Raw genomic sequence first — 1153433 nt, forward strand, 5'->3', positions numbered from 1 at the left:
TTTTTTTTTACTGATTTTTTAAAACTAATCTCTGAACCTAATATGGGGCTCAAACTCATGACCCCAAGATCAAGAGTCACATGCTCTACTGACTGAGCCAACCAGTCTCCCCAGCAAATGGGAACTTTTATTATTGTTTTGATTATTGGTATAATCCTCAAATAGACAAGAAGCATCTGTTTATGTATTTCTTCCAGGGCTGAACATTCTCTTGCACAAAATAGGTGCTTGAAACTCTGCTGAAGGGGTATTGTTTACTCTGATGTGAAAAGATATGACTTTGTTGCCAAATAATAAAAGTAGTCATTATAATTTTATTTTAATTAATTAATTAATTAATTGGGCACCTGGGTGGCTCAGTCAGTTAAGCGGCCGACTTCAGCTCAGGTCACGATCTCGCGGTCCATGAGTTCGAGCCCCCGCGTCGGGCTCTGGGCTGATGGCTCAGAGCCTGGAGCCTGCTTCCGATTCTGTGTCTCCCTCTCTCTCTGCCCCTCCCCCGTTCATGCTCTGTTTCTCTCTGTCTCAAAAATAAATAAAATGTTAAAGAACTTTTTAATTAATTAATTAATTAATTAATTAATTTTTGTTTAATTTTGAGAGAAAGAGAGACAGAGTGAAAGCTGGGGAGGGCCAGAGAGAGAGGGAGACACAGAATCTGAAGCAAGCTCCAGGCTCTGAGCTGTCAGCACAGAGCCCAACATGGGACTTGAACTCATGGACTGTGAGATCATGACCCTGAGCCAAAGTCAGTCACCTAACTGAGCCACTTAGGTGCCCCAGTAGTTATTATAATTTTAAAAGTCACATTTCAGTGCTTCCCATATGCGATGCACTGGGCTAAACAATTTGTTTAGATAATTTATTTCATTTGATCCTTACAACAATCCTGTGAAACAGGTATTATTATCACCATTTTAAAGATAGGAAATGAAGCTTAGCGTAATTGTGGACTCAAGCAAATGGGTGGCAGAGTTAGGATTCAAATCCAGGTGTATCAGACAGGTCAGATCCCATAACAAAATACCTCAGACTGGGTGACTTAAACAATAGAAGTTAATTTTCTCATGGTCTGGAGGCTGGAAATCCAAGATCAAGGTGCCAGCATGGTTAGTTTCTATTTCCGGTGAGGAGTCTGTTCCTGGCTGCCTTCTCTCTGGCTTTCTCACAAGATTTTTCCCTAGTGCATGAGTGTAGGGAGAAAGTATCTTTTGTCATAAGGACATGAATCCTGTCTGATGAGAGCCTTACCCTTATGACCTCATTTAACCTTAATGCCTTGGAGGTACCATCTCTGAGTATAGCCACACTGGGGGTTAGGGCTTCACCATGTAAATTTTTGGGGGGACCCATCCAATCCACAAGACTGGGCCTGTCTGAACAGCAGAGTTGGAGAAGAAATAATCACAAATTAATCAAAACCTCTTATTATTCTGATAATTTTTTTCTGTATTGGGAATAATGTGGGGAGGGAGGTGAGTGCTTAATTTGTTTCACTTGGTACCTGGCTGGCTCAGTCTGAAGAGTATGTGACTCCTGATCTTGGGGTTGTGAGTTCCAGCTCCACATTGGGTGTAGAGATTACTTAACTTAAAAAAAAAAAGAGGGGTGCCTGGGTGGCTCAGTCAGTTAAGCGTCTGACTTTGGCTCAGGTCATTATCTCGTGGTCCGTGAGTTGGAGCCCCACTTCAGGCTCTGTGCTGACAGCTCAGAGCCTGGATGGAGCCTGCTTCAGGTTCTGTCTCCTTCTCTCAGCCCCTCCCCTGCTTGCACTCTGTCTCTCTCTCTCTCTTTCTCAAATATAAATAAACATTAAAAAAATAAAAAAATAAAAAAAACCTTTAATCCAAATAGGGCTACTAACCTTGCAGATGCCAGGAAGTATACTTCCCCATAAGGGCTTTGTCAGGGAATACGTGCAAAGGTTCCTGGATTTAGAAGTCCCACTAAACTTAGACTTTACACTAACAGGGAAAGAATTTGAAAGAGTGAAGGAAAAACAAAAAAAAGTAATCCCAGACTCAGACATAATTTTTTTTTTTTTTTTTTAATCCCTTAAATCAGAAGTAGTTTGCCGGGAGGCATAGTGAGCTTCCTAGCTCATGGCAACAGGTAGGGGAAAAGTTTCTTTGAAATTCCTCCAAAGATGTTTATCTGATCTCCTTTTGTGGTCAGATTGTGCTGGTTCTGGTCATTGTTCTGAAGGAGGAATGAAGATTGTCTGCAGAAGTACTTCAAGCACTGCTGTCATCTCCTATTCCTTTGCAGAAGCACCCAATTTAATCAGGACATTTGCTTGCATTGTAATTGTTTACTTAAAGACTCCCTGTGTGTTTTTAGACAAATCACTCATTCTCCTCCTAAAATGTGAGAGAGTTGGTGATCGTGCTGATATTCCTAAATACCATTAAGCCACACAGCTGCTGTGGTTAATTTGCCTTCAGAAGATCCATAAATCCTAAAATGTTAACAAACTCAGTATAACAGGATTAGGATTCATGAGATGTAAATTTCTTAGACAAGGATGAGGGAGGATGCAAAGGAGTCACAGTTTTTAAAAAAAATTTTAAAATTCTTTTAACGTTTATTTATCTTTGAGAGACAGAGCATGAGTGGGGGAGGAGCAGAGAGAGAGGGGGACACAGAATCGGAAGCAGGCTCCAGGCTCTGAGCTGTCGGCACAGAGCCTGATGCAGGGCTCGAACTCATGAATCCAAAGATCATGACCTGAGCTGAAGTCAGACATTCAACTGACTGAGCCACCCAGGTGCCTCGAAGAGCCGCAGCTTTAAGCTCTAGGAGTTAAACCTTGGTTCTCACTTTTCAATTATAAACAAGTAATTCTCTCCAAGAGTTGTCATTTCTTCAGATTCCTTCCTTCCTTCCTCCCCTCCCTTCCCCTCCTCTCCTTTCCTTTCTTTCAAGTTTATTGATTTTTTAGTAATCTCTACACCCAATGTGGGCCTCAAACTCACAACTCTTGAGATTGAGTCACATGTCCCTCCGACTGAGCCAGCCAGGCACCCATCTTGGAATTTGTTTCTATTTATTATTATTTTTATTTGAGAGAGAGAGAGAGAGAGCACGAGCACACCAGTGGGGGACAAGGGCAGAGGGAAAGAGAGAAAATCTTAAGCAGGCTCCAGACTCGGAGCAGAGCCCGATGTGGGGCTTGATCCCATGACCCTGGGATCATGACCTGAGCCAAAATCAAAAGTTGGATGCTTAAATGACTGACCCACCCATTCAGTTCTTGGAATTTTTTAAGCAGAATTTTCTATTTTAATCTTCCTTAATCCAGAGATTTAAAAAAAGGGGGGACATTTTTTTCCTTCTAGAAATGAATCAAGAACTTAATCTGAATTTCCAAGGATCCAAAAGAGTAAGCAGGAGTTGTTCTTTGGGTGGATTAGAGGAGTGGGGGAATAGAGAAGAGAGTGTCAACTGTCCAGAAAGAAATTAAAACTGCTCCAACCCCACCAAGGTGGAGCTGGAAATGGGGTTGGTGTTAAATACCAGACTAACTGGTAATAAATATTGTCTACATTCTGAAATGTAGGCCTCAGAGATTCTTAGGCAGCTCTGCATGGTTACCAAACTGAATGCAGTTTGTGGTAACAAGGGCACTACTAATTAGAAAGAAGATGTGGTTCTAGGGTGGACGTTGGGAAAGCCTGGACCAAATCTAGTCCCCTGCCTGTTTTGTAGGCCAAAAGCTGCAATGACAGAGTTGAGTAGTTACAACAGAGGCAGTATGGGCCACAGGGCCTGAAGTATTTGCTATCTGGCCCTTTGTAGTAAAAACTTGCCAACCCCTTCTCCAGGGCCTCGAGCTGGCCACATCCCCACTTCCTCACTTACTGGCCTAGAGGGGGAGCATGCTGTATTAAATAGCACACAAAGAATGGACCACCCAAGCTCTCGCCACAGTTTCCTCTCATGACAAACTTTGACATCCCGTGATGTTTGAGCCACGGGTTTAACTAAGATGCTATAAGCGGTCAAAGCATCTCTAGTCTCAATTAGCAGAAGCCAGAGAAGAAATATATAAGAACTTTATTTTTAAAACTTTTAAACTAGTAATCATTAGAGAGGTATCTTCTTTAACTTGATCTTTTCTTCTACATTTGAAAAGTATCTCATCTTTGTTAAAATTTCCTTGGCTTTTTCAAAATCATCTGAAATAAACAGAGACATTAATGTGAGGCTTCATTTCAAACAAGAATAAACCAACTCTGTTGACCAAGGTAGCCAGTCTGACTTACAGATAAAATTTAAAAATGAAAACTGAACTATCTGTATTTGTGTCTATGTATGTATATATATATATATATATACATACACATATATATATACCCATATATATATACGTATATATATATATATATACATACGTATATATATATGGGTATATATATATGTGTATGTATATATATATATATATATATATATATGTATATATATGAATGATATTTCTCTATCTCCAGATGGGATTACCAAATTAATTTATAAAATCCCTTAAAGGAGTTGTATCTTAATTGGCTTAGAAAGAAGTTCTTATGTAAACGAAGTCTTCTAAAACTTCCAGAATTATAGGAGCCAACTCAAATATTTTTCATTGCCACGTAATTTGTATAAATCTTTGGTAAATAAGACTAACTTGATATTGTTGGGTTTAATAAAATAGGCATGTTTATAGAGTTGCTAACATTAAATATAATGCAAACATACATTTTCATTCTATTTGGACTTACTGGTCAAATAACCTAATATTATACTTAACTAGATGTTTAAGATTCTAGAGATGGTAAATCTGATATTACTCAAATTAAAATCATTCTGACAAACTTTATTTATCCCAACAAAAAATATGGTTTATAATATGCTGCCTAAAAATCATGTCCAAAATCTTCCTGGCAACTTGAAATCTTAGTCTTGCTAAGTAAACTAAGTTAAATAATGGATATTCATGAAATATCTAAATAATTTCTAAATAAGATAAAGTGCTAAAACATTTACTATTTTTTAAACGTTTATTTATTGTTTAGAGAGAGAGAGAGAGAGAGCGGAGGAAGGGCAGAGAGAGGGGGACAGAAGATCCCAAGTGGACTCAGTGCTGACAGCAGAGAGCCTGATGTGTGGGGCTTGAACTCACCCTGCCTGATGGCATGGGGCTGAGATCGTGACCTGAGCTGAAGAATGATGCTTAACTGTATGAGCCACACAGGCACTACTAAAACATTTACTATTAAGCAAAAGTTTAAGTTTATATACTTTTTTTTTTTTACGTTAATTTATTTTAGAGAGAAAGAGGGGAGGGGCAGAATCTAAAGCAGGCTCCCTGCTGTCAGCACAGAGCCCATGCCGGGCTCGAACTCAAGAAACCGAAACCGTGAGATCATGACCTGAGCTGAAATCAAGAGTTGGACGCTTAACTGACTGAGCCACCCAGATACCCCGAAATTTATATATTTTTGTCTATTTATTTATTTACATATATATTTAAATGTTTATTTACTTTGAGAGAGAGAGAGAGAGAGAGAGAGAGAGAGAGAGAGAGTGTGTGTGAGCTGGGGTGGGGCAGAGAGAGAGAGCGGGAGAGAGAGAATTCCAAGCAGGCTCCATGCTGCCAGTGCAGGGCCCAACTTGGGGCTCAATCCCACGACCTGAATGGAAATCAAGAGTCGGATGCTTAACTGACTGAGCCACCTAGGTGTCCATTGGCTATTTATTTTTATATGGTCCAGAGAGGCCAAGGATTTTGAGTCTCTTAATAAACATGTTCTTGCCATATTAAAAAAAAAAATGTATTACAGGAAGCATATACACCTCTACAGTTTATGAGATGGTATAGTCATAAATTTGCTTACTACTACAGAACACTGGCATATTATAGTTCTCAATTGTCTACTTCCTAGTAAAATAAAGCTTACTAATGGTTAAAACTTATGATCAATATATAAAAAAATATGACTACAACTTCAGGGTACAAAGATTGGAAGAAACGTAGGATGTGTTTTTATATGAAAAGTACACGAAGAATGAAGAATATGTTTCTGCTAAGATAAAGGAGTAATTGTGTCCTAAAGTAGAATGTGAAGGAAGGAAGGAATACAACAAAATATGAATGGATATTGAAAGTTGTAGAGCATTTGTGGAAAAGGAATTTTATGTTGTGAGGTCAAAGCTGGTTAAGATTAAGTGGATTTATACATATTTTTGAAATGAATTTCAGTTTTTTAGTTTTATTTTTTTTTAAGATTTTATTTTTCTCAAGTAATCTCTACACCCAATGTGGGCTCAAACTCATACCCCTAAGATCAAGAGTCGCACACTCCACTGACTGAGCCAGCCAGGTGCCCCTTGAAATGAACTTCAATGTCAATAGTGCACTGATAGAAAACCAGAGTTTGCTTTTCGTTCTGTTAAAATGACAAATTTCCTTGGGTCATTGGTCTGCTCTTAATAAAAGACTGCAAAATATTTTTCTTAACCTTTTGAGTAATCTGCCTAGGAAACAAACATTGTGTGTCTTATCAAAGTAACTTCCTGTGCTTCATGTTGTCTTTATCATGTCCTTCATTGCTTCAGAGAAGAGTCTTCTCTCTATTTGGAGCTAAGGATCTTTATTTTTCATGTTACCGCTTGTATTTGCCTTTGAAATATTTTATCATCACATTGTTAAGTGGATAACTAAGTATTGTTTCACGATGACCTATGATCCTAAAATATTTAAAGAATTCGACACTTCAGACAACTTCCCAAAATCAAATTCTAAATAAAGTCTTCCTGACCTAAAACTAAGTTTGAATTTTCTGAGGGTCCCTGGAGAACCTCAAAGGATTTGTTCTCTCACCTTCTAAAAGGAGAGATGTTAAACTAATTAGGTTTATTCGATGAAATTATATTACATGGGAAGCATTGTCAAAGAAGAGATACTTAACTTTCTGGAGGTTATATTTGTATGGGTAGAATGCTATTATTTCAGAAATCTTATAAAGTTCCCAGAAATTTGTCAATGCTCTATCTATACTAGGTTCTTGCATATTGTGATCAGCCTAGTTATTATTTCACAATGTGCTGACTTACAGAAACAACCACATTTCCCTGTCAACCGTAGTATTTTTACAATGATCTTTCATCAGGTCTTTAACTGTGGTCACTTTAAGTCTTCTGCTATCCACAGAGAGTTGTTGCTTTACGCTGATGCTTTCCTACAAGCTCTTGCAACCAGCTACATGGCATGGCAGACTACTGTAGTTAACAAAAAGGGCCTGTCTCAGAGACCCTCGAAAAAAGATTGTACCAGGTACTCCTGAGGTATAGCCTTCTGATGGCATTGCTTAAATAACCCTGAGACTAAAATGATAAACGAAGTTAGGATTTTCAAAACTCTAAAGAAAAAGCCATTGGGGTGGGGGTGGGGGCATTCCCGGGTGGCTCAGTTGGTTGAGTGTCTGACTCTTGATTTTGGCTCAGGTCGTGATCCCAGAGTCACGGGATCGAGCCCTGTGTTGGGCTCCATACTGATGGTGCAGCCTGCTTAAGATTCTCTGTCTCTCTCCCCACTTGTGCTCTCTCTCTTTAAAATAAAAATACATACATACATACATACATACTAAAAAAAAAACAACCAAAAAAAGCCTATGGGTTTATGACTTAATGATCCAGGAAGTTTTAGTCTTGTTTTTAAAAAAATATTTAGGGGCTCAGTTGATTGAGCACAGATTCTTGATATTGGCTCAGGTCATGATCTCATGGTTCATGGGTTAGAACCCTGCAGTGAGCTCTGTGCTGGCAGCAAGCCTGCTTGGGATTCTCTGTGTCCCTTTCTGTCTGCTCCTTCCCTGCTTGTGTGTGTGCTCTCTCTCAAAAATAAATAAATAAATAAATAAACAAACATTTAAAAAATATTTATGTATTTATTTAAGTTTTTACTTAAATTCCAGTTAGCTAACATAACGTGTCATATTAGTCTCAGGTATACAATTTAGTGATTCAGCACTTAAATACAACACCCAATGCTCATCTCCTTAATCCCCGTCACCTACTTAACCCATCCCCTCACCCACCTTCCCTCTGGTAACCATCAATTTGTTCTCTATAGTTAGAAGTGTGTTTCTTGGTTTGTCTTCCTCTTTTTTCCCCATATAATCATTTGTTTCATTTATTAAAAAAAAATCTTAACGTTTATTTATTTCTAAGAGAGTGCACATAACTGCCCCCTCTCCCACCACACACACACATGTGGGAGCGGTGGAGGGGCAGAGAAAGATTGGGACAGAGGATCCCAAGTGGGCTCTGCTCTTACAGCAGAGAGTCCAATGCAGGGTTCAGACTCATGAACCATGAGATCATGACCTGAGCTGAAGTCAGATGCTTAACTGACTGAGCCACCCAGGCACTTCTCATTTGTTTTGTTTCTTAAATGCAAACTGGTACAGCCACTCTGGAAAACAGGATGGAGATTCCTCAAAAAGTTAAAAATAGAACCACCTTATGACCCAGCAATTGCACACTACAAGGTATTAACCCAAAGAATACAAAAATACTAATTTGAAGGGAGACATGCGCCCTGATGTTTATAGCAGCATTGTCTACAATAGCCAAATTATGGAAACAGCCCGAGTGTCCATGACTGATGAATGGGTAAATAAGTGGTATATACATATACACAATGGGATATTTCTCAGCCATAAAAAAAGAATGAAATCTTGCCATATGCAACAACATGGATGGAACTAGAGAATATAATGCATAGCAAAATAAGTCCATCAGAGAAAGACACTATTATTTTCATGGCACTATATCTATTTGCTAGGCTCAGGAAAATAGTCAATAGAATAGAACATAATTTAAAACATTGGTTTTATGACCAAAGCTTTGATAGGAATGTCACATTTGAAAATGATGCATAAAATCAGACAGAATGGACAATTTTAAGGAGGTAAGGTTGACTTTATGGAGCCAAGCTTACAAAGCCCTCTAGGAAAAAACTGGGCTGGCACCTGGCTTATAGGGTTCCCAGCCTTACAGGTGAGTAAAGTAGGTCATTTCCCAATAGGCCCAGGAAATTTAGGATGTTTTGGGAAACCTCGAGAAAAGAGGAATTCACCCAAGTCCATAGGTAGTGCAGGTGATGTCTGACAGTGAATTCTTCACTTGAATTCCTAGCATTAAGAGGCTTTTTAAAGTCCAATCTGAGATTCCTTATAAAAGGTTCCATAAAGGAAACTTAATCTGTATGGGTGATTACCATTCTCATTTCACTCATGTTAATAATTAGGCCAACTTTAATGAAACTAAAATTATTTTGCAAACAAAACTATTCTTACTCTGATAACCTTTTTTTTTTAAGTTTTTAAATTTATTTGGGGGGAGGGAGGGGCAGAGAAAGAGGGAGAGAGAGAATCCCAAGCAGTCTCCGAGCTGCCAGCACAGAGCCCAATGCGGGGGTTGAACTCACAAACCATGAGATCATGACCTGAGCTGAAATCAAGAGTCGGAGCCTTAACTGACTGAGCCACCCAGGCACCCCGCTGATAACATTTGATTAAAAAGGGGGGTGACTGTAGAGAGAAATTTCATGACAGTGGAAAAGTATGTCACACCCGGAATCTATTTCTGCTCATTGTCTCTGAGGTTATTATCTTCCTGAAAACCGAACTGGATCCTTCCTGCCATCTTACACATTTTGTCAGCCCTTAGCAAATTCTTTTTTTTTTTTTTTAGCCCTTAGCAAATTCTTAATCCTCCTAGTTTCCTTCAATATTTGCCTACAACTCTCCAAATTTCTGTTTCCCATTTTTCTCCTTCTCTCCTGACTTGGCATCACTGAGAACTAAAACCTGACTGCCCAGGTCCTTATTGGGACTCAGCTTGTCTTGTGGTTGCCCTTTCCTCCAGGATCTGAAAAAGCCCTGTAAGCTGATGCCAGACAACTTGATATAAACATCAAAGAACCTGTCACTACAAATCACGTGTGGGCAACCATTGCTGCCACTTGGGCTACCCAGAAAATCCACCAGAACTCCTGTGTCTTCCATGCTCTGCTCTGGGAAGTAGCCATGACTGTGACATTGATGTCTAGGCCATCACTACTGGCATTCAAACTATAAACTAAGATATCTATCAGATTGTCATTGCCATCCTCATACCACCATGTAAAGATGCTTAAGAGTTCAGAGTCTTAAGTAACTGCCCACCCTCTGGACTCAGAAACTGGCTTTATAGTCTGCTCCCACCATTAATCTTTGTTTTTCTTTTTGTTTCCATAGAGATGCTCCTCATTAAATGCCTGACTGCTCATGTCATCCAGTAAATATCTTCTCCTACCAAGTAGCAACAGATGGTTCAGCTAGACCTTAATAAACAAAGGGAGATCGAATGAGAAATGGACTTCCATTGTTCCGAGAAAGAAGAATGTCTCTTGCTGTCTCTTTCATACTGTTTGTTGCAGCCAACACTAGAAAATAGGGCCTGTCTCTTAGTGTCTGAGCCCCACTCTAATTAAGCCCCAGTTAGCAACCCAGGTCGGTTTCACATGGACCAACCCCCACTACCTTCCCATTTTTGTAATTTTCATTTCCCAGACTCTACTGAGACAACACTCACCCCCCTCCCTACTCCCTCCTTCTCCCTTTAATTTAAAATGCTCAGTCATCTCTGTACAAATTGGAGTTCGGTTCACACCGCACTCTTTTCCCTATGGCGATAGTTATTACTGATTAAAACCTATCCTTACAACTTTAACTAGTATATGGCTTTATCTTTGACAGTATGCAAGTATCTCTTTGAGTCAATTCTTCAGGGGTAAACTCAGAAGTGGAATTGCTGGGGGTGCCTGGGTGGCTCAGTCAGTTAAGCCTCTGACTCTTGATTTCGGCTCAGGTCGTGATCTCACAGTTGGTGAGTCTGACCCCCACATCGGGCTCTGCGCAGAGCCTTCTTTGGATTTCTCTCTCTCCCTCTCTCTCCTCCCACTCCAACAAATAAATAAACTTAAAAAAAGAAAAAAAAAAGAAGTGGAATTACTGGATTGTATGGTAATTCTATTTTTAACTTTTTGAGGAAATACCGTACTGTTTTCCATGGTGGCTGCACTGTATTACATCCCCTTCACTAGTGCACAAGGGTTTCAATGTCTCTAGACCCTCACCAATACTTGTCATTTTCTGGGTTTTCTAATAGCCATCCTAATGAGTATGAGGTAGTATCTCACTGTGGTTTTGATTTCCATTTGCCTAATCATTAGTGATGCTGCACATCTTCCCATGTGCTTATTGGCCATTTGTATATCTTCTGTTCATGTTCTATTTCTTAAGCTGAGTGGTAGGGACATGGGTGTTTTTGTTTTTATTCCTTAAATTGTACTTATGTATTGTGTAGTCTTCTTAAAAATTATATTTCATAATCAAAAACATAAAAATCTGCCAACATGTGCTAGGAGATGGTGGAATACGTGAACATCTTAGCCAGTGGGCTGGGTTCATGGATTTCAGGCAGATGTATCAGGCTAGGTTCCAGACTCTTCTGCTGTTAATCTAGCTTTCTCTCACATCTTTTTAGAGACCTTCCCTCTGCCTATGCCTCAGAATGGGCTCCTACAGTCCCTGCAAACTGGGCGGCACACTGTATAAGCCTATGCCCTCAGCACTAGCTGGACTGCAATGGGCATCTGGCTCCATCAAATCCCCTCTCTCAGGAATCCGGAGATGGGTCTAGAGGACTCTAATCAGATGGTCAAAGTCTTTGTTCTTATAAGGTAATAGACCAAGGAGGACTAAAGAGTCATCCCATGGGGGAGGGCATTTTGGAGCACTGCACGCTAATGAGGAAGGTGATGGAGCTGGTTTACAGTGAGGAGAGGATGGAAAGGAATTGCCAGAGGCACCGAGTCCGTGACCACAGCTTTGGTTCCAGACTGTTTTCTGGTCCCCAGGCTTTGCCCCAGAAGAGCTCTTATCACACTATGTACTATAATCATCACAGGGACTTTCTCTTTGGATTCTGGGAGATAGTCCCAATTCATTATAATAATCTCCTTTTGATCTGGGCTAGCTTGAGTGGCCTTTTGCTTCCCACAATCAAATGATCTCTCAGGTAAAGGGTAAAAGGCCATTATTTTGTTATTTAAGGGGTGGCATAAGTCTGGGATGGAGAAAAAGACTGTTCTTGCTTCAAAATAGCTAGAAAAAGACCCAATCTCTTCAACCTGGGAACCAGGAGCAATGGGGACCAGGATGAATAGCCCATATTTGTAATTTGGGCACAGCTCTGCCACGGGCTTCTCCTCCTGGGCTTTGCAGGAGAAAGGGGTATGCAGGCTTTGCCAAATGTTGATTGTGCAGCCTTGCCCTCAGGATCTGTCTCTGTTGGCTTCAGCCTACAACCCTCACCTTCACTTCTCCTACTTGCTAAAGGGGAATAGAAGCACTTTCATCTAATCTTTCTCTGGCATATCACTGTTTTTTGGCATACCAGTTGGTTCTCTAGCAAGGCTGTGAATCCTTGAAGGGAGAAATGTAGGCTTGCCTATATTTTATAGCTCCTCATGTACCTATCCTAGGATGGATATATAATAGCTACTTATTGAATGGTTATACCTCAGTGCTTACAATCTATTTTCATATTTAAGAAAGTCAAGAAATGAAGAAAGTACCTTGTTCAAAAGCTTTGCTCACATTGTCACTCAATTCCTTCTGTTTAGCTGAAAGAGAAAATCAGTATCTTAATTTTTCTATTCAAATAGACTAATGATGTCAGGGTAACACTTTGTAGCTGGTTACAGCACAGCACAACACAACACAACACAACAGGGAGCTTAGATTCCAGGGTAAGGCCTCATAAACTCTGTCTCCACATGTCCCATGAAGACAGCTCCTGTTTGGTGCAGCTGACCCTAGTTACATTATGTTTTTCTACTTACAAAAGGTCTGAGGGGTGGGGTGTCCGGGTGGCTCAGTTGGTTAAACAGCAGATTCTAGCTCAGGTCATGATCTCACGGTTTGTGAGTTTGAGCCCCACATCAGGGTCTTTGCCAGGGTCCTTGCTGTCAGCATGGAGCCCTCTTGGGATCCTCTGTCTCTCTTTCTCTGTCCGTCTCTCTCTCTCTCAAAAATAAATAAACATAAAAAAAAAAAAAAAGGTCTGAAGGGCAATCACTAAGTCTTGTAAAATGGCTATAGAGACATAAAAATAAATAAATAAAATAAACAGGACAAGGAAATGCTTTGATTATCTCCATCAAGTAGTATGAATCTTCCAGATTTCAAGCAGGAGAAAATTAGCAAGCTAGGATTGCCTAGGGCAGGGCATTACAGTGTTTCAAGCAATCTCTTGCAACTTCTACAGCCGCCCAGGAAAATGAAACATTTAGATTATGTTGTACCATAAGAGAGAAGATGCCAAAGGAGGTAGAGAAGCGGCCACCTGATGTTTCTGCTGGGTCTTCATTAGAAAATGAAGAATTTTATGTGTTTTCCAGATACAAATAGCATCAATCATTTATATGGTGCCTGCTTTCAAAGCATTTTCAAACATGTTATATCCGCATTGCAGGCAGTTACAGGTATTGGGAGATGGCCCTATGGTCACATGGTCGGTTGAGTGGAGGAGCTGGGAACAGACCCCAAGTGTCCAGATTCTCATACAGTGGCGGGAAACTGGCAATGTGGTGTTGGCAAAAGAACACTGGCTTAGGAGTCTAGAGGCTCTGAAGTTCTGTCCCAGATCTAACTAGCCCTATGCCCTCGAATACGCACTCACTAACCTTGGGCCTTAGCAGGTGCCTATAGGGAAAGAAACTTAGGAACTAATCTAAACGAAGGTCAGTGACCTGTTCAAAACCAGATATTTACTCTAGGGCTAGAATAACCCCCACCAATGACTGAGCACCTGCTACAGGCCAGACACTGTGTTAAGCGTTTTACATGTTTTATTTCATTTACTTTAATCCTTGTAACAACCAGTACTGATGTTATCTCCATTTTACAGATAAGGAAACTGAGGCTCAGAGGGTGAAGTCACTTGCTCAAGGTCACACATAAATTCAGTGGCAGTGTTGACAGTGCACCCAAGACTCCCTTACAGTATAGCATCATAGTCCTCTGCCTCCCAAAGCTGTGCAGATGGGGCTTCTAATTGCAAGCACTGAATTCTTCTCCCAACACCACCCAGGTGTAAGGCTGTTGATACACTCCTGGCTGATAGACCTCCCCTCACCAATTGTCATTTTACTGCTTTTAGACAAGTAATTCTTTGATCATGATTCACTCAATATTTACTGAACCCCTGTTATACACCAATATACCCTGTGGAATAATATTCCACGGGCTGAGGATATGAGGGGACCAAAAAGCAGATACAATTTCTGCCTCTGCAGAACTTCCAGTCCAAGGAGGCAGGGAGGTTGAAATTGGTCAAATAATCTCATGTAGAACAGTAAGGTTACAACTGTGATTGGTCCTACAAGGGGGGAGTGTCCACTGTCAAAAGGTATAGATAAAGAGGTTTGCTGAGGATTCTCTGAGGAAGGGATGATTGCCCCCAGATCTGGAGCAAGAAGAGTTAACTAGAAGTAGAAGAGGGTTTCAAGCAAAAGAACAGCCTGTGCAAAGGCCCTAGGGTAGAAAGGTGCTTGATACAGATGGAGAACTAGAAATAGCCTGTGTGCCTAAGGTGGAGAGGCAATTGGGAGGAAGAAGACAGGCCATACAGGTCCCTGGAAGCCGAAGAGACTTTGATCTTTAACTGGGAAGCCAGTTAAATTTTAAAGTAAGACCAAGGGTAATGTGATTAGACTTGGGTTTCAAAAGATCACACAAATCACAATGTAGGAATATATTTGATTGAGGGTACAGCTAGACCAGTCTAGAGCTACTGCAGTTGTCCCAGTGAGAACGAATGGTAGCTTGGAACAGGGTGCTGGCAGTGAAAACACAGATTTGGGTCACATTTAGAAGGTTGGCATTTCGAGATTTGGTGATGACTGTCTACAGGGGTAAGGGAGGATAAGTTGTTAAGAATGCCTCCTCAGTGTTTTGGATTTTGCAACTGGATGGTGTCATTTACTTAGGGAACATCAGCAGAGGAGAAGTTTTTTTCAGGAGGGAGGGGAGAGGCTCATGAGTTGAAATATATAAACTCCATGAAGACACGGGCGGGCCGGCGGTGTGTTTCTTATTCACTGTGTCGTGCACAATGCTTGATACATAGTAGGCATGCCACAAACGTTTGTGAAAGTACATATGTGCATACAATCGGGAGAATTTGGAAACTTTTGTACATGGCATGGTTAATTTTATGTGTCAACTTGGTTGGGCTATGGTCCAGTTGTCTTGTCAAATGCTAGTCTGGATGTTGCCGTGAAGGTATTTTGTAGATGTGACTAACATTTACAGCCAGTTGACTTTAAGTAAAGATTAGCTTTGATAATGTGGGCATAGAAGTCCTGCCTGAGTTTCCCAGCCTGCTGGTCTGCCCTCCATATTTTAGACTTGCTAGCTCTCACAATTATGTAAGCCAATTCCTTAAAATAGGTTTCTCTCTTTCTCTCCCTCTCTCTCTCTCTCTCCATGTATACATATATACTATTGGTTCTGTTTCTCTGGAGACCCCTGACTGATACACTATGCAATAAGATGGAAAGCGAAGCAATGAGATCAGAAGTCAGTTTTTCAGTCTTTGCTCTGCAAGGTGACCTTGGGCATTTCCATGAACTTTTAAGGCCTATTTATTCTTTTTTTTTTTTTTTTAATGTTTATTTCCTTATTTTTGAGACAGCGAGAGAGAGAACAAGCGAGCACAAGGGGGGAAGGGGCAGAGAGAGAGGGAGACACAGAATCTGAAGCAGGCTCCAGGCTTTGAGGTGTCAGTGTAGAGCCTGATGCAGGGCTCGAACCCATGAACCATGAGATTATGACCTGAGACCAAGTTGGATGTTCAACCAACTGAGCCACCCAGGCTCTTTTTTTTTTTTTTTAAGTTTTTATTCATTTATTTTACCAGGGGAAGGAGTAGAGAGGGAGAGAGAGAGAATCCCAAGCAGGTTCCACACTGTCAGTGCACAGAAAGCCCTATTTATCTTTGTCAGAGACAATAATAACATCTAAATGATGTCATGCGGGGGCGCCTGGGTGGCTCAGTCAGCTGGGCAACCAACTTCACTCAGGTCATGATCTCACAGATTGTGAGTTTGAGCCCCGCATCGGGATCTGTGCTGTCAGCTCAGAGCCTGGAGTCTGCTTGGGATTCTGTGTCTCCCTCTCTCTCTGCCCCACCCCCACTCATGTTCTATCTCTCTCCTTCAAGAGTAAATAAAAACATTTTTTTTAAATGATGTCATGGGTAGGAAGGAGGATTGCAATCTGCAAAATACTATTACATTCTTGGTTTAGGGCTGCCTTCCGGCAAGCTACGGATGTTGCAAGTCTAAACTTCAGACAAAATTGCTTTCAGTATAATCAAGAAAAAACATACTCCCTGAATCATTATGATGACCAATATGTAGTTTTCATATTCGTTCTCCACTTAACCTTGGGCATGTACTCACAACAGCAATAAAATGCATTCAGTGGTATTTTATCTTTTACCTCTGACAATAGATTCAATCTCTTTCATAGCAGCTTCACTTTGAGCTTCTGCAAGTTTTTCATTGATTTCCATTATTTCCATGAGGAATTGTTGGTCCATTGCATAATCTGTCCCTTCGGCAATCTCTACTCCATGGAGCTTTAGCTATTGGGACATGAAGCAGAGAAAGTAAGGTTAGTTGAAGAAACTGTGGCCAGAGTCATAAATCCTACTCACCCTTCAGAACAGAATACCATGCATAAAACAAAACAAAACAAAACACGGAACTGTCTTAATAGTGAGAGTGTGAAGGTAGGGTATGAGAAAGTCACACTGACATAAGAGAGCTGGGACAGGATTCCTCTCTGCTCCCTGGGACTGTGTAACCCTGGAGGAGTCATTCCTCCACTCGGGAGACTGAACTAGATATTTGTAAAGATTCTACTAAATCCTAAAATTCTAAGGTGCTAAACTCTTCCCTCTGCTCCTCCCCACCAAAAAACCAAACAAACAAAAACCCAAATTACTCTTCCCTAAATGCCATCACCATCCAACCCTTGAAATTTAGAGAAAATGGTAAAAAAAAAAAAAAATGCAATCAGGCAAGCAGATTTACAAGTATTCAGAGAAAACTATCTCCATTCAGTATCTTTGAGGCTAATTATTTTTGGATCCCTAGACTAACTCAGGTCTCAAGCACCCTTCTGCTGAATACAGGGGAGCAGCTGTCCCACAGCACAATGGATACCATGTAGGCAGGCATAGAAGGGTTGGGAAATCACCTTACAAGGTATAGTCCCCTGCTCAGCGGGGCCAGGAGGGTCTTATAGGCATCATTCACCAGGGTCGCATGCTTCTCTGAGAAGTCTTTTTCAGTCTGTTAGTGGAGATGAAGATAATCTTATTACCATCGGTATAGCCACATTACATTCACAAACTGTTTCATAAAATGCTGATGGGCCGGCACCTAAGGAAGTCATCAAAGTAGAACTGGTGTGGGATGAGCTGTCTTTATTTTCAACAGATGGGTTCTAACTCTTCTGGGAAGTCAGGTAAAAGCTGTGAGTGCAGGGTAGATCCAGGGCCTGGCAGTCTGGGGTCAAGCTGTCCCTGGGTGGAGCTGGCTGTTTAGCTCTGTCTCTGATAATCACATCACTGCAAAGCCACGGCTACCCACCCCACCACGCACTAGTGTTTGGGTATGATTAGGGGTGGCTAACAGGCTACCTGAGACCTCTGGCTGAAGAAATCAGGGTGGACAAGACGCTGTAGCTGCTGGTACCTATTCTGGAGCTTCGCTGTGTCCACTGCGAAGGCACGGTTGCTGTAAGGAAATTGGGAGATAAAATTCATGCCTCGAACATTTTTGTATTTTTATACTGTGGGCCTGGTTCCTGTTCTCTTGGGGGAAGATGCAATAAACATGTAGAGAGAGAGATAACCTTAAAAAGTGGTAGGTGCTATGAAAGAGAAAAGGGTCGAAAAAATTAAAAAAAAAAAAAAAAAAAGGAAAGAAAAGGGGTGCCTGGGTGGCTCGGTTGGTTAAGCGGCCGACTTCGGCTCAGGTCATGATCTTGCCGTCCATGAGTTCGAGCCCCACGTCGGGCTCTGTGCTGACAGCTCAGAGCCTGGAGCCTGCTTCCGATTCTGTGTCTCCCTCTCTCTCTGACCCTCCCCCGTTCATGCTCTGCCTCTCTCTGTCTCAAAAATAAATAAACGTTAAAAAAATTAAAAAAAAAAAAAAAAGAGAAAAAGGTCAGAGAAAGGGGTAGATGTGGTGGACAAAGAGATGACATTTGAGCTGAGACCTGAATAATGATGAAAAATAATCAGGGGTGCCTGGTTGGCACAGTTAGGCAACACACTCTTGGTCATTATCTCAGGCTTCATGAGTTTGAGCCCTGTGTTCTGGAAGCTGCCTGGGAGCCTCTCTCTCTGCCCAGCCCAACCCCACCACATAAATAAATACACTTAAAAAAAAATAATCAAAGATGAGAGGAAAAAGTCATGCAGAGGCAGAGGGAACATGCAAAGGCCCTGAGGTGCGAACGAGATGGGCGTGTTCCAAGAACTTAAAGGATAGTGTTACTGCAGCCCATCATAAGTATGCAGTGACTGGCAGGGGCAGATCCCAGAGTTAAGGGGACCATTTCGAATCCCACCCGATCTTTTGAGAGGCCAGGTCCCTTCATCTTGGTCTCCCACTTTATTTTAACCCAGTCCCTTTCACTTTCTATTCGTGGAGTCTGCCCTGTCGTAATAGTTTGGCTCGGTCCAAACTTCACCTCTCTCCAAGCTCCTCGACCATTGGAGGAAAACAGGAAAAAGTCATTTCTCAGTCTCTCTCCTTCCAAATCTCCCTTCTCTCTCAGACTCAGACCACAACGTTCAGGTTTTCGGTGCTTTTACACCCTATTTTGTTTGTTTTTCTTACTAGATTACCCATTTATTATAAAGGGATGTAACTCGGGAGCAGTCAGATGGAAGAGATGCGTAGGTGGAAAGTTCGGGGGAGCTCCCAAGCCCTCTAGGCGCACTATTCTCCCAACATCTCCATGTGTTCACAAACCTGGAAGCTCATTTACTCCCTTATTTTGCATAACACCTCAGTACCCCTTTCTGAAAATCCTCACTCCAACTTTAACCATTTTGACCCTGTCCTTCAAGTCTGCTTTCCCTGGCACTCCAGTTCATTTCCCTCAGGCCCCGCCCCTCAGCTTCTCTTCTCAGGTCCCAACCCTCCCTCCACTGAAGCCTCCTTCAGTTCCCCCAGAACTCCATCCCCGCCCTTTCAGTCCTCCCTCCATTCTGGTCTCTATCGATCAAAAGCCTATCCTTAGGCCCACCCCTCAATTTCCTCTCTCACCGGCCGCAATCCCACCCTCCCAGTCCCCGCCCCCAGTTTTCCAGGGCTCCGCCCATCGACCTAACAGGTCCCGCCTTCTCCTTCCCAAGCATATTCGGCCCTCCACGCTAGTTCGCCAGTCCCGGATGTGTCTCTCGCCCGGCGCATTTCCTGAAACCGCCTTTCGTACCAGTCCATGAGGCTGAAGTAATCTCGAGTGAGGTCAGGTGGCTGCAGCGCGCGGCACTGTGGGCAGAAGAACCCGTCTCCCCGCTTGGGGACCCCTGGGCCGCCGCAGTTCCAACACTGGGGGGAATTGTTTCCGGCCAGAGACGCAGCATTGCAGCCTAGAGGTCTCCGCCCGCGGACCCCTGCGGGCCACAGCCCCCACACCCGCAGCAAGGCGCCGGTCCTTCCGCCCCACATCTGGCCGCGGCCTGTCTCGCCACGGTCACCTGCGGGGAGAAACCGTGAGCGAGGGCCCAACCAGACTACTGCTGCTGATTGGCTGGGCAGCTAAGGGGGCGGGATAACCCGGGGGAACCTGGATTCTGGGAATCCCGCTCCTCATATTAAACTACAACTCCCAGAAAGCATTGAGGCTACGCGTAGACGACCACATCGGCTGCTCTTCATTGGTCTGGCGGCGGCGGAGGGCTGTTTTGATTGGCTGAGGGTGGAGTTCGTATGTGCTTGTTTAGCGCCACAGTGCTGGCTGCGGCTGCTTTGAGTCGTGTGGCTGCAGGTGGGCTCACGCGGTGAGTCGTAGCGGGGAACTTTCTCTTGGGTGTTTGGGGGGTTCGATTCCCGTTCTTGGGGTCTTGATGCGAGCTGAATCTCCCGAATTTTCACTTTGGTTTTTGAGCTTGGTTTGGGGGAGGAGAGGAACGCGTGGGCGACTGTCTTCCTTCGTAGATGAACTTCGAGGTGAAGTTCACTTCCCCTGTTGCTTACAAGCTGAAACTGGCCCAGACGTGCATGGTAAGAAAGAACAAAGTTGTGTTCTTCAAAATCAGAGGGAAGTTGCTTTGTAAAGATTATATAAATGTTAGTAATTATTACCATATTTTAGATTCAATTTCGAAAAAAAACCTATTGAGAACTCACTCTTAGCTGCTAGGCGCTGCAGGAACTGGAAACACACTGACCTGTGTAAGAGGATGCCCTGCGAGTGTCCATAAGTAAGTGTGTGGGATGGCTTGGCGAGGAGAGGGTAGGAGGGCACCAGTCCACCATGGGATTCAGTTTCTCTATTTGGAAAAAAAAAAATGTGTTACACTTGTAAACCCTTTTCCGGTTGTCTGATTCTTTGGGACTGGAATTCTGTTCTCCCAATTATCAAGCATTGCTGGGGGAGGAACGTTCATGTGTCATCTCATTTAACCCTCAAGATCTATCTACTCCAGATTTGTTTGCCTCTAACCTTTCCATATACTTCCTCCTCATGGCTGAGAGTAATGTGTTTTCCGTTCGGTGGACCCTTACCAATAAGCAAGGATAGCAGCCACTACTTGACTCAGTCTTTCCCCAGTTTTCAGGGTGGAGAAGTCTCGCTCAAAAAGCTGAAAGAGGTTGCAACCTTGACCGAGGTAGTATTAGAGCTGGCGTACTCAGCTCTGGCATCACCTTACTGGTGTGGCTTAAGAAGAAGTCATCAGGATCTTTGTATTTGGAAAGCTATATAAATGTCAGTGTGAGTAATGTTTACTATGTTCTCCTGGAGGAATACCTGAGTATGGATATCTGGGGAGAAGAGAGAATGCCCCTCTCCCCTCTTTATAAAAATCACATTAGGGATTTAAAGTTAAGGATTGACTTTGTTATAATTTCTGTTATTAAGCTGTCCATCAAGTTAATTCTAAACAAGGGTGGGAACCTCTTATGGTTTCTGCAGAATTTTGTTGGGCTGGAAGGCCATTTAGGATGCTGAAAAGATGAGCATAGTAACTTAGCATCACAAAGTGCTAGGTGGAGTTGTTTAGAGCAGTCTTCTTTGTGTTCTGTCTCATTAAGTAGCCTGGCCCTTAGTTAGGAGTCAAGGAATCTAGATGAACAAACAGGATGTGGTCTGCACAGTCTTGGGGCAGGTTTGGGGGAGGAGGGGCATTAGTGACATTTTACATAAATGGTCACCTCTTGAGTGGTGCAGTGAGTTAGTATATAGTTTCTCTTTAATCATCTTCTACTCCAATCCACACCAACATTCCCTTTCTTTCTTGTTCCAAAACATGAAATTTAAGTGTAGTGTTGATTGTATTAGTGAATACCTTTTAGGTTTCATTCCTAATTAAAAAAAAAAAAATTAAAAAATTAGATGAATGTAAGCTGTTATCAGTCTTCCCTCCCACCCCCAACTTAGTTAATTGCTTTTAGCTTATTTATAACCTTCAAATAATTTTTTTCTTTCTTTTCCCTGTGGTTTGTGGCTGCCCTACAAAACACTCATCTGGTGAAAGTGATCTGATGGCAACCTCAGCCCACAAGAACTATAGATCTATTTAGATCTATATTTTTGAAATATTTAATTTTTTTTTAAAGTTGATTGATTTTGAGAGAGAGAAAGAGAGTGTGCCCTCATGTGTGGAGGGGGAGGGGTGGAGAGAGAGAGGGGGGGGGGGGGGAGAGCCGAGCAGACTCTTCCATGTCAGCACAGAGCCCAATGTGGGGCTCCATCTCACAAACCGTGAGATCATGACCTAACCCGAAATCACGGGTCGGATGCTCAACTGACTAAGCCACTCAGGCTTCCCATGGACTGTTAGAATTTTAACTCTTGCAGAACATGCATGCTCCGGATTTTTTTTTTTTTCTGATGTAAATATGTCCGTCCTTCACTCTTGACCTTCAAGTCTTGTTCCTTGAAACTTATCTTATTATTGGCCACTTATTTTTGAGGTCGTAATGTCTCGGGAGACGGATGTGGAGGGTCAGCCGCCCCATGGCAGTGGTGCCTGTTCACAGTCCCAAGGCAGCTTCTCGCAGTCTCAAGGCATCTCCTCCCAGACACATGGCTCCTCCTCACACTCGCAGGGCACGTCCAGCTCTTCCACCAACACAGCACCCACATCCAGCCAGTCCTCTCATTCCAGCTCGGGGACTCTGAGCTCCTTAGACACGGTGTCCACCCAGGAACTCTGTTCGATTCCCGAGGACCAAGAACCGGAGGAGCCTGTCCCTGCCCCTTGGGCTCGACTGTGGGCTCTTCAGGATGGATTCACCAATCTTGGTAAGACCCTTGGTTATATTGTGTAATATTTTAATTGTAGAGAGTTGTAACAGAAAGCTTAAGACCATCTGGAATGATCCCGGAGTTGGAAGGTGATGAAAGTTGGAACCAAGAAAGCAGTTTTGGGGGAGTTTACTGACTCTCACTTGCTGTGGATCCCCCTTCATTTATTCTTTCAACAGGTGTTATTGGGCGTCTGTAATGTTCTGTCTGTCTGAGGAGAGCAGTGGACCCTTTCCCAAGAAAAATGCTGATTCATTCAAACTTGCAGACAGTTTTGAACTCATCACAGAAACTTCACCACTTAACCCCTCCTGTGGCAGCTTTAGAACATCCCTCTTACAGTTTCAGAATATGTAAGGCTGTTTGTTGACTGTTACTTGATTTTATCTCAAAATAGTCAACCCTGCAGTTTAAATACATTCATCCTCTCTGACACTTCCTGATTCCAGTAGGAAGGCCTTGCTATGTGTGTGTTTGAAATAGCATTTTAATATTAAAAGTGAATGATTAATGTATTATTTGTACCTTATCACTCTTTATTTCATGTCCAACTTTGATGACCTGAAAAAGAAACAGTAGAAAATGGAGAAATAATATAGGAATGTTTATAGGTACAACTTTAAATTGAGAAGTAAGTATCTGAAGCTATTTTGTACTCATTTAAGCCATAGTTTTAAGATAGGGGTGGGGCTGATGTATGGTGGGTGGGAAACAGATAAGGGGAGAAAGGGTGAGTGGGCTGCATCACTTTTATTGATTTACTTATTATTTATTTATTTTTAATTAATTACTTAAATTTTTTTTTTGAATTTACACCCAAGTTAGTTAGCATATAGTGCAACAATGATTTCAGGAGTAGATTCCTTAATGCCCCTTATGCATTTAGCCCATTCCCCCCCTCCCCTACAACCCCTCCTGAAACCCTTTGTTTACTCTCTATATTTAAGAGTCCCTTATGTTTTGTCCCCCTCCCTGTTTTTATATTCTTTTTGCTTCCCTTCTGCATGTTCATCTGTTTTGTATCTTTAATTCCTCATATGAGTGAAGGCATATGATATTTGTCTTTTTTTGGCTAATTTCATTTAGCACAATACCCTCTAGTTCCATCCATGTAGTTTTAAAAGTGAGATTACATATATCTGAGGATCCTGATAGGGTGAACAGCATAAAGTATATGATGCTCCATTAGGAGCTATCATAATTAGTTATTGATTCACACCTGTTTTCTTCTAGATGTTTTATATGTTTAGACCTTACCCTGATCCATTTTGAGTTGCTTTTTGTTTATGGTATGAGGCAGAGGTCCACATTTATTCTTTTGCGTGTGAGTATCCTAGTTGTTTGAGCACATCCTTTTTTCAAATTTTATTTTGTTTATTTATTTTGAGAGAGAGAGAGAGGGTGGGGTAGGGGTAGAGAGAACAGGGGAGAGAATTCCAAGCAGGTTCCACACTGTCAGCACAGAGCCTGACATGGGGCTCAAATTCATGAACCGTGAGATAATGACCTGAGCCAAGATCAAGAATCAGTTGCCCAACCGACTGAGCCACTCAGGCACCCCGTGTTTGAGCACTTTCTTGAAGAGACTATTCTTTTTCTGTTGAATGGTCTTGGCACCCTTGTCAAAAATTATTTGGCCATAAATCCGAGGGTCTATTTCTGGACTTTTCAATAATATTTTATTGATCTATGTCTATTCTTTTTTTTTTTTTTTAATTTTTTTAATGTTTACTTATTTTTGAGACAGACAGAGCATGAGCGGGGGGGGGGGGGTGCAGAGAGAGAGAGACACAGAATCTGAAGCATGCTCCAGGCTCTGAGCTGTCAGCACAGAGCCTGACGTGGGGCTTGAACTCATGAACCATGAGATCATGACCTGAGCTGAAGTTAGATGCTTAACCGACTGAGCCACTCAGATGCCCCTGGTCTATGTCTATCCTTTTATGCAAGTACCACAAAAATCTTGATTACTGTTGCTTTGTAGTAAGTTGTGAAATCCAGAGTGTGAGCCCTGATTTGTTCCTCTTTTTCAAGATTGTTTTGACTATTCTGGGTCCCTTACATTTCCATATGAATTTTAGAACAAAGTTGACACTTCCTGCAAAGAAAGCAGCTTAGATTTTGATAGGGATTACACTGAATCTATAGATTAATTTGGGGATTATTGACATCTAATATTAAGTCTTCCAATCCATGAACATGGGATGTTTTTCCATTTATTTAGGTATTCTTTAATTTCTTTCTGTGATGTTTTATAGTTTTCAGTATACAAGTCTTGTACTAAAAAAAGAAAGTATTCCTAAGTATTTTTAATGTTGCTTATTATATTATTATTATTATTATTATTATTATTATTATTACTAAAGTGAGCTCTGTGCCCAAAGTGGGGCTTGAACTCATGGCCCTGAGATCGAGAGTTGCATGCTCTACTGATTGAGCCAGTAGGCACCAGTGTTTACTTATTTTTATTGTGGGAAAATAGATACAACAAAAAGTTTTGTCACTGTAACCATTAAGTATACAGTTTAATGGCATTAAGTACATTCACAAAATGTGCAACTATCACCATTATCTATTTATAAAATTGTTCCTCTAGGGGCGCCTGGGTGGCTCAGTCGGTTAAGCGTCTGACTTCAGCTCAGGTCATGATCTCAACATCTGTGATTTCAAGCCCTGTGCTGGGCTCTGTGCTGACAGCTCGGAGCCTGGAGCCTGCTTTAGATTCTGTGTTTCCCTCTCTCTGCCCCTCCCCCGCTCATGCTTTGTCTGTCTCACTCTCAAAAATGAATAAATGTTAAAAAAAATTTTTTTTAATTGTTCCTCTCGTAATTGTCCTCTTCCCCTCCCCTACCCAAACTTTACATATAATTGACATGTAACATTGTGTAAATTAAGGTGTACAATGTGTCAATTTGATGTAGTTACAAATTGGAAAATGATTACCACCATAGTGTTTACTAACATTTCCATCACATTCCATAATTACCATTTCTTTTTTGTGGTGAGAACATTTAAGATCTATGCTCTTAGCAGCTTTCAAGTATATAATGTAATATTATTAACTGTAATCACCATGCTGTACATTAGATCCCCAGAAGTTACTCATCTTATATTTGGAAGTGTGTACTCTGTAATGAATATCTCCCCATTTCCCCTACTCTCCAGTCCCTGGTGACCACCACTCTTGTTTATATGAGTTTAGGTTTTTTATTTTTATTTATTTACTTAAAAATTTTTTTAGTGTTTATTTTTGAGAGGGAGAGACACATAGAGGGTGAGCAGGAGATAGGCAGAGAGAGAGGGAGACACAGAATCGGAAGCAGGTTCCAGGCTCTGAGCTGTCAGCACAGAACCCGATGTAGGGCTTGAACTCACGAGCCTTCAAGCTGTGAGATCATGACCTGAGCTGAAGTCAGCCGCTCAACCAACTGAGCCACCCAGGTGCCCCGAGATTAGGTGTTTTAGATTCTACATATAAGACACTTAAGTGAGATTATACAGTGTTTGTCTTTCTTTGACTTATTTCACTTACAATGCCTTCAAAGTCCATCCATGTTGTTGCAAATGGCAAGATTTCATACTTTTTTAATGGCTAAATAATGTTCCATTGTGTGTATTTGTGTGTGGGTATATACACACTTAACCGACTGAGTCACCTGGGCGCCCCCCCCTTGACTGATTTTTATAGATATACAGTAAAACCTTGGTATGCGAGCCTAATTCATTCTGGAAACATGCTTGTAATCCAAAGCACTCGTATATCAAAGCAAATTTCAAGAGACATTGGCTCAGTTGTTATCATGTGACATTTGGCGTTACATACTACTCATACACATACTACTCTTGCAAGACATCACTTGTTTATCAAGTTAAAATTTATTAGAAATGTTTGCTTGTCTTGTGGAACACTCACAGAACAAGTTACATGCAATCCAAGGTTTTGCCGTACTTAATTTTACTGCTTTTGTGCTTTTTACTTTTCTTACTTTGTCTATGGTCTGCTTATGACCTTTCCTTTCTACTCAAAGTCCCTTTTAACATTTCTTGGGGGTGGTTTAATGGTCATGTATTCCTTTAACTTTTGTTTGAGAAACAATCTGTTCTATTCTGAATCCTAGACTTGTTAGAGAGAGTATTCTTTGCTGCAGGTTTTCTTGTTTCAGCACTTTGAATATGTCATATCATTCCCCTCTGGCCTGTTAGGTTTCTGGTGAAAAATCAGCTGTTAGCCATATGGGTTTCCCTTGTATGTAACTGTTTTCTTCTCTCTTACTGCTTTTAAAATTTTCTGGTTATCACTACTTCTTGTTCTTTTTTTTTTTTTTTTTAACGTTTATTTACTCATTTTGAGAGAGAAAGAGCTTGTGTGTGCAAGTGGGTGATGGGCAGAGAAAGAGGGAGAGAGAGAGAATCTCAAGTGGGTTTTGTAGTGTCAACTCACAGCTGACACGGGGCTCAATCTCATGAACCATGAGATCATGACCTGAGCTGAAATTAAGAGTCAAATTCTTAACCTACTGAGCCATCCATGTGCCCACTACTTTTTGTCCTTATAATTGCTGTGTCTTGGTGAGGAAGTCCTTGGGTTGATTTTGTTGGGGGCTCTTTGTGCCTTCTTCATCTGGGTGTCTGTTTCCTTCCCCAGATTAGGGAAGTTTTCAGCTATTAATTTTTCAAATAAATTTTCTCTCTCTTTTTCTCCCTTTTCTCTCTCTTGTCCTTCTGGGATCCCTATAATGTGAATGTTATTACACTTGACGGTCTTGCTGAGTTCCCTAAGTCTTCTTTCATTTATAATTATTATTTTTCTGTCTCCTGTGCAGCTTGATTGCTTTCCATTACACTGTCCTCCAAGTCGTTGATCCATTTTTTTTGCTTCCTCTAGTCTGCTCTTTATTCCCTCTAGTGTATTTTTAATTTCAGTTATTGAGTTCTTCATCTCTGATTGGATCTTTTCTATATTTTCCATATCTTTGTTAAGGTTCTCATGAGGTCCTCTACTCTTTGATCATTATTTTTATTATTATTATTTTAAGTTTATTTATTTTGAGAGAGTGTGCAAGCGGGGGAAGGACAGAGAGAGAGAGGAAGAGAGAGAATCCTAAGCAGGCTCCATGCTGTCAGCACAGAGCCCCGTGTGGGGCGCAAACTCATGAACTGTGAGATCTTGACCTGAGCTGAAATCAAGAGTCAGAGGCTTAACTGACTGAGCCACCCGAGTGCCCCAATCATTACTTTAAGTTCTCTATCAAGTATATTACTTATGTTTGTTGCAATTAGCTCTTCTGCTGTGATTTTGTCCTGTTCTTTCATTTGGAAAGTATTCATCTGTCTCCTCATTTTGTTCAACTCACTGTGTATGTTTCTATGTATTAGGAAAGTCAGCTACATCTTCTGCTCTTGAAAGTAATGGCTTTAGGAAGAAGAGGTCATGTAGTGCTCTGCAATGCAGTGTTCCTTGTTCACAGAACCTGAAGCTTCAGGGTGTCTCATATGTGTGTTTCCTGTACCCTACTGTTGTGGTTGAGCTAATTTTTCCTTCATTCCAGTCATCTGTGATGGCTGTCTTTGCCTGTTGTGGGCAGGGACCGGTCCCTGTGTTGTTAGTGGGCCAATTTGAGGCCGCCTAGGGATTCAGTTGAGTCAGACCAGGCGTTCGCCAGAAATGAGGTAGCATCAGGCTGCAGGTCACTTTCCATGTGTTGTCCCCTGAGAATCTTTCATTGGTGGGTGGGGCCTGTAGTCAGATCAGATGTTTGCTCCCAGCCCACTGCTGAGGCCCTAGTTGGACTGGTGTGTGTGGTTATTGTCTTTCCCTCCCCCTAGTGCAGGAGTCACTTTGGAGTGGCGCTGGCCCTTGTCAGGACTACTTGCACACTGCCAGGCTTGTGGCACCACTTTGAATGGGTTCCGGCCTAGGGCCTATTAGAGGGTGGCAGGTCTGCAGGGCGACATGGGTGCATGGTGTAAGCAAAGTGTGTGTAGGTCTGCTGTGGGAGGGGACCTAGAGCCTGGGCCTGGCTGGAGCAGGCGTGTCCACAGAAGAACTTGGGGCAATGTGGTGCTGTTAATAACCTAGGTACCAAGTGTTGGTGCTACACAGGTTCCTGTAGCTGTAGGTGTTTTTGTGTGTAGGCCAAGGAGTGGGGGAGGGAAATGGTGCCTATCAGCTCCTCTGTTCCTGGAGAGAAGTCTCCCAAATATTCCTGCTTCTCCAGTATTTGTTCTGAGATTAGTAAAAGTCCTTCCTGTATAACCCACGTACTTTTCACATTGCTGCTTCTATGCTGTATCTCTGCCGTGGTCTTTGTTGTGCTGTTTCCTTAAGGGCAAGGACTCAGTTTCCTCTCACCCTCCCAGGGAGACTGCTGAATTTTTAAAGTTCCAGGTGCTAATCGCTGCTGATTGTAAGAACTCAAAGCAGTATGTTATAGGGATTCCTCTTCCTCATGCATACTCCCCAGTGTGAGGGTCTGTTTCTTTCCTTTCTTTGTGCTACGGTGTCCCTACCTCATGGACAGTCCTACAAGTTTGTTTGGCTCCCTTCTGCATCTCTGCCCTTCCTACTCTCATCGGTATGACTTCTTTTCTACATTTAGTTGCGGAGGGTCTGTTCTGCCAATCGTTGGGCTGCTTTCTGAGTTATTTACACTAATGTGGGTTATCTAGTTGTGTCTGACATGAGGTGAGCTTAGGGGACTCCCACTTCAACAGCTTCCCATGGAAGACTCTATGATTAATATTTTAAGGAACCACTAAACTGTTTTCCACAGCAGCTGCACCATTCTATATTCCTACCAGCGGTGTATGAAGGTTCCAACTTCTCTACATTTTGCCCCAACTTACTATGTGTCTTTTTAATTATAGTCATTCTAGTGTGAAATGATCTCATTGGGCTTTTTAAATTTTATTTTTGTGGGGCGCCTGGGTGGCTCAGTCGGTTAAGCGTCCGACTTCGGCTCAGGTCATGATCTCGCGGTCTGTGAGTTCGAGCCCCACGTCGGGCTCTGTGCTGACTGCTCAGAGCCTGGAGCCTGTTTCAGATTCTGTGTCTCCCTCTCTCTCTGACCCTCCCCCGTTCATGTTCTGTCTCTCTCTGTCTCAAAAATAAATAAACGTTAAATTTTATTTTTGTTTCTAAATGTTTGTTTATTTATTTTAGTTTAGCTTCTTTTTTTTTTAAACTTTTTTTTTTTTTTTTTTAATTTACATCCAAATTAGTTAGCATATAGTGCAACAATGATTTCAGGAGTAGATTCCTTAGTGCCCCTTACCCATTTAGCCCATCCCCCCTCCCACAACCCCTCCTATAACCCTTAGTTTGTTCTCCATATTTATGAGGCTCTTCTGTTTCGTCCCCCTCCCTGTTTTTATATTATTTTTGTTTCCCTCCCTTATGTTCATGTTTTGTTTCTTAAAGTCCTCATATGAGTGAAGTCATATGATTTTTGTCTTTCTGTGACTAATTTCACTTAGCATAATACCCTCCAGTTCCATCCACATAGTTGCAAATGGCAAGATTTCATTCTTTTTGATTGCCGAGTAATACTCCATTGTATATATATACCACACTTTCTTTATCCATTCATCTATCTTTTGGGCTCTTTCCATACTTTGGCTATTGTTGCTAGTGCTGCTATAAACATGGGGGTGCACGTGTCCCTTCGAAACAGCACACCTGTATCCCTTGGATAAATGCCTAGTAGTGCAATTGCTGGGTCATAGGGTAGTTCTGTTTTTAGTTTTTTGAGGAGCCTCCATACTGTTTTCCAGAGTGACTGCACCAGCTTGCATTCCCAATGTTTGGTTATTTTTGAGAGAGAGAGAGAGGGAGAGAGAGTGTGTGTGTGCGCATGAGCGGGTGAGGGGCAGAGAGAGAGGGAGACAGAGGGTCTGAAGTGGGCTCTGCACTGCCATCACAGAGCCTAGTGCGGGGCTTGAACTCACGAACTGTGATCATGACCTGAGCTGAAGTCAGGTACTTAACCGACTGAGCTACCCAGGCACCCCTCATTGTGGTTTTGATTTGCATTTTCCTGATGACTAATGATAATTGAACATCTTTCTAGGTATTTATTGGTTATTTTATATCGTCTTTGGAGAAATTTCTATTCAGAGCCTTTGTTAATTTTTAATTGGATTTCTAATCTTTTTATAGCTGATTTAAAAAAAATTTTTTTTAACGTTTATTTTTTTTTAATTTTTTTTTTTAACGTTTATTTTTTTTTGAGAGAGAGAGAGAGCATGAACAGGGGAGGGTCAGAGAAAGAGGGAGACACAGAATCCGAAACAGGCTCCAGGCTCTGAGCTGTCAGCACAGAGCCCGACGCGGGGCTTGAAGTCACAGACCGTGAGATCATGACCTGAGCTGAAGTCGGACGCCCAACCGACTGAGCCACCCAGGCGCCCTGACGTTTATTTATTATTGAGAGACAGACACAGAGCATGAGCATGGGAAGGGTAGAGAGAGGAGGAGACATAGAATCCAAAACAGGCTCCAGTCTCTGAGCTGTCAACACAGAGCCCGACGCAGGGCTTGAACTCACAAACTGAGATCATGACCTGAGCCAAAGTTGGTCACCCAACCAACTGAGCCACCCAGGCGCCCCTTTTTATAGCTGATTTGTAAGTGTTCTTTATATGTTCCAGATATAAATCCCTTATCAGATATATGTTTTGCAAATATTACTTCCATTCTTTGGGTTTCTTTTTTGTTATCTTTTTTTTTAAAGTTTATTTATTTATTTTGAGAGAGAGGGAGAGAGAAAACTTCAAGCAGACTCTGCACTGTCAATGCGGAGCCTTACATGGGGCTTGAACACACGAACTGAAATCATGACCTTAAACCAAGACCCGGGTGCTCAACTGACTGAGCCTCCCAGGTGCCCTTCTTTTTTGCTTTCTTGATGATGTTCTTTGATACACTAATTTCAAACTTGAATTGTGGCCAATTTCTCTCTTTTGTCACTTGTGCTTTTAGTGTCATATCTAAGAAGGCATTGCTTAACCCAAGATTACAAGGCTTCATTACTATTCTTTCTTCTTTGAGTTTTATAATTATGGTTCCTACTACAGTTAGCCTTTGATTTTGTGTAAGTTGATTTTTGTATATGGTGTGAGGTAAGGGTTCTAACTATTGTTTTGAATGTGGATATCTACTTGTCCTAGTACCATTTCTTGAACAGACTATTCTTTTCCCAGTGAACTGTTTTGGCACTCTTTTTCAAAGTTAGTTGACTATAAATGTGGTTTATTTTTGGTCCTTCATTTCTTCCCTATTCATCTGTATGTCTGTCCTTATGCTAGTACCATAACATCTTAATGATGGTAGCTTTGGAGTAAGTTTTGAAATTGCAAAACATTGGTAACTCTTTCAACTTTGTACTTCATTTTCAAGATTATTTTGGATAGTCTGTGTCTTCATATCAACATAAGAATTTTAGTTTCAGATTGCTAATTTCTGCAAAGAAGGCAGCTGGGATTTTGGCAGGGATTGTGTATGTCAGTAGTATGGGCATTTTGCTATCTTTGCAATAGTATGACTGATTTATTTATTTATTTATTTATTTACTTATTTAATTAAAACTTTTTTTTTTAATGTTTATTTTTGAGAGAGAGACAGAGTGCAAGTGAGAGAGGCAGAGAGACAGGGAGACACAGAATCTGAAGCAGGATCCAGGCTCTGAGCTGTCAGCACAGAGTCCAATGTGGGGCTCAAGCTCATGAATCTCGAGATCATGACCTGAGGCAAAGTCAGTGCTTAACCGACTGAGCCACCTGGGTACCCCATCCATGAACATTTATAAAAGTCTTTCAAATTCTTTCTCAGCAATATTTTATAGTTTTTATAGTATTAGATTTGTACTTTTGTTAAATTCATTCCTAAGTATTTTATTCTTTTTATGCTATCATAAATGTACTTATTAGTATTTTTAAATATACATATGTTTTTTTAACTCTACATCCAACATGGAGTTTGAACTCATGATCCCAAATCTAAAGAGTCACATGCTGTACCAACTAAGCCAGTTAGGCACCCCAAAAGGAATTATTTTTAAATTTCATTTTAGGTTAGTTAGTTCATTGCTCGTGAACAAGTGGGGTTTTTGGGTTTTTTTTTTTTTTTTTGTATATTAATCTTGTATTCTGTAATGTTGCTGAATTTGTTAATTAGATCCAATAGTTTTTAGTGGGTTCTTTAGTATTTTCTGCATAAGATTATGTTATCTGTGAATAGAGATAGATTTGCTCCTTCCCTCCTTCCTTCCTTCCTTCTTTCCTTCCTTCTTTCCTTCCTTCTTTCCTTCCTTCTTTCCTTCCTTCTTTCCTTCCTTCCTTCCTTCCTTCCTTCCTTCCTTCCTTCCTTCCCTCCAGTGCCCTGGTTTGAATCTCTAGTACAATGAATAAAAAGTAGGGGCACCCGGATTGCTCAGTTGGCTAAGTGTCTGACCCTTGATTTTAGCTCATGTCATGATCTCACAGTTCATGGGATTGAGCCCTGTGTTGGGCTCTGTGCTGACCGCGTAGATCCTGCTTGGGATTCTCTCCCTCTCTCTCTGTCTCTCCCCCAAGCTGTGTTTCAAAAATAAATAAATAGACATTTAAAAAAAACATTGTAAGAGCAGATATTCTTGTCTTATTTTGATGTTAAGGGGGAAGCTTTCACTATGCGGTTAGCCATAGGCGGTTCAATAAGTGCTTTTTCTCAGGGTGAAGAAGTTCCCTGCTATTCCTCATTTATTTTTATTGTTGTCACTATTGTTTTGAATCATGAAGGATATTGGATTTTGTCAAAGCCTTTTCTGTCTACTGAGATGGTCTTGTGGTTTTGTTCTGTATTGTATTGTGATTGCATGTTACATTAATTATTTTTCAGATGCTAACCCTAACCCAACCATGTTTTCCTGGGTTAATTCTCACTTGGTCATATCTAATCCCTTTTACATGTTGCTGGATTTGGTTTGCTGAGGCCTGTTGGTCTGTTGCTGTCTTCTGATGTCTTTGCTTTTGGCATAAGTGTATTAGTAGCCTCAGAATGAGTTGAGAAGTTTCCTTCCTCCTGTGTTTCTTGGAAGAGTTTGGGCATTGGTATTAGTTCTTTAAATGTTTGGTAGAATTTAAAATGAAGCTATCTTTTAGACTGCTTGGTTCAGTCGGTGGAGCATGTTACACTTGATCTTAGGATTGTGGGTTCGAGCCCCACATTGGGTATAGAGATTGCTTAAAAATAAAATATTAAAAATAAAACCCAGCTTTTGGCTTCATTATTATTTTTTAAAATTTATTTATTTATTTTGACAGAGACAGAGATAGCATGAGTGGGGGAGGGGCAGAGAGAGAAGGAGAGAGAATCCCAGGCAGGCTCCACACTGTCCACACAGAGCCCAACGCTGGGCTTGGGCTTGAACCATGAACTGTGAGATCAGGACCTGAGCCAAAATCAAGAGTCAGACGCTCAACCAACTGAGCCACTTAGGCTCGCCTCCCCTGCCCCCCCCCCCAACTTCTTTTCTTTTTTTTTTTTTAATTAAAGTTTATTTATTTATTTTGAGAGAATGTGAGTGGGGAGAGGGGCAGAGAGAGAGGGAGAGAATCCAAGCAGGCTCTGCTCGGCGTGGAGCCCAACACAGGGCTCAATCTTCTGACTGTGAGATCATGACCTGAGCTGAAACCAAGAATTGGATGCTCAACTGACTGAGCCACCCAGGATCCGCAGTTTCATTGATTTTCTTAATTATCTTTGTATTTTCTATTTTTTTCTGCTCTGAATTTTTTTTTTTTTTTTTTTGAGAGAGGAAGAGCATGCAAATGGGGAAAGGACAAATGGGGAAGGGGCAGAGGGAAAGAATCTTAAGCAGGTTCCAAGCTCAGCATAGAGCCTCTTGCAGGGCTCAGTCTCATGACTGTGAGATCATGACCTGAGCTGAAATGAGTTAGATGCTTAACCTACTGAGCCACCCAGGCGCCCCTCTGCTCTGATTTTTATTATTTTTTTCCCTCTGCTTGTTTTAGATTTTGCTTGCTTCTCTTTTTCAACATCTTAAGGAAGGTTAGGTTATTGACATAAAATCTTTATTTTGTAACTTAGACATTAACAACTGTAAATTTCCCTAAGAAATGTTTAAGCTGCATCCCATAAATTTTGGTATGTTGTTTTCTCATTTCATTAATTTCAAAGTATTTCTTAATTTTCCTTAATGATTGTTTTTCTTTGTCCCTTTGGTTTTTTTAGTTAATTCTGCTTAAATGGGAATTCACTAAATGTCTTTGTGTTTTTGAGCTCCAATTTCATTATATTGTTATTAGAGAACATACTTTGTGTGATTTCTGTTCTTTTATGTTCATGGAGTAGGTTTCTCGCTCTAGCTTATGTTCTATCTTGGAGAATATTTTTCATAAGCATTTGAGAAGAATGTACGTTTTCTTTTTGTTGGGTGAAGTGTTGGGACTATTTTATTTAAATTTCAAAATAATCTAATGAGAGACTATTTTTATTCTTACCTCCATTTTACAGAAGAGCAAACTGAGGCTCTAAGCCTCAGTTGATTAACTTGTCTACAGTCATATAGCCCAGAGTTGGTAGAGGCAGGATTTGATCCTACAACTTTTCAACTTTAAACCTATGTCCTTAACCTGCCATTGAGAAAGAAGTGAGTATGCTGTAAGAAATGTGATGAAAGTTAGCAACCAAAGGGGAGTGTGGAGCCCAAGGGAGGCTTGTTCCTGTTTGAAATGAGCGTGAGAGAAACTGGTAGAGGAAGAGATTAAAAATGCTTGAGTAGGAAGAAAATAAGGGTGAGAGTGTAGCTTAAGGGCTGAAGCTGGGAAAGAGTGAGGGTGCTGTAGTCAGAAAGACATGGGTTCAAGTCCTAGCTCTGTCATCATCTAGCTGTGTGACCTCAGGCAAGTGATGCTACCCCTCTGAGCCTCACCATCCTCATCTGTAAAATGGGGCGGCGGGGGAGGGGATGTTAAAGCAAAGGTGAAGATGATAGGCCAAAGGTCAGAGCTGAATGGGGATCAAAGGGAGAGATGGGTTAACTTTTCCCAGATGGTTTTAATTTTTTTGTCTGTGATATAGGATCCTTTGAGAGGGAGGACAGTGAATTCGAACTTCAGAGAGGAGAGGTCTAGAATCCCTAAAAGAAAATAGCTTACCTAAATTTTCTTTTTCTTTCTTTCTTTCATTCTTTTTTTTTTTTAACTTACCTAATTTTCAGTTCACTTGCCAAAACCAGTGTATCTGTTGCTCTCCCTACACACCTTCTCACCTGCACCCCTTCCCTACTGGGAAGATGGACCCATCCTTCCCTGGATTCATACCCCTCATTGCCTTTCTGAGAACTTCTGGTCCCCTTGCCTCCTCCCTTGTTCTCCCTGCCCTCCTCCACACTTCTGCCTGGGGGCTCTCCTGATCAGCAAAGGTCAGAACAGACCCTTTTGTAGGGGCCCACTTCTTACAGTCTCTGTCCACCATCCTTGTCCTGATGAATTCTCCATGCCCTTCCTTGTCCCAGCTGGTGCAGTAGTTCTGCATTTCTAGTAGAAATACCATGGTTCATTTATTCCTTCCCCTATTAACAGATACTTAGGTTGTTTCCAGTTTTCGTTCCTGTAAGCAAGACTCCTTGAACATCCTTGTGGTTGTCTCCTTGGTCAATTGGCAGATGTGTCTGTGGGGTAGAGACTGAGTTGAATTGCTGGGTCTTTGAGTCGGCATGGCTTTACTTTGTAATGGATGATGCCATATTGCTAAGTGCCTGTATATTCTTATTTTCCTTTTATTTTTAGATTAATTATAATTCACAACACATTGCTTGCAACTGGCATTTAATACTCAGCATTGTATCTTAGATATCCTTATCTCAGAATGTAAAGATTCTCACTCCTTTTTATAGATGTAAGTTTTTTTGAAGTTATCCCTTACTAATGGAGATTTAAGATGTTTGTAATCTTTTGCTGTAAGAATAATGCTATAGTGAATAACTTTTTAGTTTTGTCCTTATATCCTTTCATAATACATATGCCTCTATCCGTAGGATAAATTCCTAGAAGTAGAATTTCTGGGCCAGTTATGTGTGTCTATGTAATTTTTAAAAATTGACGTGTGGGGTGCCTGGGTGGCTCGGTAGGGTAAGAGTCCGAGTCTTGATTTCAGCTCAGGTTATGATCTCACGGTTCGGAAGTATGTGTGCTCTCTCTCTCTCTCTCTCTCTCAAAATAAATAAACCTAAAAAATAAAAACCTCACAGTGAAATGCACATGACATAAAATTAACCACTTTATTGTTCTTTAATTTTTTTTGAGTCTCTTTATTTAATTAATCTTTACACCCAGTGTGGGGCTCAAACTCGTGGTCCTACAATCAAGAATTGCATGCTCTTCTGACTGAGCCAGCCAGGGGCCCCAGATTAACTATTTTAAAGTGAACAGTTCAGTGCCATCACAACCTTTGTCTAGTTCTGAAACACTTGTGTTACTCCAAAATAAAACCCTGCACCTGTTAAGCAGTCACTTCCCTTTCTTCTCTCCTCCTGCCCCTGGCAACCAGTAATCTGTATTTCATTTCTATGGATTTAAGTATTCTGGATATTTCATATAAATGTAATCATACAACTCATGGTTTTTTTGTGTCTGGCTTCTTCTAACGTTTTCAAGGTTTATACATGTCGTGGCATGTATGGGCTGTAGCATTTATTTTTTATGGCTGAATAATATTCCATGATAGGGGCACCTGGTTAACTCAGTTAGTAGAGCATGAGACTCTTGATCTCAGGGTCATGAGTTCAAGCTCCACATCAGGTGTGGAGCCTACTTAAAAAAAATGCATATATATATCTACATATATATATTCCATTATATGTAAGTACCACAATTGTTTAAAAACATTTTTTTTAATGTTTAATTTCTTTTGAGAGACAGAGACAGAGAGACAGAGGAGTGAGTGGGGGAGGGGCAGAGACACACACACACACACACACACACACACACACACACACACAGAATCCCAAGCAGGCTCCAAGCTGTTAGTGCAGAGCCTGACTCAGGGCCCAAACTCATGACCCGTGAGATCATGACCTGAGCCAAAATCAAGAGTCGGACACTTAACCAGTTGAGCTACCTAGGCACCCTGAAATATGAAATTGTAATGTATTATTGGTTTTTAAAATTTCTTTTTTTAAAATGTGTACATGTTTATGCATTTTTTAATTTCATTTTTAAAAAATATTTTATTTTTAAGTAATCTCTACACCTAACGTGGTGCTCGAACTCACAATCCCAAGATCAAAAGTTGCATGCTCTATGGGGTGCCTGGGTGGTTTAGTCAGTTAAGCATCCAACTTTAGCTCAGGTCATGATCTCACGGTTCATGAGTTTGAGCCCCTTGTCGGGCTCTGTGCTGACGGCTTGGAGCTTGGAGCCTGCTTCGGATTCTGTGTCTCCCTCTCTCTCTGCCCCTACTCTGCTTGCGCTCTGTCTCTTGCTCTCTCAAAAAGTAAGCATTAAAAAAGGAAAAAAAAGAGTTGCGTGCTCTACCAGGTTCCCCTGGTTTTTAAATTAAAAAAATTTTTTTTTTACCTTGGCCATTTTTTCGTATGTTTGAGCCATTTGTATTTCTGTCTCTTGTAAATTGTCTCTTCATATCTTTTACCCATTTTTTACTGGATTGTTTGTTTTTATTTGTAGGAACTTGACATACATTAGGGAAATTAGTACTTTGTGATATGAGGTGCTAACATTTTGCCTGGTCTGTCTTTATCAACATTTACTTGCCTACTACATTCATTGTCCTTGGTGCTGGAACTAAAACACAGGAGACCCAAGGCTGCCCTCCTGGAGTTTGTTCTAAAAGGGGTGTGTGGGGAGACAATATATAAATAATCAAGATAACTTCCAATTATGGTCCATACTTAGAGGGAGACAAAACGGGATGTCATTATGATAATGGATGACGAGGTAGGAGTCTGCTAATACAGAAAGCTGAGTGGAAGATGACAGTTTGAGTCCAGACACAAAGCAAGATGACTATGCAAGTAGCTGTGTTTGAACAGAGAATGCAAAGGCCACAAGGTGGGGGTTGAACCCGACATGGGGCAATGGAAGCCACCAGAGGGACTAGGTAGAGTGATCAAGGGGAGCGGTGCAAGGTGAGGCTGGGAGGGAAGCAGGGGCTGGATTCTGAGCATCTAGCCTGCCATGGGGAGGAGTGCACATTTTATAGTAAGTACGATGGGAAGCCTCAGGAGGGTCATGAGCAGGAAGTTATTTGATTTTAAGTGTTTTTTGAAATCATTAATAATTGCTTGAGAACTTTTAATGACGGCTTGTTATTTCATAGGTATGTATAAGTCACGATTTATTGAACTCATTGGAAAATTGTTCTTTTCCTCCTCCCTCATTTTTATTCCTATATCATTTTGATAAAGGTATCTGTAAGCTTGATTGCTTTTAGGTTATTTTCCTCTAATTACATTTTACAAGCAGTTTTTAAAAGTGTTTGATGCATGAAATTCGACAGCACTCCGGTGTATACTTTTGTGTTACAGACTGTGTTAATGACAGCTACTGGTTTGGGAGAGATAGGAGCTGCGAATACTGCTTTGATGAGCCACTGCTGAAAAGAACGGATAAATACCGGACTTACAGCAAGAAACACTTTCGGATTTTCAGAGTAGGTGACAGAAATCCATATGTTTGGGAAAATTGGTAATCTAGTCCTTCACCGTGAGATATCTTAGCACTGTCACTCCCCACTGTTAAAACTTTGAAATAAAATGTTCTCTATTTTAGGAAATGGGTCCCAAAAACTCTTACATCGCATACATAGAAGATCACAGTGGGAATGGAACCTTTGTAAATAGAGAGCTTGTAGGGAAAGGAAGACGCCTTCCTTTGAGTAACAATTCTGAAATTGCACTTTCAGTGTGGAGTAATAAAGGTAACATTACTATCTTCTGGTTACTGAATCTTTTTTTCCTCTCCTGTAAAGGGAAGATCGACATTATGCCCTTTGCCGAGTATGGTTTAGTTACGTAAAGTAAGACGGTTAGTATTCAGGATTCAACTCAGTCCTGGGTGCATCCTTAAATTAGGAAAGATTTCTATCAAGATTGAATTTCTAAAGTTTAACTGCTGTGATAAGTTTTATTTAAGGCTGTATGCTGTCAATGGGATGATACTGCTTAAGATGTTTCATTGTTCATTGATTGATCCAGTTTGTACCACATCAGTCTTAGATGTCAGTGAGTTGTTTTAGACCATTAATTCTTCTCCCTCCCTCCCTCTTTCCTTCTTCCCTTCCTTTCTCATTCTTCCCTTTCATTCCTTCCATTCATTAATTGCACATGTATTTATTGAAGTTTGTTTATATGCCAGGCATTAGGTTTTTTCTGTAAGAATCTCAGTTTAAACCTTCTTCCTTCTTGGGGCACCTGGGTGGCTCAGTCAGTTGAGTGTCAACTTTTCATTTTGTCTCAGATCATTGTCTCACAGTTCATGAGATTGAGCCCCATGAGATTCTCTCTCTCCCTTTCTCTCTGCCCCTCCCCTTTGTGCACACATGTGCTCTCTCTCTTTCTCTCAAAATAAATAAATAAACATGAAAAAAAACCCCAAACTGTCTATTTTCTTAGTTACCATTTGGTGATTGTCTGAAAGTTTTGATGTTTATTGTCATCATCAGGCAGCATTTTATAAGCAGCCGTTCCTAAAACTACTAATATCACATCTAAAATGAACAGCTGTCATTCAGCACAGAAGGAATTAAAGCAACCTAAAGAGTTACATGTAATCTCACAGTGATTTTAAATCCTTGGACAAAAGGAATACTTTTGTTTCTTTGATTAAAAACAAACAAACCCGCAGAATTTCACAAAACTATCTGAGGGTTGAATGAATGGGAAGGGAGTGTGTGTGGGTAATAACTTAAAAATAATAGATCTCCACGGGGTGCCTGGGTGGCTCAGTGGTTAAATGTCCTACTTTGACTCGGGTCATGATCTCCTGGTTTGTGCGTTCAAGCCCCACTCTGGGATCTGTGCTTACAGTGTGGAGAGCCTGCTTGGGATTCTCTCCCTCTCTCTCTGCCTCTCCCCCACTCGTGTGTGTGTGTTCTCTCCCTCTCTCAAAATAAATAAACTTAAAAAAAAAAAAATAGATGCTCACAAACGCTGTCCCACAGATCCTGGTCTAGTAGGTCCAGGGATTTAAAAAATCTTGCTTAGGTGATTCTTAGGCAGTCAGTCTTCAGCCTGGCATCTGGGAACGATGGCCATGCTGGGCATCCTAAAATGCATTTTATGACAGTTTTCCCCATTTCTGACTATTTTGTTTTCAATCTGTTAATTATAGTCAGGGCAGCTGCATAGGGTTTTGCTGTTTGAGAGCACCTGGTGCAGGTGACATCCGAATGCTGAAATTTGGCCTGTCTCACTTGACCAGCTGTGTGCCACCTTTTCGTAGTTGGTCCATCTACGGGGCAACTGTTCTGTTCTGAACAGATGTGTTATATGGGCTAAAGGTGGCCTTAATTGAAATAGATCAGACTGGCACTCTGCAGATGGCATTCAGTGTATTGACATTTTATTAGGCATTTGTTATTTGTACTTTAACGTCAAAATCTAGATTGCTTTGAAAAAGGTGCACTGCCTGGCCATACTGAGCCTATAATTCCATAACTGGAGGATTTGCCAGTGCTCAGTAGAGCCTTCCTGGTTTAGGGAAAGGAAGACGCCTTCCTTTGAGAGGCATGTTTTCCCCATTCAAGTCCTCATTGCTCCACGTTGTCCCACCCTCAACCCAGCCTTCCCTGTGTACATGACCTTGGCTTGTATGGACAACTGAATTTGTAGCCCTTGAAGTAGACCTTGACATCTGTGAGATGTAGCCCTCCAGAGCCCCTCAAATTCCCAGATTCTCAGATGCCACTGGAACATCTAGGTTCATAAATATCCATGAACACAGAGAAACTGTTGGTTTGCTGGAAGGTTTCCTTCACTATGCAAGTGTCTGTCTTGTGCAGACCAGCCTGGAATGAAGCACACTCAGGTGGCTCAGATTTGTGCCAGAGACTAGAGCTCTTGGTTACTCCAGGGAGGTCAAAACCTGTTGCCTGAAATCTGAGAAACTCAAGGGTCTTAACACATTTTACTGTTTCAAGATATTGCAGGCAGTTGCAAATTTACTATTGATTTTGTAGAATTGAAATGTTGATAATTGATTGCAGCCTTGGTTCACGTGGATGGTTAAATTTTTAAATGAGTGGGGTTATTTTTTTTCTTTTTCTGGAATACAACCCAAATAATGGAGAAAAAGGGGATTTGGGGGGAAACGCTACTTATTTAACTTTACAATCAGGTTCAAGATGGTTTGCACTATAAAATGCCAGACATGTAAAGGTCTATGAATGGCAAAGAGAAATAATAGTAGTGTGATGACCTATGGTCTAATTTTTTTGGGATGTTTATATGTCTAGAACATTTTTTTCTATGCTTGAACTGATTGCTTTTTGGTTCTGGGTTTCTGCTAATCTGCATGGGTGTTTTATATCAGTTGCAGTTGACTAATATTTTGAGACTGAGGAATAAGATTAGCATATATGTATGGATTTCCTGCACTAACGTGAGATGATGTTGTGTATTTCTATTGAAGAATGAGATTTGACTGTCTTGTCCATGGGTTTCTCTGGGTTTCATAACAGGGGTTAAACTGGCTAACCAATTCCTTTAGGGTTAGGTGTTAAATGTAATTGAAAACAGTTGTCTTATATTCCATATGTTTACTAAATTTTAGGACCATTTTATCTTTATCGAATGAATTAATGAGACCTATTTCTGCCCTTTCCCCCTTAGTTTTTGTATTTTTTGACCTGACTGTAGATGATCAGTCAGTTTATCCTAAGGAATTAAGAGACGAATACATCATGTCAAAAACTCTCGGAAGGTAAATTGTTTTTTTTGTTGTTACAGAAATTGCAGTTCATTTTTTTTCTAAACATTTGTCATTGATTAGGTTCTTGTTCCTGGTTTATAACATTTATATTTGTAGGACACCTATTTGTGATAGGCATGTTATTCATTTACTTGACTATCATCAGTTGAAATGAAGAGTTTTCCTTATACATTTTACCTTTGATAGCTCAATAAAGTGGCTTTAAAAAAGTTGGTATTCACAGGGGCGCCTGGCTTCTACTCAGAAGAGCAACTCTTAATCTCAGTTGGAAGAACATGCGACTCTTGATCTCAGGGTTGTGAGTTCGAGCCCCATGTTGGGTGTAGAGGTTACTTAAAAATGAATAAATAATAACATTTAAAAAAAAGTTGTTACTCACATACCATACAATTCACACATGGAAAGTGTACAATTTAGTGATTTTTAATTTTTTTAATGCTTATTATTTTTTATTAAAAATTTTCTTTTTAATGTTTATTTTTGAGAGAGAGAGACAGAACATGAGTGGGTGAGGGGCAGAGAGAGAGGGAGACACAGAATCCGAAGCAGGTTCCAGGCTCTGAGCTGTCAGCACAGAGCCTGACGTGGGGCTTGAACCCACGAACAGTGAGATCATGATCTGAGCCGAAGTTGGACACTTAACTAACTGAGCAACCCAGGCACTCCTACAATTTAGTGATTTTTAACATTCACTGAGTTGTGAAACATTTTCATTACCTTCTAAAAAGAAACATTTACTGCATTTCTACCTTCTTCAGAATTTGTGACATCTTGGGAACTGAAATGAAACTGACCACTGAATATGGCAAAGTTCTCAAAATTTTTGGTTTCAGGACCCCTTACATTCTTAAAAATTACTGAGGGCACCCAAGAGCTTTTGTGGCTGATATCTGTTGATATTTGCTATATTAGAAATTCAAATGGAGACATTTATAATATTTGTTAATGCATTAAAGAACCCAATTTAGGTTAAGATAACTGTGTTTTAAAATTTTTAAATGTTTATTTTTTTGAGAGAGAGGGAGAGAGCCAGAGACAGAGCACGAGTGGGGGAGGGGCAGAGAGCGGGAGACACAGAATCAGAAGCAGGCTGGCTGCAGGCTCTGGGCTGTCAGCACAGAGCCAGACGTGGGACTCGGATTCATGAACTGCGATATCATGACCTGAGCCAAAGTTGGAGGCTCCACTGACTAAGCCACCCAGGTGCCCCCAAATAATGTTTTTAATGCACAATAATTGTTTAAATAAAGATCAGTGAGAAGAGAGGCGCTGTTTCACATTTTTGCCTATCTCTTTGCTATCTGGCTTACTAGAAAATGGCTAGATCCTGATATTTGCGTCCTTGTTCAGTCTGTTGTCACATGCCACGTAGCCTCTGGAAAACGCTGTATCCTCATGAGAGAATGAGGATGAAAAAGGCATATGATGTCTCAGTATTACTCTGCAAATAGTTTGACTTTGTGGACACCCTGAAAGCATCTTGGGGTTCCTTAGTGGTTGCCTAATCCTACTTTGAGAGCCACATCCTTAGGGACACTTTTACCACATTGTACCATGTTCTTCACTCTCCCACCCTTCCCCTTCTCCCAAAGGCCTTTCTCTTTATTGACATTTTTGGAAACTTGGAAGTAGAAGTTAATAGAAGGAAATAATCACCCATATTCCTGCCACATAGAATCAAACACAGTGTACTCTTTGCAGCCATCTGTGGGAGATATTTTAGTTTACGGATATTAAATTCAGTAACTCACTGTATTTTCACAATTGCATTGGTGCTTGGAAGTTTATAGCCAAATTTTGTGCGCACCCCTAAGAAATGCATGGGACTCTTATTTTTTCTAAGGGAGGATTCAACACAAATCTTCTATAAGGTGATGGAAACTTAACTCACCTGAGTCAGATAAAAAAAGAAATTTATTGGCTCTTGTAAGCAGGAGATACATGGGCACAGCTGTTTTCAGGTATGACTGGACCAGGTGGCCTTTAGGGCTTTATGTCACTCTTTGAATTCTGATGCTCTATGTGGCTGTATGTGTGGCTGGATTTAAGGGCTCCTCCAGTGTTGCCAGGGCACTGGCTCCATGTATTGATTTAGCTACTACTGGTTGTCTTCCTATAGATTTGTTTTCTCTGTGTGGCAGGAAGAATGGCTTCCAGAAGCCCCACATTCATATCTTCTTCCTGGTAGAAACCACTGCAGAGAGAACTTTTCCCCAACATCAACATTTGATTCCAGGGGAAACGTTGATTGGCTTGATTTTGGTTACACGTCATCCCATAGTACTCTTACAGACTCTCCATTAGAGCTATATTGACTCAGGGAAGATTTCTCAGGCAAAAGGTGACTGTGATCAGAAGGGGAATTGGAAAGTGTTTTGAGCAGATTTTAAACAATAATAGTTAAACGGACCATTTTCTCACACCATATACAAAAATTAACTCAAAAGGAAAAAAACTAAATGTAAGAGATACAGCTATAAAACTGTAAAAAGAAAACAGAGGTAACTCTTCAGGACCTTAGGTTTGGCATTGGTTTCTTTTCTTTTCTTTCTTTCTTTTTTTTAATGTTTATTCATTTTTAAGAAAGAGAGAGAAAGGGAGATACAGACACCGAAGCAGGCTCCAGGTTCTGGGCTGTCCGCACAGAGCCCAATGCGGGGCCCGAACTCACCAATCGTGAGGTCATGACCTGAGTCGAAGTCGGACGCTTAACTGACTGAGCCACCCAGGTGCCCTGGCAGTAGTTTCTTAATTATGGCACCAGAAGCACGAGCAACAAAAGAAAGAAAAATAGATAATTTAGACTTCATCAAATTTAAAAACTTTAGTGCATCCAAACACTATCAAGGGAGTGAAACACAACCCATGGAATGAGAGAAAATATTTGCAGATCATTTATCTGATAAGGATCTAGTATTCAGCAAAAAGAACTCTTACAAGTCAACAACAAAAACAACCCACTTTACAAATGGGCAAAGGATTTAAATAGCCTTCTCCAAAGATCTACAAATGACCAATTTGTACAATGGACAAAGGATTTAAATAGACTTCTCCAAAGATCTACAAATGACCAAAAACCACATAAGAAGATGCTGGGCATCATTTATCATGAGGGAAATGCAAATCAAAACCACAAGGGTTACTGCTTCACAGCCGCTAGTATTACCATCATAAAGAAACAGAAAGTAGCAAGTGTTTGTGAGGATGTAGAGAAATGAAATCCCCTGTATACTACTGGTGGGAATGTAAAATGATGTAGCCACTGTGGAAAATAGTTCCTTGGTTTCTCAACAAGTTAAGCATAGAATTACCGTATGACCCGTGATTCCCCTTGTAGGTATATAATTCCCGTCTCCCAGTTGACAATAGGTGTTTAAGTAAAAATTTATGCATGAATGTTCACAGCATGTATCCAAAAAGTGGAAACAACCCAAATCTCCATCCACAAATAAACAGGTAAACAAAATGTGATATATCCATACAATGGAATATTATTTAGCCACAAAAAAGAATGAAATATTGACCCACGCTACAGCATGGGCTAACCTTGAAAACATGAGTGAGAGAAGCCAGACACAAAGGGCCACATATTGTGTAATTTCATTGATACGAGATATTCAGAATAGGCAAATCTATTGAGAAAGCAGATTAGTGGTTCCCAGCAGCTGGGAGAAGGATAGAATGGGGGTGGAGTTTCCATTTGATCTCATGAAAAATTCTGGAGCTAGATGGGGGTGATGGTTACACAACATTGTGGATGTACTTACTGCCACTGAATTGTAGATTTTAAAATGATAACAGTGGTAATTTTTATGTATACATATAATACACAATAAAAAGGGTGTCTTGACAAACCTACCTTCCCACCCCAAACTCGCAATAGTTATAGTCTGCTTGGGGCATGTAATGAGTGATTGATATGTGAGTAGCCACTACCTTGGGCTGACCCAGGCTTTGGAGAACAGAGTCCATTGGGTTACCTGTATCCTGGGTATTATTCCTCTTCCATTATAGTATCCCAATTAATTGCAAATCTTTAAGAGTTTGCTGCAATTAAGTTAATCGCATAATACTTTTGGTTGTTAGTTATTGTGATTTTATTTAGGGTGCAGTTTATGGCATCAACTATGGCACTTTGAATAAGAGCATATCAATGAAAATAATTCATTTAGTTATCTGCTGTAACTTGGGTCAGGCACTCATTTTTGTTTAGGACTTTGTTCTTAGTGATGTTTCTCTGCCTCTAGGATAAGTAATTTCTGTCTTATTTGTTCTTAGTGTCTTTCTGAGGATTTCACATTCTGGGGTGCCATTAATACTTAAGTCTGTATCACTCAGCTCAAAAAGTAGAATTTGGAGCTGACTCAGCACTATTGGATGGTCCACATTCACTTATGCCCTTGACATTTTACATTGGTTATGTTTCATTGTGTTGTTTGAAAACAGGGACAATGGAAGTGTTGTATGTGGACAGCGGTTAACTTCTAAACTGATCTCGGCTAAAGTTAAGCCCAGATCAGGAATGATGAACCATTCTGACAATTGATCATTTTATGTTTCTCTCCGTAGTGGTGCCTGTGGTGAGGTGAAGCTAGCTTTTGAGAGGAAAACATGTAAGAAAGTAGCCATAAAAATCATCAGCAAAAGGAAGTTTGCTGTTGGCTCTGAGAGAGAGGCAGTAAGTACCTGTGTTTGTGCATGCTCAGCTATTTATTTTTATTTTTTTAATGTTTATTTTTGAGATAGAGAGAAACAGAGCATGAGTTGGGATAGGGGCAGAGCAAGAGGGAGACACAGAATCCGAAGCAGCTCCAGGCTCCGAGCTGTCAGCACAGAGCCCGACGCGGGGCTCGAACCCACCAACTATGAGATCATGATCTGAGCCGAAGTTGGACGCTTAACCGACTGAGCCACCCAGGCTCCCTGCTCAGTTGTTTTTAACACTTCTTAACTTCCCCAAATAATTTTAGAGTGGTGAGTTTTTTCTTTTTTTTAAGTTTTTATTTGTTTATTTTGAGAAAGAGGGAGAGTGAGCAGGGGAGGCGCAGAGAGAGAGGGAAAGAGAGAGAATCCCAAGCAGGCTTTGCACGGTCTGTGCAGAGCCCAATGCCAGGCTCAAATGCACAAAACCGTGAAATCATGACATGAGCCAAAGTCAAATGCTTAACCGACTGAGCCACCTAGGTGCCCCTAGAGTGGTGATTTTCAGTGTTAGGAAGAATTCATTGTTCACATACGTGAATTTGTATTAAACAGCATTGAAATATTTTGAGTATATTCAACTAACCTAGAAAGTTACTTATCCATAATTTGGTTCCAGAAATATTTTGTTGTACATAATGTACCAGCAAGAAGTGCTTCCCCCCCCCCCCCCCAGTTGTTACAAGTTTTACAGTACATGAAAGGAAATTGGGGGGTGCCTGGGTGGCTTAGTTGTTTGAGTGTTCCTCTTGAATTCAGCTCATGGTCTTACAGTTCGTGAGTTCGAGCCCCACGTGGGGCTCTGCACTGAGCACAGAACCTGCTTGGGATTCTCTCTTTCCTCTCTCTGCCCCTCCCCTGCTCATTCTCTTTCTCTCTTTCTTTCTCCCTCAGGCGCTCTCTCTCTCTCTCAAAAAAAAATAAATAAACATTAAAAAAAAAAAAAGGAAATTGAGGGGAAAAAACAACCTGGCTATATATCCCACCATTGTAACTCCACAGCTGTTTGCAGTTTTCTTTTTCCTTCTAGTCCTTGTTCATACAAATTTGCATTTTTAGATGGTTGAAGTCATACTGTATATACAATTTTGTGTTCTACTTTTCCACATAAGCATTAATGCATAAACTTTCCTCTAATTGATGCTTTTTGATGATTGAGCCTCTATTTCATGAACTTTATTGTAATTTATTCCCCCATTTCTCTGTTTGATCATTTAGGGTAATTTCCAATCCTTTGCTCTTCCCAATAATGAAGAAGTTAATACCTTAGCATCTATAGATTTTTAAAAATCCTAATTATTTAACAGTCTCTATATAGTAGCCATTCATTTTATTGCATTCTGTAATATACATTTACTGTGTTGGTGAAATGGTCAAATGTATTGGTCTTTCAACACACGACCCAACAGAATAATGTAAAATGAGGTCTCTAGTCACATTTTCCTTTGTGGCCAGCTGTTTCTGGCCATTATACTTTAATGTTCTTTAAAGATCAATTCCTCCCCCCCCCCCCCCACCTCTGCCCCCAAGACAATGCCATTTTCACATGGCAAGAGGAATTTCCTTTCTGTGTTCACTTTGTTACAGATCTTTTTCCCCTGTGATTCTGGATTTGTTTCCTGTTGGGGGTGTGTGGTGGGGAAGAAAATACCTACCATTCTTGAAGACTTGGAGCAAAATTTTACCTCTTAATTTCATCTTTCAAATCAGATTGGACTCTTTTAGATCTCTCTATCATTAGAGTATGTCCTGCCATGGTAATGAGTTTAACAGCTTACAGGAAGAGGCAGACTTTTAAAATTAAACATCTGGGTTTCTTAGCCGAAGTCCATTTTACATAAATATGTAATTCTATATCCTCTTTGCTTTGGAGGGTGTAGCCCTTGAGGCTGAGTAACTCGATTCATCCTTTTGGAATTGGAACAGAGAGCAACTTCGGTCCCCTGATGCTTCCTCTCATTGGTGTCTCACTAAATATGTTAGCCTGCAGTAAATTGGAAACTGTGTCTGCTCTATTATTAGAAATGTGGCTTGACATTTTCCTTATGTAATTTAATTAAATACCTCTTGTCTGTGGTGTTTATTTGTTGTATCACTTTTATGAGTATAAACAATTGTACAGCCAGAGAGAGCTTACAACTAATATTACATTGTATGTTAGCTAACTGGAATTTCAATAAAAACTTAAAAAAAAGAGAGACAGAGACAGAGCTTACCAGGTAAGCATGAGAACAGTGGAAACACACTTGTTTTTGATTGTGAGAACTGGAGCAAGTGGCTTCCTTTCTCTGAGCCTCAGTTACTCCATCTGTGAACTGGGGATAATTCTAGAACCCAGTTCACTTTGGGATTTTGAGACTTATTAAGTAAAATGATTCTTTTTCTTTTTTTAAATATTTTTTTAAGTTCACTTTTTTATTTGTTTTTTTTTGGGAGAGAGAGCATGAGAAGGGGAGGGGAGAGAGAAGGGGAGAGAGAAAGAGAGAGAGGGAGAGAGAAAATCCCAAGCAGGCTCTGCAGGGTCAGTGCAGAGCCCAATGTGAGGCTTAAACTCACAAACCATGAGATCATGACCTGAGCCAAAATCAAGAGTCTGATGCTTAACTGACTGAGCCACCCAGGCGACCCCCAAGATGACTCTTAAATAAAGAGGTTGGCATAGGGCCCGGTCGTTTACTGAATGCTTACTATTTGCCAAGCACTTTGCAGAGTGATTTTTAGGGGAGTTATTTAATTGATCGACCTCTAATCCTTGATGAGTAGGCGCTAAGTGTGGAACTCAGACAGCTTTTACTCAACTAAGCTTTAACTAAGCATTTTCCAAGTGTTGACTATTATTATTATTAATAAACTTGAATGTTATTTTTTTATCAAAGGATCCGGCTCTCAATGTTGAAACAGAAATAGAAATTTTGAAAAAACTAAATCATGTAAGTATTGCTGTAAAATCTGACCCAGACTTACTTACATTCTTTCCTCTCAAAATATGGGAGTTGTATAAAGTATTTCAGTGTAATCAAGCTAGTATTAACTTGCATTCCTTAAATGTGTGTGTGTGTGTGCGTGTGTGTACGTGTATACATGTGTGGGTACACATGTATGGGCGTATGTGTTTAGCTATAATGTAGATGGGAAAAGCTTTGCCCTGAAATTTTGAGAGGACAATACTGTATAAAGATTTCATGATTAAATAACTGTGATATTTCCATTGAGTGAGTTTTTGACCAAAATGCATGGTAAATTTCCCTAATATTTTATCTCATATTGTTTATGGGAAGACAGTGCCAATTTGGTAAATTTGGCTTAATTATACCTGTTTTCAATACCTCTAAATACCTTTTGGTGGTACTGATTTCCATTTACCTCGGTGGGTGTGAATAGTTGCTATCGTTTTTGTGCCTTGTCTCACTGGAAAGTGAGTCTGTCTTTTTTTTTTTTTTTTTTTGAATGTTTATTTATTTTTGAGAGAGAGAGAGAGAGAGACAGAGCAGGAGCATAGTAGGGGCAGAGAGAGGGAGACACAGAATCCAAAGCAGGCTCCAGGCTCTGAGCTGTCAGCACAGAGCCGGATGCGGGGCTTGAAACCACGAACCATGAGATCATGACCTGAGCCAAAGTCAGACATTTAACCGACTGAGCCACCCAGGTGCGCACCATTAAGTCTGTCTTTTAAGAAGTGAGAAAAGAAGCAGGCTCTGTGCTGACAGCAGAGAGCCCAATGTGGGACTGAACCCATGAACCATGAGATCATGACCTAAGCTGAAGTTGGACACTCATTGACTGAGACACCCAGGTGCCCCATGAATTAGCCTCCCCCCCACCCCAAGGGATCTGGAATCTCTTGTTAAAGAGAGGAGCCCTCTAATTTTCTGGGGTGGGGTTGCTTCAGACATACCCCTAAGATAAACAGAATCCTCAGAGTTTTTTCTGATGTCAGAGGATCCCCAAACATAACATTTATACAAATCCAATGTCCACTGCAGTCGAGAAGAATTGAGAACCCTCAAAAAAGATCTCTGGAGAGAATTTCTTGGCAATTTACAAGGGCATGTGGAAAGCTCTTGGAAATGAAACACAGGCTCATGAGTGCATTTGGGGGATAATGAGTAGAGCCTGGCGTTTGGAGCCAGGCATTGATTCAGTCTGTTGTTAAACACTTACTGTGCCAGCCTGCCTTCTAGGCCCGGGGGTGGTGAGCACAGATGGACTTGGCCATCCCTCCCCTCCTCTGGTTTCAGCCTAGTGGGGAGACAGACCAGGGTTCCCACTCCCATCTCTCTTACCTCCTGGCTCTGAGAAGGTCATTTCATTTTTCAACGCCCCTGTTTCCTTATCTCTGCAGTGGAGACAATATGGATACATACCTTAAAGGTCAGTGTAGGAATTCGATGAGATGTGCTTGCCAAGCTTTCCGCATGGAGAACACGCTTGGGGGAATGTTTTGCGGTCTGGAGAAATCACTGCCATTCCCTAAACTTTTCCCTGTGTGATCTAACTGGAAGGTTTAGGGTAGTAGCCTCCGGTTCATGAGAGACACCTTCAGCCGCGACACTCCAGCCAATGAATGACCCTAGAGACGGTGGTACCTTAGAGGATGCAGTCCTGCAGGCTCTGACTGTTGGGCACCTCCTCGTGCTCTGCCAGCTCCCAGACCAGTCCATTTCCAGGTGGGCGCTGGCCTGATGATGCCAGGCAGAAGCAAGCAGCTCTCCTCTGTTCCTCTCAATTTCTGTTCCTTTTCCATGTGTGTCTTTTCTTCTACTTCTGCTTTATTATATCGGGATATCACATGCATGTGATCTAGAGAGTCAAATATTGCTCAAAGGTTCACACACAGACTGTAGGTCTGTAGCCCCCCCCCCCCACAACATTTTAAAACTCTTGGATCTCTTTTTTGTTTGAATGAATTTATCTCCGTATTTCTACATAATATACATAAACTGTTATCTCTTGGTTTATCAATCTTATTTTTTTATGATCAAATTCTTCTTTTTAAGTTCATTAACTTATTTTGAGAGAGAGAGCGAGAGCGCATGCGTGTACAGGTAGGGGAGGGGTGGAGACGGAGGGAAAGAGAATCCCAAGCTGGCTTTGCACTGTCAGCGTGGAGCCTGACGCAGGGCTCAAACTCACGAACTGTGAGATCACGACCTGAGCTGATGTCGGACTCTTAACCGACTGAGCCACCCAGGTATCCCTATCGATTTTAGATAGCCTGTTGCCTTCCTGTGACAGCATATGAGAATCTTAGTTCCCCTTTCCATTCCTCTTAGTATAACCTTACAGTGCATATCCAGTGTCTTCATTTTTGTGGCAATACAGCTGGTCACGCAGAGCCAAATGTGCTGGGATCATAGGTAAGGAATGGCAGAGCTGGTTTGCTCTCAGCCTCACATGGTGTGTGTGCCATGACCAACATGTGGTGGTAGAGTCTGCCTTCAGTGGTGTTTCTGTTACTGCCATTGTTCTCGTTAATCTGCGCAGCACATGAATGTCTCCTGTGTGCCAGCTGCTCTGCTGAGTGTTGGTTCTAGAAAGAGAAATAAGACTTGACTCAGCCTGTCAAGCGCCTGATGAAAGGAGACCCGTGGTGGGTGTTAGTTTCCCTTTTCTGCCCTCCTGGAGGTCGCAGTCTGATGGGGAGACAAATGTTGAAGATGTAGCATGAGGCCACATGGATGAGAACCAACGCAGGGGACTGCGGATGCATCCTGAGGGTGACATTCGAGCTGGGGCCTGATGCTGGAGACCAGGTGTGCCCAGAGGGCTGGATCACCAGGCAGGAGGGCAGCAAGCAGAGGTGTGACATTGGGAAAGAACACAGCAAGTCTGGGGCAGGCAGGGTGTTTTGTGGTCTGGAGAGGAGGATGCATGGGACCAGGAGCAGGAGATTTGGCCATGGTCGGGGGGTAGGGGCAGGACAAGGCTGGGTCTCCAGGGTTTGCTAATTCCTGCTGAAAAGTTAGGTTTCCGAAGGTTTGCTTTCCTCTTGTCTTACTTTCTGTCTTTCTTCTATTTCCTTCCATCTCTCCCTCCTGATTGGTCTCCTTTCCTTCCTTTAAATATGTTTAAATTATGTAACATTTGGCACATGTAAAACAATAAATTATGAAGCAAAGCAATGAAATGAACACCTAAGAACTAACCAACTTAAGAATGAAAACTTGAGGGGGTGCCTGGGTGGCTCAGTTGGTTAAGTGTCCAACTGTTCATTTTGGCTCAGGTCATGATCTCATTGTCGTGGCTTCGAGCCCCACACTGGGCTCTTAGCTGGCAGTGCAGAGCCTGCTTGGGATTCTCTCCCTCTCTTTCTGCCCCCCCCCCCCCGCCCCGCTTGCACTTCCTCTCTCTTTCAAAAATAATAATAATAATAATAAAAAAGGAATGAAAACCTGACCATGCAATTGAAGCTACTCCATACACTCTGAAGTCTTTTGTGACTTGCCTCTTCCACTCGGCATTATGTTTCCAGGATCCATTGTGCTGGGGAAGCAGTGGGGCATCCCTTCACTGCTGTTCAACAGTTCATTATGGGAAGCTACGACTTGAAGGATTTTCAAGTTTATTTATTTATTTTAAGAGAGAGTGAGCAAGCAGGGGAGGGGCAGAGAGAGAGGGAGAGAGAGAGAATCTTAAGCAGACCGCACGCTGTCAGCACAGAGCCAGATGCAGGGCTCAATCTCGTGAACCATGAGCTGAAATCAACAGTTGGATGCTTAATAGACTTAGCCACTCAGGTGCCCCGTACCACTAGGAGGACTTTAATCAGAGCATTGGGTGTGATGAAATTTGCTTTGTAGGACAGTCACTCTGGTGAGTTTTGCTACTCTTCTTACTCTAAAATCTAAAAATGTAACTCTCTTCCCTTTAATTTATTTTTTATTTTTTTTTTTAACGTTTGTTCATTTTTGATAGAACGTGAGCAGGGGAGGGGCGGAGAGAGGGGGAGACACAGAATCCAAAGCAGGCTCCAGGCTCTGAGCTGTGAGCACAGAGCCTGACGCAGGGCTCGAACTCACAAGCCGCGAGATCATGACCTGAGCTGAAGTCGGACCCTTAACCCACTGAGCCACTCAGGCGTCCCTTCCCTTTAATTTTGATAATAACTACAAGCCTCCTCTCTGCTTGGGGTGGGGTATGTCCCTGAGAGATACTTACCACATCTTTTACTTACCCAGACCACTCAACTCTACTGTCTATCTTCACATTGTAAAAACAATAGGCGTGCTTTCTAAGTATAAAATCATAATATTAGGGGTGCCTTGGTGGCTCATTTGATTAAGCGTCTGACTCTTGATTTCGGCTCAGGTCATAATCTCATGAATTTGTGAGTTTGAACCCTGCATCTGGCTCTGTGCTGACAGGCTGTTTTGCCTTTTCTGCTATATGAACTTTAGAGTGCCTTGAGGTAGGGGGGCAAATGCCTCCATTCTGCTTCTGTGGTTTTCCTCTTGGGAGTTTCTCACTACATTTCCTCTTTTTTCCCCTCTTAGCCTTGTATCATCAAGATTAAAGACTTTTTTGAGGCTGAAGATTATTATATTGTTTTGGAATTGTAAGTAATAAAGTTTTCTATTTGTTTCCATTCAAGTGCTTATAAACCACCAAAAAATCCAATGCTGGCTTGCATTTCTCATCCTGGGGACTCTCATCATATGTATGTGGTGGTGGGGCCCACAAAGTGTGCATGTGGGGTTAGTACTAAATCTAAAGTCCTCCCAATGTTTCCAAAGGCATGTGGCTTAGAGGTTCCAGGCCCTGGGTCTGAGGTCTGGGTTTGAATCCCGCTGTGCAGGTGACTGCTTGTGAGTTAGTTTACTTCATGTCCTTGACTCTTATTTATTTTCCTAGTGTTGGTGGGGGTGGGGTGCTAATAGTGATACTCCCCATATGTAGAGTCATAAGGATCAGATACTATGAAGAATGGAAAGTGCCCAGCAGAGTACCTGGCACACACAGTTGTTCAACCACAGGTGGATATTACTACTCTGAAATATCTGCCTGGGTGGATGTTTCTGCTTGGGATCACAGTGCTTAGGGGCATGGTGACACCTCGTTATCTTTTCAGTACTGGTTTACTTGCTGGGTTATTTCAGTAACCACAAAGTCCTGTCTTCTGTGGTGTGAACAGAATAATTCCCTGGCTCATTCATGGAAGGGGCCTGTCTTGATGTTCATTTCTATGTAAATATGTAGTGTTTCTGGGAGTGGCTGTTGGAGCAGACAGGCAAGGCTTTGCTCCTGAGTGGTATCCAGTGGCTAAGGAGGTTGGTTAGTAAAAGATTTTATAGTAAACATGGGAATGCAAGCTGGTGCAGCCCCTCTGGAAAACAGTATGGAGGCTCCTCAAAAAACTAAAAACAGAACTACCCTATGACCCAGCAGTTGCACTACTAGGCATTTATCCAAGGGATACAGGGGTGCTGTTTCGAAGGGACACGTGCACCCCCATGTTTATAGCAGGACTATCAACAATAGCCAAAGTATGGAAAGAGCCCATATGTCCCTCGATGGATGAACGGATAAAGAAGATGTGGTATATATATATACAATGGAGTATTACTTGGAATCAAAAAGAATGAAATCTTGCCATTTGCAACTACGTGGATGGAAACTGGAGGTATTATGCTAAGTGAAATTAGTCAGTCAGAGAAAGACAAAAATCATGACTTCACTCATATGAGGACTTTAAGAGACAAAAACAGAGGAACATAAGAGAAGGGAAACAAAAATAATATAAAAACAGGGAGGGGGACAAAACAGAAGAGACTCATCGATATGGAGAACAAACTGAGGGTTATGGGAGGGGTTGTGGGGAAGGTGAATGGGCTAAATGGGTAAGGGGCACTAAGGAATCTACTCCTGAAATCATTGTTGCACTATATGCTAACTAATTTGGATGAAAATTAAAAAAAAAAAAAGCATTCAGGGAAGGAGAAACCATAAACTTAAAAAAAAAAAAAAAAGATTTTATAGTAAATAGCCTCAATCATAGCACTGGGAGAGACTGGATGGCCCCTGTGGTGCTTGAAGGAATATCTGTTGCTGTCTGACTGGACCTAGTTAAAACAGAAGTAATACAGTAACAGTCACTGATGCTAATTACTTACTATGAGCCAATTACTGCTCCAAGCACTTTACATGGATTGACTCATGTACCCTTCATTAACAGTCATCCATGTTACTTACAGGTTACTGATGGGTTACGATCTTTAGTCCCACTTTACAGAAAAGGAAACTGAAGCTCAGAGGAATTGAATAACCCTGCCAAACAGCCACTTGTGCCAGGTGCCTTACCTCCATGAATTATCTCTTAATTTTTACCACAGCCATCAAGGTAGGGGGAGGATTGTCCCTATTTTTTTAAGAGGCAGAAACAAGCTCAGAGAGGGTGTGTAACTTGTCCAAAGCTCCAGAGCTAGGAATGGTGGGGCTAGGGTTCAGACACCCGTTGTCTGATTGTGGGCTCCAGTTTGCCGCTCTGGCTCAGTCTCTGAATCAGCTGGGGTGCATGATGAAAACGCGGACTCTTGGGCTCCGCCTCCCGTCTGCTGAGTCAGATTCTTAAAAGCTCCTGAGTGTCTAGTGCCCACTGCCCACCCCTTCCATCTTTCCCCATTCCTTAGTTTCCAACAAGGACATCTTCATTGTGGAGAGGAGACTTCCTACCTCACTGTTTGTACACATAGGAGTCCTCGTGGAGTCCTCGTGAGAATAAAAAGGGCAGCTCTTTGCCTGTCTGCATGAGTTTGTTTTGTTTGTGTTATTATCTTCCACCCAAGAACCCACCCCCTGCTTTGCCTGTTTGTTTCAGGATGGAAGGAGGAGAGCTGTTTGACAGGGTGGTGGGGAATAAACGCCTGAAAGAAGCTACGTGCAAGCTCTATTTTTACCAGATGCTCCTGGCTGTACAGGTAAGAGAAGCCCTCAGTTCTTGTTTTTTTTTTTTTTTTTTTTTTTTTTTTTTTTTTTTTTTTAAGTTTATTTATTTATTTTGAGAGAGAGAGGGAGCGTGAGCCAGCATACATGTGGGGGAGGGGCAGAGAGAGAGAGAAGGAGAGAGAATCCCAAGCAGGCCCCACTCTGTCAGCACAGAGCCTGACACAGGGCTGGCTGTCTCACAAAACGTGAGATCTGGGCGCCTCCGTGGCTCAGTCAGTTGAGCTTTTTCCACTTCCGCTCAGGTCATGATTTCACAGCTCATGAGTTCAAGCCCCCATTTTGGGCTCTGTGCTGACAGCTCAGAACCTGGAGCCTGCTTTGGATTCTGGGTCTCCCTCTTTCTCTGCCCCTCCTGCACTCATGCTCTGTCTCTCTCCCTCTCTTAGAAATAAATTAGCATTAAAAATTTTTTTAAAAAAATTCTCAGGAAGTGACTGACCAAGTACATAATTTTGGTGGAATTTTTATGCTTTACTTTAATAAATTCTCAAAATACTTTAATCACTCATTTACATTTTTATAAATGAAATTGACACCTTAGATTTTTGCCTATATGAAGGGATATTTATTATTTTGAAGAGTGAAATGGTCTATTGTCATAAGTTGCATTTTTCATCTTTCCTACTTTTTAAATTTTTTTAAATTTACATCCAAATTAGCATATAGTGCAACAATGATTTCAGGAGTAGATTCCTTAATGCCCTTTACCCATTTAACCCATCCCCCCTCCCATACTCCCTCCTGTAACCCTCTGTTTGTTCTCCATATTTATGAGTCTCTTATGTTTTGTCCCCCTCCCTGTTTTTATATTATTTTTGTTTCCCTTTCCTTATGTTCATCTGTTTTGTCTCTTAAAGTCCTCATATGAATGAAGTCATATGATATTTGTCTTTCTCTAATTTCGCTTAGCATAATACCCTCTGGTTCCATCCACATAGTTGCAAATATCATTTTTCCTACGTTTTAAAGATTTTCTTTCTTTTTTTTTTTTTTTAAGATTTTCTTTTTAAGTAATCTCCACCCCTAATGTGGGGCTCAAACTGACAACCCTGAGATCAAGAGTTGCAAGATCTATTGCCTGAGCCAGCCAGGTGCCCCTAAAGATTTTCTTGAAAACAAATTTATAAACACTAAGCCCTTTACCCAGTAGTTTTCTATGATTTGGGGTAATGTGGTTGTGAGTAACCTGGCTTATGGTTTCATCCCAGCTGTAAGGGGGGTGTGTGTGTGTGTCTTGTCGGTCTGTCTTTACTCACATACCTACTCCATAAACCTGAGGGTCATGCCTCCTTTTCTGTGTAGTACCTTCATGAAAACGGCATTATACATCGGGACTTAAAGCCAGAGAATGTTTTACTCTCATCCCAAAAAGAGGACTGTCTTATAAAGGTAAGAAAACTCTTTCTGTGGCCACCCCAAATTTCTATTCGTAAACTTTAAAGATTCATCAAGTAAAAAGTGGGAGCATAAAAAGGTAGAGAACTTGACCCTTCCACTATTAGCAATTATTTAAAAAAAAATTTTTTTTTTAACGTTTTATTTATTTTTGAGACAGAGAGAGACAGAGCATGAACGGGGGAGGGGCAGAGAGAGAGGGAGACACAGAATCGGAAACAGGCTCCAGGCTCTGAGCCGTCAGCCCAGAGCCTGACGCGGGGCTCGAACTCACGGACCGCGAGATCGTGACCTGAGCCGAAGTCGGACGCCCAACCGACTGAGCCACCCAGGCGCCCCAAAATTCACCTTCCTAGCAATTATTTTAGAGACCAGGTGGTATTGCTTTGATTCAGATTCTTATGGGCATTTACTGAGCTCCTCTTTATAGGAGCCACTTTTGTTCTGAGAATGGAAGGAGGGATCTAGATGGATGAGAATCACATTCCTTATCTTCTCCTGCTTTCTAAGGTGTTGCTTCCCAAGCCTGGCTTCCTATAGAATCTCCTATTAATTAAAAATAAATAAATAAATAAATAAATAAATAAAAATCACGACACCCACACTGCATCTCACAATCACTGAAGGTGGCATCCGGGTGCCAAGTATTTTTTCCAAGCTCCTCAGTTATTCCAGTGTTGGGATATTGGTTGAGAAACCAGAGCCTAAAAGAAACCATGGGTAACTGATTAGGACCCTAGAGTCTATGATAAGGGTCACAAACCTTTTGTAAGGTTACAGAGAACCACGGATAAGTTGGAGAAAAAACCTTCAGCTTTCTTCGCTTGGAAATTTTAGTTTAAACAAAATTCCAGATTTTAACAGCAGGCATGGACTGTATAGGATAGGAACTGATCTAGCCTGCATAGCTTTTGGGACTGGCAGACTATGCTGATCGTTTAATTTTATTTTGCCATTAAAAATGATTCCCTTTTGTCCTTAATTTTAGATTACTGATTTTGGGCAGTCTAAGATTTTGGGGGAGACCTCTCTCATGAGAACCTTATGTGGTACCCCTACCTACCTGGCTCCTGAGGTTCTTAATTCCTTTGGGACTGCTGGATATAACCGAGCTGTGGATTGCTGGAGTTTAGGAGTTATTCTTTTTATTTGGTAAGAAAAGTTTTATTGCTTCAGAGTCTGGTTGGAAGTAGTTAGGTGAAAACAGAAACGTGCCCAGGTAGAGAGCTTGTGTTTAATTTGGGTGACTTATCTTGACCGTTGATTTAAAGAAAAATCTAATCTATAAATGTCCAAATGCCACTGAGAATGCTACTTGATTTCTTTTCCTTTCTTTCTCTACCGATGTTAAGCCTTAGTGGGTATCCACCTTTCTCTGAGCATAAGACTCAAGTGTCCTTGAAGGATCAGATCACCAGTGGAAAATTCAACTTCATTCCCGAAGTCTGGGCAGAGGTCTCAGAGAAGGGTATGGATATGAAAAGGTTAAGAATTTGTCGTTCGGTAAAATGTGTGTGCCGTGGTGGGAATTTCTTTTCAAGTTGTTATGTTTCTCCTGTTACTTCTTATTTTCTATTGTTTGTTTTGCACCTTTTGAGGGGCAGAGCAAGTTATTAAGAACATGGGCTCCTCAACCAGGCTAAGTGAGACTCATGTTTTGGGTTGGCTACTTCCTAGCTATGTGACCTTAGGCAAGATACGTAACCTCTCTGAGTCACCCTTTCCTTTATATGTAAAGCAGGTACAATAAACTTTACCTTAAGGGGTTTTTGTGAGGCTAAGTGGAACAGAAGCATGTGCCCTGTACCTATTTAAGGGTACAAAATAATAAGTAACTTTTCAGTTACAAAGTCTCCTGTGAATGAGCATGTAAGAGCTAAAGTAATTACTTTGTGTTTTAGGATGTAAAAGTGTAACTTTGTAATTCTCAAAAGGGCAAGTAGAAAACTAAAACTAAATGTGAAGTAACATAGGTGATTCTGTTAAATCTTAGAATGTGAAAGGAATAATACTGTTGCAGTAGAAAGGCAGTCTCAGCATGGTGATTGCTGTTAAGCTTTGTTTCTGCCAAGCCTCCAGTTCCAGGGAGCCTGTTGCTGGCCGAGAAACTCTCTCTGTCATTCCATGGGTCTCGGGAGAGTTGGCCGAGCATCCTGAGCGTCTTAGAACAAGGCAGAAGTTCAGATTTAATTAGTTTGAAGTTGAATCCAGCAACGAGCGAGGGAACAGGGGGCAAAGAGGTTGTGATGTGCAAGCAGGGAGAGATGGGGGGCATCGAGGTCATTCCTGGTTTTCTCAGAGAGCTCTAAATACAAAGAGGAGGACAGGGGACCCTGTCCACCACACCTGTTGGCTGGCAATGACCTTAGCCCCCCTCTCTTTCTGGATGTTGGCCTGTGATTCTGGCATACTTTAATTTTGCGGATTTAATGTATCTACCATTTTTACTATGATGTGATAAATTATCCTATTGCTTTAGCTCTGGACCTTGTCAAGAAGTTGCTAATAGTGGATCCAAAGGTGCGTTTTACGACAGAGGAGGCTTTAAGACACCCATGGCTTCAGGTGGGTATGGGGCAGTGCTCGCTAGCATGAACTATATGGGCAGCCCTCAGCTGTGCCTGAGGGATGAGGAAGAAGTTGCAAACACGTTTGCTTTGTTGAGTCTGTTTAGTGCACTTGCTTGAGATTGAGCTTTAGGTGTGTCGGGTATGTTTATGTGTGTATATGGGTCGTGAGTATAAGTGTATCTTTGGGTATAACCGTCCCAACTTAACTTGTGGCTCCTGGGGTAGACAAGCTCACTTTATGGCCTGTCCTAGGCCCACTCGGGTTCCCTGAGTGTGCAGTTTGGCTGTGGTACTTTGAGAGGTTGTTCCAGCTGTAAACCTCCACCCCCAGCTGTGTCATCCTCTTTCCTCAAACCTCTCACCCTGAACAGGTGGGGTTGGCTGCATTCCAGCTGCCTTCAACCTTAAGTCACGGGAGGAGGAGGGCAGATTCTCTGGGGGAGAATCTGGCTATTTGTTTAAGCCTAAGTAATTGGGCATACAGGGTCTCGCTTCTTTTTTTTTGGGGAGGGGGGTGGAGGGCAGGACCAGAAGGAGCATCTTAAGCAGGCTCACGGGCACATGAGCCTGATGTGGGGCTCGATCTCATGACTGTGAGATCATGACCTGAGCCGAAATCAAGAGTCAGACGCTCAATAGACTGAGCCACCCAGGTGCCACTAAGGGTCCCACTTCTTATTCATGGCGAATAAACATGCCATTACTGCAAAGTTACCTGCACCTTTGAAGTCTGTATTACCTATGTGTCCCTCTAGGGGTTTGTGGCTGCTGTTAGATTATACCCTGACCTCATTCTAGCTGCCAGACTTGGAAGTCCTTTGTGGCTTTGCTGGACTAAACTTTGGTTTTAGAATTAGCTCCAGCATGGTTGGGCAGGTTTTCTGATGGATGTCAGACCTTCTGTTAAGTACGGTTCCATTCAAGCACAGACATACCCATTCTTGTTAACTTCTAGTTGGTCTGTTTCCTATGGGGATGGGGAACTTAACCAGCTAGCTTGAGCTAGAGGCTCAAGTACTGTGGGGATCACCTGGTCCAGGAACTCCTTGGGGCCATCCATTCTCAGAACTCTGCTTCTGGAACTCTGGGAAGACTGCCTCTATTCTTTTTCTGTTCCAGCCCTCCACACCTAACGTGTTGCTCCCGCTAGCTCAGGTGGAGAAAAACAAATCCTTAAAAGAAAAAAAAAAAAAGTAGATACATTTGTTTGGGCTATTGCCCTGGAAACAGCAGTCTCCCTCCGCCCCCAAGAAATCTGTCAGATGATTTAGCACTTAATAGACCACACAGATTTGAAACAGCAGGACCCTAGAGACAAGGAATTTGGAAACAAAGGGTGCCTTTGCATGTGGGGATTTAATTTTGGTGAAAAAGAAAAACATGCCTCTTGGCTCTTTTTATGTGCCCTAATAGGGAAACTCTTGGGGCCAGATGTGGAGGTGGAGGAGCTGTGTTAATCTTGAAAAAAACAGAGCTTGCCAGTTAGGTCAGGGAACAGGGTCTCTAGCTGCCCGAAATTTACGAAGGAGCATAGCCTGTTTTTCTTGTTATGTTTGTCTCCAAAGAAAACTGTTACTAACAACTGAGGAAAAGGTGAAGTTCAGCCCTGCCATGGGGGTCTCACCTGAATACTCTTTTGTCCGCATTGTGTTTTTGCTGCAAACGGTGGAACTGGACACAGAGTGAGGACCAGAGTGCAGACGCTGCCCACATAAATCATCTGCTAGTGATAGTTTAGGTTTTATTTTGGGAAAATCCAGTATTTTTGAAGAAGCCAAATGGTTTTGTGGGTCTGGCCCTGGATGGAGTGTTTGGAATGTGAGTTCCAGTCTCTCCTGTTATTAACAGTTCAGTTTGGGGAACATCCTTTATGTCGACTTTTTGGCCTCATATTTACCTCTTGAAATAGAGAATTCCTTCCTACTTGTCTTTGAGGCATATTACAGTTTAATATTTTTGAATAGGTTGTAAAGCTCTGAAAGGAAGGCTATTTTCAGATACCCATTGCTACCTGCCGTATTTAATGAGCTCCTTTTCCATGTTATTGCTAACTGATGACTTGTTTAAACACAGGCCAAAATAGGCGTGTGGTCAGTTCTGTTTGGCTGTACTGAAGAGTTGCCATTTGGGGCATGGGGTGTGGTTTCATTTCCTCATGCATTCATTCTTTCAGAGGACAGTTAATGAGTTCATGTGTCAACACTTACTGGGGATACAGAGAAGAGTAAGTTAAGTCCTGGACTTGCGGGGCTGATGGTCTGGGTGGGGGCCAACCCCGACCACAGTCACAGGCCAGCAGTGGGATACACGTGGTAACAAGGGTAGGTGCAGAGTATGGGGGGATGCTCAGAATGAGACAGGGGCTTCAGGTGCTCACAGGTTCACACAATATGAAGAGCATCTAAAGGTTCAGTGGCCTGGGGATGACATGCGTGTATCAGTTTGCTGAGGCTGCTATAACAAAATAGCACAGGCTGGGTGGCTTACATGGCAGGAATTCATATCCTCACCGTTCAAGGGGCTAGAAGTCCCAGTTTCAAGATGTTGGCAGATTCGGATTCGGTTTCTCCTGAAGCCTCTCTCCTTGCCGTGCAGATGGCTGTCTTCTCTCTGTCCTCACGTGGTCTTTTCTCTGTGCTCACATCCCTGGTGTCTCTTTCTCTTCTAATGAGGACATCCTTTGTATTGGATTGCGGCCCCACCCTAACAGCCTTATTTTAACTTAATTACCTCTTTAAAGGCCCTGTCTCGGGGTGCCTGGGTGGCTCAGTCGGTTAAGCATCCAACTTCGGCTCAGGTCATGATCTCGCGGTCCGTGAGTTCAAGCCCCACATCAGGCTCTGTGCTGACCATTCAGAGCCTGGAGCCTGTTTCAGATTCTGTGTCTCCCTCTCTTTCAGACCCTCCCCGTTCATGCTCTCTCTCTGTATCAAAAATAAATAAACGTTAAAAAAAAAAAATTAAAAAAAAAAAAATAAAGGCCCTGTCTCCAAATAGTCACTGGGGGGTTAGGGCTTTCACATATGAACTAAGGGGGTGGAGGTGGACATATCTTAGTCCATAACAATGGGGAGCAGCATTTTCAGTGTTGGTTTTGTCCCTCTGACATGGAGGCACCTGTGACTTTTATGGTACCTGGCTCCTAAGGTTGCTCACAAAGTATTTGTTCACTGAGTAAATGAGAAGGTGGTTGAGGTGGATAGGCAGGAAGGCAAGGAGGGCATTGCCGGTGGAGGCTGTGAGCAGGTATAGGAGGAAATAAGGGAAGGAATTTTGAGAGTGGCATTACATAGGAGGTGAGATTCTAAGGGAGATTGTAGAGCAGAATCCGGATGAACCTGGTGCTCTCAAAATGGGCAGTGGGCGCTACATGGAGTGATGCAGAAAACAGTGTGATCGAAGCGGGTGATCCAGCTCCTCGATACACAACAGGTGTCTTAATCCCCGAGCACTGCAGTTATATATGCCTCGAACTGCTGAATGTTGGAGGCCTTCACCCCTATGTCCTCTGCTCCCCGCTACCTCCACCCTGTGTTGCTCTTGGCTCAGTGTGGGGAGTGGGAATCATGGGACTTCGGAATCAGGCAGCTGTGGGTCCATATTGTGCGCACACTCCTCGTTAGTGGCTGAGCCGGGCTTCTAGCTGGCCCCATCCTAGTCCTGGATGTTCACCTTTCTGAAGGTGGCGAGAGCTGTGCCTGGTTACCTTTCAGGGTTCCCAGATGCAAATCCTTGAGGCTTGCGGAAGTGAACATTCCTGGAGGTGGGAATTACCCTCACAGACATGTGGGCAGGATTTCTGTGTGTGCACATGCACCCCTCTCCCTGCTTCTCTGTCTAGCAGCACAAAACCCCTGTAATGCTATGTATGACCTGTTCATCTGTCTTCCTTTCTCATTAGCTCTGGGATATTGTGGGCTTGAAGTCCTTCTGGTGACTTGTGTAGCCCTTGCTGGGAGAATTTTTCTGGGGTGCTGTGTTGCTTGGTTAGGGTGGCCCTAGTAAATGACCTTATTGTTGGCACAGGGAGTGGGCACCTCCTGGAAAGATTTGGGGAGCTGCAGGGAGTCAGCCCTCAGGGAACTGAGCTAGTCCCAGCCTCTGGCTTCTCGATTGCCATCTCTCAGGATCTGGGATGCTAGTCCTGAAAGTCTCTTGACTGCTAATGTCTGTGGTTGTCTCTGCACTCCTGACAGCTCTGAGGCCTGTGGGTTTGATTCAGCCAGTGTTGACTAAGCATTGACTGCTGATTAGATTCCTCTGGGAAGGCAGAGGAGAGGAGCGCGTGGTCCTTTCCCTGCTGGAGCCTTAGCAAGAGCATGCCTTTTGGTGGACTGACTGGGTGTCCTTACCCACTTTCCTCTTTCCAGGGGCATCCTAGACCTGTCTTCCTAGGAACTTTCGTTCTTTCAGACACAGCCCACTTAGGTTTTTTCATTTCTTCACAGGATGAGGACATGAAGAGAAAATTTCAGAATTTGCTTTTTGAAGAAAATAAGTCGACGACTGTACCCCAAGTCCCAGCCCAGGTATTTCGGATGATGGTCATTAAATGTAGTAGCCTCAGTTTTAAAGAACTAACGAGCAAGGGTGAGGAGCTTGAAAGGTCTCCTTAGTAGCAATTGCTTAATATTTTTTGGAATAACGTCGTAGATATTTTGTTTCCACTTGATTGGCCCTAGCACCCTTAGAAGATTTAATAATGAAGAGTGTTTAACGCATTAAACAAGCACAGCTAGGGATTGTCATTCAAGAGGTCTCCTGCAAGGCAGAATTGGAAGACTCTAGTAGGAGTTCAAATTTAAACTTGTTGAAAATTTAAAATCTGGGTGAGTGGTTGATTATTTATTGGTTACAATTTTATTTCCCCCAAAGTTGTTAGTATACTTCAATATCTATTCATTACTATCCTGCCTTCTTTTGGTGAATAACATTCCCCTTCCTAATGTCCCCTGGGTATTTTACCAATGGGAAAATAAAGACACACACAAAAAAGATGGTCTTCCCAAAAAAGAGCAAGATTTGGGGCTCCCAGCAAGAGGTTTTGTAGTCCCTTTAAACTTCATAATTTAGGAGAAGATGACAGAGAGGAGGGAGGGCGGTTATGCTGCTTAATGTCAGTATTATATCAAGTGCTCACAAGCCACAAGGGAGAGAGAAATGTCCGTTTGATAAGCATGTCTGAGTCCAGGGAGGCATGGTGGGGACTCAGGTGTCCAGGGGGACGACTCCTAATTCTTGGTACTAGAAGTTGCACATGAAATGCTCCAAACTTACCAGAAGCATTAGTGGGACACTTTGATAATCTTAAAGCCGACAGTTCTCTTTGAACATTCTTCCCTTTTTATTTCCAGCCTTCCACGAGTCGAAAGCGACTTCTTGAAGGGGAAGCAGAGGACGCTGACACCACAAAGCGTCTGGCTGTGTGTGCTGCTGTGTCGTGAACACTGGCTGAATGAAAGCAACCTGCCTTCTTGGACCCTGCTGCCACTTTTTTTGAAGTCTGTGTTTTATAGTTTGTATCGTAATTATGGGGACGGTTCCTTTTCCACGATCATCAATACACAATTCTAAACCTAGCGGAACCTGGGCTTTGTGCTTCTGCTTGATGTTGAGCTCTTTACTTTCATTGCCTTTTTTGTGTATTTGAAGTTGCGTGCTTTTTTTCTGAAATGCTTATTTATTTTTGAGAGAGCATGAGCGAGTGCATGAGCGGGGGAGGGGCAGAGAGAGAGGAAAAGAGAGAATCCCAGGCAGGCTCCAGGCATGCTGTCAGCACAGAGCCTGACGCGGGGCCTGAACTCTCAAACCTGGGATCGTGAGCTGAGCTGAAATCAAGAGTTAGACGTTTACGGGGCGCCTGGGTAGCTCAGTCGGTTGAGCATCTGACTTCGGCTCAGGTCACGATCTCACGGTCCGTGAGTTTGAGCCCCGCGTCGGGCTCTGTGCTGACAGCTCAGAGCCTGGAGCCTGCTTCAGATTCTGTGTCTCCCTCTCTCTCTGCCCCTTCCCTGCTCATGCTCTGTCTCTCTCTGTCTCAAAAATAAATGAAAACATTAAAAAAAAAAAATTAAAAAAAAAAAAAAAGAGTTAGACGTTTAACCGACTGAGCCACTCAGGCGCCCCTGAAATTGTGTGCTTTTTGTCTGGTGCTCTATGTTGGCTGGAACCTGTTGGGTTTCTCAGAACGTATCCCTGGTCTCAGCCCGGGTGAGCCGCATACAAATTTGAAAAGCCCCTCAGAAAGTTGCAGGGAAAGCGGCACAGCAAGGCTGGGGTAGAGTTAGTAGAGACTGGCTGGCTGCCAGAGTCCTCATAAGATGGGAGGAACCTTGATACCATATACCGCGGGCCAGTTTTAGATTCTCATCTTGACCTTCGTGAAGATACAGGTCCATGGTCCCTGAAACTATGGGACCAGAAAAGTTGTAAAATCTGAAAATTTTCTCATCTTACGAAGAATACACTGACCATTATGTGTAACACTCAGCAGAGTCCTGTAACCAAACATTTAAATGTTTTGCAGTTGGGGCGCCTGGGTGGCTCAGTCGGTTAAGCGGCCGACTTCGGCTCAGGTCATAATCTCACGGTCCGTGAGTTCGAGCCCCGTGTCGGGCTCTGTGCTGACAGCTCAGAGCCTGGAGCCTGTTTCAGATTCTGTGTCTCCCTCTCTCTGACCCTCCCCCGTTCATGCTCTGTCTCTCTCTGTCTCAAAAATAAATAAACGTTAAAAAAAAAAAATAAAAAATAAATAAATAAATATTTTACAGCAAATATGCAAAATAAAAGGGTTAGAGAAGACTGTAAGTAGCCTCATGTCAGTTCAGGTCAGTTTTTCCAGTGAAATGAGTTATGGATAACTCTCAGGTTTTAGAGCTGTTTGGGTTTTTTTGTTTTTGTTTTTGTTTTTTGTTTTTATTTTGAAAGAGAGCTTGTGCCAGCTGAGGAGGGGCAGAGAGAGAGGGAGACAGAGAATCCCAGGCAGGCTCCACACTGTCAGCATGGAGCCTGATGCAGGGCTTAAACCCATGAAATAGCGAGATCGTGACGTGAGCGGAAACCAACAGTCAGACGCTTAACTGACTGAGCCACCCAGGTGTCTCTGAGCTGTTTGGATGTTGGAAATGTAAATAAGGCATGTGAGCATGTCTAAAGCCCCTCCCTTGGTTGGTCTATTCCAGTTCTCACAGCGATTTCTTTGGGCTAAGTCCTCTGACTGCCCTCATGTTGTAGGTGAAGAACCCAGGCTGAAGGAGGAAAGTGAATTGTCCACTGTCATACAGCAAATGGCAGAGGTGGGACTCAACCCAGATCTTTCTGATTCTAAAACTAATATTCCTCATCTCCTCAGGCCCATATATAGTCAGACTCAGGGATATTGACTCACACTGACAAAACTCACAAGAGACTGATCTCTAAATCCTGAATGCCAGTGTATCCAATAATTATGAATGGGTACAGCCCCATGATCTGTGGAAGTTGGGACACCTTGGTGGCAAGGAACAGAAATCCATTCAAGTCACTTCATGAAAAAGGAGATTTATTTCAAAGTATAGGTGGCTGGGCCTGGGATCCATCGGGAGCCCAGGCAGTTGTAATGCCTGGCTCCTCTTGTCTCTTTCTGACTCACTGATTTTTGCTTCTGTTTTAACTTTGGCTGGTTGGCCACATTGTAGCTCACCTGCCATGCCAGGAGTTGCTTGTCTTATAACTTTGGCTAGTAGCTACATTGTAGCTCACTGGCCATGGCAAGAGTTGAATGCCTTGGTTCAGATGCCACTGATAAACCAGCCAGGGCATCAGGGGCACATAGCTGTTGCCCTGGGCAGTTGGGTAGTGGTTGGTGATTTCCATTAGAAGGGTGTGCAAGCATTCTGAGGCTTGGCTGGCCTGGTGTGTGTGTGTGGGGTGGGGGTGGGGGGGTGGGGGGGGGGTAGATGGGGATTTGAATGGTTTGCATATTTAAAGGAATGAGGCTGAGATTGCCAAGTTAGATGGGTTTTTAGCTCATTTGAATATTTAATGTGAAGGCTGTGGTTTCTTAGGGCATTTTTTTCCCTCTTGGTGCAGAGTCAGCCAGCCCTTCTCCATTTCCAGAGCACTTTATATTAGCTCCCTCTGATTATACCTACCGTAGTAGGCAGAATAATGTCTCCCAAAGATGACCTCATCCTAATCCCCAGAATGTACGAATCTGTTCCTTTATGTGGCAAAAGAGATTTTACAGATATCAGTTGAGTTAAGGATCCTGACATGGGAAGATTATCCTGTCTTTTCTGGAGGGGTCCAATGTCATCACAATGTTCTTTTACGAGGGACACAGGAGTCAGAAGAGATGAATGAGCCACTTAGAAGAAGGAGGAAGGGGCCACAAGCCAAGGAATACAGGCAGCCACTAGAAGCTGGAAAAAGGCGATGAAATGGATCCTCCCCTCAGCCTCTTCTGAAGGAAACAGTCCTTTACACTTTGACTTTCACCAGTGGAAATGGTATCAGACTTCTGAACTACAGAACTATAAGAGAATAAGTTTGTGTATGTGTGTGTGTTTAAATGTTTATTTTTGAGAGAGAGAGGGAGCGAGAGACAGACACACACAGCATGTGAGTGGAGGGGCAGAGAGAGAGGGAGACACAGAATCTACAGCAGGCTCCAGACTCTGAGCTGTCAGCAGAGAGACCGACGCGGGGCTCGAACTCACCCACTGCAAGATCATGACCTGAGCCGAAGTTGGACGCTTAACTGACCGAGCCATCCGGGTGCCCCAATTTGTGTTGTTTTAAGCTACCCAGTTTGTGGTAATTTGTTATAGAGACCACCGGAAGCTAACATTCATCAATAAGGAGATTTCTGCTGCTTTTTTGGGGCCACCACCTGGCATCCACTTCCTCTTTCTGACCTCACTCTAGTTTTCTGTGGAGGGAATTCTTTTTCCTTTTCCCATGAAGTATGGGGAGAAAGGGGGAGATGGTAAAGCTAAGGGTCTGCCTCTCTCCGTACTATGGAAGCTGATGGGGTGCCAAGGGTTTCCTTCCCTGGTGGAGCTCCTCCCACTGGCCTCCCACCTGGAGATGGGCCCAGGGCTTTGAAAGGAGCAAGTGGAGCTGGGGTGGCAACATAAATGGTAGCAGTATTGTGCGAATCTGAGCTCTCTGCGCTTCCTGACTTTGGCTTTGGAGTTGATGAGCTTTTCTTTCCTTATCTGTACGGTGAGTGCAAGAAAACTACCAACCTCAAATGGTGTTTGTGAGGATTCGGGGGTGGGGGGTGGTCCATTTGAAGTGCCTGGCATGTGATTAGCAATCTATCCGTGTTGGCCTCCATCATTAAAGATGGGAGGGCCGCATAAGTGGCCGTGAGGGAGCCACAGAAAGTCCTTGAGCAGGGAAGTAACATAATCTGTTGGGCTTGTGGGGGGTGGGGGAGGGGGAGGGCACACAAGATGGGCAGATAATTGAGATGCCTTTGACCAAACATTTGGGAAATGTCAGGACTGGGTGGATGGTGGGAGCAGAGGTGCAGGGGCATTTCCCAGTGCCTGAAGTAACTGCCACTCCCTTGTAATGTTGCCCCACGGTGGCCCTGACGCATGCCTGGATAATGGTGCAGTAGACCGCTCTTTTTTGTGCCTGTCCTCACCTCATGTCTCTTGTGGTAACTGGCTTGCTATTTTTCTGGGAGAGGCATCCCTCCTCCCACTCGTCCTCACCCCATGTCCTTCTGGAAGGGCTGACCCCATCCTCTTCCTAGAGGGGCTCAATCTAGCCAGGTTTGGCCAATCTTGCTGTGATTGGCTCAGGTAAGGACTTGTAATCCAAATGAGTACAACGGAAGTCAGCCCTGAGACTGGCTGGGATTGTTGGCAAACAGCTCCTGCTTTCCTGGTCATGTGTGACCTTGGTGCTGCCCCGGACACTGGAGCTTACAGCTGTAAGAGAAAGAAATCAAGGAGGGAAGCAGAGCTGAAAGAGATTCAAGATTTAGGTCACTGCTTGAGCACCTGGATCCAGCTATGCCTGAAGTGTGGTACGACCCCAGGGCTTTTAAATAGGTTTCCCTTTTTGTTCTAGTCCAGGTTGAATTATTGTTGTCACTTGTATCTGTAAAAGGTCAGACTAATAAATTCAACCATTTACAAACTCCCAAGAAACCCTTGGAGACTTTTTCTAGTAGGGAAGACATTCACTGCTGTTGTTTTTCTGCCAACTTCAGGGCTTTCAGAGAGGTTTGGGGCAGAGGCTGGAAAGCGAAGATGTGGGAAGTAACAGTCCCTCCAGCCCCAAGGTTGAGTGAACCCCTCCCAGCTAATTATACCACAGAGTTTGGGAGCAGAGCCCCTTTCGTTAAACTTTTAGGAGTCTTGGAAGGATAGGGCCAGAATTGTACCAGAGAAGCCTGGAAAGCTTGGCATCATCTGAAAGGTCACGTCGACCCTGTGAGGCATTACTGCCCTTCTCCCCATTTGCTGATTTAGAAACCAAGGCCCTGTGGCTCAATCAAGTCACCTGGTAAAGGTTTCTTTTCGCGAGAGGTGGAGGCCAGACTTGAACTGAGACTTCCCTTCTCCAGAGCCCCTGGCTTTAACCAGTACACAAAAGTACTTAGGTCTTGTCACCCGACTACCAATTGGTAAGTACTAGGCTCGGTGCCGGCACCACCTGGATTGTCCCAAACATGCCTTCGTCGTTGGCCTTCCTGATTAAGGAGAAACAGGCCCCCAGAGACATTACCCGAATCACGCAAAGGATGGTGGAGACGTGGGACTCGAGCTCCAGCTTTTGCCTTGAGTCTGGCTGTCCCGGGGACACGGGCATTCACTGTACCACCTAACTCTCGCGAACGTGCTTGCACACTTCCATGACGGGGATCTCATCACCTTAGCGGCGTTCTCCACCCACCTCCTCCCCCGGCATATATTAGGGCTAATTCCCTCCTGGCCCAGACCCTCGCCGCCAGCCCGGCGTGACGGGAGAGGCAGAAAGGGCAGTGCAGGGGCTGGGGGCCGGGCCGGGGGTCGTCCGCAGTGCGGCAGGCGGCGGCGCTCAGTACGGAACGGCGAGCGCTCCAGCCCGGCCGGACGGGTGCGGCGGGGGTGGGCTCGACGCCGGGAACAGCGGCCGGCTCCGGAGGGCGCAAGGCGGGGCGCGCGGGGAAGGGGCGCGGCGAGTGCGCGCTTGCGCGGTTGGGGGGACCCTCGGAGGCGCGCGGGGAGCTGGTGCGGCGCGTGCGCGCGTGCGCGGTTGTGGGGGGGGGTGGTGTGGGTTGCCGCGGCGGCGCGCGGTACGGCGGGAACATGGCGCGCGGGGCCGGCGCGCGCGCCTAGCTGGCGGGACCGTTAGCTCGAGGCGGACGCGGCCCGGGCCCCGCGGGGATGGAGCAGTCGCCGCCGCCGGCTCCCGAGCCAACACCGGGGCCGACCCCGGCACGGAGCCGTAGGCGGCGGGAGCCGGAGTCGCCGCCGGCGCCGGCGCCGGTGAGTGCGTGAGGGGCGCGGGCCGGGAGACTTTCTTTGTGAAACTCCGTCGGTGCGAGCCGGGCCGGGCCTCGGCGACTGACGAGCGCCCGCGAGGCGGAACCCGTCCCGCCGTGCGGCTTCGAGTTGTCCCGCCTCGCGCCGTTCTGCGGCGGGATTCGGTCCGCCGCCTGCCCAGCTCGGCTTCGAAAGAGTGTGTATGTGCGCGCGCGCGCGGTGGGGGGGTGGGGGGGGTGGGGGGGGTGTATACAGTAGGCGCCTACTGCGTACCGCGTCTCCCCTGTTGCCTTCGCTCCCGCAGGGCGGCGGCTGCCCCCCGCCCAGGGCCCACGGGAGAGGGAGATGGCAGCCGCTCGGAGACAGGTGTCGGTGCAGCCCTGGGAGACTCAGGTGCCGACAGCCCCAGGTGGAATCACAGGGAGTAAGCGGTCCGTCCCTGGAAGCAACCAAGTCTGTCGGTGGCTCGGCGCAGCGTGATTTTGGAATGCTTGACATCCTTCCTGGCTTCATGGTGCCTTTGGGGGTATCGGTCGGGGTGAAGGATGCTGAGCAAAATGGGCTTTGGAGGTGTGGCTCTCAGAGGGCGGGACGGGATGGCCCTGAGGATTTGGCTTCCCAAACCGCCCAGGCGGAGGAAACAATCCGTAGCTTGGTAAGAATACTGGCGTCACAACTCTTCCCAGGGCCGTGGACTCAGACTCTCCAAGGCAGAGGAGCAGAGTTTGAATTTTTAACACACTCCCAAGTTGTTAGGATCAGGCAGGTTCGACAGGCACTGTTTCAGAGTAAGCTTCCAGCAGCCAGGGACCTGTTCTGTTTGGAGCTCACCATGGCATCCTGGTACCGGCGCAGTGCTTGGCACACGGCAGATGGTCATTCATTATTTGTAGGAAGACTGAATAACTCAGAGAGTTTCCAAAATAGGAGTTCTTGAGACATTTTCAGGAGCTTTTGAGATTAATATCTCTGTCAGATTTACTGTAAAATGTGATTTTTCTCAGGTCCCAACTTCTGTGACTGTTTATGTTGTAGGCAAAATCAGAGTATACATTGCTTAGTGTAAACTATCAACTTTGTATACCCTAGCTGTGTTAAAATTAATTCTAAAACAACGCCTGAATAAAAAAAATGCGTGCTTCTTTCTCTTCATCATTTGGGAACACTAGGCTTAAAGGATTTTGTTCCTTTGAGGCAGGTAAATATTTACATTTTATCAAAGCAAATCTGAATTACTGTTTATTCAGAAAAGTTGGCTATTTGCTTAGACCTTCTGAGCATTTGTGGTTTTTATGCAACATTTTGAAAGTGAGATTAATGTTTAGTTCAGAGTTAATGCTAAAGTAGAATTGCTTGAAAGTGATTTGATATTTCAGGGCTAGTTTTTTTTTTTTTTTTTTTTTTTGGAATTTCAGTAGTTGATTTCATTTCACTCTCTTTTTTTGACTGGAAAAATATGAATATATAGGAAGACAGGACTTTAGGAGTTGAGATTGCATCTGAGGAAGAAAAATTAGGTTCTTTATTCTTTGAGTCATTTTTGCAGTTTATGTGGAGTCAGAAAAATTTTTTTAATTGAGATACAATTGACATATAACATTAGTTTCAGATGTATAACATAATGATTTAATTTTTGTATATATTGCAAAATGATCACAATAAGTCTAGTTAACATTCATCACCATACATAGTTACAATTTTTTTCTTGTGATGAGAACTTTCAAGATCTACTGTCTTAGCACCTTTCAAATATATAATTCAGTATTATTAGCCATAGTCACCACGCTGTACATCACATCCCCATCATTGCAATTTTTTAAGTGTGTTAAAAAGAAAAAACAAACTCAACTTTGTTGAGGTATAATTCACCTACCCTAAAATTAACCTTTTCAGTGTAGATTCACTCTATGCCCAACATCACCATTATCTGCTTTTAGAGCATTTTCATCGTACTTCAAAGAAATTTCGTGCACGTTACCATTCTTTATTCCCCTTTGACCAGCTGCTGGCATTGAGCTATTCTGGACATTTCACATGATGTGATCTTATAGTAGTCTGGCTTCTTTCACTCCGCATGGTCCTTTTGAGGTTCATCCATGTTGTAGCATGTATAAATATTTCATTCCTTTTTATTACTGGATAATATTCCATTGGTGGATATACCACATTTTGTTTATCCATTTATCCATCAATAGACGTGTGGGTATTTTCCTTTTTTTTTTTTTTTGGTTATTATGAATATTGCTGCTGTGAACATTTATGTATAAGTTTTAGTGTGGACATATGTTTTATTTTCTCTTGGGCATATTCTAATCGCTGGATCATATGGTAACTCTATTTTAACCTTTTGAGGAGCTGGCAGACTGTTCCTATGGCACTACTACATTGTTTTACATTCCCACCAGCAGAGTATGAGGGTTCATTTCTCTACATCCTTGCCAATACTTGTTACTGTCTCTCTCTGTATTTGTTTCTCTTTAGCCATCCTAGTAGATCTAAAATCGTAACTCCTTGGGGCGCCTGGGTGGCTTGGTCAGTTAAGCGTCCGACTTCGGCTCAGGTCATGATCTCACGGTCCGTGAGTTCGAGCCCCGTGTCGGGCTCTGTGCTGACAGCTCAGAGCCTGAAGCCTGTTTCAGATTCTGTGTCTCCCTCTCTCTCTGCCCCTCCCCTGTTCATGCTCTGTCTCTCTCTGTCTCAAAAAATAGATAAACGTTAAAAAAAAAAATTTTATAAAATCATAACTCTTTGCCATTTTGATTTACGTTTCCTTGCTGACTACTGATATTGGGGAGTTTGTGTGTGTGCTTACTGGCCATTTGTATATCTTCTTTGGAGAAATGACTATTCAGATCCTTGGTCCATTTTTTAATTGAGTTATTTGTATTGAGTTGTAGGAGTTATTTAAATATTCTGGATACTAAACCATAATCAGATATATGATTTACAAATACTTTTTCCCATTCTGTAGGTTGTCTTTTCACTTTTTTGATACTGTCTTTTGTTGAAAAACAAAGTTTTTAAGTGATGAAGTCCAATTTATTTATTTTTTCTTTTGCTGCTCATACTTCTGGTGTCATATCTAAGGATCCATTGCCAAATCCAAGGTCATGAAGATTTACCCCTGTGCTTTCTTCTAAGAGTTTATGTTTTTTTGAACCCTTATATTGAGGTTGTTGATCTATTTTGAGTTAATTTTTGTGTGTGGTGTAAGGTAATGGTCCACATTCGTTCTTTTGCATATAGTGATCCAGTTGTCCCAGGACTATATATTGAAAGGATTGCTTTTAAGCCCATTGAATGGTCTTTGTACCCTATTGAAACCCAGCTGATTATGTGTTAGGTTTTATTTTTATTATTTATTTGTTTTAAGTTTATTAATTTATTTGAGAGAGAGGGAGAGCACGAGAGAGTGGGGGAGGGGGAGAGAGAGAGAGAGAGAGAATGAATGAATATCCCAAATAGACTCCTTGTTGTCAGCAAGGAGCATGCTGCGGGACTCCATCTCGCAAACCATGAGATCGTGACCTGAGCTGAAATCCAGAGTTGATGCTTACCCGACTTGAGCCACCCAGGTGTCCCTGCTAGGTTTTATTTTTGGACTCTGAATTCTATTCTATTGTCTACCCTCTACCAGTACTATACTATTTGATTATAGTAGCTCTGTAATAGGTTTTGAAATTAAATGTAAATCCTGTAACTTTGTTCTTTTTCAAGACTGTTTTGGTTTTTCTGGGTCCCTTACTTAATGGATTTTAGGATCAGTTTTTTAATTTTTGCCAAAAAATTAGCTTGGATTTTTATAGAGATTGTGTTTAATCTGTCCTTTCATTGGTGTTTTGTAGCTTTCAGGTCCAAGACTTGACCTTTTTTCAAAAATTTATTCCTTAGTATTTTATTTGATGCTACTATACATGGAACTGTTTTTAAAATTTCATATTGTTATTGTTTATCACTAGTTCATTGCTGGTATGTAGAAGAAATATAGTTGAATTTTGGATAAATCTTTTAATCTCATCATTTAGTAGTAGACCGCTCACATTTTCTAGATTTTGGCTCTGCTACTTACCAGTTGTATGTGTTTTGACAATTCTTACCTGTTATACATTTCAGTGTTCTCATTTGTATAATGGAACAGTAATATCCATCCCAAAGAAGTGTTAAATAAGAGAAAATGTTGATAGGTATTAAGAACAATGTCTCACATGTGGTGGGAATTTGATGTTTGTTATCTTATTCTGTTAAAATAACTCAATTTAAAATTAAGCCAAAAAACAAAAAGCAAGCAAAACACCAAACCCAAACAAACAAAACCAAAAAAGCTCCCCAAACAAACCCAAAACCGTAGATCAAAAAAAAAAAAAAAAAAAAAAAAAAAAAAAATCCCCTATAGACCCCAAAGCCACAAAGAAAAGCCACAGGCAAAAACCTCAAACCTCTTCCTGTCCCCATTACTTTTCTGTGATCTAAGACATCCCTGTGAGTACTTGAGGAGTAGTGAAAGATAGTCTCTAACACCTCACAATTGTATTGTAAAAGCAATTACCTAAATCTAGGCTACTATATAGGGTATTTGATAATGCATTATTTTGGTAAGTGTTATTAAAAATAATAAAAGTGTAACTCAAAAATATTTCTTTTTACACTATAGTTCTTATTAATGTGCTGTTCTTTTATTACCTATTTCTCCTAAAAGCAGAAGTAATATATTTTTCATTGAATTTGATGGTTACAATTCTTGTTTATTTTGAGTGATTGCTGTTTTTAAAAAAAACCCTGTTAGAGCTGTGGCACCTAGGTGGTTCAGTAGGTTGAGTCCTGACTTGTGATCTTGGCTCAGGTTGTGATCTCACAGTTTCATGAGTTTGAGCCCACATCTGGCTCTGGCTCACTGACGGCATGGAACCTGCTTGGGATATTCTCTCTCTCTCTCTCTCTCTCTCTCTCTCTCTCTCTCTCTCTCTCGTCTCTGCCCCTCCCCCACTGGGGCCGTGTGTGTGTGTGTGTGTGTGTGTGTGTGTGTGTGTCAAAAATAAATAAATACTTGAAAACAAAACAAAACTCTGTTAGAGCCAAACCTGGTGCTTAAATTTAATATTACTCTTATTTTTGTGTTTTTTTCAGTAGCCAGAGTAGGTTGCTACTTGGGAAGAAAACAGAGACACAGTGTAATCCAAATATGATGCTGGAACATATCATATTCATTGAATGTGTATTCACTATGATCCAAAGAAAATAATTATTTACCTTGTAAATATTATTTTGACAATAAAAACTTACCTCCAAATTCACAACTGTAATTAAATTTATAACCCACAAACCCACAGGTTGATAACTCATAGACATGTCTATAAGAAAATTTTAGGGGTGCTTGGGTGGCTCAGTCGGTTAAGCAGCCGACTTCGGCTCAGGTCATGATCTTGTGGTCCGTGAGTTCGAGCCCCGCGTTGGGCTCTGTGCTGACAGCTCAGAGCCTGGAGCCTGTTTCAGATTCTGTGTCTCCCTCTCTCTTACCCTCCCCCGTTCATGCTCTCTCTCTGTCTCAAAAATAGATAAACGTTAAAAAAAAAAAATTAAAAATTTTAAATCAAAATTGATCTTTATTTAAAAAAACCCTTTTATTATTATGACAGTTGTACATATACATTGCATAAAATTTAAAAAACAATTTAAAATAATTTAAAAGACAAGACAAAGAAAAAAAAATAAAGTTATAGTACTACCAATATGGGGATTACTACTATTAATACCTAAATAGGTATCTTTCTTGGGGCGCCTGGGTAGCTCTGTCAGTTAAGCCTTAGACTTTGGCTCAGGTCATGATCTGAGTTTGTGAGTTTGAGCCCCACATTGGGCTCCGTGCTGACAGCTCAGAGCCTGGAGCCTGCTTCGGATTCTGTGTCTCCCTCTCTCTCTGCCCCACCTCTGCTTGCACTCTGTCTCTCAAAAATGAGTAAATGTTAAAAAAATTTTTTAAATACATATCTTTCTCAACTTTTTTGTGCATCTTTTTATCCAACAATATTTGCATACATATACACAAATGTTTATAGGTATTTCAACTAAGACAAGATAAAAATACACAAAATAATCTTTAAAAATCAGCTTTATGGGGCCTCTGGGTGGCTCAGTCAGTTAAGCATCCGACTCTTGATTTCATGCTTAGTTCATGATCTCATGGTTCATGGGATTGAGTCCTGCCACGGGCTCCACGTTGACAGCATGGAGCCTGCTGGGATTGTCTCCCTCTTTCTCTGCCCTTCCCCTACTCACATACACACTCTCTCAAAATAAATAAGTAAACTTAAAATTATTAATTAAATTTAAGTTAGATTAAAAATTTTAAATAAACTTTAAAAATTGGCTTTATGTAGGTATAATTTGCATACAATAAAATTTACTAATTTTAAGTGTATACTTATGTGAGTTCTTTTTTTCCCCCCCAAGAATCATTCTTCATTTTTAATTCAAAATAGTAACAATGAGAATAATATAGGAGTTACACCTACACTCAGTGGACATTGAGGGACATTCATGATCAATTTGCAAATGACTTGAGTTTGTATATCCCAGATATGTTGAACTTTAATACCACCAAAGTCAGCAAACCCTTTCATTTTGCTAAGATCTAGTCCTCAGAGGTCCAAGGCAATATAGAAATTGTGACCACATATATATATATCAACATTTGGCCTTAGACCTTGCCCATACTTTTCTGTTGTAGTTGTGTGAATTCTGACAAATATATATAGTTTTGAAGTCACCACCACAGTCAGTAGAAGTAATAGACTGTTCCTTGTTATTACCGAGTACTACTCCATTTTATGTGTCCTGCAATTTGTTATCCATTCACCAGTTAATGGACATGTTTTTCCAGTTTTTGGTGATTGTGAAGAGAGCTATGAACATTCACATACAAGTCTTTGTGTGTTTTATATATATGTGTATATATATATATATATATACATATATATAAAAGAGTAAGTATTTAAGAATGGGATTGCTGGTTTGTGTGATAAATATATGTAGGTACTGTTTTGAAATGTTTTTTCTTCAGTTGATCCACCCCCCACTTTCCATTTAAGTAGTTCCTCTTACTAAGTGCTTTCACATTATTCAATTATTGTTTTCCCAATCTGTCCCAAAATATTCTTGAAAGATTTTGTGTCAAAATCAGTATCTAATCTAGGATCTAATCCAGAATCAGTATCTACTCATATCTTAGTTATTGTCACTTAAGTCTCTCTTAATCTCACATGGTCCCGTTTTTCATAACACTGACTCATCAAACAGACCAAAACAGTTGTCCTAAAGAATGTCCTATTTTCTGGCTTTTTCTGGTGGTTTACATGTGGTGTCATTTATCTTGTTCCTCTGTTTACTATGAACTAGGCACTGTATAAAAAGACTTCATGGATACAAGTTAAATTTTTTGACTAGATCATACAATTTACCGTTGTAACATAAGGCTCGTTTTATCATTAGTATTTTCTTGCTGTTGAGAATGGGAAAGCAGTGGTGATATGGTAAAACCTTGGATTGTGAGTAATTTGTTCTGCGAGTGTTCCGCAAGATGAGCAAACATTTCTAATCAGTTTTAACTTCATAAAGAAGGGATGTCTTGCAATATGAGTAGTACGTGATGCCGAACGTCATATGATCACAACTGAGCCCAGTGGTTCTTCTCTCTTTCTGTCTCTCCCTGCGGGACTGTGGATGATCATCTTCCATGCTCAGATGCTCGGTCTCAGGCCATGGTGTTTAGCAGAAATCAGTAATTTTTCAGAACGTCGGAAGGGGCCCACAACTGGCACTAGTGTGTTTTTTGTCCCTTCGAAGCACCTAGGGACAGTCCTTTGCTTTTCCTACAAGAGCAAGCTTAGGAATGCTTTGCTTCATTCTGGGTCAGGCTGCCTGCAGGTACAGACCCTTTCCTCTGCTGCCTTATTGCCGGGTACATTAAATGCAGTAGATGACAAGAGTTTATTAATACTGTACTGTAGTCAGCATCAGTTAGTGATAGTGAAAGTTTTCCTGCACAATAATAACCCTCCTCTCTCTTGTCTCCCTCACACCAGCCACAAAGGTTTTCAAAGGTAAGTGCAGGTTAATTTATTTTTGTTCATATTTTCTTTATATTTTATATTATATTACAGTAGTGTAATCATTTTTATATGAATATTTTTGGGTTGTGGAACAAATCATCTGAGTTTCCATTATTTCTTATGGGGAGATTCGCTTTGATATACAAGTACTTTGGATTACAAGCATGTTTCTGGAACGGATTATGCTCGCAAACCAAGTTTTGCTGTAGTGTCTTTTTATTTTTTAACTAGTCCCTTTTACTAGAGGTCAGAAGTGGTATTAGGAGGTTGATAAGGCAGTAACAGTAACTAGAGAGTAGGACAGAAAATGGGGGAGGGAAATAGATGTGACAGTGTGTCTCTAATTGCCTTATTTTTCATCTTGAGGCTATATTACCTCTAAGGGAGGATATTCCAGTCTGAAGAACGTGCATTATTTTAGTGGGTATTTATTTTTTATTTTTTATTTTTTAGGATTTACTTATTTTTGAGAGACAGACCACGTGTGGGGGAGGGACAGAGAGAGAGGGAGACGCAGAATCCAAAGCAGGCTCCAGGCTCTGAGCTGTCAGCACAGAGCCTGGAGCGGGGCTTGAACCCACGGACCATGAGATCATGACCTGAGCCAAAGTCAGACGCTTAACTGACTGAGCCACCAAGGAGCCCGGGTATTTTCTTTTTTAATTAAGTAAGCTCTATGCCCAATGTGGGGCTTAAACTCATGACGCTGATATCAAGAGTCACATGCTCTACTGAGCTAGCCAGGTGCCCCTAACATGCATTATTTTAAATGATGAATAGAGAAAAGATAACTTCCAGCAATCTGAAATACGATTTGTTGAGATTCTGGTTGACAAATGATAATTTATAATGAGGATGTGGTACTATTTTGTGGATAAAGCGCAGAATTGCTAAGAAATAGCAGGTGTTTGGGGCGCCTGTGTGGCTCAGTGGATTAAGCGTCCGACTTCAGCTCAGGTCATGATCTCACAGCTTGTGTGTTTGAGCTCCACATTGGGCTCTGTGCTGACAGCTCAGAGCCTGTAGCCTGCTTTGGATTCTGTATCTTCCTCTTTGTACCTCCCCTGCTTACACACACTCTCTCTCTCTCAAAAAATAATAAACATTAAAAAAAAAAAATAGGTGGTCTAAGTAACAGCAAACCTGGCTTTGTGTTGTAATTTTGCAAGGGTAAAAAATAGGTTAGCGTTTTTTAATAGTGAGTGTTAAGTAAGGGAAGGCATATAATTGTATGTGGCTTCTCCTTCCATGATTATACATTTGGCATTTCTGTGCTATCATTGGGTAAGTTTACTATCGTGGAAGTTTAAGAATTGCCATGGTAATTAATGTTTTAACTTACTATAACTTAGTTCAGCAAAGGGTAGGAAAAGTTTGTCAATATTCATTGCATTTGTAGAATTGCATGAAGAATAGCACTTTGATGGTGAAAATTACTCAGATTATTGTCCTCTAATGTTAGCCATCGTAGGAATCATATGCTCCAGATGTATTCTTATTTTAAAACTACATTCCTTGGGGTGTCTTTCTCTCTGCCCCTCCCTGGCTTGCACTCTCTCTTTCTCTCTCAAAAGTAAATAAACGTTAAAAAAAAGATAAAATAAGAATATGTCTAATCTTGACATTCCATGTTCATGGACCAGAGACTTAACATTGTTAACTTAACATGGCAGTGTTTCCCCAAGTGATGTACAGAGTCAGTGCATTCCCTATCAAAATCCCATCTGCCTTTTTTTTTGCAGAAATCTATAAGCTTATCCTAAAATCCAGATGGAAGTGTGGGCTACCCAGAATAGCCAAGACAATCTTGAAAAAGAACAAACTTAGAGAACTCACACTTCCCTGTTTTAAAATCTATAAAACTATAGTAATTAAGTCAATGTGGTACTGGCATTAGAATAACATAGATCAATGTAATTGAGAGTCCATTGTGTAAATTGTGTAAATTTCCCACATTTATGGTTAGTTGATTCTCAACAATGGTGTAAAGACCATTCAGTGGGGGAAAGAAGGGTCTTTTCAACAAATGGTGTTGGACAACTAGATGTCCACATGCATGAATTTGAATCCTTGCCTCACACTATACACAAAAATAAACTCAAAATGCATCAAAGACCCACACATAAGGGCAAAAATAATGAAACTCTTACTAGAAACAAAGCAGTAGGGACTCCTGGGTGGCTCAGTTGTTTAAGCATTTGGCTTCTGCTGGGGTCATGATCTCACAGTTCCTGAGTTTGAGCCCTGCAATGGGCTCTCTGCTGTCAGCACAGAGCCTGCTTTGGATCCTCTCTCCCCGGCTTTCTCTGCCCCTCCCCCACTTGTGCTCGTGTTCTCTCTCTCGAAAATAAATAAACATTAAAAAAATTAAAAAAAGAAAACACAGGAGTAAATTTTTGTGACCTTGGGTTAGGCAGTGATTTTTACTTTATTTTTCTTGAGTAATTTCTATGCACAACATGGGGCTTGAACTCACAACCCAGAATAAACAATAGTTGCATGTTCTGTTGACTGAGCCAGCCAGGTGCCCCGTAGGCAGTGATTTCTTAAATACCAAAAAGACAAGTAACAAAAGAAAAAGTAGAAAAATTGGACTTAATTAAAAATTGACAACTTGTGTGTGTCAAAGGACAGCATCTAGAAAGTGAAAAGAGGCCTTCCATAGGAGGCCTACATGCTGCTGTTAGAGCCTCCATCATGTCTCTAGTGATCCCTGAGAGTTCCAGCACGTTTTGCAAGTAGTTGGTATTGATGAGCAGTGGAAAATAGACTTTGCTATCACTGCAGTTAAGGATGTGGGGTAAAGATATGTGCATGTGGTGTTGAGGAAAGCAGAGACATCCACCTTACCAAGAGGGCAAAAGACTCTTTGAGGATGAGGTGGAATGTGTGATCAGTATTATGCAGAATTCACACCAGTATAAGATCTCAGACTGGTTCTGGAACAGACAAAAGGATGTGAAGGATGGAAAATACAGCTAGGTCCTGACCAATGGTCTGGACAGAAAACTTCATGAAGACTTAGAATGAAGAAGATTTGAGCCCACAGAGGGCTGCATCATTTCTAGAGACTTCGTGTCCCAGGCCAGCATGCTAAGACCACTTAGCTAAGCATGCTAAGGCTGCTTGTGGCTGCACTGTGGGTGTGTCCAAGAAGAAGTATATCTACAGGCCTTGTCTGTTAATCTGTTAATAGTTTATGCACCGATGGCTTCCTTATTAAAAAAAAAAAAAAAAAAAGGAAAGTGAAGAAATCCCACATAATGGAAGAAAATACTTACAAATCTGTTTGTGGTAACGGACTTGTGTCAAGAATACATAAAGAACTCTGGGGCTCCTGGGTGGCTCAGTCCATTAAGCATCCACCCCTTGATTTTGGCTCAGGTCATGATCTCACGGTTCATGGGATTGAGCCCCGTGTCCAGCTGGTGCTGACTGCACAGGGTCTGCTTGGGATTCTCTCTGTCTCTGTCCCTGTCCTGCTTGTGTGTGCCTGTGCATGCGTGTGCTCTCTCAAATAACATTAAAATTAAAAATATATATATAAAGAACTCTTACAACTCATGATAAGACAATCCAATTTGGGGCACCTGGGTGGCTCAGCTGGTTAAGCGTCCTACTTCGGCTCAGGTCATGATCTCACAGTTCATGAGTTAGAGTCTCATATCGGGCTCTGTGCTGACAGCTCAGAGCCTGGAGCCTGCTCTGGATTCTGTGTCTCTCTCTCTGCTCTTCCCCTGCTTATGCTCAGTTTCTCTCTTCTTCAAAACAAACAAACGAACAAAAACATTAAAAGACAATCCAATGAAAAAATGAACAAAGTCTTTGAATATATGTTTCTCAAAGAATATGTACAAGTGACCATAAACACACGAAAAGGTATTAGTCATTAGGGCAATAAGGTCAAAACCACAGTGAGATACCACTTTACACCTACTAGGATGCCTTAAAAGTAAAAATGATAATAAGAAGTGTTGGTGAGGATGTGGAGAAATTGGAGTCCCCTCATACATTGCTGGTGAGAATGTGAAGTGGCTCAGCCATTGAGGAAAACAGTTTGGCATTTCTTTAGAATGCTAAACATGGAGCTTGCATATGATACAGTAATTCTACTCCGATTATATATGTAGAGAGAAATGAAAAACTTTGTCTACACAAACACATGAATGTTCATGGCAGCATGGACATTTAGTTGATACAACCTGTAAGTATATCAATTAACGCTTGAGTGAATAAACAAAATGTGGTATATTCATACAGTGGAATATTACTCAGCCATTCAAAAGGAAGAAGTATTAACACGATATGATATAAACCTTGAAAATATTCTGAATGAAAGAAGCTAGTCACAAGAGATCACATATTGTTTGATTCCGTTTATGTGAAATATTCAGGATAGGCAAATCCACAGATGCAGAAAGTGGATTAGTATTAGCCAGGGACTTGGGGAGAATGAGTGGGGAATGACTGTTAATGGGTATGGGGCTTCTTTTGTGGGTGATTGAAATATTAAAATTGTGGTAATGGTTACAAAACTCTGTGAATAAATAAAAAAACCACTGAGCTTCACAGTTTAGTAGGATAAATTTGGAGAGCCTGGGTGGCTTAGTTGGTTAAGGGTCTGACTCTTGGTTTTGGCTCAGGTCATGATCTCATGGTTTAGTGAGGTCGGGCTCTCTGCTGGCAGCGCAGAGCCTGCTTGGGATTCTCTCCCTCCCTCTCTCTCTCTCTCTCTCTCTGCCCCTCCCCTACTTGCGCTGTCTCTTTCTCTTTGAAAATAAATAAACTTTAAGAAAATAGGATGAATTTTATGATATGTGAAATAGACCTTACTAGAGGTATAAAGAAAATCAACTAGAAAATGAAAAGAATGTCTAATCTTTTAAAATGCCATTAAAGATATTCTCCTAAAAAAAAAAATCTTCTCCTACAGTCTTTATTTGCCCCTGTCTCATTTTTGTTTTCCCTAGTACATGATAAATGAGCATGATTATACCTGTCATCTAAGATGATCCTGTCATCTAAAGCTGTCCTCTGGAGTGACAAATGAAACCCAAAAGTAATAGTTTAAAAATAGAGTATATATGTATCAATAATTTCAAGCATATGGAAAAGTAGATTGACTCTAATAATAATGTCTATTTATTTTTGAGAGAGAGAGAGAGAGGGAGCGCACATGAGCAGGGGAGGGACAGAGAGAGAGGGAGTCACAGAATTCGAAGGAGGCTCCAGGCTCTGAGGTGTCAGCACAGAGCCCGACTTGGGGCTTGAACTCATGAGCTGTGAGATCATGACCTGAGACAAAATCGGACGCTTAACTGACTGAGCCACCCAGGTGCCCCAGATTGACTCTAATAATAAACCCTTACATTCTCTCATTAGTTTGATTTAGATTATTAATACTTTGTAATAGCTAGATATATTTTGGGAAATAGTTGAGATTTGTAGAATCTGTCTTTACATTATCTAAAATAAAATGTTCACTAAGCATTTATGTAGAGTGCATCTGAAATAAATAGGAATGAGAGTTTCTGTGAATTAAATGTTGCATGGACATGTTAGGGTGTGTGTCTGAACTTTGAAATAGACAGGTCTGTAAGTGACAACATTTTTAATGGTAGTATATTGACCCTCATGTGCTTATAAGATTACTGTGCCAAGTTGTAGAACAGAGGACACTGTCAACTTCATAAGACTTTCCCTGTGACCTGTCCTCTGAGACTAGCAGCTTAGTTTCCTGATATTTTATTAGTGCAATTTGATATTAAGGAGTACATATATTAAAAAAAGCTAAGCACTTGAGTTGGCATAGTACCTTTTATTTTGGAGTTAACTGGTTACACATCTGGGTATGTTCTCTCAGGAATTTGCATGTTTGTAACATGATTTTGGAATTCAGGCACCTTCGTAGGGCATTTGGCCTTGTGTATAGTTTCTTATCATTAGGAAAATTGTATTATAGCAGATTGCACAATTTCCTGAGAAAGTACTAAAAACACTGCCACAATTCCTTTTGTTCTGTATGTAATGTTTTTGTACTGAGTGGTCTTGGATCCTCATGGTTTTAGCTTATGTAGATACAGGAGTTTTGAAAGTTGTTCCACTGTCAAATAATGCTCTTGTTAAATTCAAGAGCTTCCCAATCTCCACAAAGATTTATGAAAACCATTTATAAAAATTGTTCAGGAAATTGGCCATAAATTCCAAATATATTAAAAAAATAAAATTTCCATCAGGTATATTTGGGAGAACCACGTAAATTGTAGAGTAGTTGTATGGAGGCAGTGTTCCTTTCATAAGTATAGAGTCTGTCCCTTTGTCCCTGGGAAATGGGATGCCACTGGTAAGGGGGCCGCCCCCTCGACACCCATCAAGCAATGCTTGCTCCTTGGGAACCTGGTGCTAACCCATTCAAAGATGACCTGCTTCTGGGTTGGGATTTCGTTGGTAGCAGAGCAGCTCCCTTGCTGCAATCTGTTGAAAGTCAGCCCTCCACACAGGGTTTGTTTAAAAAAAGAAAAAAAAAAAAAGAAAAAAGTATAGAGTCTGTTGGGTTCAGATTATTGTAGCTAACATATTGTGCTCACTATGTGTCTGACACTGTTCTTAGTCCTTTTTGCATATTAACTCATTTAGTCCTCCTAACTACCTTATGAGGTAGGTACCGTTGTTATTACCATTTTACATATGAGGAAACTGAGGTACAGTGAGGTTATCAAGTAACTTGCTCAAGATCACATATTATCCTGGACTGTGATTTAGCACTCTAGCTCTAGAGTCTATATTCTTCTTTATTTTTATTTTTTACATTTATTTATTATTGAGAGAGAGAGAGAGCATGAGCACGGGAGGGGCAGGGAGGGGCAGAGAGAGAGGGAGACACAGAATCCGAAGCAGGTTCCATGCTCCGAGCTGTCAGCACAGAGCCTGACATGGGGCTCAAACTCACAAACTGTGAGATCATGACCTGAGCCGAAGTCAGACGCCCAACCGACTGAGCCACCCAGGCGCCCCTAGAGTCTATATTCTTAAACATTGTACTAGTTGGTCTTTGATTTGAATGGTCATTAAGCAAATAGGATCAATTATAACTATCTTTTGCTATTAAATGTTAGAGTTATTGCAAGACAGTAATATAGGCAATTCCTTGAATGTCTTGTTAAAAACTAGTTTTTTACTGTGAGGTTTAAGGTTATGTTGGCACAGTATTCTGGAATTCAAGTTTCTATAATGATAGAGCAAAGGGATGACTGTTTGATACTAAGTTTATTCTTGAATTTTATCATCTAGTAACTTTTTATCAGTCAAAAGTTAAAATTAACTACAATGTAAGTGGTTTAATTCTTTAAGTATTTGAGGTTACAAAACGGTTATTAAACTAATAATGTAGTACCTAAAATAAATGTTTCTTGAATGAAGCATGGGGATTAACCCAGACAAGGAAGAAAAGTATTAAATGAAATGAGGCTATAAATAAAAACGATTTTTAAGATAGTAAAGGAATGATTCTAATTTCATATATATCTCTGAAATAAAAAGAATTAGAAAATAAGACCACTGCTTTTTTTTTGTTTTTTTTGAGGTTGTCTTCATTTATTATTGGTGAGGAAAATCCTCATGAGTTAATATGCGTCCACTTTCCCCAGAGGTGTGTGCTGAGGGAGGGGGCCCTACAGCACTCCAGAGATAGCTTTTAGCAATAGTGCTTTGGCCAGGAGCTGCTGGACACATTCCCTGGGGAATAGGCAGTTGTCTCCGTTGGCTTCTCCTCTCCCATTGCCAACTCAGTGGGGTGAGTGGTCATCAGTCTTTGAGGGGGGCAAGTTGGGAGAGAACAGACAGTAGTCGAGTGTGAGAGGACATGAGGACAAGACTGGTGATGGCCACGTACAGGGATGGGCCCACCATCCCCACCCCTGGGGTCCAAGTGAGGGGTCAGACTGTACAGTGTGTTAAGGAACCAGGGGAAAATGACTGCTTGTATCTTCCCTTCTTAATGTTGATGAGGAATCAGTGTTTATAGTGCAAATTAAAAATTGTTAACTAAAGACACAGCATATTAATACTGTAAATCATTTACTGATTCAGGATTTTAGCCCGAGGCTAGGTTTGCGAAATGGATGTATACAATTCTAATTTCCTGAAATAAGTTTTTTTGTTATTAAAAATAGATTCTAGAAATTCTTCACTGGAGTATTCTTCATTTGAATTTCCGGTGGCACGAAAATGTAGGTATTTACTTAATAAATATTAATCTTTGAGCTTATTATTCTTAAGATAAAGAGAGTTGAAATAGTTGAATGTCTGGAGGCAGTTTACGCTGCTACATTTTTTTATTAATTTTTTTTAACGTTTATTTTTGAGAGAGAGAAAAGAGTGCGAGTGGGGGAGGGATAGAGAGGGGGACAGAGAATACCAGCCAGCTCTGCGTTGTCAGCGCAAAGCCAGATGTGAGGCTTGAACTCTCAAACTGTGAGACCATGACCTGAGCTGAAGTCACACACTCAACCAACTGAGCCACCCAGTTGACTCCTCCCCCCCTCGCCTTTTTTTTAAGTTTATTTTATTTTGAGAGAGAGGGAGAGAGAGAGTGAGAGCGAATCTCAAGCAGGCTCCGTGCATCAGCAGTGCAGAGCCCAATGCAGGGCCCTTTATAAACAGGGCAGCAGGTGTATAGACATATGATTACTCTTATACTTTGGAGTACATATTTATTTCTTATTGAGGTTGGAAGAGCTGGAATTAATTCATGTGTTTACATAGTTAAAATTTTTTAAAGTGTGCTTGTTTTCCTACCTTGTAGTAGTTTGATTGATTTTACAGAGGGAGTTGTGAAATTTGTATTGATTTGCCTGAAAAAAATTTTCTTTAAGTTTATTTATTTTGAGAGAAGAGAGAGAGAGAATGTATGCAAGTGCAAGTAGGGAAGGGGCAAAGAGAGAGAGAGGGAGAGTGAGAATCCCAAGCAGGCTCCACACTGTCAGCATGGAGCCCGATGCAGGGCTTGGTCTCACAAACTGTGAGATCATGACCTGAGCTGAAATGAAGAGTCGGTCGCAGGTGCCTCTAATTTTTTTTTTTAAATTTTGTTTCTTGTGTAGTGTTTTATTACTTTTTGTAAATAGTGGCTTAAGATGAAGCAGTATTTTAACATTGGCTTTTGTAATCCTGAATCCTCAGTCATGACACTAAAAACATATATAATTATGGTTAGCAGTACTGCAAGAAAGTAAAAAATATTTTATTAAACTTACACTTATACAAAGTTTGTATGTAAGACATGTATTTAGTATTAAAGATCAGAGATTCTTTGTTTTATGTTCTCACCCCAGGATATTTGTGAGCTTCAGTCTATTTAAGTAACAATTTATAAAATAAATTGTATGCATCTACCATGAATTAACTTACTTCTGATTTCTGAGTGTGACAGTAGTGAAGGTGGTAGTTTTATTTCGCAGTGTGGAAGATCATTTCATTGCTTAATTTTCTGTCCATTTTATCCTTTATTGCTCAGGGTACCAGGAGTTTGTTGCCAGGTTGGATGTTCTCAGCAGAGAGTCTTAAAAAATACTCCACATGTGAGAATATATCTATAGATAGATTTTCTGTCTAGCTACAAATCCAGATATGAACTTTAAAAAGCATGTAAGCAAGTTGTGTTCAACCAGTGTAACACTTCGAAGGCTGACTTCAATTTAGAGGAAGTTGTGTATCGTGGCCTTGTAGCATATATAGTGATCACAAGCATAGGATCTGAACCTTATTGTCCTGTGTATAAAGTGAGACTACTACCATTTCCTACTTCACAGTAAGGCTGTTGTAAGGATTAAATGAATTAATACATATATGCTATTTAAAACCGTTCCAGGAATGTAGTAAACGCTAAATAAATGTTTGGTGTGTTTTTTGCTGTTGCCGTTATTACTACCATCTTTCTTACTCCTCAGGGTAGTGGGAGGTCATTAAGTGTTGGATACAGATTGATATCATTGATTTTGATGCCCTGCACAAAGTTGTAGATTAAACAGTTTATGTGACCTTAGAGCAGAAAGTATTCTGCCAATTAAGTTATCTCTTAGCTCCAACTCTATCTTGTTTTTTCTGCTTTGTGAACCTGGGGCCTGGGACTCGCAAGCCACATTTCTGCATGGCCTGCCGCTCCCTGTGGCTGGCAGATTGGGGGCAGTAAAGGGCTGGAAGGGCAGGCAGGCAGGGACTGGTCTTTCTTCTTTGCTTCCTGTGGCCTTCCTCTCTGCTGTTTTTGTGAGTGACACCCTAACAACACTTCTTCATCCTGGCAGCAGCAGGACCTGCCTGTAGCTGTGACTGGATGCTGTTTGTAGTTTTTCCAACACTTGAGGACTGGTTTCATCAAGCTTTCTTCAGAGACCGCTTGCACCAGCAGCTAATGCTCCTCTTTAGAGGTCTGGGTGCCAGGCCCATGGTTTCTCTCCTTGGAATTCAGAGACACCTGCCCCAGCCCAGCAGCGCCTTCTCCTCAGAAGTCTGACTTTAAGTGCCCTGGACCCCTCCTCTAAGCTTTTGTTAGCAGAGCCCTGGGCGTGATACCTGCTTTCTGCAGTTGCTACTTCTGTGATTCCTTAGAGTTCTCTTTTTGCCCCTTCAGCCATTTACCTAGAAACTTCCTACTCATTAACAAATCTTATATTAAGTTCTGTCTTTAAAAAAAAATTTTTTTTTAACGTTTATTTATTTTTGAGACAGAGAGAGACAGAGCATGAATGGGGGAGGGGCAGAGAGAGAGGGAGACACAGAATCCGAAGCAGGCTCCAGGCTCTGAGCCATCAGCCCAGAGCCCGACGCGGGGCTCGAACTCACGGACTGCGAGATCGTGACCTGAGCTGAAGTCGGACGCTTAACCGACTGAGCCACCCAGGCGCCCCAAGTTCTGTCTTTTTAAATAACAGGTATGATTCCTGTCTTCTGACTGATCCTGGCTGATACAGATAGAGGTGATAAGGACTAGTAGCCAACATGGGTTTGCTTAAGAACTTGTCATTACCTTTTTTTTTTTTTTAAGGGTTCTAAGATGACATAGTATATCTTGATTTTCCTAAATAATTTTATAAAGTATCCCATGATAATCTTATGAACATGACTCTTGTAGATTTAAAGATAATAAACTTGTTGAATTAGGGAATCATAGAGGTGATAAAAACCTGCAGGAAGTCTGTACCAAAACACAGGACTCTATTTTTTAAATCTAGTCTCATACAATAATACTGTTTCTTAGATGAAGGCATGAGAGTTTCACAAATTTTAGATAGGTGTATACTACACTGAAAGAATTAGAATTCAAAGGGGTAGTGATATACTAGAACAGTAAAATGAAACCATGAAAGGTGTATATTCTGTAATCTTGAGGGCAGGGACCATGTCTGCTTTTCTTTTTTTATGTCTAGTACTTAGTAAATGCCTGGCAAGAGTATGTGCTCCATAAGTGAATATGTTGATAAACCAAGGTAAAACTAATCAATTATAAGTGAGTTTTTCCATTTAGGTTCAAAAACACATGAGATGTGCCTGGGTGTTTCAGTTGGTTAAATATCTGACTCTTTAAACAATTAAAAAACAATTTTTATTGTTTAGAGAAAGAGCAGAGCATGCACACATGAGCAGGGGTGGGGCACAGGGGAGGACAGAAGATCCAAAGTGGGCTCTGTGCTGACAGCAAAGAGCCCGATGTGGGGCTCAAACTCACGAACCATGAGATCATGACCTGAGCTGAAGTTGGACACGCAACCGACTGAGCCACCCAGGTGCCCCACATCTGACTCTTGATTTCAGTTCATGAGATCAAGCCCTGAGTTGGGCTCAGAGCTGACAGCGTGGAGCCTGCTTGGGATTCTCTCTTTCCCTCTCTCTCTCTGCTCTTTCCTTGCTCGCACTCTGTCTCAAATAAACATTGAAAACAATAAAAAAACAAACCTATGAAAAAAACCTTACTTATCAGCATATATGGGAAGAAGTTTTGGGTTGTCTATAAGCTCCACATGAAGTATCTTCAATTGCTAAGTTAACGAATGCAGTCTTAGTATTCATTAATGACAATATTGTTACAGTCTTAGTATCATCATTTCCTGTTCTTCACCTAAAGATTTACTGGTCCACTGGGGATGATTGAAGTGACAAATTTGTGATAACTTGTTTTCTTGAGAAAACACTCCACAGTGAGGGAAGGGAAAGGAAATACTAGGGAGACTTTTTTTTTTTTTTTTTTTTAAAGCCACTGGGCAGTCATTCCTGTATAGTTCCTGACCATGCCTTTAGCAGCCTCTCAGTTCTGGGAAGGCATAAGCTGGCTTAGGTGTACATAGTCCTTAATTAAGGATTTACTAGATTGCTACTTTTCAGCCCTTACAAATTACTGAGGGCACTTGGGCTTTTTTTTTTTTTTTTTTTAAATTTATATCCAAATTAGTTAGCATATAGTGCAACAGTGATTTCAGGAGTAGATTCCTTAGTGCCCCTTACGCATTTAGCCCACACCCCCTCCAGTAACCCTCTGTTCTCCATATTTATGAGTCTCTTCTGTTTTGTCCCCCTCCCTGTTTTTATATTATTTTTGTTTCCCTTCCCTTATGTTCATCTGTTTTGTCTCTTAAAGCCCTCATATGAGTGAAGTCATATGATATTTGTCTTTCTCTGACTAATTTCGCTTAGCATAATACCCTCCAGTTCCATCCATGTAGTTGCAAAGAGGGCACTTGGGCTTTTAAATGGGGAAGTGGTGGGAGAGCTATACCTTATCAAATAGAAATGAACAGGCACCGTAACTTATCCAACCAGCCCTTTTATAATGTACTCGTTCCTTTTCTTCTCCTCTCCCTTGCTCTTTCTCCCAAGTGAAAAGGAAATGTTGCAGGGACAGAAGTTCAGCACACAACTGTCTTAAACCACACATGCTATAAGAAGCATACAAAAGATGTGAGAGTTGGGTATACTGTCTGAAGGCAGAACACTTAATATGTTGTTTAGGGCAGAAAACTCAGACCAGTGTGTGGAAATTAATCAGGAGGCAGATTTAGGCTAATGAAAGTGTAACTGAACCAACATGGGTATCCTCCTTGGTGGGTCATAGAAACTATACCAGGTGAGTTGTTGCACAAAGTTTATTTGCAGCAAATAAAGAGATTACGGGAAATAGCTTCCAGAGCTGTGACTCCCAGAATGAGAGAGAAAGAGAGAGAAGGGGTTGGCAGGGGGGAGAGAGAATGGGTACCTTTTGTTTAGGATTAGGATGAATATTTAGAAGGGAAGCCTTGTCATCCTATGTAGAGGTGGGAATAAGGTCCCACATGCGCCTTAAGGAAACATGCCTATACTTACATTGTATGTTATGTAAATGAGGCTTGTGCTCCTCTTTGGATGGGAATTTTAGTATAATGAGCTAAGGGTAATTGCCATTCATTCCAGGGGTCGCTCGATGGCCCATCTCTGCAGGCGAACGTCAGGGGTTTAGTTCAAGCGGTCGAGGTCTGGAGGTCTAGGTGGTCTGAGCCGGTGGGAGGTCTTGTCAGGACAGTTGCTGTCACCTGAGGGGTGGTTTTGGGTTTCCTTCCCCTGAGTTAAGGAGGTAAGCTGGAAAGAAGGAAAGAAGAGCTCAAGAAAAAACCGTAAGACAAAGGTTAGTGAGTACAAGCAGGTGGGCAGTACAGATCAGGTCTTGGGATCTGGCTGGTGACAAAAGAAAAAAACCTTTCTAGACAGCAAAGAATAGGAGGTTGTATTTTCTGATGAGGGCTTGGAACAGGGTGTACCCTGAGGGCATATTCATACAATAGGGATCAAATGGGCAAATGGTAAAGATGCTGTCAATTTCCTTTTTGCAGTATTGTGATGTTTAACCTGGTGTCTCATCTGATTGAAGGACCATCCTATTGGCTGACAGCATTTTCTGAGGAAATATTTGTCTATTTCAGTTCTGGAACAAATGATAATCTCAAAGTTGTGCAATTAAATCATGGCTTAGAAGATTTTGATATGAAAAATTTCTAAGCAGACATCCACATAAACCATAGAACAAAATCTCAAGTGTTTCTATAAACTTTCAGTTCTGTGTAACATAACTCCCCTTTGAATTCTCCAGGTCAGATTACTACGAAATATTCCCTTAAGTAACTAACTAAATAAACCAAGATTACTGAGGTTTTTTTACATTTTAAATGACGTCTGGTAAAAACAATTGAGTAGTTGATATCAATGGTGAGATTTTGCAGTGGTGGGGGTTCGAAGCTGAAGGCCAATAAAGAATTCTTGAAGACGTCTTTGGTTGAAAAAGGTGATTTTATTAAAGCACAGGGACAGGACCTGTGGGCAGGAAGAGCTGCACTAGGGGTGTGAAGAGGGACTGATTATATATGATGGATTTGGGGAAGTAGAGGCAAAAGGGAGGCCTCCAGGAGGACTTCCGTATGCTAAAGAGGACTCCTGAGTTACTGAGGGCTTGCTATTGTCAAGCTATTTTTTCTCTAATGAGGGATTAACATTAGGACAGTAGGGGGTTCCTGGAGTAATGTTATACTCTGTATTTATCTCAAGTATTTGTCAACGGGCTGCAGGTTATAAAAAATTTAATTTTACCTGCCATTTCCTCCTTGCCTTTGTTCCCCACATCACTATGGAGGGAGGGTGATATTAAGGGCTTCTAAGAAACTGAGTCTATAGGTTTCTGGAAATGAAGCTATTGATAAGATTGCCTTTTTCTTGCAATTTACTAAGGTATTGGTAAACTGATGGAGACTCAATGTTCTGTATGACTGTGATCTCTATCAGTTAACCATTTGTTTCCTTTCCTTTGTTCTTGGGCTGCCGGGAGTGCCTGAGGAATATCACACATATCCCACCTGGGGGTGGGGGGTGGGGGTTGTTAGCTTGTGCTTTGCCCTCAGCTTGCCTTATGTTCCTCATCATCAAGCTATTTCTGGTGACAATTAGCAGAATTGATTAGGCATCATAGCCTTTTATTCTCCGTAGCCAGGAAGCTCCCAGCAGTTCACTGTTTTGTGGACTCCAAGTGAAAGACGACATAACTTCCGTTTTGACCTCAAACTTTCTAATTGATTAAGTTATTTGCAGCTGCATCTCTTAACTCAGGCAAAAGACCCTGAGCAAAGTATCCACTGGGGGAGGGGGGATGAAAATGATATGCCCCGATTCGAGAGACCCCCCCCCCCCCCCCCCCCGAAAACAAACCACCAGAGTCCAGAGCCAAAGCCAAGCGGCAAGGGGCGTTTATTGCAGGTTCGAACCCGGTCCTCCGCGCACTCGTTGCCGGTGAGGCAAGAGGCCCCAAGCAAGGATCTTACAGCTTCTTTTATAGACAGGCACAAACAAGTTAGGGATTTTTTTGAGTTTACAGAGTTGTTACAGGTTGACATTTAAATTTGAACGCTCAGCAGAACTTGATTGGTTCCCGCCTTTATTTCAAACCATTCAGCAGAACTTGATTGGTTCCCGCCTTTATGCGCCCTGGCTGGTTTCGGGACGGCGGGGGAAGGGAAAGATCTTTTCTTTGCAGTTGTGAGTACACCTGGTAATTTTTCTCTTAGCCTCTCAAAAACTACCCCCTCAAGCAATAAGGACTGCTCTCAACCAGCAAGACCCCTCCTGATGGACATCCTTATAGTGGCCTGACCTTTACTGCCCACCTGCACACATCACCGACTTTTGTCCCACATTTTCCTTATATAAACCTGCAAGTATTTTTGGCACTTTGGAGACAGCCTTTGAGACTCTAGTCCCCCGTCTTCCCGGTGTTGGCCTCACTGGAATAAATTCCTCATTTGATTCACCACTGTTGTCTCTCCGGCTTTGGATTTTGGCAGCTGCGAGAGGCGAAACCTGGTCTGCGTGGGACACCTGGAGTCAGGTGTACTTTCATCCCAGCACCCCGGCTACACAAGGGAGGTCCATGGTTCAGTTCACAGGTACACCAAGAATTACCTGTAGACTGAGTAAACAAAATAACTTGTTTACGTGCATGCTTCTTTCCCCCCAAATTTGTATAGATACTGTTTGATTCATAAAATATACATTTATTTAAAGACAGTACTGAATTCAGAGTAGCCTTTGCTGTTTGTGTTTCTCAATTAGCTGTCTTAAAATGTACAGCTAAGAAATCAGAAAAAGGTTTTGATGTCTGAAAGGAGTCAAGAGAGGAGAAAGTATTGGCAATGATTGATCCAGATCAGATGGTGGCAAACTTTTAAAAAGGGCCTGACAGTAGATACTTAAGGTTTTATGGGCTGCAGTCTTTGTTGTGATAGTAAAGTCTGCCATTGTAACACAAAAGCAGACTTAAACAATGTATAAATAAATGGAGGTGGCTACGTTCCAATAAAACTTTATTTCCAAGAACAGGCAGTTGAAGTTTTCTGAGCCCTGATCTAGATTTTGTGAAAGTGACTTCAAATTCTCAAAATTAACTTTAAAACAATGGAAGTGGGGGCCGCCTGGGTAGCTCAGTTGGTTAAGTGGCCGACTTCAGCTCAGGTCATGATCTTGCGGTTCGTGAGCTCAAGCCCCTCGTGGGGCTCTGTGCTGACAGCTTGGAGCCTGGATCCTGCTTCGGATTCTGTGTCTCCCTCTCTCTCTGCCTGCCGCACACCCTCTCACACTCTGTCGATCTCTCAAAATAAATAAACGTTAAAAAAAAAAAAAGATGGAAGTGGACGAGGGGTTAGACTCTAATCATTTTTTATACCTTACACAACACTTGTTGATGAGGTGGACAAAGTCAAAAGAAATAGAAAAATTCAATTTCCTTATAATTTGCAGCCCATTGACAAATACCTGAAATGGGCAGAGTAGGACATTCCTCAAGGAATTCACAACTGCCTTAATGTTAATGCTTTGCTAGAGGCAAAAAACAACATTAGCTTGACAATAGCCAGACCTCCAGGATCCTACAAGTATTCTTTAACAGATGAAAATTCCTTTAGAAACTTCCTTTATGTCCTACCCCTCCCCCCATTAGAAGTATGTAATCCATCTCTCCTCACAGAGGAGCTTCTCCTGCCCATGGGTCCTGTCCCCATGCTTTAATAAAAATACCTTTTTGCACCAAATATGTCTCAAGAATTCTTTCTTGGCTGTTTACCCCTGGCTTACATCACATCAGGGTGATCAGGGACCTTTCCTGCCAACCATGACCCTTACATTGGATTAAAATATCCACTTTGTAAGTCTACTGGTAAGTGTCAAGTTTAGAATCCTGTATTTCTATCCTTTGACCTTCGTTTTATTCTCCTCTCGTTGATGTTGAATACACAGAGATTTATATTTTCATCAATTATGCATTCCTAGGTTCTGGATTGAGTCTGTTCATTTGCAGCATTCTTTCCTTCTAATTATCTCATGGTGGGCTTTTTTTGGTCATATTTATTTCAATAAAAGGTAGTTCCTTTTCCTTGATTCTAGTGCACTTCACTTTGGGACTTTCTGGTAAAATAGTGAAAGACTTGAAATGGATTTGGAAAAAGATTACTAGGTGCCTTCGGTTGAGTAGGTTGCCTGGAATGTGTGTACCTTTCTGGATTATCTGATTCTATGAAGTTTTCACCTTTCATGGTCTTTGAACTGCTTTATACTTCTGTTCATTGTCCAAACTGATAGCAATGCAAATTATTCTTGTCCATAGATATGCAAATGATTATTTCCAGGTGGAGGGGCAATTGATTTCACTTTCTTCCTCTGGAAAGGCCAGTTTGCATCTATTTGCAGAGAAATTTATTTCAGCATTTTTGATTGCCTATACATGGGGGGTACTTTGAACATTTTACTGGGTTACTCATTAATGAGTTAAGTAAAGTCTTTGAAGTGTGTTCATTTCGTATTTGTATGAGAGTCGTAGTTTTACTTTTACAAGAATGGATATTATAACAGGAACAAAGGCTACTTAGTGGTTTTTATTCACTAGTTCACCTGTCATAAAATGCATTTCAAAAAAGAACATGAAAGTACTAGTAAGCTCAGAGATAAATAACACCCTCAGGAATTTTATTATTTGTCGTAATTGCTGAAAAATGGTGTGAAAATTGCTGAAAATTTAAGGGCATGATATAACGTAAATTATGCTTATGTTAGTTTAAGTTGCATGTATTTGTAACTTGGTTGAATTTGACATTTTAATAACTAACTTTGGCATGTGTGTTTTGAGTATCTGTTGTTAGGATGGGCTGCAGCGGGCAAATGCTGACCCCCCAGGCATGGGATGGCTTTGCTATTTTCCACATTAGTCTTAAAAGAAGGGGCTTGGCTGTTTACCTAATAAAATGATATCAACTTATTTATAATCGTCTGAAGTTAATAGAACAGTGTAGAAACACAAAGTTATGAATATCAGATTTATGTTTGTTAAAAAACAAAATTCATCTGAGTAGATGTGAAGATCTAATGGCTTTATTCAGTGATTCTTGAATCAGGCAGATTCTGACTAGCAAGTAGAAAGGAGCTCTGGGGAGACACCGAATGGAGGGCTTTTATAGGCAGAAGGGGTCAGAAAAAGGAAGTTTCTAACAAAGAGTGGATTGTTTCAGGCAAGGTCACCTTCCTTTGGGGGAAGGGTGGGGGTGGAGGGCTGTCATGCAAATTATCTCACTAGTGCTGATCAGGTAATTCCAGACTGAGTTGTTACAGGTTACATCCCTGAGAGAGGTTGAAACTACAATTAGGTTAGATATTAGGTCTTGATTTGCTGTCATGGGGCAAGTGAACTCCATTTTGGGCCTGTTGTTCCTTTTTTGAGGGGGGAGGATGCAGGCAGGGAAGGGACAGAGAGGGAGGGAATCCCAAGCAGCCTCCTTGCTGCCAGTGCCAGCTTAGAGCCCGATGCCGAGCTGGAACTCATGAACTGCAAAATGATGACCTTGAGCTGAAATCAAGAGTCGACACTTAACCAGCTGAGCCACCCAGGCACGCCTAATCATCCCTTTTGATCAGACTCTCACATTAACTGAGAGACACGATAAAAATTTAAATCATTAATGTCACTCCCATCTATTGCTCTGAAGTTCTTGAAGTTTTTGTGGATCCTTTGTGTGGTGTTCATGACATTTGTTGCTTAATCTCATATTCACAGGGCACAACTTCAGGTTCACATTTTTTTAAAGTGGGTCATTCTCTTTGTTCCTTTTCTGATGTTCCAGTCTTAGGAAGATCATTTGCTTGGTGGTAAGTGTGAGCAAAGGCGTTTAAAGCCTTTGAGAGAATACAGCATGTTAGGGAGACTGCTATGACTATGATAAGCAGGATAATTCCCAACATCTGGAGTTCACTTACCGTGGTCCCTAAGACCCAAACAAATCAAAATCAGGTAGGTCAAAGAAAGACCTCATTGGAGGGGTCACTTGAATTTTTTTTTTTTTTTTTTAGTATTTATTTTTGATAGAGAATGAGAGAGTGTGATCAGGAAAGGGGCAGAGAGAGAGACAGAGGGAGACACAGAATCCAAAGCAGGCTACAGGTTCCCAGCTGTTAGCACAGAGCCTGATGAGGGGCTCGAACTCACGTACCTCAAGATCATGACCTGAGCCAAAGTTGGATCTTAACCAACTGAGCCACCCAGGCGCCCTGAAGGAGTCACCTTTTTAAGCCAAGTGGCTTGCTCAGTAATCTTATGTACCTGAGTTTCAGCTTCCCCATGGGTGTTAATCCAGGTGCAGCAGGTGGTGTTGGCCAGGGAAGTAGGGCCCTGCCAAAGGAAGCAAATCTAGAATCATGAGTGCCTCCTGGTAATTCCCATTTCAGTCCGTGGTTCAGTACTGGAAAGGTGACAGCCGTGGAAGCCAGTGAAATTTTAAGGGTTTGTAGACCACACATGCCTTTTTATTCTGGTTATCCTTGCCTATGTTCCTTTCTTTGTATAGAGCTTGTACATAAAGTTCCCCAAGTTTGGGGTTGTTAACCAGAGACAGGAAAAAGACCAGAGTGGGGTGGGGGGGAGTGTCTCTAGCATCATGGATAGATCAGAGATCTTGATGAAAAATCCAGCAGTTGAAAGTTTGTTACTCTTAACAATGGTCTGGGATACATGAATGATGGCATTGTGTTTCCAGGCCAGTGCTGAGTAAAGGAAAGAAAGAAGAGGATTTCATGTTTAGTTAAAGTATGTAGTCTTTTTTTTTTTTTTTAATTTTTTAAAAATGTTTTTATTTATTTTTGAAGGAGAGAGAGACAGAGCATGAGGGGGGAGGAGCAGAGTGAGAGGGAGACATAGAATTTGAAGCAGGCTCCAGGCTCTAAGCTGTCAGCACAGAGCCTGATGCGGGGCTTGAACTCATGAACTGTGAGATCATGACCTGAGCTGAAGTCGGACACATAACTGACTGAGCCACCCCGACGCCCGAGAGAGTATGTAGTCTTGATGTGTGGCATTGGGAGCAGTTTATCTTGAGGTCAGCTCCTGCTCTTTTTAGTTAATTTGATTTTGAGGTGTCCAGCTGGTGTATAGGACCAGATGTCAGGTGGAAACTTACTCAGCTGTGAGGTATATACCCAAGATTCAAGGATATATCCCAGAGACCCGAGTCTCTGAGGTTTGGCTGCCGACTGGGTAGTGAGGAAACCCTGGTATAGTCCTTTCCAGGGAGATTTGTGGGAAGTCTTTGTTCTTAAGGAGACTAAATTAGAAGGTGGGAGAAAACTGGAAATGTTAATTTGGAGAGTTGTAGACAGATATTTGAGGAAACTTAGAATTCAGGATCTAATTCAGTCACATGTATATAACGAAACCTCAAAGGCAATTGACAGGATTAGAGGCTAATATAGGCAAAGGTACACAAACATAATTTTTCTCTCTACAGTTACCCCCATTTTTTTCTTCTACAAAAGATGATTATAGTAAAACTAATTTGTTTGCATCTAACTTGGCTTGATTACTTACATAAATGTAGCAAGAATAGTGATGGACCATATAAGCTCTTTTTAAGGCTGTTTGGCTGAAACTTTTTATCTCGGGTGGGATTCTTAAAAGCCTCTGAGGCTAGGAAGCCAAGCCAAGCCAAGGACTGACCATCAGATTTTGCTTGCAGTACTTTTCCAGTCAAAGCCTTGGCAACGTTTCCAATTGTGTCCTGTTATATGGAGAACATATTCTTAATGAACTTATGTAAATAACTGGGGGCACCTGGGTGGCTTAGTCGGTTGAGCGCCTGACTGCAGCTCAGGTCATGATCTCACAGTTTGTGAGTTCTAGTCCCTTATCAAGCTCTGTGTTGGCAGCTCAGAGCCTGGAGCCTGCTTTTGATTCTGTGTCTCCCTCTCTGTCTCCTTCAAAAATAAATAAACATTAAAAGAAAAAAAAAAACAAAACAGCTAAAGTGCTATGAAGATAATACCTCAGGAGTTTCTGAATTCTGGATGGATCAAATGGGGAGAAAAAGTAAGTCTTTTATCTTTGTTTACAATGGGGTACATTACCAAAGTGTAAGTCATAGGTAGCTTAAGAGAAAAAGTATATTTAAAGCTGGGAAAAACCCAAAACATTAAAAAGCCAGCAATGTTTCAGACAAAAAGTCATACAAATTTATAATATTCCTCCTTAGTTAATTCAGTCCCATATAATTAGTACTTTTTTTGCTTGAATCCAGTTTAGTTTATGATTTTAAAGCTTTCAGAACTCTGTACTTGTCAAAATCCTATCCATGAATCTTCTCCTTTTTTTTTTAAGTTTATTTGAGACAGAGAGAGAGGAAGAGAGAGAGAGAGAGAGAGAGAGAGAGAGAGAGAGAGAGAGAGAATGCATGTGAGCAGGGGAGGGGCAGAGAGAGAAGGAGAGAGAAAGAATCACAAACAGGCCCCATACTGTCAGTGCGGAGCCCCGATGCCTGGCTTGAACTTACAAACCATGAGGTCATAACCTGAACTGAAATCAAGAGTTGGACACCCAACGGACTGAGCCACCCAGGCACCCCTCCATTAATCTTCTTGACAATGAAACACTTTTGCAAAACATTTGAGTACAACAATAACTCTGTAAATGATAAAAGATTTTAAATCCCCATTGTTAAAGATCTGATGAGAGAGTTCATTACAGTGGAAACAACAAGGAAATTTGGTTATTTCTGTGATACACAACATTTAAAAATAACTGGAATTATGACTGATAACATTATATACCAGGGCATATCAGATTTCTAAGAATTTCATACAATTTCGAGCATACTTATAAGGTATACATATACAAAGATAACAGAAAGAAAGCTTAGTATTATTTTTTGATAATGCTTCCAATATAATGTAACATCAAATAGCCCTAATTATTTTAACATTTCCTTTTTTAGAAGGAGAGAGAGAATAAATCTTTTGAGATATTCCAGAGACCCTCTGAAAAATCCCAAAGTTAAAAGAACTCCATTTAGGATTTGGTTTGGGGAAGTTTGTCAAAAATATCAAAGGTTTTGGGGCGCCTGGGTGGCGCAGTCGGTTAAGCGTCCGACTTCAGCCAGGTCACGATCTCGCGGTCCGTGAGTTTGAGCCCCGCGTCAGGCTCTGGGCTGATGGCTCAGAGCCTGGAGCCTGCTTCCGATTCTGTGTCTCCCTCTCTCTCTGCCCCTACCCCGTTCATGCTCTGTCTCTCTCTGTCCCAAAAAAAAAAAAAAAAAAAAAAAAAAAAAAAAAAAAAAAAAAAATCAAAGGTTTTAAAATACTTGGTCAGGTAGGTTGTTGTGAAACAACAGTTACCCATCTAAGCATAGTGACATAAAAGACTTGCAGGCAAATACAGAAAGTTACCTAATTGTAAAGAAACCCAACTAACAAAACCCAAAAAACCATAGCTCTTTTAACAGAGAGGATTTAGGGGCACCTGAGTGGCTCAGTTGATTAAGTGTCTGGCTTTGGCTCAGGTCATGATCCCATGGTTTGTGGGTTCGAGCCCCGCATCGTGCTCTGTGCTGACAGCACAGAGCCTGGAGCCTGATTCAGATTGTGTGTCTCCCTCTCTCTCTATTGCTCCCCCACTCGTGCTCTTTGCCTCTCTCTCAAAAATAAACATTTTTAAAAAATTAAAAAAAAATAGAGAAGATTCAGCTTTCTTGAGTAATTAAACACCTGATAAAGTCAACACAGGAAATTATTTTGCCAGGACACACAATCTTTGTTTTCTCTGAAGATTACGTTAAGAGGTGAAGAAAAATCTTTCATACTCTCTTAGCAAGAACAGACCAAGAGTCCAAGAAAACTTTGTCCTTTTAACAGAGAGACAGCCAAATTCTAATTTTGCACCAACTTACTTTTTATATTAAAGCTTATTTGCTTGGGGTGCCTGAGTGGCTCAGTCAGTTGGACATCCAATCTTGATTTCTCCTCAGGTCATGGTCCCAGGGTTGTGGGATTGAGTGCTGTGTTGGGCTCCACGCTGAGTGAGCATCTTGCTTAAGATTGTTACTCTCTCTCCCTCTGCCTCTCTCCCCCTCTTGTGCTCTGTCTCTGTCTCTGTCTCTCTCTCTCAAAGAAAAAAAATAAAAAATATATTAAAAAGTTCATTTGCTTAATTAAATTTATTCTAATCTTAGCCAGTCATAACCAGCTTAAAATTCTTCTCTGAAGATTCCTTTTCTGCAAAACTTAGTGGCTTTAATTGCATATGTTAAAATTTAAAGCCTTCAAAAAGCCTGAATTTTTACTGAAAATAGAGAAGTAAACAGTTATGAACTATTAGCGTTTTGTGGGTTGAATGAAGTTCTTAACAGTTGGTTCAATATTCTGTGCGTTGTGTTTCAAATTATACTTTTTATAATTTCTAGAAAACATGCTTTCTCATAATGACTTTCTCGGTCTGACATAAAACATGTTTTGTTATTGATCTCCATTTATTAATTACCTCCTGTATTTTGTGTTATCTATCCATCTATCTTAAACTTCACAAGTAATTATAGTTAGAATAATAGTATTTATTTATATTTATTTATAACTATTATTATTTTTATTCCTTTCTTACTACATTTCTGTTTTCCTTCAATATTTCTTTTAGTGAAGGCCTATTGTTGATGCATTCCTTTGGTTTTGGTTTGTTTGTACAAATATTTATTTTACCTTTTGAAAAATTGTGATACATTAGCATACCATAAAATTCACCATTTAAAAGCATACAATTCAGTGTTTTTTTAGTATATTCACAACCATCACCACTAATTCCAGAACATTTCCATCACCTTCAAAAAAAGCCCTCATTGGGTCACCCATTTTCCCCTACCTCTAGCCCCCTGGCAACAAGTAATTTGCTTTCTGTCTCAATGGGCATGCCTTTCATGGACATTTGATATAAATGGAATCATACAAAGCGTGGCCTTGTGTCTGGCTTCTTTCCCTTAACATAGTGTTTTAAAGATTCATCCATGTGCTCATGTGTGTCAGTAGTTTATTGCTTTTCATTGTTCCATTGTATGGCTATGCCACATTTTGTTTATTCATTCATCAGTTGATGGACATTTGAGTTGTTGGCTTTTATAAATAATGCTTCTGTAAATATTTGTGTACAAGTCATATGGAACACAACAATTCATTTGGGTAAATCCTTTGGAGTGGAATTGCTGGGTCATATGATAACTCCATGTTTAACTTTTTGAGGATGTGACAAACCGTTTTCCAGAGTAACTTTACCATTTAAAATTCTACCAGCATTGTATGATGGCTCCTGTTTCAACTTCATTTTTGAACAATATTTTCTCTGGGTATAGACTTTTAGATTAGCTATTTCATCTTCCCTCATTTCTGTTAAGCTTTGAAGATAATGTGTCTTTTCCTGTCCTCTATCTGTTTTAATATTTTCTCTTTGTTTTTGGTTTTTAGGAGTTTGACCATGATGTGTATAGGTCTAGTTTTTTTGTTATTTTGGGGTTGAATGAAGTTCTTAACATTTGGTTCAGTATTCTATGCGTTGTGTTTCATCGGTTTTAGAAAATTCTTGGTCATGAGGTATTCAAATATTGCTTCTACTTCCTTCTCTTTCTTCTGAGATTTCACTGCAGGTGTGTTAGACTTCTTAGGCATGTTTCTTATTATGTCTCTTGTGTACCTATTTTCTCCCCACCCCTTTCTTTTTGGGTGTATTTCATTTTGGGTATTTTCTATGGACTTTTCTTCCAGTTTATTAATCCTGCCATTTGTTATGTCACATCTTGTAAACCCATCCACAAAGTTGCTAATTTGAGGTATTATATAGTTTAGTTTTGGGATGTACATTGAATTCTTTATTATAAGGTCACTTCTCCAGTGAGATTTTGTCTTAACCTATTTTGTTTTTGAAATATACAACTAATATGTGTTATCCATATGGGACTTCGGTGTAAATTCAAAAAAGGTCCTACTCTCTAGGCATAAGAATAACTTGGTGAGTGGAGAATAACTTTGTAAGACTTAAAAAGTGGTAGCCCCTTTCCTGTAGGCCATGCAGCTCTGGGCCAGGGGACAAAGGCTGGTTTTGTATCTCCCTTTTGTCTTCTCATCCAGACATACTTAGAAAGTGAACAGATTCTACAACTATATATATATATATATATATATATATATATATATATGTATATATATGCCCTAATATATAATAGTAAGCTATGCTCTGTTTTCAGAGGTTTTTTTTTCATATTTTGAAAAAAGCTAATATATGCATATAGTAAAATATCAGATAGTATAAAGTGGAAATGTTGGGTACCTTCCTAATCCTTTCCAGTCCTGAAATAATTTTCTATTGAGGCAGTTACTCTACTGGTTTATGTATTGTTTCTGGCATAATTAGTCCATATATATTTAAGCATGTAACTGTGTGTATGTTTATGTATTATTTCCTCCCCCCACCCCTTTTTTCATGGGATATAACATATTCTGTATCGCTGTTCTGCAACTTGATTCTTTTCTGTTTTTCCATATCAGTATGTAAAACCTGCCTCATTCTTTTGGCTGGATTTGTAGTGTCAATTATTGATCTGATTATTTTGATGTAATGAAAACTGTTTTTCTGTTGTCTAACATTTAGGTTATTTCTAACCTCATGCTAATACAAATGATGCTGTTATGAATATCTTGCATATGTGACTTTGCTTACATAGGTAAATGTGTCTTCAGGATAAATGACCAGAAGTGGAAAAAATTTCTAGAATTCAAAGGATACGTACCTTTTGTAACTATTCCTTAGTTCTATAATGAAATCATATCATTTACCACTTCCATCAACAATGTATGAATGTAACTATTTCTTTATTCCCCTTACTATGAAAATGTACTGATAATTTTTTTACATTAGTATGAGAGAAGAAAAATAATATCTCAGGGTTTAATTTTCTTTTAAAATAACTGAAGTCATGGGGTGCCTGGCTGGCTCTGTTGGTTGAGCACATGACTCTTGATCTCAGGTTCGAGAGTTTAAGCTCCATGTTGGACCTGGAGCTTACTTTAAAAGAAAAAACAAAAAAACTGAAGTCACACATTAAAAAAAAATGTGCTTAAAAGCCATGTGGATCTCCTTTCTTACTGCCTGTGCATATTCTTTGTCCATTGGATTTTTTATTTGTAGATTTTTATATAGTAAGAAAATTAGCTTTTTATTATATGTTGCAAAGAGTTTTAAAATTGATTTGTTACTCATATTTTCACTTTTTTTAAATTTATTTTTTCTTAGATATTTAAAGCTTTTATGTTGTCAGATTTATGTCTTTTATGTCTTTAGGTTGTGTTATAATTAGAAAGGCCTTCCTTAGCTTAGATGATAAGAAATTCTTCTATATTTCATTTTAATAATTTAATAGTTTATTTTAAACATTTAATTCTTTGATTCATGTATCATTTTTTGATATAAAGGATGATAAGTATTTTTCTGTATCATTTGAATGCTCAAAATTTATAACTGGTCTGGAACTATTACAGTTTAGTAATTGTACGTGGCTGAGTATTCTGAGCCTATTTCATTTATGTTATTGCCACTATCATTTCAAGATGAGTTTGTCAGAGGATCATTGAAAAATATCGACCATGTTAATATTTGTTGACATCCTTAAACTGTAAATACTGGAAATATATGAGAAAAGAAAGAATATTATAATCAGTTAATCTAACTAAATTACTGATTCAGAAGTTTATTTTATTTTAGTTTAGTTTATTTTTTTGAGAGAGAAAGAGCACAAGTGAGTGAGGGGCAGAGAGACAGAATCCCAGAAGGGATAGAGAGAGAGAGAGAGAGAGAGAGAGAGAGAGAGAGGGAGGGAGGGAGGGAGAGAGAGAGAGAAATAAGTGGGGTTCACCCAAAGTGGGATCATGTTTTTACCTGAAGTGGGGCTTGAGCTCACCTGATGAGAGACTTGATCTCACGAACTGTGAGATCATGACCTGAGCCAAAGTCAGATGCTTAACGACTGAGCCACCTAGGAGCCCTGAAATTTCATTTTATTTTTTAAAATCTCCATGGTACTATCCACTCTGTTTCTGAATTTAATATGGCCAGTTTTTCCAAGTACTGTATATATAATCTGAAATACATGCAGGGGCCTTTTTTCCCCCCTCTCTGTCATGCCAAGGTTATTAATAGCAGAGAAGATAAAGAGGAACTAGGTAGATTATATTCCTTTCTTTAACCATACACAAAATGCTATTTATTAGCCTCCTAAGGATAACACCATAACTAGCTTATTAGAAACAGGACTAGTTTGACAGTTTAGAAGCTTCTGTGGACACTTATTAGAGTGCTTTTTTCTTTTAAATTTATGGACACGTGGTGGTGGTGATTTAGTATTTATTTATAATCTAGTATTTATAATCTGTCTGCACTAGCACTTTTCCATGGTGTTTTACTTTGCTCTCAGAGGCTTTATTTAGTAGTTTATACCAGAGGGTTTTTGTTTGTTTGTTTTTTAAGTAGGCTCTACACCCAACATGGGGCTTGAACTCATGACTCTGAGATCAAGGGTCACATACTCTACCAACTGGGCCAGCTAGGCACTCTAGTTTATAACAGAGTTTTAGCAACTTCCTGTCTGGGAACATACTCTACCAAAAAGATCCTTTGATCTCATATGTATGGTATCTCCTGTCTGAGATTCACAGTGTGTAAAATAAAAGCTCTGAGGTCTTCCACTAAAGCAGAAACTCGTTTTCCTTGTTCCTCCAAGTATCCTGAGGACCTAGGGTTCTTAGGGGTGCATAATTTGGGAAATGTTACTTTATATTACTGTATATGGAGGTAGTGGAATGCAGAACTTTTCTTAATTTGATTCTTATTTGTGTTGGCATTGAACCAAATTATTACTCTGAGAAGTAGGGAGGGGATGCTCTAATAGTAGGATCATGTCTTTTTCACTTTTAAGCTACATTTGAAGCTAACCATTTTACTGTTAAAGGCTGTTATTTATATTTTTATGTCATACCCTTGAGTTTTCAAATATAGAATTGGTTTTCATAACTTATGGCTAGTACTGCCCTTATTTTGGACTCCTGATGACTATATTTTCCAAAATGAAATCAGTTTTATACATTGTCAGTATCTCAATACATTGGTTTGATGATGTGGATAAAAAAATTAAGAATCAAGACTCTTTAAAGGAAAATCCTTGTTTGGTAAATGTTACATAGTCCGTTAATTTTCAAACAGTATGTTTCATGATCATAATTTAAAACAGCAACAACAGACTAACCAGAATACAATCTTGGTTTGTCACTTCCAGTATGAGGAAGTTGAGAGATATAACTTGAACACTGATATTGGACATTTCTAGAATATATTTTATTATTATTATTTTTTTAATTTTATTTTATTTTGAGAGAGAGAATGCACAGAGAGAGAGAGGGAGAGAGAATCACAAGCAGGCTCTGCATTGCCAGCACAGAGCCCAATGCAGGGCTCGAATTCTCGAACTGTGAGATCAGGACCTGAGCCGGAAACCAAGAGTCGGACACACAACTAACTGAGCCACCCAGGCGCCCCAAGAATATTTTTAATGTTTCAAATTGTCATGGAAATCTAGTTCATGATATTCCTGTAAACAGGAAAAATAGTAATTGTCTGTGTGAAGATTAGCTCTGCTTTTTTCCTCCTTTCTGTGGAATTTGTCCTTTGTCCTCTGTGAAGAGTCTGGTACTTTTTAAGTATTGGTTGTGTTACATCTCAGATCTGTCCTCTTTTTTTTTTTTTTTTTAAGATTTATTTATTTAAGTAATCTCTATACCCAACATGGGACTCGAACTCATAACCCTGAGATTAAGAGTCACATGCTCTACCACTTGAGCCAGCCAGGCACCCCTGTGTTCTTTTGAATGGAGGGACTTAGTCTTAAAGAAAGACATGAGGAAGAAAATTATACTTTACACTTTTTGTTTTAATTGTACTCAGGGCAAGTCTGCTTAGAATTGCAAACTGTCTCTCTGGATACTGATGTCGTAAGTTTCTTCTCTTGGCACTCTGATGCAGTTCCTAATTTTCCTATTTTAAAAATAAGTAACGTTTGACTCATTCACCACTCCCTTTGGTTTTAAGGTCAGTGTTATTAAGTCATAGGAAACTTAATGATTTGGAAGAAATCAACATAAAAAACGGGTCTTAAATTGCCAAGATACAGTTTACGGCAGGTATTTTGTTTTTCTTTTTGGTGATTTACAAAAACTGGTGTTTGTCTTTGAAATTCCATGGTAGAAGCCCAATTACCAAATTTGTCAGTCTAAAAGATTCATTGATACATTAAAATTTATGTTTTTAAATTTTTAAAATTTTAAAATTTTAGAACTCACATATACTTACTGTATAACATTTGGATAAGAAAGGTAACTCTGGGGTGCCTGGGTGGCTCAGTTGGTTGAGTGCCTGACTTCGGCTCAGGTCATGATCTCGCGGTCTGTGAGTTCAAGCCCCGCGTCGGGCTCTGTGCTGACAGCTCAGAGCCTGGAGCCTCTTTCAGATCCTGTGTCTCCTTCTCTGTCTGCCCCTCCCTGTTCATGCTCTGTCTCTCTCTCTCTCAAAAATAAATAAACATTAAAAAAATAAAAAAAAATAAAGATAACCCATAATTTTATATCCAGAGATAACTTAGCATAGTTATTATTTTGATCATTTATTTCATTTTCTGAGTGCAACTATCTTAATATAGTTTAGATCATGTTTTCTGTATTGACTTGTATTTGTATTTTTTCCCTTAATATAAATAACTTTATGCACGTGTGTATGTAATCTCTACACCCAACATGTGGCTTTAACTCAGGTCCCAAGATCAAGAGTCTCATGCTCTACTGAGTGAGCCAGCCAGGCACCCTCACTTAGTAGAACTGTAAATTGCCAGGAAAAAGTCTAAGTATTCTTTTGCATTCACTCATTCATTCATTCATTCATTCATTTATTCAGTCATTCTGTCAATCCAAAAAGTATGAATATAAATATGCATGTTTTTTAAAGTTTGTTTTGAGAGAGAGAGGCAGAGAGAGAGGGAGAGAGAGAATTCCAAGCAAGTTCCTCCGTGAGTGCAGAGCCTGATGTAGGACTCCATTTCACGAACCACAAGAACACAACATGAGCAGAGATCAAGATTAGGATGCTTAACCAACGGAGCCACTCAAGTACCCCTAAATATGTATGTTTATAACTATATGTATATATATAAAACAGATATATATATATATATATACATGCATTCAAAGTACTATGTTGGCTGCTGCTTTGAAAGGTTATTAACTTTCAGGCTACAAAAGTTTACTATATAAAGCAGACCATGAAGAATGTCTCTGTTCTTTTATTTATTTATTTTTACTTTTGAGAGAGCACAGGCAGGGAAGGGGCAGAGAGAGAGGGGGACAGAAGATCTGAAGAAGGCTCTGCGCTGACAGCAAGAGCCTGATTAAGGGACTTGAACTCACGAACCGTGAGATCATGACCTGAGCCGACGTCAGACGCTCAACCAACTGGACCACCCAGGCACCCCAGAATGTCCCTCTTCTCTTGAAATTCAGACAAAGAAACCCTCTGGATTATCTGACAAAGTTTCTTTGTTTGTAGATTCCTCTCTTTGGTGCTAAGACTATTGGTCGGAGAAGTCCTGATGGACCAGTGTTGAGCAAAGCTGAATTTGTTGAGAAAGTTCGTCAGAGTAACCAGGCCTGTCATGATGGAGATTTTCATACAGCTATTGTTCTGTACAATGAAGCCCTGGCTGTTGACCCTCAGAACTGCATCTTATACAGCAATAGATCTGCAGCCTATATGAAAATCCAGCAGTATGACAAGGCACTGGACGATGCAATCAAAGCTCGACTTCTCAATCCCAAATGGCCAAAGGTAGAAATTTCATTCACTTTCACAGAATCTTTTGTGCTGATTTCTTATTTTAATGTATCATTTCATTGAATTTGCAGTTGTTAATATTTTGATACTCTGTACTTCAGCAAAATGTTGAAAGGCCTCATTGAGCTGGTATGCTAGTGAATGGCTTCCTTTTTTATGCTTTGTAATAGTGCTCTCCATGTTCAAGTTTAATTCTTTTCCTGTATGTTTGAAATTTGAAATTTTTTTCTACTCAGCTTCTTGATAGGATACATTTTAGTCATTTATATAGGTTTCCACGTCTCCTTTTTACACAGATGTTTTAGATGGAGATGGTTTTTTTCTTTGAATTTAAAAGAATTAATTTTATTCTGTCAATCGTTGCTTGTTTTCAGAATGGTATTTAACCAGAAAAACTTTTTTTCCTAATACATCATTTTAATTATCTATGTTCCCTTGGATAGTTTTAGGTTTGAATGATCTTTGTTTTGTATATACTTTATTTTCAGTGTGCCTGTTTGCTGTCTAACCCCCATTAAGATGTACTGAAGTGTTTGAGATCCTTTTTATTGAGCCACGAAACCATTTGATACCATTTTTGGCTTTCTGTTGCATTAACAAAGGTTCATGGATATTTGCTAGAGATTTAAAAAATATTCTTACTGTCTTATTAATGCTATAGTTACATTAATTTATACTTTAACTGTGGTAGGTACTTTTGGCCTCGTTCAGTGGAATTTCCAGTATTGCTGCTGCCTCATGAATTGTTTAGTATTGTGTAATTCCCTAACAGAGTTGTTTTGTAACTATAATTACTGCAAATTAAACAAAATCTATTTTAAAAAATTGTTATAGGACACCACTTGGGGGTTAGAATGTTGTTTTCAAAGGACGAACCCAGGTTCAAATTCCTTCTCTTTTGTTAATGGCTCTCTTTTGTCTGGCTTTTGGTAAATTTCTTAACTTCTCTAGGGTTAAGATAAATGGAATAATAATACCTATCTTGTGAGGCCATTTAAGAGTCAGAGATAATTTGTTACTTGTACATAGTATGCATTTGATAGATAATAGCTATGATTGTGACATTTTTATCGAAGGTACAAGTAAGTAGGTTATTCTAGCAAAGCTTGGCATGTGTCTTCTCTTTCTCTTTCCCTTTTTCTTTTAAACCTGTGGTTGATTGCAATGAGCCTGATAAATAGCTTAATTCTCAAATTAAGTATTTCCATTCTTTCCTTTTTTGGATCCACTTATTTTATGTCCTTCCTATATTTGTGAACATTTTAAAACTTTCATCTTTTTCCTTTTTTCTGTCATTCTACTTTCTTTTGTCACCCTCTTGCGATTTAGCACACACACACACACAAAATAGCTGAAAAAGGTGCACTTTTATGATTATAGATAAAAAAAATCAACCTTTCAAGGTAATCTTACCAAGTTTTAGTCTCTGATGTTTTTCCCCTTATGATAAGTGAAGTTGTTCTATGGTTACCACTTGCATTAATATTTCAGCTCCATATTTGGCTTCAAGGAAAACTAATTTAGGAATATCTAGAATTATGTAACATGTAAATTAGTTTTTATTATTGAAATCATGAAAGGGTTTTCATATACAATGTGATTCATAATAAAATTAATTTATAAAGAAATTTCCACTACTGTATAAATTCTTTCCATTTCATAAAAACTTTATTTTATACTTAGTTTTCTAGGAATATACTTACAATATAAAAGAAGGTTAAGTTGTACTGTTTTGTTGTAAAGATATGTCTGTTGAAATTTTATCAATTTTTTTTCCTTTGCTGAAAAGACTATCTTTTCCCCATTGAATTATCTTTAGTGCCTTTGTCACAAATCATTTGAGCATAAAAGTGTGGGGCTATTATTGGTCTTTCTATTTTGGCTTTTCTAACTTTCTCATTAAAATCTTTTTGCCTTTTGAAGTCTTTTTCTGAAATGTCATTATTGTCTAGTTTGATTAGGGAAAACATTAATTCTAATTTCTATTTATGGTAATTAAAAAAAGTGTTTTAAAAATGTTTATTTATTTTTGAGAGAGAGAGAGAGACAGAGTGCGAACAGGGGAGGGTCAGAGAGAGAGGGAGACACAGAATCTGAAGCAGGCTCCAGGCTCTGAGCTGTCAGCACAGAGCCTGATGCGGGGTTCAAACTCACGAACAGTGAGATCGTGACCTGAGCTGAAAGTCAGACACTTAACCAACTGAGGCACCCAGGCATCCCTCTATGGTAATTTTTTATGTAAATATCTCAGGGCTCCAGCGATTGGATAGAGTCTTTTATTTGTGTCTATTTTGTCTGAATGAGAAATGATTTTGGTGTGTTATGGGCTGCAAAAGAGGTTATGAAAGCCTCTAAAAAGAATAAGCTCAGTGTTATTACCAAATTATGATAGTTATCTCCAACTGCCTCTTAGCTATTGTCTGTTTATGTTCATTCTTTTGTGTCCTGTTTAAGAAATATTTATCTTACTCGGGGTTATAAAGTTTTTCTTAGGTTTTCTTCTAGAATTTTTATAGTTCTTACCTTTCGGTCTTTGATTCATTTCAAGTAAATTTTGTGGTATGTTGTGAGATAGGGGTCAAGATGTATTATTATTTTTTCAATATAGATAACCATGTTCCAGCAACATTTGTTGAAAAGACTATCCTTTCCCCATTGAATGATCTTTGGTGCCTTTGTCACAAATCATTTGACCCCATAAAGTATGGTGCTATTATTGGTCTCTATTTTGTTCCATTGACCTATCTATCCTATGCCCTAAATGCACTGTCTTGATTACTGTAGCTTTATTTATTTATTTATTTATTTATTTATTTATTTATTTTTAACGTTTTTATTTATTTTTGAGACAGAGAGAGACAGAGCATGAATGGGGGAGGGTCAGAGAGAGGGAGACACAGAATCTGAAGCAGGCTCCAGGCTCTGAGCTGTCAGCACAGAGCCCGACGCGGGGCTTGAACTCATGGACCGCGAGATCATGACCTGAGCTGAAGTCGGCCGCTTAACCGACTGAGCCACCCAGGCGCCCCTACTGTAGCTTTATTGTAAGTCTTGACATCAGATATTGTGAGTTTTCCATCTTTTTTTTTTTTTAATGTTTATTTATTTTGAGAGAGAGAGAGAGAGAGAGAGAGAGAATGCATGTTTGAGTTGGGGAGGGGTAGAGAGGGAGGAAGAATCCCAAGCAGGTTACTTGCTGTCAGCTTGGAGCCCAACGCGGGACTTGATCTCACGAACTGAGATCATGACTTGAGCCAAAATCAAGAGTTGGACATTTAACTGACTGAGCCATCCAGGCTCCCCTGAGTCTTTCATCTTTATTCTTCTTTTCCTAGGTTGTTTTTGATATTATCAGTCTTTGTATTTTTATATAAGTTATGAAACCATCTTATCAATTTTTTCAAAAAGGCTCCTGGGAAATTAATGGGGTTGCATTGAGCTTTTAGAGCAGTTTGGAAAGAATTGCCACCTTAACTTTATTCAGTTTTCTAATCATGAACATGGTATCTGTCCCCATTTATTTAGTCCTTCTTTCATTTTCCTTTGTAACCTTTTGTAGTTTCTAGTGTTCAGTCTTGTACATATTTTATTAAATTTATTCCTAAGTATTTTGCTTTTTGATGCTATTATAAATCGATTTAAAAATTTTTATTTTCTATTTCTTCATTGCTAGTATATGGAAATGGAATGGATTTTTGTACTTGGTATCATGTGACCCTGTTAAATTCACTATCAAGTTCTAGTGGGGTTTTTTGCAGATGCCTTAGGATTTTTTCTGCACATGATCATATAACCTGTAAGTAATGACAGGTCTTTTTTTCTTTTGCATATGCTTTTTATTTCTTTCTCTTGATCCATTGTACCTGTTAGGATATCCAGTCTAATTCTGAATAGAAATGGTGACAGCAAACTTCCTTATTCATTCTTGGTCTTAGTGGGAAGGCATTGAGCTTTTCTTTGTTGAGAATGATGTCCTTAATCTGGTGGAGGATGTTCCCTTCAATTTCTGTTATGACTGAGTGTTGAATTTTGTCATTTTTTCTTCATTAATTGAAATTATAATTTTTTTCTCATTTAGTCTGTTAATATCATAAATTAAATTGATTCTGTTTTGGAATGTTAGGCCAAGCTTACCTTCCATGGGATAAATACCACTTAGTTATTATGTCTTAATCCCTTTTATGTATTGTTGGATATGATTTGCTATAATTTTGTTAAGAGTTTTTGCATCTTTGTGAAAGATATTGATCTGTTTTCTTTTCTGATGATGTCTTTGATTTTGGTATCAGAGTGATACTGGCTTCATACAATGAAGTGTTCTCTCTTCTTGTATTTTTTGAAAGAGTTTTTGTTGGATTGGCATTGTTTGTTTCTTAAATATTTGGTAGAATTCACCAATTAAGCCATAATTGCATGTAGTTTTCTTTATGAGAAGTTTTTATTTTTATCTTTTTATATTTTAAAGTTTATTTATTTATTTTGAAGGGGAGGGAGGGGTAGAGAAAGGAAGAGAAAGAATCCCGAGCAGGCTGCACGCTGCCAGCACAGAGCCTGATGCCAGTCTTGACCCCATGAACCTCAAGATCAATACCTGAGCCGAGATCAAGAGTTAGACGCTGAACTGACTGAGCCACCCAGACGCTTCTGTGGGAAAGTTTTAATTATGAATTCAATTTCTCTGATTGATATAAGACCATTCAAGTTTTCTGTTTCTTCTTAGTTTGGTATTTTGTTTGTTTCACTTAATTTTTACATTTAATTTGGGTTGCAAATTTATTGCTGTAAATTTGTTGATAACATTCCCTTACTATCCTTTTAATTTAATTTCTGTAGGATCTTTAGTGATGTCCTTTCTTTCATTCCTGTTATTAATTTGATATTAATTAATTTCTCTGTCTTATCTCATTAGTCTGCTTAGGGATTTATCAATATTATTCATCTTTCCAGACAATCAGCTATTAATTTCATTGATTTTGAATATTATTGTACATTTTCTCTTCCATCAATTTCTGTTCTTTATTTCCTTCTTTATAATTATTTTACATTTAATTTGCTCTCTCTTCCTTTTTCTTTTTTTTTTTTTAATATTTATTTTTGAGAGAGACAGAGTGTGAGTGGGGGAGGGGCAGAGAGAGGGAGATACAGAATCTGAAACAGGCTCCAGGCTCTGAGCTGTCAGCACAGAGCCTGACATGGGGCTCAAACCCACAAACAGTGAGATCATGACCTGAGGTGAAGTTGGACACTTATGATTGAGCCACCCAGGCGCCCCTTCCTTTTTTTTCTTAAGATGAGAACTTAGGCCATTGATCTTAAATATTCTTTTTTTTTTTTTTTTAATTTATTTATTTACTTTGAGAGAGAGACAGAGTGAGTGGAGGAGGGGCAGGGAGAAAGAGAGAATCCCAAGCAGGCTCCGTGCTGCCAGTGCAGAGCCCGATGTGGGGCTCAACTCATGAACCATGAGATCATGACCTGAACTGGAACCAAGAATTGAAGACTTAACTGCCTGAGCCACCCAGGCAACCCTTAAATCTTTTTTTTTTTTTTTTAACTTTAATTTAATTTTTTTGTGGGGAGGGGCAAAGGGAGAGGGAGAGAGAGAATCTTCAGCAGGCTCTGCACCCAGCACAGATCCTGATGCAGGGTTTGATCTTACGACTGTGATATCTTGACCTGAGCGAGTTGGATGCTTAACCAACTGAGCTACCCAGGTGCCTTTTCTTCTTTTTTTAAGAAATATAAGCACTTAAAGTCAAAATTTTCTTTGCTAGTACTTCTTTTGCTGCATCCCACAAATTTTGATGTCATATTTTGTCATTCTGTTTAGAATAGTTTTGAATTTTCCTTGGCAGTACTTACTTAATCCATGGGTTATTTTAGAAGTATATTGTCAAATTTCCTAATATTTCTTATTTTTAAAGTTATCTTATTGTTGATATCTAACTTAATCCCATTGTGGATAAAGAACACAATTGACATGATATTAATTTTTTAAAATTTACTGGGGCTTGTTTTATGGCCCATCATGTTTTATCCTGGTGAAACCTGCTATGAGTGCCTGAAAGGAATATGTATTCTGTAGTTGTTAGGTGTAGTTCTATAGATATCAGTTAACTCAAGGTGATTGATACTGTTTATGTCTTCTAGGTCTTTGATGACTTATTATTTTTTGGTCTAATTATTCCATCAATTGTTAGAATAGAGAAGTTAAAATCCACAACTAAGATTTTGGAATTGGCTCTTTTTTTTTAATATTGTGAATTTTTGCTTCATGATTTTTAAAGCTCTGTTATTAACATATACCACTTTATTATTATTTTGTGTTCTTGATGAATTGATCCTTTTATCATTGTGCTAGGTCCCTTTTTATCTTTGGTAGTAATTATTGTCGTAAGGTATATCTGCTTGATTCTAATATAGCCACTTCAGTTTTTTTATTCTTACTCTTTGCATTATGTATCTTTTCTATCCATATATTTTCAGCTTCTCTGGGTCTTTACATTTCATATTCATCTTTTTTTGACAATATATATTATTTCTTTTTTTAAAAAAAGTTTATTTTTGAGAGAGAGAGACAGAAAGAGTGAGCGAGCTCAGAGAGGAGCAGACGTAGAGGGAGACAGAGAATCCCAAGCATTCTCCATGCTGTCAGCACAGGGCCTGATGCAGGACTCAATCTCATGAACAGAGAGTTCATATCATGAGTGGAAATCAAGAGTTGGATGCTCAACTGACTGAACCACCCAGGCACTCCTGTTTCTTGCTTTTTAAATCAATTTTTTCAGTCTCTGCCTTTTAATTGGAATCTGTGTTTATTAACATTCAATGTAATTATTGATGTTGATTTTTTTTTTCTGTACCATTTTATTTGTATTCTCTGTTTTTTCCTGTTACTCTTTTCCTGATGTTTATTGGTTTATTTGACTACTTTTTGAGTTGATTTGTTCTTTTCTTTTGAGAGTTTTTCATTGTTTTTGATTGTTATTGATGTTGTTTGGCAGGTTGTTATTATTTTGATTGTTATTTTTTTAGAGACAGAGAGAGGGAGAGGGTACAGGGGCAGAGGAAGATAAGAGAATCTTAAGTAGGCTCCACACTCAGATTGTGGGCTCAATCCCACAACCCTGGTATCATGATCCAAGCCAAAATCAAGAGTCAGACACTCAACTGACTGAGCCACCCAGGGGCCCCTGGCAGGTTATTATCTTGGTTAGAATAGAATTGCATACTTTGTTTCTTGAATTGCAGCTCTAGTTTCAGTACAGATATTTTGTCTTTATTTGAGCTACTCAAGGATTAGCCAAAGATGTGGGTAGACAGAATTTGAGTATCCCTTTTCTGGTTCTTGTCCTTCTGGGATTCTTTTCCTCCTTGGCCACAGGCAGTGGTTTCCTGTGCTTCAGTATTCTGATTTCCCCAGCCAGAATGACAGTGCTCCAGTCACCCTGGTCACCACTCTGATTGGGAACTCACTTAACAGCTCTCTTTCTCCAGAATCTGTTGGCTTCTATTCACTCTCCAGTGCTTTCAGGTAGGTTATTTTTGTGTTGTATCTAGATTTTGTAGTTGTTTTCTTTGTGGGAGTGGGTTCACTAGGATCTTGCTCAGTAGTTAGTGGAAACAGAAGTGATGTCTTCTCAGTGATCTAAGGTTCCTCATTTTCAGTGGATCCCAACAAAGTCATCTTGCTTCCTTAGGCCCAGTAGCTTTCTTGATGTTTTGAGTTCTCTTTTTAGGGTCATTGTTCCTAGTTACTCATCTTATTCATTTACAATATTTATTTCTGTTTCCTTTTTCATTCATTCATTATATTGGTGAATAGCCCTTCTGCATTCTGTATTCCTTATATATCTTATGCAGTGTATTTCCACAGCCAGTATTATAGTCTAGGTTATTATAGTTTCATTCTTACTTTGTTGTGAGTTAAAAAAAAGTTTTTTTAAATGTTTTTATTTATTTATTTATTTATTTATTTACTTACTTACTTATTTTATTTTTTTTTCAACGTTTTTTATTTATTTTTGGGACAGAGAGAGACAGAGCATGAACGGGGGAGGGGCAGAGAGAGAGGGAGACACAGAATCGGAAACAGGCTCCAGGCTCCGAGCCATCAGCCCAGAGCCTGACGCGGGGCTCGAACTCACAGACCGCGAGATCGTGACCTGGCTGAAGTCGGGCGCTTAACCGACTGCGCCACCCAGGCGCCCCTGTTTTTATTTATTTTTGAGACAGAGAGAGACAGAGCATGAGCAGGGGAGGGGCAGAGAGAGAGGGAGACACAGAATCCAAAGCAGACTCCAGGCTCTGAGCTGTCAGCACAGAGCCCGACGCGGGGCTCAAACTCACGGACTGTGAGATCATGACCTGAGCTTAATTCAGACGCTTAACCGACTGAGCCACCCAGGCGCCCCTGTCGTGAATTTTTTTATTGTAACAATATTCTAATGAAAAACTTTCTGTTGTTTCGTGTTTCCAAGTAACCTGATATTCAAGACTCTGCACAAATGGTTATATTTCCCCCTTTATTACCTGCTGCTGGGATGACAAACCTGCTCTTTTTATTGATTGTGTCTTTTCCTTTTTTTTCTTCCTTCCTGTTTATGCCAAACTGTGCCTGGAGTTTTGTTCCTTGCTTCCACTTGTCTAATTCAATTCTCATCTTTCCCTGAAAGCTACATTGAGCTTCTGTGAATATGATAGTCATTTTGCTAATTTCAATTAATTATTTATATTGTTTTATATATATATATATATACATATATATATATGTATATATATATGTATATATATATATACATATACACACACATACATAAAAATGTATGTTACTTAAGTGTATCTGAGTCTTTAGCTTGAAAGTGCCTGGAAAGCTTGTCTTCTACTATAGCCCAGACATTGCAGAGAGAGAGAGGGACAGAGGATCTGAAGCAGGCTCTGTGTTGAAAGCACAGACCCTGATGCAGGGCTTGAACTCGTGAACTGTGAGATCATGACTTGAGCCGAACTTGGACGCTTAACCGACTGAGCCACCCAGCCATCCATCCTTAAAATTTTCTTTTCACTTTAGTGTCTAAGTCAAAGAGAAAAGAGATATAATTGTGCATTTCCGTCTTGAAGACTTCTAAGGAAGTAGATGTCGCAGACCATAAGCTTTGACAATATAAGTTTTCTTTTTTTTTAATTAGCCAATTTTCTCAATAGATTTAGTTCACTTTTTAATCAGTTGTGGAAGGGATCTAACATTTCTTTCAAATCTCCCACCTTAAAACCTTTCATGTATTTAGTGAGTTAGCATAGTATAATGTAAATAGGATGTACAGGCAGTCTTCACTTTGCATGGTAGGACAGTACCATAGAGGCAACTGTACAAGCTGAAAAATCTTACATGAACTTTGCAATGATTTCAACTGTTCTGTGGCCTTTTTAAAATTTTTTAATATTTTTACTTAAAAAACTTTTGATGTTTATTTATTTTTGAGAGAGAGAGAGAAAAATTGTGCCTGCACGCGCACGCACACAAGCTCACACACACACATATGCACGTGCAAGGGGGAGGGGCAGAGAGAGAGGGAGACACAGAATTGAAAGTAGGCTTCAGGCTCTGGGTGGTCAGCACAGAGTCCAGTGTGGGGCTCGAACTCATGAATGACAAAATCATGACCCGAGCCAAAGTTGGACACTTAACTGAGAGCCATCCAGGTGCCCCAAGAATGGAAAAACTATTAAAACAGATATTTAGTACATTGTGCTTTAAAATGTTAGAAACATTGAGAATTTGTTTTATTTTTTTGTAAAAAACTTCTCTGTAGTTATTTGAATTGTTCTTGTTGCTTTCTTCTCATCGTATAAATTACAGTACAGAGTATCTTTTCTGTGCCTTGGTGAATTGTCATACTACTTTCTAGTTTGGGTCAGCTTATAAAATGTTAATCTTCAGTGTGAAATATCTCTGAGCATTCCTGCAGTTACAGTAATTTTGCCAGAATAATGTTCTCTGGAACATTTTAGCCTTTTGGTCACAACCACTTTCCTCATTTACGTTGACAAGTTCATTCTCAAAGTTCTTCTAACTGGACCTCTTCAACAGTGGCTGTGTCAACATTCCCATCGTCCACTATTTCTTCTATAACTCTCTTTGTGTTTGAGCTGAATTTTATCTTCAGCATTATCACTCTTTATTTCTTTGCTGCATTCATCTTTGTTCCTCAATTCTCCTTTTCCAAAACCCATTTTTATAAAATGTCCACACGGGTTTGTCACTGGAAGATAAAGGGGCATCACAACCACCTTTTTGCTGTTTCTGTGTGAGCTGAATAACAGATGTATGCAGTGACCAATCATCACAGAGTTTGAAACGAGTGATGTGATTGGTCATTAATCATGATGCATAACTCTTAATTATATAGCAATTGTGGACTGAAAAACCAGCAGTGGAATTTGTACTTTATACATTTACTCAGTTAATATACCATGGTAATTGAAATTTGAATTGTGGTATTAGGGAATTGGTGTAATTTAACTGTGGTAACTGAAATCCTCGTATATTGAAACAACATACATGTGAAGCAAGAACTGCTGGGTTTTTGGAGTTGGATCTAAGTTATTTCGTCCTTACACGTTGCTTCACTTTCATATGCCTCAGTTTTCCCATTTGTAATTTGGGTTAATATCACAAACTTGAAAGGGTTGTATTGAGGATTAAATAAAATAATGGTAGGCACTTAGCAGAGCATTTTTCACATATAGTTTTTTTTAATATATTATGATTATTAATGGTGATCACCCTCATGGTGATATTTGTATTTAGACACACATAATTTTTTTCAAACTATCCAATAATTTTTTGACCATTTCTCTTCACTTTATAATAATCTCAGTAATTTTCTGAATCTTTCCAATTTCTACTGATCATTTTTCAAAAAGTGTGATGACAAAATGGGTAAAATATTCCATTAAGATATATCTGTTGCAGAGGGAAGGGGAGGAATTATTTTTTGCCACTTATAGAGGACATATACTCTTTTGAATAACTTATCAGATCCTACTGGTCTTTTTAAAGTATGCTATATTTCATTTATTTGATTTCAGTAAATATCTATTAGGCATTTACTATAAATGCAAGCATCGTTCTGCTTTTTCCTCTGATAATGGTATTCAGTTGATTTGTCTCCTTTTTTAAAATTTAGCATATTCATCTTTTTTCATTGTTTTGGTATTCTGCTTCTTTTCCATGATTAAAAAAAAATGCATCATTGAACTGTACTTGTATCCATTGGTTTTTGCTTTGTAACAAATCACTCCAAAACAGTGACTTAAAATAACAACCATTTATTTAGCTCAGGATTCTTTCTGTATGCCAGCTGAGTGACTTTTCTAGTCTGGGCTGACTCAGCTGATTTCTGCTGGACTTGCTCATGTGTTCAAGTTCAACTAGAGGTTTGCCTGATGGTTGGATCATTGAAGATAGTCTTACTCACATTTCTGACAATTGCTATGCTGTTGGCAACAGCAGCTGGAGAACAACAGTAACTGGGCCTTGTGCCTCTCATCATTTTCCCGAGCTTCTTCCCATGGTAATTGTAGGATTCCCCCAACTACAGGAGAGTGGAAGCAGCAATGTGCAAGCATTTTCTGACGACTCTCTTTCTACCAAATATGCTATTATCCTCTGGGGCAGAGTAGGTCACATGGCCAAGCCCAGAACCATGTAGGATGGGATTACCCAAGGGCATATATATAGAAAGGGAAGAATCTACAGCCATCCTTGTAATTTTCCCCAGTATTCTTTGTCAGTCAGATTATACACTTAGTGTGGTACATATTCACGTACCCCCCTTCCTAGAACATAACCCTCTTTAGTTGTTTGTATTTTGTTTTAACTTTTTACCCTAGATCTTTCTGGTCTGGAATTTTCTTGAATCACATCTTTTCAGACAAGTCTATTGTGAAGTAGTTTATATCATTTCAGTGTGAATTATGAGTTATAAAAAATAGTTATATTCTTTAAGGGTACCGTAGGAAAAGAAAACCAAAGGAATGGTAGATTTTCATATGGTATAACTATATAAAAACTATATAAGGGAAAGTTCCACAGCAGGACTTTCCCATTAATTGTAAAGCATACCACGAATACCTTGTCTTTCTGTATGAATTTAAAGCTCTTTCATATTTTCATTTTTTGATTATACTTGATGAGAGAATCCTATTATCAAGTATAATTCTTAATGAGAGAATATTATACATTGTCAGGTATTATACCTGATGACAGTTATATGTAAAAAAAAAATGTGAATATCTTGGCCCCATGTTTCCTTTTGGTTTACCTATATTATAATAGTAACAAAATATAATAGCTTTTGTTGAATGGTTATTTACCAAAAGATTGTCTGAATCTTTTTATTTGTGTATCAATTTTATACTCACAATCTTAGAAGTTAGATATAATTATTAGCCCAACTTTACAATAGTGAACATTTACAGTTAGTGAGAGATTAAATAACTTGTCTAGTACATCCAACTAGTAAAAGAGTTGGACTTTAACCCAGGTCTGTCCTATCTGAGTCTAAAGAATTTTTCCTTTATCCGTATACTGTACTACTTGCCTAAACAAAAGAGTTCATCAGTTAAGAGATTTTAAGAGTTCAGAATTCTCTTTTAAGTTTTAACACTGTTATGTTCATAAGATGTTGAGGATACTATTCAATTTCACTTTCCTATAATATAAACCAGACTCTGACAGTGCAGTTTTTTTTGCCTTTTACTTGTCATTACAAGTAAACAAAGTGTTTTAAATGCATTGAATTTTAAAAAGAAGTTTGTAAATGTATTGGAGCTTAATAACAGAAATGCATAAAATAATGTTTTTAAGCTATATATATATATATATATATATATATATATATATATATTTAAAAGTCCAGCATGGAACACATCCAGCATGGAACCCAACACAGGACTTGAACTCATGACCCTGAGATCAAGACCTGAGCTGAGATCAAGAACCACACTTAACTGACTGAGCCACCTAGGCACCCCTAAGTTAGATAATCTTAATAGTATGCATTCATTATATACTTTTGAGACCATATATGTTTTTTATAATTAACTTTTTTTTTTTTTTTAGCAAGAATTAAGTATATTTATTGAATAGTTCTGTGATGCTAGGCAGTGTTCTAAACCAAGAATACGGCAGAACAAAGTTACAACTAATGTTTCAGTGGAGAGAAGCAGAAAATAAAGTAATATATGAAAAGATTTTAAAACAATAAGCACTCTGAAGATAATTTCAAACAGAGTAAAAGAATTGAGAGTACTGAGAAAAGAGGATGACAGAGTTACGGAAGAGTTTGTGGGAAGAGATGATTCAGATGAGACCTGAGAGAACCAGATGTGGGCAAAGTGCATTGTAGGCATAATAAACAGCTAATGTGAACTTGGCTAATTGAAGAAAATAGCACAAAGGCCAGTGGAACATAGTGAGTGAGTGAGTGAGTGAAATGGAGGTGGTAGGATAAGGTTGTTGAGGTGGGCTGTGGCCAGGTCATGCGGGGCCTTTTAAGCTATTATAAGAAGGTAATGTTTTATTCAGATACTTGATGGATGTCACGTGTGTGTGTGTGTGTGTGTGTGTGTGTGTATTATATATGTTTATATATAATATATATAAAATACAATATATTATATAATATATATTATGTATGTATTTATTTTGAGAGTGAGAGAGCAAGAAGAGGAGGAGCAAAGAGAGAAGGGAGAGAGAGAGAATCCCAGGCAGTCTCCACACTGTCAGCACAGAGCTGGATGTGGGGCTCAAACTCATGAACAGCCAGGTCATGACCTGAGTTGAAACCAAGAGTCAGAGGCTTAACTGACTGAGCCACCCAGGTGCCTCAGATCTAAGGTAGACAGATGACATACTTAATTTATGGTCATTCTAGTTAAAGATTAAACATATGTTTAATTTCCTCATATTTGTGACTTTCCAAATTTCCTTCTATTATTGATTCCAAATTTCATTCTATTATGTATGATTGGAGAACATACTTTGTATCATACCAATCTTTTAAAATTTATTTAGGATTGGTTATAGGTTTAGGTTATGGCCTTACATATTATCTGTATTCAAGAATATTTCATGTGCCCTTGAGAAAAATGTGTATTCTGCTGTTGTTGGGTAGGGTGGTCTGTAGATGTTCATTAGGTCTAGTTAGTTTATAGTGTTGTTCAAGTCTTCTGTTTCTTTGTTGATGGATGATCTTATTCATTATTGAAAGTGGGATATGAAGTCTCCAATTATGGTTGAATTTTCTATTTTTCCATTTAATTCTATCAGTTTTTGCTTCATGTATTTTGGGGGCTTTGTTGTTGGGTATTTGTCACAGACTTTGAGTCTGGAGTTCTCTCTTGTCCAGCAAGAGAGTGGATGCAGAATTGAATATGAGAGAGGCTAATGTCTGGGAGGAGACAAGAGCCCCAAGTAAGGGTCCTTGCTCTGTATTAGGATCAGAAGGCTTACAGACGTCATGGGCATGCAGAAAGAGACAATAAAACAGTGATCATTAACTCGTGTGTGAGAGAAAGGGGGTTTTGAAGATATGCAGTGTTAGGGGTAAGAGTCAATACAAATGAAAGTGCTGAGCAGAGGGCCGATTACTGCAGGCAGCAGGCACCGTGTCTGTTTATCTTAACTTTTCTAGGCTAAGACAGATAGAATATGCTACCACAGGGTTAACAAGGCATTTTTCTTGCTAATTAGCTCTGGGTGTTTTCACCCTGTTGCTGCAGCTTTCCAATTGTACCTGTTCTCGGATGCTTTCTTCCTGTGGAAGCAGCTTTCTGCTCTGCACTTTGTTCTATGCTGGGGGCACTCTCACCCTGTGGTGGCTTTCCACCCTAAACCTTGTTAACCGATTGGTGCAAGCTCAGAGAATTCTTAAACTTATTCCCCACAGATATTTATATTTTTATGATTATTATATCTTCCTGGGAGATTGATCCTTTTATCATTATAGAATATTCTTCCTTGTCTTTAGTAACAATTTTGGTTTTAAAATCTATTTTGTTGATATTGATATAGCCACTCCATCTCTCATTTGGTTACTGCTTGCATGATGTATCTTTTTCCATACTTTCCCTTTCAACCTATTTGTGTCTTTGAAACTAAAGTGAGTGTCTTCTAAAACTTTTTTTTAAGGTTTATTTATTTTTGAGAGAAAGAGACAGAGCATGAGCAGGGGAGGGGCAGAGAGAGAGGGAGACACAGAATCTGAAGCAGGCTCCAGGCTCTGAGCTGTCAGCACAGAGTCTGATGCAGGGCTTGTCAGCACAGAGTCTGATGCAGGGCTTGAACCCATGGATCATGAGATCATGACCTGAGCCAAATTCAGACATTTTAACCGACTGAGCCACCCAGACGCCCCATAAAGTGAGTGTCGTCTAGACAGCGTATAGTTACATCATTTTTAAAATACTTTTTTAAAAACTTATTTACTTATTTTGAGAGAGTGTGAGCAGGGCAGGGGAAGAGAGAGAGAGGGAGAGAGAATCCCAAGCAGACCTTTCAGTGTCATTGTGGAGCCCAATGCAGGGCTTGAACCTACAGATTGTGAGATTATGACCTGAGCTGACCAGAAGTCAGAAGCTTAACTGACTCAGCCACCAGGCGCTCCCATTGTTTTTTAAATCCATTTTTCTAGTCTGCATCCTTTGATTGTAGTGTCTCAATATAACTCCATTTATATTTAATGCCTTTTTGTTACTTATTTTTTTATATGTCTTTTTTTCTATATGTCTTTGTTAATTTGTTTTCTATATACCTTTTTCTTATTCTTTTATGTTAAATATTTTGTAGTGTACCATTTACATTCCCTTGTTTCTTTTACTATATATTTTCTTGGTGGTTGCCCTAGAGATTGTAATTAGCAGTAAAATATGTGTCAACTTAATTTTATTTTTGTATATTTATTATTTTATTAAAGTTTTATTTATTTAAGTAATCTTTACACCCCCTGTGGGGCTCAAACTCATGACCCTGATGTCAAGAGTGGCACATGCTTTTGAGTCCACCAGATGCTCCTCGACTTGATTTAACAGTGTACAAAAACGTTGGTCCAGTATATCTCTATTCCCTTTTCTTTTGTTGTGTTAGTGTCATACAAACTGTATCTTTCTATATTGCAAGGTAATCAGCATAGTCTTATATGCCACTGTCTTTTAAATCATAGTAGTTCTGTCTTTTTATTGATATTCTCTATTTGATGAGACATTGTCCTTTAATTGTTTAGGCATGGTTTTCTTTACTACTTTGAACATGTTTATAATGGCTGATTTAAAGTCTTTGCCTAGTAAGTTCAATGTTAGTATTTCTTCAGGAACAGTTTCTATTGCCTGCTGTTCTTGCAGTGTTTGGGCCATGCTCATCTGTTTTTTTCTATGTCTCATCATTTTTTGTTGAAAACTGGACATTTTAAGTAATATGATGTGTCAACTCTGAAAATCAGATTCTTCCCCTCCCATCCCCCCACTGGGTTTACTGTTGCTTTTGTTGTTGCCTTTTTGAGTTAGTTACCTCTCTGGACTAATTTTTTAAAGTCTATATTCTTTGTCATATGCATCCACTGAAATCTGTGCTTGGATAACTTAGTGGTCAGGTTTGATGGGACAGAGATTCTATAAATGTCCCCCCGCCCCCCCCAGCCAATGCCTCCCCCGCCCTCAATGAATGCCTTAAATGAATAAGTCTTCTAGCCTTTGTTAAAGAGTTCCCTGTGTGTGTTGGGCATCTCTTCAGTACTCTGGCAGTTTACAACCTTGTCTTAGCTTTTACTTCCTGTTGGTTTGAACCTCAAGTTCAGCCAGAGGTAAGAGATTAGGGTGTTCTTGAGTCTTTCTTGGGCAGGTGTATAGCCCTATACGTTCCTACATTCACAAGAATATTCTAGAGTTTTTCAAAGCCCTCTATGAACATCTAATTTCCCAGATTTTTCTTTTAATTTTTTCGTTAGCCTGTTTTTTTAAGTTTGTTTGTTTGTTTATTTATTTACTTATTTAGAGAGAAAGAGAGAGGAAGGGAGGGGCAGAGAGAGGGGGCGACAGAGAGAATCCCAAGCAGGCTCGCAGTGTCAGCAAGGAGCCCGATTTGGGGCTCAAACCCATGAACCATGAGATCATGACCTGAGCTGAGATCAAGAGTTGGATGCTTAACTGACTGACACACCTAGGTACCCTAAAAAGGAATACTTTTTATATGTTAGATTTGCAGTGTGTTTATTTTTCTCTGTTAATTTATATACCTAATTATTATTTTTTAAAGTTTTTTAAATATTTATTTTGAGAGAGAATGTACTCGTGTGCAAGTGGGGGTGGGGAAGAGAGAGAGGGAGAGAGAGAATCCCAGGCTCTGTGCTCACAAACGGTGAGATTATGACCTGAGCCAAAATCAGGAGTTGGATGCTTAACTGACGGAGCCACCCAGGTGCCCTATACTGAATTATTTTTAACAGGTATATAATATTGCAATTTAATATTTTTGACTTTATTTAAGAAGAAAATGGTAATCTTTAACAAGAGATGAGGCAAAAGTAGTTTGCAAGGTTTTTTTCTTGGGTACATTTATGAAGGCAAAAGTAGTCTTTGTTTCTTTGTTATTCAAGAAAGATTTCAAACAGACTACAGAGAAAAGTACATTTTCTAGTTGCCACCATGTGACTGGTAGCTTTTTCCCCTTGGTGTTGAAGTGAGCCTTTCTTAAAGCTCACTCGTCATTGTTTACTTATTTATGCATTTATTTTTTATTTTACTATTGTTGATTGGAGATGAAAAACCAGTTTTTCACTGAGAGGCATTTTTCTCATAAATTTCAGCCTGAAGTAGTGCTGATCCACAGCATCTTATTGGGAACCAGGCTTTTGTGGGATAGAACCAACTACTTTAAGGTGCATGCTTTGTCCTTGGGAAATTATTCAGGAAGTCTGACAAGAAGGGAAGTCTTGCTGTAAAGGAAATTCAGGAAATAGGAGCTCAGTTATTTAAATTCTCAGATTTGTTTATCATAATTCATTTTTAAGAATGTTTTAATGACAAAGTTATAAACATGATAAGTATGATAAGTAACAAATTTCCTTCCAGCTCCCAGATGGTATGTATTTACCACTAAGGAATGTGAATGCATTGTTTTAAATGAAGTGAAAGTTTTCTTGTCATTTATACTTGACAGTTGATTAAACTGTAGATAAACACTTTGTGGGTGATATTATTTAAAATGTATTAGAACACCCAGCCTTTTAAAGGTTTCTATTTGTCTTGGTTCCTGTAATAGAAGCTTGGTAGCATTTTTCATGTTAACGAAGAGAGTAAACTATCCCAGGGATTTTCATAGTCATTTCATAAAAGCATGTTTCAGTAACTCTCAAAAAAAAAAAAATTCAGATTAGAAGTTATGAAAGCAACTCCAGAAACAACGTCAAAGAAAGTTTTTCCAAAAAATATACATACTTTAAAAAATATTTATTTATTTTGAGAGAGAGTGTGTGCATGTGTGTGTGTGCAAGTGCAAGCAGGGGAGGGGCAGAGACAGAGGGGGAGAGAGAATCCCATGCAGGCTCTGCGCTGTCAGCATAGAGCCTGATGTGGGGATTGGTCCCACAAACTGTGAGATCATGACCTGAGCTGAAATCAAGAGTTGGTTTCTTGACCAACTGAGCTACCCAGGCACTCTCCCAAAATAGTTTTAAATGATAAGATTGGTAGATGACCCATATATGTAAATAAGATTTATCTTTTTTTGGAAATTGAAGTATTACTACTACCAAAATTAGAATGTTTTTTATATTTGTGTTACTATAGAAACACTGGAAGTCATTGAATAAATCTGGTTATTGATTAGATTTAGTAATTTTTTTCTTGAGATTAATTACATAGTTGCATTTTTAAAAAAGTTTATTTAGTTTGAGAGAGAGACAGCGTGAGTAGGGGTGGGGCAGAGAGAGAGGGAGAGAGAGAATCCCAAGCAGGCTCTGCACTGCCAACACAGAGCCCAACAATGCAGGGCTCAAACTCACTGAACCCAGAACTGCGAGGTCATGACCTGAGCTGAAACCAAGAGTTGGACGCTCAACCGACTGAGACACCCAGGTGCCCCATACAGTTGCAGTTTTGGAGAGGGCTATGAAAAGCTTTATTTTTACAATATATTTTAAAAGGCACTTGTAGGTAACTTTATAGAATATTTCTGTTGTTGTGTTAATTTGCATTCTCTGGAAGGAGTATCTTGTAACTTAATTTAAGGGAAATATTTTTTCTTGCCAATTGAAGTCCAGTGAGGCTTTTAAGAACTGCAGTTATTATTGCCTCATGGGTTTATTAGTTTAGACAATTTTTGAGATATAATATATTGTCAAACATTTATTTTAATTTTTAACTTTTAATTTTGAAATAATGTCATGTGTTTATTAGTTTAGATACTTCTTTTTAAATATGCTACACTCCACTGTTAGAGCAACTATAAATTTTATTTACTTATGTTTTTATATTTTAATTTTGGAATAATGTGAAACATATAGAAAAGTTGTGACATGAGTTCGAAGTACTTTTTAAAAAAATGTTTATTTTGAGAGAGAGAGAGAGAGAGGGAGAAAAGAGAAAAGAATCCCAAGCAGGGTTTGTGCTGTCAGCAAAGAGCCTGACGTGGGGCTCTATCCCATGAGCTTTGAGATGATGACCTGAACCAAAACCAAGAGTCATACACTCCAGGTGCCCCTAGGTCAAAGTACTTTTGTATATATCCTTCCTCTGGATCCTCCAGTTATTAACATTTTATCATATTTGGCTTATATTTTCCCTTACCTATTATTGTTATTTTCTCAACCATTTGAGAGTAAGTTGTAGATATGATGTCCCATCATCCCTAAATCCTTAGGTATATATCGAGAGCACGCTGATATATAACAGTAATAAAACCATTAAAATCAAGACATTAACATTGATGCAACACTGCTATGCAATCCATAGACCCTATTAAAATTTCAGCGATTGCCCAGGATTATACTTTATAGATGCCCTTTCTTTTCTGGCTCTGGATGATGAACCTGGCAAGAAATATATTAGGAGTTTAGTTCAGATAAACTCTAGTATCAGGTCTGTACCACCTGCTCACGTTATGAGTAGTTTATTTGATTGACTAGATTTTGACCATTAGTGGGTTCCTGATTGTTATTTCCTTGGTTTGTGCCCTGACCTTTGATCACTAAAATAATATATTTTTAATCCTAAAAGCTGGACTGGCAGCTTTTACCTAGCCTGAGGCTCACTGCTACCGGTCTGGACTTTTTGCCTGACTCTTAATCCTGGCAGCCAGTTCATCTCTCATTTTTGTATCTTTAGCATAGTTATATAAAAATAAAATATTTTTGTGCCTGTTCAGTATCATGCCAGGCCCTCTGTTGGGTGCCTCTTCTCTTCTCTGTAGGAGTTAGGCACAATATAAAACTATTGGCATTTAGAATAATTCCATGTGTCACACACAGTCAATTATTATTACTGTATAAAGCTGAATAGAGCTACTTACCTGGAACTCTGTGTGTGGGTATTATATTCTCCTGTGAATCTTGGGGCAGGGAGAATGTGCTCTGGAATTACTTTGGATTATGCTCCTGCCTATAGGCTCCATCTGACTTCAGCTCAGGTAGTGATCTTACGTTGGGGAGTCCCAGTCCTGCATCTGGTGATCTCACCTGCTTCTGGTGAACAGGAGCCTTGCTTTCGGTGAGCCCAGCTTCCTCTCTCTCTCTCTCTCTCTCTCTCTCTCTCTCTCTCTCTCTCTCTGCCCCTCAGTCACTTGTGCCCTATTTCTCTCTCTCTCTCTCTCTCTTTCTCTAAAAACAAAACAAAATGAAAACAAAAACAAACAAAAACCTCCTCAGGTAGTTTGTTATTTCACGAGGGAATGAATTAATGAAATCATAGCCTACCGTTTGGGATTGGTCGGCGACTCTTGGAATAGTTATTGTAGACAGAATATTCAGTGCTTGAGAATTAAATAGTGAATATTAGTATGATACACATTTGCATCAGTTTCTAAAAGTCAGAGGTCTATTTCCTATGGTAAGTTTATTATGGTTCTAATAATACAGTGAGTAATTTTCAGTGTAATTGGCCTCTTGTGCATGCATAAAGTCTTTTATACATCCATATGATCTTGCATTAAAAGCTGCACATTTTTGAGTAAAATTCAACTTGCCTTTGGTTTTATGAATCTTCTAGACTTGTGCGCCCTCTTGTGTCTAACTTACAGTTAACACTGTTCTATATTTTGTGGCTTTCAGGAGTTCGATGTATCATGTTAATATATGTGCATTTTTTGAAGAGATTAAAGATTTACAAGTAAAATAAATATTCAATGCATTTTACCCAATCTTGTTATTGTAAGAGGAAAGAATGTTGTTTCCTGGTTTTGTTCCTTACATTAACTTTCACACACTTGACATCAAATTTTATTATATTTAATTAATGCATTTATTGAAGGATATGTCCTTGATCATAAATTATTTTGAAAAAGGCTTAGAAGGTTTCATTATACTATTATTTTTACATGAAGGTTTTGTGACTGTTGTCAGCTATGTTGGGTGGTCAAGCTAGTAATAGTAAGTGTTTGGCATATTGTAGACCTTCAGTAAATATTTGTTGAGAGGAAGAATGGAAGTATCATAACCAAAGACTTGTATTTTCTTATTGACTGGGAGAATTGAAATTAGTTGGATAATTGCTAAGTTTTGCTATATTCTGAAGGATAATTTGTTACTCTGGTTACAAAGACACCTGGAAAACAAGTGACTTTTGATTTTTGGGACCATATTTAATTGAAGTAGCACCTTTATACCTCATGATATTTATGATCATATTAAAATCTCCATGTATACGGGCCACTGAGTGTGGGTGGCTCAGTCGGTTGAGTGTCCAACTTCGGCTGAGGCCATGATCTCACAGTTCTTGAGTTCAAGCCCCGCATTGGGCTCTGTGCTGTCAGTGAGGAGCGTGCTTGGGATCCTCTGTTGGCCCCTAACCAGCCCCTCCTCAAAAATAAATAAACATTAAAATATTTAAAGTCTCAATGTATAGCCCTCTTCTGATCACCATGGAGCTAGAGCTCCCTTTATCTGGAGCCATCATGGACTGAATTGCTTTGATTTTGTGGATCCCTTTGGAATCAGATCAACTTTGGTGTGGGTTTATGAGCCATTGTATCAAGTGATAATAGAAGATTAGCAAATAGTGTCATAAACAAATCATTCCTGGGTAGGTGATGGGTATTGAAGAGAGCATCTTTTGGGATGAGCACTGGGTGTTGTATGGAAACCAATCTGACAATAAATTCATATACTAAAAAAAAAAAATACAGATGGAAAAAAACCAAATCATTCCTTTTAAATGGGGGTGGAATTAAAAAGGTGATTATGAAGAGTTTGTTATCAAAGGTTCAGAATTTGAGATTGCCTTGCCTGCCTACTAGATAATAATAAAACCCTCTTACATTTGATTTGTGTAGGCAATTATAGGTTAAATTGGTACAATTTAGAGATGGAGATAAAAGACTTTGTATGGCTTTCTTGATTATATTCTTAAATTTAATATATTAAATTTTAAAGAGTGAGATGTAGGATTCTTCCTGTAAATCCCACATAGCTTTATAAATATATGGTGTCACAGAGAAATAGATATGTTCTTGATTTTAGTGTTAATTTGTCCTGTACAGAATCATGCCTGTGCTTGTGCCCTTGGAATTTCCATTCAACAAGGAATTCACTCATAGTTTTGCAATTTACCAAATCACTAAATCAAAAAGAAATTACTTTTGGAAAATTTACTTACATATAGTGTATTTTTCTAAAGATTTGCTGCTCTGTGTCGTGAATAACCACACCCATAATCCTGCCTCTTTTTGTTCGTATTATATGTAGTATGTAGATTGATATTTTGATCTTCTTTTAACTTTCATCTCACAATTAACAGATTTAAGAGAGCTCATTTTCTGTGCACCAAATTGAGGAAATTTTGCTCTCTCTATATATTTAGGGTACTGTATACATTATTTGACAAATTTTTAGTAAATAGTAATTGCATGCATAATACCATGTCAACCATTCCATGGTTATAAGCAATACATTTTTTGATTTACCTTTAGACAATTTGTATATATGTAGAAGTGTTTACACCTTTCAAATTACATTTCCATTTATTATTACAGCTTTTTCCTTGTTTCAACCCTATGAGGTCAGCATGGCAGGCATTTTATTTTATTTTAATTTAAAAACATTTTTAATATAATTTTTCAATGTTTATTCATTTTTGAGCGAGAGAGACAGACAGAGTGTGAATGGGGCAGGAGCATAGAGAGAGGCAGACACAGAATCTGAAGCAGACTCCAGGCTCTGAGCTGTCAGCAAAGAGCCTGACACAGGGCTCAAACTCACAGGCCGTGAGATCATGACCTGAGCCGAAGTTGGATGTCTAACCGACTGAGCCACCCAGGTGCCCCAGCATGGCTGGCTTTTTAATCCCAGTTTCACAGAGATTGTGACTTGACTCGATGAATTGGTGTATGTGGAATTTCCTTGTAACATATAAAAGGATTAAAAATGTAAGGGAATTTTATTATCTATTAGGCTATTCTCAAATTTTAGTCTTTTTTATTTTAAGTCCAATATTCATTTTCCCTCTGTATGTACTGTGTTTTTCCATACAGAGCACATCATATTGGCCTGTTGCCATACTGCTCGTGGCCAGTAATTCTGCTTCTCTTTAATAGTTTTGTTAATTGGAAATAGTGTCATGTACCTTGCAATATAATTCTCAGGCTCTTCTTTTGTGTTCCTGTCCACATAATGGAGGCAGTTTTAACCCTTCTACTATCCACATTTTGGTTTAAGAAACAGGGATAAAATTGTGTTTAAACAAAAACTAACTAAAATACCAATATCAAAAGCTTGTACACAGGGGCACCTGACTGGCTCAGTCAGGAGAGCATGCAACTCTTGATCTCAGGGTCATGAGTTCAAGCCCCATGTTGGGTATAGAGATTAGTTAAAAATAATATCTTAAAAAAAAGTTTGTACACATAGTTTCTTTTAGAGTGGCTTGGGTACTGTTACAACGTGATCTTAGCAGTGAGAGTGGCATAGAAACACAAAGTGGAAAGGTGGTTGCCAGTGACTAGAGGGAGGGGGAAAAGGAGTTGTTCAGTGGGTATGGAATTTTAGTTTTGCAAGATGAAAAACGTTCTGGGGATTCATTGCACAACAATGCAAATACACTCAATGCTACTGAGCTGTACACTTAAAAATAGCTAAAATGGTATTTTTATATGTTGTGGGTTTTTTTAACCACGTTTAAAAAACACATTAAAAAGGGTAAAAAGTACACAAAGTTTAATATATCACATGTTCAGGAACCTCCTAACTAGAAGGAGCTAATGATAATATACTCTGCAGGGATTTATTTGTGAAGTTAAATTTAACTGGATCTTGGTGGGATAGCCTGGTATTAGCCTTGAGGCTTCTGCAGCACCTCTGTCATTTCAGGTGAAATATAAACTAGCCCTTAATTTTTAAGCCTTTTCTGTATTTTGTTCAGTTCATATGGTGAGAACTGTTCTTCTAAGTGTATGTTACCTTTTCCATTCTGGTTTCTTGGGTAAGAGGAAGAGATTTATCATGTTTAATGACACTTCCATTCTTTCACTCAGGAACCTCCTCTCCAGATGTCTGTCTGGCACTCATCATGAGCTATTTGGAGCTATGTTAGGTTTTGCAAAATTAATAAGCAATTAGCATGGGATCCTACTATAGTCACATCTATAATGTACAGCGGTTTATGCAGGAGCTCTTCAGTTCCTTCCAATAATGACTGTCAAAATCTCATTAGTCTAACTTCTATTAAAATATTAGTAGACACTGCTGTTTTATCCTTTAGTCTGAAGATTTAATTATAAAATAACTTTTCACTAAAAAGTAATTTATTAAAACAGAAAGGCTCCCTAACCAATAGCACAGTAATTTTCCTTTCTCAGCATTAATTTTCCTTTTAGTGGTACCTAATACTCAAGTGCAGCAATTCAAATGGGCAGATACATGTGATGGAGTCTTAAATAACTTCTCATCTCACTTAGAATACAATTCTTGTCATGGCCACAAAAAAACCTTTGTTTGGCTCCTACCACCTCTCTGATTCATCTTCTGTCCCTCACTCATTGGCCCACTTTAACCACAGTCTTTTAAAAAATTTTCCTGTTCCTCGGGGTGCCTGGGTGACTTAGTTGGTTAAGTGTAGACTTCGGCTCAGGTCATGATCTCACAGTTTGTGCGTTTGAGCCCCACATCGGGCTCTGTGCTGACAGCTTGCTTCAGATTCTGTCTCCCTCTCTCTCTGTTCCTCCCTTGCTCACACTCTATCTCTCTCAAAAATAAAATAAAACATAAATTTTTTTTTCCGGTTCCTTGAATATTTGTGTTTTTTTGCCTTTTTGGACCTTTTGCATTTGCCACTTGAAATTGTCTTTTCCCCATATAGTTATGGCTCTTTCTTTCTTTCTTTCTTTCTTTCTTTCTTTCCTTCTTTCTTTCAATATTATGTTGAGAGAAAGAGAGAGTGAGTAGGTGTGAGAGCTGGGGAGAGGGAGAGAGAGAATTCCAAGCAAGTTCCACACTGTCAGCGCAAAGCCCAGTGTGGGGCTTGATCCCACCAACCATGAGACCATGACCTGAGCTGAAATCAAGAGTCGGATGCTTAACCGACTGAGCCACCCAGGTGCCGCTGGTTGTTTCTTACATTCAAATATCAGCTTGAATATTACTACCTAATCTAATGTAACTACTTATCTGTCTGTGGTCACATTGCCCTCATTAATTTTCTCTATAGCTCTTACTACCTGATAGTTTTTTTTTTTTTTTTTTGTCACCTGCCTTTGTCTCCTAGCCTGTATTCCGCATGGGAGTAGGGGGCTTGGCTCTCTCTCTTTAAAAAAAAAAAAAAAAAAAAAAAAATTATTGTTTAATTTAAATCCAAGTTAGTTAACATATAGTGTAATAATGATTTCAGGAATAGAATTCAGTGATTCATCACTAACATATAACACCCAGTGCTCATCCCAACAAGTGCCCTCCTTAATGCCCATTGCCCATTTAGCCCATCCTCCCACACAACATCCCACCAGCAACACTCAGTTTGTTCTCTGTATTTTTTTTTTTTTTTTACCACTGTACCCCCATGTCCAGAACAGCATCTGACTATAACAGCATTAACTATAGTTAATGCTTAATAGTTGGACAGATGGCTGAATGATTCATTGTTGTCCCTTGTTATATGATTGACACTAGGCAAAGTCTTGTGGAGGTACAGAGTTTAGTCACAAAGACTGGCAATTCAATATCTATAATGCAAAAGTATTAATCCTTATAATAGACAGATCTATAAAATGCTAAGGGACCACTGATAAAAGAGTAACTAATTTCTCCTAGAGGTAGGTCATGGGGTATTAGAGATGAGTTAATGTATTAGTGCTTCATATTTCACATTAGACTATTCTGTGGCACTTTGCTGATTACTTACTGATTAGTTCTTGAATTTCTAATACTTCACTTAACCTTGCTATTTACTTTTCTGTAAAAAAGATAGTGATGATATTGACCTCAAGAATGTTACAAAGATTAATCGTTTAATGTTGGTTAAGTGCTTTGAAAATGCAAAATGCTGTATAAGCCCTGATGTTCTTAATCATATTAACAACCACTTTCTATAATTAAGTTTTATTGTGTACTTTATTCCCACTTATTCAGATAGAAATAAATATGATACCGTACTTAAAAAAAAAGAGATTATTTAGGACAGGCCTGTTTGTTATTTGACGTATTTTTGCATTGTGTTTTTAGTAGAAAATAATATCTATATTTTCTGTTTACACCAGTGGTTTCTCAGAAGAGTAGTAATGTGCTGTAGCCCCCAGGAGGCAGTACTATACTAAGAAGATTTTGTGCTTAGGCAAGCTAAAGAGCAGTGTGAACTGTTAGTGATTAGTGACTTGATTTAACATGCAGAGACTCCCCTTCTTATTGATCAGATAGTGAAGGTTTTAACAGATATTTTAATATTCCTTTTCCCATAGTATTGTGTTATCTTGTGTTTAAGAGTTTTACCTTCCTCAGAGAGAGGATCCTGTCTATTACAGTACTTGGAGTATAAAGATATCTAGGGATTGTTATATTCATAGGGGTACCTCATTTTATACTATATTATACTATCCTATTCTATCTAGTTGAGTCTTGAACGACGACGCAGGGGTTAAAGTTGCTGACCACTGTGCAGTTGAAAATGGATGTATAACTTTTGACCCCCCAGAATTTAACTGCTAATAGCCTATTGTTGACTGGAAGCCTTACCAGTAACGTAAACAGTTGACTGAAACATATTTTGTATATTATATATATTATATATTGTATTTTTACAATAAAGGAAGTTAGAGAAAAGAAAATGTTATTAAGAAAATCATCAGGAAGAGAAAATACATTTATAGTACTGTAAAAAATCCATGTAGTTCAAAACCACATTTTTGAAGGTTCAACTGTGTTATAGACTTTTTTCTAAAAGTTATGAATAGATTGGAATTTCAATACGTTGAATCTTTAAATTTATTTTGGCATTGAGTTTCAACTTTTTTTTCTGCCATAAATTACTAAGGGATAAGATACACTTAATACTCTTAGTTAACAGTGGCTTATAGCTTGAGTGATTCTCAACTTATGGCATTTTTTTCCCCCACGTCATAGAGGCCTTCATGTTTTAGTATCTCCTTAAAGAGTCCTACTTCAGAAAGTTAGCGTTAACCATCTTCACAGAATTAGAGTTAGCGACTATCAAAAAGAATATTATTCTTAGGGGCGCCTGGCTGGCTTAGTTGGTAGAGCATGAGACTTTTGATCTCAGGGTTGTAGTTTTGAGCCCCACACTAGGTGTAGAGATTACTTAAAAATAAAAAAAAAAGATTATTATTTTTAGTATTTTATTCTTGTATCCCACTTAAGGGTTTTTTGTATTATAACAGTGTTTTCTAAATGCAAACATTTTAAAGATTTTTTTTCTTTTTTTTAACAGTGAAGCAGTTGGGCATTTACAGGTTCTTCTTGGGAGCCCTTCTGTGTGCTCTCATAATGTCCTACCCTTATCCCTACCCTAAGTACTGACTTATCACGCTGTATTATAATTTTTAGTTTTATCTGTATTCCTAGACTGTGAGCTTCTTGAGGGCTGGGACATTGTCTTCTTCATTTATATCCTCCAGGGACAGTTTGGTGCCTGACACATAGTAAAGTACTCAATAAATATTGTAAAGGAATACTGAGTTTGTTAGACTTGAGATATTTTAAATAAAGATAATTAGTGCAGAAACAAAAAGATGCCATTTACAAAGGTTTTCTGTTGTAGAGGGTGTTTGAGAGTTGTTTTTACACAATGCAATGTGTCAGTAAAATTTTAGGAAATTCTCATTGGGAATACTGGTTTCAGAGCTTCCTTAAAGTACCAATGGACACTTAAAAACTGGTTTTATTCCTTTGTGACAAAGATCTGGATGCTGACAGGTTAGATAATATTTTTAGAAGGTGGTTTGGCACATTTTTTCTTTTCTTTTCTCTTTTCTTTTCTTTTCTTTTCTTTTCTTTTCTTTTCTTTTCTATTCTATTCTTTTCTTTTCTTTCTCATAACTGTGAGAGTGCAAGTGGGGAGGGACAGAGAAAGGAGAGAGAGAATCTTTTTTTTTTTTTTAATGTTTATTTATTTATTTTGAGACAGAGTTAGAAAGCAAGAAGTGGAGGGGCAGAGAGGGAGACAGAATCCCAGGCAGGCTCCACACTGTCAGTGTGGAACTCCACGCAGAGCTCAAACTCACAAACCGTGAGGTCATGACCGGAGCCAAAATCTAGAGTTGGACGCTTAACTGAGCCACCCAGGACCCCATATTGTTTAATTAATTACTGTTTTTTGGAAGTTATGTGTTGTTGATGAGAACTAGCATTTTAACTAATTTCAGAATAGGCGTTGAGACTTGATTTTGATGTTTTTGTATTAACCACCCCCCCCTTTTTTTCCCCCAAACACTCTGTGACATTATATACTTTATGGAGACGTGAAGGTATGAAACTCCTCATCTTCCTCCCTGTTATTCTACCCTTATACTTCCATGAGTATTTTCCTGATACTAATTTTAGAGTCAGCACATACATAGTTTAGGTCATGCTGTCAACCTAGGTAACTTAAGCAGATTGGCAGTGTAAGGTACCAGTTCAGAGATAGGGTCTTTGGCTAAAGCTTGATTGACTGCATTTTCACCTGCCTATGCATCCTCATTACTATAATCTGTACTAAAAACTGCATAGCTTTATGTTACATAGGCTGTTTTTTGTACTCTTTGTCTTCTGTCATCTAGAACACAAGGAAATGCTTTTAAAAATATTTGAGCTCCAGCATAAGACTTCCCATTACTATTATTTTAATTTGTTTGGGGCTCACTAACAGGTAAGTGCAAGGAATATATTTTCCTCCATTGTAATTTATAAGAATTGAGAAAGAACAATATCCTTTTTTGAAAATGTTTACTTATTTGAGAGAGAGCGAATGAATGGGGGAGAGGGCAGAGAGAATGGGGGAGAGAGAGAATCCCAGGCAGGCTCCATGCTCAGTGCAGAGCCTGTCCTGGGGCTTGATCCCACGACTGTGAGATCATGACCTGAGCTGAAATCAAGAGCCGGCCACTCAACCGGCTGAGCCACCCAGGCACCCCAAAACTATTCAGTTTTAATTTTTTTTTTCAACGTTTTTTATTTATTTTTGGGACAGAGAGAGACAGAGCATGAACGGGGGAGGGGCAGAGAGAGAGGGAGACACAGAATTGGAAACAGGCTCCAGGCTCCGAGCCATCAGCCCAGAGCCTGACGCGGGGCTCGAACTCACAGACCGCGAGATCGTGACCTGGCTGAAGTCGGACGCTTAACCGACTGCGCCACCCAGGCGCCCCAGTTTTAATTTTTTTTAATGTTTATTCATTTTTGACAGACAGAGAGAGACAGAGCATGAGCGGGGGAGGGGGACACAGAATCCGAAACAGGCTCCAGGCTCTGAGCTGTCAGTACAGAGCCCAACGCGGGGCTTGAACTCACAAGCCACGAGATCATGACCTGAGCTGGAGTCAGACGCTTAACTGACTGAGCCTCCCAGGTGCCCCTTGTCTTTGTATCATTTAAAAGTAGTTGTTAAATATAACAAGGAATGAATGAGAAAAATTCTTCCAAACTAGAGAAGGCTTGACCAATAGATCTTTTCTCTGGGAGTACAAAACCTCATTCCTGAGAAGTCATTCTTCCCTTCCTATACCACTTCTCCTTACAGTTCAGACGTTTGAGCAGGGACCATGGACAGAAAAAACTTCTGGGTCCATGGGGCCCATAGGGGCATAAAACAATAATTATGTGGGCATATAACTTTTAAGTAATTATTTCATATTTTAATAGGTGTATATGCTTATAGTATGAAATTCAAGAAGGTTCAAAAGGGTGTATAGTAAAAAATAAGTTTTCCTTCCATTCCTGTCCTCTGGCAATTCAGTTTCCCTCCCCAAAGGCAACTGCTATTTATGAAGTTGTTTCTATCCTTCCCAGGGTATTTGACAAATGTATAAATCTCTACATCCACATAAGGTTAGATAGATCTATCTGTCTATCTATCTATCTATCTATCTATCTATCTATCTATCTATATACCTAGTCTATATCCATGTTGTTGTTAAGTTTGCAATTGGTAAGGAAAATGGGCTATGTTAGGAATGATCTGGGAATTAGGGCTTACATGAATCTTGGAAGAGCTGGCAGAGTGAATGTCAGAGGAGTCACCTTGGGAAGTCAGGAAGGCTTCTTCTGCTGGAAGGTCAGGAAAGCAGACACTGAAGACCTCCAGAGTTCTCAAAAGCTGATTGGGAAACTGCTGCAATTATCAATCATCTTTGAGGATGCTTCTCTCGTGTGTCTTGGGCTGCAACAATAAAGCAAGTGATTTTCAAGCAAAAGCTGCCGTGCTCCAAAGCTGCTATGAATCTAACATCTGCCTCCATCCACCCACAGTGAGTAATGGCTTCTCCTCTTTCCAGATTTCACTTGCATTCCTTTCACCTGCAAAATCTGACCCAGATCTATATGGGGAAGGGGTTTCTGGGAAATATAGAGGTGTCTTAAAATAGTAGAGGGTTGTGCTAAGTAACCCAGACAGTGGTCAATAGATGCTGACCTGGAAAAACTGCTGTGTTCCAAATGGGATTGTGAGTCTTACCTGTACTTTAAGAAAGGATTCAGAGATTTTTGATAAAAGGTAATAGGTTATACACAACAGAGAAGACCACAAAAAGAGGAGAATTGAACGAGTGCAGTATCCTGAAAGCAAATGATGGAAAAAGTTTCCTTAAGAATCAAGCAGGTTGTAAAGACTGTCATGAAGCAAAAGGGAGGAGGAAAAAGAAATATACTGAGTTTGAAATTGACAAATGGTCATTAGTGAGACTCATTACTTTTTGTGAATTATCCAGAGCAAAGATGACTTTATAACTGGTCGATAGCATCATCATAACCAACCACATAAGTGAAGAAAAGTTTATCAAATCAACTTTGCCCACTTTATCATCTTCTAATCATAATTTCATATCTTCTAGTCATATCTAATCATATCTTCCTTTTCTGCTATATTATTTATATTATTAAACATAAATACCCAAATGGAATGTAATATTCCTATAGTTGTCAGGGTAAAATAGTGTATACCTAGTAATTACCTGTTAGCTCATTTACATAAGTTATCTTCACTGGAGTTAAGAAAAATCTTTGAGTCATATTGTTTGTGGTTCATTATCATGAACCAGGCACCATAATAAAAAGTATACAGACCAATATGAATTCATGGTTTTGATATCATACTATATTTATATAAGATGTAACCATTGGAGGGAACATAGTAAAGGCTGCATGAGTCTGTATTATTTTTACAACTTTTATGATTCTGTGATTATTTCAAAAATTTAAAAAAGTACATGGACTTGGAATTGAATCTAGGAATCTCTACTTACTAGCTGAGTCACCTTGGAAAGTTCACCTAACTTCTGTTAGCCTCAGTTACCACATCTACAAAATGGGGTTGATAATACACCTATATAAGATCAAATTAGAGTTTTTCTGAAAACAGTTTGTAGACAGCAGAACTCTATGTGAATCTTACTTAAAATTGTATACTTTTTGCAATTAATATTTTTACTTATTAGGGGCCATCTTGCTCTTTTTTTTTTTATGGACCATTTCACAAATTTATTAAAATCACTTTGAAGCTTTAAATTTTAATTCCACTTTCTAAAATTATAATTCTTTTTAAAAAATTTATTTAAGTTTATTTTTTAGTTTGAGAGAGCAAGCAGGGGAGAGGCAGAGAGAAAGGGGGAGAGAGAGAATCACAAGCAGGCTTCACACTGTCAGCATAGGGCCTGCCTGACACAAGGCTAGAATTCATGAGCCATGAGATCATGACCGGAGCCAAAATGAAGAGTCACATACTTAACTGACTGAGCCATCTAGGTGCCCTGAAAATTATGATTCTTTTAAACTTGGTTTTACTTGCAAACAACGAGTGTACTCTCAATACTATGTGTATGCAAAATTTTGCAGTCAGGTATGGTCCCTTTTGGATTAAAATCATATTTTTATTTTCTTAAGAACAACAGCTTGAAACTGTCACATGCAAAGGTGTGCCATTAATTGCAGGGCCACAGTACTGGCCCTACAAATAATGTGAGGGTAGAATGAACAAAAAGAATCATGGCTCACGGCTCTTAGCAGTTGTGGTCTATTACATTCCTTAGCCACTGGCAGGCCATTGACTTAAGATTTTTGGGAATTTGATTCTGCAAATGTTAATTGGGTATCTATTACATGCTGGATAATATAAGCACTTGGGATATATCTTTGAACCAAAAGAAAAAGTTGCCATCAGCTCGGACGTAGCTTTCTAATGGGACAGGAGAGAAATAAACAATAATCAAAGTAAATATATTGTACATTAGAAAGTGGTAAGTGCTGTGGAAAAAAAGGAACGTAACGGGTGGGAGTGAGGGTAGGTTTTATACAAAAGGTAGTATTTGAGCAATGAGTTGAAGGAAGTGAGGAAGTTAACCATGAAGGTATCTGGAGGAAAAGTAGAGGGAACAGCTAAAGCAAAAGCTGTTAGTCAGGAGGGTACTTGGCACATCTGAAAAAAAGAATTTCATGTCGCTAGAGTGAATGAGCGAAGGGGAAATTAACAGGACATTAGGGGGACCAGATCATGTAGGTCATTGTAAGCCATTGTAAGAACTTGAGCTTTTACTGGGGATATGTGGAGCCATTAGAGGGTTTTAAGCAGAGAAGTGATAATCTAACTTACCTTTTAAGAGGATTACTCTGGCTGCTGTATTAAGAATGGGTTTTGGGGCCTCAGAATAAGAGCACAGAGACCTGTTACGAGGCCACTGCGGTAATCCATGTGAGAGATGGTGGTGGTAGAGGAGGGGTAGTGAGAAGTGGTCAGGTTTTGGATATCTTTTGAAATAGTGCCAACCATATTTTGTGGCAGTTTGGAGGAAGTCCGAGAGGATTCCTAGGTGTTTTGCCTGAGCAAGTAGAAGGATTAGATTGCCATCACCTGCAATGGAGAAGTTTGTGGTTGGAGTTGGATTGGGAAAAAGATCAGGGGTTTAGTTTTGGACATACTGAATTTGAGATACCTAAAAGATATCCAAGTGAAGCGTTGAGTAGGCAGTTAAATATGTAAGTCCAGAGTTTGACAGAAGTGGGAGCCGGAGATATATATTTGTATTTAAAACGGTGATACCGGATGGAATTACTGAGGAGAGTTAAATGGAAAAGAGAAGTGGTCTAAGGACGGAGTCTGGAGGTGCTCTTCCATTCAGAGGTCAGGGAGAAGACAGACAACAAGCAAAAGAGAGTGCTGAGTGATGCAGAAAGAAATGAGAGAAAGTGGCATCTTGGAAGCATTGTTGGGCTGGTTATCATTGAACACGGGCATGATCAAGTTACATGAAAATGTGTATGATATCAAAAGATGCTGTGTGATTATCACTCCTAAAGATAGTGGGTTTAGTTTAAAGTGGGTGTGGAAGTTTATGATAGCATATAGAAAACATTCTAGAAAAAATTTTTTGAAAAAATTACAATTTCTGTAATTGTCTTGCAAAGGTTCATTGATCTTGCTAATTCATTGCATAAGCAAATATTTTGCATCATTGCTGGGAATTTTGAAAGTTCTTGCAGATTTATTCTAATTTTTCATGGGGAAGATTACTGAGACCCCATATAAGATTTAGAAATTGGAATATGCCCATGAGATCAAATAGGAAGTTATAGGAACCTTTTTGAGTTCATTGTTATTTTTATAATTCAGCTGGAGATAATTGAAGGAAGTTGCCAAAACCCCCATAGGCTCTATAAAACTGGACTTATATATAACAGTCCCTTTAGAAAAAGTGTTGTGAAGAATGTACAAGATTATTTAGATAAATTGGAGGTTGGAAAATAGGGGGATGGTAGTTTTATCTTTTAGGAGTTAGGAATGCTTGAGGTAAGAATTGGAAGGTCTCAGTTAAGAATATCTCAGTGCTGCTTTATTTTTCTTAAGTGGTAAAAGAGAAATGAGCTAAGAAGGCTTGAGCATAATATGTATATAAGTGAAGGATGATGCTCAATGAAAGGTGTAGTTTTTTTTCTCTAGGATCTGAAAATGTGAGATGATTTTTAGAAATACACCTCATAAGTTATTTTTACATTAGAGTCATTTACTTAAGGATTGTAGTCTTTAGAACAGAATAACCAATCAAAAGGCAGTTTCGTAATATAAATGAACAAGTTTTCAAGAGCTCCAGGAGCAGCATGCAGACCCTGGGTTTAGTTATTCATAGTTTAGAAAATTACAAGTAAAAGTGCAGAAGTCCACCCAAAATTGAAGCCCTGTCTGTGGTTCTGGGATTGAAGTTTGGCTTACTACTTTGTCTGCTAATGGCAGTTGAGGGTCTTCAAGTTCAAAAATGTATTTCATTTTTTGTACTGTTGTGCTAATGTCAGATCTGCTGGTTGTGCTAGATGCTAGGGAAGCAAAGAGAAATGAACTTGGATCCTGCTTTGAAGGAACTAAGAATCAAGTTGGGAAGATAGACCTAAAGCTATGCCTTTTCCATTTCAACTATTGTAATTTTTAGACAGGCTTTTCTGGGGATGCCTGGGTGGCTCAGTCAGTTGAGTGTCCAATTCTTGGTTTTGGCTCAGGTCATGATCCCAGGGTTGTGAGATGGAGCCCTGTGTTGGGCTCTGTGCTCAGCGTGGAGCCTGCTTGATATTCATTCTCTCTCTCTCTCTCTCTCTCTCTCCCCTCCCCCCCTCTGTCCTCCTCTGCCCCTCTTTCCTGCTCATGAGCTCTCTTTCTTTAAAAAAAAAAAAAAAAAGGATGCTTTAAGGAAAAAGGCTTTTCCCACTATTCTACCATGTTAATCTCAGTGATTTTAAATTCCCTATATGTTAGTTCCAATATCTGGGCTGATTCTATTGATTGCAGTGTCTCCTGACAGTATGTTATCTTTTCTTGCTTCTTTGTGTGTTTCATGTTTTGATTGAAAGCGGACATCTTTGTGTAGAAGTCACTATTATTTATGCCTGGAAATGGTCATTCTTCTTTTGCTTGGCCTTTGTTGTAGGAATTGTGTTAGGTTGGACAGAAGCTGAGCTGAGTTTGGGTTTCCTTAGTCTTCCAAGGGCTTCAGATTCATCTAGTGTTTTATCTTGTGCCCAGGCGAGGGTTGGTTTACCAGAGACTTTTCCTCAAAATCTGATCCACCCTCAGCTTCCCTCTGAATCTGCACTTCAGAGAGGGCTTTTTTCCACATTCCTGCCTTTCCCCCAGCAGTGGATCTGTTATTATTTGTTACTCAGTGCCTCCTAACCTGGTCCTGGGGGTGGGGGACGGGTGTTTTCTGTTGTCCTGGTTCAGCCTCAGCCTTAGGCAGTTGCTGGGTTGGGGTCCTATTAGTGTTCCTGACTCCAGTTCTCTCAGAGGTGGAGATTTCCCTGTCTCTTCCCCTGCCTTGTGTGTTTTTCTGATCCCTTCTCCCAGTCAGGTTTTGGCTTTTGTTCTGTGGGGTAGAACAATCCAGAAGGGGCTTGAGGCATTCCTTGGAACAGTTGCTGCTTCCCTTTCCTGGGCCTGCAGCTCAAAGGAGGCCTTCTTTGGTTTCTTACTTTGCCCCCTCACTTTCTCCCCAGCACCCGGTAAGGTCTCTAGAGAAGAATCTGTGAGTAGGTGCAGGCTCCTCTTGTTCTGTGGCTCCCAGGGGTTTTCCACTCTCATGCTAGCCCACATTTAGCTTTTAGCAGTTAAAAAATTCAGCTGAATTTTTTTCTACAGGTGTAGAGCACCTTGGTATGTGCCCAAGTAAGCGTTTGCCTCCTTTTTCTCTTTGGAGTCATCTGTCTTTCCTTAGATTTCAGGGTAGTTGGTTGTCCTACAACCTTAGCTCTCTAAGTTATAGTCTCCAGAAAAATTATATTTGTTTAGATTACCCACTTTTTTCTTATTGGACAAGTGGGAGCAACTCTGTTTCAAGCATTATACATCCTAAATGGAAGCCAGGAATTATTTATGATGTTTAAAAAATTTTAACTTTGTTTCTATCATAGCCAAGCTTAAATGATATATAAAGATAAATGGGTTATAGTTATTAATGCCAGAAAGCATAGTGCTTCATTACTGAAGTTTATAGCTTTATACATATTTTAACTTATATTATGCTCTTAGTAACATCATGTTTTTATAAGTATATATTTTTTCTGCTTTAAGGAAAATCATTGATACTTTAGAAATTAAAAAAATAATTAATGTTTATTTAATTTAGGAAGACCACTTTACAGTTCACAATTAAAGGTCTGAATAGGTCTGGGGGCATCTGGGTGTCTTGGTTAGGTGTCTGACTCTTGATTTTGGCTCAGGTCATGATCTCACCGTTGGTTGCTAGGTTTGAGCCCCATGTCAGGCTCTGCACTGATAGTGCCAAACCTGCTTCCAATTCTGTCTTCTTCTCTCTGCCCCTCCTCCACTCGCATCTCTCTCTCACCCTCTCCCTCCCTCCTTCCCTCCCTCTCTCTCTCTCTCTCTCTCAAAAATAAATAAACATTAAGACAAAATTTTGGGGGGGCACCTGGGTAGCTCAGTTGATTGGGCATTTGACTTCGACTCAGGTCATGTTCTCACAGTTTGTGGTTTCAAGCCCCGCGTCGGGCTCTGTGCTGACAGCTCAGAGCCTGGAACCTGCTTCAGATTCTGTCTCTCTCTTTCTCTCTCTGCCCCTTCTCCACTTGTGCTCTGTCTCTGTCTGTAAAAAAATAAATAAACGTTAAAAACTTAAAAAAAAATTTTTTTTTTTTTGGGTCTCAGGCCCATTCCTCCCTTTCTCTCCATCATGGCTAGGTCAGACCATCCTCTTTAAACTTTTGCTCTCATCTTCTCACGCAAGGTCTTGCCTTCTGCTTCACAGGGAAAATAAAGATCATCAGGTTTTAATTTCAGCTGTTTCCTGTCATCCCTAAACCCCTTGTAGTATAAACATGCACACATTCACACTTACTGGATTTCTGTTTCCATCTCAGAGGAACGGATTTTCCTGTTCTCATCCGAGGTTAATATCTCTTGTCTAGACTCTATTTCTCCCTATCTTCTCCAGAGCCTTGCTCATTAATTACTCTATCACTCTTTCCTATCTTTAATCTTTCCACAGATCCGTCCTGCATTTCTGCTTGACCTTTAAGAGAATGAAGTTTGGCCTGAAAAAGACTCTAGTTTTATAATCCCAGACCTACCAGAGTGTCCCTGAGCAAGTCAGCTCCTCTGAGGCTTCATTTCTCAATTTCTGTAAGAGGAGGTTTATTGCAGGTTTGAAGATTAAGCAAAGGAAATGGAGTAACCAATGTGAAGCTCCTTCTTTAAAATTCTGGCACACGAGAGGTTCTTCATGATGTTTGTTCCCTACTTCCTCTCTTTCTTCCTTCAAAGCCAGACTCCTTGAAAGAGTGGTCTGAATTTGCAATCTCTGTTTCCACTGAAGTTTATAACCCCGCTTCTCCACTCTAAATTCTCATTCTGAGATTACCAGAGACCTTGTAATTGCCAAATCCGATGAGTACTTTACAGACCTTTAGCATTTTCTTTCCCTTCCCAGCCTCTAAAATCATACTCCCAAAAAGCAGCCAGAAAACACTTTCTAAAATGTTAAGTCCAACCTTTGAGTAACTCTCCCATCATCTACAGGATAAAATAAATGATTTCCGGTAGGAAAAGAAGCAGTCTTGCTCTAGATTTGTGCTGTCTCTGGTAGGTTACTAGTCCTATGCAGCTATTTAAATTTATATTTAGTTGCAGTTGAATAAAATATAAGAAGTCAGTTCCTCAGTCACACTAGCCACATTTCACGTGTTCAGTAGCCACATATGATTCATAGCTACCACAGGCAGCTCAGATACAGAATATTCTCATTATCACATAAAGTTCTTTTGGACAGTGCTCATCTAAATTCAGATTTTTTTTTTGAGAGAGGGAGACAGATTGGCATTATACCAGACCTGGTGAGGTTGGCCAAGAGGTGATGATGCTCGAGAGCTCATATTGTTAACCTGCAGAGTCAGGATTCTCAGGGAGAAGCTGGAGCTGCCTTGAAATGAGGAGTACTTTATTTTTTTAAGAATGTTTTTATTCATTTACTTTGAGAGATAGAAACAGAGAGAGCATGTACATGACTGGAGGAGGGGGAAGGAGATAGAGAATCCCAAGCAGGCTCCGTGCCACCAATGCAGAGTCCAGTGCAGAGCTTGAACCAGCAAACCGTGAGATCATGACCTGAGCCGAAATCAAGTCAGACGCCCAACTGACTGAACCATGCAGGCGCCCCTGAGGACTACTTTCAAAGATCCGCAGGAGTGATGATGGTGTCGGGAGGGGCAGGAGCTTCTGTCATTATATTGATATCAATAACTTCTGTCATTATATTGAACTACGAGGAATAAAAAGAATCTCATTGATTAAATGATACTTTTTTGCATCAGGTTGAGCATTTATCTCAAAAAAAGTACTTTTATTATTATAAGAAAATAATAAGTTGATTGAGAAATAGTTTCTTGGGATTTTAACCTTTTGGTAAATGTTACCTTAGACCTGATATTAATCTGTCTCCTTTTTTGGCTTATAGGAAAATTTTGCAAGTATAAATGCTTTTGCCAAGCTGAAAGAGATAATTTTGCTCTTATATTCTGTAAATCATCATCATTAGTCTTTAGATTTATTTTCTGTTCAGCTTATAGTTAAGAATGCTGTGACTGTTTTACTCCCATCTGTGTAAGTTATTAGTGCTGTGATGTTTTTAAGCTCCTGGATATTAATGTTTTAAGTTCCCAAACTTCTACAAGACAGGGTCCATACTGAAGGAGGCAGCTGTAAAATGCAGATGCTGACAAGCAGAAAAACAAAGAGATTTTCACAAGGAATTGTGGGTATTTAATGTAACTCTTTAGTTCACAGTTCAGTAAAACCATGTTGTTTCCATAGTACTACATTGTGTATTAACCTCCTGCCTTACTGCACAGCCAATTTTAAGAAAGAAAGATGTGTTACATTTGTCATCCGCTTCCTATCCTGCATTTGAACATTGGATCCTCAGAAAGCAGGCATTCTACTGTCCCAGCACAATGTAATCTACTTAAAGTAGTTTGTCCACATTTATATCTTTTACTCACGAGGAAACTTCAATTTGTATTTTGTCGTGCTTGTGAAAGTGAAAACGAATCACAGATTATAAGTGAAGCTGACTTTTTATTTACACTTGCTCCATTTCCTCATAAAGTTCTTTTAAAAAATGATGTTGTAAGATGAGAATACTGCAGTGCTGCAGAGGAAGAAAGGGAGAAGTGGTTGTACTGTGAGGGTGGATAAAGGGGCAGGCATTGAGATCACTAGGCAACAGGCTGTGAGAAATGTAGCATTTCTCATTTGTGTTGTCATGTAACTATGGAAGAACTACCATAGCGCCTAACCTGGTATTTCTTTTTAATCAAGTCCAGCTGTTGGTCATGTGACCACACTCCTTCCTTTGGGTATTTAGGGTGTGTTTTCTCCTTTCTTACGGTGTCTTACACGGCTACTTACGTATCACCTGGAATGTACTCATGTGCTCTAGGAGCCCCTGTTAAACTTGTCTTTACTTACACTGATTCTTTATGAATCACAAGCAAAATGCTCACCCCAAGTTGCATATAAAAACTTCAGAACAAAGAATGTGACTTGACCACATAAGTATTCTTTTAAATTTTTTTTTTTTTTTTTTTTATGAATAGAGCTCTTGTTTTTAATTTGATGAGCAGGGAACTTTCCAACTCCAACCCTCTCTTTACAATCTGTCTTTAATTTGTAAAAAAGATGCATTCCAATTTTTTAGACATAAAACTTTAATGGACTTTTTTGGATTTGCTAGTTCTCTAGTCATGATGGGTTATCCTGAAATTCAACATATACCATTTCATAGATTTCAATCTCCTTTTCTCATTTGCACATTTACTACTCTGATATTAAAAAATAATTAGATGTCATCTCACCTTAGTCCTCCTTAAATAATGCACAGTTGCAACTGTTAGACTGTTTTTATAGAATGTTGTTACCAACCAGGTATTCCCTGAAAGAAATATGGAGCATTTTCAACATCTTGGATCATTTGGCTCATTTTATTTATCCTCTGTGAGACATAATCTGTGTGTATTTTTAAGGCTGCTTGGTGTTTAACCATGGAACTTTTTTATCATAGCTTCTTGGTGGCACTAAGAAGCATTTTCCCCTTTGTTTTCTGGGATCTTCTTCTCCCCATCACTCCTTAATGTTATAGCAAATATTTTTAAGACAGTCTAAGTCTCAATACTAGATGAGCTTGGTCATCAATCACCCATTCTTAGCTGAGAAAAATAGATGGTAATTATAGGCATGAATATTTGCTTATAATAATAATAATAATAATAATAATAATAATATTGCTTTGTTTAAAAAAAATGAAACAGATATTATTTTGAGATAAAAACATCGTGTTTGCCAAAACATTCTAAATAAGACACTCTTTCAAATACACTTGACTCTCTTTTAGGCCTTATCTCAGGTACTTGAGATGCCACATACATCAGTGTGTTGTTTGTGATACATGATCTACTAATAAGATCATGCCAGGTAACATGGATACGTAGGAAAATAACTATGTGGCAAAAGGAAGAAATGTTCTTGTGGTGATATCTATAGATAAAATCACTGAATTCTGTTTGTTAGTGGTATCTTGCTCTTACTTGTTGAAATTTCAGATTGTATGCATGTGTCTGATAATTACTCATGATTATTAGTTTCTTTAAATACTTTTTTTAGACCTATCTCCATGAAATCACAACATACTACATATTTATTGTTTGGAATTTCCTGATATTACTTAATTTGCTAGCAGATTGCTATTTTGTGACATTCTAAGGTATATCCGTTATCTCAAGGATGATGTAAAACTATTAAAGTAAAACTTACTATTTATTTAACATAAATATATTTTTAAAAATTATTTTTAAGGAAGAGCGCTATTGCAAAATCAAACAATGATAGTATGAGAATATTTAGTCTAAACAAATACTAATTTTCACTAGTCCTAGAAGATACACAGTTGACCCTTGAACAACACAGAGGTTAGGGGCACCGACCCACCCCCCCCTCAGCGCAGTTGAAAATTCCATATAACTTTTCACTCCCCAAAGAGTTAACTACTAATAATCTACTGCCAACTGGAAGCTATACTGATAACATAAACAGTTAATTAACATATATTTTGTTTGCTATTTGTAGTATATACTGTATTCTTACAATAAAGTAAACTAGAGAAAAGAAAATGTTACTAAGAAAATGTAAGTATTTACAGTACTGTATTATATTTACTGGAAGAAATATGCGTATAAGTGGACTCATGCAGTTCAAAACCATGTTGTTCAGGAGTTAACTATAGTTTGAAACCCCTGGGATTTTAGCTTCCTGAGACAGCCTTTGTAAAACCCAACGAGCCAGTTCTTTTCTCCCAAAATATCATATTTTATAGATTACTTTAGGAATTAATACCAGATTTATCAAAGAAAAGCAGGTAAAAATAATTTTGATTCTGTATTCAGTGTGAAGAATATTTTATTCTACATCTTATATAGTGTTTAGCATTACTGGTGTTTGGTAAATATTTTTTTAGTAAATGCTTAAACATAGCCATGTTTGAAATTTGTGTAAAAATGGTATTAGTTCTAAGGAGATGGGTGAATTCAAGGGACTCCTGAATAAATTGAATATGTCATAAAGGGAATCTCTGTAGAGAGGTAAAGAGAGTAGTCTCCCTTTATCCACAGGGATACATTCCAAGACTCCCAGTAGATGCCTAAAACTGTGGATAGTAAACTTTATACATATTTTTTTCCTGTACATACATACATACCTATGATAAAGTTTAACTTATAAAATTGGTGCAGTAAGAGATTACCAATAACTAATAATAAAATAGAACAATTATAATAATATACTGCAATAAAAGTCTTATGAATGTGGTCTCTCTCAAAATATCTTAGTGTACTCTTTTTTTTTGTGATGATATGAGATGATAAATGCCTATGTGATGAGATGAAACGAGGTGAATGATGTAGGCATTGTGACTTATCATTAGGCTGCTGTGGACCTTCTGATGATGTGTTGGAAGGAATATTATTTGCTTCTGGACCGCAGTTGACTGCGGACAACTGAAATAGTGGAAAGTGAAACCGATGATAAGGCTTTGTGGTGCAAGATGGCCACAGTTTGTTAAAGAACATATTGGTAGTTATTCGGTGGGGGTGAGGGACAGGGAAATGAATGAAGGTGGCCAAAAGGTACAAACTTCCAGTTATAAGAACTAAGTTCTGGAAATTTAATGCACAGCATGGTGACTGCTGTATGGTATATTTGAAGGTTGCCAAGAAAGTAGATCTTTAAAGTTCTATTTACGAGAAAAAGCAATGTTAACTGTGAGGTGATGGGTATTAACTTATTGTGATAATCATTTTGCAATATATGCATATCTCAAATCATTATATACCTTAAACCTATATAATGTTATATGTCAACTATATCTCAATAAAGCTGGTGGAAAAAGTAGAAACATTTCACTGAGGAAAAAAATTAAAAGATGGTATGGTTCTTTAACAACATTTGGAGAAGAATCACATTAAAAGACATAGCACTGTAATGAGGAAATCAGGAAGGTACACTTACCCTTCCAACCTATATAATTACCTATTATTTGGTGGAGTAGGAGTATTAAGTAAAAAACTACCTACAGGCTGGACAGAGTATCTATTCCCTGTGTTTTCTTATTACCCTATGTGTAGCCTTATTGCTTTTTGTCATACAGTACATTGAAATTATCTGTTTGCCTGGATATATATTTTAAAGAAATAACATGAAATACAAAGATAATTCAAAAAAATAATGAAAAACCGAAGACAACCCGAAAGCCCTATATTAGGTAGATGGTCATATAAATTTCAGTTTATCTGTTTGAGGCAATGTGCTATGTTGGCCTGTCATCAGGCTGGTAGTCAATTGGCCACAACAGTTCCCAGATATGAGAACCTCCAGAGAGTGAAGAAGAGCTCTCTCTTCCTGTTTCTCCTTTAGGAGTGTGCACATCTTTCCCAGAAGTTCCCAGCTGACTTCCCTTTCTTTCTCATAGCCTCGAATTGGGTTTCATGCCCAGGCATTGGCAAGGGTGATAGGATTTATGGTGACGAGGATTCAGTGACAATTACTGGTACAAGATGTTCAAAGTGGTTCTATTTTTGTAGTGGGAATAATAGAAGTATTTTATTACCTCATTTTTACTTTGAGTTTATAAGGTTTAAATACTGAAAGAATACTGCTTTAATCATCAGGATAAAATAGATATTAATTAAAATATTTTTCTGTTTGTGTATCTTTGTCCTCAGGCCATTCGAGGGCAGGGCTGTGGGCTATGACTTCTTTGTCATGGTATCCCCAGTGCTTAATCCATGCCTGGTGCATAATAAGTTCTCAGTAGTTGCTGAACTGAGTCAAGTATTTAATTAAAGTTAAAAAGAAACAAGCAATAAAGTAAAATTTTATTACTTTTAGGTACAGTTAACATGAACTACACTGTATTTAAATGCTAATATGTGAAATAATTAATGAAAAAGTTACTCACAATAGGCTCACATTAATGCAATGCATTTTTCTCAATTTTTAATGTTCCTCTTTTTTTATAGGATTAATTTTTCTTTACTTTTTATGAAATATTACATAACTATACATAAAATGTGTATGTGTACCTTTAAAAATAATTATAACGTGAACAGTTCTATAACTACCTTCAAAAAGAAATAGAACATTACCAGTAACTGGGGCGCCTGGGTGGCTCAGTCGGTTGGGCATCTGGCTTCAGCTTGGGTTGTGATCTCGTGGTTTGCCAAGTTCGAGCCATGCATTGGGCTCTGTGCTGGGGGCTCAGAGCTTGGGGCTGCTTCAGATTTTGTGTTTCCCTCTCTCTCTGTCCCTCCCCTGCTCATGCTCATGCTCTGTCTCTCTCTCAAAAATAAATAAACATTAAAAAAAAAAAACAAAACCAACATGACCAGTACCTTACATACTGCCTTACCTTACATGCTGCTTCCTGCGTATGTCACTCTCCCAATATGGTAAACAGTGTTCTGGTTTTTATGATAAATCATTCTCTTAATACAATACCTAGAGTTTTTTGTTCTTGAAATTTTTTATAAATAGAATGATCTTTTAAGTATTCTTCTGTGACCTATTTCTTTAGGTCATTGCCATGTTTTCATATTCATCAATTTTGATGAATATAGTCAATGCTTGTTCATTTTTACCTCTTTATAGAATTCCATTGGCATAAACACACTACAATTTATTTATGTATTTCACTATTCGTATTTGCAAGTTTTCCCTATTATGAACATTCTGAATATTGCCATGAACAATTCTTTGTAAGAGAGTTCCTCTTACAGTTAAATTGCTGGGTTGCAGAGCATACATATTTTCACCTTTAATACATAATACAAAATTGGTTTTCAAAGTTTTGTTCCAATGTACCCTGCCACCAGCAGGATAAATTTGAGAGTTCTTATTGCTCCATATTCTTGCCAATACTTGGCTAACACAGTTTAAATTGTTTGCCAATTGGATAAGTTGTAATGCACTTTTAACTACTTAAATAACTAAAACTTATGGCTGATTCTTGATTTGAAAGCATAGTAAATTAATCTCTAATTTCTAAACATGTTCTTAAAAAGAATGTATCTTTTCTGAATTATTGTAAATTCTGAATTCATGGTATCTAAATTGCTAAGGGAATGTAATAGAGAATTTGCATAGTTTCATGTTAAATTCATTTATCCAGATTATTTCCTTCAATTAGAACAGATATACAGGGCTCTAGTTATGATACAGAAATTTGAGTCAGGGAGAAGAGGTGGTGCCAGAGATTTATTCTGCATAGTTTTATTTTGCTTAATCTGGCTAATGTCCAAAATTGCATGTAGCCTCATTTACTTTGCTTTGGGTAACAGGCATAAACATATATTTATGAGCATAGACCTATTCAGGACATACGCTTTCCTCAAATGTTCATGCATATCATAATTTTGTATGTTGAACTTTATTTTATTTTATTTATTTATTTAAAAATTTTTTTTTAACGTTTATTTATTTTTGAGACAGAGAGAGACAGAGCACGAATGGGGGAGGGTCAGAGAGAGAGGGAGACACAGAATCTGAAACAGGTTCCAGGCTCTGAGCAGTCAGCACAGAGCCCGACGCGGGGCTCGAACTCACATACCGCGAGATCGTGACCTGAGCCGAAGTCGGACGCTTAACCGACTGAGCCACCCAGGCGCCCCAAACTTTATTTTATTTTAAAGTTTGTTATTTTCAGAAAGAGTGAGTAAGCGTGAGCAGGTGAGGGGCAGAGTGAAAAGTTGAGAGAATCCCAAACAGGCTCTGCGCTGACATTGGACACCACCCAGGCGCCCCATGTATGTTGTACTTGAAAGATCAAATTAAGAGTAGTCTAAATCTTACCTATATAGACAGGAAAAAAAGGGCCAGCTTTAAAATTTCCTGATTAGTTTCTTAAATTTAATTTTAATTTTTATCAAAGTTTTTTTATTTATTTTACTTAGTTTTTAAAGTTTATTTATTTTTGAGAGAGAGTGAAAGAGTGTGCGAGCAGGAGAGGGGCAGAGGGAGAGAGAGAATCGTAAGCAGGCTCCATGCTGTCAGCACAGAACCCCACGTGGGGCTCAAATTCATGAACCATGAGATCATGATCTGAGCTGAAATCTAGAGTCTGATGCTTCACTGACTGAGCGACTCAGATGCCCCCATATAACTCTTTTAAAGGCCTGAGGATCTCCTACGCTCCCCTGCAATATCTTGCCGCTCCTTACCCTCCTTCAACCATCTAGCTTCCTTCTCTTTAAAGGCAACAAAGTTCAACTCTTAGCAGTTTGTTTTGTCATTTACCTCCTGTATGCTTTTGCTTTTACCTTTTGTTTTTTAAAGAGGAGGAGAGTGTACATGTAGGGGAGGGGCAGAGTGAGAGGGAGAGAGAGAATCTCAAGCAGGCTCTACACCCACTGTGGAGCCCTACATGGGGCTCCAAGAGTCTGACGCTTAACCGACTGAGCCACCCAGAGCCCCTACCTTTTCTTTTCTTTTTGGTTGCAGTTAATATATATAACATAAAAGTTACTATTTTAACCATTTTTAAGTGTACAATTTAGTGGCATTAAGTACATTCTCATTGCCACACAGCCATCATCACTTTTGCTGTGAATTCTTAATTTTAAAGTATTATCTATTGTCCCACATGAAAGATGAGGATTCAACTCTTTTTCCCCCTCTCTCACTTATATACACACTTCCTGTACTCTCATTCTCCCAGTGTAATTATATCCAAAATTTGTGTGGATTAGAATTGATTATTTGTATTGGTATTACTCTGAACAGGTAATTCACAGCCGAATTATTTGGCCTGCTCTTGAGTCATTGATAATTGTCCCCCAGTTTTTCTATGTATGTATTACTTATCCATTACCAAACTACCCCCTAATTCTCTAAATGTCTTCTCATTGCATTTAGACACACTGAGTGTTCCATCAACCTCCTCTTCTGGAGGATGGCTCTGCTGACTGGTTTCGGTTAGGACCGGCTGCTCTTTCCCCAAATGTGCAGTTGTCATTTTTGGATCTCCCTTCTCCATCCGCCTGAAAATTCCCTTTGCTTGAGTTAAATATGGAATTGATTCCATATCTTCTTCACTTGTCATTCATTCCCTCCTTTTGGTGGTATACTTTGGTCAGTAGCTTCCTGAGAATGAGCGGATGGGAGGTAAGTTGGCTGAGACACTGCAGGTTTGAAGAATACCTGTTTCTTTTGACTTACACTTGATATTTTGACTGCTTATAGAATTCTAGGTTAGAAGTTATTTTTCCTCAGGTTTTGCTTGTCGTTTGCCTTGTCGTTCCACCAGACTTTCTCAATCTGAAGACCTTCTGAATCCTTCTTTGTGTCAAACCTGTTTATTCCATATGGAAGTTTTAAAGCATTTTCTTTTTAATCATAGTATTATGAAATTTCTTTTTTTTTTTTTAATTTGAGAGAGAGAGAGAGAGAGAGAGAGAGAGAGCATGTGAACGAGGGAGAGGGGCAGAGAGGCAGAGAGAATCTTAAGCAGGCTCTCGACTCAGCATGGAGCCTGACATGGGGCTTGATCCCACAACCCTGGCATCATGACCTGAGCCAAAAACAAGAGTCAGCTGCCTAACCAACTGAGCCATGCAGGGGTCCCCATATTATGAAATTTTTTGGTGATATTTTTTATTTGAAGAATACTAGTTTGGGTGTATATTATTTGATAATCTCTTTTAATTTGGAAATTTATGTCATCAATTCTGTTTTCTTTATTATTGATTTACACCTTTAACATCTTGTTACATTTTCTTTCTGGCACTTCTCTTTTACAGGTATTGTAATTCCTAGACTCTCTAGTTTTACTATCTTTTCTGTGATTTTTGTCTTTTTGTTCTGCTTTGTAGGATATTTTCTGTTTTATCTTTTAATTCTTATGCTGAGATTTTTGTTTCTGTTATCTTATTTCTAATTTCTAAGAACTTTTCCTTTGCTTTTTTTTTTTTAACTACCTTGTCTTGTTTCATGGAGTAGTGTCTTACCTGAGGATGTTTATGATAGTAATTTTGAATTTTGATTTGTTTTTACAAAATGGAAACAAAAGAAAAGGAAATGAAAAAAGGAAAATGAAATAAAAATTACTAAACATTGTTAGCAAGTTTGAAAATTTTGCATCTTACTCAAAGAAAATATAGCTTCTTTATTTTTTGTAATGATTCTAATCTTACAAGTCTCTCACCCAGTTGGGTAGTGTTAGGCAAGGGAACACAGCGTTACACAGCTTGAACTTGCTCATTAATGTCACTTCCATTAGCTAATTCAGCTTCTCTTAGGTATATGCTCAGTCTTTCAGATTATTCCCACTGCTTGCCCCTGCTGTACATCAAGATGCTGTTTAAGTGCTATGGGGGTGGGTTCAGGTGATTTTGTGAAGGTGGTAGAGAGTATCTTGAAATTCTGTACTGGTCATTGGTCTTCATTGGTATCCATTGTGGGTTGCTTCTCCAATCTTGTCTTGGACTTACTTGATTGCTTAGATCCTTTTGGATTGATACTTCCAGAGCTTATGAAGCTTCTGGATCCTCTTTATATATGTAGGTCATAGGAATCAGGAGTGTTGCCTCAAGCTCATTTATTTGCTTCTTTCCTCTGCTAAGATTCTGTTGTTCCTCCTTCCAGACCATATTGCCCCAGGAGCATCCTGCATGATGGTCTTTTCTCAGGGCTTCATGTGGGGAGCTAGGCAAAAGCCTTGTGCTATATTCGATTTTTCCCTTGTTTACATACTAGGCATAGAGGGGGTGGGCTTTCTCTTTCCTCCTAACATTTGGAAGGTCCTTTATTTCATTGCTGTTTCTTTTCTGAAGTGTAGTATGTGTCCTACCCCCTTGACTGGAGCTACAATGGCAGGTATAGGGAGAGAAATTTGCCAGTAAGGGAGAATCCAAAAATATCATCCCAATTATATTAATTAATCATTTCATTATATATCAGGAAAAATTTTGTCATCTCCTTTTAACATGATTTCAGCACTACTGAACTTTTTCCATCTGTAATAGTAAATATACTTTTCCAACTCTGAATCAGTCATTCTCAGTCATGATTTGTGAGATGTAGTCTCAAAACCGAATTTGAAATTAGTAAGCAGTTAGTAAGAGCTATTTTTATATTCTTATGGCATTTCCAGAAGTTGGCTGGGATGTGCAGATTCCATTTTAGCTGCTTTTCATTTGGAAACTCTTGGATCAGATCCAGTTCTTTGAAAGATGGATTATGTGAATATATGTGTTTTAAGAATATATCAAAATGTGTAATCAGGGAATTCCTTTTGATAGTGTTACTAGCCACTCCAGGCACCATATCTTATTAAATTCAACCAGGTATCCTAAAATGTCCTTTTTGGTACATTTGGAGCAATTTAATTTTTTGTGGATATTTTGGTAAATTAAAATTGTTCTTAATTTTCTTTTTCTAGAGACAGAGCATAGGCCTGTATTACCCAGATATATTGTTTCTCTTGTCTTCCCAGCTGAAGTGAGTGATAGTTGTTCTCTGCTGTGGATTGTTAAATTGTCAGCCTGGAGAACTGTACTATATATGGATGATCCTCGCAGAATGTAGCAGGGATTTTCACCTTTGGTGGAGATGGGTCATATTTCTCTTTTGAGAGCCTAATGAAGGCTATTGATCACTTCCCTTCCTGTACCTTCACCCCAAAATAGTACGTCAACACATTTGTTTCCACTTTAGTGTTTTGCATTGGAATAAATATAATTTGTAGACCAGTGAGTGGTTCTCAAGATTGATAGCAGAGGTGGGGGCAAGGTGAGATGAGCACAGGGAGAGAGGGATCAGAATGATTTGAAATATTTTGAAGTTTATATATGTTCTCTTATTTTCTTTGAAGTATTCTCATATTCCTTGAAGTATGACTAGCTCTTTGAAAATTCACTGCTAGAGTGAGCCACTTTATGCATTGTGTAGTGTTGTTCAGATATTTAGAGTGTTGGGTGGAAAACGTATGGAGAGACTATCTCAGACAAAAATGAAACAATTGTGTGTAAAGCATTATGGTAATATCATTTTAATGTAAAAACTAAAAACTTAGTGGTTACTTCCTTAAAAAATTAAAGTAAAACCAAATTTGGCAAATAAAAGAATTAAGTCTGAATAGACCATTAAATCTATTTTGTGGAGTACTCCTTGAAGTGGCATCTTGTAAGTTCTTTGACATTAATTTGGTTTCAGCTTTAGAGTGGTGCCTGGCTGGCTCAGTTGGTAGGGCATGTGACTCTGGATCACAGGGTTGTGAGTTCAAGCCCCACATTGGGCATGGAGCTTACTGAATAAATGGGTGAATGAATAAAAATAAAGATACTGCATCTGATTTCAACCTTAGAGTTTAAAAAAATTACTTCAAAAATTTTACACTTAAAGGAGGTGAAATTGACATTAAATAGAAGTAACCATTTTAAAGTAAACCATTCAGTGGGATTTAGTACATTTGAAATATTGTGCATCCACCACCTGTCTTTAGTTTTTCCAAAACATTTTCATCACCCCAAAAGGAAACTCCATACTTCGTAAGCAGTTGTTCCCCATATCTCCCTCCCCTTGCCCCCTGCCAGCCACCAATGTGCATCCTGATGGTGGATTTACCTATTATGTAAATTTCACATAGCTAGAATCATACAATATGTGATCTTTTGTGTGTGGTTTCTTTCACTTAGCATAATGTGTTTGAGATTCATCTACTTTGTAGTATTTATCAGTACCACATTCCTTTTTATTCCTGGATACTATTTCATTGTGTATATACATTATAATTTGTTTATCCATTGACAGACTTTTGGGCTAGTTACACCTTTTGCTTATTGTGAATATTGGTGCTATGAACTTGTGTGTACATGCATTTGTTTAGTGCTGTTTTCACTTTTTTTTTAAGTAAGCTCTGTGCCCAACGTGGGGCTTGAACTGACAACCCCGAGATCAAGATCGCATGCTCCACTGACTGAGCCAGTCAGGTGTCCCTGTTTTCACTTTTTTAAGAGTATATATCTAGATGTGGAATTGCTGGGTAAAAGAAGAAAACTATCATTTCCTTTTACACTTAACACTTTTATACTACCCCTGACACCAAATGTGTGGATTCTTCACCACAAGCAATTTTCTTATTCTCTGTGGACACCAACTGGATCTCTTACAGTTTAATTCAGTTCTGACCCTAACTACCTGGAGTTGACATAGATTCCACAGTTAAGGGTTCAGTCCCATGAGACTGCTCCCCCACTTCAGATATTAATTCCAAGTCCTAGGTTGTCACTTGAACTTCTGACCAAATGGCTATAAATTGGGGATTCTCACAAACCCCTCTTGGGTTTGTTAATTTGCTGGAACAGCTCACGGAACTCAGGAAAGTGCTTTACTTACTGGTACTCATTTATTATAAAGGATACAACTCAGGAACAGCCAAATGGAAAAGCATAGGGCAAAATCTGTGGGAAGGGGCATGGAGCTTCCATGGCCTTTCTGAGCATGCCACTCTCCCAGCACCCCAATGTGTTTACCAACCCAGAAGCTCTCTGAACCCCTTCAGTTAAGGTTTTTTATGGAGGTTCAATTATGTAGACATGATTGATTAAGACATTGGCCATTGGTGATTGAAGTAAGTCTTCAGCCCTTCTAGTCTCAGAAGTTGGGGGTGGAGCTGAAAGTTCCAACCTTCTAATCACATGGTTGGTTCCTGTGGCAAGCGATCCCCATCCTCCAAGAGCTACCTCATTAGCACAAATTCAGATATAGATGAAAGGGGCTTATTATGAATAACAAAAGACTCTCCTCACTCCTGTCACTCAGGAAATTCCAAGAGTGCTAGGACCTCTGTGCCAGGCCCTGGGGATGAGGACCAAATATGTATTCCTTATATCACAACATCACATGGGTCACGTAGTAATCCTACATGTAACTTTTAGAGAAACTGCCAAACTGTTTTCCACAGCCATTCGACTATTTTACATTCCTACTAGCAGTTTATAAGGGCTCCAATTTCCCTACAACCTCACTTGTTATTTCCATTTTTTAAAATTATAGCTATCCTAGTGAATGTAAATTGGTACCTCCTTGTGGTTCTCATTTGGATTTCCCTAGTGACTCATGATGTTGAGCATCTTTTCATGTGCTTATTGGTCATTTGTATATCTTCTTTGCATCAATCTTTGGTTTTGATGGTAAGAATTGTTAAACACCTTGATTTACAAAGGTGTTTATAGTAGTCGCAAAGCACATCATTTCAACTCATAATTTCTTTGACAGGAATTACTTGCCTCATATCAAAGAATCCCAGAAATTTTCAAGACTTGATTTCTATATATGTTATATTGTTTGCTCTGCCCTTTAGCATGGTCACAGCATTATTGACAGTGTCATTAGTAAGAAATGGATAACAAATATACATATCCCATTTAAGGTCTTTGAGCAAAAGAATTCTTTTAAAATATTTCTATAGATTTCTATTATTTTTTTTGATTGACTCTTTTTGTTCATTAATAGGTGTTGTTTTTTTTTTTAGAGTGAGCAAGTGGGGGAGAGGGGAAGCAGGAGGGGAGAGAGAGAGAGAGAGAGAGAGAGAGAGAGAGAGAGAGAGAGAGACAGAGAATGAATCTTAAGCAAGCTCCATGCTCAGTGCAGAGCCCGATGCAGGTCTCAATCCCATGCCCTGGGATCATGACCTGAGCTGAAATCAAGAGTCAGACATGCAACCAACTGAGCTACCCGGTACCCCAGTATGTATTCATTTTATTTTTATTATTGAAATCTAGTTGACATATAATGTTATATTAGTTTCTTTTCTTGAAACACCTTAACAGCCTTCCTCTGATGGAGTGATTGGCTTTAATGTCAGAGGACTTCTTTTGGGCTTTTGGTAATCTTTGACACTAAGCTTGGTGTGCTGGTTGGTCAACTATTGTTTCTCAAGCTCCAAACCTACCTTGTTATACACTGTGATCTTGGGGATGGGACTCTGCAAACTACTTTTTTTTTTTTTTCTTTTTTGCCAGGTGCTCTCTTCTTCTAGTGCAAAGTGCTAGAAGGAGACTGGAAGTCAGGAAGTAGGAGAATTTATATGCTTATTCTTGTTTGCTTGCATTTTTCAGTGTCACTCTAACAATGATATTTACCCTGGCAGTGGCAGTTGGTTTGAGTCTCTAGTTTTTACACCATCCTTGAAACCAACTTTATGTTGCCCTTTCAGAGATAAGTCTTCAAAATTAAATCTTCATGACAGTGTCCCTCAAACTCATCTTTACATGTCATAAATGTAAAATAACTTATTTTGCTCAAACACATATATTTTACAATGTCTATAATGAAGATACAAATACAAAGTAGTTGTTCCTATGTCTGTCTTCTATGAAGTCATTTTTAATTAACTTCAATAAAGGTGGCTTATTCTCTTCTGCACATATTACATGATTCATTTTCCATTACAAGGTTTTTGCCTTTATTTATTTATTTATTTATTTATGAATGAGAGAGTGAGCACACGAGCAGGGGAGAAGGCAGAGGGAGAGACAGAGAATCTTAAGCAGATTCTATGCTCAGCACAGAGCCTGATGTGGGGCTTGATCCCACAACCGTGGGATTGAGACCTGAGCCGAAATCAAGAGTTAAAACACTCAAGTGACTGAGCCACCCAAGTGCCCTGCCTCATTATTTATTTTTACTAAAAGTACTTAATTACCATGCTTACTCAGTATTTTAAAGGTGGTCTAAGCATCTATTTCACCTTTTTGTGTGAGTGTACATTTTAATGATTCATTCTGGCATTCCATAAATACTTGAGCATCCCATATGTGCCAGATGTTCTGTTCGATATTAGAAATATAATGATACACAATTCAGACATGCTCTCAAAGAATACTTTATTTTGACAGGGCATATAACTATTGAGTAATTACAAAGCTAATACTTCCTGATAGGGAAAAAACAGGATAGTATAAGAGCACACGGCAGGGATTAAGCATGGTTCACCTAGTTGGGTGATTCAGGGACAGCATCTCTTAAGTGATATTAAGTCTCATTTAAGATGAGACTTAAACAATGATTAGAGGTTAGCTGGATGTGAGAGAGAGAGAGGATATGGAAGAGCATTCCAGGTTCAGCATTGAGAGAGTGGTTCCAGTTGAGACAGGAACTGTATCATAGTGGGTTTTATAATTTATGTTAAATAGATTGGAGTTTATCTAAAAGCCAATGGGAAACCATTGAGGGTTTTTTCCTAGCAGAGGAATAACATTATATTCATTAATTACATAGAGCATGTCAGATGCTCTTCTAAGCCTGGGGATACAAAGGTAACATGGCAAAGTTCCTGCCTCCTGGAATTTGCATTCTGTTGCAGGCAACAGATGGACACACAAATATACAGTATAATTTCAGAATCATCTTGATAAATGCTATAGAAGAAACGAAGTAAGGTAAGGAGATAGAAAATGAAGGAGAGGAAGTAATTTTAGGTGGAGTGATCAGGGAAATTCACCCTGAGGAGATCATCCAAGAAGATTTCTCTGAGTAGACATTTGAGCAGAGACCAGAATGAAGTAAGAAAGTGAGTCCTATGAAGATCTGTGGAAAGACTTCCAGGAAGAGAAAACAGATTGTGAAAAGTATCTGGGTTGGAATGAGCTTCATATGTTGAAGGAATTACAAGAAGTTTATGAATGAGAAGACAGGTATGGAATGAGGTCAGAGAGATAGGTACAGCCCGAGTCCTTGCTTAATAGGACCCTGTAAGCCATAATAAGAAGTTGGATTATATTTTAAATGTGAATGAAAGCAATTGCAAAGTTTTGAGGGGAGCAATGTGACTTAAGTTTTGAAAAGATCACTCTGGCTTCTCATAGAGGATAGAGTATAAAGGGGTGAGGTTAGAAGCAGGAAGTTCAGTTAGGAGGCTTGTTGCCACCATCTAGGAAGAAAATAATGATGACTTGGACCAGGGTATTAGCTGTTGAAGTGGTGAGAATAGTTGAATTTAGGATATATTTGGCAGATACAGTCAATAGGATTTGCTGAAGAATTTGAATGTGGATTGTAAGAGAAAGAGAGGATGACTGTTAGATCCTTGACCTGTGAACTGAGTGAGTGCTGAAGCTACTTCTGAGATGGGAAAGATTGAAGGAAAAGTAGACGTTTTTTGGAAGGGAGTAGTATAAAACCCAGAGTATTTTTAAAAATTCTGTTTAAATTTGAGATTCCTCTTAGGTATCCAAGTGGCGATGACAAGTAGGTATTTTGGCCCATGGGAGAGAATCAGTGCTCAGGCTGTAAATTTGGTGTTCATTAGCACATAGATGGTAATTGAAGTTATAATAAAACTCGATGATCCTTAGAAAAAAATATAAATACACACACACACACACACACACACACACACACACACATACAAATACATACACACATACAGAAGAGAGAAGACCCCTATGGCACTTTGACATTTAAGATTTGGGAAGAGGTGGACAGATGAGCAAAGGAGCCTGAGGAAGAGCAGCCAATGTAGTAAGAGAAAAAACTGGAGAATATGATATCCTGGAAGTTAAGTGAAAGAGGGACTGATCTATTATGTCAAATACTGAGATATGTTCTGAAGAAAGGCCACTTTGATATAGTATGGATGGTGGACTACAGAAAGGCAACATTAGAATTGGGGAAATAGAATGTTGTTGCAGCTACACAGAAGAGAATTGACAAATAGTGCCTTATGCTGGGACATTGGCAGTAGGGATGGAGAGTTGTAGGCAAATTCAGGAGGCAGAATAAACAGACTTGATAGTTGGGTATGGGGTGAGTGTTATGGGTTTTAGGTATAATATTTGAAAAGATTGAACTTTAAAAACTAAAGTATTTAGGGGCACCTGGCTGTCTCAGTTGGCAGAGCATGTGATCCTTGATCTTACAGGTTGTGATTTGAGCCCCATGTTGGGTGTAGAGATTACTTAAAAAAAAACTTGGGGTGCCTGGGTGGCTCAGTCAGTTAAGCGTCTGACTTGGGCTCAGGTCATGATCTCATGGTTTGTGGGTTCAAGCCCCACATTGTGCTCTGTGCTGACAGCTCAGAGCCTGGAGCCTGTTTCAGATTCTGTGTCTCCCCCTCTCTCTGTCCCTCCCCGACTTGTGTGTGTGTTCTCTCTCTCAAAAATAAATAAACATTTAAAAAATTAAAAAATAACTTTTAAAACACAAGTATTTAAGCAAGCAAACAAAAAGCTAAAGTTATTGCAGCTGGAGTATATTTTGATACATTAGAAGCTGAGGTTTTAGTATTATTTGAACTGGTCAATTACACAAGTTTGGCTAAATCAAACTACAGTTGGCCCTTGAACAGCATGGGTGTTGGGGCACTGACCTCCCCCCACCAACCCTGTGCAGTTGAAAATTCATGTATAATTTTTGACTCCCCCTCGCCCCCCAACTTAGCTCTAATAGTCTACTGTTGACTGGAAGTCTTACTGACAACATATGCAGTTGACTAACACATATTTTGTATGTTATATGTATTATATACTATATTCTTACAATAAGGTAAGTTAGAGAAAATGTTATTAAGAAAATTATAAGGTAGAGAAAATACATTTATAGTACTATACAGTAGTGAAAAAAATTATGTATTAAGTGGGCCCATGTGTTTCAAACTTGTGTTGTTCAAGGGCAGCTGTATTTAATGACAATTTAGCCAATATTTTGGATTAGGGCATATCAGTTAACCTTTGCATAAAAAGTATTCCTAAGCATGTTGATTAGGTAGAGATTGCTATAGGCATTATCAACTCATGTAAACCATTTTTTAAGCAATCAATTTTGAGCAGGCCCTCTACATAGCAACTCTTTTTAGGTTCACTATGCAGTTGGAAATAAACTGAAATTCCTCAGGGAATTCTGTTATTCAGACTTGGCAGTATTTCTGACATGCTGTGTCCTCATTACATGTTAATGTCTACATTAATGACATCCACATTAATGAGGTGCTATATGATTAAAATACTGAAATATTTTTGGGTTTTGGTGATAATCTACATCTTACTATGCAGATGAACTCTAAATGATGAATTGTTTATGATCAATATTAAAATGAATCCATGGTAGTTTCTCTGGAATTGTTTGTCTGGTAAAAGGTGAATGGATAAGAAAAGGACTTGAGAACTTTCACTTCTGAAAGAATACTAGATAAGTTAGGTTAAAGGGACCTTTCGCTGCAAGCCATTGAATAATGCGTTGCTGGGCTTACAGAAATTAAGGGAAATGTGACATCTTTCAAATGCAAAGCGAAACAAAACAACAAAAACAACACCCCAACTAAAAACTGTGAACTGAAACAGGAACAGTAAATGATAAACATACTTGAAATGTTAACTCTGCAAGTAAATGCCCATATCAGCACAGTGGTTAAGAGTCCAAGCTTTAGGCTGATGACAAAGTAAGAAAGCTGAATGTGAGATTCTAGCTTTAAGCCAAGTATCATAGAAGGGAGCTAAAATGAGATTGGTAGAGCCCCATGGTTCCTGGCAGAAGCAAATATAAATTCTCTATGAAGGAAAAGATTCTTGAGTTGCCCCCGCCCCCCAGGATTCTCTCAGATTAAGATCAAGTACATATGAAGGTCATAATCAAAGATCACCAACCATGCAAGGAGACAAGTTATTGTCCAGGAGTTTGCTGAAAATACAACAGATTTAGACCTCCGAGGACTTCAGATATTGGAAGGATCAGGTGAAGAATATTAAATAACAATGCATAAAATATGTAAAGAAAAGCTTTATCAAATATGACTAGGAAAAAAACCAGTTAGAATATCTAGAAGTGAAAAATGTTGTTGGAATAAAAACTTCTTTGTGGCTTGGTTAAACAGCAAATTAGACACAGCTGAAGAGAGAACTAATGAACTGGAAGATGGATTTGAAGAAATCACAGAATGCAGCACAGAGGCAGAAAAATGGATTATATGATAGGTTAAGAGAAATGGAATAAAAAGGTATAATGTAGGTCTAATATGAGAATTCCAGAAAGTGAGACTAGAAAATGCAGGAGAGACAATATTTGAAGAGTTATTGGGTGAGAATTTTCAAGAATTGTTGACTTGAATGTATAGTTATAGGACACACAATATATACAAAGCAGAATAAATAAAATAAATTCATACCTAAACACATAGGAGGTAAAAACTATATCTCATAGGCAGCTTCCAAGATGGTCCACAATAATTCATTCCGTCTTTTATCATTCACACTCTTATGTAGTTCTCTCCCACACTTAACAGGGCTGACCTTCATAATAAATAGGATATTGTGCAAATGAAGAAGTATGACTTCTAAAGGCTAAGTCATGGAAGAAATTGTGGCTTCTACCTTGCCCATTCTTGGATCACTCATTCTGTATGAAGCCGGCCACCATATCATGAAGACATTCAAGCAGCCCAGGGAAAGGCTCAAATGTCAAAAAGTTGAGGCCTCCTGCCAACAATTAGCATCAATTTTGGTCAAGCCTTCAGATGATTGTTTTTTAACTGGAAATTTCCAAGACTACTGTATATTGTATCAGATTTACATCGGTGAAGGGCAGGTTGTGAAATGTGAGTTAGAATGAATATTTTTACCATTTCCTTCCACTTAGGTAGCATAAATGTCCAGATATCCCTATATTTCACCAGTGGCTCAGGTAGCCATAACATTCTATATTAGCAGATTATGGTTCTAATTGGCCAATAAAAATGTAGAACATCTGATCTATTTTAAGTGAATGACTACTGAATACACCCAGGGTTGTCCTTTGAAATAACTCAAAATAACTTCATTGGGATTGTTCCACTAGTTTTTTATTTTTATTTTTTTAGTGCTGGGAGTGGTAGGTAAACTTCTGTCAAGATTCATCAAATGCTTTGCTGAAGTGCAAGTCCATTAAATCATTCCATTGATGTTATTCTACAATAAAATAGAACTTATGGAACATGAATACCTTTTAATGTTTCATTCTTCTCTTTTCATAGTTTTATATAGAGCAAAATAATTTTAGAGACCATTTTTTTTTTTAATTTTTTTTTCAACGTTTTTTATTTTATTTTTGGGACAGAGAGAGACAGAGCATGAACTGGGGAGGGGCAGAGAGAGAGGGAGACACAGAATTGGAAACAGGCTCCAGGCTCTGAGCCATCAGCCCAGAGCCTGATGCGGGGCTCGAACTCACGGACCGCGAGATCGTGACCTGGCTGAAGTCGGATGCTTAACCGACTGCGCCACCCAGGCGCCCCTAGAGACCATTTTTTATGTTAGCTTTGCCACCATGCAAAGGGGAAAGGTGAACTCCTGATAGAAGCAGGGCATGGAAGCTTGATTAATCATTAGCAATGTTGGTTACAGCTGATTCCTGGACACTAGTTATTTGAATAGATGTGTAGAAATCATGTGATTGATGAAATGACTAAAACCATCTTGTCTTTAAAAAATTATAGCTTGAATAAGGAATAATGAGACCATACTAATGTAGATAAACCTTACTGACATTTTACACTTTTGAGGGGAAATGAGGTTTTAAGCTGCTTTGACTAAAATTTCAAAATGAATTATAGTCACAATTCTGGCATTATGACTCTCTGGCCCTAAGAAATTCTTTAAAAGAATTTACTGTCTGCTCCTGCAAAATGTCAATAATATCATTTACCTCATTTTTTTTTTTTTTCAGGAATATAGTGAAGAGTCACTCTTTATAAATGGAAAAATGTTATCTGTTAAATTGTTGTATCTCATCACTACAAAATATCATTTCACTGAACAACTATACAGAAGATGGTTATCCTTGATCTTAAGAATTTATCACAATTCTCAATGCACTAAAATTTTTGGGAAATTAAAGTGCAGATCTTATTTGTGAGAAGAAGTAATTTTAAAACTTCAGCTTATGAAATATAGAAATGTGGAGATTTGGTGTATGATGTAATTATGTTGTGTTTAATAAAACTAGTGATCTCTGATCTTTAGATTGAGGAAAAAGGTTAAAGGCCATGATTTCTACAGTTATTTTTCTCTTCCTGTTAGCAAATAAAGCACAGTTTTTGTTTTATAGATTTGTCAAATGTAATAGGCATATAACATAGCTCTTCATTTGAACAGGTATCTGAACTATAAGATACAGTTGTGTATTTTTAGATTTAGTGATGTTCTTGTTCATCACTAAACAGATATTTGGCAAATATTTGATGACTTATTAACATACTAGGCACTGTGATGAAGACTAAAGAATTAAGATACACTTGAAAATAAGAAGGGTAGACTCTAAATCCTTGGAGAATAGGGCTGTTTGTTTTTATTTTTGTCTTCCTGGTACCTAGCAGAGGGCCCAGCAACAGTAAACATTTACTGAAGGGTAGTTGAGTGAATGGGAAGGACTTGGTGGTTGCCCTCAGGAAATTTAGAGCCCTCAGGTATCATAAGATGCAGAAAACCAGACTGAACAATAGACAATAATCAATAATTATGTGCTAAATAGTTAGAATATAGAGGCATTACCATTTGGAGGAAACATTAAAACAATTTTCAAACATGATATTTGGAGTGCTAATTATCAGAATTTATAGTTGAAAGGTCAGTTGAAGTGTTCTTGAAGAAAGTGGGACTTAAATCTTAAAGGATTGTTAGGAATTGGATGTGAATATGGGCAGCATTATAGGTGAGGAGAACATCATGGCTGATAGGGAAATGAGAAAAGACGTTTATGGGCCTATAAAAAAATAACCTATTGGAAAACGTTAAACTGTAATAAGGTGGTATTGGTAAGTGGTGTTTTGAGCAAAGAATTTAGATTCCGAATTGTAGTTTTGCCATTTACAGTCAAAACTGATCTGCTCTTAGCTATATCCGTCTGCCAGTAGCCTGCCTCACCCGCAGCCTCTCAGCTAGTTGGTTAGATGGTTCGATAGAGGTATAGGCGGCAAGATATGGTACCGTTAGTGTCAGTAAAGCTGCCCACTGTGAAAACTGGCAAACCAACATCACTTCAAGATTTATGACTAATATTTCATGATGACTTAAAAAAATATAATTTTAAATGGTGTGGGATAGGCCGAGCTTGCCTGATTATTCAGAGGTTACCACTGTGGTATGATATCAGACTTTAAGGTCTCTTTGCTCACCACACACCCTATTTCCTCAACACCTTGAGGTGCCAGAATCAATTGATTATTTTTTTTGCCCACCAATAAAACACATATCTTTGGAGAAGGGACCATGCTCAGCTTACAGCGAATTTATTTTTCAGTCTTTTCCTAGATTAGTATTTAATAGAAAGGTGGTAGAAAGAATATAAACTCTTTGAATGCTGGTGAAGTATGAAAAATGGTAAGGGAGCACCACAAGGTAAAGGACAAATGGCAGAAAAGAGGCTTGAAGAACCAATGACAGATTTTCTCCCCATTGCAGTTTTTTATTTTATTTTATATTTTAAAAGTTTATTTATTTATTTTTGGGAGTGAGAGAGACAGAGCATGTGAGCAGGGGAAGGGCAGAGAAGGAAAGAGAGAAAATCCCAGGCAGCCTTCATGCTGACGGTGCGCAGGTCTCAAACTCACGAGCTGCGAGATAATGGTCTGAGCTGAAACCAAGAGTTGGACACTTAACCGATTGAGCCATCCAGGTGCCCCATATCCACATTTTGTTTTTTAATTAATTAATTATTTATTAATGTCTACTTATTTTTGAGAGAGAGAGAGAGAGTGCAAGTGGGGAAGGGGCAGACAGAGAGGGAGACACAGAATCCAGAGCAGGCTCCAGGCTCTGAGCTGTCAGCACAGAGCCCAGTGTGGGGCTCACACCTACAACCCATGAGATCATGACCTGAGCTGAAGTCAGACGCTTAATCTACTGATGCTTAACCAGGTGCCCCCACGTTACGGTTTTTTAAAAAAATGTTTCTTTCTTTATTTTGAGAGAGAGCGAGTGTGCTCGTAAGTATGCACAAGTGAGCAGGGGAGGGGCAGAGAGAGAGAGAGAGAGAGAGAGAGAGAGAGAGAGGAAGAGAGAGAATCCCAAGCACAGTGCAGAGCCCAGTGCATGGCTCGATATCACAAACCATAAGATCTTGACTGGAATGGGGAGCAAGAGTCGGTGACTGAGCCGACTGAGCTGGTGACTGACTGAGCCACCTAGTCACCCCCCACATTGCAGTTTTGCTCAGAGCTTCACCTGGAGAGAATTATAGGTTGGTATAATGTTATCATGGGTCTTTGTAGTGTAACAGTCAGGATTGAATTTAGTTACTGGATGGAACTGTACAATATAGACTGGTAATGAGAAGAACGGAGTTCTCTCTCTGCCCTTGCCTGTTAATTAGTTATACGCTTTTTGAATAAAATTGTTCATTTTCCTTATTGCAGAAACCAGATTATGAGAACCGAGTGAAGTAATCTTTGAGTTTTCTTTCAGTTCTAAAATTTATGAATCTCTGTGGGCAATAGAACAATATAGCTGGGAGTGAAATTCATAGATATATATATAATAAAATACCTAACAATTGCAATATGGTTAAAAATACTCAATTGGGGGATATGTTTATGTTCCTAACAGAATGAAGCTAACAATTGTTCACAAGGTATATACTTTCACTTTTATGAGCCAGAAGTATCTTTTTGTCGTACTGCTCAGTTCTTGATTAGCTTTACTTATATTTATATTTTTATTATATATTATATTCAAAAGTAATACAATTTGTATGAGCTGTCCAAGTGCAAGCATTGTTGATTGATTTTAGCCTCTCAATATTTATTGATCTAGTACAAGAAGAGTTAGTCTGAACTATCTATCCAAATTCTGAACATTAGGATATAGTAACAGTTTAATACTAAATACACCTTCTAACAGATACCTACTTATCAGATTACTCTAGTTTGGTAGAGCCTCCAGAGTGTTGGTCCATGGTAGAATAGATGTGGGATGCCCAGTCTAGCTTTAGATGCCTCTGGTCGAATCTCTAGGAAGATATTTTGGATGGAGATTGATAACTGAAAGCACAAAACCGAGTTTACTAATTCTTTGTATTGGAGTCTGCCTGTGCCCTGTCCCAGAACAGAGTTGAATCCTTAGGCTTGCTTTAGGGACTGTGTTATCCTTCCAAGATGATTGGGGACTAGGCTAGATCCCTTATGGTGACCATAAATTGTACTCCTCTCCCTTAGTATAAGTCAGTGTCAAAGACGTGGTTGTTGAGGTGGGGGAAGAAAATCAAATGTCACTTGATAGAGCTTTTGTCCTTTGTTAGACAACATTTAAGTAATAATAAAAAGACTGGTTCATTAGAATTATGTAACATAAAATAATTTAAAAGAGAGCAGCAGTGTTGGGTGATTAGAAAGAAATTAGAGAGCTACAGTTTTCATACATAGTATTCTATTTTTTTTTAATTTTTTTATGTTTTATTTATGTTTACATATGTTTTTTTATGTAATAAATTATGTTTTATTTATTTTTGAGACAGAGAGAGACAGAGCATGAGTAGGGGAGGGGCAGAGAGAGAGGGAGACACAGAATCGGAAGCAGGCGCCAGGTTCCGAGCTGTCAGCACAGAGCCCGATGCGGGGCTCGAACTCACAGATTGTGAGATCATGACCTGAGCCGAAGTCGGACCCTTAACTGACTGAGCCACCCAGGCGCCCCATACATAGTATTCTTGATGGAGTGATTGTAGTGGGTAAAAAAACTATAAAGATGTCTTCACTTTAAACACTGGCTAAAGATTAAGTAATTTTAACTATCCATTGTTAAAACACATATCTTTAGAGAATGGTCCTTGTTAAGCTAACTATGAATGATTTTTCTTAATCTTTCCCTAAGAACAGGATTTAGTAGGAGAGATGGGTAGAAAGAACATAAACTCTGGTTTTGCACAGTTTAATTTTTTTTTTTTTTTGGGCTATTGAGAATTAAGTGATACATGTCTCTAGAATTATCTTATTATACTCTTTTTACATTTATTTATTTTTGAGAAACAGAGTGAGACAAAGCGTGAGTGAGGGAGGGGCAGAGAGTGAAGGAGACACAGAATCTGAAGCAGGCTCCAGACTCTAAGCAAGCTGTCAGCACAGAGCCTGATGCAGGGCTCCAACCTACAAACTGTGAGATCATGACCTGAGGCTGAAGTCAGACGCTCAACTGACTGAGCCACCCAGGTGCCCCAAGAATTATCTTATTATACTCTTTAAAAAAAGTAATCTTCACACCCAACATAGGGCTCGAACTCAAGACCCTGAGATCAAGAGTCACATGTTCTTCTGACTGAGACAGCTAGATGCCCCTTATTCTATTTTTCTTTAACATGCCTCAGCCTTAAAATGACCTTAAGAATATTGCATTATATCGTAAGAGTCTGACTGTGGAAGGAATCCAGCCATATTACAGTGAGTAAATTTTTCATGATTGCAGCCCATAGATGTTAAATAAAAAATGATAGCTTCTTGGATTTGATTGCAGTATAAAGTTGTGACTTAGAATACGAGATTCATAGACTAGAGGTGGAAAGACAACAGACAGGACACTTAGTATGAGAGGCAGGAAGTATTTTGCATACTTTATAAGACAGATGAGAATCTTGAGTGGAGTTTTACATCATTTATTAATGGTAGAACCACTTAGTTGAAATAAATTAAGTGTAGAGGCTTCTACTATTTCTCCTTCATTTATTCAGCTGGTATATAGGAGGATGATGGTGATTAAATGAATCTTTGGCTGCATTTGTGCTGGGAAAAATTTATTTGGCAGTCCCAGTCACTGGACAGCACAGCCATAGAAGGTTGTAGCATAACTGAAACACACACACACACACACACACGGGGTGGGGGGGGGGGGGAGAAAATGCCCGTCCCCAGATAAGTGCCAAAGTGTGTGTACCATTTTATATTCCCACTAGCAATGTAGAGTTCCAGTTACTTGACATACTTGTCAACACCTGGTGTGCTCAGTCTTTTTAATTTTAGCTATTTGGATGCGTGTATTATGATATTTCATTGTGGTTGTCCTGTGTTTTAGCCTGATTCCTAACGTTTGGCACTTTTTCATGTGCTTACTGACCATTCAAATATCTTTTATAAAGTGTCTTTTCAGTTTGTGTGTTTTTAAAAAAAGTTTACATTTATTTTAGAAAGAGATTGGAAGAGAGAGAGTGTGTGCGTGTGTGGAGGGGAAAGGGCAGAGGGAGAGAGAGAGTGGATCTTAAGCAGGCCTCACGCTCAGCACAGAGCCCAATGCGGGGCTTGATCCCATGACCCTGGGATTATGACCTGAGCTGAAATCATGAATTGGACTCTCAACAGACTGAGCTACCTAGGTGCTCTAGTTTGTGTTTTTAATGGGTTGTTTATAGTTTATACTATTGGTTAGTAGGAATTCTCAATATTTTCTGGAATCTTTTCTTGGATGTATATTGTGAATATTTATTCCTGGTCTGAAACTTACTTTTTCATTTTTTTAATTGAGATATAATTGACATACATAACACTAATTATGTTAGTTGTTAGATGTACAATATAATGATCTGACATTTGTATAGACTGCAAAATGATCACAACAACTCTAGTTAACATCCATCACCACATATAGCTACAGACTCTTTTCCTTATGATGAGAGCTTTTAAGATTACTCTTATAGCAACTTTCAAATATACAGTTCAGTATTATTAGCTATAGTCACCACGCTGTGCATTATATCTCCATGACTTACTTATTTTATAACTGATGTTTGTGCCTTTTAACCACCTTCACTCATTTTGCCCCTGACCCCCTCCATTCTCTGCCTCTGGCAACCATCATTTTGTTCTCTGTATCTATGAGTTCTTTTTTTAGATTCCACACGTAAGTGAGATCATAAGTGTTTGTCTTTCTCTGTCTGAATTATTTCACTTAGCATAGTGCCCTCAAGGTCCATCCATGTTGTTGCAAATGGTAAGATTTTATTCCTTTTTGTAGCTGAATATTTTCCATTGTATATATATACTGCATTTTCTTTGTCCATTCATCCATTGATAGACACTTAGGTTGCTTCCATGTCTTGGCTATTGCATAATCCTGCAGTAAACATGGGTGTACATATATCTTTCAAGTTAATGTTTTCATTTCCTTCACTGAGGAACCTTCATACTGTTTTCCATATACCAATTTACATTTCCATCATCTGTGTACAAAGATTCCTCTTTTTCCACATCCTTGCCAAGTTTTCTCTTGTCTTTTTGATAATAGACATTCTAACAGGTGGTGAGGTGATATTTCATTGTGATTTTGAGTTGCATTTTCTGATGATTAGGGATGTTGACTACATTTTCATGTACCTGTTTGTCATCTGTAGGGGGAAATCTATTTAGGTCCTCTGTCATTTTTTAATTGGATTTTTTAACATATTTTAGATATATTAACCCCTTGTCAGATACATAATTTGCAAATATTTTCTCCCATTTGGTGGGTTGCCTTTTAATTTTGTTGATTGTTTCCTTTGCTGTGTAGCTTTTTAGTTTGATACAATCCCACTTGTTTAATTTTTGCTTTTGTTGTCTTTGCTTTTGGTGTCAAATTCAAAAATTCCTCACCAAGACTAGTGTCAGGAAACTTATTTCCTGTGTTTTCTTTTAGGGGTCTTACGGTTTCAGGTCTTCTTTTCTTCTTCTTCTTCTTCTTTTTTTAAAGTTTATTTATTTTTGAGAGACAGTGAGAGAGCACAGAAAGGGTAGAGAGAGAGAGAGAGAGGGAGGGAGTGAATCCCAACCAGGCTCTGCACTGTCAGCATAGAGCTCGATGCAGGGCTTGAACCCACGAACTGTGAGATCATGACCTGAGCTGAAATCAGGAGTCAGACACTCAACCGATTGAGACACCCAGGTGCCCCTCAGGCCTTATTTTCAAGCATTTATTTCGAGTTGATTTTTTTGTTTCATTCTTTTGCATGTGTGACTGTCCAGTTTTCCCAACATCATTTATTGACGAAACTGTTCTTTCCCCATCATATGGTCTTGGCTTCTTTGTTGTAAGTTGTATGTGGATGTGACCACGTATGTGTGCGTTTATTTCTAGGCTCTTTATTCTGTTCCATTGACCTATGTGTCTGTTTTTATACCAACACCATACTGTTTTGATTACTTTAGCTTTTCAATATACTGTGAAATCAGGAAGCATGATACCTCTAGCTCTGTTCTTCTTTCTCAAGATTCCTTGGTTATTTGGGGTCTTTGGTGGTTCCATATCAATTTTAGGATTGTTTGTTCTATTCCTGTGAAAAATGCCATTGGAATTTCGATAGGGATTGCATTGAATCTGTAGATTGCTTTAACAGTATTCTTCCAATCCATGAATATGGAATACCTTTCCATTTGCTTGTGTTATCTTCAGTGTTACTTTTTAATTTTCTTAACAGTTTATAGAAGAAAAATTTTATCATTTTGGCAAGATCTAATATATCAACATTTTCGTTTATGGAGTATGCTTTATGTGTACTGTCCATAAAACCTTTTCCCACCCCAAAGATTTTCTCATACGTTTTCTTCTGTAAGTGTCATGTTTTTCACTTTTACATTTAAGTCTATACCTGCCTCAGGTTAATTTTTGTGTATGGCACAAGGTAATATTGACATTCATTTAATTCTCCATTGATCCTTTGACACCTTTGTCAGCAGTCAGTTGACCATATACATAAGGTCTATATCTGAATTTTCTACCATGTTCTACTGATACATCTATCCTTTTTAAAAAGGTATTTATTTTTGAGAGAGAGCTTGCAAAAGTGGGGGGAGGGGCAGAGAGAAAGAGGAGAGAGAGAATCCCAAGCTAAGAGCACAGAGCCTGACACAGTTTATTTCATAAACTGTGAGATCATGACCTGTGTTGAAATCAAGAGTCTGACGCTTAACCTATAGAGCCACCCAAGCGTCCCTATATTGTATCGATCCTTGCGCAAATACCACAGTTTGGATTACTGTAAGTTTATAATATGCCTTGAAATCAGGTAGAGTAAGCCCTCCAACTTTGTTGTCTTCCACAATTGCTCTAGCTAGCCTAGGGTCTTTGCATTTCCGTATAAAATTTAAAATCAGCTTACCACTTTTACAAAAAAAGTTTATTGTAGTTTTTATTGTGATTGCATTGAATCTATAATGTGGATACCAAATGACCTCTTAAGAATATTGAGTCTTTCAATCCAGAAATTTGGTATAGCTCTCTATTTCATTTTATTTAATTTCTCTCAGGAGTGTAATTTTTCTTATATATGTTTTGTTAAATTTATCTTTAACTGTTCAGTGTTTTTGGATGACGTAAATGATATTGTCTAAAAGTATTTTTATTTGAAATTAGGAATTGAAATTTCAAATAACAATTGTCTGTTGCTAGTATAGGAAATACAGTTGACTTTTATTTATTGACCTTCTATCCTTTGACCTTTCTAAATTCACTTATTTAAGGTTTTTGTTTATTTGTCGATTCCTTGGGTTTTTGTTGCCTTATTGCACTGGCCAGAATCTGCAGTTCATTGTTTAAGAGAGGTGGTGATAATGTATATCCCCATCTTAGGGAGAAAATACAGTCATTCATATCCAATATGATGTTAGCTGTAGATTTTCTTTTTTTTTAAAAAAAGTTTATTTATTTTGAGAGGGAGGGAGAGAGACAGAGAGAGAGAAAGAGAGAGTGCATGCGCAAGTGAGCACAGAAGGAGCAGAGAGAAAGGGAGAGAGAGAATCCCAAGCAGGCTCTGAACTGTCAGTACAGAAGCCCCAATGCAGGGCTCAAACTCACAAGCCATGAGATCATGACCTGAGCTGAGACCAAGAGTCAGATGCTTAACCGACTGAGCTACCCAGGCACCCCAGTTATAGATTTTCTTGTAGAAGCTCATATGGTATTGAGAAAGTTCCCTTCTAGTTATTTGTTGAAGGTTTTTAAAAAAAGTTATAAATGGATCTTGAATGCTGTCAATTGTTTTTTTACATCTATTGAATTGATCACATGGTTCTCTTTTTTAATCTCATATGGCAGAATTACATAATGAATTACATTAATTCATTTTCATATGTTAAACCGATCAGGTGGGATGTGTTCTAGGAATGCAAGATTTGTTTAACATTTGAAAATAAATCTCACTTGGTCATGGTGTATTACTGTTTTTTTAGATACTATTAAATTTGATTTCCTAAAATTTTGTTCAGAATTTTTCATCTTTGTTTATGAGAGATATTGGTTTGTAGTTTTCTTGTAATATTTTTGTCTGCTTCCAGTATCAGTGTAATGTTGGCTTTATCAGCAGTGTGAAAGTGTTTTATCTATCTTTCCTGAAAATGTTTGCACAGAATTGGCATTTCCCTATTTACGTATTGATAGAATTAACCAGTAAAGTTTTCTGGGCCTGGAGCTTTCTTCATGGGATGGCTTTTAGATTATAAATTCAACTGTCTTACTAGATATAGGGCTTTTCAGATTTTCTGTTTTTTGAACCAGTTCTGGTAATCATGTTTCTCAAAATGAAATTTGTCCTTTTCCTTTAAGATTTTTAACTTATTGGCGTAATACTGTTCATAGTATTCCTGTAATAGCCTTTTAATGTCTATAAAATCTATAGTAATATCCCCTTTGCCATTCCTGATATTGGTAATTTATGCCTTCTCTCTTTTTTTTCTTAATGACTAACTAGCATTTTAACACTTTTATTAATTTTTCAGAAAACAGCTTTTGGTGCAATTGATTGTCTTTATGTATTTAAAAAATTTTATTGATATTTGTTCTCTTTTAAGTTTCTGTATTTATTTTGAGAGAGCATGAGTAGGGGAGGGAGAGAGAGAGAGAATCCTAAGCCGACTCCACACCATCAGCATAGAGCCTTACATGGAACTCGATCTCACCGATGTGGGGCTCCAACTCATGAATCGTGAGATTGTGAGTTGAGCCGAAATCAAGAGTTAGATGCTTTCTTTCTTTTTTTTTTTTAAGAGTTGGATGCTTACCCGACTGAGCCAACCAGGCACCATGATAGTTGTTCTTATTTTTATTATTCCTTCATTCTTATTTTGAGTTTACTTTGCTCTTACTCTTCTTGCATTGATTTTGGACTTGACTTCTCTACTGTAACCACTTGAAGATATATGTTTCCCTCCAAGCACTGCTCTAGGTATATTCTACAAATTTTTAAATGTTGTGTGATTATTTTCAACCACTTCAAAAATATTTCTGTCCTTTGACCCTGAAGAGTGTTTTAATTAAAATTGCAGGATTTCTGTGATAGCTTTTTGTTATTGATGTCTAATGTAATATTTTTAATAAATTTATTTATTTTTATGGGGAGCCTGGGTGGCTCAGTAGGTTGGGCATCTGACTTTAGCTCAGGTCATGATCTCATGGTTTGTGGGTTTGAGCCCTGCATTGAGCTGACAGTTTGGCCAGGAGCCTGCTTCGTTTCTCTGTCTCCCTCTGTCTCTCTGCCCCTCCCCATCCTGTGCTCGCTTGTGCTCTCTCTCAAAAATAAATAAATATTTAAAAATAAATAAATAAATAAGACATTTTATTGTTTTAATAAATTTTGTTTTGAGCATATAGTTTGGGGCATTTAGTACATTCACATTTCTGTGGAACCCTCACCACCATCAACTCCGCAAGTTTTTTCCATCTTGCAAAATAGAAACTTTGTATCCATTAAATAATAATTCCCATTCCAGAATGTATATTCTGTTTATATGTAATATTTAAAAATGTAGTTTTAAACACTTGAACGTAGTTATAGTATTGTTTTAAATTTCATTGTCTGCTAATTTTATAATTTCTGTCATTTTGGGTTATGTTTATTGATTGTTTTTTTCCTGGTTATGTTTCACTTTCTCCTTACTTTTTAACATTTCTGACATTTTTTTTGTTTTTATTTTTCTTTATTTTATTATTTTTTTATTTGTCAGTATATGAAGTTTATTGTCAAATTGGTTTCCATTCAACACCCAGTGCTCATCCCAAAAGGTGCCCTCCTCAATACCCATCACCCACCCTCCTCTCCCTCCCACCCCCCATCAACCCTCAGTTTGTTCTCAGTTTTTAAGAGTCTCTTATGCTTTGGCTCTCTTCCACTGTAACCTCTTTTTTTTTTTTTTTTTCCTTCCCCTCCCCCATGGGTTTCTGTTAAGTTTCTCAGGACCCACATAAGAGTGAAACCATATGGTATCTGTCTTTCTCTGTATGGCTTATTTCACTTAGCATCACACTCTCCAGTTCCATCCATGTTGCTACAAAGGGCCATATTTCATTCTTTCTCATTGCCACGTAGTACTCCATTGTGTACATAAACCACCATTTCTTTATCCATTCATCAGTTGATGGACATTTAGGCTCTTTCCATAATTTGGCTATTGTTGAGAGTGCTGCTATAAACATTGGGGTACAAGTGCCCCTATGCATCAGTACTCCTGTATCCCTTGGGTAAATTCCTAGCAGTGCTATTGCTGGGTCACAGGGTAGGTCTATTTTTAATTTTTTGAGGAACCTCCACACTGCTTTCCAGAGTGGCTGCACCAATTTGCATTCCCACCAACAGTGCAAGAGGGTTCCAGTTTCTCCACATCCTCTCCGGCATCTATAGTCTCCTGATTTGTTCATTTTCATTTCTGACATTTTTGATTGGATTATGGGCATTGGTAATGTTTTCCTGTGTGTGTTTGGATTTTGTTGTCTTCCTTTAAAAAGTGTTTGGCTGTGTTCTAGTAGGTAGTTATTTACAGATCTGTGTAGCTTCCTCCTCTTTGGGAGTCCGCTTTTCACCTTCAACTGCTTTAGTCTTGAACCTTGACCTCTGACTCCTACTCAGCCAGACCTTTGTGCCTTGTTTTGGATTTCTCTCTGTGCTCCAGAATATTCCTAAGAGGCAGAAGGTCCTAGAAGGCAGAAAGTAGGGCCCACCATAGGGCTTGTCTCGGTTGTTCCCCTTCTTTCAGGCATCACAGTTTTGTGTTGCCTGTTGTTCAGTGCCTAAAAACAGTTGGTTCACATATTTTGTTCAGTTTTCTAGTTGTGGCAGAGCATAAATGTGGTCTCTATTACCTTATTGTGGCTGGAAGTCACCACTGGTTTTAATGTAGTTCATAACACTTTTGAGAATGTGGTAAAGAACATACAAGTCTGTCAGAGATTCATTTTGAATCAAAGTCTGTGAAGGTAGTCTGATCTTTTCTTATTGCCTTTTAACTAGTCTTGCCTTGTTTTATGGTAATGTTAGGAGAGTGGAATGATACAACCTGACATATGGAATGGAGATTGGATTTGGAAAGATTCATTCTCATTTTGCCATTGATTTGTGGTATATGTCTTTAGACATACTGAAACTAGTAAAATTTCCATTTTTTTCCTGTATAAAATGAAGGAAGCCTATTAGACTGACCTAAGATCTTAAGTTTTTCAGTTGCAAAATTCTGTCATTTTATATTATATCTATAAATGTCACTGCAGGTTGAATTCCAAGTTTTGAAGCCAGTTAAACTGTTTAAAAATGAAGGATCTGGCTTCTGGCTCTGGCAAAGTTTGTTCCTTATTTGATCTAGTTAAATAACAAATCAAGGATGAATATGGTTTTAGAGTATCGGATATCATAGTACAAAGGGCATTCATTCATAAATGTTGCACATTCTAACTATCTGGTAAAATGCTATTTTGATATCTGTGAGTTTGCATAGTATCTCGTTTAGAAACAGCCTCCTGCACAGAGAGGCACAACTGCATAAATGGATATTGGTTCTTAATGTCTGTTAAAGTTTATCACCCAAATCCTTTAAAAATTAACTATTTTAATTATGTAAAACATGCACATAGTTCTAAGTATGAAATGAGCTAAAGATTATCTATAGAAATATGTCTATCACCTTATTACCCCACCCCAAATTTGATGAATCTAGTTTCTGTCTCCAGAGCCCCTTTCTAGAAGTAATACTCCTTACCAGTTTCTTGTTTGTACTAGCACAAATAGCCTATGCATATAAAAGTATACCTCTATATGTATTAAAATTATATGCATATGCACATGCTATTACCTACATTGTTGTGTCCCATGTTTTTATTCTTTCTGTATTTAAAAATTTTTTCTATATCTGTTTATAGAGAACTACTTTTCAGCTGCTTTTTTTAAATGTTTGTTTATTTTTGAGGGAAAGAGAGAGAGAGAGAGAGAGTGTAAGCTCCGGGGAGGGGAGAGAGAGGGAGGGAGAGAATCCAAGCAGGCTCCACACTGTCAGCATGAGCCCGACTTAGGGCTGGAACTCACAAACCATGAGATCATGACCTGAGTTGAAATCAAGAGTTAATGTTTAACCCTAAGCCACCCAGGCTCCCCTCAGTGGCTTTATATTGAACACCTGGATGTATTATAATTTAACAATCCTCCATTAATGGATTATTTTCAAGCTCTTGCTATTATATACAGGGCTATAATGGATAATTTACTTGTAACTTTTATATTTATCTTACATTATTATTTGCCTTTTGACTTTATTTATGCTGGGTTTTTGTTTGTTATTTATTTTTTACCACATAAAAATTTCAATTTTTATGTATTTTTATCTTTTAATATTTTATGTTTCTGGGTCTTTTAACCATTCCTTAAAAGACCTTCCTTACTGTAAGATTTCTAAAATGCTCATTTTAATATTTAAATCTCTAATTAATCCACAATTCATTTTGGTATGAGAGGATTCTTTTTTTTTTCAAGGTGACTACCCATCTATCTTTTTCCCACTGATACACAATTTCATCGTTATCATGTTCTAAATTTTTATGTATATTTGACTTGTCTCTGGATTCTCTTTTCTTTTTTGTGTGTCTGTATGTTCATATAACAATGCTTTTAATTATCGTAGCATTATAATATAAAATGAAAGTGTAATGTCTGAGTTGGATTGGTATTCCTTATTACTTATTGTTTTGAATATCTTCCCAGTTTTACTCACATTTTTTTTGTTCTCTTTAGAATCAAGTTGCCTAATTAAAAATTCTGTTGGTATTTTTTGAGATTGCATTACATTTATAAAACAATAAAATTATAGATAAAAAATTGATACCTTTGGGGCGCCTGGGTGGCTTGGTCGGTTAAGCGTCCGACTTCGGCTCAGGTCATGATCTCACGGTCCGTGGGTTTGAACCCCACATTGGGCTCTGTGCTGACAGCTCAGAGCCTGGAGCCTGTTTCAGATTCTGTGTCTCCCTCTCTCTGTGACCTCCCCCGTTCATGCTCTGTCTCTGTCTCAAAAATAAATAAACGTTAAAAAAAAAAAAATTAAAAAAAAAAAATTGATACCTTTATGTCGTTGAGTCTTTCTGTCCATTATAGACCATCATGTTTATTTTGTCCTTAGTAGTTTTAAAAGATTTTATCATGTAGATCTTGTCCTTTTCTTGTTAACTTGATTCTTAGGTCATTCATCTTTCTTTGTTACTCCTGTAAATGGAATAATTTCACTCCTTATATCTTTAATTTAGATTACTGCTTATATATTTGAAAACCATTAATTTTTATATTAATTTTATTGGTTTTTTAAAAAATAGTTTTTCTAGTTAATTTCTTTGCATTTTCCAGTAATTTAACCTTATTTGCAATATAGCTTTACTTTCTTCTTCCAAGTTTAAACTTTTATTCTCTTACCTAATTACATGAACTGTTACTTTTAGAACAGTGTTGACTTTGTAGTTCTGAGGTTTCCTCATTAAATAAGATGCTGGTTTTTATGTTGGGCTATCTATACATACATATATCTCTATGATGGTGAGGAAGTAGCTCTGTCCTTTTAATTTATTGAAATTAAAAAAATATAAGCTTCCATCCTTTTTTATTGATTACATGTTATTGGTATTTTTAAACTTATGTGTCTCCTTGCTTATTTATGTGTTTCACTTTGATTTCTATGTATACTTCAGATGTATTCAAGCTATTCTCTTTAAAGTAGTCTGTTTGAAAATGAAACCAAAAAAATCAAAGCATAAAGTGTATTTCAGAAATTGAAAAGCAAATAAAATTTACAATATCACCAGTAAAGTGTAAATCAAAATATTTTTGCATGTTAAAATATTACAGAATTATGACATGTGAACTTTATTCCATTTTAAGTCCTACATTGACTTTTTTTGGGGGGAAAGAGAGAAAGAGGGAGGGAGGGAGATAGCACACACAGTCTTGCTGGGGCAGGGCAGAGGGAGAGAGAGAATCTTAAGCAGGCTTTATGCCCAGTGTGGAACCCAATGTGGGGCTTGATCTCACAACTGAGATCATGACCTGAGCCGAAACTAAGAGCTGGACACCTAACCAACTGAGCCACCCAATCGCCTCACCTATATTGACTTTTTAAGCAAACTTCCTTACAATGCTTAATATGCTACTCTAGGGATTATAATATTTATCCTTAATAATCTACTGAGAGGTAATATGGTACCAACTCACATAAAAAGTGAGAACTTTATCACAGTATAATTCTGTTTATTATGTCTCTGTTTTTTGTGATATTTGTGATATTGCACCATACAGTATAAACCCTACAATATAATGTTTTGACTTTTGCTTTAAACAGTCATGTGTCCTTTAGAAATTAAGAGAAGAAAAGATATGTTTGTTTATTTATTTATTTATTTATTTATTTATTTATTTATTTATTTTGAGAGAGAGAGAGAGGGCATAAGTGAGCAAGGGGCAGAGAAAGGGAGGGAGGGAAAAGATATGTTTTTTCTTTTCTTTTTTTTTTTTGAGAGAGAGAGGGCATAAGTGAGCAAGGGGCAGAGAAAGGGAGGGAGGGAAAGAGCGAGAGTGAGAGGGAGGGAGGGAGGGAATCCCATGAAGGGCAGAGAGAGAGAAGCCGGGGTCACTCAAAGCAGGGCTCATGTTCACCCAAAGTGGGACTTGAGCTCTCCCATTGAGGGGCTTGTATTCATCCAAAGCGGGGCTCATGTTTACCTGAAGTGGGGCTCGAGCTCACCCAAACTGGGGCTTGAGCTCACAAACCATGAGATCATGACCTGAGCTGAAGTCAGATGCTTAACCAGTTGAGCCACCCAGGTGCCCAAAAAAAGGTATGTTTTTCATATTGACTCACACATTTACCATATTTTCTGCTTTTCATTCTTTCCGAAAAATCTGAGTTTTCTTGTGCTATCAATTCAGCTTGAAAATTTTTCTTTAGAATTTTCATAGGGATGGCTTGTAGACCTCAGTTTTTACTTTTCCAGAAATTATTTTGCCTTAATTTTTGAAGAATTCTAGATGGACAGTTTTTCTTTCAACATTTAAAGATATTGTCTTCTAGTCTCATTTCTTTATTTTTTAAAAATGTTTTATTTATTTTGAGAGAGAGAGTGCACGTGTACAAGCGTGTGCACTCATGAGCAGGGAAGTGGCAGAGAGAAGGAGAGAGAGAATTCCAAGTAGGCCCTGCGCTCTCAGCACAGAGCCTGATGTGGAGCTAGATCCCAGTTATCATGAGATCATGGCCCGAGCCTAAATCAACAATCGGATGCCCAACTGACTGAGCCACCCAGGTGCCCCTGGCCTCATATTTCTTTAAAAAAAATTTTTTTAACTGAAGTGTAGTTGGCATGGAATATTACATTAGTTTCAGGTATGAAACAATGATTTGACAATAGCCTTATTATTTCTTATATGTAATCTTCCTATTTCAAGTTTCAATATCCCATTCTTTCCCAATCACTGTCCTAAATTTCAGATGAAACACTCGTTGAGACTATGAATTTAACTGTTGTTGTCATTCAGCAACCCGAACAATTAAATTGGGTGTTTGATTTTAGCAAGATCTGCCCTGTGTCTATAAGAAATAAAATATTTTTTTAGGGCTGTCATGGAAGCTCAGACCATGACTTGAGCTGAGAGTCAACAGACTTGAGTTTGTCATTTTTCTCTCTGTAAGCACTGAAGTGCACTTAACAAGAATTCATCCCACATCACAGTCCTTACAGTCACCAAAATTGTGGAATACACCAAGGCAGCTGCTTCAGTTGTTACTTTATTATAAACAACTACAGGTGATATTTTGATCAACTGTGATGTTACTGCATGCCATGGGTTATTAGCATCTCATTTCCCATTGGCAAGGAGCTCATTCTTCCTTTAAACCCAAGGACCCAAACAGAGCAATCCCAGAATCCCATAGTTGGAAGTCTCTTTCGACCACATCCTGTAATAATCCGGTATCAGTCTGGGTCCAAGGAGGAGACAGTGATTTAAACATGGGAAGTTTAGTGTAAAGAATTATTAAGCTGTGATAATAGTGTGTCTATAAGAGTTAGGAGGATTCTCTAGAGTACCCTAATGTTTAGGGAGAGTACCCAAGAAAGGACAAACCTGGAAGGGTGTCCCTTCCTCAGGACTGGGGACCTTGTTGGACAAGGTGTAGTTGTAGCCTATTGGATGGTAGAGGTTTCTGGTTTGCCTGGCCCAAAGCCGGTCTGCAACTTAGAAACAAGCACTAAGCAACTCTTGGGCATAGATAAGCCTTACACTGGTCACCTGAGTCTGGTGACCAGTCCCATGGGAATGCAGATGAACTGTGGTACCAGTCATGCAAGAAGCCTGGAGTACATGGTGTCCACATTGGTTGGGATATGGCATTGGGAGGGTTGTAGGAACCTCCAGGGGAAGGAGCAAGCAGCAGTTGAGGCATCATTGTGGGCAGGAGGCCTAGAGTGTGCAGCATCTATGTGGAGAGGGCTGCAGAAAAGTAATCACCAGGATGAGTCAGGAGCTATGAATTTGCTAAGGGACTGTATGTTCTTAACACTTGGCTGGGTCAGAGCACCACCAGATGTCCTGAGACCACTGATCCCCAATGCAGCAGTAAACAAACCAATCAGGAGAACTCCTTCTTCTACATTGGTCCTCTGGTGCCCTCTACCAAGAAAGCTCAATATCAGGTTGACTGTAAGGGAGACTTCCATCCATTATTGCAGAGCAGGCATTGAAGGGTGAGTTTGAGGCTGAGAGACAATAAGTTAATAACGGACAGATTCATTGTCTAATTCTCAGGTCAGTAAGACACTTTGTGTTTGAGTCTGAGCTGACCCGCACTGTGTGGTTGGGAGTGTTCTTAGACAGAAAGCCATATATATATACATACATATATATATATATACACACACACACATATATATATATATATACATACATGTATATATACACACACATATATATATGTGTGTGTATATATACATGTATGTATATATATATGTGTGTGTATATACACATGTACAATTCTTGCCAACTGCAGTCCTCTTCTTTCAAGGGTTGACTCCTTTCCACCTTCTGCCTGATCCTGGTGGTTATTTTCCTTTAATAGTTATTTTTTACAATTTGTTCATCATTTGTGACATTTATTTGGGAGGGACTCTATTAACCCCTCTGCCATTATTGGAGGTGGAACCTGCATATTTTTACAGAAAGAAAAATTTAAAGCTGTGAAAGATAATTTGGTAACGTAATTATATCCAGCATATATTGAACATTTACCATGAATGAAATGAAATATGTTATTTTATTTCAACCACAATATTAGGTAGTTGTTATCTCTAGTAGTTAAAAAAAATTTTTTTTCATGTTTTATTTTTGACAGAGAGAGACACAGGGCATGAGCGAGGGAGGGGCAGAGGGGGGGGTACCCAGAATCCAAAACAGGCTCCAGGCTCTGAGCTGTCAGTACAGAGCCTGACGCGGGGCTTGAATCCACGGACCGCGAGATCATGACCTGAGCTGAATTCAGATACTTCCAGCCAGTCAGACTGAAGTTGGACTGAGCCACCCGGGCACCCCTCTAGTAGTTTTTCAGATCAAGGATATTGAAGCTCAGAGAGGTCCTTATTTTACTAAGATCATACGGCACAGCTAGTATTTGAGTGCAGATATTTCACAGTGCATGTCCCATACTTACAGATGTATGAATAAGCACAAATTTGTTCATAGTGTTGGTATAAGAAGTCAAAAAAGTGTCCTGTAGTGTCTGGCTTGTTCGTTAGAATGGCAGCCTCTTAAGTGCAAAAATAGTGTGCCATCTCTTCTTGTTCGATGAATTCTTATGTTACAGGGAGCATAGCAGATTCTCAGTAGGTGTTTGCTAAATTGGATTTCAATCTAGAAAGCCATGCAAATATTTCTAAGCATTGTACTATGTACTTATAAGTAAAAAATACTGTTAGGTTTATAATAGGTCAGTTAATTCTTCTTAAAAATGTATTTTGTTGGTTTACAGATTTATTTTCATGTTCCTGTGTTTTTAAATTAATATTTAGGATATAAGAATGAATTTGTTACATTCATGACACCTGCACAGACTTCATTTGTAGTATTTATGTCCTTCTTGTTGGAAACCTCATGGAATATAGATAATCAGAATTTAAAATTATTTATAAAAGGAGAAATGTTGTCTCAGTTTAAAAATTTTTTCCTTTCCCCAGAGTGATCCTACTTTTAATCTAAGTTCACCTGAAAAATATGTGAATGAATTTCTGCCTGAACGATTTGTGTTAGAGAGTAACTAAATAAAAACAAAATTTTGGATGAAAAGATTTTTTTAAAGGCCAGAAGGTTTAGTTGTGACCATTTTAAAGATATATTAAGTATAAAGAAAAGTTACAAGCAATTTAAGTGCTCACCAGTAAGTCCAATAAACATTTTTTCCATCTGATATGCCCTGAACAACTTTTCATTGTTATAGAAAGTTTTGAGAAATGTGACTTGGAATAATTAAATACTGTTTTATTATATGCAGATATTATAATTTTGTTATGATTTATTTAACTATTTTTCTATCTGGGGTCCTGCAGATAGCTTCTAATTTTCAACATTAAAATAATACATGCCCATGATTATTCCTTAGTATAAATTCCCTCAATTATAATTACAATTAGAACGTGCTCTGATTTTTGTGGCCAATGATATATAATTCCAAATTGCCTTCCAAAAAGGTTTTATTAATTTATATATTCATCAGAGGCATATGAGAGTGCTTATTTTCATTGTGCCTTTGCCAGTGCTGCAAGTTATAATTAAAAAAAAAAAACTTTGTATTTTTTGTAGGTAAAGAATGGTTTCTTTGTCAATTTACATTTCTTTGATTCCTAGTAAGGGTAACATTTTGCATATATTTACTGGCTACTGTTAATTTTTTGAGGGTAAATTACTTATTCATGTTCATTCATCACCCCTCAAAAATGACTTTTTAAAATTTCAAACAGACTGTGTTAAAAATAGTTTTAATAAGGGGGAATTTTGATAAAACTGTGAATTATTCAGGATCTGTTTTTTCACACTATTCCTCTTCCAGGTTTTCTTACTAACTATTATTTTGCCTTCATGTAGATTTGAAGACAGCAAAGGAAAAGTAGGGGAAAAGGTAAAAGAAGGAGGGAACACATATGAGATAATCAATGTAAAGTTCTTGGCATTTATTAAGTACCTCATAAAAATCCTTAGTATTGCCACTGCTATTGTTATTATCATTAAAATATACTTGTTTTCTATTGAATTTATTTAGGTTCCTACTTTTTAAGATTTTAGCTATTTGGGTTCTGGCAGATCAGGCTTCAGTTCACTGTTTTACTACTTACAGATGTGACTCTGAACAAATTACCTAATCTATCTGAGTCTCAGTTTCTGCCTCTGTAAAATGGAAATAAAATGTTTATCTCATAGGTTTCCTGTGAGGGTTAAATGTGGAAATGAATGTAATGTTTAGCTCAGTGCCAGCACATAGTAAGTGATCAGTCATTGCTCGTATTTGAAGATATATTCCTTTTTGTTTTTAAAGTTTATTTATTTTGAGAAGAGAGAGAGTGAGAGAGGGAGAGGGAGAGGGAGAGAGAGAGAGAGAGAGAGAGAGAGAGAGAATATGAACCCACGCTGAGCGGGAGAGAGAGAGAGAGAGAATCCCAAGCACGTGCTGCAGAGCCCCATGTGGGGCTCAACTTGGGGCTTGATCTAAAAAAACTGAGATCATGACCTGAGCTGAGATCAAGAGTGGGACATTTAACTGGCTGAGTCACCCAGGCACACCTAAAAAGATACCCTTGACTTGACAGGTTAAATCTCACCAATTATATATTTTCTTATTAAAAGGGTCTTTGTGAAAATTATGCTTCCACCAAAGAAGTAACTTTAGTAGAGGGGATTTTGGACAGTATGGCAGGTGGTAGGGGAAAGCTTTTTGAGTAAGAAGCATCTTTTGGGAGCATAAGCAAGCCTAAGGGAAGTAATTATATTTTTGAAAAGGAAGGAAAATTCACTAATACAGAGAAAAATTTTGTATGAACAATCAGCTGTTCCCAAGCTTGAAGCTCTCACCTTCATAGCTGCCCTGTTGTGATGTATTTTGAAGGTGCAAACAAGTACTCAGCAATGACTGCATAGATTGATAGGAGAGGACAAAAAACTATTAAATAATGGCATCATTAGCTTTTTATTTTCCTAAAGCAGGTCCTTTAGGGAAGTGACTTACTAATGAAGCTAGAATGGCTGATTTATCTTAATCTAGGTTCTGATATAATAGGTTATGATTAGTCTCCATAGTTCCCTGCCACATAGTATTGCAGGCTTGAAAGTTTTTATTGATAGAGGTTTCCAAAAGGCATAGGGAGACTGCCATATAAATAATATTTGGCTGGTTAATTCCCCTTCTCCTGAGACTCAACAGACTTCAGGCCTTGGTAAATTATAAGGAACGGAAACAAATGAAAAATGGAGGGGCAAAATCATCATTATCTCATTCCTTGTTAAATAATTATTAATATGGTCTTCTGAGTAATTTGCATTTTATGGCTTTCAGTTAAAGGCAACTTGTCCAATTTTGTGATTTTGTTTGGCTTAAAAACTTACACTTTATCTTGTTCCTTAGATTTCCAATTTGCTTATCTTCATCACCAGCCTTTTTAATTCTCTACTTTTCTGATGAGAAAATTATAAAAATTTAAAAACCATTGTTCTCTTTTCCCTCATGTTACCTAAATTATTACTTAACCGAGGATAATTTGCTTAAGTGCTTCTTAAAGTTTTCTATCAGTGTATCCCTAAAGACAGAGTTTATTACTGCTTCTTGTGAAGTTTGTCCAGAGCTGGCTGATGAGAGTGGGTGAACTCTTTTTTAAACTTAGTGATTCATATGAATTTTGCATTTTACTTCATAACATGTTGTATTTAATAATAGATGATTCAGGTTACTTTCCAGTGAGCAAAATTGATACTGCAAGAAGATGCACCATGTTTTTCTGTGGTTTGGTTTTCTTCTCCACCACTGCCTCTTTGCCAAGTGGTTTTCATATTAGTTTGTGAAGCACAGAGTGTTGTTTCTGTCTTCTGGGTAAAACATAAATTAGATGGAGGGCCTACTGGAAGGTTATGGAGTATACTTTTTGCAAGGGCTTCAACTAGGACTCGCCTTAGATCATATTCAGGCTAGTTAACCTTTTTTTGTGCCTCCCTTAGGTTTCTGAAAAGAGTAGTCATTTCAACAATAGGCTTGGCATTGAACCGTGGTCTGCTATTTTCTTTGCTCGCTGAGTGACCATGAGTAAATCATCTAATCTTTCTGAGGGTCTGTGTCCTTGCTTATAAAATAGGAGTAATGATGCAGCAGACTCATTGGGCTATTTCGAGGCCCGATGAGACAGTACATGGAAAGTGCCGAGCACGTAGAAGACTCGCGGATACTGCCTTTCCTGCCTTGTCCCCACTGTCCTGCCTTCCCTTTGAGAGCCTGAGAGAGCAGGGCTCATTGAAGGGCCTGAAGGGCGGATCTCTGTGGCTTCCTCGGCCGAGTGTTGTTGATCTGTGCTGTCTGGAAGAGTGTCTTAAGGGATCAGCCTAGCCCCATCCCGGTGATGGTGGCAGTGATGATTCAGGTTGTGTAATGTTTCCTCTGGAATGGGCTCACACCTTTTTTGGGGGCTCACACCCTTTTAACTGAAAAATTTCTGTTAGTAATAGGAAACACTTGGATAACCTGGCTTCCAATAGCATGGAGCCAACCAAAAGGTGGATAAAAACACACCAAGATTCAACTACGAGGTCTCTTGGTAAACGCAGTGGGAAGGCCTCAGTGTTTCCAAATTGTCTCCTCTTTGGATTTCAGAATTGCCAATCCTCATTAGGGTTATAGTGTAAATCTGTTACGAGGTTAACTGAATTATTTATTTTAAAATTAATACCCTGAATACGTGAGAACAGGGATCTTTGGGCTCCTTTTAATGACACTTAGCAGCTTCATATGCTTTTGAAATTTTACCTGCTTTGCCTTTTTAGGCACTGGTGATACAGCAGTGAAAAAATAGACTTAGAATCTGTGATTACAGAATTTTCATATTTATATACTAGCTGAGAAGACAGACAATAAGTAAAATAATATATGTTGTGATAAATACTAAGAGGTAAATGCACAGTATTAGGGAATAATAGGAGAGAGCTGATTTAGATAGGCTGGTTAGGGAAACATTCCTAAGAAGATGACTTTTAATATGAGACCTGGAAACTAAGAAGCATTTAGCTTTGTGAGGAGTCTGGAGCGTGAATTCTTTGAGGTAAGAGAGATACTTTGTGTTCTGTGTGTGTGCTGACAGAGGGGCTCCAGGATGCAGTACAGTGCTTGAGGTACAGAGTGGTTGGAGATGAGATTGGGCAGGTGGGCAGGGGCCAGAACATGTAGAAGCTTTATTTTTAGAGCTGTAAGAAGCCATTTGATGGGTTTAATTAGAGAAGTGGCATGAGCTGAATTGCATTTTAAGAAGGTCACTCTGGAAGCTGGGAGGAGAATAGATTATAGGGGGGACAAAAGTGAAAATGGGGAGATAGGAGTCTACTCTGGTGTCTAGGTGAAATGTGGTGATATCTTGGACTTTGGTAGTAGCATTTGGAAAGAAGTGAGCATATAGGAGATAAATTTTGGAGATAGCACTGATGGGACTTGCTAATGAAATGTGGTACAGGGCAAAGAATGAGTCAAAGATGACACCTGTCGGGATGGCTAAAACCAGAAACACAAGAAACAGCAAGTGTTGGCAAGGATGTTGAGGAAAAGGAACGTTTGTGCACTGTTGGTGGGAATGCAAACTGTGCAGCCACTGTGGAAAACAATATAGAGGTTCCTCAAAAAATTAAAAATAGAACTCCCTGACTAGCAATTGCACTATTGGGTATTAACCCAAAGAATACAAAAACGCTAATTTGAAGGGATACATGCACCCCTATGTTTATAGCAGTGTTATTTATAACATCCAAGATATAGAAGCAGCCCGTTATATATGTATGTATCTGTGTGTGTGTGTGTGTGTGTGTGTGTGTGTGTGCGTGTGTGTAGTATATATACATGCAATGGAATATTATGCAGCCATAAAAAGGAATGAAATCTTGCCATTTGCAACAACATGGGTAGAGCTAGAGACTATAATGCTAAGCGAAATAAACTGGTCAGAGAAAGACAAATACTGTATGATTTAACTAATATGTAGAGTTTAAGAAAGAAAACAAATGAACAAAGGGGAAAAAAGGAGATCTTAAGTATAGAGAACAAACTGATGGTTACCAGGGGGGAAGTGGTTGGGGGATGGGTGAAATAGGTGATGGGGATTAAGGAGGGCACTTATCATGATGAGCACTGAGTAATGTATAAGAATATAGAACTGTTGGGTCCCTATATTGTACACCTGAAACTGATTTAACACTGCATGTTAACTTTGCTGGAGTTAAAAAACAAAACTTGATAATATTAAAAAAAATACATACATGCTGAAAGAAATTCACAGATCGAAGGAAAAGTAGTCAATACCACATGGCAATAATAATAAAAAAAAGAAGGCAAAGATGTCTTTGAGGTTTCTGTTTTTTTTTGTTTTGTTGTTTTTTTTTTTTTTAACTGTATGGAGGGACAGACTAGTTCAGGAGAGGAATGAAATCAAGAGTTCTGTTTAGGACATGTTAAATTTGAGACACCTTGGATAAACTTAAGGGGAGATACCAAATAGGCAGTTCGATATTAGAATCTGCAGCTCAGAGCGGAGGTCAGGGCTAGAGATAAAAATTAGGGATCACTGGCACGTAAATGGCATTTAAAGCCATGGAATAGTATGGGCTCACTATGGATCATGTGTAGTTTAAGTAAGAGAAGAGGGCTTTGTACTGAATCCTGTGAATCTCTTGCATTTAGAGCTTGAGCAAGGAGACTGAAAGGGAAATGCACAGTGTCATTGTTTCAGTGAAGAGTCCCAGTCAAATGTGCCCAAGGCAAGTGAGAGGTTGAGTGAGATGAGTTCAGAGAAGTGACCACTGCATTTGCCAACGTGAAGATATTGTTGGCTTTGGTAGGTGGTGTCAGTGGAGTGTTCCTGCCAGACACTATATTCTTATGAGAGGAAGAGTGAGGGGGGTTTTGAGAACGTTGGGGGTTAGCCAGATTGGGGGGCAGTATCTTGGAGGAAGCATAGCTGTGAATGGAAGCAGAGAAATGGGGTGACATCTAGTAGTTTACATGCCTAAGTGTTGTACGTGACTTTATCCCAAACCTGTGAAGCAGGCATTGAAGGGCACATTTTCTAAAGCTAAAGCTAAACCTCAAGCTAAGAGTGAGCTATATGTAGGACTTGAACTTCAGTTTTACCCTTGTTTGTGAGAACATGACAAATCTTTTCTGCAATCTTTTCTGCAATCTTTTCTGTTGAGGTTACTCAAATTTTATTATTAACCAAGGAGATATAATGCTTTGTTATTTTAAACCCAAATGGATATTCAGTTCCTCAGTTCTCTTGTGGATTTTCTGTCTGCTCTCTCTGTCAGCAATTAAAAGAAGTATTTGAAGTTTTCACAGTAAGTGTGGGTTTGTCTGACTTGCCTCTGTTTTGTATATATTTCGATATATTTTTGGATTGTATTAGCTAGCTTTTGCAGCATGAAACAAAAGCCTTAGAAATCTGTGCAGCATATAACAGTAAGCATTTATTTTTTTTTTTGCTCATGGGCCTGGGGGTCACTTTGAAGCTCTGCTTTGGACTGCAGGTTGAGTTTGGTTCCACTCCTGGTGTCATTGTTTTGTAGCTCCTGCTGATGGAGTAAGACTATTTGGGACATTCTCTTCTTGTGGTAGATCAACAGGCACAAGATTCAATCTAAACTGCGTAGCACATTTAAGACCTCTCGTGTCATGCTCACTGAGAATCTATTGGCTAATGGAAGTAACATGGCCAAGCCCAACATTAGAAAGAGGAGGGGAGAATACCTTTAGTGAGATGCAGAAAGAAGTGTATGTTTATAATAACCCAGTGTATCATGTGAAAGTATATAGTTTTTTTTAGTTTTTTTTTTTAATGTTTATTTATTTTTGAGAGAGACAGAGACAGAGCATAAGCAGGGGAGGAGCAGAGAGAGAGGGAGACACAGAATCTGAAGCAGGCTTTAGGCTCCAAGCTGTCAGCACAGAGCCCAGGGTGGGGCTCGAACCCACAAACGGTGAGATCATGACCTGAGCCGAAGTTGGACACCCAACATACTGAGCCACCCAGGTGCCCTCAAAGTATATGGATTTAAAATTGTGATATTGTATTGCTGGATTAACTTTTAATATTATTGCTATCAAATGTCTCTATCTGTGGTAATGTTACTTTTGTTAAAGTCTGATACTCATATTGCTAAACAGCCTTCTTATGATACTGTTTATGTGTTGTATCTTTTTCTATCCTTATACTTTTGATCTTTCTGTATCTTTATATTTAAAGTGTGTCTCTTGTAGGTCACATATTGGGTTTTGTTCCATTTATTTCCAGCAACAGGTTTATTGAGATATAATCCACATACCATTATGTATATTTTTTTAAAGTATATAATTCAGTAGCTTTTAGTATATTCACATAGTTATGCATGCATCACTACTGTCTGATTTCAAGGACATTTTTAGCATTGCAGAAATAAATCTTATACCCATTAGCAATCACTACCCACTTTCCCTATCCCCATCAACCTCCCAGCCTCTGGCAATTACTAATCTACTTTCTTTGTGGATTTTCCTATTATGGACATTTCTTATAAATAGAATCCTCCAGGAGTGTTTAGTTGTCTCAGTTGGTAGAGCATGTGACTCTTGGTCTTGGGGTTGTGAGTTAGAGCCCCATATTGGGTGTAGAGATTACTTAAATCTTTTTTGAAAAATGTTAATTTATTTTGAGGGGAAGGATGGGCAGAGAGAGGGAGAGAATCCCAAGAAGGCTGTATGCTTAGCAAGGAGCCCAACACAGGCTCAATCCCATGACCATGAAATCATGATCTGATATGAAGAGTCAGATGCTTAATTGACTGAGCCACTCAGACAACCCCAAATAAAATCTAAAAAAAAAAAAAAAAAAAAAAAAAAGAATTATACAATATCTGGTCTTTTGTGCCTGGTTTCACTCATTTAGATAGTTTACTAGGCTCACGTATATGATAGCATGTATTAATACTTCGTTCTTTTAAAAAATTTTTTCTCCTGCTCGGCCTCAATTCATTATTTTCTATTGGCCATCTTCTAGTTTAACAGTAATCTGCTGTTAAATTCATCTACTGAATAGGGGCACCTGGGTGGCTCAGTCGGATAAGCGTCCGACTTCAGCTCAGGTCACGATCTTGCGGCCAGTGAGTTCGAGCCCCGCGTTGGGCTCTGTGCTGACAGCTCAGAGTCTGGAGCCTGTTTCAGATTCTGTGTCTCCCTCTCTCTCTGACCCACCCTGTTCATGCTCTATCTCTCTCTGTCTCAAAAATAAATAAACGTTAAAAAAAATTTTTTTTTAAAATTCATCTACTGAATCCAAATTTCAGATGTTTTCTGTTTGATTAATTTTATATTTTTGGTATATTTTAATTCTCAGCTGAAACTCTCAGTCTTTTTTCAGTATTTTCCATTTGTTTCTCCATTTTCTTAAACATATTAATCATGGTACTTTAAAAGTTTTTGATTACTAACTCTATTTTCTGAATTATCTGTGATTTTATTATTTTTTAATTTTTGATTTTTTTTTTTAATTTTTATGTTTTGAGAGAGAGCCCAAGTTGTGGAGGGGCAGGGGGAGAAAGAATCTTAAGCAGGCTCCATGCTCAGCACACAGAGCCCGACAGGACCATGAGATCATGACCTGAACTGAAATTAAGAGTCGGTTGCTTAACCAAATGAGCTGCCCAGGTGCCTCTATTTTCTGAATCACCTGTGATTTTCTTGTTTGTGTTTTCTCTTGGTTGTCTGCCTTGTCTTTCCTGGCATATCTGGTGAATTTTGATAGAAAGGTAGACACTGTGTGTAGAGATGATGTTTTCTTCTGGAGAGGTTCTATTTCCTCTGCTAGGCAGATAGAGTGGGATTGCTTACTTTAATCCAATCAGATTGAGCTAAAACTAGCCTTCTGGAACTTCCAACTGAGAGCTCTTTGTGTTCACCAGAGCTTCTCGGTCTGATAGGTGCTGAACTCTAATTCTTGTCTTTTTTCCTGCTTTTTGAAAGTTTTCTGCTTAGCCTTTTGTCCTGCGCTATTTGGCACGTGTCTTAAGGAGAAAGCTGGCTGTATGTCAGGTTTAGTTCTCTACCTCGTTCTCCTCTCTGAGATCTTGGCCCTTCAAGTTTCTAATTTTGTTTTACTAGCCCTAGGAGACAAGCAAACGCTTTGCTTGTTTCTGTTTTCCAGAAGCAACCTTCTGTCTGGAGGGAAGCCTAAATGGATTCTCAGTCTCTTGACCTTTGCCCAGAATTAGTGATGCCTCTGGGGAAAGAGGGGCAGCAGATTATCTGCTCACCTTTCTATTCTTGTCTCCTATCTGGAATCTTGGATTCTCTAGTCCTAGTTGCTTTATCAGCTCTCCGATGTCAAACACTTTTAAAAATATATATTATTTGGGGATGGCTGGCTGGCTTAGTTGGAGGAGCATGTGACTCTTGATCTCAGGGTCTTGAGTTTGAGCCTCATGTTGGATGTAGAGATTACTTAAATAAATAAACTTAAAGCAATATTTAAGGGGCGCCTGGGTGGCTGAGTTGGTTAAGTGTCTGACTTGGACTCAGGTCATGATCTCATGGTTCATGAGTTCGAGCCCTGCATTGGGCTCTGTGCTGACAGCTCAGAGCCTAGAGCCTGCTTCAGATTCTGTGTTTCCCCTCTCTCTCTGCCCTCCCCTGTTTGCTCTCTCTCTCTCTCTCCCTCTCAAATATAAATAAACATGAAAAAAAAAATTTAAAAATATTTGAGGGGCGCTGGGTGGCTCAGTCAGTGAAGTGTCTGACTGACTCTCGGTTTTGGCTCAGGTCATGACCTTGGGGTTTGTGAGTTCAAGCCTCTCACTGGGCTCTGCACTGGCAGTGTGGAGCCTGCTTGGGTTTCTTTATCTCTCCCTCTCTCTCTGCCCCTCCTCTGCTCATGCTCTCTCTCTCTCTCAAAATAAATAGGTAAACTTGAAAATATTTTAAAAAATTGGATTTTTGGGAATACTTTTGATGGAAGAGTTGGTCTGTAACAAACTACTTCATTGTACCTGAAATCAGTGTTTTGACCTAGTTGAGTAATCTTGCTGCTTTTGTTAATGAGTGCGTTGAGCAGTGTTGCTTAGAGAAACGTACAAACTTTTATAGTTTATTCATATCTATTCATATCTATGCATATCTATACCAGTTATTCATTGTAAGTAGGTAAAATTTTGATATGAATTACTTCACACCTTGGAGTTAGAGATTTATAAGATGTGCATATGAGACACTAGTTTGTGAAAAGTTTTTATATAATTATAAAACACTTTGAAAGATTTACATTCATTTGGTCCTTTCAACTTTGTGAAGATAAACGTTACCGTCTTTAATTTTCCAATTAAGAGCTGAACTTGAAAAGACTATGACTTGCCTTCTGTCTTCTATTTGTTGCTTTTGAGTAGAATTGGGTCTCAAACCCAGGTCATATGACCTGCAACCCAATATATTTTTCCTACCTTCCCCCATTTGGAACTCTAGAAATTGGTTCTCGTGTAAATCAATTTGTCTCATTGCCTAATAAAGTATTGTAACTATCAAGTAGTGTATAGCTTACAGGCATACTCACAGGATACACTTTCTCTTTTTCTCTTTAATCTGTCCTAAGGAGAACATAGGCTCACAAATAGTTTTGGGTTTTGCTTTACCTGTCAACACTCGAAGGTGATAAATTTTACTTCTGTCTTGTCTGTTTTTCTTCATCCTCTAGTTTGGTAAAATGACCAAAGCAAAACTGAAGTGACAGAAGAGAAATTAGGCCTATTAAATACTCCATTGAGAGAAGAGTTGTTTTCTTCTATTCCTAACAGACCCAGATCACTGTAAGGATCCCTGGTTGTTAAAATATTTTGGTCAGCTTCTACCTATGCCGTTACCAATGGTTTGCTTCTGTTGCACTTTCCTCTTCCCTCTCTGGTTCACTATCTTTGATTTGCTACTTCTCAGGAGACTAGATTACCAGGGGTGTTCAAATTCTCCTAAAAAATAAGAATATCATTTTAGGACATTAGAGGGTAGGTAGCTGGGCTGGCTTTTTAAAATTTAATGGGTAATGAAGTTGAGGTCCAGAGAAATTAAGTGCTTTGCCTAAATACATAGCCAGTTAGTTAACAGGACAAGAAGAACTGAATCTTCTTTTCTACAGACTATAGCCCGGTCTGTAATTTTTCCATCGTTTTTATTTTTTAGGCCCCAAGGCTAGCAGCCTCTAATGGGTTAAATCACATCATTCCTGAATGTTTAGAGACCTTTTACTTGTTTCCTAATTGATAGATGAAGTCTGTCAGACATTTTACTTCAGCATCAGTTCGGTTTGTTTCTGTGTTAAGTGTTTAGACTTGTTTAATCTTACATACTAATATGTCTGTCATCTGTGATCGTAGAACAGTTATCTGTTAATATAAACCAACCACTTAACATCTCAATTCACTGAAATCTATGCTGAAGCTCCATAGCAGTCTTCATTTTCATGAATCTGAAATTTCCATGCTGAAGCCAGAAAAAGCCAATGATTGGAATATTTGAAGATTTCTGCTAAAAATTGCTGAGCATAATATATCTACTGTTTATTGTCAACTTCTTGATCTTTGCCCGGCTTTAGCAATGCCCACAGAGAAAGAGAGACAGCAGAATATTTGTTATTTATAGTAGATACATTATAGATGCTTAATAAATGTTTGAAAATCCTCTGTCTAAAAACTTCAGAGAAGTTGCTCAGTAGTCATTTTGAATGAGTTCACATTTGATATATTGTGAAGTATTGAAGCAGTGTTGGGGAAGTAGAGTTGCAAGAATTTTCTTCCCAGTTTTAATTAGAATAGTCAGACTGTTGCTTTAATATGTACTTAACAAGTATTTTTAAGAAATTTAAATGACCTTATGAAGTTTTTTCAGTTGGATGAACTGTGGGACTCTAAGTTAACCTGGCTATTGGGAAAGGAAGATCTTGAATTCTTGAAGTCTGATGGTTGAGACCTTATATAGTTTAGGGGTACACAAGAGTTTTCTTACCACAAAGATAGCCTTGCCATTGGCTTGCATGCTGGACCTGAGTGGAAGTTCACTAGCTATGATTCTGTCTCCACTAGGCTCTACCTAGAGTTCTCTGTCTGTATTCCTTTTTGGGCTGGAGGAAAGTGGTTCGGGGGAAGTGAGAGGGTAGGTACTTGACTATCTTTGGTGGAAATTTTTCTTTTTCTCTTTAGATTGGTAATTTTGTTGGGTATGCCATGTCATTACTGAAGCTCTACTTTGGGCAAAAGCTGATTGGAAGATATTCTTTAGCCACTTCTTTACACTTGATTGTTTTAATTAGGGCTCATTAATTTTTACCTTTGGGGAGGCAGTTTTATCTCTTGGTTTTAGGGGACTATTGTCCTCAACACTGGACAACAAATAGAATGACAGAACTTTAGAAATGAACTATGTCTGGGCATTCAGTACATACTGGGAGTTGGGGAGTAGTTTGAGTTACATATATTTTGACTGAACAGTTAGTATTTATTTGATCTTAGTTAATAGATTTATCTTTACCTGGCTGTCAAAGAATGCTGGAAGATTTCTGCTTTTATTTTTTTACTTCCATATTACAGAAACTGTAGTTCTTGTCCCAATCTTTTCTACTAACCAGTCCTTAGAGAATTGGACCTTTATACTTTTATAGTCAGTCTCTTTAAATTTGGTCAGTTTGGTGTAGAGGAAAGCTTTAGAGTCAGAAACACTTGGTTTGAAAACCTAGCTCTACCACTGACTAACTGCAACCCTGGGCAAGGTATCGTTTCGGAACCCAAGTTCCTCAGCTACAAAATGGGTTGTAGTGAGTATTATCTACTTGTTACAGAGCAGTGAGTTGTACTGAATATTATTGATGACATATGAAAACTATTGTTATCCTGGAGAATGGCATGTATTTTACATTTTAATCATTGATTTTTCAGAGCCACTGTTGTCTTACATTTCTAAATAGATTTTGGTTTTGAAATGCTTAAATAATTCTTAAGAAGCATCATGATGTCTAGTAGACATGATCATGCTTCAGAAAATTCATAGCATTGTCATATTTGCTTACTATTTACGTAAAAACGTGGATAAAATAATCTCTTTTCCAAGTCACATGAATTCACTGAAAATTTTCTTATAAATAGAAATATGTTACCATCCATTTTTATAAAAAAATATATAATAAGTTTGTTATATAATACCTGACTTGGGGCGCCTGAGTGGCTCAGTTGGTTAAGCATCCGACTCGATTTCGGCTCAGGTCATGATCTCACAGTTTGTGAGATTGAGCCCGATATCGGGTTCTGTGCCGACAGCGCCGAGCCTGCTTGGGATTTTCTCTCTCCCTCTACCCTGGTCTCTCTCTCTCTCCCTCTCTCTCTCAAAATAAATAAATAAACATTAAAAAAAAAAAAACCCGGACATATTTTGTAATTTGCAAGATTTGATGCCCCACTGCATGTACACATGGATAGTGACTAACCTGTGTCCCAGCCTCCTGTGAAGAGGGCTCAGTGAAGAGGTGCTGAGGCCCTTCAACAAAGAGTGCTCTCCTCTAAACTCTATTGCATTGCTCAAAGCTTAGGTTTCTTGACATTTGCCTTAAAACCCTGAACAGTTTGTGCTAAGGGCTCTGCTATTTACTAAACTATCTTAGTAACCAGCATGCTATGAAGCAAGACCCCACCTGAAATCTTTCAGCAATATCTTTTGACTTTACTTTTCCTGCACTTACATGTATAGCTGATTATTACAGAACAATGGAAAACAAAAATTTTATGTGAGTACTGTTGCTTTTTCCTCCAATTCTTTTACTGGCTTCGGAATAATTAAGGGCCTTTAATACCTCTTTGAAAATAATTACCAAGGTTTCTAAGTATCTTGAAAGATCCTATAATCCATTATACAGTCATTTAAAAATCTTTTAAGTGGATGTTTAAATTAGAAAATCAGACTGTTATTGAAAGCTTTTCTCTGATAGAAAAGCTGCTTTGATTTTCATTTCATCATCATTAATTAAAAATTTCAGTTACACGGATTATGATTTACAACTCGCCTAGTAATTTTCATCTGTCTTCGTAATAAAAATTCACTCTGTAATCTCTTGCATAAAAAGACAGTAAACAGCACCTGCTAGAGCACTGTAGCACCAAGAGCCATCGAGTCTGCATTCGCTTCACTATGCAAAACAACAGTGAAAGAGTTAATAAAAGCTGAATACATTACAAGATTACAAAGGTTTTTATTTATTAGGGGACAGGGAGGGTATGAAGTATATGGGATGAAACATTAATAACCTCTTCATTCTGCCGGACTGACCTGTTGCTTTGGAACTACTCTTTTAGCCCCACAGGGACTGTGAAACTGTGTTTTGGTGGTCTATAGGAGAGGTTCGACTTGGCAAACGTAGTGGTGAATGATGTCATTGAATGCATACCATATGTATTGAGAGTCAGTGAATGCTATTCTCACTGCCGTGCACAGGCATATGTAAGTGTTGGAATGGAAAAATCATTTTTATGAAAATACAGAGAAGTAAAACAAGAATGTTCTGTCCTGAGCCTGATCAAATCACCAGTAGCTGCCAAGTACGAATACTCCATGTAAGGTTTTCTCTTCTTAATTCTCCAGCTTCCGGCCTTTTGTTGGCTCTCAAAGTAGTCCATTCTGAAGGCCTTATTCAGCATGTTCTTTCTATTGATATGATATGAACACCAAATGAAAGTTCCATTTTCTCCATTAAAGTAGAGCTGGGAGAGTATTTTAGCGTGCGTGGTCTACAGCAGATGGAAATGATTAATTGATTCAGCTAACTTGCCAAATTGTTCTCCTTTTCCCAGTAGAGCTGGGTTATCTGAGAGATTCGTGGTGCTAATCATTGTTCCACTCATTAATATATCAGAAAGGATATAATTGTTGTGTTTTAATTATTCTCATTACTATTATTTAAGACGTTATGCACTAATGGTACATAATGGATATGTCAAATAAATAAAGCAATTGATTCCTGTTAGGAATTTATAGCCCATAAGATCAAGGAATACGTGGAAATGCAAAAATGTGAATACCCAGTTATTTCATTCTTAATTTTTTATTAGCGAGTCACGGTGTCCTTAGTAAAAGTCCATTGTGATTTTCCTTAAGCCTGAATATACGTGATCTTAAAATCTTCAACTCTTGTTTTATACCTAAAGACCATTTCATGTAACAAACGGTGTGATTTTAATTTTATGAAAACAAAAGCCATATTTGCACATTTGGGCATTAGATCTTATAGTAAATACAGAAAACATAAAAAAGTATATAATAGAATTTTAATAAAATAATAAAATATGTAACAAAACTTTAACATTTTCATCTATTTCCTTCTAGATTTCTTTTTGTATATGTACACATGCTTGTATACATGAACACATATGTGCGTGTATATACACATAAGTGTATATTTTAATTTTTATAAAATTCAGAAACCCTTTGAAATTAATATTTTCTTGACTATTTTTGCTTAATAGTATATCATGAGATTTTCTCATGCCATTAAAATGTTTTTAGAAATCTTGTTTTTAGAAAGAAATCAGTTTCTGTTTTAAAAAGGAAATGCTGCCTTTTGGACTAGAGTCAATGCGCCCTTCCATTTCAGCTCCCAAAATTTGAACCAAGGGAGCAGTGGGTGGGATTAAATAGTGAGGTGGCTGAAGCTATTACTTTACACATTAACTCTCACACTGAATCTTTTCATTTTGTATCAGGGCATGACTACTATAGATAAAATACAGAAGCTAATATCTTCCTGACTTTGCATCAGAAATTCAAAGTATGGACTGGTTAATAATCACCACTTAGTGTGTAGTTCAAAGCATGAGTACTAAAGAAAAAAATTCCAGGTGAAAATATTGAAAAAAGCAGCATAGTATGCAAAATTTATATGGAAAATTACTCTTTTTCAGGTAAAAAGTTCTATTATGGAACATTTCAAACATATGCAGATATAGGGAGCAAAGTATAATGAATCTGTATAAAAATTTAAAAATTATCAGCTAATAGACAATTTTATTTCACCTTTATTTTATTTTTTTTATTTTTTTTTTAACGTTTATTTTATTTTTGAGACAGAGAGAGACAGAGCATGAACAGGGGAGGGGCAGAGAGAGAGGGAGACACAGAATCGGAAGCAGGCTCCAGGCTCTGAGCCATCAGCCCAGAGCCCGACGCGGGTCTCGAACTCACGGACCGCGAGATTGTGACCTGAGCTGAAGTCAGACGCTTAGCCGACTGAGCCACCCAGGCGCCCCTCTTATTTCAGCTTTATATCACCCTAGCCTTCTCACTGGATTTTCTTTTTCTTTTTTTAAAAATGTATTTATTTTGAGAGAGAGGGAGAGAGAGAGAGCACGCACGCAAGCAAGCGTGAGAGCACACACACACACAATCAGGGGGAGGCAGAGAGAGAGGGAGAGAATCCCAAACAGGTTCTGTGCTCTGAGCACACAGCCCCACGTGGGCTTGATCTCATGAACTGTGAGATCATGACCTGAGCCGAAATCAAGAGTTGGAGGCTTAACTGACTGAGACACCCAGGCACACCCCCATATGTGTGTAATGTCTGTCTGTATGCTAGGAAAGCATTTTTTGTTAAGAGCATGTCTCCCTTCAGAGTTGGGAGTGGACAACCCTAGAGGGTGACTGTTATAAAGTATGAGTCAGGTGTCAGAAACAATGTTATGATGGAGAGAAACTTTAAAATCCATTAACAAATATTCACTGAATGCTTACTATACTGAAACACTGCTCTAGGTGCTGAGAGTACAGATTTTTTTTTTTTTTTTTTTAAAGTAAGCTCTATATCCAGTGTGGGGTTTGAACTCATGACCCTGAGATCAAGAGTTGCATACTCTACCAACTGAGTCAGCCAGGCACTCCTGAAGATACAGATTTAAAAGATATCGACTATGACATCAAAGAACTCACTTTCTAGGAGAAGATACAGATAAACACCACATAATTATAATATAGTGTAGCAAGTATTGAATTTATACACACACATACACGTGTGTGTGTGTGTGTGTGTGTATAGGTATGTATAGTATCCTATATATGTGTGTGTGAGAGACACATGTGCATACATATATATACATGTATACGTACATACAGGCATATATACACATTCATATATGTATAGGATACTATAGGAATATCTAGAAGTATATAACCAAAGATATAAAATTACATATGATTAATGATTACCCTTTGTGCATCTAGCTTTTAGTTGTTTACATACAATTTTTTAAATCCTTTCATGAAGACAGTTACCAGAAAAAAGATACCAAAAGGGGTTAATGAACAGTTGGTTTTTATTTACTGCACAGGTGACAGGGAAAATGGTTTTTTTCCTTTGCCATATTCATGATGAGATTACTGTAGAACACAGGAAAAGAAATGTGTGTTGTTTTAATGCCAGGTTTATATTAAAGATCAAAATCCATAAATGTAACAAATATAACAAATTATTGATTTACATGAATCTATTGACTCAAGTATAGTTGTGAGTGAATTGGAGAAGCTCATCTTTCCACTATTGATCCACACTTTAACTGGTGTATTTGCTCATAAGGCTGGCTCCACAGAAAATTCTTCTTTCTGAAGCATGGATTACAGTGGGCCTGCCAGGCTTTCATGTGAGATGGACAGTTATTATGAAACTGGCAATTGTTACACAGTGCTTGGACTCTGTCACAAGCTGCTACTGACTGGAACTGATGACTGCTTATTAATTTTTGTCAGATAGTTCCATTTTGTATTAGCATCTTGATAATCTATGAGATGTTTTAAAAGACTTTAGCTAATACTATTAAGATATAGCCAAAGACAACATTAGCTATAGTGCAGTATGAAGTATCATTGTTGAGAATAATAATAGATTAACATTCTGACACAACATTTTAAGGTTTGGTTTTCCATAAATCCCAACAATTCAGGAAGATAGCCTTTTCGTTATCATCACTTCATAGATATGGAAACTGAAGCCCAGTGATATTAAGTGGCCTTTTCAAATTTACTTAGTAATTTGTAAAGCTAGGGTTCCAACTCATTTATTTATCAACAGATACTCATTTTGAGTCTGCTTGTAAAAGGCACTGGGAATAAAGTTGTGAAAACTCGTGGCACTTACATCCTAAGGGAGAGCCAGATATTAAAGCAATCAATCATGGAATTAATTATTTAATTGCAATTGTGATTAATGGTGTGAAGGAGTACAATGCAAAATGAGAGTGTACAATGCAAAATGAGAGCATACAACCAGGAAGACCTGACCTACTCTGGAATTCCCTGGGGAAATACTTCATCTGAATTCTGAAGAAAGGGGAGGAGGTGGGGGGAGTGTTCCAGGTAGAGGGAGCAGCATGGACGGGAGAGGAAGAATGTTGTTATATTTAGAAACTGAAATTAGGCAAGTGTGTTTGGAGCACAAAGAATGAGAGAAAAGATGTCTAAAGAGGTAGCTGGGATTAGGGTCCAAATCTAATGCTTTTTAGCAAAAACTTCAACACAGCTTTGTGTCTACTATCCATGAGGCAATGTGTGATGCAGTATGAAGGAATACAAACTTCTGGTCTAAATACAAACTTCTGGTCTAAATTTAAAAATGCAAAAAAAAAAAAAAAAAAAAGCTGCCAGAAGCCAGCCCTGGACTTTTATGGGTACATTTATGGTGTTATCATAGGGTATTATATGGTCAATTTTTATTAATAACATATATAACCCAAACTAGGATACATTTGCTTTTATGCTTACTTTAAAGGATTACTCCCTTTCCTCTGGCTTTTGAAGAATTGAGGATGATCTGTGTTATCCACAACTTCTGCCATGGCAGCCTTAGTGACACAATCTTGTAGGGAGCTCTTTAGAAGGAACTCTGGGTGCTGCCTTTACATTTTCCTTTGTAATTTCTTTAGAAAGGAGCCTGCATTGATTCTCATTGTGGTGCCAGTAAGTAAGTGATACTTAGGGATACTGAAATCAGTTGACAAACATTTTCCGGGCTGCACCTCTCTCAGGTGCAGGAATAATGGGGGTTAGGCTACAGTTGACAGATGCTGGTGCTACATTGCAGAAACAGCAGCTCTTCTCTGACTGATTGTTACAGACCATCGCCAAAAATAGTAATTCTGTTCTGTTACATTTGGGAAATATGTATGAGAGTACTATATTAACTATGTAAGCCTTAAAAAGATTTGGTGAAAAAACATAATGCTTTTATAGATACTAAAGAAAGCTTTTAGTAACAATCAGTCCTTTAACTTAAAACATCAGAACATACTATGAATTTCAAAACTTAATGGCATTTAAAAAATTCATTGCGTGAAAAGAGAATAGATATAAAAAATTGAACAGGTAAGTGATGATTTTAAAAAAGGATATTTTTTAACATTGCATAGATTATGTAAAAAAGCCAAAAGATAGCATATTGAAAACTGTTAACTCGTCTTATCTTACCTATTTGCATTATCATGAAAATAAGTTTTGAAATTTACTTGGGAAAGAACTCAGTAAGATTCTAATTCTTGATTGATTGCTTGCTTGATTGATTGGTTGTAGGCTCCATACCCAGCATGGACCCCAAAAGGGGGCTTGAACTTATGACCCTGAGATCAAGACCTGAGCTGATATCAAAAAGTTGGACGCTTAACTGAGTGAGCTACCCAGGCACCCCTGTAATTCATTAAAAAAAAAAAAATCTGGATCAATAGATAGATTTATTAAAAATAGTCAAAAGATTTATTCAGACTTATATAAAAGTTGTTCTTGAAGGAGATCTTGTTAAGTAGAATAGGAGGGGTTCTTGGCTGGCTTAGTCAGGCCAGAGCATGTGACTCTTGACTTCAGGGTCATGAGTTTGAGCCCCATGTTGGGTGTGGAACCTACTTAAAAAAAAAAGTAGAATAGGAATAAATATCATATATTTCAAACTGACTTTATCAGATCTGTAGTATAGCTGTTCTGAGATTCAAAATGTGAAGTGTTGGGGCACCTGGGTGGCTCAGTCAGTTAAGCATCCAACTTTGGTTCAGGTCATGATCTCACGGTTCATAGGTTCAAGCTCCACGTTGGGCTCTGTGCTGACAGCTCAGATTCTGTGTCTCCCTGTCTCTCTGCCCCTCCTCCACTTGCTCTCTGTCTCTCTCTTTCTTTAAAACATAAATAAACATTTATTTATTTATATATGAAGTGTCTATATAGGAATGTACAACATAAGGTATATGTGTTTTGAAGTAATGTTCTAATCATATTTATTTTGTATCCCTTATTACATCAAATAGAGCATCCTGCAATTAAAAAAAATTTCATGTTCTCCTCTCTATTCCCACTGCCGTGGTTGTAGTTATGACCCACATTAACTTAAAACTCCATTTTGTTTATATATAATATAGACAGAGAAAAGTGCAAAATCATGAATGTACAAGAGTGAATATACCCATATAACCACCACTCAAATTGAAGAAATGGAATATTACCAATGTTATAGAAGCATTTATTTTGCCCCCTCCCAATCATTACTTCGTCACCCAACTCTGAAGATAACTACTGTTCTGATATCTTACATGATAGATTTAGACCTTTCTTTATTATTATTTTTATTTTTAAAAGATTTTTGATTTATTTATTTTTTTAAGTAATCTCTCTGCCCAGTGTGGGGTTGGAACTCACAACCCAAGATCAAAAGTCACATAGTCCACAGTCCATAGAGCCAGCCAGGCACCTGACCCTCCTTTAAATGGAATCCAGCAATACATGTTCTTTGGTGGCTTCTGTGTGTTTGCCTCCTTTAGCTTCACAGAATGTTTATGAGGTTAACTTATACTACATAGGTCAGTTTGTTACATATGAACAAACTGTAGTCACTTTTAATGCTGTATATACAAAAGTGTACTTTTCCATTCTATTGTTGTTGGATATTTGGATTGTTTCTAGGTTTCGGTTATTATGAATAATGATGCTGTGATCATTTTTGGGTATATCTTTGAATGCATATGTGTACGCATTTCCACTGGCTGTACCTGGGAATGTAATTAGTGGGTCATAGGGTAAGTGTGTGTTCAACTTCATAGGTAATGCCACACAGTTGTGCGAATTTGAACTCCCACAAGCAGTTTATGAGACTTCAAGATTTTCCACATCCTTGCTGACATTTGTTATTTTCAGTCTATTTAATTTTAGTCATTCTTGTGATTGTGTAGTGATATCTCATTATGGCTTTCATTTATGTTTCTTTCATGATTAGTGAAGTCGAACATGTTTTGTTTACTGGCCATTTGGGTGTCCTAATTTGTGAAGTGCCTATTGAAGTCTCCTGTTGATTTTTTTTTTTTTTTTTTTTTTTTTTTTTTTGTCTTTTTCGTACTGATTTGTGGTAAAAGCTCTTTATATAATCTGGATACAAACTCTTGGTTAAGATATGCATTGCACATATTTTCTTCTACTCTGATTTGCCATTCTATTTTTCTAATGATAGCTTTTGATAAACAAAAGTTCTTAATTTTGATGTAGTCTGATGTACCATTCTTTTTCCTTATGACAGTGTTTTTATATCTTTGTTTACCTTCATCAGGGTCATGAAGATGTACTCTTATGTTATATTCTAGAAGATTTATTATTTTACATTTAGATTTATAATTCACCTGAGTTGAATTTATGTAAATGGTTAGAGGTGGGGATAAAGTTTTATGTTCTTCCCAGGGTGGATAATATGCACATTTAAACAATATGAAGTTTTTCAATCCATGAATGTGGGATGGCTTTAATATATATTTGTATCATCTTCAATTTCTTTCAGCAATATTTTAGTTTTCATTGTGTAAGTCTTTTGCCTCCTTACTTAAATTACTCCTAAATATATATTTTCTGATGCTAAATGGGATGTATATGGGATTCTTTTTTTTTTAAATGCTTATTTATTTTGAGAGAGAGAGAGCATGTGTGAGTGTGCGTGGGGGAAGGTAGAGAGGAAGAGAGAGAATCCCAAATAGGCTCTGTGCTGTCAGTGCAGAGCCCAATGTGCAGCTCAACCCCATGAACCATGAGATCACAACCCTGAGTGGAAACCAAGAGCCGGATGGATGCTCAATTGACTGAGCCACCCAGGTGCCCCTCTTTTTTTTTTTCTTTTTTTTTTTTTTACTTGGATTGTTCATTGTTAGTGTATAGAAACACATTGATTTTTGTGTGTTGATTTTGTATCCTGCAACTTTGCCGAATTCATTTATTCTAACATTTTTTTTTGTAGGAGGAATCTGTAGGGTTTTCTATATTTAAGAAATATTATGTTATTGTAATTTTACATCTTCCTTCCCAATTTGAATCCATTTTATTCCTTTTTCTTGCCTTATTGCTCTGGCAAGGACTTCAAGGACCATGTTGAGTAGAGGTGGCAAGAGTGGGGAACTTTGCCTTGTTCCTGATCTTAGCAGGAAAGCTTTCAATTTTTATCATTGAGTGTGATGTTAATTGTGGGCTTTTCAGATATAGTTTTTATATTGTTGAGGTAGTTTCCTTCTACTCCTAGTTTGTTGAGTGTTTTTTATCATGAAAGGGTGTTGAATTTTGTCAAATGTTTTTTCTTTAAAAAAATTTTAAAATGTTTATTTATTTTTGAGAGAGAGAGGGAGAGACAGAACGTGAGCTGGGGAGGGGCAGAGAGAGAGAGGGAGACATAGAATTGGAGCTGGCTCCAGGCTCTGAGCTGTCAGCACAGAGCCGATGCGGGGCACAAACCCATGAACTGCGAGATCATGACCTGAGCCAAATTCAGATGCTTAACTGACTGAGCCACCCAGGTGCCCCTATTGGGAAGTTTTTATTGCCAGTTCAATCTCCTTACTAGTTATAGTTTTGTTCATACTTTTTCTTTGTAATTCAGTCTTAATACGTTGTATGTTTCTAGGAATTTATTCATTCTTTTAGGTTATCCAATTTGTTAGCATATAACTATTCATAGTAGTTTATTATAATCCTTTTATTCTGCAGCATCCATTGTAATGTCTTCTCTTTCATTTCTGGTTGTAGTTATTTGAATCTTCTCTCTTTTTTTTCTTATCTAAGAAAAAAGGGTTTGTCAATTTTGTTGATCTTTTGACTCATTGAATTGACTCATTGACTCATTGACTCATTGAATTTTGGTATTATTTTTATCTATTTCATTTCTTTTCCCTTTAATCTTTACATCTTTTTTATTTCCTTCTGCGAACATTGGGTTTAGTTTGTCCTTTTTTTTTCCCCCTCTAATTCCTTGAGCTGTAAAGTTAGGTTATTTATTTGAGAACTTTCTTACTTTTATTTTTAAAAAATATTTATTTGTTTATTTATTTATTTAGAGAGAGAACATGGGGGAGGGCCAGAAGGAGAGGGAGAGAGAGAATACCAAGCAAGCTCCATGATATCAGTACACAGTCTCATGTGGGCATGATCTCACTAACCATGAGATTGTGACCTGAGCTGAAATCAAGAGTTGGATGCTCTACTGACTGAGTCACCCAGGTGCTGAAGAGACTTTACTTATTTTTAAATTTAAATATTTATGGCAGTAAACCTCCCTCTTAGTACTACTTTTGCTACATCCTATAAGTTTTGGTAGGTTGTATTTTCACTTTTATTTTTCTAATTTGGGCACCTGGGTGGCTCAGTCATTAAGCATCTGACTTTGGCTCAGGTCATGATCTCATGATTTGTGAGTTGGAGTCCACATTGGATGAGCTTGAGCACTGCCTTGGGTGAAGACAATTCCCGCTTTAGTTAGCTTGAACCCCTTTGGGTGAGCTCATGCCTTGCTTCTGGTGAGCATGAGCCCCACATCTGTTGGGCCCTGCCTCCCTCCCTCCCTCCCTCCCTCTCTCTCTCTCTCTCTCTTCATCCCTCCCTTTCTCCCTCCCTCTGCCCCTCCTGGGATTCTCTGTCTCTCTCTCTGCCTCTTGCTCACTTGTGCTCCCGAAAAGATATTTTCTAATTTCCCTGATGATTTCTCCTTTGACCTCTTGCTATTGTTTTTAATTTTAGCCATTCTTTTGGATGTGTAATGGTGTTTTATTGTGGTTTTAAATTTCCATTTCTTTGATGAATTATGCATCTTTTTCTGTGCTTATTGGTTATTAGTATATCTACTCTTATTATTTTTTTTAATGTTTATTCTCTTTTGAGAGAGAGAGAGAGAGAGAGAGAGAGAGAGAGATACAGAGAACAAGTGGGAGAGGGGCAGAGAGAGGAGGAGATAACAGAATCCAAAGCAGGCTCCAGACTCTGAGCTGTCAGCACAGAGCCTTATGCAGGGCTCAAACCCATGAACTGTGAGATCATGATCTGAGCTGAAGTTGGATGCTTAACCAACTAAGCCACCCAGGTGCCCTGGTATATCTACTCTTGTAAAGTATCTGTTCAAATTTCTTGGCCAACTTTTAATTGGGTTGTTTTCTTCTTGTTATTGAGTTAAATATATATTCTGGATCAAATCCTTCTTCAGTCATATGCATTGAGAATATTTTCTCCTAGTGTAGTTTGCATTTTGATTTTCTTAATGGCATCTTTCAAAGATCAGAAGTTTAAAATTTTGGTGAAGTCAAATTTATCACATATTTCTTTTAATGATTTCATGCTTTTTGTGTCATGTCTAGGAAATCTTTGTGTACTTAAAGATGGTGAATATCTTCTAGAGTTTTATAGCTTTAGCTCTTACATCTGGTCTGTGGTCAACTTTGAGTTAATTTTTGTGTATGGTGTGAGTAAAGGTTTTGAGATGCACTTTTTTTTCTATATAGATACCAAGTTGTTAAAGTACCATTAACTGAAAAACCATCTTTTTCACAATTGACTTAACTTGCTAATTTTGTTGAAAATGGGTTGGCTTTATATACACTTGAGTCTGTTTCAGAATTCTTTATTCTGTTCCTTTGATTTATACATGTATCATGACAATATCATCACACTGTCTTGATTACGGTCTCTTTACAGTTAGTTTGGAAGTGAGGTAGTGAGTCCTCCAATGTTGTTCTTTTTAAAAACTATTTGGCTATTCTAGGTCCTTTGCATTTCTACATAAATTTTTGAATCAGCCTATCAGGTTCTACCAAAACTAGCTAGCATTTTGATTATATTACATTGACTCTATAGATAAATTTGGTAAGGACTGACATCTTAATAGTGAATCTTCCAATCCATGAACATGATACAGGTCTTCCTTAATTTTTCATCAGCATGGCATTCCAGACCCTTCATGACCTGACTGCTACTAAAATTTTCAGCCCCAATTCTTGCACTCCTTGTCTCTAACTTGTTTTTCCATGTACTCTGAACTATTCACAGTTTCCTTCACATACTATATCATTTCCTGCTTTGAGATTCAGGTGATTTCCTCACCTGAAACATCTTACATATCTACATTTTCATATGATTAACAACAGGCCCAGAGTCAGAGAGCCTGGGTTTGAATCCATCTAAAGATTTTAATATAGTTCCTATCTCATGTTAGTTGCTCAATAAATGTTAGCTTTTATGATGCTTATATTTCATGTATTCACTAGACTGTGAACTCCTTAAGAAAAATGGTCATTTTTATTTCTTTATTGGTATATCTAGTGCCTAATATGCTTGGCATGTAGTATTCTGTAAGTTTTTATTTTTTACCAGTTTTTGCAGAAGTCTAGAAATAGACACCGAGAAATATTTTCTGAAATGTGCAAATTTCACACCAGGAAGAAATATTCCTCTGGCCTCTGAAATTTTATCAGATAAGATACCTTGGTTTTCAGTATGGTACTGGCAGAAAAACAGACACATAGATCAACGGAACAGAATAGAGAGCCCAGAAATAAATCTATGCTTATATGGTCAATTAATCTATGACAGAGGAGGCAAGAATATGCAATGGAGGAAAGATTTTTCAACAAGTGGTTCTCGGAAAACTGGACAGCTACATGCAAAAGAATGAAACTGGACCACTTTCTTATATCATACACAAAAATAGGCTCACTTTGGATTAAAGACCTAAATGTGAGATCTGAAACCATAAAACTCCTAGAGGGAAACATAGGCAGTAATTTCTTTGACATTGGCCATAGAAACTATTCTTTAGATATGTCTTCTAAGGCAAGGGAAACAAAGGCAAAATTAAACTATTGGGATACACCAAGAACCTTTTGCACAGTGAAAGAAATTATCAACAAAATGACAAGGCAACCTACTGAATGGGAGAAAATATTTGCAAATAATATATTTAATAGGGGATTAGTGTCTAAAATTTGTAAAGAATTTATACAACTCAACACAAAACCCCCCAAATAATCCAATTAAAAATGAGCAGAGGACCCTAATAGACATTTTTTGAAAGAAGATACAGAAAAGGGCCAACAAACACACGAAAAGATGCTCCACATCACTAAATGTCAGGGAAATGCAAATTGAAACCACAATGAGATAACACCTTACGCTTGTCAGAATGTCTAGAATTAAAAAGATAAGAAATAACAAGTGTTGATGAGGATGTAGAGGCAAAGGAACCTTGGTGCAGCTTTGGTGGGAATGTGAACTGGTGCAGCCACGGTGGAAACCAGTGTGGAGTTACCTCAAAAAATTAAAAATAGCATTACCATATGATGCAGTGATTCCACTACTAGGTATCTAACCAAAGAACATAAAAACACCAAGTCAACAAGACATATTCACCTGTATGTTTATTGTAGCATTATTTACAGTAGCTAAGATATGGAAGCAACCCTAGTGTTCATCAATAGATGAATGGATAAAAAAGATGTGATATCTATATCTATATATCTGTATCTGTATCTATATCTATATCTATATCTATCTATATCTATATCATCTATATCTATAAAATGTGATATTAGTCAGCCATAAAAAGAATGACAATGAGATCTTGCTGTCTGCAACAACATGGGGATCTAAGAGGGTATAATGCTAAGTGAAATAAGTCAGAGAAAGACAAATACCGTATGATTTCATTCATATGTGGAATTTAAGAAACAAAACAACAAACAAAAAACAAGAGGCAATACAGAGAACAAACTTATGGCTGCCAGAGAGGATGTCGGTGGGAGGGTGGGTGAAATAGATAAAAAGGGGGCGCCTGGGTGGCTCAGTCAGTTGAGTGGCCAACTTCGGCTCAGGTCATGATCTCACAGTCTGTGAGTTCGAGCCCCGCGTCGGGCTCTGGGCTGATGGCTCAGAGCCTGGAGCCTGTTTCCGATTCTGTGTCTCCCTCTCTTTCTGCCCCTCCCCCATTCATGCTCTGTCTCTCTCTGTCTCAAAAATAAATAAACATTAAAAAAAATTTTTTTTAAATTTAAAAAGAGGGGCGCCTGGGTGGCTCAGTCGGTTAAGCGTCCGACTTCAGCTTAGGTCACGATCTCACAGTCTGTGGGTTCGAGCCCCACGTCGGGCTCTGGGCTGATGGCTCAGAGCCTGGAGCCTGCTTCCAATTCTGTGTCTCTCTCTCTCTACCCCTCCCCCGTTCATGCTCTGTCTCTCTCTGTCTCAAAAATAAATAAATGTTAAAAAAAAAAATTAAGAAATAGATAAAAGGGATTAAGAGTACACTTACTGTGATGTAATGTATAGAATTGTTGAATCATATATTGTACACCGGAAACTAATATAACACTGTATGCTATTTATACTTAAAAAAAAGGGGGCACCCTGTTTTTCAAGCTTGTAACCAAAATAAAGGCAAGTATAGTGGAGTGGTGGATGTGATTTTTATTCCAGCCACAAAGTGCAGTACCTCAAGTGATCTGTTTCTAGTTTTTCTTCTTCTTGTCTCATTTTGTGAAATTGTTATCTAAATCTTTATTTTATTCTTTGTACAGCTTTATGAAACTCAAGTTGTCAGGAATCATGTGGAAGATTGTTACTGCTAACAAATAGAAATTATTACTGCTAATGAAAATTATAGGATTATTGTGATAAGAAATTGTCTATTATAAATGTTGAGGTTTCTGCATATTGTAGACTTTAATGTAATTAACTGTGTCCTAGCAAGATTATATATTAATCAAAGGATAAAACTAATCTGAATATTAAGGGCCAATTGGACCTACATTAGAGTACTTCTACTATGGCCATTTTGTAATCATCTTCTGTTTGTAATGATGGATCCTTCTGTAAGAAAAATATTTTTGAAAGATTAGTACATGTCTCTGACATTACCTCTGAATTCTTAACTTCCTGTTTTATGAGCAAGCTTGAGAAAGCCATATAGACATAATGATTAAAATAAATTATCTGAGCCACACTGACCGTGGAATTCTAACAGCAAAACGTGCATGGATGATTCCAGACAAGTGCGGGAGCTGTCAGAGAGCTCATGGAAGTCTTTTAGGTTAAGGCAGTGATGATTCCTTCTTGGAGGCTTCCCTCACTTTTGCAGGCTCTCCAAAGGATTTAACATTAGCACATCAATTGAACAAATATTTATTCAGTACTTTATATTGTTTGGAAGGATGTTAGAATTGAAGTACAGTATTATTTTTTATTAGCTTCATTGAGATATAATTAACAAAATTATAACACATTTGAAGATACATCATAGTGATTTGATATACATTGTGAATGGGTTCCCCCCATTTAGTTAATATATTTATCACTTCATGTATTTGTTTGTTTTTGGTGTGAATGTTTACATTTTACTCTCAGCTAATTTTAGTTATATAATACAATGGTATCAACGAAGGTCTTTTTCATCTTATAGCTGGGAGTTTGCACTCTTTTACCATCTCTCCCTATTTTACCATCCCCTAGCCTCGGCAACCACTGTTTTACTCTCTGTTTCTTTGAGTTTGACTTTTTTTTTTTTTTTTCAATTTTATATATGTAAGTGATACTATGCAGTATTTGTCTTTCTTTGGCTTATTTTGTTTAGCATGATGCTCTCAGGGTTTATCCATTATGTCACAAATGGCAGGATATTCCATTTTATATATATATATATATATATATATATACCATATCATTGTTTATCCACTCATCCCTTGATGGAAATTTAGTTTTGTTTTCATATTTTGGCTGTTGTGAATAATGCTCCAGTGAACATGGGAACGGAGATGTCTCTTCAATATCCTGTGTTCATTCCTTTGGATATCTACCCAGAAATGGGATTGCTGGAGCATATGGTAGTTGAATTTTTAATTTAAAAAATTTTTTTTAAAATATTAAAATTTTTTTTTAATCTTTATTCACTTTTGAGAGACAGAGAGAGACAGAGCATGAGCGGGGGACGGGCAGAGAGAGAGGGGGACACAGAATCTAAAGCAGGCTTCTGGCTCTGAGCTGTCAGCAGGGTGGGGCTTGAACCCACAAACTGTGAGATCATGACCTGAGCCGAAGTCGGACGCTCAACCGACTGAGCCACCCAGGTGTCCCGGAGTTTTAATTTTTTGAGGACCCTCCATACTGTTTTCCATTGTGGCTGCACCAATTTACATTTCCACCAGTAGCACACAAGGGTTCCCTATTTCACATCCTCATCAATACTAGATGTTATCTGTTGTCTTTTTGATGATAACCATTCGAACAGGTATGAGGTGATATCTCATGGTTTAGATTTTTATTTTCCTCTTTAGTGATTTTCAACACCTTTTCATGTACCTGTTGGCCCTCTATATGTCATTTTTGGAAAAATGTTTAGTTAGTCTGAAGATGTCATTTTTGGAAAAATGTCTATTAGTCTGAAGATTTAAATTGGATTGTTCTTTGCTTGTTCTTTGAGTTGTAGGAGTTCTTTATATATTTTGGATATTAACCCATGATTTGCAAATACAGTCTCCTATTCTGTAGGTTGCCTTCTCATTTTGTTGATGGTTTTCTTTTCTTTGAAGAAGATTTTTAGTTTGATGCAGTCCCTAAGGGGTATGTGTGTGTGTGTGTGTGTGTGTGTGTGTGTGTGTGTGTATTTCCAGTTCCAACAATATGTGTACCTCATTTTTTCCAGCTTTATACATCTAATGTTGTGTAACTTTAAAGAGCACAATGTGATGATTTGATATACACATATATTGTGAAATGATAAGATGTATTTTCAAAAATTATAGTGTTGGGCCCACTGGGATGGCTAAAATGAAAAACAAAAGGCAGTGACAAATATTCATGAGAATGTGGATAAACTAGAACCCTCATACACTGCTGGTGGGTGTATAAAATGGTACCACTTTGGAAAATTGGCAGCTTCTCAAAACATTAGAGAGTTACCATATGACTCAGTGATTCTACTCCTAGTGATACATCAAGGGAATTGAAAACATGTTCACACAAAAACTTTTACAAGAATGTTTGTAGCAGCATGATTCATAATATTCAAAAATTAGAAACAACCCAAATGTACATCAACTATTGATTGGGTGGAGAAAATGTGATATAGCCACACAATAGAATATTATTCAACCATAAAAAGGAATAAAGTATTGATACATGCTACAACGTGAATGAACCTTGAAAATGTAAGTTGTAAGTGAAAGAAACAAGATCATATATTGTATAATTTCAGTTATATGAAATTATCACAGTAGGCAAATCAGTAGAGACAGACAGTAAATTACTGGTTTCCAGGACCTAGGAGGAAGCAGAAATGGGGAGTGACTGCTAATGGATATGAAGTTTCTTTTTGGAATGATGAAAATGTTCTAAAGTTGACCGTGGTGATGGATTATACTGAAACCACTGAATTGTATACTTTAATGAATTTTATGGCGTGTGAATTATATCTCAATAAAGTTGTTATTTAAAAAATCATGATGCTGCTATTAGATATTTATCCAAAGGATACAGTTGTGCTATTTCCAAGGGGCACGTACACCCCAATATTTATAGCAGCAGTATCATTAATAGCCAAAGTGTGGAAAGAGTCCAAATGTCCATTGACAGATGAATGGATAAAGAAGATGTATATGTGTGTGTGTGTGTATACATTTATATATATACATATATATACACACATATATATACACACACACGCACATACATACATACATACATACATACATACAAACAATGCAGTATTACTTGGCAATCAAAATGAATGAAATCTTGCTGTTTGAAACAGCCTGGATGGAACTAGAGTGTATTCTGTTAAGTGAAAGTAGTCAGAGAAAGACAGATATCATATGACTTCACTTATATGTGGAATTTAAGATACAAATGATATGAACATAAGGGAAGGGAAGCAAAAATAATATAACAACAGGGAGGGGACAAACCATAAGAGACTATTAAATACAGAGAACAAACTGAGGGTTGCTGGAGGGGTTGTGTGTGGGGGGATGGGCTAAATGGGCAAGGGGCATTAAGGAAGACACTTGTTGGGATGACCACTGGGTGTTATATGTAGGGGATGAATCACTGGATTCTACTCCTGAAATCATTACTGCACTATATACTAACTAACTTGGATGTAAATTAAAAAAAATAAAATAAAGTTAAAAAAACTAAAAGATTTCTATAAAAAACAAATCATGGTGCTGGAGTTTACCTAATAGGCTAATTTAGAATTGAAATCTTATGTTGTCTTATCCGTGTATGCTGTCTCCTTAACTATAGTTTAAGTTTTTTCAGGACGGGAGCCATGAATTTGTGCATCTTTATTTTTAAGGGCCTAGCAATCAATTTCTCTCTGTGTTATATTCTCTCTCTCTTTCTCTCTCTCTCTCTGTGTATACACACAAACACACACATATATACACACATATACATCATATCTATGTGTGATTTTATTTGAGTCTTCTCTGAGTTTTTCTCAGAGTTTTTTCTCTTGAGTTTTTCTTAGTCTAGCTAAGGTTTGTCAGTTGTGTTGATTTTTTCAAAAAACAACTCTTAGCTTTGTCTTTCTGTTGCTTTTCTGTTCTGTTTCATTTATTCATGCTCTGACCTTTATTTGTTTCCTTCTGCTAACTTTGGACTTAGTTTTTCTTTTTTTTTTTTTTTTTTTAATTTTTTTTTTTCAACGTTTTTTATTTATTTTTGGGACAGAGAGAGACAGAGCATGAACGGGGGAGGGGCAGAGAGAGAGGGAGACACAGAATCGGAAACAGGCTCCAGGCTCCGAGCCATCAGCCCAGAGCCTGACGCGGGGCTCGAACTCACGGACCGCGAGATCGTGACCTGGCTGAAGTCGGACGCTTAACCGACTGCGCCACCCAGGCGCCCCGAGTTTTTCTTTTTTAAGTTTGCTGACCTGTAAAATTAAGTTATTCATTTGAGGTCCCTTCCCTTAATGTAAGTATTTATTAAACTTTCCTCTTAGAACTGTTTTTAGCAGCATCCCATAGATTTTTGTATGTTGTATTTCCATTTTCTTTTCATTCAAAAAATTTTCAACTGTTGGATCTGGCAGCATGGAACTTAATGGCTGTGACACAAGGAGATTGGGGGTGGTGAATATATATTATGAATTAAGTCCCCTAAATCTTCCTGGGTGTGTGAAATTTATATTAATATGTTCAGACACATGAGACATTCTAACAATTTTCTATTGTTGAAGAAATCTCTCTGGAGCCTTCCAAACTGTTTCAGTTGGTACTAGTTCCTCTACAGCTGTTGTTACACTCATCATTTACTATAACTGAGGGATACCTCTTATCCCTCTCTTATGTTTGATTCATTATTTTTTGGATCCCATGTCATCTTCCCATCGTTATTGTTTTAGAGGTACACATTCTTTAGCTGTTGTGTGAGAAATGAAACCAGTGAAGACAAATGTTGAAACCTTGCATGTGTTGCTAGCCATGTCTTTATTTTACTCTCACAAGAGATGAATAGTTTGGCTGGTTATAGTAATGTAGATTAGGAATTATTTCCCCTCTGAGTTTTGAAGTAATTGATTACTCAGCCATTGTTCTCTTTTTGCTGCTGAAAATTCTGATGCAATTTAAAATCTTAATTTTTTATATGAAAACTTTTTTAGCTCTGGAAGCTTATAGAATCTTCTTTGTATTTAGTGTGTTCTTTTTTTTTTAAGTTTATTTATTTTGAGAGAGAGAGAGAGAGAGCGCGAGTGAGCACAAGCAGGGGTGGGGCAGAGAGAGGGGGGGAGAGAGTATCCTAAGCAGACTTCGCACTGTCGGGGCAGAGCCCGACTTGGGGCTTGAACTCACGAACTGTGATATCATGACCCTAGCCGAAATCAAGAGTCAGATGCTTAACGGGCTGAACCACCCCAGGCACACCCTGTCTTTTATGTGTTCTAAGCAGTTTGTTTTCTTAAATTGTGCAGGACACTTAATGGCCAGCTCCCAATACTAAAAACTCATGTACTTTAATTCTGGGAAATTTCTTTATTTCTTTAATTTCATTTTCATAGTTTTCTGTCTCATTTCTTAAACTACTTCTATTCTGATATCTAATCTCTTAGCCAGTCTTTTTTTTTTTTTTTTTTTTTTTTTACTTAATGTTTATTTTAGAGACAGAGGGAGAAAGAGTGTGAGTGGGGGAGGGGCAGAGAGAGAGAGGGAGATGCAGAATCTGAAACAGGCTCCAGGCTCTGAGCCTTCAGCACAGAGCCCGACGCGGGGCTTGAACCCGTGAACTGTGAGATCATGACCTGAGCCGAAGTTGGACGCCAAACCGACTGAGCCTCCCAGGCACCCCTAATCTCTTAGCTAATCTAATATTTCCTTTTCCCTCTTGTTTTCCATCTCTCTTGTTCCTAAATCTGTTTTCTGCAATATTTCTTCAGCTCTATAATCTTAACTCTTCTGTTTAGTTTTTAAATTTCTCTTATTTATTTCTAAGAACTTTGTTTTCTGATTTTTCCTTTTTTCTAGCTTTCCATTCTTGTTTTATATATGCAATGTTTTCTCATTTCTCAAAGGGTATAATAGTTGTCTTGAAATTTTCTTCTTTAGGCTATTTCTTCCAAGTTTCCCCTCCCTCCCTTTCCCCCTCTTCCTTTGGTATTTTAAATTTTTATCTTTTATATTCAAATGCTTTTCTCAAATGTTAGATGGTCTTTGAATTTTGTGCACTATTTAAGAGTACATGCTGGCATTGGTTGACTGGCTGGGCTGTGTCTTTGGGAGGAACTCCTGATGTCAGTCTTTTTATGCCTTTTCTCTTAGGATTGTGAGATTCTGTAATGAAGACTGTTTCAGTTTCTGGCCTGAAGTGTAGTCGTCTTACTGCCAATGCTCTTGAGGTCAACTTGAAGGAGGTTAGAGGAGAATCTCAACATTCATTAAATAAACTTTAATTTTTCCTTTTTTTAAGTTTAATTATTTTTTTTAATCTCTACACCCGCTGTGGGACTGGACCTCACAACCCTGAGATTGAGAGTTGCACACTTTTCCACCTGAGCCAGCCAGGTGCCTCAAATTAATTCTCATTTCATGCAGTATCCTACACTTGATTGTGCCTGGTGCCCCTTATACCAGAGACCCAATGTTTTAACCTCTCTAGAGGACAAATCTATGCCATCTTCTGCTGGGATGGGGGAAACAGCTCTTACATAGTTTGAAAATAGATATCTGGGTGACTGGGGAGGTCTAACTGCTTTATAAACTTTTTATTATGAAAACTTTAGGTATATACAAGTAGAGAGAGAGCAGTTCCTATGTACAATTACTAAATCCTGGCCAATCCTTTTTTATCTGTTATTTTGAAGCAGTCTTGGACATTATTATTTCATTTAAAAATATTTCAATATGTATTTCTAAAGGCAAAAGATATTTTTAAAAAATGAGGAACATAACCACACAGTCATTACACATAAATATAATTAACAGTAATTTCTCATTATCTTCAGATAGTTTAATCAGTGTTCAGATTTCCCTCATTGTTTCATTAATGGTTCCCATTTTCATCCCATAGCATATTTGACTCATGATCTAAATTAAGATCTACATATTGCTTGCTATGTCTTGTAAATTTCTTAATCTCTCCGCCCCTCCCCCCCCTTCAAATGTTCTTACTCTCTCACTCGCTGGCTCTCTTGCTCTCTTGCTTTCTCTATCCTCTTGAAAATTACTTGAAGAAACAGAGTCAATCATCATATTGTTTTTCAATCTGGACTTTGCTGATTATATCCTTGTGTTATCTTTAACATGTTATGGTGTCTCTTCCGTTTCCTAAAAACTATAACCTAATAGTTTGATTTAGATGCTTTGTTAGACTCACTTGCAGTTTTGTGTGCGTGTGTGTGTGTGTGCACTTGTAGGGGGGCAAGACCACTTCGGAAGTGTTGTTGCATACCTCTGTTATGAGGCACTAATGTCTTGTTTTCTCATTTGTGCTGTTAGCAGCCACTGATGATCATTGCCTGGACCCTTACATTAATTTTGGGTTGCAAAATGAAGATATTCTAGTTTTGTTCCATCTGCATTTATTAGGTAGAAACTTCTATAAACCTATCCCCTGCACCTCCCCAGTCAGCTGTTTGGTTACCTGTGTTGTGGTTCCTGTAGAGAAGAAGGATGAGCGCTTCTTTCCCTCATTTTCCTATTTTCACAGTAATGAATCGGTTCCTTTACATTCTCCAAAGACTAGTGAATTGTTGTTGTTATTATTATTTCTTCTCCTCCTTCTTTCTCCTCCTCCTACTGTTCTTCCCCTTACTCTTCCTTCTCCTTTTCCTCTTGTTTTATAAGGTAGAAAATCTTGCGGCTTTTATCCCTGAGTGAGAACTGTGAAGAGCAGAGTAGTGGACATAGAGGGAGAGCCATGAAAGCAACCTTGTTCTTTAAAGCCACAGTGATTTAGTTACTCAGAAAAACAGGGTACTGTTTCCCCTATTTAGGCAGTTAAGAGCAAAAAGTTATAGATGACTGATTAAAAAAAATCATGGCTATTTTAAAATCAAGCTTCAGTTCATGAAGGGTGAAATTTTAAAGTACTCTCAGGGTGAGATTTTGGAGGAATATGTTCCTCACATGCTTGACAGATACAGTGGTATCATAGGAAACAGAAATCTTTGACTTCTGACCTTCTGGAAGTGTAAATATCTTTTAATGTAGAGATAAAATATAGTTTTTTTTAAAAAAAGCAATATGCTTTATTTCTGTTTCCTATGATACCACTGTATCTGTCATTTTATTCTAGTTGTTGTTCTTATGATTTTATATAGTTAATAAAAGACATTCAAAGCCTATTTGAAGCGTGTTAATCTCCTAGTTTTTATTAAAATCTATGTATACATTTGCACAGAGAAAGAAGTCTAAGATGGAGGGGTGTGTGTTTATGTTTATTTATAGATCAAAGCCTTAGCCATTATTATCTCTGGGTGGTAGGATTTCAAGTGATTAAAAAAATGCTTCTTTATAATATTTTTATAATATCCAGCTTAAAAAAATAAGAAAAATTTATTAATTTTATAATTATAAACATGATAAGGTATTTTAATTTTGGAAAATAATGTCTTATGTGTTATAAAAGCTAGGGTTTGCTTTAAAATTTTACCTTTTACTGGGGCTGAGGAAAAAAAGTTTATGTCCAGAGGAAAAGGAAATTTATGACAAATCTTTCCTAAAGTCTTACCTCTGTGGTGAAAGTACATAAAAATTGAAGACTAAATTTCTCAACTAAATGTTGAGCGAGAGTCATTTGGCTACAGGAGATCACATAGTAAACTCAAAGTTTTGAACATTTAACAGTAAATATGAAACATTTAAATGAATATTTGCCTGACGTGTGTACTTTATTAGGGGAATTGACATTTACAAAGGTAAGAGTCAGGTAATTTATATATATGATGTTGTCATGATCTTCTCACCATGGCCCCACAGTGCTGGTGTATCCTTCATCTTGTATGTTTGTGAAAATGGAGACTTGAGGTAGTAAATAAATGGGGCAAAGGCATTTAACTGGGAAGTGGAAGACTGAGAATTTAAACCCAGTTCTGAAGGATTTGGCTTTGCCGTGTCCACTGTGGCCTCCCACCATGAGTGGGACCTTCCTGCTGTTTGTCTTATTTGATTTTGCTCTGTATTTCTGCCATTTTCATTTGGCACTTGGTTGTTTCACCAAAGGAAGATATTGGAAAATACACATAAAAGTTGATTAGTTGTAATTCTCCTAAGATTTGAGAGATCCTTTCCCCTCCTTTTTTTGGCAGACTGCAAATGGTTAAACTTGATGAAATACTAATGAAGAATTACAGAGTTATTTGTTTGACTTTGCCACTTGGGACACTTGGCAAATGAGACAATTCATCTCAGTGTGCAGCTAGTCTCATTTCTTAAAGAAAATTAATTAATGCACTTTGTCTTCCTCCCATATCTCTGATTATAGTCCTTTTATTATACCTTCACTTTCCTGCTTTACTTTTCTTCCCTGGAAATACCTGTTTTTCAAGGCTTTCTTGTTTCTTTCCACCTGATAAGTAAAAGCAATTTTCCTCAGTATGAGTCTGTATTTGTAATTTTACTATACTTAAGACAAAGACATTTGTGCAATATCCATAGGAAGAAAATGGCATGCTAAAGAACTTCAAAGGTGTCCACCTCTCTTTTAAAGTGATTTAACCAATTTTAGAATTGTCTTTATTACTCTTTGTCTTTTTTTGGCAAGATGGGTTAGTGTTGTGTATATTTTACCACAGTTGTCATCCAGCACAACAGCTCATTACTCACATTTATTAACAATGTAATTTTGCTCTTAATACCTTTACATTTTCAAAATAATAATACCTATGATATGGGGGACATAATTTAGTGGTTTTTGAAGAACAGGGAGTTGTTTTCTGTAACTTTAACAGTTACAACCAGAAATGCAATTTCTTTTCAGAAAATGGCTTGAGCAGTTTATCACTCAGTCTCTTTGAATATACCTTTTCTCTATTTTCACAGTGGACTTCTCATTTTAAAGGTAGAATGACTACATGCTCATTTTCTTTCTCTTTTGATACTCATCTGAAAAACTGGGATTTCAGAAAATCTAGCATTTAAATCACTTTTAACATTTTTTTTCACCCCACAGACCCAGCAAGGAAACAATTTGAAAAAAAATCAGATTGTTATCACTCATCTCCCATACCAGTGCTGTATAAAAAATTTTTAATCATGCTGGTGAGAACATGGAGAATTGGCATGAATATATTTAAAGTCGACCAAATGAGAAAAGATATAGGAAAGAAAAGATGGAAGTGAAGTCAGTTAGGAATTAAGCAAGGACTTTGAGTTAAGATAGCAGTTTATATTTTTATATTAAAATTAAATAAAGGCTGTAGAAAAGCCACTGTTACAGATTATTCTGGTTTTCAGATTATTTTATAATATATATAGGATATTGACTTACATATAACTAAAAATGAAATGGAATCGAATGGCTTGATTCAGTTATGATATGATACCAGTTTAACAGTGGAAGGACTTTAGTTTTCCTAAGATTTGGAAGTCTTTCTAATTTTCTCATCAGACTAGGTTTTAGAATTATTGAATCATCTCATTCACTCACAACCTTTTAAAAAAATGTTGACTCTATGTAGATTACAGAAATGCTGTTCCATTATTTGCCTCTGTGATCACTGATATCTGGCAGTTGAAGGAATGGTAACCTTTAAAATGAAATAACCCTGTCATAATATCATGGCAGAAAACTGACAGCATAGTAAAAATATACTGGACTTTGAGGGGTATTCTAGGGGGAGCAATTTACAGATATTTTTATTAGGGAGATTTACAGATGCTATGCTATTCAGTGTACTTAGTGTCAAGCCGAGGAGACAGATCAGACACATAAATCATGTTTGAGGATTCTAAGATAGCCCAGAAGAGTGTGGATTTCAGAGAATAGTTGAAAGGTTGGTCTGCTATTCTTTTCTCTTAACCTTTTGCTTACTTACTCCTCTTGTCGTATATACTTTCATTGGATTATTTCAGTGAAAATGTACATCGTCTTGTCATTCAAGGTTCTTTGGGGGATGGCGTTATGGAGGGTTTTCCTTTCTGGCCCAGGCTATCGTGAGTTAGGATCCATGCAGTGATCTTTGGTAGAGGACCTGGAGAAGCAGAGGAAGAGAATAATTATAGACTTAAATTTAAGGCATGACTATAGGGAACATTTTTGAGGTTGTCCACTCCTGAAGCTTCCAGGGAGGGATCAGAGGAGTTCCAGATATTAAGCATGGCAAACCATGGGGTTTGCCTCTTTTTACAAGTAGGTTTGGCATTCTGAAGTGCTGGAATCTTAAAATTTTAAATAGAACAGTTGGGTGATGACTGTACCAGAGCTTTTGAAGAGCAAGGACAAAAGGCTACTGCTTATCAGTCTTTATAGAGTTGAATGATATGTTATGAAAAAATAGAACCTCTTATTAACTTTTCACCAACCCTGTTGTGAAGTGGTATATTTCATATCACTTTTCGTATGTGTAGCCAAACATTTCAGAATTTTTTCCACTTCTGCAGTACCCTGTTAAATTTCACAATGGATCATATACTTAATAGTAAGCTATAAACCCAATTTCTCCCTCCAGTGATTATGAGTTAAGTTTATGCTATACAGTTCTTTCACTGCTCACAGATTCTTCTGGCATTGCCTGGGACCTCATAGCAGAGAAAACTATTCTATAAGGTTACCTGTTCTGACATAAAGTAACAATTAGGTGAGACTATCTCAAAACTGTGAGCTAAATAAACTTTTGTCTTACTTAAATTTGGAAGAACCACACGTTCTCTGAAAAGACCTAAGGCCTAAGTTTCTTAGAATATTCATGTAGCTGATACCAGTACTTGTGAGGAGAAATGTCTAGGTTCAAATTTTAGCTCTGCTACTTACCAGTTGTGTTATGTTGGGCAAGTTATTTCAGCTCTTTATTTAAAAATTGTTTTTATTTCTTTATTTTTATCTTATTTTTATTTACTTATTAAAAATTTTTTAATGTTTATTTATTTTTGAGAGAGAGAAAGAGCGTGAGCGGGGTAAGAGCAGAGAGGGGGAGACACAGAATCTGAAGCAGGCTCCAGGCTCCAGGCTCCGAGCTGTCAGCACAGCTGACACCAGGGCTGGAACTCCTGAACCGTGAGATCATACTCTGAGCCGAAGTTGGATGCTCAAGCAACTGAGCCACCCTGGTACCCCCCAGCTCTTTTTGTTTAGACCCTACATCTGGAAAATGTGGATAATGATATTGCTTACCTCATAGAGTTGTTAAGAGTATCAAATGAGATAATACATAAAGCATTTGGAGCAGAGCCTGGTGTATACTACTCAATAAATGTTAATATAAATGTATATAATTAAGAATATTGTAAGTATATAGTTAAGGATATTCTAAACACTTTAGAACATAATTTCCTTCATTGTTTCAATCATTATTTTTTGAACATGTCCAGTGTACAAGGTACTGACTGTAGAAATTCTCTGGAAATGGAAAGGTGAGTTAGACACACATTCTGCATTAGTTGGTAGAGGATAGTTTAATAATTTTTAACTATATATTGGGGTGCCTCAGTGGCTCAGTCAGTTAAACGTCTGACTTCGGCGCAGGTCATGATCTCGCAGTTTGTGGGTTCGAGTCCTGCATCAGGCTCTGTGCTTGTCAGCATGGAGCCTGCTTTGAATCCTCTGTCCCACTCTCTCTGCCCCTCCCCTGCTTGCTTGCGTGCTTTCTCTCTCAAAAATAAATAAATGTTAAAAATACAATAATTTTAACTTTTAAAAATACTTTTTAGGTTTATTTGTTCATTTATTCATTTAAAATTTATCAAGTGTCTTCTATGTGGTAGGGATTTTTTTTTTTTTTTGTATTTGGGATACAACAATAAACAAAAACCAGATTTCTGCTATCAAATAACTTACATGTTTGTGAGAGGAATCTAGTGATAAATACACTACAAAAATCATTCCAGATAATGATAATGCTTTAAGAAAATAAAATGTTTGATGAGATAGAGAGTGATATGGTCTCAGTGAGGAGATAACATTTTCAACTGAGGCACGAATGACAAGATGGAGCTAGCTACATACAGATTTGGGGACAAAGTTTCCTGATAGAGAAGACAACAAATGCAAAGACTGTGAGAGAGAAATGAACTTGGTATCCTTGAGATCCAGGAAGATCAGCGTGCAGGAACAAGGAGAGTGAAGAGTTGTGATAGGCAACTGTGTCAGGGAGTTTGGCAGAGACCTGGTCATGAGGCTTTGCAGTAGGCTTTGGTAAGACGTATGGATTTCATGTTAGTGCAGCGGTAAGCCACTGAAGAGTTTTAAGCCTCAAAGTGCCGTCATCTGATCAGTGATTTAAAAAGATCACTATGGTCGCTGTGCAGATTATGGGAGGTCAGGAAAGGAGATCAGTTAGGAGGCAAGTCTTAGGGCAGTAGTTTGAGTGTGTGCCAGTGCTGACTTGAACTAGGCTAGGAGCAGAAGAGAAGGAGAGACAAGGACGTTGGTTGTAGAGCTGACAGGACCAGGTGGTAGGATGGATATAGGGAGGAGAGAAAGGTAAGAATCAAGGATGAATTATAAGTTTTAACCTGGAGTGATCAATTGGATAGAGGTACTGTTTATAGTAAAGGAAGACTGGAAGAGGTATAGATATGGCAAGGAAACTACAAAATTATGTCTTGTCCTTGTTAAAGTTGAGATGCTCTGAAACATGTAGCTGGAAATGTTTGAGAGGTAGTTGGACATAGGAGTCTGTACCTTAGTAGGGAGGTTAAGGCTCAGGATTAATGTGGGAGTCATAAGCACTCTAATGACAGTAGTCCGTGAAATCACCCGGTGGGGGACAGAGTGTGGGTGGAAAATATGTTAAGAACTAGCATTCTACAATGGAGAATTTTATTCTAAAAGATATGTTGTCTGTGAAAAAAGGAAAGTCAAATAAGTAGTTAATAAGGGAGTTTGAGTTTAGATTGAAGAAATAGAAGAGGCAAATTTTAGATGAAAAAACTTAAGAAAGTTGATTTGATTTTAGCCAGGATATTGGATTTTGTTTACAACCTGAGTTCATTTATATAAATGAAATATTGTGAACTTAAGTGAAAACTTACGTTTTATCTATCTTTTGTTAAGGTCTTTCACTATAATAGTGTACTTGGAATCATTCAATCCTATCTGAGTTAGAATCCCACTTTTACTGTGTATATCTTTAACATATACTTTATCAGTCTTAGTTTCTCATGTGTAAAATGGGATTTCTCTCTCTATATATTCATATGCATGTATATGTTATATGTAATGTATGTATGTATATTTGCTTAACTATACCAGACATGTATTAGGCACTCAGAAGACAGTTTTATGATATTCTGTGCTGAGCTAAAATTCTTTCTGTACATTACTACCCTTCAATATATGTTACGTTGATCCTAGAATTCCTTGGCAGTGTAGATGGTGATCCTGATTTGGGGTATAATCTTCTGATTTCTCACTTCATCTGTATAAACGGGGGCTATTTTGTAAAGTAGGATTATGGATAGCCATCTTTTCACTCAACTAAATTGGCTTAAAGATAGCCAAGGCACTATGTTATTATAGTGTTATGTTTGGGTTTCTTTACCTACCTCTTAGTGACTTCTAGATGTACTATTCAAAATCTATCTCTTCAAATTTAGACCAGAAGGAAACTTGGACATTATTTCTGCCCTCTCCCCACCACACCCTCTGAAAATTGAAATCCGGAAAAGGTAACTGACTTTCCCAAGGTAGTGGAGCAGGAAGTGGGGTTTCTAACCCTTAGCCAAGTGTATTTGCCCCACATTTGGGGTTTAATATTTTATCTGAGTTCATAATTTGCTAGTTACATTCTTTTGGGAAATGGATGGTTTGAGATTATAGAGTCTTGACATTACATAACATTTTATTTGGTGATTACCTCTAAACTGTAACCATATCAGAAATGTAGGTTTGTTGCCACAGGGCATACAGAATTCACCAGGTGGGTTTTATTTTGTGTTGAACAAAATAAGTAGTAAGAATCTTTATATAGAGTTACCAGTCTGAATTAACATTCAGAAAAAAGTCACAAAGGGAAGATTATTCTAGCCAAAAAGATGAAGGTACTTTGAAAAAATGTCATATAAGCAATCACATTTCATAAAAAATAATGTTTCACTGACTATTGAGGTGTCTAAAAGTATTTAATGATCTTGTTTCATGTCGTTTGTGTATCAGAGAGGTCTTTCTTGATCACTCTGCATGAAATAGTACCCTTCCATAACTCTCTGTATCCTACTCTGCTTAATTTTTTTCGTATCACTTACCACCAGCTGATATGATCTTTTACACACACACACACACACACACACACACACATGCATATATTTACATATATAATTAGTAATTAACTAGTTTATGGTGTTTTTTTCACACTAGACTGTAAATGTCATGAGAACAGGGACTTTAGCATATGGTTGATGCTTAGAAATGCTTGTTGAGGGGCTCCTGGGTAGCTCAGTGGGTTGAGCGTCTGACTCTTGGTGTCGGCTCAGGTCATGATCTCGTGGTTGGTAAGATCAAGCCCCACATTGGGCTCTGTGCTGAAGGCATGGAGCCTGCTTGAGATTCTCACTATCCCTCTCTCCCTGCCCCTCCCCCACTTGCACGTGTGCTCACTCTTTCTTTCAAAATAAATAAACATTTTAAAAAGAGAAATGCTTGTTGGGCTGTGGAAACCAGTTTGACAGTTTCTCAAAAAGTTAAATGTAGAATTACCCCGTGACCCTGAAATTTCACTCCTAGGTATACACCCAAAAGAATTGAAAACAAGTACTCAAATAAATGCATATACATCCATGTTTATAACAGCACTGTTACAGAAGCCAACACATCCATCAATGAATAAATGGATAAACAAATTGTGGTATATGCATACAATAAAATATTATTTAGCTATAAAAAGAATGGCAATCTGATAAATACTACCACATGAATGCGCCTTAACAACATTCTGCTAAGTGAGAAAAGCTAGACACAGAAGGTCACATATTATATGATATTTATATGAAATGTCCAGAATAGACAAATTCATGGAGACAATACAGAATGATGGTTTTTAGGGGCCAACAGGCAGGGGCCAATTGGGGAGAAAATGCTTAATGGATGTGGGGTTTTACTTTGGAGTGATGGAAGTGTTTTGGACCCAGATAGAGGTGGTGGTTGTACAGCATTCTAAATGTACTAGATGCCACTGAATTGTTCACTTTAAAATGGTTAATTTTGGGGCTCCTGGGTGACTCAGTCAGTTAAGCGTGCATCTCTTGGTTTCGGGTCAGGTCATGACTTCAATGGTTTGTGAGTTTGAGCCCTGAGTCAGGCGCTGTGCTATGTATGGAGCCTGCTTGAGATTCTCTCTCTGTCTCTCTCAAAATAAATAAACATAAAATGGTTGATTTTATGTTATATGAATTTTACTTCAATAAATTATTTTTTAAAATGCTTGCTTGCTGAACAATGAGTGTGGTCTGTTTTGAGTGTTTGCTGTGTATAGGATACTGTGTAAGACTTCCAATTACTAGCTCTGGGATCTGAGCAAAATGGGAGAGTGGGAACAAGCAATGATGAAACTAAAATTCTACTGAAGTTTTGATTCATATGGGAGAAGGAAAAGACTTGAGTGACATGGAGCACATACAGAAATAGTTCCTAAAACCCATGTAATATGAGGGACAGAGCAGCATAAGTAAGATTGCTGGTGCATACAGAATCTCCGTGACTGTGCTGCTCACTTGTCAAGTTCAGAGATGCTCATTCTTTGGCTCTTTCCTTCCCAGGAGACTGACTGCCTATGTGACAGAGCTCATTTTACCTACCCTTCCTTACTTTATCCTTACTGTGGATCTTATATTACAGCTGAAATATTTCCAGCTTGGAGGTGAATGGAAGCATTGCAGCCCAAAACCATCCTTTAATTGGCTAGAAGTATCACTGTTGAGTGACATGATCTTTCTTCCGAGGGGAATGAAGGAGAAATTAAAATTCTGTCTCAACATTTGAATCCAGTCATTTTACCCCAGCAGCTAGGGAAGCTTGCTCTTCTTCAAAATAGAACAAATTCCCTATACCCATACTTTCACTAAGTTTCATTCTGTAGCTTTGTTGGGCTCCACAGTGATTGTCACATGCAGACTTTCTGCATTTTGCTAATCAGAATCCAGATAAATTTGGATTATTGTAAGTTATAACCAAGTGTCCAGACTTGGTGTTTTCAGAACTAAAGTACAGCCTTGTAGGTATGTTCTTTAGTTGGAAAGTACTTTTTCCCCTCACTTTACCCATGTTTCCTTTCCTGTTTGTATTCCCATGTGTTTAATTATTGGCAATGGTTGCCCTATTATAGGCATCTCTCAAAATGGGGGAACATATAAGCAGTAAGCCCAGAGTTATTCTAAAATGTAGATTGTAACTGCTTTTCTATGGAAATTACTAATGAGCAACTAAAATTTCTGTGGTATGTCACCTGTCATATAAATGACAGAAATAGAAGTTAAAAAGAAACATTTCATTCTTTTAAAAGCACCTGTCTTGAAATAGTTAGATTCTTATGTTGGGTAAATTTTATAGATGTAATATAATATATAACAAAGAATAGAATAACAGAGTAGCACAGTGGTTAAGGGCACACAGGCTTTTGGAAACAGACCTGAACTTGCATGCCTTCTCTGCTATCTGCTGGCTGTGTGACCTTGACCTTGGAGAAACTATCTAACCTCAGTAATCCTCAGCTGATCCATTTACGGAATGAGGATGATCAACCTATCTGGTATGTACAGCCATGAAAAAATGGGGTCTGCCCTGTAATAAGGGGTGATTATTCTTTTAAATTAATGAATTTGAAAATACAGTAAGAAAATCAGCAAGGTAACTTCTCTTTTTTTGTAGCTGTGAACACTTGACTCTATTTTCTCTTTCTTGGTTCGTTTTCTTCCCTAGCTATTCTTGCCATTGTTTCATTTGATAGGGAATGGGCTTAAAAGCATTGAAAAACATTAAAAGTAGGCTAAGTGACAAATGCAATGCCCCTTCTTCCTCCAGAACCTCAGATTTTGACTTGGTTCTTATGTATGTATGCAAATGAAACACTGAAGAACTGTAGAAAGGACCTAAATAAAACATCGGTTTACCAGTCATCAGATTGTTAGTATGCTGGAGAAATGTGCCAGACTGCTTTTGACAGAACCAGAATGAAAGGCTTTTTAAACGGCATGCCAAATACTAATTAATTTTCTGAGCATTTCAAGATTCCTACTGAGCTTATATTCCTAAGTCTTTCTGTGGAGTCTGTGACCTGGTATTATTGCCAGAAAGTTGATGGTGAGGTCACAAGTGTAAGATTTTAATTTTATAGCAAGATAGTTGGCGTAAAACCTTAGGCTCTATGCAGAGTTTAGTTACATGAGAAACAAGTGTCTGAAAAACAAGAGAAAGAAAATTGTTGGATATGTTTGCAAGAATTTTCCCAACTCATTAAACAAATGCTTTTAGAATGAATGCTTGTGGCAGCACTCTTGTTTCTCATATATAGCCTTTGTGAGATTGCTGTGGTAATCATTGTGACTGACAGTTCACATCTGGAGACTTGTAAAATCTGCATATTGATAACCCCCATTTGGCTTTGCCTCGTCTTCTGTAATACGAGCTTGCTGTTTGCCTTTTTCTCTCCCTCAGGAGGGAGATGCTCAATGTGATAGGTAAAAACCATATCTTTTTATAGTTTTATTTTTCATTTCTTATATTATTCAGTAAATATTTAAAAAAACAAAAGAGTTCCTTTTAACAGAAGCTTGGAGGGGAAGGGAAGAAAGGATAAGATGAGGGACTGGAATGGATATGGCAGAAAAGGAGAAAGGGAAGAGATAAGTTGAGAATGGATGGCAGAATAGTAAGGATGAAGAGGCTAGGGGCACTGGATATACGAGTGGGGGGAGATGATTATTTTGAGGTTAGTGTCAGAATTTACACACTTGTCATTTTAAGCTTTGAGATTTATGATTATCACCTGTTACCTACTGTCCTTTGAAAAAGTTTATTAAGTAATTTTGATTCACTGACTTGAATACTTAATTCATTAGAGGTTTAATTCTGAAAGGGGAAATCAGAGCAGCCTACTAGAATAGAAATTCTCTTCAATTCAACAAGGAGTCAGTGGTGTAAAATCATATTAAGGTCAGATTTGTCATCCTCCTGTGATTAGATAGGTCTTTATAGTCCCGAAGCAAAAAATATTTACTACCTTTAGCAGGAAAGTTTATGGTGAGGATATCTGTGCGTTAGCACTCAACGTCCCCCTAATGGGGTTGTACTCCCCCCTGATATAAACCCTGGAAATGCAGTGGTTATTATGGAAAAACCATCCTGCTTGTAGTTCATAACCTAAGCTAATATGACTCGCCTCATTCCGTCTACTGCTTGTATATTATCAAGAGAGACCATTGATTCGATCAGCTTGCTACTCTGCATTTACTACCCCATGTGGTTTTAGCTCTATAAAGACATCTCGGAAGTATTTCTTCTCCCTTGTACTTAGCCCACGTACACTGCCTCAACTTAAGCATTTGAAAGTCAGTTCAGGCAGCTGTGGTTTGATTTCTTTCCTTTTTTTCTTCTTCTTTTTTTTTTTTTTAAATTTTTGAGCACCTATGAGTCAAACGTGTGCTAGATGCTGGAAAATCAGAAGTGAACAAGATAGGAAGTTACCTGCCTCCTAGAGTTTACATTTGGGAGTGTGGAGGTGGTGAAACAGAAAATAACAAATAAATGAACAAGATGATTTTAGACGATCAAAGTACAGAGAAGACAGTCATCAGGTGTGCTACAGAGTGACTTGGAGAGGGTCTACTTTAGACAGGGTAGTTAAAGAAGCCCTCTCTGGGACCGTAACGTTTTAACTGAGACCTCGGTGAGCTGTGGCAGAAGTACTAGCAAGTGCAAAGACCCTGGGATTTGTTAGCTTAGATTGGAAAAAAAAAAAGCGCCACTTTTTATAATGGAAAGATTCAAACATACAAAAAAGTACAGTGTAATGATGTACTCATCATCAGTTTCAGTGATGAACCTTCTCACCCCACCTTATTATTTGACATCATATTATTTTCTAGACCTCATATTGTTCTTTCTAAGAATATTTCAGTGTGTATCTAAAAGATAAGGGCTCTTTTTAAAAAATGACCAGAATATGATTATAACTAGAAAAAAATTAACAGTGTTTTAAAAAATATCATCAAATATCTGGTCAGCATTTAACTTGCATTTGTCTCATAAATGCTTCACCAGTTATCTGTTGTCACAGTTATGCAATATAACAACCATAAGACCTCAGAGGTTTACTAGAGAGTAAACAAGAGTCTGTGGATCAGCTGGATGGTTCTGTTGCTCCAGGCTGGGCTGGAAGGACTTACTCGTGTATCTGTGGCCAGCTTTGGGTGGACTAGGTGATTTTGTTGATCTTGGTTGGGATTTTCAAATATTGAGGGTCTTGACTGGGCGCCTTGATTCTGCCCCACGTATCTTTTCTTCCATTTGGCAATCTTGGGCGTGTTTTCATGATGAAAACACAGGAGCAAGAGCAAAGCTCAGTTGTTCAAGAGAGAAGGTACAAGTGAATGAATGTTTTTCAAGCCTCTGCTTGCCTCACCTTTGCTAATGTGCCACTGAGCAGAAACCAAGTCAGAGTGGGAGGGGGCGATAAGGATGCAGGAGCAAGGGGGTGAATTCACGAAAGCCTTTCATTGAGTTTATTAATGCCATCAGTGTAGCATAAATGCTGTAAATAATTTTCTTTTACATTTTGTATCAGTCAGAATCCAAGTCAAGTTCATACATTGTGATTACTGCTTTTTCTTGGTTCTTCTCCCTTCTCTTTTTCACCTTGTATTTTATTTTTTAAAAGAGAATTTGGAATTTTTAATAAACATTGGGAAGGCCAATATTATTGGAATGTAGTAACAAGGGATAGAAAAATAGGCAAGGTTTAGAGGAAATAGACTAATTCATTCATTGCCCTGTAGATTATGGGAAGGAGCTTGAGTTTTAATCTAAGAGCATTTGGGAAACTATGCTGGATTTGGAGCTGGGGGATGACATCGTCTGATTCATGTTTTCTTTTTGATAAATCCAAGGTACATTTAAGTTTTTTTAAATGTTTCTTTATTTTTGAGAGGGAGAGAGAGAGACAGAGTGTGAGCAGGTGAGGGGAGACAGAGAGGGAGACACAGAATCCAAAGCCGGGTCCAGGCTCTGAGTTGTCAGCACAGAGATTATGACCTGAGCCAAAGTCGGAAGCTCAACAGACTGAGCCACCCAAGTACCCCAATCCAAGCTACATTTAAACGTAGTAAAATTTGGTGATGAGTTTTGACAAATGTGTGCACTCATGCACCCACTATACCAATCAAGATATTGAACATCTACCATCTACATTAGAAGTCACAGATTGGTTGTACATGTTACAGAACTTCCTATCAGTGGAGCTATTCTGACAGAATATTTTGTATCTGGCTCCTTTCACTCAACATAATGTCTGTAACATTCACCCTTATTGTCTCAGGCATTAGCAATTCATTTATTTTCGCTGCTAGGTAACGTATACTGGTTTGGCTGTACTAAAATTTCTTTATTCATCTGTTGATGGCCATCTGAGTGGTTTCCAGCTTTTTGACTATTATGAATAAAATTGCTATGAATATTTTTATGTAAACAAGTCTTTTGTGAATTTTTTTCCATTTTTCTTGAGCAAATACTGAGAGTGGAATTGTTGAATCATATGGTTTAGTGTATTTCAATTTTATTGAAATTGCTTTTTAAAATTGTACCATTACAACTAGTAATCAAGGAAATGCAAATTAAGACGAAGTGAAATACTACGTTCTCCTAATAGATTTATAGAAGTGCCATTATAGGGGCACCTGACTAGCTCAGTTCGTAGAGCTTGTGACTCTTGATCTCAGAGTTATGAGTTCAAATCCCATGTTGGGTGTAGAGATTACTTGAAAATAAAAATCTTAAAAAAAAAAAAAAAGAAGTGCCATTATAGAAATGCCATAGTGGGAATGTTAACTGGTATAATTGATTTTGAAACAATTTGGCAATATTTTGAAAGTTGAGTTTTAAACTTTATACTCTACAGCCTAGCAGGTTTCGCTCCTAGATAGACAAACTCTTGTACAAGCATGCCATGAGTACAAGTACTACCCATGTCCATGGACAGGACAAAGGATAAATTGTGCATATTCATGCATTATAGTATTACATATTAGGGAAAATGAGTGAACTACAATTGTATGCATCATTGATAAAGTTAATAAGCAAACAAAACTGAGTAATATTTTGTTCAGGCATAATGTGATAAAACTATGTCAAAAAAGGCAAGAAGATGATAAACACTACATTAAGAGTATTTCCTCAGGCAGGAGGCAGGTGGAAAGAGTGGCAGAGGTAGATGCAAGTTGTTGGTAATGTTCTGGTCTTGGATTGGTTTATAACTTAAATGTAATCTTTAATATGTCTCTTGTTATATCAAATATTATATTTGAAGAGATCATACAAATTAAATAATTACTCTGGCTTTTATTTAGAACTATGGATTATAATGAGGCAAAATAGGGACTGATTTCATTGACAGCAGATTTTGTTGCAACTATTATAGGAAAAAACTAGTTCATGCCTTCTCCTTGGAAGGGAGGACTGTTTTTGACAGAAGCAGACAGACTTGGCGGACCCATCCCATACACTATGGTTCTTGGGTTAGTGATTCCCCATTCATACGTCTTCAGTATGTGGGTCCAAATTCCCGTTAAGTGGGCATTTAGAAACTTGGGTAACAACTTACTTCAGGTACATTTATAGCATTAATTCCTCATTTATTAATTCATTCGGGGTCTGAGTGGCATCTTCTTCATTACAACATTTATGTTATCACTTGGAATATAAATAAGAATAAACCTTTATTGATGGATTGATGAATGAAACCTGATTCTTCACATATACAAAAGCCAACCAAAAAAGGTAGTGCATATTTTGCTTTGTAATTTGAGCCTCCCTTTCTCCTTTTCCTTCTCTCTTGTTTTATCTCTGCAGTATAGCTGTTGTCCAAGGATTTCCCTTTATCATCATTGGGGGAATCTATCTGCTGCTCACCTTTTGGATCTTCTTTTCCATGAATGTTGATTCTCTCATTTTGGTAGAGCATGCTCTCCAGTTCTTTCCTAAGAAAAGAAGCATAAGAGATATATTTTATTCTCACAATTAATTCTAGCTTAGAAATTATTTTCAGAATTCTTAAGGCACTGATTCATCATTTTCTAGTTTTCATTGTGACAACTGAGGAGTCCAGTACTATTCTGATTCCTGATTCTTGGTAGGAAAGCTGTTTTTCTGCTCCTCTCTCTTTACAAGCTTCTAAGATCTTTTCTTTATCCCTAGTGTTCTGTAGTTTCACAACAATGTACCTTAACATGGATGTTTTGATTCTCTGTTTTCAGGTAAATGTTTTACAGAACTCATAGGCATAGAATTTTATAGTTTACTCCTTTTGTCTACTCTCTCTTCCTAGAATTTTTATTACTGGGATTTTCAACCTTATGGACCCGTCATTTAATTTTCTTACAGTTTTTGTCTCCTAATTTCATTGCTTTGCCATTCTGCTCTACTTTCTGGGACATCTCCTCTACCCTGTGTTTCAAATCTTCTATTGAGTAATTTCTTTAATTTCAAAAATTTCTTTTTGGGGTGCCTGGTTGGCTCAGTCGTTCAAGCCCCCTGTTGGGTATGGAGCCTTTTTAAAAAATCTGTTAAAAATTCCTTTTTAGGGGCACCTCAGTGGCTCAGTCGGTTAAGCATCCAACTTTAGCTCAGGTCGTGGTCTCATTGTTCGTGAGTTTGAGCCCCGTATCAGGCTCTTTGCTGTCTGCGCAGAGCCTAATTTGGATCCTCTGTCCCTCTTTCTATCCCTCCCCTACTCGCGCTCTGTATCTCTGTCTCTCTCTGTCTCAAAAATAAATAAACATTTTTAAAAAAATTCTTTAAAAAATTGAGATATAATCCACATACCATAAAGTCCACCATTAAAAAAATATATCCAATGCATTGGTTTTCAGTTTACTCATAAGGCTGTGCTACCATCACCATAATATAATTCCAGAACATTTTCATCATTCCAAAAATCCCTACTTATTAATTATTCTCTTTTCTCCTTATTCTCCAACCCCTGGCAAAACCAAATCTACTTTCTGCTTCTTTGGATTTGCCTATCTGGACATTTCATATAAATGGAATCATATAACACATTGCCTTTTATTTCTGGCTTCATTTAGCATAGTGCTTTCCAGGTCAGTTTGTGTTGTAGTATGTATGTCCCCTTTGCCCCCTCCCCAGTTTTTTAAATTTTTTTTTAATAATTTTTTTTAATGTTTATTTTTGAGAGAGAGAAAGAGACAGAACATGAGCGGGGGAGGGGCAGAGAGAGAGGGAGACATAGAATCTGAAGCAGGTTCCAGACTCTGAGCTGTCAGCACAGAACCCAATGCGGAGTTTGAACTCATGAACCGTGAGATCATGACCTGGGTCGAAGTTGGCCGCTTAACCGACTGAGCCACCCAGGCACCCGCCAATGTTCTTTTTTAGTACACTCTGTTCTTGTTTCATTCAGGCAGTATTTTCTCTTACTATCGTTGAGGTTATTGATAAATTTTTGAAATTTTTACCTGTGTACATATTCTCTATTTTTTCCCACCTTATTTTTTTCTGTTGGTTTTGGTGTCTGCTTTTTATATTAGACGTTTTCTAGAATATGTCTACCATCCTATTTTCTGCTTAGATTTAAGAGTGAGGTATGGTAAAACTTAATGGACTCTCTAAGCAAAGGGTAAGACTTATTTTCTGTGCTTTTCATCAGATGGTGATCTGGCTGAGCTATAGAATTCCTTTGGGTCTTTTTTAACCCCTTTTGGGTATAGATAGATTCTCCAGCAACAACTCTTCCGTTTTCCTGCCTGAAGATTTATGTTTGGCTGCCTGTCAGTGTTCTGAGAGCCAAATATGTCAGTCTTTAATTCATCCATCTGTTTTCACCCTGGAACCCTGCAACCATGACTATTACCTGTCAGCCCAGAGACCCTTGCTTTCTTTTCTCCAGGCTTCTGCCAGAAGAGGGAGGAGCAAGTGTAACTGCTTCTTAAACAGATTTTCAACTCATCTTCCTGTTGCTAGCCTGCCTTCTCAGCTTCCAGAGGTAGGGGGTGCTGCCACTTCCTGAGCCTGATGGGCTCCCTGCAGTCTAAATTGGGTCACTTCACAGTGTTCCTCACTGGCTTAAGTTTTGGTTCTGCTAAGTCAGTTCCACTTGTCCATGTGCTTTCTAGCTTTAAAACTTTACTGGTTTTGCTTCTTCTCCTGATACTTTTTTCATTGAGTTTATGCCATTTATAAAAACCTTGTATTGTCATTTTAGTGGCATTTTGGAAGACAAGAGACCTAAATGCATGTGTTTAATTCACCATGTTCAGCCACTAGTAATTATCTTAACAGGGTATTAACAAAATTGTATTAACTTGCCAGGGCTGCCAGAACAAAGTACCACAGACTGGATGGCATACACAATGGAAATTTATTTTCTCACGGTTCTAGAGTCTGGAAGTCTGAGATCAAGGTGTCAGCAGGGTTGATTTCTTCTGAGATTTCTCTCCTTGCCGTGTAGATGGCTGCCTTCTTCTTCTGCCTGCACATGGTCTTTCCTGTGTGCGTATCTGTGTCCTAATCTCTTGTTCTTAAAAGAACACTAGCATGTTGGATCAAGGCCCACCCATATGACCTTATTTTACCTTAATTACCCTTTAAACATACTGTCTCCAAATACAGTCACATTCTGAGATACTAGGGCTTGGGATTCAACTTATGAATTCAGCCCATGACAAGAATATTTTTGACACGTATCAAATGAATTGATTTTATTATTTTTAGCCATATACCATTTTATTTTCATTTCATTATAAAGATATCTTTTCTGTTTATAGGAAAAATTATGGGTCACTTTTTATTTTTTGAGTTATACTATCCTCAAATACAATGAGATGGGTAATATTTTAGTTAAGGTTCTTTTGCCATTCTTCTGCAAGACTTAGAAACTCACCCAAAGCTTAAGTAGAGTGTTGCTGTTGAGAGGTCTAAAGCCATTCTGATTCCAAATACTTTCTTCATGATACTTTAGTATCTTCCTTTCTCTAGAAGCTCATAAGATTTTCAGTGTTCTCAAATTTCTTGATATGATGCCTTGATGTGAGTGTATTTTTCTTCATTGTATTGGGCACTTTGTGGGATTTTTCAATCTGGAAATTAATATCCTTTGAAATTTTCCTTTTTTAAATTATAGTTGACATACAACATTACATTAGTTTCAGGTATACAACATAGTGTTTCAACAAGTTTGCATTTTCTGTTATGCTCACCACCTTTGGAATTTTCTTGAATCATTTCTTTGATGATTTTCTCCCTGTGTTTTTCTTTATTGGCTTTTGCCGGAATATTTGTTATGCATATGTTGGCTCTTCTGGATTGATCTTTGAATTTTTTTCCCTGTCTTTTCTCTCTTGATTTCAAATCCTTTTCCTTCTTTCTTTTTATCTTTCTGTCTTCCTAGTGCATCCTTAATTTTCATTATATATTTAATTTCCAAGAGTTCTTTTTGATACTCTGAAGTGTTGTGTTGATGTTGTTTTTGTTTTAAAGTAACCTGTTCTTATTGCATGCTTGCAGTTTCCCTGTTTATGTATTTGAGGATACACACACAAGTATACATTTTTTGGTCAAAGTGTAATTTACAAGTGCAAAAGTATACAAAACAAGATGTGTAATTTATCACTGAGCAAACACTTGGGAAACTACCACCCAGGACATATAATAGATTGCAGTTCTCCTATTTTACTTCCCATCTCCCACAAGAATTGTTTCTTCACTGCTAGAGGCTCATAATCTTCACTGGTTAAAGAATAACTATACGACAGTCTTTACTACTATTCTTTGTAAAGAGAACAGCAGCTATTTAACCAAAGAAATGTCATTGTATTAAAAAGAGAGTGATAGGGACATCAGGAAGAAAATCATCCAGGATCAAGCATTGGAATGTGAGAGGTAGATATGATATTTGATATAAATTAGTAAAGAAATGATAGATATAAGTAGATGCTCTTTTGTGTTTCTTAGTTGGTTAGAGTATGATTTTATATTTGGGGCTTTAATTTAGCTTTACAAGAAAAACAGAATCTTTGAAGAAAGGTTTTTGATGTTAACTTGTGTCATTTATCAACCAATCATACATCATTTATTAAGCACTGAAGATTCAAAGATACATTGAGCACAGTCACTGCCCTCCAGAAGCTCAAAGATGCTTTCTGACTTCAAATGGACCTTTCTTTAACAGGTAGATCCTGGTAAAGGTCAGAACATGAAGCATTAAGTTTTTGTCTGAGCAAAAGAGATGTATCTGAGATTGGCCTGGCAAGAGATTGGAATATTATGTTAATGTTCTCAGTGTTCTTTCTCATCTCATACAGAATTGCACTTCACTGATTCCAAGGTTCAGTGGATTAGAGTAAACTCTTAAACCCAGGAAGATTAATTCAAATCCTGTATTAACCTATTTGATCATTTCACAGTATTAGTGGATAATTTATAATTAGTGACAAGCATTTAGAGTTCACGAATAATCCTGTTTGGGTGATTGCTCCCTTGCTCTGACCTTCCATACTCTCTGTTGTTTCCAAGTGATAAATGGACACTTTAGCTCTTGATTGTTCATGACATTCTGCTTTTTCTTCACCAAATGATACAATATCTTTCCAATTTATGTTAAGGATGCATCCCCATCCGTGCACCGCCCCCTTTCCCCCCCCCCCCCCATCATTTTGTTTTGTCACAGATTCCTTTCTACGTTAGTATATCTTTATTTCCCATGATTTTAGCCTTAGTATTTAAAACTGGATTAGGTTTGTGCTATGTTAGGATTTTGTTTTTCTGCATCACCAATCAAACAGTTCCTAATGACATCTTGCCTTTTAATGTGAATTGAAGATTGAGGTACTAGGAATTCCAGCACTATAATGGTCTGCCCCATTAAGGTACTACAAGAAAGGAGAATACTCTTTGGAAAGAGAGCTGTGCATACATTCCATTAAAAAGATAAATAACAGACGGACAAACTAATAATTATTCATTAAAAAAGTACAACTTCTAAGCTTTGAAACATGAAAAGATTTAGTGAACCTACTTGTTTCTCCTTGTTGAAAATGGAAAACTGCTTCTCTTATTTTGAGATCTAGTGATTCATATTGGGAGGATATGATTTCTGTAATAAGCTTTTAAAATAGGTGTGATTTATATAGCACATTATGGTTTCTCTGTTGATCCTTAAATCTGTAGTCCTTAGGCTGATATGTGGGCAAAGTCTGCTCATTTCACCTCTGGGTTTTGTATCTAATTTTGTTTGGGTACCTACTTCTCATCGACTGTACTCTGACTGTACTCTTCCTGCTAAAACGTCCTCCTTTTTCTTTGCAAGCATGTGGGGTTTTGCTGCACTAGCAACTGGTTCTCTGATTCTACAGACCCCATGTGGGGGTCCTACAATTCATTTCCGTTATGACACTAAGTAACTAGAGTTAGCACAAACTACTGGTTAAATAAGAGCTACATCCCACAAAACTGCCCCACTTTAGACACCAGTTACAAGTCCCAGTTTGCCACCTGTACATCTGACCAACTGACTATAAATCAGGGGTTACTATGACTCCTCCTTAGGTTCAATAATTTGCTGTAACAGCTGACACGACTCAGGGAAACATTTTATGGAAGCGATGAATAGGCCAAAGTATGGGGGGAGGGGCACAGAGCTTCCATATGCTCTTTGGGTGCACCACACTCTCAGCACCTTGAGGTGTTCACCAACTCAGAAGCCTCTTAGAACCTCATCACTTGGGGCTTATAGGGAGGTTTCATTATGTAGGTGTAATTGATTAAATCATTGGTCCTTGATGATTAACTCAGCCTCCAGTTCCTTTCCCCTCTCCAGAGGTCAGAGGGTGGGGCTGAAATTTCCAAATCTCTAAGCATGTCTTAATCTTTCTGGATACTAGCCCTCATCAACCAGTCATCTCATTAGCATACCAAAGACAAATACCACTCCAGAGATGCCAAGGATTTTAGGAGCTGTGTGCCAAGACCCCGACAAAGACCAAATATGTTTTTCTTACTGTATCACAACCACCTTACTGAATTTTCCTTTTTTAGATGCTATTTTAGGTTCCAGTCTCTTCCAATGTCCTTCTTGCAAATATACCTTTTCTTTGTCCTATTTTTAGGGCCAAATATAATAATACTTTGTTACATTATTTTGTTGACAAATCCATAGTGATGTGTTCGGTTGATGCATTTATATTGGGAAATTCCACTTTCAGGTAGAAATAGAGTTTCATTTTAAGGCAAGACATTCTAGAGATAATATTTATTAACTACAGAGTGACTACTGTGGTAGAAATTTGGGGCACTGTTTTTGACCTTGTGGCAAGTACATTTTTATCTAGAGACCATGCATTATGGTTCTTTTCCAATTATACGACATAGCTTCTTTTTAAAAATTTATTTATTTAAATTCAAGTTAGTTAACATACAATGTAGTGTTGATTTCAGGAGTAGAACCCAGTGATTCATTACTTACATATGACACCCAGTATTCATCCCAACAAGTGACCTCCATTTTTTCTTTCTTAAATGTTTATTTATTTTTGAGAGACAGAGTGAGAGCAGGGGAGGGGCAGAGAGAGAGGGAGACACAGAATTTGAAGCAGGCTGCAGGCTCTGGGCTGTCAGCGCAGAGCCTGACATGGGGCTCAAACCCACGAACTGTGAGATCATGACCTGAGCCGAAGTCGGCCACTTAACCGACTGAGCCACCCAGGCGCCCCCCCCCCCAATAAGTGCCCTCCTTAATGCCCATCACCCATTTAGCCCATCCTCCCACCCACCTCCTCTCAGCAACCCTCAGTTTGTTCTCTGTATTTCTTAGGTTTGCCTCCCTCTCTATTGTTATCTTATTTTTCCTTCCCTTCCCCTATGTTCATATGTTGTGTTTCTTAAATTCCACATAAGAGTAAAATCAAAGATATTTGTCTTTCTCTGACTGACTTATTTAGCTTAGCATAATGCATTCTAGTTCCATCCACGTTGTAGCAAATGGCAAAATTTCAGTCTTTTTGATCGCTGAGTAAGTTTTCCATTGTATATATATATATATCATATATATATATATATCTCATATATATATATATGATATATATATACATACACCAGTCAATGGACATTTGGGCCTTTTCCATACTTTGGCTATTGGTTGATAGCACCACTCACTATAAACATTGGGGTGCATATGCCCCTTTGAATCAGCATTTTTGTATCCTTTGAATAACTACCTAGTAGTGCAGTTGCTGAGTCGTAAGGTAGTTCTATTTTTAATTTTTTGAGGAAACTCCATACTATTTTCCAGAGTGGCTGCACCAGTTTGCACTCCCAGCAACAGTGCAAAAGGGTTCCCCTTTTTTCGCATCCTTGTCAACAACTGTTGTTTCCTGAGTTGTTAAATTTAGCCATTCTCACAGGTGTGAGATAGTATCTCATTGTCATTTTGATTTGTATTTCTCTCATGATGAGTGATGTTGAGCATCTTTTCATGTGTCTACTAGCCATCTGGATGTCTTCTTTGGAAAAGTGTCTATTCATGTCTTTTGTCCATTTATTCACTGGAGTATTTGTTTTTTGGGTGTTGAGTTTGATAAGTTCTTTATAGATTTTGGATACTAACCCTTTATCTGATATGTCATTTGCAAATATCTTCTCCCATTCCATTAGTTGCCTTTTAATTTTGTTGATTGTTTCCTTCACCGTGCAGAAGCTTTTTATCTTTTTTTTTTTAATTTTTTTTTAATGTTTATTTATTTTTGAGACAGAGAGAGACAGAGCATGAACGGGGGAGGGTCAGAGAGAGGGAGACACAGAATCCAAAACAGGCTCCAGGCTGTGAGCTGTCGGCACAGAGCCCGACATGGGGCTCGAACTCACCGACCGCGAGATCATGACCTGAGCTGAAGTCGGCCGCTTAACCGACTGAGCCACCCAGGCGCCCCCAGAAGCTTTTTATCTTAATGAGGTTCCAGTAATTCATTTTTGCTTTTTATTTCCCTTGCCTCTGCAGACATGTCTAGTAAGAAGTTGCTGTGGCTGAGGTTAAAGAAGTTACTGCCTGTTTTCTCCTGTAGGAATTTGATCATTTCCTGTCTCATATTTAGGTCTTTCATCCATTTTGAATTTATTTTTGTATATAGTGTAAGAAAGTGGTCCAGTTTCACTCTTCTGAATGTCGGTGTCCAGTTTTCCCAGCACCATTTGCTGAAGAGACTGCCTTTTTTTCCATTGGATACTCTTTCCTGTGTTGTTGAAGATTAGTTGGCCATACATTTGTGAGTCCATTTCTGTGTATTCTATTCTGTTCTGTTGACCCGAGTGTCTGTTTTTGTGCCAGTACCATACTGTCCTGATGCAGCTTTGTAATACATCTTGAAGTCTGGAATTGTAATGCCTCTAGCTTTGGTTTTCTTTTTCAACATTACTTTGGATATTTGGGGTCTTTTCTGATTCTACATAAATTTTAGGATTGTTTGTTCTAGCTCTGCAAATAATACTGGTGTTATTTTGATAGGGATTGTGTTGAATGTGTAGATTGCTTTGGGTAGTATTGACATTTTAACAATATTTGTTCTTTCAATCCATGGGCAATAGTTTTCCCATTTCTTTGTGTCATCTTCAGTTTCTTTCATAAGCTTTCTATAGTTTTCAGTGTAAAGATCTTTGGCCTCTTTGGTTAGGTTTATTCCTAGGTATCTTATGGTTTTTGGTGCAGTTATAAACGGGATCGATTCCTTGTTTCTCTTTCTGCTGCTTCATTATTGGTGTATAGGAATGCACTGCCTATCTTCTTATACTTCATTTTATTGGACTTGCTTTACATTTTACCTGATACTCTGGTTGGTGTGAGTAAAATGTTGATATGATATAACAAAATACTGGTATCTTGTGGAACCTAATGGCAAGATGTGCAAGCCAGCACTTGAAGGAATGGAAAAAAAAAAGCAGTTAGGAACTCAGGCAACCACTTTCTCAGTGTCTCTCTGTAGGGCCGCCTGGTCTCTGTATTAGTTTCCTGTTGCCACTGGAAACAAATTACCATGCAGTTAGTGGCTTAAATAATAAATTTATTCTCTTTAAGTTATGGAGGCTCAGAAGTCAGAAATCAGTTTCAGGGGGCCCAAATCAAGGTGTTGTCAGGGCCATGTTTTCCCAGAAGCTGTAGGAGAGAATCTGTGTTCTTTGTCTTTTCATCTTCTAGAGCTACATTTCTCACATCCCTTAGCTCGTGTCCCCTCTTCCATCTTGTTTCATCATTACATTGCCTTCTTCTGTAGTAACGTCTCCCTGTGCCTCTTTCTCTCTCTCTTTTTTTATTACATTTTTTTTATTAGAGATAGAGAGAGAGGGAGGGAGGAGAATACATGTGAGTGGGGGAGAGGGGTAGTGGGAAAGAGAGAGAGAATCTTAAGCAGGCTCCATGCTCAGTGTGGAGCCTGATGAGGGGCTCCATCCCATGACCCTGGGATCATGACCTGAGCTGAAATCAAAAGCTGGACGCTCAACTGAGTGAGCCACCCAGGCGCCCCATGCCTGTGCCTTTCTCTTATGAGGACACTTGTAATTATATTTAGGGCTTACCTTGATAATCCCCATCTCAAGATCCTTCACTAGATTACATCTGCAAACTATTTTTTGCTATATAAGGTAACATTCACTAGTTCTAGGGATTAGGACCTGGATATATTTGGGAGCAATTATTCAGTTTACCAGTCTCTTATTGCTGTACCTCTGTCTGCAGCTGTTCATGCTTCTTTTTCCGAAGACCAGCTTTCTCTGTTTTGCAATATAGGTACCAAGCATACCTAACCCACAAAGGCAGCTTTACGTCCTGGGTTCACAAGAGAATAGTCCAAGCTAATGGGATTGTAGATAATAGAATTGAGTGTCAGTTCCAGATTCCTATTTGAAGCCCTAACTTGGCAAGACGTCCAACCCTAGTCCCTCTTCCTGGGGCGGGAAGCAGATTCACGTGGAACAAACATGGTTTCAAGCTCTCAGTCATATTGAGGAGGTGCAGTTCTCAGAGAAAGAAGGGTAAGTAGGAGACCTAAACTGAGGTTGTTAATTTAGTCATAACCAGAGACAGAATAAATACATGTTCTTAAAAATCATAATTGGAATGCTTTGGTTGTAATGAGAAGGATGGCTCTACCACGAAATCATTGAAACTGAATGATAATTATCCCTTTGCTCTCAAAGCCAAATGAGAGCCAGTTCTACAATTGGGGCCCTCAACACAGCAGCATAAGAGGCAAACTCTTACATGTGTGATAGAAGGAGAGGAAGAAAGAAATGACAGTCCAAGTTTAGAGGAGGGATAGGACACATAGACTGAGAATTAGATAGTTCCCCTGAGATTGTTGATTTAAATAGCTTTTTCCAGTCAAATAAATAGATTTTGTGGATCTTGGGGTTGCAACCTGGGCAATAGGTGCAGCTCTGATTTACATCGTGAACCTGAAGATCCCCTCCCTTAACTGCTCCCACCATTTGTAGACTGGCTGTGGATTTGCCATGGGGGTCCATTCAGCTTCTTCTCAGAGAGGATTGTGTCTGTGGCTCCAAAATCATGCCTGCATTCTTCGGGGATGTTTTCCTTTTGGACACACAATTATATTTGCATAGCATCCTTACTTTGTATTTTATTTCTTTAAAATAAAACAGATCTTTTCTGGGATCTTACAGATTTCTTTTATTGTCAGAGACAAAAAAAAATTCTAAGCTTGTGAATGCTTGAGGCATGCCTTTCTTTGATATATGCTTGTCATGTATAATTCCTAATATGACAATTCCATATGGAAGACTAGTTGATGATCCATTAATTGATGGCACTTGAGATAGAAGAAAATGACCATATTCAACAGTATATTGTTAGTCTAGAAACAAATTGCCACCACAGCTGCCTTACTGAATAGGCTCACATGATGTGTCTGGTTGGAGCTAGATGCCAAGAGATCAATAAGTACAGAGTTATTATAATAATTGAAAATCAGTATTAAAATTTAACAAATAAAAGTCTTGGCTTTGTAATTTTTATTGAATTTTCAAGAATTCTAGTTATTAGGATGGATTATTCTTTAAAAGATGGAATAGGATTTATAACTAGTAAAACATAACAATTCCTATTTCTTGGTAAGGATGCTAATTTTTCACAAATAGAATAAAGTACCCATTTTCAAAATTGTCTGATGAATACGTTCTAAGTTAAAGTAATAGTTGTCTCTTCACATCCATCTACTATATTACTTAGAAAGTTCAGTAGATACTGGCCTAGGTATAGTGGATGTGAGAATGCTGATTATGGGACATGGGGAAATAAGAATAAAGGGGTTATGCTAGGAAACTAATGAAGAGTGAGGGGTGGGTGCTGCCAAAGCCTGGGCACCCAGGCTTCTTAAAGTGCAGAAGATTTGGGTGCTGACCCACGAGTACATGCAGAGTGCTGGTCTCTAAAACCATCTGGCTTAATGCATTTATATGAGCAAATTAGAGATGTAAATGTGGCCATGCAGGATTAATCACGCACTGTGCTGCTCTTTGATAGTCTTAGTGCCAAGTCACATTTCACATTCTTGGTACGCTATGATTTCTTTAGATTTATTACTTTTGTTTGGTATACCATCTTTTATACAGCATTCATGCTGTATAGTGGAATTTTTGATGTCTGTACCTGTAACACAGAAGAGGGAATCTCAAGCGGAAAGAAGAAACAGCATCAAATCATCGTGGTTTTTTTTTTTTTTCATTGCTCAAAGGCTACCCAAAATCCTTAGTAAATTTACTGTTGCCTCTACGTTATGAATCTCTTGGTATTCTCAGTATAACCTTATAATTTCTGCCATTTTTTCATCCACCCCCCCAGCTTTATTGAGATATAGTTGACATAGAACATTGGGTAAGACACTTATAGATTGCAAATGATTACCACCATAGTGTTAGCAAACATCTCTATCATGTCACATAATAACCATCTCTCTCTCTCTCTCTCTCTCTCTCTCTCTCTCTCTGTTTTTGTAGTGAGAACATTCAAGATCTACTCTCTCAGCAACTTTCAAGTGTACAATGCACTATTATTAACTGTAATCCCCATACTGTACATTAGATCTCAAGAACTTATTCATATTATGACTGGACTTTTGTACTCTACGTATTTCTAGTCGATGTTCTTCATGCCAAGAACTGAGAGACTTTGAGTGAGAAATTGTAAATTGACTTGCCTGAGGTCACAATCTTAAGTTCTGGTGCTCAAAAACAGTGAAATGTGATCATCACTGTGGCAGAAATTGCTCACTGTTCCCCAGTATTCACTTCCTTTTCTTCTGTTAGCAATAAACTCTGCAATGATTAACTGGACTTTTGGCCACCCAGAATAGAGATCTCCATAGAGATTTCCCACCTTCACAGCTAGGGTGTACTCATAAAATGAAATTCTGGCAGGTGGGATATAATGAGAAGTGTCATGTACAATTTCTAGGACATATCTTTATAGGGAGGGATATGCTTTTCTTTGTGTTTCTCCTTCCTGTTGGCTGAAATGTGGATATGATGGCTGGTGCTTAAGGAGCTAGCTGGACTGTAGTGGAAAGCTGTGTGTTGAAGATGGGGGTAGGCAAGAGAAGGGAGTGGACCCTTGATGGTATATCAGCGTTAGGCTTCTGATCACTGAACTTTGTTTATATCAGAGAAAATTAAACTTGCCTCTTAGTTAACCCACTGTTATTTTGAGCTATCTGGTACCTACAGCTAAATCTAACCTTGAGTAAAATAATCATCCCAAGATAGGACTTATTTTGTGTCTGTAATAAAGTTAGGGAATTGACCATCTGTAGAATTTAGATATATATTTAAAAAAAAATTAAAATCTGGGTACCTGGATGGCTCAGTCTTTTAAGTGTCCGACTCCTGATTTTGGCTCAGATCATGATCTCACGGTTTGTGAGATCAAACCCTACTCTGTCAGCATGGAGCCTACCTGGGATTCTCTCCATCTCTCTATCCCCCCAGCCCCCGCTGCTCATGCGAGCCCTTTCTCAAAATAAATAAATAAACTTAAAAAAATATTTAAGGAAAATTAAAATCTGGCTTCTGGTTTTTATCTCAATATCTATGTCCAACCTATTATATTCCTGCAACTTTTCTACACGTAGAGTTTACCTTAATAATTGTGTTTAAGGAAGACAACTAAAGAAAATAGTTTTCTTCCAAATGAGAGAAATTACCTAACTCCATAACCAGTTTTATAGTTCTGCTGATTGTATATGATCACTGGACACAGAGGTGCAGAAATGCAGTAAGAAACTGAAGTTTTGGGGGAGTCTATAAAATGGAAAGCATCTGGTGTTAAGTCTATAAAAGACCACAGTATCAGGTCAGGTTCTTTTGTGAGTTGAAATGTGGCTTAATATAAATGGCTTCCAAGTGGTATTGCTTCCTCCTTTTCTGGAAGAGGATATTAAAGCAGTGAAGACTGCTGTAGTTCAGTTAGGTGGATATAAAAATCCTGGGAGGGTCAATACTGGCAAGTATCATCTTTTCTCGTGTTGAAAATGAAGTGATAACAGGGGAGATAGTAGAAAAAGCGGAGATATCCTTCAAGTCCTGATACTGAGAGAGAAAGAGGAGATTTCATTTTAAATTTTGTTCTAAAGAAGATACAAGTCTGAGACATTTTTCTCTTCTGAAATGAGCAAATGAAGACCAATAGAATCTTATCACATTATAATTTAGTCTTTTTCATAGATAGGAAAAGCCTTTCGTAAAGAAAATTGAAAAGTAAGCATCATCAAGAGATTATAAAAGATATGCGTGTAATCAGGAAAACGAAGGTGCCGATATGGTAAATTAACATCTGGCTTCTTCACCAATTCTATGGAGTGCAAACATGACATGTTTTTCCTTTTTTCTACAATCACTTCTTTCAACCACGCTCTGCCAAATCCCTCTTTCTGGGCAGTTTCCAGATTCCATAACTTTCTGTGTGCTTTTGGGTATTAAAAAATTCATTCTGGTCCATTTTAAAACTCCAGTATTACATACGGTTTAAAGTTCTTCCCTTCTCCTTTCTCTGAGGCCAGTGGCCCAGGCTTCATCTGGAAAACTTCTTCCCCATGTCCTCTGGGTCTCTAGGATTTCCATTGTATTAGAAGGAATAAGTTGGAAAGGGTTAAATGTTTCTCTCACTTTATTGGTCAGTTGTAGCTCACTCACTGTTGATGGTTGCAGTTTCTCTGGTCAACATTGGTAGGTGTCCAGAATGCTGGTTCTCTTACGGAGTCACATGTATGAATATTTTGGAGGACCCTTCAGGAACTTCTCCAATGCAGTTTCTTAATATGAGAGACTAAGTTCCACTTCTGTGTCTTCCAGCCTGTCAGCCTCCACCTCTAGTGGTACGCTCAGAAGCTTCCTGCTGCTGGAATGTCCTTGCCACTAGGCAGTCCGCTGGGGTGGGATACCAGTAAGATGTCCCAAGCTATCTTGAGTGGTGTCTATATTTTGGAAATTCTTGCATCTTTGCCATGCCAGTCATGGGAGTTTAAGGTATTCCACTGTTGCCCCCTCTCTGCTAGTTCTTTCAGATTATCAGGCCTGATCAATTATTCATTGCCCAAGCCAGTTGTTCTTTGTTTTTTTATTTTGTTTTTTAAAATTTACATCCAAATTAGTTAGCATGTAGTGCAACAATGATTTCAGGAGTAGATTCCTTAGTGCCCCTTGCCCGTTTAGCCCATCCCCCCTCCCACAACCCCTCCAGCAACCCTCAGTTTGTTCTCCATATTTATGAGTCTCTTCTGTTTTTTCCTCCTCCCTGTTTTTATATTATTTTTGTTTCCCTTCCCTTATGTTCATCTGTTTTGTCTCTTAAAGTCCTCATATGAGTAAAGTCATACGATTTTTGTCTTTCTGTGACTAATTTCACTTAGCATAATACCCTCTAGTTCCATTCACATAGTTGCAAATGGCAAGATTTCATTCTTTTTGATTGCCGACTAATACTCCATTGTATGTATGTATATGTATGTGTGTATATATATATATATATATATATATATATATATATACACACACACACCACATTTTCTTTATCCATTCATCCATTGAGGGACATTTGGGATCTTTCCATACTTTGGCGATTGTTGATAGTCTAAGCCAGTTGTTCTTAAAAGGTGGTACCTAAACCAGCAACATCAGCATCACCTGGAAATTTATTAGTCATGTAAATTCTTGGGTCTGATGGGGCCCACAAATCTGTGTTCTAAAATGCCTGAGCAGCTGGTCTAACTGATCTTCCAAATGGGGAATGAGATGCCAGTCTTCTCTTACCACAGGTACTCTCAATCTTTATGATTAATTTTCTTGGAAGCCCCCAGCTCTACTTGGACTAGGTTTAGGGGGAATGCCATGTGACTCCCCAAGTATTCTCTTGGAATTTCTAATGTTGTTGTATAGACTGGAAAGCTAGGGGCGAGGAAAGCAACAGGGTGAGGAGTATTATTTGGGAGTATTCGCTTATGCTATATTATGCTGGGGTAACAACGCCCAAATCTCAGTGGCTTACAAGTACAAAGGTTTAGTTCTCACTCACGTTGCATATTCTACATTGGCTACAGGTCAATTGCCTGCTCCACAACTTTTTTCTTCCAGGACCCAGACTGGGCTCAGCCCTATATGAGACATGCCGGTCTCATAGCAGAAGAAAAAGAGATGTGATGGAACTATGTGATAGATCTTAAAATTCTGTTCTGATGTGGTATATGCCATTTCTCTCATTCTGTTGGCCAAAGCTAGTGATATGGCCAAGCCTGACATCACTAAAGCAGGGATTTTACTCATCTCAAAGGGAGGGATTCTGGATGTGAGGGTGATCTGGCTGTGACATCTGTCACCCCATTGATTGCTGGGGTTGATTTGGCTGATCTGGCTGGCTGGGCAGTGTCCCCTTCTTCCCTCAGTACTCCATGTATGTCCCTCCTGAAGCTGCAAGCTCAGTTGAAGAAGACAACCTTCTCCCAAAGAGGAGGACCATTCTTTGATTCAAGGGTATATGTCAGGGTGTGCTCCCCTACTAGAATCTCCAAACAATCTCTCAGAAGGAAGGATTCTTTTAATTTTTTTATGGTTTATTTATTTTTGAGGGAGAGAGAGAGAGAGAGAGAGAGCAAGAGAGAGAGAGAGAGAGAGAGAGAGAGCACGTGCACGCATGAGTGGAGGAGAGGCAGAGAGAGGGAGATACAGAATCCAAAGCAGGCTTCTGGTTCTGAGCTGTCAGCACAGAGCCCGACACAGGGGTCAAACTCACGAACCATCAGATCATGACCTGAGCTGAAATCGGACACTTAACTGACTGAGCTACCCAGGTGCCCCTAAGTACAACTATAATATGGGTTTAGAGAAGAGAAGATACGAGATAAGTTAGCTGGCAAATGATGGCTGTGATGGGGGTGGCAGGACACGAGAAGGGAGAGAATTCCAGGTTATGCCATGGTCTGGATCAGTGTGAGCATAACTGGTAGAAAGGGCAGAGAAGAGACCACTGTTTATAGACTAAGGTAGCCTGATTTAGAGTTAGGGAGGTTAGGGTTGGCAAGAGAGAATAAGCCCAGATTATAGATGACCTTATTAAAAACCAAGGGAAAAATTGGATTTGATATTGTAGGTAGCAGGGTATTTTTAAGATAGACTCAATAGAACCATAAGGTCCAATGGAAAGAGGGGGCTAGATTGAGAATTTATAGTGCTATTTCTGCCACTCATTAGCCATTTATCTTTGGATAGGTCAATGATCATTTATTTATTCAACAAAGTAAGCAATTAAGTATCATTGTTTACTAGGCACTATTGCAGGTACTAGAGATATAAAGATGAAATGACAGAAATTCTGCTTGTAACCAAGTTTTAGGCAATTGGAAGATAACTATAGAAATGCAGTAATGACAGTAGGCAAGGAGGCACAACGGGGAACAAGCATGGAGTGTGCCAGATGTTCTTTAAGAGGCAGACCGTAGGTAATCAGATCCTATGGTTAAGTTACTGTGTTTTGAATATAATGTAGCCATTTAAAATTAGAGGAGGTACCTCAGGAAATGTCCTAGATATTCTTTTTTTTAAGTTTATTTTATGTATTTTGAGAGAAAGAGAGAATGTGTGTGTGCGCACGCATGTGTGAGTGGGGGAGGGGCAGAGAGAGAGGGAGAGAGAGAGAATGCCAAGCAGGCACCACACTGTCAGCCTAGAGGCTGACTCAGGGCTCAGACTCACAAACTGTGAGATGATGACCTGAACTGAAATCAAGAGTCGGTCACTTAACCGACTGAGCCACCCAGGTGCCCCTGTCCTAGATATTCTTTTGGGTGGAAAAGCAAGTTGCAAATCCATATGTGAAGTATTCTGTCATGTGAGTTGGAAAAAATGTTTCTATATGCATACAAGAATTTAGCAGTGATAGAAAGGGTGAGTTTAAATTTTTATTTTATACCTTTCTGTTTGCATTTTTATCACAATACATTTTTAACTTTTTTTTTTAAAAGTAGGCTCCACGCCCAGCATGAAGCCCAATGTGGGGCTTGAACTCACGACCCTGAGATCCAGACCTGAGCTGAGATCAAGAGTCAGATGCTTAACTGACTGAGCCACCCAGGTGCCCTGAATTTTAACTTTAAATTAAAATTAGTTAAATAAAAAAATATTTCACTGTAACTAACCTTTATCTTACCCATGACTTTATCTCTGTATTCAAACATCCTGTTACTAATGCCAACATGTTAATATACTTCAACTCTGACCTGGCTTTTTTCATTTGTTCTTTCATCCCGATAACAGTAGTTGGCTTTACAGTCTCATCAAATAGTTATTCTCTTCCTATAGATTCTGAGGTTCACTTCTATTATTTGTATTTATTTTCAATTTTTTTATGGTGGCAAAATGTACATGTCATCACAGCATCTTAAGCATTTAAAAATGTATATTTGTTTGTATTGAACCCTTTTTCTCAATGAACATGTTCCTCCACCTCCTCATTTTTCCTCCCAGCACAAGCAACATTTCCCAAAATGACTGCCATAGTGATAGTTACAGCCACACCTGGAGTATTTGAGAATAGAGGAGAATCTAAAAGTTTTTTTTTAATGTTTATTTATTTTTGAGAGAGAGAAAGGGGGGGCAGAGAGAGAGGGAGACATAGTATCTGAAGCAGCAGGGAGACATGGTATTTAAGGTGTCAGCATAGAGTCTGACATGGGGCTCGAACCCACAAATGGTGAGATCATGACCTGAGCCGAAGTCAGATGCTTAACTGACTGAGCCACCCAGGTGCCCTGAGTGAGAATAGAGGACAATCTAGATAAGAAGGTGCATACCAAATATCAGAGCCAGATAGTAGGTCAGGTGTCAAGGTCTTCTTGAGGGCAAGAGCCAGGCATTGGTTCAGATTTATGGGTATTCAGAGATAAAGAAGAAAACCATTTGGGTAAGGGCACCAAGGAGTCAAGCCTCAGGTTTGGAGACTTAGGACAAGGGCAAGGCAATTGCATAATATGGAGCAGTAGCAGTAAAAAAAAAAAAAAAAAAAAAAAAAGAAGGGAGACTGCTAATACATACTTCCAGCAAAACGCTGGATCTGGTCTTGGAGCATGGATGGGCCTGACCTGGATGAAGGAAGCAAGTGGCGCTTTGACCCTGTTTTGAGAGAAAGGTTATAGAACAGGGCAGTTTCTGTCAGGTTCTATCCACCTTCTTTAGGCTGTTGGGAAAAAAATAGTATCTTGGAGTAGGAATATAAAACTCCCAAATGAAACTATTCACCACTCCCATCCCCTCTGTCAGAACACACGTAGACACCCATACACACACACACCTGCAGGTAGGAGACCTTCTGGGCTTTGGATGTTGTGTTCAATATCTTTTACTGGGGTACATGAGACATTAATGATCTGATAAAACCAGAGTACGTTGTTACTATGCTGGTAAACATTTTAATGCTATCTTTCAGAAACTGACTTTAAAAAAAGATTAAGCCTCTTATTCAGGAACATATCTTTTGATGTTTTTGTCTTTACCAAAATCCTGGTTTGTATTAGAACTATTTCGGGGGAGATTATCACGAAAGTTATTGAAAACCAGGCTTAGATACATCTGGAATTTTTCAAACTGTCTCACCCATTTAAGAGTGGTTTTTAGAATTAAATTTGAAATAAAGTCCATACTACCTTCAAGCTAAAATCTACTTTCATAGGTTTGGTATTTCTGTTTGGATGAATTTGTTACTTTGTTTAATTTATTTAGTTTTCTATCTCTAGAAATCCTTAGACATTGCTTTCTTATTCATTTAAATGTGCTTTATTATTGTTTTGAATTATACTCTAAGTTTTTTGAGGTAAAATGTTAAAACATATTTTTGTATAAAATTAAAACAAATATTTGCTGCAAATATATTTTATACTAGAAAAGTCCAAGTAAGTTGACTAAGATACTAGAAAAAATAACAGTTCAAGATAATAAGTAGGATTCCACCTAAATTAGAAAGTTTAGTGGGGAAAAAAGGCACATTTATCAGAGAAAAAATTATTTAGGAACAATATGAATAAGAACTATGTATGATTTTATATAACAAAAATGGTTAAAAATATCAACTAAATTTTTCCTGAAATTTGACATGGTTAATTTGAAATTTGTGTGGAAGAATGAATAGGTTAGAATATCAAAGATTATTTTAATTATTTTTTCAAAAATAAAGCTAATAAAAGGGGATTAATCCTATAATATAATAAATCATATTTTTAAAAAAGCAATAGTAAGGGGTATCTGGGTGGCTCAGTTGGTTAAGCACCTGACTCTTGATTTCTGCTCAGGTCATGATCTTATGGTTAGTGAGATCAAGTCCCACATTGGGCCCTGGGCTCACAGAATGGAGCCTGTTTAGGATTCTTTTTCTTCCTGTTTCTGTCCCTCCCCTACGCTTGTTCTCTCTTTCTCTCAAAATAAGTAAATAAATATTAAAAAAAAAAGCAGTAATGAAAACAGTATGATACTATTTGATTTGACTATTACAACAATTTAAAATTTATATACAGAAGAATAGCTCTAAGAAGCTAGAAATTTCTATGTACAACATGAGTTTTGGATTTTCAGACATGCAAATTGTGACTTATTTGTCATTAAGATCCGACCATGCTTCAGGAAGCAGATTTTTTGTTTTGTCTTTAGGTTTAAAGTTGGAACAGATTTTGACACTTATAATAGGCACTGTGTTTTAGGATTGGAATCTTAAAATTTTATCTTTGAAGTGGTGGGGATTATAAGAAACAACCTTTCCACCTACTTTTTTGTGGGGTTGAGAAAAGGTTTGTGCAAAGGTTGTTTTTTGTAAGAGTTTGTAGTCATGGATGAGATATGTTAGGCTAGTATATGTTGTTATAAAGACAAGGATTAGTTTCAACTTTATTTGGTCTTAGTAGCTTTGTTGTGTTTCAGTGGCTCTAACGTGTCTAAACAAGACACCATATACAGCCATGGCATTCTTGGCAGAATGCTGTGGAATAGTGACATATTTTATTACATCTTTCAAACGCACTATAGACAGTGATAATTACAAAATGATTCTCTGAGGGGCGCCTGGGTGGCTCAGTCGGTTGAGCGTCTGACTTCGGCTCAGGTCATGATCTCGTGGCTCGTGAATTCGAGCCCCGCGTCAGGCTCTGTGTTGACAGCTCAGAGCCTGGGGTCTGCTTCGGATTCTGTGTCCCTTTCTCTCTCTGCTCCTCCCTCGCTCATGCTCGCTCTCTCTCTCTCTCTCTCTCTCTCTCAAGAATGAATAAAACATTGAAAAAAATAAAAAAAACATAAAACAATGATTCTGTGATACATACTTATAACAGATTTCTATCATCAGCACATATCTGTGAATAAAGTAGCCCATTCAACTAAGAATGTTGATTTGTTTTCTCAAGTTTTCATGCTAACAGTCATTTGCTAATTGTTTATTTTTGTTGTCTCGTGCTAGAAGACAAATTGATAGCTCATGCCAAAGACTTAAAATATTTGTGAGAGAAGTTTTAAGTACAGAGAATTATGTATTAACTTCCTTGTGAATTGGAGAAAGCTGACCACATTTATAACAGCTTTTTTTAAATAACAGCTTTATTGCAATATAATTCACCTACCATAAAATTCACCCTTTTAAGAAAGTGTACAATTCAGCGTGTTTTTCCCCCCATATATTCACAAAGTTGTGCAACTCCTATCCAATTCCAGAACATTTTGGTCTCACCTAAAAGAAACCCTGTACCTGTTAGCAGCCACCCCTCATTTCTTCCAGCCCTAAGACCCTAGCAGTTACTAATCTGCTTTCTGTCTCTGTAGATTTTCCTGTTCTGGACATTTCACATAAATGTAATCATATAATCAAATGTAATCGTACAAATGTGGTCACTCTTATTTTTAGCGGCAGAATATCTGAATCCAAGTCTAGAAACATCAGCATTCTTACCAAAGTGTATTTGAGCAAAACTTCAGTTTTATTGCTAGACTGGATTCCACATCCCAGGAAGTGGGGTGACTCATGAAAGTGTGCATTTGATGGTGAGTGCATCAACCCAATGGAGGGAACATTTCAAGGAGATGCTCTTTTGTTTAGAATTATTGGTGTTACAAGAGGGAGGAATGCTTAGAAGAAATGTGAACAAGGCAACCATTTAAAATATTAAATGAAAAAAAAAAAAACAATTGGGGCACCTGGGTGGCTCTGTTGGTTAAGCGTCTGACTCTTGTTTCGCCTCAGGTCATGATCTCCCCGGTTTCTGAGATTGACCACCCTTCGGGCTGTGCCCTGACAGGGCAGAGCCTGTTCGGGAATTTCTCTCTCTGCCCCTCTCCTGCTTGCATTCCCCCTCTCTCTCAAAAATAAATAAACTTTAAAAAAGGAAAATAATTACAAATAATATTTGTACATTTTATTTACATCTTTAGCCCTATTTTTGTAGTGTTTTGCTATTCGATTTTTGCCATTTATAGTATAGACCAAACTCCAGCTGCTAACATGGGAAGTTATCTTTTGCATTGTGTTCTATACGCAGATGACTGCCAGGGATTATGTTCCATGGTGTAATTGATAAGAGTTTTTGTAGGGATTGGATCTTCGGAATTACTTACCATGCAAGTCAGTTAGTAGTTGTCTTACGTGTACATTCAGAAGAATGGAAAATTCTTTAGGACCTTAATTCCTGTTGCTTAATTTGGCAGAGTGTCCACTGTCTGACCCATTCATATACTTTTGAAATCAGAAGAAAAAGCCCTCTCATGTTTTTATGGGTGGCCAGATAGACAGCACTTAAAAAAATTAGCATATGAATGTTTTGACTATCTTACTTAAGACAGCCTGTCAGTTTGGCAGCTCTGAGCCTGTTATTTCTGTGTCTTCTCTTTTTTCATTTTCATGTTTTGACAAATGAGATTGTACTTTTGACAAGTGATTTGTACTTCATCTAAGGATTTCAGAGTGTTTTTAATTTATTTATTAAACTATCTAAAGATCGTTTTATCCATCCATTTTGGGTAATGTAAGATTTTCCCTAATACAAATGAAAATAGAAAGTGATAGTACTGGAATTCCTTGAATACAAAACATTATTGGACAAAAATTATTTTTAAGAATAATTATTGCTTATTTTCAGAAGCTTGTATTTCTTTTCATTGAACATCTTTAAACTTAGGCCAGATGTTTTACAAATATCCCTTGATAAATGAATAAATTCCTTGCTGAAAATTTTACTGGAAAGAAAACTCTATGTGTTTAATCTTATCCTGTAACTGACATTAAATTCACTCATTCATTCAACAGTTATTTAATGAGTACCTAGCATGTGCTGGGAACTGTTCCAAATATTGGACTCAGTAGTGCTGAACAACCACTCCATAGACCTTATGATCTGTTGGGTGACACACAGATCAAATGAATAAAGAATACAATTACAAATTATAACGTGTGCTTTGAAGAGAACAAAGTAATAAACTAATGAACGTGAGAAGGAGAATTAAATTTGGTGAGGAGACTTGAGGACTTGCTATTTGAAAAGAGACTTGCCTATTGTGAAGGAAATACCTATTCTGGAGGAAGAGAATTCCAGGCAGATATAGCTACAACCATCAAGGTCATGAAAGAAGCATATGAAGGCAGGTCTGGCTACAGCACAGTGAAGGGAAAGCATGCTAAGGGATGATGGTAAAAGGTGGAAGTTAGATCATGTAGGGCCTTGTAGGCCATGGTAAAGTCTTCATATTTTATTCTTTGTGCAAAGGGAGGCCTTGAGTGTTTTTTTTCTTTTTTAAAGATTTTATATTTAAGTAATCTCTGCATCCAACGTGGGACTCAAACTCACAACCCCAAAATCAAGAGTTGCATGCTCAGCCACGCACCCCCTTAAGTGAATTTTAAACAGGAGAAATGCATAATCTAGTTTACATTGTAGAAAGATCATTGTGGCTACATGGAGAGACTAAATCACAGGAAGCAAAGTGGAATCTATTGTAGTGGTCCAGTTGATATTAATGGCATAAAGAAGAAGGCGTAGAGGTGATGAGAAGTGGTAGAATATGGATTAGATTTTCTAGGTAGAGATTTGAGGACTTGCTAGTTAGATGTTGAGGGCAAGGCAAGGAGAGCAATCCAAGCAACTGTAAAGTTATCTGGATGATTAGAGATGCTGTTAGTTGAAATAAAATAAGACCAAAGAAGGACCAGATTTGTGGTGGAAAGTCGAGAGTTTGGTTTTGGCTACGCAAGTCTGAGATTTCTGCTAGACTTCTTAGTGAAGATGCTGCGTGGGCAGTTATTTATACAAGTCTGGAGCTCAGGAAAGAGGTAGTAGGTATTTGAGGCATCAGCGTGGGTGCCATCAATTCAGAGATGGTATTTAGAGGCTTGGGAGTGGCTGAGATATCTGAGGGAGTAATTACAGGCAGAAAAGAGGGCAGAAGACTGGGCCTTAAGGCTTTCCAACATATATACATGTCTCTTCATGCAAGAAGAATTTGTGTTTCAATATAAGCAAAATCAAATGTCTCTGTGTGAGTCAGCTGGGGTTCTTAGTTGCAAGTAACAGAAAACAGTTGGGACTGCTTCAATCAAAGGGTACCTAGGTCTCAGTCATAATGGTGCCACAGCAACCTTGGGTGCCAGAGCTGGAACCACCACTGCCTGAGCTGGAAGATAGAGACCGTGATGAGCTCTGCTTGGCACTGAAGATCGTAGTAACTGGATGTTGCTGTGGCTGCTGCCAGAGTAAATTCTCTCCATCACTGTTCTTTGTGAAACTTGCTTCACATTCAAAGTTCTGGCAAAGAATTGAGCCTAGGTGTGTGTCTTCATCCTAGCTATCAGATGGTGGCGTAATTACCCCCAATTGGTTTCCAGGATGAGAAATACTCCCTGTGTTCATCAAGACTTAGCTAATGAGGAAATTCCCCCCAGACCAGATGGGAGTTCAGATTTGGGGCAGTTCAACAACAGCCATAAAAAAAGTGTCAGTTTTGTGAATGTAATCTGTTTGGTTGCTTATAAATTTATAATATAGAGTTAAACAAGTCATTAGAGGGCCTCCAAATGGACCTCAAGAATAATATTTCTACTCAATTTCTTTTCTCATAGTCTATTTCCTGCCCTAGGATTGAAAAGAGATTCACTTCCCTATTTTTTTTTAGCCATAGCCAGAGAAGTATAGCCTCTTTTAGCTAAAAACACTCAAGTAAATAAGGCGCAAGTTCAAGCATCTTTTTAAAGTAAAATTTGACATATTAACACACACACACACACACACACACACACAAAATTACTACTGTGGCACACTCAGGATTTCTTTAGGAAGGTTAATAAATTCAAAGGTGCATATTCTGACCCAAATATCTGACCACTGAATCTACTTCAGATAAATTCTATATATTCTATTCTATTTTGTTTTAAAGTTTATTTATTTTGAGAGAGAGAGCAGGACAGGGGCAGAGAGAGGGAGAGAAAGAGAATCCCAAGCAGGCTCCGCACAGTCAGTGCAGAGCCCGATGCAGGGCTCACAAACTGTGAGATCGTGACCTCAGCTGAAGTTGGACGCTGAACCTACTGAGCCACCCAGGTGCCCCAAATTCTGTAAATTTTAGCTGAAGATAACATATGCTGAAATTTCTCCCAGACTGATACATTATATAACAGCAAAATTACACATGCTCTGAGGCTATGGCTCTCTGGTACAGAGAAAGAACACGACTAAAGTCCCAATAAGTTCATTGATCTTATTTATATGAGAAAATTTATAATACAGTCATAGCATTCTTAGCATAGAAGACTAATTGTTTGCCAAAGAGATATCAGAGCATTTCCAGATTAGCACCATGTTCGTTGGTAAGTGTTATGGGAAAATGAATGCTGGGCTTTCTCAGTGAGTGCTCGATTTTGTTGTCTTCCTTCAAAGAGTGTCAGACTTTGTTCTGGCAGATAGTTAAGTTACTTGTAGATTGAATTTGCCTCTTTCAAGATTTGTTTTGAAGTGTTGTTGAGGTGAATTTAGAGTATACAATTGACTCTTGAACAATGTGGGGGTTGGGGTGTCAACCCCCCTCTTCCTTGCAAGGTCGAAAATCCACATATAACTTTTGACTCCCCAAAAACTTAACTGCTTATAGCCTCTGTTGACCAGAAGCCATAGTGAGAAGATAAATAGTTAATTAACTCATATTTTGTTTGCTATATGTATTGTATACTGTGTTCTTATAATTAAGCTGGAGGAAAGGACATGTTGTTAAAGAAATCATAAGGAAGATGGGGCACCTGGTTAGCTCAGTCGGTTGAGTGTCCAACTCTTGATTTTGGCTCAGTTCACGATCTCACGATTCATGAGACTGAGCTCCGAGTCTGGCTCTGTGCTAACAGTGTGGAGCCAGCTTGGGATTCTCTCTCCCTCTCGCTCTGCCTTCCACGCTCATGCGTGCTCTCTCTCTCTCAAAATAAATAAATAAACTTAACAACAAAAGAAAATCATAAGGAAGAGAAAGTAAGTTTACAGTACTGTACTGTATTTATTGAAAAAAATCTTTGTGTAAGTGAACCCATGCAGTTCAAATCTGTATAGATCAAGGGTCCACTGTACTTTAGGCTAGTTTACCCTTCTGTAAAGACATGACTTTTCTGAGATCTTTCCTGAATGCCCTGGGTGTTCCCCCTATTCTGGCTGTTGGAACATAAAAGTCTTGCAGCCCTGGTGAGCTCTGGAAGTTGTTCAGCTTATGGCTTCCCTTTGCCTAGCCTGTGGTGTTTCACCCTATACTGGGCACCTTTGTATTCAGGCAAAACTTAAGGAGCCCCTGAGTGTTGATTTCTGGAACACCTTGTCCCTGTAACCTCCTTAGAGTTCATCTTCTCCATTTTGCTACCCTGAATGTTCCAGATATTTTGTTCTCAAATTATGATCTCCTCAACTCAGCAAGCCCATTGTGCTCTGCTTGTGATCCCCTTCCTGCTCTGTGGTCCAGAAAGTGCCTCTAGGCAGAAAGCCAGGGTGATCTGATCATAGGGCTCACATCATTTGTTTTGCTTCTCTCAATGTTCATAGTACTGTGCTGCCTGCTGTCTGAAACGGTATGGAAACAGTATTTTTCCTATATTGTATCCAATATTCTACTTATGTCAGGAGAGTAAACTTGGTCCCAGTTGCTCTCTTGTGAACAGAAGCAGAAGTCCTGTTAGAAAAACGATTATAGGGGCACCTGGGTGGCTCAGCTGGTTAAGCATCTGACTCTTGATTTCGACTCAGGTCATGATCTCATGGTTTGTGAGGTCGAGCCCCATGTTGGGCTCCGTGCTGACAGTGTGGAGCCTGCTTGGGATTCTCTCTCCCTCTCTCTCTCTCTGCCCCTCCCCCTCTCGTGTGCGTGTGTGTGTGCACTCTACCTCTCAGGATAAATAAAACATTAAAAAAATAATTATACCATTGAAACACATGAACATTAGTTCTGGCAGTTTGTTGGTCTTAAAATAACACCAGGGCAAAATCCATGGTGTGATGAAGAAAGAAAAAAAAAATCAGATTAGCACAGTAAAACAACTACAACAATATTAAACATATAGCATTATGTATGGAACGTATTGTATATGTTAAATATATGTAACTTAATCCTCCCAACAACCACGTTTATGTAAGGGCTATTATTACCTACATTTTATAGAATTGGAGATTAAGGTATGGAAAAAAGAAGTAATCAAAGTCATACAGCTAGTATATGGTGGATCTAAGGTTTGAATCAGGCAGTATTGGCCAATAAAAATTACTGTCTCAGATCTCCCACCTGTCTCCACTGGACAGTCTGGTATTTAAGACTATAGCATTGCTCCAAATTCAATTCTGTGTTCTCTCTCTCTCTCTCTCTCTCTCTCTCTCTCATCTTCTTGCTTCGAACTCCAACCCTGAGGGGATCTTTTAACTGAAAACTTTTTAATACCATCATTATGTGAATGACCCCCAAATCTATAGCTATAGATATGTTTCCTTGACTCCAGAGAACACCTCTTTCTACCTACCTACTCCACATTCCTGTGTATCTCTTATCAGTACTCTGACTTGGTCTCGAATTGAATTTAGTACCTACTTGTTCTTTCTGTGATCCCTACCTCAGTTAGTGGGCTGTGTCTTTTCTTAAAGGATGATGAAATATTTTGAGATCCTGTTCTATCAGGTATATAGGACCTGTTTTACTTATGAAATGTCTCTTAAGATCCTTTTTCTGTTTCTGCTGTCTTAATTCAAGGCCTCTTCCTCTGTTATTGAGCAATTGCGACAGAAACTTACTTGGTCTTCCTGTTTTTATTCTCCTGTTCTTTCTGTCACTCACAGTACTTCCTTTCAGAGTTAGCATAAAAATCAAGTGAATTTGCCAATACCTTGATTAAAACCCTCTGCTGCTCATCATTGTGTTCTAAGTCAGGAGTTAGGAACAAGGCTTTAGAATGTGAGTTAAATTTCCTTTTGACACTTTCTAGCCGTAATACTTTGGGAATTTACTTAACCCATTAATCTTAATTTCCTCTTCTGTAAAATGGGCAAGATAATAGTTCCTCCTCATGAAAGTGTTAGGAAGAATCAATGAAATAAAAAATATATGAAATACTTCAATACTTTGTACATACTCAATAAATAAAAGTTATTACTGTGAAGATAATATCATTGACAGCCTTCTCACCTTGACTCCACCACACCTTGCCTTGTGTTACAGGTTTCAGATCTAGTGGATGCTTTGCTAATGTGGCCCACACTTTCCACACTTCCATGTTTTGGCTCATGTTTGGCTCCATTTCTTCAGTCTGGAACAGTCCTCCCCGAGCCTCTTCTCTGCTTGTTGAAAGGATATTGTCCCACCTTACCTGCAAAACCTTTCTCATTTGCCACTGTCAGAATTAATTACCCTTTAGGGCTTCCCTAGTCTTAATGAGAGAATATACCATTATAGTTAGTTCATTCTTCTAGCTCTTAGCTTGTGCCAAGAGTTGGGGTCTAAAGAGTCAGAAAAATAGCAAGATGCGTAAGTGTTAGTTGCTATTGTTATTTTTATTAGTCGTCTGCTTGTCGTGTTCTTCAGACTGCTGTCTTCTCAAGGGCAAAAATCACGTGATGCATTTTTGTCTCCTCCCACACTGTAGTACAGTCCCTTGTTTATAATGAGTTCTTGAGTCGGTGTGTGTTGGAATTAAAGGATTGGACTTTTTTCTCTAACGCTGCCTGAGAGTGGAAGGAAGTGAGATGGCTAAGGTTAGAGGTGATCCTTTCTGGATCAGTTTCCCTCCTGAGGAACGGGAACAGAGACCCGCATCAGCTTGGCTGTGGTAGCAGAATTCTTACTGTAACAACTTATTTTAATTTTCTTTTTTTTTAGCAAAGCAAGGCCTTTACATTCTGAAAGCAAACAAATGTGTGAAATATCACTAATGAGGCAAAATTTTTTTTGATCTCAAATACACTTCTCCCTTTGTTCCTTTACTTTCCTACCACCTCTTTAGTTACTTGATACTTGAAAATAATTTGATCTTTAGGAAAATTAGTATATTTTCTAAATACTGTTTTACATTGAGTTGAATATTCTACTTATAAACACAATAAATGTAAATAAATATGAGGCTGGCTTTTTCAGGCATTTACCCTGTGATCAAAGATAGACATCTCATTCCTTAGGAAATCTCAAGAAAATTTACAACAATGAAAAAAGGTATGTTTTCTTCATTCATTTCCTCTTTCTTGCTTTTGTTCAGATTTGAATAGACAAGTAGTTATTGAGGAAAATACAATTTAAAAAGCTGTTTTACAATATCTGCTTTTAGAGAAATGATTTACGAAGTGCTATGTTAAAAAATAAGGCAGTTGTAAAAATGCCTTTTAGTAGCTGTGGATCTGAGAAACTGTGTTCTTGCTGTTTGATATTGGATCTTTGAAACAAGAAGCTAAATTACAACATTTTGAACTGTGTTAGCTTGGTGGTTTTCTATAAATAGTTACTGATGGAGAAAGTGTATTGGTATAATAGTAATTTTATAAATATTTCAGATATAATTACTGATTCAATTTGGATTAAGCAAAATAAAGACATAAAATAAATAAGGTGATTTAAGATTGTATTGGTATTTAAAGGCTTCTAGGTAATGGTCCTCTATCGTGTGGTACCTGTTAAATGAAACCTGAAATACTCCCCAGACAGCAGGGGAAGAAATGCCATACAAATAAGTGATCCAAAGGACATACACCTAAATGATTGAAAATGAGTTTAAAACCTTGTATCACTTGGGAGTTTTATTTATTTTTTTTTAATTTTTAAAAGTTTATTTACACTGGAGAGAGAGAGAATGCAAGTGGGGAGGGTAGAGAGAGAAGAGAGAGAATCCCAAGCAGGTTCTGTGCTGCCAGAGCAGAGCCTTGATAAGGACTCGAACTCACAAACTGCGAGATCATGACCTGAGCTGAAATCAAGAGTTGGATGCTTAGCTAACTGAGCCACCCAGGTGCCCTTCACTTTAGAGTTTTGGATTAAGTCTGACTTTTCATAGAAACATACATATATTTTCTCTTTTTTTTTTCTGATAACAGTCCACTGTTTTCAGAGCCCCCTTCCCCATTTTAAATAACTTTGTCTTTTTTTAACTCCAACATGGTCTGAGTATGGGAGATTACTCTTCAGCCCACAGACCATGCATGGTGTGCATATGGCTTCACAGACGACTTTCAGAACAGCCCCTGGGTTTAGGAACCATGTAGGTCCCTTAATTTACATATGGGAAAGTGAAGCCTTGAGTGGCTTAAGTCAGCAGTCACAAATTATGACATGCAGATGGAATTTAGACCTACAGGCATGTTTTGTTTGGCCTCTTAGGATGCTTTAAAATTTTTGAGCAAACGGTTAAAAATCAGGAAATTTTTAGCTTCTCATGAAAATTTGGAGTATCTGGCACTGTTAGACTGATATTCCTGCATGATATCAATTGATGAAAGTTATGTCTCAGCTTCGTCTTTTACATTATTTATGTATCCTCAAGGTTTACCATATTCACAATTCTCTTTTGTCTTATCCCTGACTATGTTTTACTTAGTCATGTCACCTGCCTTGCCCTTTTGAAAATTTTTGTTATATCAGTAAGTCAGAGGCAGAGTAGAAAATAGAAACTTTTTCCTTGACCCCCTAAGCAATTGTAGGTTCCCACTTTCATCACTGAGGCATTGATTTATAAGCCTTGGGTTCTAGCCCTTCCATTGCCATCGGCTTGCTGTGTGGCATTGAACAAGTTTCTTAACCCCTCTGAAATTTAGTTTTGATATCTGTCAAATGGTCAGAGTAATAATAAGCATTTGAATAGTTTACATAGTTTTAAAAAATCTAAAGGTTTATATAAAAAACAGCCTTATAATTAATATTTTGGTTTAATATTTTGTTCTATATTACATTGCTTAAAAATGCTGCTTTACCCAAAAAATACAAAAGCACTAATTCAAAGGGATACATGCACCCCTATGTTGACAGCAGCATTATGTGCAATCGCCAAATTATGGAAGCAAAGTGTCCATGGATAGATGAATGGATAAAGGAGATGTGGTATACATACCATAATGGAATATTATTCAGTCATAAAAAGAATGAAATCTTGCCATTTGCAATGATGTGGATGGAGCTAGAGAGTATAATGCTAACCAAAATGAGTTAGTCAGAGAAAGACAAATGCAATATGATTTCACTCATCTGTGGAATTTAAGAAACAAAACAAATGAACAAAGGGGAAATAAAAAGAGACTTAATTGTAGAGAACAAACTGATGGTTACCAGAGGGGAGGCGGATGGGGGAAAATAGGTGATGGTTAGGGAGTGCCCTTGTTGTGATGAGCACTGGGTGATGTATGGAAGTGTTGAATCACTGTATTGTGCACCTGAAGCTAATGGGACACTGTGTGCTAACTATACTGGAATTAAAAAAAGTAGAACTAGGTGACTGGGAAATTAATAGCAATGTCCTGTAGACAATTTAAATATATGTACTAAAAATGTAAAAATAAAAGAGTGCTGCTTCAATTAATGCCCTTTTCCTACTGTGAACACCTTCAGTGCATTCTATAGGATAAAGTCCAAATTTCTCTGCCTTACAACATCCCCTACCATTTGGTTGCAGAATACCTTACCAAAGTACCTTTTACTTTGTATAGAACGGAACTTTCACTCATTCACCGTTTAACACCTACCCCCACACCCACCTGTCCCCACTCGTTCTTTTTTCCATTAAATATTGAGCACTTCTGCTGTGCCAGGTGCAACTTGGGGCACAGAAGACTACAAAAACTGAACAAGACAAAGACTCTGCTTCTAACGTTCTCATACTTAAGCCTTATATTTTAGGCAGGTCAGTATTGTGTATCTTGAATACATCTTATATATGCTTGTCTCTTTTGTTCATACTCTTCTCCTTTTCTCTTTCTTTCATTCAACAAATATTTAATGATCGCTTATTGTGTCAGGTATTTTTCACTGGGTGTTGGTATTATAGCAGAGCATAGTCCCCGCTCCCTTGGAATTTATGTTCTTGTGAGATGAATAAGACATTAAGCAAACAAATAAAATATATGTCATAAGGGCTATGAAGTAAATTGTAGCAGAATAAGGAAGATAGAACGTAGTGGCGTGTGGGCCATGGTGCTATTATTTTGGAAGGAATGGTGAGAGACAGCCTTTCTAATATGGTAATTTGAACAAAGTCCTGAAGGAACCAAGGGAGAGAAACAAGAGGCTATCTGGAGGAAGAGTGATTCAGACAGAGGGTGCAACAAGTATATGTCCCAAGGGTGCGCCCTTGGGACAGTGAGGTGGTCAATAGAGCAGGAGAGCGGTAAGAGATGAGTTCTGAAAGGTAGAAGGGTCCAGATCCTGAAGATCAATTACTGACCACGGTAAGCACCTTGGCTTTGGCTCTAGAATGAGTTGTATCTCCTCTGAATGTTTACTTCACATTCCTTTGTGAAACCTTCCTTGATCATCCCTGTTGACAGTGATTTCTGCCTCTAACTCCTGGCACAACTGCTGACCATGTCCTTTGTTGTTTAACCGACTAAGGCAATGCCTGGTTGTCTTCTTATGTGTCCTCTGTTTTGTCCTAACTTCTTTGTAACTTCCTCTAGCATAGGGACTCGTCGTTACACCTTTCTGTCCTAAATTTTGCTTTGTATCTAGTGTATGTTTGTACCTAGTGTATGTTTGTTTGGTGAGGCTCTTGCTTCAGAGATCAGCAATAGGAGTTTGAAAGTGATGTCTAAGAAAGAAGGGAAAAGACTTGGTGGTTAAATATAAGGAATGATGTCAAGGTTTTGTTATCCTGGGATGATAACAGTGCTATGGACAGATGAAGGAAAGCTAGGAAGAGAAACTGATTTTGGGGTAGATAGATGAATTTGGTTTGCAATTTACTGACCTTTGCATGCTAGCAGGATAACCACATTAAGCTGTGTGGAATGATTTGGGTATGTCAGAACATATACAGAGTATTGGTGTTATTTGCTGGTATTATTTGACTGCTGACTACTGTATGTAGTTTCAAGAGCAGGGACAGCCTCCTACTCATATTTCTAGTGCCTGGAACAAGGGCTGGCAAATAATAGGTGCTTAGGTCATAGGCACTTAATATAGTTCTACTGAGATGAGAGGTAGCTGTGATGCACATTGTCAATAGCTCATGGGCCCTGGAATCACATTATTGTGGGTCTGAATACCAGCCCCACCACCTTCCGTGCGTTGTGGTCTTGGTTGAGCACGTGACCCCTCTGAATCTCAGTGTCCTCATTTGGAAAATGGAACGATAAGACCTTCCCTGCAGGGCTTCAGGTAATGAATGTAGGCATAGATCCTGGCACGGAGTGGTGGTTTAAGATACAATACCTATTCATTCAGCTGTAATTGTTAATATTATTATTATAAAAAAGGTAATGCTTTCACTATTGAATTTCAGACTCTTAGGCTTAGAAAAGATCTCAAAAGTAACCTGTTTCTGGTAACTGTTTTGTGTATTTTAGTAACATTTATAATCAGATATGGTTAGTGTCCAATCTGCATAGAATCACCTACATCAGCCAATCCTGCCAATGCATAAAGAACTCGGAGACTAATAAGTTAAACGTTGCTGGAACTTGGACTCATAGTACATCAGTTACTGTTATTATGTACATTAGTATTCTAGAAGCTTACACCAGCCATTATATTCCCATCTATCAAAATAGCCTCATGGTGGGATAGGACTTGATAGACATGTTGGATGACAAATAATAGTGGAATTACATAGTATCTTGCGTTTGGAGATGTATCTCCTTAAATAGGATGGAATCATTTTACAGAAGATGAATGAAATCAGTGCTAGATTTAGAGAAGCAGAGTTTTTTCTTGATTAAATTTTTTTATTTTTTAACATACCTGAAATCTTTTTTCTTCAGATCACACATTGAGATTTTGTAGCTTTTTGGACTAGAGTCCTTTTCTATTCCTTTTTTGTTTTCTCTTGATGTAACTCACAAATTGAAATACATCTTTTGAAATGGTTTCCTGATTTTGTAGGTCTCTTCTGGCTCTGATTCCTTGGGAGCTGCTGGGTGCCTCTCAAACTGTATGCTTACTTTTTGCTTTGGAGCAGATGTCGTGGCACTAAGACCCAGAAACCGTTTGCTCTGTGTGGCTGGAGCTGGGCAGGCTGTGCTCACACTGAAGGGAAGGAAGTCATTAGTGCAGACTGAGCTGTGGAGTTGGGTTCTTGCAGGATTTCCTTCCAGCCTTTCCCCACTAAGGTTCTTGGGAATTAAAAAAAAAAAATCTAAACACACAAACCAAGTTTTCCTATTTACAGTGTTCAGGGAAGGTAGGCATTTCGGGAAAGGCAGATCCTTTCCCCAAGTTAGCCAAGAAGGAAGAAAAAGCAGCGTAAAGAAGCTCTGATTACAGATCTTTGGAATTTTCTTTGCTAAATTTTACAAACGAGAAATACACCCAGAATTTTGGGAGTTGCTCCAGGCTGCGCGTGAGGGTTTGATTGCTTGTCTAATCTTTTTTTTTGAGAAGAGGAGAATTCGCCAAAAGGGGTTTGGATGGCAGGAGCCCGGCTCCGTTTCTGCAGCAGCTCTCGTCCTGAGTCTGTTCTCTGAGGGAGGGTCTCTGCAGCCGGCTTGGAGACCCCCTGCCGCAGGCTCCTTTTGCAGGCGCTTGGCTGGGGGGGGTGGAAAATGCCCCGCTCTGGCAGGAGTACGCTGGTTGCTGCTGGGACTTCCTAGCCCGGTGGGAAGTGTGTTCGTGGTGTGGGGATACTTTTCATTGAACTGAAGGCGAAAAGACTGGACTCTCCTGGGCTTTTTCCCTTCGCAGTGAATATGGGGAAGAATTAGGGGGTGGGAGGGAGGCAGCATGACTTGCAGTCGCGGCTGCCCTGCATCTGCCCCCAGCCCCCAGCCAGCATCTTGATGTTCCACGTATCGGCTGTACAAATATGATGAAATGGCAGCCCCGGAAGAAGGTAAGTGTCCTGGAGCGGGGACGGGGCCCTGATGCCCGACCCAGGGAAGGGTGACTGGGGGCGGTTGCCCTCGGGTCCCTCCATCCCTTCTGTAGTTTGCTGGGCTGGCCGGCCCAAGCATCTCAGTCCCTTTAGGGACTCGGCGCCAGTCCCCCAGGGACGAGTTACTAAGTCTAGCCTGCGTCCACTGCCCTCTTAAGTTTTTCCTTCTTGGTGTGCCTGGAGTCTCAGGGGTGACAGCTCAGAAACACCCGGTTGCTTTAGAAGCCCCGTGAAGCCAGCGACACGATTACCTTTGCGAGGACCCAGCCAAGAGCTGCCAGAGTCCAAGGACTCGGTGGCGCCCTGTCTCTGGGGGTGCCATTTGGGGCCGCACCCTCCCCCCACCCCATACATTCCAGCGTCCCTGCAGGTGGGTGTTGCAGCACCTACTTCCCCAAGGGGTTAATAGGTTGCGAGCCTCTGGCAGCTGCTTCCCAAGGGCCCCGCTGGGGGGCGAACATCCCCAGCACAACCGCCCAGCAGCTGGTTCCCGGGCAGCCCGGCCGCGGGGCCTCCTGCCCTGGCGCCTGGGGCCGGCCCGGGCCTTCTGCCTGCGGGGCTCCCGGGCTGCCGCGTGGGCCCGCGCGAGTGCGCGCGCCGGCCATTGTGCACGGGTGTGTGTCTGTGCGTGTCAGCGTGCACGGGCGTGTGTGCATCGATCGTGGGGAAGAGGGGGAGGGGGCACTTTGCTTTTTGCGAGATTATTTCCTAATATGGCTCCTTTGTTGAGAACTCAAGAAAAAAAAAATCCAGTGGTTCTATCAAAATAAATTGCTATTGGTCCCAGAAATAACGTTTCTAAATGTGGGACTGGTCCCTACCCCAGGACGCTCAGGGAGAAAGACAGCTTTCTTTAAGTTGTTGGCGGCTGTAGGTTTGGCTAGGGTTCCCTTTTGCTAACTTGTCTGACTGGCGCTGTTAGGTGAACCCAGTGGTTCACTGCATAGCAGGACCTCCCCCCCAAATACCTCGTTTGGCCATGGTTTTTATTGACATTCTTCTAAAGGAAAGCACAGCGAACTGAATGTGCTGTGCCCCTCCCCAGCCTTGACCTGTCTCGGTTAGCAGCTGGATGGTGTTTTACTTGAACTAGCCAAACTGACTCCTTCTTTGTGGCATGATGTGCGATACCGTGTTTTATACCAGAGTTGAGATAGAAATCATGTGGGAGATGATTCTCTGATATTGTGCGTTTGCTATATTGCTAGAGAATGTAACAAACCATGCTTTAGTATAGCCTGGTAAATTGAAAGGTTTTCTTTGATATGTAATTAATGCAATTTTGATCTCTGACACTAAGTCATTTCTACCTCCTCCTGAAGTCAGAATCTCTCATATATTAGTTCTCTCGTAGAGCCTCTTTCAGTGAGATTGGTTTCATTTACTTTAGTTAAAAGAGATCCACGTTATCACCTCCTTCTAATCCCCAATCAAATTCAGAGTCAGGTTGAGGAAAACCATAGAAGAAACCATATAATTAAGCAATTTAAACAGACACTGTGTATTCCGAAAGTGCTCCCCCATTTCTTCTATATTTGTAAATTGCATATTTATGAGTACTTTTAAGACGTCTGCAAACTATACATTCATAAATGTCTGTTTTTTCTATTTTACCCAATATGCAGTAACTCATGCAGTTATGTCTGTGGAAACCCCTCTGGGTACTGGTATTGCTTGAACCACGGAAGTATTATTCTTGGCAGTCAGGTGGATTTCTGGACTCTGGAAGATTCTGTTTCAAGTGTTAGGATTCACTCTGCAGTATTTACTCACTCTATGATGCTTAAATGGCTATAACAGAAGGTTGTGTTTATCCACTGTATTCATAATCCCAAACCATCATGTTATAAAGATCCAGATATAATTCTGCAGAGTTCATAGAAGATTAAAAAATAAGCTGAGCCATCAAATACTGTGTGATTTTTTGGTGGTGGCTTGAGAACAATTCTTGATGTTTCTACATTGGAAATGGAAGCTTCTTTGGACAATACTCAGTATTCAAAACCGGTAGGGCAACAGTAAGTCTTTATAAAAATTAGGTTTATTTTCTTATTCTTTCAAGAATACTCTCATGATCAGATCATTGCCATGGTTTCTGGCTGGGTCTGCTAACACATTTGTAGTAGAATAGTCACATGCCATGTGTTTTGCCAAACTGTTTCATAAAAATCCTTTACGCTACAGATGAAAAGTGATACTGCATTGATGTGATCTTAACAAAGCTGGGAAGATCATCTATAGAATGCTGGCTGCCCCAAATGGCATTTGTCTATAGCTGGGCTTTATGACTAGGATTGGTTGGTAACTTGCTGTCCTGGTGTCCTGTCAGCTACCAGTCCTGGCTTTTATCAATTCTGGGATAACTCTAAGAGAATGACCATAGCTTCTAGGCTGCTTTGTCTCTGAGAATACAGCTGGGATACCTGATGGAGGGGAGCTCCTTAGTCCTCTTTCTTTACTTGCTGAGTTAAACTGAATACTAAAATTCAAGATGTGTGCTCCAATATTCAATTAGGGTCTCCTAAACTTTTCACAAAGAAACCACCAAAATGTGATTAATCACGTTTCACCCTCACAACCAGTGAGGAACTTAGGACCCAGTCTTCCAGAGCATAGGGGACCTCCTACCAAGAGCCCTGTAATTCTCCCTAAAAAGTAAGATTCTGTGCAACTGTGATTGCATCATGGTAAGAATGACATTTAATATCATGCTGCCATTTTTTTCATGCCAGTAGGCATCTCTACTTGTTCTCATATCCATTCATTTAATTCTTTTTCAGTGAGGTGGCAGGTGTTCTATGTTGCATTTTACAGAGAAGGAAACAGGTTTAGAGAGATGCAATGACTTAGCCAGAGTCACATAGCATGGCAGGATTGGACCAGCCCTGTTTACTTCAAGATGTGTGTTCTTCACCACTGTACTTGGGAGTTTATCCAGGAAAGATAAAGGCTGATTGCTGAGGTGATCTCAGTATATAAGAAGGTTAGCCATAGCTCTCCTCCCTCATTTCTGGATACTGGCACCAAGATGCTCTTCTTCCCTCTCCTTCTTGAAGAGACACAGTGACTTTATCTACCTCTGAATTCTTGGAGCATTTAGAATCTATACTCTTCTAGGCTGTCTTTTATTGATACCAATCTTTTTTTTTAATTAAATTTTTAAAGTTTATGTATTTATTTTGAGAGAGACAGAGACAGCATGAGTGAGGAAGGAGCAGAAAGAGAGAGAGGGGAGAGAGAGAATCTGAAGCAGTTTCCGTGATGCCAGTACAGAATCCAACTTGGGGCTCGAACTCATGAAACCATGAGATAGCAATCTTTTTAAAAAAATCTCTTTTCGTATCCAGCCTCTCAATTACACTTCAAATTCCTTGAGTTTGGGAACCATATCTCATACCTCTTTTTTTGGTGTCAAGGATAATATAGTTGCTCAATAAATATTGATGTAAAAGTAAAAAAGAACTATTACTTTGTAAAACTTGCATCTTTAGACTTTCTTATTCTAAGAGGTAGTAGTAAGTTTACATGTAAGAAAAGATATAAAATATTTCAGTTGATTCATAGATACTAGACTGTAGTGGATTATTAAAGAGCACCAGAATATTTTGACACTTGATTCTGGTCTTTTGTAGAGAATGTTAGGAAGGGAGGGGACAGCCACACTTCCCACAGAATATCCATGGCATTCATTGTTAAAATGACATACTACCAGGAGCCATGGACCAGACTCCTGATTCAGTGTCATGATCCTTTTATTAATGTAACCTTATTGGCCTGGCAAAATATACTTTCCCCTGTGAGGCTATCGTACCACACATTATTTTTATCTTGTACTTGCAGAAATGATAGTAATTAAAATGCTCATTGCATAGAAACATGTTTGTTTACAATTCTGAAGTGATTCCTGCTCTTTAAAATCCAAGGATTAGTATCAGATAACACTGTGTAAATAAGACTGCAGTCAAAACCTGCAGGAAAGCTGCTGCTGATTGGATTTTTTCATTGCTTATCTAATGTTATTTTACTGTTCACACATAATAAAAGATCATTAATAGGAATATGTCACATAAGTGACATTAATTATGTCATTTGAGAATCATATGATGTATTTATCTTGTTATACTTGTCACATTAATACAATGTGAATCTGGCTTCTTAAATGACTTCTCTCATAGCACTTCATTTAAAAAGCTTGTTTGGAAGCTCACTTGTAAGGATTCCATCCTGTAAATCTGTGTCTTGGAATAGCTTATTCCTTTTACAGAAGGGTGTATTTCAAATCCCTGTACTTTCTCTATGATAAAGTATTTTGTTTCTGGATTTGAAAGTGAAAAGTCTCATTAAAAAAAAATTCTTTTTAATGTTTATTTATATTAGAGACAGAAAGAGAGAGAATGAGGCAATGCATGAACGAGGGAGGGGCAGAGAGAGAGGGAGACACAGAATCCGAAGCAGGCTCCAGGCTCCGAGCTGTTAGCACGGAGCCCGATGCCGGGCTCGAACTCAGGAGCTGTGAGATCCTGGCCTGAGCCAAAGGCAGACGCTTAATCGACTGAGCCACCCAGGTGCCCCCCCCCCCCCCCTTTAATGTAACAGTATGAAATTAGACTTAAAAATAATCAAACATTGTGGACAAAAGTACGTGTAAAGAGAAGTCTCACAAATCTCATGATAAAGGTCTTTCTGCAAATCCATTGTATACACCATTCCCAGGTCAGTGCAACCTAGAGACCGAGGTTTTTGTTCTGGCACTTCCCATGACTTGTGTCCTTGGGCATGTCATTTAATCTTTCACATGTGACCCCCCACTGTTATAGGTTAGCACCTCATTATCACTTGCTGGATGTCTTGCAAATGGCATCCTAATGATTTTTCTTTTCCTGGTCTCTTTTTTTTGCCTCTGGTTTTTCCTTCTTACTCCTCTTAGAGTTATTGTTAGCCTCCTCCCCTCCTCCTGCCCCCACACATGTGCACATTATTCACCTCCTTAAAACCCTGCTGTGTCTCTCCATTGTTTAGTAGAGGTCTTCCAAGTGGGTAAACACACCTTGGGTTAGGGGATGTGGAAGAAAATAACTGGGTTATGAGGAAAATACGAAAACTTCTGTTTTTATGGGTTTTTTTAATTTAAAAGAATAAGAAACAAATCAAGTTTTGCTGATCTTCCAGTATGGCTTGCCACTTGTGTGCTCACTGGTTCAGAGGCCACCAGGGATCCTTAGTGGTGCCCCCTCACTGTTCCTGTCAGTCGTTTGTTGACCTTCAGTGTGCTGTGGTCGACTAGTTTCCATCATGAAAGATTGTGCCTTAAGTGACTAATTTTATTAGAAGAAGAAGAAGAAGAAGAAGAAGAAGAAGAAAGGAAATTGTAGTGTGGACTGTATAGAGATGAAGAGGATGGGCTCTGCAGCTAGACGGCGTGGCTTTGAATTGACTGCCTCGCTCAGCCGCTTTGTAGCTGTGTAGCCATTCCTTAACCTCTCTAGACCTCAGATGTCTCATCTACTGAAGGCGAATGGCACTTAGCTCCTAGTATGACTATGAGGATATGATGTAAAATGCGTACGAGGAGCGCCTCGCACCTAAAATGTGCTTACTGCATTTTTGCCTGTTGGTGTGACTGTATCCTACAATGCAGCTGGCCGTGGCTCATCAGGGCATGGCTGCCGTGCATTTGCGTTTACTCCTTCTTTGCCTCCAATCTCTTCTCCTGGTAGTACTCTCCTTAATTTACCTTCCTTTCGTCACTGGTCATGACTCTGAGAGCTAACTCAGTCTTCTTCTCCTTCGTGAATTCTTCTGTCATTGCTGGGCATAGCTGGCAACACTCTCCTTTGACTGTACTTGTATGGGCTACAGTCATAGCCCTGCACTGTAGCTGTCAGTGTGTCCGTCTCTACCAGTGGAATGTTACAGGGTCATAACTGAATGAGTGAATGTTTGAAAAAATGTAATGCATCTATCGAACGAGGTGGTCAGTGATCTTCAACCAGTTGGTTGACTTTGCCAGTTATTGAAGATGCCTAACGTGCAAGTTTATATCTGCCCATTTCTCACCCTCTTAGAACACCATATTGACTCCGAGGGAGGGTGATTCATTGAAGGGGTGATCTTAACTATGCACCCATTAAAAATGAAGTCACAGGGGTGCCTGGGTGGCTCAGTTGGTTAAGTAAGCGTCTGACTCTTGATTTCGGCTCAGGTCCTGATCTCATGTTTTGTGAGATGGAGCCCTGCAGCGGCCTCTGCACTGACAGCATGGAGCCTCCTTGGGATTGTCTCTCTCCCTCTTTCTTTCTGCCCCTCCCCCACTCATTCTCTCTCTCAAAATAAACAAACATTAAAAGAAAAAGAAAAAGAAAGTCACAGTTATGAGGTAGTGGCTGCACAATATTGTGAATGTACTGTGTGCAACTGCATTGTACCCTTTAAAATGGCTAATTTTGTGGGGCGCCTGGGTGGCTCAGTTGGTTGAGCATCTGACTCTTTTTTTTTAATGTTCATTTATTTCGAGAGAGAGAGAGAGAGGGAGAATGAGTGAGCATGAGTAGGGGAGGGGCAGAGACAGAGGGAGACACAGAATCTGAAGCAGGCTCCAGGCTCTGAGCTGTCAGCACAGAGCCCAACACGGGGCTCGAACTCACGAACCTGAGATCATGACCTGAGCCGAAGTCAGGTGCTTAACCGACTGAGCCACCCAGGCCCCCCCCCCACCACCTTTTTTTTTTAGTGTTTATTTGACAGTCTAACTCTTGATTTCAGCTCAGGTCATGATTCCAGGGTTGTGGGATAGAGCCCTGCATCAGGCTCAACACTGAGCATGGAACCTGTTTGAGATTCTCTCTCTCTCTCTCTCTCTCTCTCTCTCTCTCTCTCCCTCTGCCACTCTCCCCTGCTCATGCTCATGCTCTGTCTCTGTCTCTGTCTTTGTCTCTCTCTAAAATTAAAAAAAAAAAAACCTCTTTAAAATGGTTAATTTTGTATTATATACATTTCGCCCCAATTGAAAAAAGGGGGAGAGAAAGTTAACAGTTATTTGTGACACATCACCTGACATCAGTTCCATAACACCGTGGTTGTAAACCCCCAGAGTAAATCTTTGTTCCCTTTAGCCTTAAATATTTTTGATTCTGTAAGATTGGTAAGGAATGGTCATCTATAGAAAGCTACTTCCGGGAACATTCGCGAAGCTGGGAACGGTGGATAGACTTGATAAGGAGTGAAGGAAGTCAGTGAGGAGAAAATCTGATTTGGCACCTTTAGTGTTCAGGAGCTAGCCAGTAAACATTGCCAGTGTGAGAGGCTACAGAGTTTAATTGGCCCAACCTCAAAAAGGCGCCAGCAGCCACCTTCACTTTGCTAGTCAGTTACAGTGATGACACACTGCGCAAAACACAGCGGGAGCAAGAGAAAACCTGAAGTCCTGGCTGGCCCCGCCAGCTTTAGCTTCCACGGTGAATTCATTGAATCATTAATAACAATGTATGTCTCTGCTTTAGGAGTTTGCTTTTATTGATGTGTTAAAACCATGTAGTTTTATGGAAAGCTATAAAAATTACATCATTTAACAGACATTTTCAGGATTTATATGAATCTTTTGTCCTGAACTTTTTTGTTGTCTCTCCGCCCCCCGCAGTCCCCCAACCCGCCTTTTAGGTTTTTGTAGCTAAGAGGAGTATTCTCATATGATTGAGCCCTTTGTTATTTATTGTGTTAGGGTATTCTGTCTTTGTGATTTTGAGTATTCTATGCTTTTAGCATATATTTTAAGAAAAAAACAAAATTGTGTCATTTGGCTTATACCTTCTGTGTAATAAATTTAGCATTTTTAGAAAAGATACATGAAATAAGCTTGATGACAGTTATCAAAGCTGCACATAAGCTTTTGCTGGTAGATGTCCCTCAGTTTGGATTCTTAAAGGACTGAAATTTCTCAGGGTTCTGTCTGATTATGTAAGCAACTGTCCATTCTTGAATGCACCCATATTGCTAGCATTATTTAATTTGTGGGAGATAATATTTTGTATTTATATCATGTCAGGGGATTCATACTTGTAGAGGCACACATATGGAGGCAATTCTGAGTTAGAGAGCAGTTGACATTTGGAATAGGGTCAACGTGGAGATGGGAGCCAGGAGGTCATTGTGGGAACTCCTTGTGTTTGGACACATACTCTCCCAAAATGCAGTACGTGTAGACTTGAACCTAGAAAGATGCTAGCTGGGCACAGGGAAGGAAGAAACTCATAAGGAAACTTTTTTGCACATCCTAGGATAACTTTGTTATATCCTATATTGGCATAACAACACTGGCAAGATTAGAAATAGCTTTTTTCCCCCCATTGATAAATTATTCCTTATTCTAGTTTGTCCAATATAGGTGTTCCTTGTTTTGAGGAAAATCAAAATACAATATTTTGAATCTGAAAGCAGACTGAATCCCAACTTACTTTATATAACTAAAAACCTTGAGTGTCCATGGGGCGCCTGGGTGGCTCAGTTGGTTGTGCGTCTGACTCTTGATTTCAACTCAGGTCATGATCTCACGGTTTATGGGATTGAGCCCCACGTTGGGCTCTGCACTGACAGTATGGAGCCTGCTTGGGATTCTCTCTGCCCAACCCCCCCCCCCCCCCCCGACCCTCCTCTCCTCATGCTCTCTCTCTCTCTGTCTCTCAAAATAAATAAACATTAAAACACACACACACACACACACACACACACAAACACACACCCTTAAGTGTTCATTATATTTATTTGGATCATACTTAACTGCTCTGACAATTAGTTGTGAAGCATATTTTATTTTTTAAATATTTATAAATGAACATAACAGGTATGCATGCACACATTTCAGTATTATGTTCAACTGTGGTGTCTATGAAAAACTATAGTGCTTAAGCCCAGACCTATTGGATATTTTTGGAGCTGTGTGTGTTTGTGGAGTTGAGATTTTCAGGCATAAATAAGATTGTTGTTTTTGAGGAGTAGAAAGAAAATGTCATAGGGGGTGACTGTGGACTCATTTTCATTTTGGTTGGATTTTGGGTCTTTATTACTTAATAATTAGCTTTTTCTGATAGAGGGTAGGCTTGAGATAGAAAAGATAAAATGCAAACCACTTTGTTTTATTATTAATAATTTTGGAAAAGATTTTAGGTTGAACTGTGAAATTGTTGATGTTTGACCATCTTTTACCTACAAAAATAGAAATTTATTATGGTTTAATTAATATTTGGGGGGTTAGGGATGGTGGTGATAAATATTGAAATTAAGACTAAAATGTGTTTGGGGGATTAATTATGAATTAATTTCAAAGTCACTATGGTTTCTTTGGAAAATCACTACACTAATATTTAATTTATCCATGGTGTTCTTGTGAATTTCTTGTTAATTCAAACTTAATTCATCAACTGCCAACCCTTGTTAAATTTCAAACATTTTTTTTGATGTGAAATTTTCTAAAATGTATTACACATTTCCTGCCTTCTTAAAGAGAAGGTACTAAATGTGAATCAAACTTCTGATTGATGGGGCACCTGGGTGGTTCATTCAGTCAAGCATCTGACTCTTGATTTCAGCTTGGGTCATGATCTCATGGTTTGTGGGTTCGGGCCCCACATCGGGCTCTGTGCTGACAGTGTGGAGCCTGCTTGGGATCCTCTCTCTCCTGCTCTCTCTCTGTTCCTCCCCCACTTGGGCTTTCTCTCTCTCTCTCTCTCTCTCTCTCTCTCTCTCTCTCTCAAAATAAATAAATAAACTTAAAAAAATTATAAACTTCTGATTGCTTAGGATATTATCACAAACATGAGTTATCCTACTTTGCTATAGTATAGCAATACTATAGGAGTTTTTAAGGAATGTAGAGTTATTTGTTCCTATACCGAATGACCCTAGATTGTTCCTTGATTCTTTAAAAATACTTTTATGTCTTCTTTGTAGAGTTTTTTTCTTTCTCTCCATGTTGCCCACAGTAATGCTGCTGTCATGTGCCTACCTCCTGCGGTTTGTTGTGTGTATCTGTTTCCTGTCTGTGGTGGGTAGGAAACCCAGCTAACTGAGTCTTAGCTTGTGATTAAGACGAAAGTAAGTACTCAGAACGAGGGTTTCTCTTACAAGTATGTGAACTTTAGAGTGTGAACTGTGGCTTTCTATTTTGACAGCATAGAGGTTTTTTGTTTTTTGCTTTTTTAATACTTTCTGGTTTTAGGCTAGGTTTTAGGTTGTTGAGGTGGTTAAATAAGTGACCTTTTGATAAGTGAGATATTTATTATGCTGTTGATTACCAAGAGTTAGATATATATGAGGAGGCATTATCACAGGGTTTAAAAATGAAAACATTTGAATTGATTTGATAAATACCACTGTCGTTTTTCTTTTCTTTGTCTTTGCTTTGGTGTGTCTGGCTTGGCATTTTTAAAAATAACTTGTTCATATATATACACAGAAGGAACCAACAGCAGTAGTTTATGTGAAGGGGAGAATTGCATATCCTAGGGAATGTATGTGATTGCCTTTGAGAAGAAATGACCAAAGGATGTGGGATTTATTTAAATAGTAATTAGTTACACATTAATTAACTAAAACATTATTTTTTTATTGACACAAGTATTACTTATTTTAAACAACATTTTTGGTTTTAGCCTAGGCTCTTGCTAGACAGTATTTATGATACTGAGACTAAAACATTTTTCGGAATGAAAGGACCTTAAGGAGCGCTTCGTGTTCCAGATGAGGAAGCAGAGTCCCAACAGTAGGGTAAACTGGCACCTTTGTTTTCTTTTTTTTAATTTTTTTTAATGTTTATTCATTTTTGAGAGACAGAGTGTAAACAGGGGAGGGGCAGAGAGAGAAGAATCCGAAGCAGGCTCCAGGCCCTGAGCTGTCAGCCCAGAGCCACCAGCACAGAGCCAGATGCAGGGCTCGAAGCCACAAACCACAAGATCATGACCTGAGCTGAAGTCAGATGCCTAACCGGCTGAGTGCCCCAGGTGCCCCAACTGGCACCTTTAGAATCACATAGCTTTTCAGGCCCCAGCTCTGAGTATTCCAAGTGGAGGCCATATCCACTGGGCTGTACTCCTTGTACTTCCCTAGGAATTTGGGCTTCCCTAGGGTTGGGCTTGTTTATAAAAAAAGACACGAGAAATTTGCTTTGCTTTCAGCTACATCTTCTGTGACTTATTTTCCTAAAATTCCTTTGTGCTCACCCTTTAAAAATCCATAGTAAAATGAATATATGAAAACAAATAGTAGCATTTGTTTGCTCTTAGTTTTGCCGTTACTTAGCAAGACATTCAGATACGGAATCTGTATAACCTCTTATCATAGCTGGTAGGGAGGCATTCATGAACCATCAGGACCTTAGTCACTGAGAGGCCTCACTTGAGGTGGAGGATGGGGTTACTTTGATGGGGACCACGAGTAGCCGAGAAGCAGCAATCAGGGGTGTGGGAGTGCAGAAACACTGACTCCATCTCTGGCCCTGCAGCTTGTCCCTGCCTATGCAACGACCTGCCTCTGTGGTACGCGTTCCAGGCCCCTGGAGGGTAACGGGTGCCTTGACCAGAATGCAGGAAGTCTTGTTCAGATCCTACCTTAAAGGATCCACTTTAGATAACTAGTAGTGAGCCTCTGGTGCACAGATGGTGCCCCTTTGGAGAACTACCCCAGGACCTCACCACTGTCTCCCTACCTTTATAAAAGCTGTGGCTTGAGGTCCAAACAGGGCAGAGAATAGAGGTGGAGGATGGGGCAGGGAATGGTTGCCTACAACCTGGATCATCCATCTGCCAGATACCCCTGTCAGGAAGTTACCCTGAATAAAACTCTTTGTAAACATATGGGGTGTAAACATATTGCTCTGTTTTTTGGTCTTAAAGTGCCTTCTCGGTCTGGGGAATACTTTATCAGTATCCTCCACCTTCTAAGAAGGGGTCTGTGATATGGGGAGAGAGGAAAAACAGTTGAGAGTGGAAATAGAGGATGTGGGTGACAAACTTCACATACTTCATATGGGAGGATGAGTTCTGGGTCATAGTAGTTGATGCAAAAGAACCAAGAGTCAGGGAAGAAAAAATCATGACTATTAGCAATAAAGATGAAATAACTTATCTGAAAAGTAAATGGTTTATGTAGGTTTACACAAATGTGAAATAGACCTCACTGGTAAGTAAATCATACCAGGATGTCCTTGTCTCTGTTCTGATTATTTCTCATGATAGCTATGGTTCTTGAGAAATTTTAATGAACCATATAAATGCTATCCCATTTATAGTGGTCACGAAACAAACAATTTAGAAGAACTGGGTTATTATGAAAACCAGTATTTTCAGTAAATAATTGTAACTGTGGGTAAATCGTCTGTGTTAATTTGAACAGAACTCTCTTTTATTTTTTAAAGTGAATATATACTGTATCTTTGCATTGCACCATACTGGATTAAGAGTGAATGAGAATGTCAAATTTCTAAAGCCAATTTTTAACTTATAAATTTATATAATTTAAATTTAAATTATAAATCTATAGGCTATTCTGCTGACACTTAGAAGCTGATTAAAAGAGGATAAAAATGTGGAGAAAGTGTATAGGTTTATCTCTTAAAAATTTAAACAGAAAAATTCTAACTTTAAGAGATACCAGTTAAAGGAAAGATCTTCAACTATAGGTCACTGACTGTGTTACTACATATGCAAGTATAATTAACACTTATATTGACCAAATAAACCAGGGAAGTTAATAGGCACAGAGGTTATAATCTCATCATGGGTGAGTTTTAAACACTAATATAAAATTGTACAGTGTTTGGATAAATAGAACCAGATATTTGTTGAGAGTTTAAAATGTGTATAATTTCTTAATGGATTCTGTAGCCATTTTAGAGACTGTTTCCATGAAACATGCTCTTATAAGTTTTTATTTTGAGTTTATTTATTTTTGAGAGAGAGAGAGAGAAAGTGCCCATGTGCACAAATGGGGGAAGGGCAGGCAGAGAGAGGGAGAGAGACAGAATCTCAAGCAGGCTCCACACTGACAGTTCGAGACCTGCGATGTGGGGCTCAAACTCAGGAACTATGAGAACATGACCTGAGCTGAAGTCGGATGCTTAACCAACTAAGCCACCAGACATCCCAACAATACATCCTTTTAAATGGGAATACTTTTAAAAATCAATTTTCTTTTAAATGATCAAATTACTGAACATTTACTAAAGCTGTTGAGGATGCAAATATGAAGAAGACACATTTTCTCTAGAAGGGAGGATGAGGCCAGTGCTCAAATAACTGAAATGGGAGGTGGCATATGTTAAGTATCACTGGAAAGAGTCCATAAAAGGAGAAGTCACAGCTGACTTGGTAGAAGAAAGGGAAGAGTTTGGAGTTTGCAACAAGAATTCATAGACCAAGAGAGTCCACGTGGTGGAGAGGCATTTCAACTAGACTTGGTGGGCTGATTTTTACCAGACGGAGATGAGGAGGCCATTCCAGGCAGTGAGAACAGCGTAGGGAAAGGCAAGCTTTGAGCATGTTTTTACAACATGGTAAGGAATCCCACTTTGGCTGGAGGATAAGCTTCAAATGCCAGCTGAAATCCGGACAGTAATTGGCCCCAAAGATGGTGAAATTAGGTTTTCCCATGCTTATTCTCCTCTTAATGCTTGATGAGTAACTGGTTTTTCTCACACTTTCTTATTAAAGGAAAATGAAAAACTGAGTAGGTTGCAAATGATGGGATTTTATTTGGCTCTGCAAGGATTTTTATAAATACTACAGCAGCTGTTTATATGTTTTTCATGATTGCCTTATGCATATCAGAATGAGTCTCTTCATTGTTTCTGTGTAAGTCCACATTTGACTCAAGTTTATCTTTGAATGTTTGCCATTCTCATTTTGTTTGTACTCTCTTGGGTAGTATTAGTTACCTGATGATAGGAATATCATAAATTTGGAATTCCAAGGCCTTCCAACTTCAGAATGTCATCTCTTTACTACACATACTATGTAGTACTGTTAAACAATCAGTTTGAGGTCTGTAGCACAATTCACAAAGCAACAATCTCTCCTGTATTTCCAAATAAAGTACTTGAAGGGAATGATATTTGCAGAATGTGCTATAGTGGTAAATTTAGAGAGTACAAGATAATTACTTGTAATTATGGCAATTTCTGTAAGGGAAATCATCTTAATTTGTTCCTACTAAGAAATAGAATTGCTCTTCTCATAGCATTTGAATCTTTTTAGGAGATTAATGCTGTGTGCCTTCATTACTTTGAATGGACATTACAGCTTTTCACTACATCTGAAATTACCCTTTTAGTTCATGCTTCTGTTTGAATTTCTGTTAAATGCAGTCTTCACTTAAAAAAAAAAAATCATATTCCAGAGCTCTTGTTGGAGAGAAGTTACATGTCCATCCTAAGCAAATTGTAAAAGAATTGTATGTCTCTACTAGGAGAATAAACTCCCCAAGAAGCCATAGTCTGGGTAGTGAAAAGAGTCTTTAACTAGAACTTGGAGCATTCACCTGTCATGTTATTCCCTGGAGATTTTAAAATTTAGGTGGATGGCCTTTAGGCTGATGGGTAATTGTGATGACTTAAAAGGAATGCTGTGTCTTTGGGCATTTTTATGAAGACAACATTCTGACTACTTTTTTATTTTTAAGTAGTTAATTATACCATCTGGGAAAGGTAACTTGTATGTAGTTAAGACAGAAAATTGGATTGGGAAGAATGGATTTATACTAGACTATAATTAATTGGAATGTTGAAAAAGAAATGATGGACATATGTCTCCATAGGTGACAAAGGTGCTAAGTATGGAAAACTAACTCATTGTTAGGCATAGACTGTCTACAAAAATAAGTGATTTCAGTCTTCAGAGCTGCTGGGGTGGCTTAGACAATTCTGAGTTTTCAATTAGCACCCGTTTCTTCACATTATACATGAATTTCTTTTGGCTGCAGTGAGTTGAGAATGGTGCATTGGTGCTGAAATTTCTTTTTCCCCTGATGCCAGGTACAATACTTAGCAGCAGTCAGAAGCCATGCTTGAGTATAGTATAGCAGGTTTTAGGTAGGATCAGGTGGAGCTAGTGAGTGGCCAAAGCCACAAGTGATTCAAGAGCTCTTTGATTTTGGAATGTCCTGCCCTTTCTACTAAGACCTAAGCTTGTCGTCAAACTAGGGTTAATTGATTGAATAATTACTTCAATATGCACTTCTTGAGGGCCCATTATGTGCCAGAGGCTGGCTGTTTATTTCATAATGAGGAGGAAAAATGAGTAATGCTCAATGGTAACTCCATTATCTCAAACTTTGGGATAGTTCAGTTTAATCTTATGAATGTTTGCTAAGTAAGTTAGTAATTACTGAATTTGAGAGAACCAACTAATTTACTAAGTATAAGCACACTAATAATTTATGAAGTGTTAGATGTTGGGAGTACAGAATCAGATATAATATGATCCCCATTCTCAAGAAGCTTATAGTCTAGACAGGAAGTCAGAGGAGAAAATAAATTATTACAATACAATATGATAACAACGGTACCACATATGGGGTGCTATGGGAACATTGAAAAGCAGTAGAAAAGAGGAGGAGGAGGTGATGTGAGCTAAGCATTGAATTATGTGTAGAAGTTGTCTAAGTTAATAACCAGTGTGTATATCTAGAATAAAGACTTTCTCAACACTTATTCTTTCATTTTTATTACAGTGATTTTCAAAAGTAAACTAATTTTAAAGGGTTCACCACATTCTGAGTTCATTTATTATTTCCATGTTATATCATAGTTTGATTTCCTTTTAATACTTTGAAGATAAACGTGCATTTCCTACATATCCACCTCCAATCATACTAGTTTTCGCATACTAGGATTCTTAATCAAATGAGTGCTACCTTGAGCTTGCTTCCTTGCTTCCTTGCTTCCTTCCTCCTTGTGACATAATGTCTTCCTTAAAAAAATACTTTAATATACAGACCTTTTGAAATGTGTTATATGTATATTAATTTTTTCCCTTAATTTCTAATTTAAGAAAGCAGTTCTCAAAGTGTATTCCATTAGAGTCACTGAGGAGGAAAAAATTCTATGGTTGAATAAATTTGGAAGAGGTGTATACACGGTCTTCCTTTTGGAGATTTGATTTGGCATAGTGTGAGGGTTGTGTGAAGTCCTACAATTAAGAAAGAAAGAAAAGAAAGGAAGAAAGAAAGAAGAGACTTCTTCATCTTTATTCAACGAAATATTTCCTAAATAAGGCCGCTTTAAAAAAAAATTTTTTTTAATGTTTATTTATTTTTGAGAGAGACAGAGACAGGATGTGAGTGGGTTAGGGGCGGAGAGAGAGGGAGACACAGAATCCGAAGTAGGCTCCAGGCTCTGAGCTGTCAGCACAGAGCCCCACATGGGGCTCGAACTCACGAGCTGTGAGATCATGACCTGAGCCGAAGTCGGTCGCTCAATCGACTAAGCCACCCAGGCGCCCCTTATTTTAACTTTTTAAAAATTTATTAAAAAAAATTTTTTTAGTAGATACATAATGTTGCATTAGTTTCAGGTGTAGAGCATAGTGGTTTGACAGATTTATGCATTACACTGTGCTCACCACAAGTGTAGCTGTCATCTGTCATGCTATTATAATTTCATTGACTATATTCCTTATGCTGTAATGTCAATTCTGTGGCTTATTTATTCCATAGCTAGAAGCCTATATCTCCCACTTCTCTTCACCCATTTTGCCCATCTCCCATCCTCTCCCTTCTGGCAACCATCAGTTTGTTCTCTGTATTTATAGGTCTCATTCTGCTTTTTGTTGTATTCACATGTTTTGTTTTTTAGATTCTACATATGAATGAATTCATATGGTCTTTGTCTTTCTTTGTTTGACTTAGTTCACGTAGCATAATACCTTCTAGGTCCATCCATGTTTTTGCAAATGGCATAATCTCAATCTTTTTTATGGCTGTGTGATATTCCACTGTGTATATACACCACATCTTCGTTACTCATTTTTCTACTGATGGACAGTTAAGTCGCTTCTATATCTTGGCTGTTGTAAATAATGCAATAAATGTAGGGGTACATATATCTTTTTGAATTCGTGTTTTCATTTTCTTTGGGTAAATATCCAGTAGTGGAATTATTCGGTCATATAGTAATTCCATTTTTAATTTTTTTTTAAATATATTTTTTTAATATTTATTTTTGAGAGCAAGAGAGAGACAGAGTGTGAGTGGGGGAGGGGCAGAAAGAGGGAGACACAGAATCCAAAGCAGGCTCCAGGCTCTGAGCTGTCCACACAGAGCCCGATGCAGGGCTCGAACTCACGAACTGTGAGATCATGACCTGAGCCGAAGTCAGTTACCCACCTGACTGAGCCACCCAGGTGCCCCTCTATTTTTAATTTTTTGAGGAACCTCCATACTGGTTTCTATAGTGGCTGTACCAATTTTCATCCTCACTAACACTGTATGAGGGTTCCTTTTTCTCTACATTCTTGCCAACACTTGTTATTTCTTGTCTTTTTTATTTTAGCCATTATGACAGGTGTAAGGTGATATCATGTTTTTGATTTGCATTTTCCTGATGATTAGTGATGTTTAGCATCTTTTCATGTGTTGGCCATCTGTGTGTCTTCTTTGCAAAAATGTCTCTTCAGGTCCTCTGCCCATTTTTTAATTGGATTGTTTGTTTGTTTTGGTGTTGAATTGTGTAAGTTCTTTATATTTTTTTGGATATTAACCCCCTGTCAGATATATATTTGCAAATATCTTCTTCAGTTCTATAAGTTGTCTTTTTGTTTTGTTGGCAGTTTCTTCTGCTGTGCAAAGGCTTTTTATTTTGACGTAGTCCCAATAGTTTAATTTTGCTTTTGTTTCCTTTGCCTTAGAAGACATGTCTAGAAATGTGTTGCAATGGCCAGTGCAGAGAAATTACTGCCTGTGATCTCTTCTAGGATTTTTATGGTTTTAGATCTCATATATAGGTCTTTAATCCACTTTGAGTTAATTTTTGTTTATGGTGTTAGAAAGTGGTCCAGTTTCATTCTTTTGCATGTAGCTGTCTAGTTGTCCAAGCATTACTTATTAAAGGGACTGTTTTGGGAATTGCTTTCTTTCTTAATCTATCTTTGTTTTTGGATTAGATGAAAGAATTCATATACATAATCAATATGGAAATATTCTTTTCTTATGGACTGAAATTAATTAGAAGGAAATAACAAGAAAGAAGGTAAGAGAAGGAAATAAAACGAGAAGACTATAGGAGTAGAGAGATGTGATAGAAGAATAATGGTAACAGCATAAAGGTTAAAAAAATTCTTGTAAAGGCTACAAAATGTTATTAAAATGGGACATAGTGAAATCCATTTATCAGGTTCCTGGATTTAACATTTCCCTAGAGATATGAAAATATTGCTAAGTGCCAAAGTATTTTTCTCACATTTAATTTTTACAGTGCTTAAGACATTTCCCTACTGTTTTTCCTGAAAAATATTATGAAGGTTTCACTTTGTTATTAAAGGACTAAAATTTTTAACAATATCAAGTTAGATAAGAGAGCTGAATTACTTTGGTGAATTTCACAATTGGGAAAACATGTCCCTTCCTGACTTTTTTTTTAAATTAAAAAAAAATTTTTTTAAGTTTATTTTTATTTTGAGCGGGACAGACACAGTGTGAGTGGGGAAGGGGCAGAGAGAAGGGGGGAGACAGAATCCCAACAGGCTCTGGGCTGCCAGTGCAGAGGCCGATGAGGGGCTTGAACTCACAAAACCGTGAGATCATGACCTGAGCTGAAACCGAGTTGGATGCTTAACTGACTGAGCCACCCAGGCACCCTTTCTCTTCCTTCCTGACTCTTTAAGGACAGGTAAGTTTGAGGTGGTATGGAAAGAATCTCTGAGTGTGATGCTGCCTATGATGGTATGAACTGTAGTAGTTAAATCTCTGATACTGTATGAATTGTTTGGTTGTCTGGTTACTTCTTCTTGTTTTTTTTTTCAATGGGGTGCTATTATTCTTTTGGAGCTTTACTGCATTATCTGAACTTGATTAGCAGAAGGTCAGAGAGGGCCATTGAGTTTGTCTACTCTTGCCAGATAGCTTAGATGAGAACAGGAATTGAGTGGGTGGAGCATGTTTTAAGTCTTGTCAAAATATTCCGGTTAGCTCTTGCACGATGCATAACCAAATGGTCCCCTTCCATCAAAGTAGCCTTAGGAAGTACAAAATAAGAAACCTGAGAAATTGTAGAGGCTGTTTGGGGTTAAAATGTGACTATTTTTTTTCATTTAAATTTTAGCTAACATACAGTGGTTTCAGGAGTAGAATTGACTGATTCATCACTTACATACTACACCCAGTGCTCATCGTAACAAGTGCCCTCCTTAATACCCATCACCCATCTGGCCCACCCCTTATCCACTTCCTTATCCCCTTATCCACTTCCTCCATAAACCCTCCATTTGTTCTCTATTGTTAAGAGTCTCTTGTGGTTTGTTTCCCTCTCTTATATTTTCCCCTCCCTTCCCATATGTTCATCCGTTTTGTTTCTTAAATTCCACATGTGTGTGAAATCATATGGTATTTGTTTCTCTCTCTGACTGACTTATTTCAGTGAACGTAGTACATTTTAGCTCCATCCATGTCATTGCAAATGGCAAGATTTTTTCTTTTTGATGGCTAAGTAATATTCCAATGTATGTATGTCTATACACACACACACACACACACACACACACACCACATCTTTATACAGAATGTAACTATTTTAGAAATGAGAGAGACCTCATGCAATTCCTGGGGCAACCCAACTAACTTTATGCAGATGGATTCAGAAAACCAAAGGAAGGTTTTGTCGTTGTTTTCCTCCACTCCCACTAGGTTGGGTCATTCACTGAACAGATATTGAGCAAGTGCTTATGAATTCTGATGAGGCAAACAACACACCTCTTGGTTCCAGTGAGATGGTGACAACAACATCTAAGTGGTGGACCCCAGGGAAAGTGAGACTGAGGAGATACTGTTGGGCTTTGTTAGTGAGGAAGATTTTCCCTTACTCTGCCTCCAAAGTCCCACATTCCATCTCAACTTGATCAAACTGAACTCCTCCTTCAGGGCCTCTCAAGACCTCTTTCTGTGAGGCTCTCTGAGATTCACCAGTTGGAATTGATCCATTCTTTCACTGCACTATTTTCCCTTATTATTAGAATAATATTCGCAGTTTGGTCAATTGATCAATGAATTGATTGATTAATTCATTCATTCAACATGTGTTTGTTAAACACAATATATCGGCCATTCAACATATCAGGGAAGGGGATGATGAGTAAGACTCTATGCCTGTCTTCAGTGAACTAATTGTGCATTGCCGTTGCTTGTCTATATCGCTTTCTCCCACTAGATCTTAAGCCCCTAAGAGTAATGATGGCTCTTGCTCATCTTCCGTGTGCCCAGCATAGTGCCTGACTATGCAAGGCCTCCAGCAAGTGCCTTTGAATATATTGAATTTGTTTTTGTTTCTGTTACACAGAACTGAAAATTCATGGATATTACTTACTCCCTTATAGTTGAAATTTGTATAATAGGCTTATATTGGAGGAAACCAGAATTCTGACAGCTTATATTAAGTGACACATCCAGCTGTATTTAGTAAGTCTATAATAGATGAATTCATATTTGATACTTTTTATGTTAGTTTACAAGCCACTGAACTATTGTGCCTTACTTTAGCTTATTTTAAATAAATCAAATAACTGAAGAACTAATGTTTTTGAAATATAATTTGTAGTAGAAACAAAGGGTCGGATCTTTGTTTATATGCACAATGATTTAGTAAGCAATAGAGTCAGATGTCAAAAGGCTTTTAGGTCACTGGTTGAGTAGCATTGTGGTTTATTATTTACCTTTTGCCTACCACAAATGTTCTTCTAATCCAAGAACCCAGAGTAAATGTTTGCTGAGAGTCTCTGCAATGCCTAAACAATGAAATATTCACATGCTTTAGTGGTAGCAAAATTGAATGGCAAACAGCTGCCAAGCAGCCATTCCTTACTGATCTAATCCAGGAGGTTTGTGAAAGGGGAACATATGGATAGGGGCTAACTGGAAATTAGCAAAGATCTAAATGTTTGACTAAATGTGGTTATAGTTTGGTATGGTAAAGCCCAGAGGTGAGAAATGACCTCATATCAAAGCCAAGTGGTGAGAAAGAACTTTACTGGAAACAGCTATGGCACAAACACAGAATCAGATATGAGATGCTCTTTCCTGGGGCTATCTTCAAAGGAAGTTGTTATCAGACTTATACTATGGCCTGAATAAGGAAATAAGACTTTAAAATGACCTAAAGAGGCACGATTTCTGCCAGGGTGGAGTTGGGAAGCATCTATTAGTGTTTAAGTATAATGCAGTGTTCCTATGAAAGTATATACTACAAATATGGGACCACTGAGAAAGGAGCACTGCGGGAAATACAGATGGTTTCCCAACACTTGGCAGAAGGTTTTTGTTTCAGGCAGAAACACCTATACGTCACCATAGGCAAAGGCAGGATGATGTGAAACATTACAACACATTTGTTTATTTACTTATTTGTTTATTGTGGGAGTGTAAAGTGTGATGGGCAAGTAATTTGTAAGAGCCTGATTTTCTGTATTCCTTGATGTAAATAGCATGAAAAAATGATAACTAAGCAGGAAAATACATTTCTTAGTCATATTTTCTAATGTTTAATGCAGATCTGTTAAGTCAATGCAAGGACAACCTTTTATTGCATGTTTTCACTTGCAGTTATATTATTAGGTATCTTCCCAAGTTATCTCATAAGGTTAATTTTACACGAGTTAAATAGACCAAACAACTTGGCATTTCCAGATGGAATATTCAACATCCAAATTTAAATTGCTCTAGTGATCCCAAAGAGTGATCTAGAAATTTGTGACCTTGATGAAGCCCACAGTGGCCCCTGTGTCACCTGTGAGTTGCTTAGCTAATGAGTGAGCATGGCTGGCTACCCAGCAACCTCATGTTGAACCTTGTTATGAATACACCCACATTTGGATTACTGCTAGTGTCCTCTGCCTCCTCCCTGCTGTGCGGTGTCCTCCACCCTCCTCTTCATCACGATGGCCTCTGTTGTCTGCAGGGGCCGTCATCAGCACTTGGAAGCATTGCTCTGGTTTTGTGCAGACAGGTAAGGTTAATGTAGCTATTGTAATGATGTAACTTAATGGACTTTAGAGTTTATTTGCACGGCAGGATTTATTTTAATGGCCTCATAAATTATTGAAGTCCAATATTTATAGAACCATTCAGGGTCTGAAAAGTGTTGTCTAAAATTTTCAGTCATATCTTAGTGACTTGTGTGGGGGAGTTGGAATGATCCAGAGATCTTTAGGAATATCAAGGATCTGTAGCAGTCTTCAGGTTTTTGAGTGTTCATCTGGAATCTTTCTCATGTCAGATACATGGTCTGGAAGGGCTGGATTTCCTTCATGAAAAAAACTGACCTGTGCTTTCAGTATTTTGAGTGAAGAAGTAGGTGGCTGGAAACAGTAAACTGCAGTTTATTATTCATTGTTAGGAGTTGTTAATGTTAAAAACACATTTAAAAATATATACAATTGATTTTTAAAATAAAAATTGGACTTTTAGTGGTTATGAAATAAGGGCTTTCTGAGTTTTAAAATGCTTTTAAGCTTCTTCTAGAGGCACAGATAAAACTTATTTAATGTTATTGAATGGCAAAAGGTGCAGACTAGTAGAATTTAGAGATATATGAGGTTTTAGAACACAAATGAAAAAATGTGAGTGTTTGTAGTGTTGAGTTACATGGTTCCAAAAAGGCTTTTGACCATTGACCTCTGAAGCCCGTCCATATGTTTGCCTATTTGTGTATAGAACCCCTCTCTGACTGCTCATCAAAGCCGTTTAGCAGGGAGGCCATTCAGGTATAAAGTGAGAGGAAGGCCTCTTTCTTTTCATGTTTTTGAGCTTTATATTATTATTATTGTGTTGAGCATAACATTCTGTGCTTTGTGGACTTACCAGAGATACATCTATTCATTTATTCCTTTCCTCTTTAAAAATTCCAGTGATCATTTTTAAGAGAAATAGAACTGAAGATCATGACCTCCCCACTGAATCTGTTTAAAGTGTATATATTAGACCACATTTCTTGCTGTTTTTTCTTGACTATGAACTTATTATTATTTTTTAAAAATAAAATTATTTTAATAATAATTAATAATTATTATTAATAATAATCAAGAGAGTGAGTGAGCTGGGGAGAGACAGAGGGAAGTGGGAGACACAGAATCCAAAGCAGGCTCCAGGCTCCAGGCTGTCAGCACAAAGCCAGACACAGGGCTTGAACCCACAAACCATGAGATCATGACCTGAGCCTAAGTCAGACGCTTAACTGACTGAGCCACCCAGGTGCCCCGACTATGAACTTATTATAGCTCTTCTTGATTTGAGATAGCACTATAGGCATTTTGGTAAATGCCTTAAACAATTATATAATTTCATCAGTTCTTGTGTAAATGATATTCTTCTTCAAGTAGATAATCATCCATAAAATGGTAATTATTGCTAATGTATATGGAAAAAACATTCCAACTTCATTAGTCATCAGAGAAATATGAGGCACCTCTCTTGGACTCCTATTTTTTTCAATGATGTGCTTATTTGTAGTTTTCTTCAAAAAATGCCAGTAAATTACTATGTAAAATGGAATCAAAATTCTTTTTAAAGGTCTTGCTCTATTATTTGTATTTTCCTAGATTGAGATGAACCAATTTTCCAGGGTTGAAGCTTTGTTTAATTTTGAAAGTCAAGGTATCTTTTATTTTTATTTATTTATTTATTTATTTTTACATTTATTTATTTTTGAGAAAGAGAGTGAGACAAAGCGTGAGTGGGGGAGGGGCAGAGAGAGAAGGAGACACAGAATCTGAAGCAGGCTCCAGGCTCTGAGCAAGAGGTCAGCACAGAGCCTGACGCGGGGCTCGAACCCACGAATTGTGAGATCAAGACCTGAGTCGAAGTCGGATGGACGCTCAACCGACTGAGCCACCCAGGCGCCCCTCAGGGTATCTTTTAGGCATACTTTTGGATATGTGTGTATAAGGAAGGAACAGAATAGGATATGCCAAGCTCCTTTTCTGTAGTTAGGTGATAAGGAACAAAAGCAAGGAAGAAAGTGGAAAGAAATAGCTAAAAATACATGGGAGCACAATAGATGTATAGCATCTTTACAGACTGCTTGTCAGGTACACCAGATACGTTATGGCTCTTTCTTGAACACTTGGTCGTTGGTTAATAACAGCACTAGCCTCTGCAGGTTGCAGCTCTGTAGCAGAGTAAAGTCTTTCTTGTGCCATTTTAATGGTATAGAACTTTTTATTTGGTCAGTCATAAATATGGTGTATAGTTGTGGGATGAAATATGTATGGCGTTATGCATTTGAACATACATCAATTAATAAAAAATATAGCAAAAAGAATGAAGACCTCGCTGTCTTCTCCAGGTGTGTCTCAGCTAACCTTATGTCTGAATGTTGTATTTCTTGGTTTTTTTGACTATGAAAACAGAATTAGAGTTGCTTTCTGTCAACTGCTTGGGGAGAAAAAAGAGATAGCCAGAAGGTCAAAGATTCAAGGCATGTGCTCTCTCTCTCTCAGTCTCTGTACTTTTAAGTGTGGTTTTGAGAATTACTACAGCTGCAGAGACAAGAAACTACCAGGAAAGTACTTAACTTTCACCTAGGTTTGTATTTAGTAATTTCTAATTGGTATCAAATTTAGAAAAATAAAATTAGTTTTTCAAATACATACACTTGAGCTTTTGTATTATACTCATGCCATTTTTAAAAATTGCAATCCTGGGGCACCTGGGTGGCTCAGTTGGTAAATTGGCTGACTTCAGCTCAGGTCATGATCTCACGGTCCGTGAGTTCGAGCCCCGCGTCGGGCTCTGTGCTGACAGCTCAGAGCCTGGAGCCTGTTTCAGATTCTGTGTCTCCCTCTCTCTGACCCTCCCTCATTCATGCTCTGTCTCTCTCTGTCTCAAAAATAAATAAACGTTAAAAAAAAAATTGCAATCCTACTTATTAATAGTGAATTAAAAATAGATTTTTAATATGGGGGGAGAGAAATCAGCATGTTTATTACTCAACATGAGCAGTTAGTCATCCAGCCAAAACCTTTCATCTGTCTTCTTTTACAATTAAAACAAAATCTATTAGTTCTGTCAATCAGCCGTCATCTGGGGTGATGACAAGGGCTGTACAAACACCAGTAGCAGCTGCCAAAGAATCAAAGATGAAACTTTTCAAAATCAAGCTTACCTTATATGAAATAAATCAGCCTTTCATGATAAGCTGGGTAACTCAATTGCTTAACTTCTGATAAATATATAAATGAGTATCTTGTAATATGGATTTGGGAACATTTTCCTTTTACTTATAATTATCTGTAGTTCTTTTCCTTAGAAATGCACTGAATCTCAGACTCATTTTAGAGCTGCTACTGGGAAAATGGCATTCTAAGCTATCTGTATATGTATAATACTTGGAAGAAGCGAAACAGAGAAACTGCAATTTTATACTTAATGGACTGAGATTTTATTTAAAGTGAGAGAAACAGGTGTTGTGTTTTGTCATGGTCAGTTTGCTTATGATTGAGGGCTCTAGTTTAACCAGAATGCTGACATTCCATTGTTTTCTTATTCAGTTGGTTGCTTGGTATTTAACATCCATGTTTTCAGCAAGGGTCTTCTAAGTCAGCTGTGTTTCTTAATAATGCTCTCAGAAGAAAAGACTAAAGTTCTCTTCTGGTTTGTGAGTTTTAGTTCAATTAATAAAGTATGTGTGGAATATCTGCTTTGAGCAAAGAATTATATGCTCGAGTAGGTATAGAGGTTCTCAGTAGGTGTATCTCAATAGGTGAGGTTGCATCTGTTAAAGCAGTTAACTTCTTGTCAGGGTGACTAATGCAAACAAGCTAGTGTGATATAAGAAAGATTATAAGAAACCTGTTATCAGGTAGTGTGGAACATGGGGAGGGAACAAGTTCTGCCAGGGATCACAGAGAAGGCTTCTTGGAAGAAATAGCATTTTCATTTGTCATGAAAGATGGATGGAATTTCCACAAGTGAATATGGGGGATGAAGGTACTTTAAGAAACGATGTTCGTTTTTCCAAGTAATGAGTTTGAAAGGGGGAAATGTTGATACAATGAGTAATTGTGGCTTTGTAGTTATATAGAATTCTTAGTTATGATTCCATGTTTATTTAATAAGGGTTATTTAGCTTTTTGGTTCTTTAAGAGAGACCAAATATCCAGTGGAAGGGTGATTCTTAAATCTGGCTGGTCATTATAATTATCTAGGCCTAAGAGTCTTAAAAGGTGCATGTTTTTGGACTCTGCTCTTAGTTTGTCTCAGTACATCTTGGGTAGGGTTCAAGTTCAAGATTTTAAGTTCTCTGTGATTCTGTCCAGCCAGCTTTTGGAAGATAGATTTCCTCACGAGCTTTTTTTTTTTAATTGCTCACTAAGAATATAACCTTCCTCCTGTCATTCCTAAGTTCTCAAATCAAAAGAAAACAAATAGACATGTTTTATTTCAGTCTATGCTTAGTTATTTGATGCTTGAAATTTCACCGTTCAAGTGGAATGGGAATTTGTTCTTAGCTATAGGCACATAAGTGCTCAATAAATATTTGTTGAATCAGTAAAATGTACTAAAAATAAAAAGTTTTAAGGTCGTATTGGAGAGTACCCCACAGTAAATTCCTCTAAGGGACTCAATTTTTTTTTTTTTTTTTTTTTTTTGGTCTTTTCTCTCTGTTTTTGACCACAGTATGTAATGCACTTAGATTTTTGGAAAAACCCTACAGGTTCCTTGTGGCTCATGCTTTGAGCATCACTGATAGCTAAGTTCCTATAACATTATGAGGGGCGGCTAAATAAAGAAAGTCCTATTGCTGAAAATTTCTGTGATGTTCAGGCTCTTTTGTAGCCTGTATTTTTGCTTGCTTCTTCACTCAACCAAAAATCTGTTTTCTCTAGATTCTGAAAAGGGAATGTGTGCTGATGAGTATTTTGAAGTTCTAAGCAGTTCAACTGCTGTCATTGAGGGTTGAACTGTGCAGTATTATTTGATTTGTTATAGCTTCTTTATTCTACTCGCTCAGCATTTTCCTGGCAGTTAATTACACAGTGGCTTTAGGGTGCATTCCATAAGATGCTGAAGACACAGCTTCGCTGAAGTCTGACACACTTTCCTCCTTGGTTACATAGCTAATGGCCACTCTGGGATAATTAGTGAGAAGAAACTCCAATGGCCCAATTACTGTCTTCTCAAGGTTTTCCTTCTTAATTCTTCTTTACTCAAATCTTAAGAGATTGCCTCGATTGTGGATTATACCTGCGTGCTGTTTAAAACTGGATTTTCTTAGCTGCAGTCAGACAAAAGGGAAAAGATCTGTATTTTAGTGTGTTGGGAGTACTGTTAGAAGTTGCTTATATTTTAAAGAAACGATAGAGTACTATCATTTGGAGCGCAAATAGCTAATATTTTCAAAGCCACAGTAATTCCTGGGTTAAGAATCATACCAACTGTCCTCATCCATGCAGTGAGAGATCTTGAGGTTTCAGACTCAGAGCTGTTGGGTTTCCATAGCTTTGCCTGATATGTAGATTAGTAATCAAACGTTGTGCCATTTTTCTGTCAGGCAGCTTGACTTGGGGTATTGTAACTTACTAATGTAATGAAAATGCATGTGCATATGCCTTGGTAATAAAACTATGTGAACATGTCTACCACAGTGTTTGGTAGGTAGATAGAATCTAAATCTTGTAAATTCCTGAGTCATCTAAGTCAGCCATATGTCGTCTGCCTTTTTAGAATTTCTTTCCAACATAGAACACAGTGAGTTCTTTCTTTTTCCTGGGGTTCATGTCAACATAAGGTACTTCTTCTTGCAATTGTGAAGCAAATGTGTTTCTGAATTTTGTGCACACTGGGGAAAAACTGACTATGTTAAAAGAAATTCGCTTTGAAAAATTGCTTTTTGGAAAGTTATTAATATTATGGCTATGCTGTGGATGTGCCATTTTCTATGAATGTGTTCTTTATATAGGGAGAGGGTGCTCAGCGAATATTGGTTGATCGAATTGATGTAATGACATTTTATCATAGGGGTTCTAAATCTTTCCTTTCACTGCAGTCTTCCTGTTTGGTTCGAATGTTCCCAGCTATCTTTGTGGAGCATGTTACTATCTCAGCCAGCCTTTTGTTTCGATGTTGTGCACTGTGCTTTCCCAAATGGCTCATAAGGATTGGTACTAGTAACTTAAAGCCTCGGAGCAAGGAAACTGAGCCAGGCCATGTTGCTGGAGCTCACCTAACTTGTTGTGTTTTATCAAAAAGCAGTAAGATTGATGAATGTAAGAAAATAATATTCTAGGAGTGTAACAACAACAACAACAGCAGCAGCAGCAAATTCCATTTTGTAGCTTGGCAAATCTTCCTCTGGTTTGTCTCCAGCAAAGTAAAAGTTGTTTGGGTGTAGAGGTTTGGGACCTTGTATTCAGTAAGAAATGGCCACAGGATGTCTAAATACTTTCTCTTACTTCAAATTGATACACGGAGGGGCACTGCCTGCTGCGACTGTTTGGAATTCTGTAGGAAACTGTGACTCTGTCAGTATATTTTCCTCTAATATCCTTTCAACTGATAAATGTCTTTGCTAAGAGGAAGTCTTTCAAAGGGTAGAGTTAAAACAACTGATCCATAGAATATTAGGATCTAGTAGGCTGAAATTAATGGAACTAGAGTTGGAGAATAAGACTGTTGAGTGTACTCCTTAGAACCACTGAGAGTGTTGGGGGTACCTGGGGGGCTCAGTCAGTTAAGCTTCCAACTTTTGCTCAGGTCATGGTCTCATGGTTTGTGGGTTCAAAGCCCCACGTTGGGCTCTGTGCTAACAGCTTGGAGCATGGAGTCTGCTTCAGATTCTTTCTATCTCTCTCTCTCTCTCTCTCTCTCTCTCTCTCTCTCTCTCTGCCCCTTCCCCATTGCTCTCTCTCCCTCTCAAAATAAATAAATCAACATAAAGGAAAAAAAAAAGCCCCACCGAGAATGGCTTCTCCAATGTGGTTTCTCAAGTTCTGTATACTTGTGCAAATTAAAATCAGGCAATTTATGTAGAGTCTTCTTTCATACAGAAATATTCAGGAAAACTCAAATTTTCATCTTGAAATGTTGGAACTTCTTTATGTTTTTTTAATGTTTATTTATTTTTGAGAGAGAGACAGAGCCGTGCGCATGTGCGCACACCACACACACACACACACACACACACACACACACACACACACACACACAGGAGAAGGGCAGAGAGGGACAGGGACAGAGGATCCAAAGTGGTGCTGACAGTATAGAGCCCATATGGGGCTCGAATTCACAAACTGAGATCCTGACCTGAGCCGAAGTCAGACGCTTAACTGACTGAGCCACCCAGGTACCCTGAAATGTTGGAACTTCTTTAAAAGAAAGCTTTTATGTCCTTACTCAAAGACTTTTCCAGAAAATTTGTGCCCTTTGTAAATATATACATTCTTAAACTTTTTATTGAAGTTTGCAAAGTGTGGGAAATGTATGCGTTTGGCATTTTAAAGATTTTTTTGGAAATTATTTTGGCTCTTTTAATAAGTTGCATCATTATTTGGATTTTGCCCCTTTTAGAGGCTGAACTGCCTGGTAAAGCACTGAAGGAAGATTTACAACTGTAGGAGCCTAAGCTTTTTCTTCCAGTGATGTTATCCCTTTCCTTTCATTGAGATGTAAGTCAGAAAATTGAGGTTTGCTGGCATTTCGTCTGTGTCCTAGCTGTGTAATCACAGGCACATTATGTACCAATGCAGAGCCTCAGGCTTCATATCTGTAAAACTGGATAAGGAACCTCGCCTGCCTCAGAGACTGTTATGAGGGTCTCAAGGGATAATATATGTGAAAGCAATTGGGAAACTGTAAAGCAATACATTATTATAATTTCTGTGAAAGGGAGTTTCAAATCATATTTACCTTGTGGTCACTATGGTCTATTATAAGTAAATCTCTGTTTAAACTACTCTCTATTAATTTCTAAATGGGATTTCCCCGTAGTTCTCGACTCACATTGAACATATGTTTCATTCTGATTCAATAAAATGATAAATTTTTTCCTTAAATCCGTACCATGTATATTATTTTTTTCTAATAACAATGATAATGCTTATCTGTATGACTCCAAAAGATAAGCTCCCCTTTTCTGTAATTATTTCTTTGCTTAAAAATTTTCTTATTTATCTCAAGGGAATTTCATCTATCCGATATTATCCTATTTTTCTCTTGTCATTTAAGGAATGTGTTAATTACACTCAGACCCGATACCAACCCTGGCAAGTGCAGCAGGCCCTCCTCCCATTTGACATATTTTCCTTTATCATTTTCCTATGTGATCTCAGAGCCACTTTTCAATCCATCTGGCAGTGTTCATATTAGGCCAATTTTAATTAAGCTTGTGAATTATACTCTGAGACCCCGTCTAAGTTACTTTACTGGAATACAGTTTTCGATCATTGGTTTTGCCATAATTCAACATATTATGCCATTAAAATATTAAAAGTAAATCGATCAAGTCTGTCCAGTCTGATTACATGTTTTTAAAAGTTGTAAATATTGTACTGATTATTGCCTGTTACACCATTTATTTTTTTATTAAAAACATTTTTTTTAACCTTCATTTATTATTGAGAGACAGAGAGACACAGAGCATGAGCAAGGGAGGGACAGAGAAAGAGGGAGACACAGAATCCGAAGCAGGCTCCAGGCTCTGAGCTGTCCACACAGAGCCTGACATGTCCGCACAGAGCCTGACACGGGGCTCGAACTCACAGACTGCGAGATTATGACCTGAGCCGAAGTCAGACGCTTCACCGACTGAGCCATCCACGCGCCCCTTACTCCATTTATTTCAAAGGAAGGTATTTCTTGAAGTTTCTGTACAAAATGGGAAATTGGGGGCACCTGGGTGGCTTGGTCAGTTAAGCCTCCGACTTGGGCTCAGGTCATGATCTCACAGTCCAAGAGTTTGAGCCCCGCGTCGGTCTCTGTGCCGACAGCTCAGAGCCTGAAGCCTGCTTTGGATTCTGTGTCTCCCTCTTTCTCTCTCTGCCCCTCCCCCACTCATGTTCTGTCTCTCTGTCTCTCTGTCTCAAAAATAAATAAACACTAAAAAAAACCCCAGCAAAATAGGAAATTGAACGATACAGAGTGGGAATTTATTGGACAATTAGCAGGATTTTACTCCACTTTTGGTGCTTAGGTCCTTGCATGTTCACTTCTCCTCCCTCAGGGGACAGGCTTACGTCCTCGTCCTGTCCTCTCTTCAGTTCTTCCCCCTTTCCCCACTAATGTGAATATTTGGACAGATAACCTTGGCTCTTGAGACACTTGTTCCTTTTCCATCCTGTTTGTCTACACTGCCCCTGCCTCTCCGAAGCACTTGCCTCTGGGTGGTTTGTCTCCATCAAGAATGCTTTTCCCACCATAGGCTAACTCTGCTGCAGTTTTCAACTCGGAACTAACTTCTCAGTCCTGAGACAGTTTAGTCTGACAAGACCTATCTTCTCAGAACATAACACATTGGGCTCTCCCCACACTCTCCATCACCTTACAGTATTTTAGAGGGGTGCTGTTAGCATTGCAGATGTTTCAGATACTGCTTCCTGCAGGCACTCCCCAGTTCCTGTCTGATCAGCTTCAGATTTAATGTTGATCGCTAGAGAACTATGCCGTGTCTGTGCAGGGTGCTTGTTTCTGAAAGGTCATTTCCTGGTGTGAATTCTAACCAAAGGAGTTCAAGCCAGAGGACAGTCGTCTTTCTTTTGTGCACTTGTTTTACTTAGGAGAGGAATGAAGTCTCCATTCAGATGTGCTGCACAGAACAAAAATATTAGACGATGAGGTGACATGTTACTAATAGAAATAGGTAAATCAAAATATTTAAGCTCATCTAAGCTTTGACATGTGTCTAGGTTTCATGGTGAATTAAGTAGAGAATTGTTTCTGAGTTTGATTTAGTAGTTTATTCTTCTCATTATTTATAGTATCCCCTTCACAACCTAAGGTGACACAGCTTTTTAAAAAATGTTCATTTATTTATTTTGAGAGAGAGAGAGAGAGAGAGAGGGAGAATCCCAAGCAGGCTCCGTGCTATTAGCACAGAGCCTACTGTGGGGCTCGATCCCATGAACTGCGAGATCACGACCTGAGCTGAAATCAAGAGTCAGACACTTAACTGAGTGAGCCACAGGTTCCCCAAGATGACACAAGCTTTGCACCTCTCTGCTGCTTTTTTATGTCATTTGGCATTCTTGGACTTTGCTTTTGAGCAACCCAAAGCAAATAGTTTTCCCCATTTGTTCTGCTGTTCATATCATCATAAGTGATAGGGACCACATATCATGGGAATGGTAGGGGAAGCTACCCAGTTTTTTTTTGAACCCTCACTTTGAAATTTCTGAAAACATAGATTTGTTTCTTTACCATTCTAAATGATGTTGACAAGGCGTTTTGAAGTATAAGGCATTCCTTCTGCATTATACATTTAAAGTAAGTTTTCCTATAACAAAATTGAGTGTAACCCCTGCGGCTGCCTTCTAGGCTGCTTCCAGTATCAGTGTAAGTACTGGAGTTCATTAATAGCATTTAAGCTTTTATCTCCCACTATTTCATGAAAATAAAATGCAGCTCACATTGTTTTTCAATAATACATCAGATGCTTAAAAATAGTCTGATCTTAAAGGAGTCAATTAAGCATGTTGGTGCCTGGATTCTTCCTAGAAGCTCACCTGAATGCGCTCCTAGACATTAGAGATCTAAATAATGCAGCAAGTGAGATGATTTTTTAAAAAGCTGACAACCAAGGGTTTAGATAAAATATTTTAAATGGAGAACGTTTGCCTACAACTGTTTTGCATTCCTGTCTACTCGCAGCCCACCTGCCCCAGTCCCTGCCCATTCTGTCACCAAGCATCAACCTTCCTAAACACAGAAAGAGAAAAGATTATAAGAAAACACAGTATGTGTGAAAACTATGAAGTCAACAAGCTGAGTGACAAACTTGAACCCCGAGAGCAGAGCAGGCATTAAAGGAGTAAATTTTGTCAGGTGGAGGATGGATCCGGGAAGGGTGGATCTGGTGTAGAATTGTGAAACACATGGCCTGCCTGGTTGGTGGAGGTCACTGTGGTGGGATCTTAATGAGTTTGGTGGCAGATCGGAGGGAGGGAGGGCAGGGGAAGATAGATGGGGTCATGTTGTGAAGTCTGTATGCTAAGATTAGGAGCTTTAGTTTTGGTAGGAGGCAGCGAAATCCAAGATACGTTTTCCAAACTTGGGAAAGAACCATGGTCATCTTTTCTGTGTCTGTCACGGTCTGCCTCAGACTGCATGGTGCAAGATGAGCTGGAAAGGAGTAGCTGTGGAGAAGGGGTAGCAAGAAGACAGGCTAACTCCCGAGGTATCTTGCAGTAGTTCTTGGTCAAGGAGTAACAGAGCTGGACTACCATGTTGGTTCTGACCATCCGGCACAGCCTTCACTCATCTCCTATGTGACAGATCTTCCGATGCCTGAAGGCAGTCTTTGGTCTTATTAAGACATATTGTTGTCGGAACTTATGAAATCCCAGCTTCCCTCTCCAACTAGAACAGGGTAAAAGGGCCAGTAGTGACTTGTCAACCTACTTGTGAACTTGCCTTCTCTCTTCTCATAACTTTTATGTCACTGTACTGTTCTTATTACTTTGAAATTACACTGCTTTAAAATATTTGATTTTGAAACAACATTGATGTGGGGGTGGTCTTGATTTTAGAAAACTCTGGCAAGGTCTAGAACTTTTAGAGAACAGGATCCGGAAGACTCGTGTGTTTGGATTCTGTTTGCCAGATCTCAGATTGGCAACAAAGGACTTTGAGTTTGGTTGTTTCTCATATCTCTTATAAAGAACATGTAAATGATTTGAGCATTACATTTGTTTCTGCTTGTGTACTGCTCGCCAACAGTAGACGTTGTAGCTGTAGTTCTTACAGTGATTAGGACTGTTCTTTTTTTAAGGTACCACTTTTCACCACCTTTATGACTATGGAGAGCAGGACTATGGAGTGAAGGCCACTAAACTGACATTATAACCGTTGCCGTGAAACTGGTGCTTTCCTGCTGGCATCATTTAATCTGGTGCCTTTTTGGAAAGGTTGTAGTTCTCATTTAGTTGTCAAGGAACACGGTTCTATCTTGTAAGTGCTGCTTTCTGATGACTTCTTACAGCAGGGACCCTGTCCTTTGGAGAACCTCTTTTTGAGGTTCTGAGGATGGACAAAGATGACCTTCTGAACCCAGATTCCTTTCAACACTGTGTTTGGGGAATGGACTATTAGAAAAGGCTCGCTTTTAGATTACTAAATATGATAAACATGGCTGAACTGTAAGTGGTAATGCCTTCCCTTAAGAGTTGAATAACTCTGCAGTTGCTGTTCTGGCTCTGGATAGCTAGGGTCTGCACGTGTGGCTGTCACTGACTCTGCAGCTGGACTTGAGAGAAATTGTAAGGGTGACCAAGCATCATAAAAATATAATGCTGCTTTTATCTGAAACCTGTTGGAAGAATTTGATCAGGAGTTTTGCTGAATATGTTTAAAAAATTAACACCTTCTGAACAGATTTTCATTAGAATATTTAAAAATTTACCTGTAGGGGCTCCTGGGTGGCTTAGTTGGTGAAGCGTCCGACTTACGGTAATGATCTCATGGTCTGCAGGTTTGCGCCTTGTTGGGCTCTGTGCTGACAGCTTGGAGCCTGGAACCTGCTTCGCATTCTGTGTCTCCCTCTTTCTCTGCCCCTCCCTCGCTTGCACTCTGTCTCTCTCACACAAAAATAAATAAACGTTAAAAAAAAATTAAAACAAAATTTACCTGTAAAGCAAGAGAATCTAGTTCATCACTTTTTTTCTTACAAACATGAAAATAATTGAGCAAAAATCAAGTCTTAGCCATAGCGTACCCAAATCATTGTTTTAGAGAGAGCTTATCTAGAGAGGTTATCTTTGTGTTTTGTTTTATCTGTGTCCAAGGTGAAGAGAGTTTTTAATGGAAAAGATTGTATATTGAAGTTTGTATCATTAAAGATGGAATTCTTTTCTTTGAAAAGATTGAGAAAGGATTCTACCCTCTATATTCACTGTATTTGCTGCTTCACCAAATTACTACTTTTCTCTATTTCTAGACATTTTATCTTTTTATCCTCCTAAGTGTACCTAAGCTCTTCATTCAAACACTTGACTGATTTTATCTCACTACATACCAGTTTTGTTATCATATTGCTTTCGCCTTTCTCAGGCTCCTCACAGCCTCCTTGGCTTTCTCTCTCTTTGATCTTGTTCTTTCTGAATCCCAGACATCATCTGGTGATTACGAAGGTCTGTGCTTACAAGTCATAATTTCCTCTTTTCTCTCACATTAATACAATCTATGTTACTTCTCACTCTAAAATGTTTGTTAGGGTTCCATAATTTATTTTTATTCATTATTTACCATGTTTATGATGAAGCATAAGTAACTTTGAGATGAGTATAGATTAGCTGGGTATACTCAGAATCAGCACCACAGCCAAAATAATGGACGACAGGGGTGGCTTTTAGACTATTTCAAATGAGAAGTGACAGAAGGAAGTGGATTTATTTAGTAGTAGGAAGGGGCCTATTGTACTACCCTCAAGTATTTGAAGGATTATCACATGGAAGAAGAATGAGCTATGTTCCACATTGTCTTAAAAAGTGTGCTAGGGGTACATTTTATGGTATATTAATTACATCTTTAAAAAAATAGTGCAAAGACCAGTTGGTGGAAATGACAGGAACATGTCTTGGCTTATTTGTTTCATATAAAGGATAACTTTCGGAAGTTAAAATGCTCTCGAGGTATGAAATTCTCTCCCTCTGAAAGCAGTGAGTTTTCTGTTACTGGAGATGCTCAGTTATGTGCTATAGGGCTGCTGTTGGTGGGATTTAGGCATTAGGTAGGAGACTGAGCTGGATGACCTCTACACTGTTTCTTTGATTCTGAAAGATGTACTTTCTCAGCTCTTTAATAATATAGGAGTCAGTAAACAATAGACATGATTATGAGAGTGACCTCTCTTTTAGTTTTAAGGTTAGAACCATATTATTTAACAATTGTTATTTTTCTTCCCATGATTATCACCAATTTTTCACAGCAGGAGAAGGGTGGAGTGAAACTCCCACATCTTGAAGGCGGATATTGTATAACGTTGCAAGGAGGATAGGGAAGCAATGATAAGAGTCATAAATTGCAGCTGGAAGCTTGGAACTGATTCCTTCACCCTGCGGTAGCTCAGAAAGGATTCGGCTCCAAGTTTAATGAATAATGAAACATGATCTGAAGAAATTCTGTGCAAGAAATACTTTGTTGCCTGGTTCTTAAGTGACTTGTAGTGACTGTATCTTCTGTTAATGAGAAGCAGTTCTCCTTCACCATCTCTCTCAGAGTTTGAGGTGATCAGGATTTGCTTGAAGAGTTCATTTTAATTACAGGTTAATTTCATACATGTTGGTGGTTGCAGAGCAGATGCAGAAAAGCCCTGGCTTTAAGACTGAGCTTTTAAAATAAAAGTTGGGGGGCGCCTGGTTGGCTCAGGTGGTGAAGCGTCTGACTTTGGCTCAGGTCATGATCTTGTGGTTCATGAGTTCGAGCCCTGCATTGGGTTCTCTGCTGTCTGCACAGAGCCCCCTTCAGATCCTCTGTTCCCTTCTCTCTCTGCCCCTCTCCTGCGCGTGAGTATGTGCTCTCACTCCCTCTCAAAAAGAAGTAAACACTAAAAAAATAAAAGCTGGGACATTTTTCTCAAAGTATTTGCTAATTGTATTATGAAATGAAACATTACCTTGAGAATCATGGAATCTTTTTTTAAAAAAATTTTAATGTTTATTTATTTTTGAGAGAGAGAGAGAGAGAGAGAGAGAGCAAGTGAGCATGAGTAGGGGAGGGGCAGAGAGAGAGGGAGACACAGAATCTGAAGCAGGCTCCAGGCTCTGAGCTGTCAGCACAGAGCCCGACGTGAGGCTCGAATTCATGGACTGTGAGATCATGACCTGAGCAGAAGTTGGATGCTTAACCGACTGAGCCACCCAGGCACCCCAGAATCTTCTTGGTAGAAAGTACCTTAGATGACACTTGATCCAATCACCTTGTTCTTTCTAAAGAACTCAGGCAACTCATTGGTAAATGGGACTGGCAAGTTGTGTGTTTGCCACATTCAGTAGTGATATTTTAGAAACTTTATTGTTTTTTTCAATCCTTTGCAACTTTTAGGAAGCCTGCTTGCTTTTTTCTTTTTTTTTTTAAGTTTATTTATTTTTGAGAGAGAGAGAGAGAGCGAGCACAAGTCAGGGAGGGGCAGAGAGAGAGAGGGAGACACAGAATCCCAAGCAGGTTCCATGCTCTGAGCTGTCAGCTCAGAACCCAACGTAGGGTGGGAACTCACGAACCACAAGATCATGACCTGAGCCAAAGTCAGATGCTTAACTGACTGAGCCACCCAGGTGCCCTCCGCTTACTTGCATCTTATTAATTAAGTCTACTTTGAAAAATGTGTTTACAAAACAGGAGAAACTATAGCTGAGTTTATAGTAATTCTTCCCATGCAACCAGAATATAAGACATTACTAAAAATTCACAAACATCTTTTCTGGAGTATTATCATTGAACAGAACCAGCCTCTACTTGTCATCCTGATAGTTAATTGAAACCCCGTGGCCTTAACTTCTGTATCAAACTCACTTCCCTTAGTCAAAATGTTGACTCTGTGACGTTCAGTTCCGTTTCTTGGGTTGTATACTTGGCAGTGTGCCAGATCCAATAGAATGAGTGTTTGGTCATTAAGCACCAATGGAAGAGATTGGTTGTGTGAGAACTAGAAAAATGGAGGAGATAAGAGATTTGTCACTAGGGTAATTCAGTCCTTGTTGTATTTACTATATGTGCAAATAGCAGTGTATATTATACTGCAGAAATACCCAGAGTAAAGACGTTATTATACCTTGTAACAGCTGTAAATTTTTTTTCTTTCTTGTAAAAGAAGATTGGAGCTCAAAAATTTAATCAGTGAAGCAGGTAAACGGATTACTAGGCTCTACTTCCCTTGACCCTCAGCCTTATGGAGAATCAAAAGACATTCTGTTTTATCCAAACACCAAAACCTTATATAAAATGCTGAGAGAAAGAGAGAGAAAGAGAGAGAGAGGACTTGTATGTACATAACTTTTTTCATATTTCCAAACCTTAGAGCCCGGGGAGCCTGGGGCAGGCTAGATAGGCATACCAGGAAAAGACCTTTGTTGTTCATCACACACTTGGAGAACTACTAGGTCCCAGCATACCATAAACCTTGGAAATGAGCATTGCTGTACTTGTGTTTGCTTTTCTCCCTCCTATTTTCTCCAGAAGTATTTTTATCCTAGGTCTAGGAAAAGACAAGACACGTTAGAAGAGAACTCCATTACTTTTCTTCTGAATTAGGCTAGAAAATAAGTGAAAATGAATGGATTTTTAATAGTGTGCCATTTTTGATGGATTTATTCTCAATAGGTGGGCCGATACTCACCTATGAAGTGTCAAAAGGATAGTACTTACCCAGTTGATAAAACATAGAATATGTTAAAAACAACTAAAAGAACGTATCTCCAACTTGCTTCAGGCAGACCACATACATACCTCAGCACAGGTTAGAATTTCTAGGGCATGTGCCTCCCCAGAGGGTCAAAATTGACCCTGTAAATATTTCTGTAAATATATTAACGGCCTTTTCAAAGATTTAAAGCATTTCCATGAATTAGTAGGCTGAAAACAACCTCCTTTCCTACAGGAAGTGAAACATTAGAATGGAACTCTATTATGAGTCCTGTTTCTTGTCTAAGGGAAGCGTCCAGTAGAGGCAGAGCACAAATTCACCCAGGTTAAGCAGAGGACTAGGGTTAGACCTCGGACTCCTGATGTTCTCAGTAGATGTTATATGAGTTTGAAATTTAGAGATTTGCTTCTGAGCTAAAGCATTTCTTCCCATAACTGGATGTTTACTGGTGCCAGGTTTTGAACTTTTAATGTAGCAGATGTTGCCAAAGTTTCTGATTGTCTTTCTGGGTGTCTTTAGGATTGTTTTGCTGGATCCCAGTGGAAAATGCATTTCTAGGCCCACAAGGCTGTTCCTCTGTTACACAGCAGGGCCAGGCTCTTCCCCATCTGTCTCAATCATAGATTTCCCCCTGAAATTCAGGAAAACGTTTGCCGTGTGAAGTCATTAACAACTGTTTCAAAACAGTCTGATTTCTAACAGTTGGTGCATGTGGAGATACCTAATTGAAATAATTCCAGTCTCGTTAATAAGATAAGTGTGTTTTCTAGTTGCTGCGGGATTATTGCTATCAAATACAAATGGATGAATGAATTATGCTTGTATTCCAGTCCCTTTACCAATTTTATTGTGATTTAATAGTTTAAGGAGGGCACTTGTTGGCGTGAGCACTGGGTGTTATAGGTAAGTGATGAGTCACTAAATTCTACTCCTGAAATCATTATTACACTATATGTTAACTAACTTGGATTTAAATAAAACTAAAAAATTAAGAAAATAGTTGGAGTCCTTTTTTTGTTTTCTTATATTTTCATTTCAATGAATAGAAGAGGAAACTGAGAAGTGTTATGACCAGGAACACTAACAACAAATGGAGTACCTGTAAATTCCAGAGGGTAAGATTTAGTTAGCCAGAGAAGTTCACAAATATTTAAATGCTAGTACATGGTGAAATAGCCTCTTGTCTGAACTATCTACTGTCTTTTCTACAAGTCCCTCAACTGAAATTGATTTCTTCCTTCTCTGAATTCCCAGAGTGCTTCCTCTGTATCCTCCTTCTACTTTGTGCTATAGCTATTTGTATAAACATGTATATAAATACTTTTCCTTAAAGGCAGGCTCTATGACTGACAACTCTCTGGTCTCCCGTAGAGCCTAGTGCAATGGCTTGCACATTGTGGTTCTCAGTAATGTTTGTTGACTGAATGGACAATAGAAAGAAATGACGTCTTACCATAGACTTTAATCTATTTTATATCATCATATTCCCTGTCTTGGGAAGGGATTGAAAACCTGTTTTTAGGTATATAGTGATGTTTTTATTTTAAAATCTCAAAAACACTAAGTCAAGATCATTTAAAAAATTTTAATGTTTTATTATTTTATTATTTTTGAGCGAGAGAGAGTGTGAGCAGGGGAGGGGCAGAGAGAGGGGAGACACAGAATCCAAAGCAGCTTCAGGCTCTGAGCTGTCAGCACAGAGCCTGATGTGGGGCCCAAACCCACAAGCCGCGAGATCATGACCGGAGCCAAAGTCAGACGCTCAACCAGCTGAGCTACCCAGGTGCCCCAGTCAAGATCATTTTAAAAAGCACTTTTGCATGCTGAATTTTAGAGGAGAAGAAACTGACATGATCCTCTTAGCAGAATCAACAAAACCTTGCAGACTGAATACCAAGTCTATCAAGCCTTCTTTTTTTTTTTTAATTTTTTTTTTTTAACGTTTATTTATTTTTGAGACAGAGAGAGACAGAGTATGAACAGGGGAGGGGCAGAGAGAGAGGGAGACACAGAATCTGAAACAGGCTCCAGGCTCTGAGCTGTCAGCACAGAGCCCGATGCGGGGCTTGAACTATCAAGCCTTCTTTAAGAAAACTCAGTTTGAAGATAGAATTCTTCATTCATCAGTGATAACTCTGAGCTCCTGTTCTGGCAACACACACTATTAAAAGGTAAACTCACTGGCAAACAGAGAAAACCTGCCATGCATTTGAGGAAGAATTAGAAAGTAAAATATTCGATCGAGCCCTGCTTTGATCAGTCACTGCTCATTCCAGCCCTTTATGAATCTGAAAATAAATGCTACAGCTCTCCTACTCTTTTCTGACCCTTGGTGTGGTGATCATTCTCATTCTCATTCTCATTTCCCCAGACCCCATCTTCCTTAGAGCTCTGTCCTCCCTCGATAATTCTCATAAAACAAACATTAGGATTTTGGCAGCTAATGATAATGCCACTGTTAATGCTGCTAGTAGTAAGTCCTATAGGGACACTTGAGAAGATAGGATAAAGGAAATCAGGGGTGAGAGGAGAGAGGTAGTAGAAAGAATGACTGGAGAGAAGGAGGAAACCAGAGGTGAGGCGCTGGGGTGTGGGCTGAGTGAGAAGCTGTAGAGAGAACAGGCTGGGATGATGGGGAGGCCAGCGCCTTGGAGAGGATATCAAGCGTCTGTAGAATAGTGGTCCACATTTGCCAACAACATCATTTCCTTTTTGTGTGTTTGTGTTAAAAAAGCAATGCATATATTCTGGTTTTTTCCCCCATCTTATTTGTATTCAGGTTGTCTTTTTATTAGTGGTTGTGTGCCTTTTGCTTCTAGAGCCTGTCATTTTAGAAGCAGAGGGATCAAAAGCTAAGCCAGTCACATGAGGATGGAAGCTTGTTACTTCAGCTTTTTGGGCAGATGTTTCTTTACTTAAAAAAAATCTGTCTTTCCGATTGCCTTTCCAGCTCTGACTGACCTCCTCAGACCTGTGGTGTGAATGGCTGCAGAGATGGTTTTTATGACAAAATGAGACCCATCAGTGCTTTGAAACACACAAAACTGTTCCCCACTTTTGGCAAGAAGCCAAGTAAAACCTGTCTCGTGCTCTCCTGTAGCCTCTTACACTCTTGTTGTATGTAAAACTGAAGAAATAGGGCATTTGTGAGAGAGGATGCTATTTACGGTCAAGAGACAGCTTTGATCAGCTGCCAGGTATGTTGGGAGTCAAGGAGGCCCCTGTTTAGTGCTTTTCCTGAAGCACTTGAGGAAGGTAGGTGGAGGCAGGGCAAAATGGGCTTTCATGGAGACAGCTGACTCAGGATAGTATCTGTACAAAGGGCCTACAACAGGAGAGAACATGGACAAATGTTAGCCAAGCTTTGACTTGAGAACCTGGTGTCATGTTTAACAAGGGATCACGGTTAATTGTCCACCTAATAAGTTGAACAGTCACGTGGAACCCATCTGTCCATTCATTGCCATACCCCTTTTGGACTTTAGTATCACTAATCTTATAAGGGGGTAGCAGCTTTGTTAATAACTGAATAGTCTGTGAATAAAACAAAATGTTTTGGGGCCAGTTGTTTTTCCATGTGTCAGCCTTGTAGTAGTCATGCTGGGGATTTGGCCAGTAACCATAGACAATCAGCCAGTAGCAAAGAGCAAAGATTGTAATCTGTGTTCCTTCTGGTAAGTTTGGCAGGAGTCTGTCAGTAAACTTTTGTGTATATCTCTTGGTTTGCTTAATGAACAGATTGATGCACAGTTGAGAGATATGAAATCACGGTATCTATAACCTTTGAAACTGACTACTTCCATAGGTTAAATTACCTTCCAGAGATTGGGAGATTGTATAGAAGCTGTGCAGACCTCTTACTAGTCTGTGACCTGACTAGTCCTAAATAATTAGAACATCTGAAATCTTGGTTGTAAGAGCACGAGTGGAGATAAAACTTTTGAAGTTCATTTCCAGTTTCGCAAATGGGGCTGAAACAGAAGCACAGACGAAGTGGAGGAAAATTGTCAACGCTAATGATAATAATAGGTGCCATTTACTGCGTTCCTCCTGCGTTCTGGGCACTGTGTTGACATCATTACCTACTTCACATCCTAACAATACTGCAAGAGGATTTTAGAATGGCTGCTTTACAGGGGAGGAAACTGAGTCTAAGACTGGGTCAATAACTTGCCGACAATCTTGGAATTCATAATTAGTGATCTGGGACTTGAACCTGGATCCATCTGACACAGGTGTGCTGCATGATTTCTAGAGTTGTGTGCTTTAAGAGGAAGAAAAAAATTAGAGACAGGCTGACAAAGAAGTACTGCCAAGAGTTCTAAGTCATAGAAGCCCAGGAAGGAGAGCTTTCAACACATTATCAAAGATCACAAACCAATAACATGTGATGATCAGAATGAATTATGGAGTGAGTTACTTAACTAACACTCCAGGGTACTTTCAGGTAAAGGAGAGTATTAATAGCTCTTTTTTTTTGCATTTGCCACCACAGGATTTTTAATAATCTTCTATGCTTTACAAATGACAGTGCTTGTAGGCCCGGTGTCTCCTGTCACCACGTTAGGCATTATTCAGTGTGGACACCAGGAACTTATTTTTTCCTCCTTCATCCATCTACCACTGCTACTGAAAACAGATGTTCTCCTAAGCCTACCATCCCAATGCTTCTTCTGACAAGTTCATGTAAAGTGGTGGTATTGTGTATGCACTTCCTACTCTACCATTTCAGGGGTTAAGCTGAAGGCTTCAGTCTCCAGTGCATTAGTGTTTATAGAGAGATGTACTGTTGGGAAGCCCCCGTTTAAGAGTAATTAGTATTGAGATCAGACTTTAAATTTGGGACTGAGGGTAGAGGAACTCAACCGGTAAGCAGATGAGTGGGACATCTTGACTTTTATGTAAGAAAGGGGTCAGTTAGAAAACCCTGTGTCTGAAACATGGCAGCTGTGAATTAAATGCACAGATCTTTTCCAATAAGTTGATAAGTAGGCTTGGCATCATAGATCAGTACATTAGTTGATTTTTGTCTATGCTTTGCTGTGAGTCTAACGGTTTAGTTTGTTTAGTGGATGATTGATCTTCCTTAGGAGACTTGAGCCAATTAAGGATATTATTTGAACTGGATAAAATGATAAGTTGTCAGTGGTGGCTCTTCTTCTTGTCTTAAGGATATTTTATGATTTAAATATTCTACTTCTATGCTGATAAAGAGACTGTTAATTTGCTAATAATTATCTCGACATCAGGGATGTGTGATATGCGTGTTTATTGGTCAGCACTGAGCTTGGCACATTGGGGATTTTGACAAATACTTTGGAATGAATGAAGGAGTACAAATAGATTTCTGAATTTGAATTCTCTCGGTTTCCTTTAGGAGCATTTCAAAGCTTTGGATTTTATGTTATTGTGGACATATTGCTTGAATAACCCTGTTGCTGCTAATGTAAGGCAGTGCCTTTAGTGGAAGGGTCATTTTAGCCATTAAATATTTGCTTCTCTCTTACTGGTTCCTCGACTGGCTATAATATGCTTTTGAATTTTACTTTTGTTTACCTTTCTCTCTGGATCTCTACCAACCTAACTTTTTGTTTTCTTTTTAGACTGTAAACTATTCTGTGTTATCTTTCTTATCAGACCTCCCTGACCCCCATTTCTCCTGCCCTCACTACTTCTATCTTCTTTCTCAACTCAAATATAAACAAGAATTAAAGAAGCTGAAACATTAAAGTTTTTTTTTAATTTTATTTTATTTTTGAGAAGAGACAGAACATGAGCATGGGAGGGGCAGAGAGAGAGACAGAGAGAGAGAGAGAGAGAGAGAGAGAGAGAATATCCCAAGCAGGCTCCGTGTTGTCAGTGTGGAGCCCTACACAGGGCTCGATCTCATGAACTGCAAGATCATGATCCGAGCCGAAATCATGAGTTGGACGTTTAACCAACTGAGCTACCCAGGTGTCCCTGGGGCATTTATTTAAAATAAGAATAAGGGGCGCCTGGTTGGCTCAGTCAGTAGAGCATGCCACCCTTGATCTCGGGGTTGTAGGTTCTAGCCCCATGTTGGGTGTAGAGATTACTTAAAAATAAAATCTTTAAAAATAAAATAAGAATAACATGTCTGCCTTTTCAGTGTTTGAATATGTATGTGTATTTTTAAAAATGTTTCGGAGTCTAGGAGTTGAAGAAATTAGATTGGATCTCAATGGATTTCTTGTGTACACACACTTATTTAAAATATAGGGACCTGAAACAGTAATACGAGAAATATATTAATATTCACTACTAATGTCACTGCTGCTTTTACCATCTGGGCTGTCCTAAATATTTTAGACAATATTTACATATTGAGTCACAAATTCATTTAGATCTTCTCCATCATTCTGGATGATAGAGCCTCTAACTTGAAAGTTCTGTTTTTTCCAGACTGAGGATGAGTTGCTTACTAACTCAGAAGTTTTTGCTTTGCATTAAGCTCTGTATGTGTATGATGATGAGATGTTTCCAAGTGTAAGGTGGTGTTGTTGTTGCTGCTGCTGCTGCTATTACTACTATATGTAACTATACGTATATTGGGGCTCAGGGGAGGAGTCCTGGCAGAAAGACTTCCCTTGGCAAAGGGAATAAGGCAGGTCATACCTGGCTTGGGAGAGATAGTTTCAAGTAAAAATTGGCTGCTGCTGATTGTAGATTTGATACTAATTTGGACAAATCAGCCGGGGTCCATGGGAGAGAACTGAATTTGGGCTGGGCATTAGATAAGATGGAAACTTACTGAGATAGAAAGGCGAAGCCTTTAAAAATCAGGCTGCAGAAGAGTATGTGGCATATAATGCTTTTTCCATGAAAATAAGCATGTAAGTATGTGTACATGGGCCAAAGGGAAAGACCTAATAAGATATACATGAAGATGTTAACAGTGCTATCTCTGGATGTTGGGAATGTGAAATGTTTATTTAAAAAAAAAAAACTTTTTTTTTTTTTGGCTCATTGGCATTTTCTAATTTCCTACAGTGCACATCTTCTATTATTATTATAGAAGGCTGTTTGGAAAATTGGCTGTTGAAGAGAAATATCTGGTAGAATCTCCTTTCGGGTGTTGAGGAGGATGGCTGTTGGTGTGGGGCCAGGTGAGGCACGACAAGGGACCAAGTGCCTTGACGGCTTAAGTACAGCGACTTTGATAATACAAAACATCAAGAATAAAAAAAACTTCTTATCTTCTAAGTGATAGCATTTAAGATAAATTTATCAACTTTTGTGATTATGAGAAATTTGCCTTCCTAATTATGTTTCAGAATGATAATAAAATCAGTTTCTCTTATTATACACAGATTATAGTGGAAAGAGCTCACAAATGAGCTGGGTGGCTAGGGAAGCCAGCCTGAGATTTAAATTTTATAGAGATAATGCCGAGTTCATGGTATTAAGAGTTTGGCAGAAATCCCCAGGAGTTAAGAATTTTCAAACAAAGGCTGACAGGAGACAGTTGGCTGGAAAATGAAAAAGTCTGGTAGAGTTGAAGTGCATCATATATTAGGATCATCAGCAATGCAATGAATTTTCATTGCCAAATCCCTAAAGTTAGAAAATAAAAAATAAAAACAACCATTGGTTTCTTCAGTCCACGTTGACGCTTAAAAACTCACATTTAACAAAAAGTGTTTTTTTTTAACATTTATTTGTTTTTGAGAGACAGAGAGAGAGAACAACTGGGCAGAGAGAGGGGAGACACAGAATCCGAAGCAGGCTCCGGGCTTGAACCCACAAACCACAAGATCATGACCTGACCCGAAGTCGGACACTCAACTGTCACCCAGGCGCCCCAAAACCTCACATTATTTTTGAACCAGCTATTTATTGCAGTCCTGTTTTCTAAATTGAAATAGGAAGAGGGATATGGAAAGGATAAACTGTAAATTAGGAGAAGGAATGATGGCAAAAGGCTGGAGATACTCAGGTGGCAGGGGAGTCACATGTACCCTGAGAAAAATGTTATGAAGCTGCACCTTACTTGGGAAGTAGGTTCCAAAGTCAGTACCTAAAGTGAAAACTGGAATAGTCAAAGTGACCTTGAAAAGTCCCTCTAAAAATTCCATGTTAGAGATCAGTAAACTCAACACAGCAGATTTTTCCCCCCAGTGTTAGAGCAAAGCAACATTTCTTTTGTTGAGCCCCAGATATACTTGGCTTGCATTTATGGACATGATGTTTAGGGAAAAGTAATGCTTTATACACTAGAACCACCCTCAGCATGGCAGTGTCACACCAGGGGAGGCTCATAGAAACTGAGGCTGACTGAAGGGGGAGCACATTTACAACTTTCATCCCTTAATTTACGTCCACATTTACATTTCTTGTTCCCAGAGTTCCCTCCCCTCACCCCCCATAATCATTCTCTCTCTTTCTGCCTCCCTTCCCCCCTCTCCTTTCTTCCACATCTCCCTCCTCTGTTGTCTTTCTCTCCTGGCCCCCTCTTTCCATCTCTCCAGAGCACACATGTGGGGCAACTATAACCACTTGGGCTTCCTGGTTCTTAGGATGACCATTTTAGGCACTTACCAAATCCTCTGTGGTTTGAAATGGGATGGGGACTGGTGTTCTAGCCTCACAAGGTTTATACTGTACCTTACATAACACCTTTGTTTCTGGAGCCATTTTAGCCCTGGGGTCATCTTGTAGATGGGGTTTGAACTGGACTTTCAGAGCTTCCAGTCTGGTCTAGACACCTTTAAGATATTTAGGCTAGGATGCCTGGGTGGCTCAGTTGGTTAAACGTTTGATCTCTGCTCAGGACACGTTCTCAACACAGGTCCATGGGTTTGAGCCCTGCATCAGGCTCTGTGCTGACAGCTCAGAGTCTGGAGCCTGCTTTGGATTCTGTGTCTCCCTCTCTCTCTGCCCCCCTCCCCCCCCCAATAAACATTAAAAAACAAAAGATATTAGGGCTGTGTTCACAAATTCTGAGGATGTGTGAGAGTCTAGGGATTAATTTTGAGGCTACCTGAGACTTGGGACATACCCAGGGATCTTGGACTGAAAGTGCTCTGGAGTATTAAAGGAGTCTTTTCCAAAAGGAAATTCATGTGACCTGAATTTCCTTTGTACAGTGTGAGAGACTGTGTTTTATAATACAAAGAGCCCTGAATGAAAGATGGGAAACTTGGTTCTCTAGCACGACTTACTTGCTGTGTTCTTAGGTCATCATTTCTCAGCTTTTTATGTTTGTGGCGTATTTTCTAATAGAGTTTTGGTGACATAATTGAAGGGAATAAAACAGAATAGCACTAAACAAATCAGCAACAATTCAGTAGAGTTACAATCAGGGTATCACAGACTTTTGGAGCCTGTAAAAGCATCCTTGGTTGGTATATATTTTTTGGTCACTTTTTCGGTGCTGTTTTTCTGTTAGAGCTGTTCACTGCCTGGCTGAGCTTTCTCATATAATTATGATGCAATGGTATTTGTGGTTTCATTAAATGCACTCTTTGGCATTAGCTTTGTGGTGTGGTACTTGTCTTGCCTCTTACTCATAGCACGTCTGGACTCCAAATTTGTGTTTTCATCTGTTAAGAAGGGATAGTAGGAACTGTCTTACCTACCTCAGGACTGTTGTGAGGATCAATGAGCTATAAAGGGATGCACAAGTTTTATAAGACTTTTATAAGGTTATGAAGGGCTACAGAACCGTAGGTGTTTTTGGTAGATTTTTGTTTGTTCGCTTGCCTCTTTGCCTTACTAGACAGTAAGATTATTGGAACCAGGGACTAGACTTTTTTTCTTTACTTTGTTCCCAGTGTGTGGCTCGGTGTTTGGCATATAAATACTCGCCAATAAATATTCATTAAATTGAAATCTCAGATTATTTTTATTCCTAATATTGGGTTGGTTTGCCGCACAGCCAAGCTCCTCCGTGCCAAGTGGAATGAGGAGCGCAGAGACCCAGCTGCGGATGGGTAGATCTCATCCTGTGCACAGAGGAGCAAGGTGAGTCAGTGGCGCTTTGGGTGGGTTTGGATGTGGAGCAGGGACAAAAAGACCGTCAGAGATTTAGGTGCCGTCTTTTGAGAAGCATTCTTCCTGAACAGAGTCAGCTGGATTCTCGCATGGCCGCTGTGCGCAAGCAAGTGGAGAACAGCATTTTGTTTAGTCTGGTTTGAAATGTTCTGAGTGGTTTTTATTATTATAGTATGTCTATTGGAGGCTTTTGCACAGCCTTATAGATTTCATTTTCTTTAATTGGGATGGGGAGGGAGAGAGAACAGCATTTACTTGGCATTCTTGCCTTTTAGAGCTGTGGGTTATTGATTCAGGGGCCTAGAATAGTAATGCTTGGAAGTAAAGGTTCCCTTGGGAGCACCAGTGTTAAAGGGCAAAGGGAAAATGATTAGAATTTAAATCTCCAGACTCCACTGAATTTGTGGCTTCATTAAAAAAGGGGGGGAGGAGGAAATGATCTGGGCTGCTGCTGTAGGCTTTGTTTAACACTTGCATCCACAAACTGATAACTCAGAATTATGGCCTTTACAAGTTGAGCCATGTGGCCAGGTGTGAACAGCCGGGCAGTGGACACAGTGCTTTTACTGCCAGACATCATTTTGGACCATGCTCAGTTAGGGCCAATCAATTCCAGAAAAATATCTCTTATTTTCTAAGGGAGAATGTAACCTTTGGCTTTGACTTTCTTTGAGCTAGTGAAATCTTTTCTGCCCGTTTGTGGAACATGTAATCACCAAATTACACACATACTTTGTTCTTTGATGTGTCACTCTTTAGAAATTCTACTTCCCCCAAGTCAGGTTTTCTTTTTATTTATCCGATACCTAGTATTGCTACTTCAAATAGTACATTCGCTAGCTTGTCTGTTAGCAGAGGGGAGCAATGAGGAATAATGGGAAGAACATTAGCCTATAATGACAAATAGGTTCTGTCACCAAACAGCTGTGTGACCTTGGACATATCACTTAACTTCTCTGAGCATCAATTCCTTTGTGTTTGAAGTGGAGGATTTGGATTAATGACTTCTGGGTTTCCTTGAACTTAGAAATTTTGTCATTCAATGAAACGTAGTCTAGTTAATCTTTCAAATTTCAGCTAGTCTGAAAAATAGAAAAATTATGTCCATTATAGGAAAAATAATGTCTATTCTTTTGGGGGGGAATCTATGCTTTTCTTATAGAGAGACCCTGTAGTATTAGTGGTTAAGAGCATGGGCTCTGGAGCTAGAAGGTCTGGGATAGAATCCTTGCTCTGCAATTTCCTAGGTGATATTTGATCCTGGCTAATTATTTAATCTCTTTCTTTCAGTTTCCTCATCTATCGAATGGTGATATCAGTAATACTCACTTCCTAAGATTGGTAAGGGTTAAATTAGGCAATACTCTTATTACAGTGCCTGGTACTTAGTAAGTGTGACTATTAATTGGTTGTTTTCCTAATGAATTTGCTTCCTAATGATTCTATTTCAACAAATATTTAATGTAGCGTATATTTTCTTAGCACATCCCAATAGATGGAAAAGGCTGCCAAAATTGTTTGGAGTTTCAAGGGAATGTCATCTTGGTGCTAGGAATACAGACCACTTTATAAGAAGAAAACATTGTTAACTAAGTACAGTTACTAAATTAGCATATACAGTTCAGAAATCTGCAAAAAATTCCTATGGAGGATATTTTACATCTCAAAATCTGATTTAAAATCATTTTTTTCAAGCTGTAAAGAAAAGAACTGTGGTACTCAAGAACTAGCAGACCTGTTAATTCCAGCATTGTGACCTTAGACCAGTCACTTCCACACTGTAGGATTAGATTTTCTTGTGTGAAAATGAGGTGGTTGGAATATCTGATCTTGAGGCTACTTTAAAGTTGATATTTTAGAATTCTAGAACTTAGGGCCTAAGAGTATAACTCGAAGGTGGAGGGCTCCTGAGTGACTCAGTCATTTGAGCATCCAACTCTTGATTTTGGCTCAGGTCATGAACCCAGTGTCAAGGGATCAAACCGTGTGTTGGCCTCTGTGATGAGCACGGATGGAGCCTGTTTAAGACTCTCCCTCTCCCTTGGCCCCTCTCCCCTGCTTGCACACTTTCTCTTTAAAAACAAACAAACAAACAAATAAATAAATAAAATTCAAAGGTGAATTTTTTTGTATGAGTTACAGTTGTATTTTTCAGACTCTAAGAAATATGAAATTTATCAGTGCCTTTCTTGATTTTGCCTGCTTTAATGAAAGATGAGCCACAGTTCATATCCAAATGGTGATTAGGCCTTGGGTACATGGTGTTTAAAAATGTTGCTTTTGTTTGAATATATTTTGTAATGTAAATAATTTGGTTGAGCAGCGTATGCCAGTGATGACATAGCCCTACAAGGACATGGGGGTTGTTTACACAAGGTTTATATAAATACACAATAACAGTGAATATTGGGATTGTTGCTGTTTTATGAAGGAAAATGTTTTCTGGCACTGCAACTGCCTCCCTGAAAAATAAAGGAAAAAGGGAGGTTGATTTGCTTTATAAAAAAAAAAATGTATGGTAGATATTTGTGTGTGTTCAAAACAAATCCTGTTGCTATATCCTTGAAAATATGCGCATGCATTGTACCCATCTCTAAATTGGGTTAAAGCAACATTGTCAGACCTGACTGGGGATATGGTACTTCTAATCTCCAAATTTTTCATCTGAAATTCAAGTCCCTGCCTGGGGACTTGAAATTCGGAATTAAAGCATGGAGACTTTTGCCTAAAATGGTATGCTGGTTATTCATCTTGTTGACAAGAAGTAGATCATTTAAGCTGGTTCACAAGGAGTCATAGCGACTGTTACAGCTCCAATGTGTTTCTGACTATCCTGAGGAGGAGAGAGACAAAATATCAAGCAACCGGGGACAACATAATATCCTGAAGGCTGCACTATTGAAATGCTGTGCGTTCTACATGCTATAGGTTTCATGAAAACAAAGCAAGAGACCACCCTCATTAAGGAGATTGGGCAGTAGCCCAAGCAGCTGTGAAAGTGAATAGAACACAGTCCCTGTTTGTCTCGGCTTTTCCATTCATTTTGTCCAGAAGTTTAGCGTCACCAAGCAGAGAGGTCACATTGATTATTGGGGTGTGCGAGTCATCCTGATACTGTTGCAGATTAGGTTTTGTTTATAACAGTAAGTTGAATCTTGCATCAGCTGAAACTGTCTAGGTAGTGATTTTGGTATGAGGAACAAAAACCTGAGCAGTGAAGGACTCCTTATGTGAGGCTGAGGGATTTTAGGAACCCCACAGTTTGGATTTGAGATTTGAGATCATGGGAGCAGCGGTAAAATACAACGTCTTTAGTTGTTTTCCAAATTAAATGCAATAAACTTGTAAGTGTTGTATCCAAGGCACTGTGCTAGTAACTTTGGATAAAAAGGCTTTTGCTATGATATGATATGATATGATATGTATACATTCTACAAAATTATACACTAAAAGTAATAAGGTTTATGGGAAGAAATAAAGGTAGGTGTAGACTACTTAAAAAAAATCTATGCAACTCTGAACCACGGAACCAAAAAAACCCAATAGCCTTACAGCCCAGGCAGGCAGCTCAGCCTGAGGGGTGGTGGTGGGGGGCAGTGGGAAGTTGCCATAGATATTAAAAATGTACTAAAAAAAAAAGAATAAAAAATGTTGACTTGCAGAAGTGTGAGATAATTTGAAAGTGGATCCCGGAGCCCTGAGCCACTGGTGGGCATAGAAGGAGGTAAGACTAGCCCTGAGATGAGAACCAGAAATTATACCTCTCTTCGCCTTGTGTATAAGCATTCACTTTTCATTTTTCTTAAATGGAGCAAAAGGCCATGTCTGCGTAGCAGCCTAGCTGAAGCCATTGTACTTTTCCCTCTGAAGGTTACAATTCTAGTCTGCTCTTCCAGCTCCTCTTGTGTAAGAGAAAAAAAATCACATATGAGCCAATACGACTTCAATATGCTATTGACATGAGCTAAGTGGTGCTATAGAAACAGGGGTTGTTGCAGAACAGACTGTAAAAGAACGAGATATAGACTCTACCTACAGGGAATTGATCATCTAGTTGAGAATATGAGAAGTAAAGTTACATGATGAAAGGTTTAAAAAGGGCTCAAGACAGTACTGCAAGAAATAACAAAGTGCATGATTATCAAATGACTAACGTTATGGGTTGTCAGAGGGGAGGGGGCTGGAGGGTAGGTAAAGTAGGTGAAGGGGATTAAAGCGTATACTCACCATGATGAGCACTGATTAATGTACAGAATTGTTGAATCACGATTTGTTGAATATAACAATGTCTGTGAACTTTACTGGAATTTAAAAAACTTAATAAAAAACATTAATGCTTCTGAGGAGTTCTACAATATTTAAGATTCTATAGCTATGAGATTGTCAGTGTTTTTTCTCCCTCATACTTCCTCTCTTTCACCCCAAGGCATATTTTAAAAAAACTCTCAGTGAAGAGTCTTTCATAGAGTCATAGAGCAGAGAGAATACTTATATCTGACTCAGTACCCATTCAAAGATAAATATTTTAGGGATGGATCTCTAGCTCTCTTTAGTAACTTGTGATTGATTGTATAGGTCAGTGAATTCAAGTCAGCAGTTTTTCTGAACACCAAGTATTGCATAGCACTGTGCTAATTGCTGAGTAAGATGTGGTCCCTGCCCATCAAGAGGGAGTGGGAAAAGAGGCATAAACAAAGTAACATGAAAGTGTAGGAGAAAGAGAGATAAATGCCAACTGATAAAACTGTGGACATGTTCTAGTAAAAAATGGAATTTGAGTGGGGCTTAGAAGGGGAGCAAGATTTTGGCAGACCTACTGGAAGAGAAAAGTACTTTTGAAGCAAAGAATACACATAGGAAAATGCTGAATGTGATCAGAAATAGTGAGTAGAGTTGTGGGTGGAGTAAAGTTTGTGTGTTGGTTCATTGATGGGGGTGTTTAGTAAAAGATAAAGTTGGAAAAGCAGAGTAGAGTCAAATTGTGGAAGCCTTTGGATACCAGACTCAAGATTTGGTTTGATTTATTCTGGAGCATCTGGGTGGCTCAGTTGGCTGAGCATCCGGCTCTTGATTTTGGCTCAGGTCATGGTACCAGGGTCGTGGAATCGAGCCCCTCTGAGAGAGATTCTCTCTCCCTCACCCCTGTTCACGTGCTCGCTCTTAAAAAAAGTTTGTTTTTTTTTTTAATTTAATTTATTCTATATATAGTTGTAAGCCAGTTAAAATTTTGAGCCAGGGAATATATGATCAGAGTTCAGAAAGGAAAGCAAATGCATGATAGTTAAGTGCCTACCATGTACACTGCTACTAACCTTATATGCTTTATATTCTTATTTATTCCTCATAATAGTCCTGAAAAGTAGGTATTCTGTGTATGGTGGTCTTACAAGGGAACTTTTCAAGACCGACCTTTTGTTCGGTCTTGAACCTAAAACTGTTTTTAAAAATAAGGTTTATAAAATTTGTAAGACTAGGTGTTATTCATGGCCTATTTAGAATGGTGATCCTAATATGTTAGAAAGAAAAAGGGTTAGGTGTGTCCATGAACGTCAGCGAACAGAAAAGCCTGGAAAGGCATGGTCGGTGGCTACCAGAGGTTCCCTCTGTGGAGGGAAGTGGGGTTGGAGGTGGTGTTACTGGGGAACTGTCACTTATTACTTATATATTTACCTATTATTTGAATTTTTACTACAGTGTACTCATGTGCTTAACTTTTTTAAACAATAAAGTTGAAAAAAAGAGCAGGTTTAATCTTCTCTATTTACAAGTAAGCAAACTGAAACCCTGAAATGATTTGTTGAAGTTCATATAGCTGGTAATTGACTGCTCAAGGAAAGTCCATACTTGTCTTATTTTTGAAGTCTATCATCTTTCCACTTGGCAAGTGTATTAGACAAGAGGTTGAATGCAGAAATGTAAGCCTGTTGCAGAAGACAGACAATGGGAAGCCGGTGGTAGTATAAATGGAGCGATATAAAGAAGGATTATGGATGTAGACTTGAAAGAACTTCACAGGAATGAAGGTGATAAGGGAGGGGAAGTATTGAAGATACCCATTTAACCGAGAGACAATGTCTTCATTTGGTCACCAGATATACAATGCGTATTTATCACAAATCCAAAACTGACTTAGGCAATAGGGGGTTTAGCATTGAACAAAACAAAGTCCCTGCTTTCAAGGAGTTTATATTCTAGTATGGAGGGGGGAGAGAGAGAATATGTAAATACGTTGGGATGGGATGCAATTTTATCTTGGGTAGGATAGAGAGGCATTTCTTAAGAAGTGGTGTATGAGCAGACGCCTGGAGGAAAGCCATGTGGCTCCTGGGGGGAAATAGAGTAGTTCGGGCAGAGGGCATCAAAGGTAAAGGCCCACAAGAGGAAATATGCTTGTTGCACTCAGACTAGGGAGGGGAACAGTTTGGCTGGACTGGAGAAAATGAAGGGCATAATGATAGAAGATGAGGTCAAAGAGGTTGTTGTGGAGAGGGCAGATCAGGCCAGGTTTGAAGGCCATGGTAGGGACTTTGGACTTTACTGTAATGGGAAGACATAAGAGGGCTTTGAGCAAAGTAGTGACATGGTCAGACTGTTGCTCAACAGAATGATTCTAGCTGCTGTGTGGACTGTAGGTTATATGACACAAGTGTCCTATCCATGAGATCAATTGGGAGGCTCTTGTTTTAATATAGACAAGAGAAAATGATGGCTTGGACCAAAGTGGTAGCAGTAGAGTGGTGGGAATTAGTTGGATTCTGGATATTTTTTAAAAAGTAGGATTAATTAGATTTGCTGAAGGATTTCATATGGGGTATGAGAGACATCATAGAACCAAGGTATTTGTCCTGAGCCACTGGTAGAGTGGAGTTGCTATTTATTGAGCAATGGGAAGAATGTACATAAAAGAGGTTTTAGAGGAAGGGAGTTGGAATGAAGACTTCAGTTTTTGATGCCTATTAGGTATCTAAGTGGAGATTTGACTATACATTTGGAATTGAATGGAGTTATAAATTTGAGAGTTGCAGATCACAACTGGTCAGTTACCCTGAAATCACAAACTGTAAATAGAGATAGGTGAGGAAATGTGGACAATATGAGATTAACATGTCACTACTGCAGGCAAAGGTTAAGTGTCTCAGTGTCTTTGATTTTCATCAAAGAAAGTGCATAAATAAAGCAATAAACATGATAGAAAAGATGTCTGAAAGCCAAGTATTGGGGACTGGATATTCAGAAGAGAAGATCAGAAACCAGGAAAGGAAACCAAGAAGGAATGGCCAGTGAATGAATGACTTCAACTGTTCTTTCTGCATCCATCTCTTGTCTAATGCACTTCTTAACTGGAAAGATGTTAGACTTTAGAAGAATGGAGAGAGAATGGAGTCCTTGAGTCCACATTTCAAGAGTGAGGAACTGACTGGTCAGTTAAGATGAGACTGAGAATTTACCAATGGATTTGACAGCACAGAGATTATTGGTGATCTTGCTTAGAGAAGTTTTTGGTGGGGAAGGTTTCCAGAAAATGTGAGATGAGTTAGTGACAAAGAATAGATAACTTCCTACATTTTGAAGTTCTTTTATGAGGTATGTACACATTTGTGATGATACTGTCTTTTTAAAAATGTTTATTTATTTTGGGGGTGGGACAGAGAGAAAGAGAGGGAGAGAGAATCCCACGCGGGGCTTGATCCCACGAACCGTGAGTCAAGACGCTTAACCGACTGAGCCACCCCTGTGATCATAATGTCTTTCTGATGAATTCACCTTTTTGTAATTATGAAGTGTCCCTCTTTATCTCTGTCTCTATTCTTTGTTTTGAGGTCTACTTTTTATCTGATATTAATATGACCATTGGCTGTAGCCACTTGAAGATTGATTTGATCTAGTTTGGCTCTCATATTCACTGATAATTAAGATTTTCAGATGAGGTATTTATTTGCTCAGATATGTGGGTTTGGTCCAGTGTTGTGCATTCCAGCTGTCTTGTTCATTTCTTCATTTACTTGTGTTGGATAGCTGATGAACTTAGAAGCACTTGCCAAAGGTCGGGTCCATAGGTCATCCTGTCAAAAAATAAAATCTGATCTGTTATCTATGCTCTGAAGATGACACAGGTGAATATCATATTTTCTGTGCCTTGTTTATGTCAGAAACAGCTTTGGGGTTGAGGGACTACTCAAGTGATGATGTGGAGAAGCAGCTCAGAGCTCTTGCCAAGTCTAATAGGAAGTAATAAAATGCCTTGGTATAGTTGTCATAATTGCTACTATGATACTATAGATTAGTATATTCACTTTTGTATCTTGAGGGAGAATGCAGATGATTTACTTTAATTTGACATTTGGTTGGTTTGGATGATGGTTTGGTTTATTTCTTTTGATAGCTTGGATCATCTTAACAGTCACGTTCCTTCATGACTACTGCACCCATCCCTTAATAAAGCTCATGTTGCTAGTTACAATAGAGTAATTAAGTTCTATTGGGTCTGGGCTGCTTCCATAATGCTTATCTTTTAGTAAATTTGAATGTGGGTCTGGCTGTCTACTGTGGTCCATTTTGTTCTTTAGCCAAATAACGAGTAGGTACTTTCTCTTCCAGTGCCTCCTGCTAGTGCACGTCAGATAGGTCTTAGAGCAGTGTGGAGATTGAAGGGATACTTAGTTTTTAACCTAATCTGCTGAGGTATCAGAGGAATATGTTTTGAAATATAAATAGAACATAATTTTTAAGGAAAAAATAGTCTTTAAATCTTGCAGTTTTCTTTGGCAGAGGAACAGTATTAACATCTGGTTACCAAACTGTGGTACCCTTAAGAGAATTGGAGGTGGTCCAATTTCCAATAAAATATTGGATTAAGTGACTTCACTTGAGTTTTTATTATTTTTAAGTACATTTTTAAACCTCTGTTCTCCCTATAATTTGCAGTTTGCATTTACTTGCAAGCCGTGATTTTAGTTTACATGATGAATCACTCTCTATACCAACATTTGTAGGATACCACAAAAAGTATCGTCAGAGTGAAAATGCCAGGTTCCTAAAATGCTGCAGACAGGAAGGCACCATTTACTAATAAGGCAGCTCTGTCTTTGAATCTTTGCGTTGGAAGGGAAGGAACTGATATCATTGGGCACTGATCTTGTACCAGGAGCTTTATATATTTTATCTCTTTTAGGTTTGCAATAAGCCTTTAAAGTAGACTCATTCATTCCTCACAACAATCTGCTGAATCAAGAAGGACAGATATTATAATTTCTATGGCACTGGTTTGAAATCTTAGAGAGGTTTGTGAGTTGCCTAAGACCACATAGCTAGTCAGTGGTGGAGCTGGGACCAGACCCCAAATTCCTCATCCTTAGTCTATTCCTTCCACTGGGTCTCCTGATTTTTTTTTTTTTTTTTTTTTTTTTTTTTTATGGTAAGAGCTGTGAGAAACTTGAGTGGTTCGTTTTTCTAGTTAGTTCAGCTTTCTCACCCAACAATCTCTCTTTAAACACTGAAAACCTAGCGCATGTGTGTGCCTAATACCAAGGTAAATAGTGTCCCACCCTGTAGTAGTTCAGAATAGGATAGGTAAGGCAGGCATGAAACAAATGCTGGCAGTGACATTTAACAGGTGTTGGTTTCTGAGGGCCCAGAGAAGTTGTAATTCATGTCAACTTTCCCTGTGACATAGTGGAAAAGTTAGGACTAGGGCACTCATCTATAAAAATGGGTATAATAGCACATTCTCTTTAGGCTTGTTGTGAGGATTAAATGGATTATCAGATAACCCATGTATAAAGTATGTAGACCAGTACCTGGCACAGTGTAGCTGATCAATAAATTTAGCGTCAGTTTCATGCTTTTTCTACTCCATAAAACTGCCTCTCAGGAGTGGAGTGGATAAGAAGGTTGAGAATTAAATACATGTATCCCATGGACAAAAACAGTAGAGGAAAAAACATGCTTTTTCTTATGGAAATTTAACCAACAGATTATTACTCTTTAGCAGAAGGGACTGATTATAAGTAATTGGATTTCCTACAGCATACAGAATTACACAAACCACTCCTTTTAAGCATGTTCCTTATTCTTAGCTCCTCCTGCATTTCTTATGTGCCTGGATCCCCACATTGGTTGGGTTAGTTTTGTGTCACATGTGTCACAACCTTGGGAAGGAGGCATTTTTTATTTTGATAAATGTATACCATGATTTTTGTGTTGTTCCAGCAGCATTTGATGACTTTATTCTCCTGTATACTCCTGTTTAAAACAGACAAAACAAAATTGCTTCTCTTTCCTCTAAGACCTAAAATATGCTCACTTTGGACTTTATTCATGTATATTAACAGTGGAACTTTTAACTCTTCTCAGAAGTGGTATGGTAACAATGCTTTCTTCTTTAAAAAAAAAAAACTTTATTTTGGGATAATTTTAGACTTCATAGAAAATTTGCAGAAACAGAACAGAGAGTTCCTATATAGTCTTCACATAGCTTCCTTTAATGTGCACATTTTGATTAACCATAGTATACTTATCAAAACTAATAAATTAACATAGGTACAGTATTATTAACAAAATTACAGCCCATACAAAATTTCACCAGTTTTTCCACTAATGTCCTTCTGCTCTAGGATACAGTCAAGGATCCCACATTGCACTTAACTGTCCTGCCTCTCCTTAAGTTGCCTCTAATATGTGGCTTGCCTTCCTTGTCTTTGTCAGTCTTTCCTTTAACATTTTTTTTTTGTAGTGCAGTTCTGCTAATGATGAATTTTTTCACCTTTAAAAAATCTTTTTATTTATTTATTTATTTATTTATTTATTTATTTATTTATTTGAGGGAGAGAGAGTGAGAGAGCATGAGTGGGGGAGAGGGGCAGAGGGAGAGAAAGAATCTTAAGCAGGCTCGATGCTCAGCATGGGAACAGATGTGGAGCTTGATCCCATGACTCTGGGATCATGACATGAGCCAAAATCAAGAGTCAGGTGCCCAACTGACCAAGCCACCCAGACATACCTATTTCATTCATTCATTCATTCATTCATTCATTCATTCATCCAGTTATTCAATCATTCATTCACTCATTCAATTTATTTTCAAGTTAGTTAACATACAGTGTAGTCTTGGCTCCAGGAGTAGAATGCAGTGATTCATCTCTTACATCTGACACCCAGTGCTCATCTCGAAAAGTGCCCTCCTCAATGCCTGTCACCCATGTAACACACCCCCATCAACCCTCAGTTTGTTCTCTGTATTTAACAGTCTCTTGTGGTTTGACTCCCTCTCTGTTTTTATCTATTTTTCCTTCTCTTCCCCTATGTACATATGTTGAATTTCTCAAATTCCACGCATGAGATAAAATACGCATAAAATTTACCATCATAACCATTTTTCAGTGTATAGTTCTGTAATGTTCAGTGCATTCATATTGTTGTGCAACCAATCCCCAGAACTCTTTTCATCTTGCAAACCTGAAACTGTGTGCCTATTAACACAATAGCTCCCCATTCCTGCCTCCCCCCATTCCTTGCCAATCACCATTCTATATTGTCTCTATGAATACGACTGACTACTCTAGGTATCTATATAAGTGGAGTCATACCTTATTTTTCTTTTTGTGACAGGTTTATGTCACTTAGTAAAATGTCCTCAAGGTTCATGTTTGTTATAGCAGGAACCTGTGTATGTGTGTATCAGAATTTCCTTTCTAATGCAGAATAGTATTCCATCGTACATATGGATTTACCACACGTTGTTTATTGGTTCATCTGTCAATAGAAACTTGGGTTGCCTCCACCTTTTGGCTATCGTGAATGATGCTGCTGTGAACGCTGGTGTGCAGATACCTGTTTGAGTCCCTGCTTTCAGATTTTGGGGGTTACATACCCAGAAGTGAAATTGCTGGATCGTATGGTAATTCTTTTTTTTTTTTTTAATTTTTTTGAGGAACTACTATACTGTTTTCTGTGTCAGCTTTTGTATGTCTGAACATGTCTTCTTCTTTTATTTTTTGCTGTGATGTTTGAAAGATATTTTCATGAAGTCTAGAAATTTCTTTCAGAGATTTAAAGGTGTTGCTTCACTTGTCTTTGTTGCATTGTGTACAAAAAGAAGTGTGTTGCCATTCTTCTTGTGTTAAATCTTTATTTTTTCTGGCTGCTTTTAAGATTTTTCCCTTTATTAATGCATTTAAGAAAATTGATCATGATGTGCCTTGTTTTTTTTAACGTCTATTTATTTTTGTATTTTCCTACTTATTTGCTTGCCTGATAGTTAAAAAAAACCTTTTTTAATGTTTATTTATTTTTGAGAGAGAGAGAGAGAGAGAGAGAGAGAGAGAGAGAGAGAGAGAGAGAGAGAATGAGTGGGGGAGGGGCAGAGAGGAGGGAGACACAGAATCCAAAGCAGGCTTCAAGCTCCTAGCTGTCAGCACAGAGCCTGATGCAGGGTTAGAACCAATGAACCATGAGATCATGACCTGAGCTGAAGTTGGACACCCAACCGACTGAGCCACCCAGGCGCCCCCTGATAATTTTTGATTGGATGTCAGATATGGTGGATTTTACTTTTTCAGATTCTAGGTACTCTTGTATTTACACAATATTTTAAATTTTTGTTGTGGGGGCGCCTGGGTAGCTCAGTCAGTTAAGCGTCCAACTTCAGCTCAGGTCATGATCTCACAGTTTGTGAGTTCGAGCCCTGCATCGGGCTCTCTGCTGACAGCTCAGAGCCTGGAGCCTGCTTGGGATTCCTCTCTCCCTCTCTCTCTGCCCCTCCCCGACTTATGCTCTGTCTCTCTGTGTCTCTCAAAAATAAATAAAAATGTAAAAATAAAAAATAAATTGTTGTTGTGAAGTTTTGTTGTTGTAAATTACTTGGAAATTGTTTGATCCTTTTGAGGCTTGCTTTTTAACATTTGTTAGGTAGGACAGAGCAGCCTTTAGTCCAGACTAATTTTGCCCCACTATTGGGGCAGTACCCTTTAGAATACTTCATGTCCCACAAATTGTGAGGTTTTTTTGTTTTGTTTTGTTTTTTCATTCTGGCTGGTGAGAAGAATATTCCTGGCCTTCTCTGAGGTCCAGAGAGTTGGTTCCACCGGCTTCTTTCTGGTGGTTCTTTCCCCAGCCTTGGATAATTTTCTCAAACTGATGTGCAGATCAATTTTCAGATGAAGATTGGGGTGGGAGGACCCTCTGAAGATCTCCGCAGTTTTCTCTCAGTGCAGCTCTCTCCTCTCCAGTATTCTGCACGTGAATTCTACCCACCATAGCCTTTTGAGCTCCCCATGCAGTCTTCTCAGCTAAGGGGACTGCTGGATTCTTCCATAGCCGAAAACTCGCCGTGCCGTGAGCCTGGTCAGTCATATGGCTTACATCTTCCTTCGTCCTCTCTCAGGGCTCGTTGCCCTTTGCTGCCTCTTGTCCAGTGTCTGGAAACTGTCATTTCTTGTGTATTTCCTCCCAGTTTTTCAGTTAAGTAATTAGGTAGATAAGTCTTGTCCCTATTATTCCATCTTTCCTAGAGACAGAATTTGAGCAAGTTATTTAATCTTCTATGTTCTAGTGTACTCATCTATAAAATGAAGATGATATTTATGGATTTGTGAGGATTGAATAAGATGAATCACATAAAGCACTTACTGCGGTTCCTGACCCAAACTAAGTACTCAGTGAATGTCAGTTATTACTACTGGCACCAGAGGGGTAGAGAATGGTTTGAACTAGTCTGGGGAACTAGGATCATGAGCCAGTCTTTTTTATTCAGATTCACTTTGAACTGACTTATAAGTATTAAAAAAATAAGAACTATTAGTGAAAGTGTTTTTCTCCCTCCCCACCCCCCCCCGTTTGTTTGTTTGTTTATGTATGTATGTATGTATGTATGTATGTATGTATGTATTTATTTATTTATTTATTTATTTATTATCATGCCTAAAACATTATTCTTAATACCCTAATCAATGTAGAACGTAGTAACTTTCTTTGAAACCTTTTTCTGCCCTCAAAGTCAGAACAGTATGGCAATTAGGAACACAGTCTATAGAGTCAGACTTGGACTGAAATCCTTGCTTCCCCTTTTCCTAAGCTGCAACGTAGTTCTTCTGCTTGCCTATTCCTCAGTTGCCTTATTTGTAAAATGGGGCAACACCACATACATTATATGGTTGTTGGGAGAATCAAATTAATGTACATAAAACCCTTTAGCACAATGGCTGTCACACAGCTAGGACTTAGTAAACGGTAGGTAAATGGTGGCTATTAGCTTTCCTGGTAGTAAAGTTACTACCAGAGATCTAAAATTGAAATCATCATGTCTAACTCCAACTTTCTAGGTAGTGGTTTTCTGTTAGTGGTCTTTTCTTTCTAATATATAACTCACTTACCAGTATTTGAGTATCACTTTATAGTTTACAGAATATATTCACATACATTATCTTATTTGATGCTTATATCTATATCTCTGTTTCTCAGTGAGGAACCTGAGGCTCAGAAAAGAAAAGTGATGAACTTAGGGCCAAAAAGCTAGTAGATGACAGAGCCACAGGTAGACCAGTGACTATGCAACTCCTGTTTAAGGGTTGTTTGCACTACCTGTGCTGTTTCCTAGTGACACATTTTACTTGTGTCTAGATTTGCATACTGTATCATCTGCAGTGGACATTATATTGTTCCAGGGAAAGGATCATGGAAAGTCTTACTGTTTTGATTTTGCTTAGTGGCCAGCATTCAATGTATAGATATTATTTGTATAATATCTATGAAAAGAACATAATTTTTCTTTCACTTTTACTTCTCCAAAATGAGTGATTATTGAGAAATTAATACATATTTGTGTAGCACACTGTTAAATGATAGTTCTGTCTTCAAAATGTAGATGTGTAACTATACTCTTGAGAGATTTTCATTTTGAAAGCGATTACCTTCTATGTAGGTACATTTATTGCATTGTCTTTTCAGGATAAAGGTCTTCTTTTTAAAAAATTTTTTAATGTTTATTTATTTTTGAGAGAGAGAAACAGAGCATGAGGGGGGTGGAGGGTAGAGAGAGAGAGGGAGACACAGAATCTGAAACAGGTTCCAGGTTCTGAGCTGTCAGCACACAGCCCCACACGGGGCTCCAATCCACGAGCAGTGAGATCATGACCTGAGCCGAAGTCGGACGCTGAAACGACTGAGCCACCCAGGCGCCCCAGGATAAAGCTTTTCTAGAATCACCTCATAGAGCTGTTATTTGCCAATTTCATGGAAGTTACAGTAATTCCTTTAGTAGATTCCATTTATAGATCAAATGTCTATGACTAAATATAATTACTTACAGCTAAATCTGATCAAAGCAATAAGCTCGAAATAACTTTTGTGGAATTTAAAGCAAAGAAGGGAGACAGGATGTTTCAAATGATGGACGTTTCCAATTGTTCCCTTTGAAAAATAGTCCTTATTTTGAAAATGTCTGTGTTTCTCTATGTTTGCTCTTAGAAACAAAAACAAAACAAAAAGCACTTCAACATTTATTTCACGTTTTTTTGCCTGCACTATAATGTTCTTACAGGGAGAGAATTTCCTTTGGGGCAGTTAATTATATGTTAATTATTATGTCCTATTTGTGGTATTTTATCTTCTTCCCTTTACTTTCCCTAGTATTGGAATAGTTGTATTCTTTTAAAGAGCCTATTTGACCAATTTTTGTTATTTTACCTACACTGTTTATAGATTTAGGCAGAAGATTGCTGTCAATTTCAGAAGCTATTTTTGGTCCAGTCCCATAAACTTAGCATAGCTATTTGGTGGTTACTTATTTCCTTCGCTACTGGTTATATCTTTCATAATTATCTTTAAAACTAACTTTTAAAAATATTAAACAGATTACTCTAGATGATAAATCTGCAGTCAGTGGTCTCTGTTCTCGTAATTAAAATGTCTAGTAAGTGCAGATGTTAAACAGTGGTAGTTTTGAAGATGTGGTTGGAATCTCTGGACTTGAATGTTCTTCATGTTCTTCATGAATGTTCCTCTTCTGCAATGGAAGAATTTTGTCAATAGACCTACAATGCCCTAGGATGCTAAGTGTCACTATGTGAACAAAGCAGCCTGGGCATTTGGGATCCTCTTGATTTTCTCATCTTTCACAAAACATTGGATGCTTGCAAGCAATTAAACCTTTGCCTACCATATTAAGGAAGGGCTTCATAAAGTATCTGAAGGAGTTAAAATGAAAGTCAAACTCCAAGGTGGGGTGTGTGTGTGTGTGTGTGTGTAGAAATAGGAATGAACTTGCCTTATATTTTCATGTTTATGTTTAATATCTGGCACAATACCTGGCATTTAGTAGGCACTTGATCTATTTGAATAAATAAATAAATGAAAGAATCCAGTGAATTATGTAAAGGTACTGCCCTATATGAAGTTATCAGTAGGGGTGAGCTCCCTGATATCCAGTGCCCCCCTACTCTCTTTTAACTTGCTCTCCATGCTCATCTACCCTGCTTTTGTGGTATTCTTCACCCCTTTGCTGTATATTAGAAGAAAAGGGAGAGTCAGCTAAATGCAAACTCCAGTCAGAAGCATAGACTGTTTTGGAAGGTATTAATTAGCTCACCCAAGTTTTACTGATGGAAATATTCCTACCTTAAGAAAGGCCTCAGTTCTTCTGACTGCAGTGTTTGCTCCCATATAGCACAAGTCTTGCTGCTTTTCCCACTTAGACATTTGCTAGCTAGGTCATACTGGCAGGGGCAAGGGGTCATGGCTCATTGAGAGGTGAAGGGAAAAGGAAGGAGGAGAAGGAGAAGCTGACCATCAGCATCCCAGAGTCCCCACCCTGGCCCCTCTGTGAGGAATAGTTATTGTTTCTACCGAGTGCATAGCACAAAGAGCATAATCTTGGAAAAATAGATATCAGTGTCTTATACTTACTTTCTTCCTTTGGGAAAAAAATGATAAATAAGACAAAGCATGAACAATAGGGAGGTGGAGGAGAGGAAGTGGCAACTGGCAGAGGGTTCAGGGAATATGGCTGGGACTGTGGGGAGAGAAAAACATTGCCATGTGGGTGAGTGAAATGCTGGAGTTTCAAAGCGGGAGTAATTTTACACTGAAAATCCTATAATTATGTGCTTGGCTGTTTAATAAAAACATCCCGTAGTGAAATTACTATATGTTTACTCTGTATCTGAGATGCAGAATATCTTAAATACATGTGTCATCATGGGATGGGTGCTACATCTTAAATTTTTTTAAAAAAGAAATTATATCTTTTTTAATAGCAGCTGCCCAGAAGTTTTCCCACTATGAACAATCAATTCAGAGTTACCTGATTAAATCTGTCATTTGTCAGTCTTGAAGGTTTCCTGTTTTCTGAACTCTTAAAAGAAAATTTCTAGGGCAACAAATGGCTATTATTATTAAGTTCTCAGATGTGAACCTACCGTGGGAACAAGGGTGGTTAGGTTGGATCTGTATGTCTGCATGCAGGCTACCTGGCCAGAGATGAACGTTTATACTGGGTTTCCAAGTGATGGAACCCTGTGACTCTGCATATGGAAACAGTCATTTCACCGCTTTAATAACAGTCAAAATGACCTTGAGTAAACAGAGTTAATGGGAGTAGTGCCTGAATCACCTGGGAGATCTTCTTAAAAACACAGATTCTGATTTGGTGGATCTGGGACAAGACCTCAGTTTCTGCCTTCTAACTAATTCTCAGGTGGTGCTAATGCTTCTGGGCCAAGGACAGCGTCGAATAGCAAGAGTTCATTGTATTGTTTCACTATGTTATTCTCCGCCTTTTTTGTAGTTCTGCCTTTTGATCTGTGTGTCTCGCCACCTCTGTCTTTCTCTGCTTTTGTTTTTACACATTTTCTGTCTTACCTTCTCCATGTATTTCTGCCTTGTCTTCCTCTGCTTCTCTCTGCTTGCCCCTCCTCTGCCTTCCCCCTTTATCTCCTCTCTCTGACAACCTGCCTCTCTCTGCTTATCTCCTCCTTCAGCCTATTCCTTCTCTTTCTTTCTCTCTCATGCGTGCACACACCACACTCACAGAATTACATTGTAGGGCACAGTCATGTTCAATGAAGAATGTTGACCAGTATTTAATGATGTTGATGGCGTATTTCCCATTTTGAGCCTAAGCCAAAGCCTTCTGTCTCCCTGTTCTCAGAGATAAGAAGCAATGCCAGGGATGGGTTGTGGGGGTGCTGAATTTTTATTCACCATAGGGATGCTAGACATTAAGACATCCTAGAGGTGATCGTGGTTCCCTCAAAAGTATTAGAAAAGCACATAAATCCCCCAGGCTGGTTTGGTCATTACAGAAGCCTACGGTGGTCATTCAGAGTCCAGTAATCCTAGCTGATAGCTGACTTCCTCCCGTAGTCTAATTACTACCTTTCAAGAAGTCATACTTTTTGCAGCCATACATCCATTGGCTCCCAAGATTTAGTCCAGAACAGCTATTTAGCTACTAATTTTAAACCAACTTAGTCTAGAACTAGCTAGCTAGCTAGTAATTTTAGACCAATTAAACTTAAATCTTGAGCATTGAGTTCCTCATCTGTAAAATATGAGTTCAACTAGATGGTCTCCAAGGCTCCTTTCAGCTATGACATTCTGTGATTTTTAAAGTCGTTAGGTAAAGGACATTTCAAATATTGGCGGTTAGTTTGTTCAAATTCTTGTTTGGATCATTTCTTCATGAAAATGTAAATTTCTTTTTCTGTAAAAATAGGGCTTGTTATGTTCTAGGTTTAATTAAGATTAATCAATATATTTCATTCATCTCTTTATTATCTCTACTAGTGTTGGTAAGGGGTAATGTAAGCAAAAAATCATTTTTGTATACTTCATTTTTTATTTATAGAGAGAGTGTGTGCAAGTGGGGTAGAGGGATGGAGAGAGAGAGAGAGAGAGAGAGAGAGAGAGAGAGAGACACTTAAGCAGTCTCCATGCTGAGTGCAGAGTCCAGTGTGGGGCTCAATCCCAGGAACCTGGGATCATGACCTGACCTGAAATCGGGAGTCAGACATTCAACAGACAGCCACCCAGGCACCTCCATTTTTACTTACTTTAGAATACACTGTCTAATTACAACAGAATTTTCTTCCCAAACAGTTTGCTTGGGCTGGCATTGGACATAGTTCATATTTGTGAAACTACCTGGAGCTATCACTATTGGGACATAACATCTAATACTTGATAATTTGAAGCCTAAAAGGCCCAGCTGAGTGCTTTTTACTTTTTAGTGCTGTGGACACTCTATACTTATTATCACTAACAGAAGGATAATTAGTAACTATTTTAGAAGATACTGTTGTTTTTGGAAACATATGTTGCATTTTAGTTTTGTTGAAAAAGAAATGCGGATGCAAGGTAGAATGAGTAGGGTCTTGAAAAGCTGAGCTCTTGGGGCACCTGGGTGGCTCAGTCCGTTAAGCGTCTGACTCTGGGTTTCAGCTCAGGTCAGGATCTCGCAGTTTGTGAGATCGAGCCCTGCTGCGGGCTCCATGCTCACAGCGTGGAGCCTGCTTGGGATTCTCTTGCTGCCCCTCCCCCACTTTCTCAAAAACAAATAAATAAATAACTTTAAAAAAAAGCTGAGTTCTTTATGAATTTGAGTCTTTTTTTCTATAAATGGTTTGTTAGATGCAGTGGTCTGCATCTGGTTTGAATGTTCCTTGGATTCAGTATTTCAAAGTTTTATGTACTATGTATTTTCTACGAAATTACTGAATTATCAAGAAACTATAGGTGATTATATATATTCTGCCATAAGACTTGATTTTTTTTATCATTTATAATTATAAATTCAGTGGTATTGCAGATTGGTATGTGCCATCATTGGTATCACAGGTTTGGATAGATGGGGAATATGAGATTGGACAAAATGTAGAATATTCTTTATATAAAATGTCCGTTTATCTCTCAAAACAGGAGTATCTTGCTTTAAAGAAGTGCAGTATATAGAAAGCCAGAGTTTACATATGTTAACTAACTTGAATGTAAATTTTAAAAAAAGACTCTTAACTATAGAGAACAAACTGAGGGTTGATGGCGGGAGGTGGGTGGAAGATGAGCTAGATGGGAGGTGGGTACTATTTATTGTGATGAGCAATGAGTGTTGTATGTATGTGAGGAATCACTGAAACCGATACTGCAGTGTATGTTAACTAACAAATTTAAAATTTAAAAATCTTAATAATCCCCCCCTCCCCCCCCCCCCCCCAAATAAAGAGTTTAGCTGAAGAGAATTTAATGAAGGCACCATTTACAGAGGTTTGTGGACGGTTAAAGTAACTGAAAAAGGATAGTAAGGTATCAGGCACTGGTTTTCTGATGAAGCCTGAGCGCTGGCATTGAAGAAATCTATGTGCTAGAAGTTGTAATTGTGGAGGAATGAAGTCACTGAAACAGTATGTTGAAGCACAGAGAGAGCTGAGGAGTTGTGGGAGAGGGATCAGGAATACTTTGGTACCTCTCTCCTCTTGCATTATGATCTCCCATTGGCTGAGCCCAACCTGAGGCTGGGGGTAAGAGAGCCATGGTTGTCCATAGAGGTTGGCCTCCTGGTGCATAGAGGGAGCCAACAAGGCAGGGTATGGATAAGGGAGTAGGGGACAGCAAACAATTATTAGCACAGAAAAGGTACATTTTGATTTACACATAGAATTCAGCCTTAATGTAAAATGAAGCACATCTGTGATTTCATCTCATGCTTACTGTTACATTCCTGTTAATCTTATTTATATGTATTTTTAACATCTATCATTTAAACTTTTTACAAATAATTTTTACTGTGCCTTGTGAATACTTTAAGAAGAAGGAGTTCTATATAAATGCCAAAAGCCAAAATCCACTTGTTCTGTAGATTTTATTTACTTTTGTAAATCTTTATTATACTCAAGAAAAAGAGACATGCTAGTTGGTCAAATTGACATTTTCTTCTCAAGCTGATGAAAGATACTTTAAATTAAGCATGAACGTTTGAAGAACCTGCCAGTTCATTTTTAAAACATGACCAGTTCTCTGATGTACATGGATTATATTAAGAAAGGATTCTTTCTATTTTAGCACCTGATCTTTTCATTTGAGTGATGTGTTATTAATCTAATTATAGTACTTGTTACAACTGATCACACAGAATGTAACCTTTTTCAAATATGCCTGTAGCCAACGTACCTTCACGATACAACTTGGATTGCCCTCCAGCACCCCCCCCCCCTCACTTACTACCTTTCTAGAGGTTTATAAGCCTAGGTTTATTTGTAAGTCACATGTAGTACTGTGAGACCCTACCCTTTGAATGAGAAAGTTCTTTCTTAAAAACAACAAACAAAACAACAATGAAATCCTAACAACTTTTAGTAATTCACAAACAAATAAGTGCTTCAGTCTGCCCTTAAATGTAACCCTTTTGTGTTCAAGATATGAGAGTTCTCTAGCCTTGCTAGTCCCCCTTGCACTGTCTACTTAGAGGGAGCTACACACGATAAGTAATACTCCTGGCCCTGATAATGGGGCCAGTATCTTCCTGACACCCTGGTTCATTTGTAGTCCCTGATCATCATACTCTTTAGAGTATACTACTACTCTAGTATTAACTTTTCAAATCTAAACTTTTAAGAAAAGGGCTGGGTGGTTTTCTTTTGCTGTCGTTTTGGTTTTGGGGTTCGTACGTGTGTGTGTGTGTGTGTGTGTGTGTGTGTGTGTGTGTGTGTGTGTGTGTATTTCATGAAAGTGGTTTAGGATAGACAAAAAAGCAGTTGATACTCCTAAGTGGTGACTCCTTGAAAAGCCAGACACTCTCGTAAGTCTTTGTTTCAGATCTAACGTACCCTGTCTTACCAATGTAGTTTGAGAGAGTAACTTCAAGTGTATGCACTCTTGGTGAGACATGATCTCATTCTGGACTGTTGGAACTACTTCCTTCTAATATGGTTTAATTTGTTACCCCTTTTAGAGCATTTATTTTTTTAGGGCACATATGTAGGAAAGCTGAAGTATTAAAGGGTATTATTTTGTTGGTATGTTTTTATAAACTTTAAAAAAATTTTATATATTTATTTTGAGAGAGAGTAAGAACATGAGTGGGAGACAGTCAGAGAGAGAGAGAGAGAGAGAGAGAGAGAGAGAGAGAGAATACCAAGCCGACTCTGCTCGGTCAGCACACAGCCCAATGTGGGGTTTGATCCCATGAACCCTGAACCAAGATCAAGATCAAGAGATGGATGCTTAACCAATTGAGCCACCCAGATGCCCCTATTTTTATAAATTCTTGAAATGGGTGTTGTTAAAAATTTTAAAGTCTTCTCACTCTCTTAAATGTTTTTGCACATTCTTTCAGCACTTTTCACTGTTGTATCAGTTTAAACACGCATCTTACTAGACAGAGCATTTACATGTTGTAGTGTTCACATTCAAATGGGATTTCACAGTAGTATTGCAGCATCCTGTTACCATGATGGGATGGAAACAGTCTTTGTAGTTTTTCGTCATTATAGTAAAATTAAAAATAAGACTATTACGTGTCACTAATCTTTTTTTTTTTTCAACGTTTTTTATTTATTTTTGGGACAGAGAGAGACAGAGCATGAACGGGGGAGGGGCAGAGAGAGAGGGAGACACAGAATCGGAAACAGGCTCCAGGCTCCGAGCCATCAGCCCAGAGCCTGACGCGGGGCTCGAACTCACGGACCGCGAGATCGTGACCTGGCTGAAGTCGGACGCTTAACCGACTGCGCCACCCAGGGGCCCCTGGTATCGCTAATCTTTTGCAGTCATGGAATAAATAGGTTCCAAATAAATTGTTTGGGTAGTTAGAAAAAAAAAAAAAAAACAAGGAAAAGCAGCTGCTTTATAGATAGCAGATTGCTTCTGGAGGTACCTGAAAAGTTTAAGCTCTTCCAACTTGCATATTCCATCCTTGTGTACTTTATTCACCTTATCATATGTAACCTTGTCACAAATATGGAAAACTGTCTGAAAATGCAAAACTCAGATAGTGCCTTTTTGTATTGTCTCCCATAAGTCAGTTCTCTTGCAAAGAAGAATGAAAGCAGGGTAGAAGTGAAATGATTGTTAATACTCGAATACGACCCTTTAATGCTTTTTAAAAAAATAACTTTATTGAGATATAAGTGACATACAATAAATGGGACATACTTAAAGTGTAGTGTTGGATGAGTGTTGACGTCTGTGCATGCCCATGAAACCATCCTCAAAAGTTTCTGTGGCTGTGCCCTTGTAGTTCCTATGGGCAATGCCCTCCCCACGTGGCAACCAGTATCCTTTTTATAAATTCATCTGCATTTTCTAGATTTTTATAGAAATGGAATCATAGAGTATATATTCTTGTGTCTGCTTTCTCTCACCCGGAATAATTATCTTGAGATGGTAATTCTGTTGTTGCATAGGTCAATAGTTCATTCCTTTTTACTGAGGAGTAGTTCCCATGTATGGATATACCACAATGTTTTTATCCATTCACCTGTTAATGGACACTTGGGTGGTTTCCAGTTTTGTTTTTTTGTTTTGTTTTGTTTTTTTTAATATATCAGGCTTCGATAAGAATATGTGTACAAGTCTTTGGATATATATTTCATCTCCTTTTACGTACCTAGGAGTGGAATGGCTGAATCATATAGCAGGCGTATGTTCAACTGTTTAAGAAACTGCCAAGCTGTTTTCAAAGCTGGTTGCATCATTGTACATTCCCACTGTGAGTTTATGAGAGTTTTAGTTTCTCCTCATCCTCACCAACACTTGGCATGTATGGTCAGTGTTTTAATTTTGGTCACTTTAATAGGTGCATAGGAGTAGTATCTCATTATGGCTTTAATTTTCATTTCGGGAGTGCCTAATGATGTTGAACATTTTTTTTCTTGTGGTTATTTGCCATCCATACATCTTTGGTCAGCTAATTTTTAAAAATTGGGTTTTTGGTCTTCTGCTCATTGAATTTTGAGAGTTCTTTTTACCCTGAATATAAGACCTTTTTGGATATATGCTTTGGAAGTTTTCTTTCCGTCACTGGTTTATCTTTTTATTCTCCTAATTGTCCTTTGAGGAGCAGCAGCTTTTAATTTTGTTGAAGTCCATTTTTTCAATTTGTCATTTTATGAATTGTGTTTTTGGTGGGTGTCATATCCAAGAAATCTGTGCTTACTCCAGAGTCACAAAGATTTTCTCCTGTTTTCTTCTAGGCATAACTATAGTTTTACGTTTTATGTTTTGGTCTAAGGTTGATTTTAATTGATTTTTGGTCTGAATTATGGATCCACATTTGAGAGGGCATATGGATATTCAGTTGTTTCAGCATCCTTTGTTGAAAAGTCTATCCTTTCTTCACTGCCTTGCCTTTGTCCTTTGTCTAAAAACAATGAATTTTAGAAAATAAACAGGACCTTTAATAATCTGGCCCCATTTCAACTCTCCTTGTTCATCTCCTACCGTGACTAGATTCTTCCCATCTCTCCCTGTTTTACTGTGTGGAATTGCTTTCAGTTCCCCTGACTGTGTCATTGGCTTTCATGCCTCTGTGCTTTCCCACAACTTCTTCCCTCTGCCTGAGATATCCTTTTCCCAGTGAATCATCAACTCCTTTGTGAAGTCCATCCAAATGCTTCCACGAAACCTCCCATTGTCTAAGTTAACTGCTCCCTTTGTGCCACGAAAGCACTGTAGACCTCTACAGAGTACTTGCTAGTTTCTATCCTGATTGCCTGCATTACCGGTCTTTCTTAACAGACTAAGACGGGTACCAACATCATGACTAATTCATCTTTGTATCTCAATGGCTAGAACTTGCTAAGTAAGAAAATGTTAGAAGAATCGGTGCTTGAGAGAAGGGACAGGAAATTAGAAGTGAGTATTTTAAGAGAAAAACTCATTGAGAAGAAAATACATTGTGTTTACATTTGGTTCACCTTTGTGATCAGAACGTCAAATGGGCTATAGGAAATCTTTGATAGGACTACATATATGTCCATGGGTTTCTTTATCAACTTCAACAGGCTTCTTGGTTCAAATCTGGTATTGTGTCTTTACATAGTTAAATGCAGTTAGTAAATTATCGAGGAAAATAACAAAAGACAGTAACCAAGAAATGTATGTGGAGAATGGTATTTTCAACATATATACCTGTAAAGGAAGAGGAAAGAAATTGTTGAGTTAACAGCTGCTGAATTGTGACACATGCTTATTTATGGGGGGGGGGGGGCAGATTTACATAGTATTTAGCGCTTAACCATGTGCAAATTGGTGTTTACTGAATATACAGTTGATATGTGCCATATTTTGTGGTACTGCTTTTAAGCTACTTGTGGTGAATGACATTCAGTGCCATTGCCTTTTTGCACATAGTTTTTTTTTTTTTAACGTTTTTATTTATTTATTTATTTTTGAGACAGGGAGAGACAGAGCATGAACAGGGGAGGGTCAGAGAGAGGGAGACACAGAATCTGAAACAGGCCCCAGGCTCTGAGCTGTCAGCACAGAGCCTGATGCGGGGCTCGAACTCACGGACCGTGAGATCATGACCTGGGCCGAAGTCGGCCGCTTAACCGACTGAGCCACCCAGGCGCCCCTTTTTGCACATAGTTTTAAAAAATTCTTTATCCCGATGAAAGAGATTTAATTAGAAATGTCCGTGGGATCTAATTTTGGTACTCATTTTACACTGTGTTACTCAGTAATGTTTGGCAAGATTTCTAAAGACTAATAAATTCAAATTAAAGGAAGTGATTAGAAGCAATACACAGACAAATATGCATGTGTACATGTGTTAATGTCAACACACTGATTTCATTTTTTTCTTGTTTATGGCAATGGTCTTCACCAAACAGAACAAGATTTGTGTTCTTCTAGCATTTGCAGAAACAGTCTCCAAACAGAGGCCCCGAGCCCATTAGCACTAATGAAAAGAGTCACCCAAGGGAATAAGATGGATGTCTGGTGTTTGCATGTGGTAATTCCATGTATGTTTTCTGCTACAAATAGTGTCCCAAAGCTTGCTTCTGTGTTTTCAGGTTCCTGTGCCTTTTTTTCTGGTAGCTAAGCTGTTAGGAATGATACTTATTTTTCATTATTGTCGATCATTTCATGACCTTATTTCCTAATTTTGAGTGTCACCTAAATAAATGTATCACATTAGAGTTGTTTGTGTATGCTGATGGTATTGAAAGAAAATTAGTGTTTGTCAGTTTCAGATTTGGTATTGATGTCTTGGCAAGGATACCCTTGTACCCAACTCTGAGAATGTTGGACTTTGTTTTAAAACAAAAAATTAGGTGTGGCTCAGAGGATGTTTAGGGCAGGGACACTCCTCTGCATGATGTTATAATGGTGGATACATATTGTAATACATTGTCTAAACCCACAGAAGGTATAACACTAAGAGTGAACTTTAATGTAAACTATGTATTTTGGGTGATAATGATGTGTTAATGTAGGTTTATCAACGGGAACAAATGTACCATTCTGGTGGGGGATATTGATAATGGAGGAAGCTATGTATGTGGGGGGGAGGGCGGTGCATATAGGAAAGTTCTGTATCTTTCTCTCAATTTTGCTATGAAACTGAAACTGCCCCCCAAAAATAAAGTCTTGAAATAAAACACACAAGAAAATAACATTTTTAAAAGCACCTGCCTTCCCAATGTATACTTTGCCAGTGTTTCAGAAAATAATACTTTTATATAAAAATATGATCCTAATTAGTATTTGTAGCTAGCTTTATTGCAAGCTATCAAGGAAGAGGTTCCCATGATCACAATGTTCTGCCTAGGATCCCAGAGGAGTTTGCAGACTCAGTTAAGCAGGTAGGATTCTGGCACATACACTGTCTCCCTTCTGTGTTTGCATTTAGGCAGGCCCTAAAAAGTCTATTTTATATCGTGGATTTCTAGCTAAAATTTTGTTTCAAGAAAGACATTGGCTGCTTCAGGATGCTGCTGCTGCTGGCGTGGGATGGGGGGTGAGGAGGGAAGATGGAAGAAGGGAGGGAGAGGAAGAAAGGAGAGAAGGAGGAGAAGTAAATGTGTTGGATTAGGGATTAGATGTTTTAGAACAGACCTGACTTGACTAGTTCCATGTCTTCTTGGGCAAATGACTTCTGGGCTTTGATTTTCTCTTCTGTAAATGGAGGCAGAGAGGTTTAGGTAGTGATCTCAAGGTATACACTATCTCTGTAATATCCTATGCCCTGCTCAGAATAGGGGCAACCTGAGCATATGTAGATCAGAACTCTGCTCTGGCTCTGCCAGTCTCACTCTCCCAGGCCAAACGATCTCATGAAGAGCCATCAAAGCCTGACATTGGTAAGAGCCCACTCCAGTGTCTCAGAATTTCCCCCTGTAGGCTAGCCTATTGTGATCCATAGGCATGGCTTCTCTGGTTACCAGTGAGTGTCTGCTCAACAGTTGCCTGGTGGCATGTGGGCTTACCATGAGCCATGTTCTGTTTCTTGGGATCTGCCCATACACTATCTGTTAGTTGATAGGCAGGTGAGTGCCATCAGATCCAGAAAGGATTCCACCCCTCTACATGCCCTCCTCCAGCAACATCTTAGGCACAAAGAAAAACCCTGAAGCATATTCAGAAGCATTATTCTGTAACTCCAGTAAAATGTGTCTCATATGAGAAAAAATAGATTATTGGATTCTGGCTGGCAGCTCTTTTCCTTCAATCACTAAACCAAATTTGCTTGATCAATTCAAAATCTGATTTGAGAGGCTATCACAGACAAAGGTTATTGCCTAAGTGGGTGAGGTCCATGACTACAGGCAAACAAACCATTTTTTTTTTTCCCAATATGATCCTGTTAGGACACCTGAGATAAGCACTGGAGATAATGGAAGACATTTCCTTTAAAAGTCTTTTAGACTCCTTTCCTTTACTTAGTGTTTAATTTTAGTCATTCTAATATGTATTCTAAAATCCAGACCATAGGCTCAAATCTGGTAGTAGTTAAGACTATGCCAAAGTGCTTCTATGCCTGGACTGGGTATTCTTACTAATACAACAATCTGATTATTAGCATTATCATTATTACTGTTTTAGGAATGGATCTCGGTGTATAGTTTCAGTCATTTTCTAGAAGGTTAGAGGAACCAGGGTACTTCTCAGGTAAGATCCCATCTCATTTTACTTGGAGAGCTGAAGACAGGAGATATGAAGACCGCATAGAAGAGGGGGCAGCAGAACAGTAAACAGGGACAGGGCCAAGAATAAGAACCCACTGGAGGGGCGACTGAGCGGCTTAGTCAGTTGAGCATCTGACTTTGGCTTAGGGCATAATCTCACAGTCTGTGGGTTCGAGCCCTGCACCAGGCTCAGTGCTGACAGCTCAGAGATCCCTGGAGCCTGCTTCAGATTCTGTTCCCTCGCTCTCTGCTCCTCCCCCACTCGTGCGAGAGCGCGTGCGTACGTGCTCTCTCTTGCTCTCTCTCAAAAATAAATGAACATGAAAAAAAAAATAAACATGAAAAAATTTTTGAGGAAGAAAAAAAAAGAGGAACCCACTGGGAACTGAATAGAAGCCATGGTGGGGAGGGTCAGGAATCATGGTGGTCCTCACTCACTCACTCACTCACTGCCCGCGGCTTCTCCATGATAGGCCAGTGGGAACATGGGTATGTCAGGCTGGAGACAGACAATTACTTCAAAATAATAAGTTCCTTGGCATAAAATGTTTCATCTATTGAGTAGTAGGATAAATTTTGTGATATATGAGGATATTATTGGCTTAGGACAAGGCTTTCTGTCCTAATTGGAGGTGCTTTGTGGGCTCACTATTAGCATACCAGCTGATTCCTCTTGTGTTGCACTGCAAATTGCTGATTAACTGCTTTTATGTATGCAGAACTGACAAGTTGCCTCATTTAGAAACAAACAGTAGTGCTCCAAGGAACTAGTCAGAAGTTCAAACTGACATTTAGAAATTGTAAACCTACAGACTTCATGACAAGTAATGCTGTCAGTTTAAATTATAGCTTTTCCACCTAGAGATAGGATAAAAAGAGCTAGTAATATAGCCTGTGACCAATGTATTAGAGAGAGATTCTGCTCTAGTGAGCTGAGAGATTGTGCTATTTGGATCTAACATTCAGTTGTACTTCTTTTTCCTTGGATATTTTCTGGGTGATCAGCCAGTGTGAAGGGTCACCAGTGCAAATGGTTGTAACAAATGCATATTAGTTCAACCAAAAATGCTCTGTTTGTGCTTTCAGGGGAAGTTTTTGAGTAACTGAATTAGGAAACGAATGAGTTGAGAGTTGAGTTCTCAAAATAAAGTACTTTATGTTAACATGAAGAAGATTAGCAACAATTTCACCGTCTAGATAAACTGAGCTCTCTAAAGTAGCTGGAATCATGGTAAGGAAGAGTCAGGTTGAAGAAGATAACTCCCTCCTTGATTTTCATATCTCCTAGCTAAGTACTTCCTGTCATCCCTCATATTACTACCTATCTGGCATTTAGATGCACTTTCTCCCAACCAAATCAAGGAATCAGCTCTCCTGTAGTGAAAGTATATTGTAGAACGGTTTCATCCGCTGGCTCTCTAGTCCTTTGTGGCTGGCTACTGGTGATTGATGTGTGTTTAGGGGGTCCAAGATTGGTGAGGCAAGGTGCGCATACTGGATGGAGTACATTGGGGAAAAAACTACCTTTGCAGCTGATACTGTTTCTTTTTTATAGACTACATGTTTATGTAAAGCCACTGTATTCTAGAATGTTAAAATACATCAGTTGGGTTTTCAAATCTGACTGGAATTGGCAGAAATTTGACAGAAATAATTTCCAACTAATGATGAAACCAGTGGCTCATGTAGAGAAATGGTCACTGTTCTCATCCCCTCCCATCTGCCCTTTGGTTAGGAAGCACATTACACTGGAAAGAACATGGAGTCAGAAGGTGTGGGTTTAATACCTGCTTTTCCATGCCTCGGGCAATGCATTTCACCTTCCGAGTCAGTGTTTTATCTGTAAAGTGAGGATATCTATGCATCTCTATTTATAGGTTTATTGTGAGCCTATGATGAAATTGGAACTATTTTGTGGACTATGATGTTTTATGCAGATGTTAGGTGGGATTATGATTATCATGTAGCATAGCGAGGGCCGGCTTCGTGGGAATGCAACCAGTGCAGTTACCTAAGATCTCATGCTCAGAAGTGGGTCCTGTGCTTGGAATTTAATGTCCTGTGATCGTTGTCTGAAATTCTGAATAATTGTATTTTGGGGGTGCCTGGGTGGCTTCCGGTTGAGCGTCTGATCAATTGGGTTTTCAAATCTCGCAATTTGTGAGTTCGAGCCCCACATTGGGCTCTGGGCTGACAGCTCAAAGCCTGGATCCTGCTTCAGATTCTGTGTCTCCCTCCTCTGCCCCTCCCCCACTCATGCTCTGTCTCTCTCTCAAAAATAAATAAACATGAGAAGAAATTGTATTTTGAAGTGGAAGTCCGATGGGATGATAGAGCATGCACTGTGGGCATGGAGCCTCTAGGATCCAGTGTTTGGCTACTTCTCAGCTCCCTGGGATGAATTCTTGGCTGCCCACTCTTGCTCCTGTCCAGAGACTGCTGCCACCCACCATTCCTGGCAGGAACTTGGGTATGGGCATAGGAGTGGATCCAGCGTGTACCCTGTGCACCAAGTCATTGGTGGTTCCCATCGACCTGTGAGAATCTGCATCGACCCATGAACATCCTCGTGCCCCAATGTGCAGTAGGAAATTTAAAAAATACCATAACTTGTTTAGAGAAAGACGATAGAAAAAAAGGGAAAAGCTCTTTCTCCTTCTTTTAAACAGGCCCCCGATTTTTATTTTGCGCTGGCCTCCACAAATTATGCAGTTGCCCCACAAAATATGTAACCAAGGCCCAAGTATAGTCGTTTTCAAACTCTGCCCTACAGGGCCCTAGGGATTTCTCTGAGCCCCTTCAAGGCCCCAATGAGGATAGGTAATAGAGACTTTGACAAGAGCAGTTTGGTAAGGGTGGAGTAGGAAGTAGCCAGTTAGGAGTGTATGTAGGAGTGAGTGCAAGGTGAGCGTGTAGACAGCAATTGAAACAAACTTGTTCAAAAGACTGGCCTGGAAGAGTAGGGAAGAGAGGTAGCCCGAGGAGGAGATAAAATGGAGGGAAGGGTTCTTTGTTTTTTGTTTGTTGGTTTGTTTGTTTTAAGAGAAATGAACATGTTTGCATGTTAATAAGATGATCGAGAGGTAGAAGTTAAATATATTCATTTCCAAATATTTACTGAAAATGTATTGCATGGTTTTTGCTGTACATTCTTGAACTGAGATTCGAAAGCTTTCATTTTCCAAAGCACCGGAAGATGCTTTAGAATCTAGTCTTTATATGCAAATATGGGAGGACAGTGTGAACCCCCTTAACATGGCTCAGGGCCATCCGTATTTGGCTGTCTTTTCAGCTGTCATGGGCTAGTGCTGGAGCAGAAGGCCACACAATCCGTTCTTCTTGACTCAATAGTACAGCAGGATGATCTTCTGCCCTTGCACACTGTGTTTGGGTGTGAGATCTGTTGGGCTTTTTAATACTCAGCCATGCGACATGCTGGGGGCAGCTGTCATATTGGCTCCTTCAGGTATCTGGGATAGTTTTTGGCAGTGACTACTATTCTTTGATTCCCTAGGCAATTGGAATTAATTGGCTCCTACTTGAATGGAATATTTATCAGATTTTGAAAGTAGTGAATAGGAGTATTGTGGGTTACTATATTTTTGTTTCTTTATCTGTAAAGTGTAAATAATTCTACCTCCCCAATTGACAGGACTAAATGAGATAAAATACTTAAAATGCTTGGTACAGTGTTTGGCACATGATCTGATGCTTGACAAATATTACTTTCCTTTCTCATTCCTCTTTTTTTTTTTTTAATTAAATGTTGTGTGCATATGCCTTTCTTGGTGCAATAGAGATGATAACAAAAATTCCAGCGTGTGCAAAATCAGTTTAAAATTTTAAATTATGTTGGATGAAATTTCTAATGAGAAAAAGCTTTCCGTGATAATTCACTTTCCAAACAGGAAAAAATTCTTTTATAAATAAAAATATCTCCAATTTAGTTTTTGAAAATATTTTCCCTTATAGCATGTATATAAATAAAGGCAAGTAGATTATAACCTCTTTGAATCTCCCTTACTTGTAAAGTTGGGATGATACTAATGTGTAACATGGTGTGGCTGGCCTATTGTGCTCAACAGATAATAGCAGTAATTATTATTTTGAGATTATGTAAAGAGTCTGTGTATTTATTTATGTGTATTTTAGAGAGAGAATGAGCAGGAGAGAGGGGCAGAGGGAGAGAGAGAATCTTAAGCAGGCTCCATGCTCAGCATGGAGCCCAGTGGAGGGCTCGATCCCATGACTCTGGGATCATGACCTGAGCTGAAATCAAGAGTTGGATGCCACACCATTTTACATTTCCACCTGTAATTCACCAGATCCCACTTTGTTTACATCTTCACCAACACTTTTTTTCCTCCATTTTTTGGTGCTAGCCACACTAATGATTGGGAAATGGTATCTTATTGTGGTTTTGATTTTCCTAATAACTAATGACATTGAGTATCTTCTCATGTGCTTGTTGGCCATTTTTGTATCTTTGTTGGAGAAATAACTATTCAAGTTTTTGGCCCACTTTTATATTGGGTTGATAGCTTTTTGTTATCGATGATTGTAAGAGTTCTTTACAGGGGCACCTGGGTGGCTCAGTTGGTTAAGCACTGACTTCAGCTCAGGTCATGATCTCATGGTTCAAGCCCTGTGTTGGGCTCTGTGCTAACAGCTTGGAGCCTGGAGCCAGTTTCGGATTCTGTGTTTCCCTCTCTCTCTCTCTGCTCCTCCCCGACTCGTGCTATGTCTCTCTCTCTCTCTCTCTTTCTAAAATGCAATGAACCTTAAAAAAAAATTAAAAAGAGTTTTTTACATATTCTGGGATATTAATCCCTTATCAAATATTTGATTTGTAAATATTTTCTCCCATTTTGTAGGGTGTCTTTTCACTTTTGATAGCATCCTTTGTTATATGAGAGTTTTGATAATGTTCAATTTGTCTATTTTTTTTTTTCTTTTGTTGCCTGTCCTTTTGGTGTTAATAACCACAAGCACATTACCAAACACAATGTCATGAACTCTTTTAAGAGTTGTATACTTTTTAGCTCTTATGTTTAGGTCTTTGATCCATTTGAGTTAATTTTTGTATGTGGTATAAGATAAGGGTCCAGTTTTATTCTTTTGCATATGGATATACATTTTGCCTGGCATCATTTGTTGAAAAGACTGTCCTTTCCGCATTGAATGGACTTGGCACCTGTATTGAAAATCAACTGAATATATATATGAATGTTTATTTTGGGGCTCTGTATTCTATTCCATTAGCCTATGTCTGTGTTTATGCCAGTATAACACTGTTTTGATTAGTGTAGCTTTGTAATAAGTTTTGAAATCGAAATATGAGTCCTCCAAATTTGTTGTTCTTTTTCAGGATTATTTTGGCTATTTGGGAAACCTTGAGAGTACATACAAATTTTAGGATAGGTTTCTGTTCTGCCTGCCTTTTTTTTTTTTTTTTTTTAATTTTTTTTTTAACGTTTATTTATTTTTGAGACCGAGAGAGACAGAGCATGAACAGGGGAGGGGCAGAGAGAGAGGGAGACACAGAATCTGAAGCAGGCTCCAGGCTCTGAGCTGTCAGCACAGAGCCCAACACGGGGCTCGAACTCACGGACCGCGAGATTGTGACCTGAGCCGAAGTCGGCCGCTTAACCGACTGAGCCACCCAGGCGCCCCTGTTCTGTCTGCCTTTAATACACTCATTCATTTAAGGAATTTATTTCATTTTATTTTTTTCGAGAGAGAGCACATGTTGGAGTGGGGGAGGAGCAAAGGAGAGGTTGAGAGAGAATCTTAAGCAGGTTCCACACCCAGCTTGGCGCCCAATCTGGGACTTAGTCTCAGGACGGTGAGATTCATGACCAAAATCGAGAGTCAGTCACTTAACTGACTGAGCCACCCAAGCACCCCTACCTTCATTCATTTAAATTTTAAAAGTAGCAGATTGAAAAAATTTTTGAGTGCTGCAAAAATTTGAGTACTTTAGAAGTTTCCTATAGTTGCCAACATGTAAGGCAATACAAAATATACTAAACTGATCGATAATTCTTCTTAAAAGATTTTTTAAAATGTTTATTTATTTTTGAGAGACAGAGAGACAGAATGCTAAGACGGGAAGGGCAGAGGGAGAGGGAGAGGGAGACACAGAATTGAAAGCAGGATCCAGGCTCTGAGCTGTCAGTACAGAGCCCAACGGAGGGCTCATACTCTCAAACCATGAGATCATGACCTTAGCTGAAGTTAGACACTCAACCAACTGAGCCACCCAGGCAACCCACTGGTGTATAATTCTTAAAATAAAAATCATGCTCCAAGTATGCAGTGAGACTGTTGTGTAATAAATTTGATCTTTGTAACTTTTAGAGATGCCTTATTATTTTAAAGCTGTATCACTATAGAGGCATTGTTATATAGTGAGTAAGAGTATGGTTTTTGGGATCAGACATACCTTTGTCTGAATTCAGGCTCTGGCATTCGCTACTTGTAGGAGTGGGCAAGTGATTTCTGTTTGAGCCTCAGTTATCTCAACTGTAAAATGAAATAAAAATAGGGTTGTTATGAAAATTAAATGTAATAACATATAAGGATTTCTAGTGCAAAGTCAGACACACTTTAATACTCAGTAAGATAGCTAAAAATATTTAGGCTTATGTGGTTTCTTTTTAATGGGATTATCCTTTGGGTTTATGTTCCATAATGGAAGAGTGGGCAGCTGATGATCTGTTCTGCCGGCTTCACCTGTAACAAGCTTGTATGATTGAAGATGATTCTGGGCTGGAGTTTTGTCATTTGTAAAATAAGGTCTCTCCCAGTTATAACTCCTCACTGATGTCTTTCTCTTATTTTTCTCTGTATTCTCTTCCGGAACCCTTGTTAGATGTGTTTTGAACTATCGTATTCTGTCTTCCTTGCTTCACCTTCTTTTTCCTGTATTTATCTCCTCATCTGTCGTGCATTTTGGGTGATTTCCTTGTGTTAATCTTCCTGGTCGCTAATTATCTGCTTTGTATTGTTCAGGCTACCTATTGAGGTCCTCTCCACCAAATAAGGTCCCTTCCTCCTTTTATTTCTAGAGTTTCTATTTGATTCTTTTTCAAACATGCCTTGTCATTTTTCATACTGCCCATTTTTACCCTATTACTTCTCTTACGTTGTTGGTCTTCTTCAACATTTTAAACATAGTTGTCTTAAAGTTTCTTTTAGTCTGTTGGATGATGCCTAACTCTTGTGGTGCAAATTCTGCCATCTACATCACCACTCTGGGTGGTAGGTGAGGTTTCCCCAGTCTTCATGGGCAGACCTTGGTGATTCTTGGTTTTACTCAGGTAGTTCATGTCCACTGAGCAGCATGCATGAAAAGTGCCACCCGGGCACCTCTCCCCAAGGTGGCATCACTGTGCTCTTGTAGTGGCTAAAGCCTATGACTAATCCCAGTACTCACTCTTCCTGGGAGCTATTGGCTTTAGCTCCTGCTCACCACTCTGTCTTCGTATTCTTTGTTTCTAGCACTTGGGGAGTTCCCTTCCTTAGATACAAGCTTGGACATGTAGCCTAGAATTATTTTCATAGAATCTACCCATTTTGTGTTTTCACGTTGCCTGCTGTCTTTCCAAAGGAGCCCAGTATACCATTTTTGCCATACTGGAAGCCTCTGCAGATATCTGGACATGTACATGTACATTTCTCCAATAAGTCTTTAGAATCTTTGATGAAACATTTCCTCTTTTTTCAGCTCTAGTGTAATACTTTGTATAGAGTTGGTACTCAGTAACTAGTACCAACTAGTTGAATGACTGAATGAATGTATGAGATCTAAGGCATTGGTTTCCAGTTCTGAAGTGTAGTAGACCATTGGTGAGACTTTAAAGTTTATTGTTGCTTATTGGTTTTTTGTTTTTGTTTTTGTTTTTTTAACTGTCTTTCTCTCTTTTTAGATGAACTACATACCGTATTTTAATTAAAGTGAACTGAATTAGAGGGTGGGTTGTAGAAAGAATACCCAGAAACCAAACACAGTAGAGAGTTCAAAACTGCATCAGGAATTAGTGATCCAAAGAGGGAGGTACATATCAATAAGCCACTAAAAGATATTCTTAGACAGAATCAGTGAAAAGCCCCCAGGGACTCTTCTGAAAGGAAAGAGCAGTGTTATCAGCTCCCCCTGTACCAACCATTTGTGTTTTTTCATGAAATTCACCTCCTTATCTTTATAAGCAGACTTTGATAAAAGATTGCCGACTAAGTAGTGTGTTTTTTCTTGATTTCCAAAGCTGCTTTAATTTTCTCATAAATACCAAGATAATCTCACTTAAACTAAGTGCCTCTTTGCATCTCAGGCAGAGCCTATTTTTCTGCTCTTCAGCTTGAGGAGGGTTAATATTGGCTTTGAATGAACATCTGCTGGCCCCATATTGACACAGGAATAAATTATTCAGCATGTAGTATTTGGGAATTTAAAAGCTCCATGATGAATTCTACAAAACTATATTATGTCTCTGACATTCTAGGGTTTCATTATTTTGTCTTCAATTATTCACAAAGGCTTTTCACCTCTCAGAGCATATATGGAATTCTTCAGATCAAGTGAGCCCAAGGCTGAAACGATGGAAGACTATATTAAGACATGATGTTCTCCTTTTTATTTAGGTGGTATTTTTCCTTTTAGGTGGACTAAACAACCCTTTTTCTACACATATAAAATTGAGATCTGTTTGTTATGAGAGTGAGTTCTTTTGTTTGCAGAGCACAGGTTGTTAGGATGCACTCTGTGTGCTGTGTTACCAGTCCTTTCTTAACAGCTTTGAAGAAATGTTTCTTGAAGATTATAACGGTGATTCTCAAACTTTATTTACTATAAAAATTATCTGTTCCTCTATGTTCATAGAGTGGTGCTTTAAAATCTAAAGTTGGGTTAGGGTGGGGGGTCTCCTAAATAGCTCTTGAACCATTTTTTGTTTCTCCACTATCGGTGCATTAACTCCAGCCGTCTTTGTTTCTGATGCAATTGTTGTGATGGCTTCCCACGAACTCAGGGATTCTTATGTGTATGTGTGTGTATGTGTGTGTATGTTGGGGTGGGGGTAGGGTGGGATGGACCCCTTTAGCAGTCTGGTGGAGCCTCCTGTTACAAAAAAGACAGATTATAAAAATACAGCTTCATCCATGGAGTCCTGTACAGCTCAAAGTGTGAAATATATTCTAGTTTAACCTAATCCAGACCTCAAAAAATATTTCATCGAAGCTAAAACTTTCCATTCTTGTGATTAACCCCAAAGCAAATTTTTGGAGCCTAAGCAAAACACATTAAACCATGAAAAAAACAACTTTTTTTTTTTTTTTTTTTGATGAACAGATAACTAATACTATTAGTACTTCAAAAAGCCTAGAAACTAAGAATAAAGATCCAGGTTTTCTTACAGTATAAATTCATGTACACAGTCCCTTCAGTTCTTAAGTTGCTAGTAAATCTGCTAGGTGCACAGAATGCATAATAGAAAAACAAGTTGAAATACCTATGAGACAACTGTGCTTTATCTGGAATGTGCTTCATGTTTAAACTTGCCACTTAAGTACCACTCTTACAGCCTTCTTTAGTTGCTGTTTTATATACTGTGTGTGTAGGAAGGGACAAAGAAAGGTGAGAGATAATGGATCTGATTCTCTCCAGTGCTTATGTTGCTCTCTGCTAATGAGTTAGACATGAAAAAAAGTACATTTACTTACTCTTTCAACCTTCTGGGTGCATACTGGACAGGTATGCTTGTTTTCTACCTGAAGATAACATTACTGTCTCCTGTTCACTGTAACACATGCTGGGTTAGTTTTTAAAGTGTCAGGGATTCTGGGGGATTAAGGGAAGTACACTGGGATCATGTCATTCATCCCCTTTCTTTTTTAAAACAACTTATTAGTGGAAAGATAATTCAGATCTTTTCTGGGTTACAGCACAAAATGATTTGTTTTCCTATTTTGCCCCCAATACATAATGGCATGAATCATCATAACCGCATATATTTGTATCTAACTGTTTACAGAACATTTTTACTTATTTGATCTCATTTTGTCCTCATAGTAACTTGTGACACAGGTATGTCAGGGGTTATTGATCTCTATTTCACAGAAGAGGAAACTGAGGCCCAGAGAGGTTGTGACTTGCCTGAGGTCACAGAGTAACTGGTAGCATTGCGATGGGAACTCAGGCCCCTTGGCTCCTTTCCAGTGCTCTTTTCTGTAACTCCAGGCAGAGAGCGTTTGCTCTTCACTTTCTCTGCAGTATCTTTTTGTACTGCTCAGGCAGATGGATGGGCGTTTGTTCAGTCTTGGTAATGGACATGGATTATGTCCCCATCTGCTTGGTAGAAAATCAGTCACTATGCTGAGCAATGTCCATTTAAAATATTAAATTGCATCAAAACTTATGACATTTAAAGTGCATTTACAATTTAGTTAAGATAACAATTTCATCTGTTTCTATGTAATTACAGAGGTTTTCAGTCACTTTAATTTAGCAGACTGGAAAAATATGACCTCTGGCTACATGGCCTTTTCATTTCACGAGTGTGTGTGTGTGTGTGTGTGTGTGTGTGTGTAACTGATGAACTTGGGGAGGTTTCATTACTTTCTGCTCTGCTTTTCCAAGGGCTCTAATTGTCTCTACTGCAACCCCCAAGCCTCTTCCTCCTGTCTGCTGACAGCAGTCAGGATTTCCATGTGACATAGAGCAGCAGATTATTGATTTTGTTTTTTGTGTCAGGGCACTGTGTGTGTCACTTGAGGTGGTCTTGTGGGCATTTAGTTCATCAGTGATTATGCACAGGGCCCACTTTAGCTTGAGCTGGGAAGGAAATGTCAAACAGGAAAGGGCCGGGATGATTCTTTTAAGAGGGAACATCAGGGAATTTATACCAGAGAGAAACACTGAGCTGTCACTTCTCCTTCAGCATTTCACTTTGATTTCCATTTGGCATGTTTAAAGAGCCTGACATTTCGTTTCTCCATGTTCACTTGAGCAGGGAGTATGGGATCAGAAGCCATCGATTGGTTGGCAGTAGTCTATAACTCTTAAATAGCATTCGATCATGAATGAAAGCTCCACATGTTTGAAAGTCAGCCCCCAAATAATTGGGTATATCTTCAGCCTGTGGACATCTGCCCTGTTTTGATTCAGACATGGGGAAGTTGGTCTAGTTCCACTGAGCTTCAGTGAAACCTCACCTCCTCTAAGGTGAGAGCAAATCCAAGGACTTTAGGAAATCTGTGTGTTTTATCTTGGGCTCAGATAACCTCAGGAGGTCTGGTCTGTCGGGCTAGGCTTATACCTAGTATCTTCTTGGAGCCTCAGCGAGCCTGAGCCCCTCAGCTGTATTCCAGCTTTCAAGGATAGGAGGCACATGAGAGGACTTGAGGGCCACCATGCATGTGGACAGGGCCTGAGGGTGCAGCTACTTCTTTCACATTTTCTTTTGACAAACTGAGACCTCTCTGAGTTTTGCAGTTCTTAGTGGCTGGGAGAGTAATGGTTGTTTTCTTCTATAACTTTTATGGGGGATTTTTCTCCTACCACAGCCCTCCAGCACCAGGTGGCCTGTCTGAAGCCAAGGCACAGGTTCTAGACTAACTTGGAACACTGGAAAGGCATGTGCCTGGCTCCTTCCTGTTTGCTTCATATTTGAGTGGCAGGCCTGTCTTTCGTTTTGATTGGTTGATACCAATCTAATAGTTCTGAAGGGAGATGTCAAAACCCCATTGCGTTAAGACCCTTTCTCAAAACATGTGAGTTGGCATGGGTACTGTTCTTCCTGCCATCCTTCTTGGTAGGCTCACCTGCCCTGAATCGGTTAGGAGTAAATGTGTTGATCTGGGGCAGTTAGGTGCTTTATGCATGCACATTAGTGCTGAGTAATATATTGATCATTGTATCTCAAGCTACCTGTGGTGAAACTCTATTAACGAAACCCTGGGGATGAAATATGAAATTGAATATGGAATGTGCTGTAAATGGAGAACAGTGGTAAGTAAAAGGAACCAGAGGAGCATGTACAGAAGAGAAAAGGGCGGGGACTTTGAAGAGCTTTTCCTTTAAAATCTTCAGTTTGTTTCCACCCTGAGTACCTCACTGAATATTTTTGGGTTTGGCTTTTTTTTTTTTTTTTTTTTTTTTTTTTTTTTTTTTTTTTGCTTGCTTGTTTCTTGATTTTCACGGGTTTTTTTTTGTTTCTATTTACTTATTTATTGTTGTTGTTGTTTCCTTTTAAGTTGGTTGCTCGCTTTGTTGCTGTGCTATGCAGTGTGCTTGTCCAACTCTTAGCCCCTACCCCATCTCCTTGGAACAGTGGATCAGACATTGTTTGTGCGTTTGTTTGTTTTTAATGTTTTATTTATTTTTTGAGAGCAAGAGCATGAGCGGGCGGGGGGGGGGGGGCGGGCAGAGAGAGAGGTGGGCAGAGGATCCAAAGTGGACTCTGAGCTGACCGCAGCGAGCCCAATGTGGGGCTTAAACTCAGGAACCATGAGATCATGACCCGAGCTGAAGTCAGATGCTTAACCCACTGGAGCCACCCAGGTGCCCCTGGATTGGGTGTCTTTATTTCACTGTATTCTCTCCCTACTCCCCTTCCTCTAAAATACCTGCATTGTCTATATGTGAGAAATCTTGCACGTTTCGGAGACTGGCCATCTGTGGAGTATGTACCAAGCCCCGCTGTTAGGACATTTTCATGGCTACTCGAGGAGGTTATATCAGCAAGTCCCACTCCTTGTCACTTGCAGGGGCTTTTGTCAGCCACCTGCCCTGACGGGTAGTAGCTTTTGGATATTTCCCTGATATTCTGTGGCCCATTGCCAACCAGTTTAAATACCATTCTCAGACTCTGGTGAGAATTTGGAGCTGGTGTTGCCCCTCCAGGCTTTTAGATCTTTCTCCAGGGAGCATGAAGTAGAGCCAGTGTTGCGAATAACAACTGTTGTCCAACACACAGCTTCAGCCCCAGCTATTCAAGTTGCTGTCCCTAATCCAGCATGACACATTAGAATGAAAGCAGTGTAAAACTTTTGTGCCCCATTTTGACAAGGTTGGTCATATCTGGTATAAACAGTGATAGACTGTGAACCAACATGTGAAGAGGTAGACAGACCTGGGTTTCTGTCCCAGATCTGCCACCTATTACCTCATGGCCTTGGGCAATTTATTTACCTTTCTGAACCTTAACTTCTGCTCAGGAAGTTGGGCTAACCATACCTATCTCACAGATTGTTACAGAGGTTAACTGATAACATATATATTAAAAACATCCAGGGTAGTTCGTGCCTGACATTTAATGTTTGTTTTCCTTTCTTCCACACAAACCACCCCTGCCACCAACTCCTACCCTGAAGATTTAATAAGAACGTACAGGTTTGTAAGACAGAATGAATGATTCAGTTTAGTTATATATGAAATAATTTCTTGCTTGTGAATGCTGACTTTTTTTCTGAGAAAAGGTTTTAACATTGAATGAATTCTCAATTATTTTAAATACTTTAATATAATTTTGTTTGAAGTGAAATGATGGACTATGTAACTATTTAAGATCCCTTCAAGCCCTGTAGTTTTATGGCTCTTTGTAGTTTTTGAAAAACCAATATAATATGCCTTTCTGGGTTTTAGGTTCTGATTTCTATGCAGTAAAAGTCTTTGGAAAAAAAAAAAAGAAGAGTGAGCTTCATAAGAAATTTTTCTTGTTTATGTAACCGGAGCATTAATGTTTTTGTGATGATGTTTTCTTTTAAAAATAAAAACAACTAAAACTGAGTTTCTTTGCCAAATGCTCAAAGTTGCTTTGCCTTGGGCTCTGTGAGCAAGCTCAGGCAGATCCATAAAAGGTCATTGCAGGCACCTCAGCTGACTCTGTGTCCTGAGCTAAGGGGAGTGGGGCTTGAGGGAAACAGGAGAGCAGGAGGGCTGGCTGGCGAAGGAGATGGTTCTGGACTCGAGGAGTCAATAGTCCCGTGTACTGTATAAGGAATTTTAGGGGGTGATTATTAGCATTTTGGCAGCAGTTATTATTTTTTTTTTCTTTCCTGTGAGCTTTTATTTTGGGGGTCTAGCTTTGGAAGTTCTGTTAACTAGCCCTTTATTGGCTGTAGTATGACATATTCCTTTGTGGTTCCAAATATTTGTGGCTGTTGTGGGTTTTTCTTTTTAATTTCAGTTCCTGTAATATTAAGACCAGCTGGTTAAAGCTATTTATTTTGATACAGAAAGGTATTATGACTAAACCGTGCTAAATAAAACTTCAGTCGGGGAGGCGGCATACTACAATGGGAAAGAACAGAGGCTTTGAAAGTTAGATCTGAGTTTGAATCCCAGCTCATTTGGTAATAGAGTGTGTGTGACATAGGGCAATGTGCCCAGCTTCGCAGAGGCTCCTATCCCTCACTTGAAAAAATAAATGACTAATTCTTATGTTTCAGGGTGGTTGAGAGCATTAATTTATATAACATGTCCTATATGTAAGGGTCTACCCGTGTTAGTACTTTTCTTTCTTATCCTTCCTCTTCCACTCCTTATTCGTAAAAGAATTCAGCCTCTGATTTTCATAGAGCTAGAGCCTTACCAGTTCCTCTGGAGATGAAAGAAGAGAAAATCCCCCTTCCTCCTCCTAATTAAGGTTGGGGAGACTCATTTTCTCATCCCTTTGGGAAACTTCCTTATCCCAATGGTGAGCTATATCTTATTTCATGCAGATTATAGAATTAGGATGATTATAAAATAACTTTGAGATTGGCGCATAAATGGAGCGCCTGTGTGGTTGTTAATTATAATAATTCTCATTGCTAATAATTCCAGTCAGAAGAATGGATTTATTATTCTCAGTTATGTTTCTTTTAAACATTCCCTGTTTTTCAGCATGTTAGAGGCTCAGCCCTACAGTTTCCTTCATGCTTTCAGACTCTTGGGTTTGGCAGGTAGGATCATGGTTCAGTACTAGCGGCAAGGTATTTGTCATGTGTTGAGTCTTACCCATGTTTCAAAAATATCTTGAGATCAGATTCTTTGTATCAGGAAGGAAAGCTGAAGAAATTTTGAGTTAGGTTATTTTAGAGAGAACACAGTTGAATTGGCTTTTATTTTCTTGGGAATATTGCTTCGGGGGATATGTGTTTCACTCTCTCTGGTTAGTGGTTCTTCTTCAAAATGCAGCTTAAATGCACTTGTTTTGAACATGGGCTAATTTCTGAGTTATAAGACAGTGCACTAGATTGTTAGACCAGTGATCACAGGATGGCTGTGAGTGTGGTTAGCACATTCTTTCATGGGCATAGACCAGACACCAAATGACTAGTAGAATGACTAAGGCTGTTTAAAATAACAAGTGTTAATTTGTTTCTGTTGAATTCTATAATATTACTGAAAAGCAATAGTGATATATGTATATAGTGATATGTAATGATTATGTTTATGTCTGTCTATATCTATATCTGTGTCTGTGTCTGTGTCTCTATATCTATATCTATATCTATATCTATATCTATATCTATATCTATCTATATGTATCTATATCAGCTGTATCTATATCTGTATATATCTATATCTATAGATTTCTATCTATCTTTGGTTGTGTTCACATATAAACAACAGCATATACTTAATGTTGAAGTAAAGAATCCTTCCCTTCATCCTTTCTATAAGCTCCCAAGGAAATTAAAAATACCAGAACACTGGATTAATCCAAGTTTTTACTGTTCATGTAATTTTTTAAATAGGTAGAAACTAGTTTTATACCAGCATTTGAAAGCTGTTGAGCAGCTGTACTGGTGCACAGAATACAGAACTCAGTGAAAATGTCGCTGCAAACAGAATGGGCTTCAATAGATGTTTATAGACGTTTGCACATGTTCCAAATGAAATTATATTCATCTCCAGTGCCACATTCTACAAATCTCACAAAAAGGACTTACCTGTGCTCCATAAAAGTAATCCTTTGGAATTCTTGAATTAAACTGAGGACATTGTTACTCCTTTGTATAGGAAACTTCTAAAAACACACATGAGTTTCCTATCTGGGTTTTTCTATCTAATCTCTACTGCATTTTATTCTAAATTTAAACAACTTTTTGGATTCTGTATTTTGGAGATAGTTGACTATTAGGTAAGTTTATAAGTTTTGTATACATCATTTATAAGGTGTTGTATTTTTTCACTCTGTGTACATGTGTACATGTATTCCCTTCTGCCACCAACCAGAAGTTGTCAGAGTGAAAAAAATTCTTTTCATTTAACTTTTTTGTAAGAATAGCCTGGTTCTCTACTAGCAGAGGCTGATGTGAATTAAAAGGTGTTTGGAATTTCCTCTTGTGGGTCTAATAAAAATTTTAGTGTAGGTCTGAATGTGTATGTTAATTTCTCACATTTGTTTGAAAAATACTTTATAGTTTAAGCTATCCTAGTTTCTCTTATCTGTTAGTCTCCATTCTGTAATTATAATATGATCAACAATTTGCTTTACAAATTAGACATGCTGCATGGATACATTTATTTGACAAAATTATGGTGTGATTTCAGCTCTGAAATATAAGTTTGATTGGATCTGTATGAAAGATGAGTTTCTAACACATGATTTTACATACATGCAGGTGTGTATATTTTTAATTTTATACACACTTTTGTGTGTATCATACATACATACATACATACATACATAAAATCATGGGTCTTGTAAGTTAACTTCATCTTGCTTTGTCTACTTTTGTCTGTGAAGATTATATAACCAAATGACTATTTTAAACCAATTTAAGCCCAAAGAAAAGGTTAGAGTAATTCCAAGTTTTATAAGATAATATATGTCTTAGGTCTGAATAGAAAAATATTGGCAGTATAAAAGCTAAAATCAAAGTGATCTCTGTGTGGTAGGATTAAACGATGGGCTTACTTTTTTGTGCTTTTATATTTTTCTTAAATTTTCTAGAATGAACACATATTCTTTAATGAGAATACTACAAATACTTTAAAGTAAATGTAGTTTAAATCCCTTTGAAAGAAAAACCTTAAACTTATTCTACCTTTTTGTTGAGAAATACATGATTTTACTTGATTAATAATATGAAAAATGTTTTAGTGTAAAGAACTTGAGTCCAAATTGCAAACTTAACTGTAAAATAGGTAATATTACCTTTTCACGTCACCATCACATTAACATGTTAATTATGCTCTGAGAACACATTTTTTTTTAACCTAGACCATATGTAGCAATTAGGAAATTTAACACAAAACAACAGTTTTTAAAAGTATGTCCTGAGTACAAATACATACCAAAATTTGCTAACATGAACATGTTTTTATGATATAGGCTGAGCTAGTTCAAAATTGGAGAAAAAAACCACAAAAACCCATAAGAATCAGGAAGTCTGACAGATTTCAAAAGAAACATGAAATGTACCCATGTTTTTATGACTTTGCAATTAATTGAGCAGCTTTTTCCCTTGCTCTACTGTTTTAATATATTGGTCTCCAAATGCCCACAATTCTTGTTTTCATTTATCTTCAATTCATCTTAATTAGCCAGTTAAACTAAGACAGTACTCTTTTGACCTTGAAGATGGATGCACCTTCGGATCGTCAGCGTGTTAGTTCTCATTGTGATCCTTGTAGGCTTTTGGAGATGCTGGATGTTGTACTCTTTGGAGACCTTAAAGTATTTTCTCTTTCTGGTCATCTAGTTTAATTCAATATTTCAGGGTATGTTTAGTACTGGAAAAAGGCCTCTGAGCCATGAAAAATGTGGTTATTTTCAAGGGATTCATTAACCTGTAAAATGTTATTTTCTTTACTCTGGTCATTTTAGAGAGGACCTTGGATGCAGACCCTATTTATTAGAGACTCCTGAGTGCATAAATCAATTTTGACGTTTTCTTTGGTCTGATGATAATGTGACTTGTTAATAATTACTGTAGTAACTTCCAATTAATGAGAATTGTGACTTCAGATTAGGTTCCTTCTAATTAGTACTTTGTCATTTTACTTCATCAGAAAATGGTGTTTGCTGGTCTGGAATTAAGGAAAGAGTTCCATTTGGCAATAGGTGGTTCATTAACACATGGAAAAGAAATAGACTGGCTCACACCCTTCATTGCCAATTGCAAATGTTTTGTTAAAAGGAAAAGCTTGCTTTGCTTTGTGGGGGATGGGTGTGGCAGATTTCTTACACAAAACTCTTACATTAGGTTTTCTCTTTAGGAAGAAGGTGTTTGAAAAGGAGACATTGAAATGAAACCAAGTGTGGTAATCACAAGGCTCTAAATGGTTGTGAATGTGGAAGTATTAAGGAGATATTTGGAATGCCTCAGTAGTTAGCCACTCTATAAATAAAGATCTCATTTCATAGAAGAGGTAGGGTTTTAGAATGTTACAGTTTTAAGGAACCTTAAGAGATTACTTAACCCAACCCCTCACTTTAGAAATGGTGGAATGGAGGCCCAGAGAGGGAAAGTAATTGACATTAACATAGCAGGTCAGTAACAAGGGTTGGACCAACCCAAGGTTTCTTTACTCCCTGTACAGTGTTCCAGTTTGCTACCATATATCGTTACTGTTTTAATTGCTGTGCTATCAGGAAGATTAATCTAGTCTAAATGTTTTACAGGAAATGCGATTATGACTGAACTAGAGACTAGAAAATACAGCAATTTATTTTCTTTAGGTTTGTAAAAAATTTGGTAACAGAGAACGTTAATTTCTTTCACCACAGTTAACAAAGTAAGTGATGAATAAGTATAAGGATTTTGAATTTTGGCAGGTAAATGCTTTTTAAATTAAATGTCATTTGGAATAAAGGAGACCAAATATGTAACTTAAGAGATTTTCCTAGAGGTAGGTGTAGCTACTACTAAAGGCTGGATGGAAGCAGCGAACACTCAGGTCTGAATTGAACGTTGGCAGAACGATGAACATAACCTCGTTCATTTTCACCTAGAAGCCACCCCTTGGCATCATAGGGCAAAGGGACATTCCAACCTCATCGCTTCAAGGGCTCTTTCTGCCGTTGCAACGTGAGACAAAAGCTAAAAGGATCAGGTTTTGAGCGGATACTGATGTCTCCAGACTATTTTGATTTCCAGTACACTGATATCCGTATACTAAGTTCTATCTATTTATGTTGAAATCTAGAGGCCTTCACTCTCAGGGGAGGATGAGTGAGACAGCAGGAAGAGATCAACTTTCGAAGCCTCCCTTTTTGTTTTGATTACAAGGTGTTTTTACAGTTGTTACTTTTGTCCAGTCTTAAAGCAAACTATTCACATTGTTTGAAATAACCATAAGAAATTTTGAATGATTTTCAAATAGACTAAATTGAGCTCTTGTAATTTAAAATCGTTTTATTTTTGTTTGCGTTGGCTCGGCTTATTGCGCTGAAATATTTCTTCAGGAAGGACCTCTTCTGATCTGTGGTCTCCCTGGCCAGTGAAATCAGTGTAAGCGCTTGAATTTCAAATGCATGTTTTTTACATTTAAATTGCTGTCCTCTGCTATAGGAAGAGCTCACGAAAACCATCTATAGTTCATAAGGCTGGACTCTTGCAGTGAAATTAGAGGCCATTAGAACTATTGGTCTTATTTCCAACTGAATTAGTTAACTGCCTGTTAAGGTTCAGAGCTTATTGACCAATAGGCATTTATTACCCTGGCCATAATGACACAATGATTTCCATTAAATTCCAGAGTTTATGGAAATAAAAAAGAGATCTTGTGAAGAAAGTGGTTAGTGGTTGCATTTAATTATTAGGATTAATTAGGCATTTAAATGTAGATATAAAGTATGTTTTAAAAACAAGTATTTCTCTTTCGTGGCTCTGAGCCAACTGTGCTGAAGGGGATGAAGATTTTGTTGTTGTTCTTGAAGTACTGCTGGTTCTCTTGTGTCACCAAGTGTATACACTGAAATTGCTGAGCCCTGTCTTTCGAGAGTACTTATCAATATTACAGGATATTTGGTCGCTTAACATTTGCCATTGATAATACTCAGGATGATTTTGAAAATGATCAACATGGTTGGTATAAGGATATTAAATGCGTTCATCTGGGAGCTTGAGAAAATGATTTGTCTTTTTTTCGAAGACTTCTAGTATGAGAGTTTCAGAACCTGTGTTTCCATCACATCTATATTTTTATTTAATTATGGTCACAATTTTATAATTAATAAGGATCCTTTACATTGGATATCAACTAAATTAGGGGCTTTGCATATCGTTTTTGAACTTGTAGTGGTTAAAAATGTATCTTAGGAGCTACTTAAAAGAACTTATTAAAAAATTAATGTATCCTGCAAGAAGGTAGAGAGAATGACAGATTATGAAGTAGAACCTAGTTTTTAAGCTTTGGGGATTCTATCCATTACATTAAAAATTGATGTAGGATCTGAATATTCATCTGTAAGATCATTTGAAATGATAAGCTGCAGAATTAGAGCTGCTTCTCTGTAGAAGACTAATTTGCAAGTGTCAGCCAACATTCCTTTCAAACAACTTGAAATGGGTTTCTTAATTTGCTTTAGAAGTGTACTTTCAGAAAGTTGATGCAACCAAGTACATTTGCATTTCCTCTGGACAGGATAAATCCACTTCATTGATATTAGTTTGGATAATTTCTCCCCAAGGGGCAGTGCATCTTTTTCAAACTCAGAGATCCAAGAGCGTTATGGGTAAAGCTTGCTAGGTTAAATTCATATCTGTCCTGGCTGGGGAGCATGCTGAGCCATATAAAAGATGTAAATATGGATTTAGTCTTTCTGGATTTCAACGTCTGAGCAAAGGAAGGAGAGAGCTGAGATTGTGAAAGACATGGAGTTCAAGGCATGAATGCGGAAGCAGCTAGGATTGCAAATTTAGGAAAAGCAGAATGAGAGAAGGTGTGCTAGTGCAATGGAATTATTAGGTTAATAAATATTTATTGATGGATAGATTATATCTCTGTGGTAGGTTGTATGTATACAGATAAGAATAAAAAACAACCCCTGCTTTGAAAGAACTCACTTTCCATTAATTCGTTCGTTCATTTGTTCGTTCATTCAGTGTCAAATAACCACCTTGGAAACGCAAAGATGAAAAGGCATTGTCTCTGTACTTCAAGAGCATTCAGTCTGTGGAACATATTCCTGACATTCCTATTTGGAGCACAGAAAAAGTGTTTCCTTGTAAATGTTTTAGCGGGAAGCTGCACACTATAGGAATGGAGACCTGGCTTCAGAGTTAGACAGTTCTGGGTTTGAATCTGTGTTCTGTCGCTTACAAGCTATTACCTTGGACAAGTGACTTAACCTGTATTAGCCTCAGGACTCTTATCTTTATGTTTTTAAATAATTTTTAAAAATTTTTATTTGAGAGAGAGCATGAGTGGGGGATGGACAGAGAAGGGGAAGAGTCAGAGAGAGAGAGAGACAGAGAGAATCCCAAGCAGGCTCTGTACTGTCAGCGTGGAGCCTGACGTGGGGCTCAAACTCATGAACTGTGAGATCATGACCTGAGCCAAAGTCAGACGCTTAACCAACTGAGCCACCCAGGACCCTTAAATTTAAAGAAAGACATAGTCTGCCTTACAGGATTATTAAGACTCAATAACATTACTTATGTGAAGGAGCTTGCCACATACTAACAAATACCAATTTCATTTTTGATCCTTACCTTAATATTGCTAGTCCTGTGGTCCAGTGACATTTTGTTTGAAGTAGATCATTGTGAACTGGCTGGGTAATATAACCATACTTTAGAGGATAATTTCTTTTTATGGTAAAAATGCTTAAAACATGCTGAGTAACTGACTCAAAAGTTAAGTTTTAGAAGACAATTCCTTTGTAAGTTGGGGAAGACCCCTATTCAGTCTTTCCATGCACTTGTTTATATGTTGCTTTGAAATAATTCCTTAATTATTTAATGTGCAGTTTTTATGTATCTCCCCAGGTTGATTATTTGCTTTCTGAAAGCTGAGATTAATGATCTCTTCTTATATACCCCTGTAGCACTGAATTCATTTATACACAGTAGGTGGAGAACACATTTTTGATAAAAGGTGATAGAGTTACAGAAAAAACCCATGAACGATTAAATTAATAAAAAATGTGAAATCATTTTGATTCTGCAGTTTGAAACTTGTCAGTGAATGATGCTAGAAAATGTTTCAGTCTAAAAGTTTCAGAGAGAGCTTAAATGATAGAGGGAACCTCCAGTGTTAGCAACTTGTAACGTTCGGGAGAGATGCAGAATCCATCGTTGTTCCAACAAAAGCTATGCGTCCAATGGCGTACCAGAGTTATGTGGTGCAAGTGACCGTACCAGGTCAAAGAAGAGCGCTAATTTGGAACTGTTTAGCCAGTCCAGGCACCAGTTGACTGTGAATGTTACTGTTGGTGCACGATTACCAAGACCTAGGTTTATTAATAGAGTTATGTAGTTGTTTTGGTGGTTGTGCTTGTTTTCAGATGATTTTGTAAAATATAGATAATCCCATTGAATAGGTATTTGATATTATGTTGATCATATTTGATATGTATATTACATTTAAGTGATAACCTGAATGAAATTTCTGAACATTTCTCAATCAAAATAATGTTTTAAGTTTCTAGTTATGTAGGAAGTGCTATGCTTTTCTGATGGCTCTTTTTGAAAGGGAATTCATTTGCCCCATCTCTGATGTTTCTTTTTTGGAATTGCTGCCATAATTTCAATAGGAATGCATCACCGAAAGGACTATTATGCTGATGAATGAGAGCTTCCTGTGCCTGTTGGCAGGCACTAAGTAGGCTCTAAGCAAACTGAAATTCATTGAATCTTAGCAGGGCTATTAAGAAAATAAGTGCAAATTGTCAGGAGAAGAGAGGTTTGTTCCTTAACATCATCACTTGACTCTTGGGTAAGAAATGTTAGGCAAGAAAGAGACTGTTTCAATTTGTCATCCTCCTGAGACTTCAAGATGTTATCTGTAGTGCTGAAATAAACCATTCCTTTCTATAAGCAGAGAAAATGAGAAAATGGTTTATGCCCAGATTGGTCCATTTAGTTAGGAGGACAGTCACATAAATAACTACCTAAGAAAACAAAAACAAAGAAAGAAAATGGGAAACCTGAATCCCTGGCATAAACCCTTTCAGGATTAAAGTCTCTGTAAATGGTATGTGCAAAAAAGAACTGCCTGTTCACAGGGGTAATGTGCTCAGAGGACAGCACTGTGAACTTGAACCTTTTTACCTTAGTTTTTCCAACCATAAAAGCCATTTTCTTTTCTAAGGGGAAAGCTAGATTAGCTCATGGAGTTTTTTGTTGTTTTGTTTTAATAAACAATTGACAGTTGGTTAGGTTTAGGGTATAAGCCCTGAGCCACGTTTTATGGACTTTGGTTCCAATGTCAAGTTAAGTTTTCAGAACCTTTCAAGTTCTACTAGGACCTTTCTTTTTGTATGTATCTATCACCTGTTGGCCAGTCTGAGAACTAGGTGGTAGTTTATATCCTAGAGTTTTGTTCTCAAAGCCTTTGGTATGATATTTAGGGTCGGATCCATAACACCTCTCAAAAGCTCCCTCCTATCATCTGATCTCCTTGACACTTCCCAGCTCTCTGGCTGTCCACCTCCCTTCCCATCCTCGAGCCCAAACTGGGACTTTCCCTGCTTTGCCATGCATATCCCATCATTACTTCTATACGAGGCATCAAATAGTAAGAGGGCAGAGAGAGAGAGAGAGAGAGAGAGAGAGAGAACACACTGGGACTCATCCTGTACTCTTGGGACCATAGCTCTTGTGACCAGAGGAAAGGGTCCCCTTCATCGAAATTTGGGCTGCCTGTCCAGCAACTATTGCTATCCCTTGTTACTTGCCTGGAGCGTTAGACTGGGAAAGAATGGAAAGAGGATTTAAAACACAGGATTTTCTCCACTCTTACCCTCAGGAGTCCTCTTTTTTGCTTCTTTGACCAGATGGAAGAGACTTTTTTTGGAGTGTTTTCTGTTTGAATCCAATGAGTACTTCCTTATTTTGAGCTGCTTTTGAATCCAAGCCAGGTAATACCAGATGGGAAGGATAAACAAAACAAAATGGAAAAGCCATTGCTGGTTTGGTACTACTTTGAATTCTGGACTCTTTCCTTAATTCATCAGCTACCGTTGACCGTTCAGAGTCCTCAGCTGTTCCATAAAGTCTTTCTAGGTTGTAGTTGTATTCAGTGGGAAATACTGGATGCTTACTCCATGTTGCCTAGAAATGGAACCCCCTTCTCTTTTGAAAAGATATAAAGTGTACAGTTACATTTTTGTGCTAGTAAGTATCAAAAGGCAGACATTTTCCTTTTTTTTTTGTTTTTCATTGTGCTATGTGCTGCCTGAACACACACGCACCAATGTGGAAAGATTATATAACGTAGGAAGGGGAAAGATAGAGGCAGCGAAGTTTGTCATTTAGAAAAACACGAGTGAAATCCTTGTGCAAGCCTTTTGAGGGCATGTATTCTTACTTTCAGCTCTGCTCTCACCCCTTGCTCATGTCACCTTCTTTATGTCCCTTTCCCGAATACCTACTCTTTCCTGGAGACTCCTCCTGTGAGCTAGCAGCCGAAGCCATTGACAAAGGTTAGGTTGCCCGTAGTGTTTGCAGTGCTTCTCAAATTTCGCTTTGCCAAACATCTCAAGTCAGAAGAGAGGGGTTCTTCCAGGGATTAGGACTGTCGGCAGAGTAGAGATGGGCATTTCTTTATGTTTTCCTTTTTAAGAAATTATGTGAGTTCTTCATTTTCTTCTAGAATTTCTCATATAAAAATAATTCCCCATTGATTGTTTAAAAAAAGAAAAAAGTACCACTATGTTGCAGGATGCTGATAGTGGGGGAAGTCCTGAGTGTGTCAGAACAATGCTTATATGGGAATTCTTTGTAATTTTCATTCAGTTTTGCAGTGAATCTACAACTGCTCTAAAAATAAAGGTCATTAATTTAAAAAATTCTCTCCCAGAAACTTCAAATAAATGTGACGTCTCAGGAGATGTGTTATGGCATTGTATAGCTTTGCCTTTCTCCATGGTAGAATGCTATGGACTCCCATTTAAGTTATAATTTTATGAGAAAAACAAGGGTTGATAGAAAAATTATGGAGTGAGTTACTGATGGTGGAGTTTCATGTGCTCCCAGAAACCTGAGGTAGAACTCCTATATCCCAATACACAGCACTTATGGCAGTCATTTCTGTTAGGCTGCTTTCTGGAAGGAACGCATTCCCATTAATCTGGCATGGTTTACGTATAGCTACATTATGGTAGGTGACATGCCAACTGTTTTTTTTTTTTTTTCAATAAGTAGGTGAGAATTCAGTCTTTTAATTCCCACATCGTTGGCTTCACTGTTTTTCCACATCCACCATTCTCTCTGTCCACCACTATTTTCTTTCCGTTTTGCTTCTGGTCTTAGTGCATTCCCCAGGAGCAGGCTGTGTGTGTGAAGGCACACAAACTCTGTGTTCCAGGATTAATTGAGAATTGGTAGGGTAGGAGCATAGAACTCATGTGAAAGCCAGATGATTTCTTGGAGAATGTTCAGGAAATTCTCTGGTTTTCTTCTTGGCATGATTTTACACCCCTCCTATGCCACACCCATAGAGTGAAGGCACAAGATATGGAAAGTTCAGAACCATTGCTCTAAGGGACCTCAGACTTCTTTCACTGTTTGTTTTTAAAGCTTAGAAGAGAAACTCCAGATGATGGTACACACGTTTTATAATCTGACATAAACATTAACATTGGGAGCCCCTCCAACACTAGAAAATGACACCTACTTAGTTATTTAACTCCTGGTTGTCATTTCATCTTTTCTTTAACTTCTTATCAGATTTCTAACTTCTTATTAAAATAGGATTTCCTCGTAATTTTTTTACCTTAACACTTGATACAATTAGTTAAAAATTAATTTTGGGAAATAGCTGATACAATATGAAACAATCAGGACTGAGAGACGATTTCCTTTAGAAATTGATATTAAATGAACCCAGAGCCGATGTTGGGGAGAAAAACAATTCACAGCTGCAGATTTGGTTAGAACATTATGTTTAGGCCATTTGGGCCTCTGACTCTGGGTTGCAAACTCAATAATGGTGTTTGCTAAAATAGCTTCCAATCTCTTGCATGTGCTTTCAGCATATAATCAGGCAGACTAGTAAAAAATAGAAGTGTAGTTTTCTGGAGAGATAGGAATGATTACTCCCAGCTGAGCAGGTAAAACATATTGCTACATGAAGAATGTGTTCTTTGCTGATTCTCAGGGTTTTCTTTATTTTTATTTTTACTTTTAATATAAAGTGTCAGCAGACAGAAGCAAGAGAAAATTCACTTGAAAATGTCAGAAAATAAAAGAAGCCTAGCAAATTGTATTGCAGGTAGAAATCCATTTCAGCCAGCAAACAAACAAGCATTGGCTGAGAAGCTTGCTGATGGCTCCTTTTGTTTCTTGATGATTTAAAGCCTCATGCTTGTAATCTAATTAACATCGAACTGAGTTGCAAGTACAGTGGCCTGTTTGGTTCAATAATAATACATTTATATGAAAGGTTAATGAAATGAATTTTTCCTCCATTCAATTCATTAAAAATTGTTCTACAATCAACGGTTGCTAATGGAATAGAGATTAAATATTCATGTTCATAAATTTTCTGTGTCATTTCTGATTTTCCTTCATTTCTGCCTCCATAGAGTGAATTTTGTGAGCATAAGAGTTCCCAGACAAAAACCTTGATTTAGAGGTTAATTGCACACCATTAATTCTTTTATCAAAGAGGTAGTGTGGAATACTGGAAAGAGAAATAGTTTGGCAGTGGGTCTGTCTCACTTTGTAACTGTGTGATTTGGGGCAAGTTTCATAACCACCAAAAGATTTGGGTAAAAGGTATTATAGGAACTTCTTGCAAGATAGCATGAGGGTTAGTGATAAACTATGGAAAGCACCTAACCCTGTGCGGGGTACAGGATTAGCAGTTCGACAAATAACCAGAAAAACTGGGGGGAAATAAAACACCAACTTATATGCCGTAGAACTTAATGATGATTTACAGTGGCGGGACTGCTTATAGCAAGGCGGGGCTCTCATTAATTCTAAAATAGGTGTCAGGCTTGGGCCTTACACCTTGTAATTCTCATCAGTGTTATCAGTATAAAGTCTCTGGAAGACTGTTTCATGTTTCTATAGATAGATTTTTTTGGTCATCTATTTTCTGCCACCTCTTTCTTCTTTTTCACCTGAGTCGATGGACCTTATTTAAACTGCATATGATGTTTTCCCAAATAATGAATTTACTAGAAAATTGAAGCTTATGCAATCAACTGCCAAAGTGTAGACGTTTTATTTTTTTGTGTGAGAGAGAATGAAAGTGAGTGAGAGGGAGTGGGAATGTACGAGGGGCAGAGGAGAGGGAGAGAGACAATCTTAAGCAGGCTGCCCATGCGGGGCTCCATCTCATGGTCTTGAGGTCATGAGATCGAGATCTGAGCCAAAATCAAGAGTTGGATGCTTAACCAACTGAGCCACCCAGGCACCCCAAAGTGTGAACATTTTTAAAAACACTTATGATTATAAAATTTCCTTCAAATGCATTTCCTACTTTACAGGCTTCTTAAACAGAAGATGCCAAGCATAACTATTTTCCTAGTGACTCAAGGTGATCATTATGATCATTTATTTTTGTTTTATGCCTAATTTTTATCAGTCCCTCACCCACTTCACCAAAGGTGATTTCTGATCAAAAGCTGGTGAATCAGGGGCACCTGGGTGGCTCAGTTGGTTAAGCGTCTGACTTGGGCTCAGGTCATGATGTCACGGTTTGTGGGTTCTAGCCCCGTGTCAGGCTCTGTGCTGACAGAGCCTGGAGCCTCCCTTCAGATTCTGTGTCTCCCTTTCTCTCTGCCCCTCCCCTGCTCATGCTCCCTCTCTGTCTCTCAAAAATAAGTAATAAAAAAAAAGTTAAAAAAAAAAAGGTGGTGAAGCAGATGAGCCACTTGATTAAACAGCAAATACCAAATAAGAGGAAGGTTAGTGAGAAATTCAGTTCAACTTTTTAAAAAGTAGCTACTTGTGTTTTATATTTCATGTGATATCAGTCAACAGTCATTGTTACAACACTTTGAGGTCATCATTATTATCTTCTCTGTAAGTGGAAATGAAACATGAAGTTTGGTGAAGTTAAATTAAGTGCCCTGGCCAAAGGCACACAGCTTAAAAAGTAATCAGGATAGGATTCCAGAGAGCCTAATGAGTCCTGTCTCTTCCACCACAGGTGCCTTGGGAGTAAGGCACATAGCTCTCATTCAGAGCTTTAGTTCAGTAGTTATTTGTTTTGTTTAATATCTCCCCTTTCTTTTTTCTTTTTATTTTAGATAGAGCACGAGTGGGGAAAGGGACAGAGGGGGAGAGAGAGAGAATCTTAAGCAGGCAGAGCCCAATGTGAGGCTTGATTCCATGACCCAGAGATGGTGATCTGAGCTGAAATCAAGAGTCGGACGCTCAACCAATAGGCGACCCAGGTGCCCCTAATAGCTCCCCTTTCAACTTTCAGTGTAGATTTGTCTTTGGAGGTCTGTTGCTAGAGGAGGACCTAATTTTAGAACTGCGTTGTCCAATGCAGTAGCTACTAGCCACTTGTAGCTATTTAAATTTAAAGTAATTGAAATGAAATAAAATTTAAACTTTAATTTCTTAGTCACTTTAGGCACATTCCAAGTGCTCACTGGCCAAGTGTGGCTGGCTAGTGGTACCATTATTAGATAGTACAGAGAACAGTTATATTACTGCAAGAAGTTCTAGTATTCTCTCCCTTTGTCTAAGGGAAACTTACACAACAATATACATAACAAAATTAATGTGCATGTATGTATCCATATGGGTATCTATGATGTAAGATGGTGAAAACTAAGTAAGGATATGGGTCCTGTGCCTTCATTTTTATATATCACAGTTTTATGTGATATCATGTGTAATTTATATTATATAATTTTATGGTCGGTGATGTGTGCATATTTACATTTTGCTCATATGCATATCTTTTAAGTAATAGTCTTTTATTTTCCCATACAAAGCATTCCTGGAGAAGTATATGAAAGTCAAATATATAAAATATTAAGTAGGACAATACTAAACTAGAGATTGACAGGTTCAGTGAGTGGGAAGTGTTCATTCCTAGATAACTAAAAAATAAAATATCAAATCAGGCCTTTCCTTTTAAGAGTCATTTTTACATAGTCTCTGGTTTTATTCTTTGCCATCACAACAAAACCGTACTTAGTTGTACCGTGTACATCCAGGGATGTGAAAGTTTTTCTGCTTTTGGCACCCTGTAATCATTTTCATTTTTCAACCAGTTGTGTTAAATTATAGATTAATACAGCTGCCTTTTAAAAAGCTAGAATTGGCATGTCTATTTTCCTTATTTCTACTCATTTTTAAATAAAATAGTAAAGGAAAGCTCAGTAAAATAATTACACAATTTATAAACATCGTTGAAAAGGGTGGTGATGATGTAGCAGGTGGTATGATTGGCTAGAAAGTATATCACCATGTTATAGACTTATTTAATCTTGAGAAAATGTAAAAATGTTCAAATTCAAACAGTGAAAGACAGATTAGGAATATTAGAGTATATAACATGAGAAAGTACAGATTAAACTGAAGCAGAATATTTGTGAATGATTGAACTAAGTAATAGATTGTACATGTAAGCAAACACACTTAATTTTGTGTAGCATTATATATTACATGTATTTGTTCTATATTTTATGTCCTGAATATACACATGAACCTACATGCATAGTAATTTACCTTATCACTCATTTGAGCTGTGGGAGAGTATGATGTTATGTTATTACTGAGTTCAGTGATGCTTTAGAATTGGAAACTAGGGGTGCCTGGGTGGCTCAGTCGGTTAAGCGTCTGACTTCAGCCCAGGCTGTGATCTCACAGCTCATGAGTTTGAGCCCCACGTCAGGTTCTGTGCTGACAGCTTAGAGCCTGGAGCCTGCTTTGGCTTCTCTGTCTCCCTGTCTCTCTGCCCCTCCTCTGCTCACACTCTGTCTCTCTCGCTCTCTCTCTTTCAAAAATAAATAAACATTAAAAAAAAGAAAATAAAAAGAAAAAAAATAGAATTGGAAACCAGAAATGGAATGTTGGAAGTAAAGGCTTACGGTCAAACTCCAGGGGTGCTTGAGGGGTGAATAACTTATTGTTTCCCATGTTTAGTTTTTGAGTATTTGTACTTTAACCCTGTTTTAGTCCATCTGGACTGCTATAACAAAATACCATAGGCTGGGTGGCTTAAACAACAAACATTTATTGCTTGCTTGGAAGTCCAAGATCAAGGTGATGGCAGGTGTCCAGTAAGGGCCTACTTCCTGGTTAATAGCTTGCCGTTTCCTTGCTGTGTTCTTAAATGGCAGAAGGGGTACCGAGCTCTGGGATCTCTTTTATAAGGATGCTTGCTAATCACGTTCATGGGGGGCTCCACTCACATGACCTAATCACTTCCCTAAAACTCCACCTCCAAATATCATCACCATGGGGATTAGGTTTCAACATAGCAATATGGAGGGACACAAACATTCAGTCCATTGCAAACTCTCTGAGATGAGAGGAATGGCCACATAATAAAAAAGCAAATATCAACAGTTTTAAAAACAGGGCATAAAGACTTTGGTCATTAGTTACATTTTTTTCATTATTGCTAAAATATTACAAGCCCTTACTATTAGTAAGTGGTTACTGAAGGTAGCGGTCGAGATATTTAGAGCTTTTCATATTCTTCCTCTCTAGACTGTGCATCGCTTGAAGGTAGGAGCCCTGACTGCTTCTTTGTATTTGTGGTACACATCACAGTGCCTAATGCTATATATTTTTAGGGAATTTAATGGAAGGAAGGAAGCATGGAAACTTATTCTGGTAACCCAACTGTATTTTTATTATTTGTGAGATCATTTAGTGGCATGTGTGGACTGATCATTGAGGGTTCTTTGTGATGAACAACAAGAAATGAATGAGTGCCAGCACTTGAAACTCTAGGCATCCCACTTTTAGTCCCGTGTGTTCACCAACTCCCTCCAAATTTCTCTTCTTAGCTAAAGCTTCAGGTTAAAACCATTGTTCTCAGGTATAGGTGCTCTCGGTAGTGAATCCACATTGCCCTTCCTTTTCCATCTGCTGCATTGCCCTTCCTTTTCCATCTGCTGGCCAGAATGTGGTGTATGTGAGGGGGTTGTTGAGACATCAAGTGTTCGACCTGGCTTCCTGGGCCTCACCTTCCCTCGCTGCTGCCCATATACTGTCTCTACTCAATCTCAAATGATAAAAATTTGCCCCTTTCCCAGATGAAGCAGCTTACTGTGAAATCTGTGATGGTAAGAGAAAAAGCAGTAGCAGGGACCAGTAGGGAAGAAGCAGATGGGCTACGGCAGATCACATGAGTTTTCTTGAAGCTGTGGGAAATCCTGTGGATCTCAGCCCATCTTGACCTTTGCTTTGAAAAAGACTGGCATAGGATCCTGTGGGTGGCTGCTACATCTCCCAAGACCTGATAATACTAATTTGTTTTAGTCAGGTGGTTCAAATTTTGTCTGGGAGCAGTGGGTTCCCAGTTGCAGACAGTCTTTTAGGGAACAAGGAGAGAAGTGAATGAAGCATTGATAGGAATTGAATAATATTGAACAATAAAATATTTAAAATATTTACTGGACTCCCCTTATATTCTGTTGGTCTGTAATTATGTGTTCTTTTTGTGGTTCTTTTCTCATTAACTAATAATCAGAATAGCTAATTTTATTGTGTACTTACTCTGTGTTAGGCACACTGCGAAATTCTTTTTATTCAATCACAGTAACCCACAGTCTATCTTATCATCATCAAGTGAACTCCATAGTAGCATTTCTCTCACAAAAGTATAGAGAACTGATTTTTATTCAGCAGCGATTTGTACATACAATGAATATATGAACATATGTACATGCAATGAATATCGTATAGAAAAAAGTTGGGGGAGTCCAAATCTATGAGTTTGGACTAATTGTGCTTATGTCTTGACAGGGATACAACTTTTAAGCTTTTCACTGAGGAAATCATATAAAGTTGAGTTGGGGATTCTGGAGGGGCATAAGAGAGACCTTTAAGTCTTCTCTCTTACATCTCTTTTCGAAACCTTCTAAAGAAAAGAAGCCAGGTTGTGGGCAGTATGGCCAAGTCTTACTTTTTCTCATCTTATTTTTGAGTGCCCTAAGAAAACAAAACATGCATACTCTTCTTTTTTGTAACAACTGTGTAAAACTTGAGACCATAACTTACATTTAACACTGGACTTTGCTTACCTACACAGAATAGATAAATGATTTCATTGTCTGACAGGGAAATCGGTTGTTCTTTCGGTGAAGTAATGAATGATAATGTTTTGTTTTAAATATACAAGAAGTTATCAGAGTTCATCGAGACTACTATAGGATTTTTGTGTGTTTTTCTCCCCCCAACTTCACTGAAATAACAGCACTATGAGTTTAAGGTGTACAAAGCATGATTTGATTTACATGTATTGTAACTGTAATTGAAATGATTACCATAATGGATTTTTGTTTCTTAAAATATATACCTGAAATCAATAACCACAGAGATTTTTATCTCTTATCATGAATAATTATAATTTACAGGTATTTGGCATATATACATGTATATATATTATATAAATAAGTATACTTATTTTAGTTTACATTTTCTACAAATGCTGCATTAAAGCTAAACTATAGCTGTTTTTATTTGGAATATTCATTGCATGTACATATATTCATATATCCATTGCATGTACAAATAGCTGCTGAATAAAAATTAGTTCTCTACACTTTTGTGACAAAAATGCCACTATGGAGTTCACTTGATGATGATAAGACATAGACTGTGGGTTACTGTGACTGAATAAAAAGAATTTCATACAGTGTACCTAACACAGAGAAAGTACACAATAAAATTAACTATTCTGATTATTAGTTAATGAGAAAAGAACCACAAAAAGAATACATAATTACAGACCAACAGAATGTAAGGGGAGTCCAATAAATATTTTAAATATTTTATTCAATATAATATTATTCAATTCCTATATGTTATATATTGCCTCTTGGATTCTAGAAATCACCTAAAATGTGACGTGCAAAGTGCAGTGAAAAATATCTATAAACACATTAAACATTAAAACAGTGGCTGAGTCCATTGAAAGGAAATGATCTTATGAATTAGTAATGAAGGTGCATTTACAGGTTATTGTCGTACTAGGGTCTGAGTTTTAACAGCTGCTGGTAGTTTAAACTAATAGGACTCTGAATAGCCCATAATTGAGGATTCATTCTGTTTATGGATTGTTTTTTAATAGAAACACTTAATAGTATTACCTGTCTTAAATTACTTCAAAGAGTAGTTATAAAAATGAAATAAGATAAGGTAAGTACATATGTTTTATAAACATGATAAGTGCGAGAGATCTCAGTGTGTATGTAATATACAAAATTATAAAATTATGTATTAAGTTTATTGAGTGATAGTTTTAGGAGTTGTTTGAAGCTTCATTTAGATCCCATGAATATAATTAGTGACAATTTCAAAGTGTATTGGACTGAAAGAGTTAAATTTGTGTTACAAACATATAATATTAGAAGAGTATTTAAGTTAAATAGGAGGCCAGGTATTTTAGAAACAGATGCCATATAGGCCATGAATATATTAATGTCATTTAGAACATGTTTTTAAGTTTATTTATTTTGAGAGAGAAAAAGAGAAAACGCAAGTTGGGGAGGGGCAGAGAAAGAGGGAGAGAAAAAGAATCCCGAGCGGGCTCCACACTGTCAGCACAGAGCCCGATACGAGGCTTGAACTCACGAACTGTGAGATTGTGACCTGAGCCGAAGTTGGATACTTAACTGACTGAGCCACCGAGGTGCCCTAATTTTTTTTTTTTAATGTTTTTATTAATTTTTGAGTGAGAGCATGAGTAGGGGAGGGGCCAAGAGAGAGGAGGACAGAGGATCTGAAGCAGGCTCTGTGACCTGAGCCGAAATCAGACACTCAACTGACTGAGTCCCCTAGGTGAGCCATTAATGTCATTTTTATGTATCATTTAATCAGGTACAAGGTCCTTACCTGGTTATATACTAGTAACATTTTGCTCCTTTCTTCTTTTGACTCTGTGTGCTTGAAAACAAACTGCATGTTCTTAAGACTATTCTAAAATTTAAATATTTTATTAATTTTCTGGCCCTTTTTGCAATTAGCTGGAAGGAAGGATGTTTTCTTCTAATCAGAACTGATAATACTAGTTTTTCAAACTAATCCAATTAAAGAACACAAAGGCCAGTAATCTTATTTTGTTTCTAAGCAAAGCATACATAGATAACAGCTTTTAAATACTATGTCTGAAACACCACATGAAATGTAGCTATATTATAGCACTCATTATTAAAATTATCTTAATAACCATCACACATTGATTTTTCCCTTTAATTATAGAAAAGAGGAAAATTTGAAATAATCAGAATTTGAGTGTCTCTCATTTATCTTGCCCTGTACCAGACACTTTGGTGAGATATAAAAAAATTTCCAAATACCTTGACTTTGAGGAGCTTAAAGGCGGGCTAAAATATATTTTAAAAATTATCAAAAAAACATTAAAAGGGATTTGTAAATAAATGCCAAAGAATGTGATAAAATTAATAAATGTTCTAGAAGTGACAAGAGTGAAAGTTTAAAAAATTTTTTAAGTTTTCAAAATTTATTTCAGTGATCTCTACACCCCACGTGGGGCTTGAACTTATGACCCCAAGATCAAGAGTTGCATGCTGTGGGTGCCTGAGTGGCTCAGTCGGTTAAGTGTCCGACTTTGGCTCAGGTCATGATCTCACGGTTTGTGGGTTCGAGCCTTCAGATTCTGTTTCCCTCTCTGTCTGCTCCTTTCCCATTCAGCCTTGCTCAAGTGCATGTGCGCACTCTATTTCTCTCTCTCTCTCAAAAAGAAATAAACATAAAAAAAAACTTTGTTAAAAAAAAAAGAGTTGCATGCTCTTCTACCTGAGCCAGCCAGAAGCCCCAAAGAGTGAAAGTTTTAATATCATTTCCTTGAAAGAAGTATGCTAACATTTTATTATGCTGGAAGAAATCAGAATTGATTTCAAACTATTTACTAGGTTTTGAACCAAGATGATGTCAGTTTTAGGTCTTCTGACCGGTTTTTCTAATAATCACCATCAGCCTTCTTGGAGCATAGTATATAAGTAAAACGCGCATTATCTTTTCTTTCTTCCCAGGCATACTTCCGACAGGGTGTTGCCCTCCAGTACCTCGGACGTCATGCCGATGCCCTGGCAGCCTTTGCATCTGGACTGGCTCAGGACCCCAAGAGTCTCCAGCTTCTGGTGGGGATGGTAGAAGCGGCCATGAAATCTCCCATGAGAGGTAAATATGATGAAAGTGTTTGGTCTGACACTAATATAACTAATTTAAGGACATTCCTAGCCTTTGAAGACTTTGGACATTGAGAATTGGTAGGTTATTGCTTTGGCCAAGATTGGACATTTTACACAAAGGAAGATCAGGAATCACTGTCCATGGCTGGTGTTAATGAGGCAGAACAGGATGGTGGTGGTAAGAACACTGGTGCAGAAGCTTATGGACCTGGATTATATTTTCAAATTTTTCATAAACTAACTTTATGACTAGGGTGAATGAATGAACTTTTCTGGATTTCAGGGTTATCCAAAGAATACTTTTTAAAAAATAGTTCTGAGATTCCGTACCTCTAAATCACAACACCTCTAGTAGTAAATTGATTTGCTCAGTTGGACCAATATGCCATCTAGAAATAAATGAGAGAAGATATTAGATATTCTAACATTGTGTAAAAGGAAATAATGGATCTAACTGTAGGCTATGTCTAACGTTTTTCAGAGGAACATGAAAAAACCATGTTGAATTAAAAGGAAAGAGAAGAGACAGACACTAGTTTACATGGTTTTCTCCTGTTGTTACTTCTGTTTTATACCAATTGGTATTCTGGAAAAACAGTGGATTGGAACTAGTATCAAAGGTTGGAGGAGTTCTGAGGCCCCAAACTGATTGACTTCACTCTGAGAAACATGGATTTTTGCTGAATGAGCTCTTGGACAGATTAGGCTGAAAGGGTACACCAATAGTCATCTTTGCAGTGATGGATACACTGAGGCAGATTGGTGGCAAATAGTAGACAGCGAATAATATTCCATATTAGATTATGTCAAACAGAACTTTATTTTGTCTCTGAAATGGTACGTTTCTGAATGAACCTAAAATTTTTGATGGCAGTATCATTAGACATCTAGTTTCGAAAATGTTTGTGGCATTATGTAGTTTTAATATACTGGCTCATACACTATTTGGCTCAAAATAAAAGCTAAGTAAAAGTTTGATGAACTAAATGGTACTCCGTCTCTGGGCAATTCATAGCTATAAAAAATGTTTTCCTGAAAGTTGAATATTTCATGTTTTAGAAAAAAAGTGATAAGGAAATCTCTCCTCATGTGATTTTATAACCCCATACAAAGCTGAGTCTTAGCTTGTAGGAACCTAATGGCTTCTCCCACTGGGGGACCTGCTGTTAATAAACTCTGACTTAGAACAGATGCGCTTTGGAGCTCCAGGGCTTGGGGCGGGTGGGGGAAGTGGACAACAACAACAAAAATCAATCTGTCTCTCCTTGCCATTTTCTGGCATTTTCTCATTCTCTCCCTACATCCTTCTGCAAGTAATTTACATGGAATATATATATATATATACATATATATATATATATATATGTATATATATATAGTTCTTGAAGATATCACTTCTTTATTCTGAGGTGTTTCTGCTGCTGCCTTAGAATATTGGAGTGAATGTGTTGAGATCAGCAGAATCATACTTACCATTTTGCCTTTGAAGCAATTTGTTTAGATAAATGTAAGAAAACCTTCCTGCACTTCGAGAAAGAGTTCAGTGCTGCTGTCCTGTCCCCCTTAGGGTTTTCTGTGCTGCATTCTCTCCTATCTTATACCGAATGACCTAAGGCTGACCCTGGAGAAAGCCGCATCTTACAGGTGCCTGGAGCGCTTCAGTATTTTCTTCTCTTTCCTTAAGGCGATTTGATTTATCTCATTTATTTTTAGCATTGCCTTTACCCCTGTACCTATTCCAGGTGGGCTTCTCTTATCAACATTTTATAGAGGCTGTTCCTTGGCACGGTGTTGTTCTGTGCATCATTTCACATCTTAATGACCTCTCTTTTTGTCATATGGTTGCAATTCACAAAATCTGTCATCATTTGCTGCCCATTTTTTACCCACTGTTTATTTTAGCCTCCTGCAGCTTTCTGAGTTCCTGCCATTGTTGTGTATCTGTGCAGTTTGGGTCACTTTACATAGAGGTCTGATCTGTTACATCGTTTTTCTGGTTTTGGTTTTCTTCTTTTACAATTCTTAAGTGCAAAAGAGAAAGCTCCCTAGTCCAGGTGCTTCTATAAGGAAACAAAACTCTAGTGGTGTGCATAGCATCCCTGTGGTTTGGTCTTTTGGGGAAGTTTCAAGATTTCTTTTTTTTTTTTAAGTTTATTTTTATTTTGAAAGAGAGAGAGAGGGAGAGAGAGCACGTGCAGGGGAGGGGCAGGGAGAGAGGGAGAGAGTGAGCATCTCAAGCAGGGGCTCCAACCCAGGAACTGTGAGATCATGACCTGAGCTGAAACCAAGAGTCGGACACTCAATCAACTGAACCACCCAGGTGCCCTAAGATTTCATTATTTTTAAAGGTAGGGCCAATCTATGTTAATATGCCCTGTTCCCACATAAATATGTTCTATTTATCCATATCGAAACTTACTTGATTTTTTTATAGTGTTGCTGGTACTGCTAACTGAATTCATAAGTCTATTTTACTTTATTTTTATGATTTCACTCATGTTCACCAACCAAGAGATCAGTTAAACTACTTCTCCTGTGGATATATTTACATCCTTATATATAATGTATTTCCTTAAATCATTAATGAAAATGTAAAAATAAGCATAAATATAAAATGATACTCTTTTTCATGACTTCTCAAGTTATCCTTTCACTATTTTCTCTTTCTCCTTTTGAGATAGTCTGTCAGCAATCTCAGCACATTGTATCTTATAAATGCTTATGCAAATTTGGATGGGATAGGACAGTGCTATTGCCACCCAAATTCAATAATATAATTACAAAGTGAGATTGAGTTTACCTTTATTTGTTCCTCTAAAGACGCCAGGGCTGCTTCTTGCTGAGGGTTCTCTTGTGTATATTTTCTCTCCTCCCGTTAATTTGGTAATCTAAAGACTATTACATTTATGGGCTATCACCTGTCGTGGTGTTTCTACCAGCTCCAGAGGATCCAGGGAAGCTAATTTAAGGAGTGCTGGTGGAAAATGGCTGTTGAATGTATAAGCTTTTCTCTGAGGGTCAAGTTGGGGCTCACCTTTTATTTGCCTAATTGCCACCCCCCCTCGGTGAGCTCTTTCCCTCTGATTTTCTTTTAGGTGGCAGTCACTTCACAGGAGGCCTGTTTTCTGAAATGTTATGTTAAAAAAAAAAAGACTGGAACCGAATCCCAGTGCTGCCCTTTGCTATTTCATTGACTGAGCAAGGTTGCTTCCTTTCTCTACACCTCAGTCCTTACCCGTAAGAGGGAAATGACAATATACACCTCCTGATGTTGTTTTGAGAATCCAGCACCAGAAAGCGTAAGTTGGTCCTTGCAGGCCACCTTCCCCTCTTCAGTGCGATGTGCTCCTCGCTGAGGAGTGCACGTAGCAGCAGTAGTAAGCCTGCTCTTGGATTTTTGACAGGCACGGCGTTGTGTGGAATGAACACTGTGCTACTGTATGTGGTCCTCTTGCTGAGCACCCACTGGAAAATTTGGTCTCAGGCCTCAGTGTCAGGAAGAGTGTATTTCTCCCGAGTAGGTACATTTTTATTTAAAAGATCTGGGAATTTATGTAAAAGATCCGGGTGGCTTAGTGGGTTCAGCTCAGGTCATTCATGATCTCGCGGTCCGTGAGTTCAGGCCCCATGTAGGGCTCTGTGCTGACAGCTCGGAGCCCGGAGCCTGCTTTGGATCCTGTGTCTCCCTCTCTCTCTGCCACTCCCTCACTCACGCAGGTGTTCCCTCTCTCTCTAAAAAATAAGTAAACATTAAAAAAATTTTTTTTTGAAGGTCTAGGAATTTTATTTTATTTTTATTTTTTATCCCAAAATTATTCCTTTTGTAATTTTTTTTTATTTTTTAAATTTACATCCAAGTTAGTTAGCATGTAGTGCAACAATGATTTCAGGAGTGGATTCCTTGGTGCCCCTTACCCATTTAGCCCATCCCCCCTCCCACAACCCCTCCAGGAACCCTGTTTGTTCTCCTTATTTAAGAGTCTCTTATGTTTTGTCCCCCTCCCTGTTTTTATATTCTTTTTGCTTCCCTTCCCTTGTGTTCTGTCTTAAAGTCCTCATGAGTGAAGTCATATGATATTTGTCTTTCTCTGACTAATTTCGCTTAGTATAATACTCTCTAGTTCCATCCACGTAGTTGCAAATGGCAAGATTTCATTCTTTTTGATTGCTGAGTAATACTCCATTGTATGTATGTATATATATATATATATATATATATATATATATATATAAAAAGGTCTAGGAATTTTAAAAGTGATCCCTGCTCCTTTTGCTTTGTCCTCTATGAAGCATAGAGCCCAGTGTCCTGGCCACCTTAAGGAACTGGGCCAGGTCTTACAGTCGGCCTGTCTGTATGCTGAGTTTTATTGCCTTTTCCTGACTTTCTACCCATTCTGACTTCTGTGTTCTCTACCTTTATTTCTGTGGAAGGCCTCTGAATCCTTTTAGAAACCTTATACAGACAAACTTGGGAAAGTGTGACAAAGCGCTTAGACAAAGTACTGAACATGTCAGTTGTTTTTCTTTTCTTTCCTTTTGTTTTCTTGAGGAGGGTTAAGTTTGACTCTTTGTATAAACCAAAAGTTTTCTAATTGTGGTACAATATATGTAACATAAAATTGTCCAATTTTAACCATTTTTAATGATACAATTCAGTGGCATTATGTCCTTTATAGGGTTATGCCATCATCACCACCATCCAGAACTTTTTCATCTTCCTACGTTGATACTCTGTCCCCATTAAATAGTAACTCCCTACTCCCTCTCTTCTCAGCTTGGGGCATCTACCATGCTGTTTTTAGTCCTGCATTTAACTACTCTGGATTCCTCCTGTAAGTGGAATCATACAATAGCTGTCCTTTTGTGACAAGCCCAGCAGTCTTTAGTTTCCTTTTTAAGGAATTACCCTAAGGAAAGATGAAAATTAAAATTAAGTGCATGTTATGAGCCTTACCTCTAAATTTTGTTTTTTGGGAATACTTTACCCTCATCATACTTTGCTTACTTTCTTACCTTTCGATAGTTGCTGTTCTCTCTTTGGGTCACTGTTTTGGAGTGAAATTTATCCCTTGTTCTCCATTTCTTTTGTCGTTGAAAATTCAGGACTTTGCTTCTAACTGGTTTTTTTGGCTTTTATCTCTTCTAAACCAGTCCATGCTTTGTTTTTCTCCCAGAATGAACTTTCTAAAATGTAAGTCTGATCGGTCGTTCTTTTATTCATAATTCTGTTTTCTCCATTGCTTACAGGATAGAGGCCACAGCCTCCTTAGTAGCAGAGATCTTTCCTCTCTTTCATTCTCATCTCCAAGACATCCTCAACTAAAACAACCTGCAGTTCCTGAAAAACAGTTTCTTATATCTTCAATTTCTTTTTTTTAAATTCTTTTAAATGTTTGTTTATTTTTGAGAAAGAGAGAGAGAGAGCAGGGGAGGGGCAGAGAGAGAGGGAGACACAGATCTGAAGCAGGCTCCAGGCTCTGAGCTGTCAGCACAGAGCCCGAGCGGGGCTCGAACTCCCGAACCGTGAGATCATGACCTGAGCCGAAGTTGGACACTTAACTGACTGAGCCACCCAGGCACCCCCTTATATCTTCAATTTCTAATAAGAGGTCCCTTCCTGTGGAAAGAATTCCCAGACCTACGTGGGTAGGGTTAGCACTTTTCTCCTTTGGGAAAGGAGAATGCCAAGAATTCTGGCTCAAGAGTTGTATCATTATTTTATGTTACTAAGAAAATGTTGATGTTTAAATGATGACACAATTCTTGTCATTTAACTTTTTATTTTATATAAACTGAAAGAGCTCTGTTGGAACCCTTTAGACACAGAAGTGGCATACCACTGTGAGGCACTATCATGTTCAGAGACATTAAATCCCAAATCCAGAGATGTTGATATGTGAATAAATGTGTATCTCAGAACTGATGAAATATAGTATCTCTCTTAGCCAAATGTGATTGTTATTAATGGTCTCTACTACATTCCTAAAAGCTCTTCACATGTCAGGAAATGTGACTGTGTTCATCTTAAATTCTTAAAGGCTGTGCATTTAGAAAGCACATAACTGGTGTTCAATGAATGTTGTAGAGGACCTCTACATTCTTATGGAGTTGGCTTAATATTGGCTATTTCATATATCATGCATAGTTTCTAGAAGGAAAAACATCCTAACAGCTACCAAATCTTTGTTTAACCTAGCCTGATAAAATCACAAAATTAGTCCCTTTACTAAGAGTCTGCGTTTACTCTAGAATAGGAATTAGAATAATAGAATAGTAGAGTTGGAAAGAATCTCAGAGACAACTAATCTAGCCTGTACTTTTTATACATCAGGAAAACTTGTCCTACCACTTTTATTTATCAAAAGCATGCACGCCTGTTAATTAGAACTTCTGACTAGTGAGTGTGGGCCAAGGGGACATAATTACCTCCAAAAGCAGAGAAATTTGACATTAAAAATGTTAAATTTACATAAAGTGAAATGGACTTTTGTGTATATATCTGTGCACATGCATAGATGTACACACATGTATATATTTATGCATACAGGTACATAGTATGTATAGACATATACATATCTATCACATGTATAGATTTATGTAACCGTCACCAGAATCGCAATCTGTACATTTGACACAGTGAGACCGAGGCTGTGTGGCTTTGAAATCCAGGTCTCTTTATTCTTCACTAAGTGTTTCCTCGGAACATTATTTCATATTTGCTTCCTTCCTCGTAAAATAGTCTCTGGTCCATTCAAGCTGGACTCTTCATCATTCTCTATCATTCCATGTACCTATCTTCTTCTGGGACCTTTCTTTAGGATAAAACTTCTACTTAAAATACCCTCTACTCTCAGAAAAAAAACAAAGACTTGTTTAAGTCCTACCTACTCTTTCTTCACTTAATCAAGTTATACTTCCATGAAGCTTTCTGATTACCCTTAATAGTCGCTCCCTTTTCTAAACTCTTGTAACATATACTGTATATGAGCTTGCATTTAATTTATCTTTTAATGTATTTACATTCTCCTTCCTATATACTGCAAATGGAGATTTTATCTTTTACCTCTTGTACCTCCAACTTCATTTTTATTTACTGAACATTTGTAGAATTGAAGATTTCTTTTTTTTTGGCGGGGGTAATCTTCCAGGTATTTCCCTCAGTCCTCCAACTGTGGCAATGTTCTGTCTTCTTTATACCGTTCTGTGGTTTTAGCGGCTCAATTAGAAGGCTCCTCTTTTGACCTTGGCCATGGCTGCCATGTTTAAAAGAAAAATCACCAGCTGAAGCATGGTGTCTTTGCAGGCCATTTGTCATTTTGGGCTCTCTGTGTCTGAACCCTCTTGCTGTGTTTTGGCAATTCCCTATGTTATACTTCTGCCTACCGCCTTCCTTCCACAGTAAAAGCTGAGAATATCAGATCCTAATTTTCCCATCCTCCTGTGAAGCTAGGACCCACCTGTGAATCAGGAGCTAAAGGTTCAAAGAAGAAAGGGTAGCACAGAATTTGTTCTGGTCGTGTTGGTTGGCAGTCGTGACATCTGTTTTCTAAGGGTGGCATGGAGTAGTGATGGAGGCAGCCGTGGAACCTGTGGTCTCCTGTGTTGAGTTGCAACATTCATGTTGTTTTCACTGTGGAGCTTTTGTGGCATGATTTTGACTGTGGGTCTGGAGGCCTGATTTTTCATGTTTGGCAATAGCTCCTCTGTGCATTTCTTTTCTACTTATAACCAGCCAAGACTGGTTTCTTTTGTCAACAACTAAGAATTTTGCCTGGTATGGTGTCATACAGCCTGGACGTAGAGGCCTACAATGGGTTCTTGTCTTGGCTCTGTCCCAAACTGTCTGACCTTGGATGAATCACTTAAATATTTAGATTCATCATTTTTAAAATGGGTATTTTCAAGGTCTTTTCATCTCTAAGTTCTATTATTTTTGCTTCTGCTAATTGACTGGTGGGACGCTAATGTGATCATCATTGGCTGCCAAACCCATCAGCGGGTACCACCAAATTCTGTTCACATTTATTTCAGTATGGTACTGGTCTTTTCTATTCCAGTAATTCCTGGGTTCTTGTGCCTGTATTTAACCGTATTGGTTAGCTAGTGTTTACTGGTACTGTGCACGCTTGCATCTTGACAGGTGTAAAAATGTTCTTTGTTCTCTGTTTAGTGATCTGATTGAAGGGGAAAAATGCTTTAGGCACCAGTAGGTTTCGAGGTTTCTGTGGTAATGTTGATTCAGACGAGAGCTCCTTAGTGTAGAGCTGAAATTCAAAGTCATAAATTGTAAAAATTACATTTTAATGCAGTACTGTTGGCTGAGAGATTCAAGATTTAAAGAGACCAGCCTTTTAATAGTTTTTTACATGTGCACACTGGAACAACTAATGTGAAATAGTTTTTCAGGAAAGCTAACAAATGCGTTCTAAGTGCCACATCAGTGTAGGGTTATAGCCATTGGCTCTGCAATTGTCTTTTGAAAAAATAGGAGAAGAGGGAGAAGGCACTTAGAGGTCATCCACATTCAAACCTAGCTTCAGAAGGAAAGAATCTTTTCGTGGCTTTCTGACCCCTAGTCTCTGTCCTTTCCAGACACCACATGAAAATAAAACGCGATTAACATTAATTTTGTCTTCTGTCTTATCTTAGCAAATGCACATGATTTTATGGTTTCATTTGTCACCACGGCAAAAACTGATAATACTTTAAAATTTGTTTTCTTTTATGTTTTATTTATTTTTGAGAGAGAGGGAGAGAGAGAGGCAGAATACAAGCAGGGGAGGGGCAGAGAGAAAGAGGGAGACATAGGATCCGAAGCAGGCTCCAGGCTCTGAGCTGTTAGCTTAGAGACCAACATGGGCCTTGAAGTCATGAACTGTGAAGATCATGACCTGAACTGAAGTCAGATGCTCAGCCGACTGGGCCACCCAGGAGCCCTAATACTTTTTTATTTGGTCATACTCATCTTAGAAGCAGCAGTGGACACTGGGCTGCAGTGAGGATGATGGAGATTTTGTTGGGAGAGCGTCTTTTATTGCATCATCTAGGGAAAAGGTGGATGGAGTTTTATTAATCAGACATTCAGATTCAGATTGCACAAACATTTATTGAATGCCAGATGGGTTAGGGACTATCACCTATGCGGCAATGGTGTGGCAATGGTAAGTTTTCAAGTTAGTGCCCACATTGTGCCAATTGCTGTGGAATTACCGTAAACCTTTAAACACTCCTACAGCGGTCTTCAGATTTAGCCAGGGAAATGTCTTAAAAATTAACACACATGGAACAAGTCTAAAATAGTTAGGGGTCAAACTCTGCAATATTAACTCTAAAAATGTGGCAGAAGTTTAGATACAGAGTAATGTGGGCTGGAGGGCCTGAGAATACCACGTGGTAGAGTCAGAACTTGAGGGGTGTGCTTGTAAGATTTTTTTTAAGTTTATTTATTTATTTAAAGACAGAGCATGTGTGACTAGGGGAGGGGCAGAGAGAGAGGGAGACAGAGAATCCTGATGGAGGGCTCAGACTCATGAACCGTGAGATCATGACCTGAGCTGAAGCAGACCCTTAATTGACTGAGCCACCCAGGTGCTTATAAGATTTTGAGAGGACAGCAGGACAGAGGAGGGAGAACTGTTCTTATAAGATTTTGAGCTTATAAGATTTTGAGAGGACAGCAGGACAGAGGAGGGAGAACTGTTCAGGGAAAGTGGCACATCATATTCAAAGAAAGAGTGGAAGGGAAGGTGAGTGTGGTATATGCATGTGCAGTGGAGAGAAGGAAATTACCGGACTAAGATTGGGGTTACCTAGTCCTATGTATAAGCAGACACTGAGGGTAGTGCTAGAGTAAAGGTTGAAGAGTTTGTACTCAAAATAGCCCATAAAAAGGTATGACAAACAAATATTTTAAAGCATATTACAAAAGATTGTTTTGTATATCATCCTACATTCTCCTTTCCATTTTTTTTTCCCCAGACTCCCTCGAGCCCACTTATCAGCAGCTTCAGAAAATGAAACTGGACAAGAGCCCCTTTGTGGTCGTATCTGTGGTTGGGCAGGAACTCCTGACAGCTGGCCATCATGGCGCCTCTGTGGTTGTCTTAGAAGCTGCTCTCAAGATTGGCACCTGCAGCCTCAAACTGAGAGGTTCGGTTTTCTCTGCCCTGAGCAGTGCTTACTGGTCTCTTGGAAACACAGAGAAGAGTACTGGATACATGCAGCAGGACTTGGATGTAGCCAAGACCTTAGGTAGGGTATGCTTCTGTCTTTTATTTCAGTACAGAAAGGAAATAAAGAAAACTGATTAGCCTGACATGGATAGGGATACCACATGCAATGAAAAGTGAGTGCGTCTCTAGAACATTCTGTGTTTTAGAGTGCTTAGGTCTCCAGCGCTTTTCTTATAACAAGATACCAAGGCTCCCCAAAGGCCAAGATATGTGGATTAACATATTCATTGCCCTCTTCAGAGATTTGGGCTCACAGATTTAATATCCCAAATGATAGTATTGATGGGTGAATCTTTCATCTTAATTTTAATTTTTGCCTCCCTTAGGAGGCGTCAGCATTTTGTCAGAGGCAGTAGTACAGTGCACTGGTTAGGAGTGGGGCCTCTGGAGCCAGACTGCTGAGTTTAGCACCTTGGCTCTGCCGCTTACTAGCCATATGACCTTCTGCAAGTTGCCTCAGCTGTCTGTGCTACCATTTCCTCATTTGTAAAATGCATGTGGCTTATGATTACGGTTGTTGTCACAGCGATTATTCAGTGACTTGCAGGGTTGCAGTAAGAGCAGAGACACGGTAAGTCTGCCATCAGCATACTTGCAAAGAAGCAACACATCGTAGTAGGTTTGTAGTTAAATCACTGAATCAACAAGCTGATGGTTGTTCAGATCCAGAGGTCATTAGCAGAGCATTGAGCTGACTCCTAACAGCTGGTTTGTGTCAAGTTCTTTATCCTCTCATTTCTAGGACCCCTACATCCCTGACTGTAGTTGTATGTTATAACAACAGTTACTGTCCAGAGATTCGAGTTCTAGGACCATAACTTACTACATAGAGTCTTGGAGAAGAAGCAAGTACTTTTCTAAAAGAAGGGAAGTGAAATCTTAGCTAGTAAATCTATGGTTCTTAAATTAATATGGGCATTACAAATTATAATTAACACTATAACTTAGAGAAATTTTATCTTTTTTTAAAATCCAACCCAGGTGACCAGACAGGAGAATGCCGAGCTCATGGGAATCTGGGCTCTGCATTCTTCTCCAAAGGAAATTATCGGGAGGCTCTCACTAACCACAGGCACCAGTTGGTGCTCGCCATGAAACTCAAGGATCGAGAGGTAGGAAGTTTACCTGCAGACCTTATACATTTTTTTGGAAACATGGAGTCTTTTTTTGCCGTTCAAAATGTTTTAGGCACCCTAAAATGTTGCTTTTAGAAGTTGATGATCATTGACTCTTTCATCACCAATCAGGTATTGAATGTCTACCACATATAGACCTTAAGGGTACAGAGATGGATAAGACTTGGCCCCTGACTTCAGGATCTAACAGCCTGCATTGTCAGATACATTGCTCTTATTCAATTCAGATATGAAAGGAAGAGACCTATGTAAAATTAACAAAAAATGTATCTTCATGATATATCCATTAAGTTAAAGAAACACACATTTGCTTTATTTGAGATGGGGTATTTTTACTGCAAGCTCTTCATGTTGTGTCTTTGATGGACTTTTAACTCAGGTGGTAGAAGCATAGTAAGTCTGATTGAGAGACATGAATTATAATGATAAAGAATACTGTCTATCTTTATTAGAGAAACGGAATGTAATCTTCTCAGAGAGTTGGTATCCAGTAGATGCAGCATGATGAGAAAGTGCCTGCCAAGTGGAGAGAGGGTAGGGTTTGGAGCGAACTGTTCTGGTACTTCCTGGCTCAGAGATCTTGGGGAAATTATTCCTTAATTCCTCTTTGCCTCTGTTTTCTTATTTAGAAAATAATGATTGTATTTATCCCATACGCAACTGTGATAGGATTATAAATAATATATATATGTAAAGTGCCTAACATGGTACTTGGAATTCCATAAATGGTAGCTTCTATACTATAATATTATTAACAAGAGGAGGGTAATAGGAGAGGTAATAACAAATTTATGAATCAATCTATGTGTTGGGAAGTATATTTAGTTATTATATTTAGTTATCTTAGAATTTCACTGTGGGACATTATAGAGATTAATTATATTATTTAAATGACTCAGCATCTTCAAGTCTCTAGAACACGGTCAGTCACTAGGAGCGAACTGGGGAAGAAAAAAAACCTTTGTTTCAGTGGTGTGCTGGAATCTCCCCTTGGGAATGGGAGAGACTTCCATAAAGTCTCTCTCATCCATGGATGTCAGAAAAAAGCCTTTGAAAGCTGCCAAAATATATCATTCAAGGGAGATGGACTTCAGGTGATTTTATTCTCAAAATAATACTAAAGACTTTTCTCTTTGTTTATTTACTCTTAGTTTACAAACAGTTCTTAAAAGCCAGATAATCTGACTTCTCCATGTTAAGGGAATGAAAAGAGGGATCGGACTTCTAGATGCAGATATACTGGTGGCATTAAGTGAGAGCGAGGTTTAAGAACTAAACCAGCATAGTTGTCTAAATAGGGCCATTTAGTGAAGGCTCGCATGTCTATAAATATGTCAAAAGCTGCATTTGTACTCTATTGTCCTGACCTTTGGGATGCATATATATTAGCCCAATTACTGAATTGGGTCCAAAGACTTGTAATTAGGGCATAGGATTATCATAGGTATTAAAAAGGAGAAGTGAAAATTTTCTGGCTTCCCTCTTCTTAATAGTGTAATTTTCTATAGCCTGTGTTATCTGGGTTTTATAAACCTTTGCTGTATAATAATAAGAAATCATTAAATTATAAGCATGGAAGGGACCTTGAGATAATACTAGAACCAGTTGCCTCCCCAAATCTTCCCATCTTCAAATTTCTGCCTGCCACAGCCACTCCATCTCCCCCTCTTTTGGCCTCTACTTCACCACCACACTAGTTCACAAACCTGCCTTTTGGGAAACCCTTCTTATGTATAAGTAAGACTGATTTTATCCCCTCTGGGACTAGACAGAGAATGTTCAGCCATAATTAATGGCCTGTGGCCTCTCCTTTTCCAAGCTGAAAATCCCATTAATTTTATTTTTTTCCCATTAATTTTCTCTTCAAAGTTTCTCATTATCAAAACTGGAATAATTTTTACACCCCCCTCCTGACTATTTCATTTTCACTGTTGCCCATTCTGGTTGCCGGTTAGCATCGGCCACAGGGGAAGCCTTGTTTTGGGATGTTCTATCTAGCCCATGCCCCTGCTCTGTATTGCCAAAGCGTATTTATCTGATTTCTAGACTCACCTGTAGAATTCCTCTTTTCTCTCACGGTGTCTCTTCTGTTGTGTTTGCCCCTGGAATCCTAGGGTACCATTCATTTTCTTGAAAATTTAATGCTTTTTTCTTACCTTGTCCCTTAATTTTTAAGGTTGCAGTTGAGTGCTGCTGCTTCTCTGCCTGCATTAAACTGGGAATCTTCATTCCCACATCCCTGAAACCAGCCAATGGTTTTTAAGACTGGAGTTACTAGAACTTAAAGGAACATACAAAGAAATTATTGCAGTAATGCGTATTTCATTCAGTTTCAAAGTTTTAGTTGGCCAGTCTTCTGTGATGTAATTCAGTGAAGTGTGATACCTGCTCGCAAAGCACCTAACATGCGTAGAGCACTGTGCTGAGGGTTCTGGGTCTAGACAATGGGTGTGGGGGTCTCTCCTCTTGAAGGGCTGATGTTTTCTTTGAGACAGAACTTGAATATAACAAAAGTATTATTAATACAGTGCTTGAGCAATAAATAATGAGCATTCTCTTTAATCGCTGCCAAGGTTCTCGAATTCCAGAGGAGACAGAGACTCCCAGGTATAGACCTGGGCGAGCTTTGTGAAACAGGTGGAACTCAAGTTGGCCCCTGAGTGAGATGTAGAAATTGGCGTGCGGGGTTCTAAAACCTGGTCACCATATCAGTCATGAGGGATAAGATAGTTCATACCATTAACAAAGGTCTGATACTATTTTGTACCATCCTGTTTGTTTTAGTCACAGACTCCTAGTTTTTTAAAAAAATAATAGTTATTAATTTCACCCAGTTATATAAAAAATTCATGAAAATAACCAGCCATAAGCCTACCATCCTTTCAATATTTTGGGTATAATCTTTTAGCAAATATGCACATGTAATTGTTTATTCAGAGAAAAATTGAAATCCTACTATGATACTTTTATAACTTGTTTTTTTGTTAATTTTTTCCACTTAATTTTTTACCTTTCTGCATTGTTTATTTATTTTTAAATAAAAAAAATGTTCATCTCATTTATTTTTGAGAGAGAGAGAGAGAGCAAGCAGGGGAGAGGCAGTGAGAGAGGGAGACAGAGGATCCAAAGCAGGCTCTGAGCTGCCATTGCAGAGGCTCTGAGCTGCCATTGCAGAGCCTGATGCAGGACTTGAACTTACAAACTGTGAGATCATGACCTGAGCCAAAGTCGGACGCTTAACCAACTGAACCACCCAGACGCCCCCATTTCTGCATTTTATGAAATTTCTACTGAAGTCGTATGGTTTTATCACAAATTATTTCATCTCTACCCCTGTTGTTATATATTTAGTTTCAAAATTTTTGGTATTATAAAATCTGGAAAAACATCTTTGTAGATAAATCTTTGAACATATTTCTCATCATTTCCTTTGGCTAAATTATTAAAAGTGGGCTTGCTTGGAAAAATCGTATTAAGGCTTCTGATACTTAATGTTAAATAGCTCTCAGAAAGGCTATATCTGTTTTCCGTCCTACCAGCAATGTATCAGAGGTTCTATTTCCCTGCACTGGCCAACACTTGGAATTACTAACTAATAAATAACTTAAACTAAAATGTCAGCTTGATAAGTAAAACCAAAAAGTGGTATATTGATTGCTGTTTTACTTTGCATTTCTTTAATTGCTATTGGGGCTGACTATTTTTTTTTTAACGTTTATTTATTATTATTGAGAGACAGAGAGACACAGAGCATGAGCTGTGGGAGGGGTAGAGAGAGGGGGAGAACAGAATCTGAAGTAGGCTCCAGGCTCTGAGCTGTCCACACAGAGCCCGATGTGGGGCTTGAACTCACAAACTGCGAGATCATGACCTGAGCTGAAGTTGGTCGCCTAACCAACTGAGCCACCCAGGTGCCCCTGGGGCTGACTATTTTTAAAAATTTCTTTTACAAAAAGCTTGAATACTCATCCTTTTTTTTCTGTTGTGATATTTGATGATTTTATTTTTTATGTATTTTTTTTTGATGTTGGTTATTTAATATTGATCTGATACTAGGCCTTGCAGTATCAGCCCAGTGAGCTGTTGGACAATTTGTGTTCTAATGCACAGTTTTAATTATTGTTGCTTTATTGCACATTTTATATCTGCTATAAGCTTCATGACATTATTCTTTTAAAAAAAAATCTAGAATATTCTTATCTTCCCTCACTACCCCCAAATGAACTTTAAAATCACTTTGTTGAATTTTGGAGACTCTTCCATTGGTATTTTTGTTGGAATTGTATGAAATTTACATATTAATCATGGATAAATTGATGTCCTTTCAATAGTTGGTCTTCTGTTCAGGAGCCTGGTCTGCTCTTGCATTTTACCTTGTATGCCCTTCAGCGATCGATACTTTTAGGGAGAGTTTTTCCATATTTATTTATTTTTATTTGAATATAGTTGACACACAATGTTACATTAATTTCAGGTGTACAACGTAGTGATTTTACAAGTTTATGTATTATGTTCTGCTCACCACAAGTGTAGCTACCATCTGTCACCACACAACACTATTACAATATCATTGACTATATTCCCTATGGCTGTGAAGTTTATTCCTGCAACTTCTCATTCCGTAACCGGAAGCCTGTATCTCCCACTCCTTTGACTCATTTTCCCTATCCATCCCCTCCCTTCTGGCTTCCATCAGTTTGTTCTTTGTATTTTTAGTTCTGATTCTGCTTTTTGTTTGTTTACTCATTTGTTTTTTTAGATTCCACATATGAGTGAAATCATATGGTAATTGTCTTTCTCAGCCTGACTTATTTCACTTAGCATAATACATTCTAGCTCCATCCATGTTGTTGCAGATGGCATGGTCTCATCTTTTTTTTTAGGGCTACATAAAAACAAAGCTGGAGATATCGCAATTCCAGATTATAAGATATACTACAAAGCTGTAGTAATCAAAATAGTATGGTACTGGCACACAACAGACACATAGATCAGTGGAACAGAATATAGAACCCAGAAATAACCCCACGTTTATATGGTCAATTAAAGTATGACAAAGGAGGCAAGAATATGAAATGGGGAAAAGACAGTCTCTTCAGTAAATGATGTTGGGAAAACTGTACATGTGGAATGAAATTAGACCACTTCTGGGACACTTGTGGGGCTCAGTCACCTAAATGTCTGACTCTGGCTCAGGTCATGATCTCTTGGTTTGTGAGTTGGAGCCCTGCATTGGGCTCTGTGCTGACAGTGCAGAGCCTGCTTGGGATTCTCTCTCCCTTTCTCTCTGTCCCTCCCACATCTTTCTCTCTTCCAAACTATATAAATAAACTTAAAAAAAAAAAAAAAGAAATTAGACCACTTCTAACACCATATACAAAAATAAACTCAAAATGGATTTAAGACCTAAATGAGTCCTAGAAGAGTGCACAAGTAATAATTTCTCTGACATTGGCTACAACATTTTTTCTAGATATGTTTCTTAAGGCAAGGGAAACAAAAGCAAAACCAAAAAAAACAAAAACAAACCCACAAACCATTGGGATTACATCAAAAAAGGAAAAAAAGCTTTTGCACAGCAAAGAAAAGCAAACAAAACAAAAAGGCAACCTACTGAATGGGAGAAAATATTTGCAAATGATATATTCTATAAGGGATTAAGATCTAAAATATATAAAGAATTTACACAATTCAATGCAATTTTTTCCTAGATATTTAATGTATCTCATTGGAAATAGGATATTTCTTTCCATTGTGTGTAGGTTTCTAAAATTAGGTACTGATGGGGGCATGTGGGTGGCTCAGTTTTTGATTCATGCAATTCTTGATCTTGGGGTTGTTTGAGCCCCACAGTGGGTGTGGAGATTGCTTAAAAATAAAATCTTAAGGAAACACAACAAAGCAAAACAAACTAGGTACTGATGATATATAGGAAAGGTGTTTGTTTTACATGTTTTGCATGTTTTGGCGCATGTGAAAATTCTCTCATAGCTCATAATTTTTTGTTGATTCTTGTGAATTTTCTTGTAATGGAAATTTTTTGCAAATAATGATAGTTTTGTGCATTTCTTTCCTTATGTTACATCTCTACCTTTTTTTTCTCTTAACTTTTGCACTGGTGGAACTCTGAGAACTCTCCCCAAAAGAATCACTCTTCCTCTTGAGTACAAAAAGCTAGAGAATGTACTTTTTTTTTTTTTTAATTTTTAGAGAGAGAGAATCTTAAGCAGGCTCCATGCTCAGCGTGGAGCCCAATGCAGGACTTGATCCCATGTCCCTGGGATCATAACCTGAGCCAAAATCAAGAGATGGACATTCAGACAACTGAGCCACCCACGTGCCCCATCAGAGAATGTGCTTTCTATGATTATCCTACTCTTACATTGTATCTGTGACCTCAAAATGTACCTTGGTTTCCCTTTTGCATTATTTTGATATTGAAATAAAATATAGGACACTGACTTTTGAAGCAAAAGCTAACCACTGTGAATGGTGTGGTTATGAGGATACCAAGGTACATCTTTCTGCATTTTATATCTTTGGCTCTAGTATATTTTAATATTTTCTCAAATAGTGAGGTAACAGCCTGAAACCACTCTGTCCACGTACTTAAAAAGCAGTAGGTTTTTCTTTTATACAATTACTCTCAGAAACTTAATAGGGGAGGTGATACCTTCTCCACAGGAATTTTTCATTCTAACTAACCTTCTATCTGCTCTAATGGTTTGAAAATTAATTTCAGGTGCCCATAGAGACCTTCCTATGAGCTAATATTAATTGCCAGATGAGTGCATAAATTATACTGTATTAGAGATGTTGTTCTCTATTTAGGAATCTGATATGCAAATATGCTGATGACTCTGAAGCTTTTTTCATCAGTCTGATTTCTCTCCTGGGTGTCATATTTCTTTATCCAACTGCTTCCTGGACACCCACCTTCAATTCCTAACTTAGCCCTCAGTCGGTGCCTATTTCTGCATTCGCTGTTTGTCCTCCTGTTGCCAAGCCACCTAACTCTCACCTTTGGCTTGTTCCCGGGTTCTCTTCTTTCTGGCAACCTCTTTTCTGGGTCCTCCCTTCCACCATGCCATCTTTTGCCTGGACTGTTGTAGAACTTCCCACTCTTCCTACCACGTACTCTCCTACAAGTAAAGGAGAGGTTTCAACTGCTTGGACCTATGAGCATAGCCTGAAGTTGCCGCCGTTAACTAGGTAGTTTCTTTCAAGTGTAGTGCAGTGCCTGAGAATGTGAACTTCAGTATTAGACAAACTTGAACTTTGGCTCTGACACTTATTACCATGTGACTCTGAACATTATTTAACTCTTCTAGGTGTGATGGACATGTGAGTTATTTCTAATGTTTGGCTTTTATGAAAAAGCTGCTAGTAAGCATTTTTGTAGATGTCTTTCGGGAAACATCAGCAATGTTTCTTCATACATACGTTTAGACTTATTAATTTTTACCAGCTTTCTGAAGTAGTTATACCAAGTTACATCATCAGCAATATAAAGGATGTGAAGCCTTAATAGCAGATAAATAAAAAGTAAAAAGGGACACCTGGGTGGCTCAGTTGATTAAGTGTCCAACTCTTGATTTAGGCTCAGGCCATGGTCCCAGGGTTGTGAGATCGAGCCCCACGTCGGGCTTTGCTCTGACAGCATGGAGCCTGCTTGGGATACACTCTCTCCCTCTCTCTCTGCCCCTCCCCCCTCTCAAAATAAAATAAATAAAACTAAAAAAAAAAATAAAAAGAACAAGGTATATGGAAACACAAATATCTGAGTAGATAACTCTGTGTGTGTAGTTAACATTTTTATTTTATTTTTTGAGAGACAGGGACAGAGCGCTGGTTGGGGAGGGGCAGAGAGAGAAGGATACACAGAATCCGAAGCAGGCTCCAGGCTCTGAGCTGTCAACACAGAGCCTGATGTGGGGCTTGAACCCACGAACTGTGAGATCATGACCTGAGCTGAAGTCAGGCGCTTAACTGACTGAGCCACCCAGGCGTCCCTGTGTGTGTAGTTACATAGAGGAAGCGATTCTAGTAGTAACTACTTTGTTTATTGTTGTGAGAATCAAATGAGTTCGTGTAAAGTGTTTTCTTAGCACAGTGCCTAAGACACAATAAGAATTCAAAAATGGTGCTATTGTTATTATTGGCATTATCTTTGGCACCATCATTTAAATGAGTCACGTGCAGTTGCACATGCCTATGTAATATTAGAGTTTAATTCAGTGTAAAATTGTTTTCCCCCAGATAGTCAAGTAAACTCAACACTCTTGGAAAAAGTGCTATTTATTTACTAGGTAGCTTTGCGTACTTCTTGTCATACTGGAAAATGTAAATACTGTAATTTGTGAAATCTGTTTTACCTCTGCCCTGATGCTAGTTTCTTCTCGATTTGATCCATCACCTACAGAGATCTATGAGTTACCCCCCAAAAATTTAGTTCTGATCACACAATTTTCCTGCCTAAAATCCTTTGACAGCTTTCTCTTGCCTTCAGGATAAAGTCTAACCCCCTTCATAACCTTTTCCCATTGCTTCAGCCACTCAGTATGTCACACGCCTTAGCGTCTGTTCATACTAGCCTGCTTGTCATACTTTGTTAAATGTGCCTTATACTTTCCCCTCCGTATCTTTACTCTTTCGGGTCTTTTCGGGTCTGCACAGAAGACCCCATCTTTGACCCCTCAGCAATGTTTTCCGTATTCGGGTTTCATTAAATTGCCTCTGCACCATGAAAGCTCTTTTAAAAAGTTTTACCTTTTTACTCATTATCATACAAATGTTGGTGAAGCCCACTTTACCAATCCTTTTTTTTTTTTTTTTTTTAATGGTTAATCCCTTTTGTGTTCTGTTTAAGAGAATGTTTGTATATCCCAAGGTCATCAAAATATTTTTCTGTGAGGCTTTACTGTTCTACCTTTTGCATTTAGGTCTCCTGCCACTTGGAATTTACATTTGTGTTTGGTTTGGGGTAGGGATCAAAGTTCAGCTTTTTCCCTCATATACATATCCAATTAACACAGAACCATATATTCACAAGACCACACTGTATGCTCCTTTTGTCGTAAGTCAGGTGTAAGGTATATAAGGACTCTCTTTTCTGTGTTGTTGATTTCTTTGCCTACTCCAGTGGCGTAGCTGCTTTAATGCAGCTTTTTTTTTTTTAAGTATTTTTTTAACGTCTATTTATTTATTTATATTTATTTATTTATTTATTTATTTATTTTAATATATGAAATTTACTGTCAAATTGGTTTCCATACAACACCCAGTGCAATGAGAAAAAAATGAAATATGGCCTTTTGTAGCAACGTGGATGGAACTGGAGAGTGTGATGCTAAGTGAAATAAGCCATACAGAGAAAGACAGATACCATATGGTTTCACTCTTATGTGGATCCTGAGAAACGTAACAGAAACCCATGGGGGAGGGGAAGGAAAAAAAAAAAAAAAAAAAAAGAGGTTAGAGTGGGAGAGAGCCAAAGCATAAGAGACTGTTAAATACTGCAGCTTTTTAATGAGTCTGGAATTCTAGTAGCTTTGTTTTTCTTTAGGATTGCTTTGGCTATTCCAGGTTATTTACATTTATATACATGTAAGTAAATATATGTATTTTAAAATAAGCTTATTGTTCCCCTTTCCTTCACTCAAATATCCTGCTGGGATTTTGATTAGGATAGCATTGAATCTATAAGTATATTTGAATCTAATAGTCCATGAACATGGTATATTTCTGCATTTATTTAAGCCTTGTAAAATCTATTACAGCAATGTTTTATAGTTTTCAGTGTAGAACTATTGCATAATTTCCTTTAGTTTTATCCTTAGGTGTTAGGTGTGTGTGCGTGTGCACATGTGCCTTTTATTGTAAATGATATTTTATTATTTTCCTTTAATTCAGCAGTATTTTATTTATATTTAAACTCTAGTGTAATTAACATACAATGTTATATTAGCTTCAAGTGTACAATATAATGATTTAACAATTCTATACATTGCTTAGTGCTCATCATGATAAGCGTACTCCTAATCCCCTTCACCAATTTCACCCACCCCCCATCCACCTTCCCTGTGGTAACCATTAGTTCTCTATTGTAAATGGTATTTTAAAATTTTATTTTTCCCAGGTTTTCCTCCTTGACCCCAGATATTCAACAACCCTTGGAACAGGTCAATTTGCTCATACATTTATATTCCCATACCACTTTGTTTTTCATTCTTATGTTTTTACCATTTTGTAAGTAATATATGAATTAATTATTGATGTAAAAGATTCAAACGTTATCCTTTCCAGAAGTGACCCCTGTTGCCAGTTTGAAGAATTTCCCTTCTACGGGGCGCCTGGGTGGCTCGGTCGGTTAAGCGGCCGACTTCGGCTCAGGTCACTATCTAGCGGTCCGTGAGTTCGAGCCCCGCGTCGGGCTCTGTGCTGACAGCTCAGAGCCTGGAGACTGTTTCAGATTCTGTGTCTCCCTCTCTCTGTGACCCTCCCCCGTTCATGCTCTGTCTCTCTCTGTCTCAAAAATAAATAAACGTTAAAAAAAAAAAACTAAAAAAAAAAAAAAAAAAAAAGAATTTCCCTTCTAGAGTCAAACGTTATCCTTTCCAGAAGTGACCCCTGTTGCCAGTTTGAAGAATTTCCCTTCTAGATCTACACTGCCCACTATGGTAGCTGCTACCACATGTAGCTGTTCGCATTTAAAATGTGAATAGTTTGAATTGAGATGTGCTGTAAATGTAAAATACACACTAAACTTTGAGGACTTACAATGAAAACAAAGAACGCAAAGTATCTCATTACTAAGTTTTTACATTGACTGCAGTATAATAATATTTTGGATACATTGGATTAAATAAAATATGTTATTAATTCCACTTTTCTTGTTTTACATTTTTATGTGGTTACTAGAAAGTTTAAATTATTATATTTGTATTAGGCAGCATGGCTGTAGCCCATTTTCTGTTAGGGTTCTGTTTTTCATATGTGAAAATATGATATTGTTTTACAAATAGTTTTTTTACTTAATAGTCTTAAACCTCTTTTCATGTTAGCACATGTAGATCAACCACATTCTTTTGAACTTCTGTGTAGTGCTATGTATTATGGATATACCACTCATCTGCTGATGGAATGTTCAGGGAGATTTGTTTTCTTTTTACAAACATGGTCGCAACAAAAAAGACCTTGTACAAGTCACTTTATATACATTTAGGAGTAGTGTCTAGTAAGTGGGACTCCTGGGTGCACAGCTATTATACACATTTTAAATTAAAAGATTTTCCCAAATTGTACACACAAAAGGTTGTTCTAAGCCTGTAAGCACTTGATATCAGTCTTTTAGTTTGGGTTTTGTTTTTTGTTTTTTTTTTTCAAATTGACTGGCAAAGTGTAGCCTCTAGTGATATCTCAGTTATAGCACTTATCATTTGTTTGTAATGGTGCTCTTCTCCCCATTGTGTAATTGGCAGCTTCTGGAGGGAGAGGAGAATAGCTTATTTATATCTATAATCTCATTCATTCACTCATTCAACACATGTTTACTATGCCCCAGATGCTATAATGCCTTTGGGTATAAAGGTGAATGTGCCATTGTTCTTGCCCTCAAGGGGCCCAAATATTCTGGTAAGCCATCTGCCGTGTTCCAGTCCAGTGTCCATAAATGCCTATCAGCCTGGAGGAAAAACATTGAGGGTTATAGGAGGTAAAGAGTGCTTTCATCATCTTGGTTCTTAGGAATGGTGGTCTTCATTTTATTCAGAGCTGGAGAGGAAGACTTATGGAAGCCCAGTTGTAAATACCAACTAAGTTTACTCTCCTTTTCTGCAGCTACTTTGTGTCAGTAACTAAAATCTAGAGTTTACATTCAGAAGACTATATTTTGATAATATCTATCACATAAAAGATGAAAAAAGATTTTTTTAATCTTCATTTACTTTTGAGAGAGAAAGAGGCAGAGTGCAAGTGGGGGAGGAACAGAGAGAGAGGGAGACAGAATCCGAAGCAGGCTCCAGGCTCCGAGCTGTCAGCACAGAGCCCGATGCGGGGCTCGAACCCACAAACCGTGAGATCATGACCTGAGCCGAAGTCGGACGCTTAACCGACTGAGCCACCCAGGTGCCCCATTAAATTTTTTTTTTAACGTTTATTTATTTTTGAGAGAGAGAGACAGAGCATGAACGGGGGAGATGGAAGAGAGAGAGGGAGACTCGGAAGCAGGCTCCAGGCTCTGAGCCATCAGCCCAGAGCCCGACGCGGGGCTCGAACTCACGGACCGTGAGATCATGACCTGAGCTGAAGTTGGATGCTCAACCGACTGAGCCACCCAGGCGCCCCGACATAGAAGATTTTTAAAATGAAATTTCATTCTTTGTGATTTTGAAAAGTAAAGATAAATAATAATCATTGTCAATTTATGAACGTGTGGGTTTACAGAAACTGCTACTGCCCCTGTCCTTCTCCCTGCCAAAGGACTACTTGACTTTTTGAGAAAATTGATCCTTCTAGATTTCCTTTAGGATGTAGCTACAGGAAATTAATTAGACAATTTTTGATGACATCATCGTGACCACAGCTCGTTCTCTGAAAACAATGCTATTTTTCTTGGACCTTTTTGCAGTATTTTCTATACTGTGCATATTAGTATATTAGTATGAAATCCACACAAAAATTTGTGGGGGGGAGTGGGTGAGAGAGAGACAGAGGCAAAGAATGTAGTGAAATAATTATTTTACTTCCAGTAGTACAGGAGTGTAGGTTAAAAGGTAAAAAGCATTCCAGTTTAGCAGAGAACCATGTCCTCATAGGGAGTATTAAGTTCAGGAGGGGAATGCTTGGCAATCTTTTCAGTGGTGTGTATCTTACAGGCTTTTAAGAAACAAATAAGATTCTTAAGCTGTAACTCTTCAAATCACTGAAGAGTTGGAAAGTAGACACTTGTGAGGAATGGAGATAGGACATCAATTTCTTGATTGTGCTCTTTGTACTTTGTATTACAAATTAGCTGAGCCAGAGCTTTTGAGCCTGTAATGACTTATAAAAAGCTCTTTTTCTCATACTGATAAAATAGCTCTTGCCTCAAAAGAAATTGCAAACCCAGTGAATACATGAGTATGTATGTGTAATGTCTGATATATTTGCAAATCATTCTGCCCCTAGCTGTTCCATTCTCCAGCTAATTTTTTCAAGTTCTGCTTTATCATTGCTTCACCCATTACCCATTTTGGGTATCCTCTTCCAGGCCTGGTGTTTTGTAGTCTCTTCTACAGAGTAGAAGAAACTTCAGACTAGGAATAAGGAGAGCTGAATTCGAATCCTGGTTTTGCAACTAGTGGCCATATATAGACGTCTTCTGGGAGCCCTGATTGCTGGTTCACCATCTGTAAACAGGAAGACCAGATCAGATAATGTTTTATTGTTCAGTGTCATAGCCATTAGCCAAGAGTAGTTACATTAAATTAATTAATTAGAATTAAGGTAAACAATTCAATTCCCCAGTCACAACAACTACATTTTAAGTGAATAGCCCATGTGGTTAGTGGCTGCCATATCAGATATCACAGAAAAAAAAAATCTATTATCTCAAAGTGTTATCAAGTACTACTATAGAAGTTTTTTGTAGTTTTAATCTTTAATCAGAGGGAAAAACGTGCATCAGTGTGAATCACAGACCACCTTCATTTTTCCATAGTACCTGACATTTATACTAGACTCATCTGTATTTTCTGTTGATACACAGGAAAAGAGGGAAGATTCTGCTTCGGATAATGGCAATGTAGCTAGCCACATATAACAACTATGAACTTTGGGAAAAATATAAAACAAACAGTTACATGGAGGTGCTGGAGAGTGACCAAAAGCCAGCAGAAATTGAAGGAGAATTAACACTTGGAAGAAGGGAATAACACTAGATGAATTTCCATTTTTTTAAAAATTGCATTTTAATACCAGTGTAGTTAACTTACACTGTTATATTAGTTTCAAGTGTACAATATAGTGATTCAGTAATTCTGTATATTACCCAATGCTCATCAAAATAAGTGTACTCTTAATCCCCTTCACCTATTTTACTCATCCGCCCCATCCACCTCCCCTCTATAACCATCTATTTGTTCTCTGTGGTTAAGAGTCTGTTTTTTTGGTTTGTCTCTCTATTACTTTTGTTCATTTGTTTCTTAAGTTCCACGTATGAGTGAAATCAAATGGTATTTGTCTTTCTCTGGCTTATTTCATTTATTAGCATTGTACCCTCTAGATCCATCCATGTTGTTGCAATGGCAACATTGCATTTTATGGATGAATCATATCCCACTGTATATATATACCACATCTTCTTTATCCATTCATCTACTGATGGGCACTTGGGCTGTTTCCATAATTTGGCCATTCTAAATAATAATTCCCTATTTTTAATGTTTTTATTGCCAGCGTGTCAGCACCATACACCACAATGCTACTGAAATGTATACAGAAACCTGCAGCATTACTGGTTGTAGAATCAGAGGACCGAGTTGGCCTCAACAACAGTAACCAGAAAGTAAGGAGGGTATCCTGGAAAGGAGAGATCTACAAAGAGAAGACCCAGATTCTGTGTATAAATTATTTTTTCCCCTAACGTTTATTTACTTATTTTTGGAGAGAGACAGAGATAGCACAAAACGGGGAGGGGTAGAGAGAGAGGGAGAGGGAGAGAGAACCCCAAACAGGCTCTGTGCTGCCAGCACAGAGTCCAATGTGGGGCTCAAACCCATGAAGCTGTGAGATCATGACCTGAGCCACAACCAAGAGCTGGACGCTTAACTGACTGAGCCACCCAGATGCCCCTCTACGTATAAATTCTGATCAAATTTCTGAGTAATCTTTGAAGTAAGCATATGAGGGCAGATTCCAAGCAATTTGGCTAAGGCTGAAGGAACTGAAGAGATTTCAGCTGCTGCTCACTTTAGGGCAGTTTGGTGTTTGAGTTTGTTGGGGTTAACTGCCTGCAAAAACAAAAAAGTTGATACTCTGTAGGGGTAATATAACAAAGTCCTGGGTGTCTACAGTGTATCATTCACAATGTTCAGGATATATTCTAAAATTATTAGTCATAGGAAGAAACCGGGAAATGATTTATACTGAAGAGAAAAGGCATTCAATGAGACCAACCCCAAATGACCCAAAGGTTGGAATTAATAGATAAGAGTTTTTAAAGTTATAGCTATATTCAAATATGGAAAGTAAAATACGCTCATAATAAATGGAAAGAAAATATCAGTAGAGGAATAGAAACTATAAGAAAGTAGGGGTGCCTGGGTGGCTCAGTTGGTTAAGTGTCTGACATTGGGTCAGGTCATGATGTCACAGTCTGTGAGTTTGAGCCCCGCCTCAGGCTCTGTGCTGACAGCTCAGAGCCTGGAACCTGCTTTGGATTCTGTGTCTCCCTCTCTCTCTGCCCCTCCCCCACTCACACTCTGTCTCTCAAAAATAAATAAACATTTAAAAAATTCGTTAAAAATATACTAAAAAAAATTAAAGAAAGTAAAATGAAAATCTTAGCCCTGAAAAGTACAATATCTGAAATAAAAACATTCACTGAGTGGGTTGAATATTGGAGATGACAGAGAAGGAAATATGAACTTGAAGTTGGGTCAATTGAAATGATCTAATCTGAAAATGAGAGAAAATAGATTGAAAAGAATTAACAGAGCCTCATTGTCTTGTGGGACAGAGGATGATACACACACACACACACACACACACACACACACACACACACACAATGTTGTGTGGAGGATCAAATAAACAAAATAATGAAAAAATGTTGGTAGAAATATGACTAAAATTTCCCTAAACTTTTAAAAAATAAATTTACAGTTTCTAAAAATCTAGCTAAACTCCAGCAGAATAAATACAAAGGAAACCACACCTACGCAATTTATAGGGAAATGACTACAAACCAATTATAAAGAAAAAACTCTTGAAAGTAACCAGGGAAAAATTACCCATTACATAGAGAGGGACCAACTGTACTAATGATGGCTGATTTCTTATGAGAAATATTAGAGTCCTGAAGACAGAACACAAGTTTTAAAATGCTGAAAGGAAAACAAACAAAACCCTGTTAGCCCAGAATTCAAGAATGAGCAAAAAGAATTTTCAAGAATGATATTTCAAGAAGATATATAAAGATAAGTGAAAACCAAGAAAACTCAACAGACCTGCACTATAGGAAAGATTGAGGGAGGATTTCCAGGCTTATGGGAAATGGTATCAGATGGAAACTCAAGAAAATGGATCTTCGAGAAAGAGGAACAGCACCATAAATAATAAATAGGTTGGTAAATATAAAGTACTGCTTTTACTTTTTTCCTTATAATTTAGAAAATATGCATATGGCTGCTTAAAGCCAAAATTATACCATCAAATTGTAGGATTCTAAGGCATACGTGGATGTCACATATTGGATTTTCCTTGTTAGAAATGTGAATGGTAAAAGCACTTTAGGAAAAGGTCTTGCAGTTTCTTTAAAATCTAAACATACGTTCACCCTTTGGCTTACCAAGTCCTCGCCTAGGTATTCACCCCAGAGAATTGAAAACATAAGTCCACAAAATGACCTGCACAAGAATGTTCATAGCAGTTTTATTCATAATAGCAAAATCTGAGAATAGCCCAAATATTTCTCAATGGAAGAATGGATGGATAAACTGCTATATAGTTGTAAAATACATGCAGCAACATGAATGAATCTCAGAAACATGAGATTGTGTGAAAGAAGTAAAAAACAAAAGAATGTATTTTACGATTGCTTTAGCAACAAGTTCTAGAACAAACAAAACTAATCTGTGGTGAAAACAGATCAGTGTTTGCCTTTGGGAGCCAAAATGGGGGCCAGGATTGACTGAGAAGGGATATAAATGAACCTTCTGGGTAAAGCACATTTTCTAGATCAAGCACATTTAGTAAATCGTTAGTAATTGCAGAATCTTTATACATGCATATATGATATATATATGTATATAATGTACATATATATGATATGTATACATATATATATATATTTTATACTTCAGATTTTAATCCAATACTATTTTTTTAATATATAAAATTTATTGTCAAATTGGTTTCCATACAACACCCAGTGCTCATCCCAAAAGATGCCCTCTTCAATACCCATCACCTACCCTACCCTCCCTCCCACCCCCCATCAACCCTCAGTTTGTTCTCAGTTTTTAAGAGTCTCTTATGCTTTGGCTCTCTCCCACTCTAACCTCTTTTTTTTTTTTTTTCCTTCCCCCCCCCAATGGGTTTCTGTTAAGTTTCTCAGGATCCACCTACCCTATGACCCAGCAGTAGCACTGCTAGGAATTTACCCAAGGGATACAGGAGTACTGATGCATAGGGGCACTTGTACCCCAATGTTTATAGCAGCACTCTCAACAATAGCCAAATTGTGGAAAGAGCCTAAATGTCCATCAACTGATGAATGGATAAAGAAATTGTGGTTTATATACACAATGGAGTACTACGTGGCAATGAGAAAGAATGAAATATACATATATCTTTTAGTTCACACGTACGAATTTTAGTTCACTATCAAAAAGTCATGTTTTCAAAGCACTAATCAGAATGTTTTATTCTCCCTGAATAAAATACTTTAATATACCCCTGTATTATATATATATATATATATACACACACATATATATTCACTGTATAATTCTTAAAACTTTACTTTGTCTTTGTGATTTTTCACCACAAAATGTTGGAAAAATTGAAGAATAAAGGATTAGGTGGTAAAAGAGGAATAAGCAGTATTTCTAACGATCAGTCTCTTGGTGGGAGCTGACCCATGTGGAATGAATTTCACTAGATGCTGCTATCTCTGCCCCCCATGCTACGAAAACAAGACCTTACCACAACTCCCCACTCCTTTCTGTCTCTTCTGTCTCTCCAGCATATCCTGGAGTAGCACTGCAACAAAATATTCATGTATTGGCAAAACCAGGTTTAACTAAATGTCAGAAATCTATGAATTACACCATAGCCTTGTAAAGTACTTTGGGTGTGTGAGTGGAAGGAGGGAGTGCAGTCTGATCTCTGCTTTAGTGAAGGTGGGGGTGCTCACCTTGATTGCATGGCCAATGACCTTTTCTTGTAGTATTGGCTGTGGGGATTCACCTCTTCTTTACCATAAGGTGGTGGGATGCGGTAGGGAGTAAGATACAGGTCTCATGGAAAAAAGTATTTTATGCAGCTTATTAGAAATCACCAGAGCTAACCCTTTCATTTTATCCTAAGGAACAGGGAATCTATAGAAATGAAGTGACTTGCCCAAGATCAACAGTGAATTGCTTCAATTTGCTATATTTAAGAATGGTTTTCTTTTGTGATCACATGTGGCACTTCTAAAGATCCTAAAGTAGTCAAATGTGTTCTCTATAATGATGCTATCTGTAGAATGTTGTGTGTCCTAGTCCTCTAAAATGACAATCGGTGATAATGAATTATGTGTATGTGATTAAAATATTTACTATTTACAAAAAAATTCTTATTTTTTTCATGTTATTCCCACACATCCTACAATAAGGAGTAGATTTTTATATAATGTGATGTTCTTCAGTAGTTTCCCAAAGAGACAGGCTCCCTGGGCTAACATACCAAAAGCCTTCTGCTTGATAATGCATATGGTACCATTATTAGGGACAGTGAGCTGAAGCAAGAGTGAAGAAATTTGAGCACAAAGAGTTGAAATTAAAGGATTTAGACTCTGACCTATGGGAGGCAGAAGCATTATTGCCGGACTGAGAGGAGTTTGAGGGCTATTGTTCCTAAAGTCACTAAGAACCATCTATAATGGTAAGACACTGCCATTCTGGTCTGATGGGGGGCCCAGATGGGGCCTCTGCTCCAACAGAACAGCTGCTGGACTCACTGGCACTCCGTCGATTTTTAACCTTGGACTTCTCTTTTCCTGGGGACCATGGAAACTTGGAGAAACTGAAGCGAATTAGTGGTATTATTCCTACTATCTGGTTGAGAAGACGAAGGCTACAGAAGGATGGGTGATTTTTCTTTAGATCACACGGCTAGCTAATAAGGACTAGAATCATGGTTTTGGAAAACAATATGAAACACATTCTGCTAGCTACTTGGAATAAAATTTTTTTGGTACAAATCATTAATCCTTGTTGAAATGAAATCTATCCTGGGTGTCCAGCTTTTAAAAAAGATAATTTCCAAAACAAAAACAACAACAAAAGCCATAATTTCCGACAGTCCATTTTAATTTTGTAAGGACATCACTGAGGTTTGTTTAATTTTATGTCATTGTGGGTTAGAACAATTAAAATCTGATGAGAATAGATTGTAAAAACAGTGTCCTTCCCATCCACTGCTACAGATGATCCAAATTAGGAATCCTTTCTTATTTTGAATTTTAGTTCACTATCAAAAAGTCTGTTTTCAAAGCACTAATCAGAATCTTTTATTCTCCCTGAATAAAAACACTTTACTCTAATTACCATAAAACACGTATGAATCTCAAAGTTCTTCTTTTCTACAGAGAAATCACATCCCAAAGAAATCACCATTGAATTGTTTATTGCTTTTCTTTCTTAATCCACATTATTCTGCAGACTCACTAACCAGGTGTCCCCTGGTTTCTAGAGGTATATCAGAGTATGTCTGTGGGCCTTTCTGCAAGATCGAGGTTAAGAGTGCCAAGAATTTTCTCCCTCTCTCTCCCTCCCTACCTCCCTCCCCCTCTCTCTCTCTCTCTCTCTCTCTCTCTTTCTCTTTCTCTCTCTCTCTCTTTTATTACCATTTGAGTCTCTGATAATACTTTACTAATTAGTTAATTAAACTGATTCTATTTAGAATTTGTGATCATTGGTTAAGCCTAAATTTTTACCTTTTAACTCTTTCAGGAGGTTTTACTAGGCAAACCAAGGGGCTAAAATGATTACAAGATGGATAAAATTCTCAAGACAATAGGATTCCCAAGTTCTCCAGAAATATGAGGTATATAAGGAATTAATTATGCTCGTCAGAATTTATAAGCAGAGTATGATTAGCATCACACAGACTTTGGCTGGGTCCTCACTCTGACACTTATCTAGTTGTGTGACTTTGAGTAAGTTACTTAAGCTTGTTTTAGCCCCAGTCTCCTAATCCATAAAGTAGGGATAATATGCAGTAAAGTATTCAGCATAATGTTCAGCACAAAGCATGTGGTCAGTTGGTAAGTGTTAGCTGCCGTGGGAGTCCCTGCCAGTATTCTTCGTTAGCCGTGAAAGCTATTAGGGCAGTTCTGGTTACTGTCTATATTTGACAGTCTCATACCTCTATCTTGTCTAATCAAATCTTACCAACTCAGATTCATCTCTCTCCTGAGTCCAAATCGGTGAGGTGCTTATTTTTCCTTTGATATATAATTTTACTGTTTCTTGGTCCCAGCAGTTTAGGCTAGCCAAGATTTGAGTATCGACACATTTGAAGTACCCCTATAAAAACGGTGGTGAGGCTCAGTCGGTTAAGCGTCCGACTTCGGCTCAGGTCATGAACTCGTGGATTGTGAGTTCGAGCCCCGCGTCGGGCTCTGTGCTGACAGCTCAGAGCCTGGAGCCTGTTTCAGATTCTGTGTCTCCCTCTCTGCCCCTCCCCCGTTCATGCTCTGTCTCTCTCTGTCTCAAAAATAAATAAACGTTAAAAAAAAAAAATTAAAAACGGTGGTGACAGTCCCCATTTTGTTGATCTCTTAGCCATCTATAAAGCTGTCTCCAAAGCCTGTCACTTTTTGTATGTCATGTAATTTGTTGTCCTGTGCTGCTTCAGCTGGAGGATCAGAACCACTTGGCTAGCCTTTCTAAACCAAACATGCCAGGTTCCTTCTGGCACCACAGCTACTGGTTCAGTCTTCTCGCCGTGTCAGTATAATGGAGCGTAGCGGTCAAAAGCATAGTTTGAAAACAATTCTTTTCAAAGAAACTTCCTCTTTTCCAACCATAGGTTAACACCTATCACTTTTCTTTAGTGCAGAATACCTTCACTCTCTCCAGAAAAACAACCGGAGTGCCTTCTTTCAGAAGGGAGAGGTTGGAGGGGCCGTTTTGATGTAAGAAACATTTTAAGTTCAAGTAGGAATAGTTCTATCAGTGACTGTCTTTCCCAAGGCTCAGCAGAATCTGGTAAGAGCTTCCTTTACTAAATGACTGGAATGGAAGAACCGTCAGTACCTGTAAAGCCTGTGCTGGGTTTCTGGTTCCTAACATTGTCCAGTTTTAAAGCCATTTCATTTACAATGAAATGACTGGAATGGAAGAACCGTCAGTACCTGTAAAGCCTGTGCTGGGTTTCTGGTTCCTAACATTGTCCAGTTTTAAAGCCACCTTCACTGCATATGAGAGCCTGGAAGAATGGCTAGGAAAGAACAACTGCCAGATTGAAAGACAGCTTTGTTAACAGTCTTTATCGCAAAGCATGTCCTGATTTTGTCTTAGACAAACTCATGATGGTGGTGGGAATTTATTAAGGGTGCTCTCTTTGCTTCAAGTGAAATATACGTGAGGTGAGAAAGGGCTTTGCTAAGGCTTTTACAGCAGACTGATGGATTTTCTGAAAGTTGCCTTAGGAATGTAGAATTTCATAGAAGGCTTAGGTAATGCAGCCTAATAGTCCATCCTATTTTAAAGTTCTTGGTCGTCCAGTGATTGCTGAATTTTTGGTCTATCATGAATGGACCCCTTCCTGTGAGGTTCAAGGTATTGTATTTATTTTCTTGATCCATCCTATCCAATTACTCATCTCCTAATACATCCTTACGAGCATCTTTCCTACAATCCATATTCTTTTCTTTGGGGGGCAGGGGGCATTGCTCTTAGTAAATAATTATTTTCCTCTTGTTTTAGAGTCTTTTTGTTTTGCTTACATTTGTTTTTTAAAATTAAAAAAAAATTTTTTTTTGGTTTTGATTTATTTTTGAGAGAGAGACACAGAGTGTGAGTGGGGGAGGAGCAAAGAGAGAGAGGGAGACACAGAATGTGAAGCAGGCTCCAGGCTCTGAGGTATCAGCACAGAGCCCAATGTGGGGCTAGAGTTCCAGTGAGATCATGACCTAGGCCGAAGTCAGATGCTTAAATGACTGAGCCACCCAGGTGCCCCTTGTTTTGCTTACATTTGAAATTGTTTCCTTTTTGATGGGGCCCCTGGGTGGCTCAATTGGTTAAGTGTCCCACTTCGGCTCAGGTAATGTTCTTGCAGTCTGTGAGTTCGAGCCCCGCATCAGGCTCTGTGCTGACAGCTCAGAGCCTGGAGCCTGCTTCGGATTCTGTCTTCCTCTCTCTCTGTCCCTGCCCCTTCCCCCACCGACAACCCCCCCCCCACCTCAAAAATAAACATTAAAGAAATTGTTTCCTTATAGAAACAAACATCTTATGTGATCAAGTTTCCAGTTTGGCCCTCAGTACCTTGGTCACTTTATAATCTGTAGATGAACTTAAAGCTTTATCTTCTTTTTATGAGATTATCTCATTCTTGAACCCAAGGAATGGGTAGTTCAAAGATAGGTTATTAAACAGTAGGTAGAAAGGAATCAAATTGTGTATGGATCATTTGTGAAATCAATTTGCAATTTAAGGACTACAGTTAATGTGTGCATATGTTTAAGGAAACTTAAAAATTTTTATGTTTATTTATTTTTAAGAGAGAGAGAGACAGAGTGTGAGTGGGGGAGGGGCAGAGAGAGAGGGAGACACAGAATCCAAAGCAGGCCCCAGGCTCTAAGCTGTCAGCACAGAGCCTGATGTGGGGCTTGAACTCATGAACTGTGAGATCATGACCTGAACTGAAGTCGGATGCTTAACCAACTGAGCCACCCAGGTGCCCCTTAAGTAAACTTTTATTGAAATATAGTATATACACAGAAAAGTGCACACATCATTTTTTAAAATGATTTGTCACATAGTGAACATATCTGTTTAACCTCACTCAGATCAGGAGCTAGAATGTTACCAGCAACCTGGTAGTTTTGTTATCTCCTTCCAATGTTAACTACCCTCAAAGGATAACCACTATTCTGACTTATAATAGTGTAGGTTAGGAGTTAAAAGTTAGGTTAAAAGTCCTTTTTTGAACTTTATACAAAAGGATTTATATAGTATGTCGATACTCTTTTGTGCTTGCCTGCTTTTTTGCTCAGCATTATATTTGTTAGATTCATTAAGATTGATGCCTGTAGCAATATTCATATATTCTCACTTCTATGTAGTTTTCTATTATATGGATATATATTATTTATTTATTTATTCATTTTGATCATTTCTATTTTTTCTTTTGAAAACTTTTTCAGTGTTTTGTGGATCCTTTGAAGATGTTTTTTGCCCCCTCTTCTTGCTTTTTCTTGTCTTTAGTTTTCAGCACTTTTACTATGATATTTGCTAGCCGCGGTTTGCTTTGTATTTATTCTGTGTGACATTCACTGAGCTTCTTAAATTGTGGGTAGATGTTTTCATCAGTACTGCAGCATTGTCAGCTATCACCTCTTCAGATATTGCGTCTATACTGTTTTTTCTGTCTTCCTGTTCTGGGCCTCCACTTGCATGTGAGTTATACCTTTTCACCATGTTCCATTTGTATCTTATGCTTTCCATTGTATTTTCCGTCCTTTTTATCTGTGTGTTTCTGCCTAGATGTTTTTACTGTCCTGTATTCTAGATCACAATATAGATCTTTTTTTTTAAGTTTATTTATTTACTTTGAGAGACGGGGAGAGCATGTTTGGGGGAAGGGCCGAGAGGGAGAGGGAGAATCCCAAGCAGGCTCTGTGCTGTCAGTGCAGAGACCGATGCGGGGCCAGAACTCACGAACCATGAGATCATGACCTAAGCCAAAAAATGAAGAATCAGACACTTAAATGACTGAGCCACCCAGGTGCCCCACAAATATTCTCTCTTTAGCTGTGTCTACCTTTATATGAAGCCTGTCTACCACATTCTTAATTTAGGTAATTTTATTTTTCTAGAATATCAGTTTGATTACTGTTTCATATATTCTAGTTCTCTGTTGAAATTCTCCATATTATCATTTTTTCAAGAACATGTTAATCACAATTAGTTTAAATTTCATGTCTGATAATTCATGGGCTTGTTGCTATTTTCTTTTTCTTCTATTTTCTCTTTGTCCTTTTTTGTTGTGCCTGGTTCATTTTTTTTTTTTTTTTATTGAGTACTTGCCTTTTTGTGTGAAAATATTAAGAGATCTCAATGATATTATCTTCTCCCAGGTAGAATTTTCTTTAATATCTGATAGGCATTTAGGGGAGGAGAAGATCATCTTAATGCAGATAAGAATGAATTATTTCAGAGCTGGGTTTCAATCAGATCAATTTCTGGTTCAACTTTACTTGGAGGCTTTACTCCTTCAGCAGTCCCAACTGTAAACCTGAGGGTCCTTTCCGGGCCCACCACCATGGCAGAATGAGCATTAATTTTTATCTTACCAGTACCATGGGAATGCCAGTAACGTGGTTTATTGCAGTTACTTTCTACTGGTCTTCTCCTGTAGGTGCGTGCTAGTTCTAAAATAGTGAGTGACTGTCTTGAGGGTAAAGATGGCTCAGGCTCTTGGACTCTCTTTTCTATACTATTGGTCAAATCCCAACTTCGTTGGTAGTCCTGAACACCAGGTTTTATTTCTTTAGTCCCATGTGATTGCTGAAAGATCTACTCAATTTCTGTGCTTCATAGTAGCCCCTTTTTGCTTGAACTCTCAACTTTTTTTCCATGACCCTTTCAAATTGGAAAATTTCTCCAGAGAACATCATACTCACCTAAGTGAGTTTTCATTTGTCCAAGTTCTTGGTCACTTAAGTCTTGAATGCCTTGATACCACAACAGTACCTTCAAATGGTTTTTTTTTTTAATCCATTTTTTTTCCAGTTGTGTTTAGCAAATTAACTCTTTTGCTACAGATTGGTCTGTCATAGCTGGAAAAAGTTTATTATATACTTTTTACCAATGAATATTTTGATTCCTGATGTTTATTTATTTAGAATCACAGCTTTGAGGTCATATAAAGATCTTAGAGATACCTTGACTTCATTTTGTAGCAGAGACAGTGAGGACCCTATGACAGAAAGACCTACCATCCAGCCCATTAATGACTGTTCTCATATCAGAGGCTCTCAGCTTCTAGTCCATTGGCTTTTACACTGCATCGCTGATAATGTAGTATTTGTGACTTCTACTCACTTAACTGAGGTCATAAACCATGTCTAACCAGCATTCTATAAAATCAACTCAACCTTGACCCAGTTGAGTGATGATAGTGCTCTGATGGACTTTATATTATATAAAAAAAGAGCTTACATTTTGAAGTTGTTATAACATTGTAAAGTCACAAGCACATCTAGGAAGCCCTACCTATACTCTTTAACATACCCACATTTAAGATGAAATGTTCCCCCTTTTGTTAGATTCTATATATAAAATGAGTTTTTTTCAATCTAGAGAGGAGAATTCACAAAGAATATTACCAGATTATGCCCATCTCTAGCCCTATAGAAAAGTATTTATTAACTATAATAGCTTAGCTCTGTGGGTGTGTCAGAGAAGAGTAAGATATGTATGACTTATCTATAGAATCACGTGCATTGGTGCTAAACCAAAGAATATTGTCTGGGACTTTCGCAGTTTACTTGCAGAATGTTTGGATAATCTTTTTAAATTTTTTATAATTTTTTTTAATGTTTATTTTTGAGAGAGAGACAGAGCACGAGCAGGAGAGGGGCAGAGAGAGAGGGAGACACAGAATCCAAAGCAGGCTCCAGGCTCTGAGCTGTCAGCACAGAGCCCAACTTGGGGCTCAAACCCACGAACCATGAGATCATGACCGAAGCTGAAGTTGGATACTTAACCGACTGAGCCACCCAGGCGTCACAGAATGTTTGGATAATCTTAATCTTTATTTATCAGTCATGTTGATACCCTCTCTTACAAAGGATAAAGTTATTTGTAAATTTAGAGGATACACCATAGAGTGAACAGAGCTGACTCTGCCCAGAGAGTTTGATCTGGTTTATGGATCCATAGATCCATAGAGGAGCCATTGTCAGTTGCTTTACAGCAGCATAGCTTGATTACCTGGTTTCTCGTGCTGTACAAGGAAGTACAAAGTAGCATCTGGGTTGCATTCAATTTACCTTTTAGTTTTTATGTTAGGAAAAGTAAAACACAGGTAATGGAAATATGTAAATAGAAGAAGACATTTATGGAGAATAAATACTGCTTCGTGTTTGACCCCTGTATGTAGAAGCTACTTTAAAGTGTTTGTTTGTTTGTTTTATTTTTAAAATGGCAGAGTGTAATCTGTACTTGATGACAGTCTGGGGAAGAATTCTCGTGTTGCTTTGGGCTCACAGCTTTTCCAGACAAAGTACATTTGTTAGGCAATGTCTGATCCAGGGATTATTGCTATTTAATAGTATTGCCAGAGCCATAATTTTATGTGCATGTGACTTTTCTCATCTCTCTGTTTTTTTTTTTCCTTTTTTTTGTTTTTTTTTTTTAGAATGAATGTAATCCTGAAGACTAACATTCCTAATATTTGCTCCTTTTTTTTTTTAATGCCATTTTAGGATTCAAATATTTCCCTAGTGTGTCTCTTTTTTGTCTTTTGCCTTTTACTTTCTTCATAAGAATTGAGACAATAAGAAATGAAAATAGCTAAGGTAAGCAACAGGAAATAAATTAGTAATTCCATTAAGGTAAGCAACAGGAAATAACTTGGTGATTCCTTTGTATCCAGGCCTGGAGACACATAAAAATTCCAGAAATAGAATTTTAGAGATGGAAAGGACTTAGGGAGATCATCTCTGGCACTTTTCTCATTTTATAGGTGAAGAAACCAAGTTGCGTGGGTTGTCTATGTAGCTAGCTGATTCGGGATAGATTTGGAACTAATCTGCAGGCTTTCTGATTCCCATCTCAGTTCTCACTTTTTCACATATGTTTTATTCTAACTTAAAGTAAGGGTGCTTCTTTGGTATTTATCATTGTGCAGCTTGGGCTTTATCCTGGGCTTCTCCCCACTTTTCTGACTATAGAGATTGACTGGTGTAGTACAGGATGGGTCCAGGACGTTCAGTTATCACTTACCTATGTGAGAGCTCTGCTTATCTCAGTTATTAAAAGTAAGCTTTTAAGAAAAGCACACAGTTCTTCCCCTCACCATTTCGTAAATGTTTTTCTTTATCCCGACAAATGATCCTTGAAGAATCAGTCTACTCTCAACTTTTTTTCTGATTAGCATATATTAAGCTAATTCAGAGCCAATCTTTCTGAAAGCTTGCATCCCAAAGTTTCATGTAGCATGACATCTAGTAACTTTGGCATTCCTTCTTGCAAAGTCTCGTTCACATCACAAGCCGCCTTATTGTTTTACAGCTGTCAGTATTGGTACATGATGCAAGAAGTCAAAAACTCATCCCCCAAGACAATGTTGTTAAATGTAGCTAAATAGGTCTGGCTAGGATGGGCAATGTACAAAAATAACTTTAAAGAACAAAACTGGGAAGAGTGTTGAGAGACCACAACGACTTGAAAGCAGAAATTAAAAGGAAAACGAAGAGAGCAAAGCAATGTGTTTCTCGTTGGGCAGAGTTCCCCTGAGGGACCCTGTATTCAAATACTCTTTGACATTGCATTTGAATTCTTAGCTTCCAAAGGCCACCGATACCACAGAGACCCAACAGTGTGCAACGGTTCCTTCATCTCTTGGGCCTCTAGACGCCTCCTATTACAGCCCCACATTTAAAAATAGCAGGGAAATGAGAGAAAATCATAAACTCGCTGTAATAAAATTAGTGCTTGCGTGAAAGACTATTGCCAGAGAACAGCTTTTAGAAGGCCCACGGCTGCCAGAAGGCCGCTGGGTATTGGCAGTATTCAAGTATTCACTGGCCAGCACGTTAAGACCTGAATTAGGCATTTTATTAAAGATAGGGTGTCTTTTCTTTATGATCCTAAGTGTAAGGAGATTTTTTTTAAGTAATAGAAAATGGATCAGAAAAAATAGATTGCCATTGTAAATAAACGTGTTACTCTTCCTTGCCAAAATAGAGAAGTAGAAATTAAACAATTTTGACAGAAGAAGAAATGTTACTGCTTTTCTCAAAAAGACTGATGAAGTGAAGGGCGTCTAGGAGCTAATAAGTAAGAAACTAGATGTCTAGATAAGGAACACCACCACCATTAACAAAAAACTAATTCTTCATTAATCTGTAAAAGGGGGGAAAAGTAGGACTTAGACATGAAGGTATGGTGAGGATCATTGCATTTCCCATTAAATGCATACTTGTAGAAGATCTGGAATTCTCATTACAGCTTGAAAGGAAAACTGATTCTCTCTTAGAATCAGATATTTTCAAACTACAATGTCACAGAGCCTGCTCTGGTTCAATGGTTCTTGCTACTAAGTATGCATTACCGTGGCAACTGGCTTTCATTCCCACATATATCATTAACATAGATGAGTCTTGAAGTCAGTCTGCTTTCAAGGATGTGTTTCAGTGACCTGGATGAAAAGATTTTTACCCAACCTTATGAATCAGTCTTTTAAAAGGATTTTTCTTGGCATACACCCCACCCTGTCCCTGCTGTTGAACTTGTAGTATTCCTTTCCTGCGCCCACTGCAGGCAGTAGTCTGGATCACATTTCTCTGCAATATTCTTGTTTCTAGTGGCCTTGGAAAGAATGAGCTGGAGGATTTCAGTGCTAATACTGTTACAAGGGCCGTTCGAGTGAGAACCTTGGTTAAATCTAAAAAGTTGGATCAGCATCCAAAGCTTTCATTTTAAGTAAACTCTCTGCTAGGGCTGCAGGGACCAGACCATTAATCTGGTTCATATACTCTATTTGCTTTTAATCTCTTGAGTGTACAGAGTATGCATCTCTATTCTAAATGGACAAGAAAGAGCCTGCTCTTTTTTTTTTTTTAATTTTTTTTTAATGTTTATTTTTGTGAGAGTGACAGAGCACGAGTCGGGGAGGGGCAGAGACAGAGGAAGACACAGAATCTGAAGCAGGCTCCAAGCTGTCAGCACAGAGCCTGATGTGGGGCTTGAACCCACATACTGTGAGATCATTACCTGAGCCAAAGTCAGACGGTCAGCTGACTGAGCTGCCCATGCACCCCAGAAAGAGCCTGTTCTTGATGGCAGCTAGACTTTGACATGCCCTTTAGGTTTAAATAAGACAAAATACCTGATATTAAACTTGGAAAATGTCAGTAAAAGGATTTCACTGAGGCTGACCAGCCCTAGTCCCAAAGGACTTGATCTCTGTCCTGTACTGTTACATAGGAGTGTGGGATATAAATCATTTTAGAGAGATTGCAGAAGCAATTACTGAAACCTTGACAAAAACATTTGACTTTAGAGACATTCTAATTGATGTTATTGGCTTTAATATGTTCAGAAAATGCCCACGTCTGATTATGTACTGCCCGGTTTAATTCATGTGTGGTGATTGGACAATAGGATCAATAGTGCTAGGTTAATTTATATGATGATCCTCTGAAGAACTCCAGATATTTTATATCCTTAGCACATTCGGTATTATGACTCTCAGACATCCATGTTTTCTTCTTGTTCTATTTTATTTCTCCTGGTTACATAAAGAGCTGGACATAGGTAAAGGATCGCAAGAAAGCAATGACTTGGGCCTTCCTCCCACCCAATTTCAGAAACAGATATTTGGCTTGCCTTATTCCAGTTTGCTAAGTGTGATTTGCCCTGGCACCTAGCTGTTTTAGTGTCCTGCATGGCTATTAAAAGGAATGAATTTCCCAGCTTATAAAGTTTCTTCTAGATTGATATGCCAAGATTAGACTCTCGAATACTGGAGAAGTCTTTCCAGGAAATAGGACTAGAAATCCAGCTGCTTTTCCTTCTCACTAGAAACTAATGTTTCTGTAGAGTTAGGTAACTGGCTTCTTTCAAGGTGTAGAATAAACAATCACAGAAATTGAAAATAGGAAAGATACTGCAGATGATTTAGCCTGTGTTTAGTATGATACCTTACTACTCCCCCACATGCATCTAGGAAATCAACTACTTGCATCTAGGAAATGCAAGATAATTTTCTCAAACGGACAGAATCTTGGCAACTCAATGTCATTGATGCCTTCTGATTTTGAGTTTAAAAGTAGCATAATAGGAAAGGTCCCTTACTTGATACAACTCTATGTTAAAATCTAACTATTTACAAATACCTGAAGAACAGTGATTTCCCAAATCCTTGTTCACACACACATAACTTATATCACTGTTGGGATGCTGTCATATAGTCATTCTGGTGGAGCCTCGGCTTTTATAGGGTTAGGGAGTAAACAATTTTCACATGCTTAATAATCATGTATATCATTTTCCTATTGCTACAGTAATACGCTGTGACAAAACAACCAGAAAAGCTCAGTGGCATAAAACAATATGCGCTTATTTTTGCTTGCAAATCTCTGGTCAGAGCTGGGCTCAGCAGCACTTACTTCCATGCCTGCAGTCAGCTGAAGTCAGCTAGGTAGTGGCTAGGTAGCCTTTCTCTTATGTCTGAGACTTTCCCTGGGACATGTGGATCAAACAGGCTCTGTTCCATGTGTCTCATCCTCCAGTGGATCATCCTGGGCTTGCTTTTAAGGTGAAGGCAGAGGCACAAGTGCGTGCCAAGCTTCTGCTTCTGTCACATTTGCTAACATCTTATTGGCCTAAGCAAATGGCCTTGACTTACATCCTCAATGGGAGGCATGAAGAATTGGGGCTATCAGTGCAGTCACTGTACCACAGTGCGGTGGTGGCTTCATCATCTCATAAATGAGCATGACTGAAAATGATACCTCCAGGTTACAAATACCTTAATATGTTTGTTTTCAATATGATTTCTTTTGAGGAAGTAATATAACTTACTGTTCGTGTCCTCAGAAGGAAGAGCAGAACAACAGTTGACTAGAATTAGCTTGCCTGGCACTTTCGTATCTTTTTCCATTTAATGCCCACAAAAATCTACAAGAACTCTGAATTACCCTAATCACTATTGCTATCCCTGAAATGTTTGGGCTTCTTCACCTCTCTCTGGGTGTGTTTGAAGGAATGTTGATAAGTTTTTAAGGCTATTTTCTATGGTGAGATTTTTATGATTCGGTGGCTACTGCATAGTTTTTCTGAGTATATGTCTCATTTACTGTGTTGTCTTGGCCAAATGACTTTGACTTTTTGTTGCAACATTATGCTTTCTAATATTAGTCTTGTCAGAATTCTAAGTGTTTAAATAAGTTGGTAGAGGTCAGTCTTTAGCAACCTGGCATAGGAGATGGTTTTTGAGTAGTGCAGCTGGTCGTTTGGCAAAACTGTGACATCATAACATAAGCTACCGTTTACCAAGCCTCTTGGGTCCCATGGGGTACATGCAGTACCTTCTCAGAAGTAGGCTTTGCACGTGTGGAGACTGGGGTGCCTTCTTTGAGGAAATATTTCAGCAGCTGATCTGGTGCTCACCTCTTCTCATTGCTTCCCTTCACAAAGGCTGACTGGGAGGGAGTGAATTAATGAGCACTGATAAGCCATTTGGAAAGCTGGAGCTACCAGTTCCTCACAGAGGCAGAAAAATCATAGGATGGATGCATTGTATGCATGACCCCACAAAAGACATTTGCTTGAAATTACAATTGAGCAATCCATCAGTCTTTACAGTTCCATTAATTGTGTAATTTGTGTAAGTTGCTAATAAGAATAATTTTTCAAAACCACATTAAAAAAACAATGGGCACAGTAAACACACGTATATGTTAATCACTTTATTTTTTTCAGACTCTTTGTGAAATATCTGTTGCAGAGTCCATTTTACAAATACTGTATATTCACGTATTGTACTCATGGATCAAGTAGATCATTTTGTTAAAATTGTCATTTTTGTAGGTCAGAAAAATAGAACATTGGTAGTTTCGTGTGGCTTACCCTAATATCGAGTACTGTTATCTGTGAGGGAAGATGAGGAATCATTAAGAAATCACCAGATTTATGTCTTCATCCAAGACCTTGCTCCTAAATTTCAAACCCTTGTTGTAGACTTCCTGCGCTGCAGCTCTGCCTGTGTGTGTCATGATCCTCAGTTCATCAGGTCCAAACCTGAGCTCTTCATTTCCTCTCCCTCCCACGTGGTCTCTCTGATTTCCTGGATCCCCTCATGCCCAGTGCTGAGACCTGGCAGCCACACTCCCCTCTCACGTTCTCCACAGCCAAGGCAGGCATTGGGCCCTGTCCAAGCTCTCATCATCTTCTGCTGAACACATTTAAAATTGTTTTTAGCTTCTGTGTTGTTCCACAAATGACGGAAGAGGCAATCTGAGGTGGCAGTCTCTGAGTTGGTCTTTCTGTCTGTGCTGTCAGCACGGAGCCCAATGTGGGGGCTTGAACTCATAAACCGTGAGATCATGACCTGAGACGAAATCAAGAGTCAGACACTTAACCAACTGAGCCACCGAGGCATCCCAAGATTCATTCATTCTTTCTCAGAGCTGAATAATATTTCAGTGTGTGTGTGAATGTGTGTGTGTGTGTGTGTGTGTGTCTGTCTGTGTGTGCATATATGTGTATAATTTTTATTCACCCACTGATGGACACTTAGGCTGTTTTTATACATTGTCTATTATAAATAATGCTGCAGTGAACGTGGGAGTGTATACATCTTTTTGAATTAGTGTTTTCATTTTCTTCAGATAAATACCCAGAGGTGAGATTGCTGGATCATAAGGTTGTTCTATTTTTAATTTTTTTGAGGAACCTCCATACTGTTTTCCATAGTGGCTGCACCAATTTACATTCACACCAACAGTGCACAAAAGTTCCTTTTCCTCTACATCCTTGCCAACCTTTGTTATTTGTGTGTTTTTTTTATTTTAGCCATTCTGACAGGGTAGGTGATATCTTGTTGTGGTTTTGATTTGCATCTCTCTGATGATCAGTGATGCTGAACATCTTTTCACGTACCTGTTAACCATCTGGATGTCTTCTTTGGGAAAGTGTCTATTCAGATCTTCTGCCCATTTTTTAATTGGGTTGTTTATATTTTGTTATTGAGTTGTATGAGTTTTATTTTTTTTAAGAACTTGAGTTAACTTTTCAGCATCTTTAAACCTTTGTTTACTTACCTGTAAAATGGGGACAAAAATAGGAAATACTGCACAGGGCTATTAAAGAGATTAAATGCATGTAACACATTAGCCTCATGCATAGTCCCTTGTAAGCATGTAATAGATGTTTGTTATTATTACTGTTTATTTCTTGATGCCAGAAACTATCTCATTTGCTCTTACTTATCTCACTCAACACCTAACATAAAGCTTCACCATGAAAGACTATCCCGTGGCCTCCTTAAAATTTACTTTGTCCATCATAACCTTTATTCTGGAATTCTTCCAGACCACCTTCTCTGCTTACCCGCCCTCCTCTTCCTATTATTTTCCAGTCCTAATTCTTGATCTACCCCTGCCTGCCATCCTAATTTAGGCTCTGTAACTTGGCTCCCACCTTGTACCTACTAAGTTCATTTGTCAACCATATTAGACCTCTCATGGTCTCATGATGGACTGACCTCTGGTAGTCCTTCTCCAGACTCATGAACCACCTCTCTCCTTGAGGAAGGCCCTGGTTCGTCACTGTCAGTTGGGGTTTGTGGGATGACAGATTGTTTATATTTACCTGCCCTTAGGACAGAAAAGTCAGACCCTTTAGGCTAATGTTCGGTGGCCAGTCTCCGCCTGAGGGCTTCACTGAGTGATTTCTGTATCATGACTTGTTGGCATTCTTAACAAAGAGTCCTATGCTAGGTCTGTCAGTCTAGATCTCTTCATTAAGACTGATTTTACTTCATACATATTTTTTAACTTTAAAAGAAAAATCTCGTAGTTAATTGTATCACAGATGAAGCTATAGAAATAGGCCGTTCGTTTTTATTAAGTTTCAGTGGCTAAGAGATACTGTGGACATGTGAGACTTATTTGGGATACTTTGATGTGAATAAGAGAAGATCAAAGAAACCAATTGGATAATGAATATATTGCTTTGAAAAATGTAATTCCAATTTAGCCTTGCTGCCGTGTGGAAAACTCTGTTTTTCTAGTTTAGTGACTTAGAACTATTGTTTGCATAAATTCTAATTTACAGAGTCAGTAGCTGAGATCAACATTTGTGTCAGATACAAATGGCTGTGGGGTTGTGTCAAATGCAAGTGGCCGCAGGGTTGTGTTAGTTGTAATAGTTCAAGCTGTACAACTACTAGGTGACAAACAAGAGCCCGTGAGGAGTCTTTGCTCGAACTGATGACCTTCACTTTGAATTTTGCATGTGGAGGAATTTTGCTGATTTTGCTGACCTCGCTTCCAAGTGTTCCTGATTCCCTTCTCTTTGTCATTGTTTCACTGTAGCAAGAGAGGGAAAGGATAGATATCTGAAGCCTGAAGTTGTTTCATCTGTTTTTCATAATTCATTTTGTTGACCCTGTGTAATAGCGGTTTAGTTAGGAATCTTCTATTAAAATATTTCTGATACAGAAACTTAGGATGTTAGATCTCAAACGACCTTAAAAGATCATCTAGCCCCGTGTTTCCTGGACTGGGTTCTAAACTGGTTGTGTAAGATGTGAAAAGGTGTTCTAATAATAAAAGGGTTCTATGGACATAGTGGGTATGTGATGCCTAAGGTTTAAAAGTAAGCTTAGTAGGCTTTTTTCCAGCAGAGTTCTCAGAGCTTTAAGTGTGTTAAGGCGCTTTGTTAATCATAAAGGGATTATTTGGAGAGGGTTAATAAATTCAAAATTTATTTGAATTCTTTTTATGTGGAACACCTGTTAACATCTACCAGGAAGATGCAGTTAAAATAGTAAACTCAGGAGTGCCCGGATGATTCCGTCGGTTAAGCGTCCGACTCCTGATTTCAGCTCAGGTAATGACATCATCATGGTTCATGAGTTCCAGCCCCGCGTTGGGCTCTGCGCTAACGGTGTGGAGCCTGCTTGGGATTCTCTCTCTCTCCCTCTCTCTCTCTGCTCTCCCCCATTCATGCTTGCTCTTTCTCTCTCTCTCTCAAAAATAAATAAATTTGGGGGCGCCTGGGTGGCGCAGTCGGTTGAGCGTCCGACTTCAGCCAGGTCACGATCTCGCGGTCCGTGAGTTCGAGCCCCGCGTCAGGCTCTGGGCTGATGGCTCGGAGCCTGGAGCCTGTTTCCGATTCTGTGTCTCCCTCTCTCTCTGCCCCTCCCCCGTTCATGCTCTGTCTCTCTCTGTCCCAAAAATAAAAAAAAATAAAAAAAAAACTTTGGAAAAAAAAAAATTAAAAAAAAAATAAATAAATTTGCTTAAAAAAAAGTAGTAACTCAGACAGAGTGTGCCTCTTTGCTGCTCAAAACCACTAAAACAGGGGCGCCCTGGGTGGCTTCGTCGGTTGAGCATCTGACTTTGGCTCAGGTCATGATATCATGGTTCGTGAGTTCAAGCCCCACGTCGGGCTCTGTGCTGACAACTCAGAGCCTGGAGCCTGCTTCAGATTCTGTGTCCCCCTCTCTCTCCGCCAAACTCCTGCTTGTGCTCTCTCTCTGTCTTTCAAAAATGACTAAATATAAAAAAAAAACACAAAACACTAAAACAGGTTCACATCAGACAGTGGCCTCCAAGACCCTTCAAGGTCACATCTTTTGTTTCTCTCTAACCTCTCTTGCTACTCCCTCCCCTGGTTTAGGCACACTGGTCCTTCTCGGTGCGGCCTGCTCAGATCACCCTGTTGCCAGTATTCCCTATCCCTCTTCCTGCTCTGTTTTTCTCCAGGGCAGGTGACGTCTTCTACTCTACTAACTATATCCTTACCTCATTTAATTTTTTTATTGTCTGTTTATTCCTACTAGAATGTTGTTGCATGACAACAGAATTTTTTGTAGTATTTTGTTCCCTGTTGCATCCACAACATCTAAAATAATGCATCACACATAGTAGATCCTCAGTAAGTATTTGTTAGGTGAGCTCATTGTCCTTGGGAGAACTCAAGAATCTAAATAAGGGTGATCTCAGGCTAAGAGAAAGGTACAGATTTTTACCATCTGCATTTCCAGCGGGCCAGGAGGGGGATCAGAGTCACCAACAGAATGGAAGGATCCCCTCCAGGAAGTTCCTGGATGAGGAGACAGTAGGCATATTATGATCTTGTACAGTGAATGCAGTGACAGTTTCTTTCTCAGGACCAAGGGTAATAAGGAGAAGTAGGAGGAAATTAGGAATGATGCTTTGGAAATAGGAGTAGGTGATGTAGAGTACTGTGCTATTCTCTCCTGTAATTACGACAGGTGTCACATGAAAGGACAGGGCAGCCCTCTGGCATGGCCTGAGAGTGACCCCCTAGTCCAGAGACAGATTGGTCCTGAGTCCAGGAGACACCAGCCCATCTTTCTTTACACAACATATTTACAGGATGCCCAGTCATGCCAAACAAGTTATACAAAGACCAGATTAATTCAGAAGATGCTGTTATTCCATTGATAGATTTGGTTGTTGCTATTGTTGTTTTGTTCTGCTTTGTTTTTGCAAAGCCTGTTCATTTGGTTTCTGGATTTTGACAATTTCACCTTTTATTTTCCAAATCTGTCATGTTAAAATGAGTTCCTTTTTTTGTCTTTATTTAAAAAAAAATTTTTTTTTTAATGTTTATTTATTTTTGAGACAGGGAGAGACAGCATGAACGGGGGAGGGTCAGAGAGAGAGGGAGACACGGAATCCGAAACAGGCTCCAGGCTCTGAGCCGTCAGTGCAGAGCCTGACGCGGGGCTCGAACTCACGGACTGTGAGATCATGACCTGAGCCAAAGTCGGCCGCTTAACCGACTGAGCCGCCCAGGCGCCCCCCTTTTTTTGTCTTTAAAAAAAAACAGTCATAGGCTACGTTGGAAACTTACTTCGTACTATGATGTTAATTCTAGTTCTTGCCACAAAGAAATAGAGGCTTTATTTTTTAGCTGTCTGACTTGTTGGGATTTCTTTCTATCATATATTTATCAAAAGGAAATAAGAAGGAAACTTCCAGCCCCATTCTTTTCCAGATGGATAAAACACACCCCTTCTGTTCCATTAGCTAAAAAGAATGGACACAGTAGTGTCCTGGAGAGTTAGTCCAAAATTTGTCTTCTTTAATACAAAATTTTATAGTTCAAAATCACAACTACCAGTTTTTCACTTCTTCCACTGCTGCTTCATAAAAAGAGAATTGTTCAGACGTACATTTGTGTCCCACGAGATTATGCTTTAGGACATGTGCGTGCCCTAAACAAAGCACAAACTCTGCTAGTTCCTAATAAATTATTACGTCTTCCACATCTGTTACCGTCTTTTCTCTGAAGCATTCATCTAAGAGAACACGGCATGAACCAAAAAGACCAGAATTGTGGCAAGACATTTTTCTGATAAATGCATTGACAGCTGATTTGTTGTGATTAGAGGAAAACCTCAGGAGTCAGGGTTTGGGGCTAAAGACTGACTTTCTGCCTCGACTGCCAGACGCTGTCTCCTACTGTCCTTTTCCCCTTTCCTTGCAATTTCCTCCGAGAGAAATCATGTGACCCTGTCACCACAGTTTTTAATGCCAAATATCTAAGTGTCTTTAAAATGCAGCACAACACTTTTAAAGGCAAATAGTGAAGTAGTTTCATCTGACATTTCCATTATAGCTGCTCTTAGTGGATTCTAGACATCATACATAAAGGTGGCTGGCTGGTTCTTTTTAAAAAAAAAAAAACATGATGCAAACCCATTGAGCTGTCTTTTCACATTTGATGCTCCATCCATTGAACATGAAACACATTTTTTCCTTAGAAATGTGATTTGATCTGAGGATATTTACAATAGTCTGGACTAAATTTTTCTAGCATTTGTCTTACATTTTAGAGATACAGCCATTTCTCATAGCTTTGTGACATACCTAAGCATTTCTGAACCAACATCAATTACTTTGTTATCTCTAGCACTCTGAGTACAAACGGAAAAAAACAAAATGTGAAATTGCCACCGTTCTTGCTGTTACTGTCAAATTGTTGTTTTATGTAGAAGTGAAAATTGTATTCTCAGACTTTGTATGGTTTGTTTTTGCATCTTAAAAGTTTTATTAAATTCATTTTTATTCATTCATTGAATATTTAATGAGCATCTCTTATGGGTTAGGAATAATGTATGATGACTGTGATACAAAGATGAGCAAGATCCAGTCCCCGCCTTTGAAGAGCTCACAATCCAGAACGAAAGGCAGATGAGTAAACAGGGAGGTTACAACAATTATAGCAATAATAAATTGCTTCTGAAGAGCTATGGCTTGTCCATGATATGTCCACATCTGCCACATTTTACCAGTTGACTCCCCCGCCCCCCACAGTGATGCAAAACCAGATATTGTCTTCAGTTTCCCATCACCACAGGCAGTGCTTTTCACCATTGTGTTTGTTCCTTTCTGGACCTGTGTGTCTGGACCTGTATGGGAATTTCTTTGAAACGTACACTCAGAGGTGGAAGTGTGAGGTCACAGGATATATATATATACTTGATTAACCCCAAACTGCCACATTCTTCCCTGTGGTAGGTGTATTCGTCTGTACATCTACAAATATGTTCCTGTGTCCCACATTTCCATCAACACCTGGCATTCTTCAACATTCTAATTTTTGGTGCTGTAACAAGAATAAAAATGCTTCCTCAGCATTTTAATATGCATTTCTTTCATTACTAAAGAATTTGAGCAGCATCTACTGATAGTCTTTGTTAGCCTTTGAGTTTCCTCCTTTATAACATTTTAACTTTTTTTTAAGTTCATTTATTTTTTTTTTTCGAGAGATACAGAGACAGCGTGAGTAGGGGAGGGGCAGAGAGAGGGGGAGAGAGAGAGAGAAAATCCCCAACAGGCTCCGCACTGTCAAGCGCAGAGCCCGATGTAGGGCTCGAACTCGTGAAACTGCAAGATCGTGACCTGAGCTGAAACTGAGAGTCAGATGCTTAACTGACTGAGCCACCCAGGCACCCCAACTCCTTTATAAATTGTTAGCCATTTTTGTTACTGTCGGGGTTACTGTCCAGTGAATTTGCAAGCATTTTTCATATGCTCAACGAAAGAGTTCAGGTCACTCTCCAGTTTTAGACATTGCAGGTGTCTTGTTGGCATCTGTGTTGCAAGTGAGGTTATGTAATTATTTATGTATTTTGCATTTTGCCCTTACTTTATACAAATAAATGGGAAATTTAAATATAAAAGTGCTAATACTAGCAAAAAACATATGTAGGTCTCATAAACTAATACGTTGAGATAAAGGTGAAAAATTACTGGCCCTGCCCAAAATAGTACATCTTTGTCCTCAATTTGACTGTTTCTTTGACTTCTGGTAAATGAAGGAAAAGAATAAGGCTGAAGAACATATGTAAAATGTTGAAAATGCGTCCTTGAAGATCCCAGCTTGGATGTAATTGTAGAACAGGAACTTCCCTTGTAACATGAAATTCCAGTCTGACCTGTGAACATTAAGCCTTTGTTCACAGTTTCAAGAACAAATTACCCATCGTAGGGCACAGCTCTCAGAGACCAGTTACAAGAGCATTGCTAAGTAGTGTCCACTACTATAGGGCTCCAACTAATTCCAATTACAGTATGTTTATAAAATTATATTTGGCTTCAGCTAATGAATGTGGAAGATAGGAGGACTAAAAAAGTGTATAGAGAGCAAGTATTTTATTCTTTGGGGAAAATTCTGGGGGTCTTTTACCAGTGGCTGTTAATTAGTGTAAAGAAAAGAAGTAAGATTTCTCTGAGGACAGTGGTGGTAAGAATCAGCTAAGACTTTTTTTCTATTTAAAAACAATTCTTTTTAAGTTTATTTATTTTGAGAGAGAGAGAGAGAGAGAGAGAGAGAGAGAGAGAGAGTAGGGGAGGGGCAGAGAGCGAAGGAAGAGAGAATCCCAAGCAGGCTCCAAGCTGTCAATGCAGAGCCTGATGTGGGGCTCCATTCCACAAACTGTGAGACCATGACCTGAGCAGAAATCTAGAGTCAGACGCTTAACTGACTGAACCACCCAGGTGTCCCAGAATCCACTAAGACTTTCTATAAGATTTGCTTAAAAAGCTTAATAAATTGAGTAAGTGATACGTAGTTTTTCTTTTGTCTTTAACACTTAATGTTAACCTCTTTCTCCTCACCACCATCCTTATGAATATCTCCAAGTCTCTTCTATGTTAAAAAATTCCCATGACCTTCTGTCCCTTTTTAGTTCCTGTGCTATTTCTTTACCACCAATGTGGGCTACATTTCTCCATAACATAATCTATAGGTCTACAGTTAGTGCTGACACTTTCTGACTTTGTAATCACTCTTTTTTTAAAAAAATCTCGTTGATCATGTTGAAATTTTTATGTTATAAGCTTTTGTAAACCAAACTCCTTTCACACAGGACAGGCTAGGGTATCCCACAATAGCAGCCAACCCTAAAATCTTAATGGTTTGGAACAACAAAGGTGCATGTATTTTTTTATGCCGTATGTTCTTTGTTGGTCACCAGAGAGTCTCTGCTCATTGTAGTCACTTGGAGACCCAGACTGAGAGATCAGCCACCATCTTGAAATCACCATCTTGATCAGCCATCACTGGTTGCTGCTCAAGGAGAGTGAAAAGAAGGGTCTTAAAGTGGAACGAACACATGTTGCTCACCTACAAGTGGGCTAAAAGGTGCAATATTATGTGCCTCGAAGGCAAAAGGCTGGAAATATTTGGTATTAGCACTAATGACATCCACACTTATATACTGTCACATTTCAGGGGTTCAAATTCTCTATTTGTTGTGTCTTGTGGCTCCCTCATGGTGAACGACTTTCTTATGTGGTCTATGCCTTTTTCAAATTGTGCACCCATCTGTATTGGGAGTGATTGTGGAAGAGTTCCTGCAGATTGACTTTGCATTGGCTTCTGCTGAAGAAACTAGGGTTTTTCCCTGGCCTAGAACTGGTTCTTCATATTGGTTTCTTGGTTCAAGATTCCATACAATTTGGGAGGTTTAAATTCAGACTCAACAGCTGTGCATCACTCAGACCTGGGGTTTTCATTTTCCCCTGGATGTGGTGTTTGTATGCAGAAGACAGATGACAAGGTTTCTTGTGTCTTCCAGGGATAGGTTTTCTCATCCCATTTCCGTGGAGTTGGTCGTGGGGAGTACAAAGGGGAGGCCTCTCCAGGGTCCTTGCTTTATAATAAGGGTATCAGTTCTGGTTGTCTGCCTCCTTTGAACCTCAGGCCAGCTTTCCCCCTCTCCATTCAAGTATTATTCCTCATCAGGGCCCTGGACCACCACTCTACCGGCTCCCATATTTAATATTTTGGTTTTGGGTTCCCTCTGCTTGTAGCACCTGGGAGATTTTAGCATATTATTATATCTGACATTTCTATGTATTTTAATGGGAGGTGGTCCACACCCAGGCTTTAGTCACTCTCTGTAGTGTGTCTTTTCTTTCCTTACTAGACTACATCTTTTTTTCAGTGACTGATTTCCATTTTATCAAGTCCCAGGGATACTTTTCAGCCTCTTATCCTACCATACGTTTCCTGCTCGTTCAGAAGTACTGAATTTCTTTTTGAGATGTTCTTCTTCCTTGGCTTTTTCTCTTCTGAATCTTTCAGCACTTTGAATTTTTTTACTTTCATTCTTGGGCTTTCCCAAAGATACCCACTCACCAAATGTTGATGTTCTTCAAGTTTATCGTTCACTGTGTTTTTCTCTACATTCTCTCTTTGTATGTTCCCCTGTATTTTCAGTATTGTAACTATTAACAAAAATGTGTTTTCAGACTTACCCTTCCTTTCCTCGTATATCCATTGGCCCACCAGACATACACATTTAGGTGCCCCAATCTAAGCTTATCTAAACCTGGGCTCATTACTTTCCTCTCAAAACTCATTTCTCTGCATGAATTCCTGATACCCCTTAATGATGACACTGTTTTCCTGGTCATTCAAAGGAAACCTGGCCTCTTACCATAGATTTGTCCTCTCTTTCTCCCTCAACTCCTCATCTAGCCAGATACCAGGAAATGCTATTCTAGTTCTTAGATATCTCCTCTCTATTCCTACTACCTTACATAGTTACGATCCTCATTATTCATTCATATTATACTCATATAGGTATAGATAGGATACCTACTATGTGCCAGGTATTGTGTGCTGAGTGCTGAGGTCACAGTAGTGACTAAGACCGCAAAGTCCCTGCCCCATGGAGCTTCCATTCATATGCAAGAGATACTGAAGAAATAAATGTATAATGTATAATATGTTAGGGAGCAATAAATCATTGCATTGCAGGGACATTGTATTGTTACCTAGTGGTGATTTAGGTAACTTGCAGTTTTGGTGTTTTGGAATGTGAATAAAATCTGACTTGATGATTCAATCTGTTATTAAAATAAGTTCAAGAAAATGCCATGCTATGACTATTTCTCTAAGTTTTAGATATGTAAAACTTAAATTTGCTTAAAATTTGAAAGTCAAAACAGTTGTTTCCATTACATTATTAAAATGTGTTCCTCTAAAAAAAACATTAAACTATACAGATATTTTATATGGTGGATTTTTCCTTAAGTTATATTTAGAAAATTTCCCAGAAGTAGAAATATATACTCCTCAGGAGTATTTAATTTTCTTTTAAAAAAAATTATTTTTTGAGACAGAGCATGAGCAGGAGAAGGGCAGAGAGAGGGGAGACACAGAATCTGAAGCAGGCTCCAGGCTCTGAGCTGTCAGCACAGAGCCTGACACGGGGCTCGAACTCACGGAGTGTGAGATCATGACCTGAGCTGAAGTCGGACACTCAACCAACTGAGCCACCCACGTGCCCCAGGAGTATTTAATTTTCATTTAATATTTTGTTTTCTAGTCAATTCTCTGAAATATCTATGTAAGCTTTTTGCAAGTGTCTTTAAAATGATGTGACTTTTTCAGAAAACACTAGAAACAGCAAACAGTATTTATAGAACAAGTGAGCCCTGGAGTACCTAAATCCTGTCTTGTCATCTAATGGGAAGGTGTGTATTTGGGTATCTTTACATCCACGTTATGCTGTTCTTTGGCTTCCTACTGTTGGTGCTGAAATCAGTCATGTTTCTAAAACAAGTATGTAACTAATAACTCCTATTGGGGGAGGAGCAGAGGGGCAGAACATTGATCTGGGCTTGCCAGGTGAGTTAACTACCATCATATCTGCCCCCATAGTCTGCTTCTGCCAAAGAATGGTGCCAGGTCTTTTGTGGCCTTTGAACACGAACCTGAGTCTTTCCGCTAATGCCCTCATCTTTCAAAGACTCCAGCAGTGCTAAATAGAGATGAACCTGGCATTCTGAAATGAGGGGAAAAAAAGATTCCAGCATCCAGCTTACTGCAGATGAACAGCTTCTCTCTGGTTTCAGCTGTTTCATTTAGATAAATGCTTCTCAAAGATGAGACACCACCATTTGCATTTATGGGTTTAATCATGGCAGTTAGAGCTTAATTATCTGGCTTCAGTTTTATAGAAATACATGCCATCTTCCGCCTCCTCCCCTCCTTTCTTGATCTTGCGGCCATTCTCAACTCGGACCATTTCAAGAGCGGGTGTGGCAGGTTAAAAATGGTGACTGGAGACCTTATCATCTTATTTCTCAGTGCCATACTGGAGTTCTGTTTTTGTTAGGGAGTTGTCAGTGATGTTAACCAGTGGTGTCGCTACTCTTGGATAGCGGGATGGAAGTTGTTGACCCTGTTGGAATTGCCTTATTTGAGTTGGAGAAAAAGGTAGCAGTGAAATCACTCTATATCGGATCGGCCCTTGGCTGTTCTGGAAAGAGAGTCGTAGCATGTTACTCATATGCACAAGTTACGATGCTGAATAATTTTGTAGCAATTTCTGACTTGTGTCCTTACTGGGTATAATACAGTTTGATTTCCTCTCCTAAAACAAGTTAGTAACTGAGTGGAGAATGTCTTACAGCTAGCTGACATGGATAATAACCAGTTGTCTTGGGGGTCTAGGATAAATGTTCATGGTCTTGGTATGTGTGTGTTTTGCCTTTAATCACACGGAATATGGAATACTGAGAGACAGGCAGGGAGGGAAGAGTTTTTTGATCCAGGATATTTTTTATGGATAATGGAATGGAGGTAACCTATTTCATAGCCCTTTAAATGTTTCAGAGTAAGCATTTTCTCATGTTTTCATATCATTGGTTAGGATAGATATTACTGTTCTATACATTAGACTGTGAAACACAGCTCAAAATAGGTTGAATAAATTGGTTAAGATTGTTCAATTAATTACTAATCATAAGCCACCATATATTTGTGAATCACTTTACCTTTTAGTTAGTGATTCATACATATTATATTTTTGTTTCTTCTAGCAGTATCAGAGTCCAGTTCTCATTTCCAGTTCTGCGGCTGTTCCTCTAACCCTGGTGTTGGCAAACTTTTTCAGTAAAAGACCAGGTGGCAAATACTTTAGGTTTTTTGGGCCAGTTGCAATTATGAAATTGTGCCGTTGTAGCATAAAAACAGCCATAGACAAACAAATGGGTGTGGCTGTGTTCCAATTAAACTTTATTTATAAAAATAGGTGGTGGGTGGGATTTGGCCAATTCTTTGTCTAAACCAGTAGCTTCCAAACTTCTTACTAAAAGGCCTTTTATGGTTCCCATCTGTGTATCTCTTCAGTCTCTCATTTTTTTTTTTTTTTTTAAGTTGGGCTTTCAAACAAACTCAGTATTGAATAATAATAAGCTCACTCTCTCATTTTTAAAGTAATGCCAATCAAAACCCATCATGGCCATGTTTCTTAAAAGCTCCGGCTATTGAATCAAATATTGCCTTATGACACTCAGATGCCAATTTCCTATCAAGGGCACAGCCACCGAAATGATGATTTGAAAATGAGAGAATCATATAACTCAAGCCCTGGGCTAGTTGCCTACCTCCTTCTTTAGCTTCTGTTGTCTGCTACATGCCAACCACAGAAATGGGCCTACCCTGCCATCAGGTTGTGAGAATGAGCTCCTGATGTCTGCATCTGGAGGCTCACATCCCAGCCAGCCTCCCAGTCACTATGCAGCCTCAAGCCACTAACTTAACCCCTAAAATTTCTTCCCAAGAGAAGCCTCAATATTGTTCGGGATGGCATAAGCCTATCCTCAGTGGGCAAGCATCATTTTAGAATTATATATTAAAATAAGGAAGTTATTCAAATTCAAATATTGACATTTTTGCATTAGCAAATATGTACTTTGAAAATTTAAGAGAATTTGGCCTAATAGACTAATGGGTCAGCCTTGTGATTCTTAATACATGTAATTGAGTAATTGATTAGACTTAGGATTTTGAGTTAGAACACCTAAGTTCATACAAATTTTGGAATATTTTAGAGAGCCCAAGAATTATCATATTTGAACATTTAGTTATAAGAATTACCCATACTCTCTGTCAGATAACTAGAGAACTTCTAAAGGGAACTGAATATATTAAATTTATAAATGTAGTTTAAAGCATTTTTAAAGTTTATTTATTTATTTTTGAGAGAGAGAACATGTGCAAGAAGGGGAGGGACGGAGAGAGAGAGACAGAATCCCAAGCAGGCTCAGCAGTGTCAGTATGGAGCCCAGTGTGGGGCTCATTCTCAGGAGCCGTGAGATCATGACCTGAGCTGAAATCAAGAATCAGAGGCTCAACTGACTGAGCCACCCAGGTGCCCCTGTAGTTTAAAGCATTTAAGTGAGTTTTAAGTTAAAATTAAAGTAGCCTTTCTTTAAAAGTGATGCTATAAAGAGAATAGTCAGAAAACTAAACTTGAAATCTGAAGAGTGTAGTGGAGTTCTGAATTTTGAAATATGATAAGTGAATAAATAAATAAACCAAAGAATGCCTGTATGGTCTTCTCTGTTTATGTCCTCTAAGGACATTAAAAAAGAAAACATCACACTGAAACGATCAGTATGAATATCATCATGACTGTACTATGCTGATGCAATTCCAGACACAGTAGAGAAATGTGACATTTTAGTTACACTGCACCGTTTACAGTTTCCTAGAGGCCTTTGAAATATTGAAACTGGTTTATGAATCTCACAACTGTCTTCCAGGACCATGATTTGCCAGTTACTTACATCCGACACCTCTCTGATGTGTAGAATTAACTTCTTAGTTGAATGTTAATTGAAATGTTATATTTAAGTGGCTGAGAGTCCTCATTTTAATCACTACGAGAGGAGCGAAATCTCAAAGATGCTGCTCTGAGGAACAGTGAATTGGTCTCAACATGAAATAGCGAGTGAGTGGCTGGTCTTCAGGCCTGACCTCTGAGGTAATGTCTCAGAACTGAGTTTTCAATAAAATAGATAAAGAATTTTTATTAAGTTTCCTGAGCTGGAAACACATCCATCCTCTCATTTTGTTGGACAATGTGTTTACCATTAAGGGCCTGCCCGTCTCAGTGAGAGCTCAAGGCGGCCATGGAGGGCATACAAGGCTGCCGCGGGGGAAGTGAAGCTTGGCTGAATCCCAGTTGCATTACAAGTCCTGGCGGAGGTGCTGCCCTTTTGCCCTTGTCCTTGGGAAATTCATCAGTTCTTAGAGCTCCAAGAGATTATAAGACATTATCTCATTCAGCCCTCTGACTCCCAAGTAGGAATTCACTTAAATTATCTCTGGCAAAGGAGAATGTCTTCATGTACTACTTGCATAATTCAAAATTAATTTTAAAGATGTATTTTTTAAAAAAAATTACCTGTGGGAGATTGTGTTCTACCTACTCCTAAGATCTGCAGGGGTGGAGAGTCACCTCGATACCCTTTGAGAAGTAATGATGGTAAAGATAATTAGAGCTTATATATATTGAGCGTTTTCAATGTGCCAGATACTGAAGCAAAAACTTTCTATGCACGCACTTAGTTAATCCTCACAGCCACCCAGTGGAGCAGATACTGTTCTTGTCCTCATTTTACAGATGAGCAGGCTCAGGGTTAAAGCTCCCGAGCGGTGGAGTTGGGGTCTGAAACCTGGTTTGTCTCATTTCAAGAGCTGTGATGTCAAACCTTTATGTTATTCTCACTTCCCCAGTTATGGTACTTCGTTTGTCTTCTTGTGATTTTCTTCTGGGAATAGATTATTAGGCTCTATAAAGAATTAAGTTATACAATACAAATGGAAGAATTGGGGGCATTAAGGAATTAATATTATTCCTGCGAGTCCTACCTATTATTAATGAACATGAGTAGTATTTATGTTTGGTAAGGTTGGTATAAAAGGAAACAACTTTCATGGTTCTGCATTTCCTCCCTGTGTTAAATACACCATAGGGCTCTAAGTTTCTCATTTGTTCTTACCATGTGGAAAAGTGGAGAAGCTAGGCTAATGAATTAGGAGAACTATGATGTGAGATGAGAGTGTGGATCTTTATTCTTAACCTTATGGATCAGAAGCCATATAGGTTTACAAGGCACTTTGGGTAGGATCCTTTCTCTCTCCCTAAGTAAACATGAGTGGAGAGCTCACTCTAGTGTGGCTTCAGCGGGTGTATATTATGAAGGACAGAGCTACAACCAGAAAATGGGATCATATTCCAAGTCTTTCTTCTTTACTGATTATTGAGCTGGAAATTAAAAAAAAAACCTACCTATTTATTTGGGTAGTGTATATGGTAGGGTATATATTGGCTACCTTCACAATATTTTCATAGTTGGCAGTGTTGAGAATTGTGCTTTGTTTTAAATTCTAATGTCCTCCTTAATTAAAGAGCACCTCTGGAATCAACTCTCATTTTTTCCATGGCGAATGAGACCCCAAGAAAGAAGTCGAGATTAAAGTAAATTCAACCCCCAGCCTGGCCCCTGGTTTCTAAGCTGGCTACAGTGAGAACTGTCAGGGAGATAGATGGGGGCTCTAAGGTTTCCTGGAGTTTTCAGCCATGTGTGGGCACCACATGTGGTGTGTTCAGTGAATACAAATACAAGAACACATGCTGTTTCCATTAGGGACACTTCAGACCCCTCTCTGTCCCTAGCCTTACTACAGAGTTGAATGGGTCATTTATCATAGGCCACTTACTGATACTGACTGGCGCTCGGGCCCTGTTACAAGGAAGCAGCAAACAGTGTGACTTAGTTCTTTTAGAATGTTTATTATACAAGGATATCATTTCTTAAGAATATCCAAACTCATTTGCAAAGAACACGCATTTTGTTAGGTGCTTCTGGAGGGAAATGTATTTAAAATGCAAATCTGACCATGTATCTACCTTGCTGAAACCTTTCAATGACTCATGATAGTCAACATCATTCAAGACCACGTTCTGCCTTCTCTGTGGCCCCATCCCTTTTGTTACCTCTAGAAGGCTGAACTGCTATTAGCTAGCCACATATATCAGACCATTTTTGGCCTTCCCTTGACCTCTGCTTATTTCTGCCTCTTGTTGACAAGGCCTTTCTCCTATTAGTGAAGGTAAAGTATTCTCATTTTGTAAGACTTAGATCAGCCTTCCCTATTTCTCTTCCCTCAGCCTGAGTTTGGCATCCTCCTCCTCTGCGTGCTGGGAAAACGGTGAGATGTCATCTGTCATAGGCAGGCCCCTCTCTTACCCTACTGATATTGAAGCAGTGTTCCTGTCTCTGTCTCCTGAAGGCTGGCCTACATGTGTTTCCCCATGCACCCTTAGGTGCCCAGCCCAGGCACCTAATAATGGGCAGGCAGTCACTGGTGATTCTTGAACTGAGGTGAACTGCCTTGTAAGCAACTCTGAGCCTCACTCAGACACCGTCACATATGATTCTCATTATATCCCTTATCCCAGTGCCTCGCACACCCACATCATGAGAAAGTTCCTACTGAAGAACTGGCCAGCAGTGTGACTCTTTCAATTTTCCTTGATTGAAGAGCCCAGTTATACAAACCGTACAATCTGTTTTCCTTCGTAAAGGTTGTCACTAGAGACGCTCTTTATTGAGTGTTGTCTCTCGTGGGCCTCGGAGGCACCCAGCAGCCACATCTTCTGTTGTTTACAGTTAGCAGAAAAGTCGTATCTTAGGAGGAGTGCCTCATATCTCGATCTTAATCATTGTTCTGTTTTATTTGGCATGGCTGTCCAGAGTCGGACAGATCTTGTTCTGAGCCTGGGCTCTGGTAGTTTCTTACGGCTTCAGCGTGTGCTTGCGTGCTGTTTACCCTCAAGAAATGCATTTTCCTAACCAGGTGCTGGGATGTGTACACAATGGTTTAAAAACTTTTAAGATGGAAGTATAGCATACCCTCGCGTTTTATTCTATCTTACTGTTTTTACTGGTTTGCCATACTTGGCCTTCCCTCTCCTTACTATTCCCCCAGGAGGCCATATAGCGAAACAGGAATGAGAGGAGCTTTCAAGTCTGGGACCTGGGGGGAAAGCTGAACTCACCACTCACTAGACTATGATTGGCATGCAGCTTGGCCCTTTTGAGCCTTAGCTTCTTGTTTGAAAATGGGGATAGGGTCACCTGGGTGGCTCAGTTGGTTAAGCATCCAACTCAGTTTCAGCTCAGATCATGATCTCATGGTTCGTGAGTTTGAGCCCAGCATCGGACTCTGCTGTCATAGCACAGAGCCTGCTTGGGATTCTCTGTTTCCCTCTTCCTCTCCACTCCTCCCCACTTATGCTCTCTCTCTCTTTCTCTCAAAATAAGTAAACTTGAAAAAAAAATTTTTTTTAAAGAAAATGGGGATAGTTCCTATGTCTTTGGTGTGAGGATTCAGTGAGTTTATTTATACATACGAAGTTGCCACATACTTGGTCACTGCGATCATTACCACACACAAGTCTGCTAGGGTCTATGGGGGATTTAAAATACTGACACATGAAACAAGTAAGTAGTAATGTAGGGTATTGTATGCAAAGTGACAAAATTAGCTCCTCTAAGAATCACAGAGTGTTAAACATCGGAAAAGGGCCCCAGAGACTATCTAGTCTAATCCCCCACTGAAAAACACGGTTTAAGTTCTGACTATATCGTTTATTAACTCTATCACCTCAGATTCAGTTCCTTTCCCTGTAAAATAGGGAAATCATTAATATATACCCCTTTACTTTACAGAAATGGCCTAAGGGTGAAATGGCATCATTATTGTGTGCTAACAAATGATAGTATTGGTATTATGGTAATTGTTAATACTAGGAGGTATGTAATTTTCCTACTGCATTTTGGTTTTATATTAAAAATAGTTGCAAGTCTATGATTTTTTCCCCATCATGAAGCCTGGAAAACTGTTAAAATAGTTATTCAGTTTTCATGTATCTGTTAAAGGAAATTTCTGCTTCTAAATGTTGTCATAACCCCAAAGGGAAGCTACTGTTCCCTGCCATTTGTGAATGTAAGCATGACTTCTGAAAAACAACTTTCCACAATATAAAAATGAAGGCCTGGCCTGCTTTCTCTTTCTGCATTCTGTTCTAGCAAGCTGTAAGGGCATCTGAATGATAACTGCTCTCGCTCTTAATACATAATGTCTCCACTTGAACTTATCTTGCTTGTAGGCATGACACAGGGAACATCAAGGCTGGGCACTCTCAGTAGACCTCCTCCTAGGTGTGTGTGGATGGCCAGCTAGATCACTTTCACTTCACTGAGCTGTGAAATTGACACCAAATTGTGCCATTAGCTTGTTTCTGAAGGGTATGTTGTGCTGGATGTTCTCTTCTTGCTTGCACGGTACATGAAAAAAGATGACAAGATAAAAATGTCCCATAAATGAACATGAGTGAGGAAATTTGGATGTAATTTGTCGTGAATTAAAAACATTGAATAATGAATGTATCAAGAGGCCTGGAAGCAGAGGTGCTGAGAATTCAGAGCATGCATTTAGTACTTGGGGAAAAGAAAATGTAGAGCTTCAGGTTTCTCTTTAGAAGCTTTTTTCAGATTTTTATTTCCCTTCTTTATACCCTGCTGGCAAGAGAATAATCTTGTGATCAGTTAAGGCATTTGATAGCACGTATCTGTTCTCTGACTTAGGTGTAGCGGTGTGTTTATGTGAGTCTTTTCCTCTCCATAGTTAAAGGGTTCTTGGCCTGCCTTTTGATTTAAAAAACTGAGGTAAATTATTTCTCAGTGAAATATTTCTCCTAGAGTTGAAAGGAGATAAAGGCGAACTGTAAATGTGGTAGGAAGAGATTTCTCAGAGCGGATCCACATCATCCTGTGAAAGCATTCTGCACGGTAAAGCAGTGGCTCATCTCCGTTTAGACTTTGTGCTTTTGCTGTGTTTTCTCCCAGCTCTCTGCTTAGCTCACTCGCTTGCTCGCTCGCTCGCTCTCCTCCTCCAGGCCTTTATTCAAACCTGCCCCAACCCTGCCTGGCCTCCCTCCCTGCTTTATTTTCTCCTCTGAACTTAGTACTGTCTAACTTATTGCCATGTTGTTTGCTTCTTGGCATATATGTATTTCATGCTTTGACATCTCTGACATTCTAATGCATCTAACACTCAATGACATCTTAGATCTGAAAAATAAATTTGTATAGTAATTGATTTTTCTTACTGTCTCTTTCTTACCTTCAGAATATGAACTCCAAAGGGGCACCTGGGTGGTATAGTCAATTAAGCATCTACCTCTTGATTTCAGCTCAGGTCATGATCTCAGGGTCATGAGATCCACACCCAGTGTGGAGCCGACTTAAGATTCTCTCTCTCCCTCTGCCCCTCCCCCCCACACTCTCACCTTTCTCTCTCTCTCTCTCTCAAAAAAAAAGAAAGAAAGAATAATGTATATAATCTCCACAAAGGCAGAGATTTCTCTGTGTTGTGCCTGTAACAGTGCATGTCACATGATAGGAGCTCAATAAATATTTGTTGAATGAATTGATGAACTGTCTAGGTTCAAGGGAATTGGGGAAAAAGCTATTCTATGTTTACTCTGCTTTCCTTGTCTTATCTTCCCCTATCCCCTCTCCTGTTCACTTTTATCTTAGCCTGCTTGTCTTCTCTATACCAGAGGATACTCTCACTTGGCCTGGTTCCCACCCCCCTCCACATAGCTTGTGAGGTCACTAAAGCAGTGAGCTGGGTGTACAGAAGATATCTGTTCCCTATTCCCTGTAATTCAAGCCTAAAACTCCAAGAATTTCCCTGCCAGCTCAGATCTTACTTTGCCTAGCTCTGTAGTTGTCTATAGTCTGTAGTCATGATAGGAGCATCAAAGCTTACACTGTACTAGGGCAAGGCTTTTCACATTCTGTGGCCAAGGATCAGTCTTTTTATTTTTACTTTTTTTAATGTTTGTTTATTTTTGAGAGAGAGAGAGAGAGAGAGAGAGAGATAGAGCGTGAGCCAGGGAGGGGCACACAGAGAGGGAGACAGAATCTGAAGCAGGCTCCAGACTCTGAGCCGTTAGCACAGAGCCCAACACAGGGCTCGAACTCACAGATTACGAGATCATGACCTCAGCTGAAGAGGGATGCTTAACTGACTGAGCCACCCAGGCGCCCCCGGGATCAGTCTTAAATTAACAACCCATCGCAGGGTGCCTGGCTGGCTCAGTCAGTGGTGTGAGACTCTTGATCTCGAGGTTGTGGGCTTGAGCCCCGTGTTGGGTACAGAGATTACTGAAGATAAAATCTTGAAAAAACAGAAAACAAAAAACAATCCATCCCAAATGTACACATTTGTAAAATACAACAAAAGCAAAATCAAAACAAAGATGAGATAAAATTTTTAAAAGATAGATATATAAGCCAGAATTTTTAAATTAGGTTAAATAGATAAATGACTATGCCGATTCGATAAAAATGTTTCTATACTTACTCTCAATTTCTGTACGTATCTTATTGCACACCAGTAACAAGTAGTTTGCAGATCAGGGCCAGTATAGGAAGCACAGCTTGAGAAGCACTGTCTCAGGGCGTGGTGGCCCAACTTTATGTCAGTTCAATTTTAACATGCCATCTGAAATGAATCTGTTATTATTACCTCTGTCTTTACAGGTTATTGGTCTTAGACCTTACGTAAAGTTGAAACTTCTCTAAACCAGTCAACACCAGTAATTGGTTAATGGGAAAAGTCGTTTAGAATAGAAATCATAACAAGGATACGTACATATCAAGGCATATTATTTCAACTAAAACAAACTAGAAAAAACACTCACCCAACAACCCAAGACCTTTTCTTTTAATTTAGTCCCTAGATTTCAGTAGACTTGCTCTTACATAAACCGTATCCGCTTACAATTTCAGTTTCTTCAAAGAGAAGGAAGAGTTGAGTATATCATTTGCAAAGAAATCTGGGTACAGAACCTCTCTAGATTTTTATGATTTAAAAGATTTTTGATAATTATTTGACGTATATTGAATTCACCTTGAATTCATTATCTTTCTGAAGAATTTAGTGTTGTTTTCCAAGAAATAAGAGCTTTGTTTTTGAGCTCATAGTTCATGAGTTTACCTTATATAATTACTGTAACAAATAAATATGACATGAACTTGTTTGGGAGCAGTCATGGCAGAGTTCTGGTAAGTGTACTGCTCCATTAGTTAAAGGTGCCAGGGAATACTGGAGAGTAGAGAGCAGTCATAAGTGACCGGTATGCTGTGGCACTGGGCATTGTGTCCTATGGAGGGAACAGGTTAACCAGGGATAATCTGCGTCTTGGTAGGAAGATCCCTAAAAATAGTTTCTGCTGTGCCATTTTTTTTATTTATCTATTTGTTTGTTTATTTATTGGGTTAAATTTAAAAAAATAATGTTTATTTATTTTGAGAGAGAGAAACAGAGAGACAGAGCATGAGCTGGGGAGGGGCAGAGAGAGAGGAAGACAGAGGATCTGAAGCAGGCTCAGTGCTGACAGCAGAAAGCCCGAGATGGGGCTCAAACTCACAAACTGTGAGATCATGACCTGAGCCAATGTCTGATGGTTAACTGACTGAGCCACCCAGCCGCCCCTGCTGTGCCATTTTATTAATGAATCCTTCCTTTCTTCAAAGTACTCCTTTTAAGCTTCTGGTACTTCTGGTGTTCAGCCATCCTGTTTGTGATTATAAATGCTTCATTCATATCCTCGCTTAGTGGTTTTTTTTGTTGTTTGTTTTGTTTAGCTTCCAAAAGAGTGTGGTCTTTTTAGTATATAACCATGTGATACCTCCCAATCCTTTGATTGTTTTATTTACCTTTCTCTGCTTTCATGATCACTTTCTTACATTGTTATAACTGAATTACTTTAAGTCCCATATTGGAATCATGAGAAGAGAGGAGGCACATTTTTTGGTGACTTGTTGTTTCTAGATAATCCCAAACTTACAAAAAAGTTGCAAGAGTAGTACAAAGAGTACACTTACCATGACGAGCAGTGAGTAATGTATGGAATTGTTGAATCACTATATTTTGTACCTGAAACTAATAATAACACTGCATGTTAATTATTCTGGAAATTAAAAAAAAAAACTCTTAAAAAAAAGAGAGAGTAGTATAAGAACTCTTGTGTGCCCTTTACCCAGGTTCAATCATTATTTTGACTATATTTTGTTCTCTCTCTCTATATATATTTTTTTTATTATGAAATTTATTGTCAAATTGGTTTCCATACAACACCCAGTGCTCATCCCAATAGGTGCCCTCCTCAATGCCCATCACCCATTTTCCCCTCCCTCTCACCCTCCATCAACCCTGTGGAGGTTCCTCAAAAAATTAAAAATAGATCTCTGTATATTTTTTTATCTTGAAGCTTTTGAGAGCATATTATCAACATTTACCTTTTACCCTTAAATTCTTTGATTTGTATTACTGGGAATAAGGAATATATATATATATATATATATATATATATATATATATATATATCACAGTTAACCAAATTCAGGAAATTTACATTGATTCAATACTATTATTAATTCCACAGCTCATACTTAAATGTTGTCAATTGTCCCAATAACATTCAGTCTGGCTGTTTTCTTCCTGGTCTAGAATCCAATCCAGGATTATTCATTGCATTTAGTTTTCATTTCTTCTTAATCCTCCTTTTATCTGAATAATTTCTCAGTCTTTCTTTGTCTTTCATGACCTTGACACTTTGGAAGAATACACTCTTTCTTTTGTAGAATTTCCCTCAGTTTGGGTTTGTCTGATATGTACTGATGATTAGATTCCAGTTATGCATTCTGCGGACAGGAATCCTACAGAAGTGATGCTGACTTTTCTCAATGCATCCTCTCAGGAGCCACAGGGTTTTGGAATGCCTCATTCCTGGGCAGGTGAATTTTGATCACTTATTTCAGGTGGGGGTCTGCCAGGTTTCTTTACTTTGAAGTTACTTTTTATTTGTAATTTTTAAGTAACTTGTGGGGATACATTTTGAGAGTAGACTACATATATTTCCTGTTTATCCCTTCTACTTTTGTTAGTTGACATTTACCAGAGAAAACAGAGCTTTCCCTTTTCTACCCTTTGTTTATTCATTTATATTGGCATGGTCTCATGGATTCTTAATTTATTTTTTATTTTGGTAAATGGATTAAAAGTCTGTTTCTATTTTTGTTTAATTTGATTTGATTCTCAAGTTGTCCCAGACTTGGGAACCCTTTTAAGCTGATTCGTATGTCCTTTGACATTTTCTATTATTTTTTGAGCATTTCTTTACTTTCTGGTGTAACAGAATATTCCAGGCTCATAAGCTACATTCCCTGCCCAAGTATCAGAACCCACCATTTCTTCAACTATCCTGGGTTCCTTTTAGAGGAGAAAATGGATTTAGAAATCAAGATTTTAACTATAGGTGTGCTCATTGCTAATGTGTTATCAGCATTCCTCTCTGTAAACTAAGGTGGGGAAAAATAGATGTATACATAATATCTTTCTCTTTTCTTTCTATATATCTTTGTGTATATGCAGATGTATATACAGATACATATGTTACACATGCACATACATGTGTATATATACATACACATATACATCTATAGCTATTTCTACATTTAACTGTTTAAAAAATCATATGTTAAAAATCATTACTCCCTGCAGATACCTCCAATGCCAGTCTAAACCATAACAAGTATTCATTCTAGGCTTCCTTCTTTCTGTGTTTGTAACACCTTTCTTCAGCAGTGAGAAACCAGACTTCTGTTATCCTCAATGCATTTTCTCAGTCCTTTTGAGTACAAAAATTTGTTGCAGAAGTACCAGTTCACACTACTGTGAAAAACAAACTCCCTAATTGGATTCAGTATTTGTTTAGGGCTGTTTTTGTCTTTGTCTGAGGGTGCATAATCAAAAGTTCAAAAGTTTGATTCACAAGTTCCTTGGGTTCGCATTCTTTGATATAATTATATTATTCATTTGAAATACAGTTACATTCATTTGTTTCTGTCATATAATGAATAGAGTTCAAGGATGTTGCTAAAAATAAATATCCTACAATACACAGGACGCCCCCATAATAATTATGTATCTCCCAATATCAATAGTGCCAATGATGAGCAACCCTGATTTATAAGCAGTGAGATGTGGTGGGGGCATGGGGATTGGGGTAGGTCTCAGGAAGATTCGCCTCTCCTTCAAGGCAATTACTTCAGGAAAGGCAACTATGGGCTCTCAGGCAAGGGAAAGCTAACCCTTGGGGGGCTTAAAGTCTTCTACAGCGTCATGAGAATATGCCTGTTATCTCCATTCCTTTTTTCTTGATCTCTCCTGTGAGAACCTGGTAGTTTCTGGAGGAGAAGGAGGGTGCAAGAGGGTGATAACCCCTCTGTGTAGACCACACTAAGCCTTTAGCAGTTGATTAAAAAGTTTTAGTTTAATCTTCTTATTGACTTTATGGTGTTTGACAGCTTATGTCTCAGATAGCAAATGCTTAGGTCCTGTTTCTAAAGTTGCTTGTCTTTCTCTAGATTTCAGGTTAGTTGTCTGCCCTGTGACCTCCATTGTCCGATCAGTTCATGAAAACACAGTGATTTATATTTTGTCCAGTTTTAGGATGGAGTGATGCTCTTTCCAGTGTTCTACATTTTTAAGCTAAAACCAGAAGTTACTAACCACTTTTAACTTCTCAATGGCCACATGTGGCTGTTGGCTACCATGTTGAACAGAGAAGATTATAGAATATTTCTTTCATTGTAGAAAGTTCTATTGAACAGACTCTGTTAGATAGAAGGGAAGTGGGGGGGACAAAAAGGAAAGAAAAAGAATGAAAATTCTGATTTGATCATAATGAAATAACGAGGAATAAATTAGTCCTTGCACTGTAAACAACTAGAACATTGCCCAATACCCATGAAAAAAAACTGTTTTCAAACATTAAACAAATAGTACAGGACTCTGATCCCTGAGAGAGAGGAAATAAGATAATTGAATCTTAAATTACCCTGGTTCTACCTAGAGGCACTTAATAGGTCATGGTGCAGGGAATGGAACCCAAACAGTACACAATGGTCTCACTGAGTAGAGGAAAAATAGATCATAGTTTGAGGAGTCTGAAGTATTTGGAATTTGTGGAACAGCAACAGGAAGGGGTGTAAAAAGAAAGACTTCTGGAAATCAAGAGGACATGTGGATCTTCTGGGTCTTGGATGTGCACTTTGGATGTGCAAAGCTGTGTTTGCATAAGGTTGGTTTCCGTGAAGCCAGACAAAACAACTACTTGGGAGCTGTATTGATCAACAACTAAAACTACCATGGGGACAGACTGGAAAGACCTGGTTAAATGCCCACAGCATTGAGGAGAGACTTGAAACTTGAAAAACGCCAGGAGGAGGACTAAATATCCCTGGTAAAGGCTATGCTGGGCCCATCCTAACAAACTTCAAAGGAAGTCTTGAAATGAATTGATCTGCAAATAAGTGATACACATGTTGGAATTAACAGGTAGGTACTTTAAAACAGGTATTATAAATATGTTCAAGGATTTCAAATTGGTGATTACTACAGGGGAAGGGGATGGAGGAAATGGGCAGAGTAAGTCAAGGGGGTTACAAGATCCATACAAACTTCCGGTAACAAAATACACAAGTTACGGTGATGAAAAGTATAGTGTAGGGAATATGGTCGATAATATTGTCATGACTTTGTTTGATGACAGAGGGTAACTTCACTTATCATGGTGAACATTTCCTAATGTTATTGTCAATTCTCTATGTTACACACCTGAAACTAGTATGTCAACTATGCTTTAAAAATAAAAAATAAAAAAAATAATATGTTCAAGGATTTAAAAGAAAACACTTGCTATAATGAAGAGAGAGGTGGAAGCTATCAAAAAGAACCAAAGGAAACTTCTAGATTGGGAAAACACAACATTGAAGATGAAAGATTACCAGGTGGGCTTACTGACAGATTAGACACAGCCTGAAGAAAAGATCAAAGACCCTAAAGGTGGAACAGTAGAATCCATCCAAATTGAAGAAAAGGGAAGATGGCCAAGGAAAATTAATAGAGCCTCAGTGGTCCATTGGAAATTTTAAGTGTTCTCTCACATGTGTAATTGAATTCCCCAAATAAGGCATACAAATACTGAAGAAATAATGACCCAGGAATTTCCTAATAATATGAAAATTATATAACCAAGAAGCTCAGTAGACACCATCTATGCAGGATAAACATAAAGTAGACCCACACTGAGGCATACGACAATCAAACTGTTGAAAATACAAGACAAGGAGAATGTCTGAAGAGCAACCAGAGAAAAAAAGGTATTACATACTGGGGAACGAAGATAAAATGCTGACTTCTCCTCAGAAGCAATACAAGCGGGAAAACAATAGAATGGCATCTTTGAAATGCTAAAAGAAAAAAACAGTCACCCTAGACTTCTATACGTGGCAATATATACTTGAGAAGTGAAGATGAAGTAAAGACCTTTTCAGACAAACGAAAGCTGAAAAAAAATTGTTGCCAGCAGACTTGCACTAGGTGACTATTAAAAGAAGCTTTTCAGGTGAAAGGAAAATGATACCAAAGAGAAACTCGGGTCCACACAAAGGAAAGAGCTTAAAATGCAAATATGTGGATAAATGTAACTGACATGTTCCCTTGTATTTTCCATTTATTTAAAGATAATTTACTGTGTAAAGCAGAAATAATAGTAATGTGTTGTGGGGCTTATACATGCTGAAGTATGTATTACAATACTAGCTCAAAGGACAAGAGGCTGTCGTAAAGTTCTTACCTTCTATAGGAAGCAGTGTAATATTATTTAAAGGTAGACTGTAATAAGTTCAAGATGTATACTGGAAACCCTAGCAGCCTTTTTCCAGGGGAGTTCCTTACTGCAACTGCAAAACCCAGAAAATTATTTGAGTGACTGTTGTCTCAATTCTCCTAAGGGTGGAATGTAATTAGTACCATTCTACAATGCAGAGAAGAAGAGTTAAAGCATTACATACGTGCCTACCTTAGGGCATTAGGGCTTCATTCTGTCCTAGAATCCCAGTTGAAGAGGCTGTGAGAACATCCACTGAGAGAAAGAGAGAGAGAGAAAGAGGTGGGGGGGCTGTGTCAATGGGGGTAGGGATGGGACAGAGAATAAGAGAGAGAACTAGTAAGCCAATAGAAGAGAGAAAACGAAATCCTAAAAATTGCTCATTGATCCAGAGGAAGCTGGGATAAAAGTGGGGGAAAAGGAACAGGAGGAGATGGAAGTACCAGATTTTAGTCAGATATCCAAATTGTTGAGCCTGCTGCCAGTTGCTTGGGCTCACTGAATTTCCACGAATCAATTTGTCCTTCATTATATTCCTTTCACTGTGGCACCATTAAGATCAGTTCTCAAATACGGTCCTCAGGTTTCTGGTGGTATGAACTACAAAATCTTTTAATTCTGCTGCTGTTTGGTTCCTCCTCACATGTCACCCCTGCAGCGGCCAGTACTGAGACTAGTTATTGGCCTAGAACACTTGTTCTCAAGTGGAGGCAATTTTGCCCCCCAAGGGGATATTTGGAGGTGTTTTTATTGGTCACACCTATGGGTGGGGTGCTACTGGAATCTAGTGGATAGAAGCCAGGGATGCTGCTCAGCATCCCACAGCGCATAGGACATTCCCATATGACAGTTATTCATCCCAAAATGTCAGGAGTGCCAGGATGGAGAAGCCCTAGTCTAGAGGCTATGGGAGGTGAGAGGGGTGGGGTCAGGGCTCAAGGAAGATTAGCATCTTCTTCAAGCCAACTGCTTCAGGGGAGGCTATTCATTATAGGTTATCAGGCAAGAGAAGACTAACCCTTGGGGTTTGAGGTCCTCAGTTTCATTAGAATATGCCCATATGTCTTTATCCTTTTTTTCAGTGGCCCCATTTCTACCTACTAATGCCAACATTACTTTTCAAAAATCTTAAACCTGGCTTCCGAAAATAAGAGCTTCTTTCAGGATACTCATAGAAGCTTTCTGGTTTCCTAATCTGACCTTGGGCTGGGAATTTAAAGTGCTGAGCTCATAATTTTCTGTCTTCAGGTTCTCCAACAATGCTTAGAAGCAATCAATCAAGCCCTCAGTGTTTATACTCTATTTCCACTAATGCATGCCTTGCCAGCAGCTTCTTGCCCTGGTGACTACAGGTAATACTTTTATAATCCATCTCCCCACTACATGCCATGCATTGTCAGTATCCCATTTGACACTGGCTACAGGGTTGCTAACCCCTTTAAGTTCAGTCAGAAAAAAGAACCAGGGGCGCCTGGGTGGCTCAGTCGGTTAAGCGTCTGACTCTTGATTTCGGCTCAGGTCATGATCTTAGTTTCTTGAGTTTGAGCCCCACGTCTGCATGCTGGCTGCATGGAGCCTGCTTGGGATTCTCTGTCTCCCTCTCTCTCTGTCCCTTCCCTGCTCATGCTTTCTCTCTCTCTCTCAAAAGAGAGAGAGAGAGAGAGAGAGAGAGAGAGAGAGAGAGAGAGAGAGAAGCAATTCTAGATTCTCTGTCATTCTGTTACCTTAGAACTCCATTTCCAAGACCAATGGTTGCAAGAGCCGTGCAAACAAATCCACTCTGAGTGTTAGGGTATAAAGGGTTTAATAAAGGAGTTAGACCTTACACAAATGTGGGAGTCACTAAGGAAATGAAAGTCCAGATAGGAGGGCTTGGCGGATCAGTGGAAAAGTCACTAATCTTTCCTCCTAAAACACTGGCACAGCAGACACGTTGGAGCTTGGAAAGGAATCTCAGAAGCTGAGCACGTTCAGCTGCTGAGGTGGGATTGTGAAGGGGAAATTCATGGAGGGGTCTGTGGGGAAGCTGTTGCCTTGGTGTAAGTACTGCCTGGCATCTGAGGGTGGGGGGAGGAGTGCTGGGCCTGCTATTGGTCAGCAGTGAGAATGAAAACCTGGATGGGGAGCAGTGGAGAAAGATACATTCTGGAACATACCAGGCGGTTCTCCATCTGCTCACCACCATACTAGACCATGATGCCTCTCTGAGAATAGTGGCTGCTGCTTCAGTTCTGCCTCCCGAATTTTTCACAAGTTTCTTTTGTGGCCCTACTCGAACTTGAAACCCTGTGGGGAAGAGGGCTCTGGGGAATGTAGTTCCAAGCTTAACCAAGTGAACAGTGGAACAATCCTGTGATGTCAGTTTTTACATTTTTATCTAGGATCCCTTTTGAGTTTATTCTTGTGTATGGTCTGAAGTATGGAACCTATTTTATCTTTTTCCAAAAGCTCTTCAGTTTTCCCCATCAACATTTATTGAAAAGTCCATCACTGCCTCAGTGCCTTGAGATGCTATGATCATCATATTCTAAATTTCCTTATGTACTTTGTATTCTGTTCTGTTGTTCACTTTGTCTGTTCAGTTGCTGCTACCACACTGTTTCATCCTAGAGACTTTTGGTGTGTTTTCATAATTGATAGGGCTAGTCTTCCTTTATACCCTGAAAGCCCATATTTAAATACCACTCTTACCCATTTTAGTTAGAACCTCACTTAAATCAGTGTTTCACCTTAAATATACGAAATTGTTAAAGGCAAGGAGAACATTGAGTTTTCGACATCGTTAACTTTGCCACTGATTCCTGTGGAGATTCTGTGGGGGAGAAGCATCTTTCCTACATGCAGCTGAGAAAGGCAGTAGATGAGAGATCAAGTGCTAGTACAAATGTTACTTCCTCCTCTGGTCTCTGGTTTTGCCTATTTTAGAATGGATAAAATAAAAAATAAATAAACCAATGAGATATTATGAGAATAACTAGAGGAATAGTAAAGTCTGGCCTAAGAGAAAGGGATTCTGGAGACTTGCCGTGGCTTTGACATGACATCCTTTGTGACTCTGGAAAAGTTGTTTCACCTCTCTGGAGTTTGATTTCCCATCTGCCTTATGAGTGGGCCAGGTTAATCACCTCAGTCTTTCCTTTTCTAATATTATTTGACTCAAACCTCATCTTACTGTGTATCCAAAAAGACTCCAAGAAAAAGCACTCGTAATACATATTCGCCCTTCCCTTGAAGGTAATGTAAAAGATCACAACTTAAGTTGGAGGTAATCATTGGCTGATTGCCTATCAGTGAATATATTTTAAGAGCTTATTATGTGTAAGTTCTCAACTCCACTGGAACAGTTCAGCATTGTAGGTTTAATTTAGACGTAAATTATTTACCCCTTTGTTTCACTAGGTATGGATAAATACTTCAGGGGATCTCTGCCTCTCCCTAATTCTGTAAGGTCTTTAAGTTAGAAGATGAGGCTAGTATAATAGAAAGTGGAGTTTGGGGTCCTGGTGAATTCCCTTTTCCCTAACAATTTTAGCAAATTCTTCCATTGTCATTTAGCCAATGATGTATTAGGCTGTAGAATGCACATTAGTTATGGGTCCTTGTGCTCTTGTAACAAATACAGCACATGGCTTTGAGTAGTGTAATGCATTGCTGGTAAATTTTTAATGTCTGAACAATACTCAGAATATATATGTGCAACTAGAGAATCAACGGCCTGGGTTGGTTTTTTATTATCATTTTATTTTTCACTAGTTCACTAGTTATATAATGGACAAATATTCACATGGTAAATAACATGGCAGTATTCTAGAAGAGTGTATAAATAGTGCAATAATAAAAATGTGTGCATGGCATGAGGTGTAGAGACATCTTCTTGTAATGAAGGGAAATTAAAATAATTAAAATATGAACATAATTATGTGATCTATATGGTACTATCTAAAAGCAGTAAGGTATGAAGAAATATCCAAAACTCAAATATAGATTTATTGAGAGCACTTTACATTCCTCTTTCTACCAATATACTTGATTTTCTCCCAAATTATCACTGAAAAAATCCAGAATTTTAATGCTCAAATATTATGGTATTATCAATAATCATACCACAGTAAAGGAAATCTAAATTAAATTTAAAGGCAAGCTTTAAAAAACTACAGGGGCGCCTGGGTGGCTCAGTCGGTGAAGTGGCCGACTTCGGCTCAGGTCATGATCTCGCGGTCTGTGAGTTCGAGCCCCATGTCGGGCTCTGTGCTGATAGCTCAGAGCCTGGAGCCTGCTTCTGTTTCTGTGTCTCCCTCTCTCTCTGCCCCTCCCCCGTTCACGCTCTCTCTCTGCCTTTCAAAAATGAATAAATGTTAAAAAAAAAAATACATTCTCATCTTTAAAAAAAAAAAACACTACATAAACAATGTAATGTCATCAAAGGAACCCCAAATAGAAGAAAAAGCATTTAGTCATAAATCTGCAAGATACATTAGTCAAACTATTTTATCTGTTCATGCTATTTTCTGTCTTGAGCCACATACAGGAATCAATCTTAGCCCTATCACTAAACTGATTATATAATTACACTAAGTCTTAGTTTCTTCCTTTATAAAATGAAGATTGTACTTGAGTTCTTTTGGTTTCAGGAAACAGAAATTTGTAAGGGGCACCTGGGTAGCTCAGTCGGTTAAGCTTCCTACTTTGGCTCGGGTTATGATCCCGCAGTTCGTGAGTTCGAGCCCCGTGTCGGGCTCTGTGCTGACAGCTCAGAACCTAACCTACCTCGGATTCTGTGTCTCCCTCTGTCTCGGCCCCTCCCTGACCCACGTGCACGCTCTCTCTCTCTCTCTCAAAAATAAACGTTAATTTTTTTTTAAAAAGAAACAAATTTGTGAAAAATGCATGAAGAGAACAGAAGTTTAGTATGAGAATACATGGACCCTGGAATAGAAACTCCATTAAGGACCACCAGCTTTGGCTGCTCCATCCCATGAGCCAATCAGTGTCTCTCTCTTGAGGACTCTGCTGCTCTCTGAGAGTCATCCTGTCATCACGTGGCTCTGCTGTGAGTGCCCATGGCGCCAAAGCTGCCCCGTGAGGCCTCTCTTTTCATGTATCCTTTCAGCTTTAGCTTCACTCTTAACTGCCTCATTCTCTTAATATTTATTAGTTTAATTAATTTATTAGTTTAAATTCCTGAAAGTAGATTAATCTGATTGGAGCTCTCTTTTTTTTTTTTTTTTTTTTTTTTCCTTCATTCCGGACCACGAACCAGGTCATTTTTTGGTCAGATGCTGATGCCGATTCAACCAGCTCTGATGGGTGGTTGAAATACTGTGGTACTCAAGATGGCCAGCTGTGGCTCTCATCAGGGGCTGGGATAAAGAAGCAGTTTCCCTTAACAAGGACTTGGAGGCTGGCATTCCCCATCAGTAGCTTGTCTGATGTAAGAAAATCTATACTTGACTTACATGGCTATAGGTTCACACTTTAAACGATTATCCGTGGCTCCCAGTTCTCTGCTAGATACTTTCTCAGCACTGCTGAGAACTACCGTGGCCTGTAAGTGCCTAAGTCTAGAATAAATATTTAAGCCTTGTAGCAAATCAGAAAGAAAACTTCCCTTAAAATTTCAAGCCATTGATTGCTACTTTAAGTTTCCTTGAAATAAACCATTTTTCATTGTTTCTTTGCTATTATCAAAGCTGGAATTAATATATGGTTAGAGGGAAATGACCTGATGGTAGACTTCTTTTATTCCTTGGAACAACAAATACCTTCCTTCCAGACATTTATTTTCATGGACTTTCCTAATGGCCATGCCTGGTCAGAGCTGAGCTCCTGACGGCCCTTGTATAGCCTCTCCCCATCAGCCATGTGTAAACTGCTAACATTCCACGACCCCCCATAGGACTTGTAAACCAAACAGAATTCAGAGCTGTTCCCAGCTGTGATCTACAGACACCAGCCCCTCTTGTATCGGGTTTATCTTGTGACTCTAGGAGGAGTTAGAAGAGTTATTAGATACAAGCTGTGCATTTTGACCTCTGCAGGGATTTGGAATTAAAAATTAGGAATAAGACTCTGGGCCCATTCTCTTGCCTTGTGTTCAAAACCCAGACTCGGATGCTATGATTTTCTCTTTGGATTTCCATAGCGCCTGTATTAAAGCACTTATCATTTTATATGGGCATTCGTTTTATGTATCTGTCTCCTCCTGTGGACATTTGGTTCCTCATGTGCAGAGACAATGCTTAATCCATCTGTGCGTGCTCCCCCCAACCCAATCTCTAGCCCACTAATACACATGCTGGATTCTGTAGTCCACATCTGAGGCATGAAGAGGTTTGAAAGAAAAGCTAGAGATACTAACGTTAGAACATACCTAAGTAAGGTCAGATAGAGGGATCAGCAATGTTATATACTATTATTTATTATCATTCATACCTGGAAAATACTTGAAACATGTTTTACCAGTACAAGCTTCCCTTGTAGTCATACACATCTCCCTTACTTATGTATATTTTTTGTCTAAAACTCACACAAAGAATTGAGTAATGTGGTTAGACTTCCTATTAGGTCACTGCTCTCAGCTGAGAAGGATTAGAATCCTAGGACTAGAATGAACAAGAGCTCAAGGGTTTACAGGTCTGGGAAACTTTTCCTGCCAATAAAGAAAAAAAATGGGATTCAGCTCACTCTTGACTTAGTGTTCAGACCCTTCCCAGCTGGCATTACAAGGATATACTTCCAAGGGAAAATAATCCTGTTTCTGCTAAACCCCTCCCAGCCTCTCTCTATGTCCCCAATTATTAGTGTAATACAAGAAAAGCCCATGGATGATTCTGTCGTGTCATGTGAAGGAAATGCTCTTGAGGAATCTCCTTTGAAGGATCTCCTGTGATGTTCCAGGCATCACTTGAGAATGAGAAGGGGGTTTTCTTTTCTAGGCAATGAAGAGACAAAGAACTTGCCCCTGGTGTGAAGGTGCAGTCTTCTGTTGCATTCACCTGTGAGTGGATTGTAATAAGTCTTGTCTGGATCTCTTGAGTTAGATTTAATAACCTGCAGAAAGCTTCAGCAGGATCAATAAGCCTTTTACAGCCAGCAGAGCTCCATATGAACTGCTGCCCGTCCACTAGAAATTCTGCCTCAGCTTAGTTGGAACGGGCCTTTCCGTGGCCAGGGATATTTGCCTTCAGTGTTTCACTGTCTCTCTTGTACGTCATACTGCCACTTGGGCTGATGTGACCATTGCAAGTAGAACAAGAGCCTGCATTTTTCTTTGTCAGGATCTGTTCCTTTTCACAGAAGTGACGCCAATCAGAATCTGCCGTTGCAGCATGCAGGCTACCGCCACAATGGCTTTTTTCCATTCTTTAATTTCCAACTGGCGTCTGTCAGCTGGTGACCAGGCTGGAGAGCAGGTTCCCACTCTTTGAATATTCCGTCTGGAACCCAGACACACTGTGTGTGTGTGTGTGTGTGTGTGTGTGTGTGTGTGTGTCCTATTTATTACCACATCATGAGGTAGTCATTAGCAATAGAATTTTTCCCTTTTTAAGATTTTTTTTTTTAATTTAAACATCTCAAAATGTTTCCTAGACCCGTAATTCTCACAGTCCTCTCATTGAGAATGGAAAACATCCTTTATATCTGGAAGAAGAGATTTTTGAGAAGTTATGCTGTGTCTAACCCAGAGAGCTCAGAATGAGGCTTTAGAGTTCTTGCTATCCACCCTGGGTGATCATTCTTCACTCCTGATTCTTATGCTTCTAGAATGGAAGGAGCTGGTGGGGAACAAGCTTTCATGACTAGCAGCTCTTAGAAAGCCCTGCTTTTTTGCCTTCTACTAACCTGGAACATTGTTTTGAGGATCCCTTGACTTTAATTAGACAATCTCAAATAAATGGTTAGGAGAATAAGAAAATGAAATTAATTGAATCTAGAGTATTCAAATGAGCTAGTCCGTTCCATATCTTATTAGTTTGCATTAGTATAGGGCTACCAAGTTGAACTGAAAAGTATTAGAGTTGGCCTTTGCTGGAAACATTGATAGCAGTTCATTAATACAGCTCTTAAAAGTTCATTATCTTCTTGAGCCACTCGTCTCCCCTTATTTTAGCTATCTTAATTTTTTAGCTTGTATTTTAAAGAAAAGTGGAAGGCTTATGTGTTTTTTTGTGTGTGATTTTTTTTTAATGTTTATTTTTGAGAGAGAGAGAGACAGAGTGTGAGCAGGGGAGGGGCAGAGAGAGAGGGAGACACAGAATCTGAAGCAGGCTCCAGCTGTCAGCACAGAGAATCTGAAGCAGGCTCCTGGCTCCCAGCTGTCAGCACAGAGCTTGACCGGGGGCTCAAACTCATCGACGGTGAGATCATGGCCTGAGCCGAAGTCAGACGCTCAAGCAGCTGAGCCACCGCGGTGCCCCTTTTTGTGTCGTTTTTAAAGGTAGTAGATAATCTATTCAAGAGATCCAAGATGAGCTATTTTTCCTTTGAAACTAATTCGATTATCTTATTGCAGGGTGTTTTTTATTTTTAAATAATCTGGAATATATTTTTATTCCATTTGTTGATTTAAGTAAAATTTAAAAAATAATTTCTACCCATAAAGGGGCCTTCATTATCTTAGAGTAACTCTTCTCAGATCCGGGTTATAGTCTGAGCATGTGTCCTTTTTTTAGTCTACTTTTTATTTGGTAAAACATAACAGAGCTTACCATTTTAACCATTTTTAGGGATACAGTTCAGTGGCATTAAGTGCATTGACATTGTGCAGCCATCACCACCATCCACCTTCAGACCTTTTTCATCTTGCCACCTTAAACTATGTACCTGTTAAACCCTAACTTCTCATTCTCCTCCCCGTCCCCTCCCAGCACCTGGTGACCACCATTCTGCTTTCTTTTTCTACCCTGTGTATCTCTTACAAAGGAATATGACTACCCTAGATATCTCTTATAAAGGAATTGTATGTTTGTTCTTTTGTGTCTTCCTTATTTCACATAGCAGAATGCCTTCAAGATTCATCTGTGTAATAGCATGCATCAGAATTACCTTCGTTTTTTACTCTGAATAATATTTTATTTTATGTATATACTGCATTTTGTGTATCTATTCATGTGTGATGGACACTTGGGTTGCTTCTACCTGCTGGCTCTTGTAGAGAATGCTGCTGTGAACATGGCTATACAACTGTCTTTTTGGGTCCCTGCTTTCAATTCTTTTGGGTATTTTCCTAGTAGTGAGATTGCTGAGTCATATGGGAATCCTGTGTTTAATTTTTTGAGGAGTCATCATACTGTTTTCCACAGCTGCTGCATTGTTTACTTTCCCACCAGCAGAGCACAAGGCTTTTAATTTCTCCAGGTCCTCATCAAAACTTGTTCTGTCCTTCCCTTCCCTTCCCTTCTCAACATAATAGCATCCTAATGGGTGTTAAGTGGTATTTCATTGGGATTTTTTTAAAGATTTATTTTAGTAATCTCTATACCAACATGGGGCTCAAACTCATGACCCTGAGATCAAGAGTCACATGTTCCTCCCACCCAGGCAGCCAGGCACCCTCATTGTGCTTTTGATTTGCATTTTACTAATGACTAGTGATATCAAATGGCTTTTCATATACGTCTTGGCCATTTGTATAGCTTCTTTGGGGAAATGCCTATTCAAATCCTTTGCCTGTTTTTGAACTGGGTTGTTTGTTTTTTTGTTGTTGAGTTGCAATTCTTTATATATTCTGAAAATTAATCCTTTATCAAGTGTATCACTTGCAAATATTCTCTCCCATTGTTTGCATTGTCTTTTCACTCCTTTAATAGTGTTTTTGCATAAAATTGTTAATTTTGATGAATTTCAGTTTTTCTATTTTTTCTTTTGTTGCTTTGCTTTTGGCATCATATTTCAGAAACCACTGCCAAATCCAAGGCCACAAAGATTTTCCTATATATTTTCTTCTAGGAGTTTCATAGTTTTAGCTCTTTGATTTAGGTGTTTGATCAGTTATGATTGAATTTTGAATATGGTGTAATCTGAGGGTCTAACCTCATTCCTTTGCATTTGGATATCCAGTTTTGCAGCACTATTTGTTAAAAAGACTGTTATCTGCCCCACTGAATGGTTTTGGCACTCTGATGGAAAAACTATTGATCATGTATGTGAGAGTTTATTATTAGGCTCTCAATTCCATTCCATTGGCCTATAAATCTGTCTTTATGTTAGTACCACACTGTTTTTGATTGCTCTTTCTAGATTTGTAATTAGGAAGTGGGAGTCTTCCAACTTTTTCTTTTTTTGAGATTATTTAGGCTATATAGGGTCCCTTGAGATTCCATATGAATTTTAGGATGGGTTGATTTTTTTTTATTTCTGTAAAAGATGCCATAGAAATTTTGTAGGAATTGTATTGCATCTGCAGATCATTTTGAGTAGTATTGTAATCTTAACAATACTAGGTCTTCTAATCCACGAACATGGAATATGTTTCCATTATGTGTGTCTTCTTTAATTTCTTTTAGCTTCTTTTAATTTCTTTTGTGGTTTTCAGTGTATAAGTCCTTTGTTTTCTTAGTTAAATTTGTTTATTTACTTATTCAATTTATGTCTATTTTTATTTTTTACGCTATCACAAATGGAATTGTTTTCTTGATTTCTTTTTCAGATTGTTCATTGCTAGTGTATAGTAAAGCAATTGGTTTGAGCATGTACATTTTTGAAAGCTTTTTAGGAAGTTGTGATGCCTGTCTTTGGTTAGGCACCCTGCTCCTTGACCTTCTCAAACTCCCCAGTAGGATTTGGAGCTAGAAAATGGTTTAAATCTCACATCTGCCTGGCTTATAACTTTGGACATTTCCTTACTATTAAAATGGGAATGATACTATTGATCATACAGCATTGCTCTAAGGATTAAATGAGATAGCTGTGTGTATTTCTAGGAATTTAGTAACCCCTCAACAATGAACAGCATTCATTCTGTTTATTTATTTATTTTAAAAATGTTTATTTCACTGTTGTTCCTAAAAGAAAGCGCAATTGCTGGGTCATAGGGTAGTTCTATTTTTAGTTTTTTTTTGAGGAACCTCTGTACTGTTTTCCAGAGTGGCTGTACCAGCTTGCATTCCCAGTTTCCTAAAAATTTAAACACCTACCATACTATCCAGCATTGTCACTCATAGGTATTTACCCTAGAGAAAAGAAAGCATTTGCGTACACAAAGACTTGTACATGAACATTCATAGCAGCTTTGTTTGTAATAGCCAAAAAACTGGGAAGAAAATCTCAAATGTCCCTCAACAGGCAAATGGATAAACAAATTGTGGTTTTATCCAAACAATGGAATGCTTCTCACTAATAAAAAGGAACAAACTATCGATACATGTAACAGCATGGATGAATCTCAAAACAATTAAGTTGAGTAAAGAAACCTACCCCCACCCCATAGAGTACATACTATGTGATTCCATTTATATAAAACTCTAGAAAATGCAAACTAATCTTTAGGCACAGAAAACAAATCAGTAGTTGCCCGGGGGTGGGGACAAGTGGGGAGGGTCAAAGAGTAGGGATTAACAAGGGGCATGAGGAAGCTTTGGGGGTAAATGGGATATGTTCACCATGTTGCCTATCATGATGTATGCATAGGTCAAAGCTTATCAAATTGTACACTTATTTCAAATATATGCTGTTTATTTTATGTCATTTACCTTAGTAAATAATTTGCGTGCTGTTTTGAATTATCCATGCTGTTCTACCCTTCTTCAGATCCCTATACTTTCTTTTAATATATGTGTTATTGTTCACCCATGGCAGGAAAGTTAATCTCAATTTGAGGAGTTGACTGGGGACTTCCCCCCCACCCCCCACCCCCAGTGGAAGCAAGAATGAGTAACTTGGGCTCATGGAATGAAAATTTGAGGAACTCTTGTCTTTCTCTGAGATATGGCATAATTGTAAGGTTTGTTATGGGATCATTGATAGGCAGACTGTGTAGTTTAATAAGCATGGGGTTTGGAGGTAAAGAATTTGTGCTTTGCCACTTACTGATTCTTGCTAATGTTGGGTATGTTTGTTAACCTCTGGAGCCTTAGTTACACATTGCAACGTTGAAGAGGGTCATTGTGAACACATTTTTGTCAGGAATCAATAATCTTAAGCAAAGAAACCTTCTTAAACTAGTTTAAGCAAAAAAAAGGAATGTAATCACAGGATATAGAAGTATCTAATGAATTCTGGGGCAGAAAATTCAGCCGGAGCCTCAGGAGGGACTGGAACCAAGGTGAGACCACTCTCTCATATTTGTCTCTCATCAGGCATTCCCTCCCTTCCTCCTTCCTTCCTTCTCACTCTCTCCTTTCCTCCCTAGTTTAGAACCTTCTGTTTGCCTTTGCATATTGGCCAGGTACACAGCCATCCTGAACTGTGTGTTCTTAAACTAGCTCTACATAAGTTTCTAGTTTCTAGAATTGATTGCTAGCTCCTAGTCTTCAGCAAAAACTCTTGAGTCCCTGAGGCCTGATACCAGATTCTCACAAGAGGTCATCCGACTGCCTCAGCTGGGATCTGGGATTCATCGAGGTATAACAAACCATGGCTGGAAGGATGGAGTCATGTAGCCCACTCACCTGGGGCTCTGGAAACAGATTCTTGAGAAGGGCTGCATAAGACAGGCACGCTGAATACTACATGTGGTGGTATAGAACCTTGGTACTTTATAGATCAGCAACGTCAGTATCACCTGGGAGCTGGTGAGAAATGCAGAATCCCTGGCCCTGCCCCAAACATTGCATTTTAACCTCATGTGATGAATATTCACACTAAGGAAGCACCGCTTAATGCAGGACTTCTCCACCTCAGCATTGATCTATGGGGCTGGATCATCCTTTGTGGTGGGGGCTTTCCTGTGCTTTATAGGATGTTTAGCAGCACTCTTGACCTCTACCAACTAGTTGCCAGTAGCAACTCCCACCCCCACCCCAGCTGACAACCAAACATGTTTTCAGACATTGCCAGATGTGCTCTGTAGGAACATCACTTTTGTTGAGAACCACTGCTATAGAGGATTGAAAGAAATAACATGGAAAGTGTTCTATGAATTATTAATATCTGTATGAATATTAGTCTGCTGGGATTTGGCCACAAAAGCCAAAGGTCATGTGAAAGGATAGGTTTAATATCAGGATTTTGGTGAAATTTTATGTCTTCCTAATATTAGTTTATGTAACATTCTTGTATACTGCATTAATTTAGAAAGCTATTCCTTTTTATTTTCCGTTTTTCTGATATAGTAGCAAATGTTTATTCACATAGGTATCATGTGCACATTAAATCTTGAAATTAGCCACTTGTTTGGTTGTTGTTTGTTTGCTATAAAATACTTCTACCGTTTGCCAGTGAGACCTTTTCAAATAAACCTCTTTAGGAAGTTCAAGCTCTAATCATTCAGGAAGTTCCACTACTGTGGCCAACTGTAGAGATGTAAAAACAGATCAAATCCAGTTCACATAATTAAGTTCTAATGCACAGATGTTTGAAGCTCATGGAAATGGATTATAAAAGCCAAAATCATTATAATAGCTTTCCTTAAACTTTTAACAATGAACAGTGGAAATAAATATTTTCTCAATTTCAATTTTCTTTTGGAGACGTAAGCCAAGTATGCTTTCCAAAGGGACTTTGTTGGCTTCACCTACTGTGATTTAAAACTTCCTTTTTCACATCCTTAATTTCTTACTTATGCTACTATGTAAATTCTGTTTTTGGAGGCAAGAGTCTATTGTAGTGATAGCACGGAGTAAGCTCTCAATGAATATCTGTGGAATGGAAAGAAGGAAGGACTGAAAAGCAAGCAGACAGCCATGATGGTACAGGAGATGCTGGCTCTCGCCAACTCTCCCCATGGAATGCACCTGCTATGTTCAGGGTTGTGCTGAGAGCGTCTTGACAGAAGGGCCTTCCAGTTCCTGGACATGTTCTCTCCACCAGATCGACTCTAAGGACACATTAAGCAAATTAGTTCTCTCTCTCTCTCTTTTTTTTTTTTTTTTTTTTGGTCAGCATATCTAATGCTTATTCCTCATTATGAATGGAGTTTTTATTGTCATAGGCCAAAGGGCCATTTTAAAACCTGGATCTATGCATATTTTAAAATAAAATGAAAAGATGTGTGCATAATTCGTTCCCATTTCCAGGGTTTAATATCCATATTAAGAGACCAAAAAGGTATCATGCAGATTAGCTGAGACCTTGTTTCCAGCCACTCCCCGTAGGGGTCATCTTGTACATTAATCCGATTTGAAGGATTCATTTCAACTTAAAATCTTTTTCCATAGAGAAGAATTGACTGATACTGTTGTGTATGTCTGAGGATGATGAATGACCCTTTCCTCTCTTGCCCCAGTGAAGGTACAGAGCTTCAGAGCATTTTTTAGCACTGAACTCAGTAGCCAGCCTCAGAAATAGTCATTGCCATGTCTGCGATCCAACTTTGTGCTTGTACGTTAGGTTTAGTCATTAAAATCTCACATGCAAGGGCAGAAGGAAGCCATTCTCACATGCAGAATGAATTTTGAAGAGGAAATACTTTTACTGTAGCTTCATACGCTAAAGATACCAAGTGCCAAGGCTTATGTTTTTCTTGTCAGCAAAGGGAGAGGGACTTAAAATCACCTTCAGGTCATGTGGATTTTCTGGGTTACCCACAGTGGCAGTTGTGAACTACACTTGGGATTTTCTGCCTTTTGAAAACATGTGGGTGTTGTGTTCTGCTTTACTTCTCACATCTGGTGATCAGAGCTCAGGGTCAACAGGGGAAATGTCTGACTGTGCACGCAGATTTGCAGTTTGTCCATAAAAGATTTAGTGCTGTTTTTTCAGCCCACTGTGTCAGGCTTCAACTGCATTAATGCCCATTAAAGAGCAGCAGTTATGTGAACCCAGGCATATACATAGAGCTGCCGTCAATATCTCAAGAAGTGGGTGTGTAGCAACAGGATGAGGGGTGTTGGCGAGGGTAGGGGAACAGAATTAGGCTCCTAATGCAAGATCAGTAAAGCATGATTTAATTGTTTCCTGGGTCTGTTGTTTCAGTAACTTTTACTGAGTAACCAAGAGATGCCAGCCACTATGCCAGGTGTAAAGGATACAAAGTCGAGTGGGCAGATAAAGCCTTTTCCTTCTCATCCCCCTAGACTATTAAGATAAAGACACACAAAGCAAACAATCGTTAAGTGCTGCAGCAGCAGTCTGAATAGTGGGCACATTTTACAGAGAAAGTACCATTTGAACTAGGTCCTGAAAGGCAAGTAAGGGTTCCCCAGATGTAGATTGTGGAGATAGGGGGCACTCCAGGCAGAGTAAACAAAGATAAGACTCAGAGGCATTCAAGTTCAAGCTATGTTTGGGACACGGCAGGCTGTTCCAGTGGTTTCAATCTAGGGAGTGTCAACACAGAGGGAAATAAGACTAAATGGGCCAACTGAGGCTGGATTTGGGGGGCAATTATATCATACTGTGGATTTAGACTGTAATGTGCTATGGACTCCTGTGTCCTATGAAATGACAGACTATCAGGGACCAGTTCTGTCTCCTCTTGTCTTCTCTTGCTTCGCTCTCAATATCAATATCTTAAAGTTCAGCCTCACCTTAGTCCCTGGGCCAAGTCAGTGTTCTGGAGCAAAAGTGGTTCTGGGTTATTAACCAATGGAATCTAGAATTCGTTTTGCTGCCCTGGACTGTAGTATGCCCAGACACTCACAAGCTTCCTGAGCTCTGTAATTGGACACTTGCTGTATGCTTATTCACCTGGTCCTATGTGGCTGGGCTTTTGCTTGGTTTCCTAATTAGCTTTACAATTCCCAGAACTAGAACTTGCTGTAGGCTTCTGCCTCCTCAGCTAGAGCCCAGACAAGGAGTGTATGTCTTATCAGCCCTCCTCCTAGAGCTTAGGTTCTTCTTTCCATATTCCCACGGCTCACCAGAGTCCTGTTCCACCAGACAGCTTTTCTGGAGCTACACCACATCATCACCTACTTATTGTGAGTGCCTCTTAATTCTTCCAGTTGTATCCAACCCACCAAATCAGACTTTCTTATACAGCAATACGATCTCACTTCTCACCTAGATCTATTGATCTCTATGGATATAAACTTATATTGATAATAAGCCTATAATCTTCTTCCCCATAACTGTCAAATTCATGAATTATTATCACCCTAACCTTGGCGTTTTTCAACGTCTTTCTATTCCCACTGGCCACGTTGCATGCTCCAATGTATCTGGTACACACACTCTTAACATGGTCCCCATGAACACTGCTTCCTGGTGTTCATGCCCTTGTATGATCCCTTCCCCTTGAATGTGGGAAGGACCTGTGACCTGCTTGTAACCAATAGGATGTGGCAAAAGTGACAGGATATACATGACTCTATGTACGTGATTATGTTATATAAGACCATGACGCCCATCTTGCTGGAGTCTCTCCCGTACTGGCCATGAGGAACTAAGCAGCCATGTTGGGGATCTCTGTGTGGCAAACATTGCAGGTGGCCTTGAGGAGCTGAAGGCAGTCTCTACTGACAGCCAACAACAACAAACAGAATGAAGCTCTCTGTCTTACAATGGCAAGGAACTGAATACTGCCAATTACTACAGGAACATGAGAGCAGGTCCTTCCCCATCTGAACCTCCAGATGAGAATCCTGGCGGACACCCTGATTATAACCTTTCAGGGGACCCAGCTAAGCTGTGCCTGGACTCCTGAGTCAAAGAACTGTGTGAAATAAATGTGTGTTATTTTAAGTTACTAAGCCTGTGCTAATTTTGTTATGCAGCAATAGATAACTAATACAGTGTCTCAGTGGAGCAAAACAAGATAGAACAATTAGAGTATCTGTTCTGGTTAAATACTTGACATCTGGTAATTAGATGTGTAGTTGTGCTTTATTAAACATTTTCTTTTCTCTCTCCTACTAACATTCCTAAGGAAATGGGAAATTTTTATTTTCTACAAGGAACTGGCTCATCACCTTAATTGTCTCATTCCTGAAACAGGTGTCCTAGATAAGGGACACCAGATGGGATCCAGCAGCTGGAGTAGGGAAAACTAAAAAATCGCAGAGATTATGTTGAGTTCAACCTTATGTGTGGCAGAGAACAAAGAAAAAACAAATGAATTCTTAAAGGTATTCTTGAAAGTGTTGGGGAAGGTGCCAGTAATGTCTGAAATACAAATGCTTCAGGATGAGTATTTACTGTCCCATTTGAAGTGAGACAGTTTACAAATGTTTGCTGGCAGAAAATGTAAACATTTGTCCAAAGCATTTTAAAATCTTTAGGTTTCAGAACAGATTAGATCTATTATTTAGGCATCATTCTTTTTTTAATGTTTATTTATTTTGAGAGGGAGAGAGCATGAGCACAAGCAAGGGAGGGGCAGAGAGAGAGGGAGGGAGAGAGAGAAGGAGAGAATCCCAAGCAGGCTCTGCACTGCCAACATGGAACCCTACCCAGGGCTTGATCCCACGACCCTCAGATCATGACCTAAACTGAAATTAAGAGTTGGTTAAGCAACCGACTGAGCCACCCAGGTGCCCTTATGCATCATTCGTATAGTGATTTTCCTGTTTATTCTTAGTGCTTCTGATCTTCATTCGTTTAACCTCGTTAACATATATGTAAAAATGGGATAATCTGTATTTTTTTGAGGTTTATTTATTTATTTTGAGAGGGGTAGAGAGCAAGCACATGTGAGCAGAGGAAGGACAGAGACAAGGAGAGACAGAATCCCAAGCAGGCTCCATACTGCCATCACAGAGCCCAACATGGGGCTCGAACTCACTAACTATGAGATCATGACCTGAGCCGAGATCAAGAGTTGGACACTAAACTGCCTGAGCCACCCAGGAGCCCCTGGGATAATCTGTATTTTATGTAGGGGAAAGAGAGTTAAAAATAACATTTTATGGACACCTACTGAGTACTTTGCTACTTGTTTAACATCTCATATGATCTTCACAGCAGGTGTAGGAAATGGAGTTATTTTTAAATCTTCATTTTGTTAAGTGAGCAAACTAAGGCCAGAGGGGTTAAGTAATGTGCCCAAGAGCGCACAGCTAGTAAGTCTCAGAGACAGAATTTAAATCCTAATGACTTCAGTACTTTTTCCTATGCACCAGCAATTCTCAAATTCTGATCTGTGTACCCCTTGGGGTCCCTGAGATCCTTGTAGGGAATGTACGATGTCAAAATTACTTTCATAATGGTTCTAAGGTGTTATTCACGTTGTTGGGGGTGGGGGGGGTTGTTTCGTTTTGTCTTTACTGCATTGATGTTTGCACTCCTGGTACAAAAGCAATGGTAGGGAAAACCACTGGTTCCTTAGCATAAATCTGGGCAGCAGCACCAAACTGTACTAGAAGTCATTATATTTTTCACTGCTATAAACTTGCAGTTAAAAGGGGGGGAAAAGGCCAGTTTCACTTAAGAATGTCCTCAATGAAGCAGTAAAAAACATTAGTTTTGTTGAAACTCAGTCCTTGAGTACATGATTTTTTAATATTCTGTGTGACCAAATGGGTGGTATATATAAATCACCTCTCCTGCATGCCAACCAAAGTACTATGGTTGTCTAGAAGAAAAGCACTTGGGCAGTTGTTTGGGTTGTGAGCTGAGTGGCTGTTTCCCTCCCCACCCATGTAACACATTTATTTTATTTTATTTTTTTACTTGAAAGAATGACTGACAGAAAAACTGGTTATCCAGACTTCAGTGTATGGAGAAATTTTATCCAGAATGAATGAGTGACAGGCAAAGGCAACAAAAGCTAAAATAAACAAATGGGATTACATCAAGCTAAAAAGCTTTTGCATAGCAAAGGAAACCATCAACAAAACGAAAAGGCAGCCTACTGAATGGGAGAAGATAATTGCAAATCATTCTCCCAATAAGGGGTTAATATCCAAAATATATAAAGAACCCACACAACTTAGTATCAAAAACAAAACAACCTGATTAAAAAATGGGCAAAGGACTTGAGTAGACATTTTTTCTGAAGAAGATACACAGATGGCCAACAGCCACATCACTAATCATCAGGAAAATGCAAATCAAAACCACAATGAGATATCACCTCACATCTGTCAGATTGGCTATGTATACATATATAAAGCTAAAATAAACAAATGGGATTACATCAAACTGAAAAGTTTTTGCCCAGTGAAGGAAGCCATCAATAAAATAAAAAGACAATCTACTGAATGGGAAAAGATATTTGAAAATCATACATATCTCTCTCTCCCTCTTTCTCTCTCTCTCTCTCTCTCTCTCTCTCTCTCTCTCACACACACACACACACACACACACACACACACACACACACACACAGGAATATTACTCAGCCATAAAAAAGAATGAAATCTTACCATTTATGGCAACATGAACAGACCTGGGGTGTATTATGCTAAGTGAACTCAGTCAGACAAAGATAAATACTGTGTGATTTCACTTACATATGGAATCTAAAAAACAAAATAAACAAGATAAAACAGAAACAGACTCATAGACAGAGGAAACAAACTGTTGGTAACCAGAGGGGGAGGGGTTGGAGGGCAGGCAGAATAGGTGAGGGGGATTAGGAGGTCTGAACTTCCAGTTATAAATAAGTCATGGAGGTGTAATTTGCAGCATAGGGAATATCATCAATAAAATTATAAAAACTTCATATGGTGACGGATGAGGTAACTAGACCTACCATGGGGATCATTTTGTAATGTATAAAAATATTGAATCACCATGATACATACCTGAGGTGAATAAGATAGCGTATATCAATTATACTTCAGTTAAAACATGAATGAGCCTATCATTTCAAGAAAAGTAGTATTTGTTACCAATTCAAGGTTTTAAGGAAAACTTAGAATTTTGGAAAACTTGTATTCATCAGTGTGATTCTGAGCTTGACTCCCAATACTTTTTTTTTCTGATGAGATTGGTGGTGAGATATTCATATTGTATCATGAAATGTGTCAACATTTGAAAGATTTGTACACTCAGTGAATGTATTTTCCAAGTAACCAGTGGGTGATATTCCAAATGAATAGGTAAAAGATCCATTCAAAGTGTAGGATAGACCAGTGTATTTTACTCTGAGTAAAGAAAGTTTGATACAGTCCCAAATTCCACACTGTAACTAACCTTTAAAAAATTATCACTTGTCAAATTTTTGTATAGTATTGCAGAATAATATCCACAGTTACCCCTTTTCTACTTCCATATATGTGTGAGGCTGGATTTTATATATTTCAAGCCAAACACCAGTTGCAACAGATTGATTACAGAAACAGATAGCAAAATCCAGCTGTCTTCTATTAATCAAACATTAAAGGTTTTAAAAAAATGTAAAATCATGCCACTCTTTTCATTATTCTTTTTTTTCCAGAGAATCGAGTTTCTTATATTGTGTATGATGGGTTATTATTTATATTCACCTATAATGGGTTTATTATTAATAGTTAATATTTAAATCTTCTTGCAATTTTAGCTTCTCATATATTGAATATTGGTGTGTAAAAGGGGTTCTGAGATCAAGAAGTGTTTTTGGAACTGATGCTTTTATACTGTGTTCTTTGCTATACCTACATGTTTATTCTGAAACAAAAATGGAATGTTATAAGCAGACTAACGTGATAAGGCACTTTATCTTATTTATGTACTTATATTTTTATTCTCTAGTTAGCTAACATACAGTGTAGTCTTGGCTTCAGGGGTAGAATCCAGGTATTCATCACTGACATATAACACCCAGTGTTCATACCAACAAGTGCCCTCCTTAATGCCCACTTTAAAGATACATAGTCCCATCACTAAAGATGATGAGCCTATTTCACCTTTATTCTATATTAGCCTTGATTTTGCTTTTGAGAAAGAAGTCTGATGATATTTGGAGATTACATACAATTACCACTTTCCTCCATCACAACAATTTCTTTCTCCTAAATAGAATCCATAAATTAGACATGACTTGGCTGAATAAATAAGTATGTAGTGAAACTTGTTGTATATTCATGTCTGAATTTATTGTTAGGTTGTTTGTAGATTTTTCTAGCAAGTTACAGTCCATTTTAATGGTGCAAAACTGTAGACTGTTCTACTGACCAGTTTATGTAGGTTGTAGCCCAACTTGCCATTGAAATAATTCCTTAGCCTTGCAGTCTAGAAGCAATATAAATTGGGGTTGTTAATTATTTCCCTTCCATCTTTCTTGTGTAGTAGAGTGATTCTTGGGACCACAGCTTTAGGACGATGTGTATCTTGGGTAGTCATTAACACTCAGCTTTTAGGAGCAGTGAGTCCTCTGACTTGGACCACTTAATGACACCTAATGAATATGCTAGAACTGACTACAGCAGACCTCTTGCCTATATCTGTGGGTATTTAATGTTTTCTCCACATTTGAGCCAAATGTTTTCATCACATGAAATTTATTATTGAAACTAATATTTATTGTCATCAACAGCTTTAGTGGACATCAGGATCATTAGTGAGTGTGATGTTGCTAGGCCTTTGTGGAAACTGCCAATATCCCCTCTTCCTCAGTGACTACCTTTTGCTTTGTTCTTTTAAACTTTCCCCCATATATAAATGAGGCCATGTAAGGCCTACAAATTCAGCACAGTAGGAGTATGCAGAGCAAAGATGACATAAACACCCCACTCTACAATGCGTAACTACCCTCCATTCTGCAACACGTAACTGCCCCCCACTCTACAACACGTACTACTCCCCACTCCACAACATGTAACTACCCCCCACTCTACAACACGTAACTACCCCCATTCTGCAACACATAACTACTCCCCAGTCTATACCACGTAATGACACCCTACTTTGCAACATGTAACTACACCCCACTCTGCAACACGTAACTACACCCCACTCTGCAACACGTAACTATACCCCACTCTCCAACACATAACTACACGCACCACCACATATCTCGCTCTGATACCTTATGGCTAAAGGAGAGTTGGACTCTAATGATTTTATGCAGTGAAGGCTCAGTCCAAGTTCACCTCTTCTCCAAATGTTTTTCTGACTTTCTGCACTTGATCTTAGCCAAAAGGCCGAGAAGCGATTGGTTTTTCTGACTTTCTGTCCGTACCCAGTCCAAATTGAATTGATCACTCCCTCATTCATGCCCTGAACATATGAACTTTTTTCCAAATAAGCAGTGATAATTACTGTGCTTGTCACGTGCCAAGTCTCCATACTGTAAACAATTCAGTGATAGGAACGTCTCATTCATCCATTCTGCAAATGGTCAGTGCCCCCTGCCCCTCTCAGTTGTTATGCTGGGTGCTGAGGATGCAGCAGTGACCCAAAGTGCCTGTCCTCTCAGAACTTAGGCATGTGTATACCTAAGCACCTAGCCCAATAAGCTCTGCTATAGGGTAAGGGCTTACCAAAAAATGTCTATTGAATGGTATGGTGCTTTTCATTCACAGTCTTTTCTAGTATGTAAGTTTTTCGTGAGTCAGAATTTAGTGGGCCTGTAGTCTGTGTAAGTCTGGATTTTTTCTGTCTGATTTTAAGGGACCCTTCGTATATAAGAGTAAGAAAAGTTAATAAATACATGCCTTGTATATGCACTATGCCTAATAATTAACAGAGTTCTTTCCATACTTCTTTATTTGATTCTTACAGTATCCCTAATAGAAGTAGAGAAGATGGGTTTATTCCCATTTTGTACATGGTCGCTAGGATCCTGGTCTTCTGATTCAACCGCAGTATACCTATGCTCACAAACATATCGTCACATACATATGTGTGCATGCTTTAAAATCATTTTAGAGATTTGCCAACTTGAGATGGCCTTGCTTTAATTTCCTTAGAGGTAAATTCCACAGTAAGGCCACTATTGTAGGGAAGAAAATTGCCAAATAAGGAGACAAGGAGCAAAGAGGGCACGGGAGACATTTTCCACAATAAAAGGCAGTTAATGTGATCTATCATTAGAACTTCTGCCTTCTTGGGGCGCCAGTGTGGCTCAGTCAGTTAAGCATCCACCTTCAGCTCAGGTCATGATCTCACAGTTTGTGGGTTCGAGCCCTGCATTGGGCTCTGTGCTGACAGCTCGGAGCCTGGAGACTGCTTCAGACTGTGTCTCCCTCTCTCTTTGCCCTTCCTGCCCCTGCCTCTCTGTCTCTGTCTCTTTCTCAGAAATAAACATTAAAAAAAAAAAAAACTGCCTTCCTTTGGTAGTGTATGAAATGGTAGCACTATAGTAGCAGCTATGAGTGAACATGGTATTTCAGCATTAAAAGCTACCACGTAGAGCATCTGATCCCGTTTCCCTTTTTACAGCTAAGGAGACTGAAGTGTAGAGAAGTGAAATGATTTCCCTAAAGTTTCTCAGCTAGTTTGGTGGTAGCCTGTCTATAGATCTCTATGAAGCAATGAGAGCAGTGATCTCTTGGTGTATGCTAAGTCTGATTAACAAGAGTGTGTTTCTGAGAAACCTTTGAATTCAACGGACCTGTTCTGAGTCAGTGGCTATAATTTTCCTTGGCGGGTCCCAGATGATTCTAATGAGCGATTGCTCTTCTGAATGATTGGCGATTGACCCTCTAGTAGGTAGAGGGATCAGCACCTGTAGTCTAAAATCTGAGCACACAATTATCTGACATTTCAGGTCTATCAATCTTAGCGTCAGTTTCAGGTTGTTGAGGATAGCTTTTTCCCATCTTTGAGGTTGGAAAATATGTTTTTTACATTTTGGTTAGAGGTCAAAATACTGTATTTTAGAAGACGATTGGGTTGTTATAACCTGAATTCATAGGTTGTTAATTTCTGTAGAAAAAGACAAGTGAGTGTTGTGCAAGTGTAGACTCTAGCCATGACCTGTGAATCAGGGGAGGTCATATGTAAGTGTGTGGCCGGTTGTATTCCTAGATGTCCAGAATCTTTGAACTTTATGGTTTTCTGGCTGTGGCACAAGGAAGTTAGAAATTGTTCAGACTGAGAGCTGGGACTTGACCCTCGTTCTGCCGATGCCTCTAGTGTGGTGCCCTTTACACCAACCCACCCTGTAAGTGTGCAGCAACTCCAGCGACCTCTGCCATTCCTTTGTTTTAGTCACATATCATAGGGCTGAAGAGCCTAATGTAGGGTGGAGTGTTCATGAGGGCTGGTGAAGGAGAACAAGAAGCATAGTAAACACTATTAGATTTGACTAATACTAAGTTACTTTGTCTTTAGTCATTAAGAAATTGGATTGGTAGATGTCAGTGCTTCTTGGGAAATCTGTGTGTCCCTTATTTATTAAATCCTAAGCACCTTGCAGTATTTTAGGCAAGTTGTGGAATGGGGGGAAGAGACTACACATACAACCACGCCCCTCCTGCAAGCTCTAGATTTACTGTATCATGTACATAGGGCTCATAGAACCGAGGTGGCTAATGCAGAGTGGTCAGGGGTGCAGCCTAGTGTTTTTCTTGCCCCTTGGTTGCCTACAGGGTACACAGCCTCCTGAGACCATCCTGGAAGTCAAGTTCTACCATGTTGAGTACCTCCTACTTTATAACCCTTTTAAAAACTATTATACTTTATCTGTTATTTATTTTAAACCACTTTATTGATGTATGATTGATATCCACAAAGCTGTATGTATTTAATGAATACAAGTTGATGAGTCACACACATCCTTTTATTTTCAAGATGAAACCACGGCTCCAGAAGCTTACGCTTACAGCATATGTGCTTCTTTTAAGTATGTTTACAAACTAAGGGTGCTCCTGGGTCCTCCACCAGGCTTAGTGGGAGCAATGTCAACTCCTTGCACGAGAGAAAATAGAGAGCATTCCTGTGTGTCCCTGAACCATGTCTCTGCCTCTAGCTTCCCAGTGTCTCTGAAACCCACGCTTTGGTGTTGATCTTGACAGCTCTAATGCTGAGTTTAGAAACATCTTTTTCTTCTGTACACCTGCTGTGTTCTAGGTGCTCTGCTGTGGGTTTCCATAGTTAAAAGTCTACAAGGGTAGGTGTTTTTGGCCTCATTTTGTAGCCTGAATAAACTGAGACCCAGAGGGATAAGTAACTTGCCCAAGGTCATGCATGTTAAGTAGTCTAGTAGAGCCAAGATTCATTTCCACATCTTTCTGATTCCAGAGGTGGACCCTTGCCCTTTTCACTATGCCATACATTCAAGGATAGTGTTTGCAGGTCAGTGTTTTCGGAGTTTTTTTGTATTTTTCTACTGGAATGCTACAGTGATTTTTAGGATGAATGAACTCATAGTGATTGAAGTTTTATTGAAGGCCTATTTTTTGTGCCTCTTTTTACAGCTACTCAGCCCCATGAAATCAAGTGGCATCTACTTCAAAGCGCTTAGTGGTTTGTTGGTTATTTGCACTCAGAATTTTCTTCTTAAGGGTACTATATTCAACTCATAGATAGCCTCGGTAATGGATAATCCCCAACTGGAACAGTCTAAATATCACTTACATTCGGAGGATTGTTCCAAATTTACCTAATAACAATTTATATTATCCAGTGTTGAAATGTTAGAATGAATTACTTGTCCTGACTAGCCCTTTCTCTCTTTGTCCTTCAAGTTTTATTGCCTTGGCCCCTCCCCCTCTTCTGCCCGGAGTACAGACTTCTGGCCATTATCTGTAACAACATGAGTCAATTGCACTTAAATTACTTTTGAGTGGCTGTTTCTTGCAATAGTGCTGAGTAAAGTACTAATGAGGATGGCAACTAGAATCCAGTGTGGCTCCCAGGATAGAAATGTGTCACTTTTCTTTTTTTGGCCTCCCCATAGCCAAAATTCAGTGACTTTTCAAAGCCCTGATGAGAAGACCCATCTCTTTTGTTTATGCAGCCCTAGTGCTATTTAAGGCAAAATGCAGCTCCCAGGTCTTAAATGATTTAACAGAGAAAATACTAATCAGAGCTCATCTATTGCAAGGGACATATTAACCAGATTTGTACATCAGCAAACTAGGCTAAATTTTCCTTTATGGCCTAATGTCTGAGCTATATGACAAACTATGTTCTCTTGCATTGGCTCTAGACACTTAACTGCTGCTTGGGTTAGCACAAATACTGTAATTAGCATCTAATGTTATTAAAGTTGAGAGATGATTAGAAAGTGGACACATTTTGCTACTTCTCCATAGAATTAAACAGCAAAAGATCTTGGAGGTGCTATATGATCATAACTTGTGCCAGGGCCCATAGTAAACATAGATTTTATACAAAGAAATCTGAGGAGACTAGAGCATTTGTTAACCAAAACCTTAGGATTTTCCCATCCTTCTATAAATGCATATATTTATCAGCACTTACCAGTGTGCGGTCATAGACTTTTGTATTTTAATTAGCAATTACTGCAGAATATCTCACAGCTGACCCAATTCATAATTAGAATAATCATGGGAGTAGATTTTGCAAGCTGGTTTCCAAGGGACTTAGGTGGAATTTTAAAGCAATGATGTTTTGCTTTAGACCCTAGGACTCTACCTCTCCCTTTCTCAATTTCTAGTAACGTTCCCCTCTTTTTTGACATTTCATGAGTATTTAGGGGTTTGTGCAGACAGAGTCTGCAGTAACCCTCTCGTACTCATCATATACTTAAACCTTAGCGTGAATCAGTGGGGGAGGAGGGGAATCAATGTTTTTCATGAAAATCAATGTGCTACTTCTTCCAAGAGGTTATTTCCATTTCAGCTGGATCTCTAATGGTGAAATAAATGATTCTGTGGCCTGTTAAAGGAATTCATGCATGAGCAAGGGAAGACGATTTGGGGTTATTGGGCTCCTTCCCTGATCTAGGAAATCATACCTTAATTTCAGAGTTGGCTCTGCCCTGTTTAACTTGTATATATCCTATCAAATGTTTTATTCTTTTGTTCATTTAACATCTTCATTGTTGAAAATTCTCATTTAATTCGTACCCGTCAAATAGGTCAATCACTCACCTCTCTGATATTTTCCTATGTTAATCGCAATTCCTTCAGTCCTTTGGAAGCCGCTAGATGGAAGTGTCATTTTATGAAAATTTAATATCAACTTGACCCTGGAGTACGGGCAGCCAGGCAGAATTATCATCAGGTGTAAATTCTCATCTGGGCTTCAGGTGCACATGATCTTTTGTGGTCTTGTCACACGTATTAATTATTTTGTCGCAGCACCTTGAACAGAGGTTCTGAGAAAAATGAGTCTTAAAAATTTGAGGATATTTGTAAGAAAAAAAAACCCAGATCTATGGAGAAGTGAATGAGGTTCAACAGAGTTATGCGTGTGTGTATGTATGTGTTTCTGGCATTTAAGTAAAAGAGCATCCCTTCATCTTCACTGTATTCATCTAAAAGGCTTAAGCCCTTTTTATTCCATTTCAGTCCAAGAAGGAGCCAAGAAATGTGAAAAAACTATAGATAATATTTCACAAGGACCCTTATGATAGGAATAGGGCCAATAGTGAGTTGGTTGTATGCTCTCCACTAAGATCCTGTTTTGCCTGAAACGTATTAGTTTTTGGCATTTGGTCTAAAATCCAAGAGACTAAATAAACATTACACAGGTTTTGTTTTGTTTACTGTTTATTTATTTAATTTTTGAGAGAGAGAGAGAGAGAGAGAGAGAGAGAGAGAACAGCAGGGGAAGGGCAGAGAGAGAGAGAGAGACACAGAATTGGAAGCAGCCTCCAGGCTCTGGGCTATCAGTGTAGAGCCTGATGTGGGACTCAAACCCCTGAACCATGAGATCATGACCTGAGCCGAAGTCAGATGCTCCACTGACTGAGCCACCCCGGTGCCCAATAATACACAGTTTTAAAGAGAGGGTCGGGGAATTGCAAATGATAAAGTAGTATTTACTGCTACCTGGAGTCCTCATCATTTAGACACTTCATTTTCTTTGAAAAGAGCATAGGTACGCAGCAGTGTTTTTCTTGCATTCCCCGTAGTGTTTAGCACTTACAAGTATTTAATAAGTTTTTATCATAATTAATATCCTAGATGGATTGGGATTTTTTCTGGGGGTTGGCAGTACTAGGGGCTTAGGAATCTTGGGAAAGATTATGGGTGTTTTATGACTTAATGTTTGGCTGTGTCTGAGGATGTACTGATTTACTTACTCACTCTACCCCTTGCCTCAGTCCCAGTTCTGTATGGCAGGTAGTTGTTCCACGATGAGAAGTGAGTGTTTATTATGTTGGACACATGGAGTGGGAGGAGAATGGGCTTCATAGGTAGACAAACCTGGATGTGAATTATAGTTTTATCACAGTCTGGAAAATGGGGACAATTCCACTTCTCTTGCAGGGTTAATATGAGAATAGAACTAACACGGATAAAGGACCAGGCATGGTAGAGGTTCCTGCTGGTTGTTATTATTAACGCCCCTCAGACAAAGATCTTTAATCCTAGTGGATACCAGAATAAGCAGATTGGCCTTCTCTACATGGTAGCTGCGGTTTGCGTATGAGCTAACGTCCCATCGTAGTGTCCCAAGTCTTAGTAGTTACTGAGGTCAACTTGGCACATTCATAATGAGCACCTCTGAATCCTGTGAGAAGTGAGGAGGATGTCTTTCCTCAGAGGAGCTTGCAGAGAATCAGGGCTATGCAGAGCTAACTCCTTGCCGAGCTCTGTGCAACAGGCACGTGGTCGGGTGTTGAGAAGAGAGAGAAGTCATTACCCCTGTCAGGGAGGGGAAAGTCAGGATGGATTTTATCAAAGAGTTGGTAGTTGAGAGGAATCATGAAGAATGGATGACGTTTTGACAGGCAGAGGTAGGTCTGAGAAGTGGAATCAAGGCCTTAAAAAAAGGCAACGAATCAACATTTTTCTTTTCTTTATGGAACAGTAACATAATCAGGAGAGCTTTTGAAGGCACAGTGTCGGTCTTCTTGTGAGGGTGAGGCAGAGATGACGTCAACAGCAATGCTGGTGTTAGTACTGGGCTGAGTTGAGCATCTTTATTGAAAACACAGATGGATGCTCATCAGATATATGGATGACACAGAATTGTAGTGGGATGGGTTAGTCCACAGGGGAGGTGGGCAGGAGAAGGGGCTAGGGGACAGGATTAGGCTTTTAGTATGGTATTCAGCAGAGATCAAAGATATAGCGGTTTAATTTGGCCATTAAAGTAAACAAGCCAAACCCCGCTGGACAGGGGAATATATAAAAATTCACAGAGACTTGACCTGGAAATTATCACTCCTCCTGTTACATGAGTACAGTCAGACATTGGGGATCTTGGTGCTATTCTAAAATGTAGGATTCCTGAACAAATGGGAAGAGCTTACAAATTACAATGAAAATAGGTACCATTTATTGAGTATACACTATTCTATTGTGACAAATAATGGTTAACATCCATTGAAATATTTGCTTTGTGCCAGGCCTAAAGATAGGAACTATCTTCCACCCTCATAGCCTTGCTTAGCTCTTTATCCCCATTTTACAAATCACAAGCTCTGGACTTGCCTGAGGGCCTCAGTGAAAAAGCCAAGATGCCTACCTGGCCATCCCAAAGTCCATGCTTGCCTCTCTTCACCATGTTGTGTTCCACTAAAAAATACAAGTATGTACAAATAAGCAGGGGGAAGCAAAGCTGCAGAATGATATGTACAGTGTTACCATTTATATAAAATTTGAAAACATACAAAAACACTAATAATTTTTAGGAATTCATAATAACAGTAATAGTATCAAATGTGCATGGAGATTCAGGATAATGGTTACTCTGGAAAGGGGAGAAGGAGGTAAACTGTATCTGTAATGTTTCTTTTCCTTAGAAAAGAAAAATCTGAGGCAAATATGGGAGAATGTTAAGATTAGTGAAAGCTGGGTCATAGGTATTCATTGTATTATTTCTTTTTTCATGCTTTTCTTTGTCAAAAAATTAGGGGCTCCTGGGTGGCTCAGTTGGTTACCCGTCTGACTTCGGCTCAGGTCATGATTGCACAGTTCGTGGGTTTAAGCCCCTCACTGGGCTCTGTGCTGACAGAGACTGGAACCTGCTTTGGATTTTTTGTCTCCCTCTCTCTCTGCCCCTCCCCCACTTGCACTCTGTCTCTGTCTCTGTCTTTCAAAAATAAATACACATTAAAAAGTTTTTTTTTTTATGTCAAAAAATTAAAAACAAAAGGAAAACCAGCCCTAAATTACCACATAGAAAGCTTTGGTGGCAGACTCAACACTCGAAAAACAAATAATCCAGTGAAGAAATGGGCAGAAGACATGAATAGACACTTTACAAAGAAGACATCCAGATGGCCCACAGACATATGAAAAGATGCTCAACATTGCTCATCATCAGGGAAATACAAATCAAAACCACACTGAGATACCACCTCACACTGGTCAGAGTGGCTAAAATTAACGACTCAGAAAACAACAGATGTTGGTGAGGATGTGGAGAAATGGGAACCCTCTTGCACTGTTGGTGGGAATGCAAACTGGCACAGCCACTCTGGAAAACAGTGTGGAGTTTCCTCAAAAAGCTAAAAATAGAACTACCCTATGATCCAGCAATAGCACTACTAGGAATTTACCCAAGGGATACAGGAGTGCTGATGCCTAGGGGCACATTGTACCCCAATGTTTATAGCAGCCCTTTCAACAATAGCCAAATTATGGAAGGAGCCTAAATGTCCATCAACTGACTAATGGATAAAGAAGATGTGGTTTATATATACAATGGAATAATACTTGGCAATGAGAAAGAATGAAATCATGCCGTTTGCAGCAACATGGATGGAACCAGAAGGTATTATGCTGAGTGAAATAAGTCAGTCAGAGAAAGACAGGTGTCATATGTTTTCACTCATATGAGGAATTTGAGAAACTTAACAGAAGACCATGAGGGAAGGGAAGGGGAAAACAATAGTTACAAATAGAGAGGGAGGGAAGCAAATCATAAGAGACTCTTAAATATACAGAGAACAAACTGAAGGTTGGTGGGGGGTGGGGTTTTGGGGAGAGGGGGAAATGGGTGATGGGCATTGAGGAGGGCACTTGTTGGGATGAGCTCTGGGTGTTGTATGTAAGCGATGAACCACGGGAATCTACCCCCAAAACCCAGAGCCCACTGTACATGCTGTATGTTAGCCAATTTGACAATAAATTATATTTTAAAACAAATAAAGCTATACTCAGGGTAGAAAAAAGAGAGCTTTGGTGGCATTGGCATTAGGAGGAAAGAGACCGTGCGTACACTTCAGAAGTCCCTCTAGGATAGCTATAAAACTCAATGGTTCTTGGATGACCAAGGTCCCGGCTAGTGTGACATCTTTATAGCTTTATAAATCTAAGGTACAGAATGATGAGGCAAGGAAAACTCTACCTATCCTTGTTTCTCTCTTTTTCTAAACTCTTGAGTGAAAGGAGGATTTCAGACTTTTGGAATCTGTTTGTATGTTTATGTATTTGTTTGTTTATTTATTTTGAGAGGGAGAGGCAGAGAGAGAAGAAGAGAATCCCAAGCAGGCTCTGCACCATCAGCACAGACAGAGCCCAATGCAGAGCTCGAACCCACGAACTGTGAGATCATGACCAAAGCCTAAATGAAGAGACGTTGAACTGACTGAGCCACCCAGGTGCCCTAGGAATCTGTTGAGATGCGGGGTGGTATTTTGAAAAGAGCCAGGGCTCTGCGAAGTCAGACCGACCAAGGTGACCAAGGTCTGAATCCCAGCCGTGCCGCTTGACAGCTGTGAGACCGAGGCGGAGTGACAAAAGCTATCTGAGCCTCTGCTTCCTCTGTGAAATGAGGTTAAACACTATCTCACAGGATTGTCATGGGATGAGACATTACAGGATCTCTAACATGACATATGACAGGCAACATGTAAAGATTGAGCACAGAATTCGTCCTCATAGTAGGTTATTTCATTTGGCCACTGAAGCTCTACTCAAATGCTAATTTCATTTAATTTTGTATCCTAAATTTTTCTCAAATCTGCTCACTTCTCTCTAATCCCAGGGCCATCACCTCCGTTCCAGCTACATTCATCTTTCACTTGGACTTGATACACCCAGCCTCTTACCTGATCATTCTGTGTCCGCACTAGCTCCCCTCCAAGTTTTTTGCTTCCAACCCAGAACACACCCTTTCCTTGCTCATTTCCTCCTTTCATCCTCTCTGCTGGGCACTCTGCGGGCTGTCCCTGTCATCCTGTCTCATCTTCTTCCTCACAATTCTCTGTGCCATCCAATGGCTCACCTATACTGAGTTTTTTCCACTAACTCAGAAGTTCCATGCTCTCCCTTGCCTCTTGCTTTTTGTCCACCTACCCTGTCTCACTTCACCTTTCTTTTTCTTTTCCTTTTTTATTTTTGAGAGAGGACACAAGTGAGTAAGGGGCAGAGAGAGAAAGACAGTGGGGTGGGGGGAGGAGGGAGGAAGAGAGAGAGCAAAGTGGGGCTTACCTGTAGCAGGGCTTGACCTCATCTGATGCAGGCCTTGAACTCAGGAACCGTGAGATCATGACCTGAGCTGGTCATATGTTTAATCAACTGAGCCACCCAGATGCCCTCACCTCACCTATCTAATTTGACTCACTCTTCAAGCTTTATTCCACACCCTCTTTTTAAAATTGAGGTATAATTGAGGTATAAATTAGTTTCAGGTGTACAACATAATAATTTGATATCTGTATATACTGCAAAATGCCCACCTAATAATAAGTCTAGTTAACATCCGTCCTCACAGTTACAAAATTTTTTTTCTTTTGATGAAGACTTTTACGATCTACTCTCCTAGCAACTTTCAGATGTGCAGTACAGTGTTATTAACCACAGTCACCACACTGGACATCACATCCCCATGACTTACTTATTTTATAACTGAAAGTTCATGCCTTTTGACCTTCTCACCCATTTCACCTCCCCACCCCTCTCCCTGCTTCTGGCAACCACCAGTCTATTTGTTCTCTGTATCTACAAGCTCCTTTTTGTCTTTCTCTTTCTGACTTATTTCACTTAGCACGAATACCCTCAGGGTCCATTCATTTGTTACAAATGACAGATTTCCTTCTTTTTTAGGGCTGAATAGTCTTCCATTGTGAGTTTATGTGTGTGTGTGTGTGTGTATACAGCAAGATTTTTTTATCCGTGCATCCCTTCAGGGACACGGAGGTTGTTTCCACATTAGCTATTGGAAATAACGCTGTGATGAGGGGCACCTGGGTGGCTCAGTTGGGTAAGCATCTGACTCCTGGTTTCTGCTCACGGTTCCTGAGTTGGAGCCCTGCATCAGGCTCTGCACTGACAGTGCTGCAGCCTGCTTGGGATTCTCTCTCTCCCTCCCTCTCTGCCCCTTCCTTCCCTCTCCTTCTCTCTCTCTCTCTCAAAATAAACAAACATTTAAAAAAGAGAGAACACACCACTGTAATGAAAATAGAATTCCCTGTATCTTTCTTTTCGAGATCGTGTTTTCATTTTTTTCAGATAAAACCCAGAGGCAGAAACTGGATGGTAAGGTCGTTCTACTTGTTAATTGTTTGAGGAACCACTGTCCTGCCTCCCATATTGGCTGCACCAATTTACATTCCCATAAACAGTGCATCAGCCTTCCCTTTTCTCCACATCCTGGCCCACGCTTGTTATTGCTTTCTTCTCTCTCTCTCTCTCTTGATAATAGCCATTCTAACAGGTATAAGGTGATAGCTCATTGAGGTTTTGAGTTTCATTTCCCTGATGATTGGTGATGTTGAGCATCTTCTCATGTACCTGTTGGTCCAGGCTTCATTTTAAATTTCAGTTTCTCTAGGCCTTCTCTGATCCCTACCCAGAGTTAAGTATTGCTGTTTTCCCCTCATCTCTGGCACTTCCCCAGGCTTCATCAAACACTGTACAGTAACTTCTTGTTCGAAGTCTGTGCTCTCTGCCAGCCTTTCACTGTTAAGGAAAGCAGAGTGTATCATGGTCCTTGTTCTATTCCCAGCCTAGCTGACAGGTAATGGGCACTCAGAAAATTTGGTTTGGTTGTTGGAATGAATTTCGAGAGCCATTAAATGCTGCTCCTCCACGTTCCTCGCTGTGTGCGCCTTGTTGGCCCTCAGTTTCCCAGCCTTTGAAGTGAGACAACACCATCCAACTCCAGCATGTTGTCAGCGAGCCAGTGTACGTATACTGCCTGTCACACAGTGTGTGCTGAATGAAGTACTGTTTTTCCTTCACAAGTGGATTGGCCAGAAGACAGAGGTTTCCCAAAGAAATAAAACTGTGCTTTTTAAAAATAAAAACTAGGGTGCCTCAGTGGCTCAGTCTGTTGAGCGTCTGACTTTGGCTCAGGTCAACATCTCACGGTCCGTGAGTTCGAGCCCCGCGTTGGGCTCTGTGCTGACAGCTCAGAGCCTGGAGCCCGTTTCAGATTCTGTGTCTCCCTCTCTCTCTGACCCTCCCCCGCTCATGCTCTCTCTCTCTCTCTCTGTGTCAAAAATAAAGAAACGTTAAAAAAAAATTAAAAATAAAAACTAAAATTATTACTCATTTATAGAGTAATGTACAACCTAACTTTCCGACTTGTAAATCAAGTAGAGCAAGTCTCTGAGAACCTATTATGAACTGCTTATCGCAGCGGAGTTTTTAATCTGTCTCCTACCTAGTGGCGTCCCCAGGCCATTTCCAGCCTTCTAACCAACCACTCTGTTTATATTGCTCCTTAATTGCTAGCTGGAGATGGGAGCCTTCAAGACTGTATTACTGGTTTGTTTGTTCCCCATTCTGGGCCCTAACTGCCCTCCTGTGGCTCTTACGTTCTCAGAGGAGCTGTCTTCCTAGCCCTGCAATTCTAGACCCAGTTCTAAGCTGTTCATTCCCAACCCTGGGAGTGGCTAGGATTTTGAACTGCCTTGTAAAGAGGAGCCAGGTAACAACTCTCTGACCCCATTTAAAGGTCCTAATTTATTCTTTTGGAACTGTTCTTTTTAATTCAGAGTTAAGAAGACTACGATTTCTAAAAAGCAAAACTTTTTTGAATTGTAAATTAGTGCATACTGCTATAGAAAATATAGAAAGCAATGATCAAAAAGACAAAAATGACATGTCAACTCATTTTCCATCTGCAAGCATTGTTAACATTTTGTATTTTTTTCAGTCTTTGTCATTTTCTTCAAAAATAAGGTTTATTTAAAAATTTTCTGGATCAGTATATGTAAATAAGTTATACAGAAACAACAAATGTCAACCATTGTTTTATGACTCACAAATAATTATTGTTAATATTACTTTACATACTTTAAAAAGTATGTAGATATACATGGATAGATTTTCATGGTAAATTTTTAAAACATCACACGTAAAATGAATGTACCTTTTGTTCCTATTCCATCTCTTCCCCTCGTCCTCCCAGAATAACACTTTTGTCCATTTAGTGTGTATTTTCTGGGTGGGGGGGAGGCAGGGGGGGATGTGGGCGGAGTTGTTATTGGCATCTGGTGGCTAAACATCCTCCAAGGCAAAGGACAAGTGCTCCCTATCCAACAGAGAACTATTTTGTCCTAAATGTTAGTAGTGCCACTGTTGAGAAACCCTCTTCCAGACCTTGTTCTATGAACACATGTATGCTCACACATACACAATTTAGTGTTATGCTTTTTATTTTTTAGTTTTATTTAAAAATTTTTAATGTTTATTTATTTTTGAGAGAGAGAAAGGGGGGATGGGGGAGGGGCAGAGAGAGAGGGAGACACAGAATCAGAAGCAGGCTCCAGGCTCTGAGCTGTCAGCACAGAGCCCGACATGGGGCTCAAACCCACGGACCTCCACATCATGGCCTGAGCCAAAGTCGGACGCTTAATTGACTGAGCCACCCAGGTGCCCCTAGTTTTATGCTTTTTAAATGTGACACCATACTTTATTGTTCTACCTCTTACTTTTTTGCCTTTAACAGTATGCCTTAGAGATATCTCCAACATGGTTCATAAAGTTCTACCTTTTTTCTTTTATGGGTAGTATTCCAGAATATGGGTTTGCCATAGTTTGATCTGTCTCCCATATGATCATTTAGACTGTGATTTTTTTTTTTTATTATCTTTATACCTATTTCTTTGTGTGTATCTCTCTAGAGAATATATTTAGAAGCAGAATTTCTGAGTTGCAAGGTATTACTCTCGTTTCTGGGAACGTGTAAAAAGAAATAGATTGTGATTGCATTATATACACAGTGTATCATCCCACTCTGCTTACTTAACATTATATCATGACTTGGACAGAGACTGAGCTATTGGTTTACCAAATCTATTTTCTCTTTTTTCTGGACCCATGACTAGGTTACATATACCAGCCCCCTATGCCGTTAGTAGTGGCCTGTGACCCAGTTCTGGATAATAGAATGTGAATGTCTAGGTCTAGGTCTGACCCATAAAAAACTCCCAGCCGCGATCATTCAAGCTCTTTTTCCAGCTGCTAGCTTGACATTGACACTACAGAGTGAAGATGGCAGAACTGCTGGAAGCCAGCGTTTCTGAAAGCCTGTGTGGGACTGAGCCCTGCCTCCTCCCCGCTCTGTGTCTGCCAGTCTGGCACCACCTTGGACTGTACAAGAAATAAACTTTTTTGGTGCTAAATTAGTAAAAATTTGGCGTTCATTACAGCAGCTTGTGTTATTCTCACTGGTAGAATTTTTTTTGTTTTATTGTTTTGAAAACACCATTTGAAATAACTGTATGGGGATGCCTGCGTGGCTCAGTCAGTTAAGTGTCCAACTTCAGCTCAGTCGTGATCTTGCGGTTTGTGAGTTCGAGCCCCGTGTTGGGTTCTGTGCTGACAGCTTGGAGCCTGGATCCTGCTTTGGATTCTGTGTCTCCTTTTCTCGCTGCCCCTCCCCCTCATGCTCTGTGTGTCTCAAAAATAAATAAACATTTTAAAAAATTAATAAAAAAAGAAGTAACTGTATTGTACCTCATAATATGGTCATGCCATAATTTATTTAACCATTCTGTTATTATTGAGCATCTAACATGTTTATAATTTTGTCTTACAGTGTTGTGACAACTTACCTGCAAAAATCTTCATCTAATTTTCTCATTATTTTGTTTATATAGAACAGTGGTTCTCAAATGGGAAAGATTTGTTTACTGCCGCCCCCCCACCCCCACCCCTACCCCTAGGGGACAATGTCTGGAGACGTGTTTGGTTGTCACAACTTGGTGCAGCACTGGAGAAGGGAGGCTTGGAGGAGAAACTGCTGGCATGCTGGCATCTAGTGGGTGGAGGTCAGGGATGCTTCTAAACAGCCTACAAGGCCCAAGACAGCCCCCCAACAGTGGAGAACTATCCAGCCCAAAATATCACCTGTGCCACAGCCGAAAATTCCTGGTCTTGAGACTAGAAGTAAAAATACTGCATCAAAGGACATTTTTAGGACTTTTGATTTGTTCTGTCAAGTTGCTTTTCAGAAAGGCTTCACCAGTTTGTCTTCTTATCAGCAGCCCATGAGAGTAACTGCCTCACTTGTTGTCACGGATACAATGAGTTTTGTTTTAATAAATTTTTTTTTTATACTTTGCTACTTGAAAGTTGAAATAGGATCTCATTTTCTTTTGTGCTCCCTTGATTACTAATGAAAAAGAATTTTTCCGTGTTCGGTTTTTTACTTTCTGTTGGTGAATTGTATGTTTTTTTCATCCTTTATTTATGGCACCTGTTTTTTTCTTGCCGTTTAATTTCCTTTGTGATGTTTGCCAGGTTTTAGACATAGCGAAATCAAAATTTTTTGTACAGTCATATCTTTTGATTTTATTCTCTGGGACTTTTATTGTTTTTAGACTTAGCAATTCCTTCCCCGTTCAGAGATTAAGTAATCACCTATAATTTCTTCTAGGTTTTTGTGTTCTTTTTTTCATGTTTAACCTTTTTTTATTTGTCTTATTTATTTTGAAGAACTGTATATTTTTAACCAATTGTTCCATTTCCATTTTCTTGATAATCCTTTATTTCTCCATTGATCTTATAACCAGGATTTTTAAAGAAGCCTTTAGCATGATTTGAAAAGATAAACTTGCATTTAAATATGTTTCTTATGATTAAAAATTTAACACAAATATGAACCATGGCCTTGAAGCAGGAAATTTTGTGGATGTTTAGAGAACAACAAATATGCCAGGAGGTCTGGGTTGTAAGGAGGGAGATAATAGCAAAAAGGAGGTTGGCATCACATTGTGAAAATCATTACTTGCCAAGCCTAGGGGTTGGATTAGTATGCATTGGGAAGTCATCAAAGGTTTTTAAGCAAAGGGATGGCATAATCAGAGCTATGCTTTAGGGAAATTAAGTGAGTAGTGTGGAGGAGGTAGAGGCTGTAGGACCCATTAGGAGGCTGTGAAAGCAAATGCACTTGAGAGGCAAAGGCCCAGAGTAGGAAGGGTCCGAGGTAAGAACAGGGGTCTCAAAAAGCGGATGCCCAAAAGCAGCCAGGCTGGGTCACATCTAGTGGGTAGATGAATGAACGAAGTATGCTTAGACGTGGGGACTGGTGGAAATGCATATATACACTGTCTGACCAGAACAGCGACTCTTCAGTTAGATGGGTTTTCCTATGTGAGAGTGTCGGTTGGTGTTGTCCTATCTCGATTTTTATGTTGTTCATAGGGAAGTTGTAAACCTGGACTTTTATGTGAGGTTTCCTGATTAAAAAAAAAAAAAAAAAGTAACTGTGTGCAAACCAAATAAAACATGTTTGCTGGCCAGCATGTGCTACATTAGGCGTACCTCAGAGGTAGATTCAGTAGGATTTGCCAGTCATTGGATATAGGGAAAGAAAGAGATTGAGAGGAATCAAGACAACTTCGGAGAAGGTGATATGGTATAGTGATAGGGGCAGCCCCACACTGTAGCACAGCTCATTCTGGAGCTGGAATGGCTGGGCTTGAATCCTGGCACTATGACTTACTAGTTGGGTGGCCTTGGCAAGTGACTTTATCTCTTACCTGTGAAATGACGATGATAATAGTGTTTATCTCATAGGATTGTTCTGAAGATTACGTGTGTAAATATACGTAAAATGTATAGGCCAGTGTCTGGCACAGAGTCCTCTGATACTAGGTGATAATTATTATTTTTCAGTTTTTAACTTTATTTACTTGGGGGAGGGGAAGAGCAGGGAAAGGGGGAGAGAGAATCCGAAGCAGGCTCCCATGCTTAAGCGCAGAACCCAATGCAGGACTCGAACCCACAAACTGTGAGATCATGACCTGGGCTGAAATCAAGAGTCAGACGCTTAACTGACTGAGCTACCCAGACACCCCTAGGTGATAATTATTATGTTAAGTAGTTATTAGAGTAAGCACTGCAGTTAAGAGAATAGGTTGTAGACCCAGCTGGCTTGGGTTTGAATCTCTTAACACTCTTCAGCTGTGTGACCATGGGTACATTACTTCACCTCTCTATGCCTGGCCTATAAAATGGGGAATAACAATACTTTCCTAATTCTGTTGTCTATTAAAGGAGCCAATAGAGTGGTCTAGTAGTAACTAGATTTGTTGAGTTCTTTTGAAACTACTTAGGCTTGTTAATGAGAAAAGCAAAATTGAGTGCTCTACCCAGTTAATTAACTGTGATTGTGATGACTTTATTTTCTTTAAAAATTCTCCCTTTGCCTTAGCTTCTTATCAGCAACACTCTGTGATTAAGGTTACAGATTGAGGGCACCTGGGTGGCTCAGTCAGTTATGCAGCTGACTCTTGATTTCAGCTCAGGTCATGACCTTGCAGTTCATGGGATGGAGCCCCTCATTGGGCTCTACGCTGTCATTGCAGAGCCTGCTTGGGTTTCTCTCTCTCTTTTTCTCCCTCTTCCCCCGCTCGCATGCATGTTCGTTCTCTCTCTCTCTCTCTCTCTCTCTCAAAACAAATAAATAAACATTAAAAAAAAAAAAAAAAGGTTCCAGATTGAGCTTGAAGTTACCTTCCAAACTCTCCATTCCCTTAAGTTGGCCCCACCTCCGTCCCCTCTACTGTTGCTCTGGTTCAGGCCTTACAACTTCCTCCCACCTTTGTCACTCAACTCCTATGTTCCTTGTCTCCAGTCCTGTCCCTGCCACAGTTCATCCTCCTCACTGCCCGGGTAATCTTTCTGTATTGCAAAACTAGAATTAATTATTACTTTCGTTTTTGTTGCTGTGGTTTTGCTTACATGCCAATTACTAACATAAGAATTTTTAACTGAATTATAAAACTCTTTTCTAGAGCCAGACATATCAGGTAATCCATACCTTTTATTTTTTCTAGAGAAATCCTTCTTGCAGGCTTTTGTGTCCTGCTCCAAGCTTGACTAGTTGTCCTGTAGGGCCCTTCACAGCTCCCCTTCTTCCCTTCCCGACTTCCCTCCCCATGATCCTGAGAATTCCTTTGCCTCTTTCCTGTCTTGTAGCCTCTGTTTCCTAAATTGCATTTTCTTTTTTGGTTTACACACATATGTTGCTAGAGCACATTCTCATTAGTTCCTTGAGAAAAGGTGCATGACAGGGAAAGTTTTTGAGACTTTAAATATCTGGAAATTCTTTAATCTTGCTTTCAACTTTGATTTCTAGTTTGGCTAGGAGTAGAATTCTAGATTAGAATGTTTTCCTCCCGAAGTTTTGACTGTATTTGAGCCATTGTCTTTTTTTTTTAATGTTTATTTTTGAGAGAGAGGGAAAGTCAGGGGTGGGGCAGAGAGAGAGGGAGAGAAAGAATCCAAAGCGGGCTTTGCACTGTCAGCACGGAGCCTGATTTGGGGCTGGAACTCATGAGCCATGAGATCCTGACCTGAGCTGAAGTTGGACGCTCAACCGCACAGCTGACTGAGCCACCCAGGCTCCCCGACCCATTGTCTTTTAGCTTTCAATTGCCTTTGAGAAGTCAAATGCTACTGATTTCTAGTTATTTGTATTGGCAGATCTTTGTCTCTGGAATATTTTGGGATCTTTTCTTTACTTCTATCGTCCTGAAATTTCATAGTGATTCTTTTTTATTCTTCTTCATTGTCTAGAACCTCATGTGCTTAATTTATGGGAAATTTTCTTTAAACATTTTTTTTATAATTTATTCCTCTCCATTTTCTTTGTTCTCTACAGCTAGAACTTTTTATTAGTCAGATATGAATTTTCTTGGGTTGATGCTCTAATTGTGTTATTTGTTGTTCTCTCTCCCTTTTCTGTTTGTTTTTAAAAATCCTACTTCAATTTGCTCTACTTTGGCTATTTTCTGCTGTCATTTAAAACATTGAATGCTTCTCTCTTGTCCTCTGAAAGTTCTTTTGTGTGGCATTCAGAAGTTCATGGCTACACTCTTATTTGATTTCCCTGAAGACTTTATAATTTTTTGGAAGTTTTTTCTCCATCCTTTCATTACATCTGTTCCCTCTTGAGCTCTTTGTTTGTTTGGTCATTTTGGTCACTGTCTTTCAGTGACCGTGTCTTTCTTTGAGGAAATATCCCTCAAATGTCTAGTAATCTTTGGCTGACTGCTCATATGAGGAGTGAGGCACTAAAAACTGATAGGAGACTCTGTATGCTTGGGTGGGTCTTGTGCACAGAAAGATTTCAAGGCAGGTTGAAAAGACTGTGAGGGGTTTTGTTTTGTTTTGTTTATTTTTTAATTTGGGGAATCCCCTCATGTTTATTTTTAATTTTTTTTAAATTTTTTTAAAACGTTTATTTATTTTTGAGACAGAGAGAGACAGAGCATGAATGGGGGAGGGTCAGAGATAGAGGGAGACACAGAACCCGAAACAGGCTCCAGGCTCCGAGCTGTCAGCACAGAGCCCGACGCGGGGCTCGAACTCACGGACCGCGAGATCATGACCTGAGCCGACGTCAGCCGCTTAACCGACTGAGCCACCCAGGCGCCCCTCCCCTCATGTTTATATGTGCACCATATTCTTTGAACCAATTTCCCCAGAAACTTCTAGTCTGCTGCCAGAATATATACATGTAGCCGCCAGCATAGTAGAAACTGAGCAGAGGAGCGCCTGGGTGGCTTCTGACTTCAGCTCAGGTCATGATCTCATGGTTCATGAGTTCGAGCCCTGCTTTGGGCTGTCTGCTGTCAGTACAGAGCCTGCTTCGGATCCTCTGTGCCCCCTCTCTCTGCCCCTCCTCTTCTCATTCTGTCTCTCTCTCAAAAATAAAGAAGTAAGCAACAACAACAAAAAAAGTCTTTAAAAGAAGAAACTGAGCAAAGGGGCTTGTGATATGGAGAGGGGTGTCCAGTGAAAAGAATCTCACCATTCAGAATGCAGATTTTCACAATCTCCCTGTGGTTTAGTGTAGCATTTCATTTCTTTTTCTTTTTAATTTTTTTAATCTTTATTTTTGAGAGAGAGAGAGAGAGAGAGAGAGAGAGAGAGAGAGAGAGAGAGAGAGAGATACAGAGCATGAGCAGGGGAGGGGCAGAGAGAGGGAGACACAGAATCTGAAGCAGCCTCTAGGCTCTAAGCTGTCAACACAGTGGGGCTTGAACCCACAGACTGCGAGATCATGACCTGAGCCGAGGTCGGATGCTTAACTGACTGAGCCACCCAGGTGGCCCTGTAGCCTTTCATTTCTATCTTCACCTCTAAATGTCTGCAGAAAGTAGGTTTCCATCTTCTGCCAGGTTGGGGAAGCAGATCTAGGCTCTAATTGCTTCTTGCTTCTTACATAAGCTTATATCCCATCCTGTGTTTCAGCTCTGAATCCCTTCCCCTGAACTTCAGAAGCCTCAGTGCCTCAATTCCCTCTCATTCCAGCGTTCTGCAGCTGCACTTGGCACCCCTCCCTGTAGGCAGTTTGGTTTCCGTTCTTCCTGTCCTAGTGAATCAGTTACCATCCATCCATCTGCTTTCCATCTTCCAAATTTTTGAGGATCTCTCTCCTCTGCTGTCATCTTTCTCAATCTTCTTGTTTTTATGGGCTTATAGCTTAAAAAAAATTCTTTCACTGTTGTTTTACTGGGGTTTCTGACCAGAAGTTGAGAAACTTGGGGGTTTCCATTTGCCCAAGTCACCCAGAGGTCTAGTGCACTGACTTTTTGCCTGTCTGTCTCCTAAGCTGGGCAGATGCCTTATCTCATTTTACTCTCTATCCCTAGGGCCCAGGACATGGTGAGCACTCCAAAGTTTGTTGAATGAACGAGTGAATCAATCAATGGTAGCTATTCTTTGGTAGTTTTGCAAAGCATTTGTTTTCTTGATGTTTCTGGAAGCAGAGTGCCTGCAATGCCAGGCTAGATTCTGCCATTGTGGTGAGGCCCGGCTCCTTTGAATGCAGCTGTTATTCACAGTATGCTCGAGTTACTTAGAATTCCCAGTGGGCATTGTTATGCAGAGGATTTTATTAAGTATCCAATGATGAATATATCTCCCCGCTTCTTATTACCAGCCCCCTGAAGCACATCCTTGATGCCCCCAGCTGACTTAATCACCACACAGCTCTCAAGTACCCAACGCATGTTTAATGCACTGCTCTGGTTTTGCCTCTGATGGCACCCATGAGAAGTCTGAGGGCCACTGTTTATCTTGTTAGAGAGAAGAGGTAGCAGGAAGCATCCCAGGGGGGAATGTAACTCGCGCTTGGGCACATCTGCATTCTGCTGGGAAAGACGCAGATCCCTGAATGGAGCCCAGAGTGAGGTTGTGTGGATAGTGGCCTCTGCCTCTTATCACCGGTTCAGCAAGTTTAATTTTGTTACACTAAAAATGAGGCTAAAAAAAAAAAAAAATCAAAAGTTCTGTCTTTTGGGCAACTCCTTGAATGCAAAGCAAGTTTCTCTGTTTCTTTTAAATTAAATTCCAGGTGTCACACTTTCACATTAGTGAAATTTGTGATAGATTAATGTTTTAGTATTAGTTGTTTTTTTTTTTTTTTTTTTTTACTTTCCATTTTAAAAAATTTTCATTCCTTCTATATGTTCATCTTAATCCTTACTGTCACTTAATGCCTCCTTTTTGGCATTTCTACCTGTTTTTCATAAGTTACAAGTACATAAGCAAGTACCTGGAGAGTCACTACCAGTAGAGTAATCTTAGATCTTGGAAGCAAAACTTTATTTATCCTCTGGTTTTCTCCTTATTTCTTCCCTCTCTCTTCCTCTTCTGAGCCATAAAAGTAAGTAAAATAAACTTTCCTTGTAATCGGATATGATACAACATGTGTGTATTCTGGGGAAAATGTGCTGCTACTTTCTTGGGGAGAAGCCAGAACAGGAAGAGTCTGTATCCCCCCCCTCCCCGTGTGGAAGGGGGCGTCATTCCAGGTGTCATCACTCACTGCTCCACCTTCTCCCTCCTGGTGCTTTCTCTCTGTAGCGGTGACCCAATCATTACCTCCCCTTTCAGCATTCACTAGGAGCCAGGTAAACCAATCCACTCCTAATCCCAGGTTTTTTCTTAGAGAGAAGCTTCTGTGGTTTCCATAAAATGATACACTTTCCAGTAGTCTCTCTTTAATGCCATAAGACTTTGAATAGAACCTTCTGGAGATGGATGCTGCCATTCTAGGAGTTGGGCTAATTCTTCTTTCCTGTTCTGCTCTCAGCATACATACATTACTAAGGGACATTTAAATGGTCCTGCCTGAACTCACAGCCCAATACCACTGTGGAAAATCATCTCTGTCCCTACATAGAGTAAACTTAAACCTGAATCAGAACCTATCCTCTGAATGTCTGTAATTATAGACGTTTGGGAGCTACTTTCTGGAATGTTTCAGGCACGCCAGACACATTAACCAGTCCTAGACTTGGCACACTGTCTAAACTTTTCACATTATATGTCAACATTTACATATAATCCTGAGGATAGTATTAATCAAATAAAATACATCTCTTTTTAGACTCATGGTAGGCTGGCAAACTGGAAGATGTCTACAGGTCATTTTTCTATCTAGGGTAGAGGGAATAAAAAATTGTAAGGTGCTACTACAGTGTAGGAGAATTGTTGCAGGTGTTTTCTCCCTCAGTCTTAATAAAATTCCAAGTCTGTATCCAGTTTGTGATACAGTTGGACAATAGCCATTTTTTATTAAATATGGCAAATTAGAAACACCTGCCCGCTAAGCTCTTCTAAGCACCTGATTGTAAACAGCAATAGTAATGAGTCCTCTTCAGAACCGGTGCCTTTGCCTTCTTCTTCAGTTTTTGCTCTGAGATTTCTGGAAGAATTGCAACCTGATAGAAATACTCAGATTTAGAGTCAGGTAGGCCTAGGTATAAATCCAAACCATGCTGTCTATTTGACTTTGAACCAGTTGCTTAATGCTGTTTCCTCATCTGCAAAATGAAGGTAAAATTTCCTACCATATAGGTCCTGGTGGGGATTAGGGATAATGTAAGTAAAGCACCCGATACATCATAATTCACTGACTCACAGATGTACATTTTTTTTTCACATTTTAGTATCTCCGAAACCCGGATGATCTTAAATTCAATGAGTAAGCATGCCGTCATTGTTGAATTGCAACACTGTTGTCCCTTTATTTGTGGTACCTATTGTAAAGTGCTTCTTAAATTGATGACAACTTTGAATTGACAAAATGTGGCGTGCCTCGCTCTCACTGAATAGTAGTCATACTTATGACATACTTTTTTTCTAAGAAAGATTTTAATGGCACCCAGAAAGAACCTGAATTTTTCTAATTTTCCTAGACTTTAATCTGGAGTACCATAATACTTATTCTTAGGAAGAATAGTAATATATATAATAGTAATATGACAAAAAATAATAGTGGCTCCTGTTTAATCCCTTTATGTCTCATGTGAACAATGCGAAGGTAAAAGGGAGATTTCCTACGATTTAGCAAGAATATGACTGACTGAGGGGCGCCTGGGTGGCTTGGTCAGTTGAATGTCTGACTTTAGCTTAGGTCATAATCTCGTGGTTGGTGAGTTTGAGCCCCACATCTGGCTTGCTGCTGTCAGCCTGTCAGTGCAGCACCCACTTCGGACCCTCTGCCCCTCTCTCTCTACCCCTCCCCCACTGGCACTCTCTCAAAAATAAATAAATATTTTAAAAAAAAGAAAAGAATATGACTGATAGGATGAGGAGTAGCAAGTAGAAGAAGGGCACGGATGAATACGGGGGGGGGGGGGGGATTCATGACTTCTGCATAGACAAACACCAAGGTGGCACCTGAGTAGGAAAGTTTTAGTGAACCACAATTTTGCTTACAGAGAGGTGCTGGTACCACATACTCTTTCTGGCATTCTTACTTTGGAGGATAGAATTTTCTTCCTTTATATCCTTGGGCAGACCGCAAGTCCAGTGACCATCAGTTTTGTTCTTCAAGTGTTCGTTGAGTGCCAGGCAGTGTGCTAGAGGCTGGAGTTACAGAGATGAATAAGACAACTCTTGGCTTCCAGAAGCCCCCATCTAAACCTGTCTCCTGCTATGTTCCTTTCCCCTTCACTCCTTCCTACATCCTTCCTTATTGCTTTAAATAGAAAATATATGAATCATCTCCTTTTGCTTTAGAACATATTTCCTTCAAAACTTTAATACGTTTTCTGGTGTTCACTTTCATCCAAAACAAGCATGCCACTGAAAAACAAACATAAAAACTAACATGGTGAAAATTTTGATCATACTTGTAATTAGAAATTCTATCTATCGGTGTAACCTATGTTTAATGTCAATTTGGATATTTGTATAGTAAGCTAATATTTAAAAAATAAGCTAGGATATTAATTAAAATTTTGGTTTTCTTCAGTGACTGTGTTATGTTCCTTTTTTAGATCTTGGTGTAATGTCTCCTTTCTTTGGGGATTCCCAAAAAGAATGTTATGTGCTTGCATGCCCAAATAAATTTTGTGCCAAAGGAACAGTGACAAATGCAACACAAGGGAAATGACATTTTCAGGTTTTTTTAATTAATATAATGAGAGAGATGAAGGAAGGCACTAATTTAGTGCATTTAAATTTTAAATAAATGTACAAAACAGATTAAGTGAATATAAATATATGACTTTAAAATTACCTAATTTACTCAATTTTATTAGTATTTAGCATCTGTAATAACAGCTAGCAGTAACTGAATACTTGTTACATGCCAGGCACAATTCTAAGCTCTTTAAATGACTGCTTATAACAATCCCCTGAGACAGATATCATTACCCCCACTTTATAGATAAGGAAACAAGGACAGAGACAATAACTTCCTTAAGGGAACATAGCCAGCAGAGAGAGTATTCAAACCTAGATAGTTCTAATCACTGTATTACCTTGGCGTTGCTAAGTCCATTATTATTCAGGAGACAGAATCTGTAGCTGTTAGAAAAGTTACTAAAGTTTAATTAAAGTTTGCCATTGAATTTGTCACTGAATAGCCAGCTGGGATTTTAGAGAGAAAAGCAGCATGTATTTAAAATGTATCACCAACCTTTTCTGTTAACACTGCCACATAATTTTGAAGAATAATATTTATTATTTAAAATAAAACTGTCAGAAATTCATTCTAAGTGGATCTCGTATATAAACCATTGGCATTAGAGTAAAGATTATTAAATAAAAACTAGTGTAATAATAATTTCAGAAATCTAATAAAGCTGGTCTTGGGTGGTCACTGAATGTGAGGGCCATAAGACAGGGAAAAGTGAATGACAGATAATGCTGAACTTTTGACTGGTTGGAAGAAATAGTGATAGCATTCACTTCTTTTGTTTATCATGGAAGTCACAAGAGTGAAGGAGACTTGGGAAAGGCAGTGGGGGCTTGAGGTTGAGGTGACTGTGAGATGGCGTGGTGGGATTTTGCAAAGCAGAGTGAGGAGGTATCAGTGGGGGGACCTGAAGACCTAGGTTCTAGACTTGCCCTTGCTGGTCATTTAGTGGGTTGATCCTTGGACAAGGTACTTGACATCACTTGGACTTAATTTCTACATCAAAAGACATTGGAGTTTTATCGGTAAGTGGTTTTCAAACTCTGCTGTACAGAATCCTTCAGGGTGCCATCGATTCTCTTAATGCTTGGGGAGAAGAGTAAACCCTAGTCCAAGTTAACCTAAACAAGTATACTTTAATCACACAAATCACACATATTTGTAATTTGTTTTAAGCAAAGTTTGAAAACTGGTGGATTCGGTGATCTCTTCCAGCTCTAAAATTTTCCGTCTCTTGTTCAGAAATCTGAGTTTGGAATCATCCAACAGCAATAGAATGGATTTTCTGGAGTGAGCAAATGTACAGAGAGCTGAGATTGTGGGCCATTTATTCTTGAACAGTCAGAAGCCATGCATTTCAGGTCTAAGTCTGCATTAGGACCTATCCTTTACAGTGAGCGGGCTGTATTGATAATTCCTTCCTGAGTGGTAGCAGAAGTTCTCAGTTGTTTCTTGATTTCCTAACGTATTTCCAGGACCCCTGGGGTCTCCTTTCCATCCAGTTTAAAAATTTCTTGCTTAAACCATTATCTGCTGGCCCCTGCAAATAAGCTGTCCTTTCTTGGGCTTTCATCCCTCTAAGAAATGTCTCTTCTGCCCCTTGTATATGCGCTCGAACGCATACATGCTTTCTGTCTGTCTCTCTCTCCAAATTTCTCCGTTATATCCTGCCCAGCCAAAGCCAAGATTTTACGATTCAGTGTAAGTACCGTCTTCAAAGGGTGACTGAGTACACTCCAACCCCCTACAGAACAATGTTTTATAGCCTACTCAAAGTCAGGTTGGCTGGCAAGTGTAGAACGGAACAGTTTTGATTGGACTGAGACAGCATTTTGGCAGAATATGTCTCCTAACCCAGGTCAAATTATTGCATAAGAAACTTGAGTGGATTATGTCATTTAAAAACTTATTTGGGACTAGGTTATCTGCCTATCACTCCCCCAAATAAAACTGAAGATGTAGGTGAAACTGAGAATGGGAAATAAGTTTCCAAAAATGATCTTAACTATTTCAAGGAAGTAAGGTAAAGTCAACTCCCTAAAAGGACTACTAAGACTCTAGGATTTTTATGGGGTCATCATTTCGTGGCCCAAGAGCTATGTAGAATGGAGACAGTTGTTTGGAAAAAGCATCCTAGGTGGATAGCATGGGGCTGTAGTGGGAGGTGTTAGGAAGTTGAAGGAGGGAGAGGAATCCTTAAGTTACCTGGAGGAGATGTTAGGAAGTAGCATTTCTTTCCTCTGGTGTTCAGCATCGACCTTAACCCTTGAGGACCTTCGTGAGAAGTAGCACACACTCTTCCGTAGGCTGCAACTTGGCAGTTACAGCACATAGTACAGATGCCTGTTGTATTGCATCAAGTTTACATGGAGCATCAAGTTTTTTAAAAAATGAAACCATTATAAATTCTGGCAGTTTTTATGGTATAATTAAAATGTCTAACAGGATACCTCTGGGAAACTAAATGCACTTTTACTATTTATAGAGCCAGCCGAGGTGGTGTTTCTTGCCAACTTTCATATCTTATGACCTATAAATTGCTCTTAATAGCTAATCTGTCATCTCAGCTTCTCATACAAGAAAGCTTGTTTCCTTATTAATCTGTTAATTTGCATCTGCAAAGGACATTTACAAATCCTTGGTTCGAAAACATTGCTGTATTAATGCTGGGCATTATAAATAATTTATCACCTGTGATAGCAACTCTTAGGTCTAGGTAATAGATCTTTCTGACACTGTGTTATTCTTCCAACCCTAATATAATTTTGATAAAAATAATTATTATGAAAGCTCCTCTGGCCCCACACTATTAGAAAAGGCTGACAGGTTACTATGGAGAAGCTGTAACGACCGCTAACCACTCTCTAAGCTCAGAGTCATAGATTCAAACCAACTGTTCCCACTATGGCATAGTACGTGGTGGAAAGAATGCAGATGTGCACAAACCACCCTCTTTTCTTTTCAGTAACAAGTGCACGACAGTCCTCCAACCCTAGCTTTAGGTATTGGGACAAACTAGTTAGATTGAGTATAATAAAGCTGGCACCAATTATTGAGCACACACGCACAAAAATGATTGAAGAATCCCAAAGACCATATAATTAAAACTTGCCGGTTTGGGTGGTATTTAAGTCTCTTCCTCAGGCTGTTGGCTGTTCACAAATCTTAGAGATCCCCTTTCAGGAAGCATTCTTCTTACCAACAGCTTCAGTATTTAATTATTTTGTTTGTGTTTTGTTGATTTATTTTATTCTCTATTTAAATCCAAAAAGGATTTGTGGGAGCAGGGCATAAAACATATATGGGAGGAAATCAGAGTAATAAGAGCATTAGGATTATGTCATAAGGCTGAAGCCAGGACAGAGTCCACACATATTATGGGATTCTGTCTGGGGAAACTCTGCATCGAGCCATAAGCTTCCTGGTAATCCAAACAAAAAGGTAAATTTGACCACTTACAATATTCACAATTTTTTAAAAAGATAAAACCATAGCATCTCCTTCGTAGAAGCATTGAAATCTGAAAGAAATGTTTCCATTGGTCTTTACAAAGATGACATTGGGTGATATCGTGGACAATGTCCTCAATAATACAGATAATAATTTCTTTTGATTATTTTTGTCCAGTTGGTTTTGTGTGACTGTTGAGTAGGTCACTCTGAGTGTTCATGACCATTAACCTTTTACACAGACTTACTTTATCAGCTCAGTTGCTGATAACGGTAACTTTTCAAGCTACAGTACACTTATTAAATAGAGTGTGTGTCATTTCAGACTGTAGGAAGTGCACAGACCCCATAGAACCTAATTCAGTCTTCTGTTTCTGTAGTTTTCTATTGGGGTGGCTATTGATTCCCTCTAAAGAGGCCTGCAGTTTGGCTAAAGTATTACCAAGTAGGCACTTGTCTCTGGGTTGAGACCCCTCCCTGCTCATGCTCTGTGTCTCTTTCTCAAAAAATAAATAAACATTAAAAAAAAAATTTTAAAGAAAGCTTTTTTTTTTTAATTTTTTTTAACATTTTATTTATTTTTGAGACAGGGAGAGACAGAGCATGAACAGGGGAGGGTCAGAGAGAGGGAGACACAGAATCTGAAACAGGCTTCAGGCTCTGAGCTGTCAGCACAGAGCCTGACGCGGGGCTCAAACTCACGGACCGTGAGATCATGACCCGAGCCGAAGTCGGCCGCTTAACCGACTGAGCCACCCAGGCGCCCCTAAAGAAAGCTTTTAAGAAGATAAGCTAAGTTCTGATTTTAGTACTTAAATCTTCTCAGATTTAGTTTTTCTATAAAAATATCTAAAATGTCCACATCCATAGCCTATGGTAATTGGTAAATGCCTAAACTCTCATCATCCAGAAACATGATAATTCAAATAATTGAATGACTAGGTAGTGCTAACTTTAACTATGATGACTAGAGCATGAAAATTACTGATTTATGCTAAGTATCATATTGATAAGGCCTAGGCCAGCTTATGCTATAATAACAATAAATCCCCAAATCTCAGTGGCTTAAAACAACAAAGAGTCCTCTCTTGTGCCCAGTGCATAGTCATTATGGGTCAGCCAGGGCTCTGTGCCATATTGCTCTGCTTGTCACTTGAAGTTCAATCCTGGTGAAGCAGTGTGTGGCAAAAGGAAGAGAGGACGCAGTGAAGCACCCACTGTTCCTAAAGTTTCACCTGGATGCGATTACATGTATTGGCCAAAGAAGGTCATGTAGCCACTCACACCCGACTTCATGTAGGCAGCGATGTGAATCTCACCTGCTTGGAAGGAGAGAAGCCAGAATATTTGTGAACAGCTCGAAAGACTGCGTTAAATATCAACGGTGCTTAAAATACATCTTATTATGTTCTAACTGGTTGTTATTTCAGCGAAGCATTGTGTTGTTGGGACTACTGATCTCCCCTCTTTTTACCTCTTTCATGGAAATACATGAAAGTATGGATCTGATCGTGTCAGCACCCTGCTTATACTGGTGGCCATTATTGCCTCACTGGGTGGATTGTAAATTCCTCAGTGGAGGCTCAACTGTAATGTAGTCAAACGAGCATGAGAACTAGGGTCTGAAGTGTGTGGGTCCGAACCCTGGTTTTGCTATTAACTGTATACTTTTAGGCATGTCACGTTAACACTTTGAATCTAGTGTTGTCTCACAAATGTATATAATAATAACAACACACTTCAAAGAGTTGTCATAATGATCAAATGAAGCAACATACACGGAAACGGAAAATGCTTTAGATTTTGCAAATTGACGGGCAGATAGAACTTCTCCATACCTGCTCCCCTGTAGCTACTGTCCCTACTCCCAGGTCTGAGTGGCTTCTTGCTCTCCAATAATTACACACGCTGTCAGACGTCATGCCTTTGTTCATACTGTTACCATTTCCCAGAATTATCCACTCCTCAAAGGAGCAAAACTCCCAATTTATTTATTTTTAAATTAATAGACTTCATTTTGTAGAGCACTTTATAGAGATTTATAGAGAATTGAGTAGATAGTACAGAGAGATCCCACTTGCTTGCTCTCCTCCACTCAGTTTCCCCTATTCTTAACATTTTGTGTCAGTGTGATACAGTTGTTACAAATGACAAATCAGGGGTGCCTGGGTGGCTCGGTTGGTTGAGCGTCCGACTTCGGCTCAGGTCATGATCTCACCGTCTGTGAGTTCGAGCCCCGCGTCGGGCTCTGTGCTGACAGCTCAGAGCCTGGAGCCTGTTTCAGATTCTGTGTCTCCCTCTTTCTCTGCCCCTCCCCTGTTCACGCTCTGTCTCTCTCTCTCTCAAAAATAAATAAACGTTAAAAAAAATAAAAAAAAAAATGACAAATCAATATTGGTATATTATTGTCAGCTGAAGTTCACAGTTTACATCGTTTACATTAGGGTTCACTGTTGGTATTGTACAGCCTACGGGTTTTGACAATGCATTATGTCCTGTGGCCACCATTTAGGTATCATGCAGAAGTGTTTCACTGTCCTAAAAATTCTCTGTACTCCACTTATTTATTCATTCTTTCCCTGCAACCACTGATTTCCTGTTTTCTTTTTTCTTTTTCTGTAGTTTTGCCTTTTACAGAATGTCAATAGTTGGGATCATACAGTATGCAACCTTTTCAGACTGGCTTCTTTCATTAAGCAATGTATATTTAAGGGTTCCTGGATGTCTCTTTGTGGCACCATCCTTTCTTTTCAGCACTGAGTAATATTCCATTGTAAGGATATCCCAGGGTTTATGCATTCACCTTTTGGAGGACGTCTTGGTTGCTTCCAGTTTTTAGTAATTATAAATTCATATGCAGGCTTTTGTGTGAACATAAGTTTTTATTTCATTAGGGTCAGTACATGGGAGCAGGATTGCTGGATCATATGGTAAGAATATGCTTAGTTTGTAGGAGACTGCCCAACTGTCTTCCAAAGTGCCTGTCCCATTTTGCATTCCTACCAACAATGAAATGAGAGTTCCTGTTGTTCCACATCTCACCAGCATTCTGTGTTGTTAGTTTTTTGGATTTTAGTTATTCTAATAGGTGTGTAGTGCTATCTCATTGTTTGAATTTTCAATTCCCTGGTAGCATATGATGTGAAGCATCTTTTCTTATGCTTATTTGCCATCATTATATCTTCTTTGGTGAGGGTGTCTATTCAGATCTTTTGCCCATTTAAAAATTTTTTTTTTTTAATTTTTTATTGTTAAGCTTTTAAGGTTTTGTTTATTTGTTTGTTTGCATATTTTGGATACAAGCCTTTTGTCAGATATGTGTTTTGCAAATATTTTCTCCCAGCCTATGGCTTATCTTTTTATTTTCTTAACAGTATCTTTTGCAGAGCAGTTTTTTTTTTTTTTACGTTTATTTATTTATTTGAGAGATACACTGCATGAGTAGGGGAGGGGCAGAGAGGGGGAGAGAGAGAGGATATCAAGCAGGTTCCACACCATAAGTGCAGAGCCCAGTGTGGGGCTTGAACTCATGAAACCGTGAGATCATGACCTGAACCAAAACCGAGAGTTGGATGCTGAACCGACTGAGCCACCCGGGCGCCCCTACATAACACTTTTAAATAAAGTTCAACTTATCACTTTTTTCCCCCATGGGTCATGCCTTTGGTCTTATATCTGAAAATTCAATTGCCAAACCCCAGGTCCCCTAGATTTTCTCTCATGCTATCTTCTAGGAGTTTTATGGTTCTGCATTTTACATTTTGATCTATGAGCCATTTCAAGTCAGCTTGTGTTAAAGATGTAAGGTCTGCGTCTAGGTTGACCTTTTTGCATATGTGCATGTCTGGTTGCTCTAGTACCCTTTGTTGAAAAGACTATCCTTTATCCATTGAATTACCTTTGCTCCTTTGTCAAAAATTAGTTGGCTATGTTTATGTAAGCCTAGAGACTTTTCATGAATGGACGAAAAGATGAACAAATCAACCGACAGACCCTAAATATGCCAATGTCTGTGTCAGCTTTGACCACTTGAAGTAAAGTGCTTTTAGCAATATTAAGTGTTGGATGTGCCAATGATTCTAGAATACCCCTGGGTAAAGGGCGAATTTTCTCATGCCTACATTTGAAGAAGAATATGAGTAATGCACTTCAGTATATGAAAATGATTATACATCTTACCATCAGTGGGGCAAGCGTCTTGTGTTGTCTTTTTAGTTCTGGTGACATAACTTCATGTTCTATTTTCTGGTCATTTTCTACCACATCTTTAAACTTTTTATTTAGTACTCACCACAGCACTGGAAGGTATTGTCCCATTTTACAGACAAGGAAACTGGGGCTCAAAGACGTCACATAACTTGTGCAGCATCACACAGTTTGTCATTGAACCTGTGTGTGCCTCATCTGAGAGTCTGTCTGTCCCTTTTCTTCTACATCGCTCTCCCTCTTGGGTTCTAGTGGGTTAACCTAGGACCTTGGGATTGTGGATGCTGAACTCGCAGGCATGGAATACAAGGTGCATGTGGATTTAGTCAGTAAAGAAGAAAAACCACATTTCTGGTACTAGCTAGTGTATTCCTCCCCCCCCCCTTTTTTTTAATGTTTATTTTTGAGAGAGAGAGCCCACAAGAGCAAGCAGGGGAGGGGCAGAGAGAGGGAGACAGAGCATCCAAAGCAGGCTCTGCATTGATAGCTCGATGCGGGGCTCGAACTCACAAACCCTGAGATCATGACCTGAGCCCAAGTCGGTCGCTTAACTGATTGAGCCACCCCGGTGCCCCTGTATTTACCCCTTTAAGAAACTACCTGCAGTATTCTTTGTATGTGCAGTTAATCTCCCCACAAAATATAACCCATATGAAAAATACATACAGTAAGAGTTGGGGGGGATTGCTAGATGTGAAGGAAAACAATCATAGGCTTTAAAATAATCTTTAATGGAAAATAAAGTAAAATAAAATAATCTTTAATGGTCATGTTATCAATGTGGTTATAGTTTGGGTAGTTTAAACTTTCTCTATTTTATGCTCAAGCTAAAAGTTTAAAGGTGGTTTGAAAATGTATGAGCAAATTTCCTTCTTTAGTCTCATGAAACAGACTTGTCAGATGTGGTTCTTCTGCAAATATTCAGGTCACAGAGCAAAGGGTGAGGACTCCTGTGTGCTATGTCTACAGCTGATATCATGCTTTGGCAGGAACATGAGTAATTTATATCCTGTAGAAAGAGAAAAGTATTGTCTTATCCCAACCATATAGTTTGTTAGCATAACTGTTTGTGTGCATTTTAGTATTCAAATACAGATGTTCCAAAATGTTTCCACTGTGGGAAGCAGCTGCTGCTATTCTAGCACAAAAATCTCAAAGAGATTAATCTACAAAGGCAGCGTGAACCTTAGTGGCAAATGTAGCATCTGCTTGAGGTGGGGCCTGTGATTCCCCATAGAGGGTGGATCTTCAGATTCTCGTTAACAGCCCGAAACCATGTTTCAGATCTAAGCTTATTCTACAGGAACAGGAACAAAGACAAGTGATTAATTTGTAATTCACTTAGCTGATAAATATCATCCCATGTTATTTGCCCAAGGGCTGTAAAACACTGGACTTTATTTCCTGCGGCAACTGATAGGAATATAGTTGTTTGGTCATAATGACTGATGTTTTCAGTTGCCATTACTGGCTTCTGCTAGGTGACAGAGCTTTGCCCAGCCAGCTTGCAGTCGTAAACCATCCATCCACACCTTAGTGAGGCACTCACAGAGAACTTTATGGTTTCTGCAGGACACTCACATGCACTGCTTCATCTGTCCCCATCCTTGCCTTGGAAAGTATGTACACTGTCCTTATCAGTCCAATTTACATATAAAGGAAATCTGGTTGAAGGAGTGAAGTGACTTCTCAGGGTTACACAGCCAGGGCTTCTGACTAAATCCTGTTCCATCCTTATATTGCATCAAGACTGCCTCTCTAATTTGTGTGCTTCATAAATTATATTATCCTTTCTAGAGATGCTGGTTTTGGGACACCTGCCATGGAGAGCCGCAGCCTGATGGCGCTGCCTAGTAACTGGAGGGTGCCCCAGGAAGAGCGAATATAGTAGTCCTTCCCTCATTTTCCCACACCCCAGAGGGGAAATGCCCCAATACTCCCTTTCCTTATGTTCAGAGAACTTCAGCCATGGAGCTCCTGTGTCTCCGTAGCATTTAGAGAAATGAAAATCCGAAGCAGGAGATCCCGTGGCTATCATTTGCCATAAGCTGGAAGTTCCTAGGATCAGAGATGCCTGGGGTGTTGTGCCTGCCCCAGGCCTTATAAAAGTGCATCCCCTGCAGTGTTTGAGGGCTCATTGCCTCCAACCAAATCTACGATTTGGAATTATCTAGTGAATTATTTATGTTTTTTACATTTGACGGAGGCTCATGGCTGAGTTTGAAAACACTCAATTCCTGGTGCACTGCTGGGACCTAGAACTGTCTGGAAAACTGAGGCTCAGAGCAGTTAAGTTTCTAAAGGTCCCAGAGCTAGTAATGGGCAGTACAGTTTTAAATCAAATGTGTCTGATTCTCTTTTTTTTTCTTTTTTGAAGTTTCTTTATTTTGAGAGACAGATAATGTGAAAGGGAGTGGGGCAGAGACAGAAGGAGAGAAAGAGAATTCTAAGCAGGCTCCACACTGCCAATGCAGAGCCTGTCGTGGGGCTTGATCCCATGAACCATGAGATCATGACCTGAGCTGAAATCAAAAGTTGGGCGCTTAACCATCTGAGCCACCCAAGCACCCCAAGTGTGTCTGATTCTAAGTTACACTAGCTCTTTAGTGAAAAATCTGTGTGCAACAAAGATTTCTAGGTAGGAGGGTTAGTGGACTGTGTTCTGCTCCTTAACCAAGCTTGGGTGGAGAACCCCAGAGAGTGAGGTGGGAGGACCCATTACAGAAGAAGAGGAAAGAGGCTCTGAGTCCCTGGGCCTGCAGCAAAGGAGGAAAAGGAGACTGTTGGGTGGGGGGAGGGGAGTTGTGGGCAGCAGAAAGGCTCGTGTGCAATGTGCTGATGTGCATTTCTAACCTTGTCCCAAAGAGACTCTTCAAGTGGGAAGCTGAGTGGTGTGCTCTTTGGTGACATCATTGCTGTTCCTGCTAGAAATACACTACTGCAGCATTGTGACCTCTCTGGAATCATTTGTGCTCTTCTCTACTCAGAGAAAAACCCAAAAAAGTAAATTTCTAAGTATTTATTTCCCCTCTGTTTTCCCAAATCTCTTAGTTGGAACATCTGTGAAATGATAAAAGCAACTTAAAATGACATAGAACCCTTTGCAAATACACAATTTGCAAACACCATAAAGACGGTCAGTGCTTGAGTTATTTTGATCAAGAACTGCTATTTCGCAGGCAAAGAAATAGAGTGGCAAATCACTCACTTCTATAAAATATTAATAAAAGTGTTCTGAAGTGTACAAAGAACACATCTCATAAAGAAATACCCTTACTCCAGGTGGGACAGCCTTGCTTCCTTGTTATTCCCTAGCCTTGGGGCCCTAGTGGAAACCATTTGCCTACCTGTGACTGAGCACACCCTTGGTTCTGCCGGGATCACAGGCTCCTGTCGAGAAGAGGGTTCATTATGAAGAAAGGAGGATACGTGGGTTTAGCTGTAGGCACAGTATGAAGGAAGGGAAGGGTAGGCATGTCTCCAACTTGTAGAATCAAAGGTGGGTGGGGGATGGGTTAAACGGGTGATGGGATTAAGAAGGGCACTTGTGGGGGCGCCTGGGTGGCGCAGTCGGTTAAGCCTCCGACTTCAGCCAGGTCACGATCTCGCGGTCTGTGAGTTCGAGCCCCGCGTCAGGCTCTGGGCCAATGGCTCGGAGCCTGGAGCCTGTTTCCGATTCTGTGTCTCCCTCTCTCTCTGCCCCTCTCCCGTTCATGCTCTGTCTCTCTCTGTCCCAAAAATAAATTTAAAAAAAAAAAAAAAAAAAAAAGAAGGGCACTTGTGAAGAGCATATAACCGGGTGTCATATGAAAGTGTCGAATCACTAAATTCTACACCCGAAACTAATATTACACTGTATGTTCATTAACTGGAATTTAAATAAAAACTTAATTATTAGCAATTAAAAAAATAAGGAGGTTAGAAAAAGCCCAGTGTAACTTCCCTTTTATGTCTCTGCAAAGGAGTTAGAAACCAAAGACCTAGAATCCAAGACTATATACACTTGGGGAAGATTCCAGAACCCTTGTAGCTCTTTTGTTGTTTTTGTTGTCCCTATTGGATTCACTCTATCAACATACAGTCCTTTTCTGAAACCTTTAAGACAAAAAAGGCTCATGTACTTTTCTTTACACAAGAACCACAGGTGAGGCCAGCATTGTGAGGAGACGAGGAATATAGCATCTTTGTGCACAGAGGCCAGGGTCAGAAGAGCCTCTAGGCATGAGGAACAAAGCTGGAAGAGTCAGTGTGGGCCTGAAAAGAGGTGGTGAGGCCAGATGGTCCCCCCCCCCCCCCCCCCCAGTTAGAGGCCTGGGTTGAACCACCCATTTTTTCCTCTGGGGTTTGTCCAAATCTAAGCCCTCCGTGGTAATCAGCACTGCTAAAGTCCCACTGAGGGAACAAAAAGATAAGAGAACAGGATCCTCCAGTGGGTCCTGAGTCACAAAATTATCAATCATCATCCTAAACATCTCCCTTACCACTAATCTATCCATTTGCTTTGGGAGAAAGCATTAGAGAAATGCCCAGGAATGCAAAGACCCAAGCATGGATTTTTCATGAATTTCCTCGGCTATATTATATGTCATAATTAATTCTGGTTTTCCTCAACATTTTCTTACACTACAGAGGTTAGTGGCCATTAACAGAGTTATAGCAGAATACTAGAAATGTCAATAAGTCTTTAAACTAAAATGAAGGTTATATGGAACACAGCCTTTTTCTATGTTTCTATGAGATTAGGTATTAAAAGTTACTGATTAAGCTACAGTTGTCTTTTATTAGGAACTTGCTGTTTGAATGGGCTCTTTTTCAGTTGTGCACAGGTCTGCAGCCCACTGATAGAAACATCATTAGGAGTTGAGTTGGATGGTCACAGGCAAACCCTGAACGTTTTATCTGCTAAAACAAGCCAAAGCCACTTTCTGATGTGCTTTTCATTCTCTGCTTTATCCTTTCCCCATCCAGGCAGCTTCATCAGCCCTGAGCAGTCTGGGCCACGTGTACACAGCCATTGGTGACTACCCCAATGCACTGGCCAGTCACAAACAGTGTGTTCTTCTTGCCAAGCAATCCAAAGATGAGCTTTCAGAGGCCCGAGAACTTGGCAACATGGGAGCTGTGTATATTGCCATGGGTGACTTTGAGAACGCTGTGCAGTGCCATGAGCAGCATCTGAAGATAGCCAAGGACCTGGGGAACAAGCGAGAAGAGGCCCGGGCCTACAGCAACCTGGGCAGTGCCTATCACTACAGGAGAAACTTTGACAAGGCCATGTCTTATCACAACTACGTGCTGGAGCTGGCACAGGAGTTGCTGGAGAAGGCCATTGAGATGCGGGCCTATGCCGGCCTGGGCCATGCTGCCAGGTGCATGCAGGATTTGGAGAGAGCTAAACAGTACCATGAGCAGCAGCTGGGCATTGCTGAAGATCTCAAGGACCGGGCTGCAGAGGGGCGAGCGTCCTCCAATCTGGGTAAGGACAGGATTGCTTGCAGGATTTCAGGGTCAATGCCACGGGGCTGGAAATAGCTGAGGTAGCCCACTATCTCTTACAGGAATCTGTGTGTTTGTAGTCAAAAGAATCTCCACATTGTGTGTGTTGTGTATTTCTTTTAGATATATTTCCTTAGAGCCTGCCTGGTCTAAATCACACGGTCCTTCCTGCCATCATAGTGCTTCAAGGATTAGAATTCTGAATACTGGAAAAACAAAACACCCCAACCTTGTAATCTGTTTAGAGAGAAGAGCAACCAGATTTATCTAATTAGAGAGAAAGAGAATGAAATCAGGATATAAAAGCTATGTTTGCTTTAAATGAAAGAGAAGCTGCTAGGAAGTCATCAATGGAAGGGAATTTGAGAAGAATTTTGTTTAAAGGGATTTCTTTACTTGGTGACTTTAATGCCACAGGAAACCGTATTTTTTCCTCAAAAGTGTGTGTATTCACAAATGACGCTGCTAGTTTTAGTATAAATGCAAAATTATTTTTGAAAGATCTATTTAAATAAGTTAGATTTGCAGTCACTGTTTGCTAGTACTTGGTTATAATTAAGACATAAATTTGGTGGGATTTATATGTCATGGTGAGAGACAGTAAGTATTGGTAACTGGCTGCTTTTTAGAAGACACTGTTACCTTGTTTCTACTCAAACAGATGTGGGTACACGTACACGATGAATGGAGGGAACAGATGCATTTGCAAGTATGAGCTGAACTCATCCCTGAGTCCCATTGTTTGTCCTGTGTCCACATGGACTCAGGGCAGGGAGAGGACAAGGAGAAGGTCGACTTATTGCTACTAGTGTATGTTTATCAGGTATTAGTAGCAGCGGAAGGTAAAACTCAGCCCCCTTTTCTTATGACCTACAAAACCAAGGCACCCCCTTGTCTATTTATATAATTTTAGCACTCCCCCGTCACCTCTACCTCTGCTTATTGTAACCATATGTTTCCTGAATATAGTTGTTACAAAATGTCTGGCAGATCCCCGGAGATTACTCTGAAGATAGTATCGAGATCCAAATGAGAGTCTAGAGAGTCTGATAAGAACCGTAGAAATAAGCTCTTGGCATTATATATTCATTCAATAGATTACAAGTATTTATTGAATCATTACTCAGTGTTGAATCCTGGAATAGTTGCCCTAGGGATAGAAATGTTAAAAAACAAAACAAAAACAAAAACAAAAAACTTTTCCCTCAAAGAGCTTACAATTTAGTAGGGAAAATAAGACAAATACATAGGGCAACAGTGGCTTCTCTACAAGACAGTATTAGTGATGCTGGCGTTTCCGTGAAATTGCAAGAAGGAAGACCCCGAGGGCTGGGAATAGCCTGGAAACTTCTTGGAGGAGATTATAGACCTCTTTACACCTTGACTAATAGGGGAGATTTGGCCAGGAATGAGATGGCATTGATGGGAAGGCATATGTAAAAGAATGGATTGGCATGTCTGAAGGACGGTGGCAGAGTACCCTTCAGGAATACACTAGAGGATGGCAGATTAGTATGAAAACTAGGCAAGCGATACGCTAGCAGAAACTCCTGAGGGTTTTGAAACGTAGGAGTAAGAAGATAGACTAGATATTTAAGGAAAGCAAGTGAGCGGCACGTAGGATAGATTGGAGGGCTTGGAACCTGGAGTTTAGAAGGCTGTGCGTATTGACCATTCAGATTTTCTTTATCATCTTGTGTCAGGTTTGATAAGTTGTATTTTCCAGAGACTTTGCTCGTTTCATCTAAGTGTTGAATTTAGTGACATTAAGTTGTTCATAATATTTTCTTATTTTCCTTTTAGTGCTTGTAGGCTATCTAGTGAGGTGCCCTCTTTCAGTTTTGTTATTGATAGTTTGTATTTTGTACCTGAAAACCACCTTACCACCACCCCCTCCCCCCCCTGTTTCTGGATCATTCTACTTAGAGATTTATCAGTTTTCTTGATCTTTTTGAAGAACTGAGTTTTGCTTTTGTTAATTTTTTTTATTGCTTGTTGTCTCTTTTCTATTTCACTTATTTCTGGTTTCTTTTTTATCATTTTCTTCTTGCTACTTACTTTGCTAGCTTCTTAAAGTCAAACCTCAGGTGATTGACCTTGACCTTTCTTCTTTTTAATACAAGCATTTAAAAATATAAAATTTCTTTAAACACTGCTTTACCTGCATCTAATAATTTTTACCAGATTATGTTTTTATCTTCACTGAACTTAAAATATTTTCTAAGATCATTTGTGATTTCTCTTTACCTCCTAGATGGCTTATTTAATTTTAAATATTTTGGATTTTCCTAGACACATTATTATCATAAAATTTAGTTTATTTATTTTTAAATTTAGCTTAATTTCATTGTGGTCAGAAAACATACTTCGTAGGATTTCAACGGATGTAATGTCATAGATGTCAGTCATGGTGGTGATGGTGCTGCTCAGGTCATCTTTGTTTTGATTTTCTTTCTTTCTTTTTTTTTTGTCTATATGTTTTGTCAATTGCTAAGAAGGAGATTGTTAAATCTCCAATTATTATTGTGATCTTGTCTGTTTCTCCATTTGCTTCTGTGAAACATGGCTTCATAGACTTTGAAATTCTGTCATTGGACAAATGTTCATTTGTGTGTTTGTCTTCCTGACAGATTGACCCTTTTATCATTATGAAATATTTCTTTTTTTGTCAATGGTCATACCTTTTTGTCTTGAAGTCTACTTTATCTGCTACAAATATACTCACTCCTACTTTCTTATACCTGTTGTTTGTATGGTCCATCTTTTTCCATCTCTTTACTTTCTATTTAATCTGTGTCTTTAGTTTGTTAACAGCAGATAACATCTAGTTTGATTTTGCTTTTTTATTGATTTTGACAATTATGGCCTCTTAATTAGAGAATTTCACTCATTTAACATTTAATGTCATTATTGATGTTATATTCAGGTCTGTCATTTTACTGTTGGTTTTCTGTTTGTCCCATTTATATTTTGTTTTCTGTTCTTCCTTTCCTACAATCTGTGGTTAATTTAATCAGATAGGTTTTATTTTAACTTGTCTATTGCTCTTTAGCTCTACCCCTTTGCATTTATTTTAGTGGTTGCTCTAAGATCGCGTTATATTATCCTTAAATTTTCACAATCTACTTTGAGCTAATACCATACCACTTCCCTTAAAATGTAAGCACCTCACAACTTTATAAACCCATTGATTCCTTACTCCCTGTTCTTTATGCTGTAGTTGTCACAGATATTACTATGTCTACATTCTTTTTAAACTTCACAATACAGTGTGTTTTTTTGTTCTATACAGTTATACTAAAGAATTAAGAGGAAATATCTTTTCTGTTTATGCACTTATTTATCATTTATGGTACTTGCAGTCATTCGTAGAGATCCGCGTTTCCATCTGGTACCATTTATCTTCAGTCTAAAGAACTTCATGTAGCATTTCTTGTAGTGCAGGTGTGCTAGTGATGAGTTCTTTTCATTTTTACTTACTTTAAAATGTCTTTATTCACCTTTGTTCTTGAAGGATATTTTTGGCGGATACAGAATTCTACGTTGATGGATTTTTTAAAAAAAGCAGTTTAAAGTAGTCTTTCCATTGTTTTCTGGTCACTATTATTTTGATGATATGTCAGTAGAATTGAAAGTATGTAGAGCATGTGCTAATTCTTTCTTGATTGCTTTCAAGATTTTCTCTACTTTGGTTTTTAGCAGTTTAACTGCAATATGCCTAAATGTGGATTTCATTATATTTTTCCTTCCTCTGCTACTTTGAGCTTTAGAATCTACAGATACAGATGTTTCCCCAAACTTAGGAATTTTTTACCTATTATTTTTTCAAATGTTTCTTCTTGCCCATTCCCTCTTTCCTCTGTTCATGAGACTCTGCATTACTCTTAAGTCTTTCAATATTGTGCTATGTATTACTGAGGGTCTGTTCACATTTTAAATCTTTTTTTCTCTATATTCTTCAGATTTGAAAATTTCTGTTAATCTGCCTTTAAGTTCAATAACTCTTTATTCTGTCATCTCCAGTCTGCTTTTAAACCCATCCAGTGATACCAAGTTTGAGATTCCCGAAGACTATTCTCACTTCAGACATCAACCATGAGCATGGGTCTCCAAGACCACCCTCGGGTTCAGTAATTCACTAGAAAGACTCCCAGAATTCACTGACAGCTGGTATACTCATGGTTATGGTTTACTACAACGAAAGGATTCAAAGTCAGCCAAGGGAAGAGACACATGGCAGGAGAGTTCTAAGCAGGAGGCTTTCCGTTGTCTTCTCCCAGTAGAGTCACAGACAGTGCCAGTGCCTGAAAAGCAACAATATCTGACAATATGCACAGACTATTATCAACCAGAGAGGCTCACTTGAGCCTCGCTGTCAAGTTTTTATTGGATCTTGGTCTCATAGATAGGTTGACCACCTGCTTGGGCGATCTTCATTTCCAGCCCGCCAAAGGTTGAGCTGAAAAGCCCCACTGTAAATCACACGGTTAGCATCAACTATTTGGCAATGGTCAACACCCTCACGTAAACAAAGACACTCTTAGAGCATTCTAAGGGCTTAGAGATTGCTTCCCAGAGCTGAGGGTAAAGTCCAGACCTCTCTTTGGGCAAGGTTAATTCTTTACTGCGTAAGTGAATTTTTTATCAGACATATATTGTATTTTTAGCTTTAGAATTTCCATTTGTTTCTATTAATAAACATTTCAGTTTTTCTGCTAAGATTTATGTTTGTTCACTACATCTATTTTTCATGTACATAGCCAAGCCTATTTATTACAAAAGCTTTTAAAACCTTGTTTGCTAATCCTATGTGAGTCACCTCAGAGTTAGACCCCGTTATTTTTTAGATCCAGTATAGTTAACATACAGTGTTGTGTTAGTTTCAGGTGTACAATATAGTGATTCAACCATTCTATACATTACTGCGTGCTCCTCATGGTGAATATACTCTTAATCCCCTTCACTTGTTTCACCTACCTCCCCACCTGCCTTCCCTCTGGTAACCATCAGTTTGTTGTCTGTAGTTAAGAGTCTATTTCAGAGGTAGACCCTATTGATTGCCTGTTGTTAATGTTGTTTTATAACAGCTTTATTGAGATATAATTCACATACTGTGCAGTTTACCCAATTAAAGTGTATAATTCAGTGGTTTTTAGTATAGTCACAGAAGTGTGCATTGATTGCCTTTTGTTTTGAATATGAGTCACATTTAATGTTTCTTTGTATATTTAATAACATGGGATTATATCCAATATTGTGAATGTTACTTTAGAGAGACTATGGATTCTGATATATTTCTCTTAACAGTATTTTGTTGTTGTTGATCTTTTACCCGTTAACTTGGCTTAATTCAAGCTCCAAATTCAGTCTTTGTGGTGGGCTGCAGCTTAAATCTGTGTTCTGATCTTTTAGCTTTAACTGGGCTGCTTAGATTCAGCCTGGCACATGCATATTTCAGGAGATAGAGATTGGGGTAGAATTTATACTCAGAATTGAAGGCTTCCCACTGTGGCTCATTCTTCTAGTTCTTCCAGCCAGTAACATTGTGTTTCTACCTGTGTTGTAGCCTGACCACATGTCACTAATTGGGACTTTACCTCTGGCCACGACACTCCCCCCCCCCCCCCCCCCCCCCAAAAAAGGTTCCCTGGCATTTCAAAAATAGGAGACTTAACCAATGCTATTCCTTTCTTCAAAGGGTCAACTCCAACCCTCCTACAGTTCCTCACTGATTTTGGTTACATGGTGTCTCTTTGTGGATTCCTCCCCTTGCATCCCTCCCGGCCACTCCCCACCCCCTGAGACCTTATAACTATAAAGTTGGGCTTTATATAGACGTGGGCTGGTCTGAAAGGCCCTTCTCCTCCATTACTGGAAGTGGAGCTCCTCCTATTCATTTTGGACCATTAAAGTTTGCCTTGGGCACCTTTGTCCCCTGGAAAGATCAACAGTGATCTCCTCATGGCTGAGTTGAGAGATCTTTTGACAGTTCTGAATTTCCCTAGTCATATGCAGCATCTGTATGCTCAAACTTTTCCTTGAAATTCTCTCCTCTTGTACTGTCTGTGAAGCACTGCCCTCCTGATTTTCTTCTTGACTGCTCTTTCTGGACCTTTTACATTGGCTTTTATTGTCCCTCTTTTTTTAAAAAAAATAAGCAATTAAAAAAAGTTACAAAAGTGATACTCACTTCTGTTAAAAAAAAAAAATCTTATGATACCAAAGTGTATAAAGTAGAGAAAGGTCCACCTTCTTACATTATTTACCTTCCCTGTTCCACTTCTCACAGTTAACCACTGTTAACAATTTGGTTAGAATCTTTCCAGACCTTTTTAGTATGTACATAAACACGTGGCAATACAATCCTATGTATAAATATACACATGTCTACAGATTATTCCTTTTTTTCCAAAACTTCCATCATAGTACATAGACTTTCCTACAGCCTGCTTTTTTTATTCTACCTTCTAAGGCCTTTCTCTGTGTCATTCAGATAACCTACCTTATTTTTAACGGTTCCTTTCCATTGTATTGCCATTTGTTAAATATGGGAGTTCTTGTCTTTTGTTCCTTGATTGTTTTCTGTTCTTTCTTTGTATATCTCCCTTTACTATTTTTACCAGCCGTACCTTCAACTACAGCTTTAGTGTACATTGTTTCTCAATCCATATGCACTAGCACTGACCTCCTGCCTGAGCATCATTTTCAAATTTCCATTGGCCTGGCGGTTACTCCTTCCGATTTTCATGCTGATCTGTCAGAGTTAGTGAGTCCAGATGTGAAGTATCTTTGTCCTAAATTGAATTCTTCTAGCTTCTCTAAGTTTGGTGATGACAGCCTTACTCCTCTGGCTATCTGTACTAATTTTCTATCGCTGCTGTAACAGCCACAAACTTAGTGGCTTAACACAAATTTATTTTATCAACAAGGCTGGTTTCTTCTGCAGGCTCTAGGGGACCGTCAGCTTCCAGTGGCTGCCTGGATTCCTTGGCTTGTGCCTCTTACTCCACGTACAGCGTGAAGCATTCCTTTCTGCTTCTGTCACTGCACTGCCCTCTCTGCCGCCCCGACTCCTTTCGCATCCCTCTTACAAAGACTGTCATGATTACATCAGACTCACCTGCACAATCTAGGACAGTCTCCTCACCTCAAAACCCTTAATTTAATCACACCTGCAAAGGCCCTTTTGTCATATAAAGTGACATTCACAGGCTCTAGGAACTAGGACGTGGACATATGGGGGCGGGGGTGGCATTATTCAGCCTGTCTTAGAAATCTAAAATCATCTCTGATTTCTTCCCTTTTTTTCTCAGTTGACTGACAGTCTAACAGTTGTCAAACAAATATTCTCATAAGGGTTCTTTTCTTTCATTGTCCCTTCCTGGTTGCCCAGGTGGCTGCATTAGCCTACTAGTTGGGTTTTCCTTACCACCATGCCCTCCCTTCCATGTTTCCTCCACCCCACACATCAGTATGAGACCGATTCTCCCAAAACTGCTCTGCGGGTAGTAGTTACTACACATTGCACACAACATTGTGGTCAGGGTCCTTACCTTAAAGTGGGGTTTGTCACGATTTCTAGTATTTAATTGCACTGTTCCTCTGTACATACTATTTACTTTCCCTGAAATTGGGCTTTTCCACCTTCCCTTATCTCACCACACTGGCTGTGCTCTTATCCTTTACTATATTTCCTCAAGCTGTTTTTTCCACTTAGGCCTTTTGCATCCCTATCTTGCTTGTCTAACGTTTACCCATCTTTTTTTTTAGGATCATTCTAAATACTGTTCACTACTTGAAGTCTCTTGATAAAAAGTAAATCTTTCTCTCATCTCAGCCCTAGGAATACTTTCAAAATTTCTCTTATTTATATTCAATCACAAATTTTGGTTATTTGTGTACTTGTATAGGTACCTCTACTGGATTAGAACTCAATGGAAGTATGAAGAGCATTCTATCTACAGTCTCTGTATCACTGAGTAGAACCCCTATAACTATATCTACATAGTGGATACTCAGTAAATGCTTATATAGTTAGATTGAATGAGTGAAAGCTTACCCCCAGATGTTGTGCCCAGATGATTGGAGGAAGAGTGGTGCCTTTAAAAGAAACAGGAAGGCTGAGAGGAAGAACTAGTTTGGGGAAGCAGGTGATGTTTGGTTTTGTGCATGTCCCATATGCATTTCTCTCATTTAATGTAACATGATTAAATGCTACTGGAAAGAGGTATTAAGAGGGCATCATCTCAATGGCATTATAAGATAAAGACAGAAAGCCAGCCAGTGAGACTGAGTTAGGATCACAGAGGGTAGAGGGGATCCAGGTTGAGGTTAGGGAGAAGAGAGCTTCAGGACGTGGAGGACATATCACTTTGATATCACAGAAGCCAAGGACAATGAGATTTGAGCCATTAAGAAGGTTTTCTGACAATAGAAACTTCCTGTGCACATCTGAGGGGGAAGTGGCTAGAACTTGTGGAGATGGAGAGGAGAAGGTAGAGAAGACAAGAAATCTTTGTCCTTGGTGTTCAGCATGTACTGATATTTGTTATCCACCTTTATTTATTTTAAGATAAAAGAAGTAGAAATGAACTTAGACTCTTCAAATTTCTTATGAACAATAACAAATAGCTTAGCTGTTCTCTAAGCATGTGTCTTTGTGAAAATAATGTTAATGCTAATTTTGGCTTAGAAAATGTCCATCTTTTCTTTTATACTCAAAACAACTGTAGTCCTAATTTAGGCACTTTGGAGTCAGATCTCAGGCAGTAGAGTAGGTCACTGGAACATAGCCTCAGTTAAAGTCCTCAGTCATCATCCTAGGTCTTCTCATTCACTGGGGACAATTGCCTCTCATCTTACTTAGGGTGAGCTACAGTCAGGAAAGTGAGAAGGGAGACCACTAAAAGGATGGCTAGTTTTCTTTCCTTCCTCCCTCCCTTCCTTCCTCTTTCCTTCCTTTTTTTCCTTTTCTTTGTTTTTTTTCTCTCTTCCTTCCCTTCCCTTCCCTTCCTTCCGTTCCCTTCCCTCCCCTCCCCTCCCCTCTCCTCCCTCTTTTCCCCTCTCTCTCTCCCCCTCCATTATAGCCTTCCTTCCAGATGAGGGTGACCTCTTAGTTTGCCACTATGCCCCTGGAATATGTATAAAGGTGAACACATTTCAGAAGCTACTTCCCACATACAACAGTGTCCAGGCTGGTTTTTTTTCTAGTATTGGGTCAAATATGAGAGAGAGAGACCCCATCAAATCCTGGGGTCAAATATCTAATAATCCATCTATGGAAAATAATTGAAATTTAAAAAATAACTGTCCCTTTTTAGTTGAAAAGACAGATCTAGAAGGTAGCTTCTTTGGGAGAGAAAAGGAAATGGTTCATGAATTCATTTGTTCATTTAATCATTCATTCTTTTGTTCAACAAACATTTATTGAACATTAGTTATGAGATAGGCACATGAGTGCCTACATTTTAATGAGAAAAACCAATGTAGTTCCGGCCCCTATGGAGCTTATGGTTTTCCATCTAACAAGCATGTACTGAGACCTGCTCTATGCCACATTTGCATTCACTCTCATATTTAATCCTCTCCACAAACCTATGAGGTCAGGAGTATTAATTAATTTTACATCTGAGAAAATCACAGCCCAGGTAGGTTAAAAAAACTCGATCCATTTAGTCTCAGGAGATCCATAGTGTGAAAGACTCATTAAGATCTCATAAAATAATGCTTGGCCTTTTTGTACCATGTTTTCAAACCATCCTGGGAGTCACGTGTCAGAGTAAAAGTTTGGTAGCACATCTGGCGGGTATACGTCAGGCCTCTCATTTGCAGTGCAGCAAATGATAAATGATAATCGCCAGAAGCGCTGACTTTCAGCTGTTCTAATTCTAAGATTTAAGAAATGTCACCTAAATAACTATATTTAAAAATTAAATTTTGGCAACGTGAATCAGAAAGTTCTGAATCCCCAAGGAAAGGGGAACAACACCATCTTATAGGTCTACATAATAGATGCACATATTGTACCTTAATTATATATTATTCCTGAATAAATTTTATGAATTAAATCATGACTATGAAGATATGTAGAACTCAGTATTCTAAAAAATCTTATGATAAATTTACTTTGTATATGAAAAAATATTCTATAACCTGGCACTCACTCTATTTCATCTGTTTTTCACATTTCAATTTTTATGTGTTGGAGAGAGGGAGAGAGACCTGGCTTTATAAGTAAAATGTTTATAATAATTGTGGGTAGTAATTAATTTACACTAATTGAGTGTTTTCTTTGGAAATCCACAGTGTGATTTATGGGGCCATCTTCATTTTTTTTTAACTTCTTTTTAATGTTTGTTTATTTTTTGAGACAGAGAAAGAGAGAGAGAGCATGAGCAGAGAAGGTGCAGAGAGAGAGGGAGACACAGAACCCAAATAGGCTCCAGGCTCTGAGCTGTCAGCCCAGAGCCTGATGCGGGTCTCGAACCCACAAACCCATGAGATCATGATCCAGCCAAAGCTGGACACTTAACTGACTGAGCCACCCCGGTGCCCCATATGGGGCCATTTTCAAAATAACTGCTCAAGATGCCAAAGGGTCTTTGAGACATCCCTTAGAAGTTCTTGGCATGGCAATGTGATTTCACCATATTTGTGTTTTACAGCACTTGTTGGTCTTTCTAATAGCCCTGTGAAGTAAACTATTGTTATTCAGAGATTACCGAATGTTTGTGTCTCACCCAAGATTATAGAGTAAGAGGCAGACTTGAGGCTGGACTTCAGGTCTCTGATTTCCATGTCCGGACCCTTCTGTGAGAGAACATACCCACTAGAAGGGTGGACTCCAGTAAGGAGCTATGCTAGGATTACCCCGCCTAGGGCTCAAAGCCAATGATGCTTCCTCTTCTGCACACCGTCCCCCCCACCCAACCCGTCATAGTAGAAGATGGAAAAGAAGAAGTACCACTAGAAGGGTTATAGGTCACCTTGAAGCAGTGGTCCCTGCTTGTGCCCAGGGACAAAATAGCAAGTGCTCCTAGAGAAGTATAGGCACCATCAGAACGGAAGAGCCCTTTCTTCTCTTTTCCCAGAGAAGCTGTTGTCTATTGAGTACTTGCACTGAGATAGACACTTTGCATACATTATTTCATTCTCACTACAAAGCTGTGTGGTAGGCATAGAAGGAAAGATGCTGGCTCAAATTCAGTGGCAAGATCCAAACTCAGGTCCGTACGCTGTCCTTTAATACAGCTCACAGGCCCCCTCTGGGACCCACACATTCACTGAGCAGTTAGTTCTGCTTGAGAAGTGTAGCTGAGACTACACAGATCGTCAGAATCTAATAATGTCCATGATATAGGAAGCCAAAGCACGCACCTCTGCTTTCCATTCAAAGCAGTTCCTGTTAAGTGTCGTGAAAAGGGGAAATGTAAATAGCAAAAAAAAAAAAAAAAAAAAAAAAAAAAAGTGACCCAGAGATGGAAAAAGATATTTCTAGACATCTCAAAGAAAGTAACAGGAATGTGCTTTCCCTGCCTGAAAGGAAAAATGAGAAATGGGGAGCATCAACCAAGACAGGAGTTTTTCTGATCAAGCACCAGAGGATTCACGGAAGATGATTCAGACCCTCATTAAGGTTGTGACATGCACATCCCATGCTGTGCCCCACACCTATCAGTGCCTAATAAATATTAATAATATTTACTCTCTACTTTAGGTCAAGATTTGTCACCCTGCTTGTCTAGACATTGCTATTTAAAAGGAGCTGTGATTTGCTTACAGATACAGTGCATCTGTAAACATGTGAGCAGAGGCAGACGGGGCGGTAAATCTTGGTCAGAGCCGCACTTTGGACCGTTGCAGGAGAGGCTGCAAAACTGTTGTTGGAATAATGAAGTGGATGCTTGCTGCCAGATCCCAGAGTTCTGTCTCCAGCAGGCAGAGTCTCGCAGTAAATTAGCTTATGTTTCAGCTTGGCAGTTGGCACTTGGTTCATTTGTAGATGCTAATTGTAATCTGATGTTATCAGCAGCAGGTAATTGAAATGGGCTTGATGAATTACTTAATTTCTTTTAATAGCTGAGTCTTCAAGAACTGAATAAAGAAGATAAGGTGATCCGGAGGAAAATACAACAGCTCTATCTTTCTAATTAGTGCTTGGAGCTTTTTTCTTCTTTACACAAATGATTATGAACATGTGAGGCTGAATAGGTTTATGAGTCAAAAGCCCCCATGGGGGCATTTCCCATTAGGCAGCCCGGTCCTGAGCATTGATAACACTTCTGTTAGGACTTCAGAGAGGAACCCTTGAGTGATCACTTTGAAGAACATTGATTTCTGAACACAGTTGTGTTTTCGCAGACTTAGGTGGGCACCGCCTGCCAGGAGCACTGCCACTTTGGCACACGTCCTACTTTCGGTTCCTCTTCTGTGGCTGTTTCCTGTGAACGGTGCTGCCTGGCACCACACGGTGAGCAGGGAAGCCTCACAATGATGTTAGTCATGGGCTCCTGCCACCCACACCTGGTGCTGGCACCTCCCACACCTGCCTGTCCCTGAGTCTTTCCATCTGTAGCCGTTCCTTTGTTACCCCTTGCTTTGCCAGCAGCGATGGGTGCAGATGTGACCCTGGGTCCTGCCATCTGTGCTGGGCGCTGCACGCTGGACCCTGTTACGTGACGGCGATGAGCTTTGGGGTCTTTCTTCCAGAATCACTTGGCTCTGCTCTTAGTTTCATGTTGGTTCCTTAAGGAAGCCATCTGTTTAGGGTGACTTTGGAGGAATTTACGTTTGACCAATTTTTTCTTCAGAAAATTGAAAGAACAGCAGAAAGGTAGAGTATTAGAATCGGGCCTCTTAGACATGAGATGGCATGGCATGTGATTGTTCAGACCGTCTCTGTGGTTCTCCGGCCCGGTGGGTTCTGTTTACAGACATCTTTGCATTAGAGGTGCAGACTCCAGGTCTCTAAGCCTCCGCCAGGATTGTGGCCGTGAGTGCCTTTGCTGGGAAGTGCATTGCAGGGATCCTGGTAGTGTGCTGCTTCCTGATCTGAATGGTAGTTATGTGGCTCTGCTCACCTTGGGAAAATGTGCTGAATTGTATGCCTGCAATCTCATACCTTTCTGACAAAATGTTATACTTTAAAGGTTTACTTTTAAAAACACATTGCATTCAGGGGTAGAGTGCACCTGGAAATGTACGTTTTTCTTGATTCCACCCAGGCCCGTGGCTTTCACTACCATGCACCACCTTCCCAAACCCAGACCTCACCGCCTTTTTTTTTTTAATGTTTATTTATTTATTTTGAGAGAGAGAGAGAGAATGAGAATGAGTGGGGGAGGGGCAGAGAGCCATCAGACCTCCTTCTGAGATACCCGTCTATTCCTGCTTCCCACACACCCTCATCCAGAGGCCCCAAAGAGGTCTCTCTGCAAGTCTGTGACCTCATGTTGTGTGTTCCCTTTTTCTGAACATGGCAATGCAATCTCAGTGCCCAACCCAGAAATCTCAGAGTTCTCCTGGGATCCCTGCCTCCTTCCCTCATGGCCCAGACCTGCTTGGTCAAAAGTCCTGAGGATTCTGCCTCTCCATACAACTTGCATCTGCAAGACTGTGTTTTCAGACTCTTGTCATCTCTTGCCTGGGTCATTACAGCATTTTCCTCCATGTTGGTCTCCTAGTTTCTCCAGATTATTTTCCGCATTTCTTCCATGGTAACCCTCTCAAAACCCCAACTGCTCAAGGCTCAATCTTATCAAATCATTTCTCTACTTACAACCCTGCAGTGGATCCCCATTAACTTCAGGATGAAGTCCAAAATCCTATGCCTGGTGTGAGATTATATATATATATATACATATATATATGTGTGTGTGTATATATATATATATATATATATATATACACATACATATATAGTATATATGTATTACATACATACACATATTGTGTATATGATATACATATCTGCCCCCAGTTCCTGGCACAGAGCACCTAAAACTCATTTAATTCCATACATGATAAGAACACTATGAGCACCTTTGTTCTAATGAGGTGACTGAGTGAACTGGATGGCTCCTGGATGGGGGCCTCATGACCAGAAAGACCAGGCCAAGAAGAGAAGGTTGTAGTTTTCAGCGCCACCTAGAGAGTAGGGAGGGGCTGGAAATGAAGTTAATAATTGATCATGCTGACCAGAGGGAGCCTCCATAAAATCCCCGTGGTAGGGGGTTTCGGAGAGCTTCTGGGTCAGTGAACACGTCCATACCAGGAGAGTGATGCACCCCAACTCCAGGGGGACAGAAGCTCCTGGGCTTGGGACCCTCCCAGACCTGCCCTGTGTATCCCTTCATCTGATTGTTCATCTGTGTTCTTTATTGTATCTTTTAATACGCTGGTAAATGTAAGTAAGCGTCTCCCTGAGTTCTTGCTCTAGCAAGTTAATCAAACCTGAGGAGGAGCTCATGGGGAACCGCCAGCCCGTAACCGGCCGGTCAGCAGCACAGGTGGTAACCTGAGCTTGCAGCTGGCGTCTGATGTGGGCCTGGGGGGTAATCCTGTGAGACTGAGCCCTTCCTTACCTGTGAGGGCTGACGCTGTCTCTGGGTGGATCGTGTCAGAGTGACATTATAGGACATCCAGCTGGTGTCAACGACTTGCTTATCGTTTTGGGGAAAACCCCCTACACGTTTGGTGACCAGAAGTGTCTGAAGTCTGTTCTGTGTGAGTAGTAAAGGAGGCTCCGAGGAGAGAAACACAAAAATGAACGACTGGATTTTTCCTTGTGTAGGAAGGATAAAACCGAGTTTCTCTGTTTATACCTGGCATGTGTATTTTTCGACAGCCCTCAGCATTCGAAGGAATGGTATTGAGCACCTACTGTGTACCAGAACCAGCCAGTGGCTGTTTGGTAGACAAACCAGGCAATTCGAGTGCTCACAGGGAAAGTACTTTGTGATTTCAGAAAGGATTACGGGGGTGTAAACTTAATAGGGAGGCGGGTTGTCAGAATACTCTTCTGTGAGGAACTGGCCCCCGTTCATCTCACTGATGCCATTTTCTGCCATTATCACCCCTCACACTCATTGCTCTCCAAACCTCTGAGAACTTTTATACCTCCATGGCTTTTCTCATGTCATTTCTTCCACCCTGAATATCTTTCTCTTTCTGTCAAGCTTTTGAAGTCTTATTTATTTGTTCATACTTCAGACAGATGTCCTATACTGTTAATCAAGCCCCCCAGGCTCTTCTAGGAAATTTGGTGTTCCCCTTATGTTTTGTGCTTGGCACTTATTATCATTATTTACCAACTAGATCATAAATGCCAAGAATAGGTAAGGTATGTATCTTAAATTTTTTGTGTCCTTATTACCTAGTGTCCAATGTTTGGTCCACAGTAGGCATAGCACATGTTGTAATTTGGATGGATGAAAGATGGTAAGAGCCAAGCACTATGGAAAATGCCTGGACTTACTAACTGGAGTCTGAAGTCCAAATAATTTCTCACCTCTTTCGTATTTACTGTGTTCATCCATTTGTGCCTTACTGCTCCCTTTAAGTTCCGATATCGTTCCGGCTGCCTCTGATCCCGTTGCCAAGAAGGCTAATTCTGGGAAACAATGGCAGTTTCTGTATATTTTATATTGGACCTTCACATTCTCATCGGTGTAAATGATCACTAAAACTCTTCATTGCTCTAAAAAGTTGAAACTCTACGATCTTTTCATGGAAAGACAATGTATATGGAAGCTGGAACTTGATTCCAAGCTGGAATTTGGTTCATTTTAAATGAACCAAAAATATAATCAGCTTGAGAAATAGTGAAACCAGCAGGCAGTGATTAGGTTTTATGATGCCATTTTAATTTTACTCCCCGCAGTTAGGAGGAATACTGAATCGAGCAGATTTTTCTCTTTCTTTTACACAGTCCTTCTCCCGATAGCTAAATGAGACAGTCTGATTAGCCGGCTAACTAAATAATATATTAACCGTTTTGGATCTTCAGCCAAGAAGTTTACAAAGCAAGGCCCTTTGTGCAGGTTTGAAGAACCCTAATATTTGTTACTTTTGGACAAGAAGATCACTAGAGTATCACACACTGTTTCTTCTTTTAAGTACATGAACTTAATGGTCTATTCTCTGCATTTAACACTTAGCCTTAGGAAACTGATACTAGCTGTACTTTTTAGGTATTCAAATAACAGGTTTCATAGAGAATGTATGAAAAGGCCTTTGTGATCTCTCCAACACACCCTTGAAGTAGCACAGAAGTCATGATAATGATGAAAGCAGTGACACTCCTGGAACTCCTCCAGTGTGCTAGCGCTGTACTTGATGTAGCTTCTTCGGCAGTGTTTTATTAGCTCACTTAAAAATTCACAAAACCTAAAGAACAGAGAGGTTAGTTGTCAAAGGTCCCCCGGAAAGTGTGTGGCAGAGCTGGGCTTTGAGCCCAGAGCCGTCTGAACCTAGATTCCGCGCTCTTTACATCATGCCCCACTGCCTCTCTAAAGCGAATGCTGAAAATTATTTAGGAAAGAGCTAAAGCTCTAGCACTTTTGAGTGACTAGGACCATTTGACATTGTAACTGGAAAAAATGGAAACTGAGCATTTCCCTTCATCCACGGCTTCTTTTCAGTCTCACTCATCCCGCTTTCTACGGGACACGCATACCACACCTACAGACTGAACGCAGGGCAGAAGTGTGGCTGCTCACATACCTCAACCTGAACTCTCCTCTCTTTTCCAGCATGAAATCCACAAGAGGCTCAAGTGTTTAAGACTCTCTTCAGCATAATTAGTAATTTCTTGGTGCCGTCAAAACGTAGCTTTCACCAAGAGCCATTTTCAGCATGTTGTTCCGCAAATTCTTCTTAAGGCTGTCTCTGACACAGCAGAAATTGCATTTGTTGAATTGGATTAAAGCTGGAATGCAACTTCTAGTGGGTATTGCTGACTCAGCGTGTCCCCACTTGACTCTGAAACAGCTTTGTTAGCTCCTGAATACAGGCACTCAGTTTTCAATGAATTTTATAAAGTGGTCCTTTCTGCCCTCCTTTGAAGAGTTAAGTTACTTGGGGAAGTGAACGCTTTCATTTTCTAGTAAAGATTACATCGGTGCCATTTAAAATGTTTCCAAGAGCAATTAAAAAGTGAAGTAAATGCTTTGTTGTTATGTGTCCAATGTGCTTGTAAAGCAAGCCCTCATCAGAACAACCCCACTGGCAAAAAAGTAACGGATTTGCGTGCTTGAGCCAGAATGTCAGAGTTGGCAACTTATTGGAAACAACCGCAATTCTGTAATTGCATTTCCTTGATTCAGATGGAAGGTCCCATCAAATCCATTATCTAATACCGAATAAGACAAAGACAGCTTATAACATGGCCCAGCTGTTGGAGTGCTCTGGAGGGAGATATAATATGCTCTGTGACTCAGTAAGCAGAAGGTAATGGACTAAAAGTTATCAAGCCCTTCACAACAAGGAGATCTGGAGTTTAACCAGAAATTTCAGACTGTCAACCTGAACAAAACAGATGGTGTTCTCCAGTTCACAGCACCATCCGGCGAGCTGGCATGTCTGCCTTGACAACTCCTGGTGCTTCTTAAATGCCTGATGGAGAAAGACACCCTCTTTGTCATCAGTGAAGAACCTGCCCTACTTTGTGTGTGACAAAGGGAGTCAGAAGTACCTATGTGCTAAATCCTTTGGTGAATATGCCTTTATGACCTTTCTCCCCTACTCCCTTTCTGCCCTCTGATGCGGTGATGTTCTGTGTAAGAATCCTTTCGGACTGTTCTTTTTCCTTCCTGGTAACATAGAAACCACTGAGGTTGTATGCTGGTTTCTCCATTTTGATAACTGAGATGTGCCATTCACAGGTGGCTCGTCTTCACTGCTAACACTACAGGCTTTTACAGTATAGTACAGCAAGGATGACTGTGTAATTTGTCAGCGGGACAGTCCCAGGCACCCCCGGGATACAGGATATAGAGTCACCCTGCATCTAGCATGCTTATGAAACACCTGACTGTTGGAGTCAGATGGCCTGACTTTGGATCCCAACTATGCCACTTATGGGCTTTGTGATATTGGACAGTGTGCTCAGTTGTTCTCTGCCTTGGTTTCTTCATCTGTGAAATCAGCATAATTATAGCACCGTGAGTTAATATGCATAAAGCCCTTAGAACAATGCTTGGCACATAATAAATGCTCAAAAATATAATCACTATCATCATCATAGTTTTCTATTATGTGTGGGAGGAGTATACCATTTGTTAATCCAAAACTAAGATGCTAAGAGAAAGGTGAAAATACTACTGAAATCCATAGCATTTCTTACCCTTCAGACAATTCTGACCCATTGAAAGTTGAAGGTGGTTATCAAGGACCAGCAGCACATTTTATTTCTTCATCTCTTTTTCCCCCCTCCAGCTTTCTTGAGACAGAATCATCGACACATCAACTGTTGTATAGGTTTAAGGTGTACGATGTGATTATTTGATACGTGTATATATTGTGAAATGTTTTACCACGATGAGGTTAGTAAACACACCCTTCACCCCACACAGCCACCGTTTTGTTGTTATGCTGAGCTCATTAAAGCCCTACACTCACCGCAGGTTTCAAGTGTACAGGATAGTGTGGATGACAATAGTCATTGTGCTGTACATTAGATACTCACACTTATTCTTATAACTGACCAAAGTCTCTCCACTTCCCCCACCCCTCAGCCCCTGGCAACCACTATTATCCTCTGTTTCTGTGAGTCTGATATTTCTAGACTCCACATATAAGTGAGATTATACAGTATTTGTCTTGCTCTGTCATTTCACTTAGCATAATGTTCTCAAGGTCCATTATGTTGTTGCAAGTGGCAGGATTTCCTTCTTTTTTATGATTAACATTCCATTATGTATGTACATGTAATATATATAAATACAAAATTAATAATATATATTGTATATAATTCATATGTCAATGTAAAACATATTTTTAAATATATATTTTGTATATATTTTTATATATTACATGTGTTATGCATTTATTATATATTTTACATATATAATACATTTTCTTTATCCATTCACCCATCAGTGGATGCTTAACTATTTTCTTTGTCTTGACTATTAAGAATAATGCTGTAATGAACCTGGGAATGCAGATTACCTTTTTGAGATAGTGTTTTCATCCTCAGATATGTACCCAGAAGTGGGATTGCTGGATCATAAGGTAGTTCTATTTTTAATTTTTTGAGAAACCTCCATACTGTTTTCCATAGTGGCTGCACCAGTTTACATAACCAACAGTGTGCCCTTTCCTCTGCATCCTTCAGCATTTATCTCTCTCTTTTTTTTTTTAATTTTTTTTTTAATGTTTGTTTATTTTTGAGACAGAGAGAGACAAAGCATGAACGGGGGAGGGTCAGAGAGAGGGAGACACAGAATCTGAAGCAGGCTCCAGGGTCTGAGTCTCTGAGCTGTCAGCACAGAGCCCAACGCGGGGCTCGAACTCACAAACCATGAGATCATGGCCTGAGCCGAAGTCGGACACTTAACTGACTGAGCCACCCAGGCGCCCCGGCATTAATCTCTTGTCTTTTTGATAACAGCCATTCTAACAGGTGTGAGATGATATCTCATTGTGGTTTTGATTTGCACTTCCCTGATGATTAGTGATATTAAGCACCTTTTCGTGTGCTTGTTAGCCATTTGTATGTCTTTGGAAAAACATCTATTCACATCTTCTGCCCATTTTAAAATTAGATTGTTTCTCTGCTGTTGAGTTGTGTGAGTTCCTATGTACTTTGGATATTAACCTCTTATCAGATATGGTTTGCAAATATTTTCTCCCTTTCCATAGGCTGCCTTTTCATTTTGTTGATTGTTTCTTTTGCTGTGTGGAAACTTACTAGGTTGATTTACTACCACTTGTTGATTCTTCTGGTATCGTATCCAAAATAATCCTTGCTAAGACTGATGTCAAAGAGCTTTTCCCCTGTGTTTTCTTCTATGAGTTTTCTTCTGTGAGTTTTCTTCATGTTTTATATTTAAGTCCTTAATCTATTTTCACTTAATTTTTGTGAGTAGTGTAAGATAGGGGTCCAGTTTCATTCTCTTGCATGTGGATCTTCGGTTTTCCCAGCACCATTTATTGAAGAAGCTATCCTTTCCCCACTGAGTATTCTTGGTTTCCTTGTCAAATATTAGTTGACCGTGTATGCATGGGTTTATTTCTGGTCTCTCAATTCTGTTCCATTGGTCTGTGTGTCCATTTTTATGCCAAATACCATAGTGTTATGATTATTATAGTTCTGTAATATAGTTTGGAATCAGAAAGTGTGATACTTTTGGCTGTGTTCCTTCTGGAGATTGCTTTGGCTATTCAGGGGTTTGTTTTGTGGTTCCATGTGAATTTTAGGGTCGCTTTTTATATTTCTGTGCAAAATGCCATTTGAATTTGATAGGGATTGCAGTGACTCTGTAGATGTCTTTGAGTAGTATGGACACTTTAAAAATATCAACTCTTCTAATCTATGAACACATGATACCTTTCCATTTATTTGTGTCTTCAGTTTCTTTCACCGATGTCTTACAGCTTTCAGCATATAGATCTTTCATGCCCTTGGTTAAATTTATTCCTAAGTATTTCATTGTTTCTGATACTATTATAAGTGGGAGTGTTTTCTTTCCTTTTTTGATAGTTTATTGTTAGTATGTAGAAATGCAACTGATTTTTAAAAATTTTATTTATTTAAATTCGACTTAGTTAACATACAGTGTAGCACTGGTTTCAGGAATAGAACCCAATGATTCATCACTTACATATAACACCCAGTGCTCATCCCAACAGGTGCCCTCCTTAATGCCCATTGCCCATTTAGCCTATCTCCCCACCCACTGCCCCTCCAGCAACCCTCAGTTTGTTCTCGGTATTTAAGAGTCTCTTATGGTTTGCCTCCTTACCTGTTATGTTATTTTTCCTTCCCTTCCCCGTGTTCATCTGTTTTGTTTCTTAAATTCCACATATGAGTGAAATCATACGATAGTTGTCTTTCTCTGACTGACTTATTTTGCTTAGCGTGATACACTCTAGTTTCATCCACATTGTTGCAAATGGCAAGATTTCATTCTTTTTGATCACCAGGTAGTATTTCATTGTGTATGTATGTGTGTGTATAAATATCACATCTTCTTGATCCATTCACCAGTCAGTGGACATTTAGGTTCCTTCCGTAATTTGGCTATTGTTGACAGTGCTGCTATGAAGATTGGGGTGCACGTGCCCCTTTGAATCAGGAAACCAAATCAACATATAAAAATCAGTGCTGACCCTGCAGGTGCCAGCAAATGATTTTTTTTAATGTTTTTAGTTTTGAGAGAGAGAGAGAGAGAGAGAGAGAGCGAGCATGTGCAGGGGAGGGGCAGAGAGAGAGGAAGACACAGAATCCAAAGCAGGCTCCAGGCTCTGAACTGTCAGCATAGAGCCTGAAGCGGGGTCGAACTCACGAGCTGTGAGATCATGACCTGAGCCAAAGTCGGATGCTTAACCGACTGAGCCACACAGGCATCCCCACTCAACATATAAATCAACATTTATATGTTGATTTTGTATCCTGAAATTTTACTGAATTAATTCATTAAGCCTAACAGCTTTGGGTAGAGTCTTTAGGGTTTTCCATATGTTGATCCTGTCATCAGCAAACAGAGGCAGTTTTACTTCTTCCTTTCTGATTTGGATGCCTTTTGTTTGTTTGTTTGCCTAACTGCTCTGGCTAGGATTTCCAGTACTGTATTGAATAAGAGTAGTGAAAGTGGGCATTCTCATCTTGTTCCTGATCTCAGAGGGAAAGCTTTCAACCTTTCATCACTGAGTATGGTGTTAGCTGTGGGCTTGTCATTTATGACCTTTATTATGCTGAAGTGCATTCTTTCTATACCCAATTAGTTGGGAGGTTGAATGTTGAAGGATGTTGAATTTTGTCAAATGCTCTTTCTTCATCTACTGAGATGATCATATGATTTTTGTCTTTTCGTTCTGTTAATGGGGTGTATTATATTTTTGATTTGCATATGTTAAATCATCTTTGAGATGATTCATCCCAGAAGTACATCCCACTTGATCATGGTGTATGATTCTTTTCCTGTGCTGTTGGATTCAGTTTGCTAGTATTTCATTGAGAGAATTTTTGCTTGTGTGTTCCTCAGGGGTATTGGCCTATAGTTTTGTTTTCTTGTAATATCCTTATTCAGCTTTGGTATCAGGGTAATGCTGACTGTGTAAAATGAGTTCAGAAGTGTTCCCTCATTTTTAATTTGTTGCAAGAGTTTAGGAAGAATTAGCATTAATTCTTCAAATGTTTGCTAGAATTTACCTGTGAAGCCACCTGGTCTTGGACTTTTCTTTATTGGGAGGTTTTTGATTACTGATACAATCTCTTGTTATTGTTCTGTTCAGATTTTGTATTACTTCATGATTCAGACTTGGTAGGTTATATGTTTCTAGGCATTTATCTGTTTCTTCCAGATTGTCAAATTTGTTGGCATCTAATTGTTCATGATAGCCTCTTTTGTATTTCTGTGATATCAGTTGTGATGTCTCCTTTGTATTTAAAATTTTATTGATCTTGGGTCCTCTCCCCTTTTTTCTTGATAAGTCTAGCTAAAAATTTGTCAATTTTCTTTATCTGAAAAGAAAACCAGCTCTTAGTTCTGCTGATCTTTTCTATGACTTTTCTATTACTGATTTCTCCTCGGGTCTTTATTATCCTCTTCCTTCTGCCAACTTTGGACTTAGTTTGTTCTTGTTTTTCTAGTTTGTTGAGGTGTAAAGTTAGGTTATTTATTTGAGATCTTTCTTCTTTCTTATATAGGCACTTACCACCATCAACTCACCTCTTAGTACTGCCCTTGCAAATTTCTGTAAGTTATAGCATGTCGTGTTCACATTTTCATTGTTTCAAGATATTTTTTAATGTCTTCTCTGACCAGTGGTTGTTTAGGGGTGTGTTAATTTTCACATATTTGTAAAATTTCCAAGTTTCTGCCTGTGATTAATTTCTTAGTTTCATACCATTGTGGTCAGAAAAGATATTTGGTATAATTTCAATCTTAAAATTTGCTGAGACTTGTTTTCTGACCCAACATATGATCTGTCCTGGAGAATGTTCCGTGTGTGTGAGAAGAATATGTTATATTCTGCTGCTGTCGGATGGAATGTTCTGTAGATGTCTCTGAAGCCCATTTGGTCTGAAATGTTATGTAAATCCAGGATTCCCTTATTGAGTTCTGGTCTGGATGATCTATCTATTGTTGAAAGTGAGGTATTGAAGTCCCTACTTTTATCTTATTGTTGTCTGTTACTCCCTTCAGATGTTAATGTTTGTTTGTTTAATATGTGTAGGTGCTCCTATGTTGGATACATATCTATGTACAATTGTTACATCCTTTTGACAGATAGACCTTTTTATCATTATATAATGAACCTCTTTATCTTTTATTACAGTTTTTTACTTAGAAGTCTATTTTGTGTGATATGAATGTACCTACCCCTTCTGTTTTGGTTTCCATTTGCTTGTAGTATCTCTTTCTATCCCTTCACTTGGAGCCTCTATGTGTCCTTGAGGCTGAAGTGAGTTTGTTATTGGCAGCATATAGTTGGGTCTTTTTTTTTTTTTTCATCCATTCAACCAGTCTATGCCTTTTGATTGGAGACTTTAATCCATTTACATTTCATTGTGTTCTCTCATGACTGCACAGTCTTTCTCTGATTGTGTGCGTGGCACTGGAGGCCAGTGATGGGAGTTTGGCCAGGGGCATGCAGGTGGACAGCCGGCGGGGATAGCCCTGAGCATGCATATAGTGGTGGGGGTCAGTTGCAGGGGAGTAGGCTGGTGTTTTGCACTTGCACAGCAGCATGGGCCTAGGCTTCCTTCTTGTGCAGTTCCTGGGCTCCAGTGAGGGAAAAGAGAGGCGGGGAGGCATTCAGGTGGCTGGCATCGGCAAACTTGAATGGATACGGGTTGAAAACCGGTGAAATCTGTAGATAGTTTGCAGCGGCTATGCTTGCTCTTGGTCTCTTCAGTGTTCATAAAAGCAATGCAGTCTTCTACAGAGCAATTCACTGTGAATCACAGACATTCCTACTGTGTGGCTGCTACTGGTAAGCCCTACTTTTCTTCCTTGTTCCTTCTCAGTATGTCTCCAGCTTTGCTGGCCTCTAGGTGGGGTTAAACTGAGCAGGGACATCATGTGATACACCAAAAGACTAGGAAGCTAGTTGTTTATCCTGCTCTTTTTTTCTCAGCGAAGGGAGAAAGTTCCAGTGGGAAAGTTCCCTTCTGGCACTGAGCAGTGCTGGCTTGGGGGATGGGATGATGCAGGCAAACTGAAGCTGTTATTCCTTTCCTTTGTATGTGATTATTCTCAAGTTTTTTTGTCTCACTGTGTTGCTGAAGTTTTGTAAGTTGACTCCACAGCTCTCCCAGAGCTGTTTTGTTCATGGACAGCTGCCTGTTGATCTTTGTTGGGGGACAGAGGCTGGGGTCTCCTACTCTGCCATCTTGGTGACATCACTCCTACTTCTGATCTCTTTATCTCTGACTGAAAAACTCTGTTGTCACTGGCTTGCATCCTTCTGACCAGAAACATTTCAAATGAAAGAGACCCATGGAAAAAAATCCAAATCAAAACATTGACTAAGAGAGAACATACCCCAGATTCTAACATGGCTGCCACCTTTCACTGATCTTTGGGGTAAGGCAGTCAGTTTTGGATACCAAGAAAGGAAAAAGTTAAGCAGGTGTGATAAGTTAATGTTCTGTGACTCAGAGGTGGCTGGACTGGGAGTTAGCCGTTCGAGGGCCCAAACCAGAGCTCTGAACCCTACCTTTCATGAATCACTTCTCCTTCTGGGCCTCAGTTTTCTGACATAGAGAAGGCCATCTAATGTGTTCTTTTTAAGATGGTGATTAAGCTCAAAATGAAAATGTGAACGTGACAATGCTTTGATGACTGTTAGATAGTAAACAAGTAAGAGTCACATTGATGTGACCCTACTGAGAACTTTGAAGTCGACGTGTTCTGTTAGTTCAGCCTCTCCCTTGTAAGATAGAAAACCTGTGGGAGAAGCTTTAAGGGGGACATTTCCCTGCGAAGCTGCAGCAAGTGATGGGCGGAGCGTGGTTTTGAAGTGAGGTAAACCTGGGTCAGCCCATTTCATAGCTATGCACCTTTCACATTACTTCATCTTTTTGGCTCTCAGGTTCCATCCTGCGGTGTTATGAAGCTTTCACAAACCCACATCGGCGCTCTTCTGCACCCTCGCAGTGCTCTGTGCCTGAGAGGCAGGGAGCATGCTCGCTGCCCTGCCTGCTCCGCCTCCTGGTCTGTCTCTCCCTTCAGGCTGCAGGCCCTTGGAGAAACTGCGGGCTCCCCATCTGATGCATTTGTATTCCCCGTGCTTAGCTCTCTGCTTGTTAATCTTTGATGCCTCATGAATTGATGAGTAGTGCTTAGCACATAGCAAGCACTCAGTAAGTGGTACTGCTGTTGTTATGCTACGAGAGATTTGTCTCTTTTAAAATAAGCTTACAGATGTCTCCACTCATCTCAATTAGCTGGATGTTAAAATGCAGACGTGGGTAAGGAATGACCATAGCACAGCAATTTTGGCTTCCCAGAAGGCTTTTACCAAAGAAAGACAAAAACTGCCAGTTGTTTCATAATGATGAACCCAGATTTTTAAAACTCTGACCAGTGATCTCAAATCATAGTCTTGACAGAACTTGAAGGCATACCTGGTAGATTTCTAAACCATCTTCTACTATGAAGCCTGGTAAAGCCACAGCTTCCTGGGATTCTCAGAGGGCAGGGAGGCTGTGTCAGAGAGGACAGGCCTGGGTTTACATCCTAGCTCTGCCATTTAGGAACATGTGGCCTTGGGAAAATTCTAGAAGCTCTTCATTTTTAAACCTTTGTTTAGTGTTTGTTTATTTATTTATTTTGAGAGACAGCAAGAGAGAGTGGGGGAGGGGAGAGAGAGAGGCGGAGAGAGAGAATTCCAAGCAGGCTTCGTGCTGTCAGTGCAAAGCCCAACGTGGGGCTTGAACTCTTGAACCATGAGATCATGACCTGAGCTGAAATCAAGAGTCAGACGGTCAACTAAATGAGCCACCCACACCCCCCTAGAAGCTCTTCAGACTTCAGTTGCCTCGTCTGTAAAATGAAGTTAAGAATAGAACCTTCTGGGTGAGGGTCCAGTCTGCAGCTCCTGCAAGGATTAAATGAGACAGCGTATGCCAAGTGCTTTGCCCGATGCCAGGCACACAGAGCAGCCTCAGAAAATCATGGCTGGCCTTGAACTGAGACCTCCCTCTGTGCGACATCACTAGGACCTTTTCCTTCTTCTGCCCTCCCTTTCCCTCCTCCTGAGTGATGTCAAGGCTCTGGAGAAATTTAAAGTAGTACCTCTTTGTGGAAGATTTGAAGATTGCCGACCTAGACAGATGATTGGAGCTAGTTCCTTTTGAACTGTGGGATTTGCTAGAAGAAGAGCTTCCTCCCATGTTGGAGAAAAAAATAACTCTTCCCTTATATGGTTTTAACTTGTACTGGGCCCCCCTTTTTTCTGTTTTCACATTTCAGACCTTCTATGTGATCTTGAAAAGCATTTTGTTTTGTTCTAAATATGATTGTAATAATTCCAGAAGCAGTAGTGTGCTTATGAAGTATGTGCCTGACCCTTAGTCTGTCTCTGTACTAGGGCCTTTGCCCACTTCACCTTCTTTGCTCTCCCTTGTTCATGGTGCATCTCCAAGAATGGAGTCATACTCAGTGTTGTCAGGTAATATTAGTCCCATTTAAGAAACATATTGACCTATACTCGTTCTCATACTCATTCTTTTGGGGACACACGCACACACACACGTACACTAGTGCTCTCCAACACAAAGTTAGACTTGAAAAAAAAAAGAATTCTTGGAGTCAGATTAGCAGTGGTTGCTAAATATGATCTGTCTGGCTTTTCAGTTCTTTATTTCTAAAGTATTCGAACGGTGTGTTCTCTTTGGCCTTTTCTGACTACGAACCACACAGAGGTTGGCTTTGTTTTTTTTTCATTTATTTGTCCGTTTATCCATTTACCCAAACATCGACTTACTCTTCCACCCATCTGCCCACCAAATAACTTTGGACACCTACCATGCTTGAGGCATCACTTAGGCAAGAGAAAACTCAGTGGGTTGGGTGTGAAGAGATGAGGGTTTTAGTTCCAGCTCCACCATTAACCCAGTTTCCACAGAGAGGAGAACGGACTTGTTCCAGATTACATAGTGACATAGAGCTTCTCCTCTTCTGCCATTTTATAATACATCCCAACAAAAAATGTGGCCACTGCCCAGGTGCCGTGGTTGAAGGGCATGTCCCCTTCTTTGAGACTCATGAAAAATGTACGGATGGCTCTGTTGTACATTTAAGGACTTTAATTTATGTCAACATTCACACTTTCTTCAAAAAGCTCACTTTATTCTGGGGAATCTCGTGGTGGTGTTTATGAATGACAGTATGCCCATCTTATCCTTTTTGGCTTGTCTGATGGCTTCCCAAATGTGACATTTTCATTTTGTCAAACCACTAACAATGGTGGACAAGGACTGTCAGAGAAGTCCAACCCTGATTTTCCTTCTTTGCCTTTCCTTTGTTCTGTTTTTATGGCTCCAGTAACAGGAATTTTATTATAGCAGTCTGTGTCCTCAGCTCTTTTGCTGAGGCTCTGCATAATTTATGATCTAGATTCCAAAATGTTAGTGACTTGCTCCACCAGAAATAATGGAATGTGACAGCAATGGATTCCACATTCTTGGCCCAAATATTTGTGTCTGTGGTTTACAAGTCATTTCAGAGCATGATTGCTACATTGCTCAAGCTGTTACTGAGAATGAATTCTGACAAAGGAAGAGAATTTGGGTAATTATAAAAACACACAATGGGTCTGTGCAACAGCATTCTGCTTATGGGTATCGGGGAGAAGAGCATATCCCCTTCCCCCAACATCCCCCCACCACAGACACGGTTCACCCCTCTGTTGCAGGCCACCCTGCTGAATATTAGGTATGTGATTCACAGCAGAGTGTCTGTTAACGTTAAAGCTATACATGGTTAGCGAATCGACATTTATTGGATGCTCGTCCTATCTGAGCAAAGTAAGTGTGTGCCCTGATGATGTACCCTTGGAGTCATCACTTTCTTTTTAAAGTTTTATCTTCCTGGGGTAAGTGCCTGATGAGATAGTGAATGATAACTCCCACATAATCCCAGATGACCCAAAAGCTCCATAATCTGTTTAATTCCTCTTTGTTGAAATGCATTTTTACTACGTATATCTTCCAACTATTTCAGAAAGACCTGGAAACAGAGCCTCCTTTAAATGCAAAATTATTTAAATGGGCCAAAAATTGCAGTTACTTCATAAGCACTGAAGAGACTGTTTTGTTGTAATAAATGAAGCCCTTGTTCTCATGTTGATGTGGCTCGTGTTGGTGAGTCACAAGAGGTTTAGTGGTTGTGGAATCAACTATATGAAGAATCTGGGAGGTTTTTATGGTCTTCAATTGTCCTTTGCGTGGTGGAAATAAGATAAAAATCATCCCACCAAGTTCTTGGACCCTTCATGAAAAGGGTCCTGTGTATCAATTACTGTTACAGAGCTGATAGAAAGGACATAAGAAGATAAGAGCTACATTCATCTGTTAGTACAAATACTGATGTGTTGTCTCCACAAGGTTCAGTTTGAACCTTCACTCTATGATCAAACCATCCAGAATATGGACAGAACTATGAAGTAAGACATGTATATGAATGTACATATCTGCTTTCTTAACCATACCCTCCAGTGAGATGTGATGAAAAATGCATGCACTTGGGATTTTGTATTCATTTGTTTATTTACTGTTTAGTGAGCACCCTGTCTCAGGTATGATTATAGGCACTGGAGATAAAGCAATGAATGAAACAGAACCTCTGCTTACGCTCCAGTATAGGAGATCTGGATTTTAAACAAATAAATAAGTGCCATGTAGGAAAATGAAGGCAGGTTAGGGGATAGAAAAGAACAGCAAGAGGATGGATAGAAAGGAGGGAACTGGAGTACGGATGGGATATTTTACATGGTGAGGTCAAAGAAGGCTTCTGTGGGGACGTAAAGCTTGCGCCAAGACCCGAAGGAAGCAAGAGTGCATTTCGGAGTGAGCCAAACTTGGGTTCAAATTCCACCCTTGTAACTTACTTGCTATTGGACCTCTCTAAACCAGTTTCATCATCTGTGAAAATGCAGCGAATAAAGCCTCGCTTGCATGAATATATTTAGTGTTTTGTCGATATTCTTCCTCCTCTTCTTCCTACTCCTCTTCTTTTTCTTTTGCATTTAAAGATTAAATATGGGGCACCTGGGTGGCTCAGTTGGGTAAGCATCCAACTCTTTATTTTGGCTGAGATCATGATCTCAGGGTCATGGGATGAAGCCCCGCATTGGGCTCCACACTGAGAGTGGAGCCTGCTTGGGATTCTCTCCCTCCCTCTCCCTCTGTCCCTCCCACCCTGCTTGTGTGCTAAATAAATAAATAAATAAATAAATAAATAAATAAATAAATAAGATTTATACTCTATGACCATGCTGGTTAACTCAGAGTTTATAATATTTATAGTACCCATATTTTCCAAGTAAAAAGTCGAGACTCAAGAATCTGATCTGAAAAAAAAAAAATACTAATTTCTGATTATGAATTTATTTATATGCATAAATATTCAAGGGAGTTATAAAAATTAACTATATTTAATTATGCAGTTAATCTTTTCCTTTATTGAGAGGAAGAATATGTGAAATTGGCCATTTCAGGAAAGTTCCAGCCTGTGGATGGATGGATGGCTTAGTGACCCTAAATGCCCATTGTCCCATGAAAGTCTTTTGGGGAGTCCAAAAGTCAATTTTAACAAATAGAGATCTTAACTCCTTGGAACTTCACATGGGACAGTGGGTGGTATGAATGTTGACCCAAGTGGGAAGTGACAGAAAAGTTCTACAGTTAGAATTTCTAACATGGTGTGTGCTAGAGACTGTGATCTGAATCGGGCTGATGTGGACAGTGTTGCTGTCAGTTCACGGTAACATTAAAAGCTTCTTCAGAGAAGGAGTCCACTGGGACCTTATTACTTCTAGAGCCACTAGCTGCTCTGGGGAGTGATTCAGCAGCACATCAGTCATGAGGCTGTGTCTGTTTCACGTCAAGTTTCCTCTCAGGGAGCAATACAGCACACAGCTCTGTCCCAGCAAGACTTCTGGCCAAAGGAGCCCCCGAATCCAGAGCACTCAGCCGTCATGGTCATCATTGTAATATTCTGTATTTGTGCAGTGCTTTATGAACCACTTCATTTTATCCCCATTAACAACCCTGTAGAGAGTCAGGGCAGACTCACTTGACCTGATGGGCAGGGAATGCACATATCCAGGATCACCCAAGAAGCCAAGACTATACCCAGATCCAAGCCCATGAGCAACTTTCCCCCAGGGCCACCATGCTGGAGGACCACCCTCCTTAGCACAGGAGATATTGACCTGTGGCAGATGGTTCCACAGAAATCATCTGGGTCGGTGCTATGATCCTGGTTACTGGCATGGGGTAAGCCGGGAGGGAAGAGAAAAGAGGTTTGGCTTGGGTCTGAAGCCAAAGAGAACCATGTCGGGGAGAGGTGGCACCTAAGAGGGAAAGAGACTTACCTTGAGCACTAGGATCACAAATTTTAGAGCAAGAGGAGGACTGTGGTGATTGCATAATCCAATCCCTCTAATGTTTAGAAAAACAGAACAGATCAAAACTAAATGGCAGCTCAGAGAAGTTGAGGGATTGAAATCACAGAGCTGGTTTGTGGCCAAGCAGTGTGAAAGCGTGGCATTTCTAATGCCCAGGCAAATGGGTTTCTGTTTTATTTTCCTTCCTTGTATTGGGCTTACTCTCCTTAATCTCCCTCCTGCCGTGGATAGCCTTTGAATTTCTGACAGTTTCCTATTTCTCAAAACTGTCCTGATTAAAATGTCTTAATTGAAATAACAACAGTGATTAAGGCCATCCTATCCTGGTTACTGGATGGTAAGGGTTTGTCCTCCTTACCATCCTCTCCTTGATTCAGGAATGTACCACAGAAGTGGCGCTCACTGGGTATTAGAGGCATTTGCTCATTTCATAGAAGCGTGTCTTCTTTTTCTGTTGCTTCACGTATCATGACATGGTGTTCTTATTTCCTTCATGCCTCTCCTCCCATCTAGGCTGTGAGCTCCCTGAAGGCCTGGCGTCAGGCCCTTTGAGCTTGGATTGTGCCCCCTCGTGCAACGCATGACCCTCAGAAGGCTTTCATTAAATGTTTCTGTTTTGGTAACATGCATCTCCCTCAATCCCCTCGACTCCACCCTGTCCTCTTTCCCACAACACTCTACCCTTCCCCCCACCCCCCACCAAACTCAGGATGAAAGCAGTTGTTCTGTAATCCTGATAGTTAGCCGGAAAATTTGGAGCCTCGTGATTCATGCCCGTGTTTGTCTTTTTAAGTATCTGTGTTTTGAGAACTAGTGGTCATTGTTATTCTTTGTTCATTTGAAGTGTCCTCTATTTTTGTTCGTATCTTTGAGTTCAGTTCAACGATATTGATTTCCTTTTAATGGAACAGAAGCCACCTCCGATCTTTTCCTGCATATTGAGTTATGTTTTGGTGCTTAGGAGAGGCACCGCCACCTAGTGATTAGGAGCTCAGGCTGTGGAGTCGGAGGGGCACAGGGCCTCTCCTGTCCTCCCTGTGGGGTTATCTCTGGGCCAGTTGTTTGGCCTTGATAAGCCTCGGGATTTTCCCAAGCTATTAAAGCCAGAGCTGCATTGACCAAATCATTACGATTCTAAACAGCAATGTGTTCCTGGATTGTTTCCTTCTTCCGTCATCCATGCAGGTGGAGAGATGGGCTTCTGCTGGAGTGGGCGTGGGTCCTGGGTAGGAGGAAAGATGCAGAATCTCACACTTTCAACTCGCTTACTTTAGTAGTTACTAAAGCTTTCCCTTGTGCAAATACTTGTAAACATTTGCTCCGTGTTTTTTAAAAATTTGTGGCAGAAAGAGATTTATTGGAACATTTGAAGATTTTTGGATCTCATTTCCCAAGAGTCTAGCAGTTCATCCTGTTACCCGTTATTAAACATTTATAAAAGCAGAGTTCTGACAGCTTTTTACAGTATCTTGAGATTATAATGATTTCTGTGTCAGACATTTGTTTGCTTCCGAGTCTGGCTGGTTGATACGAGTTCATTCCCACAGACTGAATTAGAAAGGGTTTAGGAGTGTGGTGATTTTAAAATACATCCACATATTCCCTGATCCTCCTTCTTTCAAAAAGGAGAGTCTCATTCTCCTTCCCTTGAAGGTGGATCATTAGGGACAACCTTCTAACTGATAGAATTGGCAGAAGTGATGCTGTGTGACTTTGGAGGCAAAGTCATAAAACGGATACAGCTTCTGCTTGGCTCTCTCCCACTTGGGCCACTCACTTTGGGGGAAGTCAGCCCCATGCTGTGAGAAATGTTCCAACTTCATCTCCTGGTAGAGGAACATAGTGGTATTCCCCCCTTCAAGCCAAGAAGGAGCCGGTAAGAGAAGTATTCATCACATCTGAGGTACCTGAGGGAATGGGAGTCATATTCTTCAGACAGATGTCTGATTCTGTAGTGAATTTGTTGTTCTGCTGTTTGTACCTTCCTGAGAGGGAGAGGAGCAAAGTGGAGATGGGCCAGCAGCAGAGAACAGGCACTCGCTTACTTGGCAAACCAAATACACACAGATTTCCTATGACCCAAAGGGTGTATAAGTTGGCTTGAGACAACTCTCCAGAACCCCTCCCACAAGAGCTTCCTTTGGCTGAGGAAACCCCAGCAGCATGAAACTGTGGGGTGTAACTCTACAGGTGGGATCTGTAAGAGGGTTCCCATATCAGGGATCGCATAATGGGTAGGTCTCTGCCCAGAGGCTCTCAACAGTTTATACAAGACTCCCACGGGGGTGCCAGGGTGGCTCCGTCGGTTGAACATCTGACTTTTGATTTAGGCTCAGCTCATGATCCCACCCAGGGTCATGGGATCGAACGCTACTCGTTGGGCTCCACACTGAGCATGGAGCCCACTTGGGATTCTCTCTCTCCCTCTCTGCCCCTCTCCCCTGCTTGCATTCTCTCTCTCTCTGTGTCTCTCTCTCTCTAAAAAAATAAAAGACTCCCACAAATGGTAGTCAGCATTTGAATGCCTACGCAAAGGGCAGCATTGCCAAGAAAATACTGGTTAAGTAAGAGTCACCTGTCCTTTTCTGTGCCCCCTCGCCCAGCACGCTGGAGTGAGGGAAGAGAGAAGTAGTTCTACACTAGTTGTTTTCCAGTCGAACTTGGACAGACCTTTCTCTGTGTTGTTTATGGTTAAAGTGGCACGTCTGTTCCCCAGCTTCCCTGGGAAGGATGGGTTACTACGTCTAGCCAATAAAAGGGGAGGCCATGGAAAATGCACAGTGTCTGTGTTCCTGCCACAGCCACTGAGGGGGGGAGGGGTGTAGAACAGAACCTCCTGCCAACTCACCTTGGACGTGCGGGGTGAGCAAGAATCAGACATGTGGTAAACCTCTGAGCCTGGAGTGTTCTTTGTGACAGCGTAACCTAACCTACCCTGATTAGTACAAGCAGGGGCACGGAAACAGAATGCCCTCACGTTAGACATTTCCCGGCACATCTGGAGCTCAATTGAGAAGTCAGGCTTTGAATTGGAGATCTGTGCAGCCCCAAGTCCAGCTTCAGGGAACAGCGGTGCTCTAGGCGCAGGCTGGAGCCAGTCTGGGGACTATTTGTTCCTGCCCCTGAGAAGATAAGGAGAGAAAAGCAAGAGTAAGCAGTACAGCAACTGGACGTTGCTGTGATATTTTCTTGCATTTTACTATAGTGGTAACCTGCAACAGGCTGTGGGATGTAAAGAGCCCCCAAACTAGCCCTTCACAAGATAGTTTGAGGAGCACGACTCTAGTATATAAGGTTCAAAGAGTAATCAATTTTGGAGTTATTTCTTCGCTGTATTTATTCCATATATCTCTTCTGTTTGTGAGGCTTTTTGATCTTTCTTCAGAAATGGCTAACAGAATGACAAGTACCTAGTACTCTCAGCAGCTCTCAGGTGTAAATGCCTGTATTTCCTCCCCTCCCCTTTCAAACCTGGCTTCACCTCTCTGTTCCCCTTCCTGTCGTGTTCTCCTTTCTCGAATCCCATTTATGTTTCAAGTGCCCTACAGCTGCCTTCCCTCCCCCCATCCCTCCCCCACCTCTCTTTTCAGTTTCTTTTGCTAAAGTATCCAGTGTTCTGATCTGACGCTTCCTTTACCTGAACTCTTCCCCCTGTCTGCCACCTGTGACACCCTTCCTGGGATTCCTCCTTCTCTTGGCTTCTAGAGCTCCTCTTAGTGCTGGGGTTTTACTTTTCAACAACTCTGCTTAACAAAAACTGGGAATACATCGTCCAGAGGGTAAAATTTTTTAAATTCAGCTCATTAATGGAGTTAATAAACCATTGGGCTTATTTTGTAAAGACTGCTTTTATAATGTGAATAAGCACGTTTTCAGTTGTAAAAGGTAAAGTTTTTTTTTTTTTTTTTAAAGAAAGTAATACTGGAAATCAAACACAGAGTAACATGAACTGATTCACTCTTAATTTCTCTTCATCCCAAATCAGGATGAAACTGTCATCATTTTCTTTTTTTAATGTTTATTTATTTTTGAGACAGAGAGAGACAGAGCATGAACGGGGGAGGGTCAGAGAGAGGGAGACACAGAATCTGAAACAGGCTCCAGGCTCTGAGCTGTCAGCACAGAGCCCGACACGGGGCTCGAACTCACGGACCACGAGATCATGACCTGAGCCAAAGTCGGCCGCTTAACCGACTGAGCCACCCAGGCGCCCCGTCATCATTTTTTATAAAAAAAAAATTTTAATGTTTATTTTTGAGAGCGAGAGAGATAGATAGACAGAGCATGAGCAGGGGAGGGGCAGAGAGAGAGGAAGACACAGAATCGGGAGCAGGCTCTATGCTCTGAACTGTCAGCACAGAGCCCGACGCGGGGCTCGAACTCACAAACCACGAGATCATGACCTGAGCTGAAGTCGGATGTTTAATCGACTGAGCCACCTAGCGTCCCTGAACTGCCATCATTTTAAGACATTTCAATTTCATTTGATTTACCTTAGTTATCATTTATTTACCTTTCCCTTTGTTAAGCACTGGGCACATTAATTCTTTATTAGGGAGGTGAAATGACTTGCTCAAGATTATGCCACCAACTTCCATTTCTAAGAAAATGGAACAGACATACTTTTCTTATTTCTTCCACTAAGAACAACTAAAAACTCTATACATTATATATAACACAAACATAAGAAGACTCAGAAAGGTAGAGAGAAGAAGGCAGATGGCTTAGGGACCTTAGGACCCAAGAAATGACATGATGGTGAGTTCCCTGGTCTCTTTTTTGCTTCATATATCCCAGACTGGACTTTGGAGAAAGTAGCAACCTGGAGAGCCAATGGGTGCAGACAACCCCTCCCCTCCCCCAAAAGCCCCAAGTAAAGCTTACTCTCCAGCCAGAAACTCAGCCTACCAAGACAGAAAATTGTTAGCCTTCTGTACTCCAGCCAACACCACTGAAGGAACTGAGGCCCCACCCGCACACATCAGCAAAAGCTGAGTGGAGAGCCGAAACTTTTTACCTTTGCCAGACTGTGACAAGGCCCCCCAACTCACCTGCTGGGGTACTACCAGAGAAGACAACTGAGAAGCCAGAAATTTTATCCTATCAGGTGCAACTTTCATCTCCCACCATGTGAGGAGCTTAGATTTCCACTGTCACCTGCTGGTAACCATGTATTTTCTTCCCTCCCCTTCCTGGGGCGGGGTGCAAGGAGACATAGTAGAGAGTCAAGACTTTCATCACTAATCAGTGGTAATGAGGCCACTACCCCCTTGCTGTTCCAAGTCGGTGGGTAACACATGCTGAGCCTGTACTTACACCCTTACCCACCAAGAACAAGGTACCCCTCCTATCTCTTCTCTGAAGGCCTACTGGAGAGTCAGGACTTTTACCACCTCTCAGTAGAGTGTAGTAACAAGGCCACCCCCTTCTCATGGTATCAGTAGAGGCCATGTGAGGCATAGTAATGAGGTGACCCTACCCTTCCCCACCAGGCTAATATCAGTGGTGGCCTAAACTTCCATGCCCACCCAGCAAACAAAAATGCCTCTTCCATCCTCTCAAGTAAAACTAAAAATCCTGGATACATAAAGCAAACAACACTCAGAAAGGTAGAAAGAAGAGGATAGACCAGCTAGGGATCTCAGGGCCCAAAGAACAACATGATGATGAACTCCATAGTAGAGAGTTCCCTCAACAGAGGCTAAGTGCACAGACCTGGGCTTCTACCCCAACCTGGCGGTGACAAGGTGGTTCTCTCCTCTTTACCTGCCAAAACACAAGATTTAAATAAGATTCAGAATGTTTTCCAAAAAGGTCAGGTTTCAATTGAATCTCACTCATCATACTAAGAACCAGGAAGATCTCAAACTTGATGAGAAAAGATAGCTAATGGATGCTAACACCAAGACAACACAGATGTTGGAATTATCTAACAGAGTTTAAAGCAAACATCACAAAAATGCTGTAATGAGCAGTTAGGAACATGCTTGAAACAAACGGAAAAAATGAAGAGCCTCAGCAAATAAATAGAAGGTATGAAGAAGGACCAAATGGAGATTTTAGAGCTAAAAAATTACAGTAACAAATAAAAGCACAGCAGATGGGCTCTACAGCAGAATGGAGAGGACAAAAGAAAGAATCAATAAACTTGAAGATGGAGCAATGGGAATTATCCCATCTGAGAAACAAAGAGAAAACAGACTGAAAAAAAAATGAGTAGAGCCTCAGGGACATGTGGGACTACTTTGTGTTTTTTCAGTTATTTGAGTTATTTGTGTTATTTGAGTCCCAAAAAGGGGCTAAAAGAGAATAGGAAGAAATAGTGGCTGAAAATTTCCTCAAACCAGCAGGAAACATGAACCTACAGATTCAAGAAGCTGAACAGACTTCAGTAGGACAAACCCTAGGAAATTTACACCAAGACACATCCTAGTCAAACTTCAGAAAACTAAACCCAAAGGAAAAAAACCCTGAAAGCAACCAGAGGGAAAAAACACATTATCTATAGGGGAAAAACAATTCAAATGGCAGTCGAATTATTGGAAACCATGGAGGTCAGAGGATGTGGCATAACATTTTTCAAATCCTGAAAGAAGAATTGTTTCAACCCAACATTCTATAACCAGTAAAAATGGAAATGAATACATTCTCAGTTGAAGGAAAACTAAGAGAATATTACTCTAAAATGGCCAGAGGAAGTGCTTTTAACAGGAAGAAAACGCTGAAGGAAAGAGTTTTGTAACATTAGGAAGGAAGAACACAAGAGCAAAAATACAGGTAAAAACAGAAGACTCTTCGATCAGCAAGAATTCATACGGAAGGACCCAACAACGCCATCAGCCGACAGGATCTGACATTTACAGAACACTCCACTCATCAACAGAAGAATGCATTCTTTCCACACACCTATAGAACATGACAGGGTAAACCGTATCCTGAGCCATAAAACAAACTTCCACAAATGTGCAGTAATTGAAATCCGAGTATGTTCTCTGGCCACAATGGAATCACGCTAGAAGTCAATAACAAAGATAGGTAGAAAATCTCCAAACACTTGGAAACTGAACACACTCTTAAATGACAAATGGGTTAAAGAGAAAGTCTTAAGAAAAATGAAAAACATACGTTGAACTGAATGAAAATGAAAATACAACATGTCAGAATTTGTGGGAATCAACTAAAGTAGTGCTGAGAGGGAAATTTATAGCACTGAATGATTACATTAGACAAGAGGCAAAGTCTCAAATCAATAATCTAAGCTTCCATGTGAAGAAACTAGAAAAAAGAAAAGCAAAATAAACCCAAAACAAGACAGAGGAAGGAAATATAAAGGCAAGAGCAGAAATCAAATGAAATTGAAAACAGAAAAACAATAGAGAAAAATCAATAACACCAAGAGCTGGTTCTTTGAAAACATCAATAAAATTGGCAAACATGTAGTGACACTGACAAAGGTAAATAGAAGACACAAATTACTAATATTGGGAATGAATCAGGGAATATCACTATAGACCTTGTGAACAGCAAAATGCTATGAACAACTCTACACCCATAAATTTGACAACTTACATGAAATGGACTAATTCCTTGAAAAGTACAAGCTATGACAGCTTGCCCAATGTGTACTAGAGAATTTGAATAGTCTTTTAACTGCTGAGCAAATTGGATTCTTCATTAAAAACTTCTTCAAAAAGAAATCTTTAAGTTTAGATGGTTTCACTGCAGAACTCTGCCAAACATTTAAAGAAGAATTAACACCAATGCTGCAATCTCTTCCAGAAAATAGAAGAGGAGGGAACACTTCCCAACTGAATTCTGTGAAGCCAATATTACCCTGATGCCAAAACCAAGCAAAAACATTTAAAAAAATCATATGCATATATATGCACGTATATACAATGAACATAGATCCAAAATTCTTAACAAAATATCAGCCAATAGAATTCAGCGACATATAAAAAGAATTATAAACCACGACCAGAGGGGTTCATACTAGGAATGCAAGACTGGTTCAATATTTGAAAATAAGTCAACCCATGGGGGAGGGGAAGGAAGAAAAAAAAAAAAAGAGGTTAGAGAGGGAGGGAGCCAAAACATAAGAGACTCTTAAAAACTGAGAACAAACTGAGGGTTGATGGGGGGTGGGAGGGAGGGAGGGAGGGTGGGTTATGGGTATTGAGGAGGGGACCTGTTAGAATGAGCACTGGGTGTTGTATGGAAACCAATTTGACAATAAATTTCATATTAAAAAAAAAAAATAAGTCAACGTAAACCACCATATTAACAGGCTCAAGAAGAAAACTCCCATGATCATATTAATTAATGAAGAATGGAAAAGTGAAAACAAAAATCTGATAATTCCAAATACAGTGAGGGAGCAGAGCAGTAGGAACTCTGCTACTTTGCTGGTGGGAATGCAAAATGGTAAAGCCACCTTGAAGGATGTTGACTTACCATATGACCCAGAAATTCCCTCCTAGGTATTGATTCCAGAGAATAAAGTCTCCATACTGTCTTTCCAACTTTCTGTGGAAGTGTAATTATTTCAAAGTAAAAGATTTAAAAAAAAAAAAGATCACTGAGCCAGCCAGAGCCAGGGCTGGGGTTGAGAACAGTGCTTTTTTGCTCTTGTCAAAATCCTGGTTACCATTCTGAACCCTCATGAAACAACTGATTTTGCTCATATGGTCTCAGAATGCCAAATCTGGATGCCCAAACTGGTGAACTCTTCTAATTCTTCAACCTACTTGACTTCCAGAAGCACTTGGAGGCATTTGCAAAAGCCACTGGCATATTCTATAGTTTACTGCATTTTTTTAAATGTTTATTTATTTTTGAGACAGAGAGAGACAGAGCATGAACGGGGGATGGTCAGAGAGAGAGGGAGACACAGAATCGGAAGTAGGCTCCAGGCTCTGAGCTGTCAGCACAGAGCCCGACGCGGGGATCGAACTCACGGACCGTGAGATCATGACCTGAGCTGAAGTCGGACGCTTAACTGACTGAGCCACCCAGGCGCCCCTAGGTTACTGCATTTGTATTTGCTGAAGAATTTGAGGTGGCTTCTGCCCTTTGGTACAGTTCACTCATCACCTGAATCAAGCTGTTAGTGGGGTGCTTCCAGACACTGTCAGAGACCTGTGAGAAAATCAGAATATTAGCATATTTTAGTATTAAAAGGATCTCAGCACCATGAAATGTCAGAATTGAGAAAGCTTTTAATAAAATATTATTTAGTCTAACTCCTCCATGTTGCTGATACGAAAACTTATTTTGGGGGAGACCTGTGGCTAGTCTGAGCTCACACACCAGATTCATGGTGAAGCCAAGAGAAAAACACATGTCCCCCAGCTGTATGTTTCAGTGCTATATTGCAGATCCTATTGAAGTCACCAGGCTGAGAGTTTTGTTTATGATGGATATGGAGATGACTGGATGAGTGGCCACCAATGCCTCTCTCTCTATTCCGTCTCAAAAGGGCCGCCTTATTAAAATATGTAATTTTAAGGAGCAACAAACGTGATAGCACCTGATGGATTCTACCTTCCCACCCTCAAAGGATATACATTGGAAACATTCACACATTGATACCCAAGGACTTTTGCAGTTGATTTTTAATATCTCCTCATTCTCTTCTTTTCTATTTTTTTTTTTTTTTAGTTGCATATAGATGAACATTTTTCCTTTTCCCTAGAGTGTGACCTTGGAGACGGTGGTCACGGAGATGTCATAGCATTAGTGGTCTGTCTGTAGCTTACTTTGCATAATGGCCACAATTTTCTGAAATCCAGATTTCTCAATCTTTCTAATGAATGGTGTCTTCCCCCAGTGCTGTTTTAGGGATTAGTCCAGGGACAGAAGAAAATAATCATAACAACCAATTGAATATTCAGTGCCATATAATAAAAATTATAATAGCTACCATTTATTGAGCATTGATTCCATACCAGGCACTGTGCTAAGCCCTTAATGTGCATCTCACTTAATCCTTAGAATAAGCCTTTGTAGTAGGTGTTATGACCATTTTATGGATATGGAAACTGAGGCTTGGAGAGGTGTTACTCAAGGTCTTACTGAGGCTTACTCAAGGTCAGAGAGTTGGTACATGGTAGATATACAAATCTCATAAAATTGATCAAGGAACTGGTCTTTAGCCAAAAGATATTTACCTTGAAGAAGCTTTTTTTTTTTTAACCTTAGAAACAGAACGAAGCCTCTCAACATAATACCCAATTATCTGATAAATCTTTTTTTAAATTTTTTAACCTTTATTATTTTTGAGAAACAGGGGCAGGGCATGCATGGGGAAGGGGCAGAGAGAGAGAGGGAGACACAGAATCCGAAGCAGGCTCCAGGCTCTGAGCCCCAAAGTGGGGCTTGAACTCACAGACTGTGAATCATGACCTGAGCCAAAGTTGGACGCTTGCCTGAACACCTCCAGCACCTGGCACTGAGTTATATACTTACATAGCAGGCATCACCAGTGCATGTTTATTGGGCATCCTGGCCGTTGTTATCCCAAACCACCAAATGCCTACTCCTCTGTGGTGACAGATAAAGTTGTATTCCCCCCAAAAAGCAAGAAAACAGAATCGAGAGGGCTGGGGGAACCTCTGTAGAAGTGATCACTGGTGGAGGTAAGTCGCTCCACTTGCGTAGCAAAATGGAAATCCAGATTTTCCAAAAGCCAGAGTAGATTTTCAAGGGTGGTTTTCAAAATTATTTTACATGGAGACCTTAACTAGCCAGCTGTTTTTCTGCATCTAAAATAGTGTTTGATTTACCCAGAAGTTTATTATGCACAATTTTTTGAGGACATTTCTATGTAAAGGTGGGTCCATATGTATAAAACAAAAATTCCACTATCATTGTGATAGGGAGCACACAGATTATTTTAATGCAAGATTATTATGCTAGAACAGAACTATGGGTGTTGGGAAACACCATTGTCATTATGAAGACAAAATGAGGGAGGTTTCTGAAGCATCAAAGAGGCAGCTTATTGTTTTCCACAAGGCGTGGGAGAATCCCAAAGCTCCTTGGAGTTACTACTGTGTCTTCTGCTTTTCCTCATAAGCAAACAAAGGGAGGAATATCTTTAATTCTTGGGGAAAAGAAGGGCAAGGGTGTTTTCCACACTCTTGTGATCCAGATATGTGTGCCTTAAGTTGAATCAGATGTTGACTAATAGCAAAAAGGAAAAGACTATTAAAGAGAAAACCAACGAGCTTAAACCTTTAAAGTTTTCATATAAGATCTCTGATTTAGACTAGTTTCTTTATAGGTGTTAAACTTGCTATAAAGCCTCTCAAAGAAACATTTTGAAGATTCAAGAGAGTAGGTATATGATGATATTTCCCAAAGGTACGTTAAGGAGATAGTGGTGATGTTTCACTTCTGTAAAGAGCTGTCCCATTTACAGGCTTGGTACTCAAAGTGTGGCCCATGGATCAGTAGCATCTCATCTCCTGGGAACTTATTAGAAATGCAGCCCCTCAGCCCCACCTCACACTTAGGAAATCAGCTTCTGTATGTTAACAAGGTCCCCTGTGATTCTCATGCACATTAGGGTTTGAGAATCCTTGGTCTGCAAAGTACTTTTATGTGTATCACTCCCCTGCCAGCATAGCATGAACATAGGAGAAAGTGATAGTGACCTCACCACATGCAGGAATCACTTCCCCTGAGGTGAGGGAAATAATAATGATGGCAACAGCCATTCCTTAAGCCCCCGCTATACACCATTCACTCTGCATAGGTGATGAGACCCATTTACCTTCACCACACCTCATGAGGAAGGGATTATTAGCCTCATGTTACAGTTGAGGAAGACGAAGCTCAAGAGGGTAAGTGAGCCACCCAAGATCACACAGCCAAGAAACGCTAGAGCCTGAGCCTGCGTAGTTCCCTGATCTCAGAGCCCCTGCTCTTTGCAAGTGTTCGAGAACATGCTAGAATAAGAAGGGAATACTACAGCGGACTTCAGCCTTGGCTGCATTTTGGACTGCCTGGGGGACATTACAGAACACGGATGCCCACTCCACTGTCTTAGTGCGTTCGAGCTGCTAGAACAAAATACCACAGATGCGGTAGCTTAAAAACAGAAATTTACTGCTCTGGAGGATGGAACTGGGAGTTGAGGGGTGGGGCGCCTGGCTGGCTCAGTTGGTGGATCATGCGACTCTTGATCTCAGGGTTGTAAATTTGAGCCCCACATTGGGTGTAGAGATTACTTAAAAATAAAATCTTAAAAAAAGTCTGAGATGAGGGTGCTGGCATGGTTGGGTGTGGTTGGGTGATTTTCTCCCGGGTCATGGCAGAAGGGGCTGGGGATATCTCTGGAGCCTCTCTTATAAGGCACACCTCCCATTCATGAGGGCTCCACCCTCATGACCTAATCATCTCCCAAAGGCCCACCTACTAATACCATCACCTTTGGAGGTTAGGGTTTCAATATATAAATATCACAGAAATATAAGCACTCAGACCACAGCACTCACCCTCAGAGGTCTGATTTAATTGGTCTGCAGTCTGAGATTTTTAAAAGCTCCCCATATGACTCTACTGTGTCCTTCAAGGTTGAGACCCACTGATTTACAGACAGACTAAATGTCTGTTTGGCACTGTTGACAGTTCCTCCATCAGGAACAGCTCACCTGCCTCGGTTTACTTGTTGTATGAGTAGACTTTGAGGTGGCTGACAGAGCAGTGGCATAAATACCTAAAGCATTTCATGCATTGTTAAACACAACAATCGCATTGTGTCCAGGGAAAGAAAAATTGACTGCGTCCATCGAGATACAGCTAAATGTCTAAAGGCAGATAGATACCTTCTGTTATTTTTATGATGAGCACAGTTCTCTTATCTTACTCCTTACACAGCCTGGCCCTCAGCTCCAATCACCTGTACTTAAAATCTGGTAAGTCTGCAAGTGGGTCTCAAGTATTAGGCACGGAAATGTTTAAAAGGGCAAAATTCTAATCCTCCATCATTTGGTGATGGGATCTGGCTATGTGCTTTATATAAGTATTTCATTTAGTCCCCACCTTACCCCGCTTCTCAGGTGAGCAAACGGAGGTTCAGAGAAAGTAAACAATTTGCTGGAGCTTCGATTCAACTCAAAATAATGTCAAACAGCCCATGTGGTATTCTCTCTGCCACACTTTTTAATAAGAAGGAGAGTCTAATGCTACAGAGTCTATCCCTGGGAATTCAGGTTAGTTCAACAAAGACTTTTGGTGGCTCTGATGTGAGCCAGACACTGAACTCTAAGAATGAAGAAGGTAAGGTCATCTGACTCACAGAGCTCACAGTCTCGAAGGGTAGGCAAACGGCTAGAGCAGCAAAGCCCAATAGATAATGGGAGCCACATTTGTAATTTAAATGTGAGTCACATTTTTAAAAGGTAAAAAAAAAAAGTGAGATTCATTTTAATAATACATTTTACTTAACAATATATTAGGGGCGCCTGGGTGGCTCAATGAGTTAAGCATCCAACTCTTGATCTTGCTACCATTTTCTACTTTAAAAGGTATTTAAAATCCCCACATTGGGAAAGATGTAATGCTGTGTTCCTTAGGCTGTTCTCTCTACACTCAGTGAAATAATACAGTTATGCTTCTTAGAGACCCTCAGCTGTAGATGCTCTCATATATCAAAATTTCAGCAAAATGACTGATTCCAACTTCGACAGACTGTTTGTCAGCCCAGCCTAGAGAAAAGTTACCTGTGTCTCCCAGGCCTGGTGACCCCTTGGTTCCTCGTGTCAGTAACATGTGTTTTTAATAGGGCTTAACTTTGTAATGATTATAGTCATATCAAACTTTTTAAGAATCTATCTGAACAATAGATGTTTTACTTTATTAGAATATTTTTAAAAACTGGCTAGATCACAAACTGTTCTATAGAATCCCTCTTCTGGGAGATGTGGGTAAAAGCTATCGTTCTGTGATGAAATAATTTGGGATAGTAGATCCCCCTCCAGGAAATTCATCCTGCAGATATTAGCGTCTGAAAGGCGCTGGGAAGTCCTACATTAACTTCGTTTAATCCAGTGCTTCGTATACAGTCGACCACAGAAGACACATGTGTCTCAGGACATCTGTTGGCCTCTCATGGGACACAGCTGCTCTGTGGAGCAAGGTATGGAAAACACAAAACTAGATGATTACTTTGCTATGACCCTGTATTTACATAACGGCAGCCCTTCCCACTAGAAGGGTAAGGCATAGACCTTTCCATTTTCGATCTACATTTATATAGTACAGACTAGAGAGTGACTCTAAAGGCCAACAGATCTCAAGAACTACCATTATTTTTGTGGAGATATTGTCTTTGCACCTGCTTAGATTGGAGTCGCTCTGTATTTGAATGAACTGTTATAGAAATCAGGACATGAAGAGGAATAGGGAACATGGATTAACCTAACATACCAGGAGAGGCTGGAACTCCTGCCCAACGTTGGGTTACAAGACACTGGAAGCCCATAGTACCCTATCATCAAGCTAACTATAGTTACATTTGTGATTTTGATCAACTTGCATGATATGTCCAACCTAATAATTAGATTAAATAATTTCACAATTAGATTACATTAAGGAAAGACCATGCTTATTCCTTGGGGAAACGATGCTTGTCCTTCACTGGCAACACCTGGCAGCTTGTCGTTTAGGAACTGTTATCAGGATGGGTTGTTCATTACTTCAGAAACTGGGAGACTCTGGTCAGTGTAGAAACCACTCAATGCTACCGTGAATCATTTCACATCTGCCTGTCCGGAGAGCCAGATTCACTCTCTCCTTTCCTCTCCAGTCCGCTCTAGGACAAAGTATTCTCTCTTGCTTTGTGTGTTGCTTTCTGCCTCAGGGATGCAGTGTCTTTCAGTAACAGAGAATGTAGTGACTTTGCTGCTTTTTAATTTCCATTTCCCCAGACCCTTTAAGAATTGTAGACGGGTACGTGTAGTCTCTAAGCCCCAAGTGTGGTATTGTTTTTTCACCTAATTTATGCAGATGCCTCATAAGAGAAAACTCATCCTTTTGTTTCTTACCCAGTTTTTTGTAATGAGCTATGCAACATTTAAAAAAAATTTAATGGATCGGTATGTTTAAAGTATTTGTGTATTACTTATGAATTCATTTTTATGCCAAATAAATTTCATTAATGATTGTTTTAAAAAATCACCATTAAGCCAATTAACATGTCTTAATGATTGGTGATAATCATTTATTCAAACAGACCTTTTTGAACTATTGCAGATAAGCCCATATTAAAAATATTTTTTTAATGTTTTTATTTATTTTTGAGACAGAGAAAGAGCATGAGCAGGGGAGGGGCAGAGAGAGAGGGGGACACAGAACTGGAAGCAGGCTCCAGGCTCTGAGCTGTCAGCACAGAGCCCGACATGGGGCTCGAACTCACCGTGAGATCATGACCTGAGCTGAAGTCGGACGCTTAACTGACTGAGCCACCTGGGCACCCCCAGATAAGCCCATGTTAAAAGGAAATACAAATCCTCCCCATAGGCTAACACAGTATTGATCTGTACTGTTTTGCATTACCAAAGTTCAAGGTGTGAAAGCACTTTTTTAAATATCTATTTATTTTGAGAGAGAGAGAGAGACAGAGAGACAGAGAGAGAGAGACAGAGAGAGAGAAAGTGGGGGAGGGACAGGGAAAGAGGGAGAGAGAAAGAATCCCAAGCAAGCTCCATATTGTCAGCACAGAGCTGGACACAGAGCTGGCTCGAATCTACAAACCACAAGAATATGTACCTGAGCCAAAATCAAGAGTCTGATGCTTAACTGACTGAGCCACCCAGGTGCCCTATGAAAGCATTTTTTATTCTTTTGTCCCCCACTTTAGAAGAGACTTGAGCAGGAGATTAGGTCATGATCTTGGAGTCCGTGGGTTCGAGCCCCATGTCGGGCTCTGTGCTGACAGCTCAGAGCCTGGAGCCTGCTTCAGAATCTGTGTCTCCCTCTCTCTGCCTCTCCCCCCCACACTCTGTCTCTCTCAAAAATAAATAAACATAAAAAATTTTTTTTAAATTAAAAAAAAAGAGAGAGAGAGACTTGGGCAGCATCAGTGTGCATCAGGACGGGCACCTGGCAGTGCTTGGAGGCTCTGTGTTTTGTTTGCAGGCATCTTCATTCCCATACTACCCTGTGTTGTGATCGTGCTTCCCCATCCAGGTTGTGAGCAGGCACCTCGTGTTCATCATCTCTTATCCCTGAGACCCACTGTGGCACTACGGTAAATGTTTGCCGAAAGAACGATAAAGGCAGTTTAGCGAATTATGTCCAGGCCAACAGAGATTAATAAATCAAGTTATTTTGCACTCTGGAGGGCTCTCAGGACCCGAGCCTAAAGAGATGAGATAGGAAACAGGTACATACTAACCGTCACCAGCTGTCTGACTTTGAGTAGGTTGCTCCCCTTCTTTGTACTTCAATTTCTCCATCTGGAAAATGAATGATTAATAACCTTGCATCCCTCCGAGTAATACTATAAAGATAAAGGGAAGACAGAGATGAGAGCATAGTGAGCTCTTTGGAGGCAAGATCTATGTAACACTCAGTCATCATAATTGCCACTGTTATTATTTCTCTAGGGTGTGCAATGTATTCAGTTCACTCCTTTGAAGAACACAGAGGAGAGCTAGCTGGGGTGGAGGGTTCACACTGTGAGACGTGGAAGGTGAGGCTGGATATGCATTTTAGAATCCATCCAGTTTCGGATCTGTCTTCTCAGTATTAGAGAACCTGCAGGACTTTGTCCTAAAGGATCACCTTCCCCCACCCCCATGGCAAGTTGATGAAATGAAAACCTGACACAACTGAAGACCCATGACTTTATCTCAGATGAGCAATCTAGAGATGATTTAGAAGCCACTAAGCATAGGTAGTGCTTTCCCCCCAATTTCCCATTTTCTACCTGCATATCCTGCCCACAGAAGCATTGGTTTATTGCCCTGGTACCATTAAATGCTATCAAACATAATGGTTAAGAGCTTGAACTTTAGGGATGCCTGGATGGCTCAGTTTGTTAAGCAGCCAGCTCTTGATTTCGGCTCAGGTCATGCTCTCACGGTTCAGGCTCCTTGCTGACAGTGTGGAGCCTGCTTGGGATTCTCTCTCCCTCTCTCGCTGCCCTCCCCCCACTCAAAACAAATAAATAAACTTAAAAGAAAAAAGAGCTTGGACTTTAGAATCAGACTGCCCGAGTTCAAATCCCAGCTTGTTACTTTCTCATTGTATGACCTTGAGCAGAAATTCCTTAACCTCTCTGACTCATCTGGAATGTGAGGATAATTATAGTACTTAACTCATATGCTCTTGTGAAAATTACATCAACACATATAAAATACTTAGAATGGTGCCTGGCACATAGTAAGTTCTCAGTAATTTTAGCTCTTTAAGTGGCTATTACTGTATACCAGGATTGCTCCAGACACTGTATTTATCATCCTTCTGTCATCTAACTATAGATCCGAGACCAGGATTTGGCCAGCACCCAAGCACATGGAGAATGAGGCCAAATCCCATTGGAGCACAAACCACGTACTTTATTTACGAGTAAATATTAGATACAGCTTGCCTTATTTGAAGGTCAGACAGAAAAAAAAATAGAGATAAATGAAAAATTTCTAAAGAATAAGACAGAGGCAACCTTGATTTTCAGAAGGTAAGTAGAGCTTTAAAAATTGTCTACTGTAGGAACTAAGAGAAAAGTTTATACCAGTTTGGTATCCTTGGTAGATGCAAAAAGACACAAAACAGGATAGGAAATCATAAGGAGAACACAGGTTGATATGGGGGACAAGGAGCAGCTGGAAAAGAAGACGGGTTATAGAAGGAAGAATTGCAGGGGTTCCTGGGTAGCTCAGTCAGTTACACCTCTGACTTGGTTTCCGCTCTGGTCATGATCTCATAATTTGTGGGATCGAGCCCCTGCATCAGGCTCTGTGCTGACAGTGTGGAGCCTGCTTGGGATTCTCTACCTACCTCTTTCCCTGCCCTTCCTCCCTCAAAATAAATAAATAAACGTTTTTTAAAAAAAGAAGGAAGAATTGCAAGGAACCTAGCCATATAAAACCCATAATAAAGGTGGAACTGGTCATAACGGATATAGTGGGAAACCTAATCAGTGAAGTGGAATATTCTAGCTCTGCTAGAATACAGAGACAAAGACAAGAATTAGGAGATACTAGCATAGGACTTGAGGGTCTTCTTTTTCCCATCTTGCTCCCACATTGTAGTTGGTTGATGTCTACCAAGAGAAGTTTGAACCTGCCACGTTCCTGTCAACTGCCCTTCTTTGGCTCCTTGACCGATACCAGAAAATGTGTTTCTTTTGCCACATCCTTCACCCCAGGTCTCGAATGGAGTCTCTTGTACAGTATGATATCCCTGAAAGCCATAATTGAGATACTTCTGGCCCAGCACCTGGTTGAGCATCCAACTCTTGATTTTGGCTCAGGTCATGACCACATGGTTCATGAGATCAAGCTCTGCACTGAGCATGAAGCCTGTTTGGGATTCTCTCTTGCTCTCTCTCTCTCTCTCTCTCTCTCTCTCTCTCTCTCCCCCTCCCTCCCTCCCTCCCTCTCCCCCTCCCTCCCTCCCTCCCTCCCTCCCTCTCCCCCTCCCTCCCTCCCTCCCTCCCTCCCTCTCTCCCTCTCCTTATCTCTCTCCCCCCTGCCATGCCCCTCTCCCCTGCTCATGCTCACTCAATTCTAAGTAAAAAAAAAAAAAAAAAAAAGCATAGTTATTTTACATTGTCAAAACACTGTCAGAAGGGTTACTGAACTGAAAGCATTCTTTTATTCTACAAAGCAGAGCTTAGAGAAATGGTCATTTTCATTACCAAGAAATGAGAAATGATGATTGTCTACATCCTTTAAATTCATATCAAATGACCTAATTTTATTTTTTTTTTTAATTTTTTTTAATGTTTATTTGTTTTTGAGACAGAGAGAGACAGAGCATGAACGGGGGAGGGCCAGAGAGAGAGGGAGACACAGAATCTGAAGCAGCCTCCAGGCTCTAAGCTGTCAGCACAGAGCCCGACACAGGGCTGGAACTCACAGAGCGGGAGATCATGACCTGAGCCAAAGTTGGACACTTAACCAACTGAGCCACCCAGGCGCCCCGTCAAATGACCTAATTTTAGACAAAGACCTGTTGGCAGATACCTGTCATCAAAATTCTTTTTATTACTATCTTCCTTTAAGGAAGGACCTGGCTTTGTTTTCATTATCTTTAAAAATCAGCACATGTAATATGATCTTGATAATATAACCAAAACAATGGAAACCAACACCAAAACAGATTGTCAGGAACCATACTAGAATGTTAGCAATGATTATTTCAGACAGTCACCAAGTAGGAGAGAGCTCTTCTGTATTTCATATTTCTGACATTGAATATGGTAACAGTAATCCCTTGGCTAAGAAATAGGAAATCTTATTTAAATGCCTGAAGCCAACAGGGGCTTATTTTTCTCACAACACAGTGTGAGGTATCTGACATTGGTTCAGAGGGTAAGAATAACAGGGGCTATTACTCTGCAACTAATTCTTTTGGCCTTTTATTCAGGCTAGTACCTTATGCTTCATGGTCACATGGTGGCTGCTGAAGTTCCAGGCATCATGACTTGTTCAAGTCAGCAGAAGCAAGAGATGCTGAGCCAATTGCTTCAGTATCCTTTTATTTATTTCAGAGAAGCGATTGCTTTTCTAAAATGCCAGGACACTCCTGATTTTGTCTACTGACCATGATAGTGTCTCCCTAACTGCAAGGGAGACTGGGAAAGCTTTCCAGCCCCACAGCCAGGGACAGCTAGGGGAAGCAGGAAGTTGAAAAGGAGTGTTGGCTGAGCCAAACTTTGCTGTCTTCTGGAAGCCTTTTTTTGACATGTATTATTTGTATAATTGAAAAAATATACTTGAGATTATTATGTTCAGTTTTGATCATTATGGAATCCCAGTAATGTAAAAATATGCACACCAAAAGGACAAAAAGAAAGCCACGGAAGCTTTAAAATTGTCTGCTCTGGCTCTTGACACTAATTGTATTCTGCATTAATGTTCCTGTATATAATCAGAGGAGAAGAGGTTAGGTGGTTCTTTTATTTATATGTAGGTGGAAGAAGTGGTTGGCCAGAGGTAAGAGTGTAGATGGACAGCTGACTGATCTGGCCAGATGGGCAGACAGGGACCCACCCCTTCCTAACGTAGCAAGGTTGAGATATGTTAAGAACTAACAAATGTTCTGGGAAGCCCGAGTTCGGTGGTTTCTACAGGTTCCCCTTATCTCGTGAGTCTACAACTTGAATAAAGGAAGTAAATGGGACTTCAGATTTAAAGCGGTTCACAAGAGCTTTCTAGTACATGTTTAAATATCATCTCTGTGCTATGCATGAATGAGCCAGCCTCAGGAGCCTCTAATTTCCTAAGTAAATCCCTCTCAATTAAGCAGAAAGAGAAGGAAAACTGAAAGCAGTAAATGGATTCACAGTTTTAATCCCATCTTGCTCTTTTCCATGTTTTTGAAATTGCCCTCACCAAAAGCCCATGTACTAATAGAAAAATGAGCAGAATATATGAATCACTTGTTTTGATAGCATTATGCTTAATCTAGCTAGAACACTTCACACAATCATAGAGTTTGAGTTTTCTACCCAGTGTGAATTTTTAAAATGAAGCCTTTCAGACCCGATTGCCTTGGGAAAGCAGATTTTATAATTTGCTCTCCAGCCTGGCTGGAAAATCCATCTGTCTTTGCAATTGAATTTGCAAAGTGAAATCATTTTTGAAGGGCTGTTCTTTTGGCCAGCTCTTCTGCTGCTCCTCCCTTTCCCTGTCTGTTTCCAGGGCTCCCTGTTGGTCTGGGCACACTGTGCCATCTTCTTGTCCTCTCTGGGCCGAGGGAATGGCGCATTCCTGGGGGATGGGCTTTGTCCTCACCCCAGATTGCACAGCTGAATTCTGCAGCACTTGCTGCCTCAGACTCTCAGAGGGGCAAAATAATTCAGGGGGAAGGTGCTGGGCGGGGGTAGGGGGAGGCATTGAGCCTGGGTTCAGGTCCTAGCTCTGTAACTTAGCGGCCCTGTGGCTTTTGTGAGTGTCTTCGAAAGCAGAACCCCTCCCCCCCCCCAACCCTGCCTTTGTTCTAGAGTCAAAGAAGTTAATGGAGGCCCAAGGACTTTGAAAACTGACAAGTGCCATGAAGTGTTTCATTGGATTCTGCTCAACAATTCAACAAATAGCTTTGGAAACATTGAGTTTTAGGTTACTTGAGGTCCATCCAGTAGACAGATTTAGGAGACTAACATTTCAGAGAGAAGTCCGAGCTGGAAATGCATCTTTGGGAGCCCACACAGTTGGTTCTTGGTGTCAGGAATTGAATCAGATCACAAAGGAGAGTTTTGTGTATTATTGTCACTATTATTAGTGCTACTACTATTTTTATGATTTAGGAAGGTTCCCCTCTCCCTTATTAGTTATCATAATGAAATTGGAAAGAAGCCCTGTTATAGGTGTCTTTTTTTTTTAATTTTTAATGTTTTTATTTAAATATCTCTACACCCAATGTGGGGCTTGAACTCATGACTCTGAGATCAGGAGTCAACACACTCTTCCGACTCAGGCAGCCAGGCACCCCTGTAGGTATCTTTTAATTTATCTTCCTAGTGAATTATATTTCATGGGTAAGAAACTGGTGAAGGCAGTCAGTCAGTAAGCCGGATTTTGACATTAAGATTCATCCAGTAAGCCAGATTTTAGAATTAAGGTTCCTAGTTTCTCAGTGTTTTGCTTAAATTATTGGATGCCAGCCAAAATACTTCCCAAATAATTAATTTTGATGATTTATTTTAACAACTTCAGCTGGATGACAGGACAGAAGTTGTCTTTTTTTGTTTTTTGTTTTTCTTTCAGATTATTAATTAGTGCCAGGGTATAAAATCACCTCAGAGTATCCAGTGTTGCTCACTGTGGTGTATTGACATTTGAGGGTGTGATGTTCTTTATTGTGCAGGACTTCTCCCACGTGGTGCAGGCTGTCTGGTCCCTCTGGCCCCACCCCCAACCCGACAGTGTGGGCTCCCAGATATTGTGACAACCGAAAACGCCCCATCTCCTTTTCAAATGTCCTTGGGGGTGGGAGGAGTCTCCTCTCCTATATGCACAGACTGAGACTCTTAAGGAAATGGGCCCCATTCTCATGTCACATGCAGAGCTTGGCTATAATATTCTCAAGAGCCCATAACTTTGTGTTCTTCTTGGTTGAGAGAAGCTGTTATCAACTTCCCTTTGGTGTGCTTGCTTTGGAAATAAGATGGCATCTAAGACTTAGAGCGAATTACACTCTACAGTAAAATAATGGTGTAGGGAGTGGCATATTTTGATTTTGTTATTTGTAATATCGAGGACGGGGGTAACTGAAGCTGTTTGAAATAATATCAGCCCCTGGAAAATGGAGTATTACACCTTGGCACTTCACTGTTTTATTTGATCTTCATAATCATCATCTGAGAGAGGTGAAAACAGGAGGCCAGGAAAAGTAGTTACTTTCCTAAGGGCACGAGACAGTGTTAGCCTCTACAGGCTAACATGGTTGTTATTATTAGAATTTCATATCTAAGTGAGAACTTCCTTGTGGCCAAAGCAAAAAGAGAAACACATGATTCTTATGAACCCAAAAGATGGGAGCATAGAATTCCTCAGGAAAGCTGAATTCTAAAAGAAATTTCTGGAGACATTTTTATATATGGGATTATGGTAACAAAGTTTATAGTATAGCTAAAATTTTAGCAGCAAAGATTATAATAGATTTCAGTGTGCTTTTTCTAATAATAAATTTGAAGAAAAAATCAACTAAGCCTAGGGTGTTAAGATTAAACCTCAATTCGCTGAAGCCTGTTCAGTGTGGGTTCACGGTCATTTGTTCAAGTTATAGATGTCAGTGGTCTCGCTTGATTCAGGGCTAGAGTTCAGGACATCCAGAGGAATGGATGACTCAGAATCCCTTCAGGAAACTTCTGTTAGTAGGTGTCTTTCCCCTGACACGGACAGTTTGAAACTGTAGGTTATGACAAGGGCTTGGAGGGTTGATATCGGATGGTACGTCCATGAGGATGTGCTAGGGTCTGGTGCAGTAACAACAGCCCACAAATCTCAGTGGTCCAAAACAACAGAGTATTCTGTTCACACCCAGGCTACCACAGGTTCATGTAACGCTCGGATACTCCTCACGACTCCGGGCCTGCCACGGCTCCATCTTCCAATAGCAGCAGCGCCATCTGGAACGCGCAGCTTCGGCAGGCAGGCAGGCAGGCAGGCAGGGGAAGAGAGAGCACGGAATATCGTACTCCAGCTCTTAAGTGCTTCTGTCTGGAAGGAACACATCGCTTCCACTCACATCCCATTGGGCAAAACAAGTCCCTTGGCCATGCCTGAGTTCTTCTGAGTAGGAAATACACATCTGGGTGTAGAAGAGAACCAGAGGAGGGAACATTATAGAGTCAACCCCAGATGAGGGGAGAAAGGCAGTTCAAACCAAGCAAATGCGATGGGAAAGTCAGGCATACCAGGTAGGGTGGGACTGAGCCACAGGGCCAGTGGGGCTGCTGCTTTGGCTGGTGTACCATACTTAAGGAGCACGGGGCGGGAACGGCTGGGTTGGTACCGGGTCCGCGCAAAGTCTGTAAATGCCATTGTCACTGGTGTGCCCTCTACTCTGCAGGCCAGAGGGACTCTGCAGGTGCTCCCGGGAGGTGGGACTGGCCCAGTTTTCTATGGCTCAGCTCAAGGGAGAAGCAGAACCAGTTATCTCTGCATTTCAGAGATTGAACCCCAGACCTTGAAACAAAAGAAATGTTTGTTTCGTATTGAAACGAACTCCCTGTAACATTCTCTGCATTGTTAACTTATGAGGGTGCTTCCCTCCTCTTATTGTGATTCAGAATGAAAACCAGGCACACTTTGCCTTCTCCAAACAGTGACTAATGGCGGGGCTGCGCCAGGCAGGCCCAGCGTATTTTTCACTCTGCTCCGGGCTTCCTACCAAGTTCTCTCACAGTGGCCAGGCCACAGCCGTTAGGGATGACTGTGCCTAGCACTTCCTACCTCATCATCCATCTCCGGAGCACCCCTCTCCAGCCACCTCCTTTTTAATAGGTTTAATTATTACTTCCCCTACTTCATGGTACAATTAATCTTCCCCACTGCCTCAGGATTTACAGCCGTACAGGCCCCGGGAATTTCCGAGCTGTTCACCTGCAGTCTTGGTTTTAACTCTCTGAGGGAAGTAGGAAGTGGGGCCATGTATGAAGGCAGTGAAATAAGTGTGGGCTCCAGTGGACTCCGGGCTGGCTTCTTGTCACTGTCATTCAGCACACGCCGTTGGGATGGTGGCAAGAGGGGGTGACAGAGGAACTAAACTGTGCCTCTGTTCAGCCTAAGGAGAGCCTTGGGGGCCAGGGGTTGAGCAAATAGGGCCTCTCTGTTTCTCTTTCAGCAGCATTGTATTTCCTGCAAGTTTGGTTGTCAGATGAATGAATTCTGAGGATCTAACGCACAAGGCGGTGGCTGTAGTTAGTCATATCTATTGTAGCTAAGAGAATAATAGATCTTTAGGTATTCACACTGCAAAAAAAGGTGATGGATGTGTTAATTAACTTGATTGTGGTAATCATTTCACAGTGAATACGCATATCAAATCATCACATTCTATCCTTTAAATGTATACAGTTTTGTCAATTATACCTCAGGAAAGCGGGGTTAGAAAAAGACAGTTTTCAGTGGAGTCTGTCTGTGGGAGGGAGAGGTGGCGTATGAGGGATTTCCTCAACCTTATTATAGTGGGCTCCTCAGAACTGAAACAGAAGGGGAGGGCAGTTGGCACCTGGGACAGAAGTGCCACTGAACTCAGTGTCACAGAAGACATCCCCAATTGCTGCTGAAGCAAAAGAAGATAACAGGCCCTTAACTTCACTTACCCTTTGGAGGAACAGGAAGAGCCTGGTGGGTTGCATAGAAAAGGTAGACAGATGTAATTAAGATAAATGATGGCGGAAGAGACTCGTGGTGGCCCAAGAGTTCTCCAGAGGTGACGCCCCCACGAATGATTACATCTGCCTACTCCTCCTGCATTCCTACACCTCTTAGGATTTCCTGTTCTCTGATGTACACCTCTCTGCTTTAGATATGGATTTAGCCAGACCAGCAATTTGTTCTTTTATAGCTGCCACAAGATTGGTTTGCCACAACAGAATCCTAACATTAATGTAGAACGAGTGGGTCCAAAATCATGACCGCCTTTCACTGGAAGGCATTCCAGCTTCATTCCAGAAGGGCAACGGGTGAGAGAACACAGACTCCTGAGTCAGAAGAACCTAAGTCCCAGTATCAGGCCTGTCACTTGGAGCTCTACAGGCCCAAGTGAGTTCTTGAAACTTCTCTGAGACCACAATAGTGACCTCACAGGTTTGTTTTGAAGCATGAAGGAGATTGTCAAGTAGAGGGCCAGGCACTGGTTTTCAGAAGAGCTTACCTACCAGGAACATGCTTGTGGCTAAAATCACCTGAGAAGTTAATTTCGAAATTAAGTGCATGTAAAGATTTCTGTACCTTTGCTGTCCTCCAATGGCAAAAATAATGGGCTGGTCTCCAGGCTCATAAATAGTAACCTGAAAATGAGATAAAACATCCAGTTGGTTGCATTTCCAACACAGAGCACTTTGCTCTCGTGCCTTCGGTTCCAGCCATCTGTTTACTAGGCAGCTCTGTCCCCTCCTCCCCACTCCAAGCCTGGGGACATTTTAGGTACACTGTGGGTAAACTCTGTGTGGAGGCTTGAGAGGGAGAGGATTCAGGGAGCCAAATGAGCTGGAATAATGGGTGCCGATCTTTTGAAATTCAAGGTAAAACTCAATATTGTGAGCATAAATAAATCACAGCGGCAGGACAAGGCACTGTGTTTTCTCAGTCCTCTCAGCCCAGAGAAGGGATATGGAGGCTGGTATACCCATACACGCTGGTGACCAGCTGATTTCTTTCTCGCGAGGTCCCAAAGACAGAAAAAATGAACTTGAATATCCACATCAGGACTTAGCTATGGGGAAGTTTCCTGACCCAAAAGGAACTACAGAAGGATGTGCCAGCACGGATCTCTCTGAACGTCTTGATTACTTGGCTTATCTTTCTGTTATGGAACTTGTCACACCCCCACACACACTCCCACACATGGTAGAGGGGATGGTATAATGAACCCCCACGTACCCATAGCCCAGTTATCACCATTTTGCTAATCTGCTTTCATCTATTTTCATAAATGCACCCACACCCACCCACCCACACGTGCTCACTTCTCTCCCCTCCTGGAGTGTTTTTAAAGCATACCACAGCCACTATGTCGTCTCATCTGTGAATACTTCTAGATGTATTTCTAACAGAGGAGAACTTCTTAGCACAGCTGCTGTCCCATGTACCCCCCCCCTCCCACCCAGGAGACTGATAACAGTTCCTTTATGCCTCCTGTTTGGAAGCAGATGGGCTGGTACAGCTGAGGGCCCGTGCACCTAGAGTCCCTCCCTCCACTCTGCCATGGCCTCACTTCCTCTCACTGGGCCTGGGTCACGTCACTCATAACGTCAGCCTGAGGGAGAGCCTCTTCCGGCTCCCCCAGCTCACCATTTCCCTTGAGAATAGCTGGGGCTTTAGCTAGGCTGCGACAGATCCCACCCCGCTGGAAAGCAGTGGGAGAGAACAGATGAGCTCTTAAAGCCCCACTTGGATCACATACTATTCATAAGTAGAGCAATCATATTTTCAGTAAGTGAGAAGAGCACCTCCATTGTTTGTGGAGGCAGGCTGAGGCCCTGCTTCCAGAGAATTCACAAGAGAAAAGGCAGCCAGATGGAAGTCACTGCTGAAATGCTAAATGTTCTAACCGCAGTAGAAATTCTGCTTAGCTCATCCCATACCCCTTGGTCTTAGCTGGTCATGGCTAATCATACAAAGCAGACTGTATTGAGCATTTACTATGTCCCAGGCCCTTGTGCTGGCTTGTCTTAAGTATCATCTCCTGGGGCCTCCCAACAGCTTTTGAAGTAAGTATTCTTAATCCCAGGCAGTGACCATTCCTGATGCCAAGGCAGAGGCCTACCGTGGTGATGTATAAATCCATACGCATGTGTCCTTTCTCCACGCGCCCTTGTAGGAACGCGGCTTTGTGAGGATCTTCTGCCCCACTAATCTTCGTTTAATCCCCCTCCCCTGCAGCACGTTGTCACCTAGCACACCCCTGCTGACAGGCTCTCTGTAAGTCTTCATCTGAGTGACGGCCCTGGAAAATCAAGCTGTGGTCTCGAAAGGGAAGGAGGATCTGCAGATTATCTCCTCAGCATGTGCAGTCACTCTGCTGGCAGTTCTCAGGGCCGCTTTTATGTTGCCTCAACAAAGAGAACGGCTGCCAAGAGTGTGTAATGTTCTGTTCAGAATTCTCCAGGCTGGCAGAGGCTGCGACAGTAGAGACACAGGGCAAGATGAAAAAGTTCCCATTTCAGCCAGGCCCATCGCCTCTTACCCTCACCCATGTCCAGAAGTCTGTTTTTGAGAATCTTCCGATGATTCTCTATAGAGCCTTGGAAGTGGCAGACGAGGAAGAAGGGGAGGAGGAAGGGGAGTGCGCAGGCGAGCTGGCTGGGGGTCAGATCATTTTGCCATCACCAGCAGGCAGTTTCTTTCACAACTCATTGAACCCTGGGTAGCCATTATCATCCCAACTGCTCCCTATTAACTAGGCCAGACTCTTGAGGCCATGCGAGGAAACAGAGAATTCCTTTCCTTTCTGTCTCTGTCTAAATACCGCCGGTACTGCGTTCAGACAGCACGCTGCAGGTCACAAAGCTTATTGATACACACTCTTATGATTCTCATACCATTTCTCTGAGATGGTGTAACCTGACCTAAATAAGAAAACAAAAATACCAAAAAGTTTTTAGTTAGGAAAGAAAGGGAAAGGAAGGGAGGGAGGGAGGGAGGGAGGGAGGAAGGAAGGAAGGAAGGAAGGAAGGAAGGAAGGAAGGAAGGAAGGAAGGAAGGAGGAAGGAGGAAGGAAGGTTGGTTCAGAGACATCAGTTGACTATTTCAAAGGTACCCAGCCAAATAAGATGGGAGCCATTCCCATTGTGCTTTAAAACACAACTGCTGACTTCAAGTTCTGTGCCTTTTCCATGGTCATGTGCCTTCCAGACACTTAGCCAATTTCCTGGAGGATGGTGTATGGGGGGACTAGCAAGGGAGACCTGTGTCCTTGGTGGCAGGGAGCATGCAAAACACTCAAGCTTCCTCCACTGCCTCCATTGCCTTCTCTGAAGGGCTCACATGGCTTAACATCTTAACATCATCTTGGAAACCTACTAATGATCATATTGGCTTTAAAAACCATTGCAAAGAAATCTAAAAGCTGTGGGGGAGGGGAGGGATCAATGCAAAGGCTTTGCTGTGGGAGCAAGTGCTCAGGGAAATGTGGGCACCCCTGCTGCCCTCCCCAGCTCTGACTCTGTTCCCACCCACGGACTCTTGTCTGGGCAGATATTTTCACTCTCATTTCAGAAACGCAGAAGCTGGGGACAGAGGGAGCAAATGATTCATATCCTTGAAGAATTCCCGGCAATTTGAAATCTAAAAAATTTTCTTTTTACGTAAAGGCAGTTTAGGGATACAGGCCAAAATCAGGTCTTTAGAACTGAAATGTTTGTCACTAAGAATTTTTCACCACTAATGGGGTTCTAGGTGATGCTAAGGTATTGCCTCTTGGTTAGCTTAGAGTTTCTAACCTTGAGACAGGTTCTGAAAAACTTGATCCTTCCAGCAAGGATACCGGTGACATCTCCAACCCAGGGAATGACCTGACCCAATCCCCAGGAGTATTACTTTGCTCGATGGATCAGAGCTTTAAAAATACTTTCAGTAATTTTTAAGCCAAGTGTTATGCATTCATCATAGGAAAAAAAAAACACTTAAAATACAGGTAAGCAAAATGAAAAAATACCTGCAATTTCACCACCCAGATTATTACTGTTAACATTTAAATAAATTCTATGCTGTATGTGTACATACAAATGTAAGCATGCATGTACACATTAATGTTTTTATTAAAATGTACTGTTTTGTGGCCATATATTCCATTAACATTGTAATTTTTCCATGTCGTTATATAATCTTCTACTTCACCATTTTCTTTTAAATTTTATTTTGGAGAGAGTGAATGGGGGAGAGGGGCAGAGAGAGAGAGAGAATGAGAATCTTAAGCAGGCTCCACGCTCAGGGAAGAGCCCACCATGGGGCTTGATCCCACAACCCTGGGATCATGACCTGAGCCAAAATCAAGAGTCAGACAGACAAGGAGAGCCACCCAGGTGCCCCACCATTTTTTTTTTTAATTAAGTTTCATTTGTTCTAGGGAAAACTCAAAAGGGTTTTTTCCTACTTCACCATTAAAAAAATTTTTTTTAATGTTTATTTTTGAGAGAGAGAGAGAGAGAGAGAGAGAGAGAGAGAACGAATGGGGGAGGGGCAGAGAGAGAGGGAAACACAGAATCCAACGCAGGGTCCAGGCTCTGAGCTGTCAGTATGGAGCCCAACGCAGGGCTCAAACCCACAAACTTCAAGATCATGACCTGAGCTGAAGTCGGACACTTAACTGATAAGCCACCCAGGCACCCCCCCACCTCCTTCACCATCTTTAATGGAACTATGTTATTCCATTATATAGAAGACCATGATTTACTGAGTTTTTTTTTTCCTAATAAAATTTATTGTCAAGTTAGCTAACATACATTATATACAATGTGCTCTTGGTTTGGGGGATAGATTGGGTTATTTTTAAATTGTGAAATATTTTACACTCATAAGAAAATGCACAGACTAATTAACCATAGTTTGTTTAATCTCTACCACCTTGAGGATTTCCTTTCCAGGAAGCCTATTTTCAGCCTAATTTCAGTTACTAATATTTGAATTTCAGTCTGCAGTTTATAGTGCCCTTGCACATACATTATTTCATTTGATCCTTACCACTGGCCTCTAAGATTGGCATCGAGATTATTATTTTCCTCACTTTATAGATGAACTATGAAAAGTCCAGAGAGGCTAAATGATTTATCCAGTATCCTGAGTCTAGTTAACATCAAAGAGCTGGCTGGGCCCAGGGGTACACGCAACTCCTATGGAGGGACAGACCTCTACCCCAGGCAGGAGAGGACGTTGGCCAGAAGGGCAGCCCTCATGCGCTCCTCTCTCCCCATCTCGCCTCAGCGTTTCTGATGTGTGCTGACATTATTTGTTTCCTGACTGTCCCCCTTATACACCCTGTGTGCTCTCTGAGGGCAGCCTTGTGTCTGGTTTCACTGTCTGCCCCCTCTGCCTACCACAAGGCTTAGCACGCAGTAAATCCCGGCCCAGCGCATGAGCGAGTGAATGAAATGTGTCACAGAGATAAGCAAATTGTGGGGGCTGCATTTTGACAACTTTCTTTCTCGGCGTGTCTATTTTCAGTTCAGATGTTTAACAAGAACCCAGCTTGGTGTTTTTGTGTTTTTGTACTTCTGCAGGTTTAGGTCGTCACTGAAAAAGTCACACACTAAGTCGTGGAAGAGTGTGTTCAAAGCCAAGGGCAAGGAGAAACCTGTTTGTGTACTAGATTCTCTCCATCTTTTCCAGTGCCCCCCCCCCCCACCACCACCTCACCCCAGGCCCCACTGGGATGAACCAGGCTCTGCTTAAAGGTGCCTGCCAAGTTACTTTGATGATATCCCTCCTTTGGACTACTTTATATTTTTTATATTGATGATCTATCCCATTTTGAACTGCTTGTAGAAACAATAGCTTAGCAGCTATAGCATAGTTTATGAGGGTTGTTTAAAGTGCTGTTATTATCGACTGTAAAAGCTATAGACAGAATTACAAGAAATTTTGGAACAAAAAAATCATTCAAATGCCATCACCTCACAAGGCGACAGTTTCCATTTTTGCATAATCCCCTCAAGGTCCTGTCCATGTGCGCACATTTATTTTCCTAGATGTTGTCACAGGGAGCGTGCGGCATTGTTTTCTGCTTTTTCCACTTATTAGCGGAAGAACCTTTTCCCCCCATTTTTCTACATAGACTTCATAATTATCTTTTAATGACTGCATAATCCTCTGTCGAGTTGATGTACCAAAATGTACTTCCACAGCCCCCCAGTGTTGGCTGTTTCAGATGTTTCTGATTTCCCACTAATCTATAAATGCTGTAGTGAAGATTGTTATGTGAATAGCTTTTGCATTTGTCAAGTGATTTCCTGTGAATATATTCCCCAGAGTAGGATTGCGGGGTCTGAGCAGGACCGTGTTTGTGGCTCTTGTCATCGCGCTCCTGTACGGTCTTTTCTCCTTGATGTCCAGCCAGTGATGTGTTTACCAATTTCGGGGCAACCTCCTCAGTATAGGGTGGTTCCTAAGTTTTTTGTTTGCTAATTAAGTTGAAGGAAAATGGTATTGCAGGATGGCTTTATTTTGCATTTCTTTGATTATTAAAAGAAATTAGCATTTTCCCCTGTGGTTACTCTTTGTATTTCTTGGATGTGAGTTGTCTGCTCACACTTACTGTTCTTTGCCTGTTTCAGTAAATTGGGGTTTTGATTTTTTTTTTTTAATCAAACCAAGTGAAATCTTTATACACAATAGCTACTGGGTTTTGTCATGTACGTTTCACATATATTCCAGCATTGTGTTTGCCTTTAAATTTTAGATATTTATTTCAGTACAAAACTTCTTAATTTTGCAATCAAATGTGTCCTTTTTGTTTGTTATTTTGGTTTTCGGTTTTGTTTTCCTGTTGCTTCAAAGCTTAGAAAGCTATCTCCCCTCTGGAGAGCTGATAAATATTTAATGCTACCTTCTGTTACTTTAAATTCTCTAATTCATCTGCATTGTATTTGAGTATAAATTGAGTTGCGAATGACATTTTTTCCCCCAAATTGCTCATCAGTTATTCTAACCTCTTTCTATTCCTTTATTCTCTTTCTCAGGAATCATACACCAGATGAAAGGCGATTATGATACTGCACTGAAACTCCACAAGACCCACCTGTGCATCGCCCAGGAGCTGAGTGACTATGCTGCCCAGGGCCGTGCCTATGGGAACATGGGTAATGCCTACAGTGCTCTGGGCATGTACGACCAGGCTGTCAAGTACCACCGGCAGGAGCTGCAGATCTCCATGGAAGTGAATGACCGTGCCTCCCAGGCATCCACACACGGGAACCTGGCTGTGGCTTACCAGGCCCTGGGTGCCCATGACCGGGCCCTGCAACATTATCAGAACCACCTGAACATTGCTCGGGAGCTTCGTGACATCCAGAGCGAGGCCCGGGCCCTCAGCAACCTGGGCAACTTCCACTGCTCTCGGGGGGAGTATGTCCAGGCCGCCCCCTATTATGAACAGTACCTGCGTCTCACTCCTGACCTTCAAGACATGGAAGGAGAAGGGAAGGTCTGCCACAATCTCGGCTATGCCCATTACTGCCTTGGAAATTACCAGGAGGCAGTAAAGTACTATGAGCAGGATCTGGCGCTGGCCAAAGACCTTCACGACAAATTGAGCCAGGCGAAAGCTTACTGCAACTTGGGCCTAGCCTTCAAGGCTCTGCTGAACTTCAGCAAAGCTGAAGAGTGTCAAAAGTACCTACTGTCCCTCGCCCAGTCCCTGAATAATTCCCAGGCTAAATTTCGAGCCCTAGGGAACCTGGGTGATATATTCATCTGTAAAAAAGATATAAACGGTGCAATAAAATTCTATGAGCAGCAGCTGGGCTTAGCTCACCACGTAAAGGACAGAAGACTGGAAGCCAGTGCGTATGCAGCACTGGGCACGGCGTACCGCATGATCCAGAAATACGACAAGGCCTTGGGTTATCACACGCAAGAACTAGAGGTCTATCAGGAGCTGAGCGATTTGCCGGGGGAGTGCAGAGCTCACGGGCACCTGGCTGCTGTCTACATGGCCCTGGGGAAATACACAATGGCGTTCAAGTGTTACGAAGAGCAGCTGGATCTAGGGCAGAAGCTGAAGGACCCCAGTCTGGAAGCCCAGGTCTATGGCAACATGGGCATCACAAAGATGAACATGAATGTGATGGAAGAAGCCATCGGCTACTTCGAGCAGCAGCTGGCCATGCTGCAGCAGCTAAGTGGAAATGAGTCTGTGCTCGACAGGGGCCGGGCCTACGGCAACCTGGGAGATTGCTACGAGGCCCTGGGTGACTATGAGGAAGCTATCAAGTACTACGAGCAGTATCTGTCTGTTGCCCAGAGTCTTAATCGCATGCAAGACCAAGCCAAGGCTTACCGGGGGCTAGGAAATGGACACAGGTAAAAATGACAGGGGACGAATGTGGTCGATGACACGCACAAAGAGCATCTGTGGCAGTAATGGCAACTTAAGTCTGCATGACAGCTTGTTAACTACAAAGCATTTTCATACGTGTCTTATTTGGCTCCTCCGATAATTTTGTGAATGTAGCAGGGATGTTATTACCCTTATGTTACGGAGGAAGAAACTAAGGCCCAGAGAGGTTGAGTCAACGTCCAAGATTGCACAGCTTAGAAAGGACGACCCGGAGTCGAACCCAGGGCTGTCTGACCCAAAATGCAGTGCTTTTTTGACTGCATTCATAGTGAGCGGGATAAAAGGGATAATGGGAACAGGAAAGGTGAATGCATCCATTCAACTGACGTTTACCGAAGGCCTCTCACATTATACGAATTTGTGTTTATTAACATAACATCTATCCCCACCAATTACTAGGACTCCCACTTTATTGCTTTTAGGGAAAGCCATCTGAGGATGGCAGGAGTGAGTAAACATATGCTATCATCATCATGCCAGGCACCTTGCAGTGATATCTTGCTTAATATTTATGGCAGTCCTGTATTACTCTACACTTACTATGATCTGCTTTGGGATGTGGGATTTACTATCATCCAGAAACGGAGGCTCGGGGAAAGGAATTCATGTGCCCCACACAACTGGCTTGGTCTGCCGCCAACATCCATGCTCTTCCCAGCCTTATCATGTCATCTCTTAGCAGCACAAAAAAGACACACTGTTGGCCAAGGTGATGCTTTCCTTCTGAATGTGGGGAACCCAAGAAGGTGTCTGTGTCTGCAGAATTTACGGCCCTTCCAGATCAGCAGGGGATTAGGGCTCCTGGAGTGGAGGAAGGGCAAGGGTCAAACTAAATCATCACCCACAGAGTGCTCTGAGGAGCTCAGGGTGAAAGATTTATAGCCATTGTAAAGTGATTTCAAAAACATAGTCTAAGCGGTAGTGGAAATTGGGAGGCCCAAAGAACCAAACAGTTCACTTGCTATCATTGTGCCTATTAATATATTTTATGTTTCCTCTGGGGTGTATATCCCATTGAATCTCAAGCTCTTGGGAAGGTCACTAAGAGATGACTTTTGAATTGCTTTCCAGATTATGAAATTCCCCTGTATCTCACTCTAAGGGCACATGATAGATTCTAGCTAGAAGAGGAGTTAAGAGCTTCTATAGTAAGTGACAGTGACAAATGCTTTTCATTTTCTCAGGGGCTTTAGCATGTCTGCACCTGCACAAAATAATATCATTGCTTTTCTGTCTACATCCCCACAGGGCAATGGGGAGCTTGCAGCAGGCCCTCGTGTGCTTTGAAAAGAGGCTCGTGGTCGCCCATGAGCTCGGGGAGGCCTTTAATAAAGCCCAGGCCTATGGAGAGCTGGGAAGTCTGCACAGCCAATTAGGGAATTACGAACAAGCCATTTCCTGCCTGGAACGCCAACTGAACATTGCTAGAGAGATGAAAGATCGAGCGCTGGAAAGTGACGCGGCCTGTGGCCTCGGTGGCGTTTACCAGCAGATGGGGGAGTATGATACAGCCCTGCAGTACCACCAGCTTGACCTGCAGATAGCAGAGGAAACCAATAACCCCACGTGCCAGGGGCGAGCCTACGGGAACCTGGGCCTGACATACGAATCCCTGGGCACCTTCGAGAGGGCTGTGGTCTATCAAGAACAGCACTTGAGCATCGCGGCACAGATGAACGACCTGGTGGCCAAGACGGTGTCCTATAGCAGCCTTGGAAGGACCCATCATGCCTTGCAGAACTATTCCCAGGCAGTAATGTACTTACAGGAAGGTGAGTGAAAAGGTCTGCGGTGGCCTCTCGGTGTACTCTGAGATCGAGTTCAGAGTCTACTCGGAAGGAAGGGTACACAGTTTGAGTGACCGCCTCTGCTTGGAGTGAGGAGCTCAGAGGCCGTATCATTAGTTCAACCCCAAACCGCGGTGCCCCCCCCCCCCCGGTGTTCCTTAACAGCACAAAGGCGTTCCATTGCCCAGAACATGTTACCCGGGTTGTGTAACACTGGTAGCCAGCTGCCCAAGAAGCTGATGCCCTCTCTGCTCTTCAGAGCCCTTGCCCTTGAGAGCAAACAACACTTTCCCATACAAGAGGAATCGTGTAAGATTTAGTCATGTGAAATTTAAGGGCCTGAATCCTAGGAAAACACCCACCTGTTGCAAGCCCTGTTGTCCTTCTAGAAAAGACGTAAACTGTAACAAAACTGTATAGAAGTCAATTTTGATGTGGCAGCTGAGATCTAATCCAGTCTGAGGGTCACTCCAGCAGTTGGCCAGGCTTCCTTCCCAGTGTATATTGTCCACAGTGCTTGAGCTGGTGCTGTGGCAGCCTTGTGCCTGGCACAAGTGACAGAAAGTGATTGCCCCTGCCACGACCTTCTCTTCCTCCTCCTTCCCTTCCCCCTCCACCACTCCCAACCCCCACCCCCGCCTCTGCTGCTGTCAGTTTCCACGAGGCTACTACTCGGGAAAGCACTTCTCCTCACACGGGCACATAACATCTTCCCATCCTGGGCGGGAAAAATGGCAGATACGATGTTCTTGGCTCACTAGTCAAAGGAAATAGTTGCCGACTTGAAGTAAAAACTCTCATTTATAGTTTCTAGGGCTCTTCGCATATATAGTCTCTTTAATCGGATTTAATTCTCACAGTAGCCTTGGGAGGTGTGTCTTTATTCCCATTCACAGCCAAATGACCTGAGGCTCAGAGAGTCCAGTGGCTTGGTCCTGACCATACGGTCAGTCTGGGGTATAATGGGGCCCAGCCCAAGGTTTCTAAGCCCAGGAACTACACAAGACCCTGTGTGGAGTTGTTTCTAACCTCCCAAGCCTCCTTGGGGAGGCTGGAGCAGTCAGATATTCCCCCTTACTCCTGAGCCCCGGCTGGGAAGCCAGGAGCGAGGGAAGCAGGAAGCAAAGTGGAGAATGGGCCAGGAGCTGACGGTTTGCTGTCATCCTCTGCGCAGACCAGGGATTGCTCTGGCCTGCAGGCTGAGAGGTTACCGAGAGGCTGGGAGCCACTTCCCAGACCTTCTCTGGCTCCCACTCAATGGCAGCTCTGCCTCAATGCATTAAATATGAGAGTTGGCTTTTGGTTTCCCGAAACTTGACTGTGGTAAAATTCCAACAGACTGGGGGCGATTTTCAGTTGAATTTGGGAAACCTATTAAATTCAGACCCAGCGTATGACAACCTCTCAGCTGTGTTCTTTTGTACTTCCTGAAATATTGTTTCCATAAAGCAGCTGCTTTTGCCCAAGACCTTGTAACATAATTCTACATTTATGGAAAACTCTCAATTTCATTTTTATTGTTTCTTGTAATTTTAAGTCTTGCAGAGATCTAAATTCTTATTGTGGCATCTCCCTGATGTCTGTTCCGTGGCTGTGCTCCACCAGAGAGCCTGGTGTGTCCCCTGAGCCAAGTTAGATGCCTCTTCTCATGAGCTGTTACAGGTGCGGACACCTGGGAGGCCCTTTCTGAGAGCTGAGTCACGTCTGCAGCATCTTGCACTGGGGGAACGGTTCAGTCAGAGACCACCTTGGCACTGCCTCCCTCTCTGGCTTTCGGAGAGGGCTGTGAGTCAGCGTCACCTTGCCCAGTGCACCAGAACCTCCCGGGTGGGGCCTGCTCTGAGATTTCTGTATAAGTGCTCCAGGTGATTTGTATAGACATCCCCAGTTAAAGCCACTGGTCTTGTCCAGCTTTCTCTCTTTTTGCAAATGAAGAAAGAAGCCTAGAGCAATTCAGTGACCTGCACAGAGTTACATGCAGCTAGTTCCTAGCAAACCAGACTTCAGGGATGCTGGACGGGTGAGTTAGATTCCTAAGAGGCAGAGGCAGATAGGAACAGGCAGGACAGGTGCTGTGTCTGCCTAGTAGTGGCTTTTAGTTCTTCATTGTTGAACCTGACTTTGGGCTGGAGTGTGTCCGACATGAGGAGATCCAGCGGGGAAAAAAGTCCTTGCTCACACAGAACTTTCTAGGGAGGCTAGCTACCTCAATGAATTTTACTTCCGACTCATAGACCCAGATCTAGCAGGGATAGTCATATTGAAGAATGAATATGGTCAGCATGTTGAAGATTAAAACAACCAGTGTTCCCCTGGTTGTCACCAAGAACCATCTTCTTCCATCTGTGTTCCTATTCTAGGAAGTATTTTAAAATGTGAATAATTTCCAAGTATTATTTTTGTTACCCAGTGACATGATTTAAACGTAATGTGGTGTTTCTAAGTTTTCTGAGCTATGTGCATTTTGAAATGCATACATTTTATGAGCGGGAACCTGAATATCACTTCTGTTATCATCTCAGCTGACTCCGTTCCTTTTCAAAAGTCAGAAATTGCATGGGCCCAGCATGCTCAGAGGCAGGCTCCCATGCACTCTAAATTAGATTCAAAAAAGGAAGTCCTTCCTTTGTGTGTATAGCTATAGTGTGGGAGCCTTCATGGTGTCTTCTGCACAAGGGAACTCCTGCGTACAGAGGGCCAAATCATGAGGACAAAGCCATCCTGAGAACCACTGAGTGGCCAGTACAATAAATGGTTGCCCTCAGATTTGGCTCCCACAAAGCCCTGGAGGTGGCTGGTGTCCTGGAAGCCAGAAGCTTGCTGTAGGTAAGTGACCCAAGCTGCAGGTGTCCCTCTGAAGGCCATTAGAATGAGGACAGTCTCATTTAAGGCTTTCAACTCATAATAGCACTTGTTCTACAACCCTGCTGGGGCACATCAAAGTCTCAGCCTTAAAGGAAAAACAGATTGGACATGAAATGCATCAGCGGCATCAGTAACAGAAGGCAGGGTCAGACTGTGTGAGCATTCTGCTTTGGGGAGAATATCAGATGTGTCTCCCATAAACACTGACTGGATGCTATGTACGTGAGATAGGAAGAAGTATTAGCTTGGCTTCTGCACTTGACTCTGGAACTGTCAGGAAAAAGCCTTTGCCTGCCAAAGAATTAAGTTAGATAAATTTATAGGCCAGGAGTTTTCATTTGCAAAGCTGGGGATTTCACATCTGGGAGGGGGCCAGGTTAGGTTCATTCATTTCACTGTTTCTGCCTGCCCTGCAAATCTGTTTCCTGCTGAGACCCATCACCTGAGCTCTTGCCGGGGCATCTTGGAGTGTCCTGGAAAGGTCGCTACCAACACAGAATCTGAAGAGAATGCTTACTCTGCCTTGGCTGATTGTACTTTTGTCCTGCCATTTATTTAGCTGTGTTGTTAGCATTCTTTATATCCACCTGAGGCAGAATGCCCTGCCAGGACTCCTTGGCAGGGTGGAATTGTCTTTTATGTGTCCTTAAAATTTCTCTGATTTCAGGTTTAAGGTTAGCTGAGCAACTGGGCCGAAGAGAAGATGAAGCCAAAATTCGCCATGGTCTTGGTCTGTCCCTTTGGGCTAGTGGGAATCTGGAGGAAGCCCAACACCAGGTGAGCGGAGGAACACCTGTCCCAGGTGGATTTTGTTTCCAGAAGCACGGAAGACCTTGGGATTACTGTCCTGGTAGTGATGACATTTGCTGGAAGGTGCTATAACCTCTACCCTTGGGTCAGTGTACAGGATCTCCGGCCCAGAAGTGTTGAACCATAGTGAAGATTCTTACTCACTTGTATGATAGATTTCTCAATGATTTCTTTGGAATTCCTATATTATGTGCTACTGTTCCTCATTAAACCGTAATATGAAATTACATGCATTTTATGACAGAAGTAATTCAGGAATTCGTGCCTTGGCATCCTAGAATGTTATGGTATTTTACTTTACTTTTTAAACTATTTTTTTAATTTTTTTATGTTTATTTATTTATGACAGAGAGAGACAGAGCATGAGAGGGGGAGGGGCAGAGAGAGAGGGAGACACAGAATCCGAAGCAGGCTCCAGGCTCCGAGCTATCAGCACAGAGCCCGATGTGGGGCTTGAACTCACAGACCGTGAGATCACGACCTGAGCTGAAGTCGGATGCTCAACCGACTGAGCCACCCAGGCGCCCCTTTACTTTTTAAACTATTAAAGGCAGTTTAAAGAATTAACTATTTCCTTGTTTTAAAAATTAAAACTTATATTGCTATAGCGATTTTCAATTTTTCAAGTACAGTCACTCACTGAATTTATTCTTCACATAACCCTGTGAGGTAAAACGACGACCATCCCGTTTATAGATAAGAATCTGAGGCTCCAGATCTTGCCCAAAGTCACATAATTAATTAGTGGTAGAGTTGGGGATACTAAGTCTAAGTCTCTTAGTCTTGGAATTCTTTCCATTAAAAAAAATTGTTTTAATGTTTATTTTTTAGAAGGGGGGGAACCACGAGTGGGGGAGGGGCAAAGAGAGTGGGGGAGACACAGAATCCAAAGCAGGCTCGAGGCTCTGAGCTCCCAGCACAGAGCCTGACGTAGGGCTCGAACTCTAGCCGCGAGATCATGACCTGAGCCAAATTCTTTCCATTTTTTAAATTTGCATGAACTTAAAATTCTATGCTGTTTCCAGCATATAAATATTAGAGAAAAGTCTTGAGGCACCTGGGTGGCTCAGTCACTTGAGTGTCTGACTTTGGCTCAGGTCATGATCTCACAGTTAATGAGTTCCAGTCTTGCATCAGGCTCTGTGCTGACAGCTCAGAGCCTGGAGCCTGCTTCGGATTCTGTGTCTTCCTCTCTCTCTGCTCCTCCCCCACTTGCACTCTGTCTCTCTCTCTCTCTCTCTCTCTCTCTCTCTCTCTCAAAGAAATAAACATTAAAAAGAGAGAAAAGTCTTGTAGTCTCATTGGTGGAGAAACCACTTAAAGCAGCAGGACGGTGTCTTTTTTTTTTTTTTTTAAGTTTTTTATTTATTGAGAGAGAGAGAGTGAGCGAGCACGTGCATGCAGAGGGGCAGAGAGAAAGAGGGAGACGCAGAATCCCAGGCAGGCTCCATGCCGACAGCACAGAGCCTGATGTGGGGCTTGATTTCATGAACCATGAGATTGTGACCTGAGCGGAAATCAAGAGCCAGCTGCTTAACCGACTGAACCACCCAGGCGCCCCAGCAGGATGGTGTCTTTTTAGGAGCGTCAAGCATCTGGTCCTGCGGGTGTCCCTGTGATCGGGTGTGGCTCCGGAGGTGTTTGTCCAGGGAGGACCTGACCCTGGTCACTGTTGTGGAGGGTGGTGTTTGATTCGGCTGAACTGCCAGCAAAAAGCTGCCCTCCTCCTGAAAGTGTGGCTGCCTAAGCTCATTTCCCCCAGCCTCGGCCATTTCCAGCCTGCCTGCTCCCCACTTGTTCTCATTCCAGTCCTTGGGCTCCCTGAGGCCTTGGTGGTAAATTACGGCCACTTGATGACAAGGGGAGAGGCCTTTTGTTTGTTTTAATCCAAATCAGCACTTGACTAGATTCATAGCTGGGTTTTTTCCTCCCCCCCAACTTTCACACTGTAAGTCCATAACCTTTGTGTTTTAGATCCCCTATTCTAATTGAGCACATAAACTATAATTTATGTGGTGTGATCTGATTGATGCCTTTTCAGGCTCACGAGGACCTAACTGGAAATAAAGATTCATCCTTTGAAACCTTCTAAAAAATCGTTTTTACGTTGTGCACCAAGTCGTGTGCAGAAGTTGTCTCTGGTCAGTGGACAGCTGGACGGTGGTTTCCAGGGAGTGAATAACGTTCTCTGTGTCCTGCTTGCAGCTCTACAGGGCATCGGCCTTGTTTGAAACAATCCGACATGAGGCGCAGCTGAGCACGGACTACAAACTGTCCCTCTTTGACCTGCAGACTTCCTCCTACCAGGCCTTGCAGCGGGTGCTCGTCAGCCTCGGTGAGAGCGGCTGGGGTTCCCGCTTCGTGCATGTGCACCTGTGTGTCTGAGTCGTTCGGCGATGGCTGTGACCAAATACGATCTGTTGTTACGACAGACAGTGAAGCCACGACTGCAACCCAGTCATTGAACCTTTGTTCGTTTCATTCAACAAATATCTGTGGGGCGCCTACTATGTGTGGGCTGTGTGCCAGCCCTGGGGGCCTGGTTCCTGACCTGAAGAAGCAGTTAGCCCGTTGAAAGGCAGAAGTCAGTGAGTCCGTATGGTGTGACTAGAGCGAGGGTAAAAGAAACTCGGGTGCTGTGAGAACAAAGCGTTTTGGCGGACAGACCCAGGAGCTAGAGAAAGTGTCCTGGGGATAGAGATGCTTGAGCCAGGCGTTACCCCCTCAGGTTCCCTCTCACCGTTAATACCTGGGGGGGGAGTACCTGAGGAGATGCCTGGCCTCTTCCCTGTCTCCTCTGCCACACAGCTTTTACTTTGCTGTCAAGTGAATGTCTTTACCGTCTGGGTCTGCCCTCCGGGCTGGGGCATGGTCAGGGGTAATTCTCCCGGGCCTGGGCGCTGCATCGCACTGGGGCAGCATGTATCTCCCTCACCGGTGCCTAAACAGTCGCCTCTTCCCGCTCCTCTGCCCTCTGCCTCTTCTCAGGCCTGTCCAGCTCTGCAGACCGTTTCCCCAAACCCAGAACTCGGGTGGAGGAGGTATTCGGCAGAACTGACAAGGTCTTGGAAGTTGGATGTCGAGGCCTCGTCAGTAACCTGGCCTCTGCTGCGTGTCTGTGAATGCTCAGAACTTCCCCTTGAAAAACGTATCTATTAAATGTGCTCATTGCCTGGGATTACAATTTATTATCTATTATAATCACAGTGTTAAGTCTGCCTAACACTTTGGGGCTGATTTTCCAATGTGCACAGAAATCATCCCTGCTGTTCCAGTTAATAACTTAATAGGGTAAAAGAACACATTTGCATACACACATATAAATCCCCCCTTTCTACTGATGCTGGAACTGCAGGAAGCTAGGCATCCTTGACGTGTCTGGGAGTGGCAGCATCTGGTCTCCTGCCTCTGCCTGCTCTCGCTTTGGACCCTCATTCCGGCAAATCTTCTATATCTCTGTTTATGATGCAAGCAAAGCTTCTGCATTATTTTCCTTCTAAACACTCTAAACAGCCCTTGCTTGAAAGCATGTTGCTTTCTATTTTTTTGTGCCCTCATGTTTGTGCATTAACTTCTAAAGTAGATAACAGACTAGTGTCTTAGGGAAAGCGAGCTCAGAAATTGGATTGAAAGACTAAGAAGAAGCTCTGAAAGAGAGAAGCAGTTTCAAAGAACTAAAGGCTTCAGAGGTTTAAACCCTTTCCCCCTGGGGACAACAAAAGCAGAGAAGAAGAAGCGAGTGTGTGGGAGCCTGGAATGGAATGAAGGATCAGCTCTCACCATAATAATATCACCTTTCTCTATGTGGTACTTTGAATAAGCTATCCAGGCATCCTCACACACAGCACCGCAGTTAATCTTTACAGTAGCCCTTCGAAATAGGCAGGGTGACTGTTAGGACCCTCCTTTTGAGACCAGGTCAATGAACGGGGAAGGGACACACTGAGCAGAGGGCCTGGCTTGTGTAAAGGCAGAGAGGTATAACTTGGGAGTGGGGGGCCGGTGTGCAAGTGGGGCTGGACAATGCGATGCATAGAGGGGCCACAGCTAAGGGAGATAGAAAGATGGTCAGGACTTTGCACATCCTGTAGGGTTTGTCTGCCAAGGCCAAATCAGAATCGAAGTTGAGCAGCAAAGCGAGAGGGGTAACCGAGTGCAAAGCATTAGGTCCAACTAGCTAAAGTGAAGGGGGTCAGATGCCAGGAGGCCAGGGAGCAGCTCAGGCTGTGGGTTGGAGAACGAGCGGGGCTGAGGACCATCCTCTGAACAAAGTTGACTCTCTTGGGGTGTGGCTGCGGATGGGGGGAAAGTGGCTTAGGGTGGTGTGGAATCTGAAACTGTGGGGTTTTATTTTTTTCTTCTTAATGTTTATTTATTTTGAGAGAGAGAGAGCATGCATAAGCAGGGGAGAGGCAGAGAAAGAGGGGGACAGGGGATATGAAATGGGCTTGGGGTGTCAGTAGAGAGCCCGATGCAGGGCTTGAACTCATGAACCAGGAGATCATGACCTGAGCCGAAGTCAGACGCTCAACAGACTGAGCCACCCAGGTGCCCCTGAAACTGGGGTTTTAGAAGAGTAGGCACTGTCCTTAGCATCTGAGGCAGGAGGTTGGGTTTGAAACTGAGACTCGGCCCCACATAGGGATGCAGAGACCGTGAGGTTTCTGCCCAGGGCCTCTGTGGCCGATGGCCCTCGGTGGACAAACACACTCCCCAGGGATTCCTCACCTTATGACTTTTGTGTCCTAGGCCATCATGATGAAGCCCTGGCTGTGGCAGAAAGAGGACGGACGAGGGCATTTGCCGATCTTCTGGTAGAACGACAGACAGGACAGCAGGACTCCGACCCGTACTCCCCAGTCACCATTGATCAGATCTTAGAGATGGTTAATGGCCAGCGGGCACTAGTGCTTTACTATTCCCTGGCCGCTGGCTACCTGTATAGCTGGCTGCTTGCTCCTGGGGCAGGTAAGACCTCTTTCTGTGGGAACCGGCAATTAAGACGCTAGACTGCGAAAGTCTGAGGAATAGAGGTGGAAGAGGTGCATTACCATAGATCAGACTAAGGAGCTGACGTCGGCTTTCAGCAAAACCTCAGCCACGGCGGATATTCCATGGCGGGGTGGTCAATTAATAAGACAGCCCAGCTTTCCCATTCGCCCAAGAAATCGCTGCTCCTCACTGGTGAATGTGGAAGCATTTATCAAGGAACACGAAGAGCAGGAGGAGTAATTTCACCAGCAGCCCTATTTTTAGGCAGCTGTTGTTCATTAGCTAATAAAGCGCTGACTGTAAGTCCTAACGAGTTCTTTCTAGATATGATTTAATAATTGTGACCCTTTGTCATGGTAAACAGACTAAAATGAGACTGGCAACTCTTGTCACAGTATATAAATGAAGTCTTATGCTTGGAATTTCTGAGTTTAGCAGAACCCATTTTAACCAGTTCTGTTGTAAATCTATTTTAGAAGTAAAAACCCCCTTTGATTAAATCGGCATTAAATGTTCAGGCTGAAACAGTTTCACTAAATACAGAACCACTAATTAGCTGTTAGGGCCATATTTTTTGCATAATAAAATGCTGATGGCTTTACCACGTTGGAGACACCAGATCCAATTAGAGTTTATTGACTGGGGAAGTGGATCTTATAATTGGGAACCTTGAAGAATGGGCTTCTTGACTATCTGTAAGCCAGTTTCAAAAAGTTCAACTGCCAGAGAGAATTGACAAGATTTTCTTGATTGTGTTTCTATCCCTTTGATTAAAAAAAAAAAAAAAAAAAGATACGATGGCTAAATGACAACTCTCAGATGCCTCTTGGCTTCTGAGCACTCCTGCCCATACATTCTGTGCCTCAGCCTTATTTTTTATAATCTTTTCCCCTTAATCCCATGTTTTTTTATGGGCTTTCCATAAAGAACATTCTGACCTTTCTATGCTGAAGGTTTTAGTTGTGATGTTCATGGTGACTTGGTGAGTGTCAGCTACAATGGAATGGATCCCTGTGTATCCCAGCCCCCCCAGAAGGACACCGATACCTCGGAAGACACGGCTGGTGATGGAGGCATCAAGCTCTTTCTCTCTGTCATTGTTATGTTTTGGGGACATGATTTGACAGGTGGTATATCCAAATCTCTGTAAAAATGAGCCATGTATAATGAGGCTCCTATTGTTTCTCTTTCCCTTCCTCTTTGCTCTTAATGAGACTCTGAAGCTTTCACTGGGGCTCTAATCCAATCAGAGAGGACCAGCATTTTCCGGGGCTGACACACCTCATTACCATTTGAGAATATGTCCTGTGTTTATTGCCAGAAAACCACTATGGATTGCTTCAGTTTCATGCAGCCATAATTTTTTGCTCCTTTAATCCATTAATGATGGTTGACCAGTTAGTCTTATTTAAAAATGGCTGAAAACATTTTTTATCTGGCCTTTGTACTACACATTTATTTTGCCTTGCTTTTGTGAAATGAAAGGTCTTTGAGTAACACAGTTTCCACTTGGCTAGTTGTATTTGTGTTCAGGATTTCAGCTTCTGGGGAGAATATACCTTGGCATGTTCATGCACTATTCGAGAAAGAAAACCTTCCCTATTTGGTGCTTCTGAGAAGCCGCTATTTCAAAATACATATGAAGTCACCATTCCATGAACTTCTGAGTATATCTACAAAAGCAGAAGCCTTATGTTGAATTCCCTGGTTTCAAGCACCAAATTTGATGGTGGAAGCTGTAGAAAGGGGTACTGACCAAATTTGGGAAAGCCCTCTCGTGACCTTGGATTTCAGGATTTCTTCACATTTCTTTGTGAAGGATTTCTTTCTTGATTGCTTTGGATGGCACGCTTGCCAGAGAAGGCTGTGCCCCACCCTCCACCTCTCCCTCCTGAGACCCCAATCTTGCATAATGTTGGCTGTGCCTGTCTTGTTTCAGGAATTCTGAAGTTTCACGAACACTACCTGGGTGATAACACAGCGGAAAACTCCGGCGACTTCCAGACTGCCAGTAGTGCGGCCCTTCCAACAGCCACGAGCTCGGCCCTGGAGCAGCACATCGCCAGTGTGCGGGAGGCCCTGGGGGTGGAGTCTTACTACTCAAGGCAAGTGGTACAGCGTCCCTAGCCCCTTCTTCAGATACAATCCTAGCGTCGTTGGTTTTTTTCTTTCTTTCTTTCTTTTGTAAACAGCCTGTTCCAGCTAAATGGAAGAAATCTTTGGGAATTTGCACTTTTGTGCTTAGTCTATTCACAGTTGCTGCAGGAGAAACAAATATGTGTCTCTGGAGTGCAAACCCCTTTGTGGGCTGTCTTTATTCTTTCTGGTAATTTCCTTTCAGACAGGGAAAGGCCTCATCGGAGATGCCCATTTTCTAAGGAGGGTTTGTAGAATGTTTAAACATAACACAGGACTTCAAATTTAACATCCCAGCTAATTAAAACTGAGATGATTTGGGGGTTATAAACCGATTAATAATGAGTTTGTTTGTTGTAGCTGAACGCCTGTCTGGGAAAGTAATTTGACACTAGTGACAGGATCTGTGCACAAATCTGTGTGCTGTGGGGATGAGGTGAAGGAAGTTGAACTCCTAGTATGGAGAACAGAGAAGGCAAGTGCTTTTTTGCAGAGATTATAAAAGCTGTATGCTTATGGAAACATTTTATCATGATTGACTATTTTACATATGGAAAATACTTCTACAAGCACCCTGCTTCTGGGGAAAATCAAAAGAAGGGGGTACCATAGAGCTGGGTGGTAGCAGAATTTCCTGGCGTCCCAGTCTATCCTGTGCTTAACAAGTGTCGAGAAGGTCCATATGTCAGAGAATCTGCTGTGTTAGCTGGTGTCAGGTCCCCAGGACATCTGCTTGTCTCTTGAGTGATTTCAGTTGCAAAATCATGGAAATCCTAAGATATCCCCATAATTCTTTAGAGACGCTTATCCCAGACTCCCGAGTGTGTGTTGGTCAATGCCAGCAGCTGGATTGATCTTTGAGATATTTATGAAGTTGGAGACGAGTTCTTAGATGCACTTGGATAATGTCATGTCAAGTGTGGAAGGTGCTGGAGGGTCTTCTAGCTGAACTCCTTTATTTAACAGAAGCCAGCATGGAATAAGACTGCTGACAGCCAAGTTAGTGTCAAAGCCAGGATCGCAACAACAGAGATCTCACCCAGACTCCCAGGCCACTGCTTGTTCTGTTTTTAATTATCAAAATTAATATCATATTTTGAGAAAATAGCCGAAGCATGTAAGAATGTCATCTCCAGCTTCTGTGTGCATAAAGTATGAACAGGCTTCAGCCACATGCACACAGTGTTGTCTTATTTCTTCTAAGGCTGTGGTGCATCCTGGGGCATCCCCTTCCTTAACCCTGGGTAGTAGTGCGGTGATTACAGGGGCTTGACAGTGTGGTAATCCCAAGAACTTGGAAGTAAGGCTGTTCTCTGAAATTTAATGATACATGACCATAAAATAGGTTAATCTAGGGCTGTGCAAAGCTGCTTCAGCAGACAGAAAGGCACATCAGCCAGTCTGATTCCACTGTAACCTGACCTAAGGTATTGCATATCCCAAGCGAGTGTTAAAGAGGATGGTTGGCCAGTGGTGGAAACACAAAATGAGGGAGAGAAAGGAGAGCAGATTTCGGCAGTGCCCATTTCTTTCACTGTCAAAAAGAGAATCGTGGCTAAGGGACTTGAAGTTCCATTGGAAGTCTGTTCCCATAGTAGACCTGCAGTCTTTATGCTCTCTTATCCTCCTGCCACCTCCCACCCCCTTCCACAACTATTGGAATACCTGCTTTGTACCATGTGGCACCATCGTGGCCACACCTGGGTCAGCTCAGTCCAAACCAACCCTGATGGGGCTGAGCCTGTGTGAAAATATAGATTTTACTTGATCCCAGTCTAGATTAATATTCATCATAAGGAGGAAGGGGACTACCCTTGGACTCTTCCCAATGCCTACTCCCACCTCCCATTGGGTACCATGTTTAACTCCAAACACTTGTGTCCAAGCTGTTCTTTTATATGATACTAGAGGTTGAGTAATTTTGCTTCCAGGTGACTTTTGAATTGAAAAAAAATGGCTTTTGGGTTATAGTTCAATTCTTCATCAATGGGAGAGTGGAGGGACCGTAACTGGCTTATATTCCCCATGTTAATCTTTTCCTCTGCTCTATACAGACAAGTTAGGATGAGTCTTTGGGGATCTCTAGGTCGGGTGGCTTGATGCTTAGCATGACTTTGTTGGGCTGTCCTTGGTAGCTTCGATACCCAGTTTAGACTGCCAGAAGTAAGGTCTTTTCTGCTGCTTTGGACTAGTCTTACTAGAAATGTGTTCATATTTTGTGAGCTCAAACTCAAAATTGAACAGTTCAGTAGCATGATTTGAGTTTACTAGAATGGAGTTTTGTGAGACTCTGGTTTCTGCCTCACAGTTTCATGAAAACAGTATGAAAATTTCAATGACAGATTATTTTTCATCTATTGAATTGTTAAATATTTTTAAAGTAGTAATGCTTAATAGTAACAAAGATGCAGTGAATGAGCAGTCTATACAGTAGGGATATAAAGTGTTCTAGCCTTTCTAAAAATAATTTGCCAGTAGTATCAAAAATCTTTAAAATGTTAATGCTGTGACCCCATAATTCTCATTTTGGAAATGGAGTAAAGAAGTGTACATAGGAATATTTGTAATAGGTCTATATGTTATAGAAAAATTTAAAAACCTGAATGTCCACAATAATTGAAGGTCAAATTATTTTACATACATTAATATAATATTACACTGTAATTAAATTATGTTCACAGCGAACTTTTAATGACATAGCCAAATGTTTGTGACAAAATATTGTATGAAAAAAAGGATATAGATTTATTATATATAATATAACTTAAATTTTGTAATATATGTAAAATATGGGTATGAAAAGTAAGAAAAAAAATCCTTGGAGGGAAACAGACTATAGTGTTAGTGGTAATTATAGGTGGATGGTAGAATTACAGATGCTTAGTATTTTATTCTTTATACTTTTCCTTATTTTCAGTTTTTTCACAATGGGCATATATTACTTTTTATATTAGGAATAAATAGCCACGAATAAGCAATTCTATCACTCAAAGAGGGGGAAAAAGGAAACCTTTCTGTAATAGGTTTACAGAGAATAAAATCCAAGTTTTGAAGCCTGGCACCATGATCTAGCTCTAGGAAGGCATTCTGGGTTTATTTTCCATCTTGTCTCTTGGTGAACACCATGTTCCAGCCACGATACCTTTTTCTCTGTCCTCTGAATGTACCCTGTGCCTTCTCCCCCTTCACTCTAACTCAGGCATCTTTAACCACTGAATCTGTAAGTGCAGCTGCTCACTAAACATCCCTGCATGGGTATCTTCTGGGTATCTCTCATCTAAAATATCCAAATCCCAACTCTTGAGTTTCTCCATTTCTCTCCTAACTCAGTCATTGTAATACATACCACATCAACAGAATTAAGAACAAAAACCACATGACCATCTCAATAGTTGCAGAAAAGACATTTGACACAATTTAACGTCTTTCCATAATGGGGGGGGGGGGAAGGGAACACTCAACAAACTAGAAAAAGAAGGAAATTACCTCAACATAATAGAGTCCACGTATGAAAAGCTTGCAGCTAGTATCATACTCAGTGGTAAAAACTAAAAGCTTTCCCTGTAAGATCAGGAACAAGGCGAGAGTGCCCTCTCTTGCCAGTTCTATTCAACATAGTACTGGAAGTCCAAACCACAGTAATTAGGCAAGAAAAAGAAATAAAGTCCTCCAAATTGCAAAGGAAGATGTAAAATGATGCGTGGTCAAAGATGACATGATATTATATGTAGAAAACCCTAAAGATTATACAAAAAAAACCCCATTAGAACAAATAAACAGGGGCGCCTGGGTGGGTCACTCAGTTGAGCATCCAGATTTTGATTTCAGCTCAGGTCATGATCTCACTGTTCATGGGATCGAGCTCCACATCGGGCTCTGCACTGACAGCATGGAGCTTGCTTCTCTCTGCTCCTCCCCTGCTTGCAAATGTGCGCGCTCTCGCTCTCTCTCTCTCTCTCAAAAATAAATAAATAAACTTATAAGAAAAAGAACTAATAAACATATTCAGCAGAGTTGTAAGATACAAAATCAACACTCAAAAATCAGTTGCATTCTATATACTAACAATGAATAATTTTAGAAGGAAATTAAGAAAACAATCCCATGTATGATAGCATCAAAAGGAATGAAATACTTAGGAATAAATTTAACTCAAGAGGTGAAAGACTTATATACTGAAAACTGCAAAATATTGCTGAAAGAAATTAAAGAAGACACAAGTGAATGGAAAGACATGCCATATTCATGGGTTGGAAGAACTGATGTTATTAAAATGTCCATACTACCCAAAGCAATCTACAGATTCGTTGTAATCCCTATCAAAATTCTGATGGCATTTTTTTGCAAAAATAGAAAAAAAGAAAAACCCTAAATTCATTTGGAATCTCAAAGGACCAAAAAAAGCCGAAGCGATGTTGAAGAAGCAAAACAAAGCCAAAGGCCACAAACTTCCTGATTTCAGAACATCACAAAGTTGCAGTAATCAAAACGGTGAGGTACTGGCATAAAGACAAAGACACACAGGCTAATGGAATAACATAGCCCAGAATGAAACCCCGACATACAGATCAAGTGATCTTTGACAAGAGTGCCAACGCTACACATTAGGGAGAAGGATAGTCTCTTTGACAAATGGTGCTGGGAAGACTAGATAGCCACATGCCAAAGAATGAAGTCGGACCCTTGTCGTACACCATATATAAAAGTTAACTCAAAATGAGTTAAAAACCTAAAACATAAGACATGACAGCGTAAAACTCCTAGGAAAAGCTTCGTGGCATTGGACTGGGCAACAGTTGCCTGGCTATGACACCCGAAGTACAGGTAACAAAAGCAAAATTACACAAGTGGAGTGACATGAAATTTAGACTTCTGCACAACAAAGGAAGCAATCGACAGAGTGCAAAGGCAACCTGTGGAATGGGAGAAAATATTTTCAAACCATGTCTGATAAGAGGTTAATATTTAGAGTATATAAAGAACTCTTACAACCTAACAACAAAAACAAGCAATCTGACTCAAAAATGGGCAAAGGACTTGCATAGATATTCTCCAGAGAAGATTAACAGATGGCCAACAAGCACAGGAGAAGATGCTCAACATCACTAATCATCAGGAAAATGCAAATCAAAACCACAATGAGAGGGGCGCCTGGGTGGCTTAGTGGGTTGAGCATCCAACTCTTGATTTCAGCTCAGGTCATGATCCCAAGGTTGTGAGATTCAGCCCTGCAATTGGGCTCTGTGCTGAGCGTGGAGCCTACATAAGAAGATTCTCTCTTTTTCAAAATTAAAAAAAAAAAAATCACGATGAGATGTCCCCTCACACTCGTTAAGATGGCCACTATCAAAAAATCAGAAAATAACAAATGTTGGCAAAGATGTGAAGACATCAGAACTCTTGTGTTCTGTTGGTAGGAATGTAAAATGCTGCGGCCACTGTGGAAAAATAGTATGGAAGCAAAGGCGTGAAAGATGCATGTGAATCTGTCTACTCTGTCCCCACCATGATAAGTATAGTGCAGCTCCCCATTGTCTCTATCCTGAACCACCGCTGCTGTCCCCGCTCTCTGCCTCCCAGTCCCCTTCAGCCAGAGTGACCCTTCATAGATGGATTTGGGACTGTGCTTCCTTGTCCTCCCCATCACAAAGTACCCCAAACACAATTATCCCCTTCAAAGGTTCTGAGGGTTTTTAGACTTCACATTCCTTGTTGGTGGCCTGCAAGCCAAGGTGACCTGGCCTCTGCCCTTTGAATGGCATCTCTACTCCTTCAGCTTGACATGTCCCTGTGTGCCCCCCTTTATGCCCCTCCCCTTTCAAGCTCTTCCAAGGGCTTTCCTACCTTAAGGTTATGCTCATGCCCTTCCTTCTCTGTAAATTTCTTCCTACTGCTGTTGGCATGGCTGGTTCCCTCTCAGCCTTCCAACTCCTGCTTCAGTGGTAACTTTAGAAGTTTCCATGTTGATTTCATTCACCTCTGCATACCCAGGGCCTGGGGCAGTCCTGTGACATCATATATGCTTATTAAGTGAGCAATCAGCTGACTCTGTGAATGAATTGAGTCCTTCTCCCTGCTGCCAGAATTGCCTTACCTTTCCTACAAATAATTCTGATCACCCATTAGAGCCCTGTTCAATCACACCGTTTCCACCAGGACAACCCAGAGCCCCAGGTCCAAATCTGGTTTTTGCTCCCCCTCAATGGTGCCTAATAATAGCACTTACTTCGTTCTTCCTTGCTTCCTAATCACCTGACTCATGTGTCTTCCCCGGGAAGACAGTGCTACCATGGAAAGCAGGTGCTGTGTCCTCTCTGAACACGCACTGCTAACACACTGCCTGGCCCATAGTGAGATGTCCATAAATTTGAGTTCCGGTCACCAGAAGATGTGCTGTGAGCCGATTCTCTGCCCCTGCTGGGCTGATTTACTGATTCTCTCTTTCTAGTGGATGTAAAATACACTGTGCCCCTAGAAATTGAGTCTCCGTGCCTTGGGGAACACCTTCATTCAATTACCCACAGCCTGGCTGTGGTGTCCTTGTTATTCTGCAGACCGTTTTTGCTTTCCTTAATGGCATCTTGCTGCTGAAAGGAAGTACAGTGCTACAAAGGAGTTTCTGAAAATGGATTTAAAATAAAAGAACCGCTTTTATTAAGTGTTTAATAAGAATTCCAGTCCCTTCCTTCCTCCCAGATCAAAAGAGGCAGAGATTGAAGCCACTGTACAGAATATGAACCTCCCATAAGGGAGATGTTATGAATTTCAAAACACATCTTCAGTTTTTAATTCTGATATTTAGCCAGAGTCTTGCTGTTTGCCTGGCACCTGGGACAGGGCAGTGGCACTTTGGCGACGCTAAGCTGACTGGCGAGAAGACTAGTAGGTCTGGAAGGAGTGCTCCCAAGGGATTTTAAATAAATTGTGATTATAGACTGCACTCATAATAGGGGAAATATTCCTTCCTGGTAATGAATATTAAACCTTGATAAATTATAGCTGTTATTTTTGTTTCTTTCAGTGCTTTTCTGTATTTCTAAATTTTTTACAGCAAGTTACTTTTATAATCCAGTACATTTTCTGACTTCATGGATTAATTTAGGTTGTGCCAATTTGTAAATGCTGATGCCTTCAGTTAGTTCTAGACTGGTAACAAGTGGCAGCGGTTAGGTCTGACAAGTGTTGATGTGGGTCCACGCGATACCTCATATGCAGCTGGTGGAGAATAAACAGGAACAACTGCATCAGAACACAGCTTGGCATTACCTTTGAGCACTGAGCATTTACATAGCCTTTGACCCAGGTATACACCGTAGGCATAATATCCAAGAGACACTGTTGTACATGAGTAAGAATTTTTAGAACTGCGCTGTAAACAACAGCAAAATACTGGCAACTCACATGCCAATAGTGAGAGAGTGGATGAATAATAGTCCCAAAATGGAATATTAAGTAGCAAAGAGATGAGCATCGGTCAACCCAAACTTGCAGCTACATCTTAGAATAATAGGTGAAAAAAGGCAGATCCCCAAATATGACCTATGGCTTGCTGTCCTCTTAATAGAGTTAAAACAACTAAAATAAAAACATGCTTTTAGGAATACAGTTAGATGCAATAAAACTTGTATAGAAAGGACAGGCAGGGGACCATGACCATGGGATTTGTGATGGAATTTTCCTCGAGCTGGGAAGGCAGGGGATGGGCTCCATGGGAGGTAACAGATAAGATATGTGTTATTCTCTGGCTTTTGTTTTGCATAGTGGTTTTGTGAGCACTTATTAAGTTATTAAAAATTACTAAGTTAGTCAATGAAAGCAGGCCGTGCATGGATCAATCAAAGATTATGATGAATCCAATCCCAAAGAGATTCTCCCAACCCCCAGAAAAGAAAAAGAAAAAAAAAAAAGGCAGGTTTCTTAAACAAATTGCAAAAGCCAGATTGCAACTAGGACATATTTAATCCATGTAAATGGACAATTGACGGACTGATTTAAATTATTTGTATCTGTTCTTTTAAGCAAGTACCTAAGACTGCCAATGTTATACTGTTGGCTTATTTTAAGTTACGGTTGGTATTTGAAAGTTTAAGATTATTTTTATAATATTTTCTAACTCTGGCTTTTTGCTAATCAAGGCTGACCTTCCAGTTAATCCAACCTAGTAAGTTTTTCTTTTAAAAATCAAATATTGGGGCGCCTGGGTGGCTCAGTCGGTAGAGCATCCGACTTCGGCTCAGGCCATGATCTCACAGTTCGTGAGTTCGAGCCCCGTGTCGGGCTCTGTGCTGACAGCTCAGAGCCTGGAGCCTGCTTCCGATTCTGTGTCTCCCTCTCTCTCTGCCCCTCCCCTGCTCATGCTCTGTCTCAAAAATAAATAAAACATTAAAAAAAAATTTAAAAACTCAAATATTTTTTTTCTTATCCCAAATCGTTTCCAGAATTAAGTGAGGTTAGAGTGGATATAATAATTGGGGGGCATTTATTTTGTTTCTTAAAACAAAGAGTTTCCAATTTCATTCTAAATTAGGGTAGTACCATTTTGAAAATGTTTTATGAGCATGTAGTCAATCTGTGCCAGAGCTGGTTCTGAGCCTGGAGATACATGCATGAATAATAGCTGGAATTCTTGGCCTTGCAGTAGCTCACAGTGTGAAACATGCAACAAATGTGTAAATTATTAATCCACCACGTGCAAAATGTTATGGTAAAGGTCTAGACAAAGAAGGCTGCACCTCACTCTGGCTATTTGGAGGTAAGGCAGTGGTTCAAGAGGCCTCCAGAGAGGTGCCATCTGAGCTGGGCCCTGAGGAGTGAGGGGAGAATAGTCGCTGTGAGCAAGGGAATGCCTCCCCAGGTGAGGGCACAGAGGAAGAAAAGGCCCAAGGCCTCCCGATGATGAATGGCGATTTGCAAGAGGAGGTCCACCTGTCCTGTGCTGCAGAATTGTCTCCCACATCACAGTCACTCAGCTGCTGCCTCCTGAGGCTCACCTCTTTGTTGCAGGATCTGAAGTTGGGCTCCTTTTCTGTTGGGTGGGTCTACCTGTCTGGGTCTCTTGTGTCCTGTCTTCTTGGGACATGGCTGGGTTCCAGAAGGCAGGCTTCATCCATCAGGTGACTCACTCGGGCTCACTATATGTGTTTGAGGGGGGGGGGGGGGGGGAAGATGATGCCAGGTTAGGGATTACATCACTGAAGAGACACAGCTGCAGAAATGAGTGGAACACACTATAGATTCTGGTCTTGGGCCCCTGATTTCCCGAATTTAGTTTCTTCCCAAAAGGCTGAATACAAAATAAGCTCAGAAACTTCGTTTGAGGGGCACCTACGTGCACGTCTGACTTTGGCTCAGGTCATGATCTCACGGTCTGTGGCTTCAAGCCCCGCGTCGGGCTCTTTGCTGACAGCTCAGAGCCTGGAGCCTGCTTCCGATTCTGTGTCTCCCTCTCTCTCTGCCCCTCCCCCGCTCATGTTCTGTTTCTCTTTCAAAAATAAATGAGTATTTTTTTAAAAAATTTTTTAAAAAGAAACTTTCATTCAGTAAAGCTTCTTAGTGTGTCAGCAGCTTACCAAGAAGGGTAAGTGTAGTTGGTCTTCTCCTCTGACCTCTGACATAGCTAAATTGAATCCCCTTTCACATTTTTCATGAACTTTTTTAAAAAGCATAATTCTTGAAATTGCCGAGTTTCCCATTATCCGTGGCGGGGATGATCTGGCAAATGGTAGAATCAGCCTAAAGACAAAAAGCAGACAGCAGTGATGCAGGGGAAAGTGTTACATGCCTGTCATTCAGCCCATGCGGGGCCTGGAATTATGAACAGCCTGGGTTTTCCTGGGCCAGGACCTGACATTTCTGTACCCAGGCCACAGTTGGGGGTGGGGGGTCATTTGGTAGATGCCATGAAGAACTTGCAGGGACACTATTAAACCCCAGACATTTTTTTTTAAGTTTATTTAGTTATTTTGGGGGAGAGAGAGGCAGAGAAGGGGAGAGAAAGAGAATCCCAAGCAGGCTCTGTGTTGTCAGTGCTCGGCCCAATAAGGGGCTCGAACTCATGAACTGGGAGATCATGACCTGAGCCAAAATCAAGAGCTGGATGCCCAACCGACCAAGCCACCCAGGCAACCCCATACATTTCTTCTTTTGTCTCTTGTCTCGGATCCTTTGTTCATGGCCCCAAAGCTTTGTTCATTGGCCCCAAAGGGTGGGGCAAATCTATTGACCAATCAAGACATTCAGTTCTTCCTTCTCAGTTTCACTTCAACTGTTGGCTGGCTGTTGCCATGACCAATTTTGTAAAAATTCTTTGAACTAATCAAATCTCAATATCCCTGACTCTGTGTATCCTGCCCTTTGCCCCAGTGAAATTCCCTGGCCTTTTCTTTCTGATTGATTCTGTGCAGCTTTATCTAACAATCGATATTTAAGACATTTAATATATAACTCTTGACTTATCTTGCTTTGGGAAAATGACCCCAGTATAGCCACCAAGTTTCGTCTTTGAACTGGCTAAAATAGGCATTGTTTTTCATCCTGTTTGTACTTTTATGATTTGAGCACAGTGGTAAGGAGGCCCTGGAGGGGTGCCATCCTTAAAAGAGCGCATTTTACTGTGTCAGGCCCACAGCTCACATTGTGCGAGTGAGGTTTGCCTCCAGTAGTGTCATGAACACTTGAAGATTTTAGAGACTTCTAACCACAAACATGTATTTCTTGCTCTGGGGCTGCAGATCACCTGGGCTGGTTCTCCTTAGGCTGCCTGTTGGGCTTAGGTCCTTGTGTCTCATCTTTCTGTGACCAGTGGTGACTAGATAAGACTCTCCTCATAGCAGAAATCAGGATTGTAAAGGACCAAGGAAAACAGACACTTTTAAAGCCCTGCTCACCTCTCATCCACTCATGTTCCATTGGCTAAAGCAAGTCACATATTAAGCCGGACATCAGTGAGGCAGGAAGTATCTCTCTCCCACAGAGTGAATATGAGCTCAACAGTAACACGGTCTCCCACTGTCCCCGACCCATGGAGACCTGGAGAGAGATAAGGATGATCCTTGCTGGGGCGCCTGGATGGCTCGGTCAGTTGAGCGTCCGACTTCGGCTCTGGTCACGATCTCATGGTTTGTGAGTTCGAGCCCCACATCGGGCTCTGTGCTGATGGTGCGGAAACTGCTTCGGATTCTCTCTCTCTCTCTTTCTGCCCCTCCCCCACTCGTTCTCTCTCTCCTTCCCTCTCTGCCCCTCCCCCACTTGTGCTTTCTCTCAAAATAAATAAATAAACTTAAAAAAAAAAAAAAGGATGATCCTTGTTCAGGCCTCATGCTTTGGGTCCCTTCGGCATCTGATTGTTGACCCTTTTTCTGCTTGTATCTCTCCCCTCAACGCAGCACACACACAGGCGGGTGAGGTTTTGCAAGCACATCTTCATCTCCTTCGACGGTTTTCCATCTTCTTCTCACTCGCCTTTGGGCTTGCCCTTGGAAACATAATCTTCTGCAAGGGCACACATCTACATCCCTGGCCCCGTGTTTCCTGTGGTTTCTAGGCTTGACCTTCCCCCTGGAATTCACCTGTATCTCAGCACATGCAAAATCATACCTTTTCTCAGGCAGCTCCCCCGTCTGTCACTGTTAGTCCCAATTTTTCCCATTTGTTTTAAAGGCTCCATCTTTCCTCCCCAAGTTCTTTAGTTTTGAGGACTTTGAATCATTTGTCCTGAAGTTTCCCTTTCCTCTGTTGCTGTTTCTGTAATCAGTCACTAAACTCCATTTGATCCTGCCCATTTGCTCTCTTCTCTCCTGCTCTGGGCCAGGCTCTTACTTCGGCATGCATGCCCCCCATGACCAGCCTGGCCTTTCTGTCCCCTTCTCCTCCTTCAGTGCTCCTGGCCCTTTGCTATCTGAGCACTTCTGTGAAAGCTCCTCTGTCATCCGAGCACTTCTGCATACAGCACAGCCCACAGAGCATGGTGGTGGCCAGGGAATACCTTCAGATAAAGCTGGTCCTCGGGCTCCATTGTCCTGTACAGCCTATCCCCCTCTATCTCCTGGTGTGAACTCTCTGTTCGAATAGGGGCCAGTTCTTCCCCCAACCACCTCCACACCGTGCATGTAGTCCCCGTGACTACACATTTGCTTTCTGATTCTGCCAGCTTAGGATCCCCTGGGGTTTTCTCCCAGGGCGTTGCTTTTTCTGAAGGTGGGAATTACATACACAGGTTGATAGAAGCCAAAATGCGGGGAGGTACCAAGGAGATGAGACAAAATAGGGGGTGCTGCTGTGGAGCTCACCCACCCTGCCCCTCCCCTCTTTCTACCTCCCATCCAGGATTTAGAAAAGTCTGGGCACACAGTGCATAGAACTCTGATGTATCCCTGTTGTTTAACTGGAATTCAATTGTATAAATCAGCTCAGTCTGCCAACGAGGAGGGTCCGTGAATGCCATGTGCTCACGTCTTATCTCTACATTGCTAGCTCTTAGCAGTGCCTATTACCTAAGAGGCCTCCAGGAAGGTTCACCGGATGAGTGGGTAATAGAAAGAGGGCAAGAACGAACTGCGGGGGGCACCTCCAAAGTGGGAAGACACCTGCTCCTGACACGTGGTCGATAGAGCATCATTAGTGTATGCTTGGTGTGTCATCATCCGTGTAGCAAAGCATGACACAAGTGCTAACGCGTGTTTCAGAGTTAGCATCTGGCCTTTTCTTTCCCACTCCCACCCCTGCACAGTAGCGTGAAAGCAGGGTATTATCCCAGACACTCGAAGAGGTGGACTTCCCCAGATCTGGTAGTTAAGGCAGACCTCAAACTAACATCCACATTACACAACTCGACCCGTAGGCCAGCACATGAAACTCTTTGGATTCACTGGAACCCATTAAACTTGTTAAGGCTTCAGAAGTAATGAGATTTTCTTTCCTGGCTTTTGATAGAGTTATGCTAATGCAGTGAGGAGTCAGTGCTAATAAGCAGGGAGAGGCAGAATTGATTTAAGGATCTGTCACTTCCAAAAACATACCGTCTGATGGAGACAAAGTTATCATCATAAACTTGTCTTTTTCTTTATTCCTACGCATGCCGCTCATCTCACTGCTAATTAGAAACATCAGGAGAGAACACTTCATTTTTCTGGCAGCCCTCACAAAAGCTTCCTGCTTTCAGGAAGGACTCGAGTACCTTCCCATCTCAGGACTTGGCTCAAAGCTGTCCCACACTCATTGCCCTCCCCTGCCTCATCACGCAGGTCCCCCTCAAGCATGTTGCTAATATGGGCTGCAGGCCGTTTTCTGTGTCCTCACCCTTAATGTCACAGGTCGGCCAAGCAACAGTGGATGCCTCCATCTGAAACCAGAAGTCGGATTAACATATCCTGTCCATGAAAGGATATAGGCATGGGATAACTTTCAGATCTTACTGTAAGTTAACATATACATTTATTTTATTTTTTTAATGTTTATTTATTTTGAAGAGAGAGAGAGAGAGAGAGAGAGAGAGAGAGAGAGAGAGAGAGAGAGAGAACATGAGCGGGGGAGGGTCAGAGAGAAAGGGAGATACAGAATCTGAGGCAGGCTCCAGGTTCTGAGCTGTCAGCACAGAGCCCAATGTGGGGCTTGAACTCACGAACTCTGAGATCATGAGCTGAAGTTGGATGCTCAACCGACTGAGCCACCCAGGTGCCCCCATATACATTTATTAATTAGAACCGACCAGGTTGAAACAGTATACATCACATATCGATTATCACCTCAAGGTTGCAAACAGCCTTTCTTGTGAAGATGAAATGGAAAAACTAAGTGGTACCTGACATTGATTTCCTTTCCTGTAGGTATCCACTGCAAACCATCTCTTCTTTTGGGCTTGTTCCTTAATGATGCTTTGGGTGCCACATGCATCCCTTGTGTTCTGTTGAGAACGTAGAACGTCTCTGTGGGGTTGTTTCAGGAAAAGCTATTTGTCAGGTCCGGGTAGTTCTGCTCCTGTGGGTTTTTGGGTTTCCCTGTTTCCTTCTTGGCTGCCGCTCATCACAGTATTATTTATTATGTAGGGTTCATTTTCTAATGTCTCCCCCACCCCTTCTGGACTAGAGATCCATTGAGGGTGGGGATTGGGTCTAATTTATTGTCAGTACAGTACCTGGAACGTAGCTGGCTCTCAGGGAATTAGTCACTGAATGACTAAATGAAATGGGCCTCCCTTTTCATTTTTCCATATAAACATGGCTTTTTCATAATTACATGAAAGCTGAAGCTAAGAAGGTTTCTTTTTTTAATTTTTAAATTTTATTTAAATCCAAGTTAGTTAAGATACAGTGTAATAATTATTTCAGGAGTAGAATTTAGTGATTCATCACTTTCATATAGCACCCAGTGCTCATCCCAACAAGTACCCTCTTTAATGCCCCATCATCCATTTAGCCTATCCCCCTGTCCAACACCTCTCCAGCAACCCTCCATTTTTCTCTGTATTTAGGAGTCTCTTATGGTTTGCATCCCTCTCTCTTATTTTTCCTTCCCTTCCCCTATATTCATCTGTTTTGTTTCTTAAATTCCACATATGTATGAAATCATATGATATTTATCTTTCTCTGACTTATTTCACTTAACATAATACATTCTAGTTCCATTCACATTGTTGGAAATGACAAGATTTCATTCTTTTTGGTCACCGAGTAATATTCCAGTGTGTGTGTGTGTGTGTGTGTGTGTGTGTGTGTGTGTGTGTGTATGCATGCTACATCTTCTTTATCTATTTGTCAATCGATGGACATTTGGGCTCTTTCCATAATTTGGCTATTATTTTTTTTTTTTTAATTTTTTTTTTCAACGTTTTTTATTTATTTTTGGGACAGAGAGAGACAGAGCATGAACGGGGGAGGGGCAGAGAGAGAGGGAGACACAGAATCGGAAACAGGCTCCAGGCTCCGAGCCATCAGCCCAGAGCCTGACGTGGGGCTCGAACTCACGGACCACGAGATCGTGACCTGGCTGAAGTCGGACGCTTAACCGACTGCGCCACCCAGGCGCCCCTGGCTATTATTGATAGTGCTGCTGTTATAAACATTGGGATGCATGTGCCCCTTTGAATCAGCATTTTTGTATCCTTTGGATAAATAAAGTTAGGACCATTTCTGATCAATGCTAGAATTGGTCTGGCAATGTATGAGAAAAACCATTTCCAAAGAAGGGTACAGAATGAGCAAACTGGGTTAACACCACAGTAAAATGAAAAAGTATAAGAAGAGTGTATGCGTATGTGTGTGTGTGTGTCTGTCTGTACAAACTTTCTTTCAATCAAGCATAAACTAAAGTTTTGTTGTATTTCTCTTGTCTCCTTCCTCCTACTTTGGTTCAGTGTTGAGTTTTAAGCCCCAGAGATAAAAACTCAGCATAGTTTATAGTGGGTAAGGGCTTTGGATTACAGCATTTTTGAATGTTGGAAATGGCTAAATTTAAAAGAGATAGAGTTATAGTTGGAAGAAAGTTGCAAGGAGGAAAAAAAACTATTTGTCTAACTTGTCTTTGAAAATGAGTCAAACAGGCAAAAGAATCTGGAGTCTGTAAAATACGAGTCATTTTCCCATGGTAGATAGGATTTTCCACTAGATGGATACAGCTTTCATTTCATCTTACACTATTAAATAATATTAATAAACCAAGATGCATAACATGCCTTGGTGGGTGCTCTGTCATGCCAAGTTAATGGTCCTCCCTATGAGGACCTCTCAGGTTGCAAAGAAGAGGGAAATGGCCTCAGGTGGCCATTTTCCACATGTCAGACACAGGTGTACAAACTCATAGATGTTTTTAATATCCTCTAAGGCTGTGATTGTGGTCCCCATGTTACGTAGCTGAAACTTGGAGCCAACTCAATGAATTGTCAAGGGTTCATAGCTAGTTAAATGCCAGACCTGGAATTCAAGGGTGGGCTTTAGAAAGGGCTTCTCATAAACAAAGAGTGCCAGCATGCCTCCTGGGACTCTAGAATTCCGTCTTCAAATGATTTTGTTTGAGGATGAGAAAAAGACCTCCAGAAAATGACTCATTCACTGCCTTTGCAGACTTTTGCTGTCCCTGTGGAGATTTTGGTCGACTTTTCTCCTCCCCTTCTGAAAACTTCCATTGAGTCTCCAATACTGGGTATTCTCTAGTCTCACTGGCCTCAGCAGTAAAATGGAAGGAAGAAAAATGTGGAAAAATATACAAGATGAAAAAGTAGAAAAACATTCTGTTCCAGTGCAGTCAAACACATCATTTAAATAATCTTACTATGGTGAATTTGAGAGCAAGGAGACTGGTTTCTCATTGAGAAATAAAAGTCCTTTGACTTGAAGAATACTTTCAAAAAAGAAATCCTTCATTACCCTAGATACTTCTTGAAATGAAAATAGTCCATATCAAGACATATCATGAAAGAAATAATTCAACAGTCCTTGAGAAGTTACGTATTTTCTGTTCAAACATTAAAGTGATCGTTTAATCTTACATACAATTCCCTGAACTCTCCCTAAATAATTGCCTTGGTGATTTTAGCTCAACCTTGAAACAGACTTGGATCTGTTGTATATTTGACTTTATTTGAAAGAGAGACGCAATTTTAAAGAAGTAGAGACTTCAGAGGCTTAAGCCCTTTGCCCGTGGGGACTAGAAGAGAGGAGAGAAGCAAGCATCTGGGAGCTCAGAGTGGAGTGAGGTATCAGCTCTAACAATAACAGCACCACCTGTTGTGTACGTGGTACTTTCTAGAATGTCTGCCAGGCATCTTCATATATAGTGCCTTGGTTTATCTTTACAGTAGCCCTTTGAGATTGGTAGGATGCCTCCTTTCGAGACAAGGACACATCCGGGGTCACACAGCTAAAGAATAAAGTCAGAACTTGAACTCAGGCCCCCAGCCTCCAGTCTGCAGCTCTTTCCATCAAGCCATTTGTCTCTCTCAGGAGGCAAGTATTTATTGTGGATAAGCTCTTGTTAGATTTGCCAAGGCCTGTGCAAAATCTTTGACTATAATAGAGCTTTTCCTATGTTTGAGACATGGGAGTTTGCCTGGAGTTTGTAACAGTATTTATAGAAATGGAATTTGAGCTGAGATAATGAAGTTCTGAATTGTTTCCTGTGTAACACTACGCTTTAAGATGAGTTCAATTTAAGTCAATAGTGTATGAGTAGACTGGTCTCCTTCTACATAGCTTGGGCATATGAGTTCCAAGATGCATCTGAAGCTGGATAAGAAAAAGATAGAAAAGAAGAAGTAAATAAGGAGTCGCTTAGTGTGATGCAACTCTGGGGGCAAGAACAGCTGGGAAGTGTTTGGAATAAAGATATCGTGGACAATTTTAGAAGCATCTTTCCAAGTAAGTTAGCCTTGCGTCCAAATAAAGCTTGAAATCTTTTACCCGTTTATTCATCCAGCAGCTATTTGCTGACTATCCCCATAATGCCACTCACTGTGCTGGGGCTCAAGAGTTCAAAGGAAAAGACTTATTCCCTGTCCTTGGGGAGACAGACCAGCAGGTTTGTGGGTGTCATGAATAGAGACATCCAGAAGCACAGGTATAAGTTTCACAAAGGGCCAGCATTCATCTTACGGTGGGCACCAAATTTACCTGCTCCCTAAATTTCCAAATCTTTTCTAGAAGCTGGAATTTTTAGTATTTCATATTAGAAGACATATTGCCATCAGTTTTATTTGTGAGAAACCTAATTCGTGAGACATCCATTCAGCAAACATTTGTCAAATGCATACAGTCCTCTGCTGGATATTGGGATTACAGGGATGAAATCAATAGATTTCCTGCTACAAGGTGCTATCCACCTTTTTTTTTAAATTTGTTTATTTATTTATTTTGAGAGAGACAGAGTGCAAGTAGGGGAGGGGCAGAGAGAGAGAATCCCAAGCAGGCTCCATGCTGCCACTGCAGAGCCTGACGTGGGGCTCGAACTCACAAAACCGCAAGATTTTTGCAGTTTCGAAACCAATAGTTCTGGCTTAACCAACTGAGCCACCCAGGTGCCCGGTGCTCTCCATCTAATAGGAGAGAAACAATACACAAACATACCCAACCCTGACTCTGCTGCTTACTAGCTGCATGACCTTTGGCAAGCATTCAATCTCGTGTAGTTTTTGTAACTATAAAATAATAATGCCAAAAAGCAGTACAGTAGAGCTGGGCACATAAGCCTACATGTAATTGCCAATTACTGTGGTTGTCAATAATTATGAGAAAATTGGGAGAGACACACAGAGGTCAGAGAAGCCACTTGTGCCTCAGGGAGAGCTCAGTCAGAAGAGGCTTCCTGGAGGAGGTGCTGCTTGAGCTGAATGCGAGACGCAGCAGGTTTTTGCTTGCCAACAAAGCAGCATGAAATCCAGGTAGAGGGCACAGAATGAGCTGAGGCAAGGGACGGAGAGCTGCCACACTTAAGGAGATGTGGGGACGGCAACACGGTTGAAATACAAAGTATCGGAAGAACGTTGACCCAAATACCCTGTTATTACAGGTGCAAAGGAGCCAGATGTTATGTGGCCGTGGACGCAGGCGGAGGGGGGTGGGGGTCGGGGTGGCTCTCCCTGTAGCCAGGGGCCAGATGTTTGCATCTGAGAAAAACCTGTGGTCCAAATTGTCCAGTGAGATCTCAAGATCATTTTGCCCTTTCTGTCTGAGGCTCTTGGGTTAAATATTTTACATTGTCTATTATTTTAAGGAAAAGAAGAGAACCATTTTAAAAACCTGCTGGACAGTTAAAAGTCATGTTGAGCCTTCAAGCAAGAAATACTGTGCATGCCAGTGGGGGAAGGTTCACTTTCTAGTTTTAGAGGAAACCAGGAAATAATATTCTAAGTTGGTCTAGCAAATGCTCTGAGAGTAAGTCACGCATAAAATATATACCTTTCCTAAGTAATGTCTTTGTGTTGATGGAAAATTACCTATCCAGGATAAATATTCAGGGGACCAGCAAGGTTTTAGCCATGCATAGTGCAAACCAAACCCCTTTGCTTTATTTCTTTTCCCCAATCTTTTTTTAATATTTACTTATTTATGAGACAGAGCATGAGAGGGGGAGGGGCAAAGAGAGAGAGGGAGACAGAGAACCCAAAGCAGGCTCTGTGAGCCCAACACAAGGCTCGAACCCACGAACCATGAGATCATGACCTGAGCTGAAGTTAGACACTCAACCTACTGAGCCACCCAGGCGCCCTCAAAACCTCTTCTCTTTCAAACTACCAGCCACAACCAGGGCCTGACTCAGAGACAGCCTACCATCTGAAATGGTACCAAAGTCTCTTTCTAGCCTATTTACACAAAAAATCAAAAATAGATCTACCCCATGACCCAGCAATAGCACTGCTAGGAATACAGGAGTGCTGATGCATAGGGGCACTTGTACCCCAAAGTTTATATCAGCACATTCAACAATAGCCAAATTATGGAAAGAGCCTACATGTCCATCAACTGATGAATGGATAAAGAAATTGTGGTTTATATTCACAATGGAATACTACTTGGCAATGAGTAAGAATGAAATATGGCCTTTTGTAGCAACGTGGATGGAACTGGAGAGTGTTCTGCTAAGTGAAATAAGTCATACAGAGAAAGACAGATACCATATGTTTTCACTCTTATGTGGATCCTGAGAAACTTAACAGAAGACCATGGGGGAGGGGAAGGAAAAAACCAAAAAAGTTAGAGAGGGAGGGAGCCAAACCATAAGAGACTCTTAAAAACTGAGAATAAACTAAGCGTTGATGGGGGATGGGAGGGAGGGGAGGGTGGGTGATGGGCATTGAAGAGGGCACCTGTTGGGATGAGCACTGGGTATTGTATGGAAACCAATTTGACAATAAATTTCATATTAAAAAAAGAGAATTAAAATTGAATACTTTCGTCATGGTGTCAGTAGAAAATAAAAAAGAAAACAGTAGGAAGAAATGGTCTCCTTTTTCTGCAGGGCAGAGGAGGAGTAATATGTGAGCTGTCCTAAAATATTACAGCCGCAGAGCTGTCAAAGAAGCTCAGGGGCCCTCAGTTTAGCCATAGAAAACATGTTTTCTTAAATTATTATGGCCTTATAGGGTGTTTTCTTAAATGAAAAATGATCACAGCATGCCTGACGCTTGTTGGCCCGATCATTTTATGAAGAATAATGATGTCATTATGGCAGCGCAGTCTGGAAAGAATGTCCGCTAACTTAGGTTAAAGGTTCTCAGTGACCTCAGAGCACACACCAAGTCAGTGGAGAAAGAACCGAGGGCTAAGTATGTAGATCATGAACTGTGGCAGAATAACCAGTACTTTCTTCTGCATCCATGGGTTTCCACTTCCTTCTTTGGAAGAATCTCATCTTGGTGGGAAGCATAATGACCCTTGCATGTGCCACTCTGGGAAGAGAATGTGTGTCCATAATCACTGAAAGGAAATACCCTTGCGTGGTAAGAGTTCAGCCTGGCTGGCCTCGTGAGGTTTAGCGGCTGCTGCCAAGACTCTATGCAAGGGGGTGGCCTGGCCAGAATTCTGGAGGCACCGTTGGTTTCTGGATGTGATAAGGAAGGCCACACATTCCTGACTATAATGTATCAAAATGATGCATTGATGCCTGATAGCTCTCGTAACATTCATCTTCTATTCACTCATTATTTACATTTTTATTTTCGGTTTTGAAGAAGTTGTATGCACACATGGTACAAAATTCAAGCGTTCCAAAGAGAAAATGGTGAACGACCTCCCTCTCATCTCTTTTTCTTACCACCTAATTCTCCTTCTTGGAGTTGCCAATGTTACAGTTTCCTCGGTACCCTTCCAGACAAGAAATCTCAGCCATTCACTCTTTTTTTTTTTTTTTCAATGCTTATTTATTTTTGAGAGAGAGAGAGAGAGACAGAGACAGAGTGTGAGCGGGAGAGGTGCAGAAGGAAAGGGAGACACAGAATCCGAAGCAGGCTCCGGGCTCTGAGCCATCAGCACAGAGCCTGAAGCAGGGCTTGAACTCACGGAGTGTGAGATCATGACCTGAGCCAAAGTCAGACACTTAACCGACTCAGTCACCCAGGTGTCCCACCCATTCACTCTTGATTCGTCTGTCTCCTTGCTTCTGGATGGCAGCCATAGTATTTGACAATACGTGCAGTAAACCCATTTTGCAACCTTACTTCTCAACTCGGAGCTGATGTTAAAAGTCTGAAGTTATTTGGGGGAGGGGAATCAGGCCTGTTTAACAATAAAACATGGATTTTACCTGATATTTTATAGCCATAACATATTTATTCCATGTCTCGTTCTACCCTTATTACAATCTAGAAAATAGGTAAGAGCAGGTATTATTATCTTCATTTTACAGCTCATAAAACTGAGGTGAAGAGAAAGTAAGTGCCTTTCATTATGTCTTACGGCTAATCAGTGGCAGCATGAGACCAGAGACGCTCAATTGTTCCCCCTTGAGTTCATACTTCTGTCCAGTGATGCAGGTCTGATGTGAGGGGGATTCTTCTCCATGACCACACACTTAGAGTTGTAAATGGACTCTGTTCTGATTTTAGAAATCCTTTTGTTTCTCACCTGCAAGAAAATATTGGAAGAAGCAGTACTGTGAGGGGTCGTTAACGACCCACCCCAAGAAAAATATCTCATTATAACCAACCTCAGCCCTTCTCTGTTCTAGGCATTGTGCCAGGTGCTTTACAAATGTCATTTGATGCCGCACAGCCTTGTCAGCTGGATGGTATTAACCCATTTTACAGTTGAGGAAACTAAGGCACGGAGAGATGAAGTAAACTGCCAGTGGTTATACAACTTGAAAGTGGTAGAGCTGGAATTCAAATCCAGATCTATGCCTATTTCTGCCACACAGTGTTGCCTCCTAGATTGGGTGGCCAGAGCAGAAGTGGTTATTATCCCTGTGACAGAGATACTTTATTTATTTAAAGATCCAACAGAGAGCTGCAAGTCTTGATTATTAGTAGTTATTAAAAAGATGATAAAAACTCCAGTGTTGAACTCTGTTAAAATTATCATAGAACATAGGGGCACCTGGGTGGCTCAGGTCATGATCTCACGACTTGTGAGCTCGAGTCCCACAGCGGGTTCTGTGCTGACAGCTCAGAGCCTGGAGCCTGCTTCGGAATCTGTGTCTCTGTCTCTGCCCCTCCCCCGCTCGTGCTCTGTCTCTCTCTCTCTCTCTCAAAAACAAATAAACATTAAAAAATAAATACCAAAAAAAATACCATCGAATATTAAAGAAGTAAAAGCTTACTTCCTGGTTTCAGGCTGTTACCATCAAGATGAAGGCCTAGAAGTAACACAAATAAGCTTGAGAACATAAATACCGGGATCATAAAACCACACTCGGAAACATGGAATCAGAGAGGTTTGAAGTTAGGCCCGGGAGGTTGTTTGGAGACTCCTTCCCAGCCTGAAGTCATTCTCTCTCCCCCATCTGTGGTGTCAGTGATACCATCAGCCTCCCAAGATACCAAGCCACAGACACGGAGCTCTAGTACATTCCTTCCACTCCCTCATCTTCACGCTTCTGAGGGGCAGCCTCGCAAACTAAATTTCGAGCGCCCATCGGTAGTGCACCCATCCCTCTTACACAGAAACAGCAGTCCGCCCCTGTCGGTTCTACATCTACCCCTGGCCCTGCCGAGCACGCTTCTCCTGCTTCATACCCCGTCACAGCCGAGCTCAAAAACGACACCAGACAGATTCGTGGGCCCCAGTCTCTGTGCTGTCCAGGACAACAACCCCCCCTGCAGGGACAAGGATTCGCCCAAACCGCAGCCCTCCTGCCGCTCCCCTGATGACAAGGCTGTGGTGACTCATTTCAGCACTTACTCTGCCTCCTCGCGTGCCGGCTCTTTGCTTTTGTTTGGGGTGGAATCTTCACTCAGATGCCTTGCTGCCACAGACACGCGTGGTGGAAAGGCACCGGAATGTGTTGTTTATGTCACCGGGGACTTGAAATCAAGCTGGGCCTCCGTGCCCGGCAGAGCAGCTAGGTCAAGTGCGGAAGTGCACCACTGCACATTGTGCGGGGACACGTCGTAATGGTTCCACTTCCCGTATTTCCAGGACGAAAGAAGTTCCTTCCAGGACAGTCCTCCCACAGGTGACCACTAAAATCTCAGGCGGGGAGGCGAAACCACCTACCTGAAGGTACTAGAGAGTGAACACATGCAAGCAGATTCCGGAGGAGCGTCAAAACACGGAAGAAAGAAATGGCACGGAGGGTGTTTGCCATTTTTATGGCTTTTAGCCTAAGATCAGACCACACTCAGCAGCCACATGTGGCATTTAAAGCTTGGACAGAACACTGCAGCCGTTCTGCTCTGAAGAGTAAGATGACAGTATTCAGGGCCACTACAGCCTGTGTAGAAACTCTGCCCACATGTCTGGCTGACCCCTGAACTGCAAATGCTTGGGACAGATTCTGGCTAAAGATAGAACAAAACTGAGATTTGAATTGGTACTCAAGAGACAGATTTTTCCATCTGAATCCCATCAAGTCAAGTGCCTACTTAACAACAACAACAACAACAAGATCAATACTCTTTAGAGGAAAGTAACAGAATTCACATCTTAACTTTCACAATGTCCTGGATACATTGAACAATTAGTTGACATTTAAAGAAGCAGGAAAAGGGGACTCAATTCTAAGAGAAAAGACAGTCAACTGATAACCAAGCTTGAGATGATGCAACTGTTGGAATTAGGGATTTCAAAGCATTTATAACTCACAACGAATGAAAATATAAGAGAGAATAACATATAAATATATAAAATACATAAAAATATGTTATCAGGTATATTTCAAATATAAAGTAATGAAACATATAAAATATAATTCAACAGACAACTAGAAACTTTGAAAAAGAACACTGTGGAAATTCTAAAACTGAAAAATAATAATATCTAAAATTAAAAATTCACTGGATGAGCTTAACAACAGAATGGGACTGGCACAGGAAAGAGTAAACTTGAAGATAGACCAATGGGAAATATCTAATTTTAGGAGAGATAAAAAGATTAGAGGGAAAGAAAAGAAAAGAGCCTTATAAATCTGTGGGACAATATCAAAAGATCTCACATGCATGTAATCAGAGTTCAAGAAAAAAAAGGAGAATGAGAGTATGAAGTAGGGAAAATATTTGAAGATGATCAAAACATTCCCAAATCTGGTGAAAGGCATACATTTAAAAATTCAAGAATCTCAGAGAACCCCAAGCAAAATAAATTTTAAAAAGCCATGCTTTGGTACATCGTAAGCCAAACTTCTGTGAATAAGATAGAGAAAATTCTGAAAGCAGCCAGAGCAAATCAACATTACTCAGAAGGGAACAGTGATTCAAGTGACATGAATTTCTAATTAGAAAGAATGGAGGGCGGAAGGCTTTGGAATGATATCTTTAAAATGCTGAAGGAAGAAACTGTCAATCAAAAATTCTATAAAGAGCAGGGGTGACTGTGTGGCTCAGTCAGTTAAGCATCCAACTCCTGATTTCGGTTCAGGTCACTATCTAATTTGGTGAGTTGGAGCCCTGAGTCAGGCTCTGCGCTGACAGCATGGAGCCTGCTTGGGATTCTCCCCCTCCCTCTCTCTGCCTCACGTGCACATGCTCTCTCTTCTCTCTTCCAAAAATAAATAAGTAAACTTAAAAAAAAAAAATTCCATAAAGAGCAAAAGAATGTTTCAAAAATGAAGGCAAAATAAAGATATTTTCAGATTAAAACCAAAAAAAGCTGAGGGTATTTATATCATAAGATCTAAGTTACAAGGAGTACTCAAAGAAGTTCACCAGTTGAAGGGAAATACTGGGTGGAAACTTGTATCTTCAAGAAGAAATAAAGACCATCAGAAATGGAAAATAAATGGGTAAAAACAAAAGACCAGTTTCCTGTTTTTTTTTTTTTTTTTTAAGTACATAAGACGATATATAACAGGGGCGCTGGGGTGGCTCAGTCAGTTAAGCGTCTGAGTTTGGTTCAGGTCACGATCTCACAGTTTATGAGTTTAAGCCCCGTGTCAGGCTCTGTGCTGTCATCTCGGAGCCTAGAGCCTGCTTCGGATTCTGTGTCTCCCTTTCTCTCTGCCCCTCCCCTGCTCGTGCTCTGTCTCTCTCTGTCTCTCAAAAAAAATAATAATAAAAAAAAATTTTTTAAGAGATGTTATAAAACAAATATAAAAATCAGAGCATTCCATGATGTTTATACTATAGCTGCATGACATATCCCAGGTATATGATGAAAACTGGAGGTGGTGTGAAATGGACCAATCATTTGCAAGGTTTCTACTTTTTTACTTGAAATGATGCTTTGAAAAGGATGTATGTTGTAATCCCTAGAACCACCACTTTAGAAAACAAAATGATGTATAGCTAAAAAGCCAATGTAGATTAAAACAGAATTTTAGAAAACATTCAGATAATCCAAAAGAAGGTAGGAGAGGGGGAAGAGGGGTAAAGAGCCCATAGGGAACAAACAGGAAGTAATAAAATGGTAGGACTTACATCCAACATATTAGCCCTTTCATTAAGTATTAAAGTGAGAGATGTTAAAATGATTTTTTAAAGCAGAACCAAAATATCTGCTATTTACAAGTAGATTGAAAGTAAATTCATGGTAAAAGACACACCATACTAGCAGGAGGTGTAAAGAAAACTGGAGTGCCTTCAGTCAGATAAAATAGATCTCAGGACAGAGTATTACCAAAGATAAAGAGGGACATTTCTTTCTTTCTTCTTCTTTCTTTCTTTCTTTCTTTCTTTCTTTCTTTCTTTCTCTCTCTTTCTTTCTTACTTTCTCTCTTTCTCTTTCTTTCTTCTTTCTTTCTTTCTTTCTTTCTTTCTTTCTTTCTTTCTTCCTTTCATTTTTCAGAGACAGAGACAGAGCATGAGCAGGGGATGGGCAGAGAGGGGAGAGACACAGAATCAGAAGCAGCCTCCAGGCTCTGTCTGAGCTGTCAGTACAGAGCCCAACATGGGGCTTGAACCTGTGAACCACGAGATCATGACCTGAGCCAAAGTCAGATGCTTAACCGACTGAGCCACCCAGGCACCCCAAGAGGGACATTTCTTAATGATAAAAGGATTAATTCACCCAAAATACATAAAGACCATAAATGTATTTTTGCCTAGTGACAGAGTTTCAAATTACATGAAGCAAAATGTGATAGAATTAAAGGGAGCAGTAGATATTTCTGCAATTCTATTTGGTGATTTAAACACTACTCTTTATTGAGAGAACAATTAGAATTTGATAAAACAATTAGAAAAAAACTAAAAACCAGTAAAACATAGATGATAGAAAAACACCATCAAACACCTTGACCTAATTATATTTATGGACCACTACATCCCCAAATCAAAGAATACACATTCTTTTCAAGCACCCTATAGTACCTCTAACAAGATAGATCATAAAACCAATCTCAATAAATTAATTATTGAAATACTATAGAGCATGTGTTCTGACTTCAGATATTTGGAAATTAAACACACTTCTAAATAATCCATAGGTCAAAGAGGAAACAAAAAGGAAATTTAAAAAATATTTCTAATAAATGGTCATGAAAATCAACATATCAAAATTTGTGACCTGTAGCTAAACCCACATAGAGGGACATTTATAGCTTTAAATATTTATATTACAAATAGGGAAAGATGGAAAATCAATGACCTACGTTTACACCTAGAAAAGTTAGAAGAACACAGCAAACCCAAAGTGAATTAGAAAGAAGGAAATGATAAGGATAAAAGCAGAATCAATGAAAGAGAAAACAGAAAAGCATTATAGAAAAAAATCACCAAGCCAGAAATTGCTTCTTTGAAAAGAGAAAACAATTGATAAACCCCTAGTGAGACTGGCTAAGAAGAGACAGAGCATGAATTATGAATGTAAGAGCTGAAAGAAACATAATTGCTTCAGATCTTATGGACACTGAAAGGATAGGAGAATATTATGGACAACTTTATACCAATTAATATGGCAACTAAAATGAAATGGAAAAATTCCTTGAAAAGCGCATTGTACCAAAACCAATACCAGATGAAACAAAATATGAATAGCCCCATATCTATTAGAGAAATTTTAACTCATTAAAAAACCTTTTAACAACAAGCTCGCTTAAAGCCTGGATGGTTTCACTGATTAATTCTATCAAAGAGTTAAGAAAAACCCCACCATTTTATACAAATCCTTTCAGAAAGTAGAAGGGGAAATGCTCTTTCATTTCTACTATGAGACAAAAATCTGACAATGATATCAGGAAAAAAAATCACAGAAGAATATCCCTCATGAACACAGGTGCAAAAATATTTAGCAAAATATTAGCAAACCGAATGTAGCATGACCAAGTAGGGTTTATCCCAGGAATTCAAGGGTGGTTTAACATTAAAAAATCAGTCAATATACTTGACTGTATTAACATATTGGGAGACTCAGTACTGTTAAGATGATAATTTCCCCTAAGTCATTTATTGGTTCAACATTATGCCAATCATAATCCCCAAATTGATAAGCCGTCCTAAAATTTACATGGAAATGCAAAGGACCTAGTACAGAGAGGTTCATAAACTATGGTCTGTGGACCCGCCACAGTTTTGTAAATAAACTTTTATTGGAACAGCCACACTCATTTGTTTACATATCATCTGTAGCTACTTTTATGCTGTAATGGCAGTATTGGGTAGTTATGACACACACCATCTGGCCATCTGGCTCTAGATAAAAGTTTGCTGACCCTTGACCTAGAATACCCAAAGCAATATTGAAAAAAAAATAAAGTAGAAGGATTTATACCACCTGACTCCAAGATTCACTATAGACCTATAGTAATCAAGACAGTGTGGTGCATGAGAATTAACAAGAAGATCAGTAGAGCAGAATAGAGAGCCCAGATACAGACCTGCACTTAAATGGTCATTTGATTTTTGACAAAGATGCCAAAGCAATCCAATGGGGGAAAGAAAAGTCTTTTCAACAAATGATGCTAGAACAAATGGGTATCCCCATGAGAAAAAAAATGAATCTCAACCCTTACCTCGTACCAAACACAGAAGTCAATGCAAGATAGATCATACACTTTAACATAATAGCCGAAAATATCAGAGGAAAGTACATTCTTGATTTAGGGGTAGACAGGTCATAAAAAATAATAGGTATAAAAGAAAAAAGTATACATTAGGTTTCATCAAAGTTTAATACTCAATGGCCCTAAAAAGACATCATGAATAAAATGAATAATCAAGCTACAAATCATATTATCTGACAAAAGACTGGTACCCCAGAATATGTGAAGAGTTCCTACAACTCAATAATAAGATGGCAAACAATCCAATTTAAAAATGGAGAAAGTTTCAAACATACAACTCATAAAGTTTTGTGACAATGGCAATGTGCCCATCCAAAAAATATTTACCATCACATGTCATCAAGGAAATGTAGGTTAAACCACAAGAGAATACCACATTCCCACCAGAATGGATCAGATTTAAAAGACTGACAACACAAACATTGGTGAGGTGTCAGGAACATTCATGTATTATTGGAGTGGCTATAAATACATAGTCACCCTGGAAAAAGTTCCAGCAGCTTTTATGAAACTAAACATATATCTACCCTATGTGCTGGCAGTTTCACTCCTAGGTATTTACGCAAGGAAAATGAAAATCTACGTTCACAAAAAGGATTCTACGTGAATGTTATTAGCAGCGCTATTCATAACATCCCAAAACGAGAAACAGCTCAGATGTCTATCAACAGGAGTCATATAGTATAGTCATACTCAACAATCAAAAGCAACAACCTGCGGATACAGACAATGGCATGGATGAATCTCAAAAATACTTTACTGCCTGAAAGCCTTCTACAGAAGACTATGTACTGTACGATTCCATTTATCGGAAGTTATAGAACATGCTTAATGGATCTATGGTGGAAAAAAATCAGAACAGTGTTTGCCTCTGGGGTGGTAAGGGCAAAGATTAACTAGGAAGAAAGCTGAAGGAACTTTCTAGGGGGAGACTAATACTCTATATCTTGATAGGTTTATGGACACAGTGCATACTTTTGTCAGAAATCTTTGAATGTACGTTGAGATTTGTGCAGTCCTTTTTATGTAATTGTTTTTACTTTTTTACTGTATATAAATTTTAAATTAAAAACTATAAACAAATATTGTACTCCAGTAACATACCTTCTGAAGTATTTAGGGGAACTTTAATTGAAGCCTGTAAATTTATTTTGAGTTGCATCCAAAATACAAAGTGAGTTTATGAATGGAAAGAGAAAAATAGTTGGATAGATATGCAATAAAGCGATTTTACTAAAATGTTAATGTTAGCATCTAGGCAATAAGTATTTGGGTATTTATTATAAAATTCTTTCAGGTTTCCTTTATGTTTAATTTTCTCATAATAGAGTTTTTGGGAAAACGTAGAACTGCAGCATGGACATGTGTATCTTAAAAACATCATGGAAAAATAAAGGATAAAAGTATCACTTTTCACTTACATGATTAAGTATCACAGTATCACTTACATGATTAAAATGCCTGTGTCTAGATTTAGGGGTAGAAGTTCAGACAAAATTATATACAGTAAACACATTAGAATAGTTGCCAATGGGGAAAGAACCAGGAGTGGGATCTAGGGATGACGGGATGGGTGCCAGGTGGGTGTTGGATAGAGAAGCCTTGTGTGGACAGTGATGGTAATGGGGAGAGAGGGAGGGGAGATGGATGGTAGATGGAAAATCATTAAACTTTGCCAAATCTTGGCCTCACCAGTTACTAACTATGCCATTTTAGGCAAATTGTTTAACATTTTTTAGACTCACTTTTCACCTCTGTAACATGGGCATTCTGATCTCTACTTCACAGAGTTGTGAGCCTTAACACTAGAGAATGTCCAGGAAGTTCCTAGCACAGCCCTTAATCTCTGCCAGACATTCAGCAAAGGTCTATTCCTCTTCTTTTCTTTCCATTCATCTAAATCCTTGGTGTCCTTCAGGGGGCTTACCTTCTCTAACTCCACAAATAGCATGCCTCTTCTTTTTTTCCAAAGACCGCCCATACTTGCAGTCCATTCCATTCTGTCCCACTTTGTCCCACACATATGGAGTTGCTTTGTGACTGTGTCCTTTATGTCTTTCAGTAACCATTCCATAGCTTCTTGAGGGCTCCGAGTGTAGCTTGAGTGTCCCTCTGCCCACCGGTCACCCAGCACTATTTTGTGTAGTTCCTTGTGTCCCTCTGTCTTGAGTGGCAGCTCTAGGAGGGCAGAGATGGTGTCTGTGTAACTCCCTCTCTTGTCTCCGCATGGACAGGGCTTAGCAGATATTTGATGCATGAATGAATAGAAAGTACCTGTTTTTCACTGTGCTTTTCATTCAGCACTGTCTACTAAATATATTGATTTATCATGGCTTTTACCCACTTGCCAGACTTGCTGAACTTGTCCAAACACACAGAAGCAGTAGAATGGACCCAGCCCAGATTTGCTGCAGGATGGCACTCCAGAAACACAGTGACCTCAAAGACAAGGACCCTCTCTTTGCTGTCGGTGCTCTTTCAGCCTTTCTGTGAAACTAATGATAACATTTTAGAGCAGAAAGTCGGTCTTATATTTCACATAATTAAACCGTCAAATGCTAACGTTAGATGAAAGGATCTGGGTGTTCAAAGGCAATCGGGAGTAGTCAGAGAGATTGCCTTCATACAGGAGGTGAGTGTTAGGCAGAGTTTATTGGTGGGGGTGATGTGGGACATCTAATGAGAGGGTGGAACATTCCGAGGGTCTAGAGCGACATGAGCTGGGGATTGATGATAGCAGCAGATATGTGCTGGAGGGGAACCCACAGTGGGGTGTTGGCTGCTTACCAGGCTTATCACATGACATAGAGGAACAAGATGGCGGGTTCGTGAGTTGGAAGCCATCACCATCCTCTCTCTGCTCTGTTTCTTTGCAACACCCTTATCTCATCTTTGATTTGGTCCCCACCTCCTTTTCTTTTTATCTGGGCCAAAGACAGGCTCAAACCCTGGTTGTAAAATGAAATCCAAATGACACACTTGGAACCCTGTATTTCAGCCCGGAAATGTTGGTTTTGCGTTGTGTTTGGCGCAGAAAACAGCCAGCTGAGATGGTCTGACACCCAGGAGGGTCCTTTGGCAACAGCCTCAGCCTGATATTTCCATGTCTTCAAATCAATCCAAACTACTCATTAGGAGGCCTCGTTTCGGCAAGCGCTCTTCTGCGTGCGGGACCGTCGTGGGATTACCACTGCCTTCCCTTTGGTCCATCTCATCATTCCTGCCTTCGCCACATTTCTGGACCCCGGGAGACAGCTGAGAAAAGCAGCTTCCTTACATTCTCTTCAGGAGGGCCAGATATGCATATATGCCATTTCTTCTGCTAAAGGGGTCCCTATGCTATTTTCCTGACCCAAATCATCCCTTTTGACTGACTGGGTAAATGTTCCAGGGATTTAAGCCTTCATTTGGCTAACAAGCACTAGATTACATTTACATTTAAAAGAATTGTTTAATGTATTCTGAAAACCTTAAAAGCAAAAGTGTCCATCAGCAGGCATTACTCTTTGCTCCAAATGATACCAGGGAGCACTTTCTTTGGGTAAAAACAGTCTTTCCAAAGGAGCATGCTTCTTTTTTTTGCCTAGGAGTTCTTGACCTGCCTTCCTTTTCTTCTCTCTAATCATTAAAAAGGAAAAAATAAATGTAGCTGCCTTAGTTACTACTTTCTAGGATCCTGAGCCCCTGGAATATGTGCAGTCAAGGGCAGGCAATCTGTGAAACCCTTCAGGGTTAAGCAGGGAGAGACCACAGTCTAGGGTTTTAGGGATTCTGTTTAATGGGCAGCAGCATTTCTCCATTTAACATTGCTTCACAATTCATGCCATAAAAATAGCTCTGGGGTGATCTAAGCTGTTATTACCCTTGCTCTTTGAATTTGGATTTTGCCAATATTCTATCCTGAGCCTTAATGATGCAGGATATTGCAATTTGTTGCTTCTCGTGATACATGTAGTAAATCCTAGATTCAGAGGTAGTAATTCTCAACTCTATCCTATCTTGAATGGAAACTACTTCCCTTATTTGGTTTCTCAGCAGCCACTACTGAGTTATGCTTCCTTAAGGTTTAAAAAAAAAAAAGAAAAAGAAAAAGCAGACCACTGGCAGAATAATTTGGATCCAAGTAGATTCTGTGCAGATGCCCAGTGGGAGAAGATAGGCCATCCTGATCCAGAGGGACGATGGATAAAGCCTCTGCCTCACGTGGTTCACTAAGGCCTGGTTCTGAAGGCTGACACAGCAGGAGCCATTTCATTCTTTGCCTTTCTTTGTGACCAACATGCCGATACAGCCACCGAGCTATGTAGGCAGTCTCTCGAGCACTGCACCTACCCTGTTGTAAACCTAGAAACAAATATTTAGCTGGCTGTGGAGTGCCATCTACATGAGTGCTCTCCCTCTGGGGGTCTGCTGCACACACAGCGCCTGGCTGGTCCTTTCACGTCGCACAGGACATATAATATATTTACGTCTCGCGTAACCATAGAAACCTGTTGTGTCGGAGAAGACTTTATGATTTTGCTGCTCTCCGGAAAGAGATGAATAAAGCCACAGGGCAACCTGCCACCTCTTGTTTAGTTACTTTGTAATCGTTTAGCAATTAAGACTGCAGAACATATTTACTATAATTTTCACATCTGTAGACATTTTATAGAGTATTGAATATACATAAGGAAATAAAAGCACTCGAGACATTATTTTAGAAGCCCTATAGCCAACTCAATTTTTCTTTTTTTGGTATTACTTACACAATTTGTACTTAATTAATTATTCTTGAAAATGGCTGATCTTTTTTTTTTTTCTTTTCTGTGGTAGGATTTATTTTAGGGAATCCTTGGAATAAGGAATTCATACATTTCGGTATGCTGGCTATGCAAAAGGGGTGTAGAAAGAACACCATTTGGGAGTTGGGAAGGGTTGGATGGAAAGCCCAGTTTAAACCTGAGCTCTTCCACTGACTGGCTGGGCTTCCTGGGGCAAAAGTGACTGAATCTTGTAGAGCTTTTAACAAAATGCTCTATGAATTGGGAATAATAGTAACGTCTACCTTGATGGATCATTGTGATGAAAATAATAGAAGGAAAATACCAGACACGTGACAGAGGGTCACTATGTGGCACTATTATCAGTTCTCTTATTCTTACTTTTCATCTCTTTAATCTAATGTGGAATGTACTGCAAGTATATTCTGATGCTCACAAAAGCTTGTTTTGTTTAGCACATATATGGTACTTCATACTTATCAAAGGCTTTACAAATATTTATTAATTATAAAACCCCCAAGGGAGCTGAGGAATACAAATTCCATCTCTTTTCCAATTAATTCTGCACCTTTCCATTTGGCAAATACATGTGTTTCAGCGCTTTTAATAGAGCAAGGAACCCCCTTGGCTCTTTTGTCTATGCCTTGGATTGTTTAAAGGAATTATCCAGGATGTCATGGAAAGCTCCGGTTTGGCTGCCGGATGACTCGGGCGACCCCTGCTGGCCAGCTGCAAAATCAGGCTTGCGCACCAAGCCAAAGGCTGCACCCTCACCCCCTGGCCCCGAGTAAATTAGCTGTGGACCGAGCAGGCTATGGGTAGTGGGGTATAATCATGGCTGCGAAGGCATGGAGTTTACTCTTATTGTTATTATTTGCTCTATTATTGTTATTTAAATGGAGGTATTAGAATGCAGGGGACGTTTCCCACCAGCTAATAACCATTTAAGTTGCATTTGGGGGCTTTCACGACTTGACAACAGCTTTTCAAAATCTCGAGCTGTTAAACCCCCTACCGGGTTAATGTGGCAGAAAAAGACAAGAACGACACCAGCCAGCGGCTTTTTGTACAGTGCTGTACCGCGAGCATCTGGAATAGAGAAGAGGAAACGGATCCTTTTAGAAAATCCAATTAGAGAGAGGGAAATATGCTTTGCTGAGAGAGTGGGTTGGGGTGCAGGGAAACGTTCTCCCCCAGAGGTAAAAGCCTTCGATATTCACAAAGGCAAAGCCCGTATTACTTGGACTTGTTTCCGAAAACTAGGGTTCCTGGAGATCTTCTCAGGAAAACACTGCTCGTGAACAGACAGCTGTTTCCGCCCAAAGTTCAATCTAAACAATAGCAGAAATGACTATTCAAAACCAGCACAGAGATGGGGAGATCAAAGACTCACCGTGATTCCTTCGGGAAGCATGGGAGTCACTTTCCCCCTGGCCTCTTGTTTTTCCATTTTCATTAAAAGGTCTCACAAGAGATCTAGGGAATCGGGATTTTCCAAGTCACCCTAGCTTTTAGGGACTACACCTCATGTGAAAAATAACCTCTCCCCACACCTTTTTTGAGCCTCTAGTCATACCTTGACTTGCTCTGCCAAGAGGTCTCATTATCCACACCGAACAGACTCCATTGGGTAGCTCTGGTGACATTATTTGTATAAGAAATTTCAAAGTTGTGCAATTCACCTAGGTTTGGAGGACTGTAGGTAAAACTACCACACAGCCCTTCCAGTTTTCCTCATTAAGGAGATCACATGGCATCGGAATATGCATTTTCATTACGCTATATTAGGGCTGATTGCATTTGTAACAACTCTGAGGGGCATTCTCACAGCTTTCCGTGGAAGGTTAGCTGCAGGACTCACATTACAAGCAGACACAAAAGGAGCTTTGCTATAATATTCTCATTTTCCTAAACCCGTCATCTCTTTTTCATTTGTTAAAGGAGCCCTTTGGCTTTTTAACATAACCTGTATTAATGCCGTTGTAGGAAACCAAAATCTTTAAACACTGACCCCAAATCTTTAAACGCTGTCTCTTGTTAACGGCCAGTAAAAGGTGTGCCCAGACTACACTCTACCTTTGTGCTGCTCAAACCCCTCTCCATATAAATGCCTCTGAACAGTATGTAGTGTGTATGTCACATATGCAAATGTTCCTCCCAGCGACCTTCCTGGGTCTTAGTGTTCAAGGGAAATGGACCTCATGGTGATCTTTGAAGACCATTTTCTGTTCTAATAGCCTGTTTTCCACAAGAACATAGAATCAAGTGGAATTTAAAAGCGTGCATAGCATATAGGAGCTCCTGCTGCTCGGAGGGCTGAGCTAATGGAACCACCCCTGTAGACTTTGGGCCTCAGAGTCCCCGATTGCCTTTAGAAAATGTGACCATGGATCAGGCAGCTTCTGAGCCCTTGGGGGCTGGGTTGGTGTGTGGGAAGACACAGGCCTGGACTCGAGCTCCCCTAGCTCCAGAGCCCAGTTCTGCTGCTTATTGGCAGTAGAGCCTTGGGCAAGTGCCTGAAATTCTGAGTCTCCCTCAAAACACCTTTAAGAGAGGTAAGATGTACCTCCCAGCTTTGCTAGAAAGACTAAGGCTGGCAGGGCCCTGGTGCTCAGCTATTTGCTTCAGCTGTTATTAATAACATGAGTCAACGCTATTGCCCTCTGGGTCTGGAATTGAGGGGCCCTACAGATGAGAAGGGGTACCTGATTTCAGATGCCCAGGGGAAGGGCCCAGAGCCTCTCACCTGATAGGATACTCTGTCTGCACCCACCCTCACTCCCCCCCATGTGACACACCCTCACAAGACACACCTCTCCCACACACAGCGCTCATTTTTCACACTGTGAAGACGCTCTCACTTCACACTGTGACTTGTTCACACACACCCCTCACGCGACATCTACGTGACACACACGCTCATCTCATGTCCTCACTGCCACACACTTGCAGAAACCCCCAGCCTGACAAATGCACACCCTCCCCATTTCACCCGTGCCCACACGCGGGCACCCGCAATGAAGAGAGGCGGGGCCCCAGTGAGCCCCTAGACAGTCCCCAACTGGGGTGGGGAAAGGAATAGCCAAGGCCTGTTTTAGAAAGTGCCACAGACCAGCCTCCAAGGGCACAGTGGCCTCCAGCACTCCAGAAGTTTTGCCCAAGATCCAACCCTAGTTTTCAAAAAATCCTTCTGTAACAATTGCCCCTTTCTCTGGTCGCCCTATAGAAGGAAAGTTCAAGATTCCAGGAAGGAAATGGAAGAAAGTCATTTTACAATTACCTGACCCGCTATTTATATAAAGGTGCCCGTTTCCTTGTTCCAGTGACTGATTTGGTTCTCTGGGAGGGGCTGAGACTAAACTTATGGTGGGGTTTTTGGCATTGGTACCATTTTGCAGTTATTGCTGTCTTTTAATTTTTTTTTTTACATTTATTTATTTTTGAGAGAGAGAGAAACAGAGCGCAAGCCGGGGAGGGGCAGAGAGAGAGGGAGACACAGAATCTGAAGCGGGCTCCAGGCTCCGAGCTGTCAGCACAGAGCCGGACACGGGGCTCGAACTCGCGAACCGCGAGATCATGACCTGAGCAGAAGTCGGACACTTAACCAACTGAGCCACCAGGTGCCCCAACCATTTCACAGTTGTATCAATGGCACAGTGCTGGTGCTGAGACACATCTCCCAGGCCCTCTGATGCATCCAGAGAGGCCCTCGGTAGTCCCTATGCAGCTACCCAGCCTGTGTGGAGCTTGCCCTATGCTAGGCCTTGTGAGGACCAGGGACATGTGAGAAAGGGTTCCTGCCTCCACACCTGTCTATCCAGAGAGGGGGTAACCAGCTCTATGTCTGGAGCTTATGTCTGGAGCTTAGGAGTTGTTGCCCTGAAGGTATGAGGAGCTCACTTTTGGACAGAGGTGCCCAGGGGAAACTTCTAGAGGAGAAGGCATCTGAGCTGGTTTTGAGAGAGAGAGACGTAATTCCCACTTGCGTGGGAGGGTCAGGAGTGATCTAGAGGGGGAGTCCAGGTTGAGGGCACGGCCAAAGCAAACCAGAAATGACACCTGCAGTGTGGGTTTGTGAGATGGAGAGTAGGCTGGTCCGGATGGAGCAGGCCTGGAGAGGATGACAGTGGTCTCCAGCACCATGCTTCTGCACCCTGTCTTCTAGGCCAGCATGTGTGGTGTTCGTGCAGCTAATGCCTAATTGGGCTGCTGGCTTTAGGATGATTCGTCTGACAATATTTTATCTTAATGCCACCTCTGTCCTTTTGCTTTAGCTGTTTCCTCCCCCAAAATACCCTACTCTGTCCCTCCCACCTGCCCCAACCCTCATTCCTTGAGTCGTCCTAAAGTCCACCACCTCTGAGAGGCCATACAAGGTCACCCCTCCTGCCACTGGCCCCTGTGTCCTTCTGCATCGGACCTTTGCAGCTCCTGGCTTGTGGTGTGGTCACATCCATCCGTATTTCAGCTCTGCTTTTCATCTGGGAGCTCCTGAGGCCACAGACTCTTAACACTTTGTGGGATCTCCCAGAGCAGCTTGTGCCTTGCAGGCCCTCCAGTCCAGGAGGACCCGGGACTATGTGTTCTTGACACTTCGGCTCCCTCACCTTCCCTTCTCAGAGACCAGGAGCCCAGTCAGTTGTGGGTTTCCGAGGCAGAAAACATCTCCCATGTGGACAAGTGTGGCCTCTTGCTCAAGAGCTCAGGAAGCTGGTTCTGAGTGCAGAACCCCATTTTGGGGAGTGGGAGGAACAGAGCAGTTCTGCCTTCAATTTTGGCCAAAAGCTCGACTCTAGGACATCATCCAGGAGGAGGATATGGATTCCTGGATGCAGTGGGGAGACAGCCAGAGTGTATTCTTCTTATCAAATAAATTACAAGGCCACGTTAGTCTTTCTCCCACTCACCTGAATGTGGTCAGACACAGCAGCGAGGGTCTGTCCCATGATGGCCCAGGAAAGCATCACACCTGGCCTGGTCTGGGCCGGAGATTTGCTGAGGGTGAGGGGCAGGCCTACTCACTCACTGCTATCACAAGGAGTGGAGGGAGGGCAGATAAGGAGACAGGACCCTTGTTGTGTGGTTAGGTGGCTTCAGTCAGGTGTGTGGTTAGGTGGCAGATGGTTAAAGTGGAATCTTGCTTCATGTGGGTGCTTTGTAGGCTCTTCAGAGTTGTCCTGCAGCTTGCTGGACTTGGGGAGATGTGCCTCTAGTCCTGTCTTCTTCTTTTTTTTTTTTTAAGTTTATTTATTTATTTTTGAGAGAGAGACAGAGCAGGAGCAGGGGAGGGGCAGAGAGAGGGGGAGACAGAGAATCCCAAGCAGGCTCTGCACGGTCAGCACAGAGCCCATTGTGGGGCTCGAACCTACAAACCATGAGATCATGACCTGAGCCGAAATTAAGAGTCAGACACATAACCGATTGAGCCACCCAGGAGCCCCTTCTGTCTTTCTTCTGCAGAGACCCTGAGACATCTTCTCAGCCGTTGGCATCCTACGGTCCACCTCGTCTGGCCTCTCCAGGTGGCCTTGTTGGGCGGAGCCTGAGATGAGACGTGCCAGCTCCCCGCCTCCACCGTGGACCACATCTGGTTGCGCGAAACACTCTTATATCCCAGAGCCCCACAAACTCTAGCAGTGCTGGCCGGTCCCCTGCTCCCAGCTGAGCAGTGAGACTCCACTTAGCAACAGTCGGTCTCTCTCCTGCCTTCAGGGTGCACATTTCCAAGCTCTCTGAGTGGTACCCCCCACGAGAACACGCCCTCCAGGCTTAAAGTAGGAGAGGTGCCCTTCACTCCTTGCCCCAAAGGGATTCGCTGTATGGGGGTAGCTCTCTCCAAAGAACTCTCTTCTCCAGCCTCCTCATTCCTTTTTCTTGGGGTCCTCTCTGACCCCTGATATGGCTGGGGACCCAAGATCCGGGGGCACAGTCTCACAGCCACCTCCTGTGTGCATCTGTACGTGGAGCTGAGGCCGAGCGCCTGTCCTCCAGTGGCTGGTATTTGCTGTATGGGCATCTCAGAAAGGTCTCGTTCTGAAACTCTGCTCCCTATACACGTGTCCAACACACCCACCGCCCATATGCGCACATTCGCACACATAATAGCTGTCCTACGGGCCCCTCGAGTCGCACACAAAGGGAGCGGTGTCCACTTGGTGGGAGCACAGAGCAGCTATTACGTTTTCACTTGGTTACCTTTTGAACCAATGTAAATATTTGCCGCAAGTATATTTTACTTCTACTTTTGCTGTTTTCACCAAGGAAAGCGCACATTGCTGCCAAATATTGGTATGGCTAACATTTCCATTAAGTGCTTGTCACAATGACACAATGACGGCTTCCGTCTGTACAAAGGGCTTCACCTGTGCTCTCATCATCTGGTGCTCAGAGCAACCCTGTGCAGCTGGGATGGCTCTCTTTCCTGGACATATCTGGGCACGTACACAATACACATGTGTGTTCACAGAAGTTCACACCCGGGTCTCCCAGATTGCAGGGCTGCGGCCATCTCTACTGCAACAACTGTGTACTTATGTGTCGACTTGGGCATTACTGATGTGACAAGGCCAAATTGATGGCAGTGAGTTCCAGGTCATCAGGGGAGGAGGACCCCATGGCCAACACTTCGTCAGCAAAGATTTCAAAACTCAAGAGCCCAAGTAATGGGGCCCTCCAATTGATTACACTCTTTCCACTTCTTGCACACAGGCTATTGAACAGGTGTAAGTAAGACCTTCTCATTTGTTGGATCGCTGTGTTTACCAAGAGAAGAAAAGCTGGGAAAAAAATCCCGTGTTCTTCCTCACAACACTTAAGTACAGACTAGATAATTCCAGGTCATAAAATGAGCAGAGTATTTACAAAGGGCTTTCGAGTTAAAATCACACATCTGTTTTGGACCCCAGACACCAGGGCTTTTTGGTTTTTGATTCAAATGATCATCTGAACAAGGCACTTCAGAAGAAGAATTTTTATTTATTTCGCTATCTACATATTAATTAACATGTTAATTAACTAATTAATATTTTTTGAGAGAGCGAGAGCAAGCATGGGAGAAGGGGAGAGGGAGAGAGGGAGAGAGAGACTCCTAAGCAGGCTCCATGCTCAGCGTAGAGCCCAACACAGGGCTTGATCCTACTTCCCTGAGATCATAACCTGAGCCGAAATCAAGAGTCGGATGCTCAACCGACTGAGCCACTCAGATGCCCCAGAAGAGACATTGTATTATAATCTTAACAACCATAGCACATATCAGAATTTACTGCTTCTGTGTGTGTGTGTGTGTGTGTGTGTGTGTGTGTGTGTTTTATGTGTGTATAGATTCCTGGCAGGTAAACAATCCTTTGTCTTCAGATCAACAGAAGGTTTGTTCTCTGGTAACTGTTAGATAATAGTGTGGATTAACAATCTTGAGATGATACAGGGAAAAGCAATTTCTAGAGTAATAGACAAGAGAAGCATTTCCAGAGAGAGGAGTGTATGACAGTGACTTTGGCTTTCTGATGAGAAATGCTGATACCCGCAGGGCAGTGTCAACACGGAATGCTGGAGGGGCCACTCCCTAGTGTGGATTTGATCTAGTGGGTTTGACTTCACAGTGTGTGCTTGCTGGACCACATCCCCTGTGGTTGTAAAGTCTGGAAAATGATATGAGTGCACTCACAGGGAGGGATTTTCTGAGAATAGCCTTCACATTGTCCTCGTCCTCATGGGTGATTCTAGCACCTTCCTCCAGCATGCAGCTCACATTCTTCCCACCCATTGACTCTTGCTGGCCTACTCCCCACGTGCCCCACAGGGTTGAAGGATGCCAGAGCAGCTTCTAGCTCTGCAGGAAGGCCACATAGTCCCTGAAGTCACCTTCCAGTCCCCCGCCCCCCACAGCAGGCCTCTCAGAAGTTTGCTTAAACCAAAGAGGGGGGCTTAATAAGGTTATGGGGATGAGGAGTCCCATGAAATCCAAGGCAAGCCTGGAACAGAAAAGGAAAGCAGTGGGGAGTCACGGGGCTGCATGGGGCAGGCTCGTTCTCACCGCCACTCGGCCATCTGCTTCATGAACACTTCCTACTGCAGATGTCCAGTTTGCAGTTGAAAGTACAACACACTCCTTGCTGCCTGCTCTCAGTCCCAGAGTGGGAGAATGGCCCCTGGGCTCACATACAGCTTACTGAACTAGCCACAGGAAGTCACGCTCAGATCTCCCTGAACTCCAATGCACAAATGTTGGGGAAAGGAACCTGATTGGCCTAGCTCAGGACAGATGTCCACCTCTGGCCCAGTCAGCACTGGGGGTCCTCGGGTATGAACTTGGCACTGGGAACTCACGCCCGTGACCCTGTGGATCAGGGAGGCAGTTTCTAGAATAGAATCTTTACGATCAGGGCAGATGCCCCAGTGCTGCCTAGTACGCCACCACCTTCTCTCCTCCTGAAGGAATAGCCTGCTTTCCTGCTTTAAAGCCTCACATCTCTGCTTCTGGATTTTTCTCTTATGTCAGACAATGCATGGAATAGGATGCTTTTTCTCCAGCTTTGCCTTTCCTTGTTCTCCCTAAAAGTAAGCCCAAGGCTCCTTTTATCTTAAAGGTTCACTTCTAGTCTCTTTAAAAAAAAAAAAAACAAAAAAAAAACAGACAGTGTCTAGCAAATAATTTGCATGGGAAAATTTCAGAGGTCTCAGAAATCTTGAGTTCCCGAAGTCCCAGAGTTTCTGGGATTCTTGCTAAGTGGCTTCTGGGATAAATGGGTCTTTTTCAGCTATTGGCAGAGTGGCCGTGTAAAGCCTGGTGGGCATCCACATTACTTACCATAGGCACTTCTGTTCGTATCTTTAAGACATGCCCTGCTGTGCAGCCCTGCGGTTCTCTAACCTGGGTGCACTGGTCAGACGTGGCCTCTTGCAATCAGGAAGCCCCACATGATCATACGCAGTGGCGGCAAATTGAGTAACTCTTGCTTCCTCAAGTTTTGTCAATTACACAGAGGTCTTTGCTTTGCAAGAAGGGGCATTTTCCTGCCCCGATGTGATCCCACAGGGCTACTGGCATACGAGCTGCCTCACCACCCTGTGCACCAGAAACCGAAGATGGGTCGGTCTCTCATGCACCATTTCTAGCTTCAGGGTTGCAAGCGGCTCGTCTTTGGCAAGGAATTGGTTATCAGCGCAAAAGAAGCCAGGAGATGCTTTCGGGGGGAGGAAGAAAGAATGAGTTAGCAAGGGGTCTCGAGACATAAATAAAAGTGTGGAGCTTCAGTCACAACTGTCAGAGTGATGACGGAGAGTGTGTACTTGGAGAGATCAGGAGGCCATACTTACAAATGAAAATCCTCTCCCGAGCCTCTTGCCAAGCCCTGTCCCTGAGAAGAGAATGGGCTCTGGCACAGCTCTGTGGTGCTTGATTCATGGGCCGTTTCCATCTCTTGGGGGAGAGCTGCATGTGAACAGCATTCTGGAGCCTGCCTGTGGCGATGGCATGATTTATATTCCCTGGAGTAGGCGGGGGCTGGGTTTCTCCTGGGGTCCCGGGAGCAGATGTTGGCAGGGCAGGTGGGCACCACAGAGAAGCTGCGGCCCACCTGCTGGACCGTCCCCTCTCAGCCCCGCTCCAGGTCCCGTGCTGTCGTCCTCTACTGACTTTAACCTTTCGCCTTCATTGTTCTCTGTGACTGAGATGATCTAAACCTCAGCCATCCACCCAACTCCATGCAGGGGCTGGGGCGGGATCCAGCCTGGACTCCGGCCAGTAAGGAAGTGCCAGGTCAGGGGCCTGGAGCAAGAACAGAGACCTCTGCCTCTCTCGGAGGTCCAGGAGTAGAAAGGGCCAAGTCCGAGCCAGAAACCTTAGGCCTCAAGAGCCGCAGGAAAGAGGAGATAGTGTGGTGATCAGGCCCAGAGGGCAGGACAGATAGGCCAGCCAAGAGTCCTAAGCTGGGTCAATAGGACTGGAATGTGAGCAGAACGGGGAGAAGAGAGGTTTGGTGCATCCCCAGCTTGCCAGTGCTGGGCAGCTGACTGGGTCAGGAGTGCCCCCCTCCACTCCTCCTGCCTTGCCACCTGGCTCCCATCCTCTCCCCCGAGGCCTTCTGGTCTCCCGTTTGCTGAACCGTGACTACTGGTTTTATCTGCAGAGCCAACACTTCTCCACTGTTCCTTCTATTTCACAACACAGCCCTTGGAAGAGTGGCCAAAGCCAGGCCATGAGTCGAAGTGCTCCAGGGACTCTTTCTACACGACCCCTGGCTGTTTACTTATTCATACTCTCACCTTTATCCTCTCTCTCCCATCGCCTGCCGATTGTTCATTTAGCCTCTCTCTGTGTACACACATACACACACACCTACATACACACACCACCGTGTCAATTTATTTTTTTGTGTTGCAGGGATTAGTGTGCCCATCTAGAACCTTCTCAGAGCTTTTCAGGGGCAGAGGCTTGTTTTCATTTGGAATAATCCCAGCCAAGAGCTGGGCACACACTGGTCACACAATGAATGTTTTTGAGGTTGGTTGACCTGATGACCGGATGGATGAATGTGTGGCACCAAAGTGTATCTTACCTTTCTAAATCCCTCTCAGGATTTGGTGCTAGCAGGGTTTATTTTATTTTATTTAAGTTTAACTTACAGTATGTACCAGCCAGGACCAAAGCAGGAACAAGGAACCACACTAATTCGAACAGGGATAATTTAAGATAAAGAATTGTTAAGTGTGGGGCACCTGGGTGGCTCAGTCTTAAGTTAAGCGTCCGATTCTTGATCTCAGCTCAGGTTATGGTATCACAGTTGATGGGATCGAGCCCCGTGTCAGGCTCTGTGCTGACAGTGCAGAGCCTGCTTGGGATTCTCTCTCTCCCTCTCTCTGCCTCTCTGCCTCTAAATAAATGAACTTAAAAATCCTTGTAAACTGTAACAGAGATTAGATTAGAGGGATTCGCTAGTGAAAGTATTCTAAAAAACACAGGAATCACAGATACAAGGAGCAGTCACTGCCCTTGAGGACTGAGACCAAGGAAGAGGGTCCCCACTCCAACTGAGGGCTGAGATGTGGACCTGTTTGGAGAAGTTGCTGTGGTCTCACACTAGTGGAACTTGCTGGAAATCCACCCTCAGAATTTGCAAACATATGCTCTCCAGGGTGCTGTGGAAAGGGAGATACCTTCATCTACTACAGAACCACCCAAGGAGTGGTTACCACGGGAGGCTGATGACCCCTGGGGCTGCCGCTGCTGTGTTTTGTAGAAGTGGTGCTGTGGAGAAAGCCCCCCGCCCCCGCCGCTGCAGGAACGAGGTCCTGGAGAAACCTCTGGTGGGGCAAAAGCCAGATGCCAGAGAAACTGCTTGCACCCCATGAGCTGCACACTGGAGAAGCTGCCCATGCAGAAGGAGCCAGACCCCAGGGAAGCTGCGCCTGCTTCAGGAGCCTGCTGAACCAGCACGCTGCAACCAGGAAGGCAAAACCTCTTCCTCCTCTATGTCTCTCCAGCGCCCTCTGCTGACAAAGCTCAAAACTGTGCCAGCTGGCCCTTAAATGGCCATGATCCATTATTTTGGAGCAGGCAATGAGGGATGAATTTGGAGCACAGAGGCAATAAATGGGTAACTGGCACACAGTAAAAGTTACTCTTTTGGTGTACGGTTCCATGAATTTTAATCCATATGTGGGTTTGTGTAACTGCCACCACAATCAGGATACAGAACACTTCCATCATCCTAAATAACTATTATCTTTTTCTTTAATGTTTATTTATTTTTGAGAGAGAGAGAGACAGTCTGAGCGGGGGAGGTGCAGAGAGAGTGCTCTGTTCAGACAGAAGAGAGCCTGATGTAGGGCTTGAACCCATGAACTGCAAGATCATGACCTGAGCCAAAGTCGGACACTCAACCAACTGAACCGCCCAGGTGCCCCAAATAACTATATCTTTTATAGCTCTACTGTATAACTCCCTCTACCCCGAATCCCTGGCAACCACTGATCAGTTCTTTGTCACTATGGTCTTTTCCTTTGGAGAATGTCCTATAAATAGAATCATACTATTTATATAACCTTTCAACACAGGCTTCTTTCACTCAACCTCAAGTTTTTGAGTCTTCTGTATTGTTGACTGTATCAGCAGCTCATTCCTCTTTATTACTGAGTATTCCATTGTATGGATATACTTGTTTGCTTACACTCATAGAAGAACCTTTGGGTTGGTTCCAGTTTGGGGCAATTACGACTAGAACTGCTTGAAACATTCACTGGTTACTACCTGAGGGTTTGCAGGGTAAATAAGTTCATTTCCTCAGGAGTAGAATCTCTGGGTCATACAGTAAATATATCGTTCACTGTGTAAGAAACTTCAGAGCACGTTCCAGAATGACTATACCCTTCTGCTTCCCCCACTTGCAGTAGATGAGCGTTCCAGTTCCTCCATCTTGTCAGCACCTGATATTGTCAGCATTGTCAGTATCTTGTCGTGGTTTAAATTTGCATTTCTCTTATGGCCAAGATACCGAACACCTCTTCATGTGCTTATTTCTTACATTGTGCCATTCTTATATTCTCTTTGGTGAAGTGATCATTCAAATCTTTTGCCCACTTTTCAAAATTGAGTTGTACGTTTTCATCTTGTTGAGTTTGAAAGGTCTTTATATATTCGGGATACATGTCCTTTGACAGGTATGTGGTTTGCAAATATTTTCTTTTGGTCTGTAGCTTGTCATCTTCTTCTCTCGACAGTGTCTTTCACAGAGCATAAGTTTAATTTTTATGACATCAGTTCTATCAATTATTTCCTTATGCATCATGTTCTTGTAAAATGTTGAAGAAGTCTGTCATTAACCGCAGGTCACATAGTTTTCTCCTATATTTTCTTCTAAAAGTTCTAGAGTTTTACATTTTTATATTTAGATTTGTGATTCATTTTGAATTACTTTTTGTGTAAGGTGTAAAGTTTAGTCTGAGGTTCATTTTACAGGGCTCTCTCTCTCTCTCACTTTTTTTTTTTTTTTTTTTTTTTTGGTATGTGGATACCCAGTTGTCCCCAAGCCATTTATTGAATACTCTCCTTCCTCTACTAAATTGTCTCTACATTTTGTCAAAAGTTAATTGGCTGTATTCAGGTGTCTATTTTGGGGCTCTGTACTGTTCCATTGATCTACATGTCCATACTTTTACTAATACCACACTCTCTTTGTGACTGTAACTTTATAGTAAGTCTTAGAATCTGCCAGTCATTCTTCCAGCTAAGTTATACTTCTTGAAAAAATTATTTTTTTAAGAGAGAGCACAAGTAGGGGAGGGGTAGAGAGAGAGGGAGAGGGAGAAGGAGAATCTCAAGCTCCATGCTCAGCACAGAGTCCAATGTGGGCGCTTGATCTCATGACCACAAGTTCATGACCTGAGCCAAAATCAAGACACTTAACCAACTGAGCCACCCAGGTGCCCCTCCTTCAGAATTGTTTTACCTGCTTTAGCTCATTTGTCTTTTTATATAAATTTTAGAATCAGCTTCTCTGTAGCTACAAAAATGTCTTGAGATTTTGACTGGAATCATGTTAAACTTGTAGATCAGTTTGGGGAAAATTGCTGTCTTTATTATATTGAATTAAAACCCATGAACATGATATGCCTCTCTGCTTATTTACATCTTTGATTTCCTTCATCAGCATTTTGTAGTTTTCAGCCTACAAATCTTATGTATTTATTTTTAAATTTTTTTAATGTTTACTTATTTATTTTGAGAGAGAGAGAGAGACAGAGCACAAGCAGGGGAGGGGCATAGGGAGAGGGAGAGAGAGAATCCCAAATGGGCTCCATGCTGACAGCACGGAGCCTGATCTGGAGCTCGATCTCATGAACCATGAGATCATGACTTGAGCCGAAACCAAGAGTTGAATGTTTAACCGACTGAGCCACCCAGGTGCCCCTCTTGTATATATTTTGTTAGATTTATACCTACATATTTCATTTTGGGAGCTATTATAAGTGAGATCATTTTTAAAATTTCAGTTTGGAATTGTTTGTTGCTAGTATGTAGAAATACTGACTTTTTGTGCATTGTTTTTCTTTTTAACATTTATTTGTTTATTCTTGAGAGAGAGAGAGAGAGAGCACAAGCCAGGGAAGGGCAGAGAGAGAGAGAGAGAGAGAGACAGACAGACAGAGAATCCCAAGCAGGCTCTGCACTGTCAGCATAGAGCCTGGTGTGGGGCTCGAACCCATGAATTCTGAGATCATGACCTGAGCCAAAGTTGGATGCTTAACCAACTGAGCTACCCAGGCACCCCTTGTACATTGCTTTTATATCCTCCAACTTCATGAAACTCAATGGCTTTAGTAGTCTTTTTGTATATTCCTTAGCATTTTCTACATAGACAATCATGTCTTCTTTGAATAGATACTTTCTTTTCTTCCTTTCCAATCCATAGGACTTTCGTTTCTCTTCCCTTTTTGCACTGATAAGGACTTCCAGCTCTGTGTTGAATATGAATGGTATGAACTGACATACTTACCTTGTCCCCAAGGTAAGTGTGATATTAGCTGCAGGCTTGTTGTAGTTGCTCTTTATCAGGTTGATGACATGTTCTTTTATATTGCTCATTTGCAAATTTTTATCATAAGTTGGTGTCAGATTTTGTCATATGCTTTTCTGTATCAATTGATATAAACATGTATCTTTTTCTTTAGTCTGTTAATATGGTGGATTATATTGACTGATTTTTCAAATATTGAATAAGCCTTACGTTCCAGGATTAGCCCTACTCCCCTCTGACTGTAGTGTATAATTCTTTGTATATGTTGCCAAATTCTATTTGATGATGCTTTGTTGATTGTTTTTATGTCTGTTTTCACTTGATCTATGGAATATTGGTTTGTAGAGTTTTTTTTTCCTCATGTTATCTTTGTCTACTTTTGGTATCAGGGTAATACAGGCTGCATAAAATGAGCTGGAAAATGTTCTTTCCTCTAGTTGCCAGAAGTGATTGTGTAGAGTTAGTATTATTTCTTCTTTAAATGTTTGATAGAATTTACCATTGAAACCATCTGGACCTGGATGTCATTTTGGATAGTTTTCAACAATGAATATAATTCTTTGGTAGTTGTAAGACTATTCAGGTTATCTGTTTTATTTTGGATGAGTTTTAGTGGTTTGCGGTTTTTGAGTAATTAGTCCATTTCATCTAAGTTGTTGAATTCATATGTGTAGAGTTGTTTGTAGTATTCTCTTATTATCCTTTTAATTTCCTTGAGCTCACTAGTTAGGTTTCCTCTTTCATCTCTGACATTGATAATTTTTGCATTCCCTCTCATATACTTGGTCTATCTGGACAGAGGCTTATCAATTTTATTGATTTCTTTTAAAGAGAACCAACTTTTTGTTTCATTGATTTTTTTTTTAAAGATTTGTTTTAGGGGCACCTGGGTGGCTCAGTCAGTTGAGTGTCCGACTTCAGGTCAGGTCATGATCTTGCAGTTTGTGAGTTTGAGCCCTGTGTTGGATTCTGTGTCTCCCTCTCTCTTTGCTCCTCTCCCACTCGCACTCTGTTTCTGTCTCTTTCTCGAAAATAAATAAAACATTAACAAAAAAATTTTTAAGGTTTGTTTTCCTCTTTCAGTTTCATTGATTTCTGCTCTTTTTTCCCTCTTGTTTGGTTTGTTTTGCTTTTTTTCCCCCTAGTTTCTAGAAAGCTCAAGTTTAGATTATTAATATCAGATCTTTTTTCTTTTTTTGTTTTACATTTTTAATTTTAAGTAGGCTCCATGTCCAATGTGGGGCTTGAGTTCATGACCCTGAGATCAAGAGTCACATGTTATACCAACTGAGCTAACCAAGCACCCCCAGATATTTTTTTCTAATATAAACACTTAATGCTATAAAGGTAACTCTAAGGCTTTATATATAGCCCACAGATTTTATGTTGTATTTTCAGTTTTGTTCAGCTAAAAATATTTTTTAATTTCCCTTAAGTCTTCTTTGACAGTTATTTAGAAGTGTTGCTTAGTTTCCAAGTGTTTGGAGATTTCCCTGTTATCTTTCTTTTCTCACTTTCAAATCTAATTGCATGGTGGGCAGAAGCCATGTTTTGCAAATTTTCAATTATTTTAAATTTGTTAAGGTCTGTTTTACCACCCAGGGTATGGCCTATCTTGGGGAATGTTCTGTATGCATTTGACAAGAATTTATATTCTGCTGTTATTGGGTGTAGTGTTCTCTAAATGTCAGTTTTATTCAGTCAGTTGATGATGTTGTTCAATTCTTCTATAATTTTGTTGATTTTCTGTTTACCAATTCTGTCAGCTAGTGAGAAAAGTATGTGGAAAGCCTCTGCCAATTCAGCCACTTCTTTCAGTTCTGTCAGTTTTTGCATCATGTATTTTGAAACTCTGTTGATAGGTAAATACACACTTAAAATAATTTTATGTTCTTGGTGAGTTGGATCTTTTGTCATTGTGTAATACTCCTCTCTATTCCTGGTAATTTTCTTTGCTCTGAAGTCTAATTTGATCTTCATATACATAACCATTCCAGCTTTGTTGTTTTTTAATTTTTTTAACATTTAGTAATTTTTGGGAGACAGAGAAGGAGTGTGAGCAGGGGAGGGGCAGAGAGAGAGGGAGACACAAATCTGAAGCAGGCTCCAGGCTCTGAGCTGTCAGCACAGAGCCCAACTTGGGGCTCAAACCCACAAACTGTGAGATTATGATCTGAGCTGAAGTTGGATGCTTAACTGACAGAGCCACCCAGGCACCCCAGCTTTGTATTGAATAGTGTTTGCATGGTATATCTTTTTATATCTTTTTACTTTTAACTTACCTATATCATTTTATCCAAAGTGAATTTCTTGTAGAAGCATTTAATTGGGTCATATTTTTTAATTCCATTCTGTTGATGTCATGTTTAGACCATTTATATTTAATATAATTATTGATACCTGTTGATTTATGTATGTCATATTAATATTTGTTTTGTTTTTCAATTTACATTACTCTGTTTTCATTCCTCCTTTTGGGTTACTTGAACTTTTTTAAAAAACCTATTGTAATGTATCTCTTATATCTTTGACTAGATCTCTTTTTATAGCTCTTTAATGGTTGCTCCAGAGATTATAATATACATACTTTTCACAGTCTGCAAGCTCTATACTATTGATATTTTATTAATTCAAGTGAAATGTAGAAATCTTACCACCATGGAGTGACCTTTCCCTCCACCCTCATCTTGCATTTGTCCTGTATACTGCATCTACATACATTAAGATTCCATCGAACAGTGTTAGGAGAAGAATAGTCTATTATATTTACTCAGACATTTAATATTTGTTACTCTCCCTTCTTCCCTGATGTTCTTTGTTTCCTTCTGGTATCATTTCCCTTCTGTCTGAATAAGTTTCTTTAGCAATTATTTTAGTGTAGGTCAGCTATTAATGAATTCTCTTACTTTTTGTATTAGTTATATATTGCTGAATAACAAATTCCCAAAAATTTAGTGGCTTAAACAATAAAAATTTATTATCCCACCATTTCTATGGGTCAGGACCCTGGCATGGCTTAGTTTGGTCCTCTGTTTCAGAGTCTGTCTTGAGGCTGTAATCAAAGTATCAGTTACAGTTGAGGTTTTGTCTAAATGCTTGACTGGAGAAGAATCCATTTCCAAGCTTACCTGATTATTGGCAGCATTTATTTCTTTTTAGCCTGTTGGACTGAGAGTCTCAGCTCCTTCCTGGCTGTTGCCAAACACTGTGCTGGATTACTTGCCATGTAGTCCTTCCCAACATGGCTGCTTACCTCAGCCGTGTACAAACCAAGAGGCAGTAGAAGTTAGAGTCTTACATAACATAATCACAGAAGTGACACCTATCACTGTGCCATATTCTGTTGGTTAGAGGAAAGTCATAGGTCCTTCCCACCCTCAGGGAGGGGATAGATTGCATAGGCATGAACAAGAGAGTATGTCTGTAACCTCCAGGTGCCAGTTTTCCTTCATCTGAGAATGTTTTTATTTCACTATCGTTTATGAAGGATATTTTCACTGGACATGGAATTCTAGGTTGGTCATTCTTTTTTTTTTTTTTCAACATTTAGAAAATAAATTTCCATTTCCTTCTGAGTATCCACGGTCTCTGATGAGAAATCCTCAGTTGTTTGAATTATTATTTTCCCTATGCATAATGCATATTTTATCTCTGGTTGCTTTCAAGATTTTTTTTCTTTGTCTTTAGTTGTCTGCCATTTAATATGATGCATCTGGTCATGCATTTCCCTCGGTTTATTCTGTTTGTGGTTCACTCAGCTTCTTGATCTGTAGATTTATGTCTGACACCAAATTTGGGGAATTTTCATTCATTATTCCCTCCATGTTTTTCTGCTCTACACTTTCTCCTCTCATTCGTGGGCTCTGAATACATAAACGTTAGGTCTTTTGGTATAGAACCACAGGTCCCTTGGGTTTGTCCATTTTACAGAAAACAAAACAAAACAAACACAACTCTTTTTTTTCTATTGATCAGATTGGATCATCTCTATTGCTTTTCTATCTTTAGGTCCATCGATTTTCTTCTCTTATCTCCATTCTGCTATTGAGCCCCTACTGTGAGGTTTCATTTCAGCTATTTGTTTTTAGTTCCAAATTTTTCATTTGCTCCTTCTTTTTTTAAAAAAAATTATTATTATTATTTTTAAGTAGGTGCCATGCCCAACATGGGGCCTGAACTCACAGCCCTGAGATCAAGAGTCGTGTGTTCTACCAACTGAGCCAGCCAGGTGCCCTTCATTTGCTCCTTCCTAATAGCTCATGTGCTTTGTTGAGATCTTCTTTCTTGCCGTCTTTGCAAGAGTCTTGCCCTTATGTGTAGCACTTTTAAATAGTTGCTTTAAGGTCTTTGGCAAACAGTTCCAACATTTGTGTTATCCTAGCACAATTCCAAAAGGCATCTGGTGATTGCTTTTTCCCCTGCAAGTTGAGATTTTCCTAGTTATCCAGATGCTGAGTAATTTGGGATTATATCCCGGACATTTTGAATTATGTTATTGAATTGTGTTAAACTCTGGGTCTTGTTTGACTCCTATGGAGGATATTGGTGTTTTTGTTTAGGTAGGCAGTTGGGATTCAGGTCATAAGCTCTGACCAGCTTTCATTGTAAATTCCATTTTCAAAGTTTTTACCATGCTCCTCAAGTCTGCCCCACAGGTGCACTGTTCAGTGGCCTGTTCAGGAACTGGGCAGCGGCCCATCTTGTGTTTAGGTTCTCATAATCTTTAGGGTCAGATCTATACATGTGCAACTTGGGGTGAATCCAGGAATTCATAAACAACTATATGTGTTCCCTTTCCTCAGTTCCTCCCTGTGTTGTCACCAGTGGTTTTCAATTCCCCAGGGCTCTTCTTTTTAGCCCACTCATCAAAAAGCTGGAGCTTTATTTACACTGTCACCCCACCCCTTCGCTACACCTTTCCTGCAGGGCCTTTCACATCATGGACCGAGGGTCAGTGGGGGAAAGGAAGAGAAAAAGCAGAGGGGTTACCCTGCCCTTATGGGGCCACATTTCCTCTGGTTACACCCAAAGTTTTCCTTTCCCTGAGGGTTGGACTCCTTCCCGCCCCTGCTGCTGCTCTCTAACTCAGGAACGTTTGTGGCCTAGAACATGAGAACAGAGACGAGAGAATAAGAAAAAGGGGTGGCTTTTTTCTGTTCTCTCTGAGTAAGAAATATAGGGCTCCTCCCAGAGCTTTGTCTGTTCCCACTGATGCCCACTTCTGTGTTTGGGGCTGCATGGAGACCTGTCTGAGGGATTCCAGAGACAGAACAATGTGAAGCTCCCTATTGATTTGGTGGCACTTTAGTTTCTGGCCTTCTTCCCCAATCTGCCTGATATTATTTACTTTTCACATTCCTCAGATAGCTGTTTCAGGCAGTCTATCCATGGTTTAGAGTTGTATCCAGCAGGAAGGATGGGGTGGAATGTGCTTACTCTGTTTTACCTGGAGCCAGAACCCAGTATAGCAGGATATTTATAAAAAATACTTAGTAACATTTGTTGAGTGAACAAATGAATGAGACATCAGAGAGTTGATCTTGACCTCTCCCCTGAGCACCAGACCTGGATTTCCATAGCCTACAGGCATTCTGGAAGGAAGTGTCTAAATAACGGAGTCAACATCTGTCTACTTGGCGTCACCAACTACCCTTCTTGTCTGCATGTTCAGCATGTCCAAACTGAACCCACTCCTCTTCCCCCTAAGACCAACTTCAACTTTCAGTTTCTCCATTTGCCACCAGTTGCCCATCCGCCATATTGTAACTGCTACTTGTCCCTTCCGTGAGTTGCCCAGGCAAATAAGTTCTCTTTCTGGTAACATTTCTCCTGTCAGTTTAGCCTTGCCACCCTAGTTCATATGTCTGGACTAACGGGGCTGGCCCAACCACCGGACAAGCCAGAACCATGTTGGTGACAATATAGAGAAACAAAAGCGGGGGGAGCCAGCCCAGACAGTCTGTTTCTACAGGGAACAGAGGCTTAGAGCAGAGGAAGGAGCTCCTATCAAGATTTCAGAGCCCAGAGCTCTATGGAAAACTCGCCTCACCTGGCTTGTTGAAGCCCAGGCACCTTAATGTATTAGCACAGTAGCTCCCAAGAATGGGGCTTCTGGTGGGTTCCCGGGGCTGATCAGGCTTCAGTGAGCTTAACCCTGGGCCTTCAGGGCTGCTTCTGAGTGGGTGCTGGTAATAGCCACCCAACTATCCCACATTCTCCTCTCTGGGCCTGTTGACTGTCTCCCAAAAAAGCAGCCCTGAGCCCATCACCCCATGTTCAGAGGCCTGGGCTGACAGTTCTCAACTGCCTTCCAAGTTCCAAGCCCTCCACCATTTATTCCTCCTCCTCTCCCACTCGTACCCTCTGCTCCAGCTCAGCTGGACTATCTCCTTGGCCCCAAAGAGTCCCCACACTACCTTGTCTCCACACCTTTGCTCATCCCACTTTCTGTGCCAGGAAGCACTCCCCCCAAGTCTTTACCTACCAAAGTTGTATTCTTCAAGATGCCTCTCAGCTGCAGCAGATTCTTTTATGCCCTCCCTGTCTTGGTCGTAGGCTGGTACCCTCCATGTGCTCCTTCATAGTCCACCTTAGCCGGTAGCCACTAGTCATATGAGCTTGTAAGTGCCTTGAAGACAGGTGTGGTGTGACCCTCCTCTGTTTAGCCTCTGCAGTCCTTGCACATGGGTCCTGCCCAGTAATCTGTGGAGTCAGAGTGAATGGAATCAGACTAGGTGACGTGCCATCTCTAGAAGGTCTCTCAGAGAGATGGGGGGTGGCGGCGGTGACCGTGACTTGAAGGCACTCTTGGGATCCCTGCTGTAGAGACGAGGCTTGTTTTGTAAATGGAAGAGTCCTTTGTCTGTGACATCGCCTGTTTGTTTTTCCCTTCGGTGTTAATACTCTGAAGGGTCAGAAAATAGGAAACAACCCCATTAAGCATGAGATTCTGAGGGCTCTGTCTGCGGCTGACAGCAAGAGTGGAACTGCAAGATAATGGAGGCTGATACTGGTTCCGGCCAATTCTTCTCCCTTTTGCAAAGCACCGAATGACAAGCAGATTTCTCAGCTTCAAGCAGGCAGTCGCATTCAGATGATGAATGTGTCCCTGGACAGAGGAGCTTGTTGAGTGATATTTACCAGGGTCTGTGCGAAGGGCCCTCGGCCCCCAAGGGAGCATTTCAAACCTTCAGCTGCTCGCCTGTTCAGCTGCTGCCCGTGGGCGGAGAGAGGAATGAAACCTCACTCCCTGCTCTCCAGCAGGGTGGAAGCCAGGGTGATTTGTTTAGGTGCTCAGATGGTTCCTGCTTTCTCTTGCTTCCCATATTCACCCCTGCCCCCACCTAGCCAAACGCCAGCTGGGAGGGACAGGCCTGGAGCCTTAGAGGGGAGAGGATGAGTGGGGAAGGCGACACCTAAGACCTGGGTTCACGCCTGGCTCTACCACTTGGGGCTCTTTGGCCAAGTTCCTTGGCTTCTCTGAACTCAGTCATCTCAGAAGTAAGTTGGGGACAACAAGAGCCATGTCACAGACAATAAAATGGAAACTACTTTGCATATTAAAAAGTGCTCTCTGGCTTACGCCATTCATTCATTCACCAGTTTCTTGTTGCATACTCATTGCATGCCAGGCCCTGTGCTGGCTTTGAAGTGCTGTCCAGATAGTGTGCACCCGGAAGGAAAGCGGGCTAATGGCCGTACCAGCTGTTGGCATGGTTCTGGGGCGAAGCCAAGTAGCTGGCCCGCAAAGCATACCTCTGTGCTGTCTTTGAAGACTGTTCCACTTTTGACACCTTTAGGGCTTCAGTCCTTGGGAACCTTTCCCAGGGACCAGGCCTTTGCACGACCTTCCGTAAGGAACATGGCTGAATCGGGGCTCTGGTGCCTAATTACCGGCTGTTAATGTGGGTTCTCCAGAGAAATAGAACGAATAGGGCAACACACACACACACACACACACACACACACACACACTCAAGAAATTGGCTCACATGGTAAGGAAGGCCGAGAAGTCCCAAGATCTGCCATCAGCAAGCTAGGGACTCAGGAGAGCCAATGGAGTAAGTTCCAGTCTGAGTCCAGGTCTGAAGGCAGGAGAAGACTAATGGCCCAGCTTGAAGACAGTCAGGGAGAGATGGAATTCTCTCTTACTCAGCCTCTGTGTTCTGTTCAGGCCCTCAGTGGTTTGGACGGGGCTCCCACACGGTGGCCAGGGCAGTTTGCTTTCCTCAGTCTTCAGATTCAGATGTCAACCTCATCCAGAAACACCCCCACAGATACACCCAGAGTCATCCCGGAGAGACCCAGTCAAGTTGGCCCATCACACCAGGCTTAACATTCACACAGAGCATTCAGGCTCTTCGGGCAGCTTCTCACACTGTGTGACTCCATAACGACCCAGTGAGGGGCTCATTGCCCTTCCTGTCATGACATTCTGATGTCACAGGTTCACCAGCCTGTTTTAAGCAGGTCAAGTTCACCTTAAACCCACATGTTGATGTGCAGAGCCTGTTCCCTCTGGGTGCCGGGATGCCCATCCCTCTCTAGGCCCCACTTCTGCAGCATTGAGAGGTTTGTGCCTGCCGGCTGTCTTCTTCCTCCAGGGCCCTGACGCCCTCCTCTCTTCCACCCTGGTTCTTAGTCAGCAGGAGACCTCAAACAGAGTCATTGTCTGGGCAGCACAAAGTCTGAGTGTGACTCTTATGCTAAGGCGGGCAGGCAGGGCTGCTGTATCAGCCTCAAGGCCCTGTGAGGTGTGGCGACACCTGTGAGGTGTGAGGGGGACAGGCCCCAGATGGGCAGCGCTGCCTCAGATGCACTCGCTCCTTCGCCCACTTTCTGGGTCACGTTGGGCCACAAGTACTCAGCGTTTACAGTTCATAAGCCTTTTGTCATTTTAATCGTGCTGATGAATCGAGGCACTCCTGGGTATTTCTGTTTATTTAAAACCCATTGTAGATGTTCTATTGCAGTCTGTCATAGGGGAAATATGAATTTATTAATTTGAAAATTGCAGTCTCCTCATGGTGAGCTTGCAAAATGGGCCCCAATCAGCAACGCTTCTCAAGCCTCCATTTCAAACAGTGCCCGCTCTGCCTGGCATTATAGCCACTTGTACGTGTATCCGTCTTCTTGCGGGGAAATCGCCTTTTCAGGCCGCGTGTCCCGTAGGCCCGGCATGGTGCCTGGCGCACGTGAGGCTCTCAGTTGCCATTTCTGGAATGGGCTAGACCGGAACGTGGGTTGGGGAGTTTGCACACCGCCACACCCACCCGGGCTCTGCTCCGGCTGTTGAGCGCTTTCGGGTGTCTGTTGGATGCCGGGAGCGCAACACTGGTTCAGGCACAGCACCTACTGTCAATAGAGCTCACAGCCAAGTTAGGGTGACAGCCAGCAATGACCAACCACAGTGCATCTTGAGAAGCCCTAGATGGAGGAGGGAAGAGGGCCACAGGGACACCGAGGGGGCACTGGGCAATGCCGCCTCAGGGAGGCCCTGAGTACCAGGCCTGCGCGGGGCAGGGAAGTGGCACGGGCCCTCGAGCAGACTTCCACAGCTGAGCGCGTCTTTCTCCGATTGGCTGACCCCGCGATTTCCCTTGCAGGCCCTGTGCCAGCAGTGAGACAGAGAGCGAAGCCGGAGACCTCACGGACCAGCAGTTTGAAGAGATGAACAACAAGCTCAACTCGGTTACCGACCCCACTGGCTTTCTGCGGATGGTTCGCCGCAATAACCTCTTTAACAGGTGCGTGCGGGCTCTGTCCTCCAGCCCAGTTGCAGGATCACACGGACGCTCCTTCCGGCCGGTTGGGCTTCTGGCCCGTGTCATGAGTTTCCAGTGAGTTTCCACAGCCCCGCGCTCGTCAGGGCCTCGGGGCCACAGCAGCACCTCTGGGTCGAGTGAGGAAACAGTGACAGGCTAGATGTGAGAATCTGCGTTTGTGTGGGATGGGAGGCCCCTCTTCACATAGCAGAGAACCACCCGGCCGCCCGAACAGGAGGCAGAAGCCACACAGAGCAGAGCCACCTACTTCTGGGCCACTTTTGTCGGTAACCTGTGGGCCAGACGCTGGAGATCGAGGGGAGCCACGGAGAGCAGGGATGTCAGCCTTCCTGGGGGAGAACTTGTCCAGACCCCAGCCCACCCTTCCACCCTGACACCCAGTCTCTCCAGTACTTGACCAAATAGGGCTTGAAACTGCCAACCCGCACACCCCCATCTTTTCGTCATGGGTAATAACCGAGCTACATCCAGATAAACGGGGGCAGGCAGTTGGGCGGTGAGGGGCAACTGTCCTGTTTTCATTTGGTTGCCCAGCCACAGTCAGATAAACTTTTCCAGAAAGACATCCCAGACACTTGGGTCCCTGCCACAGCCTTGACTTTAAAGGGCAGCAGGTCGAGCCTGGAACGCAAGAGGGAAGTGACTGTACCCTGCCTGGAGGCCCTGCTCTGTGGGCTGTGGTGTGCCCTGTCCGCTCCTGCTGCAGGCCCTGGTTTCCTCCCGTTATTGTGCTGTCGGGGTGACAAATGTGTGTTTACTTTCCCAGGGGCTTGCTGAATGGGATGGAAGCCAAGGGCCAGGGATGTAGGAATTGGCAGCTTGGTTGAAGGAGACTACAACTTTAAGCTGGTTCATTGCCCCGTCCTTTTAGTTTCGTGTAGGGACATGGCCAGGTGGGAGGAGGCAGGGGACCGGGCCTGGGCTCATGTCACCTTCTGCCAGGGTCTCCGCCTGGGAAGCAGGTGACTCTTGACTGCCAGGCGTGGCCATCGTGGTTGGGGACCACGGCGTGAAGGGCTCAGGTTCTGCTTTTGCCGCTCGCCAGCTGTGTGAACACTGTCAGGCCGTTTCCTCATCACCGGAACGGGGACAGGCTTTCTACCTTGAAGGGTTCCCTTAACATGGGTACTAAAGGAGCTAACGTATAAATAACATACTGACAGACTTCCTAAGGCATAGGAGGTGCCATACACCTGCTGGCTGTACTGTTTTGAGTAAAGTGGGAAGGACAGTGCTAAGCTTGAATTCCTAAGATAAGGTGGGGAGATAAACTTGGGAAGGGATGAGATTTGCGTGCAGCAGGTGGGGGCCACCTAGGGCTGTGGCCTCACCTCCTCTTCCTCTTCCTCTTCTGATGGCACCTCATGTCTTTCACGTGAGAGAATGCCAAAGGCAGGCCATCAGGCATCCGTGGCCGGCCTGATCACAGGCCCGCCAGCGGTCGGGAGCCCCTCGTCCGGGGCTTTGGGCGTATGTTAAGAAAGGGGTCAGACCAGGTATACCTGAGATCCTAGTTCATCATCCTGGGTGTGAAGTGGTGTGAATTGTGGATCATGGAGCTGATCGTTTGGGAAAATGGTTTTTGTCCTTCAGATCTGTTCTGACATGGGTCCTATGAGCACAATCAATACTGTGGATTAATTTGTGGGTTCATTTAAACAATGCAATCTCAGCCTCGGGCTGGGTGGGGAGCCTGGACCTCACTGCCCACTGCTCTACGCTTAGTTCCCTCAGCAGCATCCACAGATACTTCCGATCCTCACCTTCTAGAGGTTTCTGAGGGCAGATTGCATGAGGGAGACAGCCTGTGTTTGTTCAGCTTCCACGCAGCAAGCCCATGAGGCCTAGGACAGTTTGCCATGCCAGGTCCCCTCTGCCGCCCCCCCCCCCCCCCCCCCCCGCCGATGCACCCAGGAAGGAGGCTCTGGCTTCCATCCAAGGGGAGCAGAGCTAGGGAAGGGACCACAGAGGCCAAGGTGTCCTTGTCAGCTAGAACAGCGCAGGCCCTTGCGTGCATCCAGTCCAGCCTTGCATTTCACAGCTGAGGGGCACACGTGGGCCAGGGGCTGGAGACCTGCGCAGGAGCAGTGCCAAAGCTGGATTTCAGGTCACTCCTCCCAGCTGCTCTGCCAGCCCGCAGCCCCCACACATTCCTTGCACCTCAACGGCTGCCGTGTGCCCTGCCCTGGGGTCCCAGGCCTTCCTCTCTGCCCCTTCCATGTCCAGCAATGTTATTGAGGAGGTGAGCTGGTTTGTCTCTGAACAGAAACGGCTAAGAAGTGGCTTTTCTGCAGACGCCTGATCCTGACTAAGGGCTTGCAGAGTGCTCCCTTCCCCACTCTCCCCGCCCCCCCACCCCAGGAGCCCGCAGAGATGAAGTGGAGGCAGCCATGTGTGTGGGGCCTTGTGCACTGGGGCAGCACCAGCTCCCCTCGCCGGGGCTCTCCGGCTCGGTGATTCGTGGGCTGTTTGGCCTTTTTGTTCCGGGATGGCTTGCTGTCCTGGTTTGGCAACGAGGCTGCCACGGCTGGTGCAAGTCACGTGAGACCTGCCATCAGAGTCTTCTCTCTTGCCTCCCCAGGACTGGCTCTTTGTTCTGTCTTTGAGTTTGAGGTCTCCATACCCACTGTTTTTCTCGTTGCCTGTGCACTTTGGTAGAAAACACTGCTTGAGCGCAGGGCAGGGACCACTAATGAGAAAAAAGGAGGACTCTTCTCTTGTTTAGCACCCTGACCCTGGTGCAGGCCCACACGACGAGCTGCAGGCCTCAGAGAGGCTGCCCCTTATCCTGCAGAGTGTTCTGGAACTTATGCTGAAGACTGGAAGGCCAGTGCCTGTGTGCGTGTGGCGGGGGGTATGTGTGTATGAGGAGTGTGTGTGCATGCGCGTGTATACACGTGTGTGTGCACATACACACACACACATATGTGGGGCCGAACCTGGGAGCAGTCGGATCACAATTGCTACAGGAAAGCGGAGGAAGAATTGGACAGCTTTCGACTGCATTATGGATTCAAGGCCCAAGGGCAGTGCCTTGGCATTGAAGGTACACCCATCCGGGATCAATGAGGACAGGTCTCCCAGAGAGGAATGTCCTCCTTTCTGTTGCTACCATTGGTATAGTGTGCACCATATGTCTTTACTTTTCCACATGTATGGCTGTGTGTGACACAGTGTGCCAAGGGGCTTCCCTGTTGTCCAGAGATGAGTGGCTAGAGCCTAAACAGTGGACAAAGAAGTGTTAAGTGTCCTCATTCTAGAGATAGGTGCCACAAGGCGCCAGGGCCCTCCCTCAGGTCTCTGCAACCTCTAGCCAGCACCCTAGCCACACACCCACTGCCTCTAAAAGAAGACGGGTAGGGGAATTGGCAAGTGAGGGTCCTGGGCCTGGTCAGAGTGCCCCAAGAGAGTCCCTCACAAAGGCTGGGTTCCTGTAAAGAAGAGGAGAGGTGTCACCATCCCATAGAAACCAGCCCCCTGTGACTGTCGGGGCAGGAAGAGGAGAGCCTAAAGGAAGGCCCTGGCAAGAGTGGGCAGGCCATGGTGTGGTCTGCACGGCCATATCTAGTGTGGCTCTGGCACAGGCCTTTTCCGATGGGTATATCACGTGGACTCGGCCACTGAGGGGCTGCCTGCTGGGCAGAGGACCTCAACAGTGAGAGTCACGGGCTGTGCAGCCTGGGGCAGCACTGGAGGACTCCCCCCCCCCCCCCCCAGATCTGACTGCCCCATGTTGGGGACAGGGAGTCACCTGGAGGGGCATCAGCAGCACTTGATTCCTCCCCCACCCCCGCCCTCAACCCCAGAGAGTCAGACCTTGGCAGTGGGGAGGGAGGAGGGCTCCAGAGCCTGCCCTGCCCTTCAACTTCATGAGCAAAAGCCTGGTCTGCGGGGGAGATGAGATGGGATGAGATGTGCACTGGACAAGAGGCTGGGGACCACTTCTGCCCCAGATTCCTAGAGGCCTGGGGAAGAGCAGGGACCGGAGAGGAAGAAAGCTGACTCTGCAAGGTCAGCCCAGTCAGTACACCGGAGAGTGCACAAACCCATGTTTCTCTGCATCTGTGTCATGCATGGGTCTGCATGGACATGTGCTTACAGTTCTTTATAAGCATCCATATCACACCTGCCTCCGGCACCGCCCCGAAGCAGGCCGCAGCAATGCCACAAAGGTCTGCAGCAGACTGGGAGGCCCCGTACAGACGGCGTTCTGGTTATGCCTGTGTTCCGTACGCCTGGGCATTTTTCTGTGGTGCAGCAGAGTGGGGGGTGGGGGAGGGGACTTAGGGCTCTGGGGCTAGGCAGACCTGGATTTGGGAGCTTTTATTGGTGGGTGACCTTGAGCCTTTTATTTTTCCATCTGGAAAATGGCGATGACAGTGGGAGTTGTCAGGAGGATGCCATCAGTGTGGTGATAGACAGATCTGCTGTGTAGTAAGCCGTTTCTTTCTCTCCTCACCTGGGTCTGAGGTTCCTATGGCACCAAAGGCCCATTTTGTGTGTGTGTGCGTGGTGGTTGGGGTGGGGGGTGGTGAATTGAGTCTCCACCCTAGAACCTGACTGGATAGCTTGATGCTTCCTTCCCTTACAGCCTCTCTCTGGCCCCCAAATACCAGAAAGACTGAATAAACGATGCAGACCCAATGAAATGTCTATTATAGCCACAGCCCTGACCTTGAGCCTCGAGGTTCCAAACTCGCAGCTTCTGGCTGGTGTCCCGCCAGCCCTGCCCTCTGCTCTTTGGTGGTGGCCCCGTGACTCTGGGCCAGGACTCTATTCTGCTCTCTTGCTGGCACCAACAAGGGGGCTGGGCGTTCTCCCCAACTCTGAGCTGGGCCAGCCCCTCTGTATCTCCCCCTGCCCAGAGGCCTTCCTGCCAACAGCTGTTGCAGAGGTGGGTCTCGTCAGCAGGCCTCAAGCAGGAGCCCCTGTCCTGGCGTCCAACTGAGTGGTAGGCACAGCTAGCCAGCCCTCCTCGAGGCCCCTGCCTGTCCAATTCCACTGCCGCGAAGCATCTGCCAGGTTAACACATGGGCCCCCCACGCCCCAGTCTGTGCTTCTCCGCAGGCGGCACAAATACAAGTGAGGTGCCACTGTGACATCTGGAATGCTCTACCAGAAGTCACTGTACAGTGATGCCTACCGGGTAGTGACAAGTTTATTCAAAAATGCAAAAGGATTCCCCGCAGGTTGCCCCTAACCATCAAGCTTACCAATATATAAGGCACAATTTAATTTATAAATGTTTTGTCACTCGTTTATTCACTTTCTTATTCCAGGACTTGCTTAAGACAGTTTTACCAAAATATACAAATGCCACCAGATCATAGAGAAATAAATGGAGGAGAACAGCACGAGGGAGGGAAATTAAAGGTAGAGGAAGGGGAATAAAAATTATATATGGAACGTGTGCCAAAGCAGAGAGGCCAGCCCAGCCAGTGTTGGCCCGGCCCCGGCCCGACCCCGACCCAGACTGACCAACTCACGGTCTGGTGTTAGCAGAGTCCTCAGGTGCTTCATACGGAAGTGCTGCTCCAACTTTGCCTGAAGCCCATGCCCAGTGCGGTGCTGAGGCTGAGCCTTCCTAGGGGCTCCTCCTACGTTCCCAGTAACCGCTAGGCCACCCCCCTGCCCGCACACCCCCTGGGGAACTCTCTTCCCAAATGCAAGTCACTGCCAAGACCTGCCGGGTCAACCCTGTAACATTTATGGTCTCCATCCCTCTGTCTGTTCCCACTGCCATGACCCTTCCTGGGGGCTCCCTGTCCCCCTGAGATGGCCATTTAATGCAGTCCTAGGGGCATGCTTGCAAGGTTGCCATTACTCAGCAGTTAGTGGCCCAAGTCTCCCACCCTGTCAGCGCAGAGCTGGGCTTGGCCCTCTCGCCGTCTGAGCCCCCATTGCCCATGCTACTGCCCTCACCACCCACCCAGCCTGCGGGCCGCTGGTCTTCGCTGTCCTGCTCTGGCTGGAGCTCATGTTCTGAATAATCACCTTCTCTCTTGGGGTCCCAGGGGACTGAAGTGGCAGGGTTTGGTCTTTGAGTCCTCATGGCCCGGCCTTGCCATCATTCCCACCTCCCACTCCATTCTCCAGTACCCTCTGTCCTAACCTGAAGGGACCCTGGCCCTGCCCCTTCTCACCTCAGGACCTTAGCTTGGGCATGGGACATGGCCAGGGAAGGCTTTCCCCTGAGGTGCTGTCTCCAGCAGCCCTATTCACAAATCCATCTTGGGTTGCCCTAACTAGAATACTTTTCTCCTTCTCTGAAATTCCCTGGCACTCTATCTGTCGAGAAAGGAGCCACCGCCTTTTGCCTTGTGTTTTAGTTCCGAATATCTGTGTCCTGTCACGACCCAGGCCCCATGCTCCTCCAAGGCTGGATCACATCTGATTTCTCTCTTTATCCCCTGGGGCACCTCACCACCTGCCTTATGTTCAGTGGGTGCAGGTACTTGTTTATTTGTGGAAGGAAGGGAGGGAGGAAGGAAGGAAGGAGGGTGGGAGGGAGGAAGGAAGAATGGGTAGAAGAAGGAGAGAAGGAAGGGAGGGAGGAAGGAAGGAAGGAAGGAAGACCAGCCAGGATTGAGACAGACATTAACTGCTAACAATAGTGATGATGATGATGATGATGATGATGATGATAGTGACGAATGCCTGTTGATTACTTCCCAACACTGTGCTTAGTGCTTTACATGTATTATCTTAGTCAATCCCTACAACAGCCATGAGGGGTACAATTGCAACCCCTTTTTACAGATGAGGGCCCTGAGGCTCAGAGAAGCTAAATTAGTTGCCCAAGGTCACGCAGCTAGTAAGTAACAGAGGCAGCATTAGGATCCACATCTGTCAGTCTCCAGAGACAATGCTCATGTCCCCAGATCACCACCCATCTAACACCCCTACCACATGATCACTGCCTTTGCTTGAACTCCTCCAGTGACAGGGAGCTCACTACCTACGGAGGTAGTACTTTCTGTCTTTGGATGATACTAATATGGCCCTGGAGGTTTTTTATGAGCTAGTAGGTGAGACTTCATAGGCTTGTTAGGTGCAGGGGAGGCAGACAGGTTTGACTCACAAACTGTGTATGAGGGCAAGGTCCTCTGGAGAAGAGTTTTCCTGTGTTGCGGGACACGCATCAGCTGGACAGGCCAGCACACACAGGATCATCTTTTCTTCTCTCCATCCCAGAGTACACGATAAAGCTGCCCCCCACTGACTGCCTGGCTTGGGCCATCTGTCCCGAGCGCTGTCTGTAGTCAGCAGGTAAAGCCCGTGCAAGCCTGGCCTGGGCATAAAGTTTTCCCAAGGCGACCATCTGCAGGTTTGGCCATGGAGCCTCATGCACGTTATGGCAAAGGACAGATGGCCACAGCAAAGCACCCCAAGTGGGCAGAGGCCGTGTCTCCCATGGGAGGGTGGGCCCAAGCCCTCTTGGTAGAGCTTTGTGCCACAGCCATTCACCTAGGCCGTGAACCTGCCCGCAAACCCAACATTCCAAGAGCAAGAGAAGAGAAGCCACGTGGAATCCCAGGCTGGTCCTTGAGCTAAAGAGGAGCCAGCATTGCTGGGAAGCCGGGGTCCCTGCCTGGGCCCACCCAGCTTCGTGGCTCTTCTCCTGAGGAGGGAGCCAGACCTGGTGAGCCAGCCACTTGGTAATTAAGGAGGTGAGTAGGCAGAAAGTGCCGACAGCTTATTGAATAAGTACTTAAAATGCATTTGACAGCCTTCATCTCCCAGAGGAGACAACCCTTCATGGGAGGATGTTCAGCAGGAGTCACTGAATGGTATCAGAGTCCTTTTTAAATTGAATTGAGGCATCTCTGGCTACTTGAATATAATGGATTTGCCAATTAATTTTTTCCACTAGTACCTTAAACCCCAGGTACTTATTCAAATCTCGGGCCGGCTCCCATCCCTCAGAAGACTCAGTTCAGCATTCAGAGTCCTGGAGGGGATTTTGAAGCATCCTGGGCAGGGCTGAGGGCAGGGAGGACGGAGCCACATGGCTCCGCTCACTGTCTGGTGGGGGCCTCTCCCAAGAGCAGTGCTCGGCTGTGAGGAATTCCCCGCTGACCAAGGTGGAGGGGCTCTCAAGGCCTGAGAGGAGCAGAGGCAGGACTCCCCCGGGGCCCAGGACAGGCCGCCTGACTTACCCTGCGGCTGTGAGCACAGAGAGTGAGCTGCCCAAAGTGGCCGTTAGAAAGTGAAAATGTGCGATGAAGACATCCCGAGAGGGTAAGGAGCCCTTAACCGAGCCGAAGAGGAAATACAGCTGAGAAAATGCGGCCACACTTGCAGCAGGCTCCCCACTACGGGGAGCAGTCTCCTCCTCCTCCCTGCTCCCTGCACAGCCCTGACCAGGAGGCCAGGTCCGCTCACGAGGGTCCCTGGAAACTGGCGCTCCGTGCAGGGTCTGCCATGTGGGGGGAGAGGGCACACTCCAGACGGAAGTTCGGGGCCTGAGATCAACACAGCTCTAGGCCTTGGGCTCCCCAGAGAACACAGGCCACCCCCCAGGCTGCAGGCTTCCTGTTGCCTGACCGCACTGAGGAGGGGCACCCACCCCAGAGGATGCCCCCCATCAGTTACTTCCCTTCCTGCTCCTCCCCTCCTCTCCCTCCTGCTGGTCCTGAAGATGCCAGGGCTGGGTGTGCCCTGTGGTGAGTGTTCCTGGTTCAGCTTACTCCACAGCCCTACATCCGGATAGACAGACAGGTGGGAAGGCCCCGAGTGTCTGGTGGGAAACATGGATGGGGCCCAGGAAGGAGGTGGGGAAGGAGAATGTGCTCCATGGTGGCCTCAGCCCTCCTGCCTGCGGCCAGGCTGTAAGGCCACATATGCACACGCACACACTCTGGCCATCTCAGGCCTCGCTCGGTCTTCAGGAGATTGACGCTTCCTCCCTTCACTGATGCCCGTTCGCAGTCACCCTGGGTGACCAGGAAGCACGCGCTGCTTGAGAGACTGAGCAGTGGATTTTCCTGGCACTTGAGGGCCAGAGCCCCAGCAGTGCTAGTTTGCCCTGGTTTGCCCACCTCTGCATTTTCATGAAATGGCAGCTTTCCTAGCAGCTCCCCTGTGCTCTGCCGGGGCCTCTTGCCTCCCCCCCAGAGGGAGTCCTGTTCACAGTCCCCCAGGGTCTGCCCTCGAAGGCCTGCCTGCCTCAGGGTCCAAGTGCACGTAGGGGAAAGCCAAAGCCCGTCTGTTCATACGCAGTGAAGGCTTCTGGTTGCACTCAGCTCTGGGTCGCTGGTTCCTGTCTCCGTGCCGCAGGGACAGTGGGACGGAATCTCCAGGCCCGGTGGCTCTGGCCGTTCCTGGAGTTGTCAAGCTTGAGCAGGAACCCATTTTAGTCTCTCTCTCGAGCAAGAGTCGGGCCCCTGCTCCCTTGTTTCCACCTGCTTGTTCTGCTCTGCATGTTTGGATATGAAAGTGCGAGAAACCGATGTGGGGGTGCCTAGCCCGCTCAGCCGTGTGCACAGTGACCTAGCTCCCCTCCTCAAATGGAGCCCTGACGGGATGGGCGACTGGCATGGTGCCCACGCGGCGCCGTGGTTTGGATGGGGACTTCCTCCCCCCAGTGCCTCCCCTCATGCTGGGCTTGTTCACACCGGGCAGGCACACGTCCAGCCCAGACACGGCCACAGCCTGGGCTGCGTCGGCGTGCGTGAGCCCGAGCGCGTCCGAGCTCGCGGGGTCTTCTGCAGGCCCATCCCAGTTATAAATCGCCCTGCATGGGGAATAGATCTCTTCATCCCCGAAGGGAGATTCATGAGCGGCGAGTGCCGCCCAGGCCGCCTGGTGTTTGTCATCATTCCCGAGACATAAACTACACCCCAATGCCTCTGCCCTCCCCGCTAGTGCTTCACACATCATCTCCAGCTCTGCATCCTGTGCGTGCAGAGACCCGGCAGCTTCTGCCTCGCCTGCCGGCCTCCCTTCTCCCTGGATCTGGGCTCGCTCCCTCTCCTTTTCCCACCACCACGCAGACAGCCATGCGGTGGAGAAAACGAATATTTCTCCAGAAGTAAATTAATAAAAATCATCTGAGGAATGAGCTAATAAAGACGGTGTGGTGTGAGAAAATCTCTCTGCTGAGAGTTAGGCTGTCAATTAGCCCCACGGGGTCCCTGGCAGTAAACGGACAGGCCTTGAGGAAAGGGGGCCAGTGCCACCTGCTGGAGCTGCGCGGTGGTGCCGCCGTGAATCCCGGCAGCCTGGCCCCTCCTTGCAGATCCCAAAAAGCCCCGAGAAGCAGAGCAGCCCCCAGAAGAGGCTCCCGACTGTCAGCTGCCCAGCACAGACCCAGCAGCGGGGAAGGCGGGGGGGGGGGGGGGTCAGAGGCAGGTGCAGGTTGGCAGGTCACTCAGTGTGAAAACCCCTCCCCCACCAGGTGGGAGGCCCACCTGGCCCCTGGCCTGCTCTGTGCCCTTGTACAGGTCTCTTACCTTCTGGGAGCCTTGGTTCCTCGTCTGTAAAGGAGGAACAACCATGCCTCCTAGGACCCTGAGAGAGGCATGTGGACGTGGCCAGTCTGGCAGGTGCCTGGATGCACCCCTCCTATGGCTCACACTCCTGCCACGTGGGAATCATCTGCATCTCAGTCAGCCCTCCCATTCTGATAAGTGGAAAGCATTTTTCTCTGTCTTAGAGTCAGATTTCTGAGGCACAGAGAAGTCAGCCAGCCTGAAAGGCCCCACAGAAGGCAAAGCAGTTCAGTAACCAAGGTCCCACCCCAGAGGACCCCCAGCCCACTGCACGGCCTCTCCTCTACCATGGTGGCCGCACCAGGGAAGAGGCGGGTGTGCCTGCAAGGAGGACGACAGGGGGCGTACCGTCCCACACGCCCCTTCACACCCGCCACCCACTGCCATCAGGGGCTCAGAGCCTGGGCACCTGCTGCCATTTGGCCGTGACTCTGAACCTCTCCCCGGGACAGGTGCCACACCGGGCGAGCACAGAGAGGGCTGCTGGGCTCTGGGCCCTGTCGGTCAGAAAAGCCACCATCGCTTCAGCAGTTTCCTAGACTGAGTTGATTTTTAATTTATTATTAAGACTAGAAGAGACCCACAAGGACATTAGTCCAACCCCTTCATTTTACAAGCAAGGAAAAGAGGGAGGTAGGAGAGTGACGTGCTTGCCAGAGTCCCATGGCCAGTAGGGGACAGAGGCTGCCGGGAGGTCTGCTGCTGTGGGTAAGCGTTCCCAGGCTCAGGGCTAAGGAGCCGCCTGCTTGGCTGTTTTGAATTATCGAATAGGCCTTTATGCAGATGTCTGGGCAAACGTACCCCGGTAAATAGCTGTGGGAGGTCACTGTACATGTTGTGGGGAAAACAGAAGCAGCACATGAAGGGGGGCTCGTTGGTCGCAGTCTACACAGGGTGGCAGGGGCACCACCACTGCCCCCAAGGTCCTGGCCTGCGACCCTCCCCGGGCCTGCACCTCCGGAGGGCCCTGGGGTCCACGGGGTGCTCAGTCGCTTTTGGCCTTGGTGTGCCGCCTTCCGATTCCCTCCCCCGGGCCAGCTGTCCGGCGGGGACCAGCGCACACTGCTGCTGTCCAGGCACAGCCCGGTGTGGCGGGGGGGACGGGGGGGTGCCAGAGCAGGAAAGCAGCCGGCGGTCCTGCCTGCAGAAGACACGTGAGCCCCCCACAGTGGCTGGCTCAAGCATGAGCAACAGTATGCCTCTCGTTCAGGGAAAGAAGGTCGAGAGGATTTACTTTGACCTCAAATTGTGGTTTCAGGTTGGTCAATTTCTTTTTAAACACAAACTATTTTCTCGGCTTTTGGTTTTACTTTGAAAATGGTGTCTCTAGGGATAGGTGCCTTCCACTGAATAGAAGCGCAGGTCAGAGGCTTGATCTCTGGGGCTTCCTGCCTGACCTGTGTAAGAAGCCATGTGTTCAGGTGCAGGTGTGCCCGCCCAGGCTGGGCTGGCTGGGGTCAGTGCCCAGGAGCTGTTGCTCCAGAGGTGGCTCATCTGTGACCCAGCAGGCCTCGCGAGGGACCAGGGTAAGAGGCTGAGAGACGGCACTCCCGTGGCATCCAGGGGCAGCAGTCAGCAAGTACAGATGATGTGTGGGTGGGCTCGACAGCCTGGGAGAGAACAGGACATAGTCAGGTGCCCCAGGCAGGGTGGCTCAGCTGAGGCTCAAACATGGGGCATCCACTGCGGGTTTGTGTGACCTGGGGTGCCCAGGTCCTGGTTCTTGAAGAATCTGCACTCCCTAGAAACAGATGCCCCAAGAGTGTGTCCCAGGAAACCTCCTCAGAGTAAACAGGCACCTTGATCGTCCATGTGTCTACCAGCCCCAGCCAGAGACATCTGACTGGTTGTCCACTGAAGCCGGCCAGGGGCGAGGTGGGCTGTACACAGGCTGATCGCGGGGGCTCTGCCAAGCCCAGCCCCGGACACTAGTGGGGAAGTTCTGAGGGAAGGATGTAGATTGCAGACGGGCCTCCTCGGATCACCCCAGGGAAGGAATTAGCCTGGGTGGAGGAGCTTCCTGTTCGGGCAAGCCTGATGCTTAAGGAGGTTCACGGCCTCCCCACAGCACAATCTCAGAGCCACAGGCCCACCTGGCATGCTTGTCCCCCCACACTCACTGCCCCAGGCACCCCGGTCTCTGTCCCTGACATCGGTGCCTTCCCCCATGTTGTTCCCTCAGCTTGGAATGGCCTTCTCCACCTTGTCCACAGGCAGCTGACTCCAGATGATGGTGCCCACATCAAACGGCCCTCTCCCAGAAAGCCCTCTCTTGGCTCTGATTGACCAGCAGTTGGTCAGCGTCTTGTGATTTGGTGCCCCCAGACCCCTGCTGGAACCGTCCCCTTTCCTTGCAGCCCGGTGCAGGGACCCCGAAGGCCTGTCCCATCGAGGGCAGCACACATGTGGAATAGGTCAGCGTTGTTGGTCCCTTTAGATGCCTCTGGCACTCTGTGGGTTTCAATAAGAAGACGCCACGGCCATCTGTGCTTGCGATCTGGAATCCCAGCCCACGTCCCACCCTCCTGCCCAGGCCTTGGCCTCACTCGCTGTCCCGTCAGCTGAGACTCCCAGTGACTTTCAGTGCTGCGTGCTTTGCAGCCCTTTCTCCCATCCTGCCACTCCGTGCCCGTGGGCAGCATTTCCCGGTTGTGCAGGTGCAGAAAGCGAGGCCTAGAGCCCCAGGCTGGGATTCGCACCTAGCAGGTCTGTTCCCCGCGTACCTCCCCATCTCCCTAACTCCCTCCAGACATCTTCCTTCCCAGGCACTTCCTTGGCCACTTCCAGAATCCATATTTCAGCACCTCACACTGCCAGCAGTGGGGGAATCAGCAAGTGGTTCTAAGTTTGGGGAGTAAGTGGAATGCTTGGGGCTCCCCCATGCAGCTTGGATTGTGCTGGTCTCCTGTTACCCCAGAGGGCAGCTCATGGGGGTCTCTTTCTCCAGAAGAAGCTTGTTAGTTCAGAGCCTTGGGATTTGTGGGATGCCCTGTCAGTCGATGTGAAGACCTGTGGCCACAGCCTCGTCTGGGGACCTAGCACTCTCCCTGGACACCTGCAGCTGGACTGATCAGACTCAGAGGCCTCCCGTGGGGTCACAGGCCCACCATCTGGGCGGACGCCTGTCTAGGGAGCGCAGAGGGCACCCAGCGGTCTGTTGCCGCCCTGTCCTGCTGACCCGACGGCAGGGCCGTGATCTCCGTCTGCCAATAACACGCGTGTGCACACAGGCCCGTGACAGACTGCGTTCCACCAGAGCGGCTCCTCTGGACAGCAATTTGGCGCTCTCCTTCGGGGGAGCACTGCTCTTTGCGGTATATCCTGTGGAATTAAGAGAGCCTGCGAGTGTCACTCCAGGGTTATCTCTGCTTCACTGGCTCTGATGGCAAAGATGCACCTCCACCCAGTCGCTTGTAATGACACGTTTCCTGAGCAGGCGAGACAGAGGGGCGGACGTGAGCAGGCTCTCAGGCCTCCGAGTCCTCTGCCTTCCCTCCTCTTGCAGGGGGTAGGGGGTGCCGGGGGCGCTCACAGCTCGGCTTGGCACAGCCCTAGAATTTAGGTCAAGTGGGACGTTGCCAAGAACACTGAGCGGGGCGGGGGGGGAAGGCCAGGGGGTAGAAACTCTACCTGGAAAACGCAAATTGGATCTTCTTTCGATAGTTGTGGATCCCGGCCAGGCCCAGGAGGGAAAGCTGCCTTTTGGTCTTTCCTCAGGAAACGACCCAACTGCCACCACCGCCAGCAGCCCAGAGTATTTACCAAAGCTCGGAGGTGTATCTCGTGTTAGAACTGGTCTTTCCCCTTAAGCGTCCTTGAGTACGAAGCGGCAACTCCAAAGATGAGCAGAGTGTCTGAAACAAGGTTGAGAGACTCCTGACTGTCCAGCCGTCGGGCAGAGAGTGTCCCCAGAGGCTGTGCTGAGGCCACACTGGCCGAGTGACGGGGCAGGTTCAGAGGGAAGAGTGGGGGCAGCCCGGTCCCTCCATTGTAAATAGGCGTGTTTCCCTGCCTGCTGTCTCTTCTGCTCGCCTTTGCTGTGTGTCCTCTGTAGGTCCCCAGGGCCGACACCAGTGCCTAGCAGATTACTAGTGCTCAGGAAACACTTTCTTTTCTTTCTTTTTTTAATGTTTATTTATTTATTTTGAGAGAGAGAGAGGGAGAGAGCAGGGGAAGGGCAGAGAGCAACAGGGGGTGAGAGAATCTCATGCAGGCTCCGTGCTGACAGCTCACAGAACCATGAGATCATGACCTGAGCCGAAATCAAGAGTCGGACATTTAACCGACTGAGCCACCCAGGTGCCCCAGGAAATGAATGTTCTCGTTCTGTGTTGGGAGTGTGAAACTCGGGGTCCTTGGATCAAGAATGCCACCTGTACCAATAAAACTGCCTGGCAACACCGGAGCACAAGCTAAAAAGCAAACAGAAGCCTGCAGCCGCACTACAGACCCACTCGAGCAAACCCGCTGTGCAGGGAATGCCCGGCCAGGGGGTCTGCAGGGCCTTGTGCCTCGAGGGGCTCAGGCGGGTACCCGGCGGCTGACCTGAGCCCTGGGTTGGGGCCAGCACGTCCCTTGTCTTGTCCGCAGCTCCGGCCCAGAGATTAGTTGGCACGGTCCTCCCCATCAGCCTGGGGGCTGCCGCTGATTCCAATGGTCCTCACGTTCGTTTGCCTGCACACGGTCGCTCCACACAAGGATGTAATTAAATCCTTTGAACAGCACTTTGGGACGTCTGAGGATGCAGGAAAACTCTATGGAAATGTAAGCTGTTGTGTGCAGCTGGTTTGCCCTGCGGTTTCTGTCAGTGCTCACTGCTCTGTGAAAATCACCTGAAAGGAAGGTGAGGAAGGCGAAGCTGGGAGGGAGGCCCGGCCGGCCCCCGCTGTGCAGCCTCCAGCCTGCCCTTTCCGGGACCCGGAGCACTGTGGAGCAAGTGGCGAATCCCCGCCCGCCCCGCGTGTGCCCTGCCTAATCCCCTGGCCCTTCTCTCCCCAGGAGCTGCCAGAGCATGACGAGCTTGGTCAGCAACACCATGTCGCCGATCAAGGACGGGACCTCCTCTCTCCCCCGGAGGCAGAGCTCGTTCGCCAGGCCCCCGCTCCGCGCTCTGTACGACCTGCTCATAGCGCCCATGGAAGGGGTAAGTGCCTCCCGGGGCCGAGAGGCTTCTAGGCGTCAGGACGCATCATTTACCGCTCAACGCCCATGTGTGCCCCTCAGATACAACATGGGCTCCTGAGACAACCGGGGTGGGGGGTGGTTTCCAGAACACAAACCTTCTCTGTCCAGCTTCTCAGTCGGTGTTTGGAAGCGCTTTCTGGGTTGGCTGCTGGTTAGTGCGTGACGCCCCGGGTTCCAGCTGCCAGGCTAAAGTCGGAGCTCTGCTCCTTTCCAGCCAGGCACATCTGGCCTCAGCTGCGTCAGGTACACGGTGAAGTGCTGCCCTCCTCCCTCCTCTCATCAGACCAGACTCCGGGAGGCCCAGGGAGGCGCGGGGCTGTGCACACGCCCACGGTGGTCAGCAGCGAGCACGCCATCGGGGTGGGCCCCGAGCAGATCCAAGAGGGCTGTGCCCGTGGCTGGGTCTCACCCTGCGGGACTGCTTCCCCACCTCCCACCTGTCGTCCGAGGGTCTTGCCAGAGCAGCTCATGCCAGGGCCGTGCTGTCTGCCGAGAACAGATCCGTCGGCCCCTGCCACCTGTCAGGGGCCACTGACTCCACCCCAGAGTCCAGCATCAAAGACACCCTTTCACTTTGGATTTCTTGAAAAGGTTGAGAACGGCCCCTGATGGGTTTCTGTGGCTCTGGTCTTCGCACATCATCCTTCCATCTGGACACGGTTCTCCGCCTGGGTTGGGGAACCCAAAGGGCTCGGGGATCTTTTGAATCTGAATGGTGAGCCTATCAGATGCGTTTGTATGTGACTGTGTGTTAGTCTGCTCTGGCTGCTTTAACAAAACGGTGTGGACCGGGTGGTTTAGAAAGCACACATCTATTTCTCATGGCTCCAGAGGCTTCAGGTCCCAGGTGAGGGTGCCAGCATATTCAGTTTCTTGGTGAGCCCCTCTTCCCGGGTACAGACAACCCTCTTCCCACTGTGTCCTCACACGGAGGCTCTGGTGCCTTCCTCTTCTTGTAAGGGCACCGGCCCCATCATGGGGGTTCCGTTCGCATGACCTCATCTAAACCGAATTATGTCCCAACCCCCCCCCCGCCCCCCGCCCAGTACCATTCCACAGGGGGCTAGGTCTTCAATGTGTCCCTGACAGGCAGTCCTTAACAGACCCCACGGAGAGCCCAGAGTGCCTGCATCTGTGGGGGCCCGGCTCTCAGACAGGGAGGACGTGCTTGACGGGCCCTTGGACAGCAGGCTGCCGGCCTTCCCAGCCCGCACGTCCTGGCCGCTGTGTGCAGCCAGGTGGGAGGTTTGTCTTGCAGACGTTGGGGTGGCCCCTCGGCAGCACCCTCGCCCGCTGCAGCCCGCTGGCAGAGGTGATGTGCCTCCTCAGGAAACCCCGCATTGACAGTGATTCCTCATCCCCAGGAAATGCAGAAGCATTTGGCCAAGGACACGTGGCACTCGCCCGGTATTTTTCAGGAGGCCGTGCCCCCTGCCTGGGCCCTCCAGACTTCCCTCGCTCAGGGAGCCGGGGGCGGCTGGCCGTCTGGACTCCTGTCTGACGCTGCCCTCCCCTGGCTGGGTGACCTTGGCCAAGCTGTTTCTCCTCCTCGAGTACCTGTGTCCTCATTAGAAAATGAGGACGACCCCACAGAGTGTGTCAGGTCAGAGCAGGGCTGGGCTTAGCGGGATCTGAGGGGCATGCAGGGCAGCAGAAGCAGAGAGAGTCCCTGGTGAGAGGTGGCTGCTGTGACCGGTCACTGCCCCTCCCAGCACCCCAGGCCTCTGGGCCCGTCAGCACAGAGGCCCAGTCCTGTCTCCTCCTTTCCTGCAATGCGCTGGGCTGTCCTGTTCTTCTTAGGACCATTGTCCCCTTGGCGTCCTCTTTTTAAGGAAGGGCCAGGACTGCAGAGAGCGCCCCAGCTCAGAGCACCTCTGACAGCATGCTATCAGAGTGTGATTTGTGTGCCACATCTCAGGGAAGCAATATACACCTGTACCCTTAGGCTGATTTTTCAGGTTTTCTTTACTGCCATCAGTCGTCACAAAGACCGTTTTGGTGACTTACTACCACTCCCTGCCGCCCTGACCTCTGCATCGTGCACTGATGCCCCAGCCCCTCTGAAGGCTATTGGGACCCTCCATTCTTTCACTCACTCGGGCCTTCTGAGTGAGTGCATTTCTCCTTTTGCACCTGGGTCCCAGATTACTTAGTCCCTGAACGTGCAAGGGACCGGTGGGAGCGGTGAAGAGGGGCAGGGAGAGGAAAGGACTGGTGGGAGCTGTGAGGAGGGGCAAGAAGGGGCTGGTGGGAGCGGTGAGGAGGGGCAGGGGGCGGAGGGCAGAGGGGGAGACTGGCTGTGACCAAGCACATACTTGGAAACTCAGGTCATCTGGAGTTGACGAGCTCCTCGCCTCTCTCTGGGCCAGCTCAAGTGCACCCTCCTCCTTGAAACCTTCCTTGCCCTCTTTTCCCACCACCCTGCAGGCTTCATCCCCCTCTCCACCCGCCACTGGGGTTCCATGTATGCCCCGTGTCTTTCATGGCACCCCATACCTCACCGGACTCAGAACTTAGCTCTTGGCAAGCCTCACCTTCCCTCTCTTGCTGCCCACCCCACACTCCCTGAGGGCGAGGATGGTCCCTCATCTGTGTCCTCAGCAGCTGGCACAGGGCCTGGGACACGTTGACACTCAGTGATGTTTGTGGAATGCTGCACTTGCTGTTTGGGACTAGTCTGTCATACAAAGCAGAGGACCCAAGGCACAAATCAGCCCTTGGGTTTTCTGTGGCCACTTTGCGGCACTTGAGAGCTTTCCCGGAGGTCGGGAAGCAGGAGGAAGGGGCTGGGCCTGCTCTTACACACCTTGGAATCCAGTGAGACCCTGACCCCGCCAACCCGCAAGGTGCCAGGATTCTAGCTTACTTCAGGGTAGGATCATGCATGCCCGCAGGGGACCCACACCCACCCCACCGAGCCAGGGGAAGGTGGTGACTGGGGAGGGGAAGACTTATGGCCCTCAACAAGTTATAACAGCGAATGAAATCAGCCTTTGTGGCATTACCCAAGGAAGGGAAAAGCCCCGCCACCAGACCCACTGGCCAGCATGCAGTTCAGGAACTACACCGTACGAACACATGTGACAGAGCCCCACGCGCCCACCTTCAGGGTGCAGTCTGACCTTGACATGGGGCATTAAGTTCGAAAGCGTATCCTTAGTCCCTGATAGTTAAACTCTTCTCTTTTGTGGCCGAGGTGTTCAAATACGGTGAAGGAGTGTGGGCGGCCTTAAAGGAGCCAGAGTGAAACCTGTCAAAGGCCATTAAAGTAAATGGTCAGAGCAAGAGCTTTTCCTAGGCTCTCTGAAGGGATCTGTGGTGTTTCAGTAAAAACACTTGACTGAGAAGTTTCATCCATTCATTCACCAGGTACTTGTTGACATGTGTTGGGGACACACCGTCCCGGACACGGAGGAGGAGGTGCGAAGCGGGTGGCTATCCCGTGTGGGAATGTCAGGTGGGATGGGCTGCAGCGACGCCTCCTCAGCGGGCCGCCTAGGTGGAGGAGGGGGCCTGGAGCTTCCTCTCACTTCCTAAGGCCAGCACACCCGCCTGCTCTGGCGGCCACTAGAGGGCGATAGGACACCACCCGCCCGCTCCCGGCCCCGTCAGCTCCCAGGCAGGGTCAGACCCTCTTCCACATTTTCAATGAAAAGACAAATCAAAGCCTAAGGTCCAAGCTTATGAATCACTGACACTTCAAGACTAAAACGATTAGCCTCTTCACATGGGGCTTATAATTATTTGAACAACTGCCTTTGTTTAGCCCCAGTCCTATGGCTAAGGGACTAGGTCAGACAGTATGAAAAGTGGAACAAAATAATATTTTACCCTAGGCTTCTACCCGTATTTGATTTAATCTGGCTTAAGGGAAACCCTGCCGTGGCTCTTTCCTGGAACCACGCCGTCCTTTGCTGTCAGGGACGAGCACGTCCAGCTGTCTTCCAGGAGGGCCCGGCCGTGTCTGCACGTGACCCATCATCAGACATTAAGTGAAGTCCTGTCTGACACCCACGAGAGGAAATGTCACCGAAGAGAAGTTGTAAGTGCTTAGTGTGAAAGGGACTGGACCCTGTTTGTGTCCCTGGCATTTATTTTTAGTCAAACTAGAGTAAAAGACAGTAAGCCATGCTTCTGGGCCTGGACTTAAGAGGCCCCCCTGGGCTGCTCAGGGGAAGCCCTTGTTCACTCAGGTCCCAATTCACCCCCTCAGTTTGCACACAGGGCTTCACCCAAAGCCAGAGGCTGCTTGATCAAGGTGCCAGACGTAGAACAGGGAACTGCCCAGGATTTGCTCAAATCGTTGTCCACAGGTCCAGATTTGGGGCCCTTTCAGGATCACTGGAGTTTGGACTCCTTCTAGTTATAGTCCCCTGTCATCCTTATCATTACTTCCATTTACCGAAATTCCCCGTTTCCTATATTTACAGTCGTAAAACCAAGATTGTAGGACAGACTGAAAGAGTGAATGACCAGGATAAGAAGGAAAAGTATTCCTGGCCCGCCTGTTGACGTGGGCTTACCTGTTTCAGGATCCCCAGAAACGTGCTTAAAACTTGCAGTTCAGGTCTGTTAGGTTGGGAAACTGCCTTCCTGAGCACCAGATCTCTGGGAAGCATCTGAGACCTCTCATCAATGTCTGCAAGGTGCGGTGGGGGCGAAGGGGGGGGGGGGTGGTGCGCAGCTCAGCTCTGCCTGGGTTGTGCCTTGAATTATTGCTCTGGGGAAGAGGACTCTTGCAAAATCCAGTAGCCTGATAAACCAGTTTACCCCAGAGCAATGCCCCAGGAGACAACCACCTGGGTGCCTGTTTTGTACATAGATTGAGGGTTTGGAGATGGCCAGGGAGTATTTGTCCTTAAAAACAATCAGACCTACACTCCAGACTGCGGAGTGGAAGATGAGGTCCTTGAGACTGGCATGCTCAGGGCTGGCCGCCCCACCACCAGCCTGTCTAATGGATTTCTGAGTGAGACATCTGCAGTAATACTCAAACGAGGACAGCAAACATTTCTACAACTGATTAGGAGAAGGAAAAATGGAGGCAATAAGCTAGCTCCATTTGGTTTCTGGGGCACCAAAACCGGCGGGGAGAGCAGGCTCCCACGAGGTGAGTGCTGTTCCCACCTGGGCCAATGCTGGGTTCTGGCTCTGTTCGAGTGGATGTTCCACAGCGGCTGTCTCAGCCTCTCCTGGCAGGTTCCTGCCCCTGAGGGCACGAGGGCTCATTGTTACCAGGTCTGTCGAGAAAGAGAAGGCCAATTTTGTCCAAGGCCCCTGCGGCTTGCGCAGCCCCTCTGGCTGATTTAGCTGGAGCTGAACACTCCTGGCCGGCAGACCCTTCCGGCTCTGGCTGGAGGATGGTCACTTTTCCCCAGGACCTAAATTCCGAACCCCTCCCTTAATTTTGTTCTTCAGGCAAACCAGTGGTTTGTTGTCTGGCCAAAGAATATAGTCGAAGGGGTTGACCCGTACTCCTGCTTTTCTTGTTGGATTGCAGTGTGTACAGTCTATAGATTTTAGTCATGGTCTGAGCATTACTTCCAACAGGTTTGTGATATTTGCTGAGACCGTGTGCAGCCTTCCCTGATGCCGGGATCTCCCAGAAACATCACGGAAGAGGTTTCCTTACCTTAAAAAGGTCTGATCAATTCACTTGAGCAAAAAGATGAGTCAGGAAGAAAATCCCAAGCCTGTAACACAGCTCTGTAGTGGCCAGATTCCAAGCAGTTCTTGCTTCTGGAATCCTTGTAAACAGTAAAGTCCATTTTATCCCAAATCGAATCTGCCCGAAAACTCACGGACCCAGGATCAGGGGTGTTTATTCCTCTGGCCTGTGATGCTGTGGCACTCTGAGGGGCTTCCTGTGTCCTCTAGTGACAACGAAGCTGCCTGTACATGGAGGGTGCAGGCAGATCCTCCGAACCCTGGTGACCTGCGTGCAGCACATAGCTCTTAAGCCAGAAGCCAGGACACAGACATCATGGAGTTTACCCAAGAAAAGGTGGACACCAGGGAAGGTGTGGTTCAGCCCACTGGGTAACAGACCGCTGGTTTGGCCAGGCTGGAGCACGTCTTGAGCTGCCGGCAAGCAAAGGCCATCTCTGCGTGGGAGCAGGCGGGCAGACAGTCGGCTTCCAGTTGGCAAGGGTATGCAGTGAGAGTCCAGGCGCCTGCCGGGGCAGGGGGCCTGCTGAGTGCACAGGGTCCCCGGGACCTGGTTTTCATGTGGAAAGGGCTGTGGGAAGGTTATCGCCAGACCAAGACTGCAGGGTCCTTAACAGACACGTCCTGGGCTCCACTGCACGTCCCTGCACCTACTGCTGACCTAGGCCTTCCCTTGGCATTGGCCCTCCGTGCCTTCCCCTGAGAAATCTCGGCAGCGAGCTTCCTCCACAGGAGACCTGGCTGCAGGAACCCAGTCACAGGGCAGGTGTTGACAAGGTGCCAGGAGCTGAGAATCTAACAGCCGCCCACACCCACCTCCAGGGTGCCCACTGCCTGCCCTGTCTAAAGGAATAGCCCACCCCCACCCCCCCCCCACCCCCGTGCAAAGACTGAGCTTAGCCTGAGTCCACTCATTGCCAGGCCTGCCTTTTGGGGCACTCGGTCTCTCCCTTTTCCATCCTGGGCCTGGCACACACTGGGATGGGCAAGGTCACTGGGGGAGTAGACAGGTTTTAGCACCCCTGGCCTTCTTATCTTATGCTATTTCAAAAGATCCATTTCTAGACACTTCAGAAGTCGGAAAGTCTGAGTCTTTGCTGGAATTTGTTGGAATGTATTAGTTGCTGGTGTGGGGCTGATGCTGATCCCGTTATCTTACAAGCCCAGGACTCTTAAGAAGCCAGCAAATACCCTTTCTAGACTGACATTTGGAGGCACAGAGGAGCCTTTCTTTGAATTGTCTTTCCTTTTTCCATCTAATAGATGATATGTAATTTGGATAGAGACATCACTTTATTTTCCATTTTCAAGTTCACATTGGATTATAGCTAATCTTTTGGTAAAAAGGCAGTGCACGTGTATCCTTGGAGGCAGAAAATTCAGAAGACAGTTTCCAGGGCATCTTTTCCAACACGTTCAGTCTGTTCCCCGTATCTTTTAACTGGAGCTGTCAGTCTGCTGTGGGGCCTGTCTGCCCACAAGCCGGTGCTGCTATCGCCTGCCTCCTTCCACACTGTCTGGACAGGGGTCCCATTCAGGGCCCCCACCCAGGACTGTGCGCATGTGCAGCTCAGTACCAGCCACGAGGCACCATTCCAGGAGAACCCAGACCTCTGTATCAGACCCAGACGCAGTCCATTCAGAGAAAACTGTCCCCATCTCCAGGCTACAATTCCAGAGACTTCCCTCTCCTCACGACCGAGGTCACTCTTCACCAAGTCCCGGCAAGTCTTCTGTCCCGTTCTCTCCGTGCTGTCTCCTCATCTGCATTAGCATGCACAGCCCCATCCCCTGTGACGCAGGCCTACCTCTGCACATTCATCGGAGGCTCCTCAGCAGAGAATGTATGGCAGGTGCTTATAGCCGACATGAGCCGTGCTTTCCTCGGGCGGGGCCCTCCCCAGCCTGCCTTCCACATCTCTCCCCAGCCTTGTTCTCTGCTGACCTCACGGGCCTCCTCTGCCCGGGCCAGGCCCTCCCCAGCCCTCACCAGCCAGGGCGGCCTCCTGGCAGGGCCCTCGTCATGTCCTGGGTGGGTACCGCCACCCTCTGGGGCTGACATTTTAGGCTTCTGTGGTGATGTCATATTTAATACCACCTCGTTCAGTAAGGGATTCTTAGGTACATTTTCTGAGTGCACCGTTGTAAGCTTGCGAGCAGGCCCGGACTCCTAACTTCTCTGGCTTCCCCCCAGTCCACAGTCTTCCTGGCTGATGGAGAAGCTGTCACCTGGTGAGGGAGAATGACTCCCAATAGCAGGGCCACATGACGCTGACTGCCCCTCGTGGAGATCAGAATTTATTGTCAGAGAAGACACCCATGCTGCCTTCGGGGACATGACATCACCCACGTTTGGGCTGGGGCCCCCGATAAGGTCTTGCAGGGAGAGTTCACAGAGTCCGTACAAAGACCCTTCCAGTGACGCCTCTCTGAATGGCCTACAGCCTCGGCATTACAGCTCTCACTGGCCCAGGACCCCTCTGTTCATTCTGATTCCCGCGTGTGCGTGCTGTCGTGACCGGGGGCTTGTCCGAGAGTGGTGTGGATCCCGGGGAAGCCCGGGACCTATGGGGTGACAGCCAGCAGAGACTTATCGGGGGCTTGGGCCCCCGGCAGCTGGAGTCCCAAGAGGGCCTCTGAGGGTGGGGTCTGTATCTCATCCACCAAATGCCTGGTGACCCTGGACCAGCCGAGAGTGGGCCCGGTTTTGCACATGGCAGCAGCCTGAGCCCCCACATTGCCCACGTGTCGGGCAGGGAGGCCCCCGCTGAGCAGTGAGTGGTTGTCTCTGGTAAGGCTGCTGACCCATCAGCAAGGTCGGGGCACTGCCATCCAGGGCAGCTTCCCGGGGCCGCCTCCACCTGCAGGGCCAGGGGGGTCCCTCAGCATGGCCACAGTGGGTGGGGACTCCCACCAGGCCCAGGGGACTCCCAAGCCCTCAGGCACCCGGCCCTCCTCGCCTCCCTGGGCCCACCCAGAAATTCATCACACAGTGTGACGCAGCCCACTTCCTCCTCCCTGGGTTATACAGTGATTCCTTACCCCTTCTTGGGCAATAGCTCTTAAAGTGAACAGCAAGCAAATTGGCCTAATAGTTTTTATCTCTGCTTTCTTTCGATGCATCTAGAATTTTTAAAAAGTGAAAGAGCCACAGGGGGTTTGTACGGACTGAATGTCCCGCCGGGCACATGTCACTTTGGGTTAGCTGAGTGCCTTCTGCAGCCTCGGTCGAGCGCCCACAGCAGCACGTCAGACGGATTAGGCGCGCACATTCACTCCTGCGGAGCACAGGCCAGCGGGGGTGGGGGTGACGGGCGTCTGGCTGTGACTGTCCCAGAGCCAGGGCCAGGGCCAGGCCGGCAGCCGGACGCCCCGTGCTCTCGCTCAGTCTTCTCCCCGGGTAGGCTCCGGGTGGCGTCCCCTTGTGTGGCAACGGCCTTGGCTTCGTCTCTGTTCACACTCAGCCTGGGCCCAGTAACGGTGTCACAGAGGAATCACGCCTACACTGCTCTTAGGGTTTCCGGACCAACGTGGCATCCTCTGGCCTGGCCCTCGGTGGTAAATGACTCACAGGGCTCTTTCTGGAACAATTCCCTGCCTCCCATAGACCTACTGGGGCCAGTCCTGGTCTTCGTGGGACACTCCCCTCCTTGACAGGTGACCTGGTCTCTCACCCTGCCCTGCCGACTTAAAAAGACCGGCCCCCTGGGGCGCCTGGGTGGCTCAGTCAGTTGAGTGTCCGCCTCTTAATTTCGGCTCAGGTCATGATCCCAGGGTCATGGGATTGAGCCCCGCGTCGGGCTCTGCGTTCAGTTTGAGATTCTCTCTCTCCCCCTCTGCCCTTCCCCCACTCGCATACACTCTCTAAAAATAAAATAAAACACAGGACTGGCTCCCAACCTCCCCCTTGGGTGGGGCCCGTGAGGCGAACAGAAGCCCCCACGGGGTGGTGCTCCCGTGGGCAGCGCCCCAAGCCACCACCCACGCTCCCCACATGGACGCTTTGGGCCTGCCCGGTGCTTCCTGGGTGCATCCGTGTACGTGGCTCGGCAACGCCCGGTGCAGGCAGGTCCCCACCTGCCGGGCCCCGGCTCAGGTGTCCACGCTTCCCGACAGGGCCTGATGCACTCCAGCGGCCCCGTGGGCCGGCACCGGCAGCTGGTCCTGGTCCTGGAGGGGGAGCTCTACCTCATCCCCTTCGCCCTCCTGAAGGGAAGCTCCTCCAACGAGTACCTGTACGAGCGCTTCGCCCTCATCGCCGTGCCGTCCATCCGCTCCCTCAGCCCGCAGGCCAAGGTAAGCCTCGCGCCCGCCGCGGTGCCTCGCGGTGGGGTGGGCGCCCGGAGGACGGTCTTCCTGGCCAGCCTGGGCTCCTGGGGGTTAGGGTGTGATACCTTCACAATGTTAATTTTGTCGTTTGCGGCCCGGTAGGTTGGCCTAGGAGTAGATCCATCCGGAGGTCGGGGGGCAGCCCTCCTGACCCCTGACCGTCCTTTGCTGTCCCAGGAAGCCGTGATGTGTGTCATTTCTCTCCAGATGTCTTTGCCGTGACATCAAGGTTGGGAGCTACTCGGAGGCACTGGGTCAGGCCCGAGGCCAGGCTGAGTATCTGAGGAACGTGGTTTCCCCCGGCGCCCCCGACCTCACGCTGACCGGGCGCTGAGTCTGCCCACGGCAGAGGGGCCGCAGACAGGGCTGGCGGACACATGAGATTACCGTCAAGTGGAAATGGGTCTCACAGGCCAACGAAAGAACTGAGCACAAACGAGGTGGCTTTCAGGGGACAGACAGGGATTTGGGTCTCATTCCGCACAAGAGTCAGTGTGAGAAGCGATGTCCACAAAAATCAAGAGGGCGACAGTAGGCCATCCACAGAGTCATGGGTCTCACCCCACAGCCACCCTCGGCCCGTCCGCCTGATTGGAGAGCCTTCCAGCCAACCCCGATCCTCTTCCCCTTCTCCAAACCCGCAGACCCTCACGGCCCCCGACCCGCCGGGCACGCACTCTGGCGGCCCAGCTGCCCTGCCCAGTCTTCAAACTTGAAAATGGCCTCAAGTGCCGGCGCTCTCGGAGCCCCACAGAGCCGGCTCAGACGGGGCCCCTCCTAGTGGGAGAAGGTGGCTCGTTTAGGAACCCAAACCCCACACCCTGGGTGTGGACAGCCCCCTTGGGATCTGCCTTCGCCCCTGTTGACCTTGGTCATTGACATGGTTCAAACCAGGTCAGCTTCTGCCTCGCGGGGCTTGGGAAACCTTAGTTGTTTGACCGTTTTCGGTGGCTGGATTGTAACCTTCTCATGGAACAGAATTAGTTCGAAGTGAAAGAAATTATTTCCTCTGAGTATTTTTTGTGGCCGTGGCTGACTCTGAACCCCAGATGCGAAGGGAGCTGGCCCCGTTGGACACTGTCCCGCACGGAGGGCCTCTCGCTGCACCTGCTGCCAGAGGCACCCTGAGGGGCAGAGGCGGCCCGTGTTGAGAGAGCTTCGTGCTGATGACAACAGTGAGCTGGCTGTTTGCCACCGTAGCCAGGAAGAGGGAGAGGCCCGTCTCCTGCCCGACGCCCGGCAGGCGCTTCTCCTGCCGAGTCCGAGGTATCCACCTAGTGGAGCCACCAGCAAGTTATTCTGAAATAACTTGATACTTGATGTTTCCCCCCACAGCATCGAAAGGCACCTCTGGGGGGCAACCAGAACTTCGCTGGACTTTGTGCGATTTTATTTTATTTTTTTTAATTTTTTTTAACGTTTATTTATTTTTGAGACAGAGAGAGACAAAGCATGAACAGGGGAGGGGCAGAGAGAGAGGGAGACACAGAATCCGAAACAGGCTCCAGGCTCCGAGCTGTCAGCACAGCTCCCGACGCGGGGCTCGAACTCACAGACAGTGAGATCATGACCTGAGCCGAAGTCAGACGCCCAACCGACCGAGCCACCCAGGCGCCCCTGTGCGATTTTATAATTCAGTGATGTTTCTATTTTGCAGCACAGGGAGCAGAGGCCAGCCGTGATCTCTCCAGTACAGAGTGTGTTAAGTTAGCTCTGGCTCCGCCGAGACTGACTTGCCTTTGGTCACTCCCAGAGCCCTGACTGCTCGGGAATGAGTGTCCCCCTTATTTCAGGGCCCGCAGGGAGGTCTGCGGGAGTGAGACGCGTGACGCAGGCGGGTACCACATGCCCTCACCTCCTGCCCCTGGGCCCCCAGGGCTTCACAAACGGGAGAGGCCCTTTCTCCCGTTCGGTCCCAACTGTCGAGAGCTTGTCACATGGAGAATCGCCGTGTGATTCTCCGTGAGATGAGCACCCGGGTCTAAAAGGTGTGGAACGTTTGAGCGAACGAGGTCAGTGGGAGAACAGGTGCAGCCGAGCTGGGCCCAGCCCTGCACTGCCCGGAAGCCTGCGGCCGAGCCGGCTGCCGCCGCTGGGGCAGCGGGCCACCGTCTGACGGGTGGCCCGCTGGTCTGTCTTCCCTCCCTAGTCTCACCTGAGGAAGAACCCGCCCACGTCCTCCAGCTCCACGTCCATGGCGGCCGTGGTCGGTAACCCCAAGCTCCCGCCGGCGGTGATGGACAGGTGGCTGTGGGGGCCGATGCCGTCGGCTGAGGAGGAAGCCTACATGGTGTCAGAGCTGCTGGGCTGCCAGCCCCTGGTGGGCAGCGTGGCCACCAAGGAGAGGGTCATGAGCGCCCTGACCCAGGCCGAGTGCGTCCACTTCGCCACCCACATCTCTTGGAAACTGTCGGCCTTGGTCCTCACCCCCGGCGCTGACGGCAACCCGGCCGGCGGCAAGAGCTCCTTCGGCCACCCTTACACGATCCCCGAGTCCCTGCGGGTGCAGGACGACGCCAGCGACGGGGACAGCATCTCAGACTGCCCGCCCCTGCAGGAGCTGCTGCTCACGGCCGCCGACGTCCTGGACCTGCGGCTTCCCGTGAAGCTGGTGGTCCTCGGCTCCTCTCAGGAGTCCCACAGCAAGGTCACGGCGGACGGGGTCGTCGCGCTGACGCGGGCCTTCCTGGCTGCCGGCGCGCAGTGTGTCCTCGTGTCCCTGTGGCCCGTGCCTGTGGCCGCTTCCAAGATGTTTCTCCACGCCCTCTACTCGTCCCTGCTGAACGGCCTGAAAGCCAGCGCTGCCCTGGGGGAGGCCATGAAGGCGGTGCAGAGCAGCAAGGCCTTCTCGCACCCATCCAACTGGGCAGGTAGGAGCACGGGCCGCTGGTGGACCCCGGGGCTCGGTCCTCACGGCCAGCCCCCCGCTGGGTTTGAGGAGGGCAGCGCGGGGCCCCGAGGAGGCGCAGGGAGAGGGCAGTGTTTGCGGAGACTCTGGCCTTCTGCCAAGTCGGTCATTTACCCCCATGGTGTTAAGGTGGTCTTTTTGACGAGGGAGCCGCAGAATAGTTTGCCATTGGAGCATGAGGGTCGACCTTTCCTGAGACGTACGTGTATGCTGGACGACCCATTTTATGGCACCTTCGCGTGAAGTCCCTTGAGGGACTGTAGGAAAGAGCCGTGTGGTAGAAGGACCCTGGGTTTGGTCATTGGGAGACCTGGGCTTGACCTAGCCCCACGCCTGGGCTCTGTGACCGGAGCCTCACCCTTCCTGGAGCTCAGCGCCCTCACTGGTCACAAGAGGGTGAGAACTGCTCGTCCGTGTGTGGACCGTCTGGGGAGGGGGCGGGTTCAGTGTCTGTGACACGTGTGCTACGACAGCACGTGCTCTGGGCGGACCTGCCATGGGCTCGGAGGTCTGGGAGCGAGGGGACAGTGTCGTCTGTGACGTGTGGTCACAGGTGGGACAGGGGCTGACCTGGGGACCCTCCCGTGTGGGAAGCCCTCCCTGGCAGACTGCCAGCACCAAGAGTCCGCCCCGCCCCCCAGCCTCACCCAGCAAGGGCCACATCGCTGACGCACCCCACGATGTGTCAGCCTGTGGCTGTCTCTCAGGGGCGGCCCCTGCACCTCCCAGGATGCTCCAGAGCAAAGGCCAAGTTCCCATCAGTGCCGTAGCAATGGGACCGACCCATAAACAGAGTGTCTTAGTCTCGAGAAACAGAAATGGCAAACACACCCCTTTCAAACATTTATATTTCGTTTTAATCCACGTATACGTTTAAAAACCGGGAACAAGATGGCTTTCGCCTCACCCTTCCTCTCCAAATAAGTCGGGTTTGCGTCTGCCGACAGGGGTGGCGCCATCTTGCAAAGGAGGGGAGGCCCGAGGCGGACCCGGCAGCGGCGAGGGCCAGCGGTGGTGCCCGGCCACCAAGCCGTGTTGTTCAGAAATGGAAACGTTTGCTTGCTTCATGCAGCGGCACAGCCGTAGCGTTTTCCTAAAAGGTGTCCGGAAGGAACAGGACAGAAGCTACCGTTTCCTCATGCAGCTGAAGACAAACCTCCTGGCAGCGGCTGTTCTGCGGGGGGAGGGCCGGGGGCCGGGCTGTGCTGTTCAGCTGCTTCCCCACCGGGAGCCGCGGCAAGCAGGGCCGATGGCGGCAGCCCCATGACGGCTGGCGGCACTGACGTCTGCTTCTGTGTGCTCCCCACAGTCAGAGGGGCTTGGGCCCCCGTGCTTGGCGCTTCTTCCTGACGGGACCCTGCGCCTCTCTGGGGGATTCCCCCCCCCCCATCTTCCCAACGTGTTTATGGATGTGGCATCTTTGTCCTTGTTTTAGCGACGGACAACACACAAGTCACCGCTCAGTGCTGGGGACAGCGGTGTCTGAATGGTGCTGCCCTGCTCACCTTAAAAACAGCCCTGCCTCCTTCGTGCCCTTGGAAATCCCCTTTTCTCCATTATCTGGGGGCAGCTTGGCCCTCAGCTTGCTTGGTGGCTCGAGGAGACCCCTCCGTCCCTCCCCCAGGCACTGCGTGGGTCCCCCCGCCCCGGCTGCCTGCTCGTTCCTTCGGCTAGAGAAGGGTGCCTCCTGCCCCGCGGCTGGTGGCCCTGTTCCCGGACATGTTCCAGACAGACACAGGGGTGTCTCCGGTGTTCCTAGGGATGGTGGCCAAGCCAGGGAAGGGGCCCCGGGGGCCCGGCCCGTCAGCCCAGGGACCCCCATGGCCTCTTCCTGCCCTCACTTCCTGTGCAGCAGGAGGACGGAGGTACTTCCCCGAGTGCCCAACACTCCCCGAGCAGCGAAACAGTATCAGTTCCTAAAACGGAGGGGCCAGAAAGGCACCTTAGGGTCCCCCGGTGAGTTAGACATCCCCGCCATCCGTCCTTCCGCTTTGCTGTGCGGGCCCCTCTTGGCCCGGCGGCTGTGAGGTACCGAGGTGAGGGCGGGCTCAGAGACACCCTCCTTGGTTCTCCGCAGGGTTCCTGCTCATCGGGAGCGACGTTAAGCTCAACAGCCCCTCGTCGCTCATCGGCCAGGCCCTCACGGAGATCCTCCAGCACCCGGAGCGCGCACGGGACGCCCTGCGAGTGCTGCTGCACCTGGTAAGCGCCTCACTCAGGCTCCCGGGGGCAGACGCCCTCGAGAGGAGGGGAGACTGTGGCGTTTCCCTGGCACCGGGGGACACGAGCAGGTGGAGGGGGCACCGTCCCCAGACGTCCACGGGTTGAGCCAATTGGTCGAGCGGCAGGCACCACACGTGTCCCGGGCACAGCTGTGGCAGTCTTTGCCGAGGTCCTGGGGCCCACGTCGCGGCTGCTTCTGGGCCATGTGGCCTTGGGCAACTCGCCTGGCTCGCTGAGCCTCAGTTTCCTCATCCGGAAGGGGGGATAAAACTTTGAATTTTTCAAGGTCATCGAGAGGATTAGAGAACAGGTGAGTAGCTGGAACACAGTAGGGTCCTAGTGGCTGAGAGGTGGTATTTTAGAGTCAAACGGCACGGGCCTTCCCTGAAATTTGGTTGGAGGAAGAGTCCAGCGCTGACCCTGCATTTGGCCAATCCCAGCCTCTGTGGGGCCGGCGCAAGGGTATAGACAGAGGCTCCACATCAGCGTCCACACATTTAAAAGTTACACATCGGGCCAAGAAGCAGTGACACAACATCCATTCCGCTCTCCCACTTGGTAACCTGGAAGGCGGCTTCTAACAATTTAGAACCGTCAGCCTCCATGGAGCTCTGCGCAGGGAAGACCGGCCCCGCCCCAGCCCGGGGGGGTCCACGTGGGTGGACAGTCCATGCCACATCCACGCTCTTTCCAGACCCGATGCAAACAGCTGCCCGCTGCCACCCCGGAGGACAGAGGTGCACACGCCATGGCTCTGTCCGAGCTCGAGAGACAGAGGACGTGGGGCCCTGGGATCCACACAGGCCCTGGGAGCAGGCTGGGGGCTTTGAGCAGGGAGCTTACTTTGGGGGCCGGGTTCCGGTGGGCACATCCACTCAGCTGGGCACGCTTATTGCCCCCATGGGCCCGGGGCCCGGGCGGGGGCGCTCAGTGCGATCCTGGTGGTAGGTCGGTCCTGTACGTTTCCTGAGCTCAGGGTCTGCCTGACATCAGTGTGTGGCCAGGTAGGAAGGAGGTCACCTGCAAACCCCAGGCGGCCCACGGGCCAGACTTGAGGCAGCCCACACCGCCTGCTCCAGGGTAGCTGAGCTCGCTGCTCTGAGAATTTGGGGAGACTCTCCCGGCTGATTCGGACCTGTGCCTGGAAACTGCACAGAGTGATTCGGCTGCTCAGCTTAGGACCCTCTCCGGCCCCGTCGCCCCCCCCCCCCCCCACCCCCCGAGTCCCCTCCTTCCTTGCTGCGGCCCCCAAGCTGCTTTTCTGAGAGAACCGAAGTGCTCTCTCTACCCCTTTGGCTTTCTTCTCCCAGACCAGGCTTGGAGCCAGAGCCAGGTCTCTCCACTCCCCACTCAGCCCTGCGGCCCCTCAGGCACATTTAAGGGCTGTCTCTTCTTTCTTGGCTTCGTTTCCCAGGGTGAGTACAGGGGCCATGGGTCAAGTTCACCAGCCCTTGCCTCCTAACTACCCTGGGTGCCCCCCGGGCCCCAGTGGGCAGCATGTCTCCAAGGCGTGCCAGCCAGCCAGCTGGTTGTCCTGCCCAGGAACACTCCTGTCCTGCCTGTGAGGTCAGTTCCCAGCATCCCAGGGTCGTACTGTGAGAAAATTCTCAGGTGACATCCTGGACGGCTCTTCTGCCCCTCCAGTGATGGCACACGTGCCCCAGGGCACACGGGATCTCCGGAGGGACAGAGCTTTCCCCTAAGGAGAGAAACCTGCAGGGAGGCCGGAGGCTGTGGGAGGTGCTCACGGGGAGAGCAGACTCACTAGTGACTGGACACACTGAGCCCAGCGTGTGCCAGGCATGGCTTTGGCCCTGGCAGGTGGGAGGGGGACCTGAGGTAGAAGGGGAGGCATAGGTTCTAGAGGTCACTGCCGAGGGATGAAGGGGGAGTCAGGCACGGGGAAGAAGGGCGCCGCCAGCCAGAGCCCCGCGATGGGGACCGCTTGCTGTGTGCGAGGTGTGTGGGCCAGCGAAGAGGGTTCGGGGGCCTAAAGGTTTGTCCTAGTGATGGGGCACCGCTACACGGTTTGAGGCAGCCCTGAGAGCGGGTTTTAGATGAGTCATTTGAGTGTCTGTGGGGGAGAGCCGGGAGCAGAAGAGTGGGCTCGGGAGGGGCCAGAATTCTTCCGAGTCTCCCGGCCCTCGCTGGCATGGACCGGAACCTTCTTTCCCTTCGTGCCCTCCCCTGCGAGAAGCCGGGCCGCTGCTGCAGTGTCAGGATCCCCAGGCCTGGGCACCCAGGGGGCAGCAGGCAGCCGCGTACTGGCTTCACACCTTAGGCTTTGTGTGTCCCCAGAGCCACCGGGAGAGAAACCGGGGCTGGCCCCTGCCCCTGCCCGGAGTGGCCCTTCACTCCCCCTCGCCCTTGCAGGTGGAGAAGTCCCTGCAGCGCATCCAGAACGGGCAGCGCAACGCCATGTACACGTCCCAGCAGAGCGTGGAGAACAAAGTGGGCGGCATCCCCGGCTGGCAGGCCCTCCTCACCGCCGTGGGCTTCCGGCTGGACCCCCCTGCCAGCGGCCTGCCCGCAGCGGTCTTCTTCCCGACCTCCGACCCGGGCGACCGGCTCCAGCATTGCAGCAGCACGATCCAGTCCCTGCTGGGTGAGCCTCACGGTCCCTGCATTCATAGGGATGCTGGCTCTCACAGCTGGAAAGGAGCGAGTGTCCCAAAACATGGCAGGGTCGCAGACACAGACCTCTCCTCACGTGGAGGAGATCTGAAATAGCAAAGCATTCTCTGCCCCAGCAGGGCACGGCCCTGGCTCTGCCTCTTCCTGGAGTCACACGGAGGAAGGCTGGGCAGACAGTAGCTGCCTTAATATTTCCTTGGCAGCTTCGGATCTGACAGAGCTGTGTGGCCAAACCCCAGCATCAAGCAGGCTGCAGGCGCTCAGAGCTGACTTTTGTGTATCACTCAGAGGAGGTGATGCTGCCTGAGCCAGGGCTGGGATCCCAGGAACGTGACCACACACCTGGAGGATTGCAGCAGGGGCAGGACCGGCCTTTCTCTGAGCCCCTTCTCTCCTTTCTTAAGTCAGACATAGACCCACATGCCTGGCTATCCCACACTTTTTAAAATGTCACCGACGCAGAGCGTCTCAGGCTCTTAGCCTGGGGAGGGCTATGAGTGCAGAGGCTCTTCTGGGTAACACGCACCTTCTTCTTGGTTTAGGTCTGCCCAACCCTGCCCTCCAAGCCCTCTGCAAGCTCATCACTGCCTCGGAGACTGGCGAGCAGCTCATCAGCCGGGTGAGTTGAGCTAGCTAGGGTGGCTGAGCCCAGGCCTGAGGGCTGTGCCAAGCTGGAAAGACGGGGTGATTTGGCCCTAAATAGGAATCTGCAAGTAACACTGTCTTTTGCTTTTTTCAGCCTTTGGGATTAGAAAGAAAAGGCGAGGGCTGGGGGTGAAACGGCCCCCCAGGCATGTGCATGCACAGGGGGCAGATGCTTGTGCTGTCCTCTCTGGGCACTGGGTTCCGAGAGCAGTAAGGCATCAGAGGATGCCTAAGGGGCCCCTGTCCCCTGCAGCCTCAGGCCATTTCCTGAACTATTCAGTGGCCTCCTGCACCTTGTCATCCCCGACCGCCAGCTTTTTCTGCTGACAAGTGTTAGAGCCACATTCCCTCAGCCAGCAGGTGTAGGGCTAGCCTGCCAGGTCCACTACACGTGTCCAGATCAGAGTACGAACCCTGCCTGAAACAAAGTAGCCACGGCCGTGAACACAAAGTCAACTCTAATGCAAGATATTGGTTAGCAGGTTTTTAAAAATGTGCTTTCTTTGAAGGGAACGTAGATCTAATTCAGCAATCAGGAAGAGTCTAACTCTCAGTATCATGTAGGCCCTTCCCAACTTGGCCGCAGAGCTCCTGACCTTCCTACTGCCAGTGAGGGTCTGGAACAAGGGGAAGAAGTGACATGGTGAACCCCAGGGTGACCGCTGTGTGTGGGAGGGCTTCCAGATGGTATAGCGACCATGAATTACACAGGACAGTTGTCTCTGGTCATCTTGTAGTGTAATAATTTGAAAAAACAATATATATTATTTATCAGCTTTCATGTTAAATGTTAATGTTTCTGTGCAGAAATAAAGCTGTTCTGTCTAGGATTAACCTCTGAAAATCTGAGTGCCTGGAGCCCCCCACCTACCTGGGGTTGTTTCCAGCCCAGATCTGGAACACCGTAGCTCAATGACATGGCCCCTTCTTTAGTTCCTGCTCGCTCTGCAGTAAGCGTGTTACATCTCCTTGTCGGAGAGAATCAGGAAGGCACTTCTAGAACGTCCTGAACCCAGGAGGGCTGGAAGCCTGTGCTCTACAAGAAAGAGAATTCTAGAATTACATCTGCAGGGCAAGGCTGAGTCCCAAAACCCAGCTGCTTGATTTCTTGCTTTGGGTGGCATCACAGGGACTTTCTGCCTCCTATCCCGCTGGGCCCCAGGCACCATGTCCGGGACTGCCCCCCCATGGCCGGCAGACGGTGGATATTTCTTGAGTCACTCTGGAACCACGGACGTTTCTAGAGTGGCCTATACATGGCCTGTGCACCCCCTCCCCCCGCCTCCCACCCGAGTCCTGCCTGCCCTGCTCCTCTCCTGGCAAGGAAGGGCAGGGCCTGGCTACCCCTGACCGCGTCTGGCCTGGTGTGGCTGTTTGTTTTCCTGTGTGTCCCTGCTGACTCTCGCTCCTCTCCCCTCCCGGTCAGAGCCGCGGGCCTGGTGTGGCGCTTCCTAAAGCAGTAAGCAGCTCGTGTTGCATAACAACCTGTGCTTGAGTCTAAACTCTCTTCTTTCTCTCTCTTTTTCTTTCTTTTTCTTATAATCTGCTGGCCGAAGGCTGTTAAAAATATGGTTGGAATGGTGAGTAACTACTTTAAGTAGCAACTGTTGTCAGGTGAGCCCCTGCACCCGCCACCCCCGCGTCCCCTGGGCCCGCTGTGAGCTCAGGCGCACGTGCTGTGGGAGCCCCGTGCACCTGCCCACGCGCGCCCCGGGCTGGGCTGACCCCGGCCGCTGGCCACCACCTCGCGCGACTGCCCTCTTCCTCTGCTCTGGCTCCCCCTTTCCTGCTCCACCCTTCTTGTGTTCTTGATTTGACCTCTCAAGCTCCACCAGAACAGCAGGGAAGGAAGTGACTTTAAGTGAGTGACCCTGACCCGAGTCGCCACGGACACTCGAATGGGTCGTGTGGGTTCTTCTGTGAGCGCTAAGGCTCTAGAACATACCTTCACCATGTAACTCGAGATCATCAAGAGGGTTCTAATAAAGACTAACGAGGGGGCCGGCCAGTCCTACAACCCACCCCTCTTCTAGCCCCCGAACCCCAGCACCAGTGCACGGAGGGAAGAGGTGCGTCTGCCCTGACCTGTGACCCCCCCCCCTCCCCTGAGCCTCCCCAGAGGAGCCAAGACGGTAGGCGTGAGGTGCCATACAAGGAACTTCCAGTGCTGGGCACGTGTGAGGTCATTAGGGATGACAGCACCAGGTGACGCAGAAGTGATACAGGGGACAAATCGTAGGCGGGCTGGAGGGGACAGAGGCGCTGGAAAGGCGCAGGGCTCACCTGTTCTTGTCCCTCAGCTCCACCAGGTGCTGGTTCAGCTGCAGGCGGGCGAGAAGGAGCAGGACTTCGCCTCGGCCCCCATCCAGGTGTCCATCAGCGTCCAGCTGTGGCGGCTCCCGGGCTGTCATGAGTTCCTGGCGGCTCTAGGTAGGACGGGGCACCCTTCGCCCACGTCTTCACTCCCGTTTTTCAAAACCCTGTTTCTCCCAGTTTCTATTGGGGAAGGCTGGTAGATTCTTAGGGGTCTTTGTGTTTTCTTAGCTGTTTTGTTATGTAAAGATGGTTCAAAGATTCCAGCACTTTAGCCCAGTTTCCAAACGGCCCTCCAGCCTGGTTCCATCTCCCCTACCTACCTTTTGGTCTCATCTCTCATTTCTAGGCGTCATCTTAATCTAAACGCGCTAGCTTTCAGCACCATTGGGGATCAAGCCATGATTAAAAGCTAAAGAAAACAAAGTCACAAAATAAGGGTTTTAGGGTCGGTCTCTATCCTACTGTTGAAACTCCGTTAGATTTGTTAGATTTGGTGCCGGGGACCTAGAACTGCACGCACCAGGATTCTTGTGCACCCAGATGCTTTCTGTTCCTTTTGTGACACTGAAACATGGCTGAGGCAGCTTGACATCATTGCTCCTTTACTAGATGTGTTTCTGGATACGAAAACCACAAGAGGCTGTAGGCTGCTCTCCTGTCCCACTTAAGTGCCTGTGTGATTTGCCCGGGAGCCATTCCCTCCACCAGCTTCTCTGCGAACGCCTGGGTCCTGTGAGGCAAGGTGCTAGGCTCTGGGGGTGCAGCACTGAGCAGAGGACTGTGCGCTCCTAGAGTTGTCAGCCTGGTGGGCAGATATGGTAGACACTTGGCCTAAGGGGAGCACCTTAGGTCACAGGCAGAAGCATTAGGGTCCTAGCGATGGCTGCAGGGGTAGGAGGCAGGGAGGCAGGGGGGTGTCTTCAGGGGGAAAGACCCAGGCAGAGGGAAGAGCCGTCGGTGAGCATATGTGTGAGGCATCCATGCTGGTGCAGGAGGCACAGGGACAGATGAGGCCACGAGGCCACGGGAAGGCCTTTGTCTGAACCTGAGGGAGTGGGGGTTCCGGAGGATGACACAGCTTCAAGTCACTGTCACGGAGACCAGGCCATCCGACATGGCAGAGCAGCCAGTCCTTAGGCAGTTTTCTTCTGCTTGTGAAACCTGGATATTCAGCATAAGGCCTCATTTATAACCCATTTTGCAGGTGACCTTTCCCGGCCCTCCTCAACTTAGGGCTGGCTCCATTTGCTTTTTTGTTTTTTAATTATTATTTTTTTAATGTTTATTTATTTTGAGAGAGAGAGGGAGAGACAGAATCCCAAGCAGGCTCCATGCTCTCAGCACAGAGCCCGACGCAGGGCTCGATCTCACGAAGGGTGAGATCATGACCTAAGCCAAAATCAAGAGTCGGACACTTAACCGACTGAGCCACCCAGGCGCCCCTGGCTCCGTTTGCTTTTAATGGGGGAACCCCCAAAGCCCCATAGGGACTCTGAATCTCTGTAAGTCAATGCTCTGACATCCTTTATGATTTGTACTCTTTCTGTGGACTTAAAGCACAGTCTTCTTGGTATAAACATAGCAAATTAATATCTAAGTAAATATAGTCAGTAGCAGTTAGCCAGGTCCACACTCAGGAGGAATTTCATTTGACCTCTAGGACAGGCCTGTCCCTGGAGCAGTGACACAGGACCCAGGTGAGGGAAGACGGAGCCAAGACCTTTCTTTATAAAGGAAAAGCTGTCTTCCTCATGCAGGGCCCACACCTCCTCCCTTCAGTGTGGGTCTGACAGCCAGCCCTCCTCACTGGTGAACTGGATATTTCCAAGTGGATTGTTAGCTCTCCTCGGTGTTGGGAATTGTGGGTAATTTCCTACTTCCTGGCACTTTCCAAATCCACTGATATTCAAGGGGCGACCCAGTGTGCCTGGACTGGGACCGGAGGAGGAAAAGTCTCTGCAGGCTGGGCATCTGGACAAGTGACTCCCTCACTCTTGAGGGCTCTGAGGCACCGGGTGCCCTCTTTCCAGCCCTCAGCACCCAGCAGGAGCCATCACAACCCATCACAGGGCTGTTGGCTATTTACTTCAGTGCTGTCGGAGGAACCAAGTCACATCGTTCTGCTAAAAGTAGAGGTTTCTAAGCAAAATCTTACATTTAATATGAATTGGTTATTCGCCCTGAAATGCTGAGTTCTCGGAGACCTTCCTACTGCTTCCAGGGACTGTTTATTTCTGAGTCCAGAGGGGAAAATGTCTCAGAGCAACCGGAAGGCCGAGGTAGCTCCTCGAGTGAACCGAATTCCCACAGGAATTAGCGCCAGACCCGTATCAGAACCCTGGAGTAAGAATGAAAACGTAGACACCCATCTGCTTTGGTGAACACAGCATGCAGGCTACGGCAGATTGTACGTCAGAGGAGGGAAGGGCCCGGGATCACAGGTGCCTGCCCCCTGGGCCGTCGGCACCAAGTGCTTCCGCGGTTGCAGGCGGCGCTCAGTGATCCGCTGCGGGAGGCCGGACGCGGACGTTGGGTGCCGAGGGCTCCGCGGGCCCTACATCCTGTCTGTGCACACAGCCTTTGGCCACGGCGTCTGCGTCTGGCTCCTTCTTCCCGTGCGCCTCCCAGGGAGAAGGGCGCCGGGTGCCTTTGCGAGGTCTCTAATAAGTCTCCGTGCGCTGGTGGCAGCTCGGTAGCTCGCCTCCTGCTCGGGCGGCTCCTGCCCTTTGCTGTGCCCGCTCCACGTCTCAGTAGAGCCGTTGGTGTCAGGGAGCGGTCCCCCTGGACTTCAGCAGAACAAACAGAGCGCAGTCCCAGTGGGGTGGCTCGGCCCAGAAAGCAGACGCTCCGTCGTCAGGCGCCGCTCGTTTCCACGCCCTTGGTGGCAGACGCTGAGCACGTGTGAAGACACCGTCCCTGCCCTTAAGAAGCCTCCACCTTCCCGGGCACCAGCTTTAAGTGTTGGACCCCGGGCCGAATGGAGTGGCCGGTTTTTGTCCCTCTTCAAGTCTTTTTTAAGTGCATCGGTTCTTGGAAGGAATGAGCCCTACTGATTGGGACCAGGGGCTCTCGGGAACACAGCTGAGGGCGGGAAAGCTGCCGGTGCTCCAGGACGGGCAGGAGGGAGGGAGCCAGGCCTCCAGGTGCACACTCTGCACTCGGGAGGGGTGGGACCCGCACCTGCACCCGGGGCCGCCCCAGGCTGGGCGCTTGCTGAGGGGCCCGCAGGGCTTCCCGTGAGACCGTCCAAGGAGCCCCAACGGCTCTCAGCCTTTTCCAGACGTGGACTCTTCCCTACGGAAGCAGATGTTTACATTCTTTGCTCCCCTAGGGTTCGATCTCTGTGAAGTGGGTCAGGAGGAAGTAATCCTGAAAACCGGGAAACAAGCCAACCGGCGAACCGTGCACTTTGCCCTGCAGTCTCTGCTCGCGCTCTTCGGTAAGCGCCTCTCCCCCGCCGCCCCCTCCATGCCGCCCCCTGCGCGCCCGGGGTGCAGACGCCCGTGCCAGCCTGGCTGCATCTTGGGAAGGGAAGGAAAAGTGAACATGTAGTTTTGGCATAAGTGTTCGGAACTGTCCAAAGGCGGTCAACACACCAACTCATGACCACAACGCGTGGTAGAGACAAGGTGTCGCCTAGCGCGGTGAAGATGACACGCAGAGGATGGGACGAGACGGGGTGGCAGCCGCTGACTTAGGGAGGGGCGGGTCCCGGTCATTCATGCTGGAGGCAGCTTTCAGTCCCCTGGGGGCACTCTGCCTGCCTGCCACGCTCAGAGGGTGGTGCTGGCTGCCACTCAAAGACCGGATGCTGGCAAGGATGCTGGCCCTGGTCTGAAGGCAGAATCAACGGGATCTGCTGAAGGGTGTACGTCACAGGAAGGGAGGGTCGCAGGCAATACCTTGTTTGGGGGAACAAACGCCACCTTTTGCTGAGACCTTGGAAGTGGCAGGAGGAATGGGCCTGAGTTCCGTCTTGGACACGTTCAGTTCTGAAATGGCCGTTAGACACCTGTGCCGACGGCTGGTTACAGGAGTCTGAAGTTCAGGGAGAGGCCGGCGGGGAGAGGACTGTGTCCTGTGATCACTCTGGGGTTCACAGTTTGCAAAGACGAGGAGGTCCCGGGAAGGAGTGGTCAGTGAGGGCAGGGAGCGACCAACTGTGAACCTGGGCAGTGAACAGTGGGTTTGGCAGCATGGATGCTGCCGGTGACGTTTACAGGAACGAGGGAGGGCAGAGGTTCGAGTGGAGGGGGCTGGGGGCGGGGGGAAGAAGGGGCTAGGGGAAGGGGGAGGAGGAAAGGCAACGCAGAGAGAGAGTGTAAATGACCCTGAGGGGGCTGCTGGAATCCAGAAGGTAGTGGCTGTGGGTTCAGGACAGGGGGCAGCACAGACGGCCCACAGGCCCCGCTCGGAGCATGAGCCACGACACTTACCCTTCCCGGCGGGACCTCGTTCCCCAGGATTCCGGGGTAAATTCAGATTGTGTGCACGCAGCACATACACAGCCCCCAGCTAGCTCCTGCACGTAAGGGGATGCTTGTGACCTTGAAAAAAACATCGAAGCCACAGAGAATTCTAACTGCCCTCTGGGCACTTATGTCTTGTCTCAGATTCTACCGAGCTGCCCAAACGCCTCAGCCTCGACAGCTCGTCCTCCCTGGAGTCTCTGGCCTCGGCCCAGTCCGTCTCCAATGCCCTGCCCCTGAGCTACCAGCACCCGCCCTTCTCCCCCACCGGTGCGGACAGCATCGCCTCGGACGCCATCTCCGTGTACAGCCTGAGCTCCATCGCCTCCTCCATGAGCTTCGTCTCCAAGCCCGAGGCGGGGTCGGAAGTCGGGGGCCCCCGCGGCCGGCAGGACTACGACCGGTCCAAGAACGCCTACCCGCAGCGGTCCACCCTGCCTCGGGGCCAGCTGTCCCCCCAGACCCGCCCTGCGGGCGGCAAAGATGAGGAAGAATACGAGGGCTTCTCCATCATCAGCACCGAGCCGTTGGCAGCCTACCCGGAAAACCGGAAGCTGCGCTTCTCGCCCGATCACAAGCAGTCGCGAGTGGGGACGGCCGGGGGCGTGAAGGTTTCGGTAAGCTCCAAGGGCAGCGTGAGCACACCCAACTCTCCGGTTAAAATGACTCTGATTCCCAGCCCCAACTCTCCCTTCCAAAAGGTTGGAAAACTAGCAAGTTCAGACACGGGAGAATCGGACCAGTCGAGCACAGAAACCGACAGCACCGTGAAATCCCAAGAAGAGAGCAACCCAAAGCTCGATCCACAAGAGTTGGCCCAGAAAATTCTAGAGGAGACGCAAAGTCATCTCATCGCGGTAGAGCGGCTGCAGAGGGGCGGCGGCCAGGGCAGCAAGAACAGTCACCCGGAGGACGGCAGCGGCCCCGGGCCCAACGGCGGGGCCGTCTTCAGGGCGTCAGAGACCAGCGCGTTCAGCAGGCCTCCCCTCTCGCACCCCAAGGGTCAGCCGTCACCGGTCGCTGCTAAACCAAAGCCCCCAGCCAGAAGCTCGTCCCTCCCCAAGGTGAGCTCAGGGTACAGCAGCCCCACCAGCTCGGAGGCGTCCGTCAAAGACAGCCCGAGCCAGCACGGGGGTCGGCCGTCGCCCGGCGCGGACTCCCACACCTCCCTCCCCGACCAGCCTCTCTTTAAACTCAAGTACCCCAGCTCTCCTTACAGTGCTCACATTTCCAAGTCGCCGAGGAACGTGTCCCCCAGCTCCGGCCATCAGTCTCCTGCCGGGAGCGCGCCGTCCCCGGCCCTCTCCTACTCGTCGGCCGGTTCTGCCCGCTCCAGTCCCGCCGACGCCCCCGACATAGACAAACTGAAGATGGCAGCCATCGACGAGAAGGTGCAGGCCGTGCACAACCTGAAGATGTTCTGGCAGAGCGCACCCCAGCATTCCGCGGGACCAGTGAAAATATTCCGGGGCCCCCCTGGGACGATGACTTCCAAAAGAGACGTCCTCAGTCTCCTAAATTTGTCTCCTCGGCACAACAAGAAGGAGGAAGGAGTGGACAAGCTGGAGCTTAAGGAACTGTCCATGCAGCAGCCTGGAGAAACGCCACAAAAGGCGCCTCCCAACGGCCACTGGCGCACGGAGACCACGGCACTGGGCACGCTGCCCCTGCCCGCCGGCCCGCCCGCACCGGCTCCCGCCCGCCCTTTCAGACTTCCCTCTGGCAACGGCTACAAGTTTCTGTCCCCGGGGAGATTCTTCCCCTCCTCCAAATGCTAGAGCGCGTCTCACAGCCGCGGGCTCGGGCTGCAGCAGCCGCGGAGACAGGCGCACGCTCACGGGCCCACGCCCGCACTCTGAGCGCGGGGGCCCCACCAGCCACGTCTCGTTGGGTGCTCCCTCGGGGCGTGGGCCGCCGCCGCACCCCCCGCGCCCCCATCCACGCGGCCGGCGGCCACCCTGGGCCAGAGCCACCACAAGCCGGAACTTCCGTGGTGTCGGTACCGGAGGCTCGTGGAATCTTCTACATGCTTCACCCAATGTTTACCTTGAACTCCCTGCTTCTCATCTCTGATGTGACTCTTCGACAGGATTTTTTTTACAAAACGGTCATGGTTCCGGGTGGGGAGAGGAAAGGGAGCACATATTTTGCTAAGAGGCATATATGCAGTACCTTTTATACACAAATACAAATAGAGCTTTTTTTTAAGGCTTTCAGGTGCTGGTTGGGGGAGGGATATATAAAATCTAAGTTGAATTCTACATGAAAGTGTGGTATTAGCCAAAAACAGAATGGTTTTTAAAATGCCAATGATTTGTAATTAAACTGTAGCAATTCTGGTCGAGTGATCGCGTAACATCACAGTAGCAATGCAATAAACTCACTGTCCAACAGCACTTCCGTCCTGAACTCCACAAACGTCCTTGGGGCCCCACTGTCAACCAAACTTGAATTTTCTAAAAAATTTTATGTAACTCTCTTCTCCAGGCATTTTAGAACTATGCAATTGTGATTTAAAATGCAACTTTGTGCTTTGAAAACATTATTGACCTTTTTTGTACGTGGATAAACAACTTGGTTTTATTACCGATAGTACTTTGCATTTATAGCTGTTATTTTTAAAAAGCTCAAATTTTTTAAAATGTCAAATTTTGAATAGTCATCAGTGAGTAATTATCAAGTTTGCGGGGGAGGGGGGAGGTTGAAATTATTCAGTTTCCTTGTAAGCAAAAAAAAAAAAAAAAAAAAAAAAAAAAAAATACACAGCTAACTAGATTTAACCAGAATGGAACTTCCAGCTCCTATTCCCTTTGGCAGCTGCTTTAATTTTATTCTCTTTTCCCAACTCCAGGCCTCTGCCACCTCTCCCATCTAGAGCTGTTCCCGGGCTCCCGCAGCCCCAGCACCCCATGTCTGTGAGTGGCACCCTCGTCGTAGCGGGGACCACGCTGGACTATGTCCACGGCCTAAGAAGCCGGGGTGGGTGGGCGGGGGGGCGGCTTTTGCTGGGATTTACATCCAAACGGTTGCTGAGCAGGGACATAGATATTCCTGAAAGTGTTGTCCTGAACAAACAGGGTAGGCATCTCCTACAGCCGTGACCGTGAGCCCAGGTTCTCGTCAGCAAGGCTGTGACAAAAGACAGTCTAGGTGGGGGTAAGCATTGACTTCTAAAGAAAGAGATGAAATGCTAAAAATCACACTAGGACTAACTTTAGTTGGAGAATTTGAATACACCTCTTTTACAGAATTCTAAAATTAAAATCCTCCCGCCCTCCCCGTGGGGAGTGTCACACTGAGGTGGGCGGCCGCTGGGCCCGCGACACCTGGAGTGGACGTGAGAGGCGTGGCGGGAGGGGCGCCAACATTAAGACCCCCAAGTAGAGTCTTTAGCCTCAGGTAGGATCTCACTTTCTCAGCACACACTGACCGCTTGCCCTGTCACTCGGTGGACCCTGAAGAGAGGGAAGGAGACTATTTCCTCGGCGCGTTACTCCCCCCCGAGCCCCATCATCGGGCCTCTTTCGCCTTCACCCCGACAGACAGCAAGGGTGTCCCGTTCGCGCCCTGACCCCGACACTGGAAGACAGACACTTCACGAAGAAGCAATCACGAGGTTCTCGGTGTCAGGAGGGAAAAACCAAACGGTAATAGAAGTCCCAGAGTAGCCAACGAAAGCAAGTTCATAGCACTGTGCATTTAGATAGTGAAATCAGGTCCCCACAACAAACACAACACCTCAGAGTAAATTTCTGAATCCCGATGTAGATAGTCAGGCGGTTCCTTTCTTAGCCATCTCCGCCCTTTCCCAAGTGCCGAGCGGCCCTGGAGGACCGGCCTGGGGTGTGTGCTCCCTGTGTGAGCGCACGCACCCCCGTCCACCTCCAGTGCACGCCCCTACCACCCAGACCGCTTCCCGTGGTGATCGAGCCGGCTAGGAGGTCTCGTGGACCCTGACCTGGCGTTAGTCGTAACCACACTATTGTTTTAGGTTTCGTGTTGAAAAACCAAATGGTGTACGTGACCTTCTTTTTTTTTTTTTTTTTCCTGTCCTAGAGATAAGCTTCAATGAAGGAAAGCTTAACATGATGAAACAATAAGGACCAATCTAAAAATCACTGTAGAATCGTCACTTGCTTATGTTTACTGTCTTGGTGTTTTCTTTATGAGTGAAATGGATGTCAAGTCACAGGAGATTTTTCAGGCTCCTCCACGGAAAAAAAAAAAAAAATATGCACTTAAAAGTTATGTGAGACTGTATAATTCACAGATTTCTTTGTACAGATCAGGGGTTCGCAGACCGTGACCCACAGGCTGAATCTGGTCGGAGGCCTCGTTGTTTATAGCCATGAGATAGCGATGGATTTCACATGTTTAAATAGTTATAGAAGTACCTCCATAATATTCTCGATTTTGCCTCTTGGCCCACAAAGCCTACCATACCGGATGCCTGACCTTTTAAGAAAAAGTTTGCTGACTCCTGGTGCAGGAGACAGAAAACACAATTAGAATGTTTTGTTTCTACAGTGTAGGGAACGTGAGTGTCGAGTCGTGGATAAAGTTGGCATGCTTGGGAACCCTGAGCCATGGGGTAGAAGCAAAGGACTCCCGCACAGTCCGTGGCTCTTTGCCCCGCTTGGAACGATTCAACGGATGTGGGTAAAATGAACAAAACCATCTTTTCCTTACCGTGTGCAGAAAGCATTGGATACGTTTCGTTTTCAGCTCAGGAAACTGGAATGTCCTGCCCCCATCCTCCTCCATCAGATGCAGATACACTGAGCACAAGCAATAAAATCTCCCTCCTCGGCATGACCACAAAGCAAGGGGTAGATCCCATCTGAATTCTCACCCGTTGGCGAACTTGTTAATAACCAAGTCGAAACACCAGGACAAAATGAGCTACTGAAACTTATGTTTTGATCCGCCTTAGCGTGTCGTGAAACGAAAATGTTGGCACTTCATCCTGTTTGAAAAACACCGTGGCCTGCTCTGATCCTCGCTGGGTCTCAGCAGGAGACAGGGTGCTGCACACACTGTCCTTGTCCCGCTCTGGCGTCCCAGTGAATCTGGGTAAGTGGTCATTGCAGCAAGTCCCCAGCACACGCCCGACCCTCCCCCCCACCCCACCCCCACCCCCGACCCCCCTGCCGCCTCCCACCGCCACTTGGTTAGTTACTGCTCAGTGTGGAAGAAATAGGGCGCGGTACTCTGGTTGCTTTCAGTAAGGAGGCAGAGGGTGAAAACTGTGTTAGTTTCATCCCATATTTTGTTGTTTCACCTGAAAGGATTGTTCATGTGGTTTGTGAGCTGGGCCCTTGCTTGTCACGGTTCTTTCAAAGATGTGAGGACACATGCGGTCACCTCTCCCCGCCTCAGACGCCTTCCCCACTTGGCACTCGCCCCCCACCCCCTTGTATGCCGTGTTAGCCATCCTTGGCCTAGATGGACTTTTTTTTTGTAAATTACAGTTTCCAGATGGCATTAAACTTTTTATATTATGAAATTTACCATGTAAAAAGAACTTCATATTTTTATTGAGATTGTTAAGGCACTTGGCCTTCCTTTGTGATTTCAGTGTCTATTAAAGCATGAGTTCCCACGGTTTTAAGTGCTGTGTCTGAGTCACTTTCTGCACACATTCTGCGCTTTCCAGGTTTCCTTGCGGGACACAGAATGGCCCTGGGTCGTTAACGAGCAGTCTGTCATTCTGGAGTCCTTATAAATACACTGTAGCCTCACGTTTGCCAGGAGGAGAGCCCAAGCAGGTGCACAGGACCTGCCAGTGGGTGGTGAATTAGAAGACTGAACGCCTCTGATCTGTGATCCCAGCCCGAGGACCAGAAAATTCCACAGTCGTGGACGTGTGCTGACAAACAGAGTTCACTACCACCAGACCCCTGTAACTAAAGAAACTTCCAAAGGAGGTATTCCAGAAAGAAGGAAAACAGTCCTACCTGTAAACGTCTGAGAAGCAGGAAGGAAGTGTGAGCAGCGAAGTGAGTGTGAATAAATTAAAGACAAATACTGATTGTATAAACATTAACATCTTATGCGAATAGCAACAAAAAAAATACCGGGCAATACTATGTAACACACGGATGTTAAAGTGCTATAGGTTGTTTGGAACAGAAGAAAGCATAGACTATTTTTAGAGTAAGTTAAACACATGCTAGACACACAAATAGAAACAGAGGATTGTACCAAACTAGTTAATGGAGGAAGAAAATATTTTTGTTACACGTGCTGCCAGAGGGAGCACAGAAAAAAATATTTTTAAAACTTGCTTGATCTAAAGGAATAGAAAAAAGAGAACAACAGAAACCATTTTTTAAAAGCAGGACAAATATAAAGTAAGATGAAAGAAAACTACTAGCAACAAATCTAATCGAATGAACGGAATTTAACAATTAAAAAGGAGAATGAGGGTGTCTGGGTGGCTCAGTCAGTTAAGCATCCAACTTTTTTTTTCTTTTTTCTTTTAATTTTTTTTAATGTTTATTATTTTTTTTATTTTTTTTTCAACGTTTTTTATTTATTTTTGGGACAGAGAGAGACAGAGCATGAACGGGGGAGGGGCAGAGAGAGAGGGAGACACAGAATCGGAAACAGGCTCCAGGCTCCGAGCCATCAGCCCAGAGCCTGACACGGGGCTCGAACTCACAGACCGCGACATTGTGACCTGGCTGAAGTCGGACGCTTAACCGACTGCGCCACCCAGGCGCCCCTAATGTTTATTTATTTTTGAGAGAGAGAGAGAGAGCACCAGCTGGGTAGGAGCAGAGAGAGAGGGAGACACAGAATCGGAAGCAGGCTCCAGGCTCTGAGCGGTCAGCACAGAGCCTGATGCGAGGCTCAACGAACTGTGAGATCACGACCTGAGCCGAAGCCGGACGCTCAACCGACTGAGCCACCCAGGCACCCCAAGCATCCAACTTTTGATCTCAGCTCACCATATCATGATCTCACGGTTCGTGGGATCAAGCCCCACATTGGGCTCTGCACTGACAGCATGAAGCCTCTTTGGGATTCTCTCTCCCCCTCTCTCTTTACCTCTCCCCATTACACACTCTCTCGAAATAAATAAACTTAAAGGGGAATAATGATGGCAATATGCCACATGCTCTTTAAAAAAACGATATGCCACTGGACGCCTGGGTGGCTCAGTCAGTTAAGTGTCCGACTTCAGCTCAGGTCATGATCTCACAGTTCGTGAGTTCGAGCCCCATGTCGGGCTCTGCGCCCCTCCCCCACTCGTGCTCTTTCAAAAATAAATAAATGTTAAAACAAACAAACAAAACCCGATATGCCTCTTTGGGGGGAAAAAAAAACCCTACCAAAGCACAAGGCCCAACAGTTGACGATAAAAGATCAACAAAATAGAAAGTAAAAGGCACTAATAAAAACAAAGAAGATCCATTCTCTAATGTTAAAAAACCTTAGCAGAAAGGCAAAATTCTAATTTGTATGCAGCAAATCAAATCATTTCAAAATTGATCAAGTAAAACTGGGCAGAACTACGTGTGTGGAGGACAGCACTGTTATCATGGGATCTCACCTTCTGCTCTCAATAATGGATGGACCAGGAGTACAAGCCAGCAAGCCTACGGCAGGTTTAAATAACTCGGCAAACAGGCTCGTGAAACGTCAGAGAACCTGGTCTCTGCCAGGGGATCCACGTTCTTCACGAGAGCACATGGGACACACTACGGAAACAGATCCTGGACAGGCCATGCAGCAAGTCTCAGCAAAGACTGAGGAGTCTGTATCCCGGCCTCCATGTGATGAGAACACAGCACCAAGTCAGCACCAATAAGAAGGCGAGAAGGTTCCAAACACTTGGGTATTTTAAAATGCACTAACAGAGCATATGAACCATAGAAGTGAAGGGAGAAATGAGAAAATACTACACATCTAAGCCGATAGATGCCTCCAAAGCCACCCTGGGTGTTCGGGGGCTTTACTTTTATTGACAGAAATGTTTCTTACTTGTTTTATTCAAGACTGGAAGTTCTCACAGTGGACTACAAAGAATGTCATTCCCCCCCCAGTAAAAGTAAAATATATAATTTGATTTCTGTTTCCATGATTTCAGCAATATGTAAATTATAGAATAACTTAAGAATAAAATTAGGGACGCCTGAGAGGCTCAGTCGGTTGAGCATCCGACTTCAGCTCGGGTCGTGGTCTCCCAGTTCATGAGTTCAAGCCCCACATCAGGCTCACTGCCATCAGCTCAGAGCCTGCCTCGGATCCTCGGCCCCCTCTTTCTGCCCCTCCCCCCGCTCGCACTCTGAAAAATAAATAAGATATTAAAAAAAATAAAATTAATTTAAAACCCCATAAAAATGAGTGGGATGCAGTTGAAGTGGCATTTCAAAGAAAAATGCGTAGCCCCTAACGGTTCATATTCACAGCTAGTGTTCAAAATATGTACCTGCATGAGCCCCAACCAGTAAGAAGGGGTGAGTGTGACCCTACTCGCGTGTACAGACATGTGTTAGGAGAGAACCCCACCACTGAGCTAGCCGACCGATCCGAGAGGTTAGCAAAAGAATGAACCCAGAGGGAACAGAAGAGAGGGGAAAAGAACAGAAAGAAATTAAAATGCAATATAGAAGATTGAGAAGGGTGAAGTTTGCCAAAAAGATAAAGTACACTAACTGTTAGGAAGACTGGTTGTGTGTGTGAAGACCGAAGAAGAAAAAGAGAGTGGATGTAGCTCAAAGTGCTGCAGAGATGAAAACCTGAAATACTATGGGGCCCCTGGGTGGCTCAGTCGGGGAAGCGTCCGATGCTTAGTTTCGGCTCAGGTCATGATCTCCGGTTCATGGGTTCCAGCCCCGAGTCAGACTCTGCACGGACAGTGTGGATAGAGTCTGCTTGGGATTCTCTCATTCTCTCCCCCTACCCGTCTCTGTCTCCCCTTCTCTCTGACCACCCCCCCCACACACCCTGCTCTCTCCCTCTCACACACACACACACACACACACACACACACACAAAGAATAAACATTAAAATACTACGATTTTGTGCCAATATATGCGAAAATGCAAAGTAGCGCCTCATATGGTTTAGGCCCACACATGGGGCTCAGGTTTCTAGAGCCGCGGAGAACGACGGACTTCGACTGCAGGACGATGGCGCCTTCACTGGGGAGGGAAGCGGCGGATTCCGCTCCAAAGCAGTGACCACGAGGGACTCCACACGGCGCGGTGCCACACAGCTCTGCTCACTCGTACGTGTGCACGCTTCCATAAGGAATTCAAGAACGGGTGCAGTGTTTGCAACTGCACAACAATAAATTAGATTCTCTCGACTTTTAGGAAAAAACATGAGAAGGTCTGGCGCAAGAAGGGAAAAATAAAGAAACCAAAGCCCATGAAGCTACAACGGCAATCGTGCCTCCTCGCCTTTTACCCGACTCTTCAGGTATCATTAGAGACTTCAAAACCATGCAGGCCCAGATGGTTTCACGTGTATCCCAGCAAACTTTCAGGGCCAGAAAAATCTCTTTTCAAATTGCTTCAGAAAACATAAAAATAATAAAAGATATTCACATCATTTCTTGATGGTATTCTTTTTTTCTTAACTTTTTAAAGTTTATTTAGTTATTTTGAGAGAGAGAGAGAGAGCAGGAGAGGGGCAGAGAGAAAGAGAATCCCAAGCAGGCTGCGCACTGTCAGCACAGAACCCAATGCGGGGCTCGAACTCACAGTGTGAGATGATAACCTGAGCTGAGAGGAAGAGTCAGATAACCGACTGAGCCACCCAGGCGTCCCTTCATGATGGTATTCTTAATTCCAAGATCAACAGTCTAAAAAAAGAAAGCAATAGGCCCATTTCATTTATGAATCTAGACATAAATATCCTACATAAAATACTGGCCATTAAATCTCTGTGTCTTTAAAAGTAAGAAAACAGATTCAAAGTAGATGTACGGATTAGTTACTGGGGCATTATCAGTCTTGCTGACGGACACACACATGGCATTGCTGAGGGGCCAGAGTCCTGACCCAAAGGCATCTGTATACACCCTCACGTATGGAAAACCAGTCACCATCTGACTACAGAGAACAGGATTACCCTGAGAACTTGGATCGGCTGAACTCTATGGTTTACGTTGTAATTAGGCAGGAAGCAGCTCTCTTAGACTCCTATTATAAGAACCATAAAATACCTGTCAGTGTAAAGGAAACTCTAAGCCTTTCTACATCTCTTAAGAACTCTACCCTATTACTGTTGAAGCAGGAATTGGCTTTAGTATAATCATCTACGGGGCAAATCTCGGGACGAAGGTTACTACGGCGCCATGCAAGGATTTACGAGCATGGCAGCGTGGTCCCTATTACCGTAGGAGACACGGTCTGTGGTCTCTGGTACTGTTAAAAAATGCTGCATATCCAATTGCGGAATATATGTCTTGTTAGATGTCTTCCTGGAAGGACAGAATGGGCCTCAAGGAAGATTTGGTTATGCGCTTGAGGACCTCAACTGAGAGCTAATACAATACAAAAGACAGGTGCAGGACTGTTTTTCACTACTGCAACTGCTTTAAAAAAAATTTTTTTAGGGGCGCCTGGGTGGCTCAGTCAGTTAAACGTCCGACTTCGGCTCAGGTCATGATCTCGCAGTCCGTGAGTTCGAGCCCCGCGTCGGGCTCTGTGCTGACGGCTCAGAACCTGGAGCCTGCTTCCGATTCTGTGTCTCCCTCTCTCTGACCCTCCCCCGTTCATACTCTGTCCTCTCTCTGTCTCAAAAATAAATAAACGTTAAAAAAAAAAAAAATTTTTTTTTTAAAAAGTAAAAAAAAAAAAAAAATTTTTTTTTAACGTTTATTCAGTTTTAGACAGAGACAGAGTGCGAGCGGCGGGGAGAGGCAGAGAGAGAGGGAGACACAGAATCCGAAGCAGGCTCCAGGCTCGGAGCCGTCAGCACAGAGCCCGATGTGGGACTTGAACCCACAAACCATGAGATAATGACCTGAGCCAAAGTCAGACGCTTAACCGACTGGGCCACCCAGGTGCTCCTGCAACTGCTTTTTAGTATTGGTATTCCAATTCTTTATTTAGTCGCTTTATTTTGTTGTTTTTAACCTCAGAATTTCTGGGCATGGACCCCAGCTTGATACCTTTCTCAGTTTAAAGCCTTTTTTACACACACACTCACAGTCTCTAATGATACTAAATAATGGTAAACAGCAGGGAACTGACAGGCTAAGGCTGAATCCACCCCAGCAAATGAGGTTGAAACATCTGGATCTGAATACATTAAAGGGACAAGTTAACACTGAGGAAGCCCTTTGCCTCTCAAATGAATTTGTATCCAATCTCAAGATATTTATGAAATTTGTAGCAACTGTGCATTTGGGCTTTAGAGAATAATATTCTTAAATATATAAATATTCTCAATATATTTATATTAAATAAAACGTTTTAAAATTCTACAATAACTTTATTTTTTTAAGTTTATTTTGAGAGAGAGAGAGAGAGAGAGAGAGAGAGCGCGCGAGTGCATGAGCCAGGGAGGGGCACAGAAAGAGAGAGTGAGGATCCCAAGCAGGCTCCATGCTGTCAGGGCAGAGCCCAACGTGGGGCTCCATCTCAAGATCATGACTTGAGCTGAAGTCTGACTGAGCCGCCCAGGCACCCCTAAAATTCTACAATAACTTTACAAAATCCCAGTAGCAGAACTCCAAAGTCTACTTGGAGTCTAGTTGGCTGATTGGAACAGGTAAATGAATTTGACTTCTGATTTGCCTGGCAACATTTTGCCAAAAGCCTAATTTTTTTCTCTCTCTCCTACAGAGCTTTCTTAAATATGTAGCCATTTTCTCTTTGAACCAAAAATGCAGAAAATAAAATTGATATGTGATTAAGGGGGGGGAGGCAGTTCTTATCTATCATTTCAAATCATTCTATCATTCTACAAATATTTGCTGAGGGTTTGTAGTGATAAATAGAACGTAGCCATTAAAAAGTAAATAAACAGAGGGGCACCTGGGTGGCTCAGTCAGTTGAGCGTCCGACTTTGGCTCAGGTCATGATCTCACAGCCCATGAGTTCGAGCCCTGTGTTGGGCTCTGTGCAGACAGCTCAAAGCCTGGAGCCTGATTCGGATTGTGCCTCCCTCTCTCTCTGCCCCTAACCCACTTGAATTCTGTCTCTGTCTCTCTCAAAAATAAATAAACATTAAAAAAAATTTTTTAAGTAAATAAAAAAGTAAATAGAAAGTTAAAAGAGATGTTTAAAAGCCTATAAAATAGGGGCGCCTGAATGGCTCAGTCAGTTGGGCATCCGACTCTTGATTTCGGCTCAGGTCACGATCTCACGGTTCATGAGTTTGAGCCCCACGTCGGGCTCTGTGCTGACAGCGCGGAGCCTGCTTGGGATTCTCTCCCTCTCTTTGCCCCTCCCCCCTCATGATCTCTCTCTCTTTCTCTGTCTCAAAAGTAAATAAATAAACATTTAATTTGAAAAGTCCATAAAATAAAGCTTGTGCACTTCACTTAATTAGACACTGTTCTCTCCTGGATTATACACAGTTCAAATACCTCACTGAATAAACATGCCTCCCCCTGCCCCGGCCCAGCCCTGGGGGATGAGGCCGAGCACCACAGAGGACTCTATCCTCCTGCCTGTAGCTGACTGGGCTAGAACAGGGCGATCCCAGAGGAGGTCAGAGCCTCAGAAGTACCTGCAATCAGATTCCTTTTCTCACTAATTCAGTCCAGGTCTACATCAGGTCTTTGCAGCCGAAGCCAAAGCCAGAAGCTGATGATGTCAACTGTGGTCAGTGGGGCCGGGATGGCCACGTGCAGCCAGAGTCACCGAGGTGCAAAAACTAGACGTGAGCAGAAGCCGGCGGGAGAGTAAGGAGAAAAGACCAGAAGCAAAGACCCCTTGAGAGGCAAAGAAAGTCCCTGAAGGAACCACGTTCCAGGCTACACTACGGTTCCACGTCTTGTGACTTCCCAGTTGGGGAGACTTAAATGGGACTCTTTTCTTTTTCTTCTAATGACCATAACTGTGGATGTTTGAACCTGTGGCATCATAAAAAAAAAAATTCTTTTTAATGGTTTTATTTATTTTTGAGACAGAGAGAGACAGAGCACGAGCAGGGGAGGGGCAGAGAGAGAGGGGGTACAGAGGATCTGAACTGGGCTCTGCGCTGACAGCAGGGAGCCTGATGTGGGGCTCGAACTCATGAACCACAAGATCATGACCTGAGCCCAAGTCGGATGTTCAACCAACTGAGCCCCCCAGGTGACCCTCCCGAGTGCCTTCTTATGTATGACTCATGCTCACCTGCCCCGTGATTGTGGGGGGACCCACTGGGCCCCTCGCCCTGGCCAACCCCTCCACTTGCCAGACCCGCTCTCACTCGCCTACTAAGCGCCAGCGTGTCAGGAAGTCTCCCTTTCTGGCCTTGGCAGATTTTTCCTCGCAGGTGCCTCGTGCCTACCAGCACGTTAACATGCTGTAATCCCTCCAACTGAGCCCCAGATTCCCATCCAGCGAACATACCATTTCTCCCCTCCTCTTTCTGTCACTGTTGGTGTCACCAATTCCATCCTCCTCTTCACTCCTGACCCACCCCCGGAATCAAGATTTTGCCCCCAGTACAAGACCAATAACTGTATCCATGTAGCAAAATCTTTGACCAATTCTTAGTTCTTTGTGATTCAGTACAAAGGATACAGCATCACTTGTGAGGTAGTCTTCAAATAAAAGCTCAATCTGGGGGCACCTGGGTGGCTCAGTTGGTTAAGTGCCCGACTTTGGCTCAGGTCATGATGTCATGGTTTGTGAGTTTACGCCCCACATTGGGCTCTGCACCGACAGTGTGGAGCCTCCTTGGGATTCTCTTTCCCTCTCTCTGCCCCTCCCCCACTGCTCTCTTCCTCTCAAAATAAACTTTAAAAACAAAAGTTTAAGCTGCATTTGATTAAGCTTTTAAATGTATGTATATCACTTTCAATTCACTGTAAATACAGAGATTATTAGAACAAGTTACACAACATCATGAGACAACAATAAGGCAAATCCAGAAGTGGGGGGGGGGGCACCGAACCACTCCACACAGTGCTTTTCTTTTCTTTTCTTTAACGTTTATTTATTTTTGAGAGGCACAGAGTGTGAGTGGGGGAGGGGCAGAGACAGACAGTGACAGAATCCGAAGCAGGCTCAAGGCTCTGAGCTGTCAGCACAGAGCCCGATGCGGGGCTCAAACTCGTGGACCGCAAGATCATGACCTGAGCTGAAGTCAGACGCTTAACTGACTGAGCCACCGGGTGCCCCCACACAGTGCTTTTCAATACAACTTCCTGCAATAATGACAATCTGTGCTATGTAACACAGTAGCCATTAGACACATGAAGCAACTGAAATACAGTGTGACTGAGGATCTGAATTTTTAATATAATTTTAATTTATTCATATGTATAAACAAGCCAGTGTCATAAAGAAGAAATAGAGGCTATGTACTCTTGAAGAATAAAAGAATTTTAAGAGACATCACAACCAGATGTTTCTATTTCTATAAACTAGCATCAAACATTGGAAAATAAAACCAGTCCTGTTTACCATTACATCAATAAACATAATCAACTAAAACATATTAAACTGTAGAGTTAAAATGGGCACAATTTATAATATGTAAATTATACCTCAGTAAAGTTGATGAAAAAAAAAACACTTAGGGATAAAGTTAACGAAAGAGAAGACTTCTACGTTGAAAACTACAAAACACTGCTGAGAAAAATTAAGACATAAATTGAGAGTGATACTATGTTCATGGATGGGATACTTAAGATCGTTAAGACATCACTTCTCCCCAAACTTATCTATAAAGTCAACACAGTTGCAAACGAAGTACTGGCAGGAAAAAAAAAAAAATCTTGGCAGACTGACTAATCAAAAACTGACTAATTAAATCAGTTTAACTAATCAGAAACTGACTAATTAAATCCAAAACTTATTTGGAAATGCAAAGAATCTAGAATAGTCAAAACAAACTTGAAGTTGACTTCAAAATTTACTTTAAAGTTACAGCAACTAAGACTATGTGGTTTTGGCATACAAACAAGCAGATAAGTGGACAGGGTCGGGAATATACAGAAAGAAAAGAGTACAGACATACATGGTCAACTGATTATCAATAACGGGTGGCAAGGTAATTCAACAGGGGAAAGAACAGTATTTTCAATATATAGTACTAAAACAACTACATATCATTTAGAAGAACAAAACCTCAACAATTACCTCAAACCATACTCAAAAATTAATTCAAGATGGATCATAAACCTAGACATAAAGCTGAAGTCATAAAACTATATACATACGAGAATATCTTTGATCCTGAGTCAGGCAAAGATTTCTTGAGAGCACAAAAAGCACTGAACATAAAAGGAAAAGTGAATAGGGGCGTCTGGGTGGCTCAGTCTGTTAAATGTCCGACTTGGGCTCAGGTCATGATCTCAAGGTTCATGAGTTTGAGTCCCGTGTCGGGCTCTGGGCTGACAGCTCGGAGCCTGGAGCCTGCTTTGGATCCTGTGTCTCCCTCTCTCTCTCTGCCCCTTCCCTGCTTGCCCTCTCTCTCTCTCTCTCTCGAAAATAAACAAGCCTTAAAAAATTTAAAAATAAATAAATTGCAATCTATCAAAATTAAAGCCTTCTGCTCTTCAAAAGATATCACTGACATTTATGAAAAGGCAAGTGCAGCCTAGAACATGATATTCCTGGTAATTTTTCACGGTGGTACCTTTGCCTGAGAAAAGACCTTCATCTGGGAAATATATATATTCACATATCAAACAATAAAGGCAAAAGATTTGAACAGACGCTTCACAAAGGAAGATATATAAATGATCAAAAAGCACATGAAAATGTGCTCAGAATCATTAGCCATCTGGGCATGAAAACTGAAATCGAAATAAAGACGCACTTCTCACCTTTAGAGTGGCTGAATTAAAAAGATGGGTCACACCAAATGCCGGCAAGTATGCAGGACAACCAGACCTCTCACCCTTGTTCACGGGTGTGTGGAATGATACAACCGCTTTGGAAAATGGTTCAGCAGCGTCTCATGCAACTTCACACACACACGCCCGATTCTATGCCCAAGTATCTGCCACGAGGAATGAAAAGAGATGGCCACAAAGAGACTTGTACAAGAATGGTCACAGCTGCTTTCTCAGCATAGCCCCTAGATGGAAGAGAGCCAAGTGCTATCTGCATCTGAACGGATGAACGAGTTGGGACCAGTCCTGCAGCGGAACATTCTCTAACAGTAAGAAGGGCTGAACTGATGTATACCACATGTGAATAGCAGAAACCTTATGGGGGGCCAGATCAGTCAAGCACAAAGGAGCTCATATTTTGATTCCACTTATACGAAGTCCTAGGAGAGTCAGAACCAACTTCCAGTGATACAGATCAAAAGTGTGGTGGTCTCTGGCAGGAAAAAGGGATGGACTGCAAGGGGGTGGGACAGAGCTTTCGAGGGCAATGGAACTGCTCTAGATCTTGACTGCAGTGTTGATTTACATGAGTGTGTACACAGTGGTCAAAACTCATCAAGCTGTGCCCTTAAAATGTATACATTTTATTGTGTGTAAATTATATAAAAAGCCCCAGGAGGGGCTTGGGGAGGGTGAGTGGGTGGAAATTAACGGGTTGATTCTAAATTTTATATGGCAACCCAAAGGGGCTGAGACTATCCAAGGCATTCTGGAAAAAGAACAAAGCTGGGCAGGTTCTGCAGCCAGAAATTAAGCTCTATTAAAAAGCAGTAAGAATTAAGACCGTAGGTGATTGGTACAAGGACAGACAGATGAATGAAACACATCAGGAAGCCCAGAAACAGATCCACACACTTGCCTTATGACAAAAATAACACTGTAGTACCATGGAGAAAGAATGGACTTTTCAATAAATAGAGCTGGGTCAATTGGGTATATTTTTCAAAAATCAGTTGTGACCTCTACATACAAGACACAAAAATCAACTTTTTTCTTTTTTAATTTTTTTGAGAGAGAGAGAGAGAGAGAGAGAGAGAGAGAGAGAGAGAGAGAGAGAGAATCCCAAGCAGGCTCCATACTCAGTGTGGCCCCAACACAGGGCTCGATCCCATGACTCTGGGATCATGACCTGAGCTGAAATCGAGAGTCTGAAGCTCAACCAACTGAGCCACCCAGGTGCCCCCCCCAAATCAATTCTTGGTGGGTTGCACATCTAATTGTAAAAGGTAAAACTAAAAGGCAGAAAATCTGGGGAAAATATTTCGAAGAGAACACAAGAGACTGTCTCCGTGATCTGAAGGCAGGCAAATGTTTCTTAAACAGGATGTAAAAAGTAATAACTATAAAGGAAATATTTGATCAAGTGGACTATTCACTGAAGCACAAATTAACAGCGGTGTATTCATCCAGTGGAATGCCGTATGGCGACCATGTGGAAAACATGGATGGGTATCTCAAATAAAACATTGATCTGAGGAAACCAGACAAAATACATATCGTATATTTCCACTTACATAAAGTTCTAAAACTAGCAAAACAAATTTATGGTGTAAGAGTTAGGATATCGTTTACTCCTGTGGAGGGAGACTTAGACTTGTTTACCTGGATGGGTTCATTTGGAAAAAAAATTCATCACGTGGTACAATTATGATTTGTGTACTTTCCTATATGTGTGTTATAAGTCAACATGTATAAAGTTAAAAAAAAAAAAACAAAACAAACCCTGATTTTTCTCCCCAGTCTTCTTCCCTCTGAAATCTTCTACATCTCAGTAAAATGGTAACTCTGTCCAGTTGTTCAGGACTAGATCGATGAGGACATGCTCGACTTTTTCCTCGCTCTCACCCACCGCGAACAGTCCCCTGCAGGCTGCTGGCTCCGCGCCCCGCATCATTGCTCTCCTGGACTAGCGTAGCTGTTTCCCCGCTGGTCTCTCCTGTTCCCGCCAGACTTCGTCCCTGGGGGGCTGTTCCGCCCATGGTGGCCACAGCAGCCACTGTAAAGCATGTCCGCTCACCTCATCTGTATGCTCCGAAGCGCTCCTTTTAGCCTTCTAGAATGCCTGTGAACTGCTAGGGGATCTGGCCCCAGCACTCACCTCGCAGCCCGCTCCGCTCCAGCCAGAGGCCTTCTTGCTGATTCTTGGACGTGGTAAGCACGCTCCTGCCCAGACATCTTGACCAGTTCTCCTTCTCTATTGTCCGCATGGCTGGCTCACCGCCCCCTGCAGCTTTCTGTTCTAATGCCCCTCCTCAGAGGACTTCCCTGACAATTTTTCTTCAGTTTTTATTTCCCGGTAGTTAATGTACAGTGTTCCTTTTTATAGATTAACACTATTGTATTATATAGAGAGACCACATCTTCTTTATCCATTCATCAATCAATGGACACATGGGCTGCCTCTGTATCTTGGCTATTGTCAATGATGCTGCAAGAAACAACAGATGTGGAGAAAAAGGAACCCTCATGCACTGTCGGTGGGAGTGCAAACTGGTGCAGCCACTGTGGAAAACCATGTGGAGGCTCCTCAAAAATTTAAAAGTAGGGGCTCAATCAGCTAAGCGTCCAACTCTTAGTTTAGGCTCAGGTCATGATCTCATGGCTCGTGGGTTCGAGCCCTGCATCAGGCTCTGTGCTGATGATGTGAAGCCTGCTTGAGATTCTCTCTCTTTCTCTCTCTGCCCCTCCCCAGCTCTCTCAAAAATAAACAAACGTTAAAAAAATCATTCCCTACGTCCCAGCAATTGCACTACTAGGTATTTATCCAAGGGATACAGATAAGCTGTTTTGAAGGGACACATGCACCCCAATGTTTATAGCAGCACTATCAACAATAGCCAAAGTATGGAAAGAGCTCAAATGTCCATTGATGGATGAATGGATAAAGAAGATGTGGCATATATATATGATGGAGTATTATTCGGCAATCAAAAAGAATGAAATTTTGCCATTTGCAACTACGTGGATGGAATTGGAGGGTATGATGCTAAGCGAAATTAGTCAGAGAAAGACAAGTATCATATGGCTTCACTCATATGAGGACTTTAAGAGACACAACAGATGAACGTAAGGGAAGGGAAACAAAAATAACATAAAAACAGGGAGGGGGACAAAACATAAGAGACTCACAAATACGGAGAAAAAACTGAGGGTTACGGGAGGGGTTGTGGGAGGGGGGATGGGGTAAATGGGTAAGGGGCACTAAGGAGTCTACTCCTGAAATCATTGTTGCACTAGATGCTGATTAACTTGGATGTAAATTATAAAAGATAAATTATTAGATAAAATAAATAAATACATATTTTTTAAAAAGTTGGAACTACTACTCTATGATCCAGCAATCACACTTTGAGTATTTACCCAAAGGATACAACAACGCTAAATCAAAGGGATCCATGCACCCCAACGTTTACAGCAGCATTACTTGCAAATTCCCAGATGATTTATAAAAGCTTCTTTGCCATGATGTTCAACCCCCTTTGCGCCAGTTTACTTTTCCTTGTAGTTCTTACTATTACGTGGTCACGTATTAAATCACAATTAGTTCATTGTCTGTAAAGCCCATTAAGAGGTATTTTGGGTCCACAACTATATCCCCAGTATCTAGAATAGGGCCTAGCACATATTTTTTACTGAGTGTTGTTGAATTACAGCGGGCCCTCATGCAGAAAGTCCTAAAGCTTTACTAACAAGACCTTAGAAAGAAAGATGGATTACTCTCATGACTAGGAAGCCCGAATATCATAAAGGGTTAATTCTCCTGGGGCGCCTGGGTGGCTCCGTCGGTTGGGCGTCCGACTTCGGCTCAGGTCATGATCTCGCGGTCCATGAGTTCGAGCCCCGCGTCGGGCTCTGTGCTGACAGCTCAGAGCCTGGAGCCTGTTTCAGATTCTGTGTCTCCCTCTCTCTCTGCCTCTCCCATTCTCATGCTCTGTCTGTCTCTGTCTCAAAATGAATAAACGTTAAAAAAAAAAAGGGTTAATTCTCCCAAAAATCTGTCTAAAAATTAGATAGAAGTCCAGTGAAAATCCTGAGCTTTTCAGAAAATGTAACACGACCACCTTACAGCTCACACGGCAGGTACGAAGCCCACACGATGGCCCTGCCGGCCTGACAAAGGTGTCAGTGTGGAGAGAGGACGGCTGCTTCACCACGCCAGGGTCCAAGCAACATAGATCGATGCCAGAATGTCTGCAGAAGACCCATCCTGTCATGCCCCTTCTCTGCTCTCCTCTGACGCACAGGACTGGACATCTGTAGGAGCTACGTTTGCCTGGACTCTGCCAGCAGATTTCTGGTCGGCTTCTCAATGCGAGGCGCCCCTCTGAAATGTGGGGGCACACGCATGACGGGCATTAGCAGATGTGAGACTGGACCATCATCAAGGGGGCATTTTTGCAAATCGCCAGCCTAAGTTTTGTTGACAACTGATCACTTCTAGAGATGTCCTGTGGTTTCGGCACCTTCTCGACACCCTGAAAGTTAGGGGCAAACCTTGACAGGTAGAGGTCGGTCGCTTCCCACATTTCTTCTTCCAGGTCCTGTCACTGGGCTTGTAAGCACCCAGTTCTCCATACTACCTCTGCTCAAAAGCACTTGAGGGCCGTTTGCTTTCCTGACTGGACCCTGTCTGAATGAGAAGTCCTGGTAAACAAGACAGAAACCACCAGACTAATACAACACAAAGCTCAGAGTTAGACCCGCATAGATATGGAAACTTGATACTTACAGAACTGAGACTGCAGAGCAGTGGGGAAAACATGAACCATTCAATAAACATTGCTGGGACCCACTTCAAAAGAAAAAATAGGGGCACCTGGCTGGCTCAGTTGGTAGAGTGTGTGACTCTTGATCTCGGGGTTGTGAATTCGAGGAGATTGGGTGAGGAGATTACTTAAAATCTTTTATTTTATTTATTTTGAGAGAGAGAGAGAGAGAGCAAGTAGGGGAGGGGCAGAGAGAGAGGGAGAGGGAGAGAATTCCAAGCAGTCTCCACACTGTCAGCACAGAGCCTGATGCGGGGCTTGAGCTCAACAAACCATGAGATCATGACCTGAGCCAAAGTCGGACACTCAACCGACTGAGCCACCCAGATGCCCCAAGATTACTTAAAATCTTTAAAAGAGAAAAGAAAAAACACGGGATCCCTACTTGTTACCACACATAAAAAAATAACGCAGCTGAATTAAAGTCTTAAATGTGAAAAATAACTTCTGTAAGCACTATAGGCTATTCTTAGGATTGCAAAGTAAGAAGAGACTTCACAAGACACGCGCAATAAAATATAAACCATAAAGGAAACCAACTTCTGTGCTTCAAAAAGGCATCTTAAGCATGCTCTCTCTCCTCTTTCCCCTCCCCAAACATTCAGAACAAAAGCCTGAGGTGGTTCTGAGTAAGGTAGGCGTCCCCATGGGAAGGCGAAGAGTCTGAGCAGGCTGAGGAGGGCATCATGAGGGGTGGGAAGGTGGTGCAGGGTGTTGGAGAACAGGCTGGGTGAGAAGGATTTCCACACGGAAGGTGGTGCGGATGGCCCCACGTGGGAGACTGGGGGCCGAGTGTGTGAGGGGAACATCCATCCAGGGAAGCAGACGTGGAGGCAATAGTGGCCATGGGACACGTCATACACAGCAGGACTGATCAAATACGCAAATATATTAAGGATAAGAGGAGTTGGGTTTCTCACTTGTTGGAGGAGACCCAAATACAGAAAACTAGACTGAACCCTATACGGTGCTGGATTGAAATGGGAGCCATTGATGTAAACTCATGGTTTGTATTACTGACTGATGTATCTATCAGTTGAAGAATCAATCAATTGAAAGGCATAGATACATGCCCTGGTTCTGACTCGGAAGGCCTGGCAGCAGCCACAGCCTCATAAGAATGAAAACACCTAATGTTCAGATCTTGGCTTCTAAATACCGTTCTCCGCTAAAAGAAACCAGAGGTCCTTGGAAAATGGATGATTTCAGGCTGATTTTCAGAATGTGTGGCGCATGTCAAAAGTGCACAGATGACAACTTTTGGGGCGTCCACTGGCCAAATGAAGTATAATTTGAATATCAAAATAAATAATGGTAGTAACAAATCACAATCCATTAAATGGAAAACGGAGTCCATAGAAAAAGTGCAAAAAAAATTGAACATATTGAAAGTAAATGAGGAATAAGATAGTTTCTATCAGTAGAAATATTTGCGGTGGGTTTTTTTGTCTGTTTTTGTGTTTGCTTATTTGTTTTTTAAAGATTTTTCCATGTGACTCTTTACCACGCTCATTTTGTCCTCAACCTTCTGGAACATGAAGTATACTTAGAATTGCTCTTTCGATGTCTTTGTTTCTTTAATTCTATCATCTGTGCCATTTCTTGTCAGTTTTGAAGGAGCTTTCTTCCCCTTAAGGGTCACGTTTTTCTACTTTGCATGTTTGATGATTATTGGTTAGATGCTAGACAGTGTAATTTTTACATTGTAGGGAGCTGGGGTTTGGGGAGACGGGCTGTTCTGTAAATACTTGTGCACTTCGCTCTGAGACATCATTAAGGTACGTGGAAACAGTCTGATCTTTTGGGGGGCTTGCTTTCAATCTTTGTTAGGTTAGGAGCAGAGCAGCCTATAGTCCGAGGCTAATTCAGCTCCACCACTGAGGGGATCATCTGAGAGCTCTATCCAAAGCCATGTATCATGAAGTTTCTCCACTCTGGCTGTTGGGAACATAAACTATTTCTAGTCTGGTCCTTGTGAGCTCTACAGATTGTTCTGTCTGTTCATTATGGTGGTTCTATTCCCAGCCTTGGGTAGTTTCCTCACAAACTTGCTGCAGGCTTTTTGCCTATCTCCAGAACTCTGTTTTTGCTCTCTCCTCTCCTCTTAGCGACTCTGCTCTATGAACTCTAGCCACACTGACTTCCCCAAATCTTCAACCTCAACTCACAGACACCACTGGACTTGTACAAATGCCCCTTCCCTGTGTTGAGGTCTGGAAACTCTCTCTAGGCAGTGAGCTGAGGTAATCTTGGGCTCACTTTATTTGAAGGTTCAATACCCAACACTGCCTGGCACCCAGTGTCTCAAATCTACTGTTTCCCACATTCTGTTAGATTTCTGTTACTGTTTAAAACTGCAGGGTAAGTCTGGACCCTGTTATTCTATGACGGCTGGGAAGTGGATATGGAGAATGGGATATTTACATTGTTTCAAAGTATCTCGCCACAAAATATTTACCAATTACAAAGAGAAAAAGAGTAACTTTACACAGGGAAGCCTGGCAGACAACATTTTAATAAAGGGATCAAAACAAACTTCATCAGAAATGGGACAAATTGGAATCATGTGCCATTTTATAACAAAAGTCCTCAATGGGATGCACTGAGAAGATCACAGCTTTACTTCTGGGATATTCTTGCCAAACCTGAATCTAATCACGAGGGAACATCAGACAAACTCAAATTGAAAGACATTCTATGATACTATTGACCTGTGAACTGTGTAAACATTTTGGAAAGTAATTTGATATTGAGTATGAAAGATGTTTATAGCCTATGACTCAGCAATTTAACTCCTAAGTACATAGTCTATAGAAACTGACATGTACCCAAGAAGAGACCTACTGGAATGGCCATTTGTTATATTATTATAAAAAAATGTTAAAATCAACTTAAATACCCACCAAGAAGAGAATGACGAAATGCATAGCAATGGAAAAGAATGAACCAGAGCAGCACATACAGCATGGGTAAATCCCATCAACAGAGATGAGTAAAAATAATCTATTATGGTCATGCATGAGAATTGTAAGAGCAGATTTACAGGGAGGGTATGGAGGTAAAGATACAATCTGGAATATGCCAACATTAAACAAATTTTTTTAATGTATATTTATTTTTGAGAGACAGAGATAGAGCACAAGTAGGGGAGGGGCAGAGAGAGAGGGATATATGGAATCCAAACAGACCCCATTCAGGCTCTGAGCTGACAGGCTGGCAGCAGTGAGCCCCGCGTGGGGCTCGAACCCACAAACTGTGAGATCATGATCTGAGCTGAAGTCGGACACTCAACGGCCTGAGCCGCCCAGGCGCCCAGCCAACAGTTTCGATCCTACTTACGGTGTTTTATTTCCTAGGGTGGAGGGTACACGTGGCTTTTCATTATGTTATTCTCTCTACCTTTCTTTACGAGTAAAACTTTTTTATTGAAAATTGTTGCTAATCTAAGTGGAAACATTTCCGTTCAAAGAGGTTAAAATAAAAACCTTGCTTCATTTATCACGGACTTTCTGGAAAACGTACCTCTCAGGAAGTTTGATGCAGGCCGTATCCAATAACCTTCGTTGTATTGACAAATAACTTCCAAAACACCTGGCTAGTTTTGACATTGTGTCAAGGTTATCAGTTTACTTTGGAGCCTGTCCAAGTAACTGTCCAGATTTGAATAACTGATAAAGCTTTATTATATCTTGAAAGGCTGAGTGGGATGGCCATTATCAAACAGGACTTACGAGTAATAGTATATAGGCTATTTGCCATGTGGCTACAGACAGCTATATACATTCAGCTTCGTCAACAGACACGAACTTACGAACCAAAATTTATATTTTTAATCAGGCATTGTGGACACACACCAGATGAGTGTACAGGAGGACATTCTGGTCTAAAGTTTCCCGTCAGAGGTAACGGGGTGGGGTTGTTTCTTTCCTAGTCTTTGGGCAAAAACAACTGAGTGAGAAATGAAAAATTCCTTTGGGCTGGCTATGTAGGCTTAAAAATGGTTCCTTTCATTGTAATCTTTAAACAAAAGAACACAGTAAACGTGGTTTTATGGGTATAGGTTCTAAAGATACCAGTGATCTCACAACCGAGTAGATACCAGATTGCTTTCTGAGATCATCCCAGTCCCTAAACCACTATACCCCATTCCTACCCTGATCCTAACACACAGAGAACTTCTCTGGGACTGTTCAAACTTTCGGAATTCACAGAAGGACGCTGCCATATTGCTATAGAAGGATATGTTTTGGATACATCTTCCTGGCCACAAAACAACATCTGGCATTTAGCATATTCTTTTTGGAAAAATAAGTTGTAAACAATGGCTTTTTTTTTTTTTTAAACTCTGTAATCAAAGGATTCTTTTGAAAGAAAACCCACATGCAGTAAGATTTACATAATGCCTTCCACAAATCATGAAAAACCTGTTTTTATAAGTGTATCAATTTGGATATTCTTGTTAAATAACACATGGAGAGACATATATATTCTTCAACTTCCAAAGGGCTTTGAGCGCTGTAGGTGAACGTACAGAATAAAATCCGTTGACACAAAAGTTAAGAGTCAAGTAATGGCAAGGCACCTGGGTGGCTTAGTCAGTTGAGCCTCCAACTTCGGCTCAGGTCATGATCTCGCGGTCCGTGAGTTCGAGCCCCGCGTCGGGCTCTGTGCTGATAGATCTGAGCCCGGAGCCTGCTTCGGATTCTGTGTCTCCCTCTCTCTCTGCCCCTCCCCTTCTCATGCTCTTTCTCTCTCAAAAATAAATAAACATCAAAAAAGAGAGAGTCAAGTAAAGGAGAGGGTGAAGGGAGAAAATGAGTTACAGACAGGCTTTTATTAAATCGTGGTCTGTGATCATTCACATAAGGCTTCTTCCCAAGAGTCCCTCTGAGTAGGGATGGTTTAGAGCAACAAGGACAGCGAGGTGCTCTTCTCACTGAGAAACTCAGGGTTGACATTGGCAGAAAGGGGCAGTACTCTCCATGCTCAAAGACTTGGCTTGTGGCCCACAGCCTGCTCCTTCTGGAGGCTTCCACCAGCAGCCCCAACAACTAGGAATGACCAAGTGACTCCTCAAAGGCCAGAGCCCTCAACGTTGCTCTTACCTTTTTTTCTTCTTCTCCTTCTCCTCTGCCTCTTCCTCCTCCTTCTCCTTTTTTTTTTTTTTTTTAAATGACCAAGGTAGCTTTGGGAAGACTTCCAGAAAACGTATTTGGGAGTCTCTGAATCCTTGAGACCACAGACAAGTTACCAAGTCACTGGGAGGAAGTGTCACCCCAGCCAAGAAGCACTGGACATTTGTCATGAGCTTGAGGATCAAAAGGTTACCGAACACTTCCCGCTTATTACTTTCTGGAGTTTCTGTTCTGGCTTTTTCCTCTCTCCCTTGCTGTGCTCTGAACTCCAGGCAGAGGATTTTATGATTATTGTAGAATGAACCGATAAAGGGAAATGGTGGAGAGGACTTTCTGTTAACGTGACTCATAAACTTTAATGGTTTATTACCCTGAAAGACATCCAATTACCGCAGCTCTAATATCTTGCTAATCTTGTATTAAGTTTTTTTAAAGGGCAAAATGCCAATGAAGAGTAACTCTACTTTCCATTTTCTGAAAATTAAGCTGAACCTTAAAATGATATCATGAAAGTAAAGTTTTTAACTCAGATTAGATTAGAATATGGTTAACACACAAACATTTCCCTACTATTATTTTCCAGATGAGTTTAGAATTCTTCTTTCAACACATCATATCATAGGATAATTTGCCGAAAAGAAAATTGGGCGTGACTTAAGGAAACATCAAGACATTCTAAATTTCTTTTTTTTTTTAATTTTGTATGTTTATTTATTTTTTGAAAGAGAGAGAGAGAGCAAGCTGAGGAGGGGGAAAGAGAGAGGGAGAGAGAAATACCAAGCAGGCTCCGCAATTTCAATGCAGAGCCCAATGCAGGACTCAAACCCACAAACTGCGACATCGTGACCTGAGCTCAAACCAAGAGTCAGTTGCCTAACCAACTGAGCCACCCAGGTGCCCTCATTCTAAATTTCTAATTTGAGAAGCACTCTGGATTCACTGGCCCACAGTTGCCATAAAGCAGAAACGTTACTTAAATTGAGGATTTTTTTCCTCAATTGATCATGAAAAAGAGGTAACATTGTCCTTCAAAATAATGATCTGTTCCTTTTTGTCAATTAAACGATGTTTACAAATGCATATGTACAAAGATAAACTATAACCAAATCGACATGTTACTTTAAGTCTGGCCTTTGTCAACTAATTCAAATTCTGAAATTATGCCTAAAAATAGAACGGATAAGTGTTTTTCCATAAAGCTGCACACTAGCACAATCAAGCACAAAGTAGCAGTTCCAGAGGTTGGATTTATCATAACTAAACGAAATCATTTGGCATTTCCAATACTCCCTAAGGGTAAAGAATGAGAATCTAAATTTGCACTTATTTCTAGGTTACATTTTTAAAACAGAATTGGCATGCTCTACTAACACTTAACAGAAAATTATGTCTCATTCTGAAGAAGATACGATCTTCAAACATCTGAATTACAAACATCCAGACCCCTTAAAGAAGAAAAACAAGAATAAACATTTTAGGGTGGGAAAAGTTTCACTAAGCTTCTTCTGTCTTATCAAACTGGATGTCGTGAAACTAGGTTTCATTTTCCACTAAAGATGGAACTTTGAATGGAGAGAAATCTACTTTTATATATGCTCTTCCTAAGATTAACTGTAAAAAAATATATATTTTTATTTGAAAATAACACACAACTACCAAAGAGAAAGGGAAAATCACCCACATCCCACTATCACTTAGAGAAAACTACATGTAACATTTGCTGAGTGTCCTTCCAAGCATTTTTTAAAAATTGTTTTAAGGTTGATTCATTATTTGAGAGAGAGAGACAGAACACGAATGGGGGAGGGGCAGAGAGGGAGGGAGACACAGAATCCGAAGAAGGCTCCAGGCTCCGAGCTGTCAGCACAGAGCCTGACGCGGGGCTGGAACTCACGAACCGTGAGATCATGACCTGAGCCGAAGCTGGAGGCTTAACCGACTGAACCACCCAGGCGCCCCATCCTTCCAAGCATTTTTAATTGTCATGAAATATACATAACATAAAATTTACCATCTTAATCATATTAAGTACACGACTCGGAGGCATGAAGACCATGCACAATGTTGTGCAACTGTCACCACTGCACGTTTGCAGAATTATTTCTTCATCCTAAAGAGAAGCTCTGTATCTGCTTGTTACGGGTCATGTCCCTCAAAAAGAGACGCTGAGGTGCTAACCCCAGAATGTGACCCTACTTGGAAATATCGTCTATACAGAGGTAATAAGATGAGGTCATCAGAGTGGGCCTCATCCAATGTGACTGGTGTCCTTAAAAGGGAAATCTGGAAAACATGGAACGATGACATGAAGACACAGAGAACATGCCACGCGAAGATGAAGGATGGGAGTTATGCATCCACAAGAGACACCAAAGGATGCCAGCAAACTACCAGAAGCCAGAGAGAAAAGGAAGGACTCACCTACAGGTTTTAGAGGGAGCAGGGATTTGCTGACACCTTGATCTTGGACTTCTAGCCTCCAAAATGGAGACAATAAATGTTTTCTTTTAAATTTCCTTAACACTTATTTGAGACAGAGAGAGACAGCGTGTGAATGGGAGAGGGGCAGAGACAGAGGGAGACACAGAATCCGAAGCAGGTTCCAGGCTCCGGGCTGTCAGCACAGAGCCCGACGCGGGGCTCATGAACTCACGAACCGCGAGACCACGACCTGAGCCGCAGTCGGACACGCAACTGACTGAGCCACACAGGCGCCCCATAAATGTCTGTTTTTTAAGCCAGTGCAAGTTTGTGGTAGACTCTTATGGTAGCTCTTGGAAAGGAACACATCATTAAGCAGGAACTCCTTCCCCACTCTCCCAGCCTTAATTCTCTCTGTCACTATGAATTTGCTCTTCTAGGTACTTCATGTTAAGTACAATTTGTCCTTTCGTGCCCGGCTCTTTCACTTAGCATAACGTTTCTGATGTTCGTTCATCTATGTTGTAGAAGGCATCAGAATTTCATTCCTTTTTATGGACGAGTGACATTCCATCGCGCGTGTGGACCACGTTTTGTTGACCCATTCACCTGCTGACAGACACTTGGGCTATTTCTCCCTTTTAGCTACTGTGAATAATGCTGCTGTGAACACCAGCATACAGCTATCTGTGTGAGCCCCTTCTTTCGATCCTTTTGGTATATACCTAGGAATTGCTAGGTATAAAGTCCAATTTATTACCCTTCTATGAGTTGTATTCTGGGGCCACATGTAAAAATCACTGCCTCACTGAAAGTCATTTTCTTCTAGACGCTTTATAGTTTTAGCTTTCACATTTAGGCCTATGAATGACTCATTTAGGATTAATTGTAGTGAATGGTGCTAAGGGTCTAAGTCCTCTCCCTTCCCCTGTGCCTCCTTTTTGCACCTGAACAGCCAACTGGTCCACCACCATATGTTGCAAAGACAAGCTTTTCCCCAGCAAATTGCCTTGTCAACTTTGCTTAATATGCCACATGCTCCTGGCTAACATGGAGTAATAGTGACCACATTTACCCCCCGGCCTGAAACCAGGGAACAGGCAAAATATATGAAACCATAGTTTTCAAGACACTACACGTTAGGCAACAGAGACCCGTGACCCTGAGAGACAGGAAACAAATGAAGAGAGCTCTCCAGCTGTCCTAGCTTACTGCCTTGGTAGTTTCCAGAACATGATACCAGTAGTGCAAACCTCGTGGAGTCTGGTGGACTCCTCACAGGTGCAGAAAGAGAACAAGGTGACTACTTTGCAGACCAGAACACCAGAGAGGAGAGAGCTGTATTGAGAGACCTCTGGAGATCTGGGGACAACCGACCTTGAGTACTCGGCTGGGTAATGCTCAGCACGTGCACGTGAAGAAGATGCCCAAGGCCTGGGAGCGCACCATCTGACAGGATTAGATGTAACTGTGTCCACACAGGATTAAGAAACGCGCCTGCTCTCTCCAGCCAGCCAGATTCATGATTCAGGAAGCCCTGGGTCTTGCCCAGGAGCGGGCAGTAATTAGCCCGAAGCTGACCACTGCTCTGGTCATGTGTGACAAGTCTCTAAAGCAATACCCAAAAGGCGGGGCGCCTGGGTGGCTCAGTCGGTTAAGCGTCCACCTTGGGCTCAGGTCATGATCTCACGGTCTGTGAGTTCGAGCGCCGCGTCGGGCTCTGTGCTGTCAGTTCGGAGCGTGAAGCCTGCTTCAGATTCTGCGTCTCCCTCTCTCTCTGTCCCTTGCCCACTCACACTCTCTCAAAAATAAACATTGAAAAAAAAAAAAAGAATCAAATGGTTTCCAAGTACTTTAACTACTTTCACTGTATCCCACAACAAAGCTCAAAATATGTCCCAATACAAAAATATTCAGCACCCCAAAAAGGTAAAATTCATTACGTCTGGCATCCAAAAAAATGACCAGGCATGTGAAGAAACATGCAATTATGACCAACAATGAGGTGAAAATCATCCTTGTCTTTTTTCCATTCTGTCTTTCATCATTAAGTATGATGTTATCTGGTTTTTTTAAAGATGCCTTTATAATATTGAAGAAATTCCCTCCCATTCCTAATTTGTTGAGTTTTTAATCAAACATGAGTGTTAGATTTTGTTAAATGATTTTCCTGTATCGAAGATGACCCTTTTTTCCCCTACTTCTATCAACATGGTGAGACATTTTTTTATAACAGCCTTGAGATATAATTCACACACCACGTGATTCATCCATATAAACTAAACATTCAATAGTTGCCAGTATATTCAGAGTTGTGCAATCATTACCACAATTTTAGGATATTTTTATCACCCCCAAGAAAACCCCTATATTCACTCCCCATTTTCCACAAGCCACCAATCTATTTTATGTTTCTGTGGATTTGCCTGTTCTGGACCTTTCGTATAAATGAAAACGTAACAATATGTGGTCTTCATGACTGGATTCTTTTATTTAGCATAATTTTTTTCAAGGCTTATCCGTGTTATATCCATATAGGAGTATCTCTTTTTATTGCTAAATAATATTCCATTGTATGGATATACCACATTTTACTTAACCACTCTGGTTGACAGACATTTGAGTTATTTCCACTATTTGACTGTTATGAATCATGATGGCTTGAGCATTTATGAAGTGCTTTCATGTGGATGTAGGTTTTCATTTACTCTTGGGAATTACGCCTAGGAGCGAAACTGCTGGATCACACAGCCACACTATGGGTAACATTTCAAAGAAACGTGGGCTGTTTCTGAAAGTGGATACACCATGTTACATCCCACTGGCAGTGGATGCGGTTTCTGATTCCTCCCCATCCTCACCACCACCTGTTAATTATCTGTCATTTTTCACTAGTGCCATTCTAGTGGGAGTGAAGGCACTGTGGTTTTTATTTTTTTTTTATTAATGTTTATTTATTTTTGAGAGACAGAGCACAAGATGGGGAGGGGCAGAGAGAGAGAGAGAGAGAGAGAGAGAGAGAGAGAGGCAGAATCCAAAGCAGGCTCCAGGCTCTGAGCTGTCAGCACAGAGCCCAACGTGAGGCTCTAACTCACTGAAGCTCCCAGGTGCCCCATACTGTGGTTTTAATTTGCATTTCTCTGATGGCTCATGACTTGGAACATATTTTCATAGGCTTCTTACCCATTTGTATATACCTTGGAGAAATGTCTATTGAGATCCTTTGCTCATTTTTAAATTTGGATTGGCTTTGTATTACCGAATTGTAGGAGTGCTTTATTCTAGATGCAAAACTCCTTATCAAATAAATATATGGTTTACAAACAGTTTCTCCAGGTGCATAGGTCATCTTTCACTCTCTTCATGGTGCTTTTTGAAGCACATAAGTTTCGATTTAGATGAAGTTCAATGCATTTTTCTTTTATTGTTCATTTTTGATATCACAGCTAAGCAAACCATTGCTGAATCCAAAGTCGTAATGATTTTATGCCTGTGTTTTCTTCTAAGAGATTTATAGTTGTAGCTAACATTTAGGTCTTTAATCCATTTTCAGTTCGCTTTTGTATAAACAGGGGGTTCAAATTCATTCTTTCTCATCCTGTCTTCATACCCTTGTCAAAAATCAACTGACCAGAGACATGTGGGTTTATTTCTGAAGTCTCGGTTATTTTCCATTGGTCTATATGCCTATATTTTTGGCAGTAACACATTGCTTTGATTATTGTAGCTTTGTAGTAAGTTTTAAAATCAGGATACGTGAATCCACCAACACTGTTCTTTTTCAGGATTGCTTTGACTATTCTGGGTCCCTTGAATTTCCACATGAACTTTTGATCAGCTTGTCAATTTCTGTAAAGAAGGAATTGAATTGAATCTGTCAATCAATTTACAGAGTACTACTAATCTTGTAAGTCTTCTGATAGCCATGACTGTGTTTCATTAGAGGGCAGAGGAGGGTCAGCAACGTAGCATCCAGAGTGAGAAGGCACTTTAATGCTGAGATATGAAGCAAGCCACTCCATGCCATTTACACATTTTATTCAAGGTCACTTCCTGGCGGACGATCAGGCAGGTGTATGGACGATCCAGGCCGTCCACAGCCATTCTCCACCCAGTCTGGACCTTAATCCCCAGGTTTTATGGAGTAAGGGGCACAGAGTAATTACCTAAATGGTAGTTGCCACTGGGTAGGTAACTACCATTTAGGTAACTACTCTGTGCACCAGAGAACCTCTACTAGTTATCCAAAGTGGTGTCTTCTGTATCACTTTAGGGAAGATCAGAAGAAGCCTCCTTGCATTCTGGTCAGGCATACATTAACCTCCATGGGGCCAGGAACACGTAGCCACTAGGGAGGTCATTGCGCAGGCAGAAACAAGATGGAGGGCCGAAGACGGATTCCATGTTGTCAGCACTCCTGCAATCTCGCCACAGATTTAAGTCTTCTTTAACTTTGATGTTTTGTACTTTTGGAGTACAAGTGTTATGGGGTTAAACTGTGTCCCCTCAAAAGATATTGAAGACTTAATCCCCGGGACCTGTAAATGTCATCTTATTCAGAAATAGGGTCTTTATAGATCCGAGTTAAGATGAAGTCATTAGGGTAGGCCCTAATTCATCACGACTGGTGCCTTTATTAAAAGGGGAGACTTGGAGGCACATGGGTCACTCAGTTGGTTAAGCATCCAACTCTTGATTTTGGTTCGGGTCATGATCTCATGTTTGTCAGCATGGAGCCTGCTTAGGATTCTCTTTCCCTCTCTCTCAAAATAAATATTTTTTTAAGGGGGGAAATTTGGACACAGAAAGAGACAAACACACTGAGTATCGGGGCGATACAGCAGAAGCCAAGGAATGTGAAAGCAAACCACCAGAAGCAAACCACCAGAAGCTATGAGAGAGAAATAGAACACATTCTCCCTCACAGTCCTCAGAAAGAACCCACCCTTGATGACACCTTGATTTTGGATTTGTAGCCAACAGAACTGTGACCAAATAAATTTCTGTTGTTTAATCCAACCAGTTTGTGGTGCTTTATTATGGTATACCCGGCAAGCTGATAAGTTTTGCACTTTGCGAGGCTAAATTTATTCCTAAGTATTTTATTCTTTTTGATGCTACCATACATGTAATGAATTAGGTTCTTTTTGTTTTTTAAATATTTAAGTTTACTTATTTTGAGAGATACAGAGATAGCGCAAGTGCGGGGGGGGGGAGGGAGAGAGAGAGAGAGAGAGAGAGAATGAATCCCAACAGGCTCCACACCATCAGTGCAGATCCTGATGCGGGACCTGAACCCATGAACTGTGAGATCATGACCTGTGCAGAAACCAAGAGTTAGACACTTAACAGACTGAGCCATCCAAGTGCCCCCTTTTAAAAATATTTTTTAAAGTTTATTTTCTGGGGGGGGGAGAAAGAGAGGGAGGGAGGGAGAGAGAGGAAGAGGAAAAGAGTGGGGGAGGGGAAGAGAGAGAGAGAGAGAGAGAGAGAGAGAGAGAGAGAGAGAGAATGAGAATGAATGAATGAATGAATCTGTTAGTGTGGAGCCCGATTTGGAGCTGGAACCCACAACTATGAGATCATGACCTGAGCTGAAATCAAGAGTCGTGCCCTCAACTGACTGAGCCACCCAGGTCTCCCCTGAATTAAGTTCTTAATTTCATTTTTGGTTTGTTCATTCAAAGCAAATAGCAATACAACTGATTTTTGTATACTGATCTGGTATCCCACCATCTTGTTGAACCTGGTTATTTTTTCAGTGTATTCCTTAGGATTTTTAATGTACTAGATCACAATATCTGCAGAGATCTTAACTTCTTCCTTTCTAATAAGGATGGCTTTTATTTTTATTGCTTAATTGTCCTGGCCAGAAGTTCTAACACAATGTTGAACAGAAGTGGGGAGAATAGATGTTCTTGCTTTGTTCATGGTCTTAGGGAGAAATCAGTCTCTCACATTAAGTACAACGCTAGCTGTGGGTTTTTATTCGATGCCCTTTACCATGTTGAGGAAGTTCCCTTCTATTCCTAGTATGCTGAGTGATTTTTATCAAGGACTGTTGAACTTTTTCAAATGTCTTTTCTGCATCTACTGAAATGATGTTATTTAGCCTTTATTCTATTAATATGGGATAGTACATTAATTGATTTGGGGATATTAAAACAACCTTGCATTTCCACAATAAGTCTCACTTGGTATTGGTGTAAACACTTTTATACATTGCTGGATTTGGTTTGCTAGCATTTTGTTGAGGATCTTTGTATCTATATTTGAGATACTGGTCTGTAGTTTTCTTTCCCTGTGATGTCTGTAGTATCAGAGTAAAAATGGCCATACAGAATAAGTTGGGAAGTGTTCCCTTCTATTTTTTTTGGACAAGTTTGTGAAGAACTGATTTTTTAAGTGGTAGGATTCATCAGCAAAACAATCTGAGCTGAGGCTCTTCTTTGTTAGATGATATTTAAATACTAATTCAATTTCTTAATGATACATGTATATTCAGAATACCTATTTCTCTTTTATTCAGTTTTGGTCATTTGTGTCTAAGAACTTGTCTATTTCATTTTAATTGTCTACTTTCTGACTTCTAAGTTGCCCAATGGCCATTATGAATTTTGAGAAGTTCATAATATCTTCTTACAGTTCTTTATAGGGTTTATAATCATGTCCCTTCATTCAGTCCTCATTTTGGTAATTTGTGTCTTCTTTTTCCTTGGTTAGTAAAGCAAAAGGCAATATTTAAAAATATTTTCAGAGAACTAATTTTTGGTTTCATTGATTTTTTTATGTTTATCAACTTCTGTTATCAATTTTATTATTTCCTTCCTTCTAGTTACAGGAGATTGATTTGGTCTTCTGTTTCTTTTTTTTTTTTTATATATGTTTTATTTAGTTTTGAGAGGGGGTGTGGGGGCAGAGGGAAAGGAGACATGGAATCTGAAGGAGGCTCCAGGCTCTGAGCTGTCAGCACAGAGCCTGACGCGGGGCTCGAACTCACGGACCACAAGATCATGACCTGAGCCGAAGATGGACGTTCAACCGAAAGAACCATCCAGGTGCTCCTGGTCTTCTAACTGCAGGTGGAAATTTAGATTATTAATTTTGGATCTTCCTAATGTGTTTTAAGTTATAACCTTCTAAGCACAGCCTCTGCTGCATCTCATAAACATTCACGTGTATTCATCTTAATTTGGTTCAATGTATTTTACATTCATTGTGATTTTTTGACTCATAGATTTAAGTGTATTGTTTAATATCCAAGTATTCAAGGATTTCCCAAATTTCTATTGTTAATTTCTAATTTAATTATGTGTGGTTGAAGAATATAACTTGTTGATTCCTAACTTAATTCTCTTGCATTTCAATACATGATTTGAATAACTTCAATCCTTTAAGCTTGTACATGATGCCCCATATGCACCTGGAAAGCATATTCTGCCACTCCTGGGTGAAGAGTTCTCTGTGTTTCAATTAGACAAAGTTTGGATAATACTACTCAAGTTTTCCCTATCCCTACTGACTTCTGTCTAGGTTTTATATTAATTACTAAGACTATTGAAATATCCAACTATAGCTGTTGAATGTGTCTCTTCTTCCTTTGAATTTTGTGTTTTTGCTTCATATATTTCGTGCTTTGTCATTCAGGTGCATTCATATTTAAAATCTGAATTTTTGGCCCTTCCATCGTTATGAAACATTGCTCTCCTTTGTTTCCAGGAGTATGTTTAAGTCTACGTCACTTGAGGTTAATGCAGTTCCTCCAGCTCTTTTGTGGTTACTGCCCACATGGTGCACATCTCTCTATCCTTGTATATTCAACCTATTTGTGTCTTTGAATTTCAGGTCTTTTGAATACAGCATAGATTTTGGATCTTTCAGTTTGGCCTACTTCATCTTTGATTAGAATAGTTACTTCGTTCATATTTAATGTAATTATTGATATGGCTAGCTTTACACATGCCAATTTATTTGTTTTCAATGACTCATCATCATTAATAGATCCACAGACCCAACAGTATAAATGGCCATAATTTACTTTGTCAATTCCCTATTTTGAGTTTTCAATTTTTCATTTTTTAATTAAAATTTTTTTTAATCTCTAGTTTTGAGAGAGAGAGAGAGAGCGAGCACGAGCTGGGGAACAACAGAGAGATAGGGACACACAGAATCTGAAGCAGCCTCCAGGTTCTGAGCTGTCAGCACAAAGCCCAACGTGGGGCTTCAAGTCGTGAACCACCAGAGCATGGCCTGAGCTGAAGTTGGATGCTTAACCAACTAAGCCATCTAGGCGCCCCCAATTTTTCACTCTTATAAATGATGTTATTAAATAACCTAATATGTATTTTTCCTTGAAACAAATTTAAATGGAATTACTAGGTCAAAGGTTTTGCACAATTTACACACGGACATATATTAGCAAACTACATTCCAAAGAAGCTGAATTAATACTCTTATAAACAACCATTGAGGGTGCTTGGCTCCTCAACTTCTTGACCAAATTGGGTTTTCCCTATGTTTAAAATCGCAATCTTTGGGGTAATCTGGTGGTATTTTATTAATTTTCACTTATTTACTAAGGTACCTGATGTTTCCCTTTAAAATTTCATTTTATGACACGCTTAGAAAGGTCTACTTTTTTCCAAAATTGTAAACATAAAAGCCCCATTAAGAAAAGAACATTCCAGTTCATAATACACATGCTCAAGGATTTAAAAAGGAGAAGAACACTGATACCTGGTTTACTTTGAAACGAGAAGAAGGTTAGACTGAAGGAGGACTACATGGATAGATAGAAGACACAGCAAGAACACTAAAAGGTTAATGGTAGAATCTAGGTGCCGGGCATGTGAGTGTTTGCTGTAAAATCCAACTCTTCTGCACGTTTGAAGATTTTCATGATAAAATGGTGGGGAAAAGCTGACACATGCTCCGGGTATGTTATGGCTGCTGCTGCTTCTCCTTCTCCTCCTTTTCCTTCTCCTCCTCCTTTTTCAATCCAATGCTCCTGCCAAATATCCACACTGTTTTACATACCGTAGCTTTACAGTACATTCTAATATCCTACAGGGAAAGTCTTTTGCATGTCTCTTCAAAATTTTCCAGGTTCTTCTCTTCTTGATAAACTTTAAAATAAACCTATTAAACTAAAAATGTCTTGTTCTGTTCTTAAAATAAACTCTTAAACTTCCAAATGATACTTTTGTGATTTTTGTTGGAATTGCATTACATACAAATATTATTTAAGGCAAGTTTTATAATACTGTTTTCCAATTTCTTGTTCTATTTATTCAAACATTTCTCATTTATTAAAATTTTATAATTTTCTTCAAATGTATATTTGTATGTGTTCTGGTTAAATTTATTTTTCATAGGTAATTATAGTTCCATTGCTAAACGGGGTCTTTTCTTATATGATATTTTCCAAACTATTAGTTCTGGTATATAGAATAACTGGCAAGTTTTTTTTTTAAATGTTGCTTCTATCTGGTAGTGTTCCTGCTTTTTGAGTTGATTCTTACAGATTTTCAAAATATTCATGTAATATTTGTGTCTTAATGATGCAATTTGATCTAAACAAGTGGTAAGATAAGGGATAGAGGGAGACAATAGGAATAGGTGAAAAGTTTTATCATAATATCAAGCTAATACCTAAGAGCATTTATGACAAGAAACTGCTTCCTAGGACATATGGAGACTAGTCAGAGAAGTAAATAGTTACACACAAAAAGGGACACACTGCTAAAAGCATCTTAGTGAATGTAATTGTGATGCTTTCATAGACATTGTGAGACGCTATTACATTAGTGGTAACTGTATTGTAGCTATTGCTATTGTACTATCTAATGTTATTTTGAGTATTTTAAGCATTCAAACGTAAAGCCAAAAATTCTAGTATTTGAAGCATGAAGTATGCTATGTGCTCGCTTAGGAAGAAAATGTAACTTCTCTCGTTGCTAATTTATACATTTAAGACAATTTTAATTTAAAAAAGAAGTTTCTCATATAAACTACCAAAACTGAAACAGGAAGAAATAGAAAATTTGAACAGACTCATAACCAGTAAGGAAATCGAATTAGTAATCAAAAATCTGCCAAAAAACAAGAGTCCAGGGCCAGATGGCTTTCCAGGGGAATTCTACCAAACATTTAAGGAAGAGTTAACACCTATTCTCTTGAAGCTGTTCCAAAAAATAGAAATGGAAGGAAAACTTCCAAACTCATTCTATGAAGCCAGCATTACCTTGACTCCAAAACCAAAGACCCCACTAAAAAGGAGAACTATAGACCAATTTCTCTGATGAACATGGATGCAAAAATCCTCAACAAGATATTAGCCAACCAGATCCGACAATACATTAAAAAAATTATTCACCATGACCAAGTGGGATTTATACCTGGGATGCAGGGCTGGTTCAATATCTGCAAAACAATCAATGTGATTCATCACATCAATAAAAGAAAGGACAAGAACCACATGATCCTCTCCATAGATGCAGAGAAAGCATTTGACAAAATACAGCATTCTTTCTTGATAAAAACCTTCAAGAAAGTAGGGATAGAAGGAGCATACCTCGAGATCATAAAAGCCATATATGAACGACCCAACGCTAATATCATCCTCAATGGGGAAAAACTGAGAGCTTTCCCCCTAAGCTCACGAACAAGACAGGGATGCCCACTCTTACCACTGTTATTCAACATAGTACTGGAAATCTTAGCCTCAGCAATCAGACCACACAAAGAAATAAAAGGCATCCAAATTGGCCAGGAGGAGGTCAAACTTTCATTCTTGGCAGGTGACATGATACACTAAAGTTGCAGGATATAAAATCAATGCACAGAAATCGGTTGCATTCCTATACACCAACAATGAAGCAACAGAAAGAGAAATCAAGGAATTGATCCCATTTACAATTGCACCAAAAACCATAAAATACCTAGGAATAAATCTAACCAAAGGGGTGAAAAATCTATGTACTGAAAACTATAGAAAGCATATGAAAGAAATTGAAGAAGACACCAAAAAACCGAAAAAAGATTCCAATGTCCTGGATAGAACAAATATTGTTAAAATGTTGATACTACCCAAAGCAATCTACATATTCAATGCAACCCCTATCAAAATAATACTAGCATTCTTCACAAAGCTAGAAAAAAACATCCTAAAATTTGTATGGAACTAGAAAGGCCCCGAATAGCCAAAGCAATCTTGAAAAAGAAAACCAAAGCAGGAGGCATCACAATCCCAGACTTTAAGCTATACTACTAAGCTGTAATCATCAAGACAGTATGGTACTGGCATAAAAACAGATACTAAGATCAGTGGAACAGAATAGAGAACCCAGAAATGGACCCACAAATGTATGGCCAACTAATCTTTGACAAAGCAGGAAAGAATATCCAATGGAATAAGGACAGTCTCTTCAGCAAGTGGTGCTAGGAAAACTGGACAGCGGCATGCAGAAAAATGAACCTGGACCACTTTCTTACAGCATACACAAAAATAAACTCAAAATGGATGAAAGACCTAAACGTAAGACAGGAAACCATCAAAATCCTCGAGGAGAAAAGCAGGCAAAAACCTCTTTGATCGTCTTACTCAACCTCTTCTTACTCAATGTCTCCAGAAGCAAGGGAAACAAAAGCAAAAATGAACTATTGGGACCTCGTCAAAATAAAAAGCTTCTGCACAGTGAAGGAAACAATCAGCAAAACTAAAAGGCAACCGATGGAATGGGAGAAGATATTTGCAAACGACGTATCAGATAAAGGGTTAGTATCCAAAAATCTATAAAGAACTTCTCAAACTCAACAAGAAATGGGCAAAAAACGTGAATAGACACTTCTCCAAAGAAGACATCAAGATGGCCAACCGACACATGAAAAAATGCTCAACATTACTCATCATCAGGAAAATACAAATCAAAACCACAATGATACAACCTCAAAACTGTCAGAATGGCTAACATTAACAACTCAGGCAACAACAGATGTTGGCGAGGATGTGGAGAGAGAGGATCGCTTTTGCACTGCTGATGGGAGCATCAACTGGTGCAGCCACTCTGGAAAACAGTACGGAGATTCCTCCAAAAATTAAAAATAGAACTACCCTATACCCAGCAATTGCACTACTAGGTATTTATCCAAGAGATGCAGGTATTCTGTTTCGAAGGGGCACATGCACCCCCATGTTTTATAGAAGTACCATCAACAGTAGCCAAAGTATGGAAAGAGCCCAAATGTCCATCAAAGGATGAATGGATAAAGAAGATGTGGTATATACATACACAATGGAGTATTACTCGGCAATCAAAAAGAATGAAATCTTGCCATTTGCAACTATGTGGATAGAACTAGAGGGTATTATGCTAAGTGAAATTAGTCAGAGAGGGACAAATACCATATGACTTCACTCATATGAGGACGTTAAGACACAGAACAGATGAACACAAGGGAAAGGAAGCAAAAATATAAAAACAGATGGGGACAAAACATAGAGACTTAAAAAAATTTTTTTTAATGTTTATTTTGAGAGAGAGAGAAACAGAGTGTGAGCAGGGGAGGGGTAGAGAGAGAGGGAGACACAGAATCTGAAGCAGGCTCCAGGCTCTGAACTGTCAGCACAGAGCCTGATGCAGGGCTCGAACTCACGGACCATGAGATCATGACCTGAGCTGAAGTCAGATGCTTAACTGACTGAGCCACCCAGGTGTCCCAAGAGACTTTTAAATACAGAGAATAAACAGAGGGTTACTGGAGGGGTTGTGGCAGGGGGGATGGGCTAAATGGGTAAGGGGCATTAAGGAATCTATTCCTGAAATCATTGTTGCACTAGATGCTAACTAACTTGGAAGTAAATTAATTAAATAAATAAATAAATAAATAAATAAATAAATAAATACTTTTAAAAAAAAGTTTCTGGTTAGTACCAAACACTATTTTTGGAGGGTTTTGTCATTCAACTAGATAGGACAACTCAAAAGTTCATTTGGAAATAAAAAAGGTAGAGATATCTAAAAAAAATCTCTGATGAGGGAGGAAAGGAAGGAAGGAAAGAGAAGAATGGAATGAAAGAATGAGGGAACGGGACACTAACCTTACTGAACAGTAAAAGCCTCAACCTAAAAAGTGTGGTTCTGGCATGTAATAGGCAAACAAATGAAACAAAACTGAAAGAACAGAATTGGAATCTAATGCATGGAAAGTTAATACACGGTGGAGGCAGTATCACAAGTCACTGGAGGGAAATAGATTATTCAATAAACGGTGTTAGGATAACTAAAAAACCAGCAATAGAATTGAATATCTCACACTATATACCAGGACACCATATGAAATCAAAGAGTTAAGTGTAAAAAATGGAAAATCACTTTGATAAAGACGCTAGAAAAAAATACGGCAAAGTTCTGTAGTAACTTTAGATGGGGAAAGGCCTTTTTAACTAGGCTCAAAACACATAAACTATGAAAGGAAAGATATTTAACCGCGTAAAAATAGAAGACTTGTTTACAGGAAAAAAAAATCCCTAAAGGCAAACTCAAAACATAATGGACAAAGTGGAAAAAATATTTATAAGTCACAGTGCAAAGGCCTAATGTAATGTATGAGACCAACAGCTTGCTAGAAAACCAAAGGGTAAAGCTAAAATAAGGTAATTTTGGTAAAAATCCAAATACTTGATAACACAGTTTGTCGGCAAGGCCGAGGGGAAAAAGTTCTACGATAGTGGTCAGAGTGTAAATCGGTACCATCTACACTGGTGGCAATTTGCTAACACTACTCTTCGAAATTAAACATGCGCCTTTCATTTTACCTAGCAATTCTATTTCCCAGAATTTTCCCTACCGATATACTGCATATGTGTGAGATGGTTTTGCCTTGCAGCATTATTTGTAATAGAAATAAAGTTAAAAGGAAAGTTAAAAATCTTAATGTCCACCAGAAGGAGACCGGTTACATAATAAATTATTTACTCAATGGCATATACGCTGAGGCTGTCATTACAACTTCTAGGTCAATGGATAAAATAAATGCATATATAATTTCCAAATCCCCCTACAAAAGGGTCGTGCCATTATGCACTACCAGTTACTTGTGAGAGTGCCTGTTTCTCCACAGCATCTCCAAAAGTCTTACAAAATGCTTAGGTTTTTGCTAAGCCCATAAGAAAGAAATGCTATCACAGTGTGGTTTTGATTGTTTTCAAATTCAGGGTTTTTTGAGGTATAATTTACATACAGGAACATTCACCTTTTTTGGCTCACAGTTGGATGGGTTTTGATAAACATGTTCGTGTAACCACAACCAAACTATAGAATATTTGCATCACCCCATACATTTCTCTTGTGTCCCATCCCCCCACCCCTGGTCTCTGACAACCACGGGTCTGATGTCTGTCCCTAAGGTTTTGCCTTTTCCAGGACGTCGTATAAATGGAATCATAGTATGTGGATCTTGTGTTAGGGCATCTCTCACGTAGCATAATATTGGTACCTATAGTTTGTTCCTCTTTATTGCTGAGTAGTTTTCTATTGTATCACAGACTGTGGTTTTAATTTGAACTTCAGTTATTATGAGTGGGTTTGAGCATCTTTAAATGTGTTCAAATGCCATTTGACTCTCTTCCCTGTGAACTGAATGTTCAAGTTTCTGCCCAGTCTTCTGTTGGGTTTCTGAACTCATTTTTTGAGAGCTCCTCGTAGATAAATAAGATTAGCCCCTGTAACATAGGTTGCAAATACTATTTCCCAGTTTGCTATTGACTTTTAGTATTTTTGGTATGCACATGCTCTTTGATTTTTATAGAGTCACAATCATCAATCTTTTCTTTGATAGTTAGAATGAGTCAGAGTTAGAAAGGCTTTTGACACTACCAGGTTATAAAGGAAATTCATCCATGTTTTTCTTCCAGCTCTTGTATGGTTTCATTTTTTACATTAAATCTCTGATCTATTTGAACTTATTTTGGTATACAGTGTGAGGTTTAGATCCAATATCCACCTCCACCCCCCCAACTGCTATCCGGTGATCTTTTCTCCAATGATTTGAGATGGCAATATCTATATACCAAATCTCCATGTTTATGGGCCTATTTTTGGAGTTTCTATTCTGTCCCATTGATATGTAATGTTACCACATCTCTCTTTGAATTGTAAATGTTTTATAGCATGCTTCAATATTTGGTAGGGCTACCCAGACTCCAATCATTCATTACCTTTCTTTTTCGAGGATTTCCTATTTTTGCTTATTTATTTTTCCATGTGAATTTTATATATAATCTGTTTCCTTGAAAAAAAACTTGTTGGTATTTTTTACTAGGATGTGCTTATTTAAAAAAATTTCTTTTAATATTTATTTTGAGAGCGAGAGAGAGAGAAAGAGAGAGAGAGAGAACGCACAGGAGAGGGGCTAGGGGAGAGGCAGAGAGAGAGGGAGACACAGAATACAAAGCAGGCTCCAGGCTCTGAGCTGTCAGCACAGAGCCCGATGCGGGACTCAAACTCATGAACTGTGAGACCATGACCTGAGCTGAAGTCAGATGCTGACTGAGCCACCCAGGCACCCCAGTGCTTATTTTTTTAATATGGAGAGAAACTGACATCTTTGCAATACTAAAACATCCTTTTTAAGAACACAGAATGTCTATTTGTTCAAGTCTGCATTTGTTTATTTCAGGAATGTCATAAAGTTATCTTCATATAACTTTTAAACATTTCACTAACTTCATTCCTCAGTACTTGATTGTTTTGGAAAATGATAATTTCTCTTCCACCGGTCTGAATAGTCATTGTATATATGAGAAGGTTATAGATTTTTATGTATTGATTTGAAGAAAACACACTCTGAGGTATATAACTTAGAGTAATTTGATTTTGAATTAGAGTAAAAATTGTTGAATTCAAAAGCATCTTACCCTTGAGTTCAGCAAATTTAGAGTTTTGGCCTCATTCTTTATAGAAAAGCATTCACATCAGAAAATCATCAATAACTGCACATTCTATTAATAATCCTAAGCAGCTAATGACAAAAAAAAACCTAAAAGAAAACTAGACATTTTTTTAAATTTTTTTTTTATTTATTTTTGAGACAGAGACAGAGCATGAGTAGGGGAGGGGCAGAGAGAGAGGGAGACACAGAATCTGAATCAGGCTCCAGGCTCTGAGCTGTCAGCACAGAGCCCGACGCGGGGCTCGAACTCATGGAGTGGGAGATCATGACCCGAGCTGAAGTCAGATGCTTAACCGACTGAGCCACCCAGGCGCCCCAAAACTAGACATTTTTTAAGATAGTCTTTTGAGATTAAAATTAATACAAATAGAAAAGAATGCTTATATCATCTATGTGCAGAAAGGGCTTTAGAAATAAGCATGTTAATATTGTCACTTTTAAAAATATGAAATGGACTTCAATTAGTGGAGAGAAAAAAAAGCACTTCGTGTTTCTTTTATATGACATACTAATAAAAGTATTTGAATTAAGATCTGTCTTAAGCTGATATAGGGTGTTTAAGGGTTATACTAATATTTAATCTAAAAACATTTTCATCTTGAATACTAGACTTACCATCAACCAGCCACAGAAATGAAGACTTAATTCTAATGGAAAAATCATAACACTTGAAGTAGTAAAGACATGTCATAACAAATTCACTATTGATGCACACAACAGCAATAATTTTACTATGTATCCGTTTTTATAAGGTAGAACATGGTTTCATTGTCTATGATTTTTGTATTATTATCGGCAGTAAAAAATTGTATGTTTTTTTCCTTTCTTTTTCCCCCACCCTGTTTTGTTTTTCACTTTAATTTTTATTATTTTTTAAATGTTTATTTTTCAGAGAGAAAGAGAGAGAGAGAACACAAGTGAGGGAGGGGAAGAAAGAGAGGAAGACAGAGAATTTGAAGCAGGCTCCAGGCTCTGAGCTGTCAGCACGGAGCCCGATGTGGGACTCGAACCCACGAGCCACGAGATCATGACCTGAGCCAAAGTCGGATGCTCAACCGACTGACCCACCCAGACACCCCTTGTTTTTCACTATACAGGTATGCCATCAGGTCCTCTAGTGTTGCCATGCAGGCTCAAGGATTATTTATTGATTGCTTCCTAACCAGTTTAATAACTTTTTTTAAAATTAGACACTTTCAAATTTAAATTTTTAAAATTTGACACTTAAAATACTATGTATTCTGGAATCTCTCTCCTGCCACTACTTAACCTTATGAGAAGTGAACTGTAAGAAAAATTAGAGAAACCATGAAACTTTATTTATTATAAATGGCAGGGAAAGGAGAGCTCAGAAGTCACCGTACTCCTCCAGTTTAGCAGAATATTCCCTCCAGCACCGAGTCCTCTCTCTAATAGATAATATGTGAGAAGATTCTACACCAGTGAAAACAGAAAATGCAATTACATTTTATTGCAAGAAATTTGGAAAACGTATTTTTAACAAAGTTAGCTATTCAAAAGTGTTACCTTAGGCTGTCTCTTAATAGCTCCTTTTCACAAGTGTGAAATTTAATGAAGGCAACTGCACTTACAAGCAAGACCAAAATGGTATCTTAATTACTAGCTGCATTTTCTTAGGCAACAAGAGATTAAATGGAAACAGAAATTAGTTTTACAAATGGCATCATACATCTTTATGTTACACCCCCCTCCATCAAGTCACAGATGGTTATGTATCTGAAACTTCCTCATATTGTGGGCAATTTTCTTTTCCTTGGGCACACCCAAACCCATCACTGCTCTAAATTATATAGTATTTTGAATCATTTATAAGACTGAAGCAGTCTCTCATAATGATTTAACATTTACTGACCACATGAAATGGACTTTTCCTTACTTGACTCCACAGGACTATGAAATGTAAGACTTGTTGACTGGCCCTAGAAGGCTGCAGTGTACTCATGACCTGTGGGTCAGAGAAATAACTTGATCTAATGTTAATGGAAGGTGCCTGGCCCAGTTACTACTGCCAAATGTAACAGTCAAAGCTCAGGGTAAAGTCACGTCTAATATTTTTGGCTGTCATAGAATTCATGTCTTAAAATAGGGCCCAAAAGGCCCATGTGAATCTGCTCTCCTCAAAGGTCTATAAAACTAAGGCATTAAAAAGAGTCCAGAGATTTTTGCCTCTAATAATAGCCAAGTAACACCTACGGAAAATAATGATTCCACAGATAACAATTATAAACCCTGGACAAAATATATTTTTAAAAGTTACCTAAAAGCACTGGAGAGCAATCAAGAGAAGGAAGGAAGAAGATTCCATAGTGGAGCATTGAGCAGTGGGGTGAATCTTCCACTTTCAACCTTGGGCAGGCCCCACTCCATGCCATGTCAAGAGGCAAAAATTCAGATTTTAAAAAATCTATAGACTTTCTTGTCTAATAGGAAAAAAGTCAGGGCAAATACTGCAGCTGGTGAGAAAGAAAATGCTTCAAAGGAGAGAACAAGAGGGGAGTATCCTCAAATTGTGTCATAAACACTGCCCAAATATCTGGCTAACCACCAAAGCACCCACATGAAGGGCAGACTCCAAGTAGCCAATAATGGTAAAAGGACCAAACACAATTTTCAGCTGCTACCTGCAGAGAAGTTTCCAGTACCAGTTCAGCCAACCGAATGGACTGATTTAAAAAAAAAAAAAAAGAACAAAAAAAAAAACCCCGATACTCTTAGGAGGAATATAACAGAATCCAAAGTCTTCATATCATTCACAATGTCTGGGATAAAATCCAAACGTACTTCACAGAAAGAGGAAAGTACAAACCATACTCAGAGGCATTCAAGTGAAGGCTGACCCTGAGAGGACCCCACATGTTGAAATTTATAAACAGGGAATTTAAAGTAGCTATTACAATTATGTTCAAGGACACAAGGAGAATATATTTGTAAGGAATGAATAAATTAAACAGTCAGCAGAGAAATGGAAACTATGTAAAAGGACTATTGAAATGACAATATCTAACAGAGAAAAAATTTTCTGGATGGGTTAACATCAGTTTGAAGATAATAGAAGGATATATGAACTTGAAGAGACATCAGTAGAAATTAGACAATATTTATAGAGAAAAATATATTTAAAAAATTTTTAACGTTTATTTATTTTTGAGAGAGACAGAGTGTGAGCAGGGGAGGGGGCAGAGAGAGACCAGAGACACAGAATCTGAAGCAGGCTCTGAACTGTCAGCACAGAGCCCAACACAGGGCTCAAACTCACGAGCTGTGAGATCATGACCTGAGCTGAAGTCAGATGATTAACTGAGCCACTCAGGTTGAGAAAAAAATATTTTATTTTATTTATTTTTTTTTTAAATATTTATTTATTATTGAGAGACAGAGACAGAGACAGACAGAGCGTGAGCATGGTAGGGGCAGAGAGAGGGGAGACACAGAATCTGAAGCAGGCTCCAGGCTCTGAGCTGTCAGCACAGAGCCTGACGTGGGGCTTGAACTCACAAACCAGGAGATCATGGCCTGAGCGGAAGTCGGACGCTTTACCGACTGAGCCACCCAGGCGCCCCGAGAAAAAAATATTTTAAAAAATGAACAGAGGCCTGGGGACTTGGGACAAAATGAAAAGGTAAAATTGGACTCCTAGAAGAGAGAAAATTAAAAAAAAAAAAAATCTAAATGAATAATGGCCAAAAGCTCACTCAACAGGGTAAAAGACATTAACTTATAAGAAATTCAGAGACCCCCAACAAAGATAAATATGAAGAAAAATATGCCTAGTCACAAATGATGAACACCAAAATTAAATAGAAAAATCTTGAAAGCAGCCAGAGGAAAACACATTATACATAAGGGAATAATGAATGATTCAAAATGCTGATTTCTTATCAGAAACAATAAAGGTGGGGAGAGGATCAAGAGAGAAGGATAAGAGAATCCTGAGCTCACCTCCTTCCACAGACACACCAAGACTACAACTATATAGAGAGCAACTCTCTCTGAGGTCAGCCTAAAGACTGGCAGAACAGCTCTCCCACAGCTAGAGATATAAAGTAAATGACACATCGAAAGAGGTAGGAAGGGCAGAGACATGGTCCGCTCAGAAGCTACAACCCAAGTGGGAGGGATACCCCAGGTACAAAAGCCTTCCCTGCAGAGTGAAGGGTTCAAGCCCCACACTAAGCACCCCTGTCTGGCTTTGAAAATCAGTGGGTCTTAACGGTGGGAGAGCTGGACGGCTACAGGAAACAGAGGCTCTGCTCTTAAAGTATCCCACACAAATTCACTAGCTCCGAGACCTAGCACAGAGGCAGCAGTTTGAAAAGCACCTGAGCCTATGTGATGATCTAGTAAGTTTAGGGCATGTGCAGGTGGGACAGGGGTCTGTAGGATACCTTCTCTGGGAACAAAAGTGCTGGTGAGAACCATTTTCATCACCCTCCTTCTACCTAGCTGGTCTAGCAATGGTAGGTGCTATTTCTACCACTTTCCATCTACCTGGCTAGAACTGCTCTCCTGCCCTGGTGTTCCCCTGTGGACCCGTGCAGCCAACCCATGCACTCCAGCAGGTGCCCCTCCAATGTGGTTCCCATGCCGCTGCACAGTAGGGAGCCTTGGCTGAGACTGCTTCACCCCCCAAGTGGCTCTCACCCACCAGCACACCTGCAGTAATTGTGGCGGGCCCTGCGGTCAGCCACACCAGGGGCTAGCCCTGCACACCAGTATACCCACAGTCACTGAGGCTGGGCCCCTCAGCCAGCTGTGCCAAGAGCACCCACCCCCCCCCCCCCCCCCCCCGCAGTGTGCTTGCGGCAGTTGTTGCTGGGTGCTGCAGCCAGCAGGACGGTGCACACAGCCCGCACAAGGGCCACTCCTGGAGTACCTGGTTCCGGTGGCCAAAGGGAATTGTCCTTTCGGGCTCCACGGGACACCTTCTATATAGGACCACTCCTTCAAGACCTGGAGTTGTAACTGATCTACCTAACAGATATAATAACAGTAATGGACCAGCCACTTAAAGGGCTAGCATGAAAATTAAAAACTGCAGTAGTAAAAACAACTATAATAATGTATATTCACAAATAAAAAAGATGTAAAATGATATCAAAAACATAAGATGGAAGATTAAAATGTAGCACTTTCAGAATGTGTTTGAACTTAAGTGACCATCAAAAAATAGACTGCTGGGGCGCCTGGGTGGCTCAGTCGGTTGAGTGTCTGACTTCTGCTCAGGTCATGATCTCCCGGTTCGTGAGTTCGAGCCCCACATCGGGCTCTGTGCTGACAGCTCAGAGCCTGGAGCCTGCTTCGGATTCTGTGACTCCCTTTCTCTCTCTGCCCCTCCCCTGCTCATGCTCATGCTCTCTCTCTCTCTCTCTCTCTCTCTCTCTCTGTCAAAAACAAACGAACATTAAAAAAATTAAAAAAAAATAGACTGCTATATAGGAGGGTATTATAGATGAACCTTACGGTAACCACAAACCAAAAACCTGTAACTGCATGCATGTGCACACACACACAAAGGAATCCAAACATAACACAAAGTCATCAAATCACAAGGAAGAGAGAAAGAAAGGAACAGAGAAGAGGTACAAAAACAACCAGAAAACAACACAATGGGGAAAGAACAGTCTCTTCAATAAATGGTGCTGGGAAAATTGGACAGCCAAAGCACAAAAGAATGAAACTGGACCACTGCCTTATACCAAACACAAAAAATTAACTCAAAATGGATCAAAGCTTTGAAAACAACATCTGAAACCATAAAATTCCTAGAAAAAAACATGGCAAGCTCCTTGACTTTGGTCTTGGCAATGATTTTTTGTGTTTGACACCAAAAGCAAAGGCAACAAAAGTGAGACTAAATCAAACGAAAAAGCTTCTGGAGAGCAAAGGAAACCAACAGTGAAATAAAAAGGCAACATACCAAATAGGAGAAATTATTTGTAAATCATATATCTGACAAAGGGTTAATATCCAAAATAAAGAACTCATGGGGCACCTGGGTAGCTCATTCGGTCAAGCATCTGACTCCGGATTTCGGCTCAGATCATGATCTTCCGGTTTGTGAATTCTAGCCGCACATTGGGCTCTGCGCTGACAACCCAGAGCCAGCTTGGGATTCTCTCTCTCCCTCTCTCTCTACCCCTCCCCAGCTCACATTCTCTAGCTCTCTTTCTCTCAAAATAAGTAAATAAATGGTAAAAAAAAAATAAATAAATAAATAATGATCTATCCCCATTAACCTCTAAAAAACAAAGAACTCATGCAAAAAACCAAAAAACTTTATTGAAAAATGGGCAGAGGATTTGGGGCGCCTGGTTGGCTCAAATAGACATTTTTATAAAGACAACACAGAGATGGCTAACAAGTATATGAAAACATGCTCAACATCACTAATCACCAGGGAGATGCAAATCAAAACCACAATGAGATATCTCCTCACATGTTAGAATGGCTATTATGTTAAAAAGACAAGAAATAACAAGTATTGGCAAAGATGTGGAGAAAAGGGAACCCTTGTACAGTTAGTAGCAAAGTAAACTGGTGCAGTCCCTATGGAGGACAATATGGCAGTTCCTCAAAAAATTAAAAATAGAACTATCACATGACCCAATAACTCTACTTCTGGGCATTTACCACAGAAAATGAAAACAAGGACTCAAAAACACATATGTACCCCCAGGTTTACTGCCAGCATTGTTTACAATAGCCAAGGTTACAATGGAAGCAAACTAAGTGTCTATCGACGGACAAAGAAAATATGGTGTATATATACACAAAGAACTATTACTTGGCTATAAAAATAATGACATCCTGCCATTTGCAACAACATGGATGGATGGATCCTGAGGGCACTATGTTAAGTGAAGGAAGCAAGAGAAAGACAAACATCATATGATCTCTCTTATATGTGGAATCTTAAAAAAATAACAAACAAAAAAACCTGGTTCATGGATACAGAGGACAGACTGGTGGTTGCCAGAGGCAGGGGAAAGAGGGGGAGTCAAACTGGCAAAGGGGATTGAAAAGTACAAACTTCCAGAGGCACCTGGGTGGCTCAGATGATTAAGCATCCAACTCTTGATTTTAGTTCATGGGTTGGAGCCCCACATTGGGCTCTATGGTGACACTGAGGGCTTGCTTGGGATTCTCTCTCCCTCCCTCTCTCTCTCTACCCCGTCCCTGCTCACATATGCTCTTTCTCTCAAAATAAACTTTAAAAAAAGTACAAACTTCCAGTTATAAAATAAATAAGTCATGGAGATATACAGCATGGTAACTACAGCTAATAGCACTGTATAGCATATTCAAAAGGTGCTAAGACCATAGATCTTAAAAGTTCTCATCACAAGAAAAAAAAGTTGTTACTGTATATATGGTGACAGATGTTAACTAGAATTACTGTGGTGATCATTTTGCAATCTATACAAATGTCAAATTATTATGTTGTATACCTCAAATTACTATGTTATATGTTGCTATACCTCAATAAAAAATGGGTAAGAAATTTGAACAGATGCTTCACGAATGAAGATATATGAATGGCCAACAAGCACATTAGTCATCAGAGAAATTCAAATTAAAGCCACAGGGAGATAACATTATCCATCCACCACAATAACTAAGATTAAAAAGATTGAGAACACCAATGCTGATGAGTTTATGGAGCAAGCAGAACTTTCATATATTTCTGTTAGGAGCATAAAATGACACAACCACTTTTGAAAATAATTTGGCAGTTTCTTACTACAGTAAGCAATTCTCCATCTATGTATATATACAATAGAATTAGTACAAATGTCACTAAAGAATAGTGTCACTATTTGTAATAGTCAAAAACTGAAAACAACTCAAATGACTATTAACAGTTAAATGGCTAAATGGTATATATTCCTGTAATGGAATATTTTACAGCAATGGGAATGAACAGTTGTAGAGGAATCTCACACAGTGCTAAGCCAGACAGACACAAAAGAAAGCTTCTTTTATTATTCCATCTATGTAAAAGTTCAAAATAAGGAAAAACTAATCTATCATGATAAAAGATGAGAGTGATTACTTCTGGATGGTAAATCCTGAGAAGGACTGCCGGAGGGACTTTGGGACTCTGTTTGATCTAGCTGTGTTTATGTGAGTGGTTGTTAATTATTAAAAACTCACCAAGAGATATATTTATGATTTTTTGTACTTTTTGGATGCAAGTTACATTTTAATAAAACTTTCCTTAAAAAACTAGAGGGGAAAGAGGCAGCTGGGTGGCTCAGTTGGTTGAGCATCTGACTTCAGCTCAGGTCATGATCTCACGGTTGTGAGTTCAAGCCCCACATCGGACTCGTTTCTGTCAACATGTAGCCTGCTTCGGATCCTCTGTCCTCCTCTCCCTCAGCCCCTTCCCTGCTTGGGCTCTCTCTCTCAAATAAATAAACATTTCAAAAAATTGAAAAAAAAAAAAAAACTAGAGAGGAAAGATGAACCACCTACAAAGGATCAGGAGTTAGATGACTAACATCTTTTACCTCAATAATGAGAGCTAGAGACAGGGCCATGGTATCTGAAACAAGCCAAAAAAAGGAAAACCAAACCTCCCTCCCAAAACAACAACAAAACCCTGAAATCTCAACCTAGAATTCTACATCAAAGTATTAAGAATGAAGATAGACTATTTTCATTTCAAATACTGTCATTTTCAAGCCAAAAATATGTAATTTACCACCAAGAGATCCTTTAGAACATGACCTTCAGGGAAAAGTAAAATCATCCAAGATTGGGGCACCTGGGTGGCTCAGTGGGTTAAGCATCCAACTTCAGCTCAGGCCATGATCTCGCGGTCTGTGGGTTCGAGCCCTGCATCGGGCTCTGTGCTGACAGCTCAGAGCCTGAAGCTTGCTTCAGATTCTGTGTCTCCGTCTCTCTGCCCCTCTCCCACTCATGCTCTGTCTCTCAAAAATAAATAAATGTTAAAGAAAAAAAATTTTAAATTATCCAAGATAGTAGGGCTGTGATGCAAAAGGAATGACGAGCAGACATACCAATAAATATGTAAGCAAATCCTAATAAATGTTGATTGTATGACATGGGTACAAAAATGTTTGATTTGTAAGAGAAAAGAAGGATGGGACCAATATAAAATCCAGTATAATTGTTCAAACTCTTGTTCAAAGTTAAACTATTCTAAGGTCCTTGTATTATTCATGAGGAGAGTAAAAATACTGCTTAATTTTACTGCTCTCGCTCTCCCTCTCGCTCTCTCCTCTCTCTTTCCCTCGCTTCAAACATTCATGTCATAAAAGCTAGGATAAAAATTGAAATAGACAAAAACATATAAATTCCAAAAAAGTTGGGTGAACAAAACTGAGTAAGAAAAAGGGGATAAAACTCCTTCAATCCAAAAGATGACAGGGAATACAAAGAGAGAGTGAAATGGAAAAATCCACCATTTGAAAGAGTATTAGAATGTATTAAAAAAAAAAAATCACAGGGGCGCCTGGGTGGCGCAGTCGGTTAAGCGTCCGACTTCAGCTCAGGTCACGATCTCACGGTCCGTGAGTTCGAGCCCCGCGTCGGGCTCTGGGCTGATGGCTCAGAGCCTGGAGCCTGCTTCCGATTCTGTGTCTCCCTCTCTCTCTGCCCCTCCCCCGTTCATGCTCTGTCTCTCTCTGTCTCAAAAATAAATAAACGTTAAAAAAAAAATTTAAAAAAAAAAATCACAAAATAAAGGCTAACCCAATAATCTGGCTATAATCTGTCAACAAGAGCCACATAGAAGGTAAGGATGAACAGTCAGGAAATGGAAAACAATAACACTTGTAGGAAAAGTACATGATAGCTTGGGTTTGCTTTAAAATATCACCGAAGTGTGGGGTGCCTGGGTGGCTCAGTTGGTTAAGCGTCCGACTTCAGCTCAGGTCATGATCTTGCGGTCCTTGAGTTTGAGCCCTGCGTCGGGCTGTGTGCTGACAGCTCAGAGTCTGGAGCCCGTTTCGGATTCTCCGTCTCTCTCTCTCTCTCTCTCTCTCTCTGACCCTCCCCCGTTCATGCTCTGTCTCTCTCTGTCTCAAAAATAAATAAATGTTAAAAGTTAAAAATAAAAAATCACCAAAATGAACTGGGGAGGGAGAGTAGATGAAACAAGAATGCCAAATTGATAATTGTTGAAGGTAGGTGATGCACACATGAGAATTCGTTCCAATCTTCCAACTTGGATATTACAAAATTGCTTTTGTAATAACAAACAAGTTTAAAAAGGCACAGAGAAAGATATTCCAAAAGAATACTAACCCAAAGTAACTTGGCATAGCTACATAAGCATCAGATGAAAGGTAAAAGCATTGCTAGAGGGGTATTACAGATCGTAAGAATATCAATTCACCTAAAAGATGTAAACGTTCTACTTTTTATGCACCTAATCATATGGGCTCAAAAATATATGGGAAAAATTGAAAGAACTACAAGGAAAGAAAAATACATCAATCACTATATTGGGGAAATTTTAACACATCTCTGTCAGCAGTTGTATCTCTCTCTCTCTCACACACACACACACGAGTTAGAAAATATGAACAACACAATGAATAAGTTTAGCCTAATATAGTCCAAAAACTGGAGAAAACCGATTTTTCAAGAATAGTCACACATTTTACAAAAATGTCACACATAAAGAGATCTTGGGAAAAGTTTGATATACATCGGAGTTAGCATATATATCGGAGGAAAGACTATAAATTATGGTAAGATTGTTATCCATGTGGGGAAAGAAAATATTGGATCCTTATACCTCACACCATACACAAAAAATAAGTCCAGGTAGGGCCACCTGGGGGGCTCAGTCAGTTAAATGTCTGATTCTTGGTTTTGGCTCAGGTCGTGATCTCATGGTTTGTGGGTTTGAGCCCCGCATCGGGCTCTGTGCTGACTGCAGATCCTGCTTGGGATTCTGTTTTTCCCTCTCTCTACACCTCCCCTGCTTGCTCGCTCATTCTCTCGCTCTGAAAATAAATAAATAAATAAGTAAACATTAAAAAAAAATAAGTCCCAGGTAGATTAATGACCCAAATACAAAATGTGAAGCTTTAAAACTTTGAGAATATCTTTATCATCTCTGGATAGAGAAATGTGGTATTTTTGAATCTATAATAAGTCAGGATGGTGACTCTTTGGGTAGAAGGCAAGAAATAAGAGAGGGAGACACAATCATACAGGTATACATGAGGGCTTCAACTTTACTGGAAATGATTGCTTCAGTAGCTGGTAGGCATATAGATATTCATTGTATTAGTCTTTTATCTTCATGTCAGAAGTATTTTACAAAGAATTCTTTAAAAAAATTTTTTAATGTTTATTTTTGAGAGAGACAGAGCATGAGCAGGGAAGGGGCAGAGAGAGAGGGAGACACAGAATCCAAAGCAGGCTCCAGGCTCTGAGCTGTCAGCACAGAGCCTGACACGGGGTTCAAACTCATGAACCACGAGATCATGACCTGAGGTGAAGTCGGATGCTTAAGCGACTGAGCCATCCAGGCACCCATATGAGGAATTGTTAAATGTAAAACAAACACCCTTGTACACCAAGCAAAAGATACTAACCAGTTCAATCATGAGACTAAGGTGAAATAGATTAGATAGTATCCATGTAAATGGAAAAGAAAATAACGTGAAAAACTTAAAGGAAATCCTAGTTAGAAGGTAGAGGAAATGGGAGTAATTAAGAACATCTCTTCAGATATGGAGACCAAGAGAATGAGTGGAAATTCAGTCTTTGAATACTGTCCACTCTATTTACTTAAAAAAAAAATCTTCCATTTAACATTTCAAATTATGTATTATTACTATATTACAGATAGGACTAAGATACTATAAATGATGCAGAGTTTTCTTGGCTCCAAAGCCAATATTCCCTTCCATTATAACACACTGGCATTAACAGAAATGGTCCAGAGGGGAAGCTAGCACACATGCACATATATGCACAATTATTAAATAGTCTTTAAAAGACGTTTGCATAGAACAAAAATTGTATGGTCTTTGAGTACGGTAGTGTTAGTTGCCTCACTGGGATCTAGTTATAGAACCAGCCTCAACCAAACATTCACAAGATTCTGGAGGCTATTCAACCTAGCATAGTTCTAAATGGAAAAAAATAAAACTTCTCAAGCTACACTTTTAGGTATCGTTTTCCCCTCTTTCTAAAGTACTGTCTGAATATCCTAATACTACTAGTTGTCTTAAACCACATTCTGCCATAAAATATGAAATTGGGAAAATTCAGCATGTTTCAATAGTTACGAATATTTCCTTCAATAGAATATTGAGGCATCTGAATCCTTTTTCATGGATATTTGACTACGTCAATAAGTACCATCAGCTACATGAGGGCCTTAATAAGTGTTAACTCAAAGAAAGAATAAAACAGAGCCTGGGTGGCTCAGTGAGTTGAGTGTCTGACTCCCAATTTTGGCTCAGGTCGTGATCCCAGGGCTGTGGGATGGAACGCCACGTTGGGCTCCGTGCTGAGTGTAGAGACTGCTTCAGATTCTCTCCCTCTCTCCCCCTCTGCCCCTCTCCCCTGCTTGCATGTTCGTTCTTGCTCTCTAAAATAAAAAAGTAAATAAATAAAACAGAAAATGAACGAATGCACATAAAACATCAAAACTGGCCTTCCCACCTTCATTCTAGTTCGCCAAGGTTCCCAGGTAATTCTCAGTGGTACCACTCTTCTACGCTGGGAAAACCTGAGGCAGGTATGCCCAAGGCCCGCTAAAGCTTTTTAAATTCTATGGTTTCTTTTTAAGTCAGTATACCTCAAAATATACACTTAAATCAAATAATCTAGTGACAAAAATTCTGAATCCTTTAAATCATAAAAGTAATAAAACTGAAAGCTAGTAGAATTTGGTGGAAGAGAACTGTAAGCAGAATGGGAATGGAGAAATAGAAGATAGTAAGTTCTTCAGTGGGAACCAGGATTTTCAGTGTTGAGGAGATAAAGATGCAAAAGAGGTTAAGTAAAAACTCTATAGTCCTGGATTTTAATTAGTATCAAATCATAGGGTACTTTATCTTCAAAAAGCTATTTTCATATTTATATAATTTATAGTTTGTACGCTTGGAAATTCTATCACTTATACATAATACCTACTCATAACAAAATATGTGAAATTATATTTAGATGATATACAAATCTTATTTACATAATTGCACTAACAAGAATTCATGTTCTATTTTTCTGATTCATACATTTATATGTTATCTATGCTTTCAAATGTACAAAGTCTTTTAGCTATACCTATCAAAAAGACCAAAAAACAATTACTAGCCCATTAGCCATGACTTACCCAAGCACAAAGATTACATTCTGGAAATACTATTTGCCATCAAAAGAAACCAAAGTTTCTTGGCAAAATGGGAGATTCCAGTCTGGGGCAGCAGAAAATGTACAAGATCGGTCTTTTCATGTCAGATCCTTCCATACGAGATACAGAGAAAGTTATCAAGGACTACCCAGAACACTCAAAAGGACTCAGAGACGACTTGAAGAGGCTCAGCTGGCCCAAGATAGGACAGTGTGGGCAACAATAAAAACAGTATAGAAAGCAGTACTTCAAATGTGTTTAAATCTACACTAAAAAATAGTAATTGATCACTTTTAGGGGAAGATAGAAAACAAATTCTCATTTTGAAAAGTGGTTAAAAAAAAAATGGGCAAAAATCAAAGGTTTTTTTCCTGCCTTTCCTACATAAATTGTACCTACCACTAGATGGCCAGTTTCTCTTTATAGAAGCATTCCAGCCAACACATCAAGAATAATAAAAATCACCATTTTGCAATCCCCGATAAATTAGTGGATCTAAGCATTTAGCAATAATGGAAACGGCTACTATCACTGCAAAAAGAGAAAATATCCATGTTCTTTTAATGGAAGAACACACTACCACCTATGAAGTAAGTTTGCCAAAAATATCGCAGCTGAACCTGGTCAGCTCTCAGTTTGCCGAGAGCAGCAAAATCCAGAGTGGGGGAAATTCTACAGATCAAACATGATTTCCTGAACACACTGCATGGGGGGAAACAGGATAGGATTACATGCAGATTAAAAGAAGCAATTATTAGACAACGGAATTTGAGGGATGCATACTAAGGTGAGCAAAACTATAAACAAAGGCAAAGAAGTGATTCCTGTAAAAGTCAAGGAGGGAGAAGGGAGTTGTAGCTGGAACAGGTACATGGAGAACTTATGAAGAGACTGGCAAAGTTCTATTTCTTGGTCTGGCAGACATAACCAAGTGTTGTTCTCCTTACAATTAATTTGCAATTAATCTGTGTAAAATTTTTGTATCTGTACTCTATTTTACAATTAAAAGTTTTTTAAAAATGTTTAAAAATACATTGGGATAATTTGAGGAAATGGGTACTCTCATACACTCCTGGTAGGAGCATAAATTGGTAGTCTTTATGGAGAACTTTTTGGCAGAGTCTGTAAAAATTACAAAAGTACATACTCTTGACTTAATTCCACTTTCAGGAATATACCTTACAGTTACTATTCTACATGTGTGATGGTAAAGGCAATTTATTGCAGGACTCTTGTAAAGGGAGACTACTGGATACAACCCAATGAGGCCAGGTAAGAAACTATAGTGCACTATACAATGGAATTATCATGTATCCACCCATAAAATGAAGCAACCCAAGGTCACCTACACACCCAGTGCAATCTCTATCAAAATGCCAATGCAGAAAGGGAAAAACCTATCCTAAAATTCATACAGAGGGATCCCAAATAGCCAATACTACAAAGCTACAGTAATCAAAACAGTGTATTACTGGCATAAAGACAGATAGATGGATGAACAGAAAAGAGCCCAGAAATAAGCCCCTGCATATATGGTCAAATGACTTTTGACAAGGGTACATGACCATCCCACGGAAAAAGGAGGTTTTACAACAAATGTTGCTGGGAAAATTGGATGCCCACATGGAAAAGAATGAAGTCAGAACTTACTTAACATATAGCAATTAACTCAAAATGAATCAAATATCTAAATATAAGAGTTAAAACTTAAAAACTCTTAGAAGAAAACACAGGGCAAAAGCCTCATTACCTTGTATTTAGCAATTATTTCTCAGATATGACACCAAAGATACAGGCAATTAAAGAAAAAAAAAGATAAACTGGACATCATGAAAATTACAAAAATTTGGGCACATGCAGACAATATCAACAAAGTAAAAACGCAGCCCACAGATTGGGAGAAAATACTTGTAAGTCTTCTATCTGATACGGAATTAATATCCAGAGTATATAAGGAACTCCTAAAACTTAACAGTAATGACAAAAAACCCCAATTTGAAAATAAAGGACGTGAGTAGACATTTCTCAAAAGAGATTCAAATGGCCAACACGTACATGGAAAGATGCTCAACGTCACTGATCACTAGGGAAATGCAAACCAAAATTACAATGAGATAGCACCTCATACCCATTATAATGGCTACTGTCTAAAAACCTGAAAATAACAAGAGTTGGAGAGGATGTGAAGAAACTGGAATCTTAACACACTAGTGTTGGAAACACACACTAGCACAGCAGCTATGAAAACCAGGACGGTGGTTCCTCAAAAAATTAAAAACAGAATTACCATATGATCCAGTAATTTCACTTCTGGGTATACACCCAACAGAATCGAAAACAGGGTCTCTAAGAGGTACTTGTACACCCGTGTTCATACTAGCATTATCTACAATAGCCAGAATGTGAAAGTGACTCAAGTGCCCATCAACAGAAGGATGAATAACCAAAACATGGTCTATACATACAAACATGGAATGTTATTCAGCCTTAGGAAGGAAATTCTGATACATGTTACAATATGAACCTTTTTTCTGTGAAATAACCTAGTCACAAAAGGACAAATACTGAATGATTCCATTTATATGCTATTTACAGTAGTCAAAATCATAGAGACAGAAAGCAGAATGACGGTTGCCAGGGACTAGGGAGAGGGAAGAATGGAGTTATTTAATGGGAATAGAATTTCAGTTTTACAGGATGAAAAGAGCTAAGGGGATGGATGTGTAACATTATGAATGTATTTAATATTACTGAACTGTACCCTTAAAAGTGGTTAAGATGGTAAATTTTATGTGTATTTTACAATAAAAAAATTGAATGAGAAAAAACTTATGTGAAATGTATCACAGACCTAAATGTAAAAGACTTTAAACCTTCTAAAAGAAAAAATACTAACATAAAGCCTTTGGGACTTTGGGGGTAGGATAAACAATGATTTCTTCGGCAGGATACAGAAAGCACGGATAATAAAATAAAAAACTTGATTGGGGTACCTGGGTGACTCGGTTGGTTAAGTGCCGGACTTGGGCTCAGGTCACGATCTCATGGTTTGTGAGTTCAAGCCCTGCGTCAGACTCTGCTGTCAGCGCCAGTCTGCTTTGGAACCTTTGTCCCCACTCTCTCTGTCCCTCCCCCCAAAAAATAAACATTAAAAAATGCTTAAAAGATAAAACAACAAAAAAACTTGATAACCTAGACTTCCTCAAAATTTAAAACTTCTGCTGTTTGAAATATGCCGACAAGAAAATGAAAAGGCAAGCTACAGACTGGGAGAAACTTTGCAACACCTACATCTGAGAAAGTACTTCTATCTAGAATATGTTAAGAACTATTATGACTCAACAATAAAAAGAAAAACCAATTTAAAAATGGGCAGGGGTGCCTGGGTGGCTCAGTCAGTTGAGTGTCCAACTCTTGGTTTTGGCTTAGGTCATGATCTCACGGTTTCATGAGTTCAAGCCCCTCTTCGGGCTCTGAGCTGACCACACAGAGCCTGCTTGGGGTTCTCTCTTCCCTGTCTCTCTGCCCCTCCCCCACTTGTGCTGTCTCTGTCTCTCTCAAAATAAACTTAAAAAAAATGGGCAAAAGATCTGAACAGATGCTTCACACAGAAGCTACACAAATGACCAATAAGCACACAAAAAAGTGCTCAATGTCATTAGTCTTCAGGGGGATGCAAATTAAACTACAATGAGATACCACAACACATCCACTAGAATGCCTAAAATGTGTTGGTGGGGATGTGGAGGAATCGGACTCATACATTGCTTGTGGGAATGTAAAATAGCACCACCACTTTGCAAATCAATTTGGCAGTTTCTGCTAGAATTAAACATATACTTCCCTTACGATCCAAGAAAAACTTTCCCAACAGAAATGAAAACATATCTACAGAAAGACTTCTGCACAAATATTCATAGCAACTTTATTTATAATGGCCAAACACTGGGAAGAACTCTAAAGTCCAACAACAAGTAAATGGATAAACAAAATCTGATATATCTATACAGAGGAGTATCACTCAGCTGTGCTAAGTAGTGAACTACACACTATGTGATTCAATGATAGGATATGCTAAAAAATGTCTAATTTACAGCAACTAAAAGCAGTTCTATGCATGCCTGGGGCTGCAATTGTGGGGTGACTGACAGGAAAAAGACAAGAGGAAACCTTTTATACAGACTCAAATGTCTTGCACCTTGATTGCCTTAAGGATTATGAAAGCATTTGGCATAACTCTTAAAACTGTGTATTCAAAATGGGTGCGTCTTATTGTATGTAAGTTACAGCCTAGTATAGTTGGTTAACATTTTCTGCACATTAGAAGACATAAACAAGGTTTCTCCTTTTTAACATAGGGGTAATAAGAGTACCTATTTTATATATGTGCTACGATGAGTAAACGGGTTAGGGTTAGGTCATGTGAAACATGTAGGGCCTGGCATATAAAAACTGAAAAAAATGTTAGTGAGATAAACTTTTGCTAAAGATAAATAACTGCACAAGAGTCACTATAAACCAGTGGTTTTCAACTCGGGCAATTTTGCCCCCTCCCCCCCAGATACTGGGCAATGTCTGGAGAAATATTTAATTGTCATGACTGGAGAGGTGCTACCAGCATCTAGTGGATAGAGGCCAGGGATGCTGCTAAACATCCTACAAGGCACAGAACAGTCTCCACAGCAAGGTATAATCTGACCCAAAATGTCAATACTGCAGAGGTTGAGAAGCCCTGCTGTAAACAAAGTGATACAACAAACCCCAGATAGAAAAAATATATATAAAATGCACCTGATCAACACAAAATTCAAATGCAAAATGACTGTGTATATGAGTATACACACACACACACACAAATATATATATCCTCTACAAATCAAGGAGAAAAAAAATAGGAAAACAAAAAAAACCATGAACATGGATAGTAAACAGCGAGATCCACACCCTGCAGGGAATTGCCAAGTGAATAGGTGAGATGGCATTCTAAAACCAACAAAGTGGCAAAAATGAAAAATTCTGACAATGCCAAATGTCTGTGATGATACAGAACAGAAACCTGTAGTATGCACTGCAGGTGAAAAGGTTAGAACGACATATGAATATGCAGTGAAAGGGTTATAGCCATATATGAATGTATAAGAATGCATGTATACATACATGCATTTTTATTCATGCATTAGGATCAATAGTGATTAATGATAGTAGCTACCTCCAGGGATGAAAGGAGATGGTTGGGAGGAACTCACAACAAATTATTCCCCACAACAAACCTATGTTGTAGATTTTCCTTTTATAGTATCTCCAAACAATTGAATAATATGCTCAAGGTACAGACCCAGCAGCAGAGCCTGGATTCAGGTCAAGGGTTTTCTACTGCAAAGCTCAATCCTGTCACCAACGGTGGTAAAATATTATAACCAATGCCCTAAGGTTTGACAAAATTAAGGCATTCTTGGAAATATTTCTAGTTTTCATAGAGAGTCTCAATCAAGAGAAATCTAAAATGGGAGGACGGCAAAATGGGACAGACCCAATGCAGAGTAGGCAAGGTGAATGTAAGCTACAGACCTCTCCCCCAGAAAAAAGACGTGAAATAACATATATATTATCAGTGGTTCACAAATTCCCTGAGCACCCGCTAAAAAGCCTTTGGTGAAGAACATCTGGTTTAGGAAGAAAAAAAAAAAAAGAGGGGAAATTCAATTACAATATTTGAAAGACCAAATGTCTTTGACCAGAATTGTACTTTATCAACTACTGCAGAAGTGTTCCAAACATTGCTCATGGTCAGAAATCTCTTGATTTGCCTCAATAAAATCTACCATTATTCTTACTATAATGAGCTCTTTGCTCCAGAACAATACAAGAAATGAGACTGGTGATTATAGGAGGCTTGTACAATTGAATTTAACTAATTCTACATCTTGTGTGTAAAGGTTACCTTTGTTGAGGGCTGAAAGAACAAAGAACAAGAGACATTAGGCTTAAGTTGGATTTTTTTTCTACATCCAATTAGAAGTTATATCCCGTATTACGCCCATATTTGCAAAATGCATAAGATCTAACATCTTTAGTTTTAAAATAAGACTATGCCACACAATCTGTTAGTTGTTTATTTGTAACATCCTTTTTATTTGTCATTTCTCTGTATGTCCTTTTTCATTTTGGGGTAATGGTTCATGTCTTTGCTGCTTTCTAGTTCTCTTCAATATTCCCTCATTCTCCCACTTTTATCTCTAAAGCAGATATAAAGCACAATATCTTGATTTCATGTATTGTCAACCTAATTTTAATTAGTAGGTTTCTTTCCCTCAATAAATACATCTAAACTGGTTACTTTCTTAATTTATCCTTGTGGTCTGTAACTGAATGTTTTAATACGAATCTGAAACAATATGCATAGGATATACTGGTTCAAAGTTATGCTCCATCCAGCACACTTTTACAAACATTTGAGTGCCAACTATGAGCAGCAATTGTGCTAAGCAGACAATGGAATTAGCATACACTTGTGGGAAGACTCCAAGAGTTACGCAACATCCTAATTTTCTTAATGATTGATAAAAGCAGGTCAACCACAAATTCATCCACAATTTTTTTTTTCAAATATTTATTTTTGAGAGAGAGCGCACAAGTGGGGGAACAGAGAGGGAGGGGGACCGAGAATCCCAAGGTCACACAGACAGCAGTGAGCCCCATGCAGGGCTGGAACCCACAAACTGTGAGATCGAGACCTGAGTCAAAACTAAGAGTTGGATGCTTAACTGACTGAGCCACCCAGGTGCCCCTCATCCAAATATTTTAAAGCTGTTATGCATATTTTCAGCATGCATAACATTTGGGGAGAAATTACTACATAAAATGACTACTTACAAGTTTGGCAATTAATATTTATCTCCTTGGACATTTTCTAACTAACATATTTCTGTGTGTGTGTGTAACTCTAATACATATATGTATATATATATATGTACAGGAGCATACTATTCAAATTTGTACTTTATTATCATCTATAAGTATCTTCTAGATTTGGTAACTTTCTTTTTTCCATAACTGAGAACAATGATTTGTTATAAAGATTGTCTGCATGCCCCAACCTCTTACTCACTTTTTTCTAAAAAAGAAAAGAAAAGGAAAAGAAAAAGTGCAGTGGAAAGACCAGACTTTGAAGGTTTTAACACCTGGATTTGAAAACTAGTTCTGTAAACAAGCTGGCTGAGTGATTTTTGCACAGTTCACTTAATTTGGCGCTCTGTACCTCATTTTCTTTCCTTTCTTAAGCATGCTAAAATACCTATCCTATAACGTTGCTCTAAGGAGGAAATGAGATAAAGCATCTCCATCATCTCGCACAATACTTAGCATATAATAGGTGCGCAATCGATGGAAGCTACTCCCAACTTCTAAACTCCCTGAAAAGGGCAGGTTTCCGTGAACGTTCGCAATCATAGTAACTAGCAAAGGGCTTCATACATCACGAAAATGATTCCCAGATACTGCTTTAGGAGGAAATCTCTAGCTTTTTGGTAAATATTTCACTTCTATTACTTTTAAGGCAGCCCTAACTGCATTGAGTGTATTCCAGTATCAGATACTATACCATCTGGTATCTATCATATAGATAATAGAACAGTTTTAACGTTCATGTAATTCTTTTGATAACCTTTTAACAGCTTCCCATGGTTCTTAGAATACAATTAAAATTCTTTACTATGGTCCAGTGACCTATTTAGTCCCAGCTTATTTCTGCCCCCTCATTTAAAATGTTCTAGCCACACCTACCCTCCACCTGCCCTGAAATACTCCAAGCTTATTCCAGCCTCGGGGACTATCCTCCTCCAACTGGAGTGTCTCCACTTTCTTCACAGGCTAGGCTATTTATACCATTAGGCTCAACCATAGCCTCCCCAGAGTCCTTCCCTTGATGAGTCTGCCTCCTCCATTACCCTATTTTAGCTTATTTATAGGAAGCCAAATTCTCTCATTTGTTTCCAAGGGAGGTCAGGGGGCGTGCCCCCTGATTTTGTTTCCAGGTATATCCCCAGCGCCTAGAACAGTGCCTGGCGTTAATGACTCCTGGGGCCACCACTGCTCCTAGGCTTTCGGGCAGAAGGGCGCCTGGGGGGTAGGGGGGGGAAGGGGTCGCGTGGGCGTTCCCTATGGCCGCGCGACTGTTCTCCCAGCCCAGGTCCCTTTCCTGGGTCTTAAGGGCGAGCACCTCTATTCCCCGCGGGGGCCCTCGCTGCGAGTGGTGGGCACTCCTCCCATCGGGTCACTGGATTCTGGGGTGGATTCGGGCGTTGGGGAGCTCTGTGGCCACACCTGCTGGCCCTGGCTGCACTCACGAAGCTGCTGGTACATGCACGTGAGCAGTGAGCCAGGTGAGCCTCCCTGTGTCCCGCGCAATCCGACGGGGCCCGCGACGGGAACAGAACGCGGTGGCGTCGGCCTCCCCACCGCGTCAGCAAGACTTTCCTGTAGACGTCGGAACGACAGGCCAGTCAAGGACAGGGCCTCTTCTCAAAAGCAGCGAGAGAAAGCTTAGCGCTGGTCACCAGAACACGACTTCCAGGGAACTGACTAGAAAACTCACCAGAAACCGTAGGCTGCACACACGACCCGAGGAAACTAGACTGGAGGGAGGAGTGGCACCCAAGGGACGTGCGAGCGCGAGCCCAGTTTGCGCAACCGCAGAAGCCGCACGCTTTCCTACTAGCTGCGCAGCCGCAGTGGAGGCTCCGTGAGCCTAGGGTGGGGCTCGGGACTGGGGCGGAGCTAGCCCCTCGCGCGCGCTGACGCGACGAGTCGCGGCGGAAGGGTGTGGACGCGCAGGCGCCGCAGTGGTTCGGGTGGGGGCAAGGAGGCGGGGCCGCGCAGGCGCCGTGAGGGGCGGTAGCAGCGGCAGCGGCGGCGGTAGCGGCGGCAGCGGCGGCAGCTGTGAGGGGGTTCCGGGAAGATGGTGCTGATCAAGGAATTGTGAGTGGGTCGGTGGGCGCGTGCGGGGCTACGGGACCTCGGTGGTGGGAGACTCATTGACTGAGGAGTGGCGGAAGCGGAATATTCCTAGAAAGGAACGAACCTCGAGGTGGCCGCTCCCTCCCCCCGGCCCGCGCCCCCGGCCCCACTGAAGGCCTTTCCACAGCGCGCCCCCAGACCCGCTCCCTTGACGTTGCCGTGATAACACCGCCGCCTTCTCCCCTGGGGCGGAGACGCCTGGGTTCCCGGCCGGAGCGCGTGGCTCGGGAAGGCGAGGCCGGGAGTTTCCGCTGGGACCCGCCTTCTTCCCACCCCCCACCCCAGTCTCAGTCTGGGCCCACCCGCAGGCCCGCCAGTGGGATCGAGCCGGACCCCGAGGATGGGGAGTCGCGGTGGGTCTGACAGTGATTTGTCGTCTGGGGTGGAGCCTACCTGTAACCCGCGGAAGACAGGTCTGCCAGGTGAAGACAGCCCTGGTGCCGCGACTCGAGGTGGGACGTAGGCACCCTGAAGTTCAAGCAGGAGCTGGGAGTTGGCAAAAGTGCGCTCCCAGGGCAGCTGTGTTGACTTACCAGGAGAGCCATCTCTCTGCTCTGAGTCTCAGTTTTCACATCTTTAAGATGGGGTGATACTCTGGGTTCCACCTACTTCACGGGGTTTAGACGAAGAGTTAACACGTGGTCTGTCAAATGGAATGATTTTCAGGTGCATCAGGACGGGCAAAGTGATTTTGCTGAAAAGTTACAGCATTTCCCACCGGCAAGGGCTGTGACTATCACCGGAAATCTGGTTAGGCATGATTGTTGAGCTGTCACAGCTGGTTCGAATCGTCAGCATCCTGTGGGCAACTAGGGATTTCGAGTGTGGCCCGTTCCTTGGCTTTTCAGTTGCTCTTCTCTTTATAAATTCTTAAACAAATTTCAGCTTAATTTAGCCATCTCCAGACACTTTATTTTTAATGTTCTCAAACTTCTTTTAAAAGTCACTCCTGTCATTTCTCTACTTGCCTTCCCCCCCCCCCCCTTATTTCACGGTGTATAAAAAAGCGCTGACAATAGCCCACAGAAGTCTTCCGCTATTTTCTTTTCTGCTCTGATCACATTTACTACCCTTCCCGTGCCCATTCCAAGCTCGCAAGCTTCCTTATCATTTTCATTAGTTCAGGGAAAACGCTTGGCTCAGGGCCTTTCTGCTTGCTGTTCTCCCTGCCTGAAGTGCTCTTCCCTCATCTCATTAACTAACTTGCCTCCTTCAGGTCTTTGCTTAAGTATCACCTTCTTAGGGAGTCCCTCTCTGAGAACCTAATTGCAGTCCCCACCATTTGGTATTTGCCTTTCCTGTGTAATTGTTGTCAGTAGCAATTCTCACTGTCTAACGTGCAACATACTTTTCTAAAATCTATTTTACTACACGTGTTCTTTTACCATATGTAAGCTCCATGAATTTTTCCTTTTTGCTCACTTCCACATCCCCAGCTCTTAGAATAGTCCTTGGAACATAGTAAGGGCTCAATAGCACTTGTTAAATTAATGAAAAATTACAACTTTAATCAGTGACGGGGTCCTGAGAAAAGACACATTTTCACTTAAAGTTTATAGTATTGAATTTTGGATTTATATAAACCTTTTCTTCCAAGTCATTTATACACTGTATCATGAAAGTTTTATTTATTACTCTGACATCTTTGCAATGTAGGTAGGTGGCAGAAATTAAGACAAATGGAGGGAACAAGACAGAAGGAAATTTGACTTGGCCCAAGTCACATAGCAAGTGGGTTGCCGAACTGATCTTAGATCACCGATCTCGTCATTTTTATTAGAGTTATTTCCTCTTTCCTAAAATATGAATTAAGTGTTCAGTAGATCCCTTTGACAGTTATGTGACGAGTATCCACCTAACTCATGGAAAGCAGTTCCCACTGGGAATCTGCACAATACGCTTTTTGTGAACCATTACTTTCATTATAAAAGTTTAAATGCACCGAGGTAATGAATGCTGTAATGTGCCCAAGTGTAATTTTTTTCCTGCGGAGTTATAAATTACATTTGGTGTTCACTCTTCATGTGTGTCTCCCTAGACTTTTTTTCCTCTTAAACTTTTTGAGAGCAGAGTGTTCTAAGTATTCCTGGTATCCAGCATAGCATCTAGGCTAGCATACTGTAAGTGCTCAGTGCTGTTAGACGAAGAGAAAATGATTCTTCCTGCTTGCAAGTCAACTTTCTAAAATTGTTTTTGGTCAGGAGCAATGAATAGGTCATTCCTATGTGAAGATGTTGGTAAACCGTAAAATACTTTGGCGAATGTTTGTTTTCTTAAAAAAAATGTCATCTATTTTTGACATGGATTAAAAGTTTAAAAATGACTTCTCAGGGTGGAATGGATGAAGTTGCCGTTCGCAGAAAGGCCTGATTTTAAAGAACTAGTTGTTAGTTTTATTTGGACTATTATTTTCCTGATGATTTTCAGAGAATTTGGAAATTTTCAAATCACTCTAAGTTGAGTACTACTTTGAGAAGAAGAGAAAATCAGAGCCTATCTATTCCTTTCACTTTTCATTAAGCAAATGTTGAAGAATTTATTTGACTCATCATTCATCCAGAATGTCTCGATCAGTCAACTTAGATTTTGTGAAATAAGTCCCTGAAAGTGCTGTTGTATGAAAATAGGGATCTTCCTACCAGTGAGTAGTTGTTAAAATTACTCAGCAGTGATTTTTGGTTTTGTGGAAGTTCAGGGAAGTCTTTAACTCTTTCCTCTCTATTCCTTTCATTTCCTCTGCAGCCCATCTTCTTGGTTCAGGCCTTTGTACACCCTTGCCCAGCTTTCCCAAAGATGGCTTTTCCCCCACATCCTGCTTCTTAATGGTTTTTAATTACCTACAGATGGCTTCTTCAGATTAACTGTAGTCATGTCACTTCTCTTTTGGAGCAACCTTCCTGGATTCCTTGTTGCCTAATAAACGTAATAGATTTCTTACCATTGTATTCCAGGTCCTGAAAATATGCTCCCAACCTGTATCTTTGTATTTTTCTCTATCTTTCGAAATATACTCTCCATCTGTATCTTATTTCCCCTCTGACCACTGCACCCGCTTGGCCCTAGTTTATTTTGCGTGACTGAGATAGCAAGTTAGTGTGTACTCCGAGGAGACAGTTGAAAGGATTAGGTATGGAAGGAGTTTTTGTATAACAAGTTTATCCTTGATGAGAATCGGAATTAGTAGTCTTGGTGACTTGTCTTTAGGTGACCATTCTCAGGAAGACAAAGCATGCTGAGTGATCCCCTAGTGAAGGAGGGGAGAATAACAGGAGGCATGTTTTATGCTGTTGGAAATCAAGGTGATTTGAGCACTCCAGCATAGCTGTTTGAGGAGGATAGGGAGAGGGGTGGGTGGGCAGTGCAGCCAAAGAGAAGTTGGAATGAGGAAGAAGTTGTGAATTTTCTATAAAATGAAAATCGAGGTGACCGCTGTGAGATTTTTCTCTCCTTTTAATAGAGTTAAAACAAAATTTTACATGACGTTGCTGTGTCATTTAACGATTAGTAGGGAAAATCTGAAAAGGATCAGGCCAAAAAAAAAAAAAAAGTTGCTATCTTGGACACCAGCTATTCTCATGAGACAGTTGATACTCAGGGATTTTCAGAGTTTATGCTGGAAATAAGTGAAGATACTTCCATATAAAAATCTGGTGATAAAATGCAGTATTCTGACATAAAATAATTCACCCCGGTATTCTTTTTTGGAATATATTTTCAGGAGCATTAGCCTCCTTTTAGGTCCTTTTGTATGTCCAGTAACAAACTCTTGGACAGGATCAAACATCTGTCAACCTTAAACTGAATCTACCCTGGAAAGGTTTTATTTATAAAGTTTAAAGTGTTTTCCTTGGTAAAGTTTATTCTTGTTAAGTCTAAAGGACCTTTTTACTTGTTTTTCTCTTAGCAAAACTGAGGAATAGTTGGGGAACGATTTTTTGGAAGTGTTCGTTCAAGTGGTTCAAGACCTATGTCCAATGAGAGATATCATGAAAACAAAATTCATAGTGTACAGATGGAGAATGAAACCATACCAAAAATTTCCTGAGGGCAACCTGACCACACAGTCCAAAGATCATATATTCGGCACCCTGCAATTTTCAGTGATGAGTTTTCACTTGTTCCTTTTCTCCTCACCAGAATCTCTGCAACTGCATTTGGGGTCCTGGTACAATGAGGACACTAAATGGGAATCATCATCGAGACCCAGAAACAGTAATCTTATTTCCCCAGTTTAAAAATTCTTATTTAAAAAAAAAAAATTTTTTTTTAATGTTTATTTATTTTTGAGAGAGACAATGAGACAGAGCGCAAGCCCGGGAGGGCCAGAGAGGGAGACACAGAATCGGAAGCAGGCTCCAGGCTCTGAGCTGTCAGCACAGAGCCTGACTTGGGGCTCGAACCATGAACTGTCAGATCATGACCTGAGCTGAAGTCGGGCGCTCAACCGACTGAGCCACCCAGGCGCCCCACCGGTTTAAAAATTCTTATTTAGAGCTGTGAACATCGTGAAGACCCTCTTCTGTAAATGACGTTCTTGTATTGGATGATCTGCTATCATTGGATTCAAGTAAAAGTTATTGTAAACCTAGAGACCTGTGTTCTCATACATGATAAATTTTTTTTTTTTTTTCTTTTGTCGTTTTAGCCGTGTGGTTTTGCCATGTTCTGTTCAGGAGGTAAGTCTCGCTTGTTTTCTGTTTGTTTTGTTGATACATTGTGTTTTGGTACATTAATCTCGAACCATATTTTTGTTGTGTTCGCTTACCTTTACATTCGTACAAGTGAATTATGGTGTATCACAGATGCTTAATTATAAATGAATTCTGTTACACTGCCTTGTTTCAGAAGGCTCTTAAAGAATGTAAGTTTAATCTCCCGCCCAGTTCAGGAATTCTGGCTACAGTATATCCCAGAGAAAGGAGGTCGGATATTTCAAGCCTTTGACTTTATGCCCAAATCTGCTTTCCTGTAAGGCTTGTTGTCTCCAGTCCCTTCCACTCGTGCAGTGGGAAATAAGCCTGTTCTGACTGGCATATGGTAGCCCTTTAGGTTTTCTTTTGGCCATTCTGGCTCCTCCCCTTGAGTTCTTTTGTTCCTTCTCCTCCACACGAGGTCACAGGGTTAACCATTCCCAGTGCGTTCATTTGGCCCGGTCTAACATGACCTCTAGACTTCCTCACCAGCTGCTCTCACTACATGCGTCGTAGTTGGTGCTCCGCTGAAACCACTATTCCAAACACAGCCTGACTGGCACGTAACTGTGAGAGCTTATCGTCTCCCTTGATCTGCACATGGTACGGAAGTACACATCCAATCCAGAACTCGTACATCCTTCGGTGGTAGCCGTCTGTGGCATAGCCGGGAATGAGGATAAAAGCAGAGAGACATCTGTGTAGCAAACCCCACAAAGCCCGCTGGGTCCTTCTAGAACTCGCATACAGTTTGCACTGGCTCAGTTTTCTTGTTTTCCTAGAGCTGACAGTAGATTAGAAGCAGTGAATTGGAAGTGGGACAAAACAAACTGATAACCTAAGAAGTGACAGCTGACAGAAGACAGAAAGGAAAAAAAAGCGCAGAAACAAAAAATGAGTAGCTGCTGGCATAGTGGAGAGCAGTCTTGAACACAGCTGTATACATCTCAGTAGTGCCTCAGGTTTCCCTGTATAAAAAGACTCAAGCCAGACACCCCTGTGCTTTACTTGTGCAATTGATTGTTTGAACTTGAATGTGGAAATTGACGTTTGTTTTGGTTAAATTTTTTCTTTTGGTTTCAGTTGGTCAGATCAATTTGTTGAAATCTTTTTGAGTCTTGATGTTGTCATCCAAAATAATCTTGGCTTTTTCCTCTATTCAGATTTACTAAACACCTCTCTTGTCTGTCTTTAAGTTACTCTTAAAAATGAGAATGAAAGCCTAGTAGCATGCCACAGAATATCAGTTCATTAATATATATTTTTTTGGATACTGTTTAGTTGTTTCCGTGTGAAGTTTTGTTACTCTGTTCCTGCCTGAGATTAAATTTATCTTCTGATTTGGAGACATTTTAATCCTTCTTTAAAAATATGACAGTGTTGAAAAGTACGTTTTGAAGGACTTAATTAAGGATTGTAGCTTACTGGACCAACCCTGGTGGTGTTATTACAAAAACCAGAGAAGAAACATCTCCTCCTGCAGTCTAAAACCCCTACAGAAATTATTTTTGTTACTCTTAAGAAACGTGTTTGGTTCTAGCTTCCTAAACCCAAATTGAGTGATTGAGTTAGTGTATATTTAAATTAACCTTTAAGACAGTATCATAACTCCCATGGGCTTTTTAGATAATGAGTGTTTACTGAGCTTACCACTACCCCTATTTTTGTCTCAAATAAAATGTTCATTTTGAATGATTTCATTTTTAGAGATAGCTTTGCTTTGAAAACATGCCTAAAAAGAAAAGAAAAACGTTTCTTTAGGCCTTCCTCACCAGGAGGAAGAAATTTAGCCAAAGTTGAAGAGATTGGAGATAGCGCCATGGTCTAGTCACTAGAACAAATTAGAACATGAGAACTTTGTTTTTTATTATTTGTTGGAACTGTTAGCAGCTCCAAATTGACACAGAACAATACTCCCCACTCACAGGTATTGGTTCAGGCCATGGAGAATTCTGGTTCACTTTAAAATGCAGTAGGGGCGCCTGGGTGGCTCAGTTGGTTAAGGGTCTGACTTCGGCTCGGGTCATGATCTCACAGCTCATGAGGTCGAGACCTGCGTTGGGCTCTGTGCTAATAGCTCAGAGCCTGGAGCTGCTTCGGATTCTGTGTCTCCCTCTCTCTCTCTGTTCTTCCCCTGCTCTCACTCTGTTTCTCTTTCTCTCAAAAATAAATAAACATTAAAATTTTTTTTAATGAAATAGAAACTACTGTCAGCAGTTCCTTGCCTTTTATAGTAATTCTTGTATATGTGTAATCCTTAAAAAGTATTTCTGTTTACTGGAGAACTTTACAATAAGCAGTTTTGATCCTGAGTACCCACCATCGCCTCTGTTTTGGTGGACAAGGGCCAAATTGGGCATGTCAGGCAGAAGGTATGGGAAAAAAACACCCCAGAGGTCTACCAGAATTTGGGCTGTAATGGTTCTCTGCGTTTTCAGGGTTTATTTTTATACTTCGTGCATCTCCTCTTTATCATTAAGAATAGTATTTTGGTTGCTCAGCTTTCTTAATTGGCAGAGTAACAATTATATTCCTGTCATTTTCAGAGTTTTGTGAAATCAAATGAGATAAAATGGATGTGAAAGTGCTTTGGAAAACACAAATGTATATCATACAAAAAGTTGGGCCAAGCATCAAGGTGTTTTTTTTGATAAGTGAACGGTACATATTAAAGCGCCCCAGAGTGTTTGTAACTAGCAGTTTTCTCAAATAATGGAAATCCTGTAAAATATTACAGAGTTTCTTAAAGCTGTATGATCATCTAGTGTTTGTCTTCCTCAACATCCTGATTTCTCATTTGAGTCCTGTTGTCACATGGAACAAATGCGCTGAGTGCTTTGGATATGCTTTTCAGTATCATATATGGTACTATTTTAGCACAGGAAGTTCCCACAGTTACTTCTAGCTTACTGAAATTCTGTGCTCTGCAATTCCAGTATCAGGTTGGACAGCTTTACTCTGTTGCCGAAGCTAGTAAGAATGAAACTGGCGGTGGAGAAGGAATCGAAGTCTTAAAAAATGAACCTTACGAGAAAGATGGAGAAAAGGGACAGTATACACACAAAATCTATCACCTAAAAAGGTAAGCTGATTGTTCACATTTGATGCTTACTCATTCTATTGAAAATGATGCCTTAACTATCCAGTTTATTGTTGATCATGTAACCCCTTAACTTCCTGGCAGGTGTGCTGAGGTATTTCTTAAAATTTCACTCCGACAATGCGTTGCATTTTAATTTTTTGAGAGAACCTCCCCATTTTATTGGTTATTTTTAAATTATAAAAGTAATGACTGCTTATTAAAAAATTCAGACAACGGAGAAGGTTATAAAATAAAAACTTAGTCCCCACCTCTTGCCATCACATATCCGTAACCCCAGGGAGAAACACTAGAAGCAGTTTCTCCTTCCCAATCATTTTCTATACATATGCAAATACGCCTTTAAAAACAAATATACTGAGAGCTCTGTTACTTGTGTTCTTGTTTTCTACGACAAATGGGATCATACTATACATACACTTCTGCAGTTGCCTTTATCTTTTGTGCAGTGACACATCGTGAACGTCCTTAATGTCTGTGGCATTTTTTTTTAAGGCTGAGTGAGATTTCCTAGGGTGAACAAAGCATAGTTGACTTACCCATTCTGTAAATGATGAGTCAACATAGGTGCTTTAGGTATTTTCCTTTCTGTGTGTCACATACAAGATTTCTGGGAAAGGTGGTTGTACATGCCTTCATGCCTTCGGTAACTGTTTCTCTAGGAGAAATGTATAAAAGTGGGATTGCTGCAAGGACATGTTCATTTAAAATTTTGATATTACTGCCAGATTGCCCCCAAAGAATTTGATAGTGTTCATTTTCCATAATTTTCTCTGTTTAGTTTTTTGCCAGTTAGATGTACAAAAATTGTTTCTTGTTTCAATTTGCATTTATTAGCGAAGTTGAATGTTTATATCAGTGCACCATTTGAATTTCTTATGTGACTTGACTGTTCAGATCTTTTTTGTTCATTGTTTTTGTCTGTTTGGTTGATAGAAGTTGTTTCCTGCATTCTCCTAAGTTTGGCCATCTGATCTCTATCTTTGGCATAAATATTTTAAAACCGAAAAAGCATACCAGTATTTGTCCAAGGAAGGCAAAAAGATCATCAATGGTTTTTAAGAGTCCATCTTTTCAGTAGTTCCCCCCTAATTTATTAAAGGTAGGAGAGATCTTTGATCTTTTCTTGCCTTTATTCTTTTCATACTGGAATGAATAACACCCATGTTTTTTGTAGAGCTCCTCAAAGTTGTAGATGAGCTATGATGATCAGTATTTTTCCTGTTGTTTCAGTTTGAGACCGCTGCTTGATTTATACTGACATGTGAATATAAAGAAGGTTATGACTTTATCGAATCTTAAATTTTATTTATTTATTTATTTATTTATTTTCTCCTAGAACACAACATTTCTTTGTTTCTGATGCAGGTTTGAACAATGGCAATAATTCTGATCAATCAGTTGTCCATAGAGACTGCCTTATTCATGGTTCCTGTTAATTTGTTAGTGCCCTAAGTATACCTAAAAAAATATGTCAGTTGAGAGAGAAATGTGGCATTCTAGATGTTATGATCTACATAACATTTGTAATATTGAATTTGCTTGTGTACAGTCCTATTTTTAGAGTATTGTACGCTTCCTCATTAATTGAATTTTAGCAACATGTAAAACTTTTTTTTATTGTAAACATTTAACTCTCTGGGGATTCTAAAATTAACCAGAATGTTTGATACATAAAACTTTCTGTTGCTGTATGATATCCATCCATATGTGAATAGTCTTGAAACAGATTCAAAATACCCTTCATTTGAAAACAGAGTGGGCAATTGGGGAAATGTTTGATATATCATTACATGGAAAAGATTAGTTGCTAGATATGTATGTAAATATAAATATGCAGTGCATATATTTTTAAAAAACTAATCAGAAAGCAGTCTATAAAGAGATTCATTAAAATGTTAAGAATGTTTTTCTCTTGGTGGTGGGATTATGGGTGATTTAAAAAAAATTTGTTTTGCTCTTCTGTATTGTTTAATTAGGGAAAAAAATAACTGTTTTGAAACATCTGATTCAGATGACATTCCAGCCATAAATAGGAAATCTTTTGAGTTGAAGAGGGCCATATAAATATGGGTAGTGCAAGAGTTGTTAATATTCTGAAGAGCTTATTTGGGGGTGACTATTTTTCTCAGGCTTTTAATAGATTAAATAAAGGAAAACCGGCTCTCCGGAGGCCAGCCTCCCAGTGAACTTATGGCTTCTTCATTCCTAAAAAGAGCTAATATCATTCCACAGTGCCCTTTGGTTTTACTCTGTCACGTATTCATTTACTTCTCACGGCAGTCCTGAAAAATAAGCAATATACATGTTGTACATCAGAGGACACTGAAGTGCGTGTTTACCCAAAGTCACACAGCTAGTAGATGGCAGAATGGTGACTGAGACCTGGATTTTCTAGATTCTGATCCCATGGTCTTTTGGTCACAAGTAGGCAGTCCCAAGTCCTGGACAACAAGCGCTCAGGACCTCAAGAGCACAGGTGTCCTGTGAGAAGGGAGGAAGGGGGTCTGATTGGATGGTAAGGGCTATCTGATGCCCATAGAAGGCTGGTTTTGTCACACAAACATAGCAGCTGTGGACAGCAGCATGGAGAGGCCTGAAACAGGAAAGGAAAAGGAAAGAGTGTGGCACTAATGGGTCTCGGTCAGCGTGGCAGGTAATAGCCTCTCTGGCAGTGGTGAAGAACCACTGAAAACCTGTCTGGGAATAAAGACAAAACCAGAACCGATTCTGCTGTAGTCCAGGGGAGAGAATGGTCCAGGGCGAGGCAGTCAGATGTCCACACTCAGAGTCATCAGTGTCATGCCGATGGCACAGTAGCCACAGGATAATTATTTTATGGAAGGGCAAAGAATCATTTAGCAGTAAGTGCTGGGGCTTCGCTGGGCCATAAGAAAGAAGGCAGTCACGACACAGGGCTGGCAGCATAGCCTGTCAGACTTGTGTATCCTGTGCGGGCATCCTGCAGGTTTAACATGCTGAAGACCTACCCACAGTTCCTAGAGAGTTTTAGGGTTCCTTCCCTGAGGAAGTTGTGTCCAGTAATCCCTGTTCCCCTTTTAGGCATTTGCTCCATTGGGTAATCTCTAGTGCTGTGTGCACTCTCACTTTATAGCATCGCTAGAATTGCAAACCTGGCTGGCGAAATTTGTTGCCCAGGGCCGCCAACACCTTATTTTATGTTTGAGATACTTGAAATTTGAGGTTTGCTTTACCCAGTGGAATCATCGTCTCTGGATTCCCTGGCCAGTATGCTTTCCCATTTCAGCAAGACACTTCTTGGTAAGATATGTACACTTCATCTTATACAACTCATCATGTGTTGAGAAACAGTCTTGGCAAGGTATTAAAAAACCCCTAATTTAGTGACCACTGCAGGGGACTTTTCTTTCCTTGAATCTCAAATAATAATCTTTTTACAGGATAATGAGATATCCTTTGACATCCTTTTCCATGTCCTTTGATAACTTACAGTAAATAGTTGCCCATGGTAATTGTAAGCAGAAGATCTAGTATTCTTACTAGATCTTCTTACTTACTGTATTCTTACTGTGTGCTGGTGACTGTAAGTATTCTAGGTGGGACTTCAGTGATTCCCTGTAGCAGCCTTTTCTAGTGAGGAAACGAAAGTCCAGAAAAGTGTAAGTAACTGGCCCCTGTGTCACTACTGTTGGTAGCAGAGACAGGCCATGAACCCAGGCAGGCATTGTGATTCCAGAACTTACCCTTTTAACCACTTTGCTCTACTGCTGGGCTCTGTGGGAGGGTTAGAATATTTTCCATTTTCTGAAGTGAACACCAAAGGAGTTGACTGAGAAATTCTTCCAAGACGATGGGTTTCACCATATCCCATGTTCTTGTAACTCTTTAAAGTCTCAAGCCTTCTTTCAGAATAAAGTTAAGCTTAACAAGGTGTACTTCTCCATGCCTCTTAACCGTTACAACTGTCCAGAGTGCAGACTATTGGATCTAAGTAAGCCCGTCTCTTCATTGTCCTTCAGAAGTGCCATGTTCAGCTGGTTAGGTTCTTTTCTTGTGATACGGGCTTGCCCATAACCTCAGTTTCCCACGCATAGTCAGCGCTGTCCTTTGCAGAGGCATCCCTTGACTACTTTTATTCTTCCCATTACTTTGTGTCACATCTACTCATTTTGACACCCGACCATGTGTTTCGTGTGTACGTATTTGTCTTGTACCCCATTTACCATAAAAGTTTTGAGTATGTTTCCTTATGATGTTTAATATACACTTAACAGTGGACGGTGGGGAGGGAGAAAAGACTTTATTGGGCAAAGAATTTTGAAGCAAGGCAAGGAAGTGTGTTGCAACTTTTGAGATGGTTATTTCAGAGAAAAACTTGCAGCTCTCCTGAGACTTTGTAGGAAGGAACACACTGACCAGTCCTTTTGTTTTTTGTTTTCTCTCCCTTCTTGGGGAAGATCAGCTTTACTCTTTTATTCTTCATAGTAAGCATTATGTCTTCACCATCTCCAGTCAGTCCTGGATGATGCAGAATTCTTAAAGTTGTGCCAACTTCTGAATGATCTTATTCCCCAAAGATTGGAACAGCAGAGGTTTAATTGAACATCATTTTAAAATTTCATGTGGTTCCAGTAAAGACCTCATTTTTGTAGGCAAAAGAGTCATTTGCCAGGAACTAAAGTTAGTTCATGTTTAAAAATGAGAAGTTTTAAGTCACCTGAGAATACAAAGATCGATTATATGAGATGATTCACATCAGAGAGCATCTTTGAATAAGTATGAGATTGATGAATATCAGGCAAATATAGTAATTCATTCTTGAGTCCAGAATTAGACATCAACACAAAATTTTTTCTTTGTATGTAGTTCTGAGTCATAAATTTTGCACAGCTTGCACTTAAAAAAATATTTTTTTTAATGTTTACTTTTAAGAATGAAAGAGAGAGAGAGAGTGTGTGCACGCATGATTGGGGGAGGTGTAGAGAGAGAGGGAGACAGGCTCTGAAGCATGCTCCAGGCTCTGAGCTGTCAGCACAGAGGCCAGTGCGGGGCTTGAACCAGTGAACTAACTGTGAGATCATGACTTGAGCTAAAATTGGACGCTTAACTGACTGAGCCACCCAGGCGCCCCTGCACAGTTTTCACACTTCTGAATCAAGAATGATCCTGTTCCAGAAGATTATCAGAAATAACTTCTGTTGTGTATTGTTTCCTCATTGTATGTTAACGTTTCTTATGGCTGTTGTCTTTTGTTATGTGAAAAACACTTCCTTCCCTCTCTCTTTTTGATATTTCTTCAAAACTTTATTTTATTTATTATTTAAAAAAAATTTTTTTTAATGTTTATTTATTTCTGAGACAGAGACAGAGTATGAGTGGGGGAGGGGCAGAGAGAGGGAGACACAGAATCCAAAGCAGGCTCCAGGCTCTGAGCTGTCAGCACAGAGCCCAACACGCGGGGCTCGAACTCACAAACTGTGAGATCATGACCTGAACCAAAGTTGGTCGCTCAACCGACTGAGCCACCCAGGTGCCCCTATATTTCTTCAAAACTTTAAAGCCTTGTTCTACCTCCTGAAAGTTAGCCAGTTTGTGTCTGGTGATTTTACTCCTTCCCACAAATCAGGATTTTAACTCATTTTGTAAATTTTCCCCGTTAAATCTACCCATTTTTTCCATCTCCATCCCCACCACGTTAATGCAAGTTATCATTGTCTGTTTTCTCTTGAACTTTTCCAGTTGCTTCCAGACTGATCTCTTGCTACCCATTCTTTTGGCTCTTATAAATAATGCTGTTGTGAACACTTGGGTACAAGTTTCTGTGTAGCCATATGTTTTTAGGGTGTGTATATACATGCATGCGTGCACTCTCCTACAGTTGAAATTGTTGGGTCATATGTTCACGCCTCACTTTTTGAAAAACTACCAGACTGTTTCCAAAGCCACCGCACCATTTGACATTCCCACCAACAGTGAATGAAGGTTCCCTTGTCTCCGTATCTTTGATGATATTTGTTATTTTCAGGTTTTGTTTTGGTAATAGCCATCTTAATGGGTGTGGGGTGGTGTTTCAGGGTCTTGATTTGCATATCTCTGCTGATTAATGATGTTGAGCATCTTTTCTGTGCTTACTAGTAATTTGTAGATTTTCTTTGGAGAAATATCTGTTAAAATATTTTACCTGTTTTCTAATTTTCTATTTTGTTGTAAGTTTCTTTATATATTATAGAAACTAGCTCCATCAGATATATGATGTGCAGTTTTTTCTCCCCCATTCTGTGAGTTTTCTTCCCACTTTCTTGATAGTATCCTTTGAAGCATAAAAAGTTGATAATTTTGAAAAAGCCCAGTTTACTTATTTTTTCTTTTGTTGTTACTTGGTGTCATACTTAAGACACCATCGTCCAACCCAAGGTCCCAAAGATTTCCCATCTACGTTTTCTAATAAGAGTTTTATAGCTTTAGCTCTTATGTGTAGATCTTTAATCCGTTTTGAGTTAATTTTTGCCACTCTTGCCCACTCCAGTTAATTTTCATTTACTAACGTGACTACTAAAGTGACAAAGTTTTAAGTTCTGAAAATTTAAATCTGGTTTTGTCATTCTCCTTCTTTAAGCCTTCAGTAGCTTCTCATCATACAAAGAATAAAACCCAATGCTTTTAGTCTATAAAATGGGCCTCAGTGTGATCTGTCTGCCCTCTGCTCACCTCACCATCATCATTTTGTGTCCGTCCCTCTCCTCCTATACTGTAGGCTAGCCATGCCAGAGACCTCAGAGGGACCCAAGCAGGCCACGGCTTTTGCTATTTGATGGGACTCTGGGGCCTGTCTCTTCATGTGCTGGCCCTCCTCACCCTCAGATCACCGTTGTAGTGTCACTTCCTCAGGGAGGCCTTGAGCACCCTTACCCCAGTATGTACTTGTCCAGTTCTCTGTTCCTTCACTGCACTTCGGGAGAGGTATTTCACTGCCTTTGGTTATATACTGCTCTGTTTCCTGCTCCTTTCCCTGGAAGATGAGCTCAGGGTAGGAATTGTTTGCGTACTGTTATTTACATAGCCCCTGATACAATGGACAGTAAATACTTGAATGAATGAATGAATGAGTGAGGTGCCCAATGTATTTAAGGTATGTTTCAGTTGATTATAAAATGAAAGATTATTTTATTTGTGACAGATTAATCTGGTCTTCAGATTTTTTCATAAGGTTTTTTCTACATTTTGGTGTTTATCCACAGTAGGATGTAGGATGGAAAAATAGAAATGAACAGTTTTGCTCATTTTGTTTATAAGTAGGTATAAAACTTTGATGGGAAAAGTGCAGTTTGAAATGATTTGCCAAGGTATTACATATCTCAGGAACAAGATTTTTAAAAAAAACTATGCTCCTAGATCAGGAGTTCAGTATACATTATGGTCATTTATTACACATCTTTTAAACCACATAAGCCCTTTGTTTTCCCGTACCACTATGACAGAATTGTCTTACCCACTTAATAGGTTCGCAGCCATTCTTATAGTGACGTCAGATCTTAGTATTGTCTCCACAGTTGTCTCCACAATTGTCTCTTAGTGTTGTCAACACAATTGATGACACATTTTGGTTGAATTTTTCCCTGAAGTTGGATATCCTTCGTGTGCATTTAGAATTGGGGTGGGGAAAGGGCTATGTATGGCAACCTTTTGTGCTCTTGGACATTATTTTTCGCCTTAATTTTTTTCTAATGTTTATTTTAGAGAGAGAACGTGTGTGTGCACGTGCAGGAGGGGCAGAGAGAGAGGGAGGCAGAGAATCTGAAGTAGGCTCTGCACTGTCAGCACAAAGCCTGATGTGGGGCTCAAACCCACGAGCCTTGAGATCGTGACCTGAGCCGAAGTCAGATGCTCAACTGACTGAGCTACCCAGGCACCTCTATTCCTGACTCTTAAACAGCTGAATCTAGAGGTGTCTATCTTGAGTTAAGCACTGTCATGAATGTTGGTTTATCACAAGTGTACATTTCATGATAGTTGGGAAAACAAGAGGAGGAATGTCCTTGTTAATTTGTTTAAGGCCTACCTGCATCTTGGTAATTCAGTAAATATATGTCCCTTTTGTGAGACCCTGAGCTTCCAAAACAAATTACTTGCTAGGTAGGTTGATAAGTGAGGTAGAAAAGCCAATTACATATAAATGGTACGCTTGAACCACCTTGTTAGGAAAATTTTAAAGTTGCCACCAGTGAAGATTTTTCTCCCTTAAAGCAGAATTGAAATTTACTTACCCTGTTTATGTGTTTTCTCTGTTTAGTCCATAAGTTCGATTCACTGAGGAAAGATGTTTGTTAGTATTAAATGTAAAAAGCCAGCCAGTTTGAAACAACTGGCTCAAAGGTTTGGTCATTCTTAACCAAGTCGGAACAAAATCTGTTGTTAGAATTGGTATCGTGGAAAAGTATCCTGGAAATAAGGTAATAGGCATTCGGGAGGAAAATGAAGAAATGTCAAAACTTTCTTGTAGATTTGGTTCTTGCTGGCCTTTAGTGACTACCGATTTTCTTCTGTTTGGGTCAGCAAGTTTTAGAACTGTGGATGAATGTTTCAAGTTTTTAGATTTTTGGGCACTATAGGGATAAATAGGATAGTTAAAATATGTTTCTGAGCAAGTTGACCAAATGAATCCGTGATAGATCTTTTTGTCATACTCTCAGATGGATAGGTAATCTGGTAGCTGTGTGTAGAAAATCACCCATACGTGTTACATTATACCCCGAATAGACCTCTCCCACGGTTGAAGGGATTTTGGTTCCAGTTCTTCAGCAATGAAAGAAGTAATATGGACTCGTTGACTTTTAAGGTGAAAGTATTTTCGGTTTCTTAGCTTTATTTTTATGACGTCATGCCCCTTTACATGAATCTTCCCAAGATTTGGAAAGAATGAGTGCTCAAAGAATTAGTTCCTCTTTATTACTATGTTTTCGGGATGTAAAGGCACAGGTAAATCTCTTTATGCCTTTGGAATCTTGCTCTAATGTTGTATGTAATGGTGCTTCAGCTTTTCTTTTCCAGTGGTTTAATGGGCCACAGGAGGGGAAGCTCCAAGACATATGCACATTCTTATGTACTGAGGAGACAGTGGAAGGGCTGTCCGCCTCTTCTGTCACTGCATGGCTCTCTGGCTGGTGGGGTTCCTTTCATTTACCTTGCTTAGCTTCCAAAATTCAACAGGTGTGTGTGTGGGGGGGGGTCCTCTGGTCAACTGCTGATTCTTAGGAGACAGAAGTCCTCTCTGGGGCCCAAGTTTCCCTAGTTTGTTCTTTCTCTTACTTTAGGAAATCAAGTTGTGTTTGAAAGTTCTCAGAGAAGCAACTTGGATACAGAAGAGAGTGTATGGGACTTCAAGTTGGAGGATATAGTTTTGACCTGCAATTAGCCACTTAAATGCTGGTTATATGAAATAATAAATTAACGTGTACCTCACAGCGCTATTGGATATAAGAGAAGAAAGGCACGTTGAAAGTACTCAGCTCCAGGTCAACTGATAATTAAAAAGCAGTACGTCCTGTTAATTGGGCTCTCACTGTACTATGCAGTGTGCTGAACACATTACAGGTGTTATCTGATTGGATCCTCCCAATAACCCTGCAAAGTTAGGTAATAGGGACTCTCTTCAACTCATGAGCAAGCTCAGAGAGCCAAGTAATGTGTCCAGTGTCCCACGGCTTCTAAGTGGTGATGTTGGGATTTGAATCCGGTCTGGATAAAAAGCCTGTGCCCATAAAACTGCCTTCTTTACAGTAGGCTTGAGCCATTAAGAGTGGTCATTTCAAGGGTGTCTGGATGGCTCAGTCTTGGTTAAGTGTCTGGACTCTTGATTTCAGCTCAGGTCATGATCTCATGGTTTGTGAGTTCAAGCCCCGCATCAGGCTCTATGCTGACAGTGCAGAGCCTGCTTGGGATTCTCTCTCTCCCTCTCTTTCTGCCCCTCCCCTGCTTGTGCTCTCCCCACCCCCTATCTCTCAAAATAAATAAAATAAAAAATAAAAAAGTGGTCATTTGGACTGGAAAGACGGATTTTCCCATTTGTTGGTTAGCCAGTTGTGTTTTTTATTTGTAATGTGTCCCTGCGTGTCTTTTGCCCACTTACTGTTGGGATCTTTGCTGACTGTCCTATGAATTGGCACAAACTCCTGTGTTATGTACTTAACCTTCCTCCAGCTATACTTGAGGCAGCAAATAACATTCATCTTCCAGACATGTAAAATTTTTATTTGATATGCTTTAGATGTTTTTCATTTTGTTTTTGGGAGAGGGAGGGTATGAGCAGGGGAGGGGCAGAGGTCAGAAGCAGACTGCACTGACAGCAGCGAGCCCAGTGCGAAGCTCAGACCCACCAACTGTGAGATCATGACCTGAACTGAAGTTGGACGCCTACCTGACTGAGCCATCTAAGAGCCCCTGTACTTGATATGTTTTACTATCACATTTCTACATGGGTCCTTCACATCGTCATTTTTCTTTAGGTTTATTCTGTACAATGTACTTGAAAGCTTTCATTCAGAGACACTCCAATATTCTGGGGGCTGTTTTGTGTTCCACAGTGAGTGTGGTCTATCTAAACCACATAAGAGAACTTCTGTGCTGTATTATCTACAGGTTGAATAGCCTCAGTTAACTTTTGGATTTCATATCAGGGAGTAGAGCAGAAGCCCAACACAAACTTGTTTCTTTTCTCCCCCCTTAAATCCTGCGTACGGTTAAATGTTCCTAATCATTTTGTTGTTTTTACATTAATTTTCCACTTAGTTACTTTGGGATTGAAAATAAAACTGTTGATAACAGTCTTGAACGTGGATTATGAAACTCAGAACGTAATCACTGTTGACGATGGTACTCCTTGAACTAGCCCTGTGGATGCCAACAAGGAAGGAATGGTAGTACTGAAAATACATTCACTATTTCTCTCCTCACAGCAAAGTTCCTGCGTTCGTGAGGATGATTGCTCCAGAGGGCTCCTTGGTATTTCACGAGAAAGCCTGGAACGCATACCCCTACTGTAGAACAAGTAAGCCTGGTCCATGGCAGCCGTTTTACCCCTCCGCCCCACTGATGAGGGGGAGAGGGACTCCCAGTATCAAGACCTGTGAGAAGGGTGACACCTGAGAAAGCCCTCTGTGGGGTTCTTGGGGAGTCACGGCAGGTGCTGTGGCAGAGGAGAGATTGCACTGGGTTCCTCTCCTGAGACCTTTGTGAGGGGCATTGATTCATTCCCTGCTGACAGCCACCTGGAGGTCCTTGCTGATGGCACTGGCTCCAGGGGTGAGACCTTAAAGGTCATCCGCACTCAAAAATGTCTTTCGGTGTAGTTTCAATAGTATTGTACTCATCTTGCCACATACTAGGGGAGGAATATGGCAGACTTCTGAAACAGTTTCCTGTTGTTTGCTAAATTAGCCTTAAAGTGATGTATTGCTTTTGTGACCTCATTCCTTTTACCATTGTTTTAAAATTACGTTATTAATTTCATAACCTAAGGTATCCTGTAGTGTCACTCATGTAGAAACTTTGCAGACATGAACTACTAATTGTTCTGTGTTTTCAGGTAGTTTAATCTGCGTGATATTAAGTAATATGACAGATTGTTTTGACTTTGATTAATATTCTGAAATTTTTCCCCTTTTATTGCCTACCTGCCCATTATGACTCAGTTGTAACGGTGAGTAAAACTATTTTCGTGTCACATACTCTGCATCTTTAAATTTTGCTTTACATAGTTTGTTTTCAGTCATTGCTTACTTTTTAAATTAAAAGTGTCCAATGCTGCATGGCTCCTCTGTGCTCTTCCCACCAGCCCACACTCTCCCGCATGTTCCCAGTTAATGGGGTTTTTTTCCAGCCTTGTCTCAAACTCTCCCTGTTGACTTTATTTTGCTTCTGCTACTTCCTTCGAATGCCGTATTTGCTCACCAAACCTCTCAGCTTCTTTAATATTAGCCCCGTATGCTGCATGACAAGTAGAGTTGTTTAAATTATTTAAAAGCATGCAGCATTTGGTTTGCCTGGTGAGTCTATAAAAATAGGTAGCTAGTGATTCTTTGTCACTTGAGGATCAGTCTTAGAGAGTCAAAGCGCAGATGCTTACGCTGGGGAAGGCTCCCGCAGACAAAAGCCCCAAAGAACCAGTGAAAGATCACTGTTATTTTGCTGTTGTGTTTTCTACAGAATGAATATATGAAAGATGATTTCTTCATTAAAATTGAAACATGGCACAAACCAGACTTGGGAACATTAGAAAATGTAAGTTTCAACTCTGGGCTTTCAGTGCAGAAGCCTGGAAATGGGAATACCGTAGTTCATTTTGTCATGGACAGACCATTTGTCACCAGGGTGATCTACCTTAGACCTACCTGGACCTACCGGGGTGCGTTCAATTGCGGTGAGGCAGGCAAGCAGCCAGCAACAGACGGGCTTTCCCTGTCAGCCCCCTTGCTTTGGTGCGAGAGTGGACTGGTGAGGTTGCCGTTTTTTATCTGGGTCAGGGAGAGCAGAGATAAAATTCACAGATCATCCCCAAACCGATTTTAGCCATTAATTTCAGGTTTTTTTCACCTTTTCATCTCTGTGTTTGCCAGAGCTACTCTACAAAGCAAACTTGACTGCTTTAATTTTCACCTCTGCTCCACTTGGCTGGGGCTGGGTTGATGTCAGAGAAATGGCCAAAAGGCGAGAGGGAAGAGCAGCTTTCAATATTTTATAAAAATGTTGACAAGCTTCTGGTTTTTACAAGTTGGTGCACATTGATCCCTAAAATAAATTTCAAGAAAATCATTATTTAGGACTCAATGTAATCATTAACTTTTGATGAGGCTTGTCAAAGAATTTGGGGAGGCGTCTGGTATAGGTTGATGCCCTCGGCCCAGTGTCTGTCCAAAGTGTGGCCTCTGGACCAGGAGCAGCATCTGGGAGCTTGTTAGAAGTGCACCTTCTCAGCCTCCATCCCATACCTATTGAACTAAAATCCCCAGTTGGGGGGGGTCCAGCATCCTCTGTGTTGAGGTGCACGCTCCAGTTTGAGAACTACTGTCCAGCCTTGTGCTGCGCTGTTATAGGAGAGAAAGTTCATGTTATGGTAGATTCTGCTTTTATGTGATTGGTGCCAATTAATAGAACTTTTGAATTATGACTTGTATTTGATTTGAGTTCTTCTTCCTGAAGATCATTTGACATTTCCTGTTTTTTTCATAGTGATTCTAAAATTTCGAGTCTAAATGAGAAGATTTGGTATGCTGCAGTCAGTGTATGAGTTCATGTACCTTTTCCAGCTCTCAAATGGGCGTATCTGTGGCAGTTTTTAAACCGTTCTTAATTGGTTCATAGAGGGAGTTTCAGAAATAAATGATTAATCAACACAAGGAATGGAGGAATTGATGATCCTACTGAAACTGGAAAGCTTTAGGATAATCAGATTCAGGATAGGTTTTAAACCACACAGTGCAGCTTCTTGCAGTCTAATATGTCACCTTATGTTTGTCTAGGACTCAAGGCTTGCAAGAACATTGTTGTGTATCGTTGGGCTAAACGTAGGTTCGGTACATTTGGTTATATGGCTCATGTCTAAGGACTACCAGGAAGTAATGGTGATGGGTTTCTGTTAATCAGCAGCATCCTCACACCTCCCCCTTCCCCACACTTATTTTTTAGGGCTACAGGGGGGAAAAGATTTGTAGATCCCTTAAGACTTCATACAACTAATTTAGTGAGGTAGGAATTTGGGTTTCTTTTATTCTTCATAAGGTGCTCCAAAAGGCTCAGATAAAGATTATATACATAACTGTAGTAGTTTTGTCTGGTAAGAATAGTCTACAGTTTGTTGTGTTTCATTTATCTTTGTCATTTTTAGGTACACGGTTTAGATCCGAACACGTGGAAAACTGTTGAAATTGTTCACATAGATATTGCAGATCGAAGTCAAGTTGAACCAGCAGTAAGTACTGCATAGTCCTCCGTGACATTTTAACCTGCTGCCTCTTAAAGCTAAAAATGATCTTCACTCTTTCTTTTACGGCCTGCATTTCTACACTGAAATGAGTCTGGAGGTCAGGTGTCGGTCCGTACAACAAAGAGACCAGCGAGTAGGAGAGAAGGTTGTCTTTTGTGTGGATTTCACCTTTACACAAATGATCCCTTTGAGAAATGCTGGTATACCTGAGATATATAGAGGTTTGTTTTCATTGGGGGGGAAAGGGACTAACATTATTTTACAAAAGAATTCTCCCTTGAACTTCTATAAATAATGCGGGTCCCTTATACTTTTAAAGAGTGGTTAAGAAAGCTTAACAGTTGTACAGCTTCCTAATCTTGATTTTTACTAGATGTAAATATTTGTACTTTAGGCTTTTGACTTAATAAAAACACCCCCCGCCCCCAAAGGTGAAGACCTGCATTCTCCCAAAGTAAGACCCTTGTATTACTCTGCTGCAGCTTGTGAAAATTAACTCAGTTCTTATCTTGGAGTGTGGTGGGTGCTGCTTGGTTTTGCAGGGCACGTTGTGGACTTTTTATACGTTAAGATAACCAGTGTCCCTTTTCCTGCTAGTCCAGAAAGCAGAAGCTTTGAAACAAGAGTGGCAGGCATCCCTTCTTTCTGTCACAGGAAAGCCCAGTGTATTCAGTTAGATTTTTATTTCATGGCCTTTCCGTTTCATTTTCAGTGCTTATTGTCTGAACCTGAGCAGTGTTGTAAGTTGAACAGAAATAACCTCAACAAGTGCCTGGGTGGCTCAGTCGGTTAAGTGTCTGACTCTTGGTTTCGGCTCAGGTCGTGATCTCACTGTTGGTGGCATTGAGCCCTGCGTCGGGCTCCGTGCTGACAGCGTGGAGCCTGCTTGGGATTCTCTCCCTCTGCCTCTCCCTCTGCGCTTCCCTGCTCATGCTCTATCAAAATAAATAAGCTTAACAAACAAACCCCAACACTAAATGTCTGGTTTTGCTGTTGCAACTTAAAAGTAACCCTTCTAAAACAGAGGTCTCCCACCTTTTCTCTGCAATCACTGGGGTCGAGACTGCCAGCAGTGACCTGCTAGACTGGATCCTGTTTTGTTAGGATATCCTCCCTTAATAGAAATGTAAGCACTCATGAGGGACCCTTGTCATAGAACTTCTTAAATTTTAGTTGTGCTATGATTTGAAGTTATTTTCAGTTCTAAGGAGAATTCCACCTTTGAAGTTATATAGGATTTTTTTTTTTAAATCCTCAGAAGTGAATGTATTTTCTGTTTTAAAAACAATATTCAAGTGTCTGTTTTGCCTTTTTTTACCTCTGTGTCTTTCGCAGCCACGATTCACTGAGTGTGAAAGAATGGTGGTAGGAGGACAGTGTTTGGGAGTGAGCAGTGCGTGAGTCGGTTAGTGGGCGGGGGCAGGCTGACCTACATGCCTGCACCGACAGATCACCAGATCATGCCGAGCAGCCGTACGGGTGCCCCAGGGAAGGCATTCAGTTGGTGTTGTTGGTGTTTGGAACAGTTGTGCTGGCCAGACAAAATGATCGGATCTTGTGGTTCATGGGTTTGCATTCCAGGTTGTTCTGCAGAATACAAGACACCTTTGGTCTTGCTGGCGTCATAAGAGCGGTTCTTTGTTCTTGTTCTCAGGCTAAAATGGGTGCTCAGTGTTTGCAGGCATGAATGCAAGTGGGAAGAGCAGTGAAGGCTGATTGTGCAAGAACCCTGGAGGCCCTTGGTCTCATGCCTTCGACCCCAGGCTAGCCTTCAGCGAGGAGAGAAAAGGCACTGTTGGCCCCGAGGACACATGACAACAGCACTTGAGATAGCTGCTACGCTAAGGCTGAGCGGGTGCTTCCCTGTGTGGAATGTTGTTTGGGATGGATCCGTAGGGAAAGAGCTGGATTGGGCCCAAATGAGAAGAGTCTGTATCGTGAGTCCATGGAGCTGTGTCTAAAAACATACATTCTGAAACTAGATTGGCTTCAGATTCAAATTTTGAGGTTCTGCCACCTGCTGGCTATTCAGTCTCGGATGGGTTGCTTACTCTCTCTCTCTCTCTCTCTCTGCCTAATTATCTCACAGCGTTAAATGTGAGCACTTAGAGCACCACCTAGTTTAATAAATGTTTGCCATTATTGTCTACAGTTGTGCAGGAGTTCTGAGACCTGTGTTCAAACCAAGCATTGTTGGGGAGTAAATAAATATGTATATGTGGTTTTATTACTCAGTGTTCGTAGCTCCTGTTTTCCAAGTTACATTTTAGAGATTAGTGAGATAGAAATTTATTTTAAAGTTTACTGAATTCACAGTACTTTTGAGTTGAAGCACACATAACATTTACCATTTTAACCACTTTAAAATGGACAGTTCGGTGGCATTTTGTACAAGTATATTCTCACCATCGCCATCACCCAGTTTCAGAACGTCTTCATGACTCCGAAAGGACGCCCTGCACCCATTGACTGTCACTCCCTTCTCTGCCTTCTCCCCAGCCGTTGGCTGCTACTAATCTGTTTTCTGTTTTCATGGATTTACCTCTGCTGGATAATTCATAGAAGTGGACTTCATAACAGTACATGACCTTCTGTGTCTGGCTTCTGTTACTTCGGCGTGTTTTCACCCTCGTTGTAGGATGTGCCATCACTTCATTTCTTTTTATGGCTGATAACAGTCCAGTCTGTTTATGTGCTCATCTGTGCATGGACATTGGGTTGTTTCCACCTTGTGGCTCTTGTAACTAGTGCTGCTGTGGACATTGTGTCACAGTAGTTGTTTATGTGTTTTGTCAGTTGTGAATACTAAAAATACAGCTGATACCATGTAGGGATGCTCAGACCTTTTGACGTCCAAAAGGAACCCTGACATACACATTTACCGCTGTGAAAGGGGAGAACGGAACTCTGTGCTGGGAGGTGAGGATACTCTGAGCAGTTGTAAACCCAGGGGTGTGTGAAGCCCTGGTGGGTGGGGGGTGAATTGTGGGGCCGGTGCCCATCCCAGCAAGGAGGTAGGGAAGAGACGTAGTGGGGCAGGGGCTCTGGGTCTGCCCTTTTCTTCCACTCATCTTCTTCTTTCCACACTTCAGGCACAGACATTCACCCTCACACCCTCCCTTCAGCTTCCACCCCATCTATTTGGCCATGAATAGTTAATGTTTGTCTTAGGATTAGCGTCTCATGCAAACATCTGGACCACCTGGCCATCTTTACTTCTTAACCAGATCCACTTTGGTTTTCTGTTTTGATTTGGTTCATTTGATTCTGCTCTTTCATGTTCCTTGAAAATTCTGGTCCATGGTGTTGGGAAAAGTACACATTTGCAGTTCTCAAATGACAGCGTCGTCTTAGCAGTCCACAGGTACTGAGTGCCTGCTCTGTGCTGCTGGACTAGCCCTGCAGTAGCTGTCCAGGGTGGTACAGAACCTCCCAGAGGCTTGCAATCTGACTGAGACCAGCCCAGTGCAGTGAAACGGTGAACAAACGGCAGAGCCTTATGCATGGTCCAAAGTGCTGCGGGATTTCAGAGAGAAGAACAGAGTGTGAGGACGAAAATCTGGGAAGACCGAATGGAGGAGGCGTAACATGAGGAAAAGTACGATTTGATGGGTGGAATAGTCTACTCCCACCCTCGTTACATTTTTCTCTCTTACCCTCATTACTCTGACATTGTAAGTTTGTTTTTCTCTTCTCCCTAAGTAGAGATTGCACCATGGAGGGAAGCGTCTTTTTTACTCCTAACTGTTGTCTTCCCAGCTCCTTGAACAGTGCCTGAGCTATGTTAGGTAGTCAGTGAACGAAGGCATTGTAGGCAAGTGGAGAGGTGCAGGTGCGTTATCCGACACTGAGGGGAAAGTTGGAATAGTTTTTAGAGTCGAAGGGGACCTGAGCTACCTCGGCCTCATTGCTTTCAGACCGTGTTTTGTGTAATCCTAAGAATTTCTTGGAGCTCACCAGTTTCTCCGGCTGTCAGGATGGAGTGACTAGAACATGGGGCTGAGGAGTTCCCTCTGTCCCCCTCTCCCAGCATAGTCCTGCCTGTCTGACATTAGTCTTCACCATAAAATGGACTTTGAACACACAGTTCTGCAGCCACAGAAAGTTTGATTTCGGGGCTAACCACCCTGTTTTACAAGTCAGGAAACTGAAGCCCAGGTAAACGAGTCTTTTCCCAAGATCGTTTAGCCAGTGCCAGCAATGGAAATTCTGACTCTCAATCCAGAGTTCTTTCCGCCGATTTTCCAGTCTTCCATTTCAGAGCTAAGGCCCTGCTTTGTCACTCGTCAAGCTGCTGGCTTCGTTTCCTTGCTATTTGTTCTGTCCTGCCTTCCGGTACTCCTTCCTCTCTGTCTGAGGCCTGTGTGTCCTGAGGGTCAGACAGCATTTCTTCCAGGGGATTTCATTCACGTTGGAATCCTCTACCCTTCTGCTCTTACTCGTTTCATTGATGTATCTTGGTCTCCATGTTCTCAAACTCATCCCCTTTTCAGAGTGAGGACTTCATCAGCATTTGTTGAGTGAACCCGATGAGCTTGAGAATGATGAGGAAACTAACCTTTGTGAGTCAAGACATTTTATAAAATCAGTTTGATGTTAACTTGACACCTGGGTTGGCAAGGAGGGAGAAGAAACAGGCACCCACTTACATTGCCCCTGGGTGTGTAAATCGGCACAACCTGTTTTGCGGAATTACAAATGTACAGCAGAATTCCATTTCTAGGAATTGATCCTACTCAGTATGAAGTGACAAAGGTATCAACGTATGACTGGAAACAGTCTGACGTCTAAATGTTTCTCCATCAACAGGGACTAAGCACCTTATGGGTCACCTGTATAGTGGAGTTCAGTTTGATCATTAAGAGGGAGTGAGCTCTATTTGTACTGATCAGGAATCCTTCACAAGGTAATGTGGGAGAAAGATAAAAAAGAGTACATATAGGATGCTTCCATTTGTAAGAGCGTAAAAGGGAGAAAAATAGATCTGTATGCATGTACTTGCTCATGTATGAGACAGTCGGGAAGAAAGTGAAAGGCGGTAGTGATTCCTTCATGAACGCTGGTGAGGGAGCCAGATGGCTGGGGAACGGGGTGGAAGAGTCGAGGTCTGTCGGACGTGTGTGCAGCGAACTGTTGGGGGACGTCTTCTTCTTGCTTAGCGTATCGGTTTTCTGTTGCTGCACGACGCCTCACAAATTTGGTGGCCAGGGAAGGCAACCTCATCGAAGGAGTGCCAGCCCTGTGCCGCACATACGTAGCCTGCTGGTGAGAAGCGTGTCGTGGGTTCCACCAGTGCTCGGGGGAGGAGCTTGTACAGGAGTGTGACTCGTTGTGGGAGTCCCCTTGGGACACGTCTGCCATGCCATCGGTCAATTTTTAGTACCTAAACCTCGCTCTTCAAGGATTAAAGTGAACACTAGAATCAAGAGTTTAGTAACTATGACTGGACCAACGATGTGGATTTTTAGTAGGGAGACCTTGAGGGTGTGGTGATCTCTCAGGAGTTCAGGCTGTGGCACCTTAACCCCTGGAGGTTTTGGTCTCGGTCTGACTGAATCCATGATTTTCATCTGGTTGGTAATGAACTCTGGTTTTTCTTGAATGAGCTAGTTTTTCTAAAAACTTCTTGAATGACTGAATTTCTTTCCTGCCTATTAACATGCTTTAAAAGAAATAAAAGCAGTTAATTAGTAATTTTGAGAGGATTAATAGCCAGGTCTCCTCCCCAATCAGGAGTAATGTGAAATAGTTGGGAGTTCAGGAAACCCAAGAATTTGGGGGGTGCCTGGGTGGCTCAGTCGGTTAAGCGTTTCACTGGATTTCTGCTCAGGTCATGATCTCAGTTTGTGGGATTGAGCTCCATGTTAGGCTCTGTGCTGCTGGTGTGGAGCCTGCTGAGGATTCTCTCTCTTCTCTCTGCCCGTCCTCACTCACGCATGCATGCTTCTGCACGCTCTCTCAAAAGTAAATAAAATCAGCTTAAAAAAAAAACAAAAAACAAAAAACAAAAAACGTTGAAAAAAAAGGGCGCCTGGGTGGCGCAGTCGGTTAAGCGTCCGACTTCAGCCAGGTCACGATCTCGCGGTCCGTGAGTTCGAGCCCCGCATCAGGCTCTGGGCTGATGGCTCGGAGCCTGGAGCCTGTTTCCGATTCTGTGTCTCCCTCTCTCTCTGCCCCTCCCCCGTTCATGCTCTGTCTCTCTCTGTCCCAAAAATAAATTAAAAAAAAAAAAAAGTTGAAAAAAAAAAAAAACCAAAACCCAACCCAAGAATTTGCAAGTGAATCTTGACTGTTAACTCCACCTGGTGGGGGGTTTCTGTCACTGCAGGGGCATTTAACACAAATACAGCCCTGGACAGTTTAATTCAGAGTGACTGTTGATTACTTTAAGGATCAACTCTCTGCTGGGTTGCTGGTGTCAGACAGCTCATATATCACTCTTGTTGTAGACTTTGCTGTTTTTTGGTTGTGCTTATGAACTGTACCTCACTGTACACAGAAAGGATGTGAGAAGACCCACAGAGTAACTAAATATTTGAGTGGATCCTTTGACATATTTACATAATTGAAGGGTGACATTGTCACAATAACTCTAGGAACAAGAATTTGACCCAAGGTCACAGTAATTTGCATATATATATACAGACACACACACATATATGTTTAAATATATGGTTTATCCACTTTTTTTTTGTTGATTACTTATGGAAAGTCTGTATAGGACTGTTACTATAGCCACCATTCTCTGTAGTTTCCTAGAAGATACATGATTGCCTAATGAAACAAGCTAAGGATTCTGGGATGTCTGCATAAATGTCTCCTCTCCCCCCTCCCCGTTTCCTTTGGCCACTATACAAAACTGGTTTCCTGTTTTGGGGGAAAGAGGCATTGTAGTGAAGTATTAAGGTGTTCCATCCCTTAAGAACGAAGCCGCCTTCTGCTTGGCAAGCCATTCCAGCAGAACACATCCCTGAGCCCCCTCCCCTCCTCCATCCCCACACCGTCCCAGCACCTCTTCCATTTCAGATCTAACCTTGGCATGACTCCTGAAAAGCCTTCCTCTTTTCCACGGTAAATTGGGTACCCTTTGGGGGCCCAGTCTCTGTTGTACCTCATCGTCTCTGTGTTTCCAGGAGATGATGAGGTACGACATCATCTCTTTCTTTCCAGCAAGATGCTCAGTGCATGATACCGAGTGAACTTTTAATAAAGGCTTGGTGAATCAAAAAGAATTTGCAGATTATTTTCCTTTGTGTTGTCTAAAAAAAAGAAGGGGGAGAAGACAGTTTGGAGGAATTGATGTTTTTATCATTCAAATATTAAATGAACAAAATGCTGCTTTCGTTCCTTCTTTACTAATCCTAGGTGATGAAGTAGATGATACGCTCTCGGTTCTAAAAATTCATTTCTGAATGAGCAAATACCTTTCTGTCAGATTGAAAAATGTTTTAGTTAGAGCACATTGTAATGAATCAAGGTTTTCTCTAGCATACGGAGGATACCAGAATATATATATGGTTTTTTTAAATTTTTACAGTTGTTGTTGATACAGAACCACAATAAAAAAAAGTTGAGATTTCTTTAAACGTCCTGATGAAATGCACATGCATATCTTCAACTCATTTCCAAAATATATACAAATGAGTCAGTTGACATCTGCTTCTGCTTTTTTTTTTTTTTTTTTTTTAAGGTATAAATGTGAATCTGGCCCCTTTTAATCATCTCCAGCACTTTGTCTAAGTAGCTTTTCATGATTTGTATACAAAAGTCACTTCCCAGGAGAGGAAGACCCTTTAAAGTGTAAGCCGAAGTGTACACACGATTAACATCAGAGAGACCTTCGTTTTTGGAAGTAATTTGAAAGAAAATGAGCACGGTTTAAAAAACAGAAAGAAATTGGAACCACATTTTTAGGTATTTATGTATAACCAGAAAGGACTGTATCAGCCTTCCTCTGTAGTATATGCTTCCTCTGTAGTATATGCTGTGACTTTATTGTTATTTCCAAGAATTGATTTAAGTAGAAGTAGTGTTTAAATCAGGATTTTAAGGCTCACAGGTCTAAAAATGACTTAGTTGAACATCTGTTTTTTAAGTGTCAGTAATAAGCGAATACTTGTAGGAAAGCATTGTTTGGAAGACATAGTATAAAAGTACAGATCTATTCCCTGTTAAAATGCAGCTCATATAAAGAGGGAATGAGGTTTTTTTCCCTCCTATTTCAGCATGTTGGAGTGTATCCACTTGTGGTGAAAGATTTTTCCCAGGTGAGGCATTTCAAAACCAAGACGTGCCCAGTTTTGTGACCGTAGTGGTGTTTTCACCACACCAGGTTGTGTCTGGGTCACAGAAAGGATGTGGAGGGTGTGCTCCGACTGATGGGGTTCTTCTCGGGGACTTCCCTAGAGAGCTTGAAGGAGCCCCTTTGAATGTGAGTGACCCAGTAGGCTTGTGCTCCTAAACTAAAGCTCAGATTTCATGCCTCTTCTTTCTTTTGTTCTTTCTGACTTTCGTTTTAACCTCTTGTTACTCATTACCCTCAGTCCCTTCATCCCGACCTGCCTGTGAGTGTAATTGCCCTGTCGGATTTACCCCAACTCTCCGCCTTTTCTCCCAGTCCCTGTCATTTGCAAATGCCCCCCTGGGGGGCGGTGGGGAGGGCGTGACTTGCAGCTGCTCTGCAGCCCTGATGCCTGCCCGACCGAGCTGGACATCCTGAGCTCTGGGCCTTGGGTCCCCACACGCTGCTCAAGTCTGGACTGCCCTCTGGGCCACCTCTTGGCAGTAGAACCCTTCTCCCCAGCAGCTTTTCCAGCCTAGCACCTGGAGTAACACGTGGCTCCACTCCCTTGTCACAGTGGGGTCCTCCACACTCCAGGGGACCCTGACACTCCCAGGTGAGGGCGTGGGCTGCCAGTCCAGCTCACCCTTCCTGGAAGTTCCTGGAATCCAGCCCATTCGGCCTCACCCCCCTTGTTTGTTTTCCTTTGGAGAAGACCCCCCCCCCCCCCCCACCGTGGCGAGGGGGGCAGGTCTGTACTTGTGGGAGTCCCAGTTGTGGGCTGGATCTGCTCACAGGTCCAGTTCTCTGACCATTGGAAGCGAAGAGGTTCTTTTCAGGGCTTCTGAGGACTTCTGGGGAGCCTTGTAACTAACTCCCAAGCCTGCCTCTCAGTGCCTTAGCTAGGACTCCAGCCAAAACGCTTAAGTCCCTTTCCTTTCAAGCTTGGTCTGTCCAGGGACAGCTTGTTAGAAATGCAGATTTTTAGCTTCCTCCCCAGTCAGTGTCCAGGTAGCACTCTGGGCTCCACGTAGCTCTCCAGGAGATTTCTGTACATGCTCACACTTGGGACATGCTCAAGTATACACGATACAGGGTGAAGATTGCACAGTGGGCACTCTTTGAGGGTCACGGTCCAAAACATTCACCCCAGCCTTTATTTTCACTGTTAAGGAGTTTGAGCCCAGAAGGAAGTGCTGTAACTTCCCTGAGCCACATAAGTACTGGAAAGAGGAATCAGGACTTAAAAGTGGGGCTGCTGACTTATTTTTGTCTTTCTAGAGCATCTTCTCACCATATGATGTTCCTTCCTTTGCAATATGTTAAGAGCATGCTTAATTTATTTAAAACAAACAATCAACCACCTGTTCTTTCCATCTCCCCTGGTTCCCCAAAATAGCAGTTTCATTAGTGGCCTTGGTCACCTCCTCCCGCAACTGCTAGATGCTGGGATATTTGGAAATTTGCATCTGTGCAAGAGAACAGAAAAGGATTGGAGCCCCTAAGATGTCTTTTGGTGTGGGCGCTTACAGAGAGCACCATACGTTTTCTCTTATGTGCACTTAGCTAACATCTTTTGGAACTCACTGTTTGCTCTGTGTTGGTATGGTAAATATTTTTCCAGATAAAGAGAAATTGTATCTGTCTGAAGGGAGTGCAAGATTCTTAATGTGCAAACACATTAAAGTGTTCCTAAGTGACTTGGAGTTGGTTGCTTGTGTAGTGAGTGTGGTGGCGCTAAGTGCCCCTGTGCCAAAGGACGCCCCCCTCCCCCCTCCCCACCCCCACCCACACAACTGATACAGACCAGTGCTGGGCTCCAGGCTGTAGCCAAAGTCCGAGTTCGAAGGCTGACTAGAGCCTAGAGGTTTGGAGTTTTGTACTTTACTAAAAGAAGAGTTCTGGCCCATTTTAGTTGTACACCAAAAGATGATAATGGAATTGTTGGGCTCTTCTAAACTGCTCCCTTAAGCCGTTTGTGGAAATTCCATGGTAAGCCCTTTAAGGATTGTGATGTTCAAAGAAACAAGTTTGGGCTTTTTGCTTGTTCTCTCTGGCGTTGGCCATTTGTTCTTTGTTTATGATCCATTTGTTTGGTATGTTTTGGTAGGCATTTTAGTTGAGAGTAGAAATGTGCTAAGCAGTACCTGATTTTCTGAATCCCGTTTGCCTTTGAAAAATGAATATTTAAGACTTGCTTTTCCATGCATTTAGCTCGTTTTACTTTGAATGCACCGTTCCCTTGAGTGTGTGACATTCTGACACTTCTAAGTTTATTTTTTTAGAGAGCGGAGGTGGGAGGCCAGAGAGCAGGACAGATAGAATCCCGAGCAGGCTCCATGCTGCCAGCGCAGAGCCCAGTGTGGGGCTCAGTGCCACAAACCGTGAGACCATGACCTGAGCCAAAATCAAGAGTCAGATGCTTAACCAACTGAGCCACCCAGGCACCCTGAACAATGACCCTTTTTAATTGTTTTAAACCACGAGTGTATATTGTGTTTAGTTACTGCCCTTTTTTTGTTTTTGTTTTTTCTTTTTTAAAGATACTTTTTCCTGAATGTCAGCCTTGGAAAGCTGATGAAACTTGGTTTGTTTATTTAGGCATGTAAGTTTTGGTCACACCTTAAGCAATGCTTGTTTCTCGTGCTCTAGGAAGGATTTGGGCCTATCTTTTTCTTTGATCAGGCATTCTGTGAGACAGTGCCCAGATGTTACACATTTGAGTGCATAGTCTTGGCAACATATGCTTTACTGTACTGCCTTTAGAAAAAAACTTCATTAATTTTAAGGAAATGCAAGAATCATAAATTATGCTTTCTATGTAATCTTTAAAAGATTAAAGTTTTTTTTAAAAACAGGAAATCTGGCTAGAAAAAGTTAAATATTAGCTCCAACTTTGTGAAATTGTTCATATTTGTCAGCTTTGAGCCACACAAATGACATTTTTGGGGTCAACCTAATAGACCTTCCAAATTAATCTTTGATGGATAATAACCCATAGCAGTCAGCACCGACCATTACTTCACTTCACCGTCTCTCCCGGCTTTTCAAAAAGGTCTGCATTCTAGATGTTGCTTTTGTTCCAGCTGTAGCTGCTTGCTTCCTAAGAAGGGCTTTCTGCTTGTCGGAGCTGTGCAGGGGCTACCTAATTCTTCAGTCCTGAAAAGAGCTTTTGTTTATTAGAAGTTTGTGACTGAGAGCCAGCGAGTCCAAGGAGAGCCTGTGGTTGCCAAATGCGGCTTCAGTTCTCTTTGGTGTGAGCAGACACTCGATCTAGTAGAGTACCTCTTCCTTTTGCTGTTAAAATGAACGTAGACTAAGCGTTAGAAACTTCTCTCTGGTGTAAGTGCGAGAGCTCCAAGAGCTCCTTATTAAAGCGTGTGCAGAGTAAGGAGGGGAGACGTGTGACCCAGCTCCTAACTGTAATCGTAGCCCCCTTGAACTCGGGGGAAAGAAAAAACCAAAACAACTCAAGTATAGCTTTTAAGGTAGCGGTGATTTTGCATTTGCTTAAGAAATTTCCCCTTGTCAAATAAATGCTCGTCTTGTCCCAACTTTTCTATGCTGGGAAGCAAGCCACTGTCGAAATCCTTTTTGTAGTAAGTTATAGAGGTTTACCCCCCATCCTTAAAGGAGATACAAATAAACATAGGCATGGTTTTTATTAAAAAGAAATGTAAAAACGTTCCCCACTTTATTCTGCTCCCTTACATGGTCAACTTTTGGAACTCTTAGAAGATTTACATCCAGCTGGGGATTTGGAGAATGTCCTAGTGTATTTGAAGGCATAGTTGCATGGCAGTGCCCCCTTGTGGGAAAATAACATATTGCTTCGTTCATAGCTTGGTTAAATCTTAGCAAGGACTTTTAAATTTCCCTTAAAAATCTGCATGTACAAGTCTATTTTGCACAAAATGCTTTTTCACTAAAACCTGTTAACTTAATGTTTACTTCTGATCTCTTCCATATTTTAAAAATAAAAAAGTAGGGGGGCGGTGGAGGTGGTGAGGTGTGAGGTCGAGTTGCTCCAGTTTCTGGATTGGGGGGAAAACGCCATTTTGAGCAGCTGAAAGAAATTCGCATAAATGGCTTCAAATCGAGTTTTTTTTTAAGTGTATTCCTTATAAAAGCCTCCCACCCCCCTTTTTTTTTTATTAAAAGCAGTGCAACTCTTTTTTTTTTTTTTAATTTTTTTAATGTTTATTTTTGAGAGAGAGAGAGAGGGAGAGAGCGAGAGCACGTGCACACATGAGCTGTGGAGGGGCAAAGAGCGAGGGAAACAGAATCTGAAGCTGACTCCAGACTCTGGGCTGTTAGCACAGAGCCTGACTTGTGCCTGGCTTGGGGCTCAAACTCATGAGCCCTGAGATCATGACCTGAACCAAAGTCAGATGCTCAACTGACTGAGGCACCCAGGCACCCCAGCAGTGTAACTCTTTCTTAGGGAGAGGGGGAGCAAAGATCCCTTCATTACTTGAGTACTCTCAGATGATAAAGCGTAAATCACATCACATGTTTGCATTCAAAAGTGTGGTGGTTGGCCAGGTTGTTGACAGAGCTGCCTTGAGTCTTGGCCCATCTGCTCTGCAAGGGCAAGGGATTTCACTTCTTCACCCCCAGAAATGGTGGGATCACCTGTGTTCCAGCATTGTGACGGTTAGCTGGGAGAATGCATGTGCCTGGCATATAACAAGTTCTCCAAACATAGTAGCAAGAATAGTGCTGGTTATTGGATTTTGCTCTTGCTGTAAAAAAAAAAAAAATGTTTCCCTGCAATTATTTCCTACTTAATGTTTGTGAAATTAGGGCTAATGGGTTAACTGGGGTCCTGGGGCTTAGGAGCAGCTGTGTCTGAGGTCAGCTCATAAACCAACATGGACGTTTTGCTGGAAAGGGCTCACCTGAATATTCATTAGGGCTTTCCCCTGGTTTTAGTTTAAGGAATTTGATATGATAGGTTTTATGATCTGTTGTCATTTAAGAAATAAATACATTTTGTGTTAAGTAAGACTTTTCCTGAACATATTACGTACATTTCAGGCATTTGTAATTTAATCTTTAAAAATGTAATGTTCAACATTCGTATCAAGAGTATTAAGAGTTATTCATTTTAAAATGCTCTAATAAGTATTTAACTGTAAATAGGTGGTAGTAACAAATATTTTGTATATTTGTGCATGGAACATAGGGTTACCCAAACCAGTAGCCCACTTATCTGAGGGCAGGGCTCAGGAGTAGCCCACCAGCCCTGGGCTATCCAGGAACCCCTTTTCCCGCCCGCCAAGGGCTTACTCCTCCCCCCCCCCCCCCCCCCCCCCCGCCCCCCATCTTTCCGAGTCTCATCTAGAACACAACTATCTGGTTCCCCTGCAGGTGTGCAGGAGGAGATGGAGTCTGTCACTTTAGGGTTGTTTTTTTTTGTTTTTTTACTTTCATTTTATTTTTATTTATTTTTTTTAGTAGCATGGGGCTCAAATTTAACGGCCGCTAGATCAAGAGTCGCTTGCTCTAACAACTGAGCCAGCCAGGTGTCCCTGTCACATCAGGCTTTTGGTTGCAACTTCTTTTCAGGGCTGAAATTGATTTCTTTCTGTTTCTCTATTAATTTGTAGCCTTCCAAAGGCTTTGGGGGTCTGCCTTCGTAAGCGTGACAGTGTTGGCGGTCTCTGAAAGAATGGAAGAGGCACCCAGCCCACTGTGCCCCTAGCCTGGCTGTGCCCTAGCCTGACTATTCTAAGCTATGGCCACCTTTTAGCATAGAGCTCTGTTGACAGCCTCTGCCCCCTTCCCATGCTCAGCCCCACTGCTGCTCCCACCCCAGATCTCTATGCAGGGTCTCCAGGAGATTAAAAAGATCACAAAAAAAGTGTTCTCTTCAGCCCTGTAGGTTTGACTGCATTTCTCTGTTCTGAGTGCAGTTGTTTAAAAATTAGCCTTTTAGGATTCATTGGTGGGAAGCCGGTAAGGATTAATGAGAAGGCTGAATTAGAGAATATTTTTTAATGCAGTTTTGTTCCTCAGAGGTACATTCAGTAACAGAAACTAGGCCAACAAGTTATTGACAATTAGTGGTCCTTTGGGAATCTGCTTTAATGAATAGATAAGAATGATTTGTAATTAGCATAATAATTATATGCAAATGAATGCTTCTGAATTGCTCTAAAACACTTCTGAACTGTTTAAACAGCCCTCCTGAGATCTTGTTACTCTATTAATTTGTGTAGCAAATCTTTTTTTCATAGATCACGCAAAGATAAACTTCAGTCCAGCCCCTGTCCGAATTATTATAAATTCCAAGGTGGTAGGACCTGAATTAATGAGATTTACTTATACTATATTAATGGTGCTCTGTGGGAACCTGAAAGGGTGAGGGGTCCTTGGGGAGCTGTAATTAAAAATAGGAAAGAAAGCTGCTTATTTGAAAATAACCGTTGAAATGAGTTTCTTAAACAAGTTCGTAAATGTTATTTGTCTTTACACCTCTGTTACTTGCTGTTGCAAAATTTAATGCAAACATTTTTTTTTTCATGGGCTTCCCCTCTGGAGTCTGGCTTGGATTTTGTCAGCTCCAATTAGTTATGCGCTGGGGTCAGCGGTGATAGGATCCAGGAACGCCTTGTTTTCCAAGTGCCACAATACGTACTGAGAAATGAAGCGCAGTGCTAATAGATGATGTTTGTTATTTATCTTCATAGTTAATTTGGTTTTCTCCCCCTCATCCTGGGCTTTACTTTTAGGATGTGATTAGAGGAAATAAGCTTTGCTAGGTTGAGCGGCGATACCCGTGCAGTCTCAACTTCGTGATTATCTCTGAGCTATTTGAATAGACACCTAATTAATCATCTTGTGCTCAAGGAAAGCATTTTACGGCAGGCTGCGGGATCCTAATATCTCTCTCAAGTTTTTATTTTTGACCCCATAGAATGGTTTCTTTGTGCTGGGGGCGGGGCGGGGCGGGGGGCGCGGGGGTTCGCGCAGGGTGCCCTTTTAGGAGCAGGTGCGGAGGCTGCCAATGCTGTGGCTTAGGCCCTCTTCTTAGCCTCCATTTCGCCTCACCTGTGGCAACCCATGCCTGGTTCTCCGAGCAGTTTCTGGCGTGTGGCGCTCATTTCGATGTTTCCACAAGCTGTCAAGAATCTCCTGCCGGTCCCCCCCCTCCTACTCACTTCCCATTCATAATCATGAGTTAAATCTGGGCTCAAGGACATTTAGGTTGGCTCAGCACAGATTTTGTACTTGCATTTGGGGGGACAGCCACTATGCTAAGAGATTCATAAAACTAATATTCTTTGTCTTCAGAATGAATCTGGTTTCTGTTGAGAGTTTCTGTTGAGAGCTGTAGAGACTAACAGATGTACACCCAAGAGGTAGCACAACTTTTGTATTCCAGTGACAGAAAACAGCTATTTATAAGAATTTAATGAACGTACTCTGTGGCTCCAGCATGGAGACTCAGTAAGCCATTTATTTCCCATATTATATTTTATTTGTTCTCCAAAGGGTGTCTTGACTTTCACTTGCCTCCTTTTTTACTTAAGTGAGAGTTTTCAATTAAATAGAGTTGTATTACCACTAATCCGAATCTACCTTATGCTGATACCATTGTGTTTTTCTGTCGTCGAGGCCCTGGTATTGGTGGAGCGAACGGGTGTCCGGGGACGTTACACCTAACTTGATAATGATGGTTTTACCGAGCCCTTATCCTGGCCAGGCCTCTGGGCATCATACAGATAATTAAAATTTGATCGTAAAATTTTTAAACACAGTGCACCTTAGCAATAAGATTTTTCTACTTTTAAACGCGATTTTAAACCTCGTTTTAAAAATACACTTCCTTGGCCTGGTGAATTTGCTTGCTTTTTTTTTTCCCAAGGATTACAGAAAGTGCATAGCAAATTCAGCCTTCAGAATACCCAGGAGCTGAAGACTCAAGTAGGCTACAGCTGTCTTCACCCACAGTATTCTAAAAGAACTAATGAGATGAGAAGTCTGCAGCTGGTGGCAAGCACAATAAACCATGAGCCAAGGGCTTCTCTTCATCAGAGCCTCCCCTTTCCCCATGGGATCCCGAAGGAGACAGAATACTAACAAAGCCAGCAGGCTGTCTCATTCCACACTATTGCTCATTTGCAGCTATAATTGGTAGCTGAGGTTGCATTCTGTATGCCGAAACTGTCATACATGAAGGAATATATTTGTTCATTGTGATACGGATATGAATCGGCCAGTTTTCAAATGCAGAAAGACCAAACCAGCAATCCAACAATAAAATCGTAGTGAAGAAGGTAACTGTTCAGAAAAATTAAGTGTTTTGTTATAAAGGTACAAAACCGACGTTGTTAAAACCACACCTGCCTCCTGCTTTGTAATACCTTGGCACTTAATTCAACTGATTAAACATTTACGTATGCAAACTAACAGTAAAACACAAAAAATTCCTGGGTTTTGACAAGATGCATTATCCTCATCTGTCAGGGTTAAGGTGCTATTGTTAATAATTGGGTCTTGTGACACTTTCAGTGTTACACCTTTAATGTTTGCTGCTTTTTAGTCAAGAGAAAACAGCTGGGAAGACTTACCTTGGGAGATACATGAGTGCGTGTGTGTGTGCGTGTGTGCGTGTGTGTGATATTTTATACGCACACACTCCTGCCTTACAGGCAAACCCACTTTGATGCCTCTGCTGCTGCTGCTTCTTGGTGTTTTTGAAATGGGTTTTGCTTATCTGGCAGTTGTGGACACCCTTCTGCTGCCTCCCGTGTGGTCCACTAGAATGAGCCGGGGACAGAGGCCAGGAAGGCTGGAGTTAAGTCCTGGGCTAGGAGAGCCATACCACTTGGTCGTTGGGACCGTGGCTTCCTCATCTGTCAAATGAGGCGGCTGGGGTGGTCTTCATGGGCGGGTTTCCCTCCGTAATTCTGTGGATCCTTTAGTTCCGAAAGGTGTCGCAGGGTATGTACCTGGTAGTCACGACGAAGGCTCGGAAACAGGCTTTTTCTGCCACGGTGTGACAGGTACAGAGCGGAGAAGCTCTGAGGCGTTACTCTGCCTTCTTCAGTTAGTATGTCAGACAGGCATTGAAAGGCCCGGAGGTGGGCACCCTGGTACGGAGCTGGGCTCGGGAAGGACCTGAAGGGGTGTCGTCAGCAAAGCCCACCCGATCCATCTGTTCGTTTTGACCTCCACCGGTGCCATGATCGTACAGAAGTTCGTTCTGCGGGCTCCGTTTCATCAGTTCTGAGGTTCCCCTGCCCGCTTTTCCTCCCGTTCTAATACACTGAGAATTAGGGCTTGTCTGCCAGGTATGGCATGTTTCATTGGCTGAGTGTGTTCCTTCTTCTTGTCACATAAAATGGCGGAGCGTGCTCTGACAGTCCCTCGGATTTAGGAAATGTGCGATTTACCATTCAGCCCATGCCAGGCTCCATCATACCTCACATTTTGCATTAAGAAAAAATTTTGAACGGCATGCCCACAATGAGGTCACATCTGAGATGGTATTTAAAAAAAAAAAAAAGTATTCCCCCCCCCCCCTGCCCCCCGACTTAAGTGGGTTGAAACACTGGCCAGGCCTCTGGACGTTATGCAGGTAGTTAAAAATTGAATCCCAAGAATTTTTAACATCTACCTTTGCAGTTAAGGTTTTTCTGCCTTTTAAACACGATGTTAAAACTGATTTTAAAAATGCCTTTCCTTGGCTTGTGTCCGTTGATTTCGGTTCTGACTCTCATTCTCTCCATTCTCTGTTGACGGTTAACTCCTACTCTCTGGGGTTTCGGTTCTTTTCTTTGTTTGCCTCTTCTTTCTCCCAGCTCCACTGCGACTTCCTAGGAGCTGGCACCAGGTAGGTGCTGCTTCTCCTTGTGTCCTCAGACCCCTCGGGCTCCCCTCTTAGCATCCTGCACGCTACCTTCTACGTGGTGGCTACCGAATAAATAGATTCGATTGAGGGACATGGTGTCAGAAGTGATTATTTGATAGGATGTTAAACACTTTCAATTTTGGGGAGAAGTAAGCTTGTCTCTAGATTTTAATTCCAAGCCTCAGACTTAGAGAAAACATTTGATGGCGTTACATGACGGTTTATATCGGCAGGATGGCTGATTGCGCACTGTGAACCTTGGTGTTGAGACTGCCTGTACGATGAATACTTTTCTCAGCAGTGAAGTTGTTAATTTTGAGGGTGCGGCTCTAAATTGGAATTTAAGAATTCGCGTTAGTTGACAGAAATTGAACTTTCTGTGATGTGCCCAGACACATGTAACTCCAGAAGTCCTCCGGCCCCTTGCGGGCGGCTTGTTCTGGTCTGTCGTAACTGGATAGCGCTGCCTGACCTAATGCCTACTACCACATTGCAGATCTTAAAGCAGTAAGACTCAGTGTAGCCAGCTAAATGTTTGTGTAATAATTTTAGCACACTGTTGGGCCCTTTTTGAATTTTTGTTTTCTACTTGAACCTCACATTTTCCCTTCTTCACACAATTTACGTCTAACTTTCTCTTTAGGAATTACTGACACGTCATGTGCATCTACTGAGTAAGTGTTGAATCTCAAAGCGGCTGCCTCTCAACATGCTTTCTTTGATTTGTGAAAGTTTGTATTATACTTAGAGATGTTCAGTGCTTGCCTTTATCTCTAGAACAGTGATGTTTCACATACGACTTGCCTGGGTGTTTTCCTTAAAGTACATGGTCTTTCTGTGAATGTTGGGAAGGACCCCAGGCTCAGGGGCTCAGGAATTCTGCGTGACAAGGCAAAGGCTCTCCCTTTGTAGTATTTTCAGCTCACCAGCTGACCTCTGCTCACTGTGACCATTGAAACTCATTTCTTTTTTTAAATCTGAACTTTACTCTTTAAGGTAGTTTTTTTCCTATCTGTAGGTTGTGTGTATGTGTAGAGCAGGCAGGTTGAAAAAGATTACGTCTTTCATTTCCTCCATTCTATAAGGAAGAGGATGTTAGGGAAATAGAATTTACACACACTAGAACTTTGCATAAAAGCAGTCTTAAGGCCGTTCCGCTGTGACGTGATACAACTGAGGTAGTTCTATGATGGAGGCATAAACCCCTCGCTCACCTCCTGTGACGAGGGGCTTCCATTAGCAAGCCGAGGGATTTGCACCCTACCGGTCTCTGAACAAGGGTGTGGACAGGCTGGCCTTGTCATTGAGGCACCCAGCACAGACCCAGCCATGGAAGAGATCAGGGCGGGGCTGGGGGGTGGGGGTTGCTGCCGCAGGATTGATAGTTCTGATCTGCGTTCCCGGCCACAGTGGTAGCTCTCAGTCATCACCGAGGGATATTGTCAAGACCGGGATGGTTTTATTTCTTGAATGTGCCTGTATGTGTATCGACATGTTGAAACTGTTAAAAGACGTGGGAAGGTTTGTGGAGCTCTTCAGTAACCAGTGGCTTGCTCGTCAAGACTTTTGTTACTAAATATTGTGTAGTCGTCTTGCCTTAAAGTGTAAAACAGAACCAAACCCAAAACTTACTATCATAACGAAGCGTTTTCCTACTTTTCTGCAAAGGCACAGTAATAAGCCTAATCAGTTTCTGTCCTGTGTTTTAGTAGCTGCAAAGAGCTGTTCTGACAAGGTTAAAGAAATTTCTCTGGGTTCCTTCTCTGCCTCTGACTTTGTTTTGCTTTGCAGGACTACAAAGCTGATGAAGACCCAGCGTTATTCCAGTCAGTCAAGACCAAGAGAGGCCCTTTGGGACCCAACTGGAAGGTACTGGATGCTGACCTTTCTGACAGGCAGAGTCTTGGCAACAGACCACTTGACAGGTCCCGGGTCTGGGAGAGCTGGTGACGTTTAAGTGAAAAATAGAAATGGCACAGAAATAGTTGTATTTGCGATGCAGTTGGCCAGCATGTCTGTGCTGCATTAACAAACAGAACATAGCCAGACTGTCACTTTCAGCATCATGCTATTCTGATAACTCTTAAAAAGAGACAAGTGATTTAGTCTTTGGGGATTGTAGTGTTCTCTTTTGAGACTTGAAGCAGTACAAAAATCCATGTTAAATGAAGGTTTATAGTTTAAATTTAGTCTTAGTGGAAACCGAACAAGTTCCCTTCACCTGAGCTCGTGTTCCTGGCCTCTTAATAGTTACGTCTTGGAAACCGGAACACCAGAGAACAATTTTGATGGCAAGTAGTCACTTTCTAATAAAGAACACGCCCTTACTTTATTCACGGGAGTGAGAAAAGCAATGTCAAGGTAATAATTTAAATTGCTATAGAAATAGAAGGCATTTTAAAGACATCCACTAAACTAAATGAGAGACCCTTAAAGAGGGCTTACTGTGGTGATGGCAAGTGATTACAGGTAATTTGACAGGAGCAGGGGAACATTAAAACCTAAACGTGCCGAGAGCACATTTCCACCAACACGTTTTATTTGGTAACCAGTCTGTTTATGCCGAAGCCGGTCACCAGTCATCGGTAGAAGACCTCTAGGTGTTAGTTGTTGTTTGCAGATAGGGGATTACTGTGACAGATAGCCCCACAAGTAACCTGTGGAGTGGTTCTTGGTGGGTGTCAGACTGTTGTGTGGACTGTCTTGCACGTCAGCTAAAATGAAGGATGGATCTGACTGTTCTACAAGAAATGATTCAGAATTCTCTTATTTTTACATTTGTTCTCTGGGTGGAGTTCAGTTCAAGATTCTCCCAGTTGAATGGCCATGACCGTAGACTTTTACCTTGAATTCACAGGAAGTGATCTATGTCACTTACAAATCAAGGAACAAATTCAGTATGTGTGATCTAAACTTAGTTCAGTGGATTTAAGAATTTCCCCGATCCTTGTGCAGATTTCTATATGTGGACCTTAGAACTTACACTGAGTCAGAGAAGAGGTCTTTCCCCTTTGAGATTTAACCTGGCCTTCCAAAAAGGAGTGCCGTGTTGGAGCAGCAGATGGGTGGCTGCCTCTAAGGCAGCCATATCTTCTCAAAGGCCGTCTTGCTCCAGTAAGTACTAACTCTAGCTAATGATGCTTTTACAAGGGAAGAGAGGGGCCCGAAGTTGAGACTCAGGTGAATTAGACATTAAATTTTTTTGAAATTGTCAGCTTTTCAAGTGCACACTTGAAAAGGCGATGCTCCATTTTATGCTGGGCTGTCATGCTTGAGCTCCAGTCTCTTCTGTCGGAGCTCCCACCCAGTTTGAGAACAGGCAGCACATGTAGTTGGACACTGTGAGTTTTACCTAATTTCCAACGTTTTAGGAACCTAGAAGATGATTTTTATTCCTTTTTTATTTATGATTTTTGACTGCCATTGCTTTGTCTTTTATTATCAATTAATGATTAAAATTCTAGAATAGGTTTACTTTCTAGAAATAATGTGAATTTTACATTTTTTTCAGGTTGCATTTTAGCAGTCTTTTCCCCCCAGTGTGTGTGTGTGTGTGTGTGTGTGTGTGTGTGTGTGTGTGTGCGCGCGCGCGCGTGCGCGCGCGCGGGGGAGGGGGGAAACAATAGCTTATTATTTCTCTGGGAGAATGCTCACTGATAGTGATCCCTTTTTACCTATTTAACTCTTGGTTATTAACCTTACCCAAATGATGGTGAGTGTAGCTACCCTTAAAAGTTCAGTTATAGCTTAACTAAGTTACCACGATCCCAGAAATAACTAGTAGTTCCCCCCTGTCTCTGCGGTTTTTCTTTCCATGGTTTCATTTATCCGTGGTCAACTGCATTCTGGAAGCACATGATCCTTCTGATGTCAGAAGGTCAGTAACCTGACGCTGCATCACAGTGCCTGTGTCATCCCCTCCCTTCATCTCAATGGTCATTTTATCATCTCACATCATACAAGAAGGGTGAGTTCAGCACAAGAAGATATTTTGAGAGAGAGAGAAAGACCACATTCATGTAACTTTTATTACAGTTTTTGTTATAATTGTTCTGTTTCGTGATTAGTTGTTGATCTCTCACTGTGCCTAATTTATAGATTACACTTCATCAAAGGTACACATATAGGAAAAAACAGTATATACAGAGTTCAGTACTGTCCATGGTCTCAGGCATCCATTTGGGGGTCTTGGAACATATTCCCCGTGGATAAGGGGAGACTACTGTAATTATGCCATCCACGTATTCCTGTGAAGGAAAGAAAAGTAAAAAGGATGACGGTGGCTGGTAATACAACCTATAGAAAAATAGGAACCTGTGGATTGACTTGATCTTATCAGCATCTCCTGTAATTGTGTTCAGCAGGCCCTGGGGCGCCTGGGTGGCTCAGTGGGTTGGGCGTCCGACACCGGCTCAGGTCATGATCTCACGGTTGGTGAATTCGAGCCCCGAGTCGGGCTCTGTGCTGACCGCTCAGAGCCTGGAGCCTGCTTCCGATTCTGTGTCTCCCTCTCTCTCTGCTCCTCCCCTGCTCATGCTCTTTCTTTCTCTGTCTCTCTCCTTCAAAAATAAATAAAAACGTTAAAAAAAAAAATTTAAGTTGTGTTTGGCAGGCCCTGTTTGCCAGTGACGATACCCACCATGGCACTGATGGTAGGGCTGGGTGGTGGTTGGGGATTTCTGTACGTCTGAACTAGGAGAGAAGGGAGGAATGCGTGGTAATTAGGCAAAAAGGAAAAAGAAGTCCTGTTCTGGACCCACTTGCCTGAGAGTGTCTGTCAGAATGCTCCTGTGCAAGAGCGCAAGGGCTGCCCGCTCCCTCTGCAGCGGCTCCGGGCCTTCCTTCCGTGTGCCGTCCCATCCTCTCCCTTCAGTCTTCTTTCCCATCGCCCCTCAGGAGAAACTCCCTTTCACGAGTACAAATTCAAAAGTGCATTCGGCACCAGGTTCAGACTCTGTGATCTCTTGGAAACTCTTCCTTAGTTACCCCACGCTGGCGTGTTCCTTCTGAACTCTCACAGTATTTACTGGCTGTCTACGCCGGACTGGAGAGTGGAAAAGACACTTTTCCTTGGTGCCAGGTGCTACGCGAGGTCGTGTTTCATCTTCACGACCTTCCTGTGGGGTAAGTACAACTGCTTCATTATATAGATGAGAAACTTGGCCAGAGAGACACAGGTAATAGTTGTAGGAGAAACAGCAGGATGTCTGACATCTCTATGGCACCTGATTCAGCGCCAGTCACAGAGATGCGTAGTGGGTGGAGACGTGACGCTTTCTGACCCCCACATCACCAGTAGGCATCTCTTACGCCCTGTTGCATCAGGCCACGTGTGTGTCTCTCTGTACTCATGGTATTTGCTAGAATTTGATAATTCCTGTTAACATTTGTACGTTTCCACTGGTCAGGGAATCTGTAGGTGACAGTGGCACTGAGGGAAATCCATTTCCTTATCGCTTGTGGTATAGGCTGTGACTTCGTTAACTTAATCCTAGTTCTGGGCCTGGGTTTCCACATCTCTAGAATGGGAAGGACATTGTCACTGCCTTAAAAGGTCGTTGCCAGGACTGAATGAAGTAGTGAGTGTTACGTTCCCAATGCGGAGGAAGCTTTGGTCTTTGCAAATGAAAAGCCACATCATCTCTGGGGGTTGGTGAGATCTATACACAAGCTGCCCTATTAATGACACAGTTATCCCTTTTCTGTGTCTGGTATCCAGGGGTTCTCTTGTCTTAATAGCTGGGAGTCGTCAAGCCCATCTTGACTCACTTGTCTGTCTGTACCCCTTGTCTTTAACGTGTGTGTGTTACGAGTGCTTGATGTGGGTCAGCTGAAGAGCAGAGGCCATATGAATGCTAGAGAACCTTTACTAGTAAGTGGTCCTGAGGGTGCCAGGGGAGCACCAGTGAGTAGATTTTCATATTTTCCAACTGGGTTAGAGTACGGACTTTTTTTTTTTTTTTTTGCCTATGGTATGATACATACCTTTTATTTTTTAAAAACTACAAACCCAGGGATGCAGGCTTTAGTTATGGATTCATCTTCCTTCTGAAAAGAGAATTTTTTAAATCTGAGCACATGAGTTATATTTTGTTATTTAGGGTTCAACACTTAAGTGCTTTTGTACATACTGATAGGGGAGGGATTTATAACCTGGTAAAGATTTTTGCTTCAAGGTAGATTAGTGCATTTCTTACGGATGTAAATGTTTATTTCTTTATAGCACTGCATGCACATGTGTGTGTGCACATGTTTTGGTTTCTTCCATGTTTTGAGGGCTTTGTGTGTTCTATGACATTGGTATGGCTGCCTGTTCTAATGGTTTATCACAAACCGTGTACGTGTGGATGTCTTTAGCTTTCAAGTTTACCTCTTCCGATCTGAAGGGTTGTCATCTTAACAAATTGAACCACCATCTTTGAAGATTATGGTGTCGTTTGCATCCTATGGCAAGGCCGAATTTCTTTCTTTATTTAATGCTGATGCTTCCTGAAGACTTAAAGTTCTGTGTGTCTATAAGATAGTTAAGAATTAGGCCTATAAAGGTCTTTTGTAGGAGACTTTGCCAGAGTATCTGGCCCTTAGAGTGCTTGGCGGGTCTCGGAACCATCCAGTGTCTGAACATTGTGGTATAAGGTGATCAGGTCAAATAAAGAAGTTGATCTAGAAATTGGGATTCTTTTTTTTTTTTTTTTTAATTTTTTTTTAACGTTTATTTATTTTTGAGACAGAGAAAGACAGAGCATGAACGGGGGAGGGGCAGAGAGAGAGGGAGACACAGAATCAGAAGCAGGCTCCAGGCTCTGAGCTGTCAGCCCAGAGCCCGACGCGGGGCTCGAACTCACGGACTGCGAGATTGTGACCTGAGCTGAAGTCGGATGCTTAACCGACTGAGCCACCCAGGCGCCCCTAGAAATTGGGATTCTTTAATGTTATCTTTGTGTGCGTACATTTGCTTTTTCTAGCCATAAAGGCACGTCCTATTGATGTTCGAACTCCAGTCTGGAGCGAAAGTTCTGGCAGCTGGAGCTTTCACAACAGTATGTCGTGCTGTTTACCTGCTCAGTCCTGCTTTAGACTCATTTTAGAATTACCCGTGAAGCCGATCTGGATCCTTCAAGCTAGTGGAGGGCAGCCATCTGTGGATTGTAGGGATGCTGATTTGTTCCCTGCCACACTACCAAGACTCCTTTCTCCTCCCGCCTCTCATCTGTGGAAAGAAGGTGGGAGCCTTGTCAGTGGCCCGAAGTGAAGATACCACAAGGTTCTGTTGGCCAGGGATGGGAGGAAGGGAAGCGGGGGTGAGGGAGAGCTCAGAGCCCAGCTGTGGAAATCTCTTTGAGATAGAGCCTTGCGAGAAGGCAGCCCAGAGCCCTCAAGAGGCTAATGAGCACCTGATAGCCTCTCGAGGAGAGAGACCGGGGGTCCTTTCCTGTCTTCATCTAGACATGGCTCTGAGTCCTGGGAAAGATGTGAAGACATTAAAACATGTTCCCTCCCTATCATCTCATTTTCAAAAACCTATAGTGGGTGGCATACAGAGACTTAATAATTAGTGTCTGGTTAGACCTCATTGTAGCTTATGTGTAATAAAGCCGACCTGAAAACATGGCTAGGTTTTTTTGGTTTTGTTTTTGTTTTCTTGAGCACCTGGTTTGCAAATGAGGTTTTTAATTCAGTATAAAAATAAGTAGCGCTTGGTCTGTGTGAATTACCCAATTCCTACAGAGGACAGCAAGAAATCTGTCCCATGTCTTCAAGAAGCTAAGTGCCCGGGAGTGATACACGATTAGTTCTAACCTTATCGTGGATACTGAATGCCTCTGTTCTCAGGCAGCACCAATGGACGCAGGCAGGGAGACAGATGGAGTGTCTTACTTGGGTTCGAGAGGTGATCCGACAGGATGGGCCCCTTGCAGGGTTCTTACTGACACTGTCAGGGACAGTGTTTTCTTCACGAGCATTATCTGAAGAGTGAACCTGTGGTTTCGCTTGCACGTGGTGTCGCTCCTAGAGTAATTGGACACAAGCACGAAGCACATGTCATAGTTCTGATTAGGAAAATGGGTGTGAGCTCCACAAACACTAAGTTTGGAGACATGGAAAATGTGACTGATTATCCTGTCACAGGCAGTAAGCTTTCCTGTCTTCACTTCATTTTGCCTGTTTTCATGAAATTAGTTTAGCCTGTGATTAGTTTAGTCTTTTGAACTTCTTTTTCGCATTTGCTTACTCTCTTTAACATTTCCCATTTGCCGAGTCAGATAAGAATCTTCCAGCCCTGGACTCTGCTGAAGTCCTCTGTTGATGACCTTCTCATGGTACTTGGTGTGTCCCCTGTCAGAGCGGGGGTCTGTGTGCTCACTGGGCCTCCATCCCCACCCCCTTTGTCCCTGTTACAACACTGAGTTTTCGGCCATGGGCTCTGTGTCTGACCTACTTAACGTGGGGCACTGCCCAGCACCGAGGTTTGTGCCTGGGAGAGGCTTAGTAAGTATTTGCTGGATTCAAGTTAACTGCCTTGAACCAAATAAAAAGCAACCAAACGTTGGACTTGCTGTGTACTTACAGAGAATATGATGTCCACTGTAGATCTGTCTAAATGGCTGCCAAAAAAAAAAAAAAAAAAAAATCCGGTCAAAACTGAGGGTGTGGTGAGGCTGAGTTGGGGAATTGGGTTTTGCTTGAGAGTTAAGTACACATACTTCACATATATTCTGTAATCTTCTGTTGGTATTTACTGATGCGTGCACTGGCAGCAGCCCCAGCAGTGCATTTATTTTTAACTTTCTTAGTGAAATCTGGGTTGGAAACTTACATTATGAAATCAACAGCTGAAATTGAGCATTCAGATTGCCTAAAATTGAAAAATTAAAATATGAAGGCAGTATGAGCCTTCCAGAACCTGCCGCGTACTTCCAGAGTATCAATCTGGTGATCTGTAGCACATACCAATTCCTTCTCCATCCCCACGCATTTTGACTAGGAAGGAGAGTGTGTGGAGTTGACGTGTAGCGTGGCATTGTGAGAGGACTACGTTTTTAGGAAATGAGTTTCCATAATGCCTTTGGGCCTGTTTCATTTGTTTTTCCTAATTGTCTTTTACGTTTGTTTATATTTGTCTGTCACAGATACAAGAAACTAGTTCTTGTGGATAACTCGGGCTGATTGCTCGCCATTCCGGTTAAACACGCTGCGTTTTGTTTAGTTATGCTGCGTGGCTCCAGTATACATTACTCTCCCTTAGGCCTCGTCCACATACCTCAGAGTAACCTAATATGCGTTGTTAAATTAAAAACATGATTTGCGTTTGGGGGTTTCATTTATGGTTAGAAACATGAAATGTAAGGAATTCAGTGAACACACAAACGAAATACAATTTTAGAAACCTTTTCTCCACTAGCTTGTGCTTGCTGCATTACAGATGAAATTTAAATTATGTAAAGATGAGTCATAATTTAGGGTTCTTCTGTTAGCCTGTTGTTTTCATTTTATAGAACTCCTGACTGTTCTTGTCTTTTGGTAACCAGCTAGTCTTTACCTTTTATTTTCAATTGTTCTTTTAAATTTTCGTGCTTTCATCTATATAAAACTCATATTTATCAGCAAAGTAATTTTATTTACAACTAGATTTAGGAAAGAGTTAATCCCGTTTTGCTTTAGGTTAGCAAATGTGAAGTTTGAGCTGAGTCGGAATTAATGTGTGAATGATCTGAATTTTGATTTTGGCTTTATTTGCCTTGGGCTTATTTTTCTACCTGATCAAGAGGAAAACGTTTGTATTGTTCAAGGCGAGAGAGGAAGCTTTGCTTTGCCCCAGTGAACATCCTGAGAACTGGACAGACAAGCTGGAACTCCTTTGGGTTCTGTGGATCCTAGAACAGTCCTCTGAATGTGGAATGCCAAATATTTGCCCCATTGAGATTTTTCACGTTTTGAAAGTCACACATTTTTTCACAAGAATATTTCTGATGACTCTGAAGAGTGTGTCATATTTTACTTCGCATGTGTACCTCATTTTTACTTTAGAAGTTTAAGATTAGGAAAAATGTAATATGGACTGGACTAAGATTATCTGTTTAAGATCTTAATTCAGCTTTTAGCTTGATTTTGTTTAGCTTTTATGTATTAAATCTCAAAACCAAAGGCAGGAAAACATTTAGATTATTTATAGTCAAAAGAAGAGTGAAGATTTGAAATAGTACCCAGATGATTTAGGGCAAAGGAATTCATTGTCCTAAAATAGTCACCTTCGGGCAAAAACTCTTGTATTGTCGAAGCGTATTGGGTTTTTTTCTGATTACGAAAGATGTATACTTCTTAAGTTTCAGAAATAAAGAATTGTACACAGAAGAAAGTAAAAATCCATTACATTCTCACGATTTAATTCTTGTTATCTGTTACATATCCTGGTTTATGTACTGTATTTTGTTAATAAATGTTTATACCATGGATAGATACCTGTTTATGTTCATATCGTGCCTTTAAAAAATGTTTACATTATTAAGCATTCTCTGAAAAGATGGTTTTTAATGTCTATGTGTGTAGCAGCCCATTGTTTGGAAGGCTTGTAAAATACTTCACCATTAAGTCCAGGTTGTTGCTGTTATAAGTAAATATGTAGTGTTTTCTGATGAATCGGGATACGTTTCTGGAAGTGGAATTACATGGTTAAAGGGTTATACATAGGATATGGACAGCTTTAAGGCTTTTTAATGACAGAGGGTCAGATTCCCTTCCGAGAAGATGGTGCCACAAGGATTGTTTCAGCTTTTACTTAACTATGTCTAGGCAGTCTCCCTATTTTCTGTTTCATTACATGTGGAGATTTTTTCTAAGTGTTTATTTATTTTCATTGTGTATGGAGACTTTTTTTTTTTTTTTTTTTTTTAATGTTTGCTTATTTATTTTGAGACAGAGCAGAGGAGGGGCAGAGAGAGAATCCTGTGCAGGCTCCGCACTGTTGGTGCAGAGCCTGACCTGGGCGATAGATCTCACAAACTGTGAGGTCACGACCTGAGCTGAAATCAAGTGTCAGATGCTTAACTGACTGAGCCACCCAAGGCTCCCCTGGAGACTCGTTTGTTTGTTTAATCTCCACACCCAACACATGGGACTTGAACTCAGTACCCGGAGATCAAGAGTCACATGCTTTTCCGACTGAGTCGGCCAGATGCCCCTAGGTATAGACACTTTGTAAGCCATTTCTTAACCACTAGTCTTAAGGTCATACATGGCTGAAATTAAGAGGCAAATCGCACAAGTCATCGTAAGAACTGAATGAAACCTTAAATATTGCATATATTTAAAAAAAATTTTTTTTTGAGAGATGGAGGGGCAGAGAGAGAATCTTAAGCAGGCTCTATGCCCAGTGTGAGCCTGACGCGGGGCTGCATCTCACAACCGTGAGATAATGACCTGAACCAAAATCAAGAGTTGGACACCTAACCACCTGAGCCACCCAAGCGCCCCAGATTTCACATATATATTAATAATATATAATATATATTAAAAATAGGTAGCTTCCATGTTCTCCGTTTTTTCCTGTGGTTGACATTACGTTTCTGTAGGTCCCCTCACCTCATACTGTGAGGTGTTGACACTGTAAAGAATTACGCTAAGAAATAAAGGCAGCAGGCTCTTCGTTGACTTGTTTTTTAACTTGTACATATTCTGTGAATTTTTTTTTTAATCACTTGTAAGTTGTATGGAAAAACAAAAAAAGCAGATGAGACTGGAATGTATATTTAAGGTCCGAGGAAGATAGTTTGGAGAATGGGTTCATTTTGTCCCATGACTTAAACTAAATATTATAGATCACTGTTTGTAAATTACCACTATTCCTTTAATTGATTTGAGCAGACTGCCAGAGTCACTAGAAAGCGTGTGAGAAACAAACTTAGGTAATTGTTGGAGTCATGTGTGTATGCTCTGCTCTTGGAGCCCAAGTGTGGTATAAGCATATTTGTGTTAAACTCAGCTTACCCTTTAATTAGAACCATGCTTCATCCTGCCGTTTTTATAAAATGGTAGAATTCTGAGGAGTCGGTGTTCTCCTGGAAACAACCAAGGTTTTCATTTAGCACACTAAGGTGTCCAGTGATTTGGAGTTTCAGAACGAAGCTATCAGCGGCCCATAATTAATAGGGCCTTGGATTGTTCCGTCTGGAAGGTATCTTAGGGCTAATCAGTGGTGCATCAGAGGTTCTTAGCTGCAGAGGCGATTCAGCCCAAGTGCATAGGCAGGAGGATATTTTGCTAATAAGCCCATTATGGAATAAAATGCAAAATTATAGGAAGTCTTAAGCCACTGAATGCCAAGGACATGTGCCGTCCCTGACCCTGGAGGAACTAAGTTCACTGACCCTTTTAGCGTCGCATCAGTGGAAGACGAAAAGTTGAGCCCAGTGTTTCCTTTTATTGGCAGAAGCAAGGCCCAGAGAGGTTAAGGATCCTACCCACCTAACATAGGAAGTTACTTTGCATAATGGGAGCTGCAACCCACATCCCCTTACTCCTAGTCTAAGGCTACTGTTTAGCAGGTGTATTTCATAATTTTAAATACTATATTCTTCATATTTTCTTCAAATTGTGTTTCATCATGAAGGCTTTCATTGATACTTGTTGAACGAGAGAGTACCTCAATACTGGCTCATTGCTTACTGAAAAAAAAAAACGATCTGTGAAAGACCAGCCGTGTGATAGTCTCGGTGAGGCTGGGCACTCAGAAGCTAGTTATGTCTTGTGGAAGGCTGCTGGGCTAGTTCCACACACAGGAGCCCAGCTGAAGTGCGTGGGGTCTGCAGGCTAGGGAGGGGGAACTGCAAATATGTTTCAGGCCGGGGCCACAGCGACAGAAGGGTGTCCCTTCTGGCAGAGATCCTTAGCACCAAGGATAGTGGTTTTGTCGTTATTTGTGCACATGTAATTACTCTCCTCTCTCCCGGCCGCTTTTGTGTCCTCTTACAACACCTAGCACAGATGGGGTTGTAAGTGGCACCCTCTTAATACTTGCCGAATTAAACCTGTTCATAAAGTGTATGGGATTGGATACGCGTGGGTGTGTACATACGCATCCCTGCTGAATTATGATGTTAGTACTCTGTTTTATGGGAGGGAAGTCATGGGGAAGTAGAGCTCAGCCAGCCAAGTTCTTCTGTTGACCTAGAATTCACCCACACCAGGACAGTTTGCTGTATATCGTGTTTTTATTTAAACGCTTGTGGTGGTACCTCACCGATTTAACCCCTGTGCCAGCTCATTAATAAGATGAAATGTTACAACCGAAGAGATTTTCTGAGAGAAGTTGATCAATCACGCAGGACTCTGTAGAACTTTGGAGTCATATTAATAAGACCAAGATAGAATTTTTCCATCTATCCTGTCTTTAGAATGCATTTGAGACTGGAACGTTAACTGAGGATTTGGGGGGAAATGTGGTCTGGTGCTGTGATTGCTTAAATGAAGAATCATTTTGAGGTTTTAGAATATGACCTAGGAATTCATCATTTTTCGAATTTGTGTACATGATGGCTGCACGGAACGAATACTGGCTACACACAGTGGACGTACTGAAAGTGGGATGTACGAATGGGTTGCAGCTGACAAGAAGGGACCGTGGCACACGGTGTGACCGATGCTGGCGTCGTGATGTCCTGAATGTGGCGTGGAGCTGAGAGCAGTGGTGAATGAGGGGGAAGAACCCCTAAAAGACTGCTTCATCTCTTCACCTGGCCATCCCGTTTTTATAAAAAGGGGATGTATTTTATAAAAAGTACATGACCTTGTACTCTTTGGAGAAACATTATCTAAAGTTGTTTTGCAAATTGAAACCGGTAATCCCTACTCTATGAAAGAATAAGAGAGTGAAGTAATATGTGGTAAGCCCTTGAGTTCCCCCAGCTAAGCACGGGGCTCGCACCACCTGGTTGAGTCCCCACAGGGGTCCTGAGACGTAGCGTTTGTCTTGCAGGTGCACCAGCCCTGGCCCGAGAGTTTACAGAATGGCCCTTTCCCCTGTCCGTACCTGCAGTCTGTGATTCTTTGATACCTGCCTGCTTTCCATACAGACTGGGAGCCCCAGAGCCGGGACCGTGTCTGCTTTTGCTCGCTTCCGTGAGCCCGTCCCAGGCGCTCTTCTGGGTCGGCCCAGGACTGTCTCGGGCTCCTGCACACACACCTTGGGAGACCCATGTGAGCTCCTGGCTCACCCACTACTTAACCCTTCCCCCCGAATAAACACGCTAGCATCCTGAACTTGCTAATAAGGCAGAAGCCTGTATTAAGTTTCACAGAAACGGGCAGTAGTAACCATAGATTGCAATCCCCTGCCTTATTTTTACAATGAAAATTTCAAAATTAGCCGAAAAACCGAAAGCATCTAACAGTGAGCACCTCTACCTAGGTTCAGCCGTTGTTGATGCTTCACCATCTTTGTTTTCCCTCTCTTCCCCTCCTTCCCTCTCCCCCTCTCTCAACACAAGTACATATTTAAGTTTTTTGGCTCAACCTAGGGTGACATAATCTAAGGTTCCAAACTCTAATTGCTTTTTAACGTTGTTTTCTGAAAGTAAATTGTAGACATTATATACTTCTTTAGTCTCTTTCCATCCAGATAGCCCCTCATTTCTTTCCCTTCTTTAAAAAAAAAAAAAAAAAAAATACCCCTCCCCCCCCACCACCACCTTTTTACCCTAACAACTCTTGATTTGATTCCCTGACTGTGCCATTTCAACTATGAGGTGTGACCGTTTGTACAAATTCAAGCCGGGATGTCAAACACTTGGTAATTGTAGACCGTTTTTCCTGCTTGCCGCGTCCCTTTTCGGATCCCCCTTGTAGTGAGAATACCTCAGTTAATAAACAGTGCCACTCCACATGCCAGCGTTAGAAAGACACAGAAGACGGCTAAACTTCCTGATCGTTCTTTATTGTGCCTCACCACATCCATGGGGACGGTGCAGTAATGGCGTTAGGTGAACCCTTATGTATTAAAGCTCACTACTGATACGACGTGGATAGAATTTGGTATTTAATAGAAAATCTGAACAGTGTAATTTGAGGCAGAACAGTGCACCTATTAAACTGTAGAGCCAAGAAGTAACTTCGTCTGTGGAAGGAGGGTTTGCAGCAGGGGAATACTGCTGCTTTTGCTAAAATGATTTCGAATTTCCAAATACCTAAACTAAACCCATGTGAGATTGTACTTTTCTTCACCTGTGTCTGTGATGTCACTACACAACGGTCACTTTTCATCAGAACAAATATTGAAGTCACGATTTCTCCTTTTCAATTTTCGTCATCTAGAAGGAGCTGGCAAACAACTCTGACTGCCCTCAGATGTGTGCCTATAAGCTGGTGACCATCAAATTCAAGTGGTGGGGACTGCAAAGCAAAGTAGAAAACTTCATTCAGAAGGTAACGTCTGTTCAAAATGCGGAGACTTAAATTTAGGTAGCTATTAGTGGGATATTTTCTGTTACCATGTCTTTTTCTCGCTTCTTAGGTAACAGTTATTGTCTCTGTATAATTCCTTTCTACCCTTTTCTGCCTAGAAACAGCAGACAGATACCAGCAGGTTTTAAGGAGCTTTCTTTGGGGAGGAGCGTAGCCGTGTTTTGTTCAACATGCTTTCCCAATGGTTTGCCCAGTTGTTTTCACAGAGAGCCCTCTCCGTGTACAGCATGTCCCCAAGGGTTCCTGGGGTCTTGGCACTGGCTGGAGGGAGAGGCCAGGCCTTGTCTGCTGAGGGGCTCCTCTGTCCGACCTCGGTTGGCTCCCGGCTCACATCCTCCACAACATCTCTCTCTCTCTCTCGACACACACTTTCTTACGTACTTGGCACTTTCTCGTGGGAGGTCTTCTTAGAGGTCCTTACTGAGAATAGTTACACTCTGAACCTAGGGTGACAGAATCTGAGGACCCGAATCCTAATTACCTCTTTCGGATGTTGTCTTTATTAAAGTGAAAGTAACATGGACACTTTGATCTAGAAGGAGGAGAAAATTGCAGCTGTATAAAGAAACACACATGTTGTAAACACGTAAGAAATATGGAAAGTTTCTTTGGTGTTTACTTTTCCTGTAGTGTGACTATTTCTTCTATTATCGTTATAAAGAAACCCTGTTATACCTTTGAATCCACAAATGGTTGTATCTGTCCTACCATAATTTTCCTACTTTTTAGCTGTAACCACTCTGACATTTTTTTTAAAAAAAGGGTCCTAATGTGCTGGACACTGAGATTACTGTTGGGCCTGCTTGCAGCTGGCCCATGGTAGGCACTCTGTAAATACTGGCTTCCTTCCTTCCTCTTGGATCATAGTAATAGATTAACAATCTAGTTCGTCACACATGTAATTGATGAAGTCCCTTCTGTTCATGGAAAGAAATTTTAAAGTTGAAGATTGTCCAAAAGTATTAAAGTACTGTTTTTGTTCAGTGAGCTTTTCTCTCTTCTTGGGAAATTTTAGTAACATTTAAATAACGTAGCAATTAAAACCACTCATTAAATGTATGGTTTTTTATAGAGAGTGAGAGTAACGTTAGAGTAGAAAAATTGATGGAGAGTATGTAATAATCCTTAATTTAAATAAACGTCTTATTCCAAAGAGCCCAAGATTCTTTTGTCTCCGTACACATTATATTCAACCTCACAATATTCTTTGAATCGCAGAGAAGTTAAGAATGACCATGTATTGTTTTATACCGGAAGAAATCGAGTTGACCCTTGGTCACCAGATTTAGAAAAAGGTACAAATAGACCACGTCTAGCGGGAGTTTATGTTGGATCACAACGTACACATCACATTTTTTTCGGTTCCTGACATGTTGTGCTGCCTTTGCAGGGAGAGATTTCACATTTCACAGGGAGATTTTTCTTTTTCTTTTGTTTTACAAAATGATACAAAAGACACAGTGGTCTTTTCCAAGTATATGTAGATTGCATGGGTTAATTGGGATGTAGAAAGTTAATATGTTACTAATCTTCTATTTTTGCCATCTTATACTACTTTTCTTCTTTGTTTTAAAAGCAAGAGAAAAGGATATTTACAAACTTTCATCGCCAACTTTTTTGTTGGATTGACAAGTGGATTGATCTGACAATGGAAGACATTAGGAGAATGGAGGATGAAACTCAGAAAGAACTAGAAACAGTAAGACTTCCCACTCTGTGGAAACTCTCATTTCCCCTTTCTAACTATGTTTGTGCTTATTAGTAAGTGTAGACTTAGAATTAAGAAGAGTGTCGTTACAGGCCATGTTTAAATATATACCTCCATCAGAATTGGGTTTCTTAGACACTAACATCCTTTTGCATGTTCTGATTTCTCTTTATTTGAGCATCTTCCATGAAAGTAGACTAGAGCTTTATGGACTTGGAGTCTGTACCTGTAAAATGCCCAGGGGTTTCATACTTTGTCATGCAGCAGCTCTCTGTGCTGGGACCTGGTTCATAGTCCTTTTAGACACTCACTTTATCAGACCAAGTTGCCTTTGGCTCATTTTGTTATCACTGTCAGTTAGATAAGGCTAGCCATATTGTCACACGTTCCAGAGATTCCCTCCCACAGCTAGCACTTAATCCTTAGCTCTTTAGCAAGCTTTAGGCAGAAATTCGGGTGATGCTTGGGCTGGAGGTCAGCCAGCCCTGCTTGGCAGTTAAAGCCTGCCCCAGCTCCTGCCCAGCCCCAGCGGGCAGGGCAGACCCTGCAGCGCGTGAGCGCCCCCTTTCTGCCCGGGATGGGTTCTTCCCACTTCCTCTTAGAAGTGTCTGCTTCTGCTTTTGCTCTGGGCCACGCTGCTTTTCAGTTGAAAGTAAGGCCCTCTTGGGGGACGTGAGCCCAAGGAATGTCGGGGATGGGCTGGTGGTTTCAATGCAGCCGTCCAGAGTCCCGCCAGCGGTCCTAGTTTTGGAAGCCCTGAAGGCGGGAGCGTTTGACGGACGCTTGTGTGTGAGGCAGGACCTCCACTTAATCACAGGAGAGTGGCAGCAAATCAGGTTCTTTGGCACAGAAGGAAATCTATTTGGCACACAGCATCATAAAGAATCTGTGTTGAAAATTGCTTACTTTTGGTGATTACGGCAGATCTGCTTCTAATTAGCTTTATACAAACCTTCTGAGAGGACTAGGACATATTTTCTTTATAAGGCAATAAAATGTTTTAACCTTATCTTATACAGAAAGTAAACTTTCAGCAGTCTCCAGTTTATGAATGGATTTTGTTCCAAAAGTTTTTAAGTTGATTTTTTGGAATTTGGAACCTGTTTTGCCATGGAGACAACATTGTAAATTGGAGTTCGGTTTCTAGGCCAGACAATAGAAACCTCTTTTGCCTCCGTTTCTCACACTGAGAGTATGACTTTCAGTTCTGGGTCTTGGAAGTAGGGTGGTAGAATGGCAAGTGTGGAGGACTCTCCCTCACCCCCTTATTTTTAGGCTGGCCCCTAAATATTTAAACAGCCAAGAGTAAACCATGGTTTACTTGCCCCCTTTTTTTCCCCCATGCCCTTCTCCCACTTCTGTCTTCCCGTTTTCAAGAGTCCAATGCTCTTCTCTAAGAAGCACTCCTACCAGCACCCAGTTTTGGTCCCTCCTCCCCTGCCTTGGCTGGCTCTGCTCCCTCCACGTGCTCCAGAGACACCTGCCAGCCCTGTCTCCAGCCCCTCTGGGCAGCTAGACTCAGCTGAATGTTAAAAAAGAAAGCAGCATGATTACATTCATTCTCACTAAGCTCATGGCACAGCCTTGGTATCTTCAAAAAGGATTTACCAGCGCTCAGATAAAACCTGTTTTTCTTAGTTTGAGCCCGTAAGACGGAGGTTGGCTTTTGGTTCTCATTTTTATGTTGCAAGGACTGTCCAGAACATGAGGAGAAGAGGTCACGGTTGAAGGGTGAGGGATGAAGCCCTCTGTGGTCTGAGCTCTGAACCCCAAGACAGAACTTGGCTGGGACCTCTTCCCTTCCCTGCCAAGTTCAGTGTCAGGACAACAGGAATCAGAGCAGTCCCAGTGTACTCACAGTGAGTGCCCTGACCAGCAGGTAGAGGTGCCCGCTCCCACCTCTTGCCATGGGCCTTGCAGGCTCAGCTTCTTGCTTCTCCAAGCGGGTCCATAAGGTAGATGCGTAGTTACACAGAAGCCCCATTTATCCGAAGATACCATTGTCGTGCCTGTACGGCTCAGACTGACGGATTCCCACATGACGTCGGTAGAAGTCTCTTGCTGGTTCAGGGCTTGGGGGGGACGTGGCAGTTTCTTTGTTAAATATTGCAAAAACGTTTTAAGGCAATTTCAGCATTATATGCTGATCATCGTCACGTAAAATCCCATTTAAGTTATTTTGCTGTGGGTCATCGGGGAATGCTTTATTCCGCGTCACGTTGCTGTTGCTTTGAGCCCTAACGGTTGGTTTGTGAGCGTCTTCAGGCTCTGGGCGGCATCGTGCCTGCAGGCCAAAGCGCCTACCCAGAAAGCACCTGCCTCACGGTGGGGCTTGAGGTTGCCGAGTCCTCATCACCACAGAGGGATTTCCCCTTTTCTTGACGTCCTGTTTCCCTGACACCTGACGATGGAGTTTGATACATTATAATTCTCTTCTTAATTCACAAATATTTTAAGACCTGGATTTCTTTCAAATGGGTTTTGGCCCCGGAGAAAAGGAACTGCATCTTGAGAGCTTAGGCATGACAGGAATGCCCTGCCTGGAATCCTGAAGAGAAGTGCGGGGTTAGGCTTAGCTGCTGAAGAAGTGCTGGGGGTGAACTTAGTGCTTGTATGTCACAACTGGCACTTCTGGGGGTCGGGGAGAAGTGTTGAGTTGCAGAAGTGTGTTTATTACATCTGTTCCTTTTCTGTCCGCTCTTTTCTGATTCTCTCATTGAGTTTTTTAAAAATCGTCCGTAGGCTACTGTAATGAATGCCTGTCCTTTCTGATGCGTCCTTATGTCCTTCTTTGTTTCTCATACATTGTGCCTGTGCTCACTTGTTCTTCCTCTTGTCCTCCCTCTTATAAATAAACTTCCCATAAAGAACTCCTGTCAGGGACTCTGGTCTCAGAAGCAGCAGAGGTGGCCACCCCTCATGGCTTCCTGTCTGGTCTAGGGACTATGAACATATGACTCAGACCGTCGGGGCATTTTCTCACATTGTATTGGTGAACAGTTCATTTACCCTTGGCCGTCTTTGATAATTCCACATCATCAGTCTGCAGGCTTCCGTTTCCTAGATTCAAGAATAGATACACATTTTTTGTGTGTGTGCTGTTACAAGAAAAGCCTTTTGCAGGATTTTCCTTAGATCAGTGTTACTGGAGGGGCCTCAGAACTTCATTCTCAATGTGGATGTGGTTATAAATAGGCAGTGGTCATTCACAATCTTTCCTAGATCTTTTTTTCTCCCCCTGCTTACTAACCCAATTTAGAGTCTGTGATTTTGGCAGCTCATGATTTTATTTTACGTTTAGATGCGTAAGAAGGGTACCGTCCGAGGCACGTCGGCTGCTGATGTCTAGATGAGTCCCCTGTAGGGTCAGAGACAATATCAAACTGTGTAAGTGAAGACCCGGGTAAAAAGAATGTTTAAAAACCAATACCTTTTTGGTAATGGGTAGTTAACTTGCTGAGCAGAGGCTAAGTGTTCAATGTGGTTTAATTTTTAGAATTGAAAGAGATACATATGTTCGAGATTGACACGGAACACTTGAGTTATTATTCTGTAAGAGTTTTATCTGTGGGAGCAGGTTGAATGTAGTCATCTCCAGTTCTTAGTGTTAGGGTCAGACACACACCAGCTGCCCGGCATACCGTAGTGTTATCCTAGAAACCAGCTGATTTTTCATTGATGGCCACTTAATCGACCTATTTCTCAATAGGATCATATGTCGTTAGTAAGGAAATATGTAAAAACATTTTAAACCAGAGCTCCTTCGTCCCATACCATAAAGGCCAACCTCGGTGATTCCTTGTAGCTGAAATTTTTTCTGAACATCTGGATGTCTTCCATCATGTTGAATCTTTAGTTAACCTTTATAGTTAGCTTTAATATGTATAAATACACTTTGGTTTTCACTGTAATATAAAATATTTCTACGGCCTTATTTCCCTAACACAAATCTATACACCCAGAGAAGAGATTTTCCTCAAAGGGGAGAAAAGAGCCTCAAAATCTCCCCCACGTACTGAAACTAGTGTGAGTAAACACAAATCATCAGTTGTTACTATTGAACTATAATGTTTGTTGAGGAAAAGAACAAGATTAAAACACTCTCCTCACTCACTGTGGCTCTTTGCTGCCCCCTCACATGGGCTCCCTGCTCTCGAATTATCGAGTTATTGAACACGGGAGAAATGAAGTATTCAGTCATGAACAGAAGTAGTTGTACGAATAAGAATGAATGAACTCTGCCAGGATTCCTCCAGAGCCCTTTGTTTAAATTCAGTGTTCATTTAAAAAAAAAAAAAAAAATTAAGTTACGGTTACTTTTGTTAAGTTCTAAGTTCTGTGACTTATTTCCACTTGCAATTTATTTTCCCTCTGATGAAACAAGATGTTATACCATTAGTAAGACCAAATCTCCAAGAGATTAGAGTTTTAAAATGTAGTATATGGGGTACATTTTCTGCCAGAAGTTTTACCATGTTGAGGATCCCCCCCCCCCCACCCTGGAGAATGTGCGACAAGATGATAACATTTTTTGGTGTGTCTCTGTATTTTAACACATGGCACTGTCTTTCGCTTTTCTTACAGTTACGTAATCAAGGTCAAGTGAGGGGAACAAGTGCAGCCAGTGATGAGTGAAGAAGAATCTGACCAGTATCTTGCAGTGTTGACGTTTCCCAGACGTGTGCTTGTGATTATGTACTCACGTGCACAGATTCCCAACCACGTGTGTGTATATGTTTGTGTGTGTATGTCTGTAGCTGTATATAAGACGCATGTAGAGCTACAGATCAAAACACACACACGTGTATATTTGTACATACAAACATACTGAAGGGATTAGTACAATTTCTCCAAAGTACTGTACCTATCTTCAGCAAGAATGCAAAAGAAAATATTTTCAATATATATACCTGGAACAGATTTTAATAATTATCAGAGTAATACCATTAATGGACAAATTGACTGCAATGTAATACTAGCTGGTATGTTTCATAAATGTCGAATTGTGGACCAATATATGTGTGTGTGTGTGTGTGTGTGTGTGTGTGTGTGTGTGTGTGTATACACACACAACATAGCCTTTTATTACTTTTCTGTTCTTTTAAATCCGTCTCTTATAAAATTTTATTTTAGTCTCATAAGCAACAGACTCCCACAGGAAAATTTATTCAACATCTTTTGGTATTCCAATGAATCTGGAATGTAAACTCTGAATGTATTTATACCGATTTATTTCTGGATGGTTATTATCTTAAATTCAAATTGGACAATGTCTATTAGTAAGGAGTGTAGTTACCTGCCAATTTTTAACTTGTTTGCCCTGAGGGAAAAATCGTTTTAAAAAAAAAAGTTCCGGTTTTTATTGGATTTTTGTATTTTAAATTTCAAGTATTTTTCTACATCAAACCTAGCAAAAATGGAGATGACGGCTTGTGATTTATAATAAACACTATACAATTTTCAGGCTTCTGTTAGGCAAGCAAAGGAATTGATGAAGAAATTAATAGCATTGTAGGCTGCAGGAAAACTTGGAAGTAGAGCATTTCCGCAGAGTCTTGTTTCTGGAATGACTGTTTTCTGAAATTAGAGCTTGGAAACTATGCAAATGATCTCGATTCCTCACAGCTTACGAGGTAGAAAGCAGATAGTGATGACGGTTTGCTCTTTTCATATTGAAATACACCCTAAGAGAGAAGGCGCCTTTGAGACAGCAGGGAGGGAGGGAGGAACTGGGGGGGCAGCACTGGCCTGTCCGCACACCTTCCTGGGCCGAGGCCCTGCTGAGGGCCTAGCCCTCACTAGAGGTGCTGTCTAGTAGGGCGCCACCGGAACCCATCACGAGTAAGCGTCACGGACATGCTGGTTAGCAGCCGCGGCCACCTTGTCTTCTTCCTTCTTCTTCCTTCTTCTTCTTCCTTCTTTAAAAAAGGAAACGAAGCTAGGTAAGATTTTTATCAGCTTTCTCTGTCCAAACCCGTTTTCTCCTGTCAGTCCTGGAAGCTTGACTAGAATGATATTGTTGAAGCCTTCCGGTCACAAACCGTCGTCTTTAACCTCTCGTCCCTCCTACAGCACACCGGCCCCTGTGGTCATATCAGTTTGTAATCTGATTTGCTGACAGTCCTGCCCGCCCCGCTTCTCGTTTGCCCACACGCCCTGTGTCCCCACCGAGGCGGTGGCAGTGACTCGGACCAGGGTGTTTAGGATCACTGCCGCACCCACGATGCCCTGTTAGCCTTGGCTACGGACCCCACGTTGCATATGTCCTCCGTGTACTCAGGATCAAGACTGATGTTTACTCTCTGGGCACTGTTGTAAGATAGGTGTTGTCAAAGCATAATCATTTTTGTCTGCAGAGTGTTTGGTGCAAGGAAGATTATTGCTAATTTTGTGAAATAAAGAGTCTCGCCCTCTCCTTTTAACGGACTTAACTCTCTGTAGCATCACCGGGAGCTGGGGTGCACATGGAAATGAGAGCCCAGCGCATGGATCTAATGTTTTTCTAACAACTGTGGAGATTGGAGGGAATGCGTGGTGAATGTAAAATATCTAGTTTACTTGGCAGTCTCTTGTGTAAATTACAGTAAAACAAAGTAAATGAAATTTAAACAAAAAATAAATTTGATCACAAAATGCCACTTGTGTGCTTGAGTGGTTGTTTCCCTGATGCCCCGTCTGGTTCAGACCACCGTGGACCACTTCTCTGCCGTTTTCTCAACAGTTCTCTAATTTGCGGCACTACCACTCTGGGAAAAATAAAGAAAAGATGTGGGTTTTTTTTTTTTTAATTTTTCACTGCAAACTCTCGTTCTTGAAATGTGCCTGTGCCACGTTGAACTGTTAGGTTTGGTTTCTTAATTTTCTGCCTTTAAAAGCTAAGCAGTAAACTAAAGAAGGGTTATTATTGGTCTCCGAGGTTCTTTAAAAATTACATTTCAAGGGGATAAATACGGAGAACGCGTAGTATTTCCAAAAGCACTCAGTGAAGATTTTGTCGTCAGAGTCTGATGGTTTCAAGATGGCGGCTTTTCGGTTCAGGGCAGTGCTTCACAAACTCTCTCGGGACTTCACCGTTTCCACTCTCCTGTTTCTGGACGCCTCGCAGCTCTTTTCTCATGGTCTCGCCTTGCACTCGAGAGCCGCTCAGCGTCAGCAGAGGTGGCCGGCCACACGCATGGATGCGTGTAGAGTGTTATGTTTCCGAATGTTCTTTTCCGAGGTGATCTTCTTAGTGTGTTATCTCAGACTTCGTGTCTGCACGCGTGGGGCCGGTCTGCCGTTCAGGATGCTGAGCGGCAGGGCTCAGCAAAGGCCCCCAGGGGAGCCAGGGGAGTAAACGCCACAGCCCGGCGTGGGAGACAGGCGCGTGCACAGCTGATTACAGCTCGGTGCAATAACGGAGAGAGCGCTTAGACCTCGCCCGCTTCATACAGACGACAAAGCAAACGTTCGGGTTCAAGGCAGCTGGGCGGGCACTCGGGGCCCGAGGAGCCCAGAGTGCCGCTCCCGGGCCAGTGCTGCCAACAGCGGGCCTGGGGTCAGGCGCACCCCTCCCGGCCGCTCGCTGAGCCCTGGAGCGCCCAGCTGCAGAGTGCTGAGGGTCAGCTGAGGCGTCGCATCCCCGAGCGTGTGGTGCGCCCTCTTCGGTGTGATCGCTTCCTCCTCCTTCCGTTCATTTCCCTCCTGGTTGATCTGAAATCACTGTGGACCCAACACCTGGCTTTTCCAAAGCTCACCTCTCTCTCCCCTCGCCAACTTGCTAAGCTGGATGGTTTCGCAGCCCAGCCTCCTCCTGACATCTTGTCTCTGAGGAAGGAAGAGACACTTCACTGACGGTTGCTCTGTTCATCTCTCAGCAGCTGCACCGACGGGGTCAGTGTGGGGTTCCCTGTTCTTGACTGTTTGGAAGGAGAAAGTTCTGCCTGTTCTTAGACCCTGAGATCTGATATCATGAGAGCCACCGAATGTTACAGTGTGTTAGGACTTCTGAGTTTTTTCAGGTTGTGCACACTGGCAAGTGTAGATTTGGAGACTACCGCGGTCGGGGGAGGGAGGGAAGGTGCTAGGGGACAGGTTGAAGATTGTCCCTCCGAGCTCGGGGCATCTATTGCCGACAGAGTGCTTCCCGGGAACCCCGCCAGTGTCACTTGAGGTTATGTCCTCTGACTTGGAAACGTTAAGCAACAGCCGGTCTCTTCAAAACCAGTTCTTCAACCAGATTGGATGGGGAAAAAGTAGAAATTGCAGTTATTCCAGAGCTGCCTCTCACAAGGCCGTGTCATCTGAGGCCACGCTGAGCATTTGAAGCCGTGCTCGGCAGCTGGAGGCCCCTGGTGCTCTGATGCCCGGCCCTTTCTTCCTTCTGGAAGTGCCATGTCGTCAGCCTGTTGTTTAAGGAATTCAGAACTGCTTGCCTCCACTGCTTCCTGGCTTCCTCGTGTATGTAAACCAGGGGTTCCCAGCCCTGGCGGCCCGAGAGTCATGGAAGCCTTGAAAAGCGCCGGCTGCCCACCGGTCGCCTTTCTCTGGCTTGGCTCCGGTGTGTCCCGTGTTCAAGGGACAGGGAACAAGAGCTGAGAAGATGCCCACTCTCTTCCTGGGGGATCACTGAGAAAACCCCTTGGTCTCCGTGCAGCCAGCCTTCCCCCTGGCGTGGTCTCCGCAGCAGTCCTCACCCCTCGCTTGGCACCTGCAGGCTCCACGCTGCCCTAACCGGGGAATTGACGCTTCGTCTTCTGTGCCTGGATGGTTTGCATCCCAGGTTAGCTCGGGACCTCAGCACGGGCAGGGGCCACAGCCGTCCCCCGCCCCACCCTGTCCCTTGTTGCCTCCGTCTGCCCACAGCAGATGCCTGCCCGCCCTGTGCAAGGGTCCCTTTGGAGCCCTTGGGGGGAGGGGAGCGCAGCCCCCAAATCCATACGCTCCGGCTCCTGCCCTCGGAGAACGAAAGTGTGGCAGCTAGCTGCCACAGGAGGTGGTAGCTCTGGAAGCTGACGGTAGTGAGTGTGGCAAGAGGACAGAGGAGGGAGCTCCAGGCCCACGTTTCCTCCTCTCTTCGGACCTCTAAACCGGAGTTTTGGTCGACTCTTGCACCTCCAGGAGTCTTCGGCCAAATCCGCGTCTGTCCTCCTCTTCCCAGATGTATGCTCTTCTGTCCGTGACCTGCATCACCGACGGCGCTGCCCGAGCCAGGGACCCTAGTTGGTCACCGAGTCTCAAAAGTGCTCACAAACGCCTGTGAAATCCCGCTCCTCTCATACGGCCTAGTCCAGGCTGTGCTCTGATGAGCCACCCTCTTATCTAGCGCAGGGGTCCGTCAGCTTTCTGCAAAAGGCTGGGTGGTGACCATTTTAGGCGTTACAGGCTCATGCGGCGTATCACAGCCATTCTCCTCTGCCCTGGCAACGCAGAAACGGCCACGGGCAGTCTGTAAACAAATCTGTGTGTCTGTTCTGACAAAACTTTACTTACACAAATAGACAGCCGGCTGGATTTGGCCGCTGACACCGTAGTTTGCCAAGCTCTGGTCTAGAGCGCGGACGCATACCCTTAATCAGGCTGTGCTGGACGTGACTTTTCTAGAAGACCCCGGACGGTGCCGCACCCCTGCTCCGACACCTGCGTGGCTCCCAGAGGCCCAGGAGACCAGTGCAGCCAAAGCCCAAGACCAGCGAGAGGCTCATTCTGCTGTTGGTAAAGTGGGGCCCACGATACTCCTCTGCCTTGTGGCCGTTGGATGGTCAGGCGCGGGTGGAAGGGACTGAGCTGCTGTCTGCTCTGCGTAGTGTGGATGTCGTCCACAGAAAGAGCTCAGCCTGGGAAGACAGTTGCTGTTGTTTGCCGTCAGACTCCCAACCAGTACCAACTGAAAGCTGAAGGGCAGAGCTATGACGGGCTAACAAAAGCTGTTGGTGTTCGGGATACAGCGAAGATAATGCTGCTTAGCTAAACTTCTCAACTGGCATGTTTTAACGTCACTGTCTGTCGTCTGTCGTCCCGGAAATACCATCTGTGGCCGCTAAGCTAAATGCTGCACCCCTGGAGAAGCTCATAGATGCCCTCCACGTTTTCCGTGATTGAGATTTGGCTCTCTGGATACCACTGCGGACAGGTTAACCAGAGCTTGGCTTCGCGACCCCCTAATGGGGCGTGGTAAAGCCGGGCCCTTGCCCAGAAAATCAGCCCTGTTTCCCAGAGTCCGTGATACTCGACCTTGGGTCGACTCTGTTTACTCCTGGAATTTCTGAGAAGCAGTAAAGCACCGTGACATGCCTCTGCCTCGTTGATCCCTTATATATTCTGACACCACCTGCTAATCAGTCGATGGCAGAATTGCCTTGTGCTGCAGACTGAGGGAGGTTCATGAAGTGGAACGGAGGAGTGGCTTACAGTGTTTATTAATGTATGTGCTAAACAAAAGCTTCGCCTCTGGGCATCCCGTTGCACGCTGGCTCCCTGCAGCCTGGAATACTGATGGCATGTTGTCGCAACGCTGACTCCCTTTTCCCATGGCCTGGGAAGCCCTGAAACAACTCAGCCTTACCAAGAGGTTCTGTGAGTGTTTTGTAGCCGTCGCTCCAAAATGTCATTCCCAGAGAGGCACCGTGTAGGACAAGAGACTTCTCCCAAGCAAGGCCGGAGGGAGGCTTAGAATCGGGCCCCGAACAGCCGCGCACAGACCACGCACAGGCCCCCTCGTTCCTTTCTTTAGATGAGGCGTTGGCAAACCTTCTCCCTAAAGGGCCGTATGGTAAATACGTTGGACTTTTGGGGCCACGCAGACTCTGTCGCAGCTACTCAAGTCTGCCTTTGTAGCACGGAGGTAGCCTTAGACGTAATGTAAACGGGTGAGTGTGGTGGGGTTCCAATAAAACTTTATTTACACAAACAGGTGGGGGGCTGGAGGTGGCCGGCGGAGCCGGGGTTCTAACCCAGGGGGCTGCACCGGAGTCACTCCTAACCGCTGCCCATCCCGCCCCCTGTCTTTCAGGACCCGCCGAGTCCCATGCCTGTGGCATTTACCAAAGGTCGAGGGAGGGAGCCGCCATAATGATAGAAATTCTGCTGAGGACCCTTTGTTCTTAAACACCACTTAGGAGCACCCTTCCATAACTGATTCTTCCCAGAGCCCAGAGCCGAGAAAACGTTTTTTCCTAGACCATGTCCGGTTTCCCCCTGGGTCTGGGGTGTCAGGCAGCTCCCATGTTGCACCTTATGTCCAAAGGAGGCAGCCTCTTTAGGCAGGGCTTCCTGGTTATAAGTCCTTCACCCCCATCCCCCCCCTCCCGACACCCCCCCCCCCCCCCCCCCGCTCTCAGCCCTCCCGCTTGGTTTCTGTGACGGTGCTGTGAAAATTGAGGGTTTGTGGTTCTCCATACCCATGCCACCGCCGAGTGCTCGGGGGGTGCGGGGGGGGGGGTGGAAGAGATTTAGTGATAATTCTGAAATGCGTGTGGAAACACAAACAATGTCTGCAACGTGGAGGTGAGAAATCAGAGCTGCAATCACTCCTCAGCTGCAGGAAATCTCTCGGCCTGTGAACATCTGGAAGGGAGCCACCGGGGTTGTTTTGTTAACGTGGTGGGATTGTGGGTAGCTCTCCCCCGCCCCGACCCCCTGAACCGTCTTCAGTGTTTCACTTCACGCGAGAACCTTACTGAAAACTCTTTCTGTAACGCGCGAGGCCTCGAGAACCCTTCCCCGTCCGCGAATGCCCAGCAGTGCCTTCTATCACTGGGGATAAGATCATCTGGTGGTCCATGAGCTCACTGCTCTTCCGAGGCGCGTGCCAGAAAGCCGTCTGGGGGGGTGGGGGAGGATTTCAGGATTCCTCCCGGCCCCTTCCGAGCCCGACAGGCTCAGATTTTCCACTTGTGCGATTGAGGTCAGCGCCTGCATTCCGGCTGGCGGGCTCCCCGCACATGCGAGCCCCAGGCTTCCAGCGGGGGCTTCTCCCCCTCGCCCTGGAATTCACCCCCCCCCCACCTCCCCCACCCCGGTCGGTCCTCTCGATCCCCAGGCTGTGTGTGTGTGTGTGTGTGTGTGTGTGTGTCTGGGGGTGCTCTACCGGTGACTGAGGACAGCCTGGCCCAGCCCTGGCTCTGGGCCACCAGGATGCAGTGCTGGTTTGCTCAGGCCTTTTGGCCAGGATGCAGCCCCTGTGTTTGCTCAGGCCTTTGTGTGAGTCGGCAAGAGTCGTCTGGCCAGGCGAGGAACAGGGGGATTACTGTTGCTTGCGAAGAACTTTGTTCCCTTCCTTGTCAGCCTCCCCAGAGAACGTGGAGCTTGGCAACCGCGACCGCTGCCATTGGGTTTTACTAATGGTCGCTGCTGCTGTCTCTCCGAGAGGCCACGCCGGACAGGGGGTTTCGGCGCCCGACGCCTGTGTTCCGAGTCGGCCACGTCCGCTTACCGCAACGGGCCAGTGAGGAGTCTCGGCCCCCCTGAGCCTCTGCGTCCTGCCCGTGAAGGTTGGGGTACTAATACCAGCATGGAGTGTGGCCATGAGACAGGAAATGTGTAAGTAATGGGTGAAAGTCTCTGCAGCATCGGATTTACCCCTTCATTGGTCTCCTACTAGTCAGTGAGGGCGACCAGCCCATCCCCGTTCACCCAGGAGAGAGGAGTTTCCTGGGAGGCTGGACTGGGACAGTCCTGGGCTTAGTTTGCCCAGGACTTCGTTTGCCCTGCGCTTTAGTTAGGACAGTTGGTCACCTTATTTTCAGCCCCAAATGTCCACATTCTTTAAGCCAGCAGCACTCATTTAAAAGCAAGTACAAAAGCTGAACTAACATTTTTTTTTTTTTTTTTTTTTTTTTTTTTGAACTAACATTTTTTAGGAGACAAGCAACTTCCTTTTGTAGCCTGATGTGCCCCCAAACCAGCCGCCTAATCCTTTCTCCAGCCTTCATTAGGGCACAAAAGTTTCCCATGTTAGGAGTGCTGATTGGGTGGAGGTTGGTCTCTGATCAGGTGCCGGCCCCGGCAGCATTTTGCCCAGGCAGGGCCATTCATGGGGGGAGAGAGCGGGCCTCTCCTCCACCTGCACATCCCCTGCCGCGGCCCACACTTGCACCCTGACACCGCCCCTGGGGAGAGTGGGGCGTTCTCACATTTCCCGATCCTTGAGGACACTAGGGCACACACAGGTCAAGAAGCTGCCCTCAGCTGAAAAGAGTCGGCACTTCCTGCAGGAAGGGCTCGCTCCAAAAGGAAGGTTGATTGCGTCATCCCATCTTTGCTTTGAGGACAGAGCCAAACCCCCTCCCTGTGCCCGAGAGGCCCTGCGTGTCGGGCCTGGCCACCCCATCCATCCTGGCCCCTCGCCTCCGTGATCCGGCATCTCGTGAGCAAAGCCCACGGTGTCCTCTAGGCCTGGAGTCCCTTCCCCTCCCCCCTTCCTTCTTCCACCTCAGCCCGGGGTCCAGGTCCTCAAAGACGCTTCCCCTGACCGCCCGACGAGGCCAGCATCCCTACGGGCAGGTGCCAGGGGCTCCCGCCACTGTTGTGGTCTCCGGGCCTGCGCACCGCGCAGTCCCATGCTCCACAGATCTGTTTGGAGTGAAAGGAGCCGAGGAGCCCCGATTCAACCCCTCTCCTCCCGTGCCTTTTGTGTGGAGCAGCCGCACGGTCTCCCTTCACCACTGACCGTCCACCGTTTCCCTGCCCCTGCCCGCAGCACGGCTGAGGCCCCTTCCACCCCGATCCCCTCCCATCCTTGGCGAGGAAATATTTCTGTTTTATGACTAACTCTGCTCCTCATTTCTCTCGCGTTATCTTAATGAATTAACTGGGTCCCCATCGTTCCCCCGGCCCCCCGTGGTTTATGTGCTGTACGACGATATCTGCGATCTTAGTCAACCCCACGCAGTTGTTGTGCTGGTTCCTATTACAGTAATTGGCATAAACTTTATTCTTTTGCAGAGAGATTTTTTGGCCCGCTGAGACTGCATAACCATCTGCCATAAATTGAGACTAGTACGGCTTATTTTGGTGAATGCAGAATTGGAGCCCATTCTTTACTCTGTGGCTTGATTCAACTTCCAGATGGTTAATCCACATGAAGTAATAGGAATGCACCACAACTCTGCTTAGCTGAAGATGGAGACGTAATATTTATTTGCCGATGTGGAGGCCTCCGAACGCTGCCCTGTCGGGATGTCGATACATAACACAGCAGCACAGAAATGTCAGCTTGTTTCACAGGAGCGACAGCCTTCCTCCGAGTTGCCATGGGGGGACCCCCGGATGTCTTTTTTTTCTTTTTTTTTGGGGGGTCTGCCCTTGACCTAATCTCAAGAGGTTTTGTTCTCTCCCGGGCTGTTTCTTATCAGCTATGTCTGCCTGTGTAGCCGGCTTCGCATCTGCTTTGACTTTAGTGCCTGTGACATTTTCATTAATACTTCTCCAAGGTTGAGCCTTTACTTCAAATATCCTGCAGCTCACGGAAGCCGTAGCTCAGCTGTGCCCAGCTAGGGGCCGCCGGGAAATTTGGCTCAGCTTCATCGACAAGCTCGGTCTTCTCCGCCCAGTTGGGCTCGTCAATCCATTTTCGTTTTTGCTTCTCCCCAACATTAGCCTGCCACGCTGGGAATGCCTGAAGGGGATCGAGGTCAGCAGATTCGGGGTGCTTAGACCCCACTGGCACTTTTACACCCAAGACTGGCTCCTGTGCCTGGATTACCTGCCCCCGGGCCAGCCAACCTTGCCCATGCAAACTCCCCACCTACCTCAGGGATGACTGGGGCTCAGGGCCTCCGGTCGGCTGCCACGATACCCTGTGGACTGCCAACATCTCAATCACCTGGGGTTGCATTTTAAAAATGCAGACTCCTGGGGCGCCTGGGTGGCTCAGTTGGTTGGGCGACTGACTTCGGCTTGGGTCATGATCTCGTGTGGGTTGGAGCCCCGCGTTGGGCTCTGTGCTGACAGCTCAGAGCCTGGAGCCTGCTTCCGATTCTGTGTCTCCCTCTCTCTGCACCTCCCCTGCTCGTGCTCTGTCTCTCTCTGACTCTCAGAAAATAAATAAATGTTAATAAAAAAAATTAAAAACAAAAATAAAATAAGAATGCAGACTCCTGGGGGCGCCTGGGTGGCTCAGTCAGTTGAGCGTCTGACTTCAGCTCAGGTCACGATCTCACGGTTTGTGGGTTCAAGCCCCGCGTCGGGCTCTGTGCTGTCAGCTCAGAGCCTAGAGCCTGTTTTGGATTCTGTGTCTCCTCCTCTCTCTGCCCCTCCCCCACTTGCACTCTGTCTCTCTCTGTCTTTCAAAAATAAAAACTTCAAAAAAAAAAAAAAAGATTTAAAAATGCAGACTCCTGGGCCGAGGGAGACCAACCGTGCCAGTTTGCTCAGAATTATGCTGGTTTAGTGCTGGAGTCCTGCGTCCCGGGGAAAACCCTCAAGTCTGGGCAAATGGGGACAGTCAGTCACCTTACGTGGGCCGTACCCCGGCCCTGCAGAATGAGAACCTTTGAGGTCTCAGGCCCAGGGTCCTGCATTTGCATCAGTTTCCAGCAGTGATGCTGGTGCGCACCTGAACTTGGGGACCAGAGCAGGGAGCCCCAAGTGCCCGCAGAGCCCATGTTTTCTCGCTTGTGTGCCTGACACAGAGTGGATTATAGGACATTTTGCATGAATTTAGCACCAGATACCATCATCGTTTACTTCTGTGGAGTGTTTGCCTCCCTGCCGGCCGTGAGACCCGCAGGAGAAGAGGTTCTGCCCCGTTCACTTGTGCATTCTTAGTTCCCAGCTCTGTGCCTGGCCTACAGTCGACACTCCAAACAAACTGGAGGAATAATTAGATACAAGCAAATAGCCATGGTAGGGAAAGTGACCCAGACCTGTTTCCCACGTACTTTTCCAAAGTTCTGGGATGGACTTGATTAGAAATGAGATCAAGGACATTCTAGTTAGGGCAGGAATTAGATCTAGGATTTTTTTTTGTTTTAAGGGAATGAAAACCTTAGAAGTCCCAAGATGGAACAAATAAGGAATTAGATCTAAGAAATTCTAAAATGGAATGGAGTGGAACTGTGAACGTTCTAAGACGGGATTGCGCTTTCTTCCTTGATCATCCTGGGAGCTTCTGTAGGCAGAATGAACAAGAGGCCGGATGCCTTGTACCTGATTGTCACCACTCGACATCCCTGAGTGCCTTCAAATGTTTTAAGTCTGCGTCTCCCCAGATAATCACAGCTGTGCACGAAGACTTACTCATGTGTGAGATCTCCAGGCTGGGGAGCCGGGTGGGGGTTGTGGGGAGCAGGGGCCAGGGGGCCCAGAAAATAAGCTGAGCCAAGGGGAAAGGCGTGGGAACTAGTATCTGGCCCCAGCAGGATCTCAGCACCAGGATCCTTCACTCCTCCACGGGCAGAGCCCAGCCACGTGACCTCCCCATCACCTGAGCGCCACCCCCCTCCGGTGTTACTCCAAGTTGCCCGGGTGCCTCAGGGTAACAGACCTGCCACCTCCTCTGTCCGATAAAGATGGAAAGGCTCTCCTCTTCTCTGGATTGTGGTGCAAACACAAAGGGTTGTTTGCATGGGGTTTTGTCTGTGAGCACGCCGCCCTAGCCTCAGGATCCTGGTCCCACAGCCTGCTCGGGATCAAGCTGGCAAGAGGGAGCCGATGCAAAGAGTAGAGTCTGCGACTCTAGGAGCCAGGCGATCACCTTCCGGGATTGAACCCACCTGTGCGAACCCGTGAGCGTGCTTGTTCAAGTGCATCAAGGCCCCAGCGACAGGCTGCAGTGGAAAGAAGCTGGAACAGCCAAAGAGGAGACCTGGCTCAACGCCCCACTCCCTGACTGGGTCAAGTGCGTCTCTCCCTCTCCACTTCAGATTGTGTGGGCTCCACCTTCAAAATAGGTCCAGAATCCCGACCCTTCTGAACCTCATCCGTCACGACGACGCTGACCTGGCCCAGCCACCATCCTTTCTTCCTGGGAGGTTGCTCCAGACCTTCCTATCTGGCCCCTTCCCCTCCCACAGAGGAGCCAGAGAGCTTCTTTAAGTATCAAACAGGTCACATCCCTCCTCTGCTCAAAGCCCTGCCATGTAACTCAGACGGAAGTACAGATTCCCTCTACTCTGACCCTCTTTCTGCCCTCACCCCTCCTAGGCCTCTCCCTCGCTCCACTCCAGCCACACTGGCCTCCTGCTGGCTGCTTCTCCAACACTCCAGGCAACTCGCCTCAGGGCCTTTGCACTGGCTGCTTCTGCTGTCTTGAACACTCTTTCACTCTCACAGCTCATGTTCCCTTTTCAAGGGGGCTTTCCCAGGCTAACTCATATAAAACCAGGCCCTGTGCCTATGTGTCATAGTTCTTTATCCTTCACAGCCCTTATGCGTGTGTGTGTATACTGCTCGTCTCTCCCAGCTGGACTAGAGGTTCCACGAGCGTCCATTTTTCCCTATCCTCAGTTCCCGGAGCCAGGTGTGGTTTGTATAAGGTTCTCAGGACGCATTTGCAAATGCAAACGTTTCTCCCATGTTACACTAGGCTGGCGACTCTCAGTGAACCACACGGTGGTTGCAAAGATCACAATATAACCGAACGGGGCTGTCCAAATGTAATGATGGCCATTAGCATCTCTCTACCCCAGAGCAGCGATTCTGGAGCATTCTGTGTAATTGGAGCACAATTAAGCATATGGCACTGCTTTCACCAGGCCGTACATCCGATTCTGAGCTTCCTCGACCTGGGCTCTGGTTTCTTTCTTTTTCCCCTGTAACAACAAACCTGGATCCACCATCGGGCGGGCCCCGTGGTCTGGATCCCAGGGGAGTGCTGGGGAATGAGATTCATACTAACAGGATTTAATCCTGAGACATTGGGCTATATATCCAGTGGCGATTTCCTGGATTTTGCAGCCAACATAAATAACAAGGAGAGGACTCCCGCTGCGTGATGTGAGATGCGTCCTGCTAGTCTGGGGCAGGAAGTTGCCCAGCCCGGGCTGTTATTGATGGACCAGGCAGGGCCTCCCTACGAAATCAGCGGAGCTGCACCCCACCCCGCCCCACCCCCACCCAGTGCCAGACCACTCACTGGCCTTGTTCGTTCTTCCAGGAGGGCTGGGCACCGTGGACAGCTTTCTCAGGGTGGGAAGAAGTTTAGAGACTGACGGCAGAGATGAGAATTAAGACACGTATTTGGCACCCTGTTCCGCTGTGCAGTGAAATTCCTTTTTCGTATGTACAAGTCTGCAAGTCCCATCTCTCCCATTGGACCGTGAACTTTCGAGAGGTGAGGTCTGTGCTGCAGGCGGCCAGGTCATGGAAAGTTGGAAGTCATCTGTGGTACCTCATTTTTATAGAACAGATAACTAAAGAAAGTAACGGAAGTGTCTAGCAAGGCAGGCTTAGAAATAACCTACATGTCCATCCGTGGGGAAATGGACAGATAACGTAGGGGGTGGTCACGTGATGGAATATTATACGGTAGTTAAAAGGAGGAGTTATAAAAAAAAGGAGTTAAAAGGGAGCTGCCTCTATACTTTCCAGCAAGGATGAATCTTGAAAACTAGTATTGATGGAGAAAAAAAAATGCAACAATGATGAGAAGATGATGTCTCTTACGTTCATTTAAAAACTACCTACTCGGGGCGCCTGGGTGGCTCAGTTGGTTAAGCGTCTGACTTCGGCTCGGGTCATGATCTCGAGGTCCGTGAGTTCGAGCCCCGCGTCGGGCTCTGTGCTGACAGCTCAGAGCCTGGAGCCTACTTCGGATTCTGTGTCTCCTTCTCTCTGCCCCTCCCCCTACTTGCGCTCTGTCTCTCTCTCAAAAATGAATAAATGTTAAAAAAAAAAATTTAAGGGGCGCCTGGGTGGCTCAGTCGGTTGGGCGTCCGACTTCGGCTCAGGTCACGATCTCGCGGTCCGTGAGTTCGAGCCCCGCGTCAGGCTCTGGGCTGATGGCTCAGAGCCTGGAGCCTGTTTCGGATTCTGTGTCTCCCTCTCTCTCTGCCCCTCCCCCGTTCATGCTCTGTCTCTCTCTGTCTCAAAAATAAATAAACGTTAAAAAAAAAAATTTTTTTAAAAACTACCTACTCAAGGCATCCTTCTTTGTTCTTGGATACATAAACGTGTACATAAACGGGTGACAGGTGTCCTGGAAGGAGGCAACTACATTAAAAATGTGATGGCCCATTTCTGTGGTAGCAGGAAGGGAATGGATTGGTGGGGAGGTTCTGTCCAGACTGATGATAATGTCAAGTACTCCTGGATGAGTGTCCTTGAGGGAATCCATTAATTCCTGTGCACCTGTCAATCAAAAATAAGTCACTGAGGTGAGCCCCGCATTGGGTATAGAGATTACCTAAAGAAAAATGTTCAAAAGGGGCGCCCGGGTGGCTCAGTCGGTTAAGCACCCAACTCTTGATATCGGCTCGGGCTCTGTGATGACAGCATGGAGCCTGCTTGGGATTCTCTCTCCCTCCCTCTCTCTCTGCCCCTCTCCGCCTCTCAAAATAAATCAACAGACATTTAAAAAAATATATTCAAAAATAAGTCAGGCTCCCAATGTCCCCCAGCCTACGGTGGCACAGTCCGGGCCTGGCTTCCATGAGCCTCAGTCTGCCTCCTCTGTGGGAATTGAATACCTGTTCAATTCCCAAGACTTGTGCATTCATAAAACCAACGTAGGGGAGTTTTCTTGGCCAAAAAAAAAAAAAAAAAAAAGATGCTTTACGGAATCCTGAATATAAAAACCCACCTCCTAGTGGGTCCTCCTCCTGTCTCCCTGTGAGATTCTGCTGATCCCTTAATTTGCACGGAACACTGCTGCATCGGCCTGTTCTGGCTGTTGTGTCTGTTGCTTTTGCTGTTCGGTCTGCTACAGGAATCTGGTCAGCTGTAGCACCCCATTCCTTGGAGGTCTCCTTTTCCCTGGCCATGACTCAAGTTTCCCTTTGGTTCTTGGTTGGGTTTTTGGGTTTTTTTTTTCCCTTCTCTTTATCCGACCCACGTGTCTCAAAAATAGCTTCTCTGTGCCACTAGCTCTGCTGGGTGGGATCCAAACGTCAATGCAAGATCATCCCTCCCCTCAAGGGGGATTCAAATCGAACGCTCCCCCTTCCTTAGGTCACCAAACGTAAGGCAAGGGTCAGGGGTGGAGAAGCGGGGATGCCCGAAGGGAGAGGTCCTCTGTTCCAAGCAGGAACTCTCATAAAGGCCCCTGACACCCAGGCACGCATGCAGAGGGGTGGGTGGACGGAAGGCGGAGGGAAGCGAAAACCGACTGGGTTTGTAAGAACGCTGGAAGGGCCTGGAAGTCCACATTCCATTTCAGAGACGGCAGATCTTTCCTCCTGTCTGCAGCCCTCAAGGACTGGCTCTGTGCGTTTGGGGGAAGGAGGGCCCCAGCTGGGAGTCCACACAGGTTGAGACAATTAGGAGGATAATTCGGGCTGAGTCATCTTGGCAGAGGCCGGGAGGAGAGTGTCGGGTGGGTGGGGTCCCCAATCAGCATAATTGCTCCAGACTCCTGCTTCTCTTTGACACAGCAGTAAAATAAGTTAATCCACGGCTTGCAAAGGGTTGAGTCGGCTCATGCAACGTGGCATTAACGGCGAAATCTGCCTGAACCTGACACCCGGGTGGCCTGGCGGGGACCCCGTCCTGGGCCAGGAAGCGGGGAACGTAGCGGGGGGAAAACAGGCGTATTCTATCCCTGCCCCGAGTCTCCGTGCCCGGATAGGGACAACGGGAATAAGGCTGTCTTCTGTCAGTTCTAAGAAATCCTCCCCCCCACCCCCCCCACCCCCCCCCACCCCCCGCCAACTCTGCATTTTAACAGCTGTAAAATTGGGATGTGGTTTACAACCGATCATGTCCCAGATTTGGTGAAATACAGTGCTAAGAAGAAACAAAAAAGAAAGAGAAGCATCACCACGGGTGACGGCGTGCTGCCTCTGTGCCTCCAGGAACTCTCTGGTTTAATCGTCTCCACAGCCCTATGAAACGAACGCTGATTTCGTGCCCATTTTATGGATGGAAGAACTGAGGCTCCGAGGTGATTCTCACACCCGAGTTTCCAAGGCCAGCCAGCAAGGGATGTAAAATCTGGCGAAGTGGGTTTTTTGGATGCTTACGCGCGCACCCGTTAATTTGAAGACAGCGCGTTTGAATTTTCAGCTTGGTGCGTGACGCATGGTGGGCACTTGATGGTTTCTACCGTACCAGGCTGGCGAGCATAGCACCGCCAGGCACATGGAGGTCCGAGAAACGTTTGCTGCCTGCCGGACTAGATGGCCGTAATCGATGACTCAGGTTTCCGGAAGTTTACAGAAGTTTCAAGTTTACAGAAACTTACGATTCCTGTAATCGATGTCCTGCCAACGTGTCCTGGCCCACCCGGGAGGTCACCTGCACACGGCGGCTGCACTCTCTGGCCAGGTGAGCGAGCAGGCTGGCTGGACATGCCGTGCAGTTAACCACCCGCCCCAGCCCCACCCCAGGAGCAGCTTTCCTCAGAGCAGGATGGGCCTTGGGGGATAAATACCCCAGCTCCCTCGTCTCTCAGGCGGGGCACCGCGAGTCTCATCTGTACAACCTCCCAGAGGGCCCCCCCCACAGTGGTACCCCACGCCTTAACGCATCGTTCATCGGCGTTCCTCTTCTCTCACGTCCCCGCTCCCCGCTCCTGTTCTGCTTCCTGGACCACCTGCCAGACAAGGTGCTGACCCCCAAATCCCTGCCTCAGGGTCTGCTTTTGGAGGAAGCCAGACTGAGAATGTCTAGCGGCTGGCCAGCGTTGGGGGTGTCAAAGGAATCGAATGAAAATCCAGGAGACCCACCGGGAGGACGAGAGGGGGGCCAGGCCCTGAGACAACCGTGGCGGACCACTGCACAGGATGGCCGGTTCTGGAGCGGGGGTGCCGCTCAGCCCAAGGATCTGCCGAGGGTGCAGACACAGCCACAGTGGCAAAAAGACGAGGAATCCGGTGTGCTTCTGTGTGCAGGGGTGGGACTGACGTCGGGGTGAGGCCTGTGCCGGCCCTCACAGACACTTAGAAGTCACTGCAACTCTGCTCGGGGCTCAGCTCACCTGGGTTTGGATCCCAGCTCTGTGGCTTTCCCGCTCTGTGACCTTGGACGGGTCCCATGCCCCGTCTGAGCCTCACTTGTCTCATCTGAGCGATGGGGGTGATAAAGTTCTCTGTGTCACGGGTTGCTGAAAGGAGGCATCGAAATAATGTGTAATAAATAAAATACCTCACACAGAGCCGAGTACGGAATAACCCCCCCCCCCCAACTGTGCGGGCTGAGGAGGCAGGTGGGGTCGAAGGCCAGCTTTGGGGACTCTCGGTGTCTGAGTTTCCATTTCCCTTTATCTGAAAGATAGGAGGGAAATACCCTCCCCATGGAAGTGTTGTAAAGATTTAAAGGGATCAGGTACAGGAAGCTCAGGGTCAGTGTGCAGCGGCCACACGGCAAACGTTAGCTGGAACCACTGGTGTTAGGAGCTAATCAAAACTTACTCATTAATTAATTAAGTACTTAATTAAATGTTCATTATTTTGAGAGAGACAGGGAGTGAGAGAATCCCAAGTAGGCTTCGTGCTATCCGCGCAGGGCTCCAACTCATGAACTGCAAGATCATGACCTGAGCCAAAATCAAGAGTCAGACGCTTAACCGACTGAGCCACCCAGGCGCCCTTAGTCAAAATTAATTTTATTTCCTTGACATTTTCTAGGCTCCTATCACACTGACCTTTTGGGTCCTACCACAGGGCCTTTGCACATACTGTTTCTACTGCCTACAGTACTGTTTCCTCCTTTCTTTATCATCTCCCAGGACCTTCAGCTCTTAGCCCATGTGGCACTTCCTCAGGGAAGCCCTCTGTGGCCCCACATTCTCATGGCGTCATGTACCCTCCTTGCCATGTGCTTGGCTGACTGCCAGCTCCTTGTGCTTGTTGAATGTTGCCTCTCCATTTAGTCTGTGAACCCCATGAAGGCAGAGGCTGTCTCTTTTATTCACACCGCCTTCCTTACCTCCGTGCAGATTCTGGCAGTACAGTCATCATTCCACGGATGTACGTTGAGTGAGTATCTGAGGAGGGGGCTTATGTCTAAAGAAAGATCCTGAAAGAGTGACTCAAAAGCAAAGAACTTGGGGCTGGGAGGGGTGAGAGAAGTGAGTTGTGTTCGTTTCTGCCGTGCAGCTCAGAGCTGGAGGGAAGGGTCATGTTTGGGGCTGGTGCGGGAGGAAGCGGGGGGTGGGGCGCTCATTCAAAGCCCAGCTCTGACTCTTACCCGTCCGGTGACGCTGCCCACACGCTGTTTTTCAGTTTCCTCCTGTGTGAAACGGAGGCAACCACGTATCGCGATGAGCTGTCAGGGAGGGTAAATAGGATTATCTGAGTGCATAGCCTGGCAAAGCCAGCCCTGTCTGCAGACAGAAGTTACTTCTTCCCCTTAGAAGAAGGGTCTCTTTGCCTAGCTGGCGGGTGACACCCTAGAACTCCCCGCTGAGCCTGGTGCCCGGGGACGCGCCACGGTTCTGAGGCCGTCGCCGCCCTCAAAGTCATAATTGCCGGGTCAGATTTAATTCTGTACTAGAGAGCGGATGGCCACCCCGGGCGGCTCTGACACTTTGCTCTGTCTGCTCGCCTGGCGCTGCGGCCCAAGTGGGCACAGGGGCCTTTGTTCTCGAGATTCATGCAGAAGTCAGGCTGTGGCGGTGTGGACATTTTCCAGGCCAGTCTTGCCTGTTGCAGAGCCTTCTCCGGCCGTGCTCTGTGTGGTCTGCCGTGGGAGACTTGGGACCGAGTCTCGGGGCAGGGGGGTGCAGGGCGGAGGGTGGGGGGGGGTGGAGCGAGGGTGCAGGAATGGTCGGCAAGGAGAAGAGAAGGCCCCAGAGGCAAGAGTTTTGTCTTCAGCTCTCAGGAGGGCTGCAGAAGGGGCTGGCCCGGGCCCCGGGGATGGCTCAAGGTACCCACTCAGGGTCAGCTGCTCAGTCCGTCCCTGCAGCACCACGTGTAGAATGGCTTCTCCTCCCTGGCCTCAGTCTCCTCATCTCTGAAATGGGAATAACAGTACCTATGGGATGAGGGAATGTAAACGTAAAGAAACTTTTTTTTTTTTTTAAACGTTTGTTTATTTGAGAGAGACAGAGACAGAATGCGAGTGGGTTAGGGGCAGAGAGAGAGGGAGACACAGAATCCGAAGCAGCCTCCAGGCTCCGAGCTGTCAGCACAGAGCCCGACACAGGTCTCAAACTCATGAACCATGAGATCATGACCTGAGCCAAAGTCAGACGCTTAACCACTCAGCCACCCAGGTGCCTGGGTTTGAGGTGATTTTTATGTTTTTCCCACTTTTTAGTACATTAAATTTTTTTAACGTTTATTCAATTTTTGAAGGACAGAGAGAGCATGAGTAGGGAAGGGGCAGAGAGAGAGGGAGACACAGAATCCGAAGCAGGCTCCAGGGCTCCGAGCTGTCAGCACAGAGCCGGACGCAGGGCTCGAACTCCCGAGCTGTGAGATCGTGACCTGAGCCGAAATCAGGAGCCAGACGCTTAACCAGCGGAGCCGCCCAGGCGCCCCTTGTGGCTCACGTTTTTTCATGGTTACTAGCGGGTCCGTTCGGTGGTGTTTCAGGAGTAACTAAAGCACACACACACACTCACCCACACATGCTCATCCATATACGCACACTCACACATATACACCCGCGTACTCTCTCACACACACGCACACACACACACTCATGCATGCACACAATCTTTGCCACCAGTGAGGTGTTTGTAGACTCCTGCCATGACGCCACCACCGGAACGAGTATCTTCGTGTGGATCATTTGACTTTGCTACTTTCGAATTCTCTCCTGAGGAGCAAATCCAAAGTGGGAGATCCCTGAATCTTGCTGTCATTTTGCCATTTTGCGGGGGGTTGAGGGTGGCGTTTCCAGCAGGGCTGTTCAACCAAGGGACAGACTGTCTCGCGTGGCAGTGAGCCTCCCGTGCCCGAGGTGTGCAAGACCATTAGGGCAGCCGCCCGTTGATCTGACAACTATTCTTTGGGCCTCACGGTGCGCCGGGCGCGTGCTGAGGACACAGGCGACACGGTCCCTGCCTTCCTGGAGCTCACGGCCCAAGGGAGGGGGCCCAGGGGTCAGGGGCAACGACCTCGCAGTGCATGTCATGCTGTGCTGGGCCGTGAGGGGGCGCCCAGCGCTGTTTTGCTCCCCTGCTCCTGTCGCGAGGACCCCACAGCTCTGCGTGTCGAGGTGCATCTGTGCCTGGGCCGCCAGTCCCTCGGGTATCACATGCTTCCCAGCACCTCAGCTCCACCGACCTGTGGCCCTTTCCTTCATGTCTCCCACACGAAGCCATTTGTTCTGGGGGCTTCCAGGCTCTGTTCAAACCCGGCTCTAGGCCAGAGGTGGCTTGAGGCTTTACCTCTCTGTTTCCACTTGAGGGAAATGGGGATGGTAATCCAGTGGGATCCATTTCTAGCCCCTCATAGGTCATGATCAAGGTTCCTGGAAAACAGAATCCGGATTTTCCTTTGGGGACCAGTCTCCCTCCCATCCCAGACTGTGGATTTGGGGTGGGGCCGATCCCACTCCCTCACTCCAAGTGTGGGCCTTTGTGTAGACCTGGCCAATGAGATACCACTGTGATTGGTTGAAAAATGGGCCTATGAGAGCCAGCAAGTGGTACCACTATGACTTAGGCTGAAAGTACTATGGGACAGACACACTCTTTCTGGTGGGGTGGCTAAGCCACAGGAGGCAAGCCTTGAGCTTCTGGGGGATCTCCTATTGTCAAAGAGAGAGGGTCTATCTGGAAAGACACCAGAACGGAGGCAAGACAGGGAGAGAGACTGGTTTCTAAATTGAGCACCTGGATGCAGCCATGCCTGAAGCTAATGCAATTATGTAAGTCAATGCATTTCCAAGCCAGTTTGAGCACGGTTTCTTTACTTCCTTCCTAACTGTTCTCTTGACCCCAGTCACAACCCCTTCCAGTGTAACTCCTGCATAGGAGTTGGAATCATCTTCCCAAAGTACAAATTTGACCTTGTTACTGCTCTTTGAACCCTCTCGTGGCTCCCAGTGCCTTCAGGATAAAGTCCAGATTCCTTAGCCTGGTGCTCAAGGACCTGGGTCTGTCAACAGCAGTCTCCTCTCCTGCTCTGTCCCTCAAGGGCCTTATATTCTGATACACACTCATCAGTCCCCACAACTTTATGTTCTTCCTCATGCTGTTCCCCTGGCTTGAATACTTGTCCCTATTGAACTTACCTTTCTGTGTTCAGTTCCAAGGCCATTCCCAGGGGAGCTTCGTCGAGCTTTGCACATTGAAATTACTTGCTTGTAAAATCATTAGGAGGGTGTGTTATAAAGGTAGATTCCCCCAACCACTGAGCTGGATTCTCTAGGGATGGGGCCCAGGGATCTCTGATTTTAATAAAAGCTCCTGAGGATCTTCCACTCTCTTGCTGTTTGACTTCCCCCTCTGAGTCTCAGTTGCCTGGTCTGTACAATGGGTATAATCTACCTGAAGAGGTAGCTGAGGGAATGAAGTACAACAATGTTTTTATAAAGCCTTAGCACGACAAGGGCACTTAGAAGATACTCTATGCTGGTCATCGTTATTACTCCCTCTTGTAGGGTGACCACCGGCCCCCGGCTACCCCGGATTGAGGGGTTTCCTTAAAGGTGAGCCTTTCAGTATTTTTTTTAAAAAATTTTAAAGTTTATTTCCTTTTGGAGGAAAGAGACAGAGTGTGAGTGGAGGAGGGACAGAGAGGGGGGGGGGGGGGACACAGAATCCGAGCAGGCTCCAGGCTCCAAGCTGTCAGCACCGAGCCCAGCGTGGGGCTAGAACTCACGAACCGCGAGGTCATGACCTGAGCCGAAGTCGGACGCTTCACCGGCTGAACCAGCCAGGCGCCCAAGCCTTTCAGTTTTGAAACAGGGCAGGTCTCAGGCAAGTCAGGATGAGTCGGGCACCCCACATCTCTTGCTTTCCCCCGACCGGATGAAAGATCTTGCTTACTTGCCTTGGTGTCACCGGCCAGTAGGAATCACTACATCTGGGGCCCCGACAGAAGGGATGTAAACTTAGTGAACAAAGGCACAGTTTTTGAAAATACTAAGGATTGGTGTTTGCCTTCCAGGAGTACTGGAGTCCCACTGAAGGGGTCACACTATGACCCCACCCCACCCTGCCCTCCCTGGCCCCTTACTGTCAGGCATGCGCATGATGGGGCAGAGAAAGCCATGTTGGCCAAACTCTGGCCCGAGTTTTCGGAGTTCTTGACGCTCCAAACTATACATCTGAATATTCCCTCGATTAGAGTCTTGAGGACTTTTTTTTTTCCCCCTGCATTGAGTTCCTGGATTTATTTTGAGCCAAATGGCTCTTCACCCAAACTCCTCTGCCTCCTTTTAAAACCCAAGGCCACGTCCAACCTCGCAGGCCCAAACCACGCTTACATAACCTGCAGTGACACTAAGTGTTTGTGAGGCCAGCCGGAGCGGGGCTGGGGCCGCCCGCTCTGGAGCACAGGGGACATTTTGTCCTGCAAAACGATGCTGTTTGGTGTGTGTATGTGTGCGCGTGTGTTTTTCCCCTCCCGAAATTCAAAAACAGCTCCTTTTGCTCAAGCTGTCAAAAAAGGAGGAGGAGGAGAAGAAAAAAGTCTGCAGTAATTTCAGTGTTGGGCCCAGATCAAGAATTGCAAATGCTAAGAGAATATTTTCCAAAGTTGTGAGGTGAGTAGGAGTCGCCAAGCTACGGGAAATCAGAGACTGACCTTGTGTAATTTCCAGGGGCCCTGTCTCCTGGCTCGCCCCTCAGCGGCGATGGGGGTTTTTCTCTGCTCATCATCGCTCACAAGGATCTGGTCCTTTCCAGACCAGACCACGTGCCTGGCGCTTCTCCCTTATCTCATTTCTCCCTCGCAGGCAGGTCCTCTTGTCCCCAAATCAAGTTCGGAGAAGTCGATGGGACTTGCCCAAGGTCAGCAAATCATTGATTACGGGAGAGTGGCGGTCTGAATCTGGTTCTACGTGACTCCCAAGTCCAGACTCTCCACTGAACACATGATGTGGATGTAAGCACCCACTGTGTGCAGATAGTAGGGTTTCATCTTTCATGCGTCTTTCCTTACATTTATTTATGTTTGAGAAACAGAGTGAGACGAAGCGTGAGCGGGGGAGGGGCAGAGGGAGAAGGAGACACAGAATCGGAAGCAGGCTCCAGGGGTCGAGCCGTCAGCACAGAGCCCCACGCGGGGCTCGAACCCACAAACTGTGAGATCATGACCCGAGCCGAAGTCGGACGCTCAACCGACTGAGCCACCCAGGCGCCCCTCATGCGTCTTGCTTGCTGCATATCCAGCGAAGACGTGGCCTTCAAGCTTGCAACCGGTCTTCTGAAAGTGGGCATTTGGTGCTTCTGTTGGGGGAGTTATGGTCAGGGGGGTGGCACCTGCAACCACCTAGCTGAGGCCGTGATGAATGCCCCTGTGACCTGCTTCTTTGATGGAGAAATCTGAGGCCTGGGATCCATCCCAAACAGTCACCTAACTCAGAATCCGCCTCCGTGGCACAAGACAAAGACACAAAGAAACTGTTAAACACCTACTGTGTGCAGGATGAACCTCGCCTGGTTTAATTCTTGCAACAACGCCTGAAGCCTGGTGCTGCTGTGTATAGCCACTTTAGAAATGGCAAAACTGGGCTGAGAGAGGCAAAGGGATTGTCCAAGATCACACAGCCAGGAAGCAGTGAAGCCGGGATGAAGCCCAGGTTCCCCCATTCAACTCATGTGTCCTCAGGGCCCGCTCTGCGCCAGACGGGGGCCCTGGCACTACGGAAGTGAATGAGACACACTCTCTGACCTTAAGGAATCCAGTTGAAGAGATGGGCTGTTGACTTTACAAGATGATGGCACTGGGCTAGGGGGAGCACAGAGGCCTAGGAGCCCCTCGGATAGTCAGGGAGGGCTTCCTGGAGGCAGTGATCGTCTATACTGAGACCCACCAGTCTGGGAGGTCCATTTGGCAGAGGCTGCGTTTGTCCTGATCGCCGCTGTGTTCCCCAGTACGGTGGCACCCCAAATGTACTCAATAAATCACCGAATGAGTGGGAGAGGTCAAGGTAAGAAGAAGCAGTCATCATAGACAGAATAACGGCTCCCCAAGATGTCCAAGTTCTAAGCCCCAAAACCTGTGACTACGTTTCCTCGCGTGGCACAAGGGACTTTGCAGATGCGATTAAGGTTAAGAATCTCTAGACGGGGGATTATCCCCGTTTATCTGGGGGTAGTCGGTAAGGACGCTGTAATCACATGAGCCCCTCAAAGCAGAGCATCTTTCTGGCCGTTCAGAGGGAGATGTGACTACGGAAAGAGGGCCAGAGAGATGCAGCGTTCCTGGCTCCGAAGGTGAGGGAAGAAGGCCTCTAGAAGCTGAAAGAGCCCAGAACCCAGATCTCGCCTCCAGCCTCCAGAAAGAAATGCCTTAACTTTAGCCTAGTGAGACCCTGACCTCCGGAACCGGAAAGTAATAAATGTGTGTCATTTTAAGCCATGAGGCCTGTAGCAGTTTGTTACAGCAGTGACAGGAAGCTAACACAGTGGAAGAGGGTTGCAGGCACGGGGAACAGTATGTGCAAAGTCTGCAGGTGGGAAGGGACACGCTGAGCCAGCAGGTGCCCTGGGCCTGCCACCCCTCACCTTACTTACCAAGACACGTTGCCAGTGAGACAGGGGGGCATTTACCGGCACGGGCAGGCTCCAGAAGGCTCCCCTCGTGCCTCCCTGTGTGCACCCACAGGGCACGTTCTCGAAAGCAGACCCCCCGGCAGGTCACACACAGAGAACACCCCTCACCTCTGGCCTCCCTTCTTTCCAGGGATTTTGTGAGCACAAGGTGAAATAGGGCCCTTCGGAAAAAGGAAGAAGGCTTGACCAACCTAAGGGGGGTCAACTGTCTTCACGGAGCTCTGTTTTGCTCTCGTGGTCACAATACAATGACCACAATGTGAAACATTATGCGGTCTCCTGCCTGAGCTTCCCCTGAGCCCTGTGAGGTCTGCGGGGCCGAGAGCAACATGAAGGAGGACAAAGATGCTCAGAGAGGTTCGCCGGCCTGCCCAAGGGCGCCCAGCGTGTTGGGCAAGAGCTCAGCTCCGATCTGTGTCCTCTGATGCTCTTTTCCGTGCCCCACACCACCTCTTGCCTGAAAGGGGAGTGATATGCAAGTGTTTTCTTTTCTTTTTTTTTAAAGTTTATTTGTTTATTTTGAGAGCGAGCGAGAGCAAGCGGGCCAGTGAGTGCACAGCGGGGGTAGAACAGAGAGAAGGAGAGACAGGATCCCGAGCAGTTTCCGCACCATCAGCGCAGAGCCGGATGCGGGACTTGAACTCACGGACTGTGAGCTCATGACCTGAGCTGAGATCACGAGCCGGACGCTGAACCAACTGTACCACCCAGGCGCCCCCAAGTGTTTTTTTCTTTTTTAATTGTGGTAAAGTACATATAAAATGATAATTTTGGCCATTAAAAATTTTTTTTAAATTTATTCATTTTTGAGAGACAGACAACGAGTGGGGGAGGGACACAGAGAGAAAGGGAGACACAGAATCTGAAGCAGGCTCTAGGCTGTCAGCCCAGAGCCTGATGCGAGGCTCGAACTCACAAACCAGGAGATCATGACTTGAGCCGACAGAGCCACCCAGGTGCCCCTTGACCACTTTAAAGGGAACGATTCAGTGGCGTTGAGTACATTTACAAAGCTGTGCAATCCTCACTTCTTTTTTTTTTTTTAATTTTTTAATGTTTATTCTCGAGAAAAGGAGAGAGACAGAGTGTGAGTGGGGGAGGGGCAGAGAGCAGGGAGACACAGAATCCCAAGCAGGCTCCAGGCTCCGAGCTGTCAGCACAGAGCCCGACGTGAGGCTCAAACTCACGAGCTGCGAGATCATGACCGGAGCCGAAGTCAGACACACAACCGACTGAGCCACCCCCCCGGGCACCCCTATGCAACCCTCACTTCTAACTAGTTCTGGAACATTTTCACATCCAAAGGAAACCTTGAATCCCTTATAACAGTCACTCCTTTCTCCCTTCCTCCCCGAGCTCCCAGCAACCACTAATCTATACTCTCTGTTTCTATAGATTTGCCTGCTCTGGACCACCCCACACAAGCGGAATCGCACAACACGCGGTCTTTTGTGACTGGCTCCTTTCACGGACGCGTAATGATGTCAGGCTTCATCCATGCGGTAACATGTGTCTCTACTTCATTCCTTTTTAAGGCTGAGTAATATTCCGCTGGGCGGATAGACCACGCTCTGTCCGTTCATCTGTCGAGGGACATTGTGTTCCTTCCACTGAGCACTCGGGTACGAGTTTTTGCTGGAGCACCTGTTTTCAGTTCTTTGGGGCCTATACGTAGGCGCGCGCTCGCTGGGTCGTAGGCACGACTCTATGTTTAACTTAACCGAGGAGGCTACAGGTTGAACTTGGGGCAGCACAGATTCTGGGGCACCAGTGAAGGTCGATAAACGAATGCGGACACTTACGCCTCCTCGTTAACTTGCACGCTGTTTGGACACTTCCGTCGGGGCTGCGACAGCTACCAAGGCAGACGTGTCCTTCAGCCACATGGACAATGGGGAATGTGATGTGTCCCCTGAGGGAGCACGGAGACATGTAACATCGGGGCTTCCACCGGGAGGTGATGTTCAGGTGATGTGTAACAGGTGAGGCAGAGCCATCGGCTGGCGAACAGGGTTGAGGAGAGAATTTTGGGGAGAGGGGACAGCACCGCAAAGACAGGTAAGCTGGGTGTTGCCCAAACTCACCTTTTGTAAAGAGGGGGAAACTGACGTCAGCCCCAGAGAGGGGAAGGGACTGGCTCAAAGCTTGTTATGGCTAAAATCCAAATGATAACCAGTGTCCACACCTGAGACTGATCCCAGCTTGGGACAGAGGATGCTGGCCAGTTTTAAGAGGGCAGGGAGCAAGCCTCCAACTCTTGATTTCGGCTCAGGTCATGATATCACGGTCTGTGAGTTCGAGCCCCGTGTCAGGCTCTGTGCTGACAGCTCGGAGCCCGGAGCCTGCTTCGGATTCTGTGTCTCCCTCTCTCTCTGCCCCTCCCCCACTCGTGCTCTGTCTCCTTCTCAAAAATAAATAACCATTTTTTAAAAATTAAAAAAAAAAAAAATAAGCTGAGGTCCAGACCGAGCTGGATGAGAGTCCTGCTGCAGCCCCTGCCTAATTGTGTGACTTCTGCCAAGCCCCTTCCCCTCCGAATCTCGGCACAGGGGCGGAAGAGTGGTGTTTGGGGACTAAAATAAAATAAAAAGAGTGGCCGCTATTGTTTATGGGGTATGAAGCTCCTTAAATGCCCCATTTGGCTGTGTTCTCAAAAGAGCCGTGTGAAGGGAGGGGACGCGGAGGCACAGAGAGATGACATCAATTTTTTTTTTTTTTTTATTGTGGTGACATTCCCGTAACATAAAACCCACCGTTTTAACCATGTTAAAATGTCTCATTCATTGGCGTTTAGTACATATACACTGTTGTATAACCACCACCTCCGGGGTAGTTCCAAAATGTTTACGTCACCCCAAAAGAAGACCCTGCACCCATTAGCGGGAACTGCCCCCCTCCCCTCTCCTCTGAGCACCTGGCAAACCACTAATCTGCTCGCTGTGTCCATGGATCCGCCTATTCTGGATGTTTCGCGGCAACGGAATTGTAACAATATGTGACCTTCTGTGTCTGGCTTTTCGTTTAGCGGAATGTTTTCAGGGCTCCTCCATATTGTAGCGTGTGTCTGTCGTTCGCCCTCTTTTCACTGCTGAATGATACTCGATCACACGAATTCACCACATTTTGTTTATGCATTTGTCCGTTGGCGGACGCTGGGTTTCCCCCCCCCCCACCTTTCAGCTGTTAGGAATAGCGTTGTTATGTACATTCGTGTCTTAAGTTTTTGTTGGAACAGACATCTGTGTTTTTTAAAGTTTATTCATTTATTCGGGGGGCGGGGCAGAGAGAGGAAGAGAGAGAATCCCAAGCAGGCTCCCCATGGTCGGCACAGAGCCCGATTCGGGGCTCGATCCCGCAAACCGCGAGATCACAACCTGAGCCAAAATCCAGAGTCGGGCGCTTAACCAACTGAGCCACCCAGGCGCCCCCAAATGTCTGTTTTTTCATTTCCTCGGGTATCTACCGAGGAGTGGGCTTGCTGGGTCATCTGGTAATTCTAAAGTTGAACTTAGGAGCAGGAATCTATTTTTAACCTCTCCTCAGCCACGCAGCCTGTGAAGCTCAAGATAGAGCTGGTGTTTCCGATTCGAATCCAAGCGGTCCTCCACAGCGCTCTCCTGGTGCTGAGGAGTCCTGAGGTGTCTGTGTGTGTTAGGGCACGACACAGCCTTGGAGAACTGTCACGGTCCTCGATTAAGAGCTCAGAGGAGGCATGGTCTGGAGCCAGTGGAATTGCCTCGGAGGAGGTGAGACGGTCGTCAGGAGAGGTGCTCACGTGTGATCTTGGAGGAATAAGGTGTGTGAGGGGCCGAGCGGGTGTCAGATGTCCTCGCGGATGACCGGTGGGGTTTAAAGCTCAGAGGGGGGGATGTATTCCACATCTGTGACCGTCAACAGGATGTGGAGGGGGCTGGAAATAGTTTAGAAGGTCCCAGAGACCCCGTTCAAGCCCGGCTGTGTCGCGCGGGCCAACACGTGCCTCCACCTTGGTTTTCCCATCCACAGAATGGTACTGCCAGTCGAACTCTCTCTAAGAGCTGAGGGATGGAAGTAACATGCGTAGGCGGCTGGCACCTGTTAAAGGTTCCGTGAATCACAGCTGGCACCGCTGTGCTGATGGCTGTTAGGATTATTTCACCTTAGAGACTTCCCAGCCCGGGTCCAAGGCCCACGTCTGCCCTGAGCTAATCTTGTTCCCAAAAAAGCACGGGGCAGATTCCATTCGAATGAACACCCTCGCATTCGAAATACATTCCTTACACAATTTCTGCAGCGTTTTCGCAGTGTGATCTCCCCTTCTAACATCTTTAGGGATTTAAAAAGTATATTTGCAACAAAGAGGCCTTTGTCTGCTGGCCTGGGCAGTCTGGTGGGGATATTACTCGAAATCTGATCGGCGGTCGCCGGCCACAAACCTGCCGTATTGTGCTCCCGCCGTGGTAGTGGTGACTGCCGCTGGGTTAAATCGGGCCTTTTGTCAGGGCAGGAAGGGCCAGCAGACATGTGATACAGCAGGGCTTTACCCTTGCAGGGGCCAACAATCCCTTCCCTGAAGTGGCTCGGCCGTGGTGATCCGTCACAGCAGCCTCAGGAGGGGCAAGAGCTCCAGCCCAGCTTTCCGGATGAGGAGTAGGCAAAGGACTTGGTCAAGGCCACCCGACATGTGAATGGCACAGCTGGGATTTGAACTACGATCTGAACGTAAGCCCCATGCTTCTCTGTGGGACCAGACACTGGGTTTTGGGTCCAATCATTTAGCAAACATACGTAGAATACTTACTATGTGTGGCCCCTGTTCCAGGCACTGGGGATCCAGTAATGGGTTAGACAAAAACATTGGTTCATTCACTCAACTAATAGTTATTGAGCTCCTACTATGTGCCAGGAGCTGCAGAACCAAAAGAGGAACTGTCCAGCAGGAGATCCGCTTTATAATTTTACACACCTCGTCATCTCATGCTGTGTGGCACAGACCCAGAGCTCAAGGGAACAGCCATGTTCCTAGCTTTTTCCCTGTCGCTTTCCCGATGCCCGTTACCACGGCTGGCACCCAGTCGTTTGCTTCGACAAGAAGCAACTTGACGAGCACAGCTGTCTGCCCGAAGTACCATCCACAACAACCAAAAGGTAGAAATAACCCAAGTGTCCGTCAATGGACGAATGAACACACAACACGTGGTCTATCCGTGCAATGGAATATTCTTCAGTCATGAAAAGGGATGAGGTACGGACCCCTGAATGAACCTCAAAGACCTTACGCTGCGTGAAGCAAGCCTCGCGCAGAGCTCATATGTTGTACGGTCCCGTCGACATGAAATATCCAGAACAGGCAAGTCGGGAGAGACAGAACACACAGCCTGGCGGTTACCAGAGGCCGGGGGAAGACGGTACAGGGAATGACTGCTTCATGGGAATGAGATTTCCTTTAGAGGGGTTGAAAAAGGGGTTGAAAAAGTGTCCAGCCCCTCTGGGTGGTTTCCCAAATGGCCGGAGGTCAGGGTGAGTGTGGGGTTCTGTCCGGAACTCGTCTTAGAAATGCAGCCCCCAGAGAGGTCTGGGGGTAGGGGGCTTGTCAAACCAAGTTGAAGGGTCTGTTGTTACTGAAACGTATTTCCGTGAAGCAGTGTGAGCAGGGCTCACCTTCACTCGCTCCTCGAACTGCCAGGAGGCACCCAAATATCTGCGCCTGGGGGGCTGAGGCTTCCCTGGGCCTCTGAGGTGTGGTGGAGACGCGTCAGCTTCGAGATGAGCGGAGCCCTTTCTTGGGCTCCAGCCTGGGTTCTCCCGGGAGACTGGAATTCACCTCCGTGCTCTGGGTGCCTCCAGGGCGAAATTCGACTCTGCAGAGCTACAAGGCCTTCTCAAGTAGCTGTCTTTGGTTGGAGGAGTTGTGCAGACGTTAGTCCTTCTGGGGGTTGAGGGAGGGGTTCTGATTTCCTGGGTCTAAGGAATTTCACAAGCGAGGGTCAGGAAAGCTGGTTCTAGCCCGGGGTGGAGACTCGGTTTTGAACTTGCTGGCTGATCCCCGGAGGGCCTCTCGACTCTAAACTGGATCTTCCTCACTGTGCCACGTCTTGGCAGGAACAGAAAAGTCCAGAAACATGACCAGGATCTCAGTGGGTTAGCCCATGAAATATTACTGTAGAAATATTACTGTCACCACCCAGACTCAGTCCTCACCGTTGTCTCCAGGCCAAACTATTACACACAGATTATTTAGTTATTATTTTTATTTATTTATTTTTTATTTGGGGGGGGGAGAGCACAAGTGGGGGAGGGGGCAGAGAGAGGGAGAGAGAGAATCCTAAGCAGGCTCCCAGCTGTCAGCACAGAGCCTAATGAGGGCCTGAACTCACACACCATGAGATATGACCTGAGCCAAAATCGAGTTGGACACTTACCGATTGAGCCACCCAGAAGCCCCTGCACACAGATTATCTATGTTTGTTTATTTGTTTATTTTTATTTGAATTTATTTATTGTTTTTGAGAGAAAAAAGAGAAAGAAAGCACGAGTGGGGGAGGGGCAGAGAGCGGGAGAGAGAATCCCAAGCAGGTTCCAGGTTCAGTGCAGAGCCCAACTCAAGGCTTGATCCCATGACCTTGGGATCATGACAGGAGCCGATATCAAGAGCTGGATGCTCAACCCACTGAGCCACCCAGGTGCCCCTGCAAGCAGATTTTTAACATTTCAAAATATTTGTCTCATTTTCTGTTGACTATAAAGCTCTAAGGGTTAAAGTATTTTGTTTTTTCTGTTATCTGATTTTGAGTTATCATTACAGTTATCAGTGGCATACAGTTGACCAAAGTAACAGAAATAGATTATACGTTTTTAATAAAATTATTATAAAATCGTTATTATAATGATATAATTGTTATAAAATACTTGTCATAATAACATAATTATAAAAACAATTCCATTTTAGGAAATAATTATTAACTCTTTGGGGGAACCTGTCCCATAATTAAAGACTACGAGGAGAATCACTATCAAACTCTTCCTCTGCCTAGAGGACAAGCTAATGTGTATGTTGCTCAAACCCAATGGGTCGGCAGCTAGCTTCTTTTAAAAAATTTTGTTGTTGTTAATTATTGGCTGAACCTATTAAATGTCACGTGAGATGAAATGTGGATTGACTGTAATAGAATGAAATGCTATTATTTATGTGTTTGTTCGTTTAGAGAAAGAACAGGGGAGGGTAAGAGAGAGAGGATCCCAAGCAGGCTCTGCATTGTCAGCAGAGCCCGACGCAGGGCTTGAACTCATGAACCGCAAGATCATGACCTGAGCTGAAGTTGGACACTTAACCGACTGAGCCACCCAGATGCAACCCCCCCCCCCCCAAAATGCTTTCTGATATATCTAATAAAATATATTTTAGCACCTAATTGGATAACACATGCTGAGTCTGGACAATTCTTATCCATGGGTTTTACCCAGTGTATCTTGGAAAAGTCCCTGGAAAGCATTCTAGTTGATTTAAAAGACCTAGAATGTACTGAGTTGAATAGTGTACCCCCAAAATTCAGGTCCACCCAGAGCTTGTGGGTGTGACCTTATTTGGAGGTAGGGTCTTACTTGCAGACGTCATCAAGTTAGAACGTGGCAGGCACTGGATTAGGGTGGGCCCTACCTTCAGTATGACCGGTGTCCTTGTAGGACAAGGAAAGGGAAATTTGGATACAGAGACACAGGAGGAGGAGGCCACGTGGGGATGGAGGCAGAGACTAGAGGGAAGGCTAAGCATGGTTGGTGGCCACAGAAGCTGGAAGGGGCAAAGAAGGACCCTCCCCTAGAGCCTTTGGAGGGGGCACGGCCCTCCAACACCTTGATTTTGGACTTTTATCCTCCAGGACTCTGAGAGAATACATTCCTGTTGTTTGAAGTCACCCAGTTTGCGGTGCTTTGTTATGGGAGCCCTATGACGTTACTGCACGGGGTCACTACCCATCTAGCAGCTGCTGGAAGATGGTTTTCCTCCAGCTGGTGACATGACACAAGGGTGAGCAGTGAGGCCCTTGGGGAGGGAGGGAAGAAGGAAGCAGGAACGGAGGAAGGAAGGAAGGAAGGAAGGAAGGAAGGGAAGGAAGGAAGGAAGGAAGAGAGGAAGGGAGGGAGAGAGGGAGGGAGGCAGGAAAGAAAGAAGGAAAGGAGGGAGGGAGGGAGTGAGAGAGGGAGGGACAAAGGAAGGAAGGAAGGGAAGAAGGAAGGAAGGGACAGAAGGAGGAAGAAAGGGAGGGAGGGAGAGAGGGAGGGAAGGAGGGAGGAAGGAAGGAAGGAGGGAGGGAAGGACAAAGGAAGGAAGGAAGGAAGAAAGAAAGAAGGAAGAGAGAGAAGTGGGAAGGAAGGGAGGGAGGGAGAAAGGGAGGGAGGTAAGAAGAAGGAAGAAAGGGAGGGAGGAAAGGAAGGAAGGGTGGGAGGAAGGAAGGAAGGAAGGAAAGAAAAAGATGGTTTATGAAATATCACAAATCTGGTCTCGAAGGGGTCAGCTCTGCGAGGGGTGGGATCTTGTCAGTCTTATTCAGTATTGTTTCTCCGGGGCCTAGAACAGAGCCGTACAAAAGGCAGGTCCACAGTAGATGCTAAATGCCCAGAGAGGCGGTGACTCACCCAAGCTCACACAGCGTAACAGTGGTGGGGCTGGGACCTGAAGTCAGGGTGAATCCCGACTTGGGACTGTTGGCCTCACCTACATCTCGGTCACGTGTCGGCACCTAGCCTGGCGTCTTGAGGGCATGGAGATAACTGTGACACAGGCCTGGGCCCTCATGAGCTTGTGCTCCAGTTCTGGTGGCCGACAGAGACACGTGAGGCTAGACCACAGGGATGCTTGCTGAGCGCTGAGACTCGGTGCAAAAGGGCCTGAGAACAGACAGCGGGGAGCTGGTCACTGTCCCCAAGGTCAGGGCAGGCTTCTGAGGATCCGTGCCCCATCTGCCCCAAAGGCAGTGTTTTTCAAAATTACTTGATCTTGACCCAAAGTAAGAAACATATTTTATACAAATACACTAATAAACACACAAATGAAACAAAAGTTTCACCAGATAAATCTTACTTGGGTACTTACCTGGGTAGTTTAAGGCTTTTATGATTGTTTATTATTAACATACATAATGTACAGTTACCATGTTAACCGTTAATAAGTGTAAGGTTCAGCGACGTTAAGTATATTCACAATGTTGTGCGACTATCACCTCTGCTCATTTCTAGAACCTTTTCATCACTCCGAACAGAAACTTTGTACCCATAAAATGGTGACTCCCCACTGCCCCCTACCCCAGCTCCTGGTGACCTCCAGCCCACTTTCTTTTTTCTAATTTTTAATTTTTCAGAAAGAGAGAGTGAGTGCACAAGGGGGAGAGAGGGGCGGGGGGGGGGGGAGAGAGAGAGAGAGAGAGAGAGAGAGAGAGAGAGAATCTTAAGCAGGCTCCATACTCAGTGTGGAGGCCAACACAGGGCTCAATCCCACGACCCTGGGATCTTGACCTAAGCTGAAATCAAGAGTCAGATGCTTAAGTGACTGAGCCACCCAGGCACACCCACACCCCCAGATGGATTTTTAACGTATCAATCGGTCACAACCCTCCCATGAAGTGGGGTCTTGCAGGATGAATAGGAGTTTGCCGGGCCCAGAAAGACAAGTAACAATGAGACCAGGGGAAGGCCTCAGAGCCGGAGGGACTGAACAAGGAAGACTGAACTTCAAGGGCCCTTGCTGGTTGGCAAAACTGTTGGGCTTAATCTATTGTGTTTTAGAAATGTTCTGGACCCCCAACCTTGCCACTTTCTCTTGGTGGCACAACGTCTTCATTCATTCATTCATTCATTCAGCAAATGTATGTTGAGCAGTCCCTACCTGGGGCCAGCAAACAGTAGGGACCCAGAACCAGGGAGAGTCCCTCCCTGCCTGGCACTCACTATTGAGTGGGGTGGACAGAGATTCGTCGAACGATCCCACGAGCTAAAGCTGCATGGATGTCCACCGTCACGGATGTCACGCTACCCAGGCCTGGGATGAAGAGGACATTCTGAAGTCAGCTTTTGGGGAAGACTTCCCTAAGGATGTGGTAGCTGAGCTGAGGGAGACTATGCCTCACCTGGGGGAAAGGGGGCAGGGGCGGGAAAGAGCCCCCCAGCTGTGGGCATTGCACCTGCAAATTCTTCGAAACACAAAAACAAGGTGTGGCTGGCAGACCGTGGCGAGGAACTTGATCGTCATTGCCCAACACTGGGATCCACTGTGCACGTTAAGGGTGTGGGGAGGGTGGGGGCGGGGCAGGGGAGGGGTGTGTGTGATCTGATCTGATCAGATTTAGGTCCTGATTGCGGTCCAGGTGTTGGGCGGGGGGGGGGGGGGGGGGTGGCCAGAACCGGGGAAGGGAAGGAGCCAGGAGACGTGTCGACAGGGCCTGGGGATGTGGATGTGAGAGAGTGCGTGCGTGTGAGTGCGTGTGCGCGTGTGCATGGTCACGGCTGGGCGAGCCCCTCCAGGCCTCGCTTCCTCCACCTGACATCCCTCCAAAGGAGGCGTAGGCAGGACATCGGTGGCAGGAGGAGGAGGTCCGGTGTCTGGAGAGAGTCCCTCCCTCGTGGCCCCACACCCGGGGTGTCACGAGGTCCTTGCTCTCGCCCGAATCCCTGTGATTTAAGAGGCGTTCTCCTTTTGGGTGATACAGATTCCAAAACGCGGCGTTCATCTCCTCGGCCCGGAGAAGCCAGCCTGTCTGAGTTATAGCAGCTTGCTTTCCGCATGCACAAGCGGGGCCGGGGGCCCCGTTCTGCTCTTTCTGCTTCCCGGGCCTGGAACATTTGAGCAAACATTCCTGGAGGCCTTGGAAGTTACCAAACCCAGATGAGCTCATCCGAGCCAGAGGTGGGGGCAGCTGGCGCCCGGGAGCCTGCCCGGAGCTCACCAGGTGGCCTGGTGGCAAATGTCAGAGGTGGCTGGGCCCCAGCTGGGGGGGAGCCAGGGGAGGGTGGGCCCCGTGCAGCTGGGGCCTGGCCCAGAGGACCTGGGGTGGGGACGCCCGGCCTGCTGCCCCTCCTCGGAGCCGGCGGTGTGCTGGTCTCCGGTCTGGATGCAAGCTCGGAGCCTCGAACCGCACAGCCAGGGTCTGAGAGGGAGCAAAAGTGTGACACAGGCACCTCATCAATCCTTCTCAGGGCCGCCCTGTGGGAGCCGGGCCCGCCCTGCAGGGGCCTCGCTCCATGCGGTAGCACTGCCGTTTATTGAGTGTTAACTACGTGCTAAGTACTCCGTGCAGGGTTCGCCCCCCCCTGACAACCCAACCAACTGCTATTCTCCCCATTTGACGGATGGGGAAACCGAGGCTCAGAGAGGTAAAGCGACTGTGAGCGGCCTTGCTCGAGGCTGATCCCGCGCACCTCTAGACTGTCCGGGCCTCCCTCTCAGAGGGAGAGCTGTTCGAACTGTCACGGGCCAGACAGCGATAATTTGTGAACTTTTCCAAGGATCTGACTCCAATAAGCACATTACTGACTCTCTCTGGGCTCTATTGCCTCACTAGAGCGGGAAGGGCATTCAAAACCCACCAGCCCCTGGTCCACTCCACAGCCTGAGAGGTCGGGTGGGCTGGGGAGAGTCTGAGCCTTCCCCAGGGAGTTCTGTTTATTTCCTGCCTGGGTCTTTTGCCTGAACAGGCGAAGGTGCCTGTTTCAAAGCAATTCTCCCCAGGCTCCTTCCCAAAGTGCCGCACCTTCCTCTAAGGTCCCTCTATAAAATGGGCACATACACAACCCTGTGTCCTCTTGCCTTAGGAATTAGAAATAACCTACAGAGGGGACTCAGTGTGGAGGCCGGCACAAGTGAGCACTCAGAACTGGAGACCGTGTTCCTCCTGTTGTGAGTTGCCAGGGCCCCCCCCCCCCCCGCCTCTGGTTTTCTGCACTGGCTCCCACTTACCTCCTAGGGGAAGTTCGAGACATCATTTCATCTTTTTCACACAAACACCATTTGGTGTAGGGATGCTGGGACCTGCTTTTACAGATGAGGAAACTGAGGCACAGGGGGCGAATGACCTGTCCAAGGTCACAGATCTCACATCTGTGGGATGCTCTGAGCCACACCAGCCCGCCCCTTCCGTTCGCAGTGGAAAGCTAAGGGGATCCAGCTGGCAAACCCCAGTGGCTGTCGTTGCCACTGACCCACGGGACAAGGCTGCAGACTCCAGGTCCTTGCAGGAATCGTCCCCGGAAGGAGTCCTCGGCTCCAGGCGCTGCAGGACCAAGTCTGGGTGACCTTCTCCCTGCCTTGGAGTGGCTTCCCCAGTGCCCCAACTCCCAACCCCAATGGAGACCCCACCATGTTGCAATCTTCCCCAGCGGGGGTGAGGGAACAGACAAAGTAATGTGAAAGGCTTTGGCTAACGACTGGCTGGTCCAAAGTTTTCCCATCGTATGTATATGCTTGTTTGACTCCGTTTACGAAGCTGGTTTGCCAGCTAGATTCTCAGTGGTAATGAGCTCGCCCTGCTGACTGCTGCAGGGAGGGAATGAAGGCGGTGGGGGCTGGAGCGGGGGGGATCATGCTAAACAGGTTTGTTGCATAATTATGAACGCTGCCGACCTTTCGCATTTTCTGACTCACCGTGTGGTGCGTGACGCTTCGTGCGTGGTCTCTGTTGTTTTGCTGCGGGAGAGAGAACTTTTTCGGAGGGAGGCTGGACCAGGCGATGGCGTTGCCGGGACTTCGGTTCCAGCCCATGGAGCTGGTTTGAGTTATTTTGGGACTGGGGCCTGGGTTCAGCACACTCCGCTTAGAGAATGGAAAATAGAAGCTCAGAGCTGGATGCTGTCTGGGGGAAGAGAAAACCTCGGAGATGGAGAGATTGGCCGGATAGCTTGGGGATCCTATGGACCGCGGTTTGAGACCAGGCCCCAGCCGTGTGGGCTCCAGCGAGTTCCCAGGGAATGGTGGAGGGACCCGGCTCCTAGGATCTCTTTCAAGATAAAATGAAGCCTAGGTGGGTTTCTGTGCTCAGAAGAGAGGCATCTCTTATCAGTGTTCATACCTTCAAGCAGTGGGCCCGCTTCTGGTCTGCCAGGTCACAGCTAAGCCTGCGGGTACTGGCTCTGAGCTAGACTCATGAGAGGGGAGCATGTGCCAGGGATGGCTGGGCTTCAAGGACGGCCCAGTGCTGGAAGCAGGTCACAGACTCGGCCCTCGGGTGCCTGGGTCCCCGGGAAGCTGCAACGCTTTCTGGCGGCAAGAGCTCTTTTCCCGTATAGGTGGCCCTGCCCAGCCCTGTGAGCAGCAAAGCGGCCAGTTCTCCAGGTCTGGTTCAAGGGGAAGGTCACTGGCTCTGTCATACTGACGTGCTGTGATCGGGCCCTACAGGCCTCTGGGAGCAGGGGCTGGGCAGGAAGGAGAAGAGAAGGAGGGGGCCCTCAACCCAGGCTGGGGGTCCTCAAGGGCAGTGGAAGGAGGAGTTTCTCTGGCTGGGCCAATTCTCCCTCCTGCCTCTGGGGGGCTCAGACCTGGGGGTGGGGGCCGAGGCTGCATAGATTGTGGACAGGTATAGAGGCCGATGGGGGGGTCAAGCCAGGTCTGGTGTGAGTCCTGCTGTGCCTCTTACTTGCTGGGTGACCTGGGGCAAATCCCTTTACCTCTCTGTGCCTCAGTTTCCTCCTTTATAAAATAGGAAAAATCATAGAACTCACCTCACAGGTTAGCTACTTAATATAATATAATGTAATATAATATAATGTAATGTAATATAATATAATATAATATAATATATATAATATAATATATAGCTACATGATATAATATATGAGGCACTATAATGAAATATAATAATTATATATAATATATATTCCATTGTGTGACCTGGGTGCTTTCAGCCTCCCTGACACCCTTGGAGACAGGTATGATTCCAGATTCGGAAATTGGAGCTCCAGTCCAGGTCTTGCCCATGGTCGTGCGGTCAGGGGTGGGGGGACTGGGCTTCGAACCTAGGACACCTTGTAAATGTCCCTAGGCCTCCTCCTGCTGAGGGCCAGGTGGGAAGTCCTAATCAACAGGTGACAGCATCTGTAGTCACTGAAGTGAGCGGCCCCTGTCCGTGCAAACAACCCCGACATGGGGAAGCCAGCTTGTACTGCCTGGGTCTGTGCTGGCTGCCTGGGGACAAGCACGTCACTCTCCCCATCCCAGGCTCTGTTTTCCAGGGAAAGCAGTGAGGATGGCTTTTGGGTCCACCTTGGAAAGCCAAGAAAGGGGAGACCTTCAGGGTCTCCAAGGATCTTTTATTTAAAAACAAATTTTTTTTTAAAGTTTATTTATTGGGGCACCTGGCTGGCTCAGTAGGTTAAGCATCTGACTCTTGATTTTGGCTCAAGTCATGATCTCACGGATCCGTGAGTTCGAGCCCCGCATCAGGCTCTGCACTGACAGTGTGGAGCCTGCTTGGGATTTTCTCTCTGTCTCAAAATAAATAAATAAACAGTTTGTTTTGAAAGAGAGAGAGCGAGAGAGAGAGCGAGAGAGAAAGCGTGGGGAAGGGGCAGAGAGAGAGGGAGAGAGAGAAACCCAAGCGGGTTCCACACTGTCAGTGCAGAGCCTGATGTGGGGCTTGAAGTCATGAACTATGAGATTGTGACCTGAGCCGATAACCAACTGAGCCACCCAGGCACCTTCCAAAGATCTTTTAAAACTCACCTCTATGTCACTTGGCTTTGCTTAAAACCCTTTCATCATTCCTCAGAACGATGTGCAAACTTTCCTAGATGCCTTTGTGGTCCTCTCAACCCAGACCCTCCTGATCTCTTGACCTCTAGACAAGCCTCTCCCTCAGCCAGCCCTGAACAAAGTGCTGCCCAAACCTCCCCCCGCGTACCGTAATCAGATGTCTCTGCTTCGAAAGTCCCTTGACTCTGTGCTGGTCATTGAAGTTTTATTCTACCTTCCAAACCCACCTCTGGGAATCCCTCTCTATCGTCCCTCCCTCCCACCACAGTTATTTTACCCCTTCTAGTGTGTAATGTAGTCCCTTTTGCTTATACTACGAGGCGGTTTCTTTGATCTGACTTGAGAGCTGGGGCTGCAACTTCCACTTTTTCCTGAGCCCTGGCACATAGTAGGCACTTGATATACATTTATTCAATGGACAGATGGAGGAGAGACCCCCCCCCTCCAAATATCGGGCATCATGCATAGAGAGAGGGAGGAGATGTGGTTGCTTAGCAACCGGCAGCCTGTGGCTCCTTGAGGGTCTCATCCCTTCCAGCCTCTAGCGAGCTACTGGGCCCTCCTGGAGGCCTCAGCCCTGGGTCCTCCCTGGACAGGTGCTGGGCCTGCCCCCAGTTACACCAGCACAGTGTGTGAAGTCAGGGACGTTGAGGCGACCACCTAACAGAGTCATCCTTTCCCTCAAAGACTGGCTGGTGAGGCAAGACTGATTTGTCAGATAAATCCGATTTCTCTGGGATCACTGTTTCGCCTTCCGCCTCCCCGGATCCAAACACAGAAGAAATAATAACGACAATAATGGTAATAAGAGAGGTCATCTGTCAGGCTCTGGGCCACTTTTTAAACGTTGCCTCCAAACCTTACGATCCGCCCGCACTGGCCGTCATTCATTCCCCTTTTCACCAGGGGAAACTGAGGCCAGGAAGAGGGAAGTATGTGGTCCAAGGTTGCCCAGCTCAAAAGTGGGGAAGACAAGATTTGAATCTGGGTATGGAATGCCAAAACTCATGCCCTTTCCACCGCTGACTCAGGAGAGGGAGTCATTCCGTGGACACTCTACCCTTGGCCTCGGGGGAAGTAGGTTCCCGTCCGGGGCTCCTGGGAGACTAACTGCAAGAGGGACTCAGGCCCCCTGGGAGTCCTGTGCGCTCCCAGGCTCTAAAGGGCAAGGCGGTTAGGGCAGAAAAGGCTGAGGATGTATGTGGGCGTGGGCGCTGTTTTCTCATGTTGTGTGGGAGAGAGGGACCCACAGAGACTGCTAATACTCGTCACGGCCACAATAATTCGGATAGTGATAGTAGTGGAGTTGTGATAAAGGTAGCCAACATTTCTTGGCACTCACCTGTGTTCCTGACACGTGCTAAGTGCTGTACCTGAACGTTGAGGCAGCGGTTAAGCGCCGGGACTCAGGGGCAGGTGGACTGGCGCAGAATCCCAGCTTTGCCACTGGTTGACTTTGGGAGACTCACCTGGCTGGTGTGAGGCTCCATGTCCTCATCTGTAAAATGGGTCCAGAGCCCCCGTCCCGCGGGCCCCTTCTGAGGAGGAAATGGTACCCTGGACGTAAAGCAATTAGCACTGAGCCTTCCGTCCCCAGTAGCCATTATGGTGTACAGACACGTCCACTACGGAGGTGTGTGTGAATGCACGCGTGTGAGCGTGTACTGACACGTCCACTATGGGTGTGTGTGAATGCACGTGTGATTGTATACAGACATGGCCACTATGGGTATGTATGTGAATGCACGCATGTGAGTGTGTACAGACACGTCCACTATGGAGGTGTGTGTGAATGCACGCATATATGTACAGACACATCCACTATGAGGGTGTGTGTAAATGCACACGTGTGAGTGTGTACAGACACGTCCATTATGGGTGTGTGTGTAAATGCACGCGTGTGAGCGTGTACAGACACGTCCAGTACGGAGGTGTGTGTGAATGCACACGTGTGAGCGTGTACAGACACATCCACTATGGAGGTGTGTGTGAATGCACGTGAGTGTGTACAGACACGTCCACTATGGAGGTGTGTGAATGCACACATGTGTGTACACACACGTCTACTATGGATGTGTATGTGAAGGCACACGTGTGAGCATGTACAGGGGCGTTTGTGTGCTTGTGTTGGTATTGGGGACCCTATGGGCAGGCGTGAGAGCAGGATGTGTACCGGGTGAAGGGTGTTGAGTATCGGTTGTTTTGCATTTTTGTTGAATGGGGTGTTGGCTGGTGGGGGCCCCCTCGTAGACTGGGGCTCCTGGGCTCTTTTGAACATGCCAGGTTCTCAGCCCCAGTAGGGAGGGTTCCAGTAGCTGACTGGGGGCCATTCCAGGCAGCCCCCTGCTTGTCACGAGCTGGGAGCGGCTCTCTTCAGCTCTGGGGCCCCAGTTCAGCTGTCCCCTTTCTCCATCCAGGGGGCCCCCCTGCCTGGATGCGGGCCCATGCAGCCCCCCTCGGAAAGCAGGGCTGGAGGAAGGGGAGTAGGAAGGAGGAGGGTCTGGGGGTGGACCCTGCTGCTCCCGGCTCTGCGCCATGGGGACTTTGAGTCGTCTGAGCGCTAGGGGGCAATGTGTCTGTTCCAAAGAAACTGCAGGCCCTTGCAGGCCGAGCGCGCACACAGGCACACGCAGGGGCGCCCACCCCGTAGAGGCACACACACCGGCACGTCCACGGGCACCGATGTCCACTTTCACACTCACAGAGAAAACAGACATGCTCGAGCAGAGACAGAGCCGCGGGTACAAACGCAGGCGTTACACACACGCAGAGGCATAGGGTTGGGGGACAGACAGCACCTCTCCCGGGGACACTCAGGGAGACACCCGGAGACCCGAGAAGGCCTGTACCCAGATACACGCAGGTGCCCTGCCGCGCTCGCCCAGGCGAAGACATGGACGCAGCCGCACGTCGCCCTCCCGCACATTACGGAAAGGTGACCCAGACACATCCTGGAGAGAAACCCAGCCAGGCCCCAACACACCCTCCTTTCAGACGCTCACACACCTTGTAGACTGAACTCTTGGAAACAGCCCCAGAAAAATAGTCCCACACCCCCTCCCTGGAGCACACAGTTATTCCACAGGAAACCTGCCCAGGTGTTCAGGGGACCCCCACCCCCATGTGAAGTCATGCCTTGGCCTAGGACACACCCCAACGGGGGGCTCCCCGGACTGCAGGTCTGTGGGCCATTCTTCCCACTGCCCTGGCCCACCCAGGTCTCCAGACAGGTCCGACTGCCACTATTTCCTCCAGACACGCACGGAGACATAATGCTCCTCACAGAGGGCCTCCTGAGACGCACAGCACCCGGCACCAATGGCTCTGGATGAGGTATGTGACCAGGTGTCATGAGCTTTGCACGGGCCTTTGCCCAAACTGGGTCTTCCCCTTGGCCACCATCCCCTCTAGCTGTCCCCTTCCTGACCAGGAAGATCAGGGTCTCCCCTGCTCTGGCCTGGGGCCCTGGGTGGGTGGGTGGGTGGGGTCACTGGAGGCCCACCCAGTACCTTTATTTCTTTGTGCCTAAATCAGCCAAGCCTCAGTCTTTTCCGGCTCCCACTTCCCTGTCACTTTGCTAAGTAATAATTTCCATGTCCGATTCCATTTCTTTCTAGTTCTGAAACCTCTAAGCTATCAGCAAGAGGATAGTTCACATGAAAACTAATTACACAAAATCAATATTTAATCACAGACCAACAACCTGATCCTGCAGAAAAATCCTTTTAAAACTCCACCGCCCTGTACAAATACTTCTTCCCGATGCTTATTTATGGACCCCATTTTTGGTGGGGGTCATTTTCATTTTTAATTTCGAAAAGAAAAAAAAAATCCGAGTAGACATCCACAACAGGAAGGTCCCAGGAAGGGCCCTAGATCTGAGCTGGCTTCGGCTCTCTGAGTTTCAAAGTTGCAAGTTTTTATTGCTTGTTTTCATGTTTATTCTTTTTGGGAGGGGTGTTATTTTCTCCTGGAGTCCCTCAAGAGACCCCGGTCGCTGTCCTCCCCTCACCCGAAGTTGAGCCGTGTCCCTGGCATTTTGGCTCTGGAACACCCAGAGTCTGCCTTCCCAGCAGTGACTCCAGGGAGCAATGAATCCGTGTGCACACAACGTGGTAACTTTTTAACTCCCGCCCGCGACGGTGGAGTGCTTAATCTGAGGTTTTTAAATAAAAAGGGCTCAGGGGTTGGTTTTATTATAACGTTTATTTCATTTCAGATTTCATGCGCAATTTAGCAAACGCTAGACAGACTTGGGCGATAAACACTTTCTTTTGTGGGGGGAAAGGCATTTTTATACACCATGCTTAATTTTATTTAGATTTAATAGCGATGTCAGGGGCACTTCAAAGAAAGTTCTTTTTTTTTTTTTTTTTTTTTTTTCCTCCCCTTCTCCTAAGAATGCTGGTCGGCTAGCGAAATCGCCTGGCGCTATTTTATGGCAAGGGAAATTACAGGCCTTCTCCCCCTTCCTCCCTGACGCGCACTTTAGGGAGGAAAACACACACACACACACACACACACACACACACAGGCACACAGAATAAACACCTTCCCTACCCTCCATACCCTCTAACTCCCAACTTCTAATTGCAAGATAGATTTCAGCCTCAGTGGGGATCAGGAAGATCTAAACATTTTAACTAAGATTATTGGGATAAATATTTCATAAAGAGCAGGGCAGATATTAAATTACTCTTATTGATTTTAGTATCACAACCCAATTCCGTTCTTTGGCCTCTTCAGTTTAATTGATCTCTTAAGGAGGCCAACCTCGCGCCCGCAGAGGGCCTGGGCCTTGGCCCGGGTGTCCGGGGTAGGATGCTCCAGCGGGTCGGTGCACCTTTTGCGCGCGGGTCTTCTTTCCGGCTCTGCGATCATCCGAGGTGCACCCCCCCCCCCCCCCGCCCCGCTCCACACTCTCCCCACAAGTGGCCAAGCGGTTAAGGCTCCCCTGGGCGGAAGCCGGCGACCGAGAACGGGGAACCCCGGGCAGGGAACAATTGTGCGCGCCCTAGTGAGGAGGAGTGAGCAAGCGCCCGGGTCTTTCGAGGAGAGCCCTAACTTCGGGATCCCCCGTCTGCTTTCACCTCCAGGAAAATCCGAGGGCCGGCTAACTTGGGTGCCACTAGTAGGCAGACAGCGGTGGAGAACCGAGGGTTCGCCCCGGGGCTGAAGCGCAGCTGACTCTTAGCGACTTTCCGTGCTCAGTCCGAGAGCTTTGCTTGGCGACCCCATTGTCTAAGCGCCCCGCACCGCTTACCGCCCACCTCCCCGCCCCCTGCCCAACCCGCAGGTCTCGCTTCAGTTAGGGGTGGGGAGTTGGGAACTGTGTGAGTGGGCAGGGGGGCGAACAAAGCCAAGCTCCCGCCATTCTCCGCCGGCGCCCTCTCCACCCCGATGCGCCAGGAGGCCAGGGCGCGCCCCCCAGCGCACTGGCGCCGGACCCCGAGGCAAAACCCGAGCGGGGTACTCCGGAGCTGGCGAAGTGCGGGTTCATGGCGGGGGCCTCAGCAGCCAGCAACCAGGACCACCTTAAGAGCGAGCCCCGCCCCGGGACCGGAGCTCGGGCTGCGCTGATTGGTGCAAATGTAATGGCTGAAATTGATTGCTGAAATGCAAAACTTGTTGCTGCTTCTCCCGGCGCTGGGCGAGAGGCAGACACCGAGAGGGGAGCCGAGACCCTCGGAACGCCCCACGCAGAGCCCCCCCCGCCAGCCAGGAGAGGGGTGCACGGACCCCCCCAGGATTGCCCCCGCCCCCCCATTCCGGGCTCGTAGAGCGTAGCCGGAACGCCTCAGCCCGCTCGCCCAGCTTGGCCCCCCAACCCGCGTACGCCCCCCTCCTCGGGTCCGAGGGGGACTCGCGAAGCACCTCGGAGCTGAGGCACGGAACCCGAGACTCGGAGCGACCCAACCTCTCGTCTCGCTGCCCGCCCGCGCCTGGAACCGGGCGCGGAAACCCCTTCGAACTCAGAGACCGAATAGAAGAGGACAAGAAGCGGCAGGCGGCGGACGTGGCCGCGAAGCGGCGCGCCGGGGTGCAGAGCACCCGCCGCGGAGCAGGGGGAACCGCGCCTTCGCTCAAACCTCGGCTCGGACCCCGGGCGCCCGCCGCCTCCCCAGCCCCGCTTCGCCCTCGGCTCAGGGCCCGCACCCGTGATGCCGAGCCGAGCGTCCGGCCCTCCGACCCGCTGAAGAAACAGTAGCAGCTTGCTCGGGGCCGACGGAGACTGTGCGAGCGGATCGTGCTCGGCGGAGGCTTGGGCTGCGGAGCGCGGGGACTCCGGGGGGCGGGGGGGCGGGGAGGGACTGCTCTGTCCATGCCCGGGCGCCAGCCACGGCTTTGAAGGGTCTCCTCGCTCGGCCCCTTAGCAGCTCCGCCACGGACTCCAGGAGGCTTCGGGAGACGTCCTGGGGCTTCCCACCCGACCCCGATCGGACTTAAGAAGGTGATCGCTCCGCTCTCCCTTCCTCCTTCCCGCCTCCTTCCCCCCCCACTTAACTTTTTGTCTCCACTCGCCCGCAGCTCCGTCCCCTCCGCGCAAACCCACCCGCGTCTGTGCCAACTGCCGGGGCATGGGTCCCCCAGCACGGCTCCTGGAGGCCTCGCGGCACTGCAAGATGTGAGAGGCCCGGGTCCGGCAGAGCCAGAGCTTCGGGAGAGGAGCTGATAGCCCCCAGCCTCCACACGCAAGCGAGGTGGCCGTGCGCACTGCGCCCCCGCGGTGCTGAGCGTCCCGGAGCGCCCAACCCTGGGCCGGAACGTTTAGCTGGCCGGAGGCGCGCCGCGGAGAGCAGGCTGTCATGCCCTATTGATCCCCCCCGCCCCCCGCCAAGTATGTTTGGGCTGGACCAATTCGAGCCCCAGATCAACAGCAGGAACGCTGGCCAGGGCGAAAGGAACTTTAACGAGGCCGGACTAAGCATGAATGCCCACTTCAAGGCCCCGGCTTTCCACGCGGGGGGACCCCCTGGCCCCGTGGACCCTGCCATGAGCGCGCTGGGCGAGCCCCCGATCTTGAGCATGAACATGGAGCCTTACGGCTTCCACGCGCGTGGTCACTCGGAGTTGCACGCGGGGGGGCTGCAGGCACAGCCGGTGCACGGATTCTTTGGAGGCCAGCAGCCGCACCACGGCCACCCGGGAGGCCACCACCCCCATCAACATCACCCCCACTTTGGGGGCAACTTCGGCGGTCCGGACCCAGGGGCCTCATGCCTGCACGGGGGTCGCCTACTTGGCTACGGGGGCGCCGCCGCCGGCCTGGGCAGCCAGCCGCCCTTCGCTGAGGGTTATGACCACATGGCGGAGAGCCAGGGGCCCGAGAGCTTCGGCCCGCAGAGACCCGGGAACCTCCCGGACTTCCACAGTTCGGGCGCCTCGGGCCATGCGGTGCCTGCCCCATGCTTGCCGCTGGACCAGAGCCCTAACCGAGCCGCCTCCTTTCACGGCCTGCCCGCCTCCAGCGGCTCCGATTCCCACAGTCTGGAGCCCCGAAGGGTGGCGAACCAAGGAGCCGTCGACTCGCTGGAATACAATTACCCTGGCGAGGCGCCCTCGGGACATTTCGACATGTTTTCGCCCTCCGATTCCGAAGGGCAGCTGCCTCATTATGCGGCGGGTCGCCAGGTTCCCGGGGGCTCCTTCCCCGGTGCCTCGGCCATGCCCAGAGCTGCAGGCATGGTGGGCTTGTCCAAAATGCACGCCCAGCAGCAGCAGCAGCAGCAGCAGCAGCAACAGCAGCAGCAGCAGCAGCAACAGCAGCAGCAGCAGCAGCAGCAGCAACAGCAGCAGCAGCAGCAGCAGCAGCAGCAGCAGCAGCACGGCGTGTTCTTCGAGAGATTCGGCGGGGCCCGCAAGATGCCGGTGGGTTTGGAGCCGGGAGTAGGCTCCAGGCACCCGTTAATGCAGCCTCCCCAGCAGGCCCCGCCACCCCCTCAGCAGCAGCCCCCGCAGCAGCCGCAGCAGCCTCCGCCGCCGCCGCCGCCGCAGCAGCCGCCGCCACCCGGGCTTCTGGTCCGACAAAATTCGTGCCCGCCGGCGCTCCCGCGGCCCCAGCAGGGCGAGGCGGGCACGCCCAGCGGCGGCCTGCAGGACGGGGGCCCCATGCTGCCCAGTCAGCACGCACAGTTCGAGTATCCCATCCACCGGCTGGAGAACCGGAGCATGCACCCTTATTCGGAGCCTGTGTTCAACATGCAGCACCCCCCTCCCCAGCAGGCGCCCAACCAGCGGCTGCAGCATTTCGACGCGCCCCCCTACATGAACGTGGCCAAGAGGCCGCGCTTTGACTTCCCGGGCAGCGCGGGAGTGGACCGCTGTGCTTCGTGGAACGGCAGCATGCCCAACGGCGCTTTGGACAACCACCTCTCGCCCTCCGCCTATTCGGGCCTCCCTGGCGAGTTCACGCCGCCCGTGCCCGACAGCTTTCCCTCAGGGCCACCGCTGCAGCATCCGGCCCCGGACCACCAGTCCCTGCAGCAGCAGCAACAGCAGCAACAGCAGCAGCAGCAGCAGCAGCAGCAGCAGCGCCAAAACGCGGCCCTCATGATTAAGCAGATGGCGTCGCGGAATCAGCAGCAGCGGCTGCGCCAGCCGAACCTGGCTCAGCTAGGCCACCCCGGGGACGTGGGCCAGGGCGGCCTGGTACACAGTGGCCCGGTGGGCGGCTTGGCCCAGCCGAACTTTGAGCGCGAAAGCGCGGGCGCGGGGCGCCTGGGCACTTTCGAGCAGCAGGCGCCTCACTTGGCGCAGGAGAGCGCGTGGTTCCCAGGTCCGCACCCGCCGCCGGGTGACCTGCTGCCCCGCAGGCTGGGCGGCTCTGGCCTGCCGGCTGACTGCGGCCCGCACGACCCCGGCCTGGCGCCGCCCCCTCCCCCCGGCGGCTCCGGAGTGCTGTTCCGTGGCCCTCTGCAGGAGCCGCTGAGGATGCCCGGAGAGGGCCACGTGCCCGCGCTGCCCTCCCCCGGCCTGCAGTTCGGGGGCAGCCTGGCCGGCCTGGGCCAACTGCAGTCGCCCGGGGCTGGGGTGGGACTGCCCAGCGCTCCCTCCGAGCGCAGGCCCCCGCCGCCGGATTTCACAGCACCGGCGCTCGGGGGCCAGCCTGGCTTCCCGTTCAGCGCGGCGAACCGGCAGGCCACGCCACACAGCGGCCCGGGCGTGAACTCGCCCCCGAGCGCGGGCGGGGGCGGGGGAGGCACGGGCGGCGGCAGCGGAGGGGGCGCCTACCCGCCGCAGCCCGATTTCCAGCCCAGCCAGCGCACCTCGGCCAGTAAGCTGGGCGCGCTGTCGCTGGGCTCCTTCAACAAGCCCAGCTCCAAGGACAACCTGTTCGGCCAGAGCTGCCTGGCCGCACTCTCCACCGCCTGCCAGAACATGATCGCCAGCCTCGGGGCCCCCAACCTCAACGTGACCTTCAACAAGAAGAACCCGCCCGAGGGCAAGAGGAAACTGAGCCAGAACGAGACCGACGGCGCGGCTGTGGCCGGCAACCCGGGCTCGGATTACTTCCCGGGGGGGACCACCCCTGGGGCCCCAGGGCCTGGAGGCCCGTCGGGGACTAGTAACGGTGGCTCCAAAGCCTCGGGGCCGCCCAACCCGCCCGCCCAGGGGGACGGCACGAGCCTCTCCCCGAACTACACCCTGGAATCAACATCCGGGAACGACGGCAAGCCGGTCCCCGGGGGCGGCGGCCGGGGACGGGGTCGAAGAAAAAGGGACAGTGGTCACGTGAGCCCGGGGACCTTCTTCGACAAGTACTCGGCCGCGCCAGACAGCGGGGGCGCGCCTGGGGTGAGCCCAGGGCAGCAGCAGGCGCCAGGCGCAGCCGTCGGGGGAAGCTCCACGAGCGAGGCTCGCGGGGCTCCTACGCCTCACGAGAAAGCGCTCACGTCGCCGTCGTGGGGGAAGGGGGCCGAGTTGCTCCTGGGGGACCAGTCGGACCTCATGGCTTCCCTGGACGGCGGGGCCAAGTCGGACGGGAGTTCCCCGCACGTGGGCGAGTTTGCCTCGGACGAGGTGAGCACGAGCTACGCCAACGAGGACGAGGTGTCGTCCAGCTCCGACAACCCCCCAGCCCTGGCCAAAGCGAGTAGGAGCCCCCTGGTGACAGGCTCGCCCAAACTCCCTCCCCGTGGGGTGGGCGCTGGGGAACACGGACCTAAGGCGCCCCCGCCCCCGCTCGGCCTGGGCATCATGTCTACCTCTACCTCCACCCCTGACAGCTACGGCGGGGGCGCGGGCCATCCCGGCACGCCGGGCCTGGAGCAGGTCCGGACCCCCACGAGCAGCAGCGGTGCGCCACCCCCCGACGAGATCCACCCCCTGGAGATCCTCCAGGCGCAGATCCAGCTACAGAGGCAGCAGTTCAGCATCTCTGAGGACCAGCCCCTGGGGCTCAAGGGTGGCAAGAAGGGGGAGTGCGCCGTTGGGTCCTCCGGCGCGCAGAATGGCGACAGCGAGCTGGGCAGCTGCTGCTCCGAGGCGGTCAAGAGCGCCATGAGCACCATCGACCTGGACTCCCTGATGGCAGAGCACAGCGCCACCTGGTACATGCCCGCTGACAAGGCCTTGGCGGACGGCGCGGACGACGACAAGACGCTGGCACCTTGGGAGAAGGCCAAACCCCAGAACCCCAACAGCAAAGAAGGTATATGCGCTTGTTCCCTCCTCGGCTCCCCCAGACCCATCCCCACCCCCCACTGCAGGCCTCAGCCTCCGCCTTGAATGCTCCATTGAAGGGGACCATCCCTTGGGGCTGAGGAGGGCACAGGGCCCTCTTGGTGCCCAGCCTGGGGCTGGATACCCTTCCTTTGGGTACAGCAAGGGCTCTGTGGGCAGATACCCCACTGGCCCCTCCCCCCAACCTCCAGGCACTGCTGGGTAGATTCGAGGTACACACTCACATGGGGACTTAGATGGCAGCCCTTTGGGGATTATCTTAGAGTCCCTTCACCAACTTTTAGCTGAGCTGCTCGGTGGTGCTCAGGCCACTAGGCAGGCCCCTTTCCTTTCACACCAAGACCCCTCCTCACCCTCCTCATTTGGGCGCTTCTACTTTGTAGGAATTGCGTGCCTCTCCCCTGCCCCCCCCCCCTTTCCTGGTAGGATACCTGGGAAGTTGTGTTAATACCTTCCCACCTTTTCCTAGTCACCCAGAGCCTCCAGCTTGAGGCTGTGTGTGCCAGCATCTTTAGGGGGGAAAAAAAGTTACCAGAGCTGGCGTCAGCAGCATCACTCAGAGGCAACGCCTAATTTGACATTTGTTCCTAATGAATAGCTGTTTTGTCTCTTCTTAACTATTAGAGTTGCATTAGAAACCTGGAGACCTGTCTGGTGGTGGGAGGCAGGCCCGCTTTCCCTGGGCATCTCCTTGACATTTGGTTGGGGGGGTGCTGGGGCCGGGGTGGGGTCTGCTTGGCTCAGCCAGGGCATCATTTGTGTAGGGGGGATGTGGGTATATATTCTTAAGACACAAAGGACCCGCGTTTGTCAATATCTCTCCAGGCTTTGGTGACAGATGTCTGGTCCCAGCTCGTGTTTGCAATCTGAGCGCAGCCTCCCCACCAGGCACGGGGTTGGGGGGTGGGGTGGGGACTTTAAGGTGGGTGGGGTGGGGGTTAGTAAATGGACCTCCACTGCAGTTAAAGTACTAACAGGTTTGTTTTGTTTTGTTTTGTTTTGTTTTGAACCAAAAGAGGACCGGACTGCAGTAGATAACCATTTTGTTTTAATGAGGCCTTCCCCCTCCCCCGGCCCCCAACACAGATAATTGCTTCTTAAAATTAGGTAACATCCTCATTCCCTCTCCCCCCCATCTGCACTTTTTCTTTTAAGCCCCAGTTGCCTCTCCTGGGTTTCACCAGGCCCAATATTACTGTGGAGGCTGGGCCAGCCGCTGCCGATAGAACCCTCTGCCTTTAAAACCCGAGGCCCCAGATTCTTGCTCTCTCTTGGAGTTCTCTTCCTCGGTGTTGGTGTGCCTGGTCCTCCCGACCCTGGGTTTAAGGTGGCCGGCAGGTTTTAGGAGGGACAGGGGGAGGGGAAGCGCGTGCAGAGTTGGGTGGCTCGGGGAACTCGGGGCTTTCACCGCGCCGTCCCGGGGAGCTTTCCCGCTTAGGTTTTTCTAATTCATGAATGCGGCCTCGCGGCTTTTCTCTTTGTTCGCCTCCTGCCCAGCCCGGGACGCCGCTCTCTCATTTGAAGCTGGGTGTTTAGCATGCACAGCAGACGCCGAGGCTAGCATCAGCATTCTCCAGGCTTCTCCTAGGCAAGGCCATAAATTGGTTAGTTTGGGACCCTCCGCTTCTGCTCCTTGTTTCTTCCCCCCCTTCCTTTTTAAAATGGAGTTGGACACCGCACCCTGCATGCCCAGGGCCGCCTCCCCCACCCACCCCGTCTCTTTTATTTTCTTGTACACAACATCTCGATCCTACCTCCCGATGGATGGATCGATAGCTGGTTAGCACAAATCCCAGCCCCTGTCACTTCTACCTGGCTGGGCCTGGCTGCCCCTCCCCCTCCCCGTCCTCCCCTCCCCCCTCTCCCAGTAATTAAGAACATATTGGCCAAAATAGGGGTGAGAAAAGTTTTTTAAAAACCCCTGATTCTGAGAATTAAGTGAAGAAAAACCAGTAGCTGGTGGCCTTCGAGTCTTCTGAAGGGCCTCCAGTAGACCAGGAGAAGAGGAATTGAGTGGTTTTAAGATTTTTTTTTTTTTAAGGTGTCGCAGAGCCCTCTCTTCCCAGCCCAACTAATCTTCCTTTCCAGGAAAAAAAAAAGAAAAAGAAAAAAAAAAGAATGCGGGCTGTGCCCGAAGAAATGTCACTAAAGATACGTTTTGTTTTGTTTGTTTCATTATCACAGTCAGAGGAGCGAAAATATTTTTTTGGAAACAGATGCTAGGCACTTTAGGGTTGATTTCCCCTGTAAGCTAACCGCAGCCCTCCCCTGCACGCGGAGGGGGACTTCCTTCAGGGACCGGCTTCGGGGCTGGCCTCCTTAGCAGCATAGGCAGGGACAGCCACTTGACCTCCTTTGTTTTCCACTCTGTGATGTGGGAAGGACAGTTTCCTAGATAAAGCCCCGAATTGAGGTCACTCGCAGCTTCTGCAGCCTTGGGGCTGCTAGTTAAGGCTTTATAAGGTATCTGCATCTGATTCCTGCTCCCTTACTGGTGGTAAATAAGGATGATTAAACTTTTCATTATGATAACACCCTGTAGCTCACAGAGCCTTCAACAGGCCCCCGAGTCCCCTGGCTGGAAATCAGAGTGAAGTGTGCCACTTCAAAATAGAGTCGAAGAAGAATTTTTAAAGTAAAACGTTCTGCTTCCCCTTAAACACATGCCTGTGGGCCCGTCAGCCGTGAGGCAGGGTGTCCGGCAGCTTTGAATGTACCTTCTGGAGGTTCCGGCCCCCAGCAGAGACCTTCCCTGCCACCCCCTCTCGGGCAAAGCCCGTTTTGGTAATGATATTTTATTTTGTCGCGCCGTAAAACACGCCAGTACTAATGTGATTAAATATTAACACCGTTTCTGAAATTCTTCGCTCCGATGACAAAATGCTCGTCGGTATTTAACGAAATGATCTGTGCTGGGATTGGAGAGAACGAATAAGTCTTCAGAACTGCACAAGCCGTGGAGTCAGTGGGACGTGCCCAGATTGTCTTATGGGGTCTAGATGTCCTTCAGAGGGGAGGGAACCCAAGTGGCCAGTTGTAGTTCTGGCAAAGTCCAGGCCAGGATCACGTGTGATTAGGATTTTTTTTTTTCTACCAGGTAAGCGAGCTTCTCCAAATGACGCTTCTCCCGACTCCTTCACCCGCCAAACAACTTTTATAATAATGAAACTCTGCATCTCATCTTGAGGTTCTGTTTGCACAAAGTTGGGGTGGGGGAAGGGTGAGGTTGTGCAGAGGGGCGGGGGGGGGGGCGGGAAGAGAAAAAAAGCCAGCTTGAGTTCGGGACCTATTCAGACATCTGTTATATCAGTGAGGATTACATGAATTTGAGACTAGTTTGCAACATCGTCTACCTATCCTTGTAATAGGTGTGTGGCTATTGGAGGAATTCCAAAACAGAGGAGGAGGAAAAAAAAAGCCCCGAGAGATTGCAGATAAAGGGAATTAAGTCTGAAAAAAGTACGTTCACCCCCTCCGGGCCCTGAAACGATTTTCAAAACTTGAATTAACCATATTCTGTGATAAGTGTATCCCTGCCAAACTTCCACTCCGTGGCTTGCTCTCTGTCCTGAAATCCGGAGTCGTCTTGAAACGTTCCTTCACACACACTGAAATAGGAGAGGGCTCCATGTATGCTTGTGCATGCAATCCTGCCCTTTTTGGAAGTATGATCTTTTTACAGTGATGCGGGAGAAATTTTTGGAATTTCATGCTTCTCTCAGCGTGCCGGTCGGACAGCAGTAAGCAGGGCTGAGAAATAGTAGGCAGGCAGGATCTGGACACTGAGTTTTCTTAGACATGGAGCAGGCTGGGGCGGGGGGAGGAGGGAGGTCCTAGGGCTGTTTCCTGAGTCGTTTCCCCCACTGCCTACAGCGTGGAGAGAATTTTTTAGGCTCACTCAGACTTGTTTTGGGAAGGCAAGGCTCCTTGCCTTCCCATTTCCCTGCGAAATCACCCAGCACGGGTTGCATGCCTTCATGTGACTTTTGCGCCTCCGGAAGATGTAACCCAAAACTTCGCAGGTGTTAATCAGGGGTAATGTAAACAGATAGGAGCCCCCTTTGTGCAGCTGACTTTCCAGCCAGCTTGCTCCCCGGCTAGTCCGGGACATTCTACTACTGTTCTTTGGTGCTTGTTTAATATTTCATGGCTGTAATAAACCTGTCTTCTTTGCCCGCCTCCCGACATAAAACCCCAACATAGCACACACATCTGCAATTATACATTTCTACTAAATATTAATAAAGGACAAGGATTTTTTTAAGGGTTTCAAGCTTATCGGTGTTGAACTTGTTGTGGTTTCCACCGCTGGGTTTTTCTGGCTGTTTTGATTTTAAATAGCCGCTGCCTTCTGATCTATACCAAAGACCTCTGTTCTTTTTCCATGTGTGTATCTGTACCTGTAAGTATATAAATGTATACGATTTTTGTAGATTGAAGGGTTTTCCTCAAGGATGGCTTTCTTTAATATAAATTCATTTAGATTTCTTGTGAGGCCCTTCAGACCGGAAGTAAGGGACTGTTGAAATGTACTTCTATTTTATTGAAGTTTCTAGGAAGGGAGCGAGGGCTGGTTAATCTAATATCTCTTTCTAGCAATGAAATTCTATGATTCCTGATACGATTTTGTTTGCCTGACAGAGGTATTTAAATTTCCACACAGAGTCTTAATAGGCCCTGAAAATCTTAATAGGTCCTGAAAAATAGATCCTGCCCTTGCCAAGAAGTTACTTGATACTCTCTGCTGATATAAAATATACATCTTTAATAAACAGTCCGGGAGGACCAGGTGAAATTAGAGGAGGGGAAATTCTTCCTACTCTGGCAGGACAAACTTGAGTGTGTCCTTGGGATTTTTCACAGGCTCTCCTGAACCCACTCCACGCTGGAAGATTTAGCAAAATCACCTTTTTCTCCGCTTGGCCGGCGATCACATAGGGTCGTGTTCTTTGCCCCGGGAGTGATCTGCTTTGCCAAAGGCATTCAGGAGATAAATACTCCTAGTAAGGAACACTGTATTTACTTCTGTTTGGTTATTTTTAGAGAATAAAAAGCTATAGCTTTTATGTCACAGGATCAAATGTCCGGGGACGGGGAGTGTGCGGGGGGCCAGTAGGCCTCCCAGCAAATTGCAGCATAAAACCCCAAACCTTCTGATGTCGGAGGGGACCTGGGTCTGTCCGGCGGGGATGGAGGGAGGGCAGGCCCTGTAACCAGTGGGTGTACCTATGTCCTTCCGTCTCTGTCCCCCTGTTTGTTCCAGCCAAATATTCAGTCTGGAGGGTCTGGAATAACCGGCTTCATCATTTTGACTCAAGTCGGGATTGTGACTTGCCGAGCGGTGTGTTTGTTTTAGGACGGTGTCTATTTTTAGGCCCGACTTGGGTGGACAGATTTGAGTGTGGGTTTTGATTGCTGGTGGCGGAGATGTTGGTATATACATGAGAGTGCGTGATTGAGAAGAGAGACATTTGGTGGAAAATTTTCAAGTTTCCTCACCTTCTCGGACACACGGAAGCCAAATGAAGTGGTCTGGGGGCCGGCTCGAAAGAGCGTGGCGAGGTGGGTGTCGGGTCTGGGCCTGCCTGTGGCCCATGAGAGGAAAGCAAGGCCCCGTGCAACTCAACATGTAAAGGAGCCCCCCCCCCCTTCCCCCACGCGCCCCCCCCCCAGCACACGCACATATACATATGCATGGCCAAGTGTATCTCCATCAAATCATTCAGCCACTCCAGTTTTCCCTTAATCTGCTTTCCCAAGGCAAGTGGACAAAGTTGCTAAACCTTCAGTCTCAATGGCGTCAGCTGACAGGTTCTGATTCTGTAAAGGACTGAATGAGCACAAGTCCTAAAAATAGACAGAGGATTTTGAAGATCCTAATTATGAAATCTCGGCCTCCCAGGCCTCCTGGGCTGTGGGTGACTTTGATCTGGAGTATTTCGGTAGCAGACGCACATCGCCCCTTGCTGGGTTGTGTGCGTGAGTGTGTGTGTGTGGAGGTGTCTGTCGGGCTGAGTTCAGCTAACCCCACTCTCCAGCCGGGAGACGAATCTTTGAATCAGTGCCCACCACCCACCCCCCTCCCCCTCCCAGTTGTGGGAAGCGGACGCTGCTTCTCATTTATGGAAATTCCTCTCCTTTATTGTCATCTTTTGGTACCAACGTGGAGGAGACGACGCTGGGCTTTCGAATTAGTCACGGCCTTGCCTTCGGGGACCCTCTGTGTCTTGATGCACGACGGCTCAGCTGACCGTCCCCAACTCCACGCCACGCGGGCCCTGAGGAACTGCAGGGGACCCAAAGGAAGAGATGATTTGGGGACCCCGGCACATTTTGCCCGATTGGGTTGCCCAGCGAGGAGGTGGCCCTGATCGTGTTCTGCCGCCTTGCCACGGCGTGACAGCAGGCAGGGACACACGGCCTCAGCAGGGCAACCGGTTACCTCAGGGTGTGAGTGAGGAGGGACGGTTGAGGGACAGCGTTCTCACGGGGTACAATCCTTACAGGACGCCGAGGCCCGCTTTGTCTGCTGGCCTGCATTTTAATCAGCGGCCTCCAAGGTTTGGGAAGCAGATGAAGGGTCTGCTCCCAACATGGTGTTTGCCGAGAAAGGACACGGGAGAGGAAGCAGGGAAGGAACTGCTACGGGTCCCCCCTCCCCCGTACCTTGAAATCTGAGGGGCTCTTTTGGGTTCTTGATGGCTTTGAGCTTTGGTCCGACGAGGCCACATTGGACTGGCAGCGCCCCCTCCCCCGCTCCTGGCTCCCGTACCTACTGAGTGGGGGTCCGTCCTAGCTATGGCGTCCCAAATTCTCATTCTCCCTCTTGGCTGAGAAAACAGGTAGGTTTTCATAATCACCGCTTCCTTGCAAAGCTGGATCCGAGGGAGAACTTTATAGCGATCATGTGCGTAATCCTTTCACGATTTATCCATCATCGTACGGACCCAAATGCCCTTTTAAACATAAAAGCAATTGAGTTTAACAGTTTGGAGGTCTGAGTGTATTCGCAGTAACCGATTGGCTCTCTCTGAAGGCGCACCTGATGTGGAATAGATTTGTCCCCCAAAAGGGGAAGACCCTCAACGAACACCCTAACACAGGCTCACCTTGTGACCAAGCAGGTTGGTGGTGTTCTGCTCTTTAAAGCTCAGCGGTCCAGAGACCTCAGCCTAATGGCTGGTGGGATCCACTGGCCGACCCTGAAGCCTCGGTCTCTGTCTCCTTTCCCACCTTCTCCCTCTCTGTGCAAGATCTTGGGCTCCTCGTGAAATGTTTGGCCCTGGGATCCCCAACCTTTCAGCGGCCCCTGGCTTTCGGGGTTGCAGGCTGACTTATCTGTGCCAGGGTTTGGTTTTGCCTTAGGAAATGTGCCAGAGAGTGGTTCAGGGAGACAGGGAGACCCTTTGGCAGAGACCTATTTGGGGCCTATTGCTGTGGACTTCTTTGGGAAGTCGAGTGCTTTAAAGACCGCCCCCCTCCTCCTCACCGCCACCGCCCCGGGAGGGAGGGAACCAGGTCTTGCTTTTATCCTGCATGTCTCACAAAAACAAAAAACAAAAACCAAAAAAACCCCCAAACGATCTCCACGGTTAGTCAGAAATAGACGGTGATTGTCAGACTTTGGAGGAAGCGTGGACTAACTTTGGTACTGAGGCACTCGGTGGCCCCTGTCTCCCCCATTTCCCCCTGCCGGCAGCCGGTCTGGTGAGAACCGAGTGGCTCGTAGATCGATTCTGAGGATTTAAAATTAGGTTTCCCTTTTTCTCGCTGGTAATAATTGAACAAGTGTCGGGGCACCAAGATTTAATTTGATCATAAAGGTTGGGTCCAAAGGGTCTCTGGGCCAACACGGGCTCGGGCCTTTCTGACGCAGCTGGCTTTGCATGGCGTGCCCCGGAGTTGAGCGAGGGCCCCAGTGTGGTGTCCCTGCTTGTATTTGGGAGCTCCTGGAACGTGAGGTGACAGTTAATGAGTGAACCCCTCCACACACACTTGCACACACATGTGCACGGGCACACACACACACACACACACACACACACGCACACACATATCCATTGCTCCCTGTGCTTCCAGTCATCCAGGGCAGGGTAGGGTGTCAAAAAGATAGGACCCTTTTCAGTTACCGTGGAGCAGTGTTTTCAAACGCCCTTGGATCTTGGAACACAAGCATTGTCGAATGATTGGCAACGACCACCAGGAGTAAAATACTTCTGAGGGACCATCTTATGATCAGAGAGGGGGCGGGGAGTCCGAAGAAAACATAGCCTGCTTTGAAATCTCCTAAGCTCAGCCTTCCTGCGAAAGCGAGGGTTGGTTGGGAACTCACAGAGAAGTAAGTGGGTGCTGCCCTGTCTGCGTGGGCTGTCGGAAGGGTCCTTTTGCAAATGTTAGGACCCGAGAGGCCTGATATGTATATCCTTGCTCTCTTTGCCTAGGAGTTGGAAGGCGAGAGAAAAACATCCCTCGGTGGGAAGCCTGGATGGAGGTTGGGGTGCGGTTGATTTTCTCAGAGAGGGTAGTTAGACGGGTGGGTGGAGCGGGGAGAAGTGGGTCCGTATGAGTCGAAATGTTATTTACCGATACTTGGGATTCAGGAGTGGAGAATAATTTGTCAGTGTGGAAGTCATTCCCAGAACACTTCCTGGGTGAGTCTGGGGGTGACTGAATTGCTCGGGGGCTGTCGTTGGCCATCACGAAAGCACACAAAGTTCCTGCTTTGAGCCTCCACATGGACCCAGATTTTGGGGGAGAATCTAGATGTGGAGGGATCCAGCACGGGACTGGTGACCGAAATGGTGGGCGTCTTAGCAATCAGAGCCCGGTTTTGGTTAGGGGGTGGCTGAGGCAGGCGCATGGGGGTGGGGGGCAGAGGACGAAGACTCAGACGGACACTGGGTGGGTCAAGCCCTTGTAAAGTGCCTGTGGCCACCTTCTGCAGAGGAGTTGACCCCATGTGGCCCCCTACAGATGCACGGAGTTTCGCAGAGGGGCCTGGACCTTTCCATTAAAGAGGGACGATGGGGGTGGGGAAAAAGGAGTGACCTCTCCCCTGGTGACCCCATAAGGTGACCACTGAGGCTTTCGTCCCAGCACCCAACCCCTTTGGGGATAACCTTGCCTTTCACAGACCTCGCAGGCAGGCCCCAACTGCCTGGAAACGCAGGCAGTGTCCTCCTACACAATGTATATTTTTTTCCTTTTTCTGAATGGTAGGCAAAAAGGGAAGGCAAGTCAGTTGATGAATTCAGCAAGAGGAAGCCAAGTGGGGAAAGGAGCCGCGGAGATTCGGGTCTCCTTTTTCTTCCTCTTCCGGAGGGAGACCCACGGTCCAGCCATCAGCAGCCTTTAATGCTTTTGTAGCAAGGCCTAATAGGCTCAAAACAAATTGACCATTTTCATCCCCTGCAATGTAACTTTTGGTGGTGGTTTAGTATTTGAGGGAACGGAGGCTGTAGACCAAAATTTGGCTTTTTTAAACACGAGCAATTTCACGATCCTTATGCCGTGACTATTTCTAAATTGTCTGGGCATAAAGCTTTGGATGCCTTTTGCCGGTTTCTGCTTGTGCACACACACACACACACACACACACACACACACACACGTGCATACACAGGCCTGAGAAGTCTTAATAAGAAATGAACAAATAAATGGTTTTTTTCCCCCCAAGAAGAAGCTCATACAAAGTTTTGGCTCCTTTCAGTTTTAAGTAGAGGCTTACTGATCTCCGTGTGGTCAATTTTTGCCGAATTTGTAATCCTGTCAGGCCTCCGGGAGAGGCATGATTAATTTACTTGTACGTTTCACTATTTTGGGTCGGTTTAGTTAATAAGCATTTATTTTGTGCTCAGTGTGGAAAGCATTTTGCTGGGATTATAATTGTGGGTGCGCGTGCGCGGGGGCCCCGCTCCCCAAGACGGAGCACAGACCCCCGGTTGCAATTCCCATCACCTCCCCAGGATAGGAAGAGAGGGTGAGTGGCCCCTTCAGCCATCACTTGTGGGGTGGTGGGGAGCGGAGGGAGAAAAAGCCCAGTTGTCCGGCAAACCCAGCCTCCCAGAGCCTTGGAGACATGGGTTTCTTCCTGGTGCCTTGGTCCCTGGAAAGTTTTCGAGCATTACTTCTGTTAATTGCCTGGGAGCTGAGTCCTGCCATGGAGAAGACTGACGAATCGTAAACCTTTTTGGAGCGCCCTCCATGCTGCTTCCTTGACAAATGGAGCTGCTGGGGGTGTGCGCGCGCGTAACTTTTCAAGAAATGCATGGCTTGACTTCCAAAGAAGGAAGAAAAAGTATGCATGAGTCTCAAAAGCTGGGACAAGGCAAAACAGAGCCAAACAGCCCTCAGCTTTGACCTTTCTGATCACTTGAGTCTCAGAACGGAAGCGTGTGTCCTCTTGATGGTGAGGGCTCTTCGGCAGGGCGGCTCGGGGTACCCCCCCTTCCTCCCTGGGCTCCCCACAGCCTTCCCGGCTCTCTGCTTCCAGATGATGGGTTAAAATTCCACTTCCATTGTTATTTGTTTTTTAAAAGACGGGTTTCGGCCATCACAGTTTTAGAGCGAATGATTCCCTGCCCCCCCCCCCCCCGCCCTTCCCCGCCAAGACCCCATTTGCTTAATTCCTTGTACATCGGTTTCCACCGAGGGCCTTGCCTTTGCGGAACGAGGGCAGGACAGGAGTATTTTCGGCGTGGAGCCAGCCCGAAATGAACCTGAGTCACCGAGGAAACAGGCATTTGGAGAGATGAGGATACAATTTCTTTTTTTATGTGGGCCCGTTAAAGTCTAATGGACATTGGTGTCTGGCCTTAAATTTGGAGAGGGTCTTTATCTAACCCTTAAAACTAGAGTCGTTTCCTGTAGTTACGACACCCCAGGCTAGACCACTAAATCTTCCAGAAGCTCATCTGGAAGATGGTGGTGGGAGGGGGTGGGAGGGATGGAGGGGCACACCTGTTACCTGTATCAGCTATAATTATGCCATTTCTGGACTCCTGGTTTGAAAGGAAGAATTTATGGACCCAGCAAAGCCGGAAGAGAGCGGCCCGAGGCGTTCTGGCTCCTGGCAGTGAAATCACAGCCACCGCCCCGCCACCCCCCAGCTCCGTGCCCATCACAGTCCCTACATCTCTTTAATGAATTAATTTAGCTCCCCGACATTTGGTATTAAGTAAGTAGCTATTTTGGGAATCCAAGAAAGAAAGAACTGGAAGACTTTTTTTTTTTTTTTTAACTGTTTGGAAAAAAGAAAAAGTATTGCATTTTGAAGTTGGAGACGCCTGAACATCCAGGCACGCTGGTGTGGAGCAGGACACGTTTGGTGGGACGTGGCAGGACGTGGCAAAGAGGACTGGCCCCGTCCCTGCTCTGTTTTGCTTTGCTACGGAGGGTTTTTTTTTCCGTTGTTAAGAACGAAGGAGGCCACAACCCCCAAACTCCATGCATTTTGTTTGGAAGCATTGTTTAGATTACTCTCGCTTTTCAAATTGAGAGGAACTTAGTTTAATGGGAAAATAGCAGTATTACTCTCTTGGCGTGTTTGCTTTAGCGTTTAAAAATAGTTTGTTTTCATATCCTGAATTTCATCCTTTCCTTGTTTGCTCGTCTGATGGAAACCCGTGAGAGTGTGTGCGTGTGTGTGCGTGTGCGTGTGTGTGCGTGTGTGTGCGTGACACCAGCACACACATCTCTACACACGCAGCCACGCAAATGGTTGCAATCGTGCAGCCAAAGACCCGTTGCGATTTTACAGCTGCCTAAAGGGACCCGGAGCATTTGCTTTTAACTTAAACCATCTTGTCCCCTCTCTCCCCCACCGGTACCCCACTCCTAACCACCGCCCCCCGCCCTCAGTCTCCCTCAGCAATATTTATTTCTTCCTTAAAAAGGGACTGCCAGGCCTGTTTGCTAAGGTCCCTGTTGGAATAGATTTTCAGGGGTTATGTATCAAATGTGTTTGAGGGGGATTTCAGCCCTCAGCCTGGTCGTCCCAGTACTAATGGTAGCAGGGACCTATTAGAGAGAGGCAAAGAATATTGTAAATGGCTTATGCAGAAAAACCATTTAGATAAAAATGCAATTTTCCCTTCTGCATAGAGTGCAAAGAATTAATAGCACATTCTTTCTAAATGGGTATTTTTATATTATATTTTCCTCCTAATGAAATTCTTTTCCCAAACAGGGGTATGTTTCATTTTAAACTTTAGAGTAAAATTGATCTGTTTTTAAGCCTGCAAAGAAACTGGTGTCCCGGATTTCAGGAGGCCCCTTCCCTGCTCCCCCTGCACCCAGGATTTTTTGAAGTTAGGTCATGCAGGAGGATGGAGAGAAATGGTGATTCTGTCACAAGGAGAAGGGCTGGGTTTGCTCACATTTTCTTTTTCCTTCCTTCTTCCTGGGGTGGGTTTTGGGGGGCGGTGTTTGGTGGTTTCCACAAGTACGGAAACTGGTCTTGAAATTCGAGCTGTTCGTGCCGGGCACCCCTCGCCCCCTTAGTGCCCTCCCCCCCTCCTCCCCTCCCCTGGGGAAGTTCCCCAGCATCCTGTCTCCCTGACTCGCAGGTGCCCACTCTCTGCTCCCCAGTATGTGGGGGCTGTGCGAGGGGATGCTCTTAGCCCCTGAGCACATGCTGAGGAGGGGTCCTGTGGGCCAGCTCTCTGCCAGGGCCTGTGTGGCCATTTTGGGGGTGGAGTGAAAATTCAGACCTTCTTAGAAGGCCTGCTTCATGCATTCCAGCAGAAGCTTGCGGCGGCCTCGTTGCGGAAAGTCTTTGAGAGCTTATGGTTCTGGCTGCCATCGGCTGGTGTCTGCTGACCCAGTTTTTCCTGCCCGGGTGTGCATATGTGGAGATACTGTGTGGACTTGTGTTGGCAACTTAGACGTGCGGTGTCACGATAGGTGAACATCTTAAAACACACGCTTGTAGTTTTCACTGTTGAAACAGCGCTGAGGGGGCGCCTGGGTGGCTCGGTCGGTTGAGCATCCGACACTCGATTTCGGCTCACAGTTCCGTGGGTTCGAGCCCCGCATCGTGCCCTGCGCGGACAGTGCGGAGCCTGCATGGGGTTCTCTCTCTCCCTCTCTCTCTGCCTCTCCCTGGCTCTCTCTCTCTCAAAATAAATAAGCTTAACAAAATAATAAAAAAAGAAACAGCGCTAAGGGAAACATTGAGGTAAAATTTTAGACCGGGAAAGGACTTCTTCCAGTTTTGTGCCCCTTCTCCCAGCCTTTGCCAGCTGAGATAGCCAAGGCCCAGAGAGGGCAAGCAACCTGGCCATGGTCACACAGCACAGCTGCAGAATAAGGATTGGACTACAGCTAACCCTTGGCCTTGACCTTGCCTTACTAGCTCTTGACCTCCTGATTTTGCCTGGCTAGGCCTTGTGTCAACTAGGGCTGGGGACCTCTGAAACCAGAAGTCTCTAGAACTTCTGTAGACAGCACTGTGACACATATTCCCGATGACAGCCACACTTACTCCCTTTCCTCTTACGGAGGTAGGTGTCGTTTAGGAGACAATTCCTGACCTTGGGGAAGCCGCAGTAGCACTGGATCCCGCCAGACGAGCGGTCTGGGTCTCGGGCCTGGGGCTTTGACTCTTCTGAGCTGTGTGACCGTAGCCACCTTTCGCTGCTTTTAGCTTGGTTTCCTCCGAACATTGAGCAAAGCGAAAAAAGTAGTCCCTACCTCCTAGAAGTGTTGTGCGAGCTAAATCCGACGATTTTAGCTGAATAAGGCAAAATAGGGTGATCATAATGATGTGGTTAGGAACACAGGCTCTGGAGCCCGACTCCCTGGGTTCAAACTCCAGCAGCTCCCATTTCCTGGCTGTGTGACCTTGGTAGGCTGCTTAACCTCTCTGTGCCTCTGTTTCCTAATGGGCGAAAGGGGACACCAATCATTCCTATCTCACGGGGCTGGGAGATTCGGCGAGTTAATATATACACGAGCAGATACGCAGAAGACTGCCTGTCACAAAGGAGGCACTGTGCCAGCACACGGCTTTTATTGACCGCCTACTGTATGCCAGATGTTTCATATGCACGATGCTTGGATGTCCAGCTTGGTGTTGCCGCTGTGGTTTTTGTCCCATCTTGGGGACGAGACGACGAGTCACAGAGAGGCCGTGTGTGTGACTTGCCCTCTCCCATCAAGTGGTGCAGGCTGGAGGGCACCCAGCCCCGGCTGTGCATCTGGCGCTTAGCACGGGGCCGGCCCCTGGGAACGTGCTCAGTAAATGTTGCAGGGTCCTTGGGCACGGCTGGGCTGGGACTCCCTGCTCCCGCAGCCACGATCTCGGGCCTCGTTGCCGGACCCTCTCCTTGTGTGGGGCGGTCAGACCCCCGTGGACCGCGGTGGGCTGGTCCCCGCCTGGTGCGGTCAGCCGCGGTCAGGCACGGGCTGCTGGCGGTAGGAGAGCAGCGCTGTGGTATTTTTCTTCCTCCTGACGGCTCTCCCCGGGCGCTGAAGGAACAGTTCCCTGATATGCGTGAGTAATGGTCAGCCTTCTCATTGAAGGAATTCATGAGATGAGCCGGTCCCCGGCCTCCGAGCACTTTGCCAGGAGCCTGCGCCAGCCATAAACAATTTGAGAGCCGGCGATAAAATATTAAACCCTTGTGTCTGGCACCTCAGGTGGGGACTCGGGAGCCTGGCAGACTTGGGCTGAATAGAGAGAGAGAGAGAGAGAGAGAGAGAGTGAAAGCGAGGGTGCGAGAGCTGGCTGTCGAGGCCTGAGTTCGAATCCCAGACCCGCTGCTGGTGCGCGGCGTGACCTCGGGCAGGCGGTTTGCCTCTGTGAGCCTCAGTTTCCTCACCTGGCACACGTGTGTAATCCCTTTGCCCCTCTATTAAGATGGTTGCTGTGGGGGTCAATGAGCCCTGTGCCCTGCGGGGACGGTGAGCAGCGGGGGCGGGGGGTACGTTGGTGAGACCAAAGGCTTTGGAATCAACTGGAGGGGAGTCACTCTCTGTTCCCACATTGGTCAGGTCACGGCGCCTCCCCCAGCCTCAGTGGCCTCGGCTATATGCTGGGGAGAGGAAGACACCTCCCTCAGGAGTCTGGCCGTGCTCCTCACCTGGGGATGATGTGACACCCGCTCCCCTACCCCCCATTGCTTGGCAATGTCTGGAGATGTTTCTGGTTGTCACAACTGCAGAGAGGGAAGCCGTTACTGGCATTTAGTGGGTAGAAGTCGGGGCTGTTGCTAAATATCCTACGATGCGCAGGTCCCTGCCCCAGTCCTCTCCGGAGAAGAATTACCAAGCCCCAAATGTCAAATGTGCCGGTGCGGAGAAACCCTGAACCATGCTGAGTGAGGGATTGGGAGGGTGGAGGGCTGGGGTTCAAAATAATCAACACATGATAGCCAGGTCTGGATTCCTTTTTTTTTTTTTTAATGTTTATTTATTTATTTTGAGAGAGAGAGAGCAGGGGAGGGGCAGAGAGAGAGAGGGAGAGGATCCCAATCAGGCTCCATGCCGTCAGCACAGAGCTGGACGCGGGGCTTGACCTCACAAAGTGTGAGATCATGACCTGAGCCGAAGTCAGGAGTCAGAGGCTTTACCGACTGGGCCACCCAGGCGCCCCTGGCCTAGTCTGAATTCAAAAGCCCCTGGCATGTGTATTTATTCAACACACGTGAATGAAACACTTAGCCTGTGGTAACACTGTCCTAGGTGCTGGGATGCAGCCAGGGTCCAGGCGGACCATTCTAGGAGAGTGGACAGACGGACGGGCACACAGCAAAACAGGCAGAATGATACAGCAGGCAGGACCGGGTATGGAGACTTAAGAGAAGGGGGCGTGCACGAGAGTTTCTAGGCTGGGCCACCAGGGATGCCTCTGTGGGGTGGTGACAGGTAAGGGAGACGCTTGAATAATGAGAAGGGACCCGCCAGTGTTGTGCTGGTAACTGCCCAACACCCGGCTCTCTGGGGGAGGAGGGAGGAAGTTCTGCTCAGTAGCGTTCGCCGATTCCCTAGGCGGAAATACTCCCAACCGTGGCCGACTTCAGCCCTCGGCCGGCATGCAGAATCCCTGAATATTGAACAGTTTCCACATCCTGGAGCGAGCCCTGTCAGGGTGTGCACGGATGGGCTTCCAGCTGGGGGCACGGCAAGTGCGGGGGCCGGGCCTGAGGCAGGACGGAGCGGGCAGTGTCCCTGGGGCAGGGGAGGGGCTGGTGAGCAGGGAGAGATGGTCCAGGCAGGCAGGGGCTGGGCCACTCTGGGCTTATCATCACGATCAGGTCAGGAGTGTGGATGACAGGGAGCCTGGGGAGGGCGTTGGGCGCCAGAGGGATGGGATCTGATGGCACATTGTAGATGTGCAATTAACAGGGGTTGCATCTGAGCCCAGAGTCTCTGAGACAATGTTGGGTTCCCTTCTCTTTCTTCACGCCCAGCCCCTTCTGAGGAGGCAGAAACTCTCTTCCCCTGGTTTGGCAGCACTGGGGCCACAGGTTAGGGCAAAGGGGCATGTTCCCCCTCCCTCCCCCCCCCAGGACAAGGCACTCGAAGCCCAAGGGGAGTGCTCAGCCTGCCACAGGTGGGGGGCGTGGGGGATGTCCGTCCGCTCCCTGATCTGGGCAGGCCACGATTTATGTCCCGGCCCAGGGAGACTCTGTTTCCTTCTCTTCCCAGGCATTGTTCTCCATGCCTGACAGAGGTCACCCGGGCAGGAAAGGCACAGGCCCTGCCGAGGCCGGCCTGAGGAGGTGCAGAGGGCTGAGCCTCTGGGTGACCTGGGCCTGGCGTCCACCTTCTGGAAGCTTTTCTTTTGCTTTCCTCCCTGACTCTCTGAGCTGCAAAGCAATTGTAACAGGCCACAGTCACCGGGCACCAATCATACCAAGCCCCATTTTATAGATGAGGAAACTGAGGCTCAGAGAGGCAGAGTGACCTGCCCAAGGTCACCTGGCTAGGAGTGGGGGCAGAGTGCAGGTTCACCCCTGGGCCCATCTGACTTGGAATCCCATGCTCAGGACCGCTAAGGACAAGACAGGAAGCTGATTTCTTACCAACAGGTGCCTGAAATAGAACGGGCTCCTGGTCTCGCCCTCTATTGGCAAATGTCAGCCACACCATTGACTATTGAGATCTTCACCGTTGGTTCCCCGCAAGGTTGAAGGGGCAGTGACCTGGGGGCGGGCAGGTGACTTGGTGTGACTGGGGCAAGGCCGTGCAACCTGGCTGAGCCTCAGTCTGCCTGTCTGTCAAATGGGTCAATACTGGTATCTTCTGGGAACCCCATAGGCAGGGACTATCTGCCTGTGTATCTGTCACCTACTTTCTCTGTGCCCTGCACCATGCCAGAACCATAGCTGTGAACAAAGCAGGCACCATGCCTGTTGGGGGAGGGAATTACCCAGGAAACACAGGTAAAACGAACAATCGTTAATGTTCTCTAGGAAACCGGCCAGTGTAAGGAAAGAGGGTCTGGGGTGGGCCTGCTGGGGTGCCCAGGATGGCTGGGCAACTCTGACGTATGTATGGAGACCAGAATGAACACCATGTGATAGCTCTCCCAGCCGCTTGGTGGCCAGTAGGTGCCCAGTGACTGAATGAACAAAGGCTGGGGCTCTGTCAGATGCAGGGGTGCCTCCTGCCTGGTCCCAGGGCTGGGGGCTGAGTGCCACCCCAACAGCCCTGAGACCTGGGAGGGCTGTGAGGGTTTTCCTCCAGAGGGACTGGGGTGAGTAGGGAAGGGAGGGCGCCCTGGACACTGGAATTCTTCGTCCCCACCCCACTGGCCCCATCACCATCCCCAACACTGGTCCTCACCAGCCCCTCCTTTCCATGGGTCATGCTTGCCTGAGACCCAGGGGTCTGGGACACAGCCCCTGTCTCACCTGAGGCTTGTTACCGATGCCAGCGCCCCCCCCTGACCTGGGTGGGCCGTCACAGGGTGCCCGAATCTCTTCCATTAGTCCCCTGACTGCTGGCCTTCAGCGCTGGCTTTTACGCCCCAGAGATCAGGGAGGAGGACAGCACACGAAGTCTGGGCCAGCACTGCCTCCCTCTGGACCTGTCCCTTCACCGCCCTGGGCCTCCGTGTCCTCATCTGTTTTTTTGGGTTAAACAGGGTCTTAGTGAGGATTACAGGAGTTAATGAATTTACCCAGCATTCGGCACATCCTAGAGGTCACTAAATTCTGACATAAAGATGGGCCTTGCACCCGCCCCCCCCCCCCAACCGGCAGGAGGAATCGGGAGCCTTCAAGGGGAAAGGGCAACACGCTGCAGGAAGTAGGTGGGGGGGGGGTGTCCCTTTACCAGGCGACTCAGTTTCCAGCAGGCAGAGAGCAGTTTGCAGGGTCTGGGAAGGTGATCCTAGGTGCCGTGACGGGTGGAGATGGTGGCCGCTGTGTTGGGCAAGGATTCCCCAGACGGCTGGGGGTTTTAGAACACAAGGCAGTGAGAAAACGGATCCGTGATAGGAATCGTGCACTTTCCCGGAGCCCCTTGGAGTTTGCAAGTACCCTGGTCCCACGCACCCACTTCGTAGGTTCCCTGTTAGTGCAGGGCTTAGAAAACCAGTCCCTTGCTAACCTTAGAAACTTTTCTAGCAATTACGGCAGCAACGCTAACAAAGAATGTAAAGAGTATTAATCACATTTTGACTCTGTAGGCGGACAGTGACGTGTTTCCATGGGCTGTTAGGAGACATACCGTGAGTAGCCCTTACAGACCGTGCCTGGCCGCCAGGAACCTGCTACGTTGTCGTCGGCCTGGGTCGCCGACTAGGGACAGAAAAACCGTGTAAACCTGGAGGACTTTTCATCTTGCTGGGGTTTCCTCTCCACGTGACGCTGAGCAAGCTCGTCTGCTCGAGTTTTCGGCCTCAAGCATTAATTTACGGTTCAATCAAACAAAAGTGGGGTGGAGAAGAGTGTGGGTAGGAAGTAAACTCCTATCTGCCCAGGGTGGGGTGGGGGAGGGACAGAGAGAGAGGGAGACAGAGGACGGGAAGCCAGCTCTGGGCCGACAGCAGCGAGCCGGACCAGGGGCTCGAACCCTGAGATCCCCTGAGATCGTGACCTGAGCCAACTGAGCCACCCAGGCGCCCCCCTTCCTTGCATTTTAAAAACCGGCACAAAGACTCTTTGCCCTCCAGTCCCTGGGGGACAGAAAAATATCCCCAGCTGTGGTTCCCCAGGTGTTTGCTCTGTCTCCCAACCCCCACCACCCCTTTTTTCAACCCTCTCCCTTTCATTCCTGGAACAATGTCCTGGCCAGTTCCTTTGGGTTCCTCCACATTCCCTGCCAAAAACAAAAACCATTCTTAACCCCAGATGACCAGGCCTGCAGTCGTTTTTGTCTGGTATGTAGCATCCACCTGGGGTTGGGGGGGGCATGCATGCTTCCAATTTATATTCCAGCGTGCCAGCCTCAAGGGGGGCAGGGGCCGGAGGAGAAAAGGCCTCGAGGGCCAAGAGTCCAGAATCACCAGATCTCAAAAGAGGAGTGGGTGAGGCAATGCCGGCCAGCTCAGGGGTCTGAGGCCAGCCCCGGGGATGTGAGCGTGAGGGGATTCTGGGTCAGGCCAGGCCCCTGGCCCTTCCCACCCCCCCTGCCCCCCGAGCCCCACTCCCCTACTTGTTAGCCACGTTGTGGACTTGGGATTCTGCTCTGTATTCTATTTGGTTATTATTATATTTTAATGAGGTCAGACTGAAAATCCATCTGTCTGGGCCTGCCTGCCTAGGTTTGAAGGCAATTAAACTGGAGACTAACCTCTTAATTAGGGTTTCCCTGTGTAAATCTCGTTTGATAAATTCCTTATCATCTTTGGCTTTAACTACAGCGAGGCCTCGAGAGGGGATTGAGCACCCCACCCCCCCGGGACCCCTGAGTGAATCCCCCCCACCCCCCAAAGAGGCTTGCTTGCTCCGCAAACAGGGCTCCGCCAGCCAGAACCTCCCCCAGGAAGGACTGGGAGAGAGGCCCCTTTCAGGGTTAATTAATCAGAAAATTTAGTGGTGCCCTGTGATTCCGGAGAATTTGTCTGCCACCTTTTTTATTCTGTTCTCCCCTCTCTGCCTCCCTTCTAGGTCTTTCTTTAAAAAAAAAAAAAAAAATTTTTTTGGCGGGGGCGGGGGGGGGGCGGTGAACTGGACTCTACGAAAGGAAATCTGCAGCCCCCCCCACCCACCCCAGTCTTTCCTTGCCACCCCCCACCCCTACCACCACCCAACCTGTTTGTCTGTGTGGATGGTTAAATTTTCTTCCTTCCCTTTTTTTAAATGCAAGTGCGGCTGGGAGTGGAAATGTCAGGGGTCAGGCTTCAGGCAGCAGGGAGCAGGGCAGCGGTTTTTAGCTTCTGTCTTTGCCATTTGGGAGAAATCGGAGCCGAGCTTAACCCTTTGGAGCCCAGCCCCTGCCTGTGGGTATGGGTGCTTCTTCCTGCTGTCTTCGCTAGAGTCAGGAGGCTCCAGTTTTTAGAGTGTTGGCGGGGGGGGGGGGGGGGAACCGAGGCCCTGGAGGCCGTGGTGACGTGCTGAGTCTCCCATTTGGTACCAGGCAGGGATGGGACTAGGGCCCTTCTTCTGAACCCTGATCCCTAGAGCTCTCTGGGGCCCAGTAGGAGGACGGGACTGACTCAGAGGTGGCGTTTGGATTCCTTGAGAGGCCAGCCTGTGCCAGAGCCTTCTCTGAGTCACCCATGGCATCCTCACGCCCCTGTGAAGCAGCTGCTTCTGTGGACCCATTTTACAGATGAGGTGAGTGAGGTGCAGGGGTGGGTGTGGCTGGCAGGTGGCAAAGCTGGAGCTGCACCCCCATCTTTCCGCCCACCAGGCCAAGCTGCCCCTCCCCCCCCCCCCCCGCCCCACTAGTCCATGGAAATAGTACAGAGTTCGTGCCTGGTGACCAAAGGTCTCCATCGTCTGTGGAGTTATCCGAGGGCAAGGGTCACATAGATGGTCTGTAAAATGGGGCTCAGGAGAATGCGCGTGTGGCTGAGGCGGTGTCAGGGTGATATGGGGTCAGGTCAGCGGCTTAGGTCAGCACCTGGCAGAGCTGCTCCCAGCACATGAGGTCCATATGGTAATGGCCACAAATACTCTCTTCGAGCCTCGGTTTTGTCATCTGTGAAGAGGGCACGATGGCAGCATCCACCTCGGGGTTCTGTGGCTACTACATTCACTCATGCCCGTAACCCGACTGCTCACAGCTGGCAAGACTTGGTGCATATTAACTTGTTATTGATTTGTAATCCCCTAATTACCCTGAATGCGGGGGGTGGAAAAACTATAGGCAACCACAAACTCCCAAAGAAACCCCTTGGCACCTGTGTGGATAGCCAGGAGTGTGAGGGTTTCCGGTGGGAGCCGGTGAGAGCTGGGAGCGGGGTCGGGGGGTATGCAAGGGGCTGACTTCAGAGCCTAGGCCGTGTGGCCCCGGGGAAGTCACCCCACCTCTCTGTGCTCTGGAGGTGGGAGGGCATGCCAGCTTCCTCCGTCCACGAGGGGAAGGGGTCCGGACCTTGAATCTGCAGGGGGAGCAGAGGGGGATTTGCGTCATGCCTTTGCCCTTAACTGGGCAGTGGCTCTGGGATCCACTCTGCTGGCCAGGCCTCAGTTTCCCTGCCTGGAATGGGTAAATCTCAGCGAAGCTTAGAGGAAACGACATGCCCAGATGTTTCTGTAGCCTCCAACAAAGCTGTTCAGACGTCAGAGATTATTATTAGAATGATAGAAAGTGGGATCATGTCTCTGCCGAGTGGAGGGAAATCTGAACACACGGGACACTTGGAAGCTTCGGGTCTGCCCCGAGACCGTTTGCTCGGCGTCTGTTTCCAAGAGGGTGCCGTGGGGGTGGGGAGAGATCAGAGGACCAAGGTGATGTTTGAATCTCAGCGCAGCCGTTTTGCTGTGTGGCCTTGAGTGAGTCAGGTTGCTACTCTGTGCCTCGGTTTTCTCCTCTATAAAATGGGCATAGCACATTTCTCGCCTCGTGGCGGGGGCTGTGAGGACTAGGTGACGTGAGGTATTTGGGGGTGCCAGCCTGGGCTCCCACTGATGCCATGCATTTGGTCCCTGGTCACCAGTCACCGTGGCAACGGCTCAGGCTGAACCGAGCCTAGAAAGGTCTTTGGAGCTGCCTGAAGGGGAACTTGAATTCTCCCCTTGCCGGCCTGTGGCCTCCCATCCTCCCTCCCTCTGAAACCGAAGCCCAGCATCTGTTTCCCCAGGAGCTGTTTAATATTCTGCTGGGGTAAAATGAACTCATCGGAGCCACCCGAAAACAGCTAAATGAACCCCCGGCGCCCGCGGCCTTTCAGAGCGGCTCCAGACCGCCACCCCCCCACCCCCAGACCTCTGGGAGGCTGGCAACCACAGCAGCTGTGAGAGAGGGGCCCCCTTTTCTTCTTGGTGCCCCGGGGGAGCCTGTGCCCCCAAATGGGGCTCCTGGAGGGCCGGGTGGAGAGCTAGAGCCTGGGGAGGAGCAGCCTGGGTTTCTCGGCCTGTTGGGGGCCTCATCTGTACTTCTTGGCTCGGAGGTTCTGTGTGTGGGGTCTCCTCGGGGAGGCTGAGAAAGCCAGGCCTTCCCCAAATTCTTCTTCCGATCCTCCCCCACCCCTGGCTCAGACGGGGTTCCGTGGAGACAGGAGGCCCCAGCTCGGAAGCAGCATTTCTTGATGACGATGATGGTAGTCGCGGTTGCCTCCGTGGAGCGCTTGCTGTCGTCTGGGCTACTTCGTCGACTCCTGGAAACCACTGTGGCAGTTCACCCATCTGACAGATGAGGAAACTTGGGCCCAAGAGGCGAGCTGGCCTGTGCAGGGTCATGCCCCCAGGAAGCGGCCGAGCAGGAATGCAGGCGATTCCAAGCAGGAATCTCTCCCCGATGGCGCGCAGATCTCTGCCCGGGATCCTTTGGGACCCCGTGGCGTCTTCTGCAAAGCAGTGGCGGTCGGGGGGTGGGCCCGTCATGCCCGCCTGCAGGGTTGTCCTGGGGTTGCGTGACTGCCGTGCCGCGGAGCGTTTCCCACGTGCATACAGTTGGCGCTCACTTACGTCATCGCCTGATTACCTTGCCCGTTGCCTGCTCCGCGCGTATGTCGGGGCCCTGTCTCTCCCTCATCCTGCCTGCCTGCCTGCCTGCCTGCCTCCTTTTTCTCACCCCAGCTACTTGGGAAAGCGAACGGTAACAAAGTGCTTCCAGGTAGAAGCTGAATTAATTTCATGTAATTATCCCTGATAAAATTAAATATTACTTGCAATTAGTCTTGGGCGATTTCTCTACTGAGAGGCGACGAGGCAGTGGGATAAAACAGGCCGAGCTGGTGCCCACCGGGCCAGGCGCCGGGCCTGTTGGCGGCTGGGCGTGAGCTGCCCGTGGAGTGGTGAGCTCTCCCCGAGGCCAAGGCTGAGAGGGCGTGGGGCGGTGGGCGGCCCTGGCTGAGAGGCTGCGTGTGCCCCCTCTCCCCCGCCCTTCCTTTATGTCTGAGGAGCCTCAGCGAGTACCGCTGGGCTTGGTGCTTCCAGCAGGTGGCCTGGCACGTGTCTCGACCCGCTTTTCCTGGAAGATCCCTGCGGGTCGACCTCCAGAAATGGAATCCAGACTTCCGCAGTTTCTGCCCAGCCGTGGGACTTTGGACAAATCACCTCCCTTCGTCGCGAGCCTCGGTGTTTCATTTGTAAAACGGGGGTAGTTTTGCCCCCTCGATGAGTTGGCGCAGGGGTCAGCAAACTTTTTCTGTGAGGGGTCGGATGTGAAGGGCTTGTGGCTGTGCCGGCCGCTCGGTCTCTCATTTCTACCTAACCTTGCTCTTGTCACGCGAAAGCAGTCATGGCATGTGGCACAGAGAAGCTGCTCAAGAAATGGAACCGGTTGGTCTTACCGTTTTCTGGACTCGAAATCCCTTTGACGGTAGATTTAAGCGTAAGCTAAAAACAGGTTTGGACTGTAAAGTCTGGCTGATAATCATTCCTTTTTACTGTGGATACAACATCTGCATGTATTTTTGAGTTCTTTGACCGAGGCAAGACCTATTACCCCCGTGGCAGGGAGACTAGACCCAGAGAGTGAAAGTGCCTTGTCCAAGGTCACAAAGCCGGGGAAAAGCGGGGGGGGGGGGTGCTGAGAGCATCCCTCGTTCTCCGCTTGGCCCAGGGCCTGCCTGGGAGGGCTCCCCGTTAGCGAATGTGTGACCTTGGGTGGGTCCCCTTGGATCTCTCCATCTCTCTTCACTCATCATCTGGAAAATGGAGAGATCATAATGCATACGTTATAGGTTGTCATGACAATACAGGATTGCACCAGTGTAAATGGAGGCTCGGCGCTGGCCGCGGAGCAGGTGATCAGCCCAGAGGCATCACTGTCATTATTGCTACCTTTTTTTTGTTTTCCGTCACTGCACATCCAGGCACTTTTTGAGGGTGTGAACTTCAGCCGTCCAGAGCTGTATTTCCCTGGGCCTCAGTGTCTCCCTTCCTGGGACTGCACAAGGTCAGTCAGATTTCTAGACTGAATATCGCCTGCTAATCCGGATCGATTCGTTCTGGCTGCCTCGAACACTGCGTTGAGAAAGACTCTGAGGCTGTGTCTGGGCTCCACGGAAGGGAGTAGCTGTGGGCGGTCAGCGGGCCGTGCTCTGCTTTGGGCTCAAGAGGAAATATGTTTTGGTGGGAGTCCCTAGTGGTTGATAATCCGGGAAAAGGATTATCCCAGCCCCCCCCGTTTACCTCCGTCTATACAAACTTCTATTGGAAAAACGATGGAGCTTGCCTTTTGTAAGAAAACCAGTTGACAGAGACTGGGACCTCGTAGATGATAATTCTAGACCAGTGCCGTCCAATAGAACTTTCCACGATGATGGAGAGGTCCTCTGCCTGTGCTGTCAGGGACAGTGACCACCGGCCACAGATGGTTGTTGAATACTAGCAGCGTGGTTAGTTATGAATCAGGAATTGATTTTTATTTTATGTTTTTAATTTTTTTCATGTTTATTTATTTGAGAGAGAGAGAGAGAGAGAGAGACAATGAGTTGGGGAGGGGCAGAGTTGGGGAGGGGCAGAGAGGGAAACACAGAATCTGAAGCAGGCTCCAGGCTCTGAGCTGTCAGCACAGAGCCTGATGTGGGGCTCGAACTCACGGACCGTGAGATCGTGACCTGAGCCGAAGTCGGATGCTTAACCGACTGAGTCACCTAGGCACCCCGAGGAATTGATTTTTAAATTTAAAAGGCCACATGAAACTAGTGGCTGCCGTGTTGGACAGCCCAGTTTTATTATTTTATTTTATTTTATTTATTTATTTATTTTAAAAATATAATTTATTGTCAAATTGGCTAACATACAGCATGTACAGTATGCTCTGGGTTTTGGGGGTAGATTCCCGTGGTTCATCGCTTACATACAACACCCAGAGCTCATCCCAACAGGTGCCCTCCTCAATGCCCATCACCCATTTCCCCCTCTCCCCCATAACCCCCACCAACCCTTCGTTTGTTCTCTGTATTTAAGAGTCTCTTATGGTTTGCCTCCCTCCCTCTCTGTTTGTAACTATTTTTTCCCCTTCCCTTCCCCCATGGTCTTCTGTTAAGGTTCTCAGGATCCACATATGAGTGAAAATACATGGTATCTGTCTCTGCCTGACTTATTTCACCTAGCATAATACCCTCCAGTTTCATCCACATTGCTACAAATGGCCGGATTTCATTCTTTCTCATTGCCAAGTAGTTTTCCATTGTATATATAAACCACATCATCTTTATCCATTCATCAGTTGATGGACATTTAGGCTCTTTCCATAATTTGGCCATTGTTGAAAGTGCTGCTATAAACATTGGGGTACAAGTGCCCCTAGGCATCAGCACTCCTGTATCCCTTGGGTAAATTCCTAGCAGTGCTATTGCTGGGTCATAGGGTAGATCTATTTTTAATTTTTTGAGAATCATCCACACGGTTTTCCAGAGCGTGGACAGCCCAGTTTCAGATGCACAGAGCTCCTGAGCTATGTCATAGGGGCCCCCAAGATCAGGGACTTGTTATAACCCAAGCATGTCATGATCTCTGGGTAGGTTGTTGGTGCAAGCCTGTTGCTTAGCAACAGATGCCCTGCCCCCTGCACCCCCCCCCCCCCATGGCAACTGGAAACCTCCCTCTGCAAGAGTTTCGCTCAGGTGGGTGACCCACGCACCTGAGGGCAGAGGCTTTTCCCTATTGTCCCGCTTCCCTCCCTAGAGGCCTGGTTCTCCAGGGCTCAGACCCTGCAGTGGGCGGGGCCTGGCCTGGATCAGATGCCCTCATCGGATGGCATGCTAGCTTCTTCTCACTCCCGAGAAAGTGGCAGGTGCTTCCAGACTTACAGTGGGCGGACCGGGAGGGAAGGGAGGGTGACAGCCCTTTAGGAGAGAGGGAATCTTCTTTTTTTTCTTTCCTTCTCCTCTCTCCCTTCTTTTTGCTCCCTCTTCTCCTCTGTCTTTCTGGCTTACTGTGCAAGTACCCGAGCCTTGGGGAAAGGACTTGACTTCATCCTGTCTCAGTTGCTCCCTTGCTGTGTGGTGTTGGGCGGGTCATCTCGCTTCTGTGCACCTGTTTCCGCCTCCTTTAAGAAGGAGTAGCAGGCCCTCCTTCTGTAGGTTGGTGGGAGGTCTCGATGCAGGGATGGACATGGAACTTCTAGAACGAGTGTCTGGAATCTGGTCTCCTTCCCTGAGGAAGAAGGGAACACAGAGATGGTGGGAATGTTGGAGGTTATTCAACGGATTCCCTTGCCCGGTGTCCGCGTGAATACTCATCTCAGAGGTTGTCTGACTGGGTTCAGGGGCTCAGGGCCAGCAGGCAAGAGGGGTGCCTAAGATCACGGTGGGCTGGGTGGGGGTGTTGGTTGGGAAAGGGGTCTTCCTGGGTAGTGGTTCTAAGGTGGAGGGAATTTCTGGCATTTGTCAGCGGACCCCTGCCTCTCCCCACCGAGTTTTTCTTTCCGTTCAAAAGGCATTTGCATTTTGTGGCTTCCCCATGCACGAGCAGGGTCTAAAATAAATTGGGCGAATTGTAGCCTCCAGACTTGGAAGGAAGTGGATGTAATTCCCCCATTGCTGGATAATAAGTCTGTGAGGGGATGTGGCCCCTCTCAGTAAATTTTGGGGTGGGGGTCAGTGGGAAAGTCTTCTAATGAAGGCTTGCTTCATTGGCACCAGGAAGCCTTGAAAAGTTCTTATGCAGGTCTGTCTGGAGGCCCAGGCGATGTAGTTTCAGCTTCCTTATTTCACTGATCCTTTAGGGTTTATGCCTGCTCCTAGGAATTGATGGGTCAGCACAAACTGGTTGAGGGTCTACCATGGGCCACAGTGGTGATTAAGGGAGACCAGGCTCTGATTTCATGGAACTCGTGTTCTAGGGGTTGAGGTAGAGGGTAGGACAATTATGAGAGGTCAGGGTTAGCACCGGGTGTTATAATACAGTGCACTTGGGAGTCCCCTGAGGGTCTTGGAAAGAGCTACCTGAGGAAGGAGGAGACAGAAGGGTTGACTTAGATGAAGGGAGAAGTGACCGTAGTGGTCCAGAAAGAGGGGAGAGCAGGCATGCGTAGTGTTGCCACCACTTGGTGACAGCATACTGCAAACTCCACTGTCAGACCTTCCGGATGAAGAGAGGACTGAGTGCTGGCTTGGGCAAGCAGGCAGGAGTCCTCTGATCTATTCACACTTCTGCTCCTCTCCGGCCTCAGTTTCTCCAATTTACAGCACGGCTAGCCCAGTCTTTTCGGAAAACCACAGGGACAAGGGGGTATGACCTCTGCCATGGAAGGAATGTGGTGGCCCCCGCCTTCCCCGCAGAATCCATACCCTACCTTCCTCCCAGGTCAACCCCAGAGACTCACTCCGGGCATTGCAGGCCCCACTGGGCACACAAAGGGCGGAGCCGTCCCCTCTCCGTCCTCGAGGTACAGCTTAGCCAGCCTTTCCCGTCAGTCCACAGCAGAATTTGGGGTGGCAGTACCTACTTGGATGGCCTCTTTAGGTCACAGAATCACAGGCCTGGCCGTAGGGACTCCTGCCACTTACAAAAGGGAACGGCGGCCCAGAGAGGGTGAGTGATGCATTTGAAGTCACACAGCCAGCTTCTGGCAGAGCTGGGCCCCGGTTTCCTGCAGCAGGGGGAGGAGGGAACGCAAGCTGGGGTGGCAGGCACACCTCCCCTCTAAAGTGTAGGCCCGACTTGCCAGATCCCCCGGAACACGGGAGCTCAGGATGTCTGTGCCTGCCACCGGTGATCCAGAGGCTCTGTTCCCTCTTGTTTTGCTGGGAGTGACCGACCGGCTCCCCCCAAGCCCAGACCAGCTTCCCTGGTTCCACCCGTCTCTCTCCCCCAGGCCAGGCAGATGCCACGGGTGGGTAAGACAATACGGTCCTGGGTTTGGATTCCTAAGCTTCGCTTTCTCGCTGTGTGACCTTGGCTCCGATAGGATCGCTGAGGGAATAAACGAGATGAGCCAGTGAGAAGACCCCAGAGCCTGCCATAGGGCCTGTGCTCTGTCCACCGGTGTCCCCTCGGCCCCGCTTGTGCCCAGCCCGTCCCTGTCCTTCCACGAGGGGAGACTGAGCTGTGACAACCTCCTTCTGGGGGGTGGCCACCCGTCTCCCCTGGCCTGATGTGGCTGACTCACTCTGCCTTGGAGGGCCCACGTTTCTCTTTGGCTGCGTCATAGACACATTCTGGAATGATTTTTTTTAATGTTTATTTAATTTTGAGAGAAGGAGAGCGAGAAGGGGAGATGCAGAGAGAGAGAGAGGAGTCAGAGGGATCCAAAGCAGGCTCTGTGCTGACAGCACAGAACCTGATGCAGGGCTCGAACTCACGAAGAATGAGATTGTGACCTGACCTAAAGTTGGACGCTCAACCGATTGAGCCACCCAGGTGCCCCTGGAACGATTTTTTAAAAATAACAACCCCGACCCTCCAGTACCCCTGGCCAATATTTGAATGATTTACTGACTTTTATTTATTTTTTAATTAATTATTATTTTTTTAACATTTATTTATTTTTGAGACAGAGAGAGACAGAGCATGAACGGGGGAGGGTCAGAGAGAGAGGGAGACACAGGATCTGAAGCAGGCTCCAGTCTCTGAGCTGTCAGCACAGAGCCCGACGCGGGGCTCAAACCCACAAACCGTGAGATCGTGACCTGAGCCGAAGTCGGACTCTGAAACGACTGAGCCACCCAGGTGCCCCTACTGACTTTTAAATAAGAAGGCAGGGAGGAGGGAGGTGGCCCGAGAAGGAATACCATGGACACAGTGAACAAGGAGGACATTTCTGATTCCTTAAGGGTCTTCACAGATTAGCAGCATTGTTCACATATAAACATGTTTCTAGGAAGCATGTATTGAGTGCCTACTGGGTGCCTGGTTGCTCCTTCCTACTTGTGTGAACTTACATAGATAAGTGACGTCATCTCTATAAGCCTCAGGTTCAGGGTCAGCCAACTTTCACTGTAGAGGGCCTGAGAGTGAATATTTTAGGTTGATGGGTTATAGAGTCTCTGTCACAACTACTCAAATCTGCCCTTGTAGCATGAAACAGCCATGGACTAAATGTAAGTGTTTGAGCGTGACCGTGTACCAATAAAACTTTATTGATAAAGTCAGACAGTGGGCCGGCCGGACTTGATCCATGGGCTGTAGGTTGCTGACCCTGGCAGGTCCTTCACCTGTGAAAAAGGGGTTGGGAGAATAGAAGCCGTCCTCTAGGGTTATGGTGAGGGATGAAGTTGTGACAGGTATTAACTGTAATTCTTGTCTGTTATTGTTAATGTTATTGTATTCATTCTCCCAGCTGCTCTGCCCGGTAGGTGTGTGGTCTCATTTCACACATGGGGAAACTCAGATGCAGAGAGATCAAGGGACTTCCCCTCGATGCTTCTGCTTACCATTGGATAACCCGGGATGTGTGTCTTTTGTGCCTCGGTTTCCCCATCAGTGTCCTCAGAGAGAATTCGTTTATGTAAATGCACAGGGCACGATGTTCACATCCATCGTGTGGAAGGGAGGTAGAGGCACAGAGAGGTGGAGCGGAGTCCCTTGCAGAGGTCATCAGCTGAGACATGGCAAGACTGAACTGGGGTTCTTGGGGACCCGGGTTATAGGTGTCTGACTCAGAAGCTGCTGGGGAGGAACGGCCCGTGCAGTTAGACCAGAGCTCTCCCAGAGTACCATTCTCTCGGGGTTGGGATCGGACCCCCCTCTTGTTGAGAGTGGTGGAACACAAAGGACCCTGTCCCCAGTGGAATGTGTTTCTAAGTCAGGTGTCCCATGCTAAGGCTGGAATGGATGAGGTGGAAGCTTCTTACTCGTTTTGACAGATTCCCAACGCCCCTCTCCGGCTCACAAGCCTACTTTGGCTCCCTTCTGCTCTCAGGAACAGAGCTACTTCCTGGGGCGTCCAGGGTCCCCTGTGACTGACTTCATTTCAACTTTGCAGATTTCTCCTCCTCCCTGTCCCCCACGCCTTGAATCGGGGCCCCTGAGCTGGCCTCTTGTTCTTTCCAGTGACGGTGCTGGCCTGGGGCGTACCTCTTGCTTCTCTTGCTGCGAAGCTTTATGTTCATTCGTAAGCCCCCTGTATGCCCTTTCCTCTGTGAATTCTTCCCAGATACCCCCACCTGTGCCCTGCGTCGATGACACAGGCCAGCCTTTTGCTGTGGGAGCGACAACGCTCTGTTTTGCACTTACGTGTCTGTGGAGTAACTCTCCATCAGTCTGAGAACTCTGGGTGGGGGTGCTGGGAGCTCTGTGCTGGGATCACTTCTCCGAGTCCCGTGCCCCACATACAGCTGGGCACAACTGTTCAGTAGTGATGCTTTGGCCCATCGCCCTCCTGTTATTGCTGTCTCGAGGGCCCCCTCTTCCAGGCTGCCCGAGGAAGCCTCAGGTTTGGAGAATGATGATGGGAACGGGACATCGAGGGTCCTGTGGGTACCAGGCACCTGGGTACCAGCCCGTTGCCCCTGTCGGCAAGGCAGGAATGACCGGACACATTTTTTCAGGTGAGGAAGTGGAGACTCAGGTCGAGGAGCTGATGCAGGGTCCCCCAGCCTGACGGTTGGCAGGGTTGGGATTTGAACCCAAGCCCCTGTCTGCAAAGCGCGTGACTCTTCCACAACTGACCCCCGTGCAGAGCCCTTCCTCGGGGACGCAGAAACACTACGGGACACACAGCACCCCCCACCGTGGGAGGACCACAGAGCTCCCGCAGGCCCCGGGTGGGGGGCGGGGCAGGTGTCCCCGAGAGCCTCCACCCAAAGCATCAGCACTTTGAAAACTGTTTTAAATTCCGAGGTGTCGCTAAATCTGGCCTCTCCTTCCGGGGGCTGAAAGCGACGAGGCTCTACCTCAACAGGAACGTGTGTGTGTATTTGTTTTAGTTTAGTTTAGTGTATTTGTTGAATGGCCCGCCGCACGCCAGGCAGGGTGCTGGGGGCTCCGGGGAGGTGTCTACCCAGGCGCTGGGTCGCTCCCAGGGCACAGGTGCGCAGGCGGGAGCCCGGAGAGGGGCGGCATCCTGTCCAGGGCCACCCAGCACTAGGTTGTCCAGGGGTGGCCAGGGGTGGCTCCGGTGCCAAGGGGAACAAATTGCCAGTGAGAGGGCGAGAGAAAACAGAGGGTTGGGAGCGCTCTGCCAGAGACGGGGCTGGAGAGTGTCTCAAACCTAACAATCCTACTAGAGACGCCGATAGCAGCATCTGTCTGTCCCGGCGTCCTTGGTGCCTGGCAGGGTGCTAACTGCTCTGCTTGAGATCCCGCCGGACCCTTCCGGTGGTTCTCTCAGAATAATACTGCCTCCGTCCCCATTTCACGGATGAGAACACAGGCTGGGGGGGCAGCTCGCGTCCCCAAGGCCGAGGCTGAAACCTGGCGCTTTGGACTCTGCGGGCCGTGAGTGGTCTTCCTGCTCTGGCCCCCTTGCTGGGCCACTGTGGGCACTGTCAGAAGGAAGGGGCAGGCTCAGGGGTCGGCCTGCAGCCCCCCCCCCTCCCCAGCCTGTCACGTCTCTGCAGCACACAGGCCGGGAGTGGCCCGGGGGTGCACGGGGCTGCATCTGTCACAGGTCACTGGCTGTGTGTCCAGAGGCACCAGGAGAGGGAGCCCGATCGGAGGCTCGGGCTGGGGTGAGGGGCCTGCCCCGTCCATCCCGGGGAGTCTGGGCCTCCGATGCCACCCCGTCTCCTCCTCCAGGGCTGGAGAAGGTCTCCCGCATTCAGCCCCCGCCCCCCATTCCCAGCGCTCAGCAGCCTGGTCCCCACGATGCCCTTGCTGCTTCGCCTCAGTGGAGCCCTCAGCCAGTTCTCAATCTAAATGACAGCTGCCCTCAGCCAAGTCAACTCCAATTAATTTCCGAAGCCTTCCAGGGGCCTGGCCGAGCCTCGCACCAGACTCTGTTGCCCTGGCGGGCCAGAGTGAGCCCCTTCTTCACCCTCGTGGGGCCGGGGAAGGTGGGGCCTCACAGGGTCCCTCCTTATCGTTGGTGGGGGGACGCTTTCTACCTCTCAGGAGCCCCCGTGCAAGCTCCGTGTCGCCCCCATCAGAGGGGGCTGATGTGGAAACTCAGGCAGCGTCCGTGGAGAAAGCATCGGATGGGGCCTCGGGTTTTGTCCTTGGCTACTCTGTCACCCCGGGTCGTTCTCATCCCATCTGTGAGCCTTAGGATCCTTCCCCAAAAAGCGAGCGTTGGTTTCGGGGAAAGACGGGGAAGAGGGGAGGGAGGGAGAGAGAGCACCAGAGACTCAGAGAGAGACAGAGAACAAGGGAGAGTGAGAAAGAATAGTTCGCGGGTGTTGAGAGGGAGACGGAAAGAGGAGGGACGGGGGTTGGGGGGGAGGTAACACCTGCCACCTTGGCTGGGACATTTTACTTTTTCATGTGACTTTGATGCACCCACACACATTGGCATCAGACAGACCTGGGAGTGACCCAGGCTCGGCCACTGGCTAGCTGTGTGACCGTGGGTCAGCGACGTCCCCTCTCTGAACGTCCGTTTCCTCCCCTGTGAAATGAGCTGGGGTGTCGGGCCCTCTCTCCCCAGGTGTTGGCGTCATCTGATGAGATACGAGCCGAGGCCCGGCCCGCGGGGAGCCTGAGGTCAGTGCTCCCTCTTAACATCCCTGGAGCTGATGGGACTGGAGACATGGGACATGGTCATCTTTTTCCTTTCCTCATTTGTCACAGTGACACAGAAGCCGTCCTTGAAGGGCGGGCAGAGAAAGGGTAGGGGTGCCGGCAGATGCCCGGATGGAGAGTCAGTCAGGCCTCCAGCCACCAGCCCCCCGTTCCTGATCCCTGAGGTTGCGGGTGCCGTTTCCTGGGGCTTATTCAGGCTGAGTATCTTAGTGCCCCTCACGTGGGGATACTTCCTGCCCACGTCGAATGTAAAATCTCATTTCCCCAAAGGAATAAAAAGAGTCAAGTAGGTTGTATATCTGTCTACTATCAGTCATCTTAGAGAGGCCCAAATAGGCCCAGAGGAGGAGAGTGACCTGCCCAAGGTCACACAGCAAAGCATAAAATATGTAACAAATCCTTATCAGGTGCCTACTGTGCGCCAGGGACCAGAGGGACAGCTGGGATCCTCGTGGGTGTGTCTGCCTTCAGGGCCCCTAGGCCAGGCACAGGAGGGATTGTCATCCCCTTCTACAGATGGGGAAACTGAGGCTCAGCAAGTTGATCTGGCCCAAGGTCACGGAGCTGGTGAGATTCAGATGGAGGGTGGGATGTGAATCTAGGCTTCAGCGCACACAGAGCCTCAACTCCCCCAAAGCTGCCGAGTGTGGGGGAGGGTTGGTGTGGGGCTTTGGGTTTGCCACTTTCCGGCTTGGTTCGTGGCTCTGTGGATGGACTCTCTTTGTGTAGCCCAGCATCCAGTTTAGATTTGCTGTTCCTGCTCTGAGCCCAAAGTGGGTGAGTCTCCTGGAGCCTGTGTACCTCCCCGGAGGAGGGGACACGGCCCGGGGACGCACTGTGGATGGGCAGCCGAGGAGGGGTCCGCTTTGGGGTTGTGGGGCTCTGCGGAAGGGTTCCAGCTGGGTGGTAGGGGTCCCCCACATCCCCAGGGGCGGGTTCTTGGAGATGGGCCTTAGTGCTGCCTTAGAAAGGGGACTTTGGCCACCCCGGGCAATACTCCCTTGCATGGCTTTTGTCTGCTGTGATAGCTGGTGGCCGTTACCTGAGCACCTGCCGCGTGCCGGGCACCGGAGAGCCTGGTGTGACTGGGTAGCGAGTGGGGTGCTGTCCTTGTCCCATTTCACGGGGAAGGAAGCTGAGGCTCAGAGAGGGACAGTGATTTGCCCGAGGTCAGCCAACCACCCCCACCCCCACCCCCCCATGATGTTTTCCATCTTTGGCTGCGTGTTACAGAGGGGCCCTGAACCCAGGACTCCCCCTCTGCCAGGGTGAGATGTATCAGTGCTAGGGGGTCACTGGTGCTATCCTTGCCACTGGGGGACCTGGGGACAGAGGTGCCATCTGTGAGCAGGGAGAGGGGTCACATGCCTCAGAGTAGGGACGTCAGAGAAACGTTGCCAAAAGGCTGACAGCCAGGTGGATGGTGGGAGTCATCAGGGGTGAGGAGGAGAGGGTGTTCTAGGCAGAAGGAATGTCAGGAGCAGGGTTGTGGAGGTGGGAAGGATCAGGGCTTTGTTGAGACTCTGAGGCTGGAGGCCCAAGAGGGGAGCAGGCCAGGTTATGCGGAGCTGGGAGCTTTATCTTGGGGGCCCTGGGGAGCCATGGAAGGTTTAAGCAGGAGAGGGGCCTGCTCTGGTTGATGCTTTAGGAAAGTCACCTGACTCACAGCGGGGGAAATGGGCTTGGGGGCCAGCACAAGGCCACCGTAGGCGGGAGACAGTGGGGGCCTGGACCGGGGTGGAGGCAGGGGGGCAGGAGAGAAGCAGGTGGATTTTGGAGGCAGCCTCTTCCCTCCCTGGTGCCTGGACTCTGGGGCCTGGGCAAGAGTGAAAGGCGATGTTCGATGTCCAGAGCTAGCCGGGCCTCTCTTGGAGATGGGGAACAGGAGCCAGGAGGATCACAGATGTGTCTGGGGGCCCACGGGACTCCCAGGCTGCAGGACAGAAGGGCCGATGGGACGTAGCCCAACCCCGTGGCTCCCCGGCCTGCTTCTGCTTCCAGGCCCAGGGGCCCAGCTCCCCCCCCCCCCCCCCCCAGCTGAGTGGCAGCTGTCAGACGCCAGTGTCTCCCCCTGCCAGGTCCAAATAAAGGAAAAACCAAAATACATTTCCCTTTGTCGGAATCCGGCGAGGGTGAGTCGGGCGAGAGTCATTTGCTATTGTGTGCTGGGGCCCACACTGCTCCTTACATAAGCTTTGAGTTAAAAATACGCACGGAATTCTAATTTGCCTGCTCCGCCTGGGATTGCACCCCGGTCCCCCCACCCGTTGGTGGGCAGGGGGTGGGGCAGACACCCCCCCCCCCCCCCCGCCGCCCCTGCGCCCACGGAGATGAAGAGACGGTCCCGTGGCCGGTATCCCCTGCTGGCGTATGGGCAGTATTAGGTCTGATGCCTGCAAGGCCCTGGGCTGTTGAAGAACAGTGAGGGTAATAATCCTGAGAGCAGCTAACCTTTTGGGGAGGCTCCTCATGTGCTCAAGTCTTCACCCGTGTTATCTCCATTAATCCTCCCAGAAGCCCGTGAACTTGGTTCCCATTTTACAGCACAGATTACCACCTTGCTCAGGCCACACCCTGGATCAGCACCCGGGGGGCCCTTGATCTGGGCGCTAGTTGGGAGGCCACCCTGACCTCCACAGCCCCCTCCCCGATACCTCCGGCCTTCCGTATGGAGGGCGGCAACGGTGGGGGGGGGGGCCGGGCAGGAGGTGGCCAGGCAGAAGTCCCCTTTCTGAGGGATCGAGGACAGAGGGGTAGGTGGTACTGTGTCACCAAGCCCTGCCTCGGGGCGGGGAGGCGGGGGCGGGCAGCTGCCCCCACCAAGCTCATGACCCCTGGGCCATGTGCCTCGTGCGAATTGGAACCCAGCCCTGGGGATACTGAGTGCAGGGCAAGGCAGTGGCAAGGTCTGTTTTGCGGACTCTGAAAAAGAAAGCTCAGTCAGTCCCCTCCGTGGGTGTGGGCGGCCTCCCCAGAAGTGAAATCAACAACGAGGTGTCCCCAGGGAAACAAATGTCTTTTCCCCTCCTCCCTCCAACCCAGGCCAAAGGGTCCCCGGGCCGTCCTGGCAGGCCCAGCGGGTCTCCCCGCTCAGGCAGGGAGTGTGCTTGCTGTGTGCTAGGCCGCGTGCTAAGCCTTTTACATGGATCATTTCCTTTAATCCTCGTAACTGCCTCCGTGGCGGCCAGTCCTATTATTTCCCCCATTTTCTGGGGCTGAGGTTCTGGGGGCTCAAGTGAAGTTCGCAGAAGTCCTGTGCTCCACAAACGGCAGGCGCGGTCATTGTCGAACCCGGTAAGGGAATATGGCATCACTTGGGTTACTCGTGTGCTCGCTGCTTTCGCACCGGCTCGGGGTCCTGCCTTTCCCCTCGTGGAATTTACTGACCCCTGTCATGGCTGGAGAAGCACAGAAGGCAAAACCCGACGCGGTCTCATGTTCACAGTGGGGTGAGCCGGAGGTAGCCGGTACCCCGATACCGTGATTCCAAGTTGGTGGCAAAAAAGACCAAGTCAAGTGCTGTGTTTGTTAAGGGAGGGGGAGCTGAGGAAGGGCGGGATAGCTCAGCCAGGATTTGTTCTGTGCGTGAAGGAAGACCGGCGGGTGGGGGGTGGGGGTGGCCAGCTCCAGGCCCTGCCCCTGGATTGGGGACTGAAGTGCTCTGTTCTGGCCAAGAGGGGAATGTCCTTAAAAACTGCCCCGCAGCCCTTTCTTGCTGGGCGGGCGTGACATCGGGTCCCGTGACCCCAAAGCTCCTCCCCTTGGCCCCTGTGCTGCCTGCACAGGGGGGAGGCACATTCAGGGTGACACATTTTGAGTTGATGCCTCAAGGACTGACCCCCACATGCACACTGTTATCCCCTCTTTTTCTTGTATGGTCTCCCCAAGCCGCTCTGAGATGGGCCTGCCAGGGATCACCATCCCCAAGTTACAGATGGAGACACTGAGACTCTGCAGATGGGGCCAGCTGCCCAGGTATGGGGGATCTGGGATTCCACCTCAGCCCAGCCCTTGGGGAATCCTGGACTAAAAGGAGAGGGCTGGTCCAAGCTGGTGGCCTGGCCCCCGGTGACCCCGGGGCAGTTCCATGCCCTCCGGGGCCTCAGTCTTCCCATCTGTCAAATAGGGATGAGGCTCACATCACGGCCTACAGGTCCCAACAGAGCACCTCCTGTGCATGGGGCGCTGTGGCAAACAGACAGACCTTGTCCCCTTGCAGCCACAGTCCGACAGGGGAGGCCGAGAGCTAACAAGTGGAAAATTTGACACTCCACGTCAGTTTCCGCGGTGAGCTGAGTAGCTGCAGGGTCTCCCCTGACCCTGTGAGCTCAGCGAGGGGTGGTTGTATCCCTGGGTCCTGGCCTGGGGGGCCGCATGCCTGCCCCCCGGGGGAGCGGGGAGTGAGGGCCTCTCTCGAGTAGGGGCAGGCCCTGACTTGAGGCCGCTTCCATGGGACTGATTTATCCGCAGCCGGAGGGGGGGGGGGGTGGGGGGGTGGGTGGGTGGGGGTAGCGGCAGACCTAGGGCGTGTTGGGTCCCCCCGGCTGGAATGAATCCGGAGGGAGGATGAGTTTGGTCATGCTTTGGGGTTGTCAGGAGCTGAAGAATAATATTCTCTCTTAAAAATATTCCCCGTGGATATCAGACTCTCTGGCTCGTCCCAGGCAGAGGCTGGGGAATCGTGGGCCCATGCTCTGTGACATTGGGCGAGGGCCTCCCCCACTCTGAGCCCCCAGGTGGGGAGAAGGGGCACCCAGCTGCTGGGCTTGCGGGGAGGGGGGGGACGGGATGAGATCACACACGGACAGGTTCAGCTGTATGCCTGACACTCCCTCCTTAAATCCTCCCCAAGTAAGAGGAGCAGCTATTTCTAGAATCGGCACACGGCGTGTTTAGGAGTCATCCATAACTTGGCAATAAAGCGTCTTTAGGAAATGTGGCCGTTTGGGTCAGTCTGGAAGCGTCGCTCAGCAAAGCCCGCTTCCAGAAGGGCCCCCAGGCCTCCTGCGTCTGAGCACAGAACTTGGAGAACGTTCCTTCATCTCGCGCCCTTCATCCTGCAGCCTCAGGGCAAGGGAGCCCGGCGGCAGGGCTTGGGCCTGGGTCTCGTCTTTCTCTGGCTGTGCAAACTTTGGCAGGGGGCCTCGGTTTCCCGTCTGTAAAATGGGCCCAAGCAACTGCTCTGTTGGCTCCTTGAGACGATGTGTGCGAAATGAAGTGAGGAAGCCCCTTCAGAATTTTCTCTCTCTCTGTCTCTCTGGCAGATGCTCCCCTCCCCCAATCAAAATCCCTTTTGTGGGGACCAGGGAGCAGGGCATCACTGGGAGCAAGGCAAGCTTGGGCTCAAGAGCAGAGGTGTAGGGGCTGGAATCCGGGGCCCACTGTGTGCTAGGGGACCCTGAATCTGATGCCTCTAGCTTCGTGGGGAACCTTGTCCCCAGGAGGCCCTGGGTGTAGCATCAGCAGTGACACCACCACTAACAAGCTTTGAAACCTCTGGCTTAGCTCCCCCTTCTGTGAAAGGGGAGCAAAGACTCCAGTCTCGTGGGCAGGAGCAGGCCCACGTGGCTAGTCCTAAGGTGGGGACGAGGCTTGGGGGCCTCTGGAAGGCTGCAAGGACCCCTCACCTCCTGGCCGCCCCAGAAACGGATGGCAGTCCCAACAGCCCCGTCTGGGGAGTGCTCTGTGCGCCAGGCCTTTATAAGGCCCGAGGGAGGTGACATTGCCCCCACCTGGGGGGCGATGAGGAACTGAGGCTCGGAGAGAGCCGGGGAATGTGGCAGGGATTAGGGGTTCAAGCCCCAGCCTGTGACTCCACCGAGGCTGTCTCCTGATCTCGCTGTCCACCCCAGGAAGGGGAGGTGTCTGCCTTATCCGAATCCTCCCTGATCCGCAAGGCTAGTGCCATGCCTGGCACATAGTAGGGACTCCGTAAAGGCTTGTTAACTGGATGAATGAGCCAGGGAGAGAGTCCTTCTCCCCAGTCCCAGCTCCTCCCAGCATGCCGGTCCTAAGCTGGGTGTCTCTGGGGCTCCAGGGTGGGAGCTCACTTAGTCACAGCCTGGCCCATTCTCTGGGAGGATTTTCTCTGCAGGCCGTGGCTCGGCTCCCAGGGGAGGCCTCCCCCCCTTAATCCCGGAGGGCGGGCTGGGCGGGGTAACTCCTGCCTGGCACAGGGCCCTGGCCGGGCCTGCGCAACAGCACGCCGAGGAGGGCGGGCCGGTCACGGAGTTCAGTATCTGGGTGTGCTCCCTCGGCCGGAGCTGGGCCCCCACCCCCAATTCCAGCGTGTTAGCAGCCCCCGAAACGACTGTTCCATTCCTTCCTTGCCTTAGAACTCCCAGCTCGTGCTCTGAGTGTCATTCATACTAAGTTATGAGTGGTTGTCAGACTCTCTTGCCCCTCAAGTCTGTCGAACCCAGACATCACTATATGATCGGTGGTGTTTCTGGTGCTGTGCGACTGAGAAGGAAATTGAAGGGATTTTCGCTGAGGGTGTAGGGGAGGAACCGACTCCCTCACCCGCACCACCGCAAGTCCCTTCGTGAAGCAGCTGGGGTGGGCAAAGGACACGGGTCTCAGCAGTTTGCTGCTGTTTCAGGAAGTCCCCAGCACGTAGTAGGCCCTTAGCGAGTGTCTGTTCAGAGGATGACAAGAGAATGAGCCGTGTTCTGGACCCTGACAGTCCTCCCCTCCACCTTTTGACCGTATAGCCGGCGAACTCCTACATATGCTTCAATGCCCAGTTTAGATACCCCTCCTCCAGGAAGCCTTCCCAACTTATTCCACATCCATTTAATCTTTTGGGAACTCTAGTCTGTCAGAGATGGGCAAACCCTGCCCCATTCTCCCATTTCCTGAAGGGAAACACCCAACCCCCAGCCAGGGGCCTACCCTTAGCGGAGGTCTCCCAGCCACGTCAGAGGCAACCTCAGGGGGATTTGAACCAGACATCTCTAGATCTCCTCGGACGGTCTTCAGGCATGAAAAGAGGGCGTGGGCGGTGTCTCTCTTCCCACGCACGTCTCTCCGACTCCACCCCCCCCCCTCCTTAGGGCCTCCTGCAGAGCAGAGCAAGCTCCTAACCTTTCTTCCTTTTTTCTCTGCAGCCCATGACCTCCCTGCAAATAAGGCCTCAGCCACCCAGCCGGGCAACCACTTGCAGTGCCTGTCTGTCCACTGCACAGACGACGTGGGTGACACCAAGGCCCGAGCCTCCGTGCCCACCTGGCGGTCTCTGCACTCCGACATTTCCAACAGATTCGGGACGTTCGTGGCCGCCCTGACTTGAATTGACAAGAAATGCCCCTCCCCGCACCCCCCCCCCCGCCCTTTCCTCCCCCCACCCCCCTCTCCTCCCGCCCCCCCCCCGCCCCCCTCCGCCCACCCCCACCCTCCTGGTAATTTGAAAGGGCCACTATTGCTGAGTGGATGATTTTTTTTTTCTAGGTTGGTACCTGCTTAGTGGCATATGGACCGGAAAGGGTTAATTTAAAGGGGAAAAAAAAAAAAAAGCCTCAAAAAATTTTTTTAAAAAAGAAACTTGTCTGCCACAGTATGTTACCAGTGTTAACCCTTCTGCAGTTAGCAAACTTTTGCTTCAGCCTTTTTCCTGCTAGATATAATTCCCGTTTTTCTGTAATCTTGGCATACGTTTTTTAGATGACCTCTTTCCTTGTTTTATTTTCATGCTGCTGTATGTCCAAAGCATTGTTATTTCATAATAAGACAAGAGTTACTTTCTTTTTTTATTCTCTTTTAGTCTTGTCCCTCTCCCCCTCCCCCCCACCCCACCGCCTTTTCTTTCTTTTCTTTTTTTTTTTTCTTTTTGCTTTGTTCACTGCTTATTAAAATGGAAATCCTGGAGAATAGTAGTTCTGGAAGATTGCCGGGTGAAAGTCAAATTGTCATCACGATATTATATATTGACACCCAACTGTCATCAGTCAGGCAGGAGCCAAACAATTAATGCCCCCCTTAGGTCTTCCGCCTGGGATTTTGTTTTGTCTGTTCCCTAAGAAAATAGAGAGAGATATATTTTTCGTTCCTACAAACACACGCTCAGCCTTCAGCTCCGTTCTGTCTTCTGCTGGAAGCTGTCCTCTCTGCAACGGAGGTGATGATGTGTCCAGCCCGCTCAGTGGGAAGGAGTCGGAATGTTCAACAGTGGTGTTTTTTCTCTCCTTTTCTGGGCCTCTGTGCAAACGCCCAGGCTCTGAATTTTCATGCTATGCTAACCAGCCTTAGTGTGCATGGGGGATGGTGCCTTTCCAGCTTGCAGAGCCTCTGGGGGCTCCTGGCTCCCGCCCTGCTGCAGCCGGGCCCGGCTGGGGTGGTGGGTGCCCAAGTTAGGGGAGGATCAGTTCTTAGCCCTTGACCTTTGCCGACAGCTGTTCCCATGCAGGCATTGTGGGAGGAAGGAGGTGGGATGTGTGTATCTCCCTCACCTCTCCCATTCTGTCCCCACCTCCCCATCTGTGTTTTTTCCCCCTCCAACCTGGGCAACCAACCTCCCATCCCTGGGAGGAATGGGGCATTTGCCAGGGCAGGGAAGGAGCCCTCAGGCTGAGCCTGCCAAACCCCCCCATCTCCGAACATGGGTGTATTTCTCTGCAGGGGTTTGCGGGCTCCTGCGGGTTATAGGAAGGAAACAATGAATAGAACCAATGACTTTGATTCCTGGGCCTTTTTATGTAAGCCCCGAATACCCCCCACCCATCTTTTGATTTAATCTTACCCTGTTGCAAAACTAGAGGCAAGTCCTATGCGCCTCACCAAGAAATAATCTCTCAGAGCCGAGGGGGGGGGTGGCTAGGTGAGTGGCATCAGAGAGAGGGGCTCCTGGACCCAGGGGGGGCCCCAGAACGGCAGTCATTGGAAGCCCAGAGTTGGTGGGGCGGGCACCTTTGGGTGCTGTGGACGCCTACGAAAGGCTTGTATGGCTCGGCGGGGTGGGGGGGCTGTGGGGAGCACACAGATCCCAGGTGGGCCAGACAAGAAGCCGCGGATAGCCTCTCACCCACGTCAGTATCTCCCCTATTTTACTTCAGTTTTTGTTCAAGAGCAAGTCTTACTGAACGCCCCGTTTTGAGCCTTGCGTCCCCTCCCCTCTGCCCCCAGGTCCCCAAGAGTTCACAGACCTGGCTTTTTTGTTGTTGTATTTTAGCAAGTGACCTGAAGGCTTGGGGCTCACCATACAACACCCACATTTTATTTCAAAGAACTTTTCAGCGAAGGGAGAAGAGGGTCATCTCACTCTTTCCCCTCCCCCTCATCTTTCCGGCCAAGGCGGGGGCGGGATCCTTTTGGCTCGGGTCTTGAGACTAGAAGGTCCTTGCATGGACTGTCTGACCAGAGCCCCGGCCCCGGGCCCCCGTAGAAGGCAGGCAGAAGCAAGGGGTTGTGAACTGATCAGCCTCCAGAAGGTGTGAACCGTTTTCTGCCTCCAGAGGAAAGAAAGAGAGAATGTCCCCCTTCCCCGGGCTGCAGGAGGGTCAGTCACAGTCTGAGCAGAACTCCACACCCCCTCTGATTCCTCCATGTACAACAGGTTGAAAGCTGCATCGTTTTATTTTATTTTTTAAACAGGAATGATTTCTCCTTAATTGCTTAAGGCCGGGGAGCCAAGCGTCTTGACTTTCCCTGTGTTGAGTTCATTAGCACCTGGCCATCAGCTCAAGGTCCCCGCAACGTCGGAAACCCCTGAAGTTTTAAACTTCCTCGCTCCCCACGACCCCAGAATGGAACAGCTTTAAAAATAGCCTTAAGCAAAAGGATGTTATTTCATTAAATTTGGTTTAATGGAAAGAATCAAAGCAAATTAAAAACACGCCCAACCCACGAGACTCCAAACACTGGTAATCGGTACTGCATAGCAAACTTTTTTTTGGGAAAGAAAACGAAAACGTTATTGCACATGTAAAATATGAGATCTTAACTCTGCTGTGTGTTAGGCAATCCTGTAATCTTTTTTGACTCTTAAAAGAAATTCATTTCTGAAATGCTTGGTTGGAAGACTGTGACAATAGCTCATGAAATTGAGTGTTATTTTTTTCTTTCTTTTTTTAAAAAAATATGTAAAGTGCAGTCTTCTGTATTCATGCATATTGTATATACCTGTATATGTTTTCCTGAGCAGCTAAATAACAATAAATATGACGTTAATGGTGACTGTGGTACCTTTGTGGGCGGGGCTTTGCTTGGTTTTCCTCCTGCCCCCTCCTTTTTCCGTAGGTCTGTCCCAGGTTCCGTGGGGGACAGGAGTGCAGGTCTGGATGCTGCAGGGCGTGCTCATGTGCGTGCGTGTGATGATGCTGTTCTAAGTTGGGTCATCTCCAAGTTTCGGAACCTGGGCACTGTTGATGCCTGGGCTGGATAATTCTTTACGGTGGGGCTGTCCTGTGCACTGTAGGGCGTTCAGCAGTATCCCTGGGCACTACCCACTGGGTGCCACCTGGGACTGAGAACCTCTGGTATCTGATGGGTGCCGGAGGGAAGGGGCAAGGAGAGACCACCCAGGTGGCCTTACTGTGGCTATTCTTTGGGGTCCCCGCACTGAGTTCAGATCCCAGGGAGCTTTGTGACCTCCCGCAAGCGACATTTGGAGACTCCCGCTTCCCCTTTTTCCTCATCTGTGAAATGGGTCAGATTCGTGGAGTTACAGGAGACGACGCATGTGGACCCAGCAGGTGGGAGGGCTCCATGTGGATAAATTGCTAACACTGTATCCTTTCAGAGCGGGGCACAGCTGACAGCCTGTTGGGTTCGGGCTCTCCTGGGCTGGATGCTGCTTCCTCCGCGAACAACCATGGGCTGTGGGCAGGTGGTTTGAGCCTGGTCTCCATTTTCTTGTCTCAGAAATGGAGCAAATGCCATCTAGCTTGAAGGTCACCATGAGCGCCAACCCTGTTCCAGGTCCCGTAAAAGCTCTGCCACCTTATGGGCAGCAGCTTCATTCTGGTACCTGCAGCCTCAGACTCAAGGTCATTGCAAAACAGTAGTTTGCAAAAGGGGGTTTGGGGGTGGAGAGACAAAGTAAATTGCAGTTAAAAGTGAGAATATGCCCCATAGCCCATGGCAATATGAGGGGTGAATGTCACTCTGTGAGATTCATGAATCCCATGTAGGGGGTTCAGGGAGGGTTTCCTTTAGCAAGTTATGTCCAGGTGGGGTTTTGAAGGATGAATAGGAGTTCGTCTTACTCATCCCAGCATATAAATTGACCCTAATTGGGCAGACATTTTGTTGTATTTCTTCCCTTTATCAGTTCAGAGTCTCTTTATATACGCAAAGGCATATTTGTCAGAATATAGAGTTTTAAGGACAAGGCTCGTATATCCACTTTAATTTGGAGACGCTTAAAAATCTCTCTAACCTTTAAAGGTCTCCTGCTCAAAATGACAGTGGTATATGATCACGTTCAGTACCCAAGGAAGGGAAGCGATATGACAGAATGATGAGCATTGGGTGTGGGCATTTGGGAGACTTCAGGTCGGTGTGAAATGACTGAGGGGCTGAGTCCCCTTGCTGTCGCAGAGGGCTCAAGGACCAGAGAACCACGGACTGGCACATCACTGGGGGGGGGGGTGGGAACATGTGATGTGGGGGCTGCCACGTGGGGGTGCATGTTGGCCTCGGGGGGGCTCCAGGGGAGGGTACAGGTTGCAGGTTGACTTTTCCATCTGGACAGAGGAACACTGTCTTAGCCAGATGTCTGGCCACATAGCTTCTCCACCCAGCACTGACCTTCCGGAGGGTTGAGGCGCCATCTCAAGACAGGGGATGAAGGACAGCCTAGGTGGCTCAGTCGGTTAAGCATCCGACCCTTGATTTCGGCTTAGGTCATGACGTCACGGTTTGTGGGCTGGGGGCGCAGAGCCTGCTTGGGATTCTCTCTCCCTCTGCCCCTCCCCTACTCGCACTCATGCTCTCTTTGACTCTCTCTCTCTCAAAATAACTATCAGATGCGGGGCTCGATCTCACAACCATATCAGGACCCGAGCCACTATCGAGAGTCAGACGCTTAACTGACTGAGCCACCCAGATGCCCCCGAAATGACTTTAAAGTGCATAGTCCAGGGATTTTGGTAAAAACTTACAGTGTTGTGCGTCCATCCCTGCTATCCATTTCTAGAACATTCCTATCACCCCAAAATGAAATCCTGTACTCATGATCACTAAATGCCCGTGATCTCCTCTTTCTAGCCCCTGGCAACCACTAATGTATTTCCTGCTTCTATGGCTTTGCCAGTTCTAGACATTTCAGATAAACAGAATCGTACAATATGTGGTCCTTTGTGACTGGCTACTTTCACTCAGCCTGAAGTTCTCAGGTGTGTACCGTTTTTTTTTTTTAAATATTTTTGGAACGTTTATTTATTTTTCAGAGAGAGAGAGAGAGAGACAGAGCATGAGCGGGGAGGGGCAGAGAGAGAGGGAGACTCAGAATCCGAAGCAGGCTCCAGGCTCTGAGCTGTCAGCACAGAGCCCCATGTGGGGCTTGAACCCACGAGCCATGAGATCATGACCTGAGCTGAAGTGGGACGCTCAACCGACTGAGCCACCCAGGCACCCAGGTTTGCACCTTTTTAATGGCTAAATACTATTCTGCTCTATGACTATAGCACATTTTTATTTAGCCACCAGCATGGACATTAGGGTTGCTCACATTTTTTGGCTATTGTACATGATATTTCTGTGAACATTCAGGTAGAAGTTTCCCTAGGAACATATGTTTTCAATTCTCCTGGGTGTATACCTTGGTGTGGAATCACCCGGTCTTTTGGCAACCCATGGTTAACTTTTTGAGGGACCACCAGCCTGCTTTCTAAGTAGCTGCACAATTTTACATCTTGGAAGGGGATTTTTGCTGGTTTACTTAACCCATCGTTCCTCACTCTCCTTTATCACGTTTAAAAAATTGAGGTATAATATACAATATATACAATGAAATGCACAGATCTCAAGTGTATCATTTGATGCATTTTCACAAATGTCTGCACCTGTGTAATCCAAACCAAGATCATAGGACAGGACAGACTCCCCCAGAAGGTTCCCTCCTGCCCCTTCCAGTCAATAGCCCACCCCTCAAGCAACAACAGGTCGGACTTCCTTTTTTTTTTTATTAAAAAATTTTTAATGTTTATTCTTGAGAGAGAGAGAGAGAGGGAGACAGAGCTCAAGAGGGGAGGGGCCGGAGAGAGAGAGGGAGACACAGAATCTGAAACAGGCTCCAGGCTCTGAGCTGTCAGCACAGAGCCCGACGCGGGGCTCGAACCCACGAACCGTGAGATCATAACCTGAGCCGAGGTCGGACGCCCAACCACCTGAGCCACCCAGGAGCCCCTTATGGGTGTTGATTAGCTTTTCCCGTTCTTGCATCTTGATGGCCTATAAAAGGAAGCATGAGCCGGGAGCCCCTTCCTCTTCATTGCTGAGTAGCATTTCCTCCTGTGGACATAAGCAGTCTGTGTATTCATTTACCTGTTGATACATATTTGTTTCCAGTTTTGGGGGAGCTGGAATAAAAATACCACTGAACATGTGTATACGAACTTCTGTATGGACTTAGGCTTTTATTTTTCTGGAATGCCTGGGTCATATCACAGGTACATGTTTCCCTCCTTAAAATACCAAACTGGGCCCCTGGGTGGCTCAGTCGGTTAAGTGTCTGACTCTTGATTTCGCCGCAGGTCATGACTTCACGCTTTGTGAGATCAAGCCCCCCCCCCGCCCCCCATTGGGCTCTGCACTGACAGTGTGGAGCCTGCTTGAGATTCTTTCTCTCCTCTCTCTCGGTCCCTCCCCTGCTCACACACAATCTCTTTCTCTCTTTCTCTCCCTCTCAAAAGAAATAAACTTAAAAAAAAGAACCACCATTTTTCAAAATTGTACCACTTTGCAATCCCAGCATGGGAGTTCCAGTTCCTCCTAATACCCTTGCCAACTCTTGATATTGTCTGTCTTTTTAACTTTCAGCCATGCTAATATGGGTGTAGTGACATCTCAGCGTGGTTGTAATGTGTATTTCCCTAATGACGTTGAGGATATTTTCATGTACTTATTTGCTATCAGTATATCTTCTCTCATGAAGTATCTCTTAAAACCTTTTGCCCAAGTTTTTCTTTCTTTCTTTCTTTCTTTCTTTCTTTCTTTCTTTCTTTCTTCTTTCTTTTTTCTTCTTTCTTTCTTTCTTTCTTCTTTTAAATTTGGCTGAGTGTCTTTTTATCATCGCCTAATCCAAGCTCCTTCTCTGTGTGTTGCAAATATTTTCTCCCAGTCTGTGGCTTTTTGTCATGATCTTTTGAAGGGCGAAGGTTTTAAAATTTCACCATACGGTCCATTTTATCAAGTTTTTTTTATGGCAAGAGCTGTGTCCTCCCTAGGGTCGTGCCTGACGGTCTTGCGTTTAGCTTTCGATGGTACACTTTGGTTTAGGTTTGAGACAAAGGTAAGGGCTCTTTGTTTCCAGAATGTGCAGGTGTCCTGTGGCATTGCTGGGAGAGCTTTTCCGTTCCTCTGTAGACTCCTCAGCCATCTTGGGTGGGGGTCATTTGTGCGTGTTGGGCTATATTTTTGCACCCTCTGTGCTGCTTGTCTACCTTTTGGACATATTTTCAGCTGGGGTCACATGGAAATTTGGGCGTGCCTCCTCTGAAGAATGGAACAGAATAGAGGGAGTCTAGGGGAAAGGTCCCAGGGTGTCCTACCATAATCCTAAAATAAACGCCTTGAAAACACGGCCATGTCGCCGTTGGCTGATGAAAGCTCTCGGCCCGAGGACTTCTGTCTGTTGGAAAAGTGTTAAAGACCCAGTAGCACGAGCAGAGACCGTTCCCTTGCAGCCACAGAAAGGTTTGCAGAGTTGAAAAAAAGGGAGACTGCGTTGCTGGGAGGTTGGGAGTCGCTCGGGGCTGCGTTTGTGCACCTCTCGTGCCACCGTGCCTCAGACTTCCCAGAAATGTCGCTCCGGGTCTGCATTTACATGGGAAGAAACAGACGCTCAGAATGTCCGGTGTCTTGCTCAAGGTCGCGCAGCAGTCAGCCATGGGGTCAGAACCAAATGCCCTGCCTCCCTGCCGTCTCCTGTCGTTCCTCGTCCGGAGATCTGGCTGCAGGGTAGCTGGGAGGGAGGGTAGCTCCTCTCGGGGGGAGGTTTGTTTTGTACCCACAGCAGCCGGCACAGGGCCCGGCACACAGTAGGACCTCACGAGATACGGGTTGAAGAAAAGGGGCCGATCCTGGTTCTCTTTTCTTGCTTGAGGACCTCTTCACCTTTGGCTGCTGTTGAGGTTAAGGGGTGAAGAATGACGCTTGTGTCTGGGGATGAGAGCCGATTGCTCAGACTCTGCCTCTGGCTGATGTACACTCCTGGGGCCGCTTATGGCTGTGCTCACAAAATATACAACAGGTCCTGAGTGAGCCCTGGTATGAAGACAAGTAGGAATAGACGGTGACATTAGACTGCTGAGGGAAGCTTCCTCATAGAGGGCCAGCAGTAGAAGCTGAGAAAGTAGGGGAGCAAGCCAAGGAGATATATGGACAGCAGGAACAGCATGTGCAAAGGCCCTGTGGTGGGAGCCTCTTCGGCACGTTGGAGGAATAGTGAGGTGGCTGTGGTGATAACGATTGCACTGGGCCCAGGCTTTGTAGGGAAACACAACAGCAAGGGGTTCCAGAATCCAGTCCCTACCCTCTGGCCCTCTTACTCTGGGGCATTTCAAGACTGAAACTGAAGTAAGCTCCCAGCATCCTCTTTGCCTTATGACTCTCTCCTGAGATCCCACAGTGTTCCCTTGAGTTTCTCTGTCCTGATCCCAACCCACCTGCTACCTCATTCCCTGGGTTGGCCTGTCTGTCGGGTTTGTGCATCTCCGGCTCCCATCAAAGCTCCCTGGGTGTCAGCTGTTCATCTCACTTTATTTTGGCGAGGGAGGTGATACAATCACCTCTGTGTGCAGAGGCTGCCAGGCCAGAGGCGACAGCTTCGGGGCCTGTGGCTGCAGGCAGACCTGGGGGCACCAGGGAATGGCCGTGAATGCTCCCGCACTCGAGCTAGAAGCTCTCCTTTTATCCTGGGATGGTTTGGGGTTCCCGGTCCCATTTCTGATTTTCCGGGTGGGAAGGAGGGCGGGAATAATGCTGTCACTGCGGGTACTGCCTGCCTCTCACTGCGCACGTGCACAGGGACTTCCGATGCTCCAGCTGTAAGCTCAGGCTTCTTGTCCCCATTTTCTGGGATTTGAACCCAGGCCTGCCCGAATCCCCATCCCAAACTCTGCCTGTGCTCTGTGGCCACCAGGAAGCCCCAGCCCAGCCGGGTCAGGGCCCACGGTGGGGTCTGAACACGGGGTGCGAGGAAGCCAGTACCAAATTCCCCACTGACCAGCCAAGAGTCGCCTCTCTGGGCTTTACTTTCCCCATCTGAAAAATGGGCTTCAACCAGTATCAGCCTTGGATGCCTCCCAAGGCAAGCTTTCTCCGAGGGAAAGATAGAAGGCGGACATTGAAAATGGCGAACTCCTGGGGGCATTGAGGGAACACCCTAGCCCGTTAGCAGAACCTGTCCAGCCAACGGTTATTGATTGCCTGCCGTACCCCAAGTGCTGGCTAGGCACCCATCCTGTACAGTTAGTGCTTCGCCAGCCGTGGGAAGTGAGGGCCTCAGAACCCTTCCTCGGTTATAGATGAGGAAAGGAGGCTCAGGCAAACATCTGTGGGCCAAGTTCACCCAGGAGCTGTGTGGCTGGCCGATGCCCGGAAGATCTGAGCTCCCAGCTTGTGGGCTGGCAAGGGGTCATTTTCTTCTACTTGTGCTTTTTACAGAGGTTTGAGCAAACAGAGGACAAACTCATCCCTCCTAGCAAAGGCCCTGTGGTCACCTTGTTTTCCTAGCGATGGTGGGGACTCAGGAGGAACCAGAACAGAGGCACAGAGAGGTGAAGCCGCTTGGCTCAGGTCACCTGGGCAGCTGGCGGCACCTCCCCCTTCCAGGGCCATGAAGATTCAATCGTGCTCGGCCCAGGGCCAGGCCTGGCCAGCTCCCACTGGGTGAGAGACAAGTGAAGCTCAGAGAGGCATAGCCACTTACCTGAAGACACACAGCCCGCCAGGCTTTCAGGTTCACGGGGCCAGGTTCGTTTTGTTTTTCCTGCCCCACTTGGTGCCCTCCGTGGATAAATGCTCTGTTGCCTGCTCAGGGCAGGACCTGGCCAAATTTTCTTCCTTCCTTTTGGCTGTTGTCACCAACGAGGTGGGGAAGAGAGGCTGGGCAGAGAGGCTGGGCGGAGAGGCTGGGAGGAAGGGGCCCTCGACTTTGGTGCCCCCTCCTCCTGGCAGGGCAGGGTGTGGTACGGGCTAAGGGCTCCTGGCGGCCACCCCTCTGGCCCTCCGCCTCCAGTGGGAGGTAGAAACTTCTGCCTCTCTGACTCCTCCTCTTGCTTGAGCTAGAGCCCTGCAGGTCTGGCCGGATGTATGAGGCCTGGAGTGGGGGCTTGTGGGGGCTGCGGGGACCGCCCGGACCGTGTGCGCTTTGGCTGGAACCTTTGTCCCCACCATTACAGCCCTTCCCCAAGGGTGGGAGGAGCCTGACCCCAGGGGAATCTCACCGCAGGAACACATTCTTCCTGGCCCTGCCTTGGAGGCCCCCCCACCACCCCAAGCAGCCTCTACTCCTCCAGCCTTTGTCCCAAGGAGGAACCCTCAGGAGTTCTGAGCCCCTCGGAGGACAAAGGGCTCATTGAGGCACCAAGGCCAGGCAGAGGGGGAGGGGAAGCGTATAGGGAGGAGCAGAGGACAAGAGCTGGGAAGGGCTGCTTCTGCCGCACAAACCCCGTGCGACCCTGAGGACTCGCCTCTGGGGTCCTCCATTTACCCATCTGTGAGATGGGGTGACTGGGGGATATGAGGGTTCGCGGTGGCTGGTCATTGCCTATATGTATAGCGTGCAGAGTTGACTATTGCTGATGTAGAAGCCAAGGCGACCCTCTTGCATGGAACGCGTGGGGCCACCTGTATTTCCAGATCCAGAATTTGGGAGAACTTAAAAAGGTGAGCAAGGTAGGATGTATCCCATGTGCTCAGTGACCCTTCCGGGGGCTGCCATCAAATCTAAGAAAGCACTGGAATAGTCTCATTAGGGTGCAAAATAAAGAAAGGCTTCCGGGCACACGAATCTAAGAACTTGCTGATTTTAGAACCTTTCTGGATTTCAGGATTGCGCGTGACAGAGTGTGATCCTTTACTGCTAGAATTCATTCATTCACTCATTCGTTCATTCAGCAAATATTTATTGAGAATCTGCTAGATGCCGGATACCGCGTCAGCCTCGGAGGACCCAGGAGCAAAGCCCCTGCCTTGCGGAGCGCACCCTGGACTGCGCGGCCTAACGTCTACACCCGTGTCTACACGTAGCCGGGTTTGTGGAGTCACCAAACCTCATTTAAGGATGAGGAAGCCAATGTTCTCTACGCTGAGCACTCAGGTTTTCTCAGAAACTTTCCCTGGTATTGTGTTAAAGGTGGGTGTGGGCATAGGATAGTGAATGGCTTGTGAAATGGACACCATGGTCACGACCAGCTTGAAGATAAGAGAACAAGCCTGGGCCATAAGCGACTGGTGCCCACGGCGGGCAAGGCAGTGCCGGAATGAATCGTCAACGGTCCCCAGAGCCCGGCTCCACTGGGGGCTGGAGGCATGTGTGTGGGACGCTGAAAGGTTGTCGGCTAGGCCTGAGTTCAAATCCTGTCGGAGCTCCTGCTGGCCCTGTGACCTAAGGCAAGCCCGGCTGTCCCCGCCCTCAATCTCTTCACCCCTCGAATGGGCTCAAGGAGCCCTTTGGAGGACTTCCAGGACTGAATGACAGCTACTGGATGTGGAAGGCATTTATAGCCGCTCAAGCTCGGAAACAAAGTAGCTTTTCTCTCTGGGGTCTGCAGGGGGGTGTCTCCCTTGTGGTCAGAAGCTGTGCCACTTAGGGCAGGGGCCGGGGGATGGTTAAAAGGCCACACAGAGGGGTGCCTGGGTGGCTCAGTCCATTGAGCGCCTGGCTTCGGCTCAGATCATGATCTTGCAGTTTGTGGGTTTGAGCCCCGCATCGGGCTCTGTGCTGACAGCTCAGAGCCTGGAGCCTGCTTCGGATTCTGTGTCTCCTTCTCTCTCTGCCCCTCCCTCTGTCTCTCTCAAAAATAAATAATGTAAGAAATTTGAAAAGAAAAAAAAAGGCCACAGAAGGGCAGGTCCCCCATCCAGACTCTCTGACTTGATCGTTGGGATGTGGGGTGTAGACTTCTTGACATCTGGGCCAGATGGTAAAGCTCAGGTTGAGAGCAAACCCCAGTCATCCAGCTGTCCTGTCCTGGTGACTGCCAACCCTTTGTCGTGGGGAGGCCAGGCCAGCTCCTTCTGGGACTGGAGGACCAAGGGCTGTGGGCCGTGCGCTGGGCTGGCCTTCTTGCCAGTTAAGGGCAGGTCGGCTACATAATTGACAGGGCCTGGTGCAAGATAAAAATACGGTCCCCTGGTTCAAAAAGCAGGAAAAAAGCGTACTAAAATATAAAGTTTTCTGTTTCCTCTGGAGCCTCTGCCTCGACTCGCCATGATGGTTTTTACTGGCTGTTCAATACGGTTCTAAGCCAAGAAAAATTAAGCTTTTATTGTTTTCATTTTTTAAGAAAGTTTGTTTCTTTGTTTATTCAGAGAGCGCGAGCCAGGGAGGGTCAGAGAGAGAGGGAGAGAATCCTGAGCAGGATCCACACCGTCACTGCAGAGCCTGATACGGGGCTTGAACTCACACGCCGTGAGGTTTTGCCCTGAGCGGAAAGCAAAAGTCAGATGCTTAACCCACTGAGCCACCCAGGCGCCCAAGAAAAATGAAAGCTTTTAAGTTATCAGCATGAATGTGGCCGCTCAACCTTATACTGCGCACGGCCACCTTGAAGCAGAAGTCGAAAAGCGTTTAGTCCCTCCGCCGAATCGCCAAAACCACACGCTTTCGCATTCGGAGTGCGCATGCCCGCATGTATTTTGTTTTAATGAGAGCGTGGCGATGTTGCTCCAACCGAGCTCGGCTGTTTTTATTTCACTTCTTGAGACACGCACATTCTGCCAACACTCTGCCTCCCGCTCCCCGATGAGGGGGGAAGACTGGAAGGAAGAAGAATTAGAGGTTACTCTATGTTCTAGCTTCCTTTTCAGCGCGAATCAGAAGGGAGACCAGGAAGTTCTCTGGCTGTGCGTCCGTGGGTGTTTCTCCTGCTGCCGTCTGTCTGCATTCGGAGGACGTTCACGTGCAAAGTGGGGCCCCTCGGAGCTGCCACAGTCTTAGGTGCAGACTGCTTGCCTTCTTCTGGATTTGCTTTTCACCCGACACCCGTGCACAGCGGGAATCTAGAAAGCCACACACGGGAACCGGGCAGCGGGAGGCAGCAGCGGACGTGTGAATTACGTGTATCTCCTCGGCTCACCTGGTCTCCGGGAACTTCACTTACAAAACCCAAGTTCAGGGGCTCCTGGGCGGCTCAGTCGGTTAAGCGTGGGACTCTTGATTTCAGCTCAGGTCACGATCGCCCGGTTTGTGAGTTTGAGCCCCGCATGGGGTTCTGTCCGTGTGGAGCCTGCTTGGGATTTGCTCTCTCTCCCTCCTTCTCTCCCTTCCCCCGTGCTCTCTCTCTCTCTGTCTCTTAAAATAAATACACTTAAAACAACAACAAGAAGAAAACCCAAGTTCAAAGATAAAACTAGTATGAACTTTAAGACGGGGACAGCAGAACCTGAAACGAAACATGGGCCCCTGTGAGCGCGAGAGGTCCTGTGGACCCTGTAGGTCATCTGCTCTGGAAGCTGGTGGCCCTGTTCGCGGGCACCGTTCCCTTACGGATGGGGAAGCTGAGGCCCAAAGAGGCCCAGATGAGGTTGTAGACTGCCAAACTAGGACTCCCTCCTCCCCCCGCCGGGACCTCAGCTTCTGGTGTTTGGATTGAAAATCAGGCTTGCCTCCCAGGGAGGGGTGCTGGTGCTGGGAAGGGACAGAAGTGAAAATGAGTCTACAGAAGCCATTCATTTCCCTGCCTCCCGTAGTTCAAACATTTGCTTATTTACTCGGCTAACAAATGTTAGCTGACTCTCTACTATGTGCCGGGCAAGACTGACCCTATCCCGGTCCTTGAGGCACTCCCTCTCTGGTGGACGAGGCCCTCTCCTCCAAGCCTAGAGACGCTGCCTAGAAGCTCCCAGACCCCGAGACTGGAGGCCACGACTCGGATCACCCCTTGATTCAGTGGCCAGAGGGTGGGACATTAGTGACAACGTCTGACCGAGGTGTCGTTGCTGAGGGTTCCGGTAGCTGGAGAAAGGGCACTTCCGGAGGAGGCCGCGGCCTCGGCAGAGGGTTTTGGGGCAAAACTGCCAAAGCCTAGGACCTTGAGGACGGGAGGTGAAGGCATGGATAGAGGCTTGAGCTGGAGGCCCCAGAGGGGAGACGCAGGGGTCATGTGACCCCAAACCCCATCCCCAACCTGGTCAATTCTTGGACCACGTCCCTAGCCCAGATTTTTCCTTGGAACCCGGCTCTCTAGCACAGCTGAAGGCGGAGATGTGTCAGGTTTTCCCTCCCTCTCTCCCTCCCTCCCTCCTGCCGCCTTCCCCCTCCCCCCTCCCTCCCTCTCTTCTTCCCTCTCTGGTTCCCTCCCTCCCTTCCTTCCTCAGCTGAGTCTCTGCATGAAAATCTCAGCTGCTTTGTTTATGCAGCTGACTGCGAGCCCAGCACCATGCCAAGCCTGCGAATCTTCTCACCAAACCCTGCCCTATCAACCTGGAGATGAGAAAACTGAGCTCAGGGAACTGAGCGACTCCCCCAAAGTCACTGCGAATGGGGGAACTGGCTTTAAGCCCAGGCCACTTGAATCTCACCCGTGGGCCCCGAACAACAGGGCCACACTGCTATAGGCCTGTTTGCTCACATCCCTCTGCTCTTTCTGCCTCCACTACCTCTCCCCCTGCCCCGCTGACCTGGTGAACTCTTACTCATCCTTCAAAACCCTTCTCAGATGGCCTATTCTTTGTTTCTTCAAGCTGCCAGGCAAGGAACATCCCATTTCTCCACCTCACAAATATTCGAGTACCTCTGCGTTCCTGGCATGGCGCGAGGTTCTGGGGAAACACTGGTGAACAAATAAACTTAGCTCTACCAGTTAACGAGCAAACACAATCCGGTGCACTGTTACTAGTTGTGAAAATAGCCATGAAGCACATGAGCTGGGTACTTCAGTAAAGAATTGGTTGGGATTATTGTGTATTGGGGGATCAGAGAAGTTCTTCTGAAGAGGTGAGATTTAAAGTTGCCTTCAGCCAGGGAACTGGCAAGTGCAAAGGCCCTGAGGCAGGAAGAACTTGATGGGGGCAGAGAACAGCAAGAAGGCCTGAGGGGCCGGAGTGGAAGGAGAGCAGGAAAGGTGGTAAGGAGATGGGTCAGTGAGGTAGACAAGCCTCACTTGGAGTTGTCCTTTAGGGCATCGAAGTTTTAGAGCCTCAGCCTCTCTCCTGGGGCAGAGAGGGACCAGATCAAACCCTCATGGCATCCCCGGAGCAGGGCCTGACCCCTAGGAGTGAGCAGCTGAGGTGGTTTGAGGCAGTCACGGGTCAGCAGGCAGATGACAGGCAGGTCTGGCCCCTCCCTCCTTTCCTCGCTCAGGAAGGCGACTGCTGCGCCCTCCCCGCGCCCCCTACTCAGCTGGCTACTCTGAAACTCCCTCCTAGGGGGCACAGTGGGTCAGCTGGGTGGGGAGGGGGAAGGGTGAGGGGTGCTGACGTAGGGCCCAGTAGCTCATTTTCATGGGTCGTTTGCATTTTCTCTGAATTATTATTATTATTATTATTATTTTTTTATGGTTCCAGCCAAACCCTCTGTCACGCAGGCTACTGCTTTAAAGGCATATCCCCGGAGCGGACGGGCATTGGGTTTGGCCACTCCGGGCTCGTGGCCTCCCCGGGGTCCCTCCGCAGCCCGCTCTCCTGCCCCCGGCCTCCCGGAGCGGAATGGATGCGAGCCAGGAGGCAGGCACAGCCAGTGTCTTCGGCGCTTTCCCGGGTGCGGCCCCACAAGAGCCCCGTGCAAGGAGGAGGGCATTCCCCTCTCCAAGTCTGCTCACCTGGAGCGGAGGCACAGTGGAAGCTTCCAGCCAACCTGCTGGGTAGGTCGGTCCTGTTCTCACAGTCAGGGTGGGCGGCCTGCCAGATCCCCCCCCCCCCCCGTGTCTCCCTGCCTGGGACGGGAAAGGCTCCCCGGGCCCTCTCGTACCACCACCGTATGGTTGGGGAAACTAAGTCCAAAGAGACGAGAAAGGGTGAGGTCGAGATGTGAGCCAGGGATGTCTGCTTGAGAGAAGGATAAATGACATAACCTCAGTCGTGAAAAGGCGAACCCCCTAAAAATATAAGGCTGGCTCTGCCCAGAGAGGACGGCAGGGGAGGCTGAGTCCTGCGTGAAACATCCGCCGGGCACGTCCTTCCTGTCCTGAAGGGTGGGGTGACAATCCCCTCCATGGGACGTGGGATAAATGATCCAATTCCCTAGTGAGACAGCCTCGTCCTACCGGCTGCTCCCATGACACCCGGGAGAGACGCCTGTTGGTGCTAATGTGTCTTTAGCAATCCCCCCCACCCTGCCTCTTGCTCAGCTCCCTTTGTGACAAAGAAGCCCAGAATCTTCCGCAGGCAATGCTGTGTAGCTAGACTTTAGTGGCAGTTGTATCAAGAAGGAGCCATTTGAGCCGAGCTCAGGGGAGTCACTGGGAGTCTGACAGGGAACTGGGAGGAACGTTCTGCTCTGTGCGTGGAGGGAGCTGTCGGCGCATGGCCTGGAGCCACGGGGAAGCAAAGCCTCTACCTGGGAGAGAGGAAAACCATTTGATGTGCCTGAGACTGCAGGGTGTGGGTGACAAAGTGGGGCGGGGTCTCGCGAGGGAAGGACCCTTGTGCTGTGTGAAAGGGCTCGGGATTTATTCTGTGGGCGGTGGGAGTCATGGCAGAGCTTTGAGCAGGAGCAGGGGTTTTGGAGGTAGTGAGACCGCAAACAGATTCTACGGGTGCTCTGGACTCCACGCCTCCTGCTTTCAGGCTGCTGGTGGGAGAGGCTGTGTCCCCGCCTTCCTCCCAGGCGGGGGGCACTGAGGTGGCAGGGTTCCTCTTGTCCCGGGCTTTGTCCTGCTCTGATCCTATGGGTTCAGACTTTGAAGGCACCGGCTGCCCCTTTGGCTGGGGGCTGGTCATCCCCTCGGCATTGGAGGCTGTGCTCTGGTCCCCGGGAAGGTGGAGAAGCCTTTCCACAGCCCTCGGCCCTTTCGTGCCAAACCCTGGCCCGTGTGAGACGAGTGTGGAGGAATTTGGTGCATATGGATCCAATTTCTTTTGGAATATACAGCGAATGACTCTGGACAAAGGCAGGCTGCCTTGGCCGGACCTAAAATATGTGGGCAATTGCTTCTGAGATGTTTGACAACTCAGACGCAGCGGAATGGGACCGGCAGCACTGGGGCTGTGGCGGCTCGTCCAGGTGCCAGCAACCGAATACCATGGCTCATCCCGCGAGCATGCCAGGGACACGTGGACAGGGACCAAGATTCAGGGGAATTTGGCCAGGCTGGGCGAGGTGCTGAGCAGGGCTGCCTGGGCGCGAGAGGCTCTTCCCTGTGGGAGACACAGGATCACACGGTGTTGGGAATGAGGTTTTATCTTCCTGCTGTGTGACCTGGGTGAGTCTCTTTCCCTTGCTCGGACTTAGGGGATTCTATCCGCTCAATGGCACAAGCAGACCCTGGAGAGTAGGGCTGAGCAGAGCCAAAGCAGACCTTTTGGGTTTATCCAGACTCCCTTCCCTTCCAGACACCTGTTCTTGCTTTTCTCAACATGTGTTTCTGAATGGGGCTGCCAATCATAATATCCCACCCCCGGACTGCAGTGATTGGTTTAAAGATGGGCATGTGACTCACACTGGGCCAATCAGATCCCTTCCCTGGGATTTCTGCTCTTGGGCAGGATGGAGACAGCTCCTTTTCCTCCGTAGAGAAGAGCCCTGAGCTGTCGGGTGTGGGGGTGGGGGGGGGGATGTCCGCGGCTCTGAAGAGAGGTTGGTCTGAGAGAAAGAAGGTGTCCGGTAAAGAGAGAAGCAGGTGAAGACAAAGGAAATGTCCAGGTGAGGTTGGCATCCTCGCACCTACCCGCCTCACAGAAGTTTTGGTGACGAGAGCCGAGAACTTCTTCTGTTTTGCTTAAGCTAATTAGACTTCCGTTTCTGTCTCATACAACTAAAGCGGTTTTGATAAATGCAAGCCTTTCCTGGCTTCCAAGGCACCTCTATGGTTCATTAACCTCATTGTTTCTTAGAGTTGCTCTCTAGATGGGTATTAATATTCCTATTTACAGATATTAATAATCATAATCACCAGCACTTCTGAAGAGCTCAGTGCCGTGCCAGCCACCGTGCTAAGCCTGTCGTAGGAATTATTTTATTGTATCCTACAGTGCCCTCGGAGGCGGTGTTTAGTGTGATCCCCATTTTACAGATAAGGAAATGGAGATGCAGAGCGGCCAGGGGGCTCCCTCCAGGACCCACAGCTGGCAACTGGTGGAGCCAGAATGTCTATGCTATTCTGCTGGTGCACACAAATCCAATACTGTGGGGTGGGTGGTGCGAGGTTGAAGGAAAAGGCCTCAGTTCCTCTCCAACCCTTCTCTTATCTATGCCTATTATTATTATTTTTTTTTTCGTGTTTTATTTGTTTTTGAGAGAGACAGAGAGAGAGCATGCGAGGAGCAGAGAGAGAGGAAGACACAGAATCCGAAGCAGCTCCAGGCTCCGAGCTGTCAGCACAGAGCCCGACGCGGGGCTCGAACCCACGAACCGTGAGATCATGACCTGAGCCGAAGTCGGACGCTTAGCCAACTGAGCCCCCCCAGGCGCCCCTCCTATCTATGCCGCTTAATAATGTGGCTTTGCCGCTCCTTCCATGGAGAGTTGAGTCTCTCTCCCAGGCCCTGAAGCCGGGCTCTGCCCTGTGACTTGCGTTAGCCAATAGAACGTGGCACAAAAGGGCACCATGGTGGGTCCGCCCTGGGCTTTCAAGGGGGGGTTGCTGTCTCCACTCTGTCCTGAACCCTTGCTCAGCTGCCACAGGGAAGAAGCCTGGGCTAGCCTGCTGGAGGATGGGGGGGGGGGGGGCACACGGAACGGAGTGGAGTCGCTGAGACCGGCCTAGATCAGCTAACGGCAGTCGAGCCCCGGATACGAGAGTGAACCCAGCCAAGAGGAGCCGAGCTACCTGACCAACCACTCCGGATGTGGGAGCACTCAATCAGGGCTTGGCACTGGATGCCTCTGAGGTTATGTCATTATTTCGCCGTGCAGGTTCACTGCGACAGAGAACAGGCAACGCCAGTGGGGGGCGAAGGGGAGAGTGTCTTCCCTGAGCCATGTCTGGCTGCTCCCCCTTTGCTGGCGCACGAGACACCGCCTTCGTCCACCGCCCCCCCAACGGCCACACTTTCCGCGGCTGAGGTGTGACCCAGGCTTCCAGAACTGCTTAAGTGCCTGCAATTCATCGCAGGGCTGACTCGGAAGGCTGGTCCTGCCTGCTCACCCCGCCTGCCCACCCCACTCGGAGTGGGGTTTGTAAGGGTTGAGTAATTGTATTGTTTATCGCACTAAATGGAACATTAATCAAGCAGCTCGAAGGCACCCAGGCTGTCCCCGCGGGCCATGCTCTCTGCCGAGAGCCGAGGTGGGAAGTGGACCTGTGTGGACGACATGGGGGATCCGGCTCCAGCCTCCCAGACGCTGCCCCCCACCCAGTGCCTCCCTGGTCTCCCTGGTCGTGGGCCCCATTTTACAGATGTGGAAACCGAGGCCCAGAGAGGTTGTTAAATCAATTGCTCAGGGTCACCCAGCAAGGAGGGGAGAGGGAGAAGGCTTGAATCTAGGCGCACCGGTGTGGCGAGCCAGGCTTTGAGCGATGGCTCTTCAGCCTCCCCTGGATCACTGCTGCCCCCCCTCCCCACGATGATGGCTGCAGGAACTTCTTTCCCCACACTCGCTGAGCCCCAAGAGGAGAGAAGCGAAGCTGGCAGATGTCTCTGAACGCCGAGATGATTTGCATAAGGCACAGCAGAGGACTCCTGAGCGCAGGACGCCAGGAAATCTGCACGAGGGTGCCCCGATCTGGCTCAGGGTGACGAGGAGGGGGTGGCCCCCCGCCGGCGCAGCTCTGTGAGGTGCCGGTGACTTTCCACCTCTCTCCTGTGGGTGGGTGGGTGGGTGAGTGGGGACGTCTCTCTTCCCTGCACCTCGTGACAAGGCGGCTATTTTTAAACTCCTCTTTTTAAAGTTAAAACATGTTCCTGTCAAAGCCACCACGTGATGCTCAAGCAGTCGGGGCCAGGGAGAAGCCTCCGGCTGACGTCAGAGCACCCAGGCTGGCAGTTTGGGGGGGGGCTCCGGTGAGTCACCCCTCTTCCGAACATCTATCTCATGCTGTGTCCCTGGGAGCTGTCATGTTGGGAGTTTCGTAGACACAGGGACAGTGGCCCCGGCTAGAAATGACCAGCCACCCTGTCCCCCAACCAGAGAGAGCCCCAGGCATTCTTTCCCCACCTGCTCTGAGCACCAAGGGCCGGTGGTCCCAGAATGACCAAATCCCCTCCAGTCCAGCCACCTCCGCCCCCTCCAACCCCACCCCTGCCAATCCACGGCCATAATACCATGGCCACAGTGCTCCTTCTGAAGATGGGATGTGATCCCAGCTCTCTCCGCTGCTCGAAACCCTTCCATGGTTCTGCTCCCCATTGTCTGTAAAATAAAGTCCTTCCCACCTCCCACCCCCCCCCCCTTCCTGCCATCCTGCCAGCTTCAGCTTATGCCACTTCCTGCTCACGCTCCGTGCCCAAGCTACTCTGTACTCTGGGCTTTCGTGCATGCTGGTCCCTCCACCTAGACCACCCTTCCCCCACCCTCCTTCACCTGACCCTCCTTTACCTGTTTTAAACATCACCTCCAACGAGGGGCACCCGGGTGGTTCGGTCAGTTACGCGTCCGACTCTTGGTTTCAGCTCAGGTCATGATCTCATGGTTTGTGGCATCGAGCCCTGCGTTAGGCTCCTCGCTGACAGCGTGGAGCCTGCTTGGGATTCTCTCACTCTCTGTCTCTCTGCCCCTCCCCCACTCGCATGCACGCACGCTCTCTCTCTCTCTCTCTCTCTCAAAATAAGTAAATGAACATTAGAAAAAACCCACAAACCCACATCACCTCCAATGAGAACCAGGAGATGGGATGGGGGGATGGGGCTAGGATAAGCAACCTGGGTCGTGAGGATTATCGTGGAGGAGAATCAGAGACTCAGGAGGCCCATAAAACAAGACGATGGGCCCAGGGATGAGGAACGGGTGGACCAGCTAGATGATGGATGAGGTTTCCTCGTTGCCTAGATGGGACTTGGGGAGAAGCTTACCTGGGGGTTTTCAGACAGTTTCTTGGGAATTTGGGTTCCTGAGAACATGGAGGCCACAGCAGGGCCCTCGCTCACTTTGTCCCCTCCACTTCTGCCTTTCAAAGATCTTCCCTAGAAGATTTTATCAGAAAAAAATGCTTTGTAGCTAAAAAAGAGAAAAAGAAAAGAGTACAAAAGCCCTAAGTTTTGAAGTCAGACTGCCCGTGTCCAAATCTCTGCTCAGCCACTTGGCCGTGTGACTTTGGGCAGATTGTTTAACTTCTTCTGAACCTCATTTTCCTAATCTGTGAAATGGGGATAGTGATATCCGTACCTACCTCGCGGTTGTTTTGAAGAACGCGACAGACCGTATTTTCCAAAGATGGTCGTGACAATGTTTTTCGTCCGTTGTGCCCTGGTAGGAGCTCACCACTCCCTCATCAAAAGGTAGAGTCTAAATCCTCTCACCTTGAACCTGGGTGGGCATGTGCGACTGCCTGGACCGACAGGGAACAGTGCGGGTGACGTTGTGACTTCCAAGGCTAGGTCGTAAAAATGCCACGCACTTGCGACTGGTTCTCTTGGGACGCTCCTTCCTGGAACCCCGGCCACCGCGTTCTGAGGAACCTCGGGCAGCCCGTGGCTAGGAACGTGGTTAGGGTTAGGGTTAGGCTAGGGTTAGATCTAGGGTTAGGCTGGGAGACCCCAGCCGAGCTCCCAACCAGGACCGATCTGTCAGCGGAGCGATAGAACCAAGTTGACCCTCTACTCCGTTGTGGTTCTGCCTCAGCTGATGCTGGGAGGCGCAGAGGTGAGCCATCTCTGCTGAGTCCCTACCCCAAATTTTGGGGTGATCTGTTACATGGTAGGAGATTGCCAGAACAAGGCCTGGGTGCGATTTTGCGCCCGGGCGGCTTGGCCCAGGACCGCGTGCATTGTAAGCCCCTTTTACACAAGAGGAACCCGAGCACAGAGACAGTGGTGGGTTGGCTCAAGGTCACACAGCTACTGGGCGTGATTTCCATCTATTCTTTCTGCTTCTTCTCCGCATGGGGCTGGTGAGAACACAAGTGTTGGTTTGAGCCCAACCTGGGGCTGGGCTCTCATGTCTCTTGCCTAAGACTTACACCCATAGCTCAGAACAGGGTTTATCCATCAGCCTTGGTTACCTGCACACAGGTTTGCCGCAAGCCACTTCTGAATCCCTCCCGCCTTCGTTGGCTGCCCTGGGGGGTGGGGGGAGGTGGGGCGGAGCGGCCCAGCTGGGCATTGGCAAGTGAAGCGCCCCAGAGGTGGGGAGGGGGCATCTCCTGGCACCGGCCCCTGCTTCCTGTCTGCCTGCGGCTCGTACTCCCAAGCGAGAGTTGCTATGAGAAAGGCTCTAGGCGATCTTTCCTCTGAGCATTAATAATACTGTTAATTAAGCGGCCAAGAGAAGACCACGGCTGGCGCCAAAGAGACGACAATGGTCTGAAAAGGGAACAGAGAGCCACATCAACAGCTTCCCATGCGGGGCTTTCAAAAGAGCAGCTGTAGGGAGCAGGCAGGCGGAGAAGAGAGCGATCACGGCGCGGATGGGCCGGGAAGCACTGGGGTGAGCCCGTGCCAGCTGCCCAGCTGTGCTCCTCCCTGGCACCCCCCGCCCTGCCCAGCTGGATGAGGGCTGCTCTGGAGCTTCTGGAGCGGCTGGGTAAAGCGGGCAGCCAGAGGGTACCAGCTGGCCCAGAGACTCCTCCCGCGAGCCCCTGCTCCCATTTCTTCATCCAGAGCATAGGCAGGTTGAACTTCAATCCCATTTCTTCTCAGTTGTCGACCTCGATTGGAGGTGGCTGCCTGGGAGGCTGACTTGAGAATCTGGAAGCCAACTCGCTGCTCTCTGGAAAAGCGTGCTGGGATTGATTAGTGATGTCTGCCACGGGTGTGGGATTAGCAACTGGGGGTATGGGTGCTATCCATGGATTGGATCTCCAAGGTCCGTTCATTTACCTCATAAACGGTTAATAAAACACCCTTAAGTGCCAGTTAAGTGCAAGTTCCCCTTCTTCTTCCCCTTTTCATCTATAAAATGGGTCCCCAGGGAACAGGATGTTCTTTGCCTCCGGGCTATGGAGATGAAGAAAGTAGGAAGAGCTTTCTTTACGTAGGAAGAGCTCAGACAGAGGATATGTCAAGGGTGAAAAGGAAGGCTTGGTATCTGCATATCAGTTTATTTTTTAAATGTTTAGTTATTTTGAGAGAGGGAGGGAAGGAGAGAGAGAGAGAGAGAGCGCGGGAGCATAAGCAGGGGAAGTGGGAGAGAAAGAGGATAGACAGAATCCCAGGCAGGCTCCGTGATGTCAGTGCAGAGTCCAGTGTGGGGCTCGAACCCACGAACTGTGAGATCATGACCTGAGCGGAAATCCAGAGTTGGACTCTTAACGACTGGGCCACCCAGGCAACCCACTGCGTATCACTTTAAACCAGGAGTTGGCCAGCTCCAACCCGCGGGCCAAGAAATAAAGTTTTATTGGAACACAGCCATGCCCATTCATTTGTGTATCGATCTGTGGCTGCTTTTGTGCTACAAGCAACAGAGACCTTACAGCCGGCAAAGTATTTATTCCCTTTACGAGGAATATTGCTTTCTGCTGCTTTACCCTTTTCCAGGCACTGTCCCAGTCACCCCTGCACATAGTTTTCATGCCAACCCTCTGAGTCTGGCAGGGCACATACTATTCAGCCCCGCTTTCCAGAGGAAGAACTTTACGGCCTGGTCGTTAGAGGCAAGGCCTTGAGCTTGAGAGCTTGAGATCTTTTCCCTGGGCCTCCTTTCCTACTCTGCCTCGGATCTCCCCCCCCCCCCCCCGCCGCCCAGGCTGCTGCTTCTGCCCCTGGAATCTGTTGTGTCATTCTGACCCCAAGATCACTCACTTGAAGGGCTCTAACGGCCTCCAGAGTTTCTCCTTCTACATTACCCTATGGAGCCAGAGAGATTTCTCTTGAACCCCAATCCAGTCAGGCCAGCCCTTGCTCCTAGCCCTTCCATGGCTCCCTAGTGCCCCGGTTAAAACCTGCACTCCTTAGCGAGGTCTGTTAGGCCCTGATGTACTTGGAGTGTCCCCATTTCTCTGCCTTCCCTCCTTTCCTCCTCCTGCCCGGAGCAGAAGCCTCTCTCCACCCCTCTTCCCCTCATCTGTTAAGGCTCAACTCAGCTCACAAACAACCTCTGTTCCCTCCCCATGTGGAGCCAGGTCGGCCCCTCCCCTCACCCCGGCTCCCCCACACTTCTTCCTGGGACTGCTTGCTGACCTGCCCGTCTTTTCCTTTAGACTCAGCCCTGAGTGAAGGCAGGGCTCTGCTACTCACCACGGTACCCCCAGCATCCGAGCATCCAGCAGGCATACACTAAATGCACTCATAGCCCGACTACCCCCGCAGGTTGGGGCGTGCCCTCAGCTCTCGGTCCCTAGCACCCACTGTTGGCGCGATGGAGACGTGTCAGCACCCGAATACCTCTGAGGTTCCCTATCCCCCTCTCCCCACCCCGTGGCTGTCCCAGGGCCTGAATGTCTGGAAGCTGTGAATTTGCCAGGCAGAGATCATGGCAGCTCTGGGCCTCATTATTTTCAGCATCTGTCTTGTCCCCTGAGTGTCTTCAGTGGGGGAAGAAGAACAGCTTGATGGGAAAATGCTCTGACAGACGTTCCGTCATTAGCACATTTTGCTCATGCCCTGAACGGGGCCCCACGATGCACTGTGAAGCATTTGTAATCAGCAGAAAGAGGGATGGCAGTAATTCTACAATGTTTTCAGGGGCATGGGAGTGAAAGGAGAAAGGAACTAACATTGCCAAGCACCTACTGTCTACCAGACTCTATGCTGCTAACAGCAGCCACCATTTGTATCATACTTACTATGTGCTAGGCACCAAAAAGCTCAAGGCCGCCTTCAGGCATAGCTGGATCCAGGTGCTCAAATAATGTCATTAGGACTTGGCTTCTCCTGACTCTGCTTTCGTCTTCAAGCAGGCTCTATTTACAGGACTCTGAGCAGTTCCAGAGCTATCTTATTCTCTCAGAACTGTAGCAGAAACTCCCTCACTCCCACCCCCAAACACGCAAACACAAATAACCCCATGAACAGACCAAAATAACTCTTTCCCAACAGCTCAAGCACAAGTTCCAGAGCTCATTATCACTGATTGCACTTGGGTTACATGCACGTTCCTGAATCAATCATAAGACCAGGGGGTGGCGTTCTTTGATTGGCCACGCCTGGGTCCTGTGCCCTTGAGACAGCTGGGGGAAGGGTTCTCTCTCAAACTTCACCGACTGCAGGAGGCGGGAGGATGGTCCCCGAGGAAGAATCAGTGTGCAGATCCCGGGAGAGAGGATGGGTGGTGGGCAGGCAGGTGTCCATCCCAGCGGCCTGTGAACCTCGTATTCACGTTACCGATGAGTCACAGAGAGGTAAGTGACCTGCCCCGGCTCACAAGGCTGATAAACGACAGAACCACGGTCCGAGCTCAGCGCTTGAGGACTGACTTAGAAAAGCCTTGCGGAGCAATAAACTTCTCTCTCCCCTCCCCCATAGTTTTAGAGCACCTGCTACGGTGCTAGGCTCTGGGGATGACAAAGGTGGATGGTACCCATACGACCTCTGCACTGGTAGAGCTGGGATTTGAGCAGATCAGTTTCTTGGCTCCCAGATCTCGCTCATGCTCTGCCCCTACCTGGAACACGTACCCCTCCGCCCCTCCCCGCTTTTGTCCTGTGTGATAATCCTTTTCCTGTCCTTCCGGGTCTAGTAGAAGGGACCCCATCCTCTGCAAGCCTGCCCTGCCGGCTGAGGCCGGACCTCCCCACTCCTTGCCTGGACCCTTCACCCCCTCTCCCCCGTGAGAGCACATGAGGTCTGTCCCTTCGGGGATGGGATGGGGCTGGGGTGCTCCAGCCTTTGGCTCCTGGTGCTCCACACGGAGCCTGGCCGCTTGTAGGAACCTGGGAAAGGCTGGCTAAGTCGAACCCACCCCGGAGAGCGACCTATGTGTCCTGCTCTGCTATGCAAAGCTGCCTCATGACGAGTTCAGGCTGGACACCTGCCCTCACGAGGGAGAATAACACAGATCGTATCTCCGTTCCGTGTTGAATGGAGGGGCTCAGTCGTTGCTAGTTGCCCCCAGAGGCCCGAGCGCCCTGCCTGCCAGAGAAGATGGAGAGGCTGCCCCATTCACTAATTCCTGCACTCATTCACAAACATTTATCAAGTGCCTACCGTGTGCCAGGCAGTGGCGGTGGCAGTGGCCAGGCGGGGCAGGCCCTGGCCCAACCAGGAGCCCACAGACTCCCGGGAGAGACAAAGTTCATGACGTGAGCATACGGTGCTTCAAAAGCGAGACATGTGGAGGGACGAGAGTGTGTATCAGGGAGGGCTTCCCTGAGGAGGCGGCGGCTGAGAGCTGAACTAGGGAAAGAGCATAAGGGACAAGCATTCTGGGAGGAGGGAACAGCATATGCAAAGGGCCCGAGGGGAGAGGAGGTGTAAGCCTCATGACAGGTTGAATGGGACATAGGCTGAGGGTGCTAGCCATGGGAAGGAGGGGGTAATGGGGCCACAGGGAACCACTGAAGGCTTTGAAACAAAGGAGTGACAGGGTCCAATTTGGGTTTGGAAAGATGGCTGCGTGGAGAAAAGCCTGGGGGGTGGGCAGCCAGACAGGGAGGCAGCTGTACCCTCCAGATGGAGAGGAGGGTGGCTGGAGGGAGGGACGAGGCAGCAGGACAGGGAGGAGCTGAGAGATTCAAGACAAGTTTCCGAGGTAAAGAGGAAGGAGCGCAGGTGCGGCTAGTCCCCGTGTGGCAGGGTGCCGATCTTGACCCCTGCCTGACCTGGGACAGAGCAGGCACAGGGCGGTGGGGGGCGGGGGGGGGAGGTGTCCCTCACAGTGGCTTCACTTCCTCCCTCCCAACGTCGCCCTCTCTCGGGCATCCTCACACACACTCTCACGCGCGCCTTAATTCTCCCCCGTCCCTGCAGCCACGAGGACTCTCGGTCCCTGCATCAGCCGGCGTGCGCTGGGTCAGGCGGCTGTAACAAACACCCCCAACACCCCGACCGCCGGGGCAACAGACGTTTCACGCACACGCACACTGTCTCGCCTACTCACCCCTACGTCCCCTCGCGCACATGGACACGGTCAGCGGGGGCTGGATTATACCGCAGCCCCAGCAGCCCTGCGCCCCAGCACCGCAGCGCAACAGCAGCGGCCGGTTCATGCCCCCCCCAACCCCCCCCCCATCCCGACCGCGCTCCGTCTCCAGCACGCGTGGGCGTGGCCTCTGCTCCCCCTCCCCCTCCCCCCTGGCTGGCAGCGAGGACTGTCTCTTCCCTCGGTGGTGGCAGAGGATAAGAGAGCACCATAGCCTGGCTCTTCGAGCTCCGCCCCAGTCTCTTGTCCGCAGCAAGGCACACCAGGACTGCGGGGAAGTGTCATCCTTGGGGGGGGGGGGGGGGAGGAGGGGGGGGAGGGGAGGTCTACGCCTAATAGTGCGGCGGTGCGTGTGCACATGCGCACCGAGAGCCCCCTGCGAGCGCGCGTGCTCCCACCGATTCCTGCTCTCAGCACCTGCTCACCTTCCACCCCGTGCCCATCCCTCACACCTCCTTTTCTTTTCAAATAATAATTTCATTGTTTTAAGTTTATTTATCTTGTGAGAGACAGAGACAGCATGAGTGGGGGAGGGGCAGAGAGAGAGAGAGAGAGAGAGAGAGAGAGAGAATCCCAAGCAGGCTCCGCACTGTCAGTGCAGAGCCTGACCCGGGGCTCCAACAGGAAACTGTGAGATCCTGACCTGAGAGGAAACCGAGTCCGAGGCTTAACTGCCTGACCCTCTGGGCGCCCTCTGCTCGCACCTCCTCACCCTCTTCCTGCGCTCAGCGCTGTCCCTCCCTCCCGTGAACAAGACCCCTCCTGCGGCTGGCATCTGCACGCTCGCTTTCTCACCGCACCCCCATGCTCACACACACACACACACACACACACACACACACACACACACACTCTTCCTTTCACACATATGCTCACACTCAGCCCGGCCCCCACCCATGTCCACCACTCACCACATCGCGCTCTCAGACGCGAGTGTTCACACCCACAGCTTCCGGACTGCACGCGCTGGCACACGTGTACCCACAGCCACGTCTGCACACGCCCGTGCCTGCACACACACCTCTCACACTCTGCTGCTCGCATACAACAGCACGCAGGGAAATCGGGTCGTTTGAGCGGCGCCTGAGCGGCTCAGTCGGGTAAATGTCAGATTCTTGGTGACGACTCAGGTCATGATCTCCCGGTCATGAGATTGAGCCCCGCATGGGGCCCCACGCTCAGCACGGAGCCGGCTTGGGATTCTCTCTCTCCCTCTTCCTCTCTGCCCCTCCCCTGCTCGTGCTCTCTCTCTCTCTCAACATAAATAAGTAAACTTAAAAAAAAAAAAAAGAAATCAGGTCACTTTCTTCCTCCCAAGTGAAGCGGCCTCATGGCACCCTGCCCTCTGGGTCTTGGTGTCCCTACTCTGTCCGCTTGAGCCAGCCAGCCGCCCCTCAAAGATGACCAGGTGGGTCTGTGTGAAGCCTCGCTCCGGGACAAGTCCCCAGAGGCTCACCCCCAGCCCCCACCGGCACCCAAGCCTTGTCACCTCCCCGTGCACCCCTCCCCGGGAGCCTGGATGCTGTGATGCCTCCGTAATTGGCAGCCTGGGGCCGATCGATCGGCCTCTGTGTACACGGGCCACGGGAAACATAATTAACAGTGTTTGGGATCTGTTAATTGCACCGGTTAGGAATTCCAAACAACCTAATTTGGAACTTCACTTCTGAGTGCATCTTTGCCTGGATTGAGCTCCAGGAGACTGAACAGAGCGGCAGAGGGCAACTTATGCAAAGCAGGAGCCGGCAAACCCAGGCCCAGGCTGCAGCCTGGCGGAGAGAAGGCCTGTGCGTCACCACAGGAAGGGTAGAGGGCGCCGAGGCCAGGGGAAGAGAGACTCCTCTCCTCCAGGGAGTCTTCCTGGATTGCACCAGCCCCCTCCAGCAGCTTCTGCAATCTTCCCTCGCCCCAGCTCGGCTTGTATGGCCTCCTGCCTCCGTGGTTGGAGGTTATTCGGCGTGGGTTTGCACGCCTTCTCTTGTGGTCAGAGGCCTTATTCTCCAACACCCCCTCAAGGATGGGATCCCGCTGTCCATTATTATCATTATTGTCATTGCTTTCATTTACCTCTGTCTTCAATCTAGTCAAGGCTCCAGGACAGGGGGGTTTGTGTGTTGACCTCTGCGAAATAGGGTTTCCTTGGTCCTAAACGTTTTAAAAGCTCAGCTCGGAGGAAATAAAAAAATCGGATCCGTCTGGCTGTCTTAACGGCACTAGGAAACCTTATCACTGAAAGTGTCTGGAGCTTCTTAACCTCTGACACTGGCAGCTCTAATTTAAGAAAAAAAAGTGGGGGGTGGGGCGCTCGGTTGAACGTCGGACTTCGGCTCAGGTCGGGATCTGGCAGTTGTGAGCTCCAGCCCTCGTCAGGCTTTGGATTCTGTGTCTCCCTCACTCTCTGCCCCTCTCCAGCTGGCAGTCTGTCTCTCTCTCTCAAAAATAAGAAAACATGAAAACAATTAAAAAGATAAAAACAAAATTGAAAAATTAAAAAGACAAAAAAAAAAACCATTAAAAAACATCCCCCAAATAAAAAAGACATTAAAAATTAAAGGAAGGAAAGTCTGCAAGAGGTTTGGGGCCACCTCACAGGTGCACGGGGCTTGCACGGGCTGTGCTGCGACCCGCGCTTTCCGCCAGCGCTTCTCAGACGTGACTGTGCTCACACATCCCTCGGTGGGGGCGGCTGCTGACATGCGGGTCTGCGTGCAGTGCGGGGCCCCGGGTCCCTGCGCCAGTGCTACTGCTCCACGCACGACACGTGCCAGGCTGCTGGCACCCAGAATGGGCACACGACCCGCCACAGTTTAACCAGCCACGGAACCCTTGGGCGGGGACCCAGGCCTCTGTGCCCAGTTCCGGAAGCAGCTGCGGTCCCGGGCCTTCCGCGGGGCTCCCACGGGGGCCCCCGTTCTCTGCCACCCCCTGTTTTACGGGCTCTCCGAGGGCGGCTCCGGCGTGGAGGGGCGTCAGCGGGTGGGTTTAATGTGCCCGGGCGAGTCTCACAGCACGGGTGCCGGCAGCCGTAATTCACCCACTAAATTATGGCCATAAATTTCCTCAAAGAGATGGGTCCCCAGGCAGGTGGGTGGGTTGAGGCTGGTATCATTGAGCAGAGTTCAGTCTTCTGTCCTAATTAAACAGGGGCCTGAAGGTGGCGGGACCAGCAACAGAGGTGGGCTCCTGTGTGTGTGTGTGTGTGTGTGTGTGTGTGCGCGTGCGTGTGCGTGCTCATCTAGAGTAGGGAGATCCAGAACCCTCTGCTCAGAGTATCAATCCTCACCCCGCTTGTAGTGGGTGCAATGGTGGTGCCCCGGAAAGAGGTCCCTAGATCCTGTGAATGTAACTGTTTGGAAAAAGAGTCTTTGCAGATGTAATTAAGGATCCTGAGATGAGATCCACTTGGGTTAAGATGGCCCTTAAAACCGATGGCAGGTGTCCTCAGAAACAGAAGGAGAGATGCCACAGAGGAGGAGGTCATGTGAAGGCAGAGGCAGAGGCTGGAGGGACAGTCACACGCGGAGGAAGGTCTGGGGACCTCCAGAAGCTGGAGGAGGCCAGGAAGTCCCCCCCCCCCCAAGCCTTTGGCCCCGCTGACACCTTAATTTTAGACTTCTGGCTTCTAGAACTGTAAAAGAAGACATGTCTGCTGTTTTCAGCCTCCAAGTTGGTGGTCATTCGTTACAGCAGCCACAGGAAACAAGTCTGCTGCCCCGTGGCTTTGGGAATGTCCCTCAGCCTCTCTGAGCCTCAGTCTCCTCTGGCCGCTTGGGCTCATGTCGCGCCCTCCTCTTAGGCTACGGACGAGGCGCAGTTTGGCAGAGCCTGTTAAATGCCCGCCCCGGCCTGTGACTGACGTGGTCTGGGCGAGGCCTGCGGAGAGGGGTCACTAGCCGTGGGACGCGTCAGCTGAGACTGAGCTTAGGAAGGGCCCTTGTAAACTGTGGAGCGAGGGGCTGTTGTTCAGGGACGAGCGGACCGTGCAGCTGGCGGCAGCCACGCGCCCCAAGAGAGCCCTTCGGCCAGGGTCGCCCCCACATCTACCGTTCACCTTGCAACTCACGACTTTCCTCGGCTTCACGGCCACCCGTGCTCACATGTATTTGGCGCTTTTCTTTATATCGACCCGTCCTTTTAACTTAAAGGTGCGCATTTTAAAAGGACACGTTATATTGCTATCGTAAACGAGAAGTGCGTTTCACTTGCCCTAAATAGTCGGTGCCCTTAAACCAAAATGCAGGGAAAACAGAACGGAGCAGTTTTGCGAGAACCCGGCCAGGTGCTGCAGTCCCGGAGGGCTCCGAGCCCGGGGTCTGCTTGTCGTCTGTCACAAAGGGACAGAGCCAAAGGGGAGGCACCAGACAGAGACTTTGTTTTCTCTTCCTCCTTCTCCTCTTTCTTTTTCTCCTCCTCCTTCTTCTTTTCCCTCTCCTTCTTTATACCCAGAGACTTTCTTCTTGTTAAGTAATCAGAAAGTGATCAGGAAGGAGGTAATGCCTTCATTAAGTATTCCATTTTTCAAAAGTTTATTTATTTTGAGAGAGAGAGAGCACACGGGAGGGGCAGAGAGAGAGAGGGAGAGAGAGAATCCCAAGCAGGCTCGGGACTGTGAGCCCAGAGAATCGGACGCCTAACCGGATCTCGGTGAAGGTCCACGTGATGTTCTGGTACTCCTCCGGCCTGCTCCCCACAAACCACACCCTGGGGTGCTTACTCTCTCATACGAACAGTGGCTGTTCTCCCAACTTTCCCTACAACGTGAAGGACGGTGTCTCGTGTGAAGGTGATGGCAAATACACCTGCTGCTTCCAGATAGCGGCTCTAGCCAGCACCCTCTCCCCGGCCCCACTGGGTACCAATCTGGCTGCAAAACGGATCCCTCTAGGGACATGGCGTTCAACCACAGAGACTCTTCCAGGGGGAAGAAGGTTCTTGCAATCCTTTTTCAGACGGTCCAGCTACACCGAGGAGAAAGTCTCAACTCTATGCTGATGCATCGTTTATGCCTTTCTAGTCCTGGCTGGCCCCCCTGCCCCCCTTTCCGACAGAGACAAGGCGGGCTGCAGGCTCAGAGCTAGGCAATCGGTAGTTCTGGTTGTCTGGGATTTGGTGACAAGCTTTTGTTTTGTTTCATCGTGTTTGTTTTTATTTCCTTTTCAGGGCTGGTTCCACTGCTTTTCCAGTTTTCTGTAATGATGATATAAAATATCCTTGCAAAGTGAATTTTTCAAAGCGCGTCAGTTTGAAGACAACGTAACGTAGAGACGCTGTTCGTTCCGATGCCACGGGGATAAAGCAGGACTCAGGAAGATGAGCCCTGAGTTTAGGAGCTGCTGTCCCGGGAGGTGGGAGCCAGTGCAGGTCTGTGAGCAGGGGAGGGACGGCCCATGACTGTCTCCTCGGAGGTGCCGGGCACCCGGAGTCAGGCCCAGGCCTCTCCTGAGTCCATGAGGCCCCAGGCCCTGAACTTCCATGGTGATGGAAAAATACAGAGAGACAATAAGGCAGTGAACCATGGCGGAGGGTTTATGAGGCGGCCATGCTCGAATGGTTGAAAGTTAGGGAAAATGTATTTATTACAACACTTTTCATGGGCAAGTTATCATTTTGTCAAACTTTATTAGAGGGACTAATTAATGGGTTGTAAAAAGTACTAGTGCGTGGCCAGAGAAAGAGCTGGTCCCGGGGACATTGGCAGCCCCAGGATTTATGACCCCTTGGTTCCCCATTTATTAATGCAGAGAAGGCACGTGGAGTGGGTTATATATGGGCTGGTGCAGAGCTGTCTCCCCTCTGGGGAGGCTGGTGGGCCTGGGAGGGGATGCAGGCAGGGGTCCCTCAGCCACTGCCTACTGGGGAAAATGGCGAGGCAGGTGGAGAAGGGCAGGGGCCCGGGTGAGGAAGGGGACACCGGCTGTGTGACCTTGGATGCCATTTTCCCCTCCGAGCTTTAGTTTCCTCGTCTATGCATCTTACGGCGGATGTGAGGAGCCTGGAGGCTCTCGAGGAGGAGCCTGTCTTACAAACTGTCGAGTGCTTTGCAATGGGAGACCAGCCGCTGAAGGGTGGTGTGGTCAGATGATGAAGGTCAGATGGCAGATGCGGAGAATGACCTTGATGGAGCCTCACTGCAGGGCAGGGGCTGCGCAAATCCTTCTCACTCCTCTCCCCCAATCCAGGATCCTCCCTCGGCCCTTTGCATGGCGGCGTCTTCTCCTCTAAGCTCTCAGCTCAGGGACCTCTTCCTCCAGGCAGTCCCCTCTGACTGTACACTTAACCATACTCTCTGCACGGTGCTCAGCTCATTCCCCCCACCACCACCCCCACCCCGTGCAATCTTGACTTACTTAGTGATTGGCTGTCTCCCCCACATGGTAATAGAGAAGAGACTGTGCCCATCTTGGGTACTGCCCTGTCCCTGAGGATCAGTGGGTGTTTGCTGAGAGGATGGGGGGGGATCCGACCAGCGGGCATAAAGCCTGGGAGGTGGGACCATGAGGGCACATGCGAAGAGGTGCCAGAGAGCCACTCTCTGGGCAGCAAACACAGTAGGCACTCAATAATTGCAGGTCACTGGGTGACAGCGTGGATTTGCACCTCGTCCTGACCCACCCCAGGCAGAAGGAGGGGCCAACTAGGGCTCAGCCTCCTGGCACAAGCCTCCTCTGTCAGGCCGCGAGTTATGGGGGCGGCTCAGCTGGACTCCCCAGGGGAGGAGCCCTCGGACCCTTGGTGGAGGCACCAAGGGGCCTTGATGAGAACCCACATCTTTATTTGCTATTTCCCAAAGGCCTCCTTGCTGCACCCAGAGAACAAGCGGTCCCAACGCGGGGGTGTAGAAGGGTGTCCCCGGGCTACCAACGCTGACCGCAAAAACTTTCACTGAGTTTTAGAAGCAAGGAGGATCAGAGTGTCTGACAGAGGTGGGTTCAAGTCCTGTGAAACCTTGGGCCCATCACGCAACACTCAGCCTCAGTTTCCCCATCTGTACAGTGGGGATGCCAGAGGCGCATACTTCCCTGGGCTAGGGTGGGGATTTAAGGTGATGCGTGGGAGGCTCCTGGTACCAGGAGGCCCCCTCCCCAGGACCCGGGGGTGCCCTGCCTTGTTCTGTGTCAGCCTTGCCGAGGGCAGGAGGCGAGAGCCTCGGCTACCCTTGGGTTCAGCTTTCTGTGCCGAGCCTCGTGACTCCTGTGAGGACAGCTGGCCCTTGGCTGGGCGCAAAGTTCTCCTTTTGGTCTCTTGACCGGTGTGGTATGAGGTCAGCGAGTGTTAGCCTGGCAGGGACTGCTCCGTAGGGTCGGGGGAGGACAAGGGAGGAAGGTGGCTCTGAGCAGACCATGATCCGTGGTCTGTGCTTCTAATCGTTGCTTTCTTCCCCCACCCTAGGCCGAGGTCCGCGTTGCTCTGGCCTCCCAGGCTGCTGTGAGGGGCAGCTACTTGCTCCTTTTGACCTGTGCGCCTTCCGTGTGGAGCTCCACACGCCTAGCTCCCCACAAGGCTGGGAGGCTGAAACGATGATCCCATTCTCCAGCTGAGGAAACTGAGGCCCAGGAGTTTAAAGCGCGTGGACCAAAGGGACTGCCGGTACTGGGTGCTGGCGGACTGTGAGGGCATGAGACCCCAGGGTCCACCCCGGAGGATCTCCCTGTCCGATGGGGGAGTGTCATCCCCAGAATGACAGATGAGGATCAGAGTCAGGCTCAACACTGACGAGCTTCCCAGAGAAGGGGACATTTTAGCTGGGTATGGAGCATGAATTTGCCAGGGACAGAAAGAGGGGAATGGTGTTCCACATGGCCAGGCCAGCAGGTGCAAAGGTACAGAGGATGAAGAGGAACCGTGGGCTGCTTTGGTGAGGCTGGAATTAGGAAGCAAAGGTGGAATGTGAAGCCCTGGAGGGCAGGCCCAGGTGTGCGGCAGATACAAGTCTGATGGAGGAATCGACAGCCACGCCACTGACTCACTGCTGGGTGAGATCATTCCAGAATGAGTGCGCCGACCTTCACCGGCTCGGACAGCTTCAACTCCTTCCCAGCTCTGTGGGTGAATCTAATTCCCAGCGAGGAGGAAGCCCAGACAACTCACGCCATCGACCCCGGGGGCACCCAGCTGGGGGAAGAACAGGGGCCCCTGCGATTCCCAAGTCATTACTCACCAGCAGATGGCTGGGGATCCTTCCCCAGAAGGCCTTTAAAGTGGGATCGCCCTCTCCTTCTGGCCAACCAAGCTTCATCGTGGCACATACTGAGAAGGTTTGGTCAATGGCAAGGAGCACCATTGTTAGGAGGTGAAGTCCAAGGTCAAACTGACCCAAAGAAAGATGAGGTGTTTGCTGGAATGAGCCAGAACTCCCCCTGGAAGTATGTAAGAGAACTGGGACAGGGCGGGGCGCAGTCCACGCAAATGGTGACCAGATACGAGGAGAGACGGCCATGGATTCTTTGTTATGCCGTGTTGTGGTTCTCGCCGTCATCCCCGACTTGTTTAGTGTCGTGTCTAGTGATTTAATCGTTTTGACAGGGTGGCCAAGGATTCTAATTTTTGAGAATGTGCCAGAAACATTCAAGAGTTGGGAGCAGCTGCCCACAGGAAGGGGAGGCAGGGGTTTTTTTTGGGGGGAAAGCCCAGATGTCTGTGAATGCCAAGGCGAGGAAACACCTGTTTCGAGCTCCTCTGAGGGTGGGTTCCGATTTTGCTCAAAACTTTCCCTGGGCTTCTTTTGGTCTTTATTTACTATTATTTTGTTTAATGTTTCTTTCTTTATTTTGAGAGAGAGAGAGAGGGAGAGCGTGAGTGGACGAAGGACAGAGAGGGAGACACAGAATCTGAAGCCGGCTCCAGGCTCTGAGCTGTCAGCACAGAGCCTGACTCGGGGCTCGAACTCACGAACCGCGAGATCATGACCTGAGCCGAAGTGAGATGCTCAACGGACTGAACCACCCAGGGGTCCCAACACCCTCCTTACTCTTTCTGCCCATTTCGTTTTATGCCGGATCCTCAGAGCCTAGCACGGTGCCTGGCACGCAGTAGGTGTTCATCCAATGTATACCGAGGGGATGAGTGCATTTTTGCAGGTCCCAGGGAGTGCTTTAACCACACGTCTTGACCTGTCGCAGCCGCCCTGCCGGAGAGCCGAGACAAGTCGGGCCAGGCCCTGCCCAGGATGCATGGCTGGGGGGTGTGTGTGTGTGTGCACTGTGTTCGTTCATTTCTTCCAGTCGAACCACTCTGGTTGTCTGCGTGGACCTTCTGGGGCAAGTCTGGCCCTGGATCCAGAACTCAGTGTCCCTGTCTTCATCTATTTGTTCAGCGGTTTGGAGAAGGGTGTCTTCATAACCCCCCTCCCCTGGAGCCCTCCAAACGCCACCCAGGGGGAGCTTGTGAGCAGGATGGAGAAGCTTCTTTCCAGGACCATCCATGCCGATGGGGCACAGAGCGAGGGTGCGTCATTCTGACTTAGGGCCTGGGATATGGGGCTGGGGGAGGAAGGGGTTGCCCTGTCCCGCTGCGCCAGTCCCTTGGCTCCGCCTCCCCATCTCTTTTGCTCTCCTTCTAGAGGCTTCTTGGAATCTTCTTAGCATGTTCAGATTCCAGCTGTGGCCAGCTGCTGGGCCTGGGACCCATCATGGGACAGGGGTGTGGGAGGAGCTCCCAGGCCTCTCAGGCTTGCAGCCAAGGAGGGGAGGCTGTACAAGTGAGCAAGCATTGGGCACTTACTGTGTGCCAGACATTAGGGAATGGAGAGGAACCGGCAGGGTTCCTGCCAAGGAACCCGTTTGAGAGCCAAGGCACCCAAATTAGTAAGTGTCAGAGGAAGTGGGCCAAGGGGCTCAAATGCGTTGTCTACGAAAAGGCAAGAAAGGAAGACCTAAAGAGGTCCTGCTTGAGATGTATCTGGAAAAGATAAACTGCTTTTTTCTTTTTAATTGTTTTAACGTTTATTTTTGAGAGAGACAGACCGCGAGCCGGGGAGGGGCCGAGAGAGGGGGAGACGCAGAACCCGAAGCAGGCTCCGGGCTCTGAGCCGTCAGCACAGAGCCCGACGCGGGGCTTGAACTCACGAACCGCGAGATCATGATCTGAGCTGAAGTCGGACGCCTGACTGGGCCACCCAGGCGCCCCATGAGTCCCTCCCCCTTTCTTTTTTTTTCAAAAATTTTTTAACGTTTATTTATTTTTGAGACAGAGAGAGACAGAGCATGAGCAGGGGAGGGGCAGAGAGAGGGGGAGACACAGAATCCAAAGCAGGCTCCAGGCTCTGAGCTGTCAGCACAGAGCCGGACGCGGGGCTCGAACTCACAAACCGTGAGATCATGACCTGAGCCGAAGTCGGCCGCTTAACCGACTGAGCCACCCAGGCACCCCCCCTCCCCCTTTCTTAACGAGGACCTTCACGATGGCATCGGACCCACGCTGATAATCCAAGATAATCTTCCCATCTCAAGATCCTTAGCTGAATCATGCCTGCAAACTCTCTATTGCCAGGTAAGGTCACATATTCACAGGGTCTGGAGTGAGGGTATGGGCATCCTTGGGGGGGGCGCGGATCATTACCACAGATACCCACAGCGTCTGCTCTAGGCGGGCGCAGGGAGACTTCCTGAAGGCAAAGGTGTTTAGCCTGAGTCTGAAGACCGGAAAGAGGTTTCCCTGCGCGGGGGCATGTGACCAGGCAATGGGTTGTGCCTCTGTGCAGGCGGCCTGGGCTGTGTGGTCATAGGCCTGGCACGAGGCCAGTGTGAGTGGAACAGGGTGAGTAGAAGAAGGCGGACAGGAGGGACACAGTGGGTGATCGCAGGGGCCGGGCCAGTGGGGACCGGGTCACCCAGGAACTTGTAGTTTATTCTGAGCGACAGGGAACCCACTGGGACATTTCAAGAGGGCGAGGAATCCGATTTGCATGCTGGGAAGAAGACTCTGGCTGCTGGCTGGTGGATGGGCTGGAGGATGGTGGGCAGAAGAGCTGAGAAAATATGCTCTCAGAGCAAGGCATGAGGTGTGTTGGGGACGGAGGAGGGGCTGGGGAAGGAGGAAGGGGGTGGGGCTTGAGGGATCTTTGAGGGGTAGAGACAAGGAGATTGGTAATCGACTGATGCCAGGAGCAAAATTAAAGGGATTCTGGGGGAGGCAATTTAGGGCCACAGACCCCAGTGATGGATTTTACATGAAGTAGCCGATCACTACATATGAAAACATCCTTGGAAAATGGGAAGGATCCCAGCTCGGTCCTAGGAAGCATCACCAAGGCCAGCGACCATGACCAGAGCTGGGGGGGAGGGGTGGGGTGGGGAACAATCTTGGAGGTGGGGGAGTGGGGCCACAAAAGCTTTTTTCCCTCTCTTTTTTCCCATCTCCCTCCTGTCTTCCTTCTTGTGTTTCTGTGCAGCCTAAATATCTTGTATTTTATTTATTTATTTAAAAATGTTTCTTTATTTTGAGAGAGAGAGAGAGAGAGAGAGAGAGCAGGGGAGAGGCCGGGAGAGAGAGAGAGAATTCCAAGCAGATTCCTTGCTGTCCGCGCAGAGCCTGACTCGGGGCTAGATCTCACGAACCGTGAGATCAGGACCTGAGCCAGAATCAAGAGTCGGACAGTCAACCGACCGAGCCACCCAGACGCCCCAAATATCTCATATTTTTAAGCCGAAGAAGAAAGCAGTATGAGCTCCTTCTAAGAAATTCAACCTGCCTCCGATGTGTATTAAGTAAAAAGCCACAGTCTTGCCCCACACTATCCCTTCACGGCTAACTCTTCAAGGGAAATCTGTTCCTCTGGTGTCTTGCCAGACATTTGTGTCGTGGTTTGTTAATCTGGGGTTGCAAACTCATCTTTGGCGTGACCAGAATTTACGGGAATCCTGGATGCTGTGCTTGCGGGTGTGTGTGGTACCTTCCAGAAAGATTTAGCATTGCTTCTGCCTGGTTCGCCACGACGTCATCCTTCCTGGTCTCAGTTTGGAGCTTCCTTTCCATGTGGGGGATACAGCTTTAAATTCCAAAGTGGTGTCATTGTAGGTCCACGGTGACAAATTCTTAAGGGAAACTTTTTGTCCTCACCGAGTCTAAGCCAAGCCAGACAAAACTCTGTGTTTCTTTTCTTTAAAAAATTAAAAAAAATTGTTTATTTATTTAGAGAGAGACAGAGAGCGAGTGGGGGAGGAACAGAGAGAGAGGGAGACCCAGAATCCAAAGCAGGCTCCAGGCTCTGAGCTGTCAGCACAGAGCCCAACGTGGGGCTCGAACTCACAAACCGCGAGATCCTGACCTGAGCAGAAGTCAGACGCTTAACCGACTGAGCCCCCCCAGGTGCCCCAAAAATCCATGTTTCTGCCCTTCACTTGTGTGTGCTGTTTTTTTCCCCCTACTTCCATTATTTCTTCAAGTCTCTTGCCCTTTGGGGGTCCTGGTTTTAGGTAGGAGGTCTTGCTCCCAATAGTTTATGTTTTGAAAGCTATAGGCTTTGCTTCCTGCCTCTATATGGCTGTTAACACTTGATCCCCTTGATTTCCAGCAACCTCCCGCACGCCCTGCACCTCCCACTCTCCCCATTTCGAAGAAATGGAAATCTCCTGTCAGCCACGATGCTCATTTGTGTCTGGGGAGGCTGTGTACCTTCATGGTTAGCGGTGGCTGTCAGACTTCCTGGGTGTGAATCCCAGCCCTGCCCCTCACTAAGGACGTGACCCTGGGCCACGCGTTACTGAACTTCTCTGAGCTTCTGTTTCCTCCTCTATAAGGTAACAGCTCTTACATCATAGGATTCTGGCAGGGGTTGAGTGAGGCCATGAATGGGATCCCCCGAAATAGAGTATTTTACGCTCTCAAAACATGCTGGCTGTGACGGTAACCGTCCTTTTGTTTTGGAATGGGAGAACAGGAGGCGCATTGTCCCGCAGGCAGCTTTTTCTTCTGGATTGTTCTGTGGCAGCCCAAATGGCTCCAGGGCGTTCTTTTTAACGACTGCATAGTACTCCCTTACACCTATGCACCTGTTTATTTAACACGGGCCCTGACGCTGAACATTTTAGATGTTTCCAATATTTCCCTTTGGCAACACTGAGCCGAATCACGAGTAGTATTCTCGCCTGTCCGTCTTCACCATTCGCTTGTTCCCGTTGACCTCCAGATCAAGTCCACGGAGCGGGAAAGCTGGGTGAAAGTTAAAGCCTCTTTCAGAGACGGTTTCCCTCCCTCCTCATTTCTCTGCCCCCCCTTCGCTGACCGAGACTCAGGGGATGCCATGGCTGGGAGGCGATGCCCAATGCTGGCCGTGAAAGTTGCGCGCACGGAACCCTTCCCCCTCTCTCCTGTCTGATTTTTTTCTGCGGTGAAAGATATCTTGATTAGACAGTAATTAAGAGTGTTTTGGACAGTGTGAGGCACTCACAGCCTCCCAGGTGCTTAATAAGCGCCAAGGCCGCCAAGAGAAAAATTTATTTAGCATCGTAACAGGCTCTATGGATGCCAGGGTCGCCGTTAGCCATGGCACCGTAACACCGGTGGATGGAAACAGGGCCAGGGCTTTAACGCCTATGGAAGAGGCAGCAGCTGAGGCGGCCGTGTGGATGAGGCAAACACACTAGGAGGGGAGCTGGACAGCTCTGGGTTCTAAGCCAGCCTCTGCCACTTAGTTCTGTGACTGCGGCCAAGTTAGGGGCCTCCCGTGAACCTCTGTGTCCTCGCTGGTAAATCTGGGCTTGTCACACCCACCTGCGTGGGTTCTGGAAGGCCAGGGTGCACAGCGGTTTAGGATGTGGACTCCGGCTTCTCACCTGGCTACTTGCACTTCCCCGCTGATGACTCTGGGCAGCTCTTTGAACGTTTTTGAGTCTCAGTTCCTTCGTCTATAATGTGGGAATACCAATAATCCTATGAGCCTAGCTTATAACTTAATAGAATTGTGGTTAAGATAAAGGAGAAAATAATGCTTGGCCCCAACTAAATGCTCAAAAAAATTAGTGGCTTGCGGGGATCCTGGCTGGCTCTGTCGGTAGAACACCCGACTCTTGGTGACTGGGCCGTGGGTTCGAGCCGCACACTGGGTGCAGAGATGACCCCCCTCCCCCCAAAATGAGCGGCTTGCGTTATTGGTTCTAGAAGTTTGCTGAGTGTTAAAGCAGATGATGCACATACGACCTTTGTATATATGTAGTCATTAAGGAGATGCTGGCTGCATTGACATTGAAAATGGGTGCTTCTGTGGTCTGGCACAATAAAACTTTATTTCTCATTACATCACACCACTGCTGGCATTCCCGGTTGGGTGGCCCCCCTCTATGCAGTGATTCTGGCACCCAGGCTCCTTCCTTCCGCTGTGGTCCTACCTTCTTCAGCATGTGGCTGGGCGTCCCGTCCGTTCGGCTGGCAGATGGGGAAACAAGGGATGAGTAAATACAGGCACTTGTTAACCATGCGGGTCCTGAAGTGATGCACACCACTTCCTCCCATAGTGCATGGGCCAGAGCGAGTCACATGACCCGACCCGGATGCCAGGGATGCTGGGAAATGTAGTCTTTGCCTGATCAACCTCCTCCCGGTGACAATTCTGTGGTAACGGGAAGAAAGGAAGAATCTAGGGTAGTCACCTCTACTTAGCTCAGAACTCTCATTTCCGGAGAATGGCCTGGAAATGGCCCCGGAGTAGGAAAATCCTGTCCCAAATCATCCAATGGTGAGCCCAGGCTCATACTGGTGCTGGAATCATCATCATCCTCCAGACGGACACAGATCATCTGTGTGCTAACACCCCGCGAAAGAGCCCTGATGGAGCCTTGTCATTGTTACCATCACCCGTGTCATAGATGAGGACACTAAGGCACAGCAGGGCAACGTACTTGCCCAGCGGGGCAGGGGCAGGCCCAGGACTTGAACTCAGATCTTGAGCTAAGTACAGTCATCTTGGAGGCCAAGGTCAAGGCAGAGGGTCCCACATTCAGGGGGCGGAGATCAGGTCCCCCCACCTCCTGCCCAGCAGATTTCAGACACCAAGGCATGCTGGACAAGGCCTGGGGCCCTGCAGAGCTGAATAAACAAGCCAGTGGAAGAATAAAGAGGCTAGTTTGTTCTTTGAGCCGGTTAAACATGCCCCGGCCACCTCAGTGACCCTCTTCATTGGCCCTGTAAGCCCTTGGGTGGCCGTCATGGGCATTTTTGTGTACCTAGCACTTAACACAGAGCCAGACACATCAAGGGGCTCTGCATCTATTTGCTGAAGAAAAGAAAAGAAAGCCTCCGGGAACATCTGCCTACATTACAACTAATTTCACATTTACGCGTGTCCTTGTAGACTGGGGAGGTGGAACAGGGCCCCGCCTAAGTACCAGGCCCTTCTCTGAATCCTCACAGAGCCCCAGGGAGCAAGTTGCATGGGTATTTCCCCTCGGCAGATGGGGAGAACGAGGCGCATGGGGAGAACGAGGCGCATGGGGAGAACGAGGCGCCCCCCTGCTGCTCCTCATCGGTCAGGCCAGCCCGAGTCCCTGTCCCTTGCCCCCTGTGCTGCCTGCTGCACGGTCTGGCTCGGCCAGGTGCCGCAGGGCTAGCGGCAGAGGGGGAGTGGGCCAGCCAGCTGGCAGAGACCACATGACCGCAGGGAGAACCTTCCTCGCTTGGGCAGCCCGAGCTTCCTTGGCCCTTGTCCCGAGTCACAGGAGCTGAAAAGAGACCTTTTGGGCGTCTATAATTAGGCCTTGTCTGGCGTCAGGGGTGATGGATTTTCTGTCTTGGCTTAATGTTGGCCGAGTACTCACCACGAGGCGGGCATCGCGCTAAGCCCTTTACACCCCCGCTTTGACCCTCACTGTAAGCCCCCGGCAGGTGTGTGAGCCTCTCCAGTTTTCAGTGAGGAAACTGAGGCCCAGGAGGGGCCTTGCCTGAGATCACTCCACTGAGAACGGATTGAAACAGGATTTGAACCCAGACCCTCGCACCAGGCGCTGTCATTGAATGACAGAGCGGGCAGGAGACAGGCACGCAGAGGGCTGTGGGGCACTGACTGTTCTCGCGGGCTTTTCCCTCTGCCTGGAATGCCCCTTGCCCAGACCTGCATTGCGTCTTGCTCTTTCCTCTCCGTAGGGTTTCTGGGTGCTTGCCACCTCCTCCAGGGAGCCCTCCCTGACAACACCTCCTCCCAATCTGTCCAGTTATTTTTTCCTTAACTGATCGCCAAGTGAAATGGTCTTTACTTAGTTATTGAGCGTCTAACCAGACATGAAGTCCATAAGAGTGGACCGTGTTTCTCTTACCCCCTCTGCCTTCAGCAACCCAGACTGTCACGTAGTAGGTCCTATAAATAGTTGTCAAGTGAGTGACTCGGACTGAGGGCTCCTCTGGGAAAGAGGCCACCAGGATGGATGATGGGCAGGTGCATCGGGCTACCCGTGGGCCCAGAGTGGAGCCTCCTTCAGCTGTGGGGTGACAGGGGGCAGGATCCCGCGGGTGGGAGTCAGGACCATTGGGATGGGATGCCGAGGGCAGCCAGGGCCAGCTCTGGGACAGCCTCTCTCTGCCCAGCTCACTCCGGGGACATCGGACAGTGATAGCTCCTCAAGACTGAGCCCTGGGTATCCTAACGAGGGGGCAGGCTGCGGGGACCTGGAGGTGGGGCGGCTGGAATATAAGCAATGGGGTAGGACCTGGGGGGTAAGGAAAGAGAGGTGCCTTCGCCAGTCTGCCCCCTTTCCCAAAGCCTGGTGTCGCCATCTGTGAAGACCGTTGGAGGAGTGAATGAAGGGGCGGTCATAGGCCGACTCCAAAGTCCTTGTTCTTTAACCAACACCAGATGCTGAGCACTCGTTGCTTTAAAGTGCTTTTCAAGCACGACTGGATGTTATTTTCCCAACAACCTGCAAATGGGGTCCCATCCTTCACCCCATTTTTAACCAAGAGGGAAACTGAGGCACAGGGCGGGGAAGCGACTTCCCCAGAGTCACACAGCTAACACGAGGATCTGCACCTCGCCTTCTGGCCCTAGAGCGTGTGCTTTTGCCTCTCCGGTCTGCCGCTCGCTTTGGGCTAAAACACTCCAGCTCCAAGAGGCAGTGGTTTGAGCTGGAGTATTTCCACAGGTGAGTTCTTACTCAGAAACCCAACGTGCAAACTATAGAAGATGGGAGGAGCCCCGGCCAAAGTGGGAATTAGAGCCTCAGAAATTTCCAGGCTCAGCCCCAGTCTCATCCCACCCCCCCGCACCCCACCCCCACGCCCGCCAGAGTTCCGTTCCAAGTCCTGCCCTGTATCAGCTTCTCTCAAGGATTCTCACATCCTTAAAAGCCACAAACACACAGATTGGACCTTTCAGACGCTCTCGTTGTTAAATTTTTTTCTCAGCCCCCAGAACCCTTCCGAATACTACGGGTCTGGTGAAGGGGGTTGCGCACGGGAGGCCCCCAGGCATCTTCCCCAGTTGGGAGGCCTCCGAAACCCCAGTGGGGTCCCATGCGATAAGACTGCTCAGGAATCTTAAAGGATTCTGACATTCCAAGATAGTCTATCTCCCTAGGACAGTCTCACATTCTAAAGATTTTTTGAAAATTGAGAGACAATTTGTAGACGCTAAAATGCACAAATATCAGGTTACCCCATAGAACCATCCCCTGAACCAAGATACGAAATGTTTCCAGCCCTTACACCTGTACGTGCCCTTTCTAGAGTTCTACCACGAATATTTCTTCTTTGTTTTTTAATATTTATTTATTTTTGAGAAAGAGACAGGCTGCGAGCCAAGGAGCAGCAGAGAGAGAGAGAGAATCCGAAGCAGCCTCCAGGCTCCGAGCTGTCAGCACAGAGCCCGACGCGGGGCTCGAACCCACGAACCACGAGATCACGACCTGAGCCGAAGTCAGAAGCTTCACTGACTGAGCCACCCAGGTGCCCCCAACACTGATATTTCCAACCTTCTGAGACCCTTATGTTTTCTGATGAAGCCACTCAAGCAAGAGTTGGATTATGGCCTGTGGGCCAAATTCGACCCGATGCCTGTTTCTGTAAATCAGGTTTTAGTGGAACACACATTTGTTTACATACTGTCCCTGGCTGCTGCTTCCTTTTTTCTAAAGGAGAACTTTCTTTGCTGACAGAGTGCGCTAGGCCTCCGCTATCCAATATGGTGGACATGGGCCACACGTGGCTTATTGAGCGCGTGGAGTGTGGCTCGTTTGACAGAGGAACCCAATTTTTAATTTTAGCTAATGACAATTACTTTACATTTAAATAGCCTCGTGCGGTCCCAGTGCTACAGGGTTCGTTCCAACACAGGGATACTGGAGATTCCGGAGAGAGACTAACGCTCTGAGAAGGGACACAAATGTGTCCCCAGGTTGAGGCTCCCAGAAACGGCCCCACAAACTCAGGCCAGCAGCTTCGGGGTTAATTAAGAAGCAGCTTGGTGTTTTCTCCAAAGATGTTGTTTGTATTGATAGATTTTTGGATGATGCTCTAGCATTAAAAAAAAGAGAGAGAGAGAGAGAGAGAGAAAGAAAAAAAAAGAAAAAGAGAAAAATCAATGCTTGGCTGATTGTACCAGGAAGGGCAGTCGATTGGTGAAAAAGCTGGAGCCGCGTATTGGGAAATAGATTTTTCTGCCCTCCAGACATTAGCTTGAAATTCTTTGAAATGAGGGACCACAATCTGTGTCAGAAATGAAAGATTAAAGAAGTTAATATGCTGGGCCTCCCCTCCTCCTTTTTAATTTCCACGTCCCGGGTGCCCTTGGCCTCCTGAGGAAGGCGCAACGGGCCCCTGCCACTCTCCCCCCACCCTTCTTCCTGCCCTCCCCCTGCAGCCCCCTTCCCCCATCCCTCGGCTCCTGGGGCTGGGTGCAGACAGGAGGGAGAGGTTGGCTGGCTTTTGTTCCTATTGCTGGTGGCGATAGGGGGCTCGGGACCTCCAGATCTGGCGACCTTTTCCCTGGGGGTGCTTTTCCTGGGGCTGGTGGCCAGGCCCTTGTCCCAACGCCGGCTCGTCCCAGACCTGCGGGGTCTCTGGGGCAAGCTGTGGGGGCGGCCCGTGTTGAGGACACCGCTCCCTCCAGCCCCCCAGATTCACGCCTTACTTGCGTGCGTGATATGAAATCCCAATGTGTGACTATCAAGCAGTAAGCTCTCATGATATAAAGAGGTGAGGATGTTATCCCCAGAAAGCTAAACTGTATTATTAAATCCTCGAGTAGGCTGTGTTTACACCAAGTCATTGATAGCCTTCTTTCCAGAATTTTGTACCCGTCCACTTAGCTGACTCTTTGCCTTCACAGCTGAACATACGGCCGGCTGACTTTCAATCCAATAACGGCTGATCGGGGTGAAAGATCTGGGGGAGGGCGGCCGTTGGACATTTCCTCCGGTGGACAATTCTACCTTGGGATCCAGAGACGGGAAGCGTGGAGGCCGGCTGTCACCCGCAGCCACTGACCCTCCTCCGCGTTGGGCTCTCCCCATTCGGGGGGTCCCCCGTCTCAGGGAGGCTGCTGCAGCATCGGGTTGGTGGGGAACGACAGGGCCGTGGGCGCTGGCATGGGCCGGATCTCCTGGGGTCGGGCCGGCTCTGGGCACCCGCCAGGAGAAGGGCCTGTCCGGGGGAATGTCCCCACTGCAGGTGCCCCCAGCGCAAACTGAGGGTGCGCGCGCGTGCGGGGTCAGAGAGGGTGAGCCAGACCCGACCTCTCGGCTCCACGGGGCCGGGTCAAGTCTGTCGGGGCGCTCTGGTAGTCCTGACACCTTCCTCCAGGCGGTTTTCCTTCCGTTGGTGCCATTCCTGAGTGATGTCGGGGGGCCAATTGATGTCTATTGTAATTCTCCAGCTCCATCCTTCTTGTTCACTGCCAGTTTCCAAGAGCTCAGCGAAGGGCAGGGACGGGCACCGGATATTGGGTGAATGCATGGAGTCCCTGGGAAGGATGAAAAGGGTAATGCTAGCGAGCACTTACTTAGGGCTTACGGTATGCTAGGCGCGCCCTGAGCACTTCCCAGTTACTAACCCCGGGAGAAAGGAAGCAGCCCCAGAAAGGCACTCAGCGAATATTTCCTGATGCCTATGGAGGTAAGCTAAACTCCCTGGAGAGCTGCCCTCCTATCCCCTCCCGAGGCGAGGCGAGGCGGGCTGTATCCCAGGCGGAGCCAGGCTCAAGTCTCCCTTGCCCTGCAGGGGCGAGGGTTGCTCCGTGCAGGCACCTCTCAGCAAAGCCCAGATCTCTGGGCTGCTGAAGCCTGGATCCAGCACCCTCGCCGCTCTGGCTGTCTGTTCCTTGGGCTACGCATTTGGGCCCTGGCATGAATTTCCATCATTCCAGCCGTGCGGTTATAACAGGACAGGTAGCAACTGGCATTGGATTTCCTGGATCAGCAGGACTCGGACTTTTATAAGGGATCTTGAATTGCGAGATACGTAAAAGATCGTTTTATTCTTTCTTTTTTTTTAATGTTTATTTTTGAGAAACAGAGAGAGAGAGAGAGACAGACAGACAGACAGAGCACAAGTGGGGGAGGGGCAGAAAGTGCGAGAGGGAGACACAGAATCCGAAACAGGCTCCAGGCTCTGAGCCGTCAGCACAGAGCCCGACGCGGGGCTCGAACTCACGAACCGTGAGATCATGACCTGAGCTGAAGACGAGCTGACTGAGCCGCGCAGTTGCCCCAAAAGGTCATTGTTTTCATTCATTCATTCATTCATTCATTCACCCCTGTGGCTGAGACCGCCACCTGCTCATCCAACCCATTTCCCTTCCTTCCAAGGCAAATAGACCGTATTTCCAGCCTCCTTGGCTCTTCAGTGCGCCCATGTGACTGAATTCTAACAGAATGTGGGCAGCAGCCACATAAGCCACATTTAGGCCTGGCTCACAACCCCTCCCCCCAACCCCCAAATCCCTTGCTCTCTCCCCTTTTCCATCTACCAGCTGAATGTGAGAGTCTCTGGGATCCTAGGGGAGGAGAGAGCCAGAAAATGGAAGGAGCCTGGGTCCTTGGAGGGCTGTCTACCGACTGAGAACACCATCATTGTGTCAAGCCACTGAATTGGGGGCTTGCCTGTTCTAGCATCTAATGTTATCCTAAAACACACACCTCAGTCTGCAAATACTTACTGAGTATCTACGGTGCGCCAGGCCCCGGGCCAAGCTCTGAGATGTAGCAGGGAACAAGCTTGCATTCGACTTGGAGAGACAGGGGACAAAACAATAGGATTATTACAGACGGTGGCAAGCACAACAGATAAAAATAGAACAGGAAAATGGTGCAGAGAGGCGCGGGGAGAGGAGAGCAGTTCCTTAACGAGGTAGTTAGGGCAAGCTTCCTTGGGAAGGGACTATAGCATCTGTCCTGAGATCTGGAGGCTGGCCATGCCAAGATCTGCAGGAAGGGCATTCTGGGCAGCGAGAGCAGCATGAGGAAAGCCCTGTGCGGGGAGAGAAAGGAAGCCGGTTGGAGGGGAGTGAGAATGGGGAGGAGACAGTTTGGAGGGGAAGGTGGGAGCCAGATCGGCAGAAGCCAGAGAGCACAGAAAGAAATTCAGATGCCACCCGGGAGTATTTTAAATTCTCTTACAAGGAGCGCCCGGGTGGCTCAGTCGGTTAAGCGCTGACTTTGGCTCGGGTCATGATCTCATGGTTCTTGAGCTCGAGCCCCGCATCGGGCTCTCTCTGTTCCCTCTCTCTCTGCCCCTTCCCTGCTCATGCTCTCTCTCTCTCTCTCTCTCTCTCTCTCAAAAATAAATAAGCATTAAGGATTTTGTTAATTAAAAGAGTTAAAAAAATAAAAAATAAATAAAAATTCCCTTACAAGCCAAGCGTTGCGTCAAACCCCAACCATAAAATGATGAGCAAAAAACAGACGCCGCCCAATTCTCCTGGTGCCCAGATTCTAGGTCACCGACTGCCTGTCTGCTGCTTGAATCCTCTCGCAAGGGTCTCCCTGCCAAGCTGCCTTTGCTTGTCTGCCTCCAGTGACAGGGAGCTCACCATCTAACAAGGCAGGCCTTTGCATCTCTCTATAGTTCTGATGGTTCAGTGCCCTTCCTGAAAGTGCCTTCTGGGGGCTTTCGCTTCCACTCAGTGCCTCTGGGAGTAAATAGAGGCGTCACCCCCTTCTGTCTTATGGGAGCGGGGCAGCTGCTATGTGCCAGGCATCGGGGACACACAGGAGAATAAAATAGGCCCTTCGCTGGCCAACAACTCATGGTCTTTTAGGAGAAGAGATCTTATATGCCGTACTATTAATTTGCAAAGCCAGGTTGCCTAAAGCATGGAGAAGGAAGGAAAAATGGGAACCATTCTCATTTGGATGAACCAAGGAGGGCACTATGGAGGAAGGTTATTTCAGCCGATTGGAGGGCAGGAAGACCCAGATGAGGAGGGGTGGGGTGGGGTCTTCTCACTGGGGGGAGTTGGTGGGATATGGATTTGGCTCAGGGGGAGTCCCAGCTATGTGGGGGAGGTCCCAACTGTGTGCTGAGCCCCTGGATCCAGCCATACCTGAAGTGAACTTTTCAGGTCTGTGAGAAAACAAATGGCTGTGGCTTGAGCTACTGTGAGTTGGGCTGCTGTCACTCATGACCAGGAGCTCTGATCACACCAGAGAGCGGAAGGGAGCGAGAGGGGAAATTAGCGTGTGTTGAGTCGGGCAGGATGTTTTCTCACTCAAGTTTCCCTTCGGCCCTGTGCACCGGGGAGCTCTCTAATTTTACAGACAAGGTAGTTGAAACTCAGAGACAGACAGCGTGGAGTGAGCCCAGGCACAGCAGTGGCTCAGCCCAGGTTTGAACCCGGCTCTGTTCTGTAGTGCAGACCCCCTCCGTTCCCTGAGCGCGCCCCTCCCGTAGACGGCACTGCCCGCCGATGCTGCAGCAAGAAGATGGGAGAAGGGGGGTGTCGGGGGTGTGCGCCGAGTCGCAGAAGTGAGCCACGAGGTGGGAGAGAGCCGCTGAGCGCATCTGGATGGGGGAGAGCAGCAGATGGCCCAGAGACGCCACCATTTTCTGGAAGTTTACGGCGGCAGGTTCTCCTCCCTGCTGTGTTTACAGGGATGTCTTCAGGATTTCTTTTTTGATATACGAGAGAGGCTTGTTGGCTGGGGCCCCCTCCGCTGGAGTAAATCACGGCAAACCGGCGGCCAGTGCTTGCGCGGGGCCTGTGCCCCGTGCGTGCTTTGGGATAAATCTTCTGAGCAACGTGCTTCCCCGTGTGACCCCGGGGACCAAACAGCATGAAGAGGTCAAGTACCAAGGGCAAAGAGGAGCTTGTCCTCGGCTCCCGCTCTGGACCACAACACAGAGCAGGGAGATGGTAAGAGGGCATACTGGTTTCTCTGGGCTGCTGTAACAGACAGGTCCCACAAACTAGGTGGCATAAAACAACCAAGATTTATTCTCTCGCGGTTCCGGAAGCCAGAAGTCTGGAATCGAGTGTCCACGGGGCTCTGCTCCTTCTGAGGACTCTAGGGGAGAATCCTTCCTTGCTCCTCCCGGCTTCTGGTGGTTGCCAGAAATTCTTGGGGGTCTTTGGCTCGTGGATACATCCCTCCAAACTTGCCCCTGTCGTTACGAGGCAGGCCTTCCCCTGGCATGTCTCTGTCTCTGCACCCAAATCTCCCCTCCATTCTCTGCTAAAGACACCGGCCACTAAATAAGGGCTTACTCTAACCCGTATGAGCTCATCGTAACTTGGGGGCATCTGCGGGGACCCTGTTTCCAGAAGGTCACATGCCTAGGTTCTCAGTGGATATGAATTTTGAGGGGGGGGGACACTCTGTTTTTTAAAGTTTACTTATTTTTATTTATTTATTTTTTAAAGAGAGAGATAGAGAGCAAGCAGGGGAGAGGCCGAGAGAGAGGGAGACAGAATCCCAAGTGGGCTCTGAGCTATCAGTGCAGAGCCCGATGCGGGGCTTGAACTCACGAACCGTGGGCCGAGGTCAGGAGTCCAATGCTTAACCGACTGAGGCACGCAGGCGTTTCTGGGGAAGGGGGGGCACGCTTTAATCAACCACAGAGGGTGACTGGGCAGTTCCTGCATGAAGGAGGAGCTTGTCTGGAGGTGGGCGGGGCTTCAGAATGTGCACATTCCCCCTTTGGGGGATTTCCTTAAGATAACAAATCTCCTAGAAGCTTCTGCTTAGCCTGACAAACAGTTCGGCCCCTATGGGGTCTATGTTGGCTGAATGAAGGCATTCTTTATAACCCAGCGACTCCACTCCTGGGAACATCCCCAGCAGAAACGAGTCCTGTGATCATCGGAAGACATGCACTAGAATGTTCACAGCAGAATTATTCATCTGGGCTGTAACTGGAAACTACCAAATGCCTGTCTCGGTAAATTGCAAAACCAGCCACAATCCTTTGCAGGCCATCCCATGAAGAAGCAGAGTCAATTTCTTTTCCCCTGGAACCTGGCCTGGTCTTGCAGCTTGCTGTGGCCAATAGGACACGGCAGAAGTGATGCGTGCTGGTTCCAAGACTTCGAGAGGTGTTGCACGCTCCCCTTTGCTCTCTGGGAACTCCGCAGTCACCGTGTGAGAAGTCCCGGCTGCCCGGCTGGAGGATGGGTGAGCTTCCCCAGCTGACGTCTTCCTCGACCAGCCAGCCCCAGCCACACGGATGCAGACACGCGAGCGAGCCCAGCCGACATCAGCCCAGCTCAGCCCGGCCCAGAAGAACCTCCTAGATGACGCCCGTCCAAATCTACCAGCCGACGCACGTGCTGAGTCAATGGCTGTTGTTTGAAGGCACTAAGCTTTGGGGAGTTTTGTTACCCAGCAATAGCTAATTGATACATCACCAAGAGTAAAACGGTTACATTGTGGGATGTCATGTTCCCGGAAAGCAGTTCATTACAGCAGAGGGCATACTAGGTGATTCCTTTTATACACAAAGTACAGAAGTAGGTGAACCGGATCTATGGTGAGGTAAGTCAGGATATCTGTTCTCCCCAGCTCCGGGGGGGGGGGCAGTGATTAGGAGGGGGTAGGAGGGGGGACTTCTGGGGGCCGGTTATACAGGTACGTCTACTCGGTGAACCTTTGTTGAGCTGTAGACCTACCTTCTTTGTACGTGTAGGTTATACTATGGTAGAGATGGGAAAAAAGTGCCACGTCTCTTGTTTTTTAATTGCCAGAGAGCCCATGGGATTGCATCTCACGCAGAGGACGGTGTGTAAGGGGAACATCACAAACAGCCAACACACCCTGGAAAATTCCTTGGGAAGCTGTCATGTGGGGGCCGACTGCTATCTCTCCATAAATCCGGTACGGCCAGTTTTTCCACCCGCGTTGGGACAGATCACTATTTCTCCTGTCAGACTCCAGACGAAGCAGAGGTTTGTATTTAGGGGTCACACAGCGAGCCGCAGTAGGTAGGTATTCACACCCAGGCAGACGTATGGGACCAGAAGTGAGGGCTCGGCTTGGGGCAGGCACCCTTCAAATCCTGGGGGCCCGGGGATTTGCTCATCCTACGTAGCCTCCCGTTGGGGCGGGGGAGGGATGTGTTTAGTTAAGTTGACCTTGACTCGTTGTAACTAAGTTCTGATGCGAGGCCAGTGTGTTAAGGACTTAACTCTTGATCGACCGGTTGTTCTTTACCTATAACCCCAACATCTCCTGCTGCAGCTGGGACATCAGTGTTGTGTCACGAAGCCTGAACTGTGGTCCTAACGCGGTCCCAGGCAGGTCACCTAACCTTTCGGGGCCTCGGCGTCCTCATCTACAAATGGTGGGGCGGTAGACTGGGACAAAACGGGTGCCCTCTGCCAGTCTGGGGTTCTAAGTGGCCCTTTGGGAGATAAAAACACCCCAACCTCCAGATCCTAGGGGCTGCCATCGACTTTGCAGGCGTTGGACAGAGGCAGGGGCTGGGGCTGTGGAGGAGGGCTGTGATCACCAGGTCCGGGAAGGAGGGATTGTCTGGAATAAAGACGGGCGACCATGCTCTGCAAGGTGGAACCCCGGGGTGCCGGCAAGGTGCTTATGGCTTGAGGGTGGGGTAAGGATGCAGCTTCTCCAGCAGGCTGGCCCTCTCCTTAGCCTCGACATTCCTTCCTGAACTTGTAGAGTGTCCTGAACCTGGCTGGAGAGTGGATGGTTCCAGGTACTGCGGGTGGGCCGGGGCGGGGGTGGGGTGGGGTGGGGTGGGGGAGCTGAGAAAGAGCATCGCACAGACTTGCATTCAGTGAATATTCACTGAACGACTACTAGAGGCTGTGCTTGAGGCAGAGAGTGAGGTAGAGAGAGAGGGGAACAGAGACAGAGAAGAGATTGAAAGACAGAAGAAGAAGAGCAAAACCGAGGCACGTTTCGTCCACTCATTTCACAAGCGTTAACTGAGCACCTACTTTGTGTTAGAGGCAGGCTCGGAGTCGGGGCAGAGAGAAGCTGGCGGACTGAGTTTGTAGCTGGGCAAACTCTGCCCCCTCGGTTAGAGCCGGCTATCGTAGAAACACACACAGAGGTCTTCTGACTGCAAAGCGCCCCCTGCCCCCATCCCTCCCGTGGATGGCTCCTGCCTTTGCCCGCTAACCTCCCACCCCTCACATTCTACCCTGAGGACCTCGCCTGGGGCTGGGTGGGCAGCGCGGGGGTCCCTGGGCCTGGTTGCTCACCAGAAGTGTCTGGGGGACCCTCGAAGAAACCATAGCATCCCGGGACCCCAGCGTTTGCCATCGGGCCGCGGGGTTGTGGCCCAGGGCCTGGGAATCTGCATGTTAGCAGCTGTTCCCGCTGGGGCTCAGCGGGCGTGGGAGCCCAGGTGGTGGACACGTGTCCCCGGGGGGCCTCCCCTGGGGCTCCCGCTGCTGTCACAGCCACACACGTCCTTCTGCAAACACACACGGCCCATGATTGATTCTCTGCCGTTCCCCTCCCAGCCCAGCGGGTCTGATTGAATGGCCGACGTGCTGCCCAAACACCCTCCTGGAACCACTTCCCTGCCCTCTGCCCCGGAAGTCGTTTGTTTGTTTTTAGACGCAGCCTTTATGTCCAGCTGAATGGCCACCGGCCTCCTGGGGGCCGCCCATCCAAGCTGGAGCCAGGCTGGAGACTGTCTGGGGCTGGGGCTGGGGTGGGAAGTGACCGTGTGCGGTCACTCCGTGAGCCTGGGGAGGACCCCCGCGCTTCCTGCACTTACCTGGGCATCTGTCCCACGTGGACACACACAGGGGTGGCCCTTGAGTAGCTATTTCTCCCTTCCCTTAACCAGGGAAGGTGTTTATTAAGCACCTGAGCCAGGCTCTTGCTGTTCCGGTACTTTCTGGTCTCTAGGAAAGAATCCACAGGCCACTTTTGTTGTTAAAAGACCAGCCTCTGCAACTCAACAGACTGGGGCTTGAATCTCAGTCTCACCCCTCCCTCCTGTGCCTCAGTTTCCTTATCTGCCCCATGGCAGGGAAGGGAGGCTGGGAGGGTTCCTGACATCCTGGATGAGACAAAAATGCCCCGCCCCGGCCTGGCACACACTGGGCGCTCAGAACCTCTTCCTTTCTCCCTCTCCCCCAGTCCCCACTTCTCTTGGTCTCTGCCACATGGCCTCCCGTCCCACCCGGACCTGCACTGGAAAAGAAGGGAGTGTCTTGGGCCAGGAGTCTAGAACCTCAGGTCCTGACTCTCACTTTGCTGTACTCTGCTGTGTGATCTTTGGCAAATATCTGCCCCTCTCTGGTCTGGCCAGATCATCTCAACGTTGCTCTCAGACTATGGGTCCAGGTTGTGAGTTCCTGGGGACAGTGGAACTTTCTGTCTTGTCTGGTACATAGCAGGTGCTCTGGGAGTGAACATGGCAATGGGGTAAGTGCCTCATTAGCAATATCTGGGCACTAAATTGTACAGATTTGGTTGGAGGGCTTTGGCTCTCAGAAGGGGGCTCTTTCTCTTGGGAGAGCTGTGCGGGGGCAGGGCAGGAGAGGAGGAGGTTCCTGTATTTCTTCTTTTCACGGAAACCCTGTAGCCTGGCCTCCTCACTTTTGGGGAGGCAAAAATGGGGATGGAATGGGGTTAGGGGGCCAGTTCTAGCTGTTGGGCTGGAGGCATGCCTGACTCTGCCCTCCCCTCCCCTCCTAGGGATCTCCTGGGCCTTTTCCCTCCTCCCTTTCTGGGTTTAGCAGGTCTGGGAAGCAGGGCCTTGCACTCATCTGTTACTTCATCCATCCATCCATCCATCCCCTTTCTCCACAAGCACAGCTGTGGATTTGCCCTTAAGAGACTCAGCCTGGTGGAGGGAACAGAGGCAGTGATGATTCAGGCTGTTGGGAGCTGTGATGGGGACTCACAGGGCATGTGGGAGCCCACGCGAGGCTCCTAAATCAGCCTGGGGTGTTGGCTATCAGGGCGGGCTGCCTGGAGGAGGGGGTGTTTAATAAAAACCCTGCAGGAGTTAATGGGGAGGAGATGAGGGGTGGAAGCATTTTGGGTCAAGGGAATGAACAGCATGTGTAAAGTTCTGAGAATGGCACTCTAAGGAACCGGCAGCAACTTGAAATGGCTGGAAACGGGGAGCCAGGAAGAGTAAGGACAGCAGCAAGGATCATCTTCCCCAGATGTGTTAGCTCACTGAGCCCTCCCAGCCATCCATCCCCATTTTACAGACAGGGAAACTGAGGCCGGGAGAGGTGGAGACTTGCCTGAGGCCTCAAGCTGCCTGAGCCCCGCCTCCTCACCAGGCGAAGGAGCTCAGCTGCAAAGGGGCAAGAGAGGCAGGGTTGACAAGCCTCCTCCCAGAGCTCCCCTGGGCTGGGCTGGAGGCCCCGGGGAGGCCCCCGCGGGTGGGGGCAGGGCGTGGGAAGGCAGTAAACTGGTTTGGAGCGGCAGGGCTTTCCTGTCACTGCCGGTGGCCCCCTGCCTTTGTCCTCATGTGTCACTGAGGAATGTGGCTAAGGTCTGGATAAAGGCATCTTTGTTTGGAGGCCTCAGGAGGGGGAGGGGAGGGACGGAGAGAGGGAGGAGCATGGCCAGGAAAGGGTTACAGTCCCTCCCTTCTGGCGGCCCCATGTCAGGTCTGGGCAGGCAGCACCCGTGCCCTGTGGACACCCACATCCTCTGCTATGCTCTTAATGCACTTTCTGACTTTAGATGGGTAGCTTCCTTTTCTCTGAGACTCAGTTTCCACATCTGGGTAATGGGACTCCGCTTCCAACCTCTATGTATGGTTTCGAGGCTCCAGCCAAACAAGCTGCGTGGTTGACTCGTGGGGCCAGGTCTACTGATGAGTGAGAAAAAGGCAGTCCGGAGAGGTAAAAAGACTTCCCCAAGGTCATGCAGCTTGACCTTGCCGGGGGGGGGGTGGTGGGGGACGGGTGGTGGGGGATGAAGTCAAATGCCTGCTGACGTTGGTTGAGCAGGGAGACGGGCACCTGTCTGTCTCCTTCTGCGAGCGGCTGGGCTCTGGGAGGGGTCTTATGCCTCGGTGAGGGTGAGGAGTGACAGGGGTCACTTACATGCGTGTACTTGCTCACGGCAGCCTCTTGAGGGCGGGCACTGGATTTACCCTTGGCCGCCAGTGCCCCCCAGTGCCGGCCCAAGGTGGGCGGCAAAGCCCAGTGCTTCAAGCCAGCCTCTGTGTGATCCCCAGCTGGTCTCGACCTTCTCGGTGTGTTGGTTTCCGTCTCCGTGAAATGGATCTAACGGGAGGGACACAAGTCACGGGGTTGCGGGGAAAGTTCAAGGAGAAATAGGCACAGAGTCGGCCCAGAGCCTGGCACCCGTTAGCAGGATTAGTGGGACAATGGATATCTGCTTGATGGCTGCACAAAGGATTTTCTCAAGGTCACAGCACGGGAGCTTGGATCAGCCCTGGGCTCCTCCTGGCTCTTCCTGCCCAGGAAGGAAGGGCGTGGACCCTGGAGGGGCTGTGATCCTGGGAGGTGGGGGGGGGGGAGGGACAGTGGAATGCCGAAGTAGGTAGCCCCAGCCCAGCCGCCAGCTCTCCCCTTTTGGGAGGAGGTGTTAGTGGGCTGGAGCTCGGAGACATGGCTCCACACCCCTCCCCACGGTGACAGACTTGGACGGACAGATGGGACAGGGCTCAGCATGCTTAGTCATGGCCCAGATATAATCTTGGCCCCAGGGGGCAGCTACCTCTGTCTTGCTCCCTCCCAGCCCCTTCAGCCAATCCCGGTAAATCCGAGCCTGTCTTTGCTCAGTGGGCAAAGGGAGTGGGGCTGAGCTCACTCCCTTTGGATGCAAGAGGAAATGGAAGCCCAGAGAGGGGGAGTGATTTACCCAAAGCCGCACAGCCAGCAATGAACAAAATTATGCACTCGCTCATCGACTTGGCGAATATTTTTGGAGTGCTAAGGGCAGATGAAGTCCTTCAAGAAGGGCGTTCCTGGAGGAAGCGTTGGCTTGTGCAAGAGAATGGAGAAGTCCTGGGATGGTTAAGGGTGCGGGTGCCGGAGCTGGTCTGTGAGGCTCAAATCTAAGCTCTGCCGCTTACTCTGTAACTCTGAGCAGGTGAACGGACGGCTCTGTGCCTCTGTTTCTTCACCTGTGAGCTGAAGAGACTCAGAGCGCTTATGACATGGGACGCCTGGGAAGATGGCAGGGAGATGACCCACAGAGCGGGCTCCGCACGGGGGCCTGGCGCACAGTAGGTGCTCAATAAACGGGAGCTGTTAAGAGGCAATCGACAATATAGAACGTCTGGAACTTAAGCACTGTTAGTCGGAGGTGGCAGAGGGAACATCTGGGGCCCAGAGTGGGGTGTCCTGGCTCAGTGTGGGGGCTGGGGCAACCATGGAAGGGGTCCTGCGGTTTGACTGGCTGCTGTGAGGGGCATGGGGGGGCAGGGAAGAGGAGGGGGCAGGAGGAGGAGAGGGGAGGGCGTCATCCGGGGCAACACCCCCGGGGTTCTGATGGAAGGGGGAAGAGTGGAGGGAAAGGGGAGACGACGGAGCCCTTGCCCGGAGCAGGGAGGCCCTCTAGGTGCCAAGCTAGGGGCTCAGTACACAATAAAGCCACGGGGCTCCGTGTTCAAAACAGCAGAAATAGTGCCCATAAAGGTACTAAGATATAAAGCTTGTTCTTTCCTTCTGCCTGTCCTGTCTGCTCGCCCGCACGCCGCGCTCCATTGCCCCGCCGGCCCTCATTTACCAAACACAGGTTCAGAAGATAAAATTAGGAAGAATTTTAAGACGGCAACAGAGAAACGTTGAAGCTGGTGCGGACCCTTCGGGGCCCTGTGTCACCGCAGAGATCGCGCGTCCATAGATGGACCCTGACCGTGCCCATTTTCCAGATGAGAAAACTGAGGCTTCAGGGAGTTAAATGCCGGGGGGGGGGGCGCGAGCCCTGCAATTCTCACTCGCTCTGGAGCGCCCTGTTTTTCTCTGCTTGTGCCTTCTCCTGTCTAATTTCTACTGACCAAGCTCCCGTGGAGGGTCCAATGCCAATTTACGGTAAAACGCTGTTCGTAAGGACACAAAGGGAGAGGCAACATCGCCCTGTGGGAAGACCCAGCCTAGCCCCAGCTGTGTGACCACGGACGGGCCACTCTGTGCCCACGGTCCCCCTGCGGACACGGGCCTCGAGCCCAGAACTCCTGCCCACACCTGTCTTTGCCTCCAAGCCTCGCTCACCTCCACATCCCTGTCAGTGTCTGAGGCTTGAAGCAGCCGTAAAAAATAAAACCACAGTCCCCCCCCAGGGTGCTCGCCGGCTTCTCAGGCCTTATTTTTTTTGGCTGCTAAGGAGACTAATAAATGGCTTGCCACTTGACGTAATCATTAAGGGCTCCACTGAGCTGTGGGCAGTGTTTCCTCCCCTCCTTGGCCGGGCCTGGGGCGCCCAGCCATCGAGGGTGGCAGTGATGGATGGTGTCATCACGGGGCTTGCCCAGGGGGGGAGCGCGGGCTGTGGGCGGGCATAGCTCTCTCTCCTGCGGGCTCCCGAGCTATTCGTTATGGGAAGGGGGAGTCGCCGCGTAGGGGTGACGGCTGGCTTCCAGAAGGGGCACGAGCGGGACTTCCGAGGGGAGAGTGTTCCAGGGCGGATGTAGAAACTAGCGTTTGGGTGCAGGGAGCCCCTTGACGAATGGCCAGTAATAACAGATGGAAAGGAAAGGGGGTCTTGTAGGCGGTAGGTGATCCATACATACACACGACGATGTGTGTGTGTGCGTGTGTGTGTAAGTTACAAAATTGTAAAACCGTTTCGAAAATGTCACTAAAAATATGATAAAGTGATCACAACCATTTTCTCAGTTCTCTGACTCTCCCCTGGGTCTGGACCCTTTGCCATGCGGCTTTACGGTTCTTCCCATCAGAAGATGATCCGTTTCCAGGGATCAGGGCTCAGTCACGTGACTTGTTTTGGCCAACAGAACGCGGGACATGGGGTGCCTTGCTTGTTCTGAGCCTAGGCCTCAAGGGGCCTCCTGGCTCCCGCGTGTTCCCTGCGGACCCTGCCGCCACCAGGTGGACCCAGCCGGGCTGGCCCTCGGGAGGGCGAGAGACCACGTGGAGCGGACATCGGACAGCCCCCGTCAAGACCTCAAGATCACTGAAGCCACCCAGAGATGCCTATGTGAGCCCGGGGAAGACCCGCCTAGCTGACCCGCAGACGCAGGAGAAATCCTAAAACCGTACCGTTCGAAGCTCTTGGGTTTTGTGGTGGCTTTGTTACGCAGCAGTAACTAACCGATACAGATCGTGATACCCAGTGCTGGTGATGGTGTGAGTGAATAGGTTTCCTCACGCAGAGCCAGCGGGAGGGCGGTTTGCTACAATTTTGCGTATCCATTGAAGTAACTAAAAGATGAAAAGCACTATGCTTTCTTTTAATGTTTATTTACTTGTGAGAAACAGAGAGACAGAGCATGAGTGGGGCAGGGGCGGAGAGAGAGGGAGACCCAGACTCTGAAGCAGGCGCCAGCCTCTGAGCTGTCAGCACAGAGCCCGACGCGGGGCTTGAACCCAGGAACCGTGAGATCATGACCTGAGCCGAAGTCGGACGCTTAAAAGAGTGAGCCACCCAGGGGCCCTGAATGTCCCCTTCTTACGAGCCCGTCCTGGGGGCAACAACACTCGGGGAGGTGTATTGGCAGTCTTGGCTTTGGGGATTAGTTCCCCTGGAAATCCAAAAAACATTTGTTTCTTCCAGACAAAGATTTATCGGCGAGGATGTCCATTGCGGCATGGTTTACAGTGAACAAATAAAAACAAACAGAATGGCTAACATGAAAGAAACTGGTGTTGCTTATTTTGCTGCTTTTTTATGATGGCTTATTGTTCACAGAGTTTTCCTAATACTGCCCAAATAAATTAAGATATGTTATAGGTGGAAAGACGGTTCGGCCACAAAAATGGGGGTCTGGAAGAAAATCTGCTGACATTAACATTTTCAGGCCGTTACTTGAAAGTAAAAATCAAGTTGCAAAAGAGAATTCTGTTTGTTACATTTATTTATTTATTTTGAGAGAGAGAGTGCACGTGCATGTGTGCGAGCAGGGGGAGGGACAGAGAGAGAGGGAGAGAGAGAATCCCAAGCAGGCTCCGTGCTGACAGTGTGGAGCCCGATGTGGGGGTCAGTCCTATGAACCATGAGATCATGTCCCGAGCCAAGAGTTGGACACTTAACTGACTGAGCCACCCAGGTGCCCCAAAATACAATTCTCATGCGATCCCGATTCTTGTAGAAAATTGTTTTCTCTCTCTCTCTTAATCTGTACAGAGAAAATCATGTGGAGGAAACGAACCCAAAATGTTGTCTGGGTTTGTTCCTTGTGGTGGGGTTATATGCACCTTGTTTTTGTCTTCTTTGTATTAATGCATTTATTTTGAACTTATTCGGTGCCAGGTACCTTATGAAACACGTTTGGGTCTCCACAAGTTCTCACAGTGAATCTTAGAGGTGGATACTGGCAGCCCATTTCACAGAGAGCTCCCCATTTCACCGATGACACCCTTAAGATGGAGGGATGCTAAGCAACTTTGAGTTAGGTGAGAGAGTGAGCGAATGAATGAATGAATGAATCAACGAAGGAAGGAAGGAAGGAACCAGAAGCCTGTAGCCAAGATGAGGAAGAGTCTGGAGACCTCAAGTAAAAAACAGTGAAGGGGCACCTGGGCGGCTCAGTCGGTCATCAGCTCAGGTCAAGAGCTCATGGTTCATGAGATCGAGCCTCACATCAGGCTCTGCGCTGACAGTGTGGAGCCTGTTTGGGATTCTCTCTCTCTCTCAAAATAAATAAACTTAAAAAAAAGCCTCCACCAAAAAAGAGAAAGGAAGGAAGGAAGAAAGAAAGAAGAAAGAAAGGAAGGAAGGAAGGAAAGGAGGAAGGAAAGAAGGAAACAAGGAAGGAACAAAGAATAAAGAAAGGAAGGAAGGAAAGAAGAAAGGAAGGAAAGAAGGAAGGAAGGAAAGAAAGAAGGAAGGAAGAAAGGAAGGAAGGAAGGAAAGAAGGAAGGAAGGAAGAAAGAATAAAGGAAGGAAGGAAAGAAGAAAGAAGGAAGGAAGAAAGGAAGGAAGGAAGGAAGGAAAGAAGGAAGAAAGAAAGAATAAAGGAAGGAAAGAAGAAAGAAAGGAAGGAAGGAAGGAAGGAAGGAAGAAAGAATAAGGAAAGGAAGGAAGGAAGGAAGGAAGGAGGGAAGGAAGGGTGAAGGCCTTCTCTGCCATTCTCTCTGAAATGCCCCCATTTCCTTTCCTCCTTTCTTCTTTTAGAAAGGGACCAGAATCCCTCCTGTTATCTGCTCAAGCATTTTCCAGACCTGGAGGAACCCTGAGAAATTATCTAGCCCTACATTCTCAGATGTTTTTAGGTTTTTTTTTTTTTTAAGTAACCTTTTCACTCTGACGAACAAAGAACTATTCATCGTGGAAAATTTGAAAAATGATAAAAGTATGAAGGAGCAGAACACCCCCCCCCCTTCCCGCCCCCTATTTCCACCATCAGAACTGTCAAGGTTGACATCTGGCTGTAGTTCCTCGCAGAGACTTTTGCCCTCTGGTTTTCTCTCTACGTGGTTGGCATCACACCGGCTGTATAATCTTATAACCCGCTAGCGCTACGTCACGTCACTAAAAATCCACGTAGACGTAAACGCAGCAGTGGGATAGTCCAAGTGTGGGGATCCCCAGTCAACCTAATCAGTCCCTGGGGGCTGAGGAACCCCCCCCCCCAGTTTCATGGGGAAGCTCCCCACTCTGAGCCTGAACGACTCTGTGTCTGGCTGCTTTAGATATTGGTGGGGGGGAGGGGGTGTCACCTACAATTTTGATCAAAAAGGAGAAAGAGCCCCCTGTCTAAAAAGATGTGGCTCATCATCTAAAGAGGAAGTGTGATCTGTTCAACGTCCCGCAGCAAATCAGGGGCAGGCCCGGGTCTGGGAGCCGGGACGGTCGCTAGTGGGCACCATCTGTATACCTGGAACCGTGCTCAGCCCTGGGGCACCAGCGCCAAATCAGACAGACTTGGTGTCTGCTCTCCCGAAACTTCCAGTCCGCCAGGGAAGCTGTAAAATCCGGGTCTCACCCAGACAAATCGCGGAGCGGTTTGCAGTCCTCGACTGGGGCTGTGGGAGCTGAGGACGGGGTGGAGCGGAGCGGGGGGAGAAGTGGTGTCTTTGGGGGCCGACCTCCCGGCTGAGGCTCAAGGGTTGGGAGAGGCGAGGAGGCCAGAGTGAGGGCAAGGGCAAAGGCCTGGGGACTGGTTGGGCATGAGCGAGGGTGAGCGGGAGGGGACAGGGCAAGGGCACACAGTCTCACGGTCCGCGGTAAGAGGGTTTGAAGCAGGGGAGGGACGTGACCGGATCCGTGTTCTAAAAGGTCACTGGCCGCCCCGGGGCTGTGGCTGGCGGTCTGCTGAGGCCCTGTAGGCTGGTGACCGGGTGCATGGCTCTGTCGGGACCCTCTCCCACCCCTAGCCCTCTGGCTTCCCTCCCGGGGGGACAGCACAGCGGGGGGGATCCATCAGTCCAGCCACAGGCCAAGGCCCCCTTGCACCCGTGAGGGTCGGGGACCCCCCCCCCCCCGCCCCCACCGCAGGGAGATGGGAACAGCAAATCCCTTCCCTGGCCTGGCCGGGGGCCTGCTTGCCCTGCAAGGCCCTAGTCTTGTCACCTCTGTTTCTGGGCGTCAAATGGGGCCGGGCTGGCTGTATCCTGCTTTGCTCAGCTTCCCAGCCACCCTCTGGCCTCAGTGTCCCAGCAAGATGTGGCCCGATCACCACAACTCGCTGGGCACCCAGTTGAGGTCAGAGCCCGAGTTAAGTGTCTTCCGCTCAGCTCTGTCAGCTGATACCTACCCCACGTGCTTGGTCTCAGCAGACGCCCAAGGCTGCAGAGTGACCTGTCCGGGATCACACAGCCCATCAGGGGTGCAGCTGGCCTACATGTAGGACAGCTCTGTGCAGACCCCACATGCCCCACCGGAGACTCTGCATCTCAGTCCCCCAGAGGGATGGCAGCCATTGTTCAGAGGAAGGAGGGTGGGGAACAGTGTTCCCGCCAGTGGGAACAGCATATGCCAAGTCTAGATGGGATAGCGTATACATATGTGGGTGGTTTTTTTTTGGTAATGCTTTATTGAGCCGTAATTCACATACCACAAAGTTTACCCATGTGAAGTGCACAGTTCGATGGTTTTTTCAAGATGGTTATTCAAGGGGTGCCTGGGTGGCTCAGTCGGTTGAGCGACCGACTTCGGCTCAGGTCATGATCTCACGGTTCATGGGTTCAGGCTCTGTGCCGACCGCTCAGAGCCCGGAGCCTGCTTCTGATTCTGTGTCTCCCTCCCTCTCTCTCTCTCTGCCCCTCCCCACTCATGCTCTGTCTCTCTCTGTCTCAAAAATAAATAAACATTAAAAAAAAATAAAAATAAATGGTTATTCAAGAATCTTACAAGCATCACCATAATGGATTCTAGAACGGGGTCATCACCTCAAAAAGAAACCCTGTATCCTTAGCTCTTAGCCCCCAAGCCCTTCACCCACCCCTGCCTCTGGCAACTTCCAATCTAGTTAGTTTCTGTAGATTTGCCTAGTCTAGACATCCCGTGCAAATGAAGCCATACGATATGCGGTCCTCTGCCACTGGCTGCCTTCACACTGCGTGATGTGTTCAAGGCACCTCCGAGCTGTAGTGTGGAGTGTATCACCCCCTTTTGTGGCCAAATTAAGTTCCGTTGTACGGCTCGACCACACTTGATCTGCCGTTCGTTGGTTGACGGACACCTGGATTATTTTCACCTTTTGACCATCACGAATTACGCGGCTATGAACATTCACGTACATTTTCATCTGTTCGTGTGTGCTCATTTCTCTCGGGTCTGTCCCTAGGGGAGGAATGGCTAGGTCACATGGTAACTGTAGGTTTTACTTTTTAAATGAAATTAAATTGAATGTTTTCTTTTTATTAGAGAGAGAGAGAGAGAGTGAGTGGGGAAGGGGCAGAGGGGGAGAGAGAGAGAGAATGTTAAGCAGGCTCTGTGCTGAGCTGACTCGGGGGCTCACAGAGTGCAAGCAGGGGCAGGGCAGAGAGCGAGGGAGACACAGAATCCGATGCAGGCTCCAGGCTCCGAGCTGTCAGCACAGGGCCCGACGCGGGGCTTGAACTCACAAACTGCGAGATCATGACCTGAGCAGAAGTCAGACGCTTAACCGACTGAGCTCCCCCAGGCGCCCCATTTTTGTTCTACTTTAGGGAGGTAGGTAGGTGGCCATTCCTGGCCGGGGGACAAGTAAGGGCAAAAGCTGAGAGGTATGAGAAGTGAGAGAGAGAGGTGAGTTCTCTCCTTGGAAAATGCTGGAAAATGGCCAGGTCCACAGCAGCCCCTCTCCCCCCCCTCCCCATGTCTTCCTTCCCTGCCAGGGCCACCAAACCCACAGCATCTCATGCAAATCGTATGCAAATCTCCTGCCTCCCATCAGCCCTGCGGCACCCAGAGGAGTGGGAAATATTCTCGTTTGGGTCCTTCCCTTCATTAATTTCCGAGCCGTAGTACATTACTCATGGATAATTAAGAGTGAGCTATTAATACAACATTTAATATTCAAGTGCAGCGAAGAGGAGAGAGCTGTTAAGGCACAGAATCCTATTTCGCAAGACATTGCGGCTTAGCGATGAGATATTTTTTTCACCTTCCCGAAGCTCAGGATTGCTCGCCTCAAAGTGTGGGCCTGAGAACTTCATTTATTGATAGAATTCGGAGAAGACCTTAAATCACCAGGAAATCCATGCGAAGAGCCCCGTGGAGATGGCCGGCCGGAAGTGGGACTGTCTCTGTGGGGCGTGTCTGGGGCCAGGGATGGTCCAGCTGTCCCCTGGCTGACAGGGGACTGACGGCAAGCGGGCCGGGCAGAGGCAGAGATAAAGGAAGAACCGCGGAAACGTGGTCTACACCTGGGGCGGGGGATGAGATGGGCTGTGGAGCAGCCGGAATCCGGCCACCCACAAACCTTGTTCATCCCGGCTGGAGGCTAACCCAGCCTCGACTGCCCCAACCCCCTCCCTGTGTGACCTTGAAAATAAAGATGCTCCTGTGTTTCGGCCTTACTGGTCCCCAGGGCCTGACACGGTAAAGGAGCTCACTGAACATATTTGAGCGGCCTGAGGCCTCAGTTTCCAAAGCCATAAAATGGGCGCTCAGTGGAACCATCTCTAAGGGCCGGTTCCCACCTTCTTGGAAGGGGGTAGCTGCATGCGGCACGGGAGGGTCCCCTGAATGCCAGTAGCTGTCCAGTCACGGAGGCCGTGTGGCCTGTGTGGGCCGCAGAGCTGGGTCACACCCTGGGCCAGCTCCTCACTCGCTCTGTGGCAAGATCTGTCACCTGCTGTAAAGTGGAAGTTGACTGCCGAGTGAATGCACGGGCAGGACGGGGCGCCCCGTGGGTAAGTGATAACCCGCCGCTGGCAGAATGCCGTTCTGTTGTTTTGACGGTGGCTTTGCTGTGCAAGGATTGAGCGGCCCAGGGAGACGGGGTTGGGGTATCGGGGAGGGGGCGGGACCCGCGGGCAGAGGGATGGAGGTGGAACAAAGCCACTGTTCGCCAGGCGCGAGCTGGGTACTTCCACATGGACGGGTCCAACTCCCACACCCCAACCTGCAGGAGCAACTTGGGGCCCAGGAGGCCCAGAGACGTTGAGGAACCTGTCCGAAGCTGCTCAGCAGAGCCCAGTCCTCAGGCTCCTGGATCTCTGTCTCCAAGGCCTGTGCTATGTGTCCTCGCCTGGGACTCCGGGGAACTCTTCCCAGGCGGGTGTAACAAGCTGGGGCTCAGAGTCAGATGGACCTAAGTCCTAATTCCAGCTTCGCTCTGTGTCATCATAGCAGTTATTTCTGATTTCAGCACGCAGGCCCCTCATCTTGAAATGGGACTAACAGAATGAGAACCACCCTGCGGTGGCCGTGTGGAAGGGCCAGTGGAGCACAGCTCTCTGGGCCCGTGGGAATTGCTCCACACCTCTCCCCACTGGAAATGACCTCTCTACCCATTTCACAGACGAGAAAACGAAGGTTCGTAGAGGCAAAGCAGCCCTCGGGGTCACGAAGTAGCAGGCTTGTGTTTGAACCCAGAGGTGTCTGAACCCAAAGGGAGCCTTACTACACCCGTGTCAATACTAGATTAGTTAATATCATGATGACGGTGATACAATTACCGATCTCTTCTCCTGCTGACCCCTGGGGAGGCTCCCTGTCCCCACCACCCTCCGAATTGGGTGGTGATAAGCCTCTGGCGTTTCTCAGGGTGGGGATCCTGGTGGGACCCCTCCAACTCTGCGGGGCAGAACACAGGTGGGCAGAGCAGTCCGTCCCCAGCCTCATCCTGGCCTGAGGCAGTGAGAGGGACCTGTCACTGGTCCTCCTTTCTTGCCCACCATGGGCCTAACAAATGGGTTGTCACCTGTCTCCTGGCTTGCCCGTGCCTCCTGGACCTCCACCAGCCTCTACTGCCTGCCTTGGCCATTGGAGAAGGGTGAGGGCACAACTTGGCCCCAGGGTCTGGAAGCGCCGTTGGATGGGGAGAGGACTCAGGGGTTCCCCGGAAACTTTTTCTCTCTGCTCCAACTCTAGAGTCATGGTTTTGGGTGAAGCAAGAATTTAGCAGAGAGGCTGGGATCTGAGGCACCAGAGAGGAGGCAGAGCTCCGCCGAGGGGTTCCTAAGCCTACCCCAGGTGAGTACTGGAACTTATTTGATATTGCCTTGGATGGTCTTCAAAAGGTCTGTGGCCCCTGGGCCCCTTGGGACCCAGGGACGAAACCGAGCTCCAGAGTGGGACACGGCGTGCCCAGGCTGCACGGCAAGCTGGCCGCAGGCTTAGGGCGTTTGAGACCCGGACTGGGGTCATGTGCAGCCGCGTGGAGCTGGGACTGTATCTCAGGGTGTCTGCCTCCCTGACCGGTGCTTCCATGCTCTCTGGGATGGCTCACCTTGCAGAATCCTGGGGAAACTTGATTTTCCAGTGGGGTACCGACTCCTGGCAATGTGGCAATGAGGCTATGAATGGGTGTCCTTTCTAGGGTGCTAGCAGGGAGAGTTTGAGTTCCTATGTTAAATGAGAAGCTCTCTGCGCAGTGTGGCCCCAGGGGCACTCACTAGAGGCAGGAAGGGAGCTATTTCAGGACCCTACCACAGGGGCCCTCTGGCTCTCACTGGAAGGTGGAGAATTAAAATGAAGTAACGCTGCTCTCCGTGATGGTGGCCATATTTGATAATGGCTGCCATGATGGTGGTTACATTTCGCGTTGGCTGATGGCTGTGACATAATTGTGGAATTATGATGCTGGGCGAAATTATGCAGTGGGCTGACAAAATTCCTAGATTTTCTGCTGAGTTCCCCAGAGGTAAAGGGAACATGACAAGAAAAAGGGAAATCGAGTAGTTGGAAGGAGCTGGATGTGGTCCAGCTCCTCGTTTCATGGAGGAGGAAAGGGATGCCCAGTGAGGGACTGTATCCAGGGCCGTGCAATGAATCTCCAATGGCAGCCAGTCTCCGGGAGGAAGCATGACCTTCCCTGAGGGTATGCTTTCCTCCAAACACCTTGTGTGGCAAGGGTCACAGCCCAAGGTGACTCAGCTGGTAAAGGGCACGGCCTGGATCTGAAGGCAGAATGTCTGACCCTGAATCCAGGCCCTTCTCTGCTAGGCTCTCTGCGGAGGGCAGCCTACATATTCTGTGAACTTTGTGATGGTGGGGACCAGGCCTGCCTCCTTCTCTGTTCTGGTCCCAGTGCCCAGCCTGGCCCTCGGTGCAGATGTTTTAGAAAGACTTATTGAGTGAATGAAGAAATAAGAGAAGGATGTTATGTTCATTGTCTATGCATTCACCCACCTGTCCACCCATCTACCTTGGACTGAATGTTTGTATCCCCCCCAAAATTCATACTTGGAAGCTATAACCCCCAGTGTGGCTGTATTTGGAGATGGGGACTCTAGAGGAATCATTAAATTTAAATTAGGTAATAAAGATAGGGCCCTGATTCCATAGGTTTAGTATCCTTAAACGGAGAGACCCCAGAATGCTCTCCCCACCCCTTTCCCTGCACACATACAGAGGAATGGCCATGCAAGGACACAGCCAGAAGGCAGCCATCTATAAGCCACAAAGAGAGGTCTCACTGGGAACTGAGTCAGCTGGAACCTTGATCTTAGACTTCTAGCTTCCAGAACAATGAGAAAATAAATTTCTGTTGTTTATGCCATACAGTCTATGGTATTTTGTCCTGGTGGTCTGAGCTGACTAGTGCACCTTCTATTCCCCTTTCCCCTTTTTTCTTTCCTTCTTTCCTTCCACCACTCATCCTGCCATCATTTCATCCTCCCATCTATCCATTCATCCACCCATCATGTATCCATCCATCCATCCATTCATCCACCCATCATCTATCCATCCATCCATCCATTCATCCACCCATCATCTATCCATCTATCCATCCATTCATCCACCCATCATCTATCCATCCATCCATTCATCCACCCATCATCTATCCATCCATCCATTCATCCACCCATCATCTATCCATCCATCCATTCATCCACCCATCATCTATCCATCCATCCATTCATCCACCCATGCTTCCATCATTTCATCCATCCATCCAGCCATCATCTATCCATTCATATATCATCCTTCCTCTCTCCCCCTCATCCTTTCCTTTTCCCCTTCTTTCGCTTCTCCCCTCATCCACCCATCCTTCTGCCTTATCTTTCCTCTGCCCACCCCTTATCCATCCCACCCTGGCACTGCTGGGATGTCCCGACACCCTCAGCCCACTCCCTGCACCACAGCATTACCCCAAACCACATCAAAACCCGCTCCTGGGGCTTTCAGCCCAGGGATCTGATGGGACACCTTTGTATATTTTGTATCCATAACACCTAACTGTGGCAGTCTTTCTTACTCGGTTGTCACACAGCAAAACTTTGTTAAGTCAGATCAAAATTACCCTCTAAATATAATAAAAAAAAATCCAGCCAGCCATATGTTCGTACGAGGTAACAAATAGAAAATTAATTTTATGTACATAAATAGGAATGATTAAACCCCCAGCAGCTGTCCAGGTATCTCACGCTGCAGAGGCTCGAGCATTCAGGGAGGACTTCTGGAGGGGAGGCTGGCCTGGAGAAGCCAGGTACCTGGGGGAAGGGCCCCCAAGGGGAGCTTGCCCAGAATTCCCAGCCACCTGTCCCGCCTGCTCCACCTCAGCCCCTCCCAGGCTGGCTCCATGCAAATCACCCAGGAGCCTCATTTGCATACACACCAGCTCATTTCCATATCCCCCAGCTCTGGGTGGTGCAATTGCCACAGGCTGGCTGAGAGCAGCCCTTTTGTTTTCACGTGCCATTCAGGGAGCTGCTCCTTCCTCCTCCTCCTTGGGGGTGAGGGGGGGGGGAGAAAGAAAGAAAGGGAGAAGAAAGAAAAGGGAAGGGGGCAACCCTTCAAGACAAAGACACAGGCGCCATCTGGGCGACAGGAAGAAAATGCCACTGTCTGGAGTTTGGACCCCGGGGGAAGCGGGAGACAGGGGACAGGGCCTTGGGGTTGGCTGGAGTGGGGGACATCTTAGACTTGCCAGAACTGGCTGGAGTCTCATCGTTTACTTGGCTCTGGCGTCCTGGGCAGGTGACCTTGAGGCCCATGCCTCTGTTTCCCGACCTGGGAAACAGCAGCCCCCCCCCCTCCCCCCCCCCCCCCCGCCCACCAGTGTGGGTGTCGCTGGCACTTAGCAGCTTCCCGGGCTCTACTCCTGTGTGGACCCCTGGCTGCAGGCCCCTGGTGGTGAAGGGTCCTAGAAGTGTCCCAGCTCTGCCCTGCCCCTCCCCCTCTCCGTGCCTTGGTTTCCCTGGGGGGGTGGGTAGGACCTTCAAGGGCGGGTTCCCTCGGGTTCTCCCTTCCTTCCACTGTTCAGTGAATGGCAAAAAAGCCAACATAGAGAGCGATGATAACAACAATAGGAATGTTAACGGTGCATGTAAGCGAGAACCCAGCCTTGGCCAAGCTCTGCACCTGACTTTCCTCATTTTATCCTCCTCACCACCCAGTGGCCCAGATTTTACTACCGTGTCCATTTTACAGATGAGGACACGGAGGCCCAAACCGAGGCCTCGGACCGTGATTTCTGCAGGCAAAGCTCTTGCCTCCTAGAGGACTTGGCTCCTGCTTCCTCCTAGTCCCCTCCCCACCAGGCCCCTGCTTGCAGAGCAGTGGCTGAACACCCTGCCGTGCATGAGTGGAAGGGGGTGGCACGCTGGCCATGCCAAGGGTCAGGAAGCTGAGGGTTGCCCTATGTCAGTGAGGCAGACCAGGCACGAGGGGCCTGGAGTTTGCTGGGCTAGAAGTTGGAATGTCCTTTGGGTGGAGGAAAGACACAAACGTGGGCTCTCGCACTTTGTTCCTGACCTTGTCATGTCCTTTCCATCCCGGATCCTGACCCTGCCTCTAAAAATACTTGCCCCTCACTTCTCATTACACCTCTCAGTTTCTCTCCTTTTCCAGGTTCCTGGTTGAGCGAATGTGGTGCAAAGGCCCTGTGGCCCACACATCTTTGGGTCTTTCTTCCTCTTCCTCTCATACATTTGCTTACATAGTGTGTATATGCGTGTGCGTGTGTGCGTGTGTGTATGTGTGTGTGACAATCCCACGAGCGGAAAGAACAGTTTTCAGTGCATGTATTTGTGTGTTCGTGTATGTATTAGGGCCCTTGTTTCTCCGTGGGGTTTAAGAGCATCGATTCTGCTGCCAGCCTCCCTGGGTTCAAATCTCAACCCTGCCAGCTGCCAGACGTGTGACTTCAAGCAAGCCATTTAACCTCTCAGAACCTCAGTTCCCTTGCCTGTAAAATGGGGATGATCATAGAACTTAGCCTTGTCGTGAGGATTGAATGAATAGCGCGTATATAACCGTGGAGAATGGAATTTGGCTCGTATGAAGCTCTCCACGGGGGTCAGCTATGATGACGATGGAGTGTGTTTGCATGTATGTGTCGGCGAGGGAGGGGGGAGGTGGGTGCAGCGAGCTGGGTCCAGAATTTTATCCGAGCCGGCACATATGTTGGGCTTATCACACGAGCATATTCACACACGCCCGTGTGGGCGGATGTCTGTACACACATATGCTGGAACACATGGACACGCCTGTATTTTGTGCACCTGTGTGCGTTGCGCGTGACATACTTATTCATGACGGGCAGACGCGACCTAGTCGTCCAGGGACGCTTGTAAGGTATGGATTTGTGCTTGCTCAGAATATTTCATATCAGTGTTCATTAACTTGATTAATACCTTCATTTGTCTGGAAGGGTTTGGAGGGAAATCTAGCCAGCTCTTTCTGCAGGAGGTGTTAGGATTTGTCTCGAGCCCTGCTGAAGACACTCATTTCTCTCTCTCTCTCTCTCTCTTTTCCTTCCATCCTGGAATCCGGAGTGATCCCCGCTCCCCAGTCAGGAACCAGAGAGTGGCTCATAGGACCAGGGCAGGCCGGCAGAGCCCTCTGGGCGGGCGAGTAAGGCTTCTGCTGTCTGCAAGGCTGGATCTAGGAGCCGCTCTCTGGTCGCACCTGGGAACTACGTCCCTCCGCTGCACCCCGGGGGCCTGGGGCGGTGTCCGAAGCTCTTTATTTGGCCCCCGTCCTTCCCCCAAGTGTTTTCCCGAGGTTCACATTGCCGTTTTAAATTTAGCAACATGCAAAGCCTTGTGTAACCCTGGCTGATTCATCTGTCCAGGCCTGGCTCCTGTGTGGGATCCGGGGACCTCCTGGAACCTTTTTGGAAGGGATAAAATTGGAACGATCAGGAGGGGGGGCTCGGAGGGGGACCCTCGAGTTCTCATCGGTCTCCTCCTAGAACACGTCTCCTTTCTTAATCATTCCTCCCTGTCTGAAAGCCTCCAGGCCACCTGGTCATCTGCCTGTTTTTAGGTCGGATGAAGCAGGTGCCAAGCCAGGAACATTCAGCTAGGCATCAGACATGCGGGTCTGAGACCTGGCTCGCCTCAGAGTCTCTATGCAAGCCGGCAAGACCCTTTGCCCCCGTGGACCTCAATTTCCCCATCTATCCAATGGGCTCTCGGCTCCTCCCCTGGTCTCCTTGAGGATGGTGTGAAGACAGAATGGATGGGAGCGTGTCTGCGATATGTGATCTTGAGTTTCCCCGGAGGCCCTCACCCTAGAAATCCGTGTGGATCTGTCTGCTGCGGGGCGGGGACTATAGGGTGCGGAGTGGGGGGGGGGTCCTGAGAGGTCTTAATTTTTGTTGCCTCAGAGTCTGGCGTGCAGAGGTTTCTATGCACGGGGTGGCCGCAGCATGACGGCCCCCAGGAGTGGTCACTTCTGGAATGCGGCCGGCCCAAGGTCACACAGCCGGCGAGGGTCAGCTGGTGGTCGCTCTGTCCGCTGTGAGGGCGTAGACCCTGGTGGTGACACAGGTCACCACTGTGCAAGTCCTGTGTGCGCCTGTCCGGGCGGAGGAGGGTGAGGGATTAGCACCCAGGGACATAGGGCCACTCGAGGAGGCTGCCGGCTCCCTGGGAGGCCTGGCGAGGCGGTCATCGGGCCAGCTGCTCTCGGGGGAGGGGAGAGGAGAACCTGACACCCCAGAACACTTGGCCGTGTCGCTCCCAGGGGATTTGGTGGGTAAGCTAGTTGGGTACACGCTGTGCTGGGTGGCCAGGAGGTGGGGGAGTCGGTACATTCTTTGTGAGTCCAGCACGGTGCCAGGCACCCAGGAGACCCTCCACCCATATTTTGTATGAATAATAAAGAGGAAAAACTCTGGCTCTCCCCGCCTGACACCCCAAGTCAGGCTTCCCCGGTTCAATATACATTCCCACCGTGATCTCACAACCTAGATCCAGAAGCCTGGGGGGCACCATGGCCCTCCATGCACCACCCACCTCCGAGGCCCGGTGGCTCCGCCTCCCAGTGTATCCAGACCCACCCTCTGCCCTCTCGCGCCCTCACCACCGGCTCTGCCTGCTCTGCTCCTCCTGCGCCTTCTGGTCTCTTCTCCACCAGAGGCGGAGGCCGTCCTGGCCAAGTGGAAGCGGTCACGTCAGCCCCCTCCTCAAAGCCTGTGGCTTTTAAAACCAAATGTAAACTCGGCCAACCACATGCCCTCGGCTCCTCGTTCCTCACGAGGCCCCGGGCCCATTGCTCTCAGCTGTGCTCCTTAGACATGCCAAGGTCAACGGGGCTCCTGCTTCAGACCTTTGCTCAAGGTTTGCTCTTTATGTTCCCAGGGCTGGTTTCTTCTTGTCTGGCAGGTGCCACCAGTATTTGAAGCTTTGTTCTTAGCTCCTTGTGGTTCTTTCTTGTGGTCATTATCTTGATATTAAGTTATAGGGACATGTCTGGAACAGGATTAGGATGACTCTGGGGGAGAGGAGAGGCCTCCCGTACTAGGATGGGCTATTTGCCATGTAGTCCTCCATTAAACTGTTATTCTCTCTCCTTCCCTTCTGTCCATCCATCCATCCATCCATCCACCATCCATCCATCCAATCATCTGTCCACCTGTCCACTTGTTCATCTCTCCATCCATCCATTTATCATCCGTCCATCTGCCTATCTATCCATGCACCCATCTGTGGATCCACCCACCCATCCATCTGTCCATTCATCTGTCCATCCATCCACCATCCACCTGTGTATCCAACCATCCATCCATCCAACCATCCTTCCTTCCTTCCATCCTTCCATCCATCCACCCACCCATCCATCTATCCATTCATCTGTGTATCCATCCACCATCCATCTGTGTATCCATCCTTCCTTCCTTCCTTCCTTCCTTCCTTCCTTCCATCCACCCATCCATCCATCCACCCACCCATCTATCCATTCACCTGTCCATCCATCCACCCATCTACCTGTGTACTTGTCCACCTACCATCCACCTGTGTATCCATCCATCCATCCTTCCTTCCTTTCATCCTTCCACCCATCCATCCACCATCCACCTGTATATCCATCCATCCATCCATCCATCCACCCATCCACTGGTCCATCCATCTACCCACCTAGTCATCTATCCACCCATCCTTTCTTCCATTCATCCATCTACCCACCCTTCATCCTTCCACCCATCCATCCACCATCCACCTGTATATCCATCCATCCATCCATCCATCCATCCACCCATCCACTGGTCCATCCATCTACCCACCTAGTCATCTATCCACCCATCCTTTCTTCCATTCATCCATCTACCCACCCATTCTCACAATGTTTATTAAGCTCTTTTTTCTCGACTGGGCCAAGATATACAATCTTGCTGTGCCTCAGTTCTCTTTTCTTTAGAATGGGACAAACATACCTCCCTCACAGGGCTGCTGTGTGGATCACATGGGAAAGGCGTGCATGGTTCCTAAGGTGTGCCTGGCACAGAGGAAGGGTTCAGCCAACACGTGTCTCGGAAGCCCGGGCACCAGGATCCGGATTCGGGAGACGGGAGTCTACCTCCTCCTCGAGCCCCTGTGCCTGGAGAGCCTCTACCTAGTCTTCCTCAGCAAGTTCATACTTCGAGGGCTCAGACACGTCACACCACACCTGTGGGAGGGGGAGGGAGGCCCCGCTGCCCAGGTGACCCCTGGGGCGTGGGGGCAGCCTGTCCCTTAGTCCTGGTGAAGGACCGTGGGGAGGAGGCGCCATGAGCGGCCAGGCTGTGTGTGGATGTGGGGGCCTCTGTCTCCTCCGTATCTCTGCTCGCCTCTCTCTTCTGCCTCCCCGCTTCCCTTCTCTCGCCCTCCCCTGCCCCCCTCCTCCTCCCCTTCTCCCTCCCCTTTCCCAACGCTCACTCTCTTCCTCTCACTCAACATCAGCAGGACCACCTGCTTCCCCAGTCTGGACCTGCTTGTCTCACAGCATCACACAATAACAGCCGTATTCTTAGACCCTGAGAGTGACCGCCTATCACAGCTGAGCCGCACAAGGGCTGAGGCGCAGAGAACGCTGGAATCAGACAACCGCCGAGTGGAGAATCCTGGGATCTAAGCACTTGGAAGTCTGCAGTAGGGGCTCATCGAATCTCGGAAAACATGAGAACTTTGGGGCCACAGGATTTCAGAATCACGGGAAGCACTCCTTGGGGCCGGCTGCTCGAGGTTGCGATACCCCACCCCTGTATCGCCGCCATCTTTCTTTCGCGAATATTCATTGAGCACTTATTATGCGCCAAGCTCTGTTCCAGGCCACTTGGGGATAAATCCCTAAACTAAGCAGGCAAAAATTTCCTACCCTCTGGACTTCCCTCACAGAGGGGTCGTGACCACACGTAACGACTGACCTGGCAGGTTAGGACGTGAGTGCTGTGGGACTTGGCCATAGCTCAGTACCCCTGGTATGGTCCACTCCATAGTTTTCTGTCAGTTGGCTCACTTTACACACACAAATATTTTTTTAAATATATGTATATATATATTTTTTTTTTAAGAGAGAGAGCACGCACGTGCGCACGCACGTGAGTGGGGGAGGGGCAGAGAGAGAGGGAGACCCAGAATCCGAAGCAGACTCCAGGCTCTGAGCTGTCAGCACAGAGCCCGACGCGGGGCTCGAACCCACGGACCACGAGATTGTGACCTGAGCGGAAGTCAGACGCTTAAACACCTGAGCCACTGGGGTGCCCCCACAAATATTTATATATTTAAAGGAAGTTTCCCATTGCTGATAATAATGGGAACCCAATATAAGTGACCACCAACAGAAACACCATGAAAATAAAACGCTGTGCTGAGACACCTGACTGGATGGTGTGCCTCCCCTTCCCTGAGATCTCGGGAGGCCTGCACCCCCTCTGTTGTGAAAGGCAATTGGAGGGTATGGGAGCCGCCAAAGACAGGAAGTTGTAAGGACAGAAAATAGTTGACAAAGCACACGACAATGTTTAGACATTCCCTTCAGGCACCACTGAAATCCTCAGGCCTCGCTCAGCCCACCCCTCTGGGCCACTAATTAGCTGTGTGACATCAGGCATGCCGTGTTACCTCTCTGAGCCTCAGTTTCCCCACCTGGAAACAGGGGCATGATGAACACACCTTCGTCCCGGTTGGTACAGGGGTGAATCAAAAGGGCTTCGGGTGAGCTGAAGGCTCAGAGGGGTTAGTAATCCCTCCCCCTGCGCCCCCACGTTCTGGGCACATCTGTACAGCTGCAGGGGAAGGTCCTCAGACCCAACCCCTCGCAGGCCACCCATGCCCCTCAAGCCTTCTCCTCTGCCTCCTGATCAGCCTGGCCCCAGTGGGAGCCTCCTCTGGGCTGAGCCCTCCGGGGCAGCGGCTCCGGGGCAATTTATGGGCCTGCTGTTTGGTCCTGCCTGATTGCTCTCGGCATTGGTGCTGACACCCACCCCCAGGGCTGTATTTCATGCCCACGGAGACTTAGGGCCCCAGCATTTTCCTGCAGGGAAATCCGGGCCGAGGGGAACGCTAATGCTCACGCCCACTTTCCTGGTGGTGTGAAGTCCAGGGGTGGTTCGTTCATTTGTTCACTCTCTCACTCACTCAGCTGTTTAAGCTGTACCTGCCCTGGACAAAGCGCTGGGGTGCGGTCACGAGTAGAACGCAGTTCCCGTCCTGCTGCAGCTCGCGCTCCTAAATGTGACAGGCTTTGTCGCCGGAACCCCAGGGTGCGGGGGCAGACTGAGAAGGCCAGGAAGGCTTCCTGGTGGCGGCGGCGGTGGGGAGCATATAAGCTGAGTTGCCGAAGGACAAGGAGGAGCCTTCCAGGGTTGGTGGCTGGGAGCTGGGAGGAAGGGGGGGGGGAAGGGGAGGTGGGGAGGGACCGGCATGTGCAAAGTCTCAGAGTGGGGAGAGGGAAGGGGGCGTCTGAGGAGGCAGCTGGGGCACAGGGTGAGGGGGGTGGCGGTAGGGGGACGATGCTGGGAGCAGCAGGCCAGGTCTCTGGCCATGGCAAAGACTGTGTCCTGAGGGCTGTGGGGGCCGTGGAGGCGGGGCCAGGAGACCGGCCCGGTCAGCTCTGAGGAGGGGGTCTGGGGGTGTTGGGGAGGTGACAGGGAAATGGCCAAGGACGCTGTTGCAGCGTCCAGGAGAGATGGGGACCGGCAGTGTGTGTGTGGGGGGAGGGTAGGGGATGCACCTGTGTTTCTTGGGCTACTTTGATGCAGACGACAAATCTCTTAAATACCAGACAGGCAGAGTCCCCGTGGCCCTCGAGGCTCTCGCCTCCCGTGTCCTTTACTGAACTGCCCTTGGGGTACACATTCTGCTTCCAGCTCCTGGAGCTGTTGGGCACAGCGGTGGGGGGAGGATGGGGCCATGGGGTAGGGGCGGCACCCTGGGTGGGGGGCAGAGGTGCGAGAGGGAATGGCCCTTCTCCCTGCTCTGGGCCACCCCTCCGGTGTCACCAGGGACTCTGTGGTGTTTCCTTCTGTGTTTCTCTCCGCAATGCTAATTTCTCCCTCCCTCTCCACTTCCTTTCGTTCAATATATATATAAACGTTTTAAATGCTTATTTATTTTTGAGAGACAGAGCACGAGCAGGGGAGGGGCAGAGAGAGAGGGAGACACAGAATCTGAAACAGGCTCCAGGCTCCGAGCCGTCAGCCGAGAGCCCGACGCGGGGCTCGAACTCATGAACCGCGAGATCACGACCTGAGCCGCAGTCAGATGCTCAACCGACCGAACCCCCCCCCAGGCATCGCCCATTCAGAACATATGTATTGAGAGCTCACTATGTTCCAGATGCTCTTATAGGCACTGGGGACACAGCACAGAGCGGATCAGGCCGAGGCCCCTGACCTCACGGACCTTCCATTCCAACAGAAGGAAGACCAGCGGGGAACAAACCAGGTCAAACTAGAGAGTATGTGGGCGATAAAAATAAAGTAGAGAAGAGAGCCAGTGGGCGTTGGGGAGGTCAGTCCCCCAGGAGCACGGATTCTCCCGAGTTGGATCCGTGATTCCTGGGCTCACTCTTTGCTCGAACCACCTTACGTGCGGAGTCACAAGTGGTACACGGCACGGCTTGGCATGTTTCTAAACTTTCTGCAAAGGCAAGCATCCCATATGTATGTTCCGCGATTGCTTTTTTGGCTCGACGTTCTCGTTTGAGACTGATCCTCGCTGATACGTGACGCTCCAGCTGACATGCTGTCACCGTGACAGACTCTTCCACGGTATGAATATGTCACTACTCATTGAATCATCCTCCCGGTGATGGACATTTAGGTTGTTTCCAATTTTTTTTTTCTTTTACCACCCAAGCTGTAGGAACTTTCTTGTACCCGTCGACACCCTCGGCCTCCAGTGTTCTTTTAGGAAAGAAAGCCACCTGGTGACAGAAAGCCAATAGTTCCTGTCAAGCCGCTCAAGGGTGCTTCACGATGACGGCAATGACGAGGAAAACGAACAGCTCCCAGGTACTGAGTGCTTACTTCATCCGGGTGTGTTGCAAGCCCTGTAGCTGACAGGCTCCTTTCTCCCTTCCCACGCCACGAGGCAGACCCCGGCGTCGATCTCAAGTGACAGGCATCGGTGTGGAGACCAGAGAGGCTAAGCAGCTCTCCCAAGGTCACCCAGCTGGATTGCAAGCCCCATGAGTGTACCCGCTGCCTTGCCCCATCTAGTCCCTCTTCCTGCAGCACGCTCCCTGCAGCCACAGCGGCCACCATTGGGTCCCTCAAACACCTGCATCTTGGTCCTAACGCTGAGCATACTTAACTGCTATTCCTCCTGCCCAGAATGCTTTTCCAGCCTCGTCTCCCATGTTGTCTCACAGGCCCCTTCCCGGACCCTTTATTGTTTCTCCTACCCAGCACTCGCTATAGGTATAAGTACCTGGTCGTTGGGGTCATGGGGTATGTGTATGAGTTGCATCAGCTGGTTCCTCGATTTTCATCTCTGTCCTTAGCACCGAGCGACGACATCTGGCACACACTCGTGAGGAAACACCGGGACGGAACGCCCGCTCCACGCCAGGCTGGGTGCTTCACACTTACCACCTCGCTTACCTCTCAAAGTATCCTTCGAACTGGGGGCACCAAAGAGGCATTAAGTGACTTGCCGGGGGTCATACAACATGGACAAAGAAAGACGGGATCTGGAGTAGGACACATAATGCCCCAAACTTTACTGGAACTACCTTACGGGTAGAGTCACAAATGGCACACGCCACGGATTGGCATGTTTTTAAATTTTCGGCAAAGGCAAGAAATGCATATGCACATTCCGTGATTGCTTTTTTGGCTGCACAGACTCATTAGAGATTAAACCTTGCTGATACGTGATATTCCAGCGGCCAGAAGGTCACTATGATAGAAGAACCCTAACCCTAACCCGTAAATCGTAAACCTATAAAAAACCCGTGATCTGGCCCTAACCCATAACCTGTAAACCTGGCCCTCACCCTAACAGGTAACCCCTAACCCTAACTCTAACCGTAATACCTAGCCTTAACTCCTAACCCTAGTCCTAAACCCTAACCCTAGCCTTAAACCCTAACCATAGCCTTAACCCCTAACTGCTAACCCTAACCTCTAACCATTAACCCTAACCCCTAATCCTAACACTAACCCTAAAAACTAGCGAAAACCCCAAATGGTAACCACAAACCTTAACCGTAACCCTTAGACCTAACCGATAACCCTAACCCTAACCCTAGCCCTAACTCCTAACCCTAGCTCTAACCCATAACTCCTAACCCTAGCCCTAACCCCTAACCCTAACCCCAAACCCTAACCATAACCCCTAGCCCTAACCCCTAACTCTAGCCCTAACCCCTAACCCTAACCCCAAACCCTAACCATACCCCTAGCCCTAACCCCTAACCCTAGCCCTAACTCCTAACCCTAACCCCAAACCCTAACCATAACCCCTAGCCCTAACCCCCTAACCCTAGCCCTAACCCTTAACCCTAACCCCAAACCCTAACCATAACCCCTAGCCCTAACCCCTAACCCTAGCCCTAACCCCTAACCCTAACCCTAACCAGGTCTGCCTGGCTCATGTCACCACGACTTTCACTTGTCTTCACAGACACGTGAGTATAACAGATGTCACATAGCAGAGATCAGATACTCCACCTGCATTTCACAAAAGGGGAAACAGAGGCCCAGAGAGGGACCAAGACTTGCCCAGGGTCACACAGAGCACTGGCAGCAACCAAGGCCCAGCTCCCGTCACCTCCTGGACTCACAGGCCCCCAGCCACCCTGGCCCAGGCCCCACCACCCCATCAGAATGACGGTGACGTGTGTCACGCCTGTCTTTCCGCAGTGGGGGCCAGTGGCCAGGGATGTGGCTGAGGAGGTAAGCCCGGTGGCGGAGTACGGGACGCAAGGATCAGAGACATGTCTGTTGCTGTGGCCGGATGCTCACGGCGGCTCCATTATTCAGGTCATCGGGCTGGAGCCACCAGGTGGGGGAGGGAGGGCCCGCTGCAGCCAGGATGGTCAGCTGGCTGGGCTGCGGGGGGCTGCAGGGCCCCGGGAGCTGTCACCGCTGACTGATGGATGGGGACAGCTTCCAGTCGCCGGCCATCCCCGCCACGAGCCCCGTGGCCATCTCTGCGGCCGCCCACGCTGGCCTCCCGCCCAGCGCCTCGCTTTGAACGTCCACAAGGCCTTTTGTTCCCGCAGCGGGGGCTGGGCGGGCAGCATCGAGGGGCCCCTTTCAGAGGAAGGAGCCGCCTGCTGAGGCTTCCCTCTGCCCCCAACCCCCACTGCGTTCTTCTAATTACCTGTGGGCAGGAGGGCCGGCTGAGGGGCCAGCTAAGCGGTTAGGAAGCTGCCTGGGGGTGGCGGCGGCCAGAGAGGCCTCGAATTCCAGCCCCCCCGGATCCCAGATGGGAAACCGAGGCCCAGAGAGGGCAGCAGCCCTGCCCGAAGTCACACAGCAGGTCGGCTGTAGGGCTTGAGCCGGACCCAGGGGGGTAGAGGCTCCCCAAGGTGAGAGGAAGAAGGAGGGCGGCACTTAGCATGACTTAAACACCAGCTGTGTGCCAGGGACTTGACACCCACTGTCCTCGTGAATCAGACCTGTTTCAGGTTACCCTCACCTGCCAGCTGTGCGTCCTCAGGCACGTCAGTCGCTGTCTCTGGGCCCCAGTTCCTTCATCTCTGAAATGCGCCTACTTTGCGAACACCTCCTAGCTTGAGGACCACGAGGCATCATAAATAAGACAGTCTCTAACCTTGCGGAGCTCTGTGCCAAGGAGGGGGACAGGTGAGTTAGAAGAAAGCCCAGCACACCAGGTAAGTGCCGTGGGGGGGGGGGTTGGGCAGAGGCGACAATAGGACCTCAGGGGGACCCCCGCCTAGCCCGGCGTCCTGGAGGGCCTCACGGAGGGCGCCGTGCCAGGGGATTGTATCCAGAGAGAGCGCTGGGGGGGGGGGGACGTATCCAAAGGTGCGGTGACATCTTCCCAGCTTCGAGGGGCTGAGGCAGAGGCAGGGAGGGCACGGTGTCGGGTCTCCTGGGAAGGTCCAAGTGAGAGGTGACTCGCAGGCTGTGCTCTGGGCCAGAGGGTTGCGGGCCCCTGGTGCAGTCCTAGTTTGGCTTCTCAAGAAGCTTAGAGTTCCCCTCTGACCCGGCAATTTCGCTCCCAGGTAGGCACCCGAAGGGACTGTAAACGGGGACCGGTTTGTAGCCGCACTGTCCACAACAGCCAAAAGGCGGCAGTGGCCCAGGTGCCCATCGCGGATGGACGGGGACAGAAAAATGTGGGATATCCATACCGTGGAATATCATTCAGCCTTAAAAAGGAACAGAGTACTGCCCCATGCTACAACATGGGCGAGCCTTAGAAACATAATGGGGGGGCGCCTGGGTGGCTCGGTCGGTTAAGCGGCCGACTTCGGCTCAGGTCACGATCTCACGGTCCGTGGGTTCGAGCCCCGCGTCGGGCTCTGGGCTGATGGCTCAGAGCCTGGAGCCTGCTTCCGATTCTGTGTCTCCCTCTCTCTCTGCCCCTCCCCCGTTCATGCTCCGCCTCTGTCTGTCTCAAAAATAAAATAAACGTTAAAAAAAAATAAAAATTAAAAAAAAAAAACAAAACATAATGGTAAGTGAGAGAAGCCAGACCTGAAAAGACAAATATTGTGGCTCTGCTTACACCACGTGTCTACAATGTAGGCAAATTCGTCGAGACAGAAAGGAGAGGAGAGGTTCACAGGGGCTGTGGGGAGCCGGGGGGGGGGGCAGTCATTGCTTCCTAGGTGCCCAATTGCCTTGGGTTAGTGAAAAAGTTCTGAAAATAGACAAAACGTTGGGGTGATGGCTTCCAACATTATGATACCGTAAACGTAATTGACGCAACTGAATTGTCCAACGAAAATGTTCACAACGGCAAACTTTGTTATGTGTGTTTCACCACAATTAAAAAAAAAAATAATCATATACCAACCCCCTTGGAATTTGTACTTTAAAGGGGTATATTGTGTGGTGTATGAGTTACAGGTGGGGGGGTAAGCTGGGGCTCCTCAGATTCCCAGTAAGTCGGGAAGAAGGGGAAATTGCCTTTGGGGAGAAAAAGGCCTCCATGTGCCTCCTTTGGCAGAGGATGGCCGGCTGTCTCCGACGCCTCCCTGTGGCTCCAGGCTCTGAGCTGTCAGCACAGAGCCTGACGCGGGGCTCGAGTTCATGAACCACAAGATCGTAACGTGAGCTGAAATCATATGCTTAAGTGACTGAGCCACCCCGGTGCCCCATTCTAGCCCCGCTCTTACACTGACTTGCTGTGTGCCCTTTGGCACATCACACAACCTCTCTGGGCCTCAGTTTCCTCACCTGTACACCGACCCTGTTTGCTAACTCATGGCTGTGTGCTGTGGATGGTCTCTTTCAGTCCCCGCCGTATCCGAGAGGAGGGCACAGAGGCCCAGGGAGGGTGGGAGCCTTCCCGGGTCTCCCGGCAAAGCAGCCTTAGAACCTGGTCCACGGCTGGTCCGGAGTCTGCCTCAGTTCTCCTTCCCATTGGCCCTGAGCTCTCCCTGGCCAGCCCCCCTTCTTCCCCTCTGTGTCCATTTGGAGCCGGTCACGGATTTTGTTCCTTCTGCAAATGATCTCCATGTGTCAGGGATTGGGTTTCCCCTCGTCTGGCCCTGTCCCTCCTGGGACCCGAGGCCCCCACGGGCTGATGCGGCCCAGGCGGGGCCTTCCTAGCGGCTCCATTGCTCATTCGGACCCGGGAGGGGGCCCGGGCGGGATGGGGCCCGGGCATCTGGTTTAACGATCAGAGCACGGGCTTGTTTTGGTTTCGGTGACCCATGGCGCCCCTGGGAGAGGGAGAGAGAGCAGACTGGCAAACGGGGTGCAGTGAGGCAGCAGGGGGGTCGGAACTGAGCAAACAAATACTGGAACGTTCTGTGGCAGAGGAAACACACTCGGTCTCACGCACGCGTGCGCGCACACACACACACGCATGGATGGAAAAGACCCTTTCCGCATGCCTCTCGGCAGAGCTTCGTGCGTCCTTGGGCCTGGCCATTTAAATGGCCCGCTGTTCTCCACCCATGTTCACGGTGTCCAACTTCTGGGCCTTTGCCTAGGCTGTGCCCCCTCCTGAAATGCCCTTCCGGACCATTCCAGCGATCGCCGAGGCCCCGGCTTCTGTGAGTCCTTCCCTGGTCCCCATTCCCCACCTCCCCCATCCTTGGCAAGGCCCTAACCTTCCACAGACCCGTGGGCGAGGTAGGGGTGGTGGGACTCTCTCTGCTTGGCCGTTGTGCGCGTGCGTGCCCTGTAGGCTCGGGCAAGCCCCTTCCCTTCCTGCCGACTTTCCGAGTTCGGAGTTCCGAGGCTGCACCTGTAGAAAGGCAGTTTCACACTTCCTGCCTCGCCAGATTCTCATGAAAACCCTGCGGTGACTGTCCCCATTTTGAGGAGGACGAAAGAGAGTTCAGAAAGGTTTAGTGCTTGGCCCAGGGCCACCCGGCTGGCTCGTAGGAGTCTGTCTGGGTTCAACTCCAGCACCTGTGTCTCCCTCGCTTCTGTGGTTAAGGACGGCCTGCCTGGGAGTCAGGGAAGCTTCAGACATTGCCACCTGGCCCCTCCGTGCTCCTCTGCTCCCCCTTGTCATTCTGACCGTGGGTGCGGTTGGTCCCCGCCCAGTGGGGAGCCTTGGGCAACTCCCAGCCCCTCTGGGCCTCAGCCTCCCCATCGGCAGGCAGGGAAGCATATTCCTGCCCGCTTGACCCGACCCTCCATGCTGGGAGGTAGAGCGGGTGGGAGGAGGGGCTCCCACTTCTCAGAAGGGGAAACTGAGGCTCAGAAAAGCCAGTGGTGGTTCTAAGGAGCCACGGCTGGGCCAGGGTAGGGCTGGGATTTGAACCCAGGCTTTTGGCTTTGCTTACCAGCCCCAGACTGCTTTCTGCTTTCACCTGGTAGGTGTGAACCAAACCCCTCGGGGCTTCTGGCCTCGGAGCTCCCAGTCAGAGCGGGCAATAGGGAGGGATTGGGGAGGTTCTGGGGACAAAAATGCTCCCTGGGGACCCTCCTGCAGCCCTTCCGGGTGGGCTGGTGGCTTTATTTCATCTGTCAAAGGGGCATACTATTAGCACCTGCTTTGTAGGTGGTCACGAGGATGAAAACGAGTTGGTAGTCAAATGGGTCCAGTGCTTAGAACAAGACCATGCGAGCTGTTGGCTGTTGCCAACATCGTCAGTCATCAGCTCGGCCGGGCGCTCGCGCTGTGCTGAGGCTGCCTTTTCGGCAAAAAAATCTAGTTCATTGTCACCAGGCCTTGGATCGATCGGGTCCGGCTACGACACTGGCCTTGACGTCTCCAGACCTCAGTGTCTGCATCTGAGAAAGGGGGAGAATGGCCCGCCGACTTCACCATTCGCTCACCGTCAGAACCTCGAGGTGTTCGGAGCCAGCACGTGACAGGCCTGACGCGGCCCACGCGGGCTCCTCCTCCCCATCCCTTGACTGCAAAGCCCCCAGTGCGGGACGCCGTATAAGCCACTTCTCCCGGGGGGGTGGTGGGCAGGATCAGGTGTCAGCACCCGGTTTCTCCTCCTGCAGGGCTGGCTAGCGCCAGCCTGACCCTCCATCCGGACCGAAAACACCCACGCAAAATCCCACTTGTAAAATACCCAGCCTCTCCCCCCCCCAGCATCCTCCCTCTCGCTGTGCTCCCTCTCTTCTTTCTGCCACTCCTGTCGCATTCTTTGGAATTCTCAGGACTTTCTCCAGCGCCCCCCCGCCCCTCCCCCCGCACCGCATGTGCTGTTCCTTCTATCTGAACTCCCTCCCCTCTAGCAAATTCCAGTCCTCATATCTCCACTTTGGTGCGTCAGCTGTCAGTGGGGCATTCCCTGATCGTCCGCCTCCAGGGCCCCGGTCCTGACTGAAGACGCTGTCTTTGCACCCGAAGTGTGAACTCCTCCAGGCAGAGGCCACGTCGGCTCGTCTCTGCTTCTCCCGCTTCCAAGTGAGCTGGGAATGTTTGTTGAATGAATGCATGACCTTGTTGGAAAACCACAACTAGCTTCTTTTTCTTTTCCTTTTTTTTTTAAGTTTATTTTGAGAGAGACAGAGTGTGAGCAGGGGAGGGGCAGAGAGAGAGAGAGAGAGAGAGAGAGAGAGAGAATCCCAAGCAGGCTCTGTGCTGTCAGTGCAAGGCCCGATGTGGGGCTCAAACTCACGAAACTGTGAGATCATGAGCTGAGCCGAAATGGGTGGGGCTCAAACTCACGAAAACTGTGAGATCACGAGCTGAGCCGAAATCAAGAGTCGGACGCTTAACCAATTGAGCCACCCAGGCGCCCCAACTGCAGCTTCTTTTAACGTCGGTTTTCAACCTCAGTGTGGTTGGGGGACTTGAGCTGGGGCCTCGTGGAGGTAGGGGAGTCGTGACGGCTGCAGGTACCATTTTGGGGCAGGGCCTTTGATGGGTCCCTGAGGCCTGGCAACACTCACTAATCAGCCTGTGATCAGGGGACATTTGTTCTCTGGGCAGGGGCTCCTCGACCTGAGTCTGCTCAGACACCCCGAGGAGGCCGAGATGCTCGTCTATCCCAGAGCTCAGAGAGGGACAAAACCGGCCAGAGGTCACACAGCAAGGGGTTGAGAAGCAGAGGGCAAGCCTACTGCCAGAAGCCCCAGAGTCATGCTGGAGAGAGAGAGTTCTGGCCCGCACCTGCCCTCAGGACCGCTCCTCAGGAAGAGGAAGGGGAGGCGAGCGGCACCCAGGTGAATCTGCGTGACCGTCAGGGGCTGTTACCGTCACACTGAGCCCCGCCCACTGCCAGCAAGGGCCCGACCCGTCTTCCTGAGTGATGATGGTGATGTATCAGTTCATTGAGAGCACACGAGTGTCCCGCCTGGCGCCGAGTGCCCGGGGCGGGGGGCGGAGAATAGGAGTCACATAGTGACCACATTCACGGAGCATTTGCAAAGTGCAAGATGCTGTCCTAAACCTACTTCCTGCATTAACTCATTTCACCTTCTTGGTGACCCACGTTACAGATGAGGCAAGTGGGGCCCAGAGCAGAGAGGGGAGTCTCGTGACGTCACGGAGCTGGTAGGGGGTAGAGGCAGGGTTTGGCTCAGGGCCTCCGTGCCCCCGATCGCGGCCACCTGTGGCATGTGTATCAGCCGTGGTCCCTGCCTCGAGGGGACAGGGCCCGATAGCGCTAATCTCGCCAGCTCCCGCTGTTCCTGGATCTTTCGTCCCAACAGATGCACGCCTTCCCGTCTACTCTCACACTCATTCGAGCAACAGACACTTACGGAGCACCTCCTCTGAACCCGGGGCGGTTGTCGGTGCTGGGGTACAGCTGTGGATAAGTGCGCCCCATCTGGGGGACAGGAGTTTCGAGCTTAGCCACACGCTGGTGTGTCCTCTGAAGGGGAAGCCCGGGGAGATGGGGGGGCCTCACCCTGTTCTGTTTTCTTTTGGTGAGACACCAGGGGAGGCTTAGACGGAGGCCTGGAGGGGCACCGGGAGTTGGGGGGGAGGCAACAAAGAGGTGCCCCCAGGGACCTACTGTGCTGGTTCATCCCTTTCACTCGGAGGCCCTCCCTCCTCTCGCTTTGCAGGTCTTTGCTCAGACACCCTCCCCTCCAGGAAGCTGCCCCCTGTCCCCTTGGCTGGGCTGGTGGCCCCCTCTAGGCCCTGACCGGTCCCTGTGCCACCCGAATTGCTCACTGGGCTGTGAGCTCCCCGAAGGGAGGGCCGGGTTTGGTGGCCGCCCTGGTCCCCATCGTTACAACGGGGCGGGGGGCTCCATGTGTTTGCGGACTAAAGGAAGGAGGGGGTGAAAACGTTCCCCGGCCACTTTCTGCTGAGGGTGAGTGAAGGCTGCCGACGCCAGCCCCCGGAGGCTCACGGGCACAGTCCCGTTCTGCCTCCAGTAGCCCCGCTCCGGAAGTGTACCCAGACCCCAACCGATGACTTCACACGGACCAGTGGGGTAGGGTGGGGGGGGGGGGCTGGGTCCTATCTTTCAAGGGCGGGAGGGAGGTTTCACCAGCAGGGGTGAGGCTTCGCCTAATGAGTCAACTGCTTTTGATTTGGTCTTTGTTCTCAGTTGTTTGAAAACGTCCCCCAGGATGTGTACATAAGGGCCTGTAGAGATGCACACAGACATAGACACACACAGGACCACACACACACACACACACACACACACACAAACACACAGACACACATGGACACACACACGGATGCACACACGGATATGCACACACACACACACGGATGCACACGGGGATATGCACACACGGACAGACACATAACATTGACTCACACACAGACACATGCACGGATATGCATGCATGGACACACACACAGACACACACACGGCCGCACACACTGCTCTGCCCTGAAGCAGGAGGACCACTACTGGGCACGCCCCAGGCCTCCGGCTCTGCCCTGCGGCTCTCACGCTTTCCCCTCCGGGCCGGGGGTGAAATAGCCTAGCAGCGGCTACCTGGCACACAAGGTGATTGTGAGCATCATCGGGCAAAAGCAGCGAAGACCCCAGCCTCCCGCCAGCTCCTAGGAGGTGCTCAGCACGTGGGGCAGGATGGGAGCCCCGGGGTCCCCTCTGCAGCCCCGAAGGGCCCCGTGCTCAGAAGGGCCCGAGCTTGGTTTCATGCTCTCCCACCGCCACCTTGACGTTCTTAGTAAGTCCCGACCAAGGCGCCTCACGGAGTCATTGTGCACTTGGCCTTCGAATAATGTGGCTGGTGCTGCGTGTGTTCCCCGGGGGGGGGAGGCTGTGACCTGGACGCCCCGGGGGGAGGGTCCACCTGCGCCCAGATTTGTGTTGGGGTGTTTTGGAAGGCCGTGGGACGCCAACCAGGAAGGGCGCGGCACACGGGGCTCGGAGGCGGGGGTGGGGAGGCTGGACCACCGCAGAGGATGAGAACCGCAGCGAGCAAACCAGTGGGCTGGGGTGGATTCAGTGGTGGGTTCAGACAGGGGCACAGAGGGCGGGGGCCCTGACACCCTTGGGATCCAGGCCCTGACCTTGCCATTGCCTTAGACAAGCAGCAACGCCTCACGGGGCCTCAGTTGTCCCCGTCTCTGCGGTGGGTGCTGACCGCAGACTGGTCTAAACGTCGGGGCCCCGTCCGAGCTCTGCCCAGCCCGCTCCGCAACCCAGAAGCTGGGGCCTGGTGCCATCCGCATGGCTAATCTGGCCTCGGAGTGTTCTCCTGGAGATCAGCCGGCTGGCCGGCCCGAGGGGGAGGGCAGGGCATTATCTGGCTCGGAGCAGGTGGAGGGCCCGAGCGCTCAGGGCCTGCCGGCTGCCTGGTTTGTATTTTTAACACCCGGCTCTTGGGCGGTGACAAGGTGTCTGCTAAGTGAGGTAATAGGCAATTGAGTGGGTTCCGCTTTGCCGAGGGCCCTCATAAATCACGTCTGTCAGGGGCCTGTGTCACGGTCCAGGGCAGCGGCCGCGCGTCGGCAATTAGCCAGCCTGTGCCCGGTGGCTGGACCGCAGCCCGCCGGCCCGAGGGGAGCTTCGACCCCCGCCCTCCTTTCTCTGCCCTCCCAGCCCACCCCAGCTCGGCCTCAGACAGACGAGGAGGAGGCTGACGTGATGCGGGACCAGACCCCCAGGGGAACGGTTGCTTCACTGCTCAGGAAGCGGCCGGGCGAACTCAGCAAACATCTTCCTCTCTCTGGGGCTCAGTTTCCTCATCTGTAAAGTGGGTGAGATCATTCTTGCTTGAGCACTAATGAGCGGAGGTGACAAGGGTCATGGTTTTGGTGACAATAACTCCTCTCCACGCCACCCTGCCCTGGTTCCAAAGCTTCCTTTCTTGGTGGAGACAGCAGGGTGGTGGCTTACGAGCAGCTCAAATAGCATTAAGGGCAGCTTCAAAGGCAGAGCTGTGTTTCCCTAAATCACCCAAAATCCTGTGAGGTGGATGGCCCCCTTTTGCAGATGGGAATACTGAGGCACAGCTAGATTGGTAACACGGCTACGTGAGGAGAGGCAAGTCTCAAACCCAGGCAGTCTGGCTTCCCAGTCCACACGCCTCTCCCGTGTGGTTCAAGTGGCCAACTGTGCAGCTCCCCATCCGGCAAGGGGGGGTCAGCGGTAGCTGGGCAGACCTCTCATCGGTTACTGGGGGACAGGGGAGCCCTCTATCAGGACAGAGATCTCTGTCCCTCTCTGAGGTCTAAGCTGTTGGGGGCGGGGGTGCTGACAGGGAAACAGGACCAGAGAGGGTAAGGAACATGCCCGAGGTCACCATGGCCAGGGGTAGCAGGTGTCAGACTTAAAGCCTGCTGGACTTGGCTTCCATTTGATTCGACAAACATTGCTGTGATGGGCACCTGGTGTATAAAATGACCCCCCCCCAAAAAAATAAATACAATGAAACCCCCAAAGCCACCAGCCCCACAGGAAACCTGTTTCTTTGTGTCCACCGGACAGCCTTTTCCCTAAGGCCTGGTTTGTATCCCGTCCCAGCATCTCCAGTCGGCAGCTCAGCCCTGAGCCCAGCCTCACTCTGCTCATCTGTAAAATGGGCTCTTGTCGGTACCTGCCCCCTAGGCCGTGAGAACACAGGGAGGTATGTGGCGAGGGCTCAGACTCAGGCATCTATCTTGGGTGGGGTAGGGTGGGGGGTGATGTCACGATAAGCGATGTTTATTTTATTCTTATTACATCATTTTCCCCCAAGTTTGTGTTTCACCAGGACGGGGGCTGGGAAGCTCCCCTAGCAGGTCCATAGCAGGTGGCTGAGGCCTGAGGCCCGAACATGGTGGGAGCTCCTGGGGCTGGAGTCTCCAAGGAGACAAGCCCTGAGGTCCTTTCTTAGATATATATCCTCAACCTGAAGAAAAAATGCCACACGGCCTCTCTCACACACACACACACACACACACACTCCCTCACATGAGCTCAGAAACACAGATTCTACGCTATACCCACACTGCAAATAGTTCCTAGCACCTGCTGCGTGCTCGTGGGTGATACGGTCATCCAGACCCAGAGAAATTCCTGCTCTCAGGCAATGTAGCCTTGAACCCCACCCCCGCACAGCCTCATACCCCAGTCCCGCGCACACACAGGAGGCCCGTCACTTCCCCGAGTCTCCACCGCCACCCCCCACCCAGTGTCCCCTCCACACCACCCTCCCTCGGTCCCCAAACTTCCATCCCTGCTTCCTGGGGGGATGGGAGTTGGGTGTGGGGCACCGACAGCACTGATGGCCGAGTGGGGGTCCCGCCCCCTCCCCTCCAGGCCTCCTCACGATCCCTGGATGGGGGAATCCTGTGCCTGCTTCCGGTCCCCTCCCTGTCCCCTCCCACCCCCCACCTGCCAGCCTGACCAACCTTTGTGATGGGGAAGGGAGCGGGGAGAGACCCCCTGGGAGAAGATTCTTCAGAGAAAGCCCCTGGCCCCGCCTGTGCCCTGCTGCATTCAGAGCCTCTGGAGTGGCTCCCCAGCGGGCCTGGTCAGAAGAGGGGCCGGAGGGGGCATCTGGGTGCTTTGAAGAGATGAAAAATACCTCCATCAAGGGGGGCGCTTGGACCCCAGCAGGGCAGTGTTTCCCGAATATTTCTGCCTCTTTTGGGGGCACCAAACACCAAGGTCCAGGCTCCAAGCTCATCTGGGGCCCATCAGGTGCACCGGCCAGCCCTGGCTGGGGGTGGGGGCAGAGGGCCCTGGAGACCGCCATCTGCGTGGCCGTCTTGGCTGCCTCGCCTCCCTGGGGGTCACCGGGGCCGGGATCGATGCCGGGCCCAGCTGCCCAGCGGCACCCCATTACGAGCCGGGCCCGGCCTGGCTCTAATTGATTACACTGGGGCGTCTGCGCGGGCCCAGGTGGCAGGCCCTGGGCAGCTTTTGGCTCCCTCAAGGCACGGCCCGGCTGGGGACAGGGGAATAGCAAAGAAAGAAGCCACGGGGTGAGGACGTCTGTGAGCCCCAATTAAGCCACGAGTGGCGCGGCCCAGGCTGCTCCTAATTTGGTTTGGGATAATGAGCTGGGAAAATTGGCTCCTGTCTGACTGGAGTTTAAGCCCCATCTGGGCTGGGCCCTGGGAATAGCCTCTTCAGTCCCTGGCCCGGGGAACGGGGAGTGGGGGCTGGAGCCGGCTCCCGTGGAGGGCACGAGTCTCTTTAGCGTGCACACACTTTGTCCTTTGTGCTCTCAAAGGCATCTGCTTGTGGGGGCGGGGGACCCTCATAGCCCCATTTCACAGACGGACAAACTGAGGTCCAGAAAGGGGACATGAGGTAGTCCCGGCTGACTCCTGTCTGGATCTAAGCCTTGGACCCAAATCTTCTCATTCAGGTGCTTCTTTTTCTTCCTGAGATATTATTATTATTTTATTTGGTTTTTAGCGTTGCCAGATGTAGCGAATCGAAACATAGGCTGCCCAGTGAGATTTTAATCTCAGATTAAACGATGAATAAAATTTAGTATAAGTATATCCCATGCACTATCTGAGACATACTTATATTAAAAAATTATTTACTCTGGGGGTGCCTGGGTGGCTCAGGTGGTTAAGCGTCCGACTCTTGATCTCGGCTCAGGTCATGATCTCGCAGTCAGTGAGTTCGAGCCCTTACCTGGCAAGAGAAACTTTGAAATTGAGGATCTGGAGACAGGGAGATTATCCTGGGTTGTCTGTGTGGGCCCAGCACGAGCAGGAAGGTCCTTCTAATAGGAAGAGCAGAGGGTCAGTGAGTCAGAGATGTCCTGACGGAGGCAGAGGTCAGAGCGATGCACTTTGGAGATGCAGAAAAGGAGCCTTGAGTCGAGGAACGCAGGCGGCCTCTAGAAGCTGGGAAGCGCAAGGAAACAGATTCTCTTCCAGAGCTTCCGGAAGAAACACAGCCCTGCCTTCGCCTTGCGTTTACCCCTCGAAGGCTCATTTTGGAATCATGACCTCCAGAACTATAATACATTTGCGTTGTTTTCAGCCACCGAATGTGTGCATGTCTTATAGGAGCCATACGAAGCAAATACGGGGGCCTTTGGGGAGTTGCTTAAGCACTCTGGGCCTCTGTTTTCTCCTCTGTAAAATGGGACTGGTCCTCTTTCCCACACAGGGTTGATGTGAGGTTTTACCCAGGGCAGGAAGCGGCATGTCCTGCTTGGCTGTGGTTAGTGTAAAACCCCAGTGGGATCCTGAGGGCCCTGCCACAGCCCCCCATCCCCCAGCACCAAGCAGACAGCAATTTTGGATGCCCCGGAGGGAGCTGGAAAGCAGCCCGGTCTTCCTGGGGAGTGAGCTGGGCCCCGACTCCAGAGGACGGGTCTCATCGTTCCTCCCAAAGCTGCCTTCAGAGACCACGGAGCACGGGTCCTGGGGTCCCCCGCCGTTTCTCGGCTGTGTGCCTGTGGGTAACTGAGCCTCTGTGCCTCAGGACACGCCCCCCCCACCCCGGGTCCTTCAGAGGATGAAAAATCAGATGCCACCCCAGGCCTGCCGATGGGAGGCACCCAGCAGGCACTCAGTGAACACTAGTTCTCAGGGACCCTAGCACGTTCCCATTTCGCAGGTGGCAACACTGAGGTCCAAGAGGACTTGCTGAGGACCGCCCAGGGCGTGGTGGCCAGGCCCTGGGCTGGACCCTGGGCCTCCTGATGTAGCCCTGACTATTGTTGTATGACCTGACGCGCTCCTTTGGTCTGGGGGCTCCACAGGTATTATTTAGTGATTTATTTATTTTAATGTTTATTTTTGAGAGACAGCGAGCACAAGCAGGGGAGGGGCAGAGAGAGAGAGGGGGACAGAAGAGCCGAAGCAGGCTCCAGGCCACCAGCACAGAGCTCGACGCGGGGCTCGAGCTCACAGACGGCGAGATCACGACCTGAGCCGAAGTCGGACGCTCAACCGACTGAGCCACCCGGGCGCCCCTCTGCGTGTATTTTAAAACTCCGGGATGCAGGCTCGTCAGGAGGGAAAAGAGCGCGTCCTGTATCAGACCGAGGGAGGCATCTCTGAGATGGTGCTTGTGAGTCCGCGTGTACAGAGACCTGCGTGGGGGCATCCAGGTGACTGCCGACCCTGCCGCGTGGTCCCCCGAGGTGGGGTTCTCGTGGCGATGAGGAGTGGGTTTGCTCATATCGTACCTGGCATCCTCTTTGGGAGCGAGTTCAGAGCCAGAAAACCGGCCGGCCGTGCGCCAGCCCTGCCCTTCTCCTAGGCCAGCCTCTCTCGTTTCCCTGCTGGATTTGGTCACAGCCCTCCTGGACTGCGGGGGGTTGTGGGCCCCAGAGGGCTTCCCCTCACCCCGGGAACACCCTCTAGGTCCGTGGCAGGTGTCAGTCTCCTGATTCACAGATAGAGACGTGAGGCTGAGGGAACTTGCCCAGACCACTCAGCTGTAAGGTGTCGGGTTGGAAGGGGGACCCGAGGACTTCTGGGTGACCCCCAAGCCTCCTGCTCTCCCGTCACCGGGAAGGAGAAACGGTTTTAGTTATCGTGAGGCCTTTGGTGCCGCGCTGCCTGAGTTCGAGTCGCATTCCCGCTTTGCACGTGCTGTGTGACCTCAGGCAAGTCCCATAACCTCTCTGAGGCTCTGTTTCCTCATCTGCAAAATGGGGGCTGATTGGCAATCGTTCCCACCTCGAGGACTGTCAGGGGGGGCTGAGTAAGCTAATAGGAGGGAGGTGCTTGGAATAGGACGTGACATGTAAGAGACCCCTCTTTAAGCACTGACATCCTTGTATTCATTTTACAGTGAGACACATACTGCTCAGCAGATTAGGGTGGCTGTTGCCCGGCACACCGGACGTGAGAATAAGCAGCAGCAAACCCTGATGAGAAATGGAGTCCCCTTTTATTTTGTAAATTTATGATGATTTTTTATTTATTTAAAACTTTTAAAAATGTTTATTTTTTTTTAATTTTTTTTAACGTTTTATTTATTTTTGAGACAGGGAGAGACAGAGCATGAACAGGGGAGGGTCAGAGAGAGGGAGACACAGAATCCAAAACAGGCTCCAGGCTCTGAGCTGTCAGCACAGAGCCCGACGCGGGGCTCGAACCCACGGACCGTGAGATCATGACCTGAGCCGAAGTCGGCCGCTTAACCGACTGAACCATCCAGGTGCCCCAAAATGTTTATTTTTGAGAGAGAGAGAGAGAGAGAGAGAGAGAGAGAAACAGAGCACGAGCCAGGGGAGGGGCAGAGAGAGAGGGAGACACAGAATCCGAAACAGGCTCTAGGCTCCGTGCTGACAGCCCGACGCGGGGCTCGAACTCACAGACCGTGAGATCCTGACCTGAGCCGGAGTCCGACGCTCGACCGACTGAGCCACCCAGGCGCCCCTGGTTATCGGTATTTTCTAAAATTTATTCCATTAGTGTATTCTTTCGGACACTGTGAACGCACATGCGAGGGGGGGATGACGCACTCCTCCAATCCTTTTGACGAGGTCTCTGGTGCGTCGATTAGGAATTGTCTGATGTGAGGAGCACACATTTTTCCATACTTCTGAGATCGCAGCTCCCGAGAACATGTGGTTCCAAGCCCCGGGGGCCATGGGTCCCCGCAGTTCAGCCCGGGGTTTATGGTCTGACGGCCAGTTCACAGCCCCATGACCGAGATGTCAAATCTGGAATTTTAATCGATGACAAAGCAGGGGATTTTCTCATGTTTCCACTGTGGAAATCCTGGACTGTGTGCACCAAGGAGCCTGGCCACCCCTGGCCACCTCAATCTGGATAAAGCGCCCAGCATCCGAATGGATGGGGTTGGCCTGGACCTCACAGCTGGCATCAGCTACCGACCTTTGATTCTCCAAAGTCCCCTGATGTCCCGATGTCCTCGATGGCCTATCGGAACGCACGGAAAATATTTGGGGGGTGGGGGAGGTTAAACCCGATAAAGACTAAGAGGGCTTTATGAACAAGCAAACAATGTTGGTGAAAGGGATTTCAGACCTCAGGGCATAGAAGGGAGGGGAGATAGGGAGGTTCAGGGGTGGGCTGAGGGCAGGGGGGAAGGACCCCCTTGCCCCTACCCCGTATGAAGGAGGCTTTCTTCATTTGTGGGTAAATCAGCTACCCCAGACACATAAAAAAATTGTTAAGAGATAAGGAAAATCCCTGTCATTGTCTTTTTCTTTTTTTCTTTTTCTGGACATTTTCTTTCTGTCTTGCGACTTGAATATACTAAGGTAAAAATCGCATCTGGGGCCCCTGGGTGGCTCAGTCAGTTAAGCGTCCGACTCTTGACTTCGGCTCAGGTCGTGAGCTCACGGTTCATGGGGTTCGAGCCCTTTGTCGGGTTCTGCACTGACAGCATGGAGCCTGCTTGGGACTCTGTCTACCTCTCTCTCTCTCTCTCTCGGCCCCTCCCCTGCTTGTTCTCTATCTCTCAGAACAAATACAAATAAACTTAAGAAAAAAATTGCCCCCAACTCACCATCGACTGGACTGTGGGTTCCCTCACGGGACCTTTGGGGGAAATTCTTGAGGGCCATTTGGAACGGGTATCAGAAACCAGCCCCCATTTCCAACGGGACGGGGCCTCCGCAAATCTCCCAGGCATCGCCGCCCCTCCCCCCGGCCTCAGGATGGGTCCCTGTGTTGACCCCCAGGGAGCCTGTGGGTCCTTGGTCACAGACGGTGCCATCCTTCAGCAGTCTGGGTTGAGGCTTGAGCGCCCCATGGAGATGGTAAGGGCGTGACTTGTATTGTGTGTGGGCACTTGACGAAGGCTGAAGGTCACCTCTGCGCGTGTGGCTGGGCTCAGGAGTGCTGGGCTGGTCCCAGGACGAACCATGGATGTGCCCAGTCAGCCCCACAGGCCTGGAACTGCCTGGGATGCCTGGCTACTCCTTCTGGAGCCCCCCGCCCCCCCACAAGCAGTTCTTGGAGCCCCCCTGCCCCCACAAACAGTTCCTGGAATCCCAGGCCTGTCGAGGGTCCCGAGTTCAACAAGCATGCTTGGGATGATGCCCGTGTCTCCCCGCCAGGATTCCAGAGGGAGCCCCTTGGACCCTTCCTTTCCAGCGGTGGGTCCCCTTCCTCCCGGCCAGGGTCGGGGCCGGAGGCAGCATCCAATCTTGCCAGTCAAGTTTCCCCAGGGCTGGGGAGGCTGTGTTCTTGGGGCGATGCCCGCTGGGACAGGAAAACGAATGCTCCCTATTTCTCTTCAGGAACCAGGAACTGCATTAAGGAAACCAGCCTTGGGGAGGATGCGAGCCGACTGTTTCCTTCGATCCCGTAGGTCTTATTTTGTCTTCTTAGCCGTGGCACCATGGGTTCCAGCAAAATCGAGGAGAACCCCAGAGAGAAGACCGTTGGGCAGGGCTGCCCTGTATGGGGGACGGGGGTGGGTGGGTGGCTGGAACGCCCTGCTTTGCTTTCTCCCACCCATACCCCACTGCGGTGGGGGGGGGGGCTTGAGGGGCTTCATGGAACCCCCAGGGTTCCACGGAAGACAGTCTGAAAACCACCAGTGGGAACTCGAGCTGCTCCACTGAGATTCAGTGTTGGTCTGAGTGCCAGCTGGCCTTGCCGCGTGGGCCCCCTCCTTTCTTTCCTGGGTCTCTATTTCCCCGCTTTTTATAGAGCCTCAATGCTCAGAGGAGCCGAGGCCAAAAAGAAAGCCCTCATTTGACAGTGAGGAAAGTGGGAGGCCCAGAGAGGGCACTCCACTTGGCCCAGGGCACACAGCTTTGTCCGGAGGCAGAAAACATCCCTGCCTGGAAGGTCAAGGCCGCTCTCCGAATTGAGGGGAGTCCCCATCTTGCTCCATGAATCTTCCCTCCAGGCTGCCAGGGGGATGGGCTCCTGCCAGATGTCCCCACACCGGCCCCAACGCCCCCCAGAGCTCCAAGGCTGGCTTTCCCACCGGAAGGAGTGGCCCTCTCAGGGTATTTATTTTATTTCTGTAGAAGCGGGAAGCGGGTCTCTGGGGCCATGCTGTTGATATGACTGGTAGGAACGTCTTCCTTGGTGTTTCAGGATCCAGACAGTAAATTCCTTCTCTGGGGTGTAATGGTACGAACACGGGGCTCTTAGGGGGTGGAGGGGGGTAGAACAGCCACTGGACCCTAACCTCGCGTGGGTGGCCCAGGTGGGGACTGGGGAAGGGGCTGTAGACCTTGGGATGACCCCGCCTTGCCAGGGGCCTCCCCCTCCCCACTGGGGTTGGAAGCAGGAAGCAGCTTCTGTTTCCTGGTGACAGTGAAGGGTTTGGGAGCCCAGCCCACATCGGATGGGCGGTGAGTGGCTTTTCCTCTCGGCTCTTTGGTAGCCTCATTTCTTCTTATTTTTTATTAAAAAAATTTTTTTAATGTTGACTTATTTTGAGAGAGATAGACAGTAAGCAGGGGAGGGGCAGAGACAGAGAGAAAGAGAGAATCCCGAGCAGGCTGCAGGCTGTCAGCGCAGAGCCTGATGCAGGGCTCGAACTTGTGAACCGTGCGATCATGACCTGAGCTGAAATCGAGAGTCAGACGCTTAACCGACTGGGCCACCTGGGGGCCCCGGTAACCTCATTCCTGAAACAGGAGTAATGGTAAATGGCTTAGCGCTCGATAATCCGTTGTTTTTACGATCCGTATTATGAAGTGAGGTTGAGTGGGACATACTTGCTGCCCCCGTGAAGTTCATGGAGGAACTGGGGAGAGAGAGGTCAGGATTACGCAGCAGCCGCCTGAGGGAGGGGTGCTGGGGAGAAGGGGTGGGTGGGCCAGGTGAAGAGGCACGGAGGGAAGGAAGGGTGTTCCAGGCAGAGGGAAGAGTGTGGGCAAAGCCTTGGCGAGGTAGCAGGTCACTGCTTCTTCACGGGTGGAAGGTGATTCAGCTCAACAAGCCTGGGACACCTTGCGTGCGGGGCGGTGGCCAAGGCAAGACGGGGGCGTCCTCAGAGGCCCCATCGACCCGTCTCCCCAATCCCATCGTGTGGGACCCTGTCTCCCCGAAGACTTGCAGGTTAAGCATCGGAAGATATGTTTACACCAAAGGACAATGGCCAAGAGCAGGCTTACTGGCTCGGATGAGTGACGGAGGGCTGCTCTTAGGGAACACGGGGCTGGGGCGAGGGCCGGTGACACAGCGTGTGATCAGGCGGGGCTTTCCAGCAGCCTCGATGCCGAGGGGCGCAGGAGGCCAAAGGCAGCGCCTTAAGAAGCAGGTCAAATAGGGGCATCTGGGTGGCACAGTCGGTTAAACGTCTGGCTCTTGATCTCGGCTCGGGTCATGATCTCACGGCTCGGAAGCCCCGAGTCGGGCTCTGGGCCGACGGTGCGGATCCTGCTTGGGCTGCTGTCTCTCCTTCTCTCCGCTCCTCCCCTGCTTGCGCACTCTCTCTCTCTCTCTCAAAATAAATAAATAAATAAACATAAAAAAAAATAAGGTCAAATAATGTGGTCATCGTTAAGTGGAGCTCCTCATCCGGACTCCGTGGTTAACGTGTCACGACAGCCGTTGTGTTGGGGACTTGTGGGCCCCACTGAACATGCGGAATGGGGACCCGGCTCAGCGGGGTGGCGGGCAGCGGGGTGCCCAGGCGTGGCTGCTGGGTGGGAGAGAGGGCAGGAGCAGCGCCAGCCCCGTTCTGCTGGCGTCTAGAGAGGGAGGGTGGGGGGCGCCCAAGAGGATGGAGGTCTGGCCTTGGAAAAGCCAAATACAGCCCCCAGTTGGTAGCCCAGGGGCCCAAGTGGCAAGGACCCCCTGTAGGCACAGGGATTTTTACTTTACAAAGTGCCTCCTGAGGGGCGCCTGGGTGGCTCAGTCGGTTGAGCGTCCGGCTTCAGCTCGGGTCATGATCTCGCGGTTCGTGGGTTCGAGCCCCGCGTGGGGCTCTGTGCTGACAGCTCGGAGCCTGGAGCCTGCTTCCGATTCTGTGTCTCCCTCTCTCTCTGCCCCTCCCCTGCTCGTGCTCTGTCTCTGTCTCTCTCAAAAATAAATACACATTAAAAAAAACAAACAAACAACCAAAGTGCCTCCTGCGTCCTCCAGCATAGTGTGTTAGTGGTGGTGATTCCGGGCTCTGAAGCCAGAGGTTTGGGCTCCGATCCCTCCCCCCTGCCTTGAGAGCTAGCTGACCTTGGAACTGTTCTCTTTCCCTCTGGGTATATTTTCTCATCTGTCAAATGGGGTTGTCACACTCTTACCACCTGCTGTTATTGGCAAGGGCACGTGATAGGCACGCAAAATGCCCTCAGGGCTGGGGCATGCAGTAGGTGCCCAAGGAATAGCCCTGTGATAAACGATGACGATTCCAAGGTGGTGTCTTTGCTCTATGCCGGGCCCAGGGAGTGGTGGCTCTGAGGCCACGACAGAGCAGTTACAGTGGGGAAGCCATTGCTGGATTCATTTGACCAATATTTATGGGTGGGGGGAGAGCTTGACAAGCAGCAGGCCCTGTGCCTACGGGAAACACAGCCAGGACGGAGCCCTGGTGCCACGGACAAGCCAGGGCCCTCCTCCCCTGCTGTCTCCAAGGCTCCACACTGCTGATGTCCCCACCATCCCTTCCCTCCCCGACCCGAGACTTCTTCGCCCTGGGGCTCCGTTTCTCCGGTCACTCTTCAGATTCCTCCGTGAGCTTTTCTTCTTCTTGTCTCCTACACTGGAGCTCTCAGGGCTCAGCACAGATGCCCTTTCTTGCTCTTCCTAATCTTACCTGCCTCATTGCCCGCTCCCCCCTTTAGTTTTTCCAAGGGGGCAGGCTTTTCCTGCCCCAGGGCCTTTGCATCTGCCGCCCACCCCCAGGGCTTGATGTCCATTCTCTACCAACCCCTCCCCAACCTCCATTTCCAGTCCAGACTCATGCATTCGCCCATCTATCTATCCATCCACGCATGTGTTCATTCAGTCACAACTATTTGTTGCTGAAACAGTCACTGTAACGGAAGCTCCGTCAGGCAGGAACTTTGCCCTGCTTGCCAACGTCTTCCCAATCCCGGGAGCAGGACTGGCGGATAGCAGACCGGAACCACGCTCGCCGTGAATGAACGAGCTGTGAGCCTCCCAGGGAAGGCAGCCTCACTCCCCGGAGAGGGGAGGCCTCGGAGGAGACCCAGCTCCCTAAGCCCCAAGGGACTTGCGCGAGAGCTGGAAATTTCCTCAAAGATCACCCATCACATCCCTCTCGCCCCTATTTAGCAGATGCGGAGGCTGAGGCCCCGGGCAACCCGACGATTTGCCCGAAGCCTGAGCCGGGACCTGGCTTAGAAAGCAGCGCTCTTGCCTCTTGCCCGGGAGACGCGCGGGGTCCAGGCGGGCCTGGAGGCATTTCGACCGCGGCGAGCCGTGTCGTATTTCTGTCATGTTACATAATGGTGGGCAGGTAATAACCACTCAGTCAATGCCGTCTCGGCACATAATAGGCAGGAAAATGAATTCAAATGTCATTCGCTACAATAAAAGAAAGTATTCTTAGTGCTCGCGGTGTTCAGCGGGGCTGAGGCGAGGGCGAAGCGCATTCTCCATGAATCACCAGGTGCCGCGGGAGCGAGGGGATCTCAATTATTCGCTGGCGACGTCAGCTCGATGAAGTGTAATCGCTAAGGTTATTTTTACAAGCGAAGCCGGCGGGTCGGCGCGTGTGCAAAGGTGAAGACACCGGGCGTGTGCGTGCGGGCGCCTGGGGCAGGTGCGCTTGTGTATGGGTGTGGGCGTGTGGACCCGAGAGAGGGGATTAGTGGGCTCGTGCACACGCGTGTGTGTGGCGCTTACAGATCTGGGCGGACGGTGCCAGGTGCACAGCCCCTGGAGAGTCAGCCCCCGAGGACAGGATTCCCCGTGGGTGTCGTTCGGCAACGGTGAGGTTTCCCCGGAGGCCGGATTGGTGTCGGGCACACAGCAGGCGCTTCCTAAGTGCCTGTTAGGTGCCTAAATAAATCACCCGGCCCCGTCGCTTCTTCCTCCAATGAAACCTTCAGATCTGACTGCTTTTCTGGACCCCAGTCGAGGCCACGATCTTCTTGACCTCCTCTCCTCTGTTGTGACCCTTTCAGTGCATGGTCCAAGGGGTGGCCCGGGGCGGGGGGTGTGTGGCTGGAGGTCTCGTGAAAGTCCAACCGGATCGAGCCCCTCTCCTGATTAAAAAACAAAACGGGGGCACCTGCGTGGCTCAGTCAGTTGGGGTTCTGACTCTTGATTTTGGCTCAGGTCACGATCTCATGGTTGGTGAGATGGAGCCCTGTGCTGGGCTATGTGCTGACGCATAGAGCCTGCTTGGGATTCTCTCTCTCCGTCTCCCTCTGCTTCATTCACGCTCCTCCCCCACCCCAAAATAAGTAAACTTAAAAACCAAAGCAAACAAAGCGAAAACAACCCAGTGGCTCCCCATTGCAGCCAGAACAAACCCCCAACTCCTCCCCGGGGCGCGCAAGATCCTCAGTGGGCTGGAGCCTGCCTACCTCATCTGCCGCTGCCTCGAATTCTTCCAGGGAGGTGGCCTTTTCCTGCCTCAGGGCCTTTGCCTCTGCTCCCAACAGAGCCTGCTTAAATACAGCACCTCCTCTGCGGGGGCCTTCCCTGCCCCCTCTCTAATCTCCACCCCCCACCCCACTCACAGTCCATGAGGATCCCAGGTATCAGTTTCCCTGATAGACTGCGGGCTCCGGAGGGCCGGGCCGTGTCTGCTTGACTGCACAGAGTATTACAAATCCCCGACCCAGCACCAGGTGCCGGCGGCTGCCGAGGCCTGAAAGCCACCGGTCCAGAGAGCTGGGCAACACCCTTCCCAAACGGCCATCCCTCCTTCCCAGTGCTGACCTCATCCACACCCCACTGCACTGTTTCTAACTTAACCTGGGGCTGTTTGTTTTTTATTCTTAAAAATTTTAAGAACATTTTGTTTGTTTCTGAGAGACAGAGACAGAACGTGAGTGGGGAAGGGGCAGGGAGGGAGACGCAGAATCCGAAGCAGGCTCCAGGCTCCGAGCGGTCAGCACAGAGCCCGACGCGGGGCTCGAACTCACGGACCGCGAGATCATGACCTGAGCCGAAGTCAGACGCTCAACCGACTGAGCCACCCGGGCGCCCCTCAACCTGTTTAAAGAGATTCGCTTTTGGTTCCCTCGGGAAGCTTTCTACCATTGCTTCGAACTGCAAACTTGCGGTAAAGGAAAAGTGACTACTGAATTAGAAATGCAGGGGTCCTTCTGGCCCAGCGCCCTCCCTGGGAGATGTGGGAGACACAGGAGAGCCCAGATGAGGCCTTCTCCGTAATCAAGAGAGCCAAAGAGGATCAGGTGGCCTTGCGTCGCCCGGATGTTCAATGGCGCTGGTCTCACGGTCTGTGCATCGCCCCCGGGTCTCACGGTCTCATGGTCTCACGGTCTCACGGTCTGTGGCACCTGCTTTCCTGCCCAGAACGTTCAGATCCTCCAGAAAGAGCTAAGCACTTTCCCGGTCTCTCCTCCTCACGCCCGGCCACTCCTAAGTGTCTTTGTGTTACACTCTGGGGTGTGTGTGTGTGTGTGTGGGGGGGTGGTTCTGTGTCCAGAAGGCTCTCGAGCAGCTATGAGGATGCCCTGGGATCCGAGAGGACGAGTCCCCTGGGCTCAGGGGACAGGGTCTTCCCTGCAGTCTTTCCTGAATCTCCAACTGCCTCCTGGGACAGTTTGGAATTTTTATTTTTCGGTCCTTGTTGGCAAGGGAGAAGCATGGGCCTCTTCATAATTTTCATTCCATGAGGCTGGAAGGGAGGGGTCGGTCCGCACAGGTGTTTTCAGGAGGGAGTCGGGACCCCTGGGGCGGCTGGCCTTGGCAGAAGGCCTGCTCTTCAGGACAGAGGAAGGAGCTCGGCAGCATGACTGAGTGCCTACTGTATACTCACCAGAGCACCAGCTGCCCTCCACTCCCCACTCACTGACTCCAAACGGCTCACGAGGCAGGGGCTGCTGACACCCGTTTTGCAGATGCAGAAACCGAGACTCCGAGAAGGAAGGCACCTGCCCGAGGTCACCCAGCTAGGAAATGGCAGAATCAGGATTCGAACCCAGGTCTGCGTGGCTCCGAACCTGTAACCTGAACCGTCTCCTAGCCTTCTTTTCACACAACCACAAGACCACACGCAGAAATAATAATACCCCTTTGGTCTGAAAAGCTCCCCCTGGCTCACAGAAGGCTTTGGGAGCAGGGGGGAGGACGAGAGAGACCAGGCGACTCGTCGAGGGTCACACAACATCTCTGGGCACCCTGCCCCCGCCCCCCCGACCTTGAAGCCTCTTGTCGCTCAGCAGCTGGTTCTGTCACTGCCCCGTTGCTCCCCGTCTTTTCCTGGATAATGCGGCCCAGCCTGACCGGCAGGACAGTAGCTCTTCGGCACCCAGGTGCTTGGGGACACTTGTTTGGGAACCCCCTGCCCACCCATGGCGTCGAGAGCCCCCTGACTGCCAAGGCCTGGAGACGTTATTCTCCGCAGACGGAACATCTGATGGGAAGTCACTGCTCTGATCCTGTCTCATCGAGCGACTGTGCTCTAGGGGGAGAGAAGGCGGGAGACTTTACGACAAAGTCCAGGGGTGTCCCCTACAGTTATGGATTCCACTGGGTCCCGCTCGCCAGTGGCAGCTTGGGCCTTCAGAACCCTGCCTTCTCTGCTTGCAGGGATGAAAATCTGTGCCCTCAGCCTGGCCAGGGTCCCACTCCGGCGCTGTTCCTTCATTTGTGTCTCTTCTCGCTCCGCGGTCTCTGCCAGTCTCTCTGTCTCTCTCGTCTCTGTCTCTGCTTCTGTTTCTCTGTCTCTTTCTTTCTCTGTCTCTGTTTCTCAGCGTCACCCTCATTTCACTTCAAATCCTGTTTTGCCCCAAAGGAGAGACTCGGAGAGCAGATGTAAAAGGACACAACCCATAGCTACACAAATAACCTGTTTGTTTTCTTTTTCCTTTCTTTTTTTTTTTTTTTTTTTTGCTTTCTGGAGGGGAGTGAGGCAAGGACCCAAAGGGGAAAGAAGCCACAATGAACAAGATACATATTGTATGAACTGAGTAAAAGAGGAGGAAAAGGAAGGTCCCAAGACAATTGAAAAGAACTACACGTGTCGCCTGGGTGGCTCAGTCGGTTAAGTGTCCGACTTCGGCTCAGGTCATGATCTCGCAGTCTGTAAGTTCGAGCCTTGCGTTGGGGTCTGTGCTGATGGCTCAGAGGCTGGAGCCCGCTTTGGATTCTGTGTCCCCCCTCTCTCTCTGCTCCTCCCCTGCTCATGCTCTGTCTCTGTCTCTGTCTCTTCTCTTCTTAAAAAGTAAATAAAAACATTAAAAAAAAGAACTACAGACAGGGGCGCCTGGCTCTTGGTTTCAGCTCAGGTCATGATCTCATAGTTCGTGAGTTCAAGCCCCACATCGGGTTCTGTGCTGGCAGGGTGGAGCCTGCTTGGGATTCTCTCTCTCTCTCTCTCTCTCTCTCAAAATTAATAAACTTAAAAAAGAAAGAAAACACGAACTGAAATTCAGCTCCTTCTTTCCTCTCAAACCACTTCTGAGTCTAAGACACTCCTGAGTCTAAGTCTCTCCTCTGAGCCCAGTTCCTTTCTGAGACACAGAAGCAAGGCCTCCCCCTCCCCATGGGTGGCGGGAGGGTGAGATGCTCAGGAGAACGTGGGATGTATGTGTGTGTGGGGGGGTCCTCCCTTCCCTGCACCTGCCGCAGAGCAAGTTCTCATGGGGTGGCTTCTGCTGTGTGGTCTTGGGCAGGTTGCTGGCCCTGTCTGAGCCTTAGTGTCCTCATGTACAGAATCAGGCCAGGTTCAGAGTCCTGGCCGTGCCTCCCGGGAGCATCTCCCTTCTGACTCTGGAACCTGCCAGAGGTGGGGGGACATGAGAAGGGGTAAAGTTCACAGGAGCCAAACTGGGCTGGGAGCCAGGAGGAGGTGGGGACGGCTGCTGAATCCTCCTGGCCGGGGGTGGGGCAAGGACCCCTGACAGGCAGCTCTGGAACCTCTCTCCATGCCCCGGTCCTGAGTTCAAATACTGTCCCCCTTTTGTGACTCCCTTCTCCTGGCTGGCTCCACTCCGGGCACGTGTGTGTGTGTGTGTGTGTGTGTGTGTGTGTGTATGCACCTCGTCTTTACTGGCCTTCACAAGCTGCCCACCTCCTTCCTACCACTTTGTTCTGGCTGTTCTCTGCTGGAACATTCTACCCACCGCTCCTGGCCTGATGTTTCCGGCCTCTACTCCAGCAGTCTCCAGGTTGACCCTTCAATCCCAACTAAAGTCCCCCTCCCCCCACTCCATCTCCCATCATTGCTTTTCTGCCGGGAAGGGCCGGAGTAGGGACTGGTACCCAGGTCCCCTGGACTGGCCAGTCTGGAAGCTCATGCTGCCTCACTGCCAGCCCGAGGTAGGCAGGGGAGTCACTGATCCAGTCCCCTGTTGCAGTCTAGGTGATGCGTGCCCAAGGGTCAGAGAGGTTAAGCAGCTGGTCTGAAGTCACACAGCGCGTTGCTGGGGGTCCTCGCTAGAGCCCGGCAGGCCCTCATCCCCCGGGGCTGGGACAGAGATGGAACTTCGGCCCGAGGTCCCTGTGCACTCTCTCTCCTTGGTCCCTCCGCTGGGGATGGAGGGAGGAGCCAGTGACATGGGCTGGCCATCCAGGCCATATTGAAGCCCTCACTGCCTGGCGGCTTGAGCGGGGCTCGGGAACTTCGTCAATAATAGATGTGGCCAGCAGCTGATGGCCCCTGCAGCGGGCGCCCGTAAATCAGCCTGACCGGGGTGATCCCGCCGGCCGGTGCCTCACAGCCTGAGCACAGCCCTCGGGAATCAACCCGGTAGCCGGACCGGCATCCCAGAGTCCCCGGTCCGGGTCAGGGGTGCAGCCGGCTCTGCTCTGCCAATCTCTGGCTCCTGTCGCTCTCCCTGTCCCCAGGCCCCCCCGTCCCTCCCCACAGTCACCCTGGTCCACGGGGGGCTCACCCCAAGCCCGGCCCCTCCACGCCCACGCGAGACTCTTCCCTTGCCACCCCCTCCTCCCGCTCCACCTCCTAGATGGGTGCAACCCCTCTCCAGCGAGTTCCTGGGTGCCTCGGTTTCTCCCTCTATGAAATGGAGATAATACCAGTACGCCCACACTGGGTTCGTGGGCTAACGCGTGATGATAGGCCAGGCAGCGCCCGCCAATGGGAGCGCTGCCCCCTTTCCCAGGCATCTGTGGCCACACCGCGCACTCGCACCACGTGCGTGTCCCTCCACCAGAGGCCCCTGATTTTCCTACTCGTGCCCATGCTCTTCACACGCCCACACGTGTGCCAGGTGAGTCACAAACGCACTCACATACGCGTCTTGCACACACGTGTCTACATGCGTCAGAGCCACCCGTGCATCCTGGTTAACTATGCAGATCGGTTTGAGAAGGTGCACCTGGCTCAGGAAGCAGCATGTGCAAAGGCCCTGTGGTGGGAGCGAACAGGCACGCGCAGGGACGAAAGGAGGCAATTGCACCTGCTGTGGCCACATTCCTGTTTTCCCCCAAGGGACCCTAGGTGACAGGGAATTTTGGAACCCGACGCAGGGTGACTCAGTCTCTCGCACAGTCTTGCAGAGCAAATGCTTCTCAGATCCAGATCTTCCTGCCTTTCACCACAAAGTTAGAGTTGCTCTGACTTCAGCCCCCTTTTCCCCTGCCCCGCCAGAGGGTCTCAGGCCTCGGTGGCCAAGGCTAGGGGCCCCAGTTTTGGTGAGAATTGAGCTCAGGAAGGGCGGGCCAGGAGGGAGGAGGCTGGCCATAAAGTTCTAGCAAGTTACCGCTAGCAGCCCTCTGCCTGCTCTCAGAGGCCATACAATTTTACTAGAGCAAGAGCTGCTGCCCATGAGGGCAGCCACGCCGACTTAGAGCCCACCAGGGTGCCGGCCCTCTGTGCCTCCATCACCTGCCAGGCTGCCTCAGCCCAGGGCTCATCCGTGAGGCCTGCCTCCCTCAGAGACTCAGGGCGGCCCGGCACCGGTCCAGGGCTAGGAAGTAATTCCCACCAGCCCCAAAAGGAATCTTCTAGGCCTCCCAAGGAGCTGTCGGGGCAGAGCCATCGTGCACATTTGACAAATGAGGAAACAGGCTCAGAGAGGGTGACTATACTGGCCAAGGTTGCACAGCAGATTAAGTTGGCTTGAATCTAGGATGCTTGAGTCCTGTAACAAGGGTGGCGTTTTCACCCTTGGTTTCTCCTTTTTCATTCATCCACTCATCCAGTTAGCCATCCGCTTCTTCTTTCCAACAGTCTCTCTATTCATTCCCCTACCCACCCATCCGTCTGTCCATCTGTCCCTCCGTCTGTCCATCCATCCATCCGTCCATCCACCCATCCAATAAATATTTGTGAAACACAGACGATATGCAAAGCACAGAGATAAATGAAAGAGCTCTGCCCTCAAGGAAACAGACCGATGATGTCAAGGGAGAAGGTCTGTACACGCCCCTAAGGCACCCACTGTGTGCGGAACAGCGCTGAGTGCAGGGGAGGGGAGCGTGGCAGACGGGGGGGGGGGGGCGCCCATCACCTGCCATTGCTCTCAAGCTCCCTCTCGTGTGCCGGAAACTGCGAGGAGCATCTTTGTAGAAAACCACACATTTCAGTCATGAACCTACTATGCGCCAAGCCCCATGGTTGATCTAATTTATTGATGTCTTCGGCTCGTGGCATCCGGTGTTTTGACTCTTGTGTGGGCAACCGGGACCCGAGGCTGGTGGGATGGGGCAGCTGAAGGGCGCGGGGGGAGCCCGCTGGGGCGTGCGGGGCTCTGTCCCAAGGTGGCTGGGGCGCAGACCTGCACAGGAAACATCTTTGCCTGGCAAACAGGATGGTCGTTTGCTGTCTGAGCTTCGGGGCGCAGGGGTGCCGGAGAAAGGCCCAGAATAGTTCCTGCCCTCACCCTGCCCCCCTGGCCCCTGCTTGGCCCCTGCCCGCCCTCCAGCAGCCTCCACCCCCCTCGGTGCCCACAGCCGAGAACCTTCGACAGCGAGGCTGCTTTCCCCGGGCTTCCCGCGGACCCGAGCCTGCAGCAGGGGGGAAGCAGAGGTTCCGACAGGGGGAAGGGGCTGCCTGTGTGACCTCACGGTGCGGGCCGGCCTCTCAGTCACATGGAGATTCCAGCTCCAGCCCCTGGGTTCTTTCGGGATCTGGGGGTGGCGGGGAGAAGGAGCTGCACTGGGGGGTTCCCCACCTCTGGCAATGCTTCCATGTGGGCAGAGCCAGGTCCCCCTTTTCCTGGGGCTCCCAGCCCTCATCTCTGCACCCTGCTCGCCCAGGGCACTGCCCTCTGGGCTCCAACCATTGGGGGCAGCTGGCGCCAGACCCTTTCTGTGTCCTTCGAAGGCCCTTCCTGAAGGCAGGTGGCTCTCATGAGAGATTTCTGGCACGGAGTGCAGCGACACAAAGGGACACAAAGGGTGTGGGTGTGTGGTGACCGTGCCTCTGAGAAGCTCTGAGTCTAAGCCAGCCTAACCGCTTCCCCCCACCCCTCTGCACACAGTGCCTGTGCAGGGGTGTCCAGCTGGCGGCTGTGTCCAGATTTGAGAGGCAGGGACAGGCTGTCCACCACCTCAGACTGCCCCCAGGGGGCCAGGACCCCGCCCCTACCTGCTGGGTGATCTTGGGCAGAGCACACACCCTTTCTGGGCCTCATGATTGCCCTGGAAAGGACATCGGTTGGGAATCTCTCTTCCTGCTCTTGAATTTTTTCTTTTCGTTTTAAAAGAAAGTTTCTAAATGTTTACTGATTTTTGAGAGGGGCAGACAGAGTACAAGCAGGGGAGGGGCAGAGAGAGAGGGAGACACAGGATCCGAAGCAGGCTCCAGGCTCTGAGCCGTCAGCACAGAGCCCGACGCGGGGTTCGAACCCACGGACCATGAGATCATGACCTGAGCCAAAGTCGGACGCTCAACCGACTGAGTCACCCAGGCGCCCCTCGCTCTTGAGTCTTCTAACTTGATGATTTGAAGATCCCATCAGCCTCTGCTAATCTGAGTTTATTACACGAGTATTCTGTTCCTAAGATTCTGTGATTCTCAGACTCGGCCTTTCCAGAATTTTCTCCAACCACTTGGTCTGTCACTTGTGCACAAGCGACTGTTCTGAGAAGCACTGCAGGGTCAGCCGAGGCCCCCAGGTGGGTGCTGAGCCTCCACGGTCACACCTCCCCGGTGCCCCTCTGCTTGGGCTTTGCTTCTGCATATCTAAAGTTATTTGGGCTGCAGCGTCTCAGTCAGCTGGGGCAAGTCACTTCACCTTTCTGGGCCTCAGTTTCCCCATCTAACAAATGGAGATGAGGGGGCGCACCTTTCAACCTTTCCAGCCTGCGGGGGCAGTGGTGGTGGTGGTAGGGGGTGTTTCTCCTCCAGGGGATTCTGGACCCTAGTGAGACACTGCCACCAGGGCTACTATTTTGGTGGGGAGACCTGGCATCAATTGGCAATGAAACCGTCCTGGGAGCCCAGCGGTGGGGTCTGAGGGCCAGGAGGCACCTTGGCCTCCTGGGGCCCAGCCTCAAAGGCCCTTGTGGGGGTGAAAGGCTGAGCTCCTGCGCCTCGCTAGCCGGGAAAGGGGGCGTGAAATCCGGGCGCATGCGGAGAAGCAAGGGCCGGGAGGATTCGGACCATCCTTTGATGTGCTTTTGGGGTGTGTAATTAACTGTAACTGAAATATTATTTGATCTTTTATGTGGAAAATCAAATTGTGTCGTGTCAGACATGAATAAATACGCACCGTCCGTTCCTACAGCGGTGGCTCCTCCCAGCCCCCCTCTCCTCCGGCTCTCCGCCCCACCCCCTTCGCCAGGGTGGAAACATAATTCTCGCCTTTTAAACTTTTTCCCTTTGTCTGGTTGTGAAAGACTCCATTGTCCTGGGGAAGTGGCGGGAGGGGGCTGGGGCACCGAGCCGAGGGTCCGGGGAGGGGTGTCCCGCCCACAGACAGGGCTGGGGCTGGGAGGCTTAGCACCGGGAGCTCCACGTCTCTGTCCCCGGCACTGGGTGACTTTGAGCAAAGCGCTTCAGCTGCCTGAGCCTCAGTTTCCCCATTTGGGTTCCCTCTGAGGAGAGCACTGGGCCCCTGGGCCCCACTGAGGGGGGGTCACGTTTTATAAGTGATGGAGTCTCATGGTGGAATCTGAGGCACTGACAGTTACTTTTACAGAGGAGACAACATCTCTGGACATAGTAGGTGGTCCGGTTCTGGTCTTTTCCCCCGGCGAGGCCAGGGCAGGAGGTTGGGGGCAGGGAAGAGCATAGTCTAGTTGTTACGGACGGAATTTAAAATCATCCAGGCCCGTGTTCAAGCGGTGTTTCCGCCATTTACCGGGTATGCGACTTCTCTGAGCCTCAGTTTCCTCACCTGAAAAATGAGGCTAATGTCCCTCACGGGGTTGGAAAGCAACCTTCACCTTTGCACATTCCATTCCACCTGCCCAAGACTCCCTTCCCTCCCCTCTCCTCCATTTGTCAGGCCTCAGCTTGGACATCACTTATTTTTAGGAGGGACCTTTGCTGGGACGTCTGCCCTGTCCTGTCCTCTGCTTCTCCCAGTTCCCTTCCCATTACCCTTCCATGCCACCCATGCACTTACGTATTCCATGCCTGCCTTACCCTCTGCACTGCCTCCCAGAGATGCTTCTTGTCTCTTCTGCAGAGTCCCAGCGCCTGGAACAGCATGAGGCACAGAGTAGGCGCTCAGGAAGTGGTAGCTGCGATTATACCCTGCAAACTCCGGCTCCATCAGGAACGTCCCCCGGCCCAGACTGTGCTCATCAACCCCCTGGAAGAGGTTCTAACCAGTCCCCATAGGGAAATCTGGTGCCGGGAGCAAGAATCAGAGATGGCCAAGTGAAAACACTGGGAGCTGGGTCTGGGCCAAATCAAACATCCTGGAATTAAAAAAATAAACAAAAAAAAAAAAAAGAGAGAGAGAGAGAGAGAGAGAGGCGCCACAATTATTGTTTGAACTGGTAATATTTACCTGAGTGGGAGACAATATAATTTTGAAGAGTGAGCCTTCCAGTTCCAAGCTGGTCTGCCTCCCCTGAGGGTGTGGGGGTGTGGGGGTGTGGGGGTGTGTGGGGGTGTGTGTGTGGCTTCTTCCTTCTCCGAGCAGAAAGGCAGAGAAAGAGCCGGGACTCCCACCTGGACAGCTGGGGAAACTGAGGCCAGCCAGGGGACAGCTTCCAAAGATCACACAGATCAGACAGATCACACAAATACAGCCCAGAATGGTTTCCATGTCCTGACTTCTAAACCAGTGCCAGACTCCAAGAACCACAGTAAAAACATTTGTTGAGCATATAGTACGTCCCGGATCCCGGGCCAAGAGTTTTCCACGCAGGCACATTTTTTATCCCCGTTTTCTAGGGGGTCACGTTTTGGTTTTCATGAGCCCCTTTCTCCATTTAAAAAATACTAAAAATTATATTTTATGACTATGTTGGTATAATGATGAAAATATTAATTTTATATATAGAAAACTGTTGTGTTCAAAAATTCTTTTTTTCCTCCTGATTTTAGAAGAAACCGGGGGCGCCCGGGTGGCTCAGTCGGATAAGCGTCCGACTTCGGCTCAGATCATGATCTCACAGTTCGTGAGTTCGGGCCCCACGTCGGGCTCTGTGATGACAGCTCAGAGCCTGGAGCCTGCTTCGGATTCTGTGTCTCCTTCTCTCTCTGCCCCTCCCCTGTTTGTGCTCTGTCTCCCTCTCAAAAACAAACAAACAAAAAACATTAAAAAAAATTTTAAAGAAACGAAAACATTTTCAAAGCCCCAAATGCTATCGTGGGCCCTAGGTTCTGTGACTGCCGTGCCTGATGGATAAGTTGGTTCTGTACAGAGGGGCAACTGAGGCACAGGGGGAAGCCCAGGCTCAAAGAAGTAAGGCTGCTAACTCAGGGACACATAACCTGATAACAAAGGAGCTGGACAAAACCGAGGTTCCCAGTGTGTGTGTGTGTGTGTGTGTGTGTGTGTGTGGAGAGAAGGGTTTGCCACAAAGAACGGGGCAGCCCCCCTGGGGCCGGAGCTCCTGCCCCTGCCCCAAGCCTTTTGCTGACCCCCCACGTTCTCCGAGGTCTGGGCTGCAGCCAGGCTGGCTGGCGTTCAGAGTCTGGGAGGCCTATGGTGGTCTGTAAGGTGACACATTCCCAATGTCCCCAAGTTTAGAGGCGTCGCATTCTTGGTTTCTGCAGTTTTGGGACTTCCTGCCCTGGCTGGTCAGTGGGGGGATGTGGGCCAAAAGCCACTGTTGGAACTCTATAGATCATTCCCTCCCTGCCTTGGTCGCCGTAGGTCAGGACTTCCCCAAGGGCTGGACCACCTGCCTAGGGCTGGGAGGGATGCCCTGGTGGCACAAAGGGTGTTTTTTTTTTTTTTTTTAACGTTTATTTATTTTTGAGACAGAGAGAGACAGAGCATGAACGGGGGAGGGTCACAGAGAGAAGGAGACACAGAATCTGAAACAGGCTCCAGGCTCTGAGCTGTTAGCACAGAGCCCGACGCGGGGCTCGAACCCACGGACCGTGAGATCATGACCTGAGCCGAAGTCAGACGCTCAACCCACTGAGCCACCCAGGCGCCCACCAAAGGGTGTTTTTTAACAGTTCATGTCCTCGGGCACTGAGAAAGTCGCTCCTTCCTAGTTTACCCTTCAACCTCCTGGTAACACCAGCAAGAAAGTCTCAGTTGGGTGCTAATGTGTTGTTAACTCCTTTCCTGGTTTATCTCCTTTTGTAAAGTGAGGTGGAGAAGTGTGTTTGTCTCTAAGTTTTTCTTCCTTTTGATGGTTCCTTTTTATCGATGGCATCTAATGCTGGTTTCCCATTGAAGGCGGGGAGAAAAAGTTTCTTTGAAAAATCATTTTAGGGACACCTGGGTGGCTCAGTTGGTGAAACATCCGGCTCTTGATTTCAGCTCAGGTCAGGGTTCGTGAGTTCGAGCCCCGCATCGGGCTCTGCGCTGACAGAGTGGAGCCTGCTTGGGATTCTCTCTCTCTGCCCCTCCCATGCTCTCTCTTTATTTAAATAAATACAATTCTTTTAAAAATAACATAAAAATCACTTCAAGTAGAAGATGGAGGTCAGTTTAGAGGCATATCCTAAGTAGATCAGCACAGAAATCATGCCGGAGGCGCATAAACCAGCGAAGTTTGGAAAAACTGCTGGGAGCCACAAATACATCCTTGTTGGTTTGCCTCTGGGGCTCAGAGAGAGGCAGCCACTTGCCCGAAGTCACACAGCAAGTCTGTGACATGTGGAAAACGACTCCAACTCAAGTCTTGGTGACTGTAAAACCTGTGTTTTTATTTTGGGAGTTGTTCTCATTTTGGCATGGGGTGGGGTGGGCGTCAGGGTTGGTAGACTGTGCCCTCAGAAAAGCTTGCAAACAAATAGGCCTGACTTGGCTAAAATTTCAGGGACGTCGTGATGTAGGCTCGGAACTTCTACTCTTCAAACGCTCGGCCACATGTCGTCTGTAACCCCCTCCCTTGTATGATGGCAGACGTTTTCCCGGGCTGACTCCACCCTGCTCCTGATTACATTTAGGGTGTCCAGTCCTTTCCCTAAGCGTCACCGTGGGCCCAGAAGAGGCCGTAGGCGGTCGGGGGGACGCATGTCCCTGTCGGTGCCCACAGGGCCCCAGAAGGCAGTGCAGGGCGCCGGGCCTCCCTCGGCAGAACGAAGCTGGTTCTCACAGCCAGAGCTGTTCCATCCAATGGGGCTGCCTGGCTGGGCAGTGATCTCTCCATCACCGGAAGTATGCAAGCAGAGGCTGGGGTTGGAATTCTTGTCCTAGGAATGAGACTGTCTGTAAGGCTCTCCTTCTCCTTCTCCTTCTCCTTCTCCTTCTCCTTCTCCTTCTCCTTCCCCTTCCCCTTCCCCTTCCCCTTCCCCTTCCCCTTCCCCTTCCCCTTCCCCTTCTCCTCCTTCTTCTTTTTAATGTTTGTTTATTTACTTATCTGGAGACAGAGTGATAGGCAGTGAGCAGGGGAGGGGCAGAGAAAGGGGGAGACAGAGAATCTCAAGCAGGCTCACCGCTGCCAGCTGCGGAACCCAGGCGCGGCTTGAACCCACGAACTGTGAGATCATGACCTGGGCCGAAATCAGGAGTCGGGCGCCTAACCCCCGAGCCACCCGGGCGCCCCTCTGAGGCCCCTCTTCTCTAACAGACGTGTTCCTGGCATGTCCATGGGGGTGGTGGATGCCGTGTGGGCCCTGGCGTCAGGCTGGGCTGGGTGGGAGACCCGTCTCTGCCCGGCTCCACTCCCCCCTGCTCCTCACCTTGACTTTGCGCATCTCCTCACCTGGCTTGATTCTTCTTGCTAGCGCTCGCCCCCACCGGCGTCATGGGGCCGTGTTGCCGGGTTGAGCACCGCGTAACTCAGTGGCTTAAAACGGCGACAGCCATTCCCTTGGCTCTCGCACCTGCCGTTTGGGGTGGGGGTGACTGCTGTGGTCATGTCTGGAAAATATAATCTGCCGCCTCTGTCGGCTTCTTGTGTACTGTCTCGTGAACACAGGGACAACATGTTACTGCCGCATCCCCAGCTTCCGGAAAGTGCCTGGCCCACAGTAGGCGCTCAATATGTGCTTGTTGGATACGTAAACGTAGAGAGGGAGGAAAAAAGAGGCGGAGATATAAAGAGGCAAGAAGGTGCTGGCAGCCTGGAGGAGAGACGGAGGCCATAAAAGGCAGAGATAGGGAGAGACCGGGAGGGGACGGGGGACAGGACTTGGTGAGACACAGCCAGCACCTGGCAGAGGGGGAGGTGAGCCCGCCATGGGGAGGCCTGTGGGGTCTGGGGCCTGTGAGCTGGGGGCGGTCAGCAGCCCAGGAAGGGGGTGGGTCACGGTCCAGGCAAGCGAGGACCGCGTGGGGCGCAGGCAGCCTCCCTGGGCTGGCAATTTCCCTAACGGCCGGGCAGGACAACCAAGAGTAATGAAACGGGGGAATGTCAGTGACATGTTTCTAAAGAGGAAAAATGTGGAGTTTCGAATCAAACGGAAAGACTTATCCGGTTGGCCGTGAGGCCAGCGCTCACATTTGAGAACAAGCTGCTCGATTAAGGGACACGATTGAGTCCTGGTGATGTCCCAGCTGGGGTGGCGGGCAGACCCTGTGTGGACCAGGTTGCTGGCAATGATCGTCCCCCAGCCCCTCAGAAACACAGATTGGGGCATCTCTGGGGGTTGTCGGGGAGGCTGAGCCGTCTCTTTGCCCATCTGGGCCTAAGAAGCTGGGGCCTGGGGGTGCCTGGGTGGCTCAGTCAGTTCCACGTCTGACTCTTGGTTTTGGCCCACGTCACGATCTCACGGTTCATGGGTTCAAGTCCTGCATCGGGCTCTGTGCTGACAGGGTAGAGACTACTTGGGGTTCTCTCTCTCCCTCTCTCTCTGCCCCTCCCCTGTTCACTCTCTTTCTCTCTCTCAAAATAAGTAAATAAACATTAAAAAAAAAAAAGGAGGCGGGGCCGGAGGGGTGGGTGGCCGGGCAGGTGGCTGGCAGTTGATAACAACGCCCAGCACGACTTGCCTAGCACTTTCCCTCTGTCCCCCCGAGAAAGTTCTCTTTCCCCTTCCCATGCACCCTCTCTGGTTTCCGACCCCCGTGACGACTCTGCGAGGCCCGGAGAGCGGCCGCCAGGGCAAGCCCGGGTCTTCTGGCATCTGGAAGCGGGCCTTCCAGTGGGTACAAGACTCTGGTGGGGTGAGGGCGTCCTGGCCAGGCCTTGGGGTCTAGACGGCTCTCTGAGCCTTCGTGGAACACCCCGGCCCCCTCTCCACTGCAGTACGTCCATTCTGTGGGGCTTCATTTACTGGGCCCTTGGACCAGCGTGGCTATCGGCACCCTCCTGTTTGCTCTGGAGCATCTGCGGTGTAGACAGTTGATGCCTTGAACCCAACGCGTCCCGGACTGCACCCACCACTCCCTCCCCTTCCCTCCTCGCTCTTCTCTGCGGTGGTTTGCCTTGTACATAGGAGGAACACTTCTGTCTTGTCAGGACGCGCCCTCAATTCCTCTCCCCCACGAATCCCCAGGCATAGCCGTCCCCAACGCCTTGACAACCTAACTTACAAAGCTGTCTTGAGTCTGTCGGCCTCTCCCTGCCCTCACCGCCACCGCCCTACTGGTCCCGCCGAGTTCCTTGTCCTCGAGGACTGCACTGGGCACTCCCCGGTCCCTTCTCCCCGTTCACTGGCCACACAGCGGCCAGAGACACCTCCAAAATGCAACTCACCTTCCCCTGCCCCAAATCTTTCCTCTAGCTTCTCAAGGACTTACCGGATCTGGACCCCACCCGCCTGCCGGCCCACACCGGCCCCTGCCACTCACCGGCCCAAGCCCCACGCTCGTGACCAGATCGCCAGCAATAGCACGGGTGCCCTCTCTCCTACCTCAATCTGCACATGCTACCCTTTGGAAAGCCCTGGAAAACCATGGTATATGGAAACAATGTGCTCCCATCCTCTTGCCCCAGGCCGTGAGCTCCTTGGAGGCAGGCCTGGACTTCACGGCTTTTGCTTCCCCTGGGAGCTGGGAGCCTGCGGTCGTTCGGGGAAGAGCCTCGGGCAAAGGTGGTTTGGGTTTTGTTTCAAGGACGGGGAAGGGAAACTGGACTGGGAACAGCATCCTTTGGAAGGTAGAGGCTCTGCAAGGAAATCGCCCCAGGCCGAGGGGAGGGAGATACCCAACAATGAGGCTTGTCTGAAGCCAAGACCTGTGCAGTATCAGAGAATCAGACTGCAGGGGCCTAGGTGACACGGTGGGTTGAACTTCCGGCTCAGGGCGTGATCTCAGGGTCTGTGAGTTCGAGCCCCACATTGGGTTTGCTGCTGTCAGTGCAGAGCCTGCTTTGGATCCTCTGTCTCCCTCTCTCTCTACCCCCACCTTGCACTCTCTCTCTCTCTCTCTCTCTCATTCTCTCTCTCAAAAATAAATAAAACATTAAAAAAAATAAAGTCAGCCAGACTCAGGGTTAGGAGACCCTGTAGGAACCTCAAACGCAGCCCTCCATTTATAGGTGGGGAAACTGAGGCTGGGGAGACTTGCCCAGTCTTACAACAGACCCAGCACTGAAAGCCAGGACTCCTGACTCCGGGTCGACCTCCTCTCATTCGGGAATGAGCTTTCCACGTGCCCCAAGGAGGAAAATGGGAGATTCTTGGCCGACAGAGAAGCATTTGGGGCCAACGAGGGAAATGCCACTTCTCAGACCTGTTCAGATCACCTTCAGTTTTGCTGAAGGGGTCACAAATGCACAGACTGCAATTTCCTCAGAGGAAACGAGCTGCCGTCTATGGGGAAAAATGTCTGGGGCCGAGCACTCGGGGCCCGGATAGTAGACAGAGGGGAGGGGAGGGCGGTGCACGTTGCGATATCTAGGTCACTTCTGCCACCAGCTGTCCCAGCCCTCTGGGCCGGCCCTGCCTTCCGTGGCGGAGATGACGGGAGCTCGCCCGGTTGGGAAAGCACTTCCTTTCCGATCCCGTTCAGGTCCTGTCCAGAGGGGCTGGGTGGGGCTGTTGCCTTCATCAGCCGAGCCCCCAGATAATACGAGCAACAATAAATAATAAATGCCACCATCGATAGAACATTTCTTCCGAGCCTGGCATCGTGCATGGCTTTAATCCTCAGGAGTTAGAAACTTGTGCTCCTTCCCAACTCACAGACGAGGAAACTGAGGTTCAGTTGTTGTCTAGGATCAAACCCAGATCTGCTGACTTCAAAGTTCTGAGGTATTAGACTGAGTGTTATGGACAGCGTCAGGCTCAGCGCCCTACCTACAGGTGCACGTTGGGAGCCGGTTGGTCCCCGCCTCTATTGGGGTGCGTCTGGGCTTCTTGTTCTGTGACCTGAGAATGTCAGGGCACAGTATCTGCCACCAGATGCTTAGTCTTGGGGGAAGACAAGGCTGCCTTCTAGTGTACCTTATGGAACATTCTGGATACCTTCCCAGAGCCTCCCCCCATGGCACACCACGGCGGGTCGCTCTATCTAGCCCTCCCTCACAGCTCTGGCTCACAATGGTTTGCAAGTCATTTGCTTGATGTACGTCCCTCTCATTAGATCTGAAACTCATCAAGATGGAGATTGCGTCCCCAGCACAATGCCTGAGCCTCATAGGTCCTTCATTAATGATTATTTAATATTGTAAAATATTGTAAAATAAGCACACACGCACACACACACACACACACACACACAGACACACACACACAGAGATACAAGCTGAAGCCAGGATATATAATGAAATAAGCCAGGATATGTAACGAGTGGATTTCAAGCAGGAAGTGCTTTGGAAGAATTATTATTTTATATGTTTTACACAAGTGAGCCATGTTCATTATGAAAATACTAGAACATCAAGATGAGGATTAACAATAAAATCACTCTCACCAGTAGCCACTCTTCCTATCTTGGCAGATAACCTTTCATACTTTTAAAGCTATATGCAGGGATGTTGCATTGCCCACTGCCAGTGGCACGTTTCATACCTCATTCTTGAGTGATCATAGTTGTCCGGTACACAACCTGGGCCACCGTGTAGGGCAACCCTGCGTACGTATATGTCTGTCCGTGTTTATTTTTGTGGAAATGACACCAAACTACATATACTGTTTGAAAAGTTGTACTTGTTACTAAAAAAAAATATTGTTATCATCTTCTGTCATAATAAATCTCTTTTTTTAATGTCTTTAAAATCATTAAAATTGTTAGGCTATTTTCAAATTATTAGGCTATTCCCTCTGGGCCTTTGTCCATTTAAATTCTTGGGCTAAATCCTAGGAATTCTGAGCAAGAGGATATTTCATGCTGAAGGCTTTCGATACAGACTGCCAAATTGTTCTCTAAGAGAGTTGTACCAATGGGTTGTCCCACCAATAATGCAAGGAAAGAAAAGGGCTAGTATAAATTTAATAAGGTGGTTGGAGAAGGAAAAGGAGAGAGGATGATGGGGTATTTGATCTGCCAGGAATCTGTAGAGAAAGCATTCTCTTTAACAGGTTAAGACAGGAGTAGTCTGTCAGTGGGGGCTCAACCTCTTGGCCTGTAGTGATAAAGCCACAGCATTACGACTTCTCTTTAGACTCTGCCCTGAATCTCTATTTGACTTTGAGCAAGTCATTTCCCTCTCTGCAGCCTTTTCCTCTCTGCAGTTTCTCTCCCGGTTAACTTGCAAGATTGGGCTAAATTTGCAACGGTAAGCAAGAGCATGTTGTGATTGATTGGTAATGCCTGCCTCGGAGGGAGGTGTTGAGATTGCCAAGATGTCTGCCCTTGGCAGGAAAGAGTTCTGTGATCAATTAATAATGTCTGCCATGGGTGTGGGAAATGCGCTGATGGAATCTTTCCCATGTATTTGCTATTTCAGGACTAGACTCTCTTATAGGCTATTAAAGCTCCAAACAGGTGGGGAATTTTTCCTGGTACCTTGTTTCCCATAGACGTCTAGATTTTGAGGGATGCTTCGTCGAGCTAACCAAGTGCTCCTACCCTGGTCTGTTACATTCTGGGTATATCACGATGCAGCTATGAGGCAAACGACACCCAATTTCTATCTCCCGACCCTAATCTGCATCTCATGACATTGTCTCCAGCCTGTAGAGGGAGGATTGGGAATTTCCTGCAATTTCAGTATTCCATTCGGTTTTTATCATTTTAAGGTTCATGCGTTTCTAATTGTTATGAATACCATGGCAAAATTAATAGTTCTATGGTTGGTTTATTACATTTAGTAAAATTATGTGCATGCAGTGTTTGCCAAGAGAAGACGCGGCAGGCTCCTTAATCATGTAAAGATGATAATTTAGTTGTTACACTTGTTGAAATGATGGGATTAATTTTTAAAAAGTTTGCAAACTGGAGGAGAAATGTAAAGCATTAATTTAGTTCGACAAGCAAGCCGACAACTGACAAATCCTTTCAGCCAAACTGGGTAATGGAGATGCTGTGGACCCAGCGGGGAAGAGACTCATCAAGGAGGCTTTGGGCTCTTTCAGGATTGGAGGTGTGGGGATGGAGTGTGCTGTGTGACTTTTGGGGAGCCACTTTCCCTCTCTGGCTTTATTTTTCCTTCTGTAGAATGGGACTAGATGTACGGTTTTCAAAGCATGTCCTGCAGAGCCCCCGGGTTTCAGAAAAGGTCTTGGGAGCTTAAGAAAAAGGCAGATGGGACATAAGATTTCAGCAGAGTGGGTATCAGTTTTGGGGAGACCATCCAGACTCCTTTTTTGGGGTGTTAGAACCCTGATTTTCCCTTGGGGAATCTCTCTTCCCCCACGTTTATTAGTCTATGTAGCTTTGGAGGGATTAACCCACCTCTTCCCTTTAGAGCATGGCTCTGACCCGGGATTAGCCAGTAAGACCAGCAAATCGCCCTGGCCACGGTGATTGGTTTAGAGCAATCACATGACTCATGTGTGGCCAATCAGAACCACTGAACATTTTTCCTGGTATTTTTCCTAGAACTAGCTAGAATGAGTCTCTTTTTCCTTTGTGGTGGCCGAGCCAGGGGAATGAGAGACTAGGGCTTTGGGGGTCATCTTGGTCATGATTTGGGAAGAGCTTGTCTGAGAACGAAGCCAATGCAAAAGGAAATAAAACCAAAATACAAAACAGATTCCCGATGCCGTCTTTCCAACTCTTGGATCCAGCCATACCTGATGGCTAGGACTTTTCAGTTATAGGAGCCTATGAGCTTAAACACTTTTTTTTTTCCTCTTCAGCAATTATGAGTTGAGTTTCTATAACTCGTGACCTAAAGACTCCTAACTAATGTGGACCCTTATCCCACCTCCACTGGGGCTGACCTACGTTTATCCATTTTATACTTTGTAATTCCACTTTAAAGTTAGGTTTGAACAAAGAATCCTGTTACTGAAAAGTAGGACTGAGACTAGATGATTCATAAGGGCCATTCTATCTGTGACCTCTTGTGTCTCCGTGGGTGACGTCACAGCCTTGTGTGCCCACGGTTGTATGAACTAGGTCAATTTCACTGAGCCAATGCCAATTTCTCTGAGAAGGCACCATGTGAGGTGGGTCTTGAAGGATCAGTATAAAAGTTCTCCAGAGGGAAGGAGGAAGCCAATGGAATTCTAGGCAGAGGGAGCAACCTGTGCAGATAGTCTGGAAGGAAGTTGAAGACTGGAAGGCACTGGGGCAGGCTGGACAGCCTGGTGTGGCTCCATCTGTGGCATTTGTGGGTAGAAAGAGCATGGAGACTCGAGGAAGTGAGGTGGGAAAGCAGGTGTAAGCCCCCTGTAAAGGGCCTCACGTGTCAGCACGAGGAGTTGGACTGTGGCCGTGAGGCTACGGCAGCCATGGTGAGTTCTTGAGCGGGAGAGAAGCAGGGCCTACTGAGAGCTGCTTGCTGGGAACAGGACACACTATGGAGGGGAAGTCAGTCTCGCTGGGTGGCTTTACCCGAGACTTCTGGTCCTTCTGGCAGCTCCGGAGGGATCCCAGGTCCCCACGGGCTGCATACCAGAGCCGGCTGGGCCTCACCATTCCCAGCCCTGGAATCTGAGCATTCTTTTGAGGAAGGGGGCCTGGGAGGCTGCTTTGGTGGAAATTGGGAGGGTGGGGAAGGCATTTCCAACTCCGCTGGCTCCATTTAACCCAGTGTGATTTACAGGGATGTTGTGCTGGTTCCCGGGGGAAGCCAATCTTCTCCCACCACACTGGGAACTTTGATGGCATCTCAGAGTATTAGGAAACTTCGTACAAGTTTTCAGGGGCCTATTCTCTTCGCCCTTGGTGGTCTCCTCCCTGCAATCCGCCATAGGAGCCATGTTATATTATATTTCAGAGACGTGTCCCTTTTCCCGATCACCCTGCCCTGCTTTCTCTTGCCCAAGGATGATAGTAACAGTAATAACAGCAGGAGGACGGGCAGCCGTAACAGGCAGGATCGTATACTGAGTGCCTGCTAGGTGCCTGCACGGTGCTAAGCGCCTTATGTATACTTTCTCACGAAATTCCCTCAATAGTCCGATGAGACTAAGACTTTTATTAGCAGCAAGCTCAGAGAGATGACGTAATTTGCCCGAGGCTTATAGCCGGGACGGGAACCCAGGGCTACCGGAGATGGGACAAGCCTTGGATTTGGGGAGTTTGAGGAATCTGGGAAGAGGGAAGAGGAGGGGAAGGGAGGGAGGAGCCAGAGGCGGGAGAGAAGGGCAAGGGGAGGAGAGGGAAACTGAGTCAGGTCCTGGCAGCCCTGACTGGGACAGTTTGAAGAGAGGAAGCAGAATTATTTGCAAAATGTTCACGAGGCTCCAGGCACAGAGCAGTAGGGAAGGAAAGACATGGGGACTCTGTGTTGGGAGAAAGGTGAGCAGGTGACCCACTGTGGGTGAGAGATGGGGTGCAGAAAGCTGGGGCTCCCGGGGGCCCCGGTCAGGAAGGGGGCAGAGGGCATGGTGCTTGATGCCTGGGGCTCCTCAAGGAGAAGGGCCCGCCCCCTGGCCACTTCACCGGCTGGCCTTTCAGATCTGTATTATCAACCAGAGAGGGGCAATGGGGCTACGGGTGTCCAGGTGCGTTTTACAAGTTCACCTTGACCAAAGTGCAGCTTTAAATTTTTTTTAGTGTTTTTATTTATTTTTGAGAGAAAGAGAGAGACAGACAGAGAGCAGAGGAAGGGGCAGAGAGAGAGGAGGAGACACAGAATCCCAAGCAGGCTCCAGGCTCCGAGCTGTCAGCCCAGAGCCCGATGCGGGGCTCGAACCCACCAACCGTGAGACGACCACCTGAGCCGAAATCAAGAGTCAGATGCTTAACCGACCGAGCCACCCAGGTGCCCCTAGCCAGGGATTCTTAACGAGCACTTTTCATGGATTATCTTGTTGAATCGTGATGGCACCTCTAGGAAGCAGGTATGCCACCATTTTACAGATGAGGAAACTGAGGTTTGCGTTGCCGCAGAGGAGGGCCTGGGATCCTGGCCCCACTTACATGTCACCCTATGGCTGTGCAAGATCCTCCGGATGGACGGGTTCAGGAGCACGCGGAAGGAGGGCCACGGCCGACACGACGTCTCGGGCCGCGCTGTCCGCACACCCTCCGTGCAACACTGGACAGCGTCAGCCCAGAGCTGACCGGGCCGTTCAAGAGGGATCTGTGGGTTCCGGGAAGGAAGCGTCCGTCCAGACGAGGTGAGTGGGCCCCGCGGGGTCCCCTTTCCGAGGTGGGGCTTTGCCTCCAGATCTGAGCTCGTGGCAGCAAAAGAGAGCAAACCACAGGAGCAGGGAACGGACTGCGTGGAGCCAGGTCCTTGCTACTTCATCTCATCTAATCCCCAAACCCCTCCGCGAAGTGTGACCGATATTCCCATTTTACAGAAGAGAGAGACCGAGGCTCAGAGGGCTCAACTGACTTGCCCGAAGATGCACAGCACGGCTGGGGCAGGAGCCCCGGGGCTCTCCCTCCGTTCCTCTGACCTTCCAGCATCTGCCTCTAGGGACCTGCCCAGCAGGTTTCGGGCCCCACACGGATGGCGGAGACAGTGACCCCCGCAGACCGCACTGACCTAGCACCTCACCTAGCCTGGCCCAAGTCCAATTCGGGCGATTTATGCGGAAACAAGCCGCCGGGTGTGTTTAATCCCGAGGCTGTGATGAGCGCAGCTTTGGCCTGATTTATGAGGCTGTCATTTTTTTATATGAAAATCACTACCTGAAAATATCCGTCCTCCTGGTATTGACGGAGTCGGACCATTGGCTTGAGAGGCATTGAGAAGAGTAGCGAGGCCAGTCTTCTAGCCTCTGGGGCTTGCGCCGGAGGTTGTTGGGGGTGGGGGGGGTGGGGAGGGGATGGCAGGAGACGCGCACGTGGGGAGACCCCCAGCCTTCCGGGGACGCATGCACACGTGCCTGGATCCCCCATAGCAGGCGTTCATGCCTGTACGCATGCGTGCACGTGCATACACACACAGGCAAAGGAATGCAGTCACACGCACGCGTGCTCAGGGCTTATATGCAGCCGCGGCGCGTGCACACAGGGGTGCACGCGTGCGCATGGGCCGTGGTCAGGCCCACGTGTACACGCACGGGCACCCACACGCGCACTTACGCCTGGCCGTGCGTTACCCAGGCTTGGCGCGTGCACGTGTTTGCGCAAACGCACACCAGCACGCGCAGCAGGCACGTGTCCATGCACACATCTACCCAGACATACTCGTATGCTCATCCACGCGTGCCCACACGGCAGGCAGGCCCGCACTCACACACTCACGGGTGCTCATGCATATATTTGCGCACACACGCGCACGCCCACATTCGGACAATTTCGCGTCACCCACACTGCCCCTGGCCCAGGCCTGCATGCGTGGAGAGGCGCGGAGTGAGGAGACCCAGGGACCTATGTTTGAATCCTGGTTCTTTCCCTTCCCGGGCTGTGTGGCTTTGAATAGCTAGATATTTAACTCTCCGGGCCTCAGTTTTCCCATCTGTCCGAAGGATGATATGGAAGCCAGCTCCGACTGCTGGATAATTAAGGGAGGCAACATCAGTAAAGAGCCTGGCACATAGTAGGGCTTCGGTGACTCTCCGAACCAGTGGTTGGACCGTTAGGAATCAGGAGTCTGGTTAAGTGTCATTCCTTCCCAGCTTTGTCCTTCAGGCCTCATTGATTCCCTCGTCCCCGTATGCACCTCACGTTCTGCTGTCTGGAACTCCTTCTCATTGCCTGAGTCTAGGAGGCCTTTGGAGCCTCCGGGCTATTAACCGTGATCTTCCCATTGTGTGCCATGCCTTTCCCTTACTTCTCTGCGGAAAACTCCTACTCGTTCTGCAAAACCCAGCTTAGGATTCCTCCTCCAGAAGGCCCTCCGTGAATACATCCCCCTCTGTACCCTCCTACAGGTACCTGTTTCTTCGCCTGTCCCTGGGTCAAGCTCCAGTGCCTGGCATGTAGTAATTACTCACCCAGTCACACTCGTTAATAAGAAATTAGCTCATGCATCTGCTCCCAGGATCTCGGTCTTTTCACATCACTGAATTAGAGGCCTGATGGTAACTACAAGGGCTGATACCAGCTGCTTCCTGCTGGGCCCTGTGCTACACACAATAGCCTCACCATCGAGCTCTTATCCCATTTTACAGATAAGCAAGACGAGGCACGGAGAGATGAACGGGGGGGCCCAACGTGCCTGACGGGGAGGAGCTGAGCCCAATTCCTGCCAGACTCCAGAATTTGAGTCTTTCCCACACGCCACGGGGATGAGTCGATGCTGACTGAGTGAGTGAATGAATGAATGACAGCCTGAATGAATGAATGAATGAATGAAGCGACAGGCAGGCAGACGCAGAAACCAGTGCCTGCCTTACCTTCTCAGGCACACATGGGTTGCCCCGGGCAAGCTGCATCCCCTTTCCCTGGGCGGGTGGCCTTAGAGGCCCTGGATGGCTTTGACTCCCTGACAGGCCTCATCCGCACCCCCGACTCATGTCTAGAAGCCAGTGGCCGCTGGGCCGTGGCCATCTGTGGGCCGTGGCCGCTGGGCCCTGAGCTGCGGCCGGCACAGTCGCCCAGGACCAGCCAGGTGCCGCCCCGGTGCCCAGCCCTCCATTCCCGTAGCTGATGGACGGGAATCCACCGACAGCGAGTTAAAACCCCCTAGGCCGCTGCCTGCAGCCCTCCTCCCGATCTGCCTCGAGAGGGAAGTAGGTCAGCTGGAGCCTCTCGCCTGAGACGCGGGCCCATAATTCATAAGGGGAAGGCGTCAGGGGTGTATTTTGACTACAGAGTCATAAGCTCTAGGATTCGGGTCTGTGAGTGCCGTCCTGACAGATAAATTGGTTGGAATTCAATTGTCTGTGACAAGGAGGGCCGATCTCCCCAACTGCTTTCTGCCTGGGACCTCGCGGCTCACGGGAGGGAGAGTCGGGAGGCCCGCGTTAGTCTGGCTTCTGGCCAGCCACCTGCCAGGGTCCCTCGTGGCCAGTGCCAGCCTTCTCAGCCGCTGGTGCCTAAGATGGGGGAGCAGGGCCGGCCGGTAGGGCTGTGCTAGAGACTCTGAAACTTGGCTGCTGTCTTGCTGTGTGACCTTGGGCAAATCTTTTCCCCTCTCTGGGCTTTAGGCTCCCCTATTTTTTTTTTAATTTTTTTAACGTTTATTTATTTTTTGAGAGAGAGAGAGAGAGGAAGAGAGAGAGGGAGACACAGAATCAGAAGCAGGCTCCAGGCTCCGAGCTGTCAGCCCAGAGCTCAAAGCGGGGCTCGAGCTCAAGAACCATGAGATCGTGACCTGAGCCGAAGTCGGACGCTTAACTGACTGAGCCACCCAGTGCCCCTCCCTCCCTCCCTCCCTCTCTCCCTCATTCCCTCCCTCCCTCCCTCCCTCCCTCCCTCCCTCCCTCCCTCCTTCCCTCCCTTCCTTCCTTCCTTCCTCCCTCCCTCCCTCTCTCCCTCCCTCCCTCCCTCCCCTGGGTGCTAAGAGGATGTTAAGACTTATAAGGGGTCTAGTCTTCAAGGCAAGGCACTCATTCATACATGCGTTCATTTAACAACTCTTTCTTCAGGACCCACTCTGTGCCTGGAGCTGGTAAGCAGCAGGGAGCCAGGAAGACGGGCCTTTGACCCTCACGGAGCTGCGGAGTCAGGGGGAGACATTCATCGGGTCAACCCGCCGGTGCAATCATGATTACGAGTTCTGCTGGATGGTTCCCTGGTAAAAACAGAGAACGAGAAAAAACAGGGGTCTCACCTGCAGAGGCTGCTCAGGGAAGCATCAGGGACGGGGACATTTGGGGTGAAGAACATTCCGGGAGGAGAAAGGCCTTGTGCAGAGGTCAGGACTCCAAAGAAGGTGCTGTGGCTGTTCCAGGGTTTCTTGGGCAGGGGGTGGTGGGCGGGTGGTGAGGGAACTTCTTTTTCTGCAGCCGCTGCTCCCTCTGCCTGTCTCCGGCTGGCCTGGACCTTGGCCCACCTGAGAAGATTCTATGCCCCGGTGCAGTAGAAAGATTCATCCATTTTCCCCGGCTTCTTCACTCAGCGGACATTCCCCCTGTCATATCTCAGAAAATGACGAATATCTCAGGAAGCAAAACAAATGTCACGGGAAGTAAAAGGTACACAGGTGTATGACAGGATGCAAGTTGGAGAAGTGCCGGGAAGGCCCCTCGGGACTGCCAGCGGTAGGGGTCGAGGCGGCTCGGGGTCTGCCCGTGGCTGGGTGATTCGCCCCCCGGGGCCTCAGTGTCTGCATCTGTAGATGGGGAACCCCGATGACTGGGTGACGCCTTTCACCTCTAGCAATTTGCCATTGCCGAGCGGGGTTGAGAGGGTCCTGGCACGTTTGGCTTCTTGAAGCAGCAGAGGGAAGGGCTTTGAGCCCAGCCTCAGCCTGTCACACAAGCCCTGGTCTGAACCGTGTCTCTGCCTCTCTCGGGCTGGTGGCCCAGGCTACTCTGAGAGCCCTTGTGGACCTCCATTTGCCTCATCGCTGAAATGGGCATGTGGTCTCCCCACCACGAAGGGTCGTCGTGAAGGTTAAGGGCAAGCTCACGGCACTCGTCGAAGGGCACTTTGCATTCAGTGGGAGGGGAGGGGGGCACCGTTTCTGTGTCCTGTTTGTGTGTTTGTTTTCGTATCTTTTGGGCACACACCTAATGCGCGCATCCCGGAGATGGTTTCGTGGACGTTATTGCTTTAGATGAGACTCAGGTGGGAAAAAATGAGTAAAAAAAAAAAAAGACAAAGACGAAGTTGGGGAGGTATGGGAAGGGGGCCGAAGTGGTAAGATGGCCCAAGGGTGTTAGATTCTGAGGGCGCTCATGTGGAGCCCTTAGCGTCGGGCAGGGGCTTGGCAAGACCTCCAGGATGGGCCATGGCTGCCAGATGACAAGGAGGAGGGGGAGGAGGGGGGAGAAGGGGGAGTACGGGGAGGAAGGGGAGGAGGGGGAGGAGGAGGATTTTTGTATGCGAGGTGGCCTTCTCCTGTGTTATTGGGGAGTATTGGCCGCTTTGGTTAGGTTGCTGTGTGGCCTCAGGCGGGGCGCTCCCCCTGTCTGGGCTGGCACTCACCCAGTCAGAGATCTTAGTGGACAGCCACGCCCTACGATGGCCCATAGCTCCCCGTCTGCCTGTTCGGCAGAGGCTCCAAACGATAAGGCCTTGTTCAGGCAACCTCTGTCCTCAGGCGCTCGGGGAAACTTCTGGCGTAAACAGCGGGGGCAGAGCGCGACGACAGGAGCATCTGATTAAAGCCTGGCAGGGACCCGCCCCTGCTTTCCGGCCACAGGCCCGGCTGATTTATGTACCTGCCCTGAAGGTCACGATGCTTGTGCTTTTCCAGCAACGGGAGGCAGGGAGGTCGGGAACCGGCAAGAGGCTGTTCAATGAGGCAGGTAAATATTAGGTGAGCAGTGGTGACGGCCACAGGCGGGGGGCTGGGCCGAGGGCTTCTCCCCACTGGGAGGCGTGAGGGGTCCTGACCACGTCTACGCCTGCGGTGGCTGCTTCCACTCCTGGCCCTGCGTTTCCAGAACATGTGTCTGAGCAAAGACCCCAGCCGAGATGGGAGAGTCTAACCCTCAGATGGCTTTGTCTGGACCAGACTCACGTCTTGTCCTCCTTCTCCGAGGAGCAGTTTTCTGTGGAAGGGAAGGAGTCCAGGCCTAAGGGTCAGAGCCCTGCACTCAAATCCTGTCTCACTAGCTATGTGGGCCACTCTGAACCTCAGTTTCCTTCTCCGAGAACGGGAATCAGTCAGACACAGTTGAGTGTCTAGAAGGAAAGGCCGCTTTGGACGGAGGTGATTGCACTTGGTAAGAACAGTATGGATCAGAACAGAGATGAGTAAACCCAGGGCCGTATGAGGCTGACGAATCAGCTCAAAAAGCCCCACAGCTGGCCTGGTAAACAGTAGGTGCTGTTTACAGAGGTGGGGGAACCCATGCTATGTCTCCGTGGGAGCCTGGGAGACCAGAGACAGGACGTGTGGCAGGACGGGGGGCCGGCTGGGGTAGGGGGTGGGGAGAGGCGTGATCAGATGAGTTTCCTTTCTGTCCAGCTTTTAAAATCCCCTGATACCCTCCCCGTGTATGTCATTTCAGAAACCCGTGTAACTGTCACGTCGCCCTTGTGTTTCTTCGGTGCTGACGGTTTTATCTCCCCTTTCCTCTTTCCTCGGCTTCCTCCACCCCCTCCTTCCACCTCAGACCACCTGCCCGACCAGGTGACCCGAGTTAACGACCTGGTCCTAATTCCTTTACGATTGTCATAACTGTCCCGGTGCTCACATCATCATAACCAGACACATACAAAAACGTGGGTGAAGGTTTGTGATTGAGGCTCCCTTCACAGCAAAGGGAGCATGTCGCACGCACTTTCCTCCGCTTTGCTTCTCCCACTCAAAACATCTCCTGTAAACCCTTGAGCTGACTGGTATAGCCTTTTCCCCTCCTGTCAAGGGCTCTGTAATATTCTGTGGTGTGGACACACCCTCCCGCACTCACTATTTCCTGACTGAGAGCATTCGTGTGGGTTTTTGCCTCTCTGGTTTTTTGCCATCACGCAGGATGCCGCGGGAAACGTCCTCAGAGCACATGGCCTTAAGTGCCGCACATTTATTTCTGTGGGAGAGACTCCCGGGAGGGGGATTCACAAGGCCCTAAGGTAGATTTTACATTTTCAGGGCTGTAGTACAATCACTTCTCAAAGGCTATAACACCTTCCGTCTCTGGCAGTGATGATCGAGAGGGTATTTTCTCCGTAGTCTAGAGGGGGTCATTGTTTCCAGCCTAATGGGGGTCAGGGATTTGGGTTTTCCAAGGGTTTCTCTGGGCCCACCGGGGGGAATCGGTTCGAAGTGAGAAACGGTGAGGGGCACCTGAGTGGTGCAGTCGGCGAAGCATCCGACGCTCCATCTCTGTTCAGGTCATGATCTCACGGTTCGTGAGTTTAAGCCCCACATCGGGCTCTGCCCTGATGTTGCAGAGCCTGCTTGGGATTCTGTCTCTACTTCTCTCTGACCCTCCCCTACTTGTGCTCTCTCTCTCTCTTTCTCAAAATAAATTAAAAAAAAAAAAAAAAAAAAAAAAGAAGTGAGAAACAATGATTCAGTTGATTATTTGATTGATATCTGCAAGATTGTGAACTCTATGAGGGTAATGTCTGGTCTATTTTCAGCCCTGGATTTTCCGGTAGTAGTAGAACATACAGAGGAGGTACTCAATGAACGTTGGTTGAATGAAAGGAGGGATGGGTGGGTGGGTAGGTGGATTGATGGATAGATAGATGGGTGGGTGTGTAGAAGGATAGATGGATGGATGAATAAATGGATGGATAGATGGATGGTTGGATGGATGAATGGAAGGATGGTTGGGTGGGTGGGTGGGTGGGTGAGTGGATAGATGGATGGATGGATGGATGGGTGGATGGGTGGGTGGATGGGTGGGTGGATGGATGGGTAGACAGATGGTTGGCTGGCTGGCTGGTTGGGTGGGTGAGTGGATGGATGAATGGATGGAAGGATGGTTGGTTGGGTGGGTGGGTGGGTGGATGGATGGGTAGACAGATGGTTGGATGGCCGGTTGGGTGGCTGGTTGGGTGGGTGAGTGGATGGATGAATGGATGGATGGATGGATGGATGGATGGAAGGATGGTTGCGTGGGTGGGTGGATGGATGGATGGACGGACAGGTAAATTTTGAGAGCAAGCCATGTGTTTTTGGAGATTACATCTTGCCCCAGTTCTGTGTGGACAAATGAAAAAAATTACTTATCAGTTCCACCCCTCAGACTGAGGAAGTGGCAGAGGGACTGGCCATTGGCAGGGAGCTGGCAAAATGTTTCTGAGAGGAGAACTGAAGAACAGCTATGGAGATTACGAATAGAGTGACTTTGTTCTCCTTGCCCTGCTGGAGCTGGCTGGAGACTCGAGGGTGCAGCCCCAAGCATCTGTATCCCCAACACCTCCCCTGCCCAGACCCCATGGCCTGCAGCAGAGGGAGGGCCGTGGAGGGTCAGAGATGAGGTTCCTGGTGGGGGGGCTCAGCTGTGGAATGAGAAGCTGGGCAGATGTCTCTTTTCTTTTTCTTTTTCTTTTTTTAATTTTTTTTTTTAACGTTTATTTATTTTTGAGACAAAGAGAGACAGACCATGAACGGGGGAGGAGCAGAGAGAGAGGGAGACACAGAATCGGAAGCAGGCTCCAGGCTCTGGGCCATCAGCCCAGAGCCCGACGCGGGGCTCGAACTCACAGACCGAGAGATCGTGACCTGAGCTGAAGTCGGACACTCAACCGACTGAGCCACTCAGGTGCCCCTGGATGTCTCTTTTCAAGATTTGAAAAGAGGAACCAAAATGGGGCGCCCGCCTGGGCGGCTCAGTCGGTTAAGCGCCCGACCCTTGATTTTGGCTCAGGTCATGATCTCGCAGTTTGTGAGTTCGAGCCCCACGTTGGGCTCTGCACTGACCGCACGGAACCTGCTTGGGATTCTCTGTCTCCCTCTCTCTGCCTCTCCCCCCGCCCCAATCGTTAAACATTTAAACCAAGAGTAACCAATATTTATTCATCGAACACTTACCGTGTGCAAGGGACCTCGCCTTGTGTATGTCCCGTCACACCCACCACAGCCCCGTGGGCAGCTACTCTTACTGTTGCCGTGTCACAGATGAGAACATGGGGGCCCGGGGAGGCTGGGGCCACAGCAAGGAAATGAAGAGATAACCGAGCCTCAAGCACTGATGTTCTCCACTGCTCTTTGCAAGCCCGCCCAGTGCTGTCCCATCTGGGCAGGAGCAAGCCCAGACTCCTCCCCTTCACATTCTGGCCTCAACCTACCGACCAGCAGCCCCAAGTAATCTCTCCTAAGGATCCGGGCAGCTCCAGCCTCTCCCAGCCTCCTCTGCCCTCCAGAGGAGGAAACGTGGCCATGGAAAGAGAAGACCCACGTTCTAGTTCGGCCTCTGCCAGTTCCTAGCCTCGGTGTTCCCATCTGCAAACTGGGTTTATACCTGCCCTTGAAAGGACGCTATGAGGGACTGCTGTGTATTCACAAGGGATACCGTCATCCCCGATCTGCCCCCTTCCTGGGAGGCTCTCAGGGTCACGGCTACCATGGCCCCACAGAGCATAAATATGAGACCCACCTCACTCCCAGCCTCCCAGACCATGCTCTTGGCCTTCCTTGCCTCCTCCTGCTCCTACCATTCTGACTTCTAAGACCTTGTCTCTTGCTTTTGTGTTTTTGTCATTGTCTTGCCATGGGCTCAACACCCAGGCGTCCCTTCTCTGACTGCCGCTGGCTTCCCGGGGTAAATATTCTTTCCCAAAGCGGTCCAGTCTGAGAGCTTTGGTTTCAATGCCCAGGGCAGAATGCTTCCCTGCATTGTCACTAGAGCCTCAATCAATCGTTCACTCATTCATTCATTCATTCAATCATTTGCTAAATATCTATTGAGTGTCTACTGTGTACCAGGCACTGTGCTGGGAACTAGGGATATGGCAATAAAAGCACTCAGATAATTCTCATGACATTTCTATTTTTCAACAAAGGCATAACAAAACCTTTAGAAATGGGATCTGGGCGTTTTTCAACCTTGGTTCTGTGTGGTCCGAAGGGTGGATGAATAGTACAGGCTGATTAAGCTCAATATGACTATAAAACAGATTTTTTTTTCTGCCCCTGAAACGGGGAGTGAGCTCCCCGTCACTGGAGGTGTGCAAGCAAATCCTAGACAACTCATTGACAGGCTCAGGCATCAGTGGAGGGAGGGGGTTGGGCTAGGGGACTTTTAAAGCCCCACTCAGCTCTGGGTGTCTGTGACGAGGGGCTGGACCCCGGCCAGCGTTCCCTCCCACTGAATTGCCCCGAGCCTAATGGCTTTGAGCCCATTTGCGCTCAGGCTTCCTCGCTCCCAGCGTCACACTGGCTTTTGGCTCCTCAAACCTGTTGGGTTCTGCTAGGCACCCCCCATCCCTGGGCTAGGAGGGGCCCCTCCCGGCCTGCCTCCTCCTGGGCCTGTCCTGTTTATGAGGCTGTTGTCTGGGGTTGCTGGGGCAACGCTGGATCCGTGCCCCACTCGGAGCCCCCCGACGTTGGGCCCTTTCCACGCTCTTTGGACACAGCAGCTGCTCCCGCCTCCTGCCCGGGCCGGCCCCTTGGGTGGAAACCCAGCGATGTGTGTGTTTGCGAGCACCCTGAGCTCACAAGCTCGGGTTCTCCCGTCCAGCTGCAGCCAGGGGACCTTCTTCCTGCCCTGTCGGGTGGGGTAGAAAACCCAGCCTCCGCCGCTGGGCGGTGTGGGTTTGAATCCTGCCGCCAACGGCTGCTGCCTTAACCTCCCCAAGGGGGTGCTTGACCCCAGAGCGTCTGGGCCCGCTCTGCGTCTGTCTGAATTATGACAAAGCTTTTGCCTCTCGGGGGAAAACTGGACGGGCTCGGGCGTTGAGGAAGTCCTCTCTGGATGAGGGAGCAGAGCCCACGGCCCCTGTCTCGACATTGCCGCCCCGAGGGGGCTCCTCCTTGATTCCTGGAGGGAGGCTGGGTGTCTATGGTGACCGATGGGCCCGCTTATTCCCTGAGACCGGTTCCCACCCCCCACAACCAACATCACTGTTTATTTCTCTGCCGTTTGGCACCTCGTCCTGTGCCTGAGGTGGGACTGGCTTCTCTGCACCTTAGTGTCCTGTCCAAAGGTTTGGGTTAGGTCAAGTCCGTGAGCTTCGAGCATCCTTTCTCTTTTTCTTCCGCCGCCCCCCTTCCCCCCCCCCCCGCCCCAACCTTTTATTTGTGGCAACTTTCTTCCTTCAAACCAAATCTTAGGCAGAGCAGTAGGAACGAGGGAGGGGGCAGACCAGGACCCAGTAGGGATCTAGAATCTTCTTCCACAGAGATAAAGGCAGAGATGGGGGCTGGCAAGGAAAGGGGGGCCCCGACAGGGAAGCTTTATAGAGTCACCGCCCCAGACCCCTTGTCCTATCGCCGCCCCTGCCTCGGCCTTGTCCCCTTCCCTGGCTCCTGTCCTCTGGTGACAGCCAGCCCGGTAACGGGCCCAGCAAAGGTGAGTGCCTTTGCCTTTGGACGGTGGGGAGGGGTGGGGGGCTTCCCGGAGGCTGCGAGCAGAGAGCGGCTGGCAGGCGGGGCCGGGGACCCGAGCAGCTCCTTCCCAGCCCCGAGCAGCACGTTTTGTTTATGTTGGTAAGGTTTCTGACTTCACAGACAGAGTATTTTGGGAGAGGCTGTCTCTCCTACATCTGGATTGGGGTAGGGACCAGCTGTTGCTCCCGAGTCTGTGTTCACGCTGTTGTCACACGTAGGAACGGGCTGCCAAATGCGGGGCTGGGGGCTGGGGGCTGGGGCCCGAGGCCCGAGGAATTCTCTTCCTCCCACTGCCTTCTGTGAGTCCCTTGGTCTCTGCCATGCTCTGGCATGGGCCCGGGTGTGGATGCCAAGCCCCGCTCTCCCTGCGGGGTCTGGGGCGAACGGTGTCCCCTGGGGGTCCGGGTTCTCTCTTGGAAGATTGGGGTGGCAAGTGGGGCGCACCCGGCATGGAGCAGGCAAGGCGATACGAGGCCAGGGTGCCCGGGGGCCAGCAGCGGCGGGCGCCCTCTCTCTTCGGGGCCCGGGGGTTCCGCACGCAGTGGTAGAACCAGGAAACGTACACGGAGACAGGGCCCTTCTGGACGCCAGCCCGTGGACGCAGTTCCGGGCCATCTTTCCCCGACACACACACTCTCTTTCTCAGACACACACGATGTGGACACACATCCTTGTCGAGATGGACACAGACCCTGGACAGACACACACACACACACACTCGGTCCAGTTCAGTCCAATGAGTGTATCTTGGGCTGGTAATGCTAGACAACGCTTCCCAACTCTGACGAGGGCAGACGGGTGCCCCCTGAATGTCTAGTCTAATGGGGGAGGCAAGCGCTTCCGTGAGCCCCCGGCAAAGCCCAGAAGCCAGATCATTCTGATTGGAGAAGTGCTGTGGTGGAGATGAGTGGAGTTGTGGTGGGAAAGGGGGGGGGGGGTTGTCCCAAGATGGCGGGATCAGGGAGGCAGCCCGCACCCCCATACAAGGCCATATTGAAATCACGAGGAGGAGCTGGTCGTGGGAAGATCTCAGGGGGCAGAATGTTCCGGAAGACGGAACCCGAAGGGCAGAAGTCATGAGGAGTGGGGAGATGGTAGGACAGAGCAGGCGGAGGTGACGAGGGAGCCCGTCCAGCATCCTGTGGCTGTGGGACCGAATCCAGATTCTCCTCTACGGGTGACGGGAGCCGTCGGGGGCTGTGTGCATAGAACCTTCTCAGGGAGGGGCGCCTGGGTGGCGCAGTCGGTTAAGCGTCCGACTTCAGCCAGGTCACGATCTCGCGGTCCGTGAGTTCGAGCCCCGCGTCAGGCTCTGGGCTGATGGCTCGGAGCCTGGAGCCTGTTTCCGATTCTGTGTCTCCCTCTCTCTCTGCCCCTCCCCCGTTCATGCTCTGTCTCTCTCTGTCCCAAAAATAAATAAAAAACGTTGAAAAAAAAAAAAAAAAAAAGAACCTTCTCAGGGATCGTTCAAAGACCTCTACACCCACCGAGTGACAAGTGCGTGGTGGGGACCCACACGTGACCCACACGCGTGGAGCCTGCTGCAGCACACAGGCGTGTGGCTCTCACGCGCGTGCTCACCCACGCCTGGCGCCCGCTGGGGCACACGCACTGTCCCTCCAGCGTTCCCACCAGCATTTGGGCTCAGCAGAAGTGGCCAGGAGGCGACTGACCCTCAGCCTGCCTCAGTGTCCCCACGCGGGAGCTCCTAGGGCTGGGGTGAGGGCACGGCCCAGGGGTTTCCTGGCTGGAGAAGCCGAGGGACAGCCTCGGTCCGGGTGGAAAGGCTAGTTTCGGTGATGGGCCACCTGCCTTTGCCGTTTCCGGGAAGGGCTCTGTGAGAGGCGGGACCGCAGGGCCAGGAGGAGCAGGGCGACGGAGAGAGAACCACGCTGGCCCCGCATCTCACCCTCAGCCCTCTGTTTTCTCACGAGCGGGGACCTGGTACCACTACAGGCCCCCAAGCCTGAGAACACGGTGCTGGACCCGTGTGCGGTTAGGTCCCTTTGGAAGGAGGCGGAGGGCCCCCAGCGTTTCTAATCACCTTCAGCCCGGGTGGACTCCCTTCATCCCTCGGTGATGCCCTCGCACGGGCGGGGGCGGGGGGGGGGCGAGCCATCAGCCCGCAGGCCGTGGGGGCCATCCTAGCAGGGATGACAGAGGGCACGCCGAGGACCACAGTCGCCGTGGCCCGATCTCCTCCACGGTGCCCCCGCTACGCGTGATACGGGAGAGCCTGAGTGCTGGAGTCAGACGGACCCGGGTTCACGTCCTGGCTCTGCGTCGTCCTGGGGCTCTGTCTCTTCCCCGAGCCCTCCCGGCTGTCACTTGGGGACGAGGAAGAACATCCGTGACGACGCGGGGCCTTGCCTCTCTGTCTCGCTGGCTCTGACAGTCAAGTAAGTGCTCAGTAAACACCCGCTGGAAGTAGGACCCGTAGAGTCAGTGTAAAGTGCCTTTGACTTGAGTTCTGCAGAAATCGTGTGACTTGATCGTGCCACGGGACATCTGCCAGAGTCACGTCTGCCAGAGGCCAGAGTCACGTCCGAAGCTTTCCCAGCCTCGTTCTCCTGAAATCTTCCTCCCCCACCCCCACCAGCCTGGGAGAGGGAGGGGCACTTTTTATCCTTCCCATTTCCCCTAGGGGCAAACTGAGGCTCCGAGATGCCACGATGGGCTCCGGATTTTGAAGCCGGGAAAGGGAGGGGCCAGGATTTCAACGGAGTTCCTCTGTGGAATATCTAGGGACCGTGTCACCCACCTTGGTCCTTCCTGGGCCACCTCAATGGCTCTCGGCCCGTATTTTACCCAAGGTCATTCTTCAAACCAACTTCACATCGACTCACTTAAAAAAAATCTTAGCCTCAGCGTTTGCAGCTATATATCTCTATCACTATCTCTGTATCTCTGTAGCTATCTATCTATTTCAACATCTCTTGGCCACTGGGATGTTTAAAAGTCACACTCGTTTAGGGACTCGCGGATCCAGTTCAACCATCGTATTTCATGGGAAGGCACAGAGAAGTTCAGTGATTTGCCCAAGGCCACACAGCAAGCACAGCTCAGGCCTCCTGAATCCCAGGCCCAGGGCCACCCTCTCTCTCCCTCAAACACCTGCGGGTGTCAGCAGAGCAAAGCTCTCCCAGGGTTGGGCTCGGCCTGACTCTGGAACCAGAGCAGGCTGAGCGTCACAGATATCATCTCTCTTTACCCTCCGAGACATCTTTTCCAGACATGTCTTCTTGTTCTCATTTCCGGCTGGGGTTCAGGGGTGCCTGGCTGGCTCCGCCGGCCGTGTGTGCAACTCCTATTCTCAGCCCTGTGAGTTCAAGCCCCACATTGGGTGTGGAGCCAACAACAAACGGATGCTCAGAGAGGTAAAGCAACTCTCTAGAGGACACACAGCAAGTGAGAAGCGGAGCTGGGATTTACACCCCAGAGCCTAGTGCTGTGCTGCAGAGACTGTGGCTGAGGGCACTTGGACCCCGCAGACGGGACGCTGCTGGCCGGGGTGATGATGCGGTGGACACAGGCCAGCTGGGGGCCTTCGGTTTGGGGACCCACCAACCTCCTCTGTTCCCCAGCCTGAAACCGCCTGCACCTTCCTGCTTTCCGTTACAGGTTCGGGTCACACAGGGCTTGGCTGCAGCTGACGTGCTGCATATTTTTAACTCGGAGAAGAATGTCCCAGCCCTTCTGAGCTTCCCGCCAGCCGCCCCTCGTTGGGACCAGGAACGCGGCTTGCTTCCTGCCTTCGGTAGTCTCTCATTATCTCCCCAGCCCCAGCAGCCCCGACTTCTCAAGTCGAGACGGCAAAAGGTCTTGGGAATTTTCATAAAACTCTCGACTCTGGCCGCGGGCCAAAGGGAAACAGCCCTGAGAGGGGCTGGTGCTGTCGGTGACATGATAGAAATACGGCATTCCTGCGGCGGGCAATTCCTGGGTTTACTGGGGGCCGCGGGCGGGCCCGCGAGCCACCGGGCCGGCCCCCTGATGGCCGGATCTTCGCAGCCCCCAGAGGCACAGAGAGCAGGAGAACGGGAGGAGCAAGGGTGGCCGGTTATGCAGCCTTTGCCGTGGGTCCGTGCTCATCGGTCTTCCTGCGTCGTCTCGGCGAAGCGTCACGGGGACGAGGCTGGCGTTAGAGTCAGCTGACCGGCATCACGGACGAAGACACGGAGGCTCAGAGAGGTGCAGCCACTGGCCTGAGGTCACACAGCCAAGAAGCGGCGCACCCCGACGCGCGCCGACGCGTCCGCACCCGCACGCACATGGCGCGCCGACGAGCGCGTCCACGCACGCACAGACGCGACACATGCACGCGCTTGGGCCCCGTAGACACACGGGGGCACAGCCCACGCACCCACAAGCCCGGCGGACTCCCTGCTGGTCGTGCAAACGCGTGCACGCACGTGTGCGTGTGTCCACGCAAATGCGCACAACGCGCACTGACCCGAAACGATGGCGCTCACCTGGCTCCCTGGAGCGGGGCCAGGACCTTGTCCCTCGGACCCCAGGAGCTTCGGCCTCGCCGTGGCTCCCGCCAGCCGGCCAGATGTGCTCAGCGCCCGAGGATGTCTCAGAGATCCACAGGCTGAGGGGGCTGCCAGACGCTCGGGAGGGACCCGTGGCCCCTCAAGGTCGCGGGCTCTTATCGGGCAGGAGAAACAGGCCGGTAGGAGCCCCGGGGCTTGAGTCCAGCTGGACGCCAGTGGGGGACAAGCGGCCGGCCCTCTGCCGTCTCTGAGCCCGGTTTCCGCATCGGTGCAAGGGGACGGCATGGCTGGCCTGTCTTCCCGAGGGTCTCACGGGGACATGGGCGCTGGGAACCGAAAAGAGGCCACAGCGCTCCCCGTGCAGGCGGGAAGACGGGCCCCCGATCCCGCTCGAGCCTGTGGCAAAGCTGGGCTCGGAAACCGGCTCCCGCCAATCCTGGCCGGCTAACTTCGTATTCGACTTAACCGGTTCCTTGGGCGTAACATGCAAAGGAACACCGGAATGAAAAGACTGCTCTGTTTTCTTGCGAAGGGCCGAGAATGTTCTTACATTTCCTTTTTGCCCCAAGACATTTTTCTCAGGGATTACTGACCAGCAAGGCGGGATTTCTCCAAGAAGCATCGCACTGCCCTCCGTCCCCCCACCCCCACCCCCACCCTGCCATGCTCTTGACCTAACATTTGCCTCTCCCCAGACCCGGAGCAAAGCCTTGCTCTGTTTCCCCACAGCCTCCGGATCCAGTTTTGGGGTTTCAGAGGCTTGGGATCAAGGCGAGGACATAGGGAACACTACCGTGCCGGGGACAGACGTGACCGTATGCCACGCGTGTGGCTGGTCCTTTCCTTCCAAGGACGCACAACGGGGAGGCAGAATATCCCGGAATCCGGAGGACCGGCTCCCGAGGGAGGCAGAGGTGAGCTCACATCCCCGGCAGGCCTCTTCCCCGCCGGATGACGCTGGGCACATTGCGTGATCTCCCTGGGTCTCAGTTTTCTCATCTGTAAAATGAGAAAGCCCACGTTTCATGGGGCTTAAAATAACAGATGTGTGGTGCTCGACAGAGCTGGCCGAGGAAGCTGTTCGTTGGTGTCAGTGGCCTTGGACGTGAAGCCCGTTTTTCCAGAGGCACAAAGGGACACACCTGAGGCCCAGCTTCGGCAGGCGAGTGGCCAGGTCAGAGCCCAGGGAAGCCCAGCCCCACGGCTTGGCTCTCGCTGCAGGCCAGCCCGCTGGGCGGCCTGTGATGTCATTTTCCCAGGTCTTCCTTCTGGAAGGCACTTGCCTTTCCTAAATTCTCTTCCCAGGCAAAAATCTCTGTAACCGGTCCCTGTGCTGCTAGCTCACGCTCAGATCTATAAAAAGCTGACTGGGGCTGTTATTTTGAGGGCTCTCACTGTGTTTCCCTCCAAGGGTCCCTGCGGGAATTGACCTCTGGTTCTCATGGCTGGTGGCAGAGCTCTGAGCCGGCTTTCAAGGGCAAGGGACAGACAGGGGGTGTCAGCCATGGCCAGGGTGGGGGGCGAAATTTCCAGTCTGAGGAGGGATGGTCCCACTTCGTTGGCTGCCGCCCCCCCTCTCCACTCCCTCTGTCCCTCCTCCAGCAGCCTGCACACCTACTGTGTGCTCCCAGGGCCTCCCAGGTAATCCTTTAACAGCCGAGGAAGTCAGAGCACAGAGAGGGACAGTGCTTTTCCCAAGGCCACGCAGCACGAGAGGGACCGGTTGTCCCAGACTCCCAGGTGCCTGGTTGATTTGCTCCTGCTTCCTCTTCCCTTCTCACAAGACTCCCCCCTCTTCCCTGTCTCCTCACTTCCCCACCATTCTTTTTCCAGAAGGCTTCAGAGCCCGCTTGCTTGGGGGTCATCATCACAATACTGAAAGCACATCCAGACAGAGGGACGGCTCCTAGCAGCACGTTTGAGCCTTTCCTACCCCCAGCTGAGAGCTCAGTCCATCCCATGCACGGCACCCTCTGACGACCCTGGCGGGGCGGACGTTACGGTGCTGTCTTCCAGGCAAGGACAGGGGGACCCAGAGGAGGCGACCACCTGCCATGTGGACACATGTGCTGGGGCTTGGGCTGGGTCTGCTGGCCCCAGAGGCCTCACGCTTCACCGTCGTGTCACGTTAGACTCGCACACATGCCCACACGCAAACACATTTTAAAACTTAAGGTTCAAGGGCGCCTGGGTGGCTCAGTCGCTAGAGCGTCTGACTCTCGATTTTGGCTCAGGTCGCGATCTCACGGTTCGTGGGATCGAACACAGAGCCTGCTTGGGATTCCCTCTCTCCCTCTCTTTCTGCCCCTCCCTCGCTGACCTGCTCTCTCTCTCTCTCTCAAAATAAATAAATGACCATGAAAAAAATTTAAAAAAAAATTAAGGTTTCACTTGCAAACTATCCAATGCACAAAGGAGGTCGGTGCATTGTTACAAGCGCACATCGCCCAACACAAAACATAGCCGGCTCCCAACGCTCTGGAAAGTTCCCTTGTGGCCCCTTCCTCGTTGGCACACCCAGAGTCCACAGTCTGGACCCTAAACTGTGGCCCTAGCCATACCTGGGCTGGAATCCCTACTGTGACCCCGCCGACGTGTTGCTTCCCTTCACTGAGACTCAGTTTCTCAGTCTGTAAAATGGAGCTACTGTGCCCTCGGTCACAGGGCAGGGATGGGAAGGCCCTGTCCTAGGTGACACACACCCACAGAAACAGTGGGGTTAATCGTCAATATTATCAATATGCCGGATCCTCACACCCCTCGCCCCCCACCCCCACCCCGTGCCAGCCCTCCTGGAGGCTGATGCTGCCCTTTCGGCCCCAGCCCCTCTCTGAGTCCTGATTCTCCAGCCTGAGTAGCCCCCTTGGAGCCGGGCCTGCTTCTCCAGCGGAATGAGGCACCGCAGGCCCTGACCCCGGCCTGTTGGCCCGACCCCCAGACCGCAGCCTGCAAGAGGCTAACCCCCTCCCCACCCCCCCCCGTGGCCCCCCTCGGTTGATGAGGCTGTGCCCACCCGCACCCATTCATGTATTTTGTATTATAAAATGACTGCCGTCGCCATGGCAACATAAAAGGAGCCGATCTCATTACTGAGGCCTGGACACATTATTTTCTCCAAGGAATTTCTTCTTTTCATTATTTCCCTCCAAAGGTCAGTTATCCTCCCAGGCGGGGCGGGGGGTGGTGGGGGGGGGGGGGTCCGCGAAAGGTGAGCCGGATTCATGGCAGAATTCCCCTGGCGGAATTTACAATCATTTTGCCTTTTTTCCCCTGCTCTAACACCGTTGGAGAGATTTTCTTGCAGCCCAGCGGTTCTCTTTAACCCCTGCAGCCCTGGAGGGCAGGCAGTGCAGACGGCAGACTGGGCTGTCCCTACTGGGCCATCCCGGGAATCCCCACGCCTCCTCCGGACGGTCCTCGGAACCACCCGACTTCACGTCCTGAGGTCAGGGGAGTCTGGGCTTTGTCCCATTTGCCATGGAGTGTGGGGGGTGCTTGGAGACCAACTGCTCCTTCTCAGTCCTCTTGCTGGTAAAAACACCCCTTCGACAGACAGTACCGGGGATAATAGCCATCATTCCTGTTCTCTGGAATGCATGTGGTGTAGCCGATACGAATTCGGTTCTGGAGTCAGACAGGCCTGGGTTCAGATCCTGACTCTGCCACTCTCAGGTTGTGTGGCCTTGGGCAAGTGGATCCACCTCTCTGAGCCTCGTCTGTCAAGCGAGCCTCCTACTGGTATCTACCTCGTGGCTGTGGGGTGAGCACAGAGGGAGATGTGTGCGTAAATCACCGAGCAGACGACCCGGTGCACAGGGAACGCTACATATTAACAATTACTTATCCTTACGGGTATTTGTACATATGCCAGTGACTGCATGTAACAGCTATCTATCGCTGTGTAACAAGTCACCCCAAGAATTTAGTAGCTTGAAGCCACAGTGACCATTTTTTGTCTTTCATTGTTTCCGTGGATCAGGAATTTGGAAGCAGCTGGGTTGGGTGGTTCTGACTGAGGATCCTGTTAGTGTTGCAGTCAGATATCTGGGGCTGCAGTCATCCGACGTCTCGAGCAAGACCGGAAGATCTGATCCCAAGGTGGCCTGCTCACGGCTAGTTTGGTCAGGAGCCTCAGTTCCTCTGGGTCTTTTCTTAGGGCCGTTTGAGCCTCCTCCAACATTCGATCGTCACAGTGAAGGTTTGAGAACAACCCCCATCTTGCAAAGGAGGAAACTGAGGCACAGAGAAGCAAAGTGACTTGCCCAAGGCTTGGGGGACCGTTTGGTCTGATTCCAGGCCTGGACTCTTTCTCCCCCGCCCCCTGCTTCTCCCGGGCCTGGCGCCTACGCTGGTTGGATTCTGCTGGTCGGAAGGGACGGGAGTCTGCTGGGAGGAGAAAAGTTGGGGCAGGCCTGAGTCTGTACCGCAGCTGGTCAGGACAGACACTCCCCAAGTGCAGCCAGTCAAAACACTCCCCCCAACGAAGCCAGTGGAATAAGTGTGTTTGTAAAACTGACGGCATTTTTGTCGACAGGCAAATGTCTATATTACACGGCAACAAACGGCTGGAAGGTGCAAAAACACAGTCAATCATCAGGGATCTTTTTTTTTCCTCTTTAGGAGGGAACAGCTCTCCCACCACCAAGCAGGATGAGTGACGTAGGCCTCGTGTTTGCCGATCTCGCTCCCTGATCTAGCAAGTTCCTAGGGCCCAGCGTGCATGCTCAGGGCCAGCCCAAGTCTGTTAGCACCCAACAGGGAGGGATTGTTGGGGTCTTTTCAGGAAGAAGGGAGTCACTGACCTGGAGGGGAAGGGCTGTCCCGGGACGTACCAATGCTCGAGGGAAACGAGAGCGGCCCGGGCGGGGTGTGGGATGCCGGAACACCAGCTCAGTTGTCAGCGTCTCGCTCACTGGCTCCGTCCGGCTCCGAATTTCTGGCTGGCTTTGAGGATGGAGCATTCCTCTAGCTCTGATGTGCGCAGACCCTATAATAGCTGGTGAGAATGCAGACCCCCAGGCCCCAGCCCTGGAGATCCTGATTCAGCAGGCTGGGGAGGGTGGCCCGGGGATCTGGATTTTTAATACCTGTTCGCCTCTTCCCAGAGATACCTATGCAGCTGTTTCCCAGGCCGATCTGAAAAACGTGCTGGGAGGAGGAAAGATCCCATGCTCCCCCCCCGCCCCCCGGTTTTCTTGGCTCGGCACACTCCTGGCCATGGGTCCGGGCCCAGCAGGGCTGTGTCTCTCGCAAAGTCATCTCGGACTCCCTCTTTCACAGGACAGGTCACTCTTGTAACGATCCTGCATCTGCCTGTCTCATTTTTTCTGGCTCTGTCTCTCAGAGCCACACGAAGCATACCCACTGTCTGATTCTTCTGCCTGATATCAGTGTTTCACATTTGGAAGACATCGGTTCATTCATTCGTTCGTTCGTTTATTCATTCAACAAGTTTTATCAACTACCTACTACATGACAGGCACTGGGGATGCCGTGGTGACTGAGTCCCGTGTGGTCAGTCTGTGTCCCCGTGGAATTCATAGTCCATCAGGGCTGATGGAGTCCACAAGCCAGGAGGTGGAGGAATAAAATAGCCATGAGTTGTAAGTGTCCTCAAGGGGATAAGTGAAGGGGTTATGTGGAGAATGAAGGGGCACCTACTTTATACTTGAGGGCTGCTCAGGGAAGATCTCTCCGAGGATAGGTCTTTTGGTTTGAGAATCAAAGATGAGCGAAAGCTGGTTACATGAATAGCAGAGGAAGATCATTCCAAGTGGAGAGAAAAGCATGCACAAAGGTCCTGGGGCAGGCAAGAGCTAGGAGTGTTCAGAGTGTTCAAGGCATAGGCAGAAGGTCAGTGTGGCAGGAGTGGAGAGGGTGAAGGGCAGAGAGCATGTGATGGTCAGGGGCTTGACCACACACAGGCTACAGCGGAGCTTGGATTGGATTGTGAGTCTGGTGGGAAGCTTTTAAAGGATGTTATAGTGAGAGGTTAAAAGAGCTCACAGATCATTCTTTTTTATTTTTTTTAATTAAAAAAATTTTAACTTCAAAAAAATTTTTTTTGAGAGAGACAGAGACAGAGTGTGAGCTGGGGAGGTGCCGAGAGACAGGGAGACACAGAATCTGAGGCAGGCTCCAGGCTCTGAGCTGTCAGCACAGAGCCCCATGCGGGGCTCGAACCCATGAACCGTTGAGATCATGACCTGAGCTGAAGTCGGCCGCTCAACTGACTGAGCCACCCAGGCGCCTCCTCACAGACCATTCTTTTTTTTTTTTTTTTAATTCTTTTTTAACGTTTATTCATTTTTCAGAGACAAAGAGAGACAGAGTGCAAGTGGGGGAGGGGCAGAGAGAGAGGAAGACACAGAATACCAAGCAGGCTCCAGGCTCCGAGCTGTCAGCACAGCGCCCGACTCGGGGCTCGAACTCACGGACCGTGACCTGAGCCGAAGTCGGCCGCTCAACCGACTGAGCCACCCAGGTGCCCCTAGTTGTGAGCTTCTTACATGCTCAGAAAAGATTTGTTGAATAAAGGTCTGGAGACAGCCCTGACTGCCCCCACTGTCCCCACTGTGTCACCAGGGACAGAAGTTCGGCTCCTCGAACCGCAAGCCTTGGCTAGGGATATGTTTAGGTGCACTACCTGGCTGTTCTTTTAACGTCTCAGATTTAATGTTGGCAGGATCCACGCACACATACACTCACCCTTTGAAGATGCGCATGGAGATGGGTGGCATCCTGGCCCCTTTGTCGTATAACAGCTGGAAGGAGCCGGGAGAGGATCGGGGGCTGGGAAGCAGATGATTCCTGGGGTTTGACGCCCTGGCTCAAAGTGTAGGTGATGTTACCCCCTGGGAGGACACCGGGGCTACAGGACATGTAGCCCCTCGTGTGATGTCCGGAGCTCGGGTCACTCTGTATCCGTCAATCCGACCATCTGTTCATCCGTTAGACAAATAATCACCGAGCACTGATTGTGTCCGGCGCTGGGGACCCCGCAGTGGACGGGACAGACGCCACCTCTGTCCTCACAGAGCTGACGTTCCGTACAGGACAGAAAAGGAGCCAGTGTTTTGTGAGCACCTACTACATGCCGGGAATTTCTCCTACGTGATTTTCGTGTTCATAACCAGCAAAGGTTGGTTTGGTCGGCCCATTTTCCATATACCAGCATGTGAGGCTCGGAGAAGCGAAGTCAGTTGCCTAAGCTCACCAGCTCTGGGTGGTCTCACTGGAATTCAGAGTCGGCCCGTCTGTTTCTCCCGCTACCCCTACCTTTCTGTAGAAGGGACAGCCCACCTTGGAGTTGGAGGCTGTCATTCTTTCCCCTCTGCGGTGACCCGATTTCTGACTTGGGTGCCTCGAGGACAGGACCTGTGTCTTCCCCATCCTGGTTCCCCACGGATCCCACATGTCGTCTAAACGGTTGCAAGGGCATAGCATAAGGGTGTCCAAAAGAACCAATTCCAGCATCTACTCCCTTTTGGGCACCAATTAACCCACCTCTCCCAGGAAGCCTGTCCTGATCGCCCCAGGCAGGGGGACCTCACTTTCTTCTCTCAGACCCCAATGAGCCCAGACTGTGGCATCACCTGTATCACCATCTTCCTCCTCTTCCTCTCCCCTCCCCCTCCTCTAACTGGCAAATATTCATTAAGCATTTACTTAATTGAAATGCGCCGTTCCTAAGCGCATAGTCTCTGGGTTAAGAGAGTCTGGGCTTGGACCCCAGCTCTGTCACTAGGTAGATGGCCCTGGGCACGTCCCTTTACTGCCCTGAGTTTCAGTTTCTTCGTGTCTAATGTCAGAGGTTATTCTAAGGATTCAGTAAGGTAGGATATAGAGCTTCCTTTCGTCGTAACGATTAACGAGGCGAATCTGGGAGAGTGTAGGATCCAGGAAGAAAACTGCCCTGCCGGGTAGAGCTTCTGATGATGTGCTAAGAGCAGATGAAGAGCTGTGAACAGTGGCCGGGCTCGGAACTTTGGAAGAATGCCTATCACCTCTGTACCGCGCAGAAGGGATCAACGCACGTGACCAGACAGTTCAGGTGAGGTGTGCGTCTGACCTTTCTCTCCTGAGCCCCGGGAGTGAGTCTGTGACATTTTGCAGCTCGGAGCACAAGCCTCAGGTTCCCAAGAACTTTGGGGTGGAACTTGTTAACCCCGCTCTGGTCCTTGGTATTCCTGCCTGGTCCACCTGTGTGAGAAGCCCCATTCATTAGGCAGATGTATCAATAATCCACATACATCTTTTGGGTAATTTTTCGTTTTCTTAATGGATGTTCTCATTAAGGCCCCGGGAAACCTGAGCTCCAGGGCTGGAACGTTCAGCTTACACAAAACACCACGAGCGCTAAAATTTGCTTCTTTTTGATTTAGTCTCTTGCTAGCTTGAAGGACTGGATTTTATAACAGGTCAATTTCAGACCATTTGATATTGATATATGAAGATCCTTAGGGATTATTGAATGCATTTTTCATCCAGCTGCGATAGTATCATATAAGGAAAATGGGATTGACTGTTAAGTACAAATTGAAAAAGACATGGTCATTTAAGATAAGTCCTTATCTGTATACAAGGAAATAGTATCAGGGAAATAGACCACCAGTTGACAGAAATAAATTTCACCTTGGGTTCCTCCTCCACACGCCTCCTCGACTGCTGTTCGTACTCTTCGGGGATTATTCAATTATTCTGAGAGCCCTTTCCTGGGGCCCCTGTTAGAGGAGGCATGTGCGGGGAGAAGAAAATCCTCTGCTGCTTTTCTTCCGGAAGGAAGGATTGGGTGGGAGGTGCGGGGACCATCGAGGGAGCAACTTCTGGGGAGTTTGGAACGGGCAGCTTCAGCCTGGACTGTGTGTGGCGGGGGTCCCTCGCGGAGCCCCTGACAAGCCGGTAAAGAGCAGGTGAAGACCTGAGAACGACAATTTCCATCCATCAGCCTCACTCACGCGACCTCGGCCGTGCCCACTCCCACCACCGCAGGGTCTTGGCCAGGCAGTGCTCCTCTCCGGGTGACATCCCTCCCCAGACCACCTTGCGGCTGCCGAGGGGCCCGTGGCCCCAGTGACAGTAGACCTCTCTTCATGGCCGCAGTCTCCTTGAAGCCATACAGTTGGCGTGATCTTTCGGGAGCGCCCTCTTTGCCCTGCGAGGTGGGGGTTGCGCCGCCTTGATCCATTTCAGCCAGGGAGGCGGACTAACCAGTCGAAGCCAACACAGCTCCTGCCTGGCTCCAGCACCATTCCCTGAGTTTTACACGAGCGGTGTGGGTTTGAAGGCCACTTGGAAAATTCCCCAGGTTCCCAAACATCCCCTTTCACGGGTTGCTGGAGCAGCTGGGAACGTGGGGTCCGAGCCCCACGAGAGGCACAGCGGGTACACCTGTTTCTGCTCCTCGCAGACCCCCCTTCTCCGATTCCTGGGGCGGAGGGTGGAGGACGGAGGGAAAGGGCTGTTTCTGCTTCCTTCTCAGGTCCACCTGCAGGGAGGTCGGCGGGGGGAGGCACGCTGAGCTAGGGGACCCTCCCGGCCTGTGGATGGGTCTTGGGGTGAGTGCCTGCCTGGGCCCTCAGGGAGCAGGGGCCGTGCCCCAGCCTGGCTCCACTCACCCCTGCAGGAATCGACATCAACGTTTTCCTCTGATTCCACAGAGAAAAGGGCTTCAAAAGCCCTAAAGCGAGCTGGGTGATCTGGGGCCTGAAATTGAGGCCCCCCACTCTGAGGCTTCCTGAGGACTTACTATGTGCCAGGTGAGCCTTGGCCAGGATATCCTGAGAAGGGGGCGATGAACATGGGACTGGTCCCTTCAACATGCACCTTTTTTTTAGAACTCACAGCAAGCTACTCATCCTCACCCCCATTTTATAGTTCAGGAAACTGAGGCTCAGAGACCAGAAGTAACTTGAACAAATCGGACAGGTAAGTTAGTGGAGAGATAAGGATTTGAATCTGAGTTTGTTCAACTCCAGAAGATTTCATCCATCCATCCAGCCCCCATCCACTCATCCATTTATCCACCCAACTTTCCTTCCTCCCTCCCTTCCTTCCTCCCTCCCTCCCTCCCTTCTCTTGCCCCTCCCTCTCATCTTCCTTCTTATCCATCCATCCATCCATCCATCCAACCATCCAACCATCCATCCATCCATCCATCTATCCATCATCCCCCATCCACTTACCCGTTTATCCATCCATCATTCCCCCCTCCCTCCCTTCCTTCCTTCCTTCTCCCATCCTTCCCCTCCCTCTCTCCTTCCTTCTTATCCATCCATCCATCCATCCATCCATCCATCCAATGTTAAGCATGTGCCAGATGATAACCATCCTTAATAATGAGCGATGTCCTAGGGATCGAAGGGGACCCTGGAGCTATTCCCAAGGCCACCACATCTGGGGTGTGACCATCAGTCATCATGACTGATCACTTGGACCATGTTGGGTATCATAGTCTAAGCTTGCCAGGAGGAGGCGGGAGGCAACAGGTTAGGGGTTTCTCCCACCCTGTATGGAGACCCAATTTGGGCACCGGAGGCTCCACCTGGAGGATGGTATGTGTGGGGTGTGAGGTGGGGAGAGGCTGGCATAAGGAGTTCACTTACCCCAGAAACCCACACGCAAACTCTGTCCACCAGCCTATAATTCCAGCCCACCTGTCAATGCGCATGGGGCACTGAGCCAAATCTTCCTGAGGCCCACTGAATCCCAGCACTCAATTCTCTAGTTCTAAGAAAACGCAGCCTCCCTCAAAGACTTGACGAAACGAATGGGAAGTCTACTCTCTCTCTTATTTTTTATTTTAAAAAAAACTTTTTTAAGTTTATTTATTTTGAGAGAGAGAGAGAGAGAAAGAGAGAGCAGGGCAGGGGCAGAGAGAGAGGGAGACAGAGAATCCCAAGCAGGCTCTGCACTGTCATCGCAGAGCCCCGTGCGGGGCTTGAACTCACGAAAGCAAGAGTCAACTCTTTAACCAGGCGCCCCTCCGACCACCCTCTTTTAAGCTGCTACCCTCCCCCCAGGGCCTCCCATTGTCCGCTTTATTTCGCTCCATAGCACTTTTCACCGACTGCTCTATTATTTATGTATCATCTGGCTCCCCCAGCTAGGATATAAATTTAGTGGAAGCAGAAAGTTTTGTGTGCTGTGTTCATCGCTCAGTATCCAGCCCCAGCTCGGCATCTAGTAGGACCTCAATATAAATCTTCCTTGTGTATATGTCCATAATCATTTGTTTGGATTTCGTTTATCACCGAGAGGCCATGTAGGAAGAGGGGTTAGGGGGACAGACTGAGGGGCGGGTAGGCATTAGATCAAATTCCTGCTGTGCCCTCTGTCCGCGACGCCCCCCTGGGCAGGTGACCCTAATCCTGTGCCTTGGTGGCCTCATCTGTGCAAGGGGCATGATGGCCGCACCTGCCTCCTGAGGAGGTTGTAAGGATTAAGCTCTTCCCCAAGTGGGGAATACATTAGGTGCTCAATCAACAACAATAGGCATTACTATTGCTGATGAATCAGATTCTTGGAATTTCAGCAAAGCGCCTGGAAGATCAGCTCTTCTGATCTCCTCTTGCAAGTGGGGAAACTGAGGCACATCCTATAAGCCTAGGACGTCAGGTCCTTTGCTTTTTCCTCTAAATTAGGCGTCTGGACCTCGGGGAGTCTTGCAGCCTGTGGGATGGACTTGTGGTTCCCAGCCGGGCCCACCGTGGGGGAGAACACTGCCCTGGGCCTTGACGAACGAACACACCCCGGGTAGGGTAGGCGGCCTTCCCCTTGGCAAAGGCCGACCAGGTGTTCTCTGAATGATCCGAGGCCTGGGTGGCAGGTCCTCAGGGACCAGGTGTCCGGGGAACCCACCAGCGTCCCATTGGGAAAATGGACCGTTTGCCAGGGAAGTCACTCCAAGGATCTCCTCCCGGGGCTGGGCACCGCAGGGGGGAGGGGGCATTGTCAACGCGCAGGAGCCAGGGCCACCTGACAGGAGCCACAGAGAGCAGGTGCAGCGGCCAGAGCGGGAGCGAAGTGCCCAGCTTCTCCCCTCCTTCCGCCTCCAGTGTCCCAACGGCCCCTCCCCTTGGCTGGCCCCGTGGCGGGCCAGGGAGGTAAGAGGCGAGATCAGAGGGCCGGTCTGTGTGGTGCAGAGTGTGGAGGGGGTGGGCAGGGAGGTGGCAGGAGAAGGCACCCCCGGGAACAGGTGGCATCTCAGGAGTCCTGATTCCAGCCGGTCCTGGCACACCCGGGCAGGGGATGCCGGGGACGCTCTGCGGGCCTGCCGTCGTGACTGTCCTCAGGACACCTGGGAGGTCCCGGCGCTGGCCCCGCGGGGTTGGACAGAGAGGCTGGCGAGTGGGAGCTGTCGGCGGCTGGGTAGAGGCTGTGCGTGTGAATTATACTCACATGCTCACGGGACACACAGCCTCAGCTGGGAGGTCCCAGGACGCCCGCCCCGTCCTGTCTGCGCCTCCCTAGGAATCCTTCCGCTGCGGAGGTCCTTTGAAGATTTGAGAGCTCGCCCCGCCCAAGCCTCCCCACTGCCGGACGAGGGAAGACCCGCCTCCCCCTCACCCGTGGCGACCCCGGCCCCTCAGGATCCATTAGGTCTCTTCGCCCGATCTGACCTCAGCTCCTGCGCTGCTGCCCTCGCGCCCTCCATCCCGACGCTGGCCTCTGTTCCACAGACCTGCTGCGTTTGTCTGGATCTCAGGGCCTTTGCACACGCCCTCCTCCCCGCCTGCAACGTCCTTCCCCAGACCCTCCCGAGGCTGCCTCGGGAGCCTCCCCTCCCCCCCCCCCCGAGAGGCCCCCCCAACCAGTCCTGCTCCATCGCGTCGTGTTACTGTGAAATTTTCCCCTTTATGTGTTTACTCGTTTAATATGTCAGCTGCCCCCTGGAGAGCAAGCCAAGCCTGTCACGTTCACGGGGTCCCTCTGGCATCTGGAACAGTGAGCACTGATGACGTGACTGGGTGCCTTCTCACTGACAGACGATGACACAGAAGGTCAAGGAGGAGAAGGGACGTGGGACATCCCGCTGCGCAGGGAGCCCGCAGAGGAGTCCGGGGGAGGAGACCGGCACCGGGCTCCCCGGGTCGTGGGCGGTGCCTCCTGCCCCCTGTTCCAGGCTCTGCCAGTCAGCTCCCTGGCAGAGTGGTGGGGCTGGATTGGGGTGGAGGGGACGCTATGGGCCTGGGGTGCAGGGAAGGGGGCAGGGCCGTCTCACCCGGGGCAAATAGACAGACTCCTCGGGGCGTGGTAGGGGTGCGGTCCAGCTTCTGAGAGAGGCACAGACAGAGTCCTCCGGGACTTTGCTGCGGCCCTTGCCCCGGCCTGGCGTGTCTTGCCCAGCCTCGCAGGGCCCAGGTGCCGAACCGCCAAAACAGTTCTAGACGGATGAGGAGGCCCGACGGATGAGGCACGGGAACGCAAGGCTGCCGTAGCCACCACGGACATCTTCTGGGACCTGCGGATTCCAGAGCTGGGGATGCCCTAGGGGTCCTCCAGCCCATGGGGATGCACACTGCGGGCTCCCCTGGAGGACAGAGGGGAGGCTGCGGGCCAGGACCCCGATTCAACAAGACCACCTCCGTGTCTACCCAGGACACGACTTGGGCTACATCCCACTCCATCTGCAAAACGGGCTCTGCCGCGTTTATTTTTATTTTTTTATTTATTATTTTGTTACTAATTTACAAAAAAAGTTAACATTTATTCATTTTTGAAAGGCAGAGAGAGACAGAGCGCGAATGGGGGAGGGGCAGAGAGAGAGGGAAACACAGAAACAGCAGCAGGCTCCAGGCTCTGAGCCGTCAGCACCGAGCCTGACGTGGGGCTTGAACTCACGGACTGCAAAATCATGACCTGAGCCGAAGTCGGAGGCCCAACCGACTGAGCCACCCAGGCACCCCAATTTTTTTTTATTAATTTTTGAAGTTTATGTATTTTGAGAGACAGAGAGAGAGAGAGAGAGAGAGAGAAAGGGCAGAAGCAGGGGAAGGGCAGAGAGAAGGAGAGACAGAATCCCAAGCAGGCTCTGCACCATCAGCACAGAGCCGGATGCGGGGCTCGAACCCGAGAACCGTGAGATCATGACCTGAGCTGAGATCAAGAGTCAGACGCTCAACCGATTCGCCACCCCGGTGCCCCAACTTTTATTTTTTTTAATTAGACTTTTTATTTGGAGATACTTACAGATTCGTATGTGTTTATAGGAGAGAATTCAGAGCGATCCCATGAACCCTTGACCCGGTTTCTCCCAGTGATAACCCTCTTGCAAGACAAGATATAGTATGACATATAATATACAATGTAACAGCCCGGATATTGGCAAGGACACAGACCATTTCTAACAGGGTAGATGTTGCCCTTTCATAGCCAAACCCTCTTCCCTCTTGCCCCACTTTCTTCTTGACCCTTCCCCAAGCACTCATCTGTTCTCTATTTCTTTAATTTTACCACTTTAACAATGGTATGTAAATGGAATAATGCAGTATGGGCCTTTTTGGGACTCGCTGTCTTGGCTCAACGTGATTCTCCAGAGATTCATACAGATGGCGTGTATCCATAGTTTGTTCCTTGCTACTGCTCTGTAGTATTCTGTGGTGCGGACGAGCCACCGTTTGTGGATCCAGTCACCAGTGGAAGGACATCTGGGTGGTTTCCAGTTTGGGGCTGTTACAAATAAAGCTGCTGTGAGCATTCATGCACAGGTTTTTGTGAGAACGTAAGTCTTCATTTCTCCGAGCCAAATGCCCAGGAGTGCAATTACTGGGTTGTACGGTAGAGTGTTTACTTTTCAGAGCAATTGCCAACCTGTTTTCCCCATTTTATATTCCCTCTGGCATTGTAGGAATGCTCCAGTCTGCCCTCGTCCTCATTAGCATTTGGTGTTGTTGCTGTTTTTTTTGTTTTTTTTTTTAATTTCATTTTAGCCATTCTGAGAGGTGAGTAGTGCTATCTCATCTCATTGTGGCTTTAACCTGCATTTCGCCATGGCTAGTGATCGCTTGCTCAGTGTTTAAAAAGAAAAAAAAAATGTTTCCACTGGCCCATTTTACGGATGAGAGAAACCGAGTCCCATGGATTGAAACAGACTTGCCCGGTGATAGCTGGATCCTTACAGCTGGATCTATTCTTGGTCACATGCTCTTTGGAGAAAAGGGAGAAAAAAGATGCTTTTTAAAAAGGCTGCTTACTTGTGGGGCATCTGGATGGCTCAGTCGGCTAAGCATCCGACTCTTGACTTCAGGTCATGATCTCATGGTTCGTGGGTTTGAGCTCCGCATCTGGCTCAGCGCTGACGGCGTGAAGCCTGCTTGGGATTCTCTCTCTCCTCTCTCTGCAACTCCCCTCAAAATAAATAAATACACTTTTTTTTTTTTTAAAAAAGGATGTTTACTTTTCTTTGAAAGTGGAAGGCACGATCCTGATCTTCTAACTGACATGTGTATGCTTTCTGTGATATGTCTCGACTGTTTCGAGAGCTGACTTCATGGCGTCTAGGCGCAATGGGTTGTCACAGCAGAACTTTGCTGGATGGCCGTCAGACCATGTGACTCACCCTCTCTGCAGCCCTGCAGCCCTTGTAAGCTGCCCTCAGCCAGCGAGGGGGCTGCAGGATGCTGACTCCCCGGAGGGACAGAGCAGATGCACCCCCATGCTACGGGAGAATCCCTGATCCACGCTGGGAGAGGGACGCAGCCACCCGCGAGGTCTGAGGCTAGATCCAGCCAGGCCGAGACCCCGGGTCAGAGTTGAAGGCCCCCCACTCATGCCCTTCTCCCTGTGCCCTGCCCCTGCCTCCGGCCCTCTGTTCCCCACCTTGCAAACACCCGCTGTTCACAAAACCTCGCCTCCCCTCCCTGGCTTTCCAGATCTCTTGTGCATCTTCGTTTATCTTACTTTCTTTTTGGAGAAACTGCACCCAGGCAACCCAGCAGGGGCGGGGGAAACACAGCATCTGTGAAGGAAGGGCAGCCCAAAGACAACACGCAATTTTTTTTTTTAAAGCATGGTAATAAATGCTATTCAAAAAAAGAAAGGAAGAAAGAAAGAAAGAAAGAAAGAAAGAAAAGAAAAAAGAAAGAAAAGAAAAAAAAAAAAGAGAAAGAAAAACCCACCCCACAATCTCTGAAAAACACAGCCCATTGAAATGACAAGCCGAAAATGATTTGCTAAGCGCGAAACGGCTCCCTTTGTCACCCAATTCTTCTGTTGACAGTTACCTTTCAATCCCGCAATTGTGCAGAAAGGGCTGATTTTTATTCAATGTTCTATTCACCCTGCGTATTAATGAAAAGGGGGGAGGGAAAAAAAAACTTGTAAGAATGGTGTTTAGTAGGCTGATAGACAAGCCGTCTGGATTCCCCAGCCGAGCCCTCTTATCAGTGGCTCACAGTGGGGCTGGCCCGGCTGCCTTGTCCCGGCTCAACTTGGCTCACCCACCTGGCCCCTGCAATTGAAACCCTGGGGTTGACTGATTGATTGATTATTATTATTATTATTATTTTTAAAAAAGCCTTGATGATCTCTTCTTAGCCAGGAGAGGGGACAGACACAGGTCATGACCTAACCCCATAATTCATATAGGCACCCAAACACTGAGCACCTGCTGTGTACCAAGGGGCTGTGCGGGCACTGGGGTCGGGCAGACGAGGTCCCCAGGCCGGGAGCTGCCAACTGGGACAACCATCAGCATGAGCCCCCTGCCCCCGGGGAGACCGTGTGCCCCAAACCACTTTCTCTAGGCACCCACAAGGCAGGGCGATCTCCGAGCCATCTGGTCGCATCTTCACTCCTGCGTTTTGGCATCAAGGCGGGGAGGCTGCGCTGGGTTTCACGCTTACTCACCTCATGTGTGCTGGGATGCAGGAGGCTGGACAAAGTGACTCCCCCCCTCCCCACCCCCATCAGTTCTGTTCAGAGGCTGTGTGGGATCGTGTCTGTGCTGAAGGTAGGGCCCCTGACCTGGCTTCCTGTCTCGCCCCTGCCATTCACACTGCCTTGGGGGGTGGAGGGGGGGGAGCTTTGGGCATGTTCGTTCACCTCTCCGAGCCACACCCTCCTGTCACGTGGGGATGGTGGCATCATGGCGGTGGAGTGGCTCAGGGGACGTTACAGACTGAGCGTTGAAGCCCTAACCTCCAACCTGATGGTGTTGGGGATCATTGGGAGGTCCGCAGGGTCCTGAAGGCAGGACGAGGGTCTGATGGGATTAGCGCCTTTGAAGAAGAGATGCCAGAAAGCACTCTTCCCCCTCGATTCCCCCACCACGTGAGGACAGAGCTGCTGTGTGCAAGCCAGGAAGAGGGCTCTCACCAGAACCCGTGCTGGCACCTGATCCCGGACCTCGGCCTCTGGAATTGTGGGAGAACAAACGGCTGCTGTTTGAGCCACCCCGTCTGTGGTTTTGTTTTGTTTTGTTTTTTTGTCATGGCAGCCCAAGCCACAAAGACAAAGGAGAAAGTGAGATTCCAGGAGCCCAAGTCCCCAGCTCTTCTTCTTTCCCTCCCTCCCTCCCTCCCTCTCCCTCTTTCCTTTCAGGGATTCCAGAATTCCAGAAGGGGTGTTGTGCCGGAGCAGGGTGGAGGGAGGGCTCAGGAACGAAGAGAAGACTTTCATTGGAAGGGTACGCCTGGGACAATGAAACCCGCTCCCTGGTTCAGTGGTGAGCTCCCCAGCATCGCGGGGCTGTAAGCGGAAGCCGGATGACGACTCGGTGTGGATGTGGTGGTGATGTGGGGGTGCACCGATGGTGTTGGGGGGCCGTACCTGCCTGCCGGGCTTCCTCGCCTGGAGTGATGACGGCATGTGCTGGCCCAGCCCGTTTTGTCCCCGACGTGCCACACCCAGCTGGCTTCGTCCTGCCCCCAGTGCCCAGACACACCCGCAGGTCATTCTGGAATCCTCTCCCTCCCTCCACCTCACGCCCAGTCCTGGGGGGGGGGGTGCTGACAAGTCAGAGCATCCCGAGCCTTCCACCCTCCTCTGCAGCACCTGCAGTGGCCTTTTCTCAGGCTCTCTGCTTCTCCCCGGGGCCCTTCCAATCCTTGCTCTTCGGAGAGCAAGGGGAAGCCCGGAACCCACTTGTCAGATCTTCCCTGGGTCTGCTCAGAAGTCCCCAGATGCTCCCGTCACAAAGCCCTCATGACCCAGCCCCTGTTAGAGCATCTCCTGCCTGTTCCCCGCTGTTTGCTCCATTAGCCACCCCAGGACTTTGGCCGGCCCTCAAATATACCAACTGCGTTTCCTTCGGGCTGGCGGTACCCTCTGCCTGGGAGACCCTTCCTGCAGCCCCTGGGTGCTCGCTGGCTGCCCCTCCCCACCCAGCTTCCTGTCATAACCCCACCTCCTCTGAGAGTCCTTCCCCAACCCTGTCCCTCGACCCCAGCCCTGCCTGGCCCCCTTCCCCCGCTTTATTTTTGTCCTCAGCATGTGTTCCCGCTTTATAGCGGATCATAGACTTGCTCGATTAATCACTGTCTGCCTCCCACGCTGGTCCGGGAGCTCCCGAGGGCAGAAAGGTCTCCGCCTGGCTCTCATGATGTCCCCAGATGCATACGTGGAGTCACACACGGCCTCCAGGCCAGTAGAGAGGTGCTCCCTGGTCCTCGGCTGACCTCCTGATCTGGAACCACGGGTTAACACATGCTTTCCACCCCCTTCTCCTGAAATCAACGTGTGCTGGGCAGTGGTGACAAGTGACAGCCACCTGTCCTCCTGATCATGCATTTGGCCACTCGGTAAGCATCTATTGCCATGTGGCAGGCCGCGTGCACCTGTTGGGGACCCAGCTATGACAAAGTTGGGCACCGAGCTGACGTGTGTCATGGGAAGCCAGAGGCGCGAAAAGGTAAGTTCATATAAGTGATGTCAGGGACTGCGAAGAAATATGGAGCAGGGTGAGGGGTTGTGGGTGGTGCTGGTGTCCAGGGGCAGTCCGGGAGGGCTTCCTGGAGGAGGCAAGGGTAGAGAGGGCCTAGGTGAAGTGCTGTGCTGTCAGGGGACAGGCAGGCGCACTGGTGTGGCAAGGCCTTGTAGGTCTGAGGCACTTGAAGGAGCCTCAGATAGGTTTTAGGGAAAGGACTAAGCTCAGTGGTACGTTTGAGTGTGGGCCCAGGGAACGCTGAGTGGAAGTAAGAATGAACGAGTCGAAGGAATTGGTAAGTGAGCATCCCCCGCGCGGTGGCCCATGGGGGCTTATTGTTCTGCCCTCTTTTATTCACCCCGCCCCCTCAAATCAGCCCCGCCTGGCAGGTGATCCCCCTCGAAAGACATCACCTCCACCGTCTTGCCCCCTCTGCCTTGTCCTGGGGCCTCACGGTCACAGCCAGGAAGAGTTTGTCCCCAGGGGGTGAGCATTTTCCGGGATAAGCAGGAAACCCTCTCCGTACATAACGACGTACCCCCCACCCCCCCTTCCAGCCTCCTTGGGATGGAGCGATAATCCAGTCAGTCATTTGTGTTTCGGGCTCCACAAGGCCCCCCTCCCTCCCCTCCTCTGCTGTGATCGCTGACGACGCGGATTTTAATATATTCACATTGGCAGAGATATTTGCATTCAGATGCAATTATGAGGCAAGACACGGGCTCCTCAGAGCAGCCCCCAGAAATGGAGGGGGGGGAGGGTCTGCTACACTCTAGAGACGGGGAGTGGTGGGGGGACAGGGGGCTTCGAGGCCGGGCAGAGTGGTCTGGGCTGGGCTGAGCCCCACAGCCGGTACCAGAGCACCCACCCTCCCCCACCTGGCCTGAGCCGGCGTGGATCTGGCTTATTTTGTTCATCCCAAGGTATAGGCGGGCTCAGGAGCTTACATGGGGGCCACGGACAAGAACATGTTAACTAAATAAATAAGAGAATAGCACACTGGGATGAGGGCAGCAAGGGAAACCAAATGATGGGAGACAGACACCCTTTGGGGTGTTTTTCTAGACTGAGCGGTCAAGGAAGGTGAGGAAGATTGATTGCAAAAACGCACCCCGCCTTTCACTCCCCCCTGTGGCCACGGCCTCTTGCCTTATGCCTTCACAACTCCCTCCATCAAGGGGTGGAATCTGTTTCCCGCCGCCTGGACCTGTGACTGGCTTTGGACAACAGGGCCAGCTCTAGCCCTGAGCCTCGGGAGAACTTGCACACTTCTGCCTCCACCTTGAGAATAAGCTCAGGTTTGCCCACTGGTGGACAAGAGGCATATGGAGCTGAGACGAGCATCACAGTCAAGGCCAACCTTGACCGGCCAGAACCCAGCTGATCTGCCCACGGGCCTCAAATGTGGAGGTCGGTAGAACGACCCACCCAAACTGCAGGCCTCTGGGCCGAACAGTTACCTGCCGTTTCAAGCCATGAAGTTTTGGGATGTTTTGTTACGCAGCAGTAGCTAACCGATACAAAAGGTCGGTCTGATCAGGTGACATTTCATCAGAGATCCAAAGAATGAGAAAGTTGTGGTGGTGAGAAAAGCTTCTGGAGGAGAATTCCAAGGGGGAGGGGACGGCTGGCACAGCCCCTGAGACGGGAAAGGTGGAGGCTCATTTCAAGGACAGAAAGAAGGCCAATGCAGCAGAATCTAGAAGTAGAAGCCGGTGTAGCTGCTTGTTTTAATAGCACAGGCAGCAGGACGTAGGAGAAGGGGCGGCATTTTGTAAGAGCATGGACTTGACCTGAGTGGGCTTTGAGAGCAGGTGTCCTTCGTGGGTGTGTGTGGAACAGGGGGACACGCAAAGAGGCACACAGGAATGAATAGCCCACCACGGAAGCCGGGCTTGAAGGGCTGAAGCTCACACTGACGGACTTGCCTGCAGCCCCCACCTGCACTGCAGGGGACAGGGGTCACCTTCTCGCTCATTGCCTTTCAGCGCTGGGAATAGTTCTTCTTGGAGTTGGTTGGAGCTTTTCCTCCATTGAGATGATTTCTCCTGGTTGAGTGCAGGGAACTTGGAAGACGGGTTGGGGATGCCCTGGGGCAAGAAAGGGAAGGCTGGGAGAGGAGGAAGGACCGCTCAGTGAAGCAGGTGCCTCTGTGCCGTGCATCACAGAGCCCTGGCCCCCCTCTGGTTGCAGGACTGCTGTGTGGACAGCTCCACACACTATGCCAACATCTCACCTGAGCCCCGGCATCGCTCTCTTGTCCTTCTGGGATGCCATCAATAGATGCATCATAGATAAGTGTCCCAGCCTCCCATCCTTGGGAAGGATAGTTCTGAGGCATGTTTTATGTGGTTCCCCAGCAGGATGGAGCCCCAGGTGCCCACACAGTGATCCCCAGCGTCAACCCCTTTCCTGGCTGCCCTCCTTCCCTGTCTCATTCTCTGCTCCCTTGTCACTCTTTCCCGGGACACTCTCCCTATTAACCACCTGCCCGCAAGTCCTTGTCTCAGGGACTGCTTTCTTGCGAACCTGAAGAAATCAGGCGGGGGCTTGGCTGGGACACCCAGAGGGGCATCATCCTGAAGCTGCGGGAGGTGTCCAGTCGAGGGCTGGGCTGACTCAAGGTGGCTGTGACACCGTCCCCTCAACATGGCTCCTGTTCTGAAAACACTGATGGAAGAAGGAACACTCAGAAGGGAGGGGACTGACCTGGGTCACGGCACTTTACGGGACATAAAGCCTTTTCCCTGCCATTGGTTCTTTGTTGGGCACGACAACATGGGGGCATCAGCCAAGAAGGCACAGTGCTCCCCATCAACAGATGAGGGCAGGGGGACCCCGGGAGGGCCAGGTGGGCTGTTCAGGGATGCATGAAGAAATACCCAGGGCCACAGTCCCTGTAGCCTCCCTGAGAAGTGTTTTCTCCTAGAGGATCTTGGGTGAGTGCAACACCATGGGCCGGGGTGTCTGACAGACAGGTTTGTAATCCTGCTCTGCCCCGCGGCAGGCTATGTGACCTCGGGCATCTTACTTACCTTCTCTTGCCTCAATTTCCTCATCTGTAAAATGGGAGGGCATGGAAAGGATTTAAATGCAATGAATGTGTCCCTGCAACAGCCTCCATGCTGGCCTCCCTGCCTCCTCTTGCCCTCTCCAAATCCTTTCTCCATTTTTCCAAAATGGCCAACCTGGCTGCCCCTTCTGTGTGTAGACCCCTCCAGTGGCCCCGGTGTCTTCAGGACAAGGAGAGGCTCCCGTAGCATGGATGACTGGCGCTCACCCCAGTAAGCCCAGCCACCCTCTCCTGCCTCCCTAACCCCCCACCCCCACCCCCCGCCCTTCCAATCCCTCTCTGGGCCACGCCTTGTTCTCTGTCACTCCAGAAAGCCGGTCCAGACCTTGTACTTGTACTTCTTTTCGCCTGGGACCCCTGCTGACTTCCTGATGGCTTCGCCAAGACTTCAATTTGTTTTTTAATTCAGGTTTTGAATGGGTGTCACGTTTAGATGGGTCAGAATTCATCGAGATGCAGAAAGACATACACCGAAAGGCCCGTCTCCCACCTCTGACCTCCAGCCTCCCGGGCAAACCCTGGGTTCAATTTGCCTGCGTCCTTTTGGAGACGTTTTCTGCAAAGGTAAGCAAATGCTTTACAAGATTACCCACCTGCTACCTTTTGCAAAAGCCAGTACCCCCAAAGCATCTTTTTCGCTCCCCATAACTTGGGGGTCTTCTACAGCAGTCAAGAAAGAGCTCCCTTGTTCATTTTATACAGCTGCATAGTATTCCACTCTGTGGACGCCCATCGTTTATTTAACCGATCTCCTACCGATGGGTACCTAGGGCATTCCCAGCGTTTAGCCATTACTTAAACACTTCATTGAATAACCTTATACATCGATCTGTATCTATGGGAGAAATTCTATAGCATAAATTCCTAGACCTGGAAATGTCCGTTTATTTTATTGACAGACTATCTAATTTTCCTCCATAGAAGGTGCCAAGGGACACTGTCCCCAGAAGGAGAAGGAGAAGAAGAAGGAGAAGGAGAAAAAGAAGGAGAAGGAGAAGAAGGAGGAGTGGCCTGGGTAACTCCTCATCCTTTTTAAGGCATGAACTGTCACCTCCTCCAGGAAGCTTTCCCAGACTTTCTGGCTGTCTCAGGAGCCTCATCTGGGCCCCCCTCTCTGCACTGAGCACATGGCACCCTGTGTTGCAACAGTCTATTTTCTCTTCTGTCCCTGCCATCAGACTGGAGCTCCCTGAGGCCAACCCTTGTTATTAAACTGGTCTTCAGGCCTATTCAGGCCTCAGCACAGGACTCAGGGCTGAAAAGCACCAGTTCCCTTTCTGCATACCCTCCTCCAACCCTGGGCTGGAGCCCCCAGGCCAGGCAGCCTCTACTTCCCCCTTGTCCCCTCCTTGCCTGAGAGAGAAGGCCAGGCCTGGCCTCTGCTCCCAACACCTGCAGGCCACTTTGTGCCGGCACTTGAACCCCTTCTCCCAGCCGCTGGGGCCTCTGCTGTCTCCCTTGAACAAATAATAATTGTTAGAAAAAGGCCTGTGGATAAATTATTATCGTGACCCTCATTCCAGTGCAAAAAACTTTTGCTAGCTGCCAAGTGAAAAGTCAAAATTTGCATTTAAATAGAAAACGTTAGGCGAGCTGAACAGGGAGGGCAGTGCCCCCAGAGGCCTCTCCAGGGGTGGGTGGGGAGAGGGGGTCACCGCACCCCACCCCAGGAACCCAGCTAGAGGCGGAGGGGGGGACCCTCAGAGCCTGAGACAAACTCATCTTTTCTGTGGTTCGTGTCCCCCTTGGGGGGACTACAATTTCCAGTCCCCGCCAGGGTTCAGCCGCACAGACCTTTCAGATGCCCTCCATCCAACTCACCTTGAACTTGAGTCTCCCCTGCCCCCCGCCCCACGGTGAGCAGATAATCACAAACATTAAGGGTGGGTGGAGATTTCGCAGATGACAGAGAGCAGAATGTTTAGGGCACAGTTTTCAAGCTGCACAGATAAGGCAGCTAGGGACTTGCTAAGTTGCTTAGCCTCTCTGAGCCTCAGTTTCTCTGTTTGTAAATGATCGAGAATAATACCTTCGTAGCGAGGTGTTCTGATATAATCAATATGATTTCCTATAATTAATAAATGTAGTTGTTCCTGTTAGTTCAATTCATAATGCTGGAATTCTACTCCTGCATCCTTGACAAGTGCTTGGGTACCCCCCGTGACAGGGGGCTCACTTCCAAACAGACCAGCCTGCCCCATTTGGCTGCACACACACTAGCTTCTCTTTTTGCTTTTCTAGGAGAGTCCCTGGAATTGTGGGAGGATGTAGGTGCTGCCCTGTTGTATTCTCAGACCCCCTTTTCTGGGCAACTTCCAAATTTCTCTTCACCTGAGGGTCTGCTCAAGTGTCCACGAAGATCAGTTCTCTGGACACCCGGGAAGCCGATGGCAACTTCCCAATCCAGAAAGGAAAGAAAGAAATGAACCCAAACGGATGTGCAGTGAGCAGCCTAGACTCGGAAGGATTTGACCTTGGGTCTCATTTCTACCTGAGTCACCTTGGACGACCCCATTCATTCCAGCAGTTGGATCTCGGGCTCCCACTCTGTGCCTGGCGCTAACCTGTGACCTGCTTTCTAAGATGTGACTGAGTGCATCTCTGGGAGGGCAGGAACCCCGGCTGCTTTGTAACCATGGCAACCACCCTGCCTGGCAGATAGTAGGCACCTAATACATGTTTGTGTCCAGGTGAATGAATAAATAAATGCATAACTGCTTTGTCCTCTGCCCCTTGGGCACATAGTAGGTGCTCAATAAACACTTGGCTGGAAGAAGGAACTCAGGCAAGAAAAGAAGAAGTGCCCAGAGTTCTGACTGGCTGGGTCAGCAGAGACATTTGGTCCCACGTGGATCCCACACGGGACTTGGCTTAGCTGATGCACACTGGTTGCCACCCAGTGTTTGCTCTGTTGCGGGGACTGGGGTGGGAGGGAATGGTGGCGATCTCTGGATTTCAGGGCTCATGATGCTGGGGAGAAACCAGCATCATGGCGGGGGGAGCTCGAACCTGACAAGGGTGGTCAGTGTCCTAGCTGGAGGGTACTTAAGACAGTGGGTGGGAGAGGAGGGCTGAGGGCTGAATCATGGACATCTTCCTGGAGGAGGGGCCCTCTGAGCTGGGCCTGGGCAGGCTGTGGTTTATTGCCACTCCTGGAGTGCCAAGTTTGCGTGATCAGCCCATTTCAGCGGCCCAGCCGGATAGGTCCTTTTACCACAGGGGAAACAGGTGCTCAGAGATGTCAAGAAACTTGCCTGGGACCTCACAGCATCCAGCATGAGGTCTGCCGGGTTTTATTCTTTTTCATTTTTTATTTTTTACAAATGCTTATTTATTTTTGAGAGAGGGGGCGGAGGGGCAGAGAGAGAGAGGGGGGCAGAGGTTCCAAAGTGGGCTGTGTGCTGAGGGCTGCGAGCCTGACATGGGGCTCGAACTCACCCACCGTGGGATCATGACCTGAGCTGAAGTCAGACACTTAACTGGCTGAGCCACCCAGGCGCCCTGGGGTCTGCCGGATTTGAAAGCCCGTCCTTAAAAAAAAAAAAAAAAAAAAAAGTATATACAATATTTTATGCCATTAAAATGAAAACAGTAGAACATGTGATATCCATACTATTCAGGAATATGGCGTTAAGGGACAGCTAATAACGTCCAAGGCCGTTGTCCCTGCAGAGCAGCGTCAGGAATAAGCAGGTGTGGGGCCCAGGGAATCGTCGTTGGAGCTGTGAGGCATTCTAGCACCACTGGATTTTGCAAAGCCTGCTGTGTGAATGTGCTCGCATTCCCTTCGCGGAAAATAAAAGGTTACCTGGAAAACGGGCAACTACCTCTAACGCACGATGCAAACCACCTTCGAGGTCTCGGGGGGAGGCAAGCCCGCGTCCCCTGGCTTCCCACACCGGCCCGTGGAGGTTCAGCCGGAGTTCTGACGGTCGTGGGGCATACCCCGCTGACACAGCGGCCCTGCACGCCAGCGAGTGCTGGAACCCGGCTCTCTGCTCCGGGGCCCAGCCCCCCGCCAGAGTGACCAGTGACCACAGTGACCTCCCCCCAAGGCCGGTTGACGAGGACAACGTATGCCTGCCCTCCGGGGGCCCCCAGTTGGATTTGGGGAGACAGATGATTACCTAGATCAACGCCCCTAATTACAGATGGTGACCAATCAAATCCTGTGAAGAAGGCTGCCTTGCACTAAGAGAGTTGGTGACAGGGACGGCCACCCCGAGGAAGTGTTTGAGCTGAGTTCTGAGGGATGGAGGGAATGGCCTGGTTGCCGGAGTGGCTGGATGGGCTGGGGGGTGGGTAGGTTGCGAAGAAAGCAGGGAGGAGCCAGGCAAGAAGGAGGGGAGGAGGGGGGAGGGAGGTGGGGATGTGGGAGATGGGAGGAGGGAGAGAGGAAGGAAGGCTGGCGGGGCAGGCCCCGTGGGACTTCGTCTCAGTAGGAGACGCACCAGAGCCGGGAGCTCCGGGGGCTCGAGTCCCCCTTCTGGGCAAGACGAAGCACCCCCAGGGGCGGACAAGCCTTGTGAGAGACACATAAACCAGCTAAGTCCCATGGAAAGGTTAACGAGGGCCCCGCTGTCCCTCACTAAAGTCACTTCACACATTTACAATGTACCAGTCAAACCAATTAGCTGTGAAAGTGTTGTAGGGGCTGCGTTTTATTGGATTCTGGTCAACTCGGAATTGGTTAAATAATGTCTGCTAGGAGACATAAAAGGGCCGCACGTGGGGTGGGATGGGGGTGGCTCTGGGCGGTCCTGCAAGACAGACAGGGAAACGGAGGCCGGACTCGGGGGGCTGCTACAGGCTCTGCCGAGATTTCGCCGGGAGGTCTCTGCCCGGAAGGTAAGGAATGTCCTGATGATCTTTCAGCCCGACCCCTGGAACCATCGCGGGAACTTGTTGGAAATCCAGGCCCGATGCCCAGGACCCACCCTAGGGCCACCCCCCATCAGTGGCATCCCTTGAAAGAGGGGAGCAGTGTATCAGTCCTTTTTCCAAGTCCCCTCCCCAGGCAGTGTGATGTGCGGCCAGTGGGAAGATGGGACTCTGCTCTATTCCGGGGTGGGGGGGGGACGTCGCCCTCCTAGGGGGACATTTGGTGATGATGTCTGCAGACATTTCTGGTTGTTACAGCAGGAGGGGGCAGCTACGGGCACCTAGCGGGTAGAGGCCCCGGATGCTGCTGGACATCCCACAATGCTTAGGGCAGCCCCGATCAGAAAGAATCATCCAGCCCCAGGGGCGCCTGGGTGGCTCTGTCAGTTCAGAGTCCGACTCTCAATCTTGGCCCAGGTTATGATCTCACCGTTCGTGGATTTGAGCCCCATATCGGGCTCCACGCTGACAGGGTGCTTGGGAGTCTCTCTCTCCCTATCTCTGCCCCTCCCCTGCTGGTGTTCTCTCTCTCTCTCTTTCTTTCTCTAAATAAATAAATAAACTTTAAGAGTCATCCAGCCCCAAATGTCAATAGTGCCCAGGTTAAGAAATCCTGTTCCAGTCTAATCTGTCCATTTGACAGGTAAGCAAACTGAGGCCCAGAATGGCTGATGGGCTCTGTCTGGGATCACGCAGGGAGTGTTTGGGGTCAGGCGGGCAGGACGTGTGAACCTCCATCCCTAGACTCCATGCCTGGCACTGTGCTGGGCTCTGTGCACTTGGAAATCATTCCGTCTGCTTCCACAGGCCATGTCGGTCCCGTCGAATTTTGAGGACATAGCCTAACCCAGGCTGGAGTTTGTCTGAGGGTCTGGGGGCTGTACAACCTCGCCAAGCCGCTCCTCTTTTTCGACGGAAACCCCAGGCGGATCCCGTCTCTTGAACGGGCTTTTGCCCCCAAAAGATGGTTCCAGAGAAAGAAAGAAGCCCGTTTTGATGTCACTGACAGGGCGGGTCTGAGCAGAGGTCTCAGCCCCATGCGGCTGGTCTTGGGTCACCGCGGGTCTGTCCATGTGTCCCTTCGTCCATCCCGCGGCGGTAATCCGAGCTGTGTGCGGGGCCGGGGGTACCCAGCTAATTGCAGCCTTGCGAAGGCCAAGTGGAGATTAGCCCCAGCAAGGAGCAATGGCAGGCCAGCGTCTGGGGCCAGGACGGTACCTGATTAGTTAAATTGCCAGCACCTGCTTGCTTTTATTGCAAACATAAACACGGCCGGGCCGACGATCGCCAGCGAGCCTAATGCTTTCCTCATTTGCCACATCTGAGGCCCGGGGTCGGCCAGCAGGGAGGCTCGGGTCCCGCCAGTCCAGGGAGGCAGAGGGGCTTGGGTGAAAAGACACGGAAATAGGCCCCGGGGGAGGGAATTTACACTCGACCAGGCCTCCTCTGCGGCAGGGACCGCGTGAGGCCCTTCTATCCCCGTGCAAAGCCGTCTGACCCTCAAAGCCTTCCCGTGGAACGTTCTTTCTTTTCTTATTGAGACTCAGAACAGTTAAGCAATGCCCCCCACCCCCCTGCCCCGTCCGCCCTGCCCAAGTGACCCAGCCAGGGGGCGGCCAGCGTGGAGTCTGGACCCAGGTCTGTCTTCGAAGCCTCTGTTGTTTTCGTGAACTGGGCGCGGGGAGCCCTGGGGGCCCCCACTGCGGTTTCCTGATGAGAAGCAACTAGCTGGTGACCGTACGTGAGTTCAGGAAGGGAGAGCGTGGTTTCTGACCCTCCAGACGATCCGCGAGGTGACCACAGGCGCCCCGTCGCCTCCTCCTGGGCCTCGGTTTCTACATCTGTAGGGTGGCCCTCGGGTCTCCCGCCTCCTGCTCCTGAACCCCAGGAAAAAGAGGCCGGGGTGTGGGAGTTTGGCCCTTGAACACGCCTGAGGTCAAGCCCGGCGCTGGCCGAAATCACCCACTTAGGCTCCTCGAAGGCTCATTACACAGCGTCCTGCTGCCCGGTCACGTGGGCGTGGGCCCCCAGCCACGCGGGGCAGCATTCTCTCCGGCCATCACCCAGCAATTGGCCCACAAGACAAACGGCCTAGGAAACCATTTCAAATTAACTCTGTCTCCATTACAGGCACTTTTATGAAGATAAACTATTTGCGGGATGTTTACGGGAGGGAGCCCTTCGGTGCCGGCAGAAGGTCAGAGGGAAAGTCAGCAGGACCATACGATTGTCATTCGAGAGCCGTGGTGCTTTTCTGCATTCAGAGCGTTCCAAAGTACGTCTCTCCCCCTCGGTGACAGATGCTTCAAGCCTGTGACATGCTTTGTCAGAATTTCATTTGTCCAAGCGGCTTCAGCCTTATTCTCGGCAGATGCAGGTGATAGGGAGAGAGTGCATTTAAATTCCCTTCTACGGTTTTTGGAAATGAAGCGGGCAGGGGCGGGGGTGGGGGTGGGGCGTGGGGGTGGGGGTCCTTCTCAAGCACCGCACTTCACCTCAAAGACGACAAAAAAGGAAAATGTGCCCTGGAGCTCCGGAGAAGGGCAAATTTACATGCGTTCGTGCAATCATTCATTCATCCCCTTGTTTATGAAGTCATTCGTTTATTAAACAATCTGTGGGGTCGTGTGTTCATCTTCCCCGATCGCTTTGGGTTTTTTTTGGAATCCTGACTTCTCGTGTGTTCTCACGTGGGTCAGAGCCTCAGTTTCTGCACCTGGGAAACGGGATGGTGGTAGTCCCGAGTCGTTCTAGGACTAACTGGGTTAATTTGAATGAAGCTCTGGGTTGATTCCCTGGCACAGGGCAGGATGGGGCCCGTACGATGGGGATGTTGGCAGAAAGTTGTCTGTCCCGCAGAGGTGAGGTCGCTTCTCGCGGTCGCGTGGTCACTTGGTGTGGGGGTGAACCAGGTGGAGGTGAGCCTCAGGGGGATTTGGTTCCAGAGCCTACGTTCCTTCCCTCTGCCCTGCTCCCCTGTTAAATGTCAGTGCACGTGTGGCCTGGGCCTGCCGACCCAGCCCTGGGCTACCAGCCCACGGCTGAGTGGTGTTTGTTGAGCTCAGATCCAAACTCAGGTTCTTATGTCTTCTCTTGGACTTGTCTAGGGTGGGGCTCCCTTCTCTGGGACCCCCAACACTCGGTACGGGCCGCCTGGGGTGTTCATTGCCAGCTTTTTCAACAGGCAACGCCAGACAAAGACCCTTCTAGCCCTGAGGGACCACCGTTCTCTTCAACGGCAGGCAAGCCCTTCTCTTCTCTCTGGGCCTCAACTTTCCCATCTGTGAAGTGGGCACTCAGGCGGTCTCTGAGCCCCCTTTGGATTCTGAAACTATAGTTTTTTGAGAAGAGAGGATAACTGTCCCTACAACTGAAGAACCCTCTTTTTGGAATGCCCTGGGGGCACACGGCCCCCAGGCCCTTGGCCACACACAGTTGATAGTAACCAATGCTCGTTAACCCTCCTACCACTACGTGGCTGCCCCAAAGGATCTTTCCCTCCACGGAGCCCTGGGCACTTGGGCGTGCCTATGTCGCCTCTGAGGAGCTCTCAGAACCTGGAGGGTCCCCCTGGATCCCTTCCTTCCCTTCCCCAAACTAGTCATGGCAAACACTAAAGACACTTACTTCCTCTGGGATTCTCCAAGGAGGCAAATACCTCCATATCCCCTGCACCGCACTCCTTTTCAGCCCGGGGAGCCCTGTCAGCTGGACCATTTGCCCTCTGCTGCGGGAAACGTGTTACTCGCACGGTCTGAGCACAGGGAGCGTGAGGGTAGGGGGTAAGGCCACTCCTGCATCCGGACGGGCTACGGGAAATAAGGCCCAGGGCGGGAGAGGGATGTGCCAGGCAGGCGAAGGGGGAGAGGCTTTTCCCCTTGAGTAGAGGGTGGGTTTCCCTTGGCTGTTCCAGAGCATAGCTGTTCACTCAGAGAGGGCCCAGAAAGGTGGAGAAGTCGTCGGGTAGTCTTGGCCATGACAAAGTCAATGGCTAAAGGAAAGAAAGGAACATTCCAACACATACATTTAGGAGGCTGGGGAAGGGAAGGGAGATCAAATTAGAGTCTGAGAGTTCGGAGCCTGAGCAAGTCTCTGAGGCCCCCGGGAAAGGTTGTGGGATCCAGATGTGGAGGGGGGGAGGGGAGGCAGCGCCGGGGAGTGGGGGAGGCCTGTTCACAATTAGCCTTGATTTTGTGTGATGACGTTGAAATTGTGGGCAAACATGAAAGCAGAGTTGTGAGGACATGTCTGTCCGAGCAGCCCGGGGATTAATTCGACGTGAAGGACACAGGCCGAGGGCTGGCACCACATGGAAGCATTTTGTGTGGGTTTTGATGTCCCGCCAGCTGAAGGGGGCTTCGCCGCTCAGGCTGAATGGGTCGTCCACCCCCATCTCGGCCCCCTCGTGACTGGCTGACTCTGGACGAGAGGTTAAGTCGAGAGCACCAGAAGTTTCTGCCTCCTGCAGGATTGCCCTCTGGCCCACCCAGAACTGAACCCAACATGGCGGCCGTGCACGTCCACACAAAGCCAGGCGTTGGCGGGGTTGGGGGGGGGGTTGCTGTGGCGGGGAGAGTCTGGGAGCTATTTTCAATATTTCTGATATTACGAGGGCTGGGCTAACCCACATGCTGGGGGTTTGGCAGGCAATGGTTTTGTAACAGAGCTCTGCTGGAAAGGGCCCTGGCTGGGAATCTTGGAATCTTATGAGGACACTTGGGGCGGGAGGGCATCTGGGGACCCCAGGGTCACCTATCAAGGGCTCTGGCTCAGAGGGAGCTTTTGTTGAGCTAAAGCCAGGAGGAAACATCGTTCTGACATCTCCGTGCCGTGGGAGATGTTGGAACTAAGAGAGAAAGGTGCGGCACCGGGCACAACGCCAGGTAACGCCCTTTACCATGAGGGGTGTGCCCTTGGGCCAAGGAGCCCTCCTCCTCTGAGCCTCAGTTTCCTCATCCGTAAAATGGGGGGAATATTCGGCCCTTCTTCACAGGATAGTTGTGAGGACCGGATACCCGACCGTTGATAAAATATTAGCATCTGATAAATATCCAATAAACAGCGGTCACGCTTTGCAGCTTGACTGGAGACCCCAAAGCACTCAAACGGCTAGCGTGACAATTCACGTTGTCGCCGGGGTTCCGTTTTTTGGAATCCCTGAACAAGTCTGTTGACGTCGCGGAGTGCTACAATGTGTCTGTTGCTGAAATCAGGCCGAGGACCCCTCTCCGTGGATCCAGGCAACGGCCCCCGCCGTTGTTCGTGACCCGGGGCCCCATCACGTGCCGGCGGGCGGACTGCCAGGCATCTTAAAGCCGTCTGGCAGCCCAGAGCCCCACCGATGGGAGTGGAGGAGCGTATTTCACGCCGTCCCTGTGACCCCTGGAGGTCCTTGGGGAGACAGGAAGGAAGGGGCTCTGTTTTGGTGGGGGAGGAGCGGGGGAGGGCTCTTTGGGGAGGAGGGGGAAGGAGTTGATGAAATTTCAGGATGTACCGAGGTCAGCTTCCAGCCGGCTTGTCTAGGTTAGAGAAAAGTGATCGCCACCCAAACACGCTTCTTAATGAGGTACAGCCTGCGCTTACAAGCTTTTCCCTTCCTGTCTTTTCCCTCCAGGAGGAAATTCTAAATCCCGAACACAAATGGCTACAGAATTATATTTACATATATTTATGTTTTTCTATTCGCACGTAGTCAGGGCGCTGGAAGCGGGAGAAAAGTCTGAGGTTGATTCGAAATGGCGGCAAGGTGTCAGAGCTGAGCCTCTGACCATATGGCGAGAGCAGGTGAGGAGAGGTGACCGGTGGTCATCTTTGCCGTATTTGGGGTTTAGGCCTGAAGTCAGCACAGGACCAAGCCTGCCCTTCTGAGGGGCGGAATTCGGTTGTTCAGAACAATAAACACGGCAGGATTTTCAAAGGCGATACGGATGGGGAGATAGGGGTGGGAAGGTGAACTTCATACGGTTGTTGGTGAGGTGTGGTCCGGCGGGGCTGGGGCGTGGGGTGAGGCCCAAGGGGCTCGTTGCCCAGCCAAGTCCCATGTAGAAGATCGCCTTGTTCCAGGTTTGCTGTGGGGGGAGGAGACCCAAGAGAGAAAGGCTACAAGATCCGTACCCACGTGGGTAACTCAGAGGAGAGAGAGAAAGCAACCCAGCTTGACTGTTTCCTTGCAGGACAAGGCCCTGATGCTTCCAAGAGGCACAAAGATGGGGCAGTTGGGGTGGGGTCTGCTTTGGAGCTCTCCTGACCAGTGCCGCGGTGAGCACACGTGTGCACGTCGCTCACCCTGGGTGTATTTCTAGGAGCGGAATTGCTGGGTCAGCGGCCATGCACATCTTCCCCTCGGTGCCGAGTCGTGCCAGACTCTTTCCCAAGTGGCACGCTCTTTCCCGAGAGGCCCCCAGCTGGGTCATGGTGACAGCACCTGTGCAGAGCTGCTTGTAAGCATCCCTTACTCCGGGTCACCCTCGCAGCCCCCTGTGACAGAGGCATGAGTTGTAATGCTATCTCTGCACGGGTAAGGCAGCCAGGGATGAAGTGACTCACCCAAGTTCACACGGCGTGCCGAGTTCAGATCTGTGATTTTCCCACGGTAGCGATCGTTGTTGCTTGTTTAGTTCTTCCTGTGCACCAGGCCTGTCTGAAGGGTTTCCTGTGTCTTAACTCAGCTTAATCCTTATAATAATCCTACGGGGGAGGGACTCCTTATTCTACTCATGTTATCCACAAGGAAACACAGATACGGATGGAGGGGTTAAAGTCACTTGCCCAAGATCACCGCAGGAACGGCTAATGCCGGGACTGGGATCCCAGGGACCCCCTTGCTATCTTGTCTGTCCAACCACGGCGTTCGCCTACCCTCCTGGTCCACAACTTCCAAGAGACCTTGATTTTTCATTTTGCACCAGGTTGCACATTAGGTAGCCAGTCCTGGGTGTAGCGAGCAGAAGAAGACTGGAGAAGGAAGAGGGACCTGGCGGAAATCCCGACTCAGCGCCTCTCCAGCAGCGGGACTCTGGGCACGTCACAGCCCCTCTCTGAGCCCTAAGGGCCCCGCACTGCAGCCCCAGTCAGGTACCCGGCAGCATCCTGTGGTGCCGAGGGCGCAGCGTGGCTAGGTGCCTGGTGAGCCCCCGGAGCTTGGGGCCCAGGCCCCTGCCCCGCGGGGCCCACGGGGATGTGGGGAGCCCGCAGAAGGCTCAATCCTATTACACTATTAGCTTGGGCGTTCCGGGCTTGCACGCTGCGTCTACTTGACAAAACACAGCCCGCGAGCAGAGCCCTGATCTCTTTAACCAGGCAGAATTGAGCCTGTACCTCAAGTGGCTTCTCCGTTATTACTGGCTTAGCACTGCTGAAGAACCAACAGCAATAAATACGCCACCAATTTGCTCCCTGAATGTTCTTATTTGCAGCACGCCATGCAGAAAAAATATTAACAAAAAACAAACTCCTCGCTCGTAACAGGCTGACGAGGGCCTCTTTAGAGTGGCAGTGTGTGCCTTCACCCCCCTTCCTTCCTCCTTCCTTTTTCTAAAGAAGCTATAATTTGAGTTAAGCGGCTGCTGGTAACGCTCCCCCGGGGCACCGAGCTGAGAGAGGCCGTTGGCTTGGACGAAGATGGGCCCGGGAGGAGAACGGGCTGGAGAATTCCCCTCAGGAGGCCAGCGGCAGGAGGAATGGGGGAAGCCAGTCAGCTGAATGGGAAGAGCCTGGGGCCCAGAGAATTGTTCTCAGGGGTGAAGAAGATCCCGGGGTCCTAGATACGGGAAAGCCGCTACCACTCTCTGAGCCTCACTTTCCACGCCCATCAAATGGGTTGATACTATGACCCTTTCCTGATCCAACACTGTGTTTGACAACCTAGCTTTCATTCTTTTTTTTTTTTTTTTAATTTTTTTAATGTTTATTTATTTTTGAGAGAGAGACAGCGACAGAGCAGGGAGGGACAGAGAGAGGGGGGGACACAGAATCCAAAGCAGGCTCCAGGCTCCAAGCTGTCAGCACAGAGCCCCACGCGGGGCTCGAACTCATGAACCGTGAGATCATGACCTGAGCCGAAGTCTGACGCTCAATCGACTGAGCCGCCCTGGCTATAGCTTTCATTCTTCATGATCTTCTGGGTCCTGATCTGACCAGATTTGAGGGTTTGGACATGCTTTGCATTCTGGGATTACCGAGATCACTGAGACTCCAGAATTGTTCTCTGATTTGAAGGTCCAGGCACAGATGAGTATGAAACTTTAATAACAACAACAGCAGCGAACGTCACAGAGAGAGAGGGAGAGAGAGAATCCCAAGCAGGCTCCCTGTGGTCAGCACAGAGCCTGATGCGGGGCCCAAACCAACAAACTGAGATCACAACCGGAGCCGAAATCAAGAGTTGGCCGCTTAACCGACTGAGCCACCCAGGTGCCCTGAAATCCACGCAGTTTTTATCAAGCCTCCCTGCATTTTTATTTTGCACATTACGTAGCCGGTCCTGGGTGTAAGCAATAAAGAGAAAGGTCAGAGGTCAGAGGTTCAAATTCTGGTTCACCCCCCTTCCCGGCTGTGGGCCTCCAGGCAAGTCACCACTCTTCTCTGGGCCTCAATAGCCTCATCGGAGAAATGGGGCTAGAACCTCACTGAGGTCACCACCACGGTGGGGCCCCAGCCCCGCGCTGAGCTCCCTGGAAAAGCCTGAAGTTGGAGTGGCTTACTGTTGAATACTCAACAATCCTGCCAACTGGCCAACCTCTTCACAGACGTGTTATATGCAAGGGAAGCGAGGCAGAGAGGCAAAGGACTTGCTCCTACAGCTGAAAAACAAAAAAACAAACAAACAAAAAACCCTGATGGTCAGAAAGGCTTAGAGGTATTTAGCTTGGGCGAGCCAGGACTTACCCCCGAAGCATGTGGCCCTACCCATTAAGCAGCACTGCCTCCCTTCTGATTTAATTTTTTTTATAACTTAAAAAATGTTTATTTATTTACTTTGAGAGAGAGAGAGAGAGAGAGAGGCTGGGGGAGGGGCAGAGAGAGAGAGAGAGAGAGAGAGGGAGAGAATCTCCAGCAGGCTCCATGCTATCAGCCCAGACCCTGGTGCAGGGCTCAAACTCACGAATGGGGAGATCATGACCTGAGCCAAAAAATCAAGAGTCGGTTGCTTAACCCACTGAGCCACCCGGCTGCCCCTCAAATAGTTTTCTTTTTATTTTAATATTCCTTGATGAAATTATGGAATGGGAATTGGTTTGTAAATGAGCCAAGTTAGGAACCACGGCTGTTGAAAACTATAGCCGTATTAGTTATCCTTTGCTGGGTAATAAGTTATCCTCTGCTGGGTGATAATTTAGTGGCTTAAAACAACCACATTTTATTCTCTCACAGTTTCTGTGGGTCAGAAGTCCGGGGCTGGCTTAGCTGGGTCCTCTGCTTAGGTCTCGTAAGGCCTCCATCAACGTGTCGGCTGGGGCTGCAGCCTCATCCGAGGCTCCACTGGGGAGGGGTCTAAGGTCACTTAGGTTGTTGGCAGAATGCAGTTCCTTGTGGTTGTAGGACTGAGGGCTTCAGTTTTTTGCTGGCTGTTGGTCAGAGGCCACCTTCAGCTCTGAGAAACCACCCACATTCCCTTGCCATATGAGCTTTCCAACATGGTAGCCTACACCATGGTGGCTCCCTTCTTCAAAGCTCAACAGTGAGCTACAGATTCCTGCAAGATGGATATTATAATCTTATGTAGGTGATCATGCTCCTTCCATCAACCCTACCATGGGTCAGAGGCAAGTCACAGCCCCCCCCCAACTCAGGGGAAGGAGAGTATATAAGAGCATTAACATCAGGAGGCAAAGATCATGAGGTGCTACCTAGAGTCTGTCTGCCACAATGGTCCATCCATCCATCCATCCATCCATCCATCGATTTACCCATCCATCCATCCATCTATCCATCCATCCATCCATCGATTTATCCATCCATCCATCCATCCATCCATCCATCCACCCATCCATCCATCCATCCATCCATCCATCAACTTATCCATCCATCCATCCATCCATCCATCCATCCATCGATTTATCCATCCATCCATCCATCCATCCATCCATCCATCGATTTATCCATCCATCCATCCATCCATCCATCCATCCATCCATCGATTTTTCCATCCATCCAACCATCCATCCATCCATCCATCCATCCATCCATCCATCCATCCATCAGTTTATCCATCCATCCATCCATCCATCCATCCATCCATCCATCAATTTATCCATCCATCCATCCATCGATTTTTCCATCCATCCATCCATCCATCCATCCATCCATCCATCCATCGATTTACACATCCATCCATCCATCCATCCATCCATCCATCCATTCAACTTGTACTGATTGATAGCTTGCAGTGAACCAGGCATGGAGGCTAAAACAGGCTAAAACAGAGGCTAAGACAGACACAGTTCCTGCTCTCAGGATTCTTCTATAAAGCATTTGAAAGATGGGCCAGTGGGTGTGTCAGGATCTCTGGGGTAGTGGGAGAGGGGCAGACCCAGCTCTGACCCTGTTGTGAGTCTTCTAACTTGACTTTAGCCTTTCTGGGACCCTCTTGGCCCATCTGTCCAATGGAATATGTGCCACAAAGCCGTCCCAGACTTGGTGGTGACACGGAGGTCCAATCATCATGGTAAGCATCTGCTGACCATATATGACATGCCACACACTGGTTACGTCGTCCTGACTCACCCTCACCATAGCTCGTGTGCAGAGACTTAAAGCCTGCTCTTAGCTGTGACCTTGCTCTGTTCTCCGTGAGAAAATATATGCAAATGGTCTCTGGAAAAAGTTGAGGGCTCTGTTGAGCACCCTGTGTGTGTAAAACAGGGGCGGGTGGAGATAGAGTTAGGAAAAGAGGCATTTATGACAGAGATGTGCTCTCTGGGGCCTGACTCCAGCGATGTGAGACTTCGGTCTTGGGTGTCAACGTCTCTTTGTGCCAGTGTATTCATCTATACAGTGAAGGGAATGCTGGTACCTACCTCAGGGATTGATGGGACGGTGAACTATGTCCATGACCGCAAGGTCTCAGCACCGTGCTGAGGACCGTGGCAGCTGCTCAGCGAATGGTGGCTTTGATTGTGAAGCACCTACTGTGTGCCTTCCTTGTGCAGAAATGGTCCATGGAGGGTCTGTGATGAGACAATAGTGCAGATCCTACAGTGCAGAGTGCTCAACAGCTCTGGCCTATGAGCTTACCTGGGATGGCCTTGCAGTAAAGGCAGAGCCTTCTGGGGGCAGCTGGGGAATGTTCAGGGTGTTTGAGCTCCTCCTCCAAATCCTCTTATCTGTGGGGCTCCTGCTCCCAACACCTGAGCCAGACCTCATTCGTGAATGAAGACTTCCCCTAGTCAAGGGGCTGCTCAGGACAGAGGGCTCTGGTCTTCCTAGAGGCTTGCCACCCTCCTCCTGGGATGAGAACCATCCATGGTTCCCCGGTGCCTTTGAGATAAGTGCTAACTCCTGCCCAGCCAAGGCCCCACACGGACCAGCTACACTGGTCTCTGCAGCCTTGTCCTCTACCTCTGTCCCCACGGCTTTCTCTGCTCCAGCACCCCGAGCATCCCTCCCGCAGCCGTGGGACCCCTGCCTCTGAGTCCTCATGCACCCTTCCCTGCTCCCTTTCCCTGGCTGGCTCTTATGAACCCTTAATTGCTGCTTCCGTGAGGAAACCTCACCGGACCTGTGCATTCGATCTCGTGCTTTATGTTCTGGAAACTTCTACGCTTCCCCTCTGCAGCATGCTGCAAACTTGGACTTACCTAAACAATCATCTGAGATTACGTCTTGCTGTTTCCCATTAAGCTGGAAGATGTCACACAGGCCCGTTATTCCCAGGGTGTCCAGGATCGACACATAGTCAGTATGCCGTAGGCATCCGTGACTGAGTAGTTTGGCAGAAACGGCCCCAGTTTTCCCTGCATGGCGGCCTGCCATGTCAAAATGCTGTGAATCTCAGGATGGAATCGGCCCACCCCCTTATCTTCAGATGGGGAAACCGAGGCACAGAGCGGCAAGATAGACACACAAGTTTGGGAGTCAGGCGCACAGAGGCCCCTACCCTTCCGCATCATTTAGTTGTACCCCGTGTGTTGAAATATCATTTAAATGAAGTTCATGTCTCCCTAATTATACGACTACCATAGGATCGTAATAGAAAAATCTGGAAAAAACACACAAGCTCAATTCTTAAAAGTATCTCAACCCGAACATTCCCGCAGCCTGCAGCTTAAACCTGTCGGCCCAGAAGTCCCCAAGCCAGATTCAGCAGCCAGGACCAAGGCTCTTTTTTTTGCCTCAAAGAGAAAGTTCTTGTCAGTTCCGTCACAAGGGACCAGGTGCTCTACATGTCGACATTTTTTCTGCTGGTCTTTTCCTTAGGTCTATTTTTTTTTTTTTTTTTTTTAACATCAGTGAGAACCCATTGTTGACGGCTAACATTTCTATTCCCTTCTACTGACAGCAAGTGTCCTTGAGGGTAGAATGCACGTACGGTCCGTGTTCCACCCTCTAGGGGCCTAGGACAGAGGCTTGCACACAGTAGGTGTTCAACACATCTCTTTTGCTCAATTGAAAGAATGTCAGGGGGCGCAGACATGCAATCAGGGAAGACTTTTGGAAGGAGACAGCTTTTTTGTTTGTTTGTTTATTTATTTATTTTGAGAGAGAAACAGCGTGAGCAGGGGAGGGGCACAGAGAGGGAGGGAGGGAGAGAATCCCAAGCAGGCTCCATGCTGTCAGTGCAGAGCCTGATGTGGGGCTCACTCCCACGAACTGTGAGATCATAACCTGAGCCTAAATCAAGAGTCAGATGCTTAACCGACTGAGCCACCCAGGAGCCCCTGGAGGCAGCTTTTGATCTGGGCCTTGGGGGAGCTTCCCTGGGGATGGGGGCGGTGGGTGCACCTCCTGGCAACTTCCGGGCAGGGCTGGGTCTGAGAGTCCCCAGGCACTGGGGTACTCCCCTGCGCATGTGCTTTCTTTCTGATGCAGCGGCAGATGTTTCTTGCGGGGGGGGGGGGGGGCGGGGGCTGCTGGACTGGCTGTGGCTCCAAGCCTTGGTGGTGCTTAGAAGGGGAGAGAGCACTGGTTTTGGGGTCAGGGACACCTGGATGTGAATTCTGGCTTTGCTCACTCTGACTGTGCCGTCCTCATGGGCATGATCTTGCTCAAGAGGACCCACACTGGGGCGCCTGGGTGGCTCAGTGGGTTGAGCGTCCGACTTCGGCTCAGGTCATGATCTCACGGTTCGTGGGCTCGAGCCCCGCGCCGGGCTCTGTGCTGACAGCTCGGAGCCTGGAGCCTGTTTCGGATTCTGTGTCTCCCTCTCTCTCTGCGCCTCCCCCACCCATGCTCTATCTCTCTTAAAAATGAATAAACATTAAAAAAATTAAAAAAAAGGGCGCCACGCCTGGTTTAATGGCCCACTGTTGCCATCTTGCAATTCTTGTGAATTTCTAAACAAGGGGACCCCGCATCCCATCTTACACCGGGCCACCCAAATCATGTAGGAGGTACTATGGCCGTCAGACCTTGGATGAGTCATTCAACCTTCCGGGATTTAACTCCTGACTTGAAAAGGGAGATGACCGTTTCGAGCTCCCAGCGTGGCCACAGCCACAAAATCTCACGTGCATAATCAAGTATCATGATGTGCACACCCTCAGTGCGTGCTCGCTCCTGGCTCTGTGCCAAGTGCTACAGACTGAGTCACCTCACCGTTGCAGTCACCCCACAGGGAAGGGAGTGTTGTCGTGCCCATTTTACAGATGTGGAGGCCGAGGCTCAGAGAGTGGCCAAATTGCTCGCAGGAACTGCGAACACGGCACAATCGGGGGGCCTCTCTGATGCCCCGGGAGGGGGTGCTGGCTGCCCCCAGATCCTGCGGAGCACAGCGGTGCTCACCCTCCTTCCCCGCGTTCACACGTCTGCCAGTAACCTTTCCGCCATCCCGGCTGTCCCTCCTCCTTCCGTGCTGGGCCTGGAGCATGAAAGCCTCAGGTTTCCACCAGCCATTGAGGGAACAAACTGTCTCTAGGGAGGAAGGCTTTGTTTCTCTCCACCCTCTTCCCTGGCATTGCCCCCACCCTCCCTGGCAGCCCCCCGAAGGCGCGGGGCCAGGGTCCGATCGGTTTCAGCTGCTTTGGCAGGAACCTCCCTGAGATCGTGGAGCTGACCCTGGGTGCTGGGGTGGGGTGGGGAGCGGGGCGTTCGCCCCAGAAAGGAACCCCTTGGGCAGGTGGTTGTGGCAGGGGCCCGAGATTCAGGGTGCCGCAAAGTGTCCCTGCCCACCTCACCGACTCCCAAGGCCCGCGACCGCCAATAAGTTGTCTGTGACATGAATGTGGGAGTCTGCACATGAACCGATGGCTGCACTAGGAGTCTTTCCCTCTTGGGCTCCGCACTGGCCGGCCCCTCGGCCTGGAACCTTCTTCCCCACGCTTGCTTCACATGTTTGCTCAGACGTCACCTCCTCTAGACCCACCTCCACCGCCCTGTTTATCTTATTTTTTTTAAGTTTATTTATTTTAAGAGAGAATGAGAAGGCAAACAGGGGAGGGGCCCAGAGAGAGGGAGAGAGAGAATCCCAAGCAGGCTCCGTCCTGTCAGTGCGGAGCCTGACCCGGGGCTCGATCCCACGAACCGCTATCGTGACCGGAGCTGAGATCGAGAGTAGGACGCTTGACCAGCCGAGCCGCCCAGGCGCCCCTCTACCGCTCTCTTTAAAATCACAGCCTACCCACCCTGTCCTTTAGCTCAGCTCTGCTTTTTGCTTTTCTTTCATTTTTTTTTTTGTTTGACTATAGCACGTATCACTTCCTAACTTCTGATACATTATTTAGGAAAAAAAGTTATTGGAGTGTAACCGTAATGTGCATTTAGGAAAGCGTCTGTACCGTCAGTGTTGTTCGGTGAGCTTTGACAGGCCAGACACTCCCCTGTAACCAGCATCTAGATGGAGAAACCACCTCCCAGCCCCCAGGTCCCCCTTCGTCCTTGCTTACTTCCTCCTCTTTACTTATTGATCTTTTGTACTGTTTGTCCCTGCCCTGCTTCCCACCCTCCCTGCTCCCAGGGGTCAGCTCCAGGAGGGCAGGGATCCATTTTGCCTCCTTCGTTTGCTGCTGTATCCCCGGCACTTAGAACAGAGCCTGGTGGCACCCTTTTATGAGATAGATGCTATTATGCCCCCATTTTTTTTCCAAATTTTTAAAAATTTATTTTGAGGGGCGCCTGGGTGGCTCAGTCTGTTAAGCATCCAACTTGGGCTCGGGTCACGATCTCGCCATTCGTGGGTTCGAGCCCCGCGTCGGGCTCTGTGCTGACAGCTCGGAGCCTGGAGCCTGCTTCCGATTCTGTGTCTTTCTCTGTCTGTGCCCTTCCCCTGCTCATTCTCTCTCTCTCTGTCACTCAAAAAGAAATAAACATTATAAAGAAAAAAAATTTTTTAAATAAATAGATAAAATTTATTTTGAGAGAGTGAGAGGAGCAGAGAGAGAGGGAGAGAGAAAATCCCAAGCGGGCTCCGAGCTGTCAGCACAGAGCCCGACATGGGGCTCAAACTCACGAACTGTGAGATCATGACCTGAGCCGAAGTCGGAGGCTTAACCGACTGAGCCACCCACACGCCCCTGCTATAACAATTTATTAAGGAAAGTCTACGGTGAACCTGGCGCTCCATCTCACGACTCCGAGACCAAGAGGCGTGTGCTCCACCGAGGAAGCCAGCCTGGCGCCCCTGTAACGGCTTCATTAAGACATAAGTCACCCACGCTGTGACTCACCAGGTCAAATGTACAGCTCATAGCACTTTGTACACTCACATCACCACAGTCTGATACTACACGTACCCCCGGAAGATGTTCTTCTCCCTTTAGCCATCACCCGCCACCCCCTACCTCTACCTTAGCCCCTGTCAACCCCTGATTTCGCTGTATAGATTCGCCTACTCTGGATGTTTCATAGACACAGACTCACACGCTAAGCGGCCTTCTGCACCTGGCTCCTTTCACGGAGCGCGTTTTCAAGGTTCACCCCTGCCGTAGGGTGTGTTCGAGAACCGTTCTTTTTTGTGGCCTAGTGACATGCCCTGTGAGCCATTTAGCCCTTGATGGGCGTTTGGGCTCTTTCCTCTTTTTGACTATTGGGAATAGTGCTGTTGGGAACATGGGCGGATGAGTGTCTGTCTGAGTTTCATTTTGCTGCATCACGTGGCACCTCCGTGTTTTACCTTTTTAAGGAACTGCCGGACTGGTCCTGGACATTTTGACTTAACGGGTCTGGGGGAGGGGTGAGGAATCCAAATTTTCTACCGCTCTCCCCTAGCACCGCAGAATTCAGAATAACCTTCTCATTTGACTTTGAACACCTTCTGTGACATGACCGCAAGCCACGACCCCAGCTTCTATCTAGTGAGGCAAGTTGCTAATTCTTTAAGTGTTTATTTATTTATTTTGAGAGAGAGAAAGAACTCGCGTCAGCGAGTGCATGAGCGGGGGAGGGGCAGAGAGCGAGAGGGAGAAAGAGAATCCTGAGCAGGCTCCATGCTGACGCGGGGCTCGAACTCACAAACCGCGAGACCACGACCTGAGCGGAAATCAAGACCCGGGCACTTAACCGACTGAGCCACCCAGACGCCCTGCTATTTCTTGACTAGAATGCTCACGGTCCCACCTCTGCACCTTTGCTTATAACTAGCCCTCTCACTTAGAATGTCTGTCCCCCAAATCCCCTTCCCACCCCAAGCCTGGTGGTCTCTAGACCCACATCAAAGGCCACATGTTCCAAGAAGCCCTGGCAAGCTCCCCAGGCTCTGCGACATTGTCTCTGTTTCAATGTCCATTCTTCTTCTTCCTCTGTTCGTAACTATTTATGTACAGGCAGTCTCTCACTGACCGGATTTTCTAGGATCCTCACCTGTACTTTTTTCGTCTTTGTACTTCTCAGCCATGACACCGTGCCTGGCGTGTAAGAAGGGCCCGGTAAACGCGCGTGAAGTGCAGAGGTCCTGAGAATTTCCAAGGCTGAGAAGGAGCTGGCTGGATGGCCAGCTGGACATTCCATTGCCCCTGCCCGGGGCAGGGTCCGGTCCTGGGCTTGCTCGTGGCGGCCTTCCTGGTTTCTGGCAGGTACCCCACGAAGATTTATGAAATGCACGAGTGACTCAAAGACCCTCTAGGTTGGACAATGAGTCCTTTGGCCAAGAAGTGGGGGGGGGGGGCGTGTATAGAGCAAGAACCTAACCTGGGTGGGGAGGGGTCAAGGAACATGGATTTGAATCTTGACTCTCCCTCCAACTCTCGCTCTTTGATCTTGGGCAAGTCCATCCCTCCCTCCTCCCGCCTGCCGGCCTTAGTTTCCCCATCTGTAAAATGGGAGCAATGGAGTAGGTGAAACTGAGGCAATTTTCAGCTCTACCGAGTCTGAGATCGAGATTGCTCTTGCTGGCGTGAGACACTGGCCTTGAAAGGGGGTACTGGGGGGCCCGTTCCTGTCTGTCCCAAGGAGGGTAATCAAGGCCTGCTCAATTTTCATTTGTGAAATTGCTAGGGACATTTGGGCATGCAGGGAATACTTACTGTTCCTGGGGCCTGACCTCTGGCTTCTGATCGATCCGGGCGTATTTTCAATGCACATTTCACAGTGGAGTAGCTCAGAATGCACTGCGCTGGTCCCAGCCCCCCAGCTGCTCCGTGCAGGGCTCTCTGAATGCATGTTCCAGCTCCTTCTGGCCCAGGCCGGGCCTGGAGTGGACCTCACAGGTTGGTCCAGTCGGTCAAGAAGACCTCAGAAGGGCCAGGGCCCGGGGTCTCCGGGAGGACAGGTCCCAGGGTCTGGGCTCTGGTGTGTGGAAACTCACCTCGACCTGCAAGCAACGGGCCCGGATCACGGTCCTGCTGGGCGCTTCTGGATCCACCATTTGACGGGAAGTCTGCCTCCTAGTGAGGCTTTTACTCTCCTTCACCCTACCCTTCCTGCTAGATAAGACCTGCTACGATTCTTGTCGCTAGTAAAAACCAACATAGATTGAACTCCTGCTGTGTGCTCAGTATTTTAGACACCCTAACTTAGAAAGTAGGGCTTAAAAGCATGGGACTCTGGTTGCCCAAAGGCCCCAAGTTCGAGTTCCAGCTGGAGGCTACCATACATCTTTTTAAAAAAAAATTTTTTTTTTTTTAGTGTTTATTTTTGAGAGAGACAGAGACAGAATGCGAGTGGGTTAGGGGCAGAGAGAGAGAGGGAGACACAGAAGCAGAAGCAGCCTCCAGGCTCTGAGCCGTCAGCACAGAGCCCGACGCGGGGCTCGAACTCACGAGCTGTGAGATCATGACCTGAGCCGAAGTCGGACGCTCAACCGACTGAGCCACCCAGGTGCCCCCGATGCATCTTTGATTAAGTCCTTACACAGGACTTAGGCACACAGGCTTTGGAGCCAAGCAGAGCTACATTCAAACCTCCACTTCCCACGTGGCTCCTTGCTGGCCCGAGAGCACAAGGGTTCACCCCTCCGAGTGCCAGCTTCCTCATCTGTGAAATGGGTATAAAACCTTAGGAGGATTCAAAGAACACCGAGCGCCTGACGTGTCGCCCGGCTCACAGGGATCACTCAAAAACACTCCATCCACGAGAACTCTCTTTCTTTCTCATTGCCGTGCCCCTCCAGCAGGTGTAACTTCTATCTTGACTTCTAATGTCCCCTGTTCTTGAACTTCTTCTCCTGAATGGATCGTGCGTTCCTTGTGCCTGGCTTCTTTGGCTCACGCGGCAGCTGCGAGCTTCATCACCCGTGCTGCTGTGGGTCTCGGTCATTTGCCGTTTTTCATTGCTGGAGGGAATTTTCCGTTCTGTGAAACTTCCACGGTTCATCCTTTCACTCATTCTGCCATTGCCGGGCACCTGCCTAGTTTCCAGCGTGGGGGTCTGGTGAAGAGCGGTTGTCAGTGTTGTCCTGGGGGCTCCGGTGCCCGGGCACAGCTTTCTGTTGGGTATGTTGCCTCAAGGCACAGTTGCTGGCTCTCACTCCGGGCAGGTGCGTGCCCAGCCTCAGCAGACGCCACGAGCACGCTTCCCAAGTGGTGCCTGCCCGAGTGTCCACGATCCTGTTAATTGACGAAAAGTGGTTGGTGAGATTCACACGACATGAAATTAACCATCCCAAAGCAAACAGGTCGGTGGCATTTCGCGTCTTCACAGCGGTTGGACCACCACCCCCTGTATCTAGTTCCAGAACATGTTCCTCACCCTAAAAGTAAACCCCGCACCCACTGAACAGCCTGGAGATTAAACTTCACATTCTCCTTCCCCCTCCCCCCTCCAGGCCCAGCCTCTAGCAACCACCACTCTGTTTTCCGTCTCTGGGTTTACCTATTCTGGTTAATTCATACAAATGGAATCATACCTTGCGTGGCCCTTCTGGTTTTGGCTTAATGTTTTGGAGGTTCATCCACGTTCAATTGGGACTTCTTTCCTTTTGCGGCCGAATAATATTCCGTTGTGTGGATAGACCACATTCTGTGTCTCCATTCATTAGTTAATGGAAAAGATTTTATTTTTTTATTATTGAAATTAAAAAAAATTTTTTTTGTTTATTTTTGAGAGAGAAAGAGAGACAGAGAGAGAGCAAGCGGGGGAGGGGCAGAGAGAAGAGAGAGAAAGGAATCCCAAGCAGGCTCCAAGCTGTCAGCGCAGAGCCCGATGTGGGGCTTGAACTCACAAACTGTGAGATCATGACCTGAGCTGAAACCAAGAGTCAGATGCTTAACCAACTGAGCCACGCAGGCGCCCCATTTAATGGACAAGATTTAAAAAGTTTAACAGAGATGTCCAAAATGTATGTGTTTTTAGAAAAAAAAATCAGATAGTGGGGAGGGTTTCATGTCAAAGACTAAGGTCATCCTCTCTCTCCCACCTCCTCCCCCGATACCCATGGTTCACAGAATGTGGCCATAAGCACATGTGTGTCAGATACATGCACACATGGCCTGGTGGCACTAACAAGCTCCTCCTTGTCCCGCCTCTGGCTTCCCCCCTCTCCTGGTGAAGTTACTGGAAAGAGGCTGCTAGCTCGGTCGACCCTCCCCCTGGAAATCGGCTGCAATGTGCTGGTTTCCCTTACAGCTCCAGCACTAAAGCCTGGAACGTTCTCCCTGTCACCTGAGCCTGGGCCACAAAGGTGTCTCCTGTGGGAGGAGGAGAAGGCCCGGGGCAGCTGGGGACCCTGGGAGGCCAGGAGGGCAGCGGGAGGGTCTCATCTCATGGGGGATGCTAGCACCCTTTTTTCCTCCCCACATGGCTGGTTTTGAACCGGGCTCAGGCTGTCCGGGGCCAGACGTTTCAACTTAAGCCATACTCCACCCTCAATTCTTTCTGGAAAATTCACGCCAACCTTCAATGAATCCTTAGTGTTGCATCTCCTTGGTCTGTGACTTTTAAAAGAATTTCCCCCGCTTTTTACCCAGCTGGCTCTTCTGCTTTGCCCACAGAACTTTCTAAAATGCTCAAGGATGGGGGGGGTGCCTGAATGGCACAGTCGGTTAAGCGTCCGACTCTTGATTTCGGGTTAGGCCATCATCTCACAGGTTTGTGGGTTCGAGCCCCTCATCGGGCTCCGTGTTGACGGCGTGAAGCCTGCTTGGGATTCTCTCTCTCTCTCTCTCTCTCTCTCTCTCTGCCCCTACCCTGCTCTCTCTCCCTCAAATGAATAACCATTAAAAAAAAAAAAAAAACAAGCTGAAATCCAGTGCAGGGGGGCTGCCCTGGCCATTTTACCTGTGGCACAGATCAGATCCTGCTGACGCCTCCCTGGGGACTTGGTATAGGGTGCACAGCTCCGGGACCAGAGACCTGTGCAATTCTACAGGCCCCTGTGCTCAGAAGGGCCCCCGCTTTGCTTAACGCTCTGCTGTTGTCTTGAAATTTGTCATACATTCTTTTTTTCAAAGTTTATTTGGGGAGGGGGAGGAGAGAGATGGGGGAAGGGCAGAGAGAGAATGAGAGAGAGAGAGAGAGAGAGAGGAAGAGAGAACCCCAAGCAGGCTCCATGCTGCCAGGATGGAGCCCGACGTGGGGCTCGAACTCACGAACCGTGAGATCATGATCTGAGCTGAAATCAAGAATCAGACGCTTAACCGACCAAGCCACCCAGGCGCCCCATAACTTATCATACGTTCTTAAACAAGGAGCCTCATATTTTCATTTTGCCCAGGGCCTGGCATGTTATGTAGCTAGTCCTGCCTGGGGACCAAGTCACAACCTCGGCAATGTCACTTTGGCCTTGGCACAGTCCCTCTCTGGACCTCAGTTTTCCCAGTCGCAAAACAGGATGACCTCTTTGAAATAAGCTATGTGGAATGACTTTCGGGTGCCACAAAATGTGTTTTTCTGAAGTTCTCAAAGTGCCTGACAGGCCACCGTGATCGTCAACCTCCTCGCAGGGTATTCCTGGGCCAGGAGTATCAGCATCACCTGGGAATTTGTTAGAAATGCCAATTCTCAGGTCCACTGAGACCCTCTGAATCAGAGACGCAGAGGGTGGGCCTAGCAGTCTGTTGTAACAAGTGCTTCCAGGGGTTTCTAAGCTCACCGAAGATTCATTGGTGTAGACATAGCCTGTCTACATTGTGGAATCCAGGCTCAGGGGCAAGGAGCTGAAGGCTCCTTCTGGATCTGCCTAACTGCCTATGACCGCAAGCAAGTGGTTTCCCTGATCTGGGTCTCAGCTTCCTCATCTGTAAAATGGGCAGGTCAGACCCACCTTGCATATGACTGCGTGGGTGACATACTGCCTTGTGCACTGTCCACATAAGGCATCCCACGCATAGATCGTTTAAAAAAAACCCACTTTTATGATCAGGCAATAGACAACTCTGGACCCCAAGGTTACCTGGGCAGACTGTCTGCATTAACTTAGGCACCTGCAGGTTACTCCTCTCCAGGCCCCTGGTGCAGACTAGAAGCTTCTCTGGCCCTGGCAAAAACATTCTGCTTGTCTGTTTTTGGCGCTCACGACAGAGGAGGACGGTGGCGAGAAAGCTGAACTTGCCCTTCCCTTTTTCTTCTGTAGACAGCAACACAATCGGGTACATTTTTCAACTTGCTAAGCCTCAGTTTCCTCCTCTGTAAAACTGGGCAGAGCGTTACCCTCTTTGAGAGCTGTCGTGTAGATTAAGCGGAGATTTTATAGAAATGGCCCAGGGAAGGAGACGGGGGTGCAGGCGGGGATCGATAAACTATTTGTGTGTTACGATTACTAAAAGCTCAGTCATGAGCCCCAGCCTGTGCTGGCTTTAGAGGGGCGAGGATTCTAACAGTCAGAGTCTCTTTCGTCTTGGAAAATGTCATCGAAGCAAGAAAGCATGCAGGTGGAGACGGGCCACCTGTCAGCGGGCAGCTGACGGGCATCCTTCCCAGCCCGGGTCTCCCGAGAGCTGCCCGGTGGCCCCGAGGGGCTCTTAGCAGCCACACAGGAGGGGCAGACCCAGGTTTGCCTGCTGTCGATTCCCCCTGCGGGGACTTCAGGGTGAAGTTCAGTGTGTGCATTTCCGGGGCATCCCCACCCTCGAAGGCTGCAGGAATGTCAACAGAGCCACAGAGCCGGATGTTCCCGCAACAGAGTGATGGAGGAAACGAGGCAGGGCTCCCTGGCAGGGGGGAGGGTGGCCTCGGCCTGGGGAGACAGAGAGAGTCCGGGAGGCAGGGAGACCAGGTCAAGCTGGTAGCAGCCCTGATACCTCCACCCTCAGATTGGGAATGGCACGGATGGAGGTGGCAGGGAGGAACAGGAAAGGCAGAATCCCGAGGACTTCCGTGGGGGGAGGAGAAGGGGAGCCTTCACAAAGGCAGCCAGGCCTGGGAGGGGAGGCAGGGAGGAGGGGGTGTCCCTCTCCCAGGCTGTTTTGAGTCAGGACTGACTCTATTTGCTTTGGAAGGGCCTCCGGTTAACCCCTTGTTTCCTGGTGTGCAAGCTCATGCACGCAGACTCACTGTTTAGCAAATGCTTCCCCACTCGTTTTGTCGGCTAGCCTTCACCAGGACCCGGCCAGCCAGGCGCCACGCCTCCCACGTGAGAGGGAAACTGAGGCTCAGAGAGGGACAGTGACTTGCCCTCGGTCACTCAGTAAAGGGGTGCTCCAAAATTCAAACTTGGGTCTCCAGGGTGCCAGGGGCTGATTAAAAATACGCTTCTTGGTCCACTCTGGGGGGGTGGCCCTGGGTCCAGCCAGCACGACCTGGAGGTCCAGGGGGGATGTGTCCTCCTGTATAGGATACAAAAAAAGGATACTTTTTTTTAAATTTATGGATATATACATATATATATATTCAACTCACTGCCAAGCCACCTCTTTTGACTGCATCTGGCCAGAGGTCATCCTGGACGGTGGATATTTTGTGCTAAAGAATAGATTCAGCAGGGGTGCCTGGGTGGCTCAGTCGGTTAAGGGTCCAACTTCAGCTCAGGTCATGATCTCACAGTCTGTGGGTTCGAGCCCCACGTCAGGCTCTGTGCTGACAGCTCGGAGCCTGGAGCCTGCTTCGCATTCTGTGTCTCCCTCTCTCTCTGCCCCTCCCCCCATGCTCTGTCTCTCAAAAATAAATGAAAAAAAAAGTAAAAAAAAAAAGATTCAGCAAAATAGACTATTAGGGCTTGGAAGGGTATAGGAAGGGGGTTTTCCATCCCTGGACACCCTCAGGGAGAAGGGGGCCCCAGAGCCCCCTCTCAGATATCTTTGTTGGGGGACGCTTCAAAACCTGTCTTTTTGTTTCTATCCATACCCATATATATATACATATATATATATATATAACATATATATATATATATATATAACATATATATATAACATATATATACATATATACATAATATATATAACATATATATACACACATATATACACATATATATAACATATATATATACATATAATATATATATAACATATATATACATATATATACATATATACACCTATATATACATATATTTTAAGTATATAAGTATATTTAAGTTTATTTAATATATGTGTATATATGTGTATATATAAGTATATATATAAGTATACTTATATATATGTATATATGTATACTTATATATATGTATACTTATATATATACTTATATATACACACATATACACATATATTTTAAGTATATAAGTATATTTAAGTTTATTTAATATATGTGTATATATGTGTATATATAAGTATATATATGTATATACTTATATAAGTATAAGTTTATTTAATATATGTGTATATATAAGTATATATATATTTATATAAGTATACTTATATACTTAAAATATATGTGTATATATGTGTATATATAAGTATATATATAAGTATACTTATATATATGTATATATGTATACTTATATATATGTATACTTATATATACACATATATACACATATATTTTAAGTATATAAGTATATTTAAGTTTATTTAAGTATATATATAAGTATATATGTATATACTTATACATATACAAGTATATATGTATATACTTATACATATACAAGTATATATGTATATACTTATATATACACATATATACACATATATTTTAAGTATATATTTAAGTTTATTTAAGTATATATGTAAGTATATACATATATACTTATATATACACATATATCTTAAGTGTATAAGTATATTTAAGTTTATTTAAGTATATATATGCGTATATATACATATATATACGCATATATACACATATATTTTAAGTATATAAGTATATTTAAGTTTATATATAAGTATATATATACATATATACATATATTTTAAGTTTATTTATTTATTTTGGGAGAGACAGAGACAACACGGGAGGAGAGAGGCAGAGAGGGGGGGAGAGAGAATCCCAAGCAAGCTCTGCAAGGCCAGCACAGAACCCACTGCGGGGCTCGAACCCACGAAGCATGAGATCACCACCCGAGCCGAAACCAATATCCGGACATTTAACCGACTGAGCTGGCCAGGCGCCCCCTAGTCACACTTTTTAAATGACCAGAATGAAAGGAGATGACCGACGTCTCAGCGCTGTAACAGCGAGACCTAATATTTATGGAGTGCCTACTGTGGGCTACGTCCTCTCAGCTCCATTGCACAGATGAGCAAACAGAGGCTCAGCAGGGTATAGCCATTTAGCCCAGCTCGTGTGGCCAAGCCAGAGTTTGAACGTAGGATCCTTTGTCATTACGGACTCCTTACAAGGGCACCGCCCATCTTGGGTTCTTCCTGGTGCCCCCGGGCCTCTGAGAAGCTCTGCCTGTGCCTTTCAGGTGGGGTCAACGTTTGCGGACTGAATCATCACACAGAAGGGTGTGTCCACGGATGCTGACAAGGCCAGACTTTTCTTCCCCTGCTGGCTGCTGGAGCACCTTCCCCATCCCCTACCTAGTTCAGAGAGGGGGCAAATCTGTGGGGGGCGGGGCCCAGAAAGGGATGCGGCAACAGGAAGGAAGGTTCTAGACTCTGGGTCGTGCATTTAACAGGCATGAGCGGAGCCCTGTGCTGGCTGCTGCGGTGCAGCAGTGTTAAAACCCACGAGCACCCTGCCTCGTGGCCCTGACATCCCCTCTCCCCCTGTCGGGCTCCCGGTCACTGTGTGATTCTGGGCAAGCTGCTTCCCTTCTCTGTGCTGCAGCTTCCTTGGCTTTAAAATGAGGAGGCTGGACACCGATTCCAGAGTCGCTTCCAGATCTGAAACATGTAGTTCCTACCCTCTTCTCTGCGGGCAGAGCTTGCATTCTTATGTAATAGGTCCTCACTGTAGCTGCATCAGACTGACTTCCGGGTTAAAAGGCTGCCATGCTGGGCTGTCTTCGGACCTCTTGGTGTCTGCTTGGGACCGGTGGTGAAGCACCTTGAGTTTAACCCTTGAGGATTTTCATTTCATGCACTTGAAACTCAGAGAGGTCAGCTGCGTGACCAAGGAGCCCCTGCGAGGTCGCTGAATCTGTTGGGCCAAGAATCTGTTGGGGACAGATGAATAAGGAGGCTGTTGCAGAAATCCAGGAGAGAGAAATGTGGGCTTGGGATAGGGTGAACGTGAGAATAGAGGGGAGGTGAATCAAGGTATACAAACACACACACACACACACACACACACACACACGATAGAATTAACAGAATTGGGTTGATAGTGTATCAGTCACCGATCTTCACATAATGCTGTGTAACAAACCATTCCACCATGAAGTCATGTAAGTCACCGGCATTTATTTCACCCATGAGTCTGCAAGTTAGTGATTTAGACTGGGTTTGGTTGACCAGTTGCTCGGATCTCGGCTGTGCTAGCTCACATACCCAGGGCTTGGCCAGCTGTGGGTTGATCTGGGATGGCTTTGGCTCTGCTTCCTCGTCCCTCCTCTGCCAGCAGGCTATGTACCCCTGGCAAACGCAGAGGAGCGGAAGACCCCGGACGAAACACACAAGCGTGTCTCAAGGCTCTGCTCGGATGATGCTTGCTAGCATCTCATTGGCTAAAAGCAAGTCAATGGGCAAGCCCGAATCGGAGGGGGAGGGCACCGTGAGGTCGCCTGGCCAAGGGCATGCATGCCGGGATGGTGAGAATTGTAGGCATCGGTGCAAAATCCACCACAAGGGAAGAGGAGATGGGAGAAGGCAAAGTTTCCAGTTCCTTTCACAAATACAATCACACCACAATGTCCTGCAGTAGCATTTTCCCATTAACAATACTCTGGAGACCTTATTTCCTAGCACTTCCTCCAGACCAACCTCACTCTTCAAAATACCCGTCTGGTGACTTCAAGCTTCACAGACGGCTGTGATCTCCCTGGTGAGGAGATAACACGTGGAAAGCTGGAGGCTCAGAGAGGTCAAGTGACTTGCCCCAGGCCACACAGCTCTTAGCAAGAGGAAGAAACTGGATCTGTTCTTGGCCACCGCACCCACACTTTTTCCCTTCTTCCCTGAGAACCATCCCAGTGGCCAGTTTGGGTGATTCTAGACGTCACTGGCGGCAGGTATCGAAGCGCAAGAATGACTGGGTTTCAGAGTCAAGTTCTTCCTACCTCCTGGTCTTGGAAATCATGAGGCAAAATTCCCCTTGCCTCTCAAAACATCTCTGATGGCTTGCTGTTTGCAGAGAGCTGAGAAGGGCTTTCTCAATCCGAGAGAAACGTGGTCTGGTGGAAAGAATCCTTTCTCGGGAGCCAGGAGCCCTGGCGTCCCACTCGGTGCTCCTTCCCTGTGTCCGAGTGATTTGGGTCCGGGTTTAAGCCAATCAAGACCTCTGGACTTGGGGTTTCCCCACTGGTAAATGAGGGACTCTCATTCCAAGGAAACAAAGAAAACATTCTGAAGAGCCTTGTTGAGGCTTGGAAGAGAGTCCAGGGTGCTTGCTTAAGAATGTGTCCAGGGTTGGACGTGGGGGGCTGGGACTGCCCACGTGAGTCTTCCAGAGTCTCTGTGTTGGTTTTTTCCTCCTCTGCAAATTGGGGGGTGGGGACCCGCCCCACTAGGGCTACTGAGCTAATGGATGGACGGGTCCTGGCACAGCGAGCGTCTAAGGGAACCCAGCCATCAGCTGGATGCTGTTCCTCCAGCTGGCCATCCGCATGTTGGGGCAGGAAGATTCTTAGAGTCTTGGTCTCACTCCATGTTTTGGGGAGACTGAGGCTCAGCGTGGAGGGCACTTTTCTAGGGCCCAAAGACATGAGTGATGGAGCCGGGGTCAGCACCGGCGCCTCTGAAATCTTAGCCCCAAACTCTTTCGACCCCACCAGGCGGGGCCCCCTCCCGTGGCGATGAGAAGGATGCTAACTGGCGTTCACACAACGGCATTCCCGCCACCGTGACCTTGGCTGTCCCGTGCCAGATTTCATTCGAGTCTCGCAACACCCTGCGTGGCGGGTGCTGGTGTTACCGCCGTTTTGCGGGGGGACGAAATCGAGGCTTGGAGCCCCAAGGGTTGGAATGGATGAGTTGTGGGGTTCATGCAGTCCTGCGGCCGGTCAGCTGCAGCCCCCTGGCTTCCCCTCTCCCTGGATAAAACCCACCGGAAGGCGGATGAAGATGATGTCATTAGACTCCACGCTAAATGAAATGAAAAAGGAACTCAGTCACTCTCGAGCGTCAGCACTTGAACTGCTGTTGGTAACAAATGGTGCAAGACAGAGTTCACAGCCAAGGTTACCAGGGTGGGCCTGAGTCATCATCTGCTCAAAATTAGAAACGATGCTGACATTCTAGAGCCTCCGAGCCCCACGAGGGACTGAGGTCAGGTAAGTGCGAGAGGGAGCTCTGCAGACCGATTGGAGGTGTGGAGACAGCCATATGGGCTCCAAGCTGGGCTTGCTGTGTGACGTCAGAGGAGTCACGGGACTTCTCTGGTTCTCAGTCTCCTCATTTGTGAAATGAAAGGGTTCGGGTCAAGCAATATCTAAGTCCCTTCTGACTCCATTGCCCAGAACAGGGGCACCTTGTATGTTGGCTAAAACGGTGGGCATTGGAATTTACAAGATCTGGGTTTAAGTCCCGAGAAGCCCCTAAGAGCCCCTAAAAGGCTTAAGCAAAACAAAACAAAACCTAACAACAACAAAAACATCCACAAAAGGGGAAGAGTAAGATTATATTGGCTGCAGTATTTGGAACTGCCTTCAGGAATGGATTGATCCAGATGACCAATTGGACCAGGGCTCCAATGCTCCACCTCTCTAGCCTTCTGACATTTTGGTGTCATTCGTATCATCTCACTGGTGCACGCCATGATGGCAAGATGAGTCTGTGGCTCCAAGATGTAATTTCTTCACCTTTTTCAACTCCCGAGAACAGACAGATCTCCTGCGAACGTGTCTTGTTGCATTGGCTCTGGTTGGATTCCATGCACCTTCTAGAGCCCGTCACTGGCTGACAGGATGGGAGCAGGGACCAATCTAAGCCACTAGGGACCCAGCCACTGCACCTGGAGGAGAAGAGGGCAGGCCCTTCCAAAGGGAGAACAGTGATACTGTTGACTGGAACAGAGGGGAAAGGATGCTAGGCAGGTAAAAATATTCATTGCTGCAAGTGACAGCTTCTCTGAGACTCTTTTTTTTTTTCATATATGGAGTGGAGACAACTTTGCATTTGCCTTGTGAGAACAAGCTGAAAAGATATGTATACATTTTTAGCTCAGTGCCTAGCACGGAGAAAACCCCTCGACCAAAAAAGGGGATGGTTACAAAACCTGCAAGGAATGTTGTCACTCTGTGATCCTCTGAGTCAAGGGCAGGGGCCCTTTAACTGTGTGCCATGAAAAACAGAACAAAGGTGCTCCAGTCAAACTGAGAAACATTGGATGTAACAACATTTAGTAAATTTCTTTCCTGCGGGACTTGTCAGTGCCTTCAGCGCACTGGTTGACTTCAGGAGACTGTAAGAAGGGTGGACATGGCTGGCAATCTTTCCCAAATCTAATTTATCCCTAGACTTTTTTTTTTTTTTTTTTTTTTTTTTTTTTTTTGCTTTTGTGGAAGGGTCTCTTGCAGGGTGGTATTCTGGTTTCCCGAGTCTGGGAAAAGTGGAAATTCCAGGAACCTACCCAGACTGGGCCACCCCTCCCCCCCACCCTGCCCCCGGCTATGTCTACCAGGTGATCCAGTTGTCCTTACACAGGGCAGAGAGCATCTCTCTTGTGTCATCGGGAAAAGAGAAGAAAATAATCGATGAGGTGGTTGATCGATGATCAGTAAACCGAGGCGGTTGCCCTGCAGAAAAGAGGCAGTTTCTCCCTGCGCCTCACCCTATTCTCTTTTTTAACGAACGTACCTGCTCGCAAAAATTCCATCAACACGAATGAATGTGGAGGGAAACTGGGACCATCAGGCCCCAACCCATTCATCCTAATGCGAGTCCCCTCCTAAGAGATCAGTTCATGTTAACGCCTTGGTATGTCCTCCCTGATCTTTTCTGAGGTGTCTGTCTGGACTCCCCAACATGGTTGGACTCTGTCACGTGAATGGGGTCGCACTTTGCACGGGATCTTCCTCCTTGGCGGAGTTGTCTCCTGTGCAATTTACATACTGAAATTTACATACTCCCCTGAGTTTGCTCGCCATCAGGCAGAGCGTGTGCCTTCCAGAGAGAGAGTGACGCATGCCGAGCAGCGGTGAGTTCTTTGTGCCCATTCTTCTATGGCCGTGGGGCGCAGGGGGCCCCTGTGACGTAGTAGAGCCCCAGGGTAGACACGGACTGGGGTTGCTGAGTCACCGCATGGAGGACAGCTCTCCTGGAGGGTGACCGAACTCACATCAGCGGCTGTGTAAGTGAGGGATAAACCTTTTCTGCGTGAGGTCACGGAGGTTCCTGCCGCACGGTGGGAGCTGTCCCGCCTCATACGTCACGGGGCTTTCATTTTTTATAATTTTTTTTAATGTTTCTTTATTTTTGAGACGGAGAGAGACACAGCATGAGTGGAGGAGGGGAGAGAGAGAGAGAGAGAGAGAGAGAGAGAGAGAGAGACATACACAGAATCCGAAGCAGGCTCCAGGCTCTGAGCTGTCAGAATAGCCCGATGGCGGGGCTTGAACCCGCGAGCTGTGAGATCATGACTTGAGCTGAAGCTGGACACCCAGCCGACTGAGCCACCCAGGTGCCCCATGGGGCTTTCTTAATTTCATGGACATCCATCCATGCCCTGACATGTAGATCTCACTCACTCTTTTTCAGATCTTCATAACATTCCATAGTATGGCTGCACCTTGACTTATCTGACCAGTCCTCTTTATTTTTATTTAAACTTTTCATTTGAGAGAGAAAGAGAGAGCGCGCCCGTGTGAGCAGGGGAGAGGCGATGTGGGGGTGAGAGACAATCCTAAGCACGCTCCCTGACGTGGGGCTCGATCCCACGACCTTGGGATCCTGACCTGAGCCGAGATCAAGAGTTGGATGCTCAACCGACTGAGCCACCCAGGGGCCCTGACCAGTGTCCTATAAATAATTCCTAGGTTCTTTCCAATTTTCCACTATTACAAACAGCAGTGTGCAAACAAGGCCACTGTGCCCTTACACACCCGTGTCCCTCTCTGTGCACATTGATTTCTGGAGGTGCATCGCTGGCTCTGTAGGCATGTGCATTTAACATTGTTGTGGGTATTTCCAGATGACCCACCAAAAAATAACCCTCCCCCCCCACCAATACCGGTTTTCACTCCCAAGAATAGTTTCTGAGAGTGTCTCTTGGCCCCCGCCCTCGTTAACGAAGGATATTATTGATCTTTTCAGTTTTGTCCCTGTGAGGGACAGAACACAGCGTCTCATTTCAATTTGTGTTTCACAGCATTTTTTTTCCTTTTTTTTGTAGGGTTGGGTTTATCAGGTCTCCTGCCGGCTTCCCCCTAGTTGCTTGGGAGGGAAATAGATTCCAACCCCCAGAGGCAGATGCTGGAGACACACACACGGGGACAGGGAAGGTGAGACAGAGACGGAGGCAATGACGGATGCTGAGACATAGGTATAAAGGCAGATTCATAGTCCTGTATGTTGGGGGGACCTGAGCATGCGGGGAGGAAAAGAAGGGAGGGAGGGAGGGGGGAGAGGAGGGAAGGAGGGAGAGAGAGAGAGACATCAGTCTCCTGCTTCTCAGATTCACGCACCAGCCACCCCCCCCACCCCAGGCTCACTCGAGAAGCAGGGCTCAGATCCCAAAGTGGGACCCCCATCGCCTCTATGGCCAATAGTGGGGGGGACCAGTCCGCATACGGGCCAGGCCGGGCCGGGCCGGGGCTACTGGCTCCACTCCTGTTGGCCTAAGGCCACACGCCTGGCTTGTTTGTATAGTTCTTCATGCTTCTTCCCCATATCTTGGTGTTTTTGGCTCCCAACTAGCCCCCTCCCAGCCAGGGAGGAGATAACTCCACTCGGTCCAAGCCGCTGGGGCTCTGGGAAGGACGTCTCAGGAAATAGCCAGAACTTTACACGCCTCCCCGCCCTCCACTGTCTCATCTCATCTTCACCAAGTGTGGAGAAACGACGGGGCTGCTGAGGGAGGCTGGACCGTTTGGCGTTGCTTCCCGTTTTCTCTCAAATCAGGCCTCTTCTTCCGGAGACCTCGTCTCTGGGCCTGTAGCGCCCTGTCTTCTTGTGGGTGTGTGTCTGTCTGTGGGCACATGCCCGTGCAGATGTGAGCGCTCCTGTGTGTTTGGACTCGATGAGCCATTTGACAAACAGACCCGCGAGAACCCTGGAGGTGGACTCCCTTTCTTTTGAGACTCTTGCTCCCTCCTAAGAGAGAAAGTCAGCTAGATGCCTCTTCTTCCAGGAAGCCTTCCCAGGTGCCACAGCCCACTTCTCTGCCTCGTTCACATCTGCACCTCCCACGACGAGTGCGGGATCCAGTTCATAGTAGGGCTGGATGAAATGAATATGGGCTACGCTTTTTTTTTTTTTTGGAGTTCACTTATTTCTGAAAGAGAGAGAGAGAGCGCGCGCACACACAAGTGGGGGAGGGGCAGAGAGAGAGAGGGAGACACAGAATCTGAAGCAGGCTCCAGGCTCCGAGCCATCAGCAGAGCCCGACGCTGGGCCCGAACTCACAGACCGCGGGATTGTGACCTGAGCCAAAGTCGGACGGTCAACCGACTGAGCCACCCAGATGCCCCTGGGCTACACTTTTACTAAGGAATTGCGGACCACTGTGGTCCAGAGAGGGCAGGGGACTTGCCTAAAGGCACACAGTGTGTCAGTGGCTGGGTGAAAAAATAGAAGCCAGGATTTTTGACCCTTGGCCCAAGGTTTATTTTAGACCATCCCGCAAAATGCTCAAAGAAGCAGCCAATTCGCTGAGCGACGATTTTGTATTTTTGTTTCTTTGGAACAACCTATACACAAGGTACCCTTATTTCTCCTACGTGACCGATGGAGGAACGTGTTCCAGGCGGTTCGAACATGCTCGAACATGTTGCTCGAACGTGAAGAGGTTGCTCAGGGTCATTCTGTGGAAGATCCAGGATTTGAGACGGGGTGCCTGCCCCCACTGGAAACTCCAGATAGGATCTGCTTGCTGTTTTGGCTCTTTCAGAGGGAGATCAATGGCGTTCGACTGAGTCAGCCTTAAAATCTACTCTTTTGAGAGCTTGCAGCCGAAGCTCCGCCTGTGTCTCCCAGAGCTCACAGAGAGTCCTTGTGCTGTCCCCGGGAAGAGCCACCAGGCCCCGGGGACTGAGGCGGCCAAGAGGGCTTTTTCTGTCTTGTTGTCAACAACAATTTCCAGTGGGGCCCTGGTAGAGCCGACTCGGCTCTGGTGTTGGAAAGCACGAGAAATCCCAGAGGGGTGGGGCGACTTCCGCAGCCGCAGCGGGGGTCGTGCCGCTCTGGACCCCCGACCGTCACCTCCCTCTGGTGTGGCCCCCCCAACCGCACACACCCACACTGCCTGAAAGACCCTGGGCCCCCTGGACATCGTCTTCATCTGTCTCAGGGGTCACCTGGTGACCCCTCCGCCCCACGGCTACTTTCACCCGTAAAAGGGGGTTCAGTGCCTAAAGATGGGTTGAGGATACAATGGGACAGGCCCCGCAGCTCCCTGACACCAGCTGAAGTCAGAAGGTGACCGTGGTGCTCTGTGTCGTCGCGCATTCCTCCGGAAGACATCTGAGTGGTCTATTTCACCTTTCCCGGCCGGACCCGTGAGTCCCTGGCCAACCAGTGAGCAGCTCGCCGTAGGGTAGGCGATGCCCTTTGCTACGCCCAATCAGAGGGCCCGGGGCAGGTCACATGACCGGAACAAAGTCGACTTCGGGAGTTCAGCTTAGCGGGTAAGGGTCCTCCCGGAAATGGGTGAGGGTGGTCTCAGCTCCCTGAATCCAACCGGGAACAGCCGGTGAGGAGCAGAGGACCAAAGCCCGTTGTGCCTCCTGCCGGCTGGGCGCCTTTGGACAAGTCCCCGGAAGAAGGTGCGTGTGTCATTTGCGAAGTGGCACGACCGTAAACCGTCTGTTTTCCCAGCACCACCGTGCGCGTCCGGCTGCATAATTCAAACCAGGCTGCCGGCACCGGGCCTGGCACCGAGGAGGTTTTCAGGACCTCTGGATTCCCCTTCAGACCCGAGGGGCTTGGACATCCTCTTCTCGGCCCTTTATTGAAAACAGCTCGCCCAAAGTTGACAACAGTCTGAACCGAGAGGGCTCATCTAGTTTTTAGTCCCGCCGTGCCACCGATTTATTTTGGTCCGTGAACCGTCGTTCGGCACCTGTTGGCATCTTGGAGTGCAAAGCCCTACTAATTTTGAGCAGTAGCAGCAGCCGGGGGGGGTCTGATTTTAGCTAGCTCCCGTGCAGGGGTCTCGGGAGAGGACGCAGGCTCCGTTTACCGCAGCGCCTGGGGCGGGCGAGGCGGGCGCCCGTTGGTGTGGGGAGGTGTTCCAGAGGGACTCACGCGCCTTGTCCCCACACGTCCACTACGGTTTCGCCAGAACTTTTATTTTGGCAGGTTTTGTACCAAGCCGGGCGCTTTTCATGTACCATCAGATTCGCTTTTCACCTTGAAGTTCCGATCGTCCAAGACTAACCGAGTGTTTGCTGTGCGCTAAGCCCTGGGGATACAGAGATGGACCTGGCCCGGCCGCCCCCGGCGGAGACCTCACGGTCTCGGAGCAGTGAGAGCGCACCGCGCGATCAGAGACCCGCACCGCACCCCCCAGCACGTAGCTACCTCTGAAGAGACGTCCGGGAGATGAATGAAAGCCATGTGCGTGATAGAGATAAGATAAAATTGCAGGAAGTAAGGCGCGTTCCAATTCTCCTTGGGGGGATTTGGAGGAGGCTTCACAGCGGAAGTTCTTCTCTGCGCTGGGTCTCGAAGAAGATAAAGAAAGCGTTTCTCCGCCCGGAGAAGGGAAGAGGGTGTAGCATGCATCGTTGGGGCCCCGCCGGTATCTCTTGGCACGAAGAGTTGCTGCGCAAACCAGCCCTGCCCGATGGCCAGCACCGAGAGCGCTTTGTCTGGGAGTTTGTCTGGCCCCCGGAGCTGGCTCTGCCCTCTGGAGGGGCAGGCAGGAGGGCGCTGGGAATCCGCCCTCTTTGGAAGCCCTCAACCACTAACAGCCAGGAGTGGGTGTATCAATACCCCAGCTCCCTCCCTTCATCGGTGTGTTGTGTCCGATCTCCCAGGGGTCCCCAGTGAGAACCCCGGTAACCACCTTCTCCACTCCTCCCGCCGCTCCCTGATTTGGCCTTCCTGCACACGCCGAGTAAACCACTCCTCTCCAGGCTCGCTTCTGGGGCAATCCAGACTGAGTCAGTGGAAGAGTTAGGTAACATTTTCTCTCCTGGCACAGCAGAGAGAAGCATGGGGTCGCTACCACACTGTGTTGCTGAAATGCAATGGCTGACCCGCCCTCAGTGGTTAGGGTTGGATTCCACGTTGGTGGCCGCCCCCATTCTGGTTTGGACCTACCCGCCAAAATCACTCTGATTTCGCAAGCACGCCGGGGCTCAGAAGGGTGAAGTGACTTGCTCAGAAACGCAGAGCCGGTGGGCTTTGGATTACAGACTGGAGGCCCGAGGGCCGTGACTCCAGGCCTCCCGTATTTCCACACCCACCTTGAGCCCTTTCGGGGCTCAGTGACTCAGTTTCTCTGCTCTTCACTGTGTGCTGCTTTGCAGGGGCGGGGCACAAGGTCCGAAATGTCCGTGGGCCGGAGACCCTCCTTCGTCCTCAGCCACAAACCACCTCGTTCCCTGGGAGTGGCTGCCGGGCCCCACGGTCTCCGGAACGAAGTGAGGGGGACACCTGGTCTGGGGGTGTGTGTGGGCGGGCCCACGTCAGCAGCAAGAAGTGCTGTGCGAGCAGCCCTGCTGGTGGGGCCCGGGTGCTGGCTTCTCCGAGGAGCTGGCAGTGAAGGTTGGTTAAGCGAACTCCAAACGTGTGGGGAAAGTGAGGCCGGGGAGGGTCCCTGCAGAAGGGGCGTATGTGAAGACCTTGGTAGGAAGGGAGGCACTTCCGTGAGTAACAGGCGGGTGGTTTCCCAAGTGGGGGTGTAACGGGCACTTGATTTTCCCCTCCTCCCACGTCTGCTCGGGGCTGCTTTGGGGGTTCCTCCCTAGTTCCATTCTCAGCCCCGTGGGGGTAGCGCAGAGCTCACCCTCCACTCCAGGGAGGCCCCTGAGAGGCTTTAACCCGTCAGCCTTTTCCACCCCCAGGGCATAGTGATTGGCTCAGGGGTAGATTACGGGGATCCCATCAAGAGCCAATGAGATCCGAGGAGGTGTTTCTTGGGTTTCCAGGAAGGAGACACTTCTCTCTCCTACTTGAGATTGAGGACTAAGGAAGTAATAGCTGGGTTGGAGGTGGCCACATTGCTACCAAGTCAAGAGACCCTGAAACTTCTGGGTGTCTTCTAGGGGGCGCACAGTACCTTGGAGCTACTAGATGTGGCTGAGGGAGAGAGAGAGAGGTGAGAGAGAAGCAGGCACCCCAGAAGGCAGAAGAACTGGGACCTTGGAGACCTTGAGTTGCTGGATCAAGCCTTGCCTGAAAGCAGCCATCCCTAGATACTTCAATACGGAAGTTCATAAATTTCTTTGTGTTCTTCAAGAGAAGGGCAAGATTTATTGAAGTAGAGCTTACTTACAGTCAAGTTCACGTTCTTCAGCGTACAGGTCTATGCATATTGACAAACACAGAGAGTCCTGTAGTTTCTACCATCACTGGGATGTAGTACCGTTCCGTCGTTCCACTCCCCCCACCACATTCCCTCATATCTTGCTTCTCCATTTTTTTCCCCCTTAAGGACAATTTGAATTTGGTTTTCTGTGATGCCCATAGCAAGAGTCCCACCTGGTAAAAGGCCATCCCAAGGACCAAGTCCCCAGGATCACCTTCTTTTCTCACCAGTCCTTCTCACCACCCCCCCTGCAAAGGTGGACCGAATGCTCACGATGCACTGTGGTGGCCACTGGCCCTCATTCCTACGTCTTTCTCCAGCAGCCACCTTGGGCATCCCCATTTGGGTTTGGAGCAGACAGTACCACACGAATCACAAAATCTGCTACGGAGGGCGGTGGGCAGAAATGTGGACCCCTCAGTCCCCACTCAACGGGCTCCTGGAGGCCCCGGGGCGTTTCCCGAGCCTGGGAATGGGGAGCAGGGGCAGATCCACAGCACGGATCATTAAGATCCTACCGCTGGTGAGAGGTTGATGTTTTGCAACCGCTTCCCTCACAAGGGAGCTGACCTTTCTGTGCTCAATAAACTGGCCGCTGCGAAAGAGCAGGTTCCCCGGTGGCCGGGTACCCAAAGACAAGGTGACAATGGCATTTCTGGCGGGAGGCAGCAGGTGGAGGAGAGGGGAGAAGGGGGCTGGGGGCTGGGAAGCCTGGGTTCTGATCCTGACCCGCTATGTGGCTTGGGGGCAATCACTCTCCGAAGGTTTCTGTACTTCATGGGCACCTGCTGTGTGCCAGGCACCTTGACGATGGATGTTGTTGTCACTGTGCAAAAGGACTCATAGATACTGACTCTCAGGGCTGGAGGGGACCCTGTAAGTCCCCTCTGGTTGTAGCATGGGGGAAACTGAGTCCCAAGGAGAGGACCACCCCTTTAAGGCTGCGCCACGCTCGATGGCTTGCAAAGCCCTCCCTGAGCCACTGTGACCATGAGCTCCCCACATGCTGAGATTAGATCTGGATTAGATCTGGATTAGATCCAAGACACTGCTTGGACCTGTCACCTGCAAAGGTCAAATCCAGGTTTACCTCCTCCCGCGGCAGCTGCTCTGGGGTCTGACAGCACCCGGACACCCTCCTTCTGCCTGGCGGGGACCCAGAGGTCAGGGAGCCGGACAGACCGGGATTCTGGTGCCGGTGGGTTGTGGGATCCCGCCCTTGACCTCAAGATCGGGGTAAGGAGCCACACATCGTGACCGTGAGGTTAAGCCTGCGGTGGCCCTGAGTGTCTGAAGGGCAGTGAGGCGAGACTAGGACCCGGCAGTGAACTGGTGATTCGCTGGGTCAGGGATGGGGCCCAAGAACGTGGAGGGGGGCGGGGAGGCTGATGCTGCCGGTCCGGGGACCACACTTTGAGAGCCAAGGAGCTTAGATGAACCCAGATCCCTCAAGGGCAGCATGCTGAGCGGCTTCTTCGATGTTCTGCCGTGCCCGCTCACCACCCCCACGATCCACGAGCCCCAGTGAGCTTTCGGAGGGCCTGGCTAACCCAGAAGCGGGGCCCAAAAGCCTCAAACTGAGAGCTCTGCAGCGATGACGTTGGCCTCTTCAGCAAATACAATGCTGCACAGGTAAGAAAATGACTTAGCGCTTCGGGGATCAATACTCCCGCGACGAACTGGAGGCCAGTGCTCAGGGTGGCGGTGGGGGTCGGGGTGACAGCTCCCCGAAGCCTCTGCACCCCCCACCCCCACACCAGGCTGCGGGCCCCGCACAGCTCCTGCCAGGCTGCCCTGATCTATCGGCTCTCCCCCGGGAACCTCCCAACTGCCCGTTGGTAAACAAAGCCTTTATTTCCCAGGCCGGTGGGGAAAAATTTCAGGCCTTTATAATTAAGTGTCCCGGTGAAGGGCAGCTGCCGAATTCTGGCGCTGGGTGCCCGTCAGGCGGGTGATGGATGGTAACAACACATCATTCCGGTGGCAGCCCGGCTTTGAGCTATGGGGGTCGTATATCACGGCACGGCCGTCTGGTCTCACCATGCTCGGGCGCGAGAAGCGGGGCTCTGGCTGGGGTGGGGGCGAAGAGGGGCCCGGGCTGGCCTGGCGGGGGGGGTGCCTCCCTTAACCGAGGAGGCCGGGGGACAGAGCCGGCTGGCGGGTGTCCCCATGCCTAGTCTGTCCTGCCTCCCTCACTCTTCTCTTACCCTGTAGCGTCACTCCGGGAGAAACCCAGAAGCCACGCTTGCTTCCTGCCTTTTCCTTCCTCCGTCCGTCCGTGCAACCCTTCCGCTGCTTTCCTGTTGATTTTGTCCCTAAAGGGCTCTGGAATTCATCTGCCTTCCTGCACCTGACAGACAGCATCCACACCCCAGCCACCACCTCTCCCTCTCTTGCTCTGTCCTCCCCTGTGGGTGGGATGCCACCCTCCCCACCCCTGGCCCCTGCAAGTGGCCCCGCCGACTTGCTGGGGTCACTGGAATGAAGCCACGGCGTGGCACTTCCCACGTCCAAGGCTCAAGAAGCCTGGCAGCTTTCCCTCGTGCTTTGCCGTCGTCATGAGGAGGACGTGTCCACGCGAGCCCTCTGGTCCCGCGAGGAGGATGAGGGACAGGTAGGGAAGAGCCGCTCCCACGCCCTGTGTAGGGCAAAGCGCCTCCAGCCCCCAGCGGGCCCCAGGCCGTGTGAACCGTAATCACAGACGGGAGTTCTTCTGCATCACCGAGTTTAGGCCTGGATTGTCACGCAGCAGCAGCTAACTGATACATAAGAGCCCACAGCCCTGCCCGCTTTCGGCCCCTCCGACCTCTCCAGCCTCATCTGTGCCATTCTCCTCTGTCATTATTGCTTTTCCCGGCCTCAGGGCCTTTGCTCATGCAGCACCCCCCTCCACCACCTGCAAAGCTTTTTCATGGTTCTCTTCTTCCTACCCTTGGGTCTCAGTATAAACGTCATCTCCTTGGAGACACCTGTGACCCGCCCCCCTCCCCCATTAAAAGTAGGTTTCCTGACTCATGACATTCGCTAATTCACTCCCTTGTTTAGGTCCTTCGTGAAACCTAAAAACTTTTTGAAGCAATTATTTTCTTTTTCTCTCCTCACTATTCTCCCCACCCCTCCCCTCCCTGTTTCTTCCTCTCTGTCTCCTTTTTTTTAAAAAAATTTTTTTAATGTTTATTTATTTTTGAGACAGAGAGAGACAGAGCATGAATGGGGGAGGGTCAGAGAGAGAGAGGGAGACACAGAATCTGAAACAGGCTCCAGGCTCTGAGCTGTCAGCACAGAGCCTGACGTGGGGCTCAAACTCACGGACCATGAGATCATGACCTGAGCAGAAGTCGGCTGCTTAACCGACTGAGCCACCCAGGTACCCCTCTCTGTCTCCTTCTCTGCGCTGCAGGCTTTATGATGGCAAGGGCCGGGTCTTAGGGCTTCTCTTTCTCACAGATGTGTCCCCGGCACTGAGATGCGTGTCTGGACACAGTGGGTGCTCAGTCGGTACGCGTTGACCCTATGTCGACCGGATGTCTCGCGGTGCGTACGGGACGGCACTGGGCTGGGACCCAGGCCTTTGTGACTTTCCGTCAGCCCCTGCTTTTGGCTGCCAAAGGCTTCATGCGTGCGTTAATGCTCTGTGACGGGAAGGCTGGGGTTGCTGGTGGAGGCACACCCAGACCGAGGGGCCATCAGCCGTGGGCCCCACCAGGCAGGGCAGGGACACATGCCTGTCGTGTCCCCCTTGTGTTTCTGGAGCTCACTCCATGCCTGGCCCAGAATGGTCTCCAACTATTGTTGGATCAGCAGATGAAAAAAAAAGGTTCTAGCTCAGGGCTTAGACGGACCTCAAGGGGCTTGTGAACCTTTGAAATGGTGAGCCCACGACAGAGGACACAGCCCTAGGAGGGGCTGTGTCTCAAGACAGATCCCTCCTGAGCTTCACAACTTTAATCAAGCCTCTTTCCTGAAGACCTTTTCAGAGCCTTTAATATGTTAATGTACACTGGGACTCCTGGAGGGGATTGCGAATTTCTTGTTCCTTAGCGGTACTTAACCAGGGGACCCTCCAATCAGGGACTGTTTTGTGGCATTCCTGTTCCACAGGACACATTGACTTGGAATAAGCTCACACCTACTGCCTTCACTGGCCAAATCCAGTCCTCAGATGTTTTTCATTTGGTCATTGTAGGGTTGGAAAAGTCAGCAACTCTTAAAAAAACATCTCAACGTCCAGCTTCTCTCAGAGAACTAAGAAGCGGGCCTTCTGGGTCCATATTCCTACATGGAAATAACCAGCTGGAGCTGAATAAACTCCTACAGGCAGGGCTGTACCCCACTTTGCCACAGTCCACACTGCTCCCTACTGCCTTTCGCTCTGTCCTCTTTATGCGCTTTCCCTTCCTTGTTTGGCCCCAGGCCTCCTGCGCGTGTTACCTGTGGCCCAGAATGTCGCGTGCAGCCCCCAGCAAGCTGGCCCTTGTCCCGGAGGGGAATCTCCTTGGCGCATTTCCTACAAAAAGGAGGGAGCCCAAGGGACGGCCTCAGGAAAGGGTCTCCCGGGCACACGAGATGGTTGTGATGGCAACTCCACCCTGGGCAGGACAAAGGGAAGGAGAGATGAAAGGAGCAGCTCAGATTTCTTGCCAGAGGTCTTTGGGCCGTGGGGGAGTAGGGGGTGAAAGGGGGCGGTGGGCGGATGGGGAGGTAGGTGGGAGGGGATGGGGCCTGAGACCAGCTCACATCTCCCCAGCAGCTAATAGTTTTGCCTCCTTTCCTGCCCGAGAGGTCAGATCTCGGATGCTAGGAGTCGAGCTGCGGGGAGTCCTGGGGGGCTGGGGCTGGCCCAGGGCGACCGCCAGCTTGGGGGCCGGGGGGCTAGCAAAACACTGGACACAAGGCTTTGAATCAGATTCCGGGGTCTGCATGGCCAGAAATTCTAAGCGCCAGAGGAATAGTGTTACCGTTATTATTTCTGAATCCCCGTGGGTGGTTGCGGCCTAGGCCGTGTGACCCATGCCACAGCCCATGAGGCAGACACCGCAACGTCCTTGATTTTACAGATCAACACAGGCACAGGGAGGCAAGGCAATTGGCCTTAGGACTTGAACCCAGGCGGCTCTCCCCCCACCGCCCCGAGCCCCACAAGGCGCCCCGGAAATGAGAGACATTCATTTTCGACAAAGTGCCTTCTGGTTCTCCCTCCCAGGGAACCATCCTAAGTGCGGTGAGGACCGTAGGAGGTCAGGGGACAATCCCATCTCGGAGGGCTGGGGGGGCCAGGAGGGGTGGTCCCATGGAGCGGACAGAGCTAGGTCTCCTGACCCCACCCAGTACCTCTGGGAGGGAGACCCAGAATCTTCTGAGGGAGGGCTATGCCTTCCGGGGGCCAGGACCAGTCCGCTTTCGCTACAACTCACCGGCTGTGCCCACTTCGTGGATGCAGAAACTGAGGCAAGGTAAGCGGTATGAGGTCTCACAGTAGAGCAGAGACTCACCCCCCAAGAAGCCTGACGCTGAGCCAGCCGCTCAGGCCACCGTGCCCCACAGCCTGGCCTGAGGAGGGAGCCGTGGCTGTCCCCGCACAGAAAACTACACCCCCAACCTCTCCCCCAGTGAAAACCACCGTGTGATGCCTCAAGTGTGCTCCAACCCCCTGAAGGCCCCACATGGCTTAGCCGTGGCTGCCTCACTCTCCTCCACCCAGCAGTGCTCCCTCCTCTCTGTCTGATGGCCCAACAATCCATCTGTCAAGAGCCAGGTCAAATGTCCCTTTGGCTCTGCAGCCTTCCGTGACCTTCCCCGAGGCTGGACGAGCTCATGCTCTCCCAGAAGCCTTCCCTGCAGCCCTCTTTCCACAGGCTCAGTTGCTGCTAAGTTGCCTCGTGTCTCTACCATTCCGCCCCGCCCCCACGGTGACAGCACATTTCCTTCTGGGCCAGGAGCCCCACTGGGCACCAGCCAGGTCTGTCCTGTCCCTGTCACCCCCTGCACATATCTTCCACATCCTCCATGAGAGGGAGGGGGTAGGTGGGGGGAGTCCCTGCTGAGGCCCCCCTCGGGGCTGTGTCTCAGCCGGGCTGGGGGTGACTCAGTGAATGGCTGCCCTGTCTGAGCTGCCTGTCGCCCCTCGCCCCCGGGGCCATGCGGTCATGTCCTGTGCAGGGCTTAGGTAATAGGGTGGCGGGTGGTGGAGCGGGGACCCCAGCAAGGCTGGCCTGGCCTGGCTGCAGGATGAGCCGACTTTTCCAGGCCCCGCCGAGCGTGCATTACTCCCACCGTCTGCCCCCACTGCCAAGGCAAACACGGGGTCTCTTCTCTTTAGGGGATCTGGCTGTCGACACTGGGGTCAGGAGGCACCACACAGGGCTCCCTCTACCTGGCCTGTGGGGAGTTAACCCTTTGCCCCTCACCCTGGCCTCAGGCCTGAGATGCCGCAGAAGGGCGGTTGAGGCCGGGTGACTCAGTTTCCCCCAGAGCCCCACAAAGCGTCTGGGTCCCCGACGGGGTCATGGTGCAAAGACTGGACTTTGTGTTTCTGAGGGCGTCACTTGCCCTACCTCCTTGCCTGACAGGTGGGGAAACTGAGACCAAAAAAGAGAAGGCAGCCTTGTGCGGGAAACAGGCACAGAGAGGCTAAGGCACCCGTTGGAGGTCGCACAGCTAATCCATAGTGGCTCAAAGATTTGCTCCCCGACAGCCTGGCTCCTGAGTTGGGGCCTTCCCGGTTGCCTCTGCTTCCTGCCCCGTGCCCTTCCCAGCTTAGTCCTGGTCCTCTCTGACCTCAGGCTCTTCACCTGTCAAGTGGGGATAAGAATCCCTGCCCTCCCTGTCTTGCAAGAGAAGAGCGGAGGGCGGGGGGCTCTCATGAAGGGAAGGCAGGGTGTAAGCTACAAAGGATTGTGGGCCAGGCTCTGGAGGGCTTTGCTGCTCATTTACGTGCACAGGGGACGCTGTTTGTCCAAGTGTTACCTTCACACTCTAGTTGGTGTGTGAATCTTCGGGGGGGGGGGGTCTTTACACCCCCCTGAGCCCCCCGGAGCCACCCCCAGAGCCACCTCAGGAGCCAGATCCACTTTAGAGCCTCGGAATCCTCCCACCAGCCGTGCGTGTGGGACTCTGACTGTCTCTACTCGCGGAAGCCCAGAAAGAACTGTTGGGGGTGTTTCAGAAGAGAGGAAGGCCGGGGGCACCTGGGGAGCACCGATTTCCGGCAGGAGGACCTTTGAGGCGGGAGGGGGGAGACACAGGCAGGAACGGAGGGAGTCGTCTTGGTCCAGCAGGCCTGTGAGTTGGAACAGAAGTTTGTTGTGGGGGACCGGGGGCAGTGAGTTGAAGGACCCGCCGGGGACGTGACAGCCTCCGCTCTCGACACTGGGGCTCACCGGTGTCTAGACAGCCAGGCCGGGCCCCAGGCCGCGTCCCCGGTGCGGGGGAACGGGGATAAAACACCTGCCGGGACGCCTCCGGAGCAGCCACAGGCCGGGCCTCACCTGCCACGGGGCCTTTTCATCGTTTCCAATCTGGAGAATTTCGCTGGAGGGAGTTAAGGCGGCTCCTTCGTCCTGGGTGGGTTTCGAGTCCCAGGAGGAGCCTGGGACTTCCCCTCCAAGGCACGACGAGTCACCTGATACAGGTGGACGGGCCTGACACCCAGGAAACGTCGCTTACAGTCCCTCCCCGGTTTCTGCTCGCTTGTCCCTCCGCACGCACCCCGCATTTGCTGCCTGTGGGGCCCCGGGAGCTGAGGCCTCGCTGGCTGCCCCAGTCCGGGGGACCCCACCGCCGCCCCCCCAACGAATTTGTTCACTGTGACAGGTTATTTTCTGTCTTAGAGTTCGCACATTCCATCTGCCCTGGCTCAGTTCCTGCCCTTTGTGGGGAGAGAGGCAAGCTTTCTTTTCCCCATTTAAGTTTTTAAGGAAACCTCCCTTCCTTCCATCTTCTCTATAGGGAGGGATGTGCCTGACCCATCTTTAAAGGGAGGGGCCGGGGCACTTGGCCAAAGAGCCTCCAGGAGAAGAAGGAATCTGCCGGCTGGGGTGTTGGATGATGCCAGGAGGTCAGTGGCTGACTCAGTTTCCCCTCTGGAAAGGGCATTTCGACACAGTGCTCTCTGAGTTTCTTTCTGTTTGAGTCACTTTATGGTCAAGGTTGCTTTGTCAGCCACCCCTCCTTCCAGGTCAGGGTTTCTCCCTGCCCCCCATGGGTACCCATAGCCCCTCAGCCCCCTGTTAGCCCCCGCTGCTGACCTTCCACCCGCGTCCGTCGTCGGCATCTGGGAGCAGCTGCTCTGTGCCGTCACCATGCAGGACTTTCTCACCCTTGGTCCCCATCTTAGTGGATCGTCCAACCCCAGGGGACACATCCTCGTTGGAGCCGAGGCAACCGAGGCACAGAGAGGTGAGGCCAGCTGTCCAAGGTCACCCAGCCCTCCATGGCCAAGCCTAGACTCACACCAGGATGCCCCCAGTCCAGGACTGCTCCCCTCAGGCGGATGGAAAATCCTCAGCTTTATTCACAATGTTCATTGGTTCCCGACCCAGTTCCCAGTTTTGGGGCCAAACTCGACTAACCAAACCAACCAAAAAGAAAAAAAGAGATCTTTTGGCGAAACCTCCCCACTCCGTTCCTTCCTCGAGACCTGGGGATTCTTTTTTTTTTTTTTTTTTTTTTTTTGGCATATCTGCAGGAGGTGGGGGCCCAGCAAGGGAGGAGCGTTCACCCTTCGACTCTTTGTGGCCAACTCCGGGGAGCGTTTCTGAGGCCGGCTGCTTTGGAGGCCCCTGGTGCCCCCGCCGCAGCCCCCTCCCCAGGTCTCCTGGCAGGGCCGAGGGGGGCCTGGGCGCTTGTCAATGCATCTTAGCAATCGGAATGTGCCCTCTGACCCCGCCTTCGCCTCCCCGTGAGTTTCAGAGAAGGTTCTTTTTTCCAAACCGCTGCCCCTCGGCCTTCTGGAAACAAATGGAGTTTGATTCAGTCTGTGTGTGGCTTGAAAAGCCGCTGTTTGGGGGGTTACTTAAAAAAAAAGTCTTTGGAACCCCTGCAATGTTTGAAGGACTTTTATTTTTCGGCGGGGAGCATCCAACTGGTGCTGGGAATGTGCCCCGTGAGAGGGAAGAGGGGTCCGGCCCATCTGGGGGACCAGGAGGCCGGGGGCTGAGCGGTCCACCTGATAGCCCCAGATTGGGTTTCTTACCGATTTTTCATTAGATTCCGAGTCTCTGCAGCGGGGCTCCCTCGGGGGCTGGAAAGCCCTGGTGACTTAGAAGGTCAGAGGCTACATTTTCTGGAACATGCCAAAGCCTTGGAAGGAGTGCTTGAGCCAGAGAGGAAGGAAGGGGCCGGGAGAGCTGCCTGAGAGCTAGCTGGAGAGAAGAGTCCAAGCAAGTTGGTTCTTCCCCCCCCTTCCTGGACGAGAAGTTTCTTCAGCAGGGAAGGAGGCTCCCTCGGCTTCCCATGGCTTCCCATCAAGGCGTACTTGACCTGGGTCCCTCCTAGCTGCGTACTGTTTCTTGAGAGCTCCGCGAGCTAAATGGGTAAGGGGCTGAGTCTGCTCTTTTCCAGGCTCTGTCTCTGTGTGGCTTCAGCAAAGGGGGTCCCACGTGTGCCTCATTTTCATCATGGGAAACCGGGGCCCGACTACCTTTATTCGAGATCAGGGTTCAGCCAACTCATTCCGTAAAGGGCCAGACAGTACCGATCTTAGGTCGTGCAGCCTCTGTGCCACGTAACTCTGCCATGGACCTGGAAAGGAGTCACGGGCAGTGTGTAACAGAATGAGTGCGGCTGTGTCCCAACACGTCTTTATTTTCAAAGACCAGTGAGGGGTCGGATTTGGCCCATGGCGGGCTGTGGTTTGCCAACCCCAGTGGAGATTCTCGGGGGAGGGTCCTTGGAGTCGCCACGTCAGGAGCCCCACGTGAGAGCCCGGCGGGGCCAAAGATGGCGGACAGTCAAGGAAAGCTGGGCGCTGGAGTCCGACAGGTCTGGGTTCTCGTCCTGTCTCGGAAGCACGCCTGCTGTGTGGTCTTGGGTAAGTCGCTTCACCTCTCTGAGCCCCAGTCCCCCATTTGTAAAATGCAGGCAACCTGTCTACAGGGTTGGCTGTTGGAATGACAACTTAGCAACGCCTGGTGCGTGGAGAGCCCTCGACAAACATCAGCCCATGTTTTATCTGTACTAGAAAGACAGCATTTCCCCACCCAGCCCCTTGGATCCATGGTGAACAAGAGGGAGAAGATCAAACACTTCCTGTCTCTCAACCCACGTTTGAATCCCGACTGGGCGACTGTGGGCAACACACTTCACCTCTCTGAGCCTCGGACTCTTTCATCTCTGGAACGGGGCTCATCATTCCTAACTTTCAACATCTTCGCACGGAAAAGGAGCGAAAAGAAGAAGCCCCTCCCCCTCTGCCACATGCAGCCCCGTTTACTATGGTGGATCCCCGGGGGGCGCCACCTGGCGGCTCCGAATCAGCAGACCCCAAGCATAGCTGTGGCTTCTCGACTCTGCTGCTAGCCTGCCTCCCCCTCTGTCTTCCTCATCTCGGTGAAGGGCACCGCCATCTGCCCAGTGGCTCAGCCAGACCCCTAGGAGTGGCCCCGAACGTTCCTCCCATCCATCCACATCCCAGCTGCACTAGCTGTTGGCCAACATGGCCGCCATGATGGCCGCAGGGCTCTTCTCATGCTCGCTGCTTCTCCCGTTGGCAGGTGGGGTCGTCGACCCTGCCCTTGATGCTGGCCTCCGCCTTGTGACTCCTTTTGCCAATAGAATGTAGTGGAAGTGACTGTGGGGGTCCTGGGCTTAGGCCTCAAGAGGCCCAACAGCTCTCACTTTCATCCCTGTGCTGCTGTGGAAGGAAGCTGGAGAGACATGGCGCCTAGTGGGGACTCAGATGCCCCAGGCATGTGAGCGGAGTCTTCTGGAACTTTCCAGCCCAGCCCAGCTCCAGGCTGAAAAGCAGTCCCATGAGCGGGCCCCTGTGACACCATGAGGAGCAGGGACAGCAGAATCACGAGCCACAGAATCACGAGCAATGAAAGGGTTACCGTGTAAGCCACTACGTTTTGGGTGCTTGGTTACACACAACAGGCAATGGAACCCCACCCACCTGTCAAAGATCCCTCCACCACATTTTCCAGAATCTTCCAGGCATCGTCATCTGTCACCTGTATTATGGCATGAGGCCTCTCCCTGGCCTCCCAGCTTCCACTCTGGTGTCTTCCAGACTATCCTCCTTAGGACCAAAGGGCTTGAAGCAGATCTCAGACTTGCCTGGTCTCTTGATAAACCACCCTCCCCCCCCCCCCCCCCCCCGGAACTGGTAAAGAACCCAATGTGGCCCAGCCTGCAAGTGCCTCGTGACCAGGCCTCTGGGTAACTCCCTGACCTCGGCCCTCACCAGTCTTGTCCCTGTCCACTCTGCTGCAGCCACATTGACCTTCCTTCTAGTCCTTGGAGACACCCAGCTCTTCTTCACCCCGGAGACTTTGAGCCATTTCTCTGCTGGATCCCTCTGCCCTTGGGTTGGGTCCTTGTCACTCAGATCTCAGTTTGAGGCTTTCCTGGCCACCCCAACTAAGGTGCCTCCTGTCCTTGCTGACCGAGTCACTCCCTCTCCCTCCTTTATTTTCTTCATGGCACTTGATGTCCTTTTTATAAACTCCTGCATTACCCTCCTGAGCCCCTACTGAGATGTCCATCCCCGTCATAGGTCAGGCTGTGTAACCGTCCTCGGATCTGGCTGCTAGGGGGTGGAATAGAGTTTCTCCTCTTCATTAAAACAGATAAACAACCTCCCTCTAAGTGGCCCTGTAGCACATGCTGGGGCTCTGGCTGTGCACATGTCCGTCGGGGGCATCATTCGCTTTTCCCAGACATTCAGCAAGGGAGGTCTAATACCAATCCCATTTCACAGATGAGGAAACTGAGGCCCGGAGGTCGAAGCGGTTTGCCTGGGGTCACACCGCAAGTGAGGAGTAGGGGTGGGATGAGCCTGGGGTTTGGGTGGGACCACACGTGGGCTCTCACCGCCACACCCTGGCTTCGTTGCTGCCCGCACCCCTCCTATGTGCCCAGCTTAATGCAGAGAATGAATCAGGGCTTTGGGGCATTTTGGAGAGAGGTCCGTCTTACCTTCTCTTCCTTCCCACGAACCTCGCGCCACACTCTAGTTGACCTTCTTCCTGCTGCCTTTTTGTGAGAGACAGCTGCTTTCCGTCAAGGGAACACCGAGAGGGTGTGATGGACGTTGAGCGTGGCACCTGGGGCAGTGTCCACTCGAGAAACACCAGCGATGACCCACGCTCGTGGGACCCGCTACCGGGGCAGGTTCTGCACAGCCGCGTGTCTCCTAAGCGGAAGGAACGAGTGTGATGTTATCAAGGAGAGGTGGTTTTTCTGAGTTTGTGGACAGGGCGACAGGTCCAGGGAAGAGAGGTGAGTTGTCCAAGGCCAAGAACAAGTGAAGGAGAGAATCAGACTTGGGGGCACCTTGGGTGGCTCTGTCGGTTAAGGGTCCAACTTCAGCTCAGGTCACGATCTCGCGGTTTGTGAGTTCGAGCCCTGCATCGGGCTCTGTGCTGATGGCTTGGAGCCTGGAGCCTGCTTCAGATTCTGTGTCTCCCTCTTTCTCTGCCCCTCCCTTGCTCGTGCTCCGTCTCTCCCTCTCTCTCTCTTCCAAAAACAAAAAAAAGAAACATTAAAAAGAAACAAAACAGAACAAGGTTTGAACCCGTATCTCTGAGCCCATCCTCTGTGATGTGCTAGGACCCTCCAAGCTCCCTTCTTCCTCCTGTTGCATTCAGGGAGCACCTCCTATGTGCCTGGTCTGTGCCAGATGCTGGGAACCTGCCCTGGGCCCTTTCCACCATGACAGGCATAAAAAGTTATTTTTATGGCTGCATCCTTTTCCAGGCTGGATTATATTTATATTTATCTTCTGATTTTAAAGGAAGTGAAAACATGTCTGTGGGCCTCTAAAGGTAGCCAAGGCCCTCGGCACTGTACCTAATGTACCCAACGGAGACGCCAGCCCTGCCCGCTTGACACAAATCAAAACAATCCTACAAATGAAGCTTAAATCACAAACCATGACAAGTTTTACAAGGGAGAGGCTCTGGGTGTTATAGGATTTGTGGCCGGGTTTGATCCCACATGGGAGGCTGAAGGGGCATCTCCCAGGAAGTTAATCTCAACTTTGAGGAGATCAGGCAAGCGTCCATGATAAGTGGGGGAGGGAGTGTCCCAGGCTGAGGAAAACAGTGTGTGCAAAGGCCCTGTGGCAAGAACAGAGGGCTCACGGGGGCCAAAGAGCGCCTGGGTCCACCAGCCACTGGACCAGGCGGGAGAAGATCTGTCCCTGAGGCTTTGTGGGGAGCACTGCCTTGCCCACACATTCCCTTCAGACCCCTGGCGTCCAGGGCTGTGAGCCAATAACTGTTTGCTGCAGTAAGCCCCCCAGCTCGTGGCGGTGTGCTATGGCCGCCGCGGGGCCACCGCTGTAGGGTCCCCAGTAGGAGAGGGCCACCCAGGCCACACCTGCATGGACGGGCCAGGCTACCCGGGAGCTAGAAACTTCCCCACCCGGGGGAGGTATGGAATCCGAGTGGGAAGGTCCTCTCGAGCTTTCTGAGACCCAAACTGAGGCCCAGAGAGGGCTGTGCTCAGCCCGGGGACCCAGCCTGTGAGGGCAGGACCTGGGACCCCGGGCTCTCCTCCTGTGGCTCCCCCTGTGTTTATAGCCTCCTACCAGCACCATACGGCTACCGGCTCCTTTATGTATTTGGACACTCCTTGTCCCAGGCCCTGACTTCCATCGGGATGGCTCCTGGCGGACGTGAAGTGGGAGGGGCCACCCAGTGTCCCCCAGCCGGCTACCCAGGACCCCAAAGCGGGGTCGTCAGTACCCCCACTGTGGGTGCCCCCTCATGTCGGCCAGGACCCCTCTCAGACAGCAGACCTGCCTGGGCTCAGGTTTCAGCCTGGCTGGCATGATTTGGCTCGAGGCTTTCGAATGGGGATGCTGGCTCTGGGCAAAGGCCAGTGGAGATGGGACCCGTGATAGGCACCCGGCCCGGAAGACGGAGCCCGAGAGTGTAGGTCCAGCTTTTAACCTTTTTCCACCTGTGTGACCTCAGGATTGTGCCTCAGTTTCCCATCTGTACAATGGGGGCGTAGGAAGGCACAGGAGTAACGTAAGTGATGCCGTCGGCCAGGCTGCCTGACGGGGGTCAGCTTCTAGTCGATAGAAGCTGCCATGATTATCACTCTCTCCCGCTCCCATCCGTTTCTCATTGATTTCGATTTTGCTGAAAGGTCCGTCCCGCCCTATCCTTCCACAGAAGAGTAGAAAGAACCAGCCTCTCAGGACCCCTGGCCGCTGATTCCAGTTTCCTTCCCGACTTGCTGTGTGGTCTTGGGCACATTGATGACCCTCTCTGAACTTTGTCTTGAAACTTTTTATTTTGAAATTCTAGACTCACAAGAAGTCGCAAAACCAGTAGGGGGTCCTGGGGGCCACGCCCCCAACGCACATAGCTATAGGACAACCTCAAAATCAGGGAACCCTGATGTTCACCCGACCACCGGACCCTCTTGAGTTTCCATCAGTTTGTACGTGAACCTGTGTGTGTGTTTGTGTGTGTGTGGGGGGGGGTTCCGGGCAACTAGATGTCATGCATACATACCCAGGACCACCCCCGCCACCAAGATGCAGAAGTGCCCCATCACCAAGGAGGGGCTCTTCCGTGCCACCCCGTGATGGGTGGGCCCATCCCCCGCCTTGTCCCCGTCCCCAGGCAACCCCTGATCTGCTCTCCAGCTCTGTGGTTTTGTCCTTTCAAGAAAGCGCTCTAAATTTCCCTCTGGGTGCTTTCCGTGTCCATTTGAGAAAGTGTTCTCAAAAATTCCTCTTCAGAAAGGCCACTGTCTTCTGTGAGGCTGTAGGATGCCTTCAACTGTGCTTTCATTTGTGTCTCTAGAACAGAGGGGGCCATAAAGCAGATGGGGAAACTGAGGCCCAGCAGGGCAACCCGACTGGCCTTGAGCCACACAGCGAGTGGGTCCATGAGCCCAGCTTGCTCCTGCTTGGGGCCCCAAAGATCCCCGCAGTCCAGTGAAAACACAAATACACCGCCTGACCAGGTGACGGATCTTCAAACAGTCCCATCGACCTCCCCCTGGCCGAGGTTCTTGGGTGCGGGGACATCTGGCCTCTGGGCTCTCCTCGGCCTGAGGTCGGGGTCCCTCTCTGCTCAGCCCCAGGGTCCCCAGCGGCGCCAGTGGAAACGTCGGTGCTCCTGTGGCGATCTGAGGAGGCCCCGGGGCAGGTCGGCCCGGCCCCCATCCAGGTGAGCTGGGGCCGCCACCAGCCCCGGGCACAGACGGGCCCCTCGGTCTCGGGGCGCTGGGCAAGCGAGCAGACGTGAATGTCAATAAACGCCACAGTCGGAGAGCTGACCCACGCCCTCGCTGGAATTAAGAGCTTATTCATAACTCTCTCCTGCCACCAAAACACACTTTGCAGAGGGCTAACGTAAACAGTGCTGTTTAACCTGACCTCCTTGGGGCTTGTGGCCCTGCCCAGGTCCTGCCACTCAGAGCGGAAATTTGGCACCTTCCCCCCACCCGCCCCCCTGGACCACTTGGACCACCCCCAGAGTCTCCCCCTTAGAGAAATAATCAGATCATCCCCGTGGCCTGGCGAGGGGGGGCAGCGGTGGGGGGGGCGGGTGGTGATGGATGGACTTGCAGAGGAGGTGACAGCCCACTATTGATTGAGGGCACGTTGAGGAATCTGGATCCTATTCCAAGAGCAGTGGGAAGCCATGGAAAGGGTTTTAAGTGGGGGGATGACGGGAAATGATTTATGTTTTTGAAAATATTACTCTGACCGCCGTGTGAAGAATTGGCTGTAGAGGGCAGGAGTGGAAGTCGGGAGCCTACTAAAGACACTCAAACAAGAGGTGACAGTGGCCTGGGCAGGGTGGCAGCTGAGAAGACGGAGGGAGGTCAACACACACATGGCGGGCTTTGACAGTCTGACGTGACGGCACGAGGGGATGAAGGGTCCATCCGTTGTTTGACGAAGATGGCGGATAGGGGCCTTTGGGGGGCATGGTGGGACCAAGCCACAGCCCTGCATGGGCATGTTGGGTCTGAGATGGCCGGGAGTCTTCCAGTTGGGGTCTAACAGGCCACCGGCTCCCAGACCCCCCATGTCACCCGGCAGAGGAGACCCATGATGAGAGAGGCCTGGGAGGAACGACCAGCAGAGAAGAAGATGCTCACATTACCCAACAGCTCTGAGGCATCCTGGGGGGTGAGGTCTGGAAAGACTCCGTGACATACAACAGCATGACAGGCATTGGCGACCACAAACGGGAGTGTGTTTAGAGGGCTGGTAGGGGCAGGAGGACCACTGGAATGACAACAATAACAAAAGAGCCCAGAAACAGGCTTCTGTGCCTATGGAGACTTCATACACGGTGGGGGACGCACTAGCCGCCAGCCGAGAAGCAGCCATCCACAGAAGGGTGCCGGCGGGTGTTGCTCAGCACTGATCCGAACCGAGCAATCAAGTCATAAAGACACACGGAGAAGCCTTAAGTGCATGTTACTAAGCGAAAGAAGCCGATCTGAAAAGGCCACCTACTGTACAATTCCGACTCTATGACATTCTGGAAAAGACAGATCTATGGAGACAGGACAAAGATTTAGTGGTTGCCAGGGATTGGGAGGAGGGTGGGATGAACAGGCAGGAGCCCCGAGGAGTTTTAGGGCAGTGGAAATACTCTGTACGATACCATAATGATGGACACACGTCATCATACGTTTGCCCAAGCAGCAGAATGTACAACATCGAGAGTGAGGCTGAAGGTAAACTATGGTGTCTGGGTGATAATGATGTGTCAGCAGTATAGGCTTATCAGTTGTAACCAATGGACCACTCTGATAATGAAGGAGGCTGTGTGTGGTGGGGAGGGGGCAGGGGTTATATGGGGAATTCCTTGAAATTTTGCTGTGAGCCTAATCTGCTCTAAAAATATAAAATCTTAAAAAAAAAAGAATACCAGAAAATGATGATCTAAGTGACAACACAGCACACAGTCTTTGAGATGGCCCCCGTGATTCCACCTCCCGATGTTCAGTCCTCTGTGTAGTCCCTTCCTCTTGAGTGTGGGCAGGGCCAGTGGCTTAATTTCTAACCAGTAGAATGTGGCAAAGGGGATGGGACGTCACACCCTTAATTGCATTACATTGTATAAAACTGTCCTGCTAGCAGGTGCCCTCTCTCTCTCTCTCTCTCTCTCTCTGTCTGTCTCCCCATTGCTAGGCTTTGAAGAAAAAAGCTTCCATGGATTTTAGAGAAATTGCAGAGAAATGAGTTCTGTTAACAAGCTGAGGACCTTGAAAGTGGATACTTCCCCAGTCAAGCCTCTGATGAGAAGCCAGCCCCACCCAACACCTTTACTGTACTAACATTGGGACACACTAAACAGAGGCTCCAACTAAGCTATGCCCAGACTCCTGACCCCCAGAAATTATGAGGTGATAAATGTGTGTTGTTTTAAATAATAACTTTGTCATGCAGCATAGACAACTAATATAAACTACATTATGTTTAATCCCAAACTCACACAGAACACATACACACAAACAGATAGATTCAAGACGCATTAGAGACCTAAATGCAAAGAGCTAACATCTCAGAGTTCTGGATGGAAATGCAGATGGTCTTTTATAATCCTGGGCTAAAGGAAGGTTTCTTAATCATAGCACAAAAACCATAAGCCCTAAAGAACAAGATTGCTAGGTTTGACTACCTTAAAGTTTAAAATTTCTTTTCAGCCAAAGTTATCATAAATAAGTTAAACAAGAAGACAAAAACTAGAAAAGGATATCTGAACACGTATAACTGAGTGAGGCTTGAACCCCTAATATGTAAAGAGCACTTACAAATCAATAAGAACAACACTAACCATCCAGTGGAAAGATAGGCAATGAGTACAACCTGACGGTTCTCAAAACAGAAAACCCTGATGACTGATAGTCATGAAAGATATGTAACCTCACTAGTGATCAGGGAATACAAATGGAAACACCCACAAGATATTACCCATCTGCTTCACAGAAATTTTAAAACTTGAGAATACCAAGTGTCAATGAGCCTGTGGGGAAGGAGCTTTTCTCTGCAGCAGGTGGGAGTGTAAGTTGGCAGAATCATGTTGGAGAGCCATTAGGGAGCATCCAAGACAGTTAAAGGTACCTTACTGACCTAATCATTGCTATTTAGTCACTATCCTCTAGAAATGTTAGCTGTTGCCCAGAGGGACGCGTTCCCAGATGTTCACCACCGTGTGGTTAGTAACAAACGTTCCTCAAAACAAGGATGAGAAGTAAATGGAAGTCTGCTCACAGTGGAATATCACACGTTGGTGAAAATGAACCAGTGCTGTGTCAGTTGGGAAAAAGAAGACCGAGCAAAAAACAAAACAACACAAAACAAAAGAACCGAGTTGGAGAACGATGCACAGAATGGATCACCACATATGTAAAGTTTTCAAAAGTGAAAAATTTTGCTTGTGGATTCATCCACATGGGATAAAAGCGTAAAGCCGTGAAAGGGGAAGATAAATACCGAGACATAAATATTCAAGACAGTGATAAACTCTGCAGAGGAAAAAGGGTAATAGATCCATAACATTTAATGACTTAAAAAAATCGGAAGCAAAAAAAAAGTCGGTAGCCGGCTTCCGTGCGGTAGCCATTAGTCCTGTGTGGTTACTTACATTTAAACGTAAATTAATGAAAAGTACGCACAATCAAAACGTTGGCTCCTCAGCCACGCCAGTCCCCGCTTTGAGGGCTCACGAGCTGCACATGGCCAGTGGCTCCCGAATTGGGCAGTGCAGATATACAGATACCGTTTCCATTTTCGCGGAAGGTTCTTTTGGGCAGTGCTGTTCTAGAAGGTTCCAAATGCTTTGGGTATTTCCTAATGAGTCTTTAAAAGCAAGGACTGGAAGGTGAACAACGGAAGCAGGGAGGGCTCAGGCGTCTTTTGAAGCGTGGGTCTGGAGAGGACCAGGAAGATGGGGAAAAGGGAAGGCACAAGGCCTTGGGGGCAGGGGGGGAGGGAGGGAGACACGGTCCCCGGTGGCCCCTGAGGCCCGTACCTGGTGCCCCGTCTCGGTGACTCCCGGCCCTCACCCTTTCAGGCTCCTGCCGGTGGAGATAAATAACGCCTGCCATGCCTGTCACAGATATTTGAAAAACATATTAATCACTTTAACAAATATTAGCTCAGAACAGCCATAAACAGTCTCTAGAATTTCCTCTTTGCGGGTGTATTACAATGAAAAATATGCTAATATGGGTGCCTAATTGATTGTGTTTGAATAACTTCCTTTATGACAATAAGTGTTTGAGGTGGCATCACTCAGAGTCACGAGCAGCGTCTCCCAAACCCTGGAACGCCCCCGTCTGTGCCTGCAGACTTTTACCTTTTGGGGCCACATTCTCCAAATCAATGGAGTGGGGTCCTTGTGGCTGCCCATCTAGAGAGACTTTTGGGGGGCCCACGAGGGGGCTGGGTTCGGGCTGTGGCTCGTATGGGCTGGCACCTTAGCACCCCAGCCCTAAATGTCTCTAATGTCCTTACTTCTATAAGATCGGGGTCACGGTCCCATTTCTGTGGGTGAGATCCTGGGCACACAGCACTCCCAAGCCCGGCTGGCTGAGCCTGTGGCACCGGGGCCACCCCTGCACGGGGAAGCAAAACCCATGATACTGTAGGCAAGCAGGCACCCACAGCATGTTCTCAGACTCGTGAGCCAAGACCTGTGTGCAAGACAACTCGGTATCATCTGCTGTAGCAGAAACATAGGAACAACTTACACACGGACGGACTAGGTGAGTAAAGGGAGCTCTCATGCAGTCACTGAGCAGAAGGAAGACACTGTCCTTGAGCTGATACGGAAGGCTCCCATGGGGCGTCCTACAGTGAAAGAAAATCAAGAGTGGGTATTGAAAGCTGCCACGTGAATGGGAAAAAGGAACACACGTGCGCCCGCATACGCTTTCACACGTAAGCGAGAAAAACTGTCTGGACAGATACAGAAGAGTATTGACATGGCTGTGCGCTCGGGGTGGGAGGCTGAATACAGATACCCTTGGGGGGGTGTTTTGTTGCCTTTTTGGGGGCATGTGTCGGCTGTCTTTGCAATCAAGAACAAAAGGTTAGGGGAAAACACCAGGGGGATGGCTTCCCAGACACCGAGTATCTACCAAGCCCCCAGGATTTCCCAGCCCCCACTAGTGAGTCCTCCGCCCCCCCCCCCCCGCCAGGGGGCCCCCAGAAAACTGGAGAATGCCCAGCTGCTCTGCAGACCCTGCGTGCCCCTTGCTGGTCTGAGGGGCACAGCAAGGAGGGCTTCGAGTCCAAACAATGGGCAGGACAAAGGACCCTTTGTGCTTTTCCTCCCGGGCCCCAAGACCCGCCTCTCCAGTTACAGCCCCTGAGGGCTTTCCCCAATCAGCCACGGAGCCCTGGGGTAAATGTTCTTCCAGGATCACCTGTCAGCCAGGGGGGAGGGTCCCCTTGGTGCTAGAGGTGCCCCGGCCCGAGTTTCTCCTCTCAGGCTCCAAAACATCAGCCTCCTGGTGATGTGGTTCTGGGCCAGGCAGTTAGGTTGGAATCCTGGGACACGGGCTGAGGGACCTGGGCCGGTGGCTCTACCTCTCTGAGCCTCAGTTTCCTCATCTGGAAGACGGGGTGGTAGTCACGCCCACTCTTTTGCCGGTTCTGGTGAGGATTCAAGATGCCCGGCAATGGTGCGTTTGGACCTGGGGGAATATCGGAACAGAGCAGTGCAGTCAGTTTGGAAAGCAGTCTAGCTGTTTCTCAAACCTGGGGTTGGCCTGTCCCCTGGCAATTCCACTCCCAGATATTTCCCCGAGGAAAATGAAATGTGTGTCCGCACAACAGCATGCACACAGATGTTCACGGCGGCATCATTCATAGCCGCCAAAAAGGTGGAAACGACTCGCATGCCCATGAATGGATGAATGGATACACCAAACTGTGCTCTATCCATATGCTGGAATATTGTTCGGCCATGAAAAAGAGGGAAAAAGCACTAACACAACCTGGATGAACCTCAAAATCACCATGCTAATTGCAAGAGGTCACAAAAGACCACGTATTGTATCATTCTATTGATAGCAAATGTCCAGAGTAGGGAGGCCTATGGAGACAGACAGTGGGGTGGTGGTCAGGGGCTAGAGGTAGTGGTAGAGGGATGGGCAGGGAGGTGATAGTGACAGGATACAGAGTTTCTTTCCAGGCTGTGAAAATGTTTGGAAATTGACTCGGGTGATGGCTGCCGAGATCTGTAAAAACGCTACAAACTGTCGCAGGTGCACGGTAAACGGGTGTGAATCAGATCTCCGCAAAGCTGCTTTTGTTTCCTGTTAAATAGACCTTAAGTTTTAGAAAAGGTGAAGACGTACAGAAAAGCTGCAAATGCAGCGTGAAGAGTCCCTGCGTACCCTCCACCCTTCTCCTCTGTTTTAGGACCTCACACTAGCACGGTGCCTTTGTGGCAACGAATGAACCAATGTGGATGCATGATTCGCAGCGAAAGTTCAGACTTGTTTTGAACTTCGCTGGGTTTCCCCAAGACCCTTTTCCTATTGCCGGGATCCCACCTAGGACGCCACTTTACATTTCCCCGTCGTGCCCCCCTCCGCTCTCCTGAGCTGCCACCGTTTCTCAGACTTGGCCTGTCCTTGATGATCTGGACACTTTTGAAGAGCATTGGGTCAGGTGTTTTGCTGAACGCCTCTTGATTTGGATTTGTCCGAGATTCTTCCCCTGCTGAGACAAGGGCTGTGGGTTTTTGGGGAGGAACACCACACAGCAGTGAGGTGTCGGTCTCAAAACATAGTGTCAAGGACACGGGCTATCACCGGGACGTATCACCGATGCTGGGGACTTTGGTCACCCGGCTGAGGAACCCTTGGCGCAGGGCACTCTTTGAAAGCAACTCACTTGGCGTAGCCTGCCATGAAGGACTAGGGAGTTACAACTCCACTTCCTTGAGGGCAGAGTAGCTACATAAATTATTTGGAGTTCTTCTGTACGGGAGATTTGTCTCTTCTCTCTCATTTATTTCTTTGTGCAATCATCAATAAAACCGCTTCTTAAGAAAGCTCTCTAAAGAAGCTGTCATAAAAAAAAAAAAACAAAAAACAAACAAAAAAAAAACAAACAAACTTGAGGAGAGGTTCTAGGGAGACAAGACTAAAGGAGTCTAAGCAAAGCGAAACTGACGAAGAGAGAAGAGCTAGAAAAAAGTGGGAGTTGGGTGGGTGCAGGGAGGGGGGAACTGGGTCCTGTGTCTCTGTTGGCCCCGGCATCCGTGTGTATCTCCCAGGAGGCCCCAATTCTGCTGGCTGATGGGTTCAGTAGTTGTGCAAGAGGGGAGCAGGGGGGCTCTGTGAGAGTGGTCTGGTCACCCACTTGGTGGGGGTCTTGGGGTGGGGATCGTCTTAAGATGCTCAGCTTTCCTCCCAGCCTGGAAAGTGGCCTTAATCATTAGGGCTTCACTGAATGTCAGGTGTGTAACAAGTGATAGAGGTCTGCGTGATCGACACATAGTAGGTGCTTTAAAAAAAATTTTTTTAATGTTTATTCATTTTTGAGATACAGAGTGCAAGGGGGGAGGGGCAGAGAGAGCGGGAGAACACAGAATCCAAAGCAGGCTCCAGGCTCTGAATTGTTAGCACAGAGCCTAACGTGGGGCTCGAACCCACGAACCGTGAGATCATGGCCTGAGCCCAAATGGGATGCCAAACTGACTTCGGTTAGGAAAATAGAGTGTGGGGGGCTGGGGGAGGTGGGGAGGGAGGTAGACAGGAGGGAGGCTTTTTCTTTCTTCAGCAGCTTTATGGAGACATAACTCTCCTACTGTGTAATTCACCGATTTCAAGTGTACAAGTCCACGGGTTTAAATGCTGCCAGAGTTGTGCAACCAGGAGGGAGACTTTCCAGTATGCATCCTTTTGTATCTTTTAAATGAGTAACAGTGGTAGTATATCAATTACTATGAAAGAAAGAGAGAGAGAGAGAGAAAGAGGAAGGAAGGGAGGAAGGAAGGAAAGAAGGAAGGAAGGGTAACCTGAATTCCTGGCTGTCATGTACCCTCCTTTGGCCTCAGTTTACCCTTCTGCCACTCTTTTCCTCCCCTCCTCCTCCTCTATCGCCCCAGGGTGCCTGGGCTCTCAGGCTCCCGCCTGCCTTCCTCCGTGTTGCTCTGGGAACATGGTGTCCCTTCACCATCACACCCAGCCCTGGACTCAGGTTGAGAGGACCTCATAGGTCCGCAAGGAATCTGACCTCAAGCATTGCCCTTGCCTCCCCTTGGCGTCCGGTGGGGGCCGGCGCAGTCCCATCCGGGGAAAACCCACCCACCCGTGCAAACTGCCGTAAATGGAGGAATCGTCCCTGCCTGGCCCTCGATAAAGCTGCAAAGAAACCCAAAGCAAAACAGCCCAACCCAAGCACGCAAAGTTTTTTTGAATGCTCTTATTCTGTGGATGTGTTTTTTGGGACAGCCTCTCAAAGGTGTTTTTCTTTGCCGGAGCCACTTTTGGACCGAGAACCACCCCAAACGCACTCTGTCCCCTGTTGATCTGCTGAGGAGCCTGCAACCTGGCTTGTGAGTTCAAAGCCCCTCCTGGTCACAGCGGAGAGAGGGCACAGCCAGGCCGGTGGATCTCTCTGAGGGTCAGATAAAGGACGAATGGTTCCAGGTATGTGCCAGAGAGCTGGGGGGCTGGGTGGGTACCTCTCCAACAAAGCTCCTTTCCATCATTACTTCTGTCTCCACCAGGCCTGGAGTCAGCGTCCGGGTCTATTGGCTCTGCTGGCCTGTGAGTTTCTCTCTCTCAGCAGGAGCTTTTCTCAGAGCTTGTCTGGGAGGAGAGGGGTCTGATGTCCAGAGAAGGAAGGGACATGTCGGAGCCCAAGCTGGTTTGTGACCACAGAGCAAAGGGAAGGGGATAGGCCAGTGGGCTATACTCATAATCCCAAGGAACAGGCAGGCGTGGGGGGCCCACAGCAGGGAGGAGCTTTGGGTATGGAGACGGCCCAGACAGGGGGCCGAGATCCTCCCCAAGGCCGTCCATCCTTGACCCCTGGTAACTTGTCTCATTGCCTCAGCTTGGTTGCCCGAGATCTCACTCCTCCTTCCCAACCTTTCCTCTCCTCTGGGATTTCCTATGGGGCAGCTCCACGGGGCCCTCCCTGGTCTCCCACTGGGGGGGGGGGGGCTCCCCATGTTCCTATTCTGTCTTAAACATTTTTTTAAATGCCTATTTATCTTTGAGAGACAGAGTGTGAGTGGTAGTGGGGAGACAGAGAGAGAGGGAGACGCAAAGCAGGCTCCACTCTGTCAGCACAGAGCCCGACGCGGGGCTCGAACTCACAAACCGTGAGATCATGACCTGAGCCAACGTCCCACGCTCAACCGACTGAGCCACCCAGGCGCCCCAATTTGTGACCCCTTTTTGCCTCTTATGGGTGAGGCATTTCCCCCCACCGGGGCCTCAACTTCCTCACTTGTAATATGACCAGTGTACTGCCCCCCCGCCTTCAGCCCCCAAATAAGACAGAGGCTCCCCCCACCCCCAGGGTGGGAGCAGTCAGAAAAGCAGCAGCAGCCAGGGAGGGGAGGAGGAGGGGTGCCACGCGGGTCCCCCCACAATGTGAGTGCCACGGCAGGCGGGATCAGAACCTAGATCGCATGAGCCCCGTGCTGCAGCCTTACAGGAAACTAACGCTCGCGTCCTGCATACTTGAGTTCCGGCCAAGAGATTCCTGATGTGATTGGGAGAGAAGCTTGTTTTCCTGACTCACTTACAAAGAAGTCCCCCACCTGCGCCCCCAGCCTCCTTCTCTCAGAGCTGCCCCCCCTTCCCCCCCCAACCTGGCCCTGAGTCACCTCATTTCTTCCGGCCTGGAGGCCCCAGGATATTTTCTGAAGGGGCCCAGCCCATGGGGGGAAGGAGACACCCGAGGGGAGCACCTGGCTTGGGGGTGGCGTCTCCTCCAGACAGGAAGAGGTGTCACGTGTTGGCCTGCGGGGGGGGGGGGGGAGGAGGGAGGCCAGGTGGCAGGAGACAGGCTGTGGGGGGCGGGGGGGTTGGAGGAGGCAGCTCTCTGCTGGGGCCTGTTTGGGCCACCCTCTGCGGTGTGACCCTGGGGAAGTCACAGCCTCTCCCCGGGCTCTGTGTCTGTAAAGTGAAGCGCTTATGGCTGGTTTCTGTCGCCCATTCCGGGCACTCTTTGAGACCGGGGCAGCTGGGCTTTCAGTATTTTAAGAGGACTGGAGCTTTTTCTCTCTCTCCCTTCCTCCTGCTCCCCGCCCTCTTCGTTCATTCCTTTCCACTTCGTGCCCAGCCTTGCACAGTGGGCTGAGGGCACGGTGATCAACACCAGCTCTGCCTTAGGAGCCCAGCCTGGAAGCACACAGGCGTTGAAACAGCCCGTTAGGAGAGAAGGAGGTACCCGGCACCCTCAGAGTGGCTGGCATCTCTTCCGGAGCCCCTCCCATGTGCCAGGCCCCGGGCACGTCTGACTGCACTGAAATCCCAGAAGCTTCTCCGGGTCAGGTCCTCGGTGGTCTGCTTTCCACGTGGAGAGCCTGGGGGGCAAGCCATGAAGGGCAGCTACTCCAGGAAGGGAAGACTGGCATTAGGGTTTGAACCGGGCTCCATGCCTAAGGTCAGGATCCTCGGTTCATCTCATGTTAGAACAGGAGTGAGCAGCGGGTGTTCCACGTGCCGAGGGAGAAGGCTTCTAACCGGGCTTTTGGGGGGGGGGCACCTGTCTCCTCTTCCCCAGGATCCCAGACTCTGTAGTTTCATGGTCTCTTCTGCCCACCAGCGAGACTCGGCCCCAGGAATCAACATCTGCCACAATAAGATCACAGGAATCCTGGTTAATATTTGCTGTTAATGACCCTCCTTAGCTCTGATTGGTTGGCTTGAGTCAAGGACGCGCGCCTCGCCAATGAATGGATTCTGCTGATTGGGCTGAATGGTGGGAGGGGCCAGTGCCATCCAATCCACATCGAGAGGCAGGGAGGGCCTTGCAAATCAAGAGGCTCTTCGCAGAGGCGGTGAGAACAGAGACTTCCCCTAATCCAGGGTTTTAAGGAAATCAGCGCATTAGTTGTTCCTCCCACCACCCTTAAGCACAGAGAGGCTGAGACGCTTGCCCAAGCTCACGTAGCTCCTAAGTGACCGCGCTGGAATTTGAACCGTGAAAGGCTGATTCCAGAGTCTGTGTTTTCAGCTGTAGCGTTACGCTGCCTCTCAGGATAAAGTGCAGAGCTTAAATCAACAGATCCTGTTTGGTAGTGGAGTCAGGGAGGAAGTGGGGGGAAAGAGAGCCGGAACAAGGACGCTTGACCCTCACCTAACTGTGCAAAGGTGGCAAAGCCTGGCTGGCACCTGTAGTTTGACCTTGGCTCTGTGGTTACCAGTGGTGGGACCACCACAGGGTCTGAAGAAACACATCATAATCATGCCTGGTGCAGCCCCAGCTGCTGCCCGTCAGCTCGGCATGGGGCACCCGTTTGGGGCAGTATCTGTGACAAGTTCAAGTGCCTTTTTGAGGACACATCTTACCAAAGACCTTGGGGTCAATAGCCCAGACTTCCTGATTCTCTCTGTTGTCCTGAAAGATTTCTCTTGCTTTAATGCACTTTTCTTGTGGCTTAAAATTTCCCTAAGCCGGCACTTTTAAGCCCAGATGTCCTTTTGGTGGCCTTGGTGAAGTCCACCTGGAAATAACTCCAGGACCAACCTTTCTTATTTCGCTTCTTTCCTTTCTCTTCTCCCTCTCCCTCCACCATCTGGCCTTGAGTGAGCCTGTATTTTGCATTTTCTGTTTGTCAGGCCCCGTGTTAACATCCCCAGGAGAGAAAATGAATTCCCAGGACTTGTCCTCACCTTAAGGGAGCTCCCAGTCTTTTAGAGCAGACAGATGTGCCGTCATCACATAGTGGGGGCGCTCGAGGGCAGGAGGAAGGGACGTCGTCCCCTTCGGGAGGACTTTGACACGCAGACGTGAGAGCTTGCGGGTGGGATGGGGAAGGGCATCCTAGGCAGAGGCAAGTGCAGGGGTGTGGAGAAGTCCACGTCCGTGAACGATAGATGGTTCGGTTGTCCATATGGTGGGTCGCGGGGGTTGAGACAGGAGGCATGGGCAGAACTCACCCAGGCCACGGAAGGTTTGTCATGGCAGAAGGAGGACATGTGAGTGGTCTAGGACCAAGAGAGCACAGGACTAGGAGTCCAGAGAGGTGGTCCAGCTTCTTAAGGGTTTGAGGAGGACTTAGTGAGTCATTGTTGCACTTGGAGCCTCTGTCTTCTCATCTGTGAGACCAGAGGCTTGTTTTGCTGGCCTGTAAGGCATTTTCTGATGCAAACATTTGATGTATTTCAGTGACATTCCTTCCCTTGTCCTCCCTGGAATCTCTCCCCTCTGTACAATCCTGAGAAAATCTCGGCCCCCAGACCCTAGCTGGCTCAGAGATAAATTGATCGTCCCGACCCTGGTGGGTATATCCATTGAAGCTTTGAGGGGGCATTCCTGGGGTGTCATTGCACACCATCTAATTGATTTTGATTTTATTTTCACAGCCTTGGTGTAATTATGAAAGCCTGCTGTAATTATCAAAACATCACTCCAAGTATTTCATTATTAAAATACCCCTATGGCCTGTTATTAATTCATTAGATAAATTTGGATTATATCACTCAATAATTAATGCGCAGGCATGGATCTGGGGAACTGGGCCACTTTGAGTCACGTGTCAACTGCCGGAAGCAATGGAAGGCTGGGAGACTGAGGAGGGGGGAGGGGGGAGAGAATGGGACGAACAAGAGGAAAAACAGAGGCTCTGGACAGTTGATGACCAGCTGCTCTGAGACATCCACTTAACCATTAGTTCAATAAACATGGATTGCTTGCTACAAACTCAGAGCTTTGAGTACCTTACCATCCAAATATTAACTATTATAAGATGACTGCTGGAGTTTTCTTTCATCTATTTATACTTTCGTTCACCCATCTATCCATCCATCTATCCATCCGTCCATTCATCCGTCCATCCGTCCACACATCTACCTATCCACTATTCATCTATGTATTTATTGAGAACTTTCTATATTCCAACCATGGAAAGCACGTGAAGGAACAAAATATGGCCTCTGCTCTCAGGAAGCTCACCTTCAGTGTGAGGACAGGGGACAGACATGCGGACCAGTGCTTATAATAGTGTGATACATGTTTTGATGGGGAAGGCAGGGGGCTGTGGGAGCCTGACTTTGCTTTGAGGGGAGGGGTAGGAGTCAGGAAAGTTTCCAGAAGACCAGCTGGTTAGCTGAGGCAGAAGTGGGTAGATTAGGACTTGGGGCAGCCAAGCCAGAAGAAACAGCTAATGGAGGCTGAGACTGGAAATGACTCAGGGTGGCCTGGGGTGCTTGGCGTGTGGAGACCTGCCTGCTGAGGTCAGCGGAGTCACATATGGAAGCTTCTCGGCCTTGTTAGCTTTTTAGATTTCGTTTTGAGAACGATGGGTGTTAAGCGGAGACTGAAGTGATCAGGTTTGTGCTTCGAAAATGTTTCTCCAGCTGGAGTGTGGAGAATCGACTGGAAGGGGCGTGGCTGCAGGCAGAGAAGCTGGGGAGAAGGCGGAGTCGAGCGGGCGTCTGTGTGAACAGTAAGGTGGCCTTTGCTCAAGTGCTGTCAGGGGACAGAGGGAAGGAGCTGGGTTGAGGAGTTAGCATCCTGGCTAACCGGGTGAAGGAGAGGGCGTGTCGGGGGTGATGCCCAGCATGGCCTAAGCTGGACAGGTCAGTTCAGATCAGCAAGGTTTCAAGAGGGCCCGGGTGCTGGGATCTGTGCAGGGAGCTAGTGGTCCCTAACTTGACAATTCAGGGGTATACGGAGATCTCACTGCGGGCCGTCTGCAGGGCAGGGCATGCCATGGGGCAAGCTGGGTGCTGAGGCTGTAGAGGTCAGCATCGGTCATATCAGTGAAGGTCTCAATAGTCAGGCCAAGGAGATCAGATGCTTCTTGAGAGCATCGGGAGGCATGGGGGGATTTGCAGCCAGAAACTGGCGTGCCTAGAAGCCAGATGAAGTGAGATGGATAGTTCTGGTTACCATGCTAAGGGTGAGCTGGAAGAGGTAAGCCCAGAGGCCAGGACCTAGTGAGGAAACTACTGCTCGCATGTAGGGGAGAGGTTGAATGGGCCTCTCGGGAAAGCATGGCTGTGTGACCTTGAGCAAGTTGCCTAACCTCTCTGCGCCTCTGGAAAATACAGATCGTACTAGTTCCCATCTTACATGGCCGTCATGAGGATTAGATGAGCAAAGACAGGAAAAGTGCTTGGAACAGGGCCTAATACATAACGGCCTGTTAGGGATGGTGATGGCCTTTGACCTCTCGGGACTCAGTTTCCTTGCCCGTACAGCATAGATCACAGCTATGCCTGCGTCCGATCCCTTGTCTGGGATGAAACGATTTGATATACACAGTGTGCCCGAACAGGGTCTGGCCCGAGTGGCCGTGGAATTTGTGGGGCCAGCTGCATCATGAAAACGCAAGCCCTCTCGTTCAAAAATGATGAAGGATTTCAAGACGGCAGCAGAGGCACCAGGAGAAGGTTCCAGGCCAAGGTAACGGCTCATGTGAAGGCTTCCATGGAGCCTGGAACAGAAAATCTGAAACGGGGGATCGTCTCCAAGATCCCAAACCTGAAGCTGCCATATCCCAGGACATCTGCAGGACGCCTCGGGTGGAGCCCTTGCCTTAAGGACCCTCCCCCCCAACTTTGGGTGGGGGGCCCAGATGGCCCAGATGCGACCCTTTCTGGGCCCGAGCCCCGCGCCGGCTTTTCCAAGGACGCGCAGCCTGTGACGGGCAGAGCCTGAGCCGAAGCTAGCGCTCAGGGCTCCATCGGGACCCCGGCCGACTTGGGGCGCTCCCCAGATGACCGGGAATGGAAATAATTCAAAGGAGTTTTTTTCAAAAGAGAGCTGGCCGGCTACTTCTGTCACTAGCATGCTTCAGAGAGCATCTACGGGGGGCAATTAGAGAGGAATAGGTCGATAAAACCCGGCATTTCCCTGTTAGCTTTTAAGAGTTTTGCACAACATATTTTATGTGTGTTTATAGAAAAAAAAATCCCAGACCCAAATTGATTGAAAAAATGTGTTGTTATTGAAAGGGCTGAGTTGTCCTCTCCACAGAGTGTGGTGCTCGGCAAGACTTGGAAGGGGAAGGTTTCACATAAATAGTTGTGCCGAGTTGTTATGGCAACTGAAATTTGAAAAGTAAATAGGTTTGGGGGAAATATTTTTCCTTGTCTCTGGAGGAGTTTTCTGCCGGGGATCATTTGCAAAAGGAGGAGTTAACCCAGCACCCAGTGGGCTGGGTGTATGTTGTTGAAGGACAGAGATGGGGTGTTCCCTGTACTGGGGGACCCTGTGTGGATTCATCAAGTTCTCTCCTTTCCCTGGAACGGGGGTTGAGATGGGTTGACACGGTCTGGGTCTTGCAGGCTGTGTGATCTTGGCCAAGTGACTTGCCCTCTCTGGGCCTCTGCTTTCCTGTCTATCGAATAGTTTGTTTGTGATGGACAATCACGGGGGCGCCGGGCTGGCGCAGTCGCTTGGGCGTCCGACTCTTGATCTGGGCTCAGGTCATGAACTCTGGGTTTGTGAGTTCGAGCCCCGCATCGGGCTCCACGCTGATGGCGCAGAGCCTGCTTGGGATTCTGTCTCTCCTTCTCTCTGCCCCTCCCCTGCTTGTCCCCTCTGTGTGGTGGGAACTCCGTGTTCCAGACAGGAAAGCGCTTGCTGGCTTTGGACGAGGCCGTGATGAAGAATAAGCACTCTCGCGTGTTGGCCTCTATGGGGAAGAGCTGTCTGTGCCCAACGGCGTTTGAGCCTCACAGTGGCCAAGGCCAGATTGGTGGTGGGTAGGAGAAGCCCGCCCACGGTTGTATAAACTGAGGCACGGACAGATGAGGTGGCTGGCTTCAAGCCACGTGGCTGGCAACAGAGGAACCTTCTGATGTCGTGAACTGCCTGGCTCCGGGTGGGCGCCCAGGAATGTAATGAGCTCCCCACCCCCGGGGGCATTCAAGCGCATAGGCTGTGCTTAGGAGAAGGTTCTGTAAGGTGGAGGCTGAGCCGGATGGCTCCAAAAGACCTCCAGAGACCTCCCCGTGGGGGTCTGAAGAGTGCCGGTTGGATCAGGGAGTCAGATCTCGGGGACTGACTTTGTTCTGGGCCCTTTGCTTTCCTCCACCCTCCACCGAGTCCCCAGCGCAGGGCAGGTGACAGAAAGAAATGGCTGGAAACTGTCCCCCGCCCCATACTGTGGTCAGAAAGACGGCATGTCCCCGCCGAGAACATAGTGTGTGCATGCGTAGGTATCCTTGTGCGTGCGTGCATGTCTGCCCGCGCCTGCCTTGGCGTGTGCCTGTGAGTGGGCAGGTGTGTGTACATGCTCGTGCGTGTGTGCCCTGAGTGTGTGCTGCCATGCGTCCACACGCATGCCTCGGTGTGTGAAAATTACCCCGCTTCCGTCACCCCTGTCCGGATCACCCGGGGCCTCTGCTGGGATCCAAGGACTCCGCAACTCCCCGGGATGAGACTGTGAGGACCCTGCTTAAGAGTCAGGACCCTGGAGCCACCCTGGTTCAAATCCTGGCTTTGCTCCTGTCTGTTAGGTTTCAAACCAGTGGCTCCGGCTAGGTGGCCCCTAAACCTTAGTTCCTCACTGGTGAGCCGGGGTGTGATCTGCGTGCACACACCAGGCTGTTGCCAAAGTTCGGTGATGTCTGTCTACAAGGGCCACCCGTCCTTCTCCCCAGGCTGGCGTCCTAAAGACATTTGCCTGCACAGGGCCCTGATGGCTGCAGGGAGGGCGGCACAGCACCAGATGCTCGGGGCAGGTGCGGACATGCTCCTCAGGGCTCAGAGACATCCGGCTCCCAGCATCTTCCAGCAGAGTCCTGGCCCACTACCAAGCTGCCGCGTGCCTGTCACCCTGCCGTAAGCACACGGCACCAGGGCTTCCTCGGTGGGGACTGGGGGACACGGCTATGGGTGGGGTCCTGCTTGGGGAAGGGGTAAGCAGGGGTGCCTGGGCTCATTCTGAGTGCCCTGCATGGGAAGGGCGAGCCATGGCGAGGTGAAGCTTTGAATTGTTTTTCAAGAGGGGAGGGGGAAAGGAGGGAGAGGGAGAGACACCTATACGTAGAGAGACGTGTGTATGTGTATGTGTATGTGTATATATATATGTATGCGTACGTGTATATGTATGTGTATATGTACGTGTACGTGTATATGTACGTGTTTGTGTATATGTATATGTGCATGCATGCAATCACACACACATGTATGCACACATGTACGTGTATATGTACATGTTTGTGTATATGTATATGTGCATGTATGCAATTACACACACATGTACGTGTATATGTACATGTATGTTTGTGTGTATATGTACATGCATGCTATATGTACATGTATATGTATGCATATGTGTATATGTATGTGTACATGTATGTGTGTAGGCATACGCATGTGTACGTGTATACATACGTGTACGTGTATATGTATGTGTATGTGTATGCATATGCATATATGTATTTGTACATGTACATGTATATGTCTGTGTATGTGTACGTGTACATGTATGTGTGTATGTATATGTATGTGTACGTGTATACATATGTGTACGTGTATATGTATGTGTATGTGTACGTGTACATGTATTATGTATATGTACGTGTGCATGTATGTGCATGTATATGTATGTGCATGCACATGCATTTGCATGTATATGTATACATATATGTATGTGTATATGTATGTGTACATGTACGTGCATATGTATATGTATGTGTAGGTGTATATGTATGTCTACATATATGCATATGTGTATGTATGTGTACATGTAAATGTATATATATGTGTATATGTATATGTACGTGTATATGTGTATGTATGTGCATGCATATGCATATGCATGTATACATATACGCATACGTATATGTATATGAATATATATATATGTGTCTGTAGGTGGAGGGGAGAGAGAAACAGCCAGAGGAACAGACAAAAAGTGGAGACAAGAAAGACAGAAAGAGAAGGAACACATTCTCAACAGCTCAGGGTGAGCTATGTTGGGAAGTGGTCTGAGCGTGGCCTCCCAGAACCCACCTGCTGTCCCTGGCCAGCTGAATGACCTTGGAGGGACTCCTTGCTCTGAACCTGGACTCTTCATCTCGTTCGCAGCCTGAGGATGGAGGGATGCTGCAGAGCACTATGGGAAAGTGTGTGTGGGCTCCTCCTCACCAGGTCTGGGTTCCTCCAAAGATAATCCTCCAGTAGGTGGGTCCCAGGCTGCCCTGGGAGACCACCCCCAAAATACTGGGGAGTGGAGACCAGGAGTTGCTTGCCCTGAACGTGTTTGTTCTTTCTTACTAATGAAACTCCCAATTTTTCACCGGGTTCGTGACCTTCCAAAATAAAGACTATCTTTCTCAACCTCCCTTGTAGCTAGGTGTAGCCGGGTGACTCAGTTTTGGTCACTGAGATGTAAGCAGAGAACAGCTGCAAGGAAACCTCTTTGAAACACAGCTGGTAGGTACCCCTGTGCCTCTTCTTCCTCCTTGCTTGCTTCTGGCTGGCTGCAAGGTGAACATGATGGCCGGTGCTCAAGCAGCCATATTGGGCCATGAGGAAAAGGTTGTATACCGAAAGTGGACTGCCTCCCCCTGGACTTCTGTTATGGCAGTGAGAAAGAACCATCAATCTTGTTGAAGCCACTGTTATTTGACTTCTTTCTCCATCAATCTTCATCCTGATGCATAAAATAAAGAACAGGTAATTTCTCTGATCTGGTTTCCCTTCTAGAATAAGGGAAACTGAGCTGCTCCGAGTTGGCAGAAACATGGGGGCGTCTACTTCCCTTGAAGTGGTTAGTCTAGCAGAAGAATACTGCCAACAACAATGATACTACTGTAATAATAATAATGGCAATAACAGCAGTATTCTTTATTGAGCGCTGACTGTGACCCAAAGCCGTCCAGCTTGCAAGAGGCAGGGCCCCGACCCAGACCCACATGGTGTCAGGCTCATGCCAAGGCTTTCAGGTTTTTCTCCTTGGCATTCCAGGCCCTTCAAATGCTGCAGGGTGTCTCCCCGCTCTGCTGCCTTTTGGAATGTTGCCTCGTGCCACAGCCGCCTCTTCCAGGAGGTGCAGGAATGCTCTCCTTGAGTCATGCTACCCACAGCCTCCTTCGTCTGGCTCCCCGTGGGTCTGAGATGTTGGCTTCTCCGCCCAGCCGGGCCTCGGTCCCCCGCCTTCTGGTTTAGTGCTGAGCCCTCTTGTTCACGTCCGCTTCTGGCCCGGAGCCTGGCACATGGTGTGTGCCCAGGGGAGGTCTGATAATGAATCGAGGATCCCACACCCAGCCGGTGGGGGACAAGGCGTGACGCACCGTGGATCCCTTGTCCACAGCTCTGACCACATGGTTTCAAGCGTCTGGATCAACGAGCGTCTGCGGTTCTCAGAGAGAGGGGCCGAGGGCTGGAGAAGATGGGAGGGGACACAGGGAGCTGGGGAGTGGGGGGTGCAGGTGCCAGACAGAGGGCAAGCCCTGGGCTTCTGCGGCACCCCCTCCCCTCAGCAGAGAAGCCCCCGGCAGATAGAGAGATAGAGAGCAAGGCAAGCGACAGATTCCCCGCACCGTCTCCCCAACAGACGGGAAAAGCCACCCCCCTGGCCGGAGATGGGGACATGGTGGCGGGGGGGGGGGGCAAGAGGGTTCTCCCCATACAGACCGAGGTGGCATCTGTGTGGATTTCTGAGAGACCTGTGTCCGTTTGATGCCCGTAGGACATGGAGGTCA

The 1153433-nt window shown here is 45.0% G+C and overlaps 5 protein-coding genes, 1 long non-coding RNA gene, 1 other non-coding gene and 1 pseudogene across 20 annotated transcripts; 7 read left to right on the forward strand and 1 right to left on the reverse strand.

The window, feature by feature from the left end:
- Positions 1–4067: 4067 nt before the first annotated feature.
- HSCB (HscB mitochondrial iron-sulfur cluster cochaperone) lies at positions 4068–19917 on the reverse strand. Of its 5 annotated transcripts, none has more exons than XM_007082509.3 (6): positions 19608–19917; positions 17800–17896; positions 17360–17449; positions 16593–16737; positions 12662–12709; positions 4068–4178 (listed from the first exon to the last, which is right to left on the reverse strand). In XM_007082509.3, exons 1-6 carry the CDS (start codon positions 19841–19843, stop codon positions 4087–4089), a joined length of 708 nt encoding a protein of 235 aa, XP_007082571.2. In that variant the 5' UTR covers positions 19844–19917; the 3' UTR covers positions 4068–4086. The 5 variants fall into 5 exon arrangements, with proteins under 5 accessions (XP_007082571.2, XP_042818328.1, XP_042818326.1 ...); XM_042962394.1 differs by lacking the exon at positions 19608–19917 and adding an exon at positions 19499–19598; XM_042962392.1 differs by lacking the exon at positions 17360–17449.
- An 82-nt stretch (positions 19918–19999) lies between these two features.
- Positions 20000–66868, forward strand: CHEK2 (checkpoint kinase 2). Of its 7 annotated transcripts, XM_042962385.1 has the most exons (16): positions 20000–20175; positions 20333–20398; positions 22313–22643; positions 39194–39318; positions 39438–39585; positions 42497–42587; positions 47166–47274; positions 50174–50227; positions 54791–54852; positions 57112–57211; positions 58542–58628; positions 59623–59786; positions 59987–60102; positions 61114–61199; positions 65653–65733; positions 66559–66868. In XM_042962385.1, the coding sequence occupies exons 2-16, from the start codon at positions 20333–20335 to the stop codon at positions 66646–66648; spliced, it is 1710 nt and encodes a 569-aa protein (XP_042818319.1). In that variant the 5' UTR covers positions 20000–20175; the 3' UTR covers positions 66649–66868. The 7 variants fall into 7 exon arrangements, with proteins under 7 accessions (XP_042818319.1, XP_042818320.1, XP_042818321.1 ...); XM_042962386.1 differs by lacking the exon at positions 20333–20398; XM_042962387.1 differs by lacking the exons at positions 20000–20175; positions 20333–20398 and adding an exon at positions 20580–20598.
- Positions 66869–72558: 5690 nt separating this feature from the next.
- Positions 72559–698972, forward strand: TTC28 (tetratricopeptide repeat domain 28). 3 transcript variants are annotated; one of them, XM_042962136.1, is made up of 23 exons: positions 72559–72675; positions 111763–112041; positions 390395–390542; positions 400532–400804; positions 401767–401897; positions 520625–521132; positions 584037–585378; positions 586664–587187; positions 590735–590844; positions 593083–593212; positions 595627–595845; positions 597809–597974; positions 654964–655104; positions 670635–670779; positions 680604–680783; positions 682966–683686; positions 685802–685926; positions 688321–688552; positions 689124–689200; positions 690783–690806; positions 691527–691656; positions 694874–694981; positions 696156–698972. In XM_042962136.1, exons 1-23 carry the CDS (start codon positions 72574–72576, stop codon positions 697787–697789), a joined length of 7449 nt encoding a protein of 2482 aa, XP_042818070.1. In that variant the 5' UTR covers positions 72559–72573; the 3' UTR covers positions 697790–698972. The 3 variants fall into 3 exon arrangements, with proteins under 3 accessions (XP_042818070.1, XP_042818071.1, XP_042818072.1); XM_042962137.1 differs by lacking the exon at positions 690783–690806; XM_042962138.1 differs by lacking the exons at positions 72559–72675; positions 111763–112041 and adding an exon at positions 277269–278165.
- Positions 83475–84107, forward strand: LOC102960250 (annotated as a pseudogene).
- On the forward strand, positions 162709–162781 carry TRNAQ-CUG. Its single transcript has one exon. It is a non-coding gene; the product is annotated as a tRNA-Gln (tRNA).
- A 63595-nt stretch (positions 698973–762567) lies between the features above and the next one.
- Positions 762568–826380, forward strand: PITPNB (phosphatidylinositol transfer protein beta). 2 transcript variants are annotated; one of them, XM_007082508.3, is made up of 12 exons: positions 762568–762645; positions 767330–767360; positions 770312–770457; positions 781410–781501; positions 782145–782152; positions 782659–782733; positions 784337–784420; positions 804370–804447; positions 817885–817995; positions 819611–819733; positions 823044–823129; positions 824327–826380. In XM_007082508.3, the coding sequence occupies exons 1-11, from the start codon at positions 762626–762628 to the stop codon at positions 823089–823091; spliced, it is 816 nt and encodes a 271-aa protein (XP_007082570.1). In that variant the 5' UTR covers positions 762568–762625; the 3' UTR covers positions 823092–823129; positions 824327–826380. The 2 variants fall into 2 exon arrangements, with proteins under 2 accessions (XP_007082570.1, XP_007082569.1); XM_007082507.3 differs by lacking the exon at positions 823044–823129.
- Positions 826381–870544: 44164 nt separating this feature from the next.
- Positions 870545–915337, forward strand: MN1 (MN1 proto-oncogene, transcriptional regulator). The gene is made up of 3 exons (XM_042962937.1): positions 870545–871914; positions 871975–874858; positions 915137–915337. The coding sequence occupies exons 1-3, from the start codon at positions 871048–871050 to the stop codon at positions 915316–915318; spliced, it is 3933 nt and encodes a 1310-aa protein (XP_042818871.1). The 5' UTR covers positions 870545–871047; the 3' UTR covers positions 915319–915337.
- A 203796-nt stretch (positions 915338–1119133) lies between these two features.
- LOC122232677 lies at positions 1119134–1121428 on the forward strand. Its single transcript, XR_006210065.1, has 2 exons — positions 1119134–1120049; positions 1120632–1121428. It is a non-coding gene; the product is annotated as an uncharacterized LOC122232677 (long non-coding RNA).
- Positions 1121429–1153433: the final 32005 nt, after the last annotated feature.

This window comes from Panthera tigris, chromosome D3, assembly GCF_018350195.1.
Source record: "Panthera tigris isolate Pti1 chromosome D3, P.tigris_Pti1_mat1.1, whole genome shotgun sequence".
In the NCBI taxonomy this organism is placed as follows: domain Eukaryota; kingdom Metazoa; phylum Chordata; class Mammalia; order Carnivora; family Felidae; genus Panthera; species Panthera tigris.

Bases quoted from the DNA above. Each gene is read 5' to 3' on its own strand.
- HSCB (XM_007082509.3), bottom strand. From the start codon at position 19,843: ATGTGGGGCGGAAGGACCGGCGCCTTGCTGCGGGTGTGGGGGCTGTGG. The intron at 17,450-17,799 runs GTAGCCTGTTAG...CTCCACTAACAG, and splicing joins TCTTCAGCCAGAGGTCTCAG to ACTGAAAAAGACTTCTCAGA. The intron at 16,738-17,359 runs GTAAGGTGATTT...ATGTCCCAATAG, and splicing joins TGAGCAGGGGACTATACCTT to CTAAAGCTCCATGGAGTAGA.
- CHEK2 (XM_042962385.1), top strand. From the start codon at position 20,333: ATGAACTTCGAGGTGAAGTTCACTTCCCCTGTTGCTTACAAGCTGAAA. The intron at 60,103-61,113 runs GTATGGATATGA...CTATTGCTTTAG, and splicing joins GGCAGAGGTCTCAGAGAAGG to CTCTGGACCTTGTCAAGAAG. The intron at 65,734-66,558 runs GTATTTCGGATG...TTTTATTTCCAG, and splicing joins TACCCCAAGTCCCAGCCCAG to CCTTCCACGAGTCGAAAGCG.
- TTC28 (XM_042962136.1), top strand. From the start codon at position 72,574: ATGGAGCAGTCGCCGCCGCCGGCTCCCGAGCCAACACCGGGGCCGACC. The intron at 390,543-400,531 runs GTAAATATGATG...TTTTTTCCCCAG, and splicing joins CATGAAATCTCCCATGAGAG to ACTCCCTCGAGCCCACTTAT. The intron at 400,805-401,766 runs GTAGGGTATGCT...AATCCAACCCAG, and splicing joins GGATGTAGCCAAGACCTTAG to GTGACCAGACAGGAGAATGC.
- PITPNB (XM_007082507.3), top strand. From the start codon at position 762,626: ATGGTGCTGATCAAGGAATT. The intron at 782,734-784,336 runs GTAAGTTTCAAC...TGTCATTTTTAG, and splicing joins ACTTGGGAACATTAGAAAAT to GTACACGGTTTAGATCCGAA. The intron at 817,996-819,610 runs GTAACGTCTGTT...TTGTTTTAAAAG, and splicing joins TAGAAAACTTCATTCAGAAG to CAAGAGAAAAGGATATTTAC.
- MN1 (XM_042962937.1), top strand. From the start codon at position 871,048: ATGTTTGGGCTGGACCAATTCGAGCCCCAGATCAACAGCAGGAACGCT. The intron at 871,915-871,974 runs GCCCAGCAGCAG...CAGCAACAGCAG, and splicing joins TGGGCTTGTCCAAAATGCAC to CAGCAGCAGCAGCAGCAGCA. The intron at 874,859-915,136 runs GTATATGCGCTT...TTTTCTCTGCAG, and splicing joins GAACCCCAACAGCAAAGAAG to CCCATGACCTCCCTGCAAAT.